A 1,053,150-nucleotide genomic window follows, 5' to 3' on the forward strand; every position below is an offset into this window, starting at 1 on the left:
TTAGTGGAGGGATACAAACAAGCAGCACTTATTGCAGTTTCCCTCTAGGACCCTAAGGAGCAGGGTAGTGGGCTGAGGATGAATGTGGTCGTACACGTCTGAGGGGTGGCCTCCCTTTAATTCTAATCTGGGAATGTGCCACGCATTTTGTAAAGGGATACCACGCTGTCATTGTTCAGTCTTGACTTAGTCACCCCTCAGGCATATATTTCAGCCTCAGAGGAGATGCTCAGAGAGGTAGAAAAAGCAGGTTTCACCGTGGAACGGGACTTCAGAATAATTAAGCTGACCCTGTGTGTTTGTCCCTTGGGAGATGCCCGTTTTCAGCTCTACTCTAGCACAGATGATTCATGACCCTGAGGTTCACTCACTACGTGTCCGTCATACATGGCCCTTTCCAACATCACTTACATACTTGTTTTAACTTTCTTTTAAAGTTTGGAAGGAAAATCAAGAGCGGACTTGGCTTTGAGGGGGATTGTGGTGCTTATTTTGGGAAATGAATATAAGTTTTGTCAATCTCAAGATCGCAGTCCTGGACCATCAGGCCCTGGAGGCACCGAGCCCTCCCTGTGCTGTGTGCACCCTGTGTCAGGCCTGCCCCAGAGCTCAGCCCAGATGCTTCTGTGGACGCAAGAAAAACAGGCAACCCGTGTTTTCTCGACTGGCAAAGATTTGACCCCAGTAGGTGTTGGTAAAATGGAAGTAGATAAAATTAACTCTGAATTGTATGTCTGTTTCAAGCTCTAATGAAATGAGAAACATGAAAATACAAGCAGTTTAAATTTTTGGTAAAGACTTTAAAAAGCATCCACGAGCTTGTAAAAGGTTTCATCATTCTTTAGCATTGACTTTTTTTTCCCCCTCTAGATAAACACTCTTAGGGTATGTCCATGTTTGGTTGTGTTGAAGAAATCAACATTTCCCTGTGTTTTGTGATTTCCTGCATCCAATTCTTCAATACCTCATCACCCCCGGGGATAAAATAGAGGGCTGCAGGCCCTTCATTGGCTAGCCTCCCTTTCCTTATTCCCTCCCTGTTCTCTCTTTGCAAAGCATTTCCCACTTCCCAATACCGCTTGGTTACCTCTGGGGTGATTCCTCCCCTTCAGCCTCAAAGCAAGTCTCTCCCTGCAGTTGGTCACACCTGTCAGCTTCCCCTGCCTCCCTCCCCTCCTGGGCAGCACACTGCATCCTAACATCTGGCTTCCTCCCAGAGATTCAGTAATGTTGTGTTGCCTGAATGAATGGGCTACTCTAGGCCTCCATCAATTGAAGTGATATCGCTGGGATGTATAAAGCTTTTCAAAGTGCACTTGGATGGAATGAGGTTAAAAGGAGAACTCACACTTAAAGATAAGAGTATAGGGTGTCCTGTGTTGCACAAAGTCCGTCTCTTCATAATTCTTACATTTATTGTGACATAAACTAAAAGATAAAACTTTCATAAGGGTCTGAAACGAAAGACATTTCTTGGATGAGAGCTGAGATACACAGCTTTTTGAAAGACAGATCCAGGTCTTTGTTGTCATTTTGTCCTTTCCGTATTTCTCCAATGCCTTAAAGGGAAGATTTTTGCCTTCAAAAAAGCCTTCCTGAGCTGCCATTTAATGAGCAGCAATAGCTTTATTTTGCAAGTGCTCTGATGTATCACAAATCATACTTGCTTTTGAAATGCATAAATAAAAGCCCTTTTAATTGAATGATTTATTCTTTGATCCCTAAAACCAGAAAAAAATCACCTCATGATGACATAAAAATCCAAAGCTTTGACTTTTTTGGCAGAATGATAGGGCTTCACTGGGCTCACCAAAAGCAGAATGTCTGGTGGAGGTTGTGCTTATGGGGCAGGTGGAAGCAGCCAGAATGAGCTTGGCCTCAGGGCAAGTGAGGACAGTGACTTGGGAGTGGGGGTGGGCGGTGGGTGGCAGGGAACAGGTGCAGAGAAAGGGACATTTAAAGGGTCAGGAAGACTCTCTTAGGGCTCATTCAACATGGAAGATACTTCATTTTCTAAATACTTAAGGGAGATTGAAAAAGGTCTTCTTACTGTAACAGCATAGAGCTACATTTTTGGGTTTTAGAAAGAAGCTTTGCAGAATTCACATCTCCCTATGCGTCCTGTATTGTATAGATTGTTATGTTGGTCTGCTTAGGCTAAGCTATGCTGAGATAACAAAAAGACCCAGATTCCAGTGGCTTAAAACACATTGACCCGCTTACCTGTATACTTTGCACAGTGATTCAGGGCCGCAGGCTGCTGCCACCTTTCAGCTTTGCCAGCGGGGAGATCTCTGTTCTCAGAGTCATTAATGGATAAGAGAACATGGAGAAAGTATCCTGGGACTTAAGCTTGGGCTGGAACTATGCGTATTTCTGTTCACACAGAGTCTGGGAAAAGCAGCTCAATTTTTTGCCCAGAAAAAGGAAATGGTTAGATGAACACACACCACGCGCCGTACCAGTTCACATTTCTCTATAGATCCTCTGTAGAATTTGAGAGTTAAGAAGTAGATATAGCCAGGGCAGAAACACTGTGCTTTTAGAGCGCAATTAAGGCAAAATGGTTACTCTTCAAACACTGAACTCTGAACAATTAATTGCAGACAGGAATGAGAGGCAAGAACAAAGAATCAGAGCAGGGAGTGGAGTCACGACCCAGGGGCAGTGTTCCCCAGGTCGTGTTCTGGGGAAGCCCGGGCTCCTTGAGCTGTGGATAGACGCTCTGTGGTACAGGCTGGGAGGCAGAGCTTGTAGACGGGAGCAGTGGTGAGGCAGTTGGCGGTCCAGGAAGACGGGGTTAAGCAGTTTGAATGATTTCTCTCTCATTGGAATCCTTGCAGCCATTAACTGGCCAACTAGCTTGGCCACCACGATAATGCCCTTCTCAGCTCTCTTGTTGAGGGCAGCATGTCAACCCAGGGCCCAACTGTTGTGCTCTGAAGTCATCTTAATTGTGCACATATGTTTAAATTACCTGTTAGTGAATTTTATGTAATTCTTTTACAGCCTTATAATTATTGCAGTGTTCTGGATTAAAAGAATCCTTCAGATGTTATTAAGGACCTAACTGATATAATTATTGCCTTGGTGCCCAGGGGTAAGGGGCGATCCAGGCAAACAGCAGCCTCCTTACTTGTGTCCCCTGGAGGTAGTCTGTTGGGTACCATTCATGCAGATCATCACATCTGTGACCGACTGACTCTGAATTAAATACTGACACAAAATCTATTTCTGGAATACTTATCATGTCTAATCTGTTATTAGACATTTAGTGATTTTACTATAGTGTCACATTCAGGAGAAACTAAAGTTTTGTTTCAAACATTAAGCAGTATGGAATGCCAAAAATGTGTAACTCTATGCAATTGACTTTTAAGAAAGCTATATATAAATATTCTACAGGAGAATCCTTCAGCTGTTACATTTTGAGAATGATTCAAAGATTCTTAAAGTTATCTGAAAAGCAGCACCCTGAAGAAATATTTGTGCACCCATGTTCAGGACAGCATTATTCACCATAGTCAAGAGGTGGGAGCGACCTAAGCATCCATTGATGGTTGAATGGATAAACAAAATGTGCTGTCTGCCCACAATGGAATATTACTCAGCCTTAAAAAGGAAGGAAATTTTGACGCATGCTACAACCTGAGGACATAATGCTATGTTTAAAAAAGTCAGTCACAAAAGAGAAATACTGCACAATGCCACTTCTTGGAGGCATCTAGATTGCTCAGACTCACAGAGACAGAAAAGCAACCCGGGTGGTTGCCAGGGACTGAGGGCAGGGGAAACGGGGAATTGTTTCATGGGTATGGAATTTCAGTTTTACAAGATGAAAATGTTCTAGAGATTGGTTGCACAACAGTGTGAATATAATTAATGCAACTGAATTGTACACATAAAAATGGTTCAGGTGGTATATTTTATGTTGTGTATTTTTCCATAACTAAAAAAAAAAGTAATCTGAGCAGTTTCATTATTTCCAGCCAATATTAAATTAGTCCATCCTGGGTCAGCAACATCAGCATTGTCTAGTAGCTCATTGGAAATGTATAGCTGTGGGCACTGCCCCAGATTAACTGAATCTAAACTTGCATTTTAATAAGACACCCAGGTGATTTTGTGCACATTAAACTTTGAGAAGCACTGCCTCACGGCACTAACTCAAAATTATCGGAGATTAATGAAGTTTGGCTGTCTGTGGACTAGAATCTTCCAGAATTGATAGTTGCATTCAAGTTCTTTGTTCTAAGGGTTGCTGCGAACGCTGGCTCTCACCATTACACAACTGGTAAGAATAAATATCGAGCCAAGATTTACATAAAGTGTAACTTTTTATAAAGAAACTGTTTATTTGATTTTCACCCTGCATTTGGAACAAACTGTACTTGATGATAGAGCCGTCGGCTGCCCTGCCATTTCCTTTTGACCACCTGGTGACCTCTGTGTGGCAGTATAACTCTGAGAAATGTGCAGAGAAGTCGGCATTTTGTTTCTAGTTACCATTTCTCTGAGATGTCAGTCCCACAACCACTCAGGGGGAGAGATTTGTGGGTGAGGCTTCTGCTTTTAGTTGGGAGGTCCTAGAATCCCCATTTTACAAGCCCCACTTTACGGGGTACTAACCCACATCTCCACACATTTAGAGTTTGCATGCTGGTGGGTGCCAGTGGCTCAGATCCCCTCACTCCACTCCCTTCTCGACCATGGGCAAGTAACTTAATGTCTCTGGAATGCAGTTACCTTATCTGTAAATGGGAATGAAAACAAGTGGTTCTCCCCTGCAACAGTCCTTGTGACATCTCCGGCGCACGCCTGCCTGCACACATAACTACTCTCACTACTGCCAGAGATGGCCCGGCTAATGTGTGATAAGGGCGGACCTAGGACTCCAACCACCCTCCCTGGTTCTAAATCCACCGGTCTTTTCATTACCCTTCAGTGTGAGGGATTTTAGACACAGTCAGGCATCATCTCCTTTGGGAAGCATTTTCTGACCCATCCTGTTCCTGCCCAAGGGTCCCCTCCTTTCCTATTGCATCCTGTGTATCAGTAGATCAGCCCACTGTGTGTAAATCCACTGGGCTCTCTGCTCCAGCAGGGTGGGGACCAGGCCTCGCTCTCTTGGTATCGCCAGCTCTAGATGGTTGCCAGCACACAGTAGGCCCAATGGCGGTTCATTAACCTGAACTCCCGCGGGGCTCACCGACGTGAATTGTGATAGGAAGAAGTCTTGCCTTCAATCTTTGCAGTCGAGACCTCACCGTACCCCTCTGCCTGTGTTTTTTTTGTTCTGTTTGACCCCCTTTTGTCTTTTACCTCTACTCCTAGAGGTCTGTTTATCATCTATGCCTGTAAGTCTCCAATCCTCATGCCGGGTTTGAATAAAATCACAGTTTAGCTCCAGCTGTGTCAATTTCTACAACCCAATAGGAAGCTCCTGCTTGCTGCTGAGAAAACACACAGATGTGATTTATAATCAGATTTCAGAGGAATGTGGCACGTTGTCAAGGTTTCATTTCTGGCCAAACAGGGAGGGAGGAACTCAAGTGTGGCTGCCAGAAGCGGACAGAAACGTCAGGTGCTTGAAAGGAAGCCTGAATCACAGACTTTGGGCAACTGGATGGTGCAACAGTGGCCTTCCCCCACCCCCCGCCCCCCGCCCCTTTTAGGTCTTATCCATCTAATTTGGAAAAACTGAATTATCCGTGAGCAAAATACATTTATTGCAGATTATACAGATATGAATGCATATCTATAAATATACAGAGATATATACACATATATGGATATAGGTATACATATGCCTTTTTCTGGAATTAGAAATTTTTATTCTATGTCACAAAATCTTGATATATAAGCCTGTCCTCTCATTTAATGAGTGTTATTAATATAAATATCTTACTCAGAATTCTTACTATGATATAGTAAAGGTCATAAGCATTAGTTACTTCTATTGTATACAACACATTGAATGATGTGACCAGTAGACATACACAAAATGGGTCTCCATTCCAATAAATAAAACAGTTTTAAGGAGGATTTTCATAAGCTTTGGGAAATATTTCAGGGCATCCATTTATTAACTCACTATAAGCAATCTAACGTTGTGTTCCATATTAGAAATCTTGTTACTTGGGGAACCTGATGGAAACATAGTTTTTACTAATTTTGCAAGTCACCTATGAAGAGAAAAATACAACTCTTGCTTAATCTGAAACTTCCAAAGAGATGGAATACAGTATTTAGAGCTACTTTAGTATGTGAAATACAAACAAGGGCTGTCTGGGTTGGTACGACTGTTTTCATGTTCTTCTGTCCTTAGTAAAATAAATTTAATGTGTTAGATTTAAAACATTACATTGCCCTGCATTTCCTTAGCTTGAGGAAACATTAGCCGATTTGACTTCATGTTGTTTTGGCAAGAGCACAGTTAGTTGATGAAGGGTGGGATGTGACCTGTCAGTCAATGACAGCCCAAGCTAACCGTGAGACCGTGAGACGGTCAGAGTGGTTTTGAAATCAGTTGGTAACACCATCCCGTGGTGAAATTGAGTGATAATTTTCTCAGATACCTAATGCTTCAAAAAGTGTCACGCTATTAATTTTGATTATGGTACTAATTTAAACTGGCTCTCCAATTTTCAAATAATTACCTAAAAGCATTGATTTGGTGTCTAAAACACATTTGTTCAGGAAGTATATTCAGCTGAGAGCAGCATACATTTCCCTTACTTTAGAAAATAGCTAGGTAATGTATTCTTCCCTTAGGAATTCTACCAACCCGATTATTAGGGTTGCATTTTGCATTTTGATGCGTTTGTCTTTACATGAATATATTATCCCCTAATTTCTGAGGCCGGACTAGCTGTGCTTTAAGAAAGAAACGAGCTGTTTATTTTTGGAGTGAGTCTGGCCACTTCAGCCTCAGTAGAGGACATGCGGAGGGCATTCACACCCAAGTTCTGCAGTCAGGCCTTGAACACGCCCTTCTGTCACTGCGCAGTTCGTGCAGCTTGGCCATCGGAGCAAGGAGTTCTTGGCATCCTTTGGGCGGCCTTTTACCCAGTGTTTGCCCGGAGATTGGGGTTAATGTGCTTGACGCCCCTAGGGTTTCAGTGTCTGTGACGTTGACTGAGGTAAGGGAAGAAGGAAGAAGCCTTCCACCAGGCAGGTGCAAAAGTATTCTGTATGTTTCAGGGGCAGGATTCCAGGCCAGCTTAAAGAAAGGACAACCTGGAAAGAAAAGAATTCCAAATGAAAATAATTGAAGCCAAAATTCTGATGGGAAGTCAAGGGGGACAGGTCAGGAATGTGTTTAAAGCATGCATGACAGGTTATTTTTAAGACTAGTCTTCAGGAAAAACACTTTCATCCAGTCTTCCCTTTAGACTCATCTGTCCTTGGGGTCCTGAGCTGTCCTTGTCGAATACCAGAATGACATTGCTATGGAAGAAATGGTTACCAACTTACTGAATCAACTGGGATTTTCCCATGTCCCGAGGGAGGTAAGGATGTGAGGAGGTGAGGAAAGGAGTGTAGCCACAGGTGTGCTCTAAATGTTTAAGAATTGGTGTGGTGTGGGCGGTGGGGACAGTACACCGAATATGTATACATACGCAGGTTTATTATAAATCGTGCCACTGTAAAGAACATGTAGCATACAGTTTGCAACTAATAGTCAATGATATAAATAATAATAAAGTAGTGATAAAGTATACAGTGATAGCCTGTTCAGTTTTGCTCTTCTAAATGGGACTACTGGAAAGTTTAGTCACCCTTCTGGCTTGCATTATATTTCTCCTGGACAGCTGTGTTACAGAGGTGCTCACGGTTCCCTTGAAGTGTCTGTTTTTCTAGAATAACAGCGTGATGTCATGGAAAGGTGCTGATAGATGCCTCAGTCCCTTCAGTTTTTGGCTTCTCAGTTTCCTCAATTTTAAAGCAGGCATAATTGTGCCTCTGTCTAGGGTTGTCATGAGCATTAATGACATAACATAGCTTAAGCTGCCTGACACCCCATAGGGGCTGGGTAAGTCCTGGTCTCTTGGACTTTGGAATCAAGCACAAACTCGCACTGCACACATCATTGTCAGCATATTGATATCACTGCCCTGACCTTTTTTTTTTTGAGGTCACTTCTTTATTTCTTCATATTAACTACTACGGTTGCTCTGTCTCACACATCTAGCTAGAATACATGGGAAAGGCAATTGTCAGCCTGAAAGAAGGGTGAATTGCCTGTCATTTTGGATCAGGATCTAGGTCACAACATAAGCAGCTTGAGGCTCACCTGCCCAGAGAAAAAGATGCCCATGCCTGCCGTGTTGCACAACTTAAGGGACATTGTAGAGTGTGCTCTGCTGTATACCTGGGTCCGGTGTGAACGGTCCTTGCCGCAACCGTGCGAAGCTGGCACGTTAGACACCTTGCTGCTGTTCTCTTTGGGATTATCTGATTGACAGGTGGGTAAGAAGAGATATTACATTTTGTTCTCCATTTTAGGCATGACTGCTGGGTAGTCATCAAAGCAGGAGAATTTTCAATGCTACGGGTAAATGTCAACATTACTTTCCGAACAGATATGGCCATGATGATATGCTGGTATTCATACTGACTGTGGATTTCTGAGAAAATTCCTTCATCAGCACAGGGTTCGGTTGTCATCACTGTCAGGCTATGCGGTCAGCACGTCCCGTCTCTGCATGTCCTCCCCACCAAAGGGCATATGTATCAAAAGACGGTGAGTCTTCGGTACAGGAAGAGTAGACTGCGAATCGTCATTACTCAATGTGGGACAAGTCATTTTAGATCCCAAGATAACCCAACAATAGAGCAGTGATGGTGTTTATTATCTTAGACTCTTGCTGCTTGAATATTATTAATCACCAACTCAATCCTGATATCTTGGGACTGCAGTAGACTTCCAGGATTTCATTTCTTAATATCTCCATTACAGCTGTAAATCTCAAAATAAATACAATAATTACAAGGACGCATCAGCAGCTGGGGTAATTAAATGCTACTTGCTGTTTGCTATGCAGAGACTTGAATTAAGCAAGATGTATACTCTTCATTTTAAAAGAATTCTTTACAGGTACATGTTCCACAGAAAAAATGCTTCTCCTTCTACCACAAGGAGCAACTTCTCAGGGAGGGTACCACCCCTGGGGGTCTGGGTATCCAAATGGAGATGCTTAAGCCCAAATACGAAAGATAAATGGGATGCGAAATTTTCAGGCTTCTGGGGCCCCACTAATCAGATGCTTGGGCACAAAGATGGGTTCCTCTTTTTAGACTGGAAGTGTGCTTGCTGTGGAAAATCAACCTTACAGTCGACAAATACTTATTGAAGACAAACCATCATCCTCATTGTCATCACTATAAAAACATTTATTTTGTGTGTGTAACACACACCTTACCCCTATTAGGAGCAAAAGAACTGTAAGACATGGATGAGGTCACAGAAGAATAGTTGGTATTTTGACAGAATTAAAATGCACTCTCAGGAAAGGCCTTATCATCCCCTTGGATAACTTTTAAGATCCTGAAGTAAAGGCAAGGGACGTGTGTTATAAGGAATTATGTTCAGGTTATACACAGCATTCAGCTTGTATTCAAGGAGCTCCAAATTTCTTTTTTCTTTCTCTTTTCATCTCAGGCAGTGTAAAAGCAAAATTGCTTTTTTCTAATTTCACAAATTGTACTTCTAGCAACTTTTGAAAGTACTTAAAGTGTTATCTTAGAAAATGATGTAATAAAATGGAACATCTGTGCATTCTTTTTATTCTAGGCTTCTGAAATAGCACCCCAGCAGCATTCTGGGTTATTAGAATCTATGTGTGATTGCAGTTGTTTAATATGCCTAATTAATTAAATGCTGATTCCAATCACCATGCTGTCAGATACAAATACTATCTGGGGACAGTTGTCTTATAAGATGACAAGTCTAATAGTACAAATGTTGCAACACGATTCAAAGGAGGAAGGAAGCCATTCTGGAGTTTTACTAAAAATAGGATGCTAGTGAAAACAAAGTCCCTGACTTGGGAAGATATATGCACCCCTATGCTTATCGCCACATTATTTACAATAGCCACGATATGAAGCAACCTAAGTGTCCATTAACAGATGGATGAATAAAGAAGATGTGGTAAATATACACAATAGAATATTATTCAGCCATGAAAAAATCCTGCCATTTGCAACAACATGGATGGATCTAGAGGATATTGTACTCAGTGACATAAGCAAGGCAGAGAGAGACACATACCATATTATTTCATTTATTTGTGGACTATAAAAATAAGGCAAAATAGAAGTGACAAAACAGCAGTAGACTCATAGACACTGAGAAGTGACTAGTGGTCACCAAGGGAAAAGGGTTGGGGCAGGTGGTGGGGGAAAGGTGGGGGGTAAATGGAAGTTTTCACTCAGAATTTCTCTCCTGGCCTTGGCCTGCTTACATATCAATGGGTCATGGCAGGGCCATGGCCAGGGAAGGGGATGGAGATAAAATGGTCTTTCTCTCATCCCCTTTGTTCCTGGTACCTAATTGGTCTGGTGCCCACCAGTCACCAGGAAGCGCCAATGGAGTTCCTCCCAGAAGGGGCCAGTAGGGGAAGGGGACAGGTGCCGCTGCAGCAGGGGTGGTCAGAGCAGAGGCTGGCTAGTGGAGCCGAGCAAGACCCTGAGCCGTGAGCAATAAAACCTTTCCTCCCAACCTGACCTTTCCCTTGTCTTCCTTCGGTTTAACTGCATTCATAGGGAACTTGCCCCAGGTGGGGAACTCCCTTTACTCTTGGGGCTACAGAGGGTAAGGAGGAAAAGGGGCACGAAAATTCTCAATCAGAATATAAGTTGGTCACAGAGATAGTAGTACAGCATGGAGAATATAGTCAATGATTCTGTGACATCTTCCTATGTTGACAGATAGTAACTGCACTAGAGGGGTGAAGATTTAATAATACAGGTAACTGTCGAACCACTGTGCTGTATATTTGAAACTAATACAAGATTGTATACCAATGACAATTCAATAAAAAAATCAAAAAACTAAAGTGAAATAAAATAAAAATAGGATGCTTGTATTGGGGAAGGAAATTAGAAATGTATGCATTATCCACCAAAGTTGGCCATCCATTCCATTCCAAATAGTAGCAGTCACTTCTGAACCACGCTCTTTGAGATAAAAGGAGCTTTGACTGAGGAAGAATAATAAATTGATAGATCTGTTATTTGGATAAATGGTCTTTTATCCTTCCTTTCATACAATTGTACACATTTAATCAAATAAATAAAACATTAGCAGAATGGATAAGCTTTAAAAAGAGGGTCTAAGCATAAGAAACAAAGTTTCATTCTGCAATATTTAATATGTGCTTCTTAAACCAGATATACATACTTAATTTTGCTCTATGAATTGGTTGCTTTCAGTTGCATTTTAGGAATTGTATTGTTTTGAACCATTACGTTCAGGTTCTTATCTCAATTGCATGGAACTCTAGGCAGAAAGAAATATGATCTTGAAAAGAGAAGACAGAGAAAATGTTTAGGTCTGCTATTCAGCGATGAGAAAAAACATTTTACTGAATAGTATATCCCACTGAAAAACAATTTATTTCTGGCATGGCAAGTATATAAACTTCCTTATTGTTGGCATATTTAATTCACTTTTGGAATTCTTTGTAATACTACATTTCTAATGCTTGAAGCCAAAAACTGAATACTTTCAAGAAGACAAGAGTTGAAGTGGATAAATCAGTCTGGAGAGCCTGCAATAATCCAGATGAGAGATGGTGGCAGGAGACCAGGAGACAGCGAGAAGTAGGCTGAGTCAAGACACATTTGGAAAGATGTGGTGCAAGAGAGAGAGGAATCAAGGACGCAATTGTTTGAGCAGATAGATGGTGGTATGGATGGGACAGAGGTCAGAGGAGAGTCCAACTAAGTCTTCTGTCTTGGTCTCCCTGACGACATCCCTTCCCCTCTTCCAAGTAGGGTGGGAAGGCAGTTGGCCAGTTTTTCTGAAGAACTCTCTGTGTTCCATAATGGTTGTACCAACTTACATTCCCACCAACAGTGCACAAGTGTTCCCTTTACTTCACATCCTTGCCAACACTTATTATTGCTTTTCTTTTTGATGATTGACATCCTAACAGGTCTGGGTGATGTCTTGATGTGCTATGATTTCCATTTCTCTGATGATTGGTATGGCAAGCCATACCTGTTGCCCATTTGTGTATCTTCTTGGGAATAACGTCTATTCAGATCCTCTGCCCATTTTTTAATTGGATCATTTGTTTTCTTATTATTGGGTTGTATGGAATCCCTTACGTATTTGGGGTATTAACCCCTTATCATATATATGGTACATGCACATATTTTCTCCCATTCTGTAGGTTGCCTTTTTCTTTCACTAATTGTTTCCGTTGCTATGCAGAAGCTGTTTGGTTTGATGTAGTGCCAATTGTTTATTTTTGCTCTTTTGCATGTGCTTTGCTATCATGTCCAAAATATCATTGCCAAGATCAGAATCAAGGAGTTTTTTCCCTATACTTTCTCCTAGGTATTCTATAGTTTCATGTCTTACATGGAAGTGTTTAATCTATTCCAAGGTAGTTTTTGTTTTTTAGTCAGTGATATTATGGAATCAAAGACTGCTGACTTAGGTTGCCCCAACTCATTCAACCTTCCTGAAAACATTGAGTGTGGCAAGTTTTAACCTTATCTTTTTGAGAATGGAGACAGGTTGTGAAAAAGAGGTTTACCTTTGGAGTCAAGGTCAGTGAGAATATGATTGAACTGAAATTCTAGTATAGGAACTATTGCAGATCCCAAACTAACGAACACTCAATGTTTTAGTAAAAACAAAAAGGTGGAATATTGTAAACAGCTCATTAAAGAGCTGCTCGTCAGGACTCTTGGTTTGCTCCTAATGGAAACTCAGCCTCAACCGGCTCAGACATGCGGAGGAATTTATTAGATCAAGAAAAGAAAGAGGGCCAGCTAACCTTCAGATTCATTTTTTTTACATAAAAGTCTGAACTTTGGGTCTTTTTTTTTTTTTTAAAGATAGGATATTCTAAAAAGACTGAGCTACATTCCTGGAAGATGATTCTAAGCTGCGCTGAGACGTGGGCCACTCAGACACGGCCAAGGGCTCCCCCCACCCGCAGCCCACCGTCTGCTCTGCTTGCACGTGTGCTCACACTCAGCTCCGGGCACTCACTCCCTATTTCTTCTTCTGAAGCATCTGAATTATTAGACCTTCAGATCGAAAGAAGGTCAGACTGGCGGTGGGAAGACCAGCTGGTAAAATATTGTAACGCTGCCTTCAGGAAAAGGTGATGGAAAAGCAGTTGGAGGGTCAAGAACAGTGGGGCATTTAGGTCATGGCGACAGAACTGGGTCACTGAGGATTACGTATTTCTATGTCTTCAAGGATATTTTTGGAAGCTTCTGGATCTATTTCCTTTATGTATTTATATCACACTGTTTATTGAAGCCTTTCAGACATTATATACGTATTTTTTTCTCAAGGAGCCAACCAAGGCCCTGGAGAAAACGAGGCAGGGGCGGCCAGCGGGGGGCACGGCTGAGCACCCCCCGGACAGCACGCGCTTGGGGCCAGCTCGAGCCCAGGGACCCTTGCCCAGGGGGGTGTTGGCAGCTCTTCTGCATGTAGGGAGGCGAGCAAGATTCAGAGACTCAGAGGTCAGGCACAGCGTCAGGGGCCCAGGGAAAGGCCCGGGCAACGGGAATGAGAGGCCTCGGCCTTACTGTCAGTGACAGGTCAGGATCCCCGGAAGAGTCTGGGTAACCATCACGGATGGAGGGTGCGTGTGCGTGTGTGTGTGTTCCCGGCATTACGGGGGTCCTCCTCTCTGGAGGTCGTGCTGGTGGCTCCCTACGTGCACCACTCACCCTGCTGTTCTCAGGTCTATCACCCCGAGACCTACCAGCCAGGTGCACCTGTCTCACGCCCCCCAAGGCAAGAGGGAGGGAGGAGACTGTCTTTCACCCAGTCCTTCCGTTACATCAGGCATTTCTCATTGAGTCTTCGCAAAGACACTGAGAAGGTGTTATTCCCAGAGGCGGATGGCTCCACAGAGACGGCATGCCCAGGCAGGGGCACAGCCGGATTTGGGCAGGCAGCCCGCCTCGGGGCCCACGCCTGCCGCACACCCCACGCTGAGGCTGTAGTGCCAACCTGCTCTGTGCTGCATGTGTCTCTGTGATTCCTCACTCAAATGTTTCTCTTCAAAACATGGTTTGTAACCTCAGGTATAGTATTCATCACATTTTACGTTCTAACAAGCAACTAATGATTCGTGCAAAATTCAAAATACAGCGTGAGCTTCTGAAGAGAAGAGACCATGTCTGACTTTATTATCTTTCTGGAATCCCCACAGGGCTTCTTAGGAGTGTGTGTGACTTACACTGGCATTCTCTTTGCCTTCTCCTGCTCCATGGATCCTACAGGTCTTCAGGCCCCTGCTCCTTGGCCCCCTGCCCCTATACCTTCTGTACCTCTCCCAGGACTGTCTAACACAGACTCAGGCAATTCCACACTTTGACTTCCAGAAAGATTTTCTTGATTTCTCTGTGCTTGCTGGATTTGAGACCAGTGGATCCCTTCCATCTTGCACATATTATTTCCTCGTGGCATATTGTCTCCTGGGATCTTGGCTGGATCTTGTACCCAGAAGGTTCCTAAATGTGGATGTGAGTGACTTTGTCCTGAGCAGGTAGGGTATATGTCACAAAGGTGGACATGACACAGGAGGTGGCCTTTGAAGTCGAGAAATTTAGGTGGAGGTGTAAGAAGAGAAAAGTGTTTTAAGGAAAGGAAAATGTGTGTGTAAAGCGCCTGGTTTATATTTGGGGAACTGCGAGAAGCTAATGTCCCTGATGCTGAGTATGAGTAGTAGAGGATGGCCTCCAAATTTACCCTTCAGTAGAATTTGTCTTTTACCAGCCTTCCAGCAGGAGCCACTGACATGAGAAAATAACTGCCTGTTGATGTCCACAGCCATTAGGAGACAAATGGTGTCTTGGAAGAGAATGCCTCACTTCTGAAACAACTGATGGGAAATTCTGAGTCTTTCCCAAAGAGCTCCAGGGATAGAGGGGGCCCCCTAAGGTTTTTTATGTTTCTTCCCAACTATTGTCTGACTCTAGTTGGTCAAAATTGTCTTTCTTTCCAATGAATACCTGATTTTAAAAAACATTTTAAGCAGAGCAAAAAAAGTTTCCAAAAAAGTTTGTTGTGTCCTTTAATAGTTTAAATATTTTAAACTTATTTGAAATGTGTACTTTTATTAAAGAACATTGGGAAATTATTAATAGTCCCATCATCTAACTATACTTATTAGTATTATAGAGTGTTTCTAGTCTTTTTGTATGCTCAATGACTTTTTTCTGAACTAAATTGAAATCGGTTTCTATATGCAATGTTTTTATCACTCATGTTGTTAAATTTTTAAGTGTAAATAATGTAAATATCTGAGAAGAAAACTTTGGTTCTTCTGTGCATTGTTTTCTCAAGTATGTGGAAAAAAAATACTTGGCCTTTTAAAGCTGGAGATTCCTACTTCAGACAAATCATGAGAAATGGTGTGGTGTTCCCCATGCTCCAGAATAAAATATGTCTGAAGCTTACTATCAACTTTTGCCAATTCTGGATGTTTAGTAGAGTTTAAATAGCACAACATGGTCCAATAATTCCATCTGTAGCTTAAGTATGTGTTACATCTTTTCCATTAATCTCTAGTGAGGCTTAAATTCATCCTGACTTTATCATTCACTACCTAAGTGACTTTGGACAAGTCATTTAAACTTTCTATACCTCAGTATCCTCATTTCTGAAATGAGAATAGTAATAATGAACATAAGGATTTAATGAATTAATATAAAGAGTTTGTAACAATGCTTAGCTCTTAGTATTATAAATGCTACTTACACATATTTTTTTAAAATTTTACCTCTGATGCCTCAGAAATGATTATATGTTTACTGCTATTGCTGAAAGTAGTCGAGTCACAGAGGAAAAATTAGAATCTACTTTGCATGTGAGAAGATTCAGAAATATTCTGAGTATTCAATGTTTAAACGATTTGTTAAAAATAGTCTAAGGTCTTCCTGACCCTTCCCAGTGAGGAGGAAGCTTGTGCTTCCGCTGGCAGGCCAGAGAGGGCGCTGCTTCTCCTTAGCCGGCAGCCAAGCCTCTCGCCTCCTGCTTGATTCGGACCCCACTCGGGGTCCCTCACCTCCGCGTCCCAGGGAATGAAGACCAGCAGCACCCAGCGCATTCTCTTCATTCACTTTCAGAACTGGACTCCTCTCTAATTGAATTCTTATCTCATGACTCAGAGCTTTAAGTCAGCCTGAGAACTTTAATTTTGAAGTTTACTCTCAATATTAATGAGGACAGTATCGCAATGGTCTAGTTTTCTGGTACGCCTCCTCATACACCCTGTCCCGTGTATACTGCATCACTTCTCAGATTCAAATATATTTACTGGTGATTAATGAGTCGTTTTTTTATGAGACGCGCAGCTTAGAGAGAGAGGTATGATTTATCGTTCCTTCTTTCTCGAGAGATTGGTGATTGGGTTGAGAACAGCAGTGATTTGGAGCTTCTAAAAGTGTTCATGTTCCCTCTGAGAGGGAATAAATGAGTTTACATGACTCTACACTAATAAGAAAGTACACGTTCCCCCCAAGCAATAGCTGCCACCATAAGACCTTAAGCTGCGATGTTTCAGCAAAACTTTCCAAGGTTGGGTGTAATGGGAAAAAGTACTGACAAGCAGAAATATGCACCAGGTACTGAAGAGAGGAAACAAACTATACATCAAAAGAAGTCTGCAGCCCAGAAATCTGGCTTTATTGCTTATATGTAGAAAGGCTGAGCTATTTCTAGTGTTGCCGTATGTCAATTTATCACTAAATGCCACCCGGCACGAGGTCTTTAGAACCTGAGAATTTTGTTTAGGGAAAGGGTGCAGATGTTTTCCTGCTGGCATGCAGCCCCAGGGCTGATAGCAATAGTATTTGGCTAAGCTGTATCTTTTAAGACCTACCAATTTGTGGAATTTAATTCACCACTTCGATCTGAAGACCCCCCACCACCACCCCCACTTGCTGTATCCTAATCTCTGAAGTATAATGGACCTCTACCTAATAATTCTCGCCACATTCCGCAGCAGTTGTGAGAGCTGTACTTTCAGGGGCTGAGAGTCCAAGCGTACCTGTTATGAATGCTGGTTGGCAGGTTCTGAGAAATCATAGAAGGCACTGGAAGTCCTGGAGTGACTTCCTGTAACTCACGATGCTCAGCTGCACCACACGATTGCCAAGCTTGTGTTTGCAGGCGTGGTGTTCCCTCCTGTCAGGTTCTTTAGCTGCCTCCATTCTGCTCCCAGAAAGCCCTGTGCCAAGACTCCAGGGCAGCATTGTCCAATTTAACTTTCTGTTAATTGGTTATAAAGGCAATTATCTCTAAAGATATTTAAATAAGAATGAAATGTTAATTTAACTTTAGCTACAGATGGAATTATTGGACATCAGCAGCACAGTCCACTATGGGAACCACTAGCTTTATGTGTCTGCTCAACACTTGAAAGGTGGGCAATGTGCTCACGAAATTTGTACAAAAATTATATTGACGTGTAATTGGCACACAATAAACCACACATATTTAAATGTATAATCTGATACATTTTGTTTAAATAGGAATGTCTCCATGGTCCTCTCAGATGTGATAATTCACTAGAATGACTCATAGAACTTAGGAAAGCACTATGTTTATGGTTATAATTTTATTATAAAGGATACAAATTAGGACCAGCCAAATGAACAGATACATAGGACAATGGAGGATCCCAAATGCAAAGCTTTCATGACCTCACCCTGTGGAATTCAGACACTTACCATCCTGTCACACCAGCGTGTTGGTGAACTGGGAAGCTCCGCTGAGCTGCAATATTTAATATGTGCTTCTTAAACCAGATATACATACTTAATTTATTAGGGCTTCATTATAGAAGCACGCCTTCTGTTACTTTGCACGTCCCACAGTGCCCAGGAGAGCAGAAAAAAATTCAATACTTGCTGATAGATTGATTTAATTCCAAAGGGTTTTAGAGCTGTCACAACAATCCTCTGAAGGTCTTCTTTTAAAATCACCTTTAATTGCTTTCCCATCTTATCGAGTAAATAAAAATAGCACCTTATGCAACACAATGATAAATGGAGAGTATTGCATTGGCTAGAGGGATTGTCCAAGACTTTTATAACAATGGATGAAAGATGTTTCCACTTATCTTTGAAGCTGATGCTATTTGGATCTGTACAAAACTAGAGGACAGCAACGGCTTTAACAGTGATAAATGTGGGTTAACACAGACAATGTTAAGTGCCGTGCTCAAGAGGAGCCCATTCATCATGTGTCCCTCTCTCTGGGTGGGTGAACGAATCCCAAGTCCCCGCTGTTCATGACGGGTCAAGACGCCTCCCTCTCTTTCAGAGTGAGGCATAATGGCTATTCACATTTTCATGACATCTGCGAGGTATCCACGGACCCATGCCTTACAAAACAAGTATATTCTACAGCTCGACTCCAGCCACACGGGTCCCCTTTCTCTTCCTCAGCTATGTCGAGCCCTTTCCTATCCTATGCCTTCTAAATTTGCTCTTTTCTCTGACTCAAATGCTCTTCTCTCAGCTCTGTAAAAGCTCATTTTCATTCTTCAGCCCTCAGCTCAAATACTGCCTCCTCCAGGAAGCCTCTCCAGACCACTGTCATTAAAAGAAGGTGGCCTCTCCAACCCCCTATTAACACCCTGTACTATTATGTCACCTCTTTGTTTCTTTCACAGTATTAATCCCAGTCTAGCCTAGCAGAGGTCAGGGGCTTGGCAGCCACTCAGTAAAAAGTCGTTGAGTGAAAGAACAGATAACCTGTTGCAAATGTAGCCACATGTTGTTTACCAGCATTGTTTATCACCCTGTGGTTCTCACTGTACAGCAAACATCAGGACAGCCCTTATTCTCAATTTATACCCTTAATAATTATTATTGCTTTTATTTGTACAAATGGAAGTAAAAAATATTAAAATGAGAAATGCCCTGTCCACCCATATCACTACCTGCCCTGTTTCTGTTCCCTAAAGAGCCTTAGCTTCCGTTCATAACCTTCCGGTTATTTCTTAGCTTTGGGTGTTTAGCCCTGACTACACTCACTTAATCTTTCTCTCAATCGTGGGGCAATGCTGATCTGAATCAGCATCCTTCACTTGGGCTGTGCTTTGCTGCACAGAAAGCATTCGCCTCTTTACAGCGTCTCTGTGAGCTGGGCAGAGCCCGCAGCCCCATGATCTCACTGTATAGATAAGGAAGAGATTTAAAAAATCAGTGATTTAATTAAGGCACCAGGTGAGAAAATGGGAGTGTAGGCACAGACGGGGCCTAAGGAGGCTCCGCCTACGTCCAGAGGTGTGCCCTCCTGGCACTTGGACAACCGGATTGTCAGTGTCATTCTGGGTGGTGACGTTGACAACAGCCACCAAGAAAAGGAACACAATTGTGTGAACGATGCTGTCAGCACCCTCCACTCTGGTCATGAGTGCAGTGGTTCAAAAAAGCAGGCCTGTTTCCATGCTCTCAGCCATGTCTGATTTTCCACCCTTCCCTGTGCCTGTGGCTTCCATTTATCTTTAGTTAATTTGGCCATTCTGCCTTCAGCCTCTCTTTCTAATGTTCTTTTCTTTTTAATTTAAGGTTGCATAATATTACGTCCAAAGCTGAACTTCAATATGAAAACAGGCTTTGACTTTTAGGGAAGAAACTCCAAAATTACAGTCATCCTCATTAAAGTTTTTGAGACATTCTAAGACAGAATTACCCAGGAGAGACAGAGAGAGAGAGATTGAAGAGCAGGTCCTAATAGGAAAAACATACATAAATGTATTAAGCTCACCAGGAAGATGTATCATGTGGGTGATTGTGTGAACATCATATGTTATTGTCCTGGTCTGTAGATGTCGACACATCCTACATTTATATTATGTGTAATATAATAATTATGATATAATATAATATATGAAAGAACCCTAAGTCGGATGGAAAGGAATGGTCTCAGGCAGGCCACAGAGCCTGCTGGGAAAGGGAACCTTCAGCTTCAGGGCCTGCCTGAAATTGGGGGAGAGCAGGGGGACCTCTGCCTCTCAGGCTGCCAGGGAGCTGTACCCGGAAGTCACAGGAGGGGGGCCTAGCCCCAGCCCCTTCCCTGGCTGGGTTGTCGAGTCTGTCGCCTTTCCTATCTGGATCCGTTTCCTCCCCTGAGGAAGTGTCCTCGCTGCCCACGCTGCTGGCCGCAGCCATGGGGATGAAGAGGGACAGAACTCTGGCATCCAGTAAGACTCACAAAGGAGCAGGATTTCCTCACGTCATCAAAGCAGAGACAGGTGGCTCACCCCTTGTTAGTTTCGCTATGACTTCAGTGGGTGCCTTTGATATTTCTTCAGCTCTGCCCTCTTAATGGTCATTTCACTTCAGCTCAGGATATGAAAGCTGCTTAAGGATGCCACTGTCATCCGCTCTGTCCTGTGTCTCGACTGGGGAGGCAAATTTATATTAAATGTAATTTAGGTGCAGGCAGGCCAGCCGCTGTCCAGGAGATCATGGAGCGAGACCTTATGTCGCCAACAGATGTTCACGTATTGCTCGCGGGTGACCCAGCAATCCTGTCTGTGTCTCCGGTCTGCATACCAAGCCTCCATCACTCGGAAGCAAGCATGCAGGCTAATCTGTTTTACTGAAGGTTCCACAGGAAATTCGATGCTGTTGCTGCCATAAGAAAAAGGCAATAAAGAAAGGCCAGTTTATTTGCTAGGCTTTTGCAAAACAGCAGATGTTTTGCAAAAGGGATATAGCAGCATGTTGTATTTGTGAAATGTCATATGGTCTTAAAAAACAAACTTGGTCTTAAAAATGATGCAAGGGATCACGAAATGTCACTATATTAAAAAATTCAAATACAGAAATACAGAGAAGAGATGGTTTCCTCCGGGAAAAGATGGGGAAATTCAGGCAATGTGAGAGGTATTGGGGGTCAGGCTCTTCATTCTGCACCGACATACTGGCGCATACCCTTTCCTAGCTTTTTAAGCATCTGTATACATATATGTATAGGTAAAAATATATAAAGAGAAACCATTTTACATAAACAGAATCATACTAAACATATTGTTCAGCAATTTTTGTACTTAGTAAGACCTGAAGAGCTTCCTAAGTAGTTACAAAATAGATTCATGCACTAAAAATATATAGCTAGATGGTGTTCCCAGATATGCCATATTTTTATTAATCACTTCTATAGACGAGGACACTTATTTGGAATTTTTTGACATAACTACCTTGCCATAAACACCCTGGTGCCTGCATACATCCGTCTGTACAGTGTGCCAGTATTTCTTCCCATAGGAGGGAAAACTGGGAGGGAAATTGCTGAGTCAAACATCATAGAAACGAACTCTCAGTTCAGTTTCCTTGTCTGTAAAATGGGTTTACTACAACCTACCCCAAGGGTCATTTTGAGGATTACAATTTAAAATTAAATGCTTGAATTTTCAATGCAAGTTCACTCTCTCCATTGAAGTCTTTAAAGAATGATTTAAAATCCTTCTTTCCCCCACTTTTCTCAGGATCATTTTTATTCCTCTGTATCTGTTCTTCTATATTAAGATGCTTTCTGTGCAGAAGAGTAAGTCAAACAGCTGAGCTGCTCTCCTGAGCCTCAATTCCATTCTGTTCTTCCCAAGAAGGCGCAGAGCCCTCTGAAGAGCCATGGCGCTCTGCACAAGTCTGCCCTTCTTCCTGCATTTCCTGTGTTTGCTGTGCCTTTCCCGCTTTCTATGAACTGCCCAGTGGGAGGCAGCCCCTGGGCCCCCGTCTGAGCGAGGCTGGGGGCTGCAGGGTGCAAGAGGCAGAGATGCAGTGGGGAGCCGAGATCTGGGGCCGGGCTGGAGAGAAGCCCCGCAGCCAAGGGCCCTGGGGCCTGATGGAGAGCTGACACTGGTGCACTGAGCTTTGATGCCCAAGTGGCTCATGGTCCCAATGAATCCCTTGGGTGGGCTGGTGACCCGCTTCTCAAGAACCTGAAGGAGCAGCCTAGAGGGTGCGGAGATGAGGGGTGTGGGCAGGGCTCGGTGGGCTTGGCAGCCAGATGAGCTGGGGCTTGGTCTCTTCTGTGGCTGCCTCAAGCCCCGGTGTGCACCGTTCTTGGGGGGCAAGCTTGGCCAAAGCTGAGTAGACGAGAAGGATTCGTTTCCAGTTCTTGCCTGTCTGTTGTTTTGCAACATTCCAATAGGTCAGCCTGTTTATATGTGAGCATATATGACAAAGATTTCCCCCTTAAACCTTTTTGTCTCCCTTTTACTGCATCACATTCTCCACAGACTGTTTGTCAGCACCTCCCATGTATGTTTTGAAGGGACCGATTAAAGCGGAGCAGCAGCCTGTGGCCTCAGGCCACCTCTGATTCTGTGGGAACACCTGCCATAGGTACAGGTGTGGGGGTGAATCAGCTGGGGACACTGGCGTGTTTCCAGGGCTTGGAGCAGGCCAGAGGCCGTGGATATTCGCTGAGGTTAAAATAGGCCCTGACCCTTTCCCTGCGGCACTGAGTGCCCTGTGAATGGAAACCCACGAACTGCTGAGATGGTGAGGGAGCAGGAACCTCCTGGGACACTAACCAGACCGCGTGCACCGCTGCTGAGGAGCGCAGACCCAGCACCCCCCTTGGCCTTGTGCCTCCATGTGGCCGCATGGCTCTCTCTTCGTCCACCTGTGCTGTCGCCTGAGCAGGCTAGTGTCATCTACATAGCCGGTGAGTCCGGAAGGGAAGGATTTCATGGGGTCAGCTTGCCTGGCCCCGACCCTCACAAGCCCTTGATGTGTTGAATAAATACTTCAATACAGGTGCACTAATATTAGGAGACCTGGCAGACCCAGGCGTGGCTCTGCGACCTTTCCGTTCTTCCCCTGAGACTGTTGGGGAAAGAGTTTGGGTCATGTAGCAGGGGGGCCAGGCAGAGTGAAACCGAAGTTGAAGAAGCAAGTTTCTTATGCTCACAGCCCAGTGGGCCACCACCTCATGCCTGACAGGCCCGGGTGTCTGGGGAGGGCTTCTCTCTGGGGTTTGCAGGGGGTTTGGGGCAGCGCCGTGTAGCTAACAAGCGCTGATTGACAGCTCAGCAGTTACATCAGTCCATCAACTGCTCATGCTTGTTCCCAGAGTTCTCTCTGGTCGTCCACCAAGGGTTTGGGGGTCAAACAGCCATGCAGGTTTACGCTGGGGATGTTACAGGGAAGCTAGGTCACTTCAGGTCACCTCTGGCACAGGCCCTGTTAGGCCCTGGATTGGGGATCATCCCTTATGGTCTTGTTCTTCTGGTAGGTGACTTCTTACTGGGTGGAGGCACCTACGGTTGGCTGACCTCTCCTCCTGCTAATGTCTAGCTTCCTGCCTCACAGAACCTTTGCAAAAGTGAAGCCCACTGTTTATTATGCTCCCCCAAAGAACATGATGAGCTGTTCTCTGGGGCCAGATTTTCAACCTACGAGTCTCAGAATAGTTACCATATTGTGCAAGAGATGAGTATCTGGCCCAGTGAGTCAAGAGGGATAAAAGCACAATCCATCTGAAGAAAAGACATGGTTTGGTGGCTAAAGAATGAGAACCCAGCTTTATTGTGGACTTGACATTTAACTCTGCCTTAGGCAGCCATATTATCTTACATTACGGGAAACTTAGGAAATGTCACAGCTGCCCAGGTGCTGGGGTGTTCTCAAGATTTATGCCTTCAATGTGCTCTAGATTTTAATTCAAAATAGGAACAACAGCCACAAAATGCTGATGCAAGTCTGGCTTTTCAGTTGAGTTTAGGAAACTAGAGGCTTTGTTACGGTTTGTTTCTATGCTGTCCTTAAAATCACTCATTCTCCTCTGCATTTGATCACACGAAGAACTCTCAGCATCACCCATGACTTGTCTGCCTCTTTTTGTCCCAGGAAAACAGCTCTGAGCCCCTTCTGTTCCTCTCTTTCACCTTCTTGCCTTATTTCAACATCTGTTTTCATACCAGTCTTTATACCCAGAAAAGTCGCCCATTTTCTACCCAGTAATAACTCCACTTATCTCTAACCTTCCTATCTTTTCCCACTTTTCCTTTGCTTATTTAAAATCATTCCAAACATTTACATGTATGGCCTTGGGCATGTTTCTTTCAAGAGTCATGACAAAAACATCTCCCTTGGCTGTCCGACCTGAGCACAGTGCCCACCGTGTGCCGCAGGCTCCGTAAAGATTTTTTAAAATATGAATGAACACCTGCCCTATCAGAAAGAACCTGAGTTAAAATGTGGAATGTCCGTGATGGCTGCAGACCTGTGTGTTGGGGTAGTAATGATATCACATCCAAGCGGTGTAAGACTCGCTGTGCAAGAAGCACTTGTTACCCCTGCCTGGGATGTCCTCATCTCCCACTCCGGGGCTCCCCGGTTCCTCACCCATGACCACCAGCCTTGTGGGACTTGGCTTGGGGTCACTCCCTTCAGAAAGCCTTCCGGAGCCACGTGGGCTGAGTTAGGATGTCTCTCCTCTGTTCTCTCCGTGCACATGCCGGGCATCTCTCTTTCACCCTTGTTGCAGGGGGCCTGGAGTTAATTCCTGTCCCTTCCTCCCACCCCAGCAGAAGGAGTTACTGTCACTGGATCTGCAGTGCCTTGCAAGGGGCCCAGAACAATGAAAGTGAACAATGCCTGTTTGTGGAATGGCTACCTGAAGCTGGCTTGCATGACTTTTAAGACGTGGAAGGGAGTGAGATGGGAGATTGGAAACCTTTTAGTAGGCGACAAAGAGACCAGAAAGCGCTATGATGGGAGTGAGGCCATACCTGAGGGCCTCAAGAATTTTCAAGAGATGAGGGAACTTCTCTCAAAGTCTGGGCTCAGAGGTGAGGGCTGAGCAGCTCCCTAGGGTCATACTAGCAGGTATCAGTTTGGTGTTTCCTCTCTGCCATGTTTTCTACCCCTACTACACCTTGCAGTGTGGAATTAGCTTTTCTTGCTTGTGATTGATCCCTAATACCTTAAGTTCCTCCAGGCAGGAGAGAACGATGTCCCCAAGCTGTGTTTCTGCCTGTGTCTGCGGCTGGGCACTCAGCAGAGCTCTGCCCCTCCCTGACCAGCAGACGGGCTCCTTTAGGGATGGGCGGGCATCTGTTAAAGGCCACTTGTGCTCCAGAGGTAAGTTTTCCTGGTAAATAATTATTACAATTATGCTTGCCATGGATGCTTCATAATTAAAACCCAAATCCTGTTTTCCAATTAATGAATATGTGGAGCAGCATGGCTTACAAATCTACTCACTGGGCTCCCCACTGACTTCTTCCTGCTCCCCTCATTTTCTTTCATCACGAGCCGAAGTTCTAAGAACTCCTGGTAGCCGCTTATGACCAAGGATGCTGTCAGGTGCCCACGCTGGCTTCTCAGAATACTTGCCTGACCCGTCAAGGGGAGAGGCTATAATTGGCCACACCAGAAACTTCATCACTTTAGTATTCAGAGTGTACCTTTCTGTGAGTTAATGAATAATTTAAAATTTTCATCTTATCTGCCTATTAATTAGCTGCCTGTTTAATCAGTGTTAATGACACCAACTCTGGCATGCCATCCTCTGTGGCAGGCCTCTGCGGAGGCACGCGTCAGAAACTGGGTTTGGAGGTACATTGATTTTTCTGACATTTTTTAATAAATGAAATTCCTCTTCAGAGAACTTGAAATGCTAAAAGCAGATGCCCAGAGACACTGACTACCGGACTTAAAAATTTTAATGGCATTTCAAAGCTTCTCAGAGACTAATCTGGCTTTGAAATAGACGATTCTTACTTTTCATAAACCACGCATCCAGTCCCTGGTCACAGTCAAAAATAATTATTATTAAGAAATACAAAGTCAAATAGGAAGTCAGGAAAATTATCACTTCCCTTTCAAACTGCATTCGTGGGGCCCTGGGCTGCCTTCCTAGCATGGCACCAATCGCTGTGGTGTCCCCTGATCAGAATGAAGATTTCTCTGGGCCTTATCCCTTAGCCACTCATTACAGCACAAGAAACCAGCCGTGCGGAATGTCTAAGTTTGCATTTCCTGACTTTGCAGCAATGCAGAGAATTCGTATGTGTGTTCACAGGTTTGAATTCATCTAGATCAATGCTTCCTCTAGGTGCCCACGATGGACGTAGCTCTGTGTGTGTGTGTGTGTGTGTGTGTGTGTGTAACAAGTGCCATTTTAAAGACATCATAAAGCTTGATGGAAACAGCTCATTTGTGTGAGACAAGATTATATAGTCAAACTCAGCCATGTGTTCCTTGGCTCTGGCCTGCAGTTCTATTTGGAGATGCGAAACCTAAAAGGATGAAGACATTTTAAAGCCAGAAAGATTTGGGTTCGGCTTGCAGTTGTTTCTCACGGTGGGATGCTCTGCAAGTTAGCGACCTCTGTGATTCTGTTTCCTGCTCAGAAAGTTGGAGTAACACTTACCAGGCTGAACTGTCTTATTAAGAACTGAGATTAAGTTCCATCTTATCTGTAGCATGTCTGGTATATAGTAGCCACTAAATTAAGGGGGAGTCAGGATTATTTTGATGACCACTGTTCAGAACAGTGCGGTAACACCTCACCTTCTGATCAGAAGCTCCCATAGCATCCAGAGCTACCTTCTGCTCTCCCACCTGTTCTAGGTCCAGTGTGAAGGGATTTTCATCAATTACCTCATTTAATCCTCATGACAACGCTATGAGATTGGCACTATTATTATCCCCATTTTCTAGAAGAGGAAATAGAGGTTTAGAATAATTTATAATTTTCCTAATCACACAGTATATAGACAACATTCCAGCTGGTCTGACATCGAAACTGTCACCTTTAACCAGTGTAATTAATGGAAGCCCAGTCAGATGTATCTTTAGAAAATTACCCCAAACTGGGACAGGGGGAAGCAACTGTTTCTTAAGATACACAGTGTGCTATTTAAATTCTTTTAAAACATGGGGGCCTAGGGAAAAAAATAATGAAATGGGAGACGAAAAGGTTGTGAATGGCCACTACTTCAGTACAGCAGAAATGCTCTGGTCCATGGATTAGTTTGACATAGGTCATGAAAGCAAAACCCAGGACTGCAAATGGCTTCAGAGCAAGTGTTCTGGAGGAGAGAAGAGAAAAGTATCAGAGCCTCCAATATATTTTACATTTCTAGGGGGTATAAAACCCAAGCCTTGGGGGAACTTGACGTAAACATGCTCCATGACATGCAGGACATCTGAAAATGGAAGCTGAAGATATTCAGTGTCAGTGGTCAACCAGGCTATTAATATGCTACACATAAAATGACTAGATATGAAACAGGTATAATGAAATTACTATTTATTCAATACTCCACAGCTTGAAATGTATCAGTAATTCATGTACATGTAGCTAAAATTTGGAAAAAGGAGTTGTTGTTTTTACCTTCTATCTTTCTGAATGATCCAGTGGACTTCAAGGTCAATGGTATCATTCAGTGTGACAAGCAATGTTCCCAGTTATGGCTTTATGACAGATCTATAGCGTTAGGCTGTCACAACTGGAATGCAAAGAGGTGGGTGTTTATTAACTTCCAATCAAATTTACTGAGGGACCATTTATTTACACTATACTGCATTCATTTAAGCATAGATTTGATGGATCTTGATAGTTGTATACCCATTAGATAATTGTCACAATCAAGGTACAGAACGTTTCCATCACTCTTAAAAGATTTCTTGTGTCCCCTTGCAGTTCATCTCTGTCTCCACTCCTGACCATGGTCAACCACTGATCTACTTTCTGTCACTATAGATTAGTATGCATTTTTCTAAGGTTTTATGTAAATAGAATCATACAATATGTAATTTTTCTCTGGCTTCTTTCACTCAATCTGATGATTTTGAGATTCATTTATGTTTATTATATGGAGCAAGTTTATTTCATTGTATTGACGTACTTTTTTGTTTAACCATTCATTTGTTGATGGATTTTTTTTTGTAGTTTTTTTTTATTATTACAAACACTCATGTACGAATCTCTGCAAGGATATTCAATTCCATTTCTCTTGGGTAAATACCCTAGGAGTGGGTCATATGGTAGGTGTATGTTTAACGTTTTAAAGGACTGTCAAATGATTTTCCAACGCGGTTCTACCATTTTCTCTTCCTACTAGCAGGACAGGAGAGTCGAGTCCCAGTTACTCACATCTCACCAATATTGGATAGTGTCAGCGTTCTAGGAAGTGTGAGAGGTATCTCATTGTGGTTTTAGTTTACGCTTCCCATAACTGATGTTATTGAGAATCTTTCTGTGTGCTTATTAGCTATATACACAGTTTTGTAAAGATGACCAATTATTTTGCACATTTTAAAAATTGGGTTGCTTGTCTTCTTTTTACTGAGTATTAAGAGTTCTTTATATAAAGTACTATCTATATATATTGTAGATACAAGCCCTTAAAAAATGTCTCTATTGATAACTGCGTGTCAGTATCTATATCCGTATCTATATCTATATATCTCAAATATTTTAATCTAATCTGTGGTTTGTCTTTTCATTTTTAATGTTGTCTTTGAGGAGCATATGTTATTAATTTTAATAAGGCCTAATTTACGAACTTTTCTTTCATAGTTCATGTTCTCTGTATTCCAAGAAATCTTTGCCTTCTCCAAGATCAAAAAGCTTTTCTTCTATAAGTTTTATAGTTTTAACTTTTATAATCAGGTCTATAATTCATTTTGATTTATTTGTTATATCTATTGTGAAGTGTATTAGTGATCACAGGATGACAAATTATTCTAAAATTTAGAGGCTGAAACAGTAAATGTTGATTGTCTCACAGTTTCTAAGAGTCAGGAACCTGTGCCTGGCTTAGCTGGGTGATTCTGCACTCAAACTCTTGGCCATGACTGAGTCGTCAAGAGCCTGGCTGGGGCTGGAGGACGTTCTTCCTGGATGGCTCACTCACAGGGCTGCTGGCACAGGGCCTCAGTTCCTCACCAAGTGGGACATTTTGCAGGGCCCCCTGGGTGTCCTCACAAGGTTGCTGGTGACTAACCCCAGAGTAAATGATCTAAGCAAGAATGACTGATGAGGAAACCGACATGTCTTCTATAACATAGTTTTCCAAGCTACACACCACCACTTCAGCTTAATTCTGTTTATTAGAAGTGAGTCTCTAAGTCCAGCCCACACTTAAGAGAAGAGGAATTAATTTACACCTTTTGAATGGAAGCGTATCAAAGAATTTGTGAGCATATTTTGAAGTACTGCATGAGGTAAGTTTCAAAGTTCATTTCTTTCCCATATACATATCCAGTTGTACCATCATTTGTTGAAAAGATTCTCCTTTCCCTACGACTGGCATTATTAGTTCCGGTTTCTTTTCCAGATGAATATCATTAATGGTTATACTTCAAAAGCAAACTGAATTTTTAAAAAAGTCAAGCCTATAGCAAAAAAAAAAAATGATGAAAAACAAAATTTATATATGCACACATAAATATATATGAAGATTTCAATGGACAGTATTCATCTCTAATGTACTTTCCACAAAGTTGCACTTTCAATTTTCAATTATAGTAATGAATACAATCTTGAGACATTAATGCTGGAGGAAATTGGAGGCATTAGTAATTTATCTCAGTTGTTTCAGGAATAAGGAAGCAGAAATGCTGGGGAATTAAATGAATGGCTCAGAATATAATGCAGGATAAAGGCAGATCTGAGACTATTAGCTGCTGTACCTCCTTGGTTACTGATCTTTCTGGTAGACCCAAAGTGGACAAGTCCTTGGCATGAGAGTCACGGCCTTAGTCTCTGAAACTTAGAGACTTCAAAGTCCATAAGGAACATGACAATTCTCACCTTGTCCTTTACCTTCCATGAAGGTCAGTCTCGTTCTCTCCGTTCTTTCCCTTATTCATTGTATTTCACCCATTCCTCTGCTCCCTCATTTATTGTTTAATTTGCAAGTATTTGTTGACTGTCTTTTATGGGTCAGGCATTGGTCCAGATGCTCAGCGTCCCAAAAATAAAAGCTCGCTGTCTCGGCCCCCAAGGAACCCAGCGGCCGCCTGCCTCCCCCTCTACATGATGCACGACCAGCAATGTATCATTTCTCTGCGAGACCAGCGTTTGGATTCATTGGTCTATCAGATCAACCACTGGAGTGCCAGTCTGTCGAGGCCGCTGTAACAAAAACACGACAGACAAGGTGACTTGACAGAAATTTATTTTCTTGCAGTTCTGAAGGCTGCGTATCTGAGACCAGGGCCCAGGCGTGGGTAGGGTTCTGGGGGGAGACCCCCTTCCTGGCTGGCAGGTGGCCGCCTTCGCACTGCACCCTCCTGTGGCAGAGACCGTGACCTCTTTTTCTCTCCTTATGAGGCCGCTAAGCCCTTCGTGAGGGTCTTACCCTCATGATCTCATGTAACCGTAATTGCCCATCAAAGGCCCCATATGCAATTACCATCACATGAATGGGTGGGGAGGAAAGCTTTATATTTAATTTTAGGAGGACATAAGCATTCAGTTCATATCACCCAGCAGCCAAACACTGTGAGAAATAGTATTTCCTAGAATTATGGGGACTGCAAACGCTTGCCAATACTCCATGTGAAGGGACTACAGAAAGACAGAAGCCTTCTGTCACCGAGCAGATTTCTCCTCCAGCTTTTACCAAACTTCCTCTAAAAACCTGCGAAAGAAAACGCTAGTACTCTGGGGAATTAGTCACAGAATGTGTCACTTTTAGATGGCTTTACTGGAGTCAGTGGCACTTGCTGGGTGCTTGAGTGTGTGTGAGATATTTGAGCTGCCATGGGTGATTCTCTCTGACCCTGGAACTAAGGTGCTTTGGTGGGGCCTGAGCGCAAGGCTTGCTCCTGTTCATGAGGAAAGTCTTCTTTCCCGGGAGAGCTGTACCTCAGGAAGCGCTATTCCATGGCTTTTATGATTCCACGTCATCAAAGCGTGGACAGAGGGGGGCTCTGAGGCTCACCACGGGATGTGGCCACACTGCTCATCCCCCACCCCAGGCTGCTGCCCACAGTGTGAGCAGCCCCGGCTGTGCTGGGCCCTGATGGCCACCAGCAGAGCCCGCACCAAGCAGTTAGATGCCACGGCTCACCTAGAGCATCTGTTTCCACCGTTGGCACAGGCCCATGGCGGGTGGAGTCCAGCAAGTGGGGCTGCTGCTCTGATGATGCAGCCGCCTTGTGGGGAGCCCAGGGGCAGCGCCCAGAGGTCAGGGGGAGGTGGATGCAGGGTAGAAACAGACGTCCCTTGGCCACACTGTCTGTTCACAGAGCTGAAAAGAAGGATGGAAATGAAGCCGTGGAAGTGAGCTGCAAACCTGATCTCTGGACTTGGGTTGGTAGGCCTGGGGGAGTCCAACTCTCTGAGAATTTTCCTCTGAGAACAGTTACGAGACATTTATAAAAGGACCAGAGGGTTCTTAGTTATGAACATAGGAACGGACTCCGGAAGGGAATTTGCCAAAGGGGTTCTGCGGGCTCACAGAATCAGTGAGAGAAGCAGGCTTGGGGCTGTGACGCATGAGCAGACCCCGAAGTCACCCTGCGGGCTGGGACGGCCAAAGTGAGACCGACCCCTGCGGTGGCCACATGGTGCACGGGCAGCTGGCACCCTGTTTCCTTTGGCCCTGGACTTTGGACATCGACTACCACTGTCACCAGAAAACTCCCAGAGGCCTTCCTTTGCCTAACAGCTCTCAAGGCAGAGGCTGGGAGGGTGCATCTGCTGGGTGACGCCCGGGTGGCTGATCTCGCCTAACCCCAAGGGAGCCTGGGAAGGCATCTGGCATCTCCAGCCTCCATGTGGGAGACGGGCCCTGATTCTCTCTAAAACTCAGATGGAAGAGAAGAGGGGGACTCATCAAACATAAGAACAGGGTTCAGAAACTGGGGGATTCCCTTAGGAAAAAAAGTCATAATAATTTGAAAAGTTCTAGTTTCTGATGAGGAAGAAGAGAGGGTAGTGATGGCATCTAAGTGTAGCTGAGAACTGGGGGAATTAACGGGGAGAAAGTCCTTTGCTCCAGAAAAGGATCTGGGAAGGACCGAGTTCAGTGGTTCTCAACCTTGGCCTCAGTTAGGATTGTCTGGGGAGCTTTCAAAAACCACTATCTGCCAGAGCTGCATTCTAGACCAGTTAACCCAAAATTCCTGGAAATGGATGATTATGTCTGAAAATCTCCCTAGTGTTTCTAGTGTGTGGATAGGGTTGAAAACCACTGGATTACACCAAAGGCACCTGGAGAAGCGAAACAGGTGGGCTCTGGAAACCATGATGGGTGGGTGCTGGGAGGTGGCATCGAGCCACAGTCCTGTTCAGCAAATTTGGCGTTTTTCTGATCCAGGGTTGCTGAGTTACAGCAGGGAACATCCCCCAACCTCCTAGCAGCTTTAAAGGCCGAACATGAGGCTTTTCCAAACCTGAGAAACACTGTTGCTTGAGTAGGAGAAGCTCTTTCTCCAGGGCATGGAGGGCAGGGAGGGGGCAGCCGCGCAGAGAGCGGAGCTGACGCCCACCACCCAGACTCCTTCATTTGTCCCCAAATGATGCATTCTTCTTCTCAAATGAGCTGAGTGGGCGGAGCGAACAGACCCTGGGTTTGGGCTTCACAAGAGGTGCCCCCACGTGCACAACGAGCAGAAGCATCCCTGCAGCCCAGGTAGCCTGCTTGGGGAACTCAGAGGAAGACGGTGGCAGGTGCAGCCATCTCCGGGCTGGACGCCTTTGTGCGTCACACAGGCCCGGCCCAGGGCAGGCCTCTGGCTCAGCCAGGAAGGATCTGGAACACCAATGTCTCCAGATTTACTTAAAAGCACTACCTGGGCAAGAGGGAGGTTTGGCATAAAGCCAGTTTCTATGATGCTAAATCTGCTTCCTAATTTCAGACGAGGTGGAAGATGAGGGAAAGCAATTTAGCAAACAATGTGCATCAAGGAGACAAGCATTTAATGAAACAGTGAGTGGCTGCAAGTACCAATATTTGCTGTTCAAAGCAAACCTCTCAGAGGAAATGTTTGGTGAAAGATGGGAGAGGTGTAGAGCATGGGGGACGGACTGGGAAGAGCCTCCCCTGGTCCCCACGCGCTCCCTGTCAGCCTCTTTCTGGGTTAGGGATGTGACGGGTGAAGCCACTGCCTGCGGAGCTGCTGTCTCTGTCCTTTGTGCCGCCCCACTCGGGCGGTGTGACTGTGACCTTGGGAGGTGGATTCTAGCGGGCGTCCTCCTGATCGATGCTCCCCATTCAACTACCTGACAGCCACGGCCAGTGAAACCCTCCAGTCGCTCGATGTAAATGCCTGCTAGGTCCTCTTTTGAAATGTAAGAATGGTGCCAGAATTAATAATGACAGCAGAGGCCTTCTGAGTGTTGTTTTGTTTTTGGAGCAAATTATTTTCTGTAGGAGCAAATTGAAAAAAAAAAAAAAAGGCTAAGGCTCTAAGGAGGATTAAGGGTGAGGCAACGGTGGTACAGAACACCGAGCATTGCTAGTCCTTTTAAATGCTTCTTACCTGACCCTTGAATTATTTGATTTCACAAATTGGAGTAGGAGAAATGGACCTTCAAATGATGGGTGGTTTTCTTTGATATTTATAACGGTAAGGTTTGGGCTTGACACAAAATCTAACAAATACTTATTGATTGTCTACTATGCTCTGTGCTCTTTGCACAAGATGAACACTTCAAAGTCCCTGTTCTTGCAAAATTTTAATAGGAAAGAGAGAAGTATAAATAGTTGATTTCAAGCAAATAGAGCTAGTGATAGGATTGCAGTAAGCAGGGAGAGGTGAGGTGCAATGAGTGGGTGGGCAGGTGATATGTAAGCTGAAGTCTAACCTGAGGTCACTTCTGAAGAAGGAAGGGAGTGGTATTCTGGGCTGCGTGCGTGTGCCTGTGGGGGTCGGGGGTGAGCAGCCCACAAGGGTTTTATGTATTCAGCCTAAAGTGCACGTCAGGAACGGTGGTATTTGGAGAAGAAGATCTAGGAAGGGGCGACTAGGCCAAGTGAGGCCGTGTAGATCCTTCTTGGTGCATCAGAGGATCTAAAAATTCATTTGCATCAGAGTCATTTAGAACCTGACAAGCACGTCTGCTAAGTGTGGCCAAGGTCAACAGCCACAGTGGTAGCCACGTACCCTGGGTTAAATGTGGTGACGATGACACTTCGCTTCTGTGGTCTTTTCCCCAAACCCGTGACCCATCTAATCATGAGAAAACACCAGACGAATCCAAACCAAGGAGCATCGTACAAACCATCTAACCAGGACTCCTCAAAACTGTCAAGGTCATCGAACACATTAAAAAAAAAAAAAGACTCATTTAGGATTTTGCCGAAGTGTGGTCCCCAAACCAGCAGCCTAGGCCTAACACAGGAACCTACTCGACATGCACAGTCTCACCCCCATAGCCGCCGAAGCAGAAGATGCATCTTAATAATGTGCTCCCGCATGTGTGGTGAAGTTTGAGAGGAATTCACCTCCAGGGCTTGTTGAGAAATGAAGATACTTTGATGATTCTCAAAGTGTGGTTCACTAAAACTGGGGTGTGGCCCTGAAGCCTCCCGTCTCTTACAAGCATGGATTTAAAAAGGTACCTATGTCCAGGCCTCACTAGGCCCATCACATCAGGCTTTCAGAGGATGAAATCCAGAAATTGGTATTTTTTAAAGCTCCCTGGGTGAGGTGCAGGTACAATTGAGAACCACAAGAGTGGAAAGTTGTGTTAAAGAACAAAAATTCAACTGAGCAAATTTGAAGATCTAACTGGCTGTACTCAACAATTCAGTGAGCCAGGTAGCATCCCTCCTGGTAAGCAGACAAGTGCTCTGAGAAATTGTACAAAGTGGAACATTTTTATAGGCAGACAAAAAAGTTATTAGCACAGAAAACAAATGACGTTCTTTTTGGTTAAGAAGGAAAACTGCACGGGTTTTCCTGTGAACATGATCTCACCTGTGCCGATCAGGAAATTTCAGATTGGCTGTTTGAAGGTCACATGACTGAAAGTAGTTGAAATTGCAGTTAAGTCTTGGTTTGCTGTCCTGGGGGCAAAAGACTCTATTTTGGACTTGTTCCTTTTCCAAGAGTTGTAAGCAAAGTAGCAGCAGAATTGGATTCTCCTTTTTGATAGAGCTCTTTACTTTTTCCCGTCTTTCATATCTATTATCTCAATATTCCTTAGTGCTCTGCCTGTGTGATATTATGATTTATAATAAGACATATATATTTGGTCTTTATCCAGTGTTCCTGGCATGCAGCTCCTAAAATCCTAGTAATTCCCTATATAGGAGCCATGGGGCATCTTACAATGTTTGGTTTTGCTCCCAGTTCCTGAAACAGCTGCAGAGAGATGGCTTTTATTATTCACAGCAAGAGCCTTTCATGCACATCTGAGTTTATGTTAATGGAGTGACTTCTGGGAAGGCCCTGGGGATGGGAGCTGGTTGCCAGGGGGAACCAACCAGCTGATTCGAGGGTTGGTACTTTCAGCCCCACTCCCAACTTCCAGGGAAGGGAGAGAAACTGGAGACTGAGTTAATCACCAATGGCCAGTCATTTAATCATCATACCAACATAAGGAGGCCTCTATAAAAGCCCCAAAAGGACAGGATGAGGGAGTTTCCAGAATGCTGAACACATGGAGGGGCTGGGGGAGTGGTGCCCCCAGAGAGGGCACAGAAGCTCCATGTACTTCCCATACACCTGGCCCTATGCATTCTTCCACTGGGCTGTCCCTGAATGGTATCCTTGTGTAATAAACTGGTAATCTAGTAAACAAAATAGCACTAGCAGATTAATTGAACGTGAGGAGGAGATGGTGGGAACATCCAGTTCATGGCCAGTTGGTTAGAGGCACAGGTAACAATGTGCACTTGCCAGTGGAGTCTACAGTGCTGGGTGGGGAGGCATCTTGCGGGACTGAGCCCTTCACCAGTAAGGTCTGCACCTTAAAAATAAAACTGTTATTTTACCAGCAAAAGTGAGTTTATTTTTGGGAATAGCAGAGAATTGCAATTCACAACTATAAGCTACAGCAAAACCATAGGCATGTCCAGAAAACTCTTTTATAGAGGAATGGGGGTGTCAGAGAGGGCTGTTGCCAAAAGTCCATGGGAACAAACTGGGAGTTGGAAATGCAGTGGCTTTCCGTGGCTGAGTTGTGACAGTCTCTCATTGGCTGGCTGTTGCCAGGCAAGGAGAAAATCTTTCCTCCTCCTGCTTGTACAGTAAAGTATAGGCTTGATCCTGTCAAGGTGCAAGGTACCTCTTCCTAGTGGGTCTGCAAAGGGCTGCAAGAAGTGGCATGGTGTGAGAGTTCCCCTTCTGGCCTCCTGACTCTATTCTAAATCAGGTTGCCTTTCCTTTGCTTATTTCACAGCACTCACTCCAAGTAGCATCAGACTTGAGTTAAAATGTTGGACATCCAGCTGGTGTCACAGAACTGCTTGATGTGGGAAAAATTCCCACACATTTGGTGAACAGAAGTGTCAGAAGTGAATAGTAGCAGCAGAGTATTGAGAATAGAGAAAATACATGGGAACCACATAGGAAGAATTTCCTTAACAGTGTGGAAATAATCGTCAGGCTGCAAAATCTTGCCAAATAACTTACTAGTTATGAGGTCATCAGTTAGCTTCAAAAGGTGATTTGATATATACCACCATCACCTGCAGTGATTCTAATTCTAAATATACACAGGATAGCCTGGGGAAAATCAGAACATATTTCTGGGACTCCTATTACACACATGTTGGACCACTTGTCTTTTATGATCTCCAGCAGAGGCATAGTGAGTGGCATTCAGCCAGCTCAAGTGCCGGTCCCATCTCTTCCAAGTCTATGTGACTGGGGACAAGATTAACTCCTGACCAGTTTGTTCATCTCCACTTGACTTTAGTTAGTTCCTCTCTAAGATGAGAATAACAAAATTTACCACAACGCATGGTTGTGAGAACAAAATAAAATAGTACATGTGAAAGTTCATTATTTACTGTTCCCATAAAAGCAAGAATTCTAAGTATTATTGTATGGAACAAGCAAAGTTCGAAAAACAAAACAACACAAAAGTCTTAACTGTGACAAAAATAATTTTGATATTAAGAAGACAACCACAAATGCTTATAATGTGTCTGGCTCTGGCACTACACTCTCTTTGCTTCATTTAGTCCTTGGAATGACATAGAAAGCAGTTCTTTTCATCATTCCAGAGAATGTGAGTAACTTAGCCATCCTCACACAGCTGGGATGTGGTGGAACAAAGATTTGAATCCAGCTTGACTTGATTCCAAATCTTCTAAGTTTAAGAGATTTGCTATATTGTCTCCTTGGGTTTCATTTGAATTTAAGCTTTTTGTTGGTGATGTCTATACATCAGAATATGATCCTTCATTTGAAATTAATCTTGAGTGATAGTGTCCTTAACATCGGTTAAAACAATTCATGTGTTCTTGACAGTTAACAGAGAAAAGTTAAGACAAATAAATACATTTCTTGTTCTTTAAAAATCACCTGTGGGAGGGTTGTACCTATCCAGCGGTTTTAAGGTTTTGCTTGAATTCAAAGCCTTTCAGCTGTTTGTACTGAGAGGTTCTTCAAATCTTAAAAGTAACCATGGAAGTAATTGCAATGAAGTGATCTGCTGTTGATCTACATGCATTTGCAAAGTCCAAATTGTTTAACTTCTTCATTGCTCACCCAGTATAATCACAAATGTTTTGCTTTCTGTATAGGCAGGTTACCGAGTCCAAGCTCAGGCTGCTCACTGCACATGCTAATAACTTGGGAGACAAGGTGTTGGGGCAAGGAAAGCGACTTATTTGGAAAAGCAGCAGACTGAGGCGATGGTGGACTCATGTCCTAAGCATCATCTTAAAAAAACTCAGGGTTGATTTTAGGCTTCTTTTATCTTAGGGGTGGGGGATTGACCTCAGATATCTAGATGTCGGCAAGGGTCTGAGGAGGGTCGTGAAACACCTTGTGCCTGGTTAGTTGACTCCAGACATTTTGTGGATGTGGCTCTGGCCGTGATGTTCTCTGAGGCCCTGGCCATCCCTCCAGTCATCATTTGTGTACCTACTTCCTTATCTCCTCGAGGGAGGTGAGTTTCAAGTAGGGGGCTGGTTGCCTCGGTCTTCAGGCATAAGCAAAATCCCTTTTGATGATTCACAAGGCTAAATGCAGGGCTGCAGGACCAAGCAGAAGTTTTTGACCCAAAGATAGCAGTAAAGGAGACAGATACAATATGAAAGCAGAGATGCCAACTTTTTTTTCACTCAGTTACACAGGTACACTGTTGTTTCCTGGCTGTTGAGACTTACAGGCATTAGGCTGACATGAACTATACAGCCAAACCTTTTTCATGTTAGGAGGGTTTCTATTGTACACCGGCATTTTCGGTTCTGTAGTGTTTCCTTGGGAACCAAGACTGTTATCTCTGTTGGTGTAAGTATGGGTTGCCTTATCTGCACTACAGGAATCTGTATGATGCTAACATCAAATTCAATTGTACTCACTGCAACCCTTCAATTACCATGTTACTTACCTGTGACGATACATTATTGTGACAACAATTCTGTAAGCAGTAAGCTGGCTGGGAAGTGTAAAATCGATTATATCTATATACCCTGGGCCCAGTTTTCCTTCCCAGGCAGGATGGGGCTCTGGGGACACAAGGTGTGTAGGAACTTCTTTCCTCTCTGCAGACACCCTGCTGTCTTTCTAGGGGGCCATCCCAGCCTCCTGCCCAGGTCTCTGAACCCTGCGTAACTCTCAAAGCGCAGCTCAAATCCCACCATCCCTGTGCAGACTTCTGAGCTGCTTCCTTCTCCTGAAACACGGTCTGGGTGTCAGACTACATGCTGGAGAGGGGAAGGAGGGAGGGTAGGAAGCCAGTGTGAAAGAAACAAATGACCAACCGAGGAGAACAGGCAAGGGCTGTTGCTGAGAACAGGCGACGCTCTTCAGAGCTTGCTGCAGCAGAGGAGGCGGCCAGCATCCTTTGTTCTGGCATAGACCCAAAGGCAGGCAGAGGGGAGGGAAAGCTTTACAGTGGGAGAAAGGGAGGGCTCCAGGGGTGCCCTGACTGGCTGTTGGCCTGGGGAAGCTGGGGGTGGGCTGCCCTGACGTGGGGCACCCTACACGATTGGTTAGGGTGCATAGTGGCTTTCGCCAGTTAGTCCTAAGTTGGAAGTGGGCACACAAGCTAGGGAAGCTGTCAGTTACTAATCAAGTCCTGGCTGTTTGGGGCCAATTGTCATAGGGGTTATTGTTCGGCTTCCTGGACTGTTGGTAGAGATAGTGGTCTGGCTTCCCCCAAGTCTGGCTTACAGCTAGCAGGCTGGCTTCCCTGGCAGCTACTGGAACTCACAGGTGGGCTTTCTGCCCTGCTTGTTGCAGACTTGGAGGGGGGGCCAGAACTCTGTTTTTACATATGATCTGGCATCAGCCATTTGTATATTCAGTCTCTCACCTCATGGTCCAAGTGAGTCCTTGAGGTTAGTGGGAACAGAGAGGGAGCAATGAAAGGACAGGATTTGGCAACAGGAGGGGGTGAGGGAAGGCTTCAAAGACCAGAATAGTGTTAAAACCCTCTTGCTACCAGGCTGTCTGGATGGAAATCCCAGCTCTGCCACTTACCTAGTGAACCTGAGGATAATAACAGTGGCTACCTCCTAGTGTACTCTTAGTTGCTAAATGCAAAGTAGTTATTATACGTAAAGCGATTAGAGCAGTGCCCATCCCAAAGTGTCAGCTATTCTTATTACCATGGGTCAAAAGTGATGTCATTACCCGACAGCCTGTCACGAGGAAGAACAGACTTTGAGGGAAACTTTGCACAAGTTAAAACCTCCAGGTGGTGCTCATGAGCCAGGCTGGTTTTGCCGCTGGTCTCGTGAACTCCCAAGGGCCCCAGTGTGCATGCTTGCCCAGGACTGAATTTTGTGCACCCTCAAAATTCATATGCTGAAGCCCTAATTCCCAGTGTGAGGCACTTTTGTGAGCTCATTAGGCTTAGATGAGATAATGAGGGTGGGGCCAATGAGGGTGGGGCCCCCCCAGGTGGGGTTAGTGCCCTTAGAGAAGAGCCCAGAGAGCCTGCTTTCCTTCTCTGAGTACTTGTACCAAGGAAGGGCCACGTGAGGACATCACCAGAAGATGGCCATCCTCAAACCTGGAAGGGGGCTCTCACCAGACACCAGAATCGGCCAGCACCTTGATCTTGGACTTCGCAGCTTCGAGAGCTGGCGTTTCAATCGCCCAAGTCGATGGTATTTTTTATAGCAGCTGGAAGACAGCGCTTCCTTTTGTTAGTAAGCCGTGTCCTTTCATGTATTATGGTTCCTGTGGCATCTGTTCCTACCCCTCAAAGCATTAGCAACCAGGCAAACAGCATGATTGGTCTGAAAATTTAAATTAGCAGAGAAAGGAGTAATATGTAAAAAGAGTGAAAAAAATAAAGATTGGCAATTTTACACATGAAGGTATCTTACAGCTGTTTCATGTATGATTACATACAAATCGCTGCCTGTTGAAAGTGATCTCAGGTAAACTAAAATTATTTTTGCCTGCTGAGGAATGCAGGGCATGGATACTGAATTCCAAATTCATTCAATTCCCTTGGATACCTGCCTTTCAGTTAATTAGCAGCCCAGCACTCTAAATTTACACTGGTGTTCTTGGCTCTCATTTACAGAAACTGATTTAGTTTACAGGTATGACTCATAAGCATAGGAATGCTAACCAGTTATTTACCAACCTTGAGTCTTACGAAAACACCTGTCCAACCCATATTTATTTATTTACATAAGATCTACTTTAAAGTCTTCCCACTGATCATGTGGGAAGCAGAGTATCTGTGTAAACATGTACTTTCTTAAAGTAGTACCTTCTTTCATTCTACTGCAGATAAAGAGAAGGGAAGGATGGAGTAAAACTAAAGTAGAGCCTTAAAATTCAGACCACATTTATCCAAGTGAATTGCAGGCTTTCTACAAAATAAATTTCAAGAAGCTGATCGTTTATTCCATGCACGTTTGGAAGAATTGCCAGCCATGTAGTGTGGATAGCCTTGCTCGAAAATAAACATTAAAATGCCAGCTAAAGTGCCATTAATTTTCCCAACAACCTTAAAGATGTAATGAGCAGGAATTTGTTTTGCCATCATTATGTGAAACAAGAAAGAGGAGCTATTTAAAAAGGAGTTTAAATACCTCCTGGACAAAGTCCAAAGCAGCCCTTCCTTTGGAATCTCTGTGTGCCTCAAGAAACATGGCAACTAGCTGCCCAATTTGCTTCACTGCTGCCAAAGGGAAGGAAGCAAAATTCTGAAATCATGGTGACTTAAAACATTTGCAGAAATGTATCCTGTTCTTACATTTCTTAAAAGATGATCCAGTGCTCCTGAGGTTTGAAAGTGCCATATTTTCAGAATTTTAGCCAATAATGCAGTTAACTGGCAAGGCTATGCCACTGAGAAGTTTGATGTCCTCTGCCTCTGGCACTTACCCAAGCGTTTTGAGCTACTGCTTTTATGATCAGAACCATTAGGCAAGGATACTTTCCTAATTAAAAGGAAATTTCCTGTCAAGTGAGCTCTCCTTTCATTTACAAATATGACAATAACAAAATCCTTAGGTGTTAGCTATGTGTTCAGGTTTCTTAATAACAAGGCAAGTGCATGTTGGTTGCATCACCAGCTGATTAAATGAATCTGCGTGTTCTCCTGCTCCTTTTATGGAAACCCCTGAGATTAGCTCATTCTAGTGGATTTAAATGTCCACCACATAATCTTCAGGGTGCATCTACTTTGTTTCACAATAAGAAAACACGAATTTCTACAGGGCTGCTAGTTCTGGACAAAAGGAATCGCTTAGCTTTTGTCACCCCTTGGTATTTTGCCCCAAGTTCATGATATTTGCTCTTTTATGTCGAAAGGTGATATATTTTACCCATACTCACTCGCCCACAGATCTGCAGTTGTCCAGGATACTGGATAATTTGTTCTCCAGGCATTTCCAGACGTAGTCCTTTCCTTTCTTGTGGGTTTTCTTCCGCAGTCTGTCTTTAGTAGAGGAGAGGAGAAAGGACCGAGGTAAGACTCAGTCAAGTCTATGAATTGCTGTGGATGTTGGTGCCCCTCCAAAAGGCTCATGGTGAAATCCTAACCTCTGTGCAATGGTTTGAGGACCTGGGGCTTTGAGTGGTGATTAGGTCGTCAGATGGGAGTCCTCACGACGGGGTTAGTGCCCTTATGCAGGGACCGCAGAGAGACCCCTCATCTCTTCCACCACATGAGGTTACAACAAAAATAGCAGTCTACGTGGTGGGCTCTCACCGGACCCTGGGTGGGCCGAACCGGCGAGCAACTTGTTCCCAGACTTCGCAAACTGCACAATGGTGAGAAATAAATTTCTGTTGTTTACAAGCCGCGCAGTTTGCGGTATTTTGTTACTGCAGCCCAGACACACTGAGACGTGGGGTGAGAAGAGGTCTGGTGAAGATGTGACAGAGGGATCCGACGCTGCTGTCTCTGATAAGTTTCCCGGGCCGCTTGAGTTTTGCATTCCCAGTGTCGCCAGCTCCAGGATTCCATGAAAAATGAGGGGGCTCCTCATACACAGGAAGCCCATGGGCGCCTGCGGGAGTTCGCTGAGCGCACGGTGTTATCAGGCTTCCTATGGACATGGTTGGACAAGCTTGACATCAGTACCATGGCTTCTGATAGAGTCGATGGCCAACTGAAATGGAAACTTTAAGCTTCACGGAAGTGAGAGCATAAGACCAGATTCTACAACATGAATATTAATAACTGGTAGTGGCTCCGATTATTAGATTTAGTGACATGGAGCTGAGCTTCCATCTAAACATATTTTTTTCATTTACTGTGACGACTGGTATTTTACAGACGTGTGCTCAGCGTGTGTGTGATCCGAAAGAGTGACATTCAACCTCCTCCAGGGTCTTTGCCTTTACTAGGAAGGGGCGAAAGTGGTCAGTAATCTGAGCAAATGACAGGGGCTGTGGGTGGGTGAGGTGAGTGGATTAGTGACTGGCATTTTATTTGCCTATATCAGTGAACAACAGCTCAGTGCAAATACTTTTCTCTTTCTGTTGGAAGAGTCAGCCTGCTCAAGTAGCAAGCAAGAGCCAGGACACTGTGGCGGTATGACAAAGCTGTGGCACAGAAGCCAGAGTTCAAGCCCCACTGCAGCCTCTTACAGTGTGGTACTGGCACCTGGCACCTAACCTTGCCATGCTTCATTTTTCTTAGCTGAAGAACGGAGATAGGAAATACCCACCCCTATGACAATTCTGAGTATTAAATAAGATATTGCTGTGTAAGTAAGAACCACGAGGTATTTGTTTTTAAAAAGGGGATTCCAATCCTTATCATCTAAAAGTCACCTTTCTTACAAAGAGCTTATAATTATGGCAGCTTCTCATGGCTGGTGGTCCCGGTTACAGGGCGTCCCATGTGTGCTACCAGCTGGCATGAGTCCCAGTGGAGGAGCTGGAATTTGGAGGGTGAACATTATTCGTGCATGAACATTATTTCCCAGGAAGCCACAGCTGCTGATTCCTTAGCTTCTCTGGAAAAGGAGAAAAAGTAAAGAGGGTCATCTTTCTGCGTCAGTTTCCTGGCAGGAGACCTCACCAGGAATCTCACGGATGTGGAGAATCAAGCAGATCAAAGCCCAGTAAAACGCGAGGCCACCTAACTTTCTCCCAATTGCCTTATCAGCCCGTGCATAACAAATCAGTACAACTGATGATAATGTCTCCCTTGAGTTGCAAAATATGCTGAAATAAAGAAAAGGTGAAAGAGAAGAAATGCTCACAGGCACTTCAAACTGCGGTGGCTTTTACAATTTTCCAAATACTTTGAAAATGAAAATTAACTAAGGTGTACTCCTCTGACTTACTACAGGAAGATGCAGAAAAAGCAGTCAGAGTGAATTGGTGACAGAGAGACAAGCAGCTGTTGTGGAAGGTGGTTTGAGTTTCCTTAAAGAGTTAAATGTAGAGTTATCATATGACCCAGACACTGTCCTCCTAGATATATAACCCAAAGGACTGTAAATAAGGACTCAAGCAAGTACATGTACACACATGTTCATCATAGCACAGTTTGAAATAGCCAAAAGCTAGAAAACAAACAAATGTCCATCAGTGCCTGAATGGCTAAACAAATCATGGTATACACATGCAATGGAATATTATTTAGCCATAAAAAGGAATGGAGAACTGACATGTTACAATATGGATGAGCGTCAATGCATTATATGGAGTAGAAGAAGCCAGACGGTGGAAGGCAGAATGATTGCGTGGTTCCATGTATGTGAAAACTCCAGAACAGGTAACTCCATGAACAGAATGCAGGTTAGCGGTTGTTAGGAGCTGGGGCAGGAGGGAAGAATGAGGAGTCACGGCTTCATGAGGACAGTTTTCTTTTGAGATGGTGAGACCGTTTCCAACTGTTTTGGAACTAGATAGATGTGGCGGTTGCACAGCGCTATGAATGTCACTGAATTGCTCATTTTAAAATGGTTCATTTCATGTTATGTGGATTTCACCTCAATTTCAAAAAAGTACCTGGTACATTGTAAGCACTTAAGAAAAATTAACCATTAGAACTTTTATTGTATCTTCATTTATAGTAGCTGAAAATTAGAAACAATGTAAAATGAAATAATAGGAAATTAAATTAAAAAGTGCAGGGTATATCCATTTGCTGAAATATTTTTCAGTCATTCAAAAACATGTAAAGGATATTTAGTGATAATGGAGAATACTCGGTATGTTGTTAAGTTTGATATTTGTAACCAGAAGGCTTCACAAAATATCATATTTAAAAGCTTGTTCACTATATTTTACATTCATCTCAAGTTTGATGATGACAATTCAAAAGCCAAAATACACACTCTCTCAAGCCAGAACACTCCAAACCCATGGTGCTTCACAACTAAATATATTTTTGTGTTTTAGATTGGATTTAAGTCCGAAGCTGAAACCTGGAATCTGATTTCCACTATTTGTACTTGAACTTGCCTTTCAAGCTTCGTTTCCTAGAACCTCTACTCTCCTTTACCTACCACTGTATGTCCCGCCCACTCTCAGCTGGCTCCCCAACCAAATGTACCCTAACTTTTCACATCTGACCCTCATATCTTACCCACTGTTACAGTCTTATCACTTCCTTCTTTAATCCCAGCCCCCTGGCTGACCCCACGGGCCCACGGCTCTCCAGAGACCACCCCAAACTGCTCATTTGGTGTCTTGTCTGATCCCTGCACATGTCTTACTTCCCTTACCAGGTCGGGGCTGGGACTCAGATTTGTCATGCCCAAGGCATCTGGCAGAGTGTGCTGCTCTGATGGTAGTAGATGTTCAATAAACGTTGATGAAATTGAATGGACTGTCTGAAGTAGACAGGTAACCGATCCAGATGTCAGGACATAAATGCAAACTGCGGTAGCGCCTCTGTGTAAACAGAATGCCCTGCTCTCTGCACTGCAAATGCGGCGGCGTGCTCATTCAATACAGCATTCATCAACGCCAAACTATAGTGCCCCAGGACGTGTCATGGGCCAACTGGGGATGATTAACAGTTTACAGACAAATCACGGGTGGTATTTACCCCTCTGCACTTCAAATCACCGTCAGGGTGCCCTTTCCTCGTTAGTACTCATGCATGCAGAAGGTTCCCGTAATTACAGGATCTGACCCAGGTTGCTAGGCACATGCAGCAAGTTACTTTCCTCTGTATGAAATACAGGGGCTGCGACCCACAAAGTCAAGATCAGTAATGCTCCTTGCTTAGTTTTATTGGTTTTTCACTTTGACATTTGAAAAATGAGAGGTCTCATCAGGGCCTAAAAGGATTTTTTTTTTCATATATTGAATTTGCAGTTAGATTTGGGCAGACCTGTGGGGCAGGGTTGCTGGGAAGCCAACGTATAACTGTTTTAAAATGGTGCCTGTTAAGTCATGTTTCTGGTGAGCTAGGAGCTCCCTAGGAGCTAGACAACACCTTGTAGATGAAATAGTAAGATAAAACAATAGCAATAAATAGAAATAACAGCAGAAAAACTAGTCATAATGTGGTAGAAATACTCCTCCTCCGCAGCTGACCGACTTCTGTGGAAGCTGCGTGTATACCCACAGGCAACACCACCAGCCCTGGGCCGGCGGGCTGACAAATAACTCACAGGCAGTTGTGGTCCAGCAGAATTCTGAAACCGCATAGGACCTCACTTAATGCTGTTTACTGGAGACGGGGTATTTATTTTGATGTCTAAAATAGAAACTCTTTATGTGCCTTCCCCAAAACGGAAAAGAGTTTGCTAGAAAGAGAGCCAGAAAGAACTTTTAAACACATTTTGAACAAAGACTTTATAGCTATAATCATGTGACTTCCAAGCTTCACGAGTGTGAGGGTCTGATGCTCCAAAGAAGCGGGTTCTAGCAGCGAAGCGAGTGGGCTATGCAGTCACAGCTGCAACATTAAATCCCATTTCTACCCCTTGGTAGACACTGTGTGTGTCTTTGTCTCCATTTCATCATTTGGAAATTGTGCATATTAATGGTCACTACCACACGGAATTGTTAAGGGCATGAAATGAGATAAACCACATTAAGGGACCAGTACTCAGCATATAATCAGCAGTCAGAAAATACTGGCCTCTTACTATTGTTCAATTGCAAACTGAAAAATTGAAATGAAAGTCCAAACAAGTTAAAATGTGGTTCTGCACATTTAATATTTTATTTCTTGTATGCTAGAAAAGCCTTTACTTTCTGCCCCACTAAATAAGTTAACTGAATATTTAAAGGGCATAGGTTTTTTAAAAGCACCAAATCATTTGCCTTCCTGAGATGGGCATATGCTTCAGTCCAACCCTGAATGGACTCACTACGGCTCACTGAAAAAAATTAATAAATACTAAAGGGAAACTGATCTCTAAAGAAAACAACTTGCCGAGACAAAACACTAGTTCTGAACAACTTTGTATGTTAAATCAACACGATCTTCTGCTTACTAAATCTGTAGCAAGCTATGCCATTTCATCCACCAGAAATGACCGAACCCCAACAAAACTGTACCCCTTCCACACTGTGGATTCCACACATCATTTTTCACTTCTACTCTCATCTGTTTATGACAAATGATGTTTATAGGTCAACCATCTTAAGCCCAGGAAGACAGCATTATCTTTATTTTTATTTTTTAGTCTCTTGAAGTGCTGGCTGGGACAACTCTCACGAGACCTGAATGGAAGAGGAGACAAATTAGACGACATGATTTCATTCCCCGCTGTACACTTGTGCCATCCTGGAGATGACTGATGGGCACTTAGGTTTATCTTAAAAGACTGGGGAGAGAAGGGTGGGGTGGAAGGGCCCTGGTGGTGCTGCCTGGCTAAGTGATCTTAGACCAGTCACAGCCGCTCAGTTTTCTTACCTGTCTAAACTGGATAACAATTTTAACTTACCTATTTGGTATGAGGTTTAACTAAAATAATATCTATGAAAATGCTCTTGAAACTGTAAAACTCTTGTGTTAGTTGTTCTTGGAGAAAGTATCCCTCACTGCCCCTTGTCCCTGTCCCACCCACCAACACCCACACCCACTCATACACACCCGAGCACCCTTGTCCCAAACTTCCTGTCAAGCCTATGAATCTTTCATGAGCACCCACTCGGCTTGGTCTTCTGTCACCTCCAGAGCAGCCAGAACCCAAGACGGATGCGTAAGAAGCTGCAGGGTTCATGCCCAGGTATCTCGGCCAAGATTTCCAGAATAAAAAGAAATCAAGCTCCCAGGTGTTCTGTTTGTTTTGACGATGCTTAAAGGGATTCATTGTGATCATTACACTCTTGCTTGCCAGGCTTCTAGCCAATAACATACCACCCTAGAGAAAAATGACCAATGGGATTTACTTTATTAACCCCATAGTCTTCAAAGGACATTAGGAGACATGGCCTGAGGTCTGAAGTCACCCTGGGCCTTCCTATATCCTCCCCACTGCATGAATGACCTTGATGAGGCTCGTGGAGCAGGTGTAACTGTCTTGCCAAGCAGGTGCAACGGCAGCCAGCCTAGCTGCATGAGGCACACACAGGGCGAGACTATGCAGAAGAACCCAACTTTCCCATCAGGAAGGGACACGTCTCAGCTTATGGTGCCAGAAAGGACCGGATGTAGGTTATGGCTGACTGATCCATCCTCTCCCTTCCCTGACACTTCTATGGGCCAGGACACAGATAGGATAAATACTGAGACAATGACTACAGTCTGTGGCTGTGAGACAGAAAAGCCCAGTAGATAACAGTTGCTTGTTCACCTACAATTACAGGAAAAGCAAAGCTTTGAAAATCTGCCTTTAAATGCTCTTCACTGAATATAAATATATGGGGGAAAAAAAATCTTTTCAGTTTAAAATTTAAATTTCAAGTATTTTCCATTTGGATAAAAGGTAATATATTAGTCAGGGTTCTCTTCAGAGAAGCAAAACTAATAGGGAGCTCTGTCTGCATATATATATATATATATATGTTTTATGGAGGCCGGTAATTCCCAAGACTGGCAAGGTGAGTTGCCAAGCTGGTGACCCACAAGAGCGAATATTTAGTTCTAGTCTGAATCTAAAGGCCGGACAACCAGGAGAGCTGATGTGTAGCTCCAGACCAAAGGCCGGTAGGCTCCATACCCAGGCAGAGCCCACATTCTAGCTCAAAGGCCATCAGGAAGGAAGAATTCTCTCTTACTCCAGGGAGGTTAGTCTTTGTGCCTTCAGCTGATGGGATGCGGCCCACCCACAGTGAGGAGAGCAATCTTCTTTACTCAGTCTACCACCTGGAATGTTAATCTCACCCAGAAACTCCCTCCCAGACACACCCAACATAATGACCGGTGAAGTCTACGGCCCCTCCCTGGCCAAGTCAGGCTGACACATAAAATTAGCTATCACAGAAAATTAATATTTACAACTCAAATTTCTTATCTCAGAACCATAAGGACCGTGGCTCCACTGGCCTTTCAAGTTGCGTACTATTTGCATTTTCTTATTACAAGGTTGAGAAGAAACAATTTGATTAGCTACCTCTAAAGTTACTAAATGATCAAAGGAACTTTTTCCTATTTTAATTACAGAAGGAGTTTTGCAATTGCACTTTCTTACTTTTCCTTTTGCTAAACCTCTTTCTTTCAAAGAACACCTCTCACAGGAACTCACGCCTGAGTATCGAAGCTTTTTTAAAATACTTCCAGCTCTGGGTAATATTCTGACAAAAGATATGTAAGTACATCATGTCACTGCCTGAAAGCCTCATCAAAATTCTGGATATAATGAACTATTTTCAGTGGGCCCTTAAGAGATGATAATTAGCTTTCATTAAACATAATAAATATTAATGCAAGCCAGAAACAAAGTACAGACGGAACTGCACTATGCTTATTAATAATGCAAGATTCAGTCTGTGGACTGCATGGAGCTCCCCGGGAACAATAAGTGGTCTAAGACGGCACTGAGGACCAGACGGCACTGGTTTACACAGGGGAAGCTTCCTTTCCATGTGCCAGCACTGGACACTGAAAGAAAATTCACAGTCTGAAACACATTCCCAGATTTTTTCGTGAGCCTTGAACTCAAAAGGAGTGGAGGGATGCTCAATGAACATATTTTTCTGAGTTCAACTGCATTAGCTCTGTGTTTCTTATTTTAAAAAAGGAAAAATAATGCACTCTATATTGTGAGATCAGGGACTCACATAAAATAATACCAAATGTCTGGGGACTTAAAGAGTGATAATACTAAATAATATTTACACTTAAGTATAAGAATAAATAGTATTTACACTTAAGAATAAATGTACTTAAATAGTATAGGAATGCCTTGGAGTGAGGAGAAATGGATATCAGCATTAAGGAGAGTTCTCAGCGATACTCACATGAAAGTTAAGAATTTAGAAGAAATTTTTTTAAACCACAGTTAGTTATCACTGTGTACCAGAATGGCTAAAATTAAAGTGGTTGGCCATACTAAGTGTAGACAAGGATGTGGAGGAGCTGGAGTTTTCCTGAGAGGGCACTGAGTAAGGAGAGGCTGAACCCAGGCACTTGGCTCTCTCTTCAATTGACAGTCAGCTGGGACTGGTCCAGCTCAGTTTTAACTGATTTAGACTTTCAGCAACTAATTGGGAAATCCTTCACATCCCACCCTGCTGGGAAAAGGTAACATACGCTTTCAGGATATGACCATGGTTACTCACCAAGGGAACATTACAGTTTCTGATGACCTGCTCTGCTTATGTAAGTGCTATCATCTAAAAATGGATTTCACATTGAGAGTTTATATTGAAAAACCCTTGAAAATCCACTGGGAACTTTAAACAAAATGGTGCTGGAAAAATATCTGCTTGGAAAAAACAGAACCTTGATTCTTACTTCAATATAATACATGAAAATGAGCTCAAAACAGATCTTATACACCTAAATGTGGCATGCAAAATGGTCAAACTTGCAGAAGAAAACATTGAAGAGTACAATAATGACTTTGAGGTAGGCAATGATTTCTCAAATAGGATATAAAAATTACAAATCAAAAGAAAAAAATTAGATAAACTGGACTTCTCCAAAATGAAAACTACTGTTCATTGAAAGCACCATTGAGAAAGTAAAAAGACAAGCTACAGACTGGAAGAAGGTAGTCTCAATAATATGTCTAATCAAGTACTTACACACAAAATGTATTTTTTTAAAGATCCACAAATCTGTAAGGTAAAAGACAAAAACTCCAAATAAAATGGGTTAAGTGAGTTTGAACCACAATTGTCACTGTGTAAGCAAATGGCTGAAATGGAAGTGTCAGACCACACCAAATGTTGGCAAGCATGTGGAGGAACTGGAAAGCTCATGTACTGCTTATTGGATTGTACAATGTTACAACCACTTTGGAAAACAGCTTTGGAGTTTCTTATAATATTATATATACACTTGCCACATGACATCATTCCAGAAATTGCACTCAGGAATCTACCCAAAAGAAATGAAAACATATGTGTATGCAAAGACATATTTACATGAATGTTCATAAAAGCTCCACCTGGCCATTATTTATAATAGCAAAAAATTGGAAATAACCTAACTGTCCACCAACAGATGAGCTGACAAAAAAATTGTGGAACATCCATACAATAGACTACTGCTCAGAAATAAAAAGAAATGAGTTACTGATACACCCTCAAAATGTTATGGTCAGTGAAAGAAGCCAGACACCAAGGAGTATATACTGTATAATTCTATTTATATAAAATTCTAGAGCAAGTAAAACTAGTCTATACTACAGAAAGCGGATGAGTATCTGGCTGGGTCTGTAGACGTGAACACTGACTGCAAATAGGTGGGAGGGACCTTCTGGAGTGATGAAAATACTCTGTATTGTGGTGGTAGTTACACAGTGTATGTATCTTTCAAAGCTCATCGAACTGTACACTTAAAATGAGTGGATTTTATTATATGTAAATTATATCTCATTACAATTGATTAGCTTTTTTGGAAATTGGCTAGCTAATTGAAAGGCACTTAAAAAATAAGAAATACCCAAATGGCCAATACACATATGAAAATATGCTAAATATCATCACTCACTAAAGGAACACAAATTAAAACCACAATAAGATGTCATTTCACACTTTGTGTTTCCTTGAGCAAAGATTGCTCTGGTGACAGCAGACACTTGATTTGTTAATATGTGACTGCTTTTTACTAAAGAAACACACAGTACATGAGAATACACAATAAACATTTTTTATTTATTTTTTAGTAATACAGAAGGTTTATCTCACATCCAGTGGAAAGATTCTGAAACAATATTTGGAGCTCCAAAATTCTTTTCAATGATTAAAATTGCTAGAGGGTTTTTTATTAAAACTATCTTGTTCTACTCATGTTCCTTTATTTTCCTTGATAGGTTTAAAATATCTTCTTCAAGGTGACAGGCACCTTGCCTCAAAATATCTGGCCTCTCTCTAGGGAGGTGAAAGATCATTTTGTAAGCAAAAGCTGACAGATGCGAGTACCAATTTAACTTACAAAAAGATCATGGTTATTTGGGAAATTAATCTCCAGTCTTTAACAAGGCTGAGATGACAGAGCTTGGGGAAGGAATGCAGATTGGAAGAGGACAGATTTCTGCTGATCAGGAAAAGCAAAGGAAGGTTTCTCATGAATATTGATCCTGGACCTGCTTTTTCTCTCAAGAGAGAAATGCAGACAGCGCAGTCGGTCCATATCAGTGCCTGGATCCCGTCAACAGCGCGCTGCTGCCAGATGATAAAGAATTCATCAAACTGCAATCTAGACGTGTTTCTTCCCTTCCTATCGTGTTGCCAAGGATAGAATCCATTTCACAAAATTGTCCCTAGGCCCTATTCTGGGAACTAACTTAGAGCCCAAGCAAATAGCTCAGAAAATGCTTACCGCAAAAACACGAACAGGACAGAATCTCGGATCCAGTCAATTCTGCAGGTGGAGGAGGGGGGGCATGGAAATGACCCAAGAAGGGGTAAGTGGACAGGCGCAGAGCAATGAGTTGTTGGCTGGTTATGGAACACGCTGTCAGAGCCTTTTAAGTTTTTCATCAAGTATCAGGGCTCCTTTGTGGAATGTGCAATCAGTCCTTAAAGAAAGTGGCAGATCTCATAAATTACAATGTCTTTTGTTCTTTCCAGGCAATGTACAATCTAATCAGTACTATACCCAGTTTACCAAGGTCTGAGTTAGACATTCATCTTTAAAAACGCCTGCTGAGCAGAAACCAGGACTGAAATAGCACACGTGGGGTGGGCTTCAAGGCACGTGGTTGGTGATGAGGTATTAGTGACTTACCATGTCAAAAAAAATTCAGTTGATTCTGCAAGAAGGAAGAAACCCTAAATGGAGATGTTTACCATTATAAAACAAAATACATGGTCTCTCCCACTTCTTTGCTCAAAAACTGCCTTCCTGATTCTTGTATTTTAAGCAACCATAGTTCTAAGAGTTTCTTTCTTTAATAAGCACATTATAAGATGTAATACTTGGAACTGCAGGGGGATAGAATCTGGTTGTGCCAAGTTTAATACAGGAATGAAAGAAACTTGGCCCTCATAAAACAGATTTTTTTATAAAAGGAAATATGTGGCAGGAAGGAAGCATTTTGTTAGTAAAGAAATTTCTTGGGGGCCACTGGAGAGCAAATGAGAACCGCTGAGAAGTCTGCTTGTTTGGGACCAGGTTCCTGTCCAGTCCAGAACATGAGTTGCATATAAGGTCCCTGGAGGAACCCAAGGTATATTCTTGACTCTCTTTATTTTCTGTGCAGAAATCCCATCCAGGCATTCACACTGAAGTGAGAACTTCTCAGCTTCTCTGAATGTCAACCCATTTCTCCAGTGAACAAATCTAGTTGAGGCATGAAATCTGCTCACTCTCATTGCACCTTCCCAGTTCTGCTCTCTGGAACACAGTGAGAAAATCCTGTCTTTTTTTTTTTTTAACGTAATTGCCTCTCAAATATTTGAAGGCACCTGATGTGCCTGCCCTTGAAACTTCTACAGCAAAGCCCCAGATTCTTTGAACAGCCTCTTGAAGGACCATTGTACCCCTCTTGACCATCTTGTCCTGGAGACGTCTGATTTGTCAGCATCCAGCTTAAACCGGGGTCTCCAGACTTGAAAGCAACAGTCCAGCTATAATCAGAACAGTGAAAACCCAGTGGGATTATTATTTTCTGTGATTTGGAGACCACCCTCCACTATTAATGAAATTGGGAATTTTTTTTATTTTAACAACATCCAATTGTTGGCTCATGCTACAGACAAGCAAAACCCTCATATCTTTTTCCCATAAACTGCTGCCAAATTCTGTACTTTGGAAGTTGAGTTTTTAAAGGTTGGTACAAACAGAACGTGTGGGTTTTGCCTATCAGTCCAACTTGTCAGGACTATTTTGAATCTTGATTTTTTCATCAATCATATTCACTCTCATTTCCAGCTCTCTGTCATCTCCAGACTTGATAAGCATGCCTTCTATATTTTCATCAAGTCACTAATAAAAAAGTCTAGCAGGACAGAGCCGTGTAGCTTGCCCCTGGAGATTTCCTGCCAAATTCATGTGCTTCTCCACCAAATAAATATTTCTGAGCACCTACTATGTACCAGAAACCATGGGGAAAAAAACTGAAAAAAAGTATTTTATACACACACACACACACACACACACACACACACATATATATTATATGGTCTCTGAAAAAAAAAGATATGCTCTCTGACTTTAGAAAATTCTTTCATTTAACATATTGTGAAGTGCTACTGATATTTTTAAGACGAGGATATTTAAGCAACAATTGTCCCAGGACACCTTGAAGTTTTTCCGTTTTATCACACATGAGAATACCCTGCCAGACTCGGTCAAGCACCTAACTAGCCCATGGTATACCAGGTCCTTCTGGTAGATGTCTATGACTAGAATACTACCAAAAGAGAAAGCAATGTTAGTTTGACCAATCTTATCTTAGTAAAACTTGCAGGGACTCCCAGTGATCAAATTCTTTGTAAACTGGGGCAGCAAGGACAGTCCAGGTTTGAAACCCGAGTTCCAGCATTAAGCTGTGTGACCTTGAACAAGCACTGACTTCTCTGACCCTGATGAGTTTCTTCACCTGCATTGTGGTAAGAACATGACTACATTATATAATTGTTATGGGGATCCAATTATATAAATATGTAAATTATCATTAAAAATGAGATTCCTTTCTCCTAAAAGTCCATTCACCATTTAACAGTTTCTTCAAGAAAGTTCCCAGACCTCAATCTTGTCAGTTGGCATTTGGAATTCAGCCTCTTCAGTTTTGCAAAGTAGGCTCACCTGCCTCCGTCTCTCCAGCGTTTTGACCCTTTCCCCTTCTCCGTGATTCTGCTGTGAGACCTTGGAGGGCTGAGACCCCAGCTGTGCCCTTCTGGGCCCTGCGATGTCCTTTGCCCGGCTCTGCAAATGGGAAAGGTCCTTCTAAGTGAGCAGGTCCCTTTCTATGATGCCTCAGTTCTGCGGGGCTACTATTTCCTTGTTAACATGTATTTGTGGGCTTCTCTACTTGAATTCCTCTCTCCTCTTTGAAGATCATGAAAATAAAAACGTGGTTCTGTCTTCTTTCTGAGCTTCTGTCTTCTTTAATTTCCTTTTCTAGTTGGTGTTAGTTATTGTTTCGGGGAGAGGGGAGAATTTCTGATTTTCACGTTGGTGGTCACTGCCTTTCCGCCCCTCTTCACAGCAGGGCAGTCAAAGCTGATGAGAGCCTTTGAATCCACCGGTGAGTCGGCAGGAGATTGGACTCCAGGACACACCGGAGTCGGTATCTTTAGACCTTTTCTCCTAGCAAGTCAGAACTCCTAGGGAAGAATCTTCCCATTTCTGCTTTGAAGACATGGACCTGGCTGCTGGGAGCGCGGGAGGAAAGGGGCCAGTCACGTTTGTGAATGCGAACTTTTTCTTCTTTTCCTTCCACTGGGCCCTGGGCCTCCCAGTCTGGACCTTCTGGTTTACCTTCTCCAGAGGGTTGAACATGCAGTCGGCCTCCAGTTACTAATAGGGAATGGATGGCATCTGTTCACTCCCTCAAAGTAACTCTCACTTAGTTTTTTTTTTATGGCCCCGACCTTTCCTCTGTTCTCAGTTTCTGGTGCTACCAGTTCCCGAGCTTTTCTGTGACACCAAAATATGGTTACTCTGTGCTTCTCTCCTTGTTCCTTTGTCCTGTGGGGACTTTACATCTTTTATCCTTAAAATGTTATTTAGAGAGATTTAGAGGTACAGCAGGTCAACACTGGCCTTCATTCTGTTGTCTTAGCTTATTGCTTATCTTAATTTTTTAATGATGTTTTCTGTCATATAGATCTTTGTAATTTTGATACAGAAAAAGCTGTGATATTTTCTTCTATGAATTTATGTCTTATTTTACACACCCTCCCTATCTCAAGTTTATAAGATTTTCTTTTGTTTCTTTTGATAATTAAAATATTTTCACAGGTAGAGTTTCTAATCCTTCTGGAATTACTATTTAAATATGGAGTGAATATTTAAGTTTTTCTTTTCCATATGAAAATCTGGGTGCCCCAATACCATCCATTGAATGGGTCACCTTTCTCCCGTTGACTTTGCATGTCACCCCCATTACTCAAAACTTTCATTTGTGACCGACTGGCTCTCTGACCTGTCCGATCTCTTACTCTGACTCGTTTTGTTTCTTCATCACTATCACGCTTGTTTTAATTACTATCGTTATGCAATGAATTTGATACCTGGCAGAGCAAAGCCCCCTCCTGGCTTGTGCTTTTACTCAATTTGGCTATTCTGAGATATTTACTATTCCAAATGGATTTTAGAATCAGATGTCCAGGTAATTTTCTGGAGTGATACTGATTGGAATTAGTAGATCAATTTGTCGAGAACTGATATCTCTGTGATATCAGGTCTTCGTATCTATAAACAAAGCATACTCCTCATTTATTCAGGTTTTCCTATTTCCATCAATATGTTAGGTTGAGCCACATGAAGTTACTATATCTGATCATTTCTGACCAATTCAAAAGAGAATTTCAAAGAATTCAATCTAGTAGTTTAAAAATATTCCAGAAAACTCTTATACATCTTTAAGTAATTCATTTATTTTTTTTTCTTACTGTTGGGAATAGAGTTTTTTCTTGTCATGTATTTTATAATTATTTACTAAAAGTGCTAAATTGATTTTTTAAAATTGATCAGAGAGCTGGCAAACTTCTGAACAATCTTGTTTATTTTAATAACTGGCTCAGAAATAGAGGGTTTTCTTATTCCTCATTTTTTGGAAGAGTTTCATAAAAGAGGAATAATCATTTTCTTGCAGGTTTAATAAAATTCACCCCTAAAATCACCTGATACAATTTTTATCTGAGTATAAATCCTCTGACTATACTTTTATAGGGAAGATTTTAAAAATTAAAAAGTTTTTATTTACTAAAGTTTTCTATTTCTAGAGTCAATTTTAAATAATTTATATTTTTGAAATGTTTATAGTCTACAAATTCATTGACATTAATTTGTTTATAATAGTGTCTTATAATCTTAACTATTGTCTCTGTTGTTACTTTATTGTTCCAAATTGTTTAATTTTTCTCCATTTTTCTAGATCAGTTTTGACAGAAGTCTAGCCACATGACCTTTCAAAGAACTAGCTTTTATTATGCCAATTAATTTTATTCTTGATGAAATATATTTGCTTGTAATTTTCTACTTTTATTATAATTTATCTAGACTTCTCTTAATTTCCTCTAATACCTTGAGTTGAACACATAGATTATTTTTTCTCAAGTTTTCTTATTTCCTAATAAATAAGAGTACATATAAAAACTTCCATTAAAATACTGCTTTATCTGCATTCTGTGAATTACTAATATGCATTTTTATGTTATTCACCTCTAAATATTTCATATTTAATCCATGAATTAATTATTGGAGTTCCTAACATTCTCTTTAAAGTTGATATCTAATTCTATTGCATTGTTATTAGAGAACGTGGTCTGAACGATAGTGAGTGTTTGTGGAATCTTCCTTTGGGACAGAGCTCTGATCAATTTCTTATAAATGTTTCAGGTGTTCTTGAGAAGACTGAATGTGTCTATTTCTTGGACACAGAATTCTATACATCTATTACACCAAGATTGTTTATAAAGTCATACAAATATATATCTGAACTATATTTTTGTCTGTTTAAGCTTTAATTATTTATTTTAATTAATTAATTTTGGTTGCAGGGGGTGGATCTTATATTCTGTGAGTCTGGACTCATTTCTTTAGTATATTTTTTAATTGAAGTATACTTGATGCACAATATTATATTGGTTTCAAGTATACAACATGGTGATTTGATAGTTATAACCATTATTAAATCCTCACCCCAACTAGTGTAGTTACTATCTGTCAACATAGAAAGATGTTACAGAACTATTGACTATATTCTTTATGCTTAGCCTTAATTCTCTAAGAACGGTGTGTTAAAATATTCTACAGTTATTATTGATTTATTTGTTTCTCCTTGGATTGTTTCAGTGTTTGCTGTACATATTTTATGGCTCAGTTATTGAAGATTATAAGGTTTCTTAGTGGATTAGTCTTTTTATTAGTACAACATGTCTTCCTTTGTCCCTATTAATGCAATTTGCTGAGTTTTATTTAGGCAAGTATTAATTTCTCTACACCAGCTTTCTTTGGTTAGTATTTCCCTGTTACTATCTTTTTCATCCTTTTATTTTCATCTTTCCTTTCATGTCATTTTGTTCCATAAAGCTGGATTTTGTTATTGATCAATTTGAGTGTCTTTTAATTTTAATAAATGAACTTAATAGATTTGAATTCGTTTTGATTATCGTAATGTTTGGACTGATTTCTACCATTTTACCTTCACTTTCATATTGACCATGAATTCTCTTTGCTTTTTTCTTATTTCCTCTAACCAGTGAAATGCTACAATCTAACAGCTCATATCTTTTTTTCAATTATGGATAATTATGTTGGACTTTATGTCTTCAGATATGTCCTTTTTGCCATATTCACTTTTATCTTTTTCTACATTTCCTATTAAATATGTTAGAACTTTTCAATCTATCCACCATCTGTCTTAATTTATCTTCCGTCTTTTCTTCTTATCTTCTCTGTGCTGTTCTTCAGCTCTGTCTTCTTGTTGGGTAATTTTCTCTTCAACTGTGTTAAATTCACTGTTCATCCTTTATCTTCTCTTTTTAAAAATGTTATTGAAATGTTCAAGGTTTCCAATGGCATTTTTTGTTTACAGCTGCCTGCTTTTGCTATATAATCTATTTTCTTTGCATTGGAAGGATGCTAGTCTTTTAAAAAATCCCTATGAAAACTCAGCATGCACATTTTATAACCTTTTTCAAGTTTGTTATGTTATTTCTACCTCCTTGAGTACGAATCCTCCCACTTGTTCTATCACCTGCCTTCCTCTTTTGATCATGTATTTCCTCATGTGTTTATCATCTGAGGTCTTATCTGAGGTCTTATCTGAGGTCTTATCTCACACAGGAACTTTGTGTCTCATGCAAACTCCTCATTTCAGTTGCCTCATAAGGCCTCCGGGTTGAACAGAGACAAGCCAGTCTTTAGCTGGGTGCTTGCAGGCTTTATCCATGTGAGTAGGACCAGTTAGGATGTCATGCCCACGTACCACCTCCGTGAACATGCTCCCATGGCTGCCTCTCTTTTCTTTGACAATCACAGGAAAGTGTCACATTGTGACCATGTCTTAGGATTCCAAATAAAGTTAATTCAGGCTATTATGTCTAACTGATGTTTATCCCTTCTTTTCTTAGTGAAATATCCCTCTTTATCTCTGCTGATATTCTTTGTCTGGAAGTTTATTTATCTTATATGGATATAGTCAGTCCTGTGTTTTTTTGTTTTTTTTTTTTTTCACACAGAACTATTTATTGTGGAATAGATAGTTGAAATTATTTAGTAGAAATGGATCGAAGTTACAATGCTGAGGAAAAAGGATGTTTTATTATCTTGACTCGACCGTAACTTGTAATTTATAGAAGTCATATAAATGTAGGCTGATCATCTTTAGTCTCAAAAATCCAAACATAAAGCACACAAAATAAATGGAATCATAGGAAGAATCATTGTAATAATTACCCAAAGTAATATTAAGGTAACAAAATAGATGTTTGGTCTTAAATGTAAATTCAAATGTACCGGGCCTGTAACAATAGATGAGAACAAAAGTATATCTGTGATTTCTAACAGCAAAAAATAAATGAGTTTGTTAATACAATATTCTTCAGTGAAATAAGAAAGCAAATTAAGGACAAAATGTTGGACAGTCTTATCACCCAGGCCACCTTTAAGGAGAATTTTTCAGGGTAGCTAAAATGAGCAACAGTAAAGCTTTACACACACAATTGAACTGTTTGTTATTATACTAGTGCCAGTACTTTTATTTGTAGAGTTTGCAAATCAAAATGTAATTAATTATTATACATCAGGACTGGTAGGAGTACCAAATATCATTTCACAACCGCCGCTATGTGTCTCTTCTTCTCTGGCACAATGGACGCAGATCCAGGTTTGCTATGTTTGAGATGATTCACTTCCTTTCATCGGCGAGCTTCTTTCATGATGCGCTGTTCCTGAATCTGGCTGTAGATCGATTTTAGTGGATGTCGATGACGAGCAATACGTTTTGTATGAGGATGATATTGAAATTTCTCCTTCAACTTCTGGTTGTGATCATTGGCTGCTTTTTCTCACGATGTGAGCACACCCAATTTTTCAGAAGCATTAGCTTTCCAAAGACGAACGTTCATTTCATCAGATCCACACACAATGTACTTGTTGTCAGAAGTCCATTTTACACAGAGAACATGCTGCATTCTCTTTGTGTGATAGACTTCCCTGCTTCTACTTTGGTCCACAGGAAATATTCGAATAGATTTATCAAAACTAGCAGACACAAACTCCTTCCCAGTGGGAGAATAATCCCCATCAAGCACTGCAGAGACATGGTCCATATGTACCATTACGGGAGTGTCCAGGGCACGCATATCGAAAGTATACAAGTTGTAATCTTCATTTGCTGCAGTAAAAATGAAAGCTTCCAAGGGTTCCAACAAATTGTATTTGTTCTCATATTTAAGATGACCTTTTTCAGAGGAGTAGCTTGCCTCATATCATAGAGTACTATATTCCTATCAGAAGCACAACTTCCCAAGAGCAATGTCTCAATTGGGTTAAATTTAACACTACTTATACTGTCAAATCCCCAGGTCATTGAACAGATAGGACTGGTTCTTTGTTCACCCCAAATGTCTATTTGCTGTCCACATGTGACAAAAACAGCTTCTTTCCGGTGATGATCAATCCCTGTATATACTGTCTTTCCTAATATTGTACGCAATGGTTCTTCCTCTTTTCCATAGCCTGGTCCATCCATTTTCCACTGCTTCACAGTTTTGTCATCACCCACTGTAAAAAAAAGAAGTCCCACAAAAGCGAGTACATATTCCTCGTACAAAACCTTCATGTGCTTGTCCTGTACGGATACATTTTCGTTCAGTCAAGTTCCAAATTCTAACCTCTCCATCACATGCCCCAGAGAGGACAGTAGCCAGGCTCTTCGGATGCTTTGCCAAGCAATTGACTCCATCTCGGTGACCATCCAGGGAAGCAAGGAATGGTTTTGCAAATACCCGTTCCAGTTGGGTAGCACTTAAAGCTCTCATGTATTCTCGTGGGACCTCAAAAGGATGTAAGGTCGGATCCTAGTTTCTCGGAACCTAAAACGTAGCTTTTTACTTGTCACTCTCATGCTCAAAACCTTTCAAAGGCTCCCTGTTGTGGGTAGTCTTCAAACTCTTGATTGTGTACCCCATTAATCAGAGAGTTTTTGAGCAGCTTTCTGCCTCTCTGTAAGTCCAACTTGGTTTCGCGGACATAGTTGTCCGGGTTCCGGCTCAGCATCTTCACCTCCTTCTTGCTCTGTCAGTCCTGTGTTTTTATGCTCACTCTGTGTATGGTGTATATTTTTCTATCCATTTGCAACTGTGTCTGTTTATAGTACTTCTCTGGTGAGCAGCATATATTAGAGACTGGCTTCTGTTCATGCTGTCAGTCTCTGCCTTTTAATTGTAGTGTTTCAGATCACTAACATTTAATATAATTATCCATATGGTTTGGATTTAGACCTACCACTTTATTGTTTGTTTTCTGTGTCCTTTCTCTTTTTTCACTCCTCCATTCCCCCTTCCCTGCCTTCTTTTGGATTATTTGAATACTTTTGGTATTTCTGCTATGGATCAATGTGTTCCCTCAAAATTCATATGTTGGAGCCTTACGTCCCAATGTGATAGAAGTGAGGCCAGTGGGAGACAATCAGGTCATGAAAGTGGAACCCTCAAGATGGGATGAATTGCTTATAAGAAGAGGCCCTAGAGAGATGGGCTCTCTCGGCCAAGAGAGCTGTTTGCAAACCAGAAAGAAGGCTCTCACCAGACACCAAGTCTGCTGGCACCTTGATCATGGACTTCCCAGCCTCCAGAACTGCAGGAAATAAATGTTTCTTATTTAAGCAACCATTCTGTGGTATTTTTGTTACAGAAGCCTGAAGAAAATATTATAATTTATCTCTCGGATCTTTAACTATGCCTTTCTGACTGTTTCATTATTATATATATTTTTAGTGTTTGCTGCAGGGACTATCACATACATGCCTAGCCTTTCACTGTCTACTAAAAGTCAACATTGTTTCCCTTCCTTTAATAGGTAAAAATCCTGCAATGATATAGGGCCCTTTAACCTCCCCATCCGCAGATGTCTTCTACGAGTCATCTGTCACATGTCCATATACTAAACACCCCATAAGACAATGTTATAATTATTGTTTTCAACAGTTGTATGTATTTTTAGAGAATTCAAGACAAAAATAGCCATTTATATTTACTCAGATATTGCAATTGCAATTTCTGATGTTCTTCATTCAGTTCTAAAGATCCACATTTCCTTCTGGCCCCATTTCCTTTCAGCCTGAAGAATTCCCTGGGCATTTCTTGAAGAGTCGACTTGCTGCTGTACATCAAGAGATTCTAATGGACGATTGCCAATGGAAAACAAAAATTGAAGCTAGGGATATTTCTTCTTCTGAAATGTATTAAGTGTAGAGAAAGATGCTAACCCCACTGGCATGGCTGCTTTAACATAGTGTGATCTGTTGTCTTTAGGGGACGACATATGTGAAGACGCACATGCCTTCTCCTGAAACAGGGACACTTGAAGCTCAGGCCACGCACAGCCGGTGTTCAGCAACCAGCCATCACACTGACACACGTTGTCTGAGATACGTTTTCCGATGCTACTCTGACGTGAAGAAGCGCTGACTTCTAGCTGGGGTGTTATCAGTATTTTAAAACCTAAAGGAGTTAAAAAAAGCTGAGGAAATGCCAGATTACAGGAGTCACCGAAAGACAAAGAAAGGGCTGTGAGAAAGTAGAAACCTTCATTCCTTAAGGTGGCATAAAAGACAAAATTATGGGCCCCCAAAATTAGCGTAAGACAAAGCTTAAAATATTATTCATGGCACTATCGATATCTCCCAAATATGCCCCACTTTCTCAGCCTAGGCTAGGAATGAAGAAAGAAAAGCATATATCCAAACCAAGACTGGTACAAAAATGTTTATAGCAGCTTTACTTCCAATAGCCAGAAACTGCAAATGACCCAGTTGTGCATATTGTACATCAACAGGTGGACGAATAACAAATTATGGGAAGTATATATTACATGGGATATTAATACAGAATATAATATTATCAAATATATAATACATATAATATAGAATATTACTCAACAATGCTTTTTAGAGACAACTTTTATTTAGTTTTCCCAAAGCACTTAGTTGAGTTTTCTTAGGGAAAAAAAGCTTTTTATTCACTCTTATATTTAATAGGGGTTTAAATATTGTCTGATGAAATCATGAATAACATGACCAATGACATCATCATGAACAGATCTTGGAAGAAATATAACTAACTCCTGTTGAGCTTGGTGTTTAATAAGTAGGCATGAGAACGTGCGGGGGGACCAGGGAATGGGCTCCGAGGTCCTTCTGCAGGAGGCAAGCATCGGTCAGCATGCTTGACACAAAAGAGGGTCAGCTGATCTGGCAAGCTGGCTGAGAGGTGGTCAGTTGAAAGAGCCTTTCTTATATTGCCGAACTGCCCTTCGGAAGTGGAATAGATTCACACTTTCACAATGGGATCAAGAAGGTCTTTTTCATTTCTTAAAACCACCACATGAGTTTAAAACAGTTGAAAATGCACTCATTCTGCTATTTCCCTTTGCATTGCTTAGATTCCTAGCGGTCATTTTTAGGACTTGTCCACAGTGTCTGTGCAATTGGGACATGTGGCGTGTTCACAGCCGCGTCGCTGGCCTCTCCTGCACCTTCTTGGGGGTCTGCGGGCAGGGGCAGGCGCAAGGACACACGTGGGAGAGGCCTGGGGGGGCTTTCCCTCTGTGACTGAGTCATTACAAAGCCCCTGAGGAGAACTCTGAACATGTGGGGATAATTTTCTTTCATTCACTTACTCTATTTAGTATAGCTGATAAAAAAAAAAAGTCACTGTTTTAAACCTGGACTCTATTAATTCTTGAGTTCTGAACTGAAACAAAATCGAGGCCCCTCACTTGTTCTAGATTTTAGTCCCGAAGCCTGTCATTATTCTATTATTATGAGTGTTTGCGGAGGAGAGGAGAAAAAATAGGTTATAGTTATCTCACATTTTTTTCCTTATAAACCTTAATTAGAAAGGTTTCACAGTAATGCTTCCAACTTACCTCATCCATTTTTCCCTCATAGGGCTTTTAAACTCTGCAGGGTCAGGAATGGCTTTTATGGGGCACACAAATGAAATCAAAATAAAAAGGCGGATTGAGCTGTCAGCTACTTAATACCAGTAATCCTAGTAACTTGTAGCAGCAGGTAAGTAACAATCAAGCCCCAAAACTAGCAGAGAAAGAAAAACTAGCTTCATGTCTTTCTCCAAACTTTTCAGGACCCTTGACAACAAATGATGCACCTCTCAAATATTTTCTTGAGGGCTTGTTTTCTTCCAGTCATTGAAGAATTAACAGAAATCCTGTCCTGAAGTGTGTTATTTAGATTTGTGTGCTGTGTGTAAAGGCCAGCGCTACACCGTCATCTCGTAGCATCTTGGAAGTACAACGTGTTCCCAGCCGGCCCCTGGGTAGTCTGCGGGTGTGCTCAAATGCAGTGTGCTCATCAACAGGTGAGGTCCAGTGGGACGCACAGATCAGGAGACGCTGCCCTAGTAAAGATGGTCTGCTGTTCACAGGTCTCAAGAGGAGGGGGCATGCCACGCATGGTGGGCCACACAGAGAAGCCCCAGAGGTGGTCAGGGGACAGCGGGAGAGGGAGGAGCTGTGGGCAAGAGCCTGTAGTGTGGTTTCCCTGGGAAGGAGCAGGTGAGGTGGGCGAAGTAGCCTAAAATGGGCTAGTTTGAGTAATTTCAGCAGGCTCCGCAGGGCAGGGCTGCCCCTGCTTAGTACCTGGAATCGGGTAGGGGTTGTGGCCCAGAGTATGAAACCCTGATAAAGCGGATGGTTGGGTGTGGGCTCTGGGCTGGTTGGTTTGTATTTGAAAAGGAACCTGAGGCCAGTTGTTCACTGTCTCTAGGACTCACCCTGAGCGGGGCAGACCCTGTAGGGTCAGCAAAGCCTCGGAGGTCGAAGCATCAGAATAGAGAGGTTACAGGCACCGTTAACAGCGTGAGGCTCCCTGTTCCTGACGCTGCCCCTCTCCACGTCAGCCTGGACTGAACCAGCTCCCCAGACACAGCCAGGGTGCTGCAGGGCAGCGTGTGCACTACTGACTCAGCCTCCGGGTCTCAGACAAGGCAATGCAAGCAGCACAAGCTTTCTGTTTACTTAAGAAACTGGGAAACACAATAGCAGCTCTGGGGTATAAGTTAATTCTCCACATTTTTCATGACAATACATTTGCGCTCGGAAAGTGGAAGGTGCGTACATTAAAGTGTCATTGACCTGAATGCTTGAGATGCAATCAGAAAACCACAGTTTACACCCAGCAGCACAAAGAGGGGAGAATTTTCACATCATCTATCATTTGCTTCTGATATCAAAAGCAGTGACATCTTCTCACCACCAAATTCAAATAAAATCATAAGCATTTAGAGAAATACATTGAAATATTAACCCTGGGATTCACATGGCCCACAGTGATACATTAGATGAGGGAGAACCTCAATGCCCAGGAACTAAACCTGACGATGCTGCTTCCCCCCTCAGGCCAAATGCGTCTCCTTTGGGTCACGACCTGTTCCCAGGAGCGCCGGGTGAAGCCCTGCCCTGTGCAGAGGGGAGCCGGCGTGGCAGAGGGCTGGGTGGCTGAAGTCCTGCCTCCTCGGGAGCCAGGCTACCAGGGTGGAGTGTCAACAACAGAATAAGTTCTGGGCAAATAGCCAGACTTGGGAAGCTTGAAGTGTGTATCTTGCCATTCTGTTCATGCTTATATGTGACCAGAAATGAAGAGGGACAGCACTGGAGGAACGTCCCCGGAGGAAGCAGGTAAGCTCTCCCAGGGCTGACAGGTCACCACTGCATGAAATACAGGACGGACAGGCTTGTGAATACCAACCGGACCCAAATGCGGCTCCAGTAACTGTCGTTGCACAGTTGGGAGAAATGCAGAAAGAGAAATACTGGGACCAGACACACTAGGCTGCCTCACTGAGGGGGAGAAATGAGGATTGTGAACTTCCTGTATTTGCAACATCCCGATGGTGGGCTGTTCCTGAGCAAAGGAAAGGTGGAAAGCCTGACATTTTGTGTGTCGGGGGAGGGCATGGTTTCTTCCTTCGCTGAGTGAGATGGTGCAGAGTCCCAACAGACAGAAAGCTAGTCTACTGAACAGAAACTGGAGAGTGATCTGATTGCCCTCCTGTCTGTGCCCTTCCCAGCAACCTGCAGAGTGCTATTACCTTTACCGAGCGGCGGGAACAAAGGTCCGTGCAGCTTAATGGCAGACTCAAGACAGGACCGACCAAGAAAGTGAAACAGATCTCACGTCACAGTGCATATTCTTCTCACTACAGTCCCGTTGTCTTTCCAGTCATCAGTTAGCCTATTAGAAACACCATTTCAGTAGGAAACCAGAGGACAGTTTCAACTGAGGTATTTAAAACCCAACTTTTGGGGATTGAGTCTGTTCTCCCTGGTGCTGTCCCCACGGCAACAAGGGACCCAAGGGCAGAGGCACAGTCGTGAATCAGAGCTGTTATTGGGGGGCAGATTCAAAGCAAACAAAGGCAGGTTTGCTTGAATAAAGCAGAGGAAGGAAGAACAGAGGGAGGGAAGGGAAGCTCATTGAACTGCTGCTTGGCGTAGGGCACATCCCCTGCCAGCTCCAGAAGCCAGGGTCACCTGGTGTCCAGTGTGTGCTTGAATCTATGTGGCGTGGGAACTAAGTCCCCACCAACCCAGGATTTGGGGGAGCCACAGAGCCCTGGATGGAGTGAGATTGTGTTCTGAGAACTTTCCAAAGACAAAGAAAGGAGATTTTCAGGCAGGCTGCTGAGGAGCGTGATGGGACAGCTGCAGTTCTGTCTGGGTCACCCAGGCGATGGAACTTGCAAGTCCCAGATCAGAGCTCTCAGCAGCCCCTCCCTACTTATCTGAAGTAGGACAGAGAGAGTGACACACTCGAAGAGGGGCACGTGTGGGCAACCTCAGAGAGGAGGTGGGCTTAAGGGTTTAGGGTCTGGGGTTTTATAGGGTCTTTTGGGTAAGGCTCAGCATAAGACATGATGTATACAGGTGATTTATAATTTCTTTGAAGTTTTGTCTTGAGAATAGGGTTATTTGAGTGCCTGGGTTGGCCTGGACCTCTGCATTCTTTGTCCACAGAGGTTGATTTACCCTTCCAGTGTCTGTCTTCTGACCTGGTTACACAGTTGCTTGATTCAGGGGCTGGAGGAAGAGGAGAACAGCATATAGGTTAAGTTAAAGGATATGCTGGGCCTTTTTTGCAAGCCAAGTAAAGTCTACATGGCATGATCTAACTGATGCAATGCAGACATGGGCTGCACTCAGGTACTTTCATTGGGGAATATCTGGACATTCCAATTGGCTCCTGGCCTTTGGAGCTTCAACTGATTCACTAACTCTGTGAGTCTCTTCTGGCTCTCTAGTTTTATCTGGTTACCTCTCTGAGTTCCTTTTAGTGGGCTTTACTGCCTTATTCTCCACCTGCTCATATCTATTTTTCTGCCTAACACAACCAAAGCATACTGAGAAAATATCTCAGAACTTATGAAGTAATTTTTATGCTGGTGAAAGAACAGGACCTAAGAAAGAAACACTTAACAAGAAATGAGGGATTTGGCAACTTTTGTTACCGAAGGATTAAAAATACTTATGGAGGATTAAAATATACCAAATAGAATGCAAACTCAGACAGTTGTTTGAATAAAGGCTCTCTTTATATAATAATATGACAGTGATGATTTAGCTTTAAATTTTCATTCCAACCCAGTTCTCAATCCTCTTTACAAAAAGCAAGAGATTTCCCAGTGAAGACCATTATTGATCATAAAGTTGATGGGCTCTTTTCTTGATCTCTGGTTTTATGAAACAGTGGACAGAATGACAAAATATTTCAAGGGTGAGTTTACAAATTCCTTTTGCGTTTTTCCTTTCTTCGAATATCTTTGTTTCAGCCACAGATATTATTTTTGTGATACCCTTCCTATCTTCAAGTGACTGTAGAGTCTATGAAAATTTTATAAGAATTTAAGAAAAAACACCACAGTACATAATAATGGAAAAGGGAGGCATGAGTAGTGGGTCAGAGACAAACTGAGATGCAGACCACAATGTAACTCCTCTCGCCCAGCCTCCCCCAGCCTCCCCCAGCCTCACCACAGATAAGCAACCCTGTCCTCTTAGGGCACAATTAGAAATCTTAATATAAAAGGAAAAACATGACTTCAAAATGTTTTCTATGTTCTATCATTTTTCCCCTGCAAATTTTGAGGATTTAATTCTGGCAGGAACATAATGAAAAGAACTGACCATGGCTGGACACATCCGAGAAATACATTTTGCAGAATCCAGTTATCACAGAGATTACGTGACTCAATTCTTATGAGTCAGTCATCTCATTTATTTAAAAAATTTTCTAAACTGGCATGTTTATTCACCTTATTTTCACTCAAAAGCTACCCTGAAACTCCAAAATGTAAAGCACTCACATTATCATGTATGATTTCATGTTCAAAATATGAAATAGTCTTGAGATTTAGTGCCAAAAAAAGAAAACTGGTAAAAGTTAGGCAGTGAACAAAGATACTAGCATAGAATGCAGACTCAAACCTAGAGAAAATCTGTGATGGTTCAAAAATACATTATTTATAAATACTATACTTAAAAAAAAATTCTCTTGTTTTGTTTTTGAAGCCAGTCTGCCAAGAGCTCAGAAAATGGAGAAAGTTGGTAAATGAAGGCTGTAAGAAAGGGGTCCTTAAAAAGATAAGGTTAAAATTGGGGGGAGAAAATACACACTCAGTGTCAAGGAAGATGCATCTTTAGATTATTATAAAATGTTAGCAGAATGGTTAGAGGCTTTTGTAACTTAAATAAATCTCCAGGCAGTATGTTGTAAGAAACCATGCTATTCTGGCACTTACAAGGCCCAGAGGATCTGTTAAGTCTTTGCACCATTTAACTTCTCTAATACCATGATGTGCAGGTGTGTAAAATCCTTATATAAACTTCTGGGCATTGCCGGGTATTCTGAAAGAAGGAAGGGAGAGGAGGAATCCCACTGATCTTAAGGAAACTCATGTCTGCACATATTTCAACACGAAAGCAATTTCTAGCGTTGTGCCAAAATGGATTAGGTTTTAGTTGCATCTATAAATTCTCTGAAAAGCCTGAGGATTATAGTGGTTTATAGTCATTTAAAATTACTGAGAGTGCAAACAGACTGGAGAAAAGGTAGATGGCCCTGGAAAAATGGTCCTTAGCCACCACAGCCCCTGGAGCTCTGAGTCAGTCCCTCTGGTCAGGCAGGGGATGGAACCGGACAGTGCATTGGTTGTAAATTAGTCTTATGTTATTGCATACACAGATCTTGGTCTCAGGTGCATTTTGTCTGCATTTATAGAAGAAAGACATCATTATCTGAAACACTGTGTATGGCAAATCAAGATCTAAATGTAATCTAAGTGCATTTTTTGGTCACATAAATAAAAGTAATCAGATTCCCCCTAATGCCCCAGATCGTTCGGAGCTCTCCAAGAAGAGGGTTTCGTCCATTTCAAGGCTGGGCTTCAGCCTGCTGTCTCCTTGCTAATCCTCCTGCCGTCAGCCAAACGGAAATCACTTCTGCATCTAACAGCTCAGTATTTGGGCTTATTCTTCTAAGGTCATCAGGCTATTGGTAAACTCTTTAACTGTCTCAACATTGAGCTTTTGAAAATTAGCTTTACATCACCTATCACCAGTGATTACAAGGGAGCAGAGACGGGGCCTGGCCTGACCTCAGGTCAGCGTCAGAGCTGTAGGGGGTCAGGTCAGGCCAATGGCCCCGCAGACTCTAATCCCAGAGGGTTATTTTTTCCAGCCAGTTCTATGATATTAGTTTGGATAGATCTTAGGTTCTTTCATCTATCTTTTTAAAGTGGATTTTGGGGATTTAAAGACAAAAGAAGATAAGTTCTTGAATTGTATTGGGGTAATACCGATGGACACGGCTAAATAGATCAGAATTCCAAGCAGAAGTCTTTTTTTCCAAGTGCCAAATTTTTAAACAATGACATGCATGTTTTAAGAGTTTGTCCCATGGCTCTAAAATCAGGTGAACAAATGCATTTCATGACCCTCTAAAATTGTACTTAAAATTTTGTGCATATTAAGTATGTGCAATTTTTATCAGAAACTCAGACTTATTTTGCTCAAAAAAGGGGTCAGAAGTACCTCTCTGAGGGAATATTTGCTTCCAAAACAAATAAAAATATCATTAAAATAGCTCAGTTCTGCAAATAATAACTGTCATCTCTTTGCCAGATACTTCGCTACTCAGTGGAGGTACAAACAAGACTATGAGAAAGACAATAGTACCCTTTATTAAATTCCTACTGTGTGTCACCCCCAGGCTCATGGACTTCCTTATACTGACCTCCTTTGGTGCTCAAAGTCTTAGGGATTAATTATAATTATATGGAATTTTCAGACGTGGAAATCACCTTCCCAAAGTCATAAACTATTAAGAGATGGAATGAGGATTCAAAATTCACTTGATCTGAATTGTCTGTGCTTGCTCGGTCCTGGCTGCCTCCCCGATGATATAACACAGGGCAGAGTGAATAGACTAAGGGCTAAATAATGCAAGCAGCACGTTCCCTCTAAAAAGATCCCTTTTTGGTCTACTCCTTACATCTCTGCCTTTCCCACCCTCGTGGCCATCAGCACAGCTTTCCCCTGGACACAGGCAGCAGTGTTGTAAGTGGTTTCCCTGCTTCCACCCCTGCTGGTCTAGTGCAATTCTCTACATGGCAGCCAGGGTGATCTTTCTAACTGATGATGTCACTTTCTGGCTTAAAACCTGCAGTGGGTTCCTAGTGAAGACGGCAGTGATCATTTCCTGGATGCAGTATCACCCTTAGACCTGGGCAAGTGGGGATATTCAGGGGACCCCTTTCCTTTGGGCTGCCTTCCTTGCAATTTTCTAAGACCCTTCAAGGCCCTGAGATCAGTGGCGGGGGGGGTTGGGGGTTCAAAAGAGACGTCCGGGTGGGGCACCCCTGATGCAGAGACCTGTGTGGGCACAGTCCTGGTTCCTCCCCTTGGGGGTACTCCCCACAATGCCCGCAAGATTATCCTGGGGATCTGGTGAGAGGATCCGCCACCGGCCAGTACGGTAGTTCTTTTGAGAGACCGTGCAAGACAGCGCTGCCAGAACGGGGCTGGCATGCTGATTCAGGGTGCCGCTCTCACGGGGGTAACGTGGCCGTGGGGGGTGGATGGCGTCACGGCAGCTGGTGCCTGTATGAAAGCAGGAAGAGGCGCCTCTTCCTCCCGGGTGGCAACCCCACCAGGCTGCACAAAGCCCAACTTTTCCATGACCCGTGGCCCTGCTTTGGAGGGCAGGGAGTTTCCACTGAGAGAAGGAAGATGAAATTTCCACTTTAGGGAAGACTAAGGGTGTGGAAAGTATTTTGTTTAGCACTAATTCTGTTTCCTTCCCTTGTAGTGACACAGTCTCCTTATCTAGTTGCACTCAAGTCAGACTTTTATCAAGTCTGGAGCTTGTAAATATTTTTCCACCCATATGGCTCATTTTAGGGCTGGAGCCCAGGCTTTGTTTTCTTCACACTCCACGTATCCTTCCTGGCTTGATTCCTCAGCTTGCCCGGCTTCACTTCCAACTTATCCACCGAGGGCTCCCAATGTGTATATCCAGCCCATGCAGACCTCTCTCCTGGGCTCCAGATTTGTCTATCCCATCTCCATGTAGCTTTGTTGCATACAGATTTCTGATTTTAATGACTTCATTATATTTTTCTGTATTTTCTAAATTTTCTGTAAGGAGCATGTATTTTCTATGATAATCGTAAAAATAATGTTATTAACTGAAAAATAAAACAGGCATGAGAGATGTTTGTTACCCTTTACTGTGTGGCTGCCACTCTACAACAGCCACAGCTAATGTGTTGTGTTTATTCTGGGATTCAATGCCCTCTGCATCCTCTGCACTGGTAGAAGGTGGGCATTTTTATCTTCATGCAACAAAAGAAGAAACCAAGGCTCAGAAAAGTCATGGTTCCACAGCTAACAAATTACAAGCTTGAACTGGACCCTAGAACTGTCTGGCTTCAAAGGCTTGGCTCTTTCCAATGCATGTCCCTCTGCCAGCAACAGTGCAGACTCGGTGCGGAGAAAACAAGAACAAAGTAAAAAGAACATGTCCAAATTATGCACATTTTTCTTAAAGTCCTTTACCCAACAGAACCTCATGTTTAGAAGCCTTCCTTGCCTTTTGTTCTCCAATGGTGTTAGCTTTCTATGCTCTTCCAAATACATGGTAAAATGAACTGGAAGACCACATGGGGCTTCCTTGCCATAGACCACTGAGCTTTACTGTTCAACCTGAAACTCTACAACTATTATTGTTACCTTAAAAAAAAAAATCTTACCAATCCCATCAATTCAACGCATGGACTACTTTTATGAACCTGTACAACTGCCGCTATCCTGGGATCGCTAGACCCTGACCTAGATTTCTAGCTCCTTGCAAACTCTTCTAAACATTTATTGAAACCTCAACAGGCCAATTTGATTGATCAAGCAACTGTAAAATCCTTTAATAGTTCAAAAATACTTATTGAGCATCTGATTTATGTCAGGCATGGTGTCAAAGGTAGGAATACAAAGATGGATAAGAGAAAACACATGATTGTTGTCACAGGAGGGGATGCACAAATGGATCACTGCCACGTAACTTGGTAAGTGACTAAATGGAGATAGGCTCCGAGGAAAGGCACCTAAGCTCCCTGGTGTTCAGTGAGACCCACAGGAAATGATTGCTGAGCCAAGTCCTGGATGCTAGCAGGGGAACTTCCTGAATTCAGTTACGAGCCAGGAAAATGCATCTATGATACTCAAACCTTACCACGGTTTATCACGCCCCCTAACTTGCTAAAAGCCATCAGAAAGCCTCCACATCAGAAAGTCAACCCTGGCTGCACCTCAGAATCACAATAGGAGCTTCTAATAAACAAGACAATATGCAGATTCCAGTGAATGACCTGGGATGAGGCCAGAGTAAAGGTATTTTTTTTTTAAACATTTGAGTGATTCAAATGCATATCCAGAGTTTTGAACCAAAGGTTTGGATGGCCAGCCCTTATCCCTATCAAGGGCAAGTTGGGGAGGAATTTCAGGGTCTGGGAAGAATACAGATGACTGAATAATACGGACAACTCTGAATCTCATTTTCACTAATGGCTTCAGCCTTTTTATTTTTTAACAAGGTGGTAATTAGTACCAAAATTGACTGTCTTCATTTTCTTCCTTTATTTCTATCACTCATGATAAGATAGAGGTGCTAATTAACAGTGAAATGGCAGAAGGCAGAGAAAAGGTAAGAGAAAAAAGTAACAAGAGAGAAGCATGTGGTTCCGTACATGGGATCTTTGGCATTGTCATAGCAGGGTTAACAACACACATACGGTACAGCCTCTGTGCCAGGCTCCATTCTAAGAATTCCACAAATAACTCATTTCTTCCCCAACAACTGAGGCAGGTTCTTTTATTGTGCCCATTTTCCAGCTGAGGGAATTAAGAAGATACTGTGCTAAGTCATAAATCGAGCCAGTGGTGGAGATGAAATTGCATCCAGGTTACCATCTGATTCCACAATCCTCCCTTACCCATTACACAAATGTATTTGGAACCTAGCAAACTCATTAAGAAAAAGAGATGAATATATTAAAGAAAGGAGAAGTGGAAAACTTTGTAGTTATTCAGAAAATATAAGAAACACATTTCTGAATGGATGTGAATGCTATTTTTTTTTTCCAGCCGTACTGGAAAAAAAACATACCATGGCATCATTTCTTGAGCTAATGCATTGAAGAACTTATTTTTTCAGATGCAAAGCTAGTATTCTATTAAATATTTCAGTACCTGAAAGGTAATAAAATTAACCTTAGAGCTAAATCCCTGGGCATAGGTTTTGATAGATTATTGCCATTTTCCTAAAAAATACCTGCTTACATGAATAGATTATAAGTAATTATTTCACATTCTCCACTTTCAGAATTTTCCTCAATAATAAAATTTCCAGCCTGCCTATCTCATTTGTATTCATTGCCTCTATCAGGTAACATTACCTTGATTCAATTAGGGTTTTATTAAGCCGTCATCATGTAGTTAATTTTATATCTGTTGCAAAATGTCAGAAGCTTCTGTCTCATGTGAGCTGCCTAGAGTCAGCTTCTTAGAGTCGTGGGTTCTTTGCTTTCCATCATGTTAATTTTATTACTTGTATATATAATTGCAGAATGTCCCAGATGATGGAGATCAGGCAGGTGGCAGGATGCTCACTAACATTTCCTCAGCACTTGCAGGAAGGGAACCATTGTTACTTCGCCTCTGGTCCTCTCTCTCCAGTGATTCTTAGCCTCAGCTGTGTGTCACAATTGCTGATGGAGCTTTAAAAAGCCCTGATGTCTGTGTCCCATCTCCCAGAGATTCTGATATCATTGATCTAAGAGCCGGCCTGGGTATAAAGATGTTTAAGAGATTTCCAGGTGATTCTAGTGTGTAGCCTGGGTAAGGAATCCACTGTTCAAGAGCCAGCAAGGCTCTAGGTAAAGGCAGTAAGTGAGATTATGCGCGGCTTCTGAAGTCACCCACATTTTCTTGTTATGTTACTGACTCAGGATTCTCAGGGCCTGTCAACCTCTCTCTAGCTTGTAGACTTTTTGGGAAATACGTATGACCTTAGGATTTTCTTTGTCTTCAGCACCCTTAGTCAATTGTACTATAGCTTATAGAATGTCTCAGCATTTCACTGGAGCCACAGAGACATCATGTAAAGCAGAGAAACACATTCACAAGCAGCCCGGCAGCCTGGGTGTTCCCGCAGTGAGAGGGAATCACATGTCTGCATTTATTTATTAGTCGTACCCGTTTCGCTTATTATAAGTAATGGATTCAACAGATTTTGAAGAGCAAAAATCTGTCTGCCTTAAAATAATGACTAAAAGGCATGCATGTCTTCCTGCTGCAGTTTCAACACCCACCTCAAGAAATAATAGAGATCATATTCAAGGAAATGACAGGGGTCCAGGAGACTGTGTGCTGTCATTGAGCATAACGGCCTTTCACCTTCAAACTCCACCTCCCCTTAGCAGAGGTGTGACCATGACCCAGCTATGGGGCCCATTGGGGCCTCAGTTTTGTCATCTGCAGAACGGGATAATAGCAGCACCCATCTCATGGGCTGATGTAGGTCAAGTAAATTTAACACATGTAAAGTTCTTAGAAACAGACCTGGGCACATGGTCAACATCAACAAATGTCAGCCAGAATAGTACATTTTTTTCAAGGCCATTGATTTCATCTAACAATTTAGATTTTAATAGGGGAAAATATTTCCATCCAGAACTCTATATCCTACAAAACTTTAACCAAGTGATGCTCTAAAATATTTTATTCCCATGTGCAGTTATTCAGGAAACAATGGAAGGATGTAGTCCTACAAAATGATGGAACAGACCAAAAAAAGAGGAGGGGTGGGTAGGAAAAAACATGGACTCCAAGAAACAGAGCACCCAACCGGGCAAAGGGAACCCCAGAGCGCTCGTGAGGCAGGGGTCAGGGCCAGGATGGGTTGAGCAGGAGACCTGCTCGGGTTGGAATAGGATGATAGAAGTCATGTCTTCAAGAAGGTGCAACTCAAAAATGCAGTCACTGTATTGGGAAGATGAGGGCAGAAGAAGTAGAGAGAAAGAGGTGACAGGACTGCACCCCTGGGTCCCAGAAAGGCATGTCAACAGAGAACATCTCGAATGTAAAGATCAAGAACTGGAAGGCAGACATAGTACCTGGAGATTTGAAAGAAACTGCAAGAAAGAAAGAGTTAAGGCATGAAAGTGGTTGTCTGCTAGGGCGGAAGGACGCGGAAAGGGTGGGGAGACAGGAGTGAACAGGGAGTAGAGAATGGGGCCTGGAACTTTCTATTTAATTTTTCATAGAATGAAATAAATATTGAAGAAATATTTAACTTTCAAAAGTATGTCTGTGTAAAACGTTGATGCAACTGAAACTAAAATTCCAAATGATCCTGTGAATGCCCTCAGATGAAACCTGGGTAACGTGCTTCTCCACAGTGCAGAGGTGGGCACGGATGCCCGGTGGAGAGGTCCGGGCATCAGTCAGGGCTCTGGGCACCAGTTCCTGGAGGAAATGAACCCAGGCTGAGTTTCGAAGGATATGGGGGAGTTTGCTAGATTTAAAGACGGAGAAGGAGATTTGAAGCGAAGGAATGTTAAGTGCGAAATCACAAAAAAAGAGAAATGGGGCATGTCTGGGAGCTCGCAAAGGAGACGCACGTGTGGAGGAACAGCAGGAGATGTGGCCAGAGGGCAGGGCCATGGAGGTTTAGGTAAGGAGTCTGCTCGTGCTTAATGACGGGTTCTAGACAGGGAACGACACGCCTAGAATGACAGCGTGTAAAACAGGGACTGGAATGGGACCTGGGGAGGGAGAGATTGCAGTGACCCTGTAAGAGTCAAGGAGAGAACAGATTGAGAGACTGAGTGGGGGCCGCCAATGAGCGAGAAGAGACTGACGATCCCTGGTGACCTGTGACTTAGGTGAACCAGAGGACGGGGGGGCCATTGGTCGGGACAGGGAGAAGAAGAGAACCAGATCGGGAGGGGACCTGATTCAAACGTGTCGACATCGAGTTGCTTGCTGGACACCCAAGCGCAGACGCCCAGCAGGCAACAGGGCCCCTGGGTTTGCAGCTCAGCAGAGGGCTGTGCTGGGCTCACCGCCGCGGACAGCAGCAGGAAGTAGCCAGGTGAGAGCAGCTGCCCACAGAAAGGGGACAGAGCGGCAAAAACAGGAGGCCAGAGGTGGGCGCCTGGGGAACGCGGCCCTTCAGGGGTCTGAGGAAGACGACGCCTGATTCATATGCATCCACATCTGTGAACCCCTCAAGAAATTGTGGTTTCATACCCCAAAGAGGGTTCTGCTGCTCTTCAGAATCCATGGTTTTACTGAGCTCAGACCCAGGAAAGGAAAACAAGAACAAATCCTTTCCCCCACTGGCCACACAAAGCACAGATGCAGTGAAAAATGGCTCCCGGATGTACAGGCAGTGAACGGATGATGCACGTAAGGAAGTCAGGCTGAGGAGCAATTTGGGGAGAAGATGGTGAGTTCCATTTTTGATAGAAATTGTCCGTAGTTAGAGGCAGGACCTCAAAGGAAGCTTATTATCCTCACTCCAGCATGCAGGGAGCATTACTTGCACAGATCATAGCAGAGTCTCCCCAGGTAATCTCTCCTTCCTTTCGTGGCAACTTTCCCACATGTGACCTCAGCCTTTCCATGTTTAGAAAACTTCAAATTCCCTCCCAGCAGGTAAACAGGCAGGTGATCAAACATATCACTGTGTGTGTGTGGCTAATTGCGTTTGTTGCCTTTTGAAACAATTCCAGAATATTTTACCAAAAAGATTAGATTAGGTGATGGGCCTAAGACAGGTGGACACTAGTTGGCCTCTGAGCCATTCTGTGGACACATCTCTCGTAGGGGGAACAGTTAGACTAACAGAAGTTTTAGAAAATTCCATGCCTACCGCAGACATCTCTGTCCTCTGTCTTCGTAGCAGTGGGCTTAGTGGCGTATGGGATGACCCTTGGCATTATCAGGGCAATCAGAAACAATCAGCACACACTAAACACGATGGATCGCTGTCAGTAAGGCAAGTGTGCCACGTGCTCTGCCCTGAAGGTAGATGGTGCGTTATTTTGCGTGAGAAGCTAAAGCAGCGACTTCAGGAATAAGATTGGGGTCTTCGGTGTTCTAGGTCTGGTGTGACCTGGCGCAGATCATCTTTCCTTGCTCAGAAACCAGAGTCTAAAGTAAAGACTGTAATAATATGGCCCCTGTGCATAGAAGCATTGTTAGAATTAACTTAGAAGTAATTATAAAATGACTTTGCAAATATTGTGTTACCTCAGAATATCTAACTCCAGACAACATGTTTTGGCAGTTGAAATAAAGTCAGAAACGTCTTTGACTGTTATCATTGCCGTAAAAAGAGAATGGCATATAAATAAATTAGCAGGTATTGAAGTTGTCCCTAATTAGTTATACGTATTAATGGATTAAATTGCTGATGGTAGTCACGCACACCAACAAAATTTCAGTTGAGTGTGCCAGTCACATGCCAAATATGGACAACTTTTTTAAAAGATAGTTAATGGTTTCCATCAAATAAATTGACATCAGTTTTAGAAACTCAAATATAAGAATACTGCAACAGGCAGGATCCTGGGAGACATCCAACTTGGCTGGTTCAAGGAACTTTCATAAAAATGTAGGCAGGGATAAGAAACTGATAAGAGATGTTGGTGTCCCTAAAAACCAGCCCCAGAAGAATGGTCGCCACCCTTAGACATAGAGGGGCTGGTGAGGGTAAGACATCTCAGGAACCGAGGCAGGACAGAGGCCGAGGGAGAGCCCGCAGGAAAGCGGGCAGCAGAGGAGCCCAGATTTCTCCAGGTAACGGCTCAGAGCGGGGAGGGGCAGGTGGGACACAGCCCAACTTCAATCCCACACCACTTACCTTGTTCGCGTCTCGTTCAATAGTTCTGTGTGATTGTAAGGTCTTTGCTGATTCAGAATCACTAAATCTGAGAGCTGCCGCCTTTGCAGGACAACCAGCAAAAAACGTCTTACAGACTTAATGCAGAATTCGGTATATTTGGGAACAAAATACAAATTCAAGTTAACAGCACAATAGGTCTAACTTTAAGAGAAAATCTGCTGGTACCACACACCAGGACTCAGCCCTAGGCATTGGATTCAGGTGCACAAAATAGTTATTCTAAAGAAGACAATGTAGTTTTTGAGTTGAGATATTACTTGTTAAGCCCCCAGCCTCCAGTCTTCTGCTGGTGCCTCCCACTGGTTGAACCCAAACAGAAGCCAGAAGGTTAGGAACTGCAGCTCACAGGCCAGCCTCCTAGGGCACAGAGGACAGCTGAGGGGGCACAGAATGGATCTGAGGGCTGGTACGTGGACAGTAATATGTATAACTCCTGGAATTTGGACTGCACCTCACCAGCCCAGCTTTAAAATAAAGTTGTGCCTTCCTTTAACTTACTCATGAGTTACTGAAATATCCTATTTGACAAGATTCTTATGGTCATGCCAATTAGCAACAATTCTGTGAGGGCCTGGGTTTTGATTAGGCGTGCACTTTGATTACACATCTTGGCTGTTCAAATACCCAAGTCCAGTGATTTAAATAAGCAGGATTCACCCACAAGAAGTTTGGAGACAGTAGGCTGCAGGCTTTGTCAGCATTCAAAGACATCAGTGTCAAAGTCAGCTCATCTCTGGGCTTTTACCTCATACGCTTCACTTCAGGGTCATAAGATAGCTGCTGTAGCTCCAGCCATTAAGCCTTGAAGGAAGGAGGAAGGCAGAAAGGAAAAGAGCAATGCCAGCTGCCTCTGTCCATTTTTATCAAGAGAACAAATAGCTTTCTTTTGCTAGAAGTCAGCCAAATTCCACTTTAATTTTATTGGCCACAACCATGATACACTTTGAACTGCAGAAGAGTCCGTGTAAGCATGTATTTAGGGGAATGTTCCTACCCTCAATAAAGTCCAAGGCACCAAGGAGAAAAAGGGGAGATACTTAATAGGCAACCGAAACTCTCTGGCACAGTTAAATATTTATATATTTTAAAGTTGGTTACATTAGATACTCAAAAGAAGCCCATTAACACTTCTTAAACATTAGATGAGTAAAAGCAACATTGATAACTCTTTTCTTCTCTAATGAATGAGCTGAAAGACTAGCGAGTCCACCATTATCCTGTCAACCACCGTCAGCCCATTTCTTATAGTAGCAAGAGGACTGACTAACATCTCCCACGGCAATAACATGATTCTGACCTTTGTAGGACAGTTACTTTGTGTTCATGAATCCTAGTCATTACTGGTGCTTATATTTAGTACTGATACTGAATACTAATATATTTGCTTCTCAAAATTAGCCCTATTATGCTGTTAATGAATTTGTTTTAGTTCCCAAATGTGTGAGACTGTGATCCACTGATTTCTATGCACAGGCGTCAGTTCAAGGATTTGGAAATCAGAATCAGCAGAGGTCTTATGATAAATAGAAATATTGAATAAAATGTCCTTAGATGTACCATTTTGATCAATTACAAAAGATAATATGCCAGAGACCAAGAGATATCACACTCCAGTTATTGCCTTATACCCAGCAATCCCACTACTTGTGCTAATGAAAGCTGCCAAGTGGCAGGCATTTCACAAAGAAGGGGGGCACCAGAGCTGCATTATGGACTTTGTTTTGGCGCTAATTCATCCCACTTAGACACGCCCAGCATGGTGTGCGACCTTGAGTTGCTGTCATTGCAGTAGGTTTAAAATTTTTTTTTGAACATTGTTTTATTCTGCAGTACATTGCATCTATTATTCATGTATCCTGGAGCAAAGCTAATCTTCATGCCACATCACCTTGGTCTCCTGTCACACTTTCTGTCTACTTCTGCCCCAGAGCAATCTTGATGGAAGCGTTTGTTATACAATCATCCTACAGTGTAAACCTCGCCCTGTGGGCTGAACTCAGCGCTGGATCACAAAGGGGAAGGAAGATCATATTTTGGAGTGCAGAGTTTAAAAGCTGAGCAATTCAGGGGCATCCAAAACACCGAGACAACCATATTTCAAGGCAGCCTGATGCAAAGCCCTGAGTGAGGTTCAGTTTAGTACTACTGTTTTATGTTGCAGTTAATCAGTACTGTTGAAATATAACAGAAACAGATCCCACAGTCAGAGGGAACCAGAGCAGACTGTAGGCTGGAACTCTTACAATGCTTTTGAAATTAAAAGTTTGAAAAGTCTGTATGATCATGAAGGTCAGTCCTTCATATATGATGGATCAAAATGCTCAGGCAGGTCCTGAGATGCCTCCTTAAGAGACAGCTAGTAGACACGCCGCCATTCTGGCCTCCCTTCATCATCCTGCCATCCTGCATGGAAGACATGGCTGGAGCTTTTGCTTTGGGCACTGCGCTGGGCCAGGAGTGCGGAGCAGTGAGCAGCAAGGAGCCTGGTGCCCGAGGACATGGAGGACCAGCTCGGGGCTTTCTACTCAGGAATATGCAGGTGAGTGGAGAACAAGCTTCCATCCTGTTTAAACCACTCCTGTGTGGGGCTCGGTTATTCACAGCCACACACACTCAAGTAAACACACTAGTGAGAGCTGACATGTCCTGACCTCTCACTTTGTCAGACACTAGCTGAGCACTTTGCACTGTCATCTTTATTCATCAGAACCCGATAAGCCAGGTACCAAGGGGAAATGAGAATGTGAGGAAGTTAACTAGTGACTAAGGTGATGCAGCCAGTAGGTGGTGGGACTGGAGTTCCGGCTCAGGCACCCCTACTGGAAACATTAACCCTGGTGGGACGTATCTGTGTGGCTTTGACTCGTGGTTTCTCTCTACAGCCCTCCTCTCTCTTTTCAAGGAGTATATTTGCCTCATGTTTTGGACCTTCTCGCCCTTCCAAACGCCCTACCTGTTAGACAGATACTTAGTATACAGGTCACGATTCTCTGTGTTATCCAAGGTGAGTAAGGGAGAGATGACATTTATTCTAGTGGAGCATATAATTGGCTGGTGCTCTGCAGCAAAAGGCATAATTTAATTTTTCCTACTGCTGTGCAAAGAGGGAAAAGAAGTATGAGGTAGAGACATCTCGAAGAATGATTCGATAAGGAGGGACATAGTCCGAGAACAGTCTGCAGCCAGCACCGCTCCAGGGCAGTCCTCTACAAGGAAATAGTTAAAGGACTGCAGGTCAACAGCTAGCAAAGAAAGAAAAATAAGCTTAGAAATGCAGACAGAGAAATGTCTTGCCCAAGAAGTTACCCAGAGCAAGCTTTGGGAGACTAGACCGGAATATTTGTTCCTCCGTTATTATAATGACTTCATTATAGTTGCTAGGCTGGGATACATTTCTTTCAGCCTCTTCCTGGACTTTGGACCCAAGTCTGAAAGATCTTTTGGTTTCCACCAATGGTGTACTTTTCCTTCAGCCAGTATTTTCAGTAAATATTAATTTTTTTTCTGAGATTTTTCTTTTTTCTTAATGTGGATGTTTACTACTATAAACTTCCCGCTGGGAACGGCTTTTGCGGCAGCCCCTTAGTTTTGGTATGCTATATTCCCATTTTCATTTGCTTTGAGATATTTTTAAATTTCCCCTTTCATTTCTTTGGCCCATTAGTTGTTCAGGAGCATGTGGCTTACTTTCTGCATATTGGTGAATTTTCCAGTTTTTCTCCTGTTATTGATTTCTAGTTTCATACCATTGTGGCCAGAAAAGATACTCGGTATGACTTCAGCCTTTTTAAATTTCGCTAAGACTTGTCGGAGACCTACCATGTGAAATACCCTAGAGAATGTTCCATATGCACGGATAAGAATGTGTACTCGGCTGCTGTTGGGTGTAAGGTTCCATATATGTCTGTTAGGTCTGCGCGGTCTGATGGGCAGTTCAAGCCCAGTGTTTCCTGACTGATTTGCGGGATGATCTAGCCGCTGTTGAAAATAGGGTGTTCAAGTCCCCTGTTACTCTATTGTTATTCATTTCTTCCTTTAGATGTGTTAGTATTTGCTTAACGTGTCTATGTGCTTCCATGTTGGGTGCATGAATATTTATGATTGTTGCATCCTCTTGATGGACTGAACCTCCAGATGACATAATACTATAGCCAGAAAATACGAAAGACTCCTCCGCAAATGAATTCAGTAAAGATACAGAATATAGCATCAACAAACAAAAATCAGGTACATTTCTATACACTAAAAATGAACTGTCTGATGAATCAATAAAGAAAATAATCCCATTTATAACAGCATCACAAACAACAGAACACTTAGGAATGAATTTAACCAAGAAAGTCAAAGATCTACACATCAAACACCATAAGACATTGATGAAAGAAACTGCAGAAGACACACATAAATTGAAAGATATCCTGAGTTCATGGATCAGAAGTTAGTACTGTTAAAATATCTATACTACCCAAGGCTATCTTTATTTTCAATGCAAGCCTTATCAAAATTCCAATGGCATTTTTCATAGAAATAGAGAAAGACAATTCTTAATTTGTATGGCACCCTGAATAGCCAAAGCAATAGTGAGAAAGAAGAATAAAGCTGGAAGCATTACACTTGCTGATTTCATACTATGTTGCAAAACTCTAGTAATCAAAGCAGTATGCTATTGGCATAAAAACATATACACCAATGGAACAGAATCAAGAAACAAATCCAAGCATATACAGTCAATTAATATTTGACAAGGGAGATAAGAATACGCAGTGGGGAAATGATAGTCTTTTACATAAACAGTGTTGGGAAAAGTGGATACCACATCCAAAAAAATGAAGCTCATGATGGAAACTGGTGAAGGTGGTCCAAAGGTACAAACTTCCAGTTACAGGATAAGTAAGTTGTGGGGATATAATGTATGGCATGGTGACTATAGATAATAATACTGTACTGAATATTGGAAAGCTGTCAAAAGAGTACATCTTAAAAGTTCTTATTATAAGAAAAAAATCATAACTATGTGAGCTGATAGATATTAAGTAAACTTACTGTAATATTTCACAGTATATACATAGACCTAGTCACTATGTTGTATACCTTAAGCTAATAAGATGTTATGTATCAATTATATCTTAATAAAGCTGGGGAGGAACAGCACATCACATAGCACATACGTTCCACCACATGGAAGACACTGGACCCCTATCAGTGCCACTCACAAAAAGTAACTTGAAATAGAGTAAGAATTTAAGTGTAAGACCTGAAATCATAAAACTTGCAGAAGGAAAGATAAGGATGAAGCTCCTTGACATCAGTATTATCAATGAGTTTTGGATATGACATCAGAAGCCCGAGCAACAAAAGCAAAAATAGATAAGTGGGACTACACAAAACTAAAAAGCTTCTGCACAGCAAAAATGACTACCAACAAAATGAAAAGATAACCTACAGAATGGGGGGAACTATTTGCAACCCCTATATCTTATAATAAGTTAATATCCATAACTCATACCACTCAATAGCAACACAAACAAATAACCTGATTTAAAAATGGGCAGAGGACATGAATTACACATTGTTTCATAGAAGACATACAAATGGCCAACAGCTCACAAAAAGGAGCTCCGCATCCCCTATCATCAGGGAAATGCAAATCAAAACCACAAGGAGAGATCGCCTCACACCTGTTCAAATGTTATTATAAAAATACAGCAAATTACAGATGCTGGTGAGGAATCCACAGATTCTCTGATAATCGTCCCCTCTAAAGGTGTATTCTGAGGGCCAGACTTAATAACTTACTTTTAGTAAAGGAAATATGACTGAAGTGACAATACGTGACTTATAACAGGAAATAACAGGCATTGTGGCTTTTGCCTTGCTCTCTCTCAGATGCCTTGAGGGCAGCCAGAGGCCCCACTGTGAGGACACTGAAAGATTTGAGAGCCTTAGCCTTACGTGAAGGTCAACGCCATTAGGTAACTTCAAGATTCAACTACTCCCCAACACAGGATCAGGCTTCCTGGGGGTCAGGATCATGCATTACATCAGGAGCTAGCTAAATTCCGCCTACTGTCTGCTTTTACAAATAAAGTTTTATTGGAACACTGCCAGGCCTATCTGTTTACATATTGTTTACTACTGCTTTAGGCTATGATAGCAGAATTGAAGAGCTGTCACAGAGATTAGTGTCAGACAAAATACTTCAAGCAAAAATCGTTATTTAGAGGTAAAAAGAGATACTCTGATAAAAATTAACATTCACCAAGTGATTGCCACTTCTATATTTACATGTACCTAATAATATAAATTCAATACTTGAATAAAGGTGAAAATTGCCAGATTTATTTAAAGACAATTACTATTATAGTAGAGATTTTAAGACTCCCCTTTCAAAAGCTGGTCAAGACAAAAATATTAATAACATAGAAGATTTTATTGGAAAATACAATTAACAAGCTTGATCTTGTAGGCATCCTACCAGTGAACACACACATTCTTCTTAAGTATCTATGAAACATTTTCAGAAAAACTGGCCAACTATTAGGCCACAAAGCAAGTCTCAACACATTAAGAACATCAGTCTGAATATATTTTGAAGATGTGTGAGGCAGATTTTTTGGATGGATTTAGATATGAGTAACAGGCACAGAGGTATCAAGGACAGCTGCTCGATTTTGGTTTAAGAACTGGGTGACTGTCAGGCCCTTGACTGTGACCATTGAATACAGGAGAGAACACACGTAGGGGGTGGGGAGCAGGAGGTGGGGCAGTGGAAATCCAGGGCTCTATGTTGGCCAAGGTAGATTGAACATGTATTGATTTCCTATTGAATATAAGCGTGAAGATGCCAGGAGACCCTTCTGGAGAGAAGTCCTGTTTGATATATAGATTAGAGAGTCGTTAGCATAAGAACGGTATTTAGACACAAGATAAAGTCACCTAACGAAGGCGTCTGTTGTTAGTAAAGAGGAACTAAGTCTAATCGGGGGAGAAGTCCAGATTTAGAGGTCCAGATGAGCAGAAGAAACCAGAGGAGATTGAGTGGCAGCTGCCAGTGAGATGTAAGAGAGACCAGGAGGGTGTCGTGCCGTAGACGCCAAGATAAGCTCTTCTAGAAGGAGAAGGAATCAATTGGTCAATTGGAAGGGAACAGAGAAGTAGCTGTGGGCTTTGGCAGTATGGACACCACCCTGGTCCTCAGCGAAACCAGCCTGCAGGGAGAGACGAGCCACAGTGCACTGGGAGTGGCCTGGCTGAGAATGTAAAATAAGGAAGTGAGTGGCAGCTGCCGAAAACTCCTTTCAGAAATGTGCCTATGAAGGGAAGTAGAGAGATGCGGAGTGTAAAGATAGGGATATTGGTGAAGGGAAGGGTTTCGTAAGACAGGATGCATGAAAGGCAATCGGTAAGTTGATGGGAATGTTATGTAGAGAGGTGTCAGTGATGACACGGGGAAGGGGGGACAGCCGCTAGGACGTGGTCCCTGAAGCTCAGTGAGGAGGGGCCCTCAAGCAAAGGAGGGGTGTGAGACTCCACAGGCACAACGCCACCAGGGTGACAAGTGGGGGGGCAGAGCACAGACCAGGGTAAACACCTGTCTGTCGCTGGAGGGAAGACGAGGAAGCTCTTGCTTTTTTCAACCATTTTCTCCAGGAGGTGTGAGGTGAAGTCACATGGTGCTGGCTGAGATGTGGAGGATGATTACAGGGATTTTGAAGGGGGGAAAGACAGTGACAAGTGGTCGTTCAGAAGTGAGACCTTGAAAGTGCCAGAGCAGCTGGATGGCTGGACTGTGTGGCAGCCACAGACCAAACGGGCAGCCAGTCGGCATGGTCTCACGTTTCTCTCCACAGCCCTGAGTGGCTTGTGGGGAATCGGTAAATAGTGGGTGTTAACGCGAGTTGGACTTGTGCCAGATGAGTGTGACGGGAGCCAGGGACAGAGGACTTACAGGTGTTTGGAAGGACTGATTACAATGTTGCGTGACCTTCAAAGTCTCTTGCTTGCAAACTCCCTAAAAATAGTTCTGAAAAACTAGGTACCCTCCTCGCAATTTTTTTTTAAGAAACATCTAGATCTCTCATTTTAAGTTTAAATGTAATACACTTTTTGACATCTGGCACATTTTGCTATGTCACTTTTTTAAAAAATGTAACTCTCAGTTCATTGGGAATGCTGTGACAATGCTATAGACTGGATGGCTCATACATAACAGCATTTCTCACAGTTCTGGGGGCTCGGAAGCCCACGAAGGAGGCACTGGCAGATTCGATGTGTGGTGAGAGCCCACTTCTTGGCTCATATATGGCCATCTTCTGGCTGTGCCCTCACACAGGGAGGGGCAAGGAGCCTCTTGGGTGTCTTTTATAAGGGCACTAATCCCGTTCACGAGGGCCCCACCCTCATGACCTGATCACCCCCCAAAGGCTTCCCACCCAAATGCTATCACACCGAGCATAAGGGTTCAATTTTGGCACTTTGCAGGGACACAAACATTCAGCCTATAGCTGTAACCAAATAATTTTAATACCAAGTAAATTTGGTACCTGCCATCACCCACTTAAAAATACATTTAAAAGTGCTTCTTAAATGGAGTTTTTACATATTTTCCTTTCTATTTAACCCTATGTTTCCAGTCCACTTGCTCTCCCTGGCAACTGAATTCTATAATATATTTTTGTATTCACCTTCACACATTTCTCTGTAACAAACATGTATATACACTGAAGTTTAATGTAATTTTTGTATTTCCTGTGAGCTTAAGACTCTAAGTTAAAATTTTTCTTCTAGATTAGTTGCTATTACAATTATTAGTAGTACACAATTAACCAATTTTCATATATTCAGACTTTATACCAAAACATAAATTTTAAAATTTGATAAATAACTATTAGACATATAAACATATTTTATTGAAAATGCTTCTCTTAATATGGTAAATGAGGACCTTTTTTCCAATTATTTATTTCATCCAAAGATGAATGTCATTTATTTCTAGATTAAGTTATAGAAAATACAGACCATTGATTATATTCTTTTCATTGCTATACATATGTGCTGAGAAACCTTTTCCTCATAACTAAACAGACAGAAATGGAAGGGGTTTATAGCAATGTCACTCAACTCTTTGAACTCCTGAGTTGAAAGGCAAAACAAGTCATAGAAAGATCTATCAGGAGAAATATGTTAATAATTTATCCACTGACAACTCAGTTTATTGAAAGCAAAGAATTGGAAATCCTCTGACTCACAGAGGGGTTTAGTATCCAATTGTTAGAATCATTTAGTTCCTTAATTTCTGGAAATTATACCAGAAATTCACCAATACCTATCTGAATGTGAATTACACGTGCTATTCTTTCACCTTGAGACACTTTGTTAATCCAAAATACTCAAAGAAATTTAGAAAAGTGAATATTACCAATTTCACTACACCTTTGTCAAAACAATAGGTTTGATGAAATGCTATTCAATCAGTTTTTAAAATTAAGCTTCCTTTTTTGAGGTAATTGTAGATCCGCATGCAGTTGTAAGAAGTAAAAAAGGGCGATACCCTCCACCTTTTATGGGTTCCACCTCTATGTTTTTAATACATTCTCATCAGCCCTAAGCTGCTGATTCAGCTCACTCGGTGTACAGGAAAGGTCTCCCGCGCGATCCAGCCGCAAAGCCAAGATCACTGTCAAACCCAGCAGCCACGTCAGACTCCATCGCTTTCACCAAGAGGTTGGCTTCACTTTTAAGTTGTGTCATCTATGTATTCTGAGGATATTGTTAGGATATCCTCACTGGAAACAAAGTGACAGGATATATTTTGTCAACTAGATTCCTTGCTTCTACAGAGAAGATTCAAACAGTGTAGACTTACTGCAATTATTTCATGCATTTTCTAATCAGTTATAATAAAAATAAGACAATTTCTTATTTGCAGTTTCTCATACTGTTTCTCATACTTATTTTGTGAGAATGCAGTGAAGTGGCTGGTTGAAATGACAAGTTTTTTATGACATGAGGAGCAAAGGGAAACACACAGCCCTGCTCGGGTAAGTGAATCGTGCACATGAATCAAGCTTTGTTTTCCTTCCATTTGGAATGTTTAAAGAAGAACTGATGTCAAATCAGGACTGGCAGGTAGCTAAGGCAGGAGGTGAGGGCAGCTGTAGGGCCACTGGTGTGGGGGTTTGATGGCGTTGCCTGGGAAGTCCTGGTGAGGTAGGAAGCAGAACGCAAAAAGAACAAGAGCATGAAGATGGGGAAAGAAATTTGTTTTTCAAAAAAAGGAAGAGAGAGAAAACAAGAGAAAAAGCAGATGGGAGTGTTTTCACATTACGGGGTGCAGGGTGCAGAAGCGCTGGACCAGAAGGTCTAACACATCTTCATGTAACCAGGTCTGTTCCTGCTCAAGTTTGTCGCTCGTGGCTGCGCGTGCGTTCCTGGGACGGGGGTGGGGGTGGGGGGCGGGCCGGTTCAGTTCTTTGCCAACCAATTGAACGGATTTATGAAGTTCAGACCACGAGGCGCTATTCAGGGCAAAGTGTGTCTACCTATCTGCACGGCCTATCAATGCAAGAAGTGAAAGCATGGTTACTATATTTGTAGTTTTTATGGTACCAATCCCCGAAATTTTTGAATTACATGTACTTTGTATACAAATACCTCCTTGAGCTTTTCTAAGACATTTTTAACATATGATTAAAAAGAGTTCACTCTGCAGTAGAAACCCTATTGGGTCCACTGCTGTTCCCTCCCCTGCCCTGCAGGGTTTGTGAAAAGTCTCCTGCTTTCTTATTCTGTGCGTATTTACTGTATGTAATAGTCTATTCATATTTACTGAAAGATTCAAGGTCTAATTCTACTTTCTTCTTCTCTTGATTTGAGAGCACATTTGCTGAAGACGCATATTTTCCCAGGCCATGGATTGCTGATTCATTCTCACCTGGCTGTCTGGGGTGATGGTGCCTGCGTGCCAACTGTCCACTCACCAGTCACAACACCTCTGACGAGGACCCCCTTCAAGGAAAGTCGCAAAGGAATATAGCAGATGTCTTTGGCTCAGAAACATTTCAGTAACGATCTTCTGCTTTTTTTACAGATGATCAACTCTAGAATAATGGTTGAACTACTATACTGCTGGGTTTTTAACTGCTTTTCCACAAGAGATAATATATTTTACTCATGCTCAAGGCATGTAGATTTTCCCAGTGGTATTTGAGGGTTATATTGAGCAGTGGACAGCAAAGCTGTATTGCCAGACCCTGGGAGTTCCCAGTACCAGACATCCCAGTATCAGCCTAAACGTTTCAGACCCCGTTAGCTCCCCTGAGCCTCCTCCTCCCCATTTCTGGCTAATTTCTTCAAAGTTGGCTTTTCTGTCCTAAAACTCCAAGTTGCCATTTTGCTGTTATGAAATGTAGCAAGGAAAACCTATCCTTGAGAAGTACCTAAGTGGCACATTATGAACGGCAACACTCCCGCAGAGCAATTTAAAATGATGAAAATCCTTTTCAAACATCCTTTTTAAAATTGCACATGGACTTCAGCCAGTCACAAGACAGAGATGTGGAGGATGCATTAAACTCCCCATCTGCTCTTCACATTGCTCATTGCTGATTTATAACCCCCAGTAAGTCATCTGGCCTCACAAACAGAGCTCATGGGCAAGGGCGGCACCCAGCTACGAGGTGCCCACCAGAGGAAAAGATGCGTCCGTGGCATTCATAGTTTTCTCCTACCTGCACCCTGACATGACTCACTGCTATTTCCAGAACAGTTCTACCCACTATTCTCAGAAACAAAACAAAACAAAACAAAAAAACCCAGAGGTATATTTTAGACTTTGAGAAAATAAATAAAGCTCTTTGGGGATAACTTCAGACTTCTGCTTTCATTAAATCAGCGTCAGTGCATCTTCTCTCCCTGCAAACACAGCAGCAGGTGTAAATTCGTTCTTTCCTGTGTCAAGTCTTGTGAAGAGAATCACTCCTCTTTCTGTTCTAGATTGTGTACCATTCACTGATAAGGTGAGACATAGAGTGTCTCCTTTTTCACAAGCCACGAGAGGGCATTGTATGTTGCAGCAGATAGAAGGAAGTCCAAGGGCGCTCACAGATAACCCCATGGAGGACACCTAATGTGTGGGCAATACAGTGAGCATCTTGCCCTGTCTCTTGAGCTTCACCCCTTAAGAGCTGATGCAAACGAGGTAACGGAAATTGTGCAAGGTCATAGGTCATGTGCTCGCCTCCTCCCTGCAGTGGGGGTGGGCGTGGAGAAGGTGAGAGTGGGACAGAGCCCACGTGGCTCCTCACTGAGCAGGGCACTGTGGGGAGGGTGGGCATTTTGATTGTCCAGTCTGAGACAGGCTCATAACCAAAAAAGTACCGGGAATTCTTTCATGTGCCCTGTTTGTTTGAAGCCAAACAAGGCACACTTATATTCAGAGTAGCTACTTATATATGTCTGTCTGCCTAGTTGGACCATAATAAGCATTTTAGGGCAGAGACTTTTCTTTATTGTTATTTCCTTAATGCCTATGGTATTACTTGGCATACAGCAGATACTTCAAAAATGTGTGGTAAGTGTCATGGGACTTGTGGTCCAGGAAATTTTCCTTAGCATCAGATAACATAAATTTCCCTGTTTGGGAAGACCATGATTTAAATGAACAAAGAAACTCAAAGGACTTACTGACATCATGGAAGAGCGAAGGAAGAAGGGTGTTTATGACCTGCATTCTTCTCAGAGTCCTCACAGTTCCTTTCCGGGCCCAGATCTCCGAAACTGACGGGATGAGGACTGCTAGGAGAGAGACCCGTGCGTGAGAGAGAGAACGGGGCTTGGGAAGGGGGCATAACCGGGGGGCGGAGATGAAAGGGTCAAGGAGGGCGGGCAGAGGGTCGGTCCAGGTAGCAGCAGAAACAGAGCCCACGTTTCCCGATAACCTAGGAGGAAATTAAAGAGTGGACAGAGCAATGCAGAATGCCGCCTTGACGGCAGCAAGGAAGAAGAGATGGAGCTAATATTTTTAAGCACTTGATACAGGCAAGCCAGTTTCCCCAGGGCCTTTAGCAAGGAGGCCTCAGGGTTAAGCCAAATGCCAGCACGCCTACCTGCAGCACCACTGAACATGGGCACAACTCCCGTGATCCCAGGGGCTGCGCCCAGGTAGACAGGGGCAGGTTTAAATGGTCACTGAGCCTTGGGAGCCTCCTTCTCTTTGATTTGCACGATTTGCTTTCCTGGCCACAGGTGGACAGGTCTCAGCAGGGCAGCTGCCAGAGGAAAAGGCGGTCATCACGCATGCTTCACAGGGGTTCCTCTCTTCTCTGGCCAAGCAGGCCGGATTGCCAACCGGGCTGCAGAATGTCGGAGTGGAAAAGACCTCAGACCTCAGATAATGCAAGTCTATCATTTTCCAGTTGAAAAGCAGGAATCCAGAGGCGCTGGGTGAAGGTCACAGGGCTGACATCGCACCCCTTGAAGGCTCCCTCTCCAGAGTTCTTTTAAATCAACGACTCTAAGCAAGCCAGTTACCCAGGAGGGCCTTTTATGACTGCCTGATTCCTTGGCAGTCGTAGGAACGATCCCACTCAATCACCCGATGATCCGGCAGAGGCTTCGCAGGGAAGGGCGGGCAGCGCGGACGCAGAGCTCTCCGAGGCGGAGGTCACCCCAGGACAGGGCGATGCCCTCGCGCAGCCCAGAGCCCGGCCTGCTTCTGTGCACCGCGGCCCCGGGTTCGCAGCGGGGCTGCGAGGGGCTCATAAAAGATGGAAAAGGGGGAGCAACTTGGCAGAAAGTAAACGCTTTCGCCTGCAGAGAGAGGTCCCTGGGCCCCCAAACGAACTGCACCCGACCCCCCCACCCCCACCCCCCGCACACACACACACAAGTTAACGGCACGCACCTGCCCTCCCCAGATGGGCTCGCCGCGCGCACGCCTCCTCGGCCTCCGGGATTTTGCAGCGCGGGCGCGAGCTCCTCCCTGACTCCCGGCGCCCCGCGCCCGCCATTGGCTGCGCGGACGGCAGGGGCGGAGGCCAGACGCGCGGAGCGGCCGAGCCCGGGCGGCCCCGCTGCGCCCCAGCCGTGCGCCCCAGCCGTGCACCCCGCACGCCCGCGGACCGCCTCGCTGGCGCCCGACCCGCAGGTCAGTGCGGGGCCCCCGACGCCGCCCGCGAGCGGGACCGGGGCCGGGGGCGCGGGAGCTGGGCTCGCCCTCTGCGGGCGGCTCCCCCAGGCCTGGGGCTCCCCGAGGTTGGGCTCCTTCCCTGGACACCCCAGGCTCCATCCCCACGCGGCCGGGCGCCCCCCGATCCGCGGGGAGGACTTCGCGGGGCTCCGCAGTCGGTGGCTTCGGAGTGGCCCGCTTCTGTCCCGGACGCCGGGGACCGGGACGGTCTGCCTCGCGCGCGCCGGCAAAGATCGGGTCCTCCGTGCGGGTGTAGAAAGTTGCGCACGTGGCAGGGTTTTCGGGGCGTTCCGTCGGGGTGTCTGGGGCCGGCTGGCCCTCCCCGGGCCTCGGCGCGCACGGTGCCCGCGCTGCCCGGCACGGTGGCCCCAGGGCGGGAGCGCTGCGCTCTCGCCGAGCACCCGGGCTCCCAGCGGGCGCTGCCTGCGGGCCCGGGACCCTCGCAGGGGGCCGCCCCAGGGCCTCCCCTTCTCCCGGGGCTGCGGAGTCGCTGGAAGCGCGCGCTGCCTGTCGGGCGCGTGGATCCCGGGCGCAGGGAGCTCGGGGTGCGGAGGGAGGCGGGGGACGTGCCCTCCGGGCGGCAGGAGGACCGTTCCTTCGGTCGCCTTGTCGGGGCCCGGTTCGTGCTTCCCGCCGCCGGGGCCCGGGGTGTGCTTGGTGTCAGACTCCGGAGACGGGGTCTGCGTCGTTACAGCCTTCCTCGCCTCTGCCCGTTCAATTCCCTCCGGAAAATTTTCTGCTCAAGTGAGTAAGTACTTGGGTTCTTTGTGGTAGTTAATGGGATCCGATGGCTCCGGTCGCCCCAAAACCGGTGGTACTTGGCTGGGTGCACGGGGCAGGTGCAAAGGGCGTGGAACCGGCTTCGATTAGTTTCCCCCCCAACCCCCCGCAAGAGGTTTCTCCCCGGGGTTTTCACTTTAGATTTTCCAGATTCATTGTCAGACAAAAGCCTATCAACAGGAAAAGAGGCAAGATAAGTGATAGTTTTTTCTTAAAGGTTTACGTCTTAATGCAGTCTCACAGCCCAATGCACCTTCCTTAAAAAAAAAAAAAAAAGAATAGTTAATTAGCTTAAATTATGCAACTTACCTGAGTATTTTAGCTTGTGATCTAACTCCTAGAGATTCTCTAATTATTTTGTGACTGAAATGCTTCATTTTGCTAAGTATAGAGGCGTCTTGTTCCCCACCCCCACCCTCACACAACCAGGTTTTGTAATCACCACGTAGTTGATGTGTAACAGATGATTTTTTGGAGTGAGTGTCAGTGAGACGGCCTTGTAACTGAGTTGCGTGGACACCACTCGACTCCCAGGGGGCATCTCCTAGTCTAAGATGCTGGGCGCTGTGGGCACGGGGAACCCTCTGCCTACACCACAAGGTTCTGGGAATGCCGAGTCCAAGACAATGGGTGGGGTAGCCCATTTTTGTGCTTTGCGTTTGAGGCTTATTACTTATTTGGCCGATTTATTTATTATTTTTGATTTCTCTGCATAAGGCAAAGTGCTTTGAAGAGCTCAGCCCACCCCATGGCTCTCATTAAAGAAGCCTCAGGACTGGTAAGTCCGTTCCATTCTCCCTGCTGTTGGTCAGCTCAGTTCAACAGATTTTACTGGATGTCTGAGATGCGCACACGCTTGTCAGGAGCTGAGATAAATAATGGTATGATGGCGTGTGGCATCAAGTCCATCAGAGGGTTTTTTTTTTGCAGGTTTCTTGAGATGTATGCATTTATTTATTTATTTATTTATTTATTTATTTATTTATTTATTTATTTATTTATTTATTTTTAATAAGGGCAGTGACGGGTGGCAGAGTTGATTGGTGAGAATGACTAACCATACTAATTAGTAAGTAAACCTGGAGTCAGACATTTATACTAAGAATGAAAGATTAACCCATCGCAAGCAAAATTTTTTATTTGGCCTCCATTCTAGATCCACTCTCAGCCCATTTGATTATCCCTTTTTCTCTGGACCTACTCTTCTCCCTGCATTTGTATTTTAATATCCTTTTTTTTTTTTTTTTGCTGTTTTTAAAAGAGTTTCTAGAGTTTGTGTAAGCATTGTTGCATTTAAATAGTTATTAGGGAGGAAAAGTAAAATGATGGCTGAATTACTAGGTTTTACTCACTTGAGTTTCTTAAATAGTAACTTAAGACCCTGGGAAAATACATTTCTAAAATGCCCGTGACGTCAGGCACTATGTGGATTCTGCTTTCCTGGCTCTTGGCACCCATGAGCCATTCAGTGAACATTTGTTAAATGAAACTAGAAGCCAAAAAGTAATGTTGCAGTAATCTTCAAATGGATATGTGTGGAGCATACTGTGTTATTATATTACCACATTAATAGAAGGTATCACAGGCTTAATTTTTATAGACTGTTTCATTACCATTCATAGTGACAGCTAAGAAAACAGTAAAACCTTTAGGTTGGTTAATGGAATTGGGACCCAGCAAAGGGGAAGCTCAGACTGAGCGTGTGAGTTGGCAGGATTCCTCTGGCCAACAGCTGTACCTACAGAAACCAAGCCAGAGGCTTAGTCCATGAGACGTCCTGTGGACCAGCCTTTGACTTAGAACTCAGGAAGTCCCTCCATGCTCTCACTGCTCATTTCTGGTGCAGGGTAACAGCCTACTGAGCCAAGTTCTGGGGTCCCTTCAGCCCAGATTGTGATTTGTGGCAGATGCGTCCACGGGATCTAGTGTTCTGGGATGCTCAGTCTCATGACACAGAATGCCTCCTTCAGGAGTTCCCTATGAATAGGATCAAGCTCATGCTCAATTTGGAACCAAGAAATAGTCACTGTTTAGTCTATATTAAGTTTTGGTAGCGGCCACAACAAAGAAATTAAGTAGTCAAGTAGCCATATACAGCTTAATGTATCTCCATGCATGAAATGACACCATCTAGCCAAAACAGTGCCAATATTTCAAAGCTCTGAATTCATATCAGGAACAGAATAGACTGTCATTGATATTTCTTCAGTTCCTAACTTTAAAATTCTCATATATTAAGTCACATTCAGATAGGTAATCAGTCAGTCCAGATTTTACAATTCATATTTTGGGCTTGATTGTTGATGCAAATATTGTTAGAGACAGTAGTGAAAGGGTCTGGACATGGTAAGCCTGTAATAGTTGTTAAACAGGGAAGCTTAAGGTAAGAGACAGGCATACGATTTTTGATGGGACCCAAAAGGCTAGGTGGCTGCAAGGCCCTGCTTCAAATTCCAGAAGACAGGAGGATGCCTTGAACCACAGTTAAAAACACTAAGGCAGTTCATTCAACACATAGATCCCCTCCTGAAGGGAAGCCAACACAGAGATAGGGGAAGCTTTCCTGATTAATTTGCCACAGCAGTTGGTTACTGATTAGAAGTGCCTGGTGATGTATCAACTGTTGCCAGTAAACTGGTTCGGTGATTATGTTCAGTTTCCATGTGACCAGGATCACAGCAGAAGGACCTACTCTTCTCATTTCTTAAACGGGACATTCCCCACACCCCGTAACAGGCAACTGGAACACAAAATGCAATGGAGCCCTGTTGGGCAGATTGACTCTCTGGCCTCATCTTGAGAGTCTTAAACTTTGAAAGAAAAGGTACAGATGAACCATTTCAAGGTCTGGATTAATTATATATAGTAAAAAAAAGAGTAGGAGAAAGGGAGAAGGAGAAAGATGAGTTCCAGGCTTAAAAACCAGCTGCATTTTCACTGCATATGTTATAATTAATTTTATTTCTATTTTCTAATGAAAATACATTCATTTCTCATGATTATAAAATGTATGTTCTTTGAATCAAAAATTCAAATATCAGAAATGCACAGAATTGAGTATAAACATGCCCATAATATCACCAGCTAACAAAAACATGTGAACACCTTCTGCCTTGTTTTGCATTTGCATACTTCTAACATGCGTTGTGCAAAAGATTAGCAATAGCATTGTTGACGGTTGTTTTACAAAAATGGCATCAGAGCATGTACTGTGGTGAAGCTACTTTCTGACTTAGCCATACACGAGCAGCGTCGTCCCCCATTGGAAAACATAATCCTTTTTACCACATCAGAATCCTCTAGTGTATGACTCTTCAATCACTTATTTGACTAATTGTTGGCTCATTACATCTTAGTACCTCCAGTGTTTAGCTACAGTATGTATCTTTGCACGTGCACCTCTTAAACTTACCTGATTCTTTTTCCCTCTCTGTAAATTCTTAGAATTTGTTATTTACATCATTAGCCTAAAATGCCATACATTGTTGGAGGAAAATGGAAGCACTCAACTCATCCAAAAGGTAGTAAACATTCCCCTCCATGACCCAGAATATCTTCCCTTTTGCCTGGCACATGATAGTTTTTGCCCTTAAAACAACCCACTTTTATTGATGTTTAATATTCACGTAGAAAAGTACACAAGTCTAAAGTATGTAATTTATGTTGTATGTGTTCAATTTGAACATAATTATGTAAATGGAACCCCGGTCAAAAAAAATTTTACCCAAACCCTTCTTCATGTCCGTGATATGCCTTGGGAATCTGTCACTCTAGCAGGTCCTCGTGAAAAGTCCTTGGTGAGCTTGGTGGCCTGGCTTTCCATTGACCAAGTGCTGGATGAAGGTGCCCACCCCTAAGGTTCATAGTGGGAAGTTACCGACGGGTTCTCAGACCCGCAGAGTGAGTCCTTGACGACCAAAGTCGGTCTAGTTCGGCTGGATGGGTCTCCAAGCCCTTTCATTCCGTCCTCTCTTTGTTGTCCCTACCAGTTTTGGCCTCAGATTTGTCCATTGGACCCTGTGTGGCACATTCTTTGATTCATATGATGAATTAACCTCTGGGTAACAGAAGACACTGAATACTTCGTTCTTCATCCGATTTCCTCTTGTGGGCCACCCAGCTCAGCTCCAGGTAGAGAGCAGAACTGGAGTTGGAAGAGGGGTCCTGGGCTCCCAGCGTGTGGTTGCTGTTGCCAGCTATCCCCTTCTGCCAGCCTTTTTCAGAAGGAGTATAAACAATGACCTTCAGAATCTACTTAACTTTTGGAGACCTCAGTTTTCTGATTTTCTAAGGACTACCAGCTTCCCAGTTCTCTGAAAAACATTTTCCTTTTGTCGTTATTGTTTGTTTGGGTTTTTGTTTTGGTATTGCTTGATTTGTTGTTGTTGTTTTTTTTAATAGAGAAAAGTTAATATGAAAAGGCCATAAGGAAAGAAGGAATAAATTAAATACATGATAAGTGTTTTAGGTTAGTTCCATAATGAATGAAAAGAGAACATATTTGCTTCCTTTGTGCTCATATGTTTTCAGTTCTCAATTGTTTTTCTCAGAAGCTGAGGTCTGGATCAGTTTCTCAGCACAGTATTGCTTAGGACACCCCTGTTCACATGACCACGGCTATGATCTCGGTGAACTGCTACTCGCAGTACGGGCCAGGCACCAGGGCCCGCCCTTGAATGGTTAGCTCCCCGTTCACCATGAGATGTGGGACTGGAGCCAGGATACAGGTCAAGCCAGGCAGCAAGCACACCTTGTATTTTAGCTAGCTTATGGGTTTTTTTTTTTTTGTAGCAAGACCTTCTTGATGAAGGACGCAGTGCTTTGTGAGCTCCCCATTTCACAGGAGCTCAGAAGCCACAGATTCCAGAGGGCGCAAAATGGCTACATTGAGTAGCATTGACCTCCCAGGTGGGGCTTTATCGTTAAATTGAGAAATTTATAAAAATGTCAATCTTTTCTCTTTCTGTGCTGATTTCCTGTTGAATTTTGGTCTTTGGGGGTTATATTCCATTTCGTGTCCATTTCATGTCCAGTTCGGATATTCATTGACTCACTATGATAAACTCTCTTTCGATTTTCTCGTGCTTTGCAAGATACGTTTGTCACAACGCCCTGGCTATGTTCACAGTGATGTATATCAGTATCCACACCAGGTTCCTCCATCCTTTCCTCACTTATCCCAGCGGACACTTGACTAAATAAAATCTTTGTTGAATATTGTTGAAAGACAAATTGCTTGGTAGTATGATCAGAGCTTGCTTTAGAACCTGGAACTATTAATTTTATTGCCATAACTAAAAAATTTTTAAAGTTAGGGAGTACTCATTATTAGTCTTTATTACTGAGTACTTACCCCTTGAATAATTGATACAAGATCACATATTCATTCATTTAATGAATATTATCATGCATCTAAAAATAGAACAAATATGGACGACTCTCCAAGAAGCTTCAAGGTTCTTCATTCCTTTACTCTTTCATTCATTCAACCATCCAGCAAAAATTTATTGAATATCTTTCTACCAGACACTGTGCTTGTTCATGGATACAAAGATAAAAAAAACATTCATCCTCTATTCTAGGAGTTCGCAGTCTATCAAAGGAGACCAGTAGGTAAACAAATGAAACACATGTCACTTTTCCCACATTTCACTGGCCAAAACCAGTCATGTGGCCACCCTAAATTCAGAGAGGACGGGAACATGCCATCCTGGAACATGTCTGGATGGAGGAAGGAATAGCAAAAACATATGAACAGCACTAATGACCATAATTCTTGAAATTTTCTGTCTTTTATCCTCAGCCTCCCCAGAGAGAAGGAATATAGAGGATACAGAATTTGAAGACCTAGAGATATAGATTTGCATTCCAGCCCTGCCTCTAAGTGGCTGGGTAGCCTTGGACAAGCTTTTAAATTCTCTGATTCTTAACTTTCTCATCTGTTAAATAAAGGTGAGGGATAATAATAACTACTTTAAAGAGCTGTGAAAATCAGAGAAAATACACATGCCACATGCGTGCATACATACACACACACACACAAAACTAGTATAGACTTTTATTTAATTTAATATTGGCTGCTGTCATGTTCTCTTGGTATTTTTCCCAGAGTCATTTGCTGAACATTCTTTCTTCTACCTGAGCATCCTGGTCTACCTTCCCCTGCGTATAATGTTCCGAAGAACATAATCCCTATTTTACTGTGAAAAGCACCATCATATTTTGTCAGCCATGGAGGACTAGAAGAATCAGAGAATTTATTTAGCAAAATTCATATTTATGTAATGCTAAGCATTGGCTAATATCCAGAAGAGATGGGCAATTTATATATTATGCAATCAACTAATGTTCTATTTGTATTTGCATTATGAGGGATGATGGCTCATTAACTCAAATAAATGCTATGCCTTGATTAAATGTCATTGTGTAGAACAATCCATGAGCTTGAGTCCCTGCTGGGAAATGCAAGCCTGACTTAAAACATTCATACACACTTGTGATATTCTGATCCATTTTTAAGGAATAGGTTATAAAGCACCTTTGTTGAGACAAATATATGACTATAGTTGTCAATAAAGATAGACATAAATAGTGGCTTGTTTAATGAATTTGCTAATACTGAAGCTCTTTTTGGATAACCTGTGTCATCCCCTTTTTTTCCCCCAAACTGTACCTGCACATGTGATTTTATGAGTAGAGAATGGCTATTAATCTTTTGCCTCTTATTATGTGCAAAAGTAGAGAACTGATAATAAATTAGATAATTTATATTCTTCCCTATGCCTCAATTATCAAGATACTTTAAGTAGAAATGAAGTCTGGGGTTTAACTCATAGAATGAATGAAATATTTACTATACATTCATTGGAAATTTTCAACAGAGGAGTATTCCCAAGAAAATGTATACAAAACAGCAGTAGGCATTTACCGAATCATAAACAAATATCCTCATTAAACATATTAGCTCGGATGCCTTTGGGAGTTGGAAGGCAAGGCAAGGAGAAATGTAGAGACATGATCAAGGGCGACAGGAAGCCCTGAGCTGAGGGGGAAATGGATTTAAAGAGGAAGGAAGCAGTAGAAACAAGAAAAGAAAGAGCACACTGATAGGGAGAGATTCCAGCCTGCGTTTTCCTCCTATTATACCGAGTGGCGTCAGTGGCCTGTGGCTGCTCACATCTGAGGAATTTGTTTAAATTAAGAGTGGATCTCACCACATGACTAGAGAGAAACCAAATTTCCAGGCCCTTCCCTATTCTCTGAGAGAAGTTGTAGAGACACACAAAGGTCCCTGGAGTGAGAAGGTAGATTGGGGCTGCCCGGTGGTCTATGTGTTAAGGTAGGTTTAAAAAAAATTGATGACAATCTCAAAATTAAATTTACAAGAACCAAGTCTTTCCAAATACCACACTCTATATGGGCGCTGTTATGGGCATTTTCTGATTAGACAAAAAAATATACTGGATACAAGTTATTTTAGCTATAGGAGTAGAATGAGAGACAATAGAAAAGGAGAAAACGCCATTCCGTTTTCCCAGAGTGTGGCTTAATTAGAATTTTTAAGAATGTGTCTAGTTTTTGAAAAGCAAGCTGTTTTGTATGCTAAGGCTATGGTTAACCAAGTTGGCTGCTCCAAGAATAAAAAATGTTTTTCTTGATACACTTTTCTTAACTGGAATTTCGTTTCTTAGTTTTCTTGATGCACTTCCGTTGAGTTGAGTGGAGGGAGGAAGTCCTCATTAAAAAATACTGTGATGCATTGAAAGGCCGGTCTTGCTTCTTACCTTCCTTCTTCCACTGAGTCATTCTGACTTTGCCTCTGACCTTCCAGTCTAATTTCTCTGGCTGTTTGCTTTTTCTTTAAACCAGGTGTTTAGCCAACGACCTCTTCTCCTGCTCCCTAAAACTGACTTTCTTTGTTCTGCTGCCCTGAAGCAGTTCATGCTGACTTCAACCCTCAAGTTGCTACTTTTCTCATTTTGACTGAGACTAATTGTGTTCGCCAGGATGGGTCCGATACCCGCTCCTCGATCTTTTTTAAACATCATAAAAGAATCATGAAAATGCTATCCTAGAACTAGTTGTATATTTGACCTTCTTTTTACCTGGAAAATTATCCATTTAAACTATCTTCTTCTAAGAAAGTATCATTTAAAAATAAGTATTCCTACTAAGGCAGTGCTTTAGACATAAAATCTTCACACAGAAATATAAGTATAGCAAAAATGTATTAAGAATAATATTATTCTTAATAACAGTGCCATATAAATGCAAGGATAGTCATCTGTAATTACTTTTGAGGCTGTACAAGGTAAATGGTCAAAACAGTCACGTTCATATCCCCTTTTGAAATGCCTTCTTGTATGTGTGTCTTAACTTCTCTAAGCCAGATTGTTCTGTATACTGAGAAAGGTATATTCTGAATATTTTTTGAGTTCTACCTTATGTGAATAAGTACTTTTTCCCCCTGAAGCTATATTTTTTTTAACTAAGGCATCAATGACATACAATCTTATGAAGGTTTCACATGAGTAACATTGTGGTTAGTACAATCCCCCCTATTATCAAGTCCCCACTGCATAATCCACTAGAGTCACTGTCCATCAGCATAGTAGGATGCTATAGAGTCACTATGGATAAGTAATTTTTAAAGAATAAGGGCAAAATAATTTGTTTACCATAAGAGCATTCTGAGTATAATTTAATTATTTTGCTAAGGAAATATTTTGCTGGGCCTGAGGATAACCGAAAGTCATCACTGAGGTGGAGAGATGTAGAAGGTCGGACTGAATCCAAGCACACTAGCCACCTACCGTAAATTGATTTTTAAAACAAATCGCTGATACCCAGCTCTTACATTGTCATTTTTCCAATTTTCACCAAAACACTATGAACAAAGTTCTGATTATATTTTCTGATCATTCAGTTGAACAATGGGGCAAAGAAGATTGTTAATTTTAATTTTTTGTCTTATGTTATTCAGGCCAGATCTGTGAATTCCAGGGAGTGATTCAAAACCTCCATTTCTCGACATTTCCTCTTATATCGTGGTCTCCTATTCAATATTTGGCAGCAGATAGACTAAGTTTATTTCCTTACTCGGTTGTGTTTTTAATGGGACCGGTACAGGGAATTACAAAGAGAGTTTACCCAAAATTCTGCACTCCTGAAGCTTTGTATTGGTAAGAACAAATCTCTGGGCAAATACATGGAGGGCTGAAGCAGCTTTGAATAAGGGTAGCACAGAAGATAACACGCTTTATTTTCATTACCGCAAGCCCAGAGGTGTTTGCCGTTGGCTGCGAGTGGCTGTGTACACTTAAGAGAATGGGTGGGAAGGAGGCATGTCAACACCAACCCTCTCTCATCTAACGTGACCTAAAAGACTGCTAGGCAAAAAGAAAGAATTAAGAGAGAAAATAATCATGCAAATGGTAAAGGAATGGCTCGGGGCCTTAACAACAAACATGTTATTTTTCAAATAGAACTAAAAGTGTTTCAATAAAACACTTGCTCAGGTGTGATAGGATCCCTTCTGGTTTCTGGAAAAGGTAGTATCGATGTGCTCTGTAAAGATGTCCAATAGATCATCTAAAACTACTCGTTACATTACAATATCAAATTTTACATTCATAGACAGAAAAAAGCTTTTCACCATGCCCTGTAAATATTTCATCAAATCATTACTAACGGTTTGAGAGGAGGACCTTTTGGCGAATGACACAGCAGGACTTGATAATGAGGAAATGTTGATTTGATGTCCCAACAGCTAAGGCATGCTTTAAGTAATGTCTGTGAGGGAGCAAAGCAGCTTATCCCAGTTTCCCGCAACAAGAAAACCATTCAAACAGTTGTTATTCGGAGAAATGTATATGGATAAAGGCCAGAAGCTCCAAAATTGCACTGCCGGATTTGGGGCAGATGGTAGGCTGTTTTGTACACCTGTGCATGGTGCAGCCAAGGCCCCAGCCTCAGCTCTGTGCGCGTGTGGGCTGCCAGGGGGCTTGCAGTGCTCATGGGGGAGGACTCTGAGTGAGGGTGTGTCGGCTGCTCTTGTACCCGGCGTGAACATGCACACTACAGAGGACTGCCTTGTTCTTCCCAAACTGTACCGTTCTCACAATCACCCCACGGGAAGGAAAGCTTCCATTCTTTCTGAGCCCTGGAGGCATTGCGCTGATGTGGAGCCAGAGACCCCCAGGACTGCCCGTGTGTTCATCTCCCTGCCCCATTGGGCACGTGGTGAGATTACACATCTGTCCTTCCTCACTTCATAGGTGGCTGCCCATTACAGGTTTCTTCCCAGCACAGGATTTTATTCCAAGAGACAAAGAAAAAGCCGGCTGATGGTGAACCAAATGGGTTCCACAGATTTTCAGTTGTAAAGCTGTGATCCAGCTCTTTCATTTTCCTTTCTGAGAATCACTTTCTGGCTCAGAAAAAAAGGCATCGTAATACCCACATGGCTTTAGATGCCACCTGAAATGACAGCCCACTTGTGCTGCCCCGAGACAGGTCAAGGCTATGCATTTAAGATGAAGTCTGTCCCTTCTTTTCTTTAAACCTAATCTGCTTGGGAAAAACAGCTCAAGAATCATCATCTCGAAACACACTTGTCTGATTTCATTCCTGCAGTACCACCTTCGGCCTCATTCACACTGCCACCAGGCCTAAACACGTTCGGTTTGATTCATCATGAGCATTAGAAGTAGACTGTCAAAACATTCATCAGAGAGAAGGAAAATTTATCAATTTTTAAAACTTCAAAAAGAAAAGGAGAGTCGGTGCCATCAGATGTAAACGATCTCCAACGGTGCATACACTCTACTGACTCAGAGCAGAACGGTGAATCATTTAAAAATTAACTAGTCTCCTGGAAATTATATTAAATCTGAAATATTTGGGGGGGAGGGTATTTAAAGGAGAAAAATTTCATTTTGAAATGTGCAAACAAGACGCAGGATTTCATTTGTTCATTTCTGTGTCTTCCAAGACCGCTTGGAAGATCAGATGCTTCCCCAAATCTTAGCCTCATTTCCTGTTAGGATCTCCCACAGCTGTTGAGGCTCACGGTGAGCTTTTTGTCTCAAAGGCTGTGACTTTCAGTCTGTGAAGAGAACTCTTGGAGTACTTACACCATAAAGAGCTTTCTTTGTTTTAACCGGTGGTCTGGTAGCCAGGTGGGAGCTCTGCCGCTGAATTGCTGATGCTCCCGGGACACTGTCTGTGCCTCCAGCCCCAGCCCCAGAAAATGACACAGATTTGGGTGGCGAACAGGGCTTTAGAAAAATCAGCCAGTTCCAGCTGAATCTATGGCAGAACTGTAGGACTAGCAGAGACTGAAGAGTCCTCTAGCCTTTCTAGGCACTCAGAAGGAACTCTCTGTCCACTGGGACTTCACCTGGGAGGGCCTTGTACAATTTTCTAAGTGTGACTATGGAATTGTTGTCACACCTTAACTGTGGAGGTCCTGGTGAGGTCGGCAGGGTGAGTGTTAACTGCGCACATGGGGAAACGGAAATACCGAGCCTGAACTGTGAGCTTGCCCGGAGTGGCAGATAGGAACTAATGACCTAACTCTTGGTAATTTCTTGCTGCCATAGCTGAGAAAACGAAGAACGCAGTTCAGGCATGGGTTCTAGCCCCGCTCCACGGTCTGACTATAACCTGAGTAAAGCACGCCTCTGCAGCGGTTTCCTCGTCGGCAAGGTGACGGTGTTTCCTGCACTACCGCCCTGCAGAAGCCTGGCCCCTGCCTTCTTTCCTATGCTGGGAAGAGAGGACATGAGAGGCTTACGGCCAAAACAACAGGAAAATTGAGCCCAGATGGTTTAAAGGGAGAAGATGGGCAGAAGCCCAAAGTCTTGGCTTATCTTCTAATTAGATGTTTCTTTTGTCAAAGCAATTAGCTTCTTCGTTTCCTTAGCAAAATTTAGGAAGTTTTACCACATTGCGAATATTTCTTTTATTCAGGCCTTAAGATTTCCAGTCTAGTTTTCTTTCCTGTAGATCGTGCTGCCTCTGAAACTCTATTTTACCTAAAGATGAATGGCTAGGCCACTGACATGCTATGAAAAACCAAGAAACTGCAAAATCAGTGTGACACATTTGTAGTCCCATGTGATTCACTCTTGTTTTTTAAGGATTGTTAGGAGCCCGCAGCAGCTAATGGAATTAAAACCACCAGGCAAAGCTTAATGAGGAGTCAGTCGAATTATTTTAGGAACTATGAAGGCACCGTCTGTGGCCTACCCCCAGGAACTCACTAAGACATTAGCCCACCTGATGCCCAGCAGAGAGAGCATTTCTCGGGGATCGTGGGTGCCCCTAGGCTCCTGCCCCAGCGGCCAGGCTCAGCCGCTCAGAGAATCAGCCCCTTGACTAGATGTGGAGAAAGGCAAGTTTTCAAGGTAAAATGCAGGGCAGAGTTTAGGAGAAGGGAAAGGCCAGCAGAGTGGATGCTTTCACATTAGCATTTCATCATGTCTGACGACACAGACGATTCAGAAGTTTACAGCGAAATGACTAATGCCCGAAGGGGCCATGGGAAGAGCATCTTTTCTGGACTTGAAGGGAGAGAGTCCTTTGCTGCGGCTCACCCTGGACTTGGTGGGCTGGAGACCAGGCAGGAACCGGCCATGACTTGTCCAGCCCCAGAGGAGAGGGGCCCTGGGACACGCTGTGCCCTCGCTTGGAGGCTGGGGAATCTCGCTGTGCCCCCGGTGCTTCCATGTCTATGATCTTAATCCCTGCATAACACAGGGAGGAGATGGGGCAGGTGCCATACATTTCACGGATGAGAAAAGTGACACTCAGAAAGTGTAGGCAGTTTGCCCAATTCCCAAACATACAGCCAAATTCCGGCCTCAAACCTAAGTCTGTTGACAGTCAACCTAGTATTCTGTCACTCAGAAGGATTCCAACCTTTGTTTTTCTAAGTTAATCTGAAGTTTTTTTATCCAATGCCTGTGGTGTGCAGAACAACTTACGTAGGTAGATGGGAGAGAAAAGCAATACAAAGAAATGGCCTCTCATCTCAAGAAGATATATATTTAATGAACAGATTGACAAATTATAAATGTTCAACAAAAAGTAAACTCACACGTACAGTGATTCTCCGCAGCGTGCTGGGGGGAAATGCTGGTCGGAGATTGTGCAGATGGGCTGGAGAATTCGCCGAGTCACTTTTCTGGAGAAGGAAGGGTGGGGGCTCACTGCTCAGGTCCTATTCTCAGAGCATCCACTTGGAGCATCTGTTGAAATCGCAGCAGATGGAGCACATCAGAAATATATTTTCCTCTTTATGTTATCCTTAGTCCCTTGGAGAAACCTGGACCACGGCCACTCTGGAGATCAAATAAAAGTTCATTTTTGTGTCATCACTTGTAACCTAAAGATGTGAACATTCTTGTATGCAGGGAAGCTATTGCATTCGAAGGCTTCCCTGATGGGTTTTGTATTTAAGGCTGCCTATGAAAACTAGACCTGAGATTGAAATGCGCTGCTTTCTGAATAAACTCAGTTGTTTTGTTTTGCTTTTGCAGCATCTGTGGACACCCAATCCCCTGCTGCCCTTATTTGAAAACCAGCTTTTGTTGTGCCGATCAAACGGCCTGCGATTTTTGCCAACGCTATCGCGACAAAATATGCTGATTCTGTCCTTTTCAACCCCTGCGTCAACCTGACTTTCGGTATTCTTGTGCATTCGTGACCCTCCGTAAAGATGTCTGAACCTGACTTTTCGTCTGTGTTTTCGGGGAATATGGAGAATGGGACTTTTCTTGAGCTGTTCCCCACATCCCTGTCCACATCGGTGGATCCATCCTCAGGCCACCTGTCCAATGTCTACATCTATGTGTCCATATTCCTCAGCCTTCTAGCCTTTCTGCTTCTGCTTCTAATCATTGCCCTCCAAAGGCTCAAAAACATCATCAACTCCAGTTCCTCCTGCCCGGAGTATCCAAGCGACGCTGGGAGCTCTTTCACCAATTTGGAAGTCTGTAGTATTTCCTCTCAAAGATCCACTTTTTCAAACCTTTCATCCTGAAGAAAATGGAAGCCACCTTGAATGCTGCTGCAGCGTGGATTTTTTCCTCATGGGGGGTGTTGCATGGAGCGGTCGCCTCATGAAACAAATACCCCCTTTCTTTTTCACCCCTCATTTCTTTCCCACCCAGGATGCTTCTCATTTGTGAGTGTGGGAGTTGATGCTGACAGAAATGCGTGCAAAGCTGAGGTGCAGAATTTCGCACAAACCACCTGACGGGTCTGGAGCTGACGTCTTCCATGTGGACCAGCTCATTCCCCACTGTTGGGTACCTGAGGCAGGGCCCCCGTGAGGCGGCCTCGAAGTGGGCGCTGGAGGTGGACGTGTGCACTTCACTTCTCTTAACAGAACCTTGAAACCAGCTGAGCTGGCAGAATCTGGCAAAACTAAGTCTGAGCTATTTAGAAGGTATTTTCTGTGTTTGAAAGATAAAGTGGAAACACCAAATTAAGAAAAAGAGATTTAGATGTGACGTATAACATTTAGCTTTAATGTATAACATTTGTAAAACCGGGGGCAAAAATATGCTGTTTTCTTTAACTTTACTTTAACAGATGAAAGTCACATTTATTGACGAAGTAAGTCCTATTTGGAGACATTTTAGAAGACTTTCACTTTTAATAGAAGGCAAGTTATGTGTTATGATGCTGTTCCTGCCTCTTAGATTTTTTTCTCTACCTATGTTAGAGTCATAACAGCCTACAAATGTGGATGTCTGTGTGATAACTGCTGTGACTGTTACTAAGAGAAACACCAGAAGAGACACACAATAAGTTTTTATTTTATATCTGTAATTTCTAGCAGAGGGAATTAAGCATATGAGAAATATTCACTTAGTTGCATTTTATACAGTACTGACTCCTACCAGGCATGTTACTGTTTCTTCATTCAGTGTCACAGTCTTTATAAGTTTGGGGCAGAATTATACTAAGGCTCTGAGCTCTCAGATGTTCTCATTAGGTTGCAAAACTCAGAGACTAAGTTGCTAATACACATGCTACTATATACCCCATGAATGTTACAAGTCTTTGGTAATTAGTTGTTGTATGTTAACATACTACTCTGCATTAGGATTGTAAGATGTGGTTTTATATTAAAAATTGTAGACACTCAAAAACTGTGTAGCTGCTGGGAGCTTGGTGACCCTGGCAGCTGCCAAGCAGTGGTCAGCCCAGCCCCAGACCTGACACTTTCTCCACGGAATGAGGCATATACGTGAGCACAGACATGGGATGTGAAGGGATCAAACTGTCCCTAAAAACAAAACAAAACTTCAGTTTCTTAAGAGTAAGGATTTTCATTTAATTTTAAAAATTAATGTCCCACAGCCTAAACATTGAACTTATTCAGTGACAGAGCCCACTGCATCGACATGCCCCTGTTTTCTCATGGCAACTGGGTCATTTCCTTTTCAAAACTGGAATGGGACAAAGAACCCAGCAGTTTTACAGAAAATGTCATTGTCATTCTAAGATGCTGAGAGTGCTGAGGTCTGTTAATGAGGATAGGAAGGTTTTGTTTTTTCAATCCATAAGGCTTATACTTAAATCAGACCACATTGAACTACTTATATCAAAAATGTCCCCAAACACTGTAAGACCTGCACACAGTGGCTGCCGTGAAATACGCAATTGGTGGAAGATGAGCTTCTGCCGTCGTAAAGCCTGGCGGCGTGTGGAGTGTCATGTAGCATAAATGCTGGGCTCGGAAACCTCTGCTGTTCGGGATCACTATTGGCACTCTCTGAATGTATATATATATGTGTATGTGTACTAATAATATATTCACACTCACCCAATTAAAAGTGTGAAAGCTACACAGGATCACAGAGGCTCTGTGTTATCACTTTTGCTCTTTGATTAATCTTGCGCTATTTTGGTTATCGAGGAAGAAAGGACATGGATGAACTTTATACAGTTCCTTCTGCACAAAATACAAGGGCTTCTGAAAGTAAAGATTTGTTTTAAGTCTGCAGTCCCCTAGCCTGCCACAGCGGTTCTTACCGTCCAGGTGAAGCAGGTAATTAGGAGCAACAATCAAACAGTATAAAATAGGATTTGTCATGACAAGCACAACTTGAGATGAATTTGTGGTGTTGAAGAAGTTCTGAAAGGTTGGATCCTGGTTTATAAATGAAGGAGCAAAGCCCTTGGAAACCTGGGCCGCCTCTTCCTGGCCTGGGTGAGGCGGTCCACGTGGGAGGCTTTTCCGTCCCTCTGTCTCTGCACATCCTCTCGGGAGCTGGGTCAGCGGTGAGCGGCCCAGATGTTGGCCTCTCCCGTGCCCTGCAGTAGCCCCCTCCCCCTCGGGCAGCAACCCCCACACGTCCCTGGGCAGAGGAATCACCTGGGTGTTCAGACAATACTCCGGTTCTCAGGCCCCAGCCCAGGCCCTGGGAGCGCAGCCAGGGAGCTGGGATTTTTGACAAGGACCCTGCGTGATGCTCACTATCCGTGGGACACGCTCGGGCAGGGGAAAGGTCAACATGTATTGCTCGAGGGTATTCGGGGAGGACGGGTCTGACCGCTCGCCCACTACCTAAGTACCTGCTGTTTGGCCAAGCTAAGTGTCCCCACATACACAGCTCCCACTCCCTCTGACCACAGGGACCCAGGCCCTTTCCTGCGAGGGTGTGACCTCCTGGCCACCGTCCTCAGTGGGAAGCCACCGTCACAGCCCTGGGACTAGTGGAAGGATGACAAGAGGCCGGTCACGTCCCCTCTTCTCCCTGTCACAAGATGAGGTTCCTGCAACAGCCTAGGTTAGAGGATGGGGTGAGTGAGAGGAAGTAGTTTATGCTGTATGGTAAGTAGACTCATCCTGCAATCCAGAGGAAAATGGTAGTACAACAGAACGTGAAACATTCTCCAGGGGAGACGCCAGTTCCTAGAACCGCTGCCCTGCATGGGGCGTGCCTGCCCTGGGGGGTAGGCTCCAGGTCCAAACCAGCGCCAGGCCCCGCTCTTCTGAAGGAAGTCCTCTAGGCTCCATCCTGGTGGGCATGATGCACAGAACCCGAGCCTTCAGACAGTATTTTGCAGAGCCTGAGGCACTTGGGACAGAGTGCCTTGGGGGTGTGAGTGGAGGTGGGGGTGCTGGCGGGAAGGCGCAGCAGGCGAATTCCAGGAAGCTCAGGGCCACCCAGCACTGGGTCCCCTCACCCTCAAACCCCGGAGGGGCCAGTCACGCCACTCTGCCTGGTGACCCAGTGGGCAGCTCTCAGGGCCCAGCTGCATCCTTGTGTGCGCACAAACGCATACACGCAGGAGCTCACAAGCACACACCCTTCACACACACACCCCTCCCAAGAACCAACAGTAATGTTCAGTGTTCAAAGGCCACCCAGCTTGATTCAACCTGCCTGCAGTGGCAGGCAGAGCAGCCAGGTCCCCTTCGTTCATCCTTTTACATCAAAATCATGCCCAAATGTCTACATTTTGTGTGAAACAATCCCTAGCAGACTCCTTCACGCTCAGCAGGGCTCACTGAGCCCTGCAGTCCTGTCTGACCACACCAAGACCTCATCAACCCGTCCCACGAACTGACCGCTTTGCTTTATCTTAGGTGGGATCTTAGGTGGGGGCTTTGCCACTCCGAGCACTGTAAGGGGACACTACGAGCATCGGGGAACTTATTGAATAAACAAACGAGTCCCTTGTCACTACATACAGCAAAACACAGGCCCTGCCCTCACGAAGCTTACAGTCTGGGGAAGAAGCTGCAGGGACGGATGACACAAGCATCATGTATGATTGCAGTCACAGCTAGAGCTGTGACGGAAGTGAAGTGGAGAGGACGGACAACGCAAACCCACCAAGGCCTCGGAGCGCAGCGGGCCTTCGTGACGGGCCGGAGGAAGGCACGTGCTGCCCGCGTGGGCAGGGCTGTCCGAGGGGTGGCAGGCGCATGCCCTGCCCCGTGACGCCTCTGAGGCAGTGCTGGGCTGTGGAGCCTGAACCTGGCGAGCTGGGCAGAGACAGGCTGTAGGACCTGGTGGGTTACAGTAGGACTTTGGGTTCTGCAGTGGGAATCCATGAAAGGATTTCAAGCAGGGAAGTTAAATCACTGAATTTATGTTTAAGAAAGATTGCTCCAGCTGCTTTGTAGAAAATAGACGAGAGATGGACAATGCGTCCTGCTCAGATCCGCCCTGGGTGGGCTGTGGGAGTGGGCGGGGAGCTGTTCTCTCCGCTCCGAGTATCTGTTCCTCTCCTAGCCATGGAAACGGCCTCAGCTTGGGGCGCCAGCACACGCTCCATCTCTCCTCCTCCTCCTCCGGTCTCAGCCACACACTGCGTCCCTCCCTGACCCCTTTCTCTCTCTCACACTCGCACTCACACTCACACACACGCACACCCCTTCTCAGACCTCCTTGCCTGTTGATAGTCTTGCAATCATTTTCAGCCCATTTAACTCTTAATTTCAGTATTTTTAACGTAATGTGTGTCTAATGTTCCAGTGAAAATCTAATCCTGCAGTAAAGTTAAAGCGTGTAAAATTTGGCTCTTTAAAATTCCATTCCTAAAAAAGCTTATCATTTTTTATGCACTATATGGCTTATTCCTTATGATTCGAGCATTTTGCGAATAGTTGACATTTTGGGATAGTTTCTGCTCAGTTACCTGCCTGTTCTGTTTAACTCACTCTGCAAGGGGTGGATTCAGAATATAACCAACTACTAAACTTTTTACCATGTCCCAGACCAGTATAAACATGTTCTTGCCCAAATGGAGAAAACAGCAAATGCTACTGCTCTTGTCTAACTATAGGCTCTTGTCTAATGACACAGAGAGGTCCCACACAGCCTCCTTTGGCTTCGACATGCCTGAGTCTGACCTTGGGAATTCTCCCAGAGTGTGGACACAAAGACGTCCCAGCCTCACAGGCAGCCTGGGAGGATGCGGACACACACGCAAGACGCACACAGAGTCCCTCTTTCAGGAAGATTCATTTCTGATGAAAAACAGGTGTGCCTTCATTTAGCAAGTATTTATTGACCACCTGCTCTATGCCAGGCATTGTTCTTTGCACTTGGGATTCAGTGGTAAACAAAACAGACCAACATTCTTTAAGAAGTTTACATTCCAGTGGAAGACACTGAAAATAACAAGATATCACTAAAATATATAGTAGGTTGGATAATGTAAGTGCAAGGGAGAAAAAATAAAGTAGGGGAAGGGTAGAAAGAATTGGGTATAGCTGAAATGTTTGGATGGGCTGGGAAGGGGGGGCCTTTCTAGGAAGAAACTCGTTGACTTGTGAAAAGCATCTCCTTGTGCCCTCCTTACCCAAAATGAAATTATAACCCGAAGAAGAATGATTATCTGAAGATCACAGGGTGAAAATGGTTATTGGATTTCCATTATTTCAATCACTACACGTCAGCCAACATCAGATCATAAATCAAAGCACAGCTTTCACAGATTTACCTGGGGAAAAAAAAGAACAGAAAAAGGAATCACTCCTCACCCTTGAACAGACCTGTCCCTGCTCTTGCCTTCCCTCTGTGGGTGTGGTCTGCAGGCTCCTCCTACTCACAGACCAGCTGGTCGGCAAGTTAAAACTGGAATTCACCGTTTGCTTCCGCTATCCCATTTCGAATGTTTGGGTGATTGTTTTCAGGTAATAGAAATGAATGCACACTTTGGGGTCATGCCAACCCGACCTCGCTAAATGGCTACAAGTAGGAACAAATGGCTATTAGAACTCACTAAGCTGGAAATCAGCTCCGGTGGAAGGAAGCCTAAGGTGGAGGGAAAGCATTTGAGCAAGCCGTTTGCCACGGGGACGGGTCCAGGAGAAGGCATTCCAGGGGCAACAGGAAGTCCAAAGGCATGGAGGCCCGCGAGGGCTCAGTCTATGCAAGGGGCCACTCAGCGTTCCGTGCTGCTAGCACCTCACGCACAAGGTAGGTCAGCGCAGGGCCATCTTCCCAAGCACCTCAGCCCCCCACGCCTGAGGCAGCGCCTTCACTCCTGGCATCCTGGTGTCTGAAGAGCACCTCAGAGCCTGTAGCTAAATATGCCCTGGGGCACTTTGAGAGGTTGAAGAGAGGGACCCTGAAGCCCAGGTTCAAGGACAAAGGGCCCTGCATGCGGAGGCCGCTGCTCTCCACCCTGCCCCTTGCGCCTCTGTCTCCGAGGCTCTGAAGGCGAGCTTCCTGCGATGACCCCTAGACAATGAGACCGCAAGTTATGGCCCTTGCGGGGGCAGGCCGCAGACAGTCCCAGCCAGCCAGGCCTTCCACCAGCAGGCCTTGGGCCCGGACGCTACCCTGCGGCTGGGGGCTGTGCCGAGGGCTCACAAACAGGGGGTGACATGACCACAGGCCTCACAACTCTATTTTAAGGTTGGAATACTAACACATATGAAAGTGCTTTGCAAACTTTAGAGTTTTTTTTTCTAGTTCTTGGCACATGGGATGAATGAATGAGGGAGTGAAAGACAGACCAACGGCACAGGAACCAATGTCCTGTGCCCTCCGAGGACGCACAGCACAAGGGCCCAAGGCCTGTGGGTGGTGACCACAGCAGGCCCACGGCACCACAGAGAACAGGGGACTGCCCCTGAACTGGGGCCGCTAAGGATCTTCTCAGTGTGTCTGCTTCATGGCAGGAGCTGTGACAAATATTCCTTTGGTTCAAAGAGTGAGCAGAAAGAAGTCAGCCTGGAAGACAAGTAACCGCAGCTTGGATCCCTGAGTTTTGATTGAGATGCAGTTTGCGATAAAACACGGCATGCCATATGCCCTGAAATGCACATGAGGGCATGGCGGAGGTGGCAATGCGCCGAAGGACCCAGTCAACTGCTGAACAGGAAAAGGGGTCTCACTCCGTCCAGGAAACCTGGACCTTTGAGACTTTAAACTTTTCTTTCTGTCCATGTAGTTCTCAATCAGCTGCTCCATATAAATATCAAAATATCACTATTTTATTTGTACTCTTTGCTTCAGTGGCCATGCAGATGCCACGTCCTACACTGCTTACAGGACCGAGTGGACCCCACAGGTCTGCCCGGATTCTTTCACCCCATTAGAGATCTTGCTGCCTTCTGGTCTGGGTTCCCTCCACTCTGTGGGAATCATGTGTCCCATCACCTCCTCTCCCGCTTTCTTCTGATGCCCGCTTTCATTAGCTCCAAAGCGTCCTCCTCTCCAGGGATGCCACTGGCTTCCTCGGCTTCTCCCAGGAACAAGCAGCCTTGCATGTACGGAGTTGGCCCTGTGCTCAGAGTCAGCAATACCTGCTGGCTGCCGCTCCTGTACCCTGGGCTTCTTACACCTGTCATGGCTTGTAATTCTAGCAAAGCTATGTTCCCAGAGATATTTATACTCTGATCGACAAAGGTTTCTCCATAGGCCTGGAGTTTTAATTACACTGCCTTGAGAAAGTATTGGAGGAGGAAATCGACTTATGAAATCAATATGCATGGTCCGATCATTTGTGACAGAGCTCACTATCTGAAGACAAAAAACATTCAGAATAATCATAGTTTTGCTGATGAGACAGCTTTTTCTTACTCTTAGGACTACCTCAGTTCCAAAATATAACTAAAATATGTATTAGTACATTGCTTAAGTCAACACCGCTCTGTTCCTACATTATGCCACATTCAGTATTTAAAGTTGGCTGAATAATTTAGCTGAAGAATGTCATGAGGTGTGAGGAGCAGCACTTGTGCAGGTGCTCATTTCGTTGTGATACACTCTGTGACTCTCCGCATGGGCCTCCTTGGCCCTCACAGACTGTGGGGGGGAGACAGCGAGTAGGAAGGGGGTCCAGACCTTGGCGACATGGCGCAGGGAGTGCCAGGGCTGTCAACGTGCCAGGAGCAGGCGGGGCAGTTACGGAGGGGAGTTATCTAAAGGCTGGTCCTTAGCAAGGCACCCGAGGGAGCGAACGCAGCGCCCAAGCAGCAGTGGCGACCTCAGCTTCCACGCTCACCTGGACCTCAGGGTCGCCTCCACCTCCTCTGCTTCCATTCACTCCTCAACCTACCGCAGTCTGGTCTCTGCACGTGCGCGTGCGCGCGCACACACACACACGCACACACACACACACACACACATACACACACACACGCACACACACACACACACAGCCTCGCCTCCTGAAATTGCCGTGCTCTTTGATGGTCACCAACAACTTCTTCGTCATTAACTCCAACAAATGCGTCAGTCCTTCCTTGCCTGAACTCGCAGCAGCATCTGACATAAGGTGGGACGTCCCCTCCTCAAAGCCCTCTCTTCCCCTGGCCGCTGCTTTCCAGACCCTTCCTCTGCATTTCTTTCCCCACTTCTTCTTCTAAATGGGAGCGCTGCTCAGATAGTCGTCGTTGGATTTTTCTTTCTACTCCACACAACCACCTCAGCTCCCGTGGAGTCATTTCCGTCTTCCTGCCGATGACTGCAGCCAACCTGCAGTCCAACTACCGCTGCGTCCACCTCAGCACGTTCCAAGCGAAGCTCCTCACCTGCCTGCCCTCTGCCCTCTCACCCTGCCCCCTCTCTCCTATCTGCCATGCTTGACGTCTCCTACCGCCTCACCTACATTCAGACAGTCACAAAACCCTGACCATCACACCTCCAGAGATCTCCTGAATTTGCCCACTTCTCCCTAATACTGCCGCTGAATTTCGGGCCACTTAGCTCAATCCTGAACCTGTCTCCCAGCTCCCGCTGTCATTTCCCTCCAACGCATCCTTCAAGCTGCAGCCAAAGTAACCTTAAGAAAATGCAAAGCTGATGCATCAGTTACCATCCTTCAGTGGCTTTCCATTGAACTAAGAATAAAGATAAAACCTCTCCAGAGGTTGTAAGGCCTGCAGGGATCACCGTCAGTTCCTTTAACCACCACCCCTGCCTCTCCCCCATCCTCCCACTCAGGCCTGCCCACGTGCCCCACCCACCCTAATGGGGAAGGAAGGACCCACAAGGTCAATATCCACCCCCTGGTCTTTGCACTCACTGTTCCTGGCCTGCAACACAGCCCCTAACGTCTGGCTGGAGCCTATGGGTCCCTCGGTTCTTCGCTTAGCCGTCAGGTCCTCCGGGGGCCGGCAGACGTCTTCCAAGCCCTTCCCAGGGGGTGTCAGGTGACCCCATGGGTTTCACGCCGTGGAGTGCAGAGCGTTCGTCGCTGTGCTGATTCTTCTCCATTCAAACACGGTACTCTGGGCTCTGGGCACGTGAGGCCGCAGGTTTTCCTCACAGCCCGGGAGTCAGCAGGTAAGAAGCCCTCACTGAAGGGCCCACAAACGAACGGGCAATAATCTAAGAAAACAGAACTGAATTCTCCTTGTGCACAGCAATGCTCCCACACAGAATATATGTAGAGTAACAAACCCAAAAAAACTTACTCTAAGCGTTTGCTTACAAGCTACACAATACCTCATAAAACAAATGAAAACAGGGGAAAAAAATCTTACTTAAGTGTTTTTTCCAAATCACATAACTACATAAAGCTCCGTGCAGGCTCTTACAGTATGTGCCCTTCCCAATCTGTAAGCTGCCGGAAGCCTTGGACCTGTTCCTTTTTAGCTTCTTCTGAGGCTACAGAAGCATTGTACACGCCACTCCTTGTCCTTGATACAGACTTGTGCACCCCCAGCTGTTAATGACTCCCTTTTGGACCTACTTTCTCTGTGTTGATAGAAGCTCTGTGATGCAGCAGCTCATAACCTGCCTTGTCAAACATGTAGACGTGTTTGCTCAGAGTAGACAAACACAAATAACCACTACATGCCACACCACAATCAAGTTAGAAAAGCGTTGAACAAATCTTTACATAATCAGAAAATAACTGCTGATAAGCTGCAGATATCTAGAATCACTTTTTGTTCAGGGTGAGGTCACCACTCAGCCCCACATGGCCGCAGCATCATAGTAAATGCTGCACCGCAAACAAATGGTTCCTCTTGCAGGAAGTGTGAAATGTGTACTCAGAGATGGTATTTTACCAAAAATAATTTATACCTTGGCATCTGATGTAATGCAAATTTGATGAAAACATAAGACTGTTAAAATTAAGGGTATGAAATCCTTTGACTCACGCAATGTGCAGATGGAGAACTTTGGTGAATTTCAGAAATGTGGGCTGCAGACTGTGTTCTGAATGCACTAACATAGGTTGTACAGGTGGGCTCTTTTTAATAGGCATGAAAACATTCCCCATATGGAACTCTTATTAAAGAATACTGGTGGCAATCGCTGTCTACAGGTTATCCTGAATTTGTGGGTTTTTTGGTATTTCCTGACAGTGAGAATACAGAAAAACTGGAAGACTGGCAACCTCAAAGATGATCAAATACAGATTGAAAAGATCCACATGTTTCAGATTTCTATGATATAGGTTATGCAACTCATTAAAAACTCACTCCTCATTGAAAATAAGGAAGGCACAGACCCTGTCCGCAGGTGGCTCGCAGTCTGGGGAGGGAGAGGAGCAGGAGAAGAAATGCATGCTGAACGTCTGCTCTCTCTGGGTTGGCACTGTGTAAAGACTCACATATGATCTCATTTGATCATCACCGTCACGCCATGTCATTGGGGTTATCAGCTCCGTCTGTCTGAGACAGAAACAGAGGTTCCGAGAGAGCTGTCCCCCCAGATGGCCCCACGGGAAACCTGCTGTAGGGTGGTGTGCTAAGAGCTGTCCGCGCTGGAGGAGGCAAGCCTGCGCTGAGCGGATGACGGGAACACCCCCCAAGCTGATAGGAAGGCGGGAAGGAGCTCACGCGGTCAGACGCGATGACCTTGGAGCCCCTGATCTTCATGTCTTCATAAGCCATTTCCTGAGGAAGAGGTGCTTTAGACAGCTGGAAATTTGGGTCTGGAGTTCAGGGGACACCAAGGCTGGAGGTATGAATGAGGTGAGGAGGCACAAATCCAGATGAGAAAAGGGCTAAGGACTGAATTTTGGGGTTCAAAAAAAAAATCCCAGCGCTTAAGAGGCACACGGGAGAAGAGGAATCCACTGAAACGACAAAGGCGGAATTGTCTGAGATGCAGGCAGAGCCCGAGGACGCAACGCCGTGGAATAAAGGCTGCAGAGCAGACGCAGGTGGCGGCGGAGGGCAGCGGCAAGTCCTAGTGCTGGTGTGAGAGGGCCTGGCTGTGCTGTGGGCCGAGGAGACCTGACCGCGTGGACAGGCAGGAGGACAATCAGGCGGGCCCATCACTGTACACAGTTTGATGGTTCACACAGTGGTCCCCACACAGAGGCAAGGAGAGGCCAAAGGGGGACGCGGGCCACTCCCGATGGGCAGGAGGTGGTGGTTTTAAGAAGCGGTAAGTGAGGAAACTTATTCCTGAGGCTTGTCTTGGTGCCCGAAAGCTGAGTAGATCTCTGCACTCAGCCACCAGAGCCTTGAAGTGTAAACAGAGAGGCCTGAACTGGATTCAGACACAGTTACTGTCCGATGGTCTTCGCAGCACCTTATGGCCCCTAGGCTGTGTCCTTGAGGCAGCTGCTAGTGTGGGGAAAGCGGGCAGAACATACATTCCAAGGACAGGGGACTGGGGGCAGTGCCCCCCATTGCTTGAGTCCATCTCCCAGGTGAGCAAGGGGTCACCTCCTCTCGATGACCTCCTCTGGATGGCAACTCCACCTAATACGACAGGCCAGCTTTGGTTTGGCGACACCTCTACACCCAGCAGAGAGAGGGCCGTGTGTGGAGACTCAGCGATGTTGTTCAATGACTGAATGAGGGGTTCAGTGAACTGATACTTGAGGGACCCCAAAGAATATGGGAGGAAAATGAGATCAGAATGCAGATGGAGACCTGCACAAGAGGACAGTCCCCTCTTTCTTTGAAACTATTATCACCAACGTTGAGCATGTTGCTAGAATAGAGGAGGCACTCAGCTGTTTGTGGGTGAAAAGAATGAAATTATATGAAGTGTGTTATCAAAATATAGCTCATCAGAGTTCCTTAATTTCACAGTTGGAAAATTCTATTTAAAAAAATAAGTTTAATAAACCGAGTTGAATGTTGGTCATCAACAATTTCGTAGTAGGTGTGCTAACATGAGCTTCTCTTGATTTTTCACCTTGAATGGCATAAGCCTTTCACTGTTAACTGTTTAATACTGTGCTTGAAAAAGGAAATTGATTATTGAACATTGAAGAAGCCAGGTTATTTTCAAATACGAGGAAGATTCTCATACTGATGTAATATAGGACACATTCATGGATAAATAAAAAGTGAGGCTAGATAAATAAGAATGAAATGTGGAAACCTGCTCTTCCAACTTGATGTTAATCCAGTGGGTAAAGAAAGAGACCACAGGAAGAGAGGAGAAAATGTTAAGAAACTATTTTTAAAATACAACCATACAAGCCTATAATCCTATGGGTATATGAAAAGATGTGTAAATGTGTAGAGAATTTAGGAATCACTTGGAAGGTTTTCCTCTTCCGCTCGTGTCCTTTAAATGCCATCTGAGGCAGCACTGTGAGGTGACCCGGGCCCCCAGCCAAGAGCAGATTCTGCAGCGCACAGCTCTCTGCCACAGAAATGCCACCCGTCTCATTTCCGTTTGGACTTGTGTTTTCTTCTCCGATGCGGAGAGTCCGCATTCCCACGAGCATCTGCTTCTTCTCTATTCCAGCTGAAATATCACATCCAGGCCTCGGTTGGCAGAAACGCAAAGCCAGCCGTTTTCAAATGATGCAACCGCTCCTTCAGGTTCTGGAGCCCTGGAGGTCAGGGCATCCTCCTAAATTGTTCAGTGGATAAGCCTGCTCAGCTGTTTGCCTAGGTTTCTAATGTGACACCAGTTTTCTCCAACCCTCTCCTGTTCCCTGCAGTGTTTTCCTCGAGGAGTCATATTTGGATAATAAGAGCTGATAAAATAATTTCCTTGCTTCCCCATGCCCACTGTCACCACCTGGTCAGCCAGAATCAAGTGAACTGCTATGACTTCAAAACCTGCTACAGTTTCCAAAGTGCTTTCTCCTGTGTGCACTCCGACCTCTGCCAGGTCGAGGGCCTGGTTAAGACCCTGCAGTGGCTCCGGCTGCCCTCTAGGTGAAGCCTCGATTCCTTCATTCGACTTTAGGACCTTCAGAATGTGGCTCATTGCTGCCTACTTCCACCCAGTCCGCTGAGGCACTGTCCTCATGCACAGAACCATCGCCTCTGCACAGGGCCATTCTCCTCTCTACCCTGATGCCCGTCCTGTACTGGCCCCGTTCCCCTACCAGTCGGAGTGCTTTCCTCTCCTCTCCAGCCCTCTCCTATTCATTCTCCAGCCCTCCAGGGCCAGGGTAAGCTCTACCCCTTCCAGAGAGTTCTCTAACTCCTCCAGTTCCTGATGGGCACTCTTCCTGCTAGCGGCAGACAAAGTCACACTTGGTACTATTGGGACTGAGAGGGTACACTTAACTGTCCTTTGTTTGGGGGGTCCCTTTGGAAATACATCTTAGATTTCTTTCTATACTCCTTATGTCACCTAGGAAATGGCAAGCAAGTAATGCGTGTAAACACTCCCTAGGCCCTTGACTGTAGATTGTTAGTCCTTTAGATCTGAGGCCGCAGTGGTTTATCTCTGTTTGAGTGTCAGCAGCTGGAGAAAAACTAGTTGCAAACATTCTTACTTCAAACCCAATTCTCACATTACATCTTTAGCAACTGCAAATCTGTAAGTGGCCGAATCAGAGAGAAACTTCTGTAACTTCATTCAGTGTTGACCAAAATTAATGTTCGCCTCCAGGGGGTTGTCACTGCTTCTCAGCTATGTGCATTTGGCATCCTATGTTAAGGGTGATAAGAAGCTACAGAGGCGAACCGATGTGGCAGCTGATGGCTGTGCAAACTTTAAGCTTTGGCCATCCCCAAATCCTATGTCTCCTGCTAGCCTGGGCTACACCCATGTGCTCATGTCGCCTGCACAGACTCCAAATGGCACCTTTTCAGGGCTAGGTACATTTAGTACGTGTTTTAATACTTTTGACTCATTTAAGAGAGACACTCAGATATGGAAAGAAACGGAACTCAGGATTCTTGGTTTGACTCCTCAAGTCCTATTCCTCAGATGTTTAAAAAGATCCAGGCATTTCCTAGATTCTCTTAAACTGTTTCTTCAATCATTTCAGATATTAGAATTAACTCCCCCTGGATTTTCATTTAAATTTTTAATTATATATTAACAGAAGAACCAGAAATAAACAGCATTCGTATTTTTGGTTTTCTGTGATTATTTATGTCTCTGCCTTCAGAATGAAATCATTTCCTTCCTGCCTAATCAGAAGGCTGAATTTAGGTAATGGAGGATAGCTGTGGACCTAAACTTGATTTCAAAAAAGAAAAATAATTTCACAGCTGACTATGCTTCTCAATCGAATGCCCTCCCCGAACTCCCTGGCGACCATATACCCATTCTTAAAGTTCAGTGTCTTCCAGTTCAAAGATCTTTCTCTCCGAGAGGCCTTCTCTAGCTTCCCCAGGCAGTCTGGCATCTCTTCATATTCCAACAGCTCTGTTTTGACCCTTGAAGCCACAAATATTTACTGAGCACCTACTTTGAATCACTCAGTCCCTCAGGCCCATTGCCATACTGTTCTCTGTGTAGTTTTTCAGTTTCCCTATCTCCTCTCTCACGCAGCTTCCAGTGGGTGAGCACAGTCGGGTTAGAGCCAAAAATCTGCGTGGTCAGAAATCCCTGTATATCTTTCAACTCCCTGAAAACTTAACTACTAATAGGGTACTGTTGACTAGAAGCCTTATTGATAACATACATAGTCAATGAACATACAGTTTGTATGTTATATGCATTATGCCCAGTATTCTTACGTTAAACTAGGGAAAAAGTACTTTTTCACATTGTCTCAAATGTCCAAAATTTTTTCCAAGATACTAGAAAAAATCCATGTATAAGTGGACCCACACAATTCAAACTAGTGTTGTTCAAGGGTTAATTGTAGCGTTTCACTCATTGCACACCCCTCTGCACAATGGCTAGCACACAGCAGGTACTCGGGGGGAAGATTTACAGCATAAACTACAGGAGACAGTGGTTCCTGGGCAGCTGCTGGGGTAGCAGCAAGATGGACAGACAATTCATCTGGGCTGAGGTCTGGAAGCAGAAGAGTCTGCTTGGGCTTCCAGCCTTGAGTAACTGAAGGAATGGTTGGGGAGATGGGGCTGAAGGCCTGGGAGGTTCCACCAGCAGCAGCAACCATACCAGTAGCTCCTCAGGTTGCCCCCTCTTACCTCGCTACTCTCACCGCCTCCGACTTTTTCAGACACTCCCCATTTCCGGCCTGAATTTACTGACGATCTCTAAGCCTGTTTCCCTGACCCTCTTACAGGATGCTTTTCCTCCGTAAGTCTCCTGCAATCCACCTTTAACATGCCCATTCGGCTGACTTTTGTAAAAACAAATCCGATGCTTGTTTGCTTAAAGTCCTTTCAGTACCTAAAAGCTGTCACTGAGCGCACACACACACACACACACACACACAGGCGCACACAGGCACACACATGCACACACTCGCCTTCAGTCTGGAATCCACACTCCCTGTCAGGATGTTAAAGTCCCCCCAGGATCCGGCCGTTCCTTTCCATTCCCGTTTCTCCTGCACACTCACCCTGCTCTCTGATCACACTAAACCAGAGAAAGCTCCAGAAAGTTCCAAACCATCGTACCTTTGGTCCTGGCGTCTGATGCTCCTTTTAGCTACACCAAAACCCCTCAAATCCTTTGCTGTATACGACCTGCTTTAGGTCAACTTCCAGGTTATAGCAAGGGTGGCACCTTAGCACACATACTTTCTTAGCCATCCCCCACTTCCCACCAGGGATAGGCACCCAGTGCATGAGCTCCAGGCCACCTCCTGCGTCCCCCTAACTCAGGGCATCTCACATGGTACTTGCCTGACCCCCCTGGAGACTGGCTTCCTTGAAGCTAGATGTGCTTTCTTATTTGCGTCTGTCTCAGTCTCAGTGTATCCTTCCCTGACCATCCGCTTGACTTGACTGTGTGTGAACACAGACACACACACACACACGTGTTCCCTATTCTCACTCCTGGCTTTGTATTTCTCACCATAACGCTTAACATCTTCTAATATATGGTCTAATTTATTTACTTGCTTTATCATCTAATTCCACAATGAGGTAAACTGCATGAGGGCGTGAGTTTGAAAGCCTGTCTTTTTTGTACCATCTTGCATTCCCCTGATCTCATGATGACTGGGCCCTTCTGCCAGGCCCTAAGTTAGGGTTGAGTTACTAAGAAATAACCACTTGTACGTTTTTCAAGGAAATGACTAGAGTCTTTTGTTCGTGTTCATGCCCACTCATACCACCAATATCCTGTTTTCTAGAATCTGAATGCCAGACTGCTTGAAACTTTGCTCTGGTTTTTATTGTCAGAATGTGTTACCTGTTCTCAGACTGACTCCTCCTCATTACACTGTAGAATCCTGTCCCTGCTTAGTCACTTCCAAGTGGCTGCGTTTCGAAGTTGTCTTCCCTGCTGCCCACCACAGCACCCAAGAGAAGCCTTTCATTCCTCCTTTTTTTGTTTTTGTTTATTTTGCTTGTTTCAACAGATTCTGTCTGTTTTATCCATTGCTGGATTCTAAGAGGAGAGACTAGAGTGGCGCCTGACATAGAGCAGGTGCTCATGAAATAGTGGTTGAAGACATGAATCTGTGTCTTTGGTGTTCAGTATGACACCTGGCACATCACAGACCCTCAATACACATTAATTAACAAATTAACAAAAGATTAGAAGAAACAGGGGCACAGAGTCACTTCAAGGAACAAAGGGGATGAAAATGCCACCCTAGACTCCCCCTCTCTCATATTCTACATCTAATCACTCACCAACGTACCCTAAACCTAATCAGTTGCCAGTCGTCATTTCACTTCTTAAAAACCTTCCTAATATTTTCTTTTCTTCTCCTGCCACTTCCACCAGTTACTTTAGGTCCCTGGAGCCCCAATCCTGGACCATTACAACACCCTTCAAGTTACTTTCCAGGCTGCAGTCTTGCCCTCCTCCAATCGATTCTGCTCGTGGTGACATTTCACAAACGTGCCTCGGCAGCACACACCCTCCGATTGGTGAATCCCATTATCTGAGGGGCCAAGCGAAGGTTCCTCTGCAGGAACAAGACCTTCGTGACTGGTCCCTTCCGTCCTCACCTTCTACCCCGCCGCACACGTGCTCTGCCCTCTTGCCCTCCAACTAGTACAGCTCTTTGAGCACCTCTCTTTCACGTCTCTGCACCTCTGTCTCTTTGCTCAGAAGAGCCCTCATCTACTTTGAATACCTGATGAACTTTATCTTCCAAAATTTAGCTTAAGAGTCACTTCCTTTTTGAAGTCCTCTTTAGCCCACAAGTAAAATTTGTTGCTCTTTCCTACAGCTCCCAAAGCTCTCGTAACAGTGACAATGTCAGCCCAGGGGCCTCTCTACCTCGCAGAACTGTGTCTTACACACCTTTGTATACCCAGAGCTCAACTCCATAGTTGGAGGGGCCAATGCTGTTGTTTTTAACACACTAAGCTAAACATATCAAAGTGCTGCTTTGTAGAGATTAGTCAAATTTTGGTCTTTCTGTAGCTCATCTAGTAAATACAAAATTCTAATGACAATTATGGATCTTCATGGATGTTTTTAAGGATTTTCTTGCATTAAACCAAGAAGCCCTTTCCTAGGCAGATCTTTCCGCTCACATGTTTCTCCTTCTGTATTATCCACATGTATACATTTTTAAGAAAGCCAGGTTGCTTTATAGGTTCAAAACCACAGATTTATATTCCCCATTTAGTGCCTAAGTCATTCTACACGGTAATATCAGTGTTCTAGTGAATCTGGGTTGCCACTGGGGCCATGCTCGGTGTTATTCTGAAAGGAAAGGTGGTGATTTGAGCACACTTTTTTTTCTAAATTATAGGAAAGTATTTTTAAGAGCGTGTTAGCCTTTCCTCCTGAACTGATGTTAGAATGAAGAGTCATTCCCCCCACCCCAGCCTTCTTAGGGTCTGACATCAGACTTTGGGCAATCTCTGTGACTGTTATTCCCTCTTCTTCTTGCTTAAAAAGCAAAAAGAGAAAATAAAACAATGGAAAATATAACTAGTGTAAAGATAATTTGCCAAAAGGGAATTGATAATATTAAGCAAACAAGGTAGAATTAGATTGGGTTATTATCCCAAGAGTTAGCTGGGAACATAGAGTCAAGGAAAAAGACAAAATTGCATTCAGGAGGAAAACAGAGACTGAAACGCAGACTAGACAAGATGGGGAGCTGGGGAGAGAGTGTGAGGCGAGCGCAGTGATGGGCGACAAAGGCGGTGGCTTGGAGCATCGGGAAGAGAACGCACACGGCAGAGCAGGTGAGCATCTCCTAGAGGCGCCCCAGCAACCTCGCCGGCACCTTCCTAGTCAGAGCAAGGTCAAAATTTCTCTCGGTTTCCTTGGTAGGACTCTGTGGAACTTCTGGGGGTGCCTGAGATGCCGCACATGCCTCCTCATGTGGCCCTCCAGGCCCCACCCGAGGCGGGGGCGGACCGCGGAGCTGGGCACCAGGCCCCTGGGCAGCCGCTGCAGTTGTGCTTCCTTGACTTCTGCTCAAGATCCAGGGAAGCCCGTGGTCCAAGGGCTTCAGCAGCTCCAGGCTTCTCAAGTTTCCATCCAGGCTCACCCTGGCCACCTACAAAATGTTTATCTTTCACTGAATATATTCTAACCCAGCTTTGCACAGCTTCAGTTACGGTGTGCAACTAATATCCAACCCTCATTGGAATTCCCTTCATGATCCCCCTACCACAGCCTTCATCCCATTTCTAACTCCTTTAATTTGGTTTCTATGAGATTATTTTTTTCTTGGCTTCCAGAAATGACAGGCAGTAGAAGAGAAGTATAAAGGAGGATAAAAATGGCTAAAGTCAATGAATATTTCAAATATAGTTGGTAAATCCTTATTGTTTTCTTAAGAAGTAATTCTGCATTTCGGGAGACAGGGCACTATTAAGGGTGAATACATACCTCTGTTCATTCGGCACTACTGAATGCCTTGAACTAATACAATAGGCAGTTATGATATAAATGGATTGAGTTTGGAAAATTTGTACTGGGGAACGTTTTCCATGGGAAATGACAAATAATACTTTAGTTTTACACATATATACACATATAAAACAGCTTTGTTTTTTCTAACTACGTCAAGGACTAGTTAAAATATATGCTTTTGGAACCATCCTGGAAAAAGTAGATTTCATGTTAGACACGTAGTTCAATGCGCCATTGGCAAAAGGACAGACTTTTACTATCTTCTCTGACTCTGCTGATCAGGGATTGTTCTTTAGACTCTGGCTGTGGTAGAAACACTGTTTCCTTCCGTCTGGCAGCATCATGCTTTTGCAAACGGACGGGATTCGCCCCCTGGTGGTGGTAACATATCAGCATGAACTATTCATAAGTCAGGTGTTCATGTATTCCAAACTGTTTATGCATTCCTTCCCTCCCCCACCACAAGGCTTTTTAAATACATTTTGATACCTTCCAAAACATCTAGGGCATTAGCTTGCATCTGGCAGGCAATCTGCAAGTTTCCTGAATGATTATTAAGGACACTGAGTCTTTGCTAATGATCAGACAAGAAGAGTGACTTATTCTTGCAAGCTGTGAGCACAGAATCATAAGTGAAATTGTTTTTCTTGCAATATAAGAGCATCTTAGCATTTCCTCTAAAGTGGTTCCTAATAGTATTAATGAATTTCTAACAAACTAGTCCCTAAGTTGAAATTTCTGTGCCCAGCTTGCACCCCGCCTATCATACACTCTCACACACAATTACATTTACTGTTCCTGTTAAATTGGTCTTATTGTCATTCCCTAGATGTAATTTTCACTGCTCCACCCTAATTCGTTTATTTATGGCTTTTCTTTGGCCCTAATGCCTAGAAGGGATTCCCTTTTTCTTTCTATATTGCATTAAATCTCATGACTCAACACTCCTATCCTTCAGCAATATGAATAGTCATTCTTTCTTTCTTTCCTGAGATATAATGAGAATTTAAACTATGCAATGCTGGGGGCTGTGACCTCTCTTGTATTAAAAAAACATAAACAATAAAAAGAATTTAAAAACCTTCCTGTCCAATTTGCTGAACTTGGACTATAAAATCAGCACCTTCTTATATATTACCCTATCTCTAGTTTTTCATTCCATACAATTCAAAACTTTATTATATAACATCTTGTTCTGATGTTTCAAGATTATAAGCTCCTTCTGGCCAGAATACTTTTCTTACACTTCTTCATTTACTAATTCATTTCAGGAATTGTTTATCACACATGTTCGTTCATTCACCTCCTTCACCCAATGAACATCTATGTGCATGAATGAGACATTTGATGATACATTGGGTTGGCTGTGCCTGGTACAGGGCTATTCCACACTATCTAGAGATGGAAAACTATAAAACCAAAGAAAAGTAACTGCAAAGATATGTTTCCCAATATTCTGACAGAATGACCCCGGTTCTGCCGCAGTGTAATATAATCTCCTTATGTCTAGTTGAGATCCTACTGTATCTGCCGGCCACGTGGTATAAGTGGGGACCCTGAGGAATGAGAGCGGAGAGGTTCATGCCTGAAAGCTTCCACTTTCCACTGTGAAACACAAGGCGATGTTGTCTGCAGACTAAGAAGGCAGTAAGGAAGTTGGGACTTCAGGGAAACTGAAGAAAGTGAGACAGCTCCTTAGAAGCAGCAAAGGGCTGCCTTGAGGGTCTCGCTGAGATTTGGGGACCAAAAATACATAGTATCAACTTGTGATTTCCTCCCACACCATTCAGTATCTAGGTATGAGGCAGAAAATGTCAATTTTACATTTAGCCAAAGTCAGAACTTGGAAGGCTGATACCAGTAGAGGAAAAGAAGACCCAGGTCGGAGGATAGTCAGAGAGATGCTTCCAGCCAGGGCAGAAAGGGGGGGGCAGTGAAGGGGACAGGGGCTTGGGGGACTAGAGGACACAGTGGGGCATGGTAGGTGAAAGCCGCATGGCTGAGAAGCGGTGGTCAGAGATTATTTTAATATCGGGGTTTCCGACTTCAGAAATGAAGCTGTTCTTGGTGAGAAGGAGGTTGAAGACGGCTTGCTCCTGTAGAATGGAAGTCAAAGCTTTGGAAGTTCAGGAGGTTTTGTAAGTTGAAGCTTGATGGGTTGCTCACTAGAATGCCAATGTTGACTACAATAACGGCAGGAGTTCTGGAAGTTACAACTCCTGTGAGTTGGTGAGGAAAATCTTCAAGAAGTGAAGGCTGATGGGATGGGGAGGGTGGTACGGTCACTTGGCCATAACACTCAAAGAAGAGCTATCAGAAAAATGCAAAAGGAAATTTTGCCTATAAGTGAAGTTGAATGGCTTGATAGTCTGTTTCATCCTATGAAGCTGCTTTTCCTATTTAATAACTCAGAAAACCTAAGTGTGTTGATAAGTACCTAAAAGTGTACAAATTCAGAAGTAAATACTTTTAATGAGAGGCAATTTGCCAGCCATTATGCATTGCTCATCTCATTTAAAAATAACACAAACTGACATCTTACTAATGCATCATGCCTGATCAAAATCAGATTTTGTTTTATCTAAGCTTCAGGGAGCATTTAAATGTTGTGCTGGGAAAAGTGTTTACAAGGATTAAGCCCAAGATGAAATTTTTTAACGACTAGATATGAGGAAGTTCTCTTTCTGTACCACTTCTCACCCAACTTAGGATATAAAATACAAGTCTTACCGACACATAACAAAGCTCCTTGAGAACCAGAGTCCAGTTTCAAAACTAAGAAAATGTCATACTACGTTTTTAAAACTTACAAAAAGGTAGCACGGGAACCCAAAAGGATAATATTAAATGCTAGGCATAAACATGTCTTCATCGAATATATGAGGAAGTATAATCTACTGGCTAGAACCTCATTGCAAGTGATCTCTACCTGTCGGAGAGCCCACGGAGAGGGCTGCCACCTCTGTCATCTAGGGCCCTTTAAATTCTCAATAGTATCACTTTATTTGCCTAAATAATTATCAGGTTAGTCTTTAGAATGGCTCCTTCTCAAGCAAGGAACAGGAAAGATCAAGGCATGCGGCGCTGCGATTCCAGGCGCATAAGGCACGAGATGGAGTGAGCGAGCACCCTGGGTGTGAAGCCGGGCATGCTGGGTGGGGCGGGCTGGGTTTGGGGAGGAGTGGGACCAGGCAGAAGAAAGGGCTGCAAGTCAGCAGGGTTGGAACAGTGACTGGCTCTTGCCGGTGCACTCAGAATTTCCGTGGGGCGTATCCTGGTGTGAACTTGAATGTCTTGTTACGCCCTTGAACTATGTGAGAGCCCTTGGAAGAAGCCTGGCCAGACATACCTTCCCAAGTGATGACCCTTGTCCTCCTATGCCTCACAGGTGCCCACGTCCATACCCGCTCCTCCAGGCAAGCTCCCCTTGTCATCCATCACATACCAGTCTCCATGGTGAGGAACTGCATGGAACACATTGGTTATGCCCTTTGCATGCTAAATTAAAAATCTCTCCTAGGCCACATGCCCACCAGCATCAGATGGGGTGATGGTGTAGAGACCCCCAGTGTCTTCACTGTCTTTGAGAAGGCTGCAGCTCACTTGAAGGTGAGGCCACAAAAGCCCTCAGCTTTGCCTTTTCTGCTGATTCCCCAGAGGTACGATGGGAGTGAACCATGAGAAAACTCACTTAAGAAAGTAAGTGATGCCATCTGAGCCACCAATCGCATAGGCCTCCTGCCCAAGACCATCCATGAAACTTTAGCATCATGGAGGAACTCACACCCCGGCCCACGCCGTTGACACCTCCCAGGGACTGCAGGTACCAGCAAGCGGAGATGTGATGGCCCTGGGGCCATCACAGTCCTCCTGCCCCCGGTGGCACTGCCGAGAGCCTGTCATGACCTCCCGTGCCGCTGGGGAAAGCTGCTAAGTTCAGCGACATGGAAACTGGGGTGCAGAAAGTGTTGGAGGGCCCCTGAGGGAGCAGTGAAGACCAGATTCTCTCCCATGCCTTTGTAACAGAGGCACCAGTTTGACGCACGACACGGCATTGCCCTCCGTAACCACTTTGTTAAGCTTATTTGTTCGTATGAATTTGACTACAGCAACCAGGTGGTAGATGTCACGGCCCACGTGTTTCCAAGGAGTGAGATTCCTTGGGAAGACGAGCCCGACAGCCTTGAGGTAGAGGGAAACTGCTGCTGGGGAGTCCTTGCCTCACCTCAAAAGTGGCAATGATTTCAGATTTCACTAGAGTTCATTACACTGTAGTCAACAAGGAAATACGATTATTTCTGTGTCATACAAGACTAACATTTTATTTGAACATCAGATCTCTAGGAGTTATATGTAATTTCTAGAACATTTATTTTATATATTTTAACAACATACATCTACACAGATATGATCAAAAAAGGTTAGTATCACTTATTTGATAATGTGTCCCATGTAATTCAACACACCAAATAAATAAATCTAGTTAGTTTAATACCTCTTTTTTATGAGGAGAAAAAATATTCTCTCAAATGCTCTGGAAAATCTCAGAGTTAACTAAAGATTTAAAAAATGACTTGATTCATTTAGGAATTTATTTGATTTTGGGAAAGCTATCAAAAAATATCAAAAGATTTAAACATTTAATTAAATAGGATGACAGATCATTATGAAACAATACTTACATAACTAAAGGGACAATAAAAGATTTCAAAGGCAAATACAGAAGTGTTAAATAAATGGAATTTTTGTGGTCCCCCATCACGGTCCCACAGACAAGGAAAGCTGTGCCAGGTGTAGGGACCCTAAGTCAGCCGGGACAACTTGAGCTGTGCTGCGAAGATGCTGCACAGCCATCCCTGTTAGCAAGAGCGCAGGGGCCGCGCGCCATGGCAGAGAAGAGAAACAGCTTTGACTGTTCAAAGAAGGCAAGACTGAATGGGGAGCCTGGTCCCCACATCCTTGACAGAATGCTTTGGAGAGTGAGCCGCCGTCCCAAACCTTGTCTCCTCTCACACACAGCACCACAACGTGCGCAGTCTGTTCTTTAGAGACACCACCAAATGTATTCCTTGACACCTGCTTGATACATAGATTAATGTGACCTCTTTCCTGCACACAACCCTGTTGTAAGCTGCAGATAAACTGTGTCCAAACAAGAGCTGCAGAAGTCACTCAGAGCTTTCCGACAGACTAAACTCCCAGGTTATAAGCCTCAGTTTGACTTTAAAGAAACTGTTTCTTAATACAATAACCATGTTGTTTCCAGACAACAGAAAGCTACATAGTTGTGTGCAAAACTTAGCTCTTTTTATATTAAGAAGACTCTGTTTAATTGAGTAATCAAAGACGTGATGATAAACATAACATGAAGTACAGGAAATTATTTAGATAGAACATAGAATCCTTGTTTTTCTTAGGCAGATAATTTTAAAAGGTAAAAACCTTTTATAATCTCTTATCAAGAGGAGACTAGTAGGTTGAGAAAAGCTTGTTCTATTAACAAAGAGAAAACCAAATTTTAATTATGTATCAGTGTACTTGTGATACTAAAACTCATTTTTTAAATGAATTCATTTACTCTTAGTCAGCTTGAACACACATTAAAATTCCTTTGCCAAGATTCCTGTGTTATGAACCTTCTACAATTTTCTTTTCTTCACTCAGATTTTGTCCTGTGTTTTTTCCTTCAAAAATCAGCTTCACTTTAGGACACAATTACTTTATTTTCCCTTAATAAAAATGCCTTCTTATTCCTCATACCTTCTTTACTGACAACACACATATTATTCTTCTTGGATATAGAGATTTTTCCCCTATTATTTCTAGTAGCATTAGCCACATATATTAGTTTGAATTCTTAATCCTTAGAAACTTTCATTGTTAGTGAAAACTAATAGTAAGCAACTAAGAACTGACAGTAACACCCCCATTCTTTAAACTGGACAATTTATGAATACATTTTGTAATTTTTAGAACCGTGCTTCTCTACAGTACAATCTCCTAATAAAGCACAAAAAAATTTTCATTAACAGGCCAAAATATCTTCATTTTCTCTATAATAAGGAAGCCAAGAGTAGGTGAACCTCTGTTTAGTGCTTAATGTTTCATCATTTTATTTGTTTGGAAATGATTTAGATATTTAATGAATTTAATTTTAACTTGTCACTCAACTCAGCAAAACTGAAAGGTTTCAGGTTATTAAAAAGATTTTGGGAGCTATTTTTTATTTTATTTTATTTTATTTTGGTATCATTAATCTACAGTTACATGAAGGACATTATGTTTACTTGGCTCCCCCCTTCACCAAGTCCCCCCAACATCCCCGTTCATAGTCACTGTCCATCAACATAGTAAGATGCTGTAAAATCACTACTTGTCTTCTCTGTGTTGCACAGCCCTCCCCGTGCCCCCCCCACACACTATACATGCTAATCGTAATGCCCCCTTTTCTTTTCTTCCCGCCCTTGTCCCTCCCTTCCCACCCGTCCTCCCCAGTCCCTTTCCCTTTGGTAACTATTAGTCCATTCTTGGGTTCTGTGCTTCTGCTGCTATTTTGTCCCTTCAGTTTTTTCTTTGTTCTTATGCTCCACAGATGAGTGAAATCATTTGGTATTTGTCTTTCTCTGCCTGGCTTATTTCACTGAGCATAATATCCTCCAGCTCCATCCATGTTATTGCGAATGGTAGGATTTGTTTTTTTCTTATGGCTGAGTAATATTCCATTGTGTATATGTACCACATCATCTTTATCCATTCATCTACTGATGGACATTTAGGTTGCTTCCATATCTTAGCTATTGTAAATAGTGCAGTGGTAAACATCGGGGTGCATCTGTCTTTTTCAAACGGGAGTGCTGCATTCTTGGGATAAATTCCTAGAAGTGGAATTCCTGGGTCAAACGGTATTTCTATTTTGAGCATTTTGAGGAATCTCCATACTGCTTTCCACAATGGTTGAACTAATTTACATTCCCACCAGCAGTGTAGGAGGGTTCCCCTTTCTCCACAACCTCACCAACATTTGTTGTTGTTTGTCTTTTGGATGGTAGCCATCCTTACTGGTGTGAGGTGATATCTCATTGTGGTTTTAATTTGCATTTCTCTGATGACAAGCGATGTGGAGCATCTTTTCATGTGTCTGTTGGCCATCTGAATTTCTTCTTTAGAGAACTGTCTGTTCAGCTTCTCTGCCCATTTTTTAATTGGGTTATTTGCTTTTTGTTTGTTGAGGTGTGTGAGCTCTTTATATATTTTGGATGTCAACCCTTTATCGGATCTGTCATTTACGAATATATCCTCCCATACTGTAGGGTTCCTTTTTGTTCTATTGATGGGGTCCTTTGCTGTACAGAAGCTTTTCAGCTTGATATAGTCCCATTTGTTCATTTTTGTGTTTGTTTCCCTTTCCCGGGGAGATATGTTCAAGAAGAGGTCACTCATGTTTATGTCTAAGAGATTTTTGCCTATGTTTTTTTCTAAGAGTTTTATGGTTTCATGACTTATATTCAAGTCTTTGATCCATTTCGAATTTACTTTTGTGTATGGGGTTAGACAGTGATCCAGTTTCATTCTCTTACATGTAGCTGTCCAGTTTTGCCAGCACCATCTGTTGAAGAGACTGTCATTTCCCCATTGTATGTCCATGGCTCCTTTATCAAATATTAATTGGCCATATATGTTTGGGTTAATGTTTGGAGTCTCTATTCTGTTCCATTGGTCTGTGGCTCTGTTCTTGTGCCAGTACCAAAGTGTCTTGATTCCTGTGGCTTTGTAGTAGAGCTTGAAGTTGGGGAGTGAGATCCCCCCCACTTTATTCTTCCTTCTCAGGATTGCTTTAGCTATTCGGGGTCTTTGGTGTCTCCATATGAATTTTTGAACTATTTGTTCCAGTTCATTGTAAGAATGCTCTTGGTAGTTTGATAGGTATTGCATCAAATCTGTATGTTGCTTTGGGCAGGATGGCCATTTTGACGATATTAATTCTTCCTAGTCAGGAGCATGGGATGAGTTTCTATTTGTTAGTGACCTCCTTAATTTCTCTTAAGAGTGTCTTATAGTTTTCAGGGTATAGGTCTTTCACTTCCTTGGTTAGGTTTATTCCTAGGTATTTTATTCTTTTTGATGCTATTGTGAATGGAATTGTTTTCCTGATTTTTCTTTCTATTAGTTTATTGTTAGTGTATAGGAAAGCCACAGATATCTGTTTGTTAATTTTGTATCCTGCAACTTTGCAGAATTCTGATATTAGCTCTAGCAGTTTTGGAGTGGAGTCTTTAGAGTTTCTTATGTACAATATCATGTCATCTGCAAATAGTGACAGTTTGACTTCTTTTTTACCAATCTGGATTCCTTGTATTTCTTTGTTTTGTCTAATTGCCGTGGCTAGGACCTCCAGTACTATGTTGAATAACAGTGGGGATAGTGGGCATCCCTGTCTGGTTCCCGATCTCAGAGGAAAAGCTTTCAGCTTCTCGCTGTTCAGTATGACTTTGGCTGTGGGTTTATCATATATGGCCTTTATTATGTTGAGGTACTTGCCCTCTATACCCATTTTGTTGAGAGTTTTTATCATGAATGGATGTTGAATTTTATCAAATGCTCTTTCAGCATCTATGGAGATGATCATGTGGTTTTTGTCTTTCTTTTTGTTGATGTGGTGGATGATGTTGATGGATTTTTGAATGTTGTACCATCCTTGCATCCCTGGGATGAATCCCACTTGATCATGGTGTATCATCCTTTGGATGTATCTTTGAATTCCGTTTGCTAATATTTTGTTGAGTATTTTTGCATCTATGTTCATCAGGGATATTGGTCTGTAGTATTCTTTTTTGGTGGGGTCTTTGCCTGGTTTTGGTATTAGGGTTATGTTGGCTTCATAGAATGAGTTTGAGAGTATTCCCTTCTCTTCTATTTTTTGGAAAACTTTAAGGAGAATAAGTATTATGTCTTCTCTGTATGTCTGATAAAATTCTGAAGTAAATCCATCTGGCCCAGGGATTTTGTTCTTTGGTAGTTTTTTGATTACTGCTTCAATTTCGTTGCTGGTAATTGGTCTATTTAGATTTTCTGTTTCTTCCTTGGTCAGTCTTGGAAGGTTGTATTTTTCTAGGAAGTTGTCCATTTCTCCTAGGTTTCCCAGCTTGTTAGCATATAGGTTTTCATAGTACTCTTTGTCCATTTCTCCTAGGTTTCCCAGCTTGTTAGCATATAGGTTTTCATAGTACTCTCTAATAATTTTTTGTATTTCTGTGGGGTCCATCGTGATTTTTCCTTTCTTGTTTCTGATTCTGTTGATGTGTGCTGACTCTCTTTTCCTCTTAATAAGTCTGGCTAGAGGCTTATCTATTTTGTTTATTTTCTCGAAGAACCATCTCTTGGTTTCATTGATTTTTGCTATTGTTTTATTCTTCTCAATTTTATTTATTTCTTCTCTGATCTTTATTATGTCCCTCCTTCTGCTGACCTTAGGCCTCATTTGATCTTCTTTTTCCAATTTCGATAATTGTGACATTAGACCATTCATTTGGTATTATTCTTCCTTCTGTAAATATGCGTGGATTGCTATATACTTTCCTCTTAAGACTGCTTTTGCTGTATCCCACAGTAGTTGGGGCTTTGTGTTGTTGTTGTCGTTTGCTTCCATATATTGCTGGATCTCCATTTTGATTTGGTCATTGATCCATTGATTATTTAGGAGCATGTTGTTAAGCCTCCATGTGTTTGTGAGCCTTTTTGTTTTCTTTGTACAATTTATTTCTAGTTTTATGCCTTTGTGGTCTGAATAGTTGGTTGGTGGGATTTCAATCTTTTGGAATTTACTGAGGCTCTTTTTGTGGCCTAGTATGTGGTCTATTCTGGAGACTGTTCCATGTGCACTTGAGAACAATGTGTATCCTGTTGCTTTTGGATGTAGAGTTCTGTAGATGTCTATTAGGTCCATCTGTTCTAGTGTGTTGTTCAGTGCCTCTGTGTCCTTACTTATTTTCTGTCTGGTGGATCTGTCCTTTGGAGTGAGTGGTGTGTTGAAGTCTCCCAGAATGAATGCACTGCATTCTATTTCCTCCTTTAATTCTGTTAGTATTTGTTTCACATATGTTGGTGCTCCTGTATTGGGTGCATATATGTTTATAATGGTTATATCCTCTTGTTGGACTGAGCCCTTTATCATTATGAAATGTCCTTCTTTATCTTTTGTTACTTTCTTTATTTTGAAGTCTATTTTGTCTGATACTAGTATTGCAATACCTGCTTTTTTCTCTCTGTTGTTTGCATGAAATATCTTTTTCCATCCCTTGACTTTAAGTCTGTGCATGTCTTTGGGTTTGAGGTGAGTCTCTTGTAAGCAGCATATGGATGGGTCTTGCTTTTTTATCCATTCTATCACTCTGTGTCTTTTGATTGGTGCATTCAGTCCATTTATATTTAGGGTGATTATTGAAAGATTTGTACTTATTGCCATTGCAGGCTTTAAGTTTGTGGTTACCAAAGGTTCAAGGTTAACTTCTTTACTATCTTACTGTCTAACGTAACTTGTTTATTGAGCTATTATAAACACAGTCTGATGATTCTTTATTTCTCTCCCTTCTTATTCCTCCTCCTCCCTTCTTCATATGTTGGGTGTTTTGTTCTGTGCTCTTTTTAGGAGTGCTCCCATCTGGAGCAGTCCCTGTAAGATGCCCTGTAGAGGTGGTTTGTGGGAGGCAAATTCCCTCAACTTTTGCTTGTCTGGGAATTGCTTAATCCCTCCTTCATATTTAAATGATAATCGTGCTGGATACAGTAGTCTTGGTTCGAGGCCCTTCTGTTTCATTGCATTAAGTATGTCATGCCACTCTCTTCTGGCCTGTAGGGTTTCTGTTGAGAAGTCTGATGATAGCCTGATGGGTTTTCCTTTGTAGGTGACCTTTTTTTTCTCTCAGGATGCCTTTAATACTTTGTCTTTGTCTTCGATCTTTGCCATTTTAATTATTATGTGTCTTGGTGTTGCCCTCCTTGGATCCCTTGTCATGGGAGTTCTGTGTACCTCTGTGGTCTGAGAAGCCATTTCCTCCCCTAGTTTGGGGAAGTTTTCAGCAATTATTTCTTCAAAGACACTTTCTATCCCTTTTTCTCTCTCTTCTTCTTCTGGTACCCCTATAATGTGGATATTGCTCCGTTTCGATTGGTCACACAGTTCTCTTAAAATTCTTTCATTCCTGGAGATCCTTTTATCTCTCTCTGCATCAGCTTCTCTGCGTTCCTGTTCTGTTTTTTAGTCCATTAATGGTCTCTTGCATCTAGTCCATTCTGTTTTGAAGTCCTTCCAGAGCTTGTTTTATTTCTGTATTGTCCCTCCTTAGTTCTTGCATATTTCTCTGCAAGTCCATCAGCATGGTTATGACTTTTGTTTTGAATTCTTTTTCAGGAAGACTGGTTAAATCTATCTCCCCAGGTTCCTTCTCAGGGGAAGATGTAGTAGATGTCGAAGCTGTCTGGGTTAGTCTTGTCTGGATCAAATTTTTTTGCCTTTTCATGTTGATAGGTGCAATGGTGAGCTATTGACACATCTATCAGCTGGGAGAGTCAAGCCTCTTTCCACTAGCTCCTGGCCTTTCTTTACTGGGACAACTGCGACCCCTAGTGGCTTGTGTTGGGCAATTGCGTGTAGACTGGGTCTTTGTATCTTTCCCGGCTGGTATGGAGGAAGCTCCCTTGCTGTGGGCGTGGCCAGCCTCAGGCTGCTGCTCTGCTATGGCGGGGCCCCCGAGGGGTAATGGACGGGGGCTGTTTGGCTGTTTACCTCCGTGAGGGGTCTCAGAGCTGTTGCCCAGGGGGTTAGTGCGCCCGGAGTTCCCTGGAATTTTCAGCTGCTGGACTGTGACCCGGGATGCTTCCGTCCAGCTGTGGGGTCCCTGTCCCTTTAAGACATTCAAAAAGCACTCGCTTTTCTTTGTCCCAGGGTCGCCGGCTTTGGGACCTGCTCAAAGGTCTTACTGTCCGTTTCCCTAGTATCCAGCACCCCAAGCATGCACTGTGTCTGCACTCTGGTGCGGATGGCTGGGGCTGGGTGTTCAGCAGTCCTGGGCTCCCTCCCCCTCCCTGCTGACTCCTCCCCTCCTGCCAGGAGCTGGGAGGAGGGGTGCTCGGGTCCCGCGGGGCGGGGGTTGTATCCTACCCCCTTCCAGGAGCTGGGTTCTCACAGGTGTGGATGTAGTCTGGATGTTATCCTGTGTCTTCTGGTCTCTCTTTTAGGATTAGTTGTATTTGTTGTATTTTCAAAAATATATATGTTTTTGGGAGGAGATTCCCACTGTCCTACTCACATCACCATCTTGGCTCTGCCTCCTATTTTTAAGTTTTTTCATACCAAGTTACTGTTGACAAATTTTATAAGGGATAACATAATTTTATTCTTCAAACACCTAGGAAGACTAAATGTTTATATTTAATGTTGATACTTTTAAAGATGCTTATTTTAATTAAACCAACAACTTTAATTAGCTTTTACCTATTAAAAAATCAATCTCAGATCATGTGAACTTGAAAAACATTTGGGTTAGTTCCTATATTTCTGAGAGCTTTAGAATAGCCAATCCTTACAAAGGGCTTGCCTTCAAACCAACTAAAGAGATCTTTTACAAATTAATTTTAGTTATACCATCTGGAGGTAGAAAAATATCACACATTTGCAATACATATCTATAGACATATTTGAACATATAGAAAAACACAAGAGACCTTATAGTTATCGATATCTGTGGAGAAGATATCACTTCTGAAGATTTGTATTTGTCTTCGGGGAGGCTGTGGTCTGGGAAGAGAGGTCTTCAAGCATTTTGTACTTTACAACGGCCTTTCCTACCACCAACATTTTTTCCCCAGGCTCAGGCAAGTGTGGGCTGTGTTTACATTTCAAAGACATGATGAAATTTATAACTTCAAGGGACAGAGAATGGAATTTATAAGGCCAGTAATTTATAAGCCTTTTTTAGATAAACTGGGGAGGTTTTGGGTTCAGTAAAGGAACAGATGAACTCTGAAATCCTCTAGAGCTGCATTTTGGTTTTGTGAAGATTTCTAAAATAAAGACAGTTACTTTAATTTTTCAAAGAATTGGGTTGCATTTGAGGAGCTATTTTTTGCATTTGGGAAGATGTTAAAGTAGATACAGGGGTGTCTGTAAGGTGATTAACTTTGAAGACTTTTGTTTATGGTCTTTCTAGTCATCTAGTTAGAGGACAGAGGGAAGCAGTAAGAATTACATCAGTCTTTTGTATTAGATACCTCTTGTGGGTTTTGTTTTTGTTTTTTAATCAGCTTTTTGCAATGAAATTTTCAATCAAGCTGTATTTTTGTAATTTTGAAAGCTTTGCTTTTAAGTGCACTTTTAAAATGATCCTGTCTCATTGGAACTTTCCTCATCATGGCTGCTGTAATTCTAGGTTGTTTTTAGTAAAATTTTGCCATTTCTGTCAATGATCTCAGCCTCCACCAGCAGTTTTTAGACATGAAATAAGCGGGTGTGCTGGAAGTTGGAGAGCTTAACTCTTTAGAATTTATAGGCCCCATTAGCTAAGCCTTTGGATATCTCAGAACCAAATTAATACCTAAAAGCAATGAGCCATGGATTGGAGATCATACATGTTTTACAGTGTACCTCACTGTACACAAATTTTCTTGAGGTTGACAGGTGACCTAGTGTTAATCAAACCTATTCTGTGAATAACTTCCCCTAACATAGGCATCACTGAATGAGGTGATGACCCTTGAATATCTCTTAAATTCTCTACCTGTGCCTACCAGTTTCTGCTGCTTTTTAGCCTCTGAGATCCCCACTAGCAATAGACTTTATTTATACAAAACAAGACAAACATATGTGCCTCAACATCCCAGCCATAACCAGTAGATGTCACTGTGGACTGGCCGAGAAGAGGCCCTGTGCACACCACGAGCAATTTCCCAGTGTGGACGAACCAGCGACTCCAGTAAGTGAGGCTGCGACTGGGCCTGGGGAACGGATTAATCCAGCAAGCCCCTGTACATAGGAAATGCGGACACTCTGGCCAAGGGATTCCAAACAGTGGGAGAATTGCAAACTGAACTAAGGGCTAAGGACTGGCTCTTCATTAAACTTTTGTCAGTCTAGACTGACCCATTAGCCCTTGGCTGGAAAGCCAATCAGCTGGAGCTAGAACACACAAAATACAGCTGAGCTCAACAGAGAGGAACTTACCAATGGCCCTCAGAAACTGTGAGAAAGAGAATCAACTTAAAAGGGATGCCACACCTATGGTTTTCATTCTCTCCAAATGCCATCAGCAGTAGGCTTCAGATCCCACTGTTGCCACCAGATCTGTTAAAAAAAAAACTCAATCAAGTACATTTGAAGATATAATTGGCTTTATTAAAATATTCATGAATCCGGCAGCATCCCTTCTTGCAAGCAGTAGTTTGCAGGAACGCTAATAGTTTATAGGAATGAAAGGTTTTTTAAAGGCAAAGACAGCCTAAAAAAAAGAAAGGAGTTTATTAGCAAGGAATGTGATGTTTAGCCAAGGTTGCCCTCCTAAACAGGAAGGTCTCCCAGAGATTGCCTCCAGGAAATTCCAGAGTGGCTGGTTAAAGATTACGATCCAGAAGGAATGTTGAAACTGAAGTTAAGTTAGACATTAACTCTTGGTTTACTGACATGGGGGCCATAATTTAAGTGACTCCATTATGCATCTGTGAATTTTCTTTCTTAACATCTCCATATTCAGTATTATCCCAAACTACTATCTCTCTCTCCTTTAGTGCAACTCATGGAGACCTGTTTGCACAGATTTGGTAACAGCGATAGTAACATAAACTGAAGGAATTGGGAATGTGGTAGTGATGAACAGTACACAAACAGGTTGATGGAGGGGTGACTTAGCATGGAGCCTCCTGTGTGACAAGTGGCAGGAACAAATGAGAAATTAATAGGCCATGAGAAAAGTATACGGACAATCTAAGTGACACAAGCTCTGACTTCCAAATCACAACTACTTCCCTTTCTGTTGCCGTTGCCAGTGAGTCCCCAAAGATGGAAACAACAGGTGGTAAGAGCCCACACTTCGGTGCCAGGTGACAGGACAACAGAGTGTCCCAAACCTGAGACCCATCACCCACTGTCAGCTCCCATTTTCACATAAGAAACTGAGAGGGCCCCAAGTGAAAGAGACTGAAGAGAAAGAGGATTTCTCTGAAGGGAGTAACAGGTGAACTGTGAGTTTCTCTGCTTGCACTTTTCAAGATACATGTGTTGAGCTTAGAAATAACAGTTTGGAGAAATTGTACATGTATACCCTGGAGTTCGGGCAATAACAGGGGCTGCCTGAATCTTCCTTAGGAAGGCGAGAGATTTGCTGAAGCTGTCTTGCTAACAGTGGGACAAAGTAGGAGCCCCAGGAGCCAGAACTCTTCATTTGTGGCAGGGAGACGCAGCCAGGAAGTTGTTGTGATTGACGTAGGGTGTAGTTCTGACATGAACGCTGCTTATCCTAACAGGCAAGAAGGAAGTGAAACGATGAAGAGTATGCCAGCATATCACTTGTTCTTTAATGATGTAAGCAATTTCTTGGCTGAAATTTTGATATTTCCCTATATGGATACAGTAGACACAAATAATCTTATAAATAATGTGAATAGTTAGACATAGGAAAACAATTACCAAGTGATGAGTTTTTAATTTAACCTCTGTTTTTAACATAATTCTAAGTTTATGTAATTTAATTTTTAATAAGAGCAGTGTTTAACTTCCAGTTTATGAAATTTCTGAGTTTTTAACAACTGGCTTTCATCAACCGTTTCCAGAATACCATGGACTGGACTGCCCATTTTACCAATGAGAAAACAGCAGCTCAGAGAGGGGCTGTCCCTGGCCCTGGTCACACAGGATGGTGCCCTCAAGTGTGTCTAACCCCAAAATTTCTCCCTTCCACCGTGCCTCTCTTTAAAATGTAGCTGGCGGTCTACCGCACGCCAACATCCCCCGCCCCTTAATGTGAATGAATGGTCATTGCTTTCCATTCTAATAGGTGACATGGGAAACCTGACTGGGAGAGGAAGGAGTAAGCGGAACGAGCACATCTGCCTGACAATTTTGTTCAGGACATGGCAGGATCTGTTCCCCCTGAGATTCGGCTAAGTCAAGATTTAGTGCAACAACTGTAGAAATTATGGATCCTTCACGGTTTCTGGAATGTTTATCGTTCAGTGTTCCCTCTCACACATTCTCATTGTATTTAATGGAAACGTTATTTAAGACTTACCTTAGAGGGCATAGCAAAGGGCCCAGTTTTGAAAATCAAATAAATACGTTTCCAAGAGAGAAAAGTCTGTCAAGAGTAGATTTCAGTTCTCCACGCAAATACCCCAAGGCCTGGTCCACTCAGGGCACCATTTTCACAGGCCGCTTTGCCTGCGTAGACGTCTGACTGGTGGTGCCGGGTCGTGACACCACCACACGCCAGCTGAACATCTCCCGGTTCAGGCAGTTTGAGGCGAAACACCGTCATGATTTGCGCCCTAATGCCACAAGTCATAAGACTGGCCGGAAACAGTCTCAGTTTACACTGTGGAGCCCGGTCAAAAGCGCTTTGGGATGTTTGGGAGCATTTTCCAGCAGGTGCGCCGAGAGGGACACAGAAGCCGCACACACCGTCCAGGCTGCCGCAGCGCCCGCGCGCTCAGCACCACCCCAGGCGCCGAGCCGCACATGCGCAGCCAGTGCCTCCGGCGGCCGCTCAGCCCTGCCCCTCCGGGCCGCCGGGTTTCCGGAAAGACCCCGGGCGTGGCAACGCTCATGCGCGGGCTGGCGCCGCGCATGCGCGCTCGGGTGTCTCCGCGGAGCTCGCGCCTATACCTCTGGCGTCACCGAGGGCGGGCGGTGTTAGGGGCGCCGGGGTCGCGGGCCCCTCCGGGCCTGAGCAGCACGGAGGTGCAGGGTGCCGCCGAGGGCGCGGGGCCGGGCGCTAGCGGCGCGCCCCTCCCCGCGGCCGCCGCCCCGCAGTTCGCCCTGCTGGTGATGCGGCCCTGCGGCGGGCCCGGTGAGCCTGCGGCCCTCGGGGGCGGCGCCGGCGCGGCCGGGGCCCCGGGCTGCCTGTGCGAAGGGGCGGCGGCCGGCGGCGAGGAGGCGGCGGAGGACGAGGCCGACCTGCTGGACGCCGCGGACGGCCCGGGCGGGGGCGAGAGCGCGGCCAGCCTCGAGGACCCGGAGGACGAGGGGCTGCTGTCGGGGGGCGAGGGCGGCCCCGGGGCAGCCCGGCGGCGGGGCGGCGGCGGGGGCTGCGTGAGCAAGACGTGCACTTACGAGGGCTGCCGCGAGACCACGAGCCAGGTGGCCAAGCAGCGCAAGCCGTGGATGTGCAAGAAACACCGCAACAAGATGTACAAGGACAAGTACAAGAAGAAGAAGAGCGACCAGGCCCAGAGCTGCGGGGGCGCCGCGCCGGCCGGCGGCGCGGGGAACGTCAAGCTGGAGGTACCCGGCCTCGGCCGGGGGTGCGGGGGGGGGAGCGGAAGGAGGCCCCCAGACGGGCCGGGTCGCCGTGGCCGGCCGGGGGGGCAGAAAGGCGGCGAATGCTCTCCCCGGGTTAGCCTGTGCGAACGCGCGCAAAGCCCTGGCACTTGTGTCCCATCCTCGTGATGAATAAGCGTCAGCGAGTGATGTGACGTCAGCAGAGCTGTCACTGCAAAGAAGTGGGGTGTGGGCTGGAGGGATAGATAGGAAATGACTGACCTGGCGCATCACTGAAGGGGCGGGCGGACTTAGGGACCTACGTGAAAGTGCTACTTAGGAGAAGAAGGTTAATTTGTTTTTCTCTACCCCGTTCTTAGTACCCTGTTCCCGGTGCTTTTATACTGAATGCACTGTTCTCAGCACCTCCATGCTTAGTACCCTATCCTCAGTAACACAGAATACCTTGTTCTTAACACCCTGGCCTCGCTACCCTTTTTCTGAGTACCCCGAGAGAAAAAAAAAAATTGAATAACAGAGTATAAGTCTTAGATGATTTTTTGATTGTTTGATTTTGAAGTGTCTTGAAGGCTAAAGCCAGCACTCTGGAGTTGGACTCTGGTTGTAAATCTTCATTCCATCATTTTCTGTCTGGTCTCGAACAGGTTCTCAAAACCCTTTTAAGCTTCAGCCTCCTCATCTGTAAAATGAGTATTGAAATAGTACCTAGTTCATAATGTTGATGTGAATATATGAGATAGCCCGTACTGGGTGTTCACACAGTGTCCAGCAGATGGTAAAAATCAGTAAACCTTAGTCATTATTGTTGTCACTATTGGTATACTTTGAAGTTGTTAGAGATAAGCAACTATTTCATCCTTTGTGTATTCCTCAGTACAGAGCTGTAATTCCTCAGTACAGAGATAAATTGAATTTTGTTAAAAATGATCCAGAAAATAATTTTTAGAACTCACATCCATCCTCAGATGTATTCTAAAAGTCTGCATTTCTTGATTTTGGGCTGGACTTTAACAGCTGTCTCATTAATAAAATTTTAGACTTTGTAATTGTTTATAAGTATGTTCTAAATACTTATAAATACTACAGTCAACCAACATATCACACTTAATTCACACTGATTAGAGTCTGAGTGACTTCTCTTCCTTTTTATCCCATTGAGTCTTCATCTGTTTAGGCTAAAAGGACTTCCGAAAATCTGATGAAGCCATTTACCTGAAAAAAATGTACATATGTAGGTATTCAGTTTTGCATAAACATTCATGGAGTTCAGGACAGGACCCCTGTGGATCTTAGGTTTAAAACGTTCTTAATTCATATCCTTGTAAAATAATATATTTTACTAAATCCCGAGTTAAAAGGCATTGTGGAAATAAGCAGCTCACTTATTACAGAATGGAAAGGAAGTGGCTGGTCGTCCGTCTGTACGTTCCGAAATTACCCATATGTTCCAAAGGTACCCATTCACTTCAGAATTCCTTACAGAGAATATACTTCACTTTAAAAAAGAAGTATTCTATATATAGCTGCTTTATTTTTTGCAACTGCCCAGCATTTATGTCTACAGTTTGACGAAAATGTATAAAAAGGCAGATACTAAGCTGTAAATGGAAGGCCCTGCCCTTCAGCAATGAGGTAGGCACTATATTTGACATATGTGGAAAGTGAGGCATAGAAGTTAAGTGACTCGGCCACGTCAGACAGCCAGCAGGTGCTCAAACCCAAGCAGTCCGACTGCAGAGCCTCTGCTCTCACCCAGCGCTACGTCCCTAGGACTGTAGTGGGTAAAAGAAAGAGAAGCGCGTCTTCGCAAAGAAAGGGAACTGGGGAGAGACGTGGGGAGACGGCAAGGGGGGCCATTCTAGCTGATGTGGAATACTTCTGCAGAAAAGTCAGGAGAGAAAAATGTGGAAAGAGTTGAAGCCAGTTTTTGTATGGTATTGAGTGCTGGGCTGTGGGACTTAGGTTTGGAGCCTTCAAATGAACGGTTCTAATGAGGAAGTCAAGGGTGCTCCAGTTCTGATGATGGGGCTTCAAGTCAATGCCCTGTAGATGTAGAGACTCCTTAGGGGATAATTTTGTAGGACTGGTAGGTGGTGATGGGCATCTGTCATAGTGTAAACAGCAAGATTGAAAATTATTTAGAATCAGTATTTCTTATGCAAATCTAATTAAATAAGGAACAGATGTATGTAATATTTAGTCTATATATCTAAAAATTGTGCTGCATGAGAGATGCATAAAGGAACTAGGGATAAAAGAATTGACCTGGGGATTGATTATTAGCATTAAATATCTAAAAGGCTGTCATTTGGAAGAAGCAGATTTATTTTTGCATAGTTCTGAAGTAACTAGGACCCTTAGGTGAAATAACAAGGGATACTATTTCAGCTCAACTTCAGGAAAAGCTATCCAAATATTGGAGTTATTCAAAACCAAATGGTGTGCCTCAAAAGTTGATACACTCCTTAGAATAAAAAGCATTGAAAAATTTTGAAAAGTCAGCTCCCAACATTTATAGAAGTTTGGACTAGATAACTTATGATTACTATACTACAAGCTGCTATGAATTGTAATACTGGCATTGTGAATCTGCTTTGTCCGGTGTTGTGAGAATAAAGGGTACTTTGCCATCAGGTCAGTCTCAGCATCCCATTTCTTGTGCACATACAAATGAAACAGTCCCGTAAGTAGTTAATCCCATGGAGGGCGAGAGAGGAAGAAGTGATTTTTGTTTTCTCCAAGTATTTGAATCCTATTTTTAAAGTCTGTTACATGTAGAGGCCTAAAATGTTTAGGGATTCAATTTAATGATAAACTTCTCATAATGAAAGAGATAAAGGAATCTTCTGATAGACAGCCCAGAGGCCAGCAGAGAGCAGAGCCAAGGGAAAAATCAGCTCTGATAATAACCTAAATGAAGAGCAAAGAGGTTAGAATAAATTCACATAAGGCTTCCGGGTAAAACAGTTCTCCTTTTATATTTGCTTGGAATCCTTGGATGTGGTTGGTATTATGGTTTTGCAAGAGTGTTTTAATTAGCTAGAATAATAATTTTGTTATGTCAGGAAAATGATAAGTATTCAAGATTCTATCAGGTAAGTGGGGATACATATTTGGTAGTAAATGCTGCAAATTTTGTTTGGGTAAGTAGAGTTTGGTATCATTTTAGGACTTAACCTATGTGGCCTATACCAGTGACAGGAGATGATTTACACCAGGGCTTTCCAGTCCTTTCAAAGCCACTTTGTTGCTTATTTAAATAATATTTTACTGCCCCCTTTTTTTTGTTAGTTAGGCAAAAAACTATCAGGGGGTCTCATTAGCGATATTAAATTGCCTTTGAGCTCATATATTCCATCCGAAGGCAGATAGACTTTGTCCTAGATAGCTTTATCTGAAGAGAATGCTCAGTTTTCACTTGGCATTTTTTTGTAATGCTGAAAACAGCTCACACGTATGTCTCTGCTTTTCTCCCCACACCTCTGCCCCACTATTGACCAAGAGACTGAAGTTCCCAAGTCGGAAGTCCTGGAAGAGAGGGAGGGAGGCGTCACAGATATTATGTAACAGTAGCTGCCAACGCTTGGCCTGGGAGGGACTTTGCCAAAGTCCCACAGGGAATGGAGAAGGAGGCCTGCCAGTTCATTCCATCATCGCAGTGCCTATAATCGTGGATTATTTTATTACGTTAACTTTTAATCCTATTTGCATTTTTATCATTTACCCTAGGAAAGTCCAGATAACATACTCTCCATTGTTAAACCAAGAACAGGATCTTTTGGGGATCGTCCTGCAAGACCTACTCTTCTAGAACAAGTGTTAAATCAAAAACGACTGGTAAGTATCTGTAAAGTAGTTAAAAATCTAGTAATGAAAGTTGTTTGTTATAAATGGAACTGTTCAGATTTTTTAAGCTGTTAAAATGTGTTAATCCCATCAGAATTGAATTTTACTTCTGACAGTACATGCTGGAATCTCCTAATTCCCTGTCTGCTTTGATGGAATTGTGAATATATGCAGAAGAGGGGATTTTGAAAGACTTTTAAGGACTAATGTTTTAGTAGTATTGAGGTACAATTAGAGCAATATTTAATAAGGATCTCTATTATAAATTAGAAGGCATCAGAATTCAATCAGAAAAGGAGAGGTTATTCAATAAGTACTGGAATAAATGGGTTATAATTTGAAGACAAAAATGAATTTAGTTCATTGCATCATACTATCAAAATAAATTCCTGGTATGTTAAAGATTTTTTAAATAAAAAAAACAGAATTGGGACTTCATCTCAAAAATCTGGAGCGAGAATTTCTGGCTTAAGAGAAATGGACAAAAATTGCAAGGAAAATAAAAATTTGACTACATAAAAATGAATAGCCAAAACCAATAAAAACAAAAATATAAACCTCAAAATAGCATATGGGAAAAATACAATAAATTTAGAAGACTAATGTGGTTGACATTTTTATTACATGAAATATTCATATAAATTAATGAGGAAAAAGCTGGCCTCAATACATTGTAAATGACATAAACAGGAAAAGAAAGCAGAAATCCTACCATTAAATAATATGGAAATGTATTCAGTATCAGTAAAAATCACACAAGAAACAATACAATAAAGTGAAAACTTCAAGTGTCACACACACAAGGTTGAGGGCTCCAGAAATGCACGCTCCGGTTCTGGTGATGGTCGGCAAGACACTTCTAGAGAAAGCGGTGGGCGTGACGTGTCAGGGGTCTCTCTGACTCAGAAGTTATACTTACTGTGAACACATTCACAGGAAATAAATCCTAAATAAGGTAAAGTTCAGCATAAGGATGTTGCCAGAAATGTATTGATCACGAATAGTAAAATAGTAAACAGCCTAGAGTTCCACAGCCTCAGAACAGCTTGTAGACTGTTGCATGTTTACTTAATAGAATGTTGAGAGTCTTTATAAGAAAGTTTTAAACAAAACTATTTAATCAATAGAAAACGTACTATGCTATAATGTTAAATTTTGAAATCAGTATTTAATGATAGTATTTCCACTTCATTCAGTTTGTTTTTTTCAATTCATTGGGGCCAAGGTTTTTTTTCTATATCAATTTATGCATGTATTTCATTGTAATAAAAAGATATTAACCTTAGTCTGTTATATTTATTATATGATTACAACTATTTTAAAAATGTTAAGTGTACAAAATGGTACTGATTGTTTTAGAGCAATTCTATTCTTCTCTGAAATTTTGGCAATGTGCTTACTATTATTAATACATGTATACCTGTATATACACACATGTACCTATACACATACACACATTTTTAAATTTCTTCAGAAAGACTTAGTAAGCTAGTTGAAAAAAGCTAAATTCCAGTTTTAGTCTTAAATGTATTTGCAAACTGGCATTCAACGGCCATTTTCACATGAGGCCCCTTTGCATTTCCCTTTGTTTCTTGCTGTGATCCTGGGCCAGCGCTGTTCCTGTTCCTTCGCTCTTACGCTCCACAGAGAGTGTACATGCTGGCATAGCACGTAAGCACTGCCTCTGTGTGCAGAGTCAACAGTAAGGTCACTTCATCCTTTATGTGTAGGTTGTAGTATTTTGGTATGTGACATGATACTGTACTGTTACTAGTTTGCAGTTTCATTGCAGTGCGTCAGGCGCAGATGTGAATTGAATTCAGGCACATTTTGTTTTGTAAGCATTTTCTGTCTTGTGCAGGGACACAGAGTAATTTCAGAGCATGAATACAATCTAATCCCGTAAGAAGAATGCTGTTGACAAACACATTTTTCCTTTTTAAGTCATTGCTAAGAAGTCCAGAAGTGGTGCAGTTTTTACAGAAACAGCAACAACTATTAAATCAGCAAGTTTTGGAGCAAAGACAGCAGCAGTTCCCAGGGACATCAGTGTGAGGGGACCTACCAGGATCTCCATGTGGGCCTTTGGGACGTATCTTATCCTAACGATGGTGGTACGGCATGCCAGTAGGACATAAACATTTTCCTGTAAATATATGTGTGCATTTGAGGATAAATAAGTATTATTACACTTTGTGCACCTTATCCTTTCAGATGACCAGGAATTTGAAGAAATCAGCTTATCTTTCCCAAAAACCTTTTAATTACCATGCTTTTTTAAAGAAAGTTTAAGCCATTGAGACATTCTTCAGTCATTGTTGCTGAAGGTAATGAAGCAGTTTCTTTCTGTGGGAGTCCCCAAGTTAATAGATGTTAGCCGGGCATCATTTAGCTCAGTGCTTCTGTCAATGGGCAGTTGGAAATGTATGGGTATGTGTTTGGCTGTCACAGTGCCCTTGAAAACTGGGGGTTTTTAATGAATGGGCCAGGAATGCTAAATGCTCAGCGTGTCTGGAATGGTCCCACGCAACTATAGCACAATGCCAGCGATACACCCCTCCCGCCCCCTGTGAAACCGTGACAGCTACTGCGACAATGTAATGTGCTGGGGCACCTGGACCGGGCTCTTGTGATGCTGTTCCTTGGCAGTGAAGGCTGGAGCTGTCCAGGGGGCAGGCATGTTGTATGTGTAAGGAAAGTGGTCATTGTTAAATATCTGCAGTTAGGATGTGCATTCTTATCAGAGTTGTGCTGGTCAAACTTGGGGCACTGGAACAAACGTGTGTCCTCAAGTTGGCTTCTCTGTTCGCATTCCCCTCCATGCTGACGTCTTTTAAAGCACACATCTTGTGCATTGGACTTGGGGCCTGTGTGGATGTATCTCATCCCTCCAATGTCAAGACAGAGTTTTTCTTCTTATGCTCTTCTCTTTTTCAAAAAGATCCTGAAAATAAGAATGACACTCCAGCATGCTGTCAGTGTTTTTCACAACTGAGCTATTTTAAGACTGTGTTCTTTCTAAGTAATGTTTGAAGAATGATGGGTAATCTGGATACTTTTTTTCATGTATATTTTCCCAGGAAAATGTACAAGGTAAACCTACCAGTAAGAGCAACAAATCAAAGGTCAAGAGCACATTGCCAGTGTTAGGACAGTAAGCACATGCCTCCAGTTTAACTGCAAGAGTCTGTTTCCAGATTTAAGCTCTGAACTATGTAGCAGGTCAAACTTAGTCACGCTTCTGAAACGTATGTAAGGAGAAAGAATCTTTGTTTATTTTTGTATGTGTTTTATACCTACATATCTGTGCAAAAACGCTTCTATCAAAATTATTCATTAAAGTCCATTTCTTGACCTTGGAGTTGTCCGATTCACTTACTCTGCCCTTCAGCTGTTTCACACTGGATGCAGAGGAATTCATGTGCATGTTATTAGCTGTTAGTTCTCTTGCTCCTGGTGTTAGGAGCTTTACCGAATCCCTCGAGTATAAGTTAACATTCATGGTGTAAAAATCAGCTTATTCTTCTCAAATGGAATAGGAGGAATGGGAAAGGAGGGAAAGTATAGGCCAGTGAGAGCTGAGTTAAGAGAAAGGGGGTGAACTTACTCTGTGTAGTAAGTAGCAGAGCGCAGACACACTTAGTCCCAGCGGAGGTCAGTCCAGGCTGGTGCCAATGGACAGGCCACCCAGTGACCTGCAGACTTGTGAGCAATTAAGAATGCCAGGATTGTGAGCCACAGGGATCTGGGGTGGTTTGCTAGGCAGCCTTCTTGAGGCAGTGGGCAAGCTGGTAACTCCAAAATTTAGTGGCTTTAAACAATTTATTATTATTTCTCTCAGTTTTATATATGATTACTATACTGTGGCTTTAAATAGCTGTGCAAATGCTTTCAGGCTGGGTGTGTACTTCCCGAAGATGGTCACAGCAGGATGTCCCACCACACGTGCTCACACTCTTAGGCAATGTGTCCCATTAAAAACTGGATTTTATTTCTCTACACCCTTGAATCTGAGCAGGCCCTGTGACTGCTTTAACAGATACGGCCAAAGGGATGCTGTGGAAATTCATATGAGGCCAGAGGAAAAGAGGTATAATAAGTACAGAGGGGGTATATTTGTAGGAATAAGAACATCAAGGAATCCACAGTTTCCATTTTTCAGCAAAGTCAGAAGAGAAGTCATCTGCTCATAGGGAGTGGGGCTGTTGATAAGAGGCTTTCAGAAAAAGGGAAAAGCTAGGAAGACATGTTGAAGTCCTTGGGAGGGCTGGCTGGTCGCTAGGAGCCTGCTAACAGTCCCCGATAGCCTTGATCCCTTCCTTCATGGGGGGGGGCATGGCCACACAGCAGTATAGCCGATTCACGCGGTAGCACGCCCAGGAATCCAGACACAGCTGATAGGTGGATGATGCCATTTATATGAAGTACACATGCAGGTGAGACTCCTGTCACTGTATCAGGAGCAGTTCCCCTTGGGAGGGTGGGAAGAGCATAAGGAGATAGGGAGAGGCTTTGGGGGTCTTGTAATACTCTTCACGGTGCTGTTACATGTGTGTTTGTTAGTGAAACCTCAGCAAGCTGTGTATTTATGATTTTTGCACTTTTCAGTATATATTTTGTAGTTCAAATTTTGAGTTTTTTTCGAAGACTATTTGTCAGCTGCCCTTTCAGCTGGGGGTGGCCCTGTAGGGTCAGGCCCATGGGATCTGAGCAGAAATGATGGGTCCAACTCCCAGACGGTGCCCTGGAAAAGGGAGCAGGCAGCCCATTTCCCCACCCTCCCTCCCACTGCCTGGGGTGTGGACAAAGCAGCAGACCCTCTAGGCCAATGGGGGTCACTCCCTGGGGAAGGTGGGACAAGACTGAAGGAAACTCTCCTTTAAGCGCCCCCAGAAGCAGACCCACCGTCCTCATTGCTGGAGTACTGTGTGAAGGAGAAGTGGGGTATCTTGTGTCTGCCGTGGTTCTTATGATTCTGCTACATTCAGCCCAACCTATATCCTAAATGATGCCCTAGGCAAAAGGACCGACGAGCGACATTAAACATTTGGCCTACCGGAAACTGAGAATCTGGTGACCATCTGCAGCCGCGTGACACCCTTCCGCGGGGCTCAGCCAGCCGTGGCTGTAGGAGGGCTACACTCGGCTCCATCTCAGGTTCATTTAGCAGAAGAGGATGAGGAAACTGAGATACTCCTGGGAGAGTACTTCGTAGAATACAGAGTCACGGCTGAGCAGATGAGAAATGCGGCCGACGGGGAGTTGCAGTGAGATGGACGGCGTGTGCGGGACGGAGAGCACGAGGTGGGCAGCTACCTCGGGGCGGCGGCCTCATCGCAGGGCATTAGGCCTGCCCCAGGCTTACGACAGTCTAGCTCATGTGCACCGATGAGTCCAGCCCCTTCAAGTCCCCGTGTACAAAACCACGCCCACCTTCCTTTTGAAGACCTGGTTTGGAGGGACTGAATAAACAAGAATTTAATGACAGAAAAGTCCCTCAGGGAGGGCTCACCTTGGAGAAACCAGGAGTGATTTACTTTGGCTAATCAGCAGCTGACAGAACTGCCGAAACTTGTGAAAGTGATAATGAAAGGAAGGGAAAGGAAACTGTCAAATGTTTTGCTTCAGCAGCAGTTGATCCAAACTACCGTGGAGAAGGGAGACACCCAGCCGCATGGCCTCAAGAGGCACGTCCGTCAACCGCAGTCCTGGCCAAGTGCACTATGGTGACAGAGTTATGAATAGGCAAATAACAAAGGGTCACATCTAATGTCACCAAAAATTACATATACGGACATACTCACATACACATCCATGCTTGCGTACAAAAGGGGAAGTTGCTTCCATGAAGGAAAATTGGGGCACATGGGGAAGGGGGCGGAGGGGGTTCAGTGGCTGGGAGTCTTTTATCAAAACGATCGCTTGTACTGCTTGAGTTGCTGCCATGCACATATGACCTTTCCAAAATGCTTTCTTATTACAGACTGAAATCTTGTTACAAATTGAGAAAAGTTGACAGTTTATGCTTTTTCCTTTGTTTCCCATTTGTTTATAGGAAGAAATATGTTTTTGCTAATGAATCTTTATATTTGTATGTGTAGCACTTATTTGCCATTTCCCCCGGGAGTTCCTTATCACCCACTGCCAGGCCTGAGTGTAGGCTTCCTTACTGGAGGTTCATGAAGAAAGCGTGACCCAAAGGCAACAGACAAAATGATTTTCCATTTTCTAGCCCTTTAAAATTTTCAAAACGATTCTGCCTGCCTACGTGCTCTTCACCACAGTCCCGTAATATATGCAGAACTGTTATTTTGCAGATATAGAAGTGGGCCTGCAAAGGCTACGCCGCCTGCTCGACACCGCACAGCTACTGGACTTCAATCCAGGTCTGTGATTCCAAGTTGCTCATTTGAACATTTCCTGTGCACTTGACAATGGATACACGACAATCGAGCTGTGAGAATAAAGCCTTTGGGCGTTAAGCCTTGAGTTTTGAAATGTGTTAAAAGACAAATATTTACACCAACCCTATATATTTAGAAAGTACTGTCACGTGTGCTAGTTCAATCTTCTGTCTCCAAAAAAAGGCTCGCTCCACAGTGGAATGTTACAGGAGCTGACACTTTTCAATGCCTATTTTCAAACATGGTGGCACTTTAATACATGCTAACCTTTTAAGAAGCGTCTCTGTGCTCACACCATTTTACAGAGGCACCCCAACGTAATCCTGTTGTGTATGCTGAGAGATTTTGTTCAGGTTACCCCATTGCTGCTTTATTTGGTTCCCCCCCTCTCTTCCATGCACCACCCAACTTCTAGGGAACCTCTATCAACAACCCAGCGTGTATCCTGATTTTTTTCTATAATTTTATGTAAACACACACACATTTACATTTAGCAACTGTCTTACATTTATATAAAAATGGCACGTTATACATGCAGTATATTCCTATCTTGCACAGTTCCATGTAGAAGTCCCCCATGTCACTCACAGGGCTCTAATTCATTTCTTTAGATGGCTGCCAAATGGAGACACACAGCAGCCCTCAGGTGCCCAGTTCAGAGGGAGAGGCTTTTGGGCCAGCTGGGCACCAGGCCCCGAACTCCTCTCCAACTGGAAGCCGAAGGTCAGACACTGGGGGGCTGAGGCAGCAGGGGCCCCACACTGGTGGCAGGACCAGGAGTCCTCACAGCCTGGTGCCGCCTTGCTGCCAGCTGTGAGGAGCCCCTGGGGTTCATGAGAGGCGGGCGCTGCCCAGGGCGAGCCTTCCCACACGCCGGGGTGAGGGCACCTGAGCACAGCCCCCTAAGGGGGTGCCCTGCTGGCAGAGCACGTGGAGCCGGCCTACCGATCAGCGCAGGAGCGGCAGCCGCACCACCCGCTACAGGCGCTGCCGCACAGCTCACTTCGCTGGGTGCAGACGCACAAAGAGGCGGGCTGCAGAGCTGGAGGCGTGTCCTGTCTGGCCTGCAGAGAAAGTCTTCTGGCCTCTACCCCTCAGCCTCTCCCCACAAACATCTTGTCGTTAAACATCAGGGGTAATTTATGATTTTTAGTTTTTATCTTTCTAAATGATAAGATTAGACAGAATTTAGCCTATCATTTGCAAACATTATCTCCAAATAACACATTGCAGGAATGAGTAATTTTTGATGTAAATGCCACACTGAATTCCTAATTACTCCATTTAGCATTGCTTTTCAGACGACAGCAGTGTTTCTGAGGCCGTACACGGTATTTCGTCAGATGCATACCAATAGCGGAACCCTCAGAGATCTTGCAGAGATAAAGTTACAGAATTTGGGTTTCCTTCTCTGCTCCTAACTTGATGTTGCAACATCAGCATTCCCTATGCTTCTTGTCTTTTTCCAAATTCACATTTTGAAAATAAATTAAGTATAGTAGAATAAAAACGATTTCAACAAAGATACCTTTCCTCACTACTCCGTGCAGCGGAGTATCTAGTTCCCAGTCCGAGAAGCGCGCCTCTCCCCTCGCCGGCCGTCGCACAATCACCAGGCACGCACTTGGAAGCTTGCCGGCACCTTTACTTGAAGAGGAGAGATGAAATACTTGCTAATTTTTAAAAAAAGAGAATTGGAACCAAATACCATTTCTGCCTTTACAATGTGAACCCCAAATGCCTTTGTAAACAACAGCTGGATAACGCTGAGCATGAGCAGATGCAATCACTGCCCTTGAAGAACCCCCAGCCTGGCAGGGAGGAGGGAGCGTGTGGCGCAGGAACTGGTAACTGACCCCCAAGGCGTACAACCGCTGGTGGGAGCTTGGAGGACAGGGCCTGGGACGACGGGTCGGGGAACTGACGGGAAGGCAGGCGAGTGGAGGGGCCCCGCCTTCCCCGTGCTGCCCCAGGGCCTGCGGGAGATGTCACCGCCTGGACCCCTGCAGCCTGCTCACCTGGTGGTGCACTTCTGTGCCTTGTTCGTCCCCCTCCGCCAACTGGTCAAGTCCTTTAAGGCAGGAACTGCGCTGTCATCTTATCTACAGCGCCTGCCTGCTGGCAGCCGATGCACAGGAGCATCGGGGAAGCGGACACGTGCAGATCCCTAGCGTAAGGAAAATCCTCCTCTGTGAGACGGGCTGATGTTAAAGATGATATTTTCTGTCTATTCCATGATGGAGTAAGAAATACATACCAGTTCGTGTTTAAAATGGCAATTCAAGTATCAGACGCAAGAAGAGGGTCAGGAAGGGTGAGAGGCGCAGACGCCCCAGATGCCGTCCCGCTCTCCGTGAGCTCACAGCTTAAACGGGGGGTTTCACCATCCCCACCTGCACCTGCCCGTGAGAACTTCGTCTCTCATTTGTTTGTATTTGGAATTCCACAAAATATTTATTTTTGACAAAGGGCTCCATTTCTTAAGAGGGAAAACCTTGATCAGGTTAATAAGAAGGCTGTTTTCTTGAAATGTTTTTTTCCCCCACTCCATTTTTAAGACTGGGAAGAAATTTAAATGGAAGGAATTGAGAATTTGTATTTTTAGGTATGTTCATATTCCTCCCGGATTTCCTGTTAGTTTTTCCTCATTAGCCTTCTTTAGTGCCGTTCCAATGTACAGATGTTGACAACAATAAAATTATTCATTCTTTCCTACATACTTCGGTATCACTTAATTTTTGCTACTGTCTATAAAAGCTTCTATGTATATTCTCTCTAAAATTACTGCAAAATTATCTTCAAATCCTTTATTTAATGCCAGTTATTCCAAAATGTTTAATTCAAAACCGTTTGCCTAATTTCTCTGAAGCATGTGGGAATTTAGAAACATTCCCGTTTTCAAAATAGGATGGTTTAAGATCATCAAAAAGACCCACATGCAGTCAATCCTATGAGGCCTGTAGGGAAAAATGAGTCAAAACGACAGACAGATACAGTATTCTTTATTATAAACAGACACATAACAGAAGTGTGCATTTGAGGGATAATCATCGGAAGCACTACCTGAACAGAAATTATTTCTTTTTTTGTTGGTTCATTTTACATTAATTTGGATTTACATATGCCAGGATCACCTAATCTTGTCACACAGTTGAGCTGCTGAACCCTAACGGGGCTAGACAAAATTTGCAACACATATTATATTTTGCTTTATTTGTTAAATATATATACCAAATAATCAGGGCACATTCAAGGTGAAGAGGCACTTAAAGTCTAGCAGGTGATATTTATAAAATGCTTTTGTTGTCATTTTGGGGGTATTCAGTTCCTCAGAGGACATAAGAATGGGGATTTTAAATGCTAGGCTGCTGCCCAACTTTTCCTGATCTATATTGAGTGTAAAAAAACAAAAAAGCACACAAAGGAAATGTGTTGAGAAAGGGACATCTCTATATTCCAAATCACTGGGGCAGATACTAAAGTATCATCTAAGACTTTCCACATCTCAATTTTTTTAACAGAATAAAAAAACTGGGCTTGAACAACACAATAAAAGTCTGGGTCTGGTGAGCAGGCCAAAATGTTTTTATTCCCTATTGCACTCCTTTGCCATGGCAACCTGAGACACGTTTGGCATTGCTGATGCATTTAAGGGCTTAGCATGTCCACGTCGCTCATTATCCTATAAAGAACTCTACTGCCTATTTTAGGATTGTCTACCTCAGGGAATGAACGCTACATGAGCATCTAGGAAAAGTCTGAAATCAATACTGCATTACAACTTCTGACAATACTTGCCGGCAAAAATTTTAAAAAGCTGATTGGAGTGTGACTATGTCACAATGACTGAAGTAGTCTCTGAATTTCACTCTGTCCCAACCAAGGCTTTCGGTGAGATGTGACTGGTGATAATGCATATGGACCACTTTAATCACTTATGTTTCAAAGAGATAATTCAGGTTCCCTGGACCCTTACGTCCTGGTTTCCCAAAGCTGTATGCATATTCAAGTTTTTTTTTCTTTAAACATCATTTAATGTCCCAATTAACTGTGTAAAGGTGTAAAATTACCAGAGGATGTGTTAGACTGCTTGTGGAGAGATCAAGAAAGCTGTGTGATCTCTGGAGCAAAAGCCACATATACTCGGCGCTCTTCCGCGGAGCAGTACTTGTATGAACAAGACTCACCAGATGAATGCTTGTTCCAAGAAAAGGGGAGATGCGGAATTACCAGAAAACAGGGAATAAAGGGGAGAAAATGAGCAACTTTGAGACAGAGAAGTTACATTTCCAACGCAGTCTTCATCCATTACCTGACTGCTCAGGAGAGAAGGGAAACAAGCTTCAAAATAGAGAATTTAAAAACCAGTTCCATTTTTGTTCAAGTGAAAGAAAGATCGCGTATTTTGTTTAGTCCCGAAACATGAAGCTGCCTATGCAAACAGATTTGATAGCCTCTCATGTCCAGCTGGGACTGCCTCTTGCTTGCACTAGATGCCACAGTCCCCTGGCACGTACAGGTGCACAACACAGATGTGATGAACAATAAACTGTGGGATTGTCTAAACACTCAGCAACCACCGTTTTAATGTAGAACATAGTAGTTTTATTGTATATAAGAAAGGCCCTATTAGGTCACACTAGTCATTACAAGAGGTGACAGTAGTTCACGCATATGCCTTTTTCATATGATCATTTCTACTCTGAATACAATTTAATGGACACAACTACTATGTGCACTACAAAGACTTGAACTAGAACGTATAAACAGAGAAAAACCTCTTGGATTACTGAAGTACCGTCTGTTCCAAGCATAATTACCTTCATAAATTACATTTTTAAGAGGCTAGGAAATGCTATCCCAAGCAATGCAGTGTTCAGTGAGTGGGAATTATGTATATATATATATATATATATATATATATACACACATACATACACACACATATATATGTGAAGGTACCTAGACATTTATTTTCCTCTCCTTACTCTCCAACAGTAAATAAGAACGGTAAATAAGGTGTTCAATACTGTGCATATTTTTTTAAATGTCCCTATCACTCAGTACCACTGTTCCTCAGAAATTATAGAAGTATGAAATCATTAATTTATTTGGGAAGTTATTTTCTGGATATGAGGCTACCGGATTGGACTAGTAGATAATTCAATCAACAGAGACACTAAGCTACATAAGAAGTAATCTGATCCCAGCAGTGTGTCCAGATGTCCTCAGGGGCTTCACCACTGCCTTAGTGTCCCCACACAGTCACTATCCGCCAGCGTGTAGGGGAAATGTGGCAGGAGACTTGAATGCAGGGATGTGAGGAGGGGTGAGGACACATGGTGTGCTTTGACAGCCCTCTTATTTCACCTGCTTCTCCCGCACACAGGACTCGCACACATGCTCACACAGCTCACTCTGCATGCCCAGGTCTCCACGGCTGCCTGGCACGAAGAACCAAGGCCGAGGGGCCTGATTCCCCACCTGGAAAGCTGGCATCTTCCATCTAATTTTGTCTTTTGGGAATACAGCTCATTTCATGCTGTTTTCCATCAGACTCATTCGTTCCTCTTTGTGCCATCGTCGATGAGGAGCGACATGACCGTCAGCGTCACAGTCTCCTTCTTTTCCAGTCACAGTATAAATGTGTCTAAAATGTACGGTGAACACCAGCCCATCAGTCCAGCAGCAGGCGTTTCAGCTTCAGAAGTGAAGGGGATGTGACCTATTTTACACAACTGGCTTTATAACTTGACTTTTTTTCCTTGCCAGTAGCTCTAGAAGTGAGATTATTTAAGTCACACGGATTTCCTTGCTTTGTTTTGTCTGAAAGTGTTATTTGCGTTAGTGCAGCTAGTACCTGATCCTTATAAGCAGGTCTAGTGTTTTTCTGGTAGGCCACACACGCCTTACGGTGACGTGGCTGCCCGAGGCCGCCCTGCGCTCTGACAGCACCCCCCGAGCACCGCTGAACGGGAGTCGACTTTCATTCTATTTCCTCCCACCGAAGCCGCTGCTTCTTGATACACCATAGGTGCCGACAACCCGCCCTCCTGATTGCATCGCCCCGACTTCAGGTTAACTAGAGAGCACGAAGCAATCGGGGATAAAAATATGAATAGAATGTATTATATGTATTTACACATGTACTTAGAATCTTCCGTTAGTTGCACATCTGCAAGGATATAAGCCACTGCCTGCAATCGCATCTACTCTGTGGGAATGTCGAGGAATACAGGGCTGTTAAGACACTGACGAAATGGGGTTGTGCGGAGAGCCCATCTGAGTCAGAACTTTGTCCAACCACTGCAGGGGTCCGTGAAGGTGGACCTCAATCCAGCAGGGCGTGCTTGTCACATCCTGGCGATGGTACTCGGCTCCCCAGCCCTGAAAAGCAAGAACGGAGCCAAGGGTGAGTGTGCCGGACTCACAGGCAGCCTCCGCCCTCTGCCCCGTGAGGGCGGCCCGACGCCCGCGTGCACCAGGCCCCTGCGTGGGTCCAAACCCGCGGGTTCCCTCTGGGTTCACAGCTGAGCACGTGGCCCCGGGGGCGGCCTGGGCTCCAGGCGCATCGGGGACAACCGGCAAATCAAACCCGTTCCTCTCCCCAGAGAAGATTCTCGCCCGTATGTTCACCCCGCTAATGCAGAGGACAGTGTTTCTTTGCACAAAAGGCTGCTCATCACAGACCAGCAATGGGGTCTGAAAGCTGTGAAGGGAACTGAGGGGGGGCGCTTGATGATTCGGGGTCCCCTCTCTCCGGCTCACTTCTGGCACTTTCCCATTCACTTCCATTTACAGGAGAGAAAGTGAACATAAGGAATAAATGTTTGTATTTTATTTTTCTCTGCATGTTATACTTCAATGACAAGGCATTTTAAAAATGAAGAGAAACCCCGGTGAAGCAAAGAAGTTTTGTTACCGGGAACAGTGATTCTCTGTGGGTTCTTTAAAAACTGGGTCTCAACACAACCCTGCTGCTTGATGGCACTTCACACTCGTGAGCACGTGGCCCAGGTGGGCCTCTGACGCCATCGGGCAGTGGTACCATAGCCTCCGGTCTGTGGCTTCCTCGGCCCCCTGCACCCCAAGTGATCGCGTCGGCCCTGCTCCTCTTCCACTGACACCCCCTCAGCCGCCGGCAGACGACCTTCCTCACGGTACTGGGGGAACCGGGGCCATCACAGAGCTGGCACAGCGCCCACACCCACATGCCTGGCCTTTCCGTCTGGCACCTCCATCACCTGTGTTTCCAGGCAAGCCAGGCCACCCAGGTCTGCGCAGGACCCCCTCGCCTTCCCACCCAGCCCACCTCCCCGGTCCTCCCGTGGTCTCCTGCTGCCGACCGGCCGCGCCCAGCAACCGTGCAGGTTGATGTCTCCCCTTGGCCCTGACGACCCCAACAGTGGCCGCCCTGTGTCTGCGACCCCCTTCCAGGCCAAAGCCCTCGGCAGACTCGCCATGCCGGCCTCTCAGCCCCTCTCCCCCCTGTTCCCTCTCACGTCCATTCTGGTCAACACCTCACCTGAGCCTTCAACAAACTGTTCCTGTCGGGGTCACCAAAGGCCTTTTGCTGCCCAAACTAGCCATCAGCCTCCGTCTTCACGGTGCCCAGGCAGCATGGTTCAGTCCATCCCCTCCGCCCCAGGGCACTTGCTTCTTCTGGTGCACAAGCACCTCCCTCCTCGGCTTTGCCTGTGCTGGATACTGTTTCTCAGGGTTCTTTCCCGGCTGCTTCTCTTCTCCTTTAACCCTGAAGTGTCCCAGCGCTGCGTCCTAGGGCCCTTAGCTTCCCTGTTCAAACCCAAACTGTCGGTGATCGTCCAGAGCCAAGGAGTTAAACACCAATACACTGCCCATTCCCAGAGGACGTCGCCAGCCCTCTCCCCCCACATCCAGACTTGTACACCTGTCTACTCAGCACCTGCCCCGGGATGTGTGACAGACGCCTCAGTTATCCTCAGTAAAACTCAACTCTCAGTCTTATATCCAAACCTGGCCTGCCCGCGTGGCCTCCATCTTGGCTGAAGGGCGGTAATCTAAGTCCTGTCTCATACCCCGCACCGAGCCCGCCTCTACGATCAGACCTTCCGCTCTCCCGACTGCCGCAGGAACCCTCCTGGTGCGGGTGGCCATCCACCTCCCATCGAGCACTGCGACAGCCTCCTAGCCGTCTCCCTACCTCCAACCTTGCCTGTGTAAAATGTTCTCTGCACGGCAGCCAGAGCGATCCTTTAAAAACTCAAGTCAGATCATGTAAACCTTCTGCTCAGATCTCTGCAGTGGCTTCCCATTTCTTTAGAGTAAGAGCCAACACCCCTCAGTGGCTTAGGGGCACCCATCTGGCTCCCTCTTACTGCTCTGATCACCCCCCACACACTCATTATGCCCCAGTCACTGGCTCCTTGCTCCCCAAATGTCCAGGCAGGCTCTTGCTGTAGGGCTCAGCCTTCCCTCTGTGCTGCCTGCTCTTTCCCAGATACCCCATGACCGACCCCACCATCTCCTTCAGGGGTTCCCTGACGCACCACCTCTCCAAAGAGGCCTCCCCTAACCACCTCTGTAAAACCTGCAGCCTGCCCCATCTCCCAGCACTCCGATTCCCCAACCCTGGTCTATGCCCTCCTTCTGTTCAACTTCTTTATCGTGGCTGCTGTTTATTGTTTGTGTCTCCCCACTAAAAGAGTGGTTCCATGTGGGCAGAGACCTTTGAGTGCTCACTGCTACGTGCCAAGGCCTGGAATGGTGCCTGGCTGGGCACTTGGTAGGTGCTCAATAAACATTTGTTGAATGAATGAGTCCTACAATATATAAAAATCAGAACTGAGAGAGACCTTAAAATGACCTAGTTTATCACTCCTAGTAGCCACCAGTGTTTAGTCCTCTATAATTTCTTCTATTTTTTAAAATTCTAATAATGTACCTTATTTAGTCCAAAATACCCAAAATATTATCATTTCAATAATATAACCAGTATGAAATTATTAATACTTTACATTATTTTTATTTGCCCTAAGCCTTTTCCCCCCAGTTTTATTGAGATATAGTTGACCTTAAACACATAGTCGCTTCAAGTACACTTTTTTTTAAATTGGAAACTAATATTCTTGATTCTTATTTTTAAAATAATTAATAAAAGTATAAATATAAAAAACACATAATTAGAGTACAGAAAAACAGGACAATTATTTCTTTCAAGGTAATTGAAAGGATTAATAAATTTTACTTTGAAAACACCTGAAACAAGAGAGAGATTCCTTGGCTGGACATGTGATGCTGTGCAAACTGGGCCACATACACCCAGGGTCTGATACACATGGTCAGTTTCTGAAATACTAGAATTATTTGCAAGTGCTTTGCAAGAGATGAAGTAGCAAATGATGAAACTGAGGCCTCTAGGTTCGGTGTGCAAATCCAGTTGTTCCTTTCCACTACATAAACCCTGTATTCTCCAAAGCCACACCAATTTTAATAAGATCTAACTTGAGGCATTCAACAACTATTCATATACAAAACACCTACTACTCTCTCAGGATTAATCATATCCACCATTAAGTTTCTCCTCCAATTTATTTGTGCTTTGATTATAGCACTTACTCTATACTATCTTGTATTAGAGCCAGTACTGTCCACTTTGTAGCTTGTTTATAAATAGTTCCTCCTTTGTTTACCTGTTTGTTTCCTAAGCATTAGGAGAGTCTCTGATTTAATTCAGGTCAATTCACCAACAGTTACTGAGTGACAACAGTGATCAGAAATTTGAGGGATGGAAAAATCTCTGTAGTGTTAACTGCTATAAAATTATCAATGTCAACCTTTTATCTTCTGCAATAAAATAGGTCAGTAACTAATTTGTTTTTCCTCCAAAAGTAATATACTTGAGAATTTTCCTATATTTGCTAAACAAGACAGTTCATACTCACAGAGGAGCTCTTCCTAAAAGCAACTCAGTAGTTCCCCCCCCAAACTGTTGTCTACTTGGACCGGCTGTATAATTGCGTCCTCAGCCAAAGCTTTGTGTTTTATTTCTCATTTCCATCTTACAATCTGAAAGCAAGCGCTCCTCACCTTTACAAAGCTCATCCGGATAGTGCACATCTTAGTCAGCTCATACACCACTTCGAACCCATGGTGAACTGACTGAGCCAGAAGCTGTGCAAACAGCTGGTTGTTGAAGATCTTGAGGCTGCATCCACTGGGGATCTTGCAGACAGTGGCTGGGTGGAAGCCATGCTGATAGTTGCAGTTCCGGCTCTGCACAAAGATGCTGCTGTCGCTGACGCACTCGGCGTAGACCTCTCCCCCAACATAGTATAAATGCACGCCTATGAGGCAAAAACAAAGCCCTTGAACACCAGCACTGCATTTAGGGCAGGATCAACTCCAGGGCCTTCTTACGGACCTCTGGAACCTCATGAGATGGGACTGTGAATGGGGAGCTTAATTTTAATATCACCGGTCATGGATGTGTGACCCAAATGTTGACTGGCTTTAATTTAAATCTATGTCCTTTTCATGAATCCACTTAAAAGTGGATTGCAACCCATGTTTACAATCACTGCCACGAACAAACAAGCAGGCTCTCCCATCCTACTGCTGTCACTCTCGATCCCACACTTATCCATTCTAAAATTAAATCTCATTATATTACATGCAAAATAAATATATAATGCAAAACACATCAAATAGTCCTTCAGGTCCATATGTAAATAAGTAATAGATAATATCATGGAAAAGTTACTTAAGTGCATACACTTAAACCCACTTTAGAGGAAACAATAAATGAAGTTTAGATTTTGTTTAACCAACAATTACAAATTCACTTCTCTTGATAAATACCTCAAAGACCTATTTAATGTTAAAGATTATCACCTACTATTACAGACCACAGAAATGATGCCTATTTTTTACTTGCTAACAACGAAATTCTTGCCACATTTTTATATATAAGAACTCATAATTAAAATATATTTTATGCTACTATATCTCACATTCTTGGAGTTAAAAGGCAAAGAGCATCTTGAGAATGTTGCTACTTGGAGTAATTTTCAAGCCAAATTAAATTTTAGTTGATTTTTTTTTTCCTTCCAAGTATCTGGGTTTAAGGTTCAACATAAATTTCTAGCAAAGGCCTGGGATAAAATGAAGACATTCTAGTTGAGTGAATAGTAAATACCAGAACTTTTCTTCAACCCTTTTCAGCAGAAACAAAAATCTCCGGTACTGGGTGCCAACATGGTAATAAATACGATCACCATGTGGTACCCGGTGTTCATAGAAATGGCACAAAATATGCTGACGTTGATGTATTTTGGATTTCCTCAAAATGAAAATACAAACTTTTTAAATAATGGAATTTACAGATCTCTAAGGGTTCTCAGACCTGGGTTGCACACCTGTGTATTTAGGAAACACAGCTGAGAAGCTGTCAGCGTCCCTGTCTGGGGTACAAGGAGCACTTGGGCAAGTGCACACGGTACACGACCACCTCTCACGGCCTTCGTGGCTGCCTTTTCGCATCGCCTTTTCCTCAGGACAATTCAGGCAGGAGTGGTTCCCGGTATCACGTGTTCTGACCCCGTCACCGCGGAGCACAGCTCATGGTGCCCAGACGGCTGCCCTCTTGCCGCCTAGACAGGACCAGCTCCCCTCCTCCTCCCTCGGCCATCTCTCTCCTTTCTTCCGACGTCCGTCACTCGCTCTCCCTGGACACCCATGGCCCAGACGGTGCCAAGGAGGCAGAAGGAAATCCAAGCTGATGCCTCTCACAGCCCCAGGGGAGGGCCTGCCTGGGGGTTGGCTGGGGTTTTTCCAAAGAGGGTGAGCAGGTGCTGAAGGAGCCGGAGAAGCAGGCCGCAGAGTGTTTGTGGTGTGTTTGAACTGAATGACCTTCAAACGCATAATCCTCCCAGACTCTATGAAGTAGAACAGGTAAGGGTTTTGTTATCTGACTCTGGTCTTTATTTAAGGAATGATTTTCAACCCTGTTAAAGTCTTAGCTGCAACAACAGCACAGTTCGCAGAGTAATGACAGCAGAGGAGCCTGGGCAGGGAGGCAGCAGTTTAGCATCTGGAGCAAATGGGGAGCACAGCCAGCCGCCAGCAGGCCCCAGAGGAAGGGGGTGCAGAGCCAGCCGCCTGCAGGCCCCAGAGGAAGGGGGTAGCAGAGCCAGGCCCCAGGGCAAGTGGGGAGCAGAGCCAGCTGCCTGCAGGCCCCAGAGGAAGGGCATGCAGGGGCCTGAGCCGGCTCTGAACACCAGACAAGGACGGGGCTCACTCCGACGTGAAGGAAGCTGGCCTTGGCCAGCGACAGCAGAAGCTAAAGAGGAGTCCAGAAGGCAACGGATCTTCTTTGTGTCCATTTGACAGGCCACACTAGTGCCTCACACCAGATGCCTCAGATTCGAGATCTCCATAGAAACAGTGAGGTACATGGAATATGCCCGAGGAAAGTGCTGCCTGAGACGACAGAGAAGCCAGGGCCACCTCTCTTTCTGGGCTTCCTCTTTACCTGAACTTTCCACGTGTGTGTGTGTGACTGCTGCCCACCTTTTATGACACTGGGGCATTTAGAGTCCTGGGCTGTGGCTAATCAGGAAAGGCAGTCCTCGAGTTTGACTGGGGTTTGCTAAGTGTCACCTTCTAGACCTCTTCGGTAGGCCTAGTGACAGAAGGCTGGAGGAGGGTGGGTGAGTCAGGCTGGTGTGAGGGTCCCGATGCTCTGGAATCCAAGGTGAGAACGTCAGGGTGGAAGGGATATACGTGGGCCCCTTGCTGAAGGGGGAGGGACAGATACTGCTGTGAAGGTGCATCTCCTCCCCCAGGCACCCTGCTCAGGGGCTTCCGATGCCCCTTCCCTCCCTAAGAATAAACCTAAACATACTAGCATCAGCCCAACACCTTCCCGTGAGCTGGGGACCGACACTGCCTTTGCTGTGCACACTACTTGAAAATCTGGCTGTCAGGATTATCTGGACCTTTAGGAAAGTGCATATTTCTGCGTATAATAATGGCATTTTTAGAAAGTCCTTATACAGTTACACATATACTCAAATACATGGGAGAAAGAATATCCCCATCCCCCACCACCACAGCAATCCCGTGCACCCTCCCCCGCCACGTCCCACCCTGTCCTCACATGACCAAGGGAGCCCATGAGAGAAAACCGAGAAACTACAGAGACGTAAGAAAAATCTGCCATAACCTACAGCCCAGAAGTAAAGCTGCCATTTGTTACATGCCTTTCAGGCTTTTATGCATGTTTTTAAACCATTCACCCTCGCCCATGACAGTTTAATCCTAAGATAACAGCCAGGGGATCCTGTTCCAATGAAAACTCAGATCTGTAAATGCCTCAACTTAAGTCAATCTTTCCATTTCACGCAGTAAAGCTAAGGCACTTTGAATGGGCTCCCGGCCTCTGCCACCAGGTCCTGTCGCCTCCTCTCTCACGGCTCCCCACGCCCACCCTCACTCTGATCCACCTGCCCTGGCGTCCCTGCTGTTCCTCACACTAAGCCAGGCAGGCCCCAGAGTCTTTACACCCGCCAATCCTTTGCTTGGAGGGCACCGACCCACCACGGATACCTGCAGCTAATGCCCTCTTTGGCTCACCTCCTCTGGAAAGCTCTCCTCGCCTCCCCAGCTACCCTGCTCTAAATCACAGCAGGCCCACCCCCTTCTCTTCTCTCCTTTGTTTTTCTCTAGACACTAATCGTTTGATACATTAAATGCATTTTTTTCTCGTCTGTCTTTCCTTAGTAGCAAGTAAGCCATGCAGGCAGGAATTCTCCCGTTTGGTCTGGCTTGTTCATATCCCACCGCTGCACCCCTAGTGGCACAACAGTCTGGCTGAGAGTAGACGCTCTGTAAATATCTGTGAGATGAATGCCCATCTGAAACCTAAGTGACTCCACCAATTACGACCACAGAGCTAGTAAACTTGCTCACGAACTTAGGGGTGCGTGTTGCTGCGCATGGTCAGCCTGGTGCTCCAGGAAGCCGTGCAGCTCAGAACCAAATGGTGCACAGGGGCTGTGAAGGCTGTGAGCTCTTGCCTTCAAAATATTCCAAGCTGATTTTTTTTTTTTTTGCCACTTTATGGCATGTTTTGTAGCCACTTCTTAAAATTTTTTTTCACATTTAAGCAATTCTGAGGTCCTGAACGCCCCCATGCCTCCCCAGCACCCACCCCTGGGATCACCCACCGGGATGCGCGGCCAGTACGAGGCTTGTTTCTATTTCCCTGGTTCGCTCAGAAGCGCGTAGAGCGGAATCACCGCTCTGCTCCTACCCTTTCCTATGTGTCTCCTGGTGTTCTCTATCGTGGAGTTCCTGTTGACGTTGGAAAGGAGCCCAAGGCAGAATCTGCTCCTGTTATTCGAGGGGTCTGTGAAGCCGTCGATGAGCACGCTCCGGGAGGAGGCCTGGAACGTCTCCCCGACACGGTTGTTCAGCTCGTAGTAGGCGACGGAGCACCAGTGCTGCGGCTCCTCGTAGCACACCGGCCGGAAGTCTGCAGGGAGACGGACCAGAGGGCACATCAGAAGTGCCCACGCCGGGCCTCCCCATCTCGTGAGCCCCCTGGACACTCGGGCCGACGCGTTACCCGGAGCGCTGGCTGCGAGACCAGGGGCCTCCATGGTGGCCGGTCACTCCAGTCCCCTTAAGAGACGCTGTCTGTGATGGGCCCGTCTGGCTAACACAGAGGCTGCGGTCCCTGGGACGCTCCCATATTCAGAGCATCTGTAAACACTCTTATTGGTACTGAGGAAGCCAGACAAACCACCACATGAACAGAGAGGCAAACGTCATCACCCCTAAAGGGAACACATCTAAACAGGGGTGGGCAGGTCACCTCACCCTCACCCACAAGAGACTGCATGTCCTCTCGCTAAGGCGCAGACAGCACCAGGTGACTACGGGCCGTGGCATCTACAGGCCGGCCTTTCTGGGTCCCTGAGGCTTGTGTGACTTAAGGCGGGGGGGTGGGGAGGGGTGTCAACTGAAAGAAAGCGGTCACAGAGGAGTGTCAAAACTGATATACGACACAAAGAAAGTCAGATCAACCCCATTTTTGCCATTAAATGGCTCGATTTGGTGGCCAGTGTTGCTGCTAAGGAAAGCCAGTAATGTAATGTAATGAGGCCGTCCTGCAGTGGCACTGAGGGTCAGACAGAAGAACTGGACTCTCCTGGGAGCCTCACTAAGGGGTGATTAGCTTCCCCTCTGACCTATGAGCTATCATTGAGTTCAAATGACGTCATGATAAGATTTTCAGATAGAAAAGCTGTTCTCCTAAGCTTTTCACAACAGCAGAATAGGCTCTCATCTGCCTTTCAAAACAGAGAAAGCTAAAGCTCCTTTGAAGTGAGCTTGACTTTCAGTTCTTCTGTCGCCATAGATGGTCCGATGTCCATGTGGCTGCCCTGTCTTTGAGATAGTCCCAAATATGCCCCCCAAACACACAATGTCTGAAACCAGATTACAACCTTGTGTCCCAGGCATGCTGAGAAGAACTTTTCTCCCAAAATATCAGTTCCTATGACTGGACAGTGATTACGATAAGGCAAGTGATATGTAGTCAACAGATGATACCAGATGCTGATTCGTAACAAAATAAAAACTCCTGTGGCAGAGGGAAAGCTCCCTCATGAGGACCTCAGAATAACTGATTCCTCCTGTGTACGTTCCAATGTAAGTGTAGGTCAGTACCTTAGTGGTGGAGCTCAGGGGCATAAAATATTGACTCTCTCTGCCCTTGTTGAACTGAACTGTCCATTCAAGTATTCCTCACACTTCAAGTGTGCATAAAAATCACCAGTGGAATTTGTTAAAAATCCAGATTGCTGGCCCTGCTCCCAGACATTTTGAGTCTATAGATCAGAGGCTGTATGTAGCAGTGGACATTCTAAAAGGCATTGCTGGCAATTTTAATGCAGATGGTCCACAGACCAGACTGGGCGACCATGAATAAGGCATTTCTGTGTGACCGAGTGAACTACGGTCCTGGTGGAAAAGTTAGAAAGCAAGGTGGCCCTTTGCAGGTCCCTGAGTCAATCTATCTGCAAAATTAAGGGGCTGAGCATAGAGCCACCTTGCAACACAGCATGTCCACTCCTGGACATAAGCCCAAAGGAACTGAAGGGAGAGACTCGAACTAATACTTGTACGCCAGTGTTCAAGGCAGCATTATTCTCAACAGCCAAAAGGTGGAGACAACCCTAATTTCCATCAACCAATAAATGGATCTTTTTAAAAAGTGGAATATGCATATAATGGAACCATCCAGTCACAAGAAAGAAGTGACTGACACGTGTACATGGATGAACTATGAAAACACTGTGCTGAGAGAAATAAGCCTGACACGAAAGGATGGATATTGCACAATGCCGCTTAGATGCAGCATAGGGAACGTCATAGAGACAGAAAGTAGATTAGAGGTGTTCAGGGGCTCGAGGCTGGGGGGAAATGGGGAGCTACTGCTTAATGGGTACAGAGTTTGGGGTGATTAAAAAAAATGGAAATAGTAGTGACAGTTGCACAGAACTCTGATTGTACTTAATGGCAAGATTTTAAAATGGCAAAATTTACATGATACATATTTTACCACAACTTAAAAAGTTAATATAACATGAGAAACCACAAAATCACACATTTTAAGTGGATGGATTGTGTGGCAAGGAAATTATATCTCAATAGTGCAGTTAAAAACCTTAAGCTGAGTCAGTTCATTTAGAAAATTCCTCTTACTCTCATTGATCGATGGACCTGTTATTCAGCATTTTGCTGTTAACCATTCAGAACAGAATTATTTTATTTGAAAAATAAAAGAGGTCCTCCCTCCATGAGAAACTAACATTGCTTCTGCTTAGGCTCTGGGCTCTGCCCTTCATGGGGAGGAAGAAGAAAACTATCAATCTGTTAGTTTGGACATAGTGCAAGAATACTAAGTCAGGACAGGGAATCTTTGTGGCACAGATATGTTTTATGCAAATATGTTTTTGAGGCGTAATTGTCTGCATGTCCCTTAACCATGTCTCTGTCCTCAAATGACTTCTCTTTCTGTGTGTCCCTTTCTCAGTGAATTCAGCCACTTTCAAGAACTGAACCATCTCCTTCCACTCCGTGCCATGCTCCAAGCTCCCTTCCAGCCTCTCAGCCCTCAACTCCACGTCAGATACTGTTGGCACTATCTCCTCAAATTCACTACCATCTTTCCATTCCCACATCCCTTCCTGAGCTCAGGTCCTTATGCTCACTCGCCTCTACAGCCTGCATCGCACTCCGTTACTTAGTTACACGGTTGTGCTCCACAGCCACTGCCTCTTGAAGGCCAGAGACCCCTGCCATAATAATCGTCATTGTACCACTAGTCCCAGCACAGCGCCTGGCACCTAGCAGGTGCCCAGTCACTGCTTACTGGCTTGGTAAAATCTGTATCTACAACCCTGAGCTCCAGGGTTCTAAATGCCTGTGTGGTAATTCATTTACTCTGTAATCAACGAGTGAGCGAATGCTGAACGTTAGGCTCTGTGTTACATGTAGGAATGAGAGCGTGACTGACAGCGAATGGGCTAAACAGACATGCAAAGAATTATATGTAAATATAATTGATAAACGTAATAGTAGATGTATATGTAAAGTAGATGCACTGATCGGGGCAAAAGGGAAAACTTGAGGGAGGGGGCAACACCTTCTTCCCACATTTTGTAAGCTCTCCAAGGGCCGGGACAATTTTTATTAATCTTTGAATTCTCGTTTTAGTACCTGAAGCTGATGCTTACATATAGAAGAGTTTAAGAAATATTAAATAAAGGAATATGTGAACAAATGAATGAGGCGGATCATAACACGAGCACCAGATGTATTTTAAGGCCTCCAGGAACTTGTTTGCTAAGGACAGTATTTTTTTTCTCACACACATGAAGTGCCCAGAAATCTTCTCCTCGTTCTGACTTGGACCCACTTAGGTGTGGTGGTGTGCGCGGTTAGACAATGTGTGTGAGCCCCCCCTGCACGGGGCCAGGCAGTGTGTCCTGCTTTTCCAGTTGGGCATATGTTTATCAGGTGGCGCTGGGCTGGCTTCACACAGCACAGGGGGGATGGGCCTGGCTGCTGGCCCGCTGAGCTAGGCAGGCAGGGACCCCTCTGACCGTGCACAGGCCACCAAAGGAAAGGCCAAGCGCTGACCCTCCCCTCTGCCATCCTGGGCCACGTCTTCCATAATATGAGGATTTCATGATCTCATTTCTACTGCCTTTGAAAAAAATCCCTGGGAACCACAGGGATGCTGTTCAAATCTGTGTGGTTTCTGGGAGCTTTTGGAGGCTGAGATCAGGAAAGCAGAGCAGCCCCGGCACGGCCCCAGGGCACCTGCTCCACGGTGAGTGTGCCCCCCGACGCCCGCACCCCCGTCTGAGAGGGCGGCAAGGCCCAGTGCCCACAGGGGGCTGCTGCCACCTGCAAAGCTCCGCCCGCCCGAGTCCCAGGCACGCTGACTGTGACTGTGACTGTGACGGTCCCACCTGCAGAGCCGTGCAGACGCAGCCTTACTCACCTGAGCGCGGATAGGGGCTCTCGGGCTCCGAGGGGCTCCCTGGGGAGTGCGGGCCGCCGGCCGCGCACGGCGACGGGGAGAACGCGGGGCCCGGCGACAGGGGGAACGCGGGGCCCGGCTGCTGGAAGGCGTCGGGGTAGGTGGCGTTGTGCGGCATGAGCGGCTCCGCGTGGAGGGAGGCGCTGCGGAACTTGGCCAGGAGGCTGAGCTGCGGGTTGTACTCGCTGTGTCGCGGCACGAGCACCGGCGGGAGCACTGCGGGGAGAGGGGCGCGGGCGGTGAGCCCGGGTCACTGGAGGCGGGCCCAGGCGCGGGGTCGGAGCTGGGCACTGGCCGCCAGCACCGCACGGGCCCCAGCCTGCGGCGTCTGCTCGTTCTCCGATGACAGAACCGGGTTCCCTTGGGTAAGGGCACCCCCACCTTCTTTGTGCTCATCACGACACTGCCAAGTTGGTCCCCGCTCTTCCCAAAGCGTGAGCTTGGGACTCAGCTGAGCCCGAATGATGAGCACATCACAGCACAACGGCCAGAGGGGGACCGTCCCGGGTCGGCACTGACGGGCCGCCCGCTCCCTCCCGCACCGAGGCCACCAGAGCTGCCCCCCACCCGGCCTTCTGCGGACTGGATTTTCATTGTTCGACGTCTTTCTTTGATTCTGCCAATACAGTGAGTTTTTCATTTTAAAGCAAAAACCCATTTCTATTGCTTGCGGGAAGCCCTAAGCGATGTCTAGAATGTTTGCCCTCCAGAAAGCGCCCTGAATTACTTAGATGAGCAGCCGACACTTCAGGTGTGGTGCTGAAAGTAAAAACAAACGGTCTGCCTGTTTTTACCAGAAAGCTGCCCCTGAGTGCTGGGAGCACGACCCGCCCGCTACCGTGTACCCTGGACCGGGCGGCGGGCTGGACCCCTGCCACGGCCTGCCCACCATGCCAGAACCGTCACTCACTCGACGTGGCCATCTCCAGGGGGCGTGTGCAGCCCTGTGGTCTCCTGGGCAAGGCATGTGGCCGGTCAGGGAGAGGAGGCTCCCACGAAAGTGCATCCTACAGCCAGGGGAACACGCGCCCGAAGAGGGGGTGCATCAGACTGCTCTGGCCAGTGGGAAGGAACAAAGACAAACACCAGCCTTCTCCAGAAAGGGGGTGAATGTGTGTGTGCACACATGCGCACGCGCACACACACGGTGTGCGAAGAGCTCAGGAACAATACTTTCCTCTATTTAAAGCCACATTTAGGAACGACTGGCAGTCTCCCCACAACCCACTGTTTTCAGTCCTAGAAGGATCTCCAGCAACTGTTTCACTGGCTGTTTTCAGACCCAGACCTAAGATGGCTCCCCTCACCTGCGCTTGTGGGGGGGTGGCACCAAAACACCCTCTCAGCTCAGCTCAGTTGAGCTGAACGAGACCAGACACGGAGGCAGGGGTCTATGTTTACAGTTAATCTTATCAAGGCAAATTAAGACCTTCACAGGCCTCAAGAACTGGAAAAACATGATGACGACCCCAAAATACATCAAAATAAAAACTGGGATTCTCCAAAGCACAGAGCTCACATGTACACTGGAAACATCTGCTTTCTACACTTCTCTGATTACAAAATTCAGGGTTAGTTCCTCAAAACTGAACCTCCTCTCGTCTCTCTGATGCGAGGTGGCCCTTACCTTGCTGATGCCTGTCAATTGGGACCCACCTCCTTAGCTTTTAGAAGACACAGCGGTGTCAAGCAGTGAGCTCACCTGGGGTCTCCACCCGGCGGTAGTGATAGGGGTTAATGCACACCTCCTTCTGCTTGGAGCCGAACGGGAACTCGCAGCACTCCAGCGGCTTCAGCTCGTGGTGAGACTGGAGGTCAGGCCAGCGCCACACGCGGCAGTAAATAACGTGGGGCAGGCCCTTGCGGTGGGACACCTGCAGCCGCCCGTCCAGGGACCGGGGAATCGTCACACACTTGCTGGGCTGCCCCGGACAGCTGAGGGCCCTCTCCAGCTCATCCATTGCCCCTTTCTTCTTCTTTAATTTCTTCACTAAAGAGTCCACTGCCTTCTCCGCCCACTTTTCCTCTTCATCTCCTTGCTTCCAGCCTAGCAGTCTCTTCACTGCTGGGCTGGTGAAGGAGAAGAGGGAGCTGATGGGGGTGCTGGAGTGCATAAGAGGGGACCACGGGCGCCCGGCACCACAGCGAGCGCACAGACAGCCCTCACTGCCTGCAGGCCCTGAGGGAAGCGCGCAGCAGTGGCTCCCCAGGGACGTCACAGGTCTGCAGGCTGGGAAGTGTGTGGACTCTCTGTCTGGAAGGGGCTGGGCGGCTCTGAAAAACAAGAACAGCTTCTATTAGCTTAATCAGGATAGTTTCCAGAAAACTTGAAGGACTGGATACAGGGAAGAAAATGGTCTTCAGATATTTCATGCGTGAAAACTCTTGGTCATCTCGGCCTCTTCCTTCTCTTTTATTCTCTACACCCAAGCCTTGGTCATTCTGCCTTTGAAAGGTCTTTCAGATTGCCAACTTTTATCCCCATTCCCACCGGGACCTGAGGCGCCCCCAGTTACTGCAACACCCTCTGAGGTCTGTCCTCTCTGCCAATTGTAGCCCCTTCACTCCCAAAGGAATTTTTAGCAAGCCGTTTCCCTATTTAAGAAATTACAGTAGCCCCTTGGTTTCCCAAGTACAAACATCTCTGCCTGAGTTTTTAGGGCCTCCGTCATCTTTCCTCATCGCAATCTTTCCTCAATATCCCCATGCTTTGTCCTTCCCCATTTTAGCTTGTGCAAGTAATCTGTCTTCACTGGACAAAATACGTGTAAATGAAATAGAAGAAAATGAGGATCACTAATAATCTCACTACTCATATATTCTTCCAAATTATTCTCTAGGACAGGGTTGGACCCCTGGGAGTCCCACAGTCCCTTTCAGGGGCTGAGAGGTCCTCTCTTTTCCAACTACGATGTGTAGGTGTTAGATTTCCTTCATGCGCTTCAACCCAAATGACGTCATGGCAGAAGCAGATGTAAGAATCCAAGTGTTTCTATTGAGCCGGGAGTTAAAGAGATTTGCAAAGATACACAGCAATGACACTGCTTTCACTCCTTTTTGGGAAAAATATAGTTTTTAAATAGAAATGTTTCTCTTTGTTAATGTATGATGGGTTTATTATTGTCTTTTAATGGGTGAGTAAATATTTTTTAGTTTTTAATTTCTAACATGGTAAAAATTGGTAGATACAAGCCACATAAGCAGTGGTTCTTTGGAGTTCTCAGTAAATCTTAAAAGACAGAAGGGGCTAAGCCCAAAAGGTCTGAGGACTGCTCTCTAGAAGTTACTATAATCACATACGTAAATTCATACACAAAAAGTACCGGTGCCACATCTGTTATCCTGCCTGAAAATCAGCTGAACTCTTTGCCGCCTCACCTGAAGGAGACATTCCTTCCCAGTTGTCCGACAGTCCAGTTTTCATTTCCTGAGGCAAAACTGCATTTCCTAGTCTGACATAACTGGCTTAATGAAACAAAACCCTATCCTTGTAGATTTTAGAAACCAGCCACCGAATTACTGTTTAAACTGGCTGTTGGTAATGTTCCGGAGCAAACTGACATATTTTCAAACCTTGGAATCAATCTGGCTCATCATTTCCAACAGCTGCTTGCTTCGTATGCATAAATATCATTTTCTCTGTTGCATCCTTGGAGGGAAAGCTGCACCTTTCTGAGGGCAGTTCCAGCAACTTCTTCGGGCAAAGGTGCTGCTAATGAACTGCGGCTAGTGTCGTATTTATCAGGCAGCCCACGCGAGGAGGACGGCGGCCTGGTCACAAATCTCCGATGACATTTAATAAACTTTACGCCACGCTTACACCGCTTTGCTCCTCGCGTAGACTTTAGCGTGCACAGAGGGAAGCCACAATGAGAAGGGGAGCTGAGGGCTGGAGCTGCTCTTTCCACCTGGCAGGTGGACTTGCACTCAGTTTTATTTGGAAAGGTTGGTTTTGCAGCTTAACAATCACAAATTCATACTTTTAAGTCACTGTGTTCAAGTTCTGTTTCCTTAATCGAGCCCGGCTGCCTTGAGGCAATGGGTGAGGGGTCGGGAGCTTTGAAGAGAAATAACACGGCCCAGAGTAATCCGAGCTCCCAGAGAGCTTTGCATTCTGCTTGGTTTTTCACGGGACTTAATTTTAGTAATTAAAAGGCTTAGGTCAGTGATAGGAAAAGGCTTTTTCTAAAAAATGCTCAGCAGAGTTAAACTACATACACCGTGTAAAAAACTTTCACTCCATGAAACATACAGCGGTCCTATAACCAGCGTTTGTGGTTGTGTTTTAACTGTGGGTTCCTATGTATTAATGGCATGTGAAATCAACTTATTGGAACGAAACAGCTTTTATAAAAACAACAAAATGAACTATCATGCAGCACACCTAACAGAAAGAATTAGTATAATTTTACTAAAACTTTTCATTCACAGTATGTGTTCTGCGTGTGTGTGTGTGTGTGTGTGTGTGTGTGTGTGTGTCAAGGGTCATGATGCTAAATTTATTTGTTATTATGGGTGACAACAGAGGTTTGAAGAAACCGTACATTTCCTCAAACCACACCTGTTGGAATTTCTACCTTGATGAGTGACATTCAGGGGTCACCTTCCAACCCCATCCTTTGCGAAAACCCTGACTAGCCAAGAATCTAGGGTCTGAGAAACCTTGGTATTCAGAGTCACATTTCAAACTCTATCACTGTCTCACCGTGGCTCCAAACTATGGTGTTATTCCTACACAACACAGCTCCTGTCCTGTGTCTTGGAGGCCCTGCATTAAGGGAGGTAACAAAGAATCTCAGAGGAATGAACACCAAACTCAGCGTAGTCGTCTCTAGGTGGGGAAGAGAAGAGAAAATACCGAAAAGTTCAGGTTTACTAAAGCTGACTTTATTAAAATGTTATTTTCCTATTACTCTTTACTACCGTTCAAAAGAAAAAGTAAAGAAATTCTGACATATTACTATACGAATGAACGTTGAAGAGTCTTGAGTATGATGGTGAAGTGTTCACACACATTTCCCCACTGAGCCACTCCAACACTTGTGCGTGGTCACTGTGAGAAAACCGAGGCACGTCGGAAGTAGCTTGTCCAAGATGACACACCCAGTGAGTGAGCGGCAGAGCCCAGAGCAGAGGAGAAGGAACAACGGGCATCTTCCTGCCATGCTTAGACTGGGAGCAGCAGAGCTCTGGACCCAAGGCTGGGCCTGGGCGATGCTAAACGGGTGGCGATTGGGGGAGGAAGTGCCAGCCTCTCCAGAATGGGGATGAGCATCCCAGGCACAGTCCCGAGGGGGGCACCGGGGAGGGGAGAAAGCGGTGCACTTGGGAGACGGAAGGAAAGCCCTTGTGGCCAGGAGGAGAGGTGCAACAGGTGCGCTGGAGGAAGCTCATGCCGGACTTTGGAGGCAATGCACAGAAAAGGGATTTTGTTTTAAGTGCAAAGGGGAACCTTTGAATGGGATGAAAAGGCAAAGAAGTTGAGTGATCTGAGGCATTTCTAAATGATCACACTGGCTCCTTCGGTGGAGAATAAATCAGAAGGGGAGGCAGCAGGGAGCCCAGCCAGAGGACATGGCCGAGTACAGCTGAAGCCCTAACCGGGGCAGTAGCTGTTGGGGAAGGCGGGATGAGGGGAGGGTTGTTTTGTTTTGTTTCATTCTTTAAAGACGGGGCTTCTTGAGAGCATCTTACAGAATGAGAAGAATTAATCAGGAAGGAGAGATCCCTGCTGCAAAAGATAAAGAGCGGAAATGGGGCCAGAGAAGGGGAGAGGAGAGGAGGGCAGACGCAGGTGCGTTTCTCCATCTGGTCACAGGAGGAGCAGGGTGTTTCCTCTGAAAGAGACTGAAGTCTCTCAGTGACGGCTAAGCAGGACTGGGAGTTGGAGGGGTGAAGGACTGGGGAGCAAGGACACCATGGCAGGCCGGAGAGTGGGAAGGCTGGGGTGTGCTCTGAAATACCAGACAGAAAACAAAAGGCACGTTCCTACAGAGGCCAGTCCCAGCCCGGCTGAGGACGAGGCCACCGCAGGGTCCAGCTCCCAGGAGCTCCGGGAGGGGCAGATGTCCTCTCAGAGGGCGAACAGCGCCCGCTGCTCATCCCAGAACCCGAGTCCTCCGCCACGGGGCCCCGTTCCGCTTTACGATGCAAGGAGGTGCCCGGGGCTGGGTGAGGAGGCTGAATGCCCAGCAGCCCCTTGGGTGCTCATCTGCAAGAGCTGCAAAAAATCACTACAGGAAACCTCCAAAATATCAGGTGGTCACATGCCTATGACAGTAGGCAGGGCCCTCGAGTGGGGAAAAAATACCACTTCTAAATTTTTTGTGATGAGTATGCCCCTCAGCACGTGGAGCTTAGGACGTCAGAAGAAATTCTGAAATGCTAATACAGAGTATTTATGCTCCTTACAGACAAACAGTGATTGAATGGATTGTCTTTTGAACGCTTAGAGGACGGAGCTGGAGATAAAGACTTTCACTACTCAAGGATGCTCAAGATGCAGACACTAGCTGCTTCTGGGAGGGGAATGCTGGCTGAGACGAGTGGAGACGTCTTATTTCCACACCCTTCTGCAGTTTCTATCAACTGAAAAACAGCTCCAGGGTCAGAGACAAAACAGAAAACTGAGAGGTGGAGAACGGCGGGTGAGTGGGGGAGACTCTGCCCATCTTTTTCGAGGCATTGATTCTGTTTTGTACTTCCATTTCTTTCTGCATAAGCTTTTTATTAATAAAGACCGTTTTTTTACCACCCTTCCTCAATGCATTTTGAAGCAGTGTGTTATCACGTGACTGCTAATCATGTTTATAAAATGGGTAGCATTTCACTGCTGGCAGAGCAAGTCTTCCTTCCCTCTATTTTTGTAACTCTTAAGGTGTTTACGAAAAATTCCACTTTCTCAAGGAGAGTAAGAATCAAGGCCAAGTATTTCAGCATGAACAATTCATCAATTACAAACTGAAGATCCTCAGAGGCCTATTTTGTACTGAGTTGTTTATAGACTGGCAAATAACTGCTGCCCTTAAAAAAAAGAATCAAACTTCCCATACCTAAGTAACCTCAAAAAGAATAAACCACAGCTTATGCAACACACGGCATCCTAAAGGTGTTCTTACTCCAAGCAATTCTGACCCATGAACATCTGGGCTTACTACAAGCATAAACTTGGGAGAGATTATTTATCTTACAAAATGAATCATAACATAAAGGTATGACTCAATTTACAAAAATCTGATTCATGTGCAGCTTTTTCAGGAATAAATATCCTTTCGTTAAATAAATGTTTAGCAAATTCTTTATGAGGTAGTTGCTAGAATTAACTGCTACACCTTACAAAGTTTACTTTTCTAAAGGTATAGTTCTTTAGTCAGAAATAATCGAGATTCTTCAGTAGAATTAAGAGATTTCACTTTACAATCCTACTTCTAAGATATAATTCTAACTTTTAAAGTATATTCTGCCCATCTTATCTAAATGTTTTCACTGGGCACTAAAGAATATCATTGTTAGCAAGCTGGAAAAATCAAATTAGTTTTGGGGACACTTTATCTTATGAACTCTTTGCCCATTAAAACACCAAACATCCTTAAAACTTTAAGAATTTTACAACCATTCCAGCTTTTTTGGTAAGCAATACAGGATTATTTTACCAATGTGGCGAATAAACCACTTTAAAAAAATTGTTCCCAGCATGCCCTTCGGAAAACAGATAAACTGTATTTTTCTAAATATCAGGTGATACCCTGATATCCATGTCAAGTAGCTTAGCTCATATTTGGAAAAAGGTCATTTTCCCATTTCTTTACATGGATGTTTTAAAATTGGTTTTGTAAATAATAAGGTACATTTCCACCTTCTCACTGTTGTATAGTTGCCTCAGGACGGCTTGGTGTTGTTTTTTAACCTGTTTAGGAACAAAAGAAATGAGCTGGCCTCCAACGCGTGCATACATTCTCTCTCTCTCTCTCACCCACTCTCTGTCTTCTATCTGCTGCCCTGCCCCTTAATGAACGCAGTTCAGCTCAGACACGGGGACTGTGATCTGGTGGCACAGCAGGAAGCGTGCATCACAGCCACGCCACATAGAGGACAGAAACACTGCTCAAAACTTTTCCTACGTTTCATTCAGAACCTCTCACATGTCAGCACCCAAGGATTATATATGGGGCTTCCTCAAAAAAAAAATTTTTTTCACGGATTTCCATAACTCCAGCCTGTAATGACAGTAACCACACAAGCCACCTGTCACTTTCCCTCTTCCCCACTTTGGTCTTCTGAGAAACGCAAATCTACAGAAGAAGGAATGGCTGTTTCCTCAGCGGTCCCCAAAACAGGTCACTGCCTTCCACTGTGCTGGGGTGCATGACGAAGAATAGGGATTGTTCCTAAAAAGCCCTAAAAAATTTCCCCAGGGAAGCCATCCCCAGGACGTTCTCAACAGTTTCATTCATTCTTTGTTCCAGTCAACAAATACCCCCTGGGTCTCCTGCGGTGCGTGGGCTGCTGCGCTGTGAAAACAAATCTCTAGCTTCCCGGCTCGGAATGTTCACCTAAGGAATGAGAAGCCAGTACACATGCCATCACACCGCTGCAAATATTTACAGTTCTAAAAATGTAATTAAGGTTATTTTTGGGGGCTGTTTCTGGCTTTTCTAAATGGTTTATGGGGATGCACTGCTTGCTTTATTTTATTTTTATTTTAAACAATGGCAACTTCATCACAGAGTCTAGAACTCAGGGCCAGCGCAGAAGCCATGTATTTTCTTCATTCACCAGGCCCAGTGAGCCCCACCGTCTGTAACTGGCGCCCACAGGGCGGTCTCCCCGTCCCCTAGGCCAGAGCTGGGTGGACAGCGAGGCACGAACTTGAGCCGATCCCACTGGCTACATTCTGGGCCTGGTAGGGCTTCTTGCCAATGTGGAAACAGTATAACTATAACCAAGTACAGTCCTAAAATTTCTGTGCTGTGAATTCATCTACCTCTTCCGCTCCATTTGGCATTTAATTGTTGCTTCCCACCTTGCAAGCAAACGGCCTCCTTAGACCCACAGCCTGGATTCTCACTGTTGAGGAAGAACTCCAGAAACTAAAGACAAAACAGAACCCAAACCTGAATCTGTGCAGGGGTGAAAGGGAGCCGCACCCCTGGGATGAGCTCTGTACACTCCCACGCCAGAAAAACAGAAGCCCAGAGGAATGACAGAGGGCAGGCCATGCTGGGAAAACTTGTGTCAGTCACGGCAACAGTGATGAGATACACACAACATGGCATCACCGGATGGCGAGGCTCGATCGTACCCCTGACTTGAGAGATTTAAACCAGAGGGAATTTTACCTCTTGTTGAAGCCACCCAGGACAGACAGACATAAGGAAAGTGCCTTACGAGGTTATGGCTGATCACCCATTAACCAAAAGGAGAGCCAGGAATGACGAAGTCCTTGTGCAGAGCAGAAATTCTTCCCATGTGGATTCAGTCACTGAATCTGGACTAATGGGTCGATTTTTCTGTGCTGTGAACTCATGAAAGCCAAGAGAAGATGCCCCGGCATACAGAAGCATGGCGCAACCGAGTGTAAAGAAACCATCAGAAAAGACACTCTCAACCTTAAAATGAGGACAAGGCCACAAACCAGCTAAACGAAGCTTTTACTATGAATCCTTAGTTGTAAGACTGGATCTACAAAAGGCCACATTTTGACAAAAATACAACCGAAACTTTTCATCACACAGCCTGCTTATGTATGTACATCTTATCAGCCCCTTGAATGTTAAAATTGACATCACCGACTGTCCATAAAAATCCCAGTCCTTTTAGAATGAGATGTGTCCTACTATATCAGAAACAACATCGCTATTTTCTCAGTAGGTTTGAGTTTTATTCAGCAGATTTCTCAGTGAGGCTTAACTTCAAAATAATCAAGCATGAAGCCATAATGGCCACAGATCAACAGTTGCACACTTGAGCAGCAAAGCAAACAAAGTGACTTGTACTTTTAACCAAAGAAAAAGTGAAGACATTCCTAAGCAAGCTCTCAAACAGAATACAAGGTAACGCTGTTCCCCAGTCTTCTAGTAATCCTGACACTTTATTTGCAAGACATTTTTAGTTGCAAAATTAGGACAGAAGGTACAAATCATGTCTTCATTTGGTCTACTGATTTAGTAGACTCGTTGAAAATCTAATTTTGTCTAAACCACAAATACCGATAAGAAGGTAATTAACAAAAACTGGTAGGATTGGGTGGATTGTGCACTTACTTGGGAAACAATTTGCCATCATCTTATAAGGCTGAAATCTGTACAGCGATTCCACAACCTGGTCAAATATCCTAGACTAGCTTTCAAGCATTAGATAGAAATGGTTAATGCAATCAATTTCTTGGGTTTCTATATGCATTTTAAAAAAATGGACTGAATTTTTTCACAGTGGTTGCTCAGAGTAGGGGAAATATTTCATCTTGAAGTTTTTAAAGTGATAGGTACATAGTCACAGAGAGTTAGAGGTGTTTATGGGTATGTCCTGTCGGGTCATAAACCAACCCGTTGGGGAGGCACTGCCTGAGGACACCACCGTGCACACTGCGGGAGACGGAGCAGCATTATTCCACGTAACAAAAACCTGGAAATAAACCAAACACCAGCTGACTGGATAATGAGTAGATAAATGATGAAATAACCTCACAATGTAGTATTACATAGTAAAAAATATATTAACTATACCCACAGACAAGGATTAACCTTAGCAACAATGTTAATAAAAACCAAAGTATAGTCTAGAAGGCCACACAGAGTATGAAATCAATTTTATGAAAATTAAATATGGAAATACACATGTGATTAAATTGTATTTTAAACATCAAGATGATAAAAACACAAATTTCAAGATATTAATACTTGAGGCAGAGGAGTAGCCCAAGAGAAAGATGTGGTTAGCAGTGTTGCATCTGACATTATTACTATATTAATTGACTTAAACACCATCGCAGATGCAGGTAACATGGTCCCTATTGCTAATTAACATTTCTCAGCAGATTGAATTTGAGAATCAAAGTCACATCTGTGATTGAGGAGAAGCAGGGACCCTAATCTACAATCAGAAGAGCCTCAGAACAAGGACTAAGGTTAAAAACACATGTTTCTTGGGATCCACTATACGTAAGTCACGAAGCTATAAAATGGACACACGGGGCGTTTAGCGGGCTCCCCGAGTTCCCGGCGCTGTGCCCTCATCTGTGCCTCTCCTACTTCCCGACCCCTTAGCCTCCCTCCTCAAAATGCAGCCCCTGCGCAGACTCCTCGGGACCCCCAAGCTGAAGGTGGTCTCTATCGCTGCCCCTCATGCTTCACGCTTCCCACATGCACTTGTCCCATGTGGCCCCACACCGACTCGGGTGCCAGCAGAGAGCCTGCCCCCTCTGAGGGTGTGGTCCCTGTACCCCCCACATGAAGTCCCCCTGGGAATCCTGAGCCTCCTATTAAAAGGCTGGCAGTTACCAGTTACTCCTCGGCTGGGCTTCCTGACCGGCTCGCCGTGTCCCCCTCTCCCACCCACCCCCCTGGCAATGATGGCTGCCAGTTCTCTCTGGATGGTCTGGTGGTAAAGGGGCTCCGAAGGGCCCAGCGGCCACTCACCCCACCTCCCGCAGTCCGCCCCAGCCGGCGTCTGTTGGCCTCAGGTCAGACGAACCAGCTAGATTCCTCTACCTCCCTTCCACCTTAAAGCCTCAAATTCACGTCTTTCTCAGTGTTCCCAGGTCATTCTTTTTCTCAAGAGTCCCAAGACTCTACAACCACATATACTGGTCATTCCTATTGGTAATTAACAGTATTTATCAGCAGATCAAATTTGAGAATCAAAGTCACATCTGTGACTTTGCATTGCAAACAGTATTGGAATCATCTGACTAGATGCCCCTTACTAAAGTGTGAGCTTCCATACATTTCTGCACCCATTAGAGGGTCTAACACATGCTTCTCCTACCAGCACAAGTGCATCTGCAGCCAGACACGTGTGTGTGTGTGTGTGTGTGTGTGTGTGTGGAGGGGGCTGCCCTATGCAGTATAATATGTTTACGGACAGCCCCAGTCTCTAACCACTGTATGCCAGCAGCACACCTCTCTGCAAACCATGACGACTAAAAATGTCCCCAGATACAGTCAAATACCCCCCGGGGGGCAAAAATCGTCATCTGTTGAAAACCACTGGTTTAACATAAATCACAATTCTTCTCAATAATCAAAAGATCTTGAAAATTTTAGGTATCTACTATTGTTAAATAAAAATGAAATATTCCGGAGAAAGATGTGTTCAACATGCATTTAAATAAAAGAGAAATTATTGCCTTACCAGCACATTGATTTCATTTCGAAATCTAGGCATAGAAAATGTAGTGCTTTTTGAAAACGTTATCCCAGGGAATATCGCCCAGTGCAGTTTAGGCTGAAGATAATAGAAGGATTTGGATCATGGCTTCCGTACTTAGATATTGATCCTCTTGAATGTTTTCAAGCATTTTCTGGGCAGCTTGAAACTTTGTGATTCAGTGTTATTTAGAACCACCTTTGCAAAAGCAAACGGTTCAGACGTGAGTTTTTGTAACAGAAAGGGAACAATCGCAGTTTACCTGCATCAGAGAGTAATGCACAGTTACAAAACAAATTTGAAATTATTTGGTTTTAAATTAAAAAATATAAAAGAAAACTATCCTCTCCCTCATTCTGTCATTCCATTTCTACCCACCCAGCTTATAGACTTTCTACTTTCTAAATATCTTTCAAAACCATCTCTTCCTCTCCATACCTGTCACCTTCGTCCACCTTCCCAAATGCCTTCTACAAACTGCCAGATTTCTAAAACACCCATCGGACATTCTCATTTAACAATGAACCAGAACTCTCTGCAGCATGTTTGCAAAGGTGAAGAATTTCCCATCTTCTCTGCCCTTCCGTCCCCTCCCCAGCCTTTCTCCGTCTTCCTTTCCTACCTTTTAAATTCAACTGGGATAGAGAGGGATTTTCTCCTTTTGATTTTAAAAGCAATTTTTGTTTGTTAAAAAAAAAAAACCTAGAAAAATATGGAAAAGTTCCTTAAAGAGAAGGCAGAATAACCACTGTTCATCCACACAGAGATAATAATTACCATTACTATCTACGTGGACTTCTACCACATTTTTCTAAATAGACATATTTTAAAATAGGATTTATAGATATGGCTTATATTCTGCCTATTTCAATGAATGACACTGTAAACATTTTCATGATACTAAATATTTCCTTTCTTTAAAGATGTGTGGTAGTCAGTTATATTCAACTTTTAATTTTAACTCTAAGTTGTATTTTTACCTCACTTGTAATATTTTGTGCCATAATTGGAAAAAAAGAACAGATTTAGGCTAGTCCTTGCACAGATTTTTTAAGTTGGCTTGCAAGAGTTGCAGAGTTCTGGAGGCACATTGCCTCTAGTCAACTTGGCGAGGACCTTTATAGTCCTAATTATGTAAGTTCTACATTAAGCTATTTATTACTACAAAAATTAAAACATTTTACGTAAGGTTAAATTTCATCTGATCATCAACCATAATTTCTAATTCCCTGAGTGCTTTCTGGTATAACTACTGTTACAAAGTTGTTTTTCTTTTTAGATATTTTATTCTGCATATTCATACAAAGAATATAATGTTAGCTTTAATTTTTTTAAATATTTATTCATTAACTTGCTGGAGGATATTTTTCCATGTTAGTATTATATAAAGCTACATCATTATTTTTAACTGCTGCATAATGTTTCATATTATGACAAAGCCCTTTTTTGCTGAAGTCCAACTTGCCATTCAAAAAAAGTCTATCACAGAGCAGGAAATCTAAGATATATTCATGTTTATCTGTTTGAAAATTGGCATCCACTTAAGGAATGTGCAATATCTTGAGAAGTAATTCTAAGACAAAACTTTTCCTAAATAATAAAGAAGGAAATATAGAACTTGATAACTTGCTTCTAATAAAAATAGAACATAGAAGAATTTCTATTTTTGATAAATGCTAATGAAATAAAACAAATATGTAATTGGATAAAAAAGATAGATTACATTTGCATTTTCAGCTATAAGCACTCATTCATAAAGACCCCAACTTACAAAGAGTTATTTATCCAAAGTTCATGAGTAGGGATATTCAGGGGTGATGGAAATGTCCTGCGCCCTAACAAGGCAAGGTTTACACAGACATGTGCAACACACACCTTGATTTTTGGTCTGCAGAAAAAGGAATTGAAATTTTAAACTGCTTTATTTCTGTTAAAGATACTGAATTTACAATGAAAAACTTTCCCTGGAAGAGATCTCCAAGCCTAGATGACTTCATTGATGATTTCTACCAAATATTGAAAGAAGGTAATACACAAACTCTAAAGAATATCAAGACAATGGAACACTTCCCAATTCATTTTATAAGGGCAGCGTGACCCTGAAACAAAAATCTGATAAGGATGCCCTAAGAAAACACAAATATTGCTCCGAAACATAGATATAAATATCCTTAACAAAATATCAGCAAATCACATTCAACAGTTTTAAAAAGGTTAACATAATACTTCATGACCAAGAGGAATTTATCACAGAAATGCAAAATTGGTATTGCATATGAAATTAATCAACATGTCCCACCATATGAACAGAATGAAGGAGAAATGTCACATTATCATCTTAATGAATGCAGAAAAAACATTTGACAGAAGTCATTATCCATCCATGTGTTTCAAAAAATCATTAACTTTCAGTAAACTAGAAACAAAAGGAGATTTCCATAATCTTTAAATGGCCAACTATGAAAAACCTATAGTTAACATCAAAATTAGTGGAGAAATACTGAACATTTTTCACAAAATTGGAAACTGCAAGAAAACCCACTCTCACCACTTCCATTCATCATTGTACTGGATACCCTCACCAGTGTTACAAAGCAAGAAAACAAAATACAGGCATAAAGCTTAGAAAGGAAGATATAAAACTGTGGTCACAGACAATAAAGAGCAACAAAGGATATCCCAAAGAACCTACAAAAATCTCCACAAACTATTGAAACTAAAAAGTGAATTTAGCAAGTTACAGGATACAACATAAATGTACAGAAACAATTATATTCCTAATTATTAACAGCAAACAAGTGGAAAATGCCATCAGTAAAATCATTTACAATACCATCAAAAACCATGAAACACTTAGAAATAAATTTAACAACAACAACAAAAAAATGGACAAGAACTCAACAGTGAGTATCGCAAACCACTACAGAAAGAAATTGAATGGAGAATTTTATCATGTTCGTGAATTTACAGATTCAAGAGCGGTAAGATTTCAGTTCTTCCCAAATCAATCTAGGGGTTCCATGTCATTTTGATTAAATCCCCAGTAGTAATTTTTTGTATACATTGGTAAATTTTGATTTTGAATTTTTGAAATTAACAGGAAAAAGTAAAGAATTTAGAATATCAAAAAATCTTGACTGCTGGGATCAAGAGAAGGAAGAATCCAGATTTCCTGGGCACCTGGGTGATGGTACGTCATTCATCAGATGAGAAGGAACAGATTGGGGCAGCGAAGTCTGCTTTGGATGTACAGCCTGAGGCGGGGAGGCGGGCAGCGGTTTGGGGAAGCGCCATATCAAAGCGGAACTCAGCCAGTAAGGTGCAGGGCCAGGAGCTCAGAGGACAGGGCTGAGCTAAAGGGATGGAGCCCCTGATTCATCAGCATTTAAGGAGGAAAGGAAACTACACTTTGGATTAAATTGCATAGCATGCAGAAAGGACAACGTCTTACTGAATTATTCCAAAGGCCTCTAACTGGTCTAAGCTTTTGCATTTTGCCCGTTTGTCGGTTCTTAGCACAGCAGCCTGCCCGTCCCTATTAGACGTAAGCCAATCTCATGAACCTTTTCTGCTCAAACGCCTCCAGTGATTTTATTCATTCTAAGTGAAAACTAAGTTCTTTCAATGGTCACAAGTCCCTACAGCACTATCCCTTTCAACCCCAGTGGCAATTAGAATGAGCATCCATCGCTGCTCCCCCCTGACGTTTTCCCTTCTGCACTCCCCCCGCTCTGCCCTAATTGTCTCCTTACTTCCCCCTGGACCTCCCAGGCCAGCCTCGCCTACGTTTGTTTCTACGATGGTCTGTCTCAGCCTCTTCACAACTTGACTCTCGTCATCTCAGTGAAGCCTTCCCTGGCCACCTTATTTTAAACTGTAACCCTCCCTCAGCTTCCTGTCACCCTTTTCTGCTTTATTTTTCCCCAGCAGACTTACCGCTAACATATCACATATTCTAATTATTTTAAAAAAATGTATTAAGGTGAAATTCACATCACACGAAACCACCCGTTTTCAAGTGACAACTCAGTGGTGCTTAGTCCATTCACCATATAACACCACCGCTGCCTCTTTCTAGTTCCAAAACACCCCCACTGCCCCAAAACAAACCCCACGCCCTTTACCCAGTTTCTCCCCATTCCCAGACCCCACCCACCTCCCCTCAGCCCCTGGCAACCACCAATAGGTATTCTCTCTGAATGGATTTACCTGTTTTGGATGTTGCATGTAAATGAATCATACAGTATGTGACCTTGTGTGCCTGACTTCTTCCAAGTACTTAGCATGATGTTTTCAAGGTTCACATACACACAAAAACTTGTCAATTCTACTGTTAATGAACACTTGGATTATTTCCACTATCATGTTAGGTAAATAGTGCTGCCGTGAACATTTGGGTATGTGTATGTTTGAGTCCCTTTTTCAATTCTTTTGGGTATGTACCTGGGTGTGGAATTACTGGGTCATACAGTAATTTTATGTTTAACATTTGAGGAGCTTCCAAGGTGTTTTCCTTAGCAGCTGATCCATTTTACATTCCGAACAGAAACCTGTGTTCCGATTTCTCCACATTCTTACCAATGCTTGTTATTTCCTGTTTATGTTTGTTTGGTATATTTGTTGTTTATTACAGCCACTTCGGTACAGGTGAAGTGGTACCTCATTTTGGTATTGATAAGCATTCCCCTAAAGACTAATGGTATTGAGCTTCTTCTCACATTTGTGGGCCGCGTGTTTTATCTTCTCTGTTGAAATGTCTGCTGAAATGTTTTGCCCACTTGTAAATGACGCTGTCTTTTTGTTTTGCTGTGAGGGTTCTTTATATATATATCCTGGATATTCAGATACTGAGATATGATTTGAAAATATTTCCCCCCTTTCTGGATGTTGTCTTTTTACTTTCGTGATAATGCCCTTGGATGCACAACAGTTTTAAATTTTGATGCCATCCAATTTATTTACTTTCATTTGTTCCTTGTGCTTTTGGTGTTATAATCTAAGAATCCATTGCCGAATCCAAGGTTGTGAAGATTTACCCCTATGTTTTCTTCAAGAGTTTCATGGTTCTGTGTCCTACACTTAGGTCGCTGACCATTTTTAGTTAATTTTTGTAATAGTGAGGTAGGGGTCTAGCTTCATTCTTTTCCATATGTCTATCTGTTGTCCCACCACTATTGGTTGAAGAGATTATTTTTTCTCCACTGAATAGTGTCAACACCTTTGTCAAAAAATCAAATTGCCGTAGATGTTTGGGTTTACTTCTGGACTTCCATTTCTCTTCCGCTGGCCCCTACGCCTGTCCCCACGCCTACGCGCAATGCTCAGATCACTGCAGCTCCATCCTGAGTTCTGAACCTGGGAGGTGTGAGCCTTCCCTTTGTACTCTGTGCTCCCTTTCTGAGATTGATTTATATTTTTCTTATTTTTATTGTTTATTGCCTCTTTTTCCCCACCACAACATGGGCACAGGATGTGGATTTTTGTCCATTTCGCTGCACCCCAGCACACAGAAAAGGTCCAAGCGTAGAGTAGGTGTTTAATATTTGTTAAACGAAAGGATGGGCTCTGAGAAAATCGAGGCATCCTCAGCTCAGAGAAAAGGGTGGGGTAGGAGGGGACGAGAGGAAGGAAATGCGATGGGCAGGCGAGCGATTCCGGGCAGAGGACTGGAATGGCAGGAGGCAGGGGTGACAGAGGCCTTGGGCTGCACGGCCAGGGGACCCTGTCACGACCGTATCGGCAGGGGAGCACCAGGGGAAGCAGCCATGCTGGTGTGTGAGTCAGTCTCTGGCAGTTCAAATGCACTAAAGTGAAACATCTTTTAGTTAACTATCATGTGGAACATTGTACATTTATCAAAAACAAAACATCAGATAAGATGAAACAGAATGAATAACAATGAATTGTTTTCTCTGAACTTGAAAACAGCTTTTGCATCTTAGCTCAAGAGTTGCCACTGCTTTTAGTATTTGTAAATAATTATTCTTGATATGTTAATGCAATTTTATGGTCATATCAGAAAACATATTCTGCGATGCTAAAATGCCATACTGACCTCTGAAAAACATTCTGAACAGAATCTTAAATAAATACATTTATCATCACATTGTATCAAATTAAATAACTGGCCAGTGACATCATCAAGGCTGAACACTGTTGTTTAATGGGACAGAAGCCAGTATAGAAAAAGCAGAGTTTCTGATGTGGTGCAGTTTTAGGAAAATGTACTGGCAAAATTTCTTTGAGGCTCATTGCTGTCCTTCTCAGTGTAAAATTTAAAAAATTTAAATAAGGAAGTTTGAAGAGCACCATTCCTGTTGAATATATATGTAAACTGCCACTGAATAATTGTATGCTTTTTAATAACAGCAAATATGGCTGACATGAGATTGAAGCAATATATGGCCACTTCACAAATCAATCCATGTGGTCCCATCTATTTTCAAGTTCTGTTACCGTGCATTCACTTGGTTAACAGAGAAACTTAGCCAGAAGATGCGAACATTCTTCTTATTTAACATTTTTAAACTCAACAAGGTGTGGTCGATATAATGTGGCAGCGTCTGATTTATTAATGGAGTTGGATACGCATCCCCTCACCTTCTTGCACTGATGATGTTTTAACACAGTATGTGAGGTACACAAACTGTCACTAAAAATGCGGAGCTCTGGGGCTTGCAGGTGCTCATTGCTCTAACCAAGCTCCAGGGAAACCGTGCAATGGTCCTGGTCCTGGGCAGTCACCCCAGGTATAAATTACGGTCTAGGGGCTTTATTCCCTGGACAGACAGCCTGGAAAGAACTTTGTCTCACTGGTCTTCAGCTTAGTAACCTAATGACCAGGGGCGACTGACCACCTCATCTGCAAAACCCACCCCAGGAAGCAAAACTGCTATGCGTCCCTCAGATCCCCGCTCGGCCTCACAGGGCTGGGACATCCCCAGGCGCAATTCTCTTCTCAGTCGGTGCCTTACACACACTACCATTCCACTTCAGATTGTCATTTACTTGTTCATATGTCTCTCCTCTACGAAGTGACAAAGTCTTTAAAAACAGGGACCATCTTATCCATCTCTGGAGCCCCAACCCCTCACGTAAAATAGGCATTTAATAAACCTGTATTATTATGTGTTCAGTGACTATGTCAGCTAGCACTGGTGCCTGGAAAATGGTAGATGCTTAATAAATAATTAACTGCCAGACATTTCCTTCCTTTCCTTTGCAAGGTTTCACTTGTCTTCCTCTTTTTATTCCCTGTCTCCTGTTGGACCTCAGCCCAGGCTCTATCACGCAAGATCAGTCACTCTCACTGAGGGAAGAGGCGGTGATTTCACCTCCCTGGGTCATTTGACATTTTAGGTGGCTACAACTGAGATGGAGGGGGTAGGTGCCACTGGCACATAGTGGGTAGAGGCCAGGGAACATCTTACAATGCAGAGGACACCCTCCTACCCCTGCCCCACCAACAACAAGGAGTTATTCAGCTCCAAATGTCAGTAGAGTCAAGGTTAAGAAACCCTGACCTAGACCTTCATTTCTTTAAATCGACTTCTGGTTTGTCTACTCTGTTTCTACTCTTTCTCTCCTCTAGTCAGTTTTCCTAAGAATCTTTTCTAGCTTTGAGGTATATAACTGACATACAACATTGTATTAGTTTTAGGTGCATGACGTAATGATTTGGTATTTGTATATATTACAAAATGATCACCACAATAAGTCAGGTTAACATCCGTCACCACATAGGGTTACAGAATTTTTTTTCTTGTGATGAGAAACTTTTTAACATCTATTCTCTCAGCAACTTTCAAATATGCAATACAATATTATCGACTACAGTGATCATGCTGTGCATTACATCCCCAGGACTTACTTATTTTATAAATAAATAAGCTTGTAGCTTTTGATTCCCTTACCCATTTTGTCTGCTTCCCCCACCCCCATCCTCTGGCAACCTCCAATCTGTTCCCTGGGTCTATGAGCTTGGTTGTTGATTTGTGTTTTTAGATTCCACATATGAGACCAAAATTCCTTACCATCCTCATCCTTATCCTATTCAGAAGGCCTCACACTTTTTAAAAATGTCTGTCTTAGTAGTGACTCCACAGCGCTTCACTACACTGATAGACAGTGACCGCAGTGGGTGGGGAGGACTTGATAATATGGGCAAATGTTGGAACCACAATGTTGTACATGTGAAACCTTCATAAGATCATGTATCGATGATACTTTAACAAAAAAGAAATTGAAAGCTGGACACTCAAAAATATATATATATTTGCCTCCAGTTAAGAGTTGCTGCTGGATTTTCAATGACACTATGAATACATCAGTATGTCAAAAGCAGACCTGGAACCAGGGCTTAAAAATTCTTATTTCTAACCTATGTGCTTTTCAACCCCTTAACTCAACTGGAAGCTTTTAAATGAGAGGGAAAGCAGGCTCTAGGGGATGGCAGCTAATTTTTCTTCAGTGACCCAAATTTCTAGAGCTACAAAGGCCAAATGGCCTTTCTGATTTCATTTGCAGATCAAATGCTGTGCCGCTGAATGTCGTGTCACACACTGGACTGTTACCTCGTGTGCTGGCTAGATGTCCTCGAATCGAACTATGATTTGTTTAAAATTAATGTGACCTCAGATCAGTGGGTTTTGGAAACAAATTTTAAAAACATTTTATTCCTTTTTTATTTACCTGACCATGTGTTATGAAATTCCACAGAATAAATTCTTAATGGGAAAGCCATATTCGCAAATAGGTGGAAAAATATATTAAAACGTCTTTAGAAACTTTCTATTAAAATCACATTCTATGAAAATCATACATCTATGATAAGGGGTCCATGGCCAGAATATATAAAGAACTCCTACAACTCAACAACAACAACAAAAAAGAGCCCAATTCAAAAGTGGGCTAAGCATTTGAATAAACATTTCTCCAAAGAAGACAAACAAGTGGCCAATAAACACATGAAAAGATGCCCAGTGTCACTGGTTATGAGGGAAATGCCCATCATAATCACAATGAGATCCCACTTCACACATATCAGAATGCCTGTAATCAACAAAATAGAAATTAGCATGTGTTGGCAAGGATGTGGAAAAACTGGAACACTTGTGCACTGCTGATGGGAGTTTCCACTGTAGAAAACAGTTTGGCAGCTCCTCAAAAATTAAAAGCAGAATTGCCATTATGACCCAGTGACCGCACCACTAGGTACACAATCAAGAAATTGAAAGCAGGTACTCAGATACTCATATGCCAGTGTTCACAGCAGTACTATTTACAATTACCTTTCATACTGAAAGGATGTGTGCAAAAGCACTTGGAGAGCTATAAACTAATGCAAGGGCATTCTTTTTATAACTAACAAGTACTTAAAATTCTGCTTATTCCTCCTGTGTGCTTTGTTGTAGAAGTAAATGGTGCCCCCCTGCCGAAAAAAAGAACTATCAATAGGTGAATGGATAAACAAAACACAGTAAATATGCACACTGGAATATTATTCAGCCTTAAAAAGGAAGGAAATTCTAGGGACTCTCTTGTCCCTTCCTGGCATGAGCCAGGAGCTCTGTCCTCTCGCTTTATCTCTAAGTAAAAGCCTTTGCCTTGCTCTCCTGGAAAAAAAAAAAAAAAAGGAAGGGAATTCTGACACATGCTACAACATGGGTGGTCCTTGAAGACACTGCCTGATGAAACGAGCTAGACACAAAAAACAAATTTTGCATGATTCCGTTTATATAAGGTACCCTGGAGAGGCAAATTCAGAGACAGAAAGTAGAACTGGGTTACCAGCAACTGGGAGGAAGGAGAAAGGGGAGTTTTGTTTAACGGGAGCCGAGTTACACTCTGGGAGGGTGAAAAAGTTCTGGAGGTGGTGGTGGTGGTGTCTGCACAATACTGTGAATGCAATTAATGCCACTGCGTAGGACACCTACAATGGCGAAAATGGTAAATTTTATGTGTTTCCCCACAGAAAAAGAAAATCCTCATTCCAAATGTTACAATAATTTGCTTCATCAACTCTTGAAAGAATTTAGAATCTCTTCTGGGAAACCTTCACACATGCCCCAGGCCCAGTTATGCAGCTGGACCTCCTTTCCGCAGCCCATGGTCCCCAAAGGGCAGCCCTAGTTTCATGTGATCACTGGTATTCTGCCTGCCTTTCTTCCACTTGATGCCAATTCATGAAAACATATCAATTTTCTCTGACAGTAGTAGTTTGAGGGGAGGAGGGAAGTGCCTTTGTAAAAATGACATATGCTCCTATGGTAAGAGAAAGGGAAAATATGGAACAATCTCTGAAAAGACTACTTTTTTAAATGAGATCTATTTTCTACCTCAGAACCAACCAAAAGTGATTTTCCATAGCATTAATCAATATTATTGAGCTTCATTTTGTTGGAATCAGTTGTACTTAGAATACAGACTATAAAACTCCTTCAGCCAAAGCAAATAATTAAATTCAAAGAACATCCATAGATTTAATAATCCTGAAAGGAAGCAAAAATATAAATTTTTCATGCTCTAACATATCTGATATGTCAAGTTGCATTTAAACCTACTAATAGTCCAGAACCTTTAAGACTTCAAATCCACACAATTTGAAACTCATTTGTTCCTAAAACGAACTTCATGATCCCTCCTGGAACAGAAATATAATAGAATCTGCTGCATGAAAATACTACTGGGTTAAACAAACTTACCTTATAATACACAACTAAGTACAAGCTTACCCAAAGTTCATTTAAAAATATCCTTTTTATCATCATTCCTGGCTTTGGGTACACGGTCATGATGGCTGAATCTTATCTGAGTAAAGCCCACAAATGTACCAAAACTCTCACAGTGCATGGAGCACACACACAATTTCACTTTAAAAGAGAACTCCTACAGCAATTGCTTGATTTCTTTTTATATTAATTTCACACAAAACAAAAGGCCCTGACTAAAAGTGATGTATTTTTGCCCAGATCAAGACGTGGTTAGTCAGGCAGGCTTGTGCTCATGTTAGGCAGCGCTACGGTGAGCTGGAGGCCCTGGAATCTACGCTTAATAAGCCAGTGGGGAAGTCTCGACCTATGTTTTGTTTAACTGTTGATATTCTGGAAATAAGGTTCTCTTGGCTGCTCATACAGCTTGATTTTCCAGCTAGAATTCAATCTCGATTAGGTATCATTTCTTACGTTTCAGTGGAGGTTTACAATTATTTTTTTAAAATAAAGAAAGGAGATAGACTCTTTAACGTTGCTTTGTAGCACTTCTTATAGAGACAGGGTTATTCTTTTTATCCCATCGTTTGATGTTTTATTTATGCCAAATGGAGTGAAAGGGAAAGAGAACAGGCATTTGAGCAGCAAACAGGGAATCTAAGGAACATACCTAATCATTTGGGTCACTTTTATGGTACACTTAGAATGCCAGACATTCTAAGACTTTCCCTGTAGCATTCTGACTACGAAGGGCACGACTGAACATTTTAAGGGCAAATCACCCGTAGCACTGTAACAAGAGAATGTGAGCACTACCTTGGGAAGATGGGGGCAAACGTTTCTAGTATTCCAACCTATATTCTCAATATACTGTCAGCGTATGTTTGGAAGTACCGTACACCGCCCCCTCCCCCCCCCAAGTGAGATGTTTTATTGTTCCAGCTTGGAAGGCCCACAGTGTAACTAATGCTTCCAGGAACAACACAGGCAACGTGATGTAGCAGGTAAAACATGGGATCTGGAGGAAGACGACTTGCCCGCGTGCTGAGCCCCCTCACTGACCAGCTGCAGCCTTTAACCGCTCGGTTTATTTCCTCCTCCGTAAAACGGAGAGGATGTGAGCGGAAGCCGCTGGAGAGCTGTAACCTAGCGAAAGGGTGTTATTTGTATGGTGAACAAGTACTTATTCTGCTGTTTACGCGTCCTCTGCCTCAGTGTAGAAGTAAAAGCCACCAAAAGAAGAAAAAGAGAAACAATTCCAGAAACGTCAGAGGCAAAGAAGGGAAAAAAGAATAAATGTTCAGTTCAAAAAACCAGTATCACAACTATCTTGACATATTAGCATCTCATTGGAAATGAAAATTATGACATCGTTTTCTTCCTCATCAGCATACATTGCTGCTATTCACCCAGGAGAGCTGGTGCACAGAAATTTCTGAGCCCGTAATACATTCTTTTTATATAATTCTAGGGTCGGACAGATAAAGGGAGGAGGCAGGAGAAACCCTGACAGAAAGGGAGGGATCAGAGGACAAAATCGGACTTTCCAGCAAGTGCATCTGTACAACACATAACTGAGAACAAGCATCAAGCAGAAAGAAGGTTCTACTGGGCAAACGGATCTTACCAAGTCCATGCAGAAAAGGTCACGTGGGCCCTGTCTGCAACTTTTTTCAACTCAGTTTAAATAAGCATGTTTATGATTTCCCTGTTCACAACAAATCAGAGCAGCAAACTGGGAGGCCGAAGAGGAGACGCTATGAGCAGATGCAACGAGGGTATAAAGCAACATCAAAGCCAGTAGCTTGACCCAAAGAAACGGACCAAACAAGAAAAAAAAAAAAAAAAAAACTACTAGAAACCAGACACCAGGTCTCGGAAAGCACCAGTCCGAGATCACTGCATCTGGGGACCCGCAGCCCTTCCTGGGCGCTGCAGACTTCTTACCGCAGGTCCCAAGCGGCGCTCCTCAGCGTCCTGGAGGCGGCAGGGCCTCAGGCACAGCAGCAGAGCGGCAGGGAGGGCAAGGCACGCGTCCGGCCCTCTGCAGATGCCACCTGTCCCCAGAGTAGCCCTTCTTCATTCAGCTTTACTTAAAAGGTTCCTCGACCAAAGGTCTGTTCTGTTGGTTTAAAAAAAAAATTGTTTTAAAATTAAAGTTTGATCACCACTGACCTCTACACTAAGTGTGATGTGTTCCAATGCAGAACTGGAATCTATGCCAGGAGCTGGGGAGAGGGGCGGCGGGCAGGGGGCGCACGGAAGGGTTTTAGGGCAGTGAAACTACTTGGCACGACACCTCAGCGGGGTGCACATGTCATCACACACCCACAGAACGCATACCACCGGGGTGAGCCCAAATGCACACTACGGAGTTGGGGTGACAGTGGGGCCATCGAGTGCAACAGCTGAGCCCCTCCAGCAGGGGATGCTCTTAGGGAAGGCTGGGCATGTGCTAGGACAGGGGCTATATGGGAAACTTCTACTCAGTTTTGCCTGGGCACCTAAAACCGTTCTTTATTGATGTAAAAGAGAGAGAGAGAAAGAAGCACAACCTATTAGCTTTCTGACAAGGCCGCTTTCCTCCCAGCCTTCCGGATGCGCGGGAGCACCACCCTCCGACCACATCCCCCCCTTAGGAACCACGGGGCACCTCAAACGTGACCAATCCCAGGGAAATTCCATCCCTTCCGTCTCCTCAATCCCACATTCAGCAGGTCGCCGAATCCTGCCACAGGCCCTGCATGTACTCCTCGGCTGTGTCCCATCCAGGCGTGGGTCCTCCTGGGCACCCCTCCCCACCTGCCAGCCCACCCCCAGGAAGCGCCCTCCCTGCAAGACAGACCCTCCTGCAACATCCCCCTGGGCCGGCACGTGATGGACCACACTCCTGAGCGACACAGCAACTATTTCCAGGGGTTGGTATAAAAAGCGCTTCAACTTGAGCTTTAGAGTATGTTTTTTTCCAAATGTGTATGTATTTATATATTTTACAGGAAAAAAAATACAGACAGTCAATATAGGGGACTAGGAGTTGACGCTTTTAACATCCATTCCAAAGCAGGCTCTTCGCCCTCTGGCCTCCCGAACCGCATTCCCAGCCTCATCAGTTCCTGCCCTCCCCTCCCTGCCCTCCCTCCCCTGTGCCGGAAGGCCTGGTGCAGCGTCCACCTCCCCGGGCCCTCCCGGGGGCCCCGCCGCAGCATTCCCGCGCCTTGCACACAGCTCCTCCGCCTCGGGACACCCAGCACGCACCTCCGCAATGGCAGGATCGCCCCTGACACCGCGTACTTGCTACTCGTGTTCCCGGACATGCTGAGCTCCTTCTGAAGCCAGAGGGCCCTGTGCTGCCTAATACCAGGTCTGCTGCACAATGAATGTTGCATGAAAGAAAGTAAAACCCAATTTTACCAATAACCTTAAGTATGGTCATTATTAAGCCCTATGTAATTAGTCTAACTTCTGACTGAAAGTCGGTTTCTTTGCTGATGTGACCGACTGATTCCTCAGGACGGAATGACGTGATGTACCCGCTCCTTCCTGTGCATGTAAGTCTGTCTCTATGAGGTGGTTATGGAGAACACCAGCCTGTACCTGAACACCTGCAAAGGGCTAAGTGGCTACAAATAATATTTAAGATATTTTGAATGGTGTGTGGGCCATTTTTTAAGTTTTACTGCTGTGCGTTTGTTGTGGGGGTCGGGTTTCCTGGCCAAAGGCTGCCTGAGGGGTGGGGACCGGCTGCTGGAGCAGAGTCACTAGCCCACTGTGTCAGGGGGCTCTTGGGAAGCTTGGCCTGTAACTGCCAGAGGCACCCCAGGAGCAGCAGAGACCGTGCGCCAGCCCCACCTCGCCAGCCCCTCCGGGCGCTAACGCGGGCATTACGAGCGCCGGGCCACTTAGGTTTGTCTTCACTCTCCCCAAATACCCCTTTGATGGTGGGATTCTCCTGTTCAAACCCTTTAATATTTCTCTTTTGCCCGCAGGTTGACATTTAACAGTTCTCTTGCCTATATGTTGGAATCCAAACGCCTTAGCCTTCCTCCCACCTTACCTTACAAAACACGGATCTTAGGGGAGAGAAGAGCGGTGGCTGCAGGCGGCACGGACGAGGAGCCAGACACGGCGCCTGTGCCGGGCATTTCAGGATGAGGCAGAGTCCCTTCCTTTCACGACATTACCGTCCACAGGGGAGACAGATCTAAGCACGTTATTATTAGACAGGTGATCCGTGCATCAAGGGTCAGGGGAGGCTTCCTGTCAGAGGAGCTGTGAAACTCACTCTTGAACCAGTAGAGGATAAGGCAGGAAAGCAGAGAAGCACAGCCTCTTCCCCCTGCCGCACACAGTAGGGCAGCTCCAGAGTGGGACGTCTCCTCCTCCTTAGTTCTCACCGGGACTTACTCCAAGAATCTCTATTCCCATTACGCCTTTGACTTCATCTCTCTTTAGAGTCCCAAACCCCAAGCTAATCACCTCAAGAATGTGGCTCAAAATTCACACACAGTAAAAATGTAATTCTCACCATGACAGTGTAGACAGACTCAAATAGATGACAATTGTACTGCATAAGGAGTCTTACTACTGGGTAAACATTTTTCTATTTGCTCCCCTCACCTCTCTCTCTCTCTCTTTTTCTCTCTCTAATGTGGCTACAAAATTCTGGAGATCAGGCCTTTATTTTGCTCTGTCACTTGACTTTGTTGTATGGTCCCCAAGGCCTGGTCTGAAGTCTCATAGGAAGTGCAGGTGCAACAGACACAGAGTGAATAGCTGAATGAACAATCTAATAAGCCCCCTAAATTTTTTAAGGCTCGCTTTCTAGAGCAATTACTACAGCTGCAAAAATCACAACATTTTTAAAACCCCAAAACACATTCAAGTCAGTATTTGGAAAAATTTGAGATGTGTATTTGCAATAAATTTCCATCAGTGACAACCGAAAGGAGGTGTCACACCTCTGAAGTGACACCAGGCACCAACTTGCCACTGCTGGCAAACAAAGCCAACACCCAGTGGTTGCTTTGTGTAAACACATATTTAACCAATAATCCCTACAGGAAGCATTTGTGTACACAAAGGCTTGTCTTTGGCAAACATCTGATCCAACTTCTGCTCCTAAAAATGAAATTCTGCTACCACTAGAAAACTGGGAAACAGTGGTACAAATGCATCAAATGGAAGAAAACAGCATGAGACCCCAAATTTTTTTAGCTTAACACATTTTCTCATCTTCCACATTCACTGGCTTCTACTAAGTGTCTGCATCATTAATAATAATCACTGATATCATTAACCACTGTCGGACCTGCTTTATGAACAAATTGTGCCCATTTCTGTGTAGCCATCTGGAAAGTGGAATTAACTTTCCCCTAGAAACCTGGCTGATAGATTGCCTGGCCAGCCCACTGAGACCCTCAACTCCTAACACAGGTGGCCTCTACTACTGCTAACACAAGCCCGAACAGGTGACGTCCACCATCTGCCACCCGCTTTCTGCAGCCTCCCCCCCGCTAAACTTAGGGGCCTCGAATCCTCACAGAATCCTCACAACTGCCCTCATGCATGAATTTTTTAATGACCTACTGTTCCTTCTCCTCCTCCAGCCAAACTCCAATCCTCTCACGTGGGATGCTCAGCAAAGAAAAAGGTGAATTCAACAGAAGTCAAATGCTCTGCCATGAGATGGAACACTGACGGAATCTGTGAATGCTCGTCTGAGTTACTTTCTGAAATGTGTTACTACCAAGTCAGTTAAATTTAGATGCAAGAATTCTGAAAGCAGCTCCCAGCACTTCAGCTGAACTCCCTACCATCCATCAAACTCTCCTTTAAAAATATCTGCAGAGCTGCTCTCACCCTTCCACAGCCCACAAGTGCTTCGGACAAAAATCCTTCCAAGCTGCTGGTAAACATTCCCAACCCACAGTTCCATCTCCTTCCTACCTTAGCCATTTCACTTCACAAGCATTGCGTTTTGTGAAAACAAATTGAAACATAAATGTACACACATACACACACTAACCAGAGCAAATCTACATCTGATCAGCTTCCAAGCAGTTTCACAGATTATAAGTGAAAAATACGAGGCTATGTGGAGGAAGACACTTCATGGCTCTGTGAAGGCACAGGGCCGCCCCACCCAGGGACGTGCTCTCGGGATCAGTGAGAACCCCCGCAAATCGCTCCGGAATGAATATCCAATGTCATCAGCACATCTGGTGTTGGTGTCCCCAGAAGCACAGGTGAGCTTTCCAGATTATTCGTCCAGGGGCACAAAACCCAGAACTGGAGCTCTGGAAGCAATGGTCATTCTTGTTAATCCCAGCGTTTGTAAACCCAAGACTGCTTTTTACAACTGCAACACTAAACTCATGTCAAGACTGAGGAATACATGTTTCCTATATATAGTCCCTCAGAGTTAAATTTGAGAAGGGAAAAGAGGAAGCAGTCAGATAAATATTCAATTTTCCTGAGGAAATCTACATATAAATTTGTATATAAAAATAATCCCCACGAGTGGTATCAACTAACAAAATAGCAAAAGAGACAGAAAAAGATTTTGATATTTAGTATTTTCCCCAAAAATAGAAAATCAAAATTGTAAGAAAAATCAGAACTCTCTAGGTCTCCATTACATTTGTTTTATGGGTTAAATTTCTGTCTTGGCATTATGGGTTGGCGTCCATGCCGCCTGCAGCCACCGCTCTTCTCTCCCCTAAGATCCGTGTTTTGTAAGGTAAGGTGGGAGGAAGGCTAAGGCGTTTGGATTCCCACATATAGGCAAGAGAACTGTTAAATGTCAACCTGTGGGCAAAAGAGAAATATTAAAGAGTTTGAACAGGAGAATCCCACCATCAAAAATCCCACTTGGCAGATGAAGAACCACAATCTTTTTCGTGTTTGAGACTTCTAAAGTGTTACAGCTCTGTACACACACTCATAATTTGTTTCTTAACATTTATGCACTTCATTTTAAGTTCTGAATTTAAATTTTATGTCAAGGTCTCTTTGATTCTTGGGAAATTGGTTTTGAGTTTATTAGGACTCCTCAGTTAAAACTGTATGATCAGATCTATTAAAAAGGCATGAAACTTACACACAAATTATATACTTTACACTACATTAACGCTATTAATTCGGAATCGCTTAACAGAACATAAAGCATTTTAAGACATGATTTAGTATTGTTTGGAAATACCATGAGCAAGGCATCGGTGGGAGATTCAGCTCTCTGACAAGGCTGATAAGACTTTGTACATCTAGCCTAACCAAAACAAAGACTCATCTCGGCGGCAGCCTGCTTTTTCCTTTGTGAGCACGGTCTGCAACATACACTAGAAACAGTGTCAATTTTTATGCGGCTCTCGGTGGGGAAGGGGGTCAGCATATTGTGTTAGCAATTTTCTGTGGAATCGCATTAGTTTCATTGTGGTGGCCATATCACATTAAAATCTCTCTCTCTTTTTTTGTTTGCTAAATGGCTTCCATTGTGTATTTAGTGAATCTGATATGGAAAATTGCTAATGCAATAAGAGTATCCTATAAGCTTTCCCAACTGTAATGCTCAGCCGCAATATTCGGGGGAAGGAAGCTTAACAGGCCTGGGGGCGTTCAGAGCTCCGTCTCAACAGCCGCGTAAGAAGTCGTGCTCAAGTTCAACACTGGCTTCTTGAAAGATAGACAGTTAAGACCTATTGTAGGGGGGAATCTCGTTTACAGATTTTATTTCAGAAGAGATCATGGGTCCAGTGAAAGATGTGCCATTGAATCACTGACTGAGCTCCATGCAGGGCACTGTGGCTGGCATTAAGGAAATGAAAAAGATAGATGGAATAGGGTCCCTTCCTCCGCCGAACTTGAAAGGATCAATTGAGAAGAAAGAAATGATCATATGAGTAGCTTTATACAAAACAAGATGTGCTGAGGGTAGGAAATGCAGAAAGACACAGGCGCTTAGGAGCGGACACACCTGTGGCCGGAGTCATCAGGGGAGGTTCTGTGAAGCAGTGCCTGGACGGGGCCATAAAAGGTGAGGAAAATGCTAAGTCTGCAGATGGGCTGAGAAATGAGGAGGCAGGGGGGAGGCATTCTGGGCCTTAGCTTGAGTAAGATGCAGAGGAGAGGAAAGCCAGGGTATGCATGGGAAATTATAATTCATTATTTTAATTGCTGCATAAAACATGGAAGGAGTGGGAAGATAAGCCTGCAACAGTGGCATGGGGTCAGCATGAGGCTGGCAGCGAAGGAGGGTAGTAGGTGGTGTCCAGGATAGCTTCCGGTACAAGTGCCAGGATGCAGTCCACGGGCAAGATCAACATGCAGCTAATGAACATACCCTGACGTCTTAACCCCTCTAGTTAGCCTACCTTTCTCAAGAGCCATCATTTATAGGAATTTGTTTTTAAAGGTTAGTTTATTGCCAAGGGATGTTTATTTTTTGTTATGTGCCTACTGATGCTAACAGACATTCACTAGGTTAACAGAACCAAAAATTAGTAAATCGTGCTCATATGGTTATACTACTTATGCATTTGCCTTTTTTTTTTTAGAATAACTTTTTAACTCACCAGCAACAGTAGCCAAGGAAATATAAATCCAACGATCTGGAATTACAACTATTTGAACAGATTCACACTTTCAATATACAGCTATATTTACTGTTTTATTGCTGACACGTCCGTTTCTGAATTCCTCTCTAAATGTTCGATGCAATACACAGCAAATCTGTACTAAGCCTCATTAGAGATTTTAAATTTAATTAGTATGTTTTGCAAATTAAAAAACAACTTTTTGTTTTTCATAACCTTTATCTTCCCTTGGAATCAGAATACATTCAGTGGATAAGTATTGTTTCCAACATAATAAAGCAAAACATGATGAGATGTCTACTTATTGCACAGGAAACATTAGATATAAACCAGTTAGTTGCATAAGAGCTCTGGTGACCACTCCTGAAACGCCATCTCTCCAATCCGGCAAAGGAAACTGAGCTCTCGTTAATCAGAATTAAACTATCTGTAACGCTGAAACTGAGTATTTTAGTCTTTATGAAATAATTTCTTGACAGGTTTTTTTTTCTCCAACTGACCACAGAAGCAGAAAGGATAAACAAATTTGCAGTCATTTATTACTTGGCAATATCCTTGGTCATGTTTCATTTTAAAAAAAAGCCTTTCTCATTAATGCCATGTCTTGGGCAGAGATGCAGCAGTTGACATATGTGAATATCTCCAATTACCCATTGACATATAAGCCAAAGAAAACTATTTTAAAAAGAGGAAAGCCAAATAGCTTATGCTGACTTTAAAATATTGATGAGCAAGATGTGAAAATTATACGTATGAGTTTAACCTAAAATGTGTTTTTATGTTTGGTTTTTAGTAAACACTGCACTGATAAGAATGGACTTGCTGAGATCAAGAATACACTGGCATTCTCTTAACCAGAGCTTGGCACCACAGAGCTGAAGCCCCAAGAGGCTCTGAGGAAGACGGCCAGCCAAGCATAAACATGGGGTGTCCATAGATGAAGGGGCCAAGGGCCGTCTCCTAAACAGCTGTCTTGCCATCAGTGTAGTCAGTTATTATCACTAATAGTTGTCTTACTGATTCATTACTTCAAACTCTTGTTATAGTATATTTAAAATGCTCCTTATTTATAAACGATTGCATCATTTGCTTATCTGCAGTGTCCTTCCTGGATAACCACAAACTTGAAAGCGTTCCAAAATCTGGTTCACGATTTCCCACAAGCACAGGGAAACTCACTCAACTGTGCATCTGGAGTTAGGAGGATGAGTTGGGGTTTTACTTATACTTCCCTTCTGGAGATCACTATTTTTTAAATGCAAACATCGAAGGCATTCCCTCGCCCCGACAGGAATCCTAGGGCAGCAGGCACGCCCGCGGCAGGCGCGTCTCCCTCCCCGGGGGTCGCCCCGACCGCGCCCACCCCACGGCCGGCCTCCGGGCCCTGCGGCGCCGCGCCTGCTGGGGCTCGGCCGGGACGCCCGGCAGCCCCAGGCGACCGCGCCGCGGCCTGGGCTGCGCTCCACCGGGTCGGGGGCGGACGTGCCGAGCCGGCCGCGACTAGGGGTGCCTCCCGGGCGGGCCGTCCGTCCGCAGCGCCGGCAGAACCACGGCGGCGGCGCGCGCGGCTGTCCTGTCCAGTCCCCGCCGTCCGGGGCGGGTGTGGCCCCCGCGCCCGTCCCGCCGCCCCCCGCCGGGCCCGCGCCCCTCCCCGCCCGCCGCCCGGCCGCCCCGCTGCCGCCCCTCCGCTCCCCGAGGGGCCCCGGCCGGCGAGCGCGGAGCGCCCGGTGCGGCGCCTACCTGTGCCCGCCGGGCCCCGCCGCCGCCGCCGCCGCGCCTCCAGCCCGCGCTCCCGCCGCCGGCCGCGCGCAGTGGCCGCAGGGCCCGGCGGCGGGGCCGAGACGGCGGCGCGGCGGCGGCGTCAGCCAGGCGGGAGCCGCGGCCGCCTCGCCCGTGCCGGCGCGCGGACCTGGGGCGCGGCCAGGAGCGCGCGCGCCCCCCCCCCCCCCACCGGCGCCCGCCGCGGCCACGTGCGCGGAAACCTGCGGGGGCGCCGCCGCCCCGTCCGCGGCGACCCGAGTCCCCACCTGGAGCGGGGGCGGCGGCGGGGAGGGCCGGGGCGCGGTGTGCAAGCCCGGCACGGATTCCACCCCTGCACGCGTGTTCCTTGCCCACCAGCCCAGCGCTCCGTGTGCAACGCGGTCTAACAGCAGAAGCGCGCAGCCCAGCGCCACGCAAGGCTGCCCGGGCCGCCCGCCGTCCGCGCCCCTGCGGACCCTGCAGCCCCCGGGGTGCGCTCCGGAGCCCCACCCGCGTCCTGGCGGCCTCGGCTCTCAGCAGTCAGTAGGTCTGCACAGAAAACAGGTTTAAAGCAAGCCACGCAGACGGTACCCAGTTTGCCCCTGTGTGTGGAAAACTCGGCGCGACCGAAGGCCGGGAGCCCTGCAACCTTAGACGCTAGGCTCGAATTTAACTGCTTTTTAGATCTCAGCGCGCGGCACGCTCTTCCCGTGGCGGAGGCCTATCTTGCGTCATACTGTTGTTGAGCAAAATGACCTTGTTCAAAACAGCATTTGGAGTAGAAACTTAAAATCAAAACCTAGGTCGCCTTTCCACACCTGGAGCATCTCTCTCCGCCCCGGCTGGGTGTTAGGCTGGGGGCTGCTCTGGGTGGGAAGCATCTGCGCTGCCAACAGCTGCAACTGCTCCTGGTGTGCCTGTCCTCTCCCGCACGTAAAATAGTGAGTTCCTCAGATTGAATGCCTAGCGGCTCACGTTTTTTGGTTTTGATTTTTTAATGTTGCTGACCAGAGAAGTGACCTAGTCACTGCCTTCCCTGTTGCCTTCTCGTAGGAGCATTAGTACAGAAGGCGATGCAGAGCCGGAAGTCATAGCCTCCGCGGTGCTGGCTCACGCCTCTGGCAGGGAGTCTTTCTGAGTCACAGAACTCTCTTGTCTCTTGGCAGGGGTTGGGTTTGCGGATTCTTGGAGGGTGGGGTGTCTGCTTTTTCTGTACATTCTCATTGACATACCAAGAACCTGTGGCACCTAAACGACAGCCTGTCACTCACACAATTCCTATCATTTGTTCCTCAGACCCAATATAGAAAGTGAATCCATTATCCCCAAAAGTAGGATCTGGTGAGTTCCAGGAAGGAGAGACTACTGCCTCTGGGAAAGGAGGCTCAAGCCTGACACGTCATTTTTCAGAAGCACCGTGCTTGTAATAGGACATCCAGACCTGGCATTATTTTTTCCTCTTGATTGGCTGCAATTTCACTGCTTGTTAAAACTTCCTCCAAAAAACTACAGAATGGGAGTCACATGAGGGGTGAGACTCAGTGGAACCTGAGTCAGTGGAACCGCCAGTACAATTTTGGTTCAAGAACTGAAAACCACAGTGAAATTAAGTCCCCCGCCCCCTTTTCTGAGTTACAAGGTTTTGGTACAAGAAGAGCTCCTGCAGGCTAGACTACAGCTGTAGGAAGGGCAGCAGCCTCACCCATGAGAGACTTGGTCCTTTCCACGTGTCCTGTGCCCAACCCAGGACAAGGTTCTGACAGGGGCTGCAGTGATTGACAGCTGCAAAGATCCTGCTTTGCACAGCTGTGTACCTTCAGCCAGGAATTGCTGCCCACACACCCCTCCCCACCTTTCATGCATTTCACGTGCAGCTCTGTTCCAGCTGGGCACTTTTTCTGCCTGCTCCTTGCACTTGGCCTTCAAGAGCCATCATTCACTCCATAAGCATCGCCGACCCCTCTCCTGAGTTCCAGGCTCTTGGATGAACCATGTGGACACAGAGCGCTGGCTCCCAGTAAATGGCCCGCTAGGAGAGACACACAGCCAGTGGCGATCATGTGACTGTGTGGGCCGTTTAGAGGTGTGGATACAGGGCAGGTGTCAGGGCCGTACCCGCAAAGGCAAAAGTTCAGCTACACTTGAGGAATGAGTGTGGGTGCCTACCACCCCACAGCCACAGAGCCATCCTCCCAGTCCCTGAGGGCGCCGGCCTTGCGGCACACGGCCGCTACCTTTCCACCCCTTGGCTGGGCACTCCGACGTGGGCACAACCTCCACAGTCACCAAGCAGCCCAGAGGCCTGCTCTGTGCAGAAGTTCTTGAGGTTTTGAGGATGAATACCTCGGTGTTGGGAAGAGAATGGTCAGACTTGTCGGATAAATAAGAGAAAAACCGTTACAAGGTAGCATATCACCAAGTAAACGCTCCGCAGTTGCAAGGTAGGCGCCCTTGAGCATCTTAGTTTGAGATTCCCCCTGCCGTGACCAGGCTCCCTTCACACCCATGACATCTCAGGGGCCGAGAATCATTGCTCCCCTTTGACAGCTGAGGAACCTGAGGCATCGGGGGACGTCAGACCCCGAATGCACAGTCCAGTCTGCCTGACCCCGGAGCCCAGGCACTGAGCCCCTGCACCTCACTGCTTACCTGGAGCTTCAGGTGGAATTGAAAAGTACTTGAGCAGAATGTGAAATAGGCGGTGACATTTCAGAAGAAAAATCTACAGGCTGTAAAGTGGAAGCAGGTGAGGGAGAAAAATGGAAACCGCAGCGCTGGAAGCTGGAAGTTCAAGATTCCTTGTCTGGGGAGAGCCCTCCGCCCGGCTTGCAGGCCGGTGGGTCACGTTGTACCCTCAGCAAGCTCCAGGCTCTTTCTCTTATTATAAGGACACTAGTCCCATGTTGGGGGGCTCCACCCCCATGACCTCATCTAAACCTGTTTACCTCCCAAATGCCCCACCTCCTAAAGCCAACCCAGTGGGGGTTAGGGTTTCAACATACGAATTTTGCGGGGACAGAAACGTTCAGCTAATAACAATGGGAAGACTAGACCTATATTTGAAGTCAAGTTTTTCGTCCTTGACTGAGATCGATCAGAGAGACTTTTAGCCCTTCCCTTTAAAGGACAGGCTGAGGCCGCAGCATCAGCAAGGTCCCTGCCTGCCTGGCTGAGAGACACAAGGTTCTCCTTGGCATTTGTTAGTGGTGAACACATTGACATTGTTCTGTTCTCCGTGACATTTATCTTGTATATAAGGGCTAATAAAGCTAATACTCTTTGAGCCACACATTGCTCTTTATCCTTTTCAATTAGTAGATGGCTTCTGGCAGAATAAATTTGAAGAGAAATTCAAGAGATATTCAGAACACTGTAAATGAGAATTTAAAAAATCTCCAAAAGCATTTTCTGTATAAATAAAACGTTTCGTGTTCATACAGAACCACAAACACTTGACCAACCAAACGGATCATTTTTCTTCTTTAATGATGTCCTTGTATCTCCACATAATACGTAGTGAGCCTTGGGTCTGCTTTTAAGGCCACTACTGAAAATAGACATTAGAAGAAAATAAATCCCTTTGTTTTTGCTTTCCTCTCAGAGAGAACTTTGGATGGAGAAATAGTCTTTTAGAATAAAGTTACCTTTAGAATGAGATAGGCCATAAACAAACAAGTAGAATAGAACATTCTGCACCTACTGAATATGAAAATATTCTTTTGGCTATGTGCATGTGAATTATCTTACATTTTCATAACATTTTATTTTTTAGAGCTTAGGCTCACATCATTTCATTTGGTTCTCACTGCATTCCTATCTTCTCTGTCTTACCCCTTCATAGAGGAGAAAACAGAGATGCACACGACTTTCATCACCGAAATCTCCTGACTCACCCACACAGTGCCTGACCCCAGCAGCCGCCCGTCCAGAGGGGAAAATGACACCTGAGAAACCACACTGTCAATGAAATAAAATTTTCTAATATATATTTCTTATAAGATATATAAGTAAGGTTCTGTTTTTGTTGGGAGTATCTTTTATGAAATGATCATTACAAAAATGAATGTGATGTAATTATAGCTAAAACTCAGCTATCATGTGCTCTTTGATAGGTTATCGAAAAGGGTGGATGTTCAGGTATTAGACAAATTTTTGAAAATTATACTAGACTTGGCTAAACTGAGGGTTTTGAATTTTTAAATCTCAACTCATTTTTCCCTGTATATAATTGGCCTATGGGAAGACAAAGGTGATCATGGTTGAAAACATCAATGGGTCAAAATCTTACCTTAGCCACTTGCGCACAAGAATCTGTCACCTTCTGATTAGGGTCTACATTTAGTAGATTCTGCTACCGCTTCTTTTATTTTCAAAAGGACAGTTTGAGTCTGAGCCCCGGTTGCACTCCGAGCTTATTGATCCTCCGACAGTGGGTCACAGCACCCAAACTGATGCCAGCAGATTGCCTATGGGGTTGGGAGACCTGTTCCATGTTCATGGCTCATTTTTACATAAAAGACCAGGACTTTTACATTCTGAGTTACAAGGGTCCCTGGACACAAAAAATCATGAAATAAAACTAGTAGTTGCTGCCAAAGTAGCTGTAATAGCAGAAGTGGAAAAAAGAACTCTTTCTATACTTTCAAAAAAATCAAAATTTTTATTTTGACTTACGGGATTCACTTGCATTCGTGAGAAATAACACTGAAAGGTCCCATGTATCCTGTACCCAGTTTCCCCCAATGGTAAAATCACCCAAAACTGTGGTCCAGTATCACAGCCAGGGGGATGACAGTGATGTAGTTGAGGTGCAGAACATTTCCATCGCCGGGGGTCCCCAATGCTGCCTTTCTATAGCCACGTCCACTTCCTTCCCACCCTAGTCCTCTCCTCAACTACTGATCTGTTTTCCATTTCTATACCCTTGTTATTTCAGAACTTCTGTAAATGGAATCGTACAGCATGTACCTTTTATTTTCACTCAGCATAATTCTCTGGGGGTTCGTGCAGGTTGTCGCGTGGACCCACAGCTGGTTCCTGTTTATCGCTGGTCAGTGGGTTGGTGCAGACGTACCGTGGCTTCACTTTTGCTTCCAGTGTTTGGCTATTATGGATAAAACTGCTATAAACATTCACATACAAGTTTTTTGTGTGAACGTTAAGTCTTAATTTCTCTGAAATAAATGCCCAGAGCAATTGTTGATGCCATGGTAGCTGCGTGTTTAGTTTTTAAAGAAACTGCCCGAATGTCTGCCGGAGTGGCTGGACCATTTTACGTGCCCGCCAGCAATGTGCCTGTGATTGCGTTTCTCTGCGTCCTCACCCGCATTTGTTGTTACTGGTGATTATTTTGTCTTAGTCGTTCTCCTGGCTGTCGTGGTATCTCATCGTGGCATTTTCCTAACGGTGTGTGATGCTGAACATCTTTTCCTGTGCTTATTTGGCATCTATATACCTCCTTTGATAGTTCTTTCTTTAGGCTTTGCCCCATTTTCTAATTGGAATGTTTATTTTATTACCGTTGAATTTCAAGAGATATTTACATAGTCAAGCTACTAGTCCTTGGTTGGATTTTGAGCATTTTCTCCCGCTTGGTAATTGTCTTTTCACCGTTTTTTCTGTCATGTTTGTTTGGAGTAGAGCAGTTATTATCTAGAGGTTTTCTGTTTTGCTAGCCTTGCCCTCTTCTTGGTCTTGGGCCAGAGAGAGAGGCATTCACTGGGACTTTCTGTCGGTGCCCGCTGGCATTTTTGGTTGCTGGCTTCAGTGGCCAGTCTGGGATACATGAGACAAAAGAGAAACAAAAACAGCCCGGGGAGCTTAGCGCCAGGTCAGACCTTGTGTCTCAAGGGCCCTCGTCTGCCTTCTTCATCCCTCCTTTGAGAGTCCATATATGTTTTGCGCATAATGTCCCGGGTTTTAGTTGGGCTTAGCAAGAGGGAAGGGCAAAGTACATTTCCTCCCTCTTTGCAGAAGTGGGAGGGCTTACTTTAACTTTTGTCATTGTAAAACAACCCTGACTGAGCTGGCCCTTCCACTAAATTCCTGAGAAAATATTTTGGTCTCGAGGAATACAGTGCAAAGTTTATGTGAGCAGGACGGCTACTCTAAGTTCATCTCGGAAGAATGACTAAGAGCAGACGGAACTGAGGGGACAGAAACTATCTTTCCTGATGATGGGGCCCTGCTTTCACTGAAGTCGGGCGTCGTGCATGGAGACCCCCAGGAAGGTAAGGATTTAGGGGCATTTTTCCTACGTTTGAACTACAAAGCTGCTTGTCAGGACAACCTGGGGCCTTGATCTTACATTACTTGTTGCACACATGTTTCACATTCTCTAAGTTGTCTGAGGGCGGACACCTTTCTAATGGAACTCTGCTGCTGACCTCCTCCTGCTGTCTGGTCAATCCTCCCACCAGCGCTCGGGGGCTAGGCATGCATGGAGTCACTGAGTGAATGGAGGAGTGCACGGACGGCTTTCAAATACATTTTCTTCTAACACTTAACAGTATAGACATCATCACTTCTTAATGACTTGCACTTTGTCTTCATTTTGGAGGATCTGAATTCATGCTACTGGATGGTTGGGATGTTGGTAGCACTGCGGTTCTTAGGGCCAGGTTTCAGGGTCCCTGCTTTGAAAGCAGAATGAATCGCACTCATACTCCCCTGCCATCTGCCTTCATCGCACACGGGTTCCTGTGGACACTGGTGGGTGAGAGAGTGCACCCTGGAGCCCTTCCCCCACCCACTGTATCCTCCCTCGTGGGGAAGGCTGCCCGCGCTCTGCAGAGGCCACAGAAGGCTGACACTCACCTCCGATGTGCCTGCCTCCTCCTCACTGGGATTCCCGGGGAACGTGGGTACAGCGGGTTCCCCGGCATCCCCGCTGGGAAGCGGAAATCAGTTTCTTCACAGAAATAGCTTTGTGAAGCATGGTTGGGCTCTACTGCAGGCTAATACACAATAGTTCAGGTGTGTTACAGACATGCCTGTTCCAGACTGCTCTAACGACTTAACATCCTTTCTAACATTTTCATGGGAAAATACCTTCTGGAGTCCAAACACCCGATTTATAAACTGGTTTGGATACAGCTCACCTGTAAGTTGAGGACAGGATGAATGCTGCAAGGCATGTGACTCTACAGGTAAGATTGCAGGCATTATGCCCTTAGCATGCAAAGTCCTCCGAGGACGGGGGTAAGATCTGCTTGCTTGCACACGTACAGCACTCCAGCACTGGGCTGAGTTCCACGTATAGAAAATGCAGCACACAGAAAGAAAACCTAGATAGGATCAAGTCTGGGACGGTCTGGCTTCCTGTGACCATCAAAGTACTAAGCAGGGTTTTACCTCAAATCAGTGAATTACAAATGTACCACTTCATACAGTCCGCTATTAGACTAATGTAGTCATTGATTTGTGGATTTGGTGCTTTTGAGATTACACAAAAAGCAATCTACTAGACTGATTCTTCACAGGGTTTAGCTGACAATAAAATGGATAACCTCATTCCTCTCTCTCTCTCTCTCTCTCTCTCTCTATATATATATATATATATTTTTTTTTTTTTTGACAAATGAAATGGTATCATTATCTAACCATTTCAGAAAGCTTTACTGAACAATCACGATGTAGGCTGCTGTGGAGACACACAAATGAAATAAAAGGTGAGGTTTCTGCTTCCAAGGAAATTATAACTGAATAAAGAAAATGGAAAACAGAATTGGAGCATCAACTGTGACTGGTGGGAGTACACAACTGCAGATGCAGATTATAGGGCCAAGGAACATGTTGTTGCCCACACGTGATCTCAAGTTAAAAAGCTCCGTGTGAGTGTTTTGTTGAGAACAAGTGAGAAGGTAGAAAATAAATGGTTAAGTTGTCTGAGTGGGATTCTCTCTGTTTTAGTCACGCCCCATGACCCTTCATTTCCTATTTATTTATTTTAGTAGAAGCATGTCTGGCTACTTGTATCATCTCGGGCAAACTACCTGTGTAGGACTTACTCATTTCAGAAATGTGGGTAATTGTGCCTGCATGACAGAGCTGTTTGATCAGGTAAGTAGATAAAGCTCGGGCGGTTCTTACCACCGTTCCTTGTACGTAGGGCAGCGCCAGCTGGAATCTCACTTTTGCTACGGCTGCTTGTCGTTTCATTACCAGGCCTGTAACGTCCAGTTCAACTCCCTGTCCCCTGGCCGAGCGCCTCAGCTTCTATGCTACACGGTTACGTCAGGGCACCTGCGCTTAGAGGCAAAGGGGGATCAAGGAGACAGACCCTTTCTTAAAAGTATCCATGGATGAACTACATAGAAAATACTGACATTTTCCCCTCAAAATTCCTATTATGCTTCCAATACACATATTTATCACTAGCTTACAAAGAGCAATCATTATTTTGTCTAATTATAGTTTCATTAAGGATCTTGCTTCGCCCATGGCTTATACTATGAATTTGTGTAAATGCTGCCATTCTACTGCTTGCTTTCCATCCCTGGCTTCATTAGCCTTGCTTTTCTTCTGTTCATTTAAGTGGCTTAAATGCTCTCAGAATCTGGTAGTAGGTGAAGCTGCTTATTCATCTTGTCAGTATTAAGGGTTTAAGCTTAGCACTGTGCTTGGGAGACTAATTTGAGTAAGAAATATTGCTTTTCCTAGGAGCTTCTTGTCTAAAGCAGGTGTGATAGTATGACTTGTTTCCAATGACTCGAGTCATTTTTAGTATATTTATACTTTTCTACGTGAGTCTTGTTTAAAATTCAATGTACTTCTGAGACTTTCTACTTACCCATCCCCAATTTCTTGCCTTTAGAAACGGAAGTACCATAATCATTAGCGCGTAGGCTCTGGACGCGGACCATGTGGTTTAGAGCCATGACTCCACTATTTCCCCGCTGTGTGACCTTGTTGGGTAAGTAACCGCTGTGTCTCAGTTAGGTGAGCACTTATATACCACGTACTCAGAACAGAGGCAGGCATGTGGCAAGCGCTCAATAAACGTTAGGTATTATTGTTTTCCTAAAACATCAGAAGTAATCTTAATTCTGAATTTTAGGGGTAAATTATTTTATACTTGCTGTTTATTAAAAAGTTTTTACAGTCTCTAAAAACATAGGTTTTTGATGTTAAGTGAACATTTTTATTATTATAAAACATTTTCTTTTTAATAAGGATTTTGGTTTCTAGTAACACGAACTCAAGAGGAAGGATCTGCCAGGAGATGAGAGTATGCAGAGTACACAGGTAAAATTATGAAGGAGATAAATTAAGACTATAAGTTGATAATTTGTGACCAAGCCTGTATCCTTAGCATACAATTTCCTAGTCTTACAGGTTGAATAACAGATTTAATATTGATAAATTTGCATACATTTAAACATGCTAAATTTATTTTTAAGTCCCTGAACACTGTTATGATTGTGGTTTATATTTAATATCACAAGAATCATGCAGGAACTTTAAAGTGAGAATAATTACTTCTGACTTGTTTAAAAGTTGTATTTCTCAGAATCATACTGATAATTCAATAAAAAAAATCACTAAAGCAGAAGAAAATCTGACTTTAGTTATATACAAGTTATACATATATTTATTATATAAGTTATGTATATAACGTTTGTTATATTTATATATTTTGTTATATATGTATAAGGCATTTATAATTAAAAAACTTATTTTTGTCCAAAAGAGGTACAAAAACTTTAAAGAATTAACTTCCATAAATAAAAATTAATCAAGACACAGACATGGCATATGTTTATTCCAGCTTTCAAGTTTTAATTTCAAATGAAATCCGTGGCACTGATACACAAGAATACAAGACAGAAAACAACCTAATTCATTTTCCTGCTCTGTTCAAGCCTCCAGGCACCAGTCAAGTATCGAAGTCGTATAAAAAGTAGGTCCTTGCCCATTTGAAGCCAGCTCCAAAATGGAACTAATTTAGAACCTGCAATTTAAAAATAATTAAAAATAAATTAACTGAAACTCAGGAGAAAATGTATGGGTTTAAAATTGTATTTTAGAAGTCAGTCTGCATGATTGTTGCTGTGAACTTCTAGTTCTCCTATTTATATTATTCATTTATATATGTATGAATATTAAGCATTTAGTTCCATCTGGACAATTAAAAATGATTTTTGGGGACCAATGTTCATGTTTTACATGCTACTCTGCAGTCTCATATGCATTATAAAGATTAGGTGCACATCTACACATAACACAGGTACAAATTAATAACCTGAGGTAAGTGCAAGACAAAAGCTCAAATTTTTATTCTAGGTCTACCAAAGACTCTCCATCAGCTAAAATAAATACCATCTCAGGTAGGCTAAGCTCTCCTTCAGTGGTTGCCAAACGGCAACATGGAAAGCCCAGGTGACATGAGAGTCGCCTCCCTGAGCATGCTGTAAAAGCTTACACTCCCTGACTTTCCTCCTTGGGGCTGTTTCTCACTAAGTCAGGAGCAGCCTCCCCCTCCCCCGGGTCAGGTAACTGGGGTGCTGGGTGGTAAAGAAACACAGCCAGCGTCATAGTATTAGTCATGGGCAGCTTCCAGTTAAGACCAAATGCTCTGGGTTTTTCCTCTTTTTTTCCCCCCCTCAATCTTTATTGAGGTGTAACTGACAAATAAAATTGATAAATATTTAAAGTGTACAATGTGATGATTTGATAAATGTGTACACTATGCAATGATTACCAAAAATCAAGTTAAATTAGCACATCCACCTTGATTTCATTTAAATCATGGACAAAAGAATTAAACATCTTCAAAATTAGAGTGGGTGGTTTCTCTAAAAACAACAAAAACAAACATCTTTAAGTGAAATGAAACTTGGGAGGATCTAAATGTGACAATTTTAGAGGGGGGACTAACTGTATATGGCCAAGGGTTCTGGGAACGACTAATACAAAATCTCACTGAGGACTGGTTAATGAAAAATAACACACAGTTATCTCTGAAATGCAAGTGAGCAAATGACATAAGTATGAAACATACTTTTACTTTTCCCCCCTTCAGCTTCCCACAGTGTCTATGCTGGGCACAGATCAACACAGACAGGCCAACAGGGTGACCCCTGCCAGGCTGAGCAGCCCTCCTACGTGTTCCCAGGCCCCTTCTGATTTAGGCTTCTGCTGTGGGTTAAAGTGCCATAAACTCAATTCAATGCAGCAATATTCCAAGAGGTTTGAATTAGTTCTGGACTATGCAGTATGGTTCTTACCCCTTTTCATTCCCTAACCTCCGAGGTCACAGAGCAGTAAGGGCTTACTGCGACAATGACTTTCCAAGTGGAGGCAGTGCTTGGCTGAGGGACAGGTGCCTCGGAAAGTCTCCAGGTGACTGATAACTGCTCCCACTCTGTGGATGACCTTGAGATCATCCTAAGGTCAGCAAAGGAGAAAACTAGAATATATTTTAAATTCTACATAGCCAGAGGCGACCTTTTCTGAACAGGACTTATTAAGTACTATGATCAATTTCACATTATTATAGATCTTGGCGATCTTTACATTTTTGGATACATGTACAGATACCACTTAAAAACGGGCTCTGAATGAACTGTGAATACTTGAAATAAAAATGCCTATAATTCCTTATTTAACTTTGCATAATGTTTTGCAGGTACTCAATGCTCCCTGAGTAATGGAGTAACACCATACTAAAAATAAATGATGATATGAACAATAAAGTTTATTTCAAAAGAGTACCAACTTGGCTTCTAGCCCGACCTTGTCTACTGAAGGCCCCTGAAGAGACCGGAACAATACGGACCGTGGGAACCCCTGGAGGGAGCCGGGGTTGGCAGCCAGCACTCTCTGGGGAACTGCCTCTGAGTCAGGACTAAGTGGGCCCTGACCGGAGGCGGGGGGGCATTAAAGCCAGCTAACCGCCCTGGACCACGGGGCTGTCTGAGGTCCCCCTCGCCCTCCACTAAGGATGGGCTGTGACATAAACAGTACGCTCACCTTCGATTTCAGTCCAGTTGACAGCAATTTCTGCTATTGGGATTTTAAAGACCTGTGCTATGTACAGCAGTTCTACATCAAAGGCCCTGAAACAGAAAATATTTATTTTAAAAAAGACAAATAGACTGCAATTAAATCCTACCATGCATGTTTTAAAGAAGCTTACGTGGAAGATGTAAAGTTTACATTGTAAAACTGAAGATCTGACTCACATAAGGTCAGACAGAAGGTAAGTTAATTCAGGAGCTCCAGGGAAAATAAGCCATCGAGAGTGTCCTCAAATGACATTTACATGAGAAATACGGTGTCTCTACCGCAGCTCAGAAACTCCCAGAGACAACAATGGCCTCTTGGGCTCCGAAAGCAAGTTTAGTCCTGGAAGTTTTCTAGACGGCTGGTTTTCAGTCCCAGCTGTTACTAGTGGAAGGTACAGAACTGACAGCATTTCCAGCTGACTCAGAGAGCCGGTACAACGGAGCTCAGCGCCGCTCGTGGACAGGAGCGCCTCAACCACTTCAGACTTGCTGGATGTGAAAAGCCGGTCTAGACTAGTGTCAAATGTATATAACTGAATATACACATGGGAATAAGGTATATTGTCTTGTTTTAACATACATAGTTTTAAAAAGTCATCTCTAGTCTGAAATCCCAGCTCCTTCTCCTCAGCCCGCCTTGGGTCAGGCCAACTGCACTTCTGGGGTTTCTGCGTCCCGGCTCAGAGGTTCTCCTGGGCTCTGTTCACAGAACTCTCTGGACCAGCTGCTTCCTTGCACTGCCATCGAGGTAGGGAAGAAAAGCGCCACCTGGTGAACGTCTTCAGGCTCCGCTACTGTCTCCAAAAGCAGGAGAGCCCTTCCCTGTTCTGCTTGTCTTGAGTTGCTGAGCCCCACTTTCTAGACTGCATGGAATATACTGCAACCTTTCAGGGCTTGCCTTTAAAATATGAGCACAGACAAGATGCCTAACATCCACTTCTGTTAGACTTCCCTGATCCCAGACCACCTGAATTTGGGAGTTTTATTTTCTCGGCCACAAAAACTGCCACTGGGCATTATTTACCTAATTTAAATCCTAAGTATTCGGGTAACTCGGTATGAGAATTATCTTGTAAACACTTAATGCTTTTTCTTATCCTAATAAAATATTTACTTAAAATGATAAAACCATCTACCCAAGTGTTCTTTGTGTTTTTAAAGGGACCATGTAAAACTTCCGTTCACTAGAATTATGCCCATCATGAAGGGAGGAAATCTTATGAAAGACACAAAGCAATGAAAGGATGATGAATGAAAAGGAGAAAAAGCAGGATTACCTGAAGTCACTTTGTATTAAGCAAACAAAGGGCCATTCATCTTCAAACCTGTTACTTTTATTCTTTCTCCTCTTACACATTTTAGAAGACATGAAGATGTTTATTTTTAAAAAACTGCAGTGCCTATCACCATATTGTGAGAGGCCCATCTGTTAGTGAAGCAAACATTATAATTCAAACGCCGAGTGCTTCTGGACAGAACCATATGCTACGAGAGAAGCGGTGTTAGGGTTATTCTCCAACTAAGATGCCTTCATGTGTTTCTGCACATGTGAGGAGGGCAGGGCCACCACATGTTCTTTGGTTCCGGGGTTCCTGGAACAGCTGTTACCTCATGAACAGAGAATTCCTGGGGACACAGACCGTGTCACAGCAGACGTGTGGGCGCCCTACTGCTTCCTCCTGGAATCCCACCGAGCTAATTAAAGCAGGAACGACAGAATAAACACATGGGGCCAGGAGGAGAGGAGATGATAGTGATCAAAAAAATGGAAAGCTGGGAAGTACCTGGACAGGTGGTCACTAGGGAGAGTAAACGGTGGTGCTGGGAGGAGCCGGGAAGCAGGCTGCTGGGTGCCCAGCACCCCGCAGAGGCTCCGGCCTCAGAGGAGCCGGGAAGCAGGCTGCTGGGTGCCCAGCACCCCGCAGAGGCTCCGGCCTCAGAGGAGCCGGGAAGCAGGCTGCTGAGTGCCCAGCACCCCCGCAGAGGCTCTGGCCTCAGAGGAGCCGGGAAGCAGGCTGCTGGGTGCCCAGCACCCCGCAGAGGCTCTGGCCTCAGAGGAGCCGGGAAGCAGGCTGCTGGGTGCCCAGCACCCCGCAGAGGCTCCGGCCTCAGAGGAGCCGGGAAGCAGGCTGCTGGGTGCCCAGCACCCCGCAGAGGCTCCGGCCTCAGAGGAGCCGGGAAGCAGGCTGCTGGGTGCCCAGCACCCCGCAGAGGCTCCGGCCTCAGAGGAGCCGGGAAGCAGGCTGCTGGGTGCACAGCACCCCGCAGAGGCTCTGGCCTCAGAGGAGCTGGGAAGCAGGCTGCTGGGTGCCCAGCACCCCCGCAGAGGCTCTGGCCTCAGAGGAGCCGGGAAGCAGGCTGCTGGGTGCCCAGCACCCCGCAGAGGCTCCGGCCTCAGAGGAGCCGGGAAGCAGGCTGCTGGGTGCACAGCACCCCACAGAGGCTCCGGCCTCAGAGGAGCCGGGAAGCAGGCTGCTGGGTGCACAGCACCCGCAGAGGCTCCGGCCTCAGAGGAGCCGGGAAGCAGGCTGCTGGGTGCACAGCACCCCGCAGAGGCTCTGGCCTCAGAGGAGCCGGGAAGCAGGCTGCTGGGTGCTCAGCACCCCGCAGAGGCTCCGGCCTCAGAGGAGCTGGGAAGCAGGCTGCTGGGTGCACAGCACCCCACAGAGGCTCTGGCCTCAGAGTAGCCAGGAAGCAGGCTGCTGGGTGCACAGCACCCCGCAGAGGCTCCGGCCTCAGAGGTCTCAGTGACGCCTGCGAGCGGCGGTGCAAGCTGGCTGCAACAGGAGGACTCACTGCAAATCTGCATGGGACCCTCCTCTCCTCCAGTGGGTCCTACAGTGCTGGCAGCCAGGCCCATGCCTCCAGACAGGACCCAGGATCCCGCTTAGTGAAAACAATCAGCCCCAAACACAGTGGCGCTTGGGAGTTTCCCATTTCCCACAAAATGGACCCACTATCTAATCTGCAGTGAAAACTACCAGCTGGTCAGAGGCTCTGGCCATGCACACAGCTTCTGATAAGCTTTTAGTACCTTACTAAAGACGTCTGAGGACAGCCTTTAATAACAAAAGCAAACACAAAGAAAAAAATTGGGGCAGCAGAAACAATGTAAACATGTAGAAAACATCATAGTTTTAAATGAGACATTAAGAACAGCAGATACTGCAGTCATGAAGCCAGAATAGATTGCTAAAAATACTAGAATTCAACAGTGTTAGGAAATTAAAATTTTGATAGGAAAAATAAACATTCAAAAAGGAGGGTTGGATGATAAAATTAAGGAAAACTCAAAAGAATAAAAAAGAGGAGAGAAGATAAAATAATAGACTCAGTAACGAGATTCCACATCTGTTTTAGAAAACAGCGGGGAGACTGTCAAGGAAACGACTCAAGGACGTTTCTCAGAACTGAAGGACGCGAGTTCCCAGACCTAGACGGCCCGCTGGCCACCAGCAAAGGCATGAAAAGGAGCCGTGAAGCCCTCGGGTCACGGTTCTTAGACGACGTGGGGAAAAAGCCTCAAGGTGGGGTGACAAATGCGCAGACGAGGATGAAGATCCAGGTCACCCGCAGCACTGGCCGCCTCCCAGGGACTGAGCACCAGGCAGCGCGGGGCAGGCCTCAGAGTCCTGAGCACAAGTGATTTCCACCCGGAACCCCTCCTCCGGGCAGGTAACTGCGAGAGGCGGGAGGGGAGAACGTGTCACCCGCGGGGTCTCGGCTTCTTGCACCACTCCTAGGAGGTCTGACGGAGGACGTGCGGTACCAAAACAGGGGTGTAAAGCAGAAGGGGAGACGGAGGCCTGGGGCTGGGCGGCAGGCTGGAGAACGAGACGGCTCCAAGGAAGGGACAGAGCGCGCGTGGTGTCCCGCACGGGAACAAGGCGGCGAACGGGCGCCCTGGCGAGCACGAGTGAGCGACGGCCCCACGGGAAAGGGGGGCAAGCAGAAGCCCAAGGGCGCACCGACTTCGGGAAAACGGGCAATACTACCCAGGATGGCTAGTATTGCCCTGCGCGTCACCCCCCCGGCTGTGGCGACCCACGGGATCCGGCTAAGGATGACCTCCCAACTGTATTAGAGGACCGGTGCGCAGCGGGCACAGGGGTTTAAGAGAACTAAACAGTTACCCACGATTCACTATCTTGGGAGGTAACTGTAAGAATGAAAAATTGGGACAAAGCTATGCAGACCATCATTTTAAATACATTAAGAAAATGCCGCTCAGGGACTGTTAAGAGTTGACGGCTATAGTTAGGAAGTAAGAACTGGAGACAGAGGGAGATGGGGCAAGGGACCACTGGCTTTTTTTAAAGTAAGTCTTACAGAACAGACTTTAATTTATAAACATGCTCATACACTGATTAAAAAGTATTCATCAGGAAAAGTACATTTCAAAGAATCCATTAAAAAAATTACTCATAATTGGGTCAAATTATACCTTACCATTAAATGGGAAGAATATAGGTGAGACACACTTCTGAGGATGGAGGTTGTATATGTATTTATATTTAACATTACATATATATATATATATATATATATATATATATATATATAATTAACACTTAACATTACCCCTACCCAAGGCTGTAATTCTGAATCAAGGAGATGCCTAGTCTTTAAACTTCAGCTGCATTCCTTGATGTTTTCTACTACCTAGAATTCTACTTGACTTCAATTTCCTGTAAGTTATAAGAAAAATTTCAATGAATTTTTAGAATACACCCTAAAAAAAGGGTCTCAGGGGACACATAAAAATAAAGAGCAGATACATAATTTGGTTTCTGTAACACATGCTGCATAAGAACATATATGTTCTTTAGTCTTTCTTGATTTAAAGTGCAGAGACAGAGATATTTAAATAAAAGCTAATGATGAAGCATTACTATAGTGAGGAAATACTGTTGGTCAAGTTGATACATGCATATCTGATGGCTCTCCTTTACTGGCACAAAATAAATGTAGTTGGACCCTAAAGAGAGATGTGAGAGGATTTTAAGTCCAGTCAATACTGTGCCAAACCAGTCCAAAATAAATAGTTAAGGAGGCATGTACATGAACATAAATTTAAAAAAGAAAAAATATTTTAAGATGTTCTTTAACTTAAAAACAACCCACAAAACCTTAGAACTATGCTGTTCAAGACAGTAACCACCACCCCATGTGGCTACTGGGCACTTGAAATGTGGCCAGTCTAAATTGAGATACGCTATAATTTGAAGACACAGTACAAAGAAAGAAAATATAAAACATCTCAATATATTTTCATACTGAGTGTATGCTGAAATGACTATGTTTTTATATTTTGTTAAAGTGTATTATAAAAATAAATTTCATTGTCTCTTTTTACTACTTTAAGATGGTTACTAAAATATTTAAAACCACATATATGCCTTGCATTTGTGTCTTACATTATATTTCTATTGAACAATGCTACTCTAGAAAAAAGATTTAAAAACTTGTTCGATAATTTCAACTCTAAAACTATAGTTTCTTTAAAGTTAATAGGACATCTATTTCTAGGGCAGCAACAGATCTTTGCAAACAGAGGCATGAAAGTTGCGGTGACTACAGAAATGCACATCTGCCGGTGTCCTTATGCAGTATCCCCCCACGAACAGTACTCAGACGGAGCCCGTGACTAACGCTGGCTGACTATCCCTTCGACAGCATTTACACAGCATCTGCGGGGACGTGCCCTGCAAGACAGCGGAGCAAGGTCAGCTGGCATTCCGGCTCGTGCGGAGCTTGTTTCAATAGAACAAGAAACTTTACACAAGTAAGAGGAAAGTACAGACATGCCAGGTGCTCTCGGTACCGGGGCAGCGGATGTCAGCTGGGAGGGCAGGGGGCCCAGGAAAGAGCTGAAGGGTAGGGAGAAGTTGAGAAAGGGGGATGCGGGGAGAGGGGAGGAGTCTGCACGTGCAGACACAGGTGGGTCAGATACGGCAGCACCTCTCAGGGCCATGGAAGGCACCGGAGGCCCTGGGAAGCCGATGCAGGACTTTAAGCGTCAGAGGTGCCTTGGATGGGACACTTTCAATTTCTGAAAAGCCTCGTCGGGCTGCAGCACAGGAAATGATGTCCTGGATGGTGGTGGTGACGACAAAGAGGAACAAGGGACCTAAAAGCTAAAATCAACAGGCCTTGGTTGTGGACTGGACACAAGGAGGTGCTGTGAGGGGTGTCAGGGCTGAGTCCAAGGTCCCAAGCTTCTGCGTGGCACTGCCACTCACTGAGTGCTGAGAGCTGAGGTGAGGTCTGGGATAAAGACGGGCTGAGGGGAAAGCCACTGAGAGAGACAGGGAGAGAAGAGCGGGACGGCTCGGAGGCACGGAGCGCTGCTCTGAGCTGCACTAAACGTGACCACTGGGTGTAATGCACGGGGGCGAGTAGGAGTTCATATGCAGGGAAGGGGGACCCACAGGAGGGTGGGCGAGAGGCGAGCGGGAAGGGAGGGGACGGACACAGTGACTCCAGGGCACCCTTTCAGGAAAAGGCTGACTATGGAAGGAAATGAGGCTACAGCTGGGGTACAGCTGAAAGGACGTCAGCGGAGAGACCTTTTGAATGTGAACTTGTTAAAAACTGATGAGAAAGATGTGACTGGACAGGAGAAAGACTGCGTCCATGAGAGGGAAGCTGCATGAACAGGATTAAGTTCCTAAGAAGGTGGGAGGGGAAGCAGAGGTTAGGACTGGTCTTAGGCAGGAGAGAGAACTTCCTCCGGTAAGACGAGGGGAAGAAAGGAAACAGGTGCCCTCTTTGGCTTGGATATTTCTGAGCTTTCTCTGGTTCCTCAAAGGAAAGGAAGGAAGCTTAAGGAAACGGGGTGTTTTCAGGCCTCTGGGCTTATAGGGTCTACAAGTAAGGTGAACATGTCACTGCAGGCCAGGTGTCTGGTCTCAGATTTTCAAAATAAGATCTAGTAACTAGTGACGGTATAAAGGCGCAGATTCAGCTCGCATCCCTAGGTGTCAACATGGTCTGAACCCCGACGTCCGCTGTGGGGAGGCAGGGCGGCTTTTCGTTACCTGGAGCGGCTGCCCAGTAAGGAGACACCGGCTGCGTCCCCGCGAGGAACCTACCAGCGTTCGATGTGCAGAGATGAGAACGTCCGTGACGCCGCCTCTCGAGTTAATAATTTGAACCCACACTGTGTGTCCCTGATTCCTTTGACGCAAAGGAACCACACCAGAAAGTGGAACCCGTACATGAGGAGGGTTCGGAAGTACGAGCGCTGAAACAAAGACAAAACATGATGACTCTCCTGCTCACCTGCAGCAGCGGCACGGGAACACCCGGCTGGGGCACCTGCTCCTTCACACTTAGCTGGCTGGGCAAATGCCACCGCGAGTGGTTAGAGCGCCGCTGCGCCGTGGGCCTCATGGGCCACGTGTGTTACAGACACAGCGAGGGCACCCGCCGCTTGGAGGGCAAGGCCCTCCGCCCCCGGGGCTGGTAACGGGCGGCACCGCAGTGCCTGTGGGAGGTCAGGGCCTCCACGTGCCCGGAGCAGCCTGCCACCGCAGGTCTGGGCGGCTGCGAGCAAGGGGACACCTCGCTCGTCTACACCGTGTGTCTCTTTGCCCCAAATATATTGCATTTTCAAAAGAGATGACAGTTACCAGAAAGTCTTGGAAAACAAAACACTAAGGTTTGAACCTGAAGGTCCACACCCAGTTAATGAGAATATTGATATTAGAGGTGCAAAAGTTACAGACTAGAAAGGAGTTGTAAACAAAAATCCAGTCTAAGTAAGCACGAGAGCTATCTGATTAAATATATTTTAACAATTAGGTTCTTAAATACTTTGGATATTAAACTTAAATATTGTCTTTAATCCTGAGTATTCATTATGCTTATTGGTGATAAATTTCATCATTAGTAACAGGACACTATTTTGTTAAACACTGAAAACTTTATGACATAATAATAGATCATGGACTATCACTGTATTCAAAGCTTTCATATGTAAGATTTAAAAAAAGATCTCTTAAAATTTCCTATAATCAAGGTAACAGACACATGGGATAATACACTTCATATGCTTATTGGCAACTATTAAGAGTCTATGTAGAACATTCAATACCTCACACTATTTATTAATGAAGGTCCTTCCTCCTTTTGGCGTCTGCTTTTCCTAACTGTGATCTCCAGCACCATTCTTCACTCACACGGCTTTTTCTGTTCTCATGGGACAGAACCGTGACTGACCAGTGCTGACACGACACAGCCGGAGAGGCCACTGACCCGGCAGACCTGCACGTGAGCTCCGGCTCCACTGGGAATTAGCCAGGCGACTGTGGGCAGGTCACTCAGCTCTCCAAGCCTCACTCTCCTCGGTTATAAAATGGGGGTCAGTGTCTACCTCAGAAAGTTATTGTAAAGATTAAATATGATACTATTAAAGCTTGTAGGCAAGTGGTTGGCACAGAAAGTAACAGTAGCTCAATAAATGTTTTTGATAAAGGAAGCGAGCTTGAGAGCTCACCTTACCCCCTGATTACACTTTAACATGTGTATTAAACAAGGCAGGAAGGGAAGGAAGAACAAAATGCTTGTCTCTAAGGTATGCAAACCAAACTTTTAAAAGGATCTAGAACTTCTCATCTATCACCTAGAGTCATTAGTTAACGTTGTGACGTAAGTATGTCTTAGCTCTCTAAGTAGACAGGGTAGAAACCTCACCTTAAAATACCTTGGGAATCTCACAACAGCTTGCTCGGTGCCTTCCATACAAATACTTCCAATAAATACTGGCTGACTGAGTAAACCTCCAAAAGAGTATTTATGCGTAGGGAAGGAACAAATAGAAATTGAAAGATAGAAAAATAAAAATTAAAAGGCAGAAAAATAATACCTGTAAGTTATTCTCCTTGAATGATTTTTAATATGATGTAGATGAACTTACTGGTTACCAGGTAAAAATTTTCACAACTGCTTTTGCTTGGACCTTAATAGAAGACTTTTTTTTAGGATAATGGCTATTTTTTTGAAACCAGAAACATGGAGCTCACATAAAGACCTCAACGTACTTTATTTCTAACATATTTAAAGCATTAATGAGGCTCTCTAATTTTTAAAACTTGGAAAAATACCTTAAAATATATGACATATAAAAATACAGCATAGATGCATTTAGTTAAATGAAGCCACTAACGAAGTCAGAGTAGCATTATATAAACTTCTGAAGTAGACATTTAAAAACATGAAGGAAAAAGTTATTCACTATTTCAGTATTAACAATAATCTCTCCATTGTTGATGAAATGGAAACAAGGAATTCAGGTGAAGTTCAAAGCTGACTGGTACTTTCATAATCTTAAAATAAGAAGTTCAAGGAAATCTCAAGACTTAAGCAAAGACTCTTCAAAGAAAACCTAAAGATATATAAAAAAAAAAACTAATGGATTCTACTTTGAATCCTGTAAAAATGATTAAATGCAAGAATGCCAGGCAAAATAAGAATCATTGTTGTAACTGTTAAACAGAGACCATAGGCACAGGGCACATTTCAGATGCTAGAGAACTCCACTGGGGCTGGATCACATTTGTCTTCCAAGAGAAAGGAGCTGATGGTGGGATAAACTGAGAATATGTGGAGAAGTATTTAGGAAAGTTATGTCTGGAAACTACAAATTAAGCTTTTGAAGTTGCTGTTTACTATCTTGGTGCATTCATCAATTCTTTTATAATTTTCTCATTGTCCACAGACTGATCATGCAAGGATTTATACCGAGAGAACTGGAATGGCTCAGAAATGGCAGGCTGTGCTGCAGTTTGCTGCACGTGTGACAGATGACTGTCCTGCCTCTTGGAGACGACCTTTTGTAAGACAGGTATAGTTCGGTGAGAATAACCTGGCCTTGAACCGCAAGCCTACGAGCAGCAGTTCACAGAGCATTTACTAAGGACTATGGCTGACTTCCGGTAAGTGGGTCCCTTTATCCTTTCTTTCTGTGGAGTAGCAGCCAGTTCTGTGGGGTTCAAGGGCACCAAACCAAACAATCACTTTAGAGATGGCAGAAGGGAGGGATGTACAGCAAGATGACGTGATAAATACACGGTTCCTGGGACAGATCCCTTGATGTCTGGACAAGCAGTACTAGATAAAGGAGATTTAGATCACAGTCTCATTAAATACTATTCCTAGGGAAAATTCAGTTTTCAACTAGTGGAAGTTCTACATGAAAAGAACTTATACCATTAAAAACAAAACTAAAAAGCACTCCTTCCTACTGGTTCCTTTATTGCCACCAACATTATGTGTCCCTACTATGTTCTACCTACTTCAAGTATTTCCTTGCTATCTTTGCAATCTATCTTTTTTCCTTCACAAATATATTTTCCCCTACTACTAATTTTTAAAAAGGAAAATCGTTACTCATAAAATCATTGACCAGCCTAGCTTCATTAAGTGTTTTGGTATAGATATTTTTACTTAGGTAATTATAGTTTATTTACAATATCGTACTCTGTTCTTTTCATATAACTTAATATTTTGGGTATTTTTCCATGTTACTATATGGTCTCCATTTTGTTTTACTGGCTGCAAGACATTTCATCCAGGAGAAATATCTGTATTTTCTATTGTTGGAATTTAGTACTTCAAAGTTTTATTATTTTATAATTATAATGTGCTGAACATCTTTGACATATACTTTTCCATTCCTTATCCCTGTGTATCAGTGAAGTGATGAAGCTGGACTAGCTAATCTCTAAGGAATCTTTCAAATTTAAATACCTAGGAGTAGGCTACTCCCTGCGGTCAACAGGTGAACCCCTTTCAAACATCAGTGAGAGTCCGCAGGGACACAGAATACTGGATTGGATGGTAAAGTGTTAAAATGATTTCTTAAAAAAAGGACAGTCTAGGTTCCCACATTTGGACATCACCTTAAGAGGTTTTAGGACACTGCCATCAATATACCTTGAAAAAAATTTAGAATTTCTCATATCTTATTTCAGAATCACTGAGTGAGAGGTTCAGCCTTTTATTTCAATCTTTTATTCCACAGGTTCTCAAACTCTGGTATACACAAAGGTAACATGGGAAATTCTTAAAATGCAGACTCCTGGTCCCACCCCTCGAGGCTGCTTCAGTGCGGCTGGGATTGGCCTAGGAACATGCAGTCTTTAAAAAAGCTCTTCAGAAAATTGTGCATTGAAAAATACTGCTTTATTCTTGATCTACTTGATCACTGTAGTAGATGAACCATTAAGAGAATGATGCACAATTACTGGGATCGACACACTACGCTTACATTTTTAAGTGAAAAAAAGATTAAAATTAAAAAAAAACTGATTATAATCATTCTTCAGCATATTTTTTCCTTCATGTTACTCCAGCTTTTCTAGCCTAATGTACAAATTACAAAATGAAGAATTGAATGTCTTCAGTGATTTTCTTACACCCTAAAAAAGGCAGTCACAGCTTGTCCAACGTTAAGGCATAGGGCTTTTCTAACAGGAATAAAGTTTAAAAAATACTTAAACTTTGAAGCTTAAGATACAGCACTTAAGTATGAGAAAAATAAAGGCAAGTCAACTGGTTGACAAGTGCATCATTTAGAAAAGTTTGACCTACTATAACTGGATGGAGACATTTTCTTCCCATCTTAGAAAAAAATCAAAAAAGAGCTGCTTGCATCCTAAGTCAAAGTGAAGCCTGTACCCTGCTTGTGTGCTCATTAAAGTCAGTTCCTAACTATGCCACTCCTTCCTGAATGTTTCAAAATTAAAAACATTGCTTTTTTAGAGAGAAGGGAACCCTCACCCACTGCTGGTAGGACTTCAGTTTGATGCAGCCACTGTGGGAAGCAGTGTGGAGGTTCCTCAAAACACTAAAAACAGATACACTGTATGACACAGCAATTTCACTTTTGGGAATTTACCTGAAGAAACTAAACTCACTAATCCAAAAAGATACATGTGCCCCAATGTTTACTGCAGCATTATTTATAAGAGCTAAACTATGGAAACAACCTAAGTGTCCACAGACAGATGAATGGATGAAGAATTTGGCACAGACATACAACAGAATATTACTCAGCCTTAGAAAAGAAAGAAATCTTGCCATTTGCAACAATATGAATGGATGTAGAGAGTATTACGCTTAGTGAATTAAGTCAGAGAAAGACATGATTTCATATGATTTCACTTATATATGAATTCTAAAAAATAAAACAAACAAAACTGAAATGGACTCATAAACACAGAGAACAGACTGATGGTTGCCACAGGGGAGAGGGGTGGGGGGGAAATGGGTGAAACAGGTAAAGGGGAAAATTATTGAGAATGTTCAATATCTTTATCTGGGCAACTATTACATGAGTGTATAACCATATCAAAATCCATCAAGCAGTACACTAAGATTTGTCCATTTTATTTATGTACCTCAATATAAAATTTAAAAATTAAGAAAATTCTTTCTTTGAAAGGAACCTAATTTTTATGAGATTAAAGATGATAGCTTATATCTTGCTAATGTGCATGTTAAGAAGGAAAAACCTGCTAAGCTATGCCAGTTAATGACCTCACCTGAGCAATTGATTCTTTTTCCAAATGAGCTCGAGATCCACATGCAATAGCCATTTGATCCTGAAGGAAAAAGAAATAATTTTTCAATACTTGAAAATTAATAATAAAATTACTTATTTTCAATGTATCTCATTTTTTAGAAACCAATTTTTTAAACTCACATTAAGTATTTTCAGAGGCTTACTGAGGAGTTTACGAGTATGTGTTGTGCTCACTGGGAGGGCCCTATTCAGGGCTAAATATAAGGAGAATTCATTACTTCAGCATTTGTATTCTTAAATGACTGCTATAGTTAAAAATACTGTGTCAGTGTATTAAAGGGAGAAAATTAATCTAAAAAAAAGGGTTATCCACAGATGGTAAGATTGTATATGATCATTACATTCTGGAAAATCCAAGAAATCCAAGAAAAACTAACAAAATTTATTAAGATTAGGTGGGCACAAAATGAATACATATAACACTTCAGCCTTCATACATACAAACAATAATCAGAAAATATAATGGAATAAAAGAGTGTTACATCAATAAGAAAGGAAAATCTAAAAATACACTTTACAAAAAAATGCAGCAAGATTTAAATAAAGGAAACATTAATGCCTCCAAGGGAAAAAAATCCAACACACAGGTCATACCACGATCATGGATAAGACACGGGATGTGATGACGGCATTAAGAAGTCAACGCTCCCAAAAGGAATATTTAAGGCCAAACTTTTTTTACTGAATGAGATAAGCTGATTTGAGAATACCGAAAAACAACCAAGATTAGCCAGGAAAATTCTAAGGATAAGGAAGGACTAGCCCCAGAGGATTTAAAAATATATTTTAAAGCTACAATAATTAAACCTAAGAGAGTGAACATGAATAGACAAATCCATGGACCAGAATGGAAAGGCCAGAAATACACACACATAAAAAATGGTCACTCAGAAAATAAAGATGGCAGTTTAAATCAGTGAGAAAAAGATGAACTGATGAATGCTGTGTGACATCTTGGCAGCCATTTGGAAAGCAAATTAAGTTGAGTCTAAGCTTCATACTGAACACTGGGATATATATTGGATCTATTGAAGATTTAAGGGTAAAGCATCACAAATAATTTCTTAAATGATCTCAACGAAGGCACAAGTACACAAAACCAAGACCAATTTGAAAAAAAAATTAGACAGTTTTATCTTATTAATAATTTTTATCTTATTATTATTTTCTTGCCTCTTAGATTGAGTATTTTCCTTTGATAGTCATGAGGATATCAAATTTATAAAAATTTCTATGGTCCACAAAAATTGTGATTGTTAATTCTCTAGAACAGGAGTGGTGAACTCTGCCCTGTGGGTCAGAGCCAGCCTGCTGTCCGCCTCTGTGTGGCCTGTGAGCAAGGATAGTTTTAAGGGGTTGTTTAAAAAAAAGAAGAAAGATTACAGGAAGAAAACATATTGCAACCAAGACCATACACAGGTCACAACACTGCAAATATTTACGGTCTGGCCCTTTACACACACAGTCTCTGCACCTGAAGACAGACCACTTTCAAACTAGGTCTGGTGGCATTGAACACACGTGCTTTGAATGGCAGCTCTTATTCTTCAAAGATTTGGGAAACACACTTTGATCTGCTCAGATTGTCCTGAAAGTTCTATTATATCCAATCTACCCTTTTTATGTCTTCAAGACTGCCTTTTTAATGTTCACATTCTCTCTTTTTTGATTTTCACAAAGATCTCAGCAAAATGCTTGTGTAACTGCCTGGTCTATAAAACAAATTTGGGAAGTTAAAGGATCTGTTTCGGAAGCCTGGTCATCTTTCCCTACACTGAGAGGGCGAAACAAATACCTGACCGTGTGGTCCACACAAAAAAGGGATGCAGTGATTGCCATTCTTTTGTTTAATGAGCAACCAAATCACGCACACACACATGAAAAGGTGTACCAAAACCACACTTGGCCAAGGATTACTACATCACAAAGGAACATTCAGGGTCATTAATCAACAATCACACTAGACTGACACGTGTGTGTGTGAGCCTGTGTGGTTAGTATTTCTTTCCTGTAGTTTTTCTTAATGTAGTTTTACTCCATATCTCTTCTGTATCTGTTACCTTTCATCATTTGTGGCCTTAAAAAGCTAAAAACTAAGCTTCTTTGAACTATGTCTAAATGAGAATTTAAGACCCACCTCATGGCCTAGGGAATTTCTCAGTGGTTATGGAGTACAGACTTCTTGTCATCTGTCTTGCTTGTTCAGGGATTTTAGACTCCATTTCGAACAGTTAAGCCACTGAAAGAGTGATTGGCATATATTTTGCTGAGAAAAATTGCTATAAAACCAAGCATATTTTTATTAAAAGAGGTAAAATAACTACTGGTTAGGAAATTGAAAAGCTGTGAGAAAAGCTCTGCACTTAAAAACAAAGACAATACAAATAAAATATTTGGAACTAAATGTATCTCTCTTATTTCTGTGTCATATAAAGCTCTACTTAAATTATGTACTTTCAGTTTAAAACCTTAAAAGGCCTTCTTCAGAAAAGGGATTGCAAGCAATTTTTCTAAGTTTATCATGTAAGAATCAGATCAGAATCTCAGAGGAAACACAAGAAGCTATAGTAAATTTCTTTTTGTTGCAATTTCAACAAAATCAGTGAGAAGAAAGAAAACATTAGCAACCACTGAAAGACATTCTGGAGAGTCAAATGTTACCACTGAGAACATTCAAGCCAGCTACTGCCATCTAGTGAGTCAGCCACGTCATCTTTACGGGAGTTGACAACTTTGAGAGCCATGTTACTGTTTCACTATTTTCGTAAGTATCCTGGTCAATTTTCATCAGGCCTTAAGGGAACATATGCAAAACATGCTTATTGAATTTGTGGCTTAAATGAACTGAGAAGGGAATGGCAGTTGCATGAAAGGCAGACTAAGAACTTTTACCGTGAAATACTGAAATCCAAGATGTTGATATTTGATGGGGATGAAGAGCCACACTTTCATTCCTAAACAAAACAAAGCAAAACGAACACAGAAACAAAAATAACAGTAGCAGTGCAAGGACAGGGGGATGAGGGTCAACAGCAAGGCACACGGGAGAGCGGGCCGTGTGAGGCAACTGCGCTACGTGGCAGCAAGGTCCACGCTCACTGAAGCATCTTCAGCGGGAAATAACAGAAAAAGAAGTAATGTGGCTTAAAAACCAGAAGAACTTTTGAGTCTAAAATAGAGAAGACAATGGGGAACAGCTCTAACTCTCTGAAGGGCTGTCACAAGAAGTAGGTTGTTCTGTACAGCTACAAAAAATAGAACCAACGAAAGGGGTGATGAAAAGGAGACAGATTTGCGCTTAATGTTACAAGGGACTTTATTATACCTGAGTTGAGATCGATGGACTGACTGGACATCCCTGGAGCTATGCAGACTGAAAGATCACCTGATAGTTATAACGAGTTTCCAATATAGCATAACGATTGCATCACACCCAGGCTCTGCAAACAGCAGCCAATGGCCTAAGTCTGGCCAGCTGCTTGGATTTGGAAATTAAGTTTTACTGGAACAGATGCATGGTCATTCAACTATGTGTTATCTCGGGCTGTTTTTGTGCTATAACTTGAGCTGCATAGTTTACATCAGAGACTGGATGCCTTTAAAGCTGAAAATATTTACTCTACTGCCCTTTATAGAAAATGTCTGCCAACGTGTGAATCCGATAATTAAGAAGATTCCTTCTAGTTTCTCTATGTGTGTCAGCTTCAGAGGACAGGTCTTCGGGGAGCAATGACTTTTTATAGGCTTTGTCAGAGCCATGAGCAGACTGGGATCCCAATTGAAAAACAATTTTCACTGGACTGATCCAAGGATTTTAAAACTTAACCTATCATTTATCTGCCTCCTTTCTATCTCCTCCAAAAAGTGTTGTGTGAATATTGTTAAATGTTCTTAATAAACTAAGTTCAAATTAAATCGAGTTGGGACACTCTTAACTAGGCATACATTGAGGTGCTGTAGATCAAGGCTGTGAATTAGTAGTTTAACCATGATCATATGCTTTAGATCTTGCAAACTCAGTGTTTGCAGTAACCGTGCAGTAAACTGGATTTTAAGGAAAAAAGGTGGCATAGGGGCTCCTTCCATTCCCAAGCATACTGAACAGCGAGTTGAATTCACAACAGGAAGGTTCATTCTTTTCCTGTTTATTGTTGGTCACCCCCTAATTTTGGCTAAGTCATTTAGTATTTCTTTACCTACTCTAGAATGACATCAAAGTCAGCTGCTAGCAACTGGACACCTTCCACCCTCCCTCCCACTCACGGCTCCCCAGGCTAATGGGAAAATACAGGGGAAACAGCCATCAAGTGTCTGCGGGTTCTGTGGGGAGAAGGGGGCTGTCTGACCCAACAACTTCTCCAGGTGAATTTTTCTTTTAGCTTACTGATTTACTGAGACGGACAAATCTTTTTTAGTAAGAGTGAACATGTAACATATCTAATAATCTCATACCACATGGTATAAGACAGCAATGCCCAACAGATGATGTGCTGTCTCTGGGTTAGTCAGTAAGGTAGCTACTAGCCACCAGCACTTGAAATATGGCTAGTGAGATTCAGGAACTCAAATTTTGTTTAATTTTAATTAATTTAAATTGAAATAACCATATGTGGCTAGTACCTATTGTTTTGAATAGCACAGGTCAAAAAGATATTTTCAGAACTACTTTAAGAATTTTATTAGTTACATCACTCAGTATCTTCGAAGAAACAGTGCTGGAACTAAAGAGGGAGTGGGTGATGGTGGAGGAAGAAACAGAATACCTCACAAGCCATGAAATTAAATAGGTATTTATTTTTAGGAAGTTGGGTATGAGGTGATTTTTTAATGATTATTAAATTTTGTTTTGGGGGCTTTTATTTTAATGCATTTTGTATGTGGGTTTTACTTTTGTTGTTTGGTTTTTGCTCTAATGAACATGGAATATTTCAACCAATATATGATAATAATAATCAATTGTAAATTAGACCTGCTCCCTGGACAGTTCATTCACTGACCACCACGGATAGGTCTGAATTGACCTTGTTTCAGTCCTCAGTTGTTTCCTTAGTCCTGAAGTTTCTCTTTTACTATCATTCTGTTTGGTCATCTCTCCTTCAAATGCCTGTGCTGAATTCTTACTTTCATCAAGTCTTATTTCATTAGCACACTTTCATGGCCTTCCTTGGATTACAACAGCGTAGGATGGGGTCTGTCATTCTTTTGTATGAAACTGATTCCTGTTTAGGGAGACGCGGGCGCAGCCGACCCCGACCACTCCTCGATCTGCCATGGGGGCCATGGGGCGCTCTTGTGTGTGCACAGGTGAGTCGGCTTGTCTCTGCCGCATCACTTTCATGGAAGGACCTACAGAAGTACCTGTTCCCAAAACTGAAAGACGTCTGAGGAGGGTTTTCACTTTTACAAAAAAAGGTGAAAAGTGAAAATGGCATTGCGTGCTTGTTTGGCAGCCAGTCCTCAGGGAGGCGGTGCCCACCTCGGGCTTCCCGGGACCCACTCAGCATCATGCCACTGGCCGCACGGCTCTGAACTGCTGTCCCCAGGCACCTGTGCTTTGTCCCACCCAGTGTATTCTGTGTATCCATTAGCAGACTGTGTCCTGAGGTATCAGCAAGGCCTAAGAGGTTATTTCTGGGGTGTGGGAACCCTCAAAAGATTTCCATATAAACTGATGGTAATTGCTTTTCGGCTTTATGGAAGGTTTAAAAAAAAATGCTCTACTTTTGGACAGCCGGAAACCTGTACTTCCATCTTTTGTGAAAGCTTTTCCCCTCTGAACTGGAGTTTCAAGGCCTGAGCATCCTATCGGGGGAGCAGGGTGCACCCCCGCACTCCGGGTCACTTTGCTGAGTCACTCGGGCTCCCTGCTGTGCCCCACAGCAGGCCACACTCCAGGCGGACGAATCCAGTCACACGCATCTATATGCACCAGACCCACCTGAAAATGGGGAGCCCCGCCCCTGCAAATTTCCTTGCCTCTGCTGAAATCCTAGGGTTCTGTGTGATGGCAGGGAGGTGTATTATTTGATGTTATCCAACAGTGCTTACAGATTCTCTCAGTTTAATTCTCTCTAGATAGGGAGTATTTGGTACAAAGCTCAGAATTTGGTAAATTCATTTTCTCTAAATGGCTTTTAAAAGGTGGGAATGCACCAAGATTTTCTTTCTTTCCTCAACTTTTTTTTCTTCATGAATGTTGATACCAGCTTTATTCACAATTAACAAATGCTGGAAGCAGCCTGAATGTCGTCCACCACGGAAATGGACACCCCTGCCGTGGTGCGCCCACGTGATGGGATACTACTTGGCCGTGAAGAGGAGCAGCCAATGGACGGGCCGCTGACACGTCTGGCTCTCACGTGCATCACGCTGAGTGGAAGTCAGCCTCCACCCTGAAGTCACGGCAGCAAGCTGCACCTCATCTTTTTCGACTGGCTGATGCTGTTGGTTTTTCTCATCAAAAACAAGATTCTGTGATCCACTTTCACTTCACGTTTTTACCTGGCCCTCTCAGGCTGTGCTTTTCAATAAAAGCCTTCGTTGAATATGCATGATAAATATTAAAACCCTGGCAGAGGTACTTAAAAATCAAGAGAGATGGCCAGAATATTAAGTGAATGTCAAGTGAATCCAGAAAATCAGTGAATGTATATAATGAAATGATAACCCTTTCTGTGGGACTATATACAGAAATTTCACACCAAAAAAAAAACCCCTCCAATTTTTTCACTGACAAGAAAACTCCATTTTAATTTTACTTTAGACGCCTGTATTCCTAAAGATCATTTAAACCATATTCACATACTCACAGGCCAAGGCTGTAGATCATTTAGTCCCTTTTCTAATTTCTCAACATCTGGAAACTTTGTGGCTCCATCAGCATCTGCCATGAGGATCTTTTCTCCTCGAGAACTGAATACACCCTGTATTAATAAATTTCCATTTAAAGAAAGTTCCTTAAAATTAGGTTAAATTCAATGACACATCAGTTTGTTCTGCTTCAAAATACCTGAGTGAAATACTAAGTGTGAAATGGCAAAAGGAAGCTGAAGTTCCCTGAAAGCAAATTACACTGACAAGAGCTTTCCAAGTGCATCTAATGTCCATTTCATGATTTAAAAGACTTTGTGAGGTCATACTACTAACACCTTAAAAAATACTAAGATCAGAAAATTGATTTGGACAAATTAGAGATATTCTGCACCAGTAAGAATAAAAAAATAACGTATGATATACATCATACATGTATAATGGTGCGTAAGGGATCAGGAGCTACTTAGAGCAGCATATGAAGAACATGCATACGAAGAGCTGAACACATACATAGATTATATATGTATATACAGACCGAATACACATACACACACACACACACTACATACACAGACTTGCTGTGAAGGGCATCATGATAGATTTTTAAGATTTTTCATTATGGAATCTGACATATTTTAAAATAATGGTTGCATAAAGAAATATTCACTATGTGGAATGTCACTAAACTTAGAAGTGTGATGATACCCAAGCATGATTTTGTTATTTGAGATATCTGATACTTAGCAAAATTATGCCCCTCAATTTTGGATTTGTGAACTTGGTTTTTTGTGCAAAATACGGCTCTACAAGAGTATATTTGATGTAGAAATAAAGTATACATCAACTCAATTTCAAGGTGCATTTGAGTGAATTGCTCCTTAAGTATAAATATATTTATGGTTTGATACAGAAGATAGCTCCGGTATCACTGTAAGTGAATACAGGTAAGACATAATACACAAATGCAGGCAGAAACCTAATCATTTACTTGATCATTTACTGGTGGTGTAAACCCACTGTTTAGTATCTGTGATGTCTTCTGGAGATTAGTGGCTCCCACCCCTGTGCGTTCAGTCACCCTTCCCCCTGCTGGCTCTTTCTCAGATTTTCTTCCACGGGCCTCATTTCCCCAAGCCTTGGTTCCTGGCTGTTCCTATTCTCAATTCCCTCCACCTTGCCAGTGTGAGGGCTGCAGCCAGCGTCTGGTGCATGCGGATAGTCACTCCCACCCGCTTCACCGGCTGCTACTGGGCATCTCAGACTTAGCATGGCTCTGCTCACCCTCCACTGACGGTGTCCCGTAAGCCAGCTTCTCTTCGTTTTTCACTCCTGCTATCGACAGCGTCACCCCACATCACCCAAGGCCACTCGTAACTCATTCCTTTCCCCAACTCCTGATTTGGCACTATTTTTGGACTTTCCTTCATATATCTTGACATTTGGCCTTTCTGTCAGTGTATCGTGACTTCTTCCTGACATGTCTCAGCTCAAAGTAACCTCTGCTTTCCTAGAATTTCTACTGCACTGTGTCTGTCCTCTCAAATAAGTACAATGGCTTTCTATTAGATTGTGAATTTATCATAATAGACCCACACTTTTATCTCGATTCAGACTTAGTGGTGTCTTCACATAGGTAAAATTTAAAACACAAAAGCATTTTATGAACTGCAAAAAATCACACAGATCTTATTATACAGCGACTATATCAAAGACATAAGAGGCAGATGGCAACATTTTAATCTTTAAGATGAGCATATTTCCTGAATCACCCAGTATGTTATAGATACATGACAGTTTTAGATTTGATCATATTATGTATACATATATGCATGAAGTTATTATTAAAAGTAATTTACCAGCAACTTGAAATGCTGGTATTCAACTAGCTGGGTACAGAATACACACGAACTATAGTCTGCAAAATAAGTTATTCAGAATATCTTTACAGATACAAATGTTGCAAGTACATCTTACCATCCTAATAGCACCGCCTTTCCCACGATTCTTCATCAGTGTTATCACTCGCACCTTGTCACTTCCGTATTTCTGGCAATATTTAAAAGCTACCTGCCAAATTATATAAAAGAGTAAAATTAGCTTGGATTTGAAGATGGTAACATAAACTGGGTTTATGATTTGGGCTTAATCATGGCTATTCCGATCAGTTACCCTCTTCTTGCGACTAGCTTACACCCATTGCACGTTCTGGTGGCCCGAACGAGTGGCTGACTTCCCGGTGCCAAGATCTGACACTCACTCACCAGGCTGAAGGCATAGCTCGCCTTCCTGCAGAGCACACACCAAAACAGTCAGCTGCCGTCTTTTATTCTCTTGACCCCACTACCCAAGCTACTGTGCTGCCAGAACAAAGACAACCCCGTGCTGGCCAGCCGGCACACACCGACGGGCTCCCCGCCCTGCCGAGTGGCCTGGCAGCAGCCCATCTGACCCCCGCAGAGAAGCTGCTGACATCCCAGACCATCTCTCCCGCATCTTTTCCCCCCGAGTCCCTCTTTCTTCCAGCCTTGGGAGCCAGCACTCAGCCCTCCCTCACTGACCCCTCCGGGGGGCAGCCTGCTGCCCACTCCAAAGGGCTTTTTGGGGGAGCTGCTTTTCCCCGGCCGGGTGGGGCTGCTTCTCTTCTCAGCAGCAAACGCCCCGGGTGCACTCTCTACACCACGCCCGTCAGCAATCCATCAGCTGTCCGCCTTTCGGTCACACGGTTTGACTTGCTACACTTACTCATCCCGAAGCAGATCTCACAAACACCTTCTGGCCCCTGGGCCTTGGTTTGTGTCGCTTTTTTCCAATCTGCCATGTTCCGAGTCACAATCACCCTTAAAGACTGAGTTCAAAAGTCACTTCTCTTTCTGTCAAGTTCTTTATGGCATTCTATCTTTGGCCCCACTTCCCACCCTCACTGTGGAGTTTGCACGCACGCTGCCCCAGGGCTCTGGAGGTTCCTTGCCCAGACGGGCACGCTCACATTCCCTGTGGGGCCCACCCAGCATCCAGCACTTCACACAGCTGGCTTTAGCCAGTACCGCTACCGATGAATGACCAAGTAAGCAGGTATTTTCCTGTGTATTTAAGGCCTGTTATGTTGCTATTTAACAAGAGTATTAACAGCACCATAACTGTATCTTGTACCATAAAGATTCTAAACATGAATGTCAAGGATATATGAAGCATCCTTGATAATAAAAACCTTCACATATTTGGAGAGTAATTTATCAGATTTGTGGCAGGATTTAATAAATGTACTACTGCGAAGGTTGGTGCACCCAAGCCTGGCAGCAACAGGTGTAGGAATGCAGGAATGAGGGGATGACACTGTTCCCTCCCATGAGGAAGTCAGACGGGGCTTTGCCAAAGAACACACCTGATGCCCAGTGGCAGAAATGAATGCATGTTTCTCTTTGCGTGAAAGCTTCAGGAGCCACAAGGTGCAGTGGAATTAAGCTTGGGAAAGATGAACCATACTGTGCCAGGCCAAGCGGGCTCCCTGTGCCACAGGGAACTGCTGCTGTGCAGGCCCTTCCCTTGCTGGGGGCCCTCAGAGGCAGCTTTAGGCTTCCATAATGAACTCTCTCTGCTCTTCCTACTGCCCACACTGTACCAAGAGGACTGGCACAGCTTTAGGGCTCTTTGATGGGCACAAGTAAGAGTCTATGTTTGCTAAATTATCTACATTTTTGACGAATGGCAATTCGACAAGCAAGATTACTTACCTCTGAAGTCTGGTCTCTGCTGCCATCATCGACCACTATCACCTCGTACGTGAACGTGGGATCCCGTTTCTGCAAGAAGCAAAAATAAAATACTATGATTTGACGCAACTGTAAGGGATTTTAAAAAGCAATTATTGCAGTGCTAATGGGTATAATAAGTGCACAAACCCCATGAAACAAAGAGGCCGAGAACAAAAAGGAGGTGGGCAGGTAGGAGCAGAGGGCAAGTACCAGCCGCATCTTTGTGAGCCTCCCTTACCTCCCCTGCCCCACACCGAGTCCTTGGGGGAAGCCAGGTACCTGTGACTGGGCACATCTTGAAGGCTATGAGGTGCATGAGAAAAAAGCCCCTAAGGTCTGAGGTCAGTGTGCATATTCTGGCCTGGCTGCACCACTTTGAGCTCTAGGACCCTGGGCGAGGTAGATGTGTGGTCTGTTTACTCATCAAAACAACAAAAAACCCAGTCCATGTGGCTGATGTGAAGATTACATGGAAGAGAAGAGATTGAAGCCTCACATTGAATAAGGCCTCGATTCTCTACTCTTTTCTTTAAATTTAAGCTTTGGGTCTGGCCCCCTCTTCCAGTGAATCATTTATCTTCCTTTTCTACAAAAAACCTACAACAAAAGTAAAGCGAAACAAGGGATTTTCTTAAAAAAGAGCCCGCCACAAAGCTCATTTGTTCCCTTACACTCCAAGGGGATTCCAGGGGCAGCTGATGCTACCAGAGAGCGGCTCGCATTTCCTGTCTTCTCTCACCAGGCGGGGAAAGAAGAGACAGAAATGATGGGGGGCCCTTCAGAACAATAAAGAGCTACAAAGTGATTTCACCCTCATTATAAACCTTTTAAGAAAAATGTCTTTTTAAAAAGTCACGGAAGGAAAGGCAGCACCCTGTTGTCATACAGAACCTGCGGACATGCACTGCCACTCCATTTCATACATGGTCAAGCAAGACAGGATTAAAGTAGTTGGGAGGGAATGTAGGAGGAACGTCCGCCTTCCGGGCGGTTCTGGGGCCGCCCACCTGCCCCTGGAGGTCGGTCGCCATGTGCTGGGCTTGCTAAGCATTGACAGTGGGCAACAAGCTGAGCCAGGGAGGCCCTGCGCTCACTGTGGCCCCCACGCGGCTGGCACCGCACGGGGTCGAGCCTGGGACCCGCGAGTCGCTAACCTCGTCTTGTTTCAACTGGAGGCATCGTACTGGAAAAGAAAGCTTGATACCTGTCTCCCCTCGAGGTAGCCCAGAGCTTCATCCATCATTACCGGCACTTCAAGGGAAAAAAGATAATGGAGTAAAAATCAACTTTGAAAATGATTTGCCAAGCCCCAGGATACTCAGTTGGCAGGTGAAAAAGGCTGAACAATCTAACCAGTCCCTCTGGCACTTCCCCCGGTGGCCATTTCCAGCTGGAACATCTGTCTGCTGCTCTTATCTCGCTTCTTACTTCTCGAGAACACTTGAGCCCTACGACTTCATGAAGCTGTTCCTAACCTTCATCGCTAACATTCATTTCCCCTCTCCTGACCTGTAACCACCAGCCAGGCACTCGCCGCAGTCCACGTCCAGCAGTGTGCTGGCAAAGACAGTAGCAGCCATACCATTTCCTTTTCTTCCCAAATTACCCCTTAGAGAAAAATCAGATAGGGCTTACACCGTTTCTCCTCATTGTATGAAGGCACGACAACAGAAAGCTGTTTGGTAGGTGAGTCCCGTATGCTGGGTAGAGGCTCCTTCTGGCCTCCAGCATTGAAGAAGAATTTCTCTTCCTCGTGGTGAAGGTGTGGCATTTTCGTAGCAGTTACAAATGCAACAAAGGAAATCTAAAAGCAGATATGTTAACAAGAAATTACCTTTTGTTACTGACCTTTTCTTACGGTTGTTATGTTAGACTACACCACTTACACCTTTCTTTTTTTTTTTATTTTTTCCTCGGTGGAAAATTTACCCTCAGTTTTTAGCCTACCAACAATGGTCTGGAGGTGACTCCAAAATTCAAACCAGTCAGATCTTGGAGATTATTGTCCTTTCTTCCATCATATGGTGCTAATGCCCTCAGAAGCTCGGCCTCTTCTCACCTGTCACCCCCCAGACCTGGGTCATCCCAGTTCCAATACGCAGCCGTCACCACAAAAGGGCATCTACTCTTAGATGCCCTGAACCCTTGGGCTCTGGCACACACGCAGTGAGCCCCATCCCCACCTGCAGCCTGTCTGTGACAGGACAGGTCTGCAGAGTAGGTGACACGTGTAGGCCAAGGGCAGGCCTCCAACCCAGGACCAGGTCACCCCGGAGTATATGAAGGGATTTCCTCCATCCCCATAGTCAGGGCCAGTCAAATCTAAGAGTATATTCCTGATACTTTTTCCAGATTTGAATTCAGAATTTGGTATTTTTTTGGGTAAAGTAACAAAAGGCTGTAGGCGCCATGCACTTCTAACATTATAGAGCTTTCTTCCCTATTTCTTTGTCACACTATTTCTGTGGGTACACCTTCTCCTTTCAACACCATCAGTCTGTAGACTTTTGCAATGCTACTCATTTATAATTTGATGACCATTTATAATATTCCACTGGGTACATAACAAAATTGGATGTTTCTGATTAGTATAAGTAGGGAGGCGGTACCCAGACTGGTGGTTAGATGCTCTGCACCCCTAGTGTCCAGACTGTGGTTTCTAAATTCCATTTCCCACTAAAAGCAAACAGTGCTCCTAAGAGGCTGATCCAGGTCTGGGCAGAAAATGTGCCATGATGGACTAGAAATCAGACCAGAGAGCAAGAAAGCTATAAACGATTACGAGGGCCACCCCAGAAGGACAAAGCAGCCAGCTTGAGGGGCTCCCACTGACCTATGAGGGAAGGATTTGAGCACCAAAATGAGTAATTACTGCAATGGATTCTAACACATGAAAAATATTTTACATCATGGATTCATAAGGATACTAAAAATGAAACACTAATTGGTTCCCTTTATAAGATACCAGGGAACCATCTCGTTATTTTGAAAACTCACTTTTTATCTTCCCTTTTATATACATGAAAGATACTTCAGGGTAACTGAATGGCTGAGGATGAAGTGTTCTTCATTATAATATTCCAGGTAATACATGAAGGAATGAGATTATTAGAATACTCTACTTTGCAACCCCCACTGAAGTAACAGGTTTAGGTAATGATCAACAATGATGGCTAAAACCATTAGGAAATTGACAAACTTTCTAACTGGGGGGTGTCAGGTTAACGACTCCAGGACCCAAGATCCGTCCTGTCACCGGAGAACATCAGACTTATCATGCCTCCTGATGCGATATAAGAGGAAGTATTCAGCCTCACACCCACACTTCTCAATTAAAAAACTCAAATATGCATTTGATCAAACCTCTAGGTGTAACGATCAGTTTACAGGAAATTCAGAGGGTAAAAGGAGATGTTAAAAGTCACCAAGGGGATGCAATCTGTAAAATCCAGATGGTGAGAGATTCCACAGGGCAAATGACCACTTATGAAAGACAAGGAAAAGAAAGAAAAAAGAGAAACTGTTACAGATCCAGGAGACATAGACAAGTGCTAAGGGTGCGTGGCCGCTGAGCGGAACAAACTGTACTATGACATAGATGAGGCATTTGAACTGGCAGGCTATCAGTGAATCACGGTGAAACTTGAAAAAAATACCTGTACTGGCATTACTGTGGTTTTATTTTTAAAAGGGGGTCCTGTCCTTAGAGATAAACGCTGAAGACTTACAGATAAAACGTTGTTTTTGAATTGGCTTCGAGACAATTCAGAAAGTGGGGTGGGAAAAAAATAGTACGGAGGGTGGAGATATAGGAAACCAGATGCATTTCTATTTCGTTCTTTTTCAGCGATGATTTCCTGCTCTGGTATTTGATAGAACTGAGGCCCCACTAGCTGTGTGACAGGTGCCTGCGTGCGCGTTCCTCTCCAACCCGTCCACTCACCAGTCAAATGAAGCTAAGGATGGGAGAACGTTTATGTCAGTGTTTTAAGATCATAAGAGATGACCCCCGTGAAACACTCAGTACAGCACCCAACATGTTTCATAAGCACTGCAGGCTAGTGGGAATCAATACTTCCGGGGCAACCTCATAATGTACACGTTTGAATTTGTGCAGGCAGATTCAGTCAAGGAGTTTGTCAAACCCTGAAATCCCCATGTGCCATCAAGGGAAGGCAGCTCCACTGTCCCCCAGACACAAACCGCCAAATAAATCAAGGCACACGGCTTCTTCTCCACCTGGTGTTTCTAGGCGGTTTCCAAACCTGGCAGGCTGTCTGTCTAGGCTGCTCATCCGCACGTCCAGGAAGCCAAACCTCTCCGTTTACCGGCCCAATGGCAGGCTCGTTCCAAATCATAAGGGAGAAGGTTCAGCCGGCAGGTTTTCTATTACTTATGGATCAGCAAGGTTTACAGTGTTTTTGTTTCCAGAGTGACGGGCAAAGAAAGCCCGAGTGTGAACCGCACTGCAACTCCGGGCGCGCAGGCTGGAGCCGGGGGGCCGCGGCCATATGGCGGCTCCGGGCCTGCGCGCCCGGGAATCGGGAGCACGGGGAGGCGGCGCTCCCAGCAGCACCGCGGGCCGGAGGGCCGGGGAGCGAAGCCGCGGAGCCGTCTGCGGTCGCGGCGCGGAGGGTACCGGGGCCGCGCCTCCGGGAAGCAGGGAGCCCGCCCGCGTCGGCCCCAGCCCGGCCTCACCAGCAGCAGGGCCGCGGCCGCCAGCGCCGCGCCGAGCACCGCCAGCTGCAGCAGGAGCGGCGCCATCCCGGGGCCCGGCCGCCGCCACCGCCTCTCCCGGGATGGATGCGCGGAAGCACCGCCCCAGCCCGCCTATCGCCGCTGGAGAGGCCGCGCGGCGGAAGTCCGCCGTCCACAGCGCCCCCGGCGGCCAGCCCGGGCCACGACCCAGGGCCCGCGCCGGCCCAGCGCCCCCGTGCGGCGAGCCGAAGAACAAGAAGTTCTTGCTTGCGAGGCGCTCGGCCCCTAGAGGCAGGCGTCGGATTCTCGGGGCCGCCAGAATATCAACTAAAGTCAGGGTGCCCACTTAATTTGCATTTCAGATAAGCAACGAATCGACTTCTAACAGCCTTATTCAATACACTTCACATGCTACACAACCCACCCATTTTAATGCTTTTGGTGTATTTTAAAAAATATCTGCCATTTAGCCATGTTAAGCGGCGAATACAGCGTCATTAATTACACTCAGTTTTCTGCAACCATAACTATTTCCAAAGTCTCCCCCGGCTCCGCAGCCCCTGGTAACAGGTACTAACAGGCACTATTTGGGGCATCTTCATAGTTAAAATTCACTGTTTATGGGGCGTTCAGATTTAATTGCATGCGCTGTACTGTGGCGGGAAACCTAGGGGGAAGAGGCGGCCCTGGGCCCCGACCCAGCTCCGGGCACTGGCGGGCGCGGGAGCGAGCGCGGCGGGCTGGCCCTCCCGGCCGCTGGGGCGGTGAGCCCGGCCCCCGGGGGAGGGCAGCCCACGCCAGCCCAGGGCGGAGGCGGGGAGGGGCCGCAGCGACGCCGGGCCGGGGCCGTCCGTGCAAGGCTTGGCTGCCCGCCGGGAGGCCAGATTCATCTGGGGCTCTACCTGCGGGCAGTTCGCAGCGCCAGGCGCTCATCACCCCCCTAAGGGCAGATTCGTCAAAAACGAGGAGGACGAGCAGAGCTCCCGGGCCGCCGGGCTAGGGCGGGACCAACCAAGGCGGCAGGGAAGCAGCCTCGCTCTTCCGCCCGGGGCGCCTCCGGCCGTGGAAGCAACGGCCGGGCCCGTGTCGAAAGTGTGGACGCGGAGCCGACGCTCGGGGCGGAGGCGCGGCTCGCCCGGGAGTCGCCGCGGCGCATGCGCGCGGGCGCGAAGATGGCGGCCGGGTTCAAGTGAGTGTGGGCGACCGGCGGGCGCGAGTTAGTGCTCGGGCGTGTGGCGCTTCCTCCAGCCCTTCGCTGGGGTTTCCGCGCCCGAGGCCACCGCACCGGGCCGCCACTTCCCCCGCCGCGCGGGAGATGGGCCGGAGGAGCTGGCGGGGCGCAAGGGAGGGAAGGGGGCGCCCGCGGCGAGGCCGTCGGGTCCGGACCCTGCCGCGCAGCCCCGGGGTTGCTCCTCGTCCCGACGGCACCTGCCTCCTGGGAACCCCGCCCCCCGTGTCTCCCCCGAGCAATCACGCCTTGTCCGGAAGGTGCTGCTTACGCCTTTGGGCGCCCCTCTGGGGACGCCTGCAGATGTTCCTTCTCGGAACCACACTTTAAACGGGTAGAATAGGACGCCGAAGGAAAGCGGTTCCGTTGGCAGCGATCTCTTCGCACGAACTCCGACCTTAGTGCGGGGGTAGATACACCCGCTGATATGTATGCGCTGCTTTTAGAGTTAACTAAGATCTAGAGTGCCTAGCGAGTAACTTGGGGAATTTCAAAGTAATCGATGAGCCTGCACGTGGCCTTGACCGCTATAAGCAAAAATGAAAACGTCTAATCTCTGTTTGTTGAAGAAGTCTCCGGTACTGCTGATATTATGGTTTATTGCCTACAGTCGTAATTGAAGAATGCCAAATTTTAGTTACAAAATAGTAAAAATAAAAACGCAATTTTTTTCAGTGCTCCCTAAGAGTCGTTGCTTCAGAGCGAGTGACATTCTTCTTTCAATGCCTAGGTTAATCCTCTTTGAAAGATGCCCTAAGGCGTTGGGCTCCGACCTGTAATTGTTTAAGGCGGAGCCGAGGACAGCCGGTTGCGTGTGATTGTCTATTTTTTGTAATTATATATGGCAGCCTCAACATTAGCATTCATGAACGAAACTTAGTTACAAATTGTGGAGGTTTATGTTGCATCACCGAACACTCCTAAGATCTTTATCAGTTTCTGGATTTATGTTAAGATTCACTAATCTATCTCATGTATATTTAACGCGTTTCAGAACTGTGGAACCTCTGGAGTATTACAGGAGGTTTTTGGTAAGTAATGTTACGCCTTCTGATAACAGTATCATACGCTTCTCTTAAAGACAGTTTTCATATATACAAATATAAAATTATTGCATTGTGCAGTTGAAACTTATACATGCCATACCTCAGTTTAAAAGAGATAATTATCAAAGTTATTCAAATTATTAATTCATTTGAATTAACAGGTTTAATGTTTTCTCTGGTGTGTGTAAAATGTATGTGTGGATAAAATCTACTTTCATATAAATATATTTAGAAAGAGAACTGCCGTCCCGATGGAAGAGAACTTGGTGAATTCAGAACCACAACCGTCAACATAGGTGAGGATATTTTTAGTTCTAAAATAGAAATGAAATTGCTCAAGTTTTGAAAATAGAGTTTTTGTTTTTTTAATACTAGGGGACTCAAGGCATAACCAGCTCAAGAGTGGTGCTGAGAGGGCACCTCTCGTATTTATTAGTCACACAAATACATCCAAGGACAGCTGGTGATCTCATGCATACAACCATTGGCTCGTTGTGGTCTCAGTGCCCAACTCCCTCCGCAAGGTTCCCCAGCACAACACAGTAGGGGAGATAGCTGTTGCAGGAACTGGCCTTGGTGAAGACAAAACATCCATTTAAGGAACACATCACATTCCTCAAGGCACACATAACTGATTAATAGAGAAGAGCAGTTGAGTCATGAAGTTTTGAGCCCACAACCATCTTCTCAATTGAAGTGTTCATTTAAAATTTTAAAATGATATTTTTATCCCTGCCTTTCTTCAAAACTTTCAAGACACGGTTTTTTTATAAGTCTTAAATTTACCAAACCTTCTTGCAGACAGAATTTTCCAGTTTTACCTGTATTACATTCCCAAGTTTAAACCTCTGAGTCATTTAAATAGTATTTTAGCCAAATTCTACTGTGTCTTAAGAAGAGTCTTATAATTTTGTTTGAAATGATTCTAATCTGTACAACAGTCCTGTGACTGAATGGAAATGATAAACTCAAAGGCTGGTGAATAATTCTTAGTAACTTTTAATAGTTGTGCCATTTCAAAGACTTGAACTAGGAATAGATTTTCATGAGCACCTAAGATACGTAGCAAGATAAAACCATACCTAAGAAGTGGCCTTTACTTTTCATGGATGCTTTCATTGTCTTTTCAGGTTCAGTCAGCACTGCTGATGGCTCTGCTTTGGTAAAGCTGGGAAATACTACAGTGATTTGTGGGATTAAAGCGGTAGGTCCCATGTCTTTCTGAGACTTGAATTATCAAATCAGCTTCATATACTTGCTGTATTGTCATATGCACATAGAATGCTGCTGCTAGACAGTCAGATGTCAGTTTTTTAATATTTTCATTTCCCAAGAGCTTTCACCTGAGTATTAGATAATAGGACCCAAGTTTAATGACTTAATTATAATTATGAACATTTGGTCACATGTACTAAATAAAACGAAACAATTTTTTAGTCTTACCATGTTTAATTTTTAAAGAATTTGGCTGTCACTTGAGAAATTAGAGTTTTTGGTGACATCCTTTTATTTAGTGATAGCATTTAATTTGTGTAAACGTGTGGAAAGTTGATTGTTTGAGAAAAGCTTGAGGGAATAGTCACCATCATTTACTGAGAACCTATGTTCCAGACACCCTATATTAAGCACTCAATAGAATTGTCTTGTTTAGTCATTTGAGGTACAACTTTTCTTTCCTGTCTTACGTGAGGTTCAGTTAATTGTCCAGGAACATAAGGACTATAAGTAGAACTTGGACAGAACTGACGACTCCAGAGCCCGTGTTTTTTCCCTACCCTGCACTGTGAGTTATGTTCAGACTCGTCCTCGGGGAAGTGAGATCTAACATTTCAGCACTTCTTGCTGTGTTCATGCAAAGGGACCCTCATCAACAGTCCCTAAAAGTAGGCCCTGTTAACTCCCCATTTTATAGATGAGGAAGTTGAATGGTAAGAGGTTGAATAACTTGAAGTCTCTTCAGCTAAAAATTGTGGGCCTGTGTCTTGCCAATGGGTTTCAGCCCCGGACAGTTTCACTGTGGATTCAGTGAGATCGAGGAATGACAGTGGAACATTCTTCGGGTGAAAGGGTTTATTACCCAGCTTGTTCTCCCAGCCATAGGTTGGGCACTAGAATCACATCTGCATCCAGCAGTCTGCAGCTCTGTAATCCTCCCTTGTCTCTGCCTTTGCCCAGAGCCCTGGGCAGAGCTCTTTATACAGTGACTCAGTCAATAATCCTTACTGCCTACGGGTGTGGGAGCAGTAGCCTAGCAGCAGGCCAGTTACATCATCGAGTAGCGTAGGTTTGGGTGAGGATCCTGGCCATTGGAATCTTCACTTTCTCCACAGCCTGACATTTACCTGGTCAGTGATTCCAGAGCGTCTGCTCTTGACCACTATGCCATCAACTCCCGAATCTGGCTGTGTATCACGTGGGGTTTGAATTCAGCTTCTTGGCTACTGAACGAGTGGATGAGAGGGTGAGGCAGAAACCTATTTTTTAGAAGAGCCCTAGGGTAATTTTGGGTAGCACTACAGTCGACTGTGCTGTACTGGCCTCTTACCTTGCCAGTGTGAGGATTGGCACCTGTGTCCACAGAGCCCAGCACGACTTGCCAAGCATGGTAGATGTGCATGATGAACTTGACTAGCTAAGGTGGTCTGAGAGCCTTCTGGAACCGACTGCTGAGCTGTCTTCACAGCTTTTTTAGCTGCTTTTACAGAAAACATTTGTTTGCTTCTATAGGAATTTGCAGCGCCACCAGCAGATGCTCCTGATAAAGGATATGTTGGTAAGTTGTTTTTTTATTTTAATACAAATACTTTTACCATATTTAACTCTAATATTGTAGTTAACTCCTTGTAAATGAGTAGAATTATTCATGATTCATAAATATACAGGAATACAGTAGACATTCCTGAGTTTTCTATTAGAAGAATATCATGGCAAGTTAATTTCTTAAATTTCTGTGACAAACTTCATCAGTTTTTGTTTATACAGTCAGATGTCATAAACCAAGAAAACTGAATCCCTTTAGCAGAAGGACTGCAGTTACGAACTTTTGTTTCCATTTTTTTCATTTATACCAACGTGAATTTTTTTCTTGATTTGCACCATGTTGTGACAGGAACCAACATTTTAAAAACGCAGAACTGGGTATGAGTAGCAGGGTTATCTTACGTTATAGAATGAAGTATTTTTTAAAAAATTTGGGAAACTTGGGAAGGATTTAGAATTGACGCTTTAGATTTTTTTGGGTGGGTGGGTGTATTGTATGATGTGTGGGAGAAGAAAAGGTAAAATTTACCTTTTCCTAAGTATAAGAGTCTTACAAAGACCAAGAATATAATCGCTGTGTTATAGTGCTTTCCTCTTGGAAAAGTGTGTCCATGGCTACAGTATAGCCTCTGCAGTGGATGGTGGACACTCCTGTAAAGCAGAGGTGAAGCTTAGTTTATAGCTGGAGAGTGTTTCTTTCAGTTCCTAATGTGGATCTACCACCTCTGTGCTCATCGAGATTCCGCTCTGGACCTCCTGGAGAAGAGGCCCAGGTGGCCAGTCAGTTCATTGCAGACGTCATTGAAAAGTAAGATCACGATGACATTTGACCATCATTTTCAGACACTTTTTGACCTTCCATTTACTGTGTTCTTTGTCATTAAATTAAGTTCACAGGTAATTCAGAAAGAAGATTTATGCATTTCTCCAGGAAAGGTAAGAGGAATAAATTGAAGCTATGAGCTTTTATTAATTCTGAAGTGTTATTTTGTGGGGAGAAGTGAGCAGGGAAATAAAAAAAAATAAACTACCGTAATCTTAGTATAGATGTCTTGTTTTTTTAGATGGGAGTTTATTAAAAAATATAAGTAAAACAAATCAGTCTTACTCTTATCTAAACTATGTAGTTGTCAAAAACAACCAATTTTAACTAATTTATTGCCTGAGAGCTACCTTTTAAGCTGAGGTAATTTTTCCCCCCCTTTAACTATTACAATAATGCAAGTCAATTTTTATTCCTTATAGCAGATGATCTCATCAGCTCACTTGTAGGTGAATCCATACTGTAAATGTCAAAAGGTGGTTTGAAGACTTAAGTTGACTAGAACCTGGAAGTTTTTTCTCCTTTGATTATATACTGATTAGCATAACAACCCAGACATTTTGTGTGTTAAAGTTTCTGTGCGAAAGCAAATTGTTTCATTTCGGACTTTCAAAGGCATCACCCTCATTGAATAATTTAGCAGTTAGGGTGGAAGTTCCGACCACATCTGTAGGCCGCTTGTGAGAGGGAGATGTTCGTCGCTGGTGAGCTTGAGGGTCTTTGCAGCCCCATCTACTCGTTTGTTTTTTACTTTATAAAGATCTTTTTTTAAGTTTTAGAGCCTTGAAGTTATCTTGCTTGTCTAACCAAAGGTTCTGTGTTTCATAAGTTGAAACAAATACCATATTCCACCCAAGACAAGAAGGCTCTGACTTACCAATCTGTGTGAACTCGGTTGCAGCTTGCGTGGGTTCTGTACTGTGACCTCATTTGCCTCGACTATGACGGAAACATTCTGGATGCTTGTACATTTGCTTTGTTAGCAGCTTTAAAAAATGGTAAGCAACCTTACTTAATAAAGGGCAATATTCCTATTATGTGTCAGAATGTTCTGTTAAACTTTCTCAACAAACTTTTTAAAAGGTTTGGTTAAGATTTAGCTGTCATGTGTTTCTGCATTAAAGAAAAACAATATTTGTATCCATTCTATTTACCGTAATTGTTCTAAGATAATTTCTAAAAAAAAAGCACTGTGGGACAAGTTACAGGGAACAATGAATTAGAAAACAGCCATATTTGCTATTTATATTAAAGTGAGACTTAGTTTACCTATTTGCCTTTTTCTAGTACAGTTGCCTGAAGTTACCATAAACGAAGAAACTGCTTTAGCAGAAGTTAACTTAAAGAAGAAAAGTTATTTAAATATTAGAAGTCACCCAGTCGCAACTTCCTTTGCTGTGTTTGATGAGTAAGTTAATCAGACTCTAATAAAAAATTCTGTTTAAGGTAACGGTCTGTTAAATCGGTTTGCTGGCTTTTCCGCGCTGCCTCAGGTGCCCGTCGTTCGCCGGGGACAGCTCGGTTTAGGCGTGTTGTCCCTCCAGTTATTAGCTGACCCTCTGCACTTTGAGAAGCATCTTGACTCAGACCTTGCTTTGCTTACACCTGTGTGATGTTGATTTTCAGTCACTTCATGAAAGGTTTCCCCCAGGCTGTCTTCAGTACTGGCAAAGGGTCTTGACATATTCATAAACTGAGGGCCAAGATTCTTCCAAGTATAGTAGAATTTTTAGGTTGCTATGAACTCTTTTGATTTCATAACAGTTCCATTATATAGTTCTTGTATTAACATCAGACCCTAAGCCAAAACGCAGGTAGTACATTTAATATTCCTCTAAAATGAAATTCGTTCCATGGGTTGATTCACTTCTTAAATCTTTCTGTTGGCAGCACTCTGCTTATCGTCGACCCTACTGGCGAGGAGGAACACCTGGCAACTGGAACCCTAACGGTCGCGATGGACGAGGCAGGCAAGCTGTGCTGTCTTCACAAACCAGGCATGTCCTTCCCACGTTAGTCCCAGACATGCAGATGAGACCTCCCTGTGAGCTGCTTCACATGAGCGAGGGCCAGAGACTGGGTTCTTTTATTGGTAACCTAATGACTACAAGTTTGCCCCAGTTTTGTTCGCTCAGATTCTGTACATTTCTGTATTGCGTACCAGTGGTCTTGTTAGAACACCAACAGCCAGTCTGGGACCACCCCACTGGTTTATCCTATTCAGCTTTTTTGTTTTGTAACTTGACATGACATTCAGCTCACAAGTAAAATAACAAATACTAAGATTGTTGGCACGATAATTTTTCAGGTGGAAGTGGGCTGAGTGGAGCTAAACTTCAGGACTGTATGAGCCGAGCAGTTACAAGACACAAAGAAGTAAAAAAACTGATGGATGAAGTAATTAAGAGTATAAAACCCAAATAAACCACCACATTTTCAAAACAGACTTGTAAAAACTGTATTTGTTACACTGTGCACAAACCTTTTATACTAAATAAATATCAAACTACGTTCTTCTGAGAGATGTTTCTAGTATTTCTTAGGTCACTTCCATTTGTATTATCTACAGTGAAACCATTTTTAAAAAGCAACGACTTAGGCAAACCAACCCAAATGGTTCATTAAACCATTCCCATTTTTATTTAAAAATCATAGGGTTGTGCTTCTGTATAAAGTTTGTACATCTAGCAATATAAAATACTGACACATTAAAAAAAAACAAAAATGAAGTAGAAACTCAGAATCTTTTTGATTCAATGCTCTTATGAAAAGAAAAAAAAATAACGCAAGACTCAGAATTTCGGAGTGGTCGGTGTGCCTCTCTTCATTTTACTTTTTGACTGGCTGCCTGTGTGCCGCCGCCGCCGTAGCCGAGCTGTTTGCGCTGCTGCCATAGCCATTCGATGCTGCAAGAATCGCAACTGCTGCAAAAGGGGGGGGAAACTCAGGTTAGATGTGGGCAGTGCGGAGGGGCCTTTCCTGAGTGACGGAAACACCACGACCGAAAGGGAGGAGGCGCCAAGGTAGCGAGGGGACTGTCCACAGACAGCGCACAAGCAGCACCAGTGGCACGGCCTGCGCAAGGCTCCAAATGGTTCTCGGTGAACTTGCGGAGCGTGTTACTTTGCCCCGCTAGTCTGCATTGCAGCGACTCAGCAGCTTCAGCTCCCATTCTGTACGATGGTTCATGACAATGTAAAACCACCCTGCCTACTAGAGACAGTCAGTGTAATATGCTGGCTTCCTAAAGTAATGGAATGAATGGAATGACCTTTGTTTCTAAAACAGGTATGACATTTACTAATAGGAACGCTGTATACTTGCCTTTTTCTGCAGTACAATATTAGGAAGGTAACTACTGGCACAATGTCTCTATTTCGAAATATACTGGAAACTACAAAAAATGTAAGTCAACGTGCCACCAGCACCTCACGGAAGATTTTAAATTAGGCAAAGTATGGCTTAGATGTACAAAATATGTTCAGTGCTCCAAGCTGACTGGCTAAAATGTCAGGCTTTTGAGTAAAATTTAGCAATTACTTTATAGTCTTGCAAGACAGCAAAATAAAAGTATGTCGAGGTACTTCTGGAGCAGAGTATCTCTGCAATGTGACAGTGGGGGTGCTGGATTACTTGGATCTGTTGATGCTGCTGTTGGAAGGCAGAGGAGAGCTGGAATCTCTGCGGAGGAAGGCTTTGCTCAGGTCTGTTCTCGGCAGAGCCAAGCTGAGACAACACTACAGAGAGGAGAAGGGGAAAGCAGGCCAGTCATAAAGCTGGAAGACTACCAGGGTTAGAAAGGACAACACAGAAAGTGAAACAGGAGCTTTCGGTGTGATTATAAAGTATCGAGTCACGGACGTTTCAGAGCAGGTTTAGTTGCACCATTATTAGAGAACCCCCTGGGCACGATGGAGGGAGTGCCTGTGCGCCGGGGCACCAAACGGGAGCCCTCCCTTGCAGCTCAATGCAATTCGATGCTGCTGCTATTGTGTTGAGGAGGCTTTCTTGGAAAATGTAAAACACAGTACTTGTTTTAAAGTAAAACCCATCAAGTAGGAAGACCAGCTGAGAAGAAATCCAGTCTACCAGAAGAACAGATTGAGACAACACTGCTGGCAAGAAAGGAGGTGAACAGAGACTGTGCACTATGCCTTTTGGAGCTGAGCGGGACCACAGTAGTCAGTTCAACCCTCTCACTGCGCAGATGAGGAAATTTGAGGCCTAGATGGTTTAAGTGAATCAAAAGTAATTAATGGCAGGTCTGGAGCTCGGAACATTCTTAAGGTTTTTTCAGCCTAGAGATCATTTGACTAAATTATACTCCTGCTATTTAGGAAATTTGCTATTTGTGTGGTAAAGGTTTATAATCATAAACTCCATTTGAAAATTAGCCAGCTGTAAAATAGTATTGGAGCTAAACTTTAAAAGTCAGTCTTTGCTTATTCTAAATTCAGACCCTGGGAGTTGGGTAGGCCTCTCAGCATCGCGGTAATAAGCCCTGTGGTAATTCCAGCGTTGACAATACATTTAACTCATCAATCCTCAAACCCTACCAAGGCTTGCTTGTACATGCGGCTTACTGGTTTTAATTAAGTGGAAAGTCACAATTACTATCTTCAATTAACAAGATAATCTTCACCGAAGGTAAATCTGGTTCACCATTTACTGCTATAAGTGGTGAGCTGTCATTTAGTATAATTTCATTTTTTACAAATGATAAAAGCGGCTTACAGAAGTCATGCGACTGCCATTAAGTCTTACTTCATGTAATTACAAACTACCAGAATGTGACAAAAGATCATGCAATTTAGAAATATGCAGTCTCAATAACCCAGGAAAACTGAAAAGTTAACAGCTTTGGTAGCATCCTGTTAAGTTGGATAGCTGTATAAAATTTTGCCAACAAACTGTAACATGATGAAAACACAACTGCTGTTATATATTATGTAGGTCAAAGCACTTTTAATCATTAATGAAAAGAATTTCAGAGGGTCATCAATCAATAGCTCACACACAAAATATAACTATTTCTCCCATGTTAGTACTTGCAAGAAAAGGAAAAGAATAAAAATCATGAGATCACAAATAGATTAGATGCTTTTAGTAAATCCAACATATGAAGTTCTGATGATACGAACCAGCTGCCTGTGACTGCATGAAACTCCCTACTCCAGCAAGGTTAATAACAGCAGCATGCTGAGCAGACAGAGCCTGTTCTTGACTGGTTGGACCTTGTTCAGAACCCTGAATAAAAAACAAATACATGACTTGTACAGAATCAACTTTGAATTTGTGAAAAGAAACGAGTATTTTTTCCTTCAAGCAAGCCAAAGTACCAGCATTAGGTGTGATCTCCTGCAAAGACTACCATAAGGAAAATACGTCAACGACATTCAGAATTAGCAAGAATAAATTTATGGTATTTTGAAAGCAAGAAAATAAAACTGGATTTTTCAGAACTGATTCTGGGTCTGCATAAAACTTCCTACTCCAGCAAGGTTAGTAACAGCAGTACGGAGTTTCCTCAGAATATCGAAAACCCTACTCCTGGGTATTTGTCGAAAAATGAAAACAGAAGAGCTACTGGTACCCCCAGGTTCAGAGCGGCTTATTCACAACAGTCAAACGATGGAAGCAACCCAAGTGTCCGTCAGCAGATGAACAGATAAAAACAAGACGTAGCAGATACATACAGTGTGAATATGCAGCTTGAAAAAGCAGGAAATTCTGCCACATGTCACACCACGGATGAACTAAGTGAAAATAAGCCAGTCCAAAGACGACTTCACTCACACAAGGCGCCTGGAGTGGTCAGACTCAGAGCAAGCACGACAGAGGCTGCCCGGGACAGGCAGAGTTTAATGGGTGCAGCTGCGGTGTTTCAAGACGAAAGTTCTGGAGATCATTGCCTAACAATATGAGTGATACTTAATGCTACTACAGGACACACTTAAAAATGGTTAAGACGGCAAATTCCATGTTATGTGTATTTTACCACAATATTTAAAAAGGATAAAGAAAGGTGCACAAGAATTTGTATCCAACTAAGTAATCCTTCATGTGTTAAGAATAAGGAACAATAGTCTTGAATGTTTCCTTCCCAGGAAATCTAGACGAGGAGCTTTATCCAACCAAGACTGTCTGACTGGGGAATGTGGCAGAAACACTGACATGAGCTCAGAGAAACTGGGGGGGGGGGGGGGGGGGGGGGGGGGAGGATCCAGGAATCATTATTTTTTAGTTTCCCAGATGATTTCAAAGTATAGCAAAGGTTCAGAGAAACTTGAGTCCCTCCTACTTTAATTTCCTGAAGTTCTTCCTCAGTTTCACTCTGGTAATCCACGTGCATCTGTTTGTCTATCTTCCCTGTGCACCAGCTTCACACTGAGGACTCTCTAGTGCAGACAAAGGACCACAGACAGAGGGATGGTGACTGAGTAGGAAATACATGGGATACGGGGGCAGAAAGATCTGGGTTTGAATCTCCGCTCTGCCACTCACTGTCTGTCCGAGAGCAAGTCATTCACCTGAATCTATGTCGTACTATGCAAGACGGGAATGACGTCACCTAGTGAGTATGGCTCCTCTGCGAGAGAGGCACCCGATAACTGAGAGCTACTACTGTCAATGAAGAAAAGCAGGATCGGAAATGTTTGTTAAAAACAAACTAAATAAAAGCACTTGACATACATAAGCAGTGATTACAACTGTACCACACAAAGCACAGAGAGGACCAGGCAGCCTACCTGCTCCCCGGGCTGCTGAGGCTGTGGCGCGAACTGAGAGACCTGCTGCTGCAGGGGGTTAAAGATAAGGGACCCACCTGGAAGCTAAAAAGAATTTAGACACGAATTATTGAATAGCCAGTTCCACGTTCTTTACATTTCTGTAGTCCACAGGTATTTTGGGAGCATTCACTACGTGTTAGGGATTCTTCTGGGGGTTGAGGAAATGGGGAACAAAAAACAGAACAAAGGTCCTGCCCTTAAAAAAAAAGGTTTGAAAACAAGTTTTAAGTGCTATGACTTTGGGCTCTCAAATGTTAGAAATCTGAAATGTATATCCTTCCGCTTCAAGTTAAATGTTACCTATCCAAATACACATACTGCTTTAATGCATAGATACGAAACAGCATTAAATGCATTAGTAAGTGTAAACAAGAAGCCAGTGATAATCAGCAGGATGTATATTAAGAAAGTCATCTCCCCAAATTTTTTCTGGTTTTGCCAAAACCCAGAAATGCAGATTCTTATGTAATACAGTAAGGAATTCCAAAGTGGAAAAGAAAATGCATTCATGTCCATATTTAGTTTGGAAACATGACTTGCTCTGTCATTCTGAATCTAAATTAAATTTTTAAAGATGATGAAACAAAACTTTTAAAGCATTCAGAAAACTCTACATTAAAAATTAAAACTGTGCTTTCTACAAGTGTCAGGAAACCAATGGTTTTCCCACTTCAATCTATAGGGGTTTAAGTTAGTCGTCTCCCGATAACCAGTTTCAGTTGCCTGTGGTCCCCTGGTGCTCGTTTCTCCTACCACACCAGCCTAACACTGCATCACAGTGTCTAGGCCATCCGCCTCACTTCCTCGCGTGACACAGACACGTTCTCAACTCACATCATCTCAAAGGGTGAGTGCACATTTTCAGAGAGACCACATTAATGTAACTTTTATTAACAGGACATTGTTAGAATTGTTCTATTTTATAATCGCTGTTAATATTTTACTGTGCCTAATTTACAAATTAAACTTCATCATAGGTATGTATACACAGGAAAAAAAACCATGATATTGTCTGTGGTTTAAGGCATCCACTGGGTTTCCTGGCATATATCCCCTGCAGGTAAATGGGAACTGCTGGATAAGCACTTTGAAATTCTTAAGAGAAAGTCTAAGCAAATACCAACTGCAGAAGTCTGAGGCCTACATAGTCAAAATAAGTATCCTTGGTTCAAAAATCTCTATACCCTGCACAGCTCAAAAAATTTGGACACAGCACAGGTCAAATGCTCCTTCATCAAACAGATAAAAATGTAGTAAAATATAGTTTACAAGGTGGCCTCATTCCTTATTATTAGTGCTATGAAGGAATTCCCCTCCTTTTAACACTGAGACTGATCCCTGAAAGAAATCCCAACAGAAAGGTTGGAGAAAGCCAAAAAGCTGGCTAAGTAAACCAATGTGATCTATGGTTTGTCCATATTACAAGTAGATAGCGCTGTACTTACATTCTGAGAATACTGACACTGTTTATATCCTGTATCTTTTTTTTGCATCTTATTTTTTAAGTTTTGACTCTAAATTTATTTTCCAATAATCTGTAATTCTGCTACTTTTTGTCCAGATTTTATTTATGTCTACCTTTCCTAAAAGTTCCCTGTAGATAATTCCATTTTCCAACCACTAGCTTAATACTGTACTCCATCCTTAAAAAGGCCTAGCATATAACACCCAAAATATTTCAAGTTCACATGTATTGAATTCTCAATTTTCAATCTCTTCATATAATGACAATGGTTAACATGTATAAGGAAGGCCCTATTACCTATTATTATACATAAACTGTAATCTGAACATCTGTTGAACGACTATGAGATGCCTGGCACTGTACTAAGAAATCAGATTCTCCTAGGAAAAGAACACATCTGTATTTAAAGAATCTCTATTCAAGCCCAAATCGGGTGTAGGCAAATAATAATACACGTGTGTTCGGAGAGGAAGTATTTTCTACATGTATCCACTGCAGCTACTGTGGGAAGTGCTCTCCCTGGTGGCCATCCGTTCTCTCCACTGCACCAGCTGACGCCTGACCGGGGGGTGGGGGGCGCTGGGGTCCATGCAAACGGGCTGCACTGTGCAGGATACAGGTTTCCTTCTCCTTATCCGCTTCATCATGCAAAGGTCGTGGCAATAACCACACCCTACGAACAGTCTAAACTCATTACTTCAAATGCTAGGATGTACAGATATACATGGTTAAGGAAATTCAAGTATAAAAACTTTACTCAAAAGCAGTGTTTCACATTTACCTGGAGTAGATTTAAGGGCCTGAGACTTGAAGAATTTTTTAAACCAAATGGAACACCTGTTAAATGAAACTCATAGTTAAAACAGGGAAGTAAAAGTTTATTACACTCAAATAGTTTATACATTGTGCATGTAAATACAATGCTTTACATACTGTCTGCACAAATGTGCTTATTTGCTATACTTTTAAAATATCTTAACAAAACAATTTCATCAGTATTTATCAGTACTGAGATCTTATTCAAAGATGTGGAACACCAGATATACATTATATCCTGTATTTCAGAAACTGACACTCCTTGATCCCTATTTTGCCTCCTGGCTGGAGGAAGGAACCTGGAAGTACAGACACCACGAATGAACACAACTATTACTCCTGGGCAATGACATTTCAGTTACTGGCACCTATTCAAATTCCTCAGTGCTAAATAGTAAACAATAATACTCCTGCCTCTGAGAACCAGTGTGGTCTGTGCTAGTTTTTCAAGTACAAATGTTAATATTAATAATGGTAAATTAAAGAACATTATATTTTGTGTGTAAGAATCAAATTTGAAAGTCAGAAAACAATACTCTGCTAATTCTGAACTTATTCCCGCAAATCTGTGACGCAACATAGAGCATATGAAAAACCAGGAGCTGGCAAACTTTCTCAGTAAGCCTGGAGGCCACATAGAGCCTCTGTCGTGTAATTCTTCCTCTCGATTGTCTTTTTGTTTTAAACAAATCTTTAAAAATATAAAATCATTTCCAGTTTGACAGTAGGCAGTAGTTTGCCGACCCTGGTCTTAAAGTCTGTGTATATTTTGCTCACTAACATATCAACTTGAGCACTAATTAAATAGGTATCTAGTCTTCTAAGCAGATAATTGTAACAAACAAGGGGCAGAAAATTCACAGTGATGGTACCAAAAGTCTTACATAAGAAACCAAAAATAGCAAAATGAAACTAAAATGTTGTAATACTGATAATCCCCCTTCAGGAAAAATTCTCATGAAAAGAAATGACCTAACTCTCTTTAAAGGTGGCCGGCATACGCATAATGCTTTACAGCTGACCAAAGACACTTTTATATCACTTTCTTATATTTATTTCTTTTAAGTACCAATGGACGTGAGACCTATTTTTACTCCCATTTTAGCACAGATGAAACTGAGGCTAAGGGAGAAAAATTACATAACTCCTTTCAGGCCCCACAGTTAGCATCTGAAACCACATAAAACTGGTAGAGTTACATGTAAAGACAAACATCCTGAATTTCAACATTTGATTCCACTTCTGGGGCTTCTGACCTTAGGGGACACTTGTGCACACGAAAACAAGAACATCAGCTGGAGTCAGAAATCACAGCAATATGTTGACATGTTTAAATTACATCCCTTGGATTTAATTTCTCATCACTCACAAAGTTTTTGACCTATTTTGACTAAGTTTTCAGATTATGTCAAATTCGTTTTTCCTTTTTTTCAGCCATAAGAAAGTGGATTGTTCCAAGATATTATAATGCATTCTTTTAAAGAGTATTCAAAAAATATGCATGTTGTTTTCCAGTATATATGACAGTAACTACCACTCAAAATGACCTGTTACTGCTGCTGCTGATGGTAACAGCAATTATTTTTTAATGCTATGGTCTCAGGCTGTATAAGCAATTCACCTGTACTAACTCATTTACTCTCACAACTATGAGGTAAGGTACTACTGTCACCCCCATTTCATTTATGAGGAAAGTGGGACACAAAGGTGGCCTTCCCATGAGTGCACTGTCCGCGCGCTGCACGTCTGGGATTCACACTCGAGCTGCCCGGCTCCAGGGCCTGGGCCTTGGCAGCGCGGCCGCACTGCCTTTCCTGCACAGTGTTCTCAAACTGCGTGTCTTTTACTTGAAACAGGACTATGCTGACAATAAGCTTTCAAAGTCAATTCACTGTAATGTTTGGAAGGCAAAGACATAATTTGTGACTTACCGGATTACCACGTTTCCTCACAGAAGCTTATTTCTAGATGACTTTTAATTAAAATATGAGAACTTAAAAAGCTTTTGATATGAAACACCTATGACACAGTACTTCATAAAATAAGGATGTTGAAAGTCTTTACTAATACTTAGTGACATTTACATGACCAAGTACATGAATTCTTTGAGAAGTCACCCCTGTCGGCGTTCTGACCTGCTTGGGCAGCGGCCTGCACCGCAGCGGGCAGCGCGTTCGGGAGCAGACCACCCGAGGGGAGGAGGCCGCTCAGGCTTATTCCTGCGGGAGCTACGGCACCAGCGTGACAGCCCAGCACAGGGTTTGAGCCGCTCATCAGAGCTTGAGCCCCACTGTGGGAGAACAGGACAGAACGTTACACGTGCCCCACAGAAGGCAAAGGCAGCCACGTAATAACTCACTGGATTAAGAAACAAGCTACTAAGTAAACGCAACTGAGCATTTCTGTCTTAAACACAACTTAGAGACTTGGATGCTTTTCAATGCTAGAAAGTGACAGGAAGGTTGGCTAAAATTAAGTACCATGTATTTAAGGTTCAAAATATACTTTGGAGGAATAAAGCATTATCAAGGGATTAAAAGGTGGCGACACAATGGATAGGAAAATCGAAGCCACTGTCAAAGTGAGGTAGTGCCACAGTGCACGTAAGAGCTCAAGCACCTGAGATCAAAACGTACTTGTGAGACAGCTTCTCTCCCCACCTCCACTGTTTTTTCAGTTTCAGTAATAAGCAATTTTTTCTTAATTTCAAGTAAGAGTTCATTCCGATTGGTGAGAGCGGCGATGCGGACTTACCACACAGAGCCCACCACACCGACGAGGTTTACTCCCGCAGAGTGTGCCGTGACCTGGGCGGCCGTGGTTCCTGCGGTTGTGGACGTTACCACGGTGGAGAGAGGAACGGGCGTTACAGGCATTGCCTGGCTCAGAGACCTTTGCTGCTGAGCAACTGAGTTAACAAAGTGGGCTGAGGGGTGGAGCCTGAATCTTGGGGAGTAGGGGTGGCTGAAGGGGTAATAGGAGTGGAGCTCTGAGCATCAGGAGGGTGTGGGGTCGATGAAGGGGCTGGTGTAGGAGTAGATGGCTTAGGAGTTCCAGATCCTGCTCATTGAGAAAAATAAAAATTGCTAGTTTGTTATAAATGGCCAGTCCTTTTAAAATAAGGTTAATGGAATCTTACTTAGCACTGATAATTTGTTCCAGTTTTTTTAAGCAGTCAACTGCAAGTGTTAATTTCTACACGATACACGAGTGTTGCTACACTCAATTACAATTAAGGATGCAGTATATCACCTAAAAATCCCATCAGAGATGCTATTACAGTAACAGTAAAAATACACATTTGTATTCTACCACAATACCCATTTAAAAGTTAGTTTCCTACATGCTACCTTTGGCCTAAAAGGTTTAAAAGGATTTCAAATTCATTTTTGTTATTTACGAGTTCACTGATTTAGGACTTCATTTAAAAATATTGCTTATTCTCTGTAACAGTCTGAGATGAACTTTAAACATACTCAATAAATTACATATGGTTAACAATCATATTTGGCACCTAAATATACATGTTTAATTCCTAACACATCAAGTGTATCCTGACAAATTTATGAAACACAGTAATAAAGCAAATATTTGATAGATAATACTGCATCTTTAACAGTAACTGTGTACTTTTGTTTAAATGTAGAATGTATAGAAAATCTGTTGTGAATGAAGTATGCACAGTTTATCAACTTTTAGAAAAAAATAAAAACAAAAAACAAAAAACCAAAAAAATAAAACCAAAAGCTCTTGAGGTGTTTTCTTTTTTAGCTTTCATGTCCTGCAGAAAGAAAGGAAAGAAATGTGAATGTCCAGAAGCTGTCACTCAACCCTTACTTAAAGCAACAACTGTGTGCAGTAGATTAACATAATCTATACCCACGACATAAGAAGTGTGAATAAGACTTCCAGGAAATTTATAAATTTTTCTTTGTGCAAAACAAGAAGGCAGAAAAATTACACCTTTTGAGCTATCAAGATGAAGATGTTTATAGCTATGCGAAGACCACCCTACCACTGTGCAGTGTACTAAAGCTTTCAGCAGACATTAGTTCTGTATAAAAAAAAATCTAAAAAACTGGAATGCTTTTTTTTTTTTTGCAAATTGTAACTAAGTATCCCATATATTTAGTAATTTGGAGAAACTTACCCAACCTAGTGCTAGAATTCTTGTATAATTCTTTTTGATGTTAAAAAAAAGTATTCAGTAGTAAAACTTACATTTTAGTATCTTAAAAATAATGCTTTATGATCACCACCACATTTTGGTAAATGACAATTTATAAGAGTGTAGGAGTGTTTTTGGAAAACTGGCTTTCAGTTTATCAGCACCTTGGGACTACCTGGCTTCGTACACATACAGAGATTGGACTGCTCCAACAGCTTTTACGATACTTTTTTATCAGCTGCATAGTTTATATAAAATGTAGAATGACCTTATGGTACACTGGAATAAAAAATATTTTGGAATCTTTTTGCCACACTTAACTACCAGATTGTTTTTTTAAGGAGATGTGTAGGTTGCAGGTCTTAAAGAAAGGTATACACAAGGTGCATACAGAGATACAGAGAAACAATACAATAAACACAGTACATACAATTAACAAGAGATCTGCCTGAAGCATCTCAAAATTCATACATCTGGGGTACACAATACATTCAGATTTCGCTAAGTCACTGGCCCAAAAGGCTGTCTTCAGAAACACTAATGCAAAAGCTTACAAAGGGTGAATGAAGAAACTTAAATCATCACTCACTCTGTGACGAGCTGGCGGGTGACAAGGCAGCTGCAGAAAGCAGGCTAACTTGGCTGAGATCCACAGAGGACTTTCGAGAAAGACTTGGTGGCTTGGAACCAGGAGGAGGAGTTGGAGATTTAAGAAAACTGCTGGCCTGCTGTGGTGTAAAATAGCTACCTAGACGAATATCAGAGTTATTTTTCTTAGATTTACAATTCAAAATTCTGTGAATTGCAAGTGATAAAAATATGAGAGAAGTGTCAAAAACATTATGATCTTATGTTTTTTTATGCTGAATTACAGAAAACCAAGCCAAGGCATACCTGAGGAACTATTTCCTGAGCTTGAAGGAAGCTTGATGGGTGGCGGCCGGTGCTTTACTCCCTTCCCAAGCACGGAGGACTGAACTGACAGGGTCTCAGGTTGCTAAGAGACAGTGACATTAAACATACTGGTTAAAATAAGGTCGAACCACAGACTCATAAATATATACCGCTCTCACTCCTACGTGAAAACACAGGATTTAAAACTCCGCAAAGTGCTCTTAGTGGTTACAGACGGTCTGTTAGAGATGTTACAGGAGAATATAATCTCACATAAGGAGATCCATGCAATAAATCACAGTATTCATAAATGAAGGAAAGACTTCTGAGTAAAGGGGTGGGAGAAAGAGTCTGAGGGAGACGGGCAGAGGAGTAAGTGAAGGCAAAGCTTCCTCCACCCTTAAATCTCTTCCAGAAAATAATAACTGTTGAATCCAGGTGACTATTATACATTTGAAAATTTCCATTATAAAAAGTTAAATAAAAAAATGAAGTTAAAAGTAAAAGCAAAACAAAATACCCCTATCCTTCAAAGGATAGTTCTTAACATTTCTCAGATTCCTTCAGAAACAAGCACAGAAAAGTGACACCACATAAAAAGGTTAGGCACAAAAAAGGTACTCAAACACACTTCCGCTTCTTTCCCCGGAGAAAGCTGACTCAAGCTGGCTGAGCCGCTGGAGCTGTGTGACATCCTGACGGGACACTTGGCCTCATTCTGGACCAATTCCTGGTACTGATTGACTACCCTGAAATATTATGGGGAAAACTGGTGAGGATTAGCTAAAGTGAGTTAAACACAACTTCAGTATACAGGAAAAAAATAATAACTTAATGAGAAAAAAGTTTCACCAAAATACAAAATTTAAAATTGGACAGATTATCTTTGTACCAGAAGTACATTTTTCTAATCTTTACAATGAGAAGCTAATACTCAAAACATTTTGCTAATTAGCAATTTAAAAATACACTTTCGGTACCTTTTCTCCAATACAGAAATTGCAGGGACTGTTTAATAAACAGCTAAAGAAGTTGCCGACTGACTTTTACTTACATTCTGATTTAAGTACTATTTAGAAATCATCTTCCTAGCTACCGTAGTTATGTCTAAGTTTTTCTTATTTAAAATAAAACTGTATTTTAATCAATATTTTTTTAATTGTGGTTTTCCTAATTATATGTAAAAAAAATATAAGACATATAGCAATATTTAAGGTATGACTAAAAACAGTTTTGGCCCCCAATGGTGCACTCTCTACCGTATAAAAGTCAAGTTCTTAATATCCGTCCAGATCAAAAACAAACATCCAAGTATTTTTTTTACCTCTCAGCATCAGTCTTTGATCCAATAATGAACCTAAAATGTTTAAGAAAGAAAGAAAATATTAGAATAAGAGTTGTTTTAAGGAATCCTGGGATTACTTTTGAAGGCTTCCACATTTTAGTGACAGTAACTTTTTAAGTTGAGTTAAAATCTACTAAGACATCATGAAAAAAAAAAAAAGATTCATTTAAACTTATGAAGCAATGACCCAAGTTATGCATGCATTAGGAAATAATCCTGAGAATAATATGGTTGGTTTAACTTAAGACAAACTTATTTTGGCACAAAATTTATGGATCAAAATAGAACCTGCAGTGAAAGTTACCATGTGATATACACCCTTGCAAGTGTCTTCCCTACCGCGAAATTCACTACCTACTGTGTGCAAGGCCTTTGGTCTTCCTCTCAGTTTAACCTTTGATTTTTGAAGCCATTATCAATGTCTACATAGCAGGATCTTAGAGCATGTTTTAGATAAGGAAGATAGTTTATTGCCAATTCAAATAAAATGTCTTTACCCTGTCTTTTTAAAGAGTTTGACATTTATATGATTTCTTAACAGATTAAAATAGTGAGTTTGTTTATTTTTTAATTACCAATTTGAATGATCATCTGTAGAGGAGCTGAAATATAAACATGTAAAAAAAGAAAAACTTGGTTAATGCAGCTCAAACTTTATCTTCATAGTTATTAAATCAAGTATTATGAATATGGAAGAATGAATGGAGGGTAATAAATGAATCATGCAGCATTTTTGCAGTGACTCCGATATAAAGGCAAAAAAAATGTAATTCTCTTTATTGTCAAGTAAGTCCAATCAGTTGGCTTTTAAACTGATTTTTTTTAAATGAGGGAACATTATTCCCTTGTGCTCAAGAAAAGTTGACAGATTTATTTTCAATGACCAATGTGTATCTTTAAGGGGAAGATTTAAACAAATATAGGTAATCAAAAAATCTGCTCTTTTTACTTAGCAATAGAAATTACTATTATGAAAAAAACCAGCTGAGGATTTCCTGACAGGTACTGTTCCCTCCTACTGACTTTTAGTTACGTGTTGGTGAGGTTTCCCTTTAAAGTCCATCTTTCTGCTGTAGGTTCAATTAGTATTTTGTGTAAGTAAAGGCTTTATAAGTGATTTAACATAGACCTGGTCCGTGCCTTTTTCTGCTGAGCTCTTTGTATTTCCCTTTTTATCAAAACAATACCAACTTAATTAAAAAACAAAAGCAATAAAAAACCTAACAAAAACAAGCCTAAACTCTAGAACCTTATACTAAGCATATGTGGTTCATAGTTTTGGAAGATCAACTACATCTACTTTTAGAGCCAGTAACTACATTAAGCACTGAGTCTGTGTCCTTACATGCAGTGCTGAAATACCAAGAAACTCTGAACAACTTTTATGTTTTTAGTAAATATGCTTTCCATTTAAACAAATTAAACCCAGAAACACTTCATGTTCACAGAGAGGTTTAAGTTGAAAGTGTCAACGCAAAAAATATAGCAAGACAGCTATTGCAAGCATATCCTTCAAAGTATGTAGGGAGATAATTACACCTCAGGCTCTTTAAAAGAAATTATCATTACTTTAATTAATTCCTGGACAATGGCAACTCTAAGTTTACTTAGGTCCACTGCCAAATATAACTGGAGTGTTTAATGAACAACTGATCCCTGAAGGGACATTTTTATTCATTAATGGTTCATCAGTAGCTGCTAGTAAATAAACTGGTGCCTAATTTTGTCAATTACATGTACTTAACATAACTCACTGGGATGGAGACATCTGGCTGTCATTTTCTTCATCTTCTTTACATGGCTGTATTTTACCATAGTAAAGTGGGTCACCAAGTGACTGTAAAATGGTCAGCTTTGTTTTCTGATACTGATTACCAGCTTCACATTCAAATACATAATCATCCTTTACATCCTGAAGAAGACAGAACACCCCAAGATGAATGAATAGCTTCTTCAGTAAATACATAATCAAAATTAATGAAAAGCAGGAATAAATGATATCCTGGCTTGTATTTGGCTATAGGAAGGCACATGGCACTTAGGCTGTAGACCTGTGCAAGACTGTGTAAGAGAATAAAGCCCCGGATTCTTTCTTACAAGGTACTTTGGGAATGAGAGTTCCAAAGGATTTTTAGTTAATCAAGCCTGAACTGATTAATAATGGCAGAATTTAATGTATTGGATATAGGAACACAAACATTTAATACTAAAAGGATAAGCTTCTGAGGGCAGATCTATTGCTGTTTGTCACTATAATCTTGTTGCTGTTGCACATACAAAACATCTCCCACCACTTCACACATAAACTCAACTAATTTAATACTTTATGCTCATTTCTCCCTTTAAGTTATTACTACAATTAGAGTTAATTACAAAGAACATTTCTCTTAAGATACAGCCTTAGAATAATTCACTATTTGAAAAAGAAAACAAATCAAGACCAATGTGCAACCAAAAAAATGCAGTTACACGTTAAAATTGCCCTATAAAACAAAAATTGTACTTGATGAAAACCTTAACTAAATAGTAGTTCCTTCTTTTAAATCACTGAACCTAAAGAATGTCTTTAAAAAAAAGAAGAAGAAAGAAAAAAAAGAATAGCCCAAACTAAAGGCAACTTGTGCTTTATGTTTAATCAATTCTGGTTCCAGAGTAGAAACGGCATCACCAGATACAGAGACTGCGACGGTTACTCACATGCGCTGGCCAGACTGTTGGCTGTGAGTCATCAGATTTGATGGACTTTTCAACCTTAGCATATTTCTCCACCTAAGCAATCAAAAGAGATGACGCATATAATGCCATCGGTATTGTGACCAAAGAGGAAAACCTAAGTAACAATATACTTTTCAGCACAAGAATTCTTGACTCACTAATATCACTAATTACTTATGTTCAGTAGTTTAAAACTCTCCTGATAGACCAACTGGTTTTAAAAATAAAATTACAACCTCTTTTGCCATTAAATAATGTAAAAACTGGCTACTTTTTTGGACAGTGTCTTTTTTTTTTGTTCTGTAAGTTGGCATCTCTTTTGTTCTTTAGTAAAAGTCAGAGTGACGATTAGTAACACAATCTTTTCCTTTGGGTTTTTAATGGAATAGGGTTGTCACGTCACAGTGGGGAACAGAACTGGAAAATTAGGGAAGTTACATTAAAGCTGATAAAATTTTTGTGAACTCTTCCCATTTTCCAGTCAGACTCGGATCATGTAGTTCATGGAGCTCCTGCCAGTGTGTGTGAATCCTAAGTTCTCCTCTTCCGCCGGTAATCACGGTCTTGAAAGTAATGAAGACTCGCCCGGCCACTTGGTAAAAATGCAGATTTCCACGTCCCTTCCTGGGAGACCTGATTCAGTGAGCAGATCTGAAATAGGGCTTGATACCTTTAGGTCTAACTGGTACCCTAAATGATTCTTCTGACTGAGTCAGAATGAGAAACTCTACAGTATGGCTTTGCTACTCGAAGAGTGGTCTGTGGACTCCAGGCCCACGTGACCTCAGAGCTGGGCATAACCACAGCCTCTCAGGCCCTTGCCTATCTTGCCCAATTGGAATCTGCTTTTTCATGGGTGACTTGTATGAACATTAAAGTTTGGGAAGCACCACTTTAGATACCTAGCCTGTCCTCAAAGATAAACTCCACCCTTTGGTACTTAGACTAAACATCTCTTCTCAGGCCTCATTCTGCCAGGAGCACCTAAGTTACCAAAAGATATGTGGCTATTCCCTTGAGTCATATATACAGTCTACTTCTGATCCTTTTGGCTTTTGCTTTTTGTAATTAAAATAAATCAGATAACAATTATACATCTGCTAGCGTGGGAAGGAGGCAGAGAACAGCAAACATCTGTTAAACTACCAACTGTGAAGAACTAAGTGAATAATCAAAAGGGATACAAAAGAAAGAAAAAATAAAATGAAAGAAATATGGGACTTGTCAATCAAAGTATCTCTTTCCTGTCTTTGATCATTTATTATTCATGTGTCTTATGGATCAACCATGAATACCACCCAAGGTTCCTAATGCTGGCCATTGTTCCAATATTATTAAATGTTTAAATTTAACCAATTTGAAGAAAGCAGTATTATCAAGAAATGATGAAATATGAAACACAAAAGGGGCATTTTATGCATATTATGTAACAGGTACCATCTTTTCCCACATTTCAAAATTCTTTGGTCATTATTCCTGGTCTACACAGATCTCTTTAGGGATTAAATTAATATACAAGTTAATGTTAAGGAATCTTCTAAAAATGACCAGTTGATTTAAAGAAATCATTATTTTGTTTTTAAAATAAGGAAGATTCTTTGTTTTCCCAAAGTATAAAGCTACTACTGGTTAAATTTAAGGACCTTATATGAAAATAACAGTAACCCATGAGCTGACTTACATCTACTTCAGAAGGTGTGGCCAAATTACAGGGACTCCGTTTCCACATATCTACACACTGAAAAATTAAGAACAGGATAAATATACTCAAAATTCAAAATAAGGCAAGGCAGAACAATAAGCTTCATTTAAAACATCTCTACTTACATTTCCTGCTTTAGAAATTTTGAGGTCATAATGCTGACCTGCTTTTCTTTCCTTTCTCTTTTGTAAGAAATCAAGTAACTTGAGCTGAGGAGGAGGTGGACAGTGAGACAGATCCTGCTGCCGATTTAAAGAAGACCTGGAATACCTCTTGAAACACCTGAAATATTAGGAGATTTGATCTAAACAAAGCTTATAAAAGAAACTCAGAATAAATATGAGTTAAATAGTAAGCACTAAGTATATAACTAAATCACAAATACTTGAAGGACACTACCACTTGCCAAGCAATATCCAAGGTGCTGGTAAAATAAAAATGAACAAGACAAACAAAATTCCTGCTACCATGAAGCCGATAGTCCAGAGGGGAAGACAGGCAAGATGATTTCAGACGGCACACGCAGCAGGGGAAAAAGGGTACTCTGATGTGGAAGTGACAGGGTAATGGCAGGTAAGAGAAGGGAATGCCTCTTTGAAGAAATCATGTGTGAGCTGAGACACAAAGGACAAGAAGGAACCAGGCAGCAAAGATGAGGGAACGGGTATCTGAAGCAGGGAGAAGAATTTAAAAAGTTATTGAGGCAGGAACAAACTCGTTTTTTTTTTAAAAAACAGAAAAAAGGCAATTACAATTAGAGCACCAGGGTCCATACAGGAGGAGATGAGGCCAAAGGGTGGGCAAGGGCCTTGCCCATCAACGGCAACGGTTCAGATTTACTGTGACGCACAGTGGGGTGCTTTTAGGGGAGTTTAGGCAGGTGGTGGCATGATCCGCTGTTTTTTTTTTTTTTTTTTACTTTGTCCTTGTCTTTGATCTCTGCCATTTTAATTATTATGTGTCGCTGAGGTTTTTTTTAAAAGATCACTGGTGTGCTTTCACAGTGAACAGACCAGAAGGGAGGGAAACTGGGCAGAGGGGAGTTTATTACGGAAGTCACAGTGAAGGGGACAGTGGCTTGGCTGGAGGCACTGGCTGTGGGCATGGACAGATGTGAACAGAGATAACCAGGCTTAATGGCACTGCTCACAAATCCTAAACGGACTTATTTCAGTATTTCTTAAACTGTACCTTTTCCTCATTATTTGCAAAGTAAATTAGGGAATTTAGAAAATGGATAGAGTTTTGAGCCCCTTCAAACTTGAAGACCCAAAAGGCACAACTCAAACAATTATATTAAGAGTACTTAAACATGAGTCAACTGTAATTTCATTCCTAATTAGTATGTGTTCTTGTATTTTATTAAGTAGAGAGGTGACTAAAACATTTAAAGACAAATTACCATGTTATAATGAGGCAGTAATAATTGGCTTCTAAAACTGTATTTTCCCAAATCTCAAAAATAAATTATGAATTGTTTCTTTAAAAGGGATATCAACAAAACCAAGTAGCTACTGCTTACTAGTTAGTAATCAATAGTTGTTTTTTTTTTGGTCTGCTCAACCTCTATCTTGTTGGTGAACAGACTATATTATTAAGAAGTCTGTTCTTTGAAAGAATTCAGAGAATGCATCCCTTCAGTACAAGACAGTATTAAAAAACTTAACACTACTTGTCAATAAAAGTACAAAAATTAAAAAGGCCATTAAAATCCAATAAAAAAATCAAAGCACTCACGTACTTTGGAGGGAAAAGAGACCATAAATGGCACAATCGAGAGCTATTCTCTAGGGCACCTTCAGTTCACCCGTCCCCAAGGCAATTACCGCTTCATCGGGCGCGTGTTCATCTTCTGCCTGTTGAAGAGCAGCCTGTTTGCAGTGCATGTCACTGCGACAGAAGGGTCAAGACACAGCGGTTCAGCTGTAGCCAAGATCAGCTGGCTCTCAAGCAAGAGTTTATCTTCCTGAAATGGCAAGAACATATACATCAATACGAGATCTGAGATTTTCAAATCATGACTTCATCTGGAAATACTCTTGGAACCCTAAGGACTGCAGTACAATATAGGAACCTCCAATGGCGACCTATGAGTTCTTTTGTCTTCTTTTAATAGCACTGTTGGGCTTACTTTGGTAACTGGGAGATTTCACATTGCTGGACTCAATGTAGTCACGTATTTCTGCTACGACACATCCACAATGAAAAATATTAACCTGTTTTAACATTCTTGTAAAAGATTACAGCCTGAACTAAAACACTTGATAGCTACTGATGCAATGAATTTTATTCCTAATCATATTTCTTTGAATAATTTTATGTTACTGACACTTTCCTTTGTTTACTAACTTTCCTCTGTAGTAGCAGAGAAATAAATTAACACTCTTATGAGTGGCGCTTGATACACTGAGCCAGCATTGGAGGGTTAAATGGCTATTCCGGGGGTAAAAGAGGCCCCCTCTGCCGGTGCTGCAAACATGCTAAAAAGACATGCTAGGCCTGCTTCAGAATCCTTATTGACAGAAAAAGAGTATCTATTTGTATCCCTGGTACAAATAAAACATTTTCTTCTCTTTGAGAGGGGATAAAAACCAAGTTTCACATCAGAGAAGATCAGGTCAACCTGACCCTATTTCGCCATCATCCTAAAGCAAGTGGCATTGAACTCTTTTATGTTTTAGCTCCTTGAATGAGTACTGCATGTATGAAGGGACCCCTAACTTCTAAAACTCATAAAGGAGCCTCAAACTTTGCTCATAAATAAAATTACGAGCAGAAAATATCTTTTGTTTAACTTAATGATACTGTTCGGGATTAAAAAAAGCAACTAACCTGGGTCCATTTATGGTTATCACTTGTTATTGAATGTACATCACAGATTAAAGTCTAGAAGAAATAAAAATTCAAGAAAAAAACCATATTAATGTATAGGCATACAAACATATGAAGACATTTAATGAATAAAACTCCAAATAAAATCTGAAATAGTAATTATAAACACTCCCTACCTGCATTGTTGGACGTAGAAGAATATGCCTACTTTGGTAACCAGGCGATTTCACATTGCCGGACTGCCTGTAGTCACGTATTTCTGCTATGACACATCCACAGTGAAAAATATTAACCTGTTTTGAGTAAAAATATTTAAAGGTCATTTTCAAAAGAAATGGGTTGATACTGAATGTTTCAGGTTCTTTACACTCTCATGCAGTATTTTCTGGCCACTCACATACTACAAATGGACTTCCTTCCTGGATTTACCATTACACAAAATTTTTAAAAGGAATTATTTTATATGCATCACTACAACTTGAGAAACAGTTTAAAACCTGTAACAGTTCTTAGTCACAGACTGACTTTTGGCAGTCAGGAGCTGCTCAAGTCACGGATCAGTGGGAGATTTGTTTCTGACAGAAGACAGGGAGGTTGTGACAGCAAGTCCTCGAAGAGGAGGCAGAGGACCCAGGACCTAAGCGGAGAGGAACATCCTGCTCACCCATCTCAAAAGCAACGAGGACAGGAAGGGTGACAGAGATGTGGGGATGCTGTGGACCAGCGCTATGAGGAAACGCAAGTTACCATCTGATGACCTGTATTTCCTCAGTACAAGTACCACTGGGGTGAAGCCAAAAAGTAGTTTCTTCCATGATTTCTTGACTTCAGCTACAGGGAGACTGCCAATGGATCAGCTAATGGTCACAGCAGTTTTAGAACAATCAACTAAATCCATACATTTCAACCAGCATAAAGGATAAATGTCCTACAATAAACCAATTTCCAATAGCTATGTATAGAGTTTCACTTCATGTTCTAAGCATTGTTGAAAACACAAATATCATTTATCACAAAATGCCACCCACATAGTTGATAAGCCTAAGGTCATTTTAAGGAGAACAATTTTCTACCTGAGATTTTTCTAGAAGATCAACCAAAATAGGAGGTAACTCTTCTGCATCCAAGTATTCAAGCAATTCCCCTTCTTCGTAAGGCAGTCGAATGGTCTCAGAATCTTAATTTTAAAACATAAATGTTTCTGAAAATGATCAGGCTTGCTGAAAAACTTAGGTTCATAATTTAATGACTTTTCATAACAAATAAAGAGAATAAAGCCAGCCAAAAGTCTCCCTTAAAGTTCTTCTTTCTTTTAAGTTGTCCAAATGAATGACTTTACAGATTGCTGAAAGACTTGACGAACAGCATACCATTTGCCTAACACGTTATCAGGTGATGCGCCTGACCCAACACCATCACAGTCCAGGTCATAGCCCGCAGTGCAGTCATCAGAAAATACAATTCCAAAGGTAACTCAACGTTCCCCAAACACCGTTTAATCTGTCTGGAAATCAGTGCTAATCTGGTACCTCATCTGAAAAATGGGCACTGATAGAACAATCTCTTGGTGATTAATTATGAACAGAGGAAAAAATTCCTAACTAGGTCAATTCCTGGTAGAACCCACCAAGTTTTTCTAAGTTTCTTTAGCGAAAACCAAGGAATTTATAAACTATTTTCAAATTCAGATTAATAGAAATAAAATGTTAAGATATGATAATTATTCAAAAGGCAATGAGTCTGCTGAATTTGGAAGGTTTCAGATTCAGACTATATTAAAACTGCGTAAGAAAAACATGCTTTAAAACATGATGTCCTAAAATATAAGCAGTCAACAGAAAAGAAATTTTGATAATTGTTTAAAAACTATGTTCATAGTTTAGCTTTAAAGATCGATTTCAGTTAGACTCAAATACATATTCAAATGCATAGTCTGGAAGGCTAATTTTATTAGATATTTTTAAATATTCTAACAGAGTATCCGAAAGGGGAAAATGTCATCTCAAAGTCTCCCTTTATCCAGTCATACTGACCAGAAGGACAGACCACTAAGATGAAGAAACCACTTCTGAAAGGGCACCTCCTACCTAGGAGAGGCTGCTGCTCTGTGACGGTTCTTACCTGATCCATTTTTCCCCCTGAGCATCAGAGAATATCCCTCATTTCCTGGGTACAGGTTGACCACTAAACATGACAACGTCTCTTGCATAACAAGCTTCTCTAACAAGTTCACATTTCTTCTTAATTTCTGCTTTAAAAAGAGGCAAAGCTCATGAAAACAATTCAGTATAACCTTAATAAAAAATGCTATCGTTTATAAAATCAGAGCTGAATTAATCTTTCAGTGTTCCTTCCAACACTCTGATCCTGACTATATAGGGAAGATTCACAACACTGCAGCTACAAAGTACGGACAGCGATGTAAACTTAGTTTTTACCTATTACTATCATTTTATGCAAATTAATTCATATCACAAAGAAAAGCCAGTAGTCTATTAAAAAAATATGTAAATATAAAATATCTACCTTTAAGTACGTAAGTAGAAGATATTAAAGTAAAAATATTTAACAAGTAAAATGTAAACCCATTAAATGCATACACATAAAACAGAGATGCTATATAATTAAGTTTCTGTTAAGTATAAGGCTACATAAATAAATGAAGAATATGGGGCATTATCTTGGTTGTACTGTTATAGGTGCATATTTCTTAGATATTTTAGGGCATAAATTAGATCCAAACAAGTTCAACAGCTCTAACTCGGTAAATGTTAAATCTAAAACTATTCAGCTGTTAAGAGGAAATAGGCAATTTAAGCAATTTTCTGTAAGTTCGATAGCTCCTTAGAAACCACTTTGCTTAAAAAAACAAAAATCATCAGGAAATGTAATACATATACATCAAAATCCATTATTTTAGAAATGCATACAATTTAAAATGAAAAATCCATTTATACAGATACAATTCCTTTCATCAGGTTCTACTCATGAAAGATAATTGAGGCAACAGAGTATTTTGCAGGATCTCAAAAAACAAAGCTGTTTTAAGCATTTTATATTAAATGTTTATAGTCATATGTAGAGAGAAATTATAAAGACCCGTTGTCACCATAGAAAAACTGCATTTGAAAATTGAAAAACTTTTAAAATTACTTTCATATAAAAAAAGTTAGTAAAAACTGAAGTTTTTTCAACTACAGAAAGAACCTCGCAATTTAGCATTAGAATGGTTAGATAAATTCTGACAGTATGAGTACCTCTTCAAGAACATAAGCTGGTTCCCACTTAATTTTGGTGTGAGCATACAGAGGTCAGAAAATTTTGTTATTATTAAAGAACCAGATAGTATTTTAGCTTTGAGGGCTAGAAGGTCTGTGTTGCAACTACTCAATTCTGCTTTGTACCCTGAAATTAGCCACTGACAAGACACAAACCAACGGGTTTGGCCCAATTCTAATAAAACTTCATGTACAAAACCATGCACTGGGCCAGATTCGGCTGGTGGACAATGGCTGTCAACTCCAGTTTAGCAGCTTTACTTACGTATCTTTCATATCTTAGTTCTGTATCTGAGGTGACGGACGTGTTTATCATACTGACTGTGGAGACAGTTTCACGTGTGCAGGCATGTTGAAACTTATGAAATGTATACTTCAAACACATGCAATTTATCATCAGTTATACCTCAATAAAACTCATGAAGAACATATGATGAAATTTATTCAGTTTGCCAATTTTTTCCTAACGTTGATTTTGAAGTCTAGATACTACTGACATTTCACTAATTTTTCTGCCTAAAAGGTAATGATACCCATTTTTAAATTAAAGACAGACAACAGAAGTTCACAGAGGTTCTTATCTCAAGGTTCTTACAACCAAAGGTCCAAAAGGTAACAAGAAATCAGTTTCTGTTACATTTTTCTGCTCATATTTTTATGTTAAATAAAATAAGATAATCTAGTTACACACTAATTTTTGTGACAAAATCCATCTCATCACCACACCTGAATTTCCTGCATGTCCTCTAACAGCTCTGACTTTCCAGTGCAAATCACTGTGCGGAAACGGGTCACTTTCCTCCTCCTGTGTCCAGGCTACAATCACTTGGCTGGTGGGCCTCCTGACTCCCCAGTGAGATACTCTGTCCTCAGTGAATCCCGTCCGCCTCCCCTCCCTGAGCAGGGATCTCTGCCTGGTGCCAGACTCGTCAGGGATACCGAGCTGCTGGCTAGTCTGGCTGGAAGAGATGTCAGTTCACTCACAAAAATATAAACCATTATCTGCTTCAAATGTCCCTCTTCCTCTGCATTCCAAAAGCCATAATAACAAAAATTTTATACTTACCTTAACCTCAGGCTCTTTTTCACATTCTTCAATATACAAGTCATAAAGTTTTTGAAATACAGATTTCCTAAAATTTAACGAAGACAATATACAAAATAATGTGAATATTATAATAATAATCAAATAAACGGTATTTTGAACTTTTCCACAATTTTTTTTCCAGTGTCCCAAAAACTGGGGGTGAGGTGAGGTTGGATATGGTAGTCAACATCACTTCAGAAATTTCTAATATATGCAAAGTACCCATAAAATAACATTTCTAGCACAGTGCCTAACAGGGATGCAGTAAATGGTGTCTATCATCATACTTAATGAATCTTAAGATGTCATCAATTAATTAAGTACTCATACCTTCCACTAGGTAGGTATTTCCTTTTAGGAGGTCTCTGTCGGGCACTCTCAATGATGTACTAAAAAAGAAAACTCTATGAAAACAGTTCGCCTTTTGCTTAGTGTATGAACAACTGTTTAAGGCGTATTTAAAATAAGGTGTTAAGAATAAGCAGGCTGTTCAGTCACTCGTCTCTAATTCATATTAACTTATGTTTTGTATAAAAAAACTACTTAACTTCTAAATATATGATACAAATACAATTTAAATCACACTAAAAGCACAGTATTTCATTGCTATGATATAAACAAGATGATACAGTCTCACTACTGTGATTTCACAGGTCAGAAATATTCTAAGTTTCATGATTGCTCAGAATATGCAGAGCACATCCAACTGTAAACACTATACATTTTTGAGTTATTTTCCCCTTTAACTGAGCAATTGTAAAACTTGTCATGACAGGAAAACACAATTCTAGTAATTCTTTGCTCTTCTTCAAATAATATGCCAAAGCATTATTATCTGAGGATTCCAAGCAACAGAGGGGCCAAACGTCACCTGGTATTTTTATTTATTTGTACCTGAATTACTTGCATACTTGTCCTAAAATAGTATTAATGCACTCTTTTGCCAATCACATACAAAAATCTCTTAAAAACTGAGTTCTGTCAATTAAAGACAATACTATTTCAGTATGTAATTTCATCATGCCTCACCTCTGCTCGATCCAAAGCTTGTTCCAAAGCTTGTTGCTGGAAAATGTAAGTAGTGTATTTGGTGATATTAGTTATTTTCATAAAAAGTAATTTAATATACACATAAGATTTCTGAGTGTTTAAATGTGTGTCCTTTCTAACACAGGTCTAACACATTCTTATTTCTCTCCTCCACCCACCCAATCATACACTCAAGTTATATCACAAAGAAAAAATATGGCAGTTTTGGGTACTTGATTATGACAACAAATTAGATAAACACTAAAATGGTTTTCTCTGGCCATTTTGTGAGGCTGACACAGGGCCAACAGATATGGTAACTATGGTAACTATCATTTTATAACTTTAATTTCTTTAACATTCCAAGAGCACCATTTAGGAAAATATACTGGCCATCTAGTATGCAAAGACTAAACGCTCCCAATCTGCCAGGAAAACCTGAAAAAGGGGGTTTTTGTTATGTTGGTATCTAATGTAAACTTATGAATTCCTAATATCAAGAATATGAAATACAATATTTCTAGATCAGTGCCCAGTAGGTACGCAATAAATGATGGCTACCATTACCATGTTTCAATGACTTTAACATATCACCAATTACAAGCATGCAGAATTGTTTCAGGTAATTTTAATAAAGAAAAAAGTGTCACCAACTGTAACTGTAAGATGTCAATGACTTTAGACCCATCAATTTAGTAACATTAAAATGTAACAGAATATGCATCTTAAAATTGATGAAATATAGTATCATTACTACATGGGGAGGGTGTTGAAATCTACTAGTTCATCCCTCATTCATTTCTTTTAGGAAGCTTTTTTTTGTAATGACACTTAAAGAGTACTAAGTTTTAAACAAAATTAAGCTAATGTGTTCTGTCTAGTTTTGTGGTTTGGGAACCACAGAGGGTTATACAATATTTTCATTCACAGTTGATAGTCATTTGTAATTCTATGAAGAGGCACAGTACTTTCATTACTTATTTACAATAATCTAAATTTTTCTATTTTATTTTGTAGACTCCAATATTTCAACCTACCAGGTTGCATAGGATCAAAACACTCAGAACCCACTAAATTCCAAAAAGGTGAAGGGGAAGGATAAACATTGCCAGACTTTGGAAATTATGAAAGGCTTAAGTGACCCTGCCACCCTAGTCTTGAGGATGCAGAATTCATCTGATTACAAAAATAGCCGGCCTATTTAGACTAGCAAAAACCCACATTATCAAGCATCTAAAATAGAGTAAGTGAAAAAAGTCTGAAATGTAAAGGTTCATTTAAAATAAACTTACTACCTTTATTCTGTCAAATGCTGCTGCTGCTTTAAAACCCCTGAAAAGAATTTTCTTCCTTTTGTCTTTAATTTTTTAATGGCAAAAGTTAAATACTGAGCACTAAGTATGTTTAGTGACTATTAAGGGAACTGAAACATGTCATTAGAAGACTAACACTGATGCCGCTGAAAATGTTATCTGCAGTGAGTAGGTTACATTTGTTTTTAAATTAAGAGGAACTTCAGAATACGAGAGACCTATGCCCCTCACAACTGTATTTATACCCATACCCCTGCCAATGATTTGGACTTACCACAAAACAGACATTAAGTATTTTTGATACTTCACAAAGATGAGGAAAGACAGATTATCTACGTAATATGATCATTATAACACTGAATTGAGAGATAAGCCCCTATTTTGTAGAGATTTTATCTGTGGTTGCTAAATCATTTCCCAGTTAGGGTAAATTGGGCATACACAAATATTTTTCTATAGTACAGAGTTCTTATGGAGATGAAGGAAAAAAACACTCTAAAACATAAATGTAAACATACTGTGCTGTAGCTTACCATTGTGGTATAAAACAGGATCCAAAAAGAAGAGAAAAACTTATGTGCATTGATGAAGTGGGATGAAAACCATGTCTTTAGTGTCAATCTTACTGTGCTGCAAAGCAAAAACAACAAAATCTCCTTTTACATAAAGCTATCTAGAGAAGTAAGACTTAGGAAATAAACAAGAAAAATACTTGAGGCATATGCATTTCTAACACTTTTTAATGATCAACAATAATAAAGTTCACCCACTGTAATCTACTTGTTGAAAAGTGCAGTTTACCTAGGTAGGGCAAAATCCAGTTTTCAAGTTAAAATTGTTAACTTTCTTCAAAAATATTTAACATCCCAGAGAGGGAGGAATAAATGTTTAGTGACTTCTCGCTATTATCACTGTTGCTACTCTTCCGCTCCTTCCTCTGGGTCACCACAGCACCTGACCACTGGCCTTGGTCAGTATACAATTCCCTTTTCAAATCATAGATTTTGCCATAGTGCTAATAAAAGTCCTGTAATAATATTCCCCTAAATGCCCCAGGCTCGTTTCCTGGTGCAGCAAACTGGATACACTCCTGAAGAACTTCATTCCTTTAACACGCAGGATCTCTCCTGGCTGCCCAACAGAGTAACCCGGGAGCCTTAAAAAGGCGAGTTACCCACGTCCCATCCTGCAGACATTATGATTCACTAGTGTGAATCGGGACCAGGGATCAGCATTTTTGGAACTCCCAGGTTATTCAAAGGTGCTACCAGTGCTGGAACCCACTGCTATTCCCTCTCTGCTTCCCACAAAGGTGACAGGTTTGCTGAGAGGGACGCTAAATAGTTTGTTTTAAATCGCATTCTTTACAGAACTTCCTGTGCGTCTATACACAGCTGAGCTAAAAGCACGTCTTCAAGTGACAGGAAACACTGTTTTCCATGTGAAGGGGTTTGGTTTATCTTTGGTGAACTCAAAAGCTTAGGTTTGCCAATTAATTTTTTTTAAAAGGGGTGGGGGGAAGAAAACGGAAAAAAAAAAAACCCACCAAAAAATGACAGGCGCCATACAGATTCCAAGAACAATGTTTTAAAAAATGAGTAAGACGTCGATCCTTCCCTCCAAGAGCTTATAGGAGACTATGTAAGAATTTAAGGCGCAAATTTCTGACCACAGAATATAAAGATGAAGATACACAACGTACAGGAAAATGTGATAACTTTAAAATTAGATCTCTCATCACTAAAATGGGGAAGGAGGGTAGATGAAGGCTTAGTGACTTAAGTACTACAAAAGCCTTTCATTACATACACCACTGACAAACCTAACATTGCCTTTATTTCGAATTTACTAGCACCGTGTCAGAAAAACCACGGCAATCACCACCGTCTCCATTTTAAAGAACAAGGCACGCACAACCAGTGACTTTCCCAAGATGGCTCAAGATCTTTCTCAATTTTTAACCTTAGGTTCTTCCTACTAAATCTCACCATCTTCAGGCCATGCAACCCGGCAATCGTTTCCAGATTTCTAAAAGCACTTAAAGATCCGATTCTGCTCAGACTAATATTATTTTTCCTATTTTTTAAATCTAACTTTACATCCTGGTTATTAACCATCGCACCCTATACGCAATCTAATCCCGAAAACTTGGCTCGTCACTTTCCCGAGCTCCGCTGCAGGGCCTCCGGGGACGCTGCACCGCGACCCGGGCGGCTTCGGGCCCCGGCGGCCCGGCGAGGACCAGCCAGCAACCCCGCTCTCAATGTCGCGATCGAGTGGCTTGGCCTCCCTGACCGACCTGAGTCTCCCCCCAGTGCTCCAGCTTCGTAACGACTGAAGCTCTGCCTGCGAAGGATCACAGCTGAGCAGAGGGGCGACCAGCCTTTATTCAACATGGACCCCGAGGAACCCGTCCCCACGAAGCGCTATGCAAAATTCCTGCGCGTTTCCGGAAATACCTGTAACTGGGGCCCAAAGTCAAAGTAAAAATGCAAAGCGACGCGTGGCAGCGCCGCGAGAGGCAGCGGAGGTGGCCACCGGGAGGGCAGCGGGATCGGCCAGGCCCACCGCGTCTCTGGGGACACCGGCTCCCTCCCGCGGGCTCCGGGCACCGGAACGCGGCGTAAGGCCGCTCGGGAAGCCGGCGCTCCCCTCTGACCCCGGCCCTGATCTCGCGCGGCTGCGTCCCGCGCCCCCGCCGCCCACCTGTGGGGGCCGCCGCCCCCCTGGGCCTCCTGACTGCGCTGCGGGCTCTGCGGGAAGGGGAAGTGCCGCACGCGGCCCCTGCTGCCAGCTGGGCGCCCACCTGCCGCTTTCTCCGCGTACCGCCTCCCCGCCCACGGCCGCTTCCGGAGCCCGCGTTTCCGATTGGCCCGCGTGCGGCGGCGGGCGGAAGGGGTGGGGCAGGAGGGCTGGGCCGGCCCGCAGCGGGGCGCCGGGGGCCGTGACGCCGCGGGCAGGTCCCGGCGACGTCGTGATGACGATGGCCCGGCGGAGGCGCGGCCCGCGTGCTCTGGGTGGCTGGGCGTCGAGGCTTCTGAAATCCGAGGTAGGAAGCGGAAGTTGTGTGGGACGTAGGGGGCCCCGCTGAGTTCCAGAGGGACCTTCGGACCGGCGCCGCTTGTCGCGCAGCCCATCCTACTGGACAGGGAAGGACACCGCCCCTGCGTTACTGGCCCAGCGCGCAGCCTTCCACAGCGTATCGCGTGTCAATATCGAATTTAAGGTTAAAGAAGAAAACCTCACTGAAGAGTTCTAAACATGCAGAAGCCGAATAACCAGCCAGCGTTACAAAGTCTGCACCTTTAAACAACTTTGTTGGGTTGTGAACTTCTAAAAATTATTGAGGTGAAATTCACAGAACAAAATGAAATATTTTCAAGGGTGCAATTCAGTAGTATTCAGTTCATTCACAGCGCTGCGTAAACCATCAGCTCTTTCTAGTTCTAAAACATTCTTAACCTTCCGTTCTTCCCTCTCAGACCCTAGCAGATTCTCACGGCTTTCAAAACTCTGGCTTCACCTGATCTGGATATTACACATAAACGGGATATGTTACCTCTTTGTGTCTACTTTCACTTCGTGTGATGTTTTCCAGGTTTGCCCACCTTGTGTCAAGTATGAGTACTTCATTCCTTTTATGGCTAATATGCCTCATTGCATATATGTATCCGGTGTATCCATCCATTCATTGACTAACGTTTGGGTTGTTTACACTTTTGGACTATTACGAATAGTCCATGAATATTTGTGTAGAAATATTTGTTTTGAGTCCCTGTATTGAATGAGTATTTGTGTAGAAGCATTTGAGTCCCTGTTTTCAATTCGTTTGAGTACACACTGTTTAAAGAAAACCAAAGCTTTACAGTAGTCAAGTGGTAAAAACATTTTATTGAGGAACTATTCCTGTAGAGGAAAAGAGACCTCAGTATAGAACTGGGTTCAATTCCAAATACAGCATCAACAAGTAGGGGCTTATAGGCAGGGAGGAGGTCAAAGGAAGTATCAGGGCAAGGGAGAGAGAGATTCTGTGTGAAATAAAACCAAATCTCATTTAAAAATCAAGTCTGGAAGTCCTGAAGGGAGTCTCACACACTTATCACTCATTGCAGTCTACATAACTGGCAGGAAGAAGAAAGGTAAGAATTATTTCCATAATGGAAGACCTTTTCATGTAGGAATTTTATATTCTGCCTTTTAAGGAAGATCCCTCACTGCCTCAACGGCAACACCCCAATGACCACCTGCAGCCAATGAGAAACCACCACCTCAAACTCTGGTTCTCTGCTAAACTTCAGTTTCCAACAACGCTACCCAGTTTCCTCCCTTAAAACCTAGTAAAAGTTGACCTTCCTTTGGCTCTTCAGCTTGCATATGGTTCGCCATAGCTTGCTTGTACTGAATTGCAATTCCTATGCTATTCCCAAATAAGCTCATTTTTTTCCTTAAATAAAATTGCTCTTTGCTCTGTTCAGAGTTAACACTGGCTAAGTGGAGTTGACAAGATTCTGACTGAATGCAAATCAGGGTGATCAGATACCAAGGGTGCAGATCAGATGTGGAACGTGCTCAGATATCCAGGTGGGGGTTATCTCTAAATTGAGCAGGATTCTTGCTGCAACGGGTTGATGCAGGTCCCACCAAGTGATGCCAAAGTTGTTGCCTAGAGGGTTTAGAGGAGCCAGGCTCAAGTTTAGTTTAGCAGAGAGTCTTTGTCAATACCAAGGAGTGGAATTGTTGAGTCATATGGTAATTCTATGATTTAATATTTGAGGAATCACTATTTCTACACTGGCTGAGACATTTTACATACTAACATCAATGTATGACAATGTTCCAATTTCTCCATATTCTCATCAACGTATTTTCCCCCGTTTATTTTTATTAATAGCTATCCTAGTAGGTATTTCATGGAGTGGTATCTCACTGTGGTTTTGATTTGCATTTCCCTAATGGCTCATGATGTTGCACATCTGTTAATGACCGTATTGGCCATTTGCATATCTTCTTTGGAGAACTTTGCCCATGTTTTAATTGCATTGTCTGTCTTTTTGTTGTTTAAATTATGAGTTCTTTAAATATTCTGTATACTAGATCCTTACGTGGGGAAAATGGAAGTTCCTGTGGGCAGGATCCACACCTGAACCTAAACTCCTTGGTGATGTAACTGACCTGCAGCTGGGCTACTGCTTCCACACCCGCAGGCAATAAGCTATTACTGGCTGAGTCACTATATAAAAAGCTCTGCCCAGCGCTCTGGGTGGAGGCAGAGATGAAGGAGGATTACGGACCTGTAGATTGCTGGGTGCAGAATGTAATTCTAGTGTTTGGCCTATCCCCTGAGGCAACAAGCCAGGTAATAAACCATTTTACCCCAAGAACATTCCATTATTATTCTTTGGTCTCACTGAATCCATAGTGAACTTGCCTGGGGTTGAAACCCATTGGCAAGACAATTGGTGACTTAGGCAAGATTCATTGTTGACTGAGGAACAGAACAGGCTGCCCTCACGGGAGGGGTGCTTCAGTGGTCTGACCCTATGAATGGGGAGACAGTTGAGTGTCCCCCAGTGGGCATGTGGTCTGAGGTGGCTTGCCTCCTAGAGGGCTGGGCCCCACCCCAGGACTGGAGGCAGGTGGAGGTGACACTTGAGGTAGAGGTGGCCCATGGTGTAATAAGGAGGTCCTTTGAGAAACAGTGCCTGTGAGGCGGCGGGAACTGGGGGTTGGCTGTTTTTCACAGTATTAAAATAGTGTACAGATGAGAAGAATGTGCTCCTGAAAGAGACACAAGAAAGGGAAGCATGAGATCGTGAGCTGCGATCTGCTGTGGATTCATTGAAGACTGAAATGGCGTCGATATGAGAGGAGGCAGCACAAGAACGCCAACTGGGAGGTGCTGTGGAGGAAGTAAAACATCTGTTAAAAAATGCAATGGTGTTGCTTCGAGGTACTGTGGAAGACGTATTGGCGCTGAAGGAGAAGGACATGCCCTGCAAGAAGCACAGGGAGAGGCAGTGCTAGAATGTGAGCTGCGAGGCCCAGTGGAGAAGGTGACAGATTCTTTACAGAATGAGACAGCAGTGCTGCAAGTGCTCTGAAGGAGGCATGTGGACAGTAGCCTGTCGGTGGGGCTTGCCTTTGACCTTGGAAAAAGTCAGCAGAGCCCAACAGGAGTACATCGTATGCTTTAAAAGGAACTTACACCAAGTTCCACAGCAACATGGGACAACAGCTAAGGGGCCAATGCCCCTTGTCAGGTGGGAGGGAGACTATATTGGGCCTCTACCTGTGCCAGAAGGGAACCAATATGCCGTGACTTGTGTGGACACGGCTTCTGGACTTCTGGTTGCTTTTCCTACATGCAGACCAACAGATAACCAAAAGAGGCCTGTAACATCCCTCTGCAGCCTATGGCCGACAACAGGTAACAGAATGATCAAGGCACCCACTTTACTGAAAGTGGAGGGTGATCTTTATATGGTGACTTTATATAGTGACTCAGTCAGTAACAGCTTATTGCCTGTGGGTGTGGAAGCAGGTTGTTTTTTCACTTTTTTGATATTGCCCTTTGATACACAGACTTTAAAATTTCTGAAGAAGTCTAATATATCTATTTTTTCTCCTGTGACTTGTGCTGTTGGTGTCATACTGAAGAAGACATTGTGAAATCCAAGTTTGTAAGGGTTGTTGAAACCCAGACTGCACACTGAGTAAAACAGAGCAGAAAGATGAGTTCAATTGCAAAGGTTTCATCCTGCCAGCTGGGAAACTCAAGGCTACAGGAGCAATGAGTTTCAGCATTGCTCACAAACTAAAATTTTTTTCAGCTGATTGATTGCCTAGTGGTCTTCTTATTTGTCTCAGGGTAGCTGAGTCAAGGGGAGAACCAAGCACAAAGATGGCATCCGGATTTGGCGTTTGGGGATTGGCTGTTGTCCTGTGCTGATTCCTGAGAAAAGCTGTGAATTCCTGCAACTTACATTAGGTAAGCCTTAGTTTTTTTTTTTTTTCTTTAATGTGCTTCCAACTTCATTTTGTCCCCAACATAAGTGACTCCAGTTCGGTTTCAGTTCTTCAGGGTTTCTCCCTGTGTTTTCTTCTATGAGTTTTATGGCTTTTAGCTCTTGTATTTAAGTCATTGATCCATTTTCAGTTAATTTTTATATACGTTGTGTGGTAGGGGTTCTGTTTTCTTCTTTCACATGTTGTTCCAGAACCATTGGTTAAAGAGATTATTCTTACCACTAATGATTATTCTTGGCTCCCTTGTCAAAAATCAAGTGTCCATAGGTGTATAGGTTTGTTTCTGGACTGTTTCCATTGGTCTATATTTCTATCCTATACCACCAGTACCATGCTGTTTTGGTTATTGTATCTTTGTAGTAAGTATTGAAATTGGGAAGTGTAAATCTTCCAGTTTTGTTTCTCTTTTCCAATATTGTTTTGGTTATTCAGGTCCCCTTGAAGTTTTATATGAATTTGAGAGTCAACTTTTCCATTTTTGTAAAAAAAAGGCTACTGGGACTTTGATAGGGATTGTATTGATTCAGTAGATCACTTTGACAAGCATTGGTATATTAAAATATTTAGTTCTCCAATCCTTGAACATGATCTTTCCATTAATTTAGTTCCTTAATTTCTTTCAGCAATGTTTTGTAGTTTTCACTATGAAAATATTTTACTTCCTTAGTTAAATTTATTCCTGGTATTTTGTCTTGTTGAGTGCTGTTGGCAAGCTTCTATATGCTGTTGACCTATGAGTCACCAAACTGATGTCATAAATAACTGCTGTGATCTCTAGTAACCACCTATGAGCTGGGTAAATGCACTTGGATTTAAAAATATCAAATTATTAGGCCATTTGCTATATTTCTAATCTGAAAGTCTTCAGGGAAGCTATAAATCCTCTAAACTCATACTTTTCATGGAAAAATCTTACTTATCACTGAATTATTGACCTTTGAAAATCGTTATTATCATTTGGCTCCCTTGCAGAGATAATTCACCTCTTATGGACAAGCCCTTTCCTTTCCAGAGGGAGTAGTTATCCTGGTCTGCACTTCATAGGCTCAGAATTACTGTTAGCTGTTTATTTAATGCTGATAAGAGTCTTTCAACTAATGAGGGACTAATCATCTTATGCAAATACCAATACAGTGAAACACTATATTTGTATTCAAAGCAATAAGATTACTACTTCAATTTCTGTTCTGTAACTCATAAATTGCCATAAGGACAAAATTGGAAAAGGACTTGACTAGGCATTTCTGCAAAGATGGGCCAGTAAACCCATGAAGAGATGTTCAATGTCGCTAATCTTCAGGGAAATGCAAATGAAAACCTCTTAAGATACCACTTCACATTCATTGGGATGACTATTATCAAGAAAATGGAAAAATAGCAAGAGTTGGCAGGACTTGGAGAAATCAGAATCCGTGTGCATTGCTGGCAGGCATGTAAAATGGTGCAACCACTATGGAAAACATGGTGGTTCTTCCAAAAGTTCACCTGAGAACTACCGTGTGATTCAGCAATTCCACTTCCAGGTAATTCCCCGAAGAATTGAAAGCAGAGACTTGAAGAGAGATTTGTACACAGTTTATCGTAGCATTATTCACACCCAATAACCAAAAAACAAAGTGGAAACAACCCAAATGTTCCTCAACAGATAAACAGGTAAACAAGATGTGGTATATACATACATAGGCGTATTTTCAGCCTTGAAAAGGAATGAGATTCTGATACATGCTAATATGGAAATACACACTAATCTTAAAAACATTATGCTAAATGAAGCAAGCCTAACACAAGAAGACAGTTGTATGATTTCACTTTATTCCAGGTACCTCATTGTCAAATTTATAGAGACAGAAAGTAAAACAGTATATCACAGGTTGTGGGGAAGAAGGAATGGGAAATTATTGTTTAATGAGTATAGATTTTCCATTTTGGAATATGAAAAACTAGAAATAGGTACTACTGATGGTATAACATTTGTGAATACTTACATTACTGAGTTGTACATTTAAAACAGGTTAAAATCTTAAATTCTATCTCATGTATATGTTACCATAATAAATAGTAATAAAAAGACCAAACAAGTCTCCCATCTTTTGTTTCAGCAGAGTTGAGTTCAGACTCTGTTCTGATTTCTCTTACCTATTTCAATAGTCTTGAATAAAATCTTCCTTACCTTTTTAACTTTGGGGCAGTTTTTGCTTTGACTGTTCAAATTTCTAGCATTGTGTTGTGTGTGCCGTGTATTGTGTATGACTACTTGAGTGTACCTCTGTTTCTCTGAGACATTTTAAGCCCCTCGAGATTGGGAACCCTGCGTTCCTACTTCTGTCATTCAGAGTGCATATCTCTCCTGGTGTCCTTACAAGCCAGGGCTTCAGAAAAAAATATTTTCTGAAAATAATGAAATTGTTTATATTATACATGAGAGTTTTTTTGTATATAAGTGACATCTTGTTGCACCAAATGGAATAGCCAGTACTGTATTAGTATTTTCCTTGGATCAAACTGTTGTCTTTTAAAAAATCCAGATCCTATATATTTTCTTTGAAGTTTGCCCAAAATAAGCATTGCTGCAATTGAAGGGTAATAGGCTAAATAGCCTAACAAAAGGATGCTTAGTTACACTGGGACAATTTCTGGCTGGATCACCTTAGTCTGGAAACTCATCACAGTTTTAAGAGATTCCCTAAATCAAAGTTATTCATCTATTTAGTTGGCATAAGAATGATAGTTGAAACCAAGGAAAAGGAGAAGTGAGTGTGTCGGCTGTAAAGGCCAGAGGATTTGCAAAGAACGCTGAGAAGTGTCTGTTGAATTGCTGACTGTCTTAAGAAGAGATTTTGGGCTTGAAACAAGTATTTACTGTTGCTGGTGTTTCAGTAAATATTCATTTTATTATATCTTTAAATGTGTAAATTATATCTTTTAAGCCTTTAGGCTCATTGTACTAATTTTATTATAAATGTAGTAAATTTTGTTTCAATTAAAAACTGTCTCTTTTTCTAACTCCTAAGGGGATTTGTAAGTGCCTGGGAGTATGAGAACCATAAAAGGGATTTCTAAATTGCAAAGAATGAATTTCTAATTCTTGAATTATTGTTTTAGTAAGGCCATCAAAGGAAATTCTATAGAGTTGGAATGAGATTCCATGGAATGGCATGTTGAGTTCTTATTGGCACAAGCTAAGCAAAAGCTCCATTTAGCCAGCACTAGTTTCAGGAGAATGTGTCCAACTCTCCAGAGGACAACCCTGAAAAAAAAAAAAAAAGACAACAAATGGAGAGAAAGTGAATCAGGATTACTAATTAGGGGTATTGATCCAAAATTGGATTAATCTAGACTGGATTATTTAAAAAAACAGGTTTTGACAGACTTTATCTTCCTAGCATTGTCTAACAGAAGTTGCCCAAATAGGTGGTGAGCTTTGTGCTAGCACACAGTGAGTACTCAAACATCTGCTGAATACATTTGCCTGGCTATGAGCCCTCCCTAAAAATATTCCACATGAGTAACCTAAAGTCATCTTCCAATGTGTGTTTTACATGAGAATGGACTCTAAGTTATGAAAATGCCTCTTCTTATTTGTCACCAGACAAGCTCTCTCATAACATGTTAAACATTTACTGTGTAAATTTGTACACATTAATCTCATTTGAGCATTTTAACTGCCTTATGAAATAGGGTAGTTTCCATTTGAACTGCATGCAATTGCTAATATTTTAACATTTTGACTTGCAAAAATGGTCCAACCTAAAAGGTGACCTATATAAGGTCCAACCTAATAGTTGAAGAAATTTGAGAGGTTAAGATAGTCATAGGAAAGTTAGTGGTAGAGTTTAACAATTCTTATGTTTATGTTTCCAAGCCAGACTTCTCCTACAGACTCTAGACTCATTAACATCTTATTTTGAACATCTGGTAAGCATTTCAAATTTAACTGGAAAAAACTGTTCTAATCAAAAGGTGTAGAGGGGCTGAATGGATAAAAAAACAAGACAACTATATGCTGCCTGCATGAGATTAGATTCACTTCAGCTTTAAGGACCTATACAGACCAAAATTGAAGGGATGGAAAAAGATATTCCATGCAAATGGAAACCAAAAATAAAGTGGGGATAGCTATATTTGTATCAGACAAAATAGACTTTAAGTCAAGGAGTGTAATAACATACAAAGAAAGTCATTATATAATGATAAATGGGTTAATCCAACAAGAGGAAATAACATTTGTAAATATGAACTCAAATGGGAGCACCTAACTATATATAGCAAATATTAAAGGCCTGAGGAGAGAAATAGATAGCAATACAATAATTGTAGGGGACTTTGATACTCCACGTCCAACAATGGATACATCATCTAGGTGGAAAATCAACAAGGAAACATTGGACTTAAACTGTGTAATCGACTAGATGGACTGAACAGATATATACAGAACATTCCATCCAATAGCAACAGAATATACACTCCTCAAGTGCACATAGACATTATCAGGACAATCATATGTTAGCCCACAAAACAAGTTTTAATAAATTTAGGAAGACTGAAGTCATATCAAGTATTTTTTCCAAACACAGTAGTATGAAAGCAGGTATCAGTATAGGAAGAAAATGGAAAATTCACAAATATGTGGAGATTAAATAATATGCTGAACAACCAGTCGGTTAAAGAAGAAATCAAGAAATTAAAAAAATACCTTCAGACAAGTGAAAATAGAAATACAACATACTGAAAATTAAGGGATACAGCATAAGCTGATTGAAGATCTAAGTTCATAGCAATAATCATCTACAAGAAGAAGTGAAAAAGATAATAAATAACTGAAATTTTCACCTCAAGTAATTAGAAAAAGAAAAAGTGAAGCCCAGAGTTAGTAGAAGGAAGAAAATAACACAGATCAGAGTAGAAATAATGAAATAGAGACTAAAAAGATAATAGAAAAGATCAATAGAGCTAAGTTGGTTTTTTTGAAGAGAAACAAATGGAAAAACCTTTAGCTAGACTCACCAAGGAAAAAAGAGAATGCAAATGCATAAAATTAGAAATGAAAGAGGAGGCTATATTATCATTGTTACCACAGATACACAAAGGATTATAAGACATTACTATGAAAACTATGACAACACATTGGACAATTTACAAGACATGGATAAATTTCTAGAAACATACAACCTGCCAGGACTGAATTATGAGGACATAGAAAATCTGAAGAGACCAGTTGTTAATAAGGTTATTCAGTCAATAATGAAAAGCTTTCCAAGAAACAAAGGTCCAGTACCAGATAACTCCACAAGAATTCTACTAGCCATTTAAAGAAGAATTAAGATAAATAATTCTCAAACTCTTCAAAAAATGGAAGAGGAGAGAACACTCCCAAACTCATTTTATGAGGCCAGCATTATCCAAACCAGTCAAGGACACAACAAGAAAATTAAAGGACAGTAATCCTGATGAACATAGATTCAGAAATCCTGAACAAAATATCAGCAAACTGAACTCGACAGTACATTAAAAAGATCATATACCATGATCAAGTGGGATATATTCTTGTGATACAAGGATGATTTAACATCCACAAATCAATGAGCTACACCATATTAACTAAATGAAGGATAAAAACCACATGATTATATTAACAGATGCAGAAAAATCATTTGATAAAATTCAACACCCATTATTCAACCTCTTAACCCAGTGGTATAGAGGGAACATACCTCAACATAATTAGGGCCATATATGACAAGCCCATAGCTTACATCATAATTAATGGTGGAAAAAAAAGCTGAAAACTTTTCCTCTAAGATCAGGAATAACACAAAGATGCCCACACTACTTTTATTTAATATAGCACTGGAAGTTTTATTTGGAACTATTAGACATGAAAAAGAAATAAAAGGCAAATTAGAAATAAGGAAGTAAAACTGTCTCTTTTTGAAGATGGCATGATATTATATGTAGCAAACCCTAAAGATTCCATCAAAAAGGTGTTAGAATTAATAATTGTTTTCAGTAAATTTGCAGAAAAACCAATATGTAAAAATCAAAACTAGGAGTAAATCCAGCCACGCTAGTGAAAAATCCATACAACGAATGCTACAACACACTGATGAAAGAAACTGAAGACATAAATAAAGGGAAGGATATTCCAGGCTCATGTATTAGAAGAATCAATATTGTTAAAATGTCTGTACTGCTCAGAGCAATGTACAGATTCATTGCAATCGGTATCAAAATTCCAATGGCATTTTTCAAAGAAGTAGGTTATAAATATGGTCAAAAAAGATCCCACATAGCCAAAGCAATGTTGAGAAAGGTGAACAAAGATGGAGACATCACTCTTTCTGATTTCAATCAGTATTACAAAGCCATAGTAATCAAAACAGAATGGTATTGACATAAACAAAGATGCAGTTCAATGGAACAGGATAGGGAGTCCAGAAATAAATCCAAGCATATATGGTCAATTAATTTGACATATGGTCAACAAAGGAGGAAGAATATACACTAGGGAGGAAATCTCTTCAATAAATGGTGTTGGGAAAAGCGGACAGCCACATGGAAAAGAATGAACCTAGAAGTCTATCTTACAATATATACTAAAATCAACTCAAAATGGATTAAAGATTTGAGCACCACACCTGAAACCATAAAACTTCCAGAAGAAAACAATGGTAGTCTTTGTGACATTTGTCTTGACAATAATTTTCTGTATTTGACGCCAAAAGCAAAAATAGTGGGACTCCATCAAACTACAAAGCTTCTGTACAGCAAGGGAAACTATCAACAAAATAAAAAGGCATCCTACCAAATGGGAGAAAATATATGCAAATCATGTATCTGGTAAGAGGTCAATATCAAAAATTTGTAAAGAACTCATTTAACTCAGCAAAAAAAAAAATTTTTTTTCCCAATCTGATTAAAAAGGATGAGCAGAGGAATCTGACAGACGTTATCCTGAAGAAGACATACAAATAACCAACATGTACATGAAAAGGTGCTCAACATCACTAGTCATCACTTAACATCACTAATCAGTGAAATGCAAATCAAAACCACAGTGAGAGATCACCTCACACTAATAGTGTGTCAGAAAGACAGCAGATAACAAATGCTGGTGAGGATGTGGAAAAAGGGGACCTTTGTGCACTGTGGTTGGGAATGTAAATTGGTGCAGCCACTATAGAAAACAGCATGCAATTTCCTCAAGAAATTAAAAATAGAACTACCATACAATCTAGCAGTTCGACTTGGTTATTTATCTGAAGGAAATGAAATCACTATCATGATAAATCTGCACACCATGTTCACTGCAGCATTATTTAAAATACCCGAGATATGGAAAGAGCTGAAATGGCCATCAATGGATGAATGGCTAAAGAAAATGTGGCATATGTTTTCAATGAATTTTATTCAGCCATAAAAACGAAGGAAATCTTGGCATTTGTGACAACATGGATGACCTTAAGGACATGATGCTAAGTGAAATAAATCCTATAGAGAGACACAAATACTGTATGATCTCACATACATATGGAATATGAAAAATGAACTAAGAAAAAGAGAGAACAAGTTGCGGAGATGGTGGGGAATATGGCAGGTAGGGGAAATGGGTGATGTTGGTCTAAAGGTGGTCAAAAGGTACAGCTTCATGTCATAAGATTAATAAATTTTGTGATGTAGAACATGGTGACTACAGTTAATACTGTATTATACATTTGAAAATTGCTATGAGTAAATCTTAAAGGTTCTCATCTCAAGAAAAATATTGCATCCGAGGTGATGGATATTAATTAGGCTTATTATGGTGATGACTTCTCATAGATACATACATCAAATCATTATGTTTTACGTGTTAAACAAATACAATGTTATATGTCAATTATAGTTCAACAAGACTGGGCAAAAAAACCATGGTAAAAACAATTTCAAATTCCCCACCAAGTGGTCTCCTGCCATCTTTCCTATCTCAGCAGATAGCTCCATCTTTCCAGCAGCTCAATCTCGAAGACAGTGGCCGTGTTTGATTGCCTTCTTTTTCTCACACTCCCGTTCAGCCATCAGTAAGTCCTCCCAGGTCTAGTTCTAGAATTTAAGCAGAATGCGACCACTTCTTCATGCAGTGTAAGCCATCATTTCCTTACTGCAGATTATGGTGACAGCTTCCCAACTGGTTGCCCTGTGTTCAGTTTGATTTCCATACAGAATTACCTTTTAAACATGTAAATCTGATAATTTTACTCCTGAACAAAAAATACTCTTACGGTTTCCTGTCTCACATAGCCTGTTATTAAAATCCTACACAGTTTTATGTTATCCCACATTATGTTCTCCCTGTATAATCCTGCACTCCCACAACCTGTTTGATCTTCCCTTGTTAAATGCATTTCTGCCTTCGGGCCTTGGCATCTGAAGTTTTCTCTACTTGAGTAGTTAAAATATTCCAACTGTAAATACTTCACTAAATATCTCTAAGAGATCATTAAAAAAGTAATCATAATTATCAAATCAAACCTCAAAAGTAAATTATAATTCCATATACAAAGTTCACATTTCCCTAGTTTTCACAATTTCAAGGGAAATTTGTTGAGATCAAGATTCAAACAAGGTTCACATGTTGCATTTGTTTAATGTCTCCCTTAAGATGCTTTTAATCTACAGTTCTCTCTTCCAACACTTCCATGTCCTTTGTTTAAACAAACAAAAACCTACCTTTTGTGGGAAAGAACTTCCTACATTCTAGATTGGTGTTGTTTAACATTTTTTTACCTTTGTATTTTATAAAGGTAGTATTTATTTACTTTTTTATTTCCCCTAACTTGGAAGCTAGATGAGATGCAAATTTGATTTTTCTTTCATACAAATATTTCATAGGTGGAACTGTATGTTACCTATTTATTACATTACATTAGGGAGGTTATACTGTCTGACTGTCCCTTTTTTTAAGGCAACGTTCATTAGATTCAAGTATTGAATTAATTCAATTTAGCCACTAGAGGTCAGAGCTTTATTTTAAAAATAAGTACTGTATTGGAGTTGCTGATCTAGACTTAAGTTTTGTAAAAGTGGAAACATCTTTATTAATGAGATGCCATTATTAAAAATTTCTGTCTAAAATGTTTTTTGGTTTTTAAATATAAATGTTGCTTACTTTAAAAGGTTAACTATAGCTGTGGCCATATAAGTTTTGCATTTTTTAACCATTAATCACTATTCTAAAATTATGTGTTTGTCAGATTTAAACACTCCTTTAACCTAGAAGATTGAGTTAGTTTATGTGCTGCTCTAACTGTATGCAGTACTCTGGTTAAAAAGGTGAAACAGAAAGACAGGACAGCAGGAAAAATGCTGGGGAAACCAAGGGTGGGGGAAAAAGGGCTGAGCAGCAAGGGAGACAGGAAGGAAGGTCAATCTGCTTGTCTGTGGCCAACCTGGGAACCTGCCCAAAGCTGTGTTTCCATGCTGGGACTGTCCTCTGGCCTGTCGCCTGGTGCTCTCTCCAGAACTTGGTCTGAAACATGCCTTGCTATTGACTGGGTAGCTTTGTGAGTCCAAAGAAGTTCTTCAATTTCCTCCTATTCAGAACTTTGATCAGAGATGCTGATAGAGGTAGATATGTGTGGTTTGTGTTTTGCATAAGGGGAGAATTCGACTCAGGAATATACTCATTATGATAAATGACTTGCCAAACACCTAATGCCCAAACAATAATGAGTGTGATAGTGGCAATAATACAATTTTAGCATCATATCTTTTCTTCAGTTACAATCCTACAGGGGTGAAAAACATGGACTAAGAAAATCCAGGGTTTAGACTCCGGCTCTGCTTTCTCATGGCCTCCTGTAATTTGATGGCTTTGAGCTTCTGCTTACCTGTATATAAAGTGGGACCCACAAGACCTACAGCTTCCAGCATCCTTGCAAAGACTGCATTTGATTATCTTGTTAGTTTTTCTACTTAGTCTCCCATATGGGATCCTTTGCACACTCTCAACTGCATTCCTTTTTTTCTGCTGAATAATATTCCACCTCATGGATACATCATGTTTTACTTATTTATTCATTAGTTCATTTATGGACATTTGGTTTATTCCTACTTTTTGGCTCTTTTGATTAGTGCTGTTATAGATATTCATGTGCTAGTTTTACTGTGTACACATTTTTCATTTTTCTTGGGTATTTATCCAGCAGTGGGATTACTAAATCATATGGTAACTCTTAAATTTCATGAGTAAGTACCAGACTGTTTTCCAAAGTGGCCATACAGTTTTACATTCCAGTGTATGAGGGGTCTCCAATTTCTCTAAATCCTTGCCAACATTATTACTAATTTTTTTGATTATACCCATCTTAGTGGGTGTGAAGTGGTATCTCACCATGGTATCGATTTAAATTTAAGGGCTAATGATGTTGAGCATCTTATCATGTGCTTCTGGCCATTTGTTTATCTGTTCTTTGGAGAAATGTTTATCTAGATCTTTGGTCCATCTTTAGTTGGGTTCTTTTTATTATTGAGTTGTAAGGTAATTTATATATTCTGGAATCTAGTCCTTTGTTAGATAGGATATGTAGATATTTTCACCATTTTGTGGATTGTCTTATTGCTCTCTTGAGTAGTAATTTGAAGTACAAAACTTTTAATTTTGATGCTATCGAATTCATCTATTTATTTTTTTCTCTTGTTCCTTGGGCTTTTGATGTCACATTTAAGAAACCTTACTCTACGGTCATAAATATTTTTCTTTATTTTTACATCTAAGAGTTTTATATTTGGAGACTTTAGTTTCTCTGTTTTTTTCATTGTAGCTATTGATTAAATCTTTGTGTTTAGAGGAATTGTTATAACCCCCTACCCCCCTGCCATCAATGGTGTGCCAGTAAATGTTAAACAAGTGGCTTTCTGAAAAAAGTGTAGCATATCTCTGGATACTTAAGTTATTATAAATTTTACTGTGTTAAAGGAAGTGCAACATGCAAAAAATTTTATAAATAGTATTAAGATATGTAATGCTTAATTTTTTTAAAGTGTTTATTTTTATTTATTGAAGCATAGTTAATAAACAATATTATATTGGTTTTAAGTATACAACATAGTGATTAAGAGTTATATACATTAAATCCTTCCCCCAACTAGTGTATTACTGCATGTCGAGATAGAAAGATGTTACAGAACTATGGACTCTATTACCTATGCTGTACTTTCATCCCTGTGACTATATTATGATGGGGATTTTGTGCTTCTTTATCCCTTCATCTGTTTCATCCACCCATCCCAACACCCCCCAAGATATTCAGTAGTTTGAGATTTCATATACGAATTGATTATCACAAAATGCTTTCATTGTTTTTTGCCAAATTACTGCATGCATGTATGACTAACCTATAGCTGCAATCCAACTTTGATTTGAAAAACTGAGTTACATATCAATCCATTAACTTTTTTCCAATAAATTTAGTATCGTTAAATTTGATATGTAATCTACTGTTGAATGATTTCTCACCTGAACAAATTGTATGTATTAAAATGCAATATTTTCCAACTTCTATACCAAATCAATTTCTGATATGTCTGAAATTATCTCTTTTAAAAATATATGGTTGGTCAGTTTACCTGATGTTATAGATTATCAAATATGATATACCTAAAAACTCATATGATATACTTAAAAAACTCAGGAAAGAACAGAGGAAAGAAAGTTTGAAGTGGGAAAGGTAGAATATTATAACAGGCTTTTAGGGAAGTAGTTTTTTTCTAAGTACATATTTTACTTGTTTTAGTTGAGAACTGGTTGGGTTTTTATCTTGGCCAGAAATAAGAAGAGTTGAGAAACCACACCATCTGGGTCTAAAGGGAATCAGACTAAGAATTAATGACATCAGCAAATTAACATCTAAACCCCAAACAGTTCAGCATCTTGGTATATATCACCCACATATTTTAAATAAGAGGGTTAACTAATATAATCCTAGGATTTACTGTGAGAAGGATGCTTTGAATAAATATATAATTGCCTTTTATTATTTTCTACAACTGGACCTGGCCTGAGTCATCCTGGACTATTAAGTCTAGTCAACAGGTCCTTAGGAATTTCTTAAATACTTAGCGAATGTATTTTTCACTTATTTAAAAATAGAAATCTAAATATTCTCTATTATATCCCTTTCCAATAAGTTCTTAGAAATTATTTTAGAAGTATATTTTTTCATTTCAGTCCAATAAGTTCTTAGAAATTATTTTAGAAGTATATTTTTTCATTTCAGTCCATGCAGTATCAAAACTTTAGGTTTAATTTTGATGACTTAGAAGAAAATTCTTAACTATCTGATTTGTTCTCCAGATACATGAGGATGTACTTAGAAATATTTAATAGTTTTTTTATTGTTGTTGCTGAGGGAAGGGATTGGTGAGGTAATTAAGAAAATGAAGTAATTTTTTAAAACCTTATAATTTACTAAAATAACTAAAGGCAACATCAGATTATTAAGATATTCCAGTGTTCTATAAGTACAAATAAAGTCAGCTATCGAGTTTGCAGATTAGTTGGTCAACTAATTTCATTCCAGCCACGAACTTATTCATTAGTTGAATGAAAGAAAAACCATATTAAAGAAGCAGGGCCATTGGCATCATGGAGTCAAATTGAGTTGAGTCCAAATCTCTGTTTATAAAGATTATGTGTCACTGCCTGTCTATCCACCCACCCATCCGTCCATTCATCCATGTTGACTGGATGATATTCGGATAAAACATGGCCCATGTTTTCAGGCAGCGTCCAGTCTAGTGAGGCAGTAGAGGACGGTCAGTGGTCACAGTTTGGTATGATTATTGCATGTGGAGGTGTCACCAGTACAGTGGGGGTGTCTAAATGAGGCAGGTAGGGAGGCTAAGGGAACGCTTCAGGGGGCGTGATGCTTGACTTCCCTTCGCAAGGCCATATGGAGTCAACCAAATCAGAAACAGCCCAAGGCCATTTTTAAGGCACAGGAATTAAATACATGAGGGCCCGGATACCTGAAATGGCCATAGTCTAAAAGGCTTATCAGATATCCCAGGGGGAAGGCAGTTTTTGCTGAATATTCAAACAAAACAAAGGCAAAGATTTGGTTATACCTGTATCCATGGGCGATGGAAGCCATACTGATTCACATTTTCTTATCTAAAAGGGCCATTCAAGTGACTCTGGCACGTGAACCAGGTCCCTCCTCCTTCTCCAACTCTAATTTCTGCCAAGAAAGTTATGGTAGAAACTCTTTTAATTCCAAATTAATTTTTAATTAAAATTTTGGATAGCTGAAATTCTTTTTATTGACCCATTTAACTTTTTTTGCTGGATCTGCCAAAACTCTGCATTCTCCTAGTAAAACAGTGACTTAGGCCGATGAAACCTGAATACCCACTCGCAACCAGTAAGTTCCTCTTTAATAAGCTCCTGCAGGTTGGCTCTGACCAACTGAGGCTGTGGGCTGAACTGGGTCCCTTGCAGACTCATCTGTTGAAGCCCTACCCCCACTGTGGATGTATTTGGGGTTAAGGGAGTAATTACAGAGAGCCCTCTCTGCAGTGTGAGCTCACAGAGGGAAGCTGGCCAGCCAGGTCAGAAGCAGAGCTTTCCCCAGAACTGGACTGGCTGCCTCTTGACCTTGGACTTCCCGATGGGTAGGGCAGAAAGCTGCCCGGAGGCTCCTTTACAAACATTTTGGTCTCTGTATGTCTTAACTTGGGAGAGCAGCTCTGCCCAAAAATATCTTCCCCAGACACCTAGACATTTTAAAATTAATGACAGATAAGCTAATAGAAATTTTTTGAGGAAGTATTTTGCTTTAAAATAAACACAGATACTGGAACATTGAAAGTAGGGAGATACCAAATCCATACATCATAGTGTGCACAAATTTGATGACTTTTATTCCCTACTTCTGCTGGGTCCGTAGTTCCCCCAAAGTGAAATTCAATTGTTATTTTCTTTTTGAAGTAACTTTTCATATAAACACTCAAAATGCTAGAGAGAGTTTATTTTGCTAATGATGGTGAAATTTACCAAATATTGAGCTTATTTTAATATTTGCATCATTAGTTTAAAATAGCATTAGATATCATGTCATTAATTTTATTTTATAATTCATTCAACCAATAACTGGTTAGACAGTATGATTATGTGCCAGATATTATTTGGTAGACATAAAGATGAAAAGGGGGACCTCTTTCTTGAAGGATCAACTCTGATATAATTCTGTATTTGGTGCAGTGGGTCTATTTATATGGTAATATGAACCAAGAAAGAGACATTTATCTTGGAGAGTATGGGAAGTTCTTTCTCTGAAACCAGGAATGTGAGTGTCCTAAGAAACTGGGGACCTATGTGTCATACATTAAAGAGAAACACACCAACTCTATTAAGAAGGCTGGGGAGACTTGCTCTTAAACTAGATTATTTTAAAATGTAAAGGGAGTTGAGCATGTTTGTATTCCTCCAATGGCAAGAGAAATCCATACGGCAGAAAAAGAAAATCTTTGCAAAAGTTCCTGGGCTGGAGAGAAGGGATTATGAAGAATAAACTAAAGTGGGAAGTTAAATAACCTGTGAAGAGTACTTGGAATGATTGATGGATAAACACTCTGGTGTTTTTATATTTGAATCGGAGAATATTTTAAGCACCTGGTTTTCAGTTAATCCTATTTCCCAAAGCAGTAATGTCCATATTTACATAGCAGCCCAAGGAAGCCAAACAAAGACACACTGCCAGCACTGAGGCTAAATTGTTTACTCTTTTGTATCAGAGTTACAGAGTTTAAAGTTGTCTGTATTGGGGGTTAAGCAACGTATCTTTCCTCTTTAATTGTCCCTCCCTTCCCGGGAAATATTAATATGAATTTGGGAAACTTAAGCTGGAAGTTCTAAAATACTCCATGTTGAGTTTTGTACAAGAGGTGGTAACGTGGTGGATAAAAAGAACTTTGTAAGAGAAAGGTTGCTGAATGCCAGAATGGGTTATCAAAAGAAGTCACAGAATTTTCATGTTGTAAGGGCACGATACTTACAGATCCATTTAAGACAATAATGTTTTAGGACAACCTCTGGCTTTAGGCATGTGGTTATCCTAATGTACTTCCTGTGGCCCAGCTTGGTCGCTGCTTTCACTAAGAAGTCTTTCTTTAGCCATCGATGCAGATTTGACTGTATCTTCCTTTGTACCCTCATTACTCTAGCACAACACCTATAAAATTTTAGGATAGTTCTCAATCTATCTCCCTTTACTATAGTCCTCTGAGGGCAGAGACTTCCTTGTTTATCAGTTGTATTTCAAGTTTCCAGTTGACTGTTGGCAAAAAAATAGACAATCTATTAAATAAATCCCCTACCTCTTTCATTCTAGCTAAACTGGTCATCTCACTGTTTTTGGAAGTGGACATGAGCATTCCAATTTCTTGTGTTTATGCAGTTTCCCTTATTTTGGAATGCACTTTCCTCTTCTCTCTTTGTGTAAGTTTTATATATCTTTTGAGGTACAGCACAAGTTTCATTTCCTTCATCAAGCCCCCAGGAACTTAAAGATTGGAGTGACTGTTCTTTCCTGGGAAATTCCAAAGCATTTATGTACAGATTTGGAGGATTCTTTTTAAAAAGTGCCTTTCCCATGACTTACTAGTTTGTGAGCATCTGAAAAACAAGGGTCATGTCTCAGCTCTCTTCATTGCCCCATTGTCTAGTACAGTGCTCCATTTGCAGGTCATAACAAATAATACTTGATAAGGAGAGAGATCAGAAATGGCTAATCTGATACTTTTAGAACTTTCTGTTGAAGACTCGAGTGTTATATCTAGTTTCTAAAATCTGCACACAGTGGAGAAACAAGATCAACATTTCTAGCATTATAAAATAATGGTACAGGTCCCCATCCCACAACTGGGACCTTTGGTTCTAGATTGTTTTGGGACTAGAATTTTTTCCTCTTTACTGGGGTAGCACCTCCCATTAATATTTTCACAATAAGCGGGTGAATAAAGACAACAGTCTAAATATCATCATTCAGTTTGTTCAGTTCAGATCAGGTTTTAGTTAATAAAGTGAACCTTGATAAGCTAAACTGCTTAGACTGCAAAGAGAAATTATTTGTCAGATAACTATTCTACAAGTGACCTTGTAAGTTGCTCAGTCTGACATTAGGCCTTTGCAGTTCTTTCAGTATTCCTTTTAGTTTCACTGGGGACATGCCATATTAGTATAAATGTCACAAGAAGACTATAAACCAGGATCTCACTATTCTGCAAATAACCATTCTTAGAGTTTGGCTGACTCATACACTTGGTTAATTTATGTATCTTACCCATTTTTTGGTGAGAATTCTCTCAAAAGTTTTTAAGATTCCCTGTTCAAAACAGACCACCTATTCAGACAGAGTGAACTTGAAAGACCATAAGCTTCAAAAGTGAAAACAACCTTTTGGTTTATTGACACTCTCAGGAGCACACTGTTGTACTTTTATTTTTTAAGCATTTAGAGATAATTTAGAAATTAGCTGCAGATCTCTTTGACATGAACTGTATACAGCATTTTTTATCCCCAGCCTCTACTCTTCTTGGCTAGTGTTTAATTATATTTTCTAGTCGCACATTGATGAATTTAATTGAGCAATCTCTCTTGGCATGTACATAGGTCAGTTTATGTGTTCACAGAAATGAAGTCACTGTCATCTGGAAGCACTTAGTGGGTTATTTAGATAATAATTGGAACAATGAAACCTAGAAAGCATTTTTATCAAGTTAAAATACCAAACCACATAGTTTTCTCCTTTTTACTTTTATCATAAGAATTGTGCTATATAGTACAAAATCTACTTTTGCAAATATGAAGGTTTTCTTTTTAGAAATAAACAAATTTTGACAGGGTGGATCCCACACAGGATAGTGACTGAACTGGCCTTAAAAACAACTTATAAAAAGGATCACTTGAGAGCACGGAGGAGATTGGAGGGGTTGGTGAGGACGGGAGGAAGAATAAGAGGTGAGGGGGAGATGGTGAGTATGACTTCATGATTTTACTAAAATTGACCTTACTCATATTTAAGCTATGTAAATTCAGATAAGAAACTACCTCAGACTTTTTGTTTAGATTCCCCTTTTTGCTTGTTGGATAGTTAAAACAAAATGCCATCTCTCATTCTTACATAGTTCCAAACGAGGTCCCAGTCTGGTTTTTCCAGCGATAAAGTCTACATTTTGATTCCCATGTGACATGACTTTTTTCACATTTCTCCATTGATTCTGAATCGGGAGAGGAGGGCTATGATAAACTGGTCTTTTTTAACCCCAATATAAGTTAAACTCACTTGAGGACTGTGTTTACTGTCCTCTCGGCAGCATGACGTGTGCTGCCACTGTATTACACGGTGGGCAGCTGCCATGCCAATGACGAACCTACAGGATATCAACGTAGGGAACCTCTGCATTCCCCCCTCCCACGGACGCACTGACTGCACACACATGGATCGATACCCTCTGAGAGAAATCCAGAAACTGGTTGGATGGCTCCTACACACTGGGCAGCTGAGAAAATACCCACATCGAAATGTGTAGGAAAGGCCGAGGCGCCCTCTCACCGTAAACCCCACTCCTGGCACAGCGCCTTACAACTGGGGAGGCACCTCCGATTCTCTGCTTCTTCCTGAGGAGCTAGGGAAGTGGACCACATGCACGACCAGGAGTTTTAAGGCTGCCGGCCCGGAGACTGACACCCAAATGCCCTCACTCTGGGAGCCGGTAGGGCTTGCATTCACGAGTCCCACGGGCCCAGAGCCAGCAAACGATTCGCAGCTGTGTAAGCACTGCCCTGTGGCCTCTCCCTGGGCTCAGTGCGGAGGGAGCAGACACAATGCCCATTTCCCGGTTTTTCCCGGGAGGGGGTTTGACTTCATACTTTACCAACTGTGTCCGAGGGTCCAGCTTCTATTTAGCACACATCTAGGTGCCCTCTGGGTTCCTTCCTGGGGCTTGAAGGAGGTGGAGGGCATTTCCCCAGCCTGCCGCAGCCAAGACATGCAAACAACTGAAGTGTCAACAGATAGGTGGAAAAGGAAAATGTGGAGCATGTATAGAGTGGAATAGTTTTCAGTCTTAAAAAAGAAGGAAATGCTGTTATTTGCAACAGCATGGATGAATCTGGAAGACATTATGCTCAGTGAAATAAGCTTGATGGAGACAGGCAAATACTGCCGCGTACCGCTGGGGTGGAGTCTGTGCGTGTGCTCCTCGATGACAGAGCCGCCCAGGGACTTCCCGTGTCACCTCTCTTGCATCTCCAATACTTACTCTGTTCAGAGGCCATGAGCTTGCTGACCGTGTTCCTTAACGCACGTCTGTTTCACACCTGCTCTTCTCCCTGCTTAGAATAGCCAGGCTCTTCAAGGCCGCATCGCCTCTGTATTCTTTGTTCAAGTGCCGCCTGCCTCCTTGACACGGTCTTCCCTTCCCTTCCGAAGCTGCATTTCGTGCCTTTTCTGAGCTTGTATCCTCGGGAAAATGTGTCTGTAGAAGTCATTGCATTGTTGTGATTAGAATATAGAAAATTTTTCTGTTTTGTTAAATATATTGTAAGTCCCTTGGGTACAGAAATTAATGCTTTCCAGTTTTATAACTTCAGTGCCTTGTGTGCTCTTAATGAATGTTTGTTGAAAATAAAAGAAATGAATAGGCTTCGTAAGTACAGGGACCAAATGTGTTTGCTGTGTATCAGTCTCAGTTTATATCTTTGTCCTGGCATAATTATGAACAGTGTCCCCTTTCACTCTCAAAAGTGTTTTAGTTTGGATGATAAATTATAGGACACCCTACACATAACCATTCTTGGAGGCGATGTAGCACTGAATTGCTTTTCTTTGCATGTAAGGGGACAGTTTTTTCTTGTGATCTTTCGGGAACAGAGACAATGATTAATACATAGTAACAGTACCATCTCAATGATACTTTCCTTATCTGCAAAATGAAACTAGCCAACTGGCTCACAGAATTCTCTAAAGATATTTGTATTAGTTTCCTAGGGCTCCCAGAGCCAAGTAACACAGATAGAAAACAATCGAAATGTATTTATTATTTGCCAGGCACAATGCCAACTGTCACTTATCATTTGATCCACACAGTAGTCAGCTGGTAGGTCCTGTTGCTGACCTCAGCTTACAGACAAGAAAACTGGGGTATGGAGAGGTTAAGTAATGCTGTCAAAGGTTCCCTCAGAATAGGCAGAGCTGGGTCTGGAATGGAGCGCTGGCCTCAGAGACTGAGCTCTTAGCCACTGTACTCTACATAGGGCTTTGAAATGGTAGATTGTGATTCTCATTCATTTTGAGAGGAACAGAACATAGATTCATTAACCACAAACAGTGAGGTTGTCTGGGGATAATAACCGTCTGGGAATTTGCAACCAATTGTTCCGTCTCAGATTTGCCTTTTGAGACAGGAGACCAATTATAAAAACTGCTCGCCTTACCCTGTAATCAGTTCTGCCTTAAGTAGTGTAACTCCTGCACAATGGGAAGAGTAGGTCATCTTGCTCAGATGGGAGTTTCCTCAAATGAAGGAGCAAAGGACTTGAAGGGCTCTGCTTGCAACCCGCAAGGCAGCAGCGGCTTCCGGTCACGTGTCCAGGAGTGTTAAAAGGGGCGGAGAAGCCAGCCTTTTGCTTGCCTTGACAGGTCAATATTCACGACTGCCATCAGCGTACGCCTGTTTTTGCTCCTCTTGTTCGGAATGTACACTGCTTACAGGCAGGATCTACACTGTGGGTCTCTGAGGACTGAATGTTAGAACAAAGCTTTGCTCACACAAATGCTAGGATTGTCAGCGAGTTCAGAGCAGAGTGTCCCGCTGTGTCTTGGGGCCAGGCCCTACTGAGACTTGACAGATCTGCAGGCACAGCTAGGTTAGCGGCTTGCCTCTTTGCTCACCATATTTATGTTTGTTCCTAATAAGACCAGTTTTTAATTTGCGGAATGACGTTCTTTTTGGCTCTTCACATAACCATGAGTGCCCAAGCTCCTGATGATTTCTGAACCACAAGATACAGCAGCTGAAATGCATTAGTTTAATAATAAACAGAGAACAGTTTGATCCCATAAAGTACCAATTATACAAATATCTCACACTAAATAGGGGTCTTACTAGTGACAATGTTTCAGCCTCAGCTGGTTTCCTAATCTACTTCAGGAGATTTGTTTTTTGCATGTGAATTTTGAAATTCTGTTATCTCCAGGATAATTCCGTCTCGGATTTTCCAGTTTGCCCCTTACCATGCTTTGGCTTTCACGTTATTGCGGAGTAGTTACCTGCGACGCAGGGAGGAAATCTGGACTCACAGATAGAATCAGCACTGGAAGTATCTGTGCTCTCCCAATCCCCCTGAAAGTGAGGAAAGGGGGCGGTATTTAGGATGGGCTGAAGGGCAAAGGAGACAGACCATCAAAGGATGCCTGCGAGGCAGATAAAGCCAAATAGCTGTAGAGGAGCCGCCAGTCCGATTCTGTAGTTGCCTATCAGGCATCCACACAGGGTCCCATTAGGCATCCATACCTTACAGGCATCTCAAACGTAAGACATGAAAAACTGAATCCCTGATCTTGCCCTGCCCCAAGCAGGCCCTGACAAGGTCTTCCCATCTCAGTTATGGTAACTAAGTAATGAATTATCCTGACTTAATTTTTCATTAAGTCATTTATTCCTTTTATGTGTTTGTCCCCACTACAGTACAGATTCTACAACAGTAGGAATTTTCTTCGATTTGTTCATCTGTTTATTCACCCCAGCAACTAGAACATTATTTGGCATGTAGTAGGTGCTAATAAATACATGTTGAATGAATAAACGAAGATGTGAATGAATCGTGTTGAAACATATGACTGTGGTCTCTTCTCTCTGCTATTTAATTCTGGAACACTTGCCCCAAAAATGGAGAACCACAGCCACCCATGCCCAGGCAGATATTTCTGTATTAGAACATGTCTAAGGTTAGATGTTAGTAGGGAAAGAGGAAAAGCGTTTTGTATGATATAATTAATTTTTCTGTGTCACATTACTTCTCTCTTTCCAGAACAGACTTAACTGAGATGGAATGTGTGGGATTTTAGAGGTGAAGATGAGATGTATAGGTGAAAATTGATTTTATCTAGAATTTTCAAGTCAAACTGCAGACCAAGATTCAACGAATGGGCTCAGAGAAATACAAGGGGAAGCCTTTAGATGTTTTTTCAGGAGCTATATGAGTAAATCTGTGGGTGCGGAAGCAGTGGGAGTGGTGATGGTGGTACTGCTGGATCAGGGTGAAAAATTCTATTTCCAAACGTCTGTGATCATCTCTGATAGGAAAAGTGGCACCAAACCTGGCTGCTCCATCCTCCTAGCAGGTCTCCTAACGGGAATTACTGGTTTAAAAGATAACCTGAAGAAAAGAAAGAGGGTGTAGGACATGTTGTCCACTCGACTCGTGAATTAATAGAACAGCTATCTTCCCTTCTTTTTTCCCTTTTGGTTTAAAAAGGTCTCCCTGCCATTTCGAAAATTCCTCTTTGGTTTTTTAGTTTCTTTACAACATTTTAAGACTTATCTGAATTTTCCATTAATATTTTAGATGTTGAGGGAACAGTGTTTTAAATCCTCTGATTCTCTGGTGCCTAAACTAAGTTTCTAAATTATATCATACATGGAAACTCCAGCCAGGAATTAAAAACCTGGCAGTTTCAAAACTTGGATTCAGTACAGGTTTTTTACTGTTCCTTGGAATCCCGCAGTATGAATCTCTTGGTGGGTGGGCCCCCGTGGCCCACCCCACTCTCTCTGTGGGCTCCCCCACCCACTCTCTCTCTCTCTCTTTCTCTCTGTTCCGAGGGATTTCAAAGTTGCAAGTCCGAGAAATACAGAACTGGTGACGTGACTTTATTTGGAAGACTTCTCATTTTATTTCTATGTATTTCAAATGTGTGCTTTGTGTGTGTGTGACAATGTAAAGCTATAAATATGTTAAGAAAAAATATCTACACATAAGTGTGTACATACTTCAAAAAAACCTCTTAGCTTTGAAACATGAAATGTTTTACTGTCTTCTGTCTCTGTGTGGTAGATGGTAGTCATTCTTGTGAGTCTACAGGAGGCTCCCAAGCTGGGAGTGAAAGTGTTTGCACACACGTTGCTGGATTGCTTCAGGGTGTGGAGAAGAGAGAGTTAACAGCAGAGAGCCAAGCATGAGAGTGTTTTGAGGAGCTGTCACTGCTCAAGGACTCTGTGACGAGCTCTGCTCACCTTATGCCATTTGGTGCTTACAGCAGTCCTGTGAGGTTGCTGTTATTTGCCCTAGTTCACTGGGGAAGGAAAGTCTCAAATTATGCAGCCGGCCTGAGGTTCTGCACAGGTTGCAGCTGAGCTGGGACTTAAAGCTGCCTAAGGCTGGGTAACTCCAAAGCCCATATTCTTTCAACTTCACCATGTGGAAATGGGAGTCCCAGGGTCTTGCAAAATAAAAACATTCTTGTTTTCAGGCCCAATAATTTGCTTCCCTGCTTCCCTAGCCATCGTCTCTACCTGGCTTATTGGCTATATGGCGCCATCCGTTTGACTTTTTCCTTTGCCATCTCTACAGTCATTTCTTTATTGACTTCAGTCAAGGTTTTTTTGGTTTTTTTTCTTGCTAGTTAAATTGAAATGTCTTTTTAAAAAGCTATCCTTTAAATTTTTTTTTTCATGGAATCCTTTAAGTATAAACAGGATTCCGCATGGAAGTTCTGGTGAAAGTCTGGCTAAACAAAGGATTCAAATAAGATTTAACCAAAATACAGAGGGAAACCAGACTTAAGTGGTTTGGAGTATTTTCTCAGAAGAATTTGGATAACGCTAGCACGGAAAGCTGTGTCATTTTAAGGATATTTGCCCCTTTTGATATTCTTATGGGAATTCACATCACAAATAACCAAAAAAACCAAGATGATCTTGTTTTGTGAGGTAGGTAAGGAGATGGGATAGGAACTGAATATCTTGCTAGTGGGGCAACAGCACTGAGTTTGGGGGGCAGTGGCAGAAGGTGGGAGACAGAGGCGGAGCATCCCATTCTTACTGCGTCTCTCATGTCACAACTTCTGTTCCTAAATTTTCTGATCTGCAACAACCTAGGTGAGAGAAGGAGCTAGTTGAAGTATGGGTGGGTATAAAAGGGTATAAAGTGCTTTAAAATATTTTGTTCAATATTTATAACAAATGTGTGAAGTAGGAGGTACAGGATATTACTTGGCTTTGCAGCAATAACGACCCCCACATCTCAGTGGCTTACAACAAAATTTATTTGCCATTTACGTTTTATGCAGGGTGGAGATCAGCTCCCCGGCTTTCTGTGTCCTTTTCCTTCTAGAATCCAGGCTGATACAGCAGCCTCTTTACGGGTATGCTGTTCTACTAGTAACAGGATGGAACAAATGTTTTGTTGGACAAAGCCTGTCACATGGCCAGGTCCAAAGACAGGGGAGTGAAAATGTGCACACCTCCCACAGGCAGACAGTGATACAGTGAACCTCTGGCAAGTTTTATTATTGTGATTGGGCTTCTCGTGTCACAGAAGTGGAGACCAAAGCCTACAGAAGTTAGACGGATTGCCCAAGACCACACTGCTGACAAGTGGCAAAGGCCAGTGCGACCCAAGCCTTTTTGTATTATACCAGCAAGAATGGCATTTTCTTCGTTTACCCACCCATTGTGTTTTCCTTTTGCTTGAGAATAGTTTTCCTCCTAATGACCTACTAGAGAATTTCCGTAGTTAACCCAGTGTCCATTCTGCTGCTTTGCTTCTAATCTTCCCATCAGTGGCTTTAATATACACTTTGAAATTCAAATGATTTCTGTGTCGGAGAAGTCAGTATTTAAGAGATAGTTCATTCTTGGATGAAAGCATAAATTGAAAAATAAATCCCTTTTCAACACTGGAACTAAAATAATTGTATTTTAATACAAATTTATCCTTAGTCTCATATTTCTTTGTATCAGTGAAAGGCATTGTTTACAGAAGAAAGCCAAATGTAATTTATGACAGCAGTCGTGTGGACCGTCACTGGTAACAAGTTTTGCGAGCATCCTCAGAATGTGGAGCGTTCTTAACTGAAGTGGTGATACGACCCTGAGTGGCTTCCAGTCCGGTCTTCCATGAACTCTCTGAACCCCAAGCCAACGGGACTGCTGACTTCCCCCAGAACACTTCGATCCCTCTGTTTTCTCTCCTCTGCGTCTTGGCTTAGCGTATTGTTCTCTCCCCCTGAAATGCTTCCAGTCTGTCCCACCTTCCCAGTCAGCTAGGTCTGATCCTAATAATCTTTCAGGCCTCCATCCTTACATGCATTGCGCTCCAGGAAATCTTTTCCAGTCTCATCAAATATGAATACAAATTTTCAAACAATGCTTTCCTTAAACTTTGGTATCCCTTCCTCTTTGTTTGCCCCAAACCTTTCCTCCAAAAGATGAGCAACAAATAGCATCTAAAATGGAAGTAAATTGAACTACTGTGTTTGCTAAATCAAGTTTTCTGGACAGCATGTGGAGTTGATGCATGTATTTATTTAGTCAATACACGGTTATGGAGTGCCCCCATTTGTAAGGCGCAGGCGATTCGCCAAAGGTGGCACAGGTGGGGTGGTGGAGTCAGGACTGAAATCCAGGACTGGCTGATTCCACAGCCAGGACTCCACAGCACTACACAGATATCAGGCGCCAGAGGCTCCCCAATACTAGGTGGCTTCACTTTGGGGAAGATATCAATTCTTTAATTCTTTTTTTTCCCCTTTAAAAATTGTGTAAAGTATTTCACCAATGCCTTTTTAAGGTACTACTTAGTCTTGATTTCAAAATTGTCATTAAAACCATTTTTTTCTATTAATATAAAAGGATCCCATTAAAAATAAATAGACATTTCTGGCTGGGCTGTATGGGGTAAATTGTACAGCTTGTAAAATTCAGGTTTTGCTCATCCTGAGCTTATGTATTTCTTTGTAAGAAAATAAGAAAAAATTAGAAATATAAAAACAAGCTGACATATTTAACATAGGAAAACAATTCATGGCAATTAACTTGAGGTTCAGGTCCCTTGTTTTCTAAGCTATCTAGAATTTACCGGAAGTGCCTACACAGAAATGCTTCCTCATTGGCCCTCAGCTTCTCCTCCCCACCTGGAGACCCCACAGCTCCCGGCCACTCCTGGCACCACAGGGACCCTGCCTGGGCGGCTTTCCTCGGTTCCCTGTAAGTGTATTTCTGTCCTGGCAATCTAAACTTGCTTTGGCTTTAGTCTCATATGAGTTTTTGAGTTAATTTTCTGGACTGCTTGGTATCTTTTCCCTGGAAATGGAGATATTTATTAGGAATGGCCTTTTGAGAACCAGAAGTTTCTTTTTAGTAAAAAATATATTTTTTGGTCATAACATTGGATGGACTACTGTCATTATAGAAGCCATTTGGCATGAATATAATCTCCTTTCGGAAATATTTAAATAGAACACTGAATAATGAAAATCTGTTCTTAAATAAACAATGCTGTCCTGTCATTAAGAGAGTTAACTGAAGTTTATATGGCCCAGGCACTATTTTTCAGAATCACATTATCCATAATCAATCACCTTAATTTTTAAAAATCTTGGAAATGATTACACTTTGTTGAAGAATTGAACTCATTTTTTCCTTCAAGTTTTGTTGAAGTATTGACCCTGCAAAGATAAAACACTCCTGGAAATTAGGGTTTTTGATGTAGTTTTTAAAAAGCAGCAGCAGAGGGCGCCATTGCAATGTGCTGGATTTTTCCTCCATGAAAAGAGTATTTTCTCTCCATTGCCCAGCATCTGCTCTCTCATTTTGAAACTTGCAATACGTTATTTGAAACGCAATACGTTAAAAGCAACCTTTTAAATACCAATCTTACTATACTGAGAATATAGGGTGCAATTTACCCTCAAAAACCATTGCCTTTTTTCTCTGGTTCCTGTGAACGTGTTGAAATTATGCCATCTCCCTTCACTTCCTTCCAGATCGGTAAGGGATTGGGGTGCCCTCCTTTGCTTTTCCCTACAGTCTGTTACTTATTTATTAAGACTACCCAGTTTCTTGGCAGATTATTAAGAGAATACATTTATGTAAATTGTGTTGCTATATCCAAAGATATGAAAAATTACATGACAGCAATTCCTAACAGTATCACACTGCATCTTCCAACTGCCTTTCAGCTAATTGTGCTCAAGTTCTAACAAGATCATCTCCTATAATTAAAAAGGATGCTGTAGGTTATAATGATGTCAGATGTCCAAAATAAATGGAGCTGAGTACAGGTAATCAACTAAGTAAGGTTGCCTTAATTATTCTCTGGGCTCATCTGTGATTAGTTTGACTGTGTTCAAGATGGATAATGGCCCAGAAAATAAAGGACTGGTTGAGCTACAGGTTAGTGCACACTGAATGTATAGATGCAGGTTTGTTCTTAATCCCAGTTGAATTCCTTTTTAACACTGTTGTCTATGAGAGAGCGTTTCCAGCAAATCACAAATATTTTGAGTAAGCCTGGGTTCTGTAGTAAAATCTATTTATTTTTGTAGTCTCAACGTGGTTTCTTATAATTGTGTTCATAGAGACTTTTTATCCTACCCTACCATCATTCCTTCTCACTAAAAGTAGATTCCTAAAGTCATCCTTGAGAAAAAAAAATATTCTAATCATCCTTTACAAAGGACTTGTTTGAGATGAGAGAGAATTTCAGAATAGTGAATTATTGTTTATTACTGGCTTTTGGAATCTTATGTTTTGAGGAGTTTGATTTAATTATTAGGGAATATAAAATTATATAGAAAGGGGCCAATATTTTATTAAGATTTGATGAACATTTAACATACATCATTTTATAGAAACATACAAATATGTGGAAACACATAAACATGCAGACATATAGGAATATAGAACTGTTCTGTAGAAATGGTCCCCATGTAATTTTTATATAGGAAACATACAAACATTATGTAGAAAAAGGCCAATCTTCTATTGAGATTAGACGAACATTTTATTTTGTATGTATTTGTGATCCACAAAATAAAATGCTAATAATAATAGCTACCAATTAGACAATTTAGAACACACCCTATTTACTTTTTGTGATAAAACATTGTATGTTCTGATTATGATTTTTGATAAGGCATTATGCATAATAAAACTGGTCAAAATAGTCAAAAAGAGTCATTTCAGGGCTCCTGAAGTTGACCCAAGGCATCCAGCAAATTGAGAAGTAAATATTCATGAAAAATGCTGAAAGTCAGGTAAGAACAGTAGGAGTCTATGGCATTCCTGCCATGCCTGGCATCCTCCCATCCACACCCACCCTGGAGCGGAGGCTGAGCAGAAGCCCATAGGGCGCTGCAGGAAAAGAAACCAGCAGTTTGCCTGCCGAGGGAGCTCACCTGGTTTGGAGCAGAGCGTGAGAAAACCTCACATCTGGTGTTGGTGTCGGTGAGATGACTGCTTTAGGTGGCACGTGACTGGGGTAGACGGATGGCTCAGGTAGCCCAAGGCTGATGCAGTCCTGGCTGGGGTGAGCAGTAGGCTAGCGGACTTGCCTGAAATTTAGCAAGGGGATCCAGGCAAATGAGCAGCCCCGGAGGGCTTCGGTAAGCTCTCCACGGAGCCGCGCAGGAGGCGCGAGGGAAGGGCCAAAGCATCCGCATGTCCCTAGCTGAGCGTGAGGCTGTGCCTGTGCAGAGGAGAGGCTCGAAGCCCTGGTGGGAAATAAAAGCCAGGGCAGTCCCGAAAGCTGATTAATTGAAAGGCAAATCTTTATTTGGGTTATTTAATTCGGTTTAAAAAGTCATGTTAGGATTATATAATTTCTTCTATTTTTTGTAAATTCTTTACAATTTCTAAATACTTAACCTAAAAGTATACTAGAATAGGGAATAGTTTTTTAATCTCTAAATTGTGACTCTCTAAAATCTCTTTGCTCACCTACGGAGTAGAATTCCTAATCACCTTTACCGCTTCTTTCAGTTTTACAGCTATTAATCTACACAGAGAGCTTTGGAATGTTAACAGACAATATTTATTGAGCACTTATTATTAGCCCTATGCTGTGCTGACCTTACATATTTTATGTCATTTAATTCTACAATGGCTTTTTAGTATTATTACCCCCATTTTTAGGTGGAGAGATTGGAGTTTAAGCAGAATAAACTTTGCAAGGTTACAACAGCTAAGAAGCGGAGTGGGTAGAATGCAATGTGAGGCAGTCTGATTTCTGAATTCACATTCTTAAATACTCTGCTATATTTTCATATGATGGTGCTATAGAATATAAAATATTTTTTCTATAACTATAATTACACAGTCTGATAGCAGTCAAATTATCTTATGTAGAGTTATTGGTACATTAAGCAGGTATATACTTTAACTTTCTAGTTGAGCCTTAGAACAAAACTTTCTGTTAAGGAGTTTCAAGAAAATAGAAAGTTAGATAATAATGTAATGACCCTTTGTGTATGTACCCATCACACAACTTTGAGCTCTTTCTATAAATGCTAAAAGTAGTACTTGGCTATTCCAATCTTTAGTACAAAAAGGAAATAAGCATAGACTAATTTTTGTAGGGTAAGTGAATAACTTAAATTTGCAATTCATTTTTTTCCAATAATGTATTTTATTAACTTGTTATTCAGTAAATGCTTCCTCTTGAAATGGACATATTCATAATATGTTTTCAAAAATAGTCAACTCAATGAAAACAACATGAGAAGTAGGAAGGGAAGGCAAGGTGGGAATATTCCCATGACTGATTTCAGGGACACAACGGAACCGCTAACTAGATGGCCTGGCAGAGTCAGGTTTGCTCATCCTTTCTTTCTCTAAGGCATTGTCTCTGGACTCTCTGGGTCCATCAGTGACCCATGCACTAGTCTCGTTTGTTTTAAAGACTAATTTTTAGAGCAAAAAGAAAAAGTGGAGTGGATATCAGAGAATTCCCGTGTATCTCTTAGCCTTCACCTGCACAGCCTCCCCCGCTGTGGGACAGCCTCCACTAGCAAGGTTCATTTGCTAAAATCCGTGAACCTACCCAGACAGCTCATTGTCACCCGAAGTCCGGAGTGTGCATTAGGGTTCACACTTGGTGGTGTGCCTTCTGTGCGTTTGGACAAATGTATAATGACACGTATCTGCCGTTACGGTGTTGTATAGAGTGGTTTCACTGCCCTAAAATTCTGGGCTCGTCTTTTGCTTATAACACTTTCTGTCTTATACACATCAGTTCTGTTGTTTCTTGTATTTCTAACAATCATGTGGTTTTCAGTGACTTTGGGGGTGGGTAGATAATCGACTACCAGCTGCACTTACTGCAACTTTTGGTGTGCATCAAGGGGGGTGCTTTTGGAATGGGAAGGAATTAGTATGATCATACTCATTCTTTTCTTTTAGGTCATCTACAGAAATATTTTGCATTGCACAGAGCATTTAACTACTTTATTTGAAACTTCAGGTCCCAACATAAATCATTATATTTTAAACCATATGTTTCTGTAATAGTCCTTAAATCTCCAATGGCAAGTCTGTTTACAGTGACTCTGGCTTCTGACAGAAACCATTTCATAGCTGCGACTCTTCTTTGGACTCATACTCTGTCCCACATTCCAGCAGTGAATGTATTGGCAAAGCTTGGATTTATTGCTGGGAAAATCTTCTTGCCTTTTTCTGCCTGGTTTCCTCAAGAAGTTGTAAGTCTGCCTATCTAGACTATTTTCACTTTATTTGACAAACCGTTTGCATTTAATACATTTAGAATAATTTTGGTTACAAATGTCTGCCTTGTTTCTCTCTTAGGCATCTCAACTCTAGTTTGCCTACAAACTGCATTTTTTTAAAAAAGCAAAGTATAGACTCAAGTAGGGAGTGTGGGCATGGTCCACAGGTAAGCAGCTTAGGAACCATGCATTTTGATTATTCCCATAGCTTCTTTACTGGGTTATAGTCCTTGGACCTTTAAAACATCATTGCCTTTTGCTTTCAAGAAAACTGAAAATTACGTGACTTGGGCTATGTCCTTGACTAGAACTGGTGCGGGCAAGCCCGCTGCTCATAGCAGAGTTTGAGGCAGCGTCCCTCCCTGTTCCACTCACTAGCAGGTTGCTGTACAGTTTAAAGATCCCCCAAATTCTGTTTGGGTACAGTTATTGCTGCTGAACTAGGTAGGTATTGCTCAGTTTTCACATAATTTACAGAATGTTTTTTGTTCAAATTGTAGAACTTTTAGACGACTTCAAATGGTATGTTTTTTTCATTTTAAAGGTCTTAGAAAAGGCAGAGTATTGAATACCATTTAAGAGCTCAGATCTAGGGCTAGATGCCCAAATGCTAACTAGCACTTCCAAGCCAAGTGATCTGCGGAAAAGTGAGCATTGCTTTTTTCATTTGCATAAAGGAGGTAATAATACCAAATACACAAAGTTGTAATTAGGATTAATTGAAATAGCATGTGCGAAGCCCTTCACTTGGCCTGATATATACTAAACCTTCATTGTTACCTAGAGGAATAAAAATGGCCACTACAAATGTATACTCGGGTCTTTCTCTCCTCTCTGGACGTAATAGTCACTCTCTGTACCCACGTGCACCGTAAAGGTTTATCGTAGCAGTTAGTTTCTTGTGTTTCTTATGTAAGTCCAGGAGTGCATTCTGAGACAAGACATATTGAATGGGTGGGCACACTTCAGCACGGAGTGCCTGCCCCAGGCCCACCTAGGGGTCCTTGTCCTCACCATCACCACTATCACCCCGTCATCCCCATGCTATTCTTGGGGTCCAGTACCAACTGCTGGGAATACAAAGGGGCTAAAAGACCAGCTTCTTTTCTGGAGGGACTTACTCAAATTAGGATGTCTGCACATGGGCAAAAATCAAACAAAAACAAACCATAAATAATTCAAAGTAGCATGTATTCAGTAGTTTTTTTAATGATGGGAAGCACAGAAATTGCAACCATATAGTCTTATTTTACACTTAGCTATTCATTTGCTGTGTGCTCTTGGCAAAATTATTTAATTTTTATTGTTCTTTGCATTTTTAAAATAGGCTTTTTTATTGTAAGCAATGTAAGTGAAAATGCATACATAAAATGTATTCAAAATAGTGCCTGGCACATAGAAATCAGTAAATTGTAGCTAACATTCCTGTAGAAGAGAAGGCCACCTTTAAGGGCTGAAGATTTTACAGAAGAAAAAAACATAATGAGGGCAGGATTATGCTCTGAAAGGTAAGAGCAATCCATATTTCCTTGGACAGAACTGAAGTCTGTTAAAAGTCTCTTCCAAGCCAAATACTGAAAGGATGATGAATGCTTATGAGGGTTTATAATAAATAAGACATTGGAAATATGTATTCCAGTAGGAAATAAGTAAAATTGGGAGAATAAAGGTAGGTAGATGGGGTATAGAACAACACTGGGCATACCTTTTGTTAAGGTATCAGATAATAAGTAGTTTAGGCTTTGTGGACCATACAGTCTATTGCAAATATTAAATTGTGCTTGAGAACAGCTGTAAAAAACATATGTAAATGAGTGGGCATAGCTCTGTTCCAATAAAACTTTATTTACAAAAACAAGCAACAAGGGGGTGTAATTTGTAAACTCCTTGCAGACAGGATTGAGTCAAAGGGGTTCACTAAGGCGTATGGTTGGTGTGAATCTAAAGCTTATGCAGAAGGAGCACTAATTTTGAGTAACAGGTGTTAATATGTTAGTAGACAGATATATTCTACCCAGGATGAAAAACAATCTTTTGATGAACAGTTTTAATTTATAGATCTACAAACACCAAGAATGGAAGTTTTATTTGTCTGGCATTTATTTCTCTGTTAACTCTCCTGTAATATATACACTTGAAAAGATTAAAAACTGGGCTAATAGACTACATTTCACATAAAGTGTAACTCTTTAAGTCTTTTCAGGCAGTGCTTAAACAATATACAATGGATGTGTGTTATGATTCTCTGGGTCAAAGTGAATTTTATTCCCTTTTCTTTGTAGCAGCTAGCTGATGTCAGGACTGACCTTTATTGGGGCTGGCCTCCCTGAAGGAATTCAGATGGTTTGTTCAGAGAAGTAATTTTTTTTGGAAAACTCATTGTAAGCATAATCCTTGAAAAGATAAGAGAAAGGGCAACAACTAGGCTTTTAAAAACAGACTTTATCTTCTTCTATGTCAAAAACTTCAGGGTCCTTGCATTTTATGCATTTCCTGAAGTATCTGAATGTGCTATTCCATAGCACTTTGCTCTTCAAGAGTAAATTGTCCTAGGTTGTCAAACTCTCAGATCTTGAAAAGGATCAGTCTTGAGCCATATTCTTTTTTTCTGGTGTCTGTTCTCAAGATGACTATGAACTTATTCTAGGAAATTCTTTATAAAAGACTATTTGGAAAAGGTGAGAGCTGATGGCTTATTGGGCAACTAGACTTCTGGGCTTTAGTGTTTCCTGCAGTGATCAGAATTCCTTTGGCCACACCATCCCTCCCACATTGTTCATTGTGGCCTGTAATCTACCCTTTCACCCAAGGGGCGTATTTATGAAGGAGCTCACATAGCCATTCTGTTACTTAAGGCAACTAAGGCCAGCTGTAGTATACTTTATTCACTGTAATGTACTTTATTTTGTAAGATTTTTATATTCCAGTGAAAACTGGCAGTTACGAGGCCTCAGAGACAGGGCTTAGATTTTGATTGCCATTTACCACTGCTAGGAAGAAATTAAACAAGTTCTAGTGGGGCCAGACTCAATGAAGACAAACCCTCCACAGCATCTTGATGAAAACGAGGAGTTACAAGGATTTTCTGAATTCCATTGACTCTTCATTGCTCATTAGTAACAGGAGTTATTTAACAGCCTGTGAAGTATTTTGTACTGGCTTTGCCTTGCTTTTAGTATCACCCTGAATTTCCGATGGCATCTTTTAGTTCTAAACTTGCTGCTGACAAATTTGCAACTATGGGCAGGGCTATTCTTGTTGGTTCATGACACAAAATTTTGATTAAAAAAATTTTTGGAGTTCATTTCTGGGCAGTTACAGGTAAGCAGTAATTAATACCTTCTTTTTGTTAGGCAGAAAGGCAGACATGAGCAAGTGGAGGAAGAATAAAGCCAGTAAAACCCACTAGAAGGGACTCAAAGAGTTGACCAGATACAACCAGAGAGCCAGAAAGGATTCACAGTTTATTAGCAAATTAGTTGAAGTTTCAAAGGCCAGGAGTGACTTGGAATGTCCAGATATTCCCCAAAGGAAAGTCATCCTGAGAGCCGACCATGCCCTCATCATGCCATTTAGATCGTGAGGTTGTAAAATCCACTCAGCCTGCAAAGAGGCTCAGTTTATTCTTTAACTTAATGTATATGCTGTTCTTTCTCTTCTTTCAGTCCCTTAAGTAACTTTGTAAGCAGAACAGGAGATAGACCCCCAAAGTATAAATAAACCTGTGTGTGAATAAAGAATGCTGAGATCCAGACCAACGCAATCACCTAAATAACCTTATTCTTTAGACAAAGTTTCAAAGGTATTATAAATAACCTGTATACATCATGCCTTTTGTTGTCCTTTATCCAAAAGGCCCTATAAAACCCAAGACACTCAATTCTTAGCATGCCTCCTCTCTGAGGTTGCCCACCCATCACTCTCTCTGTCCTGCTCCAGATGAGCAGGGAGGGGCTGCTGAGAGCTCTGAGCTGGGGTCGGCAAGTTCCCGTTGCCTGGGTGAGTTGGACAGGACTGCAGCTGTACAGTCATGCTCTTAGTAGCCGGACTAAAAATTTGTTTTCGCCTTTGGGAAGTTTCCAGAACATTGTTTCACCCCACCCAGTGCTCTGTGGCTCCCCCAAATCCTTAGGTGGTGGGGGCTTAGTTCCCATGCCGTGTAGATTCAAGCAGACCCTGGACGCCAGGTGACCCTGGCTTTAGGAGTTGGCAGGGCATTTGCCCCATGCTGAGCAGGAGTTCAATGGGCTTCCCTTTCCTGCCTCTGTTCTTCCTTGCTGGCAGCTGCCATTCTCTGCTCTTCTGGCTTTAATGAATTCCTTCCTCACCTTGAGTTCTGACTTAACCTGCATTTCCAAACTGAATTTATGCCCAACACTTCTAAAACCATTTTGAACTTTTATGAAAATGAGTATGTGATAGAAAATTGAGCTGGGATGCTGTGGGTGAATTGGTTCTGAATTCTACTGTATGTGTGAAGCTAGATGCATTTTCTGGTAATGGTTTTGTAGGGCGGGGTATTTCTGTGGAGTCTATCAATTGCTTGTATCATCTCCTGTCTAGGTGCTCTCTGGAACAAGTAACCTAGACAGAGGGCTATTGAGAGGCCTGGCCGGGGTGGGGCTAATGAATGAGTGGCTCTACTCATCTCCTCACTTTGGCTTATTTTGATTCAAATGTGATGGGACAAAGGGTTGAATGTGGTTGGTCAGTGAGAGAAGGACTGTAATTTCATCCCTTACCTGAAACACATTTCTCCCAGAAGCAGGGGGAATTGCCAGTGGCACCTTAAAGCATTAGTTCTCTGTGCTGTCAAACCATTCCTTGTTGAAGACTGTCTCCAGTGCCTGTGTTTCTCCTAGTAAATCACTGATTTCCATCAGACCTTGAGGTTAACAGACCATCTGGCACAAAAAATGCCACAAATAGAGGTTTTGGTTATTTATTCTGTAGTAGAAATACTCAATGTATCATGAATTCATATTTGTTAAGATTGGGGAAGCATTTTTGTAAAGATTTCTTCAGCCTGTTTGGTGCTACAGATTTTTTTTTTCTTTTTGGTTCAGTGAAGGTGAATTCCTTTAGGCCCTGTAACTAACGTCCCTAGATCCAGAGATTACCTAATGAGTTCCTTAGAAAACTTTGGAACAAAATTGACTCAAGATTAACTGAGTGACTAATGTAGTCATATCTCTGGGGAAGTTAGCTGGCTTCTATTTACTGTTAAGTTGCAAAAAATTCTGGCAGTGAGCAGAAATAAGAATAAACATCTATTATTAAGGAAAAACCATCAGAAGCTCTTGATGTCCATATAAGACATAGACAGCCTGTTCTAAATTTTCTTCCAAAAACATGACATTTCTTACTTCACCATCATAATTTATGTGTTGATAAATTCACCATGTGTATTCATGAAAGTCTGATTTATAAAAGTTAAGATGTAAACCGGACCTTTATCATGTAAAAGCTTTTAATGGATTCTTTTTGGCAGAGTAACTGAAAAGGAATGAATGAATGCTTAGAGCATAAGTTGGAAAAACGTATGTAACCATGAGGGATATTATTGAAAGAAAAAGAGTAACATCACCAGATTCACCTTTTGCAAACTTTGACACATCATAAAAAATTCAGTCTGTGCTCCAGAAGACATTTTAAATAGTCGTAGGATAGTTTTTTCCATCGGACATTTTCATATTTGTGCTTAGATAACGCTTCAAACATTTTGAAAAGAACAGAGAAATGCTATGGAAAAAATGAGCCGCATCTTTACTCTGTTTCTAAATCCCAAAGGGCCATAACTCGTAATCCTGGTCAGAATTTTTTCTTAAAACTCTCCCCTGTGTCCATACTGATAATTGATATGATGGTTCTTAGTCTCATGCATATATATGTTATATAAGCATGTGTGTATATGTATGTGTGTGTGCGATGTGAGTGGAAATCAGGTCTCTTTGCACTTTATGAGTTTAGTGTCCTATTCCAAATGTTTATCTTCAAGGCCTAGAACAGGAGGCTTGGTGAAAATAAGAATCTACCCGTACTTGAACACAAGCCCTGGGACAAGTTGTGAAACAGGCGAAGTTCATGTTCGCTGAACCTTGTCTCACTTTCCAGCACTTTTTATCTGTAGGGACTTTGAAATTCTGCTTTGCTGGAAAAGTGTGCTGAGGCACACAGAAGACTGGCTTGGGGCTTTTGTATTTTGGAGGGTCGTTTCTGAACCAACTTCCAGCCTCCTGTACTTATTTTCTCCCTGCCATTCTCTCTCTCTTTTTTATTGAGTATGTTTATTTTTTATAGTGTATGCATTTCATTTATTTAAACTGAGATATAACTGACATATAACATTATATTAATTTCAGGTGTACAACATAATTTTTTTCCTGTGATGAGAACTTTTAAGAAAAACTTCTAAGAAAGAATTTAGCATTTCAAATACACAATAGTGTTGTTAACATGTTAATGAACCATGCTGTGCATTACAATCCCAGAATTCATTTATCTTATCGTCTGAAGTTTGTACCTATTAACCATCTTCACTCTTTTGGCCAGACTCCACCCCTTGCTTCTGGCAACTGCCAATCTCTTCTCTGTATCTGTGAGTTCATTTCTTTAAAGATTCAACATGTAAGTGAGATCATATAGTATCTGTCTTTGTCTGATTTACGTCACTTAGTGTAATGCCCTCAAGGTACATCATGTCGTTGCAAATGGTGGGATAGATTTCCTTCTCTTTTTTAGGTGGAGGAATATTCCATTTTATACATCCTCTCATCCATTCTTCATTATCCATTCATCCATCGATGGACACTTAGGTTATTTCTATGTCTTGACTACTGTAAATAATGCTGCAATAAACCTGGGGCTGTAGGTATATTTTTGAGATAGTGATTACATTTCCTTCAGGCATATACCCAGAGGTGGAATTGCTGGATCATATAGTAGTTCTATTTTTAATTTTTTGAGGAAACTCCATACTGTTTTCTATAATGGCTACACCGATCTTCATTCCCACCAACAGCGTACAAGGGTTCCCTTTCCTTTACATCTTGTTATTTCTCGACAACGCATGTTAAGTCTTGTATTTTTGAGAATAGCTATTCTAACAGGTGTGAGGTGATACCTCATTTTGGTTTTGATTTATATCTCCTTGGTGATTTGTGACGCCAAGCACCTTTATGTGACCCCATCGGCTATCTGTATGTCTGTCTTGGAAAAATATCTATTCCTATCCTCTGCCCATTTTTTAACTGGATTATTTGTTTTTTCTGTTATTCCGTTGTATGAGCTTTTACGATATTAGCCCTTATCAGTTATCGAATTTGCAAATATTTTCTCCCATTCATAAGATTTCTTTCTTGTGTGTTGATGGTTCCTTGTGCTGTGCTGAAGCTTCTTAGCATGACGGAGTCTCATTTTTTTAAATTTATTTTTGCCTCTGTTGTCTTTACTTTTGGTATTGAATCAAAAAAAATCACCACCAGGACTGGCATCAAAGAGCTTACTGCCTATGTTTTCTTCGGGAGTGTAATGGTTTCAGGTCTTGCATTCAAGTCTTAATTCATTTTGAGCTAATTTTTGTATATGTTGTAAGATAGTGGTCCAATTCCAGTTTTTCTTTTTTTTAAATGTGACTGTCCAGTTTTCCCAACAGTTTTCTTCAGTTTTCTTGAAGACACTGTCCTTTCTCCATTGTGTATTCTTGTCTCCTTTGCAAGAATTGACCATATGTATGTGGGTTTATTCTGGGCTTCTACTCTGTTCCATCGATCTATGTGTCTGTTTTTATGCCAGTACCATACTGTTCTGATTACTGTAGCTTTTTAATACAGTTTGAAATCAGGATGGTGATGCCTCCAGCTTTGTTCTTCTTTTTCAGGATTGTTTTGGTTATTTGGAGTCTTTGGTGTTTCCACGCAAATTTTAGGGTTTTTTTTTTTTCTGTTTGTGAAAAATGCCATTGGAATTTTAATAGGGATTGCATCCAGTCTCTAGATTTCTTTGGGTAGTGTAGACTTAACAATATTAATGATTCCAATCCATGAACTTGGAATATCATTCCATGTATTTGTGTCTTCTTCAAAGTCTTTCATCAGTGTTTTATATTTCAGTGGACAGGTCTTTCACCTCCTTGATTTTCCTTGTTTTCACCTCCTCAATTAAATTTATCCCTAAGCATTTTGTTCTTTTAGTTGCAATTGTAAATGGGATTGTTTTCTTAATATCGCCTTCTGATCGTTCATTGTTAGTGTATAGAAATGCAGCTGACTTTAGTGTATTGATTCTGTGTCCTGCAACTTTAATGCATGCAATTATTAGTTCCAACTGTTGGGACAGGTCTAGGGTTTTCAATATATAATATCATCATTTGAAAATAGTGCCAGTTTTACTTCTTCTTTTCTAATTTGTATGTGTCTTTTCTTTTTTCCTGCCTAACTGCTCTGGCTAGGACTTATATCTGTGTTTGTTCTTGATTTTAGTAATTTGAGTCTTCTCAAATTTGGAGCATATTTGGAACATATTCCTGTTTTTTATTTCCCTTGACTCTCTACTTTGGTTTCTATACACTTCTCCAAGTCTTGAAGGGATGGCCTCATGTAGGAGATGAATCTTTTTGTTCAACTGAGCCCTACCTCTTGGCTGTCTCTCGAACCTTTGTGATTGTCTAAGAAGCCTACTTTGTTCTTAATTGCTCCCAGGAGTTACGGGTGTGCCAAGACCGGTCAGCAGTCCAAAGGGGTGGGTTCCACCTAGATACAGGCTAGTTGGAAGCTGGACTGTCAAGCAGGCTTTTAAAGTATGCACATTACATCTTTCAGGAGAGACTGTAAGATGGGCATTTTTGTCTGCTCCTCTGTACAGGGCCCTGGCATCATGGCCAGTTAAGAACTGTTTCTTTGTTTGCTACCACTTGTATTGAACTCAGGAACACAAGCCCCACTGGTCACCATCGAGTATCAAGAGCTGTTTTCTCTGGGTGGTAGCCAAAAGCCAGATATCCAGATGTGTTCACTTTAATATAATATATACAAAAAAATGAGTGTAAAATTCCCACTTTATCTCTTTGCTCCAGTTGCCATTCTTCCATCACCACTGTTTACATTTTAGTGTGTATCTTTTTAGTCCTTAACACAGGCACACATTTAAAAAATAAAGATACTTGAACCTCCAATTCCTATCTTCTCATTTTGCAAATGTTAGTCAATTTTATTTTTCTTTCCTTTTTTCCAAAGAGAGTAATTACCATTTTTTTAAGATAAAAATGTCAGCCCTGCTGACATTTTGATTTTGGACTTCTGGGCTCCAGAACTGTGAGAGAATAAAAATCTGTTGTGATAAGCCACCTCGTTTGTAGTGATTCGTAATAGCAGCTGCAGGAAACTGATACAAACACCAACAACCAAAATACTATACTTGCTTTGTCTAGAAATAGGAGAAAATGAAACGATTCACTCGCAAATTTCACTCTCAAATAAGCAGCATTTACAGTTTTTGTCCTTGTAAAACGATATCCCAAGAATTATAATTTTGATAACCTTCTATTTGAACAGTTGTATAATTACTTGACTATAGCACTGAAATGAAAAGATGTATTTCTGGAACGATAAAGACTGGAAGGCTGGATCAACTATGAAGGTGACTCACGTCTATTTTCAGGTTGTGGGACAAAGGAGAAGATCCAGTGCTTGGTGGGGAGACATTTCTCATTGGCAGAAGAGGCTGCGCCAGGCCAGGGAAATCACTCGGCGGAGGGGGCTCCTGGGAAGGGCCGTTCCAGCTTTCCCGGGGAGCAGGACAGGAGGCCCTCTTCTCAGGAACTGTCCCCTGGGTCCTCTGCAGCGTCTGACTCCTGCCGGAAGGATGCAGGGGAGCCCCAGAGAGTGGGCCGGCTGTGTTCCATCCAGGCGGGAGCAGCGAGTCAGGCATACTTCAATGACCCAGATCGTCGGTGGGGTCATTGCTACCGGATTCCATTTCTGAGGATGGGCCTCTGCACTGTCAAAAGCAGGCATAGGAACGCGTGGAGGTCCTGCCCGCCCTGAGCGTCTGCAGGGCAGGAAGCGCCAGGAGAAGTCCTGCACTGCACCTGCGGAGGGCTTGCCTCTACGGGACGGGCGCGGCCGGTTGGCGGGATCCTCTTCCTGTGACTCTGCCCCCGTGGGGATGGCGTGGCTGTGTTTGAGTGGCTGCCAGAACAAAGTACCGCAAACTTAGTGGCTTAAATGATACAAATGTATTTTTCCCAGAGTTCTGGAGGCTGGAAGTCCAAGATCCAGGTATATTCAGGTTTGGTTTCTTTTGAAGCCTCTCTTCTGGGCGTGCAGATGGACGCCTCACACCGTGTCCTCGTGTGGTTTTCCCCGTGTGCTCACGCACCCCTAGTGTCTCTCTGTCTCTGCAAATTTCCTCTTATAGGGACACGAGTCAGACTGGATTAGAGGCCCTAGTGGCTTCATTTGTATTTGGAGGCCCCCCACCTCCAAATACAGCCACATTCTGAGGGACTGGGAATTAGGGCTTCAGTGTAGAATTTCTGGGGAATATAATTCAGGCCATAACTCTAGTCTAATGCTCCTCTTTCGTTGGTGACCTCGTAATCCAGGGATTTCTCTTGTTCCAGTTGGAGGGACTGTTTTTCAGTTCCACTCAGTATCAAGGTTTAAGATACACAATTTTTTTTCTGGGAATCAGGAATGGCTCGCACAGCCAATACTACATTTCCCTGCCCAGATTCTCGAGGCCTTTGCACTACTGTATTTTCTAGGCGACTTCAATTACCAGTATTGGATGAGGGCTCTCCATGCAGCAGAAAACATTTTCCGTGTGATCGTGCAGGTCGGGTATGTGAGGAAGTAAGCTCCTGGGAGCTGCTCTTTACCAGTTACAGAGAGAAATTGGCATACACATATTCAGCTTCTTTAGCCCTCAGGTAGGGCCATGCAGATACATGTATTTCATGTAATTTCCCAGATACTCCCCAAGGGATTAGACCCCAGTTACCACGGTGATATTTAGTTAGGTGACATACCCTTGACTGACTGTCTTCTTTTCCCTGTCTCACATCTTCCCTCCCCTCCATTGTTCACTACAAGTCCCAAATAAATATTTACATTTGATTATTTTCTCTAATCTGCTTGTGGGGAGTGGGGAATCCTAAAATAAGGCAGTTTATACCAAAAGTTGTTCTAGAAAGCAGATCCTCAAGATGGGCTCTGGAATTGAGTCACTTGATACACAGCCAAGACCCCACTGCAAGTGATAAGTGGGGTGGTGATGAGCTCTAGCATGTTGTAGCATTACACTGAGACTTTTATTGTGGTGAATGGGGATGGGGTGAGGGAAGGGTGGTGCGCTTCCTACGCACTGTCTCTGGGATTCGAGACGTGGTGGTACTGGTAATTATAAGGACCGTGCATTTGGTCGCTTGCTGTTATACGACAGTGATGTGCTGAAGAAAGAAAACCACATAGTCAAGCTAGCCAGTCATGAACCACAGGAATTGTGTGAAAGCCAGGACATTTCCCTGGCAGCATTTAAGGGAGCTTTCATCTTCTAAAGGTGAAGGACAGACCATTGAAAATTAGGCCAGAATCTGATTGTGAGAGGAGCAGAATTACAGAAAAGGATGAATATGAGCTCTAGCAAGTCTCTTTCTAAAATTAGAAACCTGAAAAGAGTGGGCCCCTGATCTCTAGAATGGTTGACTTGAGAATCTTGAACTCCCTCAAGATCTCCATGAATTCTCAGCCTTGCAGAAAGAGCCCACTAAATTTCCCCAAGGCCCTGTTGGACTCCGGGATCTGCAGAAGTCACTGATTCCTCTTGCCAGAAATTACAGTCACGTCCACGGTCAGTCCTGCCTTGGCTGGACGTCATGCAGAGTCCTTACCAGAGGCAAATGTTTTACAGGATAGTAGGTTTGCCAGTATACTTACCTTAAGAGTTGCTCTCACAGCCTAGGCCATAATGAGGCTCAACCTCAGCACGGCCCAACCAGGGAGGTACTGTCTCTGACTTGGGAGGAAAGGGACTATTCACCAGCTGAGCTGCAGGACCTGGCTGAAATATTGTCAGGAAAGTGTGCCCAGAGATCAGTCCTGAGAGTGCTGCATGAGGAGCTACACAGTACTGCTGGGTAAGGGAGCATGTGCTGGTATGGGTGCTCTCACGTGGTGTGGTATCCTGGTGAGCACAACAGGAGTCACTTACAGTCAGCCTGGAGGATGGAGAGGCCGGAACCACCTTAGCAAAGTGTTGGAGGAGGAGGTGAGGCTCAGAGCGGTGGGCCTTTAGGATAGGTTTTCTGTCCTTGCTTTGTCTGCTTCTGATGCACGAGAATTTCAGCTACCATAGTTCTGTTAAATAACACCAGGGCTCCAAGAACCCAAGTTACCAAGATATATTAACTGGGTAATTGCGTAAAGCACAAACTTTGCTGGCTAGCCTCTCAGTGCACAGATCACTCTAACAGATGCATGTCACGAACAGTGACCAACTGTGTCACTTTTTTCAAAGTCTGTAGGTAACTGATCATTGACTATCTGTTATTCAGTTCATAAACAGATGGCAAATGCATTAGTTGTGTTGTCTCTCTATCTCCCCTCCCAGTGAGTGTCCCGACCCGCGGGATTAACGTGGAGTGTAGCCGGAGACGCCTGCAGAAATGAACAAGCAAGGGACACAAAGAACGACCAGCAAGACAGGGTGTCTGATCAAGCTGGCAAAGTTTATTGTTTACAGGCTCAATTTATACAAGTAGCAAGTAAGGGGTGGGTCAGGAGATAATTGGACCTTAGGTGGCGCTGGCGGGGAGGTGTTCTCACACATCCTCAAGGTCTCCCTATTTTCAGAGCGAGGAGTCTTGGCTCATCTTCAAGGACAAGATATGTTTTTGTGAGCAGATAACTTCCAAGGACTGCACCGGTTGCTCTCAAGCTTGTGCTTTCCCATGCTGCGTTCAGACGTGGGGGAAGGGACATAGCCCCGGCTCCCAACATCTCCCCCTTTTTTCTTTAATAAAATAACCAGCCTAACTCAGACTAGGTCAAGGTATGTGCCTGTCTTAGGTTGTACGGTTGAAGTAAATCCTTACCCGTCATGGGGGCATAGTCCTCTGTCGACCACTCCCTGTCTTAGGTTGGTATTTACTATTCAACCATATCTTACCCGTCACTGGCTACCATACTTGACTTTAGATCTTATGATTTACAAGTGGGGGAGCCGTCTGCAATTTCAAATAATGCAGGTCTCTTAAGGCTTGTTGGATGAGTTAGGAGGGATTGGGACAGGAACTTGGAGCTTTTATCTACTGGGTAGACGGTGCCTGTCTTAGGTTTAGAGGTTTTGTACCTGGCCTCTGTTTTTCAGGAGCTTGCCTCTTTTTGGAGTCGGCCTGATATCTTCAGGGGAGCTTGCCCTAATACTGGATCGGCCTACATAAATAGGAGCTTGCCCCAGTATTAGATCGGCCCCTGTTATTTCTATCAGAGGTCTTATGTCTGTCCTGTATTTCTGCAGGTACAACCTCTTAATTACCCGTCATTGACTACCCGCCTTAATTGCCCAGAGATGTTGTCAAGGGACAGGACAAGAAACCTTGACATAGCTCGTTCCTGGTTTATTTTGTCGCCAGCTCAGGGCTCTATGTAAAGATTCACACCTTGGTCAGCTAAAGCAAGGCGGTGATAATGAACTTGTATGGGTTTTGCTACGAGGGAGTCAATTTGCTGTTTGATTAACATTGTAAGTTTTTGAAAAGCCCAGGGGCCGAAAGAAAGTACTAGTAGTAATCCTAAAAGGGGGCCTAATATAGGAAGGAGGTATGGGAGGAGTCCATTTAGTCCTGTCCAAAGAGGGTTGTTCTGAAGTTCTTTCCTTCTTCTCTCGAGATCTTCTTGAAGAATCTTTATTTTATCTCGAACAATGCCGGACTTATTGGCATAGAAGCAGCATTTTTCCTGTAAGGCTAAACAGATACCTCCCTGTTCAGCTGTGAGAAGATCTAAACCCCTACGATTTTGCAAAACTACTTCTGCGAGTGAATTTTTGGGCTTTAATTGGATCTCTTATGTTGGTATTGGGCTCTTCATGGTCTGAGGGCTCTCCCTCGGGATTTTGTTCCTGGTCTGAAATATCTGGATCTTGAGAATCGGGGGCATTTTCATCCTCACTCTCTCCTACGACTTCTCGGGGGGTCTCTGGGCGGCGACCACGGACGAGCGGGCGGCCGCGGGTGACTGGAAAGGCTAAAACTGGGTTTTTAGGTTTCGCATTCTTCGTGGGTTTTTTAGGAAGCGACGAAGCATGCGCAGAATGTAGTGAAGTGAGCTCTGAGTCAAGGGCTTTAATCTCTTTAACGAGCTGAACATGTTCACGCTTTTGTTGTAGTATCTCTTTAAGCGAAGAGACTTCTTTAATTAGAGAAAGTTTTACTTGCCTGATGGGGTCAGTGGAAGAAGATAAGTTATGAAGTACTTCTAGAGTAGGATTTTGAGGTATGGGGGCGCCTTTTGGAAGAGTGGGATTATACGGAGGGGGTCTATAACCTATGTAGGTGGTATTATAAAAGGGTGGCGCTGTAGGGTGCCAGGGGTCTCTTTCAGCCTGGCAAGGGATGGTCTGATTTTCTAGGGGTTCTTCAATTTGCGATTTAAAGGACGTAAGTGCAGGATAAATATTTGGAATCTTAGGGGGATCAGCTATGTCCTGGGTATCAATTTTATCATGGGTATTTGGAGATTCTGTGTCTGGTCGAGATTCGGGGGATTTGTCAGTATGGGTTATGGGTTCATCAGGAATATCTACGGCTACAGAAGGGCAGGCAGAGGGCGGTCGGGAGTCCTCTCTGAGAGCTTTTTCTCCTGTTTTGATTATAGTTTTAATGTCAGGATCTTGTGAATGAACCTCAAGGACGTCATGAATAAGGTTCCAATATGAAAAGGCTGAGACGGGAACTTTTTCAGGGCCAAAGGTCTGATAAAAATCTTGAAGGGCATCACCAACTCTTTTCCACTGTTTGTGATCAATAGTGCCCTCTAGGGGAAACTATGGACAAGTCTCATGGATAAAAGTAAAAAAATACCTAAGGTCTTTTCTTTTAACCCTAATTCCTCGTGTCCTGAGGGACTCCTTGAGTCCAGTAAGGAAAACCTCATGGGAGTTCAGAGAGTTGCCCATCACTGTGGCCGCAACCCTTGCACTGTATAAATTTGAAACTTTTCCTCCAATGTAGCCGCAACTACATCAATGTCCTGAAACACTGGAGCCACTCTCGTCAGCTCTGACGAGCCCTTGTTTACGTAGGACAGTCGGCAGGTACAATCCGCCTGCTCGGACCCTCTAGGGCAGGGACTCTGGAGTCGGAGTCCCCTGGGTATGCCTTCGAGGTGGACGACCTTTAGCCCAAAGTAAACACAAGGTTTTCAGAGAGGAACGGCCAGTGAACAAAACAAGGAATAAATCGCGGCAGCAAATTGGAGGGAAGTGATAAGATCAAATGGACTGCTGAACACCCAAGAGGCTGTCTGAAATCTTGCTTGGGGAATTCGTCTACTCACCTCTCAAGGATCTGTGTTACGGACGGGTGAGCCGCAGTGATCCTTCTCCATGCAGAGTCGACATCAGGTCAATACCCGTGCGGTGACTCAAATGAATGCCTGGCCAGGGCTTCCGAGCAGACGTTTCAGCAGGAGTCCCGGGGGGCCCCACGTTGGGCGCCAGTTGTCCCGACCCGCGGGATTAACGTGGAGTGTAGCCGGAGACGCCTGCAGAAATGAACAAGCAAGGGACACAAAGAACGACCAGCAAGACAGGGTGTCTGATCAAGCTGGCAAAGTTTATTGTTTACAGGCTCAATTTATACAAGTAGCAAGTAAGGGGTGGGTCAGGAGATAATTGGACCTTAGGTGGCGCTGGCGGGGAGGTGTTCTCACACATCCTCAAGGTCTCCCTATTTTCAGAGCGAGGAGTCTTGGCTCATCTTCAAGGACAAGATATGTTTTTGTGAGCAGATAACTTCCAAGGACTGCACCGGTTGCTCTCAAGCTTGTGCTTTCCCATGCTGCGTTCAGACGTGGGGGAAGGGACATAGCCCCGGCTCCCAACAAGTGAGGAAGCCATCATATATTATATTCTGCAGAAATGGGTAATTGAAAGAGGGGACTGGCCACCAAAAATGAAACTACCGAGGAAGTGAAATTCTAATAGAATATAAATGGAGTTATAGAAAAGATAGCTGATCATGGGAATATTGACACTGCTGCAATTCAAGAAACTCCACGTACGCAATCAGAGGAACTTCGTGAAGGCAACCTTATTGACATAGATGAGAAAGTGGTCATGACAGAAAGAATGAAGATAGCTCAGAGAAAAGTGTGCCAGTGAAAAACTTCCCATTCATAGAATTCCCAGAGATACTGCACCACATCAAAAGTGAAAAGCATAAAACACTGGAAGCTGAATCAAACTTAGAAAGTAGCATGATGATTGCCAAGGCGTTGAAAACGTTTGATCTGTATCATTAGTTAAAGGACAGAAAGAAGAAGGCAACCCCTGTTCTGACTATTCTTGATAGTTTTTTTTTTATTTTTAGTAAATGAAACACCTTAATGATCAATGTTTTTAATAGGGATAAAATAGAGGGGTGCCTAATGTTATTTATATCTCTTTGGCCAAAAATTCAAGAGCAAGGGCTCCCAATGTGGATGTCAGCTGCCAACAACTAGAAACAAAAAATCCTGATGCCTCGTCCAGTCTCCAGATCCGGAGCAGTTCTCACGCCAATGGACTGATGAGAGCGATGGGTTGTGCTGATGGACGTTGTGGGGCCTCAGCAGGGACCCTGGGACTCTCCCCAGTTTCTCTCAGGAGAGACCTTACTTGAGTACTTACACACCAGCAAAGGGGAGTATTTCTAGGGCTGGTGCTTACAGGGTCTGAGTTGACATTGATGCCCCTTTAGAGATGGGATGTATGGAGTTCAGGTCTGTATTGGGTTGGAGTCTTAACCCTCAGCACTTCAGAGTATGACTTTATTTGGTGATAAGCTCTTCATAGAGGTAGTCAAGTTACAGTGCAGCCTTTGTGGGGAGCTTCATCCACCAAGATGGGTGCCCTTATAGAAAAGGGATTTTGGACACAGAGACAGTATATACAGAGGAAAGATGATGTGAATGAAGAGACAGGGGTGGCCCTCTCTCCCTCTCTCAGCCAGGCGGGGAGGCCTGGAGCAGGCCCTCCCATCACAACCCTCCCAGGGAATCAGCCCGCTGACCCTTGATTTTGAACTCCTAGCTTCCAGAACGCTGCGGCAACACATTTCTGTCGTTTACGTCACGCAGATGGTGGTACTTTGTCAGGACAGCCATTGCAAACTAATGAACAGTCACGAATGGAGTCCTGGCCTAAGTCTGTCTCTCAGTGAGTCCACAGGCTTCCGCAGTCACTTCCTTGTTCTTGAGTCCCTACTCCTGACGAATGTGTTTAGTACATTAACTCATCTCCTAAATTGATGATTAATTTCCCATTCTTTCCCAATGTTCCTTGTGTTTTCCAACTGAATTACTCTCCTTTGAATTCCTGTCTCAGGGCCTGCTTCTGGGAGACTCCTAAATAAGACAGTTCTTAAAACCTTAATATATTTGCATATTGCTTTATAATTCAATATATAGAGAATAGTTACATATTATAATACAAGTAGTGCTGACTATAAACCTAAAAAGTTTAAGATTTCTTTGCACTGTTTTTATTCTTAGACGATATACTTCAGATGTGAAATTAGAATATTATTAAAAAAGAATATGTAGTTTGAGTTACAACACATTGCTCCAGTATTTCTAGTTGTCAGAGCTGATGGTGGCAAGGGGACTGTACATGTTTAGGCTACCATTTTTCTGGAAAGTTCCTTGATGTGACAGGGACATTCCATCTCCATGACATTCCTTTTCAATTATCTGTTCACTTTCTAGTAGAAGGACACTGCCAGAAGTCAAACAAGGCAAGAGGGTGGGGAAGCAGACAAACAGGGATCACAGCACACAGAGTTAGGACTTAACAACAATCCTGTGAGTCACATCAGCCTTTTTAATGTCAAAATTTTAGGGCTGAGGAAATAACATATTTGATTAGCAAAGAAAAACTAAATCAAAGCTTCTTTACTTAATTTTTTTTCACTAAATGGCTGAGCACATTCAAAGATGAATGATAATATAAAAAAACAGAATAAAGATTGTAATAAAAATGTGAAAGAACAAGATGAAGTGGAGATGGAGAATATATTCTACAAGAGGAATTGTCCAGGGAAATGGAATAAGAAATCACTCAGAAATAAGAATTCACTTTAACTTAAAAACCAGTATTCTTTTTCTATACTAGCAAAAACCAACAAGAAAATACAGTAGAATATAATAAGTCATTTGCAAAAGGAAAACAATTCTATAATCTATCATATATCTATCTGTCATCTTTCTCTCCACTCACAGATGCAGGGCAATTTAAGAGTAAAGGTATCAGCTCTTCCCAAATTCCATATAAATTCCATGCATTTCCAACAAACTGCCTCAGTCTTGAACCCTACTCTGAGTAATTACGCATTTCATTTCTATCAAGGAGTACACAGATTCAGCTGCAAATAATTTTGTCTCCCTTAAATACACCAAATAAAGCCAAATTGGTACATTCCCAGAGAAACGGAGCTCAGCAACATGCACCTTTCCAGCAAGTTCTTCTGAAGTATAATATGGTGCTGACCGCTGAATTCCGTAAATGTCCAGAGCTTTCAGACAGGTTGTTATTTCTGTGGTTCTGCCTGAGGAGCTCTGGAGAGCATGATTTTTAGGCTGGTCCTGCCTTCCAGGAAAAAAAGGCAGGAATCCGGTGGTTTGTGCCCACCCTGTGTCAGGGAGTGGAGAGCTTCCTGTCCCGTCTGGCCCTTGGAGGTAAGAGAGGTGCACACAGGTACATACATTTTAATTTTGATATGATTCTGTAGATGAACTTCAACCAAACAGCAAGAACCAAAGGGTGATTTTGAAGAATGAATAACTTCAATATTTTGTTGAGTATAAGTACAAACTATCAATCATTTCCTTTATCCTTTATCAAAGCCTGGTTTACTCATCCGTCTGGTACAAGGTCAAATGCTGTCTGTTTCGTGAGGCCTCCCTCGATACCCTCGTTGAATTGCGATCTTTTCCAAGATGGACCACGGCAGCAATATATTTACACCCTGTGGTGACCCTGCTCACATTCCATCTTTTATTAATTGTTTATATGTCCATCTTCCCGATCACTTTGTAGTGAAATGGTAATACCTTCTGACATTTGCATAGTTTTGATAGTTTAAAATCTTTACTTATTGACCAGTTCATTCACATTATCTTATCAATTCTCATATAGATCTTGTGAGTAAATAAATCATCTCCATTTTGTGAAGAAGGACGTGGGTGGCACAGTGGGCCAGCATCGGAAGACTTGGATTCTAGTTTCCCTTTATTAGTTTGAGGTATGTGTTTGGCCACTTACACATACGAAATTTTAGTTTGCTCTTCTAGAAAATATGTAAGAGGGATGCAGAGCTGTGAGAGTCCACTGTCATGCAGCATTAATCAGATTTGATAACTTTCAGACACCACTAATGAGGCACTATCATGAGAGGTCATAATCTCCTTGAGGGTAGGAACTGTGTGTCTTTTCATCCTCTACTTTCCAAGCACTAAGCAGAGCCCTTAATGCACAGGAGGTGCTCAATAAATATTGGTTAAATGAATCAACAGGACAGGGGTCTTCAGACTTTTTCTGCCAAGAGCCAGATAGTAAATGTGGTAGACTTGGTGGACTACGTCCACAGTCTCTGTTGCAACTACTCAGTGTTACCCTTGGAGAGCAAAAAGCAGCCACAGACAATATATAAATAATGAGCATGTATGGGTTCCAATAAAATTATTTATGGACACTGCAATTTGAATTTCATATAATTTTTTACATGTCATGAAGTACTTCTCTTTTGATTTTTCTCAACCGTTTCACAATGTATAAATCCCTCTAGCTCATAGGGTGGAGCACAAAAGCAGATGGTGAGCTGGTTAATGCAGTTTGCAGGCTACAGTTTGCCAACCTCTGGAATAAAATATGAATATCAATTATATAAAAAATTGCATTGTAGTTTTTGATTTATTGTGGCAATTACATGAGCATCTCTTGTGTAATCTTACTTGAATAGATAAGAATATTACTTAATTATTCACTGACAGTAGTGTGAGGAATAAGAATTGTGTCTTAAAGGTAAAATTAAACATGCTATATTGAATTAAATATACTTTTATCTTCCTTGTATTATGCCACATAGATTTTCACCAAGTATTGTGGATTTTTAAATCATTTCTGGATTCATTTAAAAACATATTGGAAAAAAATTGAAAAGGAAGGTGTTCACTGAGGAACAATTGGTGACGTGATAATAAGGTGATGTAACCTGCTTGGTTTTACAGAAAGCCACAAAATTGTGTGGCTTGGCCCACTCTAAATTCATGCTATTCTAACCTCATTGAGCAATAATGGCTACTTGTCAATAAAGAATGCAATTTTCTTTATTCTTTACTTGTTAAATTCTTACTGCATTCCTCCTGGCAGCTGTTTTAGATTTTCTACACTTTTCAACTCCCAATCCTGTGACATCTCCCTCTCTCTAAGAGATGACCTCTGCTCCTCATCCCATAGGCGCTTTGGCAAGTTTTACCTCCTTGTCCTTAGATAGCTTTGCTGTCACTCTTCCCCCTAACCTCATATTCCTCTGTATCTTCACCTCTTTTTTTCTTTTATCACAGTGGAAATACGTATATCTTTTCTTTCTGTGGCTAAATTGGTATGTGTGCTCTATCCACTGCTGTATTTTAACCTCTTCCATAAAATTGTTCAGTCAGCAATCCCCTTTATCTCTTATGTTAGCATCTCTCTGCCTCTTTACTGTCTTTTTCCGTCCCTCTTACAGGCATGCCCAGGATTCTCAGTCCTTACTGGGCTCATTCAGCTTTTCTGCAGAGGTGTGACCTGACAGCCAGCATCGTTCCGACTTGTCAAGCGCCTGTTCTCAGTGGGAGGTGCCTGAGCACAGCACCCTTTCACTTGTGGCTTGAAACAGTCAGTACATTTTATACCCAAACTAGTCACCTCTTGAACCTTCTGTCTAATCTCTTTTATGGGAACCATTTTATGTCTTAAAAGCCTGGTCTGTACCTGACCTCTTCATGGCTACTCTTCTCTTTAGTCCTTGCCATTTGCCTTGCGCATCACCGATGAGCCTGCAGGGGAGAAATGCAACCATTCTTTTGGTAGTAATGATCTTTATCTTCCTTAGCATTATGCTTTGATAACTAAAAAACACTTCTTGGGAATTTTATCCTTTAGTTTCTGGAAAGGTGTTCCCTTATCCCAGATTCTTCCTTCTCTGAAAATGTCACTCTTTTTCCTTTCTGTCTGAAGATTGGCATTCTCCAAAATCATGTCCCGGTCACTCTCTTCTTTCGCGTTCCGTCTGATACCCTGCCCGTCCCCATTCTATCCCTTCACCTTTAAGCTGAGGGCTTTCACAGCTCTCTAGCCTCTCTTTAATAAGCCTTAGTTCTGCATCATCAGGGGTCAGATGGACACTTCTACCTGGATGTCTTACAAGCACCTCAAACTCGTCCTGTTTTGAACTAAACTTAAGATCCACCCTTTCATTCAGATTATCTCTCACTCTGCCAATTTATTTCTTGATTTTTTATAAAGGAGACTCTATTTGTTTTGTGATGAAATCTTAGAGCCATCCATGACTCATTCCTTTTTATTGTCTTCCAGAGATCATCTCCAAGTCCTGACAAATTTGCCTTTGGATTATTTCTGACAATCTTTCCTTTCTCTTTTTTTCCCATTGCTGCTACCTTAGTTAAGCCCTTAATCACCACATATTTAAGAAATTGGTGGAGTTCTCTTTATTGGTCTTATTTCTTACAGCCACCCTTTTCCAGTGCATTTTGACACCTTCCTAAATCTTAGGTTTCTATTACTACACTTGATTATATCACTTTAAGGTCAATTCTAAGAGCAATCATGGAGGGCTTACTATGTGTAGAGCACAATCTAAGCATTTAACATGGATGCACTTAATCTTCAGAAGAATCCTTTGAGGTAGCTCGTATTATCATTTAACTGTGGAGAACACTGAGCCTCACAGAGTTCAGCAACTCACCCAAGATCACATAGCTTATAAGACACGAGGTCAGGAGTCAAACCCCGGATGAGGGAGGGGTTGGGGAGGGGAGGGCTCAGGGACCAGGCTCCTAACTGTGCACTGCTGTGCCTTCTGTAAGTGAGGGCATAAAGCTTACACTCACTAATGGGCTTTCAGCTCTTTGACTTCCCACTTCTTTCAATTTCCAGGAATATCTAACACAAAACTGTTATGGCTCATCTGTTCTATTTATGATTCACAAACATATGCATTGGGCTTTTGTTCTGCATAGTTTTGTTTGTATTGCCATCTTTAATCCATTATATGCCTCCTCCTCTCCCACCAAACTGAAAGTCTTCAGGGTAAAACATCTACATTATCTTTCAACACTTACTTAAGCACTATAGAGACTACCTCACCCAGGAGCAACCCTTGGGCTCTGCTTGCCAGTTACAGTTATTTTAAATATATCTGTAACTGTCATGTATTCTGTCATTTCTATGCCACACAGCATACAGCGGGTGGTATTCGGAACACCGATGTCTTATCTCCTTACTAGATTATAATTGCTGCATGTATTAGAGCCATATTAAATAGCAGCTAAGATAACTGAAATGGGTTGGTTATATCTTCTGATCATCATTTTTTAAAATGCAAAAACTCAAAGAGAAAGAAATCGTGGCTTTCCCCTTAAACCCCAAATAATCTCAGATTATGTCACAGTTTCTGGTTTTTAGTTACTATTGAATCTCAAGCACTATTACACAAGAAGGGAGATTTTTCCCAATAGTTCTGACTCTAAATACATAGGCAGCACAGCACCACTAATCTGGCTTGAAAAGCTGGTCTCTTGAAATTGGGACTCTGGAGTATTAGTTGTCAGATCACAGACAGAATGGTTGGAAACCAAGTGTTCCAAGGTGTACAGCTGTTGTAAGGAAATCTCCCCGACACACAGAGAGCTGTCAGCTTTACGGGGTGGTGTGGCTGCACGGATACACACAGTAGGCTGATGAAAAAGCACCCAGCTAAAAGCATGCACGACTGCATCCCCCTCGTTTAACTGCTCCATTCTTTTCATGTGCTTATTGGCCATTTGCGTACCTTTTTACGTGATCTATTCTAATCTTGTGTCCATTTAAAATATATTTAATAATCTTGTGAGTTATGACAGCTCTTTATATATCATCAATACATCATTTATTTATAATTTTAAAATGCTATTTTTCTGTATAATTAGACAAATCTCTGATTAAATTAAATAGTTCCTGTACTTTTGTTTATATCTATGTCAAATGCAGCAAATAGCCAGGTGGAAAATCAGTCATGAGAACAGAAACTGCCATAAACTGTTTCATGATAATTGCCTATTACTTTTGCAAAGGACTGGAAACTGTCCTTAGTATTATATAGTAGTATTTTCAAAAGAAATCCACCAATCAAGGAGTAGCTTACACCAGCCAACTCTTTTACATGGTCTGAATGATCCAATGAACACTCCTGAATAGCAAGGGGAAGAGAATTTGACTGGTTATAAGAATTTCTGAAGTTAAATTGGCAAATAATGTAGTATTGTTGAAGTGTATGTAAAAATAAGTGCACATAAAGCCTGGGGTAATAGCAGACTCTCCGTCCAATAAGAGTGCAAACTCTAGTCACTGTGGTGCCTCAGTCTCATCACCAACGTCTGAATACAGTGGATCCTTGATAGGCATAGTAGTTCTGTTCTATAAAGTTGCTGCAAGCACTGAATTAGACCAAACATTGAATTAGTTCCTTGGGGAAATATAAATATGCATACAACATATATATATATATATATATATTTGTGAGTGTGTATAAATATATATCTGACTTAATCTATAATCTTTAATGCCCAAAACAGTGCATCCTAGTAGATTCTGTCCCATTATTTCACAGAAAACAAGGCTCATAAGTGTTAAGTGACTTGCCTGAGGCCACCCCACTAACACGCCAGAGTCGGGCCTCAAACCCCATCCAGCTGGCCCCAGAGCTGGAGCTGCTCCCACTGCCCTGCACAGCCCCCCTTCTCCACCTTCCGGTCGTCTCCTCATTAGAGTGGAGCAGAAGTGGAGGGCATCACCTTGTCTGGCCTTAGCTGGGAATGAGTGCTTTGGGTAACTGACTTTCTGCTACTCTGAGCATGTCCATGGACTATTGCTAAAGTAATGGGAATATTGATTTTGGGGTTAGCAACAAATTCCCGAAAATAGATGAAATCACAATTACAGAATCCGTGAATAACAAGGATTAAATGTATATATGAGAACAAGATGCACACATACGATCCTATGTGGTTCCAGGAGGGGCAGAAGTGGGGGAAGCGTGAGCTCCACCATCGTACCGGACGATGGTCTCTGAACTTTTTTTTCCCTCTGCTTGAACTTGGACACCACTGAGATTTTTTGATCATTCTTGGATCTCTAGCCTATGTTCTGGCTGTGTCTATATGGCTGGTTGACTTTTGGGGGTCAAAATGAAGCAATCCATTGGCTAACAGAGCGACAAAATCTGGGTCACATGAACATCTGATTGTTTACTTGTGCGTAACATAGCCTCACATCTCAGTTAAGCAAATATAGGTGGATTTGGTCAGCCATATTGATGTAGTTGGAATCACAATGCATGCAAGAGTTTCCCTAGCTATCATATCTGCTCATTTTATCATTGGAGGTCATCGAAGGTCTCTATAGGATGATTCCAGCTATTTCCAGAACTCAATTTGAAAAATGAGGTAATGGCATTTGGCACAACTATTAAAGCTATACTAACGTCATACCATTGCTAACACTCAGATTATTATTCCAGACAACTTGGACCTAGGAAGCAATTGGAAGAACTCAATAAATCACAAAATTGGAACTGGTGAAAATTTCTCGGAGTGGAAAATCGTTTAGGTATAAAATGTATTGTCTTGGGTTTTTCCCCTCATCCCTGTACACCTCCCTTATAATACTTTTAGGAAAGATAATCATTTTGGAGTAGGCCTTTTCCATTAAATTTTGATTCTTCCTAGAATATGCTGGCTAATTTCTTTTATACTAGAAACATTTTCGTATTTTAGGCCATGACTTAATAACAAGTTTTTTATGACTAATTTTTCTTCATCTTGTGGTGTTTATTATATATTGTGTAGGAATTAATCTTATTTGCTAATAAACATATATTTTAAAATATACCGATGCTTATAATTTGTTTTATAATAAGCGTATACTTGTTTTGGATTTGAACTGTATTAAACATTTAATTTCTCATTTTTTATGAAATCTATAGATTAAAAAATACCAGAGACGTTGTTTTGCTTATTGTACAATATCCATTCAAATTAGAATACTTAACTGGGACTATTGATTGCTGTCAATTCTGCAACTTTTGTTCACTATTAAATAAAAATTAGACTTGGAAGATATCGCTGTGCCGTTAATTATATAATAATACGTGCTTGGGGTATACAGTGAGTGCATGAATAAGTGACTTTGTTAGCCTGTTTTTTAAAAAATAAGAACATTTTCATGTCAATTTATAAATCATAGTGAATCAAAATGCAGGTTTAATATTTAATAATTCTTTACCTGCACGTTGACCATTTAATAAATTAATTTGATTTAATAAACTTTTATTTAATATTTAAAGGGAAATTTCTAGGCATTAGAGATACAAACATTAATAATGTGTGGCCTCTGGCTCCTAGGGGTTTACATCTCAGCAGGAGGATTGTACAAACCGTACTGTATTCAGTGAGCAGGTGTCACAGTAAATAAATATATCTGTCATTAGCTCTAATGGCAGCTGAAAACACAAGCAGAGTTTCACAGAGGAGAACTTCAAAAACTTCATGAGAGGTGGAAAGGAGAGATGGCATGTGGGGAGGGAAAAGGCGTTTCAGGCAAGGGACCGACATCAAAAAGCCCAAGATGAGAAAGGTAGTGTGTTTGGGATTATGACATTATAATGTAGGGGATGGTACACAGGGAGGGGTTTGTGGAAGATGAAACTGGAAAAATAAATTGGGGTAAGACTGCAAGTGGTTTTAACAGCCAAATTAGGAAGTATAGGTTTAATCCAGAGCAGTATGAACACTTAAAGGGTTTTTCAATGATAGTGGACCAGGCCTATTTATTTTTAGGCGGTAACCATGGTGATGTGAGAGATGGATTGGAAAGAGGAAGGCTGGGAACAGAGAGACCAGCCAGGAGGCTGGTGCCCTGGTCTCAGTGGGAGAGGACGAGGGCCTGAGCTGCGGCTGGGGACAGGAAAGACAGGGGAGGAACTCGACTGGGGAGACTTCGGGTGGGACTGTCTCATGCAACGGGAGCCTGAGGAGCTGGGGCATGTTTGAGAAAATTCTCCCTTTTTTAGAATGACACATTTTTGTTTTGTTGCTGTTATAAGATTGGGACCAGGAACTTTTGGAGAGAATGATCAGAAGATGCAGGGGAGAGAGACGTGCAGCCTACTTGTTAGCGGCAGATTGGCCCAGACCACAGAGAAGGGGCGCCACAGCGTGTGAGCGACAGGCTGGAATCGACTCCGGATCTGTCTCCTCGGCGCATATGCTTCCGCTTCATCTCATTGCGGGCCTCCTTGCTATTGACACTCGGGTCCTGTTCTTTCCTACCTGGTGCGGGCCTCTTCCACCTCCTCACCTGTGACTTTTCTCCTTGAGCTATGATTACATTAACGTGATTCTCATGAGCTGAAAGGGCAACAAGGAACTTACGAGGAGGGTGCAGGGTTGTTTCATAGAACCCCAGGGCAGGAAGGCCCTGGATCGGGTCTGAACAGTCGGGAGGGCCCTCACTGGACTCTGCATCCACAGCTCTCTTCATTTCCTATCTTTGCAGAATGGAGTCCCTGTTTTGCTCGAGCGGGTGTGGTGGTAGAACAGCACCCACGTGTCTCTTGTTGCCGTGTAGTTACATCAAGGGAAACCAACTTCTTTCTCAGCCCCAATCGTAATGAATTGTCCCAGATGGGGTCAGGTCCCAAACCCGCTCCATCCAACAGTGGTCAACGGAGGGGCCCCACCGTACAGCAGGACTCCTGGGAGATGACTGTGTGGACGTGTTAGTTGGGGCCACAAGGGGGACTGAATTGCTGTATTTAGAGCACACGTGTATGTCAGTGACACACCGATTCAACCCTGGCCCAGATCCTGCCATACCTACTTATTAATTCCCATTTAGGTAGATTGCTTGACCATTACTGCTTTAATAGTTATCTATATCAGTGTTTATATATATAACACATGTTTATTAGGAGAATTATGTATTACATAATAGGAATATTATGTACTATCTATAACAAGGCAGGAGTATTTTTAATAATAATAAAAGAATACTTAGCCTGCAAAGACCACATCGTTCTAGTCTTTCCACTCCAGACTGTACAGGAAATTCCTCATCAAAATAAAACTGCTCTCAGACAGAGCTTTTTATAATCCTGTCATCTCTTAGTCTTCAAACAGCAGAATTTTCTTCTTCTGTATAAAACCATATGCTTATATTGAAATAATGAGCCAAAAATAGAAATTCATCCTAATCCATGATTCTAGGTTTCCCTATAATGGAAACATTGAAAATAAATCTTTTATTTGACCACTTGTAATATAGAAATTCCTTCTAAGAGTTCCTAGTACACTGCAGTGTGGCTGTGTTGCAAAGTTCAGTGAAATGACTGATGCATTAAGTTTTCCCTTCAAAGTCCATAGTATTTGGTGACATTTATAAAATAATTTTTCTTACAAAATATGGTTATCTTTTCTGTTGCTTCCTCCAGAATATAGACTCTAAATCAGCAGACTTTTTTTTTTTTTTCAATGATGCTTGGCTCTGTTTTTTTTTTTTTTTGAGAGGGCATCTCTCATATTTATTGATCAAATGGTTGTTAACAACAATAAAATTCTGTATAGGGGACTCAATGCACAGTCATTAATCAACCCCAAGCCTAATTCTCAACAGTCTCCAATCTTCTGAAGCATAATGAACAAGTTCTTACATGGAGAACAAATTCTTACATAGTGAATAAGTTCTTACGTGGTGAACAGTACAAGGGCAGTCATCACAGAAACTTTTGGTTTTGATCACGTATTATGAACTATAAACAATCAGGTCAAATATGCATCTTTGTTTGATTTTTATACTTGATTTATATGTGAATCCCACATTTCTCCATTATTATTATTATTATTATTATTATTTTTAATAAAGTGCTGAAGTGGTAGGTAGATGCAAGATAAAGGTGGAAAACATAGTTTAGTGCTGTAAGAGAGCAAATGTAGATGATCAGGTGTGTGCCTGTAGACTAAGTATTAATCCAAGCTAGACAAGGGCAACAAAACATCCACGGATGCAGCAGATTTCTCTCAAAACAGGGGGGGGTGAGGTTCTAAGCCTCACCTCTGTTGATCCCCAATTTCTCACCTGATGGCCCCCCTGCGACTGTGCCTGTCTTAGGTTGTTCCTCCTTTGAGGAATCTTACCCGTCTCTGGCTAACCAGTCATCTTCCGGGGCCATACAGGGAAATGTAAAGTTGGTAAGTGAGAGAGGCAATATTGTTTGAAAAGGTTAGCTTTTTACTTCTTTGCAGTAAATCAGCAGACTTTTGCTCACTGTTGTGTCTCTTATCCGTTGAACAGTGTCAGGCATGTCGTGGGCCCTCAGTGTTCCTAAGTAAATGTGTGAGAAGTATATGGGAATGGAATGTTTCCTTACAAGGATGTCATTGAATTCTTTGAACTCTGTGGTAGATAATCCCCAAAGACGCCCCCCACCAGTTCCTTCCTTGCAGGTGTTTGCATACTGTTTCACCCAATGAGATGTCAAATCTATTTCTTCTGTCCTTGTCTTGGAGCTGGTCTTGCACCTTGCTTTGACCAACTGGGTTTGGAGGAAGTGACACTGTGGGAGTTCCAGGTTTAGCACTTAAGAGGCCTGGCAGCTACTATTTATCTTTCAAGCCTGCTCATCACACAGGAAGTTCTTAGTGCACTACCGTGGGAGAAGGTGCACATGGCATCACAGGAAGAGGCCAGAGGCCCCGGCCGTGGGAGTGAGGCCCCCTTGGGCTTCTCCTGTCAGTCTGTCCTGCACCTGGCAGCAGGTGAATGAGTGACCCCAGCTGTCGTCACAAAGACAACTGCTACTCAGCTCATCCCAGTGCGAATTCCTATTCTGCAGGGTTGAGATAAATTTAAAATTCTTGTTTTAAGCTGCTAAGTTTTAGGACTGATGCAGGAGGGTGCAGAACGGTGGATCCTTTTGACTCTGATCACCTGATGTCTGCTATGTCTTGACAGGACTCGTTGAATTGACACTGAGACCTGAATTTTGGAATATACTAAGATTCCCCATTCCTCCAAATTTGGCTCACCTATCAGATGGTTTCAGGTATTACAGACTCTGGACTATCATGCGTCCCACATGGGGTCTCTTTCAGCTCATAAAAAACAAAGACACTAGGAGTGGGAGGAAACTTAAGGGACAACTCAAGATTGAGAAATAGGGTTCTGCTGTTTCACGTCAGGGACTCACTGACTAGGGAAGGCCACAGGCTATTAAGTCAGTTATTGCAGTTAGCTTGTATTTATATAAAATATAAACAATAGTATGATGACATGATATTTAGGAAATAATTTTGTAATCTCTGAAGAAAAATAGGTGGGTAGATATAATCTGCCTTTATAATAGGGGTGAAAGATCATATTTATTAAATATATGGTGATTTTTAAATATAAATATTTATATTTTTTATGTCTAAAAATATATATACCAAAAAATGAATAAATATACCACACATATATGTAAACATATGCATACATATACGTATGTAATATATGTATATTTGTATATACTTATTTGAATATGTATTGTTTTAGATAGGGGACAGAGTTGATAATTTTGGGTAAAGCAATTGGGTTTGAATCAGGTCTCTTAATCTCTTTGACACTTAGCTTTATGTTGTTCCTCCCAAGCTTTCCTGACACCTAACTTGAGAAAAGATACACTCTTATTTCAATATATTGCTTAACTCATTGGAGACACATTTTTCCTACATATAAAAATCGAATACCATTAATTGACCTAGATGTTTGTAAACATTAGATAACATCACATACCTTAAAATTCTTTTTAACTTGAAAAAGCTGTTTTAGCTTTTTCTTTAATTTCCGTTTCAGTGCTCCTGGCATGAAAATCAAGAAATTCATAAACATTTCTTTATTTATTGTATGCCTAGGGCACAGAATACAAAATTTATTACTGTTACATCAAAATGAAAAAAAAGTTTATACATCTTCGATATTTTTGTCTGTAGAAAGCCTTGATTGTGATGTGATCCAGGGAGGAGAACCGGCTTGTGTGATTCTTCTTTCTTTTTTTCTCTAGAAGGAACCTGTGGACTTGATGGTAACAACCTCAGATCTTGCTTTTGTAACATAAATTCCAAAGTGTACAGACTTCCTAGCAAACTGCAGGAGTAATAAAAAAAATTTCTCTGAAACATCTTTTAGTGAAAAAAGTCTCTTACCTTATTTTGTTGCAGACAGTGCCTGTATTTTGCTTTCATTTTTGAGGAGATTTCTGATGGATAATGAATTAGCAGCTTTTTCTTCTTGTAGCATTTTAAAGATGCCATTTCATTGTCTTCTAGATTCCATAGTATCATTGAAAAGTTGGCTGTTCGTCTCACTGTTGTTCTCTTGGGATAATATGTCTTTCCTTTGGTTGCTTTTAAGTTGAATTTTGGCTGCTATCTATTCAAATATTATTTCTGCCTTAATATCTTGCACTCCTCTCCTTCTGGTCTTCAGATTACATGTATATTAGAGCTTTTGACTATGTCTTACATGTTTCTTATGCCCGGTGGTTCTTTTTTTTGTCTCTCTGTGCCTCAGGTTGCATATTTTCTATTGTCTCATCTTTGAATTCAGTAATCCTATCTTTTGCTGTGTCCAATTTGCTGTTAAGCACCTGTGACTAGTTCTTAATTTTGGATGTTATATTTTTCAGATCTAGAATGCCCATTTGATGTTGTTATTTTGTCCAGAGATGGTACGTCCTTTACTCTATTAGGTAGATAATAGAAGGAACTGTCATCTCAATACAACCCAGAATTGACTTGGGTTGTTTGGGTTGCAATTTTAGGAAGACTGAGCCAACTTGTGTTTTGCCCCTATTTCTTAGACATTGCTTTTCCAGGTTTGTGATTGAAAGCCTGGCAAATCTCCATCTTTTCAACCCTGAGAGACTGGGAGATTCAGTTGTGCTTTTCAGGTTGATTGTAACTCATTGGTTTCTTATCCACAAGTTGATTCAAAATCAGGTAAAGATCTTGTGGGGGGTACCAATAGAGTGTTTGAGGCAGTTTTCCTCACTCTAATGGATATTGTCTTTTCATTACCACAGATTCTGGGGGATTTTACTTTGTTTTTAGCCTAGAACACCAGCTCTTATGTAACTCCAGGACTAGAAAACTATCCCTTCAGGGAAAACAGGTAATGACTTCCGAGTTGCTTTAGTCTCATACATCATTCTAGTCCATGTGAACTTCCGAGGCTTTGCTGATTCCCTTTCCTCAGTAGGATACTTCTTCCTAACCAAAGGTGGATACTCAGTCTTACTTTTTTTACTGAAAATCAGTAAATTCCCCCAGGGAAAAAAACATCTGAAGATCACTTAGGATCTAGAATTTTAGTCTTTCTAATCCTCTTTGTTTTCATAGCTCTATAATGAGTTTAAGAATATAATTCTTATCATTCCTTCATACTTTTATTTCCCTAGCGGCTGCAGTAGGGACCTTGGCCTGCTGCCACCTGTATCCTACTCAGAATTGGAAGTCCTATGGCACAACTTTGGACGATGTGCCAGGGTTCCCAGACTCAGGTCTGGTTCTGTAGCCTTCTCAATGTTTCCTCAAACCATGAAAAATCTTTTTATAGCTCTTCTCCTCACCCACCCAATTCAGGCAGAATCTATTTCTGTCGCTTAGAACAAAGAACCTTGGTTACTATAATAGAGGCTGCAAATGGGGGAAAAAAGTAAGAGAATCCTTGGTTGTAAGAAAGACTGAGGTTGGGAGAAGGAGGCCACAGTGTGTGTGGGCATCTCAGGACTGGAGGTTCCTGGTGATCAGCAGCACATATGAGCCTCACTCTAAATAGACCAAGTGGGGGCAATGTAGGGGATGGTACTGTAGGGTTTGCAGCGACCAGGCAGGCCAGGGCACAGGTTGACAGGGACAGGGAGGACAGAGGTCAATGCTCTGACCGAGTGGATGAGTTGTGCAATCAGAGGAAATCATCAGGACCCCACACTCACCACCCTCTACTAATTGGAAACTTGTTTATTTTGCACCTCATGATCCTGTTGGGAAAAAAGAGTTGAGGGGACAGCACAAGTCTGGAAATGAGTAATTACTCTAAATAGACTATTTTCAAATAAAGCCACTAGGATACATTTAGTTGGCAGAGTTGGAAAAGCAGCTTGCGAGCCAAGATGATGTAAGTGATTTAAAATACAGAGAATTATACTTCTGCATGTCTGACTCTACAGACTAGATTTCAACCCCTTGACAATACATGGTGAGACATACTCTAATGTTGGAGCAGGCAATAATTTGTTCCTTTGGCTGTGGTAGACAAAAACTAAAAATTCAGTTCAAGGTTATCACAAATACATGCAATATTACTAAATGTGAATTTTGCTAACACATACCTTTTTTTTTTTGGCCAAGTCACATTTTCATCTGGATAAGTAAGCGCAAAAGTATTTGTCTATTGGGAAGTGAGTCATTACAGAATACATTACAAAGCTTGCCCTCTGATCAACTTCCATATAAGGCATGCATGGACTTTAAGAATACCTGTAGTTCTCATATTTACTGCTTCTTGTTACTTAAAAAATAACCTTCAATTTGTTTTGTCTGTCCCACCTCCAAAAAAGCTGGTGAAAAGGATAGCAGATAATCTTTCATTAACTTAGATGAGAGTTTGGGATTTAAAAAAGGGAGAAAAGAGAAAGCTAGAACAAGCTATTACGTCCCTATTTGTCTAAGCAGTAATCTACACAATAGGCAGTCTAAATGAAAATATTCAAGTTCTTTTCTTTGGGGTCTTCCAGAGAATGGAGAACCAGTTTATACTAATGAATGAAAGTTTATTGTAAATGTAACCTGTTTATTAAGTGGGCTGAACTTCTGTGTGTGCAAGCAGGAAGTGACCACCAACGTGACCTCTTTAAATACACTCTGCCACATCTCCCTTCCCACCCCTGTACGACAGCTCTAAAAGATGTGCAACCTTTAAGTAACTTTCAGCTCAGGATTTTTAAAAATAATATACGAAGCATATATTGTATTAGGTAATATGCTGAGGGTATGTCCAAGCCACACTACATAAAAGTTTTAATCTCAGACCCAATTCCAATCTTTTCTCTCTCCACACGCAGCCCCGGCTCCCACTCCCGCCCAGTCAGATCTGGGGTTCAAGGGTGAGCAGTCAGCGTTTCCCCAGGGGCCTCTTCCCTGCGCTTCCCGTTCTGGCTCAGCCAGGGTTGCAGAGAATAGGGGTCAGAGGAAAGGGTTGACACCTTTCACTTAGCAGGGCTCTTAACTCCTGTTGCTCACACTGGCTGAAATCAAGCCTGCCTTCATGGTGGGGTCCAAGTGACGTCCCTTCGGTGTGATACATTAGTAGGTTTTCCTTAGACACCCCGCTTTCCCCCCTGGCCGCCATGCTCTCCCCATCCCGGGGGGCAGGCAGTACAGTTTACGGCTAATTTACCATTCCTTTCAGACCAGCCCTCTCGGGGCCTCTTCTGTCTTCTACAGTGGATGTCCCTGCTTAGCATCCACATTTCCTGCTCAAGGTCCCTCAAGACATTCAGGCTTCCTTGGGAGAGGCATCCACTTAACCGTTTAGCTTTGAGAAAGAGGGAGATACTTCGAAACTACGGAGCTACTTAGGCACGACAGGGATTCTTCAAGTAGATTTAAATTAACGGCGATCAAGATTTCCACACTAATTCTTTGGGGACTGAGAAACAAACCCATTGTAGTCTTTCTACTTATTTTCCATTTCTAAGATAAAAATATTTCTGTTAAGTCTGTATCTTTAGTTTAAAAGCTTATATATCCCTAAGGGGGTAGGAGAGAAAAACACAATTTGTCTAAAATCTAAAAGAATAGCAGGTAGATGGCATTTTTTTTTTTGAGGGGTGGGAAGGAGTAAGTTTCCTCAAATCTTAAAACAAGAAATTTTTGACATGTGTACATGAATTTTAAGTATTCCTACATAACTTTTTTTGTGTTTTTAATTAATTTTTTGAGTTCCTTTTTTGTTTTCCTACTCACTTTGAGACCCAGAAAAATCATAAGTAACAGGAGAGATGTGGATTTAAATAAAGTTAAATTTATCTCATGGAGGGTTTCACCCCAGTCACTGTTTCCTTTGGACAAGTGTTCTTTTTACCATTTCCCCTGATTCCATGTACATGGCAACAGTGCAATTCTGCACACTTTTTTCCCAGAAAAATAGGCTGCATAGAATAAGTTAGAAGGAAGAGAGAGTATCCTACTCCGCTCTGAAGCGAGTTCCGTGCAGCAGAACTTCCTGCGGTGAAGCCAGATACAAACGCAAAGTGACTGAATGACAGAAACAAGAAACACAGAACTGGACCGTGTATATGGTGTTTCTTCTTCCCCATGGGAATTTATTTAAGAAATTGTTAACTTTTTTTTTTTGGAAAGAAAACCTTCTGCAGTATAAATGCATTTATCTTTCCTGTGTCATGGGGCCTATTGGGCAAGAAATTCTTTTGAGAATTCAGACATTCTAGACCAAAACAATTTAAAAGTGACAATAAATCCACCACTCTGTTCACTTAAAAAAAATTTTTGTCTTGAAAGTATGTACGTGTATGTGTGTGTGTATATATATGAATGTGCTGTGTTCAGAACTTCTGCGTGTGGACTTTTATTGTCTCTAATGTACTTTAACTGGAAGGACATTTTAATATGTGAAAAGAAATAGTAATTTACAATATTCTATAGCCTGATTTCTTTTAACTCGAAACTAGTATCTTTCTAAGTCTTTAGCATCCACTCCAATTCTGTAATGAAAACCATATTAATTAAAACTCAGATTTTTGAATGCTTTCTACACGCTAGGAGTTATTCATAGCAATTTACATGTATTTGGTAATTTAATCTTGACAGTGGCCCTATAAAGTAGACACTAGTATTATTTATGGGTTTTTGAGCTAAGGAAAATGAGGATCAGAAAATATTTCTGTGTCACAGAGCTCCTGTGTGACCGGGCCTGGATTGGAACCAGGTCCTGTCTCAAAATCACTACACTACGCTGAAGTTGTAAAATGGGGTGTGATTATCGAAAGCATTTTGATCAGTCAAAGCCAATAACAGTTAGTAGATTTATGTTAGGCCTTTTGTTTCCATTTTTCACTTCTGATTTTCATCGGAATTGGGTTTTGATTGCTTGTGTGGCAACTTTGAGACAAGGCACACAAGAGACAGTGCAGAACTAAAGGACACTGTTTAGCAGAGAGTCACAAAGTTTTCTTCATCATCTGCTAACACCACTTACTACAAACACTTCTTATCCTGACACCCTTCTTCAACCTACCACATCTTCTATGGTTTACTGACCTTGTTATATCCACAAGTTTACATGTCTACCAAAAATAGTAAATGAAATTTAAAGTCTATTATTGATAATTTAAAAAAATTCCATATTAGCTTTAAAACAAACATTTGCTTGAACTGTATTCCTAAATATTTTGGAAATCTCTTGGGACAATTATTAGTGACCTTAATTTCTGGGCCATCTAGGTCAATACTATATAAGTGGCAATAGACATTTTAGTCTGTTTGGAATATTTTGAATATAGAATACTTCTACAAACTTCTTTATTCAGAATGTTCTGAGCTTGTTTAGTTATAGTTGTTCCCTGGGACTCATAGTATTTTTGTGTCTAAATGTAAAAGAAGGTGGTAGATTCTACTCATGTGTTATTTATTCATAAACAATCTATTTTGTTCTTTCATGTGAGCTTCAGAATACTGCTGCATTTTATGTGCTTCCTAATGGGAAAAGAATAGAACTCTTAACTTTTTAGGTCTGGGGGCAAATACCCGAGTGTCTGGTTGTGAGTCTGACATTTTATTGTGATCTCATTGTTTGAATTCTAAAAATATTTGCATTGTTCCGTATTATACTATGATTTCAAATACAATAATACTGTACAGAACTATTTATAAATGATATCACATAACTTATATCCTTTTGCTCAGATATTTGAATATAATTGAAGTTCTAGAAAGATAAGTTACACTTAAACTATGGCTTTTTGTTCCACCTGACATACGTCTGAGCACCTAGATTTTATTTTTTTAACCTGAGGTTGAAACACACAAATGAAAAGTATGGGATTTGCATTCAGGAGACCTGAGTTCCACTTATTACCAGTTGTGTGGTCTTGGGTAAGTCATTTACAGTCATCTCAACATCTGTGCTCCCCCTCAGCCCTGCCTAATTCACATGTTGAAACCCATAGTGCCTGTTAGGATGGTATGAGGTGGGGCCTTTGGGAAGTGACTAGGTCGTCAAGGCTGTGCTTTTGTGAATGAGATCAGTGCCCTAAAAAAAGAGACCTCGGAGAGCTCACTAGTTCCCCTTCCCCCACGTGAATATCTAAGAAATCTGTGACCTGAAAGCAGGTCCTTGCTCAATCATTCTGGAACCCTAATCTTAGATCTTGCCTTCCAGAACTGTGAGAAGTAAATTTCTGTTGTTTCTTATAATAGAAAGTGAACAGCAGCCTGAACAAACTAAGACACCATTTAGCCTTATGTGTAAAGTGGGAATTGCACTAACACTTACTTTGCAAAATTGTTATGACAGTGAATATGGAAAAGGTGCTTAGAAAACTGCAGTGGCTCTAGTTTTTTTTTTTATATTCAGCATTGTTCCTGAGTCTGGAGAGTGATTATTAATGGCTTTCCTAGAATCAGTAGTTAGAGAATCCAACCCAAACTGGCTTAAGATAAAAGGGAAGTTTTTGGAATCATGTAACTCAAAATTCCAGAGTAGTGTCTAATTCAGGAACAGCTTGATCAAGGGGATGTCATCATCAGGACCCACTGTCTATCTCTTGAGTCTGCTCTGCTGTAGTGTCTAATTCAGGAACAGCTTGATCAAGGGGATGTCATCATCAGGACCCACTGTCTATCTCTTGAGTCTACTCTGCTGCACAGTGGTTTTGTTCTACTTTCATATAGTGTCTGAAATTCTGTTGGCAGCTTGAGAAGTACAACCTCCTATGCTTAATTCCAGAGAAAAAGAGCATATGTCTTTCAGACAGTTTCTGTGAAAACCCTAGTGTTTACTCTAAACTGGACCAGTTTGAGAGACATGCCCATCCCTGATGTGACCTGATTTGATCATGAGACTAGAGGGACTGAACCAGCATGAATTACTTGGTCCATCTAGAGCCAGGATGGGACTCCCGAACCACAAGCATGAGAAGTGGCAAAAGACTTGGGGTTTTATAACTAAAACAAGGGGGTTGGGTTCTAGATGATAAAAGAAAGTTCATTCCATGGTTGCTTAATGTTTCTGAAAGGCTGTCATTTTATCCTTATTTTTCCCTACTCAGGAGAGTAAGAAACTGCCTTTTGTTTTAAAATATTCTTCTCCTTCCCTTTGTTTATCCAGAGCTCATAATTATAACATTCTGTATATCTTTCATTTCTTTCTGGCAACCAATTTTGCCCCATCTGTTTTTTATTGAATGATGTATGGGAAAGCCACATTTTCCTAGCCAGGAAAGCTGGATGGGTGGTTCTGTCTTTGTGCATTCTGCTTAATGCATCCCTATTTTTAGATTTTTGGGAAAATTTATACATATGATTGGTAGCCAGTATTAGCTCTTAAAATTCTTTCTTAAGTAATTTAAACTTTCATTTATTCTTGAGCACTGTTCCATGGCTACTTAGGATATTGTTCTAAGTACGTAAAACTTCAGTTGACATAGGTATGCTGTTTAATATTTTATGGATGTAATCTGGGTGAGTTAGTATTTTCCTCGAGTTAATTTCACTGATTTACTTATTTTTACACTGATTAAATGCAGACAAGCAAAAATCCATAACATTTTTTTTTCTGAGTAAGGCTGAAATGAATCATAGATAGACTTAAATTTTGACACATCAGTTCTACCAGGAAAAAGGAAAGAAATCACTTTTAAAGCTGGTGCACTGCTAGATGGCATATCACTGTACTCCAGTTTCAGATGATGAAGTGCAAGAATTCAGTGTGAGAAATAAGCATTGGACTCTTCAGTCTCTGCTGTAGTTCATTGTTGCTCTTGGTGAAGTTACTGCAAGAAGCAGCTTAGGTTGTCACTGTACTTGTGTATATTTTCAAACCCTTACGGGGGCAATTTTTTGGTGTTTTGTTCTTGGCAAAATTTGTATTTTGATTCTACAATATCACTCAGTAATGAATGCTTTTTTGGTTACATTAAGTATTTGCATCTGTATAAAGAGGTGGCTCAACTGACCAAAATAATTTCCATTTTTATAAAAAAGCAATATATATATATATATACTTTACTTCATTTAGTTGCATCCATCCAGTTGTCTTTTCAAGACCAAGTAAGCAAAGCAGGCCCTTTGGTTCACTTTGCTTTTATCAGCTTATGATTGGCACATGCAAATGAATAAATGGCATCTGCCTGGGTGACTTATGTGCATAAGTAAGATGGCAGATGAAATGAAATCTCTATTCAGTCTGTCTCCCACAACTTTATGTGATACTCTGGTAAAAGGGTAGGGGAGAAAGTTTGAAAACTTTTCTTGAATTTTCCTTATTTAGATACTACTTACAAGAATCAGATTTCTGTATTACTGGATTTATCTATTTTGTCTGCAATCCTGGGTCCACCAATGCCTATCATGTGACTTTCAGGGATCACTTAACTTTTCTGTCCTCATTTTCCTCATCTCTAAAATGGGGATTAATATTATAGCTTTCTTAGGCTGTAGTTAGGATTAAAGGAGTTATACCTGTATGATACTGAGGAAAAATAGGAAGTACTTTATAAATATTGACCATTGTTATGGAATGGAGTGCGGCAGGGCAGCTAAGAACCAGGATTGATTGGTTTTCCCTGGTTCTGCCTTAGGCAAGATCATTAATGTCCCTGGGCCATAATTCTATTCTGTAAAATTGGCATACTGATGGTAGCAAAGTCATTGGGTTGTTTTTTAGTTCAAATAAGATAATACATACAAAACACTTAGAATAATGCATGAAGTATGTAAGCAATCAACAAATGTAGCCTATGGTTACTATCAACATCTGTATTGCATTATCAAGTCCACAAGAACACATAGAAGACATTTACTTAATTTAATGTGGTATATTCTAAAAGAGAAACTTTGTGGGTAAATACTTCCAAATAATTAGGTTTTAAATTTGGATTAGCTGTGCTTTATTTTTTTCGCTCTGTCACTCAGTAGTCTGGCAAATGGTTGAATTTTTCTAACATATAAGTAAACACACCTGACTAAACGTGAAACAATTAAACAACAAATCCTTATGTTAGACTAACTAGGCTTAGCTCCAAGAGAAAATGCATCCTGAATCGTATAAATTTTTGTATTAATAGGCAGGAAATAACCAAACAATAATGATCTTTATGGCCTGAAGGAATAGAGGAGAGCCTCAGAAATCCTTTAGCACAAACAAGAGCGTGTTCACCTGAGTCACTCCCTGGGCAGCAGTCTAGCACAGGTGCTCACAAACCTCCCAGCGTTTCGTACCGTAGAGCCCTAACTTCCGTAGTTCTTGCATTGTGCCTATCAGTGCAAACTAATCTAGAAAAAAAAAATACCAGCATAAAAGTGATAGAAATACAGTTGATGAACTACATACCAATGAGACACTAAACCCATACTTTGTTAATTGAACTTTGAGCAATTGTAGACAACAATACTTTTTTTTTTATTTTTACAATTGATGTTTAGTATTAGTACCAGGAAAATGATCTGTTCAGTGGGATTAGTTTAGGTCAAACAAATCTCCCCGAAAACCAAAACATGGATGTAGGCTGAAAACTGCTGGAGTGACGTCAGGAGAGCAAGGTCAGAATCAGGGCAGGGATTTGACCCAAATTATTCATGACCAGGGGTTTTATGATCTTTAGTGCATACTTACTACATACATGGAGCTGTGCCAAGTGCTTTAGACAAATGATTTAATTTAATTTTCATTTCAACCTTTTAGACACTATTACTGTCAGGTCTCTTTTACAGTGGTGTGATTTTTTCAATGTTGTTTCAAGGTTAGTAGTTGTAAACTGGGGTGAAAATTCAGACATTTGGAGTCCAGAATCTGTGTTTTATCAGTTGCTTCATACTCCATATGAATCCACTGTAGAAGAAGAATTTGCAATTATCAGAAACAAGGTAAACAAAACAAACTCCACATTGTAGTTATAGCCATGCTCAACTTAATTGCTAATGAGCTACTTAGACTTCATGATTCAGTTAACTTACAGTTAATGATATGTTCTTCTTGAATGACTCCCTTTGTGGTTTTTATAAGGTCCTAAATTAAAAACCGTGCCACCCAAGTGAACAGGGGGGACCAGCAACTCTACTAGCCTGAGATTATGGTCTCATTTGGGATGAACAGTGGGTGGTGCACTAGCTGGGGATTTAATAGGATTTCCAGGGAATGAAACAGTCAGATGATTGGCTCAGCTCTTTGCATATCCCAGGTTGACCAGAGGCTATGCATCTATACAGCAGAAATGGAAATGGGCCCAAGACACCTACACATTATGGGCTTATAGAATGTCACATGTATAGAGAAGACTCAAGAGAGCTTGGTAGAAAGTAAAATCTGAAGCAGGCTTGAAATTGGCAGGATTGAGCTTTGAATGCATTCTGCAGGCCACACACAGATCCGTCAGAAGAGCAGAGGGCCTGACTGGCTCGAGGGCCTTGAGCACAACCTATGAAAATGTCTTTGCAGGAACAAACACTAAACTATGTGAATACATCAGTGATGACTGGGAAGCCAGGCTTAAAAGTAAAAACAAGAAAAAAAAATTAGTAGAGGCATCATGATTGGACACACTTCACAGATTTAGTCCAGGCTAGTTGTTACGCAATCAACAATAACAATCGTCATAGAGTAAACTAAAAATCCAGAGGTGCCACAGTATATTATCTAAAATGTCCAGTATACAATAAGAAATTACAAGACACACAAGAAAACAGGAAAGTATGACCCATACCAAAGAGAACATGAAACTGAATTTCTCCAGATTTTGCGTTTATTTTACAAAGATCTTAAGCAACTATGATGACAATATTCAAAGACCTAAACAAAATCATGCTTTTGGAATGAAAGTGAAGTGTGATGAGGAGACAGAAATTATAAAAAGAGCCAAATGGAAATCCTGGAGTTGAAAAGTACAATAAGTGAATTCAGAATTCCACTAATAGGGTTTAATAGCAGATTAGTCATGGCAGAAAAACAATCAGTTAACGTGAATTTAGATCAACAGAAGCTATCCTTTCTGAAGACTATAAAGAAAAGTAGTTTTAAAAAATGAACAGAGCCTGAGAGAGGTGTGGAATAACATAAAGCATACATATAATGGGAGTCTCAGAGACTGAGGAAGTAAAGAGGTAGAAATAATATTTGAAGAAGTAATGGCTGAAAACTTTCCATATTTGCTGAAAATTGTTAATCTACAGTCAAGAAGTACAACAAAACCCCCCAAAATTAAACATGATGTTACAGAACTAGACACATCATTAACCTGAAGATAAACAAAGAGATAATCTTGAAAGGTATAAGAGAAAAAAGCGTCTTATAATGTACAAGGTAACAACCAAAAAATTAAATGGCTGACTTCACACTAAAAAGCTGAAGGGGAAAAAAAAATTATCAGAATAGTTCTACATACAGCAATGCTATTCTTCAAAGATTAAGACAGAATAAAGACAGCCAAAACAAACAAAGATGGAGAGAATCATTTTTGCCGACAGATGTGTCTTATAAGAAATATTAAAGAAAGTCTTTTAGTCTGAAAGAAAGTGACACCAGGCAGTAACTCAAATCGTCTGAAGAAATTAGGTATGCCAGGAATGGCAATATGGGTGGAATTTAAGTTTCAAACATTGGAAAAAGTTGAATTTCCCCAATGTTGGTGAGGTTGTGGTAAGATAGTTTTTACAGAGTCTTGTGGGAGTTTATATTGATAGTGTCTTTTTGAAAATTATATGGCAATACAAGTTAGGAACCTTACAATATATCATACACACTGACTGTAATTTGATTTAGTTGTAGCAGAGAGAAACTAAATATTTAACATTATAGATGTGCTTGAGGGCATTATGTATTAGCTGTGAGGTGGACTATTATTCTGCTCCTTATTATGCTTTTTAAAGAGTTCTGAATCCATGGGAAGTGTTTATAATATCATGTTAACTTAAAAAAGGACATAAATTACATTTCCAGTAATATAAGTAGGACAGAAATAGACAAAAATGCTGGTAGATACTATCTAATAGTAATGAAATAATGGGTGATTTCTATTCTTTCTTTCTACTTTTATGTTCTTGTAATTATTTTTGAGTGAGCATGTTCAGTTTTACAATATGAAAATAATCATAAACATATTTTTAAAAAGATGTTTGTTGCCAGTTCTATGAGCAAATATAAAATGTTTGACAGTCAGCTGGAGGCATTGGTCTGTTGATTCTTTCTGTAAAGAATAAGAATGGAGAAATCAAATCAAATTGTTTTGGGTATCATTTGGAAGTTGAAAACCCCAGAAATATTTATATTTATACCCTTTTAATGTTTATTTATATATATAAAAGGTCTGGGAAGGAAAGTGATTTTAATATTTCTTTATGGTTTTATATATTTTGAAGTGACTATAATGAGCATATTTTTTATAATTAAAAAGTTACATATATATATTTACAACTCGCTGTTTCTTCTTCACTGCTTTCTTCAAAGACATTCTGATAATGCCTAAGGAACTCTCCAATTTTCATTTCTTTCTCCTCTTTGCCAGTGAATTTGCATGTTTTTTCTCCTTTATCTAACTCCATCTCACTCTCTCCCTGTCATATTCTCTCTCTCTCTCTCTCTCTCTCTCTCTCTCTCTCTCTCTCTCTCTCTCTCTCTCTCTCTCTCTCTCTCTCTGCCTCTGTCTCTCTTCCACACCCCTTTCCCACACCCATTTCTGGATCTTTCTCTTAATACAGGTGTTTTAAAGTTTCCTAGAACTTTTGGAACAAATTGCCATTTACTGGGTGGCTTAAAACAGCGTGAATATCCTGGAGACGTCTCATAGTTCTGGAGATCAGAAGTCTGAAATCAAGCAGGGTTCCTTCTGGAGGCCTTGAGAGAGAGCTGCTTCCAGCCGGGCCTCCCGCCTGCCTTCTGGTGGCCGCCGGAAATCCTTGCTGCTCCTTGGGGTGTCCGTGCCCTGCTCCGGCCTCGGCCTCTGTTGTCTTCCTATCATCTCTGTAAGCAGGAGTGCTCTCTCCTCTCTTCTCTTTTACTTGTTATTGGATTCAGGGCTCCTCCAATCTAGGATGATCTCATTTTGAGATCTTCGCATGTTTGAAAAAGACCATTTTTTCAAATCAGGTCCCAGTCACAGGTTTTGTGTGGGTATAGCTTTTGAGGAACCACCATTGAACCCTGTACAACAGGTCTTTTCTGGCAACGTTTCTTGCTGCTCTATAACTGTTCTCTCTCCTTAACTCGTACCCTTCTTTCTGCTGTCCTTTTCTCCGCCATCTGGGACCTGGAACCTGTTATTTTCTGCTGCAGAGGTTCAGGGGACACTGTTCTGCTAGATACACTGTGTGAAAAGTTCTAAGGGCAAACAAGTTTGGGAAATGCTATATTCTGTATCTTCCTGATGGAAATTTGTAACACACATTACCATATTAAGGGACTGAGACGTCCTTATGTCCTGTTATTTCCTAAGCAGTGAAGCTCCTTCAGCATAAAACACGGAAGAATCTTGGGAAACTGCTTTGTAGAAGACAATGTAGGAGACACCGCAGGGCAGGTTCCCTTCCCTCTAACTGCTGTGCTCTCTCAGTAGCTTTAAAATCTACTCCCTGCACCTCTGAGCAGGTCTGCTTGTTTTTCAACACCTCTTACTTTCTTGTGAAAGTTTTTATGTTGTCCTTGGCCTATCTTTAAGTAGATCTGCTGAACTCACATTTCTAGGTTTGACCTACATTAGCTGAAATTCTCTACATTTCCTGTTCAATATTCTCTGAGAATGAACAATTCCTCTCTTTTTTTCCAGGGATGTTTATAACTCCTGTTTTCTATCATTTTTCAAAATAACCATCTTGAAGCATTTAGAAAGAAACTTTACTTCAAATTTACCATGGAGAGAGACAGAAGAAAGTAACTGGTCTAGAACTTTTAACATCTATATAAATCTTTAAAATGTTATAGTAAATGGCTTCTGGAACAAACCATCCTGTATCATTTAAGCCGCAGAAGGAAGACACGAAATGGCTGCATATTTAAACACATGGTTCAGGCATGTAGGCTACTTTCCGTTTCATGGGCTATTCTGTAGGTTTTGAGTTGCTGTTGAAATTTTGAAAGGTACTGGCAACAGGACACTGATATTTCAGTCTCATCCATCTTTTTAAATTCCATGTTATATTGTTAGTTTTCTACATAATTTTGATCATTTTTCTCTCTACAGGGTTAAAGCCAAGAGACGTTAACCTTTTAAAACACCAGTAAAATGAAAAATTAAAACAAATCTTTAAAACGTAAAACTATTTCTGTTTAAGAAATAATGCATCCATTACAGCGCTCTTCAGAACACCAGAGAACTGCCTGGTGGCTAAGACTTTGTTCTCTAGAGAGTCTGAAAACCTTTAATACACTTCAGTGCCGATGAATTAGTCAGAATATCATGTAACTCTGATCCTCACAGTTTCCATGATCGTAGATGACACATGCATTTGGTTTTCTTTACATAGACCATTACTCTGTTTATTCCATTGTACTTGAGCCCATCTAATGAGCTTCTGGTCCTGCCCAGGGGCAGTGCTTTGAGTAACTTGCCAAGTTCTTACTGAATGCTTAGGTGTTTGCTGAGCCCAGTCTGACAGCTGCTGTTCCCAATGATTTTGCCAGGGACTCAGCAACTCACTTTGCCAGTGGCTTGAGTTTGCATGTATAGTCACTTCTTGCAGTTTTATGAGTACAGAGAAAAGCCCTCCTATCCCAGGTTAAACCAAATGAAGGTAAACTGTACCCTAGGGGAATGCACAGAAATTTGCCAAAATTGTTGATTTATTTATGAATTATGAGAATCTTGAGAGATGGGAGTCGATAAAATAAATCTGTCAAAATGGCATTTGGAGAGTGATAAATCCTAAGTTTAAATTTAATTTCCCCTTCTCTCCCATATAATAATAATCCCATTACTACAGAAATTGACTGAAAGAAAGGTAACCAAATTCCAAGGCATTTCTTCCTGTAGGTGAAACTTTACAGTTTGGCTTATAAGCAAGTTGGAGATAGAGCTAAGTACAATCTGGACTCGTGTAAGCTAGGCGGACTATTTGGGCTGGTTATGTCTTTTTATGATCGTTGGGAGACAATTTTCTATGGGTTTCCCCTATGTCTACATATCTTGTGGGCAGAGGCACTAACTGCCCCTTTGTTCCACTTAATATTTTCAAGAACATTTGTGTAGAGAATAGCTTTGGAAGAGAAAGATAATACCTCCTTCTCCACGAAACAGCAGATGGAGCTTATTTTTCAGAATAACAAAGGTAATGCCTCTTTTCAGAGCAAAGCTCAGGCAGGTTTCCTTACTGCCCATCATGAAATGCTCAGGGTACTGAAGCTTAGTGCTCCTCAGCTGGGAACTAACCCACTGAGTGTGTAGTATCCACCTGGCCCACTCGGCATTGTCCTCAGGGGACTTGGGGACAAGTGGGACCCACACAACCGTAAACTCAGTTTCTATGAGTAAAAAATGTCTTGAGCCTGGCCTGAGAGTCTTTTCTCAGACCCGTCAGTGTAAGTTCTTTAGACTAACTTTCAAAGGTGACTTGTTTTCTCTGTTTCCAAGGCTTCAGGAGGCTTTTCATAACCATTCTCTTCACTGTTTCACAGTATTCAACGCAGATGGTTCATAGGGTTTTTAAACTGAAAGACACCAATATTATTCCTTATTCACTTATTAGTGATAGGCAATGTATGCTGCAATAACAAATAAGCCCCCAAATCTCAGTGGAGGAGCAAAACCAAGATTTGTTCCTAGCTCCTGCAGCATTCAGTGAGAATGTGGTGAATCTCTAGGGCAGCCTCATCCTTCATCCTAAACGTGATGGTTGATCTGGGCTGTTGCCATGTGGGGCGTGGCCATCTGCATTTGTGTGTTCCTGATGCCAGAGCAGAGTAGGTGGAGAACTCCCAACCACCTTTGTATGCCTTGGCTGGCATCACTTCCTGTCCTCTAGTGCTTAGTCACATGACTCCACGAAGGGGCAAGGTGGTTGAGAATTGTAGGGGAAACCACGGACCTTCAGGAACAGTAATACCTCTGTCACTTTCACAGATATCTTTGCAAATATTTTTAAAAAGTAGGTTGATTTGACTAATTCTCATGCTTGCACTGCATTTTTAAAGTTACTATATTCTCATTACAAATTTCAGAAACTGCTATGTGTGAATCCTTATTTCCTTAAAAAAAAAGTGTCTTTGCTATTTTTATCTGATTATTCTCCCAGATAAAATTCAAATCCCAAATTCTGGGGGCATTAAAATTCTTTAAAAATTTTGGCATTCTTACTGGAATCAAACAAAAACTGTAAAGTAATTTAGGGAGAATTTAAATTTTTATAACATTAATCTTTCAGTGCTAAAACAGGACTATATTCTAATTTCTATAGCAACAAGGATTTATCATTTCCTTCATAAGGTTCAAACACATTTCTAAAATAATTTTCATGGCATTTAGGCTTCTAATTGCTTCCTGTGAGTGGTATTTCTTTCCTCCTATTACCTTATATATTTGATTTGATTATAAGAACTAGAACATGTTTCTTAGAAAAGACCGATAAGCTAGATGAACCTATGGAAAAGTTTATCAAGAAAATTTAGATGAAAGGAAATTAAAATATAAAGTTATATACATTAAATATAAATGCCTTAAAAATCAAAAGCAAATGTGAATAATCAGATACTAATTTGAAAACCAAAATGATATGGTTGCATTTCTGGAAAAAATATAAAATGCTAAAGTTGGTTCTTAGTCAAATAGAAATAAAAAAGAAACACAAAACAGATGATTACTATAAAACAAATTAAAACTTTAATAAAAAACCACCCCCTCTATAAAAGCACCAGGCAAAATGATTTTTCAGGCTAGTTCTTCCCAACTTTCAAGTAACACATAACCGATACCACTTTATTTTAGATTGTCAAACAAAATGGTAAAATGAGGCAAAAATTGTTGGTATTTTTTTATGAGGACAGTATAACCTAGATATCAGATACCAAAATCAGAAACCTAAGACAGGAAAAGAAAGGAAAAATGTAGGTCCACTTAATTTATGATTAGAGATGAAAAATCTATAATAAAATCATACAATGGTAATTGAACGAGCTAAACCAAAGCTTTGGTATCTTGATGAAGGATTTAAAGCATATAGTAAAATAACTATAATGATAGAAGTACATTAGAATTAATAACATACTGATTCCCTTTCTGCATATGCAGAGTGAACCAAGTGCCTTTAAATGAAAGAATAACAGGTATGATTAATATTGATATGATAATACTTCTGAGAAAGTGAGAACGTGAATGACTCTCTTGATTGTATGCCAAGTCCTTTTGCAACGGTTAGTTTCCAATTCCTTGTTTTCAACAGTATTGAAGAAAGGCCTAATTGTGATTTCAGCCAATTGATCATGAAAAATAGTTTTTGATGTTAGATTACTGTGTGGTTTGGTGAAGGAGCACAGAGAATTAATGACATTTGCTAAACACACAAACAAACTCCTTCTATGATTACCTATTTGTGTGTCTAAAGTCTCTTAGCACTTAATGCCTGTGAAACTGGAAAATAGAAATAGAATTGATGCTGAGCATTACCTTATTCTAACAATAATTAATATTCTACCATGAATACATTAATTAATTGGGAAATGAAAATATTCAATTTAATTAAGAAGTACATTTCCAGTAAAAATTTACTTTCTTGTTTCTGGTTTTGTTTTTGTTTTTAGGCTGTCTGTATTATCTATGACATTATATATCTATCTATTATATTATTTCACTTTTCTGGTTTCTCTCAGAATTTTTTTTCTTCTTTTTTTAAATTAAAGTATCACACAATCTTATGTTGGTTTCAAATATGCAACACCGTGGTTCAACAGTTATCCATGTTATTAACTCCTCACCCCCTCTAGTGCCATCACTGTCTGTCAACATAGGGAGATGTTACAGAATCCTTAACTGTGTTCTCCATGCTGTACTGTGACCAACTTGGATTGTGACTGTGAATTATTGTGCCCCTTATCTCTGTCCCCAGGCCCTCCACCTTGGTATAAAAGACATTTATGAAAATTCGTGATGTTGTTTTGATGAATTGTGCATTAATAATACTATTAATAAATCAGTTCAAAAGAAAGTTTTCAATCAGTTTTGTTCCCTGTAAGCTCCCACTTGATGCCAAGGCTGCTGTGGGACTACACTTTGAGAAGAAGGTTCTCACATCCTTGGAGAGCTTTTGGCTGGATGGAGAAGCCCCGGCCCACAGAGTGAGGGCAGTGAGGTCACCCTGGCCCTGTGTGTCCCAACGGTGTGAGACACTCGGGAGTCAGTTAGGAGAAAAGGAAAATGAAACTAAGCAAAGGCCAAGTCAGACCCCACTGGGCGGTCAGGGTGCCACGAAGTTGACATGATCAGAACCAGAACCTAGCCCTCCGGAACCAATGCTTTGTGAATAAGAAATGAGGGAAATTGTTAATCTTTTCACAGCCAACTCACCTTTCCTCTCTTTTTCTGAAAGTCTTTTGAAATACAATTTTACTGTCTGCTCTTAAAGCTGGATCAAATACCTTATTCAGTGATGCTCTGAATTATGTAAGATTATCAAGTGTTTGGGATCAAAACAATCAGCTCTTCATGAGTGTGGAGTTCAGACAGGATGTGAGGGTACCTGGACTTCTTTACTTGGGTCAGAGGTGAGGGTTTTTAATTATTAAGAAGTCTGAGTACCCTTTTAACAGTCTCACATTACTCAGTAAAAATATCCACTGTATACATGTCAAATGGAATTATTAGGCTTAAGACACTGAGTAGAGATAAAAATTTCATTAAAAAAAGTGAACTAGGACTGTAGTTATTAAGAAATAAAACATAATTGCTACAATATGTCAATGACATTCCAAAGTTGGATGCGTATCTTGAAAATATTTAAGTTCTGATGTCCTTAGACTGGGAGAGTTCCAGAAAAGGCTGTTCCTGCCTTTAGGCAATGCTATACTTAACTAGTTCTAATGGGATATGAAACATTTGTCTATTTCCTTGGGGCAATTTAAACTTCTAACATTTTTACTCCCATGATGGAACCTTTGCTAAATTACTAGACCTAACAGAAACTTGTTCCACCTGCTTCATGAAGATAGTCTCATTCTGAATTGTGTAATGCTAATTTGAAAATTACATCATTCATTCATGATGTAGTTAAGAGAGCAGACTCCAAAGTCAGACTGCTAATGTTTAAATTCCAGCTCTACCGTTTAACAGTTGCTTAATCAAGGCAAGTTTCTTAATCTCTCACAGCTTCTGTGTCTCTCATCTGTAAATCAGGAATAATATATTAAAGTAACACGTATAAAACACAGCATAGTGAATGGTACAGATAAATTAGTAAATGTTAGCTAGTATTGTTATATTGTTGCACATAGTCTCTGTTCACTTATTCATTCAACCTACATTCATTACATGCTTAAAGGTGAGGTGCATGGAAATCAGAGATAAAGACTTTATCCCAGTCATCAAGGAATTTACTATCCAGTTGGAGACTGAAACAAGTAAGGAAATTAATACAATTCACAAGTATTATAGTTGTAAGATGGAAAATATTATAAGCCACCCAGCCTGGGCGGGAAGTGGAGGCTATGGAAGATTATTTGGAGGAAGTGACATCTGGATTGAGGTTTAAAGGATGTTTGAAATGTATAGGGTGGTAGATGTTCCAGGCAGAGGGTATGGAATTGGTGACTGAGAATTATCTGAATACAACTCATCCATGTAAAATCTTGCTTTAAAGTTTATTGAGAGCATTTGTTGTATTGTTTGAGTTTTTTATTCATCAGCATCTGTCTCTCACTCTCCTGTTTTGTACTGGACTGTGAGTTCCTTGGGGCATTTCTATGACAAACATGGTGGGGGCACATTGTAGGAGAGTAATAAGTGTTTATTGAATGGAATGGAATAAAACTGATTCTCAGGAGGGGAAGTATTTTAGAATTAAAATATAAACCGGAATTTCTAATCCTAGGAAGAGTTAGCAACAGAGAGATTCATTACAAATATTTAATGTATTGCAGTGGGGAGGAAACTCAAGGTCAGATCAAAAGAACCAGTGACTTTCTAACTCTTTTTGAGGCAAGACAATCAAAATACATCTTTGTAATATAAGATAACTTCATATGCAACCACAAAGAGCGTTTTAAAGGTAATTCAAAGTATTTTCAGTATTTAATTTGCTTCTGTTTATTAGTATAAATAATTGAGAGATATGTATAGTCTCATATTTGAGATTGAAAATAAATATGAGAACATAGTTTAAAACATGTAAAAGAATGTTTAATTCATTGAGCATTGAAGATTATCACGTATAGAAATGACAACCTGAGAAGCCTTGCAAACCCCTGCGGTAGAACAAAAATCCTTCACTGAGGGATAGTTTTCAAACTCTGTATATATTTTCTGAGTAATGCAAAGTCTAAATAGATAAATCGCAAGTTAGAAACTGGGTACATTTGGCTGTACTGAATATAAAGTTTAAAATGGTAAATTGATCTTCAAAGGAAACTTTTAGACCTCTGCTCATTTCAGAGAATTTGTACTTAGCTTTTTATCTTTGAGGTATCATCTACAACTCCTGTGTAATTTTACCAATAACTGAAACTACATTTTCAATTTTTTTGTGGCTTCAATGATCATTTGATTGTATATCAGATTGTACAAAATAAGCTAAGTAAGGAGAACAGGAAAGACAGTTGGCATCCTGCACTTTGTATGTTGCCAAAATTGGTGCAAAGAAGATGGCTAAGTTAACTTTATTGTTCCCTACAGCTTGACTGGATTTTAGACAGGTTATTCCTGAATCTAAGCCCTGACCTCCTTTCTCTTAGAGCATTTATTGGAAAATTTGTGTTGTCAATTCTTTCTATGCCCCTTTGAGATGTATGTAAATCTTTTAAAAAACCTCTTGCCAGGTTAATAGTCCAGGGATGTCTTTCTCAAGGAGCTGTGAGCCCTCTATTGGTGGTCTGTTAAGTGCAGGATAAATGAATTCTTATTAATCATCTGCCTCCACAGCATCACTCTAATATAATATCAAAACCAAAGACACCACAAAAAAAGAAAATTATAGACCAATATCTCTGATGAACATAGATGCAAATCCTCAACAACATATTAACAAACAAAATAAAAAAAATACATCAAAAGGGTCATCCATCATGACCAAGTGAGATTTATTCCAGGAATGCAAGGATGGTACAGTATTTGTAAATCAATCTATATCATACACCACATTAACAAAAAGAAGGATAAAAACTATATGATAATATCATAGATGCTGAAAAAGCATTTGACAAAATTAACATACATTCGTGATAAAAACCCTTTACAAAATGGATATAGAGGGAATGTACCTCAACATAATAAAGATCATATATGACAAACCCAAAGGTAACATCATAACCAATGGCGAAATGCTAAAAGCTTTTCCTCTAAGATCAGGACCAAGACAAGGATGTCCATTCCCAACACTTTTATTCCACATAGTACCAGAGGTCTTAGCCATGGTAATCAGATAAGATAAAGACATAAAATGCATCCAAGTTAGTCAGGAAGAAGTTAAACTGTCACTATTTGCAGATGATATGATATTATATATAGAAAACCCTAAAGACTCCACCAGAAAACTATTAGAACTAATAACTGGTTTTAGCAAAGTTGCAGGATATAAAATTAAGACACAGAAATCTGTTGCTTTCTTATATACTAAGAATGAACTAGGAGAAAGAGAAGTCAGGAAAACAATTCCATTTACAATTGCATCAAAAAGAAAAAAATACCTAGGACTAAAACTAACCAAAGAGGTGAAAGACCTGTACTTTGAAAACTGCAGGATACTCACGAGAGAAATTAAAGAAAATAAAAGGAAATCTATCCCATGCTTAAGGATAGGAAGAATTAATATATACTGTCAAAATTGCCATCCTCCCAAAGCAGTTTACAGATTCAGTGCAATCCCTATCAAAATACCAATGGCATTTTGCAATGAACTACAGCAAATAATCCTAAAATTCATATGGAACCACAAAAGACCCTGAATAGCCACAGCAATTCTGAGAAAGAAGAACAAAGCTGGAGGGATTACACTTCCTGACTTCAAGCTGCACTACAAAGCTACAGTAATCAAAACAGTTTGGTACTGGCACAAGAATAGAACCATAAATCCATGGAACAGAATAGAGAGACCAGATACAAACTGATGCATACATATACTCAATTAATATATGATAAAGGATCCATGAATATACAGTGGGGAAAAGACAGTCTGTTCAATAACCCCTATGTTTATCACCACATTATTTACTGTTAGGCTGGAGGAAGGAAAAACAAGGACATGCAAACAGAACAGAACAGAGAGATGCCATAAAAGGAGATGTGCCAACTAAGACCCGGATGTCAGCCTCCTCCCTCTTGGAAGGAAAAAAGTTTCTAGTTGTCTATCATGTCACCTTTAGCCAATCATACCTCTCCACGGCCCCTAGGATAGCTTGCCCACTCCTCCCCCTCCTAACCCCTTATAAGCCCCCACCTCCCTGACCGGGCGCGACTTCCCAGCCTCCAGTTATGTAGACTGGTGAACCTCGCCAGGGACTGCGCTCAAATAAACTGCCTGGCCCTTTGTTGCATCTGTTCCCCTGCTTATTTTGGTTAGAATTTATCTTACATTTACCATAGCTTAGAAATGGAAGCAAAAAAAAATATTCATCAATAGATGAATGGATAAAGATGTGGTACATATACACAATGAAATATCATTCAGCCAAAAAAAGAAAGAAGTCCTGCCATTTGCAACAACATGGATGTGCCTAGAGGGTGTTATGCTAAGTGAAATAAGCCAGGTGGAGAAGACAGACACCATATTATTGCACTTACATGTGGAATCTAAAAACAAAACAAAACAAAATGAACAAAACAGCAGTAGACTCATAGACACTGAGAAGTGACCATGGGGAGGATTGAGGGAAGGGTTGGGACAGGTGGGTGGGGAGGTGGTGGACAATAAAGGGGCACAGAAATTCTCAATCATAATATAATTTGTTCATGGGGACAGTAGCACAGCATGGAGAATACAGCCAATGACTCTGTACCATCTTTCTGTTTGGCAGATAGCAACTGCACTAGTTGGGGTAAGGATTTAATAATGTGGGTAACTATTGAACCAATGGGTTATATACTTGAAACCAATATAAGAGTCTGTATCAATGATACTTCAATTTAAAAAAATCCCCATCCTCCCAGATTGAATGGTATAAATGAAATCATTGTGAAAAAAAGAATTGGCACAAAAATGCCAGCATGAATTAGGCGATGCAAAGAAAGAGCTCGTGGCTAACAAAGAAACCAAGTCTTCAAGAGCTTGCACGGCATTGCTTGGAGCAGCTTCTAACTTCCCATAGAGAAGCAGGGCTGGTCAGATCAGGGCGGAGATGGAAGTGCGGAAAGGGCTGTGGGTAAGCACAATGCGGAGATGTCTACTGCCTCGCGTAGTGGTGACAGAGAGATGTGGGCAGCCATGGGGATGTGGAGATGCACATGGAATTAAAGACCTCCATCCTGCCTTTATGTTTGCCTTTCATTGTCAGAAAAAAGAGTTTCCCAGGTTTGGAGCTTACTGTTGGGATGGAAGAATAAGAAAGAAGACAATAGGATACAGAAACACTAACTACCATTAATACAGGAATAAACAGATTAGTTGAAACAACAGACAGAAGAGATCTAAGATTACATCTGAGGGAGGCTGGGAAAGAGATGAGCTCAGAGCCTCCGGTGGCATTCCTTCCACCAAACTGTGGGTCTTAGCATGAGAGACAACAAAACAAAACAAGACAAAACAAAACAAAGCAAAACAAGACAAGACAAAACAAACTCCACACTTTCCCCTCTTCTTGTGGAGAGCAGAAGTGCTGATGGAAGAGGAGAGGTAAAATGTGGTTGGGGAAATGCAGGCTGACCTTGGTGTAGCTAAATCTTCAGAGTCTCATATTGCATTGGAAGAATTATTGGAATTTTAAATTATCCACACCAGATTAAGATAAACTCAAGATTAGCTGGGCAGAACTGGGTCACAGAACATTTTAATAAATCCTGAAGATAGAGAAGAGCCAGTCTTCCCAAGAAAGACTGCTCACAGCCCCAGGTGAAACTTACTTTTCTCCAAATCCAAATAATGAGCCAGAGGTTATAGCAAATACAACTATGGAAGTGCAGTGTGGAGGGGGAAATCACAAAGCGTTCATCCAGGTTCTATCAGGTCAAACCTCGGATGCTGACCTAGGCCCTCAGTTATGCTCCTTTGCATGAATAACATACAAATGAAATAAAAACACTATGCCAGCCTGGGGACTGTGTAAATAAATTGTAGAAAGTATATTAGGGAAAAAGTGAGAGGAAAAGAGAGAAAGAAATCATTGCAGATAAAATACAGATTTAAAGATATGTATTCTAGAAGAAAATATAACCCAGGGGAAAGAAGAAACATTTCCATGAAAACATCTCATCATTAAAGAATTCACAAAGAATACACATTTAACAAGACAACCTCAAAGATTCAAGCAAAAACATCAGACTAAGAATGAAAAATGATAACATACAACAGGAGACATGTTGAAGGCAAAGAATAGCATCATAGAACTAATAGTAACAGTTACACACAGAAAATAGATGGCTTACAGTTTGCTTTCAAAATAAAAGACTTAAGGTAATTAAAGTAGAAGAAAAAGACATGAAGATTAAAGTAATTAAAGAGAACTTAGTAGGTATAAAGAAGAGGTAAAAATGCTCCAACTAAAGGATAAATGATGTTTCTGGAGCAGAGAATTTAAAACTGGAACAGTGACTGAACTAAAACCATATCATGAAAGACTTCTCCTTCACTGAAAGGAAAACTTCACTGAAAGAAACACTTGTTCTAAGAAAAATTGAATGCATTAGATCTACTTACATGGAATCTAAACCAATAAGCTGTCATGGTGATTAAATCTGATTTTGAAAATGTATTTTTCCTCTTGCTATTTGATTGCTGATACATTTAATTTGAAGAAAGCATAAGGAAAACGCCCCCTTCCCCCAAAAATGTTTATAATTGATTTTTGGGGGCTAATCTGAATTTTCCAAAAATGTTAGAATTTGAGCTAGTTAATTACTGGGGTGGAATTGCTTACTCAGGAGACTCTGCATTATACCAGACAGCTTCCTTTAAAAACTAGCTTTAAAAGGATATCTGTTGGGTTAATATTTAATTGAGGAATTGACTTTCTAAAACTTTCAATGAGTTTCTGTATATCCAAAAAATAGCAGAGTTCTAGTTATCTTACAAATAAACTCTAATTTAGATTTCTCTATATGTAAAAAAGTCTTTCTTGTCCTTCCTCTTAAGGAGGCATATAATTAAAAACAATTTAGTTATGGAGAAGTTACCAAAGAGAATCCTGCTAATCCCTAAGAATAAATTTTTCTCTCCTTTTACAGTATATTGCTCATTATCCTTCTATAGCACTTATAGATTATAGGTTATAGACAGTATATATAGGTTACATTATGGATTATATTTATTTATGCACATCAGAGTCATCCTTCTAATACCTTCATCCACCAAAGACCGAGTGATTCCAGAGAAAGGAAGTTACCATATTTAATTTTACATCTTATTGCCTAGTAGAGATGGGCAGCTAATTAGCTCTCAATAACTGTTTCTTAACTACTGAAAGCTTGAATGAACAATAACAATATTAAAACTTACGTTTCAACAGAGGCAAACACCAAAGTGAGTGTGAGCCGTATCACTCAAGGAAGCTCTAAGGTGGTTATTCAAGACCCAGACCCGTGACTCTTAAACCTCCTTCCTCGTTTTGTGAATATGAAACAGCCGAGTGAGAGAGTCAATGTGACTGCAGTCCTCCCGACCGCAGGGCCAGAAGGGCAGGCAGCCCGCCCCAGGAGACGCCCTGGCAGGCCGGGGGGATGTCACGCTTGAAATCCGATGTGGGGAAAGTGGCCATCGGGAGGAGAAGCGCAGTCTGTCGGGACAGCTGTGGGCAGGCAGGGGGACCCTCCGGAGGGCCCAGGGAGCTCTCAAAGGAGCCCGGGGGGAGAGTGAGTTTCTGACACATGACAGGCCCAGAGGGTCCAGAGTCAGTCCTAGGATCACCAACTTGCTAAGCAGGACCTCTTCTGCCTTGTTTGTTCCTTTTGCTGGCTGGGCGGAAACCACTGCTAAAGCGTCAGGAGGAGGTGGGCAGAGAGGGAGGAGAAGCCAGAGGTGCCCATGCCTGTCTCCACAGCAGCCACCCTGCTGATACGCAAGCCGTAGGCGGCCAGGAGGGTGTCTTCCCTTTCAGTAGACATTGAAGTGCTGATTACCATCTTGGACTGAACAGATTTCATTTCCATAACACTTTCCAGTGACCACAGAATTATTTTATATGTAAAGTGAAAAGAAATCGTGGAGTCCGGTTTTTATTCAGGGGAGGAAAAGTTTCCTCCATAAATGGAAGGTGCAAGAAGTTGTATTTTCATTACATCTCAAGTTGTTCTTGTTCAAATGTAATAAAATTACTACCCCGTAGTTCTTAGTAAGTTTTCTGTCCTCCTTCCCCTCCTTTCAATATGGCCAAAGACGCTGTGAGAAGACTGTTTCTGTTGAGAAGGGGAATGATGACTTCAAGTCAGCCGTGTTGTTCTGAGCATTAGGCAAACCAGTGGGTATGTCTGGGTGATACGGTAAAAGGAGACCGACTTTCCTAAAGGCCGGAAAAGGAAGGAGGGAGATGCTGTTTATGTACCTGACGTGTGTCTGCTATGGCTCTGAGTCCCAGAAGTCTTCCATCTCAGGTTTGGAACACAGCTTCAGTGACACTTTCCAAATCAAGATTAAAGACGATGTGGGCACAGTGCTGGGCAATTGTATTTCCCCTCAGGCTGTTCTTTTGAAACTTGAGTTTAATTTGTAGACAAACTGTATGCTCCAAAATTAAAATAGCAAAATATCTCTGGAAAAAACACGTGTTACTAAGTCAATGATAAGATAGAGCTCCTGTTACCCTGGGGATGCCAGGAGGCTCTTGTTCTATCCGCCTCATGATTACCTTGCAGATTTTATTTCATGCCAAATTCTGGCTTTCATCTTTCAAACTTGGACATGTCATTTTGGCAGCACCAAGATCTGATCCATTTTGCAGGGGGCGATTCTCAGAATTCAAGTTCAAAACACTGATGTCTCAATTCACAATGTGAAAAGAAAAAGACCCATGGGGGTGGAATACTTGTACTGGCACTAATGTTCTTTTCTTGTGGGTCAGACAACTTGGGCAATAAAATTATAAGTAAGCATTGTTTGGTAGCCAACACTCAACATGAAGGAATATTGACTATGGACGTCTGCGGTCCCAGCAATGCTCAGACAGCGCGGTGGCCATGAGGATTTCCCTTCTCATCTGTTTGTTAACTGCACAATTGTTGCATGTGCTTTTCTAGATACCTTGTATTTCACAAAAATAAATGTTAAAGAAAGAAGAATATTCAGTATCTCAAATTACTAAACATACTGTTTAAATATAAAAAAACTGTCAGGAAATATAGTAGCATCAGTTATCTCTGATGGTATAACTACTTTCTTCTTTATAATTTTCTACAGTCCAAATATTTAGAATTATTATACATGGTTTTAAAAAAATGTTTTGATATATTTTAGCTTCATTTAAAAAATACTATTTAAAAAGGGGAAATGAGTCTAAAGGTTTTGAGCAAAGGGGATTTTATGAAAATTTTGAGGGCTTTTATATTTTACAAAAAATTAAAGGCAAATATTTAAAAGTTTTATTGAAGGAAACTGTAAGCTTTATAGCGTTCTTCACTGAAGATGAACAGTAGTGTGCTAATTTTAGTGCTGTGTTTACCCAAATCATTGTTTAACATTCATCAGATATTTTTTAAGGCTCACACTATGTCCCAAGTCATGAAAACTATAATGAAAAAAAAAAAAAAACGAAGAAAAAAATGGAATAGAATATAGCATTCGAACATCCTTTAAATGCCAAAGCTTTTATTTTGAGCTGTTGCAGATTTTCATGCTGTGTCAGGGCTGTGGGTGGAAGTGAAATTCACACACCAAGCTCCCTAACTGACAGCCGACTTCTTTGACTGGTGTGTTTTCATTTCTCCTTGGCTTGTATTAACACCAATTGCATTGATATACGCTCCTTTCTTCAAATAGCACAGCTTCTAGTCTGGAGCCCTGAGTAGAAAGGATAAACAACAGCTAAGAAAAGAGAGTCTTCAATGTGATTTTGTATTGGGTTGATGAGCCTGTTTCCTGAAGGTGGATGTGTTGGGGTGCTTCTGAGCCCTGTGCGACTCTGTCTCATTGCATCTCAGGTTAGGCGGGCAAAATCCCCCGTCTGCTGTGAAACCCCCAGGCTGAGAGAAGTGGGAGCCCCCGCTGGTCCCTGCAAGGAGTCTGACTGTTCAGAGATGCTCCCCCCTCTTAGCACAGCTTTCCCGGGAGTGACCTTAGTTCTCAACAAGCAGAACAGGACAGAGCAAGAAGGGGGTCATCTGAGGATGACAAGGAGAAAAAGAAAGGAAAAGAAAACAGGACACACTGTTTTATTTCAGTCTTGGTTCTCTTCCTTAAAGCAATGATTCTTTTAATCATCTTAATTTGTTTTCGAGTTGACAACCATCTTACATGAGCAAAAGATATAAGTGCCAAGAATAGATCTTAATCTTGAAAATCAGAAAAAGAAAAAGAAAAACTTCCCCAAGAAAGAGTCAAACACATTTAATGAAAAACACGGTGACATGACACTGTAGGGTGATTTGGAACGAATGGGAAGCAGTTTATAAAAATTGCTGTAATTTCTGGTCCTTTGATAATGCCCGAGTATTTTTATCTTCTAGCTTTTAACCTTGTGACCACTCCAGCCTCTGTCACCATTATTAATAGAGCATTCCCCGTGTGCCTTATGTCACTTAATCGTCCTACTGTGCACTCCACACTCCACACACACACACCACCTAGTTTTCTTGGCTTCTGCTTCTGTTTCTAGCACATTTCAGAGCACCGTCCCCTATCAGCACATCCGTACCCTGTGCTGGCCATGCTGCCCCCTCCGAGGGCCTCTGCCCCATGCAGGGAGCCCTGGAGATGCTCTGATTCGGGCGAGCAGAAACACAGGTCATGCAACTGTGGGCTCCCTGTCCATAGAATGACGGCCACCCTGTCTGGGCCTGGGAAGAGAAGATCTGGGTGGGGTGAGGGACAACAGAGGGTACATTTGAGGAGATCGAATAGGGAAGGTGGGCTTGCAGGTCAGGAAAACAGCACAAAAAAGGCCAGGGGATGTAGGGGTTTGTCCTGTTCAGATGATTTCAGACTTAAATTGTATTCCCCTAAAGAAGTCTCATTGGACTTCCAACCCCCAGGACTTCAGAATATGATCTTATTTGGAAATGGAGTTTTTATAAAGATAATCAAATTAAAATGTGGTCCATAGGATGGGCCCTAATCCAATATCACTGGCATCTTTATAAAAAGGGGGATATTTGGACACAGAGACAGACACACACAGGGGAAATGACATGAAGAGACACAGGGAGAAGCAGAGACTGGAGTTACGTGGCCACAAGCCGAAGAACATGGGGGGCTGCCAGAGCTGAAAGAGGCAAAGAAGGCGCCTTCCCAAGCACCTTCAGAGGGACCGTGGCCCTGCTGATGCCTTGACTCCAGACTTGTGGCCTTCAGATCTGTGAGTCGAGATATTTCGTTCCTTTAATCCACTCCGTTTGTGGATCTTTACTACAGCAGCCCTCGGGAGCTGTCAGATGCCATAGTGGGGTTCTGGTGCTGGAGTGTAAGATTTGCAGAATCAAAGTCTTAAGGGCTTTGAAAGCCATGTTAAGGATGCTATATTTTACTATACAGGCAAAAATCAAATGGGAGAAAGAGTTAAATCCAATGTTGAGCCATCTAAGATGCTAAAGAGGAATAGAATGACCGGATGTGTCCAAGGAGGTGTAGTTGAAGGCGTTTGGAAGCAGTGCATTCTATATAACTGAAGTTTTCATGAGCGTAGACATTCTGATGATGGTGAGTTCGGAAGGGTATACAGTGGTGGAACAGAGCCTAGTTAAGCAGCCTTTGCCATAATTCAAGCAGTGAGGCAGTGACCATTAGAATGAGTGGGAAAAGGCGGTTTTCAGGGACATGATTTAAGACGATCTAGAGAACTTGATGACTGATAAATGGTTGGTTTTGAAAGAATCTGAACTGAAAATTTCCCAAGGAATTCAAATATCTTGGCTCGTAGATAGTGAATAACCAGAATAATGCTCAAGGAAGGCTGGATTTAGAGAACAGATAATGAGTTCAGGCTTGGACATGGTGAGTTGGAGGAGCTTGTGTGCCGTGTAGCTTCCACTGGAAACCTGAATCTTGGAGAGACTGCAGTCCAGGCAGCCTTCCTCCTAGGCCAGGGCACTTCCGGTTGCTCCCAGTGGCTGTGGGAGGAACTGTGGGCTTCTTCTCCGTGGGGGGAAGTTTTATAATAACAAGGGAGAATGCATTATACTGAAGAGCGAAAAACCATCTTTTGTATTCAGTGAACACTTCCTTTAAGCTCCAGTATTGTGAGAAAATATTAGTATATGGTAATCCTGTGGCTATTTAGAGCATATGCACTCTTTGGGATGTATATCACGAGGTATAATAAGGACAGTTTAAAGTTCCTTTTATCTTTTCTCTCAAATGTACTTCAGATACATGATAAATTAGGGTGAGGAACTAAAAGTAATGATTTCTGTGAAACCAGAACCAAAACAAGTTATAGAGCCAGATGGAAGGGTTTTTGGGTTAGGAAACAGTTTTGAACTTGAAAGCTATGAAGAACTATAAAGAACAGGGAAAATACTACCAGGCAAATTCCCAGTACACTGCATTTATAGAACTTCTGGCAACACAAGAGGACGCCTATTGTTTTTGGAGGCTTGGCTTAAATTCTCATCTGTATAACATCTTAAATTTATATTGTTTACCTTTGTTATTCACTCAGAAACTAATCAAATCTGAATGCAGTTTAGCAAGTTGAGTCGCTTGGGATACAGTATAGATTCACAGCATTCTTTTGAAAATCACTAAGAGAATTATAATATTTTACTCTGCCTTAGCATGTAAAGAAATAAGCAATAATAAGTAAAACTAATAACTAATCATACTGTGGTTTTCCTTATTGCTTCCCTTGTTGGCTTAAAGCCGCCTTCTTGGACGATGGCGAGGAAGCAGGCGGTCCGAGATCCACAACAGGGCGTTGCGACAGCCAGCCTGGCAAGGTAGATGGCTTTCCCGAGGCAGGCTTTTAAAAACTGCATGTTCTCTCCCATTGTTCAACAGCAAAGCCCGGAGAATACAGGCTCGCAGAACTCCACTGCACACAGAGGTGATGCTCGTCTGCCTGCACAGTGAAGCCATGAGGCCTCGCCTCGGAGGGAGAGGGCGGAGGTGACACGGGACACAGAGCAGAGGGCTCCCTGCTGGCCGCCGGGAGGCCCTTGGGCGCTGGGTAAAGAGGGCTGCCAGGCAGCGGGGCGTGTTCCCCGGCTTTGGCCCTGGAAGGCAGAGGCACGCTGAGCGCTGGGAACGCGGAGAGTGGACGGCGCCGGCCTCGCCCCCCACCGCTTGCAGACCGCCCGTCCCCCCACCCAATGCCCACTTAGGATTCGGGGAAGGGACCTCATTTCCGTGGAGCCGCACTGACCACGCGGTACAGGTCCTGGGCGAAGCCAAGGGGGTGTCTGAGGTCCAGCCTCCCTCATCTGCCTGGTCTCCTTGAGGCACTGCGTGGTCGCAGACGGGAGTCTGGAATTCGAACTTGCCTGGGACGCTCACCTTAGCAGGCGGCACGGTGGGCGGTCAAGGGGCAGAGAGCAAACTGCCCAGACGGCGGGCAGGCACAGGTCCCAGCTGACCCGCGAGCCTCCGTGGGCCTGAGTGAGGCCCAGTCAGCCGGGCAGTGCTGGTGGCCCTTCCCCAGCAGGTGGACGAGTGGCAGCCCAGGAACAGACTTCCGTGGGAAAGGGCATCGCCCTGAGAGCAGAGGAGGCAGAGAACCACTGACGGGATACAGTTCGTAGCCCTGCCCCCTGGGTCCCCACCACATCATAGGGAACCCGGGGAAGAGGGTACAGGAGAGACTGAGCATGCGTGTCCCAGAGATGGCACCGGCCAGAGCGGCACGTGAGTGATCCCACGGGGCTAAGTTTAAACTGGACTGTTTAATCCTTCCAGGCCTTCCAGGCCACCCTGCTTCTAACCAGAGGGTGCCAGGCCCTCTCCTCACCCTGCCTCTAACCAGAGGGTGCCAGATAACCATGAGGGAGATTGGATGGTCTAAGGGCAAAATTAAGAAGTTAGATTTTCTTGGCAAGTTTAAAAGAGTTAATACATTGCAAAAATGTAGACATTCCTGTCGCTAAGGAAGCATCCAGTAATGGGGGTGCTGCTGTCTAGTACGTAAAGCTGAGAATCGTCACCAGCCCAGAACTGTTAGCTCTATTCCATAGCCCGATAAGTGTACTAATGTTCATGGAAACCAAGAACTGTGTCACCCACTGAATGAGGGACCAGCTGTCTCTAAACCTTTAGGACCTAAGACAATTCTTTTCTGAACTATTTTCCCATAACATGTTCTAGAAGAAAGTTCACAGGCTCTGGAGTGAGGCCTGCTCCCCAGAGCCCCCAGTGGCCTGTCTGCTGTCAAAGTCACTATCATGGGCACCTGTAGAGAGAACCCAGTGACCACTTATTAGCTAAGCCTGTCTTCATCTTTATCTACCCACCCCAAGGAGACCCAAAGAGAAGGCAAAGGGCCATGCTTCCCACCCTGAGCCCCAAACCTGGGACCCTGCTTGCTGCCTGTCTTTATGGTCCTCTCCTCCACACTCACTGATACCAGCCTGGTTCGAGGAGTGGACGCTATCCCTTTATACATCACGGACACCTTTGCCCATTCCAAAGAGCTGTCTCCCTGGTGGCCTTTCTTCTGTACTTTTCCACTTGCTGTTCATTTAACTTACGAATTATGATCTAGTCTACCTGCTTATTTTATAGAAGAAGAAACACACCAGAGAAGCCAGCTAACTGTAGGATGGCAAGGACTCCGGTGGGGGTCCCCTTAATCCGTGCACAGAGAATTCCTTTGCCCAGAAGCAGCAGTTTTGGCTCATTCATATGTTTATAATATAAGGTTTGGTTTTTCAAGATATGTAGATGGGGAAACTAATATACAAGAAAAGTGAGCAGGGATACAAATAAGCAAGTTATACTCTAAGAAAAAGATGGTGAGGAAGCTCAGGACAGGCCATCCCAAAGCACCACTTGGGAGTATTGGTGATTTTGAGCTAAAGGCACCTTTAAAAAATCAGCAGGTGCAAGAAGGAGACTCTGACCCCCCTTTTCCTGAAGACAGGAGATAAAACTGCCATGTGAGAGATGCCTCCCTATACCAGGGAAAGGAATACTCTTTTTTTTCTGATTAAAAACCTTTAAAGAAATTGCAACCCACTGTTCTCCTTCCACCATCAATTTATTTCCTCTGAAAATTGAACAAGGGGAAACTGGCTGTGGCAGAAAAGATCGGTTTAGATGTATGTCAGGATTCACTGATAGGAAGACATGTTAGAAGAATTGTCAGCAGAAAGGGGTTGGGGTGGGGATCCCATTTGTAAAGCACTTTTAAAAAATGGATCACTTATAAATATATTGACTTTCTTATAGAATTTGAGAAACTCAATCAATACTTATGGGAGGAAAAAAATATTCGTACAATTGAAGACATGGAGTCTAGGCAGGGAGAAAACTGCATAGACCTTGTTAAAATAACTCTTACCTACCTTTGATTTACCAGTATATTCAGTAACGTCTCTCTGATTTCCACTCTTTGTTCAACCTGGTATATGAGCACTTGGGCCTCACCACGTCTTTAGGTCTGCATTTCTTGTGAAGACTGTCATGTACATGTAAAAATGGGTAAATAAAAATGTATATGTGTTGCTCTTTTTAATGGCTTATGTTAGTTTAATTCTTGGACCCAGCCAAAGACCCTAAGAAGGTAGAGAAGTTTTCCTCCCCAGCAATGGGCCAATCCTGAGTAGTGGAAAGAAGTTTGGAGTCAGGTAGTTTGGAATTCAAGTCTTGATTCTACCCCTTGAGATTTATAGATCTTGAATAAGTAAATTAAAGTTTTCTGAGTCTCCACTACAGCACAGATGGTGGTTAGCATTGGGGGTCAGGGGAAGGCGGCACTTATTCCTGTTCTGATAAAGCTTTCAAGGAAAAAGGGCTTTATTAGCACATGACCTCCCCCTGCCCACAGGCCTCACCAGGGAAGGGTTATTATGGGTGGACTGCAGGCAGGAGCTGCACCTGCTTTCCTCAGGCCTCCCCACCCCCTGTGACTGGCAGGTGAATGTGACCAATTCCATGGCTCAGCCCCCCTAGCCACGTTCTCTTCAGGTAGCTTCATCGGTAATGAAGGCGATACTTCAATTTCCTTCTGCCTTAACTGTTTGTTTTTTAGTTGGTTCTGATCTTTGGCCAGAAACAGGATAAGTATTTACCGAGTTTCTCTAATTCTAAGAGAGTCAATATATTTATAAGGGACCTGTTTTTTAAAAGTGCTTTACAAGTGGGATCCCCACCCCAACCCCTTTCAGCTGACAATTCTTCTGTCTAACGTGTCTTCCTATCAGTGAACCCTGACATCCATCTAAACTAACCTTTTCTGTCACAGCCTGTTTCCCCTTGTTCAATTTTCAGGGGAAATAAATTGATGGTGGAAGGAGAACAGCTGGTTGCAGCGTCTTAGGTTTTTAATCAGAAAATTCCCTGGTCTCCTTCATCCGGCCGCTTCTTATGGCATGGCTGTTTAGGTTGAACACTTAAATCTCTCTCAAACTGTCCACCACAGATTTGCAACCCAAAGGGTATGAAATTGCAAACTGGAAACATCGGTGAAGATGAAAGGTAAACTCTAAGAATAACTAAGTTAAGATCCTCCAATGTATTTTAACCCAGGCTTTATGTAGACCTAGGCAACGAGGTCTGTTTGTCCTCGGGGACTGTTGTGCTAAGGGCTCTTCCGTGCATTCCAGCATTGAGGGGAAAGCAACTGAATAACAATTATTACTGTATCATTGGGACTTTGTTCTGGAGTTATTCCTATGCCATAGTTAAAGCTAGTTTTTATGACTCATGCTACTTCCGTTTAAGTTTGTGTCTTAAATGTTTCTCATTTTTATAACACTAATGCATGCATACTCTGTCTCTGTTTAGATAAAGAGAAATAAAGAACAGGAAAAGTCCTACAATTGAGAATTAAACAGATTTCTTATTTGGATTTATCAAGCACACTGAAGCTGCTCGAATTTATGATGTAACTGTTCGCAGCCACTTTACTTTTTTACAAACCTAGTGAGAGAAGAATAGGGGAAAAAAAAAAAGTCACCCAGGACCACCATGAATTAAAAAGTCTGATGTTCTGATGTTTGCATCCTCTTAGTTTTAGCCCCTCCAACAGTCTCTGCAGATTGCAAAGTGATTTTTCTAAGCGTTAATCTGTTTACATCACTCTCTGGCCTAAACCTTCAGTGACTTCCTGTCTCCAAGAAGGTCAAATTCCAGTTTATTAGCTTTGCATGTGAAATTGTGTGGGGACTGACTTCCTGTCATCACCACACCCTCCCCCCACTTTAGAGTGTCAAAATAATTGTGCTTCGATGTGTTAGTTGTGGGGAAGGCAAACATCCTTGGTTCCTGTAGTTAGTAAAGGGTTTTGTAGGGAGAATGTGTGGGGAAGTTTTGGATGCCATGTTCCAAAGATGTCTATTAAGTATAGTTGGTTTATACTGTGATTTAAGTTTTCTATTTCTTTATTGATTTTCTGTCTAATCTATCCATGAGGGGGTGTTGAGGTCTCCAACTAATACTGTTGAATTATTTATTTTTTTCCTTCAATTCCATAAGATTTTCATTATGCATTTTGGGGTCTCTGTTGACAGGCATCTCTATATGTGTATTGTTATGTCTTTCTGATTGATTGATCTTTTTATATCGTTATAAAATATCCTTTGCCTCAAGTAACAATTTTTGTCTTAAAGCGCATTTTGTGTTGAGTATAGCCATTCCTTTTCTGTTTTGGTTTCTATCATCATGATTCACCGTTTCCGTTCCTTTTAATTTCAATCTACTTGTGTCTTCAAATCTAAATCTCTTATAGATTGCATATAGTTGGGTCATGTGTTTTTATCCATCTGTGAATCTCTGCTTTTGATTGGAGGGTTTAATCCATTCACATTTAATGTTACTGATGAAGTTGACATTGTGCCATTTTTTGTTTTTTAATATGTCTATGTCTTTGTTTCTCTCTTCCTCCATTAATGCTTTTTTTGTGTTATATAGGTATTCTTATTATGTCACTTTAATTTCCTAATTGTTTCTTCTACTATTCCCCTACATCCAGGGATGACAATTAACAACTTAATTTATATTAATCTAATTCAGTGTAATATTTCTTAATTTCAATAGTATACAAAAACTTGGACCCTATACAGCTCCCGTTCTCCCCATTTCTTTGTACCGTTTGTATCGTAAAATTGTGTCTCTTCACATTACAAATCCATCCATACAGTTTTGTAGTTGTTGCTTAATGTAGCTATCTTTAAAATCAGGTAAGAGTCACAGAACTGAAAATTAAAAACACATTTATACTGTACTTTACATTTACCTGTGTAGTTGACTTAGTAGCATTCTTTATATTTTTTGTATAGATTCCAGTTTCTGTCTAGTGTCTTTTCACTTCACCCTGTTCCTTCCAGGGCTGAAAATCCTCCCGTATTTCATTCACCTGGGGCATCCTGATCTCATCTTTGTTCCTGAAGGATTCTTTTCCCAGATATCACTGCTGCTTCTGTGCTGGTCCGGAGGCGAATGGGTCTGTGCATGAGCCCTGTAAGAGCAGAATCTGTTCCGTACATTGTGTCCTGGATGTAGGGCCCATTAGTTTTCAAAGCTAGACGTTTTGAGGGCTCGTCTTTCTGATGCAGCTCCAAAGAGCTGGGGTGCTTCCTGGGGGGCACAAACCCCTCACTCCTCAGGGAGAAGCTCTGTACCTGTGAGGTCCCTCGTGAGGGTGGGTCACAGTGCCGGGTGGTGGGGGGTTTGCTGACACTGCTTCTCTGCCTCCCCTACCCGTGTGGATGTGCTGCTTCCGTCCTGTGTTGCGGAGGAGCTATTCAGCTAGTTTTCAGGTCTCTTTCAGAGGGAGTTTTTCCATATCTAGCTGTAGGCCTGGTGGATCCAGGGGCGGGGCTGAGTTCAGCTCTTTCCACGCCACCTTCTTGAGCCACCTCTTGGGATGATTTCTGTTGATCTTTTAAGTGTATGTGGTGGTACCTTCTTTTTTTTTTTTTTTTTTTTTTTGCATGTCTCATAATTTTTTATTGTTGTTGAAAACTGGACATTTAAAATAATATAATGAAGTGACCCTGGAGTTCATGCCCCTCTCAGATCTGTTGCTATTCTTTGTGATTGTTGTCGTGGCTTGTGCATTTGTTTAGTGCTGCACGAATGCTGGAGAGTCTTTGTTCTTTGTCGTATGTGGCCACTGAGGTGCTTGGTTAGCTCTGTGGTCAGGTAAGATTGAACAGAGATGTCCTTAAATGCCTTGGACTAACCCATCTCGGGCTTCATTGAAGGACTTTGCAGGCTGCGGCATGCCTTCAGGGTTCCAGGAGTTTGCAACTCTACCTTAGCTTTTATTTCCTTGACTTGAGGTCATCCTGAGTTGAGCGATTAAGGGTCTTTTCAGGTATTTCCTGGCCATGCCCACAGCCCTGATGTCCTCTGTTTTTGTATGTGATGGTCAGTCAGCGACAGCTGCAAGACAAGATACAGGAGAGTCAAGGGAAAATGAAATTTCTTATACTCATAGGCTATATAAACAGGAGACATGGTGCACCACACAGGACCATGTCAGGAGTACTAGGTTTTGGTCAGGAAGCAGAAAAGGATTGCAAGGGGGGAATCTAGACCAGAGCCCTTGTTGGGGTTTCCTCAGGAAAAGAAAGGCAACACAGGATCAAACAGACTCGGACTGACTAATCTGAGTAATTCCGGTGGACTTGGGCTGTAGAGATGGTCGTTCGCTGCTGGTACCCGGCCCTGGGATGGTTCAGCCGAGGAATCATGCCCCCTGAGCTGCACGGCCAGACGGAGAACGTATGGCTCTGGCCTGCTCAGCCCGCCTCTCGAAGGCATGCTGCCCCTGAACCTCTGCTGGCTCCAAGGACTGGCTAGTCCCAGGAGGAGCAGTCTCTCTCCCGCCAGGAAGGCTCCTAAGATGTCAAGACATCATAATATACAGCAAATAAGAAACATGAACAATTCATCTGCATATTCATGCGGCCTGCTGAATTCCCAGACACTGCTGGAGCTTTTCACGGCTCACTATACACATCTCATTCCCCACCTTTTACTTCTAAATTTTTTGGTCAGCCTCTTGTTTGTCCCAACTGTTCCCTCTACCTTAGTTAGCTGTGCTGTTGGACAGTCACTGCTGTCTGCATCAGTACATGCCCTGGGGAAGCCTGTTTACAGGGAACAAGCTCTGAATTGTATCAAATACGATGAGTTCTACAAATGAGGCCTCCTAGGGAGTTTGTACACAGGCCAAATAATGACAGATTCCTGGGAATGGGGCTTATTTAGAAGCTCCAACCTGTTCTTACCTGCTCAATAGTTGCTGGGTTTTTGGTTTCTGCAGCTACTATAGTTGTGAGGCTGTTGGTTTTCCCGGTTGCTGTGAAGCTGGGGAGACGACAGTGAGACTAGAGTGAGTTCAAGTACTATAAAGGTTGCTATTCTTCCTGATTAGTCAGTCTTTTTCCTTCAATAAATTCCCATATCATTGCAAACTTTCAGGTAATTCCCAGAGTTCTGAAAATGGTGGTTTAAAAAAATTTTGACATTATTATTGCTTTTATGGGAAAATCGATTTCTGGGGGTTCCTTACTCTGCCATTGTGGAAATACGCTTCTTCAGACTTGTATTTTTACAGTGTGGCTGTGTTTTTTTTAGAGCCATTGCATCTTTCAGAAGATGATATTCATGTAGGGAAAGAGGATGTCTTTTTTTCAGTTGGCATATTGTTTACATACTGCTGAGTTGACCATTTCCAGAAATTACTCAGAACTCTATGATGATGTAATTGAGTTTGAGATATTAAACTGAACCTGCCTTTGGTAAGTTCATAAGAACAGACATGAGATGATTTTCTCTATTTCATTGCACTGGGTATAGCTTCTCTTCCATCTCTGCTCCTAAAGGTGAAAAATGGCCAGTCTTGTAAAACATTTCACCCTGTTCTTCAATGGAAGAGGGAACCCATTTCCAGTACAACCTACCCCAATATAACGTGTCTTACCAGTCTTCCAGAGATAATTCGCTTCAGTTTTCCAACTCATATGAGGGACTCAAACAGTAAGTATATTGAGTAAACTGGATAAAGAGGTCGTAAGTGCCAAGGAAAGTAGGAGGGCCAAAATACTGAGGTAATTCAGATTTCTACAATGTCTCTGAAATCATACCCTTAAGATCATTGCTTACCCCGTTGCTTAGGGCTGAGCCTGTGTGAAACTTCTTTCTCTCGTAACCATGTGTGTGATTCAGTCTTTACTAATAGCAAACTAGAATACTCTTAAAAATGGATAAGTCAAAATTTCAAATTAGTAGCTGAATTCCAATGAAAACTCCAGCAAGCCAGCCACATCGTGGAATTGCAATGAGAACAGAGAGTACCAAGCTGTTTGCAAGGATCTCAGGCGTGTTTGGACGTGCTTGGCTTTGTTATTTGTTTCTAATCACCCTGGGAAGTGGTGGTGGAAAATAAATCTGAGAGCAAGTGTGCCAGACAGCCCCGGGAGCCTCTGGGAACAGTCCAAGCCAGCTACGCTGCGCGGCGCCTGGTATACCTCCAGGGCACTCTGCACTGCTTCGTTCCGCTGTCATTTCACACCAGAGGGGGGCTGCTCTCTTCCACTTCAGATTTTATGTTGGTTTGGGTCCACAGATTATCTCCACCAGCATTGAAAACGCCTCCTGTGCAGTGCCTGCCAGAGAGGCATGATCGCTGGCTTGTCTTCTATCTGCACAGTGTCAGAGGGAAAATCTAATTCTGGGAGAAAAGTTCAAGGCTTGGGCTGATAGGATTAAATGATGTGATGTGAAGTCACATAGGGTTTTACCTTTTTCCCACAAAATCCGCTTTGTACAAAGTGTAAGTGTCTCGATACCTATACAGTGGCAATGTCTCTGCAGCAGAACGAAATGAGACTGCGTCCTAGTTGGTTCAAAATATTCTCCCTCTTCTTTCCTATGGCTCCTGGAACAAATGTCTTAACCTTATGAGTCTCAACGTTTCCTCATGTACGTGGTTGTTTTAAGGACCAAATTATGTTAAATGAAATCATTTCTGAAAGTCATTAGCTTTGCTGCTGGCACATATTGGGCCCTTGATAAAAGTTGCTGTGAATCGCGATCTGATCTGTATCGAGCGTCCCTGCTCCCCTCCTTGGATCCCCTAAATGGCAGTGGAAATCCTTTTCTAAATCACCTTTGTAATTGCAGGGTTACAAAATGGCCTTATTTACCACTAGTTGTTGTGTTTAGGAAATATAATCTTTCCTCCAGCCCTGTGGAGAAATAGGAAGAGTAGAAGTGAACATATATCCAAAATATATTAAGTTTTAAGGTCTGAGTGAGATGAATCGTGACTGGTATCTGGCTTGTACTATGGAGAGTGCCTGGGTCGCGGGAGATGGTTGCAGAGTCATCAGATGGGCTGGTACCGGGCGTTGCTGATGGGGAGGAACCTCCTCCCTGCGGATTCCAACTTGCCCTGTGGAAGGAATTCCCTGGGGGTAACGCTCGTGGTTTATCCTAACCCCTGTGTCTCAGCCCACCCTCTCCCGCAGTTTTCTCAAGGTGATTTGTGAGTTTAGAAAGATGAATTTTGCATATGTAGCCTAAGTTTTTCCTCTTCTTTGGCTGTGCCTGTAGAAAGTGCACATTCTGTCATGATGTTCCACTCTGGACTCTGCCCCTGTTGGGGAGCTTGGTAGCCTGGTGACTGGGTAGTAACTCTGTTTAATTTGGGGATACAGTATTAGGAAGCTATGCTTATTGAACACCTAAGCAACATCTCCAAAGTCCATTAAGAATAAAATTGGTATTTTGTTTTCCTCCTAAGTCCTGCTTCTCTCAAACATTTCAGAAGTTGGGAGGGGAAAAGCTGATAGCTTTCTGACACCCCAGTATACATCTGACCCACGTATCTGCCGATGTGCCAGCCTCTATCTGCACAACAGCAGGATCTCAGTCTACCGCTCTCACTGTATCGTCCAGTCATTTTCACATATTTCCGAGACATGCTCAGAATGTCCACACTCTAGATGTAGTTCTCATTGGTGACCGGTTTTCATATTCTTAAGTCCTGGCTCCGAAGTACCCAGAATCACTGGCTGCCAAGGCCCAGGACTGCCGCTTGGCCTCATGGGGGCGCTAGAGTACTCCAGGCAAACTATCCCCAGGGCTCCTCAAGCCACTGCTGAGCTGCAGAAGTGTTACACGGCCTGGGCAATAGCGGGAAGGATGGCCTCTTCCCCACTTCGGTGCCTCGACTTCTATACAAAAATCAAAGCCCCAGAGAACTTCTTCTTGAGCCCAATATTTTACAGAATCTTTCATGCAAAAGAGTTTAACCATTTTTGGATCCTTCCCCACTCACCTCAGGGGCTTACGCATAGAATGCGAGTTCTCTGAGAGCAGACCGCTGCGTCCCCACCGGGCTCCTCCTTTCTCAGGGGTGGGCTCCAGCCCAAAGCCCTTCTCCTATTGCACTTACCAAACAGAAGCTCCTGCGCGTATAACTTGCTGCAAATGGACACGTGGGGTTGGTGTTGGGTGAGGGTTGATGGATGTTGTCCTGGTGATGTAACATGATTTTTATTTTAGCTTGTGTTTGTTGAACCATAGATTATGTATTTTTTGTTGTTATTTCTTCTCAGTGTTTCTCTAAACACTATTGGATGTATAATGCTATTACAGAACACAGGTTGTTATATCTCTGTCTACAACCTGTTATACATTGTTATTCATGGATATAAAGAGGCATAATATGTAATTTGGTTTTCTGTGTTAATAGTTTCTTAGTCAAGTGTCTTTTCATGAACATTATCTTTCAAAAATGATAATGTTGCCCTTTTATTTATATTTTTTAATAAAAAGTAAAAACAAAAAAACAGACCCACATCAGAACAGTGACTCAGTCCCACACAGAGGGCCCATGAACCACCACTGGCCCGCGTGATGTCCTGGCCCTTTGAACACCAACCAACCGAGTTACCCGCATTGTGGAAATTAGCATGAGTCCCCAGACCTCTTGTTTCTATACATTCTATGGTGTCTTTTAAAAAGTGAGTATGCTTAACATTGACACAATAAATGTTGGAGCTTTAAAAAAAAATGATAATGTTGATTTCATCAGGAGGTGGCTGGTGAGTGGGTTGCAAAACCCATTCCTGCCTCCTAGTTTCATGCAGGTGTTTGGGAGCAGCCCAAGCCTCGGGTTTTTGATCCCCAAAGAATCAGAGACTAAACATTGCCCCTTCTTTTTTCTCCACTGGCTGACTTCCTTTGATTCATGAAATTGGTCTCTTGTGAGTCTGAGAGCTTGTTTTGAGATGGCTGTGTACGTACGTGGGAGTAAGGGTGAGAGACGCAAGCAGGGCAGTGAAGAGATAGCGTGGCCAGAATGTCTGCAGCAGTTTCCTCTGCTTGTGTTTCCCATTGCCATGGAAAATGGCTAAAATGGTCATTGCAAACTAACCCTACCCCAAACCTTTGCTACATACAAAGAAAGTAATTTTTGAGTAAAATGTAACACACAAGAGAGAACATCAATCCTAAAGAATGCTCCCATTTTCTAGTAGCTTTTAAAGTGGCAACTAAAAGTATTCTTTTCCAATTGCTTACATGTTTTGCATTGAAAATATCCTGGAAAACAAAATCACTGGAATATAAAAATGTAGAAATGTGTTCTTTACCATTGCAATAGTACAACTTCATGAGTGTAACATGTATTTAGCCTTCTCCCCTAACTCTTTGTTTTGTTTGTTTGTTTTGCCTGGAATTTAAATAGGGGCAGTGAAGAGCCCAGGGAAACAGGAACCAGAATATCTCCAGTAATGGAAACGGGGGAAGGGGCAATCACTGGTTGATGAATAGGGTTTTGAGGTGCTTCTCGAGTAAGGTATCAATTACCAAGTTAGGAATATACCAACACATCCTTGGTTTTATTACAGCTGGTGTTTGAGCTAGTAAATATTAATTAAGTCCTTATGATGAGTAAGTCATTCCACTGAGCCCTGTGGCGGATGCAGAGATGTTCAAATGCAGTCAGTGTCTAGAAAAAGATCACTGTCCAAAACAAAGAGTCATATGTGAACCAGGGAATAAAAATATGCATCTAAGTTTTTCTTCTATTGTATTGATATATTATGATATGTAATAGAGATTATGATTTTATTATAGATGTGTAAGTTATTTCAAAGTATTGCATTAGTAACTGATGAATACATAGTGAAAATAGCAAGTGGAGGAGATGTGAGAGAGGAAGCCACCACTGCCTTCTGGGATGAGTTAGACATTCTGGTAAGGGCCAACATTACTCAGTACTTACCATGTGCCAGGCAGTATTCTAAGGACTTTACGTGGGTTAACTCATTTTATCCACATGAGAACTGTAAGAGGAAGAAGCAATTACTATCATTTCATTTTGCACATGAGGAAGCTGAGGCCAGTGCAGTGGAGTAATTTGCTAGGTAGTGGAAAAGACAGAATTTGAATTGTGTCCCGTAACTCCAGGGGCCATGCCCCGCGTGATCGCTCGTGACTCTGTATGAAGGATTTCCGTTGCTGATCCTTCAAATTCATGTGACCTGGATACAGACAAGCAGTTTGCTTCTAAAACAACTATGAATATGAAAAACACAGGACAAGAAACGCATTATCTGAAATGGTTTTACATATATCATTCTTTGAAAAGCAATGGCCAGCCAGGGTTGTCGGGTTATTTATGACGATTGCCCCATTCCTTTTCCCTTTACTATAGTTAAGAGCTACCGGAGAGAAGAATGCCTGCGTAATCTCTTTTGTATGGTTAGAGCTTAGGAACATCTCAGCAACAAAAGATAATACCAAATTGTCAAATTTGAGATGATGCTTTTCCTGAGATGGCGGGGGAAGGAAGGAAGGAAGAAAAAAGAGGTCAGTGAGAAGCAAGGGCAGTGAACAAGGAGATGAGGGGCTGGGAGACTGGGTGAGGTACGGGCTAGAGGAGACCAAGGGAGGATGACCCCTAAATCCCATTCTTGTCAGAGGAATTTCGGGATGAAGGGTATCTAAAAGACCAATTTTAAGATCGGAGCGATGCCACACCCTTCTAATATGAAATGCTAAATAAAATTTCTGTTGCTCGTAATGATCATACGTGGTTTTCTACGAACGTAGTATTTGTTCTGACTTCTCTAAAACCGGTAAAAGGTGTGAGTTCACATTTCAGCCGACACAGTGAAACCCTGAGACAGCGCATGTGGAAGCAGAAGCACAAGCTGTGGGAATCGCGAGTTCAAGTCCCACTCAGATCAGGCAGGGCGTGAAACTCACTGAAGTTGTGTGACCTTCAGTGGACACAGTTGTCCCAGTTCCAAGAGATTATTAGTTTAAGTTGGTTAACGATTTTATTTTCAGTTATGATCAATTGTCAGACCGTGCATTTTCCCACGTGGCTTGAGGATGATGTAATTTCCCTCGCAAACCTCTTTCAATTGCCACGCCCTTCAGCTGTCTTCCCAGTGCACACACGTTCTGTTTTAGAGTTCTCATAACTTGACAGTAGAGATGTCATTAATTTACCAGTTACAAGCAGTTCTTACCTAGAGCTATCCTTGCTCTGATTATAAACGTGGTGTTTTACTCCCAGCCTTTTTCTGTGGTGCCAGTCAGAACCCCTGCTCTACTGTTAGCCATGCTAACGGTTCTCTAATGCTCTCGGTGGTTCTCATCTTTAATTCCTCAGAGGTGCAAAGGATCACTTGCATGTCTCGGTTCTTTATCAGAAAGGGTCTCTCACAGATCCAGTCAGAACTACCGATGAGTCAAAATCTTCTCAGGCCCTTTAACATCTCTCCTCCTTCTGAGCCATGTATCCTCTCTGCAACTCAGCCCCGAGAAGGGAGTTCCAGGCAGCCTCATCTCTTTCTTTCACATATTCAGGACAGTGGTGGTCGAGAGGAAAAAGCTTTGTGTGGGGGGCTTGGGGGCTAAGATTCGGGTTCTGGCTTCAGTTTATGCATCTATAAAATAGTGGCCTGAACACCTGTTCTGGTAAGGAGTAAACAGAATACTGTGGGGCAGCACATTGGAAATTATAAATGGTGGGCGTTATTGCAAAAAAATGATAAAAATATTTCAGTGAAGACATTTTTCTGGATTGAACAGATACCTATCTCTTTCTCATCTTAAATCTTTTGCTGTTGGAAACTGGATAGTGGGGGGAATCTTAGCTCCTTGGCAAGTGAGTTGACCTGGGGTGCATTTCACCCTTCTTTGCCACTTGTGAGAAGACTCAGAATCTTTGCATTTTTACTGAGATGGTTGAAAAAAAATGGATTTGCACAGTGATAAGTGATGATGGAGTTCTGAGAGCGTGAAGCCTAGCAGAAGGTAACTGGCCTTTGTAGTGTTAACAACTACAGCAATTTTTCCTTCTTCCTTATTCTCTGCATAAAATGTAGATAAAATGTGATTTTATTTAAATTAATATGAATAAATTTTGTGGAAAAACTGTATTGTTCTAGTTATAAGAATTTATTTGTAGGAAATTTATATCTCTTGAAATGGGATGTTAATAGCCAGTTAATCATGGAAATATTAGCAAGTGATAGAATTGGTCTGATTTATATACCTGTACAATTCTTTGGAGTTCACAGAATTTTTAAAATTAAATTTTCTTTCCACATTTAGGAATCTTCTGACATCTTCAACTGCTCTGTGAAGTCCACTGTAATATTCTGTAAGTAATGTGATGTCCCACCTTTTTTTGGGAGACTATCTTGTTCTGCACTCGCCACATCCAGGTGTCCTCACGCTTTCCACGTTTAGACATAGCGGGTGAGTGTCCCATGCTCGTAAGGTAAATGCACGGACAGCGCTCAGTTACTCATGGCGATGAAGCGGCCTAATAGGGAAGTTGTGGCCCGCGCAGGGTTAGCGACGAATCAGTTGCTTCTGTTTCTTTATGAAAGGTTTCTTGTCGGAGGTACAATTTCAAGGGTCGCTTCCACAGCCCATTTACACGTTTTCAAAGTCAAGTGAAAAGGTAGATGTAATTATCACGTGAATAAATACTCAATAGTTTTGTGTATGAATAGTGTACTTGTCATTATGCAAAGTGTCTAGAAACACTGGTCCTAACTAGTGAATTTGCAGTGGAGGAATAAGAGGGTTGAAGGCAGATGGCAGATGGCAGTAGGATGCCTTTGTGACTGAAGTAAAATTTTCTCTCTTTTCTACTTTTTCACTTTGTAGAGCTATGAGACAAGATTCCTTTTCTCCTAGCATAAAAAGGAAAATATTCAGACATATGGGTCACAAAGCTATTTATGCTCAAAATATTTCCTCAAAGCCATGATCAAAATCTCTCTGGCATTATGAGGCCCTGGAGGAGCTCAGAGCATGCCCTTCTGATTAGGGCCGTGTCCCGGGGGCCCTGCCACCCTCCCACCACCTGGCGGAAGTGCGGCCTTCGCACAGGGTGAGCGGCACTAGCTGGCCGCCGCTTCTTTACTAAGTCGAGTCAGTCACGTGTGGGCAGCCACAGGGGGCTCGGGCGCGCAGAACACCGGCTGGGCGGAGTTTTCCACTAGCTGTTTGGTTTGGCCTGGTCCATGTGATGTCTTGCCAGAGCTGCAATCTCCAGTCAGAAGTCCCTCATTCCCAGATGGGGGATATTCCTCATGCTGCTGCTTTGCTATAAACCTGGTGGGATGTCTGTTGGCCAGACCAAAGTATCAAGAAGCCAGATTTTCCCCTGTGATGAACGTGTCTGAGTGGATGGTAGTTGTTCTAGGGTTATGGTGTTGGCCAGATTTATCCACTGAAATAATGAGAAACTCATAAATGTAGCACAGAAAAGTCCTCCACTTATAATAATGGAGTCCGTGACGATTCCGGTTTGGCAGCCAAAGTAAAACATAATGTATGGTACAAGATGTTACCTTAGCAAGGGAATTTTGTGTTTAGGTCTGTAGCCTTGCAAAGTGGGCAGAATGTTCTTCTGTGAAGCCAGAACGGCACACGGGCACACAGGGCTGTGCCAAGGGTGTGGTGATCCTGGCCCAGACCTCCGCACGCGGCTCTCCTGTCTGCTCAACCCTCCCTCACATCTGTGAGGATGGAGTGGTTTTTATATTTTAGTCCTGGGTCCAGATCTCCCTTTTTTTTTTTTATGCACTCTGTGTATGGAAAGTGAAGTCAGTAGATATTTAAGTGTTATTTTACCTAATGTTGTACTGGGCATATATCTTATTATTGTGCAAAGTAAGCCCACAGGCCGTATGTGTACAGCTTGAAATTTTCAGTGAACACACTCATATTTCTACAACCCATGTCAGGAAACAGAGCAATTATCACCCCAAGGTGCCCCTCCTCTTGTGCCCCTCACAGTCACTACCCACTCCCTCTCCATAAATAATCTCATTCAGACTTTTGAGCTTTATATAAATGGAATCCTACAGTATAATGAATCCTCTTTTGGGGGTCTGGTTTTGTTCAAGATTAAGTTTTGGGGATGCATCCATTTTATTGAAAATTACAGTAGTTTGTGATTTTTCATAGATTGCCTTCCATCGTATGTGTAAAGCAAAATTATTGATCTCTTCTATTCCGAACGGATATTTGTATTGTTCCCAGTTTTGATCTATTATAACTAATGCTACTGTGATCAAGTGTATATAATTTTTTAGAGAACATTTATGTGCATATTTCTGTTAGGCATTGAACTAAAGGTAGAATGGTTGGGTCATTGGATATGTGCTTTTCCGCTGTAGAAGATATTACTGAAAAGTTTTCCAAAATGGTTGTATTACTTCATGCTCCAATCAGCAATATATAAGAATTCCAATTCTCTTGGCCACAGACAGGTCTTACTGTTGTCAATCTTTCCCACTTCAGCCATTTGTAGTTGTGAGGTGGTAATGTTTCCCTGATGACTGACGTGGTTGTGCACTTTTCCATGTGTTTCATAGTCATTTGTACATGTGCCCATCACCTTGTCAAAGATTTTTTTAAAGTTTTCCATGGGTTTTCTTTTTCTTATTGAGTTATAGGTGTTCTTTGATTATTTGGAATCGAATCCTTTGTTGATTGTATCTCCTACCATTCCGTGTCTTTCTACTGTCATTAATTTTGTCTTTTGATTAAGAGGTGATTAGTGTTTTATTGGTGAGTGTGTGTGTGTGCGTGTGCACATCCTAAGAAATCTTTGTCTATTCCAAGGACATGAATATATTCTTTTATATTATTTTCTAGGAGCTTTATCCTTTTATCTTTCATAATTATAACTAAAGTTCACCCAGATGATTTTTGAACATGAGGTAAGGTAAAAGATTATTTTTTCTCAAATGGAAACCAGTTGATTCAAAATCATATATTTGGATAGCTGAACTTGCCCTCACTGCCGTTTAGCATCATCTTGACATAGACCAAGTGTTTTTATGAGTGTCTCTGAACAATCTATCTGTTCTCTTCCATTGGCTTGTTTATCTTTTTGCCATTACTGATTTCTTTTAAGTACTGTCACTTTACAATTTTATACTTTCCTATATTGTTCTCCAAATTTGTTCTTAATTTTTGGAGGGGGGAGTTATTCTTGTCCTTTCCATGTAAGTGTTAGAATCAGCTTGTCAATTTTCATGAAAACTTGCTGAGATTTTTGGGGTGTGGCATTTCATTTATGGATTAACATGGAGAGAACAGACATGTGTACAAAATTCCAATCCCTGAACATTAATTTTTCCTCTATTTATTCGATCTTCCTTAATGTCTCTTAAGAACATTTTTTTTCATTTTTCTATAAAGTCACATGTCTTTTGTTAGATTCATCCCTGGGTGTTTGGTATTGTTCGATGATTGTCATAGGCTGGGTCTTTCAGAAGCAGATGAGAAAACGTTTGGTGTGCAGGCTATTTCATTAGGGATCAGTACTTGTGGAAAGCAGGGATTGAAAGCAGCTCTGGGCAGAGAAAGAGGTCAAGCTGTGCGGCAAGTCTGACAAAACCTCCCCCAACCCCACAAGGCGCCGCTCATACCTTCGTTGGGTGAGAATGGTCAGACCCTCCCACTCCTGCAGCGAGCAGTCCCTGGGTGCGGGCTCCTCCAGGAAGTCGTGCTCTGGGTGACTGGCTCTTCACAGCTGAGACAGAACTTGAAGAAGCTGGAGCAATAAAGCCTTCTGTGGACCAGGATCGGGTGGTGCATCTCTTTGTCCATCTCGGTCTGCCCACTGCGGGGTGCCCGTCACTGACTACCTCTTACGCTGCTCAAATCCACTTCATGCCCATTCTGGCAACAGCTCTTCCAGGACTCTGCTGCGCCATCTTCCTGGGGAAGCAGCAGCGGAAGGTAGTAGGAAGCCCGATAGTCCCCGTTGCTGCAGGTGGTATTGGGTCACAATTGATACTCACTGCCCCTGCCTCCCACTGTCCCTCTAGATTTCCCTGGACCTCAGCACTACCTCGGCTCATCTGAATGACTTCCCCTGAGAGGTCTGAGCTCCTAATCTCTATGTGCCTTTTTTCTTCCTGACTGGTTTCTTTAGGGTAGATATTTCATCAGCAGCATCATTACGATCATCTGCTATGTTATAGTTACTGCATTAAGTGCTTTACACATATTGTATCTTTTAATATTCTCAACAATCAGACCTACCTGTGAGGTAGTGTTTATGTGTCCATATTAAAGCTGTGCTATACTGATGCACAAAGATTTAAGAAACTTACTGCAGATCTCAAAAGTGGTAGCAGAGTTGGGATTCAAATTCAACTCAAAATCTGTGCTTTTAATCACTATGCTGTATTAATTTTAGTCCTCTGCCCTCTTCTCCTAAAATTAATTAACATTGGTTAAGAAGAAAAGAGGTCAAGTCTCCCATTAGGGAGCATATATTTTTGCTTGAAATATGCTTATAAACCAGATTTATAAGCTTCAGACATGAAAACTTTTAGATCTTCAGTTCATACCCATGGATTTTTGGGCTTGAGCTTTGTGAAAATACACGCTACAGAAAATTTCTGCAAGTCCAGCAGAAATCAACTTTATGGGGACAGACTGGGTAGAAAAATTAATGGAGAGTATAAAGCCACTGCAGACTCCTCGGATTACTAGTGGATTTGAAAATGAACAGGTATTTGCATGAACAGTAGCTTGACTGCTTATTATACTTGGCTCTCTTCTCCGGTCACATTACATGATGGAACCCGCTGAATCAGAAATTGGGTCTCTATGGGGAGAAGTGGGTGACCACAATTCCCTACTAGTTACTACTTCTACAGGCTAGATACTCCAACATCCCCTGGAATCACTTTGGAAATCAACCAGAACTCAAGATTTCTTGTGGAAGTTTGCAGAATGCTTACCGACAGAGCAAATACTGCTGATCTATCTAAAGCTGTCCGAGACTTCTTATCCTGACTTTCAGATGACCTTCGGGATCGAAGTCCTTTGTCTTGCACAGTACTGCTCGCTGTTCTTACCTCGAACGTGCCTCCGTGACGCTCGCCTTTGCTCTTAGGAGCATTGCTATCTGAAATTCTACTGTCTGTACACCTCTGGGACCTGGTCTTCATCCATCGTGTCTCTTTCACATAGAAACTTAGATGTTGGTAATAGCTGCATTAATGAAGAAAGGGCTTGATAAATCTGTTTCCCATTATTTAGGTTAGCACGAGCCCATTCCTTAGAGTCTAGCTTCTTTGAAGTGAATTTGACTTCCGGACCGTGTGCTCTTAGCACGTAGAGAGGGGAGCCAGCCAGAGAGAAGTGTGCCAGCTTTGCAGGAAACGCCACTGGCTTAGCCTTCTTGGAGATGGCCAGCATGGCTGGGAGGCAGAGGACTGCCAGGCGGGCTTGGGGAGACAGGCCTGCCAGGCGGCCCTACGAGACAGCCCTCTGAGGCAGCAGTGCTTCCTGTCTGGATGGAGCTGTAGTTGATGCTCTCCTGTTGCGCCCTGGTGCCTGGCAGCCATCACTCGCTGATCCCACAGCTGCAGGCCCAACAGGGGCAAGCACCTGGGGGCATGGCTGCTGGCTTTTGAAAGGACCTGGAAATCTCTAGTTGCCTCTCGGAACAATTTAATTCTAAGCCCACGAGGTATGGTCCTATCCAGTTCCTTTGGTGAGCATATGAGGATTATTCACCTAAGGGTCGGAATGCAATGTGGGGTCCTTTATTCCACACACAGGTGGTGTCTTTGTAGAGGTTCGGGAAATACGAAAATGTCTGCATGACTCGTTAAAACATATTCTTTGGGGAAAAAAAAAAACCACAAAAGGTTATTTTCCTTTATGAGAAAATCAGTACATGGCTGCCAGAAATCAAGGCAGTTTGATTCTCCCCAGATTCTCTCCGTGAGTCAGGGCTGGGTTCTTGCCAGCAGGACCGTCGTGTTTTTGGATAGCTCCCTGTGCATTACTGAGTGATCCGATGGGGGCAATATATTTTATTTACTGTTTCTTCTCCCAATGAAAAATCAAACAAGTATTTGTATGGTTTTACCTAAATCTGACTTCCTACCAGCAAATCAGGAATATAACATATTTTGTTGCTGAAACTGGCCTTTCAATTCTATCAATGCCAGTGTTCTTTGTCTTGAAATTTCCTTAGCCATCCAAAATCTCCTTTGAAGTAAACATTCATAATGTTGACAATACAAATTGATTTTTCATGTCTAATTTACTGGACTTTAAGTAAAACTTCAAGCTCTTAAATGGTTGTTACAGCCTTTCATGGTAATAAAATCATAAAAAACTTTGTGAAATACAATCTCAATTCTTTCACTGTTACATAGTTACTTTTTCCTCTCATTAGTGGGAAATTTTTCTTTCATTGAATAAAGAATAAAGAATTATTCTTTCAAAGAATAAAGAATAAATTTCTTTATTCTTTCATTGTGTGTGTGGTATAATTACTTCCCTCTTCAGGTCTTACATAAGTTACCTGTTTGTAGGACAGCTTGGCCTCTTCCCCTCCATGCAGTTGAATTATCCCCTTTTCCCTATCATTTCCCTGCTCGCTATCCACACACGCTCCCAGCTGCTTAGACAATGGTTTTAACACTGTTCTCAGTTTTCTACTGGTCCAGATTCAATACGGTCAGCGAGTTTTCCCTGACGTAATATCTGGGTATGCCAGGACTGTGATCATATATGCCCTGCAGGAATTTTAGGGGAAGCATTGCTGCCATTATATGGGGCAAAGAAAGGGTTTCAAAGGTTTCAATGGGAAACCTTATGAAATGGTTTGTTTATATAACAATGGCAACTTACTGAGTATTTGCTACATGTCAGACACAAGCAAATGCTTCTTTAAGATAACTGATATCTTAAATAAGATCAATGAACAAGATAAGACTGCAGTGAAGACTCTTCTGTTCAGTGGGTATTATCGTTTCCAACCTCAAATGAAGGACCTGGAAAATCACTGCAGTGGGACCTGATGGCCTTAATGTTCCTCACAGTTTGACTGAACTTTAGACTCTAGCTCTTGACCTCCTTTTGATCTCACAGCACTTTTGTGACAAAAACTTGTACTTCTAAATTCTTTGTCTGCCCCTTTGAGATACAAATCTTTTGCAAGCCTCTTGCCAGCTTTGCAATCCAGGGATCACTTTCTCACGATGCTGGGAAGCCGTCTCTTTGAAACAGAATCATCAAAGTAGTACCACCATCTCCTAGTTTCTGTGGGAAAGTAGGAACCTGAGTTTGGCAGTTTTATTTATTTTAAAAATAAATAAATAAAATAAGATCATAAATAAAAAAAAATAAATGAATCATAAACATATGGGTTAAGATTTCCATGGAACATAAACAGAAGCACAAAGGAAGGACAGAGTAAAAAGGTTGTAGAGTTAGGAATATATATTGGCTTTTTAAAAAACTAAAAACATCTGAAACCTAAGCCCTAAATGCCTTCAGGTTAGTTTACCCATACTCATTTTATAATGTGGATTTTGATGATGAAGCAGTGATTTTTTCAAAACATGTCTAGCATACAAATAAATAATATATCTTTATACAGAGTTTTCTGTCTGAAATCTTTAGTAAGTTTTGAATATGAAACATGAAGAGATCACATGACAATGATCTTATTTAAGGCTTTGTCTTTATATTTCCTACTCAAGATAAACCCATATATTCAGTACAGCTTTCTTTTTTCTTTTTCTTTTTTTAGCAATGAGAGAATGGAACAGATATTGTTTTAAACAACTGGAACTGAATGAGGTTATTATTATTTTTAAAGAAAAGACATTATTAAGTATATTAAGTATGAGAATAAAATTTTTAAAAATCTGTTATCCTAATGATTAGATTGAAGTGTTACTCTTTTCTTTTTTAAAAAAAACTTTATTTTCATAGAGCTTTTTCAGGTTTACAACAAAATTGAGAGGGAGGTATGGAGATTTCCCCTGTGCTCCCTGCCGTCCCACTCGGGATTAGCCTTCTGCTTTATCAACATCACTCACCAGAATGGTACATTTTTAACCAAGAATGAACCTACATTGATGCACTGTAATCACGCAAAGGTCATAGTTGCCATTACAGTTCGCTCTTGGTATTGGGACAAATGTAAGATGACATATGTCTGTCACTATAATACAGACGGTGTCACTGCCCTAAAAACCCTCTGTGTTCGTCCTGTTCATCTCTCTCCTCCCACCCTTGGCAACCACGGATCTTTTAATTTTTTCCGTAATTTTGCCTTTTCCAGAATGTCGTATCCTTAGATTCATACATACGTAGCCTTTTCAGATAGGCTTCTTCCGCTTAGTGGCAGGCATTTAAGGTTCCTCCATGTGTTTTCATGGTTTGATAGCTTCGTTCTCTTTAGTGCTGAAAAATATCCCATTGTCTGGAGGTCCCACACTTTGTTCATCCATTCACTGAGGGATGATGTCTTGGTTGCTTCCAAGTTTTAGCAATTGTGATACATCTTCTATAAATATCCCTGTGCAGGTTTTGGTGGGGACACGAGTTTTCAGCTCCTTCAGATAAATACTAAGAACTGTGATTGCTGGATCAGTTATTAGTTTGTATATATGTTTAGAGTTTGGTATATTTTTTATAAGAAAATGCCAAACTGTCTTCCAAGGTGGCTATCCCATTTTGGTTTCAAGCAGCAATGAATGAGAGTTCCTCCTGTCCCACACCCTTACCAGCATGGGGCAGTGCCAGTGTTCTGGACTGTGGCCATTCTGTTAGGCAGGTAGTGGTATTCATTGTTTTAATTTGCATTTCCCTGATGACAGATGATGTGGAGCATCTTTTCACATGCTTATTTGCCATGTGTATATCTTCTCTTAGTGAGATCTCTATGAAGGTCTTTGGCTCATTTTTAAATCTAATTATTTGCTTATTTATTGTTACACTTTAAGAATTCTTTATATATTTTGTATATTCACAAAATAACTTCCTGGGAATTTGGTTGGGGTTGCATTAACTCTAGAGAAGAGTTGGCAAGAACTAACAGCTTGACAATATTGAGTCTTTCTATCCATGAACATGAACTATTTCTTCATCTATTTTAGTTCTTCTTTTATTTCACTCATCAGAATCTTATACTCTTTGACATACAGATTTTGTACATATTTTATCAAAGCATTCATTTCCTGGAGTGCTGATATAAACGGTATCGTGTTTTTAACTTCAATTTCTCTTGCTTATTGCTGGTATATAGGACAGTGATGGGCTTTGGCAAATCAACCTTGTATCCTGCAGCCTTGTTAGTATCACTTACTAGTTTCAGGAGTTTTCTTGTTGATTCTTTCTTATTTTCTACATAGTTGATCATGTCACCTGTGAACAAAATCAGTTTTACTTCTTCCTTCTCAATCTATATACTTTTTAATTCTTTTTCTGGTCTTATTGCACTAGTTAAAACTTCCAGTGTAGTGTTGAAAAGGAGAGGTGAGAGTTGAAGAAGTTAGTGAGAATTTTTATAATGAATGAGTATTGGATTTTTTTCAGATGCTTTTTCTGCTTCTAATGACATGATCATGTGGTTTTTCTTTGTTGATGTGATGAATTAAAACAATTGATTTTCAAATGTTGAGCAACCTCGCATACCTGGGATAATTCCCAGTTGGTGTGGTGTATACCTCTTTTACACATTGTGGATTTGATTTGCTAATGTTTTGTTGAAGACTTTTGCATCATTTCTCACAAGAGATATTGCTCTTTAGTGTTTTTGTAATATCTCGTCTGGTTTTGGCATGGGACTGATGGAATGAGTTGGAAAGTTATGCTTTGAGTTTATCTTCTGGAGAAGTTCTGAGGACTTTAGAATGAAGTGTCTAAGGAGTCCTTTGGGGGTGTTTTAAGGTGTGAGAGTCCTTATTGCATGAGGCCCAATAGACATCTGAGGGAGATTCCCAAAGTTTGTTGCAGAGAGAATTTATTTTATTGGACTTTATTCATTTTTTTAATGCTCAGATAAGTACTATCTTCCTCCTTCTTCATTGTTTTCATCACAGCATTTGCCACCATCTAATATATTTCATATCTTATTTATTTATTGTATCATCACTTTCCCTTCTCTTAACTGGAAGGTAATCTCCAGGGTGACAGGGATTTTTCCCCTTTATTTTTTGTATCTCCAGCATGTAGAATTGTGCAAGACACATGGAAGGTACTCAAAAACACTATAACTGTTAAACAAGCTAAGCCCTGATATATATATACACATATACATACACACACACACACACACACACACATATATATACACACACACACACACACACACACACACACACACACACACATATATACTGTATATAGGACCTGTATTTACAGGTCTTAGCATATAGATAGTAGATATTTTCATGACAGTTGATGAAATCGTCTAAGGAAGCTATAAGGGATGAGATGGTAGAACTTCTTCATCTGAAACATCTGTGATGTGCCATTTATATGGGAAGGCAGAGGAAGAGGTCCACATAGACACGAGAAAGGGAAGCGAGGAGAATATATGGAGAATGATTGACAATGGTATCCTAGAATGAATTAAAGAATTAGAAGGTGAGTAAGTGAAGAGATAGCAGGAAGGAAAATATGTTAAGGCTACAGAGAGGTTGGGTATGGTAAGTATCCCTCTGCCCCAAAACCCCATTTAATTATCGTATTTCCTTTTATAAGAGGTTCTCTACATCTAATTTTATACAAATATTTGTACTACAGGTGAAATTTTATTAGCTCTTTCAACAATTATAAAGAAAGTCTCATAGAGTGTTACAGCATAGCATATATATATGCATATATACATATATATGAATGCTTTTGATTCTGAAAAAAGAAACATGTGATGGACCCCACCTTTGTGGGGGACTTTGGAAATGAAAGAGTTAATTTTTAGCATTTTTTTCTAGTTCGAAGGTAAGTATGGTGAGATATATGAAAAATGGAGCTCTAGTCTCATTCTGTATAATCTCCAGTTATGTGATATTCTCCTGGGAATGATTTAGATCATGTTTGTGGTACCGACTGTCATTTCTCTTGTCCTGTGAGGTGGGCCCTATATAAATGATGACAAGCCTCAGTTTTTAATAATGCAATGGGAAATGGATTCTCTTGACTACATGCAGGGGATGTCAAAGCTCTTTGAGAAGAGTGTTCCATGCATTAGTACATCATTTATAATATATTAATGAATTGGGACATTATGAATTTACTGTGGATAATTTTTCTTTCTAGATAAGTCTGTTTGTATGTCCAAAGTTCATTAGTAGTTGGAGTAGGAGCAATAAGATTATTTATGCTTAGCACTGTGCTTAGATTGAAAGTGTGGCAGCCTGTTAATTCCAACAAGGAGGATTCTAGGAATGTGTAATTCTAGTGATCTCTAAAAATATTCAGTAATTGGCTATGTAACCAATGCAGCATGAATGTTTCAGGAGTTGACTTCTCTCATTCTCCTCATGACTGAATTCAGTGAACTTTTAGCTTACTACTTTGTACTTCAGAATCATAGAGGAGAAGAGAAAGGTCGAAAGTCTGTTACGTGCTCTCTTTTAACATCAACAGCTTTTGGTTCATGTACTGTATCTCTGAAGCTGTATAAATACCCTGTATCAATTAGAATTAATTTAGTCAATGATAGGTGATCCAGTTATAGAATTCTTAGTGATTAAAAAAAGCATCAGAATATGACACAAATATATAAATATTTCATGGCTATTATGCTTCACAAAGAGTGGGCCAGACTTTAATACTGTAAAAGGAAAATGCCCTGCCCAAAAGATGTTTTCATTAATTGTGGGTATGTTAATGTGAAATTTAGCATGATCAGCGTCTTGATGTCATGGAAAGAGCACTAGAATCTCAATTAGGAACCTTGCTTCTAGCCCCCATTCTGTCATTAACTATGTGTTTGCCCATTGGTGACCTTTGGGCCTCTGTTTACATAATCCCTTTCTTATTCCGCTGTACCTTTAGTGTCCTACGATTATGAGTTGGGTTGATTGAATGAAAAATCAGTTCATGTCTGAATGTGGAGTGTATCCACATTTGGATCATCTGTGGAAACTGCCTTAGGTTTGTAAGTACAGGAAGATGAATGAGAGATTTTACTTTTTTTTTTTTTTTAATGCCAACAAACCCTCTTAGAAGAAAGGATGTTCAACTTGGTGGCGGAGAACGTCGTAAATTTTGTTCCACCAACAGCCCAATACCTCTGACATGTGTTCTGTTTATGCTGTGTGAGGGGTGGGATGTCTGAACTTTCTTGGAGGAACTCTTGTGCTCTCCGGAGAGATGACACAGGACAAGCAAAGTCAGTGACTGTGGTGCTTAAGGTGCTGCTACTGTCGGTCGCTCCTGCAAGAGGCTGGTGAGGCTCTAGCTGCAGGGAAGCTGAGCACAGCGTTCATCTGTTCACAGAAACATTTAGCCTGGAAGATGGCTGTGGTCTTAACTAGGGCCTCCTGTTGCGTTCTTTAAAATATAAACTGTGCTTTTCTTAGTAGCACTTACAATCATTTTATGACTATGCTCTGTGTTGGAAAACACTGAGGAAAGTGATAAGAATCTGAATTCTATGTCTTGGGGCACCAGTTGTAAATTTCTAGGTTTGTGTGTGTGGGTGGGTGTGTTTGATATGCTTTTTTTCCTTTTCACTTAGTTGGAGAGCAGATCAGGAGAAAATAATGTTTCAGAAACATCTGCTGTCCTTGATATATGAGCCAGAAATGGATAAAACTAGGGATAGGTTTGTTTGATGTGCAGAAATCCATTTTAACATTACATGAAAAAAACCCCAGCTCTTTGATGTGGGATATCAGCAGTCTCACTAAATGTTTTCTGTTGAAATAGATAAGATATTTATAGGCTCTTAGCTCTAGTTGTTGGGCTGTTTTGTGTGTGGATATAATCATGTCCTTTCCTTCTGAAACTTTCAGAGAATACTTTCCAGATCTGGTCTTTTTTCATTTTAGACATACATATTTAGTGTCTAGTTTATACCCCGAGCTGAGAGAGCCGTCTTGGAGAGGAAAAGTGGATCGCTCACAGTCTCATTGGGGTGGGAGGCGGGCATTATTAACACAGATTAAGCAAAGAGTCAGCTCTATAAGGTAGTGTTAAGTTGTGGACTGAAAGAATTCTGGAATATGGGAATACAAATAGATATGTACTACAATTTCCTTTCAATTTATCTCCATTGTTAGAACATGCAATATCCCATATAGGTAAATTTTTCAAATAATTGGAATTTCCTACCTTGGTATTTTAAATTATTTTGATGAGGTCTTAATAAAACATACAACATGATCTCTTCCTAAATAAAAGTATCACCCTGGTGTATATCATGACATGATGACGCGCTCAGTCTTTGAGCTAAAAATAAACTTGGATATAATCTAGTCTAATCTATTCATTAGATGGTTGTAGAAACTGAATCTCAGATAATTTCTCAAGCCAAATAAGGAGTAGCCTCACTTTTTGGGACTTTGATTGGAATAACACTGAGTTTATAGATCACTGGGGAAAAACTGAAATTTTTGTAACATTGCATCTTCTAATCCATGAATCTGGTCTATCTCCACTTAATTAGGTCTCCTTTTATCTCCTCTAATGATGCCATGAAATTTTTTTTCCCTATAGAAGTTTGTATAATATTTTAAGGATTTTTCCTGACTGTCTTACAGTTTTTGAGTCTATTTTGAGTAAAAATACTCCTACCAGAGTGATCTTTCAAAAATGTACATCTGCTCAAAGCCAGATGGCTTCCTAAAATTCTTCAATGGATTCTCCTGGTATTAATATTCAGATTCTAACAAGATACACCTGTTTCCCATAAATTGGTTCTTAGTTTTCTTCTCAACCTCATCTTTCATGCCAACCATATCATTTCCTTTAAATTCCAGTCACATATTTTCTTTTTCTTAGTTTCCTAAGCCTATTTAGTCATTGACAAGGTGCCAAGATCCAGAACTCTAGAAGGACATTTGTAGTTGCACAAATACAATCGTAGTCATGTTAGAAGATCCGTATGGTGAAAGTAATGCTAATTAATAATAAGTGCTCTCCAGAATAGAATATAATTTCAAATGTGACTTTCTGACTTGCTATTCAAATATGATCTGCAGACAAAGAATCAAGAGTTTTAAGTTACAAATGAAGGGTCAAAGGGGGCAGTATGTTGCAGGATCGATTTCTGCATCGGCACAAGAGAGTCACTGCAGATCTGTCAACCTCAGGCAAAGGAGGTTTGCTAAATAAACTGACAGGGAACTGGGTATCTGTAGGCAAGTTCAGGCTACAACAGAGAGGGGGACGCTAGGAGAAGAGATCATGCACTCACAGGAATCTTCTGATTATGGAAAGGCAATTCCTGAGGACCCAGTGATGGGAGGTGGAGCAGGTATGATCTGAATTTTTGGTCTCGACAGGTCCAAACAAGAGTGAAAAGCGTGGAGATGAAGTATCATCAGTCTGTGTAACATAGCCAGGTCCGAACAAGACTTCTCAAAATGTTTGAGTATTTAAGATAAGAGTCAGATGCTGAGCTTTGTGTCAGATAACACTTTTCTAATGGTAAATTTGAATATGGTTCTACGTTCTTCACATTGGCATCCCCAACTCACCAAAGGTTTACCAGGTAACTTCTTGTATTAGGGGTTATCAGACCTCAGTGTGCATAAGAAACGCCTGGAGAACTTGTTAAAACTGAAAGTTTCTGCGATCAACCCAAAAGTTTCTGTTTTGGAGTAAGTAGAGGGAGGCCCACGACCCTGCGCTTGAACGCCTGCGCGACACCAGGGCTGCCGGTTTGCAAGTGCGGAGGCAGGCACCCTGCGATGTGCGGTGGTGCACATCTAAGCTCTCAGAGGACAAAAGGAATTGCAGTATAGCGCGGTAACAGGATCTTTCCAGCATTTCATGTGGCTCCAAGCAGAATATTAATTTAAATTAAATATGATGAAATCCACTGTATGTAATACAAATTACACTTGTGTAAACTTTCCTGCTAGACCTTTAAATGATTCTATCATTATTTTCAGTTGTTACTATATCATGCAGATGTGCAATGATATCACATCTGAATTTTACCCTTTCTGAATGCTAGAGCCAAATGAATTCGGCATCCCAGACTTGGTGGCCGTTCCATTACTGTGCTTGTTAAAAGAGAGTCATTCAGAATCTGGACTTGCTGTCTCGTGGGTTTCTGACTGATTATTACCTAAATATTCAAACATTTTGAGAAGCCTTATTCAGACCTGGCTATGTTACAAAGACAGGTTGACGAAGATACAGAGCAGTTTAACACTCGTATATTTGGGTTTTTTAACCCAATGAATTAGTTATTTTGCCACCTGAAATCTAGGTCATGCTCATCCTGAGGGAATTGTCAGCATATGTTAACAGGGGAAATAATTTTTTTTGTCGTGACTCACCCAGATTGGAAGATGATAGGATGACAAAGGTCAGGCTAAATGTGGTTTTAAATGTTATTCATTTAAAATTCCTTGGAAAAATAGCTTTGCTCATTAAATACAAATGATAATGTTGTCATCCAAAAAACAGTTTCCTTAGTTTGAAGAAAAAAATCTCTTGCTGGTTCTGAAGAAGTCTTCATCCCAGGGTCTCTAGAGAGGACAGAGAGCGGGCGGAAGCTGGAAGAAATGAAGTGGCCAGTGGGCGAGGGCGGGTGGTGGGGAACAGCATGCAAACATCTGGATAAGTGTATCCAGGAAATGAGAGAACTGGTAAAATCAAATGGTAATTCTACCAGCCTAAGAGCAGAGAAGTCAAAAGAGAGCAAATGTTTTCAAACTGATTAACTTCATGTTGATGAAAATTGCCACGTTCCTTTCAGACATAGTGGGCTCCGATCTCACCGGCAGAGCTGTCCAGAGACTAGATGGGAGGTTGGGGCCGTGGTCTGCCTTCGGTGACGAGGGGGCGGTTTGCGGCCTCGTGAGCTGTGGGTGAGCATATCTGACATTGGAGAACACAGCTTATGTAGACAATCTGGAGGTGATGGCAGGAGGAACCAATAATACGTAGTCTCAATTAAAATTCAATGCAATACGTTTCTAAGTAAAATATATTTAATAAATTAGAATGTTTGTTGTGAAGTTGTCAGCCCTTTACTATTTGATTGATAAATTCACTACTAAACATGGAATGTTGTAGGTATTAGACATACTGAACTCTAATCCCCTCTCCTCAGTCCCCTGTGTCTGGTTCAAAGACCCCTTAGCTGTAAGGGTGCAGGCCCACCACTGCCCCTGCTTCAAGCTCCCCAAGTGGGTGTGTTGCTTGCTTTAGGGGGTCTGTGAAAATGATGTAGAATTAATTTGTGGAGATTAATCACTCTCCCACAATATTATTCTTAGCCTGATTGTCTCCTCCTTATTTTTACTTTACAGAAAACTTGGTATCCTTTAGATAATTCTATGGTAGAAACTTTTGATTACTTTTTAAAACCCAAGAAAGATAGCTGAAATAAATGCTAGATTATTGACATTTATTTTAGGCTGCATTTGATACCAATATAAGATTGTTCGAATGAAGATGGGAAAACTATTTAACTTGTCAGCTCTATATTAGTCATTTTCATAGTGTGATTTCATTACTGTTTACAAAACAGTGCAGCTTTCAAAATGTCAAACACACAGAAGAACATTCCCAATTACATTGGGGTGTCTGGCATATTGGGTATCTTTATGCCACTGTTTTTTCTACAGCAGTGTTTGAAATCTGGTCTTGGCTATACATGTATTATATGCAAACTTTATATATTCATATTCTTTAATATATATTACAGAGGAAAATTTGTCAACAGTTAGTATATATCTTGCAGTTAAATAGTTACACACCCTTGCACAAGTCACCTAACTCTTTTGCCAGAAAAAAATTTTAAAAATCTGTCCATCATTCAGGAATTTCTGCAGATTGTGAGACATTGCCTATCCTTGGCTTTGTGTGACAAAAATTGTGGAACTATAAATTTTGAGTGGACTTTGAAATTTTGAGTGGATTTTCAAATATAGTAAAATGAGGTTACATAAAAAAATTAAGCTTTTTATTAGATTATTCTAAGGGAAACTGAGGCTCAGAGAGATTAATATACTAAAATTCCACACTGACAGTCTGAGGCTTTAACACCTTTTCTCTGAATCAGAAGGTATTCTTTTCTACGTTTATCTCCTGGAGCTTTCAAGAATTTTAAGAGCAATCAATTAATCAGTAATACTACGATATATTGCCTAGGTAACTTTAGACCAAAAAAAAGCATATTGTTTTGTATGGAAAGAACATTGTTGATTGTGTCACTATTCCAATCACTCTGCATACTGATCTCCTAACAGTATCTTACTGTGGTGAGGAAAGAACTTGGGTTTTGGAGAAAGACAGTTTTCGGTTTGGAAGCTCTCAAACATGTACACTTTTGTACAATATAAGTAAAATGCCCTTGTCGGAGCTTTTATGAAAATTATAGACAGAGTGTAAATTCAGAGACTCCAGCACCCCATTTTGCTTCCCTCTGCTGCTGGCTCCCATCCCAAGGTCCTTCCTCAGAAGCTTCACTCCTCAGGGGGCCTGGATTTCTCTTGTCGAGGCATCGAGAAACCCACTGATCCTGCAGGGCGTGTTACAGGGAGTACGTAGTTATGCTTTCAAGAATATCTGCATTTTAAAAAAGGACAGAAATGGGGAGGGCAGTTTCTTTTCTGAAAGCAATTGGCAGTGGTGGAGTACCAGGAACTAGAGGTGAAGAACACCAGTAGGCTAGTTTTTCTCCTTTAATGCTCTCCAAAAACACCAAGCCAGCAACTGAGTCACCTGCCAGTGCACAAGTCAGCCCTGCTGGCAGTGTCGTAACTGACTGGGGAGCGGAAACAAGTTGATAGCACCATATCTTCAATTCAGGGAAACCGGAAGTTCACACCACCCTTCAAGTTACTTAAATCAAGGTCCACAAATGGCAGCTGTATAGGAGTTTCTTCTTTATGAACTATGTTCTCAGCAAATAATTTGGATGTGTAATTCCCTGGCTATTCAAACCTTCTAAGAAGAGAGAATCAGAGGAAGTAGGCTATGTTCCTTCCCCCTGGTTGGATATTGGCCTTCCCTGTGTCTGAGGCTTGATGGCAGCCTTGCTAGGGCACATTTCTGGTGGATTCTAAGCCATCACTGGCAAATGTCAGCATTTATTTGGATACAAAGCTTTGTGTGCTATACAGGATGTTAGTGGATTCTGAAAAGTCCTTCAAGCTTTCTGACTTCTCTTTCCAAGCCTTTGTGTCCCTCTGTGTGTTTGCTGGCGCGGCTGACTGTTCCGGAATGTGAAGTCGGGATGTGAGAGTTCAGTACAGACCCGGGTTCTAGGGCTGCAAATAAATTGTTGCTACACTCATCCAAACATTGACTATAGTGGTAATTTTATGAAAAGCAAAGAAACCCAGAAACCAGACAAGCTCTAAAAATCATGAATATGTAAGACTTTAGATTATAATATCTACTGGAGTGAGGCGCTTATTTTAACAGGAAGCATTTTTTTTTTGCATGAAACATTTTGAAAAATACCCATTACCATTTTTTTTTTCTGAAAATTTTCACAAAAGTATTATGCAAAAGTCCTACCAAGAAATTGTGTGTACATTACACCTACTCCTCTTATGTGACGGGAAGGCACCCAATGGGCTTGGAAGCCAAGGCCGGGAGAAAGGACTGTGGAGACCTGCGTGGTGGCGACCAGGGTGGGCTCACTTAGGACACCTGTGTTTTGCTGCAATCTTTGTCTACAAAATCTTCCTACTAGAGAGTTCTTTTCACTAAGTTAGATGATATCTGGGTAATGCAATCTGGCATTCTCCAAAATTTTACCTTTAAACATAGATTCCAGTAGAAATCCTAGAATCCTTTCCTCCCCTTTTCTTAGAGTCAGGTGCCCCATCCTACTTCAGTTATGTTTCCTGGTGAATGGGTCTTAGAAGTGATGTGGCAGAGGCAGCCTATCTATGGCTCAAGTGCTTTAGAACCAGGCAGCCTGAGACTGACTCCCGGCTCTGTTTCTGATCATCTGCGTCATCATGAGCAAGTTATTTGATCTTGCTAAGCCTCAGTTTATTTAACTGCAAAACGGAGATGATAAGAATTGCTACCTCCCAGCATTATTATGAGAAATAAATAAGATAGTGCCTGAAAAGCATATTGTGACTGGGACATCTCGATCCAGTAAATGTGTTAGTGGTGATGAGGATGGTCTACACTGATACATTAATATTGTAGACTGTTTTCAGGTTTGTCGAAGCTGCATAGCATTACAATTTTTGGTTTTCCAAGACATATAATTGACTTAGAATGGTAATAGCGAGGGATTTGCAGATGAAAGTGACACGTGGTAAAATATACTATAATCAGTTTTTTCCATTTTTCATGTAATAAAGGACCAAATCCAAGCTTTTATTTATAAATGTTTAAGATGAAGTCTTCTGAGAATCCAGGATTAGTAAGTAGTGCTTCTCATCCCTTTGTTAGCGTACAAGTTAAAAGTTTCAAGAAGTTGAATACTTCTTGAAGGAAAGAAATCACATAAAGGCGTGAGTGAATAATTGCCCTTTTACAGAATTAAATTTACTTAGTTGACTGCTTCAATTTAAAGAGGTAAAGGGAAGGGGAAGAATGAAATAATTATCATTGCAAAGAAAGTCATGTGTCTTGTTCAAGTTTCCAGGTTTCTTGAGCAGCTCTCAAAGGCAAACCCCACCGTGCATCTCTGTATCAGGAAAGCACCGACCATTTCCCGTCGACTTCCCTTGGGTTGCAGAGCCTCGATTAGACAGCTAAGTTCCTGTCTGGGATTTGAGTCAGAGGCCCTTGGAAGGTGGAAGTCTGTCCCTCTCTGGGGCCACCACCTCCCGCTAAGTGCCACACATTTAGTGTTGGTTGAATGAATTAAGAAGTGAGGTCTAGATTTTCTAAAAATATTAATCAAAGCTCTGGTTTGGTAAAAGCAGTTGCAGTTAAGATAATTTTGGGCAAACACAAGTTAGTATATATACTTGCTATCTGTCTGGCCTATGGAAAGCTAATTCTTCTGTCATTTCTCAGGAATCTGACTATTAATCTGTAGTGAATACATGCAAAATGACTGCACGTTTGTACATATTATTTATCTGAATTATTACTGCAATTAAGATGCAAATACTTTCTAGTTGATTCATAATCCTTTCAAAAATACTTTATCCTATACTCTGTTTTTCTTCTCACAGCAGGAAAATTATTTCCTTTATGTAGTTACAGGTAATAGGTTGGGTAGATCTGACTTAGGCTGAATTTTGGCACCTTGAAGCCAAGACCGCAGCTTCATAGCTGTGATTATGAGTCGGCATTTTGCTTGCTTGCTTGATGTTGGTATTGGAAGCCTGTTGTGAGACAAACGATTAATCCATAGCTTCTCAGATTACAAATCTCTGTGACAGATACGGAAAAGTCTTATTTTCTATCTCAAAGCCGGATTCAGATCTCCTCTGAAAGTCCTCATTTCTCCAATTTACCTGCCTGTCCTTTGCGCAATTCAGAATGATGGGGTGGTTTCTAGTGGTCTCGCCTCTGCCCTTCTACCCAGCAACCTGAGCTTATTTCTGCACATCCCTCCCACTCCACGATATGAAAATGTCCCACCATCTAACGCGACTGCAGCCTGGCCACCACGCCCCGTGGCCCGCAGACCAAGCCTCCGCAGCACCAGTACACCTGCCTGCACTCAGGGGCCTCTGACCTCCTGCAGGAAGCCTTCAGGGTCCAGACGCACCGTTACCACCCGTGCCTTCAGTGATTCTCGCGCAGGCTCCATCCCCGCTAGAGTGTCACCTGCCCTGTGGTTCTTGCTCTGCACCTGACTCCCCCGACACCTCCTCTCTTCCAGGACACGAGCATCCCCCCAGCATTCAGGATGCAGGGCAAGGCTGCCTCTTCCAAGAAACCTTCCCACAGCTCCCCAGCTGGGATGATTCATCTTTCCTGACTCCCTCCTTGTCTAAATACAGGAAACCTTATTGTCTCTGCCACTAAATTCATAACTAGCTCTTTAGAGGGAGGGTGGCCGAAGGAGAACAAACATCTGTTGTGAATTTATCATGAAGCACCATGCTGGGGCGTACACGTGTGTCCGCTGATCACCACCGCCTGAGGAACAGATGTAGGAGCACGTGCTTGTACGTGGACGCAGAGCTGGAGTGTTTGATTCAGAGTTTGAATCCACATCATCTGACCTCAGAGTTTACAGTCTCTGTACCATCTTAGCCAATCACCCCCAATAGAGCAAATGTAAGATAGGGACTGTGTCTTCGATTAGGAATTCCCACTCATGATTCATTTGGCCAAAACATATTTAGTGAGCACTTATTAAGGTTTAGACTTTGTTGTATGAGCTTCAGATGATGACGGAGGCGTCCACGACAACAGCTGTGATAGCAGTTAACGTATGAGTAGTCGTGAGTCTGTGCCGGGCACTGTTCTAAATAATTTGCGTATTCTAAGTTCTTCTTTGTAACAATTGTGTGAGGCAGGTTCTTGCATTATGCTTTTTATACATGAGGAGACAGGTACAGAGAGGTTAAGGGACTGGTTCAGCATCACACAGATAGTAACGGCAGCACTGGATTTGAACCCAGGCGGCTGGCTCCCAAGCACCGCTCTGCACGGCTCCTCATACAAAGGAGACCCAACTCTGGTCCTAAGGCGGTGAGACAGGAGTGCTGCGTCAGCTCATTCTTATTTCTGTCCAGGGATAGCTGATCAGGATAATGAGTGGTATGCATGAGTGCTTTATTGTTTATCCTGTAAGATTTGGGTTCAGGACTTCCTTCATTCTTGTGGATATGTTAAATTAATGATGATTTCAATAGGTAAGTTTTCACTCAACCTACGCAAGGCCAAACTTCAGATATGAATTTCAGATGCAAACTTTCCCTAGGACATCATTTGCCCCTCGGCTCTGGCAAGGCTTGAGTAAACATTTATTCATCGGCTAACACCAGCTTCCCTCAAATTGGCAAAATCAACAAATAACATCAGAAGTAAGCTGTTTGGTCATGTAATGTGGATTAGATCAGTGATATTCATGAAAACTTCTGAATATGAACATATATATCTATATTCTTCAAATTGTTTGTATTATCCAATCCCAACCAAAATAAATGTCAAAAAGCTAAAATGCTGTAAGATAGAGTAGCTATATTTAACAAACTTTGTAGAGGATGCACACCTGGTGAGTTCTTTGTCTCATGGTTTGGAAGGTGTTGTAAGGAAAGAGCAGAGAGATTTCCTCATTCCTGGCTGGAGCAGAGGCTGCCCACACTTAGATAACGTGGCGTCGGAGCATGACGTCAAGACATTGCTGGCTTCGCTCAGACATAGTGAGAGGTGTGGAAGGGGTAGTCTTGTCTTCCCAAATGGCTTCAGAACTCCTTGCCCACCTCAAGCGGTGTCTGTGCCTGCTTGGAGTGTGACTCATATGTTTGGGTGAACTTTTCCTGGTACTCATCTATGTGGTAATAACAAAAAATATTTCCAGGAGAAAAACGAGTATTTGGGTGGCTGCTTTGTACTTGGAGGCCATGGTTTCCCTAGGTTCTAGAGTTATGGACATGTTTTGAAGGACAGCCTGGCTGGGCTTTGTTTAGACTGGAGCAGTTGGGCACACCACCCGTGTTCATAGATAACATCCCCACCCATTCTTTTCCTAGAAAGAACAGTCCTATCAGAAGTGCCATTTCTATTACCACATCTACCACCGGGCTCAGTGAGTGAAAGGGGGAGGTAGCATTTGTTAAGCATAAACATCTGCCATAAAGCACACCAGCTCCTGATGAACATGACTTTAATTATTCATTGGCCCTTATGAGATACATATATTAATGTATTCACTTTACAGGGACACATAATGAGACCCAGAGAGTTTAAGTTGCCTCAAAGAAGCATATCTGGGGCAACACAAGCCTAACCCAAATTAACTTTATCCCAAACAGGAGAGTTTGGGGGCACCTCTACCAGGAAGGATGGGCATGGGCCTGACAGCAAGCACAGACTGACCCCGAGCCATGAATGTTTCCTGTCAACCTCATGTCCACTTGCCCTCTTCCCCGTCCAGCTTAGGTCTCAGCTGATTTTCTTCTGTGAGTCAGCATCACCCCTGGGAACTGCACCTGGGCCTCCTCCACGTGCAGTTGATCAGGGGGCTGCTGGCCGAGTCCCCCTTGATTGCGTGTGACAGTGGCCAAGAGCCTGGTGTCCTCTCAGGAGCCCCATCTGTTCGCCAAAGGGCTGGATCTGAGAAGACCTCCCCCCTCTCATTTGTAGGGGCCTGTCCAGGGACAAACATGCCCTTCCTTCCCATCTCATCTCACTTCCACCTATTTCCCTAAACTAGATGCAAATGTGCTTTGTGATGTAACACAGGTCACCACAGGACAAAGAAAAAGTCCAAAATTCTCCTGATTGGTAATGCAACTCCAGTTTATAGGAAGAAAATGTTGCCCTGTGGGTCAATTACTATGAAGCAAAATTAATTTCATGTAGAGTCATTATACAGATATTCTCACAGAAATTAATTTTTCTGTTGGTTTCATTTTGAGAGAGCAGGAGAACCTAAAACCTATTTTTCGAGGGAGGGAGGGTCATTTCAGGTCATAATTACTACTGTTTTTGATGTTTCTTGTGCCCCAGTGCTTTTTAAACATGAAAGCCTTTTCTGATGTATTCTTTCTCAGAATATGTAAGTGATCATGCAGAGAGAAGAAAGGGACCGGTCAGCATCCTAGACACTCATGTGTACCTTTAAAATAGGATTTGACAGCTTAATTAAAAAAAAAAATACAATTCTTGTTGCAAATGAATGTCATAAGTGGCCATTGGATGTCAGTGATGTCCAGGGAGCCTCAGCAACATGCACACAGCATGACCTTCAGAGGCAGGAAAATAGTAGGCCACGTAAACTCAGACTTCCTACCACTTTTTGTTGAGGCAGCATATTTTTCCATGATAAATGACTTTGAGCCATGGTCAGGAGGATGCTAGCAAAACAGACTGGAAACTGCCTGCTCCGGAGGAATCATTAACCCACTGTGGCCAGACCGGAGACAAACCGAGAGCATAGCCTGTCCAAAGCATGTATCTGGGCCGTCTGACATCCACTGGCAATGGGTGGAGCTGTTCACTCAGCGCTCAGATGCAGAATAGGCCTGATTCTAAGCCAACTACCAGCACAAAAGGGCAAGATGGACTCTGGACTTCATTCTGTGGATTTCATCTGGTCCTGTTACTTTAATTGCTGCCTTTACTGGGCTTATTTCTGAAATTTACCCATTTCTGAGTAATTACCCATGTAAGAAAGAGTTCTGTGGACCTTGTTCAATGCGCAGAGTACCATGAGGCACTATTCTGGGAAAGGACACCTGCTCTCACACAGCCTGTGTCCCAGGGCAGAGCAGCAGAAAACAAACACGACACGCATGCAAATATGACGGTGTTTCAAGTGGTGATAAGAATTAAAATCGAGCAGTATAAAGGGATGGAGGACAATGTGAGGCGGTGCTGTTCAGATAGGATGCTCTGCTAACGGGAGCCTGAATGTGCTGACACGCCACAGTGTCAGCCGGTGAGGAACATGTCAGCCCGGGCAGGGAGCCGGGACAGCAGCCCCGAGGCAGGGCCACTTGCGGTGTGTTCGCAAAGCGCCAGGGAGGTCAGATGATTGTGACTGGATGAGTGTGGGGCCGAAGGGCAGGGGAGGGTGTCTGAGAGGTGCTAGTGAGCAGACCGGTAGGGCGCTGCAGGCCAGTGTGGAGGCTTGGTTTTATTCAGAGTGAGGTGAAGAGGTGGGCGGGGAGAACCTGATGGCGTCTGAGTGGGACAGGGGAGGGGAGATGGAGGATGAGCACCTGGCGGCTGTGCGACAGTCCCCGTCAGGAGGGTTTACTTGGATTCGAAAGATCAGCGCTGGCGCAGGAAAAGTGCTTGGATTCAGAATATATTTTCAGGGTAGAGCAAGGTGACTTGCTGAGCTGGATATAGGATGTAAGACAGGGAGAAGTCAAGGACGACCCCAAGACTTATTTGAGATGTGGAGTTATCATTTGCTAATATGAGTAAGACTGAAGAGAGGCAGGCTGTGGGGGGATAATTAGAATCAAGGATTCAGTTTAGGGTGCACTGTTTGCTCGCACCCTTGTGCACACATGCATACACACACTTAGGTAGAGGTGTTTGTGTAGATAGTTGGGTGCCTAGTGTGAAGCTCAGGGGAGAGGCCAGCTGGAGTGGGAGTTGTTAGCAAATGGGTGGTATCGAGGCCACGGGCCCAGACCAGGGCGCTCGGGGACTGGGGGATGCACCTTGCTTGCCTGCAGATGCGAGTCTGGGAGGAACACAGTCCCATTCTGCCTCCAAGTTATTTACATCAAATCAAGAATTCACTCATTCTCACTCATTCATTCATTTATTCACCCACTAACACTTATTTTACAAATATATATTTAGTGCCCAGGTAGGCACTGTACTTAGTACCAAGGACACAGTGAGATAAAACAGTGACATGTCTACTTGGATAATTCTATACAATAAAGCCCATCTATCATGAACTCTGAAATACCAGGACCACCATGATACCAGCGATTAGTTTTAGCAGATATTTTCTCTTCTAATTCCTATTTCTTACTATTAATGTATATGTCCCTAAAGAATAATGATAAATACCATGTTGTTAGAGGCTGATAATGTGGCTAACCTTTTGCTTTGGTTATGTAAGAGATGTAGTCCTAGTAATTCGAGCAGAAATAAGATTTTGAAAATACAAATTTTGAAGTTCTGAGGGGAGTTTAGTTCATAAAAATTATCCTAGTACTTTCAGATCTTAGAAAATGCAGCTCCTTCTTTTGGGCTCCCAGATGTAGGATGCCGAGTCCTTGGCTGTCTTCACTGGAATAAAATCCAAGGGGGAAAGACATTCATTGTACTTATAGGCCAGGAGCGTCTGAAAGTAAGTTAACTGCACATTTTCCGTTAGTTTATAAAATACGGTTTCATGACTCATGAGACAAGGTAAGCTTTAGTAAATCCACTGCGTGGAGTAAGCACGAGTTTCTAGAAGAGCTGGAGCTGTGGAGGTGACATGAGGGAAATGTGAGTGATGATGTTTGGTTTTCATCAACCTGCCACAGTCTGATTGCGATCGGCCCATAACCCGATCTTCTTTCCCTGTGACTGAGGGCTGTTCCCCCAGGGATACCCAAGTTGACACAGCGTCCATCCAGCCAGACATGTTTTTTCCTGGCTCAGAGAGGCAACCATCCACTCCGGTCCGGTAAGTGAGACGTTAATGATGATTCACTTGAAAGGTTATAATATTACTGGAAAGAGAAATTGGACAGATGCCCTGGCCTTTTTCAGATAGTTTTAGAACCAAAGTCCAGTTAAGACTTCCGCAGCGATAGGTCCCACCAGACAGGTCAAAAATCTGACAGCGGCTGCAGGCCGTGGGTCCCTAATTATCTGTGATTTCCACCAGTTCAGGCAGCCACGCCGCTTCAGTGAGGGGGAGGAAAGACACTCACACACACACACACACAACACACACGTACACAAAGCAAACCCAAACGGTCCGGTCAGTTTTGAAGTATTTGTTTGCTTGGCCACCCGTTTGAGTTCACCTGTATGTGCAGGAGGGGCCTGTGTGTGCCCCGTGGGTTCCAGTGTGCGGACTGGGTCCCCACCCTCCCTCCCACCCTCCCTCCCACCCGGATGAGTCTGCCGGGTTCTGCCAGGCAGCGATCACAGCGTGTTGCCAAACCTCAGAGGCCCAAGCTAGGAAACCTTCCTGCCTCCCGGTTGCCTAGGCGGTAAAGCAACACTTCTTAGCCTGGCATGCAAAACCTTCTATGAGGTGTCTCCCAAGTACCCTGTTTAGGCAGCAAATTTGTTTCCAAGGCCCTGCTCCCCATTAGGCATTGTGCTTTAAGCTGGGTGTAGAGCAATGAGCCGCGTGACATGTCCTCACGGGACCTTACAATCTACTGCGGAAAGCAACATTAAACAAACGGTCACGAATGATTAATTACCAAGTGAAAACAAGAACATGCAGTGAAAACAGGCAGAGGCTCTTGCCTTTGGCAGTTTGGGCATTGACATCCGTCTCTTAAAAGTGCTTTTTCAGGAGCAAGAAGCCCGGTTTTAGGAACATAAAGGGGAAATCTGGAAGAGACACAGCCTGGGGACCCGGAGGAGAATGCCTTCGGACGGCACTGGTGTCCCACGAACCGATGGCCTGATTCTGGCTATTCAGTTCTCTTTGCCTCAACAGTCTTTGCCTTTCTGCCATTGTTTAGCAGTTACGTGGAAAGGGTATCACTATTCCACAGAGTGTTCACGACAAGGGACAAAAACCAGTCTATAAAGTTCTGCCGCTCCAGCGGCGGTGGGAGGGGCCTGTTTTCTCCCCAGCACCCACCAGTTCCTAGGATGCTTGATTCTCACATCTTCCTGTGTTCTAACACCAGCATAACTGAACAGATAGCTTATAAGATGTACGCTTTCACGTGCATTAGTAATATTTTTGAAGGAAATTTCCGGCTTCTAGCACCGTCATGAATATAATCTTTTTGGTTTGGTCATGGAGAAAGTCCATGTCCACAGTGGACCTCATAGCTCCCCTTCTACCTTCTCAGGGGATTTCATGCTAATTAATGCCGTCATGATCTTAGGGGAAATGGCTTCCTACCAGTTAAGGGCTCTGGGCTAAGTAGGTATTACCCAGGTGAGACCGGGCTGGAACATTAAAATGAGTCGTTACTAAATGCTTAATGCCAACAGAAGGGCAATAATCAGAGGGCAGCAGACACTTAGAGAAAGTGATTCATGAGACCAGTTCCTTCCATCCTCGTGTAGTTCCCTTCAGTGACGACCCTCTCTCAGCTAGTGCCCTGATTCTGTGGGGGAGGGGGTGCCTCTGACCCTTAGTGCTACCAGTTTATTGCACAGGTTGGATTCTGGGGGCAAGAAGCCAGTAACACCGTTCTTTCCATTCTTTATTCAACTCACTTTTTGTCAGACAGCTGCGCCGGGATCTTGGCCAAGTGCTGTGATGTTTCTGGTTACTGTTAAGCGAGTAAAGGCCCCCGGTGGTACAGTCACACGCCCCGCGCCCTCAGGCGGTTGTTCAGGCTGTTCTTTTCCGCCAGCTCAGGCATGTTTCGGGCTTAGAAGGCTGCAGTTTGCAGGGTTGTTTTTTCCCATCTTCTGCCCTACACTGCCTGTCCTCCTGTGTGGCCGGTGCCCCGTCTGAGTTCAGAGCAGGAGGACGAGGAGACAGACTTGTAGGAAAGTCTTATGTGACGGAGTGAGTCTGGTGCCCTCTGGGTGTCGCTGATTCAAAACGATGACTTTGTCGCTGTTGCTGTGGAGTCTTCGTGATTCTCTGCAGGACCCCTTCTCACTGCCTTTGACTTGGTGGAAACTTCCAGTTGTTAGTTGCTTACAATCTCCCCCAAGGCCCCTAGATTCTGAAGGACGGGTCTGGGGATCCCTGCTGCATCCCCCCGTGCCTCCCGTTCTCCTTCTCAGCGGAGTCCACTTAGGATGACTCAGCCCACACCCAACTCCAGGAAAACCCAGCACAGCCTTGAAAGCACAGGCCATTCCCAGCTTAGCCGCCTCTCCTCGCTCCAGGGCCCCAGGACCGTTGGCTAGCCTGAGGCCTTTCTTTGCAGGAAGGACACCATCAGCAACTTCTCTGTCCCCCCCCCGATTCTAGGGAACACATCAAGCTGTCCAAAGTTGCCCTGTTCCGTGGCTTGAGAGAAGACACGAAAGGGTAAGAAGGCATAACATGTGGACAGACTCAGAAAAGGAATCCTTACTAATGACATACTTAAAATCGTTATCACCTCTCAGATAAACTCATCTGCTCTGATCATTTAGCCTGCAGGTGGGTGACGGGATGGGAATCTGCTTTAAAATCTCTTAGGCCTCACTGTGTAGACAGCCCCAACTCTTTGCTTTCAGATAGAAAGTATTTGGTTTTTATTTTTTTACTTCTGTTATTGAACCGTCATCTGAAACTCTGAGAAAACAGAAAATGTTACATTTAGCTTCCTGTTCCATTGTCCAGGGGTCTTGTAACGTGAGTCTAGATTCCATAAAGCCCAAGTCAAGTCTAGGAAGGCCCTAGAAGAAGCGGGATGCCCCTCTCCTGCGTAAACTCTGCCTCTGACGTTCTGGTAGATTGTCCATGGATCTGCTTCTACTCCATTAAATCACACTGGAAATGCCTCTGTTCTGGGAGACTCCAGTGTTCTTGTCCATTGGTATTTCCTTTAAGGTCTCAGTGGATCAATGCAGTAAAACTCACAGGCCTGAGAAGCCCCATAGCTGCTGGCTGTCTTGTCAGAATGATTCTTCTCTGGTCTTTTGCTTGGTCATCTTTGTGATGTTTGGTTATGATTAAGGCTCTCGTATCTTGTCTCAGAATAGCATGAACAAACCTAACTGGTCCATGAGGGGATTGCAGCTGACCTCATCATTCTCTGCCAAAACTAAGCCAGCCAGGAACAGATTCCCCATGAGGGAATCCATTATCTTACTCAGTGGTTGGATTCAAGACAAAAAACAAAATTGTAAAAATTGAATTCATTTCTAACACATTGCCAACATTTTTTAATAATAGTCTTTCTTAAAAGATTAATGTTTTTAGAGATGCTTTTCAAGAAAATGGACGTGGAAAGTACATTTGTGGAGCGAACCGTTTCATATTCTGTAGTGTTTAATCAGCATCTTACATTTTGGATGAACAAAGGAATTAGTCCTACTGTTTATACACAAATTTCTCAAGATAATGATTTTTCCAAGGGCATTTTCAAACATTGAGTAACTGCCATGGTGTGATGATATTCAGGGAAATTGTCCCTAACTCTTGAAACTTCTGCATTCAGTTGTAACTTTTCTACTAGTCCAAGTATGTATGTATGTCTTTATGTTCTGGAGATAGAAAATTATGTATCTTCTCAATGCCCATAAGCATGGATCTGGGAAAGTTTATGTTGTGATGCTCTAAGAATTCTTTGTCTCTGTGGTCATGCTAATGTTAAATTTTCATTTGTTTCATTTGGAGAAGAGAAAACCAGGCACATCCCACTGCTTCCATACAGTTTAGCCTTATCTGTCCTGCCTTTGTCACCCCAGGGACTCCCGCAGCAGAGTCACCGTGCCCTCACCTGCAAGCTGGGCCGCAGCCCAATCTCAGGGCAGTCCTACTGTGTGACAGAGCTGGTTCCAGAACTCAGAGTTCCAGGAATGAGCCAGGGCACCTTTGAGGTTGCATTGCATTATCTTCTTCCTTCTCCTATTTTTGTCCAGGTGAAGGATAGGTGCCCAGATGGTGCATCGGGGGCTTGATGCCCTACCTAACCTTTCCAGTGAGCCCTGCCTCCCACCGTTACTCCTGTTCCTGGACCAGGGTTCCTTCAGAACCTTACTAACTGCTTGGAACGAAGGCCCTGCTTGTTCCCTATGTTGAGACTTGCTTTTGTTACCTCGGAGCCCCTAGACTGGATTAGATCCCATCGATATTAATGCAAACCACATCTGAATTCCACTGGTCCCAAACAGCAGATCTTGAGCTTACTCTCCACTCCTTCCTTTTATTCTCTGCACCACATTTCTAAGAGTCCAGGACACCCGTGTCCAAGCTCTAGCAATCGAAGGAGGCTCTTAAAACATCAGTAGCTAGCCAGGGTTGACTCATGTGAGGATTAAATAAGATAATATGGCACCGGTTCCCCACTCTGAGTGATCGTGCATGAAGGGTCTAATAAATATTCCGGCTAATGGTAATCTGGGGAGGGTCTCCAGTGGTGGTCTGGGGACTCAGTATTCTTACCAATGACTCAAATGAAGACATGCATATAAAATATTTAGATGACATAAAAACAGAATAGATTATATAATTAACTATAATGAGTCAGATGGAATAATTAGACACAACTTTGAAGGGTGAGAAGTCTTGGTTTGCAGAGGCAGAGAGGTGGAGCAGTTTATATGAAGGTGACTTAATAGCATAATTAATACATTTCATGTTGCTGGTTTATTGAAGGTTGTATTGTACTCTTTGAGCATATAAGCATGAAATGAAATGGGTTTATTTCTTGCAATATTGGCCCCCGGCTCTGTTATTCAGTGTGTAGTTGAATAACAAGATGGTACTGTCCCATTTTGAATGGTAAGTCCCCTAGGAATGTCTTGAGCACCACCTCAGATGTGTAAAAGAGAATTTACTCATTTGGAAAATGCTGAGTAGTTCTGGCAGGCAGCAGCCAGGAGGTTCTGTTGGAGGTGCTGAGAGGTGTTATATAAATGGGGCAAAGATGGCGTCTGTGTATTCTCCCTTAGGGTGTTTATATATTCTCCACGGGCTGAGACCTGTTAACTCAATAGCTTGCTGGTGCCAAGCTCAAAACTTTCCACATTCAATTACTTAACAAAATAGGCCACATAAGCAGATTTTTAGCCACTGAGAGCCTGCCTGTTTTGCCCACTCCGGAAAACCTCACCCACACAGTTGCTAGTAACAGGGAAGCCCGCGAGCTCCTTCTGCCCTTGGGAACAGTCTGATCCGCAGGCTCCCCACCTGTGAGCAGGTGTCACTGAGACCTAAGCTCCCTCTCCAGTCCCCTTCCCCCTCAGGAGGGCCCTGCCCTCCTCGCCTCCTGCGTAGGACCCCTGCTCCCTAGCACCGGGACAGACTCTACTATAAGACTGCTCCGCATGCACATCTGTCCAAGTGTCCCCCAATAAAGCTGTATGTATTACTGCGTCCCATAGTCAGGCCTTTTTTTTCTTGATCAGCTTCAAATCCTCCAAAGCCTCTTACCTCTGAAGGTCAGGTTGGAGAAGAAACAAGCTGGCATGTGAAGGATTTATACCGTATGCTGAGATGTTAGAATATTATTCATAAAGACTACAAGCAAGAGACGGACTTTGTTCCCTTTTATATTTTAGGAAGTTTGTTCTGGCCGTGTTGTGGAGAATGGGTTGAAGGGGTGGGAATGAAGGCAGAGATACTGATGTCATCATGAAGAAAAATAATGCTAAAGGCCCGAGCTAAGGAGAAGCAGTGCGTAGGGTCTGGTGGCCACCTGGAGGTTGGGGGTGGATGGGTAAAAAAGAGTGAAGTTAAACTGATTCCAAGATTTCTGATTGGGCGTCTAAAACCTGACACCATGGTTAATCCTGGAAGAGACGTAAGAGAGTGACAGATGAGGTGAGAAAGGAAGGTAGGTGAGCATAGGGTAAGATAGTTTGCATAGGAAGAGGGGAGTGGGGTTGAATCTTCCGGAGTGGATGAATCGTCTAAGAAGAGTGGGCAGAGTAAACCGTTATGGGGACCAAAGACAGAAACTTAAGACATGCTGGGATTTAAGAAACCCGAAGGAGCAGACCAGGGGTCCACTAATGAGGCTGGGAAGACGGGCTGCGAGAGGTCGGGGAAGCTCGGACTAGACTGCTGTTGTAGAAGCCAGTGGTAGAACATCTCAGAAAGGGGCGATGATCAGCAACAGGTCAAATGCCACAGAGTTCAGATCACAGCAGGACTGGAAACTGTCCAAGGAATTTTGGCAGCCCTGAGACTATGTGGACTTAGAGAATTTGTATTTCTCATTACTTCATCGAGAAACAGACATTACATGATTAACATTCATGAATAATGATGAGAGATGTGAACAATTGTTAATATATTGGGTAATTGAAATGGTTACACAACCATGTAAAGTAAACATCACATGGTGATAAGTTATTAGAACTGTATAATTTCCTGTATCTGAGAAAATAACACTCATGTATTGGTTCATCTGAACTTCACGTTTGACCTGGTCAGTTAAAAAAGACCCTGGTGATACTATGTAATGTGGAAAATATGTGCTATTTTCTTTTACATTAACATATGCGCCTAATTATGATTATTGTTATAAAATGTGTTTGAAGAAAGAAAGAATTTTCCACAAGAGTTTGTAATGTTTTAGTCAATACAGATAATAATCAGTGCTACAGGTATTTTCTTGGTTTTACCAAGGTGATCTTCAACCTTTATGTTTAAGCAATGAAAGTCACAGTAATTATTTTTCTTTGTAATGGCCTTATTGTACTAAAATATTTATATATAGTCACATTACACCAAATGATAGTATGTTTTCTTCCCAAAGGGCAGTATGTAGATACCATCCCCAAGTAATACCTAACAGGACGTTTCTGATATTTTTTCTTGTACTCCAAGTTGTCGCTACAGGAAATATTTCCCTTGTACATGAAAAAATGCTCTGGATTGTATCTAATGTCATTTACAAACCATTTCTGAGTTCTTGTCTTTCTTGGAGGAGGAGAGATGAAATCATATGAATTAGAAAAATCAAACCACCTAAATAAATAAGAGGAGTTTAGCAATGTTACTCTGGCAAATATTTCCCATCAAGTATCCTTGCTCTCCCTTCCTGATCCCCATTCCTTATTCTTTAACTTGCCAGGCTTTCATTCTTCTTCACAGCAACCCAACCACCCTGTTTTCTCTGTGGCGTCTGCCCCGTCTCAGTATTGGTCGCCTCCTTTCTGTGCTCCTGTTTAGAACACTCACTGCGTTGTTTTGTTGACATCTGCTTGTGTATTTGTATGTCCCTTTAAACTGTGACACTTCGAGGGCAAAAAGTGACATTTTCATCTTTATATTTAGAGGGCAATAAGTGGCATATGTTTGGTGCACAGTATTTGTCAAGTTAATAATGGTTAACTTTAATTTTATAATCCTAGCCACTCATTTAGGCAGCCAGGCATGATTATCGCCCTATCCTCACCTGTGGTGAAGTGAAGAAAGAAACAGCAAAAAAAATGAAGGTAGAGTAAATTCAGGGACAGCCAAAGCCTCAGCTCATCCTCTGCGGATCTCTGGGGTTTGTTGATCAATTTAACTTTTAGTGTAGAGGGGTAGAGCATTACTATACCTAGATGAACTTGAACTCTAATAGTTCAGGAATTCCAGTTCTACCTTTGTGTGCCTGAGTGTTTGGGTATTTGGGAAACGTACAACACGGCAGCGTGCTCTTGGGAATCACCCCGAAAATGACACGCCTTGTGGAGAGCCGGTAGACTGGATGAAGCATCCCCTTTCCAGGGAGGTTTGATGATGGCATAAATCACTCTGAAGAATGGGGATGAAACAGGGGAAGAAGTGGAATATTAAAGTGCGATGAGAGGATAAGAGTAATAATGCTTTTTGACTTTCAAGTGTGAAAATGGAATTTCTCTTTTAGTGTTTTGAAAAAAGAGTCAGAACATGTGTTCAATAAAATAAATGCAGTCTAGTCTCTGAAGCCAGTTTCTTTTTTAAAAATAGTTGTGGGATCAAGTGACTCTGATAGGTTGCCTTCTGAACATCTTCCAGATGTTCACACAGAGTCACGACTTCAATAAATTGCCCACAGTGACAGACTTTAACCATTTTTTAATGTCTGTGCAAACATTACTATTGGAAGTTTTCTCACTGAGAGTATATTTTCTGTATGTCAGCATCAGCCGAAAGTGAAAAACTCCAACCTAATTATTTCAAATAAAATCATCTGATCCTAAATGCCTGTGTTTTCCTTTACAATGACACTTGTAAACAGCAAGGAATAAAAGTAAAGTTTTAAATTCCAGTGTAACAGATGGACTGAGTTATGTACCAGTTACGATGTAGCTCTTGACCTTCATTCTAAATCTGAAGAATAACCAACACTTAATGTTTCCTTTAATTATGTTTTTGGTGGTACTTATTTCTAGAAAGAGTTTTTAAAGAGTTTCTGTATCTGACATGGCATATGGAAATAAAAGAAAGCTGAGTTTATTATTACGAATTCTAAAATTTTTGATAGGTAGCTTTTCGAACTAATTGTGGCATCATATTAGAATACATCTATAACTCTTCTAATACTGTTTAGCTTATGGCGGTTTTGTCTTCCATAGCCCACTGTTGTTCTATTTCCATAAATGTGTTTACTTGGTTCAGGAGTAACCTCAGGTGCTAACTTCTTACCCAATGGGTATCAGAACCTGACTGTAGAAAATTCTTCCACTCAGGATGTTAGGGTCCAGTGCCCTCCATCATTGTTACAGTAGCATGGTTATATTTTATAAAAATTTATAAAAAATATATTTCTTTAATCTTAACATGAACAAAAGTTCTCTGTCAGTATGTTCAACTTCCTAGGAGTGACAGAATAGGAATGATTTGCTGTCAATAAGCTAAAGCTACACAGAATTGCTAAATGTTCAGAGATGGTAATAATCTTGGCCAATATGCTTTATGTTTTACAAACTAAAACTTAAAGTAAATCATGCCAATTACAACTTTCTGTTAAGTCAATCGGTGTAGTAGGTCTTCAAAATAAGAACTTTATGCATCTATCTTCAACATGTCTAGAGGTTCATAACACATTTCCCATCCTCCAAACCCTAGATTAGTAGCAAAATACTTTTCTTTTGTAATATAACAATATAGGAGTTTATGTAAATTCTGAAGCATGAAAAAGAACAAATCTTCAAATTTCATTTTTAAATGTAATCACCAGTTCAGCATGGATGAGGCGAGGGTCATGAAGTGAATCTTTTAATCTTCTTAAATCAGCAACAGGTGTATTTGTTTATACATATCTGACACAAGTCATTATTTTGGTACATGGCAGTAAGAGTTCTGATAAGGTGTTTGATTCTGATGGGAGAAGCAATTTTAATTTGAAATGGGGTATGTAACCGAAGATTGAATAGAGCTTACAGAAGTGAGGGGCACCTTGGGCCACCCCCTCTTGCGTTGGGAAGGAGGGGGAGCCGCAGCGTCAGCGTGCTGGGGCCCTGGCTTCCCCGGGACCACGTCATGGTGCACAGGGTGTGAGCGGTGGGCAGCAGGCCTCCCGCATTTGGTGGCAGAAAAGATTCCTCACAAAATTTTTAAGGTCCTGGGTGAAAAACATGAGTATTTTATATGGAGAGATTCATTAATGTTAAGAGCTGTCCTTTATACTGAAACGGCGCTCTTTTTAGTGTTTGGTACGTGATTCATGAAATGAGGGTCAGAGTAGATTCTTGGGTGTCTGTATCTGCTTCTCCTCCTCCATCTCCTTTTCTCTTTCTGCGTCCTCCCCTGTTTTTTAATGCATTTGTTTTTTTATCTCCAAATCTGGCAAAATAAAAAATGTGCACCTCCTGCCAGTTGCCTGTTTTCTTCCTTCCATTACTTCACTGGCATATGCATGTAAAAGAATGGAAATCTCTGATCTGCTGTAACACCACATCTCCCTCTGCCTCCCTTTTACAAAGACCCTTGGGGTGACCTTGGACTCGGATAATCCAGGAAAGTCTCTCCATGCACGATCCTGAACTTAGTTTCATCTGCAAAGTCCCTGATCTCACGGAAGGCGATGTTTTCACAGGTTCTGGGAGTCAGGACACAGGCGTTTTCGGGGAGCCATCTTCAGCTGACCACATGCATGCTTGTCTTGCACCCAGATAGTTCTTAGAAATAAAATTGCTGGAGGAAAAGACACCTTTAGGGTAAAAATGAAAACTAAACACGAACATTCTCTGAAACCTCTGTGTAATGTCAGAACAGACTGAAGAGTCGAAAAAGATAAGACCTTCATTCCCCATCACTGGGTGTGTGTACGCAAATATTCAGGGTTTACCAAAACATAATATGTGGTTCAGTTTTTTTCCATGAGGTCATCAGTAGGTGGCTGCTCTTGTTGAGTGAATTGCTTAGTCTGTACCTAAAACTGTAATGTTGAAATATCACTTCTTATGATATATTTACTTAATGTACTTTGGGTAAAAAGTCATTTTGCTGAAAAATATGAAGTTGCTGACCGAAAAATAGTACAACTTTCCTAGTACTGTGGTGGCAAAGAGATGAAAGCTGAACAGTTAGGAAGAGAATAGTCTCTATTTGTTAGGAAGTTCATGTTAGTTCTGCAAAAATGCCAAGTTCCATACAAAGAGCTAACCCAACAAGCCCCAGAAGAAACCCGATTGCTACCTGCACCCAGCATGCAAAGCATTTAAGTGTATTTTTTCAAGTCACTTTTACATCAGTGATCTCCCCGTACATTTACAGCATTTTTAAGGATTCTAGAGAAGAATCCTAGGGATGCAGACATTTTCTTCCACCAATTAATTCCTTTCCAACCCATATTACTTTCTTAGCAAAACTGTCTCAGAGAGCCCCCGCCCCCAGTCCCAATCGCTGATGTGCTCTGTTCCCCACGACTCCATCCCTTCCTGCCCTTTGCTTACAGCTCGTTGGACCAAAGGGAGAAACAGGACCTGAAGCAGGCAGTGCTGGGAACCTGAGTTGGAGCTGGAGGAACCTCTCCTTGCTCTGCGCGAGTGAGGGGCTCCCAGGGCGGATGGCGTGTTTGGGCTGCGTGCTGATAAGTGAACCTGGGGGCCAGGATGAAGGGGAAGAGAAGAAAAATCAGAGAAAAGGAGCGGAGATGAAACATTTGGCCACAGAGAGTGAAGAGTGGGCGGGAAATGCCTTGGTTTCCAACAGCTTTATTTCTTGGTTCTCATTCCTCAGTTCTTTTGCGTCCTTCTTAGAGTTTACGAGCCGCACGTTTCATCTTCCAGCAGAAGTCAGAGGTGGAGATGACATCTTTCTCTGAAGTACTTAAAGCATCTACATTCCTGGAATTAGCAAATTGGGCAAACGAACATTATAAAATTCAACATTCCTACCATAATAGAAAAGTTCTAATGAAACGAATACCATATATCTTAATGGTTCGTAGGAGATTTAGTGCAGTGCAAGTAATTCCTTTTCATACATGAAATATTTACAGTTTATTTCATGTGTGTTCTTGAGATTTTCATATTAAAATAAATATTAAAGCAAGGTGAAATTCGATTCCTCTATTTTCCTACCAATAATTCATGCAAATAAACTCTACAGAGCCTAATTGGAAAAATGTGATTACCATTTGAATTCCTATTTTGAAAATTTAAGAGCAGTTTTGAAATAAAATATAATAAAATGACAGCCCTGAAAAACAGCTATGTAAAAAAAGTTTTTCAGAAGTATTTTTAGGACTAATTAGAAACATACTTTTAAAAGTGAAAATTATGATCATCCATTAAGACAGTTCTGATCATTTTCTTTTTCTGGAATTTTAATTTGTTTGCAATTGCCAGTTAGGCTGGTTCCCCAAGGAGAATAATATCCTTTTACCAACTGTTCTCTATTTCACTCATGGAATTGAGACACACACACACACACACACACACACACACACACACACACACACACACATAAATATAAAGATATACAAAAGTATATTTTCAATGAAATTTGAACCAAATCTGTTTTGATATTAAAGTGTCAGGGAGTTTTCTATGTTTTCCATTTTGTTTTCAAACTATTAAAAATATTTAACAGTAAAATGAGTTTTTTTCTGTAACTTAGTGAAGTGTTAAGAAGAAAACAAAGTTTCACATAATTCTGGGTGTCAGATAAGCCTACTGATAGGAGGAAAAAAAGCAACTTAAGTTCATGGGAAAAAACTTTAAACAATTCAGAAAGGGTTCATTTATTCAAACCCCAAGAGATGTTTTAGACTAAGCCATGGTTGGCCAAAAAAATGTGATTAAGAAAGGTAAAAACAAAAACCATAAATGAATGTAAAAGTACATGGGAAAAAAATTTTGGCTGAAGTCATCTTTGAAAAAGAATTAAGTGAATGTTTGTGTTGCTAGATCCAAATATCTGTCTCAATTGGATTGCTTCCATCCTCATACTTAGATACTTTTTCAGAACAAATATACTTTTTATTTCCCATTAAAACCATAGGCACAGCCACCATCAAACTCTTTTCTTGCGTCACAGACTCCTCCAGGGATGCGCCCGCCGTCTGCTCCGAGGTGTCTCTGCCCTCTTACCGTCCGCTCCCTGCTCACCTCTTCCCTGTTCCCGCACTCCGGTCTGGCTGCGTGCTAGTGTCTCCGCCAGAGCTGCTCTTGGCAGGGTTAACAGGACTTGACCAGCATCCCCTCTTCTCCCAGATGCTCAATGCTGGCATGCTGAAGGGCTTGACTCTGGGGTGTCTTCCTAACCTCTTCCTGGGTGATCCCACTTATTTCCATAGCTCTGAGTATCGTGTCTATTCAGACATCTCCAAGATTTCATAAATGCTACTATCACTTCTGATCTCAGGTCCAGATTCACATATTCAGGTGCTTATCTGACAGCACTGTGTGGGAGTTTCAAGCTTAATTTGTCCAAAACAGAATTCTTGATTTTCTTTTGCTCCATTGTACCAGGTCTAACTCTTCTCTTTCCTATCATAATAAATGATTTTGCTAAATGCAGAAATGGGATTTTTCTTTGACACCTTCCTTTCTCACCTTATACGTGTAATTGCTAAGCATGATCTGTCAGCCAGGAGCTGAATCTGTCAACTTCTCTGCTTCACCTCCAGGATCCTGCTCAGACCACACCCAGCTCTGACTGGACTTTCAGAAAAGCCTCATTCGGCCAGGGCAACACTGTCCTTTTTGCTTTCTGATCAGGGGTAGGCTGATGGCAGTGATGACTCTTTCAGCTGGAAAATTTTATCATGTGGTTCTGGGAATTATCAAAAAAGTCATTCTCTGTTCTCATTCGGTTGTGCCAAAGATAAAGAGAACTAGCTAATGATTTTCCTCCAGTTAGCTAGATTAGATTGTTGTCTTTAAGAATGTTGATCAATATAGATATTCTTGCCTTGTTCATTGAACAAATATTTTTTGAGTCCCTAGTATGTGCTTATGGGTAATAAACGTAACAAAGTATATTAGAATATGTTAAATTATATGGAAAAATTTTTAAAAGAAAAGGAGAGAAAGAAGAAAGGAAATGCAGAGGGGGTAGGATTGGGAAAAAAGGATTGTAATTTTAAATTGGGTCATCAGACTAATTTTCATTGCAAAGGAAGGACTGAGCAAGGACTTGAAAGAAATAAGAGAGTAAATCATCAAAGGAAAGAGTCTGTGCAAAGGCCCTGAGGTGGGCACATGCCTAATGTGCTGGAGAAACAGCAAAGAGGCCAACGTGATGTGAGTGAGGCAATGATATAAGAGAGATAACCACACACCATCCTAAGGAATTTGGCTGTTTCTCTAGAGAAGTTGGAACCTTCTGGAGACTTTTGAAATGTGGTATCATCTAACATATGTTTTAAAAGAACCTGTCTAGTTGCTTTGTTGAAAATAAGCCACAGTAAGAAAAAGAGAGAAGCAGGAGGTCAGTTAGGAGCTGTAGTAGTGTTCCAGGTGACATATGAGGGCCAACGTCAAGGCAGAGTCACTGGGCGTGTCGGGGGTGTTGGAGTCTGGATGCATTTCAAAGTTAGAGCTGATAGCGCTTTCTGAGATAGTGGATATAAGGTGTGAGAGAAGGAAAGAATGACTGGAAGCATTTCAGGCCTGAGGAATTTTAAGTACACAATTACCCTCCTGTGAAATGAGTGGAGTAGTTTATGTCCAAAGGTGCTGTGAAGAGGCAGTCACTGGAATACAGGTGGCATCACACCCTTGCATCTCGATGCAATTACCAAAGGAGGGGGCGGCCACGGAGGAGGTCTGCAAGGGAACAGCCTGAGAGACTCCACCAGCAGCGATCGGAGAAGAGGGGCCGACCCAGGAGACAGAGGAGCAGCGGGTAAAGTGGGTCACGCGTCCTGAGGGGCACAGGAAGGACATGTGCTCAGGAAAAGGGTGTTGAGTGTGGGCCAAATGCTACCGAAGAAAGGTGAGACTTGAGACATAATCATCATATTTACTAACTGAGAAGTCATCAGCGACCTTGAAAAGAGCAGCCGAGGTGGAGCAATGATGGGTACGAGTGAGTTTAACACAAAATGCATTTGAGGAATTGGTGGCAATGAGTACAGACAAGTCCTCATGAATTGTTGATGTGGAAAGGAAGGAAGAAATGGGACAATAACCTGCAGGCAAAGGGGATTTTGATCCGCCAGGAAAAGACCAGCGATCAGCGTGGGAAACAAAATCATGAAATAAGTCCTTTTGTCTTCGTGATTTAGCAGGCCTAGTGACAGAGTGGTTTTATAAGATGCTGAGCAAAGCTGGACATGGGTACAGGCAGATGATCTGGAGACGGTAAATGGCCACGTGAGATCCTAGATCACAGGCAGATAGTGGCCAACTTAATGCTTCAACAGAAGGGGACTGCAGGGACTGTTTTTTGAACTGGATAATATGAAAATCAGATTTTAAAATGGTCAGATTGACAAATATAAAACTATTTAAAATAATTTTTAAAATGGTGGTGGAAAACTATATATTTAAACTCAAATATAGTTCAGAGCTTCATCCTAGTAGGTGGCATGTTATAAAGCTCTCATTATCCAAAAATGGGAAGTTTAGAAATTTGTCAAGTGTATTTATATTTTTATCTGGCCCTGAGATTAGAGATAAATTTTTCATGTGGATGTTTTCATAAAGGATAAAATGAGCAATGTACTTGATAATATTTGTACAATTGGAGATGGTTTATGTGAAAGCTGACAGCATAATATGAGGGCAAGCAAGCATGTTCCAATTTGGGGCTTTTATGGATATCTGGTTTAATAGGAATCAAGCTTGGAGACTTGAGAGAAATACATAGCAGCTGCAGTGATCAGACATCTGGGTCAGGCATTTACCACAAGCAAAGGGAAATAATTTGAAATGGAAGTTGCTGGTGAGAAGCTAGAGCCAGTGAACTAGAGATTCATGTAGGCTGTGGAGATGGCAGAGACGACTTAGATGTGTAAATTCCGGACCTGTTTTCCTACCTGCCCGGGGAGCTCTCCCATTTCTTCACAAAGGTGGGCCTAGCAGCTTTGTATGTTTTCCCCAGTAACACATTAGAGCTACACTTGTTAAGTGGCTGAAGAAGAGGTGCAAAGTTTTACACCTAAATAAACTCAAGGGCTTACTTCTTCCGCAGCAGAAACTTGACATGGCTCTTGTACGCATTTACTTCAAGCTCTGACTGTGTTCCAGTGATCAGAACTGTAAAGCAGTCCCCTAAGGAATTAATGTGTTGACATTTGAACCTTAGATGGCTTCCTATGTAGCTGCCATCATGAATCTGCTAAAAACCGCCACTGCCAACATATTTATAGTATATTTGGTGACCCGATGTTTTTCCAGACAAGAATTAATATTAGTACCTATCGTTAGTTGACCACTTACTATGCACCATGCATAATGGGAAATGCTTTATGTAAGTAGGCCATCAGAGCACCTGGAAATTGTTTTATTCTCCCATTTTGCAGGTGGCATTAATAAAAAGTTGCCTGACGTCAGACATTCTTACTCTGGATCCTAAATTCATAGTTAGTAAACTCTCTTACTTCCTGGTAGTTCTAGAAGCATGACATTTCAAATACTAGTGGCATTTTAATCTTCTTATTTGCTGTAGCTCAAGAATAGGCCTAACAGTGATGTCAGATAGACTGTGTACTAACAGAAAGGTGGCGTGTGTATGTGGAGGGTGTGGGTGCGTCGGGAGTGTTTTTGGGTGAGAGTTAGAGGAAAAAGAAGCAGGAGCTACAATGTATCCCTGTTTACTCCCCCTTAAAATAGAAATTGACTCTAAAAATATAATCTGAAATACAAACACCTATTAAGTTGAGGGTTCCTAAGAGTGGAGCTCAGCTGTTGTTTGATCACACCATCAACCGGCGATGAAGAAACTCATACTAGTCCTTTCAGGAGCCAGAGAACAGTAAGGATGCGGGCGGACCGTGAGGCTAGTCGTCCTTCGGTCGAATCCCAGTTCTGCCAACTCCTTAAGCCCCTAGAAACTTTAGTTTCCCCTTCTCTTCCTGGGTCCAAGGATCATGAGGGTTAAATAGAACGACCACAGGAAGAATTTACCGCACTGTCCGCCACTTGTGGCTTTTATCGTAAGGAGGAGTTTTGATTTGATGCTGGGGAGTCGTTGCTGGTGCCCTTCTAAAACCGGGATTTCGTAGGAAGGGTAGTTGTAGAGCCTCTTTTGCCGGATTTACTTAGAAGCAAACTGCAGTCCGGCGTCGGGAATGACCAGCCTGCGGTTTTGCCTGGATCTGGGTTCACAGACCATGTGAGTTTCAGAGGGGCCTCTCTAACCCTGTGGTCTGTCTCTTTTTTTCAGGTGACCCCTCTTCTCTACCCCTGCCAGTTTTTCTTGAAATTGTGATTGTGCAATCCATTGTATCTAATAGCTAACACAGACTATTTATTAACTTATGCTCTCAGAGACTTCTTAGGGACCAGTCTCAGTTTTGGCTGAAAACAAAACATACACACACACACAAAAAAAACCACTCAAGCAAACAAAAGAAACATGTTTCTTTTTAAAGAATATATTTAAATAATTTGAATACGTTTGAATAATAATATTTTTAAAATTAAATCTTAGTGAGGACCAGTTGCCAAAAAAAAAAAAAAAAGATCAGGTAAAAAAAAAAAACAGGCCGTGAATTTAGTTATCCTCCTGTATCTTATTTCATTCACTGGCTCAGTTTTTCATTTGCTCCTAGACACGATGATCACAAGTTTACCCAATGACCACTCCGTTCTCTGCTGGCTGCCTAGAAGGAGGCAGATATTCACAGCCCCTGATTCTTGCCCTGGGTCAGCTTGGAAGACCTTTGAACCTGAAAGCAGCATGTTCATACACAAGCTAAATAAAACTTTGAGAAAAGGATGCATGTGTTTGAAGACAGCATACGACATTTCTCATTTTTCTTTCAAAATAGTATGAATAAATATAAGAATAACCACAAGTCGTTTAGCTCAGCCAGACTTATATCATCTTCCCCTCCTTTGTTTCCTAAACATAAGGAACTCTTTCTGACACAGATTTAACTTGGTAGGAAGATTCTTAAAAGAATCTTTTCTCAGACTAAAGTTATTGTTCTTAGGCTGTTTGGATGAATTAACTAGGGGCAAAGACCAGAATACTAGTTACTATCAAAAGGGAAGATGACACATACATAGGAAATATATGCATTGTAATTTGAAGCTTAAGACTTTCTTATCAGTGGTCAGGCTTGGTAAAGTTTTGGGTAAACTTGTTATCTGTATGAAATATGAGAACGTAAGTTATGAATGTGTAGTGACACAAAATTGTTTGTTTTTTAAATTCATTCACTAGATGAAATATATGTTACTATACACCGAAAAGAAATAAAGTTGATACGTTCCTTACTGTCAAGGAAGTCATAATTCAGTGTGACATACACACAGAGAAACAGTTTTATTGTGTTAAGTAAGATGGGAAAAGTAACAGTTCACAGAGAATGAGGTCCTGTGCGCTGCCTTGAGGGGGTGCTGTAGGACTTCATTGTTTTTCTGCCCAGGTTTGAGCCTCATGGGTCCTTTTCTTTAAGGGACTCACATGGTCTAGGATGCCAGGCTGTTCCCCGGGGGGAGCAAAATACTTACTTCAGAAATCAGTAAGTAATAACTAGCAGAGTAAAAGTTCAAGGGTTACTACTTTAAAAAAAGAAATAAAAAGAGTAGATTGTATACCAGATGAAAAGAAAGTAAATGCAATAAGGAAAAAACAAAGAAAAAGCTCAGTTAACCCTACAATAGCAAGGTAGGAGAAAGTGGGGGAGAAAATAGCAATAGAAAGCAAGTAAGATGAATTTAGTTACTCACAATACACATAAATGGGTTAAATTCAGCAGTAAAAGATAAAAATTAATGGATAAAATACATTTTTATCATATGCAAATTTCTGTCTTATGCTGTTATCCAGAAACACACTTAAAACAAAAATAAATTGAAAAGTCAAATGTAAAATGAAAAAAAGTTTTCCTGGGAAACACTAAATAAAAGAAAGCTGGAATAACTATATTAATGTGGAAAAAAGAAAGGACCTTAAACTTAAAATGCCTGAGAAGACATACAGGGGGACACTACCCAATGACCAATGTTTCAATTCATCAAAAACACAACAATTCTAACCATGTGCTCTTAAGAAAACATTTTCAAAATGTAAACTAAACATTAAAGAGTAAGGTAAGGAGGAGAGTCAGCAATATATTGAAAAAAAGAGTAAGGAAATAAACACACATCTTTGCTGAAGTTTTTCCATGGAAGCAAAAACATTCCTTGAGAGGAGGATTTAATACGCAAGTCAATTTTGATTCATGTGTAAATTCAAATGAAAGACATCTCCAAACATTATGGTATAAACAAGTTATTACCCATATGTACTAAAAGATGAATAAACTCAGCATCTCAGGAACTGGTTTTTGCAGGATTTAAAGACTTGGATGTGAACACTGGAACTGAATACAGACATATGCTTAATTAGGAGTTAGTATTTACAACTCTGGATACAAGTGAAAATCTTGATGACTGAATAACATTTAGCACAAACATTTTTTGTTGAAATTCTAGGTAAAATAATAAAGCATTGCACAGTAAGATTAGTTTATCAGTCAAGGTTCAAAGAAGAAGAGCCAATAAGCGACAGTCTGTCTATTTGTCAATAACCTATCTGTGTCGAGAAATTTGACCTTATGCAGTTTGGGGAGCTGCGTAAATAGTCTCTGCAACGCTTCCATCTTTCTGTGTGATGCTGGAGTTTGATTCCCATAGAGCAGGCCTTCAAGAAACAGGTGAGTGTGAAGTGGGGCAGCCGGAATAGGCTGGAGCAGAGGTCCCAAGGAAATTCATCAGGGAAAAGGACAGAATTAAGTATAAGTGGTCCTGGGATAGTAAGATATCTATTTTGGGGGAGAAATAAAAAGAGAATTTAGACCCTTACCTCACACCACAAATGAAAAATAACTCATAAAGGACCTAAATACATTAGATGTATTTAGAGCTAAATGTAACATCAAAAACCTCTGGATGAACAGATAGAAGAAAATCTGAACATTAAAGAGTAAAGAGGAGAGTCAGCAATGTATTGAAAAAAAGAGTAAGGATATAAACATACATTTTTGCTGAAGTTTTTCCATGGAAGCAAAAACATTCCCTGAGTTGAGGATTTAATATGCAAGTCAATTTTGATTAATGTGTAAATTATGACTTGAGATTAGGCACAAAGCACTTAGAAATGACATCAAAAGCAAAGACCCAAAAAGAAAAAAAAATGACAAATTGTATATCATACAAATTAAAAACCTTGATTCTTCCAAAAACACTTTAGCTACAGACTAGAGAAAATATTTGCAAATCATATATCTGATAAAGGATTTGCATCTGAAATATGTAAAGACTTCTTGCAACTCCATCATAATGAGACAAACAATCCCATTTTTATAAGGTGCAAAAGATTTGAATAGAGCTTTCACCAAAAACATACAAATAGCTAATAAAAACAGCAGTGGGGCGCAATGATCCTGTCAGTAGAAAAAAAAATTCAAATTAAAACCACAAGACACCAATACACACCCACTATAATGATCATAATAAAAACTTAATTAACAAAAGTTGGCTAGATGTGGAAAACAGGAACCCTCATACATTGTCGGTGGGAATGTGAAATGGTACAGCCACTTTGCAAAACAGTTATGGGATTGAACTTTCTGCTACCTGAGGCTGTTATCAACAGTTCCAGTGCCTTTGATTTTCTGTTTCCTTCTGAACTGTTGGCATAAACCATGAGAACAAACCACAAGGTTACTTTGTACAGCGATTATGACCTCAGTCTCAACCTGTCTGCACCGCCACGCAAATGCAGCTCTTGTAATAGACATACTTTTAAAACCATAATGAGTCTCATGTGATCTGCTCTGCAGTTAAGTATGTGTGGGAGAAAATGCTTCTCTGAGTCCTGAAGATTTGAGACATAGTATTCCAAATTAGATGAACTAAATGAAGACATTAGACGTGGCTCTGAGTGAGTGGTAAATCTATGGGAGCATCTGATAATCTCTGATTAATATTCCCCCTGGGCCTCCACAGGGACACCTAGCAGGTCTGTCCCTCCCGCATCAGCTCAGGTCGAGCCAGCACATTTTAGGCTGTATCAGGGCCTTGCACATACTCCACCCAGGTAATGAGTACTTAGCTCGTGGGTGTGGCCGGATAAGCCTTTTCTTAGATACATCCTATTCAGTGTAATAGTTTGTAGTTGTCCTGTGACTTTAGTTCACTGTTTGGAGAGTGGATGTGAGCATTGCCTCTGTGGACAGATTAGATCACTGTTAATATTCCATATTTATATGCTTGATACTCCCAACCCTGAAATTCCATATTTATGTGGCTTGAGACTCATTAATCCTTCAGAATACATTTCAGTTGTTTTCCCCGTTCTTCTTTAGCTTGCCCCTATTCATCAGTAAATAATTACGAAATAATGTTGTGGTAATTTGGACGGATGTAGTAGAGAACGCAAATAACAATGGTCTAAGTAGAAGTTAGGATTTAAAGTTCAGGGCTGGCTCCATGTCTCGGTAGCTGACCGGGACTCAGGCTACTTTGAGATCTCCCCAGTGTCCTTCCTGGGATTGATCTTCACTTTCCTGGTCTGAATTGTACCTCCAGCCACCACAGTCATGTTTTTAGCAGGGTGGCAGAAGAAAGGGGCCTGCACTTGCCCTTCAGGTATGTCTGAGAACTTGTTTGCATCGTTTCCCCTAAGACTCCATTGATCAGAACTTTCCAAGGATCCCAACTAAGCGCAACGGCCGGAAAGGTTGTTCCCGGCCCCTTACATCCTGAGTACCCCCATGTGCTTGTCTTAAACTGAGGATTTATATTACAATTGAAAGAAAGTTAGAATGCTTATTGAAGTACACATAGCGCACTCAGACATTACACACCCACACAGGTTTTCCAGAAAATCTCATATTTTTTGGCACTCTTTAACAAAGCAAGGAGATACATTTTCCAGATGTCAATTAAAATTTAATTCAATAGAAATAAATTATGTGCCTATTTTCAATTGCAGCTTAATGTACTGTATAAGCACATCAACTTTTGCTGTTGATGGCTGTGGTGTTTTCGGTTACCACTGTGTAATGTGAGAGGTTAATCTCTGTGACTTCTATTTCCTCACCTGAAAACGGGTATAATAATCTATAGTTTGTAGAGGTATTGTCATATTTAAATAATGTGCTTTATATAAATCTCTTAAAATGCATAGTAAATACTCAATAAAGTTAGTTTAAATTAAAAGGAATTTCTAAGCACTGTGAAAATAAAAGATAAATGAGTCACAGTCCCTTCACAAAATGACTGTATGCCATCAAGTCAGCTGTAGTGTAGAGAATAAAAGAGTGGAAGCATGATGCAGTCAAGAAACATGTAATTATTATCTGATTGTGTGACTTTGAGCAGGTTATTTCTCTTGAGTCTCAGTTTTTTCATTTGAAAAATGGCATCACTTATATGTCAGAGTTGCTTGAGTATCAAATGGCAATGTACAAAATATACCTTGAAAACTCAAAAACCACTTGTAAGTCTGGGAAAAGGAAATCCCGGGACAAAATACCTCTAAAAACTGAAATCAGTCAAAGGAAGAAATAAAGTTTAAAATCCATTTATTGCTTACAAAGTGCAGTCTGGGGCCTTCTCTCTTTCTTGCTCCAGCAGAAGCAAAACCGGCCCTCCCCTCACCTCTCAGGTACAGATAAGCCCTCCTTGCACAGGTAATTACCCACTGATATGGAGATGAACTTCTCTCCACCCCTGAGGAATGATGCAAATGCACTAAAGCCACACTTCTTTCCACCTCTGAATGCCTGTTAATATGCAGATGTACTGAAGCCAGACGAGATATTCTGGAAATATTACACTTTCACCTACAACACTACTTTAACATTAGTCATGATCTAATAGCTGCTATTAAGTAGTATTAATTCACACCAAAATTGAGCTGAGATCTTTAGACAAATTATGTGTTTTAATCTGCTCAAGAATCCTTTAGCATGGATATTAAATAATTCCACTTTAGAATGAGGGACAGGAGCCTGAGATTTCTAGGATCACACCAGTTTGTTGCAGGAGCTAAGAATTCGAACCCCAGGTATGGTTATCTCTAAAAGCAATATTACAAAATGTTGTGGTGCTCCTGGCAGTGGAGTGGTTCAGTGCATGAGGAAAATGTGTTGGGGCCAGTGGATGGCTCAGTTTAGCCGGATCATGGAGAACATGGTGGAATACTGGATGTCAAGACCAGTGGGCAGGCTGGAGACATTATCTGGAGAGCTTTAAACAGTAAAGATTCAATGCTCAGTTGAGAAAGAAATGAGGAATTGTGGAGGATTTTTATGAATAAACAAGTTGTGATTTCGAGTGGAATTGATGAATTAAGAACTGGAGAAAGTAAAAACAGAGGTAACTAAGCAGCTACTTTAACATTCTGCCATGGACTAGGCGTGGGGGCCATGAGAGTTCTCCATAGTGAGTCTGTGTCTAGGAATGTTAAAGTGCTCACATGCCAGTCATTAGGCAGTGTGTTCAAGAGGAAATTAATGCACCCTTTGAAGGCAACTGTCCAACATTAGCAGGAAGGCACCAAAGTCACATCTCCATCAGAATTCTGGGTTTGCATGAGTTCTGCATGAACCTGGTGTTTGACTTAGGGCTTGTTTCTTCTTGCTTGCTTCAAATCCATCTCCAATTGTGGCAACTTTTCTTTTCCTGGCCTTTGACCTCTGTGTTATAAAATGTAGGTATTATTATTCAGATGTTTTGAGGCCAACAGATCAGGGCAGGATTTCCACCGAAAAGAAAGTTTGTTACTCACAGTTCCCCAGAGGAGAGGGCATGTCACACCATGCAGGGTCACAGAGGGTTGGTCAGGAGCCAGAAGGGAGTGAGGGGAAAATGTGGGCAACAGCCCGGTATCTCCTGCGGGGAAAATCCCTGGGCAAAATACCTCTAAAACCAAAATCAGTCAAAGGGAGAAATAAAACTAAGGAACCCTTTTATTTCTTACAAGCAGTGGTCCCTGTCTCTCTCTTGACCCCAGTGCAGCAAAAGAGCTCCACCCAACCTCTCTGGTCCAGATAAACCCTGGCAAGCCCTTGTAATTACCTACTGATGTGTAGAGGGACTAAATCTCTCCACCCCTTGAAACACCTATTGATATGCAGATGAACTAAAGCCTGGCGGGAGAATCTGGAAATATTGTAGTTTTACCCACAAACCTTTATTGTGGTTTCTGCAGGAAATAATGGGCAAGATTGGTCAAGCAGGTTTAGGACTGGCTAGTCTGAATAATTTCAGTGGGGTGAAGGGGCTGTCTCTAGTTGTCTGACTCCTGGCTCTAGGGTGACTAGGGCTGGGAAACAGTGGCCCAGAGTGTGAGAGCCAGTGACGGCGGTGGTTGGATGTGGGCTCTGGTTGGTTGGTTTGCGCAGGAGAGGGGCGCATTGCAAGCTAGTCCGTTACTATCTCTAGGAACTGGCTGGCCCTTGGAGGGTCTCTCTGGAAGGAGAAAAAGTATTTTCTCCTCGATCCTTCCAGGTTCTTGGCAGAGACACTCCCCCACGCCCCCATCATAAAAAACAGATTAACAGGAGAAAAACAAGCAAAAGTTTAATGACATGTGTATCTCCTGTACACATGGGAGAGACCAAGGAAAACTGAGTAACTCCCTGACGTGGCCCAAGCCACCACCTTAAATGCCATCTCAACTAAAGACAAAAGAATATGTTGGGATGAGAGAGCCGGTTATAGGGGGTCTCAGGCAAACTACAGTGAACAAGCGCAGTCGGTTCTGCAAAATTCCGGTCAGCTGTCTCTGTCTTGACCCCCCCTGCAGCAGAAGAGAACTCCACCCAGCCTCTCTGGTGCAGATAAACCGTTGCAAACCCTTGCAAGCCCTTGTAGTTACTGATATGTAAAGGGACTAATTCTCTCCACCCCTTGAAACACCTACTGATTTACAGTCTGCCAGTGTTTACATTTGCCTGGATGCCTACATTCTACACATTCCATTGTAAACTGTTCTCTGGGGTGTGGGGAATGAAAATGCAAATAACAGACCAGCCAAAACGGGCTGGCTCTAACATGGAGGAGAATTTAGCTCAAATTTCATCCCGAAATACATTATGTACTCATTAACATAGTAAAAACAGTGCCTCCAAGAAGACCCAATGTGTTTCCTTTGAATTCTATCCCTACTCAGTGAATATTCATCTCCCTTAACACAAAAAGGTTTTCTGTCGTTCCAGGCAACCCCTTCCGGATCTGCCCACACTCGACTCTCGGGCGTGTACTTCTGCTTTTCCTTTACACTCTTATTCTCCAAATAAATTTCTAAAGCTCAACCGCTTTTGTATCTGTTCTTGAGTTCTTCATCGTGATGAATCCAGCGGCCATCTCAGGCAACAAAGACCGTGAGAATAGAACTCAGATGTGTTAAAGATGCTGTGTCACAGTCCGTGATGCATGGCACGGGTGAGCAATGTTAAAAAAAAAAAAAAGAAACAAGCCCAAATGGAATTGTTTGCCCCCAAACCAAGACTTAATTCATTTCCATCTGTTTTGGGAATGTGACCTTTTCACAATCAATCAGGAATTTTCTGGTCAGCACCAATGATGTAATGTGTCCCATGTGTCCTCTCCATCCAAACGCCCCCAAAAGATGAGGTATCCTTCATGGTAAGACCCTCTGCTCTTCCCCCTGAGGGAGGGCAGCCCGGCCTGAAACAGTCCTTTCTTTTCTTCTGTCAATAACTTCTCGCCACACCCTCCGTCCCATAAAAACCTTCCATTCTGTACGAAGCCTTGAGCGTCTCTGCTTGCTTCAGGGGAGGCTGCCCGATGCGTGATTGGCTTAGTAAAGCCGACTAGGTCTTCAGATCCACTTGATTGTGTTTTGTTTTTTTAACACTAGTTAACATTCAGAATCAGTGTACGTTCTACGCAATCCTTTATGTAGTAAAGCAATGCTGTAATAGAAATTAGGAGAATTTGGTCTAATCTCTGTGTTGTCCTGCTAGCTTTGGCATTCTACCATGTTAACATTTAAAAATAAAATCATGGAATACCAGTGGTGCACTACACATACGGATTTCTTTTTATTTAATTTTCTTTGACTTGATACACCAATTAGACAGACTTCCTTAGCTTTTGACTTAAAATATTGTTCTATCCCTCATCCTTCCTTTCAAAAGAGGTGCAATGTTTAAGATTCAGCATGAGAGAACCTGCTGTTCCCCCCTCTGCAGCAGGTGCATGAAAAAGAACAGCTTCATCAGTAATTATGAATTCTGAGCTCAGCTTTGCATTTACAAACAGTGAGGTTGAAAGCTATAAACATTCTGACTTTTGCCTGGGAGAGTTGAGCAAATGTACGTTACACTGGAAAATCCAGAATTCGTTTTCAGTGTCTCGGTAACATGCTGTTTCTACAAGTACACCTCAACTTAGTAGAATGTCCTCAGGATTTGGGGCTGCCCAATGCCTGTCAAGACACACTGCTTCCTCGGAGCTGCGTGCATCGAAATAAAGCTCTCAGGGAGTTCAGAACTTATTTAACATCTCTCCATCGTTTTTTTTCTTTCTTTTTTTTTTTTTAAAAAGCTTCTTTGTTGAAGTAAAGTAGGCAAAACTGTCTACTGGCTAGTAAAAGCCTAAGAGGTATATATTTTTTAAATTCTTAATACATATATTTTCATCTTGGGTGATGAGATGCAAGGCTACGTATTCAAACTGGCTGCGTAGCAGTCTTTAAATTCATATTATAATTTTAATGGCAAAAATGAAGGGAAGTGGTTGGGTTTGTGAATGGCAGGGTAAGAAGTAACAGGTGGGAAGAAGGCACCCCCCGCCCCCGCACCAGTTGAATGCTCAAGGGACATTTATTTGGTCATGTTTTCTCAACTTGAGTTACAGGAAAGTGCAATAATATTACTCCTTTGCTTCTAAAGTGTTAGGAGAGTGTTTGAAGGTCAAGTGTCCAGAATTAACAGACTTAATGGTGGATATTTCTGAGCAGTCTCATTCTGTTTGCCCCTCCTTCTGGGCAAAGGCGATGTTCCGAGGATTACTTGAAGCTAGAGGATAAACATGCCTATCAGTTTTAACTTGAGGATTATTTTTGTGCTAAAATAAACATCATGAAAATAAAACAGTGCCTTTATTTAAAATAAAGCATGAAATTTCCAGAGGCTAGAGGCTGTTTCTAGTTACACTCCCTCACCCCCCAAGTATAAGCATTTATTCTCTGCCAATAGTTTAAGAGTCACTGATCTAGATCATCCTTTTTATTTTAGAATTTAGGAAACTGTGCTACACAGATGTTAAGTTGCCATGGTAACCCAGATCTGCAAACTCTGACGCTGTTCACTGTCTTGCCCACCAAATACTTGATGTTCAGTCACTGTTTAAGATGCTCTTCCTTGGCTTTGAGGATGGGAGCCGTGCTGCAGACCTGACAGCATCTCATTCTCACAACCAAACAGAAACAAAAATCTATTTTCCACAAATAACAGGACAGCCTTTATTGCATTTCATTAGGTGGAATTAGATCATGTGCTTATTGCAAAACCAATCACCCTTTCTGGGGAATTATAGCGCTTTGATTAGTTTATGCCAGGTAAACTGCTGCGTCTCTTCTTGGGTGAGAAGAACCCACTAAGAGAAGATGGTCAGAAAATAGGGAACAGAGTGGTTGCCCAGAAGGCAAAATGGGTTATGATTGTGAAAGGAAGGGACTAGATTCTGGTGGCAGAGGAAGAGGTGTGCAGTAGTAATACTCCTCTGACCAATAATAATGATAATGATGATGGTGATTTTCATAATTTACAGAGTTTAGTTTCTCATCATATTGTGTCAGAGGTTGTAATTTGGCAGCCTTTGGGTAAATTTAACCTTCATAGTGTTCTTAAAAAATAAGTTTGAATGGCTTTAGAGGGAGTATACTTCCAAATTGATTCATTATCTTCCACCATCAGCAGCTTCCTTCATGCACATTTCTTATGACTTTGGACTCCATTCAAGAGAGACTCTAGGACTCATTAAGATCATAATTAACTATCAATCATTTCCCCCTTGACTTTTTATGATCATGGGTCAATTCTATTTTGAACTTTGTAAAATCTTCAGCACAAGCTAACGAATGGGCCATGGGACGCACTCGAATTTTGTGCCGGGACATTCTTCGATCACCCAGGCGATCACCCCCCATAGCTCTTCAGCAGCCTGTCTCTTTCCACAATATCCCATTAAGCTTGAGTAAATATAGACTGTGCCAGGAATAGCTCACAAGTGGGGTGTGCCTCCAAGCAGAACCCCTCGGTATCACACAGATGGCGACCCTCGCAGGATGCCACCGCCATGGGACCAGGGGCTTCCCTCTGTACACGACTCTTTCTTCAGCTCCTAGAACAGAGCCAGGCACAAAGCGAGTGCTCAATATTTATTAAGATGAATGATCGGGGAGCATGCATCTAGGGTATGAGGCCAGAGTGAAAAATGGAGAGATCACTTTCCTTCTTTGTTTCTTTTCTTTTCAGTGTGAAAACATGGCATTGCTGTCTTTCTTGCTCACTTCTCTCTGCTGCTAGCACGCGTCTTAGAACTGGGCCTTGTCCTCTTCCCCGAGCACTGATCCCTGTTGTCTGCCTGGGCTGGTCTGGGTCAGTCTGGGCAGGTGTTCACATTTGAGGGTGCTGTACCCAATGGCAGTCACAACCTTTATGGTGAAATTCTGATAGTAAGAGGATACTAAGACCAAGACCAAATGGAAAGTTTTCTTGTACATATTTGCAGTTGCCCATCTGTTTAATAATTTCACCGTCTGTAAAAAAAAAAAAATGGATGAGCATTTATGAAGCTAGGTCTCTTATTCCGGAAACTTGACTTTCAGGTAAAGTAAAGACCTTATTCTTTCAGACGCTTCATCCCCATTTTTTAATCCTGGTGTGGATATTTGGGTTGAGAAGCTTACACTTCTCTCTGTCCTGTACGCTGATGGGACTGTCTTGTTTTGTGACTCTTGCGTCGGTAACTTTGCCCAGATTAACTAATTGTGCCACATTTGGTAGTTTCATCAGCCCAAGCCTACAACTGACAGTTTGAGTGAGTGGTTCTGTGGTCTGGCCACGGTGGTGAGCTTAGATGACCGCATGCTTCTTCTTTTTTCTATTCAAGCAGTGTGAAAAGGACTTACTGTAATAGTTGATCTGCACAGAAATGAGAAGTAGTTTATACGACTTTTTCATGTATAGACCAAGGAAGCAAAGTTAAGTGGCAGAAGAAAGGCAAACTGGTTGTTCTGATTTGCTGATATAATACTTGAATTAAGATAGGAGATTCATATATACTTTTAGTACTACGGGTCAATCATTCAATCTTATTTTGACAATTAACACAAAATTACTCCTCACAGAGAAAACATTTTCTTCCAGAGATACTATAATGTTTTTTATATTTTACTAGTAACCTTGAAAACAAAGAAGACATGTCTTTTAGTTTGTGAACCACTGCAACATCTAAGTCATGGTATTTTAAAGAAACGAAGACAAAGACAACGGACCACAAAGTTGAACACACAACTGCTTTCTGATAAAATAAAGCCACTTTCTTGGATTAGCGAAGAAGTAACAGTTTGTGTCTCTGGCCATTACAGTCTTTTCAGTTAAATAGGGACTGACTTCCCGCTCCAGCGGTAGCATTACCATTGCGTGTGGTTCCCACTCTGCTAGCTGTATAGTGAGTCACATCCTGCAAAAACCAAGAAGGAGGGGACTGTTTAGATCAGTCACATGTGTAATTAAAATACCGTGTAAAAGTTGCTTTCCAAATAAATATTTGATAACAAATATAGCAGATGTTGGTAAAACTGAATTTCTAATATACTTCCAAACTAGAATACACTTTAATTTCTTTCTACAAGCAATGGTTTCTCCTCCAAGCTGAAGTTTTAATTATGTATTTACAAGGAGGAGATAGAATCCAGGTTTCTGAGTAATGTGATTTTAAAGCCAACTCATAGAAATAACTGCGACTACCAACTACCGAAACACTGAGCTCCCATCAAGGGCAAAGAAATGACCTAGATTTCTGGGCATCTTATGGTGATTGTTGTTTCCGAGAGAAATACTCCCCTCTTGTTTAAAAATGGAAACAACATAGGACGACTTCTGTGACAGGCCACCTCTGCCATCAGCATCTGAGTTCGCTTTCATGCCCGTCGTGTGCTCTGCCGGCTGTGGCTTGGGTGGGGGGCCAGGAAGGGCTGTGGGCTGTGGAAGCTGTGGAGGCTGTGGGAAGCGAAATAACACAGAAAGGCAAGAGAGAATTCCAGAAGTCAGGGATGGCGATGACCTGGGTGGATGGAATGGGGACGGCCCCTCCTGGCACGTGTGTCTTCTCCCACCAGACCCTGGCTGGGGCTTTGTGCTCATTCCCGCACGGCCTCAGGTGCCGTCCGTCACTTTGAGAACAGGGACTCACTGATTCAAGGGAAATTCCAGATGAGCTCTGATGTTCCAAGCGCGCTGCTAATATATAACAGTCCCACCATCCTGCACTTCGTGCTGAGTATTTCCTCTGCACGTAAGTGTGGTTCAAGTGCCAGATACCAGCCACGCGCCACCTACATTTGGCTGCAAACACTCTTTCCTGCAGGGCTGGCTTTAAGGAACGCTTTTTCGACCTGGGATATAAAGACATACAGCGATCCACAGAAAGTCAGAAGTTTTATCAGTACTCTGTTTTGAGACCACGAATTGTACTTCATCTTAATAGCCGAGATCCCTATATGGCGTTTGTCTTTGTTCCCTTTCCTTTCCTCTCCATATTCTTTGGAGTTCTATATATATAGCTTCAAACTCACAACTGCCTCGTAAGTTTTTGCTCGAATCATTCAGGGTAGAAGAGCTACTCAGCGATTTCCCTGTTTACATCCTGGTGATATAAGTAATGTAAATACTTGTAAGTATTGACAGGAAATGAAGTTTTAATATTGAGTCTTATTCCACGTGCTCAACTTATTCTGGATTTAACTGTCGCCTAAGTTAGAAACTAAGTCCTCAGGGGTTAGTATCTTTTACAGTTCTTATCTGTGCCTCAAATTTGATTGTGGTCCCAGAGTCAGAGCAATTTGGATGTTAGTAATGGGAAAAAAATGAGGTACCGTGTATTCAGTGTTCTCAGCACAGCATAATCAAGGAAGAAAGCTCTTGGTTTCCTTGGGGAAATTTCTTGACTTCCTTTCCCAGTTTGCAGAATTATGAGTCAAAGCACAGAAGAGTATTTTGATGTGGCTCCATCTGTGACCCTTGCCTGTATTCCCAGCTTTCTCTCTGCTGAAACTACGATGTCATTTTAAGACTTACGTTTGTTGAAGATGAGTGTTCTCTCAACAAGAACTGCATATAAGCCCTCTATTTTTGCTTTGCCATCTGTATTTTCCTCTCAATATCATCATTGTCTGATAATGCTCAATAGAATAGAAGTTGCTATTCAATGGGGGATGTAGTGTTTCTTGTGTGAGTGGCAGAACTACAGTTGTGAGTCACACCCAGCTCAGCCTGCATTTCCACCTAGAAACTTTGGGCGACACAGAGAACTATTCTTTTGGTGCTTTTCATGCACATGTAAAAAAAAAATGGGACATATTCCTATGAACACACAAAAATATTCATACATACATAGCCCATTACTTCAAATAGTACTAACATAATAGTTTGAGCCAGAGCATAATTAATAATGGAGTAGATTTTAGAAGAACAAGGAAAAGAGGTGATTTCAGTTGAGAAGTCTTCATTGATAGAATTTTAAATGGACGCTGAAAAATAAATATCATTTCACCAGAAAGGGAAGACGTCGAGGCAGATTCTGGGCATTTATAGGAAAAATGGAAATTACCATGGCCAGGATCCTCACCTGATTCTAGTCTGCTTGCCCATTGTGTGCATGTGGTGTGCAATACTTAGCCTAGTGCACAGGTGCATGCTGGCGTACCCATTGGCAATAAGCCGTTATCGCTGGTGTCGCTACATTAAGAGCTCTGCCTACTGTTGGGGGGAAGCAGGAGAGCAAGAGAGCAGGGGAGGAAGAGAAGGGCAGAGGCTGGAAGGGAGGCAGAGACAGAGACTAGCTACCTGAACATTGACCCAGAGGTGGATGGGATTCTAGCGCTTGACCTGCCACTGTGAGAATAAAGCCTGTTATGAGCCCCTTTTACCTCCAACATTCTGTTGTCATTTTTTGGTCTCAGCAAATTCAGAGCAAACTTGCCGAGCTGAAACCCCCTCTGGCCCGGAGCTGCAGCACAGTACATACCAACATATGGCCTTTCAGAGGACTGGGGAAACCGCAGTGAGCCTGAGTGTGGACCAGGGACAGGGAGTGGCTTGGTCACCATGGGAGAGCAAGGGTGGGGCAAAGTGCAGAAGACATCGACTGCAAGCCTACTGAGTTTCAAACTCAGATGAGGAAAAAACTTAGGTTTTGTCTGGAAAATCACATGATTTTTTGGTCTTAGTTAGTGCATAATTTAGGAGATAGATGACACATTCAAATTAGGTAACTTGAGAAAAGATTTTAAAGGGATCTGCAGAAGATGCTGGCAGCATGTATAGAAGTCAGTAGAAATAACTGCCTCTAGGACCTGCAGCTGGGGCTGGGGCAGCGTTTTACCGTCCGCAGCTCTACGTGATGACAGCTGGAGAGAGCTGTGTGAAGAGGGCCACCTGACGAAATCGAGGCGTCAGGATCATGAATGACCTTCACTCTGTTTACCCTTTGAACTTGCACCTGCATTTCCCGTTGGTCACACCCAGCAGGGAACTGGAGGACAAGAACTCTTGCTGGTTATCCCACATACCTCTCTGTTTCTGGAGGGCAGACCAGCGCAGAGAAGGGTGGAGAGCAGATTCGAAGGGACAGATGGGAGAGACTCGACACAGCTGCACTTTGACAAAGAGTCGGGACGGGAAGAGAATGAGGAGGCAGCCCAGCCAATGGAAGAAATGTTGTAGCAGTTCAGGCAAAGATGCTGAGGGTTTGAAACATGCCGACATTCTTGACAGCGGAAGGGGTGAGAAGGACAGATGGCAGAGAGAGAGAGACAACTACTGAGGCTTGGCCATGTTTGGGACGGGGGAGAGAAGAAGAGGAACACAACAAAAACAAGTGGCAGACAGTTTTATTTTCCCAGAGTACAGGTTACAGAGGAAAGACTTGATGTGTTCAGGGGTCATAATGAGCTTGTGTGTGGGTAAGTGAAAACTGGACATTTGTGTCTGGCTTGAGAAAGGAGGTCAGAGCTGGTCGTTGTGCTAATACCTGCACAGTCTACTTTGGACTTGACAGCTGCACTGTGTGAATAGTGCCCAGGGTGATGCGGCCGAGCGCTGAACCTTGGGTATTAACACTTCTTTGGTGTGACTGTGGTTTATTTTCCATTACACAGTTTGAAAAGGGTAAAGTGAAGCATGAGTTAACAGGGGGACTGCTTGCGATGAGCAAACCGTGAAGGAGAAATTTGGATAGAGGCAAAGACACAGTGAGGACAGAAGCTGTGTGGACAGAAGCCAAGGGGCTGCCAGAAGCCAGGAGGGGGGCCAGGGACAGGGCCTTTCTTCAGCAGGAGCTGCCCCTGCCGATGCCTTGATCGGACTTACGGCCTCCAGGATTGTGAGACACTAAATGTCTGTTGTTTAAGATGCTCAGTTTTTAGTATTTTGTTACAGCGACCCTAGCAAAATAATACACCATCTTTTCATATCTAAGGTTTCCAATCACCTTCATAGGCTTACTGTTGTCCAGGGAAGAGACTTCCAAATGTGCACCTCTAGTCCCTGCAGAGGTTCCACAAAGAAGGGCATGTGGCCAAGCCCCTGGACCTCTACGACCACTAAGATATTGTCTCTCAGGAGTCCGGCCACCAAGAGTTTAGAATTCTTCCCGTACGTGACCACAGAACACTGTTTTCATTATGACATGTCTCGAGAATTTTGTTCTGGGGATATGTCGCTCTACAGACTTCCAAATTTTTTATTGTCTTTTAATTTGATAAACCTCCCAATATAGAGCAGTCAATGTCATAAATATATGTTTTAATGTACATTGTTTTAAAAGTGCAGGCAATTTTAGCACCCTTGCAATAACTTGTAATGCTTTTCACATTTCCTTCAACACACTTAGCTAATTGCTGCTCTACAGACATCTTAATATACAGGATTCCAGGAAATCAAGAGACAGGTGTTGGGGCAAGGAAAATGACTTTATGCAGAGAGCCAGCGGATCAAGGAGGTGGTGGGCTCATGTCCTAAAGAGCCATCTTAACTCAGTGTTGATTTCAAGGTCCTTTTATACCAGGGAAGGGGGGAAAGGAGGGGCTAGAGGTGAGGGGTGACGGTGGGCTCAGATACCTGGGTGTCAGCAAGTCTGAGGAGGGTGGTGAGACCCTGTCCCTGGTTTGTTGGCTGCGGCCTTTTTGTTGACGTGGGGCTGGTCCTGACGTTCCTGTAAGGCCCTGACCATCCAGGCGTCATTTTCGTACTTGCTTGTTCATCTCCTCCGGGGAGGTGAGTTTCAGGTGTGGGGCTGGTTGCATCAGTCTTGTCCTGAGCAAAGTCCTTTTAGGACTAACAAGCCCACAAGCAGGGCTGCAGGGTTTGCCCCTCACAGTGTTTCTCAGCTTTTCCTCCACGTGGAGGCGGGACAGGCTGGCTAGAGGTGCTGGGCTTGGGTGTTTTCCTTTTCCAGGTCGGTCAGACTTACCATACCCAGCAGGTTAGACTCCTGTTAACCAGTTTCTCCTGACGTCAGTCCTTGTTAAGAGCAGGGTGCTTTAGCCTATTTCTAAGTGGCTCATTTTCACCTCCTGCTGCAAGAAGCATGAGGGGTTTTTCCTGATATTTACTGTGAGACCTTGGTTGAACTCCTGGAGGTAAATCTCATAAAATTGTGGGAGCCTCCCTACCACCGGGTCCCCTCGGAGTGTCTAACTCTCGGTGTGTTTTATCCACACCGACCTCTCCACCTGCTCATGGTTTTTCCTCTGCTGGCATTGATTCTTACTGCGGTGTCCGCGCGTCTGGGCTCCAGGAAGCCACGAGTCCCTGGGGTTGCCGGCCTGTCTTCCTCTCTCGGAGGCTGTGGTTTGCCCTGTGTTTTCACCTCTCTTTTGGATCCTAGGAGAGGTGCAGATTTTTCAGTCTCTTCAGGTCTTTACTTGGTAGGATGGAGCAGTGAATTCCAAGCTCATTGCAAGCAGAACTGCTCCTGGAAATCCCCCTGTTTTTCTTGATGATTTCATTTCAAAGGGGCAGCTCCAAGACCTGGAGAAAGCCATTTTTGGGTTATAAAACTGGCAAGAGGCTGACAGAAGACTTACAGATTAAAGAGGCAGTGAAAGAATTCATAATTGCAAGTGTTCTCAAGTAAGTGCTCTAAGGAAAGGGAGTTAGGGGCCTTTAGGTAAGAAAGAAATCTGTTTAAAGTTTAGTCAGACTGAGAGAAACTTTAAGACTGTTTTGTTCACAGCAAATGATGGGTAGAAAGGAGGAAACAATATTATATACTGAATATGAATCATGTGTTCATATGAATACAAATCTTATAAAAATATGAAGCAGGTATTTTTAGTTTTTGTTTTTTTACCCATAGAGAAATTAGGTTTTAGAGAAATTAAGAACCTTAAGATACACAGCCAATAGGAGATGCAGTCAATTTTCGAACCCAGGTATCTCTGGCATTTTACTAAACAAAGTGAATCATATCTTAATTATTTTAAACTAATTATATTGGAAATTTCTGGATATATATATATATATATATACACACTGGGTATCACATGTAAATATTCTGGATATGTACACATATGTATATATTCTGGGTACCATACATATTCTTTTTCACCTTTTATTCCTTTTTTTAAGAGTCCCAGGCAGTCTCCCATGCAGTTACCATGAGTGTTATACACTGATTATTTATAAACACTTATAAAATCTGCCTTCATGCAGGAAATTCTGAAATCTTTTATCAACATATCAGGATATGTCACAGGATCACTAGGCTATTTGGAGAAATTTTGAATTTTTTTCAACCTGTAGATCTGAAAAAGGAGACTGGCTTCAATTGGAAAAAAATATTGTGCTATTATAAATATGTATCTCATTATAAGCCTATTGTAGACATGCAGGGTGATTGCTCACAGCACTGCCATGCCACGAACTCACATAATAGCATGGATTTCAAGCAAGAAAATCTAATTACACTTACAGGCCTAGTGGCTAAAATAGTACTGACATATGTAGTTCCTTATCCAACATCACTTGCATTTCATGGGGAAAATGAAAAAAATGCAGCCAACATTAAGAAAAATTTCCTTCAAGTGTTCTAGAATAAACTGTCGACACATTTTCATTTTGCCCTTCCACAGTTGTTTAAATAAAAATAAAAATGGGGAAAGAAAAGAACTTAACAATAATCACATGTCAAGTCTAATTTATATTATGGTGTCACCTACTTTGGCAAAAATATAGTCAGACACCATTGTTATTATTCAAATGTGTTATTCCTAACAATGTCCTAAATTGTAAATAACACGAATACGTATCATTTCTAAAAACATTTAGAACTTCAGTAAGCAAGAATTATACAGATATTGACATTTTAATTAGTGATAAATAACAAAGTCATTTGCGCCTAATTTTAAATAAATACCTCTAGAACATATCACCACTTTTTTTTAGTAAGTGCCTTTCCTAATTCTAAATTAACAAATTAACACTTACATTTATTTTTATCTGAGGTGGTGTTCTCCCATGGGTCCATTTTATCCTTGGAAGGAAATTCTCTACTTAATCCGTTTGTTAGTTCAGGATCCTTTAATGATGGCATTTTGCGATGTTTTCGAATCGCCGTACTTCATTCTTGGGTACTTGTGTTCCTTGATGAGGAACATTAGGGGCATGGCCTGTAGCTTTTTCCATTCTTTGATCTAGTAGATGAACAGCCTGCATTCTCATGAGCTGGGGAAAAGGCCCTTATTGAGCAGCTGCCAGATATCTGGGCCCGGATCAGATGCCATGTGCTTCGCGCACTGCGGATGGCAGGAGAGGAAACAGGTGCAGAGCCAGGAAAAATGCAGGCGCCAATAAGGAGGCAGCTGTGACTCGGTTAGGGACACCCGGTGGGTGTAAGATGGATAGGGGCTTGATCTCTAAGTCTCAGAGAATTAGTTCATATTCAAATATCCTTTGCTCTTTCTATTAAAACACAGACTCTCACATTTTAGAGATAAAGTCTATTTGAATGATGCTGATATTATTAACAAGGACACCAGACAGAGAGGGAGAAGAGGTTGAAGAAATCTTAAAACCTTTCCCCAACAACCACTTTCTTGTCCCTAAAATAAAGTTATGATAGAGCGCCTACAAGGTCATTTCTGCTGTTCAGTTTTTTCTTATTCTTAAGCCTGTAACTATAATCATTTATATTTATATGCAAATCTGCATTTTACAAAAACATGCATGTTCATTTTATAAGGAGGTATGTAAATTCAGAATCTGAGCTGGGGTATGTTTACATGCTGTTTCTTCTCATTCTATTTTTGTTTTACTCCCACTTTACCTTCCCGAATCTTCCATTCCTGAATCTTTCCAATTATAGTAAAAGCGTCTGTTTGCTTGTCTGTCCTGGCATTGAAGGTCACTGTACCCAGGAAATTCTATCCTACTGCCCTCCCCCTGGAAAGACCTTTCTGATGAAGTGTCCTCCGGCAAGGCTGTTATGAACGTGTGGGGGTTGCTGTTCCTTAAAGTATTGCTTGACCTTTGACTGAGGGATGACTTAAGAATGAATATTACACACATAAATGAGAAGGAACATGCACTCTTCATTGTTAAATGCATACACACAATCCCTTCATCACTTTTACAATGAAAATAAAAAGCAAAGAGATATAAATCATGGCAGTAGGTGCTTCTAAAGAATACAGTGCTTACTGTCATATTGTTTTAAATAAATAATTTGTTATTTTTATGATTTCTATTCAATTTATGTTCACGTTTTACTTATTTTAGTATTTGGTATCTGAGTACACTAGTAGAACTCAAAATCGAGCCTGGAATCAATTCTGCATCATTGGTTTGACTGAAAGTCACTTACACCTTAAGTATTGATTTGAGGTTCATCTTTCATAATATATGTTTGTTCTTTTCATTATTGTTGCACTATGAAAAGAGCACCTTTTGCAGGGGTCGTACCCTGCTTCAGAATAGAAAAGGAATCGCATTGTATTTTTATCATGACTTTGTCATACCGGCTTGGCTGAGTTAATTTATTTTTGAATCACCTTGCCGTTTATCAGTCCTCCAGAAGTTCAACAACTTCCATTTCTACTTGTAAATTAGAATAAAGTATAAATCAACATCAGCTTTGTCCATGACATAAATTTTTAAGTATAACTCTGGTCTGGAATGGGAATACTCTCTCTCTGTCACTCTCGTTTGCCGTATCCGGTGGGTTCCAAGTCCTGCACCTTCTGAATTTCTCTAACAACTCTTCTCTTTTGCGGCTCCCTTTCTCAGGGTCCCTTTGTTTTTCGTTTAGGTCCCTGAAATGACTCACCACCCTCTCCCTTCCTTCAGTTTACCCTTCCGATTCATTCTAGGAATAGCTGTCAGATTAATGTTCCTGAATACCTCTGATCTACTGGAAAACTACCAATGGCCCACTATTTCCAAGCAAATAAAATGTATACATCCTAGCCTGAAAAGGACTCCAATCTCTGCACATTTCGTGTAATTTTCTACCTTCATTTCTCCATTTAGTTCTTTCCACCCCTGGTAAATGTCTCCCCTCGCCTGTCTGTTTGCCCAGACCATAACTACAGTTGGGGCGCAGATCACATAGGGTCCCCAAGGTTACAACCTTTGATTTTTCAATTGTCTGCTCTTCTACAGTGACTTTAACTGTATTTCTCTTAATGGCACTCGGTATTTTTGTTATTGCATATTAATTAGTTGCATACATGAGGAACCTCTTCTGGGAGACCAGTTTCTTGGAAATAGATTTAAACCTCAAGTTTGTATTTGAGATTGAGGAATACTTATTTTGTTATCTCCTGACATGCCCAGAGGCTCGATAAATATCTGATAAATGATTGAGGTACTCTTTGAGTGGATGATGAATGAGTAAATAAGGACTACAGTATTTTGAAATGTATGTTTGAGGATTTTGAACAGGTGACTGCAGATGACTTGCAGTTGTGCAGATGGCCACAATGACTGCTTCATTTTTGAGAGCCAGAATGAATCCATTACAAAATTCACATGTATTGGCCGAAGTGTGCTGGGAACTGTTATGGTATTGTACATATATGGGCTCAATTGATCTCACATAGTTCTGTATTTTAATTCCCATTTTGTAAACAAAGGAACTCAGAAAGGATGGGAAATAATGAGGAAAGGACAATTTTGCTACTATTACCAATATTGTACAACATTTATATGGGCTTCGTCATTCATATCTTCATTTGAATCTTGGGTAATCCAACAGTATAGGCAGGGCAGGAAATTTGTAAATGAGAAAAAGAGGCACTGTCCAAGTTCACGCAACACGTTAACAGCTGAGCCTCCAGGCAAACACACATCCTTCGGTTGCTCAACCATCTCCACCTCTGAATGATACCAAGGCGTATAAACCCAAATGAAAATTCGAGGAAGAAACCTTAGACAAAGGCATTCATACCACGCATTAAACTCGCCTCTGGACTGGGCTTTGGAGAGTGTGCAGGGATTTGCTCCCATCCCATCAAGGGTGCGGTCAGGTCCCTGCTCGGGCTGCGTGCTGGGTCTGTGTACTTTGCCTTAAGGGGAACACAGGATGCTGTGAAAACGGCTTGGATCTCTATCATATCTGAGAATCTTAGAGTCACTGAGGAAGAGAATGTTTAGCTGGAAGAATGGGAATCATGCGGATAGAGGAGATTCATTCTCCAAGCCCTGCGGGAACATCTAGGACAGATGGACAGAATTACAGAGAATGAGTTTTCATTTAACCCAGAGAGCAACTAAAATGTTTGAACTGTTGACATAAGGAGGCTTTAAGGTTTCAAGAGAAGGCTAAACTTAACAACAACAACGACAACAGCTCTATCAAGCGGTAATTTCGCTGGGCGTTATTACTACCGTTGGTGCAGCAGTGCTCCCCGTGTAAGGCAGAAGGTATTTGCACTTATAATACAAACACTCAGGTTGAGGGAGGTTAAGCGATTCACTCAGACACAGTTAGAAATTATCTGTAAGTCTTTTGTACTAGTTGTGAGGCTGAACTGGATGACATTTCAACAGTAAGGCGCTGTAATTCTACAAAATGCTCTCATGAGGAAGGAACCTAAAAGACTCTCAGGGGTCTGACAAATAAACAGGACACAGCTGACAAAGAAATGCTGATCCTTCATAAGCCAAAGGTAAAGACAGTCATGGGTTCAAGAAACTAACAAGAATGAAGTGATAACCACCCTCTCCTCATTTCCCCAATGTGAAGTGAGAGAAGGCCCAGATTCAGCAAAGGCCTCTTGTGAATCATGGAGGTAGTTATTAAGTGGGAAAGAGGTTCAATGGGTGGTTTAGTAAATAAAGAACTGGCAAAGAGAATACAGCATTAGAAAATAAGAGAAAAGCTAGAGAAACTGCTCAGGTGTGTACACTTGCTATTTTGTTGGGGTAGAAGGTCATCAATAGCAGAATGAACCCTGCACAGGCTGAGATTCAAGAGGTCATGACTTTCGCCCCTGATAAAACTGGATAAAATGTCCAATCTTGATTCCGTGATCATATCAGTGAATAACAGGCCCTTCTCCAGCACCTGACCTCTGTCCCAGGCCCATTCCCAACCCCTTGTTCCTTGTGCACATCAATAATAGAACCCAGTGGGTCGCATCGAGCAACGATTTCAGAGATTTCAACATTAAGGTCCAGATGGTTTAGCAAGAATTTTAGGTCTCTCCTTAGAACAATAAAAACAAGATTATCAGAACTATACGCTATCGCTCGTGGATGTCTGAAGGCCGTCATGTGAAACCTGGCTGTGGGTGGAAAGAGTGAGCACATTGCTTATACCACTGATCCAAAATACCAGTACCTTAAACAAGTAGAGTTTCATTGCGCCCCCATATAAAAGTTGGAGGAGCCCCACCCAGTTGCCAGAGCCCCAGGAGATTTCATCATGTGGCTGCCTCGTCTCTGCGGCGTCGCCCTCGTCCTCACGACTTTGCATGGTTGCTTTCCCCGCCCACCTTCCCGGTAGCAGGAGGGGGGAGGTGGGAAGGTCCACTTCCAGCCGCAGACATCCCATCAGCAGAGCGTGGCCCCGCGCCATGTCTGTCTGCAAGAGTGACAGAGATAGTCTTTACTTTGAATGGTCATGTGACCCAGATAAAAATTATTTTACTATAAAATGAGAGAGTGACTTTTGCACAGGCCACCCATACAAAAGCACCGTCTCTCTGTGCACCTCTCTCCCCAGCACTGTAGTAGTCAGTGAAACCACACTCTGGTCATTTTCTAAAGAACGCACCTGAGTGTTAGCGCTATGCAAGCATGGTTGAGGTCTCTTGGCCAGTGTATTAAAGGCCCCCTTTTGGGCAGCCGCATGAATGTGTTCAGCTATGGTGAGCCTGTCATTTTAGTAAAGGAAATGTCTGCACAATGAGAGGACACTGCTGTCTGTGTTCCCTTTAGACACAGTGATTTTGGGGGGAAGGGATTGGTTGGGGGAAATCTGATGCTCTAATTAGGTAACTGATGAAATAGTGTACATTTTAAATGATTTCCCCAAATAGGCAGAGAGAATTGGCTTTTCATGATGTAATCAAATCAGTCATGAATGAATTACAATCTCGATGGTAGCTGACAATGATTAGACTGACTGGAGAATTATCAGGAGACAGAAGTGGCAATCTAAAAATACTGAGAAGGAGCACCCCAGGATTGGGTGGGGACGAAACCTGAAAAGCAAGGCAATAATAGACATGAGGAAAAACAAATGGTTCACTAAGGAATGCTGTGTCAGCAAGAATACCATAAAATTCTCCAGAAACTTCCACCCTAGAAAGCCTACTGATGAAATGATATCCCATCCCATACATTTCACAATATTTTCATGTTCTCTTATTTTGACCTTAGAAAATAAGAATATCCATATTCTGGACAGAAGTTCACTACTATTGAATTTAGCCTTGGGGATTATTATATTCAGCAGCATTTTTAGGAGAGACTACATTTCCGGGTGATGTTATCAGAGGTTGGGGATTATTTAAGCTCTTCTTGACTCTATCCTTTATGTCTCTGAACATGTAGTAAGAGTTCTTTTTCTTGCCAGTGAGAGCACCTGAGAAAATAAAGCCCTCTGATTTTTATGTGGCTTTTTCCAAACATTCTGCAGCATATGGCATTTTATTAAATTTGGGCTTACTAAAAAGAAAGTTCATTCATACCCACACAAAGATGGATTTCAGTCTGTTTATACCCCTACATATACATTGCATACATGTGTGCAAGATTCCAGGCAAGGGAGAAATTTACTAACTGTTTAGTAATCGTTGTGCACAAACTTTGCTGAATATGAATAAAAGTGTTGGCTTTGCAGACTGTCTAGTGAGTTTGTTTTTGTTTGAATTGTGGGAAACAATTGAGTCTATTGTCACACTTGAAGAAAACCAGCAGGGTTTTCTACCCAAAAGTTTTCAGTTTCAAAGTTCAAAGATCTGGAATATGACCCGTGTTTGTCTCCAGTTATGATAGTTTAAATAAGGAGTTAAGTAAATAATTTCAGGATATTTTCAAATAACCACTAAGATTTTCTTCCTTTCCCATAAATAATGAGTGAAGCTACTTATTTCAATTCTGTTTCTCTCCAACTCTGTGTGAATGGGTGTAATAGGAGTTTTATTTTTCAAGTTCTATAAGGCATGAGCCCTTATCATCAGCATTTTAATGTTTATATATATTTTCAGTCAAAATCTGAGCATAGTTGCCCAGTGGTATTTTTACTTTTTGTTTTTTGTTTTTTTATTAAAGCAGTAGTCTAATTTGAAAAAAAAAGGAAGCATGTGGGGTTCATTGTGGATTATTATCTATTTCTGGAAGCTGTCAACTGGAAAAAAATGAAAGAGAACAATTCCAAGTGTTCGACCAGCATCTTTAAAATGTAAGGACATTATTTCTCTCAGGGGAACAACTCGGGGTAAAGTCACTGGAAAAACAAACAAAACCAAAACACCGAAAAATAAAAAAGCCAACGACAGTACGTCTATAAACATTCAAACCAGAAGAATCAATTTTGAAAAGTTTGATTTAACTAAGCCTGTTTCTCCTTAAAAAAGAACCAAGATAGTGTGATACAGTTTACAGATAAAAATGAATTGAAATCCTGAGTTTCACGTGGTAAGGATTTGAGAATTAGAGAGCAAGAAGGCATGCTGGGGGCAAGGCCTGGGGAGGCACCTCCTCACTTCTGCAGGTCAGCTTCCTTCAGGGGTGCAGAGAGTACTTCTCTCAAGCAGGCGTCACAATGGCGAGCGTGCTTCAAGAAGAGAGCTCTGTGTATGTGCTCAGTTCAGACACACTGCATCAGCCGCTTCCCACGGTGTGCTGGGGAGCCGTCAAAGCAAGCCAGGCACGAGCAGGTTTGAGTGATGGGGTCACTCCCGACCCCTGCCCTTTGCCAGCTGACATCACCGTTGCATCCAGACTACTTGAAACTTAGGAAGAATGAGACCCCTCCCCAGGGGCTGCTGGTTGTCTCTGCTCACAAGCACTTCTTCTGGAAGGACAGCGGTCCTGACAGACTGGGCAGAGACCAGCCATGCTCAGCCAACACTCAGCGGTTTTTATTACAAGTGTCAACACTGCAATGATCATCCCTATTTGTCTTTGACATTGAACTGTCTCCTTGGTCAAAACTGCCAAATTGTGCTTTTTCCTTCTGTAACCTAGACCCTCACATTTTGAAGGAAATGCTGTGAATCTGTAAGGTATGGGGTCTTTATTTGTGAACTGCCTGCTTGTCTATCAAAGCCCTCACCGGGCTGCAGAGCAATGCAGTGAGAATACACAGGGCAGAATCCCACCGCAGACAGTGCGGCCAGAGAGAGATGCCCTGGCGGGCAGGGGGGCCCCCGCCAGGTTCAGGCAACCTGCACTTGTGCAAAACGACGCTACGCCATGCAGAATGTTATCCCACACATATCGATGATGAGTGGATTTTAAATGAGAAACAGAATGCAAGCCAGTAAGGCGATACAGAAAACTAGGGGATCTTTTTAGCAGAATTGTTAGCAGCTCCTTTAGAGGGAGCTGCTCAGCAACTGAGGTTCTAAAGTCAAGCCCCTGATGCCCCCTGTTCCGGCCCCCAGCTCCCTGAACCGCGCGGGCCACCTCCAGCCAGAGGCAGCTCGGCTGCTCCCTGTGTGCTGCTCAGGAAAAGGGTGGGAACACGCAGCCGTGAGGTGACAGACTGTCAAGAACGAAGCAGGATCCCTTACTGGAAGCATCTGAGAAGCGGGGACTGTCAGGAAACCGAAGATCATTTCTTTCCGAGGGCCTGCTGTTTGCATCCTCAGGACAAATGAAAGACGCACACGCCACACCTCCATCCTTCTCATCAGAAAACAACGTCCTACTGGAGATTAGTATGGCTAGAGAAGGAACAATGAGACTTTTGACAAGGCACCTAATCCTCTCACTGCCAAATGCCTAAAGGACAAGATCGTAGAAACTTGGGATTAAAGAGAAAAACAACTCACCTCCCGCCCACTGATCAGTAGCACCCATACAACACTTATATCCAAAAACCTTGTTTCACTGGGAGGTCTACCCCGTCTTTTGAAAATGGAAGGTCATGAGGCTCTGCCGTGTCACTGTTCTCTCGGTCCCAAAGAGCTGGGCCGTTCCCAGAGTTCCTCTTTCAGTGTGAACGGCCCCTTCGAGGTGGGTGCTTTGGAAACTGCTTCCAGACTTTTCATTTTGACTCAGCTGGGTAGAGTTTCTACATATTTGCATCTTCTCAATGGAATGAAATTTCTTCAGATTATTTTTGGTCTATTCTTGTGGTGAGGATGCGACATGAATATTTTGGAGTTAGAAGGAAATTCCACACTTGGTTTGCAAGAGCTGATTTCAAGATGTAAAGGCGCCTGTGTGGGCCGGAGCTAATGGGTCCTAGCAGACCTGCCCACTCAGATGTTTTGGACATTAGGCCGTAGCAAGCCCTGTCTGATTTTGAGGTTTCTCTTAATCCTGCTACTTCCTATCAGATATCAGGGGCTGTCTGGGAAAGAACATGAGTGAAATAACCAGGATGAAACCTAAGAGCGTAGTGAGCAACTTTTTATTTTTCCAAATTGCCCAAGAACCTCATCCCGCCCCACCCCTAACCCCCTGCCCCCTACCACAGAAAGTTTACCTGACCATTTTGGCTTTTCGATCAGACTGAATCACAAGTATTTCAGTCCTAGGGGTTAATAGTAAATTCTTGTATCTTATATTGTCATCATTGAATAGAAGGGTTTCAGTGGGGAAATTGGCATTCATTTCAGGCAATAAAATTCTAGCATCAAGCTACCTTTAGCGATTAGAAAAAAGAAGGCAATTTTCACTATTTATCCTGTTAAGTTAATTTTTTTAGAATTTATAAGTGAGTTTACACTCACTTTTATTCCATCTTCAGGTTAGGAAGTGGAGGTTTAGAAAGTTGAAGTGAGCACAACTCCCATGAAGAGCTTCCCCAGAGAGGTGTGATCATCTGGGATGAGAGTGTGTTCCACGAATGGCAGTGTTCACACAGAAGACACCCCTGGCAGTGTGCTCGGGCACTGGAAACACCGCCATTGCTGGGCAAGATGTTGCTGCTCCCAGATCCCTTAAGCCCAGTCTGTGTGATAGGCTCGCCCCTCCTCACCCCCAAGGTTGTGTCATGTCCTTTAAGCACAAGCTCAGCAGAGCAGCGCCACTGGAGTCCCAGGAAGCTGGGTGCCGGGGCCCCTGGCTCCCCGGAGAAGCTGCCCCTGCCTCGCGCTGCTGGTTCAGCGGGATCTGAGGTCAGGCCTGCTGTGGGCCTCACCCAGACCTCGGCCCCAGAAGCAGCGGCACTGTGTTTGTGGCCCACGGGATGATCTGCTCCCTAAACCTCCAGCCTTAACCCCTAGGCCGAATAGCCAGCCTGCGACTTCTTCCCCCTTGATCTTTACTGGATGAAATCATTCATTTGGGATTAGATCACAGGCTGTGCAGCAGAGCTGGGCAAGCTGCGTGGGGCATGTGCAGATAAAATTCCTTTAGCGATGGAGTGTGCTTTCAACTCCCTTCCAGCTTTCTCAGCGTAGTTATTCCACTTAGGCCCTTCAATGTCTTGCATTCATATACTCTGTTATAATGATCAGTTTCTACTCTCTTTTCTTTTAATCACACTCATGTTGTTGGGGCAAAAATCATCCGTTTAGAGATGAGAGACCATAGCCTGTAAGCTGCCCCAGCACAAGGCCCTCGCCTGTCTTGTGCACCATCCGCGTGGCCTACCGCACTGCATGTGCTCAGTGCCTGACAAGGAAGTGAAGGATGACGTGCTGGAGTCCCAGGCTGACAGGGGACAGTATGGCCTTGTGTCACCAACAGGTGGTTGTTTGACGTCTGCCCAAACATATTCAGTGATGAGAAATGTGTTTCCTTCCCAAGAAGTTGTGGTATACATCTTTATGTTATGTTATGTTATGTTATGTTATGTTATGTTATGTTATGTTATGTTATGTTATGTTATGTTATGTTATGTTATGTTATTTTGTTTTATTATTTTTTGTTCTTTTGCCAGTTTTTGCCTGCCCAGCTCTCTGGTGTCCTCTCTTCTACTGACCATGATTCTGCTAATGTCAGTCGTGGTAGCTGCCCCCCCAGGAGCAGGCCTGAGACCCAAGGCAGGCCTCTCACAGCATCCATGGGCCACCTGCAGGGTCCGGTCCAGGAGGGGACCAGTCACGATTCTCTGTTACAACTCGCAAATGGAGGGTGGGAGATGGAGGGCTGCTTCCTTTTCTGTGTGATTTCCAGCTCTGGTTTGCCTGCTGCTTCCGGTAGCCCCTGAGGCTCTCGCGTACCAGGAGGCCACCTGAGAAAGAAACTAAACACGAAATAGATGGAGGCGCGATGACACTGTCTGCACCTCTGGACGCCCTGTGCCCAAAGCTAGCTCCACCCGTGGGTATCTCAAGTGTGGAACCAATAAGTCCCCCTTTTCCTTATTTTTTGTTTTCCTGCTTGTGAGCAGATACGTGACGAATACATCATTCTATCCCATAATGATACAGCTTTGAATTCTAGAACACTTTCCCCTGCGTGGAGGCTAGGTGTCCATTCCGGAGGTTGGCAGAACAGCTGTGACTCTTTACAATGATGTCTCCAACACCTGGAGGAAGTTTGCTCTCTCTTGTTCCCGGCATTTGCTCGCAGCTTCTCCAGGCCTGTGTCAGTTCCGTCACCTGCTCCTCATGTGATACGGTTTCCCACGCCATCTTAGTGGCCAGCCTGCAGTGTGTCCTCATTTGCCCAGAGATGCCTGAACATGAGGGCGAATAAACACACAGGTTAGGGCAAAATATAAAGCAGGGCAGTGATTTTCCTCTTCCCAGGTGCTGTGTTTTTCCCTGCTCCTGAGGGTCTCTCTGGCCTTTTGTTTTGTATCACTTTAATAGTGCACCACTGACTTTTAATAGAAAGTATCGGTAATTGAAACTTCCAAGCCTGCCACATTTGCTGATGATAAAGCGTATCTCTCAGAACTTCCCATGATTTTTATTTCCTTTTAACTGATTTCACAGTTACTTCAAGGGAACTTTAGTTAGATAGGTTCCATCTTTTCTGCTCAGTGGCATCTATCTCAAGTCCATCAGGAAATACATTCGCCATTTCTCTTGTCTAAGTTTTCACAGAGCTATGTTTCAAGATTGTGGTTTATTATTTTTATTATTTTTTATTATATATAGCATCAAGGTAGATGAAACTGTAGCAGAAGACTATTTATAAATAATAAATATTAAGCTAGTATTCCATAGTTTTCTGAGAGTGTAAAATGTAATGAGTTTATTTGTGAAACTAGCTTTCCTAAATCTTTATTCACCTCTGAAGCTCCACTGACTTATTAGGGTAAAAATGTGGTTTCATTCCGTTCCTGTCTGAGGAACTAAGAAGAAGAAACCTAACAAAATTGTTTCTTTGCTTTTTTTTGCCAAATATTTTGCACTGTGTTTGTTTTGTATCTTTTCCCATATTAAATGTAAGAGGAAACTCATTGGCACATTATAAGTAAACAGTTAAGGCTGAACGGGAAGCTTCTCAAAGCCACCATTTCCTTAGAAAGTAAAGAAGAAGTGAGATCAGTACCCCAGAGACCCTCCAAGTGTGTCTATGTTTTCTGTCTCTCTTTCTTCGCAGGATAAAATAGAAATTGAGAAAGAACCCAGATAATTAGAGCACCTATGGGCTGCCTTGTGCCCTATAGCAGGGTTACCTCAAGCTTTTCATACAAAAAATACCTTGGCTCGACTTACATTAACCACCATATTTTATTCATCATCTTGTTGAGTTTTAAAAGAAGGAAAAATGTAAACCATTAAAGGGAAAGGCCCTCAGAGTTGTGTGTGTGCATGAAGACTGCACATTGACAACACGCAGAAACACAGTCAAGGTCATTAGCCTTGGTGGAGCTTTTAACATAAAGCAGGCCTCTTTAACAAAGTTAATTTTATTTTAAATTCTATTCGCTTTGTAAAACTGATTAATATAATTTTTTTTTTTAGTCTGATCTTGAGACATGCTTTTGGAAAAAAATTCCTCCAGGAGTGAAACCAAATCAGACCAGGTCCATTTGCTCGAGCAGCGGAAAGGCCCCGTCTGCGCGTGGGCTTCAGCGGAGAGAATTCACTGCGAGGCGCATGCAAGGAGCCAGGAGCCCGGCCCAGACCTGCCTCCTGTCCTCCCTCGGCCACCCTGCGGTGAATTCTCTGCTCAAGACCCTGTTCAGAGATTAGCTTTCTTTTGCACTGGCAAGTGGACCCCGTCTCGTTCGGTTTGGGGAGGATTTTCATGAACAAAAAAGGCCTTTTGAAAACAAACAAAATGAGGTACTGAAATGAGATTGACAGAGATGCTGGGAAACGCTCAGAAATGGTCATTTTGCATGTTATCTAGGTGATTACCCGCAATAAAAGGGAACGGGGTGGTGGTGGTTGTTTACTAGGTTTTGCTTGCACTTCGGTCTACCCAGGGCTCCCGGCCTTTTTTCATGTAACTACATCTCGGGGAGGCAGGTGCATCCCTGTGTCGTTTTCTAAATTCACTAGACGTGATCTAAAGCTACATTGTCTCAAAACACAGTGAGTTCAGCCTCAGGAAGCTGCCCCACGGGAAGGGCTGTGAGGTTTGGAAGTTGAGTGATTTGAAATCCCAGAGCCGCCTTTTGCTTTGTGATGCTTGGCAAATTCCCGAATACCTCTGCATCTGGGTGACCTCATCTGTAAAAAGAGAACAATTAATTTGCAGGGTTGTTTGAGGATTAAGTGAAATAATTATGAAAAGAGCCTAGCAGGGTTCCTAGGGCCTGGGAGGCCCCCAGGAAGCAGCCATACTCCTCTTCTGGGGAAAACCACTACCTTGCAACTGTTCTATCATGTCATTTGTGTAACAAATCATTTACCACTTAATTTTATTAGTAACTATGGTTAGAAAGTGTCTGTGTAGTATTTAAAACGGAATACTTTTGTTTCTTAATAGAAAATCATCAACTTTGAGGTTTCACTGAATTTTCTGGGTACATATTTAGAAAAAGGTCGGTCCAAAAATGGAAAATATGAAGTCATTAATGAACAATATCATCAGGCTGTTCGCAGAATCTGAAATATTGACTTATTTAATGTTAATATCATTACTTACAAAAATCTATGCTCTCTTAAGAGAGTAAAAAACATGTTTTCAAGGCTTCTAGTAGCTTTTGAAAATTGAAAGGATACACTTAATTGTGCAGACATATATTTGGAAAAACAGTGAGCAATTCAGTCTCCATTTGCATTGTTATGGATGAAAAAGATCTTTCTATATGGCAATGTAATACCCATAGACATAAATTTGTTCCACAAAAATCTGTGACTGACAGCCCCATGTAAAATGGAAATATATTCCATTCTTCGAGAGCCATACTAAAAAATCATGTGTTTATAGCATGTATGTCAATAGGGCATAAAGTCCTTCAAAAATTTATGTTAAATAAAGACAAGTGAGCTGTCTTTATAAAGACAAAATATTTAACTCAATTTGGTGCTAGGGAAGCAAATGTCAAATTGCTGACAGTCTCTTTCTAAAGATTCAGTCTGAATGTCATATTATGCAACCGCTACTCCTTGTAGCAAACTTATCATTACAAGATCTAATGTTTTTGGCTAAATGTGTGGCCTGTGACAGTTTTAAATATTGTATAGAGGAATTTTTTAATAAAGATCAATTAATATATCAAAGAAAAATGGTATAATGATGGATCAGATAAATTTAATTTCACTGTATCCCAATTAAAGCTTTTCTTCCTGGGGTCTTGGGTTCGCAGAGGTGGATTTTCATTCGTTACAGAGCTGGATAGGGATGTTTGCATGTTTCCTTATTTCAGATCCACTCAAACAAAAGCTTAAGTGACCGATGTAAATGTAAAGAAGTTTCTGTAGGAGAGAGGGTGACACCGCATGCCATAAACTCTCTCCTTCATTATATTTTTTTAATACCTCCAAATTCTCACGTCTGTCACCAGCACCACGGGTGTTCTTCATTTCCCTCCCTTTGGCAAGTCGGTGAACCTCCTCACTTTTATTTTGTTATCCACATTTTTTTCCTCAGAACTTCAAATCCTTCAGCCTTTTCTAAAGAGAGCAACTTCCCGACAGCCTCTTGTTAGACAGGCAATCTTTTCTGTCACAAGCGGCCTATTATTTGGGCTTAGAAATCTTTCTTCTGAATAAACACAGAGCTTTTCCTGAAAAGGATGTTGTTTTATTTTTCATTTGCATTATGGTATCTTCCATCACATTAACATATTTCTTTTTTTTTTTAATTCTGTAGTTGGGGATGGTAGTAAAAACTAATTTAAAAATCAGGACCTGGAGTCTTACTTCTCCAAACTCATTAACATTATTATTCTGGAACTAAATTCCAAGAAGTTTAAGAGGTTTACCTGTGTGGCCCACTTATGACGATAAAACATCAAGTCCTTATATCTAGACCCTCCTTATTGTATGGTAAACTTTTATCTGAACCTGTTTTCTGAGATAAGATGGGTAACTTCTGTTCTAACATCTATTTTTTACTCCCATCCCTTTTGTTCAAAATGGAGGGAGAAAACAATCAATTGGCAGGATTTTTGTTTAATTGACATTTAATTGAAACTGATGTCTTTGGGAAAAAACTGAGAGGGACTTGCTGTGTTAATATGCAGCCAACCCCCAAGATCATAGACTGGGAGCAACAGGAAGGAGCTTTGAAGTCAACGACTTGTAAAGTTCTTCAGCATATTCCCTGGTGGGATTTTAGTTTTGTATAATGCTCTTCCAAGTTTTCTCTAGATGTTACATAGTAGTCTTTCTCTTGAGGGAAATATGACTTGGGATATGATGGCTTAGACATCTTGTATACAGGCATTGAGACAAAAAATAGAGACATCAGCTCAGTTTTACAAAAACTTCTCATAGCCTCTTACTGAAGCATGGCGGGGTCATTGAAGCAGCGTCTCCCATCCACTCACTGCGCTCTCTGCAGCTGTCTTCTCTCAAGTCCTCCAGCGCCTTTGGCCTAAGCCCATGTTAAGAAAAGTGGACCCGTTGTTAAAGACTGTTTCTGCCTTTGAGGGTTTAAAAACTACTGTTTCATTGGTAAAATAAAAGAACAAACATTCTCACAATTAATCACACAAATAATAGAGGACACAAAAATCTCTAAAAATAAGTAAAATATAGAGTTGTTGAGTGCACAGTCTGCAGAGAAGAGTGGTTAATGACATGTATAGTGGAGAATGGAGTTACGAGAATGTGTCCTGATGCATTTCTCAGGGAAGATAGCTGTCAGGTTTCAAATCAAGCAAACACATGGAGAATTTGAAAGAAAATAAATGGATGACTAAAGACGATGCTATGCTAGTAGGTATGAGAGTGTTAATATAAATAGAAGATTAATGCACTTCAGCTGGAGAGAAATGACAAATTCATCTCCTCCTTTCTCTAGTTGAACAATATACTAAGTAGTATATTTGTCATAATAAGTTAATCACCAGCCCATATTAATTGAATTTTATTAATAAAATCTGCACTAAAAAGCCAAAAAGAAAAGCAAAAAGAACCAGAACACTGACTTTCACCTCCAGTGACATAGAGTTCATTTAAAACATTCAAGCAGGAGATTCAGGGGACGAGATTGAGTTGTGTTTGAACGGGGAAGGGAGAGAAGGAAGCCAGTTAGCGTGCTGGGAGGGCTGCTCAGTACCAGGAACGCACCAGTTACAGTAACGGCATCAACTCCCTCCTGTCCCACTAGGAGCAGCGTCGACAGAAACGAGTGAGTCTTCAGCCCCTGTGCCTGCTTGGCTTTCCGGGATCCGTGGGCAGGGCCCGAAGAAGCATCTGAGATGATAGCGAGGACGTCCAACACGCTGTTTGTTCTAAAGCTACAGACAGGGTTTAGCCTATGGCTCTGATTTATTAGTATACGCTTTTAATCAGGCGCTTTAGGGTTTAGAGAGGACAGTGTCGGACGTGTTCATGTGCTGGCCTTAAGGTGTTTTCAAAGACTGCTCTGAAGGCCTTCAGCTTCTCATCTATGCGGGCGGGTGGACGGCTCCTTGGGGCGTCTTGCTGGGCTCTTGAGCGTTTTCTCTGTCTCTGAACAGGGTGAACTGAAAGAAGCATTTGGAAGAGTGGATGTTTTGCCCTGGCAGGAGAAAACAGAGATTTCAACAAATAAACACATGCATCTGTAAATGGACTGATTATTATTTTTTCTCTAAAGTGACCAAGAGCCCATTCCTAGTTCATCAGTAGCTGGTGAGGCGAGAGACAGAAGGAGGGAAGGAGGGACAGACACACAGAGAGAGATCGTCATCCTGTGGGTGAAGTTCTCATGTATGGGCCTGATCTTAATAAGGTCAAATAAAGGTATATACATTGGACTTGGAGAAAGAAAAAAAAAGGAACTCGGTTCCATTGAGAAATCAGAAGCTTGGCATCTCTGAAAACGTTTTAATCAGCTGAGATTGGACTGATCATTAGGGTCAAAATACTGCTTTCATTTACTTACTCCCAATAATTTCAGCCAAAAATGGGTGAGGGTTCATGGACAAGAAAAAAAAAAATTTTGTGGTTCCTGGCCTGCCAGCATTAGTTCATTTTCCAATCAATCAATTAATTCAACAACTATTTACTGAGCGTCTACTTATGCCAGGCAGAGTTTCAGGCAATGAGGACAGAAGGACAGAGTAAAGAACGAGATAAATAAGGCCTCATGAAATTGTACTGGAGGGTTTTTCCATCTTTGCTAAAAAATGCTATGAAATACCTAAAAAGTAGTTATAACCTTCATTTTTTCTTTCTTTCTTCTTTCCATCATTTTTCTTCCCCTTTTGCCAATATTAATCCAGTTTGTAAATATTTTAAAAGGAGACAAAAGCACTTTTTGAGTTAAGTACTAACATTTAGGACCTTGGCATCTTGTGCTTAAGGTATAATCATCTTTTGTTCGGGGAAGCCCTGCATTCCTGTGGTCCCGGGTCATTGCTGAATTGCTGTGCGGTAGCTCTCCTTCCGCCTGCGTCACTCATCTCTGGGAAATCGTGGGCAGGCCCCAACTTCTGTCTCCTTAAATAGGCTGCTGGGTCCAGGCTCTATTTCCAGCCTGGAATTCCCCGTCCCATCGTCATGAACTCTTTCTAAATCTCTCCCTCTTGCTGGGGACCTCGAAGATGGGGGAGAAGGTTGGCTCTAAATGATTGTATCTTTTGCTACAATTAAATATATTAATCTAATGCCTACAATTTTTCTTCTCGGTATTCACACTGGATTAGATCACGGTTTACATTTCCATCAGCAACTTTGTATTTTTCCTGTGCTTGCAACTTAGTGTTTATGTAGCTTAAATCATGGGGAGGAGGATGATTAAAATAGGTTGAATGTTGCCCAAGCCAGGAATGAGTTGCAAATGAGAAGCAGTGTAATACAGTAAAGACAGTGGACCTGGGGCCTGCTGTCTCAGCTTAAACCCCGACGTACTGGGCACACGTCTGCTCATCTGACAGTAGGAAGAGTACTAGAACATTGCTTGGTATCTAGCAAGTCCTTTTTTTTTTTTTTTTGTCTCTAAAATGCCTGAAATGCTTCTCTTTATTTCACTTAGTGATTTTGTTTTTACAAACTCTTTAATGCTTAGCTCAGTCATTTATTCTTCAATGTCAATGGCGGAGAGTAAATTGCTTTCTACTTATCTCTATACTTAGCAAATATTTTTACTATTGTGCTGTATTTCTAGCATGCTGAATTACATATACTTCCTTTCCATGCATATTTCTTTCAAGCTAAAGGAGTAGCAACCTCAGTACAGGGATCATATTTTCTGATATTTACAGTATAATATCTGTATACTCCACTTAATATGATACCACATGTAAAACTTGAAACAATGAAAAATAATGTTGAAATTGGAAAAATCTGAATATTTTTTATATCGGTGCTTTCTTATATTTATATTTTGACCATGTTTGAAACATTTTTGAGTTTATTCTTTTAATATAGCAAGCCCTTTATATAAACAACATTATTATTTTCCTTATTAAGGGCAGGGTTAACTAAGAGGCAGGGCTTTGTCCCCTGCGTGCACATGGCTCCTGATAGGCATTTGTCATACCTCTGCTGTCCATGGTTTGGGGGCCGTCCAAGGTAGGGGGAGGGCAGCTCTGAGCTAAGAAGACCAAGTTTAGGCCTTCACAGAATAGGTTCAGGTTTGGAGCTGACATACATGTTATGTCTGATTGCTTCAATCAATAATAAAATATATAGTGGGACACCAACGGAAGTTAATTTTAATTAATAATGTATGATGCCATAAAAATGAATAGAATATTATATGTCTACTTGGGTTAGGAATGATCCAGTTGACAATTTGAGTCCCCTCTTCTGTGAAGCGCCTTTTCATGTACCCTTCGGAAAGTTTCTATTTTGTGTGTTTTTCCTCATTGGTCTATAGGATTTCTTGGTGTATTCTGCATATGGGGAGAGTACAAGTACCTAAGTGCGTTCTGCCCAGTCCCTTTGGGGTCTCTCTTTTCCTGCAGCCAGAAAGAGGACAGGACACATGCACAGCTGCTCTGGGCCAGGGTTCTGTAGCAAGAGCCCTGTGCTTGTGGGAAGAGCCATATGTGTCCAGCTGTGCTAGTCTAGGTGGGTAATGCTAATTCAGGATGAAGTGTTAACAAACTCACTGGACTGCAGGCCTCAAAGCACGATTTCATTATTATTCCGGGTCCTGGTAAGAAAAAGACGGCAACTCAAATCAGGTCTTTTAGGAGAATTTCATAAGGGGTGATTTACAAAGATAGGGATGGATAGGTCAGGGAAACTGCTGAGGGGTGGTAGTACCTTAAGGATTGCTAGGACAGGAGTGATCACTACACAGCGAGCTGAGAGGAGAGAGGGTAGGGATGGCCCCAAACCATGGGCAGCAGAGGTGTGGAGAATGCCTGGCAGCAGCCATGTGCATGCAGGGGACAAAGCCCTGTCTCTTGGCACTAGCCTAGCAGGGTGCTGCCGGCTTGGGTATACTTCAGTGCACTCCAACCTACGATCTAAAATGCAAGTCACTCTCAATGCCCTTCATATAAATTAGCAGGAAATGGAAGGGAGAAAAAAAGAAGCTGTTCAATAGCAGAAAAAAGACTGGTTTTAGACTTGCTTCTATAGTTGTTTGCAAGGCTTTAACTTAAGACTCCTGGTGCCTTCTCCCATCACCATGTTCCCCCTAATACCTGTTCACACCTTGGTTGTTTGGAGTTCGTAGTCTAACATTGTGTCCCAAGCCTTCGATTGTGCTGGATTTGAATAGATGGTGATTCTACCTTCGTTGCATTGCCCCGAGTTTTTACTGACTGTGACTGTTGGTCAGGGGAGTCCTGAGGGGTGCCCCAATAAATTCCCTTGTTTCCAGAGATAGACTTTTTGCCTTAATCCAATTTCTTATTGTAACTGGGATCAAGTCAGCCCAGCCAGTCCATCGTTCCCCTCGTCACCTGTTGGAAGGCATTTTGCAGTGATGAGGAGCCTGAAACGGCCAGAGCAGGCACTGGCGTCCGATTTAAGAGACTCATGTGGATTTTTTCCCATTTCTTCCTGGGCGCAAGGACCTCCAAACTATGGCTGGATTACAAATCCTTGGGAAAAGAAGAAAATATTGGTTGCTTCTTGGTTCCCAGACCAGTGCCCTCTGGTCATGGGGAGATGGCCCTACGTATTTGCTGTTTGTTTAACTATGTGCTGCATTCTCTAGAATAACACTCTAACCTCAAAGAACCTTGTTTTTCAACTGATGCCATTACTGAATCTTCAAAAGGCATTTCTGTTCAATGAAGCTACTTTGTTCAGGGAAGTGGGACGTGTGGTAAGACAAGGAGCATGACCCCATAGCCTCACCTCCTTTCCCACAAAATGTGTCCTTTGGTCAAAGGTGACTGTTGTGAGGTGTAACTTGGCCACGGATAGGTGACACGTTCCGTACATGCTTAGACGCTCATGCTGACAGAAAAGCTGCTGGTAAGGAAAGAAAATCTGTACTCAAAATATCTGCGTATCCCTCTGAGGATACACTGCTGATGGTGGTGTCGCAGAAATGAGTCACTGTAACCAAGCTGCCACCTGGTGACCAGCTGTTCCCAGCAGCTCAGGGGACTGAGCTTGGGATGCTGGCCGGCAGAGCTGGGCCCTCAGCGTCAGCAGGAGCCAGAGCAGCTGCGAGGAGAGGACGTCCATGTGGTTGAGCCCAGGCACAACTCAGTCCCTGCCGTCCAGGCCTCTCTATGCGTGGAAGGCCTCTTTACGCCTGGTCCCACTGAGCAAAAGGAGCCTCTGCAGCGTGACTCAAGAGATGGGTCGTCTCGTCAGGACGGAGAACATCCTTTGCCGCGGACACAGGAATCTTCTCACTCTGCATCCATATACTACGTACCTCTTATCACCAATAATCTAATCTTGTTCTTTCCAAGTCTCTGGCTCTGAAACAGGAGTGGTCTGTACCTCCAGACAATCTTCTTTCCACACTGAGAGGACAGCCAGCTGTGGATCCTGGGACTCTGCCCACAGGAAGCTTTTCCTTCACTCTTTTCTCAGAGCTGCCACTTGAGGACAGCAATGCGGTCGCCATTCACTTCTGGCTGGTGCCTGGATGCCATACAACTCCATTGCAGTTCCAGCCCACCCTTCTTCCATCTTTGTAACTGGTTTTAGTGACCTTCCGGTGAAGCCAGATAGATATTTTGAGTAACTGGTGAAAAGCAGTGGGAATGGCATTATGGGCTTCGGAGCCATCAGCATGTGCATGTACAGTGACTTCTGAATCTTCTTGGTCCTTGACTCATGTGTACTGTTTCCATTTAGAATGGAATTCTGCTGTGCGTGTCCAGTCTTGTGATTTGGTGAATTATAAAACACCTATTCAGGAGGGGCAGTCTCTGTTGCATGTCGTAGGGTCAGGTATTTAGTTCCTAGCAAGCGCAGCACAAGTGTTTTCAACAAGGCATGACTTTATTTCGAAACTTCGGGCCGTCTATTTCTATTTTCCTCCTGAGGTTTGTGAGAATTCCCATACAGCACGTCTGTTGATTGGAAGCTCTCCCCAAACCATTGTGTCTTCCAGTTACAACCTACACATTTCATGTATGTATGATACACATATATCCTCCCACCATTCTATTAAATAATGTACCTGGGATGCTTGTCATTTCCGGCTCACCAGAATCATTAGTTAGATATCATCAATATAATGGTTTTATGTAGTATTTTATGGGATATTGTGATGGCTGAAGCCTACTAGACTATATCATGATGGGAATCAGGAGCATTAGTATGGCCCTGAGAAGGAAAAGCATTAAATATTTTCTCTTATTCTTGCCACAGGATGGCAAATTTTTCTATTTAGTTGATTATCTTTTCTAACAGAGATGAGGGTTGGATAGGGAAGCATTTTCTAGGTCAATAGCTGCATACAATATTACTCTAATAAACATACCATAACTACCATCATAACCTATACACATTTTGTTAGATTTGTAACTATTTATTTCATTTCTAATTTTGTATCTGAATCAAACATTTTAGCTATCTCTAATGTTATGACTAATCTTATTTTTCAGTACGTAGACATAGCTGTAACATCTAAGAAATATAACAACTGTTCATACATCTTAAAAAATAAAGCCTTAAAAATAAGACTTTTCTCCCCATATGTTTTAAATTGGGTAGCTGGCACACATTTCTAAAGCACCTAAACTGTATTTGAAAGCTGTATTATTGTCCTCTCAGTTATCAGAGTGTTTCTTTCTCTCAGTGTCACTTAGGAAAACAGCCATATTTAATGTTGATTTTTCTTTACTATGTCTTCCATTAACTTGATTTAGCTCAAAACCAAATAGGGTAATTGAACTGATATTTTTTCTCTCATTTAAAAGTGTATAAGAAAATTATCATTTAAGAAAACTCCTCTATGAATCACACATATTCCTGGCAATTTTAATAGCAAGGTTTCAAAATATCACCCACATCTTCGAGGAAGGGAAATGACTAACAAAAGGCCTTCTTATCTAAATTTGGACATGTATCTTGAATCAAAGTAGACATTTTAATATTCACTGCTTTAAGCATTTTTCTTACTAACTAAAGAACATGGGAAAATTACATAAATCAACTTCCTAAGTAATTTAGTCCATAGAGAATATTGCTTATCTTTTAAGAACAAAAATACTGTTGAGGGTTATTCACCATTTTCTCTTATTCACTTGGGATGTTATAGTCAGATACTGAGCATGCAGAGAAAGTCCTATTCATTGTGAATCTCATTCTCTCTCTCCAAGTTCAATTGTCTTTCGAGTAGGGCTATGTTAATGCAGACAGAATCTTCAGTAACATTTGGATTTTCAATAATCAAATATCAAAAACAACAACAGAAGTCCTGCCCTTTATCCAGTTTTAAAAAAATTAAAATTTTTATGTAGTAACACTTTTTCTTTGCTTTGTTTAGGGATAGAAGAGGGATAATGTCAGTTCCTTCTCTTCATTTTTAACAAAAATATATCTAATGATTTAGTTATGTCAAACCGTTTTTAAACACTTTTTAGATTTCTTCTGATTCCTTAAAACTTGATAAATCAAATTTCTCTGACATTATATTGGAAAAACAGAATGAAATTTGTAAAATCCCAATGTACAATTAATTCTTGGAAAAATCTATTTTGTTTATTAGTTCATTAGGGCAAGGTTGATATATTTAAGCCTGAAAACCTGTGATTAATTGTCAATATTGTCAGCTAGCCTGATAAAGAGAAAAAATTTCTAACCCATGAGTATGGGTCACCAAACATGGATATTGCAACAATATTGTGACTTATTTTTCTCACTCTAAAGGAATCATTACAATTTATACTTAGGATAGAAATCAAAATAACTGGCTTATTCCATGAGAATTAAGACAAATGGAAGAGAAAAGGACGGAAGACATTTTTACTTCAAGGAGATTGATTAGGGAACAGCAAATCAGGCAGACCTGGTTCTCATCTTTGACTCTGTCATTTCCTGCATGTGACTTTAAGCAGCTTAGAGTTTTCTTATGTGTAAAATGCACTCACAGCACTTCAGCAAAAGGTTATTGAAATGATTGAACGAGGCAGTGTTTATGGCGAATTCCGTTGGTAAGCAGTGTCTAGTATTAATTGCTATGTAAACTAAGCAGTTACCTAAGTCTCATTTCTTTTTTCCCTTCTTGTGTCTTATCCTGTGGTAAACAGTTGGTGACTAGATTTCCTAACATGTTTACTCTTGCTCCGTCAAAACACGTGAAACTTGGTGTTATTAAGCAAAATAACATAGGTGTAATCGATTGAAGCTGTTATAAAGGAAGGTGAAAAACACTAAAAAGTGCCATTTTTTAAGGGTGAATGTAATAACCACATTGTTTTTCTTGTGAAACCTTCATAAGAGTGTATATCAATGGTACCTTAATAAAAATAAAAAATGCCATTTTTCTCTCTCCAGGGAGAATTCATTTCTGAAAGCTAGGTGATTATAAAAAGGCAGTGGTCAGTAAGCAGCATGGGCCACAAATCCTTTTCCTCATGACTTTTGTGGCCTGTGCCTGACAACGTTGGGGGGCTTCTAAAACTTTCATCTGATGCTGTGAGAGTGCAGAACTGTATTTTTGGTTCAAGATTCTGGCCGGCTGTGGGCCCTTAAGAAGTTATTTCATTAATAAATATGACCATTTTGAAAAGTGATCAGAGTAAATTTTCCTTTAAAGAAAACACCAAATGAGCCTTAAGCTCTGAAGAAGAAAAGGCAGCGGCTTTTTTCTTATGTTAAGGTGGCAGTGCCAGGGGCCGAAGCGGTAGTATTTGAGTGTTTTAGTTTCTGTTAACACTGTAATGAAAAATAGAGTGAACTTTGATGACACAGAAATATGTGTCTGTTTACACCTTGTTTCCCAGACATAGTTACGTGATGTCAGCTCTTCCCAGGAGAGAGTGGTGAGCATGGAGATTTTACATTGTTTCTTTCTCTTGTGTTCCTTTACTGTTTGGTGTGTGCCTTCGCTTTCGGACACTGCACACAGTTCCCGTCTGGCAGCCAGAAATACTTGGGAAGAATTACTTCTCTTCACTTTTATATACCATTTTACACACAGAAGAGAGGACTCAGGGCCTCATGTGACCACATCACGAGTGTAAGCTTTTTTGTATTTTATTTCTCCCCTCACTCTCCCACTGGCAATATACTGTGATGGAAAACTTTATTGTACAGTTTGTGTTCACTTTAAGATCCATAAAGACTTTCTTTCTTTACCAAAAATTCCAGCTGCACATAAAACTGTGCACATAAAATTGCCATCGTGTCTTCCACGACATGCTTTTGATCACCTTGAGAGTAAAGACTGTACTTTATTCATATTGCCCTGGAATGACTGGCACCTGCTGAATATGTAGTTGGCTTTCAGTAAATCAAAATGTAACTAAGCACAGAAGACCCAGTGCAGCCTTGGACGTGCCCTCCGTTCATCAGGATCAGAAGGATATTGCGTAAGAATCACAGAGCAAGGCAGGTAGCCTCTGTGCAGGCTGGTGCAAGCCGAGGTTGGAGAAGGGGAACATCCAGTTCTCTGGGCGTGGAAAAATCCGGTAGTACTGCCGGGAGTGCACGGAAATAGGCCTGCAGAGAGATGACGGGTGGGAGAATCCCACACAGGGGCTTCAGTCTGGGAGTGCAGAAAACTTCTTCCCCAGGTCACAGCGGGCAGAGGCCCACAGCGCAGCAACTCACAGGGCGTTCGGGACAGACTCTTACTGTGAAAACCTGATGTTTCAAAATCATATGGTAAAGTTATAAACGAGTTATAAATGCATCTGCGCTATTTCATACTTTTCCTTTAGCCTAATTTGTCTTAATTTCAATCTCTCTTAATCGTCTTGCAAGAAGTAGAGAAATTCTGTTTTTTATTCATTCTGTGAGGAGCAAGGCAGGCGACCTCCAGACCTCGGGATAAATTACAGGAAAGTCCGTGTGATGCCTCAGAAAGTGCTGAGGAAAGTCCGGAGAGGCAGAAGGAAAAAAAACAACTGTGACCACAGAAGATAAGTCAGATATGCAAAATTTTAGATACAAATAAGGATATAAGCCAAGAAGTGTTTTATTTAAATAAAAATTAAGAGATGAGCAATAGCCTCCTTGTAACAAGTTTTATCTTTGGACGAAGACAGCAAAGGCTTAAGTAGGAACGATGCACCCAAGATTCTCTCCTTTTGTGGAAAATCCAATTACTTGTTCGGGCAATATATGTATATTTAAAACTCTGTGTTCCTTTCGCTGTCTTTTCCTTTGAAGTTTCTACTTTTCTCCTTTCAAAGCACCAAGGTGTGCGCCTGCAGCGTCCCTCCCGGCCACGTCCCTTTCCTTCCCGTTGTTCTCCATCCTCCCCTTGGAGTCCTCGCACTGACCCGGGAACCTCAGACCCTGGGGGGACCAGACACCAGGGAAACGAGTCCTCAGCGACATCTGCGTGGCGGACCCCCAACGGCGTTTGGGCCCAGTGTGTGCAGCGGAAATGACACCAAGGAAAGAGATGGCTCCTTCTCGCCCTGTAGGGAACTAAGACCGTGTAGTGCATAACCACGAGGACTAGAAACACAAACAACTTCAAATCAATGTGGCGAAATCCACCATTTGGGTGCCGAGTGTGTATGAACCAGGAAGAGGGTGGGCGGCAGTGAACAGGTGGGAAGACCGGCCTCCCTGGGTGGCATCAGCTACAAGTCCCACGGGATAGTCACAGTCAGTGTCAGTGAACTCAGGGTGACAGGCAAGCATAGATGACAATAAAATGTGGTAAAACAGGAGAAAGTGAGTTTTGAGTGTTTATTACCGTCGTTTCTTGTGTAAGTTATTTAATGGTGGCTTTATGTGATGTATTTTTACTAACGCCAACATTTAGCAACCAGCTCTTTAAACTGCAACTTTAACAACTGGCTCCCGAGCTGCTGTGAACCAGCCCCAACATGCCCCTGTTCTGGTCTACTTTCCTGTTTCAGTAATTATAGGATATTAATTGCACATCTGTCTTTTACATTTAATGTGTTCAGACTTGAAGAAGTCATCACAACTTTTAAGCTACATGTAAGTGATATGCTGGGGCCTGATTATAATAGGAACGTTACAGTTTTCAAGAAAAGGGAAAATGTCTCTACATAGATAAATTATAGTAGCAAATAAACCACAGTTGGGCCCACAAATTAGGACATTGTTTAATATGTATTGTATTAGGAGCAACAGATGCACTAATTCTGTAATATCACACGTGAACTTTGAAGTCTCATCAACTAAAAGTAAAATTTTAAGTATCTGGCTAATGGCTCCTTTTTATTCATTTATTCAAAAATTGCTGTTATCAACGGTATCTCAGCGATTCTTCTGAGCATTGTTTATAGGGGTTCTGTGAGTGTAGTAGGACAAATAGGGAACATTTAACAGGCCACTGTACTATCATAAGTCCTTTGATGGGGGAGCACTATAGGTATCACAGGAACACAAAGGACTTGACATGGAAGAACCCTGACGCCCATCATCACCACCACAGACTCAGCCCTGCCTCTTATGCCACAGAAAGCCTATGGCTAGAATCGGACCAGAGCTGCAGAGAGCCAGATCCGACGAGAGCATTTCAGATAAAAAGAGCTCCAAATGAGACCAGGCAGGCGTTCCACCACATGGCAGCAGGTCGTGACTGAGGGTCGGTGTGATCAGACTGTGTTGGTGAGCAGACCCCCAGTGTGAACACAGCTCTCCTCAGTGTGAGGATACGTAATGAGTGAGGACAAATATCCACAAACACAGCTGTTTCAAGGAGGGCTATGCCAGGATGTACAGGGCAGTAAAGCAATTCTTTTGTGGCTTGAGTATATCTTTTGGTATATTGCATTCAGGAAGTTTACAGAGATTTATCTCCAGTGTCCATAAATATCTAAAATATTCTGTTACTATGTTAGGTGAAATCCAGTTTGGATGGGTAACCAAAATCATGTGCATTCAGAACTTTGTGCTAAAGCTTTCTTTATTACCTGGATTTTGAAAAGCGGTCTGGGGAGATACTGAATTTTATTCTTTAATAGGTCCTCATGTTTTTTGAGTATCCAGTTTCTGCCTAGATACTTGGAGGTAAAGTTTTAATCCTACTAGATATGATGCTCTTTCAGGATGTATCTAATTTGAGGGACTTTTTCATTGTCCTTCCCCCTCAGAATATAATAACATTCTGAAATTGTTATTTGATGACTTTTTTTGGTTTGAGACACATGGATTTCACAGAGCAGGAAATAGGATTCAGTTCTTATGGCCCCACCTTCCTTCTTCTCACATGTAAATCCTTTTCTCACCCCCGTTCTTGAAAGAGTTTGATTCTCATTTTTATTAGATAGCCATTCATAGCTTGTAATACTATAAGCCATGAGTATATAACTACAATTCAGAGTTAAACTATTGACCATGATTACTTTTCTCAAATAAAAATTTATATTCCATAGGATTATTAATTGTCCATGTTTTCTTAGCTCAGTATTATTTGTACAGAGTTAATCTGCAAGTTCTCTGACAGAAAGGTGACTCTCTTTTCCCATCTACAGGCACCTGAGGCATTCAATCTATTTTATCCTTTTCAAGAGGTGTCCCTTCTGCATCCCATGCTCTTCTGCTCACCTCTGAGCAGGCTGTCGGTCTCTAGACCTACTGAAAGGCTGTTATGCTAGGTCTTCCTTCATCATCGCCTGGGCATCCTTGACCGCTTTCTGTTCTCCTTCCCATCTCCTGACTCCCTGACTTCCTCTCTCTTGGTTAATATCCTTGTGTGATATAACATGTTGCCTACTAACTTCCTGACAAAGGATACACAGGAGTAAAATACTTTGAGCATTAGCATGCCCCCAAATGTCATTATTTCTCCTTGCAAATTGATGGATGGCTTGGCAGGGTATAGCTTTTGGGATTGAAAGACATCGAACTCTGGATAGTGAAGCCCTGGTGCATTATCTTCTAGATTCTAACCTTCCTGTCGGAAAGTCCAAATCTGGGATCTCCTTTCCCAAGACCCTCTGGGTTCCAGTGACACAATCAGTCTGTCCTACGCTTTCCGGACTGATGGCGTTCAGCACCCTGTGGTAGGCTCAGTCAGTCGGTACTATTGTGGTAATTGCAGAGCCCCAGCTGTTCCGACAGCCCCTTGCTTCCGCCTTGTCCTCAAGCCACAGAGGTATAAACCTGCAAGGCAAGACGGATTCAAGAAATAGCACACAAACAGTGAAGATAAAAGAAATTCGAGGTTTTCAAGAAGAAAGGATCTTCCCTGAGCCTCGAACGTGACTTTGACGCAACAAGTCTGTCAAGTTCCCCAGTAGGAAGCGAACTGACATTCGCTGAACACTCACAAGCTGTGTTCTTCATATGTGTTATGTCATTTCATCTCTTCAGTCATTCTAAGGTAAGGTGTGGGTGACAGAGAGATCAATTTACCTTAAGAAAGGAAGTGCCAGAAATTGGATGCAGATCCTCTCCCTAAAGGACTAGAACAAAAGATCCTCAGTACAAATAGACATGCAGTGTCTAGAACACAAAGATAAAGTCCTAACTGTGCTCGGCCGTGGCCGGCTGACTCTCAGGTGTTCCAGCCAAAGCAGTAAGCGTGTCGCTCCCTTTATCCACTGTTCCAGCTGACTGAGAGCATTCTGACATCAGCTATCTCTTTGCCTGAAGCTTCGTAGACTAGATACATTTGTAGTCTGTGGACTTGTTGAACTCACACAGAATCTTTTTTTCTTAAATCCTCATTATGTTTACTTTTTCTTTATTACAGTAATAATTTTCACCAGTAGTGGTGAAGTTTGGGAATGTGTCCACAGGATAACATGTTATTACTCTCTCCTGCTCCCCCCCCAAATCACTGGATAAGGACCTAAATTCACATTAGAAGCCATCAACTGTGTAATGAGGTTTCTTGGAGGAAATTTTTATGAAACAGGAAAATAAAAATCACAAAATGTATGATAATCAGAAGAGCAAGGCTGCCAAAAAAACCACATCCTCATTTCCGAATAAAGACGATGTTTGAGGAATAGAGTGACAAAAATTCCTCATTATGGGTGGAAAAGTTGGGAGAAAGTGCTTTCATTCTATAAAGTTCTTGAGAAACCAATAAACCATGGGATGGGCCAGCCATGGACTGTCATTAGACACTGTGGTCATTTGTTAAACTCTTGTGGCTGGCCGAGATGTGTGTCATTACTGTGACTCCCCGGCGTTTATACCCAATGTATGATTCTTTATTCCTTTTAGGTTTCAAGTTCTGTCCCACAATTTTCCAGTGACTCTACAAGGAACAAAATCCATAAGCAAAAGATTCAGCTAAAAACCCAACCATCAGTAAAAACTTAAGATGTACTAATATTGTGTTGTTTTATTTTCTTCCTACACGATGTGTTGGCCAAAGAAAGTCCTGAAAAATTCAATTTCCCCACATTCTTAAATGATAAGGGATTTGTGATTTTTACTCCCAATGTATTATTTGGCCATGTTTATTCCTATTTTCCTTTTATTTTGAAGTGTTCACTATGATGTTAGTATAGAAAACAAAATATGATTTCCATTGGCTGTAAAGATAGAGGTTACATGTGTTTTGATTCAACAGAAAGAACACACATTTTGGCCTCTTTTCTTGATTTAGTTAGTTTTCTGACAGTACTTTTTTATTTTTGATGGCCAAAAAATTCTGAACTCAAATTAGTAAGATGAAAATTTCTTACATAATCTTCTCCAGCAAAAATTACTGGAAACATTTGTATTCATGTTTTGAAAACCTCTCAAAAAACATGATTAATTCATGCATTTGAATTGGAAATTCAAAAATTGGAACAAAGTGGACTTTGCCAAATTGTGTTCAAGGTAGTTTTGTCATCTTGAATATTATATACTAAAATGGTGACTGAATCAGAAAATGCAGAGACTAAAAATTGCATATTAAACAAGGAACTTCTTAAAGAAATAGTAATGAAATGACAATCTTAATTTTAAACCAAAAATGATGTTCTAGATTCCAGTTGCTGAAGGAAGAGGGCTGGTTGGCCAACTTCAGCAAAAACTTGAGCAACTTAGAAAACTTAGTGGAAGTTTAAGTGACCCAGTGTGGCAACGGGCACCTCAAGGATCTGGAACCTCTTTTAACCCCCAACTACTCTCTAGTTAGGGTCCTCTATTAAGCTATTAATTTTTGAGAACACGAGAAGTCCAGAAATATGAGTAAATGAGTAAATGGGTAAGATACTGGAGACTTATGGGTACCAAATATAAACTCATGATCACCACAAGCAGCAGTCAGGAAATGCACTTCGCAGATTGTACTAGCGTCGGTCCCCAAGGCTTGGTCAGTTCAGAGTCCTTCAGGGGTAGGGAGCACGTCTCTTCTCCCGCTTACATGGTTTAGAGTACCTGGCTTTGCAGTAATTTGGGCCAAATAAGGTACCCTCGCAGGGAACACTGGGCCTGATTCTGACTAGTTTCAGTGTGGTTCTCCCACAGAAAATGGAATTCAGGCAGCTTCTGTCTTCAGACCTGGAATTGAGCTTAGTGGCCTTAGCTGCAGCTTTACCTGCCATCTTAATTCTATTTCTGGTCTTGATAATATAATATTTTTAAGTGCCTTTATACCATTTTGGTTTTTTACATGTTATCTATTAATGTTGTGTGTGTTATCCATCACTGAGTGCTATGTGTACGTGTGGGTAGAGAGGGTTATCTGTCTCTGGAACCTCAAAGCAAGATGTGAAATACCATCTTGATGCTAAATCAGACAAGTTTTTAAGCTGTCATGTGAGCCTTGAGCTATAGGCTCCTCTCTGATTGCTCTGGAATGTTTCAGACCTGCGACCCTGTTGGTGTGTCTGAAGTCTCATGTCTCTGATTTATTTTTTTGAAATACCAAGTATTTTTTTCAGTTGTATTAAGATGAAATTGACAAAGAAAACCAAAAGATATTTAAAGTGTACATCATGCTGTTTTGATATACATACACAATGTGAAAGGATTCCTCCCATCTATCACTATAAAATATATAAAATATAATTATAATTAATATTAATTTTATTTATTTTTTGGTGAAAACATTTAAGTTCTACTCTCTTAGGTAGTATCAACTGTACAATACAGTGTTATCATCTGCAGTCATCATGTTATACATTAGATGCTCAGACATTATAAATCTTATAGCCAGAAGTTTGTACCCTTTTATCAGCCTCTCCCACCTCCAAGCTTCTGGCAATTACTTTGTTTACTATCTCTTCCTATGAGTTTGACTTTTTTTTTTTTAGATTCCACATATAAGTGATACCATACAATATTTTACTTTCTCTGTCTGGCTTATTTCACTTTGCATAATTCCCTCTATGTTACCACAAGTGTCAGGATTTTCTTCTTTGTCATGACTGAATAATATCCACTGTATATATGTGTATATACCATCACATCTTTATCCATTGATCTGTTGACAGCCATGTGGATTGTATCCATGTTCTGAGTATTGTGAAGAATGCTGCAGTGAACATGGGGGTGCAGATAACTCTTTGATATCTTGTTTTTATTTCCTTTAGATTTATACTCAAAAGTGGGATTGCTGGGTAGTTTTTTATATTGTAGTTTTTTGAGGAACCTCTGTTCTGTTATCCATAGTGACTGAGTCAATTTCTATTCCCACCAACAGTGCACAAGGGGTCCCTTTTCTCCACGTCCTCACCGATGCTTGTTATTTGCTGTCCTTCTGATGGCAGCCATTCTAACAGGTGTGAGCTGAAATCTCACTGTGGTTTGACTTGCATTTCCCTGACAATTAGTGATGTTGAGCCCCTTTTCATGTACCTGTTGACCATCTGCATATCTTCTTTGGCAAAATGTCTATTCAGTCCCTCTGTCCATTTTTACCTGGCTTGTTTTTTCTTTGCTATTGAGCTGTGTGAGTTCTTTAAATGTTTTGGTTGTTAGTGCCTTACCAGATATATGATTTTCAATTATGTTCTCCCATTCAATAACTTACCTTTTCATTTTGTTGGTGGTATCCTGGGCTGCACAGAAGCCTTTTAGTTTGAGATAGTCCTGCTGGTTGATTTTTGTTACCGTGTTATATCCCATTGATGGATTTGTGGATGTTGAACCACTTGTGCATCCCTGGAATAAATCCCAGTTGCTTATGGTGTATGATCCTTTTAATGTACTGTTGAATGCTGTTTGCTAATACTTTGTTGTTCAGGAGCATTCCACATCTGGGTTCATCGGGGATATTGGCCTTTAATTTCCTTTTCTTGTAGTATCTGTCTTATTTCTGTGTCAGCATAATGCTGGCCTTGTAAAATGAGTTTGGAAGTGTTCCCTCCTCTTCTGTTTTTTGGAGGAGTTTAAGAAGGATTGGTATTAATTATGTAAATGTTCGGTAGAAATCCTAAGTGAAGCCATCTGGGTTTTTCTTTGTTTCTGGTTCAATCTACTTACTAGTAATCATTCTATTTAGATTTGCTATTCTTCATGTATCAATCTTGGTAGGTTGTTTGTTTCCATGAATTTATCTATTTTTTCTAGATTCTCCAATTTGTTAGTGTATAGCTGTTCATAGTAGTAGCTTATGATCTTTCATATTTGTATGGTATCAATAGCAATGTCTTCTCTTTCATTTATAATTTTATTTTGATGAGTCGTCTGTCTTGTTTTTTTGTGGTAAGAATAAAGATTTGTTTATTTTGTTTATCTGTTCAAAAAACTAGGGTCTTGGTTTTTCTATTGCCTTTTTCTCTCCTGATCTTTGTTACTTCCTTCCTTGTATTAACTTTGGTCTTAGTTCGTTCTTTTCTAGTTCCTTGAGGTATAAAATTAGGTGTTTATATGAGTTTTTATTAAAGGTAGGTCCTCTTAGAACCGCTTTCCCTGTATCTCATAAGTTTCGGGATGTTGTATTTCCATTTCCATTTGTCTCAAGATATTTTTGATTTCTCCTTGGAACTCTTGGCTGTTCAGGAGCATGTGGTGTCATCCACATGCTTGTAAATCTTCCAGTTTTATTTCTGCAATTGTTTTCTATCTGAATGCCATTGTGGTTGGAAAACATATTTGATACAATTTCAATCTTCTTAAATTTATTAAGACTTCTTTTGTGGCCAATATATGATCTGCCTTGGAGAATGTTGTATGTGAGCAGAGAAAAATATGTATTCTGCTGCTCTGGGATGGGATATCCTGTAAACGTCTGCTGGGTCACGTGGGCTGACGTGTGGTTTAAGTCCATTTTTACTTATTGATTTTCTGTCACTATGATCCATCCCATGTTGAAAGTGGGTTATTAAAATCCTCTAGTATTACATTGTATTGCAATCTATTTGTCCCTTCATGTCTGTTAATATTTGCCTTATGTATTTAGGGATGCGCATGTTGGGTTCATAAATATTTACAAATAAAAAGTCCCCTTGTTGGACTGACCCCTTTATCATTTTAGAATGATCTTTGTTATTTCAGTCTTTGTCTTAAAGTCTATTTTGTTTGAGGCAGATATAGTTACACCTGCTTTTCTTTGATTTCCATGTACATGGCATACCTTTTTCCATTCCTTCCCTGTCCGTCGTGTGTCTCAAAGCTGTAGTCAGTTTTTTGTGGTTAGCATGTAGCTGGTCCTGTTCTCCATCCGTTCAGCCACAGGGTGAGGGTGTGCTCCTGCACTCATTACTGACTGCTTCCTTGTTTGCTGCAGTTTCTGGGGGGTTTATGAATGTAATCCCTTTTGGCCACCACAGCCAGGAGACCCAGGGACCACCTTTTGGTGTTAGCCACAAAGCTGAGGCACCGGCTATGTGTAGCAGCTCTTTCCAGGGAGACACTGGCATTGAGTGGGCTGGAAAGAATGGCAGGGGAGGTGCCCATAGGCTTCTCCCATCTCCCAGCAGGAGCCCAGTCAGCCACGAGGTGTGTGCTCTCTTAGAGTGGCCTGTCTCTCAGCCAGCAGCCCTTAAAGTATGTCATTAGGCCTCCTTCAGAGAAAGCCTGGGAGGTGGCCATTTCTATCTGCTCTGCTCTGAGCCCTGTGGGGGTAGCTGGTTAAGAGCTCTTTTTGTTTGTCCTCTCCAGTCCTGTGGGATTGGTAAATGCAGACCCTACAGGTTGTCAGAGCCAGGCAATTTAGGTACCGGTCCCTCGGGCAGCAGCTGTAAAAGCTGGGGCATCAGAGACTTGTACCAGCTCCTTCCAGGAGGGGATCGGCTACTCGGTTGGGCCTGAGTGCAAAGGTGGACCTGGTGTGTGCTGGCTCCCCTCTTCTCCAGGGAGCACCACAGTCAGCCTCCAGTTCGTTGTTAAATTGGAAGCCTGACACTCAGGCAGTAACTTTTAAAGTACACAAATAGGCCTCTTTCAGAGGAAAATTGGAGGTGAGCATCTTTTGCCAGCTCCCTACTCTGAGCCCTGGAAGGACAGCCCCAGTGAACCCATTAGGAGCCATTTATTTGTTTCTTATAATCTTATGTGTCTGATGGACAGAAACCCCACTGGCTTTTAGGGATAGGTGTTTTAGGGGTCATCCCTCAGGTGGAGCCCTAAGTGGGGTCAAACCCTTTGCTACTCAGGGAGAATCTGGGAGTTGCAGGTCGCCTCCCAATTCTATGGCGCTTTGCCCAGCGTAGGTTTATGGCAGGAGCATGACCCAGTCTTTCCTGTCCAGTCTGATCTGGGCGCTGTGGGTATTTTCGCACTGGCCTGATGTGTAGGTGCTGCCCAGCCCACCTCTGGATTCCCTTCAGAAGGAAGGGCCCTGTGTACCTGTAGCCTCAGTGTGGCTGTGGGCGGAGGGGACTTCAGGAGGCTTTGTGTCACTGTCTTGGGCCAGAATTGCCTCTTTGAGATTTTTAAACTTTGTTGTGTTGAAAACTAAAGGTCTGGAAAAGCTTTTTATGCGGCTCCGGCAAGCATGATGTCGTCCGAATACTGAATCCATCAATAGTATGTAGGCATTAGCAGAAGAATTTGGGGCCAGAAGGTTTTCCTAGATTTGTGCTAGTGACATGAGTTCCGAAGACTCTGGGGAAACAGTAGCAATGAAACGACGAAGCTGAATATCAAGAGAAGTGAATGAGTTATTGGCTGTCCCAGGGTTGAAGATTCTGATAGTCGCCTACTGATTCATGTTTATTTCCTGGTTTCACTACTATTTCACTCATCTCTCCTATAGTATAATGGTCATTTTCATCTAGGACAAACAAAAAGCTAAGTGAATTTTTCTGAAAGCCCAGTATGTATGAGAGAATGTATTTAACACTTCGTGCGTAGTATCTGATTTGGTGCTTACAACAGTCCCGAGATGGGAGGCATTACCTCAAATCAAGAATAAAGAAACCCAGGCCGTGGAAGACGATCAAGAATAGAGCAACGGAGAGATGCGCACATAGGATCCAGAATTGAAACCAGGCAATCAAGTGTTAATGTCCAGTTTATTTCATTATTTCAGAGAACTATTTTTTTCTAATATTCAACAACTGAACCATATGATCTGGCAGTTCCACTTTTGGGTTTTTATCCTAAGGACACAAAAGCACTAACTTGGAAAGGTAATTGCACCCCAGGTTCACTGCAGCATTATTTACAATAGCAAGACATGGAAGCAACCTAAGTGTCCATTGATGTGTGAATGGATAAAGAAAATGGTGTATATTATATAATGGAATATTATTCTGCTACAGAAAGAAGAAAATCTTCCCATTTTTGACAATATGGATGGACCTTGAGGGAATGATCTTTGTAAAATAAGTCAGAGGAAGACAAATACCTTATGATCTCATTTATATGTGATCTAAAAAAAAATGTATTCATAAATACACTGAACAAATTACAGCAGATTAGCAGATGCCGGAGGCAAGGGTTGGGGGTGGACAAAATGGGTCATTGGTACCCCCTTTCCTATCTGGTTTTCATGCAGCTCTTAGTTTTATATCAGTTCCATAGAATATTTAACTTTGCTTTTCTAACACTGTCAACTTTCAAACCCACAAATTTTTTCTTGTTCCTGCTACGTGATCCATGAAATTACATAGTAACCCTTTTTGTCTCTCTTTCTAGCCATTATGAGTTGATGAAGAAAATCACAAGATCTTTGAGATCATTCCTGGTATAAATATGTTGTCTAAAATGGAAAGTAATTACTGACAGCAGAGGGTGTATAGGGGCATCCTTATAAGAGGGGCATACATACATCCTTATAAGAGGGACTGGGGTGGCATATTTGATAAAATGTAATTCAATATTCAAAATGCTAAAAACCCAGATTTTTATTAGCTTGTTTAGGTAATAAAGCTCAACAAAATTTTAAAGCTTAAGAAACGTGTAGTGAGTATTTCCGAGTGAGAAGCAGTTAATGGCAGGCAAGTTTCCATTAAAGCAGGAAAAAGCTGGATAAATTACGTCAATCATATTCCACAGAGAGCTTCAGAAGAAATGAGGACTAGATGAAACAATGCTCTAGGGAGTGGAGAACCTTTCTCTTCCCTCAACCAGAGGGACATGTGCTGATTCTTTTGAAAAGCTAACAGTTGGGCTTAATCTTGACAGAAAGTTTCTGTTAGTGGTCATGCTAAACTATAATGACAATTTGGAAATGTGAGACTGATATTCAGGGAGCGTTTGCTGGCTCTGGGGCTCTGGAGAAGGTTCGGGAGTTAGAGCTAGCTTCCTAAAAAGGCAGAATGAAAACTCTGGCATAAGTTAGGAAGCCAACCCTGTGGGGGAAGGAGGCTAGCTGGATCTCATTGCCAATCTCTACTTCCAGACATTTGCCAGATTTGGGCAAGAATTTGGAAAGTTGGGGTGGAAATATTTACTATTCAATTCATTTTTAAGTTCAAACACTAAGTTTTTAATATTAAGTTAAATTTAGTACTAAAATATTAAGTGTTAAATATTCAGTGTTATTTTTAATAATCTGTAGAATTTCAAGACTGATGAGACAGATACCTCCCTGGTTTTCAATCTAAAGCCAACAACATATATGCTAGCAAAACAGAACTGACCCAGAATTAAATAAATGCAAGTAAATAAATGCAAGAAGTAAATAAATACAAATAAATATGTAAAGAAACCCAGAACAAGGTTGCTCTTAGACTTAATTGATATGATCAGCAACTTAGATCATTTGTTTAACAGAGGAAACGGGCAATACTGTGGCAGAAGATAACTTTATCTGTAGTCTCAGGTTCTTGTATATACAGTATTCAGCCTATAGTCAAACATTTATAACTATCATAGAGTTAAAAAAAAATGACTTCATGTGAAAATTTTAAATAAATAAAGCACAGTTAATCTAGATGTTGTCCTTAGAGGTTGATGACTTTGAAATAACTGTGATTAATATGTTCAGGAAAATAGAGAAAAAGTCGGACAAAATAGATGAAAGTATAAGAATAGTGCCAGATAATTATCTATAGAATGAATCAAATTAATATTCTACAACTGAAAAAAATGTTATATCTAAAATTAACAACCTAGTAGATGAGCTTACCAGCAGATTAGATGCATTGGAAGACAAGATTAGTAAAGTGGAAAACATATCAATAGAACATAGCTAAACTGAAGCCCAGAGAGTAAAAAATGCCTGGAAACCACAAAACAGAACAAAAGCATCCAACATGCTAGAACAAGGTAACATACACTTACTTGAAGTTCCAGAAAGTGAGAGAAAATATAAGACAAGCAGTATGGAAGAATTAACAGCAAAGAAATTTTTTAAAACCAGTGAAAGATGTCAACACTCATATTTCAAAAAGCTCAGATAACCCAGGACTGATTAAAAGATAATATCACCTGGACATGGGGTAACCAAATTGCTAAAATCAAAAAACAGAGGAAATCTTTAAAGCAGTCAGAGAAAAGACACCTTTCTATCAACGGAACACAAATTACTAATATCTCAACAGAAATGTTAGAAACTAGAAGATAATAACATATTAACTTGCTGAAAGAAAATAATTACCAAATTATGATTCTATATTCTGCCAGGATACCTTTCAAAAATGAAGGTGACTTAAAGGATTTTCAGACAAAGACTGAGAGAATATATAAATATCCAGCATGCATCAAAGAGGAATCTACAGAGATTTTTTTCAGGGAGAAAATAAAAAGTTAAAAATGTAAGAAAGCAGGCAGGAAAACAGAGTAAATATGTTGGCAAACATAAATGAATATTGGCTATATAAACAGTCACTGTTATGCCTCAATTATATATAGAATTAAAATGCCTGACAACTGGAATGCCAGAGTTCAAAATGTGGGTAAATAGAGCTGAAAGGCTCTAAGAGTTTCATGTTATTGAGGAATCGGAAATTTCTTTTGTCATTGTTTCTGTGATTATTCTAAACTGCTTTCTTCTCCAACACCCTGATCAATGCCTTTTCCCCTTAAACCCATGCCAGTAGGTGAATTTGCTTTCTATTCATAAGGAATATGCTGACTTTTCCATTTGGGCAGTTACGATCAAATGATACACTGTTACAAAAATACCAGTGTTCTTTAGAAATGGGCTATGAAAGAATGCATTCTTAGCATAACACCCTCTAGGTCGACCTATGTCGACATAAGTGGCAGGATTTCTTTCTTTTTATGGCTGAATAATATTCCATTCTGTATATGTACCACTTCTTCTTTATCCATTCATGTATTGAAGGATACTTGGTTGCTTCCATATCTTGGTTATTGTGAATATTGTGGCAATAAACATAGAGATGCATAGATCTTTTCAAATCAAAGATTTTGGTTTCCATGAGGGTGGGGGTGGGGTGGATGAAATAGGTGAAGGTGATAAAGAGGCACAAACTTCAATCATAGAATAAATTAGTTGTGGGAATGAAAATACAGCATAGGTAATACAGTCCGTAGTTCTGTAACATCTTTTTATGTTGACAGAACACTAATTGGGTTGAAGTCTTAATCGTGTATATCAGTATATGTAACTATCGGATCACTATGTCGTATACTTGAAACCAATATAATATTATATATCAATGCTACTTCAACACAAAATATCAAAAATGAGATGCATTCTTTGTACTGAAGTAAATTATTGTAACCTTTGCAGTAAAGTCTCAGCAGGTCCTACTTCTTCATCAAGCCAGGCATTCCCCAGTTGGTGCTGACTTTCTTGATGTGGTTTCTAGAATTTTCCCATTTTGTTTGCTTTTCTCTCTCTCTCTCTCTCTCTCTGTGTGTATCACCAAAACACTCATGGCTATTCATACAACTTAACTATGTTCTCAGGGTTGGCTTAAAGGGACTATCCATGGCCTCTGAAACTTGGAAGCAATTCCTACATAAACCTGTACAGATGATAACAAATGATGTTAGGATGCCAAAGGCAAGATCTCAGAAAATAATGATTTCAAGGATGGCTCATGAAACTTTGTAGATGTTCAGAAGCACTTGTGATTAATGTTTTTAGATAACTGAAAAGGGATCCAAGCCTAAGAGGCTACATGTCGCCTCTGCGTATAGCGAAAAAAAAATCGTACTTTGGAAGTACTTTGCAGAGCTCACCACAGGTGCAGTTATGGGGGTGAACCCACTCTTCTTTAGTGCACCCCTTTGCTTTTCTTCCTCACCCTTTCTGCTGGCTCTTTTAGTACCAGTGAAACATAAAACCAGATTTAGTGTTGGGTTTTTAATATAATTATTCCACTTATCAATTTTATTTCATTACTTTAAATGCCATGGATAAAGAATTTAAAATAATTTTGATGAGAGGAAAAGCAGTTCTTAAAAATCAGGGTCTTGGATAATTTAGTGTAATAAATTTTGTGTTTGTACATGAATTATCCAAATAAAGATCTTGTCTGCCCCAAATGACCCTGACCATAAATAAAATAATTTTGAAAATTAATATCAAGCATAAAAGACCACTGTATATCTAAAAAAAACTCAAAATGCACATATGACTAGAGGGAATTGTTTTAGGGGAATAATTTTCTGAGTTTTAATAATTTTTATTGCCCTTCATTTCCTTCCAGTCATAAAAAAATCTAATTTAAATATATGTCCACTGTATTTTTTGAGGTGCAAATTACATTCCTTCTGGGAAGCTCTATTTTATGGTTGTTTATGAAGTAATGTAATTTCATTGTGGTGACAGTTGAGAATTCTGTATCTTGAACATGACCAGGATGGTAGGGCTTTTTTGAGGAGAATCAGAAACCAGGTCCTTTAATTCATTTCTCATTTATCCATGAGCGTGGCGTGGGGATAGGATGAGAACTGCGTGTGGTGTGAGAATGGGGTGACATGCAGGAAGGTCAGTGTCATGGAGGGGGAGGGGAAGACACGCACAAATTAACGGGGTGCTCTCCGGGATGCAGAGAGGATCAGAGCTGGATTCGTACACATTTCAGAAGTGGGAAAGCAGGAGACACAAAAATCAGTTGGATTCACTTTAAGAACTGTAGCTCTGGAATTATATTGCCTAAGAGGCACTGAAACGTCCAAGTGTTTCGCTGTGGCTTTATTCTAGACTTTCCTAGAGCAAGATGGCATGGCCTTTGGAAGCCAACTATTCAGCCAACATCATTATGGTAAATAATTCTGAAAATAAGGGTCAAGTTCTGTAAATTTGGGACCTATAAACCGATCGGAATATAACAGAATGAGTAGAATACGCTCTTCCTTTTAAACCCTGTTCTTACCATGGCTCTCTGAGAGTGAGGAACAAATTCCAGTGTATTTCTAGTGGGCATATTGTTCTGTCACCTGTGGCCCACCTGACGAGTACAGAAGGTGTGAGTAGATAACATGGATACAGAAATCGAGGTGAATGGAGAGCATATTCGAAGGCCTAATCAAGTCGTTTTGAAAATGTGTATAAAAGACTGTGCCAAAGATGTTTTCCCTGCTATTTTGCTGTATCATTTAATGAGTGAAGAGCCTTTAAACACTTTTTTTTTTAGTTTTAATGATAAGACTAAAAACATGCCACATCAAAACTCACTAATTGTTTCACTTGGATTAGCCAAGCCATAAGGAATACAGTTTCCTTCAAAACAATGTGCAGCCCATTTTGAAGAAAATGTGGTTATCATTAATGCTACTTTTCATTTTCTTCCAATCTTCTATCTGGTTCAAGCAGTGAATTGAACATATTTGTTTGGTAAGTTTTATTACAAATGGGCCAAAATTTGACATCTGCAATTCTTAGTATATGCCTTGTTAAGAAAAGCAGTGTTCTCTTAATTAGGTATGATTTCAGATCCATGAACAGAACAGTGAAGTAGTTTTTCCCTTCTGCTTCTCAGTGACGGATGTTCACCCGGATCAGTAGTTCTCAAGTAAGGGGACATCGTGGAGTTAGGATTCCGTCGGGGAACATCTATAAGCCATCAGTCCTTCTTTTCTCCCTTAGGGCCCCTTCCAGCTTGTTTCCAACTTCTTCACTAAGCCCTGTGTTAAGAACAATTGCCAGGCATTAAACCACATCTGGAAATAGCACGGTTCATGATTTTCTGCGCTTGCCTTCAAGAACCTTCTATTTTCTTCCAATCCTGGAAGGAAACCAGTGCTTTGATACAGTGGGATGAATGTTATGATTGGTAAAACGGACCTCATGGAATCAGAGTCTAAGACTAATGGATTAAGGACAGTTTGCCAGAGAGGTGACACCTGAATCGAGAGTTAAATGATGAGTGGATGTTAACTGGATGTTAATTTATTTCTAACACTCACTGCCAAAAACATGAAATGGAGCTTCTTAATCAAAGGCAAATTTCCAGAGATCTACCACATCTGTATTAAGTTGTGTGTTCTGATCACCACATTCTCCTGCCCACAGCGACTGATTCAAGGAGTGAACCACATCGCTTACGGAAGACCAGTTGGTCTCCTTCCTTGGCGTTGAGATACTGCGCCATTCTTTCTTTTGGGGTTTCTGAACTGGGATGATCAGCGACCATGTTTCACACCGTGAGAGCATCAAAAAGGCAAAAACAAAAACAAAAAATACCAGGAAGAGCCAGAGCTTATTTGCTTTGAGTTTCTGCTTTTCCAGTTCCTAAGCTGCTGGTCTGCATTTCTATTTTTGAAACTAAGGAGCTATTTGGATATATTTAATAGTATGTAAGCTAATAATTTTATTGTGTGGTCTCAATTTATTAGGGGTTGACTTTCTGTTGTTTACAAGCTAATGAATCCTGAATAATGAACACATGAATACAAGAACTAAGAAATTTAGCTTATAAAAAATAGTGTGTAATATTCAAATAAATAATGTGAGAGCATAACATTTAAATTAATGTTTTCCAGCTCTTGTTTGTAGTGATTCATGATATTGAGAGAAATAACATACTGCATTAAATATACTATCACTTTGGATTTATGTGTTTGTATGTGCTATGTATGCAGACCTGGCAAATATTTATATTCATGCTTATGAATAAATAACAGTATTTGTCAAATAAAACTCTAAAGACTTATGATTTTTTAGGAGCTTGTATTTATGTTGGATGTGTGTTAGTAATATCAGCTTCATAATGGGGCCATTAATTTATCCAAATGAAATTGCTCATTAACAACAGACTATTAAGAGCTTAACAACAACCTCTCAAAACCCCCACATGGTAAAAACATGTAGTGAATCAGAAGTAACATTTCTGTGTGAAATGTCCTTCTCCGTGAAGGAAAGAAAAGGAGCACCTTAAGTTCCTAGGACTGTGTTTAACCTGATATTGCTTAGGAGCTTCACTTTCCCGGATAAACAGTGAGCAGAAAGACTCCAGCAAGAAGCCAAGTTCTGGTCCACTGGAAGGGCTAGTACACCCCAGATCTTATGACTGTTGCCTAATATGAGAAGACTTTGAAGGAGAACTTGAATAAAATTTGCAAGCTCAGACATTTTATGGTGACTCATAATGACCAACAGATGTGTACAGATGAACAACAGCTTGAGAAGATCGAGACCACATTTTCCCTGAAAATGTCTTGTTTATGGCCTTCTTGTCTAGGAATGACTCTTTAAGATGGAGAGACGTTGGGCTGGTTCACAGCTGGAAACACTGCAACTTTGACTTAGGAGAAAAGTTGAGAAGTAGTTGATAAAATGTGAACAAATGTATTTATTTCAATCATCATTCATTAAATATAAGCTATGTAAAACATACCTGATTAGGAGCCATAGGGATACTCAAGATTTTTAGAAAAAGAGTAGTATTTTCTCTAAAATCTAATATTTTATAGGAAGGTTGGAATACATATGTAGCTTTATGTTTGCTGAATGAATTAATGCCGGAGAGGTGTATGGCTGGTGTAATGAGTGACAGAAAGGAGATTCCACGTACGCAGTATGCAAGATCGGAAGGCGGGGCAGTTGGCTCGGCAGCCAAGATGGGTGCCGCGGATGATGGGGAATCTGAGCTGACCCTTCAACACGAGGAGGAATGAAGTGTGGTGACTATTGCACCAGGCACGTCTAGAAAGTCAGGAATAATACCATTAGGTTGGCATATCCAGGACTGGTTCAGGTTTAGTGTAAGGTCACGCTAATGTCAAAGGACGTTATGTATGTCTGAACAGAAGTTTAGACTTCCGTCTGCAGGTAAATGAACGTGTTCAGGGCCACTGAGCAGTGAAGTGATGCTATGTGACTTGGGTTTGAAGAATAAAAATAAGCTGATTTTTTTATTCATGGAATAATTCAAAAAAAACACTAGAAGTAGGATTCATCCTGAAAATAAGTCATAAGGATCCAGAGGATAATAATAACAGGAGCCGAGCCCAGGCTTGGGGACAAACTGGGAAGGAGACTCAACAAGCTGGAGGGCAGGCCTAGGAGTGACCCTCGCCAGTCAGACCACCTGAGAGCCTCGATGTGCACCTGTGTGTCAAGGGCACCACCAGGCTTTTCAGCCACATTTCTACTAAGAAGGAATAGCATTAGGAAGAGAATCATTTTTTAAGCAGGAAAAATAGTAGTGAGAACCAGAGTTTACATACCAAAAGTAGACACACTAAAAATATGATAGTTTTGTTTTTTGATACCAGCAGGTTCCAAGTTGGACGTCTAAAGGGTTGTCATGAAGGACCTGAAAGAAAAAGTTGAACTCTCTGAAAAAAAGGCAGAATGAAAAGCATTATGATGTCACTGATCAAGATATTCATGTTCAAGATGTTATTTTATGTACGATTAAAAGAAAAAGACAGCCATGCATTTCCTTAGATATCCTCAGATATCTGATGTGTTGAAATTCTCGAAGGTTACAGAGTCGGCCCTGTTTTAGTGACGTCCCTGGCCTCTAACTACTCATGTATTAATAAAAACAAAACATTCTTCTGAAAATAATACAAGTAAATATGCAAGCCTTGATCTTTATATTTACTTTGTACTATCCTTTCCAAAGTAGCTTCTTCAGGTATAAAGTAGATGAAGTCCAGTAAAATGTCTTTCTTTTATATCCAGGGTCCACCACTGATCCCGTCTCCTGGGGAGGAGAACACCCCTGGCGCCTGAGAATATCCTTCCCCCCACTAGGAAACTTCTGGGCTCAGAGTTTGAGTCCTTTTACTCAAAGCATTAATTTTACAGGTAGTCCATCACATGACTATACTATAAAGACACATACTATAAAGACATACTATGCGGATTCAAATTTTATTTCTCCTCCTTGCTAATCTGAGCAAATTATTTAAACTATCTGTGATCCAGTTTCCTCTTCTCTGCAATAGGGATAAAAATCATACCAGTCTCCTAGAATTATCAGGAGGATTTGTGCAATGTGCTTATTAGCACGCTCTGTCATTTAACAAGTGCCAAATAGATTTTATCTATTTTCAAAATCATTCTTATTATTGTATGACTTCTGGGTTCCACTGTAAATGTCAGATTGTCTGGGTGGCGATTGTGTGTGAGTGTGAAGAGGAAAGTCATGGGAAAGCTGCTTCTCGGTGTGAACAGAGACTGCACTGGTGTTTAAGTACAAAGATTTATAAGTGTGAATGTCTTCAATTTGCTTATGAAAATAAAGCCATTTCTAATGAACTTATGTCTTAAATAATTTCAAATTTATGGAAAAGTTGCAAAGATACTGTTTGCCCTTCACCCAGTTCTAACATCTTATATAACCACAGAAAATATTTGCTAATTAACCTGAATGTTCTGATTAAATATTTAAAATGTATTTAAAAATAGAAAAATCTCTTTTCTTAAATAAAATTATAAAAGCAGATTGTATTATATAAACCTAACTGTACATTGTAATATATAGTATGCGTCACACACAGTGTAATAATTTATAATTATATAAAATATTGCTCTTCTCCAAGAATTTGCTTCAGTGTCTCAATGAGACCTACCCTACCAACTGGATCTAAATTTGCAAATAAACCTACCCTAGCATCTAAAATCCCTCGTACCCCATGCATTTCCTTTCTCCCGTAGCGTTTATCTGTCTAAGCATACTACAACATTTATTTATAGATAATGTTCATGTTTATTGTTTGTTCTCCCCCCCTCACTACAGTGTGAACTCCTGAGGTAGGGATCTTGTCTGGTTTTCCCCAGGTATGTCACCAGTGATTGGAACTGGGCTTTTCACCTACTGAGTCTCAGTATTGAATTTGTGACTAAATGAAACGAGAGTAAAAATTTTGGAAAACTTATCCAAAATACTAATAAAGTAATTTTACAGGTGTTTTGTAATCCATAACTTTTTGTATGATATAGACTTTCTGATTATGCACATAATCACAAAACTTTTTTAAATGGATCTTTGTGCATGCATTATTGAAAAGACATCAGTAATGAATTTATATGGAAATGGTAAGGTGCATGTGAGTGCTTGCACGTAACAGAGCCTGAACTTTTTGTTCAGACGTCTGTGGCTCCTCAGGACCTCCTTCACTCATCAGAGCTAGTCCACAATGCTCTCAGTTCTTTTTCCTCCACTTTTTCCCTTCCCCTTAGACCTAATATGTCTTCTCTTGATACATCCGTCTAATGGATGATTTCCCCCTTTTCATACAAGACTGCCTTTTTCTTCTCTCCACTTCCGTGCGTAGGCAGGCAGCTCGGGGCCTTTGTTCCACACCTTGGAGCCCCTGCCCGTGCCAGGTGCACGTGCGGATTGTGCTGCTTATCTAAGACGTGGAGGAAAAGCCTCTGCAGTCAGAGCTAAGTGTCTTGAGGATCTTTACCACTACCCAAGCTTTCTGCCCTCATACAGAATGTGACTAGGAGAAATAGGGCCTAAGTTAAGTGATCAGTAAGAAAAACAAACTATTTCCTGGACAACTGAGTGGAGGCTTTAGGAATGGTGTTTCAAGTGTGGCCACAGTTCTAAGGAGCAGATTGCTGCAGAAGGCTGCTCCCCCAGCCCCCGTCACTGGTTTGACAAATGGTTTCCAAAAAGCAGTGATTTATCATTTCTGATCTCTTAACGAAATACACAAATCATATACAATTAACCTTAATTTAATAAATACATTGGCATTCTTTTTCTAGTGTTGAAAGCATATGAGAATTCCAAACTACCAGAAATGATTAAGTCATCTCTAATGCATCTCTTCAAAGCAGGGCTTATGTTTTTGTAAAAAGGACGGATTTCTGCCTACTATTCAGTTCCAACCAGTTCATATTCAATTATGAATTCAGTATGTGAGTTTTGTTAAGTACAAAATTACAGAAAGGCTCCCTAATTTGATGGAAACTTTTCTTCTTGAAAAAGAACAGGTACTAAGTATTTTAAGTCTGTGGATCATATGATTTTTGTCACAATTCTTCAGCTCAGTGTTTATCACATGAGAGAAGCTGGAGATAGTATACAAATGTACATGCCTCATTTGTTCCAATAAAACTTTATTTACAGATAGGTAGTGGGCTGGATTTTGTCATAGTTTGCCTGTCTTTTAGTCTATAGTCAAACTAGATAAAGCTATATTTTGGTTTGGTAAACCTCATAATTACATTCAAGATTATATCACTTTTGTATTTAAGGGAGTACAGTAGGCTAATTTATCTGACTTATGTAAAGGCATAGCTCTAACCACAAAGGTAAGGAAGGACTGAGGAAATTACCTAAATAATTCAGATATAAAAGGTATCTCAAATATTCAGAAGTACTGTAGCATAAACTGTGTTAATTTTTGTTTCAATATTTCAGTATCCTTGCATTATTTTTTTCCAATGCACTTCCTATAATTTGGCAATGAAACTGGGTAGAGAAAATGGTCATAGTAAAACAAAATCCATAGATTTTATTTTTCTCTTGTTTTCCTACTGTGGCTAAGAAGGTGGGGACTGTAGCTTTGGGGCCACTGAGATACCAGTGTGGTCATGTGGGGTTCCAGGAGGTCGCTTGCTGTCCTTGTGTGATGGCTGTGTCCATGGACACCGTCAATCTAAAGGGTGTGACAGATGGTCATTTTGTTGTAGTAAAAGGGAAGCAAACAGGAATTGTGGCTCAAAAGCTTAAAACTAAAATATTGATGGTATTCAATAAAATTTTGGAAAAATTTCATTGAGCTCTCCTAAACCAGGATAAATTAGTGATTGTCAATCTTTATTTTTTTCCAGATGATGTCTTGTTGTGCTATATTAAGAAAAATATCTAGATTGATTTTTATAATAAAACCTTAGCCTAATAAATAGTTTCTCCAGTTTAACCAAATTAACAACTTGGGAGTACTTTTCAGGAATAATTCATTTAGGAAGCACTTACTAAATTCCTTCAGTTGAACTGGATCCTTAATTTACACATTATTTATTGAGTCTACTTCTATTCAGTTTTTAATTAACATGGAATATTTCTTCTTTTTCAAGCTACTTATTCTTGTCAACCACTCAAAGTTTTTTTGTGTGTGTGGGAATGAAGTTGGTGTACAGTATTATGTTGGTTCCAGATGTACAACACAGTGACTTGATGATTATGTACATTACTAGTTGCTTGCCGTGATAAGTGTCGCTCCCCATTACCACACCAAGATATTGCAATATTATTGTTATGCTCTCTGCTGTACCTCCATTCCGATGGCTAACTTATTTTACTGTTTGCTGTTTGTACCTCTTTCTCCCCTTCACCTATTTCACCGACCCTCCCACCCCCTTCCCTATGGTAACCAACAGTTGCCTATATTGCAACCAAAGTTTGCAGTCATAGAACTGTTTAATTTATCTTTTACAAAATTCCATAATTAGCCTTTATCTTTCAGATTTTTCTGTGTTTCCACAACTTTTTGTGAGACTTCATAACAATTTAGAAAATGCATTAGTGAATTGCTTTATTGCTAAAAATGAAAATCATCTAAGAGACTTATTCACATATGAACTAGTTTTCCAAATATTGTTTTGGAATCTAGGTTGGGCAGAAAATTACTGGTCTTTTCTCATCATAGTATATAAATCGCATCAGTGAATATTTATCAGTTGTTATGCAAGATCTTTCCAAGACCCCACAGAAGTGAAGACAATGACTTATTCTCAAAAAAAAAAAATGAAGAAGTGTGTGCAATTTTAAGAAATGTTATTTTCAATGTTTATAGGTGAAAAGAATTATATGATCAGACAAATATAAAAAGAAATCTCAGTAAATAAAATTCAACTACTGTCCTTAACAGTTTCCTATCAGCATATGCGGAAGTATGCGGGCATCTGGCAGAGCAATGATACCCGCTCTAAGGGGGCTCATCTCGGATTCCTTTTCTGTCACTTAGGATGGATGGTGTGCTTCCCATCAACATCTTTGCACGTGGCTCTTCTCGTGATTAGCATTTTCCAGTTGGCTGTTCCTATTTAAAGTTGCAGCTCATGATCATGAAATGGAGCTAGTATAACTCAATGCGAGAGGATCTTGCACTTGTGGGAAAAATGAAAAGGAGGAACCAGATACACCTGTCTGACTGAAACAACAACAAAAATATATCCACAGAATGGTTTTTCAAGACACTGAACATTGGACAACAAATAACAGGGATGCTTGAGGGACAGGAAGCCAAGGGGGCAAGTTTGTGATGGTTCTAGAATTCTGTCCTGAGAGAATTTCCAGTGGTTATTTATTTGCTTGTTTGCTGATTTATTTATTTATGGTTTTAAGTTCTTATTTGGGGGTTTTAAATTATTCTTTATATTCATATATTTTAAATATTATTTCTTTTTATTTGTATTATTATCTCTATTTTATAATTCCTCTTTCAATTCTATCTTTAAATATATTTACGTATGTTACTTGAAAGTGTCTATCCTTTACCAGAGAGGTAATGCTAGACTTTTGCATGTGTATTAGCCAATGCTGGTATCTTCTTCTTTCTATAGTTAAAAAAAAAAAGCAGCAGAGCTTTGGAGTTATCAGTCTTGAGAAAGACTTGCACCTCATCCCTACTGTCCTGGATTACCATGTTCAAAGCCAATTCTGCAACCTGGCTCATGATCAAACGAAAAGCCCAACGGGGGGCTCAGTGAATGAATCTACCTGCTATTTGTTCTGTGCAATTAACCTGTGAGTTACTGGAGGATTATGTACACTGGGCTTTTTCTCTAGTCACCTCTGTTGATAATAGTTTACTGCATTCTAGCAGCACCCCCCTCTGTAAGCGCCTCCTCTGAATCATTTTGGGAAGGTGGCAGCGCACCCCATCCAGGTGAGACTGAAGTCCTAAGGTCCTCTGCATGAATACTGAGTTGCTAGGGCGTTTCTTCCCCTGGCAGAGGCTCTCGGTGGAGACACAAATCTCACTACTGTCCCAGACCAGAGGGCACTCCGGACAACTAAGGCTGTTGAGCACTTCCGTAGTAAGGGTTGCCGTCAAACCTCGTATCGCACTGCCTCTCCCCAGTCACCCCTCAGAGACCCAGTGCTGTCACCTACTCAGACGGCCATCCAGGGCCTTCAGAGCTCCCAGGCTCTGATGGCAGCGGGCCTTCCGTGGCCCACACTGGCATCTGCAGTTTGGGCTTCCCCAGTTTCACGTGCTCCCAGTGGCTGGCTTCCAACGCGGGGAATGGCTTCATCACACTGCCACCCTCCCAGTTTTTCACCACGGATTCCATTCCCTGATGACCCTTATTTCATTTAGTCCAAGCAAGGATGACACTAGTTGAGATCTGAGTAGATCAAACTGATCTGTTTATGATTCTCCAGAAGCAGATATTTTTCTTCCCTTCCTTTGCCAGGCAATGGACTCTTACGTTCCTTGAGTCTTAGTTAAGGGCAGCTCTGGGGCTTTTCCTCAGTCTAGCCCAGACCTCCAAAGAATTAATTGATATACTTGTGCTTGTGTAGTTTTGTTTATTTTTATGTTCTTCTAATGCCCACGGTGAATTGTGGATTACTGCTGAGCTGTCTCTGTGCTCTTTGAGGACAGTAACCGTCTGATTCACCTTTTAAATCCTCACGCTTGAGCACAGTTCTGAGGATATAGGTATTCAGTTGAAGTTTCATGATTGCCTCGCTGTGTAATGATTCTTTATACAGCATAAGAGTTTTAAAAATTGAAGAAACACTAAATTCGTTCAATTTCCTTTAATGAGTATTTGTTATTAAAAAAAGAGGTAAAAAGTCTTGTTTCCAAGTGCAAACCACTTATTAACTTAAACCTTGAGTTTTCGAAATTACCTAGTTTTGAAGTAATTCTCTTCACAACTGAAAAATGGTTTTATTGAAATGTTTGAGATCAAAAACATGTATTGCAAGAAGTAAATGACAAACATTTCAAGAGTACAAAATAAGTTGTAGAAATAATCTAATTCACTGGTAAACCCACATTGTATTAGAAATGTGCAAAGCCCTGTGAAATAAAAGTTTTGTTTTTTTAATACCGAGCACCAATTCTGATCACTTAGCTCCCTGTGGAGAGGTATTGCTTGCACGCATTTTATGTATCCCTTACATAAGTTCAAGGCTCAATCTTCTCACTGGGATGAGAGCTCTCGCTCTGAGATTTGTATTGAACTGTAATGAATCCGGTGACAAGGATTTTCTCTGATGGATCCCAAAGTTAGCCAGAACTTTTAATCTCAAAATGGAACGGAAGCTGTTCTATTTCCCTCAGTCCCTAACCCGCAGGAGGCTGACCCCACAGTTCCTTCATGTTCCTCATTCAGAAAAGAAAAGGTTACATTTGCATTCAGAGTCATTCAATGATTGTTTTTGTGCTGATGGTTCATTTCCTGAAGTCAGTTTCTCTCATCATTTTCATTTAAGCTCAGGTTATCAATTTAGGATTGTAAAAATTTTGTTGAGGGGTTTCTGGATTTTCACTGTGAACGACCTTCCCTTGATCGTCTTCTAGATCCTGATTAGGAAGAAAGGAGAACATAGAAATTGCAAATGTGGTAAAACTTTAGAGTTTAAGAATGTGATATTCTGTGCGTGATTGTATCTGTAAAGACCATCATTTCTTATTGTAATAAACATTAGGCTATGTTATCTTAATAATACCCTCTGTTTATGATTATGGAATAAAGGTTATTTCTTGATCAAAGGCATATGAAAATAATTTGAAGCTGGATAATTTTCTTTAGGATATTTGGATGAATTTGGATGTTTAGAAGATATGCTGGTAAAACTTTCAGTTAAAAATATTTGTGCAGTTGATTCTTTAATTTCAAATGTCCACGTTGGACTGGCCTCTAATGCATTTATAAGCCTCACAACTTCTTCTGATGATTAGTATGTAATTATTTTAGAAATTCCAAACTTGTCACTTTTTCTAAGTTCCACAAGGGAAATCTTTGATTTTCGAATGTATCAGAATATAAGCTAACCTAAGTGGAAGATAAGAAAATGTGTATAAGTATAGTTATGAAGAAAATGATAATGCATGAGTGATATATGCATATATATATATATATCTATACATTACATCAAAATTTTATACATAGTTATATTAATAATTTTCTGTTTGTATGCAGCCCACCTGCAACCTACTTTTGCTTGTCTCTGCTACTCAAGGATTTGTCTTCAACTTAACCCTTCTAGAGTCTTTCTCATTGGTTCAAAAAACCTCGCTGTTTACTTGAGTATAATCACCTTTGCTTTAACATACGTTCCTCTTAGATTTTACCAATAGTGCGGAACATGAACAATGTATATTTTGATTCTTAGCATCAAAGTACTTTGCCTCAAAATTGGCTAACTTTTTAGTGAAAGACAACAAAGTCCAAAAAATGTATTATTAAAACATTCTCCTTTTCTTTGGTTTCTATTAACAGGACAAAATGCATCATATGCGTGCATTCTATAGTCAACATTTTTACCTTGGACTTTTCTGCTGGCTTGTACCTTCTTCACAGGTGTGTCTAAAATTAAATGATGACAGTTAGAAATACCTTGAAATTATGGTTAACATCAGACAGGAGACCATAATTAAGCAGGAATATATAGGATCATAAAACACGTAGATTTTCTTTGCAGTAGTGAGACTTATGCATTGGCAACAGACCAATACACATTTGTTTTCCGTATATTGTGATGAATGTTCACTATTTGCAAAATACTGCTTCATTATGGCATTTGGAACCCCATAAATGTGCCATTTTTTTGTATAAAGTGACTTACATGACTTTTTCACCTTTTTGTATAAAAAGCATTGTTTTACGATGAAAGGATATTTAGTATTACATAAAGTTTAGCAGTTATAGCTTCCCAGAGATGTCTACTCCTTTTTCCAGGCATTTCTATTTGTGATGTATCAGACTTGTGACTCTGTGAAATTCTCATAAATTAAATCACGATTACCTTACAGTATGTGGGAACCGCAAAATAGCTTTGTCCTAAGAAGTCTAGAAATAAAATAAGCAATTCAAAAAGCATGTGCCAACATATCCCTAAATTGAAACCCACTGTAATAGAACCATTTAAAAATTAACTAGTCAAAAATATTAAAGCTTTCATATTTAAGAATTTCAAGTGTTTCATAACTATGCAGTCTTTGTTGCAGTTGTAAAATATTTGCCAATTCCTTATTTCTCTTTAAACTCATCAACAAGACCACCTGGTAGGCCTAAATTCATGTTTTCACTCTATTGTTGAACATTTGAGATCTTAAGAGAAAATGTGGTTCTTATAGTCACTTCATTGGTCTGCTCACCCTGCTTAATTTTTTTCTCTCAATTTTAACTTCCAGCTTTTAAAGATAATCAATATTCAACAGAGGTCAAAACATGTCTGTTTTGTGTATTTTTGAAATTCTTTTAAATTCCACACAATGTAAAGTATGAAACTATCACCCCCAGTAATTTTGGCTGTAGGACAGCAAGGAAAAAGAGACATTTAAAATTCTTTAGGAAAAAATCTGTTCCTGTCTACATGGCACATTTGCAACATGTCTTTTTTTCCACAGACTAAATGTGAAATGTACAACCATTTATGGCACCATATTATTACTATAATGAAGTGCAGAACTATAGGGAACCTCACTAGAAAGAAGACTGGGGGAAAGTTTATGTGAAACAGGAAAGTCTGAATGATGTTTAAGTGATAATTATCCAATTGTGGATCCAATTGATACATTTTTCCTTAACTTCAGGTTTATTTGGTTGCAAAATAACAGCTTATCAAATACTGTCATTAAAATATGGATCTGACCTTTAGTGAGTAAGACCATTGTTTGTAATGAACTTACTCAATTCCAAGTAATAGTTTTTGTACAATTTGAAACAGGATCCTTTTCAAAACACTTACACCCAGATTTTCTTTCATACGCTTGGCAGCATCTAATTAAGTGAGCAAGTAACCTATTTGTTATCTTATTACTATTTTCCTCTGATAATAATAAAATAAGGCATGTTCATTATGGCAGACGTCTTTAGAGGAAAGTTAGAATCGTGTGCAGAAAGTCAGGTCGGGTCCCAGAGGCTCTGTGCTATCTCAGAATGAATGAGAGTCGTGTTAGGTCACGCTGAGCAAAGCAAAGGGTGGGAAGATAGACCTATCATATGAATGATCCATGCAAATGCCCCTTTCTGCCACGTTTCATGAAACATGCAAAGTGCTTCAGCCCACTAATTTCAAGATTTTTACATTTCATGATGTAGGCATAACTTTGGAATTTAAAATAGGGTGTAAAAGGTTATTTCATTGACCATGTTAATGCTCATCACCCATAATAATGATAACAGCTAGCACGACTGAGAGTTTATATGCAGCAAGCATATTCCAAGTGCTTTTCATATATGAACACATTTAGAGGTAGGTAACACTATAAGCCCCACTTTTCAGAGGGAAGCACCAAAGCAGAAAAGAGTTATTTTACTTCATTTAGGCTGAGTCGGATCTCAGATTGGAAGACAGACCTATAGGCTGGTTCCCTGTTTTCTACATGTTATATCGGCAGGTTTACCAAAACCTTCTAAAATGATTTTTTTTTGTTGCCATTCCCTTTTCCAAAGCCTGATATTCTCTTCTAAGAGCTTTGGCAGTTTCAGCAAATATAATTCCACCTAAGATAAGCACAAAAAACTCTGTGCATTTCATGAAAACATTTCTCAATCACTCTCAAGTATTTCAGTGACAAGTCAACAGTATTAGTACGAAAGGGTCACTTAGCCGTATTAATAGTCCTGACTTCAGTGATTGTGGAAAATTCTCAGTGCATCAAAATGTACTATTATGTACCCTCATGTGAGCAGTTCACAACATAGAATACTACAAGCTTTAAGGTGAAGACCATGATTTAGATATAGATTCATTATCTATACTCTGAAAGAAAAAATAGCCAGTCTTGCATGACACAATCTTTATTTACACCAACTTCCTTGTAAATCGCTATCTCTTAGTATCTAGACCAGAGGACATTTGTAACTCGTGATGACCCAATGTTTTTTTTTTATAGGACTGGAAGATAGAAAACGAGCATGTCCGACTCATGTCCAGATACTAGTGACTATATTGTTTATGTGGTTTTTCCCTATGAGAAGCAAAACCTTGCAAATATTTTGATAACAGTTTATGATGTGTCATTGTGGAAACTGATGCCTTATAGCTCTGTAGAGAGGCCAAATCCTGGGAACTAAATAAGTCAGCCTCTGGGATAAAAAGAAACAGGAGTTAAGGAACCCTGAAAACTAGAGTATCATATGCTTCACTTGTGGCAGGTGTATCTCTTGGCTGAAGTCATTCTGAAGTACCTAGTTCATTGTTTATAATCAACTTGTTAACAGAGGCTCATTTAAAAGGAAGAAAACACACTTACCTTCAGTTGAAGCCTAAATAAATGTAAGCAATATATATATATATATACAAGTGCAGCTACTAATTGACTCATTCTCTAAAAAGCACTGCCATTCTACAAAGCTGTTTACTATGGCAGGGACTATAAAAAAAAAAGAATTCAATTTAGCCTTTGTAATGTTTTGGCCTCTTCTCAAATCCCTACATTTTCCTAGCACAGAGCTAAGCATTTGTGAATTCTGTATGAATCATACAGGAATCCTTGGTAGTATTATAGCTTTAGCTCTGCAACATACTCCTGTCAGTCCAAAAGGAAATCTTGTATTTTCCAGATACATATCTTTATATTGAGGAGAAATTCAACCACTGGTTGAATAAAAATTATTTATTTTTGCTATTACTGAACAGTCTCCACATTATAAGAGATTTTAACCTATATTAAAATAAAGAATAGAGAAATAATAATTGCCAAAAATATACAGTATCCCAAGAGAATTTACATCTTCTTGAGTGTAATGATACAATTTAAGCAGAAAAGCCACCTGAACCATAATTTGGGTAAATATCAAAATTCAATTGTATTTCTCAATTCATAGTGTATTTCAAGGAGCGTATTTGGTTTCTAAATTTAAGTACTTATTTATATAAAATAATTTGTCATCTAAATACTTTTGCTCTTAATAAGATGAACTGGAAATTCGTTTACTCAAATGCCAATTTCCCAAATTATATTTTACTAGCATTTATTATTTCTTCAAATAATTACCAGAGTTTGTATATGGTTTTGAATTCTTTTTTTTCTTGTTTGCTTTTAAAAGTAAGTCCTTTTCATGCCATAGACAGAGTACATTCCATACTTTAAAGATTAAGATTAATTTCATGTGCAAAATAATTTACATCTCCAGGCATAGATTATCACTCAAACTGTTAGAAAGAACAGATACTCATTCCCAAGAATGTAGTTTTGGAAAAGAGAACCACTAAATGCACTTTTTTTGCTAGGTCTATGCACTTAAAAGAAAAATCCATAAACATGCCTTTTATTATTGTTGTGGGGGCAGTGAATAATTTTTTTTTAAATATAAAAGGTATGTCAATTTGGCCTTCTTTAAACTACTACCAATTGAAAAAGTATTTAAAGTATTCCCCTTTCACATACTTAAAACATCCTTGCAATTATCTGTATCAGAGCAAAAAAAAAAAAAATATTCATTGCTCCCCAAGCTTCATACCATAGAACTTTTTAAAGACTGTTTACCCTAGTAATCATTTCTTCTTAATCACTTGAACTACCAATGAACAAATCCATCTGTTAAGCCTGCACATAATATTGTCCTTTTAACCTACTTAAAAGTCTGAATGTTCAGTCTTTAAAAAGTTGAAGATCTCTGTCACCAGAACCCTGTTAGGTGGGTTAGTCGTTGTTTCCCCTTTACTAACCTCCCTGAAGCAGTCTTTTAATTTCTTCATCTTCGAATAAATGCCCATCACCACCTTCAATGAATTTGGTGACCTTGGTGACCTCTGAGAGGATACACGTTTATAGCAGAGATTGGTTTATGTAATACAGGACAGGACACTTGTTGTGACAGATGATGGCATCTGCCCAGCAATGAAGTCTAAACCAATGCTCAGTTCTTTCTGAGTTTTTAGTTCTGTTTTTGATAAACCAAATTTCTTATAAAGCTGTTGAATAATACATAACAAATACATAACAAAACAATCACTGTAGCTGTCATTGAGTTTCATCCCCTGTGGACGTTTTTGTTACCCTGGTACGGCACTTAAACAAGGAATGAGATGGAGTAGGAAATATGCCGAAGGCCCAAGACTCTTCGGGACTTGGACACAGACAGCTTAAGTAAGGTCACGTTCTTATTGTTCTAGACATGCTGACCTTCTTGCAACAATTTCTTCAGAGTTTCTTCTGTTTCTCCTCCACCGGCAGAAATCCTCGTGTATTTTATTTCAGGACCTAAAGGAAAGACAATTTTAAGATGGTCTAAAACAGGAATAGGCAGGCTTCCTCTGTAAAGGGCCAGCTGGGAAGTATTTTAGACTTTGTGGGCCGCATGGTCACTGCAGCGTGGCAATAGCCATAGACACTGTGTAAATGAATAGCCGTGCTGTGTTCCAATAAAACTTTATTTACACAAGCAGGAGGCATGGGCTGCAGTTGCTGACTCTTGTTTAAACAAATACGTATAAAATAGCTGAATTCAGAATTTAGGCCAATTCATTGGTGGGAGACTGATACAGAGGCATACTAAAATCATTGATCCATTGTCATATATAAACTTGTGTATATTTTGGTATATAGATATGGTGACCTTAAGCTTAATGGAAAAATCAAAAGAGGGAATGACTTTTACTCTAGGATTCAGTAACTCATTGACAAACTGCAAGGTGAAGATAGTATGTTATGTAATAGGTATGCATTACACATAACAAAAACACTCGTGGATACATTTGTCCACAAATTCCCAATTCACAGGAAAACACAGATTATATAATTTCTGCCAAAAAATAAGTGAGTAACCGCCATTAAAATGACTTAGTTTTTCTAATGAGTCTTACGGTGATATTTTAGAATTAACTGTGGCTTGAACTTTTTAGCCCAGCTATAATGCCATATATGGACGGATTAAAGGTTACCTGTAATGATCCGTTCTTCCCTTGTCTGCTTTTCAGTTATTTCCACAGGCACTCCATCAATGATCTTAGTGTATTTTTTAACAATTGGTTCTGAAAGTAGGGGAGGAAAACTGCATTTGATCGATCTCCTTATGGTATCTGAACTTCCGTAAGCTAGACGTTTTAATGATTAGGTCTATTTCTTAAAGCAATACCATTTAGATTGCAATCAAAATCATTTTGGAAACATATCTCAAATAAATTCCAACAGAGACCTAAAAGGTAGTGATTGTGTCCTGAGTCCTGGGTTATGGAGAGGACCGTTTGACAAGCTAATTTTCTCTGTCTACTTGTTTTCTGACTGGATTTCCTGACGGGAATGACGATTCAGTGTGAATTCAGGGAAATACATGCCATTGCAGCGGGAATCCTATATTAAGTCCTAACAGTAGTTTCTTAGTCAGTTGACATTATTCTTTTGTGTTGACATTATTGTTATTATTATATTTCATAATCATCACTTGCATATGCAGAGTAATGACAATTTTGTTGGGCCTGGTGACTTAATGGTTAATTTAATTCCCATTAGATACATTAAAAAACAAGCTATGTTTTCTCTGGGTAAAAAAAACTCATAATTGAGAAAATTATTCCCCTAATTTATATAAAACAAAAGCGCAAAGAAAAAAATCAGATGATCAATGTATTTAGACCAACAAATACATTTCAAATATTTTAAGATAATCACAATGAACCTAACTAGACTTTAGGGTCCACACACACACCTCCACGGATCACTTCAGTTACACCTTCTTTAGTCAGTCTGAATTCAGGTTCACCTTCAATTTTGACCTTTGTTATTGTGGGTCCTGAAGCATTGTTTTAGGAGAAAAATTATCATGTTAAAGCAATCCTTTAAATTTAGCAGAATAGGAAACTTATTTCAACATTTGGTATCACTCAAATGTCAAAGTACTTTTCAGGAATTATGAAATATGTTTTAAACAATTCCCATTGTTTTCAAAGTAGGTGGTGTTTATGAGAACAAATGACTCAGTCTATGGGTGTATTAATAAAATAACTTTCATCTGCTTTAGCATTTAAACTGATGGTTAAGTCCATCCATTAGTTCATAGTTGTAAAGTATGGTCACAGAAAATATTATATGTGCCTATCCTTTGTGAGTCATACAGTATGTATGTATAAATTTGACTTGCTCCGATAATGAGTAGCTCTTATTTACCATACTGACAATAGTCTGTTATGCTTTACATATTACATTTTTAAATTTGATTTTTATTCATTCTTACACTTTTTAATCAAATGCGCATAAGACTGAACATTAAAAAATCTCAGCTTTATACATACCTTTAGGATACTGAATTTCAGATTTTATGGGCATATGGATTTGAATACTTACCTTCTACATGTAAATGAAGCAAAAATTAATGAATGAATTAATTAAACAATCCTTCAAATGCAAAAGTTAAACAAGTTACATTTGACTGGCAAAATGATTTTGAAAGATGAAATGAGAGAATCATTTTGAATGTTAGAAAGGTGATTACTACATTAGTTAAACAAGACTATTTCATAGAGGGGAGGAAATAAGTTCAGTACATTTAACTCATACTGTAACACCCTTCAGTAGTCGAATGTAACTATATTTGCTTATCTTTGAGAGGATTTATTCACTTGTCCAGAAATTGTACAGAAATGTACACCATTACCCAGAACTCATAGTCTAGAATAACCTAAAATAATGAAAACAAGAGTATAGTTCTTTCAAACAATAAATATTTCATATCATAATACTTGATCTTTGAGACCAAGGGACATTGAGTGTCAAACGTAGGGTAAAGTTTTTAGGGTGTAGAAGTTCATGAACACCTAAGAAGTTCATGAACACGGTATTGGTTAATAAAATATGCAGCAAATAGGCATTTCTTTAGAAGAGCTTAAATTCTAAATATCCCTTGTCATTATACTCTGAGAAGGCAAGGATTTTTATCAGGTTTTTTTTTTTTCATATATACTCCCAGCACCTAAGAGAATGCCCAGCACAATAATGGGTGCTCAGTAAGTATTTGTTAATTGAATTTCACTTGATTTATTTTTGATTCTAAAAATTGTTTAAGTACATCTTCACATTGTATTTTGGAGTCTAGTATATTTAGTTAAGAATTCAAGTCACCTTGAATTCTGCAACAGTTCAGTGAGAAGGAAATGCCAGTAGCAATCTTAGATCTGGACAATTGTAACTGGTTGCCAAGATCAATATTTGTTTCCTTCATTATGTTACATAGAAGTAAAACTTCTGAATTTTTGGAGAGTTATTAATGCATATGCTCGTTCCCTTTATAGAAGAACCGGGGTAGAACTGACGCTCCACAGATGTTCCTAATTGAAGGAAGATGAACGCAATAGAATTCCTCTGGCAAAGACTGGGCAGGCAGATGGGCTGAAGGAGCTTGACAGAAAAGGTAGGAATCTTTGAAAATAAGAACAGCATATGGGAGTGATTTCAATTATAGGAACATTATATGAGTGATTATACAGAATTTTAATGTATCTAATTTTTAAAAACAGAATTTAAAAATCCCTTGTATTACAAAGGGCCATTTGATCATTTTTCACTAAAGTGACCAAGAAACATTTTTCTCAGAAATGTCTGTGATCTAATTTCTCCTAAAATTCTCTTCATCAATATTTAAAAGCAGTCAAATGACCATAGGTGTAACATTAAAAAAAATAAGTAGGTACAGATTTCAAATAATACCTCAATTACACATCAATGAAGAAAAATAGGTAACTAACTGCTGGAAAATAAACTTTTATCTATGAGTTTTCCAACATCTAAGTTTTAAGTTAAGGCTCGCTTTTACAGACGTAGATAAAAGTATTGAAGAAATCACCATCTCAGTTCATGAATGAGAAGAAATATGAAAGTCAAAGGTAATTAAAATGGTTTTCTTGAGATTCAGTTGAGAACATGATCTATTCTTTCACTTGGAAGACTGTTTTTCTATCGTTCTTGCAAAATGTAGAAGATAATATGGTCTTTTCTCTGAAGCAAGTCACATAAAAATACTTAGATATGAAAAAAAATTCTTAAAGTCTGTCATAATAATTAAGATACATTAAATGAAGGTGACATCAAAGATAGTTGGGGTCGGCTAACACAGATGGGAGGGGTAGAGAAAAAAGGGACTGCTTGTTTAATGTTCTAGTCTGAAACATCAGGAGAGAAGGATATATGTACCTATTTAATATATACATTTTATGTCTATAAGAAGATGTATATTCTTATATATGTAAGTTCAGGACTTAAGGGTTGTAAGGTTTGACTCCCTACACCCAGCTACTTATTCCCTCTTCTTTTTCTGGTATACTAATTAAAAAATGTATCACGTGTGGCTATAATTTTAAGAGCTTTCACTGGTGTGCAGCTTTTATGCTCTCTTAGGTTGGATGAAAAATGCCTGCACTTTTTTGGAATAGCTTCTTGTAACAGCACAAGAGAGACCCATGTGGGCAGAATGGAAATAAAGTGAAAACAGAGTGTAGCCTCCGAAGGAGTCACTTAGTAAAATGCTCAGGGTTCACTCGTTCATTGAATATCTGGGTACTAGTGGTAATGCAGCGGCCAATTAGGTTCAAATGAAGTCAGGTACAAGCAAATGTACTGAAAGTTTTAGGAGTACACCATCTACTTTTCTAAATAATTTGCATTCTGCAATTACTTGAGCATGCCATCGATGTAGAAATATTTAGCATGTTAGTTTCAAAAAGAATGTAGATACATTCATAGGAATAAGTCTATTACAAGGACCATGTACAACATTAATTTTTACCTTCGGTTTTGATAATAGGTTGAAGACTGCCTTCAATCACTTTAATTTTTGGTTCCACAACTTTGGTTATAATTTTAGTTGCTGAAAGCATAGAAAGTGGAACATAAATGATGTTTATAATAAAACAACCTGAACAAAATTGTCCTTTTTTTTTTTATTTTAGTGGGTACTGAGGTATCAGATGTGGTGTCATGTTCAGGCAGTCGGATTTAGAAAATATGCATGGTACACCATCTAGGATCTTCTCATGTCCAGATGGCGAACTCGGAAGTCCAGTGACTTGGATTTGTTCCAGTGAAATATATACTCACTAAGTGAGGAATTCTATCTAGAAATCTATGATTTTGAACTGCACCACTAAAGCTCTTTACCTTCTTTGGTACTTCTTGAAAATATTGGCTGCATAGTAACAGAAGACAAACAAACATGATTAATTTCATGTAATTCATCATATCTAAAATTGCATCATTGCGTTCTTTCTCAGTTAGGAGGAAAAAAATAGAAAGAAAAAGACTCAAGATGCTGTTCATGCCTTCAATGACAGTGATATTGATAGGAAAATAGGAAAACTAGTTCAGAACGATTAAAAGTAAAAACAAATTTCAGCCAGCAAGATAATGAGCTCTATGCAACAAACATGACATGATCCGTATTTAAGTTATTAGCTAAAATGTCTTTAGCTTTCAACTTTATCATCACCGTTATCATTTTTAAAATTTAAAGGTATGTATTTTAAATTAATGTCATCCACCCAACTAAGACAATCATGTGCAAAATATATTGAAAATATCAGCCAGCTCACTGGTTGGCTTTTGATCATAGAGATCAATTAGAAATATGCTTCTGTAGCCATACAACAAGGGCTACTGGCTCTTTGCTATTTCTAGTTAGAAGCCTTAAGAGATGGTTCCATTAGGTAATGGGCTGTACTAATGCTAAATGAACCATCACAACAGGTGGTGTTGACACATTCAAGGTGAGATGCTAGCACAGTTGGATTTTCTATCACAGTGTCACCTCTGTTTTCCGAAATGTTTAGCTGTGTCAACTTTTTAAATTAATATGGCTTCTACGCCTTAACTGTGACTCCGTCAGTCAAATCAGATTTTCTATCTTGAGATTGCAAATTATGAAGCTCTGAAATATAGCAGATCTGTGCATCCAATTATTGGTTCCACAGGGATCTTGCCACAGAGGAAACTTCCATGAAGGTCAAATCCAGAGACCTCTGCTGCTACTATGAAAATGGGCTAATTACTTTTAGCTTTAATTTTTACTTCCTGTGAAGGAACTTGAAGTACAGTATGTTTAGGTGGTTGTAGTTTTGTTTCAGTCTTGCTTTTCTGAAGACTTGAATAGTTTTGACAGGCCCTGGCATGATTAAGGATTAAATACTGATTTTATTCCAGTCCACCTCAAATCGTATATATTTGACAACATATACTAAAGTGCATTTCTTTACCATGCAACTTAAAGTGTCTGGTATTTGGGGGACAGGAATATTATGTTGTAAGGAAGTGAAAGAAATTTCAGAGACAGGTCAATAAAGGAACATAAAAAGGGAATCTTTGGTTCGGTTACTCTCTGCCTTTATTTGAAGTATGCTTCTAAATAACAGCATGTCTAGGTGGGAGGAGTTAAAGAAACACCTGGTATGTTTGCTGGAAGGTAAATCTCAGAGCTGTTTAAGAGCTCTGAGTGGTAGGCAAGATTAAACCGGCCTAACTCCATAATATGTAACTTATTCTCTGTGAGTGAGATGCAGCTTTCATGGGGATTTAATAAAATAAAGGAATTGTAATATTTTGTTCCTGTAAGCAAAATATTGCACTGACATATATGTAAAGTGGTGGACCTATCATGGATAAAGTGGGAAAGATAAAGACATGGATACAGATACTCATCTTCAGTGGGGAAGGGTGACATAACAGTTCTGATGAATAGAGCCCATGAGGATTCTTTAATTTGATGTAAAATATTTCTTTAACGAGATTACATACTTCCATGCTGGAATTTATACCATGTTGAGTTGTAACTGTTCCAACCGAGTCTTGGAAACAACGTTGCACTGGCCCGGTACTCAAACTACATTTACTTGACTACAATCAGTGTAAGAGCAGCACACATTTTGTTTTGCTCTTCACAGCGTCTTTACTCTTTTTCTGTAACTAGTGTAAATATTAAGGCAAGTTTTCTTAAAGAACAGGATGCCCATGGTACAAACTAGAATAATTTTCTAGCCATGATAAATGTGGGGATTGAAGTAATGCTTTAGCTACCGATCCATTTTGAGGGTTTAATTGTAGAATCACAACAAAATGAAAAAAATTTCTGCTTTGAAAGCTACAGTGAAAGAAAGAAAGAAGACAAGGATGACAAAACTACATTGAATAAGAAACACTGTGAGTTATGTTTATGAGAATGAAATACCCTTTCCTTCGTTAAGTAATAGAGGCTCCATTTTGATAATCTGGTACAGTCAGGAATAAAAGACCCTTGGAATCTAGAAACTTTTTATCTTGGAACTAGAATCTAGTTTATCACCTGGCATGATTTTTCTTCCTCTGTTCAGTTTTGGATAAGGAGAGTTTTTGAACTACCAGCTCACACACATTAGGGTGGAATGAGCTACAAATCTTTGAGCAACGTCATTTCTGCGTCCGCACATCTGAATTTTCAGATAGCTCTGGAGTGCCTTTGGGTTCTCTCTCCTCTTTGTATATTTGTGTGTCCTCTTCCCCCCTGCCGCTTTGTCCTGCTAGCTATTGCATTTCACTGAATATGCTATACTCTCCCATCTTGCCATTTCTGTGTTTTCGGGTAAGTGAGGAAGTGATTCATTGGGGTTGAAGGGTGTGGCCTGGCCTGAGAGGGCTCTTTCAGACTGTTTCAAGCCCTGCTTCAAGTGGGAAGTGATATGCCATTGTTTGGAGTTCTGAATCCCAGATTATCAATAATCTCTCTTTGTAAATACAAACAAAATTATTGCTTTCTTTTCCTTGCATCTTGCCACGTCCGTGTGGCAGGTATTCATTATGTACTTACTGTAGACAGTCATGGGGATTTCTTTGAAGGTGCTACCACGAACAAACTGAAAATAAATACATTTAGTGCCGTGAAAAGTAGCAATTGCATTAACAAAATTATGTCACCATTTTAATTCTTACTAAGGTAACAGTGGTGAAGATATTACATTTAATAGATATGAACTTTTTATATAAACCACTGTGCAATATCCTGCTGTTAGGCCATTTAGCATAAAAATTAACTGGATTTGTTACTCAGTCTTAAAAATTATAGAATAGTTAATCCAATGTTAGTTATGTTTATTAAATGATATGCCATATATTTTCCAATACTTTGACCCAACAAGAACCAAGGTGTAAACCCTTCCTTTGCCTTTAGCTACTGTGACCAGTGACAATTTTTTATAAGTAAATACTTTATCTTTCCCTTGTATTCAGTAGCAAAGGTATTATCTGATGATAAAAAGGTTGTAGTTTTTTAAAAATCTATGTCTTATCTTTCCAATTGGACTGTAAGCTTTTTAAATAAAGGGCCGTATCTGGTTCAATTTACTATTTCCTAAAACACTTAATCCACTGTGTGGCCCCAGGTAGCTTTTAATAGATACTTGTCCGATAAAACCATAAAGATATCATCTCATTTATTTACAGGTGAGCTAGTGGTACATAATCCACAAAGCAATCAAGCCCAGTGCACATCTACTTATTAAAGTATACATGTCTAGTCTCTTATGTCAAACACACAGTATCTGTTCAACACATTAGAAATAAATCAGATGATGATAATTTTCTGTACCTTAATTTGAATGTGTTTGATCAGTTTATTAAGTATTTCCAGCAGCTGATCATTTCCAACAGGTGTGTCTATGAAAAAGAATATTAAATGAATAGTGGTAACAAAGTGTGAAATAAATATCCAGGATTCTATTGAAAAAGATACAGCCCATTACTGAGCCCGGGAGTCACCAACCTGCTGGGTAGAGGAGTTTATCTACGACATGAATGACGCCATTCGTCGTCATGATGTCAGATTCTTTTGATTTCAGTTCATTCACCAGAAGTGTGTCGTTTACCTGTCAAACCAGGTGATAATGTCAATGAGAAATTTAATGGAAAATGGACATTATGATAACTGAACGGTGGACGAACGCCATCATAAATTCACACTAGAGAACTTACTCCTTTCAGGTAGATTTTACTCCCTTGTGTGGTCTTTAAAATGTTAGTAACACCAGGTTCGAATCCCTTTCCGATGAAAACTCCTGGTGTCAGGTGGTAAAGGATAATGTTTTGAAGAGCATTTTTGTCTCCTAGCAGGCAAAAATACATATTTAGTTAACAAAATGTTCTAGTTTTAACATTTTTGGTAGTATAAAGGCTGAGGAAGAATATTTCTTTGTCTTTCACTATTTTTTTCCACACTTATTTCTCATCACGTTATTTTCTCTCAAATACGTTTCAATGTTAGGTCAACAGTCACATACAGCCCACTTCAGTCAACTCAATCAATATATTATTCAGCTTTCTGGGAGAAAAAAAATGAAATGATTTTTGAAATTGTGACTATTGCCTTTTTTGTCACCTTGTAATAGAAATAATATAACTGAACATTGAGCCCAACAAACAACATGGCATACGAGTTAACTAAGAACCTTAATGAATGACCCTCCACAGACCCCTGGGGCATTAAAGGAAACTAGAGCTAGACATGAACGTGAAGGAGTGGACATTTTTGAGGCTGATATCTGGGTAGAAATGCTTGAGAGAGAAATGAGATCCTTAAATCAAGGAGTAAATATCTGGTATCCACTTTTACTCACCAATCAGAATTTCTCTTTCTTCATTAGTCATTCCCTTAAAGGCATCATTGGTTGGGACAAATAAAGTCCAGTCCCCGGGTCGCGTCAGGAGCTCTTTCAAGTCTGCAGCTTCCAGCAGGTTGAGGAAGATGCTAAGCAGGAGGACATTTGTTTATTTTGTTAAATTTAGGCTGCGGTATGCTCACCCACAATGCGTGGAGTAGAACATCCGCGTGTCACGGAAAGCATGAGAATATTCATCATGCGTTTTTATGTTTCAAGTGCACTTTACCTGTTAAGAAAGTTTCATTATGTGGAAGTTATTTAAGTTTGCCTATGACTTCTGAACTTCCTAAACTTTGTTTCTACCCAGTAAAACTTGATGAGGTCATACTTCCTAACAAAACAGAAGTGTGAGTTTTTCCTTTAATATCCCACACAAGAGTCTTTGCTAGTATATACTACCATTTTTAAAAAAACTTAATTATAAAAAAATTTGCAAGGAGTAGTTGAGACAGTTGGATTTTTGCACGCACTGCATCATGCTATGGGGCACAGGAAGCAAAACAAATAGTGTTAAGAACATGTTTTAATTGTGAAAACATTGCATGGAGTTCTAAATTCTATTCTCAGCAACACTGAATGCATTTGAGAATGCTAACCGTACAACAGAAATATGCCCCTAGTTCTCATTCTTTTGTGGAGGTGAAACTAATAAGCTTACCTAAAGCGCTTATCTTGTTTTAATTTTTCATGGAGGGATTTCTCTGCTGGTTTGATGATCTCTTGGAATATATGAATGGCACCATTTCTTCCTTGCTTGCTTCCTCTCACCATGCATGAATTTTCAACACAGACAGCCTAGTACAGAAAAGAAAGATACAGCCGTCCAGTTCCTAACTTGAAATTCCCCATGTGGAAGCGTCTGGATTGACGCTTCTAAGGGGTCACCTGACCTCCTAGGCCAGAGGAAAGAGCCTCTCTCCTCTGTTTGTCAGACCTGCACAATCTGTCCTCATGTTTCTCATTCAACCAGTTTCTCCCCTACCCCTCAAGCCACACTATGTGTCAAGTTGGTAGTTTGGTCAGTAAGTCACGAAAATTCCATAGAATTTCACTTGTACATTTTCCGTCACTCCTTCCTAGGTTCTAATTATTCTTCCAGACCTTCTTTAGGAAACTTTAACACTTTAACTCTTTTGTACACTCTATAATCATAAGTTTCCTGACTTCTTGTGATTTTTCACTAATATTTACTGTATTTTCTTGACTCCAAGACCCTCTCAATTATAAGTCAAATGATTGATTTAGGTATAGCATCATTGAATGAATATAATGTATGTATAATTGAGAGCCCAGCCCACCTTCTGCATCCTTTAAAATGTGGGTCTCAGTGTTTCGGAACTACAGAGAGCAGCTGCTGTGTGTCCGACTTCCTGTGGGACCCTTTAGCTGTAGCTACACACGTGTGGCCTGGGCAGAAACTGAACGGCATCAGGACTTGCACTATGATTTTCATGAGCAATATTTTCTAGAAATTTTCCCTCAGATAAAGTACATTAGAACCACTGTTAGAGCCCAGACATCTTTACATGTCTCAAAAGGTTCATCTTGAAAGTCATTCGAAGGGATACAGATGCTGAATGGGGATCTCACAGTAAAAGGTCACCCAACAGATTTGTCTATACAAAAATGACCTTGTAAACTGCAAAGGATTCTGTAAATCAGAAGTTTATTTTAGAGAAGTTTTAGTGATTTCTGGAACTGAAATACTTAATGCTTTAGGCTATAAAGTGATTTATAGTGAAACAAATTCACATTACCTGAATTTTTAATGCATAGGACTTTCTGTGCACTTTCCTCATAGTGTTTTCCCTCATCTTCCCATGAATATTTAGTATTAAAACCATATTAACTTATATTTTAAAATACTAATAAAATTCTGGGATATATTTGTTGTAAAAAACGGTCTTTTAAAAGTGCATGTCATTTGGCATGTAGACCGATGTGGATATTTTATCTTGCTGCGATTCACTTACCGTGCGATATACAAAGACCCTGAGCTGTTTGCCTCCAATGGTCTCAAGTTTTTGTCCGTTGTAGAGCTCACCAAGGCCAACCTTTACTTTCAGTATGTGATTCTGCAGAATTAATTTGAGAAGGCGTTGATCCATGCTCAGAGTATCATCTATAAATAAATACCATAAGAAAAGTGATTATTTTATTTAGGAAGCATTGAAGTTTCTCCTGGTAAGAGAAAATCATGAAAATGGATAATCCCTAATATTAATGGTAATATGGATTCTACCCTCATATGAGTCAAGTAAATGCTCAAGGCTATGGTTATGTGCACCTGTTAGAAACTCTAGGAGTTACTTCATTAAATGACTATAAGATGGTTCCAAGCAGACCCAACAATAGATTTCACTTAACGTGAGTGCCGCCTAGTTTTATGTGGTCATTGGTAAAATTTACACTCCAGTGCTGGCCAAGATTTTTTCTGAGAACTCGATATCTGTTAGTCAGAAGAAAGACTACTAATGAATGATTTGTAAACTTACTACTGAACAGAAAAGGAGAACACACAACCTCTTCAAGGTGTAAATGGCAAAACATTTGGACATTGTTATTACAAAGAAGAAAAACTGTATTTCTAGGAATTTGGAATTTTTATTATTAATTTTCTATATATATATATCACAATTTTGTCTTTGGAAAAATGTAAAATAGATGAAACTAATTTTTTTTTAATTTTGGCTACAATTTTGCCGAACAATTTAAATATGTCTTTGTGGAATCACTTCTGGAGAAAGTGGCAGGTTGCTTGAATCTAAATACTGTTCTTGAAAAGTAGCTACTATGTAAAATAGTTTTTGCAATAATTCACATCCTAATATGGAAGTGTATATAGTCTCTTGTTTTCATTTATTTATAATTTGATACCTTACTAAATTCTGAGATGCAAATACACGTATTCTGAAATATTATTATTACGTTTATGTTAAATGAGAAAGTCAGATATCTGTTTCTTAAGATCCATTAATGCATCCATTATGTGTGCTGGAAATATGAATAGATCCACACAATAACTGAACACCCCTATCACAAACATCCACACCCTATGGACTATTGTAATGAAATATTTCAAAGTGGACATTTTAATAGAGACTACAGGGTGCTAAGGCATTGTGTGTGTAGCCACTGCAAAAGCTAGTCAACACCTCATAAGATATCTACTATTTCTTATTGCAAACAATCATGGCAAAATAAAACACGGGGTGCATTATGGGGATCAGGAACTACACGGTCCTGTACGTACCAGAAAATGCATTATTCACAGGTGCCAGCAAAGTGTATTCTCCATCTGGTCTCAGGGAAGATGCCAAGCCTAACTGGGCCACAAGGTCTGTGAAAGTGGTTTGCTGATTTCCAGCCAGCTCAATAACTTGTTTGGCTGTAAAATAAACCATCACCATCCCAAGCTTGTCATCATTATTATCATCATCATCGTCATGAAATTATGTTTTCTCTAAGCTCTCTGCCACACTAGCAGTGTGGCGAGGCACCCTGTAAGAACTCCAGCTTCCCTTTTTAGGGGATGATAATCACAAAGAATTTGAGTGGGAAAGTGTCTGTCTTCTTACTTTCATTTTCTCTAATTCTCTATTGCTTGTCTCTCCTCTCTTTCCTTGTGAGTGCCAGAGCGCTTGCATTTATCCAAAGCTGGTGATTTGCTTATGTCTTTCCTGCTGTTTTCAAGAAAAACTCTGGCACCATAAGAACCTTTATTAATATTAGGTGTTAGAGGCCTTAGCTCCACGCGTCGGATGCCCACCATCCCGCAGGCTGCCTACCGAGGGCTCAGCTTGCTGTTTATATTACGTGTGTGCCTCACGTGCCACTTCTCACAGTCACATCATTCTTCATGGACTTCATCTTAAGGCGTCATAACTGATCACCAATAGTAAGTGGGAGTATATGAAACTGTTGCTCACCAGAATCAGGAATTAGGACCTTGTCAATCAAATGGATGACACCATTATTTGTCACGATATCTTTTTTGTTCACCATCTTGATTCCATTGACTGTGATACTGTCACCATCACATCCAATCTCGATCGTGTTTCCTTCTAGAGTCTCAAAGACCGCGCCTCCCATAATGGCCTCTGAGCACTGGAGGGTGTTTAAGATGTGGTACTTCATGAGAGCTGCAGAACATGGCAAAAAAGGCAGGCTTTCAGACCAAGGGCGAGCTCATGTGACTTGCAAGGGGTGTTCCACTGGGGAGCTAAGTATTCCTAAGAAATGTAATACAGATTCAAGACCTAAGGGTCAACTGAAGGCTTTAAAATTCCATTTATGTTCTAGGAACGTTTTTTCCATCAACTATACAACAGGAAATAGCTCGGCTCGGTAGGAAGGAAGAAGAAAAGATCCACTGCATGACATGACTTGTGTAGTCCTAGAAAATGTGTTAGATCAAGTGCCTGCTCTCGTAAGAAAGTAATTTCTGAAGTGAATGTAAGAGTGGCTTCCTGCAGAAGGGCTGCAGACGTGTCTGTGAGTGATGCCGGGTCTGAAACCTCGGGGCAGTGTCTGGCCTTAGCCGCTCAGGACAGAAGATCATTACACAATTTGTAAAGAGGTTAGTAGAGGCTGAGGGTGGGACAGATAATTCCCTAAGGCATCGTGTGGGAAGTAGCCAAAATAGAAATGAGTATTGACTATGAATATTGAACAGTATGATTTATAAGATCAGAGGGCATCTGAAGGGCACCTCAACCGTATTATATCTGCATCCTCAAAATTTCTCATCCAAATCGGTGAAGCGTATTTTGGGATAGGCGGAGTAAGGGAAATGTACCAGCCACAATGTAAAATCTATTTGAAAATAGTAAAGGGGAGTAGAAAGAAGCCAGATCCCGCGTATCAGCCTGGACTGGCTCAGGAGCACCAGGCGGTTTGCCGAGCTCAGCTGTTGTGCCATCAGCGTACATTCGGAATTAAAAGCATCGCATAAGACGCATGCAGCGTTAAGATTTGATGACCTAATATTTCTCTTCAAGGCTTGCTAACCCTTTTTAATGTCTGCTTCTTACTTACTTGAAAACAGTACCAAAGAATGTGATCTTTAAGATATTCTTCTTATTGAGTTAATTACTGAATTAATTAATTACGCTGCCTGCCCTTTCAAGGACTTGGTCATTTAAAATCTTTATAGTCCACATCAGAAGACAAGTCCTTTGCCTTTGCTTGTCAAAGCTGGTAATATTGAAATGATTTAGCCTCTTTTTCACTTCCTTTTCTCCTTGTAATTCTGGGAATCTTCTCAGAGAGGAAAACATTTCAGTACCTTCAGAAGCTATTTTGTCTCCCATGATCCTTTCTAAGACACCTCGTGGAAGCTTCTCAAAGGCTTCATTGGTGGGAGCAAAGAGTGTGAAGTGACCGTCTCTTCCAAGTGTCTCCAGTATATCAGAAGTGATGGCAGCCGCCTGAAACACGAACGTGCTCTTAGAGGTTGGCACACTGCAGGTCCAACATAAAATTACAATACGTAGCCCAGGGTGATGTGGGGGAGGTGATTCTTTAAAAACCAGAGACATTTGTTCTTATTAGATCTTTAAAGCATTACTTTTTGGCACAACCAACAATGTCCTTGCCAACTTTCCTCAAACTGTGTTTGTAAGAATGGGAATTCTGCCCATGATTGTGTGACTTAGCATGTCCAGCACCACATGTAATAACAGATGGACACATAAAGGTGCTGAATGCACTGTAGTTATTATAAACATAACTAACCTTCAGCATGTCCACATAAATACTGTTAGTTCATATGAGATGATTTCTAATGTGTAAAATGAAAATCTTTTCATTTTAAGAAAGGTATTTGTGACATGTCTGCCAGGTTTTTTTAAATAGCATTCTTATTGTGTGAGAGGAAGTTCCACTATCTCACCACTGACCTTCTGTGTCCCTGGAAATTTGACTGTTGTAAGAGTCCAGTGACCCTGTTAGAAGTTTCCCACAGAGACTCTTGTGCAAACACACAAGAACCTAATCAGTACAGCAGCCAGAGGGTAAACAAAGGGATGCACATTCTCTGATTTTAGATCCTGACAGGAAAAGAGGAGGAATTTCAATGATGCGAGACAATCTGTTGTTATTTCTTATACTTACCCTAAAAGATGAAAGTTCATCTTCTGCTTCAATGAAGTCTTGAATTGAGGTACCAATTTGTGTCAGGACACGGTCAATGACATGCACAACACCATTGGTTGCGATCTGGTTCCCATGGATGACTCGAGCACAGTTCACAGTGACCACCTAGAATTATTTGGAAAGATCAAAGTGCAGAAATCAGAGCTACCCACCAACCACTGAGATTGAAGGCCGTTACCTGTGTTTCATTTATGCTTGTAAATGTAACATGAAGGATGCAATATTCTGAATGTGAATGCTGACAGGAAAGACTTATCTATGGCTACGTCTAAAAAGGAAACTAAGAGAAAACAGAACCAGTAGAGAAGCCAAGTCCTGTTTTACGTAACACATCTAGAAAAGTAAGGCAGAGCATGTTTGCATTTGAGTTACTGCTTTTCTTCTTCTCTTCCTTCTATAGAGATGGTCATAAGCAATTTCTAATGTAGGTCAATGATTCACACAAAGAAGTCTAATTGGTCCTAAGCTACATTCTGAGAGAAGTGATTATTGCACAAATATGATCTGCTCTATTCCAGTGGTTTCCTGATTATTGCCTCATAGCTGACCTTTTTTGTCCCTGAAAATATGACTGTTGAAAGAGCCCTATGACCCTGTTGGAAGTTTCCCACAAAGACTCGTCCAAACGTGTAAGGATGTAAATCAGTCTAGTGGCCAGAGGGTGAATAAAGGAATACTCATTCTCTGATTATTCTTTGATGTTTCTCTGATGAATTCCTGTTATTTTTTCTTTGATTATTATTTTTCAAACACATCAACTATTAAAATTTCCTTTTTTAGAACAGCTAAGTCCGCTCTCAGTGAACTGTCCATTGAATTTCTTCCTCATAATCATGCTTTAGTAGAAATCAGCCACTGAATTAGAAACACACGTGCCCTGGCTATAGGGGATGGTCATGCTATGGCACTTACATTCACTAGCATTTTACTATTTCTGGGAACATTATATAAAAGCTACAGAAAAAAATAAAGAGTGACATTATTCCGCTATGTGCTTTTTATTAATGCAACTTACCCCATTTGGATAATGGTTAATGAAAAGCCCCAAATTATTATACATCGAGGGGATAATCATGCCATTTTTTAAGTCCTTGGTCAACATTCTCTTATTCACCATGTGGCTGTGTAAAGCATTCAGTAATTCAACATTAACATTGCTCTCCAGACCTCTTCGGATATCCTAGGAAAAATTGAAATGATAGAAGTTTATTTTATTGTGGCTCATTATTAAAATTCTTATAACCGCACTATTTCTACTCTCTTGTGACTCTCTCACTGCATTATCCAGATGGTCAAACCAAATTAATATAAATACAATTATATTATTTCAGTTGGTTTAGGAATTTTGTAAGTTCAGGTGCAGAGTTGAGAGTTCTGAATCTGATAGAGTCCCTGGATAAGTTTTAGAGACAAAACAAATTTTTTAAATGAATATACTGATGAAGAGATATCTGATGTAAGATGAAGACTTGGGATATGAAATTATCAGATATTTAAAATATTTTGAGTAGCAAATAAAACAAATGTGGTGTTATATTTGTATATAATATTTGAGCTTTCACAAGATTTTCATGTTTATTCCATAACAAATTCAAGAATTCAACCATCCTGCACCTTTTTATTTGTCTAACACCATAATATTATATTATACCATACATGGTGCTATAGGTAATACTGTGATAAGTAGAGGTGAAGTCTCTGTCTTTAGGGTGCTTATCATATAGCAGCAGGTAAAATAAACATAGTAAGGTAAAGGCCAGGAGAGAAAAGTGCTTTCAGGGGTTAATGAGGAAGGCCAGCTATTCAAGTCTGGAGATAGGCCTTGAAGGGTAGAAAGCATAGGACAGTGTGATGATCATTCTAAGTCCAGGTGCTGACACAGAATGAATGTGGGGGAGCAGAAGTTGTCCAGTTTGATTGGCACATGCTTTTATGTTTCTCAGATAACATTAGGGAAGAATATTTTTAAAGTATGTGGGACAGTATCATGGAGGACTTAACTGCTGGAGTGAAGCATGAATCGGACGGGCCGTGGGAGTCCCCAGAGGTTTGGGGCATCGGAATGTAATGATTAGCCTGGGCTTTAGGATGGTTAATCTGGTGAAGATGCATAGCAGCAATAACGCTGTTAGGCAGATGAAACAGAGATACGGGTGACTAACAGTTGCTGGTAAGAATTGGAGAGAAGGGAAATAAGGATGACTCACAATTTTCAGTTCCGAACACTGAAATTGGTGCTACCAATTATGGGGAAAAGGTAGCAGGAAAGCAATTTGGAGAGAAAGCTTATGGGGTGAAAGAAAATAGCATATGTCTTAGACAACTTCTTGTGTAAAGATGCACATGGTGTATCCAAGGAGAAAAAGGTGGACATTAGAAGTATTCTCCTGGGGTTCCAAGGAGAACAAATGCAAGAGACAGATTTCCTGGTTAAATGCACTAAAGTAATAGCTGAAGCCATCAGAAGTGTGTGTAAGGAGCAGAGTCTAGTTTCTGAAAGAGGCTTTAATGAGACCCACTCTGAAGTCAAAGAGAAGATGTATCAGTGAAAGGAACAGAAGGGTGGTGAGAGACATGCTCGAAGACAAGCAGGAGAGTTTTATAAGGCAAGCAGTTAACCGCACAGTTCACGTAGCAAGATAACATCTGCAGGAATCTGCCTAAGTTGTAGTAAATATTATTTGACTCGTAGTAATTATCAATTCCTCTTCATATCAAGTAGAAGAATAGGAATATATTTCTATGCCAGTCTCACAGATTTGGAAATTGAGCCATAATTTAGTGTACTGTAAATCAGGCTATGCTCAAAAAAGTCTGAAAATCAAATGCATCACTTAAAATGCTTCATTTAAATATCTACACACATGTTTATGAATCTGGCAATATCTGAACAGTCATTTACATTTATCTGCAATTAAGATACCTTAATTAATATCTGTGTAATATGGCTTATAATAAATTTTAAATTCCACTAGACTTCTTACTTTTCTATTAGATATGTCATCTAAAATTAACTACATTTCTCCACAATCAAAAAAGAAGAAAGAAGGAAGCAGTAATAGAATAATGGGAAATGCCTTTTTTTAGTTTATAAGCCTGCTGGGGGGTTGTTCCATTTATGGTTGCCTTACAGTGCTTTCCCCCTTCTACTCAGCAGCTCATCCTTGTATGTCTCCTCATGTAGGTACAACAGAAAGGTACAAAATTCTATCGATTTCAAAGGTAATAAACCAGTTAAAATGAGAAAACAGTAACAGCAAAAATAATCAGATTAACAAAAAATAGTGAATTACAGAATCCAGGTTGTCCCACGCCTCGTTACTCGGTGCGAAGTAAGTGAATGACCCCTTTCCCTCGATCTCCTCTCTCAGTTTTGAGATGTCAGAGTAGCGCTGTGTCACTGTGGCTCCCACAATGCCCAGGGTGCCGTAAACATGGTCAATAGGCAAAACTGAAATGTTCAAGAAAGGAGTAAGTGCTCTGGGTAATGTTTCAAGAATATTATTTCATAATCATGTAAACTTTCCACTAAGTGCCCCAATACACTTAACTGATAATTTTAACAATGGAATTCTATGAATCATCAATTGCATATGGCAGTTGCTTTTGAGTGCTAAATAAGAACATACTATCGAAGACACAAAACAAAATATGGTTTGTGTTGAGAGGAAATGAACTTAAAATTGTCATCCTTGATCCAGCTGTGAGCCAAGATCTTGTTATTTAGTCTATTTAGATGTCAATCTTGCTATCTCAATAATAGTTCAATTACCATTATCAGTAAATATCTCTGATTATTTTCCTGAAAAGGAAACAAAGAGTTCCTCTTCACTTTTCACTGAGAACAGCAAAGGTAATCATTTCTTTCATGTTGGCTTGAAGCTCTTAAATGGTATAATACTGTTATGTATAGAGATATAATATTTATAGATTTGGGTTCCCAAAACAAATATATAAGCTTGTTTCTTTTCATCATAATTTCAGGAAGGAAATAAATAGAAGTGTGTATTCCAGAATATTTCTCCTGAACTTCAGCAGAGAGATTAATATATGAGTTTCAACCAGAAATTTGATGTAGCCAACTGATTATTTTTTTAACCCTATCTGATTTGAAAATTGTCACGATTTGGATTATATTGTATAAGTGGTTGTTACATTTGTGCTAGATATACCAAAGCTAGGTGACACATTATTAAATTAAGTTATAAAGTCAGGACTAAAGACCTCAAAAGGATGGAAGAAATGTGTCAAAATAAATGGATTAAATGTAACAGAGTTGCATGTAAGTCCTATGCCTAATTCATTGAAAAAACAAATTCTAGAGAAAGACCTGACTTGAGAGCAGACCAGTACTCAATTTTAATTGATGACAGATTCATTATGAGCTGATGATACGCCATGGTTACTAATGACATTAACCAAAGTTCAGGAGCCCCCAAAACTGGAATATTTGTCTTGGTATTTGCACTGCTCAGACCCACATGGATTGTAGACACCAGCCTGGGGTCACATTCAGAAAATCAGTGACTGGAGGCTTTTAATGGGTTGGTGTCCAGGACGGTGAAGCCTCCAATGCTTAGAAGATCTGGGGACCATGAGCCCAGAGCAGAGAAGATTCTGCTAGAGGAAGGGCGTGGTGGTCGGCGTGAAATATCTGAACGGCTGTTATTTCCAAGAGGAGGTCGAAGAGCTCCTTTTTCTCTAGTTTGTAGAGTTGTAGGAAACCAAGTCTCAGTATGAAGGACGTTCTGAAATAGGAGCTGTTCAGTTAGAGAAGATGATGCCCTGTCAGCTAGTCAGCTCCACATTTCAAGGCAAGTTCAAAGAAAGGCTTTTTATAGAAGGGGTTTTCATTCTTGAACGGAAGTTGAACTAATTTATACCTATGACTAAGTCTAATTTATACATATGACTAAGTTGTACGGTCCAGCATTCAATGCATGAAATGTTTTAGTGCTTTATCACCATAGCAAACCCATGAATGACACCAGGATATGGCTGCTCTATGTTGGATTTATTGTGGTGCTAAACCCCCTCCCCACCCCCAGTTGGCATCTCTGCAAATTGAGCTATCCCACCACCTTTTCCTCACACAAAACAAGCTCATTTAACTCAGCATCTGAGATTTTACCTGCTGGGCAGCCTTTCATTCCTTCCATTCTCATATAACCAGGGCAACATTCGTATAACACAGTCCTGTGTGCATTGGGAAAAACTCAAGATTAAAACAAGGAACTCCATGGTATGCATTCTGACACATATTTAGCAAAGACCTGTTATGTATTGTCATGAATTACTGGGAATCTAGAATCAGTGTTTTTTTTCCCCAACACCAAGGAATTTATAGTATTTGAATTTCTCTCGATAGCCTCAGGATATGGTAGAAGAGTTCCAGGATCTTGAGTCAGAAGAATGGAGTTTGGTCCCAGTTCTACTACTTGGTTGATGTGTGAGCTGGGGCAAGTCATTCAACAAATTCAAGTCCCAGTTTCCTCAACTATTAAATGTGGATGACGTAGCTACAATACCTACTCACAGGGTAGTTATTGAATCTCAAATAAAATGATGCTTTAAAAACAGCTAGAAATGTTTATTAATATAAGGTTATTAGAAACTAGACACATCAGGAAATACAGTAACCCATTCCAATCACAAAAAGCTATTCCATTGCTAATTAAAATAATGCACAAATTACAGAAATAAAAAACTCTCTCTTAGTATGATAAAAATGACAATAAGAACTCTCAAAGAGTAGAATGTTTTTACTTAAGATATGGTCTTACATAGTTAAAAATGTAAATAAGGTTCAAATGGAAACCAGGTACCTTCATTGATTTTCCATGATTTATGGTCCTGTCTGTCATCTTGGATTGCTGTTTCTCTATTTTCTTAATGTAAAGTTTATAGCACAGCTATTTATGGATACGCATATGTATGAGTGAAATACGAAACATGGATGAGAAGAAGGTTTCTGGCATGGAATATTGACATACACATAGTCTATAGATGAGAAAATATGGGCAAAATGAAGTGGGAAATGTCACTTTCAAGTTGTTCTCTAATTTTAAAATAATATCAAGAATAGTCAGCATCATATACAAACTATATGGGAACCTTATGCAAATCCTAATATGGCCCCTGTAGCAATTTTATTGTCAAAGATTCCCATATAAATAAATTTGAATATTTGTATTCCAAGGGATTACAAATTGCTTAAACCTTAGCTTTGTCTATATTATAAACAATAAAACATGAACTATATATTATTTAGTCCAGTACTAATTATGCTTCCTGGAAGTAAAATGTGAATAGAAGAGGAAATTATTACTGTAACAAAACTTCTATAATATATGCTAATATGACCTAAGGAACACCTTTACTATAGAGAATTAATACACCAGATGGGATAAAAATCTAAGGCATCAATTGCAATTTCAGTTGATAGTTGAACAAGATGGTCATGTGAGTTGCTATTTAAAAACAAAAAAGTCGTTTTTTCCAGCAGAAAATATATGCTACACCAAACTCAAGGTTTCCATACGGTCAGCAGGACCAAAAAGAACACAGGAAAGTCATTACTGTGCACATCGTTGAAGGTGGGAGATGTATCTTCATTTTCTGAAAAGTATCTAAATTCTCATGGAAATGCCAGCCGAAAGTGTCACTGAGGAAGTCTACAAAATCCTGTATAACTGGGCCAGTATGTGTTATGGGAAATAGCTTCAACCTAGGAAACACCATGGTTTGCATTAGACCTGCCCTGCTACTTCCCCCGCGTCCCCAGAGCAAACCAGAGGACAGACATTTCTGTCAACTGTCACGAAAAGTCCTGAAGATGTCTTTGGAAACGTTAGCGGCTGCAAGCAGAAGGCAAATCACACATTTCTATAAATATTATTGGTTTATTTGGTTATTTGAAACTAGCAACTAGCATTTACATTTATTTCAGAGCACAGATGTAAATGTGTTTGTGAAAATGAAGCTACGTGAGGGAAATAAGCTTATATCATTTAACAAAGGAGACACTGTTACGTTTCTGGTAAAAAGCCAGGCTTCAAAGCAGGACATTTTTTTTTTAATAGAGAACAAGAAAGAATTTTGACATATGCTTTGTCCAAGGCTTGGCATCTCCAGTATATTTAGATGGCTAAAGAAAGATTATAGCAGACATCCCCAGCTTCCAGAAAGGATGTATTATTCTAGAAATAATGATTTCCTCCAAATATTTCAGAGAGCAAGTCCTTTCGTACATAGTGTGCATTCCAAAGATGCCTCAAGGTAACAAAGAGTATGAAACACAAAGCAAGAAGATTCAGAGCCCTGGAGGCTCAGCTGGGGCCTGGCCAGCACCATGGACGAGATCGCTGTCACCAGCGACTTGCACTGGGATTGTGTGAGAGGCTCTGCAGTCCAGCCGATGTCAGCAAGCTAACAGCAAAAATGCCCGGGTCAAAAAGCCCATCAGGAATAACCCTGTTAAGCCAATGAACAGGAATAGCAGCCTCCTGAGGGGTCCTAGACCTGGTTCCCCTGGGGAAGCACAGGGCAGCTCGGGTCATATGCCTTCAAGACATGATCCGTATTTGGCAATGAAGAGCAACGCCTGCATTTTACACAAGCATCTGGTCCCAACTCCTTTCCCACCTACATGCACCACCTGTTTAAGCAGCTTACATGTGAGGACAACTGGTAGTGTGAGCTACTGACCTAGCAAGTTCACTTTCATCAGTTCATTTTTACCTGCAGAAACTGTGAAGTATGAAATCCACATTTCACAGGTAAAGAAACCCAGGCTCCGACAGGGGAAGGGATTCCGCATTTAGTGTTTGTACCTATATTATTAAGTCAGGAGTAAGTTTTTAACCCTCCGGTCCCTCCACCTGTTTCGTTGCCAGTGGTGTCCTAAGCCGGCTCCGTCCACGTGCGGCTCTTGGCCTCCCTCACTGAGGGCAGGGCCCGAGTTAACGGGAAGCAGGCAGGAATCACCTCTGCTGCTTTCTAGACTGGGGCGGGATGGCGTCGCTGACCTCTCTGCTCTAGTAACTTGCTCTGTGTGTGACTCAACCCCTTCACTTAGAAAGAATTTGGGCCACGTGAGTAGTTCTCACCTTTATATGCCCAGGGCTGTACTTTTTGGACCAATATTTACTCATAAACCAGTAAGCATGTCTACGAAGTAATAGAAAACGTTTTCCAAATTTAAGTTAACCAGTGAAGCACGTAACTAAGTTTTGAAGAGATGCACAGTGAATCTAGTGGCGGGCTTTATTGCCTTTTCTGGGCCCAAGGATCTGTCCCTTTTAGACAGACTGACTGGATTAAAGGAAGAGGTGAAACTTCAGACCCTTCCAACTTCAAGCAGGATGAAATCTCTGAGTAAACCAGAGTACTTGCAATAATTTCCAAAGGACTATAGACAGACATTAAGTTGTGTCTCAGAAGCCCTGATATTTCAAATCAGTTTGTTCTTCGGGCCCATTTTTGTATTTTTATAAAATGAGGAAACTGAGGCATGGGGGTTAATTGACCCAAGATGAAAGAAAGCCAGACCAGGGGAATCCATGGCATGGTCAATCTCTCATGCTGTTCCTACGCTAAGTTGCACGTGGGAGATGCCCTGTGACTCACCCACTTCAGGCCTCCACGGCATACAGAGTTGGGCGTGTGGGAGGCCACTGACACAGGGACACCTGCAGGGAGAATTTATTCACATCCATTCTTTTTCTTTTAAAGCTTGCAATTTTGGAGAATGTTTTTTTTGAAAAAGTGGTGCCTATGACCAAGGAAGGGTATGGTGCTATCTTTGGACTTGGCCAATTAAGAAAAAGATGAGACTTACGTTTTCTTTCCACAGATGGCACCCTGATACCAGTTCCTACAAGTGCTGAAGTATTTCTTTTTGGTGCCCAAAATCTGTTGAAGGGCACAGACGTTCGGGCTGGAAGACAGAGAGAAAGAAATAGAGTTAATGACCTAATGACAACTAGTTTTCATACCTGCAGGCCAGGTGGTTAGAAAACAAACAAACAAACACATGGATCTGATTTTCAAGAAAGTGATCCTAGTCTTGCACAGATACAGATCTTGATCCAATCCTACTGAATCGCTGAAAAAACTAAAGTCTGTGGGAGAGAAAGAGTGAGGGAGTCATATATCCCTGGAACTGAGACACTGCTGTTTCAAAACTTGATCTAATAGGAAAAGTCAATAAGCATTAAGTTTAACATAATTTTGTTATCATGTGTTTTATTACCTTTACTAGTTGATAATCCACTGACTCACTTTAAATCAAACTGACTCTTTAAATCACTGCTCAATTTGGGTGGAGAGTGGTTTTGGGATTCTGGAACAATGAGGTACCAGGGAGCAAAAGAAATGTATTTTCTATCCAAACACCCTGTACTCTGTAATTTTCTAGGTAAGGAATCACAGAGATAAATGAGGGCTAAACTTAAATAATATGGCTGCACGGGGGACAATCTATTTCTTTGAATGGAACTAATAGATCAGAACATCCTCTGCCAGAATTTTAAGTGTTTTTTTTTTTCTCTTGAAGAGATGGAAGTCTTCTTTGCACTGTAAGACAAGGGATGTTCTCAGCAATAAGAAAATCCTTCCAAGATATAGGAAGAAGTGCCAAGATCCATTTCAAAAAGAATTATAAATGGTTGGGTTGGTTAAGTTAAATTATGTCTGATAACTTTAAAAGGCTAACTTGTAGTTATATTTATCCTAAGAAATATAAATTGTCTTTGCAAATTTTACAGAATGCAAATGTCAAAACATTTTTAAATGCTTCAGACAATTCAGATTGCTAGTTACATTACTCATTATTAATTTTCATACATAACTTAAACGAACTGTTCCCCCACATCACAGGAGATATTTCAAAGCTGTTTTCATAATGGGAGACTTTAACCACAGATTCTTTTATTTTAAAAATCTCATTCTTTGTGTAAGGAAATAAAAACACCACCAATAAACTGAATGATAAAGAAATGCCCTGTTAAATATTGCTAATTAAATTGCTTCATAAAAAGCAGTTTACACAAGTTATTTTGACAGTAATTCTTAAAATTTCAAACATATATACATTAGGAATGCCCTTTTTTCCCCCCCTTTGTCTTACTACTTTTAATAAGTAGGGAAAAGCCCTGAAACATACATGAGGAGCTTTATGTACCCTTGTACATACAACAAGCTAAGGAAGAAGAAAAAGGTTTGTAAAACCAAACTGCTGACTTACCCCTGATCCCGGCCCCTGATCCGGCTGTGAGCCAGGATCTTGTCATAATGGCCATTGGCCTTTGCAGGGTTAACAACAACCAGCAAGAGCAGAGAAAATGTGGGCAAGACAGGAATCATCTTTAGTCTCTCCGTTGCAGTGAGTCCACGAAGAGAACTGGCAGTGGGCTTTGGAGAGCTCAGGGTTTATATACATGTCAGAGTTGTGGGAGGGAGTGTGCGACCTGGCAATCTGAGCTCCCTCCAGAAAACTTCAGCAACTTCAAGTGGCCAGTGAAAATCTGCTTTTGTTCGTTATGCTTACTGAACAGATGGAGGTTCTTTGTCTTCTCATTGTGAAGACAGTTGCTCTTATTTTTATACTATTTACTCTTGTCTTTTTAACAACTGACTCACTGCACGTTCGTCTTTCAGTTTTATTCTGTTGGAACTTGCAGGGTTTTTAATGGAAAATGATTTAGTTTGGGTTTTAAGGAATCCTCTGCAGTCCTGCCTTCCAGAGCATACGGCTCTGTGCTCAGTGAGGTCATTGTCTGATCTTGCCACATCTGGTCGCATCCAGCTCACATCAGAGCTGAAAGGTCATTCTTTTTCAGCAGGTAAATGTAAGCCTGATAATCACAAGGGAGGTATATGACTCCTGAAGAAAAACAGATGTTAAAAGGTTTAAAACTTGCGTAAAATATGAAATAAGAATTCTCACTTGCTGATGAAGCATGTAGGAGAGGTCACATTTTCCTTGCAGTCTTACTAAGCTAGCAAGATACCTCCCATTTAACCTCTCTCTTCAGTTATTAAAGAATAAATAGAGTTAACATAAATCTCCTGCTGGCATGTTTCCCTAACTCTTGAAATGAAGCAGAAAAGAGAAACGTTTGTCTTTTCATGACATACTTCACATGATGTTGCACATTTCTAGGCAGCGTATCTACTGCTAAGCACTGGACAAAATATCCACAGCCCCTATTGGAACAAGTATTGCTAATCTAACTGTAGCGATAGTAAATGCATGTGAACCTACAGGGGCACTGCCAGAATTCTTCTTATTTTATCAAGAGTAAACTAAAGTCTCTTAATATTACACTCCCCAATTCCTGGCCAAGAGAATATACATTCTCCCCACTCCACACCATCCTGTGTCCAATGTTCAGAACACTTTGGATAAAAGAAATCTGCATGTCAGAAGTCACCCAGAAGCTGAAATGGTGACTGCAAGGTGCTCCTTGCATAAACCAGTTGTGTACTCTCCTCAAGTAAAGCGTCATTGGAATAGATGTTGCAAAGTGCCCCCTCCTTGGTGACGCATCGGTATTGTTGCCCCACTGGCAAGATGGAGAATTTTACCCAGACCCACGGTGCTGTCCAGTTGGAAGGGCTTGGAGGGGAGGCTCCTCTGGGCCAGAGGAGACCGAGCTGTAAGAAGACTTACACTGAAATGGCCAAAAGATTTTTGCTTTGAGGCACTGAAATAATTCCGAAGCTTGCTACTAGTTTATTAAGAAAGTATTCAATGAAACAATGCATGCTGAAATAGGATTCATAGGCCTGTTTGCAATTTTAAAATCTTGGTATTAAGGTATAGAAAATGAAAGAGCAATTCAAGAGGAGAGCTGGAAAGAAGATGGCATAAGAGATAAATTATATTCTTTGCAAGTCCCTTGTGAGAAGATTAATCTATGATTTCTATTTTTCTGAATGAAATTATTCTAACTCAGGCCTGTGTGTTACTTGTGTGCTTTATATAATAGGTTTCTATTACTCTCAGGCTGTGCAACTGGTGTGTGGTCAGTAATTGCTTATTGAGAAGATGGAACGACTGTTTTATGAAAATAAGTTCTACTTTATGCAAGCAAATTAGCTGTTAGAGCATTCTTGATTAACATAGTTATATAAAATCTTCAAGTCTAGACTGGCTAATGTTACAGTATAGATTACTTATCTTCTAAGACATAGAATGGAATTTTGGAATTACAGATGAATAAGTGAACTGAAAATGCAGGATCTCACCAACATCACCATTACAAATAGTGACCCACTCTTCACTGGGACGTACACTGCTGTTGATGCAACCCTTTTCATTTAAGACAGCTGCAACGGTGTATACGCTTTTCTGTAATGAAGCTGAAACCTGCTTCAATCCAGTGGGGTTGGATTGGAGGGGAAGGAATGAGGTACAAAGAGACTATATGGCTGTGGATAATATGTATCAAGTAAAATAATTCTCTAAATACAGTCTAGAATGTAACTGATAGACTTGATGAGTGTAGGGGTGAACGTGGGATCAGTGACTTCCTGTCGTTACTGTCTTAATAGCGCCTGCAATAAACTGAAAATACATTGAGTATTTTCAAGAACAATTTTGACCTTGTTCCTTGCGACCATAATTTTATCCATGAGAATCAATGGCTTTCATTCATGCTGATTCCTTCAGTAGTCTACACGGACAAATAATTGCGTGAGGCCAGCAGGGAAAATGAGATGCCTTCGTATTTCAAGAGGACTGCTCCCTTCTGACGGAAGATAACACGCTGCGTCTTTGTAAAAAGCATCATAGATGCTCTTATACTGAAAACAAGGTCACTGAATCTTGCTTTTCAGAGGTTTCAATAATGGAGTCCGAAGCCAATCCATTCTGCGCATCATGTTTGGAACTTGTGTTAAGTCCCATGCAAGTCAAGCAGCACAACAAATATTTACACTTAGGATGAGTAACGCCATCAAGGGGATCTTGAAAATGAGGGCCAGATGGTACAGATAAACTACGTGTACATTTAGAGGTTGGAGAATATTCCAAGCAAAGGAAAATTTTGGGGGAAATATAAAAACATTAACCACCGCTGCTTAAAAAGCCGAGCCGTGCCCAGAAGGGGGATAGGACCTGATACAGTGGAGAGAGAGGAAGGCCAGGCAACGCCAGCCAGGACCCCGGCTTCAGGGCAGCTCATGATCGGACACCCCCGAGGCGATAGGTCGGGGCACGGGAGGGAAGGAAACAGGCCCAGAGAACAGGGACAACAGGAAGTCTAGGTTGTAGAGAAAAGATTAAAAAATCTTGACACAGAAACATTCTCTCCTTTCCCCTCATCAAGGGCCAGTCTCTTTCTCTCCACAAAAGGCCCATTTTCTTCTGCTCAGTGAAAGGATCCTGCCTCAGGGCTGGTTGTGGAATTTTCTTAGCAGTTTGGAGGAAGATTGGCATCTTGACAATTAAATCTGACCTTCGGGGTTGTAAGGTCTGACCCAGAGATGTAAGTCATTAATGAAAAAGAAATGGCTTATTATGCAACCAAAGAAAAATAATGTGTTTGAAAGATGGAGACATTTGTTCCTATTCATTAGGATGCCAATTTACTAGTAGTTTGCAAATTGTGCGGTGGTTATTTGTAGTAAGGCTTGTAGCCCCCGGGGGCTGTGAAGTCGTTGGAATGTCGCACTGTCACCAGCACACAAGCAGCATGAAACTTGCCCTACACTTCAGGATGGACTTGGATGGAGTCAACAAATAGATTTTTTTAAGCAGAATTTCCCTGGTTTTGAACGATCCCGAAAAGTTATTTGTCCCAGGTTATCACTAAACCCCTGCTTTTTAACATGTGGTCTGTGGGATCTTGAAAACATTTCTTAAGCATCACTTCGCTTTCTTCCAGGGCTCTTTGTAAAACTACAGGTACTAGAACTTGTGAAACGTGCTAATGTCTGGGAAGCTCCTGCCGCCCATCCTTGGGGGCCCCGCTCCGCGGTGTCCGAGCGCCCTGCCCAGTGCGGGTCTCGGCCTTTCCTGGCACTCGGGTTTGCAGCCCTTTGACAAGAAGCCCTGGCAGACGCCAGATGATCCTGTTACCCTTGAGTGAGAGAAACTCTTTTCTTAAAATGAATAGAGTTATGTTGAACTAAGCCAAGGGTGGAAGGAATTCAAATTAAGCAAAAAATAAATTCTGTGATTTATGATTATTTTTTACCTCTTTAAAATGGTAGCTAAAATCTAGCTAAAATAAAATTGACCATCAATGGCTGGCTTAAAGAATTCCAGGGGCAGCATATGGGCTCAGATGTTTGTGGCTGACACATTGTAACACCTTCAAGAAGTGGGACCTCCCTCGCTGTTCCCTCGGCTGTATTTCCAAAGCATTTTCTCCTCGGCTTCTGTCCATCTTCCAGGCATGTCTGGCCTAACGTATCTAAAATAATGAAATCATATTCAGAGAAAGAGATGAATAACTTGACCCCAAAGTAAACATTAATGATGCCTATTTAACGTTCATTCATTTAGGAGTCCGACAGAGGAGTTTCTTTGCTGTGTGGCTAGTATGCTGTCTTTCCTGTGTGGATTTAGACTCATTTCCTTTAAAAGCCTGTCAGGTGATAGATCACACTCATACTAAGTAATCAGTGTAATGATTTGCCCCTAAATGAGCTGGATACTTTTGAAATTTTAAAGCTGGGGGTTCATGAGGAGCATTTCTCAGTAGCAATATTTACTTGTATTTCTCTGGAGACATCTAGTGGAGAAAGCACAATATATGTTTCTAGAAGCACAGACTATCGATTTTGCATTTTGATTAAAATAATAATTAGTATGAAATTCACATGAAAAAATATAAACATTCTACATGCATATCAAAATGCCAAACAACTGAAGATTAATAATGGCCTCTTATATAAAATATTTTATAGCAGACTTAGATTGACCACAATAAATGATAAAAAGTGAAAAATCTTGTATTTTGTATGTATGTGGCTGAGCAATGAATTGCTCCCCTTTTCATCTGGGTTTTTTGTTGTAGTGTTTGTTCTACACTGGTAGACAAGAATAGTCTAGTGACAAGAACAAGAAATTGTGATGTATTTTTCTACCTCAGTAAATGACTGAAATAATCACTTCCTGGCTGATTTCACTCACGCGTTCCCCCTCACGTTTATATGCCCTTTATTCCTCATCTCTGGGGGGCTTGAGCCTGTTAGCATTGGGAGTTTTAGTTAGATCTGGACAACTTTATTTCAGAGACAGTGCAGATCCCAGTCACCATCTGTCTCTCCTTTCACAAATAATTCCTAATACTCTTTCAGACCAGACTGTAAGATTACCGACAGATAATTATTGCAATTAAAAAACTCTGTAGATGTCCATGTCTTATAGTACTAGAATTTCACCACCCCGACTGGCCCATAATGGCCTGCTAGCAAAGTGGTCTGAATTACGTCCATAATTCGTAATCATCCATTCATCACCTCCTGGGACCTTTTCCCTCTGAAATAGAAATATTCTCAGGTCCAGTACTTAGCCCTCTATCTGGTGGTATTCCTCTCTTTATTTGTCCGTGGCACCATTGTCCTCAAATTCTATTTCCAGTGTTTGTGATTCATGGTCTGTATTCTCTCTCCCTCTCCATATCTGACAAGCTTCTTACATTTCTTCCAAGGAAAAAAAATCAACTAGAGTAGACTTGACTTCTCACTTTTTGACCATAATTTGTCTGCCACCGTGAAAGACACTGAATATATTCTGCTCTAAAATAAACTTGTTTCTCTGCTTCTCCAGATATTGATCTTTTATGGTTAATTTCCAGTTGCAGAGATTCAATTTTGTTACCATTAGATTCTTTCTTCTTGCTTTCCCCATAGGTCATGAGAGTCCCTGCTTTCCGTGTGCAAATTTACTTGAAAATTTCACTTTCTAAATGCAAGCATCTGATGAAGGTTTTTATTCACTACAATTTTCTTGTATGCAAATGAGTTTTGGGATTTTGTGTTAGGACTATGGGGGAAAACCGAAAGGGATTCACTTTTGATATTCATTTTATGATTCATGTGCAACATGCTTTGTTTTCATTCTTCTTCCCAGAGATACCCATATTTGTGGAAAAAGCAGAATTAGACAAGTCACAGGCCCTCGGGTCATGTCTACATGCATGACCTACACAGGGTTCGGACATCATTGTTTCCCACTGTTCCATCATATGATGAAGAGTTTATTAGGAAAAGTTCTCGGGGACAAAATTATTCAAGTGGACATGGAGATTAATACTGTGGCTCTTCTCCAGATTAAAAAAGAGGCCTATAAAGATTAATGGAAGCTTTGGCCTTTAAATGGCAAAGAACCTTTGATCTTTAGGTCTGCTTTTAAGTTTCATAGAAACAAATACACACACAGTTGTACATCTTTGCCTACAGCAAATCATTTTCAGTTGAAGCCAAGTGAACTCTTAAGCATGCACACATTGGTTAAAATAATAACAATAACAAGAATTCATCCAAATGGACATATTCGTGTGCATTAGCTCTGCTTGGAATTCAAACACAAAGTGAAATATGGCAGGAAGCCATCGTTTTGGGTGGGAATTGATAGTACTCCTGAAGTAATAAACTTTAAGGGGCAGGCAGTAAAAAAACCACAGAGGCTGTAAGTTAATAAGTCTTCAGCCTGAAAGAATATTTTGGGGTTTTTGATTTCAAAACGCATGATGTCAAATTTTCAGTTGTATTTCAGTATCTATCAGCATATATTTTTACTATGCAGAAACCTTTTCTCCAGTTTTTTTCTCCCCCTGCGCTGTCCTTACGTGAGTAATAGCCGAGGGCACTTGCCCAAAACAAGTCATTTGCCCAGGTTGACCCACATTCGGCCTATTTCTGCCTTGACAAAAAAAAGAGTTGACGGGACGGAGCTCACTTACCGTCTCTGGGTGTCCGTTTATCTACTGGTACCTAGCAGCGCTCCAAACTCCGTGGCATCTAATAGCACCCTCGGTATTGCACGCATGGTTTCTGTGGGTCGGGGACGCTGACGGAGCTCAAGGACGGCGACGCATGAGCCATCCTGCTCCGTGATGTCTGTGGCTGGAGCTGGCAAGACCGGAGTGGCTGCAGTGATTCCAGCAGCTGCCGGCTGGAACCCCTCCGACCGGAGGAGGCTGCACCTCCGAGATGGTGCCCCCACGCACATGTCCCCCCTCCAAGGATGACCGGAAGGCCAAGCTCAGCCAGGGCCATCAGGGGGAGCATCCCACGTGGCCCCTCCAGCATGGCAGCCACGGAGGACTTGGGCTTTGCACGTGGCAGCTCAGCCCTTCTGCCTACCAAGCAGACTATGCACGGGCTTTCATGAGCCGCCCTCGGGGCGCGCACGGAGGTCTCCTGTTGCATATGCTCATGGTAGAAGCTGTCGCAAGTCAGCTCAAATACAAGAAGAGTTCTCACAGACCCGTTTTTGTGGCTGAATAATATTCCACTCTATGTACTATAATGCATAATACAATAAATACATATAAGAGGTATATTTATATATATTATATGAGTGTTGTATATAATATATATGCCACATCTTTATTTACCGATCTGTGGACATTGAGGCTGTTTGTATGTCTGGGCTACTGTGAATAATGCTGCAGCTCACACGGCGATGCAGGTATCTTTTTGAGGTAATGGTTTCATTCCTTCGGATGTCTACCTGGAAGTGGATCATATGGTAGTTCTACCTTCACAACTTTGAGGCGCTTCCATACTGTTTCCCTTAGCGGCCGCACCGATTCGCGTCCCCACCACCAGTGCCCGGGGCCCCCTTGCTCCACGTCCTCACCCACACTTGTTGTCCCTTGTCTTTTTGACATTAGCCATTCTATCAGGTGTGAGTTGAGATCTCATTATAGTTTTGATTTGGATTTCTCTGATGGTCAGTGCAGTTGAGCCCCTTTACATGTGCTTATTAGCCAGTTGTATCTCTTCATTGGAAAGATGTCTATTCTAGCCCTCTGCCCATTTTTAATTGGATTTGTTTTTACTATTGAATTTTGTGACTTATTTATATATTTTGGATATTATCCTCTTATCAGATGAATGGTTTGCAGATATTTCTCCCATATCCCATATGTTGCCTTTCATTTTGTTGATTGTTACTTTTGCTGTGCAGAAGCCTTTTAGTTTGATGTAGTCCCACTTGTAGATTTTGCCATGCGTGGGTGTCTGTGCAAAGAAGCAGTGGCCTCTTATAGATTTTAGGGACTGGCTTTGGTAAGGAAAGACCTCTGCCTATGGTGGGGGGCATGTTGGAACTGTGGTGACCCTGGGTTTAGTGGGGCAGGGCGCAAGGGTAGGAGCACCTGGTGGTCTGGGTCCTGGGTGGCATGATGTCTCGTTGGCTGAGATCAGCAGCTGCCCAGCCCTTGGCATGTGATGCAGGGACTCACAGTGGCTGCAGCAGCTGTTGAAGTCCTCAGTGGTGACCCCAGACCCTGGGGCTAAGAACTGAGCAGGCAGCGGTAGTGGGCAGAGCCGATGGTGTGCACACTCCTGGCTGCAGGTGCCTGTGTAGCAGCAGGGGCCTGATGCAGCTCCTTTGTATTGGTAGAAGCCAGGGCCAGCAGGAAGGGCCTGCGCCAGCTGAGGGTGATCAGGCGGCCACGGGGGTCCTGGTTGTCTGTGTGAACCTCTGTGGCTTCAGGGTCTCCCCATGGGTGGTGCACGGCCGTGGAGTCCAGCGAGGGAAATACGCTGGAGTCATGCAGGTGCACAACTGGAGGGCTTAGCGGAGCTCAGTGGTGCGGGTCGGTGGCAGAAGAGAGGGCTGGACCCAGAACACGAGCAGCTGTGGCCCTGAGCATGGGCTCACACGGTCACTACATGGGCGTGGGTGTGGCAATAGAGTCAAGTGATGAGGCTCAGGCCAGGGGCACGTAGGTGCATGCTGAGGGGCATAGCTGCACGTAAGCCCATTGGTGCAGGCCAGTAACTAGAGACAGGGCATGGCATTGGGGGCCACTGGGGGGGCTGGCTTGCACCTTGCATCCATGCAGCCACAGAGACCTGGATGGCTCCTGCTGTGGATCCTGGGCTCTGGCATCAGGGAGAGGGGTGAGAGGGAATGGAGAGAGACTCAGGTGGCTGGCCTCTGTGAATGTGAAAACAAAAACTGCTGAAATCTGCCGGGGTCCACAGCGGCTGGGCTGGCTCTGGGTTTTTTAGTGGCAAAACCTTACGGCTCACCCTGCAGAGCAGGTCCCTGAGAATTGCAGGGGCTCCCACTGTGCAGGTGATATGGGCAGTCTGTGCTCTCCCTTCATTCCCAAAGCTGTCTCCATGCATCACAGCATCCCTGACCTCTGGGTGGGGAGCCCAGACAGCTCTTTGCTGTGGTGCCCCGAGAGGCCAGGAGGCTGTTGCTCACCCTGTTTTTCTCAGCAAGGGGAGCTCTTCCTAGCTGGGTGCTCCCCTTCGGCTCTGAGCAGGGTCATCCTGGGAGGGGGGTGGGTGTGACGCACACAGGAGGCTGTTCTTCCTTCCTCTGTGTGCAGCGATTCTCAGGACCTTTGGCCCAAGGTGTTGCTCAAGTTTCTGTGGACTCCTGTGTGTGCCCAAGGCTGTTTGTGTTCACGGAGAACTGTCTAATTGTTGATCTTGGTGGGGGGCTCTCATCACTACATCCCCAATTATGTGCATTGTTGATTTTGTGCTTATGATCAGAAACACACTCACAACATTTATATTTTATTTAGGTATTACATGCATGCTCTTCTAGCTTGAAAATCTGACAAATTCGAAAATGAAAGTGCACTTTTAATTTTGCTTTTAGCACCATGACATGTTCTAGATTTCTATTCTTCCAAATTCTTAGTTTCATTGTAAGAGCTTTTCATTAACGTCTTCGTAAAATAAAAATAAGTGATTTGTTTTCCTTTCAAAGCTATAAGAAGATGCATTTCCTTCATAGCTTATTCAGGCATGACTTACTTCCTTTGAGATTTTATTGACAACCTAACCAATCTGGAATGTACCAGATGAAACATTTTTTGGTAAATATCTAGTAACTAACATTCTAAAAGTTGACTTTAACTCATCTATATATCCAGTATTAATCCTAAAAAATGTGAAGATTCTATATTTATATAGGGAAGAATATTTTGACCACCATCCAGCTAATTTGGCCTCTGAAGAACTATTACAGGAAATATCCCCATCAATGTTGGTTGATGTAACTGCACTTCAGAATGATCTGAAGGGCTTTTAACAAATAGCCAGATGACCACCCCAGAAAAATGTGGATCAGTACTTCTTTGAGAAACAATAATAAGCAGCCAGGATGGAGAACCACTTGTTCAGGTGGTTCTGACACAAAAGTGTTATCAGTTGGGTTTTGTTCCTTTGAAGTTATTCAAACCAATACTTTCAGCTTTTAATTAATTCAGCATGTAAAAACTCTTAAATGGATAAAATACTTAGAACTCAGTATAAAGGTTGTTTGTGTCTTTGGAGATTAGTTCAAAATAAAGCAATTACACTATAAGATTCTGAGGTGCTCTTGACTCAGATCGTGTTATATAACTTCACTCAGCGGAATGGTGCGCAGGTCAGGCGGACAGTGATGCAGGCTTGCTTCCAGACTGAACTGGTAGTGACCCAAACCAAAATCTAAAGCAGAGGAAAGAGTACAAGACTGCCTAGGAAAATTCTTTCTGGCTATGTTCTCAGAGACACCAGAAAAACTCTATCTCTTCCAGACTCTTCATCCCTTTAATGCCCTCTTTTGTTTGATGTAACCTGAAATTCTACAGTATAGAAGTCTTTTTTTTTAAAGAATTTCCTCTGTTAAGGTATACCTTTTCTGAGAAGCAGGAGTAAAACTTTAATCTGTTATCAGATAATTTTTAAAGGTAAAAATGAGTTCATGATCTTTCTGTTTGAGATTAGATTCTGATAAGAAAAATTAGGAGAAAAAAACACTTTAGGTACACTTACGAAACTAATACTGAATCTATACCTTCGCGGAGATTATTTTCTCTTCATTTTTCTTCTTTCATTCTTCTCTATAACCTGTGTATTGGATCATTCTTTTCACAGAAACTCATACATTACTGTGGAAGTTAAAAGGGAGATCTGAATATTAATAAAAGTAAAAAGACTTAAAGAGATTAAAACTTAAAGATTTGGGGTAAAGAGAGAGACAGTGTTGTTTGTTTTAAAGAGGCCGCCACTGGGAGGTCAGGTGGCCTGGGCTGAACCCTTGATTATCCGTCATGAGCTTGTGAGAACATGGGGAAAATCACTTAACTTCGCTGTACTTCAATTTCCTTAGCTGAATAATCAGCTAATAATATCTGTCCTGTCAACTCCTTAGAGATATTTTAAGAGTTATTTTTAAAGTTGGAGGGAGCTTTTAAGTATATGTCCAAATGAAATAAATCCTGTGTGTTTTCAAAGTTAACAGAAATGAACTCACTTAAAATTGCCAAGTCACTATTTATGTCCAGTGAGGCCCTCGAAAGGCACTGAGAGATACCTATTTTTCCACCTTGACAGGCACGGCGACTGATCTCAAGAAACTGTTGTGCAATAGCACCACACATAACAGTGAAAAGGCCCAGAGTTATTTTTTGTTGAAGGTGGAGGGAACTGTGTGTAAAAGAGCTTTTTAAACTGTAAAGTAGGTGAAGGAAGATTGGAAGATAAAGGATCAAGACCCCTATGGGGGGAAGAAAATACATACTTTCTCGATCTGTTCAGGAAATGCACTCTGGGGACATACTGAGAGAGCCCAGACGTAGAGAAAGGGCAGGCCGAGTGGACAAAGGTAGTGTTTGCTGAATAATTTTGTTGCAAATTAATTTACTGCTGAATAACTTTACAGGATCTGACCTAACTGTATTGTGAGGGTCACACAGTTAGGTCACCATGACCCTGAGATGCTAATCTGACAAGTCTTCAAAATGGAGAATCTGCAAATTAAAGAGAAGACAGTATATACATATCTATATCCACACACGTTCATATAGGAAAATTATTCAAATGTGCCAACACGACAGACGGTCTACATTTGTTTAAATGTAAATTGTAACTAGAAATAAATGTAAATTGAGTTTTAAAAATCTCTTTTTAGTATTTTATTCAGAAAGATACAAGACCCTTGTTGCTGTTGTGTTTGGTTTTTTATTTTTTTTTATTTTTGGCTGCCAGAAGAAATAGACAGTTGCCACTGATTTAAAAGTAAGGAGAATCTGACCGGATTTCTATTTTACTGGTGTGCCCTACGAAGGCAATTATGCTTATACTCCTTATTAACATGTAAGCTGCACAGCCCCAAAAGATGTTTCTGATTATTTTGCATGGCGACTTTGAGGATAAGGCTTTATATAACCTCATTATGAGGTTGCATTAAGTTAGAGCTTCGGCGTTCTGTTTAAGGTCTTTACACGTCTTATCTATATGCCGCTATAGCATATCAAGAGAAACTAATCTTATGAGCATGTCAAGATCATTGTTGCTATTTCTGTTGGGGATCATGTTACCATAGTAATACATTCCCTGTGGCTTATAAAAGACTTATTTTGCTTACGTGCTATTTTTATTTTATTCAAAATGAAATAGAGATAAAATTATAAAAATGTCTTTCTTTTGTCTCCAGTGTTAATGGTAGTCTTGGGCGGAAGGATAAAGGGAGCCAGTGCAGAATCTCTCTTGCGCGGCTTCCTTCGGCTACGTGCTCGCTACTTAGCCAGCATCCCAGTCACAGTGACCGTGTGAATGGAAATTAGTGCCTGTGTGTATTTTTTTTTCCCCTTTTGATTTGTGGTTGTTCTGAGTGGGGGACGGAATCAATCTGCTACTGAAATTTGGTCTGGATGTCAAGGCTGATGATGCCACACAGCACATAAAGGAGAGAAAATTATTGATGACTTACGTAGTGAGGCTTTCTTTGGGAAGCAGGTAGGCTCCCAAGAAGGTGTAAAAGTAGTTCGAGAGGGTAGGAAGGGGGAATAACTTTGGCTTTTATTGGAGTTAGAATGTGGGCCCCAGGTGTGTGGGCTCAGCGTTCACTTGGTTTGAATTTCCCACCAGCACCAAGAGAGACGGTGCTCATGAACTTTCTTATTGGTTTATGCATCTGTGAGTCAAGAGGGGAAAAGAGAGAGCTGGCGCTTGGAATCTTCTAAAAATGGAGTCAAACTACTGATAGTCTCTTTATTACACCTTTATTATCTAGGCAGACAGTAAAGACACGAGTGGAAATTAGTGTGTGTGTGTGTGTATTTTAATATCATTTAAAGAAAATGATAATTTACGTTTGTTGATTACATGTATCACTGGGATGGTTCTGAGTCGCTGCCACAGGACACTTGCCTGTCCCAGCAGTGCAGACGGGCAAGCAGAGCCCCATTTTAAGCAGTGCCCTCTAGCTTCCTGTTTTCTTACTCCTCCATTCTCTTCTTAAATGGAATGGGTGGGTTGGAGATAATGATTTCATGAAACATGATCAGCCTACAGAAGTTCAGGCCTTACCCCCTTGTTCTGTTTGATTGTTGTTGTTGTTTGTTTTTATAATCCACCCTATGTGCATTCCTCTTATGCTTACAGAAACTCAGTTAATTGTAAATATGTGTACGTGGCAGGAAAAAATCTATACTCTTATTTTGTGAACTTTTACAAATAGTATTTTGCTATCCGTATGTATACTTTTTACTCCATGGGATGTTTTAAAAATCATTCCATGTATTTATATGCAGATTTTGTTTGTTACTCTGGCTGCTGAATGTTAATTCACGTTTATGCCTACAGTACAGTGTAGATACCCATTCCCTTGGTGATAGACATCTAGAAATCTCTTCTTCAGCCTAGGCTCTTTCTCTAATGTCCTGGGCTAACACTCTATCTGGAAACCTCCACTTGAAAATAAACATTTTCTTCCCCAGGAATCTCTCAGTGTGCTTATGTATGTATGTGTGTTTGTGTGAGAGAGACCCTAGCATTGTGCAACCTTTCCCTTGTTTCCGTGGCATCTCTGGGTTCAGCAAGAGGGCCGGCCATCAGCCTGTTTGGTTACCACATTTCTGCACCTCAGAGAACTTTCAGACACTTGACTGCATTCAGTTCTCATACTTCAGTAAGCCTAGTGCTATGATTAAGTCCATTTTATGGCTAAGGCAACAAGCTCTTGGTGAAGGTAAGTTAGAATAAGGCCCAAATAATGGATTCTGGAGGAATTCTAAAATCTTCTGACTTTTCACATGGCATTAGATGAGCCAAAATAAGCTACTGCCAACTAAATTGTGATAAATGGGACCCAATTGTGGTGAACTTTTTAGTGTGGTCACTGGGGCTCAGTAGTACCCAGAGCAGATTCAACAGGAGATGAAAGGCTATGAATTATTACAGTATGGAAATTTACTCTCAAAATTCCTGAATTTGACTTAGTATAAATATCTTGCCTGTCACACCACAAGATAGCCTGCAATAGCTTTGATGTAATTATAGCTGTGAAGTATTAGCTTGCCACAGGACCACATCGAGTTCTGCACAACCACGAGCAGATCTTATATAGTATGAGAGGTTTATACAGGAAACTCCAAAATATAGCATTAAATCAGCATTAGGTGCCATTTCATATAACTCCTCAAGGTTGCTCATGTGGGTAGGACTTCAGACGCTGGCTTAGGAATCTGGAAACTTAGATTCCAGGGTGTTTCCACCTCTAGCTTGCTGTGCAACCTGTAAATATAATTTCCCTTCACAAAATCTACTTGAAATTCGAGTGCTGGAGTAATTGATTTCATCGAGTCTTTCTATAGCTATGGTATATTGTTAATTTAAATGAGATAACAGCTCTTAAATATTCCTCTAAATGAGGAGTTCAGAAAAAGATCAAATGTTCATACATGTTGGTAAAAGACAGAAATACCAATGGTTCTCTATTGCTTGGATGAATAATTTTTAAAAAATTTGCACGTTTCAGGAGTGTATCAATTCAAATATTACTGCAGAATAATGTATTAGGTGAGAGAATCAATTATGATGACAGAATGTTTAGACATATGTTACTTCTGTGTAGGTCAAAGCAACAACTTCTGATGTTCAGAGAATGGCATACCAACTGCACAGTCAAGGGTCCTTTTATAATAAACAAAGCAAACGGAAAGTTAAGAGCTATACAGTTTCATAAAGTTTCCATCCTGGAGAGGAAAAAAGACAAGTGGTATTGCTTCTCTTCCTTTAGGTGAGATTCTTTGAACTGGTTTTGTGACTCAGAATGGCGTCTCTCCCTGAGGCTGCAGGGAAGATACATACCTGCGACTTCGTACATTTCTGAGGTTCCTTTCCCTAACTAGAAGCATTCTCAAATTTAACCCTGGATTTCTATTAGCTGCCAAAACCTCGCGAGAGCAGGACCGGAAGCTCAAGGAATGCAAAAATATAAAAGAAAAAGGCAGAGAGTTTGTTCTTAATGTACAGAATGGGTGACGGTCTATTGTCGCAGTCGGGCAGCTAGCGCATGAAACAGAAGAACTTGAATCCTGGCACAATGCTACCAGCTGTGTGATGTCAGCAACTTTTTAACGTTTGTGACCCTCAATTTCATTATCTTTACCATGGGAATAACAGCACTTACTAGGAAAGATTTACAACGAGTAGTTTTAAAAGTAGTGCCTGAATCATATTTTGTGGCTTTTATTTTTACATTTAGCATTGATATTTCTTATAGGGAATTTCACGGTACTAATCAACAGAAGGGACATCTCTCAGGTATATGACATTAAGCTTATGCCACCGCCAGAGCTTGTTGCTGCTAAACTTTTTCCCACCAGGAAGATTTACCTTAGACAATTTCCACTGCACCAGGAGCCAGGCCAGGGTTACACCCTGCCTACAACCCAGACTTGTATGTACCAACGCACAAACTCACACTCAAGTGTATGTAGGAAGGTGGAAAGCAGTTTGAAGTCATCCTCGTATAGACCACCCTCTCCTTGACTGGAGTTGGCGATTCTCCCTGCCACGCTGACGAGCAAAGGACTGAGACCTGGACACACGCCTTACAGTGACTCTCCTCTGTAGGATATTCCCTCAGAGACGTCCCCTGCTTCTTGATGGGAGGGAGAGGCTGGTAATAAACGGATCATGATGGAATAACCTGGGTGAGAAGACTTAAAACCGACAACTGCATCATTTCTCTGTGTGCATCAAGTCAAGAGAGTGTTCTGACGTGAGGAACAAGCCCCTGTCGGTCCTGAGACCTGGTCGCCCATGAGCGGCAGGGTGAAGACGGGAGCAGAGAGGAGCAGACAGAGAGCATCTGTGCCCCTGTGGGTTCTCTTCCAGCCAAGTCTGCTCAGCTGCTGAAATCATCCCACATGTGGCAAGATCATATTCATTTTATTCTTGTCAGGCAAAGCTTGTGCATCAAAAATTTCTTAACAGAAATCTTAAGACTATGGTACTTTAAGGAGCAAACTGAAGCAGCATTTGTTAACTGTTCTCAGATCAGATTCATTCAGTGAACCTTTGTGAGCATCACGTCATGACCACAGATGCTCTGTTGGTGTGACTGTTTCCCCTGCACACAAAGCTCGTGTTGGCTTCTGCAGCTCTGGAACTTTCATCTGCTGCTATTATATGCATCACGTACCCCACGATCAGACCATGGAGACCTTTAGCAGAGTCCACAGTGATCGTTCTTGGTGGTGATAAGAATCAATAAAAGCGCAAAGCTCAGAAAAGACAGAACAGCCCATTAAAACTGCCCTGCCTTTATTAACCAAAAACACAGAGATTCAAATACATCTTTAGTGAAAAATGCATTTAATGTCACTCCATGCCCCCTTTTTCACCGTGGGGAATTCACTCCGGGGGCTCATTTCAGGGTGGATTTCTTTAGGCAAACATGGTGACTCTACATCTATATGCTCTCTAGAGTCAGAAAGCAAGGAAAAAGTCTTTCTTTTTATTGGTGTTTATGCAGTGGTTCTCTGACCGGTTCTCCAGTGTGGGCGGAAACGATTACCTGTGATGGCAATCAGATGTGTAAGGGACACTAGCTTGCTAATCATAATTTCTCCATATTTTTATTTTTGGTATAATATTAATATGTAAATGCAAACAATGTAACTCCACGTGCCCAAACCTTGAGGATTTATGAAAAAGAACACCAGGTCCCCCAACTTACCATGTTTGCAGGAACTTAGTCCCAGTAGTTTTCTGGAAATCAGTCCGAGTTCTAAATGAAACAATGTATTCTGCATTTGTCTTTTACTGTCAAGGGCTGGGATATAATCAGAAGATCATGGACTAAAAATACCCTAGTTCAAATCCCAGCTCCACCACTTAGCTGTGAATCACTTGGAAAAAATGACCAAAAAACTCCATGATCATCCATTTAGAATGATATGGGAATAATGTTCATCACAGTCTTGTAAAATTTTTTAGTTAAAAGACCAATACAATGGTGTTCATTATACCAAATTCTTGTGAAAATTATGAGGAAGACCAAGAAGTGTTCATTTTTCTTCTAATTGTTCTTCTGTCTTCTTTCTCTTCACCATCCGTCCTCTTCCTTTTCGTCTTTGAAGTGAGGTTCGTAAGTTAAAATCCATTTTACTCCACAAGCATGTCACGGGGCAAAGTACTAAACTTCTCTCAATCCCCTTTTCCTTTACCTACAGAACTTATCTACCAACAATGTTTATGAGTTACATTAAATAAAATATGTGGGAAAGTCTCCTATTATAAGTAAGTGTTCAAAAACGCATTTCTTTCCTCCATTTCTGTTCATCTTTCTATCAAAATTGTGATTTTAGAAAACCATTGAGTTTATATACATTTTATTCCTCCTGCTTTCTTATTGATAGGGGAAATTGGGATGGTAAGTGAAGCTAGTCACATAAAAGAACATTTCAAATCTTTATTCAAAAATATTTATTAGGTGCACCCGATTAGCCCAAGCACTATTCTAGGCACTTGAAACAGAAAACTGAACAAGATGGATAAAGCTCCTGCTTTATGGTCTAGTATTTTAGGAAGAAAGAGACAGAAAATACACAGAAAAGCACTGGATAAACAGGTTTCAGGCTAGGAAAAAGTTTAGCCTAGGGAGTTTTGAAAACTATCATAAAAATTGAGAGCTAGAAGTTAACTTATCAACCTCTGATAAAAATCACACTGGATCCATTCGCCTCTTTTGAGTAAGTTTATATTACTATCTTAACAAATCTCTGTTTTATTCTTCACTGGTTGTCAGCCACAATTCTCCAGGTACAAAAAATATTGGTTTCAGTTAATATTTTTGTATTTTTTTCATTCAAGAAATGAATAAATCTACTGCTCTTTAGGATCCTGGTTAGGCTCTTAATCTCTAATTACATGCCTGCTCACCTGGGCTCAGATTCTGTCAGAAACACACCCATCAATCCCTTAGAAACAAGGTACGTGAAGGAGGCACCCTGTGCTGCCTTCTTTTAATCAGTCTAAAAAATTAAGACACACAGTTCATCAAAGGTGTGGCTGATTTTTCCCAGAAAGGACAGTGATGAAAGTATTGCTTCCACCCTCTTCCCAAATCCACCAGGAACTCAAGAAATCAATTAATTTAGGAAATCGTACAACATACCAGAAACACCCTGTTTTATATCCTTGTTACATAGGGAACTACTCTTAATATCAGTCTTCCCAGCATCTATTTTCCCCTATGATATCTTCCCCAAATTGTTCTATTTTAAACTCTGAAATAATTATTTACTTATTTCATGCTAAATAAATGCATTTTAGAAAATCACCACTACGTTGAAAATAATTTCCACCAATTTTCCCATCCTGAATTCCTGGTTCTCACATGAGGAAAACACCTGCCCCGCGTGGCCGTGTCCTGTGGTCGTGAGTGACTCTCCACATCCCATGGATCTTGAGAGCAAAACATTGGGAGTCTGCACCTTTTTCCATTTTTAATACACTTTTCAACATATTGCTACTCTACCTGTGACTGTCATGTTGATTAGCTGCCACCCACCCCTGCTCTTCATTCTTGTTCCTGGGAAAATTCTGGCCTTATGTTGTTTGACCTCTTGGCAACGTGAACCGCTTTCTCCTAAAAATGCTTTTCTTTCCTATATCGCCTGATTTTCCATTATCTTTCTGGCCTCAGGTGTTATTAGTTAGTCTCTTCCTTTTCTTATGTTTGTACCCAGGCCAGAGATGCGAGCTTGCCTCTTGACTCCCCAACTTTCTTACCACCAGCTTGAATTGGCTGTTCAGTCAAGCACTAGGGTAAGCATAGGTTCTGTTTGCATATTCATTTCCTTTTGTTTCCATAAATTTCAGAATCTGATCTGTGCCCAAGTAGATCACATGAGTCATCTTTTTAATCTTTTTGTTTAGTAACTTAGGTCTTCAATGTCATGTGTTGAATGAGATTAGCCATAATAATAGTAATTCTGAACGTTAGAATAGTAAATATGCCCAGTGATGGGTGCACCTCGGGAAAGACCAGCTGGTTGTCTCGCAGGAGATCTCACAAGCTGGCCTTATGCTGATTAACTGGCCGTAGTTCAGTGTCTGGCTCTTTGCTGGCAGGCCCTGAAGTCTAACTGTCAGCCTTGTAGCTGGGTGCCATCTCTCACGGGCTCGAGTTACTGAAGTGCAGAAGCTTGCTGTCTATAATCAGGATGCCTACTTCTTATTTCCATGGATATAGCTGTCACAAAAATACAGCTATCCATGGTTCAACATTAGTAATGCATTTGCTCCATGAATAAAGCTTTAATGGGCTACTGCACTAGGATTAGAAAATCAAATTTTAGGTATGGTATCAGAAGTATGTAGCTACTGAAACCTCCATTCATTTAACTCCACAGTGGGTGGGCTTTCTCCATGGGCCTGAATGACCTAAACCCCTGGGCTAATTCCTCCTTCTGCAGGGCAATATGCAAATAGAAAGGCCCAAATCAGCGGCTCTGACTCTCCATTACCTTTTACATATAGGATTTCTCCAGACTGGCTGTCACCTGCATTTTGACACACTTTCTTTAGATACTCACTACATTCCATCAGCTTGCCATGCAGTCTTTTAGCCTGCAGCTCATTCACATGATTTGCATGGTTTTCTCTGGTCTAACTTATATGAGAGGAGCTCACATACCACTTAATCCTAAACTCTTTGGAATTCCTTACTGTTATTCTCATGCAGTAAAAAGGAAATCACGCACACGTGGTTGGTTCCTTATACTTGACAAAATACTTTTCCTTTCTTTTTCCATTTTATTTGATCATAATGATAACTGAGCTCCTTGGTCCAGAGTAGTAAGTTGCTATTTTCTCATTTTACAAGTGAGCCAATAAATACATTAGGATAAAGCAGGAAATTGAACATCTTGCTTCCAAGTCCAATAGCCAAAGCAGAGGATTCTGGCCAACAAATTTGAGTTGGGGGGTGGCTCTGGCCATTTTCATTCAGTAAACATGATTATAGCCAAATTCCCACATATTTTTGTGCCATGTACACTCACACACACACATCAGAATATTTGTATCCATGGATGACTATTATATTTATATATTTATAATATTTTTATATCACATTTCCTCAAACTGTTTTTTTCCGCCTGAAATCATCCTTGATAGAGACAGAAGGAGCCAGTGAAGGCCAATGCGCGAGGCATCGCCAGGGGTGCCAAGTGTTGTGGAGGCACAGTGGTGGTCTTGCCGTTTCCGTCCTCACTTGTTCCTCACCCACAGTGGAATTTTGGAGATGCTATGGGGGTAATTCAAGTGAGACCATTAACTAGAAATCTGAACAAGAATGAAGAATTTTATGCTTTAATACATGATTTAGTTCATCCTTGTTTTTTTTTTATATACCACCTTCAAAACAATTTGAGCAGTTAGATAGCTTTATCAATAAACAAGATAGTATCCTCAGAGACTACCTCATTATTTAGCTAATGTTTCTAAGGTAATGTTTCTAAGGTAATGGGAAAGAAATTTCATGTTATCCATTTTTTAATTAATGTAATTCTAGCATTGATGAATTTCTTTTCATGTGGTTGTGAGTCAGTAATTTCTGACTTTTCAAAATCTTGGATAACTGCAATTCCATTCACAGTACCATCAAAAATAATAAAAATCCTTGGGGATAAATAAATACTTAGGAGTAACTTTAACAAAAGATGTACAAAACTTATACTCTGAAAAATGACAGAACACTGTTGAAAGAAATTAAAGAAGATCTACATAAATGGGGAAAGATCCCATGTGCATGGATCAGAAAATTTAACATTCTTAAAATGGCAATACTCTCCAAGGTGACCTATAGATTTAATGAAATCCCAGATCAGAATCCCAGATATATATTTTTATAGAAGTTGAAAAGCTGATTCTGAAATTCATATGCAAGAGACCCGGAATAGCCAAAATGATCGTAAGAAAGAAGAGTCAAGCAGGACTCACACTTCCTGATTTCAAAGCTGCCACAGAGCAACAGTAATCAAGACGGTGCAGTAGCAGTATGAGGGTAATCATGTATCTCCGGGATATAACTGAGAATCAAGAAATAAGTCTGATGACGTACATCCATTGTCAACTGATTTTTGACAAGGTTGCCGAGACCTTTCCATGGGAAAAGAAGAATCTTTTCAACAAACCTCGCAAAAGCCACTTGCAGAAAAATAAGTTGGACCCTACATCACTCCATATTCAAAAAATAACAAAATGGATCAAAGACCTAAATCTGAGAGCTAAAACCATAAAACTTGCACAAGAAAACATTTGGCTAAATATTCATGACACTGACAAAATATTCTTAGATATGACACCAAAAGCATAAGCAATAAAAGAAAAATAAATTGAAATTCATCATCTTGTGCTTCACAAGACGCCATCAAGAAAGTGAAAAGACAACCCACAGAGAGAGAGAAAATATTTGCAAGTCATATATATGATAAGGGATTGGCATCTACAAAATACAAAGAAATCCTAAAATTCAATAATACAAGATAAATAACCTAGTTGAGAATGAGCAAAGGATCTGAATAATTATTTCTCCAGAGAAGTTATACAAATAGCCAATAAGCACATGAAAAATGCTCAACAACATTAACTGCTGGGGAAATGCAAATAAAACCACGAGCCACCACGTCCCATCCACTGGGATGGGCAGGACAAAAAAAAAAAATCAGAGAAAAAGTGTTGGTGAGGATGTGGAGAGACGGGAATTCTCGTACACTGCTGGTGGGAATGTAAAATGGTGAAGCTGCTGTGGAAAACAGTCAGGCAGTTCTTAAACAATTAGACACAGAGTTACCATGTGATTCCAGTAATTTCATTCCTAGATATTTACCAAAGGAAAATGAAAACACACATCCACACAAAACCTTGAATACAAAAGTTCACAGCAGCATTATTCATAATAGCTCAAAGGTCGAAACAACCCAAATGCCCATCAACAGACGAATGAATGAACAAAATGTGGTCTGTACGTACAATGGAATGTTACTTGGTCATACAAAGAAGCAAAGTATCATCATGTGTCACAGCATTGATGAGCCTCGAGGACATCGTGTCAGCCGAACGAAGTCACAAAACACCGCATATATGATCCATTTCCTATGAAAATCCAGATCAGGAAATCTATAGGGACAGAAAGGAAATGAGTGATTGCTCAGGGCTGGACAGGGGTCAGGTGGGAGGATAGGAGGCGACAGCTAAAGGGTACAGGGCTCCTTTCTGAGGTGGCAAAAATGCTCTAACATGGTGGTGATGATTGCACCTATCTGTGAATATACTAAAAACCTTTAAACTTTATACTTTGAGTGAATTGTATAGGATGTGGATTATATCTCAAAACTATTTTAAAAAGATACTCTTCAGATGATCAAAAAGGGCCAGAAAATTCATTATGATTGAATATAAATCATACTCAGCTTCCTAAAAGATAAAATAGAAAACTAATTAGAATTGTATTGACTTGTTTTGTTGTAGAAAAAAATAGTTACCCATTTATCATCTGTAAATTGGAAGTCAGGCTATTTAAAACCAAGAAACAAATCTTAAAATACTGTTTTTCAGAATCGATAGGACTCACTTCTCTTTAATTTTGTAGTGCAAACATGATCGTGTCCATATCTCTACTTAAAGAGACTTTTATCATGACAAGCTCCTGCGTGAAATTCTTTCACGATGCCCAGTTGTGTCCAGGATAGACTGACCAACTTTTCAACAACTACTGCTCACCCTCAGGAGCTGACATGGACATACACAAGCTGGGTTAGGCGCACCTTCTAGATGCTTCCCAGGGACACCGCACTTACCACATTGAATTTATTTTTTCCAGAAGATTAACTTGTTTTCAGTTCAGTGACTTTTTATGATTATATTCTCAGCATGTATCGCAATGCCTGTCACAACACATGTGCTTAATCAATGCTTATGGATGACGAAATAATTGCTGCAAAAGGCAATTTACCACGTGGCTGAGTATAAAAATGTGAAGATGCTAACTGATCAATGTATCTCCAATTAAATTTCTTCTAGGCATGAAATTAAAAACTGTCTTTTTTGTATTTCTTATTACATTTCTAAATCAAAGAAAATTAAAATACATACCTCATTTACCAACCTAGTCTCCTTCCACATGGCATGTCATAGATGAAGAAAAACAAATCCTGTCTACAAACTCTACTGCTGAGCATCGTTTATATGGAGAGCAATACTGTTTCTAATGTCTCACCATCAGAACGTAAGTGGGATTTTCCAGACATGCCTTGATGAACTCCCCTGGAACGTATGCTTCATATTTTCATCCCTGTGGTTTACCACAGGCCAGATCTCTAATAGGGGTGTGGAAGGTGATAGAAACTGAAAGTAAGGCTAAATATTCAGAATATCTGGAGATTCATTCAAGTTGATCCATCAATTAACAGTTTATTCCTTTTTCATTGCTGAGTGTTAGTCCATCATATGAGAGGAACCGAATTTAACCTTTCACCCACTGAAGAATCTTTGGGCTATTTCCAGGTTTTTTTATTTCTCAAAACTATTTTAAAAAGATAGTTACTCTTCAGATGATCAAGAAGGGTCAGAAAATTCATGATGATTGAATATAAATCATATTCAGCTTCGTAAAAGATAAAACAGAAAACTAATTAGAATTGTATTGACTTGCTTTGTTTTAGAAAAAACAATTACCTATTTATCATCTGCAAATTGGATACAATTTCTAACTTTTGCTTTAAAAACTAGCAACTCTGAATTTTATAGGAGAACCCGATTGTTTTTATTGATTAAGCTATTCAGCTAATTGCCATATTTCCAAATCAAAGTATTAAATATTTTGATTTTATTTCTCATAATGACTAAGCCAAAATTCTAGTCCATATTTTTTGTAGGCATTAGTGATAATTTTCCTTTCTAATGCAAGCCTCAAAAATGATATTAACATGGAAATTAAAGTCTTCATCAATTATTTTATTTTTTGTGCACTAAATTACTTTAATGGTTCATATATAGTTATGTAGTTGTACTTTCATTATTCTAGTTTATTAACTTTACACCAATGAATTATATTTCTTTTATGTCCAAATTATTTTTTTGTTTTTGTGCACTGTTAGAACCAAAAAGAAGCACTTTAAACCAATGACTGGTTGTTTTAATGGTGCTTATATACTAGCTTCAGATGTAGTGATCATTCTTCAGAAAACAGAGGATCTGATATTTTGGCAACCCCAGGCTTTTTTCAAATAGCAACTGGACTTCATGAAGAAGGACACATTTGAATTTTTTTTAAAGTTTTATTTCTGGTTTTCAATGTGATCACAGCAGTTTTCTTATTCTTCGTTTCTTCTCTGTCCGATTCAGGAACTTGGGAGAAATGGAATGGAACTGACATGTTATCTGAGCCTTTTTTTTTCCAAGCTCCAGAAATGTTTGGCTGTAATTTCTGGATAACTAAATCATTTGCTATCTCATAGAAATGATTCACCTTTTTCCTGTTACCCCAGTTTCACTACTGCCTGTCGACAACCCCCTCCATCATTCCCTCTCTGTGTGTGCCTGTGTCCCAGTCCTTCAAGATGACTTTCCTTTTGTCAATTTGTACACATGCTCAAGGACTTGGAAGAAAGGAAATGGGAAAAATAATATAGTTAACTATAAAATATAATAGTATAAACCTTTTAGAAAAAAAGCAGGAGAAAAATCTTCATGATAATCTAGGCCTAGACAAAGACTTCTCAGAATTGCCATAAAATGTAAAGTTAAGAAATCGGACTTAATCAAAATTGAAAAGTTTTGCTCTGTAAAAATCCTGCTAAGAGGATGAATAGACAAGTTATAGACTAGGAGAAAATATTTGTAAAAGACTTATCTGACAAAAGACTAGTTCTGGAATTTAGAAAGAACTCTCAAAAAACATTTTAAAAGAAGCCCCACATAAGTAATCTAATTAAAATGTACAAAAGACATGAACATAACATTCACCAAGATGACATATAATAGCAATAAACACAAGAAAAGGTGGTCAGTATCATTAGCCATCAGGGAACTGCAAATTAAAACCACAGGGAGATATGATTACACAACTATTAGAATGGATAAAATAAAAATTGCTGACGGCACCAAATACCAGCAAAAATGCAGAGAAATCAACTCAAGCATTGCTCATGAATATGTAAAAATGATACAGCCACTCTGAATACAAATTGGCTGTTTCTTATAAAACTAAGCATACAACTGCCACACTACCCAGTAGTTACAGTCCTGGTCACATGAAAACTTATACATGAATATTCATTGTAGCTTTATTTGTAATTGCCAAAAACTGGAAATAGCCCACAGATTCTTCAGTGGGTGAAAGATTAAATTCAGTTACTTTCATATCATGGAATAACACTCAGTGATAAAATAGGAATAAACAGTTAATTGATGGAACAACTTGAATGAATCTCCAGAGAATTATATTGAGTTGAAAAACATGGATCCCCAAAGATTACCTACGTGTGACTCCTCTTTTATAGCAAACTGGAAATGACACAGTTATGAAAGTGGAGAACAAGTTAGTGGTTTTTAGGGGTTTGGGATTATGGGGCTCAGAGATCGAAATGGTTAAAAAAGGGCCATTCCAAAGATCCTTGTGGTGATGGAAATGCTCTGTATCTTGACTATGGTTGTAGATTCACAAACTTTATATGTGATCAAACTGTATGAAACTAAATACACAAGCCTGCCACACAACTACAAGTAAACCTGTGACATCCGAACCAGATCTGTGGATTTTATCTGTCAGTATTCTGAAATATTGCACTATGGTTTTAAAAGATGTTTCTACTGGGGCAAAAGAGATAAACGGTCCATGAGATATTTTTGTATTCTTTCTTATACTGCATATGGTTCTGTATTGATTCAAAACTTTTGAAAAATTTAAAAAAACAGAAGAAATAATTACTTACTAAATACTGTATGGTGCCTTTGTTTTTCTCTGCATTTCCATTTTCCTGTTTGTTTGGTACTTCTAGCCATAGAAAGATGATACAGCAAGCTTCAGTATTTTAGAGCTAGATGAAACAGTTTCAGCCAGAAGTTTCTAATATCAGGCCTTTAAATGAATGAAATGCCCGATTTGCAGTCACTCCACAGCAGCTATGAAAAGTCAGCAGCTTCCTGCCTTTCCCCAGACCACCAGGGCATTTTTCATTCTGAATGCTGAAGCAACCCAGTGAGTTATTCCTGAGAGTAAATGAAGCCTAAGTACACGGATGCCCTGAAAGGAAGTCCGTGCACATAACGTACTGGACAGACAGTGCAGCTCTGGAACGCACTGATGGCTTCGGATAAATTTCCCTGGCAGAGACAGCCCGGGGACAGTGCGGCATTGCCTGGCCCTGGGCCTGTCGTCTCAGTCTTGGTTCAGCTTCATATTTCTCAGCTCTATCATTTTTCAGTTGAAAAGGCTTAATATTATTTAATACCTATAATTATTACCAATGTGCACATAGAATTATTACACAGGTACAGCCGAAGTGAAAACGAGGAACAGTGTATTTAGAAAACATTGAAGAACCAGCTCTTAAAAAAAAAAATCTGTGAACACATTTTGTAGGAAATGCAGGTAATATATTAATTCTGAATTTTTGTGTGAAAAGTTTGAACAACTATAAGTATTTAGATACTGCAGGAGAGGGTAAAGAAAATAAAATTACACAGAAATAAAAACTCGTTATCCAAGTCACTTATGACCTGATGTCTCATCTGAGTTTCTTTCTTTAAGCTTTAACTCAACCACTGGGCAGCTGGGTAAATTAGGATAATTGCATGAGTGCCCTGACCCTTAGTTTCTCCCATTATCTATGGCAAACTTATTTAATATGGTTCTAAAACATTTTTAAAAGTCATGTGATAACACTGTGTAAACAAAATGCCTTGTAACATTTTGAAATAATTGGAAAAGTGTATTTGAAGTTGAATTTAAGAAACTGCCAGAGATACTAAATTTCTAAATTCTGTGCTTACACTGGGAGGTCTGAAGTTTGGAAAATTAAGAAAAGAATTAAGTAAGGCCAAACTGAAGAAATAATTTTCAAAATTGTGAAAGCTATTCATAAATTTGGATTTTTAAACAGTTGAGTCATTGTAAACATATTTGCAGACACCCATGGTTTTTGCTAGGCCGATTTTTAGGGGTAATGTCTAACCCGTTTAAATTGGCAATTGTGTCAACTGTTGAAGGTTCTACTTCAAACACAACACAGGCATGAACTAAAAAGGGGCAGATTTCAGTCCTTGATATGTGCTCATCAGTAATCCCTGGGGGACTGAACAAGCATTCATGCACTTAATTCCCAGAATTATTGAATATTAGAGGCGTGCATTTTTATACCACTGGTTACCTATATTCCTTCCACCTTGGCTGGAAAATTGACTGCTTCTTTGAGAATAATAGGAAAAATTTCCTACCCTTAAATCTTCATCAGTTTCTTTCTTTACCCTCCCAATAGTTAACCAAGAAATGTCATTGTTTGGGCTTGTGTATTTGATTAATAAAATGTGTCAAGTCGCTATCCAGGTCAAGACAAGAAAGTGAGTATGCTTTTGCAGAATTTAATTGCCAGCCAGTAAATAAAATATCTAATTTAAGAAAATTTGATATACAAATATCCAACTTACGAAACAGTTACATTTTGAGGATGATTCTATCACTTTGAAAAATAATTCATCGTTTTACAAAAAAAACATCATTTTACATAAGCCAGTTTTCCTAACTGAGGTTAATGTAGAACTTATTGGTACACATATTTTTAGGAATACATCTACCACAGACAGTGAGGTACATCTTTATGGCATTTCTTTCTTGTAAATGGGTTTTCCAAAATATATCTATGATAAATGAAGTGCTGTGAATGTAACCTAATTCTTTTCAAGTTAAACTGAATTTTCTAGACAGTCTTCCACCCAACCCTGGCAAAAAAAGAAAAAGTAAATAAATGAAGGTGAGCATCGGCAGTATCAGTAGGGCAAGGGTCACAAGAAGGTATGATGCCAGGTCTCTCTTTGGTGTTTAGGAATTTCTGTTGATAGAAACGTAGATAGAAATGGAAAGAGACCCCAATTACTCACTTAAGGATCTCAGCAAACATCATTCCTTCACTTGCAATCATGCTGTTGTTCTGTTTTATTATCCTTTCCCTACTGCTTCTCTTCATTAATGCCACCTAGTATCACTACATATTTAGAATAATATTCGATTCTAGGACATCTGGTTCTAACAGTATCCAGTACTTTCTTTAAACTCATAAATGCATCTGTCAGTGTCATCGAGGATTGTTAAAAAGCATCCTTTTCCGAACACTGAAAAGCAGGGTGTTCCTGGCTTCAAAGCCCCGTTAACCGCCGTGTTCACCTGTCAAGTGTCAGCGCCCAAACTCCTGATATAAATAAGCTCCCGGGGCAAAAAACCGTTGTCGCTTTTATTGGTGGTGGTATTTGTAGAAACAGAGAAAATTTGAGATTAAATTCTAGTTAAGTATATATAATGCTGATGTATATGATCTTAACTTTGAAAAAACACAAACAAAAAATAACAGCAAAAAATACCCAGAGGCAGAAAAAAAGGAATCATCTAAAACATCCCAAGTACTGAGATGAGACATACAATTCCCCCACTACCGTATGTCTAATTTAGAATAATTTGGGAATTTCACTATCCCCGGGACTAATTCTGAGTCCCGACATACTTGAGATAAAGGTGTGCTTAAAGCATAAAGGACATTTACTGAGCTGTTGTAGTTCTTCAAACCTACCCAGCCCATTTCTAAATCCCTAAGACAAACCACAGTGAGAAATGAGCCACATCTCAGAGCCTCTGGCTTTTCTGAACACTAAAACCCAGCATGTCAAGTTGAACTGTGATATCTCATATCAAATATGTTTTTTAAAATCTACTAACTTCTATAATGTAATTGAATCTAAAGAATCAAATGCATCACGCCTTGAATTCTGCACATTCTTCTTGCTTCACAAGAAGGAACAAAACCTTAGGGAGTTTACCAAACTCATTCTCACTCAAAATACAGCATTTCGGGAGTGGCAAGAGTAACGCCTACATGTGCACATGTTTTTTGCTTGGTCTGGTTCTGTTCTGAGAGGCTCTTCAGTACTGGGGCTAAAGCCGTGGCTCTGGACACATTACAGCTCCATCGCTAGCTGTGAACCTCAGCCTAGTTAGGGTTCACCTGTTTCTTCACCTATAAAGTGGGGAGAAGAACAGTCACTACTTCAGGTGGTTGTTCCGAGCGGTTCACTTGTGTGAACACATGCTGAACACAGAGAACAGAGGCTGGGCACTGTCGTTGCTGTTCCCTCCTTTTGGTGTTTGGCAGTGAGAAACTAGGTTTTGTGACACGATGCACTTTATAGTCAATATGCTAAATCTTGTCCAATCTGTCTAGTCCATGGAGGTAATTTTTGCAGCAAAATGAACTCAGCATATTTCTATTGATTTGAAATAAATACTAATGGCACGTGTGAGGCGAGTTCTGTTTCCATGGTGGCTTAAATAGATACAGGTCATATAATTTCAGCTTGAAAAAGTTGCCAGTGCCTTTTTTATATCAGGTGAAAACAGTTTCCTTCTAGTAGCTCAGCAGATGAGTATAATAAAGTTAATTATATTGAAAACAACAGAGGAAACAAGAAATTGAGAATGTTGTCCCTGTGGGGAAAACTACATATCCATATCTACTAATAAAATTAATAATGATTTTTTGGTAGATTTTATTTTTAAAGAAATCAGTCAGTAGAGAAAGAAGAGGAAACTACTAGGTTTTTGGACCTCTTTTGAACTGGCAACAGTATTGCCCTGCTTAAAAATAGAATTTAACTTTGGATTTAGACTGTCTGAATGAATTCATTTTCATCTGGATGTTATGAGCATGCAATCATTTCGCTTTGTAAGGTACTTAAATTATTCTAATTTATTGTTATTCTGTTTTAGCATTGACAACTTTTGCCATATTCTTGAACTTCCATGTTTCATAAAGCCTCACATTTACACTGATGAGCGGTTGAACCTGAAAAGTTCATTACAAAAAAAAAACTTAAACTTTTTTCTGACAAAATGTTATTAAAAATTATCAATCATCCAAATATATTAAGTCAGACATTTCTTTTACTTACTGAGAGGAAAACCTGGGCATCCTAGAACTCTACAAAGTATACCTTTCTTCCATTTTAAGAGGATTTGTTCATGTTTCCGTGTTTGTTCTAACAGTGTACTGTCTGTACACATACTTAAGAAAGAATTTGGTATTATTTGTGTTTTAAAGCTAAACTGTAGGATCGAGTGAAAGTCCTTGATAAGTAACCATCTTTCAAGACCCTAAAAAATTATGAAAAGCTCTAATCAGCTACATTGTTTTACATATAAAAATATCTATAATAGGAGTCACCTACCACATGGAACCAGTTGCATTCGTTATGAAAAAGATAGCTAAAAATTTCCTGTGGGTCATCGCAACCATACAAGAATACGAGGTGCGTTTGTTTATCAACCAAAAAAAACTGTGAAACAATCTGTGGAAGCCAAAGCAGGCCACGAGAGTTTTTGATAGCCTTTGCCTTATCCAAACATGTTACATGTTAATATAACGCTGTGGATGAACGCTATAAAGTGTAAGTCAGCATTTGCAAATTTACTTCTTAAACATCCCCCCACCCCCCACCCAGACCACTATGGAAAATATGTATAGGATGATGAACGCTTCCTCCTTCAAGTGTCATAGTCTTGTGGTCACGTACTCTCCGTGGGTGACCGTGTCCGCCACGTGATAGTCCAGGCTGGAGTCCCCTTCCTTCGCACGCTTCTCCTTGGGTATGATGGGGACCGTGTCCTCCTTGTCCGACTTGAACGCACACACCCTCTTGCTTACCTGCAGACCCAGAGTGTCCGCGCTGCGTTCCCGGTGGTCGACAAGGATGCACTGCTCCCCCAGGCCGGGGATGCTCAGGTCCCCCCGGGGGGCGAACCCTGCAGAGTCCAGCTGGCTGCCCCTCTCGGGCCGCCTGTCCGCCTGTCGCCGGGCCACCTCTCCGGAGACGGAGAACACTGGGTGTGCGCTCCGCTCGGCCGCGTGCTGTTTGGATCGTCTGTGAAACAACCCGAAGTTCCTGATGTCCGCCACGAAGTTCAGCCTCCGGTGCTTCTCCCTGGGGGGCTCCTGCACCACCAGGGCCGCGCCGTTGCTGACCGTGTGCCTCTCGGACGCGAGGGCTGCCGACCGCGGGTGGATCAGCGTGGTCAGGTCGAAGAGGCTCAGGTTCCGCCGCTTGTCCCTGGTGCCCCCTTCGCCGTCGCTCCTCTCGCCCGGGTCGGCCAGGTGGGAGGCCTCCTGCCCCGCCTGCACGGCGGGCAGGCTGCTTCCCCGAAGTAACCCCAGGACCTCAAAGCGGAAGCTAGAGATGTCTTGCTTCAGTTCCTAAGTGAAGTGCAAAAAATGAGATCAGTTTGTGACTTAAACACCAGGCAGCATCATTTGCTCATGTCGCAGGGGGCTGACACCGTCTCCCTCGGACTGGGGCTCCACTCTGCTGTGGTCCCCGTCAGGACTGCGGGACCCCCGGGGAACTGGTCATTTTGATGCCTGCTGGTTTCCTTGTTGCAGCGCTGTAGGGACAAGCCTTCTCGGGGTTGGTGTGAAGAAGGGTGTTTTCTTTTCCAACACTGTGCAATCAGGTACATTGGGCTCATTTGGGACTAAGGATTCAAAGGCCTCCTCACTAAAATTCTCAGCTGCTGTCAAGTCACCTTGTACTCTAAGAGATGTGTTTTAGAAGATTTTCAATATTGGCCCATGGTGCTGTCCAAGGGGTCATCTCAAAGGCTAAGTGCATCTACCCTTCCAAGACTTGGGAGTTCCTTTCACTATTGACCACCTGGGAGTTGATTTTATCCCCACATCTGGGTCAGCCACTGATTCCTGGCAATCCCGACGGCATTTCTGAGACTCTCATCTTTTTATCTATTCTGGAGAACCTGTCAGTCCCAACCTGACCTCCAGCAAGCGCTGGAAGCCTCCGTGCTCACCGCCTGCCACCAACAGATCTCCCAAAGCACCATGAATCATTTAACACGAAGAAGCACAAAGAAGGTTTTCGTTGTTGCTATTTTGGGTGTGTTGGCTACTAAATGTTTCGAAAACAGACTGAATTCTCAAAACTAAAGGTCACCCAAGAGAGTATTGCTGGGCTTATCAAGTCAATGCCACATGGTACTAGGATTTTCTCTGCCTCCAAGTAAATCCCTTTGACATTTCAGATGAAGTATGTTTGAAAACAATGTATTTTGAGAAGAAATTACACCACTTTTATTATTATTATTATTCAGTTAGAGCTTTAATTTAGAAATCAAAAGACTCCCAGGCTCCCTGGAACCTGTGGCTGAGTTTCTAGCTGTGATTTTAAATTTGCGTGTCTGGGTCCACGATCTGCAGAATCCTCCTCTGGGTGATGGAGATGAAAACGGTTACCTTAAAGTTCTCTTCGGTCAGGCCTTCCTCGGTTTTGGCATCTCTGATCATCGCGGCGACGTATCGCTTCACCAGGTTCCTCATAACTTCCTGCAGCATTTTAAAACAAAAGAATTGTTAGTCAATGCATAGATATGATTTCTCTCTTGAGTCAGTTGTGAAGAGGGGACTATTTTATTTTGTTGCAAATTACAAGCTATAATAAAGAATAACTTACTTGATATTGGTGATGTCTTCTCAAATTATCAGCAGCTCGCCTCTGAAAAGAAAAGGGATATTTACCTTTTGGTTATATTGATATATTACCATTCTGGAAGATAATTCATTGTTCTTCTAATCAAGAAAGTTTTTTTCCTCATTTCTCTGAAGTGGGAATTGTACCAGACAATGAACGATAGCTACAGAGTACTTCCCATGAATCAGAAGAAAGAGGAACCGATACAACAGAGTGCAAGGTGATAATCCATATGGCATTTAATATATATAACAAATTAACAAAGACAGAAATGTTACTTGTTCTAATATAAAGTGTTGGAGAATTAGATAATCATAGTTGATATGCACTTCAAATCACTTAGAATGATGCTGAGACATATCAAATAAAAAACAAAGTACAGATAAAAATTTGATAGAAAAAAAGCCAGCATTATAACAACATGAGCATATTCACAAATATCCACCTAGCAAGATTAAGAATTTAGCCATGATATGCCATATGTAATCAGAATATTGTTAGACAATAAACTCCCCAACATTATTTTGAAGCAGATGTACATTAAGAGGGGGTTGCTGTTTTAACTAGATGGTTGGATTTAGCAAAAATAAATAAATTATTCTGGTTGAACACAGGGTTCATTAATTAATGATTTAAATAAATATGAGTCTCAGCTATCATTTTGAAGAGGTCAGGATGGTTTGAGAACACAGCTAGGGCTAGCACAACGCAGTAATTTTAGAGTGCAGAATGGAAGAACTGTTTAATGATGGGAAAAGAAGTCCACTGTAACTTGAATTAAATAATAAATGGCACTAAAATCATGTATTTTTCAGGTTTTACAGGTATTCTACAGATGTTAGGGGAAAAAAGCTATCAAATCCCAATTTTATGCATGTTGAAAAAATATCTGTATTGCTTTTAAAGGAAGAAAACTGTCCAAATGCTCTAAAATTATTTCTGTAATAAAAGAATGAATTTGATAAATTGTGAGAAAGCAAAAGACATAACGTATCTTGGGTTTAAATAAGTCTTTTGATCTTCCTTTCTTAAGGAAGGCCTATAAAATGGAATTCTTCAGGAACTTAATCAAAGGCCTATAAAATGGAATTTTGAAGAGAGTTGTGCATATCTCACTGTGAAATGATATTAGAAAAAAAAATCAAACCATTCACAAAAAACTCTTTTCTCTCTCTTTGGGGGAATAGGGAAAGAAATGTCATTTTCACTGGCCATAAAAATAGATTCTGTTTTATGGTTACTAGTGACCTTTAGGAACAGATGAGATAATGCTTAACTTCCTAATGACCATTAATTCTTTAAAAAGCATGCACTTTTATGCGAATCTTAAGCACGTGTTAAATATGTTTGTGCTGTTAATGAAAAGACAATTTGAAATTTGAAGCAATGCAAAATTAGAACATCTTGAGAAAAAAAAAAAAAGCACAGGAATTTCATGACTGGGCCAGCAGGTGGGGGTATGTGACTCCTGTTGGGACCCAGCTTAGCTGAAATCCAAGACAGGAAGCCTAAGAAACAAACAAGCCTTCCAGGTCTTCTTAAATTTTCTTCAGGTGAACAGAAAAACCAAAGCAAAATGTACGCCAACTTCTTCAACATCCTCTGTAAATATTGACCAGGAAATCCAGATTCCATAACTGATGTAGCCAGAGACTCTGAATTTAATATAGAATTTAATAATAGACTCAATTTTTAAATTTTGGGGTTCTATATCATTTTGATTGCTCTGTTTTAGTCTTTCAAATGCCAATACAACATCGCAGAGAGCAGTCTGAAGTCATGATTTAACTTTAAATTTCCTTAATGCAAAACTAAAACTAAGGAATCAGAAAATTGAGTGATAAGTAAAAATTATCATGATGTATTTTAGCACTGAAAAGAGTGCAAACACATCCTTTCCTTCAACAGTTTGTGAATCAACTGCTTATAGCCAACTTTTAAATTTTAATACAAATACTAAAAGATCAAAGATTACATTTTAAAAATAACCCAGGTTTATTTTTCTAGGGAAATTTTATTTTTAAAGCAAAGTAGTCAGTCAGAAAGAGACAACATAGAAAGTTTTCTGTGGTAACTATCAGGAGCTATTAAATATCCATAGCCCACGTTTAAGGCGAAGTTAATATAGTTAATTGTTTTTTGCCAACACATTTTTTTCCACATAGTAATACTACAAAACTGTTTTTAGTCTTGTGAGGTGGTATCAGTCAACTGAACTTTAATATCCTAGGAAAATGAGAATGGATAAAGTTAACCATCTTCTGAATATAGACAACAAAACAGGAATATAATAAATTCACCAAATGATGACCTCTGCATTATGCAGCTCAGCTATCCCTCGATAGATCTCTTCTTCTATCTAGAAGTTTGATCTCTTCTTCTGTGGCTGGCATCATAGGGCTGATTCTTGTCTACCATGCCTGCCTGTTTTCTGCTTTCTTACTTTCTGGGAGGTAGTGTGGTGTGATGTTAAGAACATGAACTTAGGGGCCCCCACTTGGGTTTGAAGTTGGCAAAGGGAGAAATAAGAATTAATCTCCAAGGCCCTCTCCTTTCCACCATTTTTTATTTTGCAAGGTAAAGATAAACTCCTGGGGTGTTTTTGAAGATGAATTGAGATAAGAGATTTAAGGCATTTATCACTAATTAATGTTAGTTCCCATCCTCTTTCCAATTTTTCCCTTTCTGTGTAATACTATGATTTAACAAAGTTTAAAAAAAATATTCTTGAATCATAAAACTTATGGATAGCTTGACAAGTGTCACGATTACCTCTGAGTAAGTAAAAGAACAGACTTGGATGTAATTGCTTCTCTTTGTGTGATTTGTATAGCATTTCATGCTTGAGGAGAGTTATTTTCTTTAGCTAGAGAGTTGGATGCTTTTAGGCTAAGGCAGTTAGAGGTTTGAAGTGAGAAATTTGTATTTAAGTAATAGGAATGAGGGGGTGGTTCTAGTAAATATGGGTAGATGTAACACAAACTCTGTAGGCAGTCATTTTTGTTTTATTAAGACTTTATGTTTTAGAGCAATCTAAGGTTCACAGCAAAATTAAGGGGAAGGTACAGACATTTCCCATATATTTTCTGCCCCCGCACATGCAGAGCCTGCCCCATTAGCACCATCCACACATTTTTTTTACAACTAATGAACTTTTACTGATGTGTCATAATCACCCAAAGTCCATAGTTTACATTATGGTTCACTCTTGGTGTTGCGCACGCTATGGGTTCAGACAAACGTGTGATGACATTTTATCCATCACTGTGGTATCATACAGAATATTTTCACTGAGTTAAAAATCCTCTGTTCTCTGCCTATTGATTTCCCCCCACCCTAATCTTAACCTGGGGCAACCATTGATCTTTCTACTGTCTCCATAATTTTGCCTTTTCCGTAATGTCATATAGTATGTGGCCTTTTCAGAATGGCTGCTTTCACTTGGCAATAATTACATTTGCTCCTTGTCTTCTCCTGTCTTGATAGCTCCTTTCTTTTCAGTGTTGAATTATATTCCATTGTCTGATTGTACCACAGCTTGTTTATCCATGACCTACTGAAGAACATCTTGGTTGCTTCCAAGTTTTGGCAACTATGAATAAAGCTGCTGCAAACATCCTTGTGCAGGATTTTGTATGAACATAGGTTTTTAACTTCTTTGTGTAAATACCAAGGAGCACAGATGTTGGATTGTAGGGTAAAAGTGTATTCAGTTTTGTAAGGAACCATCAAACTGTCTTCTAAAGTGACTGTGCCATTCTGCATTGCCACCAGCAATCAATGAGAGTCCCTGTTGCTCCGCATCCTTGTCAGCTTTTGGTGTTGTCACTGTTCAGGTTTTTAGCCAATCCAATAGATACATACTGCTAGTCATTCTATCTTTTTTGCGGGTGTGGGGTACCAAAAGTTTTATTCACATCTCTGTATGACATTGGATTTTGCTATGACCTCTGTGATTTTTCCTTAATGGGCTCCTATACCATGAAGTTTAGGTTATAGGGCCAGTTTAAGGTATATTTATTAAGTGACTACATGTTCACGGCAATGACCTGCAAGAAACCAGAGATGAATAAAACACACTTGTAGCCCTTAAATGGCTTATAGTCTAGTAGGTGGAATACCAGGAGCAAATATTCTATAGATAAAGAGCAAATACAAAAGAAAACCTGTGGAATGTAAGAAGTGTTTGAGTCCGAGAAAGGGAGCTGGGAGGGGGAAGTGGACTGAATGAAGGAGGGACCTGGGAGGGGGAAGTGGACGTGCTGGTGCACGAGGAGACGAGGCATGTCACGGCGGCTCCCAGGACGGCTGCGACGTGCTCTGACAGCAGGAATACATGGGCCAGATCATGTCGGAGAGGCAGCGGGGTCCTTTATGTAGGATCCTAGACAGCACAGTGAATTCAGGGACTGGTAGGCACCTGGGGTTTTTCACTCATTGAACAACGTGTGATGGAAGTTCGCCTCTGAGAGTTCCCTGGAAGCAGCGTTAGGTAGGAAGGATGGGTGTGAGGCAATCGGTTAGACGACGGCATCAGTCCAGATGCGATTACCATCGTGCAGCTGAAGGGTAACGTGGGTGGCAGCGTGAATGGGAAGAAGCCAGGAAAAGTCACAAAACGGTAGGAATGTGGAGGAGGAGCAGAAAACAGGGGGCTTGGCTGCTCCGATGTTGGTGCTATTAAAGAATAAGAAAGAATTCCAATGTGGAGAAGCTGTCCAGGGACACTGCACGGGAATATCACTGTCTGTTGTACATCCTTAGAGATGTGTAGGACTAAAGAAGATTCGAGCATCGTATGCATAGGGACAGTAGTAGATACAAACACAAGCCCACATTCCTTGGCATTATAAAGGAAAACTAACATGGACAACGAAATCATCAATGAATTGTGAATATATTTATTGGGAATGTGCAAAGGGACCATCTTTCTCTTTTAGTTAGCTTTTTAAGCTGGCACTAAAATGAATTTAATTCTCCAGCTTCCCAGGGTCTAACCAGAGGTCGAGGAAAAGCAGACGGCATTTTAAATTTCACTACATGATCACTGACTCACAGATGTTAAGAACAAACATTATTTATTAGAACCAAATTGCTGGTCAGGTCTCACTGCCTCATTGATAAGTAAGGAGACCAACAGCCACAGAGTTGAGTGAGTAGCTCAAGTACCACGACGTTCCCAGGGCATGTGAGCTTTAGGATCTCAGACTAACTCACACTGTAATCACTGCTCTTTGTGTCAAGTCGATACTAAAAGGCATCTGAACATGCCTGCTATGTATTCTGTGACTTTATCCCCTCCTCCCAACACATCTTAATTTGAGGCTCAGCATCCCTAACATACAGGATCCGTATTTATCTGGATAAAAACTAATAACCCCAGAATGCACGGTGTCTGTTGTTTGACTTTTGCAGGGATGCCGTATGAGGACTTTTGCAGGGAACCACACACTGGGGGCGTGATGTCTCAAATCAAATCACGATGGCGGCAGGGACACACTTCCTCTGAGTCTCAGGTCAAATCCTTCCCCGCTCCCGGCTCCCTGGGGGGGCTGCCAGTCCTTGGTTCTGTGGTTCTCGGCAGCAGAATTCTAATCTCTGCCTCTGCCTTCACGGGGCGCTCTTCCTGTGCCCCTGTGTCTTCACACGGTCCTGTTCTTGAAGGACTCTACTCTGGCATGACCCCATTGTAATGAATTACATCGGCCATGACCCTATTTCCAAATAAGGTCACATTCTGAGGTACTAGGGGTTAGGACTTCGGCATATCTTTTTGGGGAGACACAATTCACTATGATATATTCAAGAAGATCATCTATTATGACATATAGACTCTTTACAATAACATGATGATAATTTTTGGCAATTAGTGACATGAAATAATATATACCAGAGCTACCAGCACCCGTACTTACCATATTTGCAACTTTTTTGTTGGGTAAAGATCAGCTGAGCTTCGAAGGGATTTACTATCACAATGGAAGGCGTTCCATCTTATAATTGTCACAAGAAGAGAAATGGCAATTTATATTTTTTTAAGTTATACAATAAGGAATATTTCATTCAAAAATACCTAAGTAGGTATGGGTATTTAATTTTTTTCAACCCATTCACATGGTAAACTTTGATTCATAAAGTAATCTGCAATGACTAGGTGTTCTCTCTCTTTACTAGAAAATAATCGTGTAGGGAGCATTGTATCACACTGCAGAACAGCCACAACATAGGTTATGAATAAAAAATTTCTCAGTGTTTGAGCTCGTGTTTACAGTATTTTTAAGGAATTTCTGGAGTTGCATTTTACAGCTTTTTAAAAAATTAGATTGGATGTCAGTTGTGTTTAAGACAGGAAAAACAGACCCCATTACCCAGTCAAGTATCTTCTTTCATTAACTTGGTGTGTAGGAAAAGTATTTTGGAGGAAGATGTGCACTTGAAGCTGGCAGTCATCTTTGTGAATTAGAAGCCTGGGTTTTCAACCCCAGTGCCCAGGGCCTGCCTGGGTGCCACGTTAGCGTAACGCTCAGTCGGCGGGGTGCCTCCGATTGGTTACGACAAGACGATGGCAGTACCTGCCTCACAGAACCAATGATAAAGGGAAAGACCCCACTAGTGAGAAGCCCCTGTGGCTGCGAGGGAACTCTGCAGTCCACCACAGTGTCAGGTTGCTTTAGAGCAGGGACGGTCTTGCAGCTATAAAAGAAAGGGCTCCAGGCAATCCTCTGACATCTTCTCACTCTTTCTCTCTAGTTCTGTCCCGGTCCACCACGGAACGTCAGGCTGGTTCCCTGCAGCCAGTTGTCAGTGCGGTTTTCTCTCATTTCTGCTCCAGCTTTGCTCCGTCACTGATTTTAAGTCCATGACTTCTGCCTTCTATTTCTTGTTTTGCTCAATGAATCCCTTAAGGGATGCAGCTTTCTGTATTCTTCTCCTTTTAAATACAAGTAAAAAGGCAAGGGGCCATTCTGGGATACGCTCACTTTTTAAAAACTGCCATTTGGCTCATTTACAGATGGAGCCACATATTGTTCTCCATAAACACCCTTTCTAAGCATACAAAAATAAACTACATACGATGCTTGAATGTCGCCTTGTCAAACTAAGTGCTCAGGATCTCAGTCTGGAAATACCAAGACTATCAAGCCATTCTTTCCTCTACATCCCTGCTTGGAAAGAAAACTTAACGAAAAGGCCTTGTCCTTAAATCTTACAACAGTAAATTAAGGACTGAGAGAGACTCATGGTTGAATAAAGTCATAGCTGTAAGATTTATCAGTTGCCTACTGAGGGTCATGAAGATTAAGGAACAATACATTGTGATAAATTACCACTAAAAATGAAGTCTGAAAGGCGTGTGCCATTGGCATTTTTCCTTTAATGATGAGACGGGGTGCTCAGCTATTTACCGTTTCGAATTCTCTTCCAGTGACTTTACTGAGCATACTTCTGGGATAAGCAGTCAGGCATGACTATACCATCTGTAGTCGCGGAGTTGACTGATGCTAAAGGGCCCTACGGGACACGGTGTTTCAGGTTCTCCCCACTGTATGTGCCAAAGAAGAAACTAGAAAGTGGGAAACAAAAAACTGAAGAATCTAAAATCATTTTTTTAAATGTGTTCAAAAGACCTGGTATTTTTTTTGTTCAGTGTATTGGCCTATTAACTTAAGCATTGCATTTAGAAACCTATAGTCTAGAGCATTACAATGTTTCAGGTTAATTAAATATTTTGGTGAAATTATGCATTCACATTTTTATACTTTAATTCAATGATTTGGACCTGGTGAGCAACAATTACAAACGATGTTTAATTGAAAAAGCTGGACTAGACATCGATGCTTTTGTGAAACAGGAGTTTCTGATTCAAGTTACAAGCTGGAACTGCTTGTTAAAACGGAGGGTCTTGATGGTTCCAGTTCACACTAAAGTTTGAGAAACTGCTTTAGTTCTGAGAAGTGTGTTTCATGATAAAATGGGGTTAAGCAAAAAGTCAAGAAATAATATCAGAAACCAAGAGCTATAGCATGTTTCTTGTTTTATGATGTGCACTCAATAAACTGCCCCTGTGGTGGGATTTTTTATGATTCCACAAGACAAGCTCTTTCCTAATAATGGGTTTGCTTCCTACAGTTAAGGTCTTGCTCAATAAAGTATTTCTGCTTCGTTTATGCTTTCCCCCATAAAGCATCCAAATGAAAGGTTAATTTACCTGGAACTCCCAATCACCCATAAAAGGAATTCTGAAGTTACAAAAGAGTGGGGAGGGAGTTAATGAGCTTTCAGGGCCAGTTGTATCAGGGTTACCCAAAGCTATAAACAGCAAGATAAGATCGCCAGCGATGGGCCCTGGAGGGTGGCCGACGGTGCAGTCCTCAGGGGCACTGGCTCCAGGGCTCAGACTGGGTGCATGAAAGGAAGGGACACGGGTCACATTCAGGCCACTGCTGGGGGAGTCACAAGTAAGGGAATCACAAGCGGGGAGTCAGAGAAAAGGCCTCAAAGAATGAGAAATGCGATCTCCAGTTTTAGCTTCGATTTTCTGTCTCAGAAATGTGGTGTCGTAAAATAAAAGCAAGTTGGGATGAGAGCAGGTGAGTCAGCCTGTTCTACAGGCCTTGGAGACACAGGAATCTCAGGAGAGACACAAACAGGGACAGGACCCGTGGAAGGGGCTGAGGAAATCCGGAGGATGAGTACCCCACGCGGACGGCGCTGGCACGGGCACGTGGGGCATCAGGAAAGGGCACCTGGCACTGGGAACGAGGTGGTTGCCCAGCTCTGTCACCAGCAGGCCTGAAATGCCGGACAAGGCAAACAAGCTCTTCCTAAAGGAAGCGTGTGAGCTGAGTGACCTTCAGAGGCCCTTGGGTGTGAGGCAGTGTTCTGTGCACGCTTGGGCTGCCCGAAGGGCCTGACTGTGATTCACCTTTTAATGAACACGTATGTGCAAAGCTCCTCATCCTCATATACCTACACACCAAATTCTCAGGAGAGGTGACCCCATTGAAATGAATTTACAAAAAAATGAATTACCTTTTATCATTATTTTCTCATCAAATTCCTCCATTAACATTATAGCCTTCTTAAGTTACTTGTCAGTCATCTTACACATACCATTTTTTTTTCCCACCTGAAATCTAAATGTATAAAACTCAACTGAGAGTGTGCAAGCCAAAATATTGTGTCCTCCTCGTTTTTGAAATACAATCTGGATAAAGAGTAGTTCATAGCCTTGAGGCTGATCAAAGCCTTGGCTTGGTGGAGAAGGGGCACAGTTGGGTGTGCGATGCGGGCGGAGAAGCGAGGCGTGCCTCCCAGTATTCTTAGTTTGTCATAAATTCCCAAAGCATCAAAATGTCCAGTACCAAAGGTTAGTAAAATTTGCACGGCTAAGGAAAATATGATGGTTTGAGGTCACAAATAATTGTGAATGATCTGTCTGTGCATCAGTTTGGATCAAAATATTCAACCTGAGAGGTAAAGACAAAAGAAAGAAATGTGGGTTTTTTTGTGACTAGTAATGTATAGGAAAGAAATCTCTTTAATTTATGCCATTTGCCCTTGGCCTCTAATAGGTGTGAATCACTGCTTTAATAGCAGAGCCCAAATGGATGGGAAGCTCCTCTTTGGGTCTAAGAAATGAAGATGACTTATTTCTAACTATGCGTCAACAGTGGGATGATCCCGGGGAGTGAGAGCCGTGTTGTAAGTCAAGTTCTTAGGGTGATTCTCCATTATTTTAGTGGCAGCATAGATGACTTGCTGAACATATCAGGCCAGGGCCCCACATTTTGTTGCAAGTTTCCTGGTATCTTCAAACTCGAGACTGTCTCTGCTCCTGCCTAAAAGTACTGAAGGCAAATTTCTTGTGTGTGTGTGTGTGTGTGTGTGTGTGTGTGTGTGTGTGTGTGGCCTTTATTTCTGGGCCCAGAAATAGTTTTAAATCAAAACAAGCCTATGAGAGAGAACATAATATGGTAGAATTAATCATTAATATCATTTCGGAGATTGATTAAATACATTTCTTAGGAATATAAGAATAAAATGGGGAAAAAGACAAGTTATTTTGATGTGGAAGGGAGCAAGCCAGAGTTTGGTTTCTCTGAAAGCTTTTCCTGTTTTTCTCAAGGAAAACATGAATTATTTCTTGCACCATTATAGCATGTTGCATAGAAATATGTTATAATATTAAATTTATTATGTAAAGTGCGTTAGAGCAGTGTCTTCTCGTATGTATGGCTCTCACATTAGAAATGATGTCCTCACGGACAGACATCATGCCTTCGGACCTCCCTCCATCACCCAGTTCCTCACTCGGCTGCTAGCATACAGAACATGTACGATTTAATCGCTTATTAAGCCTACTTCATCACATTTATTTCACAACCATGTATTTTTTTATGATTTAAATTTGTCTTTTTTTAACAGAGAAATCAAACATTTGGGGTGAAATAATTTCACTCTTTCTAAGGTCGGTGATAAAGTCTATGAGGTGGTATGAGGATTTCACGGTAAGACGTCATCAGAATCTGACTTCAGTTTCTAAGATCAGATTCGCCCAAACTTCAGTCCCCAAGTTCACGGAGAGACAGTTTATGGGAAGAACATAACTGCCTCCCCTGCCCACGTCTGTCCGCTGTACTCACCTGCCAGTCAATTTCTCTTTAGAATGAGAATTGTTACTGAGATGACAGAAAATCAATACCACGTTCAGGGGAGAAAGTCCCATTTGATGCCTATAACTACGCCGAGTGGTGACGGCGTCACCAAGAGGGCCACTCAGGCTGTAACTAGCCGTCACTTAGCTTTGTCAAATACAATGGAAAACAAATTAAAATGTTTCATTAAATAACTATGATTCCTGGGTGTTTCTGATATAAAGGCATATTAGAATAGTTCCAGAGGGATTTTTCTGAGAAGGTCAAAATGACTGAAGAATGGTAAGGTATTAATTCCCAAAACACCACTTAAGAACTTTGAAAATTAGGAAATTGACAAAGAAGAATCGCGTGTCCCATGTCCATGGTCTGGCTGCAGCCAAGTCCATGAATTCTCTGCTGGAATTGCTTGAATGCTTGTGTCCTTTGCGATCCAGAGACAGAAACAGCAGTGAGTTAAGTAACGCCAAAATGACCTGAGGTTACAGTTCTGAAGAAAGCGAGAAATTAAGTACTAAGAGAGCATATGGTAGTTCCCTGGTCCTGCCTGGTGGTCTCGGACAGGCCTGCGTAAAGTGTGGCTCCCGCTGAAATAGCAATGACTGATTATAAAATACTGTAGTCAGAGGGATGGAAGTACAGCCCAGGGAATACAGCACATACTATTTTTCGATCTTTGTGTGGTGACAGATGCTAATTGGTGAGCATTTAATAATGTACATAATGAAGAGTCACTGAGTTGTTAATCTGAAACCCATATATTGTATGTAAACTGTATTTCAATAGTTTAAAAAAACAGGGACTGCCCTTGATGTAGGAAATGGGTTTGTGAGTAAGTCGTAGCTATTCAGTGTCCTTAGACCCCGTAGCTGTGCAATAAATGGTCCCCAAATACAACCAGTAAGAACAAAAAGACAACAAATGCAAAAATATTCAATACAGAATGCAAACATCCTCAAATACATGGTTTAAAAAAGGAGGAATACTAACATGCTGTGTTCTTACCCCGATTGTTCCAAAACTTTCTGGCTTTCTTCTCATCTTTTTCTTGCATAGGTGTGTCCACATCCATTTGATCAGGTACCAGAGGGACTTGGGGCTCGGGATGACATTGAAGGGTGTAGGCAGAGTACCTCCTTCTTCAAAGTAACTCATCCACAGCTTGGTTCGTGCAAACTTCCATTCTATATCTGCATGGTCCTGAACAGGAGAAAATCACAGTTGCTGCCAGGTTTCTGAATTAGCGAGGTGCGAAAACCCTCCCCGAGACCCTGTAGCCTGACTCGGAGTGGTTCTGGGAACATTAATTAAATTGCTTATAAAAACACCGCTGGCTCCTGGAGGCAGTCATCTCGACGTTTCAGGTGCTGGCGCACCCTGTGGGGAGTCACAGCTCCCTGGTCACCCTTCCTCTCTCCCTCTTCCGGGAAACAGACATCTAAAATCATCCCGTGCCAAAGAGCCTGCAGGGATTAGTTAGGACTTGTTGACGAGTCTTCATTTGCTGCACTGCAGGCTAAGAGAGGCTCAGTTTCAGCAGATTCTGGCCACAAACGGGGCTTTGTGTCTTACTCCAGGCCTTGAACCCCGTCCTAGGAGAAGGCCACCTTCACAGATGCTCATGCTGTAGCTTTCTGCGTTTGCAGAAGTCTTACTTGATATGTTCCCATGTGAATAATTCTTGTCCCCCTTTAGGCAGCACCCATACACTCAGAGAGAAGTACCTCTAACAGATGTCGGATGCTGCTTCTGACACAGCGTTGAATTGTGACATAGCCTTGGCCAAGTGATTGCTCACAAGCCTGAGCCATCCCTCCCGTCATACATTAAATATCATTTCACTTTATTAATCTCCTGGAAAAACTAAGAAACACTTGTGGCAAATAGATATAGGGCAGTCAGTCTCCTCTTAAATTAGCCACAAATCTGATTTGAGCAGAAAATCTGGCAAGTAGGAGGTGGTAGAAACTAGGCATACATACACTTTAAGAATTCAAATTGTTCGCTTTAACCCATTAATATTGTAACAACAGATTTTACAGTAGGAGAATATTAGACTCTGCTTCCTTCTAACATTCCTGAATCGCTGTGTGCTAATGAATGCATGCATTGTATATCCGATTCTACTCTGAACAATACGCATTTTAGTCTGGACTCCAGACAGATTGTTTTTTCCGCAACAGTCACCATATCCAGACAATGTATGGCCTTTGTTGCTCAGCAAGTATCTGATTGGATGGACCGATCAACAGATGCCAGCACAGAAGCTATCCATTCTCTTTTCTCTCCTCTTCCTCCTCTCTCCTTCTCCCTCCGTCCCTATCTTTCTTTTTAAACGAGCTTATAGCTTCTGCATCAGTGTAGACAAGTATATATTGTGTGGGGATCAGGGACTCAGTAGAATCAATTTAAGGTAATGAAAGCGCAGCCACTTCAAGTGCTGGCCTGTGAAGACCTGCTGCTCCTCCTGAATCTCAGGGAGCCACAAATCAAGGATCATCCCGACCTCGTTTTGTTTCCTGACGGCTGTCATAAACCGGACCTCCCTTTGTTCATGGCCTTTGTCCCAGGGATTCTGGGAGCATCTCCGACCAAGTCTACTGTGGCTGGAAAAGCTGGAGGTGCAAGGCTCCAGGCTGGTGATGACTAAAACCAGCCTCTGCTACCCACCTTCTAACTCTGAGTCAATATTTAAAAGTCAGCTTAGGTATTGGCTCTCCTAGGAAGCTTGCCCCGACTCCCATCCTTCTCAGCTGCCTCCTACCCCCAGCTCTTTCTACTTCCATCTATGTTCTCAAATCCCTTTTCCCAATGTTGAAATTATTTATTGATCTTCTTTTTGTTCCTACTACTAAATTTTTTCTTGAGGGCAAGGACTTCATTATTCTGTGTATCCCTAAGATCAAGCAATGTCTGGCATATGCTCGGTGCACAATAAATATTTGATTAGCGAATACATGAGTGAGTGAGAAGCAGGCTTTAGATATGCATGATTGTTTTTGCCTTTCAATTATTACATTTTTATCATGCTTTATCCTAAAGCTCCGAGTTAAGGGCAACAGGACAAAAAGAGAAAGCCCCTCGGGGTAAGTTCTGCTGTTTTGGGACAGGTGACAATCAAATACGTGGCATGTCCACACTGCAGGGAGGCATCACACACGGGATGGCGGGAGGCACGGCTGGGGCAGGTGCTCAGTGCTCCCCCCTCTCAAGGAGCATCAGAGTTTAGTCTGAACAAAAATAGAAATTTGAAGATCATTCCCTTCTCTGTTAGAAGCCACCTAGAAAGACACACCCCACAGAGAAGCAAAACAGAATCTGCCATACTATTCTTGAACAGGGTTCTCTTCTTGATCAAACTGATACATTATATGTTTTACAGGATGCAAATTGTATTTACAGCTTCTTGTATTCAGCTTGATCACCAGAGGCTTCCTAATATTTTTGGAAAAGTGGTCCGGAAAATAGAATCCACACTGTACAAACGACTTGATTAGAAGAATACAGAACTTCTGAAGCAAACACATAGGGACTATCTAGAAGTTTCAGATTTGCAAAATGCTTAAATGAAGCTCCACAAATTCAAATATTCACATGCAAATCCTAGGACCTAGTCACCTCCAGTGGGAATACTTCAGTCTGTGCATCAGTAAATAAAAACCATCTATTCTTATGTCTTCGGCCATTTTTCATCTGTGACAGGTGCTCACCTAAACCAAGTAAAATTCAGAATGCTGCTTCCCACGTAATAACACTCAGGAGGTTTAGGGGTAGATTCAAAGATGCACTATAACTGTAGTTATTTACGGAGAAACTGGGCAGCCTGTAATTGTTTATGAAATGCTACTTGTCTAAGGTATAAATGTGAGAGACTTAGAAATACGTTTCATTCCAATGTGGGTTTGTTTTGTGGACATACATCACTGCTATGTAAGTTCAAGGGGATAAAAGGCTTTGTCTTTCTCGTTCATGGCCGAATTTCCAGTTCCTAGAACAGTACCTGGCAACAGAGTCATACTCAATAAGAATTTGTTGAATGAATGGATAAGCAGGCTAAGGTTTTTTGGATTCTAGAGTTGCAAGTAAACACATATGGTGTTGTCTGTTCTGCTACAGAATTCAGGGGTCACTCCTACTTTGCTTTTCCTGTTTGAGAAACTAAAAACCTGGTAGCTTTCGCCATCAGGTCCCTCTCTGGGCTGGCTTTGGTCCCTGCCCCGCTGGCATGTGCTTGCTTAAGTGAAGATCATGGCTACCCGGACAGAGATAATGCAAAGTCCAAAGGCCTTGGGGATGAACTGCCCCTTTACCATTCACACTCACCCGCACTTGCCACAACCAATGACTGCCTGGCAAGATGGATTTAGTTTATTTTATAGTCATCTGTAACATGACAAAACTATAGCATGTAGCTAAATGTGGTGCGTTACCACTTAGGAACATCAAATTAACCATTAGTTTTCTAATCCCCATCTGTGTCATCAAGAGCCAATTACAGACTGTGTTACCTCTGATCATAGCATGGAGTAGAGCTGGGAACAACGCAGTCTAAGGGGAATAATGGGTGAAAATAAAGTGGTATGACTTACAGCAATAAGTTGGTAAGAATTATTCATCATAGCTATTAGCATGTTGAGGAGAACAACCAGAGAGATGACGTTGTACGTCCCGAACATGGTGGCGCCGACGAACTCCGTGAACTCATGCTGAGCCTTAACGTTGGTCACGTACAGATTGATGAGCCCGAATATGGACCAAAACAGGGACTGGAGTGTCTCAAATAACCTGGAATAAAGATAAAATGACATGAAGGCCCATATTAGTAGAACTGCTACACAGTAAGACAGAACAATAGAACTGGATTACAAGTATGTGTATCTGATTAATTCAGCAATTACACAATGAAAAAGAATGAAAGAATTACAAAATTAAACTTAATAAAAAGAATTGAAGACAACCGTTTTCATCATACTAGCACAAAGGGTGTAGTTGATTTTCCTAGGTACATTTTAATTTTCCCAAGAGTATTGAAAGCTGTTTTTTCACAGGGGAGAGATGACAAATCTGACCTGAAGCCTGTGTTTGTATGGCTTTTGAGTTAAGAAAACTCACGGAAAAAAATCAAAAGAAAACTGATATTTTGTGATGTGTGAAAATATATAAATTCACATTTCAATGTCCGTAACGTTTTACTGAAACACAGTCATACTCATTCGTTTATGCATTACTGGCTACAGTTGCTTGTTGTTACAATGGCAGAGGTGAGCAGCTAGACATGTGGCCCGCAAAGCCCCAGATATTTACTATCTGTCCTTTCCATGGAGACCTTGTGCCCCTGACCAAGGGCTCTGAGTGACAGCTGGTAAGCGAGAGCCTCAAGCTCAGTCTTTAAAAAATGTCCGGGATTTAAAGTAGAGGGATTTAAAGTAACGTTATCATTATGAATTTCCACACAATTAAAAGTGCCCATAGCAGGTCTCTTAAGATGGCAAAATGTTTCAGAAAACACAGATAACACAAGCTGCAGTGTTTTTATATTTAAGGGAACACTTTACTCATTCCTGCCAATGAAAGAACTTGGGTGATTTTATTGAAAATAATGTTTCCTGAACTTGCTCTAAGAAATGGGACAGAATGAAGAACATCTGAACTCAAATAAGAATTGTCTCAGCAGGGCCATGACAACGCTTCATCTAATGTAATAAAAAGACAACAGTACTCTTATGCCCCTTGACAAATGGTTAAAATAAGAACATAGCCAAATTACAGGGTAAAATCAAAAACTCTCTCATGCCTGGCGTGGTGACTAAGGAGACAGATTTCAGCGGTGAAGTGACCCAAGGAGGTTCAGTTCCTGCAAGGCCAGTGGACAGGGGCACCGTCTGACAGGAAGAGCTGAGCCCAAGCCATCATATTTCCTCTTTGTGGAAGTTTACCTTTGTGGCAGTTGCCAAATGGGGCTCAAGCACTACCAGAGCTGAGGTGCAGAGTCAGGGCCCCTGGAGTCAGGAGAAGCCCAAGGTTTGAGAGCTGAGGGCAAACCAGCCAGGTACTGAGTGAACATTGAGGAGGGACACATGGGGCAGCTGGATCATGTGAACATCGGTTCTAGAGTCAAAAATCCCGTGGGCAAGACCTGGGTCAACTCCTGCTCTTCCAGAAGCCAGGCTTGGCCCGACCCTGGCTCAGATGATCAAAAAGCTCGAGTGCCATGTGCGATCTGTGTGCCAGGCTCGTGCTACTAGGACAGACCCATGAATTTCTGGCCCGCATAAGCAGCATGCAGTCAGGAGGCCCTCACTGGCCTTCAGAGCCTCTTTCTCGAATTCATTGCTCTTTTTTGAAAAGCAGACCATTTCATATTTTTACTTGTATAGATATGAGATGTAATTGTTTATTGGTTTATTTTGCTGGAGCTGTTCAACAGTGGAGATAATCTTCATCAAGTGGTAAGGGGTGCTGACCTGGGCCTACGAGCAGGGATGTGTGTTAGGTAGCGAGCTGAGCATCTATCTCCTGCAAGATGTCCCAGAAGTCAGATGCTCATAGTCTCAGGAAAATTTTAATATGATTCATTGGCCCTAGACAAAGGTCACGAGAAATTATTCTTTGAAAACTTCCTTAGGAAAAAAACAAATGTGACCCAAGGCCGTGAGTCCTTATTTTTAGTAGCTTTAAAGACATTTTCCAAAATTACTGCTAGTGTCATTTGGATTCAGTGTGAGGTAACTTTGTTCTTTCTTTCTGACTAGTATATAGTCTCACTCCATATATATAAATATAATTCGGCTGGTTTCCCCCTGACATCAATAGCAGGCCAGCCAGTGAGCTAGGAGTTATGTAATATAAGTGATAAAATAAATTATGTAAAATGCTGCCACTTAAATCCTATACAGTGGCTTTTTTTTTCATGTTGAAATGAGAACAGTGATGTAGAATAAATGAACTGTTATGGTTGAATAATATTGGTTTGCTTTTGTATAAATAAGAATTAGTAATTATCAGGGATTCTTATAATCCCTAACATCCTAATCTAACTCTTTGGCAAAGCATTCAGTTACATTTTTAATTAGAATTTGAAAAGGTGAAAATTCAAATTAAGATGAGATTTTGTGATTGACACAGGATTTCATTCTCATTTTTATTTCCTCTTCCTTTTTTCAGTGGAATGAGTCAGAAGGGGGATGCACAGAACACTTCCACTTTACCAAAATATATTTACTTTAAGATGAATTAAGACTGTGGCATCAAGACTTTGGTGTTTCTTATTTAATTATTCTTTACTCATAGGATTTAAAGAAATAAATCTAGTTTAACATTTCAAAGCCTGGAAACGTTGCTTCTAGAAATATTTTCACAATTAGTTATTCCCAAACCCCATCGACAATGACACTGTCCATAACGCATTAGCCGCATCGTGTCTCAGACCGCCTTTATGTGACAAGTATTGCCCTGATTCTGTGGTGGGATACGGACAGCTGAGGGAACATAAACTAATACAAGACACATCTGGGTAGTTTACCCTTAGTTTATAAGGGATAATGTGGTATCAAAATAAGTAAAGCAAGACTTAATGGCTGGTTCCAGTGACGAGAAGCACAGCTCAGTAAGCCAAAGGGTTTCTCTTAATGAGACAGAATCTGTCTGTCACGAGGCCCCTCTCTTCCTAGGACAGCTCTTTACCCAGAGACTATTAGTTTATAGCTGTACAGAATAGTGACTAGACATGTGGTTTCGTTTAGTAACATTCAGTTCTTCCCATGGTAAAGAAAAAAGATTCTGGAAACCTTCAAAGAGGAGGATGAAGTGTCCGTTTGCAGGTGGGAAAATGCGGGGAGAGGCATGGCTCACAGTCTCTGCCCAGGGGGACCTCACGGTATAGAGGGCATCGGGAAGGCGCTCCCGAGGTGGGTTTTGGAGAACAATCAAGTAGTGCAAGGTGGGACGGCAGAACAGGAGCCTTTGGGGGGAGAGAAGAATAGGACCTGTTTGGGGGTTGCTGACCAGTAGGAGATGCCGATGAGACAGAAGCGTCACTGGAGAATGAGAACAATGCGGCTGTAAACAGAAGCGAGGGCAGGTCACTGAGCGTCGGTGTGCGGGGCTACGGAATTGATGAATCCAGGGAGGACTGAGGAACCACGAGACCCTTTAGACACAGGAGTGCCACGGTTTTGGTTTAAAAGATCACTCAGGCAACAGGAAGGAAGACATGTAAGGGAAGGCAGAGGCCGGGGGCAGGGGAACTTGGTGTCAGGCATGGGCGGCGAGCAAGGGAGAGACTCCGAGGCTGTGATAGGAGTGGACGTGACCGACCACCTGGTGGGGGGGAGATGGAGGACAACGCACAGCTTCTGATTTATAAGTATCCAGGCGGGTTTTGGTAGCGCTAAGAAAGGGAGTTGAGGAGGAGGGAGAACAAGTTTTGTTAGAGACCCAGATGAGTGTTCACAGAGGGTGTAAATATTCGGAGCTACACACGGAGAGGTGTCCAAAGGAGCCGGTCTCATGGACCTTGGAAGAGAGCTTGGTGCTAGTGACAGGAACAGAGGGAACCCCTCTTGGGGCCAAACCCATGAGCATATAGTTTTCATAGAGAAACTACAATAGATCTGAGGGGAGTCACAGAGCAGATGACTATTTAAAATGATCATTGAAATGTAATGATCAGACAACAGTGGGAAAGATGCAAGAAGTAAGAGATGAACTAAAAAACATAGTAACACTGATACTAAAGGAGGGCAGGACTTCCAAGACTGGAAGTGCTAAGCAAGGTCAAATGATGCAGACACGGGAAATAAGACATAAAGAGGTAAGTGTCCGCTGATGGTGATTCGGAGGCTCTGGCTATTTTCTAGGGTAGTTTCAGGGTGTGTTGGAAGCAGCAGTCAAAAGCATCTGGACGAAGGGTAAGAGAAAGCGTCTTATTTAAGCTCTTCTTCAGGATTGCTGGGTTGAAAGAGCAGAAGCTACTGGGAAACAGGGTTCAAAGTTTCAGCGTGTATTTGCACCTGAGTGAAGTCGTAACGGAGAGGAACTGTGTGGGATCCAGGCGAGTGGTATTGTGGTATCTACTACTGATGATGATAAAAAGAAGCGGAGTAGGGCAACATTTTTTAAGCACCTTATAGGACAGGCACTGTATTAGGCACCGGACATCAATTGTTATGTTTTTGAACCCTCATATGGAATGTGATCTCTGAGCTAGGGGCTAGTAAAACACAAAAAAGGTTGCAATTTATGGAAGTCACAGGATTATAAAAAGAAAAATCAAAGACCAACAAAGGCACAGAAATGAGATGTACGGCAGGAGCCCTGAGGGCACCGTCAAGACACCCTGTCACAGTGACTGAAATCCATGACACAGACTCAGCCGCCAGGGGACAGGGAACTTGGGCCTGCCTAGGACATTGTATACATTTGAGTACAGCAATAGTGCTAGGAATTATTATTATAGTTCTTAGTTTTGAGTACTTTGGAGGAAAACTCATTTGTTTCTTGCAGATTTACATTCCATTACCTGAAAAGGAGTTGGGCAGAACACCCGATTGATTTGGGTTGACTGATTTGGAGCCAGAGTAATGGAGATACTAAATTATCTGTTGCTTTTATGGAAGAACCCATTGGTGCAGCTGCACTAAAATAATACATAACCCAAGCAATTCCATATATCTGCTTTTAGAATATGATCTATGTTAAATATTTCGCATCAGATTTCTCTAGCGATGCTGTCCTTGGGCAGACACTAAAATTAGTTCGTAACATGTAATCACTTACCACAAAAGCAGTAATAGGTCAAGGGGACTCCGGGGGGGTCTTTGGGATCATAAATTAGGATGGGGTTTGGTATAACCTTGTTAATTGCAGATGAATCAGATGTCTGAGGATCAGAGCTGCTCCCTGAATGAAAGAAGCCCAGGGGAAGGAACTCAGTTCTGGGCGCTGTGTGGACGACTTTTGGGGAAGACAGAGCATGGAATCAGAAGGCTATTGCAGCGCACACAGAAGGGGTGGTTTGGGCAAGCGGTGTGCATCAGGGCATGTGAAAGGCAGGCTGTGCCGGGGGGCTCGGCCCAGACACCGGGGACGCAGGCCCCCGCACAGAACGCCCAGGAAGCTGTCAGAGGCAGAAGTCTAGCCCATAGAGGGGAGGTTGCTGGGGCTTGGCCTCTGTAAATCCCTTACCAAGGGCGAATCACCAAGTTAAGGAGGGCGAGTGAGTGGGGAAAGCCAAGCTCAGATCCTCAAAACCGAGACACAGCCCACGGCCACACTGGTCACAGGACTAGGGGTCTCACTGTGTCCCTCCTGGCCGGGGTCAGAGAAGACCAGCAGGCTGACCGCGAGGCTGAGTAGCTGGCCGGGCTGGAAGACGCTGCTCAGGAGAGAGAAAGAGGCTGGGGCGAGGAGGGAAGCGACCGCGGGCATCTGGGGTGACTTCCTGTTTCCTTCATGACTCACAGTTTGTATCGCATCTATTTCTGAAAGGGTTTGAGGCAGCTCGGGCTGAGATTAAAATTTTATGTGCAAAGAATTGGATGTCGATTAATAAAAAGGGAATTTTATATATTTGGGATCAAGGATAAAACCGATGCTGAATTGAACTAATAAGCATTTTATAGCCATAAGGGATTAGTTTATGTGAAATTACTGATGTCCTCCCACTTGAGAAATTATTGCTCTCTCTTCTATTATATAAAATTCTGTGGCGGCCCTTGAATTGGGTCTGGCTTTGAGAGTCACTACAAAATGACCACGTAGGTACTGGGTTGAGAAAAATCAGCCAACTTCTTCGTTCATCGGGCCCATCCGTGCAGGTGTATTCCAAGGAGTGTCTGGGCACCAGACACCGTGGTCGTGACCCTGTGCTGTCAGCAGGCCTGACTGAGAATTGCCAGAGGCCGGCACTGCCCAAGGCCAATTGCTCATCGGGTGTAAGGCCACAGGGACTTAAGTGTGGATAATAAGGGCCTAGGTTAGCCTTGGGTTTCTGTTTTGGATTAGTTCTACAAGCTTGCATTTTTGCACAGGGAACTAGAGAATAAAAGAGACTGTGAAGGGATATTAGTGTCTGGAAAACACAGAGGAAACATTGAAAAGCACTTGGATTTTCTTACATGATTGGTTTTTACATATATTCTGTCTTTTAGCATGCTTGTAAACTGTCAGTAGGCCACAGGCTTCCTTTTTATTCCACATTTTAAAAAAGCATAGATGGCTTCCCTTCACAGGAGGTCATTTAAGAGAAGAGACAATTTTACTGCAACTTAAAATAAATGTACTGGATGTTTTTTAAATGTCAGAAGGATCCATTTGGACTCAAAGCCATGTTAATTCTGTCCTCTGCACGGAGCACAATTTCTCTGCAACCACTGTGCAAAGTGGCTTTGTCATGGTCCAAATTCATCATGCGATACACTTTGATTCTGCATAACCTTAGCAACAGAAATGTCCGCACTTACGTTGAAAATGCATTATTCTGCTTTTCACATCGTATGCCTTTGCAGCTTAACCCTTTTGTTTCTTCATAATAGAAGTACAACTGATTGAGGCCATTTGCAAATGCTAGCAACACAAGGCAGTATATGAACAGAAACTTCAAAATGTCCAGCAGCATTCTTCCCAGAGATATCTGCAGAGGCCCCAGGTGAGAATTTGCGGTAAACAGGGAAATCAGACGCAAGGAACTGAAGATGTTTGCAATAGCAAATAAAGCTTCAGCCACCAGAGTGGGGTGCCACATGTCCCAAGATTCTCGTGGATTAAGAGCACTGTACTGGAGAAAAGAGAGAAGCAAAGAGAAAAATAAAACACACACACACACACACGTGTGAACACAACATGTCCCCTCCAGGATGCCAGGGCCTAGTGCCGTGAAGCTGGTGTCCTCCGTGACGGTGGCAGCACCATTAATCTACAGAAAGGGAAAGTGCGCTGGGGCAGTGTGCGATCTGTGAGCTTTAATCCAAGCGACCTTCTTGGTCTGTCCTCATCACTTGTAGTATTTGTTAATCAGTAAATTAATATCTGTCCTTGATCTTTCCAGTAGAACTTTAAAAAAAGAAAAGGAAAATAGTACATCAGAAAGAAATCTGGTTTCAAGTTGGGAAAAGTACAGCAGTCCATGAAAATAAAGAAAGCTATGTTATAAAGGAAAATGACTGCATTTCAAACAAAACCAATGGCTTTACGGACCATTTGGGTGCACTTGCCATTTCCAGATGAATGCACGTAGGACACAAATTTCATATCAATGTGTGAAGGTGGTGGTCTGCTGCTTTGGAAACAGGAATGACCAATATGGGCATAACTGCTGGTGTTTTATATCTATTATGCCCTAAACAGAGATAAAGCCTATCTTGGAAATTACCCTGGAAGTCAATGAATTGTTCATTTTTATATAATTGTTAGTAATTTTTAAAATAATCGTTAACATTTTTATATTGAATGTGTATACAATGTGATATTTGTCTGCACATTCCGTAATTAGGTAAAATATGTGATGCGAGAAAATATTTGCTATGCAAACTTTGACTAGCAATTATTTAAAAAGTAAGACTTTGTTAAACTGTCAGTTTTGAATTATCTTGATATTGAGCGAAATAAAAAGAGCAAAATGAAATCTTCCCTTGTCCTATTGAGGCAAAGTAGTATCCTCTTAAAAAAAAAGGGTCAAATATGCTCTTTGAAATACTGCATTATGAAAAACAGTAGTTAAACTTGTATAGGAACCAAACAATAAGTTGAATTCTTTTCTTTATATACAACCTAAGAAATATGTCTAGGAAACTGGATCTTTTTTCTGGTAATGATGTCAGGAAAAAGTCTACTTCTGTATGAGTCCTGCCAGAATATTTTCATCTTCTTTTTATTGCATTTTATACCAAGACCTTTACAAATGTGAATTAAGTCTCCTGAAACTAATAGACAGTAGTTTTTAATCTCCTTTGGGAGAAAACACATCACAAGCTCCTGATTTTCTCCAACACTCAGACTCTTGCTTGAGTGACAATTTAAAACCATCAAGTTCAAACTAGAAAGAAATTATTTTCTATTTTTAAATCCTGATAACTGTTCTTGAACATTCTCACGCATAACTTCAGCATAAAATAGCTAATGATTGAATATATAGAAAAAATAAAAAATGATAAGATTTTCAAAAATTCATTATAACAAATACCAGAGGGAGGGTCCGCGGTATCAAACACTACATGGTTCTCTCTACCGGGTTCCCCCATGTACGACGCCACCTTTTCCTTCCAGGACTAAGATCACAGTCACCTTCCTTTCCTGACTAAAAAGTCACACATTTAAGTAGAGAACATCTCCCCTCTGCTGATGGTTAATTCTGTATTTCTCTCACTTTTTTAAGCTAATATGGATTATATCTTGAAATGAACAAAATATGAAACATCCTTAGGCATTCTTAAGGATGCGATCGTTTTCTTGGACTTTCTCAGAGCATTTAACATCACGCCCTGCAGGTAATAGGTGCTCACGAAACGTTTTGTGCCATCAAGTACTCTTGGTCTAGGGAGCATGAAGGGGCCAAGTAATTGTAACGCAAGCGCTCTGAGACGAACACAAAGTGATGAACTCCGTCTGCGGCTGACGGCACCAGCGATGCATACAGGTCATGTGTGGTTCACGCTCTAAGGATCCCTGCGTGCTGTCTCAACTCTGAAGAGGCGCTTTTCTGTCCTGGCATCACAGGCAGCTCGAGGGCACTGGGTGTAGAAATCACCACCACAGAGTGAGCACAGCTGTGCTGTGGACCTCCTGTACTTCCGAACCCTTCTTAGGAGATTATCTGAGCCGGGACGCCCAAGTCACAGAAGGAAGGATGTCCCATTGTACCTATGGTGAGATGTGATCTTCGGTCCCAGGGTGATCACCCAAGTCGGCTTCAGAGCCTAGAGCTCCCGCTAATTGTCGGGACACATGCTACATGCGTAAGTTCACGATTCTGCAGGGTCAGGGCTGCCTAAGCGAGACATGGCTGGTGTCTGGGTTGGAGGATGTCTGAATGGCAAATAAGCCTTATGAGTTGAAGACAGAGACTCCTGAGAGAGTTGGAAACACCTCCCTAAACCATCTGCTCACATTCTAAGGACAACAAACCCAGGGACCCCTGCCTCCCCAGAGAGACTTTGTTCACTTGAGCAAGCTCACTCCTTCGCCAGGGGCAGGACGGGCAGCCAGACCCGCTGCACTGCACAAGCTCTCAGATCCTAGCTCCTCTCCTGTGGCACAAGCTCCTGTACGTGGAGGGTATGTCTGGTTCTCATCTGCTGCCCTGTGGGGGACTGAAGCCTAGGGAACCAAGCTAAGATGGTTACGTCAGTAAATAATCTGTTCTCTGATCCAGAAACCTCATTTCCTGTCAGGAATAAATAGAGATGTCCACATTAGGTAATTATCCCTTGATTTCATTCTTTGAAGTTTTGCTTATTTACATTTTCTCTGGTCATTCACACATGCACGTTAGGTTTTTAAATCTGGGTGTTGTTTTACGAAGCAATTTCTAAAATTCTTAGAAACCGTGGTGTTCTTTGAATTCTTAGAGAAGACAGCAATATACCCCAGTTCCTAAATGCATTTTCTACACCTATTATTAGGAATTAAAATTAAACTTCAATTCACAATTTTTTCATGGTTCCATTTTCTAAAACTTATTCACAAAATGTGCACTTGGGTTTCCCGTTGCAGCTTTGCGTCCAGCCCTGGGTGGCACCTCTTCTCAGTACTTCCTGTCGGTTCCTCTCACCCCCTTGCCCCTCAGATGCTGAGTTTGTCTCCGGAGCATCTTCTCCTCTATCTGCTCTCCCTGGGCGTTTCCTGCGAGGCCAATCGTTAGTCCCACATCCGGCCCAGACGCCCTTCCTGACAGTCGTACCTTACGCTCTCCGGCCTCACTGGTTTTTCCTCCTGGCGACCCAGGCTCACAGGCCAGACGGGAACTCATCATCTTCCATCCTCACGTTCTTTCTCCACTTACGGTTTCTGATCTTGGTGAACAGCCGCTAATCACCCAGGGCAGGATTTGAGGTTGATCCTAGGTCTTCCCTCCCCAGCTCCCAGCCACCTGACTGACATCTTACGTGTGGTACCCACTCCTCATCACTGGCATCCTCACTGTCCTAAGGAAGGTCCTCTAGTTTCCACAGATGCTCTCGTTAACAGTCCTATGACTGCTCTCCCTGCCTTGAACCTTATCCCGACGATCATCTACTTCCTCCGGAATCATCTTTTAAAAGGGCCAAACAGACCATCTCCCATCTTGCTTCACTTCTTCGATGACTGCGGTGTCCTTGAAATGAAATCCTGATTTCCCAACATGTCCCGTGAAGCCTCTAGAATCTGGGTTCTAATTTCCTTTTGAAATTAACCTGCCCTTTGTCCTCTATTGGGTATTTCATGCTCTGGCTCAAACTTTTAGTACTGGTAATGCCCCCAAATTACCCTTGTATTCCTGCATACTGGGCCCTTTGTCTAGAGTGGACTTAGATTCTAATTATTTTGATCCTTCAGCTGTTACTCATTCATCAAATATGTTGAGGACCTAGTGTTGCGGGCACTATCTTCGGACTTCATACAGGTGATCAAACAAAGTATGGTTTGTGCCATTATGGGTTTAAAATAAGTGAGGAAGGCAGATACTAAGTAAGAAATGCTAATCCTTCCCTTGAGAAGTCATCTTTGGCCACAGGTGAGTGGACATGGAGCCTGCTGACCAGCACCGGTCGTTCCAGGTTACAGAACAATCCCTGGGAAAGAGCCGTCAAGAGCTACCCTACGTGCCCGTGGGCCTCTAGGGCCTTCAGTGCCTGTCTCCTGCTTCTCTCAGGTGCTTGCTCCCAGTGTGAGCCTACTGCAGTCTGTTTGCCCTAAGCTTCAATCCTACTCAGGTTCCTTTAAAGAGACTTGTTCCTAGCAGACCGTTAGAACAGAGAGTTCTTGCGTAGAATACTTGTCAGTTTTCCATGAAGGGAGCTTTGTCTAATGCATCTGAGGTGCTGGGCATCTAGCAAAGTGCTTTATATATGACAGGAGGTCCAGTGGCATTCTAGGGTAAAGAGGCGTAGACATATTCAGAAGCCTGGCTGTTAGAGAAGATGAATCATTTGTAGAAGTGTGAGTGTCTTAATAGAACTGGAATACAGTGGGTTTGCGAATAGTTATAGATCTGGGAGGAAGGTGCAGCCATAAACACCTTATTAGAAGTGGTAAAAGAGGAAGATGAATTTTATCATGACACTGCGTCTTAAGTTCTTTTAGTAGAGAAAAATTTGTTAGTTCATCTTTATGTCCTCTTTAGTCTCAGATGCATATTTATAAAAGTGAAGTAATCAACAACTAAGTAAAAATTAAATGGATGCAAAGAAAATATTTGTCATATGAAATTAAATAGGGAATGTATACTGGTTTTAATATTTGATTTATAGGGTAAAAATCTTTCATTTTCTGTAGATTGGTTAGATAATTAAGTAGTGAAAGGTACTAAAAAGACATATGATTTTCTCCTGTGGTAGATAACACTAAATTACACAATTAGGACTCAAATCTCTATAGCTCTTTGCCATAAAACTAAAGAATGTTTAGAAAATTCCATAATTGGGAAAGTGCATTGTAATTTCAGCATTTGTGAAATGGAAAAGAATATTTGCCTTCTTTCTAGCTGGTAAACCTAGGAGGGATCAATGAGATCCATACTTGGAACTATTTAGAAGAATGCTATGAAAAATTCCATCATGACTGTTAAAATAGATTATCTTATTCATAATAATATTGATTTTTGAAAATATTGTTTGTACTGCACATTGGAAGAGACTTGGGGATTTAATTATTTTCCAAATGAGTGAAAATAAATATGAGACAAGTTTCCGTACGGAAAGGGACTGGGTAACATTTAGGAGGAAAACCAGTCCTGATGAAGATAAAGTAACATTTGATCAGTGTGCCCGGACAGCATCAAGCTCTGGATTACCTAACATCTCAGACACAGGGAGCAGCTTGAGAATGGTTAGCAAACCTCCTTTTTCAAGAATCAAGAGCAAAATTTCAAAAGAGAAAAAAAAATAAGCAATAATGCATGAGCTGGGAAATGCTAATGAATCAAGGAATTTCGGGAAGCAGCACACAGCCTTGTGTGTGAGGCAGAGAAGGCTGAAGTCACATGTGCCTCTGGGCTCTGTCTTTGTCTGTATAATAGAATGCTATTGCCTTGTCCATGAAAATTAGCCTTATATTAAGCTCTATTCTGTAGTATTAAATGTGTTTATTGATCTAATCTTCACATTCTAAGGGATTTGGTGATAACTGTCATTTTGCAGTTAAGAAAAATCTATTAAAAAAATCTTCATAGATTAAGAAACTTGCCCTAAATCATACAGGTTGGAAGTGGTATAGGCAGTACTCATATCAAGTATGGATCAGAGCCCAAACCATGAGGCTTGGTTAGGACATTTAATGTGTTTTAAAAAATATCCCCTGCAGGCAGATGAATTGCAAAAGAATGAGCCGAGTAGACAAGTGTGGCCCTCTGCCAGACCGATTCTAAAAGTTCCTCTCTGGGGCAGACCAATCACAGGAAGGTTTCCCTTTTTGTGGGCTGACAGTCTTTTTGGTCTGGATCCATGCCTTAGCCAAAAGACCTCAGGTTGGCTCATTGCTGCCATTTATGCATTCAGACAGGAGGCAGAACTTGTACGAGCCCAGAAGAGATAATATGAACTGTAACTCCTGCTAGACCAGGGAGGTGAACTATTTACTAGGATGGAGCATCAGGATGATTCCAGCTACCCCATGCTTCAGAATGAATGAATCATCTATCTCTTGGATCTTACCCACTGATTTTTTTTTCAAATCCAGCCTTCTATTAGCTTCTCTATGTCCACTGCTTTCCTTCAGGCATTCGCCATTTAACTCATTCTTTGTTTAAATCTGTTTAATGGCTCACTATTTATAGGGCAAAAAACAAACTCGATGGCAGGATGTGGAAAGTCCTTCTTATACTCTCCCTGACCGCATTTCTGGGATGATCCCTCTTAGATACTGACCCCCTTTATACACTCGGATTTTTGCACACCGTGTCTTCTCTCTCTGGAATGCTCATGCACACTCATGGACGTGACAGATGCCCACTCACCCTGCCCTCTCTATCATCCCAGGACACTGTCAGTGGAGTTTACTTCCTTCCTGATGCTGCCATAGCCCCTACGTTAGACCTCAGCACACAGTAACGTCCTTGTTACACGCATACCCATTTCTCCTTCCTCGACCTGACCGTGAGCCTCTTGAAGGCAGGGACTGTAACTCAGGCACCTTTACAGCCTCAGACAACTGAACAAAACCTGGTTTCTTAGTGTGCCTTCATCAGTTTTTATTGATTGGTTCTCCTAATGGCTGTATGCCTTATTTATAGCAGTTTATTTTTGTACACAAATAAGGCACCTTTTCCTGAAATACTAAGTTGACAGTTACTAAAAGTTAACGTGAAAAATGAAATGATAGAACAAAAGAAGGTAAGGAAGGGTAAGCCAATAGGCCAGCATGACATCACCAATTCCCAGTAAACGCTCTTCTGAGTATCATGAACCGTCATCTAACAGATAATAAAACAAAGGCCCACATTACATAACCTGCCCCAAATCACACAGATCGCACATAGGAAAGGGCAAGTGTGCATCTAGAGCGCAAACTCCTTTTCAACTGGAATAAAGCCAACGAAGAGACATAACAAAGACTTTACAAAAGGCCACTCCTGGGGGCTCCTAGTCTATGGAGGAGAAGGAGAAGCAGGAATAAATGAGAAAGAAGAAAAGCTAACAATTCATGCCGACTCTGTAACTTTAAATATACCAGCTCATTTACTTCTCACACCAGCAGCATAAGGTAGACTTTGTATTGTTCTGTTCTAGATGAGGCGCAGAAAGGCCCAGAAAGAGGCCCACGAGGGAGTGATGGGGGAGAGAAGCGTGCACAGAGGCCTGACTCTGACGTGCGTGCCGTGACCCCCACCCATGCGGCTCAAGTTCTAGTCACACAAACCCGTCGCTGGGGAAGAAAGAGCACTTTGACGTTTGCAGTCAGAGCTGGACTACCAAGGCCAACGTGCATGAATATTTCCCAGAGATTCCCTATTATTTCTTGGCCGCCATCTGAGCTCATTTCTGGGTAGTCTTCCATCTTCCTTCACCCCTCTTTTCCTGTTGTCCATCACTTGGGGTGGGTGAGTTGGATTTTAAATGTAAATTTTCCATTGGTGTAGATGTATTAATTATGAACAATTAAGAACAATGTTTATATTTCAAATTAAAATAGATGATGCACATGAGGAATTCAAAACTTAAGAAAATTCAAATCGAGGATCTCAAACCATCAAGGCAAAAATCTACAAGTATCCATTACTCTATGTATTGCTAATGGATCCGTTAGTAAACTCCACTGCTTGGGTACCCACTTATACCAGAGTTCTTATGTATGAAAATGTATAAACACAATACAAATGAAATGTATAAAAATATTACGTATTTTGGATGTCTGTGGTATATAAGAAATAGTTGAGAGAGGTTCTTTCTGGAATCAACTGAGCTGCTGAATTAGACAGCCCAGGGCTATTCTAAGTGTCTCTTCCCCCTAATACTCCTGATTCAGACTCCCTGGGGATGAGAAAAGGACTCTGTGCTTTAGCCCTCCAGTGGTTTTTATTGCGTCTGAAAGTTTAAGAACTGCTATAGTCGTGTAATGCCAGGATTTCATACCGAATGGGGCCACAATAAACTGATGTTTCACCTTTAGTAGAGAGATGTCCAGAACAACTTTATACTTAAGGACCACCACAAAGGAAGGACAAATTGGACAGATGCACATTTAACAACAGTGTCCATCTCCACATAGATGTGTACCTTCCTTAATTACAACGGGACCTTCTGTCTTAATAAGTTTTCTGAGGGCAGTAACCTCAATGCAGATAAGAAAAATTACTGAATTACATTTCCATTCCTAATGCATAGCTTGCTTTCCATGGCATTGGTGGGAAATGTTTCTTTTTGGTAAGTGCAGGAAATACTTCAATTGAGTAAATTCTAGAAACTGCGGCCTTTTCAACTTCTGATAATTTTGACCTTGTCATAGCTGAACATTGTACAAGGAGATGTAGGCTGCTATTTTTAAGAACTAGACTAAATGAATAAGCGTTCACCTACACGTTAGCATTTTCTAATGCAGATAACTAAATTGCATGAATTATTCATGTGAGGTCCAATTAGGCACTCAATTTTTTACTCACTAATCATTTTGAAATAAGTTTTTTGAAAAGAAGAAAAAGAGGGAATAAGGAAAGCAGGAAGGAGGAGATGATAATATGTTGGTTTGAAAAACATCCCCCAGAATACAAAGTAAACCCGGTTGTTACCGCAGAACAAAAATGTTTTATGTAAATTATGTGGTTCAGGGCAAGACTGATGTTGTACAATACCTGGGGAGTAGTGGGTGCGTGGGATTTCAGGAACTGTCATGTTGAATGGGATGAGGAGAGAGACGTTATATTCTGCTCTAATTATATCGAACTATATTAGTTTAAACTGAAATAATTTCAGTGCTTTGAAAGAGTAATATTTTGATCTTCTATGTAATTTTATCGGTTAGTTAGAACTGATAAAAATAGATTTTGGTTGCCAAAATTTAAACAGTGTTTGAGGTAGAATGTCATTAGCAAAGGAAAGGATTAGTAATTAGAGCAGCTATTGTGAATAACTTGGAGGTATCATTCAATTTAAATTCAGGAAAATTAGGTGATGACTTTGAATTATTTATTAAACTTTGTTTTATGGCTACAAATTGTATATTATGTATTTTATTGTACTAGCTATGTATCAATAATATGAACTGAAGAATGTCACAGAGATAATACTCTAGATAACTATTAATAAAATTAATAGCAATTGGAGCAATATCAATATTTACCAGGACTTACAGTATTCCAACAACATAAATAATAGTTACCTTTACAAATGCAACGATTTTCAAGGAGATTGTTGCTAAATATAAGGAGTTCATCACAAAATCCATTAGATTCCACCAATCATGGATGTAATCTTGAAGTCCACCATCCCACATTTGTTTAATTTCTCCCCATATAAAACCTGTAATCATAGAAAAATTCATTGTAAATGCGATTTTCGAATTGCTAAAAACAGAGATATATGATGTAACAATTATTGAATCTTCGAACTGCAAGAGACTATATACACTAAATGCAGCATCTATTTTTATAAGTAGTCATATTAAGTCTCAACCAGATTTTATAACTTTCGAGACACTCAGATAATTGTGGGGACTTTCTTAGGGCAGGCTTAACTTTCTTTTATTCATCTGATAAACTCATAAGAATGTGCAACTTTTTACTGCAACTATAACTCCTCTATAACTGTATGTTTTTCTCATGGAAAGTATAACATTAACTTAATAAATACTTCAAGACCTTTTTCCTCCTAAATCCAAATGACCAAAGATTCGTGGAAAAAGAGAAAAAAAAGCAGCGTAATACTCAGTACCACTGGGGAGGGGACTTCTTTGTGCTTTTGTGAGGACTTAGAATCTCAGAGACCTGATTTCAGTTCTGGACAAAAGACAGTCACAACATTCATGATACTTCATTAAAAGACGTATCTAGCAATAGCTTTAAAGCTACATGCAGGAAAACTGAAAATCCCTTTCCTTGATTATGATCATAGTTTCAATAAGAAATGTTTTATTTTCAGATTCTAAGAAGTACTGATAAAATATCACTTTATTTCGTTATTCTATTTCCAAAATCTTGTTAAAATCGTATCTACTTCTAGAACCTAACGATGAGAACGAGATACCAAAGTGTCTAGAAGCAGGAAATATTTAAAGGATAACTATGATTTTATAACTACGTTAATGCAAGTCAACAGCAACACTCTTTTAGATAATGACAGTTTGCAGCATGGCCGTGTAGCACAGAGTTTCACAGCTGTCCTATACGAAAAGCAAGAAAAAGTCAGACTAACACCAACATCCTGAGTTTTCATGAACCCATCACAGAGATGAGAACTCTCGGGGCCCATACTTCAAAGAAAAGCAGGCTCCTGAAAAAGAGGTATTAGCGTCGGTCCATCTGCGGCGGACTTCGGGAGCAGGAGACACTGGCACAGTACAGGACAGTGAGAAGTTCCCTGGAAAACTTTTTAACAAATGTCTGAAGGCTGAGTGAGCCAGCCTGAGGGGACAGAACAGCGGGTCGCAGACACACGCGTGCTCCTTCCCGCCGACCCCCGTCCCGAGCCCAGGAGGCGGTACTGGAGGAAAGGCCCCGAGCCCTTCTCAGCCTCCTCCCCCTAATGAGCCAAACGCTCGGGCCCAAGGGGAGAAGCAGGAGGCGGACCTGGCGCAGGGTTTACACCAGTATCATCAGAGGTTTCCTACTACCTGCGGGAGGTCAGGAAACTTCTGCACACGATCGCCAAGGTTCACCGCCACGAGGCGGGTAGGGGTCCTCCGGAAGCTGCCCCCCAGCCCCCAGCCACAGGCCCACCCCACTCTGACCCCCGAGCAGGGTGACAGAATCTCGCTGCCCTGCACCACCAGGCTGACAAACACCAGGCGACAAGCAGAAGCTGAGAGCAGTGCAGGGGCAGCGAACATGGACACAGGTGCGCAGGGAACGCCGACGGCCGCAGGAGGAGCCGCGAGTCCGAGAATGACCTCCTTCCCCACCTGGTGTGGTTCAAGTTGCTATAATAAAGTATTGCAGACCGGGTGTCTTCAAAACAACAGAGATTTATTTCTTACAGCTCTGGAAGCTGAATGTCTGGGATGGTCAGGATGGAGGGTAAGAGCCCCTGGGGCAGGGCGGACCTCTCTTTGTATCCTCAAATGGCCGAAAGTGTGCGAGCCGGGCCTCTGCCAGTTATAAGCATGCCAATCTCATTCCTGGGGCTCCACCCTCTGAAAGGCCCTGCCTCCAAATACCATCATACCGGGGTTAGGACTCCAACATACTTGGGGAGGATGCACCTGCGGTCCAGAACCCCACCTGCGCTGACGTGTACGGTGCACCGAGGTTGACGGTACCGACAATGAGACCCAAACCCACTCAGCTCCTGCCCTGTCGCCTCAAAGCCCCACACGAATGTTTCCACGGAAGAGGCACGTCCACGTTCAGGCATCTGTGCTGTGTGTGCCCACCTGCCCAGGCTTCTCTGCAGGCAGAATAAACACCTTCACAAAATACACAAAACCACGCCCCACGATACGTCATATTCAAACTGTTCTAAAAAAGATGAAGAAAACAGTGAAAGCATCAGGGTTGGGGTGGAAATAAAAGACACACTCCAGACAAAGGAAAAAGTATAAGAGTGACATCAAACTTGTCTGAAACCATGCAAGACAGAGTGACGTGACTAAAGTGCACACAGGAAAAACATGCATCAACCCAGAACACCACCCACAGCACAAACAGCTCTAACACATGAGGTGAATAAAATACTTTTTTCAGACAATCAAAAGCTCAGTTTATTGCCTTGAGACCCAGGCCACAAGAACTGCTGATGGTTTATTTCTTGAGCAGAAAGTATATGATACCAAACAGAAACTTGGGTTTATAAAAAGAAATGAAAATCGACACCGAGAAATAGTTAAAATGAAAATAAGTGTAGATGACATTTTTTCTTATTCTGAATTGCTCCGAAAGATAATGGACTGCCTAAAGCAAGAACAGTAGTGATATATTGTGGTTTATGGCACATATAACAAAAGCAAAATGTATGGCAACAGTAGCACAGAACATGAGAGAGAGAAATTAGAAACATTCCATCATAAGGTTCTTAGGCTCCAGGTAAAACAAAGTCATATTATTTGAAGCCAGACTATGACAAATTAAAATTTCGTATTGTAAATCCTAGGGTATCCTCTTAAAATATTTTTAAATATATAAGTAAAGAGCCAGAAATGTAAATAAACATGGAGCTCTAAAAATAATCTAGGAACAGGCAGAAAAAAATGGGGGAAAGTATAATAGAGAGCAGGTGAAGTAAAGAGGAGAAACAATAAGTAATGGGGTAGATTGAAAATCCACCATTATCAATGAGACAGATGGTCTAAATATATTAATTAAAAGACAGGGATGTTTGCACAGGGTAAAAATGCAAAACACAACTATATTACAATTTATCAATTGGTTAAAAGTAAGGAATAATAAAAATACCACAAAATACTTATCAAAAGAAGGCTCAAGTGGCTCTATCAGCATAACATTAGGTATATTTCAGAAGAAGGAATGTCACTAGGTAGATAGACGAATATACCACAAGGATAGAAAGGTTACTCCCTGAGAAGACAGAGCAGTCTTAAATATAAGTGAAGCTAACAAAATTATAGTTAGAAACCTTGGTATTCCTTTCTGTAACCGATAGAACCAGTAGGCAGTTTAGAATACAGAAGTTCCGAACAGCACAATCAGCAACGGTAACAGCAGAATGCACATCTTTTTGCAAGTGCATGTGAAACATTCATCAAGATAGACTATATTATGAGCTATAAAAGAAACCTCAACGTATTTATGAACTTGACATCATACTAATCGTGTTCTATGGTAACATGATAAACAATAAATCTATACTGAAATGCACCTAGACAATCCTCAAATATTTTGCAATTAAACAACCTACTCCTGAACTGCTCTTGGTCAGAGGAATTTGCAGAATAATTAGAAAATACTTTGAAATGACTGAAAGTGAAAATACAACCCCCCAAAATCTGTGATGCAGCTAAAATTAAAGTAGAATTTATAGGACTAAATGTTTTATTAGAAAAGAATCAAGGTCTCAAATCAAATGATCTCAGCTTCACTGACTTCATATGACACGAAAAGAAAAGCAAAGTAAACCCAATACAGGCAAAACAAAGAAAATAAAAAATATTAAAGCAGAGCTCAATGAATTTTAAAACATAAAACTTGAGACAAATCAATGAAAACAATCTAGTTCTTTGAAATGGTCAATAAAGTAGATAAAATTCTAGACAGAATGGTCAAGGAAAAAACAGTGAGGATATAAATGATCAAAATCAGAAATCAAAGAAGGGACGTCAATACAAATCTTAGAGACATTATAGGGATAGTAATGAACAACTTGATACTCCCAAATTTCACAACTTAAATGGACTGAACATTTTTCCTGGAAGACACCAACTTCTAAACTCAAGAGGACATTAGAGTGACCTGAATTGTCCTGTACTTATTAAAGAAAATTAAATCATAGTTAAAAACTTTCCAACAAAGAAAAATTCAGGCCCAGTTGCTTCACGGCAAATTCCATCAAACACATAAGAAAGAAATAACACCAGGGCTAACCAAACACGAAAGTACACGAAGGGGAGGCATTTAAGGGATAAGAATTATTCTGACTCCGAAGTCAAAAATAATACAAAGAAAAACACACTAATAACCCTTATGAATAGCCACAAAAATCCTCAACAGTATTAGTAAATTAAATATAATGATGTATAAAATCGATAATAAATCGTGATCAAGTGCTATTTTTCCCAGGAAGGCAAGTCTGTTTCAATGCTTAAGAATCAGTTGATATAATTTATCCATTGAAAACAAATATCTGATATAATATGTGCATTTGACAAAATTCAGTATCTATTCATGATAAAAATTTTCAGCAAAGTATGAATAAAAGGGAAATTTCTTAATTTGATAAAGGACATCTACAAAACCACAACTACCACTGTACTTATTTTGTGAAGGGCCAGAGAATGAATAATTTTGGCTTTGCAATTAGTGAGTCCCTACATTACAATGAAAAGTTTATAAACACTGTCAAAGGGCCAGATTTGTCCTGCCGGGTCATAGTGTGCCAATCCTTGTCCTATACCCTGATTGTGTTGGTGGTACATGATTTTATGTGTCAACATTTTATATTTCTGTGCCTCCCCTCTAAAGTAATACTACAGCCTAATTTGAAGGCAGCAAAAATTATGAGATTGGTGTTGACAAATGGAATAGGGATAGATTAAAACTGAAGAAATGCAGTAAATATTAATTGTGATATATTGCTGATAGGCATGTTGGAAAAATTCCACAGTAAAACTTTGGAAGAAATAAGTTTATTAGACATTAGGGTTTATCATTATTTAATAAAGACTAGCAATTATTATTTACTATTACTAAAAAGCTTTACTTTTTTAATTTTAAGTCACATTTAAATTAATAGCCCAGATGAAGACTGATTTTAGTTGGATTAATTATAGAATGCATTTTAAAGTCCATTGCAGACCGCAGCTCTACTTCTGATTTGGTGTTCACATCCTAGCTCCTCCTTTGAGGTTTCTCTCATAAATAGATCTCAGATAAGATTGGGACAAAACTGGGGAGGTGACAGAGTTCACTGCCTCCAGACTGAAGAAAGGAGCATATCAGGACCTGAATGGGATGAGACGCACACATTATTTTTAGAGCTCGCGGGAAACTTAGAATTTGTCCAATGAGGAAGAATGCTAGGTACGCACGGCAACACTCCCCCTGCCCGCCTCCACGTCCATGGCACTGTTTCCTATTGGGCCTGGGTACCTTGGCAGGTCCAGCACGCAACCACCACCTACTCAGGAAAACGAGGGCCAAAGAGAGGCCATGAGCCATGCCACATGACTAGTTGATGGACAGACCAGAACTGGATCTCAAACTCTTTACACAATGCTCTTCGAGTACATTTTATTATTCTTGAGATGTACAACATAGCTTGTTTGTTTTGCTTGAAACTTTGCCAATTCCCAGAGATTAGAACAATCTAATGTGCAATCGTTGATTGAACAAATGCATTTCAAATTAACATTCATCAGGAGACACCGTGGAAGCAGTTGGACTATGTCAGGTGAGCGAGGTGCCAGGCTCAGCTCAACTAGTAAGCAGCTTTGCTGTCTTGGTTAGTAGTCTCATCTCCCTGGGTCTCAGTCATCCACCTCAAAAACATAGGTTTGGATCTACACAGAGCGCCCTACATGGAATCATACCAGAAGCGTGATTCTACCCCAAGGGCATGAATCACCACCGCTTCTTCCTGTTGGGTATCAAACTAACTAAAATCAGTCATCACAATAGCTCCCAGGGCAGATGAAAAACTTCCCTGCCCACCAGAGGAAGCAGACTTGCCCTGGTCTGCTCCAGAATGCAGAAATTAGATCTTCGATATGAAAATAACAGAAAGAAACCAGCTTGCCTATTGTAAGGGAGAATTCTCGGGTCATGTGTTGTTCCAAAACTGGAACGGGTCGCCCTGTGGGTCGGGATTCCAACCCAGAGCCTGGAAATGTCTTCCAACAGTCACACTCCAGAGAAACGTTAGCAAGGAGTGGATCTATCTCACCTCTAAAGGTCATTCAATGCTATGAATCTGTGAATCTGTTCTTTTTAAATTTGTATGTATTATAAAATAAAGCATATTGAATATGTGCTAAAGACCCAGTTTATATTTTATTTCCCTTTATAAATAGATTATGTTCTCTCTCTCCTTGCTTCTATCAAACCTGAAAGCTAAATGTAACTATAAGTCACCAAACTAAGTAACTTCAGATATTTTGTGGGTCGTTACGTAAAGGTATAAAGATGCTAGGGTTAGTGCTTCAGAGGGCAGAGAGGAGACCCCTGGGAGGGGTTATACAGAAGCCGTTAGGAGTTCAGCACAGGCAGCATTTAATCCGCAGCTCCTTAACGTCTCTGTTCTTATGAGATAGATTCAAGGAGATGACACTCCAGATGAACTGTGGATTTGATGACTTCCAAGCAACAACAAAGACACAATTCAGATACATTACGGTTCCTTTGGTGTTCAAAGAGCAGACATTAAATTTGACTTCCTAGATCACAAGAGAACACTTCACTTCTGACCTCGGAAAGGCACAATTGCATGAGAAAAACAGAGATCTTGACGAAATTGAGGACTCACGCCATCATTTTTTTAACCTGAGCTGTAAAGAAGACCGTCAGTCAGCGCCCACTAGCTAAGGGGGATGGCGATCTTTTGTTTTTGAAACACCGGACTGGAGTATCACTTCCCATAGCTCCGGCCGCCATGCCCCTGCCTGATGACTGGATTTCTGTTTGCTGTGAGCTCCTTCGTAAAGTGCCCAGCCCCAAACTAGAGGTGCTATTAACCGGCTGAAAAACACATTCAGATAGTAAACTATTCATGGTTAACTAGCTTCTGTCACCAAATGTTTGTCCTGTTCCCACAATGGGAACATTTCAAAACTGCTTTCTGCTGTTTATAAACAGATGACATGATTTCTCAGACGCACGGTGGAGGTCAATTACAAGCACTGATGTCAGGACTGTGGGGACGAACAAAGGAAAGATCACAGAGCATATGAGTCAGAGAACTTCCTCTTAAAAGTATTTGTGGACGCCTGGAGGTTTTTGCTATATTTTTTCTACCTTTCCCATAACAGTCGCCTTAGGGCTGACTGTCCTCTTATATCGTCACGTGAAGCTGGCACTGAGGAGTGGGTGAGGTAGGCAGACCTCAGATGCCACAATTAACAACCGTGACTTCACATGAGAAACGTGTCACCCTGCAGACAGACCTCTTGTCTTGTCCTTTCTTGCTGTCAACATGCAAAGAGTAAACCCAGACAAGGAAGCAGTTCCCTTCTTCCCCACAGCAACCCCCGAGGGCCCGGGACGGCAGCCCAGAACCCAGTCAGGGGGTCCGGCCTCGGGAGCCCCTTGACAGATCACTCACTACTGTGCCCTGGGACCAAATCAGTGCAGCTGATGAGAACCAAAAGAATTCATTCCTCCCTGCCAGAAGTGGTTTTTTTTCCCCAAAAAAATATCAGGGAACAAAAAGGCAGGCTCTAGCCAAAATCCTGCTATTGTTCAAGGAGAAATCGAAATGGTTACTTTATTCAGGAGACGGTAACAGTACGCTAGGCCCACAGGACCCACGAAGTTGCCGGGTGGCTTGTGTTTTCTCAGTGTGACACCCGCAGCCTGAACAAAGAGAAAGACAAGAGTCCCCAGCATCCACTTTCTGCAAAGAGCTATGGAAATTGGAGCCATACCCCGGCACTTACTTACTAAGGGACATCAGGACCACATCTGTGACAACTAGCCGCCGCCCCAGCCCCACGGTCTACGCAGAGGGGACACTGGGAACAGGCTGTAAGAGAGCACGAGGTTAGGGCTGCGCCGTTTCTGTGCCAAGTCCTATACCGGAGGGAGAGAGGGGGGTGATTACTCACCAGGCACTACCACCTCCCACATCAAGCAAGGGGGACTCAAGAAAATCCCTCATAAAGATGGGGGATTTCTACAACAGGAGACTGACATCTCAGCTCCTGCCAGGGCACCTGCTCAGGCCTGCGGCTCGCTGCCCTCTGCCCGCCTCTGACTCATCCGGGAAACGGACCCACAGCAGGGCTTGGCAGTAGTCAGCGGGTAGCGGCCGACCTTCTGCCACGGGAGGTGTCAGGGCCTCGCGATGCTCTGGAGGAGTGAGGGCTTGTCCCAGGGAGGGGCCACGCTTTAGCCGTCGTGGGCTGGCTGCTGGGTACCAGAGGTGAGGACTGGGAGATGTCAGAGAGCTGGGTCCTGGGTTCCAAGAGCACAGCAGTATGGAAGGATACCCAGGGCCGCCAGGAGAGCCTGCCATCCGGGCCCCTCAAACTATCAGCCAGGGTGCAGACAGCCACCAGGAAGGGGCTGTCGCTGGGTCCCAGGGAAGGACTGAAGCCTTAGCTGTGCCTGTCGTCCTTTTCGCAGCAACGAAGGCCTGGGTGAGCATACATGGCCTGTGCCCTTCCTTCCATTTGAGGGTTAGGGGTGCAGGATGAGCAAAACATGGACAATTCTAGGGCCCTTGAGCCCTGTTCAAGGTCTCCCCTTTTTTGGGAAGAGGAGAGCTTTCAATGGATGGTAAGATTCAAGCTGCAAACGGAACTGGGACCACTTCTTCGTAACCCAGAGCTCAGGAAGTTGATGAAACCTACGACAGACGTTATCAGGAAGGGGCAAGGAAAGGCCGTTCGCCAGAGGGCAGCTGGGCAGAGGGATCAAGAGGAGAAGCCAGTTTCCCCGTGTTTAGATTCTAACGAGCTGAGACTCCTCATAAGCTTCTTACGTGAATATGAACTTTGGCTTCCAGAATTATTTCTCAGTCTTTGATGATTAAAGACTCTCAAGTTTCTGAATCAGTCAACCAAAGGGAGAATTCAAAATCTAAATTTTTCATAAAAATCTACAGTGATAATGATTTTAGCAGACCACAGTTCAAGAAATGCCAACTTGAAGGGGTAGTGAATGGTTAAATATGCTTAGTTTGAAGACATATAAAAACCCTGAAATGTAGTTTTGACATCACCATTTTAAGATTTGGAGAAAAAAATTAGGAACATACAATTAAGAAAGTACCTATTTTTAAACTATGCCGAGAAAAAAAATACCATGTTAGTTTAGGAGTAAGATAGAAAATATAGAATTCTAGAATTCTGGTCATCTGATTGCTTATGACCTAAAGATAGCCACTTAAATATCAACAAAATAACAAAATGGTCACAAGAAAGAAGAGTATACACAGAATTTTTGTCTCTCTGAGTCTATCTCCACAAGAATGTGATCATCATTTTTCATTTCGCATTCTCGATTTGGCAGGCCTTGTCGAAACTTTCTGACTTGTTAATATCATCCCTTCAAAAGGTAAAAATATAAAGTTAAGTCATGGAAATGAGAGAAAAAAATTGTTAAATAAGTATGTGTTATAGGCAAGATGTATAATCCGGATATTATGAGCAATTCTTAGTTTATGCTTAGGAATTCACTGGAAGCTATTTTTAACAGAGCTCAGATCTCTTCCTATGACAGATCTTTTCCTCAGTTAACCTCTCTCATCATCATCTCAGTGTGCATAAACTTATGTGCTGTATAATTATATAATTATGGCATATTCCCAGGCACACACGTAGTATCAAGTCACTAGAGCAGCCGTTTTGTTTTCTCACTGGGGGCAAAGTTTTTCCTGCTTTCGTAATATGATGGCTTTCATGAACAGTCCACTTCCTTTATGAAAAACGTTATCAATTTCTTAATTTCTTTTTCCTAAGCTAATAACATAAGTCCACATCTATGGATATTTCATACCTATGCATTTTTTTTCTTTTGTGAGGAAATAAGCTATGATACAAATTTGATCGTCAGAGTTGAGTTCTAAAGGATTCTGTAGAAAAATCCAAACTGGCTTTTGAGAAGGCTTAAAAAAGTAACATCTAAAATCTTTTTTTCCCCATATTTTACTCCATATTATCTCCAGAAACAAGTGACATCCATTCGAGATAAAACTGCTGGTATAATTTAGATGAATTCTCATAATACACATAATACATATAGCATGCTATGTTGAGCTTGCATATAATTTTAGGTACAAGGAAATTTCCCATGTGAATATTCTATTAATTTTGTATCTCCAGTTTTATATTTTAAAACTCAAACCCTGAATGAATTAGGAGCCTCAGGGCACCATGGCACAGCAGAACAGAGACGTAATCAAGTCTCTGATCTGACCCCAGGTTCCTTCAATCCACCATTCAGTCTTTCCAATGACACTTCCTCTCTGAAAAGTATAGCTCTGTTCCCAGGCCCTATGCATGCTTGACAGAACTACTGTTTTACTTTATACTTTAATTTAAGGAGGTAATTTGACAGTTTGAGGAGTCTATTGGTGTCTACATGTCTAAAATCTACCTGTCTATTGGGAGACTTCCAATGAATTATCTGTGATTAATTTTTTCTGTTGTTTAGAACCATATCTCATGACCAAAATCATTACGTTTGGGCCATCTGTGAGGCTTTTAGATTTCTTTGCTTGCGTGCTAAAGTTCATTCTGACAGCAAACATCAGCAACATCTTTTGAGGCTGTTTGGTGGGAGGAAGAAGGGTCAGCAACCTTCAATACATGAAAATCTGAAGGAAAAATGATTTAAAAAGCTTTTTAGGAGATTATTAGATTTATCAATGATACCACAGTGGAAGAATATAAAGACCACTGTAGATGGTTTTCTAAAGGTGCAAAGCTCAATAGACCTCAATTTAAATAGTCAACCAGATATTTAACTTCAACAGGAGAGATACTTAAAATAACATAGAAACATTATTTTGCACTGTACTCAGTCACAAAATACCCAGATCTGTCATGGTGAATAAATGCTTATTGTTCAAACATAGAGAAGCATATAACATAACCAATTCCCAAGCAAAACCATACACCTTAAGGAGATAAAGGGATCGATATGAGAGGTTAGGCTTCAAAGTTAAAAAAAAAACTTTTCTACTCAGAATAAGTGAAAATTTATGAAATAAATATACAGAACACACATAAAGCACCATCTTTTGTCAGAATAAGCAAAATGGGAGGCATAAAAGTAATTATTTTTAGTCAATTGTGGTATCATAGGTCTGGGAAACATCACCTAAAAATGGAAGGAAAGTAAATTTAGTAGGAATGAAAAAGTATTTCTTTCCACAAGTAGCTCCCAGAGGTGACAGGGACTGAAAATCTAAGTGGGTTCAAGGAGACAAGAGAAACCCATGAGAGCTTCAGTCTTTCATTGGCAAGATTATCCTGATGAAGGATACACTCATAAGCCACACTTTTCTTCAGACGCTGTTCCGTCTTGTCCCTGTGAATCCAGAACCTCACAATGGCAGGACTGGGCCATGTAAGGCCGCCTGCTTTACTGGCAGGAACGAGTGAGACACTGTGGCCAATACACTCAGTCACACAGTCATCCAGCCAGACCACAGCTGTCCTGCCTAACGTCACACTTCTGGTGGAAGGTTAAAGCATTCCTACCCTGCTGGCTTTAGCCCTTCCCAAACCCCCAACCGCCCCCAGAAGACCCAGTTTCTCTGCCCTAAAATGACAGCTCCCCAAGCACAGGACTCACTGGGACATTAGAAGTCATCCCTGTAAATCTTTCATTTTAGTCATGAAGACCTTGAAAATCCTGAGTGGTAGTAACCACCTGTAATTTAATAGTCTTTTTGTGGTAGAATCTGGGCATGTATTCAAATCCAGTGTTTTCCTTGTCAGATCCTGATGGCAGAGAGAACACCAATTATCAGGACTCCAGATAAACACATAGAAAACTCAGTCTTAAATGTGGGGCACTCAGCATTTACCAGCTTTGATGAATAATACACTATTTTGATTGGTCTGTTTGATAGACACGTTCTTTATCTCATGCCCTATTATTGAAGCAAGCTGATCGTTTTTTTTTCTTTTGATTCTAGAAAATCTCTGTTCATCCTAAAAATGTCCAGACAACTCCCTGAATTCAGCGTATCTTAAAAAAATGTTACCTTTAACAGATATTTCTCTCAGGTGGCTTCATAATTCCCACCATTAAATGTACACCTTATTTAACCATTCAGCTGTGGTTTCGGTATGATTTCTTCTCACCAATTTTTATAGAAAATTCTGTTAGAAGTTTTGCACAGAGGAGGTAGCCAAGTTTTAATTGTACAAGTTATTAAAAGTTTGGAGCTTTTAAAAACATTTTTGTTTTACCATTTTCTGACATTTTATAACCCATCTTATTGTTTATTACCTATTTCTTCCAATAAAATTTAAGCTTCATAAAGGCAAGGGATTTCTTTTCTTCTTTTCTTTCTTTCTCTTTTGTCTTTTTTGTTTCATGATTACCCTGCACTGTGCTTACTTTCATGTTTTCACTGAATGCATAAAAGGAAAAACTAGAAATACTGTATCTGCTTAAGCAACATTGTATCTGTAGCTGTTTTCAAAATGAAATATTCTGTATTGGGACATCAGGATTTTTAAACATGCAATAGAGGTTAATGGGAAACTTAGCATCCTAAATGCTTCTTTAAGACTTGCTCCCAAGAAATTTTCTGTGATGAAAACTCCATAAAGAACACAGTCCTAATATGAGATACTTAATTTAGATGGAGACAGGTGGGGTGATTTTTTATTGCTTATCAACTCAATGTCAAAATTATTCTATTCAAAAGGACAAAGATGATCAAAATCTTCCAAATTAATCTAGATGATACTTTATACACCAGATTAATGAGAACGTACTCTATTTTAAGGTTCACCTAGGAAGATTTGTTTTGGGGGGGTGGAAGCATGGAAAACATCAAATCTTATTCCTATGAACTGTTCTTATTGCCAATACTGAGCGTATTTATAATCTTTAAAATAGAAAAATGTTCCTATCTCAGATTCATATATTCTTTTATTTTTCTGCTTTCTCCTCACTTTATAGTCTCTCCAGTAATTTTTGACAGTTAAGCCAGACTGATCTCCTGAGACTGTGAATCATAAAATTTGTCACATATTTTCTAATTACTAAGTGATGAGATGGCTCTGATACCAGAGAGGTTTAAAATGATGAGCTAAATTGAGAAAATCTTATTTCTCAGCAAACCACAGTAGGATAGACGAAAGAATAATTCAAGTGTAAATTTTAACTGGCTATAATCACAAGAAGAGAGGAAGATAAGGTTTTCACCAGCTCCTCTAAGGTTTGCTGCCTTTCCGTGATTTGCTGCAGATTCAAACCATTCTTCTTTGAAAAGGACAGAGACTACGGAGGTCCTGTTGTTTAATTTCCTATTATTTTGATTTGATACTTTATTTCCGAGAAAAACTCAAATGGATTGACTTTAGAGAATGGTTACCATTCCTTTTATACACAGAATCACTAATTCTGTAGGGTGATTTGCACTTGTCTTTTAGAAGGCATTTATCTATTAAGAAGGTCAGAATGGCTGCTTCATATGGCCAGTGAGAACAAGCATGGAAAGGTTTTAAAAGACAAACCTACCAAAAAAAAACCCAGAGAATCATTCATAGGGTATCAAAATCTGGAATTTTAAAACCTAAGGTTCCATTTCATAGGCTGCATTTGGCAGCAGATCCATGCAGCTTCTTAAGTATTTATTTAGGGTTGCAGATTAAGTCTGGGGAGCTATAATGGTCAGAAACCTGTTTTAAACATTCCTATGTCCCAAACCTGAACGAGTATTCTTTTCTGAGCAACAAAATTCCATGGCAGTGACACGTTTTCGTTATATTTTCTATAGTAACACATTTACCCAGGACCCACGGTAATATCATCCACTCGACGATGGTTGGTGGCGGACCTTGCCTGTTCAGGTCTGACCTGTCGATGTGCTGAGAGGCGAGCAGCAGCAGGAACAAAAAAGTCAAGTAGGACGCTGTGTGGCAGATGAACTTGATGAACGGCTTTCTGATGAACAGTCCAAGCGGGCTTTTAGGAGCTATCAGGTAGCACACGGAGAAGACAGGGAAAAGCAGCCCTATGATGAAGCACGTCACCATCTTCACGGCCCAGTGTCTTCTCCTCCAGCCTGGGAACTCATCGTACCAGCGAGAGGCCAGCAGTTGCTGACAGTTGGGCTGGGCCACAAACTACAGGGGAAGCAGAGGGACAGGGAAAGTCAGTGCTACGGGCCGTGGCTTCCGCTCGCCAACGAGAACACAGAGTTATCTTTGCATCGGAAGTTCTGTTTTAAATAATTCCACATTCAACCAATCATAAATGCGTTAAGTCATTCTGTGAGCAAAGCCCATCTGTGGAAGGCTTTACATTCAGGGGGCAGGGCCGTGTGCTCAGCCTGATGTGTCCAAGTCAAAATACCACCGCTGCAGTTGAGAAAACAACAGTAGAGCTGGGGAGTAATACTGATGGATATTGGTTGATATTGGTTGTATCGACAAAGGAACAAAGCTGTGTACAGAGATACGCACGTGTATGTACCTATAAAGAACAGTAATGTACAGCATAAAGTAAAAAATGTTAATAGTGGCTATTTCTTGGTGTAGTGGTTATTTTTTGACTTTGACATTTTCCACACGTGCTTTTCACTGTTAGACTTTCAACATTTTCTGTAATAAACACTGACTACTTTGATCATCAGAAAAAGTAAATACACTCTTACTTAGGTTGAGGCAATAAGAAAACATACATGAAAGCATATTAGGGTTACTAGAATGTACATCATCATAGCTGAATTTGCTGGACGTAAACCAAATACTTGACTGAAGTATAGTCAGTTACCATACAGCAAACATTTCACAAGCCTGGCATCATTTTATCCTGCCAACATGTTCGAGATACAGCATAGACCTCACTCTATTTTAAGAATAAGGATAGAGGGAGTAGTAAGATGCCAGTGAATTTATTTAAGGTTATAGATCTAGTGAATGATGACATGTTCGACTGTCTGGCCCAGAACTTTTTTTCTGCACACCGCCTTTCTCACTGGGGTTGACAGCTAAGCATTATATAATAAATTCAGAGGGTGGTGTGTTCTCTTCCAGATGTTGTCCCCATCTGGAAGAGGATCTGGACTCTGAATGGGCAGATTCGTGTAAGTGCAGAAGAGAGGGGAAGGCAGTTCAAGGTAAGGTGTGGTGGGGAGAGGGCTCATTCTGGTGAGAAAGAGTAAAGTGTGCTTAAGGGATGCCCTGTGGGCAGTTTTGCGTGTAGTAGAAGCTTTGCTCTCTTGTCTGGGACTCAGAAAAAAGTTCTACTGGCATCGAAAATAGGCCTCCCCACCCTAGAAGCAAACTAAATACTTGGTGCTTTCATAGGACTCCTCCGTCCCTGATATTCCCCATTTTTCTTCTTGAGCCTTGGCCTGCACCCATCTCCTTTCGGCAAGACTGCGCTCTTATTCTTTTATGATAGTGAGCAAGCAAAATAATCCCTGGCTACCCAGAAAGGGTCTGGATCGTCATAAATCGAAAGCTGTTTCAGAGTGAAAGGAGAGGTGGGGTGACTGACAACAAAGCAATTCAACAACTGAGGGGCACCCACATACGGGCTGGAAGTGGGGTGACTTCTCAAGCAGCTCTTCCTGTTCATCTCACCCTACTCAGCAAAGGATACAGGGGGCAAAGAAATATATAAAAAATTGAATTGAGTTTCAACGGGTTAAGGAACTACAGAGAAACAAAATAAACCTGCATTTCTTCAAGACTGGGACGGTGAGGGCTCTCTTCCTAATTCTGTAAGTAAATAAGCTTCAGCGCCATCATTAGTAGAAGTGATATTGATAATCCAAAGAATAGCTTTTGTTGACATGCTTCTTGCTCTTTATCTGGGCAAAGTCAGGTATTTGAAAGTCAAAATAGAGTTCTTCCTGATATAGTTGCCGAGTTATCAACGAAGAATGATATAAGCCCTGTTCTCTTTAAGAGCTGCACTGCTTCCCCCCAACACAATCCTTCCTGTTGCATTTTAGGAGCAAGTTATCTTTTTTCTATTTGTTTCATATAAATATTCCTCACACTACTAGAACGTAGCACAGTTGAAAGGCCTTCATAGAAGGAAATTAAAGAAATTTATGGAAGATGCAGGATATAGGGAGTAGTTGCCATAATCTCATTAATCCTCAGAGACTGAAGAACTAAGTAGGAACGACACATTTCATACCTGCAGACAAAGTAAAAGCAAGGTATGTTCAACCTTGTTCAACGTGGTCTGGGTGAATTCTAGGACTACAAACTCTCCACCTCCTGGCCAAAATCTCAGTGGAGCACGGGACACCCCAGGGCAGTCGAGCATAACTTTATTGGGAACACTTACGGTTTGCTGGGAGAACTACTTCTGTCACCTAATACACACACACAGACTGTGCTAACCTGACTAAAAGAAACAAACCATATAAACCTCATAAGACACCTGCCATTGCTAAACACTACATTAGCCTTCATTTTCACTCATGTGTTTTTCTTAAGAGATCTCTTTCTTTAACTACTGGGAAGTACACATCTGTGCTTAGTAAAGGAATGGGGTACACATTTGTTTATTAAGTGCAGGCATAGAGAGGTAAGAATAGAGGCATTTTTGTATGCCATTAATTAGTTTTCCATGAAAAAATGGGTTTCCTGGTTAAATTAGTTACCAAAGTTAAGGATTTAAAAAAGTAAAACTTTCATACATGATCTTTCAGAGTCTTTGGTTGATAAAGGCGATTAAAACATTTCAGTATCTCGGGTGGGCCTTCCTTCTGGGGCTTCTTTCCCCACCTGTTTCCTCCTTTGTACTTATTCCTCATTCGCTCCTTCCTGTCTGTCTGTCTGTCTCTCCCCCCAACTCGCCTCTTCATTTAGTTGAATTATGTAGAATACTCGGCTTTCGCCCAACTCCTGCTGAAGGACATCCTCAGACAGGGGCCACCCTGTCTCTGGCACCTGCCACTGGCCCATCCAGAGAAGTTCTGTGCAGATGGGCCGCCGTGCTGCCTGCAGCATCTGCTGGAAGCCCCCAGCGCCTGCCACCTCCTCCCCGTCGCGTCCAGGGGCGGCATCTTCTGCACCATCAATAACCTCTAAAAAATTTAAAAAGCCTGATCTCATGATTATTTATAAAAACTGAGTCATGTAATTCCGAATATTGAAGACACGGTGGAGAATGTTGACTCTAATCTCATTTTTTTAAAAAGAGAAAGTGAAATCCAGTGTCAGTGATTTCAAAAATAATACTCAAAGTACTAAGACACCCAAAATCATAAAAGAAACAAGGAAAAGAGTGAAAAAAGGCGTAAAGCTGAAGAGTAAAAACAAACAAAGACCCCCAAAACCAAAGTCAACAAGCAAGAAACTCCATCACTCCATGGGGAGAATCAAATATAACTGGATACGGACAAAATATGCAGAAGAGAATTCAAGAATTCATGGAGCCCTAATAATTAAAGTAACTATGGATCACATTTATTTGGTATTTGTCCTTCATTTTTTTTTCTCTTTTTGGTTTACAAATTTGTATGCAAAGTTCAAACTGTAGCCATAATCTGTATAAGAGCAAAATCTCGATTCCGGGAACAACCAGTCTGGTTACTTGACGCATTTTGACTAAGTCAGATAGTTTCATCTGAGTCTCCATTGGTTGCTGGCTGATTCTAGAAAGTTGAAACTTTTCGGTTGAAGGTATTACAGTGATTTACATATAAATGATTTGATTCCTTTGCTTAAAAAGGACCCCAGATTCATATACACACCAGTTCCCTCTGGGTCGAACTGTTTATTTCTTAGCAATTCACAAATAATCTATATCGTTTGGGGCTTCATTTTCTCTGCTCAGGAATGTCTTTCAACATCTCATTTTGTAATGCTGACATCAAGCCTTGGGGATTAATCGTAGGAAGAAGAACTTCCGGGAATTATTTTGTCCGTAGCTAAAAATCTTTTCTTTCTTCTACTTCAGCCCCCAATTCCCTTTATAGCTGCCAGTGGCCTTTAGCCACCTGGGCCTCTCCCTGCGCCCTAGAGCTAGCTCTAGTTGTATTCCTAATTAAAACAATTCTCTGGTCTCCTGGGGTTCAGTCATGCACCGATACACATGCCCCATCAGTGCGGAGCTAATCAGGCCTTCCTACTTCATTAATCAAAGCAGCATTTTCATTGGGTTCCCCATAATTTAATCAAACCAATAGTATTCAGCATCATTTAGGAGCTGGACATTGGCTAGATAAGTGGTTAGAAGCCCAACATCTGTCAGAACCAGATAAATGTGTCGCCTGGGGATTCAACATATGTTGGGGCCCAACCATGTGGCAGGTAAGTTAATACAGAGCGTTCCATGACTTGTTAAAAAAGCAGGAGGGTGTAAGGGGGACTGTGCCCCACAAGAAATGATCAGGGGAAATCGAAAAGAGGAATTTGTTAGGTATGCTTGAAACAACAGGCAGAACTTTGACAGGCAACACATGATGGAAGGATGTGTTTACATTTGGATTTAGAGAAAATCATGTTAAAAACTTGAGGATGGAGGTAAGCATGTTAGCTGTCCTTTGTGCTGTAAGGTTACAATCAGTGGGAATATACTAGAGATGGAGTGAATACCCCTATTGCATAATCTCATTTTAATTACTAAAATGTCACAAAATAGAGGATTGCTCTAAAGAGATTTCTATAAGGAACTTATCTTCAGAAGATAAAATTCAAGCCTCTGGGAATACTGATAAAATAACTAGTTGGCTAATTGAGCTTTCAACAACCTCATTAAAAGGTAAAAAAACTAATGATGGTTTGATCAGATCTGGGAAACTGTTAGCTAAAAACTTTGAGATTAGTCATGAAGAATGATTGATAAACTCTAATTCTGTCTGCTGGAGGCTCTGCTGGCCGTCAGTCCCCCCGGCTCTGTCGAGATTAAAGAATCTCCTGCCAGTCATCAGATCACCCGATGATTTCCCTTGGACATGCATGTCAGATTCAGATTTGCAGACTGGGATTCAAGAAACCGCCTAGGGCACCACTTCTGATGTCTACGTGTCCAGCAGGAAGACAACAAGTGAAACTCCATCTGATAGTGTTGGTGACGCAGGGGCAGATTTCAATTTCTTAAGTCATTTCTGGGCCGAAATTCAAAACTGGTTTGACAACTGCTCTGAGACGATGAGTGGGCAGTCATGGGAAGTCAAAAATGCAAAGGAGAGGAAATAAAGTGGGAAGTGATAAACCCAACATTGAGCACATTCAACTATCGAACTTGGCAAACCGCACCTCATTTAGGTGGTGGGGAGGTTAGAGTCAACAGATATTGTTAGTTCTTTGAATACTACCCAGGGCAGCGGTAGGTAGAAATTCCACGTCTATTCAATATACTGCTCCTTATAGATATGAAGAATTGTTTTAAACTATTGTGAAAAACAGATGAAAAGCTGACAGTCATTTCTAGGTGGGTACCTATGCGTTTTCTTAAAAATGAAGAGAGAAGTGGAGGCAGAAAATTACACAGTTTTGAAGGAATCATCATTTGCCTGTTGAATCGTGTAGGTGAAAAATAGGTGAGACTCTGTCCCCGGTCTCTCATGAGCCTCTGCGTTTCTGCACAGGGGAGTGGCCTGGCCACAAGGGTGCTCCTTGCAGGGGCAGCAGCTAAGGACCTTATTCTGCTCTAATGTCTTTTGTTAGGATGAGAATCCAAAAAAACACTAGTCCTTATGAGATGAAAGGATATATGTCAGTCTTTTTTTTTCCCCCTACTCTATCCCTTTTCATATAATATCAAGATCAAGTCCCTCTGGAAAAATTAAATTGTGCAAGGCCTTGTAAAATAGGGTCTTCTTTTATACCTTCTTTCCTGAATCAAGAGATGACATCTCAGGGCAGAGTCTGTCAATCCTGCCATTTTATACACAAATAATTTCAGTGAAGAGTCACATCGGTTTCAGATGTGGTAGATCTGCTAAACAGGACGCCTTTAACTCTAGTCTCAGTGTCACGAATAAGGTCCTTTCTGTTTACATCCCCTCATCTCTTTTCTTCCACTGAACTCCTTTCTGCCCCCCACTGACAACAGCTGGTCAGAGACAACATTTCCTGGGCTAAAAAATGATATTCAGTTGTTAACTGTTTATTGAGGTTGGGGTGAAACTGATTGGTCTGCAATGGGGAGAGAGAAAGTTATGTGTTTTGGACACAGCAGAGGCCACACAGTATCTGACCCACGGAGTCCATCGGCTCCAGCCCCCAGCACCAGAGCCGAGAACTGAAGATAAACAACATGGGAAAGAGCCAGAGAAAACCATTTCAGGTGCGCCTGCCAGGCTCTGAGATCACTTCCCTAAAGCAGAAGAGAGAAAGAGTAAAGGTCTGGTGAAGGGAACATCGCGTCCTTCTTTCTCCCCTGAGCTCGGTATTTGTCACGGATGCCTGCTTGCCTGCAGCGTTCTCTGCCAGCCCTTCTCTCTTACCTTATTTTATAAAATAACCTAAGTTAAGTTCGTCAAAATGAAGGATGTATCTTCTACCTCATCCATTTTCAGGACCCCCACTTGCCATGAGCACAAGAGTGGCCTGTTCACATCCTGGTCTGTGCAGCCTTAGGACGGACGGCTGAGTTAGGGAACATCTCAGTGTGGAAGGACAGGTCATGAAGCATGTGTGAAGAATAACCATAAAATAAGGAATATGCTTTTGCACATGAGGAAATTAAGTTACTGGAAACTGGGACCTGCAGCCATCAGTGGGGATTCTTCAAAGGAACTTGACCTGTGACCCTAAGGATCTGGGTGCAAATAACCTCAATGATATTCTCTGACCCAACGAGCTTCTGCCCTTGTGAATATGGGAAGTTTTGTACATCACTATATCCCCCTACGATCTCGAAGGCTTTGTTGAAATATGTTGCCTTGTTGTATCAGTATTCTAGGGCTGCTATACTAAAGTGCCACAAATGGAGTGGCTTAAAACAATAGAAATTTATTCTCTCACAGTTCTGGAGGCTGCAAGTCCAAAATCAAGGGGTTGGCAGGGCCCTGCCCCCTGTGAGGCTGGCTGGAATCCTTCCTGGCTTCTTCCTGCCTCTGGTAGCGGCTGCCGACCCCTGGCATCCTTGCCCACAGGGGCATGACTTCAGTCTCTGCCTCTGTCATCTCGTGGCCTTCCCCCGGGGGGATCCTCTTCTCTGCTCCTAAGAGGATGCCAGTCAGATTGAGTCAAGTGCCTCTCCTACCACATGCCGTAGGTTGTCATCTTAACCAATTTCATCAGGTATGAGCTTTTTCCAAATACAGTCAAATTCTGAAGTACGGGGGTTAGGACCTTGAAGTATCTTTCGAGAGGACACAGTTCAAACCACACATTCACACTTCGTCATCTCCTAGTAGCTGTCTAGTATATAGCTTTGGTTCTAGAGTTTACATTAAAAATTGCCATTTCAAATGCTCCACATGTATTTCAAGTCCATAAATAATTTTTCGAACAGTGTCCCCCACTCCATGTTCAATCCTCCTTCTCCTGACTCTGTTCTATTGTTTTTACTTTATTTCCTCATAAGGCTTGATGACAAATGACACTGAGTAGGAAGGAAGAAAGAACAGCAAGTTATCAACGACATCATGAAGTGAGGGGACTTCCCATTAGGTAATAAACTGTTCATATGAGGCACATGTAAGATGGTGTGAAAAAAAAAAGTCCTACACATAAAACCATCTCCCATAAAACCATCTCCCATATCAGTCTGCTATTGTAAATAAGACTTCTTCCTAAGGGCTTTCTGGAAACATGCATATTTTAACCAGCATAAAATAGTACATTGCTTGGGCAAGCAAGGCATTAGGCACATATATAACTGCCACCCAGTTGAGGCAGAGCTTTCATGCATTGGGATGAAAACAAATAATGGTGGCTGGGAAAACGCGATGCGTGAAACCACGGTCTGGTTCGGTGTTACGCCCTTAGTGAGGAACTCTAAGGGTGCAGGAGTGACACATGGATGCTGACGATCTGAGATGACATCTGAGATGAGGAATATAATAGGATGCTCCAAGATAAGAAAAAATTTGAGTTTTGCTTGGTTTGATCACCTTCCTAAAGCTAAATTATCAGTACATTACCTTCACTTGAAAGTCACGTTGATACCTATAGCTCAGTAAGCTCCTACTTGGTTATTTTGGACTATCACACCGCTTATCTATGTGCATATATTGCTTAGCGGTACATTATCTGAGACACGACCTCCTCTCCATCCACTAGGTTAAGATCTAGAGAGTCTCTGGCATTAAAAACATCATGTTGTTCAACTGTAGTTCCCTCTGATCATATGTCCTTCATCTATCCAAGCACACTAACAAGAAAACAACCCATACTTTAAAAATGGACCCAAGGTTTGAACAGACATTATCAAAAGATAAACTGATGGCAAATAAGCACCTGAACGATGCCCAGCATCATTCATCATTAAGGAAATGCAAGTGGAATCCATGATGAGCTGTCACTCACCACACACCTGTCAGAATGGTTGGAATAGAAAAGACTAATCATGATGTCTGTTGGTAGGAATTTGGAGAACCTGGAACTCTCAGACATTGCTCATCAAAGTGCAACTGCTTTGGAAAAGAGTTTGCAGGTTTTTCTTTTTTTATTAAACATGCACTTACTGTATGATGGACTCACTCCAATCCCAAGCATTTATCCCAAAGAACAGAGGGCACATGTTAATAGAAAGACTTGCCTACCAATGTCAGAGTAGCTCTGTTTGTAATCACAAGAACAAGTACAATTCAAAGTTCTATTAACTGGTGAATGGATTTTTCAAAAAGCAGTGTATCGATACCATGGAAGATTATTCAGGAGTAAAGAGGAAGGAGTTACTGCGTCACACACACAGTTGAATCTCACAGTAAGTACGCTGCATGAAAGAAGCGGGGAGGGGGGAAGAGCACATTTTGTTTAATTCCATTTATATAAACTCAAGAAACTGCAAACTAGTCTCTAAGTGACAGGAAGCCGGCCAGCAGTTGCCTGAGAGGGGCGGGGCATGCAGGGAGAGATTGTAAAGGGGAAAAGGAAACTCACAATAAATAGGTCGGCTATTTTAGCTGTGGTCATGGTTCCACAGGGGTGCACATGTGAGAACACAGTCCTCACTTTAAATAGGCACAGTTTATTGTATGTCAGATTCTCCTCAATAAAGTTATTCAAAAAAACAAGCACACTGCGAATGACCTACCTCCCATCTTACCAAGTCAGATTTCCTTCGGACTTATCTCTTTATGTCATTTCCACGCTCCTCCTTAGATCTGGAGAAGGGCCTGTTGTTCCCCATCACCCAGTCCCTCACCCCCGTACCTGCACCGTGGCTGCTGGTCCAGGCGATTTGACTGTGGAACACAGCTCAAGGCTTGTGGGCCATCTAATAGGCACTAACCACTCATGGAAGTTCCACAGAAACCCTGGTTGAAATCATTAACCTTAATAATAAGAAGGATGCTTATTTCTGCAAACTACCAAATTAGCTGCCTCTCTTACTTCTTAACATGATGTGAGATGGTTCCAGCAGCTTCCTGGGAAACCCACTAGGTTGCCTGAGTGGCTTATAGGCTGAGAAGGCTGCCTTGGTCCAGGTTAGATGCTTAGAAGTTATTGCAAATCAAGATTTTCTTTGAAAACACATCTTTACAAGGGGCACAGAGGCAGAGTATTTGAAGTAGTTGTGAAGGGACTACATTTCGGAGTTGTAGTTCCATTCCGCAGGAAGCTATAAAAGAAGGGCAGGACTAGAAGTGGCTGATGTGTTTTCCAGAGCTCTTTAACCCTCCTGTTAGCGCTTTAAAGGAAGACAATAATGATCATCTTCCCACTACCTTGCTCTGTGGGCAATCAGAGATAGGCATGCCTGATGAAAATTGTAAAAAAAAAAAAAAAAAGAAACAAAAGATAAACCAATCTCAAGGAATTTGTGTCCTTAACTAAAACTATTGATGCTGTCCAAACATTGAGAAGAAAATACCAATGTTAGACAATTAGGCAGTAAAAACATTGATGTTAAAAATGCGTACGTATGAACTAAACTTCTTTCACTTCCAGTCTCCATACAGAGGACAGTATTGTTCACTACTCATAGAAAACAGAAACACTTTGAAAGCAGAGTCAAAGTTTTGTTCCCTTATGTTATTGTGAGCATATAACAGATAACACATCCTGAGGCGTTAAAGCAGCTTATATGCTTTGACTTGGAATTCTCAATACCCCGTATCTCTCTATTCGAAAAGGGAAATACACCCCAAACTCCATTTCATCAAGTTATAAACCTGTATAATACAATCTGTGTGTAAATCAGGGATTGTCCCTAAAAGATTTCCAGTAAGGCATATCTCATTTCACCGTGCCTCACAGATGCTGTGTTTTTTACGCACTGATGGTTTGTGGCAATCACGTGTTGAACGAGTTTGTGGGAGTCATTTCTCCAACAGCCTTTGTTCACTTCATGTCTCTACATCTCGTTTTGGTGATTTTTGCATTTCAAACATTTTCATTATTATTACATTCATTATAGTGAAATGTGACTAGTAATCTTTGATGTTATTATTGGCATTGTCCTAGGGCGCCATGAACCACCCCATGTAAGACAGCAAACTTCGTTAATAAATACGGTTTTTCTGATGGCTCCGCCCACTGGCCATCCCCACGTCTATCTTCCTCTCCCCGGGCCTCCCTCCTCCCTGGACACAACAGTATTGAAGTTAGGACAATCAATAACCCTCCAACGGACAGAAAGGGTCACCTGACCCTCACTTTAAATCAGAAGCCTGAAGTGGTGAAGTGTAGCCAGGAAGGCTGGCTGGAAGCCGGGCCTCTCGCGCTGGTCACCAAGCTGTGACGGTAGAGGAGAAGTTCCTGGAGGAGGTGAGATGTGCTCCTCCCGTGAGCACATGGCTGGTAAGAATGAGCAACAGCCTAGTTGCTGATATGGAGAAAGTCTTACCAGTCTGGAGAGAAGACCAGACCTGTCACAACATTCCCTTGAGCCAGAGCCTTATCCAGAGCAAGGCCCTAACTTCCTTCAAGTCTATGAAGGCTGAGAGAGGTGAGAAAGCAGCAGAAGAAAAGTTTGAAGCCAGCAGAGGTTTAAGGAAAGAAGCGGTCCCCTCCACAAAGTGCAAGAGGGGCAGCAGCTGCTGGCGAGGAGCTGCGGTGAGTTACGTGGAAGATCCGCTGAGCTCCTGCCTGAAGGGGCTGACACCGAACAGTAACTTCCACGGAGATGAATCAGCCTTACACTGGAAAGATGCCACCCAGGACCTGCCTGGCCAGAGGGGAGAAGTTCCCGTCCGGCTTCAAGCTTCCAAGGACAGGCTGACTCTCCCCTCAGGGGCCAACGCATCTGGGAATTTAAGTTGAAGCCAGTGCTCACTGACCCTCCTGAAAATCTGAAGGCCCTTAAGAATTATGCTCAATCTGCTCTCTCTGTGTTTTATAAATAGAACAACGCCTGGATGGCAGCGTATCTGTTTACAGCATGGTTTCCTACTATTCTAAGCCCACTTACCATTGAAGAAATACATTTCGGAGGGCTGTGGCTGCCATAGAGAGTGATTCTTCGGATGAATCTGGGCAAGTCCACTGAAAACCTTCAGCCAAGTATTCAGCACCCCAGCCTCCATTAAGAATACACACGATTCCTGGGAAGAGGTCAGAACAGCAGGACTCTGGAAGCTGATGCCAACCCTCGTGCATGACTTTGAGGGGTTCAAGACTTCCACGGAGGCAGTCACTGCCCATGCGGTGGGAACTGCCAGGGAGCTGGGATTAGCCACGGGGCCTGAGGACAGAATGGAATTGCTACAATCTCACTCTAAAACTGCAGTGCATGTGGCTTCTTGGGCGGGGAGCTGCTCCTGGAGAAGGTACTGTGGAGGCTAAAAGGGCAACAAAGGATCTGGGGCATCACCCACACAGAGGGGATAAGGCAGTGGCCACATCTGCAAGGACAGACTCCACTTGTGAAAGGCGGTCTGTGGGCAGAACTCATGTTCCAGAGGAATCATTGGTGAAGGGACCGTCAGTTGATGTGGTGAACTTCACTGCTGTGTTAATTTTAGGAAACTGCCACAGGCACCCCAGCCTTCAGCAAACACCACCCCGCCAACTTCAAGGCGGGACCCTCCACCAGGGAAAAGATGAGGTACAACTCACTGAAAACTCAGATGAGGGTGAGCATTTTTTAGCTATGAAGTATTTTTTTAATCAAGGTATGTACATTTTTTAGCATGCTATTGCACATTTAAGAGACTATGGTATAGGGTAAACATAACTTTTATACGCCCTGGGAAGCCAGCGGGTGCGACTCACTGTCCTGAGCCACTCCCTTTACTGTGCTGGTCGGGAACTGACTGTACCGAATCTCCTAGGTATGCCTGTCGTTATCTTTAAATAGCGCAAGATGTGAACATGGTGTTTAGAATGTAGTTATTCATATATGATTACAAAGTCCAAGGCAAATTCTATAATAAACCTAGTATAAAATGAGTTCAATTTCTGCACTGTCCTGCAGCGCCAGTATCCATGTCAACCCCCCACCCCACCCTGCCACTACCACAGTATGATTCAGGCGGTCCTGTGGCCAGTCATCCAGTGACTCTGAATCTTCCTGCTACGCTGAGGGACCCCAAAATGCTTATCTCCCTTCTTCGCAGCAGAACAAGACTGGTGTTCCAGAGCTGCTTATACTTAACAGGAACAGTCTGATTATGAGAAGAAAAGAATTCACACAAAATGACAGCTAATTGGAGTCACCTTAACCTTTCGTCTGCATTGAAGAAGTGATAAGAGATGGTGAATGACACATGACAGAGGTTTAGGTCCCAGAACTGAGGGAACTGTGGCTCTCCACACTGGATTCGTCCCACTACTTTTGTCTTCGTTTTGAGTCCCCTGACCTAAAACCACGCAAAGACGAGGAAGGACAAGTGGTCATCAAGTCCTCTGCCTTCAGTCCTGGCGCCCTTTCTATCCTAAAAGAGGGGTTAGTTTTCTTGATTCAAACAGACAAGAGACTTCCATACTTGGTAGCAAATAAAGTCACACTCTTAGTTATAACACAGATAATGCTAATTATACAGAATGTCTCTTTTTTTTCTATTTTATTTTTGGTACCTAGACTTTCAGTAGAAATAAGTGAGAGCTATGAGGAGGTTTGCAAATGCTCAAGAATTTCTTGCTCAATTCTTCTCTGGGGGAAAAGTCCATTTGATAACAAGCAGAACCTATCTGCTTCATATCATCTAGACATATTATTACCAACTGTGAGTAGCTATTTAGCTACCTCCAAACATTTATAATGTGATTTTGTTGCATCTGACATACGTGAAATGTAGTGAAAATATTTACTTATACTTCTGTCAGGATAATTTTACTTTGCCCAAAACATTGTTGAAAGCTGAGGACAGTTTATACATTTTTCCTTTTACTAAATTCAGTAAGACCATGATACATATTCTGGACACTTCTGTAGGCATCTCATTTCCTAATCCTGAAGGAATTCGGAAGTCACAATCGGAATTAAAAAAGGGAATATTTTCATATCTAACCCCAGCTTTTAAGAGCAGTGAGTAAGGTTATATAAAACATATAATATTTAAACTGAACATCCTAATTTTCAGTACATTACTTTATTTAGTTAAAAGTGAAAAAGCTGAAGTTCAAAGGGTGACATAGAAATGGCTTTCCTTTTCTCCATGTAAATAAACCTCATTCAAGTAACCTCTCCCTTCTCAGCGTGCAGAATTATAGTTTCCCACGTAGCAAAGGGCTAGAGAAGCCTTTGACACAATTTCTTGGGATTGACATATTCTCCCTATTTCATTTTTACCACATCAGTCTTCTGTCGTGTCTGTGCATGTTACAAGTCCACCCAGAGAAGGAAATGTCCTTCTCCAACCGGAGCTCAGTCCAGGACAACATTTTCCACCCCAGGATATTTTGGATGCAGGAAACACCGGGCAGAGAAACCTGGGTCTCTTTTGAGTTAGGTTCTCACAGGGTCACTGCATTATTGACCTCACAAGGTAGGTACATGGTGAAAGACTGAGAATAGTCTTTGAGTTGAGGGTTTGGAACATTCACTCCTCATCTGTGAGGTGATAAGACCTCCTAAATGTCAGCATCCAGATGCTGTCCATGCCCGGATCTGAAGGGAATTCAAAGCACCCTAAGGATCTACCAATTACGTTGGAAAGATGTTCAAATAAGTATAAAATACAGATAGCCTGATCCTTGAGGAGAGTACAGAATTAATGTTTAACAATAACACTGCTAATGAATAAGCACTGTAGAATTATGTAATCACTTAATTATAAGTGAGGAAGGCAAAACTTTATATGTGAAGAAACTAGGGAATGAGAAATTCTATCCTCTTTCACTATGCACCCTCCCTCCCTTCTTACACCCATTCTAAGTGCCAGTAATTCTCTGTCCTAAATGTTTTCTCCTTTCAACTATTCTAGTCGCCACACCATCTTCTTTGCTGGCTGGCTTTCATTCTGGGAAAGTCTTTCCAGAAATACTCTTCCCAGTGGTGGGTTTTCTCCATATATACATATATCAGTATAAATTAGAATGCATAACATTTTAGTTAACTCCTTATTGATATAATACTTATCGCTGTATTCCCCCATCCCAACTTGACATTATTTATTTCTGCATCTATAATGCTTTGCAGAATTTCTGGCACAAAGATGATTCTTGAGAAGTATTTTGAGAATGAGTAACTATGTGAATGGAAACAGGACCAAACTTTATCTACTGCTTTCAAAATTCTGCTTAATTTATTTTATGGCTTTTGTATGATGACGTCACATGGAGAAAGAAGCCAAGGCTGAGTCTAAACATGTGGCTGAAAACTAAACAAAGAAGAGCAATAGTAAGATATTCTTTTTAAGAGAAGTCAAAGATAGCACCTCGTATTAACTGGCTTTACCTCTTTGTCCTAAGAATAAGGAATAAAATTATTTCCTCAATAAATACACAAGGCCATGATATATGGAAAATATTTTCTTTAATTCTATTGCAAATTAATTACCAATTTCTGACTCTTGCTGAATTATTAAGACTTTTACTCTCCCATTTTATGTAAACATTGAGGTAAAACACTGATTCCTGGCTTATGTGTAAGATTTGAAGTGTCAACAAAGTAAATATGGATTTTGACTGTGGTTTAGTAGGAAATACTTGAAGGATAAAGGAAGCCAAAAAATGTGCAAAACCTTTTCAGGGACTACTGGGTTTAATTTTAGAAGAAGCCCCTTTTCAGGGACTACTGGGTTCCACATCAAAGAGAAGGGCATGCTGAGAAATATAAATATCAGTAAAAGAAGATGAATTTTTGAAAATATAGAACATAACTTTTATATTAACATACTGTGTTAATTTTAGAAGAGGCTGCTTGTTTTTTTTCAGATTTTGAAAGGGTAAGTTATTACCCCCACCCTCAAGAAAAAATAGTTCATCAAATATTCTCATTCTTATCTTTCAAAAATGGTTGAACTAATTCCATAGCTTTGTTATGGAAACTATTTACTTCCACATCAAAGAGAAGGGCATGCTGAGAAATATAAATATCAGATATTTTTTTCCTAGCTCCATATACAATTAAATGTATGTAGTCTACTTATCAATCATGGTATTTATCCCTTTTTCTGTTAGGAAAATTTTCAGCTGATGACTAAGCTTCTTTATGGGTCTTGAATCTTATCTCTAAGGTATAGGATCTATTTGGCTGAAGATAACTGGCCATGAATTTTCTTAGTTACAGATTTCCAAGGAGCAACGGACCTGTCTTTGTCCATTTAGACTGCTGTTAACAGAAAACCATGCACTGGGGGATTTATAAACAATAAATATATTTATGGCTTACAGTTCTGAAGGCTGATGAGCCACTTTGGGCTCATAAGAGCCATCTTTTCCCTGAAGGTTAATGTGGCAGGAGAGGAGAAGCTCTCTCAGGGGTCTCTTTCTAAGGGCACTAACCTCATTCATGAAGGCCCCACCCTCATGACCTCCTCACCTCATAAGGACCCATCTCCAAACACCATCACACTGGGGATTCAGCTTTAACATATGAATCATGGGGAGGAGACAAACGTGCTGACTATAGCAGAAACAAAGTAAAAGAAGATGAATTTTTGAAAAGAAAGATAAGACAGTGACTTTTATATCAAGGTGATGTGTTAAGAAATAAATCTAGGGTCTATACAATGCTGTACAATATGTAATGAGCTATTCTCCCTTATACCAAGTAAAGGCTGGTTTTATATTCTGAAATGGGATTGTATTTGAAAACCCTCAAAATAACCATAAAACAAAGTCTATTGTGTAGATACGGATTCTCAAGTCAGTGTCCCCCATTCTCAGCCCCATTCTTACTGTCCAAGTTGGGAGTCTCATAGTTCAGATGCAACAAACATATTTAAGAAAGAAATTCACAAAGAAGTTTGTGAAGGGATTTAAATGAATTTCCTGTATTTCTTCACTTGTTTTACCTTAAATACTTGACTTATTTACCTTGCCCAGTAACATATTGACATTTACTTTCCTCAGTGTAATGCGGAGCTGCCCCAAGAAATACAAGGTGAGCCATATGTGTAATTTTAAATTTTCTGAAATACATGTTTTTAAAAGGGAGAAAAGGAAACAGGTGAATGCAATTTTAACAACAAATTTCATTTAATCCAGCAGATCTAACATTTTATATTGCCACATAAGCAGCAAAATTCTATTATGTTATTTTTCATTCTTTCTTCCTTTGCACCAAGGCTTTAATAACTCGTGTGCATTTGACACTTAGACCGCAGTTGAAATTTCAAAAGAAATCTCAGAGAGGGTCACTGCGTACTGAATGCAGAGAACATTAATTTTGTTTCAGGGGCTGTTAATAAAAAATCTGTTCTAGAAGAGAGTGACCATACCTAGTTCACAGGCTGCCCTTCCCTCTAATGGGTGACAAACAGCCAGTCAATTATATTTAATAATTCTTGCACATTGTCCTCCATCAACTGCCAATGCCACCTAGTGCTGAGGATTTATTCCTCTCTCTCCTTTATAGCGTCCCTTCCCTGTGGGGTTTAACAGAGGTTAAATAATGAAGATCTGTCAGACTGAAGAAGGGGAGTGTGCAGCCACAGAGCTCTGTTCTTAGGCTGCACCCTGGAGGTAGACAGCCCTGTCAGGGTGATGAGGCCTGGGCCCGCGCATTCTCATCGCCACCCCATCCATAAGCAATCCGCTGGTGTCAATAGTTCCTGTATTAAAATGCAAACAACAACGAAGTTCAGTCTGTCAGTCAGCGACATCTCTGTACGTGATGTCTGAACAGGAGACTGGGCTACTTTACTCCTTGCTAAGATGACCTTGAAGGGCACGGGAGGGCTGTTGAGTCTGACGTGGGAGCACTGCCTCAGTGGGTTGGCCTCGGAGAGGGTCTGCCAAAGGGAAATTTGGCAGACCTCACTGCCCTGGAGAGGGCATGTCTACTGATGGGTGTGAGGTCAAAATGGGGGAGGGGGCCCAAAACGTATGGCCTGCATGTTAGCAAGCATCTCAAATGCCTGGCATCCTAAAAATGTCAATGTCTGGCTTGTTACTGACCTGCTTTTATTCTTCAAAGAGAAATGCACGGGGTTGGTTTCTAACATTTAGGATGCACATGACAGAAAAAGTTGAACGGTGTGACAGAAAAAGGCCTCACACGTGTGCACTGTCAGATGTAGCGAGATTTGTCTGTCTTAGAAAGTTAGAGGTGGAAGGCACTTCATAACTCAGCAAGTGTCTCCTCTTCATTTTACAGCCAGGAACTTGAGGCCCACAGAGGTCGGATGGATTTCCCGGGGCCACAGAACTAGTCGGCGACAGAGGCAGAGTCAGGCCCCTAGCTGACAGGCTGCCGACTGGGAGGGCAGCCTGTGGGGCAGGGGCTCAGGCCTGCAGCTGGCCCGGGTAGAAGGCAAAGGGGCACAGCAGTAATCCCGATGCAGGAAATACCGGTTTTGAAAACAGGCAGTCTCACGACCATCACCCGGTGCCACTTTGAATTCTCCGATGTAGACAACGTAAGATAGAAAATCAATGATACTGGCTTAATGAACTTCTAAAAACCAATGAAATAAAAGCTCAGCATTCCGTCCCAAAGTACTGGCTTTATGATCACAAGGGCTTCCCTTTCTTTCTTCTGATCGTGTGAGTCCCTCAAATTCTTGTAGACGGTTTCTCACGGTCTAGATGACTAATACCCTTGAAGGGAAAATGGTCCCTCAAAAGAGAAATGAGTATTTCCTTTGTTTATCCTACCAGCTCACGTGGTGTTTTCTGAAGGGAATTACAAGAATGCCTAAGCTTATCATATGGAGGGAGAAGAGTAATTTCATGTGGGATGAGATATTGTGGCTTGGACATCTATCAGGGACAAGAAGAGCAGCCAGACAGAAAAAAGGATCTTATTTTATTTTGTAGCTTAGTTCAGCTTTTCAGGAACTTTCCAGACAGGGCACAAATTCTAGAAGGTCAAGTAGAGTCATCACCTATTGATCCTAAGGATTAATGGAGCAATTTCCCCACTGAGAGATGTGCTCAGGAAGATGGTGAGAGCAGAGTTCCATGTCAACTCTAAATAGATGTCAATAAATGTCATCCTCACTTCGATATCAACTCTAAATTGCTAAGCATCCCGGTTCATCCCTAGACCTCCTTTCCCTTCACTCCACATATCCAAGCAATTGCTGGGAATATTTTCCCTACAAATTATATTTCTCCCTCTCTGCTCCCCGTCTCTCTAGCCCAATCTACATCATTTCTTCTCTGAAATGTGAGCTCTTTGCCCCATGCTATTCTAAGCATAGCCCCTCACATGATCTTTCCCAAACACAGATTCCACCATGGGTCTTCTCAAACCTTTGTAAAAGCTTCTTGCATGAAAACCAAAACTCTCAACGGCTCGCCTCGCCTGGCCCCTGCCCACCACTCTCCGGCTGCTCAGACCGCTTGTTCGGTTCCCCATGCTCTCTTCCTGAAAGGAATTGCCCCAGTATCCCTACAGCGATACAGGTGCCCCCCTTTATCACCCATTCCTCAGTCAGTCTGCCTGGAAAATGAAGACTAGGTCAGATTGCTGCTGGCATTGTTGTATAGCTCCCTCTCTTCTCCCTCATTATATTTTTCAAAGACTGCATTAATACACTTGTTTGGGTGATTAGTTGTTTATGTCACTCTCTCCCACTAGATGACTAGCCACGGAAGGTCAGGGACTATGGCTGTCATATTCCCCTCTGCATTCCCAAGGCCTAACCGTGTCTGACACATGTGGGTGCACAATAAATACATGTGTGCACATGAAGGCAATGGGATCCTTGTGTCTTCTACCTGAAAATAGCTCTCTGTGTGCCAGAGAATTTGCAGGAGTCTCATAGTCTGAACCTAGAAGCTCTCGTCTGTGCCTAACTTTCAGACCCATCCGCCTTTCCCCTGAGACCTTTGCCTGCGTATGGCTGGACAGTATAGTTTGAGCCACCTGATGTCGCCAAAGCTGAGACGTCTGTCTGCAGGCACATATATGCCTTCACCTGTGGCCACACAAACAGACCTATAAGGAGACCAACAAGGTACCTCCTTTCAGCTTGGGTTGAACCGTAGCAAATTAACACAGGGACCTACTGCTTCGTAGAGAAAATAATGTGTCATATCAAGGGTATAACCTGCAGAGCCAGAAAGATCTGTCTTTAAAATGCATTTTGTGAAAATAGCTACCTCTTTCTTGATTTTTTTTTTGAAGAATAAAATGAGGCTAAAGATAAGAAGTATTTATCACAATACCAGAAGCAAAAACATTAACTCCTTCCTTCCTCCAGCCTCCCTGTCCCACTGCACATATCTGCACTGAGGCGTACACAGCTCGAAGCACTCTGCAAGTGTTCGTGGATTCACCTGCAACTCTGCAGTGAAAGAAGTGGGTTCACCAAGTTCAATCGTGCATTCCTTACTCCCGGCATTGCATCTGACTTTGTAAGAAATTATTATTCATTGGATCGTAACATCATAAGCCATTTTGTCACACAAGACACTTGGGAAATCTGCCGGTTGACATGATCTGGGTAATCGTTTAAAACTAGCAATGTGAAAACTGTCTCTCTTCTTCCATAACAGGATGTGGAGATTTGTGGCCAGAATCGAGTTGCTGGCTGGGAGCTACCCTGCCAGCCCACGGGACGGACAGAGGCGTGATTCAGGGGCGCACGGTGGGGATGCGTCTCTGCACCCCTCGGCTTCTGGGGAGCCGTGGGCGGGCCAAGGCTTCCTGTTCATCTTTTGCATATAGACTTTGGGCAAATCCTTAACAACCTCTTGGCCTCTTGGTAAGAATTAAATATGTTGCTTTGAGTGTTTTAAAGACTAAGTGAAAACTTTTTTTCTTTTTGCTGCAAGTCTAAGGCAGAGAACAAATGTTGTTAAAAACATATTTATTTTGTCCTGAAGAAAGTACCTCTGGGGTGATTGTGATTTCCTGTGCCGTGTCTGGGTAATGCTTGGATTACCTTTACCTTCAAGGTCTAAGGAGATTCATATTAACAAATACAAGCATCACCAGGAAAAAGATGAACAAGTTTGTCAAAAAGTGGGAACTTCCTGCTGTAGGGGAGAAAGAACCAGAAAAAATATAAGCTGGTGAATGTGCTTGATTAGATGGTGGGCCTTCCTAAGGACTGTAGAGATACATCTCGATCTTAGTACTAGAAATTCCTAGGAAAGCTTCCAATTAATAAATTTAAATTAAATTTTAAATTAAACTTTGGAATTATAAAGTTACAAATCTTTAATCTTAAAATAAGTCATGGAAATTTATTCTTCTACTTGATACCAAGAGTTTATGAGCAAGGATTTCTTTACTGCACATTTGCCAATAAGTAAGGTCATGAAAAGAACACTGGCTTTGAGTTTCTACACAAGTTTTGTCTATGAAACTTCTACGCTACGTTATTCTTTTCCAAAATTAAGTTGAGCTCTGCACCTCCACGGCATACTCAGAAGTTCCGGATCTAAAAGCATACGCAGGAAGTGGGCAGTACTGTGGCTCTGGGGTGGTGGGGGCAGAGATGGGGGCAGTTCCCCCTCAGGACTTAAAAGACCAAACTGGGGAAATAGGAAATAGGAACACTGATTCTTAAATATTTTTGACATAAAATTTCAGATAAACAGATCTTAAGAAAACACAATCTCTTTACTTAAGGGCTATTTTTAATTGTTACAAGTCTCAACAAGCACGATATTTTTAAACTAGGAAGCTGGGAAAAATGTTTTATTTTTAAATTGTCCTCTGTGAGCTATTTTCCTCATAGCTATTTCTCTTGGGTACATGAATTTTAAGTTTTTTTCTAGGCTTATGTAGAAGACTATAGTAAGAGAGAAGTTTTGTGTGGGTAATAGTAAAATATCATAGACTACCTATATATTTACCCGCATGTGCACTTGTTTAACTCTTTGATATGGAGATTATGAAGATGGTGTTATAATATCCAGGAGATAAGAGCTTATTTCCATGATATTTCATATTCATGTCTTACAGGGAGCTAGCTATAAGAGAGAGAAATAGGTTCAAGGACAATTTTTAAAATTGATAATTGTCATCAGTGAATTAGCAGGATTTAAGGATTTAAGAGGGTTCATACTAGCAGTTTTCACAAAAAGTGAACAGCTAATAGGCTGAAGACATCAGAAAACAGTTTTAGAACACAGCACTGTTTCTGTTTTACAAACTTTAAGTATTTAAATCTATATGTTAAACACTATTGGTCCATTAATATTATATTAAAAGATAGTAAGACACTTCAGATTTAAGATGTTGCCCATAATAATGAACTATACAGCAGTGAGACCAATATAAAGATGCACAAAAGCTTAAGGAAAGGGTTCTAAGTATGATAAGTGCTGTTAAAAAAAAACAGGGTAATATCCTGTTATTTTGTTGGTGCCGTTTTTCTGAGTTATTGTTTTCCAATAACACTATTTCAGTGAGAGGAATGTGACAAAAGCTCAATAATGGGCTCCTTTATGTCAGTTCAGCAAATGTTAGTATGTGGTTTGTTTTCTAGATGCTCAGATTTTGCAGTGAATAAGAAAACACAAGAAAAACTGTCTTGGGTAGTTACTTCCTATCTGGGGAGATACGTAGCAAAACAAAACAAAACCACATAATGCATACGTATATGATAGAACTAGTGAAATAGTGAAAAGCCGTGTGTAGACACCCGAAGAGCGCTGGAAGGGTTTTGGTATATTCTGAGTGAAATTGAGAACCACGGGGAAGTTTTAGATACAGAGCTGTGAGCAATGGCATTACATGGCTTATTCTTCAGTTCAGAGGCACGAAGAAGCCCAAGAGCTATTATGAAGACAAATTCAACAAAAGCTGGTTATTGGACATGAGGCATAATGGAGAGAAAATGCTCACATTTGGGGCTTTGGTATTCACTGAGTGCGGGTAGACTGCATTTAGGCAGCAACGCAGACTTAATTTGGGGAATTAACGGTGTAGATATTGTACATAGGAAGAACAGAAGTAGAAAATAAGCTGTATCTTTCATGCCCACACAAGTTATTTGTGACGGGGCCTGGAATCTATACTGACCAGGAGTCTGACACTAACTTAGAATTCAGCAGAAACACATCTTGTCCAACGTCTCTAATTTCCATGGCTGAACGTCAGTTCAGGTAAAGCTGAAAAATTTCCTTATAGACTCTTACAGACTGACCCATGTTCTGTCAACGTTCCTATGTTAAAGTCCTGACCTCCAGTACTTCAAAATGTAACTATATTTGGAGAGAAGGTCTCTAACGAGATAATGAATTAAATGAGGTACATTAAGTGTCAATAGAACAATTTTTTGCACGTGTAATATTAAGTAGTTTTCACTCAGGAGTGGATTGATTTGACCCATTTTCCATTTCAGTACATATTTCCCACATTGCTAATGAGAGTTTGGTGTGGGTATATTCTGAATATGCTTCATTATCAATTCTTTAAGGAGACACATTCAATAACAAACAGACGAAGCTCAGAAAATTGATGTAACTCAACAATTGGTGGAGTCTAATCTTTAAAGGCTTAGATTTGCCAACAATTTACACTGCAAATGCACAGGCGAGTGTAAAAACATTCGCAACTGCCTGGCCAAATATTTATTATAACAGTTGGACAAATTTGAAGAAAGGGACAGTTAGGAAACACGTCCCCCAAGAAAGAACCCTGCTTCTTAACTTCACAGACTAAACACAAAGGTTTCCAAGAGCCAGACTATGAATAGCTCTATTCCACTAAAGAAGGAAGAAGGGCTTCTTTTGAGACCTGCATCTTTCCATTTTTTTATAACCACTTATATAGAAAATAGTTCCCTGCTGAAGAAGATTGGGAAAAAGCCTGTCGTTTCTGTATAGTTTTCCTTCCACTAATGTCTTCAAAAGAAAAGTTCAGCACATACCGGAGTAAAGTAAGGTTTCTGTTTTTATCTACACCTATTATCTATCCATCTATCAGGTCTATTTCCCATCATTTTTAATTTCTAAAACATGCACAGTAATTTCTTTAAATGTGAAAGACTGCTCATCAAAATGCTCATAGCGATTTTGTAACATGACATTCAAAACGTATATTTCAATATGATTATTACAATCTGGAGTTTCGAAAGGGGAACTTGGGCTTTATGTTATGTTCTTTGTACTTGACTATTCTGAAAGAGTTTCTGCGCATTGTGCTTGACCCTACTGTGTATCCATAAACATTATAAAGGGCTCCAGAATGACTAGCCGATCAGATAGGGAGATTTGGCTGAACACAGCAAACCCTGCAATTTTATCTTTGAAAATGGAACTAAATGTTCCAAGACTATTCAACTTTAACTTTGAACCAATTCACATATAAATAACTTAGAAGGAATATCTTCCAATTAATTTTATTTGAATAAATTTTAATTTTCTCATTTCACATTTCTATCTCCTATTGTAAGAGCGATGCGATTTGTGGTCTATTTTAATTCATGACTCTTCGGGCAGAAAGTTCTATTCAAGAATCGATATTGTCGTATTAAGACTGATTTGAATTTTATGGCAGAAGATTATGTATATAACAATTTCAGAATTGCATATGGAGATATGTCAAAGGCAATAATAAAATATACCATTTATTGAGCCCCTTCTATGCCCTAAGTGGTTTAGATGTGTTTGTTATCTTTCCAACAACGTTATAAAATGGGTAATCCTTCTTTCTAGATGAGGAACTTGAGGCTGAGAAAGGTCAAGTGCTTTGTCCAAGGTCACACAGTAATGACTGGCAGAGAAGTGGTTTAGACTCAGGTTCGTCTCATCTGATAGGGTTCTTCATATTATATTACACTCTTGCCTGACTGGTTAGCCACATCAGCTGAATTAGCTTTGGGGTCAATGGTTTGACATTTTAGAGTCAGATCAACGATACATAATAGTTTTCATAACTGCTTTCTTCCGCTGATGCCTCAACAGACTCTATGATTTGGTGAGACAAAGTGGTTTGGGTAGATCAAGTTGGATATAATCAAAAATTCACCTGAAGCTTTAACTTAAAAAAAAAATGACTTGGGGATGTCTGGAGAGGCAGTTGATGACTTCTTGTTGAAAGAGTTGTTGTTAGGTTGAATTGGTGAATGAATGAATGAATGAATGCATGAGTGATATCTAGAGGTGTTAACATGAAGACCAGGTTACCTTTAAGGGGCTGGTCTTCTAACCTGGAATCACTGAAGGAAAAGAGAGTGAAAATGGGGAGGCTAAAGACTGTAAGGACACATTTCCCCCTTATAACAGTTTACGAGTCAATCTGACCATCAAACTACACAGAGAGTTCTTTGTCTATTCTCGGCTCTAACTCTGCTTAGTCTCTCCTGGGCCTCTCCTGTTACATATATAGTTCAGAGTCAAAATCTGATACATCACGAACTTGCCCTAAAATAATTACATGAATTAAAACATGTACCGCTAAGAATTTTATAGTAAATTTGAAATATCCAATAGACTTTGTGCACCTAGTCACCTTTTAAAGGTACGACAGAAGTACAAGCGTACATAAGAAAGGCTCATGATTACTTTTTGGTATCATTTAAAATGTAAAATTCATTATCATAAGGAATAAACAGTGAAGAATATAAACCTTCTGTTTCAGAAAATATGAAAGTATACATACAAGTTTTGGAAACCTTTTGGAACTTTTGGAGGAAACGAATGAAACAGAAGCTAATTCTGTCGTTCGCGGTTTTTTCTTTTGCTCGCTACCCCTCCCAACCAGCAAGAGAGTAAAATTCAGCGACATAAATGTGAACCTTCTGCATTCGATACTCAACATTTTTTTAAAAATGCAGTAATGAAGAAACATTCTCATTCAATTTTAAATAATAGCAGAACAACATACATCTTGTCTGTAGAAGGTCCTTTCCATCCGTTACCTGAAGATATCTTTGTCTAAGTAGAAGGTGAGCCAATGTGGGAGCAGAATAAAACCTGACCAAGGCCTCCTCCTTCTGTTCACTAAGCTTACTCTGAGTTGTAAGATACATGCTGAAGACATTTCTTTTCAGGACATCATTCATTAATCTCACGAAGATAAGGATTCAAGATTTGGGGAAGGAGATGTTAGTGGAGAATGAGGTAGGTAATTTTTTCCTTACTGCGCACAAGACATAGTCTGTAGCACTATTTAGTAAGCGATTTTCTTAGAAAGGTTGATTTTTTTAAAGTAGTATTTTAGAGTCTTAGGGTCACGGCAAAACTGAGAGGAAGATACAGAGATTTCCCATATACTCCTGCCCCCGTATATGTGGAGACTCCCCAGTGATCGGTGTCTCCCACCAGAGACCTCTAATTGTTACAACTGATGAACCTGTACTGACAAATCCTAATGCCCGAAGTCCACAGTTCATCTTGGAGTTCGCACTTTAAGTTGCACACACACCTTAAGTTCACATCTTTAGAGTCGCACATTCCAGGAGTGGACAAATGCGTATTGACAAGCATCCCCCATGCAAGTGTCCTACAGAGTATTTTCTGCCCTAAAACCCCTCTGTGCTTTGCTTTTGCATCCCTCCTCTCCCCCAAGCCTTGACAAGCACTGATCATTTTATTGTTCCCGTAGTTTTGTCTTTCCCAGAAAACCTATTGCTGGAATCAGATAATACGTAAGCTTTTCGGATGGGCTTCTTTCACTCAGTAATAGGCACTTGAGGTTCCTCCAGGTCTTTTCATGGCTTGGCAGCTCATTTCTTTTTATCACTGGATAATATTCTACTGTCTGGATGGACCACGGTTTATCCATTCACCTTCTGAAGGGCATCTGGGTTGCTTCCAAGTCTGGGCAATTATAAATAATGCTTCTGTAAACACTTGTGTGCAGGTTTTTATGTGGCCCTGTTTCCACATCCTCTGGGTTAAATGCCAGGAAGCCCAACTGCTGGATTGCCTGGTAAGAAAGAGTAGTTTTGTTTTGTAAGAAACTGCCAAGCTGCACGCCAGGTCGGCTGCACCATTTCCCATTCCCGCCAGCACTGGATTAGAGTCGCTGTGGCCACACATCTCGTCAGTATTTGGTGTGTCAATCAATGTTCCCGAGTTCAGCTGTTCTGATAGGTGTGTAGTGGTATCTCATGGTTACTTTAATTTGCATTTCCCTGATGACATGATGTGGGGCATCTTTTCCTATGCTTATTTGCCATCTGTGTATCTTTGTTATGATTTTAAGGTCTTGGTCCATTTTTTTATTCAGGTTGTTTGGCTTCGTACTGTTGAGTTTTGAGTGTCTTGTATATTCTGGGTGATAGTCCTTTATAGGATGCAGCATTTACAAATATTTCCTCCCAGTCAGGGGCTGATTTTCTCATTCTCTTGGCAATCTTTCACAAAGCAGATTAGTTTTAATGAGCCTGACTTTATCCATTTTTTCTTTCATGGATCATCATGCCTTTGGTGTTGTATCTGAAGTCATTGCCACACCCAACGTCATCTAAGTTTTCTCCTATGTTATCTTTTCAAAGTTCTATGGTTTTGCATTTTACAGTTAGGTCAATGATCCATTTTGAGCTAATTTTTGTGTATAAAGTTTGTGTCTAGATTCTTTTTTTTGCACATAGGTCCAGTTGTCCCAGTACCATTTGTTGAAAAGATGGTCTTTGCTCCATTGTCAAAGATGAGTTGACTTTATTTATGGGAGTCTACTTCTGGGCTATTTTATTTCATCAATCTATTTATCTATTCTTTCATCAATACCACACTGCCTTGATTACTGAAAGTATGTAGAGTAGGTCTTGAGATTGAGAAGTATCAGTCTTGCAATTTTGTTCCCCTTTTTACATTGTGTAGGATCTCCTTGGCCCTTTGGCTTTCCGTATAAACTTTAGAACTGGTTTTTTAATATCTGCAAAAGAACTTGCTGGTATTTGATAGCAATTGCACTGTATTTATAGATTAAGTTGGAAAGAACTGATGTCTTGACAATCTTGAGTCTTCCATTGCATGAACATGGAATCTCTTTCCATTTAGTTTTTTAATTTCATTTATCAGAGTTTTCTTCATACAGATTTTACACATAATTTGTAAAACTTATACCCAAGCATCTCATTTTAGTGGGCATTAAAATAAATGGTAGTATGTTCAAATTCTACTCATTCCTTGCTGGCATAAAGAAAGTAGCTTACTTTTGCATATTAACCTTGCATTTTGCATCCTTGCTATAATTGCTTATTAACTTGAGGAGTTTTTTGTCAATTTTTTCAGATTTTCTAATTAAGCAATAATGTCATCTGCAAACAAAGACGGTTGTACTTATTCCTGCCCAATCTGTATGCCTTTCTTCTCCTCTTTTCTTTTCTTTTTGTACTTCATTAGCTATAACTTCCAGCACAATGTTACAATGTTGCAAAGGGGTGGTAGGAAGTGACATCTTGCTTGTCTTTTTTTTTTTTTTTTAGAAAAGTATTTTTTATTGAAGGGTAGTTGACACACAGTATTACATTAGTTTCAGGTGTACAACACAGTGATTTAATATTTATATACATGATAATTCTAGGTACCAGCTATCACCATACCAAGTTGTTACAATATTTTGACTATATTCCTTACACTATACATTACATCCCAGTTACTTATTTATTTTACAATTGGAAGTGTGTACTTCTTTTTTTTTTTTTTTGTGAGGGCATCTCTCATATTTATTGATCAAATGGTTGTTAACCACAATAAAATTCAGTATAGGGGGGTCAATGCTCAATGTACAATCATTAATCCATCTCAAGCCTAATTCTCGTCAGTCTCCAATCTTCTGAAGCATAACGAACAAGTTCTTACATGGTTAACGAATTCTTACGTAGTGAATAAATTCTTACATGGTGAACAGTACAAGGGCAGTCATCACAGAGGCTTTTGGTTTTGATCACGCATTATGAACTATAAACAGTCAGTTCAAATATGAATATTCATTTGATTTTTCTACTTGATTTATATGTGGATACCACATTTCTCTCTTTATTATCATTATTTTTAATAAAATGCTGAAGTGGCAGGTAGATACAAGATAAAGGTAGAAAACATAGTTTAGTGCTGTAAGAGGGCAAGTGTAGATGATCAGGTGTGTGCCTGTAGACTATGTGCTAATCCGAGCTAGACAAGGGCAATAAAACATCCACATATGCAGAAGATTTCTCTCAGAACAGCGTGGGGGGGAGGTTCTGAGCCTCACCTCTGTTGATCCCCATTTTCTCACCTGATGGCCCCCCTGCGACTGTGCCTGTCTTAGGTTGTTCCTCCCTTGAGGAATCTTACCCGTCTCTGGCTAACCAGTCATCTTCCAGGGCCATACAGGGAAACGTAAAGTTGGTAAGTGAGAGAGAAGCCTTATTGTTTGAAAAGGTTAGCTTTTTACTTCTTTGCATATTTTATGCCCTGTGGCTTCTATGCCCAGCATTTGTCTTGAGGTGTCTTTACCACTTGGAAGAATTATGATACTCAGTAAATTCGATATGAGGCATCGAGGGTTATAATTAGGGTTATAATTAGGAAGGAAGAAGAAAAGCTAGAGAAGTAGCAGGTGGAAGAAAACCTGGGAAGATTGATTATTTCTTTGACATACCTTCTTGTAGAGTAACTTCAGCATGTATAGGTTTTAAACTACTAATTAAATTGCACACACACATTAACATAATAGGAGTACAGTTACATAACCAAAGCAGACCTGTAATTACCAGCCATCTCCAGTGAAACCAAGAAAACCAGTTAGGCACCCTAGGCATTTGTGAAAACTTATCTATTATATGGTGAATATTGTCCAACTGAACTTGAACAGTCTGAGAGAAATCAGACAAATTAAAACAACCCATTCCTGGGGACTGTTCACATCCCATATGTTCTTTTAACAGTAAATAGTCTGTAGTTGTAAGATTCTGGAATGCTACAATTTGCACTTCTCCTAATTCTTGGTTGAGTTCCAACAGTATAGATCCAGTCAAATTTGTTGTTTTACTGTATGCACAGGCCAGCTTAGATATCTCCTTCTTCATTCCCATGGCAAGTCCAGGAACCGGTGGGATGAATGCAGCTACACCTGTAGCAGTGCGTAGATCTTTGTTGGGGTTTCTTGATGGTCATCTTCTGGTATGACTCTTCCAGAGAGTGCTGATGTTGGAAGTTCTTCTTCATATCGTATCTTAGTTCATTTTCGGGGTAGCCAAATTAGGCTTTGATCCTCTGTATAAACACAAACAGACCCTTTGCCTACACTTTTAAATGCCTTTTATATCACATCTTGCTTGTCTTGTACCCGATCTTAGTGGAAAAGTGTTGAATTTCTCACCATCATGTATGTCAGCTTCAGGTTTTCTATAGATATTCTTTACGAAGTCAAGGAAGTTCCCCTCTATTCCTAGTTTACTGAGAATTTTTATCATGACTTGTTGCTGGATTTTTGCCAGATGTTTTTTCTGCATCACCTGAAATGATCATGCTATTTTTCTTTTTAAGTCTGTTGACGTGATGGACTGAATTGAACCTGTACACGTAGGATAATCCACTTGGTAGCAGTGTATTGTTCTTTTTATACATTGTTGTATTCAATTTGCTACTATTTTGTCAAGGAAATAGGTTGCTCTAAAACATACAATTGAAATTCCATTTTCTTCACAAGTTTTGATAGTTTGCCTTGATTCTTTGATTTACTTACATGACTTCTGTCTTAAAGGCTAATATCTGAGTTTATTAGTTGGTTTTCAAGATCACCTATCCTTAGTGCAAAACTGTTTTCCTCAGAGGTTAGTTGATTTTCTTGCAAGAACTTCACTCCCTCATATCATTTCCTTTATGTTTATCTTGTTTCCTTTCAGTTTTATCTAATTTAAAATAAATAATAACATTAGTCTCATAAGGCACCAGCCAGAATTATGTAAGAGTTGAGAGCAATATAAATATATACTATAGGATTTATGGAATAATTATTAATGCACTCATATTGGTTTACTAGCACTGCCAAAAAAAACTCCAAAAAACAAAAATATGATGGACTGCGTGGCTTCAACAAGAGAAAACTATTTTCTCACAACTCTGGAGGCTAGAAGTCCAAGGTCAGGTGCAAGCAGGTTTATTTCCTTCTAGGGCCCAGGTCCCTGGCTTACAGATGGCTAGCTTCCCATTTTGTCCCTACCTGGTCTTTCCCTGGAGTGTGAACATCCTGGCATTTTTCTGTAAGTGCAAATATCCTCGTCTTATAGATTAGATTAGATTAGGTTCCATTTCACTGGCCTCATTTTAATGTAATTACCTCTTTACAGTCCCTATGTGCAAACATAGTCATCTTCTAAGACCAGAAGTTAGGGCTTCAACATACGAATTTGGGGGGGAGACAATTCCTCCCATGAAGACATTCTACCTTATTATAAAAACACTGTTGAAACTGCCTTCCACATAATATTAAAACAATAGGATTTCAGAGATGGATAGTATCTCCCACACCTTCATTGTATAGACAAAGAAAGTGACACTATAAAATATGGTAGAAGTAACATGTTAAAAGTAAAATAACTTATTAATACCACCAGAGTTAATGGTTTTACAGACTTATTATTGTTACCTCCCTAACTGAAATTTTCCTACTGCTTGACAGAAAAACAAAATTCAAATTCTTTAGCAAAGCTTGAAACTATCATTAACACGAAGAGCATCATATTATAATGCCAAATATTGCTGCCAACACCTCCCCCCCGCTCTCTCCATGTATCTTTAAGTTATTTGCTTGTAGAGACCCTTCTAACAATTGGTGATTACTTATTGTAAAGTAGTTCAAGCCATAGCAACCTCAGCCCATTCTCCATGAAAATTTGCTGGGGCATTTCATGAACTATTGGAGCAAAAATAAGCACCATCAATGTTTTTTTCAGTGCTTAACTAGGTGATGTGGTTGACAGCAAGTAATTAAGTTTATTTAATATGATCAGCTAAAAAATCCTCTTGTTGCATTTTGCTTCCAATTAAATTATTCTCTAAATGTTAGCAGCATCCCTGCCATGTTCCCATGTTTATCATTTCTAATACAGTAAATGCTTGGTTAAATTAATTAAAATTTCTATACTTCCTATGAGGTCTGTATAAACAACTTTACATTAATTATATTCAGTTTTCAATGTTTCCATAACATGGTATCGTATCTATTTGTACACACACGTGCACACACACACACACATGTATCCAAATACAAGTAATTTTCGTAAGCAACCTTGATCCATTGGACACCTGAGAAAGAAAAAAGAGGTGTCAAAGAATTTGAATAAATGTCATAGTATTCGGGTCTTTCCAGTGCATGAAATCTTATGCCTTGTATCTCAAAGGAGTCCTCAGGCCCTCATTCTGATAACTCTGCCTTTATTTTCCCCCACTTCTACCTGGAGTAGTTATTGGTCTGCTTAATCAAAAATCAATTAAAATAAGTAAATACACAAGGGAAAGTGCACCGACTCTAGCAAGAACAGATAGCTGAAACCTTAATAGTGAGGAGAGAGACTCCATGTAAAAAAGATTTCTCTGCTAATTTCACATGGGCTGAAAGAGCTATTAATATCCATGTTTTAAAAATCCTAAGCTTATAGCTAGACCACACTGTCTAACAACCGAGGTTCATTCCAAAGCTCCGAATTATAAAGAAAAGGTTAAATCTTGTGAATTTCATTTAAGGAGCAAGTAATATATAACATGTTAGATTTCAGCCAGTGATTTTCATACACACTGATTACATTCTAAGCAAAAAAGTGTTTTGTCACTTAAAATTCAAAAACAGTATTTGCATGATTTTTAGATCTCTTCTTTCTCCAGTATCCTTGGGTAGCAGATTCTCTTGCGCAGTCACTCACTGACCTTTCCAGAAAGATTTGTCAAGAATCTAAGACACTCAATCCACATGGTTGCTGCAGAGAGAAGCTAGTCTACTGGCCTGATCTCAAAGGTCAATGCTGCTTCTATATCCTGGGTTATCGACAGTTTCTCCTTAAAAGAAACAGCTGCAAAACTCAAATCTCTGCCTTAAAAGCAAACTCCTACAAAACAGCTCTATTTTGGTCTGTTCGCCTAAATGCTACTTAAGTAGTATCTACTACCCCCAAGAGAGCTACGCACCGTTCCTTTGTATTTCTCTACGGCGTTTACCACTGTCACAAGCAGAGACAGAACTCAACAAAAGTTACATACAAAGTTTTGCTACTTTCTCCTCCCCAATGATCAAGTTATTCTGCAATACAAAATCCTTTAGAAGGAATACCAGCAAGGTATTATAAAAAGGGTGGATTGTTTGACTTCAAGAAAAATAGTATTAAGTGCAACAGACTTTTATTGAGCTCATACCACAAGCCAGTGTCCTTACAGACGCTAAATACAGCAAAATAAAAAGCACAGATCTTGGCTTCACAGAGCGCATGGTCTTGTGAAGAAGAGAGGCATGTCGGCAATGAACTGTATGTAATGTAACGCAGTAAGTGTACATGCTCCGGACACGCCAGAGGCAGCGCAGACCCGGCTCAGAGAGGACATGTGAAGACCTTCCTGGAGCCCGAGTCTTAGCACCTGAAAGACTGACCAGGAGGCAGCCAGGTGACGGTGTGTGGAAGGAATCACATAACAAGAACATCACAGAGGTAACATTCATGGAGCACATCACAGGAGAGGAAATCCCTGCCCCCTGGAATTGCTGAGCGCACAAGGCAGGCCGGGGAGGGGTGAGAGATGAAGCCAGGTGGACAGTCAGGGTCCAGATTCGCTCTATCTTGCTAAGGAGCTTGGTTTTTATTTTATAGGAGATATAAAGTAAGGGAGAGGGAACCAGGTCAGGGTTGTAAAATGACGTAATGAAGCGGCATCACTCACAAGAGCCGAGAGGTGGGAACCATCCAAATGCACATGAAGAGACAAGTAGAGAAAATGTGGTGCAGACATTCCAACTACTACGCATTCTTAGAGAAGAACGGAATTTTGACACACGCTACGGCATGAGTGAACCTTGGACACATGGCTGTGAGTGGAATAGACCAGACACCAGAAGACAGATGTTGTATGATTCCATTCATACGCGGCCTCTGGAAGAGTCAGGCTCACAGGGACAGGGAGTGGGAAGGGGGCTGCCAGGGACTGAGGTGGGGCAGGGGGAAACGTGGAGGGAAAACTGTCCATTGTTTAGTGGGCACAGAGTTCCAGGCTGGGGAGATGAAAAGGTTTCAGAGATGGGTGGTGGCGACGGGTACACAGCAACATGAATTTACTTAACGCCACTGAAGTGTATACTTAAAAATGGTGAAGACAATAAATTTTATGCTGTATATTTTGCCAAAATAAAAAACAACAGAGTAGTATTTATTATACCTTAACAGAAGGGTTTTAATGTGGGGATTGTTTACATATTACCTATTCTGCTGTGTCGTGTGAATTTGAGGGTTGAGTGTGGAGCCGTGGGGGCAGGGAACTGGGTGAGACACACTGGTCTACGGCTCAACAACATGCAAACAGAGCAGGAGAGAGTAAGGCCAGAAGGGAGGGAAATGATTGGGGAAGTATTAGGGAATATCACGACCAATAAGATTGGCAGGCCTTGGTGATTGACAAGAGCCCCAATTATCTACGCTCCAAAGCTTAGTGGCTTAAAACAACAATTTACGATATTTCACAATTCTGTGATATTTCACTGTGATTTAAGTATATAAATCAATATTACCTTTGTTTTCTCAAACTCCTGTTGTCCAGGAAAGAACCTATTGTCTTTCTAAGCCTGATCCTTCTTCGTGATTCCTGTTAACGGAGGGCACACTCCCAGTTACTCGGGTCAGTCGAGAGTCATCCTTAGCTATTTTAAATCCATCATATCCAAAAGTGAGGTAGAAAAGATGGCTGCAAATTGGGGTGTGCCTTGGCTACGTGCCCGACCACAGAAGCAGCTTCTTGTAACCCCCACGGCTCAGTCTTGAGAAGCCTGCACGGAGGCTGTCGGGGAGCCCTGAGCCTCCAGGTGAGGAGCTGAGGCTCCCAAGGCCACCACGCATCACGGTGATGGGTGGTCATCCTCGGACAAAGTCAGGGCCTGTTTCCCTGGGTGTCGGGGAGGCAGCTCTGCCTGGGCCTCTGGGATCCACACTGTGACAGCTGCTGGCTATTTTCTGTCATCCTTAATAATCTAGTAGTTATTTGAGGGCGAGACTTTTGTCTCTGACTCGTGTCACCAGCAGGCAGCAGTAAGGCTTTCGTCAGTAAGGAAGTGACTGAATAAGGACAGAAGGCAATGAGGGAGACATCATAAGGGATGGAGACGCATAGGAATCGTTAGTAAAGTCGGGCTGCAGTGATATTTTGAGTTTACAGCCAGCATTTTCTGCATAGGTAACTACAGCACACACGTACACGCGCGCGCACACACACACACACACACACACACACACACACACACAAACTTCATTTTATTATCTAAGCAAGGAGGAAAAAAAATCACAAGTTCTAGGAAAGTTCTGGAAGAAATCCACACTCAGCCTCTGGCTTGCTGTCTTTCCATTTTGCTGTCCTCTGCCCTTGGCACAGAATGGGCACCATGCAAGCATTTGTGGAATTGCAGTTGGAGAGAGAGAAAGCACATCTGGCCAGGGCCCCTCATCCCCCCCACGGGCTTCCTCACGTGTTAACTGCAGTAGCAGCTGCCGACAAGATTTCCAGCTTCCCCCCCACGAGCAGCTAAAAAAGGGGTGTGTGGCAAAGGGTAGGAACAGGTTCCAGGCTGCGTGTCCCAGGGCCACCTGGAGAAAATCACTGAGCCGAGAGAATGCCAGGGAGAAAAACAATAGTGCCCCTGATTTAAAACTGAATCCACGCTGAGGGCAAAGGAAAAGCAGGCCTTTCTACACACACAGGAAGCTGCCAACAGGGTGGGTGGCTTGAGCTGAGACAAAGGTAAAAAGGCAACCAGGGGGAGGAAGGCCGAAAGATTTCTCCGGGGCTGGAGGGAAAAAGGGAACAGAGTGTGACACAAAGAACTAAGCCATGATCCCACGTCCCTGTTTTCCCAGTTCTGTATTACTGAGAAGCAGTCGGTAAACACACAGTTTCGAAATTCAGCTTCAGAATTGTGAGTCACCAAACGAGAGCATGGGCATTATAAATCCCAGAGAGTTTTACTGCATGTTTCTGTTTCCAAGATTCGAAACAAAAAGCAATTAACCTCTGGTTAGAAAAACTGTGACTATGCCTCATATGGTCAAAGGAAAATGAAGGTGAGAGTAAGTTTAAAATTCCGTCTTACTTGCACAATTTTAAAGGATCTGGAGAGCTCATATTACATCTGAAAGCCATCAGCCATTTTTTGAGCATGATAATGCTTTTGTTTCATAAATTTCTCTAAGACAGCCTGTTGGGTTTTGGATTTCTCCAGGAAATATATGGGTTGGGTTAAGCTGTTAAATCCATAATTCAAAAACCTGGTAGTTCTTCATTTTGTTTAGTGTATGGTGACTGAGAAAATAGGGGACATTAAATGACTACCCATTGAAAAAAAAACCCTCAAACTTAAATGTGAGTTTTGTGCAAAAGAAACAAGAAACAGTTCTTCATCATTGACAAGCTCGATGATCATATCTGAAAACAGAAAACAGGTATCTTATTACTAACGACCCTTGCTTGTCAATCATCATGGAGTCCGAAGTGCCAGTTTTATGCAGAAAAGTAATCCATTTGGGGACCAAGAGAAGATATCTGGAACACAGTGGAATTTTTCAAAGATATTATCATTAACCTACTGTTTTTAGTTTATGTCTGCGGCATGTGAAAACTGCATCGGAAGGAGTTGCTTGTTCTGCAGATAAACATGTTTTTGTCAGATGAACGGGGAGGAAGCCTTTTTGCACATAAATTGCCTAATCCTTTGGTTTTGCATTTATTTAAAGCAGTATCAAAACAAAGCTATGATTTACATGCTATTTTATTGTTTCATAAAATGTAAATGTATCACTTTTTACCCGGTGCAGTTCCGGACAATGTTTTGGACATCTACAATGACATGTTTCATTGTGGGAAAAAAATCCCTTTCAGATGGGAGTTAGGAGAAAGTGGTTTCATGCCATTTAATTAGCTGTAAAGAAACTCCTGGGGATTGAATTCCAAACTCTAAAAATCTCCTGTTAAATTAAACGCCTAATGACCTGTCAGCGTTCCGTCAAGCAGGCTGACAAGCCCCAAGCAGGCATGTGCTTCCTCCATCAGTCAGAGGTGGGCCCTGCGGTGTTTGGGCCCAGGGAGGGGGCTGAGCGGAGGCCCGGGGAACCTGTGGTCCTCGTCGCCTTTGCCTGGCAACAGCAGGTGAGTGCATGTGCAAGGGGCACAGAAGGGGAGGCACGGGAACCCATCGCCAGTGGGGAGTGCTCCAGAGAAGCTGTGATTTAAATATATAAATCACAAGCTCCAGAAATGCTGCTTTTTACCCCTTTTACAAGTCTCACAATTATTTATATCGCTCAGTGCAGCTTCATGTGTTAAAATCCTACCATATGCTTAACATTTTTTATGAACACTGCTGTCATCTCAGTTCCCGATTCTGAGGTCGTGCACTGTAGCAGTCAGGTTCAAAGGGCATATGTCACCAATGCCCAAAATACATTTAAAAATGCAAGTCACAAGGACAAATTAAAGTCAAACGTGTAGTCCACAGGATAAGTGACTTCTGAAGCCTATGAAGGAAGAATTAGAGTATGAACTCCCTAGGGGCTGGGATAGAATCCATACCTTGTACATTTTGGATGAGAATGTATGTTTGACTACAAATGGTTCTGAGTACTGAGGACACCAATAGCCTGTAGGGATAAACTTATTTTTGATATTCAAAAGTATGATGCAAACCCTGAGGCCTGCATGCATATTTATTACAAATATTAAAAGGTTTAATGATGAAGCCAACCCTTCTGCTGCACAGGATAGAACAGAATCATGCGCAGCATTTTCCTGCACGTGCTCAGCCTCTCATAGTGTGGGTCTCTGAAGGGATAAACGGAAGCAATGATAACAAGAGTCACAGCTAATAAGGACAGTAGCTACTCGTTCATGGGTAAATATGCCAGAAGTGTGCTGAGCTCTGCGCTTGTGCTATCGCACTTCATCTTAACTGCCAGCCTCTGAGGTAGGCAGCATTTTCTCACTTTAACCCTGGGAGAACAGAAGTCTGGAGGTAACTGCTCTAAAATCACGTACCTGGCCAGGAGCAGAAAAGAGAATTATACCCATTGCCAAGACAAGACAGCCTAAGCAAAGAAACAATGTTTAATAGGAGTGACCCTTTTCAGTCCTTCAGAAACAAAACAGCACAATTTATCTTGCGCATGCTATTGTCTCCCCATAGTAGACTGTTTAAGTTCCACAACACCATAGAGGACTGTATTCTCTGCATGGCCTGGGGTGTGTTCTGTACAATGTGTGTTCAAAGAGTTAATGAATGAAGAAATGGATGAATAGACCATATAAAAATGATAAACGATATTTTTTTAGATAAAAATATGGACTCATGTTACTATGCAAGAAATTCATGTTACAGTTTTTGTCTTGGACAACCCTCTGACAAGGACTTGGCAGTTTTTGTTGATTAAATATCATTTGTGGCATTCCTTTATGAGGGCATGGTAAGAGAGGCTGTGAGTGTTAGGTTCCGGGGCCTTCACAAAAGTCACTGCGACCAAAGAAAAAGTTAAATTAGTTACGATATGAGGACCCAAATCAGTGTAGGCATCAACTAGAGTTAAACTGGTTCACTGAATGCAGAGAACAGAAGTGCAGCAGGTGAGCCTAGCCGGCCGCTCCTGTGTCATTTCACAGACCAAACATCTGGGAACTTTACTCCGCTCCCCATGCACAGGACAATATCAGCACTGAACAGACATGTCATAAGGGAAGACCTTTGTCATCATTGTGCTAATCCCTTAAATGCCCGTCTCCAAGGAAAGCCAGTAAAGAAGAGTACAACATTGTGGTAATAATGGATTTTTAAGAAGGTTTGGCCCAGATTTTGAGGCCACATTAGCATCGTACCTCATTTTATCAGCTCTAATGCATGCAATTATTGTATGTATTGTAAAATACATCTAGTATTGTAAAATCTCTAATCAAGTGAAGTTTTTCATCAGTTTCTTATAGTTATGTATTAAATTTATTCTAGACCCTTTAAAATATCAGGTCCCTGGGTTCTAAACACAAGAACCTAAAAAAACAAGTTGTTCCTGGTGACATGGCTCCAACTAGCATGTGTGATTTTAGAATCAGGGGGGAATGTATGTCAAAGAAGCTGTTTCCTTTGTTGTTAGGGGAAAAGATCATGTCAACCAGTTCAGGCTCCTATGGCAACTGGCCAGAGCGCCACAGGAAAAATCTGAGGAAGCAAATTCAGGCATCTTGAACCTCAAATATGCCAGAGCTGGAGTGAGATAATCAAGGCCAAGATCAAAAGAAACTGAACACGTCTTAAATTCAGAAGTCTTTTTTTCTTTTTCTCTCCTTTTTTCACCTCCATTATATAGTTTTTTTAATACAGAGCTATTACTCTGTAATAGATAATTCAAGAGTGAACAGAGAACCACTATTTTCTGGAAATAGAGTCAACAATTTTTTGAGAACTCACTCAACTCAAACTTTTGTTTTTTGGTGAGAAAAGACAGCAATTATGCTAGGTGCTAAGTATAATAACTCATTTTTAGTTAATATTCAAATCCATAGACATTTCATGAGAAACCTAGCATTCTTCTGGAATAAACTTTAACTTCTTATTCCTAAGAAATCAAGAAACTAGGCCAGACGTGAGAGAAGTTTACTACTTTAATCCGCCATTAGACTAAAGGTTTTTCCTTCATTAATAACATCTAATAATGTGTTTTATTAATAAAAGACCTTATAACGTACTAAGTACCTTCACATACACCCATACACTTTACACTTCCTACTGAGGAAAGTATTTTTCTTGTATAAATAAGTACATATAATCAGGTGTAAGTGTCAAGTTCATTACGCAGAGAAAACTGAAGTTCAAAGGGATCTGTGTGACCCCCTAAAGTAACAAGACTTTTAAGTGGCACAACCAGAACTATTGGTGTGGAGATTCCAAAATTCACTCACTTTTCCATTATTCCAGTCAAGGTGCCCATTTTAACCCAGCTACCAGAAAACAGCTCCCATTCTTAAGCCACTTACTGCCACTCTCCAGTGAGTTTCATAATTATTAACCTGGCAAACAATAAATATTATCCAGGTACAGATAAGTAGAAAACGCTCTAAAGCCCAACCCTAATTTTGGAGCCCCAGTTTATCCCATAATGGTTAAATTCCACGACGGGTGGATGAATACACTCTGGCAACACTCACCTCTTTCTGACGGTACTTAATGGCCAACTTCAGTCTGGCCAGATCGTTCCCACTCTGTTCTTCGATGAGACTGTTGTCATCTCGGTAGTTGAGGATGATCTCCAGCTCTCTGGAGCTTCGTGTCTGGTCCAGCAGGTCCTTGGCAAATTGCTTGCACTGTCGTGACAGCTCCTCATACTCCGACTTGAACTCATTCTCCACCTTACTGAGTTCCTGGAGCTCCCAACTTAACTGGAAGGCTGTGAGGAAAGGGTCCTCGCTGGACAGCGCGATGAGGGAGGGGCTGGCCAAGGCCTTGTAGATGTTGAGTCTGGAGCGGGAGTGGCGGAGGCTGTCCACGTCCGAGCTGGAGACGCACTCCACGCAGTTACAGCGGACCTCGTGCGGCCTGGGCACCGAGACGCCCTTCTGCACCAGCAGTTTGATTATCTCGTAGTTGTTGGTATGAGCTGCCAAAATGATCGGGGTGATGTCCGGGGTGAATTCTGAGAACTGCTTATCGAGGAGAATGGGAGGCACCTAGGAGCGAGAGAGCAGAGGGGATGAATATTCACTCATTTGGTCGAGCCTGGGCATTTCACGCAGCACAGGACCGCAACGTGGAGCAAGCCTCATACGTCACTGGCCAGGCATTTTGCAGGACATAGATGGCTTCTCTCTCTCTAAAGGCAAGAGAAAACTCGAGAAAAAAGTTAACTGTCTAACAGGAAGACACATTATCCTTTGTTTAATCTGAATTATGATATTTTATGAAATATTAAAATAACTGGCTATGGAGGCTCTTTGCCCGATAAAACTCTTTTCTTACTCCCAACTTATTTTCTGACCAACAATGTTTGCTTTTCTTTCCTGGAGACCTGGACTCCCCAATCAAGAACCACACTGAAAATGAATTAGTGATTCGTTTCAAACCCAAGTTTTTCCCCTGCAATAGAAACCTTTTAATTCTTCACTCAGGCTTTGTTTTTGTTTATGTTTTTATCCTCCACCTTCCTAAAATCCAGCCTGTGACTAAAGAGCAAAGTAAAAAGCAGCGCATAGTAGGGCTAGCGTCACGTTCCTGTTTTCATCTGTCCCTTTATGTGTTTTCCAGGTGACAAGAGGTACTCCAGTGCTAACATCACTGTTTTATTAGAAATAAGCAAGCACTTCCAGTGAATCAGGCCACCTGTGTGTGGATGCACAGGTGCGTTTGGGTCATTCTCTAGAAATGGTAATGACAAAAACAGTTGAATACTGATGGACACTTAGGTTGTTTCCATGTCTTGGCTACTGTAAATAGTGCTGCGATAAGCAAAGGGGTGCATATGTCTCTTTGAATCTGAGAACTTGTTTTCTTTGGGTAAATTCTTAAGAGTGGAATTCCTGGGTCCAATCAGGACTAAACATAGAGCTGTACAACTAGGGAGATCTACTGAAATCACTTGTTTTGGAAAACATCTCCTCTGTGATTGCATAAAAATAAGTGAAATAACACTTGGAAAACTTCTAGGAATTGACAGCATGAAACTAATGAGAAAAGACATGTGGTTCGGTCATGCCAGCCGAGGGGCGGGGCTCTGGAGGCAGGAGAAAAGGATGGGCACCCTCTCTCCTCCTAATGGAACAACGGCTTTATTCGGCCCAAAACAAAGAAAATGGCAACATTTTGTTCATTTTGGGAAAGAATCATTTCTTTTCTTTCTTCCATGGAGTTCCTTTAGCAGTGAACTTGAAACTTTAGAGCCGCGAAGCAAAGACTTCAGCAACTTGTAAGTTCTGAAGCAACCAGCTAAGAGACTCCTTAACCTCTATTTTAACATGTCAGAAAATATACATCAGGGCAGGTGAAGGGGCAATGTTTTAGTAAAAGAAAATATTTGGAATTAATTCCTCATCGCTGTTCCTCATCGCTAATGCCCCAGATAAAATATGCGGAAGACTAAGTCCCAGGGAAAATCAGCACAGACCCCCCGATGCAGCACCAGATATAGAATGAAAAATGACCTCCTGTGCTGTTTGCTTTTGAGGTCATGTGTGTAATGAATGAAATGTATTAGCCTTACAGCAATCCTGAAATATCACTTTTGTCATTTGGCTGCAAAATTAAATAAGAAAGAAATCAAAGGAAGCGGATAGGTCATGGAAGCTCATAAATTTTTGTTTGTTTTTTTTGGTAACATTTAAGCTTATTAGGTGACCTATAAGACATGGGTTTATACTAGTTAATAAAATCAGGTGGAAATGAACAAATTTCATGGAAACTTGTGATCCGATGGTATCTTAACAAAATCTCTGCTAATGTGGAGTGCAGAAGCTGCAATCTATTGAAAAATAATATAAAGTATATGACTGTCATTTTTAAGTTTATGCCAGATGTTCAAAACGGATACATGTATTTTTAAAGTCCTCAAGTATTCACCAGGTGGCAGTCTTTTCCTTAAGTGAGGTCAAAGCACACTGGATCTGCTTCACATATATTAAAAGAAACCGTGTGACTTGGGTGAGTAGATTTCCTGCGTTCATTTTGAACACATTGAATTTGAATGTCCTGTGACTTCTGAAAACATACCCCTAAAATATCTCTAAGGAAACCTGCTTATTCTCCTATGAGATCATCTCCAATCACCTTCCTCTATCAAGATTTTTCCTTTTCTTTCTCTTACATTGAGAGTAAAACTTCATTTTATTTTATGATAAATAATATGTTTAGTTTTAATTTACTTAGACATCTGAGCCTGACCTATTTCCTCTCTCCTGACTTCTAGACCTCTCTGAAGTCAGGTTCAAGCCCCCCGTCCAACCTCTCACAGATTCACAGCCCTCCTAACCATTATGTCTACAAAGCCTTTCCTCAGAAGGAATATCTCCAGAATTCAGCCTTGACTCTGTGGTCTTCATCAGCATTTGAAACCTGCTCATAACAATTTAGAAGCGTGACACAAATTGTGAATCTTTAAACATACATCAAATCAGTACATTGGTCCTGAAATGAATGGATGATGATAACATCATACTAATAACAATACTAAATCAAATGTAAATACACCCAGCACTTTCCACAAAGTATTTTAAATTTCTGATTCTTATCCTAATTGTGAGAGGTGACCACTTCCATTTGCTGTTTCAAGTCTCATGATCACCGTCGGTCACATGAGTACCAGGGGCTGTAAGCTGGGGGTTACATTCCTACCTGCCTGATTCCAAACCTGAGCTTTTCCTACCGTTTCCTCTTCTGTGAAACGGAGCCTTAAAACATTTATTTCTATTTCTAGCTTTCCCTGTTTCACAGAATAGTTTCACCAAATATTTCACTGGGATTAAAGTGATGTTGATGGCAAATATTTCTATTTGATTCTAGAGAAAAACAGAATTTTAAGCCTGGCCCAAGAATGAATCATCTCGGTCATCTTCAGCAAGTGTCCTGAACTCCTACAAAGCTACGCTTTCTGTGTAAGGGGATGGTTCCAGGAGTCAGTGTGTGTGGGGGGAGAGAGGCAGGGAGAAAGGATGTCATCAAAATGCTCCTTGGTTCTCTCTGATTTCAGAGTTAGATATTGAGTCTTTGCTTTTTGATTGAGAGAATCAGGCAGGCAAGGTCTGGGTTAAGAGAAACATGGTAAGTCAAAGAAAAACTCATCCCACACATGAGTTTCTAGGACATGAGATTTAATGAGCAGTCCCTGCAGGTCAGGCCTTACATTTAGACTGAGAAGCGCTAAATAGAATATGCTTGGAGTGTAGCTTTTTAAGGCTGGTAGATCAAGGTCAGGGCAGAACAATCAAAGGCTCCTCAGCCGATAAAGGATTAATGGGCTCTGACACTTTAGGATAAAGTGTGCAGGAGAAGCATGAATTAGCCATTTTTAATAAACACACAATTTATCAAAGAAGTTTTTAAAATTTTAAGCACTTCATTAATACAGCTAACAATTAACATGAGTGCCAAGCAAAACAATTTCATAGATTCCATTTAAAGTGAAGATTGTATCATATTGCTAATACACACAAAAAGTCCTGTAATATGCCCACATATTACACTTGCCCAAATCTATTGAATATTTTGATGTATTTTTATAATTTCACAAAAACATGACGGTACTAGTCTCTTTCTTCTTTTACTGATGTTAAGATTCTTCAGATTTGGGGTCTTGTATAATCTAATACGGGTATTGCTTAGACATTAGGCACCATTCCTCTGTCCCGCAGAAGGAGAGATGTAAATGCAATTGGAAAATCCATATCGTTTAGAAACAACATGGGTGAGGACGCATATCCCATGTTATTACTTTCTTTAGCCTGAAGATGCAACTGGTGGCTAGATTAGATTCCCTAAGGTCAAGAGCTTGTTTGTGATCACATTTTAACAATATTTTGGTCACAGTAAGCAGCCAAGGGAATTTTAAAGATAACAGAATAACAAGAAGAGATGAGGAAATAATACTTCTTTCAGTGAAACTTTGCTCACCCAAACCATTCGCTAACTTTCCTGGCTCCTTCATCTCGAGTTGCTCCCCTGCCCCAGTGCTACAGTGGGACTGAAGCCAGGGATTCCGGATCAAGATTCATACAGTGATTCCATGTTGTTTCTGCTCAGCCCGAATAATAAATGCTGTATGTGTGACTGTACCAGACAACCGTACCACCTTAGAACCTCTCCCAAAGCTATGAAGCTATCTGTAATTTTAAGAAAAGCAGTTCCATTTCCCACATTTTTATTATGAATGGGTGAGTTTGCATGCACAAACCTGTGTGTGAGTGTGTGCGTTTGTGTGTGTGTGTGTGTGTGTGTGTGTGTGTGTGTGTGTGTGTGTACACACATCTTGGTATACTGCAAAGTTCACAGAACAGGGGAAAGTGATACATATTTTTAACATGATGTTCTAAGAGGCAGAAAGAGTTATACAGGATATAATGGCAGCGAAGAAGAGGGATATTTAATCCCATGGGGGTTTCAAGACTTGTCTCACACATGAATGAGGAAAAGCATGTGTGTTGTCTGCAGAACCACCCCCTCCAGTCTGGGAGGCAGGCGCCACTTCTGTGGGCCTCAGCTGGCAGGTCCCAGCTCAGAGACAGCCCCTGTCTGAGTCCCTTGGCCCCCGCGTCAGGCCTAGCCGCAGGGTGACACTGCTGTGCGCACCGCCTGCCCAGGAACCTTCCGCACTCCTGACACGTGCAGTCTCACGTCCCTCGTCCCAGCAACCTCTCCGTGCGCCAGTACCGCTGCTTCACTACTGCCAAGCCTTGCCTGCAGCAGCCAGGAAGAGCTGAGATCAGCTGGGGAAGTAGGCCTCCGTCGGGAGCCCCTGGCTGAAGGAACTCCAGGGTGCTCCTGGGGAGCCAAGGACATGCAGAGATCTTTCTAGACTGCTCAGAAGCAAGCTTTACTCCTAGACTGTGGCATGTTCTGAAAGGCTACGCTGCCTGGACACCTCATGGCCAAAGTGTCCAGGCAGCTGGACAGAGGCACAGTGAAGGCCATGAAAACAGAGAGCCTTGCGCTCAGCTCTCTTGGGCAAAGCAGCTGCAGCGACCCCTTCACTCCTTTGAGCTTCGGTTTCCTTATGCCTCACGGTTCAGGGTACGGGGGAGGGATCAATCCAACAGCCGGGGAAATGCATGCGGGGCAGTCCCCCAAAGCGTGCTGTGTTCCCTACTCGTGTGGGCATGCCTTTATTTCTCACTTAACTCCTGTGATTTAGACAAGTATTAAACAAGGATTCCAGGCTGCTTTGAAGGTCAGCAGGAATGAGCTCTGCAGTTCGTCAAGTGTGCACGCAGACTGCGGGAGGGTGATTTAAGTCCTCAGTGACTCTGGGTAAGTCAACTGCTCTTTTCAAAACGGCAAGATTGAAAGAACCCATCCCAAGGCGTGTGAGGAGGCTTACATGAGGCAGCAATGGAAAAGTGGACTTAAGACAGCACCGGCACATTGTGCTGCTCAATTACTGTTAACTATTTGTTACGAGCCCTTGACCCACAAACCCTATGGTAAAAGGGAATAGAAATTTACAGTGTACCTTAGCCTCCTTAATTTTTCAAATTATGTATTGTTTTTTGAAGAAAACTCTTCAATCTGCTGTTAATTGAGGATTCTCTTATATTTTGGATAATAGGTAATGCACAAATAATCTCAGTGTGTAGTTACTTATAATTTATACTTTATCTATCATAGTATTATTGTATTTAAAATTCACACTTACATCTGACAGTACTAGGTTTGTGTAACAATTGAGCCTGCACATCCAAAATTGAACAATCCTGTACACTTTTTGATGGCAGAAAGTGAGAGGGGATGATGCCATGAGGTCACACACATGAGGGAATGGGGACGGGGTGAAGTAGAGCCCGTTCCACTCACCCATCATGAGCTCACACTTACGGGACAAGAAGCTATGCATTTAGTTGGTAAATTTGCAAACATGAATTGCTCTTCCCCCACCAAGAGCACCCACCTCTTCTGGGTGGGTTTGCATGTCGTCTCAGAAAGCTACATTCTATAAAGCAGCTCTTCCAGGCTCAAAGCTCACATTTTGGAATTATTATCAAGTATTTCTAACACATGATTCAAACAACAGCAACTTGGAGCATCGATATATTAAAATATAATTGATCCAGAAACTATCAATCACGTAAAGAATAAATTGTGGTAATGAAAATAAGAACACTCTTTCTAAATGCTTGAGAAACTCATTTTTGAAAAGAACATTTGAAGTACTACACGACTTAAATCCTCATTTGAAGGCAATAAAAATTTGCTCATTTTGCATCTGATCAGAAAATATGTAAATATAGAAGAAGGCAAGTAAAGAACATTTTGAAAACAGTTTTAAGATACTCTAACCATAATATGTATTTTTTATAATTCCCCATTATATTAACACCTTATCTCTTCAATTAGTTACAGCTGTTAAATGGCTCACTGTTATTCCTTAATTTTTCTAATTATTATAATTAATGAAGCTCAGTTAACGCAACACTGGAGACATGTTATTATTTTCTAATTTAATCACATTTATAGTGGATTAGGGGGGGTTAATAAAATTAACCCCAAAACTCTTTTCACCAAAGCCCACATTTGAAACATTAGTTTCACTGTCTTACTTTAAGATAAACTCAGGCTTCAAACTACTACTAACACTTCCTAATGCACTTTCTTTGAGGAATATTTAGCCTCTTCAATACACATACTTATTTTCAATTAAATTTAAGAAATGTAAAAAGCTCAATGGCTTACATATCCTGAGCTCTCTTAATGTAGGCATTTCAGTATGTTGATTATGTCATTTTTATAACATGGTGAACAGACTTTAGCCCCCTTTTTTTTATGAGCAAATCAAGGCTTAAGACTACATGATTTGCCTGAAATTAAAAAACAGGATTTATGTCCCAACCTTTCTCTCAACTCTCTCTGTATCTCACTCCTTCCCTGCCCCCAAACAGTGAATAAAGTCCTTGATTTTATTTTCTTTTAGTGGAATGGAGAAGCCTAGATGCTTCGAGTCTTGTTTTCTTTACGGCTTGAAGTTTTTTCTTTAACGTGATTTTCAGAAGGGCCAAAGCCCCTTACTCTTGTGGACCCAAATGATTTTTTTTTTTCTACTTTCATAACTTTGTTTTCTGGTATGCTGAGAGAAAAGAACAAGAGAACATGTTTCAGAGGAATTACTTAACTATAATTTGTTGGTCTTCAAGAACAGCAAACTGTTAACATAACTAAGGAAGTCAAATGATGTATTATTTAACTTTGAATAAAAACGGCCAGTTAACTTAAGCCACTATAACAATCTAACGTAGGCCACCTTTTAAAAATTCTTCCATTTACGACAGAATTATTCAGATCTCCCATGACTGTCATTTACCATTTGACTAAACACAATCTATGCTGTTTGTTAAAATAGCTTTTAAACCCCCTGCTGTGGAATAATAAGATTCAACTTAACGTTGAGACTTTCAAAGTACTTGTCAATAAAAAATTCCTTATGTTTGTACATTGTAAAGGTCCCATTTGGGGATGAATCTCAGCTTTCTCATATTAATGGTAGATTTAGGCAATACTGTAAAACAATTTTTCTATTGATTGTTTACATCAAAATACAAAGGAAATATGGGTGACTTAACTGTCTCACAGTAAGGTAAGTATTTTGGGGGGAGATCTTTTTAACAGTTTACTATAATTCTCTCTTCTCTCCCACTCTTCTCCCATTTTCTGACTTTTGACAGTACCTAAGATGATGGTTGCGTTCATATTTAGGTTCACTTACTGTCAACATCCAGGATGTAATGAAAACAAATGGAAAGGTGCAAGCTCAACTGGTTAACTGCTGTGGAAAGTTAGAATGGTTTCATTCTGCAAGGGGTAGCGGTAGAGACTAGAGCACACAGGCTGGCTCAGCTTGTAGCGTCACCTGACAGGGACCCTCTGAAGCTCACAGGACTGCAGAGGCGGATCCCTTGTTCTGCAGCCCAACGAGGGAATTCAAATGAGTGCGAGAGTCAAAAGTTAGCCTTCTGGGGTATCTGAGTCTTGAAGCAGAAAGTAAATGAATTCAATCTGAAAATTGCAGATTTATTTAAAGACCACAGTTCTCTGCCCAGTAGCCAGGGATATATTTATTAGCGCCCATATCAGCTGAAAAGTGTTCTTTATTTTTAGTCAGCAGGAGTATTTTGGTTTGGATGTTTATTTCCACTTACATGCTAATGCCAGTTTCCTATACCAGACCCTTTGATTTTGTGATCACATACTAGGTACTGTTTCTAAAGCCACAAATTATATTAGGAAATCTACTGAAACTATTAAAAAACAAAAAAAAAGATCCCCTATGAGCACTGAGATGGAAAAAAAAAAGAGTAAACTAAATTAAATTCTCCTTTGCTTTCTCTGAACCGGGTTCTATTTCCAATGACTGCATTTCTCAAATGAAAAAAAAGAGAAATGGAGTCACACATTCTGGGGGTTTGCCAGTGCTTAACTTCATCTTTTCAGCATATTTTATATTATTAGTGTACTGGCTTGTCAATAAGAAGAGGTTATAACATACTACAGTAAGAACAGTATACTAGGTTGTTATTACAAGCTATCTCATAAAATGCTTTCACAGCATTTGAACACCGCCAGACTATTAGAAACAAGTAGATTAATACATGATCCTAATTAACAGCCAAGAAAACCGAAGCTCAGAATGATTCGGAGACTCGTGCTGTCAGCTAGTGGAGAACAGGGCTGGGAGTCAGCACTTCTTTCACTCAGCTCCGCTGCTTCCCAACGCGGCCCAGCTTCTAGTGACTTCCCTACTCCTTAGTATTTATTGAGCAGCTCATTTACGCAGCATGACAATGTTCAAGATGGAGGCCCAGCTTGAATATGGAGATCTAGAGGCTCTCTTGGAGTTACCTAACTCATATCCAAAATTAGGATAATTAATTAACGATTTCAGCGACTCCCCTTCGAATCAGTGAAGTGGCTGGAACCAGACAGCAGAGTCCCAGCACTTACATTTCCTGGTTTTGTTATCTGGAACATGTCACTTACAGCTTTGTGTGTCTTCGTCCCCCATCTAAAAATGTAGATAACAATAGCATCTACCTTCACAGGGTAATGTGACGATTAACAGATATGCAAATAAAATTCTCATCATTTCCTGGCATAGGACAGCCTCTGTAGATGTTATCTAGCATTATTATTGTGCTATCATGATGTCATTCTGACTCTCTCAAGGTCAGCTGCTGGCTATTAATTTATAGATCCTTTTGGTCAGGTCACACCCCAAGCCCCCCTGGGCCCCTCTTCCCTTCCCCTCCTTTGTAAAACGGTGTGACTGGATCAGATGACCTCCAAAATGCCACACAATAACCAAATCTGGTATTCTGCAGTAGAGCTTTAAAACCCAAATTTCTTCAACGGAAATACTCTAGTATCGTAGCTGTTGAACTAGCAAGTAATGTTTAGCAAAGCTTTTTCCCCAAAAAAGAGAAAAATACAAAGAACATATTAGTGAAATTGGGACACTCTCCTATATTAAATGCCATTTAATCATTAAGATTTAAGGGAATTGAGATCAACTGCAAGTCATGTTAGCACAGTATCGTTCAACACAGCTAACATACAACACAGAGCTATCAGTGGTCTAGAACTTCCAGCATCCTCTAAGCCAGTGGTTCTCACGTGTCACCTGCAGATTCACAGCGTAAGTCTTTATCACCCAGGTACTTATTAGAAATCGAGGTCCGGGGTCCAGTTCCCGTCCCTGCATCAGAGACTCTGGGGCCAGGACCCAGCAACCCATATGCTTTCACGAGCCCTTGCAGGATTTTGAAGATGCTGCAGACTTGAGAACAACTAACTTATGACCTGAAACCAAAGCTCTGTTTCTGACAAACATTCACTGGAGCAGCTGAAACTGAAATTGAATCTGGCCTTAGAAGACAGCAAAGAACAAGGTCTGCTAGAAATAATTAAAAGTCAAGTAGCCAATCAATTGGCTGAAAAGGGGGCTAAGAAGTCCCTGTGTTATTCCCTGCAGAGACATAAGGTACTAAGAAGGTTAAAGAAAAGTTCAAGGAAATTATCAGAGAATCACCAGAGTAGTGACTCTAGCAAGGGAACAGGGCCAGGACAAGCACAGAACACCCCATCTTCCTGCTAGAGTACAGTGGCCCGCGGGCTCTACGCCATCTACTGCATCAAAGGAATGATGTAAGTATTACTCTTTCCATTTTCTGATAGTAAAAATAAAAATAAAACATTAGAATCTCAACACCCTGATTAATGTAGGTCTACATTAAATATGGAAGGAAATATTTAATGATCTATGCCCATCTATTTATCTGTCAAAACCTAAATATCTTCACTAGATGCTGCTTTGAGAAAACCACAACTACATATACAAAAAATTGCAAGCATTTTCACGATACTTAAAGGCAGGAAGAGAAACCAACGTCAGAATGAGAGGAAAACAGGTAATGTTATTTGCTTCCGTGCACTACCATCTATGTATCAATCCCTGACCCCTTCTTGAAGTCCAAAATTTCTACTCACCTCCTACATGTCAATTTCACTAAATCAAAAACTGAGTGCACTCCAATCATGCCCTTTAAGCCTTTTCTTTAAGTCTCTCGTTAACGGGGTTCCCTTTTCCCAGGTATAACCCCTTGAACATTCTTCTTTCTTCTTCAGGCCCTTTGCTTGGGTCCCCCGCCTCTCTACCCAGTAATATTTTATACTAACTGAACCCAGTCAATTTAACTTTATAATTAGCTGAGGACTTATCTCCCTTCACCTTTTCCATTATGATTACCTTTATTTGTATTCCCAGGATATTTTTCTGTCTCTCTTCACAACTAGACCTTAAGACTCGGAAAACAGGGAGACTGTCTCCTCCCCCGTGTCCAGCACACGCCTGGCACAATTATACAGATTGTAAATTGTTCCTTAGTGGAAGTCCTAGAAAGCACACAGGTTAGTCTGAAATCTCACAGGCCTCAAGATTTCAGGATGCCATAAAATGGTGCATCTTTTTCAGGAGAAAGAAATTAATATGTAAACACATTTGTAAAAGAAAGATGTATTTCCTAATCCACATTGGTCACATTTTAAGTTCTAAGTCAGGAAAATAAGATTTGCATGCTTTTCATATTAGATCCTCTTTCTTGACTCACTTTAGGACAATTTGTGTTTATTTTTCCACTTGGATATTATTGCTTGGAGGTTTTAACATTTGGCCTCAATGACCTCAACAAAATTAACAGCAATGTTGTCCCAGAGTCTTTGGGGAACCCCAGGAGACTGAAAATTAGACAAGTTATAGTAACACAATGGCTTTCAATGATAACAGGAATCACATAAAGAATTACAATTTACAAGAGAAACAATTCCCATCAAGAACATATTTTTTACCTGCAACACAATGATTTATGGAAAGAATTATTTCAAAGGATGTTGGTCATACTTAGGAGGTATATTATCAAAGTAAATCGAACCACTAAGGTTTTAGTGGGGTTTGACTGTACTCCCAGGCCCCGAGGACATCTCTCATGTGCTCTACTGTATACGTTTCATATTGTAACAACTTCACTTTCCTTTTATGAGATACCAGGAACCCTGAGGTAGTTGGGACTTGCTCTTTCAAAATTATAAAGTTCAAACAAAAAGATAGAATTGTTGTTTATTCTCAGAGCCTTCACTGAAGAGGAAATTCTAGACTGTACAAATAGAAAAGTAAAATCCTTGGCTAGCAAACTGAGACAAGAGAAATCTTCCAGAAACACTTGGCCTGAGATATTTCAGACTCCTGGCCGCCTGCAAACCTTTACTGCCTTTTATTAATAATCAGGGTTCAGATTAAGTGCCTCTAATGACCCAGGACCTACTTGTGAGACTAGAGTTCAGCTCCGAAGTTGAACATCTTCCAACGAACACTCTTATAATAGCAGTTATCTTCTCCAGACAGCACGTTACTCTGGCCAGCACAAATGTCAAGGACCAAAGAGACATTGAAATGTGTGACCAATGTTTTCTAGAGAATAGAACTAAGGTTATTTAGTAACAAACATGAAACACACATTTAATGGCGATTTTGTTCTCAAAACGTCTTGCAATCTAAAATGGTCTAGACCACAGTCACTCTGTCTATGGTTACCGATAGAGACATGAAACGAGGGGATGGACAATATAAGATCATTGTTACTAGACCGTGCAAATACTTAGGGGTATGATTGTGGAAGGAATCTCAACATCACAAGGTGACTGAGGAAGTAGCCCCTGAATTACAGAGATTAAAAACAGAGTCCCACTCATTCCTAGGTGACCTGCACTTCCTTTGTGGTGAAAAACTGGGCTATAACATAGCATATGTCTGTGGAAGGCACCATTATCTGTCCACCCCAGTCAAGGCTTGCACAAGTTTGAAAGGACAGATGAAGTGAGCATATTTTTCTATCAATATATTTCACCAATATGATAGAAAGATAACCCACAAACAACTGGATATGAAACAGCAAAAATCCAGTGAAGCCACAGGCAGACAAGTATCGTTATTTGGGAGTGTTGTTTCATCAAAGTTTGGGTTCGGGAATGGGACTGGGGTGAGTGGTGCTCAGACGTAAGAATGGAATGTCCAACACAGCCACAGGGACACAGGCAGAGTTCTTCAGGAGACACCCAGCCATGAAGTCCTTCTAATAAGGGCAAGGGTTCTGATAAAAGTCCTACAGCAAAGCAGCAATAATACTAGTTACAGCAGAAAGCTTGCTTTAAAAGAATGTAATACCTCCTAATAGTCTATCACTGCAGAGAGAGAGAGATTTGTGCATTATCAAATAGCGTAAAAACTGCTAGAGCTGTAATAACGCATATTGTGTAAGACTGTCTTTAAATGACAGATTTTGAACCACCGCAGTACATGCAACGTCTTTGCAATTAGTCAGTGAGACCTGATGCAGGGGAGTGAAGAGCTCCTGGTGAGAAGAGAAAGGGCCAGACAGGCAATTCCGACCCAGAGCAGGAGCAATGGGGAGGGTCTAGGTCACAGCAACAAATTCCTCATCTGTTTATGTCTTTGATTGCTCCACTTTTCCTGGTGGTTAAAACAAACAAACAAACAAACAAAAAGCAACAGGGAGATAGCAGGAAAAAAGATCACATTGCATTGATAATTGCGTTCCATTTTGGTTGACCTGCTACTGATGATATTAACATATAGCCACTCTTTTTGCCATTAGTAAGTTTGACATTGTGAAGCCTACATCAGAGTTCGGTGATTTTCTAGCACTCTTTTTTAAAAAATCTAAGTCTTAACTGAAAGGGAGCCACTGGAATGTGCTAAAGAACGTTACCAAAATTAGGCGGTACCGTTCACTCCGGAAGTAAGATGCCGAATTCCAGAACAGGCGAGGAGATTGAACAGGAAAATAGCACAGTTCAGGCTGCTACTATAAGAGGTCAGAAAATGAAAGACACGAGGAAAAACACCCGTAAACGCCAGCAGTCGACGTTGGGCATGACACACACGTGTTTCCAACATACAGAAAGCCAACCGAAGCTATTTGTTTCGCTTTAGTTCCTACAAAGGGTCTGACTTGCCAGGGTAAGAGGTGCAGGTGTCTGGAGGAGATAAACTGGGCACTTAACAGTAAACTTCTGTCATAATAGTTTTCGTTTCAGTGTTTCTATATCTGAAAACTGGGCAAGAGTTCGAACATCCACAGAAACCTTCTGCAAGGAAAATAAATAAATAAACAGCATTTCTGCATGTACCTGTTTTTCGCCACTGGGCTTCTTGTGGTTCAGTAACAGCTCAACAGCCCCGACGACTTCTTTCCTGATGGCGTGTAGCAGAGCATCTCCAACATAGACGTTAAAGCTTAACAGTAGTTCAATGAGCTCCAAGTTCTCATTTTCGATTGCGATGAGGAGCGCGGTCCTTCCAAGAGGGTCAATGCAATTAATATTGATTTTAAAATAAATTTCAGCTTCCTCTAGGGATTTCTTGACACTTGCATAATCTCCCTTTTCCACGGCGTTTAAGTAGGCTTTTTCTGATGGCGAAAGTTCCGATTCTGCCCGGACTATCCTTAGCGGGATGCGATCTCTGTAGGGTGCATTGACGTTTCTTTTGTAATAGAACTGAGCCATGTTTCATGCCATGCTACGTCTCTGTCCCTGTAAGTGCGAACAAAAGCACCAGGATTAGTGTTAGCCCACTTGCTAATTACTATGCATTACCTGTCACAAGTCACAACGATGCCACTAACAACAATACCACGAGTAACGAGAGTTGTATTTCCCTTGAACAATAGAAATCGATTGAATAATTATTCCATTATCTAGAAACACAAGTGACAAAGTCCTAATCTACGAGGAATAAAAAGAGTTAGTATTTGGCAAGTTATTCTAAAAAGTTGTTTAAAAGTGACATTCATCAGAAGATACACCTGTAATTTTTGCAAATTATTTAATATTTATCATAAATATATTTATTGTTTTTTAGCACAGAACCTTAAAAATCAAAGGCTGTATCTTTGAGGTCTCAAAACTGGATCAAAGATATTCAAAGCAAGCATTTCCTTTCAATTTTCCTAATCGTGGAGACGCTGTTGGTACCACAAAATATCAGTACGTTGGCAAAATGCTTTCCATTTAGCATGTATTCTTACGAAAGTATTGACATTTAGGTTCATATGTTTCAATGATATTAATGCCCGTAAAATATCATGCTGAGCCTGATGAGCAGCATTATATTTATTTTTTTCCTTCTGTAAGGGAATTCACTGAGGAGGAAAGAATGCGTGTACTTCAGATATTAATGATCACGATGAATCTAGGCAATTCAATTTCCAAAGGAAAGATTTAGAAAAGGAGTCAATACAGAGGGAGTTCGTGATGAAAATGTTATTTTCTTAATTCTATTACCTTTATATAATGAAATGAACCATGAGTCAGGAATATATTCGTTATAAAATGTATTATCATTTGGAAGTTACAGTAAAGATATAGTTGAAGATAACATTATTTCAAGTAAATAAAAGTTCACCTTAAGCTAGATTAATAAGAACAAAGTTTTTGGAAGCTCTATTGATGTAGTATCATCCTAATGAAAGAAAACTTACAGAAGAAGATTTTATGTTTCGAATATGATTTCTTGATGGTTGCCTGATTTCATATGTATGGTCTGAACTATTTTATCCTATGTCATTTATATTCAACTCATATCTGTATTTACATATGTTCACTATATTAAAATGAATAGAGCATCCTAGGCACTTGGAGATAGTCATCTTAATTGAACTTTTTAGCCCTGATCATTTTAGGAGTAGATTAGTCAAATTTGAATAATTCTTTGACTATAGATTAAACATGCATTACATTAACAAATGTGATTTATTTACTGTAATGTTTTCAATTTGGGAATCATGCAGTGCTGGCTTGTTACCTCAACTTAGTAGTAATTCCAGTTATCAAGTAGTTATGTTTCACCTTTTGATGCCCAGATTATTCATCATCGTGTCTCAAATATTGAGATTCAGGATCTGACATACAAAACTGTTATTTCATCATCTGCTCCTTTCTGGTATATTAGATTTAGCATTTTATTAAGACCTTTCCATAGACTAAGCAAAAAGTAGGAATCCCATAATCCAGAATATTTTTCTCCAGTATTTCACATTACATTAGTCTTGGTTTTCTAAATGTATAGTCACACAGCATGATATAAATTTTCATTGCAGACCGGGTGTGTTGTGAGTTATATACATGGCAATGTTAATTATTAGAGAAAAATAAAGGATAGTATTAGTGGCTCAAATGTATTCATTTTAGGTGTGAAAATTACTTGCTTGAAGCTTGACTGTATTTCAAATACTTGGGGATGCTTTAGGTCACCAGAATAATGGGGTAGAATTTATATTATTGGATAACAGGGACAATTTCATATTCCCTTAGTGTAATTAAAACTTCAATAAATCTGGATAATTACGATGCTACATCTCATTTGAATTTTCCCATCCTGAATGCCCCATTTACGTGTCAGTGGTAATGTTCAAATAATTTGCTTTAGAAAGTCAACTGTCACCCACGTCCCGACACTTTTATCCCAGTCCATGCCGGCCTCCGTAAGAGTGCGTGGGGTCAGTGTCACTGCCTTCACACTGTAAAATTACCAGGACTACAACTTAAATGCTTCACAATGGGAGTAACTGGTATTTATATTTTATTTCTTCTCTACTACCATACTTTGTCCTTGCCCAGGATTCTTGGAAAAATTTATGAATACACCTTGTTTTAGAGTTGAATTTGAGCTTTCCTACCAATAATGTTTTTGCTCGCCACTAACAACTGATTACACAGGTTACTGAAAGTACAGGTTAAACTGAAAGTATGCACACACACACGCACACACACTACAAGAAAACTTCATGTAAATTCTGACTCAATCAGCCTAGAGGATGGAAAAACTTTCCTATTTTACTCTACTTCATTTATTTTATTAATGATGGCATCAAGGAAGTAACCAGATAGTAAACAATCCTTGGCCTCTCATTTTCGAAGTGCAGTATGTCGGTGATCATGGAAGGATTGGCGAACAGGATAGAAGGTTCTGGAGAACTGGGGGAGGGGAAGTGACTGACATAGTGAGAAATTAGACTTACTAAAATCTATTTTATTGAACCCAGATAACTACATAAGTATGTTTCAAAAAGTGATACTACAATGGAGAAAGACAAAATCTAGTCAACATCATATTTAAGATGTAAACTGGGTGTGGACATTATACGAGGCAACCTGTTTGTCCACCGTAAAGTGAGCAAAACAACACTTTTGAAGGAATGAGTGAGAGGAATCAGGTCTGAGAAAGACCTCTTACTAACTACAGTGTCCTCTTTCAAAGACATGAAAACTTATACTTGGGAGAACAGATGAATCTGAAATGTATTCAAAATATGAACCCATTACATAAATAAAAGCTGATTATTTACAATGGAATATTAAAGAACACACCCAAAGAGAGAGAAAGAGAACAATTCTGATGGCTAAAACCTTCAAAGAGTAAGAAAGTTCCTATAAATTTTCAGTAAGTAGACTTGTCCTTTGTCTGGTTGACTTGAGATACGGGGGATAATAATAGAAGGACACAAATCAAGTTTAACCTTTCAAGACGGTGACGTCTGAATGCAACAGCAAGTGGAAGGCACTGATAAGGCGGATGGAGGCCCTGAGGTGACACACTTATCAGCAACTATGGAATTGCTACTGGATAAAAGTCGTAGAAGAGGAGACTCAGTATAGCGGATACCTCGACCTAGTGTGTAAGTAAAAGCCTGTCCCTGTCCTGCACTTCTGAAATAAACCTTCTGGAGGGTAAAAGAAGTTTTCCCCATGAAATTACAGAATTTAATAGATCCTTTGACTCCAGGGGCCACTTTGACTCCACATAAACTCACAATCACTAAAAAATTCAGTATTTAGTAGGAAATAAGAAGAGTCACTAATGTTAAAAAAAAATTCAACTGAGTAAATTTGAAGACCTAATTGGCTTATTAATCAATTCATGAAGAGGGCAGCATCCCATCTGGCAAGTGTTGTACTAAACAAGGGTTTTTTTTAAGGAAAGAGAGTGGGGCAAAGGAAAGAAAGAATTGTTCCAGGCCAGGTCACTTTCCCTGAATTTTTTAGTGACTGTATACACTTGGGAATATGAAAGAACTATACAAAGTCACAGGAAAAGAGAGTCAGTTTCTGTGGCTCAGAAAAGTTTGAAAACTTCTGCAAGATCACACAGCCACTAAGTGTGCACCCAGAAGATGCAGCTGAAGGCTGAACAATGAAAAATGCCGATGGATTGTGAGAAATCGGACTTAGATGAGGTGAACTCCTTCAGGTCAAGTTCTACTCCACATTCCCAGTCAATTTTTGGTCTAAGCAGGTTTCTATTAGGGCTGCTCCTTAATGAGGCTGGTCCCTTCGTGTCCCTAGGAATTTTGTCCCTGCCTTAGTGCTCAGATCTCTGGAGATTAAGATTCTGCTTTACCCTCCCAAAACAACGTAACAAAAACAAGCACACTGAACATTTAGGATGTGCCAGATACTATCCTAAATTTTATGTATCTGAACTGTTAATCTTAAAATTCAAACAGTCAGTTATCTTACCAGCAAAAACAGTCTTATTCAGAAATAGGTGAGAATTGTAGTCTGGGACGTGCTAATTACAGCAGACGCATGGGCACGTCCAGAGAACGAAGGGAGGAATGCTCTTTCACAGAGGAAAAGGGCCGTGTAGGGAACCTGTTCCCTAGCAGCAAGTCCACTGGAGAAACTGGGAGTCCCAGTAGTTGTGGTTTCTCATGGGCTGGGCCATGACTGTCTCTCACTGGCTGCTGTGGGGATGCAGAGCTGGAAGCCTTTTTCCCACTGGGCAATAATGTAGCCAAAACACTACGGCGTCTATCCTTTCCTGTGGGGTCTGAGATTTACGAGGAGGGGTGGGTGTGGGAGCAGAGCATCCCCTGAAGGCCTCCTGGCCATGTCAGTGAGGTTTCCCTTCTTTAATTTTCAGAGAACTCAATACATCCTCAGAAAAACCCTGTGGGCTAAGCACTATAATGAGTCCCATTGGGATGGACATTGAGATTGACTAACTTGACAAAGTCTCAGGGGTTTGATAAAGATGCTCCCTATCCTAGGCCCGATTTTCCTCTTCCTGTATTACACCTTTTGCATTTCACTGTTAACTGAATGGCCACCCAGTTTCCTGGGACTGGGTGGCCATTCCAGTCTGGAGCACGTTCCCCGGTGACTGCATCCCCGGGCAGTGGGTCTCCTGATTGTGAGCCTCAGGTGCCCCCTCCCCAGCTCTCAGGGAGCTCTTGCAGGGTCCTCCCCAGCTGCTGGGCCCCTCCTAAGCATCAGTTCCTCAGATTGTAGGTGTCGCAGATTGAGTCTTGGCTCCAGCACTGATTCGTACTCAAGGCAGCAGTCTTATTTGTCACTCCCCCAGTGGCTTTTTTCCTCCTTGGGGACGATTTCCAGGTTCACAGACACCTTATCACTTGCATCTAAAACAAGACCCACGGCTCCCCTCCCCCCCACGCTGCAGTCACAGCCCTTCATGCCATCCAGGAACGCCCGGCCGGGACCTGCCAGCAGCGGGCCCCGCAAGAGGGAAGCCTCCGTGCCTCCCGGGCTCCCGCTGCCACGGCCACTGCCAGCGCTGCCCGTCTGGGCACATCTACAAGAAAACACGCGAGGGTCCACGTGGCGTAAGAACCCGGCCTTTCAGATAATCATGAAGGTATGTTAAGTAACTGGATTTGTAACCTCTAAGTATTTAGACATATGGTATGAGGGCCTCCACTCGCCCCCTTTCCCTAGCCCCCCACAAATGTTAGGGACAGGCGCAATGGGAGGGTGTCATGTGCAGTTTGGGGAACGCTCTTTTGAGACTGATCCTACCGTCAAACTGAAAGACTGTGTAGAAGAAAACTATGTGAGAATTTTTCCCCTTCAATACCTTTTGTTTTTATAGATCTGTATACCCACAACAGGGGTGAAAGTACTGATTTCATTTCTATACATACATACCTTAAACCACACTAAGAGTCGAAAAGTTAAAGATAAAATTCAAGGATTACTGCTCTTTGCTGGGTTTGTGCGTACAGTAGGGATACAGTGCAGGAAGGCTGGGGACCCCTTCCCTTCTAGATTATTGCTGTTCTCTTTCCTTCTGCAACTTCCAACATCCAGATCATGACATTCCTGCTGTAGACACTTGTCAAAGGCAAGCAGAGGAAACGGCAGAGATTCAAACTCACTTCCTCTCCTCACTGTAGCTGCCTTACTCACTGCCATTTATTAGTTTACTGTGGACTTTTCCCTTCTTACCTCCAGGGTCTAAGAATTTTTAGCTTTTGGCATGAAGAATTGTGCTTTCAAAAAAGAAATCGTAGTTCACAACATGAAAAATTCAACTTGGGAATTCTAGTTCTTCTAACAATCCCCGTAACTGTTGTATTTCTGAGGCTGGTTGTAAATAACAACTAGGAAGTTGGTAACTTTAAAAAAGATTCTTAAAAGAAGAAAATTCCATCTGAACTGAAACTGGAACAATCCATTAATATATTTTATCCTATTCAGAAGACAGAGCATCTCAGTTCCATAGTATAATAGGAAAATGATTTGAAGTAAGGGATTGTGTCTGATCTTTGTACCCCCAACAACAAGATGCAGGCCAATAAACCCTCCAGCTAGCTGCCAAATCTGTATCTACAGACAAACTCTAAATATTTTATTTATACTGAATTGCTCAATTCTCAAGTTCATCTATCAACACCAACAGGTTTCAAAACCAGAGACCATTAAAATAGTAATGTTTCGGTTAGTTGTCGAACAGAAAATCAGGAAAATCTTGCAGCTACAGAGGTGCAGCCACGCCTTTTCAATATTCACAGGAAAACATACAAATGGCCAAGCAGCAGTTCCTACTTCAGTGGCCCTCGGGAGGAGGGGTAAGCAAACCAGATGACGAGCAGGTAGCACAGACTTTTGTCATGATAACATTTATTGAAGAAATTTCTCATCCTACATATGAAACCCACAGACTACAGTCAACATGAAACATTTCATGTATAATATTCTTCTTTCATTTGTCCCCAAGGAAGGAAAGAGGGTCAACCCAGAAGGAAGAATGGAAGGAGAGAAAAAAAAGGGCAGAGAGAGAAAAAAGGAAAGAAAGAGAAGGGAATTGAAAATGACAAGAGTGAACAAAACAGTTTATAAGTGCTGCTGGCACTGACAGGAGAACTGACCACAGGCGGGGCATGGGGTGCAGCCTGCAGGGAGGGGTGCCAGGGTGCAAACAGGAGTGGGGGGTAAGGGGGAGAACTGGAGGCAATCCCTCTGGGAGTGGGGGAGCGACTGGCTAACCGAAGGGCTGTTCCCAGATGCTTCTCTATGTAGTCACCCTTTGCTCTGTTCTCCCAAGGGCAAAAATGTCACCAGCTTAGTTTCAAATTTCTCTAAATAAGGTCAGACTAGGTTACTGTCTGATTTTATAATCAAAACAGATTCCAGCCTAAGCATCCAATCCAGGAGTCTTGCCCTGACTCACTCAACACTGTTTGGTTACAACCCCTGGGGTAAGGAGGGCCTGGGGCTGGGCAGGGTGCAGAATAACAAAGAGACCTTTCAAATCCCCATCACTGTGGTGTGCACACAAGTGCTTATTGCAATTTTCTCTTTAGATTTTTTTTCAGGGCTGCCCCATAAACCCAATAATGCCCAGGGTTACTAGAAAAAATTTTATTTATTTCCGTACGCACCAGAAAGTAAGCTAATAACATCCCAGTGAGAGTGCTGTCAGGCCAAATCCCTGCAGGCTGAACATTTAGGTGAAAAGTGGAAAAAAAATATTTCCATCTATCAACCAAATATTTTGTCTACATAGGATCGGAAATTGGAATATCCATAAATACTTGTTTTCCATCCTTTAAACCAGATGTTTGGCATATTCTTATTACAACTTTCTGCCCTTGGAACCAACATTGCTGGTGTTTGGAAGAAAAACAATCATTATTATGTAAATTCTACATTTTCTGTATACAATTTTACTGAAGATAAGATCCACTAAAAATATATGTTAGTTAAGAATTATTTTAGATATCTTCTTGAAATGTTACATAATGAATGAACACAGTGAAACACCGTCTTAACTGAAGGTAACCCACAGCATCACGAGTGAATCAGTGCCCTTGGGATTTAGCAATGTGTGGAGAGCTTGACTTGCCCTTTGCTAAATTACTGCAAAAATGTTCTGATACTTCTAGTGGATCATTCTTTTTTGTTTCTTGGGTATGATGGTTAATTTTATGGGTCAGCTTGACTGGCCCAGGGATGCCCAAGTATCTGGTTAAACATTTCTGGGTGTGTCTCTCCGTGGGTTTTCAGAAGAGACTGGCATTTGAATTGATGGACTGGGTGCTTCGCTGATGTGGTTGGGTAACCCCGCATTTGCAAAGAGCCCGAACAGAACTAAAATGCAGTTCCTTCTGTCTGATGTTGACCTCAGACAGCGGTCCTCTCTGCCTTTGCACCAGGACTGTGCTTCCGATTTTCAGGCCTTCAGATTTGGACTATGACTTAGGCCGCCGGCTCTCCTGTGCAAAATGTGGCTGATATATATGTATTCATTTGGTGGTGATTATATTTAGTTTCACTTAATTTCTAACTGGCAAAATTTCTAGATATAAAGGCATGAAAATAACTTGTCAATATTTCTTTTGTTTAAACTGAACTTAAATTTCTTGAAATTAAGGCAAATGTAAATTAGCACACATATTCCAGGAGATAGATAATAGGTTTAATGCATTCTATATAGTTGTATGTTTTAATGCAAGAAATACTTAAATTATTTAAGTTTATAAAATTAATTTCCAGACTACTGGAGATTCATCAGCTTAGTTAATAGTTTATGAGAGGCCCAATTTCTAATAAGCTTCTACCATCTCACGCATTTAATATTTATCTGTCAGCTTCAATTATAAGTCTGGGGAAGTAACTGTTTCATAAAATTATTGGAAATGTGAATGAATTACTTATGCTAGAGATATTCTCCAAGATGCAAACATATATAGATAGTAAGATGGATAGGTAAAGATAAATTAAATAAATTTCTAAAGAAATGCATTTTTCCCAATTACTTAATGTGAGAATGAAACAGAATTGACAAGATAGAAAATAAGAATAATTACTATAATATAGACTATTGTAGACCATAAAATTAGGATACAACATTGATACTAACCACTGGATTTTGAAATTATTATGAATTTCAAAAGTATTTATTTCAAGCAGAGTCCCACAAGAATATTTCCCTTCTGTTTAATGGTTTGATTTTTCTAACGTAAAAATCAATCAAACCTTTTAAAGAAAAATAAAAGCTTTCAATATTTAAATTTATGAATAAAGTAACAAATACTCCTAAATCATATATACATTAGTCAGTGACTGATTTCGCCATACTTCAACTGCTCAAGCATTTCATTATCTTTCTGTGGACAGGAAATGTTTAGGAGATCCTTTGTCTAAGCAAGAAGTCAGTCCACAACTTTTCTGTGCCATCAATAAGGCAGCATGTCCTAAACGTGAACATATTTTATTGTTACTGTGGAATGTAACATAAAAGTTTTTCTAAAATTGTTTTTCCTAGATAGGGAATTTAACTCCATAATGGCAAGTATTTTAAAAAGTGGATGTTCCTTCCTTCAAGCAGAAGATCTGGGGCAGCTACCCTGAAACACAGTGTAAAGTTCTTCACAAAATAGCCAGAAGGAATGAAAAGATCGCAATAGATGATCTACTACGCATTTTCCCTCCACTCTGGAATCCAGCTGGGAACTGTAATCACGTAGCGCTGCGTGACCTCTTTGAATTGAGTTTGTAAGGTGCTCACTTATCTACACAGAATCAAACCTAATTACGGGTTCTGATAAGTAAAGAAATAGAAAATAATAATAATAAAGACATGACTTCTATTTCAATATCTCATCATTAACTAATAACCAAGTCAGCCACTTGAAAGTAAGTTATTCTTTCGTTTATATATCCATGGAGAATAACAAAAAGGCTATGGGGTCATCTCATCTCATGATTGCACAAAACCCACAAGACTTAACACTGCTGACGGTGAATTGGCCACTCGATGAGGCGGTGCTGCCAGCTTATTCGTCTATATATATCCATATATATCTTCTGTCTTTGGACAGTAAATTGATTATTTAAAAATATAAGGGGATGGTTCTTCCTTTTAAGAAGCTCATATTCTTAGATGGTGAGAAAACCACACAAAGAAGCAGGTATATGATTATGAGGGCACGAATATATTTACAAAGATTTATAGATACTTGGCAAGCTTTGCAGAGAGGTAATATTTGAACCTCATTTTGAAGGATGAAAAATATATCAGGTAGGGAAAAAGCAGAAGGATATTTTTGAAAGGTGGAAACAGTGAGAAGAATGGAATCATAAAAACTCCATGTATTCTTAGAGAAAATGATTTGGCCAGATTCAGGAGTTATGTAATTACTTATAAATCAATGAAGATAATTCTATAGCTATGTAAATTTTTCACTATCAAATACATTGATTCATTTTAAAAGCTTTGTAGAATGCCTCCTCTATGCTAGGAACTGGATTTAAAATACTTCCACTGTTTTCTTTACCTTTTTATCTTGAAATAATTTAAGATTTACAGAAGAGCTGCAAGAACTATACAGATCCCTTAATGTTAGTATCTTATATAAGCACGGTCTTTTATCAAAAATTAGGAATTAACATTCATAAAATACTATTAACTGAACTACAGACTTAATTAGGATTTCACCTTTTCTTTCCCTTTAAAACTCATATTCTCTTTCCGGATCCATCCCAGAACCCACATTGCACTTAGTCCATCATGTCTCCTTGTGACATGTTTCTCAATCTTCCCTGGTCTTTCACGAGCTTGACACTTTTGAAGACTACTGGTCAGGTGTTTCATAGAATGCTACTCAGTTAGGTTTATCCACTTTTCCTCATGATAAAGCTGAGGTTATGGATTTGGGGAAAGAATAACAAAAAGGCTATGGGGTCATCTCATCTCATGATTGCACAAAACCCACAAGACTTAACACTGCTGACGGTGAATTGGCCACTCGATGAGGCGGTGCTGCCAGCTTATTCGTCTATTGGGTAGACAGCAGGTCCAGCCCGTGATCAAGGTGAGGGGAATTCAGTTCCACCCGCAGAGGGGCTTACGAGAGAGTCTTTGGACATAGCGGAAAACCACCGCGATAATTAATCAATACCTTGGGGAGATACTTTGAAGTAATGCAAAATTCCTTTTTCTCCCAAGGTTTGCCCACTGACTTAATTCAGCATCTGTGGATCCTGCCTGCAGCTTATCAGTCTGGTGCTCTCCTGGTGATTTCCTAGTTCTCTCATTTCTTCTACACATTATTTGGAATTCTACTTCAAGGGAAATCTGTCCTTTCTACCCCCTATTTATGTGTCCAATCATTTACTTACATCATTATGGATTTATGGGTATTTATTTCCTATTTGAATTACGATACTATCATTCTTTCTTTTGTTGTTCTTACTGTTTCAGCTTTGGCCACTGGGAGCTCTTTCAGGTCGGCACCTGGATTCTTTTGACACACACTCACCCTTGTTATTTATTAACTTACCAAGCCTTACCTTGCATCCTGACACTGCAAGATGCTCCAGGCTCACCTTGTGTTTTCTCTGCTCCAGTCCTAGAGGCAACCACTTTTCAAAGGAGCCACAATCCCTTTCACTGGAGCATGGGATTTAGGAACCAATGTCTGGGTGCTAAGAGTGCTTGTTGCTCTGGGTACGTCACCAACATTCCTTTTGACATTTCCCTTTGCTTATTTGTAACTTCTTTTTCTCAAGATAAGAAACCTGGCTCTCATTTATCCGTAACATATTAACTGATTTGTTGAACCTCAGTAGAGACATAAAATAGACCATGCCTTTTTGAGAAAAACAAAAAACAATTTCCCAGGCTGAACAATGAGATTGTGTGCGCTTTCTTATGCTTCAGCTTTGTAATACCTAGAGAAAATGTTAGTTTCCAACCTTATTTAGATAATCTCCCTTCTTCCCCACACTCCCACGGCTTTCTGATTTTCACAGTCCAAAGGAGATGGACCATTGAGAAATTACTCTGTGGGACAAAAGATGCAAAGCTATGTCTGATCCCTGAAAGTGAAGTGAAGGGCTCTTGGGTGTGTTACTTACAATGAAAAAACACCCCCTCACTCAACTCATAACATGTTAATATTACTGGGTATCCCGGTGCATGGAAACCAATGAATATTTGTCATAAAATATCATTTAATTGGCATTTGATAAAATAATGTTATTTATTTACTCAAGGAATAATATTGATACTTTGAGCTGTATTTTATGGTGTGCTAGTCAAGTTTAAGACAATTAGGACATGGTCTTTCCTTAAAAAAACATACGTGAGTCAGTGCCATTCTAGGGACATAGAGAGAAGAAGTGCCTATGAGGTCACATGCAGTAGTCATGAAGTGCTGAATCAATACATTTGCAAACTTTTTACAGCCTAGAAACCTTTATGTGTGCGAAATAATGAGAATCTCAGCATCAAAAAGCCTCCTGCAATAGGGCTCTGTTTCCAGGGTGGACGTTCTGTGGAAATTGCTCTCTTCCTGTCCAGATCAGAAACACTAAAATATTCCCAACAAAACTAAAAGGAAGGGAGTGCTTCTCATGTTTGCACATAAAAGAGATAAAGCAAATGTCAAGTGTTTTATAGAAAATGTTGTCAGTAGCTCCAGCTTTCGCCTGCTTTTCAGTAGCTCTGACTACACAATTACAATTCCTCGGCCTGGGCATCTCCAGCTCCAGCTGGTCAGCATCTTCATCTGCACCTGAATTTCAAGAATCACCTCAAACATCACCTAGTCTGGGAAGGATTTCCTGACCCTTCTGACCCCCAGTAATGCTGGGTTCAGGGAGGTTTTTCATTTCCATTCCCTGAAGCTCAAGTCTCATGCTTCCCTGAGCAAACAGATAGATGCTCTGAGCACTTAAAACTGTATTCACTGAGTTTTTACCTTTCTCTCACAACATACCTGAACGTGTTCTCCTTTAACAGCAGGGACTGCTTAGCGTTCTGCCCGTCCCGATATTGCAACTGCCTGTCTTGCATTAGTCCGCTTTGTTTTCTCAAGTAGAATGAATGAATGAAGACCGTGCACTTGAGCTGTTCACGAGAGCAGATGAAGGTGCAGCATTCTTACAATTTGTGTTAGAAACTTCTAGACAAAGGAGAGACTGTTCCAAAGTGGAATTATGTAGAACACTAAAGTGGATAAACAAATGATGAAAAATAGACTGTCAAAGTAGAATCCAGACATTGCCAGAAACACTGCATGTTGTCCTATTTATCAAAGGCTTCTCTGAGTTTTTAGATAAAATTAATTCAATGCTAAAAACCAGTACATACTTTGTTTTTGTGTTTTTTATATATAAATATGCTTGGTAGCTGTATAATCAACTCATGCAATTCTTTTTCCGTAAGGTGAATGTGATAATTCCCAACTCATCTTTAAAAAAATCTAAAAGAAGAATCTCCCTTGAGCTGTATAAGGTGGACCCGATCAGAAAATTGTCATCAATCCTAGAGCCAAGCATGTAAATAGTTTCTCTTACAAAGTCATTATCTGACTAAGACCTTTCCATCTAGGAAACTGTGCATCCTAAGAGCATAGGAGAGACTCATTTTTTTCCTGTGTGAGGCTTAAAGAGCTTCACAGAAAAGAGCTAGGTGCAATTTTAATAAATGAAGGAATGTGGGGAAGATATTCATACATGGGAAAAATGCTCTGCCATTTTATTTCAAGTAAACTTTCTTTTCATTCATTTATGCAATAAGTATGCCCTGCATAGTCAGTAGGTGACTGTTTAAAATGCTGAGAAGACTGCAGTAGGTGAATATGTCCTGTGGCCACTGCTGCCGTGGAACTTGTATCTCATGATATGGGAGATGGAAAGTGAACAAATTTAACAAGGCAACCATGAAGATCATCAAAAAGTGCAAACAAGAAAATTGGGTGGGGTAATAACCAGTGGCTGTGTGGCTGAGTCCCATTACTGTGTTGGGGGACGGTTACTGGGAGCTGAGTGACACAGAGGGCAGCCTCGAAGGATCAGCGGCAGGGTGCAGAGCCGAAGTCCAGGGCTAGGAGCAGCGTGGCTTGCTCATTCTGGGTCATGACAAAGGTCAGTGTTCCTGCAGTGCTGGGAGGAAGACCTGAGGCATGGTGGGAAGGCATAAAACAGACTTCAAGGTAAACACCTTGTCCATCCTGGACTGCACGATCTTCTGGCTAACTGCGCGTGGCTCCGGAGGACTGTCATCTAGAAGTCACAAACTCCTGAGCAGATACAAAAGTGTCTGGGAGCTTAAACCCGAATAGCAAGAGCCTTGATGGTCAGATGCTCACGCACCCCTGCATGCAGTAGAAACTAGAAACTGGAGGAGGGAACCGATCAGAAACTTCCAGAGAAGGACCACAGTAAAGCTGACATTCGCTGGGTGCTTTGGGCGGTCTAGGCCCTCTGCCATGTGCTCTGCACACTACTGCATTTCCTTCTCACAATGCCAAGAAGAAGGAATGTGATCTCAGTACTTTATAGATGAGAAAGCGGCAGCCCTGGGAGAGGAAGATATTTCCCTAGGGTCACACACAGGGCCGGAGGGGTGAGCCCGGCTGGTCTAGCTCCAGGGCTGTGCACTGTACCCACTCCTGTGCTGTCTGCTCTTCAACACAAACTGAAAGGACTCTGAAAAGTGGATGTCAGTTCCCATGAAGTGCAAAAATAGGGATGATGACTGACGTACTGAGGGTCATTGCTTTTACTGAGAAGTATTTTTAACTATAAAAGATTTATGTTGCGTTTTATGAGTTACAAAGCATCTTTAGATTTCGATTTTCACTTTGTGAATCTATAATAATAAAATGCTGGAGTATTTGTAAAAGTACATAAGATTATATTTGGTAATTTAGAAAGAATGTTATCAGGCAAAGTGACTAACAAATGCAGATACAGTTCTAATATATACATAATGCTTCCCTGTTTCAAAGTGTTTTCACAGATGTGAATCCTTCCAACAATCCCAGGAGGAAGTATATCCATTTTAGAGGTGAGGAAACAGGTTTGGGAGTAATGTGTCCAAATGATTTCACACATAAAAGAGAGTGAAAATATTTCTACAAGGACATGTCTTAACAGCTAAGAACTGTATTAACAAACTATAAATGAGAAATTAATTATATGTGGTTCTTAATTGTGAAGAAATGCTTTGTCTCAAACTGTTGGTATTTTATTTTTCTGGGCAGATTATTATAGATAGATCATAAAAAGATCAGAAAAGGTCAGATGTGAAAGGTCACATACTTATCTTCTTATCCAACCCCCTTAGTATATATACTCTGTTAAAGAATTCAGATTCCTAATATCGCTCCTACTGAAAATGCTTTATACTATTTTTTTTATATGAGGTAATCAATGCTACTGAGTTCGTCTTGTTCTACAGGCAGGAAGCATTGTCTCTGGGTCATTTATAACTTGATGTTACAAATTCCGGCAATGCAAACATGCTATAGACAATGTATTTCCGTCAATGCAAATTACACACCTGCTTATACATACAATCCAGTAAACACACCTTTACTGCTGCTATGACATACGTGAGGAATCTCTGTTCCTTTCAATGTAAGTCCATAATTTTCTTTTCCACTTGCAGTAGAGATGCCTGAGTGTAGAGTGCCTCCAGCAGACGTGACTTCCTAGGGCCTCGCTGGGGAGAGACTTTGCTCTCAATAGTATCTGACCCTGAGGATTCTGCAGGGTATGTCGTGCACTATTTTGGAAGATTATGCTTTTTGTGGGTAGGAGTCTAGTAGCCTGGGTGTTACTAAATACATTCAAATATCTGAAACCTATAACTCACAATTTGCTCTCACGAGTCTTGCACTTTATGTTTTACAATGAACATCACGACTACAAGCCAGGGGATTCGACCTGAGGTCAATTCAAATGCCCTGCGCGGAGACCGTTAGTCCCTGTGCATTCTTAATGCCCTTAGTTATGAGGTGGTCCACTGTTTAAATGCTGTCTTACTGAGAAATGAAAATATTTTTGTTGAGATGAAGGTAAATGTCATCCTAAGTAAAACTTGAAAGAATCAGAACTATCACTGAAAACAAGGGCAGAGGAAGATTAAGAAAAAACCAGAGGAAAAGTTAATTCATGGGGTAACACTGGTAATGTGGGTGGGAAGTTCGATGGAATGAATGATGCTTCATTGAGCTTGATGAGCTCAGTCATAAGCCTGACAGACATCAACCTGGACGACAGACCATAGAAAATAGAAGGTTCAGAAGAAGGTACCAGAGAGGTCAACCATGCGAGGTTGCTAGTATATAAGAATCTCAAACAATTAAGAATACAGAAATTCAGATTTGCCAAGTGGGCTCCTTATTCTACCTTCATCTTTGACACATGGCACTATTGCCAAAAGGGGCACTTTGCACATGGTGTGATCTTCACACGTGAACCTCAATTTTAGTACAAATCAAAAGGTGGCCTCTTGATAAATACTGTACAGAATAAGGTAATTATTGAGTCTCAATAAAGACAAAAGAAGAAATAAGGTAAAATCTAGGGGGTTTTGTTGATATTCCCCAGGGATCTACTAGTACCTCACCGAACCTTTACCGATACCCAAGAAGCTCAGATATACGGCTGCAACCACACATACTGGGCGTTCAGAAGACAAAGAATGGGTGATTCCTGGGGCAAATGCAGCAGCCTTTATCTATCTGAGAAAGTCTTCCCCATGTCTCTGTTAACCTCTCAAGTCGTGTACTTAACCTATAAAAGCTTTGGTGTTTGGGAGTAAAAACAGAGTTAATTTAGGCTGAGTGGGCTTCAGAGCCAACGTGCGAGGTCCTCAAGGTAATCAGCACCGTTGCTGTCCTCCCAGTTTTACCTGATTGACGGGTAGGGGACCAAGCATGTTCTATTGGTGCCCGAGACAGAACATAAGCCCGTGTCCTCCTCTCATATGCGCCCCCAGAGGGCTCTGCCCTTGGCCACTGGCCCTTGTTCTTCACCCTGAGAGCCTCTTCTGCCTCTGACCATCCTGGTGTGCCCACCAACTCATCTTGCTGTCCAGGAGTACTGGGATTTTAAGTCTTTTTTCCCAAAGAACTGTCCAATGAAAACTCCAACCTTAATAACGTCCATGAATAAAACTGCAGGAAATTGCATATATCAGCTCACAGAAGAATGATTTGGGGGGCACCTTATAAGCTCCGATGATCTGTGAGAAAACTGTAGTTAGTACATGTACACGCATCTTTCCCTGTACTTTCTGCATATCTGATGAAGACTTACTGAGCCAAACACGCCTGCTTCCTCTCTGTAGATACAGAGTCCGGGGCTATGCTTTACGAATTCCTCCTGGGCCTCAAAACCCTTCCAACCTGTTTTCGTCACTGGTCACCACTACGTGTGTCTGCACAACAGTCCTCCTGTTTCTTACGTAAACATTCCATTCAAGTATTTACACTGGCAACTGATCAAAACCAAACAGTCCCCTAAAATATGGGTGTCACACTCCTGCTTCACCCTGTCAGCAAAGTAATAACCGCTTTGGTGGTATTGTAGCTCTAATTAGTTGAAAATCAAGAATCCCACCTAATTACACCAAAGTCAAAATCATACTACCTTCTAGTGTCTTTTTTAAGAAAAACCAATCAGCAATATACAACAATGTGAAATAGGACAAACTCCTTGAGGCCCAGATGCTGGGATCTCTCTTCCTCTGTCCTGCCCATCTCGCCAGGGGTAAGGCTCTGTTCTGGATCCACTGCAGAGTCTAAAGGGACTAGATCCACTCTGCCAGCCCAATAGATGTCCACTGTGCTGCCATGACCTAAGAGGAACGAACAGAGGTTCCAAACTGTCTCCATCCTTCCACGTTGGATCATGAGCGCTATTGCTCTCAGCTGTGGCAATTCCATTTCTGAAATAAATGACGAACTGTCTTAAAGTAGAAAAAAGGACCTTATCTTAGGTAATTAATGGAAGGCTTAAAAAGCCCTTGAAAAATCATGTTTTGAGATCTTCAATTAAGTGATATAAATTGAAATTTGCAAATTGTTGATTTGCAAATGTGATTTTTGCTTATTTTCAAAAGAAGAAAAAAGACTTTAACAACCTTTCGGTTATAGGCAGTATGGTAAATTCTCTGACTACAGACCCCTTTCAGTCTGACAGGTGCTAAATAAAAGGTCCTCTGCCTCTCACACCCATTTCCTTTCTTCTCCCACTTCTTGTTTAGAAGAACACTTCTAACTGTCTTAATAACGTCCATGAATAAAACTGCAGGAAATGTTTCTGTTCTCTTCAGAATTCAGAGGAAGAAAGGAACATGACAATAGTGTTCTATGAATTCAAAGCTCTCCTTCCAAATGATTCTCTCTGTGTTCTGGCTAAAAAGGTTCACTGAAACACCAGAAGTCCATGGCCCTTTAACAGGTCTTTCATGAAACTGAAATGAAAATGAACACTGGCAGTCCTGTCTCAGAAAATTACATTCCTATTTGCTTTTGAATTTTTGGGAGTGGGGAAAATGGCATCTAGTGCAATGGCTCCTGTAGAAAAAAAGAGGCATATGCCCCCCACTAACAGTGAAGTAACTCTGGAGAGCTCGTTATATTGTAACTACAGGTTTGGGGAAAAGATTGTGGTGGCTTTATGATGTACCCCCCCAGATGTCTCTTTGGTGAAGCTCTACTGCCTCCATTGTCCACAGTGTGGACAGGAGACAGCTTCTGGGGGCCGGCGCTCCAGGGACTGTGTCACCTGCAGAGAACTGCCTCAGCCAGGTCACATCTGTTAGGTGTCATGCTTAAATCTCTAATTCATTTCAAATACATTTTGTGCGTGTTGTATGATATGGGTCCGATTTAATTTTTCTGCACGTGGTCATCTAGTTTCCCCAACACCGTTTATTGAAGAGGCTGTCCTTTCCTCTCCAAGGGTTCTTCCCTATTTGTCAAATATTAGTTGACTGTGGGACTTCCTTCTGGGCTCTCTATTCTGTTCCATTTGTCTATGGGTCTATTTGTGTGCCAGTACCATACTGTTTTAATTACTAAAGATTTGTAGCATAGTTTGAAATTTGGAAGCGTGAAGTCTCCAACTGTGTTCTTCTGTCTCAGCACTACTTCAGCCATTTAGGGTCCTTCAATAGTTCTATGCAAATGTTAGGATGGTATTTTCTATTTCTAAAAATCTGTCATTGCGATTTTGATAGGGCTGCATTGAATCTATAGATGACTTTGGGTAGTATGGACATTTTAATAATATTAATTCTTCCAATCCATGAATATGCCGTGGTGAACAGGTACATAAAAATATGCCCGATGTCACTGGTCATCAGGGAAATGCAAATTAAACCACTGAGATGTCATCTTACCCCTGTTAGAATGGCTGTCATCAAGACGGTAAGTGAGTAACAAGTGTTGCAAGGATGTGGAGAAACGGGACCCCTTGCGCACTGTTGGTGGGAATGTAAATTAGTTCAGTCTCTATGTAAAACAGTATGGAAGCTCCTCAAGAAATTAAAAATAGAATTATCATATGATCTAGAAATCCCATTTCTGGTACATAAAGGAAATGAAAGCAGAATATTGAAAATTTATCTGTACTCCCACGTTTACTGCAGCATTATTCACAAAAGCCAAGATATGAAAACAACCTAAGTGTCCATCAACAGATGAATGGCTAAACAAGATGTGATTCTCACACACACACACACACACACACACACACACACACACAGGACTATTGTTCATCTATGAGAAGGAAGGAAATACTGCCGTTTATGACAACATGGATTGAGCCTCATTATGCTAAGTGAGATAAGCCAGACAGAGAAAGATACATACTATATGATGTCACAGATTTGTGCAACGTAAAAAAAGCCAAACTCATAGAACAGAAAGTAGAACGGTAGTTACTAGGGGCTGGGGGTTGGGGGATTGGGGAAATAGCATTAAGGGGTACAAACTTACAACTAGAGGTTTCAAGAGACAAGATCTTATGTGTTCTCACCACCAAAAAGAAATGGTAATTATGTGATGTGTTAGAGATGTTAGCTAATGCTACAATGCTAATCATATTGCATTATATAAATATACCAAATTAATGTTACTGCTTAAGCTTATGCAATATCAATTGCATCTCACTCTTTAAAAAGAGTGACTAAAACTTGTGAAAGAGCTTAGATTTTGGATTTAGTTAATAGAAAATCCTCTTTCCCTAAGTTGTTACACTTCTAATTTTTGGATCCTTATTTTTACTTTTGTGCAATGAACCTTTCAGAAAAGCTGTAGGATTTATTCTGGTTTTTTTCCTAGAAAATATGATGAAAAGAATTATCAAATGGCTTAGTTTATAGTCAAGTCCCTGAGTCTTTTTGAAAAACAGAATTGAATCACTGATGTATGTGCTATTAAAAAAAAATGTCACCATAATAATTCCACCTATCCCAAACTTCAAGCACAAGATGTTAGAAGTTATACGTCTTAAGGGGCACAGACACATAATGCTCAACACAGGGGTTATCTGCGGCCCCAGTCACAGCTTGAACTGGACCCCACTGAACACTAATGCAACAAAAAGCCAGGATTAGCTCTTCACAAAAGCAGCCAAATCTCATGGCTCCAAATCTGAGAGTGCAGGTTCAAGACAGTGGGTGCATATGGTGCCTGCGGTAAAAATGAGGAATCATAGCATATGTCTAGTTACATAGCCGAAATGAATGTAGACCCCAAAGGTTCACCACAGGATTCCACATTCAGGCCTTGGTTCCCCAAATCCTAATGTTCCAGCTATTATGGCCAGGAATGGGTTAACTGCTGAGCAAGTCTTCTGGTCTCACAACTGAAAAGAATTATAACTGGGCACATTAATGCCCAATTTTGGAATTGATATGCGTTTGAGAATTTTCCTATCACAGACATTTCTATACAAAGCAAATCTCTCAACATGCCTTGCCTGCAACCTGCAAAAAAGACTTGGCACAAAATAGACAAATCCAATTTATTATTTGAAGTTCATATTGATTTTCATCCTGGTTTTTAAAATGAAGAATTTATGAAATGTAAGTCAGGCCAGCAGTATTGCTGCTTTAACTGAAAACTAAGAGTCCCCCTTTTTCTCCAGAGCCTATTTTGGTGAAACCAAATATTTTAGGGATGTTTTACAAATTAGGATGCAATGTTTAATTACGACTTTCCCCTTTCATAACCAAAACAGTATTAAAACTGTTTATTTAAGAATACTTTTCTATCATCTGCTTGAGGATACATTGGCGTTGACAGATTTTTCAATATTGCTAATAGGCATATATGATTAGGACATAAAGATCTGTGTCTCACTGCCACGATACTATGCGAATTGTTGCATTATGACCCATTCAACGCATCCGTCTTGGCTATTGTAAGTACTGCTGCAATAAACAAAGAAAGGCGTCTATCTTTTCAAATTAGTGACTTTGTTTTCTTCAGGTAAATTCTGAGGTGGAATGATTGGGTCATATGGCATATCTATTTTTAGTTTTTTGGGTTTTTTGGGTTTTTTGAGAACCTCCAGAAACTACAGTGGCTACAGCAGTTTACATTCCCACTAGCAGTGCACAAGAGCTTCCATTTCTCCACATCCTTACCAACATGTTTCCTGTTTTTGTTTTGTTTTTTTGATACTAGTCATTCTGACCAGTGTGAGGTGACCGTCTCATTGTGTTTTTTTAATTTAAAATATCATTCCTATTATGTCTCTCCTCTAGCATCACTACTTCACATTATATTTACATGCTTTCTCAAGCACTTTGGGTTAAATATCCACGATTCCTCTTTCAAATACGTTACTTACATCATCTAAAATTCTTTTACCTATTCTTCCTATGTTGTTCTAACAAAGCGTGACAGTGGACCTGAACTATCAATAGGCATTTCACTCTTTGGTTTAGTAAGATAGGTGGCCAAGGTAAATGAAAAGCCACTTGAGAAAAACAGCCAAACCTCTCAATACCAATATTAACAAAATAGGCTCAAGTAGAAATCAGTATATGTGTGTGGGACTATGATTCCAGCCGAGAGTGCACACTCCTGTCTGAAATGACTACAGGAAAAGGGGCAAATCTGTGCCATAACAGCTTTGAGACCAGGCATCACCACCAAAAGTCCGCGACTCCTGAGTTGGGGTGAGGGGCAGCTATGGACCCACAGCCACCCCAGCTACTACCTTGAAGTTCTTTGCAGGCCGGGATGCAGGGAGGAGGGACCCAGGTGGAAGGCGGCAGCTCCCTCTGCTGGGGACACGGGGCAGAGGGTCCGGGGACTGCAAGGCAGCTACAGTGCACAGAGGGCGTGACGGGCATGGCAGGGCGCAGAGGGGCACACAGACAGCAGCAGTTATCCGGAAAGGGCCCGCGGCTGGCACTCAGCAGAGCACCTGTCAGTGCGGGGCTGTGAGGGATTATTCGAGGCCAGGCCGAAGCTACTCGAGAGGGTGACAGGGGAGAGGGCCCGCATTCACACAGGGCCACAGCCAGTATTTGTTCCCACCTGCCAGACTGGGAAACCTAGCAGTCCAGGGGCTTTAGGGAGTCTGTATATACAAAAGGTTCTGCTTTGGTTGGAGTACTTCAGATATAAAGACACTGATCAGTTTAAAGTAAACAGACGATAAAAGGGGCATCATGTGAACTCCATAGACGCAGAAAGCCAGAGGACGTGTCTGTACCTCCTTTCCATCCGAGCCTGTCTTTATAGCTGCCTTGACTTGATGTATGTCCTCCTCTGCCCACCATTCTCCTTTCACCGCTGTCCATCCCCACTCCTTACAATTTCTCTCCTTTCCTGGTTTCTTTTCTTCCTTTCATTTCTTTCCTTAGTCCTGCCAGCTCACAGGACTTCTCATTTATTTTTCTTGTCCCAACATCTCCCCCCTGAGTTGCTTGCATTACTCTGGGACCTCGCTTCATAGGCCTTTTCTAGTAAAATGTCACCTTCTGCTCCTCATTATACATTTCTGGTATGTATTCTTCATCTCCTGATTTTTTAATCTTCTTGCAATATATTTGTATAGCTTCTGTACTGTTTGCTTTTCTTAATTTATCATCAAACAGTGTGAGCATTCACCTAACAGAAACACCAGAACCGCCTGCCAATCATCTGGACATTTCCTTACCGCACGTGGTTTTGTCTGTTAGCTGCTTTCGTTGTCAATGCTTTTGCAGCCGGGGAAGATGAGCAGCTGAGAGAGTTTCAAAATGGAAAGATTCCCTCTTTCTCTTCTGCCAAAGAGACAAGACAGACTGTGTTTCCTGCGATTGGTTATTCACTCTTGCCTGTGCCTCTGGGGGATGAACTGACACCTTTGGCACAACTACAAACGTATTTTCACTGTTAGAAATAAGATATTTTTGGCATCTCAAGGTCTGGTGCCTCGACTCAACAAGAGTATTTTGGCAGGATTGCTGAGATCCTCTATCCCCTTCTCCCAGTGGCATCCTGCTCAGGCCCCACTGTTTCCCATAATCCCCCAAACACTTAGGCTTTCTGGGGGGCTGTTTTCTAATGTTAACACACACTGAGGTTGTAGTTTAAAATTTTTTTTTTATTTTCTTACTATATTATCAGGGAAGAGTAGGCTGACTAACGTTAAGTAAGAAATCCCCTACAAAGAGTTAATATTTACAGTAGGTTATACTTACATATCAATTTCTATAACTGAGCTTATAAATTCTACTGTCAATATTTTTAATTTACTGGAATGCTATTTATCTTCATGTTCTGTTTGCACTTCCCCCAAGAATTCAGTACATTTAGATGAAGTGGATGCTGTTAGTTGCAACAATGAATCATAGTGTAGACTTGAACTTTTTAAAATTCAAAACACTCCAGAGGAAGCTTCAATATTCACTTTTGTATTTAGATTTAAATAATATTTGTTTGAATTCATACTTACCAAAAATAAATCATTGAACAAACTTTTTTTTTTTAAAGACACCTTTGCCTAACAGCCATAACTCACAGAAGTGGTCCTTTGAAGAAGGGGTTTTAAGTGAACAGGACATGAAATTGACTTTGGAAACTGAGCAAGTCTTAGAAATCAGAACACTGCTTGAATAACTGTATGTGACTTAAAACCATATATTGTCATTTCCCAGGAGGAAAGAAGAGCTCAGCATAACAGAGTTGAGGGATAGTTAATTTAAAAAGTCAGTGTAATTTATGTTGCCCAAGGGGTTAGTTTTCCAGAAAAATCCAGTTATATTTAGAAGATTTATTAACTTGAACAGTGTCATCACTGGTACTATGAGTCCATATTACATAAATATTACCAAATTTTCCACCTAAAAGATAAAAATTATTCATGTATGTCCTACATAGATACTTACTTGCTTTTCAAAGATTCTGTGTACAATATTGACAAGACATTTAATTTTGTTACTCTTTTCCATTCTTTTAACTTATTGTTACCTATGCTAACTTATGCGGTTCCTTTTAAAACACCTGAAGTCAGATTTACTCTAAATTGGTTTTGACTATTTTGTATGTTTTTATTTAAGGAAAGTTGATACTTAATATATTAATAAAAAACAAGCTTTGCCCATTGAGTTTAAATATGGATTATGCTCCTGGGAGGGGGCGCGAAATAATCAAGCCGTTACAAGGAAATTATTTCTACAGACTCTAAACCACAAGCACGGTCACCCTGAAATAGGTTATTTTCTCCTCAGTTCCTGATCAAATTCTAAGACATTGAAGAATGTGTTCTCATTATATTTCTTGGGTTAAGGTTTCTGACTCTGAGCCCTGTCTTTTGACACAGTTTCCACTGCAGTATCTTCAGCTAAGCACAAGTGATGAGGATACATTTCTGCTTCTCCATCACATCTGGGTCAGTGCTGGGAAAACGCTACTCTCTGTGATTTTCTTCTTGTATATCCTGAATATTCATTGCCACTGGGAGGAAAACAAAAGAAAACGATAATGCCTGTGAATATTTGCCACTGTGAAATCCACTTTCTAGTGACAGCTAACTTCTCAAAGTTGTTAATATTTTGACGTGTTTCGGTCTGCTGACTTTTTATTCTCTTCAGTGGTTCTTATGAACTTAATTTTCAGTCATGCCTCCTAAAAATTATGAGTCTTTCATCTCAGGAAGAAAATGTGCCTTCTATTTCACTGTGAACTATGCTCTATGACTGTCCCATGTCCTCATCCACAGCCAACCCTCAAACGAGTATTAAAGGCTTTGGGGAGTTTCCGTTAAAGGCACAATGTTTTACTGGTGCTCTTGTCCAAACTCTTGCTACAGTTCTTAACCTTTCGTGCTCTTTTATCTTTCTGATGGTGTGCAAACCCACGGGTTTCTCGTTCTGGCGTTCCTTTCCCCCACCTCTTGCCAGGTATAGAACACCCAGGGCACTGGAAGAAGCCGAGGAGAAAGGAAGACGGAATGCAGCCAGTGGCAGCAGTGGGACGAGTGGACAATCTGACGTGACAGTGACAAAGAGAGACAAAAGAAGTGGGGAAATAACTGAAATGTCTGTAGCCTAGATATTTTCAAACTTACTTTTTGAATCAACGCACAAGCTGGATGGTATTCATATGTGCAGCCCATTCCTATGTACAACCCCAGGACACTGATTGATACATTAAGAGTGTTATTAAGGTAAATAGGAATATGTTCTAATGGTTAATTTTATCTCTGCCAAACAGTGCTTCTTTATATTTAATACTGAATGATTTGCCCCAGATGCCCTCTCTGATCGCCGTCGGGATACCACAACACCGAGGTGGACAGCCACCGGTCCAGGCCCCGTGCTCAGCATGCGATCATCGGCTTAGCACCACCTGAGAACCTCTTAGACATGCCACTGTTCATGGCCCACCCCGGACCTTCTGGACCAGAAACTTTGGGGCAGAACCTACCAATCGGATGATTCCTAGATTCTGGTGACCACTGATCTAGAAACGAGACCGATATTTTAAGGAAAACACCAAATTGCAAAGTTATGGTGGCAGAGTTAAAATTCTAAGGTTTCACAGTCCAACTAAATACAATGTCTTGCACCAGTAATTACTCAAATCTGTGTCAGCTGAAAGAAATAACTCAGATGTTTTGTGGCCTCTTTTATTCCTATAAGTGCTTACTTATCAAAAAGAGAAAATGTCAACATGATCCCATTGTATACTCAACTTTTCTTTTCTCTGGCCGAACAGAAATCATATATAGATGACAGACAATATCCATTTCTCGATGTGCTGTGTTTTAAGTATATCATTCTTCTTATACAGAGAAGTGGTGAGGAGACATTAAGAATACACACACCCACCCTCTTGTCCCCTCCTGGCCTGAGCCAGGAGCTCTGTCCTCTCACTTCACCTCTAAATATAAGCCTCAGCCTTGCTCTCCTGCCTTGAGTGGTTGCCAAGTTCATTCTTTGACTCCATGAACAAGAACTCTAGCATCATTTCTGGGGGCTCGTCCAGGATAACTGCAGAGCTTAAACAATGGGTCTATTTACTCATGGTTCGGAGGCTGGGAGTCTGACCAAGGTGTCTGCAGGGTGGTTTCTTCCAAGGCTGCTTTCTTCAGCTACTGGATGGCCTTCCCTCTATGTGTATCTATGTCCTAATCTCCTTTTTTTTTTTTTTGAGAGGGCATCTCTCATATTTATTGATCAAATGGTTGTTAACAACAGTAAAATTCTGTATAGGGGACTCAATGCACAGTCATTAATCAACCCCAAGCCTAATTCTCAACAGTCTCCAATCTTCTGAAGCATAACGAACAAGTTCTTACATGGTGAACAAATTCTTACATAGTGAATAAGTTCTTACATGGTGAACAGTGCAAGGGCAGTCATCACAGAAACTTTCGGTTTTGATCACGCATCATGAACTATAAACAATCAGGTCAAATACGATTATTCGTTTGATTTTTATACTTGATTTATATGTGAATCCCACATTTCTCCATTATTATTATTATTTTTAAATAAAATGCTGAAGTGGTAGGTAGATGCAAGATAAAGGTAGAAAACATAGTTTAGTGCTGTAAGAGGGCAAATGTAGATGAGCTAATCTCCTTTTTTAAAAGGACAATAGTTGGATTAGGGCTCTCACTTTCTTTTATATTACTGTGTTATTGTAATTCAGCCTAAAATCTATGCATATTAAAAAAAAAGGAAGAATACATACAGCCAGATATAATACTGTACATTTGCACATATGTGCTGCATGACCTTGAGACTTAAAAGTCACAGCACCCTCATCCATGATTATAATTATCAAAAATACTCCCCACTTACAGAAGAAAACTCAGAGGCTTAAATTGAATAAATATGATACCCAAAGTAATACCAGGAGTATGTGACAGAGCTGAGATGAAAAACTGGTAAGTCTGATACCATGATCTCAGGCACTGTCTGCTAAGATCTTGACAGAATCCATCTCCTAGAGCTAATGTGGCAATTAAGTAAGGTAACACGTGGAAAGGTTTCAATGTATTGAGCACATAGGTAACACGCAGAAAGGTTTCAATGTATTGAGCACACAGGTAACACACAGAAAGGTTTCAATGTACTGAGCACACAGATGTATAATTATGTGCATAATTTGAACACCTATGTGTTCACGATGTGTTCACTATGAGCACGTATTACTAGGTCAATAACTATTAGCCACTAGTAGGATTGGTATTACTGTTCTTAGTATGAGGCCAGTACTAAGACCCCTTGGATTTCTACCTGCAGGTTGCCTGGTACTCCATGACCTTTCCATGCCCCCTCCAGGGGCTACCACAGCCCCTTTTCCTCTCTTCTGTCTGAAGAGTCCTTGCGCCACTGCAAAACAGTGGGAAGGAGGATGGGAGAAGCCATGAGTTCCTAGCTTCCAAAATTATACTCTGATCACATGTCTCTCCCTCTTTAAAGCTTAAATAATATGGTCACGGTCTGGGGGAATGACTCGCTGCCTGATGCAGGTGCATCCAGTGTCAGTCTAACCATTAAGAAGGGAGCACGACTTCAATGGAACAGTTATGGTCACCCAGCAGAACACACCTGTGAGCTGCAACTCAGTTTTCGTAAGTAAGTTTCAGTATAAATTATTAGCTACTATCCTACTACTTAGGGACTATTATGTGCCCATTAACATGATATTTTATTTTATGTATCTTAAAAACTGCACTGTTAGATGTGTTGGTCCTCAGTTTACAGATAAGAAACCTGAGGACTAGATTTTAAGTAATTTATACAAGGTTATCCAGCTAGTGAACATGAGAGTCAAGATTCAGACTGGGGTCCATGTAATATCAGATCTGAGGCTTTTAATCACTTCCTCCCAAATGACCAGGTGGTTTAGCACAGTTCAAATAACAGACACTGTGAGGTATGTCATCATGCCACCATTTTTCTCAAATGCTGCTAGCTGTGATATTCCATCGACCAGAACATTCCATTCTCCTCAGGTAATTTACTGTGAAAACAATCACTTTGAGTCAGAAATATGATCTTTTTGTTAGCCTGGTCATCAATAATTAATTTTCAGGCACAAATTTTACCTTAAGCAGAATTTTTGCAAGGATAAATAATATGTTTTCTTTTCTTTTGATGTTTTTGTTTTACTTTACAACTCTGTTGACAGGTTATGACAGTGAAAATGCCAGGAAGATACATCAAATCCAATCAAATAGGAGCTGATTCCAGAGAAAACCACATCAATTATTCAATTCTGCTTTTTCATAGTTACTGTTGACAGGTAGCTGGTACTACAGGAAAAGAAATATTTCTAGCTGTTTCAGACAATGGCCCTTAGAAAGGCAGTGCTTCAAATGAAGAGAATTATTAAAAATTAGAAACCCTTAATTATTCAAAAAAGACATCAGGAATGTTTACTTAAAAATATTTAGATGTTTCCTAAGAAAATTAAAAGCAAAACTACATATGATTCAGCAATTCCCTGGGTATCTAAGGACAGAGGACCTCACAGGGTTATCCACAATCCTATGTTCACTGCAGCATTATTCACGATAGCCAAGGTATAGAAACCCCCTAAGTGTTCATCAGTGGATGGATGGAAAAGAAGATACACTGAATATATGAAATGACAAGCTACAGACTGTACACATACACACACATTGGAATATTATTCAGCCATGAGGAATAAGGAAATCTAGCCATTTGAGACAACATGGATGGACTTAGACATTATGCTAAGTGAGATAAGCCAGACAGAGAAGGACAAACAGCATATGGCCTAAAAAAAAGTCAAACTCGTAGAAATAGAAAATAGAAAAGTAGTTACCAGGGGCTAGAGGATAGGAGTAAGTGTAATACAAAGAGGCTGGTAAAAGGGCACAAAATTGCAGCTGTAAGATCAGATAAGGTTTGAGGATCTAAAGTGTCACATGGTGACTGTAGTTGGTAAAAGTGTATTATAGAATTGAAATTTGCTAAGAGAATAGAACATAAATGTTCTTAAACAGACACACAAAAGATAAATACGTGAGGGGCTAGGTGTACTAATTAACTAGATGAAAGGAATCTTTTCACAGTGTATTCATATATCACGTCACCATAGTTTATAGTTTTAATATCTTACAATTTTATTTATCAGTTAAACTCAATAAAGCTGAAAAAAATGTGTAGACAGTTGCAAATATAAATTTGACTGGTATATGAAAGTCAATAATTGCAGGAATAAACCTTGTAGGACAAATATTTTAATGTGATTTCTTGAGACACTTTTCTATTGATGTCCTGCTATGAATGACAAGAACCTAGTTCACTTACTCGTCTCTTCTCACCCTCCCTCCCCTCTTCCCTCTCATGGTGATAATTATTTTAGTATTTGGTCGAATCATTTGAAGTTGTCATTTTTGTATAAAAGAGCATATATTGGCAGTTTCCTATGGTCCAAACTATTGTATATTTTAGATCATTAAATAATATTCAAAAATTTATATTTAACGTTCATTCTTCATTTAAACTTCCACCTGAGTTCAGTGAGCCATAAATGTACTTGTACATTTTTGACTCTATAACATTTCCAGTAGGTTCTGCCACCAAACTTGGCCTTCTATGTTTTGTCTGAAGTTTGATTCTGTAGTTGAAAACCAGTAAGATACAATAAATATTGATTACTACAGAGTCAAGTATTGGGCCAGAGATCCCTTTTACAAAACCAGAGTCATTCCTATTGAATATTCTTGCTACTCAAATACTAATTCATCTTGAATCTGGACAGACCCATGAATACTAATTACCACAAAAGCAAAAATGTTGTATCCGTAGTCTGAAGTAAGGCATAATAAATACTTATTTTTTCCTTTTTTAATTTTTTAATTTTGGTATCATTAATCTATAATTACATGAGCAACATTATGGTAACTAGACTCTCCGTTCACCAAGTTCCCTCCACATACCCCATTGCAGTCACTGCCCATCAGCGTAGTAAGATGCTGTGGAATCACTACCTGTCCTCTCTGTGCTGTACAGCCTTCCCCGTGCCCCCCCACTTTATACATGCTAATCGTAATGCCCCCTTTCCTCCCCCCTCCCCTTATCCCTCCCTTCCCACCCATCCTCCCCAGTCCCCTTCCCTTTGGTAACTGTTAGTCCATTCTTGGGTTCTGTGATTCTGCTGCTGTTTTGTTCCTTCAGTTTTTCTTTGTTCTTATACTCCACAGATTAGGGAAATCATTTGGTATTTGTCTTTCTCCGCCTGGCTTATTTCACTGAGCATAATACCCTCTAGCTCCATCTGTGTTGTTGCAAATGGTAGGATTTGTTTTCTTCTTATGGCTGAATAGTATTCCATTGTGTATATGCACCATCTCTTCTTTATCCATTCATCTACTGATGGACACTTAGGTTGCTTCCATTTCTTGGCTATTGTGAATAGTGCTGTGATAAACATAGGGGCGCAATAAATACTTTTAAACTGACAGAATATTAAAAAAAATAGATGAAATTGTGCCTTATTGTATATAAGTACAGGTGATTTACAGAGGATTATAATAAGCAAGGATGCATTTAATCAACAGCCTTTATTCATGATAAAAACTCCCAACAAAATGGGGATAGAGGGTACATACCTTAACACAATAAAGGCCGTATATGACAAACCCACAGTTAACATAATACATAATGGCAAAAAGCTGAAAGCTTTTGCTTTAATATCAGAAACAAGGCAAGGATGTTCACTCACACCACTCTTAACATAGTACTGGAGGTCCCAGCCATGGCCATCAGACAAGACAAAGAGATAAAAGGCATCAAATTGGTAAGGAAGAAGTTAAACTGTCACTATGTGCAGATGACATGATATTATACATAGTAAGCCCTAAAGGCTCTACCAAAAACTATCAGAACTAATAAATGGATTTAGCAAGTTGAGGGATACAAAATTAATACACAGAAATCTGTTGTGTTCCTATACACCAACACCAAACTAGCAGAAATAGAAATCAGGAAAACAACTCCATTTACAATTGCATCAAAAAGAATAAAATACCTAGAAATAAACCTAACCAAGAAGGGGAAAGGCCTATACCCTGAAAACTATAAGACACTCATGAGAGAAATTAAAGAAGGCAAAAATAAATGGAAATCTATCCTGTGCTCAGGGATAGGAAGAATTAATACTGTCAAATGACCATTCTGCTCAAAGCAATTTACAGATTCAATGCATTCTCTATCAAAATACCAACATTTTTTCAATTACCTAGAACATGTAGTCTAAAATTCACATGGATTCACATAAGACCCCAAATAACCAAAGCAATCCTGAGAGAGAAGAACAAAGCTTATGCTCCCTAACATCAAGCTATAATATAAAGCTGCAGTAATCAAAACAGTACGGTACTGGCACAAGAACAGACCCATAGAGAAATCAGATATAAATCCACATTTTTATGGTCAATTAATACATGATAAAGAAGCCATTAATATACAATGGGGAAAAGATAGCCTCTTCAACAACTGGTGTTTGGAAAAGTGGACAGCTACATGGAAGAGAATAAAACTGGATTATTGTCTAACTCTGTACACAAATGTGAGCTCAAAATTGATCAAAGACTTGACTATAAGTCATGAAACCATAAAATTCTTAGAAGAAAACATAGGCAAAAATCTCTTGAACGTAAGTATGAGCAATTTTTTCCCAGACACATCTCCTCAGACAATGGAACAAAATAAGAAATGAACAAGTGACTACATCGAGCTAAAAAGCTACTGTACAGCAAAGGACACCATCAGTAGAACAAAAAGGCAGCCTATGTTTGGGAGATATATGATTTTTCCAAGAAGGGTTAACATCCAAAATATATAAAGAACTCATATGCCTCAACACCCAAAGAACAAATAACCCAATTAAAAAATGTGTGGAAGACCTGAAGAGACATTCCTTCAAAGAAGAAAATTCTAGGAATTAACCCCAAAAACCAAAACCCCAATTGAAAAAGATACATGCACCCTTATGTTTATTACCACATTTTTTTACAATAGTCAAGATACAGAAGTAACCAAACTGTCCATCAATAGATGAATGGATAAAGAAGATGTGGTACATATACACAATGGAATATTATTCAGCCACAAAAAAGAAATTCTGTCATTTGCAACAACATGGATGGATTTAGAGGGTATTATGCTCAATGAAATAAGCAAAATGGAGAAAGACAAATACCATATGATTTCACCTATTTGTGGAATATTAAAAGAGCAAAATGGAATAAACAAAACAGCAGGAGACTTACAGACACTGAGCTGTTTCTAGTGGTTATGAGGCAGAAGGGGTTGTTTGGAATAGGTATGGGAAAGGGGGAGGGGGTTAAAGGGGCCCAAGGATTCTCAATCATAATATAAAAGTTGGTCATGGGGATAGTAGTCCAGCCTGGAGAGACAAATAAATCAATATGTAAGAAAATATTTCATCTATGCTAAACCTATATTTCAACAGAGATTAGAATAGTATAGGGTGAACAGAAGAGAGGGACAGGATGATTGAGATATCCACTTACAGAAATTGTAACTAGGAGTATATAAGGGAGGGAATAAACAGCTTTTCTTTGCTGTGGGAATATGGGAAATCACTTATTTTCTCCATGCTTCATTTTTTCTTTTAAATAATAAAGAAAAAAAATGATACATTGGATTTCATCAGAATTAAAACATTTTCTCTATAAGTGATCCTGCCAGAAAGATGAAATGACAAGCTACAGACTTGAAGAAAACTGACAAATTGTATGACTAGTATCTCAATATATGAAATACTCTCAAGCTTCAACACTAAAAACAAAAATTCAGTAGTTTCTTAAAAAACTAAACATACAACTAACATATGCATGAACAATGACATTCAGGGCATGTATTCCAGATGAATGAAGACCTGTCTTCACACAAAAGTCTATTTACAAATATTCATAGCAGCACTGTTAGTAAAACAGCCCAGATGTCCTTCAGTGGGTGAACAGTTAAACAACATATGGTTGGTTCACCCACACCGTGGAATACTACTCACCACTCAAAAAGAACAAACCATTGATACACACAAAAACTTGGATGGGTCTTAAGGGCATTAGGCAGTGAAAGAAGCCAATCTCAAAAGGGCAAAGATTGTTTGATTTCAATTATATTACATTTTCAAAATGACTAAGTTACAGTGATGGAAAGTAAGTTAATGGTTTCTAGGGTTTAGAGATGGTGCACACAAGAAAATTAGAAATCAAGAGGCAGATCTTAGAATAGTCATGTTTAAAATACACTTGAAAAAAGGCAGAGAGAAAGATTTGGTGATGCCTCCTGACACTGACATTGATAAGGAAGGCTAAGGAGTGAAAAGGAAGGAATACGGACACTGCATTTTCCAAGACATTATACACCTGTGTTTAAATCCAGTCCTTCAAAGTTAGTACTTTGGTAAGTGCTATAAAACCTTAAAGGGCTTGGAAACATGGTGTCACAGGATATCATAAAAGGCAACCTAGAGGCTGCTCAGTGATTTTTATGGGTACACAGAGAACATGGCTCAGATTTCAAACTTGTATTACAGCATAATTGTGAAGAGACTTGATTTTGGAATTTGTAGGGTTTGGGTTTAATTCAGGGGTATACCACATACTAATAATGTGACCTGGGAAGTCTACTTAACCATTCTATGCTCAGTTTTCTCATCTGTAAAATGGGAATGACGACAGTTGTCAAGAGGCTAGGGTGTAAGATGATGCAGGCAAACAAACCAGCCTCAGGACCCCCGCAGACGATTACTCAGTGAGCGTTAACTCGTGCTGCTTGGTTACTATTTTCGGAAGACTGTTGGGAAACCTCACTTCTAGCCACTATCAGAGCACCTGAAACTTCCCACATAAGTCCTGTGGGCTTGAAATTATGTAGTTATAGAGTCATGTCTTGAAATTGATGTTTGCAAAAAAATATATGTGCAGTATAATTTCTTTTGGCCATTGAAGAACTTTAACAGGAAAGTCTTGAAAATTCAAAATGCAATCACATCAGTATCTATGGAGCATCATAGTGGATAGAGAGAACAGACAGCTAGGATGCAGGGAGAAAGAAATGCGTGAAGGGGGGAAGGTATTCAGGTTCCTGACATCTTCCTTTGTCCACCCTATTCTTGTCTCTAAGGGCACATGGCCTTACCAGACGTCCAAGCAGAGACGTATGGTCCTAAGGTCTCCACTAAGAGGGCCGTAAGTAGCGCACAGCAGGCCTCTGCGATATTATACCCCAGCCCTGTCCCGTGTCCTGGGGGAAAACGGGTCCAGTTAGGAGGGGACTAAAAGGCAACTGAAGCCATTATCCAAGAAAGCCTTCAAGCAGACCAGGGCAGCCCAGGAGAAGGTGCTCTTGGCCATCAGCACAATAAGAGAAAGTGGCATGGCGACTTGCTGACAAATCTGTAGACTGTGTGGAGAAGAACGTCCTCAGGTCAAGAAGAATTAAGGTTCAATATGCTTTTTACATGTCTGTGGGGTAGAAATGAGACAATCCTCGGGGTCAGGTTTGAGAGTCCCATACCACCCGCTCTTTCCTCAAGGACTGTTCTGGGTGTAGGTTATACCCCAAAGTCCTCCAGATGGTGCCACACAACTTTGGGGGGAGTCTCGTTACCTCCCTTGAGATGTTGTCCAGGAGATCGGCTGAAGTTCTGTTACAGTCCACTTACAGGGGTCTGGATCCCCAGTTCGATGACATCTGTGGGCTTCCTGGGTAGGAGACTGGGTGTGCAGCGTGGGTCCCTGACAGGAAAGCAGCTGAGGGGAAGGTGAGATCCTGGGTCATCACGCCCTCCAGCTTGTCCCTGTAGTCATCCCAGCTGAGACACAAGTTGCTTTGCCACCACGTGCACTACTACCGAGGGACACAAAGGAGCAAGCCACTGATACACACAGCAGCCTGGATGGATCTCAGGGCGGGGGCAAAACTGTTCCCCTGGAAGGGCCAGCTGGCTTTAGAGGGTTCTCCTAAAGCTCAGAGTCGGTGTGCTTGCTGTTCAGCATGAGACGTGGCAGCTATAGCGCTGAGGACCTGGTCACAACCACCACACTGGACCTGGGGCTGATGGACAAGTTCGGAATGTCAGCCCAACACAAATGTGTATCTTTCCTCTGGGACACAACCAACCGCCATTGATTCTAGAAGTTAACTCATCACTATGTTCTGAGCAAACCTGAGCAGACCTTCACCCAGGCCACCCACCAGGACCTCACTGTAGTTAAAGCCAAGATTAAACTGGAAGAGGCTGTGGGGAAAAAAAGATTTTGCGGAGCCAGCAGGTTCAGCCCTGAGAGCCCTCTGCAGGCCGGAGCTGAGGCCGTCCTGGGCTGGGGTCCGGCGTGACCAAGTCCTGGGAAGACGGCACTCCGCTACTCACTCCCGCATCCTGTTTGCACAGACTAAAACTACAGTGCATATATTTTTAAGACAAATAATGCACACTCCAACGTAAACAAGGTCTTATCTGGATCATATGAGAGCAACTGGCAGATGTGTCAATCAGGTTGCAATGATATTGATAGTAAAATCAGAGATGATGTCTCCTAAGCAAGTATGGATGAAGCCAAGTTACATGACCTGATGTAACACAGTGTTGAGCGCATCTGCAGAACATCCTTAAGGAAATATATCAGGCCTTAGGCAATTCCTGCAATAAAGTTATACCTGTAACACAAACAGCAGTGAGCGATAGATTTTCCCATTCTTTTATAATAGACTTCAAGTGGGAGAAACAAAGATTACTCAGAAAACCACGGGCCTGAAAAGAACCTCACCTCAGGGACGGAGTTCAAGTTGCTACTGTTATATTGCCCTTACTTTTTGTTCAGCTAATAGTGTATTTGCTATTCAATAAGAAAGAGCTTTTAGTTGATATTTAATTACAATTGATCTGTGTGCCAGACTAATATGATTTTATGTAGAATTTATTATTTTATACAAACTAGCTTTTAAATGGGTGTTTAGTTTCTAATGTCAGAGACTTGGTAATTTGGCCAGAATGATGTTACTCCTGCACTAATAAAAGAAATAATGTTAAAGGCCCCAGAACTCTTTTACAGTTCCTGTATTCATCTTTTTATGGCTATACTAAAGTCTTGACACTGCGCCATATGAGTATAATTTTTTTCTTTTAAGCATTTTGACTAATTTTTTTAGCATTAAAGTCAAAATAGAAAAGAAGGATTATGTCTCTAGGACAGGACGGCGTGTAGTAGACTAACATTCCTTCTGCTTATATAAAAAGCAGGTAAATATAAACAAAGAAGCAAATATGCAAACCCCTGTGTCCAGAGAACTGCAGAGCTAACCAGGACCTGGGGAGCCATGATCCCAGAGAGGGGGACCCCACAGAAATGGGATGACCTTCCACAAACTGTATTTTCCCTCAAGGCACTTCCCAACACAACCTGAACGCAAAGCTCCCATATCCTGGCTGGAAGGAAGACAAAAGTGAGGGTCACATTCAGTTGCTCTTCTCTCAGGCATTTGTTGATATCTTAAATCATGAAGAAAAGAAGTAAGGGGCTTATCAGAAAGTTGTTTAAAATACAGCAGAGTATTCATCAATCTCACAAAAAAATGCAAAAACCAAATCCATTATTCAGGAACCTGCACGGAGAGGTCGTCTTAGTAAATGGACAGGGTTCTCAGGCCCCGAGGGCCTTTGTCATATTCACGGGGTCAACCAGGGGCTCATAAAGCCTAGCAAAATCTGAAAATTGCCTCTCATCAGCTCAGTCTGTGATTGGACTATGATGCCTACTTGCATCCTCTCTGCCTGCTGAAGAATAAGGTATATATATATATACTCTCTGGGGTAGGACGGCAATGCTTCCACAATTTTTTCCTACAATGTTTAATATGCGTTTTTCACCTTTAAATAAAGAAGTATAGGAAACATTCCAAGAAAACTTTAAAAAAATGGACCAGCTCATTACCCCATTATTGGGGTTATCAGCCTCAGACTTTAGATGTGTTATTCAACAATATTAGGAATGAGAAATAGGGAAAACTTTATAAGGGATCTAAAATCTATGGAAAAGAATCAAATTAAATGCCAGAAGTGAAAAATGCAACAACTGAAATTAATAACTTAATAAATGAGTTTAATAGCAGATAAACTTTTTTTAAAAAAAAGAGGATTCATGAATGGGAAGATAAGGCTTTAATAATTATTCAGATTACAGTGTATTGCTCAAAAATGGATAGAAAGCACATTGAGAGATGAATCAAAAGACTGTTAGAAACATGGCACAGAGTAAAAAAGGTAAAAATGTGCCGTTGGAGGGAAAGAATGGAAGGTCAAAACTGTATACCTAAGGAGATAATGACTAAGAATTTTCAGAACTAATGAAAGCCATATTTAAGAAATGTTCCAAATGTCAAGCAGTGGAAATCCAAAGAAATCTCCTAGATAAATTATTGTAAGAACACTAAAAGCAAAGACTAAGAGAAGACATAAAAACAAACAGAAATAAAGAATACATTGTCTCAAAGGAGCAACAATCAGACTGATGGCTGACTTCTCAACAGAAATGATGGAAGCCAAAAGTCAATGGAGTGGCATATTTTAAGTAGTAACAGAATAATTTCCAATCTAGAATACCCTAACCAATGAAAACAGCTTTACAATGAGGTGAAAATGAAAGCATTTTCAACCAAACAAAAACTGAGAAAATCTGTCACCAGCTAAGTGACCTTAAACATACTAACAAAAACTCTTAGTTCCTCTTAGTGGCGCTGGAAGATCGGGCACCTGACAGTAGCAGGTGTGGCATCTATGATTATAAAAATAGAAAAGAAAACTGAAATAGGAAATAAAACATATTTATAACGGTTCTTGAAAGAATAAAGAATTAAATTTATTCAACTCAGCCCAGTCCCCTCAACCAAAATGCATGTGCGTCAGCAAATATAAAACTTTATTTTTAAAAGATAAATATACTATCTCTCAAATTTATTTCAACCTACTCTAGGGTAAAAAATAAAGACAATTGCTCACCAAAAGTCAGATAAATATTTTGTAGCAGTTGGTCTACAGTTATAATCCAAATAATTGGCAAACACCTTCAAAGTACTGTTAAAAATTTTCGGAATTTTTAGTATTTGTATTTTAGTATTTGTTGCATGAATTATAATTAAAATGTTAAATTCTTTTTTAAAGAAATAGTTATGATTAATAAATCAGTAGTATATCTTAAGTATTTTGCTGTTTCAGTAAAGATTCAAACATTTCAGAGTGAATATTTGACCTTATGATTATAGTGAACTTTTGTTTTAGTGTAAAATAGAAAAATGGCCAGAAATCCCAGCATCAACCATACAGCTGACCACTGAACAAAATGGGTTTGAACTACCTGGGCCCACTTATACATGGAAGTTTTTCAGTAAATATATGGACAATTTTTTTGATATTTGTGACAATTTGAAAAACATGTTTTTTCTCTAGCTTATGTTATTTTAAGAATACAGTATATAATACATCTAACATAAAAATATGTTAAGTGTTTATGTTATTGGTAAGGCATCTGGTCAACAGTAGGCTATTAGTAGTTGTTTCTGGGTACTCAAAAGTTATATGCAGATTTTCAACTGTGTGGGATGTTGGCACCCCTAACCCCCACATTGTTCAGGGGGCACTGGTATAATGATTTTCCTCTTATAATGAAGCAGAGAGTAAAACTGATCATTTTTCTTTGGCATAATACATTAAATTCATTGTGCCCCTCCCTACAGCAAATATGAATGAAACAATATGGACTCTTCTTCCTTAAAATCCTTTGCTTCCACTCTTCTCGATATAAAATTTTCTTAAATATATTTGCAAGAAATTTCTCTCTCTAACCTAATGCAAAGCAAAGAAACTAGAAATGGTATTTCATCAGAAGTCATCATTAAATAGAGGTCGTAATTAAATTTCACCATGAAGACAGGATCTTACCATAATTTTATAAATGTTCAGAACATTTTATAGATGTTCATCGAACTCGCCATCTACGTATGGAAGCACCCTGGTCTGGTCGAGGCAGCAGGGAATGTGCGCTGACACACTGCAGCGCCCCGTCCCAGGTCCCTCCAGCCCGGGAGGGAGGGGCCTCAAACCAGGACGCCCATCTGTGGACTGACGACCAATAGGGAGCAAGCAGCGCATGTCAGATGCTGCACTGGAAAGGAACGAAAGGACCTATGACACCCGTGCATACTCACATTTTGGTGCACTTGCATATCCATTTCATTAGGATTAAAATCACCAAAATAAATGTTGGCAGACCCAGGAAGGCTTCTAAAAGCTATTGAGTCTCAGTGCTTTTCATGAGTAGCTAGATTCTCTTAATCACATAACATTTTGACACAAAATCCTTGTGCATTTTCATAGATGAGCTTTTGACGCTTAAGACCAACAGCATCGTAAGAATGTACCTCGGCTGTCAAATAAGTTTCTTTATATAAACTGGAATAAATCAAGGTTATATATTTAAAATATATTTAGGTTATTCAACAATAGATCATTCCAAATTCTCGATTTGTTTACTTCTTAATCACTTTACCTCCTGTTTCTTTTTCCTTTGTAGATTATCTACATTAAAAAATAATCACAGGTTAAAATGACATAATATAAGCAAATCTTCTGGAGTTTCTCCTGCCAGAAGTTGCTATCATTAACTATTAATCTAAAAAGGCCAGTTTTCAATATTGAATTGTGCCGGATATTTCAATCACGGTAGTGTAATAATTGGTAAGAAAGCATTTAGGTTTATTAAAAAGTTATGCTTTAAGTTCTGGTTTTAGTGGTTCACTGCTAAGTGCCACAGAATAGAGAGCAGTTTTTATTCTTCAAGTGAAAAGCTGTTGATACTTTATATGTTGAGAAATTTCTTTATCATAAGTACTATTATAATCAAACGTTTTTCATTAAAGCTTCTTTTATTCATGGAAGGGCACAATCATTTGCTGGTTCGCCTTGTTCCGAGAATGTGCTGGAGTGCTAAATGAAAACATGTAGCTTAGCTGTAAGCAGCTTGCATATTACAAATCAAAATGTGAAGCTGCAAGGTTAAAATGAACCAGATAGGCAAATAAGTCTTTTTCTTCTGCCAAAACTTTCTTTTTCTACAGCATATACAGAGGGACATCTTTTTTTTCTCTTAGATATAAAACTATTTAATACCCTACAGAGCAATAATAACCCTAAAATGGGAGTGTTCTTCAAAAACATTTCTTTCTTTTTAATGGTAGAAGCTCTCAGAGGCCTAGAGGTAGGCACTCTGGGTATTTCACACAGTGACTCTCAGAAAGCAAAAAAATCTGGCACGGTGTGTAGTCCTAGGAACGTAGGTCCCAAACATGTTTTTAGGAAGATTAATGGAGCTAGTTCAGTTCCTTTTTTGTTCCTATTGTTTAAGACCATGAGAAAGATGGTCTACTGCTAGGTCTTCAATACATTCTCAGCTGTAGAGAGAGAGAGAGACACTCAGCAGAGAACACCGACAGAGGATACTGAGAACTTCCAGGTGATTCCAGAATGGATCTACCCTTCCAAGAATATCCAGAGCAAAGATTTTTTATGTCCCAAGGCAAAGGGGTGCGGGGTGGTGAGGTCTGAGTCACTATATCCCAGCCCTAACGTTGGCTTTTTCTCGTAGGGGCTTCTCCTTGGTTCCCAAGAGGATCGGGTGGTGTGTGACTGTATTACCTTAAATCCATCAAGACTTTGGAAAATAATCTGTCTCCTAATATACATATCCTCTGAATGGTAATGTAGTGATATCTAGGAAAGGAAGGCTCCATATTTAAAAAGTCAAGTCACAAAATTTCACATAGATTGAGTAGGAAAACCTGTTCTAGTCATAGAAAATTGTCATTTGCGGCAAGGAGGATGCATGTAGACTTCTTCCAATGTAACCCAATTTAAAAAAAATTCCAATATCAACTAAATTTATTTTAATACAATTTTGTGTTATTTCCTCAATGAGCTCCCCATTTCTATGAGATAAGGTCAAGAGATGATCAAACAGTATGTCCGCAGCATAATATGGGATATTAGAACACATAAGAATCCTTTGAAATCTTAGAGGAAATTATTGCCTGTATATTGTCAGCATCTAGGAGAATGACTGTCATGAGTTAAGTACCCTTCAATAAAGCAACCTATGTTTGTGTGTATATAACATTATATATGTATGTAATGTGTTATAAAAGAAATCATTTAGTAAGATTTGAGAGTCTTGCTTAGAAAAACGACTTTTGAATTAGATGGCCATCTAAGGCATCCATTAATATGTAACCCTTCAGGGTCACTGGTATATCGGCCTTAAACTCTCTTGTCTTTGATTGGCCACGCACTCTCTTTGGTAACCAGTTACATCTCACCGTCTCTGACAATTGCTTGCAGACATTCCCTTAAGAGCTTATCACTCAGGAGCAGTGTCCCACTCTATTACTCTCATGACTTATATAGCATTATATATGTATATTATAATATTTATATAAATTACAAATTTATAAATTTTATATTTAATTCATGAATTTAAATGCAGGCATATGTTTACATGCAGAGCTACACACATGACCCTAAATAAAATTTTAAAAGACTCAACAACTGTTCTTATCAAATTACAACTACCCCAGAAGAGAATTCATTCAAAGTGTAGCCTCTAATGTGATCTTCAGGACGGGCAGCTTCGCTCCAGCTCGCATGAAAGAGATCTGTACATAAAATGACACCCGCGCCATCACAAATGATGGGGGTGACAGTCTACACTGCATGTTGGGTTCTCCACTCTTCACTCAGTGGACACTATGCCTTGTGCCTGTCCTCTCCTCCCTCCACTGTGTTTTTGGGGTCTTGTATGGGTATGTGACCAGTTACTTGAAAGAGCAGCGCATCAAAATACAGGGGTTGAGCACGGTAACTGACAAGAGGCCAGTCATCCTGGCATTCACCTCTCCTACTGATCCACTCCAAAAACATATGCTGAGCACTAATTATAGCAAATCTGTGGAAACAAAAATGAAAATGCAGTGTGCTACGATCTATAATCCTGGCATGCACAAGTCTCCAGGTCACACTTATTCCACCAGTATCATTTAAAGGTAAAATGCATTAACAATGTAGCAGGGTGAACACGTTTCATAAACCTTGATTTGTAACAATTCCACTCTCAATGAAGCAGAACGAAGTATTTTTTTTAAAAACCTCGCACCTTTCTTTAGTTCCGTAGGCGTTCCTAAGAAATACCTGTATCTGTTCTCCTTCAACCCTGAACCACACTTCTCACAGTGTAAGGAACACACACTCCCCCTTGAGAACTGCCACACACCACCATTTAAACTTAAACACATTAATAATTGGTTATATAAATTCTGTAAAAATGAGAGTTTTGGAGTAACTAGTTGACTGGAAGTTATGTCCATTGAGTTAATATTTTTGTAACATAGGAAATAATATGGCACTCAATTTATCACAAACCTGATATTACTACTATAACTGGCTTCCTTATATAAGTAAACTTGCTCAAAATTCAGCCAGCTATGGTATTATGAAACTGTAAAATAATTATACTCAATGAAGAAAGTATAATGTTTATGACAATCTAACTCAGTTAAAAATTTGCACATTTTTTGAGCATCCTCTGGGTTTCTTAGGAGTTTGCGTCTAGTACAGGAGACAGACCTCTGCAAGGCAGACTATAACAAGGGTTTGGCTTGTATTTATATTTTTTGCAACACTTGGAAACAGGAAGGAAATTTTCAAGGAGAAAGTAATATTGAGCTTGACTTCAGTGCTGGGAGAACATTGTGACAGGCAGCAATGAGGCAGAAGTTACTCTATACGGGAGGAACTTAGAAGAAGATACAATAATGAAGAGCATATTCATAGGTCATTCATCTGTTTATTCAATTACCCATATACTTACGTTCAACACGTATCTACTGAGTCACTTCAGTGCTAATTTTCATGATGGTATTATTGCATACATTCAGACGAACTATTCCTTCAGTCTCAGTGTCAACAGGTTTTTGGACATAATCACACTGGTTTTAACTGCAGATACATGTTCAAGAAAAACTATGGTGAATTTCTTAAAATGTGGTACCAGCTGATAGATTCTTGTAGGACATATGAATGAGAGCTCCCCTAAGTATCAAAGGACATTAGATATAATTAGGTGATTAATATTTCAGATCAAGTTAAGACAAAAACATGTGTCTAGAAATTTTATACAACATCAATAAGATGCAATGTAAACTTAACTATGTCTTAACATGGCTGTTTTTTCTATAAACAGAGACATTTTATTAACAGCCTACTGATACTCAGTATAGAATTTTGAATGAGAACTTTTTATTTAGAAATTGTAATCTCATGAACATTAAAAAAGCATAACCTTGTAGCCAGAGACGGGTAAGATTCCTCAAGGGAGGAACAACCTAAGACAGGCACAGTTGCAGGGGGGCCCATCAGGTGAGAAATTGGGGATCAACAGAGGTGAGGCTCAGAACCTCACCCCCCCTGCTTTGAAAGAAATCTTCTGCATCCGTGGATGTTTTATTGCCCTTGTCTAGCTTGGATTAACACAGTCTACAGGCACACACCTGATCATCTACATCTGCCCTCTTACAGCACTAAACTATGTTTTCTACCTTTATCTTGCATCTACCCACCACTTCAGCATTTTATTAAAAATAATAATAATAATAATAATAATAATAATAATAAGGGAGAAATGTGGGATTCACATATAAATCAAGTATAAAAATTAAACGAATATTCATATCTGACCTGATTGTTTATAGTTCATAATGCGTGATCAAAACTGAAAGTTTCTGTGATGACTGCCCTTGTACTGTTCACCATGTAAGAACTTATTCACTATGTAAGAACTTGCTCACCATGTAAGAACTTGTTCGTTATGCTTCAGAAGATTGGAGACAGACGAGAATTAGGCTTGGGGTTGATTAATGATTGGGCATTGAGTCCCTCTATACAGAATTTTATTGTTGTTAACAACCATATAATCAATAAACATGAGAGATGCCCTCTCAAAAAAAAAAAAAACATGACCTTGAATTTCACCCATGAAGAAAAATCTTTGTTTTTTCTTTCCACATATATTACATTTATATTCAAGAGTAAGAAAGGAAATAACTTTGAGAACAGCTTGCTCAAGGTGAGTACTTATCTCCTGCTCTGCTTTGGAGTATCGTTTCACATTTCAGCCTCCTAACGGGGTTATGGCCCAACGTTACTACATTTGAAAAATTAGAGAACCGTAAGAGTCTTATGACTCTTGTTGAAAGACTATTTATTTTATTTTACAAACCATGGAAGTTAAGTTTGTAAAAAAGGATCAGCTTTAGAATCAAATAGACTTGAGTTCAAATCCTGCCTCTTCCAAGCAGCAGCTTCATGCTTTCTTTAGAAATTCAGTCTCTTCAGATCCCTTGAAAGGTAGAAATAATACTTCAATTTTAAGGTAGACGTGAACATAAACATGAGGAAAGAAAATGTAAGTTCTTCACATAGTGTCTGGCATACACTCCATGCCAAGAAAATAGTGGCCCCTTTTCCTTCCCCTTTCCTTTTTTTTTTAAACAGCTCTTGTTTTTCTGTCTCCAGCGAATTTTAACTCTTACTGATATTTGTTAGAGGAAATTACTTGTAGTGACTTTTCATCATACTTCAAAAATACAAAGTACAGACAGAATGTAATGAATGCATATCTGATTCATTTCACTGCACTTGCCATTTCTCAAAAAGAATGCTGTGTGCTAGATAAAGCTATCGAGGCTTATTTTTAAATTAATGTTTTAATTAACATTTCTAATTTCATGTAAAACTGGGCCCATGTGTCATCTTCCCAAGAAGCGGTTACTTTGTAACACTGCTGTATCTCCAAGGGAACATTTTTCAAAAGGAGACAAAACATATACTAAGATTAATGGGTTATTATTTACAGTTTAGTTGTAAGAGCAGATGAAGTATGGAAACTATTATCTCCTTCATATCCCAAGTGAAACTGAACTCTCAGAAGGATCATTGAGATGTTTTAAAAATTTAAATAGATTAGTTCATGTACTGAATAGTTCATGGAAAAACATAGTTTTAAATGGATGTATTTTCAGTTTCACCAATGAACGGCTTCTTTTCCTAAGCGTATTTTTTTCATCACAGAGTCATTTCGGTAGTACTAACCTTCTCAGAGATCAAGTCTGTATTTGTGCTAATTAAAAAGAAACTGCCGTGATATTTATACCCTTGATCCAAATATCCTCAAATACCTTAAAATACTGAGGTCTCAGGGCCCCTGGGAGGATTAGAATTAGAAACCAGGAGAGGAAAGTGTTCTAAAGTAGTTTTTCATCACAATTAGAACCAAATATCCAATTGAAGTTGGGTTCAATTAACCAGTTCAATTATTTGGTGCTGGGAGGGTGATGGGGCATACGTTAGGTGAAAAGACAAGGTTTTTGTTTTGAGCTGTCTCCTGAACCTCATTGTTAATGAGAACCATAATGCTTATGGTGGGTTTTCCATAAATCTTCAAGAGGTAAATGACACTGGTTACAATTTGTCCAGACAATACACTGTAGAAAGTAAAGATGCACACTTGAATCTGAACTCATAAAACGTTTGGCAATGATGATTTTCAAGAAAGAAAAGTTAAATAGTTTATTAAAACATTTCCCTTCACCTAGCTTGTTTTCAAAAATAAAATAATCATCTTTTCCTAAGGTAATATTCAGGCCACAGTTTCCCTGTCCTACGTACAACTTAGCATTTCTAACGTATCTATCTTTATTTACAAAACCCTTTATCTCTTTGAGCACTGACATTCACAACATTAACTATTGAACAAATGTGTGCCTATCTTTATTTTTGTTCCAATATTAATTATGAATGAATCTAATGAATTAATTAGAAAAGGTAGATTATTTGCAGTTATGCTTTGCTAAATGTAATGCTGATAATCTGAATTGCTATAAGTTATTTTGGCAATCAAACATGCACATATTAAAAACTTGATAATTTTTCAACAGTATGCTATAAAAGTATTCTTTAATTCAATTGGGTTAATCAGCACTCCTAGAGGCTATTATATTTCAATAGAAATTTATCATGTTTATGATAGGGTTTAAACTTAAAAGTTGAAAACATGTGTACTGAACAAGATATATAAGATTTTCAAATTTCCCTAATCAAAAAAAAGTAATAAAAGCAATGTTTCGGGTGCTTCCTGTTTATGCAAATTATGAATTAATTAAGGTTATCTTATAAGGAAAGTTACTTGGGTCTTATTATTTTGATAACCAAAGTGGCCATAATATTCTTAGAGAACTTTAATTTTCTCAGTTTTTTCTGTACATTTTGATCCTGACCTTTTGCAATAGGAAAACTATATATATATATATATATACACACACACACACACACACACATACATATATATATATATAACATTTTAAAGCTTATAAGTAATGGAAACTTATCCCACCTCTAATAAATCTGAGGACCATTAAGTCAGTAAATCGAAACACTTTCTCAAGATCAGAGATTTTCAAAACCATTGTTAATGTTTGACAGGTTTTAACTTGAGCCACGTTTCTTGTATCTGCTGAGCTGAGATACTTTACGCTTTGACGAATGCCCACTTTCCTTCATGCTGTTACTTAACAGCCAAGAAGCACTTTTAAAAATTTGAAATTACGAATCTTCTCACCACGCCTTCTTCTAAATATCTATCAGACAAAACATTCACTCAATGAATATAAAGCACTTTGTATGTATCAGACTCTTCAACCTGTTAGTACATCTCTTTGTATGTAACTTTCTTGGCATAAATCTACTCACTTTTCACTCCCCAATAGCAAGCTCGGCAGAGAGTTGAGCTGTGATCAGAACTCTGTGTTGGAGAAAGGTTCTGCAGCTCTGAGGTCTCCAAATCACTATCAATGTAACTCCTTGCTTAACTATAGAAACCTCTCTTAACCCAAGAAGTTTGCAGGAAATGCTTTGATAAAGCCCTTTTCACTTCTGCTGATCTGTATCGACTGCGTTAAAGCACAAATACAGTTCTTAAATTGCTTCTTTACAATGTCTAATAGTACCAGCTCCTTTCTATCTTACCGCTAATTTTTGCTTTAAAAACTTAATAGGGGTTATTTCCTCGTCTACCGCCCAGATGAATAGTAGTAGATATTACAAATGGTAAATTTAAATAGCAAATCATAACACAGCGATGACGATTTCAGTATTTTAACTTAGCCACTCACACTCTTCCTCACTCTAATTCAGAGTTTTACTTAAAAAAAATGCACTTAACCTCTTCCTTACAAAATTGTAATGCGTTTTGCATGTGATCGCCGTCATAGCAGAGCCAGTAATTATGAGACCCGCAAGTTTTTTTGTTTTTCAGGTCCACAAGTCTGTTCTAAATTTCTTTTTAATAAAACAAACAAGCAAACCTTTCTTCTGCTCTTCCCACCCCCTCCGCTCGGTGCTGACTCAGCAAGCAACCTGCTGCGTTTCCCAGCTGTGGGATCGCACCGGGAAGGGTCTCCAGAAACCCCGCGAACAGGGTCGCGGCGCAGTGGACACAACGCAGTGACCCGGCAAGCAGGAGCGTCCTTCTCTCGGCCGTTCCCCAGCCCTGCACCCCAGGATCCTCTCGTCTCCAGCCCCAGAAGGCAGCTGAGTTCACAGCTGGAAGCAAGTTGCGCCGTGCATCTCAGTGATTTACCCGAGTACCAAATAGCCTCATTCGCTCCCTCGGAATTTCAGTTGCCCGGCGAACGAGGAATCCCTAGCCTGGGTCCAGCAACACGGGAAAAGGGGTTCTGCTTCTTGACAGAATGAAAATGACGCAGGGTGTGTATCGGTCTGCAGGATATTGACCACTTTCCTTTCTTTATCTCCCCAGTTTAGGTACCCGACAGCCTAGGGCTCCCTTCACACGCCCGGGGGGCGCCAACATCTCCATTGTCCCCAAATGCACAAAAGGCTAAAAATCGCCTCCCAGCACCACGGAGTGGCCGCAGCGGCTGTGTTTACCGTGTCAGCCCCCTCGGGGCTCGCCCCTCGCCCCCTGCCCGCGCTCACGCCGCGTCCCCGAAGCACTCGGCCGGGGCCGACCACGGAAAGCGCCCCAACCCGGGCTGGAGCCTCCGGCAGGAGCCCCGCGGGCCGCCGGCGCCTTCCCGACTCCCAGCCCCGGGGATGCGCGCCTCCCAGGGGCGCCCGCTTCCCGGGCGGCGGGACGGACTTGGCGGCGAGCGGACACCTGCGGCGACGCTCTCTCACCTGCAAAGCTGCGATCCCCGGCTGGGGGGGCCGCGCCCCGGGGACGGGCGGCCGGGCTGCGAGCCCGGTGTCCTCGCCGCCGCCGAGTTCGCAGCATCCAGCGGAAACGCAGGGCGCCGGAGCCCCCGCCGCCGGCCCCGGCCTGGGCGGAGCGAGGATGCTCGGAGCGCCGGCCGGGCGCGGGGAGGGGCGCCGGGGGCGGGAGCCTCGCGCAGCCCGCCCCCCGCCGGTCCCCCGGGGCGGAGTCCGCGTGCCCACGGCCGGCCGCGCAGCCCCGCAGGGAGGCGCCCCGCGGAGCGGGCAGCTGCGGGAGACGCGCGGGCCCCGGGCCGGTGCTCAGGCCGGCGGCGGGCCCTGCGAGCCCCCCGCGAGCCCCCCGCGAGCCCGCCGCCCTCCGGCCCGGCAGGGGGCCAGGACGCATCCGCGCTCCTGGGGGCGCGCCGGACACACCCCCGGGCGCGCGGGCCCCGCCGGGCCCCCCCAGGAGCCGGGACCTGCCCGCGCCCCCTCCCGGGCGCTCCGGGCCCCCCCGGCGGCCTCCAGGAGTCAGGCTGCCCCGCAGCAGCGCAGGGCGCGCCGCCCGCCCGGCCTCCCGGCCGGCGGGGACGCGGGACGCCCCCGCGGTCAGAGCAGCCCCGCCGCGCAGGTTCCAGCCGCGCAGGTTGCAGCAGGAAAGTTGCCCCCTGGCCAGGCTGGCCGGTGCTCAGTCGCCGGAACAGGATCGAAGTGCGCGGAGGAAAAGCGATTTACTGGCAAAGTTGGCACCGACTTACTCGCTGTCACTGCGACGCGGCGGTTCCCAGCTCGGCGCTCACCGGCGCTGGGCTGGTCGCGGCCCCACGACGCGCGAGTCCGTTTGTCGACCTGGGGGGGCGCCCGTGCGGGATCCTGGCTGCGACCCCCGGGCCGGGACCCTCGGCCTCCGCGGGGTTATTTCCCGAACGCCCGGGGTGAGCCGCTGCGGCCGAGGGTCCCCGCACCCGCCCGCTCCAGGCTTGCGCGTGAGCAACAGATGCGCGGCGCTGCTCCCCGGTCCCAGCCGCGGGGTGACGCCCCCTGGGAGCCAGGGGTTCCCACCGCGAGCAGGGCTGGTCTCTGCCCAAGAATGTTCCCCGAGGAGTGGAGGGAAGGCGGCAAGCCCGCACCCGCCCGCGGACGCCACAGCGCAAAATCAGACTCCTGCTTGGTTAGCTTTTACCCTCCTTAGTTCACAAGCGTTGAGGGTTTTTTGGAGTTTTTATGTAAGTCAAGAACATAATCACTTTTCTTATTTGTAAATTTCTCTTTCTCAGTAGTTCATGCTCTTCTCAGGGGTTTATCTCCAGTCCAGCCTTCCCCCCCCTCGGTTCTAGATTTCTGGGGGCGCTGCCTCTCCATCAGCCACTCCAAAACACTGAGGTGCCCCGAGCCGCACCTGGTTTCTATAAAAACTCTCCAGAAAACAAAGGCGAGAACAACAACAAAAGGATTCTTTTCTTTCCCCTGAATGTTTGCACCCGACCACAATAGTGCATTAACATCTTTAAAAGGATTTTAGATTTTCTTAATGTTAAATTATAGCTTTTATAAAATATGCATGAAAACATCTCTCTGTAGACATGGTAATAATAAATGCAAGTCTGCTTTCTGTTTAACAAGGGGGGGCAAGATATATGGAAATCTATTTTGTGCAATGCAACTGTAACATGTTACTTTTTGTGAAGTAACATATCCATTACCATATTCCCAGTAATTACATTATTTTAATGCCTTCGGAACAAAAGCTAACATTTATTGATGTAATATTTTTCTCAGCCTGATAAAATTCTCCGTGTTTGGTTTGACTGTGTGTCTTTAAAAATAAACCTCTAATAGAATTCCACATACTGAGATGAATTTACCTGTTTATAACACATTTAAAAATGCATTCAGAAGAAAATGGATCAATGACAACACACACCCATTGATTAAATACTAAGAACTTTGCAACCTTAGCATCCCTATTAAATTATATAGTTTCTTCTGCCTCTCTTAGGATATGTTCTTTATATCAAGCACCATTTTTGTCATGATGTTGGTGAGAGGCATTTTGTCTATTTTCCTGATTTGTTGTTTTTTCCCATAAGAAATGTGCCTGTGAATCTACAATAAATACAAAATGGAGAGGAACAGCAAAAACAGCCCACTGAGTAGGTTGTGTTTCCATGGGAAGAAGAATGTGCTATTGATCCCGGAGCTTCATTTTTTAAACAGTTTCATGGGATTATTGATTCCTGACCTCATGCCGCCTCCTCAAATGATGAGCAATTACAGGAAAATTATTTGAAATCTATTGAAACAACACAGTGAACTGTGTATATACTTCAGTCATTAGCAATATAAGAAGCCAGGTTTTGGGTTTTGTTTATAATTTCAAAATACAAATTGGGCATATCCTCAGTCCACTTAAAACGCAGTTCACTGAAGTCAAAGAGATTTGCAATAAAATATTATGTGCTTACTGGAAATTTCTTTTTAGTCACTGAGTCAGAAAAATAAGAAAGTAGGCTTCTTTTAAAATTAGCAAGAGAAAAGCAACCCAAGAAACCACAGCCCAGGGACAACTCTCTGCCAGGCTGAAATTCATCGTGGAACTGGAATTACCATTGGTTCAGGAACTCAACTTTCAACTTCTCAAAATTATTCTTCTACCTAGAAACTGATATGTAGTATGTGAAGCACTTTTGTCCAAAGCTCTGCATCTGACTTAGAAACAATCACAGAGAGAGGTGTTTGGAAAACTTAGTTTGCACATGTCTCACTATGAGAATTTTGTGGGACTTAATGTCACATAAACATACACTCTGTATGTAATGATGCCATCATTACACACATGATAATAATGGCCTTTTCTTATCTTAGGCAAATTTGGGAAGTAGGTGGGCATTGTCTTTAAAGCCTATGTAACCTGTCTTCTACCTGTGTGACCAAGACTTTCCCTTAATCTACATAGGGGTCCCCCAAAGCCCCTCACTAAAGGGCTTGGGTCTGCTCAGGTTGCTTTGCAGCTAGTGGCCCCCCACCAGATTTTCGTATTCTCTGCTTTGCCATTAGAGGTAACTGAACTTTGATTCAATCTGCATGCTATCAACATAGCTTTTTTACCTGCATTTTAAAAATTTTTAGGATTTTCTAATTTACCAAGTCTTCCTAAAACCATTCATTTTAATGAATCACTATCCATTTCTTTGGCATACTTAAGGATTTCTCAAGTGTTTAAAATACAGTTTGTTTTTATTGTGTTACTCCCTACTGCAAGACTTTGTTGGAAGCCTTGGTACACACACTTCTATCTGTATGTCTGATGATGTCCTCAGAACAGAGTCTGAGAAATAAAACCACATAACAAATGCAGGCCTATGTTAAAGCTCATGATATAGGTTATATATGTTTTATTGAGCCCTCATCAACAAGGGGTCCATATAATCTTCTTTTCCTTCTTCTCTATGTTTTTTCTGACTTCCTACTTTTTCAAAGTGGTATCTTAATGTAATGACTTATGTTCTTTGCAAATGTATGTTCTTTGCAAATACATATATGTATTTTTAATGCTTTGTTATTTGTTTCTTGTGAATTCATGTGACTTTTCAATACTTATAGGGGTTTTCGGCCCCATTTGATGTCTAATAGTTCTTAATGTGTTAAGAATATTAATCCCTTACCACATTTATAGTAGATTTGCTTGTTTTCATCTATTGTTCAAATTCTCACTAACGCTATTTGTTTTTTAAAAGATTTAATTCTTATGTACATTAAACAATCATGTTTTTTCTGAATGATTTCTTTCAATACCTTAACATCCCTAAAGCCTTTCCCCTTGCATGGTGACCAATGTCTTTTGAGAATTTTTAAAAATAATTTCAATTTTATGGAATTGCTCAGTCGTTAGTTCTGTGGACTCTGAAATCATGCTGCCTGTGTTTGGAATCCCTGTCTCAGCATTCATTCAGTGGCTCTTTACAGAGTGTATGTTAAGTGTGCCGCCCTGTGCTGGGTGGTCAGCACACATCTGTGAACAAAAGAGGTAAGAGCCTGCCCTTGCAGGACCTATACTTTAGGGAGGACAAGCAAACAAACAAATAAGACATTAAATAAGTAAATGATATGAAATATTAGAGCGATAAAAAAAAACGATGGATGGGGATTGGAAGCGCTGGTAGCGGCAGACCGTGAGGGCGGGCTGCCCTGTGCCAGGACGGCCTTCACTGACATGGAGACATCTGAGCAGGGGCTTGAAGGTGAGGGGGCTGGCCATGAGAGTAATGTTGGGGGGCATTCAAGTAGAGGCGTAACCTGTTCTGATTTATGTTTTATGGGATTATTCTGGCTGCCTCATGGAGAATGGGCTCTAGGGAATTAAGGGTGGAAGCAGTGAGACCATTTAGGAGCCTGTTGAAACAAAGCAGGAAATGTGGTGTGGACCAACTTAGTTGCAGCAGAATTTTCCAGAATGTTTGAATGTGGTCTGTAAGCAAGGAGAGTTGAGGGTGGCTATGAAATTTTGGCTTGAGTAACTGGATGACTCTGAGTCAATAATGTCTGAGATGGAGATGGCAGAGGATGGGACATGTTTTTAAGGGGAAGATTAGCAACTTTCTTGTGGGCCTGCTAAGTCCGAGATGGCTACTGGAATACTTACAGTCTGTGTGACCATGGACAATGTCACATAACCATTATGCACATTGGTTTTCCTTTCTGTAAAAGAGTGAAAGAATTGCTGCTGATTCCCTGTGCTTATTATGGGACCACAGCATCCTTGTATGTAAGCACTTCCAGCAGCAATCAACACAGAGTGTGCAATATATAGGTTTTGTCTATTAAGATTGTTACATTTAATTCTAATGTATCTGGGAATTATTTCAGCATGCATTATTCAGTTAAGATCTGTTTTTCTCTTATGAAACAGGGAACAAGAAACTACTTATTAGACCTTGCAAATCACAAGTTAATTCTTTCCACACTGATTGATAATGTCACCTTTATTATAAACCAGATTTTTTGTCTTTTTGAGCTATCTATTCTTTTCTAGTGATACCTCCATTATTCTGAATTAGCCTCAAATTGCCAGGTGTCTCATTTCCCATCCTATTAGGAGTCGACCAGTTGCTAATTACCACAGCTGGCAGGCAGGTGTTGGGCAGCTATTCCATCAGTTCCTAATGTCCAGGTGGGTGAGCTAGTGAGAACCATTACTGAGAGGCTGAGGCCTGTGTAATAGGAATGGGCTGTAGGCTCCATGAATGCTGATGCTGTCAGCATTACAGCACCCTTTGTGCCCTGGGCTCCGCTGCCCCGAGGCGGAGTAACTGTCTGCCCACCTCTCACTCCGTCACAGCCTGGCACTCCATCGCAGCAGTACAGGGCACACTCCTGGCCCACGAGGAAGCTCCTTACCCCAGCCTTCCTGTTCTCGGCTCCAACCTAGAAACCCTTCACCTTTACTAAGTTCGCCTTTACTAACTCCCCTCCTCCACCAGTTCCTGCTTAGCTGTGTTCTGGAAGTTCCGGTCTCTTCCTAGACCTGGGATGGAGTCAGTAACCCTGGGGGACTGAGATTGACGCTTTGGCCGCCCCAGACACCGAAGTAGGAGACTTGCAGGAGACCACTTTCCTAGCCGTACCAACGGTGTACCAGTGTCCATCATGCCTACTGACTTTGAAACAGGAAGGCAATAATCAGACGGCTAAAGGGCCTTCCTCCTAACTCCAGGAGGACACGTTGGCACAATTTCTAAAGCACTGATACAACATCGGTTTGGTGTACAATCCATGTGCTATTATTTTTGAGTTTAGTGGAAATCCTTCCACATTCTGGGGATGGAGTAACAGTTAGTCCTACACAATATCAACATCGTTATGAAATCTCTTTTCTGAGATGTGAACTTGAAAAGTCATGGAATAATCCGTTCATCCCAGTTTTTGTAAGACACTCGTAGTTTTTTTTTTGGAAGTCTTGAGCCCCTAGAAACTCCTCAGCCTTGGACAAATCAGGACAGCTGGGCACCTTGCCTGTTTGCTGACACTCAATCTAAAACAAGGTCTTTTGCTTCTGAATGTCCATGTCATCTTCATTTGGTACCTAAGGAGTTCAGACTTTGTCACATATAGTAGTGACATGTCAGTAGATTTTAATTTCTCAAGAAGGCAACACGATGCACATATATATGAATTTTACACCTGCACCGAAGCCATTAGACCTGATTCAAATACGGCTAATTGTAACAGCTTGAGAATTTTTATTGACTGCTTCTTAAATATAAAGTTTTTAATTTATTTATGGAAGAATAACAGTATCTACGATAGCAGGTGTGATCCTGAATCTACAAACTCAATTGATAAAAACTTTTAATAATGTATGACCAGTATACAATACAGACCAAATGTAAGTCAATTGTTAATACAGTGTGAGACCCTATTTTTCCTCACAGTAAGTCTGAGACCTTGTTTTGATCAATTAGAATATCAGATATCAGATATCCATTAGAATGTCAAGCAAAACTGAAAAAAACGTCTACTTTTATCTAATTCATGAATTTACCAGTCAATACATTAAAACCCTATGAAATAAAAATATTTAGAAATACTGCTTTTTCACGTTCTCAGGTTTCCTGAAACAATGGAATTCTTCACCTGCAATTTCAAAATAAATTTCCTAATCATAATTAGAGCCATTATTTAGGATAGCTAAGAGAGTTTACAGAAAACCTTGTTTTAACTTCCACTGAAGCCCCTAAAATATGCTTCCCTTTTGAATGCATGATGCGCTGTATGCATGATGGCGAAGCTGCCACCAGGGTTTATCTCAGGCCACAGGATCCACTCACCCAACAGGAGAGGAGCTTTATTTCTTCATCTCATGTGTGTATATGGCTGATCTCTACAAAACATGCGTATCAAAAGGTAATTTTTAAAAATAATATATAAGGCTAATTTATAATGTTATTGACCACGTCCGAACACATATTCCTAGAAATGATTGCCACATCTGTATTGTATCTTTTGTGCACCTTTTTTGACTGATGACTCTTTAACTTGTGCACTCTATAAACAATCATACCTTCATTGATTGGGAAAATTTAAGATTAATGTGCATATCCTAGATACGAGTTCCCATTTCATTCATCAAATGAGGTCATTCAGAAAAATCCCAAACCCACCAGTGCAGAACGTGTAAAGCTACTTAAGGACTCTAAGAGGCGTTGTATCTTCTGAGTTATACACTGAAGGAGACAAATGGAAATAAAACAAAGATCCAGTTGAGTGCTGAGAGCTCTATTACATATTGTGTAGCTGCTTTCTGGTGCTGCCAGTTGTAACTGCACCATATTCATATTTCACTGGGGAGAAAATACAGTAGTTATTAGTTGCTGCTGAGGAGGAAAAAAAAAGAGAGAAAGATAGAGACAGCTAGAGACAGAAAGAGGGAGAGAGAGAAGGAGAAAAGGGAGAGAAGAGGAGAGAAGCAGAGATGGGGAGGAAGGGGGGAGAAAAGGAACAAAGTGGGGGGAAGAAGGAAGGGAGACAGAGACTCGGCACTCTAAAAACAGTTCACCCCTGCCTAGTGGATCAAGCTCCCTGGAGTTCCTTAAAAACATAATAGATAAAAATAATCTCATTTTTCACTAAATTGGCGCATCTTATTATTATTTGAGCATGTAATAGTGATTTCATATCAGTGGTGTCACTTCTCTGCCAGAGGTCCCTTGGGTTCAAATCAAATTGGCTGTTGTGCACACGGCCTCTGCCACGTCCTGGCACAGCCTGATGCCAGCAGTGACGTGCCTGTGGTCGAGATGAACATTTTGGAGACAGTGGAATGTAACAAAGCACCTCAGCCTCTCTAGAAAGAGAAATGTTATCCTGTATTTTTCTCTTATTTCTGTTGAAGTATCTTTTCCTTTTATGAGAAAATATAAACGTGGTTTGCATGTATTAGAAGACAGAGTTTTGCTGGTTCTGTCTGGAAAGGGGTGGAGTATATGGTGGATAAGCACAGCGTGGTTCCTCGCCAAGAGGAGAAGCTGTGTTCTTCCCCAGGTGGATTTAATGCTAACCAGGAATTATGCAGTCATGTGTTATGACTGTTCTTATAGTTGAATTGTTTTAAATTTCAAGAAAGTAGTTGATTTTTCTAAGCAAGGTTAAGTACCTGTTAGATAACTGCAAAATCTATCATAAGATAACAAGGCCTGACTTATTTCTGTAAAGTCATATGGCATGGACAGAGTTCATATTACGTCACGTATGGTGTCTGAGTGGTGTTGGCCACATTTGCTAAATCTGAAAAAAGTCAAGTTTCTCATCTGCAACTTGGAAGTAATAATAACATCCTGTGTGATAATCTCAGAGAATTTTGGTTATGTAAGTGAAACTGTCCTACAAAATATATAACACCCATAACATATTTATCAATCAGCTATCTGCATATCTATCTCTCTTACATTAAAACAGTTTTACATTTTATTTAAGTACATGAATATTTATTTTAGTGTGCCAAATTTTAAGGTTATGAATCATGCACAGTAGAATGAGCTTCAAAGATTTTAATAATAAAATGTCTATGTGTAGAAAAAAGTCATGTTTTAGATGGAGTACCTTTTATAGTGTTCAATTTAATTCTTATTCACACAGGGAAGGGGAAGCATAAGATTTGTATTCAAGGATCTTTGGTAGATTAAGGTTTAGAAACAACGATTTAATGAATAATGTGTAGAAACATCTATTTAATGAATTATGTGATGGAAGCGAGTGGGTGAATAAAATAGTAATTGTATATGTAGAGAGCAAGGCTGTAAAGCTATGAAAAGGAAAGAAGATCATGCGCAGCTATTTCACGGAGCCTTCCTGCTTCTCCTATGTGAATAAAGGCTTCATGAGGTCACAGGCTGCCGTAAGAAGTGACCAGGCTGAGCTGCTAGCTCGGAGGGCCAGGTGAACACACCTCGACGGCCCCGCTGGACCAGTCCTGTGTAGGTGCGACATCAGTCCCCAGCATCCCGGCCGGGCCGCGTGGTCACCCGGTTATTAATGAGTCTGTGCAGAGCATGTAACTCATGCTCTGTACCCAACTCTAAATCTTTTTCTTCTGTTTTGATGACTTTCAGTGCCTCTGCCCAGCGTAACCTCAAACTTCTTTCCCAGCTAGGAACTGCCTTTTCACAAATAAAATTAAAGTATAGAAATAAATACCATGAGCATGCATTTGATATTTAGGGTTTGTTAAAACAACATACAGAATGCTTTGCATTGTCTTTTCTTGCACTTGAATTGCAATATTTAGAGTTCTTGGAGATTATATATATATATACACACACACACACACACACACACACACACATATATATTACTGTTTTATACATGTAATATGTATATATATATTTTTACTGTTTTATATATATGTAATATGTATGCTCTATATATACTGTTGGTCAATCAAAATCATTTCTGTTAGCAAGTTACAGAGTCAGATTATGGTATATAGATATGAAAATTTTTTTATTTTTACACTAAAAGGATTTCTTGTGAGTGGAAACTGGTAAAAAACAGTGCTGTAAATTGAAAATAAACACCAGGGAAAGAGAGATGATTGCCTAATTATTTAACACAAATTATACCCCAAAAAGGTAATGAATGAATTCAGTGAAGGGGATAAAAAAGCAAATGGATTTAGTGAAGTGGATAAACAGATAGAGCCTCTGAAGTGTGAAAGACATGGGTTCAAATCTTAGCTTTACTAACTGTGTGACTTTAAGGAAATTATTTGCTATTATTCAGCCTTATTTATAGGGTTTTTGAAAAGATCACATGAGAACATATACCAACTGATTGGCATATGCTTTTTAGTGTATCATGTATTGTGTATTGCTCCAATAAATAGTAGATAGTATGTACTCAATAAATGGTAATTATTAGTATATAAATTCCTCATCTTCTAGCTCAGTTACAATATGTACCTTGGGTTAAATTGGAAAAAAAATCAATAAATAAACAGAAATCTTTTGACACTGTTTATAAATGGACCCTTAAAAATTCAGTTCATGCCATTTTTGTTGAGGTCAATCCCTCAGTAGCTTTCAAGGCCGAAAATGAAAAGACGTTAATGGCGAGCAACCACCAGTGTCTCTCGTAGTTAACTCACACTGACAGCAGGCAGTGCGATGGCCTGATGTGACAAGGGACACAGTAGGCCTATAGATGGTGCTGTGGAGAAAACTTAAAAGTTAAACTTTTTGTCCAGACATTGCATTTCCATACATGCACAGAAAGTGATAGGAATTTTTGAATTAAAAAAGTCCATCAGCTGTAAAAATCCCTAAGACATTTAACTCCATCTCTAGGTTTTACAGGGGATGAACTGAGAAGAAATACGTCTCCTGAGATCATATGATAAAACTAGATAGCTCGGACGCTCTAAAATGGGGACAAAGCAACCAGCAGCTTTTGAGTGGAAAGGCATATGTGAGCCAGCACTGCAACAAGCAGGTTACGTTGGTCAGTTACTGGTGTGAAATACTAGGAAACAAAGTTCCATTAACAAAAGAGAAATGCGGAAATTGCTGAGATACACCGGCACCATTCCATAGCCCGGGAGGATTTCCTTGACTGTAACAACCAGAATTTATTTTAAATAAGAACAAGAAAAGTGAAAGGAATATATTATGATCACTGGGACAGTGTTAAGTTGCTCGCTCCAAACGTGCCTCTGCCACCACCATCAAACAACCTTTATGAATGTTTTAAAAGAGACATATGGGCTTCATAGAATGATACAGGTAACTAGCAAACCATTAAATGATACTGATCTGCCTATTAACAAAATTATACTGTATCTTATTACATAATTTTCTGACTCCCATTTATGCAAAGTATTATGTCTGGGTTTTGTGTCAGCGTGGTGATTCATCGTAAGTGCATGGCTAGAGAGGAGACGGGTCTGGTAACTTCTATTCACTTCAAGAAAACACTAGCCTTGCTTCCCTTACACAGTTTGCAGGTTTTTGCTGTTTTCCAAGAGCATTTTGCTCCATGTTTTTCCCTTCTTTTAATTTAGCCCTTTTCATACAGCATAGAGAATACAGTCGATAATATTGTAATACCAGAATAGACTGATTGCTAAGACGCTGACGGCTACCTCGGCGGGGATGCGTCATGTGTGACATTATTGGTCTTTTCAGGAATGGCGACTCTGTAACAGGAAGCCCTCTTCCCGGAGGAACTGTCTCCAGAAGTGGATCCCTATTTCCTCTGGGAAGAAAAAAAGACCATACTGTGTTCCTTAAGCCTGCCCCGTCTTTTAACCAGCAAGCCTGCATATCACCTTGTCTGTAGCTTTGTTGTTTTTTTGCAGGCTTTGCAGCTCTTTATCTTCTTGAAGAAAATGAGCACTTGAAACCCACTTCTATGACTCGTAGGATAACGTGGCTTCTTTCCTTTTGCATTCTGAGCCACACCACGTGGTGACATTTAATGTAGACCATGAAAACTTTCTTCTGTTTTATCCATGTTTCTCGATGCGTGCAAGAAACGAAATATTCTTCTATCTTATGAACCCAGAGAGACTGACCTGACCCGCAGGAATGGCATGCCGCCTCTCACATCACTTCACTGGCAGCGGTTTGGTGACGGAGGTAAGGCAGGATGCCAAGTGATCACATGGTTTCCCCTGAGCAGCCCACACCTCCTCCGGGCTGTCCTCCCTGTTCATCTGATTGTAACACTTTTGAGGGGAGGCGATCACGTCCCCTTTCAGTCTGATGGGGTGGGAGAGACAAAGGACATGGAGAGGAGGGTCGGGGCCTTCACCAGCCTCTCCCTGTCAGCGCCCCTAAAGGTCCTGAGGTGTAATATCAATAGATGGGAAAACAAAATATGACGAATATGTTATCAATGCTAAGATGATTCTAAGATCACATTTCTAAGATGAATCATTCTGGATGAGTTATCGGCTCAATGTTTTCATATCGTATCACTTTCTAAAATGCTTCTTGTTTGTGAAACCCTGAGGAAAGGAGAACTTAATCAGAAAAGCAGGAACCTCTAAATGCTAGGTAGGCAGAATTCTGATGAATCAGAAAATGTCTACATTGGGTAACAGCAAATGAATTTTCTATACTCTGAAGTGAGTAGCTTGTTGGGTACATTACTGGTTGAGGCAAGGTCTCTGTAGGCAAAAATAGTGTACCCCCAAACTGCTACTAAAGTGTTGAAATAAGTGATTATAGCTTATTTTCAATAGCTGAAACTAGAAACCCATCAATAGCAACTAATGTGGACTGGTTTGTCATATGATTTAAATTCCATCCCAACGTAGTGATCCTTCTATAGTGTATCTCGATGGTGATGATATTAACTAATGGTAAGACTACTCAAAAGTTTTGAGTTTCTTGTCAACAGAGGGTATTATGACCTATTTGTCTTCCTCGGTTTGAAGCACTGAAAACGGAAAAAAATTAATATTGCCCTAGGAGAAAAGAAAAGAATACAGCTTTTGCTAACTTTGATGAGGAAACAATAACATAAAGAGAATTAAGTGCCTGCAGGTCACACTATTTGTGAGTAACAAAATCTGGGGTTCTTATCATCTCATCATGCGCTTTTGATCTATGACTGTTGGTAAGTAATGCTAATCTCAGTGGTGGTTTTACAGGAGGAAAAAAGAAACCTCATCTCCTGTGACTTGCTAAATAATCCAGGCAGTGACAGTCTTGCAAATTCACACTCCAGTTTAGTCACAGACACTGAGAAGTGACTGATGGCCACCACGGGGAGAGGCTGGGGTGGGTGGGTGAAATAGGTGAAGGGATTAAGAGGCACAACATCTCAGTTATCGTATGAATTTGTCACAGGGATGAAAGTACAGTGTAGAGAATATAGTCAGGCGTCTGTAGCATCTTCTCATGTTGACAGGTAGAAACTGCCCTGGTGGGTGAGGATTTAATACTATAGATGATGGACAGATCGCTGTGCTGCATACTTGACACCAACATAATTTTGTGTATCAACTACACTTCAATAAAAACATTGAATCAGGAAAAAAGAAATATTAAGGAAAGTCATTTTTACAAAAAGATATCTATTTCAGATTAGGGACATGTGAGTCATGTCCCTGGACATACTTTCTCAGCTAAAGAACTTCATCCTTTCTGTACATAAGGCGATGCTCACATCTGGAATGACTCAGTGTGATTGACCAGTGTTTACTCTTTTGTGCATATTGTAAACACATTGCCTACTTTAAACTAAGTAGATCTAATCCCTGCAGAACAGATATTCCCATTCCCACTTGACAGATGATTCAGACAACTGAGGCTCAGAGAATTCCAGAAAGTTCGAGGCCACAGAGCAGCAGAACCATGGAGTGCTGCGTGCAGATTTTCTGGTTGCAGAGCTTCTGCTTGTCCAGTCCTCAGAGCTACGTCTGCACAGAAGAGGGGATTTCAAGTTTGTAGAATAATCCAACATATCAGAGTCATTTGAGGAGCTTAAAATTTTTTTAATTAATAAAAATGCACTTTTGGCAAGATCCCACCTACAGCCAATTAAACTGGAACCTCTGTGGTGGGACCTGGGCACAAAAGCTCAACAGGTGAGGCTAGTGTGCCTCCAGGTTTGTGAACCTTTGCTCTAGGAGATAATCAGTAGAATCACTGGTTTGTGAAAGAGAATCATCTATAATAATAATTCCTCACTGCCGTAGAAGTCTTAGGGGAACCATACGATTTATCGTCCAAATCGGAGCCCATTAGAGAGTGCAACGAGCGTGCTGTTAATTAAAAGCAAGGGCAACAAATAGAAAAAGGTTGTCCTGGGCTCACAGATCAGTATTTTCACCTTCCATGTGATCTCAAACTGAGTCCAAATACCCAGGACTGCTATATTTAACTCTGTCTATTACGGCACATTGCACAAAGGATACGCGTGATATTTGCAAGATGAATACATTCAAGGTTGTTTCTCCCTCTCTATTTTACAGAATATCACCCATTTTCTCACTTGAAATAATTGCTAAAATTATATGAGGTGGATAAAAAAGAGCCATTATTCCAGAATCCAAGAGCTTCAAGAGTGTTTCCATTGTGAAAAAGCTTTCTGGACAGCTGCTATCCAAATGCCCTACCCAGCTTTGCTCTGTTTAGTAGAATATGTCATTTACTCTGGGAATATTCAGAACTATATTCCCCTCTTACTTAAAGATCTGATTTTTTAGCAGAGATAAAGAGACCCTATAGTTTATATATTTTAATAAAAACATAATTGTATTCGCACTCAGAAAAGATAGGGATGGTTTGGTATAAATAACAATCCTAGGCAATGTACATAGGAGATAAGGAGGTAAATGTTTGACAGATAAGGCATAATTATTCTCACGTAAAACAATGGGCCATATCTGATCTAAATGGCATTCAACAGGAACATACACAGAATTATTATGACCAGTGTAACTGCCTTGAGATCATCTAAATCACCTTAAATAAACTCCATAACTTAAGATATAGAGCAAACTGTTTACTTTGAATAAAAACATCAGAATATTTAAATAGCAAGAACTTATTGTGCACTACCGGACACTTAAAAGAAGCCCTGGGGTATGCCACTCATTTGAGCCTTTTTTAATATTCCAGCTTATAATTTCTATTGCTAAATTAACCTGGAAGCAAATGAGCTTCTCCTACATGCACACAGAATAATTGATCATAGAAGCCTTCCAGAGCACACAGCTGTACGAGCATCTCTGAAAGATACATTTAATTTAAGTCTCCTTCCAATCATAAAAGTTGATTAATTCTTGATTGAAAACATAACTCTATACAAAGTAATGCCAAGTAAATTGTATTTTGCTTGGCACATTCCATGACGGCCTCTAAGCCAGGTTTTTTTAACCAGTAAAATGATACCAATCTTTTGCTAATTAATTATTTTATGCAATTATATTGTACTAGACTATTCAAGGTACTAACTAATGGGTATATAGTAAAGAAAGTGCATATGATAAACATCAAAAGTGCTTATTTAAAAAGAGACATAAATTATTCATGTACGTACTAAATTAAGAAGAGAAACTGAGAAAATAATTTAAAAATATGTAATTCTAGTCCTCTACTGATTTCTGCTTTTATTTGTCTTGTCTTTTCCTTCTTAATCACACTTGCATTTTCTGAAGGATCAACCCTCAAATCTCCTTACTTTTAGGAGAATAACATGCTTCTATCACTATCGAGCATGTGGTTCCCGAATCTGTACTTCACCTCCTCTTTTCCGCCGCAGCCTCTCCTTTGATCTCCAATTTCATATTCCCAAATAAAACCGTCCGAGGGTTGTCCCTCGCTGATATCAAGCAATGAATCTACAAATGAATCCATCATCCAAGTTAGAGATAAACGCTCCCTTTGGTGAGCTCGTCCGATATTTTACACAAGGTTCAATTGCCATTCGTAGAATGAGCAATCAGTCAGCATCCTAGCTATTCATCCTCGTTGTCTGTATAGACGCCTTCACCTCACAGCCTCAGTTTTTTTGCCCTCTGAGCCATATTTCCTTTCCTACAAACTCGTCCTAGAAACATGCTCGCGGAGCAGGCACAGGGTGCGGGGCGTTCTAGTTATCCGTCTGCAAGGGCAGCCTTGACTTCCGTGAGGAGGGTGATTGCACGTCCACTGTAGTCCTCTGCTTCTGTGCTGGAAAAATTGCTATCTCCTGTAATAACAGCAACAAAAATATGCCTTCCTCTGCCCCAGTTCCAGACTTTAATTTCTCACGAAGAACCAAAAGTGAAGTGAGCCACTGTTTAGGTTTAGAAATAAGCGCTTGGATCAGGGAAGTGGCGATCAACATTCTCCCCCTAAAAAGCTGCCAGATTTATTTTTCCCTTAAGATATAAGAGCTACTTAATTCCGATACATCTAAATGCTACTTTAAGCCAGTTTTTACTTTATCATTTTGAGTGATTTAATGAAAAGAAAAAAATCTAGGTTTAGCCATATCCTCATGGAGATAAAATATAAAATGAACACAGGAATAATGGAACCACCCCCTGTGGGTGAGGGGAGAGGGTTTTATAAGATTATTCAATCTTCTGGTTTCACAGATAGCCTAGTGTGCTATTATCAAGTCATATAAAGGAATCCATCAAGATAAAAATGTAAGTTGCACCAAGTACTTCATATACCAATAATGTCTGGCACCACATGAACATTAAATAGATAAATAATGATATCCTATCCTGTACACTGCAAGTGGCAGCAAGCCGAGTGACCTTCCTACAGAGGCATACAGAGCTTCAGACGTGACTTAAACTGGAAGTTATACTTCTCCAAAATGAAGGCAGTCTGTGTAACCTCACCACGACTGCAGAGAAATAAGGAGGGCATCCCTGGGAAATAAGCTGTGGTAGCAGGGAATGTGGAGATGAAAGACACAGAAATCTCTAAGTTTCCAGAAGTACACTGATTGTCCAGTGCCTAGATGAGAACATGGATAGCTAGTGCTGGCTTTAGCAGTACATGCACTAAAATTGAAAAAATACACAGAAGATTATCAGGCTACCTGCACAAGAGGACATTCAAATTTGTCAAGTGTTCTATATTTTTGAGATGTACTGCCTTTAGAATGCATGTGAACTTAAATGACTTTCAGCTTAAAATAGACTGCTATGTACATATATAGGTTAATATATGTGAACCTCATGGTCACCACAAATCAAAATCTACAATAGAATAAAAAAAATTTAAGACAAAGGGACCCAAACATAACACTAAAGAAAGTAATCAAACTGCAAGGAAAGAGACCAAAAGAGAGGAAGAACAGAGAACTACAAAACAACCAAAAAATAACTAACAAGATGGCAATAAGTACATAGCTGTCAAATTAAGTATAAATAGACTAAATGCTTCAATCAAAAGACATAGAGGGCTGAATGGTTAAAAATACAAGACCCATTCACACTCTACCTACAAGACACTCACTTCAGATCCAAGACACACATAGACTGAAAGTAAAGGGATGGAAAAAGATATTCCATACAAATGGAAACAAATGGAAAAGCATTGGCATACCAATGCTCATATCAGATAAAATGGGTTTTAAATTGAAAAGGCCATAAACAAAAGGCAAAGAAGGGCATTACCTAACAATAAAGGGATAAATACAAGAAAACAACATTCATAAATATTTATGTACCTAACATAGGCAACCCTAAATATATAAAACAAATATTTGAGAGATATTTGACAATAATTCTAAATAACAGCAAAATAATAATAGGAAACTTAACATCCCCACTTACATCAATGGATAGATCATGTGAAAAGGAAACCAGTAAGGAAAAAATTGCTCTTAAATAACATATTAGAACAAATGGACTTAATTGGTACATACAGACATTTCATCCAAACACTACAGAATACATATTCTTTTCAAGTGCAGATGGAACAATTTCCAAAATAGATCACATGTTGGTACACAAGCAATTTTCAGTACATTCAAGAGACTGAAATCACATCAAGCACCATTTCAAACCACCATAGTATGACACTGGAAATTAATTACAAGAAGAAAACTGGAAGAAATGCAAACATGTGATGACTAAACAACATGTTAATAAACAACCAGTGGATCAAAAAAGAAATCAAAGAGGAAATTTAAAAAAAATTAAGACAGGTAAAAATAGAAATATAACTTTCTGAAATCTATGGGATGCAGCAGAAATAGTTCTAAGAGGGAAGTTCATAGCAGGTCTACCTGAAGAATCCAGAAAAATCTCAAATTAACAATCTAACGTTACATTTAAAGGAACTGGAAAAAGAATTTGAAAACCTCAAAGTTAACAGAAGGGAGGAAATAAAGAGTAGAGCAATAATGAATGAAATAACAAGTAAAAAATAGAAAAGAGTAATCAAAACCACTAAAAGATGATTCTTGGAAAAGATAAATAAAATAGTCAAACTCCCAGCCAGAGAGAGCACCCAAATAAATAAAATCAGAAATGAATTTACTCTTGTCATTTTTACTTAACACTGTATCGGGAGTCCTAGCCACAGCAATCGGACAAGAAAAAGAAAAAGAAAATACCCAAACTAGAAAGAAAGAACTAAAACAGCCACTATTTTCAGATGAAATTATATTATTTAGAAAATCCTAAAGACTCTACCAAAAAATGATTAGAAATAATGAATGAATTCAGTACAGTCACAAGATATAAAGTTAACATATAGAAATCAGTTGTGTTTCTATACACTAATAACAAACTCTCAGAAAAAGATATTAAGAAAACAATCCCACTTACAGTTGCATCAAAAAGAATAAAATACCTGGGAATAAATTTAACCAAAGAGGTGAAAGACCTTTACTCAGAAAACTCTGAGACCTGGATGAAAGAAACTGAAGATAGCACAAATAAATGAAAGATATACTAAACTCATGAGTTGGAAGAATTAATATTGTTAAAATGTCTCTCCTATCCAAAGCAATCTACAGATTCGATGCAGTCCCCCTCAAAATACTCATGGCATTTTTCACAGAAAGATTTGTATGGAACCTAAAATTTGTATGGAACCTCAGAAGTCCATGAATAGCCAAAGCAAGCTTGAAAAAGAAAAACAAAGATGGAGGCATCATAAGCTCTGATTTCAAACTATACTACAAACCTACAGTAATCAAAACAATATGGTACTGGCATGAAACTGGACATGTACAATCTAACAGTTCCACTTCTGGGTATTTATCCAATGAAATGAAAACACTAATTTGAAGAAATAGATGCACCCCTATATTCATTGCAGAATTATTTACAAAAGCTAAGATATGGAAGCAACCTATCAAAATGACAATATATTTTTATCATCTGGCATGGGGAAATACTCTCAAGAGCTGGTCTTACCCCCTTTACCAGAATACCCTCATAAATACAAACCTAGACAAAATAACATTGATCAAAATTGCAAACATCCTTGCGTGTGGTAAACTTGATAGGAATAAAAATTAACTGGCAATCCATCCTTTGGAGCTGTATAGTAAAGCAGTGGTTTATTTAAGGAACTCTGGTGACAGGAAAAAATATTACATCTGTGAAAGTCTAAGTCTACAGTTCTGTTTGGATGCAATTACAATGGGCCATTCTGAAATCAGCTTGTTTTCCTAAGCAAAATTAAAAGCATCATTCTCAATAATGTCCATAATCAACTGGACAAATCAGCCCAAATCAGCATTCACGATGACAAAATAAATGACCCACTTTCAGAACTGGTTGTTAGATAAAGAATGTCACATAGTAAGGTAAAAATTTTCCTGAGGAGGCAGAGTACTATCTGAAGCTAGATTTTACCTAAATAGTTCAATGTACCTTCCAAATATTAAATACAATTACTCTGAATCCACATAAGCTACGGATTAAGAAAGCTCCTCAAGCAGCCATAAAAGACACCCTGGGAAACAGGCCAAAACCTAAAAGAAATCAAGAGGTGGAAGTGAAGACCAGAGAGGAGACCTGCAGGGATATAGTATCCAGTGTTCGGCAGTGTTTTATTCTCACAGACATTTCCTGTCAGCTTCCACTGGAGACACAGCACAGGCCCAAGGCTCGTGCTGACATTTGGCTTCAGAGTCAGTACATACAATTGTCTTCCAAGTTCCCTCAGTTCGCCTGACCTTAAATACCTCAACCATCCCACTATAAAAAGTTACAAAAACAATCGTAAGGACAAAGAACACATCATAAAAAGGCATCTCAAATCCCCCCACTACCCTCTGTCCCCACCGTTTTCCTGGCATCAGCCAAAAGCCTTTATTTAGGAGTATGTGTACACAGCTATCTGCAGTAAATTAATGCCTGCAATGTTGACTCTGAGGTACTGTAAGATCCCGGAGAGTTTTTGTATTTAACAAAAAGTAGTCATTTTTGCAAATATATTGTATGTACGTCTCTTTTTAAATACTGTGTGCAACAGAACTCCATCATATAACGCAAACACAAGCAGATGTCCTCCGGCAGAATCACAGAAGTCAGCTTGTGCACACCCCGGAGCAACTACCCTACAACTTAGTAAAAACCATCAGATGATGCAAAGGTGGCGATGTGATGCAGCCATTAAGAGAATGGCCTCTGGAACTGGAATTCTGGTTTTGAATTTGCGATCTGCCGTTTCTGTGAGGCACCTCAAGTCCCTGGACTTCTCTCTGTCGTGGTTTCCTCAGCCGTAATGCAGAGTTATCAGAATTAAATCAGTTAAAATTTGTAAAGCATTTATGGTAGTCATATGCAACTGTTTGTTTTTTTAAAAAGCTTTCCTAAATGCATTCATTTTAATGTTCTTTGAAATCAGCAGTATGAAAATGCAGTGTTACAGCGTGAGAGTTTCTTGTCCAGGATATTGTATTTCCTAACCAGATTCTTACTCCTAAATCTGTTACTCACCAGCTTTTATTATCCTAGATGCTTAGTAAGGAAGGAGCTCGGCTCTGTGTCACAGGGAAGTCACACACTGAGGCCAGAAACCAAAGTCAAGAAAGCCAAGTTAGTTGTAACACACTCTGTAGAGCGGAACAGGGCGGGCCTGCCTAAGGTGAGCCGCCCGTGCTCACTCGGAGGCTGCTTCTATGTGGTTTTTGCAGGACAGAGGCTCTTGATTGACAGCTCTTAGCTCTCTAGGCTTGTGCCAGTTGGGGACATGACAACATGGGCTGTGCCTGTGCTTCTGATGTTTCTTATCTGGGGAGACCCTGGGCATTTCCTGAGTCACTCTTTGCCCTTGTGGCTTCTTCTGAATGACTCTCTGAGTCATTTCTGGCCCTTGGCTCTTTCTAATCAACTCCCCGAGTCATTTTGGGGGGCCCTCCTTTTCATACCGCGCATTTCCGTCTTTCTGCCTAACATCGATTAATCACCACAGTGACTCCAGATCTGGGCTCACATGTTGCCTGCGCATCCCAGTGGGATCTTTACCCTGGTGGGACATGTCATACTACATTCAATTTTAAAGATGAATGAGAATTTTAAAATAACTATGAAATAAATACTATTTCTAATTTAGGATCCGTTTCTCAAATCTGCTTTTCCTTGACTTTCTCTACCTGTTTATTCAATCAACACGGGAGCTCATACAGATTTATACTCTCTCCAAACAATCCCGAGACATTTTCAATGGCTTTGTGAATTTTCACTCGCCTGAAATAGAGTGCGGCCGAGCAACAGTCCTCTACCAGTGGGGCTGTGTTTTCTACCTCTAGATATGGAGTTTGAATAAAGCCATCATAAATCAGACAGAAATCATACCTTTTGGAAGTGATCATAGAACTAATTTTCACTAGGTTTTTGATTTTGTATGTGTGCGTGTGTGTGTGTGTGTGTGTGTGTGTGTGTGTTTGTGTGATAATTCATGAACCATTTATTTAGCTCTACCTAATATTAGAGCTGCCAGGTATGGTGGAGGAGATGGCGGCCATCTCACCGAAATGCCTGCTTGTCATTATTAATTCTCTGCTGCACTCTGATGTCTCACTTATTTCCAGCTGACGACTTTGGCTATCTGGGGTCTATTTCTGGGTTACAATGTACATTTTTAATTTTGGCAAAAATATAGCCAATGGGGGGGCAGGGTATAAAGTTTCTGACATATGCAAGAGAAATAGGTCCTTTAACAGCATTTGCTTCTGGGGAAAATGATAGGAATTTGCATTGAATTGAAGAAAATGACCGCAGAACAGGGAAAGCACACTGGCAGCGGCGCGTTCAGTCCTTACGCACTCATTACCCACCGGGTATGACAGCGCACAGCCCTTTCTCCAGAGCCACCTCCACGATTAGGGCTTCCAAGGATGGTGGCACTGTACAATAACAAGCGACTGGGAAAATTGCTGGTAGGTAGCGGGCATGGCTTAAGGATTGCTGAAGATACCAGCCTTACATAATCTTGTAATCATCTGTGTGTGTTTACTTAGAAAAGACCATTTAACTTCTGAGTCATCTCAAAAACAAACAAAAAAACCAACTACTGATGAAAAGAATAAGATGGATAAATTGCTAAAATAACGTCAATAGCTCTTGAAGACTGCATGCTTTCAGTTACTTTAATGTGAATTCTTGGCTCAAAGCAAACATTTCCAATTACATTCTGCTTAAAAGGATTATTTCATGTTGAAAACAGGCAAGCAAATGGGAAAACAAGCAAAATACAACAGAAAGATATCAGCTTCTCCCTGGTTATTTTACCAAATAATGGCTATCTGATTACAAAAGTGATATACACTCATTGTACAGTACATGGAGAAAAGGAGAGTAACTGTTAGGAAGTGAAAACATTAATCTGTTGCTAATACTTAAAGCAGATATTTTTCCCCCTATTTAGGGTGTGTGTGTGTGTGGCTGTGTGTGTGTGTGTTTGGGGGATATAAGAGTTAATATTTCCATATCCTTTTGTTTTATTTAAATTATACCATAAAACCTCCATACGTATATATGTATATCATTATTCTATTTATGGACATACTATGGTTTGTTTATTTAGATTTTTTGCAATATGGAATTTACATTGAAATTTTAAAATAGCATTATGATGGATATGGATGTATGACTATTTCATACATAATTTATTTCTCTAAAAGATAAATTCCTGTGTGTCAGTGTGTTATCAAGTGAATGAGCATTTGTAAGTCTCTCACGTTCCATGAACTTGACACCATTTTCCAGATATGATGATCAATTTATATTAACACCAGCAAGAATACGTCACAAGGTTCACCACATCAGCCAACTCTTACTATAAGATGATATGCACTTAATATGGCAAATGTTTATTTGCCAACTTGAATGAACAAACACCGACATCTTTTTCTTTTAATTGGCACTCGATTTATATTGCAATCTTTATCTCTCAGGCTTAGGTACCTAAAGAACTTCCAGAGAGTTCCAGGGAGTCTTTCTAGGTACATGTGAGGTCTTAAGGAGCCACTACTGACCATGACATATGGCTGCTGACCCAGAAGTGCATCTGATACACAGCGGAGTTGTTGCATGTGCGGGGGCCACAGGGCCACCTGAATGTGGTTCCATGACCACAAGAATTACGTTCTGAGTACGTGTAGAAATATTACATGTTTCCCAGTCAAGTCACATTACAATTATCTCAAAGTAGTGCTCAAATTAAATGAAGTTAGAAATATATGCTTTAAAAATATTCTTGGAAAACTGACAAATAACTTTAAAGTTACTCATAAATCATTGCATGTGAGCCTTACTTACAAAAACATTATCACCAACCCTTTAAGGATGATGGCATTTTTATTGGTTTCATTGTATAATGAGGAGACTGAGGCTTGTGATAAGGAATGATAAGATGATAAGGAAACTTATTGTCTAAATAAGTAACTTGCCCCACATCCCATGCTGCTGAGTATTGTTCTCCGTCTCTCATCTCCATCTGTCTCTGCCTCTCTCTCCACACACATGCATCATACATAAATACACAACACATATGTACATATGCATACATATTAATTCAAACGTGTATACCCATATATGCATATATATATATATACTTGAATTAAATGTTTAATGAGTTTGACTATGTCTGTGTGTATATCGTGTGCTATTGTTGTTCGCATACATTTTATAAAAAATGGTATTTCAGAACTTCAGAAATGGTCCAGTTCATCAAAGACTAGTTATGATAAAGAAGGTTCCCTGCTTTTTGATTCTGTCCAGTTTCCTAAGTTACCTGTGACTCATCCTCAAGATGAACGTTCTTGCCCTTCATTAATGCAGGATAAACATATCCAGGTCAGAGGTCAGTCTTGGTGTCTCCTTGCATGTGGGAGAGTATACCAGGTGGATATTTATGACCATGGTCTGTCCAATCCAGTCTCACCGTCACTTTCATTTGCATAATAAACTCCTGAGCTGTGTTTAAAGCCTCTGCCAGCAAAGACGAGACAATAGATGCCTAAGGATTATTGTCCCACCCATTCAGTGAGCTCTCAGGCGCCATCCACCCCAAGCTGAATTGCTGACCCCTAACTTGAGGGCTAAATCGGTATTAGTGGTTTTCCAAGAGATCTTAAGAGATAGAAAGTCAAGCCAGGTTAAGTGGATACAAAAGGGGGTCTAGCATTAACAAGCAAGGAATTGGATTGCAATGTTCAATACATATTTATTGTGTGGGCAGTATTAGAAAAATTTGGCCAAGCAGTTTTTGGAAAAAAAAATGTTGCTGGAGATTAACTAAAAATTCCCCTTTTCACTGCTTATCAGAACTCCCTTCACCATGTAAACTAATGATCCCAAAGGTAAATAAAATACATTGTTTAAAAGATATTTCGAATGATAAGCAAAGCAACATATGTAAATATGAAGACAAATAGAGATAGCTGTAAAGTGAAAAACCGAAACAAGGACTTTGTGGTGAAATGACCCTGGTTTATTTGTCCTCTCTGCCCATACTAACTGTGTGAATCTGGGCAGTTACTAAACCTCTCAGCTTCAGTGCCCTTTTCCTGTGAAATGTGGACACCAACTCCTGGAGAGCCCACCTCTGGGGGTGTGGAGAAGCGAATGAGGTGCTGAATGCAAGACGCTCAGCAGTTTCTGCCATACAGTTTGTGCTGACAAAGGTCAGAAAATTATAGGGCAAATATGAAGGCGGTTCAAAGAGAGGAGAGTGCAGTCATAATATCACTTGCACCAGAGAGAAAAAAAGAAAAAACATGAGAGAATTTAAAAGCAAGCTGGAAGCATCAGGGGCCCACACAGAATGGATTCTCCTAGATTAGTGAAATAATGTCTATGCTGGATAAATACAGTGTATTCAGTTAGTGTGGACAGTAACCACATATCGTTTGGTTGAAGTGTTATCTTCGGTAAATGAGAGTAGTCGTTTGTAGATGTGAACTCGCTGGACTAAAGAAGTAAAATAAGATTTGTGCATGCTTCCATCTGAGCCATTTCTGACCAGTTTTACCTTTGGTCTCCTGGGAATTCATTGGGAAAGCTCATATAGCATCTACTGAACAATCATATAAGGATAGTCCTCAAAGTTTTGATGGCATCCTTCAGCAGTAAAAATGTTTCAGGACCTCCCTGCCTTTAGGTATATATGTTTTTTCATAAAATTTATATATGTAATACTGCTCTAAAACTGTGCACAGATCAAAACACAAAGACAATGGAGTAATAAGCAGCATTATAATATACCCTCCAATGTTCCAAAGCATTATTTTTAGAAGTCCTTTCCATAAGGAAAAAGGAAGAAAAAAACCCTATGTTGGGACCCCAGAATAAGATGAGATGCATGAACAGCCAGGTGTGTGGGTCCTGCTATTGCTGAGCATCAGGTTGAATCCAGTTCTCTCTGTGGTACCCTGCACTGCTGGTGTTCTCCGGAACTGGATGCCCTACAGATAGATACAGGCAGTCTTTTAAAATCCATGTCATCCTTTGTCTCAAGCCGTACTGTCTGAATCATTAAATACATCAGGAGCTAAAGACAACATAGTGAAAATCAATTGTCTTTCCAAAAAATCTCGTGTCATGTGCTCACGGAAAGGCTCATATTGTACAGCATATAGGGGTAAGTAGTCCAGCGTAGAAGAGTAAGTAGTTAAGGATCCTCGTGGCCTCTGGCCACCCTTGGCTCTTCAGGCTGCCCAGGGCTTTAGGGTTCAGCCCCCCCCAGGAACTGACATCTGGTATACCAGTGGGGAGGCTCTGCCTGAGACCATTAGTTCCCCCTGTTAGGACATGGCATCTAAGTTGTGTATCTAAAAATGGGAGTCAAATGTGGTTGTTAGCACTTCTGACATCTTTCCTGCCTTATACAGCAGATGCATTTTAGATTGATTGTTCTCTTACCTTAGTAATTCCCCTCTTCAGATTAGATGTATTCTAGTGGTCTGAGCTTTGTAGCCGTCCTGATGTGATGTCCTCTAATCTGCTCTCCATACTAGCACCAGATTTCTTCTTGAGCATTTCTTCCATCTTTTCACATCTTTTCATTATTTCAAAACCTCAGTGACATGCTATATCTTGGTACATCAACTTCGAGCATGTAGGCCTGGCATTCCCTGCCCCTCGTAGCCTGCACCTGTCTCCATATGCAACCTGAATTCTCAGACCCTTCCTGCGATCACGCAGGTACCCACTCATTCATTCAGGCACCACAGGTATCCAACCCTTCATACGCACCTTTTGCTGTGTTAGGCACTGGGAATTTATAGACTAATGAGACATGTCCTCGATGAACTAGCAGTCAAGTGTAGGAGAAAGATGATTATACAGCATGATAAATGCTCTAATAGAGTCATTAATAAAGCACGGCAGCAAGGAATTACCCTTCCCTGGCCCTTGCTCTTGTGTAAATAAGGCCACATTACTGAGGTCTTTGGTAGGGCTTTATTATTTAAATGTTTTCATGTTCCCTAAAATGTCAGCCAGTGGAAGGGTTTTTTTTTATTTTAGGAACGAGCCTGCTGTGATACTTTGTTTACAGGAAAAAATGTGGTAGTGTGATTCAGTGCAACAGGCTCTGAAGAGAGGAATTCCAAAGTGTGATTAACGTACTATACGGCCTAGAATAAGTCATGTTATGTTGATCCTTGGCTGTCACATCCAGAAAATAAGAACTTCGCCTATCTGATCTCTACTGAGCACGACCATTTCTGTGCTAGAAATTCATGCTTATACTTTAGGTCACTGTGGTATCTGCCTTCCCAGATGTCCAGGTAAGAACATTCATTACTAGTTCCAAATAGATGGATTCAGGACCTCGAATCCCTAGTTTAGAAATACTGGAAATCAGCCAGATTCTCCAGGCACGGGCACAGGGGGTCACGGTCTGCAGACAAGGGGAGTGGAGCAGGCCCAGGGATGCATGGCCCCTCTTCAGCCCCCATGCCTTTCTCCCTGGAAAGGCCACTGGCCAGGTGAAGAAGTGACCCTCCTCGCAGGAAACCTTTCAAACGAGGATGCTCAGCTGGAACTGCAATGAGCATTATTTGTTCCACACTTAAGGCAGAGGCTTTAAAGCTGTTGGGGATTCCACGCCTGACTGAATCCGACCTCCTTTCCATTTTACTCCTTCCATCCTCTTAAAGCCCTCTAACAGTTTGTATATATTTCCCACAAATAGTAGGTTCCAAATAAAACTTGCATTCCCTAATGGATCTTTTAAAGTATTTTTTGTTTTTATATGTAGATTATGGTCAGGTAGAGCTCAGCTCCTTTACTGTGATCTTTGCATTAAACGGATGTCAGTTTGACATTTGTCTTACATGTATACAAATAGGGTCAGGAAAACAAGTGGCTCCAGCCTCGATTTCTGCTGCCAAGATGTCAGAAATTCCTTCGTGTATCTGGAAGTTATTCAAGTTAGTTGTCTGTGTGGAAGGAAGAAGGAAGGAAGGAGGGAAGGAAATGGATAAACACTTCATAATACTGGGTGACTTACTGTATAGAGAGGGTGAGAAGAAATTCAGCTATCTCCAAAATCACTTGTCACTTGGGAGAATGAGGTTGTCATTAACTGCAAGCAGACGCAGAGAAGGTGGGAGAAAGGCCAGGGAAGGTGTTTATTCCGAGAGGCTGCCCAGCTGTCCCGACGGGGAAGTCCGTTATGTGGGTGGAAAGGCAACTTTGAAGCCTGGGGGTTGGGGCAGGTGGGAGTCAAATATGCCTAGAAAAGTAAAATTAAGTATCGTTATCATGGAATTCATACTTAAAATTTTCACATATATTATTCCTTCTTCTGGGAATAATAAGTAATACATTTCTGGGAATGAAAAATAAGCTTTTGTTCACGTATCTTAACAAATGTTTGATTTGCTCTTCGTGGTCCAGATCGATGGTGATCTCATTTAGGAAATCCAACTGACAGGAAGATATTGGCCATTTCTCCTTGGTACCATCATTATATTATTTCTTGAACACATTAATACAACTTACGTCACAGCAATCCAAACAATGTTATATTCCTGTCTGTTTGAATCCCCATGTGCATAGATACTTAGCTAATCCTGAGGGCAGGGAGCATATTTGTCATTGACTAATAGTAATAATCCTTCAATAATAGAGTGAAGAACTTTTTTATAGCTGAATGAAAGCAGTACCTGGAATCAATAAACAAGAGATGGAGCAGAAGCTGATACTGGAAGGTTGGGAAAACTATATGAAAAAAGGGTGAAGAAATGGAATGTGTGGTTCATGACAAGGGAACAGCAAAGTAGACTTAGCAGAGGGGTAGGAAATGGGGTCAGAAGGATACTGGCTGCTTCCTATGGAAGCAGATTTCAACAAGGTGCTACATAAGTCAAAACATGCAAAAAGTTCAAGTAGCACATTGCCCGATACCAGACTCGCGGGCTTTTAGTGTCTTGCTGGCGACCCGTAAGACAACTGCTTGGTGGAGAAAAGGGGATAGAAACGAGATTAAAGGGAGAATGGGAGAAACACAACGAGGAGAGGATGCAGTCCAGTCTCTCCAAAGAGCACTGGCAGGATGCAAAGGCCTGCAGTGACGATTCAAGCAGCTGCAGGATCCTGAAAGATGTTATATTCTTGCTTTACTTTTTGTTTTAATATAGAGGAAAACTGAGCTACTATACTCTTTAAAAGGAGATATCCAGTGTAAAAAAAAAAAAGAGGCCAAAACTGCAAGAGAAACAGACACTTTGGGGGGCAATGTCCCAGAATACACAGCAGAGAGGGGACGCTGAGCCAAGGGGATTTGGCTGGTTTTGGAATAAAGGATAACTCTGAATTGGGAGGAAAGAAGAAATAGTGAAAGTAAACGGATTTTTGTTTTTCTGCTGGAAGGAATAATTGAGGGCATTGCATAAAATAAGATTTTAAAAATCATTGTTATTACATAGATATGATGGCAATAATTTTATCTATGTCAAAAGGATTGTCAGATGAGAACAGAAACATACAAATAATCATAGTCTTCCTATGAGGTAATTGAAATAGAGCAAAAATTTTAATGACATTTACAAAATCTTTTAGAAACCCAGAATACCCCTTTTGAGCTTTTGATTATCTTAGTATTTTAATATTAAAATTACAGCGTGTCAGTACTCTGTTTAAAATGTAATTATCAAAGCTCAGAGGAAACAGATTCTTATGAATCCACAATTTCATACAATGTGATTTTAGAGCTTGGGCTATTTTTATGTTATCCTTTTAGTCATAGAAACATAGTTGAAAGTCTGGGGACTTGTATTTTTCATTTTTCAATAGGCTTTTAAAGATAATCTTTGCTTTTAAAGTGGCCTTGCCACCAAAATACACATTTATCTGAAGTAAATCAAATTGCTTCGGGTAGAATAAAATGGTTTGTGCAATTTTTATAAGCATATCATAACAACACAGGTCTATCTTCAAAAGAGCATGTTTTATAAGACTTTTTCATTGAAGCCATTTTTTCCTACAAGACTGAGTTGGACATTTTTAATCATATTGATCGACGGATACTTTATTGATTTCATTCAAGTATTTACTTAAATGTCAATTCAAAGTAGCCTTTTCCGATGGTCCTATTTAAAATAGTCCCCCAGCAAAATGTAAGCTCCTTGACATCTGGAGCTTTGTGTCGTTCACCAACCCCTGCGGCCCAGAAAGAGGCTGTCCGTGTTGAATCAACACCGGGTTTAGGGAATGTATGTATTAGCATCCCTTTTTGCACTGATACAATCACCCCTGAAGCCAGGCAAGAAAAGGGATCTAAGCTAATAGAATCACAACCGAAGGGGTTTTCTGCTGGTAAGAGAGAAGGAAGTGACTATGGGAGGAAGAGGGGTGGGCGACCCACACTGACAGTAAGAGAGACCAGACATTTTTTAGTTAATGCCGTAGACAGCGTAAGAACTGTTCATATTTGGCAGAACAAAGCTCATTGGGTGTGTAAGTTCAGGCGTGCACACTGGCTACCAGGCCCTTAACACCTCATTGTAAGGTTGAGAATGGTCAGTGATTTCCCACTTAAAAAAAAAAGAAGCTATTTTTAGGTCGTATAAAAGGAGAAACTAACCAAGAAAGAGTTTTATCTTATTTTATCTTAGGGCTACTGTGTTAGTCTGAAGTCAGATTTGTTTACCACAGATTAAACCAGAATAACAGAAAATTCCAGAAGTATCTGGTTTTCAAGCAATGTCACAAAGACGTACAGATATCAAAGTGGAAAATAGAGTTTAGATTCACCTCTGTGCTCTCCTGGTGGGTATTTTGTTTCACTGCTTGTTTGTATTGAATTGAATTGAACTGAGTCTGTTGAATTTCCACAAGACTGACATTCTTGAGATCTGAGTTGGTGGTGTTCTGAGAAACTAGGCAGGTTGGAAACTTTAATCTGTACTAGATTCCAATTTTAGCAGTGTAAATACGCCCACCGTCATCGACTCCAAATTACCAAGGGTTTAACCATCGTCTCACAAAATTCCTAAATATTTCGCATTGGTTCTAGTACATGGGGCTGGAAAAGACTCTCCGCCTCATCATCACCTAACAGCGTCATAGCACAGACTGTACGCAGTAAACATTCGCTGAATTCTGGTGGAGAGAGTTTTAAAACAACTATTATGAGAATATCGACTTTTCCAATCCCTCCATTGTTTTACTTCGGGCATGCCAGCTCTGATGGAAGCAATGTTACTTTCTCCAGCCAATACCACCCCTTTTAGAGCCTCTGAGAGTTGAAAAGAGAGAGATTTGGGGAGATAGCATTCTGAAACTCCATCCCGAAGTCCACGAACATTTCCAAATGTAGCGGATTTCCAAGGCTGCTTTGACACTAAGTCAGACTTATATCTCATGTCATTGAACAGACAGTAGTTAATTGTGTAAATGGATTATTTCAAGATTCCCCAGAAGTAACACTTTTCTAACAGTGCATGTTGATGAGAAGTGTCTGCCTTTTTGCTATCAGAAAAGGACAAAGCACATTCTGAGTGACTTCAATATACTAGGGGTTATTGAATTTTATAATTATTTGTATCCGCATCCACTTACTTTATAAATTGAAACAGTTACCTAAAGACTTAGTACAACAAGTTAGGCAACTGCAGCGGAATGAAGATTAGGCTCTTTGATTAATTTCAAAGCCTTCACTTGGGTGGTGAGGAGACAGAAAGCGGAGCCGTGTGTGAAAGGAGCTGGATCCGGGTTTAACCCAGCCTTTGACTGCCCCCTGCCTTCTAAAGAAGATGCTCTATTCGCTGCTCAGATCTGGCCTGGATGAGGGAGGCACAGAAGTTAAGAAGTCAGAAGAGAAGACTGAACTAATCTTCATGAGATAAATCATTGCATAGCTATTAGAAAAATTCCCAGTCCTGGCAACGGGAAAGAGTAGGGGGCAAGGGCCAGCACTTTCCAGAAACAGCAGTTTTAGGAAACTCCGAGAAAAAAGAGGCAGATGGGGTAAAATGCCCAGATGAATAATAGTTCAGGAAAATAAAAATGAAGAACAAAAAAAAAAACGCTGAGAGGATTTTTTTTAATGGAGTTTTGCTGGATGTTGGCGGAGGTAATTCTCCCCACGCCCACCCCGACTGCTGATTATTTCAAAGACTTCAGGAAATACCTTTCCTAATTATTTTTCAAGGCTTTGGGATGAGATTCATGTTCATATTAAATGCCTTGTCTTCACTGAGACTTACCTAAATGTAGCCCCACTTTATTCTGTTGGTTACTAATCAGGAAAAAAAAGGAAAGAAAAGGAAAATTGGAAGTGATTAGCCCTTGGAAGAAGCAGAGAACTTGCAGAAGTGTAGTGTTTGATGCCAGTTATTTTTAAGTTTTCATACTTTTAAAAATATAAACATTGTTATAGATTTTTTTGTAGTCATTTCATCCTAAATAATGAGGGATTTTCATAAGACACCAAAAATATAGTACTTTGACAATTTTACTAGTTAATTATTTGACATAGAATTAAAAAGTAAAATCCCCTTCTTTCCTGATCACCAGTAATATTTTCCAGTTGAGGTAAAAAATAAAATAAGTGGCTCACTATTTGTTATATTGAAATACGCTAAGCGTATATTTCATTTACCCTTTTTCTACTTGTGAGCTCTTGAGTATATGAGATTATTTATTGCTAGAAATTCTAGTTCACAACAAAAAAGGAATCCAGTCAGGGTTCTTCACATATTAAAATGTACAGCTTTGAATATGTCAGAGGCTAAGTCTCTCAGACACTGGCCCCTGTGAAACCAATTCTTCTTTTTGACTTACATGGTTACACGCAAGGATTTTGCAGGAAATTGGTCAAAAAATATTTTAAGGGTTTCCGAAACATGTTTCAGTTCACAGACATCGAAAAGTGCAAACAGTGCTTCCAGACCAAAGACCTGGTACATCAAACAGCAAACACACGTGAACATAGTCGGCATGTGTATTGCCTCCACGGCACACCACCCCAGGGCTCAATCTACAGGCCTTACAAATAGAAACCAACCGAACTGTCTCCTCTTAGATTCCTTCCCACCTTGACATGACTGTCAGCATTTTGGAATATACCTAAATTTCCATGCATCAAAGTCAGTAACTACTAGGCAAACACCCCAGGGAAACCCTACTTTTCTCTGGATTCGCTGGGTTTGTGAGTGTTTGTGCGTAGGGCCGGGGGTTATGGGTTAACCCAGGGCACTGTCATTATGTCCCTGGAGGTACCTGCTCCTCCCGTCCCTCTCCTGGCCCCTCAGAGAAAACTCTGTGTGCCAGTCTCCACGCCGGGCTTATTCAATGCCAGCGTTGAGTGGCAGCACCAAGCAAGAAATTTGCTGGGGAATTTGATTTCAAGTGTTCTTGTGTCAGGAAGAAATCAGCAGACATTTGGAAACCTAATAATAACACTGCAAATGCAAAACGTTGAGCAGCACCACAGACCAAATTTTGGAGTTATTTTCAGAATTTTCTCATAAATTTTCAAAATTTTCTCCCCTTGGAAAACCCGGATGCTATGTTGAAGAAGACAAAATAAAAACTTCAGGTGTGGAGACTTACGGATTTCTCACAATGACGGTAGCTCTCGTGTTAGTCTGCAAAGCAAGTATCTTTCTAAAGCGCCCCGTTAATTTTTCTTAATCTGAAAAAAAAGTATCCATAGTTCTGTCTTGGATAAGGGCTGCCTCTTTTCCTGATACCCCCTTGTTTCAGGGGTGTCTGAGTCAGATTCCTGGAGAGGTGAGATCAGCTTGTACTTTACAAGGCTTCTGTATCAAGCCTTGTGACTTTATTTTTCCTCCAACATTTATTAAAGCCATGTTCCCTGACTACATGCCAACCCTGTGCTGGACATTTTTATCACATTGCTGTCCGTGTTTTCCACTTGCAGTGATTCCAAGTACTCATTTGGAAGGGTTTTGAGGCTTCTTTTTTATGAGTCACATTCCACGGAGTATGGAGGTCAGGAGTTTTGGGGGCCAGAAGTGAAGTTCACGCCGGGTTACTAAAGCCACATCCCAGAATCCCAGGTTCCTGGGTGACCTGGGCCAGGATATCCAGTGAACTGAGTTCTGGGATCCAGGCACCCCGTTGTTATTGGGGCCACTTTGAGATCTTGGTAACTTTGCTGAACTGTCACCAATGTGTGTGAGCACCGGGGAGATCAACGGGCAGCAGCTTTTCCCAGGACGCTGTTCCCAATGCTACACGGTGCGGGAAACGAACCATACAAAAGGTTTCGTTCAACTCTAGCATCTAAGCTTCTAAAAGGACCTTTGGGTCAGGTGTCATGGGCCATAGTCACTGGCTCATGTCATGCTGTTATTGACAGGCTTGGCCAGAAACACCTCGGGGTATAGCGATCCCTGCGACTCTTCTCATTGAACCCCATCAGGCTATGAATTCAGTCCGGACGGTGGGACTGGCTGAACATCGGGCCTGACGTGCTCCCCTCAGGCTGTCTGGGATATTCTGTGGTATATCTGAGGTAGCCTGAGCCTTGTCTGGGCTTCCTGTGGGCACTTCTGCACCTAATACAATGCTTCTGCAAGGGGGGCCGTCATAGGGCTCCTCCTGTTAGGGGCAGTGTTGCACTAACTCGGAGCCCTGCTAACTATGTGTGAAAAGTTCAGCTACTGTGACAATAAATACAGAATAGATACTGTGGCTCAAAAATGTTGATGGCTCCAACAAATTGATGTTTAATTGAAACGTGTAGCGATAGTGGGAGGTGGATGAGTTGGTGGGAGGTGGTCCTCTTTCATGAATTCTCTGCAGAAGCAGGCAGGTGGAGGCCCTACTCCCTTCAACACGCAGCTCGTGTGTTGGTCACTGGTGGGGGTCACTCGTCACGTGAGCCAGCTGCAAGCACAGAAGAGCACGAAGAATTATCAAAGTGGAGACTTGTATGACCTGGGCTTGCAGCTGGATTACATCACTTCTACTTCTCTCATATTCTTTTAGTTAAAATCGGTCACTGGCTTGACCCGACTAGACAGGATCTGTGAGATGTTGTGATCTGGGAAGCCTGTGATCAGCAGCCACTCGTACAATGCAAGGGCAAATAGAGGTTTCCGCTGGACAGCTACCCGTCTCCACCACATCTACCGCTCTGCTCATCACACTTCTGTGCACAACCTTCTGCCCGCACACAGAACGCACTTGTTCCTCCGCAGAGGAGGTGATCCAAGGTCTGATCCAATTGCTACATTCTGCTCCAAGTTCATGATCTCCCCTTATGGTTAAGCAATCTGTAATCGAAAGAGAAATTGATGTGCCTCTATTATATTTAGTATATACAAGTGGGAAAGCAATAGGACATATCAACACATAAACAATTCCCACTGGCAAATGGGGGCTGCAGATTAGTTATAAACGAAACCCTGCTAGTAGTCAGAGAGGAAACCGTCGCTATCACCGCCCCCTCTGGGCGGTCGCGAGGCGGGTGCCCTTGGCAGTAAGGAAGGCTGGAGCAGGGCTGGGTGCTGCTCCTTCCTACCGGCTCCGCGCAGGGGGTCAGCTGTGCAACCAGAGCACGGTGACAGAGAGAAACGGAGACGGGCTTGGATAGATGCTAAGGTTCCAGATTTTACTTTAAGTGTGATGGGAGCCATTGTGGGGCAGAGGAGTGCACTTTGTGCCTTATATTTTAAAAGGAACATTCTGCTGCTGTCTGGATAATAGACTCCAGGGAGAGGGCACGGAAGCAATGAGCCCAGGCAGTGGGCTTCTGCAATGGTCTGGGGTTTGGGCCCTTGGCACTGGGCTGGGATGGCGGCAGTGAAGATAAGACTGAGAATCAAAAGATATTTTGAAGAAAAAGTCAACATTGTATCTTTCTTCACCCTTTCTCTGCAGGATTGGGATACAAATCAGTCAAATTAACAAGTAACCTAAACAACCTAAGTCTTGTCTACACAAGTTCACAAAATACTGGTTCGCCTTTCGGATTTCCAGGGACCCTGGGAGTGTCCCACACATGCACACAAATAAACCAGTTCCGCCCAGGTGTTTCCGCTGTGCCCCCTTCCCTCCCCTTTCAAAGGTGTGGATATTGGGGGCATTCGCTCATGGTTGTCCTGAAGACTAAACTGCACCTCAGAGTCACTTCCAGAACCCACCACGACCCACAGATACACAAAGAGAATTGGAAAATTGGACCCCCAAAACGTGAGACATCAATGGGCTCTCAGACAGTGGGAGGCTAGAGCTCCCCTGGCATGATCTTCAAGCTGGATAGCTTGCCACCGTTGCTTTTCCTGAGTCTTCATTCCTGGCCCGTCTCATCCCAAACAACTTTTCAGTATGAAAATGAATCAGGTGAAAACCAAACAAAAATCCCAAATGAGAATAAAGCAGTTCCAAAATGAAATCTTATTCTCTTTCCTCCCAACATAGATTTCTTTGGTGCAGGTGTTAGAAACGATAAATACAGGTCTGTTCATTCGCTTGTAAACATTCGAGGAATGCATCTCCCCAGAAAGACTATAGCAGCTCACTAAAGTTCATTCTGATGGTGTGTATTATAATATTTCCTTTCTTTCATTTTACCACTATTTTGATAGCGTTGCAAATGTTGCTGAATTTTCAGCCCCATCCTCCTGAGCATTAGGAAGCTCCCTCAGGGTCTTTGCCTGGCCTCTTGTCACACAATACAGGGGGCCACCTGTCACCTTCATCTCCTAACGCCACCTGGGATCAGCTTCCTGGAAATAGGTATTCTTTTTCTTTTCTTCTCAGAAATAGAAAAGTTCTTCAGTAGATTCTTGCTTCTTTGCAAAAACTCGATGTGCCAGCAAGTCCCAAGTAGATGGAAGTTACTCTTGCAGCAAAAGGATACTGCTACATATAATTATACTGATTCACTAAAATTTGTTGACTATTTGTCACTTATGCATATCACTTAATAAAGCAGTTGAGTCATGTTTTAAGGTGCTCTTGCGGAATCCATTCCTTCATGCGCCAGGTATGCAGTACAGGTCGCGCTCCGTGTTAGATACTGTTCTGGGCAGCGGCTGGGGACGCTCCAGTGAGCAAGCCATGTGCATCTTTGGCCTCATGAAGTTTAGTTGCTAACTACTCAACCATAAAAACAAATTAGGAATTAGATAATTCAGTACAATTTTTTCTGAATCATACATAATCTTTATCATCCGCATTAAGACATTCAAATCGCAGCAGGCTTAAAGGATAAGAGCTTATGAAAAAGAACATTTAATCTAAACTTTACTGCTAAGTTCTTTTTCTAGAGTTTTCCAGAAACTCTCACAATGGAAGTCATAGTCATAGGAATTAACTGAAAAGCCTTTGGAGTAGTGAAATTATTTTTAAATTATAAGATTTTAAATGGTATTAAGATAGGGGATCCTGGTTGCAATAAAGATTTTTAAAAAGTAATGGGATGAGTAAAAGTCCATTTTTATGTACATATTTATAAAATAAAAATTATGAAGTGGAGTGGACATTCAAGATCACTAGGCTGCCTTCTCAATTCCACGTGACAGCATTGCCACTGAAGTTTGCAAATATAATCTGATCATGACCTAGAAAACTCTTAACACTGAGGCTTACAATCTCAAATAGATTTTCTGTCCTTGTTTTAAAATTCTTTAAGTCAGTTTCAATTCAATTCCCAAACACCTTATTGATAGAGAAACCTTCTGAGTTCTGACTAAAAGGGTATTAACCTGGCTTTAAGAAGACCACCATCATTAGAACAGACAGTACAGAAATCTTTCATATTCAAAGTAAAATTGTATAGCATGATTAAACTTGTTGATTTATTTTAGAAATGAAGTACAAAACATTCCATTATTTTTAATCAAATTAAACATTGCAGGGTTTCTAGTTCACTTTCAGAATATGGATCATTTTAATATGTTCTCAAATTAAGTCTATTTTTATTGTCTTTCACTTATAGCCCTTCATTGTATGTAAGTGTTTAAGTGTTTAAATGTTCAATGTTTAAAGGGGAATCAAGAATTGTTAAGGTCATATTTAAAAGAAAATTGAAGGTTTTTTTCCCTGACAATATGACTTCCAAGTCTCTGGGCATTTAATAGTAGAAATAGTTCAGTAAGCTTCTCAAGGTGATGTATTTGGGAATAGAATTAATGGAAATACAATAATGAAAAGTTATTACATAGACCAGAAGCACAAGAATGAAAATGAAAAAAGCTTTATGTAATTGCTTATCTTTAATTTTATTCTTTCTCTCACTCCAAGAATTTTATGGTCCTTTCCTAATGTAAAATAATTTCCCCTGAGGCCCTTGAATGTAATGAGTTTTAACTTAGTAACCAGTAATTATAAACTACTCAGCCTTACTTTTTATTTTTTTAATTGAATTATTGCTGCTCTCAGGTCATTGGATACATTTTTCATTCCTATCCATAAGTTACTTTATTTCTAATTAAAGAAACCAATAGCGTGGAGTGGTTTATAAAGGTTCATTGGCCTTGAAGCATCCCATCACCTGTTAATCCAATCTCTCTGCATTGCTGACAGTGGGTACATGTATTTCTGTATGATAACATGAATAAGCTACAGCTCTTTTTTTATATAAACTATCAGAGTTAACAAAGATAGTCTAATTTTCTAGAGCCCTCATTACCTTTTATACATTGTTTCCTAGACTCACAAATGCAATGAGGTTGCATTCTCATAGTACCCATTATAAAGGTGTGGTAACTGAGGCACAGAAGTTAAGTGGCTCATTGAAGAACACACGATGTGGACTTGAGCCAAGTGTGCCTAAAGCCAGACAAGTGTTGGTGGGCTGCCTTGCAGACACCTACAGCTACTTAGTTGCAAAAGAATTGCTTGTATTCTAAGAAGTTAATTTCACTCCAAAGCCGCTATTGTTTTGCTGGTGCAAACTTTACCAATGGTAAACTTCTTAGCAGCAGCCTCCAAAAAAAATGAAAATAAAATAGAATAAACATGAACCCCACCATAAAAAATCTGCCTGTAATTTAACCCATAGAGGAAAATATTATTAGGTTTTTATAACAATTGTGAAGGTAATGCACCAAATTATGTAGCGTACTTAATGGTAGTGATCTCTTTCCTGGTCTCTTTGTCTCCTGTGACCTGTCTTCTTATTAAATGTCTTTTATGTTCTCATTTATATCTATCGGGTCTAACAATTAGTAAATAGATAAAGAACACCCCGTGGTGATACAGCTTGGCCTCTAGGACCTTCTCTGAGATGCTTCCCTGTGCACTATGCTTGCGGAAATGAGGATTTGAACAGATTCTGGTAAAGAGATGGGTGTATTTTTGCTTCTGGGAGTGAAGGATTCAGAAAGTGAAGGAAGAGTCAGGATGGTGACAGGAGAAGGTAACATTAGCAATAAACAGGGGTCTCTTGTTGGTGTGGTTAGAATTCTCATCTGCTGGGGGAAAGAGCTTGAAGTTGGGGTATATCGCCCCTCAAGGACTTGGCAGAATATCCTTTGAGTCTTATATCAAATTACATTCGTATCCTTCTCACCTCATTCCTACTGTGCCACTCACACAGAGATCTCACATCATCCAAGCTCCCCACACCCACCCTGGATGGAGTAGTCTCCCCAACAGGAAATCCCACCACTTAATGAGAAATGTTAGATATGTGAATACCATACCCGGCAAGTGGAAAGCACAAATACTGGGCTATTACCGAGAATCATGTTGCAAACAATCAACCTGTGGGAGAGTTGCTGAACTGAATGTTGAAGCATCTGCTATAGTGACAATATCATAGCTAAGCGCACAGATTTTGTACTGACGGGTGCATCACAAATTCCCAAAGCCTCTGTTTCCTTTTCTAGGAAAGGGGCAATTACAGCAATATTGACTACATGAGAACATTATGACGTTTGAATAAGTTTATTATAAAGATCACTGAGCACAACACTGGGCCGCATTCCAAGTACTCGGAGAATGATGCATTCCTGCAGGGAACAGCGGTTAGCCCAGAAGAGAAGGATGTAAAGATTTTTTCCATCTAAACTGTATCTCATGTAATTGATTTCATGAGGTATGAATAGTAGAGAATTTATTCTGTACAAAACATTTAACGTCAATATACAATCTGCATTTTAAATATTTGGAATTTCTCTTCCTCTGTTTCTATTACTCTATTGAGCCTGACTGCAGATCGCAGTGAGGAAGAGAGGGGAATATGCTGACTTCTCAGGAGAAAGGGTAATACAACGTACGTGAGGTGAGGCTCTGCCCAGTGAAGTGGACTTGTTTCTGAGCACAGCCATGTGGACCCTTTGTGAGAGCCATGAAGCTGGTCCAGGAGAAAGTCACACACATGCAAGGTGCTGGGCTCTCTCTGAGAAGCTGCTTTAGGGCAGTGGACAGGTTATTCTGCCAGCCCTGGCAGTAGCTTTACCCGTCTTTCCTTAAATTCTATTTCCAAATATGTAAATGTGTAAGGAGATTAAGCCAAGTTTATATTTAATGACAGTGTATTATTTCATTGCAAATGAAGGCATTCGTAAGACCTGAGGGATGACTTCAGCATTTCCCCTTAGCATTATTTCCATTCTACTTTCTTACTTCTGGTGTTAGGCACGCAATTACTTTCTCTATAAAGATGTCATTCTAGAAATCTAAGGACCCCAACAGTTCCACTCCGAGGTGTATAAACTTACAATGAGTATAAATGTCACCCAAAAAAGTCTAAATATGTTTATTCCAGCATTATTTATAATAACTCCAAATCTGGAAAACAGCCACATGTCTGTCAACATTAGGATGAAAAATAACATGACATATTCCTAAATGGAAACCTGTGCATCAGTGAATATGAACCAGCTAGATGAATCTCATATATTATTGAGCAAAAGAAGCCAAGAACAAACAAACCAAAAACTGTATTATTCTAGTTGTAAAAATTCCTCAAAAACTGGCAAGACTCAACTGCTGCACTTGGGAATGCCTGCACGGATGGGAAAATATAAAGCAATAAAGAGAAGTTATCACCATAGAAGTCAGGAGAATGACTGCCTTTGGATGGGAGACCTCACCAGGAGGGTTTTGGGGGTCCCAGCTACATTTTTTTAAAAGCTGTTTCAGGATTGCCTACCTAGTATTTTGCTTTTGCTAAATCCTAAGGCTTTGCATTTTTGTTCTGGGCATGTCTGTGTTATGTTTCAAATTAAAAAATATATCATCAGAGTAACATCTTCCTAATTCATTTGCCTGCTACTGTGATCTGTTTTATGTTAGGTACATATAATGAGATATATTCCGTTTCACTTTTACCTTTATTAAGTTAATGAGAGCATGACATTTTTAAAGAAATTAATTAGAGATATTTAAAGCCATTATAATAAACCATTAGTTCTTAAATCAGTCAGTTATAAATATATGAGTATAATTTTGTTGTCTTTCTTTGATATTACTAAGATGTTTTTAATACTTAAATATCTCAATCACTTTTCTAAAAAATTGCATTTATTTTCTTTAAAAAAAAAGCTTTGATATTCAAATCAATATTCCCATGGGGTTTTCAGAGAACATCTAATTTAATTCCCAATTTACAAGAAGGATAAATGTATACTGACTGTTGAATAAGAGTAGAAGTGAAGGGATTCAACCTTACTTACTAGAACTTTTAAAACTATGACAGTTAAGAATTGGAAAAGATAGAAATATGGGAGAAAATCAACATATGCAGGAAAGAAATCCAAACATAAACAGGCATTTGATCTACACCAGAGATGGTATTAAAATCACTTGAAAAAAAAGAGCTGTTGAACCAGTATTGTAATTATTAGCTGCTATCCTCTATAAAAAAAAATTAATTGAATCCCTTTCACAGTATAACCAAAAGGAATTCAAGATAAGGACAAAATGCTAAAAGTAAAACTATGTAACTTTTAGAAAAAGCAATAATGTCTTCTTAAACTGATAACATGAAAATCCTCTTCAACATAACATAAAAAGCACCATTCTGGAAAGACAAGCCTTTAAAATTTGACTGTATTAAATTGAACACATTCTGTTCCTCAGAAGCTGCCTGACTTTTTCCAGCAGTTATTGTAATGTAAGTATTCTGCTGATGAATTCATCTGCTTTTGCATGCCTGAAATATGTGCATTTCATTTTCATTCTGAAGCATTTTCAGTATCTTAAAGATATTGCTCCATGTCTTTTTAGCTTCCATTGCTTCTAATGAGAAATCTGCTGTTTATACTTACTTTTGTTTTGTTTTGTTTTTGTATATGTGTCTCTTGGCTCTGGCAGTAATTAAGGTATTTTCTTTATCGCTGGTTGTAAGCAATTTGATTATGATGTGTTTTGATGTACTTGTCTTCTGATTTCTTGTTCTTGGGGTTTGTTGATTTTATTGGAGCTGTGGGTTTACTATTTTCTTCAAATTTAGAACATTTCCATGATTATTTTTTCCCCTCACCATCTGAGACACCACATGCACATCAATTCAGTTTCTTGTATTTTTCTTTATTTCACTGTGATCATTTATTTTTGTGACACTCACTTTTTGTCTCTATTTCCTTTGGAAATCTTCCTACTACTGTGTCTTCTTATTCACTAATATTTCATTCCGTAGCATCTAACCTGCCATTAAACTTATTCAGTCTAATTTTTATCCCAGATGTCATAGTGTTTATTTCTCTTTAATATTTTTATGTCTTTACTCAACATGGTAAATCTTTCCTCTGGTTTCTTGAACAAATGGGAAATACATCTAGTTACTTGTTTCAATGTTCCTGTTGCCTAATTTTCTCAGGCATTTACTTTTTTGATTGATTTAGTTTTCTCCTCAGTATAGGTTTCATTCTCCTACTTATTCAAATCCCTGTTAATTTCTTATTTGTTGCCAGACATTGGGAATTTTACCTCGCTGTGTGCTAAATAGATGAATATTCCTATAAATACTCTTCAGCTTAGTGCCGGGACATGCTTAAGCTACTTGGAAATAGTGTGGTCCTTTCTGGCCTTGCTTTTAGTCCTTTTTAAGCAGGATCAGAATTGTATTTAGCCTGGTTTGCATTTTATTTCCCACTGCTAAGCAAGGTTCCTCTTAGTAACCCCACCAGTGACCTCTGGCTGTTGAGAGGCACTGCTCCCAGTCCTGGGTCTATCTCCGTCACTAATCCTTGCAGGTGGTTCTTTCTCCAACACTGGGTAACTTCCTCGGAAGCATGTGCTGATTAATGCTCAACTGGATACCTGTGGGGCCTCTGCTGATCTCTGGAATCGTCTTTATATGCTGCTTGCGCTTCTCTGGGAATCTGTCTTACAAACTTACATGAACCTCACTTCCCTGAGGTCCCCCATCTCATCTTCTCACTCCAGGAAGACTGCTGACCCCATTCAGGCTGCTCACTCTCTGTGCTACAACCTGGCAATTGTCCCCAGTCAGGCATCAGCCTCTCCTCATCTGTATCTCTTCTCTCAGGGGTCAGTGCCCTTCTTTGCTTGATATTCAACATCCTGAAAGCCAATTACTTTTACAGTTTGTGTCTCTGTCTGTTTCAAGGGGGAGCATAAATCTAGTCTGTGTTACTCCGTCTTTACTATAAGCTGAAGTGTGTTGTGGTATCTTTTCGATCTCCTTTAATATGGAATAGTTTACTTCCATTCGTCTTTTATGACCTTGACTTTTTAAGGCATCCAGCCACTTATTTGGAAGAATGGCTTTTGAGTGTGTCTAATGTGTCCTCATGGCTAGATGCAGGTTATTAATTTTTATTAGGAACAGCACAGCAGTGAGACCACATCCTTCCCACTGAGCCGTTTCAGGATGCACAGGACGACAGTTTCCTCATGACGTTAACTTGGAGTAATCGATAACGTGGTGCCTGACAACTAAAGTTATCATTTTATCTTCGTAATTAATAAATAGGTTGTGGAGATATCATTTGAGCCTAAGGAAATAACCTGTTTTTCGTCAGATTTTCACCAACTGGATTTTGCAGTCATTGATGATTACCGCCTGAATTAATCATTTCTTCTGCTTCCTAACATCCTATTTTCTTTTTGGTTGGCAAGTGAGTGAGAGAAGGGCTCTCCTTTCTCCCTTATTTATTAATTTATGCATCTAATTATTAATAAAATTGTGGATTTATGTATTTAAATGAATTTCAACTCAAGGATTCTGTACAATTTATTGTAACCTATTTTAATTATTTTGATATGCAGATCATCCCACATCTGGACAATGGGAGGCCCTACAAGGTCACTGCCTTTTTTCTATGTCCCCATTATTCTTAGAACACTTGCTTACTTTCTGGCACAGTTGTATTTCTAAGTTCACCTTAAATTTATTTTCTCAGCCCCAGTACTGGAATCAACATTTTTTAAAAGGAACTCTGGCCTTATTCAGTGAAGAATAGTATATATAAAAATTATTGGGGTGCTAGTTGCTCTCATTGCTACTAGGCCTGCTCGGTGAGTACATGTACAGTGGTAGACAGTGGTGGGTAGGTAGATGGATAGAGATACGCACACCACCTATACATACACACACGTTTCTGTATGTCTGTCCAGGTATCAGGTATGCTCCCTCCATCTGCCTTTACTATGAAGTCTCTTTCCATCTTCAGAAAGGTCTTCAAAAGTTTCCTGGATTTTGCATTTTTCCAGGAAAGTAATTTTATTCTCATCCTTTATTAAAAGACAAAATTCGACTGGATAGATTTGAAGATCTAATTGGCTTTATTAAGGGGTCTGTCAACTGGGCAGCACCACATGTAGCAAGCAGAGAAATGCTCCAAGAAGTTGTACGAACAGAAGGATTTTATAGACAGAACAGTGGGCAAGACTTACTAGCAAAAAATAAAAAATAAAAAGGAACATTTCAGGCCTGGACAGCCTCTTTTGCAGGGCAAGGGAAGGGCCATTTTTTCATGTAGATTACCTCTTTAGCACTGATCAGGAAATTTCAGATTGATGTTTAAAAGGCCACAGTCCTGGGATAGGTTGTAACTGACAGTTAAGTCTTGGTTTGCTGACATGGAGGGCAAATGACTCCATTTGGACCTCATTTCTTTTTTTAAAAAAACCTTAAAAATTTTTGTGTTGTCCTAGGTTTCTCTGGATCCCAACAACTTCCCCTAGACTAATAACCACGGAGCTGCCTAATCCCTTTCTGGTATCATCTTTAACTCAGTGAACTTCTGGTATATATTTCAGTTTTTTCTCTTATAGACACCTGCTCCTTGAATCTCCTTGAAAAACACCTTCAGGTGCTTCCTCATAACTCCCACAGTCTCTCTCCTTTCCAGAGACAGAACTTGTTCCTGAACCAAAATTACCAGTTTATTTAAAGCAGGGGGCAGCAAAATTTTCTATAATGCAACAGATAGTAAATATTTCAGACTTTATGTACCATCCAGTTTCTGTCAATTACTCAACTCTCACACTATTGTGTAAAAGTAGCTACAAATGACGCCTAAACGAATAAAGGTAGTTATGTTCCAATAAAACCTTATTTACAAAAACAGGCAGTGGCCTTAAATTGGCCTGTGGGCTACAGTTTTTTGATCCCTAATCTAAAATATCCTCACAATTTTCTTTCTTAATACCTTTGTTTATTTCTATGTAAGCAAGATTCATCAAATTAAAGCTTCATGAGTATAAGCTTTCTGTATTTATATTTTGGATCTCCAAAATCATTTTAAGTTCATTCAGGTTTCTTTCTGCCATCTACCAAAACAGAGGCTATACCTCCTGATTTAGTGAGAATATAGATTGTATAACAGAGTCAAAACACAGTGGCTCAAAGAAAATTGAAGTTCATTACCTTTTCTCACAAAAATCTGAGTTGAGTGACAAGTGTGAACATCATACCATCGTCAAGGACCCATGCACGCACTGGGCTTGTTACCCTTGATGGCTTCCAGTGCTGCTGTATGGTTACATTCCACGAGGGAGAAGGTAGGACTGCATGGGGTAGGCACACTTATTCCTTTACCTTGCCCCAGAAATGGCACACATCCCTTACACCCACATGTCATTGGACATAGTGTACTCGTATGGCCACGATCAATTGCAGGAGAAGTGGAGAATATAGTGTATCCATGTTGGCAGCTGTCTCTGCTCTCCCCAGTGTTAGAACTGTCCCTATCTCCAGTTGTTGGATAATAAAACACACCACATTTTTAGAGGGTAAAATTGCAAACTGGCTATCCAGAACTGACACCTATAATTAGCAACTGATGTAGAGAAGGGAATCAGAAAGGATACAAAGGAGCAGATGAATTAAGCTGCCTTCACCCTGGTAAATCTGCATAATAGGAAGTCTCCCCTTCACTATCCCCCCAACCCTGACCAAAATAAAAGGGTTCTATTGGCTTTCGTTCTGGCTGAACAATTCAGTAGAATGGTGACTCACTTCACTCGAGAGCGAGTGGAGAGCAAACATTCAGAAACTGTTCTAAGGTATTAAGAAAACAAACATACATTGTCTGAAACTAAGTGTACAATCCACCTTACACTGGCCCCATCAAAACCTCCTGGCATACAAATTTGATTCCAAATGCTCTGTAATCTCTATTTCACAATTAACCAGTCACTGGGGCCACTATTAGTCACCAGCCCTTGTGACCAGAGGAACTGGGTGAGGAGCAGAGGTGAGTGCGGGCACGCTGGGAGCTGCTGGAACCCTGCGCCTGTCTCTGCGTCGAAGCATGACGCCCTGCAGAGAATAATGGCTGTTGTTTCTCTTCTTCTCTCCACATCTCTTTGGTTGACTCCAGTCCAGAACCTTTCAGGGAAGCGTATTCCAGTAAATAAAGTCCCAGCCTCACCAAGCTGAGCGAGTCCAAACCCCCACAGATGGAAACATGGCTAACAGATTTTTTAAAGAAAAAATTCAATATTTGAATTTTTTTTCTCTGCACTTTGATCCTTCCTGATTTAGAAAAAGTTGTATAAGCCAATTTTATAAGATTTGGAAGACATGGATCACAGATGTCATTCTATCACTACCAGGACCAGTTTCCTTAGAAGAATATTTAGTTTACCTGCAAGGTAATAACTTTATTTGAAGAAATGAAGGGGTTGAAATGGTTGGTTTCTAAGATCCTATCTTGCTCTTTGCTTCTAACAGTGCACGTGAAATGTTTTTTTCTTTTCAATGAGATTTTCACAGAGCTTGGTTCTTAATAATAGAAACCTAGATTTTTTTTCTAAATGTTACTTCATTTAGAAAGCCTCTCCCATCATAAACACAATATAGTTCTACTTTCAAAAGCAAGAAGTCACGTTTAAATAAAACTTTAATCTGCCTCCACATTAGATCTGCATAATAGAGTAATTGGGAAAAAAAAGAACAGAAATATTGTGCATTATTGAGCTTGAATTAAATTTTAGAGCTGGAATGTGTACATGGGGAAGTCAATCACAGTTTAACACATTTAAAATTGCAGTTCTCATTAGTGTTGTACATTAACAAATACAAATGAACTATAAGCTTTTAAAAACCACTTCAAATGCATTTATATTCAAAAGCCAAATACATTAATTTAAACAAGAAATTATGTCTGATTTGTGGCTTATAATGTGAATCAACATGAATATATCTTCTTCATTACATTTTCACATTATAAAATATGACACAATGTATATAAAAACATTCAATATATAGTCATTTTACTTCAACAAAAATACAATAACTTATCTATTGATGGATATGAACAATGTTATAGATTGAATATTAGAATACTAATTTAGATATCCTTGGATAATATTTCCTGTTTTATCCAAAATATAAAAAAATAAACAAGTGCTGAAAATAGAATTTATATTGGGTTGTAAACCTGTCTAGAGGTTATATAGAATAATACGTTTTCTTGCCCTTCCCAGATTCTAGAAGCTGACCTCATTTCTTAGCTCATGACTTCCATCCATTTTCAACAGCTAGTCAATCTCGTTTACAACATATCACCTGACATTGACTTTCTTTGCATTTACAAGGACCCTTGTGATTACACTGGGCAGATAATCCACGGTAACCCCTCCTTAACAAGGTCATGTTAAATAATGAACTTTGTAAGTGAAAAAGATGGCATTACAATTGTTGTTGAAATTTATTTAAAATACACTAAAAAAATTATAATGTTGACTAGGTAAGCTTTTTGCTGATTTGATATTATTAAAATAATTTTAGTAAGCCAATTAAATACAGGTATTGTTTTAGTTATTTCAAAAAATTGACAGCATCTATCCCACAGATTGAAATATGAAACGATTGCATAAGATCAGGTCAGATATAACTAATGAATTTGGAGAGTAGTCTTCAATTAAACAAGGTGAGCTAGGATTGGGCTGAAAATAAGAATATGGCGGAGCTCGGCAAGAGGTAAAACACACAGCTCACACAGCTCTGATGAGAGTAAGAGGGTCTCTGAATGTGATTCTTGGAAACATGAATTCTGAAAGATATGAGAGTCACATGGATTTAGTTATGAGACACAGCACCGGGGGAGCAGCAATATTTCTGCTTTATGAAGAACTACAGATTCGGTAAGTTCACTCTCCAAAGAAAAGAGTATCTACTTAGATTCCTCAGCACATATTGTTAATAGCTTTCTACTTACATGACCCCAGCTTCCACATTTTCTGGAGTGGGAGTCAGCGTAACACAGGCCCTGATCACATAAACTTTGGAGGTGGGGTTCATATTCAGACTTTAACACCTAAAAACTATAGGAACTTGACAAAAGTATTTAAATTGCTAACAGTCATTGTTTCCATTGTTGTCTGCTTTTGTTAATTGTTTTGGTAAACATTAGATAACACTAAAAAGTAGGGTTTAGCACATTGTAAGTACTGAAAAGATGTCAGCAGTTGCTATTGATGACGTTATTACTGAGTTACTGTCAGAGCGGCAGAGAGTTCTGCAGAAGGGTATTTGAAAAAGGAATGCCAGTCTCTGTAAAATACAGTTGTTTAAAGAAAACTCCTGTTGGCCTTTACTCCAGGGGAAAATTTAATGAGGCTAAAGTGTTCATGTTGTCTTTGTCCTGATGGACCCTGTTTGATTTGAATCAGTAATCGCAAAAATGAAGAGGACTTTTGAACTGTGAATTTAAGAAAAGCATGGCAACATTGCCAAGCCAGCTGTTTGCCCTCCAAGCCACCACCTCGTAAGTTAAGTCCTGCTCTGTCCAGTTCAGTACCTGCTCTCTCTGCAGCTCCTGCCACCGTTAGACATAAGGACACTCTGTCCTGTAACACCAAGCCCCCTTCCTTCGAGTCTGTCACGCATTGGCGAGGCTAACTGCCATCAGACAGATCTAACTTCCTGCAAAAAGCCAGCTGTGTGATGCACCCTCTAACTGCCCAGCATACCTGGAACCTCCCCAACTGGAATACGGATGCCTGACTTTGTAATTATACAATAATTTTTTACCTTTTCAACCGGTGATTTTCATTTTCAGCACTACTGACATTTTGGGCTGGGTGGTCCTTGGTGAGGGGTGGGAGCTGCCCTGTGTGCGGTAGGACATTCTAGATGGCGGAAGCACTGCCCCTTGGCCTCTGTTGTGACATCCAGATATGTCTCCGGACATTGCTGAATGTCCACGGGGAGAAAAATGACCACGGCTTGGGAATCACCACTATACACAAGTGGATCTCAATCTTGGTTGCTAATTAGAATTTCCTGGGAAATTTTTTAAAAATCCATGTCTGGATCTCACTCAAGAGATTCTGTTTTAATTGGTTTGGCTTGAGATGAAAATTAATCAGGATTCAAAATAAAGAATTAGAAAAAAAGGAAAAATTTAAAAGAATAACCCTTGATACTTAGCTTGTATTAGTCACAAAAACAAGAGCTCTTTCTTACTTATGGAATATTACCAGCATATGATAAAACTTGACACATTCTTCTTTGACACTTACTAGATATTTTGGAATGATGCAATAAATGAATGAAGGAATTCCGCTACCTGTGATCATCTATGTCACAGATGTCATTCTACATTTTATTGCAGTTACCTATTTGTTACCTCCGCATTATGCATTCTCAGAAGAAATCTGTCTCTACTTTTCTTTCTAGCATAGTTCTTGGTATTTATTTGATGATTACTCAGTATTTTTGAAAGGATGCAATAATCGGTGAATGAGTAACTGAAAGAACATAGTATTTTATACTTACCTCATTCTTACGAGGGCAGTTTGTTATTATCATTAAATGCTTGCCAATTCAGTGCCCATTCTCATTTTGTTCTCAATAAAAAAAAAACACTATTTATTGGAAAAGGGATATTCCAGCTCAAAGATTGGTTTTCCAGCCTTTGTGTACCTGGGTGGGGCTATGAGAATACATCTGGTCAGTAAGTTTTAAGAAGAAATTGTTGAATGGGATTTCTGAAGAAACTCAGTGAAAGGGGGAAAGAAAATGCCATAGATCTCTTTCGATTTTCCTTGTCATTTTCTCTTTCCCTATTACCGTGTGGCTGGAGTTCTGAATGCTGTGTTAGAAAACAAATGGACTTTAGAATGAAGCCATTTATTTGCTCAAGATAAGAAGCAAAAAACATGAAGATCATACATTGCCGTACCAGCCCGGACTGTCCTGAGATTTAATTGAGAGAAAATAAAATTCAATCTTGCTTCTGATCTTTGTTACTTGATACTTAATGTAATTCTTAACTATTGCAATAGTCAATAGAACACACTGCTGAAAAAATCTATTTTTTTTATTTCTCCCTTACACTATGTGTTTTTCAGAGGAAAAGGGTTTACAGCTTATTATGTCTCATTTTATCCTAAAGCTTATGATGAGGGGTATATCATCCTATGGTTTGGGCATATACATTTTGATGTGGCTTCTATTAAACTAATGTGTTCCTTTATGATAATCATGTTTAGAATGTTCTTTCAGAATTCCAGAATGTACTTTCTTTGCGTGTTAAATTGCACTTCACTATGTTCACTTGTCTTTAATGGGAATTTTCTTGCTGTGAACTTGCTGTCCATGTAAGAATGCTTCCTTTGAGAGCCTGCATTAAAGATTGTAAGCTACACTCTATAAAAAATGACTGGCATGCCTGCTGTTAAGCAGTTCTTTTTAGAAAAATAAATCTTTTCCTTCCAGCAAGATGCAGCTATCTAAATTCACCCAAATGGAATGGAAATTGCCCTCTCAACTAATTATACACTTGGAAATGTTCACTTAAGGATAATTGTCTATTGGTAATTACGCTCACCATCCACCATCTTTAAAGGGTAAGGAAGTGATTGTACAATATTCTTTTGAATATTTGAATGGAGGACTTGTGAAAAAATCATGAGCTTCAGCTGAGAGAACACTGAAATATTTATAGACATCGGATTCTGTTCCTAATTGCTTAAAAACGTGCACTTACTAACACAATCCTTCATTTCCTCTCAGCATCCCCAGAATATAAACATAGTAAGAAGGTTTGTCAATTTATTCTCATAAAACTTATGTTTTCATAACAGATAATTCAATGTTTATTTTCTTCAGACATTGCTATTTAAGGTTAACTCTTATATTAATTTAAAGTTGATCTTAGCTAATAAAACACAGGATTCAAGCATAATTACTTTACACACTATGGGTGTGAAAACAGAGTACTGTTTCCAAAAATTAAAAATAAAGAAACTTCAACCTTTCATTTGAGGAGAAGCGTGCTTATGTAATGTCCGTGAGACCAGGAATCTGCCTTATACCCAGATTTCAACCACTCACCGTACCTTTCACAGAAATAGTCCCCACCACCCACAAACCTCTCTCAAACTCACTACTGACTTTCGAACAAAATTCGTTCCCAGCATGAATTTCTTGGCTTTTGTCTTTTCTGTCTCCAACACCCCAGATATTCATATCAGTTCTTTTTCTGTTACACAATATAAAATAATCTTTAGTCCAACTTGGATTCTGGCTATCGCTCTCTTTCCTTTATTTGGATGAGACTAAAAGTAGTCCTAAGATAAGAGCAGGCTGATTCAAATTTGGCTTCAGGAACTGCAAGACAGAAGATGTAGAGGAACGTATGGAATACGATTACGGTAATATTTTTGGAGTTTATCCTGACAGGTGGAGAGTGGGATATTTTTTGAGATATTTAGTGGTCGCTTCTATATGAGTCTGAACCTCAGAGTAGAATTTTTGGATGGAATTTGGGAATTCTTAGCATATACACGGTAAGGAAGCCATGGTTGGTGAGATTTCCTAGGTTGGGAATGTAGAATGTAGCATCAAAAGAGAAAAACGCCTGGGACCCAATGCTGAGAATGCTCTGCATCATCTACCTCCTGGGCAGAGGTCAATGAGCTGGCAAAACTGCTAAGAAAATAGAGATTGAAAAAGATCCGAGAGACTGTTGGTTCAAGACACATAATTGCTATAAACTAGTTTCTGCTTACAGAGAGTGTTTCAAGATGGTTTTTATTGGCTGTGTTGATAGACTGAGAGTTAGAGTGTATGAGATGGGAAATTCCCAAGAACAACAAAATCAGACACACCTAACAGTTGAAGTATAGGAATGATGATGAGCTTATAACGATTCTACGGGCAGGATGTTGCCTTAGGATTGGCCCATGTCATTTCATGATCTGAAAAAGTGGGTGAATCAGGTCTATCAAATACCAGAATGCGTGTTTGCTGGTCCAGTTAAGCCCCTTTCTTGAGAGGAAAACAGGCGAGGCTCGGTTCTGAAGGGCCAGGTACCCAAGGTGAAGGCCGGCATCTGAAAGACGTTGCATAGTGCGCTCCTGATGCAGGTTTTATTTAGGAGTTAAAATTCAGCCATAACATTGTCCTGCTTTGGAAACTGTGTTGCATGAGTGAGTGTATTTGGAAGACAGCCTTCCGATATTGACTGTATTTTGCCAATGGTTCTCCTATCGTAGGCACTTAAGAAGAAAAATCCTGGTAGCTGCAAGCTTCATTTTTGTTTTATTTTTCATATAGAAGAATGTGCAGCAAAATATTCCAATTCTTTTTACTCCTACTTGTTTAGATTTCCAGTAAGTGACAGTTTCCCCACCAATATCTGAGGAAATCAGTCATTTTCATCCATTTACTTTCATGTAATCTTCTAAACACCTTCCTAGGAGACTAGAAATATGAAGAAGGCATAAACATCCAGATATTGTGATATATCTCTTTGCAAATTATTCTTTTTTCCTATTTTAATGCTTGTCATTTTCAATGATAAACTGCTATGTATGCTTACTTATTTTCTATTATCAAATTGTTAAATGTTTACTAACTTAATTAAATTTTGGTTAGGAAGTACAGTTAATTTATTCCCTTATAAAATGGAAACTGGAGTAACATATTTCTTTCCATTTTACTCAGAAGCTACAACCCCTAATCAATACTTTCTCTTTGCATTTAAGTACTAGATCATCATTCCCTTGGATGCTTGACTTCCACCATTTCAGGGAATTATTTTAAATGCTTCTTTGCACCATAAATTTACTTGGATTAAGTTTTTTAAAAGGCTACATTTTAAAGACTAATCTATACTGGAATTTTAACCTTCTGGATTGTATCTGTTTGCAGTGAACATTATCTATGGTAACGATGTCCTCTTCCATCTGCTCTTAAATATCAAACTTTGTTTATAACCAGAAATGCAGAACTAGAAAATAATTCCCCTTTCCTCATCCTATAGTGCATTATTAATTTTACCTGAGATAAAAATTTAAATTGAAAAAGTATAACAAAATTTGTCCCTTCTAGCACAATAGCCCATTATGGGGAAAATGTACGTCTATCCAAAACCTGATTTGGAAAAATCGCTTCTGGAAGATTCTTCATAGCATAGTAAAGTGTCTATTTTCCCCTCAGATTACCATTTCAAAAGGCATAATCAGAGAAAAGGAGCAAAGTTTATGATCCTGTTTCTCTGAGTGGCAATTTTAGTTCTGCTACTCATTAGCTGGGTGACCTTGGACAGGATATTTCATTTTTCCATGCATCAGATTCATTACCTGTAAAACTGGGAATGTGATAGGACCTGATTCATAGCACACTTATGATGTTTCAATGAATTAATAACTGGAAGCACTGAGAATGCTGTCTGACTCACAGAAAATGCTATAATATTTTCTTAATAAAATATATTCTCAGGTATTTGCAAACACCTGCCTTCCAACAGGCTTTGGTCCAGTTTGAAATTTACTTCATGGCCAAGGAGAGGTAAAGTACAATAAAGTGAGATTTTGTTTAACAAATGCATTCATTTGATAGAATTCTCCCTTACTATGAAATTCCATATTGGTTTATACCAGTTTGGTGATTATCTGTCCTTCATTTTATGAAACATTAAACCTAATAGATGACCAGTCATTATTGTTGCTATGTATGTGCTTAATATCTAGGAAAAAAGCCATGTGTCACAAAATTTGATATTTTTTACAAAGTGTTCACACCTTTATTATTCTGTGAACTGAAAAGTTTATGAACCACTGTGTCAGAAAACCTGCCCCGTCTCTATTTCTCCAGTGCCTTTCCTAGTCCTTTGCACAGCAGCTGTGTTGCAGGAGAAGAAGCCTGGATATAAAATCAGGAGACCTGGGTAAAAATCTGTTTCTGTCTATCACACATTGTCACATTAAGCAAATAATTTAGCTTTTCCTAATTTAAATTTCCTTATCCTAAATAGAGGGAAAATGCATTAAAAGAGTAACTTGCACCGGACTTGGCATTCCAGGAAAATCACTGAGAAACTGTATGACATTCATGAGTCACTGTTTTCAGGCACTCAGAGAGAGGCAGGTCAGGGCAGTGATCCCTAAGGAAAGGATAAACAGCATGAGCCCCAAGAGAGCCCAGGTATTGCCCCACCCTTCCTCGAGAGGCACTTTGCTAACACAGAGCAGGGAAATGTAGCCACCTTTGCACAGGAGTCTTGCCAAAGGAAAGAGGCAGAGGCCAGATGTGCAGGCTATTGAGACAGCTGATCTGTGGGACAAGGTATCTCAGAGAGGGCACCTGCGAGGGGAAGGTGACCTGTAAGCTCCTCTGAATTTACTCCATCCTTGGCCACTGGACAGGCCATAAAGGCAAAGGGTAAAGCTTTGTGGTTCTTAGCAGAGAGTGGTCACTGGGAAGCAGGCCACTGAACAGTGACAGAACAGTCTGGGTGGGGACACTGGAGTCACAGTTCATCCTCAGTGAAAGAAGCTGCTCAGCACATTTGGCCTTTGGCTGAAACTCCAGAAAGACCGTATTTTTTTTTTTTTAGTGAAGACCACATCCAAGAATAAGGGCCAAGTCACAGGACCAAGTTCAAAAGCCAAGTAGGTATGGCTTAATGTAAGTGAGCCCAAGTGTGACAGGACCAAAATTATCCACCACCAATTAATCTGCTTAAACACAGTTCAACACATGTTAAAGGAATTGACACTATTCAGATGCCCTACAACCATCATATGCAATGTTCAGCTGATGATGCAAAATTACCAAATGTGCAAAGAAGCGTGAGTATATGACCCATCATCAAAAGAAAAAGCAGAACGTGGTAACCACCTTTCAGCTATTAGAATTAGCACAAGTAAACTATAATACATAAAACCGCTATTACGCATATTTTCAAGGACTTAATTAAACCTATGGGCATCAATAGATGAAGAGATGGAAAAAAGAAAAACATGAAAATACAACAAGTTCCAAATGTAATGTGTAATTATATAAAAGAGAAAGTATTGGATGAGCTTAATAGCAGATTGGGAATGAGAGAAGAAAAAGTCGGTGAACTTGAAATTACCTTGGTAGAAATTATTTAATAATAAGAAATGATGGAAGAAAATATTTGAAAAAATAAACAGAGTCATAGTAAACTGTGAGACAACACTGCTTTACTGTACACATGTGATTGGAATCACAAAAAGGAGAAAATGTATGACTGGACAGAAAAAAATGTGAAGAAATAATGGCCGCACCTTTTCCGTATCAAGAAGTTCAGCAAACCTCAAAAAAGATAAATGTGGCAAAAATACAAACTGGTGCCTCATATTGAAACTGCTGATGTCTAAACATAAAAAGAAACATTTAAAAGCAGTTGAAGTAAAAAGACACATTTCATGTAGTACAACAGAAATAAAAATGACCGCATTTTTATCAGATACAAGAGGGAGACCAGGAGACAATGAAACATACATTTTTAAAGTGTTACAATAATAAATAAAAGGAAACCATCAGCCCAAAATTATATAAACAATGAAAATATTCCTTACAATGAAGGTGGAATAAAATTGCAGAAAAACTAAAAACTAGACCCAAAAGAATCCACTGCCCTCAGACACACTACAAGACATATGAAAAGATGTTCCTTGTTGGGAGGAAAGAATGAAAAGAACCAGAAACTGTAAATATGTGGAAAATATACATGTAAATATCTGTATACCTGCAGCTATATAACTTTAATTCTCTTATTTTTTAAAAGCATGAAACAAATTTTTTTAAAACAAAATTGATAATGTTCCATATAGTTCTACATAATATCATTTAATACATCCTTGTGGGATTTCTCACATTTTTTTATCTTGAATAGATGCTGAGTTTTGTAGAATGACTTTTTGGTACAATTACGCAGTTTTTCTTGGACTGGAAATAGAACAAGTTTTAGTAATTGACTTTCAAAGGGTGACCCATCCCTTTATGCTTGGAATAAATCCCACTTTGTCAGGGTATATTATTCTATATAACACATAAAAACACTAGATTTTATCTATTAATACTAATTTGTTAATATTTGAGAATTTTGCCTTGGTGCGCACAAGGGATGTCTAGTTACTTTGCACGTATGTTTGGGAGGGTCGGACTCTTGCTTTGTCACTTTAAGGGGTAGCCTTTGGTTTTGACATCAGTGTAAAGTTGGCCTCATAAAATGAGCTGGAAGTATTCTTCCTCTTGTGTTTTTCTGGGAGAGATTTTGTAGAATTTTGTAGAATTCAACCATGAACACATCCGGATACAGAACTATTTTTTCAGAAGATTCTAAAGCATGAGTTCAATTTCTTTGATCGTGAATTCAATTTTTAACCATGGATTCAATAGTTACAAGCATATTCAGATATTTTATTTTGTCCTGGTTGAAGGTTAGTTTTCTTTTTTTTTTTTTTCCAGTTTATGGATTTTGAGAAATCAGTCCATATCATTTAAGTTGCAGAATTCAACTGTTAGAAAATAAGAAAATAGGGAAAAAAAACTTAAGTGTAAATTTACCAAAGAGGATATACAGATGGTGATAACTGTTGTCGTCTACTTATCAATCTATCCATGTATTACCTATCTATCTACCATAAATTTTTTAGAACTGTATATCAGAAAAGAATATTACTGTTTTGATAATATACTCTGGTTATAGAAGAGACTATCATTGGAGAAAGCTTAATTCAGGGTATGTGGGGATTCACTAAACTTTTTTGCAATGTGTGTGAGTCTAATATTAAGAAGAATCATCTAGAAATATACAGCTTACAGACAGATGAACATTTGGTAAGGTCTGATGCTACATAATGGTCCAAGTAATTCTAGGGAAATAAATAAATAAATAAAAGTAAAACATGGCCTTGCTAAATGGTTCTCAGGGTCTATAGTTCACAAAACGTGCATTGAAAGTAGACCTAATTAGATGAGCCCTTTGCACAAAAGTTCATCAAATACGTGAAATGGAGAATGAAACAAGCGTCGGAGGAGTACTTTCCTTCTGACCCCGAGGAAAGCCGTGGGGCTGTGGGTAGGGCCAGATGAGAGAGAACTCAGGCAGTCTCTAGAAGCGGGGAGAGACCTGGGTCAATATCTACCAAGAAAACAGGAGCCCCCCTCCTATAAACCGTAAGGAACTAAATTCTGCCAACAGTTTGAATGGGGTCAGAAAAAAGACCTAGGTTAGATAAGATTAGGTCTCTGTTATGATTACCTCTGCGTCAACGGATTAGTAACCTAGCTACTGAAGTGATATCCCATTACATACACGGGGCTCCTCAACACTGAAGGGGAGAGAATTATACATGAGTGTGACCACCCAAGAGTGGGGATCATGGTGGGGGTGGAGGTGACTCATCTTAGAATTTTGTCTTCCATAGCAGAAGACCAATTCTCAAACTATTAGGTTGTTAAACCAGGTGTTTGCCATGCTGTATTTGTGAAATTTGTATTTGCATATTGTAATTTCTATTCCACTTCCTAATTGGTGAATAAGGTTTAATTGTAAAATTTTTTAAAAAATCTGTGTGTATTAGGCATGTGAAATAAAAAGAAACCTTTTAAAAAGCAATACTAACAACATAAACAAACTACGCGCCTAAGCAGCAGACATAGATATTTAGGGAAAATATTGAGCCATTGAGATAATTAAATAAACATTTGTGCGTCAACTATTCACATAAACCTTTGCTTTGTAAATAGATGAAAATTTGTAGGTGGAAGAAACTAGCTTTCTCTAACCGTAATTACATCTTCTTGTTATTAATCTGTTGTTTTCTAAATCTCTTCTTAGTTTCTTTGCATTTACACAATAAATGTTTTGGAAGTATCTAAGAGAGTTAGGAGGCTTTGGGTAATATAGAAGCAAGTGAGACACATATTAAAAAGGGAAGAGAGAGCTGGAGAGACGTGTGCGCCACTGCACACCGACCGGCCAGGGAGGGCTGCTGAGAGGGTGGTGTGTGCATGGAGACCTGAAAGAGGTGAGGGGTGAGCTTCAGGGAAAGGCGCCTGCAGGCAGAGAAAGCGGTGAACCCTTGGGCACTAAGGCAGCGTGGCTCAGTGTGCATGGTAGGCGTCTGCACGACAAGTTAAGAGTTGGTTCTAGAACAGAGACATGGGCGCACTAGGTTCTCAAGGCCAAGGAGTCACGGAGAGGACTTGGGCTTGTGCGCTGATGACCTGGGAAAACCATTAAAAGGCTTTGAGAAATGAAGTGACAGGATTTGACTTGGTTTTAGAAGGACTGAGCTGCTGCTTTGTGGAAGAGGATGGGTAGAGACAGGGAGAGCGTTTAGGAGACAGTCGCCAACTATCCAGCAAAAGGTGCCGAGGGCTCAGAGTAACTGAGTGATCCGGATGCTTTAAAAGGCGAGGGCATAGATTTCGGAGGTCAGTTGATGTCATGGACAGGCTCTATCTGGGCCTACTGGGTGAATGCAAGAATTCTAGAACCACAATGTATGAGTACCACTCTAGTGCTGTCAATAATTAGCTGTGTGATCATGAGCAGCTTAATGAACCTCTTTGCCTCAGTTTCCTAATGTACAAAATGGGTCTTTGTGAGGATTAAACCATTTTTCTATATAAAGTGTTTACAAGAGGGCCTGACACACAGAAAGTGCTATTGCCACCATTAGTTTATTCTATGTTTATTTCAGGCAAAATGAAAATTTCTAAAGAAATCTTACAGGCCAAATTGAGTGGCTATTAATCCTTTACATTATCATAGAAATAATATTGTCAGACACACAAAAGCAGGAACAAAATATCCTTCCCATTAGTTATGTATCAATGATTCTCAAGTAGGGATGGTTTTACTGATCAGGAGACACCTGCCAGTGTCTGGAGACATTTTTATGAAATGACTTGGGAGTGGGCGCCACTCGCATCCAGGGGCTGGAGGCTGGGATGCCAGTGAACATCCTACAGTGCACGGGACGGTCATCCACAGCAAAGAATCATCTGGTCTAAAATGTCAATGGCGCCATGACTGAGTGAACCTGAGATTTATGGAAACAGGTGAGCACAGTATTTGAAGCTTTAGGTTCGCTTGAGAGGATTTCAGCTGGACGGCTTTCACACCGTGTTACGCTTTTTTGCTTTTCCCCACGTGGTGAGCGCAGACAGATCACTTAGGTCCTCTTCCTTCCATTTTTCCCTCTGAAAAACGTGTCCCCAAATCACAACAGTTTTTAAAATTTCCTGTTTCTAATATTTCCACGTGGCACCACGATTAGAGAAAGTCCTGGAGCTTAAGTTCCTGCTCCTAGCAGGCTTTTCCATGTTGTCTCAGAGTATTCCAGCGTTTCTGGTAAGATGTGAAGTTTGTTTTTCATGCATTGATACAGTCCTATTTAAAGGACATTTCAGTTGACTGTACCAAGTATTCATTTTACTTTGCCTGACTTTTTCTTTCATAGGAAACCTCGCTGGATCACCCCGTTGGGTTTATAGGAGAATGGACACAAACCTGGTCCTTGAAGAAAACTGCCGTCTGAAATGGGTGTGAGGCAGCCCGGCTGGCCCTGCTGCAGCACACAGGATGTCTTCTCACTAAAGCACATGAAAAAGAGCTGGAAACCTCTTGCTGGGGCTGTTTGAATCGCTGCTCCCCTCTCTCTTAACTGACAGCAATGTCAGTGTGTTTTTAAGACATGGTTCTCAAATTGTCTGCGGACCTTGGTGACGGGTCTGCGTCATCTGTGTGTTATCGCTGGGTCTCGGTTACTGGCAATCCGAGAATGGCAAAGTCTTGGCAACCCCTTACTTCCTCTTTAGGTAAAGAGTCTCAATTTATTTTTTTATTGCTTATAAGAGGAACACCTAATATATATACATCTATGAGGCAACCCAGCTGTGGTTGTTTTTCCTCCTTTTTTTTTTTTCCGATCTTTTCCTAGTGCTTCACTAACAGCTGCAAAGACAAATGGGTGTTGGTGGTGGGATGGAGCAGGTTCTTACCTCCTGGCAAGAGCCAGCTGTGTGCATGCCTTTCTCTCTCTCTATTTTGTGATGTCCTGTTTGTAGCCTAACGCTGGCTTGGGGGTGGGGGTTGGGGTGGAATTTACACAGCTGGCACTGGCACCGCACAGCCGGGCTTTCTCCTGCAGAGAGCCAGTGGGTGGCTCTCCCATCCTCCAGGGGGCCTGACTTTTTCTCTTTGTTTTCTTGGGAACTTGCACGTGAGTTACACAGCCCCCCCTCCACCCCCGCAGTGGTTTCAGTGCAGGGTTGCCTGTGCACAGTATTGTCAAGCTGGGAGTTACAGCTGGTTTTAAAATGGGTCCTTCTATTTTACACGAGAAACTTATTTCTTAGGAGACGCATTGAGGTGCTGTGGTCGGTCAAGGTGAACTAAGCAATCCCTTTCAGTTTCCCCGTCACTGGGTTACTGCTCAGTTTTCCCAAAGCTATATATTCATGTCTGCCCTGCTGGGTGGCTTTTATTATTTAGGGATTTCTGGAAGGTAGGTATCCACAGATACATCAAGAGTGAATATCACATCTACCCATGGCGCTTGTTTTTGGAACCTCTGAGAAATAATGACGGAGTGATTTCGTTACCGCTTTCAGAGTTCACTGAGATCACTGGGCTGTACACTTGACTTCAGAGTTACTTATTTTTCAATAATTATATGTTAGTATTTAATCATGTAGACTTCAAAAACAAAGATTTGAAATTTTATGTCATTTCTGCCTTTGAATTTGTCTCTGAAAAGATCTTTTCTCTGGGTCCTGCTCAATGTTGTTCCCATCTGTTCTATGAGCGAGGCTGTAATTTTTGGTAGATGCTTTCATTCATGGTGGATGTCCTTTGCCAGCATGCCTGGTGCTTCATAAACACAGCGCCTCATATTCCAAATACATGCCTTATAAATGCAGCATTAATGCGGAACCATTTAGGACTCATGTATCGGGGGGCCTGATGGCCATCTGTAAACTCTCAAACTCTGCTGCCATTACCGATCCCATACTTAGATTCTTCTTTCATTAAGGAAATATTTTGGGTTTTCAGAGCTTAGTGGAATGCATTTGTTGACACATAAATTGCATAAATGTCTAAAACAAACAAACCATGAAATCAGAATGAACCACACAACAGTTGCCCAAGTTCTTAAGTTTGAGCGTGCCTGCCCATTATGTAAATTTTTCACATGGATATCCCCTTTATAGAAATCCATGAACAGCCATGTTGGGTGTGTTGTTCTCAGGGGAGGCTTCAAGAGTTTTTGTTCTTCTACTTTCATTCTGAGTTTTATGCTGCCAGTGCCTCCGTCTCACCAATTCCCTGTAGTCGCTTCTGCCCGAGCTGTATTGCTGGTGTTAGGAGCTCGTCTGCTCCTTGCAGGCGGCCCCACTTATCTCTGGGCACCCAGTGAGAACCGGCTGCTCAGCTGGCCAGGATGGGGTCACAGTGGATCTGTTGTCATTGTGACGTTTGTGTCTATACATTGTACAAAACTGCATTTTCTTCTTTTGACAGGATACTGTAAGTATCCCTCTGTGTCACTTGAGCTCTTCATAAACTTTGCCCTTCCTAACATTTTAAAACATAAGTACAGAAGTGATACATGTTCAATGTGAACTTGGCATAAATAGGAAAAGGTAAAGAAAAATGAATGTGCAAAACTATCCCCTCTTAGCACTTTGGTGTGTACACGTCCAGTATTTCCTTATATTATATTCTTCATCTTTTTTCCCACTTACTCCATAGTGAACATTTGCTATATGACTGTATATATTTTTCACAATGATTATTTTTAGTGGATCAATGCCATCAGTGTTTATTGTATACTTTTATTATGACCTTATAATGATCAAGTGTTGGAATCTAGACTTTCTAAAATATAAAAGTGTGACACCAATTTACCCCGGTATAACTGCTGTGGAAAGAAATATGGAGGTACCTCAAAAAAATAAAAATAGAGATACCATATGACCCACTTTTAGGAATTTACCCAAAGAAAATAAAATCCCAGATTTGAAAAGATACATGCGACCCTATGTTTATCGCCACACTATTTGCAACAGCCAAGATATGGAAGCAACCTAAGTGTCCATAAATAGATGAATGGATAAAAAAGATTCAGCACATATGCAAAGTAGAATAGTATTAAGCCATAAAAGGAAATACTGCAATTTGCAATGACATGGATGGATCTAGAAGGTATTATGCTCAGTGAAATAAGCCAGCAGAGAAAGACAAATGCCATATGATTTCACTTATTTGTGGAATCTAAAAACAAAGCAGAACAGAGGAACAAAATAGCAGTAGACTCATAGACCCTGAGAAAGGACTGGTGGTGACCAAAGAGGAGGGGTTGGGGTGGGTGGGTAAAGTAGGTGAGGGAAATAAGAGACACAAAATCTCGATCATCATATAGTCATAGGGATCAGAAGGCACCACAGAGAATACAGTCGATGATTCTGTAACATCTTTCTATGTTGACAGAGAGTAACTACCGCAGGGGGGTGAGGATTTAATAACACAGGGAACTGTTGACCACTGTGCTATAGATCTGAAACCAATATAAGTTTGTGTAGCAAGCATACCTCAATAAATAAATAACAAATTAATAAAATATGTAAAAATGTGATGAGTGCTCTTGTACCTATGGTGTTTTTAGAAAGTTACTTTAAAATGATTTTACTGATTCCAATGTAAAGTAATGACATCTTAATACATTTAAGACATTTTACCAAATTGTGCTCTATACAGGCTGTTATAATATTCAGTCCATCAGCAATGCATAAAGGTACCTGCTTCCACTCTCCTTTGCTGCTTAATAGATATTTGGAGAATTATATCCCAAGAGGAAGAAATGTCTACATTTCCACTTATTTTATAATAAAATACTTTTGTATCACTCTGTCTGCCTCTAGGATGGATGCCTAAGGACACGACTTCTATTTCAACAGAGAGCAAGGCCAGTGTTTCCAAGAAATGGCTTCTCTGCTAAGTGTGCAAAGGTTTATATATTTATATATATAGTACATGCTTTTCTATGGCCTTTGAAGAATATCATTAGGCAATTTTGATTGAAGTTGTTTTATATAATTGATAGATGATGGCTTAATAAATGGTAACAAATTGTGATTGATTTGGGATGTAATATTTATAATATGTGATTTAGGATTTTTTTATTTTATAGTATTTTAGTTATCCCAAAAGCATAAAAAATAGGATGCTAGTAGAATATGAAATATATGATTCATATATTGGAGCACAATAATAACAGATTGGTATCAAAAAAGAGGGCTAAACTTTAGTAATTAATTGAAATTCTTGTTAGATATAAAGCGTAAGGGAGAATACTATATCAAGGTAATATAACGTCAAAAGTGCACATTCAACACTCATATGAGTTTGGATAAGTGTCATACATTTTCAGTGTCTGCCATTTGTTATTCAGAAAATCAATTTTCTGCATACTCCTATCATCTATTTTTCATTTAAGAGCAAAATTTTGCATTTTCTAGTATTTTTAATCATGTCAGTTAAAAACCATATGTGATAATCCCCAAGACTTTGCTTTTTTTCCCCAAAACCTATATACTGAAAACAATTTATCACAGCTTATGCAGAGTTTACAATTCAGTTCATATGTATGAAAAGAACCTACTACCTTCCTCAGTCAGCTTTTCCTTTGAGAACATTGTTAACCCAGTTCCTAATAAGGAAACTGCTTTGCACATTTACAGGAAAAAAGGCAAGAGTCTCCCTGGCAACCGTAGCCATGCGCAGTCTCTCAGAACAGCTCCTCCTACACTCAAGTTTCCTAGGAAGCAGGCCGCATGTATTTTATAAAGACAATGGGATAATGGGACAGATATTACCCTGTTCAACCTTGCATGTGGAAAGCTTCAACGGGAAAGATGCATTTGCTATAATAAATAGCGATTTGAGGGAAAATATTAATTGTATAATGAGGTGGCTTCCTCTGTCTAATTCAGGATTAACAGTTTAATTCAAGGCCTAAAATATATTTAGGTGTTCATGAAGAATTTTTTACAGGTGAAAATAACCACCTCCCTCTCCTTTACCCCCACTGCTCCATCACCAAATTAGCTCATACATGTTTGCACCTAAGCTGAAGGTGAGATGCAGGTGGATAATTTCATGGCCAACACTGGTTACTTTGCATTCTCTCTGAGTTCTGCTCCTGCAGCAGAAAGGCTATTCATTTATCTCACATGAGTGGAAAGAAACTCAATTTATCCTGAAATCGACTGTAAGATGTCACAAAAGTTTACAACATCTAAACAAAACTTGTCTACAGATCTAAAAAATATTAGGAAATAAATTATGGATGGCCTAAAGGAAATGGATACTTGCCATAAAATGAAAATCTTTAAAGAGAACTGATTATATACAAGTCTATACCCCAAATTATATTCTACGTCGAGAGGTGGGCAGAAAAAGTGACGTAAATTCATTTATTTTGTGCAGATTTCTTTCTTTCTAATATAAAAACTTCAGAAGAAATAAAAGTAAAGAGCAGATGTACATTATTATTAAATGTGGACAGATTCAATTGCAAAATTTTCTGGCTAATTAGGAATCTTTGTAAGTCAAATATTGTTTTAAAAATTATTTTCCAAACCTTTTAAAATTCTTAATTTCACCTAATAGGAATTCCTGTTCTCTGGTATGCAACTCTTATTCTCTCACAATGAATTAGGAATAAGTATCCACTGAGTTGCACAAAGAAAAATATAATTTATATGTAATTAATCAGCTCTGGAGCATTGTGAATTTTAAATTATATGCAACCAGATGGGTACAGATTACATTGTTTAAGCCTGTTTTGCTGAATATTTTAGCAGAACATCTTTACAGCTCAAAACTAAAGGGAAGAATATCACAATATTCTCATTTTAATGCCTTTCTTACAAGATACGCTGTGAGGTATCTGATCTGTTCATTTTTTAAACCAAAAATTGGGCCAAATTATTTAAATAAAATTCGGGGATAAATATTTTTATATCCTTTTCAAGTATAACCACATTTAATCCCTGTCACACACAGACATGTGTGTGCACACACACACACATACACACACACACTTTTCATCCAATCCCCTTTATTGGATTAATTGAAATACTTCGCTTTCCTTTAATGTATCATAGCCTTTTCTTCAGGTCAGCGTGTGTAACAATGTGGTTATTTTAAAAAGATGCTTTATTCTAGTGTATAAATTAAAAGTTGCTCCTGTGATAGATACTCAGTTTACTTGAACTCTGTACACACACACACATGCTTTTTTTTTTTTTTCCTATTTGTGTGATTCCAAGCAGTGGGAGTTTCAGCTTTGAGAATCGATCTTGGAAAGTGATCTTGAGATTGCAATACTGGTTATAAGTGCTGTGTGACCATCCCGGCACAGACTTCTTGTCCCTGGAACTGCAGGCTGAGAGCCCTGCGCAACATGACTAAGCCCTCCGTCAGTGGAGTCACTTTACCCTGCAGGCTTGCTGGGTTTGTGTTCAGCAGCGTCCTTCCTGATGCTTGTTCTTGCATAGGTCTACCTTCCTTTCCTTCCTCAGATTCCAACTGTCCCTCTTCTGTTTGTGAGCCCAGACCTGCAGCAATAAGGGCAACAAGACACGCTTCCTCCCGTGGCCAATCCCCTCCTTACTTGCGGATTTAGTACCTACCAGGCACCAAGAGCTTTACGTCCATGAACGGGTCAAATATCAGTTATTGACATCCGTCACTTGGTCATTTTGTTAGACTTGCAGTCTTATTTCCAATGTAATTGTTTCAGGCAAGGCAATTCCATTTACAGCTTTCGTGCCTTAGTTTAAAGCCCAGCTTCCAGCTGTTTCTAAGATGTGTGTGTGTGTGTGTGTGTGTGTGTGTTTAAGCAAATAGATCTTTCCCATAACCGCTGACGCAGTACTATGAATATATATGAAAACATGTGAAACATACAAAAAGAGGAAATAACTAACATCTGGTTTGGTTGTACAGAAGCAACGCTTATTCTGATGAGTTACAAAAGTATTCACCATTTATAACTTAATAACTAGTTGCCATGCGGCATAGTGATTCCAAATAAAGAATGTCAGAGAAATTTGTCTACAGGTTCCACCACCACTGAATTTTACCTTATAGTGAGTAAGACTAAAACTGAGACAGAATTTGACAGCAAATTTAATTTAACGCACTTCTAATTTTAGTTGCTTGGTTTACATACTACTATACTACATTGAATAAGATGTTCGAACTGAACCAAAGATACAAATTTAGTTCGATAAATGAATTAACTTCTATGGGATGTTGCAAACACGATATGTTGCTTGGATGGGCTACCTGGATATTGCCTTCGGCCCTTTTCCAACTCTGAGCTACTCTGTTTCTCATGTCGCAATCTTGTAACACAGGTCCCTATTAAAGTCTTTATATGCGGCTGAACTTTGTCCTTTTTAAATCATGTCAGCTCCATTGGCCACAGATAGGACCTTTATACCCTTTTGCAGCAGAATGGTTAATCTTTACCTAAAACTGGCAGAATAACAGTCTTTATTAGTTAAAGCTATGATGTAATTAGGGGACATCTGGCTAATTATTCTGGAAATAGTAAATATTCTTTAACTGAAAGAGCCAACTTAAATCAAGAAGAAAAATAAATCCGTTTGTAAATTGTATCAATACACTGTTAAAGAAACCAACAATGTCATGAGAACAAACATCTTCAATTTGAAGGATTATTAAGTACCTAAAACAGGTAAAACTTTCATTAATCTGTAATAAAGCTATTTAAAAAATCTGAAAAAATCTGAATGACTCTGAGGAATTTTCAATGTTGACCTTTAAAAATATTTTCATTGGGTTTATAAAAATCTACATGTAAACACAGATTCCATCTTCACAAAATATGCTTCTTTCTTCTCTGCAGAAATACACATGCTCAAATAGATCCTCCGTGTTCTGTTAGACTATCTGTGAAGGGAAACATGATCAACTATCTTTTACTTTGCACAACACTCAACTGCTTATTTTTCAACATATTGTTCAATTTATTAGGCCATATGTAATAAGCCCTAGAGCTGCCATGAAGCCTTCTTATTTGATTTGCTGGTTACTTAACAGAAAATCATAGAAAAATATAAAATGCATCTATAAAAAATAATGTGGAGTATCTTCCTTCTCCTATAGCAAGTGAGATAAACTATCTGATAAAGCACGGTGGTTTTGCCCCAGTATTAAGAAAACAGTAGTATAGAACCATTTACAGTTTTTTTCTACTTTGTTTTATCAAATTTCAGTGTATTAGATAAATACAAATAGATATAAGTAATGTTAATATAACTGACAAAAATAATATAATGAACAATTATTAATCTACCACCTAGTCCAAGAATCAAAACATAATTAATAACTTGCATTACCTGTTATTGCTTTCTGCCTGCCTTCCTTCCTCTATATTTTATCATACATATATATATATATATTCAGAACAATAAATTGCTTACTTTTTCTCGTTAAATTAGTGAGTAAAAGATTCACACTCCAGGTAATCTTGTGGGATTTACTGCTTTCATTCCACATGATACTTCCGGGATCCATCCATGTTGCTCTGTGCAACTGCAATTCATTCATTTCTCTGCTATATAGAGTATTATTAAGTTAACATACCACCAATTTATGAATTTGGATTGTTTCTAGTCTTTTTTTTCCCTTAATAAAATCTTTATTAATGAGAACAGGCTTTCGGTCCTAGTGCACCTGGTGAAGGTTCCAGTACAGGTGTGCTTGGGAATGACTAGGAGAGAGGTCGGCAGATACCAAATATGTAGCTTTACGAGATGGTGCCAGCTTATTTTCAAAAATGCTTATACTGATTGACATTCTCACTAGAAATATGTGAGATCATGGCTATGTTATTTGACGGCATTTCAAACACCTAGAGTGTATAGAACTGCTTCTCGTTTTTGCTCTAATTTCTATGTCCCAGATAATGCTGATTTGGGCAGCTTTTCGGACGCTGATCGGCTTTATGTCGCTTGTTTTGTCATGTGTTTGGCCTATTTTTCTACTGGCTCTTTCACATTTCGATCTTTTTTGATTTTTCAGGAGTTCTTTGTACTCAGCGTGCTAAAACTTTACTAGACATACTTACATGCACACACATATTCTCCTATTCTGTGGTTTATGATGTCTCTCAATGAACAGGATTCGTAAGATTTTACTTTGGTCAGTTTTTAATCCATATTTGGACTGCCTTTGAGTATCAGGCTTGGTACAAACAGGCCACGATTTTTTTCTTGTCTCGGCTCATCACTTTGGGGTTCCAAACCCCAGGCAAATAAGGATGTCTGTGAGCTGCAGGTCATAGCCAAACAGTGCACACTTATAAATCTTCCCGTCAGGCACCTGACACGAGTTGATGAGGAAACCATTCTAAAGAGAAGCAATATTTGCTTTGCAAAGAGTGGCTGCCAGCCAGCTCAGAGCTGCCTAAGCCACAGTGACCTCGTAGTTCCCAGAGATCGATTTCCACCCTCGAGGTGGTGCAGCCACAGCTCCAAGTATTGTTTCCTCTCTAGGAAACCAGTCACCTCTCTGCAGACCATTTGGAGCACGGCCCGCGTCCGCATGGTCAGGTAAAAACCAAGCCAACTGAGAAAATCACTACCATGGATTTCACAGTGTTCTCAGTAATACTACTGGGGGCAGAGTGGGTATAATTTGCCGACACTCCTAAGACCCCTGCTTTACTTTCCCAGCATCATGATTTCACTGAAATCATCTCTTTACAGAAATACGTTTTAATTTTATCCATAAAAAAGGTGCTTCGATTCAAATGCTCCACTGACAGTATAATTTGGCCTAGTATCTGGGTTAACATTTTACTCAGCACAGGTACAATTATGCAGGTATTCATTCTCTGAATCATGTGTTTTTAAGCCTTTCAACATCAAATGTCAGATTCAATATACAAGAATGTATCATGTTCTTATAGCCAGGAATTTTAATTTCTCAAAAGGAGAGAAAAAAAGATGGGGAAGGGAGGTGTTGGCGGGGGGAGATGTAATGCCTTTATTTTTCTACAAACAACCTTCCCGTTGCAGGAACGGGGAGGTGAGGCAGAGAGGCCACTAACTGCAGCAACTAACTTCTCCAACTTCAGCCATATTTTTCCTGTTTTCTCTCTCTCTCGAAGCTTGGACAGTGCATTCATAGAAAACTCTCTGGCCCCATTCCCCTTGCCATCCCTGATTCAGCCTTTATATAGAGGAACCCTGGGCATCTTGGAACAAAGGATCAAATATTAGAAGGTTAGCCATCCTGACGAGCTTTAACGTGGGAGTTAATACAAGCATGGAAATCTTCAGCTAAGCTTCCAGGCCGCACAGGGCAGGCGACTGTAAATAGAAGACCCTCTCAGCCCACCAGTCAGCCAGGCCCACATCCTCGGCTATCTCCTTCTCCTACTTCCCAACATCCAATCAGTTTTCATATCTGCTGATTACATCACATCATAATCTTTCATTTGAACTTTGTACTTTCTATTTTTACTTCCAACAGCCTAATTTAAGTTATATTTACTTCTTGCTTAGGTTTCACTAATTATATCTTGTCTGGCTTCTCTCTTCCAGGCACTGTTTAAATCTTCCCCAGCCTGCAATCACTGCCAGGTAAGCTTTCTCCGTCTCTAATCATGTTATTTGCCCATGCTTAAAAAACCTCCAAATACCACTTGTGTTTTCAGAACAATTCCCTAACACTTAATTCTGACGGCAAAAAGATGGAAAGGGTGGTGATTTCTCTGTAGAATGACAACTTGCAAATTGCTCCAGAAGTATAAACTAGAGAACTGAGCCTGTGAAGTTAGCAGTCTTGCTCTTAATTTTGTGCTATTAAAATAATTCATTTTTATATTTGTGTAAGTGAAATGATATGCACAAACAAAATCAGAGTGCATAAAGTCACTTTTTTAAAGTGACTAATAAAAAGAAAGTACTGGGCAATGTGTCATCTATACCCAAACGAACTATTTGTTTTTTGTTGTCGTGAAGGTTGTTAACAGTCCCTAGACGCGTGGAGCCTCCACAGGAGCCCAGGAGCCTGCGTGAGTCTGTGTTACAAGCAGGTCCTTCTGTCCTGATGGGTGGTGACAAGGTTCTTGTCCTCGCGGCCAGGGGGACTTGACTCCAGGCTCACAAACGCATGCCTTCCTACGTGGCAAAGGAGCAAGGAATTGTCTTCCCTGTGTGGAAATGAATGGCTGATTTTAGAATTACTGCTAAGTGAGAGTGAGAGGGTTTTCTTGATAATAATAGAAACGATCTCATTGAAGCTTTTCTAAGTTTACTTATGAATCGCTGGTATTGGAGGTCGGGGTGATTTTCTTCTTCGAAGGACCATTTGCCCTTTTGGGCAGACAGAGTGGGACCAATGACTTCAACACAGTCAGGCACCAAGCGGTCTAAACTGCATTCCACCGACGGCGGTGCCCCGTCCACCTCGTGATTGCCTCTGCTCCTGAGGCACAGTCTTCCTAAGGGGCTCCATCTGAAAACCTGGGGTGCTTGCCAGCCTCCCTGTGGCTGGCTCTGAATAGAAATTTCCTCCTTATCATAGTCTCACTCTATGCAGTTGTAAAATGTAGTACATGACTCTAAAGAAAAGCAACAGGCTGCAGGGCTCCTGTCTCGGACGCCCCACTCTTAACACCATGGTTCTAGTCTCAGAGTTCTCTCATGTTCGTTTTTTGCCCTGCGAAACTCCTAAAAACATAGTTTCTCTGCTTATTAAGAGTAGCCTTCTGACCCTGCAGTCTGCCTGGATATCTAGCATCTTGCTTCATTGCAGAATGTGCAAATATCCTGAGGTTTCCAGAGACTAGAGAATAATGGCCCACATTTCTTTTCTGAAAATTTCACTCGTAAGTCTAATTAGTCCCAATAATTATCAAATACCCTCAAACAATAGTTCTATCTATCTATCTATCTATCTATCTATCTATCTATCTATCTATATCTATTGTCTATTATAGTTTTTTGGACTTCGGTTCCCTGTCTTCTTTTCACAGGATATTTGATTTGTACGAGATACCCCCATTGTATCTTAAAACAGAAGTTCCTCATTTGTATTTTTTAATGATTTTTTAAAATATTTTGAGAATGATACCCTGAAAATATAGAATCTTTCTTTCATTACTTCTGTAAATAGATTAATTATTGACTTTCAATTATTTTAACTAGCTAATGAATCAGAGAAAATAGACATATAGAGTTAAGATATATTTGTTCATCACACAGTTGCAGGTGTATGTAACTGTATTTTATTTTTGTTTTTATCTTTGTTTTCATCTTGTAATGTGAAACTTAAGCCAAAAATGGGATAATTTAGTCTGTCGGTCCTTCAGCCAAATGGGATCATTGGCAATTTATTTTACTTTTACTCCTAACCATCAGTGTAACTCAATTTTATTTCAAGCTAATATATGTTCTACGCAATCACACAACCTCTAATTGCCGCTAATTTCAGTCATTTTAGTATTCGAAGCAGTTGTTTCTGTTTTCCCATTTCAAGCTGGAAAGACAGAAAGTAAAGTGAAATTTGCAGCAAACTCATCCCACAGCCACACAGTTATGTAGAAACTACGAAACTGGCCATGTCTACGAATGGATAATTAATCTGTTTCTCAAAAAAGGAAATCAGCTTCCGCATTTTATAGATGCAGAAAGAGAAAAATTATTTTACAATTTTAAGAAGGCCGACACTTCTTAGTTGTTTCTAAAATGATCTCATGTTTATTAACTGCTAAAAACACAAACTCTTGTATACTAACATTTACAAAACCAGTTATCAGTTTTCTGATACAATGCATACAGTTGTTCTCAAACTGAATCAAGTAGCCAATAGATTACAAGCACAAATGGAAATGCCACATAGATTTATCCTTCGCATCCCATGTACGATGGATATCATCTGTCTTCAGTAACATCGTTTCTAATTAACAGGGGACAGTAGGAGCACCTCTTCTGCTACTTGAAGAGAGATGGGATCAACTTTTCCCAATTTCCCTTTATCTCATGAGGCACAGCTTTTAACTTACATGTTCACTTTCCTTATTTTTTTTGCCTTTGGCCTGAGGACAAAAAATTTAAAAAGAACACTAACACTGATAAATAATATTTATCTGAGAATATTTCAGCCAGCGGTTCTACATTCTTCTTCTAAACCACACTTAGAACCAGTCTGATGCTTAACTCCATGGCTAACATCCTGAATTCATCTTCTGCCCTTTTATCTCACTTAGGGACTTGAAGTGACTCTTGCACTTCGTTACCTCACCAGAAATGCCTCTCCTCAGACTTTGCCGGTTTTTTATTTCATTACTTCATTCGTTCCTCTGCACCAATGGCTTCCCTTCAGCAGTGCCCCCCAACCCCACCTCCCACCTGAACCGGCCAATCCCCTAAGCCCTGTGTTTACTGTTTCCTTACACTGTTTAATCTCCTTCAAAATGATTATCACACACTGAAATTACACAGGAGTTTAACTGTTTACTCTTTATCTACTAAACTCAAGTAAAAGACCATGAGCAGGTACCTTATTAATCTTTTTCACTAATGTTATTTCCAGCCACCAAGACATTTTCTAATACATTTTTTGTTTGCCAAAATGAGTAACAAGTGAATGATAAAAGTACCCTTCTTCCAAGTCACGGATACAGTTCATTACGAGAAAAGGTGTAGCTTTGCAGTTTTGAAAATATCATGTCCAGAAATGTCATTTTTATAATAATCATTTCTAAGCACTAATTTGCTAGTAAATGCCTATTGAATTAGAATACCGTGGCTACTTATTAATGAAATATATACATACACACACACACACACACATATATATATATATATATATATATATATATATATATATATATATATATATGAAATAATCTATTGATTATGTTTTACTTTGGTAACTTGAAAACACATCACTATTTCTGAAATATCAAAGTGATTTCTCTATTACCAAGATATTACTCTGCGTGTTTTTCTCCTAAACAGAACCCATCACCTACTAGCCCCTCACGAACTGTTCTTCACACATGTACATACCATGCATATTCTTAAGCACATACTCCATAAATATATTCATGCCTGTACATACACACACATGTGCCTGCTGCTATTTCAAACTGATTCTGTGCTCATTAAAAGGTAAGAACCTTGGCCTGAGCTGATATGATTCACAGAAAAACCAACTATTATTTTACTCTGTTGAGAAAGTGTCATTGATAAACATATCATATGAACTAATTCTAAATTTAACTCCTGAACCAAAATGATATTTAAAATCTACTTAGACTTTGAGAATACAGATCTTTGGAGAAAAAAAGAAAAATAAATTCTGGAAAAGATTTCTTTTAGTTTTAAAGTAGTTAAATGTACTTATTTCATTTTCTTAAAGAATTTCTAAGTTCAGACAGACACTAAAGCTTCTCTGAAATGTAAGCTAATAGGAACTCAGATTCTTAGGCATAGTTCAAACAGTTGGATCTGTGAACATTGGGGTCTTGCCAGTAATATGAACTACTATCTCCAATTCCTTATGTATCAGTAGCTCTGAAAGTAGTCAAAGCTGTAGAGTTTAAAAGCCTAGTATTACAGCTGGAAATGATCAAAGATCACACAGCAGGAACTGTCTATGTGAAAACACCAATTCTCAGCATGAAGGCTTGTGAAATTTACCACCAGTGGCCAGCAACACAGCTCAAGTGTGACATTTGACTGAGGTTTTACGTCTGAAATCAATTGTGCTAATCATGTGCTCTTGCTTTCGATCCTTAGTTTATAAAATGAAGAAATTGAACTATGTCTTCTCAATAATCAGTAAGACACAGTAAGCGTTAATCCATCATTAAGTATAGCTTCTTCAGAGTGATACCCCATTAAATCAATCAAAACTGGAAAGTTAATATTAGTGAAAACACACAAAGTGGGAAAGTTAGTACTAATGAAAACTGTCATTCAGGGCATCTCACTACAAGAGAAAAATACGTATAAATTACATTTACGGTAAAGAGTGCCTTTTCATAGAAAATGTTGGTAAGAGAATTGGGGAAGTTACCCTGTAAATTTAAAAAGTGCAGTGCATACTCAGGACATGTCTGTTGATGAATGACATCACATGCACTTCAGTCTGCTCAGCTATTCTTAGTTTTAAGTCCACGGAACAAAATAAAAGATAAAGCAGCTTAAAATAGAAGTTGACTATTCTGAATCTCGTTTAAGTTGAATATTTTTCTACTCAGATGGAGGCTGGAATATATTTTAGAAGATACTAAAACTTGATCTTTTTTGTTTTGTCCAGCTGTCTTTCTGACCTCTATCTTTAAGCTAATCTTCAGTTAGTTACACATAAAATGAAAATTCTCATCTTTCCTTCTGCCTGTCTGACTCCAGGAAATGTTTGCCTCCCACAGAGCTTCGCTTTGCCTCAGTTAAGTGGGAATGTTTGAAATAAAATCTCTCTCAGTCTTTCTTACCTGAAGCACAATTTTGCCTTACTTTTCATTCTTTCCAAGTTTCACGGAGAAGCCGAATGTCTCCTGGTATAACAAATGACAAAATGTTTCCTGCTAAATGTCAGTGGTGTGCACTGAAGGGCATGAGGATAGAAAGTCTTATCTAGTTGACTGTTTGATGAGAGGAAGAACGCCATTCTCATATAAATGCTGATTTTAATAAGCAGACTGTACCATTTCTGTTAAATGGTTGCTTTTCTTTGGAAATCCTTAGAGCAGAAAGCATGTCAAATATTAATTATAACTCATCACCAAATTATGGTATGTTATCAAAAATCTCAAATAACCCCAACATTACTTAACTGACTTTTGCTTTTGAAAGGACTATGGCCTGGATACCGTGCTTAAAAACTTCCAGATTCTGCAAAACTATAACAAACATAATTTTTGGTGTTTCGTTAAGCTTGGAAATTATTAAGGAAAACCCCCAAGAAATAACTAAATAAAAATAAAGTGAGCTGAATCAGTGTTAGGACAAACTTAATGTTCTGGCTTTTTTTTTTTCTGCCAGAAGAGAAGAAGGGAAATCTCCTAAAAATAACTTAGCAGATAATGAAGGACTCCTCTCTCAGAGCATGATTGTGATTAAGGGATTTCAATGCAACTGTGAGCAAAGAGCCCCGAAAAGATAACTGTGGATGTGTGTTTTAGCTCTAGACTAAACTGGCTCTCCTGAGAGCTTGTAATGAAGGCCTGTTTCACTTGGGTCTAGACCTCAAAGTTGTGATGCCCACGTGGTTAGAAGACCTGTAGGTAAAGAATTAAATTAAGGAATTCTTTGGCACATACAGACGTTAAGTTCAAATTTCCTGGATGGAAACTTCTTCAAATGAAAACCCTTCATCTAGTGCTTAGGCAAAATGAACTCAGTAGGAAAAATAAAAAAAGAGAAGTAAGTCAATGTTAGTGAATATAAGAAAAAACTCTCAAAGATTTCAGAAGACATTACCACATGAAACATATATGATTAATCATGCACAAAGTAATTAAGAACTTGAAACAAAATAGCCATGTATAATAAAGCCATCAGAAACAGCGAGAAATATTTTTGAATGGACTACTTTAGAAATTAAAAAATAACCATTGAAATAAAAACAACTGATGAGTAATGTAGCCAATTTGGTGATAGATTAAAAATCATTGGACTACAGAATATATCTATGAGATTATACACAGCACAGTACAGAGACACTAGCAGAGATAGAAAATAGGAGGTGGAATTTAGAACACATGTAGTACAAAATGAAAAAAATTATTACTGTTTTATACAGAGTTCCTAAAAGGGAGGTGAGGGATAGTTTGAAGATACAGTGCATGAGAAAATTCCAGAAAGTTTGAGTTCAAATAGCTCAGTGAATATTTATAATAATAAAACGTAAGTCCACATCTAGGCCTACTGTGGTGAGAGGGAGGGGCACTAAGAGGAAATACTGATCTCAGCCTGAAAGAAAAGGACAGATCACACACAAAGGAATCACATATATTAGAATAATATGCACAAAATGCTAGGAAATAGAACTGCTAACCCAGAACTTTATACCCAACAAAACTACCTTTCAGTAATGAGTGAGAAAAATATATCGAGAGGAAAAATATGACACAGAAATAAGAATGTGTCCAAGCTCAATAGAAAAACAGACAGAAGAAAAAAAGGAAAAGGAAAGAAAAACCAAGATAAATTCAATGCATACATACAATGTGTAAAAAGATCTGCCAGTTGTTTCAGTGAACAATCGGTCTAAGTGGTGAATAAATACACGAGACATGCCCCTTCTCATTAGTAATCTGGGCAAAGCCAAGTGACATATTAATTTTACACTCAACAAAAAGAGTATCTGGAAAACACCAGTGTGAGTGAGGTCAGGCAGCAGCTGGAATTCCCATGCAGAGCGTGTGTGGACACACATCGGCATGACTGCTTTTGATGACAGCAGGACACTAGCTACATGATTTGAAAGACATGCATACTTGTGACCAAACATCGTCAGTCTCAGGAACGTACCAAAGAGAGTCTCCAACATTTGGGCCTCAGGAAGCTTTTGCAAGACTATCCCTGAAGCTCCGATTTTAACACGAACACTAAAAATAGTCTGTGTGTTTCGACATTTCCCTTTGACAGACTCAGGGCTATATTGCATTACAGGGACAATAAATAAATGAGGGGCAGCAATAAGCATGGAATTCCCAGGCATAATATTAGAAGCATAACCAAGCCCCAGAAGGATACATGAAGGATAGATGCCATTACACTATTTACATATAAAATTTACACACATGCATGTATTTACATAATTTAATAACATATTGCTTTGGCATACACACATTTGTGGTAAAATTACAATGAAAAGCAAATAAAATGTAAACAGATCAGAGAAATGATTAACATTAAAGAAAGAACAACGGAAGTAAAGTGGAACCCAAATAGGAATCAGCAAATGGAGGTCCTTAAAATTACAGGCAAGATTGTATAGTTCAGATGAGTCGTCATCAGTATACATATCTTGGTCTATCATACTTTGTACAATATATGTAAAATATAGCTTCTTCCATATGAATATTTCTTTTCAAATGAATCAGGTAATTTGACCAAATATCTATTATTTTACATTTAATTTAAATGTGCTGCACACTGCTTGACAATTGTTCACCCAAATCAAAGGCATCATATGCCTTTAGAATTACAGTCTTAAGAGTTTTGCTTCAGTTAATTAGAATGTAAAACCTATAACTGACATTACAAATACTATTCCTATGTAATGCATGTGGTATTTTTTTATTTAGTATAATTCTTGTTTTCCAGATGAACTCTTTTTGTCTAGATTTGCTGCATAATACATTATAGACCATGAATTATCAATAAATATCCTAATACAGTAACTGTTGAGCCAAATTCACTCCCCAGATTTCTCATAAAGCTCAAAATAAATATCTCACTGCAGATAGTTCTACTCTATCTTATTTATACTTTCCCACATGCCTTTTCCTCTTTTTTTTAACCCTTTTCCAGTTCCCAAATGTTCCGTTGTACAGCCAAAATCCAAGAGTCTCAATAGTGTCAGTCCCTTCAGTTAAACTAATTTTGAGCAAAAGAAAATATGTTCTTCCCAAAACATTGGGAACTTGGTTATTATTATTATTTCGATTTTATGTTTACGGAAACAAAGTCTCAGATTAAGTAAACTGGGATCATGCAATGTGTGACGGACAAGGATTTAAATTTATATTTGAGTAACATACTTTATGTTATTTTCCAAAACATGGTGCTGAAAGAGGAATTCTGTCTCTTGCTATCTATCTATCTACCTACCTATCTCTCTATCTCTCTATCTCTCTATCTCTCTATCTCTCTCTATATATATACATATATATACACACATACATACACACACACATATACGCACTTAAATATAGGTTCCCCAAAGAGTGTATGCCTCAAAATATTGTTACCATGAGCAGAATTTTCATTTGTTACATCCGTGCACTCCACTGTCATAATGACTGAATTTTGACATTAAAAAAATATTTTCATTATTACTTTATTTGAATTAGTATTTATGAGAGCAGTCTCCTCCTACACTGGTCGAAGACTCTCCAGGCCGTAGATCTGTGCTAATTCTTAAAAGTGCTCTTAGGTATGATTCATCCAGTTTCTATAGTGTCACAAAATATAAATCATCCTGTGTACAAATGTGAATTTTGAGTAGTGTTAGAATAATTTTAGCAAAACTCTTCTATTCTAGACTCTGGAAGTCCTGCTTTGAAAGGGATGGCAGTAATTCCCTGTACAGTTTGTCATTAAAAATAAAAATCTGATAATATATGTGATGACTTCCATTTATGAATTTGAAAGGAAATCATTTCTACAATACTGTTTTGCTTTAATGACATTTCTGTTTTAACCCTAGCTGAACCCAAATGCTAGGAACATTTTGCTTTTAATTAATTTTATTTTAAAGTAGAAATACATATATTTTATCAGAGTGTAATAATGATTAGAATGTACCTAATATTATATGACAAATCAAAGATGAAAACAGGCAGTCAGCCAGAAATAGGGTGTTATTTCATAGAGGTGATATGTTTTCATGATTAGTATGTCATTTAAAAAGCAAAGACCATAAATAAAATGACTTGTATGATTATAAAAAATAGAAGAATATGAGATCACCTGAAAATATTCAAATTGATTCTTTCATATAAATACAAACTACTTTTAGAGTCATTAATTCAAAAGACTTAACCACATTCTCTATGTATATGCATTCTCCGTGTATATGTGTTCTTTATGCAGCATAAAATCTTTGAATTTAGTATGAGAATCTCTGTATATATATTCTCTATGGATACGCATTCTTTTTGCAATATAAAATCTCTGTCTTCAAATTTAGCCTAATTGAGGAGGTAAGACCTACACTGGTAAAATGTGAGGATTAGATAAACATACCATCAACAATGGCATAAACTGTTAGTTCTTGAGAAATGGTGAAAATTTGAGTAGATGGAGAGAAAATGGACAAATCTGTAGTTGAAAAGTTTGAGATGGAGTGGGGGATGTCAGGTGCTTCCTAACCCTCTGACACCTCACTGTTCTTTCAGCGCTCGGTGACTCGACTGAATTAAGTTACCCGTGCTATGCTGTGACTGTCTGTGTTGCCTTAGTGCCTTACCTACTTAAAATGAGTTAACCTTTGTATTAAATGTGCTAAAGAAGGAATAAAAGCTTCATTTGAGTCGATCTTGCCCTGTGTTTATTAAACAATATTAGGCCCTTTTTACTCAGTGCGGAGGAAGCTGTGCCTCCAGAATAGATGGGGAGGGGTGGACGGCGCAGAACGTGGACCAGCAAGGGGCCCAGAGGAAATGTAACTTGGCATAAAACATTCACCTGTAAAGAGGAAAAGGGATGACCTGGTTCTTTGCTTTTATGTGACATATTCTAAGGGTAAGATAGTCCTTTTCTTTTTGCTGGAGCGTCTATTTGTGCGTGAAATGCATAAAATGTCCACACTTGGATGAAAGTCCTTCGTGTTGGCCACGTCTAGCCACTCCCTGTGGAGCCCACCCGCCTGCTCACAAGATGCCCAGCACGTTGAGCCTGCAGCCAGGGAGTGTTTCCAGAAGGGATTTTAACAAAATAACCTAAAACTATAGAGGACATTCCACCACTTACCTTTGCCCTTCAATTCATATCTCCAAGAGTATGATCAAAATGTATCAGTAATCTTTTGAATTTGTCAGAATTATGTACAAAACTGATGAGTTGAGAGGAGCAAAATTACATTTGCAGTATATTATCCTTGAAGAAGAAGAAAAGCTGTAGTATTCGTAGGCACAATATTTTAAGCATCTCTTCTCGTGCTATTTTACAGAATATGTCCAATAAAGCCACTGGCTTGCCCTAGTTACTAATTGTCCGCCCCATAAGATTTATTTTTTCCTCTCTCCTTTTTTTTCCCTTCTTAGCTCTTACATCATTTAAATACCCAGTGATTAGTGCCATCATCAACTCCTTTTCTTCCCACATGTTGATTTAATTTAGCATGTGGAGTTTCACAGCTGCATGGGTATTGATAAAATTTTGGAAAAACAAGATTAGGTTTATTTTAGTAGTATACAACTGGCAGACGCTTTAGAGTTTTATGTGTTTCCTTTGAAAATGAACTGCCAAAAACCTTATTTTTCAACAGCATTCACATTTCTCCTACCAACAATATGTTTCACATTCTTAAACTCAATTAAACGGCATCTTCCCTGGAAATTTTACTTTTGGAGTTAGAAAATAATACAGACATCTCAGGTGGATTTATGCACGCTATTTAGTGACATCAGGTTCTTGTCAGGCACCCAGCAGAAGAACTTGTCTTTTAAAGTGCTAATTGCTTCTATATTAATATCCTTAAAGGTATTATTATCAATATATTACTAATTTATGAGTTTTTAAAAATTGCATATAAAATGTTTCATCAGCTCAGTAATCCTAAGAGGTAAGCAAGGGTGGATATTATTTATGCTTTATGGATATGGAAAAAATGGCTAACAATAGAATAAGCAAGCTGTTGAAGAGAATAAACACTCACTCTGATTTCTTAGATCTTAGAAATTTCTGTTCATTGTTATTAAAATAAAATGATTATTCTGCATTGACTCCTTTTTAAAATAATTTTTGTGTTGTTCAAAGCTTGGAGGCAGTTGGAGGATGAGAAAAAGATCAAGTAGCTGGGAATTCAGAAATCCCTAGATTTTAGTATCACCACCATTTTTCATCTCTGAAGGTTTTTTACCCTTTTATTTCAACAAATGAGAAAGTGTGTCAACCAAGTAACTCATGCATGCATAACATTTTATGTTGCTTTCATTTATTAATAGAAAACTGCATTTAGACATCACTTTTTACTGTGACCAGTAATAGAAAACCCACACAAAAGTATGAATAGAAGAACAGAAAATCGAGATTTTATGTAGATTTCTAAAATTCATGTATTCCATTTTCTTAAGAAAATTAAAAAGAAATAAAGCAAGAGTATAGGCAGAAAATAGAAATGGTACAAAGAAATGATCATGGAAACTAATAATGCAGACATCTTCCACATTCCTAGAATATCACTTAAGAATAATAAATTAAAGAACTGTAAATACTAATTAAATCTTCATTTAATCCTCTCAAAATCAGTGCATAGTTACTTGCCTATCTTTTAGATCATGATAAAACTAAATTTTATGGAGATTAAGTCACGGATTTGGGGTCACATTATTGAAGATGACAGAATCGGGATTCAAAACAAGGTCTGTCTGTCTCCAGTACCCGTGATGTTGGGGGGAAAGAGAAGAGGGGTTATGGGGTAAGAAGACAGACAAGGAGAGGATCAGTTATGGGATGGGAAGACACAGAGGAGTTACAGGACGGGAAGACAGAAAATCAACGGTGAAAAGAAACCACGTGGTGTGGCGCTAGGTGGTTTCACAGACAGTGAAAGTATTTCATTACTCACAGCTTGTATGTTGTTTTTACTCATGTCTACTTTCAACAAGTTAGAAAACGGGAATTCAGAAATTAATAGCTGTGTTTAGGGCAGACAGTTGGTAGAGGGTGAGCTAGCATTCAATAATGGGTATATCAACTCCTGTATTTCAATGTCTTTTTCTCCTTAATTCAAAACCCACCTGCCAACTATTAAAACCATCTACAATGCCTCAGGTGACTCAAAATAAATCGGCCCTAAGCCATCCCATCATCTGTAACCGTTCCCCACATGCTGTGTATTTTCTCTAGTTTGGTGAATCATACCATTATTTACCCAATAATAAGAAATATGAGCCTCAGGTAGATTCTATGCCTTTGCATTTTAGTGCTGTACTTCCAGAATGTCAAATAGTGTAAGATGACTTCCTATATGAGTCCAGGTCTTTCTTACATCCTATAAAATCTTCTTTTTCTGTAAACAGAGAAGGAGATCAAATCATAATCACTATCCTGTGAGGTAATAATAACCATACCCATAGCTAACATTTATGAATTGTCATATGCAGATACTGTTCTATGACTTTAAGAGTTTTAGTTCATTTAATTTTCATATTATTACCACTCTGCAGATGGTGAAACTGAGGTAGATGGTGTTTAGATAGTTTGCTCAGTGACACCCTTCCTAGGCGGTGAATGGCCACGGTGGAACCACAGGCGATTAGCCTCAAGGGCCCTCGCTTTGACATCTGTGCTATACTGATCCAGTGACTGGAAATGGGTGACGTCGACATCCAGCAGCCCATTCTAGTTGCGGGGGTACCAGTGGAGAACGTACCCCTTTTGAACTCGGTATGCTGGGCAGGAGACCAGAGCAAAATTCAATGTGACAGCTCAGTGGGTACCTGCGTGACTTCAGGCAAGCTACCTAATAATTCTGGTTGTTAGTGTCATCATATGTAATATCAGAGATTTGGTCTGATGAAGTTTAAGGTAAACAGATAACCCTCTGTGTGCTAAATTCTCATTAAATAAATACATTACCCTTTGTATTCTCTCAAATCAATCTATACATTGAAATATCAAGAGTTTTAATTGAAGGGACTTTTACGGCAGTGAGCACTTCAGTTCAGCACACGACATATGCTGGAAGAGTCGTCTCGAATCCAAAAGTCACCTGCACAGCTGTGTAGCCCACAAGGACATTGACCCCTCACGAGAGGGAAATGTGCCTGTTCTAGCCATCGTCCTAGAGTCTAGAACAGTGCCTGGGGAAAAGTTCCTGTCAAATCAATATATCTTGCTTTTTTTGAAAAGCTAACGATTGAATTAATTAACCACTGGAAGAAAACAGTTCCTGCCATGCCTTTGTTTGTGGCAAAACAAACACAAAAGCAAGCCAACAAACAAAAAAACAGAATACTAAACACCAAGAAGATCTCTTTCCTAGACATTTCAACCATCCAACATTATTGTCATCTTGGAAAGCACACTTTCAGCCCACAGAGCTAGTGAGACATTCTGGAAAAGGCTGGGGACGGTCTCCAAGGTGAGTGGACATCTTAGCCTGGTCAGGCTGCTGTAACCAAACGCTCAGAGCTTGTGGCTTATGAACAGCAGACATTGATTTCTCACAGTTCTGCAGGCCGGGAGTTCTCACGGCGTCAGTGGGATCTCGCCGGAAGAGCTCAGTGGTTGTGTTCCAGTCTCTACAATCTCTTCGAGAAAGATTGTTCTGAAAGCAGATGGAAATAGACACGAGATCCATTGAAAGTTTCAAAATAACGTATTTTGTATGAGTAGTTATATGGATGTCCATATATATATATACTAGTGATGATAATTATGAGCTATCAAATCCATATTTAATACTGTCTTACGTGATTATATAATGAAACCATAAGATAAAGGGGAGGTTAGCTTTATATGTTCATAAATTTATTGATATTTTTTTGAAAGATGCTTTATTGTTTTGTGATATTATTCCGCAGCCCACTCCACAGTCCAAGACAGGTTTGGGGGTGTTTCCCCACTGTATCTATTGGTGGTACATTTGTATATTGCAACTTTGAAACAGACATCCGATAATCATCAGCGTCATACTTAATTGTTACGGCCTTTTAGCTGACACCCATTACGTCATTCATATCTTCTTTACCTGCAGTTTAAACAGTTTTGAAATGAAAGTTAGACTCCAATAACTTCTGTGTTTTTTGTGAGGTATATTTTGTCCCTTATAAATGCCTATAAATGATACTTTCACAAGTTTGATGACACTTTCTTCCTCAACACATTTAAAAAATAAGGTGATGACAGTATCTTCCACAGCAAGCTTTATTTTGAATGTACAGATCCATAGAATTTCTAAAGGACTGTATTTTAGTCTTTTTCCTTAAATCTAAGTTCTAAGAACCTGTCTTTATTATGTCTCCTTTTAACATGACATTCAAGTGGAATGCAATTATTCCCAAATGTTTTAATAGGTCACTATATTTACCATGTCAGATACTTAGAAGTGTGAGTTCAGGTATTTAAATGACAGAAAAAGAAAAAGAAAGCCAGACCTAAGCAGTCTTTTTAATTTAGAATATGTGTGACACAAAAAGGCCTTCTCTTTGAGGACAATAATTTAGATTTTTTAAATTCCCTTTTCTGGATACCTGTGACTAAAATATTTTACCTAAATTTGCTCTGGGAAGGAAAGGCAAGAAGGAATAGAGCTGCTTAAGGACTTTGGGAAGAAGCAATTCTGGTGTCATTTGGTTCAAACTAAGGCCCTGCGTACGACTGAGCAGTTTTGCAGAGAAGAACAGATGAAGAGAGCAGACAGAGGGTTTTCATGCAAGTTCACCTTTGCCAAACTGGAGCTCTGCTAGGGAAGTTCAACCTCTTCTCTGGTTTGATCTGCAACCCGGCCTTGAAAGGGAAATCATTGTGCCCCTTTTCATGTCTTGGATCTAAGGTGCAAAGATATTACATAGGCTGTCCAAGGTCAAGTGGTTCTCAAGGCATAGCTGAAACCCAAATCCACGTTCTGACAAATGCAGGACATTTTCCACCATGTTAGAACCACCTGCTCATATGAGTTGCTAACAACCCCTGGGTAGTAGGACGATTAAGTTAGAGTTGCTTAAAGAATTATGCTTTTCAAAATTAAAAGAGAGGGTAGAAGCTTCTTTTATTAGAGTATAAATGCAAATGTGTTTTCCAAATCATATACCACCAACAGGAAGCCTGCAGAAATGAATAATTGTGCCAGCTATCAATCTTTTCATGCATAAAATCCAAAATTTGCTACTCTGCCTACAGATGAAATGTCATTTTATAAAAAGCTAATAATATGCACCCACAAGTTCGCCTGTCAACACCAATGAGCCAATAGCAATTTGCCAAAGCTAAAATTGAGTGTAATACTAAAATCATTTGAACATAGGCATAAAATCGCACTGTTTATTCAACTGTGTTGACTGTCAATAGAATTTAGTTTTAGAATGAACCAGAGGATTTTGGAGTTACCAAACTATGGATAATTTGAATGACGTTGGAGATAGTAATGGTAACTGCAAGATACGGAAGGGCCTGTGGGCAGGGGAGAGGGGACCTGCTCCTGTCCGGGCAGGAGTGCGGCCCACACGGAAACTCTCATGCTTTCATCCCTGGGATTATCCAGGACTTCATCTTTAATCCCCACTCTGTGCCCGAATTTATATAAGGATTATTCATTTATTTGTTTAAATCTACTCTAACTTATTCCAGGAAATAACTGGGACAGTTTACATACAGAACTTTACAAGATGGAATAAAAGAAAAAAATAGGAGTAAGAGGAGGAATAAAAATAAGGAGGGAGTTACGAATGACCTAGGGATTTGGGACAACAAAAAGCAAACTACAAAAAACATATGTTGTTTTAAGTCAGCTCGTGTTGGCTGTAAGCTTTGTAGTACAAGTGCCAGAATTAGAATTTGATCTGGTATGAAGCCTACTGTACCCATAAAGTGAGAAACAGGCTTGCCCCTGAAGAGAGTGGCCTTCCCCAACAGAAACATGAAGGTGTTTCTGTAGACATAAATATGTCATAAACATTCCCTGTGTTTCTCTGTCTTCCTATCTTCTTTCTCTACCTTTTTTTAAAGAACACCCACCCTTGTCTTCCCACCCCATCGTCCACTCCTGGGGCTGACAGGAAGGATGCTGTCAGCCTCACAGCCCAGCAGGGGTGGCGGGGGGCAGGCATGGAAGACGTCTTTCCTCGGGCCTGAGAAAGTCGGATGCTGATGGGGAAGGTGTGCTGTGCAGGCCTTGGAGGGAGTGCCCTGTAGCCAACAGACAGGAACGGGGACCAGGCTGCGAAGGACATGGCAAAGGAGAGGCTCAAATGATCATGAATTAGGAGACACTGGGCACACAAGTCAGTATATTGATGATTGTGGGATTCAGGTTTTTCTTAGTGTCTGAGAGGAGATTAGTAGTTATAGAAACATAAATAGTGGAAATACTAAAAAAAAAGAAAAAATCTAAAGCTGCAGCCACTGCATTAGGGTATTTCATGTTGATAGACTAGTAAGCAAATAAAGGAATTATTCTCGTGGATTGAATGACTTATCAGAGTTAGGATGAGGAGATGGGCTGCTGTTCTGTAGTGAAGTGAGGCTATTTTTGGGGCACGGAGGATTCACTGGGGTGACTTGCTGTTTACACGACCACCAAAAACTGCAAGCAGAAAGCTGCAGCGACTGTGGCTGTTCAAAGCCGTGGTGACCAGGGTCACGGAGCAGACAGGGAGGAAAATCTGAACTGTCAATCCACAAGTCAAGCAATCTAGATGAGCTGAAATACTGGCCGTGAATGAAATGAAGAATCGGTGACAGAAAAAGGGAGTAAGATTGTCAGTTACAGCCTTGGGCCACTGCAGCAGTAGGGACTCTGTAGCCAAGTCTTACCTTTAACCTGTTCTCATTTGTAGAATCAGAGACAGGCAGAATGCACGCAGGAGGGGTCCCGGGTAGACGTGAGCAGTGCCAGGCTGGACTGCAGCCAATATCGTTGCTGTCAGCCTCACCCCCTGTGCGACTTTTCTCACATTGCCCCCCAACAGCTTGTTAATGCAAGCGTCTGTGGCACTGAGGGCCTTCTCCGGACACGCGGGAGCACCCCCTGCCTGTGAGCAGAGCAGTCCTGAAGGGCCAGGAAGCTCACACCCACAGGGGCCACCCTTGATTTCACTTCTATGTGGAATCCAAAATAGCTCAACAAAACAAACTCCCAAACGCAGAGAAGAGGTTGGTGGTGGCCACAGGGGAATGGGGGTTGGGGGGCACTGTGCAAAATAAGTGATGGGAATAGAGAGGCACAAATTTCCAATTTTAAAACAAATTGGTCCCATGGATGAAAAACACAGCATGGGGAATATAGTCCATAATACTGTAAAATCTTTGTATGGCGACAGAGGGTAACTAGACTTAACCATGGTGAGCATTTAGTAGTGTACGTAATTGTCGAATCACTATGTTGTACACCTGATCCCATCATAATATTGCATAACAACTGTACATCAATTTTAAAAAACAAACCACAAAAAAACCTCACAAATGTAAACTAGTTAAATCAGATCCAGCTTCGGTGCGCAGTAGGTTATTCTGGGCTGGGCAGCCTGCAGAGGCGAGCACTTCCCTCCTTGTTACTGCTCCACTCACCCAAAGTGCCTCCGGTGGACACCTTCCAAACACACCCCGTACCCTCCGGGCTGCCATTGCATTCGCTTCTTGAGGAGCTCCGTCTAAGACAATGACCAGCTGGAGAGACTGGAGAGACTGGAGACCAAGGGACCAGTAGTTCATCCGATGTTCTTTACTTTGTGGTTATGCGTCTGTTCCCCTTTTTTCCTGATTCTGCAATAATGAACAAAAGTGATATTGTTTCCAGGAATTTTTAAGGTATTTCTAGAATAGATAAAACTTTGAATGGAAAATCAGATGAATTTTTAGAATACATTTTGAAGTTCTATTGACTTTTTCCCCTTCCTTGTGATACATTTTCCATTCATCTTATCAGATAATCCTATTGGTGGATTTTTGTTTCTTTCTCAGCCCGAAATCAGGTGAGAAAGAGAATAGTGGTTTATTGGACATTTAGATGTTAAATTCATCATTGACTGCTTCTGGTCCTAAAAGAAAAATTAATGAGCTCACTAAAAATGTCAGATCAAGGGGAAAAAGCTGTACCATTTATTACATTGTTCTACTGGGATTGATTAAGAGCTGGAACCCTGAAATAGCAGTAATTTTTAATGGGGACAGACACAAAGTTCAGAGAAGACAACATAAGAAGGCAGAATGATTATTAAAATACATAATAAACCCTAACATGCAACACAAATGACATGATCAGGATGTTTCGAGGTTCTGTGACTGCTGCCTAAAATACTACTACTGAAAATATTCGATAGCAGATACTCATTATGCATCAGGGTTTTGCCAGATTCTCTGCTCGGTTTGGTGAGTACAAAGATAACTTGCACGTGGTTCCATAGCTTATTTCAGAAATGGTGGCTGCATTTCTTCATGAAGTTTATCCTTCCTGTCTTATTTACTGGCAGGGACTTGAATGACAAGAAAGACCCAAAAGACGTCCACTGTGATATTTACTGGGGGCTCATCTTTCTTCCGATGCTTTAGCAAAAAGCATAATGAATACAACTTCAAAATATTTGAGCCATATAATATTTCTTGTACAAATTGTTATAGCTACTATGTCTGTATCTGGCTTAGATGTGAAGGGCTTGATAGTTCCAGAGGTATTTAGAAAAAAAAGTTATTGCAAATTCTTAGTGTGTGGAATAAGGTATGTAAAACGGAATTATTGTGTGGAGGATTTGGTCTCTCAAAAAGAGTCAGAGACAAGGATTTAACTGCAGAGAGTTCATTTGAGATGAAATCCCAAAAAGCAACAAGAGCAACAGTATATAAAGAGTAAATTATCAACTTGCTGATAGGAACGGATGCCATACAGACCCAATGGAAAACACCGGCAGTTCCTTAATAAACTAAACATACAAACTACTAAATGACTTGGCAAATGCAATCCTCAGCTTTTATCCCAGAGAAATGAAGATTGATGTGTGCACAAAAAAAATCTGTGCATTAGTGTACATAACAACTTCATTTGTTTTCATCAAAATCTGGAGACCATCCTGGTGTTTTCCAATGAACACATGGTTCAAGTGCGACACATGCATACCCTAGAATACTACCCAGCAAAACTGAAAGAGTGGACTCTTGATACGCAAAACCACCCTGATGAGTCTCCAGGTAATTATGTTGACTGGAAAAAGTCAACCTCCAGATGATTCCGTCTATATAACCTTCATGCTGTGATAAAAGTACAGATGTAGAGAATAGATTAGTGGTTTCCAAGGAGGTGGGATAGAAGTGGGTGTGGCTAAGAGGGGCCACATGACAGCTGCTTTTGGTGATGGGAATGTTCTGTATCTTGGCTGTATCAATGTCAATATCCTGTTTTGCAAGATGTTACCATTGGAGGAAACTGATAAAAGATACCTGAGATACTCTTGTGTCTTACAACTGCATAGGAATACAGTTGCATGGAAAATAAAAGTTAAATTTGGAAAGTGACACAATGTCTATGCACATAGAGTTTACACACCAGTGCAGCAATTTATAGACAATAGACCAAACCAATCAAGAAAACATTTCGTATGTTAAAATAAGAAAAGAGTAAGGACATAAAAGATATAGAGAAATGAGATAAAAGGTACAAAGACCAATGTGCAATATTAAATGAATGAAAAATATCAGAGAGGGGTGACATCTAGGTAATGAATTCATTAAAGGAGTGAACTCCCGAGTTTTATCTGTGTGGAGAGCTTTCCAGTGAGAGGGAACAGCATGGGTAAAGACCCCAAAGAGGCCAGTGTGACTGGAAAGTATGATAGAGGGACAGAGTAATAGTACTCAAAGTCTTGGAGGAAGCAGGCAGTAGGTCATATAGGGCTTTGTAAACTATTGTAAAGACTTCTGGCTTTTTCTCTCCATGAAATGTGGCAGTTAAAAGGAGAGAGGTGAGAAATTCAATGTGGATGCTTATAACCTAGAATTGACAATGTCCTGAACCAACTGCCAGTTCTCAGATTAAAATCCAGTCTATGGGGTGTGAGGCTCTGTTCTTCCCATTAAATTCCTGTTCTGTATGTGTCCACATGTATCCTTACAAAATCCACCAAGCAACCTCCCTCACATGTGTGGGTGGCCAGCAAATCTCTTTGTTGCTGTGAGCACAAGACTTAAACAAAAACACCATAATAAGTACTATTTAAAGGATGCCAAAATGTGCAAGACAGAATTATTTCCCCCCCAAAAAATTCTACAATCTGTCAGAGAAGAAAATGAAAGTAGAAAAAGTAACAGAGCAAAATGGGTGGTGACCTAAGAGATACCAACCATGCACCACAGTGGAAAAAAATAGAAAAAAATGATTAATTCTAACAGGGTAAAATAGGTAATTCTTCATGGGGGAGGCAAATTAAATTTTGAAATGTATGTAGGATTTCAGGAGGCATAGATGAGGTAAGAGCATATTAAATGCAGAAGTTTTACAGAGATGAAGGGTTGGAAACAATTACTTTCAAGAGTAAATTTGGATAATATTAATTTTGTCATACATTTTTGTCAGTTTTGACATTTTCACTATAAGATTGGTAAGTGGATGTTAAAGATAAATTAGGTAGAAATAATGACAATTACAAGAAATAGTACTTTGATGGGTAGCTAAGTTTGAAGAGAAAATTTAAAATCTTTACATAAGAATTATCTGTTTTTATAATGTAAAAGTTTTTCAACCAAATTTTCCAAAACATTTACCTTGAAGAGCAAAATAATAATTCAAAGAAAAATTTTATGACAGGACGTTGATGAAACAGGTTCTATATATTGTAGCAGAAATACTACTCTGTTTATACAGTGAATACAATATGCCTGCTAGGAGAATGTAACGAATTTCCACATAACAGCTTTATGAAATAATTCTGAATTACAATGTCCAGAGGTACACAGGAACTGGCATTCATCTTCTTAATGGACCAAATTCCAGAATATACCAAAAATACACTAAACCAAAGAGATTATAATCTTTAAAAATATAAAGTGATATCTAAATTCATTCCTTCACGTTATCTATCTTTCTCTCCCAAGCCATAGTAATATGCTAATATATTATAAAATATATAGCAGAAACTTGGCCCTAAAATGTATTTGAGAATGATCACTGAGTCTGATGATGCACCATTAAGTCCACGACAGAGAGAAGGGGGTGGAGGAGGGCAGAGAGGGAGAGAAAGACTGGGACCAGCCCGTGAGAAGGGCTGACTCACCTTGGGGAAAATTCTCCATCCATCTGTCTTACATTTTGGCACAGCCTGGGAGCAAGGCAGGCAGGGCTGCTTTGTTCCGATGATCATTTCAAGAATGTCTGCAAAGCAAAAGCTTGGAGGAAAGAAGCAATGATTCCCTTCAGAGCAAAGGGCAGGTTGTGTCCAGGCTTGGCAATACCGCTGGTACCTCCCTCTGGAGCTACGGGCAGGTAAACCTACTGTCCAGCATAATAAAGGTAGGAACACCTTTTGAAGGACACATCAGGTCTTGTTTGCTGTTCTGCTTTTTTTATTTGTCCATGAAAAATTATTTGGGGTCAGGGTGCCTCTCCTATAGTACAACCCATTGCATAGGGCAGGTGTTAACGGGGCCTGTCCATGCTGCCTTATGAGAACTGGACTCACACAAGAAAATTCTAATACACTGGCTCCCACTACTTCTGTGAGTGATAAAGTCCAGTCGTTTGTCTCTAACGCAAGGAGTCTTGGGTCTTCTGCCAGCCACTAAGAAACTGTGGCAGGCTAACTTGTTAGGTTGCATGTAAGATAAAAAATCTCAGGCTCTTCACAGTTCCTGACAAGTTAATGATTTCTATCTTAGTATTGAGGTTCATTTTTTTAATTGCATTACCTTGATTTCTCACAATAGTGTTTTCAGCCCTTTAGTAATCCTCAACTTGCAGAAATATGTCCTTAAATCTCTCTGCCACCCAGGGTATTAGTGACAGCACCCAGCGCTATATAGTTCCATACTTGGGAACATTGAAGATGGGTGAAATTAATATATAAAATATTCTTAATCTCAGGGAAGCCTGCTATTTTATTTTCACTTGACCAGTGTTCTTTTCATAATGTAGGAATTGAGGGGTTTATTTCTGGGAACAATTCTACTAGTGGAAATTGGCAGCCTTGTGTACAAACTAATGATATGGGCATCAGAGATGGCATAATGTTTCTTTGGTTCTTAGAGGCTCTACAAGAAGAATAGGTAAAGTTCTTGCTAAGATCTGCTCATTAGCAGCACATGATTACAGTTTGCTAAGTATTTCTTGAATTTAAAAAATATCAATCTTTCTTAATAGAGTGCCTTAATTGTTATCTATGTCAACCACAAAAACACATTTCACAGAAATGAGTGACTAAAAATTCTCCATTCCTATGCATTTTTTAAAAATTGAGACATTTAGTGTTCTCCCAATTAGTGTGTTAAACATATGCATCTAATTTGAACCTCCTCTGTAAAATCACAATCTCCCCTGTCATGAATAAATCATTGCAATTCATTACAATAACGCATATGTTTTTTGAAGACAAAACTCAAAGGGAAGGGAACAACAGGAGAGTAGACAACAGTAATGATCAAATTCTGGAAACAGGGGTGCAAGCTGATGAGTTGATTTGCTTTATTAAATAGACCCGAGAAAGCTAAATCCTTAATTAGAAGTCAGGAGAAATGGAAACAACCTGATCTGACCAGAGAATCCTCAAAGTCTTAGGAAGTAATGGTCTCAGAATCACCCAAACTGGAGGGAAAGTTGGGTCTACACTAAATATATAATGTTTAAAAAATGCTGGTCAGGAGTTAGCTTTCCTAGATCCCCCCTGATGACACAGGGGCCGCCCTGCGGTCCCTGGGCCAGAGCACACGGGGAAGGAGGAACATGATTATGACTGAGTTCTGTGCTTTCTGGTCCTTTGCCTCCAGCGAACGCCCAGGAAGCCGGCAGCGAGGGGTCTATCCTTTCAGGCATTAACAGCCACAGAAAAGGCAGAGGAAATATCAATGAAACTAAAACAGAATTCTATTTTTAAAGAAAACATGTTTTCAGAAACTCATTTGGGCAAGGCAAATGGAAACCCAAATAGCAAAACTTTAAAAAAAAAAAACGAAAGGTGTTGAAACATAGTTTTAGGAAATATCTCAGAAAGTACAGCAAACTGTAAAGAGATAAAACATTGTACAGAAAATTTAAGAAAATACAGGGTTTGTGCAGGTGTCCAACATCTGAATAAGAAAATTTTCTGGACAAGGAGAAAAAGGGAAGGGGGGAAATGGGCAATACTTAGAAGCATCACCCGTTAAGGCTGCAAGTTATGTTCAAGAATAGTCACCAGATACCCCCAGTCCCTATGCCGCCGTTAACCTGGGAACATGGGTCTTGAGGATGTGGCAATCAAGTCTGTGTCCTTCCATTCTTCAGTGTCTTGGATCAGCTGAAAATATTTTCTTTAATCCCAGAGAAGTGCTCTAGTCTGACCTTGTCTTAAGATCTGGCGTACCCCACGGGAAACTTAGCAAAACATACCGAGTGACCTACCCTGCCTGAACTTTTGCAGGGCTCGGTGGCCAGCATTTAGCTGGCATTGCAGCCCTGATAAATGATTCTGTCACGAGGAAGCATATGCTTTGCTAGGCTCCTCCAAGACACTGACCATTCCCTTCCCCAGGGAAGCTCCGAGTTACGTAGTGATCCAAACGCTCTGGGCTTCCCCTCTCCTGGGTGTGGTCACCTGTTCTTGCCTTACAACGTTAACTTTGTGATGGTTACCCAGCTTTCCACAACTGAACAATGTATTCTGCAGGTATGACTATGTTGGACATAAATTAGAAGGAAAAGCAAAGGAGCAATTAACGTTAGGTTACTAATTGCCTCTGGGAGTGGGAGAGAGATGCAATTACGGAAGGACACAGGGGTTCTCAGGCACTGGGCACATTCTGATTGTTCACCTGCACTTAGCGGGCACATGTAGAAATCAGACAGTGCTTATGCATTTATATGCATGTCTGTATGTAGGAATTATTTCAAAATAAGGCAGTTTTTGAAAAGGGGCACTCAAAATGCCAAGAAGGTAAATTAGGCTACTAAAATATGTCACGTTTTTTAGCTTCTATGGTTAAATCAAACACAGTCTGTGGAAAAGACAGTTATAAGTATCTACTAGCTCTTACACTTACCAAAGAAAATCTATTGGAGATAAAGGTTACTTGATTGAATATATAAATTTTCTCCCCCCCCCATTTTTTTTTTTTTTTTTGGTCATGGGAGTGAATTTACAGGAAATTTTTTGTTTTCAGACACTCATTATATAGAGAGTAAAGAAGAAGGTGAATATTCTCTGAGAGAGAGTTTCTGTAACTGGAGTCAATAGAATTCAATAGTTACAACTTTCTCAATAACGTTTGCTTATTTGTCAAAAAATTATTTTGCATCCTATATTTTAGAACATTTTCTGTTCTACAAGGCTATAATATTTTTTTCCAATTATCTTTAAATATTCTTTCAAAGTGTTCAGCCAGCTCCTGCTATAGACTACTGTCACACTTTGGTAAATAGATACAAACTTGATTATTCTGCCCTCTGCATAAGCACATAATTATCTAATTAGGAAGAGCAACATTTCATTAAGCAATGCAAAACCCCATGTCTTTCTGCTTTATTAAAAACCTGTTTTGTTTTACCAAAGCTTGACTCTAATGCCATCACAACCTGTTTTAAAATGGTTAGAAATGCAATTGTCATTTTTAATTTAAATCCAAAATGGATTTATCATTGATAATCTAACAAGTTAAATCACGAAATATCTGTCAAAAGTGTCTTTACACTATAACTGATTATCTTGGCAGGAATGTTTGTAGAAAATAATGCTTGTATTTATGGTGTTAATTATTTTGCCAAAGTTAGGAGGAAAAGAAAATAGCCAAGTATTAGGGCTTTGAAGGGACAAAAAGAAACTTCTATTTTATATACCAAGAGTAATACCAACCAGCAAGATACTGGAATAGCCTCCCAAAAGGAATGACTATTTCCTTGTGCCATTTGCAAAGAAATACAGGGTGGGGCAAAATGATATTTAACTGATGATTTAAATAGGGAACAGATGAACTGAATGACTGGAGCCGTTGTGAAATGGACTGTATCGATTTGGGTTCGGTTAGAAAGGACTAAGCTAATAATATAAGCAGGAAATTAGACGTGCACAGTATCACTGGAAGGAGTGAGGAAAAGCCCCTCCCGGCTTTGAAAATGTGAGAAAGAGAGAATGGCTGGAGAGAAATGCCCAAGAACTACAGGTCAAAGGATGACAGCGGGAGCTACTGGCAAATGTTCACCTCACCAAAGCCCATGTATGTGCCTATATTAGTGTCTTTTCTTCTGTCTTCAATTTAGTTGATTCACATAAATGGAAGACAGATGGGACTCTTGCTGGCAAGGGATAGATCAAACCTATCACAGGTTTGGCAGACTTTAGAAATTATTGAGAAAGCCCTGATAAGCAAACCCAGTTGTCTCATTAGATGCTCCCAAAGCTTTGATTGATTGATTGATATTTATTGAAGTAGAGTTGATATACAATCTTATATTGATTTCAAGTATACAACACAGTGGTTCATCCTTAACCCACATTATTAAATTCTCACCACTACTAGTAGAGCTACTATCTGTCAGTATAAGAAAATGGTACAGAATCACTGGCTGTACTGTCCATGCTGTTACTACCGTCCCAGAGACCAGCTTCTATTATGTTTGAGAGTTTTTGTATCCCTTTGTCCCCCTCCCCATCTCCACCCACCCACCCCAACTCCTTTTAGAAGGAGACAGAGCATAAATATGTTTACTAATTTTTAAGTCACCCACCAGAAAGACTTTACGTAAAGGTATCATATGAGATACTTAGAATAAAATGCATTTATGCTGTTTTCAAGTTCTGCAGAAGTGGCTCCTTTGTTCTCTTCCCTTTGAACATACAGTTTTCAGGATTTTGTAGCTCAGCAAACTTCTGCACATAGTTTTATCCTTCAACATCTGCAAGCTGAGAAGTTTATTAATATTTATGATTATACAAGGAATTGATTTCATCTTGAACAGATCTTCCCAAATAAAGATACCTAATACCAAGGCCCCTAATTAAGATTTGTGCAAGTTTCCAATCAAATCTAACCGGAGAGGACCCACTTTTTAGAAGTGCGTATTCCTTATTCTGAAGCGAGATGTGTAGCCAGTAACAAAATGCATCATTAAAAATGAACCGTGTACAAAGCAGAATGATTAGCCAAACAGTACATGTCCCCATTTAAACTTGAACGCAACAATTTAAATACAGACCATTATTTTTTTAAAACATGATCTGTGGTCCCTTGAATGAGGCTCTAATTCCTCCTTCCACGGCGCTGGTAATGAGGCTCTGCAGGAGCCCTGGGGGGACACTGGAGGTGCTGACCCTCTCCTGAGCTCCCATGGATGCTGACCGTGGTCTGATTCTGCCTGCAAGTCTAGCATGGAGATCCTTTGCCTAATAAGCCCCACAATGTCCAAGCAGGAAATGCAGTGAAACCCAACACATCATAATAAAATAGCTGAAAAAAAAATAAAGAGAAAATCTTAAAAGCCACAGTGGATCAGTATATTAATATTTATTTTAGTACTTCTGGCAATAAAAGCTCTCTGCTCTTGTTTGTCGGGTCTTGTTTCTGTTTGCAGGCAAAGTTGTCTTGGACGCTCTGTTACCTTCCTCCGACTCGAGGAAAACCTCATTCGTCTTTCTCAGCCTCCCACGGAGCGTTCAGAGAAGCCAGCTCTTCGCTGTCACACCTGTGGAGTTCCTAGCGCTTCTTCACTCCATCGCCAGGTAGTCCGGTGGCTGCCACGCTGCTGTCATCAGATCGGTCTCAGCGACTGTGTATCAAGTTCTGAAAGCAGCCCAGGAGTTTGCTCCACACACGATCATGCATGTGAGCAAGCACATCCTCTTTCATGAGGTCAAATGAAGCGACTTCTGTATCTCTGGAGTTATTTTACAAAAATGTTTTTTGGTCTATGAAATTTCCCTTAATATCTGAGTGTAAGATGTTACATATTTCTCTATTATTCGTTCTGAGACTATCACCAGGTTTCTTCTCCGTAAACCATAAAATAGGAGATATGACAGCAGAAGTATGTTCAGGAGCATAAGAATGTGAAAGGGTGACTTTTTACCTTCTTATTCCAAATACAGTAGAACCTCTTTCTCGAGCTAAGTTTGCCCACCTGAAGTGGCAGAACAGAGGGCAGGGTGGGGCCCCCCATGGGCAATGACTGTCCTCCTGCAGGAGAGCCGCGAGTCCACCCTGCGGCGCCCTGTGTGGAAGCAGCTGATGGTGGTGGTGGCGGACGTGGCCTGAGAATTCCCAGTGGCATTTCAATTCCCAGAAAAGTCAGAGCTGTCTTTAGCTCTGATCCCTGTGTCTTAAACTTGGAAAGGTAGACTTTGAACTCCCCGCGTTACCTGATGTACAAGATTTGCATGTGACATCAGACTCATTTTGGGAATTGGTGTTTCCTGACTATCATGATAGGAAAGAAAATGCAACTGAATTCTCTGGAAGGGAATGATTAAGAGTAATCTTTCTCATTCCGATAGACTCTGAGGTCTGTGGCACCGCATTCCAAGTGTGTGTGCAGCGCCCCCTCCTGCTGCCCGATCACCAGCAAGGAGGAACCCCCGCGGTCTCGGGGCGTCGCTTGGGCCCAGTCCCATCCCATCAGGAAATCTCTGGCTGGCTGGCTGCCCAGAAAGTCATTCACTTTTGTGTGTGTGTGAAAATTCTGTCTGTAATACTTTGGCTGAGACATAATTGACACAGAATAAACTGTACATGTTTCAAGTGTACAAAGAAAGCCATCTGTGTAACCTCAAGTAAATGATAAACCTCCAGATATCAGTTTCTTCATCCTGAAAAACTTCCACAAAGAAACCTCCAGTTTCTTGTCAGTTGTGGAATTCTAACAGTCTGTTAAAAAATTATCTCAAGTATTGTCTGCAACTGCCCCAGTGTTCTACGTAATGAAAATGTTCATCATATTGTTCTTCATTTACACCACGTGGAGTGTTCCTAACAGTCAAGTGTTTACGTTCAATTGCCTCTTATGATTTGTTACAGTTTTGCTGGACAGCTAGATCCTGGGTCAGAGACCGGGGCCTAATTTACACTTGCTGACACTGAGGTTTATTTATGGCACAGAGTACATGATAGTGTAACCACACATTTGGAAATATCCGCTTAAGAGACAAGAGTTATTGCATTAATTTGCATTTTTCTTTCTAAAATTTAGATTAATATAAGTATTTATGGAAAGAACAAATGTCGTGTGTTGGCTCTAAGATCTCTCTTCAGTATGTCCTGGGGTGTTTATCCTTCGTGTTAGCTTGGCTGAGCTCTTTTCAAAGAGTCGTAGGGTAATTTCTGTGGCAGACATAAAAGCAGTGTTGATTGAATTACATTTTTCGTAATTTTCCCCAGTAGTTTGCAAAGGGAAAACAAAAACATCAAAATCAAGCCAAATTCTAAAATTGTGAAAGGCTGTAAAGAAAATGAGTAAGTTGCTAAGTATTTGGTAAAGGAAATAATTGTTACAATTTCTAAAACAGTTGGCTAGGAAATACATAGTGAAGCAAAATCTGAAAGTCACATTTGTAACTAAAACAAAAAATAAAGCTTAATTTTTAATTCTTTCTTTTCCAAAAATATCAATTGTCATACAAATCAAAATTTTCTCTTTGTGAGGTACACATATTTTGGAAGGAAATGAGGTGCCTGTGATAGAAATTGGCACATAAAAAGCTTGGCCAGTGCGCGTTCTGTCCACCTCTTAGTTCTTACCCCAAATATTCCTCTTATTCTAGCCCCATGGGGTGTAGACTTAAAGATTCGAGGTACCTCTTACTTTCATTGCTTCTGCTTTTTTGCATTTGTTACATTTATTACCATAAAATGAAGACTAGAAGTAGGTGAACATCCTCCAGTTTAAAAAAACAAAGATGGTGAATGAATGGCTCTCTGATGTTGAAATGGATGAGGCACAGATTGCGGGAAATGGTACTGGTATTTTGTTTAGGTGTTAAGATATTGATGATTATTGTTCTTTCTTGTTTTAATAGCCTGACTTTGAAGTGAACATGTTTCTATCCCTTTCATCCAATGGGAAGCCCAGAAAAGGAAGCTTGTATACAAGCATAAAACGATGGAGACATGGGCAGTAGAGAACTTAGTGCTCAAGACTTAATGTTATCATGTGAATGAACCAATCAGAGAGATTATGGCGTTAGTTATGGAAGGCTTCATAAAAGAGAAGAGTTTGAGACAAATTTTGCAGGAAGGGGAAGATACTCTGGTGTGGTAAAGAGTAGCGACAAACTAGTTCAGAAGCCCTCGCTGTCTCTACGTTTGGAAAACTCACGGCAGACCGTCCATCGCGTGCCTCAGAGAGCATTTGGTGCTGGCCTTGTGTCTTAGAAGCTAAATATCACTACAAAATGGGGAAAAAAATAGAGGAACAGTCATAATACGATCATTATATCAGATATATTTTGGGGGGAAAAAAGCTTTCTTTTCATTGATTTCAGCTATTGAGGCAACGTCTTTTGTTTGCTAAATGCTTCATTTTCTTTCAGTTTCACGTACTCGTCGTTTCTCACATTTAATGGTACCTTTCTATGGGTGGTAATTGCTGGCTCTCAAATGAAAGTGACAGTGTCCTCAGACACCAGATTTCTCTGTGGCTATGATTAATGCTGAAGGATTCACTGATATGAGGTGTAGTGCATATTAATTTGTACATTTTCTTTGAGATTAAATCCAGGCGGCAAAAGCAAAGCAGAAGTTACTCTTTCAAGTATTTTTTCCCCCAGAAACCAACAGGCTAAACTCCAGTTAAACTTGTGATGCTAAAGGCTCTTTTGCTTGTCAACGGGTCATTCCTTTTCTGTTTTCTCTTTTTTGTGTTCCCACTACTCAAGGAGGGTGGCCTTTTCTAAATCGCCTACAGAAGCAACACCGTTACTTCAGCCTCCCTTCTTTTTCATCAAAATGTACTACTTATGTCCACTTGCTCTATGGTTCTACTCTATAAATAATATTTAAGCTAAGGTGTCCAAACTGGTAATGAGATTTTACTTTTTCTATAGAAGGACATTTCATTACTTCTATAACTATTGTATAATTTTTCCTAATGTTTTTTTCATTCAGCAAACATTGAGCATTTAGAGTGCATTGGGACCAAAGCTCATTGAGGAGCCACAAAGATGAATATGACACATTCCCTGACTTGAGTCATTTGATAGCCAGCAATTACCATCCATAGAAAGGTACCATTACATTGTAGAAGGTAATATTTGAGAACTGATAAGCTATATTATAAGAGTAACACAGAATTATAAACAAAACATCATAGAGGACCTGGAAATGAGTATCTTAGTCTGTATCATTTCAACACACTCAGGACACGTGAGTGAGAATGGTGGGAATTTGAGTGATTCTGATGGGTCAGTATTGAGCTAGGAAGAGTTGTTCACTTAACATACATGACCAGCTAACCAACCCATACAGTGTTATCTGTGCCAAAGAGTATAGTTTTCACATATATATTTTAAAAATTACTATGAACCAGGTGTTGTTGGGGCCATAATTGCATTGTTCTTTTGATTCATTCTATCCCAGAGCTTTAAAAAAATTTTGGATTTTTGTATAGTTAACATAGATAAAAATGAAAACCTCGAGGGCTGGACTGGTATGGCCCTTCTGAACCATCAGCTTCCTCCAACCCAAAGTACAAGGGGCTTTGGGACTGCTCTCTTGTTGAAAAGTTATTGAATGGATTTCCACATTTAAAAAAAATGGGCCATTTTGACAGCCAGAAAAGATGCAATAAATAATATTGAAGGTGAAAAAATATATAAAATATTGCCATCCAAAGTGGCGTTTTCAGTTTCTGTGGAAATCGTAATGTGGATAGCAAGGCTCAATCATTATCTCTATGACTTGCCCCACCTTTCAGTGTTAAGAACCACTGACTGAAATCCATTCTCCCGTATGTTGGACTGTGGATACTGAATGTAAGGAGCATCTCCTACTTTATTATCAACTGATCTATTTGTGGCTTTTTAATTTTATGAGTTTTGAAATTCTCATTGTTTTAACAATCTAAGTGGCCAGGTTTCTCTGTATTGGCTTGTAACCCAAGGACATCTCAGAACCTTACATCTGAATTTATCATTTAAGTCATTAAAAATTGAACAAATAAGACAGAGACAACTGGGATTAATATTCTACATTTTAGAATTATGTAGCTCTTAAAATAATGAATATACTTAGCCAGACAGAACTAATGCCCCAAGTAGATTTTCTTCTTTGGTTAGCACAAAATGTACCAGATGCTCACAAAGCCCTTTTCTGTTTTCCTTTGTGATTCACGCAGCGTTGATTTGGCAATCTGCTTGTGTCTTTTATTCTTCTTTCCCAATTCATAATATATTGGCCACATGCAATTTTTGACATTAGACTCTGAATTCATTTTTCCCCACCTCCCACATATAGTGTATAGTGTTATATGATACAGCTATGTAATTTGGAGGTTTTATGTAACTATTAAAAACTTTAAATATTTGGCTTTAAAAATGAATCCATCAAATATTTACAACACATTTGTCAATTTCACAATGTAGGATATATATTTGTTATTTATAAAAATATGATTTTATTTATAACAACTATTTCTAACTAGTTATAATACATATTTGCTAAAATCCAGTATTTAAAAAGTCAAATCATCTTTGTCTTTTTGCGTTTATGGGGAAAACTATATGTGGTCAGAATGTTCCACGCGAAAGCACACATTTTTACTGAAATCAATTTACTAGTATTTTTTTATTGAGATGTAATTGAGGTGTAATACTGTATTAGCTTCAGGTGTACATCATAATACTTCCAAATCTGTGTACTCCCTGGAATGATCACCACAGTAAGTCAAGTGAGCGTCCATCACCACACAGTCACCGTATTTTTCCTTGTAATGAGAACTTTTTAGACCTACTCCATTGCAACTAGTATTTATGTAAAAAAATTTGAAGTTAAATTCACTAAATCTTGGGTTTGCCTACTTTGCATCTTTTTAAAGAATTAACTTGGGATTTTGTTATTCTCTCTCTGCTTTTCATATCACCTATTTAATTTGAATTGAATTTACCATTCTTGTACTTTGGGCTAAATTCCCTAGGCTTTCTCTAATTTTGTGAATTGCACATCTTTTCTAATACATATATTTAAATAAAACTTGCATTTGCTAGTAAATACATGAGCCTGTAGCAGGCATTTATCTCTGTCTATTCAGAGACGCTGAAGGCCACTATCCCAAACCACCACCCTCTGGGGATCCTCCAGTCTCAAGTCATCCAGACCCTTTCTGGATATTTTAACTCCACCAGGCAGGGCTGGGCTTAGACTGAGGCAAGTCACATACTTGCCTAGGGGACGATATTTAAGAGAATTCAACAAACACCTCCAAAAAAGCTCAGTAATTAAAATATATCATGCCATATATTTAGAAAGCAAAATCGATGCTGAAAATCCACAGTGAACAAAATATAAAAATACTGCGTTAAAGGGTCAATTCGTGTTTGCTCATTTTAAGACTCTGCAGCAGAAACAGTCATTTCCAATTGGCCCACAATTCTCAGTCCAAAGGTTGCCAGCCAGCAGAGCATGTGAATGTTGTTGATAAAGGCACACAAACAGATTATACAGTTATATAGTTACGTTTTTGTGTCTCCATTGAAGAGCATTTTATTAGCTGTTTCTCTAGGTTCAAAATATGGGAGGACATTTCAATAAGCATACATAGGGGCCACGATTTTCCTTTTGGCTGAGCATGGTGCTGCCTTCAGACCCACCTTCTTCCAAGACCAGTCCCTTCTGATTGCACAGTGCCCTGGCAAGAAGCACCCCTAAATTCTTAATTCGTAAGCATTGCATTTCCATTCTCCAACCATGTAGACAATTTTGCCCACAAGAAGTCACTGGTGGGAAACACAGGGACATTATCTATCACACTGGCAGTTCTACACAAAAACCAAAGTCTCTGAAATCTACACAGTCCAAGTGGGCCTGGACTCCCTGCAGAAAACTTGTTCCCCTGGGGGGCAGTAGCTTATTTGGGCTCCTCTCCTCTGTGAGATTGTAGGAAGGTCCAGAAAAGTGCACGGCTGGTGTCCACTGGCATTATGACCAGTCCAGCAGCAGGAAGAAGATCTCACGTACCGAGGGAGACTTCCGTGTGATTCAGAGCCACGGACACGAAGAATGTCGGCTTATGTCAAATTTCATGTCCATTTAATTGCACCAGGTCATGAAAAACCCTCAGATATTCACCTATAATGGATATTAGCTCTACTTCTATTAGTACAAATAGAATTAATTTGCTCTTATACAGAATTTGTCCTGCCATAAGCATAATTCTAACCGAATGCTAACTTGTGAGAATGCCATGGTTTTCACCATCACCTCCATTTTAAAGGTGAAGAGGCTGAAACTCTGATAGGTCAGTAGAGCTGTGACTGGCAGTCCCACGATGGAGCCCTATTCTCAGCTGTCCTCCTAGGGCACATGTCATCTGGCCTGAGAATTAATGAGAGTCCAATCTGTGATTCTCAAGACTTGGTCAAAAATGGAGATGTTGGTTATACAAAGGTCTCAGATGGTATTATAAGCATTAGAAAACTGATGAAGCCTTCCATCACTAGAATTGCTGTTGTTTCGTAGGTAATCTCTTTTTCGGGGTTGGGGGGGTACTTTTAGGACTTCTTAATTTATCTTTAATGCATTGATAGTTCAGCAAAAGCAGAAAAAGTGGGCAATGGCTTCAACAGTGTCATTGACTTCCTGAGGAATTTTTTTATTGAAACTATTCATCACAGAATAACTATAATTTAACTGGGGGGGGGGGCTGGACATTAAAAAGGTTACTGTTGTTCTTTAAAATAAATCATGGCAGGAATGGAAGCAACATTTAGTAAGAAATAGAGTCTTCAAACAAAATATACTAATAATTGCTAAAAGCAAATGATGTGGAAATTGGTAGAATTATTCATGAATGGTTCCACTAAAAATTATATCACCTAGTAAACATATTGGAAAAATATATAGTTTAGAGAATAAAAGGAAATATATATTTTCAAGATTTTATGTATATGTTGCTTTTAAATTAGTATAAAATTTCAAACTAGTTATTAAACAGTTTGACTATCCCACCAGCTCTTAAAGGCTCAAAAGGTCTTTCTGTCAAGTTATTGTTTTCTAGTATTGACCAGTTTTAAATACTCCTCAAATCAGTGTTATTTGCCTTATTGATCTTTGAAATACATTTTTATTTAGATTTAAATATACACCTATGTATATTGCTTTCTGGGTTCAACATTCTTCTTTCTGAGCTACATATTTGGTAACTCACTCTTGGAAATCATAAAATGTGATTTAAAGAAATCTCTGCTTCATTCCTTGAATGCCCCTGGAGGGACTCTCACTTTTCCATGATGGCTTAGTTACTTTCCCCACAGCACTGGGAGAAACAGTCCCTGTTTTGGGGTCACTCCTGTTCTATTAAAAGGGCCCTCATCGACTTAATTGCTGTCCTTTAGATGTTCTGTGTACTTTTGCACTTATTTATTTGCCTTCAGTATTCTGCAATTTTATTATAATATGATTCAATATGACTTCTTAAATTCTCTTCCCAACATGCAGTGTTTTGAAATCTGAAGACCCCATGTCTTCTTCCAGTTCTGAAAAACATGTTCAAACACCGCTTCTCTTCCATCACTTCTATTTTTTTTCCTCTTAAACTCCTTTTATGGATGAGGGGCACATTGTCCTTGTATATTTTCTGTCTCTCTTTTTCCATCTCCTTAACTCTCTGTACTGAATTTTGGGTAATTTCCCAATGGCTGTCCAATTAATATTTTTTAAAGTTTCTATAAGTTCTCTGTGTTTCTTCTCTGTCTCTTTTTCATTTTTCACATGTCTTTATTATTAGGGGATCCATACCTTGTATTTCTCCAAACATTTTAAATGTAATTATGACATAATCATCCTTGAGTTTGATGTTTTAGAAATCTCAGAACATGTCGAGATGTCCTGGGGACACATTTCCCTTGTGCCCCTGTTTACGATGCATTGATTCCTCTCTTACGGTAATATTTTTAAATGATCTCAGCTTATGTCTGAAATGGGCCCTTTCTCCCCTTGGGAAATTCCTGTGCTGTGTGAGCTTCTTTCCAAATAGCTTTATTTTTCCCTTTGCTTTTGTCAGAGGCTCTAGGAGTTGACGATTTACGTTCATTTCTCAGTTTGGGTTTTCCTATATTTTGTGTTAGTGTAAATTCTGGCTGCAAATAGATGAAGAGCTGTTTTTGTCATAGGACTGAAAAATGCTCACCTAGCACCTGGGAAAGGCAGATTTACTACCACCTCCCAAACGAATGAGTGGCGTTTGTAGCCGCTCTGTGAGGGCCCCCCAGGCCATCCCTTCTCGTGGTGGCCCGATGACTGTCCAGGCCAGCCAGGACCATCATTTCCTGCTTCTACTGCTGTGAATTGGTTTCTTCTTCATTTCAGGACCCTACCTTTTTCCTTTTTGTGAGTGCGGACAATGATTGAAAATCATATATTTACTTTTCCCAGAATCTTTTGTTTTTTGTGAGGGGAAGGATTCCGAACAGCTTGGTCTACTATTTTGCCAGGATCAGATGGATTTCTTCTTACATTATTTTAAAGCAGGTTTTCTTCTATACTTGGGCAGATGCCATCATCCCTAATCACAGAATCATTTGCAATAAAGCTTATTTCTGCACGTGGGCCTGACACTCTCTTTACATAAAAAAAAATGCAATAATATACACACGCAAGAGAGTCAGATGGTGAGATGAGATGCCATTTAGCACATTTATAACTTGCTCCATACCAGTGGGAGCAGAACTGTTAGGGGACTTGGGGCGAATGCCAGGAGAGGCTGCTCCGGGAGTGGGGACTGTCACAGGAAAGCCTGCAGGAAAGGGTGTTGCCCTTCAGAGGGCAGCTGAGGGGAATGCGTTGATGGGATGTAGCGCGTTAGGAACAGGACGTATAGTGGCAGCGCTGAGGGAGCATCTTAAAAATAACCAGCCCGGGACCTGAAGAGTCTCTTTCATGTGCTCAGCTTTGCCCAGGAGCCTCTGCGGCAGTGGGCTCTCCTGCTGATTCCAGGCAAGGGACCTAGGATGTCCCGAGTTGCTTTGGGGAACCACTAGGAAAAGGCAAAGTAAGAAATTAATCATGGGGTAAGGAAACTGGGTAATAAAGTGCTTTGAAGACACCAATAAGGAATCCATGCTTCCACTAGGGAGGCCATGAAAATCTCAGAAAGGCAGTGCAGTGTGCAGGCAGTAGAAGGTAAGATCTATTTATCTATCTATCTGTCTATCCATCTATCTATCTATGTATCCATTCATCCATCCATCCATCTATCTTTATCTATGTATCTATGTATCTATCTATATGTATGTATGTATCTATCTATCTATCTGTCTATCTATGTATCCATCCATCCATCCATCATCCATCAACTATCTATCTATCCATCCATCCATCCATCATCTATCTATATCCATCTATGTATGTATGTATGTATGTATGTATGTGTCTATCTATCTATCTCTATCTCTATCTCTATCTATCTGTCTATCTTTATCTATCTATCTGTCTACTATATCTATCTATTTATCTATCTATCTATCTATCTATCTATCTATCTATCTATCTATCATCTATCATCTATTTATCTATCATCTATCTATCCATCTATCTATCTATTATCTATCTATCATCTCTCATCTATCTATTCATCTATCTATCTATCTATTATCTATCTATCATCTATCTATCATCTATCTATCTATCATCTATCTATCCATCTATCTATTATCTATCTATCATCTCTCATCTATCTATCCATCTATCTATCTATCTATCATCTATCTATCTATCATCTATCTATCATCTATCTATTTATCTATCATCTCTCATCTATCTATCCATCTATCTATCTATCTATCATCTATCTATCATCTATCATCTATTTATCTATCTATCATCTATCTATCCATCTATCTATCTATTATCTATCTATCATCTCTCATCTATCTATCCATCTATCTATCTATCTATCATCTATCTATCTCTCATCTATCTATCTATCCATCTATCTATTATCTATCTATCATCTCTCATCTATCTATCCATCTATCTATCTATCTATCTATCTATCTATCTATCTATCTATCATCTATCATCTATTTATCTATCTATCATCTCTCATCTATCTATTCATCTATCTATCTATCTATTATCTATCTATCATCTATCTATCTATCATCTATCTATCTATCATCTATCTATCTCCATGCAGTGTGCCTGAGGTGGGTGTGGAGAAGCAGCCGCATCTGAGTAAGGCCCAAACAACTGGGGCTGGACCAGCAGCCATGGGCCAAACGACTATCAGAGCAAGATTATGAGAGCATCAGAGTGAGAAAGTGGCCTGTGCGTCTTCCATGACAAAACACAGTGACCTTTTTAAAATGCAAATGTAATCCCATTTACACTGAAATTCCTCGTTAATTTCCAAACCCCTTAAGATAAGGTCATAACACGGCACAGCACACGCAGCTCCTTGGGGCCCTGCGGGCTCCTATTCTTCGAGGCCTCATAACAAATCCACCAGAATCCATTCACGGAACTTCTCGAAATCCTCTGAACACGCAAAATGCTTCCACATTCACTCTATTTATTTATGTATTATTTGTTTTCAAAATGATAAAGTGCATAGTTTAAGAATCACACTGTACATGTTTTGTAATGAATACCGACTCTTCCAAACTTTCTGTGTTTCCATGTTTTTCCCTGAATTTACCTCTATAATTCTAGATCATTTCCTTCTATTCTTACTTCCTAATTTTCTACATAAATATTATCTACTGAACTCTAATTATTGTGATTCCGCACTTTTCCATGGCTCGTCTCCCTCCACACAATACGTACCTTTTCGCCTGATATTATTTCACCATTTTGATACTCAGCATTGTGTGTGTGTGACATATTATGTATATAGCATAATTTGACACATAGTCCACAGATCCTTGCTTTTACAAAGTTTTATTACTTTCTAGCTTTATAATTGCCTCATTTTTTGGTTGCTGATTTTTCTGCATTTGTAAGAAAAATTCTTCCTACACAAAATTTTAAAACACCCCCAAGGACTCAATATAATTAGAAAAGTACCAAATCCATTTCTATTTTATTGAAGGCATCCCCCCTGGAACCTCGTAGCATCCTGCACAAACCTTGGCAATTGCTCACTGAGTCTCAGCACACGTGATTTCCTGTACTATTTCTGCATCCCCAGTTTTTGAAAAATTCACTTTGCTTCTCGCTTGTGTTGGATTTCCAATTTTATTAAATGTTTTGCAATTACATCACATGGATACCCAGCCTTGCTGTATCTCTTTGCCACCTCCAAGTGACCAATGCTGTGTATTTTATCATATGTTTCTTCATGCATAATTTTCCTCTCTCTTTGAGTCATTTTGGTAGAAAATACCATCTAGACCTGCTGGAGAAATGGAGGCACATTTGTAAGAAGTTGCATCCCCCAAATAATTTTACGTAAGCCTCACAATATGGCTGGATATAGAATTCCAGTTCTTTTGTCAAAAAAACTGAAGGTTTTACTATTTTTTAATTTCCTATGTTGGTTTTCAAAAGTTCAATGTCATTCAGATTTCTTTATGTAGGAGTGATGTTTTTTAATTTTAAAAAGTTGTTTTTAGAATTTTTAGCATTTTCTATTTATCCTGAAAGTTTTGAGTTTTGTAATTATGTGCCTTGGTGATTTTTTAAAAATTTACTATGCTAGGAACTCAGTAAACACATCTGTTTAGAAATCTGTATTCTTCATTTTGGAAACTATTCATAAAATGTTTCTTTGGTGATTTCCCCACCAAAGATATATTTTATCTCTTCTATCTTCCTAGAACTGTTGTTTTTCTGATGCTGGGTATTTTAGAACCTCTGATTTTTATATCTTTTTTATTTTCTATCTCTTTGTCATTTGAATCTGATGAGACTTTGCTTAATATTATCACTTAAACTTTCCATTCATTTTATTTTTAAATTTTAGATGTAATATATTTGAAATATCATTTTTTCTCTAGTTGTCAACTTGCCTAGTTTTCTTCCTTATGAACTTTAATTAGAAACATAAGAAAATGGATACCATTCACATTATTATCAGCTTAGGCAAGAAAGCATATGTAACTATTTCAATAGGAAACAAGACATCAATTAAGATGAAAACTTAGAAAACTAAGAATAAAACAATTTCCTTAACTTTACAACCATTTATAAGAAACTCTGAAGATATTTGTGAAACATTTCCCTTTGAGATTATACTGATGACATCTTAAAATTTTTCTTTTAAGAGTAAGACTAAGAAAAGAATGGCATCACCATGTCTATTAAACAGGTTTGAATGTGTCACTCAGCAAAGGAAGCAAATACCAAGGAAAGTACATAAAAACTGCAAAAGATAAAACGTCACCAATTACAGATGATATTTGTGTATGGAGATAATCTCAAAAAATCTACTCATTAATTATTAGAATTAATAAAATGTTTAGTTAGCCATATATAAAACTAAGATGTAGAAATCAATTAGATTTTTAAATATGACTAATAGTTTGCTATAAAATGAAATAAAAAAATATCATTTGCAGTAACACCAAAATGAACTACATAGAAACAAATCTATAGAGGATGTATAAGGACTTTGAGGAAAAAAACGGTACTTTCTAAGAAGATCTATATCTCATACCATATAAAAATAATTCTTGTGGTTTTAAGACATAAATGTAGAAATTGAGACTATAAAGATTCATAAAAATTAAATATAATAGATTCATAATTTTAAGATACAGAAGGATTTTTTAAAACCGTATGCAAAATGCTAATGTTAAAGAAAAAACCTGATACATTCAACTACATAAAAATGAAAAACTTCAAATCTTCAACACATGCCATGAAAAGAGCAAAAAAGCAAGAGAAATGGGCTAACATGACCACACAGTTTACAAAGGAAAATACTCAAGTGCTCAAAATCCATACGAATACATGCTCAACCATGTTGATTACTCATAAATATGAGAATTAGAAACACATCTGATGGATGGGAAAAAAGGATGAAAGTCTGACAACTAACAAAGTTCAAAAGCCTGGGAATGAACAAAAAGCCCAATGCACCACGGCGGGAGTGCTACTTGCATATCTTGGCTATTGTGAATAATGGTACAATAAACATAGGAGAGCACATATTATTTCAAATTAGTGGTTTTCTTTTCTTCGGGTAGATACCCGAAAGTGGAGTTACTGGGTCATATGGTATTTCTGTTTTTAGTTTTTTGAGGAACCTCCATACTGCTTCCCACAGTGGCTGCACCGGTTGACATTCCCACCGACAGTGCACAGGGCTCCCTTTTCTCTGCATTCTCACCAACACTTGTTATTTCTCATCTTTTTGGTACGAGCCGTTCTGACTGGTGTGAAGTGATATCTCATTGTGGTTTTGATTTGTGTTTCCATGAGGATTAGGGACGTGGACCTTTTCATGTGTCTGTTAACCTTCTATAAGTTGTCTTTGGAAAAAGTCTATACACGTTCTCTACCCATTTTTAATCAATTTATTTGGGTTTTTGTGGTGTTGAGTTGTATGAGTTCTTTATATGTTTTGGATATTAATGCCTTATCAAATATATCATTTACAAATGCATTCTCATTCTGTTGATGATTTCCATTTTCAATACATGTATTAAACTATGAAAAATAAAAACAAATAATTTTAAGATACACAAAGTTTTTTTATTGTTGTGATAATTAACAGTTAAACTGCAAGTAGAGAGAACAATCTAATTGCAATTGAGAGTTGGGAGCCGGGGAAGATTGACTTTTTTCTTTGTGTTAGCTAACTTTCTTTTCCTCAGTATTTTGTGTATAGGTTTTTATAGTATTTCCGAAAGAACTAACTGTCCTAAAGCAAATGTCAGGTTAGCCTCTTTTGCTAAGGTAGTGTTTCTCAAATTTTGTTGTACATGTGTAACCCCTGAGGATCTTGTTAAAAATGCAGGTTCTGACTCAGTAAATATGGGTGGGACCTCAGATTCTAAAAAGCCATCATGTCCGTGTTACTAGTCCAAAGATTGCTCTTTGAGGAAAAGGACCCAGACTGGGTGTTATGCTTGATATGGATTAATGAGAATTCAATTGGTAACCTATAAGTAGGGTGACCGTAGATCTTTTTCACTCAACTGGGACACATCTGGGTGTGAAATGGGGTTAGTAATTATGCTCAGCCACAAAGCATAAGCAGGAACTTTCCCCAGAAACATATGGGACATAATATATTCTTGTCAGCTTTGAGTTACAGTGACCTTCTTTGCACTCTATAATAGGATGACGTTCTAGGAAACTGAGCACCATAAATCCCCCTGAATAGGGTATCAACATTATTCCCAAAGAGAAAGAGAAAGGACTTGAAATGCATTATAAACATTCTGAGGAAAGGCTGTTGAGTTAGTGAGTAGAAGTTTATATTTTGCAAAACGCACAGTAGAGAAAGTTACGCCCCACTTGAAGTGGGTGTGAATGTCCCATCTGCTGCCAGCTAGACAGTCTGGACCCCAGATTCTTCTTGCTCCAGAAATACTTGTAAGACATGATCTCATTCCATTTTAATGATATAATCTCTATGGGATATGAGATACTGTCTTATTTTATCTCTCTTATATTTTTACTGTTTAACTTGAAGTGATTTTTGTTTTTTTCTAATTTTTCCTCATTCTCTATGATTTTTAAATTACTTATAAATAACTCTTTAAAAGCAAAGCAGTAATTGTGATTCAAACTCACTGTCTGTATGTTGTATAATGAATCCTTGTATTTTTACACATAACTCGCAATACATTTTGGAAACCGTTTCACTTAGAGGTTTTTGTCCTTTGAACAATTGTGAAAAATAGGTGTTGGGGTTTTCAATTACTTGATTTATTCATAAGATGCTTTTGTGAACATTTTAAATATTTAAGACAGTGAATCGAAGCTCTAAGGGAAAAAAATTAACAGAAACAACAAAAACTGTTTATAAAATAAAATATAAAATACACACACAGTCTGAAATTATGCCAATGAAAGCTAATGTGTGAGTTTCAATGCATAGTAAAATTATTTATACAATACTTCATAAAACTGACATTTGAAAATAAACAGAGTTAAAAGCTGGCAATCATAATTAAAGTGAAAAAGCTAAAGATTTTTTTAGTCTTGGAAACACCAGGCCCTTCCCATCTTATGCACTGAAAGACCTAGTGAAAAGTCCACTTCTTCTGGTCTGAAAGGTTCCTGATGGCACTCATTCCATGTCTCCATCTATATTTATACCAAATATTTTTAAGTAATAGAGATGAATGATTATGGTTTAAATAATAAAAATTTAACAATAATGAATCATATTCAGTACTGGAAGAGCCTTGAAGCTTGAGGTACGATTCTTTTGATAATGACATATGGTTTTCAAAAAAATAGCAGAAAGTGACATTCTAGAAAAACAAAATGAGTGATTCACAGCCCAGCAAAATCTAATATCACTTCCAGGATATTAAATGTGTCATGTGCCAAGTTAGTCATAATTCTGGCCTTACTGCAGGAGACACTACTGATGTTTCTAGGTTTTAAATTTTATTATCATTTTTCATTAACTTCTTATAGACCCCACAAAAATTTACCCACCTATGAAGAATCCATAATGAAACAGACTTACCACATCTGATTCATTGATTCTTCATGGAACTGACATAGAGACTTGGCATACAAACCTTCTAGAACCAACTCCCAATTAATGCAAAAAGAAATTCTCTCCAAACTCTCAATGTTATTTGCCTTCATAATTGTGTGACGATTGCCTGGAACTGGGGACATTCCACTTGAAAATGCATCTAGTCAGGCTTTTGGATTGTCATGTACTAAATAATCCATTCCAGTCCATGTAACACACGTCTTTCAAGCATGTGCATCAGGCCCTATGGTGATTACGAAGGATTAATAAGACAAGAAAAAGCAATCCCTGTCCCTCAAGGAGTTCGTATTCGTGACAACAGACAGAAAAGTACATGTCACAACAGAATTTGACAAGTGCTGTGAAGGAAGTAGGAACAGGATGTTGGAGAGAAGAAACAGGGAGCTCAGGTTCTGCCACGTTTAGCTAAAAGCCTCCTTTCCCCAAATGTACCTACTTTCGATCTATTCGTACATGTCAGTCTGTCAGGGATCAAGCGTCTCTTCCACGTGACGAATCTATACATTTTGTTGTTGCTGATGGTCGGTTGGTTGGTCTTTAATCTTCCAACCTAACTGGACACATTGGTGCCACCATCTCCTAGGAAATCACAACTGTTTCTCAGATAAAAAGAAGTCTGCCCCTTATTTATTCCCTTAAGTGTGCTTTTTTCAAGATCCTCCTTAAAATATAATTATCAAAATAAGCCCAATGCCATGTCAGGATATGAAACATATACTTCTATAAACACAGTTGACGATGTTATTACTTTTTTGGTATTTAGGGTCATAATGCTACAGTCAACCGATTTTCCTCTCCTCACCTACTTTTTCCATGCAGCAAGGCCATGTAAGTGCGCTGAACTTTTGTTTGTTTATTTGATTTCAAAAAAAATAATTATCTATCCCTATTAGATTAGAAAAGTGCCGATCAATGTAAGATCAAGAACAGAGGCTCCTGAATTGTTAGTGTGACATGAAACAAGTATCTCGAGGGAAATGCTCCCCAACAGTCTTTTGCTAAAGAACCTATTCCAATCTGGCAAAATGTCTACTACACAGAACCCCAAGACTCCAGTCCAAATGGCGTCCCACACAGCAGGGCCTCCCCATTCCTTCCCCCCACGTTGCTCCAGGTAATCACTGCAATCTCAGGACCCCCAGAGGGCACCTCAGGGTCCTTCATGATCTGGTTCCGGTTCTTTTTCATCTTTAAACAATTTCCCATCTTTTAACAATTCTACTGCATGTAACTGGCTCTCTAGACACTCCCAATTTCTTCTCTAAATGTGGTTATACATAGTGAAACATTATGCCTAAACGTTGTCATGGCTCCTGGCATTAGGAGCAGGCGTCATGCAGAAGGGACAGGAGACCCATACTGAATTCTGGGAGATGGGGTACCTGCTGCCGATACTTCTGAAACTTCCAATATCTTGAGGGACAGCATGAGTATCATAAAAATACATTCATTTATGACTTTATGACTCTCTCTCTCTCTCTCCAGCCCTTCTCTGCCCTTCAGAGCAGACAGAGACTTTGGGAGGAGAAACTGCCCGTGCAGCCAGTTCCCTTTCTCCCTGCTGCTCAGGGGTGGGCGCCTGGGTACACGGCAAGGAGCACACACTGTGTTCCTTGCCCTTGAGCGACACGCTTGCAAAGGCAGGTCCTCACCTAGGAAGGCCTAGGGTGATCCAATTCTACCCACGACTGGGAAAGAAGAATCTATTTACTTTTTGGGATGCAATATTAGTAAGTCCACATACCTCCAAATAAGGGAAATGTTCACCATTGGCACTAACATATTAGTGGCAACGACACAGTTTCTCTGTGTACCTTGTGTTTCAGCCACGTTTGCTAATTGGTTCAGAGCATAAAGGGAGAACATGGTCATTTAGTGGGTTCCTCTTCAGTCTCCATAAATATTGCTGCTAGTATATATTCTATCTTAAAATTTGTCATGTGTTTTTATGTGGTGTTTGGATCACAGTGCTCACATCATTTTTGTATTTGAATGATTTTTTGGCCTCTTTTCGTGACCATGGATAGCTTGGATTTGCTGGACCGGCATGACAAAGTCCGGCGCTCTAAAATTCTATATCTTGATCTTTCCTGTGTAAAACACAGGGATTTTTAGATTTATAATTATGTGAAAGTCTGGAAAAAAGAAATGGAAGGTTATCTTCTTTTGGTTTGTTTCTGAACTATTTTGTTTCTGGATGGAGCAGAGTTGATGCTATTTCACTTATCCTAGAGGTGATGCTTACATTAAAAATGTGCAGAAATTTCTGTCAAAATAAAAGGTTGTGTGACCATCTATAAACTGACCAACAGGTAGGTACCTTAGCACCGAGAGTGTCTCAGAACAAACGGATGGAACTACCAACCATGAAAGATGACATGAGATCACATGCCTCTGTAAACATCAAGGAACATGTACAAGACACAAGAAAAAGAAAGTGTTTTACGAAAACACTGAAAGACAGACCACAGACGGCTGTTGACCCCAAGGGAAAGGAAACGAGAGGGAAGCCCCACAATTCAGTCCCTCAGTTGCAACACTGAGAGACAGACCCCAACAGAGCCCCGTGGGCTTACTAAGTTGAGATAAAGAGAGCAGCCCAGGTAGGGTGAGGCAGCTGGACTTTGGGTCTCAGTATAACTTAGAGGAGGGATTTATACACAGGAAGGGCGAGCTCTGGATCCCTACAGAGCTTTGTCAGCAGTGATTCGACTGAAGGCTCATGCGCGCGTATGTGGGAAATGATCTCTGCCAAGCAATAAACTGACTAATTCTTAAAGTCTAGTTAGGACTTGGAATAGATGGACTTACTACCAGACAAACTGCATAGTTTAAGGAGCATTGAGTAGAAGGCTCAGAAACACACAGCCTCAGTGGCTAAATTAGGCTTAATTAGTATTAGCTAATTAAGACCCATGAGAATCTGACTGATTCCAAATAACTGCATGCAGAAATAACCCAACACCCTTTGAAAAAGCCCAACAAAAAGCCGGACACAAAGCAACAAGTATATTTTTTTCCAATCAGAAATTATAGATACGCAAATAAGCAAGAAACTATGACTTTTAACTGAAAGGGAAAAATATTTGAACTTAATAAGAAGGGAAACATAACTTATCAGTCCTGTGGGGTTGTGAAAGCAGTGCTTAGAGGGAGAAGCATTGCATTCCATGCACATATTAGAAAAGAAGAAAAGACCGAAATCAATAATCTAAGCTTCCCTCTGGGAAGCTAGAAATAGAAAAGCAAATTAAATTCAAAAGAAATAATAGAAATCAAAGCAGAAGTCAATGAAAATAGACACAGAAAAACAATAGAGGAAAATCAAAACCAAAAGCTGGTATTTTGAAAAAATTCAACGAAATAGACAAATCTGGCCACAGTAACCAAGAACACAGGGTGAAGACATGGATTTCTGTTATCAGATGAAAAAGAGACCATCACAATTGATCATATGAAAGAAAAATAAAAGAGTACTATGAACAATTCTGTGCCTGCAAATTCAATAAACTCAGATTAAGTGGAGCACTTCCTTGAAAGAAACAATCTACCAAAACTCAAACACGGAGGAATAGATAATCTGAATGGTCCTCTATTTATTAAAGAGAATAAACCAACAATGAATAAACTTCCAAAACAGAAACATGAAACCCAAATGAGTTCACTACTGATTCTACCAAATATTTAAAGAGGAAACAACAGCAATTCTCTACAGTCTCTTCCAGAAAGTAAAAGCAGAGAGAATACTTCCTAACACAATCTATGAGGCCAGCATTACTCTATGTCACCCTGCCACCAATACCAGACTAAAATATTATAACAAAGAAAAATTACAGACTACTATGTCTCATGAACATAGATGCAAAAATCCTCAACAGAATATTAGTAAATCGAATTGAACAATGCATAAAAAATTACATGCCATTAACAAATGGGATTTATTCCAGGTATACAAGGCTGCTTCACCATTATACAATACAATTAATGTAACTGACCCTATCAACAGGCTAAAGAAGAAAAATCATATAATTATGTCAACAGATGGAGAAAAAGCATTTAACAAAATCCCAAAACCCATTATGGAAACTCTCATCCCAAACTAGGAATAGAAGAGAACTTCTTCAACTTGAAAAAAAAATAATCAACAAACATGTACCTAGCATCACACCTAATAGTGAGAAGCTAGATGTGTTTCACTAACAGAGGAACAAGATAAAGACATCTCTTATCACCCCTTTCAACATCATACTTGTTGTCCTAGCTAATACTAAAAGAAAATAAAAGGAAATAAAAACTGTACAGATTGGAAATGAAGAGATAAAATTGTAGGTGCAAATAACATGACTGTCGATGTAGAAAATTCAAAGAATCATAAAAAAAGAAACCTACCTCTTAAAAGTAATAACCAATTACAGCAATGTGGCAAGATACAAGGTTAACATATACAAGTCCATTACTTTACGTTTACATATCAACAATGAACAGTTGGAATGTGAAATTAAAAACACACTATTTACATTAGTAACAAAAAATGATACAGCTGTACACCTCTAAGAAAATATGTTGAAGATCTACATGAGGAAATTTATAAAACTCTGGTTAAAGAAAAAAAGGAGAGATATTCCACGGTCATGGAAAAACTTAATATTTTTAAGATACCAAGTATTTCCAGCCTGGTCTTTAGATCCAACACAATCCCAGTCAAAACCACAGCAAGTTATTTTGTGAATATCAACAAACTGATTTGCCAGGTGATGTGGAAACTCAGAAGACACAGAACAGCCAACATAACCCAATCGTGAGACTAGTCATACAGCTACAACGATCAAGACCGCGCGGCATCACTGAAAGGACAGACGGCCAAGGCGATGCAGTGGGGAAGGGACAGTCTTCAACAGATGGGACTGGGACAACTAGATACCCACATGAAAACAAGACAGAATCTAGATATGAACCTTACACTCTTCACACAACAATTAATGCAAAATGCATCAAAATTCAAAATAGGCCTAAATATAAAACATAAAATCACAAACCTTCCAGAAGATAACATATCAGAAAATCTAAGAGGCCTTGGATTTGCTGACTGATTTTGTATCTACAACACCAAAAGCATGATCTAAGAAAGAAAAAAAAGGATACATTGAACTTCATTAAAATTTATAATGTCTGCTCTGTGAAAGACACCTTTAAGAAGCCACAGACTGGGAGAAAATATTTGAAAAACATGTGTCCGGTAAAGGATGTGTATCCAAAATATATAAAGAACTCTTAAAAGTCAACAATAAAAGACAAGCAACTCAGTTCAAAGACAAAAAAGTCTGAGCAGGCACCTCACAAAGGAACATGTACTGATTGTGAATAAACATATGGAAAGATGTTTGACATCATATTCTGTTTGGAAGTTGAAAATTAAAACAACAAGATAGCACTATACACCTATTAGAATGGCTAAAATCCAAAACTAAAGTAGCCCTGGGGAGAGACAGAGTAAAACACCAGCACTGCCGGATCAAGCAGAACCTGAATCTCACCAGACAGGCTTTATTTTATCAATACTTTTGTTTCTTCAGTTGTATCTTGTTTCAGTGCCACTAAATGATATGACGGAATTGGTGGCAAAATTCTAAACCCATCAGATAGGTTATTTCTTTTCTCTATTTTTTTTTTACTATTTTTAATGTTTTTTTTCCCCCTTCTGTCCCTGCCTTTTATCATTTCTCAATTTTCTCCTTCCTTCTTTTCTCCTAACCCTCTTTTTCTTTCTTGTGGCATCCCTACCCACACTTCCTTAGCCTTTTTGAATGACTGACCGATTTCTTTTCAAATGTGGATGCCTCAGTACCAAGCAAGTCCCTTTTGGGGTGAACCCCTCAAATGACCAGGAGTTATGTTCTCAAAAGCACTGAAAATATGCACGATTTTAAAAGAGCATTTGTCTGAATTCCAAAGAGCATGGGGGGAAAAAAATCAAGTAGGAAAGTCCTGCCTTTGTGTTTTTCCTGTGAGTTTATTCTCGGAGCCAGTGACTGCTTCCCGGATTCTGCATTTGGGGAAGTAGCCCTGGGAGCCAGGAACACTTTGGGGCCGTGAGACTGCTTGCCTTCTAAGCACTACATTGATAGACCTCTGCATATAAACAGCAGTAATTAGCAGATTTATCATATCATTTTAAATAACCTCCACCCATTGGAGGAGGGGCTGAAACCCACAATATAGCCCCATATTAAAAATGGTTGGTTCTAATGATGGTAATTTACCCTGAAGAGCAAAGTCTTGAATAGCTATGTTTTCAGTGCGTGTTTTCCTAAAGAGTTTCCTTTAAAGCGATGATAACAGCTGTGAGTTGTATTTTAAGTCTAGGATTTGGCCGTCTTGATAATTGGAGACCACACTTGGGCAAACAGAAAAGGAAATTTTTTTGGAATTTCTTTGTTTTCCCTCTCTCCTCCAATATGGCACCTCAATATCACAACCACCACCCCCGAGCTCCTCTCTCTTACCTACGCTTTCAGGAAAGGGTCAGATATGCATTTTTTAAACCTATGTATATGCTGCCTTTTGGAACATCTGCATGTGAGCATCAGCTATAAATGATCTGCTGTTTCAGTGCGTAGTATTGATCAACTACCAGGCAGGAGGCACTGGGATTTTAGCATCATATCAAGTTACAAGCGACCGAGCCTGCCTGCAAGACATTTAAAATCAGGAAAGCATGACCCAAACATAGGAGAAATCATGGTGGCACCAGCCAAGTCATCAAATAACAGGTGATTAGCTTCCCAGTCAGTGGTACCTGCCTCTTTGTCAGAAAGAGGGCACTTTCTCTGTTAAAGGGATGGCCTGGCGACATCAGGCACTAGCTAATGGCTCATTGTTCCCTCTGCACAGTACGCAGCACGTGCTCCACGAGGGGGCAAGGCTTTTGTTCAAAAAGCATAAAACACAGATGACAGTTCCGTCTCACAGGAATTTTCAGAGGATAATAAATTCAATAATTCATATGAAATAACATGGGTTTAATACATTGGAAACTTCCAGCAACTCTTAACAATTATCATTATTAATTATTGCTCCTTTAACTGTGAAACATCTCCTTGAATACTAGAGAAAAGTTTATACAAAACATGCAACACGTTCGGTGTATTGCTATTATAGAAACAAATCGTGTTGACATTTTGAGATCAAAAACTGTCATGGCAAAGCACACATCCACTCCGGTTTCTCTCAGTGCCCCATCTGTTCTCTGACTTCCCCTCCCTCGCGTCCTTGCAGCGGTCTTACTTTAATGATTTCCTGTTTCCCCTACATCTTCTCTTCTTTCTATGGACCCTTTTAACAATGTGTTGAAGATGATTAGCCCGTTTAAATCTCCTCCATCTTACAAAGAAGTTTAGAAACTGTTTCATGCCATTCTGCCCTCTAGCTTCTGCCAGCTCTCTCCTCTTCAGGGGCCAATGTTATCTTTGCTTATCTTCCTCGCTCGCATCCCTCCTCCCCTGTGGCCTCACGGCGACAGCCTCACGGCGACAGCGCTCTCTGGGGCCGACGCGAAGGTCCCTGTGCCTCTAATGACTGCTCCTTCATTCCCACTGGACTTTGCATCTCCAAAATATTTAGCCTTCTGACCACCCCTTCTCCATACCATGTGTACCTCTGAAGATCAACTACTTTATTTTTAGCACAGTAAATCTGTTACTGTCTTTTCCTCTTAACTCTTTGGCGGCTTCCTTTTCGTTCCATGTGTTGATGCTTCTCAAATTGCCCCCTAAATATTGGGGTCTCTCTGGGTCCTGTCCTATGCCTATGCACGACTCTTTATGAGAATTCGGCTCTTGCTATGGCCTCCAAAATTTTCTACAAAATGATGGTGCCCATGTATCTGTACGTTTTCCACATTCCTCAAATGAGCCTCAGCCTGCATGTGCGGCTGACTCCCGGCATTTCACCGCAAGGACCGAGGGCCCATTATCTCCTGTACCTGCTGTGGTTTTCTCCTGCCATGATCTGTTGCTTTGTTTAGTTAATGGGTACACCTGGTCACCCTACTTCCCAACCCAAAAACAGAGCATCTTTGGTTTCTTTTTTCTTGCCCTGTATTCAAATTATTAATAAGTAACGTTGACCCAAATTTCAAAATATCTTGTGATTTTTCCAACTCTCTTTCCTCACTTAAAACTCTCATCATCTGGTTCCCACTCTAGCCTCCCGAGTCCCAGAATCCATCTAAACAGCAGACCTGTTTCCTGCCTTGGTTTCAGCGGATGTAAGCATTGCCATTAGCTGCCGGGGACTGAGGCTCTGCCTGCACTTTGCACCCCGACTGCTGGTTATCTCATTGCATAAGATTCTATTTCCATTAAATTCCCGACATCTTTGCTGATCACACACACGTGTTCTGTTGACAAGTCCTTCCAGCTCCACATGCAAGTTTCTTGAGACCAGGTACGGATCTCTGGGCTCATGACCAACAGTCCAGACGGCTTCTCGTCGGGAAACCTGCAGGACTCCTAACAGGGCTCCTGGCCTCCTTTGCTGCCTTTCACACAGTTCAAAGACCAATCTTCTAAAAACTTCCGGTCAGATCATTTCACATCCCTGGAACAGTGATCGCCCATGGCCGTCCTCATCACGCGTCTTGTCCTACAGGCTGTCTCTAATGTGCCTTCTCCATGTGTCCTTCACCTCTTTCCAATCATGTTTGCCATCACTGACTCCATCTCAGCCACCTGCTAGCTACCATCCGTTTCTTGACACACACTAACCTTGCTCCTGTCTCAGGCTGTTCCCTGTGCCTAGAATCTCTTTCCTAAGAATATCTCCTCACTCCTTTAATTAAAAAATTAAACATCACCTCCTCACAGGGGTCTTCCTATATTCTCTGACTATATTATGCCCTGTATTGGTGCCTGGCCCTAATTCTAATCTAACCAACGTCTAACTATCCACCCCCTGGCGAAGCTGTGTGTCCCTCTCAGGACGTCAGCCCATGGGACTTTGCCATTTGTTGGGTGCATGCTTATCATCTGTCTCTCCCAGTAAAATGCGAGGTCCCTGAGCAGAGACTGTGTCCATGTTAATCAGTACTCTATCAGTACTCAGGGCAGGGACAATGCCTGACACGTGGTACTCAGTCAGTAAATTTTTGAGTGAATGAACATTGATTGACATATTCTGTGAGACTGTGAGTAATTTGACCTCTGTTTGTCTCAGACTCATCTTCTGTAAAATGAGAACCCTGAACCAGAGGACCTCTGGGGCTCCCTTCCAGCTCTCTATCTCCATCTTCTGAGACACTATGGCAATTTACTTTCCAAACAGGTTTCACTGTCATGGTCAAAGGCAGATGGCACTGCCCCCTGAGCAGAGGTCAGCCTGCGGAGATGAGTGGAGTGCCTGGAACAAGGCATCTTAAGCAGGTCTCTCTCTCAACCACCTCGTGAGCATAGAAGCAGATTCTTGTATTGAAACAGTGGCTGGAAGCCCTCAGGTGTCCTTCTGCGTGTCTCTCCCTCACCCGGGTCCCCGTCACTGCAGCCCTTGAGTCATCTAGGCTTTCTGGACTTCTAGGAAAGTCTTCCAGGACTGTCTGACTCTGAGGAGCAGTTTGAAAATGACTGGTCCAGAGAATCATTAATATTCCTTGGGCATCTCTCTGAAGAGTCATCTTGTTTGGACATCTGAAAAGATTTTGGACAATCTTTCAAAGGCAGAATGAGTAACTGAGCAGCAGAAAGACTGTCAGGTACACGCAGAATTGAGCATTAAGGAAAAGACCTGAATTGGCCATTTATGATTTGCCCATGCAGGGGTGGGTGGAAACACTGATTCTTACTAGTTAAAAAAAAAACGCGAAAATAGTGAAGTAGTCATTGCTGTGGACACATGTCTAACTACTGGAGTCAGTCCATTTGGACCTACCGTCTCCATCATTGGCTTAAAGTTTAAGATAATGAAACTAAACAAGGTACTAGACCTTCATTTGCTGAAATTCACTGATTATTCTGATTTAGATTTTATAATTCTGTTCTAACAGGTGTGCTATCTCCATTTATTTCCTGTAATTTATTAAGCCCAAATAATGAAACTGAATTAAATATGCATTTTTTTATTACTAGAACTAAAAAGATATTGGCAGCTAAGAATAAAATAAGGTGGGTCTAGAGTCTGGTGCTAATGGAGACTTAAAACAATGGCAAATTTTGTCAAAACATTAAAAGGAAGCTTGTTAAGGAAAACCTGATAGTTCTTATGACAGAATATGTTACTTTTACCATGATTTTATAAAACACTTTTACATCACAAGAAATAAATCATATGGTTGTGTCCTTAATTCTATAAATTTGATTTCATCTATTGCTTATTGTTTTGAAATATTAATGGTTCCACTTTTATCTATATTTAAAATTTCCTCAATATTTCTTTCTTATTTTTGATACTAGAACCATATCCTAAGAGGTTCAAAGGTTAATGGTTTTCCTAATATGAAAACCTGCAATGTATTTTTCGTGATCCTTAATACATAAACATGAAGAATTCTGCCAATAATATAGATTACAGTATAGCAGATTGCACCATTATTTATAGGACAACTGTCTGAACAGCAGAACAAACCCTTAAAAGTTTGCCACCAAAATAATTTGAAATGAGTTGAAGTGCGCAATCCTATTAATAGATGATAAATAGATAGATTCTTATATTTGAGACAATTGCCTAAATGGAAATGACCACATTGGCAGGCATGAGCTGGCATCTATTGAGGTTAAACGGGTCAGTGAGTTACTCTGGCTGTTATTTATTAAGCATGTGCTTCTTATTATTAATCGTTTATGAAGTGATGACATTTTGTGATATTTGTCATTGATTAAAATCTCCTGACCAATCTTCTAGCTTTAAATAATGTCCTCTAAATATGTGTGTGTGCACCATGTGCCATACGTACTTCTAGGACGTTTATGCCATTTATGTCTGAGATAAAGTACTTTGTAATTTCCCCTAGAGGATTTTAATTTTGCTAAGCATATAAAATGTATAATTCAACTTCAGTTGTGACAGGTATGTTTATTGTCTGTAATCTAGGGCCCTTCGAAATAGCAATAGGTGAAATAAAAAGTGAAAACCTCCAAGTCAGGGAGGAGAACTGCATTCTGTAACTGCAAATTCGCCGTCCTCACAGCAGGGATTGTCCATGGCTGTTGCTGAAGGTACCATCTCTCGGGCCGAGAAACCCATGGGTCCACCGAAATTGGAAATATGCCCTCCCACTGCTTCCGGATGCGCTCATCTGGCTGATGCCCAACAGCAGAACGAAAGCCCCGTGACCAGCTCTGAGAGGGAACGTGTTGCAGTGTAGATTTCTTACAAAAGCCAGTGGTGACATTTAAGGTGTTACAAACCCCAGATGCAAAGCTCTGGCCGCACTTGGTGACCTATTTGAAGAAGATAGCTGGTCCATGCCACTTGGTGTGACGTTACCGCTTGCAAGAGTGTAACTGTTTCGGCAAAGAACAGCAGTCAGTTTTTGTTCAATTTACTTACCACTCTGGATATTGTTTTGAAAACTGAAGCAATGGCTTTGACTATCGAACCTAAGATTTGTTAAAAAATTAAAAAACAACCAGCTGGTAGCTTTTATTGTTATTACTGCAAACACCAATATACATTTATAGTTACAACCAATTTCTTTTCATAGTATTTTTATTTACTTTTGTTTTTCTGATAGACAAAATCATGTATGTTCAATGTAGAAAAAGTGAATATTTGGAAATTACAAAATATTGAGGAAAATAAAATTGCACATCATTCTAACATCCATACATATACTATTTACATATGAGTGTGTATTTTCCTATTTTGTTCTAAAGATTTGTGGATGGGATGGATATAAAAAATGCCTAGCTATTGATCAATATGTATCATTTTTGAAAAATTTGGGTGCATATTCTCAATATAGTTTTACATTCTCCATTTTTCATGTAATAATAATGCTTACTTAAGGTATTACATTTAACCTAAAAAAGTCTCTTTTTGATGCTATAGAATTTTCCAAGTGGTGTCTGCACGATAACTGATTCAACCAATCCCTATTGTTGGATTTTTAGATGGTTTCCTTTTGGTTTATTAATTATTTTGCAATTATGGATGCAATTTGAATTCATATGCTTATATAAACTTCCTGTATGAATATTTCTTTCCCTAGGAAATTATGCTAATGAGGGGATTCTAGGATTAAAGTAGATGAGTTGTTAAAAATACATGTATATATGCATTTTTAAATTCCTTTTCCCAGAGGTGTGAGCAGGTTTCCAGCTGTGGATAACATGGTCTGTCTCGCTGCCTTGAGAAGGCATCTAAGACATCTTAGCCAACTTGTTATGTGTGAAATGCTGCCTCGTAACATTTTAATAGAATTACTTTGCTTCCTAACCAGGTGCATTCTGTATACTGAATGTTTATGGACGTTAATAAATAAATCCAATTTTCTATTTTCCTTGTAATCTATGTGGTATCTTTGTTGTTTAGGTTTGTGGAAGTTCAATTTATTTACATTTGTTTAGGGGGAATAGGAGACCCTGTTTTACCTATTTATTAGATCTAATTTAAAAATGGCAATAGCCAAACAGCAGAAGAATGCTTTCCCGTATTTGTGTTGGATGGGGGTGAAACGGGACTGTCTCATCTATCTGGCTCACAAAGATGGCCACCCTTCTTTCCTTCTTAAATGTCTCCACTTAATCGGTCAGGTTTTCAACCAGCTTTTTTTTTTTAGCAGAAAGTGCCATCTCTCTCTCTCAGTTCATCCCCCTTGTTTGCTGAATTGAAGTGCCACAGGCACGTGCTCACCCACACTTCACGTTTGACTGGTCTAGTCATGCTTTCAGTGAAAAGGGGACCAAGAGACTTGGAAGGTCTCATCAGCCCTCTACTATTTTTTCTAATCAGTCATTGCCCCAGTGCGTGATTCTGAACATTGACCCTACGTGATGTAGGGATACTTGCCTGCACAGGAGATCCACTAGCTACTTCAGATTAGTAGTGAGCGCTAAGATTTTGGCTTGTTTGCTTCACATTTACAGGCTGAACCACTTCCCACAGCATTACGTTATGCCAGGCAGGTGAGTCTGGAGAAAATTACAGATTTGGTTACATGCTGAGTCCAGACAAGCCCTTCTGATACCAGTTCGACTCAAATCAGGCCTCTCTTTAGGTTGTAGGAGTGGCCAGGACCAGGTAGTTTATTTGAATGCCACTCCCAGGTGATGTTCCGCGGTCTGGGTATTACAGGCGGGGGAAGTCACACCCGGTCAGGGAGGTGGGGGGCTTATAAGGGGTTGGGGGGGAGGAATGGGCAAGCTATCCTAGGGGGCATGGAGAGGTATGATTGGCTGAAGGTGACATAATAGACAACTAGAAACTTTTTTTCCTTCCAAGAGGGAGGAGGGTGACATCCGGGTCTTAGTTGGCACATCAGGATGGAATTCAGGGAGAGCTGTCCCCTTTCCATATATGGCACAGAGCTTGGGGTCTGGTCTGTTCTCCCCCTATGGCATCTCTCTGTTCTGTTTGCATGTCCTTGCTTTTCCTTCCTCCAGCCTAACACCCCCTGGACATCTAGAGATTTTGCTGAGGTAGAAAGGCCCTCGAGTTTTGTTGGATTCGTTCCCCCCCCCCCACCTGACATGCAGATGTCTTACCAATAAGCCTAGAGCAGTTCCCTTTTCTTGCTCACTAGATTCAAGCAGCATAATACCATCAGGCCAGTGTGATATCAGGGGAAAGGGAAGCTGATCAGGGTCTCTGAGAGCTAAATCATGATATAAGGCTGGAGATTTAATATAAGCTAAAATACCACCGAGGCTGGATAATGTGCATGTATTGCTGGAAGACGAAGTTGAAAGCAAATTGATTCTGGTCATTCCCGAAAGTGATGGAGAAAAAAGCATTTGCCCAATCAATAGCTGTACGCCAGGTCCTAAGGAGCACGTTGACTAGCTCAAGCAGTAATTGGAGTCACAAACTGGTTAAGCTTACGACAATCCACTGTCATTCTCCAAGAGCCGTCTGTCTTCGGCACAGGCCACATAGGAAAGTCTCATGGAGACATGGTAGGAATGACCGTCTGTAGCTTTCTCATCCCTGATGGTGGCCCTGAGCTCTGCAGGCCCTCCAGGAGTGTGGCATTGCTTTGGGTTACTATAGTCCTGGGTAAAGGCAGTCCTGGTGGCTTCCCTTTGGCCTTCCCACCTCATTATCCCTCGTTCCCTTGTTCCATAGGCAGGGAAGCAACATTGGGCTTTTGCCAGGTGCTGGCTGTAGGGCCTGTGTTCACCACCCTATTTGACTCTGCCTGGCTTGATGACATGTTCATTAGGATTGAGTCCACCTTGAACTAAGGCCTGGGTCAGCAAACTTTTCATGAAAAAGGCCAGAAGGTATAGATGTTAGACTTTGCAGGCCACACAGTCTCTATCACAACTACTCAACTCGATGATTGTGGCATGCAAACAGTCATAGGTAATAAATGAATAAGTGCACCGGTGCTCAAATACAACTGCGTTTATAGGAAGGGCCGCTGGGCCAGATTTGACCCATGAGTGCAGATTTGCTCACCCTCGCTTTAGGGCACCGAGAATAAGCAAGCTATCGCCGCAGAGAGCAGGATGAAGGAATCATAAATACAAAATGGAGCAAAAGGTCCGATGCAAATGAGCGCTCACTGTTTAAATTCATTTATATAAAGTTCAAGAACACGCAAAACCGACCTACAGTTCTGAAACCTAGACTAGAGGCTACCTTTGAGAGGAAGTGGAGACTGGGAAGGGCCTGAAATAGGACTTCAGAGATGCTGTCAATATTATTTTCTTTGATGTAAACAGTATTGACATGACTCTGTTCACTTTATGAAAATTAATTTACCAGCTGACTCATAATACATGAACTCTTTGAAAGTATACTTCAATATAAAGGTAAAAAACAATTAATCACAGAAGATGAAGTACTGAAGGGACTTAATAAAACCACTCAATTATCCAGAATAGCAAAATTGATCATATACACTAAAATGAAAATGTAATAAATCTTAGGGGGAAAATAAATCTAAGTAAAACATTCTTAATAAAAATAATAGCCAACACATTTCAAGCATTTTTTTAGTTACTAGGAATTGAATTAACCGCTTTACAAATATTTGAGTGACCCATGACTTTAACCCAAATAGCGGGTAGTATTATTAGCAGCATTTTGAAAAGCTTCTCTGTAGTCACACACACTGTTAGCAGTGGAAGAGAATACAAACGTGAGTCTCAAGAAAGAGGAGGAAAGAGGAAGAGGACACTATTCTGAGGGAGGCTTCTGGAATGTGAAGACTGTTAGGGAATTGTCAGTTTTAGGCAGCTAAGCTGATAAGGAAACTCCCAAGGCAATTATGGGAGGGGGGCAGGGCCATGTGTTTATAGCAGGCAATTCATTGTGATGGTCAATCACTTTTGGTGCAGCAGACAGCACAGCACCCGCCAGCCACCAGTAGACCCTGGGCAGGAAGATTATCCAGAATCTCCGTGTCAGTGAGCAAATGATTCCAGAATATCAGGCTAATCTTATTTAAGAGTTTGTCATGAGAACAAGTCCCTAGGTGTCTCACCTCCCTTTTTATCCAGTCACCAGTAGGAAGACAAACTTCTTAGATTATCCATAATCAGCTTCATAACTATCTCCATACTGCTTTTAAGAGATGGGTATCTTGTAACTCTGGAGAAAGGAAAACCTAGGGCAAAATACCTAGCTGAAACCGAAATCAGTCGAAGGGAGAAATAAAATTTAAAACCCGTTTATTACTTAGAAACAGCTATCCAGGGGCCGTCTTTCTCCTGCTCCGGCAGAAGCAGGCAAAGGGTCCCCACAACCTCTCAGGTTCAGATAAGCCCTCGATTGCCCAGGTAATTACCCAGTGATACGGAGATGAACTACTACTCTCCAGTCCTGGGGAACACCTGTTGATATGAAGATGCACTAAAGCCCCGGAGGGATTCTGGAAATACTGCAGTTTTACCCACAGTATCTCTTAATCTGGTCTAACAACCATACCTGAGCACAGATACAACCTCATACTTGGAAAAAAACAAACTTTTAAAATCCTCTCTACATGTCATTCTTCTCCAGACCTTTGCTTGCATTTTGCATATGCTGAGAAAACTACCCAGCTTTCTCTACCTAAAGAGACCCTCCCCACAAGCCACCCTCTATCTTGCTACACTGTTTATTTCAACTGATGCATATCTCACTGTTTCAATTTGCTGTTTATTGCTTACTTTCCTGTTCCCTTATTGTATAAAATTCTGGTTGTAGTAGGAGCTGATGTCAGTCACTTGCCATGTCTTATTTGCCCCTGTCCTGTACTTTTCAAAGTGTCAGGGAGAATTCAAATATTTCTTGAACACATGAATGAATGAATGAAGATTCTAAATAGTCAATCCACAAATATGTAGACTTTATAAATACAGAGATTTGAGAGAGAACTTTTTGAGATATTTAAGTTCCATCAACTGTTTACCATCTGTGTGGTTTCAGAAAAAATAAAGGAAATTTTTAGATATTATGAATTATTTGGAAATTAATAACGACAAGTATTCACAGGTGGTGCTTTAGTCATTGTTCCTGCTGGTAGTTGGAATTTTGGAAGAGAAAAGTATATGGGAATAAAAGCACTGGTTTTGAAAATGGAATTTTTTTAAATGTGCATTTCCAAATAATGACTCAAGATACCAGACTGATACATTTTATCCTTTGCCAATAAGCTGTGTCATTTGTACAAGAAAAGTATTCTTCCAGAGATAAATAGCTTGATAATGAGGGATTTAAACGGAATTTGTGGACAGATGGAAAAAAAAATATTCTGGGTAAGAACATAAGTCTAGTCTCTATGCAAATAGTAAGTTTAACCCAGTAAGAACATAGAGGAAATGTTCAGAGATTCATACATGAAAACAGTATTATCTGATATTAACCAAGTACAGCTAGGAAGCTTACACTCTAGACACATACACAGACAAGGAGAATGGATAATACACGACTCTAAAGTCCATCCCAGCACTGTTCAGAGTGTCCTCTGGAAATCACCACATTTAGATGAGTTTGGACAATATATTAAAATGTTGTAAGTCTGGGGAGAGGAAATCCCGGGGCAAAATGTCTCTAAAACCAAAGTCAGTCAAAGGGAGAAATGAAGTTTAAAACACATTTATTGCTTACAAACTGCAGTCTAGGGCCTTCTCTCTCTCCTGCTCCAGCAGAAGCAAAACCGGCCCTCCCCTCCCCTCTCAGGTACAGATAAGCCCTCCTTGCCCAGGTAATTACCCATTGGTATGGAGATGAACTTCTCTCCACCCCTGAGGAATGATGCAAATGCACTAAAGCCTTACTTCTTTCCACCACTGAATGCCTATTGATATGCAGGTGTACTAAAGCCAGGCGAGATATTCTGGAAATGTTACAATTTTACCCACAAATGTGGAAAGGAGAGAACACACATTCTTACAAAGAAACAGCTTTGTTAAGATAGGATAAGAAAGACAACTGAGTTCTTGGTCAAAAAATACATAGATGGACAAGAAACTTAATGAACCTGAGGGTGAAATCATCATAGAGAGAAAGTGGATGAGACTAAAATAAAAGAAGGAAGAAAGGAGAGCTTATGAGAACATCCCATCTAGCTCTAGCGACGGGAAGGAAGTGGGGTCCTGGGAAGAACAGGACCCTTGGTAGAATCCGCAGTAAGTCCGTAGGCTGGGCAGTAGCGTTGGGTCACGCTGACTTCCTGGCTTGCTGCTGCAGTCCGTGAAAGAAAACCTGTTTGGGGGCAATGCATGCTGAACACTGTGCTAGTAAAGGAGCCCATGGCTGCAATTCACTTGGAAACTGTTGAGAAAACAAACCTGTATTTTTGCAGAGAGACACATGCATAGGGATATGTGAGATTTTTTGTACTTGGCTGCAATTACTGTGCCTTAAATTATGTCAAAATAAGAAAAGTTTAAAAGAGCGCAAAATGTAGAGATAGAAAAGAGTATTTTTATTTCAGATCATGACTTACTAGCATTAGGATCATAAACCAATTCTTTCACCCCTTCAAAGCTCAGCTACAAAATGCCTTTCAGACTTATTTCTAGATTCACTGTGATAATCAAATGGAATGTGCTGTGCTTTATAAACTACAAAGAACAATGTTAACAACATCAGTTATTTCATAATAATAGTATGATGAAAATTACAGTACACCTGGAGTGGAGATATAGAAGCATTGTGAAATTCTAACTCCCTAGTACCGGCTGGAAGTTTTTTTTTTGTTTTCAGCTATAAACAGTTTTGACTTGTGTGGTAATAGTTTAATCTCTCCAAGAACAAAACAAATGAATGGAGGAAGTGAATTATTAATCAAATGGGGAAAATTAGCCGAAAAGTTAAAAGAAACAATAAGACTTGCTAAGGTGGAGACAGAAAACAGGTAACGTTTGCTGTAAAGTTAAGGATAGGGACGCACAGATGTGTAAAGCATATTTTGTGTAGGCAAAACTTTAAAAAAGTAGTTTAAATTTGGCCACATAGAATATTGCGGAATAGTGTTTATCAGTGCGTACACCACAGCCCTGTCTGTATAATCCCAAATTGTCTCAGCGAGGAAGACTGACATAAAGGAATAGTGGTATAAAAATCTGCTGGCATCAGAAAATCCATCTCCATAAAAGACCTCTGAGGGTAACACCGAGAGCCAGGAGGCCGTATGTCAGGTCGCGAGCTCTACTGCGGTAGGAAGGCGATGGTGGTTTTGAGGAGCTTCCAGGCCTACCGTTATCTCACACCTGCCTATTAGCTTCTGTATGTTCTCATTTCCAGCTTCAAAAATCATAGTTCCTCTGTGTGTGAAAACCCATATCATTTTAAATTACAAAGAACGAAGCTGAATGTGCACAGATTTAAAAAACATTAAGTAGGAGAATCGAATGTAGACGGTGGCAAAATAATGCCACTGTATTTATTATATGACATTAGCTCCCTGGTTTGGGTGAGGCCAAAGAAGGGCTGACTTAGGTGATTTGGGAGGCGGCTGGAAGCTCTAAGGCTAGAGCGAGGACCGTGCAGAAGGCCTTCCTCTGCTTGGCAAAGTTGTTCCTCACAAGGGCAGGGGTAGCTATTCTGAAACCACTGTACATATATACGGAATTGCACAAATAAGTAAATGGGTGGTGTTGGGGAGAGACACGTTCCCACTGTTGGGGTGAGAGAAAGAAATGAGCAAGGAGACAGAGGGTAGCACGACCCACATGGAAACGGTTTAGAGTTGGAGACATGGGACTGAATAACTACACATAAATAACTATACACTTGCAGGGGCACGCAGGCATAATGCATGCATATATTTTCGTGTTTGTCTGTTGAGATGGGCTGGAAGTGATGCCACCCCGATAGCAGTGAGGACCCCAGTGCCCAGGCCTTGGTTTCTAGTAACATTCTTCAATAAAAAGAACCAAGTACCTTGGAAAAATGGCTGATTCTGGGATTGGGCTGAGAAATATACAAAGTAAACCTAGAGCATCTTGGCGTGTCAGAAAGTAAGGACATACTCAAAAGAGAAAATGAAAGGGTATATCCGAGGACCCAGGATCCAGCTGAGAGCACCCCCAATGGCCAAAACTGGAAAAAGTTCAGGAACAGAGTAAACAAAGTGTTGGACTGTCATCTCGAGTTGAACATGTCCATGAGCCATATGGATAAAAATAAATGATTGAATACATAAAGAAATGATAAAGAATGGACAAGCTTTTATACAGAAGAATTCCAAATAATTATGCAACTAATCTCCCACGGAGGTGGTGGAACGTAACTCCCCACCTCATAAATGTGGGCCATACTTAGAAACCTGCTTCTGAAGAATACAGTATGCAAAGACTTGGGTCAATAACTTGACCGTGTGAAGCCTTGACGAGCAGGTTGATCCAGTCAGTGATGGGTCATGTTGATATTATGTCCCCTTGACATGATGTCTTGAGAACAGGCACTTTTGTGATCTTCCCCTCCCTGTTCCCAAAATTTATAACCTCAGTCTATTCATCAAACTTAGCAGCATTCTGGAAAATGCTCAGCCAGTGCACCACAAAGCTGTCAAAGTTATAAAAACAAGGATGAAACTGTCACAGCCCAGAGGAGCCTAAGATGCATAATGACTAAATGTAATGTGGTACTTTGGATGAGATCCTAGAACAGAAACAGAACATTAGGGAAAATGAATGCAATGTTAATAAAGTGAGGAGCTTAATTAATAATAATGTGCCAATACTGGTTTATTAGTTATGACAAATGTACCATTGTAATATTAGATGTTTAACAATTGGGAAAACCAGATGCACAGGATATGGGAACTTTAGGTCCTATCATTGCAAGTTTTTGATAAATGTAAAACTATAATAAAATAAAACATACAAAAAATTCAGAGTCATAACTATAGTTTTTAAAAAAGAGCTCATATTTTGTAGGATGATTGTCCTTTTTAAGGATGCAAAACTTAATGAACCTGACATGTACGGAACAAGCAAAAAATGATAGTAACTGTGGTTAATAGCAAAGTGATGGTGGTTAACATCAAGGGCTTCAGTCTAGGATCCATAATGTTTGCACACAATTATGTTCGAGTTTGTGTAAATACACCTGCACAACAAGAAAATAGTTAATATAAGATTCTCAATAGTGTTTAAGTAGCACAAAGTGTTGGTTGGATTAGATAATTTCTAAGGCTTCTTGCATCTCACTGATTTTCTATCCTGACCCTGAAAGCTGTGAAATAATCTTGGGACTCTGGCCTCTTGTTATAGAATTCTCATGTATCAGAACCTAAAATTTTTGAGACAAAAATGCTAGACTGAATAAATAGGAACATCAGGTGTTAGACACAATACTTAACTATCCAAGACGTTTGTGGTTTAGACATGATTTTACCACTTACGAACTACATGTGTACTGGCCAAAACATCTTTCCTAAAATGCAGACAGAATATTCTGCAGGGCTGGGGCAAACCACTAAGAAAGCTGTTAAATGTGATTGTTATATAAGGTATTATGTTGGCAAGCATATTCTGTGCCATCATGCTTTCTGAAACTGGAGTATTCGTTCTGCAAAAGGAAATCGGATTTTACATAAAGAAGCATTGCTTTAGGGTTTTCCGAAACAAATGTTAATAGGATGCTGACAGACATTCTCTTTAAAAAAAAATCCCAAAATGACAAAGCTAATAATGTAAAGAAGGAGCATATATAATACCAGAAAGAGAAGAAAAAAATTTTATATACAATATTAATCTTATCGTTTCATTTGGAAAGTCAGGCAAGGCTTTCTCAGATTTAAAATAATGTATACATTTATCATTTTTAAAATCATTCTTTCTGACAGAAGTTACTTTACTAAGCTCTGTAAATGGAATATGAAAGCCCATGATTATATAACCATCAAGACAATTTTACCATCAAGAAACCAAACCATCAAGAAAACCAAAATTTCTTTACGTTTTCTAGATACATATTGTTTAAGAAACACTTTCTTCCTAGTGTTTCCGCTTCACTCATTACTTCCAACAGAGCAGGTCACCGGGTGGTGGTTGGGCCCCGAGGCTGGACAACTGAAACGGTTTCTTTGACGCCCCTTCCTACTGCCCACTAACTCCTCCCCAGAGCTACTTATTTGTTCTTTTTCCCATTAATGCTTCCATTTCAAGCTTCACAAGGAACTTAACAGTAGCCACAGTATTTTCCCCTTTGGAATTCTTACTTATTCCTTTCTTTTACTTTCAAAGAAAAACTCAGATTTTATTTATGTGTTTGGGTGCATATGTTTTTCCTGCTGAATGTTTTCAAGGGTGTTTTTTGTTTTGTTTTTTTATTCTTTCCCGGAATGTCAAATGTTAGCTGAGTTAGGTTCAGGTATGTGAGCATTATTTTTCGTTACAATTGGTAATCCCTTTCAATTTACAGATCTTTTCTCCTGGCCAAAATTAAAAGCAACCAAAATACCTCCCTACTCATCTCCGACATAAAGAAACGGAAGGGATCGTGGTGAGTCGTGACACGGTGGAGAACTACGCGATCAGCATTTTGAATTTGGATGTGAACTGGAAGAACCAAGCCAGAGGCTATAAGCCCAGAGGTGCCCAGTGTGTCCCAGGGGAGGTCAGTGAATAGAGACATTTAACAGCTAAAGGTCAGCCAAGCAGAAACACCTCTCCAGAAGCAACCAGAATGTTCTCAAGGCATGGAATTTTTTTTTTCTTCATTCCCTAGTTTCGGTCATTCTCGTTACAATTTTGTGCTCAAAAAATGTGTGGAATATGTTGCCTAGTAGAAACCTTACTGAAATTTCTATAGGGAATGAAATTCAAATTCTAGCTTAATTCACACAGCACAATAGCAAACAGGATTGAAACTAAGATTGATGTAGTACACACCTTTATTACTTTAGGTTTCCAATTCTGGGAAAGATTTTCAAGATAGACATCTTAGGTCAAATAACATAATAGCTATTTTTTGTGAATTTCTGAAGCTATGCTTTGATATTGTACATATATTGATAATATTATGTGGGCCTATCAAAAAGTGTTAATAAGTAAATCCAGTTCCCCTGGTTGTAGTTTACAAACCTAACGCTCTACAGTTCTGGGCAAACACAAAGGCAAGAATGTTTAGATAAACTTAAGGAATACAGGGTACATTTTCTATGGACTGTAATATCTCAAGTTTTTATTTTACCACTCTTTATTATCACATCAAAATCTGAAGGTAAGAAACAAGGACAGGAAATGTGTCTCCTGGAGGTTTCATCTACAGTACCAGTAACATGAGAATATATCTCATTTGTCTGAGTCCACAAAGTGCATCTCAGAAGGTGACAATCTTAACTGCTCACGAGCTATGACTCCATAAGCATTCTGCCACCAACAGAACATAATATTTGTTTCCACATTTGAAGTACAACACCTGCTCCTCAACAGGGGGCCATTTATACCTGATTAAATAAGATGCCTCTTTAAACAAAACACATGCAACACGTCCTTGGTTGCGAAGCTGCTTTGCCCATTAAACCTGGTTGGAAAGAAAACTTATTCCTATTAAAACTATGAAAAATACAGGGATGTTGAAAAAGCACAATATAATATCTGGCCATCATCCCAGGTAGTTCTGCTTTTTCAAAAATTCTGTTGCTGTCTTCCAAATTTTGAATGCTATCATTCAAATCATAGATTCCACCAGTGAGACTAAAAATGCATTATTTATAGATATTATTAGATTTAACAAAATTCAAGTTTAGAGTCCTTGTTAAAGTAGAGTTGTGACTTCTCTAAGTTTAGCCTACTGCAAAAATACCTGTCTAAATCTCAGTTGCTGGTGTGATCATATGTAAATTCCCCTGAGGATTTATTAGCATTCAAGAAGTTATAAGAAATGATCAGCTGAGATTACCTATATAATGCTCTCCCTTGTAGTGGATTCTGTAGGGATGTGTTTGTACGAAGTTTTCTATGCCACGTAACAAATTGCCATAAATTCGTAGCTTAAAACACCACACGTTCAATATCTCACAATTTCTGCAAGTCCTATGTGCGGACACTGCTGGGGTTTAACAAGTGTCTATCAACAGATGAATGGATTAGCAAAATGTGATTCCATACGTGCAATGGGAATTACTCAGCCACAAAAAGGAATGCAGTCCTGACACACGCTATCAAGTGGAAGGATCCCGAAGATACTGTGCTAAGTGAAAAAAGCCAGACATAGAGTATGACTATTGTGTGATTCCACCTCTCTATGGCACCTAGAAGAGGCAAATTAATAGAGACAAAACATAGATTAGGGGTTACAAGGGATTTGGGGGGCAGGGGGTGGGGACTTACTGCTTAATGAACATAGCGTTTCTGTTTGGAGGAATGAAAAAGTCTGAAAATGATTGGGATAGTTAGGCAACATCATGAAAATAATGCCTTGTTGTAAACTTAAAAATAGTTAAAATGGTAAATTTTGTGTTATGTATATTTTACAATAGAAAAAAATACCAAAAAAAAATCCTCCCCCAGCTTTTCTGTGCCTTTTCATCATCATTCACTTAACAATGTTTAAAAGGGCCCCTTTTCTCTTCAATAACTACAGTTGCCCTTTAAAGTTATTTACATTTATTTAACCTTTGTAGAAGATGCAATTATAAAGTCTCCATCTTCGTAAAACCATTCTTATACTTAAAACTTCCTGCAAATGTCGACTTTTGCCCCCCATCCCATCTAAAACCAGCACAAAGCATTTTGATGTCTTTCAATCTGCTTTTTATATAAGAAACTTCCCTTTGTCTGTGTTTGAACTTCCTCTGATCTGGTAGGAGACAAACTAGCAAATGGTAGAATGTAACAAATTTTAGATATGCTGTGGAGGCTGATTTTTTGCCTTATGAAAATAGGAGATCTAATTAAACAACAACAAAATGTGTATGGCATTTTCTTTCTTGTCTTTTACTTGTAATTACCAAATCTCCTTCTGTTATTTTTTTCTTCCCAATGTGTAGTACCCACTTGTTTTTGTTACTGCCCAGAAATAGTCTCTCTAAGATTCCATTCTGTAGCAACCTGTCATTTCTCTGGTGTCTTTTAATTTTTAATTCCATCCAGCTAAGTGCTGACCTTCTCTTTCAGTGTCTGCCATGAACTTAATGAAAATGATCCCTAATCCATCTCACAGGTCTGACTTGCCGTTTACCTCTCAGGGCTCTGGGAGAACTTAATGAGGTCATTGTTCTAGTGTTCTTTGGAGACTTGCATTCTAGAAGACCTATATCAAAAGAGTCCGAAGATTTTTACTATGAAACTGTTCATTGGAAGATGAATTTTGTGATTTTTAGTAAATGTTAAGTGCATTAAGTATTCAAAGCAATGAATCCAGCTGTCGAAAACTTGAAAGGCAATAGTTAAAGTGAGAAACACTTACTGATAGAAGTCTACAGATAACACAGAGGTTGATGGAAAGTTTAAGTACAATTTAAACTGTATAAAGACCTAAAAATAAGTTTACACTCACATATCTTAGGAAAAACAAAACGGTACAAGCATGGTAATCACTCAGGTCAAGATTAATTCACTGTGCTTGAATATCAATATTCATTTTCATCAAAATACTATCTAATCAATCTTAATATGTTTTGAAAACACATACTAAGAAGAGAAAATTATCCATAGTTCCTGACAGTTCCATCAACATTTGCCCATGCTTCCTTTGATTCTTTGACCGTGTATCTGTTTTTAATGATACTAAATAAATACTATTTTGACTAATATGCACTGATTTTAAACGCATTTTTTCATTGTATCATACTATTTAAAAATAGTAAACCAAAAGATAAACATAAAAATAAAATTATTCAGACTTCTGCCACTGTTAGTATTTTGATATAGTTCAAAGAAATATATTTATCTTATACTTTTAAAATGTTTGCCTCCCCTTTTGATGTATTTTTCCACTTTAATGACTTTATTACACAAGAAGTGTCCACTACACAAAGATCAGGTATTGAAAATATGCAAAAAGAAAACAATTAAAGATCATGATTAATTCTACCATGGCTGAGACATCTCTGCTAATATTTTGGATTACAGCTTTTCCTTTTTTGAGATATAAATATGTATATATCTGTGTGTATGGATAGATACACAGATCCAGGCATGCGCTATGGAGTGAGTTTTGTGTCTCTCCGCCAACCTCATATGTTGTTACCTGATCCGCAGTGTGGTGTTTGGAGGCGGGGCCTGGAAGGTGATTAGGCCATGAGGGCAGAGCCTTCATGAAGGTACTAGTACCTTTATCAAATAGCCCTCGAGGGCTTCGTCTCCCCTTTACCCCGCGAGGATGCAGTGACAGACAGCTGTCGGTGAGCTAGGAGGCAGGTCCTCACCAGACATCAAATCTGCCAGGATGAAGGCACCTTCTTCATGGCTTCTCAACCTCCAGAGCTGTGAGGAATAAATTTTTGTTATTTATAGGTCACCCCGTCTATGGCATTTGCATTATAGCAGCCTGAATGGCCTAATACAGCATAGGTGGACATATAGTTACACAGATACAGTATTTTATAATCACATTTCCATATTAACAAAGGAATACAACCTGAAGTATCATGCTTAAGGCCTACATAATACTCACACACAGGGAATGTGGGTGTGGAAGGACAATATACAGAGAATGGATTGGACAGAATATAAGTTCTGATGTCAAAATGCCTGAATTGTCTCATTACCACTGACAATGTGTCCATGGGCTACTTTTTTGTAAAACCGTTACCTGTAAAATGACACATAAGATAAAATCATAACGATGTATGGTTGCATCATAAGGATTAAATGTAATAATACACGTGTAAAACTTAGAAAGGTGCCATATAGTTAACACTTAATAGTGTTTGCTCATTTTTATCATTATGACAACTTAATAAGATCATCCCTATTTATAAACCATTTGTTCCCTAATTTTCATTACAATCAATGATGCTCTGATAATCATCTTCCTACAATATATTTACACTATTATTATTTCCTTATAATAAGCCTGGAGGAAAGTTCCTTAGCTAAGCAGAGCTACTTGAGACCTTCCGATAGATTTCCAAGTGCTGCTCTGAATATTTTGCTAATTTTCCTCTCCCACCAAATGTGCACCAGATGGCTGTTGCACCCCTCCCTTCAACGGTATTATCATTATTTCAGTATAAGTCAATTTGAAAAGAAAAAACAGAAATTTTAAAATAGATTAAATACTAAATTTGACTGTTTTTACAAAAGTTTATCAAAAATTCTTCTTTTGGAAATTGCCTCTATGTTTCTGCTTGATAATTACTTCCTTTTCATATCTCCTGTTTATCTTGAAAGTGCACTTATAAAACCCTCCCCACAATTTTCCAGAAGTTTTGTCTTTACTGTTCTCAGTGGTTTATTCATTTTCGCCAATTTTGGAATCTTACTAGTCCAAGAAAAAACATCTAAGAATCTAAAATTTTCATTTCCTCAAGATTTTCCAAAAAGTGTATAATAATAGTTTATGTTCTCATAAAGTTCCTACACATGCTTTAGGAATATTCTAGGAATATTCTTTTTTTTCTGCTTGGAACTGGGTCTCATTTTGTATTGAATTTCTAATTCAGAGATTTGATTATCATTGGTGTCATTTCTGCTTTTTACTCCCTCCATGTTAATGTCAATTCTGCTACTCTATTTGTGGTGTCCATACTACCTTATCTAACTGCCTTATTTACCAACTAATTCTCTCCCCATAGATTTTGATGCCTTATTTCAAAAAGAATACTAGCACTTTCCTAAATTTTTATTTTGCAGAATATTACCTTCAGAGAAAATGTTTTCTTCTGAGGCTTGAATTTGTTATTCATTATTCCCGTCAAAAAGCATACATGCAATTTTTATGCTCTTAAAGATCAAAGAAGGGATTGACTATAAATTTGCTATGATAACAATATTTAGCATTTATTAAGTACCTATAAAGTACAGTCTCATCCCATGTATTATCTTTTATCTTCCTGCAACTCCTCAAGGTAGGTATTATCATTTTATTGTTAAGGGAATTCTATCCTAGATTAAGTAATTCACTTATTGTTTTGCATGCACCTATTAAGAAGAAAAACTGCGATTTAAACTAATGCCAGATACTTTATTTATTCCCACTTAATATGCTATCTTAAGTAATTACATTTTTTTGGTCACTTTTGGTCTGAAGGAGTTAACACTGGCATATAAGTTAGGTGCAAAGACTTAGAGAAATTTATCATCTGTGGGAAGATAATTGAACAACTGCGATAAAGAATCAAAATGTGCTCTTTGAATAATTAGTTTTATAGAACGTGTAAAGGTGATGATAAAGCTATTTCAGCTGGGGTCCTGGCGGATGTTAGAACTTGAGTGCAGACACGTTATATTTAGGAATACAGATAAAGCTGGTCTTGTTAGAGCGTGGCATGTATGGTGGGGCGAGGGTCTGTGCAGGGTCCTGCCATGTCTGAAAGGGTCATCGAGGCTCCTGGAACCACAGCTCTTGACTCTGGAGTGACTCTGGGTATTTTGAATGCCTTGAATAGCAAGCTTCATTCTATAAAAAATCTGGGTGTCAGTACATTTTTTTCTATCAATAAATAGCATTAAAAATAGTATTGAAAAAAATAAATTGCCAATTCAGTCAAGGAATTATCTGTTTAAACATGTTTACTGTATGCCTGTAATTGGGCACAAAGATACCAGAAGGAATAAGGCTGCACTGCCTATTTCTTGCCCTTCAGCAAACCAAGCCGGTAGAGGAGACTACAACTGACACAAATCACTGTAACAGAATCATAAACATTGAGTGCATGCACAAACAGGTTCATAAACAGCAGTACATACCCACATAGTTGTGATCTTATTATACAGCCATAAACGTACAGGTAGAGAATGCAAATAAGGGAATGGTTCATTATATTGGTGTCAAGGACTATGAAAACTTCACAAAAGACTGATGTGTGGTAAGAGCCTATGAATCAACAAGATTCTGTCAGCTACTGAGAAAGGACGAAGGCAAATGTCCTCTTTTCAATGTTTTTAGTATCTCCATTATTTCCATAAATAGAAAAAATAATTTGAAAGTCCTTGTGATAGAGGAGAAAATGAAGAAAAGGGGGAAATGGGAATTGTGCATGTCCTCGAATCCCCATCCTTCCTTATTTCAATGGATGGGAGAGTTAAAGGTAACAGCATAAATACTCAGAAAGGGGGAGAAATGTATTTCCCAAAGCAGTTGGCTTGCCATTCAGTACAACCTGGGAACATTTCATACTTCTAAGTGTTGTACACTCAATGCAGTGTCAGACCCACGCATTAAGTGCTGGTGAGAGACTAGATGAAGTTAAGTGAAATGGATATGATGATGGTATCAATATACCTTCCCCCATTTTCCACAGCTTATCTGTTTTGTCTAGAGAGAAGACAGTGCAGGGTCCAGGTGGGAATGAGAAAGTGCCCTGGGGCTGAGCCCTAAGGGGGAAAGGGAAACTAGATTGTCTCAGTTCAGGGCACCCAGTGTGTTTGATTGCTTTCCCATTGCTATGGCGGGGCATTCTCTCAGTGCACCTCCACGACCACCTGTCCAGTCCCCGATCAAGCACAGACGTCTCCGTCTTGGTGCAGCCACACAAACCAGCTCCTGGGAACTCATCACTTGGAGATATAATGCATAATTTTGCACATCTGTATCTTTTACTTACAATCTGGCTTTCTAAAGGGAAGTGTGACCTTTCTAAAAAAATTTTTTCAGCTTTACTGACATAAACATTGTGTGGATTTTTGATATGTTTATATATTGCAAAATGACTACTGCCTTGGTATTAGTAATACCTTCACCCGTCACAGAATTGCTATCTCTTTTTTGTGTTTGGAACATTTAAGATCTACTTTAGTAGGAATTTTCAACTACCTAATGCACTACTATTAACTATAATGACCTGCTGTACATTAAGTCCCAGAACTTATTAATGTTGTAAAGGTTTGTACCCTTTGACCAATTTCTCCCCCTTTCCCCAACCCACAGTTTCTGGTAACCACCATTCTACTCTCTGTTTCTCTGCATTTGATTTTTTTAGACTCCACAATTTAACTGATATCACATAGTATTTATCATTCTTTTCATAATGCCTCCAGGTTCATCTGAATTGTTGAAAATGGCAGGATTTCCTCCCTTCTCACGGATGAATAATACTCCATTGTATCTTACGCTGCATTTTCTTTGTTCGTTCCTCCATTCGTGGACACAGGTCGTCCTGGCTGCTGTGAATAATGCCGGTGCAGCTCTGCTTTCACTTGGGTCATCTGAGAGCCTGAGAAGGAATGTGGATGCACATGACGTATTAAGGAAACGCTCCCAGAAGAGAGGATGTAAAGAAAGTAGGATAATAGAGAGAGGAAACAGCTAAGCAATGACGTCACCTGCACTTGGGGCCGTCCTGCAGGCTGAACCCACAGAGAGTGCGGAGTATGGATTTCTCCCCAAAACTGAGCTCACCTTGGGCCACTGGCGCAAGGCTGCACAGCGCTAGGCACTATTGTTCACCTCAGGGCAGTTCTCAATAAGAGGAGTCTTCAGCAGCCATCACTGCACCAATGGAAGACGAAGGTTCCATCCTGATGAAGGAGATCTGGCCAGAGCAGCACAGACTCACCTTCACAGCCTGCCATCTACTTTCTTATTTGTCATTCAGTGAACCTTGAAGAAAATGTATTATATGTTTAAATGAATTTTCAGGCTACCGCTGTGAGTGAGGTGCTACACCGTGTACTGAAGGAGGCACAGAGTGACTTCCTCACCTCAGTCTCTGCAGAGAATGGAGGGGGGTGGGCAGACGAAGTCGCCGACACCTGGACCTTAAGTCAGACCATAACGTCTGCAAGACGCATGCGTGGATTTTATGGGACTACAGATGTGCTGTATATCGTATCTCAAAGTAATCAGGAAAAACTTCAGGGAAGAAATGGAACTTGTAATTTTTATGAGCACATTGATTTTGAGGAAAAAAGAGGTAAGTAAAATAGTGGTAAATATGGTAGAAAGATGAGTTGGGGGTCTGCATGTGCAGCAGTCTGAGTGCTAAGCAGAGTTTTGTTTTAACTCTGCAGGTAATGGGACGTCATTAGAGACTTTTAACATGGAAGGGAGGTCCCCAGAAAGGAACTTTAGTGCTCACCTAGCAAGATAGTTTAGACTGGAGGGAAACTAGAGACAGCAAACTGTTTATATGGCGACCTTGAATCATGTTTTGAATTAAATACATTAATCTCTCTGTTTCTTCATTTCAAGCTACACTTTTTCAAATATTTATTCTATGCACTTTATTTTAAAGATTAAAGGAAAGAGAAGACTTTCTAAACACTGTATTTTCAGGCCATGTGTAAATTCTGTGTTGAAGTACATTTTGAGAAAAAGTACAATATATCACAATTTCAAAGAATTTCTGACCCTAAATATATAATAATTGGATGTTGACCAACTGTAGGCTTTCCACTACTTTTTTTTCTTACATTAAAATTTTTTTTTCATGGTGATTTATTTTCTGATTTTTATTAAATATATCATAATTCTCAATTGCAACAAATATTTATTTGGGGTTTCTTAGGGGCTAATCACAAGAAGGGACAGTAAAGAATAAGAAGTATGATGCCCAATTCTCAAAGGAAAATTAAAAGAATGTTTATGAGGACATTGGGTGTACTTGACTCTGCCACAGAGCTGCTTTCTCATAAGGTATCTCATTCATTCTGCATATTAGTAAATGTTCTCATTTTAATTCATGTGTGAAATAAATGGCCTACATTTACATACTTAATAAGAGGCAGAATTCAAACTCAGTTCTAATCAACAACTTAATGCTGTTTCCATACATCTATTAGCATACATAGCATAGCATCCATATATACTGTAACATCAGTTAGGGGTCTCAAGATATTCACATGTAAAGATTTGTGGCAACATATGGTAGCAATTGTTCGGGGCTAGGGGACTAGTGATATAGAAAATAACTGCCAATATGTCACTCCTACAAGTGTTGCAATGTATGCAACATACTCCCTCGTTTACATAATCCCATTGTAATTTCCACCTCTGTCCCAACAACCTCTCCCACTCCAGGGATGGAGCTGTAATATAAATCCATAACCAAGCTTACAGCCAGTAGATAGAAGGAAGAAAATGGTGTCCTTGAAGGATAATACATATTTTTTATAGCTATTTAGAACCTTAGTGTTCATAAATCGATTGGCATGATTTTTGTTAATTTGCTAGTTAAAAAATGCATAAATAGTACAACTAATTTTATATTAGATGAGTTTAAATAAATACTTTCATTCTGCCACAGAATTTTGCTTAAAATGAATTTGTTTGTTAATCCTCACCAAATTCCCCAAGATAAGGTTTTATAATCATTGTTTTACAGTTACAAAATTAAAACTGCAAAAGGTTAAGTACCTTGCCCAAGGGTACCTACTGCTACTTTAAGAATTAGCCTAAGTGTTCAAGTCTGTGTGACACACCATAAGCTTTAAAGAGCCTGTTACCTACTTGTAGAAAGATAACTGAATTAAAAAATGATAATAGACCATGAAAACTTTTAGTTTGATTAAATGACCAGGGAGATAGGGCAGTCATTGCATTCATTTCTTACTGTTACTGTCACAAATTACCACAGACTTGCTGGCTTACAGAAACACAAACTTATTAGCTTACAGTTCGTAAGTCAGAGGTCCAAAATAGGTCTCACTGGGGTAAAATCAAGATGTTGGGGGGCTATGTTCCTTCTGTAGGTGTCGAGGACCATCCATGGCCTTCCCTCTTTCAGCTTCTAGAACCTTCCCATATTCCTTGGTTCAGGGTGCCCTTCCATCTTCAAAGTGAGCTATAGCTGCTCCAGTCTTTCTCATCACTTCATCTTGACACCCCTTCTTCTGCCTCCCTGCGGTGACATGGGTCCCAACCAGGTAACTCAGGATAATCCGATCTCAAGACCCTCCACTCACATCTTCAAAGAGCCTTTTGCCATGTAAGGTAACACAGTCACCGGGTCTGGAGATGTGGATGTGAATGTGCTGGGGCTCCACTGTCCTGCCTACTACAGGCAAGAAAGGCTTTCTTGAAGGAAATAAAATACAGAGGTTGGCCTTGAATGTCAGGGAGTTAGGGTCGGGACATCGTCAGAAGCAGCACTCTGAGAAGGGATGCGGGGAGGAGTCGCGTCACGGCGGCTCCCCACGCAGAGCCAAGACGGCTGCGTCATTCGCTGGTTTTGCAATTTCAGGTAAGTCACTTGAAATTTCAAGGTCTCCATTTTCCATCTGTGAAATGAAGTTCTTTTTCCAATCTTATAAATGCATACTTACATTTTGAATGATATATAAATAATAGTATTTTTAAAAGCTGGATTGGTTAAGTTCCAGCAGTGTTTACCAAGCCTCCACAAGGTGCATGGCTGTGTCCAAGTGTGAGACGGACTTCAGGCATCTTGTGTTTAGCTCCGTGGAAGCCTTGGATTTCTCCATGGACAGGCCGTGCAATTTCATTTCCAGCCTTATGCACTCTGAAACACAATGAAAAATGAAAAGTGGTTTTTTATATTGCTATTCTTTCTTGTTCCATAATCTCTTATTGTATGGAACTTTATTTAATCTTTTGTGAACCTTTTTCATTTAATTAAATTCTTGCTAAAATACATTCTTTTCAATATTTTAGTTTTATCAAAACAAAGAGAAAGGTACAGAGACTCATTATGCGTTATTTGCACTTATTAGCATTTTCCAGTATTATTTGTCATCTTCCTGAGATTTATTGTGCTAGTCTCTTCATATTGTACCATTCCTTCATGCAAAATAATTCCCATGCCAGACTCTACCTGACTGACACAAACAGACCTAGTGATCTGAACTCAAAGTCTACAGCCAGACTTGCACAGGTCTGCAGTTCTCTTAGTATCTGTCCTTTGGATTAAAATATATATATATCCTCTTCCACCAACTCTTATTAAAAGGCAATGATTTTTGCCCTAATAGAAGTATATTGACTGGATATCATCATAAATATATGTAAAGAACAGAGAGCAGGCCCTGAAAAACAATTAAAAGAACTTGTACATTTTGGATAAATAACGAAGATGAGGAAAGGCCCAGCCCCAGGGGAAGGCTGAGTAGCCAGGATGCCTCACACTGACACCTTCTCTGTTCTCTAGACAACACCCCCGTGGGGTCCTTATGCCTCCTTCCCAATGAGGATGCATCAGCCCCTACATCCAAACCCCTCCTCAGTCCACCCCACACACCACCTTGTGTATGTCATCACCCAGCTCGGAAGCGTCATCTTGTCTCTGCCACATGTAAGACAAAGTTCAAAGGCTCCCACAGCATGCCCTGCTCCTATCTTCTTAATATTACTGCACTTTTTAACACAGTCCCCACTATTGCCACACATGTCCATTGCATGATTACGCATACGTAAATGTCCCTTTCTACCTCTACCTCTCAAAATTGTTCCCTCGCCAAGGAAGCTTGGACTCCTCCTTCTTTCTGAGTCCACCTTCCTGGCTCTACCAGGAGCTTCTTATTTCCTCCGTTTTCATGAATTGTCTCCTCCTTGAGATTCTGTGACATTTACAGTCAATCCTCTTCATTCGTCACAGGGCTAACCTTAGGGCTGCTGTTAAATGTAAGTCGCTGTTCTTAATGAAATGTCCTATGTCCCCAGTGACATTCTAAATCCCTGAGGAATAGGGACTATATCCTTATGCTGTTGGCATTCCCCATCCACGGCACGTAGCTGTACTCGGAGACAGTTCTCAGAAGAAGTTTAGAGATGATTATGAGGACTACCTTAGTTTTAGTTCAAAGGATCTAAACACTGTGATGATAAAAAGCCTGCTGGTATTTGCTTATTTGCATGTCAGGGGTCTGGAAAGGGGTATTGAATAGAAGCATGAGATTGAGAAGTCACTGAGATAAAAATCATAACATTTAAAATGCAGGTCGCAGCCCTCAACTGAGTCCCTATCAACTGTCAACACAAGGATACAATAAATAGTAATTCAGATTCTTACAAAGGTTGCTGTTCAAAGATTTTTAAACTCGTGTGGTTGTAGGTAACTTCTAAATAATATTCTTGAGTATAGGGCTAAAATCCTCCTTTGCTGTAAAAATGTAAAAACTGTGATATACCATCCTTATTGTGGTTCTTATGGCACCAAAATGATCATGCAGTTCAGACTCTACAATGCCCCTCAAGGAGGTTCTGTTCTTCTCTATACACAGAAATGACTGTCATCTCAGCTAAGAACAGATCAGGTCATTTTTCAAGAACTGGCTCAAATATTTCCTCCTCTGAAAAACCTTTTGCAAATTAGTCACTCTGCCCAGTATGGTCCCCAAATGCAAGGTTCCCTTCTCTGTTATAACATTTATTATTATTTTGCTCTATGGTTTGTTTACATTTCCATAATTTTCCCTAGCCCAAACATTTCTTCAGGATATTTTCCTTCCTTTTGTTGTCTTTTTTATTTGTTTGATTTTTTTAATGCTGGGAAACCTGCACATTAAAAGTGTTCCATAAATGTTTATTAAATACATATTTTAAGAACATACGGATTTTTGAGACTTCTGCCACCTGATTTTGGGGATCTAACCCCTCAGAAGCATCTGTTGAGCTTTCAGCAAACATAAATCCATTAAGCCGACACATGAAATGGTTAGTAACAATAGTGAGATTGCAGTGAGCCTCTTAAAAGTGTAATTACACTTCATTTTTTTCGTAACCCTTGCCATGGCTAATGGAACCACTGGTACCTTTTACATGCTCTGTAAAGATTTACCAAATGAAGATAAAATTCTCCTCTGCCCGTGATACCTGCAGAGTGAAGAAGAATCCACATCAGATTTGGGATTCTCCTTGGCCAGTGAAGATGCCAGAAAATAAGGAGGCTCTATTTGTATCAATTATTCCAACCGTGTTGAATTTCTGATGATCTTGTCTCTTCCAAGTTGCTGAAGCTACTACAGCAAAACACCCCTTAAAGATTTTGAAGACCCACTCAAATCCTGAATCTTTTTCTGGTATCAACACCACTCCTGAATATTTTTCAGGTTATATGTAAGTCCACGATTTCTACCAAAGGATATAAAGTTGTATGTCACATTACAATATATTGGCCATGTTACAAAATATGTGGACTCTTAATTTCAATGGAATTGTGGGTATTTAGAGTATCATCCCATTTTTAACATCATTGTATTGATGAATGCAGACAGTAATAACTGGAACCTCTTAACAGTAACATCAACACCATCTCCATTAGGAGAAAACTTTTTCAGATTTACTAATAGCATCTCTGTGCTATCCAGTTTATTCTCCAAGAGCAAAAATGGCGTTCTGTGTAACAGAATCATGAATAATTGTGAAGCTTCTGGTAGGTAATGGTACCAGATGGCTTAACTATAGAAAGATTCAAATGAATGGTATTATATTTCTCAGACATCTGGGAAACTTATAACAACATATGGAACCTACAACCACCACTCCCAGTATTTTTTAATGGCAAAGTCATTAACATTTGCAAAAGTAAAATTCTGATAAGGCAACAATTTACCCTATCTGTTGTTCAGACTTTCCATTATCAGTTTATGCAAAATATTTATAAATACGTAGTGACTGACAATCCATAGATGGTTTGAATTTTTTTGGCACAGGAAGCACTGTGAGAATCGGAAAAGACCGCGAAAGAAAGTAAAGTGAAATTTAGCCTTGCTATGAAAATAAGCGAAGTTTCTCAATGACTTTGTAATTTTTTTAAATTGACAGTGTGCTTTCCCCATTTTCTTAGTAATTGTTTGACCATTTAACTCATGTTTGATTTTTATGGTCTCATTTCGAAATTAAGTGCTTACAAGAATGGTTTAGCGCGTGCACACACACACACACACACACACACACACACACACACACACACCACCACCTGCTGTCTTCCTCAGGCATCCACCATCCAGCTTACCTGGGCCATTTTCGAGTCCCACAATTCACTTCACCGAGGAACAGTGGAATGATTATCTCTCTAATATTCTTATGGATTAACAAACTGCTACACACATGAAACTCATTTAAAATTGTTATATTCTTTCAAGTAAGATTATTATTGCAATGGCTATAAAAATTAAGCAGGATTAAAAACAATCTCCAAGGTTAAGGGTAACAGAGGTCAAATCAGACAGTGTTTTAGCAATTATACAACCGACACAAATTATATGACTAAATAATTATGTAAATAGAACCTCAACATTTTCAATACATTTCAAATGATGAAGGCTGAAAATAAATGAAACAAAGAAAGAAGGAAATGGGAGGAAAGGAGAGAGAGAGAAGGGAACTGGGAAAGGTCAAATAGGGTCGGAGGGAAATTACTTAGGTACAAACTCTATTCCTTAATAGGACATAAGAATACAGATGATTTCTGTATGTTCACTTGGATCCAATAACTCCACTTAATTCACTTAATAATCTTAATAATTCATTTGTAAGTTATTTTGAGTTTTCTAAATATATAATTATAAAACTTCTTAAATACATGTGGGTACTATTTATTAGTTTTCAGAAATTCTCATCCAGTATATTTTCAAACATGGTTTCTACCCAATTGCCCCTTTATTCTTCTTCGGGGACCTATTGCTCATATGTTAAAATTTTTCACCATGACCTACATGTGTCTTAAGGTTTTTTTTTTATGTTTTGTATTCTTTTTTCATCCTCTTTGGGAGTCATCTTGATACTTTTTATTGACCTATTTTCCAGATGAGTGATCCTGTCTTCTAATGTTTCTAACCTTCCATTACAACTATTCCATTTTCAACTTTATTATTAAATTTCTTACTTCTACCATTTTACTCTTGTGTGTGTGAATTTTGGGACTCTACTAAATTCTCTGTAATTTTCTCTAAGATCTTGTGCATATTAATTGCAATTATTTCAATGTCCCTGTATGACAACCCAAAACCTCAATCACTAAGCATTTCATTTCTTTTACCTGCTTTTCCCCTCCTTTTCGTCAGTGATCCTACACATTCCTTTTGTTTTTTAATCATGCTTCATAATTTTGGAGAAGATGCCTAAGCCTTTTTGTACAATACTGCAGAGATTCTGAATGATGTTATATGTACTCCCAGATAACTAAAAAGTTTCTGTTGGGAGGCGTATGGACAGTTACTCGATATTTCCAAGCATCAGTTTGAGTTTTGTAATAGCTGTTATACTTTGGGTTTGTATATATACTTTCAGACCGTGGTACTTAGTTTAAGACCCCTCTGAGCCTAAAGCCAAAGTTGGACCACAATACTGCTAAAATCTCTGTCCAACTCTCTGGCCTCACAGCTATTTTTATCTGCTGAGACTCTTGGAGTTTATTGCTATGCACGCACAGCTGAGGATCAACCATTCACTTAAGAACAATTTATGTGCAGTGTTTGGGGTTAATTTCTCTGCAATCCCCTTCTCTGAAGAACTCTGTTGCTTACATTTCAGCCAATCTGGAAGCCCCAAACACCAATCTCTATCTCTTCAGCTAAGGGGGGCTGCTGATTGCCCTTGGTGTTTCTCCTGCTAGGAGGTGAACTAGAAATTCCCCAGAACAAAAATCAGGGATGAAGGTGGAAATCACATGTTGTAATTTTCTTCACTCAAGGACAGGTCACTCAAATCTTACTTGTGTTTCTTGGTCTCCATTGCCCTCACACAACTGTAAAAATATATGTTGTCCAGCTTCGATAATTATTTTCAGCAGAAGGATAGGACAATATGAGTTTCTCTGTCATTGCCAAAGCAAAATAACTTTCTCACTTAAAATGCTTGAATTTTGATTTGTCACTGAAATATACCATAGTTGTTAGAGATAAAGCAACTTGACAAGGTACTTAGGAAGTTGGAGTTGGAGGGTACAATCACATCCAGATCTTCTGACTGCAAATTCTCATTTTCTTACATTACATCTTAACTCACAAGATGCATCTCTGCTACAAGTAGGGCTTAAATATTTGCTCCATCTTATGTGTTCTTGGGCCAAAGCAGGTATGGTCTGTTGGTGAATCAGAATATCACATCATCAGGAATAAATGAGATATCGGAGGAGAAGAAATGAATAGTATAACGATGCGGGGTGCAGGTGCAGGACATTGATGGATTGAAGTCCCAAGGGAAGCAGAATGGACTAGAAAGAAGCAAAAACTGAAGCCAGAGAGTCAGCCTTGCCACAGAGGAGTGAAGCTCCTTCAGGGATAGAAATGGAGGAAGGGAAGGAGGGTTCAAGATAGAGGCTTAGTTAAAGGGAGACTGAGCAAGTGCTTCTAACAGTATGTGGAATCATGTACTGAGAAAAGAAAAGGATAAATAAGATCTGATGTTAAGAATTATTGAAGGGCATTAACAGTTTACCTTAGGTCTGGTAACATGGAATGAATCCCGTGGATTTCCTTCTGACTTCAGGAGTGGGTTTATGTCTAAGAAAGCGCAGGAGGGAAGGTAGGCGGCGGGCAGCCCGGGTGTGACACACCGCAGCGCCAGGAGAATGGAGCCGTCCGAGATTGCAGCAGACACCCGACTGGACCGTACTCACTGAGGGACAAGAAGACTTCAAGAGGAGACTTGTTGGTACAGAAGGAATTGAAAAGTGGACAATCAGAAGACCTTGTGGTCAGAGATTGATATACTATGTTTGCAATACCTCCAAATGGTCATACATCATTTTAACCAAATTGGGGGGTAACTGAAATGTAGAGGAGATTGCTGAATTGATCAGATCAAGAGTCTTTGAAGTCAGGCTTTTTTTTTTAATAAACAAAAGAAACCATTCTATAAGCACCAATACTTTGAAAACAATAGACTTCAAAATTCATCATAAAAACTGTCTTGTATTTGGAAAACTTCAAAATCACTGTTTAAAATCATTAAAATGGCATTAAAGGTGACAGAATCCCAAGGGTAAATTTCAAAATCCATCATAAAAACTGTCTTGTATTTGGAAAACTTCAAAATCACTGTTTAAAATCATTAAAATGGCATTAAAGGTGACAGAATCCCAAGGGTAAATCTGGAATATCACAGATATAAATATTCTATCATTGATCTGATGCCTTTTATTCGGTGTTATCAAAAGTCTTGTGTATTTCAAACACAATGTCTATTTCAGAGATTTAATATAACTCATGTTGCTATTTTTCATCTACCAGTCTAGTTTCTATTCTTCACTTACAAATGTTTTATAAATGCAAATTACCCAAAGAATGTATTTTCTTCATTTAGGATCAAGTAGTAATCCACTTACAAAAGAGCAGACATGTGCTTCTCTTGACTAGAATAGTCACAAAGCAATTTAAATGTCACCTTGCAGGTATCAGTCTAGTTCCACTGAACCAATAGATAGCTCTTTAAATGGCTGATTTTCAGTTCATCAACTTTAGAGCAACTTTTCTCACTTTTCTCTCTCTGGCAGTGGTTCACAGATTATTCAGTGTGGTCCCTGAGAGCAATATCATCATACACAAGGAAGCATAAAAATTTTGCCTTCTATGTCTCGCATCCTAACAAAATCATTAAATGGGTACTTTGTTACCAGTGACAGATGGGATTAACTGCCTAGGGTCCGGAGTTGGATTCACCTGCATGACTACACAGCTCTCTGTACAAAAAGGGGATATCATGTCTTACATATTCATGAACTAGATCTCTACGGCTGCTAGAGAAAATGTACTTTATTAAAACTACAAATAAATGTATAATTTAAAATAAAAAATATGAACTTTTATGCTTTTAAGTTAAATGTGATATATGCAAAGGTTCATAGCAGCTTTTTTTATAATCACCAAAAATTGGAAACAACCCAAGGTTTTTTAACGAGTCAAAAATGAATCGACAAACAAGCAAAACGTGGCATAATTATATAATGGAATAGCAGTTAGCAATTAAGTGGAACAAACTAATAATAAACTCAATATGGATTAATCTAAAATACAATATCCTAAGTCAAAGAAGCAAAACACAAGACCACATGCTGTATGGTTCCATTTCTATTACATTCTAGAAAAGGTAAGACATAGGGACAGAAAACATGTCTGTGGTTGCTAGAGAACGGAGTGGGGGCAGGGTGCGGTAGAGCATTTGACTGTAAAGGGACCCAGAATCTTTGGGAGATGCTTAAACTATTCTGAATCTAGATGGTGGCACTGGCTGCCCAACCACATCCATTTGTCAAGGCTTAGAGAACGGTACACTAAAAAGGGGGAATTTTACTTTTTGTGACTTCTACTTCTATTAAACCTGACTAAAAAACAATTAAAACCTTTATTTTATAATCATGCACTTCTGGCATGGTGCTCTAAAAAGGGTTAACATCACCTCTATAGCTTTCTTGCCAAAAATAAGTTACCTCAACCTGATCCTGAGAAATATGGTGACAAATTGAGGGGCATTGTACAAAATCACTGGTCAGCACTTCTCAAAATGAAAGTCAGAGAAACGCTCAGGAATTGTCACAGACCTGAGAGACTAAGGAGATTTGACAACTAAGTGAAATTTCAGGTTCTCGGTGCTGGCCAAGAAAATGGTGAGATTTGAAGAGGGTCTGAACAGTAGTTACTGGTATTGTGTTATGTTAAGTCCCTAGCTTAGATCATTTTAATGTGGTTACAGGCGATGCTATCATTCGAGCAGTCTGGGTGAAGGGTAGGCAAACTGTGCATTTCATCTTCAGCTTTTTGTATGTTAAGAATTATTTTTAAAAAGTTAAGAAGTGTAAATGGTCTAGAATTTCACTTTCTTGGTATAGTATCTGAGTAGTGGTAGCCTTCCCATTAGTAACAATAAACTTATATCAAACCTGTATAAGTTTAATAACAATATTTTAAGGCTATTATGGAGCTGTGAAAACAAAAAGCACTAGATGACTTCAAATAACACACAGGGGAAGTTCTTCCCTCCATGAGCCACTAACTGCTGGACCTTTGATTTCCTGTGCAAATTTGCCATGCCATCTGAGGACCTCTCTTTTTATAGACAGAGAAATGCTGTGCAAAGACACACCAGCTGAGAGTTTGATGGCCGTTTGGGCTGAACTCTGCAGGATACTCGAGTACATTGCCTATTTTACCAATTAGGGCATTTGCTGAATCTGAGATGGTGCAGGAGACGGGGAGCATGAGCTTAAACGGCAGGGTCGGATCTCCCCTGGGCCTGAGGTGTGAGTTTTCTGCAGGAGTCTAGGTGTCTGTGCTGTCTTGGTCCGCTAGATGTTTTGAGAGATTTAATACTTTTTCTTTATATGCCACAGACCTTTCTAACAGCATGAAATACTACAGGTATTATGGCCAAACCACTAAGTAAGCATGCTACGGAGACAAAGTCACGTCGGAGGCAATTGCAGCAAATCCATGGGAGTTCCCTCCCTCACGTATCTGTCACATTTTGAACCCACATATATGATCGGCTTAAATGCTAACTTACAATATCCCAGAGTCACAGCTTTCACAATGGAAGAAGCAGGAGCTGCTAGTTTTTATATGAAGCCTATGTGGGCCATGCCCATGCCAGGGCTGTGTGGGAAAAGCAGAATGAAATTCCTCACAAACTTGCAGTTCTGAGGAAGCAAAATCTTGCTAGAGGAAGGGATCTGATGCAAGTAAAAAAAAAAGGTGTCATTTGAGTCTGGCCAAGCTGCCACATAGTTTTGATAGCTCAAGTATAATGGCACTGCATAGCCACAATATTATCTTACATGCCTAACAGAGGAGAGTATGAGCTTTCTCTAGGGAAAAATAACACTAATTGCCAACTTTATAATTCCTTAAACAGTATGTGTAGCCCAGAGTTAAAAAAAAAATTCTAAGACCAGTGAAAGGACAAGGAAGAAGATAAAATAAGAGATAATAGAGGCAGACTCACAGAACATCAAATGTTCTGTTAGAAGAATAGGAATTCAAAACTAACGATGATTAATATGTCAAAATAAATAGAGGAGGAAGTGATTGAAATTAATGAAAATATGAGAATAAACAGAAAGTAAGAATCTCTAAAGCAGTATTAAAGCAGCCATCTGAAACTATAAACTGGATCTGCAATTAAAAACAGCAGATTGGACATAGCAGAAGACAGGATAAGTGAAACTGGATTGCAGTTAACAGAAAATACAAAAACTGAAAAATAGAAATAGAAATCTTTTTTCATGAAACAAAAATACAGCCTAAGAGATTTGTGAGATACAGTAAAAAACTTAATATATGGGTAACTGAAATGCCAGAAGGACAGGCAAGGCAGAGCATACTGAATACACAGTGGACAGTAATTCCCCAAAGTTTATTAAAGACACCAGTGAACGGGTTTAGAACTCAGTGATTTGAAAGAACATAACAATGCCATGCATCATAGCAAGCCATTGAACACCAAAGATAGAGAGAAAATCCTATTTACAACCACAGGAAAGGGACACTTTACCTTCAAAGACGCAACGATCTCAAGTGTACACAGAGCATAGACCAAAATAAAGCACAAGTTGGGAAATAAAGGGAGACTCAAAACATCTCAAACAATGGAAATATCCGACTCCAGTGGAATTAATCTATGAGTAAAGATTGAAAGACAAGTAGAAAAATCCCTACATATTTGTAAGTTAAATAATTAATGGGCCAAAAAAGCAATCTCAATAGATATAAGAAAATGTTGTAATAGCATGATAATAAACATACGGCAAAGGAGATATTGTGGAAGGTGTTTAAAGGAGTACTCAAAAATAAATGGATATATCATAAAGTGGAAATACTGAACATCAGAGAGATAAGCTTCCATTTCAGGAAGCACAGTAAAAGCACAGAAAATTCAAATCAAAGAAATTAAAAACAAAGGCATAATATAGGGAATGGCAGAGAAAATTTTAAAAAATAAAAACAAGCATCCAATAAAGAAAATAAAAAAGGATAAGGCAGATGCTCAATATGCAAAATTGGCAAAACACTTGAACGGGAATTTCACAAAAGGGGAGATGAACATGGCCTATAAACATGAATTGTTCCTCCACTTCTTCAGTCAAGAGTGAAATTCAATAAAAATCAACAAGCTCCAATGTGATACAACTACACATTCACCAGAAGGACTAAAATGGAAAATACAGGTGACAATACATAATTCTGAGGATGTGGAGTACTGGACTTTGCCCGCTGTGCTTTAGGGAGTATCGTTACTACAACAGCTTTGGAAAATTCACAATACCAGCTGAGGCTGAACATGCATATATGCCCTGTGCTCCACAAAACCTCACTCCAAAACAGGTATCAAGCAAAGATGTGTATTTATATTCCCCTACAAAAACATGGACAAATGGTCATTACAGCACTAAATATCAAAGCCAAAAACTAGGAACAACCACAAAATCATCAATGGCTAGATGCATAAATAAATTTTGGCATTTCATAAGATGGAATACTACAGAGCAATGAGAATGAATGAACACAGTTACGTGGAACAGCATGTTACATGGAATAGCATGAGTGAACCTCACAAACATATGGAGCAGGAGAAACCCGCATAAGGGAGTGTACTTACTCCATGACTATATTTATAGGAATTGCAAAATCTAACAAAGCTAAAGACTGTATATTTACATGTTACTATACTGAAACTAGAAAAGTGAAAGATCTCCTACAAGAACAGTCACACTTAATATATTTTCAAAGTAAAAATTGTATCTTAATGAAATATGAAAGAAAGATTTTAATACTGTTCAAAGTTATACCAGCCTAAATCAGAGAATAGGCATCAATTTCTCTCCAAATGTCTGACATAGTTATGAGGCTCGCTTGTTACCGTTTATAGGAAGAATGTATTTCATGTTTGATCAGAAGGGAATACTCATTTTTCCCTGTTCACTAGAACTTACCAGAGCAGTCACACCTGAAAAGTTAGATGAGAATCAGCAGGCTCTGATGTTGCAGGCTACAAGAAATCACCATTTTCTGGTGAATAGTTTGAAACAGGGAATGATATGAGATAAGGTTGAACAAGTCAGAAAGGACCTGATTATGAAGACCAAGAACTCCTTCTCAGCTCAGGAGCCAAAATTTTATCTGGCATGTGCTGGGAAGTCACTGAATCCTTTTAAACAGAGAAGTGCCATGGCTGAATGTGCATTTTAGGTAAATGAATCTGGTGGTAATGTGGAAGCCTAAATATGAAATGCTAAATAGCAACAGATTTTCTTATTCTAAAAAAAGCTACCAAAACCAGAGTGAAAATTTCTCCTGACTTCTTTTGAATCTCTGTGTGGTTTAATTTCAAAACTCACTAGTGCCAACAGAATAACATTCAAGAAAAGATTTCTTTGCCATCACATCCTCCATTCTCTTTACCAGCATCATTTTCTAGTGCTGTTTCTCAAACTAGAGTCTAAAGACCTCAAGACTCTTTTTTCTTGTCCAAGAAAAGTCCATTATCTTGTCTCTTGAAATCCGGTGCATCTACCATTCCCTCCAGTAGTGATTTCCTTATCCTAGTCAATCACTTCCCTCCTGTCCCTCAGAACTTCAAGCCTCTGTTAAGCCCTTACTTTACCCTGTCTTCTACTGTACTCATTTGCTATGTGCTAGTCTCTTGCAGAATTGCTGCATGATTACTATTTGCATCCCTGTCCCACTCTCTGGTAATTCATATATTATAACTGTTCAATAATTAATGAATAGATCTCTATATATTTGCTTTTGAAATGAGGGTTTTCTTCTCTCAAGGGAAGTTACAATTAAAATGGATCATATTTGCAATACATACACTAAGTATATGTCAGCCATTCTTGATCAAACACGCTCAAGGAGCAAAATTTGATCCTGGCAAGGGACAAAATCTTAGATATTGTATGATTTAGGTAACCTCAAAAGGCCACACTACATTGTGGCATTAAAATTTCACAGGGTGGAAATGATTAAGAAGATATATTTTAGGAGACTGTTTATGGGGTGTGATTTTTTAAAAAGTTAAGAAACATTGTTCTAGGCACATAGAGAATAGAGAGCTAATACACCTATTACAGTGGAGGTTATGTTGTAGAGAGAAAAGACAAACCACACAACATAGGAGCTAGTGAAACATGTCCTAAAAAAAAACAAGGTGAATAAACAAGGTTTGTGATAGAGTAACCGAGTTTGCTTTAAAATCAGAAGGCTGTGATTGGCCTCTACTGATAATCTTTAAAATGAGTTTATATCTAAATGATAAGAAAACAGTCAAACATCCAAACGTGCAGGAGAAAAGAATTCAAGGCAGAGAATAGTTAGTGCTAAAGTCCTCGGTTAAAGCTTGGCTTGTTTGGTTTGAGGAATAGAAAACTTGTGTGGCTATAGAAGCTCCTTTTAAGTTGGAAAGTATATTTTCATGCTAATGGACTTAACCCAACACCAGAGAGTTAAGACATAGAGAGGAGACCCGCGGGGCGCATGTCCCTGGATTCAATAGAGAGCTAGAACTCAGTGCCCAAGGTGAGGATTGATTGTACATAGGAACATGAACATTTTCACCTGTGTATTGCAGGCAGGAAGGCTAATGCCAAAAGATGCAGGTTCTCTCTCAATTGCTCATGTCTTGTGAGCAAAGTAGGAATCAAGTCCATGGGCCGAGAGTGAAGACTGGGCAGGAGGTGTTGTAAAGGACGTGTGAGAAGTGGTTGTAAAATACTTTCCTAGGGAAAATGGGAAGCCAGTGAAGTAGGGAATATGGAATAATTGTCTAGGACTTACGGAACCCATTAGAGGTCTATAGCGATGAAGTTAAACTGAGAATGGTCACTGTGGCTGCGTGGTTTTCCCACGTACGTTCAGTGGCGTGGAGGCACATGTAAAACAGGCAGATATTTGCTATGATCGAGGGTTGTGGTTTCGATGACAAGTCTAAGGAAGGGAGAGAAGGACAAGGGAATTGAGCAGAAATGCAATGGAATGACTATAATGATGGACTGTGGGGTTTCAGTTGGACAGGAAGGCAAAGAAGGTACCAGAGAGGTGAGAGAAAGTGAAGGGATATTAGGATCAATGAAGTGCCTCTTTGGACTTACAGCAATGCAGAATTTGAGAAACTGGTGGACTTGGGAGTGGGAATGTGAGGGAAGAAAGAAAAAAGAGATGCTAGTCAGGGGTCAGTATGAATAAAATTGAGATTATGATGCAACTGCAATCATCGGTAGTGGGCAGGTCTGCACAGGAATGGGGCTGTGGGAGTGAATGGTCGAGACAGTGCACAGGCGGGCACAGTGGCTGGAGGGGAGGAGTTCAAGGAACTGATTTCTAGAATTTTTTCTTGGATGACTCCTTTATGTGTTTATTCAGTCATTGAGAATTAAGGTGAGTCATGTTGAAGAGATTGTGAACCATCCCCCACAAAAAAGTCACTCTTACACATATTCTGTTAAAGATGAAAACATATCACTAGAAAGAGCATATTTTGACTATTACTGGGAAGCTATGAATTCAGGTAGAGTGGAGAGTGGGAAGATGGGAGCAATGTCAAGTGACAGTAAGATTTAATGACATAGTCTATCCAACTGCCTGATCAGAATGTATCAATATTGAAGAAAAGGAAAGGCCCGTGAGTGCAAAACAGACACGGGTAAATCCCTGAGCATTAAAATGGTTTTTAAAAAACATTTAACTATAAGCAATTGTTTTCAGCTGTTCTGACTACTATTCATATTTGATGTGCATTATTCAATGAGATAGTTAGAACCTATTTTTTTAAAAATCATTTTATAAAGTATTTACTCCATTTCTGATCAAGTCTGATCTCCTTTCTTATCAAGTATTTAATAGTTTCTACAAATTTTTAACAAAAGCAAAGTTACATTTTAATTCCTGGATCAATTGGTTTTAGCACAACAGCATATCCATATGAATATATATGTATATAATATGTGTATAGTTATATATATATAGAAGATACTTATATGTTTCATTAAGCACATAGGAAAGTTTTCATGATATTTCATAAGAAATATTAGAGCTATTCCTAATGTTAACGCAGAATACTTTTTTCCATTATTCCCAAATCCAGATACACAATTTGGTATAAACCCACACAAATATTCATACACACTTAATGAAGTAGTACCATGCCTTTTAAAAATCCTGTCCTGTCTAATTATCTCCTGATGGGTCACACCAAGACATAACTTACATTAATAAAGTTTTATATCTGTTCAGTTTCAAGAAAAGCATTCATGCAGCTATTAGGAAGATGACTACATGATCACAAATTACATACATGCAAACTTAAAGCTTGCATTTGGAACTTGTCTTGACTCACAACTTACAATCTGCTAGAATGGACAATATGTGTTATCTCAATCTGATACACCCAGTTTGAGCCTCTCCTAATTTAACATCTATTTACTTCAGTAAAATTGGCAGACATTTTGAACTGTTACTAAAGCATAGACTGCTATTTGTTCTCTAATAGCCATTTTTCCCTTTTTCCATGGTAATAAAAATTTTAGCTGGAGTTTTATTACCCAGGTAAAAAAATTATAATTCCCAGTAGTGACATCAACAAGAGTGGCAGAGTAAGGAACATAAAAAAAGCTCTCTTCTGTAAAATCAGTGAAAACACTGGTAAAAATTGCCAAAGCTTCTCAAAACTCTGGAAATTAACAAAAGGGATAGAACAATCCAGAGAGCATTTGTCCAAAAAAAAAGCTGAATCTAGGTAAGAACAGTGAGTATTAAGTATTACGGCATTTTAATTTGCCTGACTCCCATTTCCTCCTCCCCAGCTCCATGGTCCCTTTAAAGCCATTCCACAGTCACATCGAAGCCAGTAGCACAGGAGCCGACACAGGACAGCTGCGGCTGGGGCTCCTCCAAAGCCCCAGTCCCAAACAACTGTCACTATTTTACCTGACTGGTAGTTCCCTGGAAGGTCCTCCTCCCAAGGCTTGTCTTTTTTGACCTGATTAGAGTTGATCCAACATGAACAGCCACTTCCATGGTGAATTTGTTGCAAAAAAATCAGCGGCAACTGTTTAACATTGCTGCTGCCCGGGCATCTGGGCATCAGGAACAGAGCAAATAACAAGCTGGCCAACACACTTAAAAGGAAAAGCTGGTGTGAGTGAGGTGTGCATAGAATGATTAGAAAGGTTCTGACATGTTTCTGGGAATCTAGAAGGCTACATATATGTGTAAGGTTGCACAGGTGTCCTGGGCTGTGTGCAGACCAATGGAAGACCCGATAATGCCCTAAACTCTCACTTCTACACTCAAGTCTCCACAGCACAGAAATTAAAGGACAAGGCAACTTTTAAACACATGTAGAATCCCCTCAGCAGAGGTTAAAAGCCATATGGTTATAGCCACTTAAGGAAGTATCTGTCCAATCAGCTGATCAATACCCTAAGCAAGCAGAGATTTCAGTGACCAGAAAAATGACAGAAAATCAGCTCCACAGAATCAATCCAGGAGAATCACTAAACAAACAACAGCAAAAACAGCAATCATAACAATCAGCAACAACAGAATGCCATGGGAAGAATAGAAATCTCATTTCTAGAGCTGTCACGTTTATTATTCAAAATGTCTAGCGTTCAACAAAAACTTATGAAACATGCAAATAAAGAAGAAACTATGGTCCATGCACAAGAAAAAGGTAGTCAATTGAAACTGTCCCTGAGGAAGGCCAAACATTAAAATTTGAATAAAGCCTTAAATAAAGACTCTTCTATTTTAAATATCTTTAAGGAATTAAAGAAAACAATGTCTAAAGAACTAAAGACAAGAATTAGGAGGATGGTTCATCAAATGGGGAATATCAAAAAAGTGCAAGAAATGAATAGAGAGTCTAGACTTGAAAAGGGCAACAACTAAAATAAAAAAGTTAACCAGTCAGGCTCAGCTCACCTATATATTTGAGCTAATAAAATATTGTCTGCCTACACTCATATACAGAATCTCAAAAACAAAAACCAGACTCATAGATTCAGAGACCAGATGAGTGGTAAGCAGAGGCAGGGGGTAGGAAGTGGGTGAAATTGGTAAAGGGCCTTATGAAATAAGTCCTGGGGAGGGAATGGTGACTGTAGCTAGTCATTCTACATTGCATATTTGAAAGTTGCTGAAAGTGTAGATCTTAAAAGTTCTCATCGCAAGAAAAATAATTATAACTCTGTGGTTGACAAATGTTAAGTAAATTTACTGTGGCGGTATTTCACAATATATGCAAAGATCAAATCATTATGCTGTACATGTAAAAATTGTACCATGGTATGTGTCAATTATAGCTCAATTAAAATATTATTTCTGAGCCCCCCTTCCTTGCCATTCATCACCATGTAACCTCAGGGGATCCCAGGAAGAGACTCACATTTATCCTTCATTGCACAGTGACAACAACTGGGAAGGAACGACAGTCTGTTTAAATCGGTGGGAGGGGAGAAACACCAGGTTGCGTGCTGATTTGCGTTCATTTCTCCATTGGTTCCTTTCTACTGGAGCTTAGGTTCCTACCGTCTAAAGTTTGCTCCTGGTGGTATGTCACCCCTGGCTTTGTTGTGCATCCTGAATAGTCTGCAAGCACTAAATTGCACATGCTCTTCAAGGCTTCTTGAATTTGGAGATAACACATTCCTTCTTTCTACCCTTAGCTAGCCATCAGCTTCAGAGCCTCTCTGGGAGGACATAACTGTCTTGTCGTGCAGCCCCTTGGGGAGCTAGTGAATCAGTCTATGTCTCGTGTACCTTTCACCCTCTCCCCTAAGGTAAGAAGAAGCTAAAATCCTAAATATCAGATAAAACCGGAAGATAACCCGTAGTCTTTCCTGATTCCCGATGCTTTACGGCCACACCTCTCCCACTATTCCCTACACTTAGCAATTCCAAATGCATTTATCAGTTCTACCACTCAGCATGGTTGAAATGAGAAGTTAAGATCACACTCACCTCTCTCATCTATATATTTCTTATATTACAGGTATGAAGAAAAAGACAAGAAATATAAAAATTAGGAAAAACAAAAGTGACTTTCTCTAGCAGGATGGGAGTGGAAAGAGACACGCTAGATGTTCTAACTCAAGTTTCATCACTCTTAGGAAGATCTCCAATCAGCCTTGTCCTTGGTGATCTAGTATCTTTGTCCTAGGTGATCTGGGTGGGAAATGGTCCCAAGGGAGGAAAGTGGCATCTAAAGATCGGTGCTTGAAGTTATTGCCCCAGCCAAACATTTTATACACCACCTAATTTTGCTATCAAGAGATGAAAGTGTGGTAAAAATCAAGCTTATATTATCTATATATTTTTTTGAAATGTTTTCCCAAGTCATTACTGTCAATTTTCTAAGTTGCCTGTATTTCTCTTGGAACTTCTTCTTGTAATATTCTAAGGAAACATGTATTTGCATTTTTCCTTCATGCTCTTCTTTTGAATTTATCCTCAGGAAGAGTCTGATGTTCTCATGAGCAATAATGAACAAAAATAATAAATAAGAAATCTGTATTATGTGCATTCACAGAACTTATTCATAGATGTTCAGACTGCGGCAAACAATTTTCTGCAAATTACCTCTCTGAGGAAGCTATTCTGTCTCCCACATCTCTAAAGCATGGGTATTTAGAGACACTCATGCTCGGCTTCACATGTCAACTATAAAAGCAAGTGAGAACTTTAAAGCCGTTGACAAAGCAAGGAGTTAAGAAATAAATCCCAAAGCACTCTAGAAAATAAAATTCTGTTTCTTCAGGCTTCATCTACTGTGAGAGAAAGGAGCATCAATAAAGGAAATACATCTGAACTTAGAACTCAAGCAAAAGGAAGAATTTTTAGGGCATAAAAGGGAAGGGAGGGAAAGAGGAGAGCCCTGATTCCGCCAGCAGTTAAGGGGTGAGCAGAAGAAAACGGTGTGCTAGGGTAACAAAGCGTTCGGAAAAGTGTCCCTTTTCTTGTCCTTCTCTTTTCCTTTCTCCACAGGGAGAAAGGGGAATTTTCTGACCATTTTCAACAACAAATACTGTTTTCCCCAGAAAGCCAATGGATGACTCACTGTGTTCCTTTCTTCCCCAACTTTCTAATAAAGAGTGGGAAAAGGGAGAAACAAGGATAGCTCCACGGCCTCATTCTAAGTCCTTCGAAAAATGTCTCCTCCAGTTCTTAGCAGCAGTCGTTAGCACTACCTGCGATCTGCTTAGTCAGCCAGCTATCTTCTCATTTGACCCCAAAAGCCTCCCTTCTTGGTTGCTGCGTCTCATTGAGTCCCTTGTTAACACAGAGGCTTTCCTTCTGCCTGAAACGTGTCTCTCCCTGAGGCTCACACCTAACTCTCAAGGTCAGGTGATGGACACATGCCGGGCCCTCCCACAAATACATCTGTCCTACCCTGGTCCCAATCCAAAAACTCTCATGCATGTTAACTCCCATCAGACTTGTACTGTTTTTCCCCAAATCTCCAAACATTCATGAACTAGCAATGGAACACACTAAGCCCAAACCCAGATCCTTGCTGTAAAGAGCTATGAGAATATTTGCACATTGCAAGGTAATAATCAGTTGTTTCATGGGGTATGAGCTCATTGAAGCTAAGAACTTCATATATTAACTCGATATCCTAAAGCCTCCCATACATGAGTGGCACATAGAGATGAGAAGAGTGGTTAGAAGCACATGGTTGGGAAAACTAAATAAGGTAATGATTATAAAATCAGTATCTGGTACATAGAGAACATTCAGTAAATGTTAGCTTATTGTTACAGTTGGCAGTGATTAAAAATTTGCAATTATCAAGATTCAACATGAAAGAACTGCCTTCAAACATATTTCATCTCCTAAAAAATTATTATGTAACTTTAACAATATCCCAAACATATTTTTTCTGGCTTTAGTTTCCAGATTTGTTATGTTTTTAAGACTCCAGGAGTCCATGGGTCTCAAACAAAGACATTTCTTGGTAGGCATTCTTGTAAGACAGAATAGTCTCCCTGAGAATTATAGCCTACACCTTTTTACAGTTGGGCACAATTTCCTGAGGCTATACAGTGTGTACTGCACAGAGAGGAACAGAAATAAAGCTGACATCCTTAAAATTACATCACTAAAACATTAACAGCCTGAGGCAAAGGAACAAATTTATAATGTGTCTAAGAAATACAGTGAATTGGAGACTTGAACCACAGTAATAATAAAAGTATGAGTACTGTAGACCAACTTAGCAAATATGCATATACCTGATGCATGGAATAACTTAGACACCTATGGGAATGCATAGCAGGATATATTTGGGTGCACTGATCAATGTTTTTGTAATTCCTTCTGCAAATTCTTGGTATAGACCAGAACTGTGACTTTTCAACCCTGTTTTTTTTTTTCCTTAGCAGCAGGACTTCTTAAAATGTTTTAATGTAAAATTTTACATAGAGAACTCTATGACAGGTAAGTGTGCAAGATAACTACGGGTTCTTTTTGCTTAGATTCCTGTTTCCCAATAATCTGTCCTTCAAAAATGTCCTGAAGTAAAGCAGGTCACTTTCTTCTTCTACTTAAAACTGCCCAACAGGTTTGTTATGCGCAAAGAACAAGGAGCCCCTGCGTAGCCCCATGGGTGTGGCACCAGCCAACCTTTCTGACTTCATCTCCTCCCATCTACATGCTCTCTGCAAGCTACGGGCGCCTTCACCATCGCTCGGCCATTCCAGACCCCAGAATCCATGCAGGGTTTTGCACTAGCTCTTTTCAATGCCTGAAACACTTCTTTACCCAATCTGTGCACAGCTGGTTATTCCCGGAAGTGCATTCAGTGGGGGTGCCCAGTCATAATAGTCAGTCACAGTTTCCTACTTCAGCTCTCCACGTGGTACTTGGCATGGCCATCTTTTCATTTGTTTATTTGTTTGTATCGTGTCTTCCTTCATGAGAATGTATATTCAGTATGAATAGGAACCTCTCTCTTTTCCACCGGTCTGCCAACAGTATTTTGAACAGTGGCTGGCATGGTGGATAGTGATTGAAGCAAGGAAGGCATAGCGACTGTGGCACTCTCCTCTACCTTGGCACACCTTTCCCTGCCTGCTTTTATTTTCCTGCCTCTAAATTCTTTTAAGCTCTCTGAAGGATTTGATGAATGACACCTCTTTCAAACTCCTTCCTGTTCTGAGAAAGAGACATACTAGCCCTGTACAGAGAGAAAGGCTAAGTTTATTTGCTGAGAAGAATCCTTTTCCATATTAAGACACAGCATCCCGCAGCCCTCTATGCTATTTCTCCTCTTCTATATGGAAACACTGTCTGTAGGCCAACACGTGCTTCCGACCGGATCAGCAGGCGAGGCTGTGGTCACCCCGATGCTCTCGTCTTCACACATTAAGGATAATGAGAAATTGATTTGCTCCCAGCAGATCGGTTTGTTCCTTTAGCTTTACTGAGAGAGCAGGACGCAGAAGAAAACCAGATGGCTGGGGCTGGGAGGAGGGAAGGCTCTGGAAAAATGAAGAAGAATCCATGCACATTTTCTGAGAGATGCTGAATATTTGCAAATGATTTTTTTCATTCCTGTCTCCAGTTACATAAACTTTCAAGATATCCACAATAGCTCTGCTACTACCATATTTTCAAAAAATTATAATACATATAATGGGACTTTATTCTGAAACAAGGATGAAGCACTGTACCGATTATGGCATATTTATTTTACCCAACGTTCCTGTAAGAGAAAGGAAACTAGAATCACGCAAAATGAATTTGTAGTTGGCCTCCTTTCTAGCCCTATGACCTTGGGCAACTTGTTGTCTATTTACTCATTTGTTTTATTTATAAAATAAAGAGATTAACAGTTCTGCTTTATGGCTGCTGTTAACTGTCGGTAAACCAAGATAAATATCTAGCCACAACCCATGACTGGACATATGGCAGATGCACAGAATTCCTGCTGTGTAGATGGAGAAATAGAGACACAGCTTGTTGAAGTCACAGTTAATGGTAGATTTTAATTTTTTGATTTCTAGTCCAGAGCACATTCGTCTCAGTCCTTTTATTTAACCGTTCCTGGCTTCCTTCTAACAGGGTAGTCCCCATTCAATCTCCTTCCCGAATGGTATAACTCTAAACTATTTTTAGAAAAAGATTATTTGGCTATATACTGGATCCTGCAAACTGTGATTACTTTGTTCAGTTCATTATGATGTTTTTATTAGCATTCCTTCTATGAAAAGCAAATCCCTCCACACGCCTGTTTCCATAAACTCATGATCCTGTTGTGAGCCCCTCAAAACCCACCAGGAAGCTATACCTGTGCGTCTTGCTTCTTTAAGCTTCGCTCTTCACTTGATCCCTTCAATCATCCTTCAAATACGCTATAATATTTTCCTCCCTCCCTTTTACAAAATGCACGAGGCCACATACCTTTCCAGCTATTTCCATATTTCTCTGCCTGTCTTCACAGGTGGATTTTTTTGGGGGGTTGGCCATACATTCTGTTGTTTTTCTCTTCCTTTTTCCACATCTCAGTGGCTCGTTGACTTTCTCTGATATGAACCCCAACCGCACCATCCCATTGCCTGTTTTCTTGTTAGCTTCCCCAGTGATCTCCGTGTTGCCATTCAGGGGACTATTTACAAACCTCTTCCTGACTCTTAGCAGCATTTGACATGCTGACCAGTATCCTCCTGCCTTTGTCTGGCGTCTGTGACACCCAGCTCCAGTCATTCTCCCACCACCTCTATCTCAGCTCAGTCCCTTAAATCAGCTCCCTGGGAAGCTCTCAGGCCACACTGAGTAGAGAGAAGGTTCTAGGGTTTGGCCTTTCTGCCCCCTGTGGGAAGGCAGTCTCTGCAGAGGGCTCCCCTTGGATGGGCTGAGACTCCATCAGAGCTGCCGTGTGCTCAGAGGTTCCTTCTACCCAGTTCTCCCTCTTCCCTCTCTTTTCACAGGTGCTCAACTTGTATTACCTTCTGAAGACACTCTCACCCCCACTCCTGTTCGCTCCCGTTCCCACTATCTTACACAGTCGTCAACCCTAATACATCTCTTGAACTTGCAGCTCTGTCTTGGTGTCTGATGTCTGGAATATCTGAACAGATATTGATGTGATTCTTTCTTAGAGAGATTCCCATGAACTGTGCTAGTTAGACAAAGTCCTACGAGACACCACATGTTTATTAGCGGAAAGCACAGAATCATCCTTCCAACTGCAGAAAGAAATTAAGAGAAGTATTCAAACAGAAATCACATAAATGCCTATGACAGCCAGAGTGAAAATACTTGCTTTCTCTACAGGTAAAGAGCATGTTGGAAAGTTTTGGTAAAAAGAGCATGTTGCTTTCACTAATATATCGCAATCAACTAGCACAGAATTATAAAGTAATTAATTAGCCCTTGCATTAATTATTGAATGAATGAAAAATTCTATGACTACAAGAAGCGTTTGTTACATAAGAGCAATGGAACTTTGCAAACAAAATGCCCCAGAACTCATTGCAGGAAATATGTAATTTTTCAAAGGCTCTAATTATTATTATTATTTTTAATGGAAGAAAACTAATTCTATGAAACAAATTACAGATGAACTGTAAATACAACAAATGGAAAAGAGAATTGTATAAAAGATGGAGAAAAGGTACTTGATGAATAAAGTGGGTTACAATTCAGCTGTAGCTGTAATATCTCAGATGGGAATATTTAGGCATGCACTTTAGGCTTCAAGTCCAATCCAACTTATCGGTGGTACTCGTCAAGGATATGGTCAAGGGAAAGGGAAGGAGCTGTCCTAATTACAATATCCAGAAAGCATACGGGAGAATAATCTTAGAATTTGTGTCAGTGTCTAAGGGAAATTTATCATAATTTTATCAGTTTTGAACACAGCAGCAGGAATATATAGGCAGAATCAATAATTTCACAGCCAGGTGAGTAACCCTGGCCTGATTCCAAGAAATCTGTCTAGCCTGGAGAATGACCTTGGGAACCACCAGGGATAACGTGACCAAGGAAGCAGCTTGAAGGGACTTATTACAAGGAGAGGGCCCACCTCAAAGGGCTGGTGTCCAGCCAAAATTAAACTAGGATTTTTGAGTATATTTTTTGGACTGATGAATAATTCAGACCATATAATATAGGACAGAAGGCATCATGAAGAAAGCTCAAAACAGGCTTAAGAAGTAAGGCTCTACGTCACACAACAGACATCTAGGGTGCTGGACCTAGGGTAAGAAATTTCTGCTTATTGGGATTTTATCAAGAGGTCGTGTGCAGTTAGGGCATTAGGTGCATATCGAATCTCAAATGCGCTACTTAGAGATGGCTGAAGTCTAACGTGACAGGTAACCATGGAGAAAACAAAGCCAGGACCCCGGAATTCTGACCAGGAGCTGGGAGAGAACAGCGTGAGTATGACCAGGGCACAAGGGTCGGCTGGGAAGCTCTCTTCTGGAAGTCACCACAGCGGAAAACAAAACACATGAATAATGGTAAATCTATTGCCTGGGTCAGGGAGGATTCTTCTCACCAGCCTAAGAATCAAATTAACGTGAGAGATTAATGGAGAAAAATCTAATTTAACTTGGTCTGTACAGGAATCACACGTACATAACAGTTTCAAAGACAGAAAGGCAAAACGAAGCCCTGTGCCCTCCTGAGCTAGGAATGGATAGGGGCCTGGGGCTTCAGAGGGGAGGAGGGCAATTCAGGGCCACACGCAGCGTGGGTGTCAGCAGTGCGGGTGTCAGTGACTGAGTGTTTGCCCTACCACGCAGAGGGGCAGTCAGACAAATTTTATCTCTGGTAACAACCTTTGTTTTGGGAAAGACCCTAATGTGGATGTCTCTAGGTAGTCAAAGGGCAAAAGCTTCCCTTGAGCCTACAGGATATTGATTGCCTTCAGCTCAAAATAGTCCACATTCCAAATGGCATATTTTAGGGAGGCTTGTTCTGAACCCCCTTCACTGCCAGCACAGAATCTTATTTCAGGCAGCTGTCATGTGGATGCAAGATAATTTGGTTCTTGTTTGAATGATATACTATTTTCTGTGGATTTGCTGCCAATGATTTTTTATTCTTTTCATAGATCCTTCATGCCCACCCCCCAACAATTTAAAAGTAAGTATAGAAGTGATAACTAACAAGATTCCCAAAGCCATGTCCTCAATTAATAAAAACCCAATGCACTGGTTTCTGTACAGTATTGAGAATTGTTTCATGAATCTCGTGGAGTTACACATTTTTCCACGAAATATGACTGCACCTCATTTGCTTTGGGACATCACTTTAATTTTTTAAACAACTTTTGCTTTTAAATAAGAAACAGAAAAATCAGTGCACTAGAAGAGAGGCAAAGAAATGGATGATGAAAAACAGTTCTCTCTCCCCTTTCTCCTCCTTCTTTCCTTCTTTGTTAACAAAAATACAAGTCCTCACAATGAACCTTCAAGGTATATTATAATTATCTCTCTCTTTAACAGTGAGAAAAAAATGAAACACGAAGATACTAAGACACAAAAGTTTAGGCAGCTAATGTCCTAATTATCAGAGCCAAGATTTCATGTGACTGAGTAGTTCTAAACGCCTCCTAGCGATGTCCGCCCTGTAAGACATTTTCCTCCTTCCCCTCAAGTCTTAGAACATCAGTTCTCTATGATACTTGAATTTATGATAATGACCCTATGCCTACATTTTCATTCCTTTTTTATTTCATTCAGCTTGCAAGCAATTGGTGCTGGGGGCAAGAGTAACATTTACCCTCACATTGTTTCAGGACAAAGTAATTTCTCTCTGGAAATTGAATATGCTAAATGAGTTCTTGTTTGTGCTCAAGTACAAATGTCAGGTAGATTGAAGAGAAAAATGTGTCCTGGGTGTGTCAAGCCCTCTTGTGACCCGCCGCCCTCCGGCGGGGGACAGGTGTCCAATTGCGTCCGCAGCGGGGCTCTGCGCTGTTCCCCACGTGATGGTCGCTCTGCACCCCACCCCCACTCCCCGTCTCTAAAGCGTAATAATCCATGACCAACAGCATAGAGTATTGGTCGGAAGCTTGGATGTACACAGAGAAAGAGCACATCAGAAAAGGCAAATGAAGATAAAACGGCATTTTTTATTATTCTTGGTTTCAAAAATAACTGCCTGTGTAAATTAATAATAAAACATCACGAGGTCGTGGGTGAGCCTGGCACGCGGATGGAAGCGAGTGACAGCAGTGCCCCGAGAGCGGGAGGCGGGGCCCGGGAGGAGCGCTCTGCTCCCAGGTACTGCGTGGGGCGCGCACGGAACTGCACGCTTCCTTCCAGCACTTCCCCCCCGCCTGCGGGGCGGCCCACGCGGCTCCCGGTCTAGCTCCCTGCCTGCTGCTTTGGCCTCAGCCACCTGCAGCCTGTGCTTTGCTCATAGAAATAACAGCAATTCTCTAAACAGAACAAATAGTCCAGTACCTTTATTCATGCACATCCTCCACCTGCCGGCCTCTGTCACAAACGGCTTTCCTGTTTTAAAAACTACTTTCAAAGGACTCACCGTTTTAAAACAAAGCTCATACAGCCCTGCCGGGCAACATCAGCCGTTCCCTCCCCAGTCAGATGTGGCAGTGAAGGTTCCTGACCTTAGCGGAAAGGGAGAGTATTCCTAAAAATCGCTTGAGAATTCCTTACGGAAGGATGTTGGGAAATTTTTCTCAGTGAGATAAGAAATTAGAGAAAGAGAGGCAGACGTGAGGAAAGGGAGATACTTCCCTTTTGAATCAATTCCTTTTGAATTTGTTTGGAGAGAGCCTGTTACACTTAGAAACGAAGAGGGCCGGCACTGGGCAGTTACAGAATGCTGACAGTTGGCCAGTCATTGCACTGAGTTGATAAGAGAAATTATCTGGTGTAGATAAGAACCTCAGAGCTAGAAATAAATGCAGGACGTACAAGGATACACCCTTAGGTGTTGTCTATAAGTTCAAGAGAAAGAAAATAAGGAGGAGGCTGTCAAGGAGAGACTAATAAAAGCCAAAAATCATCTTGTCCCAGGAAGCAATGGAAAATGTTTCCAAGGTCGATTTGGTCAGTGGTGTGGATACTGGACAGAGATTTAGAGGAGCGGCCGAGAGGAAACCATCGGCATAAATGGTCCCACCTGCATGGATCCTTTTCCTTGGTGGCCCACAGTTTCCACACTCTGTAACAATTCTTATCAATCCATGTGGTTACGAGTAACACTTACTCCATCTCTCAGTTCATCCCTAAAAGTGTGACCCTGGCCGCAGTTCAGAAACAAGTTCATACACAACCGGAGTTGAGCCAGTGGGATTCCTCCTGGTACTGCTGCAGGAACGCTCAGAAATGGGGCTTCTCTGATCTCTGGGGTTTGAAAGTTGCAAAGGCGTTGTTAATTGTGAAGTCAAGAGTCACCCAAAGAGGGAACACATTTAACCCTGCTTTGCAGTTTTTCTGTTTCTTGTTTTTTAAGGAGCATATAGCTAGGGTCACTTCTAACTGTGCATATAGTTTCTAGGTGAATAGAGCTTCTGTCCAGGGCAAAGTTTTCCTGTCACTTGCAACTAAAGAAGTCCTAAGTAAAACAGATCATTGTTGCACTTCAGGAGAAGAGTTTCGGCAGAAGGCTAGAATGAAATTCACACACTTGTTAAAGAATGAGAGTAGCAAAAATGAAAGCAGGAAATGTATGGCGCTCCTCAAAGACAGGACAATAAGTAGGAAAACTGTAAGAGAAAGTCAGCAAAAAGCATGAAAAAAATGAGATGGAAGGCGCAGGAAGGAAGGGGAGATGGATGCACTACATTTATATTGTCTGAGAATGATTTTTCTGGAGGCAGCAACCGCTGACACAAAGCACTGTAACCCTGCGCAGAGTGACAGTCACCTCTCTCAATTTGATGGATGGAAACAATTTCACAAGTAAATGTGAACAGAAAATAAAAAAGGCAATCCAGGAAGAGGGAAAAGATGAGAGAGATTCTTCGTAATGTCAAACTATGATAACTGGTCCATAATTTAAAGGGCGGTGTGTATGTTTTGAATCTTTAACTAATAGTAATTTTTAATGTCAGGAACCTTATTTAATATTTCATGGTTTTCATTCCAGAACTATTCCATAAGCCTATGCTTAATATATAATTTTAACAGTTTTTAGAGACTATGATAAGAAAGACTAGAAACTATGAATGTATACACCATACTGTATCAGTATCTCTATCAAATAGTTATGTTTAAAAGAGAAGAATGAACAAAACTCCTACACTTACTGTAAGGAAGATCAAAGCTTCTGGACATGAGCTTCTCCATGAAACCTTTTCCGTTCTTATCTCATATAAAATTCTGTATTTTATTCTGAATATAGAGGAAGCTATGTAATCAGTTGCTCAAGTGCTTTCTTGACAGGCACCTAAAATAAAGAGAGCTTTGTTTTTGTTCCTATTTCTGTGTGTGTGTGTGTGTGTGTGTGTGTGTGTTTTCATAATATCAGCACAAAAACTGAACAGAGTAGGTGCTAAGTTTTCTCTTGTACGAGTGAAAGAATGAAAAATAGTGACTGAATATGAATACTTAAGTCATGTAATCATTTCCTTCATTCCCTTGTTCTTGGTTTTTGAAAATGTCAATTTCTGTTCTTTTTTTAGGAATCACATATGCTTTTTTCAGAGTGTACTACAGCAAAACTAGACATTTTCCATCATTAAGTAATATAGAATCTCTCTATGCTAAATTCTTCCATTTATCAATTCAAATTGGCTTGCTTTTCTAATGTCTACACTTCTGTGTGTGTGTGCGTGTGCACGTGCATGGGTATGTGTGTGTATACACACACACACACACATGCGCACACACACACACAGAGTATTTGATGTATATCAGCCATATCCATCTCTTACAACCAACATCCTGAATTTATCTTTGGTTCCCATACTTCTATTTTGGATGAGAAAAGTTCTAGATATATATTCGCTGTAGGACTACATAAATTAGAGCACGTAAATGCGAGCTCCCAGGCCACTGGGCAGGGCAGGGCCAGGAATGGAATGTACACTGGGATGGATGCACTTACACTGTGCTTGGGATGGATGGATCCTGGATCCGGTGGCAGCGAGTCCCAGGAATCTGCTTCATCGTGAATCTTCTCACTGAGTAGTCGCTTATTGATTTGTCATTATTCTTTTCAGGAAACTTAAAGATTAAGGTTTACATATTAAAAAGCAGCTCAAGGCATATTTTAAGATAAGTCATCGTATTTCAGACAAATTTCCAATATATTTTTATTCTTAAAAAACACATAACTTCTTAATTGTAAAAACAAAAATCTTCATTTACTTTAGATTGGAAAAAGAGCTACTTGGATTATATTGCACAACATAAAGAATAATTTAAATGACATACTTTTGAAAAGTGGGACTTTCAACACATGAAAAACTATTTAAACGCAAAACCAAAATGAATTAGATGTCTAATATGAGAAATATATGGCTTTGTCAAAATTGACTCAATGTTCAATGTGCACTTTCACTTTTATTTGCTTGGTGGGTGCCAGAATAACCCTGATACTAAAGTCTAACAGGGACGTGATATGAAAAAAATAAATACTGATCAATTTACTTTGTGAACAAGAACTCAAATATCCTCAATAAAATGTTAGCAAGTTGAATCAAGCAAAATATAAAATGAGTGCTACCTCGTAACCAAGTAGAGCTTTTCCTAGGAATGAGAGATTGATTCAACATTAGAAAATTAATCAATGTAATTCACCACATTAATAGAATAAAAGAGAAAAATCATATGCAGGCAGGAAAAACAGTAACCATTCAGGGAAAAAAATTCTCCGCAACTAGGAATAGCAAGAGACTTACTCAACCTAATTATTTTTTAAATGGGGACAGAAGGGATGTTCTCAATCTGATAAAATGTATTTACAAAATTCTTATGAGTGTTACCAAAGTCAGTGGTGAAATATTGAATGTTTTGCCCCTAAGATTGTTAACATGGTGAGACTGTCCACCATCAGTGCCTTTATTTACCATGTTATGGGAGGTCTTAGCCAGAACAATAAAGAAAAAGAAAAAGAAAAGAAAAGAAAATTATAAAGGAAGAAGTAAAACTGTATTTATTCATGAAGGACATGGTGTTTATATGAAAATCCCAAGGGATCTGCCAAAACAAAAATCCTACTAGAACTAACTTGTAAATTTAGCAAAGTCACATTATATGTTCAATATACAAAGAACAATTTTTATTAGCGACAAGAAATTGGAAATTATATTTGAATAATGAAATATAAAATAACATCAAAACAAAACATGTAGGAATAAATATACCAAAAATATGATGAAAGTTCTCTATACTAAAAACTACAAAAGATTTCTGATAGAAATTTTTAAATACCTAAATAAATGGAGAAATATACCATATTCATGGATTGGAAGAGTCAATATTACTCAAATACCAATCTTCCCCACATTCCTTTTAAGACTGTCCAATCCCAATTTAAATCCCAGTGGGATATTTATTGAAATTTCCAACCTAATTCAAAATTTACATGGACACCCACAGCATTTAGATAGTGAACACAATCTTGAAAAATATAAAATAAAGCTGGAGTACTTACAACACCTGATTTCAGAATTACTTTAAAACTATAGTAATCAAGACAGTGTGTCCCTGGCATAAGGATAGAAACAGCACAGAAGAACAGGACTGAGAGTCCATAAGTAGATCTGCACGTATTCAGTCACTTGATCTTCAAACAGACTGTCAGGTTAATACAATGGGGCAAAGTTGGTTTTTTTCCTTTTCACTCAATTTGTTTTGTTTTCAGCAAGTGGTGCTAGAATAATTTGGTACATCTCTGAAAAAACATTAGCCTCAACCTTAGTTTAAAACACCAAATATTGTCAGACACAACATTCATTTTAGGATTCTGAAGTGGAGAGAAACTTTCTCCAAATTTTGAGAGAAAAAATTTGGAATTGTAATACATCATATTGGAATTTTTCAGGACAGATGAACTAGTAAGAAATGAAATTTTGTGCTATTCAAGAAAGATAAAAATTAAGGAAATGAAAATATGAAAGTGTTAGAAAGAAAAGCAGTTAGTACTTTGTAGCCAAAAATTTAAATAATTTTGGCTTATATTCCTAATATTGGAATGTTAGGCCACATTTCCACAGCTCCTAGAATAAAAATCAATTCAAATTCATCCTATGTCATATATATTTAGTCTAAACTATGCTATTTAGCCAAATGTTTTAATCTGTTTACTCTGCTACAAATAAAAGGAAGACCTTTGGGAAAAATCTCTCACCCATTACCTGCTAAGTAGATGGTCAAGAAATTCTCAATAATCCAAAACATTTCAAGTTTAGAAGCTATTCTCAGTCAAGAGCCTTGCCTCAGGAGTCAACCAATCTGCAAAGTATTCCAACGATGGAACAGATGAGCCATTTCTTTTTTTTTCCTGCTTAGCTACAGGCAAAATCTAAAATTATAAAAATGATCATCGCCCAATCCTTAAGAGCCTAGGATGCTGGCTATCACAGTAAAACAAAACAACAAACACGCTCCTTCCAATTCTTCAGATTTCTTATTCTCTAACACTTGAATTACCTCCTCCCAAATAAAAGCTTAAAATACATTCATGAGCTAATGGCATTATGTTAGGGTTATATAGCCTTACACATGAATTTAGCCCTTCCTTTATGTGAGGAGATACATACTCTAAGGCAGGTATCTGGATAGTGATCTCAAATGTTCCCATTTCATCATCAGTGGAGGTTTTTCTTAATTTCTGCATTGTTATTGAAGTGCTTAGAACATTTACATTCAACGATATTAGCAACATGGCTAGGCTTACATCTACCATCTTATTATTTGTTTTCCATTTGTCACATCTGGTTGTTGTTTTTATTTTCCCTTGTCCTGCCTCCTTTGGGACTGATTAAATTTTTATGATTATGCTGTGTTTCCATTATTGGGTTTTTAGCTATTTTCATTCATTTATATTTTGGCTTAGTGGTGGTTTTAGTGTTTGCAATAGACATTTTTTCATTCATCACAGTCTACTCTCATGCAATATTATACATTTATATTGAAAGAGTCCTACACTTTCACTCCCCAGCTATTGCTCACTGTCCCAATGATGTCATATACTTTGCTTCTGCATATGCTATAAACATCTAATTTTTAAATTATTTTTGCTGTTCAACTGACTTTTAAAGAGTCTGATGATATTAGACACATTGGCTTTGTATTTATCCACATAGCCGCCATTTCTGGAACCATTCATTCCTTTGCGCTGATCCACATTTCACACTGGTATCTGGTATTATCTTACTTCTGCCATCAGAACCTCCTTTAGTATTTCTCACAATGCAGGCCTGCTGGCCATGAAAGCTCCCAGATTTTTTTTATTTGAAAAAACAGTCTTTCACCTTCCTTTCTGAAAGAAAGTTTTATAGGTATAGAATTCTAGACTGACAGTTATTTTCTTCCAGTATATTATGGAATGTGCATAGCCACCATTTCTGACACTTTTCGTTTCCTCTCCTCTAGAGACCAGGACTCAGTGAAAGACCCTCTACAGGTCTGAGGGACTTTGAGTCCTTGAATTCTGATCTCTGCCTCCTGAGCTCATTGACACCACTGGGCTCTGCTGGATTCCTCTCCATGTGTTGAGGCTTGAGCAGAAAGTTGTGCAATCAGACACCTTACCCTGTTTCTCTTCTTTCAGTTTTTCCTATTTTTCAATAACTGAAAACAGTTATTTCATATATTTTATCTACTTTTATATAGCTATTTAATGCAAGGGAGTGGACCTGGCTCCTGTTATTCCATTAGATGAGAAGTAGAAGTTCTAGATTACTAATTATGATTTCAACTCATTTTATTTCTATTTTCTTGTCCTTTAGCATCTCACTTTAATCACTGTAGTTTTATTTTCAGAATTTATCATTTTTCTTTTTCAAAATAACCCATTTCCATAATGCATAGATCTTCTTTTTAGGATTAAAGTAATTCATTTGTTTAGTCTATCTTTTCAAATTCTTGGGAGCTAAGTTGGCTTGTTTTTTTTTTATTTTTGCTTATCTTAGCTTGTTTCCTTATCCTGTAATTTTGATTATGAGGTCATTTTTACAATCTCTTTTTTCCATGAGCACCTCTGTGCCCTGAATTAAAAATATGCTGATCCAAAGAAGATTGTTTTTTACTTCATTCAGGAGTCCTAGTGTTAAGGAGAGAGTCCTGGACCATGTGAACAACTTAAATGTTTTTATTCAAACTTGATCTTTTCTACTGCTGAGTTTGGTGCATCTTTTTCAAATCTTTGCTGTGTATTTTAGGATTTCAGTTTAGACTGTTTCTGAGTGCTTTATTTACTTGCTGCATCTTTTCTCCAGTGAATTGCAGGTTGAGGTGGGTTACAAAAGATCGGGTGCACCAGGAACAGGTCTTCTGAGCATGACGTCTCTCCATTGTTCTTTGGTATTCCCAGTCCACAGGTTAATACCTCCAGGCTCTCCTAAGAACCTATACTTGATTCTCATTAGGTAGCAGGTGGTGCCATCACTTGATGTCCCGTTTTTAGCTCCTCCATCACCGGCTTTATCACTTATTGCACAGCTCCGCCTTACCCATTCTTACTGTATGCTCCAGCTTTGGAATGCTCCTAAACTTTCTCCTTTATAAGCAACTCATCGATGAGCACATTTTGAGCTATGGATTCTGCCATTCATTTCATCCTTCCATCTGAGGTTTTAGTAGTACTTCAAGGACAACACTGTTTGTTTTCCTGGACATGTTTATGTGGCTATGTGTCTAATACACATATAAAAAACATATCATACAAACATTCATAAACATATAGTGTGTGAATATATCTAGGTTTATGTCTATCTATATCTTGATCCAGTCTCCCAATGGTAATTTTCAGTCAAAAACCATCCAAATGACTTTGGTGACTTTAGAGCAGTGAGACTTTCTGAAGTGGAAGATGTGTCCCAGTATTCACAATATTTAACTATGCCCTTATATCTGGGGCATGATAGATTATTGATTGATTTTATATTTGTTATTTTTCCCTCTAACTGTCCCTTGTCCTGTAAGAAGCTAGCTGTGCTCTATTACCTAAGGTATCATTTTTACTACAGGGCTGAAAACAGAAGCTTCCTGAAAACAATGCATTTTCTTATCTTTGGTGAGAGTCTGTACCAGTTGTATGATTAGGCTAACAATTTTAGTTAAGAGGAAAAAAAGACAATCCCTTTTAAATCAGAGAGGTGGGAGACATGGGAGAGACTAGTCCTTTCTCTTAGTCTGGGACTGGGAGAGACGATATATGGGTTCTGTGGCATCCCAAGGAAAACACCACCTCAGAAAGCACAGCACCTCTATAGCATGAAGGACAAGCCCTCATATTATGAGTTAGTCCAGACTTTGACCAGCAAAGATCTCAGGGTCCTAGCAAACTTCTTAACCAACTAAGAACAAATGAGAGGAATAGGCTAAGCCCCTGTCTTACTGCTTCTGTTTGTTTTTATGTTCTGGCTTAGATGTGCAGCAGACATAACCTGGTGATTAAGAAATACTCCAGAGACATGGAAGACGATAGTATGTTTGTATCATTACAATTAGCATCTAAGATAATGCTTTTTTCTCTTAAGTTTCTTAGTTTATTAAAAAAAAGACTTCATATTACTTCCCATAAGGACTATTTTAATGTATTATGAACCACATTTGAATTTTATGTTATGGTAGGCTAATGTTGGATATAAACATCTTAGACTTAAGAGTTTTGGCAACGAAAAATCGAATTAAAGCCAAATGGTATATTCATGAGCATTATGGTTGAAGAGACCTACAAATGGGCAGGAAAAAATTAAATTAGGCAAATACCTCTATTAGAAAGGCATGTATTTCTTATAATAGAAATTTGAAGTTCATATCAACAGGGGCTCAGGACCTAAATAAATAAATAAACCAGGATATGCTAAGTCTCTTGGGAGATAATGACTGTCTTTGATGGTAGTAAATAAAAACACTTTTGAGTAAAATTTATTCAGTAACCCAAAATAGGTAGGACATAGATAGGTCAGTATTTCATTTTCCTTTAAATGAAGTAGGATCATATTCCTGGTTATAGTAAGGAGCAGGAAAAAAATTCCACTTTTCTGTAATAATCTGATATTTCTAGAAAAAATCTTACCCATTACAAGTGTGTGACCTGTTCATTTATCATCACAAGTTCACCTTTAAGCCAGTAAGGGGGAAAAAAGCAAAACCAAAAACAAGAAACACACATACAAACAGAAAACAATTTTATAATTTTGTGGGATAGAAGTTATCTCAATGCCTCAGTAAGCAAGAAAAAAAATAGCTATGAATGAAAAAACAGGCAATTTTAAAGAAATTACTATAGATTTTGGTTAGAATCAAATGCACTGAGGTGAACAGAGACTCCTAAGTGTCATCCCGCATTGCAGGCAGTGACAACGTGGTCACAGCAGGCAGTCAATCCCTTTTGCAAGAATTCTACAACTGTTGCATGAAACTTTTAATTTCTGTAGCAATGCATAGATTATCTAGATTAGATAACTGTACTATTTCAGAATAGTTCCTTCAAGTCAGACTTCCTAAATCAATTCCTCTTCATGACATATGTCTTAAATCACAGGTAAGGTTGTCACCTAGCGATTTGGGTCTTTAAGATTTCTAATCTCTGCATTAGAACTTGAGATGACATACAAGTATTCATGTGGTTCTTTTGGCTGATGGAGTTGCAACCACAAACGCTTTCCCGAAATCACATCATTCACACCACGGATCGTAAGCTCCAGGGGCTGCCAGAAGGCCAGAGCACATGAAGTGTGACTAGGACAACAGTCGCCAAGCCCTTGTATCTGCCCCAAATATAACACTCACTCGGCTGCACTGTACAGTCCAAACCTAAAACTCCCCAAGGCTGCTCGCCATTAGCTCGCCTCCTCTGCTTTCCACACCACTACCACACGAGCTGAAGGAAGGTTAATATCAATGAGAAATCCTTCATCTCTAAGACAAATCAATAAGCTGGTTTCTAATGCATAATATGTTACATTTGCCTATTACCTCCTAAAATCCAGAGTTTGTTTCTGTTTACAGTCATTAAATCCGCTTCAGTACTTTTAACATTTCGGTAAATAAGGTTTTTTTGTTATATTTGCCAAATTCTGCTAAATGCCTTACCAAAGTTTAAAAAAAGTAAATTATTGAGTGTAAATAAATCCATTTATCATTTCTTACTTGTACCAGGAAAAATGAAATTCTAAAGGTTCTATAAAATTATAAGTCTGAAGAGACAAACTATGGGTAGGTAAGCTAGACTGAGGTGGAAAAAATTCTAAACATTAACGAATAGTACTTCTCAATGTCTTTTGGGAACACAATGTTTTCCCCTTGTCATTGTGATATGATATATTATATTAATATATTTTCTGAAGAGACAGTGGAATGTCAGTACTGAATCACACTGCCTGGGGTTGAATCCTGTCTTCACTACTTTTTATACATATGATAAAAACTGATAAAAATATGTTTCTTCGTCAAGATTTTGCCACCTTTTTACACGTGACCAGAAACAAAACTATAAATAACAGCCTGCAAATACTGTTTAAAAATATTTATGTAATTAAAAATACAGACTATACGCATGTGTTCTAATCTCTCCATTGCTGTTCAGCTAGCTGACACCAGGTAAGATACAATCAGTAGTTCTCTCCTCAAAGATCTTAGTCATCCAGCCAATCCCATGGTCTCAGGTATTGATGCTGTAATTGTTGATCCCCAAATCTTTCAGCCAACATTTGCCTGTATCTCTCTTTTTCTATGGCAAGACTTACAGTTTTAAAAGTGAAGAACACCATGAGTGTCATGAGGATATGGAGTCTTTCCCACAGTTGGAATCAGCACTCAAGAACAGTCCGCTAAAAATCATGGCAAAGGTGGAGCTGATCTTCAGCGCTCCCACTGCAGACGCTTCCCTATTCCTCTCTTAGATGTCTCGCCTTCAGTCTAAAGACTAGATCTGCCCACGATGCTACTGCCTGTTTCCGATTTTTCTTATTCATTGCAATATTGCTTAAAAAGGGCATTGCACACATTGTGAGTAGGATGCTTATTTTCCAAACACAGATGCTTAGATGTGTCATGAAATTTGCAGGACATGCAGTCTTCTCCTCTCACAATACAAGAACTTCGGACTCATATCCTAGACGGTTGGCACCTACCTTACTCAGCATCCCCAGCGTTTAGCATTTTAGTGCCTGCCACATAGAAAGGATTCGAAGTTTGTTATTAAGCTGGATAAATGTGGCGGAGGATCGACAACCTCGTTCGCTGGTTTATCCTATTAGACCCCCCAACACACTATTAAAGTCATGGACGGCTCCTCTTGACAGCAAGTTTCTCAAAATAAGGATCTTGTGTTTCTCCCCAGCTTGAAAACTATCTGTTGAAATTAAGTGGTCAGCTGTCAGTCTGTAAAGTGGGAAGGAAAAAAATATGAGAAATGTGACACAAAAAGGACTGGGTTGCTGGAAAGGCAGACGAGCCCTGATCCAGGGGCGGGTGCGGATCCAGCCTCTCAGCGGCGCGCGCAGGTTGCCTAAGCAACAGCGAGCGCGCGGCCCCGCCCACCAGCCGCCCCTCGCGCGCCGCTCCTAGTCGCTTACTTCCGCCTCGACCCTCCAGCAGGGTCCTAGGCCCTACCCTCAAGGCCCTCGCTGGTATCGCCTGAGTGAAAATATGGGAGCAAATACCGCGTTTAGAAAAAAGTCTGTTTCCAGACAACCCGTGCTTTCGTTTCAGAGGAACACTGGGAAAATCAGGAGTTACTGGTAACCCGGAGGCTCCTCCGAGCCCGAAAACTCGGGCCAAGTTTCAGGCAGTGCCCCGGACGGCAGCCATGTGAGGTCCCCGGGCTGCGGAGACAGACGTGGCCCTGGGCGAGGCGGGCGGCGCGGCGCCGGGGAGGAACCTGAGGCGCGGCGGGTCGGCAGCGCTGGGTCCGGGCCGGCCTCACCATGTAAGTTTGCCGGGCGCCGCGGGCCTCCGTGGCGGCACACGGCCCTGACGCCCTCCCTCTCTCCCTCAGGTCCAAGGTTTCCTTCAAGATCACGCTGACGTCGGACCCGCGGCTGCCGTACAAAGTGTGAGTAGCGGGGCGCGCCGCCTGCGGGCTGTGGGGGGAGGGGGTTCCGCGGCCTCGGGGCGTCCCTCCGGGTCCCCGCCGTCCCGCCCGGTCTCCGTCCGGTTTGCCGACAGTGCTCAGCGGACCGTTTCCCACCCGCAGCCGTTGGACGGCGGCGTAGCAGGGCCCCGGCCCCACGCTCCTCCGCACCGCCCGGAGGTTTCATTCCTGCCGCCGGAAGCCACGGGAAAGAGGCCAAGAGCAGTGCTTCCAAGGGCCTCCGAACAATACCTGGCGGCTGCCTCGCTGGGCCCAGCCAGCCGCCTCGGGCTCGGGCAGAGCCCCCCGGCCCCGGCATCAGCTCCGCTCTGGGTCAGCCCTACCTTCACCTTGTCCCCCGCAGTCACGTGTGCAGCCCCGAACCTTAAGGTCACCGGCAGTTGCCCCACCGCTGAAGTGCCATTTCAGACACCCTCTAATGAGCTCGTTCTCTTCTTAAACTGCTTTATTCTAATATCTCTTATGTCACAGGGTGTCTTTGCTCTTTAACCTGCCACGACCCGCCCCCCCGTGCCTTGCCCCGACTGGGCTGCAGCCCACGGTGCCCTCGCTGTGCTGCCAGCACCCTCCGCTGTGCTGATGCCCTCTGCCCAGTGTATTTCCCTCGGTGAAACACCGGCTTGGAACTCAGCACTGTATTCTCTGTGCATTCTGCATACACAGCTGCGCCGATGGGTTTTACCCGAAATTCATGACGGTGCTAAGTATCACTCAACGCTGCTACGTTTCCCAAGTTTGCTAATTTTCATTAATTTTTTTAAAGATTTCTCTTCACACCGTCACACTGCTTTCCCCATTTTTCTCGGTCGGCCAGAGTAAAATTCTCTCGTCTTTCCATCACCGCATCCGTAAACCTACCCCTACATCTGTCAGGCCGTGATTTCTGCCTCCCATCCTGGTAACAGTGGAAAGCGGGACTTCTATGAAAAGCCACTTGTCCCGCTTCCACTCTGAATCTCATCTCAAGATTAGAGTAACCAGAGTCCAGAAAGACTTTCTCCTCCTCATCTTTGATGCTCCGTTTATGCTGATTGGTTGTCAATGTGTAAGTGTGCTCTGCAAGCAGAGATGGAGAAGCAGGGCTGGAGGACAGCCACAGTCTCTGTAAGCATGCCTGGAACATTGCATCAGCTCAGTTAACAGGCATCCCGTGGTGTATGTGTGTGTCGGTTTGTGTGTGTATCTATGTACGGGTATGTATGTGAATAAAACGTGTGTCACGTGTTTGTCAAGGTAGTTGACAACGCTGTCTTCCTTATTCAAAGTTAAATGGTAACTGATACCTGCGTACTAGTAAAAACATTTCTTAAGATTTGTGGGAGAACACGCTTTAACTTTTTAATGTCACTTTTCACTTGTCAAGCAGGTAAACATACACTTTGATAGAGAAATGTTCTTTTGAGTTTCCAACATTATTAAAAAGTTGAATTCTAGAAAGGACGTTTCAGTTTAAATTTATTCTGGGAGATGTCAGGATTTTTGTTTGTTGATAGGTTCACTGTTGGTATTGCTGTGAGGTTATAGAAATGTTGAGATCAAACATTCTCTTTTAAATACAAGATGAATTAAAAACTCCTTGGCTCTTTCACTCTGATTACATCCTTTCTAGTCTTCCTACTTCCCTCTTCTCTCCCCTCCCTCTTACCACCATCAGTTCATCAAAGCTGCAGCTACCCTCCTGCCCGCTTGACAGCTAAGCCCTTTTAACTCCTTTTACCAGGTCCTTTTCTGTGCGAGTGCAGGCTCCTGACCACCGCTCTGACAAGCAGCACCCGTTAACGACCAGCATTCCACCTCCAGGAGGGTTTCTGTAATTGTCCAGGAAGTTCATCTCATCCTTTAGTTTCCTAAAGAAACTCAGCTCTTATTCTTTGTAAGAGCGCTTGTTATGTTTAAGTGTCAAATGTACAAAATGCCGTAGCTGGCAAACAGAACAAATTCAAATCTAGAGAAAATACATGGCCTTTTTGATTTGAAAGTTAATGTGCAGTCATATAAACTTCAGACTCTAAAGACAGCTTTTCCAGGTCTGCACGTGGAAATAAGGGACAAAAGAGCTTTAAGGTTAAAAAAAATCAGCTTTTTAAAATTTTCTTTTTAATTCTTGTAGACTCAGTGTTCCTGAAAGCACACCTTTTACAGCGGTCCTGAAGTTTGCAGCAGAAGAAGTAAGTATAGAAATGGGAGCAATGGGTATGGAATGTAGTTTGGCTGGGTATCTCAGAATCTTTAGACTTTGCATGCCCTTTGACCCACCACTTCCAAGTGGGCTCATTACTTGGTTTATGCTATCAAAAAGGTAAGCCTACTTACAGACACAAGTGGGGTGAGAGTTGAGGCCTGCTTACATATGTAAGAAAAATGACTGAAACAAAACGACACATCTATTTAGTGCAGTGATTTAAAATTATAAGGAAAAATTTTATTGAAACTGAAAATGCTCAATAATGTGGAAAATTTTTTAAACATCAACATATCACAGTATATATATTTATTTTTCAAATCTTCTGTATGAATATGTGGACTGCCAGTAAAATATATTGTTTTTAAAAGTGTCCAGTTTTGTAAAACATTTTTGAGTTTTCTGTTTTTAAGAAAATTTTCCACCCAGAATTACCAGAAGCATCCATAGAGCAAACGCTTGATTATGACACTTGGGAGAGCACCATAGTGTGACTTGGGTCACAGAGCTCCTGTTTAATTGTGTTAAAATGATCTGAGTGACACGAGCAAGGCTCTCAAATTCTCTGTCCTCAAATTTTCTTAACCTATAAAATTGGAGTATTTAATGTTTGTTCTTCCTATCTGAAGTAGCTTGAGTAAAAATATAATAGCATTTACTAAACTTTCATGAAGCTAAAAAAAAGTTCTCTACAGGTACAGAGTAACCCAAATCCAAATGTTTTGGTTCCGAATCTTCAGCAAAGTTTATAGTCACAGAAAAATAATTTTAGTAACTAAGAACTTATGTGATCAGTGGAAAATCCCCCAACTGTCAGCGCTCTCAGCTCCTCAAAGTGTTGTCGGGACATTCACATCGTTTCTCTCTCATTAAGAATTAAATTGAAAATTGTCGTACTTGTTTTACAGTCACTTTTAATCTGTTCTTCATGTAGAAAGTAAAAAGAGACGGGAAGCAGATCTGAGTACAGCACCATTACTTGAGGCTGCACAGAGCCCTTGGAGCAGGTGTTCCTAGTCTGGGGCAGAGGAGACCCACAAGTTCAGTTTAAGAAGTAGATCCGTTCACACTCTGATTAATAACTGTTACTGTTTTATAGTTATAATGTATCCTTTAAAAATTAAAGTCATTGTGATGTTGTGATCTTGGTCTTCTAATGAAAATAAAGGAAAATCATGACAGACATGCAATAGGAAACAGACTTCACACAATATATTTAAAGTTTTAAAGTGGCTTTTAACTATTATGAATCATGATTGGATGTCACATATTTAGAAAGGTTGTGACTTTCAGGCAACAGTGAGTACCTCTCACACGGTGACATTGGAAAAGCATTTCCCACAGTACTTTTCCCTGATCCACTAAAACCACCAGGAAAAAAAAAATTCCTTGAAAAACTGGGATCAGTGGCAAAAAACTGGGAAATACTTCATTCACCCTTTCCTTCTGGGAGTTAAGTATGTTAGCAGATTTAAAGATTTTGAAAAGAAGACTAGTTTCTCTTAGTGTTTTCCCAACTTATTTGATCACAAATTCAACTATACTGTCTATAAGGGCAGTCTGTAGTGTATGAGTGCCTAATAAATGTTGGGTAGGTGAATGAACTATGAGGACATGAATACTCTGACAGCTGCTGGTCTCTGGGGCACGAAGAGAAGAATTCTACTTTTTAGCTACCAGTAAGTTTCATACGTTTCATTGATTCGGAAAACACAGGTTTTTTACGTTTCTGAACGCAGATCAGTGGAGTGCTGCCTGCCTCTCACTGCTGGCCATGTGGCAGTCAGCGTTGTGTCGTTGACGTCATCTGAACTTGACTGTTCCTTCCTAGTGGCATGATTAGACTCTCGTAATCCTGTGAGGTTTGTCAGCAGTGCATTATAGGAGGATATAAGGAATGTGAACATTGGTTGGCTTCCCATTAAGGATAAGAGAGCATTTGTTTCAGCTTAAGTCTTGTCTACAAAATTTAGGAATGTTCTGAACTATTGTTTTCCTTTGACTTTTGCCTATGCCAGAAATGATACGTGGTGAAAGTTTGAAGGAGTAAACATTGATCTGATCTTAGATTTATTCCCAAAGTTCTTCTGTTCTTTGTAGTGCATAAAATAAGGTGCATTTTACAATACATAGTGTTCTAGATACAGTGAAATGCAATATTTAGGAAACAGTGTTCTTTAAAAATAAAGCAGATTATGGTTCTCTGATGGCGTTGCTCACCCTCACATTTAGAATTGCAGAATGTATTGCATGTTCTCCATGCTTGCCAACCATCCTTTGTAGAGTTTGCTTATATAAAATTTTTTTCTCTTTTAGTTTAAAGTCCCTGCAGCAACCAGTGCAATTATTACCAATGGTAAGAATTCATTTTAAACCTATTACCTCAGAGCTAAAGAAATTGATTTTTTGAAAATTAATTAAAATTGACTTTAATACAAAAACCCTCAAAATTTATGTCAGTGTAAATGCTACACATAATTGTGATCACTAAGTCGAAGTTATTGTCCATAATTAGCTCTTTTCAGTTGCTCTACTAGCTTACAGTATTGAATACCACTTTATAATATCTTGTGTTTTTTTGCTTTATGCCAAATTGTTACTGAAAATAATAATTTTGTTCAACAAGGTTTTTTGGCTTTTGATTCTGTTTTCAGTAAGTGGTAAATGGCATTTAGAAAATAGGAAGTTAAGCAAGAATGTACTGTGTTATTGCTCTCCAGATAGAGAACTATTTCTTAGAGACTTGAAATAAGGAGGATTTTATTCAATGAGATACGTAATTTAAATTGACTGTCTTAGAATACTACCTCTAATTAAGTGTGCTGGAACAATCCCTGTGAGAAAATGCTGAGATCGGATGGAGAGTAAAGACCGCACGGAGGGCTTCACTGTCTGTCTGGAATACGAAGTGCTAGTTGTGGGTGCCGACGGGGTGGCTCGTGTGCAGTGAGTGTGGGCTAAGAGAAGATGGGCTTAACGTGCAGGTGATGTGACAGACTTTGTCCTTCTAAATCATTCTGCATTCTGTCACACTCAAGTGCTTCTCTCTTGGAAGAAAGCTTGCCTACTTTCTGGAAAGTTTGAGCTTCATGATTGAATAGCTGTTAGCAAAGTGTTTGGGTAAACTTTTATCAAGTGTCACTGGAACTTTAAAGATTTTGTTGGCTCGACCTCAAGATTTTACACCTTGGAGTATATGTGCGTGAATGCTCAGTGACATCGCTAAGGTGCTTTTGGCTTTATTTTTCACTGCGTGACATAACAGAATAAAAAGCTCTGTAAAATTTATCAGAATCAATTTTATTGTTGTTAACAACCATTTGATCAATAAATATGAGAGATGCCCTCTCAAAAAAAAAAAAAAATTTATCAGAATCATTGCATTGACAAGTGGTCGTGTCCAGTGCAGCATGTGTAAATGAGTAATAGTAACATTCCAACAGCTCATTTACCTGGAAGGTTGTCTTTTGTGTTCTTGAACTTTAAATTGTCAGCGGCAAATCTCTGGTTATTATTAAACCATTTTTACTTTAGAAATAACTTAAATGATTTTTCCACTTCTTTCCTAGATGGAATAGGAATAAATCCTGCACAGACTGCTGGTGAGTACAGATCAGAGACTCCTGGAGGCATGGGTGGGGCATTTTAAGGCGGCTGATAACAGTATTGCCTTCATTCTAATTAGACTGGATAGGATTTGACCAGGATAATAGTTTTTTAGGGATTATACAACAGTCTTTACCTGTGTGTCTGAGTAATTGTTTCATTACATTTATCAGTTATGTATGCTTTTGGCTACAAGAAAGAAAACCTGACTAATAAGCATTAAAGGTACTGAATTAATATATGTAACAAAAAATCTGAAGGCATGATTGTACACCTAAGGGAATGATGATTTTGACCTACTTCATAAGGGAGTTGTGAGGTGGTACCTGTAGAGTGCTTAAGAGTTTGTGTTGTCCATAGTAGGCATTCAAGAAGTGCCACCCGTTACCATTACTTTAAAGAGGTACAGCCATTTAGATTTCAGGGGACTTCATTCACACGCAGAGCTTCAGGCTTGACATTATACGATGCTATATATGATGGCCTAAGAAGCAGGTAGGGTAAAAAGAAACTTTTTAACAGGTCATTTTAAATATTTTTAGATGTATCCTTTTTGTCTTATAACCTAATTATAATGCTTTGAAATTAAGCATGTTTTCACATAGAGTAACCTCGGTCTTGAGCAGTAGTTATGTTTATTATGAAGTACCTCTGTATTACAACAAAATTACATTGTCCTCATAGGATTGAAATTCAATCAGAGAGAAAATAAAGAAGGATTTATAATTAAATTATTGTCACTTTAATCAGCAGTTTAATGTACGTACCATTTTATTAAAAGTTAATCATTGAAAATCATGAGGTATTTATTGCATAGATGCCTTTAAACGTGGGTTTTAAATACAAGTTTTGTTTTTTCTTATTCTAGAAATGTTCATGGTTTATGTTAATTTGAATCCCTGCTTCCTCTAACATGTTGCCTGTAACATGATCCTCACAAGTTGAATTTGTGCTTTTCATGGGCATGAAGAGAAACTCAGTAGGCAATTGAGTTTTTGAAAATAGGTCAGGTTGGGTTTCTAAATATCAGTCACTTGTGGTAATTTAAACTTAACTATTTTTTTCTGTCCTTAGGCACTTTATTGTATATTAAAGCAAGTATTGGTTAACTTAATTTACACCGTTACTTGCAGAGTGTTTTGTTAGCATTGCGGTTAGTGTACTTAAACTGTTCAGTGGCTTATTTAACGGGTTGCAAAGATGTGAGAGGAACAGGAACCCACCGTAAAAGGCATATAATTGGGTTCTGATGATGATTGAGCTTCTGTACCTACTTTTCTAGTTTGTTGAGTATGATCATTGTTGGGATGTTAAGATAACTTGTTGCTTTTTTAAATACCTAACTTTATGTTTTGTTTGTTTGTGCAGGAAATGTTTTCCTAAAGCACGGTTCAGAACTGCGAATTATTCCTAGAGATCGTGTTGGAAGTTGTTAATATCTGCTATATGGAACATAGTATTACCTTTCAAAATAAATATTGGTATTGTTGGAATTTGCAGTCAGGCATTTAAAGTGCTGTGAAAACCCCAGTGGTTGATGAAATAATGAAAGGCAACTCTGCCCCTTCTGTGCTCACACTCTTCATGTGCGCAGGCTTGGGTGTTGAGGGTGCCGTCTCCACAGGGTCATAGCCTTTCATCGCTGCCTCTCAGCACAGGCCTGTCGTTCATTTGGGGTCAGTGGGTTATCTGACTCTGTTTTGTATCTAGAAGATGCTTCTGATGATTCTTTCTGAGAACATTTGGAAAAATTAAAAAATAATTTACTCTATCTTCCTATTCATCTTTTAATTATAATTTTTAAAGGTTTATGGAATATACATAGCCGTTTGCTTGATAACATCCGACCTACGTACTCGGGAAAGTTGAATTCTTAATTATTGAATCAATGAATACTTAATATCTTAACTTTTTATCATTTAGCGTTTTCTTAAGTTTCAAATTTCATGTGTTCACCCAAACATTAATATCAAAGCCAGAAATTGAATTTCTTGATCTAGCCCTTATGTCTAAAACTGATATCCAACACCGAAGAATTTTAACTGTGATCTTGCAGAATTCAGTGCTTGTAATGGTGGGAATTGAAAATAAAAGTTGCAGCATCTTTTGTTGAATTATGCTTTCCTTTATCAGTCTCTTTTAATACAACCTTTAAAACAGGAGTACTCAAGAAACCATTGTCTTTCTGAGAATGCTTCTAAATAGCATTCATGCAGGGTGTAATGTAAAGGAGATCTGAAGTTCAAAACAAAGCTGAAGGAAATGCTAATTGGAAATGCTGATTAATTATACTTACTGAAGACCCAACATTTAAGGAGGTGTGAAAGTGAGTCGCTCGAGTGAGAAGCCTGGAAATGAAAGCCCAGGTGACTAGGCTTCTACTGGGGAGGAAAGAAAAGAACAGCGAAGGGGAACCGAAAGCTGAAGCAGTCTCTCAGGAAAAGCCGACAGGGCAAGCGCTCTGTGGAGGGAGTGTTGGAAAGACCAGTAACTTGACATCCTAAGGAGCAGAAGGCACTCAGAGAGGTGTGGGCTTTGTGGACACGAGGCTCCCAAACTCCCCTTACCAGGAATCTGAAGGATGGTAGGCAGAAGAGAAGATTTCATAACCAAGGAAACCTGAAAGATGGAACGAAGGCCCATAGTGATTGGGAACTGGGGCTGTACCTGCTGTGCCCCCCATGGGCTCTCCGGCCTGGTGTCTGGCTGCCCTTACATCTGGCTGGCTCTTCGTAAACCTGGAAATGTAAGCTCAAATAAATGCTGAATAACTCAAAAGTGTTTATGAGACCAGTTTTTACCTAAGCATGTTTCTGTGTCTTCCCTGTAGGCCCTAGGTTCACTGGAAAAAAGGTGAGAAGGAAATGCAACAGAGTCAGCCTCTGAAAGGTGAAATTAGTAGTTAAGTTTAAAGATTAAACCAGATACTGTTGATGTATTTGACAGATGATCAGCAGGATTCTGAATTGTAAAGGAAAAAAGTCTTTGGTGAGGTAGAAAGTACACATCTGATGTTTGGAGAGGTTATTTTTATAAACAATTTGATGCTCAAAGATCCTTGGTCCTTAACAATATTAAATGTCATTAACCAGAACTTTATGAATACCATTCCTGAATTTTTTGTTTGGATAGCCCCCTATTCCTTTTCTGGCACAGTCTGCTGTGTTACATAAATTACCATAAAGTAATTTAATTTTTTTTGGTAGTTTTATTGTAATAAAATTGAAAGTTTTCTTAAAGAGCTAGACATTTTGTTATTAAGTGTGATCTATAAGTTCTTTATGCAGAATGTTTTGAAGAATTTAGTTTAAATGCATTATTGGTATATAATAAATACCAGAATGCATTTTCTTATACCATAAGTTATATTATCTATTTTATTATTAAAGCTGTTATTCAAACCACCTGTTGACCTAGTGTATAACAAATGTAGCCAAAAAGAAAAATGGTCAGAAGATAATTAATTAATGTCCATAGATCTTAGAATTGGATATGTACTTCAAATGCCAGTCATTTTTCCGGAAAAACAAAGATTATGGTAATTGTGTATGCTAGTATATCCCATATTCATTATCACAGTCAGCTAGAGAATTACAGATTTCCAGAAGTACAGATTCCTGGAAACTACTCCTGAAGTTCTGACTCACCCAATCTCTATAAAAAACTGTCCTGGAGATTGCTGTTGTGCACTGGGTCTGAGGGTGGTACAGTCAAACTTTCCACTTTGTAGATGTGGGACAAAACGAGGTCTAGGGGGTCAGAGTAACTAGAATGTGTTCTAGCATCTTGGAGAGTGCATATTAATTGTTCTTCATTCTCTAGTAGCAAAGTGCACAGATGCTAACAATCTCACTAGTAGTAAACTTTCAAGTGTATCAAGTCCAATAGTTTAATGGATATTTTATTTATTAAAATCAGTTGTTTGAAAGAAAAATCAATGAGAAGTACAGTCTTATTTAAGCTCCCTCTCCCAAATTAAGGTGTTAAAAAATATCTGCCATGTCTTTTACCCAAGCACCTTGATAGATTTGATTTGGAAGCTTAATATATTTTAATGAATCACTTGGTTAACGTATATTAATGTTTCCAAGGCTATTTGGAAAACCATAAATTTCATACTTTAATCATAGGTGTGTGTGTGTGTGTGTGTGTGTTCATACTTTAATCATAGGGGTGTGTGTGTGTGTGTGTATGTATTCACATATGCGAGAGTTAAATGTATATATGACTTATGTGATTTACCCAGAAGAAACATTGAGCATCTGTGTGTCAAGTATTTCGATAGATACTTTGACTTTTCACAGCAATGCCAGATTATTCTCAATTTACAGAAAAGAGGATTGAAGAGGCTGAGGTTTGAAATTTGATCTCTTGTTTGATTTTGGAACTGGGATAATTTTTGGTATCTTTTTTAGTAGATCAGTATTGGATAATAAATTTAAAAATACAAAATGTAAGGCATACATTTTCATTTTAAGAGAACTGAATATGTGTGTAATGATCATTAATGGCATTTTTCAATCCATGTTGTAAATATGGTAAGATTATAGGAAACTAAATAAAGAACAATCAAGATAATTATGATGCTGATGATACTCCATAGGGTGGCCCAGCGGGGAGTAGGACTGCAGCCCCATATTGATCAGCCCCATCAATAATCTGTTTTTTAATGTTACCTGTCTTGCAGCTGCAGCTACAATATTAGTCTCCTAGTAACTGGCTCTTCTGACCAGACTGCTGTGCACAAACCTCTCCAGAAATTCCAGAACTACCCTCTGATAGTGCTGGAGACAGATCACTATTAGAGAGCCATTCCTTTAATTGGAATAAATATTCTCGGAAGGCTCAATCTATCCAATCTATTATCCACATATTCCTAATTGCCTAAGCCAGATATTTCGAACACATTAGATTCCCTTGCCATAACAAACCAATCACAAAAATTCTGTTTACAAAATATACGTCATAGCCATCTCTGCTAATTAAAACCCTCATCTCATATATGCTATTATGAAAGCCTCTAGTCTCCATTTCCTCTTTTACACTGTTGTAATGAGGTTTTTTGACGAAACATCACGTAGTTCCACTAGTCAAAAATCCTACTGAATCTGTACCTCATGACCCTTCGTAAGCAGATCTTTGTTCAGAGTACTCAGCTGTCAGCAGTCTTGTTCCCTTCTCCACTTCACACGGCACCTACACTGAATTACAAATATGCAGTATCTGTTGCGCCGTATCCTCAGGCCTTTACTTTCTCCATTTGTCCATCTGGAAACCCTAGTACTGATTCTTCAAGCTTAAAATCCACTCACTTCCTCACTCCTCCCAAGCAGTTGGAAGTTAAGCTGCCTAAACTGCATTTTGTGCATTCCTCCATTAGACCAAATGTTAAATCCATTCATCTCTGATTTAAACATAAAAGCATAAATATGATCATGACAAGCTGGATTCCCAAATTACCCTGCCCATAGCAGATACTCAATAAGGATAATTGAAAAACTATGTAAAAGAATTGAAACTTTGAAAATTGCAACTCTTTATGGCTCATACCTAGTAATTACTTTAGCCAGAATATGATTAACCAATGTGCTCATATTTCTCACCATTTCCTGTAGCAGGGAATTGACTCACTTAGAAATGAATCACTTCTAAAAGTGAAAAATATTCTTCCACTTTGAAACAAATATATGTTATTAGCTGTGTCATGGGTATTGTTAAATTCTGGAGATGAAATATTGACTCACTACCTTTTCTTGGGCTTCCTAGACTTTGCACACTTCAAAAACAGCAAAATCTTCCAAAGAAGTAACTATATGGAAGTGAAGATGTGCATCAAATCCTTTTTTAATGTGCTGGGCAGTGTTAGACACTTTACACGCACCATCTCATTTAATCCATCTCTCCACAAAACACCAGTATCTGTTCTTTACTGCTAAGGACTCCAGCATTAGGTTAATGTGCCCAACGTTAAAATGAGATTGGTTCCTAGGTCCATATGATTATAAAGTCCACTCTGCAAATCGTTACATGTTTACTATCATTTTCTTAGAGCTAAGCTGAAATATTTTTCCAAAATAAGGATACTTCTGGAAGGGGCCTTGTAGCTTGCTGTTCAACGCTGCTGTGATCTCACTTTGTTTGAAGAATTTTATTATATTAATAATCTATATAAACACTCAATTATATAATATATATTTTTCACACACATATATATGAAGAAATTGTGAACATTGGAAAAGTAGGTTTATGGCTCTTACTATCTGCTTCGCTATATAGAAGGTATTATGTTAATTTTGTTCTGGGTGGCAAACACTGACCCAGGTTGGCAGACAAAATTGCAGAGAGCCAGTTTCTGGCATAAGTCTCTGATTTTCTGGCAGAACTCGTTAGCAATGTAAAAGCTGTTATTGAGAGCATATTGTGATGATGCATCATGTCAATATTTGTTTGGCTGAGTAACACTGGATTTAATAAATTAATTCTTAAATGCACAATTTGCAACTGATGAGTTGCTTTAGAAATAAACTGTGATATTTATGGTCAGTACCACTAACATTCTGATGTCTTAAGTAGAGATGCTAGCTTCTTTGATTTTTTAGGTACATTTTCTAGAATAAGAAGGACCAAGCCTTTTTGAATTATCCTTCCGTGTACAAATCATGTAGGATTGAAACCTAAGAGACACTGAGGACATCAGTGAGTCATAGAGGTCTTAATGCTTTGGGTGCTTGGCCATAAATCCTCATTATCTACTAGATGATTATTACTCAACATTTTCAGTTTTGAATTAGGGTTAGAGGTGCCTAAAAAAAAAATGTCGATTTGGAAAGTCATTTTTTGTTTTCTTGGTATGCGGGAGAGCTGCACCTGGCATTTTGAGCTTTAGACATAAAGTCTTACAGAGGAATAATCACTATTACCTTCTTTCTTCCAGCATTTGGACAGCGAATCTTGATGTTTACTATATTATCAGGCACTAGGTTGCAGCTTACATTCCTATGTAGTCCTCATCAGAAATCTATTGTCTCACAATTCTGGAGCCTAGAATCTGAACTCAAGGTGTAAGCAGGCTTCGTTCCTTCTAACTCCGAAGGAAAGATCTAGTCCGGCCCCTCTCCTGGACTTACACATGGCAGTCTTCTCCCTGTGTCTCTTCACATATTTTCCCCCCCATGTGTGTCGGTCTCTTTGTTCAAATTTTCCATTTTTTCAAGGACACCAGTCCTACTGGATTAGGACCCTCTCTAATGATGTCACCTTAATTAATTGTATCTGCAATGACCCAATTTCCAAGTAAGTCACCTTCTGAGGTACAAGAGGTTAGGATTCCAACAACTCTTTTATTTGCAGAGGGGACGCAATTCAACCTACGATAGCCCACGTCATGCTATTAATCATTGGCAGCTTTCTAGATAAGGCTCTAGGTGAAATATGTGAATTACAAAATGTATACTGGAGCAAAAGCTTTGCATGTGTGAATACAATCCACAAATCCAACCACAAATTTATGAATAAAGCTCTATCATTTTTAAAATGTCAGTTGAATGAATTGGAATAAATAGGAAAACAGAAAAGAACAATGAAATGCATCATTAGTCCCCAAACTTCATTTTAGCCAATAATACATTGCCTAGCACAGTTAAGCAGCAAATGACACTGTGTTTGTCTTTTCTTTAGGTCCCCCTCTGAGAGCAAAGAACAGACCGATACTGTAACGGGAGACCGTGGAAGGAACAGAAGTTCCAGACAGTAGTTCAGACACCTTAATGATGATTAGTCCCCAAAGTCATCAGCTGAAGTTCTTGACAGTGGCTCAGAGGTCGCGTTGGAGAGATTTCTTACTCTTGAACATTTTACTAGATAAAAACCTCATCATTCAAACAAATGGAAAGTTGTTTTTTGTTTCTCTTCTCAGCAGCCAGCCCGCTTTCCATTGCCTACATTACTTACAGAGACACGGCAAGCTGCAGCCGTCACTCAACCCACTCGACACAAACGTGGGCGCCCAACGTGACCTAAGAGAACAAACGGTGAGCAGGGAGAGGCTGTGAGAGCGGGGGCTTCGTGCTAGACGGGGACTGGAGGCAGCAGAGCCGATCATAGGTGCCTTTCTGCTTGGGCAAGAGCACTCAGAATAGAAGGTTTTTAAAAATCTGCATCAAAAGGCTTTCTTTCAGTAAAATTGAAAAAATTATGATAGGCCATATGTAAAAAAGAACATCCATCCTGGCTGCCAAAGCAATCGTTTTCTTCCTCTTACCGGATTCCAGGCGCAAGATAATTGCCCCTCAGGGGCGCTTTGTTACAGGCCTTCTAAATAAACCACTCAGGCAGCCTCCTGAGGAGCATCCCCAGGAATCCTCCATTGAGCCTTGAGATTGTAATTTGTTCCAGGCACTCTGAGGAAAATACGTTTTTTTCTCACTCTCCAAACTTGATAATTAGCCGTGTTTAGTGAGAGTTAAAAATAAAATGAAGTGGAGACTTATCCAGGTGCAAGTTATTAACCTGGAGCGATGGAGAACAGGGGGACTCCGCAGAGCACACGCATTTCCGTGCATGTGAAATGCGCCAGAAAAAGCTCTCTGCCAAGTGCTTTATCTAACGTGCCTCTTAATTCTACACAATGATACATTTATATACTTATTTTACGGCTGATGAGAGCAGCCAAGGCCGAGGAAGAGATGGGCAGAAGGTGCCGGTCTGATTCCTTAGCCCATCGTCAAGGTTCTTCACGCTCTGGCTCCTGGTGTCTTTTTCAGAATTGTACCTCTGCCACCCCTCCCCCCTCCCCCTGCACCCCGATCCATACACCCTTCAGGAGCAGCTTTCATCTGTCCCCTTGGGCACGCCCCTCTTGCCTGGAGCGTCCATCCCCACCGTCTCCATCTGCAAGGTTCTTGAGCGGGTGCGGCGCCCCCATCCTAGGAGGCGCTTATGAGGGGGACCAGCACTGCGGTCGTGGTCATGAGGCCGCCTGCGCCTGGCAGTCTGCTGGGCCGCGCTGTGTGGGTGTCCGCACAACAGGGTCCCTCGGGGCCGGCGCCCTTAGAATCCCGCTGAGAACACGGCCCCTGAGCCTGCTCGCCCCTCCAGCACCCCCACCACCATGAAGCGTGCGATGTCCTGCTCCATCTCGGGAGCTCAGACTTCTTACCTGTTAGTCTGTGTGCTTAGTGCTAATGCAGTTTGAACTCAATTATTAGTTACCTTTTCTTATTACATATGTTCTTGGCCTCTCTAGCCATTGTTGTGTTCCTTGAGGACAAATTAATATTCCTTTAAGCACAGTCATAATAGCAAATATTTATATAGCTTTTAGAGCATGTATTTGCCAGCCACTGTTTTAAGTGCTTTTTGTCTATGTTAACTCATCCCTCCCAATAACATTGTACAATATTATTACTCTCATTTCACACCCAGAAGAACTGAGGAACAAAAGTCAAGAAACTTGCACAGAGTCACACAGTTAACAAGCGTCAGGGGTGAGATTCAAACGCATGATCTGGCCCCAGAGTCTGATGCTCTTAACCACTGAATTCAATGGCCTTTCCTAACAAACGTGTCCCAAGTGCCTGTTACAGGTCACACACAAAAATAAGACTTTGTTTTTAGAAAAAATCAATAAAATATGTTAAGTGTGGCAGCGGGGTAGCCCGTAGGAGGCCTCCGGAAAGGATGAGCTGCACCTGGAGCTCCAAGTTCAGGCAAGGGGCAGGGGGAAACGGGGCGCAGGAGCAGGCAGAGGCGCGCACGGAGGGGCCCGGCAGTGAGCTTCAACTCCTGCTCGTCTCACGGCATTTAAGCACGGGGTCACCAGGTCAAGTAGGAGTTTTACAACTATAACTTTGGCATCCAGGTGAGGACAATCTAAGGAGAGGAAGCTTCGCCGCGGTGACGGCCGTCGGGAGGCCGTGGTGGTGCAGAGCCAGGGGTGTGGCTGAGGAGGAGGGGGCCAGCAGGCAACACAGCTGCAGTGGACAGTCCTCTCCAAGCCACATGGAGCCCCTCCCACTCCCCACCTCCCAGCAACCACCTGATGGACTCCGGGTGGCCCACAGACCTTCTCTTGGGTGAGTGGATTGCAAACCAAGCCACTATTTCTCATCCTCAGGTGGGGAGGCAACTTCACGTGCTGGGATGAGCCCTAGGCCAGGTGTCCTGATGTTCTGGTTCAGTTCCGTGTTGCCCGTGGCTGCTGGTGTCACTCCGCCTCTGTGAATATATTTCATTACCTTGCAAATGAGGGCGCTTTTGGAAGGACTAGAAAGTGTCACAAAAGAAGTTGTCCGTGCATTTCCCAGAAATATATATTGCTTATTTTCTGAACACTAGATGGTTATTTTATAAAATCCTGGCAAATGTTCAAATGTTTTTTTCTATTTTGACAAAGACACCTCCATTTTATCATTTTGCCTGAAGCAAGTTTTATTGTTGTTATTTTTTGATCTGCATACTAGCCAAGCTGTACCCTAGGTTCACTTCTTTGGAAATTCTGTGGACGTCAGTGGGGTGTGGAATGGTTAGCCATCAGCCAAGCCTGGCCTGTGTTCCTCTGTGGTTTGTGGGGCAGGAGGCCAGACAGAATTTGAGAAGCAAAGCGCGGGATAGGAGGGTGATAAATGATGGAAAAATGGTCTTAATTAAGATAGGTGTCAGAGACGGCTTCTTTGGAGAGGTGTCGTGTAAGTAGAAACGTGAATGTGATGAGGGACTGATATGTTCAAAATGGAGACAAGCATGCCAGGGGGACTGGGAAATGGGTCCACGGCCATGAGGCCAGAATGTGCAGGTGTAGAGAGCCAGGAAGTGAGGCCAGAGAGGAACCCAGAACATAGAGGGCATTGTTGGTTTCTCCAGATTTCATTCTAGGGTTACAGGAAGTCATAGGGAGGGATGTGATCTGAGTTTTAAAGAATGTGTTGGCTGCTGTGTGGAGATTAAACTGCAAAAGAGGAGAAATACCAATTTAGAGGCTCTCGCATCAGTGCAGGCAAAATAATATCGCTTGGATCGGAAATGAGGTTGATGAGAAGTAATCTCACTGATACTAAAAATACATTTTAAATGTAGACCCAGCAGAATCTGTTGAGGAAAGGAGATGAATCAACGATGACTTGTATGTTATATCTGAACTTCTGGAAGAGAAAGGACATTTGGGGTTCCACACTGACAGCCTCAGGAAGAAGGCTTACCTGGTCTTGCTATTGCCGCTCTTTCATATTGTTAGTGCCGTTGACGTGGTTGAGATTTACCCTTAATGGTGAGTCTCATTTGACTGTCTAACTGTTCAGCTTAGCACTGGGCATTATATTTATCCATGGTTTACCGATGAAGAAATTAAGGAACCTGCGGCCGGTCTCATCACAAGTTAGTCATGAGTCAAGCTTTGCTCCTTGAAGGCTGAGTAGAGCTTCTGTTCTTTGCTATCACTCTGCCCTGCCCCTCAACATTCTGCCTACATCTACATGACATTTAAGGTATATATAAAAGTATCAAGGTATAAAACAATACCATAAGTGATAAAGATAATAAATTTATTTTAAAGGAACAGCAAAATAAATGTTATTCAGAACCTGAAATTGAGTTGTCAGTTTCATATTACACCTAACTTCTGAGTTCCCTAGCATCTAGGAATAAAGGAAAATACTGAATAGCTGAATTCTCCTTTTCTACTTAAAAAACGTATTTAATATAAAATATACTTGAGTATATATATCCTCATCTCAAAACTTTTCATAGCATTTAAGTCAATAATAAATTTCTTTTATGAATCCTTGATAAAACAATAAATCGCTTCAAAAATGGTATAGCCAAAACAAAACACAGTTATCAAAAACTTCTCTTCGTAAAACAGAACATAGTCTTGGATCGTGACCCAGTGCAAGTTTTCCTGTCTGCCTATACAGGTACCCAAAGTTCACATGATCTAGCTGAAATGTAGCATTGCAAATCAGAGGATAGGAATGCCAAGAATTTTATATATTCAGTAAGTAAGAAAAGTTTTTGCAATCAAATCAAAGTTGATTTCTCTGATGAATCGCATGGCGCCTTTTGTGCTACATCATTGGTGACTAAGAACTTCTTATGTTTCACAAGCAGCTTTTCAGGCCGCAAAATTGTGTTCCATCGAAACTACTGTCCAGCTACAGAAGCCTTACTTGGATAGGGACTAAGGTCACGGGAGTAATTCTGATCCAATCCAGGGGTTCCCTCCCAGAGGAACTTTGATTCTCACAAGCACCAAAACCCCAGAGGTCTGCTATCGCAGCATAAAGAATTCTTGCCCGGAAATGTTTCAGGACATTTGCTTTTGAGTCAACAGCCTTGACGTAGAAGAACATCAAGGAGAGCCAGTAAAGATGATCTGAATTCCATCTGTCATATCTCTGGATAAGTTATGTGAACAGTGAAGCCCACAAAGGTTCAGAACCTACCTTTACATGATGGTTCATGAAACTGTCCATTGAAATGTTGGAAAATATTTCATTGAATGCAAAGGCTGTGGTTCTAATGTATGTTATGTTAAATCATCCTAACAATTATTGACAAAGAATCTTCTTGCGTATGTTTTTACTTAGGAAAAAAGATCATCAGCATAGAAAATAGTGTCAGTGCTTCTGATTGCTCCTTCAGCCAGATTGCTTGCTGGTATGAAATATTATGCAATTCATAATAAGAGCTTGCATTTGTGTATTGTTTTGGCATGCTTTTACATATATTATCTTGATGAATCCCAGTAATCATTGTGAATACGATTATGTGCATTTCTCTTAAGACTGCAGAGGCTCTGAGCGATTAAGTAGCATGCCTAATTTATTAGTTGAGATTCGGATTGATTGAAAGAGAAGCCCACAACACTTTGGTTTAAACAAGATAAATTTCTTTCTTTCTAAAGTCCTAAGTTCACCTCATTGTCAAAGAGGGCTTCTGAAGCTCCAGCAGTTATGATCACATTCTAGTTATAAGGAAAAATAAAGAAAGGGAAGGGGCGTTTCTGGAAGTCATATGCTCTTTCTGCTGACAATATCACATACAGCCACACCTGTCTAAAAAAGGGCCTGAGAAATCTTTTTGTTCTGGGATCCACATGTCTAACTGAAAATGGGCCTCCGTTAGTGTGAAGGCAAGAGCGATCTCTATAGAGGGTCAGATGCCAGTGTCTGTTACACTTAGTACCTCATATCTAGTAAGTGATGAAACGGGGGCCGGAACTCAGCTTTCCCTCTCCTTACCTCCTGGTGTACCTGCAGCATGTCGCCATGTGAGTGAGGAAAAGGGGTTGAGACCCAGCCTTTCTTTTCCCCATGCTTTCAGAGCTGTGATGTACCTTTCTTGAGACTATTTCTGCTTGCCGTCATTTTGCCAGAGTTGTTTAGATATAGTCTTTGAAAAAACACTGATAACCAACTATTCTGTCATTGTGAAAGATTAGTCTGTACAAAAGTCTATGGACTTAAAATCCGAACTCACTTTCCCAAGTGCTATGAAAAGTCTTAGGGTTCTTAATTGTTTTCACATTAAGAAAGAACTGAGTACATCAGTGATCAGCTGTAAATGTATGTATCTTCCACCCCATGCAAGATTTTAGGTTAAGATTCATATATTTTCAATGACTAAATAAATACCATTTAGACAGACTTCCAAGAATGAATAAATCCACAATTTTAGAGCAATAGAAGAATTTACATGTTGTCGTTGGTGCGGCCATCCTTTGGGACCAGCCTGAGAAATTATGAATAATTTGGCCAAGATGGGGGCCTCATAATTCAGCACTAGAAACCTCAACTTTCTCTGCGGGAGAGGTGATTCCTTGAGCATTTTTACATTATGATAGATAAAATAGGTTTGAGAGTTTGCTCAGTGATTGACTGAAAAAACTGGCGGAATTTTAGCACTTTCTATAGAAATGGCCTACATTTAGAGTTATGCTTTTTGGCCCAGATTCCCCAAATGTTCAGAAGATGTGAGAAAACAAACAAAAAATAAAACACTTGAAAATGAAAAATAGAAAAAAAAATGCTTCATTACGTTACTGTTAGCAGGGCATAGACATTTAAAATGGGCAAAAAGCCTACAAGTCTGTGTCTGGAGATTTAAAAGAGGAAATAAAGAAAAGAGTAATTTTTTTTGGTTCAAAGGGTTTCATGAAGTTAATCAGAAATGGAAAAGCAGATGTGGAAGTTTCAACTTTTTTATTAAAGCAATAGTCCTTGTATTTCAGGGTGCATCAGAATCACTGGAAGGTTTGTTAAAACAAATGACTGGTCCCAGTCCCAGCGTTTCTGATTCAGTTGATCTGAGGTGAAGCTTGAAATGTGAATTTCTTACCAGTTCCAGGTAATGTAATAGCAAATGGTCAAAGGGCTGCACTTTAAGACCACCACGATACGGAAGGATTGCTGAAGGGGAACAATTGCAGTTGCATTTAGGAATAGACAGAATAAAATTTTATGTGCTGTTTCTGGTTCTGAAGGAAACAGACTGGCCTTTATTGGCAAAGCTGGTAGATGTTTTCATTACCAATAAACATGGTATTCTGATATATGACCAGTCAAGTAAGATTCACTACAGCTTTGCCACCAGATAGTACATATTCCAGCTTATCTGAAAGGGAAACAAGAGAGAGATGTGTTGTGATTGTTCACCATCTGGGAGAAAGGTAATACTTAACGACACACCTACGTCTCTGGCATGACCCCAAATTACATGCCAGGAGAGACAAACAGTGCACAATTTATCCAGATGTTCAGTCTACAACTCTACATGAGGCCAAACATCCAGAAATTACAGTCTCAAATAAATTAAACATCTAGATATTTGATTGATTTTTAATGTTCTAATCTATATATTCTAATTTAATATTTTTGAGTCTGATACACTCAATTTTGCCTTTAGAGCACTGTCTGATGAGGACCTTGCGCTCTCCCATGTGTCTATCTGCTGCTGTTTTTTTTCCAACCTCCATCCTTGGGACACTTCTGTGTCTCTGAAGTTGGTCATCTGCCAGCTCCAGTTTCATTTGCTGGCTCACTACTCTAGTTGTTTGAATTTTTCATAGGAATCTATGAAGCCTCTCGGTAGGAAGTTTTACCCATAATGGTTCTGTCATTACAACTCATTAAAAGAGACCCTATGAATGTGTACAATAGGTGACTGTACTCTGGACAGAGCCATAAAACAGTCCCACTGTATCTAATTTACTATGATTTATCTTAAACAGTCATATCCAAGGTAGCATTTTTACGACTCAAGCTGTATTAATAAAACTTAATAAAAAAAAGATAGAAGAAATGTTTTAAATATGTGTGCATATATATAAAATCAGATTAAATAATATAAATTTAGTATAAAATTAGTTAATATAAAATATATACACAGTCAGATTAATTTCATATGCATCTACTTAGTCTCTATCAAGTATTCTACCTGAAAGAAAATACAAAACTTCTAGTTTTGGTGAAAGGAACATATTTTTCAAGTGGTATTAAAGGGAACAGACTGGGGGTACAAGAAACGGATTTGTTCAGTCCACTGTGGCTTGAGATTTGAGATGCAACTTAGAGTCAAAATCAAGTAAAACATACCCACACATAACATATCTACATTAATTAATTTTCATATTGGTATATATCAACTTTTGTTGCATTGTATATTATGGATTAAATAATTTAATTTTAAAGCCTCTAGTTATTTCTCATTGAGAAAGCTGCTTTTGTGGTACTTCAAAACAAATAATTTCTCAGGTAGTGCCACAAGTGGATAGGAACTATTGGTTTGAAAGCACTCCGAGCTAAAAGCATCGTGTGCTATTATGTATGAGACTGTTGAAAATGAAAATTTCAAAGGCAGTAGGGTTAGAACTGACCCTAAAATCTAATATAGTTCATGCAGAAGAATCCTCATTCAGAGTAAAGGAAGAAAATAGGAAAGTTTTACTGGGTCAGATGCCAAAGTACAATAACATAGTGAAATAAACACTAAATTATGAGAATCCGTGATTGACAGTATGGGGTGTAGCATCAGAGGAGGCAGGTATGCTGTAGTCCTATAAATGTGTAAGCTAAATATTCAAGGGCCCACTCTATCCAGAAAAAAATAAAAAGATAATAAATAAATAAGTAAATGACCAGGGAGTCATCAGATCGTAAGTACAGCAGTGGTCACATTAGCAGTTAACAGTTCCCCAAATCTCCATACACTAAGACCCCAGTGGTGGGATTCACAGGAAACCCCATCATTTCTGGAAACACGCAGGACAGCTAATTGCAATGTGAAATCCATGTTGTGGGTACAAATCTCAGTTCTCAATGCAGCCAGGGCTTATCAGGAGGTTGAGGAGAATCCAGCAAGCCAGCGTGGCTGGCATAGAATAAGTGATGGGGTAGAGTCACATATGAGAAGAAGAAGGCAGGCGGAAGCCAGGAGGAGCTCGTGTTGGTGGGACACTTCAGTACTTGCATATTCAGTGTTAGTCTGAACTCTACATTCTAACAGGATTCACATTCCTTCTCATGAGGTCCCTGGGCCTGTAAAAATCAGAGAATATAGCACATTATTCGTCTTAAGGATTTCTGAGTATTCTGTGATAATTAGGAGTTACTGTTTATGATAATTAGGAAGCTGGTCTACCAAGAGCCCAGCATACAGTCTCTAAAGCCAGGCCCCTGACTCTACAGAACAGACTATCAGAGTGTCTGATCCACTTCTCTGTGGAACATTGCAGTCCATAGTTTAAAAAAAAAGTATTTTAAATTTTAGAATAGCTTTATATTTACAGAAAAATCAAGAAGATAGTTCTTCGAGCTCTCATATGTCTCCATACCAAGTTTCCCCTATTATTAATCTCTTACATCAATATGGTACATGTGCTACAATGACCCAAAATTGATGCATTATTAACTGAAGTACAGAGTTTATTTACATTTCCTTAGTTTTTACCTAATGCCCTTTTCCTGTTCCAATATCCCCTTGAGGGTCCTCAGGTACATTTAGTTGTCATGTCCCCTCCAACCCTTCCCTGTTATGGCAGTTTCTCATGCTTTCTTTGTTTTTGTTTTTGATGTCCTTGACACTTTGGAGAAATACAAATCAGGTGATTTTAGAATGTTTCTCAATCGATGCTTTGATCATGAGTGCTCTGGGGTGATGTGTTTTGAGGGGACATCAGAGAAATGTGGTGCCATGTTCATCACATCAGTCACAGGGTGTGTCTACCATCAGGAGCCCTCCCTTCTGCTGTTAACCTGGCCACCCGGCCGGGAGAATGTTTGTCAAGTTTTCCACCACAAACTTACTTTAATTCGCCTTTCCATACTGTGTTCTTTGGAAGAAACTCACCACATAAGGAGAAGGGTGACCCATAGATGTTGATAGGAATAATCACCATTTTCATCATTTGTAGAATTTTTACTTTCTCTGTCTTCAAATGATTATTTGGAAGTATAAACTCAGGATCAGCACTTCCTATTTACTAATTATCATCCAAATAAAATTAGCCTGAATCTCCATTCTCCAGGCAGTGGGAAACCTGTTATGTTTTCTGTCTCTGTGTTTTCTAGTTACCCCTTGTTCTGATTTTCTGCTTCCTTGGAATGCACAATCCTTTCACATTACGCCTCTCTGAGGTGTCTGACTAAGCCTTATAGGGAAAAAAATGGAAGTTACCATGTCCAGGATTCTCACCTGACCCTAATCTACTCACCCATTGTATACATGCAGTGAGGCGATATGTAGCCGACCGGGCAGGTGCATGCTTGTATACCCGTTGGCCATAAGCCATACTGCCAGTGTCGCTACCTAAAGAGCTCTGCCAGATGCTAGACAGGAAGCAGGAGAGCAAGAGAGAGAGGAGAAAAGAGGAGAAGAGCGGGAGTGCAGAGGCTGGAGGCAAAAACAGGGCCTGGATTGGAGGCAGTGCCTGGGGTAGAGGCTGAGATGGAGGTGGACAGGGTTCTAGTGCTTGACCTGCCACTGTGAGAGCAAAGCTTGGTATAAGCCCCTTTTTACCCTCAGTCTTCCACTGTCAAGTTTCGGTCTCACCAAACCCAGAGTGGACTTGCCCAGAGCTGAAACCCCCTTCAGCCCAGACCTGCAGCATTCAGCAGTGGCAATAACAAAAGCCAGCCTGGTGAGGAGAAGACATTTCAAGAACTTCTGGATCTGCTGGGTCATGGCACCCTAGGAACAGAACAGATTGCATTGAATCCTGGAGTTGTTTCAGTGTCTTCTACTGAGCTCCTTCTCAAGAGTGGCAGCCTTCAAATCTGTACATGGATCAGAGAAGCACATTCAAGTCTTGTCTCCAGGATTCAAGGAGGCCCACCAAGCATATGTCTCTTTCTTGGTGGCAGGTTGTACAAGGTATAATCAGCTGACCTTCACTTACAGGATTACGGGACATACATGCCTCAGACTACATGAACTGCGCTGCTAGACCCCAATTCTACCAGACATGTATGCCCTGTACTACAGACCCTGAGAAATCTCCCTGAGATGGCAAGTTATGGATTTAATTGGATTTGTTTCCTACCCTTTGATATTTATGTTTTACTAAGTCATTTAGATTATTTATTACAACCTTCTCACCAGATGCAATCAGTAGAATGCCACCAGTGATTCTCAGGCCACTATAGTGTTCTGTCAGATAGAAAACAATAATAAAAATTTCCATGGACTACATTGTAACAGCAAGAAGAGTTGATACAGCCCTGAGTTAAGGCAGCGAAATGTACTGATGTTTCTGTCAGATGAAAACAAACTACTTATGGTGTAGCTTTTCTAAGTAATTAGAGAAAAAGTGATTTGTCAAAGTAATAGTTGCATACCAGATAGCAGGATCTGTGCTCATTTGCTCCGGTTAAACTCAATTGATTCTAGTGGAGTCACCACCTGATTAAATTTACAATTCTCTGCTGTCATTATCTAAGATCCATTTGTCTTTTGCACAGGTCTAATAGGCAAGTTAAATGAGAATTTGAGAAGAATCTCTACTGCATCTTTCAATAGTCTTACCATTCTCCCAGGTGCTCAGATTGCTTTCGATTTACTGTTTTTACATTGAGAGGTTGCCCCAGTCTTCTGCTTGGCCCTTCCTCCAAAATAGCCCTCCCTGCATGTTTCAGAGAAACACTTGGAGACTCTGCCAGTTGCTGAGAATATATATTTCAATTTTACATTCAGAATTGATGCAAAGACCTAGCTGATTCACTGTGACAAAGGCATAGGCCAAAACTGACTGCCATAAGCTATCACTGACTGATGAACCTCAGGGGCATTTTGGGTCTTAAGGAATTAGTGTCAGTTAAAATCCAATGTCTAATAATTCCCACAAATTTGTGTGTTTTCTTTTTCCCAGTTTCCTACCCCAGTAGTGTCTGCAGGAGGAAGGGTCTATTGCCTATGTATGGCATTATCTCAGTTTTCTTTCTCTAGAGAACTCACCCTGTCTCTCCTTCCTTCAGGAGTTTGCAGGTCTGTGCACTGAATGAATTCTGGGAATTTGGTAAGGGACTAAGATTCTTCAACTCCTTGAGACTGCTTCAAAACAAATACCTTTTTTGATTGAGATTTTTCTTTTGGTGTGTGGGTCCTATCGTTCTGATACTTCTCTGGAGCTACAACTCATGTGCATAAACACGTCCCCCTTCTCTTTGGCAGCTAATCCCTGCTTGCTCCCTCTGTCACCCCGGGATCCCACCATCCCAGTGAAGTCAGAGAGCCTGTCTCTGTGAGGGCAGCCCCCGCTGGCCTGCCTAGACGCAGAGCACAGTGACTTCGGAGCTTCCCACTACCGCTCGCGCGTTTCACGTAGTTGTGCTTCTCAATGCCTCACTGAAGGACGAAGTCTCCACTGGGCCTTTACAGTTAGAACATTGATAAGCAGTTCACTCCAAAACTTCAGCATCCCTAAGCCTTAAGGTTCCTTTCTCTGTTGGACTCTCAACTTCATTTAATAGATCCTCAGCTCAGGCCAGGTTTTAGTCAATCATTTGCTCAAATGATGGGTGCCTTTCCTGACTCCTTGACGTGGCATGTTGAATTTAGAATCTCTGCTCAGTTCATCCACATGTACAAAATCGATCAGATCCAACATTATATTCCAACAATATATTCACAGTGGACTTAAGGACCCAGTTGATTGCTTCAAGACACATATGAAAAATGAGCCTATTTCCTCCTTGGCCTAGAAACTTTATGATCCATTTCCCACATAAAATGTCCAAGTATCTGCAAATCTTTCAGAGCATACACACTTCCTGATGAACTGCTGGAGGCACTGCCTCTGAGCAAGAGCTAGCCTGGCTCCTGTCACTGGGAACGACACCATGGCTGGCACCTGAGTCACCCGGACTCACTGATTCTTGTGTAATTGTATGATATTTAGAAGAATATGACTGCTGTAATTTATGCTTCCTTGAATCTAACGTAAGTTTCCTTATAGTGTAACATAAAAATGGCTTTTGAAAATGATTCAAGGATGCTTGAAAAGAAAATTCATTCTCCGTGGGAAACAAGTTTAAAATATTAGGCTTCGTGATGTATAATCAAATTGTTTCTCTCTATTTTCTGTTACTGTTTATTTTCTGTCAGGTGCCAAGATGGTTGCATTCAGGTTTCTCACAGTGGTTGCTCCAGCTAAATTCCCTGTGCATTTAGCTGTCTTTTCTACATGTTTTGATGCCATGTTATTAAATCCTCATGGTGTATTGTATATTCTGTCAGTGTAGAATGGCTCCCTTGGCCCCGATTTAATTTTTTGCTTTGAATTTTTTTTCTTTTGCTTCAGACGATTCTTGATACATCTGCTTCATTTTGCTTACAGTTTGTAATAATTCTTCCTATTGTTTTATTTTTACTGTTCAATATAATTTTTGGGTAAAAAATATAGAGATGCATTTGTTTTTTTAAAAACAATATGACAATGCTAGCTCTTTAAAAAGGAAGTTTTGCCTGTTTCCATTTACTGTAACAACTAATATGTTTCAGTAGCTACTTTTATTCTCTTAATTTAAAGGAGTAAATCTCATACTAATATATTTAAAAGGCTTTCAAGGAAAAATGAAATGAAAAAAATCTATCACACAAGAAATATTCATTACAATTAAAAGTCTGAATAGCAGTGATGCCTCCTGAATCAAATTGTGAAAAAACATAGAAAAATAAGAAATAGAGAATAAAATTATCAGTATCTTACCGCCAAGCAGTAAGCATTATTAACATTTGAGTGTATTTTTTTACTTCTGTACATAATGTTTTTCATCTCCAAGATCAAACTTTGTAGTTATAATCATAGTTATATCAAAAGCATTTTCCCACATCATTAAACACACTTTGCAAACATTTTTAATGAATGCATTTTATTGTCATATGGTTATTACATTCTTTACTAATCATAACTCTTACCGTGAAAACGTTAGTTAGTTGTTTCTTATCATTTATTCTTACTAATAAATTTTTGGATGCATTTTAGTTTCTTAGACTCCAAAAATAGCATTGCTCTATTCAAAAAATAACTCTAGAAAAGGGTCCTTGATACATAATGAATGACTCCATTCCAAAAATGTATATTAATTTATGTTCCCACCATATTGAATTTAAGATTAAAAGCTAAATTTAGTTCCATGCTGAATGTAAATATCAGCCTTTTGTTCATCATTTTATTTCAAGTGCCTACACAGTGCTTGGCACATATATAGTAGGTATTTAGAAAATATTTTTGAATGAATAATTGAATTATTCCAATGCAAGCAATCATGCTACCACTCAAAAGTTATAATCCTTTAGAATAAAAGGGGATATGTTTATTTGAAAAATTGGTTGATTTTAAAAATTCAGTTACTTTTTGAAAAATCCAGAAGTAGAACTCAGTTTATTGACTCCAACCTTTTTATCGTCTTTCTGCAACACCTAAAGAAGTTAGAGCACAGGCAGGAATCAAGTCAGCAAATGGGGTTTGAGACTGTCAGAACATTTGGAAATTTAAAAAAATCCCAGTGAGAAAGAAGCCACAAGAGGAGCTACTCTCAAATATGCACATAAACACACACCAAATTGTTGGTTGGAATTGTGCGTTCCTCAGTGATACTCCAAGCATCCTGGACGGGGAAAACACAGGTAGGAGACAAAGAGGTGGGCAGAGATTTCAGGAGCTGCCCACTGCAGGGGAACAGAATTTGGAATTCAAATCCTTCCAAGTTAGGGAGTATTTTTAACAAACCGGGATTTCTATTGAAGCTCTATGCCGTTGAAATATGGACTAGATTCAAAGAATAAGATAGTCATTTAAGGGAAAAATCAAAATAGACTCACCCTAACAAGCAAATTCTGCACATTTATGGTGATTCAATAATTTATTTGCCTTCTAGAATAAAATAAAACACTCTCCAGAAGAGGACAAATTAATGTAGAGTTGCTGCAATGAATTATACACAACGTAGAGTATACAGTAAAATTTAGTAGACATGAGAAAATAAGAAAATATGACCTATAATCAAGAGAACAATTAGTCAATAGAAAGAGACTCACAAATACCTAAGACATTGAAGTCAGCAAAGGCTAAATATTAATAATAAGAATGTTAAAGATTCTTCAGGAGGAAATAGAATGGAAGATAAGTAGAGCAATTTAGAAAGCTTAAAAAGGTTGGAAAAGGAAACCCTAGAACTGAGCAGGGACCTGGAATCTAGAAAAGGGGCAGATTATGTCGGGTGCCAGGGGAGAGGGGGAAGGAATCCCATACAGGGAGAGCCGAAGAGGGGGCACTCCATAGCTGTTCAGGAACCTTCACAAGTCTCAGGCTCACCCCTTAGCAGTGCATGAATGAGACAGGCTGAAACAGCGCAACAAAGGTGTTGAGAACTGAACATACTTGAACATCGCTCCGTCTCAGGCTAACTCCTGAATGTCGCATGTGGGTAGCAGAACTAGCGTGGCATAGCAGAACCTTTGAACACAAACTGAGACTAGAACCACCACCCACAGAAGGCAAGACAGAATTTGTGGTCTGAGCCTGACTGGGTCGATTACCGACTGAAACAAAAGCAGCATCCTCCAGATTTTAACAGAACCCATGGTTTACAAAAAAAAATATTCAAAATATCCAGGATCCAAATCAAAATTGCTTCACATAAAAAGAGCCATAAAATGTGCCAGTTTGCAAGGAAAGCAACAATTTGGTAAAAGAGCCAGATGTTAGAATGCTTCAGAGTTTAAAATACCTAATATAACTAACTGTGTTCCATGAAGTAAAGCTGAACACACATGAAATGAATGAAAGATAAAAATTCTCAGCCAAGAAATAGAAACAATGTTTTTAAATTGGAAATTTTAAAACTGAAAGTGCAATCCCTGAAACAAAAATTCACTGGATGGGCTCAATAGAAAAAGCAAAGACAACAGAGGAAAGAGCCTGCAAGGTTAAAGATCAAGTGGGAATTCACATCATTATCATCGCGATCGATGCAGGAAAAGCATGTGGACAAATTTAATACCTGTCTAAACTCTCAGTAGCAAAAACTAGAAGAGATCTTTCTCAATCTGATAAAAGACATCTATTAAAGTAACAGAAACACCTCCTACAGCTAACGTCATTCATAACAGCTAATACTGATTTCATACATCCCAAAGGTCAAGAAAAGTTGAAAAAATGCCCCTTCTCCCCATTATCATTCAACATTGTATGGATGTCTTAGTGAATCCAAAAGGAAAGATGTAAGTAAATAAATAGATTTTGGAAAGAAGGAAGTAATATCTGTCTGTATTCTCAGATTATGTGACTCCTAAAAGAAAATTCCATGGCATCTATAAAAAAAGCTATTAGAAATAATAGGTAAATTTAGCAGTTATGTGGCTTATGGCCAAAATGTTTAACATCAATTGTATTTCTAAATATTAGCAGCAAGCAATTAGGAAATGAAGTTAAAATGTTAAAATAACAGCATTTAAAATAACATTAAAACATAACCAATTTAGGGATAAATTTAATAAATGTGCCCAAGACCCCCACACTTAAAAAAATTTCTAAGAGAAATTAAATAAATACACACAGAAAAGATTTTTTTGTGAATTTGAAGATTCAATGATTTTAAGAATGCCCATACTTTCTAAACTGATTTATATATTCCATGAAATTCCAGTGAAATTTAAGCAGGTGTTTTCTAGAAATTTACAATATAATTATATTTGTATGAAAGTGCAAACGATCTATAACTGCTAAAGCAATCAAAAATAAATAAAACCACTAAGTGGAAGGCTTTCACTACCTGATTCCATGACTTATCATGAAGCTATAGCCATCAGGAGAGTTGGTCTTGGCACAAAGATAGGCAGAGGTCGATGGACTCTGGATCCACAAATTGATTTTCAGCAAAGGTACTGAAGTAATTTTATATGTAATGAAATGCCTTTTCAACAAATGGTGCTGGAACAGCTGGAGAGTCATGAATAAAGTGGAATCTCAACACTACTTCACAAAAATTAATTCGGTGTGGATCACAAACCTGGACATAAAAGCTAAATGCAAAGCTTGTAGAAAAAAATTAGTAAGTGTGTTTATGACCATGGTTTAAGGAAAGAAATCTTATAAAGGTTGTAAGAAAATGTGAAAAGAACCCTCAAATGAAAAGATATATATTAGTTACCAGTAAACACAAGAGAAAATGCCCAACATCATTAGTTATCAGGGAAATTAAAACTACCATGAAATGATATGTCACATAAACCAGCAAAGACTAAAATTAAAAAGTCTGATAGTATAAAGTGCTGACACGGACGTGAGGAAATGGAACTCTCCCTCATTACTGATGGGAAAGTAAAATGATACAACAGCTTCACAGCATCATATACAGCTAAACACATACCTACCCTGTGAAACAGTTTTCTGTTCCTGGATGTTTACATAAGAAAAAATTAAAGATATATATCACAAAAGAATTGCACAGATATCTTCACTGGATCTTCGTAATGATCTCAAATTGGAAACAATCCAAGTTCCCATCAGTAAGAGACTGAACAAAAACCATGGTGTAGTCATTCAAATACACACAATGAAAAAGATGCAGGCAACAATGTACACGAATCTCAAAAAGCATAATCCTGAATGCAAGAAGCTAGGCATGAAAGAGGATATATGATTCCTTTACATGAAATTCCAAAGTGGGCAAAACTAAGCTACAATGTTATAAATTAGAAGAGATGTTTGCCTTTGGGCTGAAGGTGAGAAGTTCAACTTCAAAAAGGCACACAGGAACTTCCTGTGTGGATCGAAATTTTACAAATATATCCATTTATCATATACAATGTATTTGTACATTTATGTATATTTATATATAAGGCAAAAATTTATGTAAAATATTCATTAAAATTATATATGTAATATATTTAATGCATATAAATAATAGTTTGTGTACACAGGTGTATTTTCATGAAACCACATTGAACTCTACACTTCAAATGGATACATTTAAATGTATATGTTATACTTCAACAAATATTAATTATGTGCAAGCCAGAATTATAATCATTATTAATAGTAAGGTATTTATAATATATCTCTCAACTGATGGCGTGTTTAAGCTGTGGGGTTCAGTTTCCACGCTGCTGCGTGCTAATTTCTGAAAATTGAACTCTCTACTCTGAAGAATAATAGCCTTATGCCTTGTGGTTGTGGAAAGACTCAGACAATGCAAAGGACATACACTAAAGCGCTTCGCTCAGTAAATGATAGTTTGAAACAAATCTCTGAAAAATAGCAGTGGAACCCGTGAGTGTGCATGCAGCCACACGCTCTAGCGACTCAACTAACTCTGAGCCTAAGCAGGTGATGTGGAGGTGCCCTTAGTGCATCCCACAAATTACAAACTTGAATTTTCATGAACCGCCCCTCTACCCCTGTATGAGGAGTCTGTCATCACTCCTTTAGGGAAAGTGGACAGGGCCGTTCCCCTGGTCCATACCTCACAGCTGCTTCCAGCAGGGAGCCCGCTCAAGCCGTGGCATAATTTACAGAGAATCAGAAGACACTGCTTCAGTTTATTTCTGCTGGGGAGTCAGAGGCAGAATTTGGGGCTTCCATTCTTTTAATTGACTGCAGTAAGAAAAAAAAAAAGATTTATTGTTTTCCCTCCTAGATCTTAAGTCAATCTACCCAGACTACAGGTCCTGCGTGGCCAAGTCTGCAGCTCGCTAAAGGGTTTGAATCCGTCATTAAGTACTTACTTTGTGATCCAGTATAATCAAAATAATTCTATAAACTGTTTTGTATGAAATATCATTAGAGGAGAGGGAGATTATGGAAAATTTCCATTTACCTTTTTCCATTATTCACGGACAAATAGGAGCTCGGACACACATATTTCAAAAGACAGAAGAATTTACCCAAAGGTATAGTTTCCAATAAAGATAACAACACACTCAGGCCCTCAGGGAGAAAGAGAGTCTCATTCGGTTTCTCCTCTAAGACTGCTCCGGCCACTCTGCCCGGGAGCAGTGTCAGAACCGGGGTTACAGTCTCGACGTATTTCACGACAGAAAATCAAGGAACTGCTTACCGTTCTCCAGGGTAAGGGCCGTCTCGCTGATCCTAGCACGTTTACTTAGACTGGGAATGACCTTAGCCGTCTCTTCTTTCTCATAGAGACAGAGAGTGTTCTTCAGTTTACTCCAACTGAAATGAGAGTCCCGTCTTATCATAAAGCTGCCAGTTAGCCTGTGCTCGCTGAGTTAATTTTACATTCTGCAGTGAAAGTAGTCCAAGGATGTACCTGTTTGGGTGGAGAGGTCTTGGTTTCCCAGATTAGTAGTCAAAACGCCTCCGAAATGGAATTCTGCCATTGTGAGTGAAGCTGACATTTTGTAATTCGTGGGCTTTAAGTCTGATACCTGGATGTAATGTGGTCTGTAATGACCGCCTGTGAGAAACGGCGTGCTCTGCCTTTGTCTGTAACAAACCCTGTTCGATTCTCATTTTCCAGACCTAGGCAATCCCTCTAATTTTATTGTTAGATGTTTTAATCTCCTCATCACCTTACTTTTTAGCCTATGTATGTGCCCTTGCATGCAAATGACTTTAGTGACTTTGCTTGCTTTCTGTCACACTAAATTATAAATTTCGGGGAAAATTATCATATGAATCTCACTGGACTACCGTGAGAATTAAATGAGATAATGCCAGTAAAGTGCTTAGCACATTGCCTGGCACATACTGAAGACACGGTGAAGGTAAACTGTTATGTGCCATAAACTCCTTGTGGGGAGGGTCTTTGTCTTTATAACTTCACGTACGTTAATTGGTATAGATCCCTGCCATTTCTCCATAAATTAATTTGTCCAGTGATTTCAGAGGAGTTTGGGTTACACAGGTGTATTATTTTCATGAAACCACATTGAACTCTACACTTCAAATGGATAGATTTAAATGTATATGTTATACTTCAACAAATATTAATTATGTGCAAGCCTAATATAATATATTTAATTATATATATAATCATATATATAATATATATAAATATATAATTTATAATATATAAGGTATATATAATATAATAAATATAATATATTTAAATTGTGAAATATCTGATAGCTTTGACTTGGTACTTCCTTTCCTGGAGTTACCATTTTTCTCACCTAAAAAGACTTTTCAGCAGTTAAGGGTTACTTTCCAAAATTTTATTCCTCGTTGATGGGAGGAGGAGCCAGTGAGCAAATGCATCAAAGAGGGGAAATGAACAGCATCCCTGCGAACTCACCGATGAGTCATTCGCCCACGCGGTAATGCCTGTGGCTCTGCAACCCCGCTTTACTCATGATCATAAATGATCTTCCTCCTCTTTAAAAACTAGTCAATGAGCAACACTCAACAACCGAAGGAAAAATGTAAGTGCTGTGAGACATTATATCAGAATAACACTGAGATCTTTTGTTTACTTCTGGTTAGATATTCTTCGCCTAATCTCAGCCTGCTGAGCACTTTCCTTCTGGTGCGTGTAGAGGTGGAAGATAAATAAAACTGACAGAACAAGTATTTTGGTAGAGGGTGTGCATTACTCTCTTTCCTCACTCGATGCCTGGTGCTAGAACACAAAATGTGTGAGGAGGTAGTGTCTTCTTTCAGACATGATCCTTATTGCAAAAATTCATCCCCTTTATTAGAGTCTTCGAAAATTGTTCAGGCTATGACTTGGGCTCATAAGTAGTATTTCAGAGTATTGCATTATAGTAGATTGTCTAAGCCATTCTTTTTTTTTATTCTAGAAACTATTTTTTGTTTTTCTAACTTCAGAGCAGGGAAATCACTCCTTTTTCACAGAGTCCCAAAGATCTACAAATACCGCAGGATTTTTTTTCCTTTGTGGATGTGGCTACCCACCTACAGGTTCAGAGTTTGCAGGTAATCTGGAATGACTGACATGCTTGCAGGACCACCGCATTGCATTAGAGGCCCTTTTACTTCAGTGACTAATGTTGGGATTAAGAATTAATTTAGTGCAGATGATTTTTATTTCAATTCTAAACAAACGCATACTGCTATATTTTATCAAAATATTGCACTTGGAACTATACATTAATGTACACTTTTGTGTGTTACTTACGTGCATGAACATACATTCTGTTGTCTATATCATATGACATTTAAATCATGAGACAGTATTTTTTTTAACAGTTCACAACAAAGTGGCAACACAGCTTTACATACTTAAATGAAAATGACTCTGCCACCACGACACTGACGCTGTGTTCATGCAAGTCTGCAGAGCGACTTGGAATAGTCAGCGTCATCGGCCTGTTGCTTTTACAGAAGTGCTCTTGGTATTCATCAGTGATTAGGAAACCCTGAGAAATCGGATGAAGCACTTTAAGTCAAGAACGTTCTTTTTGGTCCCTGGGCTTAGAAAAATTTGCCAAGTTGAGAATCCATGACAACTGTGAATGGAGCTTTTAAAACAGCCCCATTGTAAAAGATGCAATAACTCAATATTCGGCCTGACTTTGTTGCAAGATAGAAATTATTGCTGCTTCTTGAAGATTTAAGAAGGTTGACAGTACAGTTAAGATAATGAATGGAAGTCCACTTGCATCCCCCTAACAAACCTTCATTGTCCATCAGTGGTCATTTGAAAGTCTCTGTGTAAGGCTGTGGAGAAGGTATAAATATAGACACAATGTATTCCTTCTCCCTGAATTCTATGCATGGCGAATCAAAGCACCAGTGATCCTTTACATTCGTCTGTATACAGACTGACTGCCCCCTTAGGTCTGGGTGCTTGGGAGTTACCATTTTCCTATTACACCCCATACATTTGAGGTAATATTAACATTGAATAATTTCTGTATGTAGGTCCGAACACAAGGATCATAAATGCTGGCTGTCCCCTAAACAGTGCTTTTTCCCCCCAGTCCCTCTTTTATAGTTTTTCTTTATGATATGATCCCAAAAAACAGTTGATATATTTATATTATAGCTTTAAAAAGATTTCATCTACATTCCAGTCTCATTTTTCTGAGGATGTGACTTATTTCCAAAATAGATACATGGTAAGTATTTTAGGCTCATCATTTAAATATATACAAATCAAGATTTAGCTTCAGTTACTGTGCTGATGTTGACTAAACTCTCTCAACCCACGTGACCAGCATGGCATTTGCATTTGAACAGACCTGGTCGAACCCCAACCTCATCTTTCACTAGTCTTGCAGCCCTGGGTAACTTAATAAACATCTCTGAGAGTTTCTTCATTTGTAACATAGGACTAGAAAACGTTTTCAGGGGATTATATGAATAATATATTTGAATATTCAACATATTTGAGGTTTGAGGTACCTTTCCTTCATTTCTGGTTTCATCTTCAGCAGGTGATATTTCTGGGCTTGGTCTCCCCATTCCGGGTGTGCATCTGACTGTGTCTCGGCTCCTACAACTTTGAGTACAATCCATGGTAACTGGGTAAATAAAAGAGCTACCGACCCCAGTGACATACATTCAATCCAGTGGTAATTGCTCGTGACCACTCCCCAGCACCTCAGATCTTACTGCTCAGTTTCATTACTGATTATTTTTATGGGTAATGTTTGAGCAGCAGTGATCTCTATCCCGCCCCGCTTCTGTGATCGGTCTGAATGGCAGGCGATTTCATCAGAGATCTTCACTGGGGTCTCTCTCCTTTCCTCCCCCCTTTTTAAATGAGCTAGAAGAAATATCTGACTCTTACGACAGGTACTTGGGTCCATTCAGGTGTAGAGATTCCTAGTTCAGCAACACCTGTGTGCTACTCTGAATTTGTGTTTGAGGATGAAACAGCTGACTTAGACATCAAGAGACTGACCAAGGGGGAGATTTCCCCAGCTCCAGGCCCTAAAAGCTCGGGGTCAGCTTTAGCCTAGCTCCTGGTTTTTACCTCACTTTTCTGTCCAGGCATATTACCCTTTTCTTAACCATTAGGCTCATGTCTTCGGAAGGAATTCTGTACTTATTAGTGCTTTCTGAAAAGTATTCCTGATTTGTTCCATACGTCAAGGGGTTTGTGCCGTAACTACTGTGTTTATTAAGGTTCTTTTGGATGCAAACTACCAAAATCCACTCAAGCAATCTGAAGTGAGGAGGTGGAAGAGGGGAAGGAGGAGAAAGGGACTTTGTTTGGAGGATACTGAAGTATCTCAGAGAAACAGAGAAGGCTATTGGGAGGGAAGCCTTGGGCCTGCTGGAGGGACTTGAGCACAGAAGCAGCAGGCATGTTTGTCTCTAGAATATAATCATTCACTAGACATGGCGCCAATTACTAATAATAACTTCCATTATCTGATTCATGTTTCAATCTGAGAAGAAAGCATCCTTTTGATCCAGTTTGGGCCAGGTGTCTATCCTCAGATCGATCGATCATAAAACACAATTGTAAGAGGAAAAAGACAGGGGTATCTGTTCTACCTATATATGTTTTCAACTCTAAATTCTCTCTTTTCCTAGAGGTACTATACATTCGTGTCTCTTTTCTTCTCTTTCTGCCTTGGAACAGCCCAGGCATTGCCTTGTGGAGTGAAACATATTTATCCTGGGCAAAAACAAACAGGTTATAGTTTCTCTTCTCCTTGATGGGAGGTTAATCCTTTTCTCCTTTGTGCGGTGTTCCAGGGGAGTACACGTAGAGACCATACTTAAGAATTGTTTACTGCAGGAATGTTTTATTTTCCACCTGAAATACTTTCAGCTGTGGGGTAGAATGGAACATATCCTCTGAGGCCTGCACCTAGAGCCTATTATATGGAAGAAAAGCCTTTTTTCCTAATTTCCACTCTTTGCGGGGTTTACATCCCCATATAACTCAAAGTAAAATCACTTCTAAAATAGATGACGGTGGCAATTCGAATACAAGTTTCAATTTTTGTGGTTGATCACAGAGACATGGTTTCTATAATTGTCGAATAGTCTTGGGCCTTGAGGTTGGAGGTGGGAGGGATAGAAATAATGTTAAAAGCATTAATCAGAGAATAAAAGAAAATATCATTAATACTTTTATGAAATCACAGTTTATGAAAACTAAGGCTATACCCTTAATATTTCAAATATTGAGCAGCTGACCCCCTTGTGACACTTTCCTTTTTTCTGTCATACCACAGCCCCTTACACCTCAGACCACAGATACTTTGGCAAGGAGAGGAGATGGCCAGGTGCAGTCTGCCATCACCCCTGCCCTCACCCCTGCCCTCACACCTGCCCTCACACCTGCCATCACCCCTGCCCTCACCCCTGCCATCACCCCTGCCCTCACCCCTGCCCTCACCCCTGCCGTCACCCCTGCCCTCACACCTGCCATCACCCCTGCCCTCACACCTGCCATCACCCCTGCCATCACCCCTGCCCTCACCCCTGCCCTCACGCGTGCCCTCACTCCTGCCCTCACCCCTGCTGTCAGCCCTGCCCTCACACCTGCCATGCCCTCACCCCTGCCCTCACACCTGCCATCACCCCTGCCATCACCCCTGCCCTCCCCCCTGCCATCACCCCTGCCCTCACCCCTGCCCCCCCCCCCGCCCCCCCACCTGCCATCACCCCTGCCATCACCCCTGCCCTCACACCTGCCCTCACCCCTGCCCTCACCCCTGCCCTCACACCTGCCATCACCCCTGCCCTCACCCCTGCCATCACCCCTGCCCTCACCTCTGCCCTCACACCTGCCCTCACACCTGCCATCACCCCTTCCCTCACCCCTGCCCTCACCCCTGCCCTCACACCTGCCATCACACCTGCCATCACCCCTGCCCTCACCTCTGCCCTCACACCTGCCCTCACACCTGCCATCACCCCTTCCCTCACCCCTGCCCTCACCCCTGCCCTCACACCTGCCATCACACCTGCCATCACCCCTGCCCTCACCCCTGCCATCACCCCTGCCCTCACCCCTGCCATCACCCCTGCCCTCACACCTGCCATCACCCCTGCCATCACCCCTGCCCTCACCCCTGCCATCACCCCTGCCCTCACACCTGCCATCACCCCTGCCCTCACCCCTGCCATCACCCCTGCCCTCACCCCTGCCATCACACCTGCCCTCACCCCTGCCCTCACACCTGCCCTCACCCCTGCCCTCACCCCTGCCATCACCCCTGCCCTCACACCTGCCATCACCCCTGCCATCACCCCTGCCCTCACACCTGCCATCACCCCTGCCCTCACGTTGCTGCCTGCAGGGACGCCTGTTGTCAGTCTGACCTGTCCTGCCAGATTTCTTGACTCATGCTTTTTTGCCAAGAACTCCACTGCCTTTTCTGCATCTTCTATTTATATATATTTAAAAAGTCAGTATCCCAGTTATTGGCTAGGAACAAGTTTTTCATCATGAGATTCTTGAGTGCCATGTAAATTATGACTGTCTGGACCTTTTATGTCCATATCCTAAACTTTCTGTGGCCAACAAGAGGCAAGTTTTCCTAGAATGAATGGAGGACCTCCAAGAGGGTGATGTTCTAGCCTCCATCCTAGCTTTACGCAGCCAAAAATGTTATGTTCTAATGCACACACGCCCCTGCCACCTAGGGATGCTACATATGTGTGTAACATGTTATAATACAATTCTTTTTATTCCAAAATATGCACCGTATAAAATTTACCATCTTAACCATTTTTAAGTGGACAATTCCGTGGCGCGAGGTATGTTCATACTGTTGTGCTACCATCATCGCTATCCATCTTCAGAAAATCCGTATCACCCCAAACTGAAATCTCATACTCATCAAGCAGAAGCCCCTCCCTTGTCCTTCTCCCTGGCAGCTGGCAACCACTGCCTCCTGTCTCTCTGGACTTGGCCATTCCAAATACAAGTGAAGTCATACAGCATTTGTCCTCCTGTGTTCTCAAGTGACTTACATAATGCCTTCTAGGTTTCTCCATGTTGTAGCAGGTATCAGAATTCCCCTCCGCTGAAGGGCTGAACCATATTCCACTGTATACTTATACACTTAGTCTGTCCACGCCTCTGTCCATAGAGACTCGGGCTGTTACTACCTCTTGCCTCTTGTGAATAACACTGCCATGAACATGGGTGTACAAATATCCTAGGTTCAACTGAGAAAAAAAACCAAACAGGTTAGTAGACATATTTAGAGGCATTAAAATTAGGTAGCTGTTGTTCAGCTGCTTCATTTAATAATAGGCTCTACCTGGATTATTTAGATTAATGAATTAAATCATTTATTGATCAAGGCTCATTCATTCACTCACTTAGATTCATTAATTAAATGATTTATTCCGATTATTGAGAGGACAGTCATATAGAGATGAATGAGATAAGGTTCTTGCGTTTAAGGTTCTTGGAGTCCAGTCGAGGAGGCAAATAAGGAGAGAGGCAAATAAACACAGAGACGGGTGCTAAGGAAATTCAGGAAGGCCTCCCAGGAGAGGTGATCATGGAGCTGAGTCTGGAAGCGCTGAACAGGGCCGCCTCTGTAGAGACTGGGAGAACGGGTGAAGGGGCTGTTCGGGCTCAGAGGAAAAAGGCTAGACCTCAAGAAGGCTGGAGGAGCAGCTTCTGGGGCTGGTGAGCCCCCCACTCGGCCCCAGCGCCGTGTGAGAGCCGTGAAGCCATGGGCTGAGAGGGGAGGCGTCAAACGTGAGATCGTATAGGGCTTCAGGCCTCCGTGTGCTAAGGAGCTTGACTTTTTTCCTAAAAGCAAGCTTGACAATGAGGCTAATTCCCCTAAATGTTAAAATACATTTTAATAAAGAAAATGCTCCTTACATTAGTTTGGATCTCATCTTGTTTCCTGGCACACCGGGCGCAGCACTGCCACCTACTCGGGAACAAATTGTGCCAATACTTAATAACAGTCCACCCACACGGGCTTTAAAATGAGTGTAATTATGAGAGATTACAGGCCTTTCGTGTTAGCAATTAATTTGTTCACTGTTTGTATCATTGGTGAATGAAGAACTAATGCCAGATTACCTAGAAGTGCCCCCAAATTCTACCTAGAATTTTTAAATTAAAAAGCTTTGAAAATTCTGTTTTGTTCTGAGTCAAACCAGAGCTGTTTTGTAAAGAGCTCCATGAGTATTGCACACCAGCAGCTTACTTTCTGTTTGACGGACTCCACCTTCCCATCGAAGGCATATGTCTTTACATTCAGTAAAATCATAAAGGATCATGTTGATGGACTGACAAACTTCATGGCTTATACGGTAAAAGGTGTCCAATGGGTCATTCATTTTGTCAGCCCCACTCTGTAAACCCAGGACCAGTAGATTCTAGTCAGTCTCTATGACCCAAGGATCAGCTGGAGGTCTGACTTGAAAATAACACATTTCTCCAGAAATTAATCAACTAGCCAGTATATAAGGGTGGGTGTTCTTCAGGTTACTAATTACATTTTCCCCAACAACCTATCTTGGTTAATGAATACTTCTGAAACTGTAGATCATTATTGTTCCACATTTTTTAACAAAATATCTACCCTCAGACAAAACTATATAGAAAAATATACCAGTGTCATCATGCTGCTGAAAAATAGTGTGGCCGAAGGAGACTGCCTAGCAAGGGACATGCAGAAGGAGGCATCCACCTGACTCCTGTTCCTTCCCTAAAGCCCCCCTGGTTCATACTCCCGGAGAAGTCGGTCATACAATTTGAAGGGACCTACAATGAAAAGGGACCTCACGTCTGAGAAAAGTAAGCATTAAAAAAAATCAATCTATTTCTAAAAGACTATAAGGTTTGAATACTTAAGATGGCTGAATCACAAACATTTTGATGATGAGACCATGAAAATCTTAGAGAATTTAAAAGAAAGTCTCTTTCTGAACAGGAAAAGCAATGCCAAAGTGCTGTAGATAAAAATTAGCACATTGTCATGGAACACATATAGATTCTTTAATGTGTATGTGGCATATGACTTCGCTTTACAACTGTGCAGATGCTGTAGGATCATTTCTTTCCAGTGTACATTTCTTTGTTAAGAAAGCCTCGGAACAGAACTACAAGGAGAAAATTATATGTGGCAAGCATCCGAAGAAACTTGTTACGTTAAATAGATTTTCCTCAATACTTAGAAGAAACAATCACTTTGAAATATGGCTTCCACCCAACACAATGTCAAGACGACAAGAACCTGACCTTTGTCCTTATTCACTGCAGAATTCTCACCACCTGGAACTAAGCTTGACATAGCCAATGATCAGAAATTTCCACCGACTTTAAAAATAGCATACAAAATTTGAACAAGCGTGTTTTATGATCTATTGGAAGTTCTCTAAGAGGTTCAGTGTTTCCAGGCCAAAGGTCACCGGAAACACACATATAGTTGAATGAGTTGCATTAACAGCGAATCACAGTGACTGAGAACACTTGCTTTAGCCAACTGCCCGCCATCTCTGTGAGCGGGTATCAAGGAAGGTTTACCCAGTGTAGGGTGGCGGCTCTGGGTAGGCAGCTGGATAGAGGCTTCAGGGAAGCAGGGCTGTACCCTGAAGCAGGTGTTGTCAGGAAGCAGGGACGGATGATTCTATGGTGGGTATGTCATTAAGGAGCATCTAGAAGGAGGGTAGACTAGAATAAAGTGAAAGCTGTATTTAGTAAAGAGGCAGTAGGCACTCAGATTAGCCAAAATGGGGGAATCTTTGTGGCTTGGAATTTTCATCTTATGTGTTCAGACAAACTTAGAGCAGGGTCTTATTTTTGTCTTGACCACAGAGTGGCCTTCTTTGATACCGGACTTCTGGAAACTATTTGTACTTAACAGGACATGCAGGTCCAGCTAGAAGGGCCTCTGTCTGTGCCTCGCAGCACCTGGGCAAGCATGACTCTGCCTGGCAGGTTCCAGCAGCCAAGGGCCGCTTCGGTCTTTCTCAAAACTAAGCTAGTATTTAGTCTTTCATTTCTGACTTTCATCCTTAAAGTGTTTTCAGCATCTGGCTACATGCAATCATTTCAAATTACATGCCAACGTCGGGGTGCACTTAAAGGCAATTGACTAAAATCGTGAAATGGTAAAAAGTCTGAAAGGCTGAGCACCAAAAATTTTACATAATTTAAAGTCATATAGTGGGATTATGAGAGTTTACCTTCTTTTTCTGTTTTTGTCCTCTATTTTCTAACGAAAAGTATTTTTTAAGTGCGTGAAATGCTTAGAATGAGGTGTCAAATGTTCCAAGTGCTCAGAATTATTTTTTACTGTGTATATTCTATGGCAATGGTTAGTAAATAGTGTGGGTTTTTTCAGTATATGAATAATATTAGATGAAAAACACCTAAAGTGAATGCATGTCTGATGGTCCCAACCCCATCAATCTGCGACCTGTCCGCTCCTCGCCAGCTCTCTAGCTGTTACCTTGGTCACAGCTACATCATTTCTCACTTTGATAACAGTGATATTCCCGTCTACCCCTGCTTCTCTGCAGTGTGTTCTCAGCTGAGCAGGCAGAGCCATTCTTTGCACACGAAAGACAGGTAATGTTACTGCTCTGCTTAAAGCCCTACAGTGGTTCTTCACTTCCTTCAGAGTCGACCCTCGTGGGAGCCTGCAACGACCACCCAGCTTGGCTCTGTTACTGCTTTGACATCTCTTTGAAACAGTCTCATTGCTCCTAGAGGTCATGACTATGTCCTCCTCCTCTTCATATTGCCAGCATTTTGCACAGTGACTGGTACACAGGGCTCAGCAACCTTTCTTTAAATGCTGAATACATACCCAGATTGCCAGTGAGGAGCTAAAGCCGCCGGTGGTCTTCCTCCATCTCTCCCTCTCTTTGAGCCTGACAGCAGACATTCTGAGCTGGAGAGAATCGGGCTCAACAACAGTCTCACGACCTTGTACCACAGCCGCCCAGGCCCAGACACCCAGCCCGAAGTCGGCACTGGCTGTATAAATAACCGCTCAGCATTCAGCTTCACAGTGAACTTAACTCCTATTTAACATTCCAATTTCAGCTGGAAGATTATCTTTCAAGTATGAATTCCTCTTGAAATTTTGCTGATGGCAGTGCAAAATGTGTGGCCACTTTGGAGAAGAGTGCAGCAGTTTCTTAAAAGGTTAAATATAGAGTTATCATCAGGCTCAGCCATCCCACCCCTAGGTAATAACCCAGACAAATTATAGCCAAATAATAGCCAAATTTCAGCAATCTTTATAACTATTTAGAGATGGAGCATAGCTATCATGCTAATCAAAGGAAGTTAAGTTATTTTCACTATAGGAGTAAGGATGTCCTATGGATCCCCAAGTATAAACTGTATTTCCATTTCCTCTAGAAATAGTTTCAGAGTCAACAGATAGACTTTTAAAATGTGGCATTGTTTGGAGTTAGCCAATAAGAGAGACATGCAAAAGAATCATATAGTGTCCACTCTTTATAGGAGATGAACTTAGGGTCAGCAAATCCCTGACCAGTTCATTATGAACTACAAGAAAGTACCAAAATGGCGTAGAGAAGTGATCTGGAGTATCTCTGCAGAAAACTCGGACTCTTAAGAGCATCGCATGTCTGACAGGCACATTTTTGTTGATGATAAGAACTTAGTGGGGAGCAATAAGGTCTGAGAGACACTTAATGTAAGTCGCAGACGATAGATCAGATCAATCTTGACTTCTGGAAAACTCTAATGTAAATCACAGCAGGGCTGACTCGCTCTTTCCCGTTGAAGACAGGCATTGAAGCGGGTACTCTGTTCAAATAAAACTTAAGAACTAACAAGCCCCTTTTGCTGAAATAATAGATACTTAAATATAATACCTTTTGTGTGTGAGATGAATTTAAATTGTTTGGGAAAAAAACATAGGGAAATGCAAGGGACATAGAATAGCCAAAACTGTCTTGAAAAAAGACAACAAAGTCAGAGGGTCACATGTCCTGATTTCAAAAGGCACTGCAAAGCTGCAGTCATAAGACAGTGAGGCACCATGCGCCACGAGACGAGATGTGCATGTTGGTGGGATTAGAACGGAAAGCCTAGAAATAGTTCCCATTTATGGTCGCTTGGTTTTTCTAACAAGGGCGCCAGAACAATTCAATGGGGAAAGAATAGTCTTTTCATCAAACATTGCTGAGACAACTGGATTTCCACATGCAAAAGAATGAAGTTCATCTCCTTAGATACAAGATCTATGAAGAGGGAGTATGCTTATTTTGTCACCATGTCACCTTTGTGTTGTTGGAGCTTAGAACAGTGCCTACTGTCAAAAAATATATCTGTGAAAGAAATAGCCTGAGAGTAGAGGAAGGGAAAAGGAATGTTGGAGATGTGAGAGCTTAGGAAATAATGTTCTCTCAATCGCTAGAGAAGGTTAAGGTCTGGGATTTGTGATCAGGATGCAGGATGTAAAATGAGTCCATTCCGTGCGGCTCTCTTGTCTCCTGAGGTGTTCAGCAACGGCGTTAGAGGAGCAGAGGATGCACAGAGCTCTGTGAGCTAAGGCAGGACTTTCCAAGAGGTTAGGATAGTTGGGAAGATGGCCACAAGGTAAGTTGATGATGATTTGTGGAATCCGAAGTGCTGAGAGGGCAAAGAAACCCCCCTCCTGAGGGGCTGAAAGTCAGTGGAAACTTAATAAATAGATGGGAGATCCTGATAGATGAAAATGAAGTTCAAGTGAGGGGTTGGCAGGTCCAGCATGGTTCACGGGCTGGGAAGCCAGACGTTAACGGTCTGAGAGCAGGATGGTCGAAGCTGTAATTCTGGGTGTGGTTTGGTTATTGAAGTGCTGAGGTGAGGTCTGCAAAGAGATGTTGGAAAGCACAGGAGCAAGCTGCAGCTTTTACCCAGAGCCCGATTTCCAGATAATACATAAATTGCTAATAAGCATGCTCTCGTTGCCCATTATGCTCAACAGAAATGGCGTAAATCTTACTCCAGACAGCTGACCCAACCTGCGCGCTGTCACCGACAGGCCAGCTGCTCCCCACCGTACATGGTAATTACAGAGCAGAACGCCAATGAGTTCCGTGTTTGCCGAGTCCCAGGATGAGATTCTCTTTTGGATTCCAGAAGGAAGAAAATTAAACTCATCGTTCTTTTGTAGTTAGATTTATATCTAATTAAATTACAGACGGACTAGTTTAACGTATCTCAGCATTCACATGCCATTAAAATTCCCTGGTTGGCAGCTGCGTAAATCAGCAGGAACTCAGGGGAACGAAAGAATGAAATGACTATTTAGAAGTGGAAATAGCAGACATTGCCATTTCTAAAATGCCCCTTACTGATTACATGACAGTACCACCAATTGAGATATTTTATGATGTTTTTAATGTACTATCAAAACATAATAGTAATTAAAATATCATGAGTTTTAATATCTACCTTTCTTAAACATTTTTTATCACTTTTTCACTTTTAAAGAATTAACTCTTAAAAGAAAGGGGCATATATCTTGAGCCCTACATCACTTCCCTTATTCTAAAGTTTCAAAAGTATAAACAACCATTGTTATGACCACCATGCCCATAAAACACCCAAATACAGTTTGAGAAATATCGTGCAGAAATGGCCTTGACATTAGGCATCATAGTTCATACTAAGATGCATAGTAACGTAATTCCAAGATATCTGAAGTAAGCTGAATCTTCCATATCTTAACCATTTGCCATTTTTGTGTGTGTGAAAATTCTTATGTATGTTCAGAAATAAAAAGGATTGCATGATGAACTCACATGCACTCATAATCCAGATTTTATATTATCAGGATTTTTACATTTTTTATTCTTTGTTTTTTTTACTCAAGATTTTTGAAAAAATAATGTCAAATATCTTATAATGTATCCCTACCTTCTTGACAGTTATATAGCTAGCATTATTAAATTTGTTTCACAGTTTTTCAAAACTTTGCCATATTTTATCAGTGTAAAAAGCTTCTCAGTGTATGTCTATCTAGCAAAACAGTGAAAAAATAGAAAAGTCAAAATAATTTGAAAAACTTTAGGTCACAGGGCAATTGGATAGCAAGTAACATGTTACTTTTTCATTGAACTTAAAAAAATTGTACATTTACATGCAGTTGTAGGAAAAATATTGCAGAACAATCCTATGTACCCTTTGCAGTATCCCCTGAAGGTGACAACTTGTGAAACTGTAATATAATATCATGACCAGGACATTGACATCACTACAGCCAAGATACACCACATCCCATCAGCCAAACATCCTTCATGTTTATGACCACACCCACCTCCTTCCTGTCCCCACCCCCTCCTTAATCCATTGTAAACACGAATTTGTTCTTCATTTCTATAATTTTGAGACTTCAAGAATGGTATATCAATGGAATCATACAGTATGTAATCTTTTGGAATTGGATTTTTTAAATCTAGTATAATTCTCTGGAGATTTATCCAGATTTTTAGGTTGATCAGTAGTCTGTTACTTTATATTGTTAAGTAAAACTCCATGGTATGGATCTACTACAGTTTGCTACTGTACGGTTATTCACACGCTAAAGGGCATATGGGCTGTTTATAGTTATGCCTTTTGGGTCAAGTCTAAGAACTTGTTGCCTAGACCTAAATTCCTGTGTTGAATCAGATGGGTGAGAACAGACACCCCTACCGTGCTCCCAGTCTTAGAGGGAAGCATTCAGTCTTTAGCATTAAACATATTGTTGTCAATAGGGCGTCATAGATGTTCTTTATCAAGTTGAGGAAGTTCGTTGCTGTTCATATTCTTCTGAAAATAATTTTCAGGAAAAGATGTTGAATTTTGTCCGATGCTTTTTTATATTGATTGATATGGACATAATGACTTTAATCCTTAGCCTGCTAATACTGTGGATTACATTCATTGATTTTCTAATATTGAACCAGCTTTGCATCCCTGGAATAAATTCCACTTGATCTCGATGTATACTCTTTTTACATTTCACCTGTATGCACGCTCTGTAGTTTTGTTTGTTTGGGGGGGATATTTTTTGGTACTATCTTTACCTGGCTTTGGTATTAAACTATTGTACTAGCTTCATAAAATGAATTAAAAAGTATTCCTTCCTCTTCTATTTTTCTGAGGTTGTACAGAATTGATGTTAACTTTTCTGTGAACATTTGGTAAAAATTTCCAGTGGAAGCATGTATGCCTGGAGATTTCCTTTCTGGGAGTTTTTAAATTATGAATTCAATTAGTTATGAGGCTCACATGAATGAACTGTGACTGTACTTTGCAAGGAGGTGATCCATTTCATGGACATTGTCTAATTTACATGTTTAGAACTATTCCAAGGATTGCGTTATTATTCTTAGTTGTATCCCATGATTCATTCCTGATATTGGTTATTTGGGTTTTCTTTTTTATTGGTCTTTGTCAGTCTTCAGAGATACTCTTCAATTTTATTTATCTTTGCAAAACACTAGCTGTTTGCTTCATTAATTGTCTCTGCTGTGGTACTGTTTGGGTTTCACTGGTTCCTGCTCTTTAATGTATTCTTTCCTTTTTTCTATTTACTTTGGGTTTATTTTGCTTTTATTTTTCTAGATTCTTGAGGTGGGCAGTTAGTCTATTGATTTGAGGCTTTCCCTCTTTTCTGCTGTGATGAGCACGGTAAATTTCCCTCTTGGTATTTTAGCAGTTTCCACACATTTTTATATGGGGTATTTCCATTTTCATTCAGCTCAATGTATTTTTTATTTCTTGGGGAATTGCTTCTGACCCATAAATTACGTGGAAGTGTTTTGTTCAGTTTCCAAGTGTTTGGGTATTTTCCTGGTCTTTCTGTTCTTGACTTATAGCTTGATTCCGTTGTTGTCAAAAACACATTCTATGATTTCATATATTTTAAATTCAGTGAGGTTTGTTTGATGACCTAAGAATCGGTCTATATTATTGATTGTTTCATGAGCAAGTAAACCTTGTGGATTGCTAGTGGTGTTTATTGCTGTACCTTTTTGGTGGACTGACCCTTTTTTCATTATGTAATATCCTTCTCTCTCTAGTAATTTTCTTTCCACTGAAGTCTAATTCGTTTGTTATTAATATAGTCATTCTTTCTTTCCTTTGATGAAAGTTTTCATGATACCACTTTTTCCAGCCTTTTACTTTCAGTCTGCCTCTGGTGTTACACCTGAAGTGGCTTTCTTATAGAAAACATGTACGTGGGTATTATTCTTTAATCCACTTTGAAAATCTCTGTCTATTGGTACGTATAGACTATTTAATTTATTATAATTACTGATGTGCCAGGGCTTAAGTCTGCCGTTTGGTCTTTTGTTTTCTTTTTCCTCCTTTGTGTTACTCAAACACTTTATGAAATTCCATTCTGATTTATCTATAGTGCTTTGGAATGTGTCTTTTTGTGGTTGCTTTGGGTGTTATATATGTATAGTTATCACAGTCTACAGTTGTATTTTTACCAGTTTGAGGGAAGTATAGAAACCTTGCATACATCGTGTCCTTCGGCCTCCCCTTGTGTGTATCTTCTACAACATTTAGCACAGACAGTATTCTTATTTTTGCCTCAACCATCAAACAATTTAGAATCCAAGAGGAGAATGAAAGTCTTTTGTATTTATTCATATTTTTACCATGTTCTTTCTTCCTTCCTGATATTCTAAGGTTTCTTCTTTTATCATTTCCTTTGTGTTTAGAAAACTTCCTTTAGTTATTCTTTTAGGGATGTGCTGCTAGCAACAAATTCTCTTCGTTTTCTTTATTTCAGCACATTTTAATTTCCCTTTCATTTCTAACAGGTATTTTCAGTAGGTGTAGGATTCTGGCTTAACAGTTCTTTTTCAGCACTCGAAAAATATTATGCTACTTCCTTCTGGCCTCCAAAATCTCTGATGAGAAACTTAGTTTCATTTACATTGTTTCCCCCTGTGTATAAGATGTCATTTTTCTATGGCCGATTTTAAGATTTTTGTATGTTTTTAGTTTACAAAGTTTAATTATGATATCTTTTGTCATGATGTCTTTGAATTTATTCTGTTTGGGTTTATTCAGCCTCTTGCATCTGTAGGTTCAGATTTCTTGTCAAGTTCAGGAGTTTCTTTCTTAAGAGCTTCCAGCCCTGCCCTCTTTCTCCTTTCCTTCTTGGACTCCAAGAACATAAATGTCAGAACTTTCCTTATGGTCTCATTGGTTTCTCAGGTTCTGCTCTTTTCAGTTCATTTTCTCTCTGTTGTTTAGGGTAAGCTATTTCTGTTGTTCTGCCTGCTGACTGATTCCTTCCTCTGCCTTCTCAACCTGTGTTGAGCTGATCCACTGAGATTTCTTTTTAATTTTGTGTGTGGTATTTTTCATATAAAATTTCCATTTGATTCTTCTCTGTATCTTCTTTCTTTGTTAAGACTTTTTGTTCCTTTACTGAAGCTCTCTATTTCTAAATTTGTCTCAAGTATGTTTATAATAATTCATAGAAGCGTCTTTATCATTATTTCTTTAAGTTCTTTCTCAGATGACTCTAACATCTCATCTCAATGTTGGTATCATTTTTATTTAACAAATTCTTAGCCATCTTGACAATATGTATGTTTTTCTGTGTTATTGTCCAACTTCAGTTATAAAAATGGCCAAAAGCACTGAAATGACAATCTTATAATCAGACATCTGAAGGACAGGTGAAGCCAAGCTCATGAACTCTATGAAAAGGAATTGAAGTAGGAGTTTTCTTCCAATTTATCAATAAAATACACCCACCAACAATCCTTTACTCAGCATTTGTCTTTATTGATGTGAAAAATTAAATCATTTATTTTTTAGTCTATTGAGCTGACAAATTAAAAGATACTATTTTTTAAGTTTGTATTCTTACTGTAAATATCCTTGTAAAATATCATGGCCAAAGGACTACAACTTTTAGCTCTATCTGCTTCCCACATAGTTTTCAGACAATCTTTCAAGAATATTAAAAAGTAGAGATGCACAACAGCTACCATACAATGATTTGATCTTTCCTCTTCCCTGAATCTGGGATTCTTGGAACTTAATGTATTTGCTTGATCTCCGGCAATATACTTTGGGATACATCCAAAATACTCTTGGGTATTCATCCTCCTCCTTCCAGTCTCCAGTTTTTTTCCTGTCTCTTGATTTGCTATGTAAATGAGGTTTTATCATAGTAGCCACTTAAAACTTAATTTTATACATCTTAGTTATGGGTGACTTGATCTGCATCTCTAAAGAAAGACTTTTCTTTCATTTCAAGAACCAGAAGGTCGCATTAACATTTACTGTGTCCATTAGTGTACATATTTCGGTTCTGAAGAAGAATTAGATGGATTGGTCAGGGTTCCGCAGAGAAATAGAACAAAGCATAGAGAGATCTGGCCTGGGCATCGGCTCGTGTGATCACGAAGGCCGAGGCGTGTGGTACGTGCTCTCTGTAAGCTGGAGAGCCAGGGGACCCAGTGGCCCAAGAAGGAGGAGGGCCACTGTGTAAATTCCGGGTCCAAAGGTCCCCCAAGAGCACGAGAAGATGGATGTCCCCGATCAAGAGAGAGAGAGAATTAACCCCTGCTCTGTCTTTTTGTTTTATTTGTGCCCTCAGTGGATTCAGTGATGCCCATCACCCTAATGAGGGCAGATCTCTTAACTCCGTCTACTGCTTCAATTGCTAATCTCTTCCAGAAACACCCAGAAATAATGCTTTACCAGCTCCCTGGGGGTCCCTTTGCTCAATGAAGCCGACGCATAACATTAACAAGTTGCATTTGGAAATTCAGTCAGATTGCAAATCTTCCTTTAAAGATACTTTGAACCATAACTGTATCATTAAACAAAAACTTTGCAAATGATACTCAGTCATTGATTCTGATGAAATACAAGGAGGAAATACAAAATCTATTGCCTTATAATATTTAAAAAAGGGAAACATTCATCTTTCTAGCCAGTCAAGAAAGAAGTCAGTAAGTTACATAGTATCTGATGGGTGCTTTGAGGAGTGTTTCACTTGAGTTAATTAGAGAAGGAGCAGAGACATATTTCTGGTTTTGTGGCCCAAAGTTTGGCTGCCTTGGCCATGCTAACACAAGCACACTAGAGAAACAATGTTTCTAGAATTGGCTGTTTTTCCCGGAGTTTTTAGTCCTTATATTCCCAGCCTAATTTGGATCATTTCTGTAATTTCTTAAGGGGCCAGTGTATTTCTGCTTTATTCATCTGGTTACTTGTTCCCTTCAGTTCTTGACATTTTAGAGAATATTGACTCTGAAGCCAGTAAATATTAGCAGAACTTTGCTCCAAACCAGGTGGTGAGGTTTGCAATGAGAGGGAAATTCCCGAACCCTGATTTTCTTTAGTCTTCTGTTCCCAAGTCAAAACAATAGAAGAAAGTTTTCTGAAGTGGGATTGTTTAGTTAAAAGGACAGTCTTGACGATAGAAAGCCACAAACAGAAACGGTGTCTTGCCTGTGTGCCCTCATTTAGGACCAGCGAAGCGACTGAGTGCCTCTGGACTCGCAGGCGCTCTGCCACCGCTCAGCCTCCTACTCTGCGGGCCTGTTGTCTGCGGGATCATCTCTCAGCATCGCTCTGATGCCTCTGTTTATTTTCTCATCCAGCTCATCTTTCCATCACCAATTACATCCAAGTGGATGAATCGCAAGCTTATAATTTTCTTTTGCTTGGTCCTTCAAGGCGCCTTAGAATTTCTTTCTCTTGACACCTGTACTTTTCCTAGACTACAAATGAACTTTTCAAATCTATAAATAACCCAATCAGCACCGAACACTGCCTTCCATCGCTGACAAGCTGCTGTTCACTTGGGGCTCACACTGAGCCTTCATGCTGTTCACATCAGCAAGTCTTTCCCTTTTAAGTCGCTCAATATACATTCTTTGTGCTATTTACTTCAAAGTTTTGGGAAAAAAAAGAAAAATAAAAGGTTCTGCCCACTAATCCTTTCAAAAAAGCATTAGACAACACCTTACCCAGTTAACAGAAGTGACACAGCTACGTAACTGTAAGAATATTGTTTTTAATCAGCTATTTGAGTGAAGAACATTGTTTATATATGATTTATGTATGCTTTCTTGAAGTCTCTATAAGCAGTAACAACTTCTAATATTATTGTGTGAAACACTGGACCTCTGCTTAATTCAGCTTTAATTGCAAAAATCACAAGAAAGATGGAATCGTTTAATGGGAAACGACTGTCGAGAATCAAAGTCTTCCTCACTCACACTCCTCTATGAGAGGCCTCCGTTATTCCTGACAGGGAACCTCCCGGTTCCTAGCAGACTGAGATTTCTTAAAGAAAAACGAGAACAGGGAAACATGCACATTCAGGAAACCTGGGAGGTTGCCCTTCAACTATACTTTCAGTTTCAACAGATATTTGGCAGACATTTTATGGATGAAACAAAATTAAAGGGAATCGTTAGTGATCAATTTATAACCCCCTTCTAGAAAAAAAACAGTATGACACTGTAATTACATGAGAGAAGTTGGTGTAGAAACTCAGACATGCCTCCTAACCTGAAGAAGGGCCAAAAGTGAGGGTAGATTGTGGGAGAGAGAAGAAACAACCCCAAGAGCAGCAGAAATGTAATTCCTATATATGGCAGCAAAAAACACCACCAAAGAGTGAATAGCAATGTTAAGATTTTGAGATTAAGATTTTCCATAGTTAATTCCCAATCTAGATCATCATCCCAGGAATATTTAAATTACCTTAAATTTAAACTGACGTGAAGGAGAATTTAGCATAAGTGCAAAAGAATATATCAGAACTTCAACAGTTTATTTTAATTTGTATTTATTCTTTTTCTAATGGATATACTGATCTTTTCCAATTTTCCTTAAAAGAATGTAAATATAACTAAAGATAAATATATAACTCGTAAGTGGCTAAAAGGGGATTTTCTTAAAGTTCAGTTTCAAATTTAATATATTTTTCTTTTAGTCACAAGCAATATTTAGTAAAGAGAAAATTCACTGTAAGAACTTTGGAAATCGTTGCATCCACAGGGAAGCAGTTAAGGGCCCCTCTTTCTAGCACAGGAAATGCGTTCTAAGACTGATCTTCTGTTTCCTCCTTGTGTCCTCGCAGCCGGCGGTTCAGTTAGTGAGGCAGGAATAATGCTTCCTCTCACCATGGGAAGAACGTCCTTCCTCACAGCCCAGGCTAGTTCCATGGAGCCTTTCTGACATGAGTGGACAGGATAAGGCCTCTGACTCTGGGGAAAATACTTGTGCATTGTCACTTCTGTATTCAGAGAACCCTTCTATTGCCTGAAAAGAATAAACATTTTCAGAGGAAAGTGAGTACCCCTGGGACCACATTCATATCTCAAGTGAAAAGGCAGTGCTTATTTATTTCTTTGTGTTAAATCAGATTAGGTTGTTGGATGAAAATATCTATCAAAGTAGTGATGTGGAAAATTTTAAGAGCATAAATCCTGTGCAAAAGATTGGGTCTTAATGGAGAAAGTGAAGTCATTGGTCTTGTTTGCTAAAGCTAACAGCTGGTAAATTTATGGCTCATGGTACTGTAGTTTAAAGGCAAGACCAAAAATACTGTCATCATATCAATGGTAGACAAACGTAAGGAGTAAATGTTATTATCCAGAACATAATCCCCTAAGAAAATGTATTTCTAACTGATTAGCAAAGCTGGCAGGCATATGAGGACCCTTCATAATGAGGCAACTGTGTTTCTTAGCAACAGGAGAATAAAATAGGTTGAAATATGATGGGCTTGACAATGACAATAAATGGGAAATCAGTGTAACTTGAAAAAAATCAGCAGGAGAGAAGTTGAGAGGTACAGAGGAAAGCTGCGAAAGGCTTTTAGATTTAAATGATTTTGAGCATCAATCCAACACCTAGAGGAGCATGATAGTTGTAACAAAACTGAAATCTGAAGGAAGAAAATTTGTTTTATAGAAGAAAGTGCTTCACTGTCTTTCATTATGTGAAGAACTATTTACAAACCTAACAACCAATGTGTTAAGGAAAGGGAGAAAAGGAACAAATGAGGTTTCCATGCTTTTGAAATGCTTCACTGGGGAACTAAGCATGAAAGGAAATACATTTTGCAGATTAACTGGAACTTTAATATCCTAGAAGGGAATTTTCACTAAAGATTGTGATGGATCAAAAACATTTTATGTATGTTCTCAAACCTCCTTTGAACTTTCCATGGGATGGGGAAACTTTAATACAAAATGTAAATATTTTATTCAGTTCAATGAACACTGTTGAAGAAGAATAATTTGCTGGGCTCTTACTGTGAACCAAGGTCTTTCCAATCAATTTCCATACTATATGTTGATCTTTGCAACCCCAGTAAAAGTGGGACTTACTTACCTCATTTCACAAAGGAAAGCAGACACCTAAGGAAATTCGCTTGTGGTAGGCAAAGTTCTAATACGGCACCTAAGAGTCCTGTCCTGTTTTAGGCACAGTTCCTGGCTCATAGTCCGCGTAGTTCCCGACCCCTTAAGTATAGGCAGCACGTGCGAATACAGATGCTAAGTCTCACCTCTGATTGGGTTACTGATCAGTTGATTTTGAGTTAATCAAAAGTAAGATCATCTGGGTGGGCTTGATCTCCTTAGGTGAGCCCTTAAAAGGGCCCTGCCTACCTCTTGAAGGTAGAGATTGGAAGTGAGAGAGAGCCTATGGGCGGGGCCAGGTGACAGGACCAGGTGCAGACAGTCCGGGAAACCAGAGCAGTCTCTGGCTGGCAGCTGGCACGACAGCAGGGGCCACAGTTACACACCTGCCAGGAAGTGCATTTTGCATAACCAGTGAGCTCAGAAGAGGGCCTGGAGCTTCAACTGGGAATCCAGCCTTGGGAGACAGCCTGATTTCTGGTGAGACCTTCTAACCAGGACCTGAAAAAGTGACATCCAGAAATTATGGGACAGATAATAGATGGATGTTGTTTTAAACTGAGGGATTTTTTGATCATTTGTGGTGCAGCAAGGGAAAAACAACACAGAGCACAAAGCCCTGTTGCCAGTGAGCAGGAGGAGGAGTAAAGGGCTGTCTGATCCCAGAGGTCTCGCTTTCAAACCTCTTCATGTCAACTTCCATAAAATCAGGGTTTTTTGCTTGCAGTCTGGAGAAACCGACCTGTTTGGCTGACGGAAATGGCAGTACAAATAAAACGATTTCATTTCATATGAAATGTAGAATGTTTCAGAGTAAAATAGAGAAGTTAAAGAACCAGCCTCGGGAAGAACCAGACAAAAAGCAGGTCCCCAAATCCCGTCAAAGTGCAGAAGTCTTTCTAAGCAGCTGCACCTGAGAAAGGCTATTTGCACTGCTCCAGGCCTGAAGCTCAAGACCCGGATCCCCGGAAAGAGCCCCTGGTCAGCTCACTGGCTTGCAGGCCCGCGCCTGGGGCTGGAGGGGCTGTAAGGGGGATGGGCAGCATTTCTAGAATCACAAGAAGGGTGAAAGGAAGCCTGCAGGACTGCTTTTCATTCCCTAAGAGTTTGGAGGGTCTCCAGGGAAAAACAGCCAGTAGGATATGTCTATACAGGGAGAGAAATTCCTTTTTAGAAATCGGCTCACGTGGCTGTGGGGACTGGCACATCTAGAATCTGCAGAGGGGACTGGCAGGCTGGAAAGTACGCCAAGAGTTGTGTCAACCACAGCCTAGCACGTTGACATATAAATGAGCCATCGCATGAGGTCTTGTCAAAGTCGGGGGAGACTCCCAAAGTTTCCTCCTGGACTTTTCTACATGATGGCCCTTTATTCTGAAAGTTAGTGAGGACGTCTTTCTATAATAAATTTGCAATATTATCAAAGCTTGCATTGAAAATTATGTAAATACAATAAATAATTAGCTTCAGCTTTAGGAAATTAATATTGATAGAAAAATGGAGTACTTAATTGAATTTTCAAGCTGGATATTGGAGAAATGTCATAATTGTGATGAGACAGGTACTTGAAAATCCCTCTGCCATGTATCCATTTTACTACTAATACGAGTAGCATCATCCATGGAGAAGCACTACAGTAGATTCACTGAATTTGATGGAAACATCCTTGGGACCTGACTTTGATATGATTTATAAATTATAGTGAATGATTGAAATAGGCTATCTTTGAGGGGAAAAAACGCTTTGAATTCTTACGGATTTTTTAATTCATTCGTTCATTGTTTTATTTAACAAACACTTTTTGAATGACTCATAATTTTCTGGAAAAATGATAAAGTGAAGCCGGAGAGCCCTTTAATCAATCTAGGTGATAATTTTCCTCAATTTCTAGAGGCAGATGTGGTATAAAGCATAACTCTTTCACTTCTGAGTAAAGGACTTCAAAATCTCCAACCTCTGCTCAGATTTAGGCTGTATATATTTTAGCAAAGAGAACCAAGTAGTAACATGGTTTCCTGCCAAAAGGCAGTGTGAAGATTACACTTGAGTGGCTGTTTACATTGGCATTCCTATAAATAGATCTGGGAGAATTTGCCAGTTAATATTCCAAATAAGGGTAATGTTTTGTTGGCCCTGAATTCCACCTCCGGACAATTAATGTTGGAGGCATCCCCCTCACTGGCATATTTATGAACTGGTATTTACTAAGGCTTGGTTGCAAATAGAGGGCTATTTTGTTGATGCTCTTAGTTCCAGAGTGGGGACAATTCTTTCAAATTTAGGTACTTCAGGCAATTTGGCTGACTGCAGAATACCCCATGTGGTTCAGTGTGAGTAACATTAAGCAATATACTGAAGACAAGTAGTAAAACTTGCATTATCCCTAATCCGCTGTGATTTGTAGAGATAACAGGATGCCATGTGAGCACTAAATTCCTGGCTCTGCTGCTTCAAAACTGTGTGACCCTGGTTGGCTTTCTGAACTCCTCTGTTCCTCACTTTCTTTTCAAAATAATAGTAATAACAGCAGGTTTGCAGCGGGGACTACAAGAAATAATATGTGTAGAGTGCTTAGAACCCATGAATGTATATGAAAGTTTAATAACTGACAGTTAGGGGAAAAAGTCCCCAAATTGTAGAATTTGCTGATTTCCGTGGTGTAAATTCTCCCACTTGGCCAATGTCAAGCTGCTGATGTGGTATCACTGGCCCTGGAGCGGAGGGGGCATATGCGTTTGGCTCTTGGGAGGCAGTAGAAACCAGTTTCAGAGCATCACTGATTTGAACAGTGCCTGAATATCATGAGCTTTCAAGGAAAACAGTATTAGTATTCCTATTTGTTGAGATTTTACAACTCAACATGGCCTCATCCAGGAGGTAGCCAAATTGGACGGATCCTGAAACACCACCCCAGCTCCTGGCACCTCCATTAGGACATCTCCTGGTCAATGAAAGAAAGATGCCAGTGTCCCATAAAGCCGTTCTCTCTATGATTCAGTTAGTATTTTTCTTCTTGAGCCGCTGTTACGAAGGTGGTGGAAATCAATAGCAAAGCGTCAAGCCCTCAATCTGTCCCAGAGCTGTTCACGATTCTGGCCACTCCCCAGATGCTCTGTTGTATGCGAGCCCTAGCAGAGGTTTTGTTTTTGTGCTCGTTTTTCAAATTACAGTTTGGGACTTAGGCGAATCTCTTCAGAAGCTACTCTGTTTAGTTCCAAAACCACAGGTGCCATGATTTGTTTGGCTGACCTCTGGATTTCTACAGAGTGAGCTTTTTCCTGGAAGCTGCATGGGGAATGAAAAGCCCATCTTTTTCATAGCAAAGGAATTCGGAAAAGAATCCGCCTGCAGTTGGTGCTAGTCTCCTGAATGGAAGAGATCCCTAATCTTAACCAATGTCAAAATAAATATAAATGTCAAATAAGCATTTGTTTATTTGATTTGGGGTCATATTTTATTTCAAATGAGAAAACCCTTTTCTTTTTTTCTGAAAAAGGAGTTGAATATTACTTTGCGTTTAAGTAAAGCAAGCCCACCTAATCTGGAGAGTCTGATTCAGTTGTGAAGATGACATCTCCCTCCCTCCCCATCGCTCACGCTCTCGGGATGGTGGGCACGATTCAGGAGCACCTCGACTGTGTGACTGTAAAAGATGAGGCTTCTGAGTCAGGGAACTCATTGTTCAAATCGTGACCCGACCACATGCTGCTAAGTGACTTTGGTCAAAGGGTTTAGCCCATAAAATTTACTTGCTCAACAAATATTTGTGATGCCTTTTCTTCACCAGGCACAGGAGGAGGCCTGTTCTTGGACAAAATCGGGATGTAAAGGTTACAGAGTCCCCATCGTCAAGAAACTTCCCTTCTGGTTCATGAGTATAGGCGTCGCTACACAATCTCAAGTGGCAATGAGAACTAAGAGGAAAATGAAAGCTGAAGAAGGATAAGGATGGGTTTAAGTCTTCTTTGAGGAAAGTTCTTCAAGGGGGATTTCTCTAAGGAGCGGAGACAGAGAGAAGAGCAAGTGCAAAGTCCCGGGGGCAGGGTTAATGTCGGTGCACTCAAGCATCAGCAAGGACAGAGTGATTGAAGCACCTTAGTGGTGGAGACTGGTAATGCGGACAAGGTCATGGCAGTGTGAGTGGGCCGAGTGTTTTAGGATTCATCGCTGCGTGCAAGGTCATCACAGACTTAGTGGTTTAAAACAACCCAAATTTATCATCTCATTGTTTCTGTGGATCCGAAGTCCAGGCACAGCTTAGCCACGTCCTCTGCTCAGGGCCTCATGAGGTCGCGATCAAGATGCTGGCTGAGCTACCTTCTCATCTGCAGGGTCAACTGGGTCCATTCAGGTTGACGGCAGAATTCATTTCCTTGTAGGTGTATGACATTTCCTCGTTTTCTTGCTAGTTTTCAGCTCCTGAAGGCTGCCCTCAGGCCCTGTTCCTGGTACCCCTCAATGAGCTGTTCACAAAATGGCTGTTTCTTTAAGGCCAGAACAAGAATTTATTTTCAGGAGGGGCTCAGTCCCTCTTCTAATGGATTTTGCCTGATTAAAATCAAAATCAACCGATAATTATAATTGCAAAATTCCTTCACTTTTGCCATATCAAAGGATATGGTAAACTCATCAAAAGACTGATAGCCCATTATGGTGGGTTCACGAGCCCACCCACTCACAAGGGGAGGGTTGCCTAAGACATGTACACACCGGGGGCTGTTACCTTGACAGCCAGCTTAGTATTTTGCCTCCTGCCCCAAGGTACTGACTGTAGATTTTATATTAGTGGGATCAAAAGTCATCAGAATATTTTGAGCAGGAGAGCAACATAATTACCTTTTTTTAAGGATGACTCTTGCTCTGTGAAGAATTTTTTGTAGAACCACAAGAATGGAGGTAGTGCAAAAATTAAGAGGTTTATGCAGTAGTTCAGGAGATAGGTGATAACAGCTTGGAGTAGTGTGATAGTGGTGAGAATGAGTTAGACACTTCATATTGCAGATTTGGAAAATGCAGATGGCAGGGTCTGATGGCTGATAAGATATAGAATAAGTTGTGATGATAATTAACTGAGATAACATGCATACAGCATACAGTAGATGATAAACAAGTATTAATTTTCATTAATAATAGAATTATAATTATTAGTCAGAGGAGACGTTTTTTCTTTAAAGAATCTCATAGTAAAGAGGCTTAGTGCCCTCATATTATTTAGACATTTATGTAATATTTAAAAAATCAAAATGGAGATATTGAAGACTAAGAAAGGAGCAGCGAACATTAGGATATAAAGAAAAGTTCATTTCTTTCCTTCTGTCTCTGAAAACCCAGCTTACATTTTTATTCCCTTTGCAGTGTAAGCAACCCAGGAAACAGGGAGAGTGGTGTGTGTTTGGTAGAAAACTCAGCTGCATTTAATTGCGCTGTTTGATTGAGTCTGGCTTATGTCCAGAAGCAATGGTTATAATAGCTCCTTTCACCTGTAAGATAATCTGTTGGAGAGAGAAAAAATTATGGCTTAAAATCTCAGTCTCTGGAGCACCACTAAAATAAAAGGGTTTGTCAAAATAGCCATATCCATGGGCCTCCACGCTCCAGCCCAGAACAGTATTTCAGAACTTCCATTATGTTTGTATACAGGAAACTGAAAGAAATGAGCCAGCTGTTTCCCCAGAGGATGGCTTAAGCTTAATGAGTCTGTGGTTGTAAGAGCTTTTAGCTCCTGTGTATGCAGGCTTTTAGAAGACATTACCGTATTATGAATATAATATACCCAGGATCTACCTTTGTCCTTGTAGAAACAAAGAAAATTATAATATTTAATATAAGAGTTATAAAGACAGTTTCTCTTACTGGCATTTCACCAAAGGGATCCTCACATTCCACAATCAGAAATACTGACTGATGACTTTGAATGTTAATTGTCTACACAGAGACTATGCTACCAAAACCAGTTTTGCAATTAGGGAGAGAGAAGAAGTAGAAAATACTTGAGTGATTAGCTCCATTGCTGGAGTCCATTAGAATGACACCCCTCTTGGCTTCCTGAGTAGAGATTCTCAGCACTATGTACATATTAGAATGTTCTGGATACTTTAAAAATGACCAAGGTCTGGGTGTCACTCCAACAGATAATTATCTACCTAATCTGGGGTAGATTCTGGGCATAAGTATATATTTTAGAATAAATGTGATCAGCAAAATATTGTCCCCAGATGTGCCATGTTTCCAGAATCTGTCAATATGGATTTTCAGGATGTGATTAAGGCTGCAGACCCTGACGTGGAGAGATTATCCTGAGTTATCTGGCCAGGACCAATCTAATTACAGGAAACCTTAAAAATCAAAGAATGCCTCCTGATGAAAGTCACAGATGGGACAGAAAAAGAAAGGAGAGACTTGAAGTATGAGAGTGACTCAAATCAGCAATACTTCCTTGGAAGAAGGGAGAAGGGGGTCATGAGCCAGGGAATGCAGGACCCCTCTAGAACTGGCCTTACCCTCAGCTAACATCCAACAAAGAAACAGGAACATCAGTCCTACAACCAGAGGAGCTGAATTCTGCAAATGCCCCAACTGAACAAGAAAACAAATTCTCCCCTAGAATGTGTAGAAAAGAACACAGCGCCTCCGATGCCCAGCGAGACCTCAGTCACGCTCCTGATCCGTAGAACCGGGTAATATTAGATTTATATTGTTTAAGTTCTTGAGTCTCTGGCAATTTGTTTGTAATTAATTAGAATAATTTTGCATATATTATGCATAAATAATAGTGATAGAGTACATAAATAAATAATAATAGAATAAAATTTGAATTTAGAGTAGTTTTAGATTTACAGAAAAGTTGAAAAGATAGTACAGAAAGTTCCCATATAGCCCACTCCCAGATTCCTCTTCATTAACACCTTATATTAGGGTGCTGCCGTGGTCACCGATAATGAACCAATACTGATGCATTATTACTAACTAAGTCCATACTTTATCCAGACTGGCTTAGCTTTTACTGAATGTTATTTTTCTGTTTCGGATCCCATCCAGAATACCTCAGTACTTTTAATCAGCATGTCTCCATAGGCACTTCAAGGCTGTGACAGTTTCTCAGACTTTCCTCATTTTTGATAACCTTGACAGTTTTCAGGAATACAGTCAGGTATTTTCTAGAATGTCCAATTTGGACTTTGGTATTTTTTTTTCTGGGGTTAGGGGGTTTTGAGAGAAAAACCATAAAGGTAAAGTATCATTTTCATCACATTGTATCAAGGGTACATGCTATCGTCATGACTTATCAGTAGTGCTGTTAACTGATCATTTGACATTTGATGGACTTTTCCACCATAAAGTTATTTTTTGGTTAGAATCTCTTTTGTGATTCTAGTAACTTCCCATTGCCCCACTCCCAGGCCCTGGAAACCACCATTCCACTCTCTGATTCTGTGAATCTGTCTTAGATGTCTCATCTGAGCGGAATCACACAGTGTGTGCCTTTCTGTGCCTGGCTTATTCAATTCACTACAATGTCCTCCAGGTTCATGCATGTTGCTGCATATGGCAGAATCTCATGATTTTTTTTTTTTGAGAGGGCATCTCTCATATTTATTGATCAAATGGTTGTTAAAAACAATAAAATTCTGTATAGGGGACTCAGTGCTCAATGCACAATCATTAATCCACCCCAGCCTAATTCTCGTCTGTCTCCAATCTTCTGAAGCATAACGAACAAGTTCTTACATGGTGAACAAGTTCTTACATAGTGAATAAGTTCTTACATGGTGAACAGTGCAAGGGCATTCATCACAGAAACTTTCGGTTTTGATCACGCATTATGAACTATAAACAATCAGGTCAAATATGAATATTCATTTGATTTTTATACTTGATTTATATGTGAATCCCACATTTCTCCCTTTATTATTATTATTATTTTTAATAAAATGCTGAAGTGGTAGGTAGATGCAAGATAAAGGTAGAAAACATAGTTTAGTGTTGTAAGAGAGCAATTGTAGATGATCAGGTGTGTGCCTGTAGACTATGTGCTAATCCGAGCTAGACAAGGGCAGCAAAACATCCACGGATGCAGAAGATTTCTCTCAGAACAGTGGGGGTGAGGTTCTAAGCCCCCTCTGTTGATCCCCAATTTCTCACCTGATGGCCCCCCTGCGACTGTGCCTGTCTTAGGTTGTTCCTCCCTTGGGGAATCTTACCCATCTCAGGCTAACCAGTCATCTTCCGGGGCCATACAGGGAATTTTCATGATTTTTTAAGGCTGAATAATATCTCATTGCATGTAATACCATGATCAGTTAGCATTTGGATTTTGTGGGTATTTTGTTTTTCTCTTTTTTCTTTTTGCATGTTAGTTTGGGCAGATTCTTTTAGGTGATCTTCAAGTTCATTGGTTCCTCAACTATATCAAGCTTACTTATTTGCTCATTAAAGGCTTCCTTTTTTTTTGTGCTTAGTATTTTTTCTAGCATTTCATTCTAATTCTTTCTTAAAAATTCCATCTCTCTGTTATATTACCCATCTGTTCTAACATGTTGTCTACTAAGGCTTTTAACATTTAATCATATGTGGAGAAAGTGAAGGTCTCTGTGGCCAGGACTCTCAGCTGGCCAGGTCAGCTAGCTCGCTGCACACCTGTGGGCAATACGTTGTTATTGACTCTATATAAAGAGCCCCACCCAGTGCTCTGGGCACAACACGGTGGCACGGCTGCAAGACTGCCAGAGAGCAGAGCAGAGACTGGAGTAGTGAGGCCCAGAGGACGGCTGTGCGGGGCAGCTGTGCAGAGAGGCCCAGAGGACGGCTGTGCAGACAGAGAGGCCCAAAGGCAGAGACCGGCTTGCTGCCTGCAGACTCGCTCTGAGTGAATGGGATTCTAGTAACTGACCTGCCACCTGGAAATAAACTTAGGTATAACCCTTTCACCCCAAGAACGTTTTGCTGTCATTTTCTTTGGTCACACTGAATCCATAGCGAACTTGCCTGGGGCTGAAACCCATTGGCAAGACAGTGATATATAGTAATAGACATACACTTTAATAAGAGCAGAATGCATGTGTGTTACCCAAATGGCTAAGTTTAGGGAGTGCCATGCTCTTCCCTGTGGGTCCCTGATGGCTTGAATGTATTAGTGTATCTGTACAGTTTGTTTTTCTCCAAGAATAAATTTCTATCTGATTTGAGGCAGCCATATGCATGATCTTGGTCTTCTGGCCAACCCTCTTTTCTATTACTTGAGCATGTTACTGCCTCTGTGAAATGCCTGGATACATTGCGTTCATTGATTCATAATTGAGCTGAGAACAACCTTGAAAGAATGAAGGACCATATGCAAATCTGCCGTCCTTACTGCCGGGGAACAGCTGCTCCCTCCCTGATGCAAACCACCCATATGGTGTCTTTCCCATCACATATGGACTAGCATTGATTTTGATTTTTTTTGTTAATTGTTTTGTAAATATAATTGCCAACCGTCTCTATTCATTTTGGTGTCATACCTGAATCTAGAACTATGTTTCCTTCAACCTTATTTTGGTCACAAGGAAAATGAAACCCATGCCCCCTTCTGTGCATGCTGAGTTTTCTCTCCAAGTGGGACATCCATTGTCATCTTCTGGTACTGTGGTCTTGCTGTTCCTGGACAGGAGGAATCAAAGCCAGAAGCTGCCCTCCAAGAGTTAATGATAGCCAGGTTGTGGTCACCATAATGTCTGCCCAGCTGCCTCCCGGGAGGAAAACAATGCAATCAGTCGAAAACATTATGTGCCTTTTCTTTTCTGAAACTATTCCCTAGGCATTTCATTAAAGGTTAAAGAGAACTTGAGTAAATGTTAACTAAGTTACTACAAAGATGACATGAGAAAATAAATATACATGAGTTCCTCTGATTGTGTAGTAAATTAGGCTAAGGAATAAAATAAACCCTAAGGCAGTGTGAACGTGTCTTAGCCAGGACCCCCCATCTCCATTTTACATACACAACCTATGTTATTTAACACAAATAGTAATATACGTAAAGTACAAAATAACCTATAAGTCAATAACAAAAATATATCCAGAGGGCAAAACAGATCATATACCATTTAGATAAATTAATTTATTTTTTATTATTTTATATCTTGTGCTGATAGGATATTTTTCTAGGACACCATAGGAGAGAAAACAAATTTTTACTGTAGACACACAAAATGTCACTTTTTCTTTTGTTACCGTAGGCTGGATCTTACTGGAGGCAAAATTCAATAATTTCATATGAAATAGGAACAGCTTGCTGACAGAATCAACCCCAACTGGATACTACATGAAATACCATTGAATTATTAAGATATCAAAATCTATTGTGTTTTTAAAGGAAATACATCTCTTTGAGGTTGCTAGACATAAAAGGCCAATATATAAGATGAAAGGTTTTCTAGGATTTCTGTACATATAAAATGTAAAAGTTAAATGAATCCATGTACATTTTTAAATGTAATTATTTTTATAAGAATATAAAAGCATTTAACAGAAAATAAGTTGAGAAGCTACGTTAAGCCAAATCTATCAGACTCCAATTCCCATGATCTTCTCACTGTATTAGTGATGGCAATTATACATAATGCACGCTCCCCACCCCCCGCCCAGCTCCCCCTCCCACAGCACACATTGCTGATTAGCTGTGGCTGTTTGCTGCCGAGCCCTGATGTAGTCTCCAAAGACCTCTCAACATGGAAATTCAGAAAGTCAATGATAAGCAGGCATGGAAACTGAGATCTCTTTGCAATGCCTCCCCTGTTCGTGCAGCCTATGTATACATACGTCTTCATCTAGTATTCTCTAACTGGGATAATGTTTTTGGAAGATTGCTCCAGTGTTATCTCCGGCTGGATAATCCATTTTGTTCTTTTTCCTTCTTCTGTCTTTTCACCTTCAAGGCAAATCCGTGAAATTTACTTTCCCAGGGTCATTTGAGGCGGGTGAACTTCTAGAACAAAAAAGCCCATAGAACTGGAAAAAAACAGGATGCTATGGCATACGGAAAGTTCCAGGCAGGGGGACCTGCAGTAGAGGGAGAGCTGTTCCTTACGGAGAAAAGGGGAAGTGTGCAGGGGTGCTCACCAGGGTGGGGATGCTATGAAAAATGAAGTGGAGGGGAATCCATGAACATCTGGACTGGAGTCTGATTTCGGGTTGTCAACATGTCATGTGCAGGCACGAAGACTGACTGATAAAAGCACTACATAGATGGGCTTCAGGATGGGCCACAGCACACACACTCCCTCCCACAATCTACAGGTGGCATCCAGGAGGCCTATGAGTCTTGGAGAGGAGACACAAAGGTGTAGGAGGCTGTGGAGCCCAATGTCGGGGTTCTGGACAGAGGAACCTCATAGTCCCGTTTTTTCATACCTTAGGTAAACAGCAGCAAACAGAATTCATGGTGGAAGGCCTGCAGTGCATGGTGAGGTGACTGTTCTCTGCGTATTCTGGTTTCCAACCCCAATGGGGGCATGGAGTCTCATGCCCCCAGCTGTAGGAGAGCAGAGACATCGAGGGGAACAGAAGCTCTGGAATCTTCCTCTTTATGTCCTTGACGAGGATACTCTGTCCTCTACACCCAGATGCCCTTTTAGGAAGTCAGATGGAAGGCAAAGATGTTTACAGGAGAGACCCTGTGAGGTGATGCGGGTGCTAATAAACTGCATGATGGGGGACCTGTCACAGTGGGTAAGTATCTCAGATCACTACGTCACGTGCACTTTCAATATCTCACTATTGCATTTTATATTCCAATAAAGCTGGAAAAAAAAGAAAACTATGGGAGGGAACATGAATTTTGAACTCTTTGGACTAACTCAATATTCACCTGTAATGAGACTGTGCCAACTCAGGGGGAGTTGATACATTTGTCTGGCACATTTGGAGGTTTTCTTCTGCCAGCAGAGGAAATAGGACCTCTTGAGAACTAGCCGCTCTTTATATTATATTATAAATATAATATACTTTTATATGAAGTATACATAATTATGTGGGATTCTGATGTAAACTTTCATGTTTTCTCATAAGAGGACAGGCAGTAAGAAAAGACATTTATTAGTTTATATTTCTCTTCCTACATGTTTAGTTCTGTGGAGCAGTTTGTACGTGTGCCGGTCTTGTCCCGCATCACCTTTGCTGACTATTGCTTTCCTCTCAGATTCTGCTGGTGAACTTGCACAAAGTTCGCTTGAAGAGTCAGCCGTAGAGGTTTGTGTCCTCTAATTTCATCCGGTGGTGGCATGCTTTGATGCCTGCGTGGCAATGGTTTTGCTCGCTGGCTTCTTAAAGCTGTATCTCTTCTGGTTGACCTGAGTTTTCATCGGTCCCCTCTGATTTGTGCGATTCATTAGAATTCTGTATCCTGCAGGGATGGAGGGAAGGAGCTATAAATTACTTTTGTTGAGAGCGGTAGCTTCAAAATGACAAGTACGTCGCCCCTGGGTGTCATTGAAGACAGGCAGAATTTGACTGACATGAGTCAAAAAAAGTAAATCATCAGGCGGGATGAAGGACCAGGCTTGGTGTACATAGTCGGAAATGACAGCCCAAATCATACACAAACTGATGCAGTGGGGAAATGTGTCTGTACTCTGAGCCCCAAGCGGTGCCATTTGCCCTGTGTGCCCCGGTGCTCCGAGAGCAGCCACCACCCCCTCCCCAATTCACAGCCTCCTTATTCTCTGGGCCCAAAGGGCTCCCCATTCCATCTCTGGGACGCATGCTTGTGATGGACAGAGTTTCTCTGACCACATGCAAAGGAGGACGGGAAAGGGGGCCGCTGGCATTCTTGGGTCCTGTTATGTGAAGTTCTTTCTGCTTCCTCCAACACGCCTAAGATCTCTTTGTATCATCCCGGATAGAGGAGGAAAATTCAGATAGTGGGCAGCCACAAAGAATGACAAATCTCTGCCGCAACATCTGAGTTGAAAATTGTTTCCATGTTGGGCAGAACTGTAATGGGATGCTACCAGCTACCAGTCCTCTAGCATGTATTATTATCACTATTTAGGGCCAGTTTCCCACAGGACACACACACACATTCATGGAAAATAAAAACATATAGATACCTGCTCCTAAATTGTAACTGAAGAGTTGATATTTTGAACGTTGAATAATTCCATGAAAAATTAAAGGTGAATAGAAAGTGATCCTTTGGGCTATCTTTGGTGTTTGGCAAATTTTTGTCCATTTGCTTTTTTCTGCTTTCTGATGACACTTTTGAATGTTTTTCAGGCTAATTTTAACAAATACATACTAGGTTGAATGCATTAAATATGCCTGTCAATCATATCCCTGGGGAGGTTGTTAGAATTAGTATTGAAATAAAATCAACAGAAACATAATGAATTTATGAGGCACTAGCCTATGAATACTATGAGGGCACATACTTATTTTTAATATGCAAAGTGAAAATATTAAGCATAATTGAACAAGAGTGTCCAATTATAATTTAGTAAGAGCTTTAATTTTATATCCAGGGGGACGATGTAAAAAAACCGTTATAAAAAGGAAAACTCAAAACTTCCACTTTTCTCCTCTTTTCTATATTCACATCGCACATGTCCATATCTTTCATAGATAGAATGAGGGTTGCTGACCTTCTGTTTTGTTTTCATTAAGGATGTAGTCTCATTTTTCACTTCAATGATTTCAACCTAACCAAACACTTGAAATAAATCTGACACATCGCCGCTGCCCCAGGCTGGGACCGTGCGCGGTGCGCCAGCGCCCTCTATTGGACGCCCAGGGTAAGGAACGTGGTCTCCACGCGGTGCTTTAATGCCATTAAATCCTGCTGCTCTGCTTAATGACAAGGTGTTCTTCTGCACTTAGTTTATAGAATAAACTGAAATGGCATGATACTCATGGAGAAATCCAGAATTTGGGTATAGATGAGAATAAGGAAAAAAGTAAAATCATTTGGACACGTAGACTCTGGACCTAATCCCCAGCAGGCCCACGGGGTGAAGCCATGAGAAATGCTCTCGGGGGATCGCTCCCCACGCTAAGCGGATAGGCCAGGACTGAGATTATCCATTCCACCCACACTTTTTGAGCCCACCGTCTGTAAGACAAGCTAACTATGTGGATACGAGGAGGGCTGACGTAAGCTTGCCTTCGCGTTCTGAAAACTTAATAGGGTTGAAATGGTTATGAAGTGCTTCTGCTATGCCAGTAAGCAAAATATGGGTAAAGGTTAATTTCTCAATGTCCAGTTAAATAAATCCATTATTGTGAGGAAGTTAACATTTTTACTCACAAAGAGGATGGAGAAGGGGCCCATTATGAAAATCAAGGACTCTGAGCCCTTCTGTATATACCCACATCAGCTCAAGAGTTTCTTTGCTGCCTCAAGAGCATTTTTCAGTTCATTGGCCTATAAACTGTAAGCGTGACTCAGGATGAGAGCACGAATGAATTTTCAGTGCCTGGGATGGGCGGAGTTCTTATCTAAAGGCGTAGCATTTGCTATCTCATTTAATCGTCACAACAACCTTATCAGTTATGACTGTGTTTCCCACTTTCCTGATGAAGTGACTGGGCCCAAAGGACTTACACAATTATCCAAAGATCACATGGCTTGCTGGCAGTGACAGTCGGGTTCAAACCCAGGGCTTCGGATAGAAAAGCTCTTGCTTTTCCCCCCACATCACAGGATATCCCGGGATAACCTGTTTCACTGGAATGTGGGGAGGACAGAGGATGCTCGCAGCAGAGCTCAGACCTTTGGAAAACCGGTGATCTCCACAGAAATAGGGCATCTGGCTGGCTGTGGCTGAGGACTGGTGACAGTAGCCCAGACTGTAGGGGACAGTTTATAACTTGTAGCCAGTTGAGTGATTCTTTAATAATATATCAGCTCCACATTGCGGTGATGAGCGCGGGATATACTGAAGTCTACAATCACCACAATGTTTTTTCCTTCAGTGCTAAGTGCACAACATATCTTGTACATTTTCTTGCCCCCAGGAGCACATACACACACACATACACACACATATATATACATACATACACACAAACATATATGTATATGTAGGTATATACATATATGTGTATATATCTACTTGAATACATCATAAACAAAATAGTTGATATATGATATCCTGCTTTCAAAAAAGAAGAAAGGGTATTTTTGTAATTACCATAATAAGCCTAACAAACTGTAACTCAGCATCAATATAGAGTGAAAAGTTCCTACTTCATCCATATTCCTATTAATAAATTCTGTAAATTATTGGCTCACATGCCCATTCACTTATGTCTTATATTCACTCAGTTTGTCTGCTTCTCTTAAGTTCTCTATGAGACTGCAGGAATATTGAGGATTTGGATATATTTCATGAGTCATTCACTTACATAATGTAAACGTGAAAATTAAATACCCTTTAGTCAAAATCAGGATAATTATTAATCTTACAAAATAAATTGCCCAATAGATGCTTAACTTAATGGCAAATATACCAGTTTTAATAAAAGCAGCTTGTGTCCTAAAATAACTGTCAATCCTGTTTCATTGAAACCAAAACATAGTGGTTTATGTCTATGGCCTCACACAAATTATAGATTCATACACATGAATATTTATAAGTTGTGCATTGAGGAATCTCACTAAGAATCTGATTTATAAAGCCAGTCTTGCATGCCTTTAATTAGGTAACCAAGTAAGGTACGAATAGGGCAAACATCAAAAAAAAAAAAAAATGTTAGACCATGTATGTCGTATGTTGGAGAATTAAGACTGATCAAATAGTAGTAAATTTGTTCTGTAGTATCTTTCAGTGACTAAAATCAGTAACAAATATGCAAAAGCAGTATTTCTATAATGAAGGAAAAAGCAATATTTCTGGACTTAAATACAAAGGTAATTCGAATTATATATCCTTGCCTTCAATTCTGGAAAAAGAAAAAAATGACATGTAAGTCATAATGAAATGTCCTTAGAGCTTGGGCTCGTGCTTTACATGGTGTCCACAGGTTCAATCTCAAGAGTTCAAATCAAAATCACTTATTATTCAATACGCACACGAGGAGGTGTTCATACTAATCGATAACTATTATTTGAAGAGTTTGAGGCTGGAAGGACCTTAAGACTCATCCATGTCCTTGGGGAAAACCCTTAGTGGCTCCATGGCACCAAAAAGCTCAGTGAAAATGTCAAACTTGAATTAATTGGCCCATGATGTGTTTTTTTTTCTCTTTCAAGATCATAAATAAAGGACTGGTATGATTCTATTTATGTCAGGCTAAAAACAATGCATCCAAAAAAAAATCTTCTCCAACAGTATTTGGGGAGAACGATGCGTGCCAGGAGATGTGACTACCGGGTTACTCCCGAGTTGGGGGACAGGGAGCCTCCGGGTGCAGAGAGGGGGGCTGATGCCCGGGGAAGGAGCACAGAGAGGGCCTCAGAGCTCGCTCCGTTTACTAACTTCACTTCAGTGATGGGCCTATTGGGGTTCGTTTTATAATTGTTTAAACTGTCCATGTATTACATGCCCTTATTCTATGCACAGCATAGTTCACAACAAAAAGTTGAAGATTAAAATGATTTTACAAATCACCGCAGGAGCTCATTTTGGCATCCTCTGTATCCTTGTGTTCACTTCTCTATCATGCATATGTGTAGCTACGTCTATATGCCATTTTAAATTTCCTGGCTGGTAATGGGTAGCTGAATTTCCCCCGGGCTGAGTAATCCCAGATCAGAATATCTTCATCAGTGACCAATACTCAGATTCCAAGCCAACTTTTCAGCCCTCTGTTTCACCATCTAACTCCCTGCTGTTCCCTAGACAACCGTGCTGTTTCCCACATCTAGAGTTCGATGAGCTACTCCTTCCGCTACAGTATCTTTCCCCTCACTGTCTGTGCCTCTGGTGAAGATGTGCTCTTGTTTCAATACCCAGCTCAATCCTGTGTCAATAAATTCAGCAGTTCTCTCCTCTGACGTACCCCAGCCCTTTCTGCAAACTTGCTGCAGCCCCCACCCCAGCTCATGTGAGTGTCTGTCCCCACGGGGTCACTGCACTATGAGCACTTTGGTGGCTGACATTTACTCATGCATCCCCAGTGCCCAGCATACTGCCTAATATAGACGTGGTGCTCAGGCATGATGATAATGGCTGAACGAACTCAAGACGCTTACGAAGCCTGACACACGTGCAAGCGACTTTAATATGCAAGACACAGGCCCTGAGAATAAAGTGCTCAGACAAAACAGTATAGAAACTCAGAAGAGAAATGAATGTGGCTCTGTTTGCACATGGTGGCTGTGCAAGACATTTCTCATAGACAGACACGGTTGTATATGGCCAATGAGCTAGGAAACATGGGATGATTCTTGTGTCTTAAATTGGCAATCAAGTTGGGGAGATAAAACCAAGTTAACACTGTTCAGTGAAGGGATGAAATTTAGAGATTTGCAGGAGTCTAGAGATGAGGAAATCATAAAAGCTAAGTTAGCCTAAGCAGAGATAACTTTCATGAGGAAGTGAGACTGCTTTTGATGTCAAAAAAAAACCAAAACAAAACAAAACAAAAACACAGTGTTTGTACAGCGTAGGAGAAAAACAGATGGTTTCCTAGATGTGTGAAGTAAGGGAAAGCAAAGGGAGGCTGGTGTTTATGGGAAATGCTGAAACAGAGCCCAGACCTCATGTTAGGAAGTCGTGGGAAATAATGGGAGATCGGAAGGTCGTGCCAGATTCTAATGAGGCTTTCAAAGTTACTAACTGCTAACCAAAGTTTGAAACTTTTATGGTAACTGAAGCAAATGATTGATTGATGAAGGGGGGTGGGGAGAAACACTATGCTGATTAAATGTTGACCATTATAATTTTCAGTGCCACAGCTGCTACTGAAATTGCAGCCATTCAGAATGAAAAATAGACACTGTTGTTCTGAAATAGCTTGGACTATTTGGAACCCTGTAGCACGAGTTGATGCTATGTGGTTTTGCTAAGTACATGATGGGGCGCAGGTTCCGTTTTTTTGTGTTTTTTTTTTCATTTTTATTACAATGACTTGTTCTATGGATGCAGGACTCAAACTGAGCAACAGTTTCACAGCCAGAGTTGGAGTGTGGGCTGTATAAAGTTTTAGAAGCACTTTTCCAAGGATGTGAAAACTCCTCCATACTACCTACTTACAGGTTCTAACTGAAATGATATTTGAAAAACATTGCTTTTTTTGACTAATAGAAATCTACTTATGATCAAGTTATTTCTTACATTGCATTACTTGCTCATTATTATTTTACCAAAAAAGTTTGTTGTGAAATTTGAAGTCTATGTTTGCATAAAGATAAACATTTACAAAACTAACCATGTTGTGTGAACACTTGGGGAAGCAAGAATCCATGGTGCAATTTGCGGTGAAATTCATGGTTGCTTATTATTTTCTACTCTGGATGAACAGTTTATTTCAGGCTCCATCATTTAAGCTTCTTTTGGGTCAGCAATATCTATAATGTCAAAGAATCATGTTATAGCTCAACACCAGTTCCCACAGATCCTTGTTTATTTCCTGATACATCGTCTCTGAGCTCTAATGTATTTTGAACTGCCATACCAAGAGATTTGGACATCCCTTAGTAGATATTCAGAAACAGAAAGAAACTGGAAAAATTCCAACCTATGTTCTGGAAGATAATGCTGGTAGAAGTAGGAAGAAAAATCTGAAGGCAAGGGAAGATGTTTGAAGGGAGGGGGACCAGATGTTTAGGGCAGGAACAGATTTTGTGAGGAGCTGAAAAAACAGATTAAAGAACATTTTAGGGGATGAAGAGAACTTGCTTGAGGACAAACTGGATCAACAGGTACATATAAAACCACCTATCACTGGTGCAGTTCTAGAAACGCTTGCTTAGGGTAAAAATGGAGCTTTCTCGTTACTCTCAGGAAAGAACGGCAGAGGCGTCTCCGAGTCACAGGTGCTAAAGCAACAGTATCAGGTCATTCGCTAACGGCTGTCACCTGTGTCAGTGACCAAGAGAGGTTTCCAGAAGGCTGAAAGCCTATTAGTATCCCGGAACAAGTGGTATTTTGTCACAGAAAAGTGACCACCAGGTGGATACTATAAACATGGTTAAAACTTAAATCGAAGCAGTACCCCCATCTTACCAAGTTTTATATAAAACTCTCTAACTCTTCTACTCTGGGAAAGTAATGTCGCTTAACAGCTCTGTGTTTCTTACTCCTCATGTGTAAGACGCTAATAATTTGCATCTGTCTCACAAGCTTGTAATATATGGTGCTTACAGAGTGAATGGTACCTACTAAGTAAAACGTAAATGTCAGCTGTTATTTTAATCATTATCATCCTCACCCTCACATAGTAGGTAGCATAATGTGGTAAGCACATGAACTCTAGAAACGGAATGTCTGGGCTATTATTTTTTAATGCAACAGCTTTCAGCTGTGTAAACTTGGGCAAGTTATGTAACCTCTCTCACCTATAAAACGGCAAAGAATAATTTCACTAGAATTCATATTTGTAAAGTGCTTAGATTGGACTCTGGCACATTGTAAATATTAAACAAGTACTCACTGAATAAACAAGCAAATGGAACTTTTTTTAAATCAGATTCCTCTTATAGTTCACACATTTTCATGATAGCTGCCCTGGCTTAGTAATTATTTTTTATCTAATTTGCTTTTATACTTTTCCATGGCTTATGAACTTAAAGAAAGCAGAAACGAAGGGAGAAAAGAAAGACTGAACTACAATACATTGCATTTCTGTTTTCTTCCAGGCACCCTTGGAGGTACGGTATCATTGAATCCTCACGAAGCCACAGGAGGTAAGCTTGATTCACACCATGGTACAGATAAGAAAAATGGGACCCAAAAAGTTGGAATGGCCCGATACTCCACTGGTGTGATAAATGTTGAAGCCTGAATTTTAATCCACATTCCAATTATTCTAGCATTACTATTCTTTAAATTATACACAGAATTTCTTAAGTTTAAAGTAAAAGCTGATTATTATCAAATAATTGTGATAATTACTGATTATGATAATGTGGCATTTTATTATCAAACCTTATTATTTAGTCGTTATCATTTTTTAACACAATATAAAACATATCAAATTATCAACCTGCTGTGTGACTCCAGAGTGAGTTATAGTATGCTGCACAAGAGAAAACTTAATGGTTCATTCATGGTTGATTGATTGATTAATAATAAATTCAGTGGAGAATATAAATTTAAGAGCCCACTAGTATATTTGAAAACATGCCCATTTCTCTATCACGTTATTTTTCAGACTACAGTACACTAACTAACAGTCTTATTGGATTTTAAGATGACAGTGAGATTCCTTTATGCTCTTCTAAGCAGAAAAAAACACCCATTAAAGTTGTTTTTAAGGGCTGGATGTGTGCCTCAAACTTATGAATTCATCCTATATGAAGCAGAAAAGCAGACTGCATCTTGGGCTGACAATGAATGAATGATTTGAGATACACAAACCCTGTCATTAAGTGTTCCATTCTCACCAAACTTAGACTGAAACAAAAATGACCTCATCTGCTATTTACTAGCTAATTTTCACCTCAGCTTTTTGTCAGATTATATTGGCTTAGACTCCCCATCTGCAAGGAAGCCATGATTTCTACATCAGAGTTTAAAAGAAGACAGAAACACATTCTCAGACAGCAAGGAGAGAATAAGTACTTCTGGGAGTCACTCCTCAAAGGCCAAGGAGAAACTGGAAATGATTTTAGATGTGGATGAAAGGTGGCGTGGGGCTCTTCTCTGCCGCTGCTGTGTGTTAGTTACAGAGCAATCTGATGAATCAGAACACCGTCAGGGAGAGGCTATAAACATGCCCCAAGCATATTTTCTCTTTTCAAGTGATTCCTAATTTCTATTGGCTAACTTTTAGAAAATCCAATGGAGGTATTTTCAGCCTGTAAATACATTAGCGGTGGTTTTTTTTCCTGTTCCTATTTTCTTTATGTACCTTAACACAGAAGTAATACATCCATGAACTGTTTCAGTAACAATACAAAACAGTAACAGTAACAATAAACTTTCAAAGGTGATCGCTTCTGAAGAAGTGCATTATTCAATATATGTGTGTTTATATTTCTACTTTTTGTTCTGAGAAAATAGAGCATCTGTCAGTCTCCTGGGAAATAACGCAAACCTCAGCCTAATATACGTGTGAAGTAGTGAATACAGCCTTTGACACAAATAATAGAAAACTAATCCCGAGCATGGTTAACTATCATTTTATGCCGCGAAATTTTGTTTGTGACACTGAAAATTTTTTTTAAAGTCACTGATTCAAGAAGTGGTTTTAGAGAAAGTGGAGAAAGGCCCCAGTACCAGGCCTTATACAGGAAAATATTAAAATATTTGTGAACAGAGCGGGGAGGAAAGGCGGGAATATAATCGAGAAACTCAGCAGGAAAGCAAAGGTTACGTGTCTTGGGTCGTAACACTGTGTTTTCCTTAAAGAGGAACAAAGGGAAACAATGCATGGGGAGATGTACATCTGTTGTAAGGAGAACTGTTTCTAACAAAATGAATGTCTGAATATGCAAGACACCCTGCAGTTGTCCTCCCCGTCCACCCTCTGTGCTCCACCCTGCCCTGCGCCCTGGGAGGATGAACTGCACGGATTGCACAAGCCCCTCTGACTTCCACGGAGATGTGGCCCACGGACAGGATCGGTGGGAGATGTGCCTGTGGACGGAAAGTGAGATTTGAGGAGTTATCTCTGGGTCACTCTTGCAGGCTGCAGGTTGGCCATGATTATGTCACCGTACCAAAGGCCAGGGCACCTGTTTGGCACCCCACTCCCAGAACCACAGCTACACTGAGGGGACTAAGGACATTTCTTTCCAGGTCCCCGTGCTCATTCCCCATCCGTATGCCAAGAGCTTCCTGCTGTTGCCAGTCCTCAGGTGTGCCATCTCTTGGGGGGGTGTGTTCTAGCTCAGGACATGCCTTTGTGAATAGTTCCTTTATTAAACTATCCTTAATTTCCCCAGCTGAGAGCGCCATCTTTCCTGCTGATAAATATACGGAGCAAATAAATTTCCAGTGTCAACTTTTTCTATCCCTTCCTTTGGCGATTAAAGAAATTCAAATTTTTTTAAAGCAATTTAAATGTTTCCGCAGAGCCAGAGGTAACAGACAACTTCACTGGCTTAGGTATAGCTGGTAATTGATGATAATTTAATGTTTAATTTAAAGTTTAAGATCTAATGTTCTCCTTACAGGAGTAGAGGACTGTTCTCACAATTGAGTAACTGATCATGTCAAGAAAAGCAGATTCAGGCAATGGTTGTGGAATGTCAACTGGGAAATTATGAGATTTGCTTGTGGTGTGCTTTCGATTGGCTGTTATCCCTGAATTTAAATATTTCAATTAATCTTACCCCCATTTTTCCTAAGTTTTAAACGTGTTATTTACCTATCACACCAGCTTTGAAGCAGTGGCACTGTTATTTACTGATGCTACGCTATGGAGTCGTTTATCAATGTATTGATGTTCACATTGGCATAAAAGAATGAGTTCTAGTTTTAACAACTGCCACATCAATGCCCCGAACAGAATCAGTAGAGGCAAGCTCTCAGGATGACAGGAATACTCATTTTCCAACCATTTTTAAAATTAAAATAGTTACTATTTCACACCCATCCCCTCTGTGCACTAGGTTTCCTTTCCACACCAAAACATAATCACTGAATCAACAAAGCTCAAAACAGATGATGCGGGCATACTGGGCAGTGGCGGTGGCCCCCTCAGTCCCCCGTCATAGCTGGCTGTGTCCCTCAAGCACTGATGAAGAGGAAATCCTCATGTCCCGCTCAGGGTCTGAAACTCTAAGGGCCAGAAACCCTTCTGAAATGGGAAGAACAGGCTGCCCCACGCCTTTTCCAGTGACCCCTTTCGCAGGTCTTCTTGGCCGATATGCACAGCCACGTAACACACTGCTGATACCGTGACACATTATCTGTTTGGTCACGGTGCAAAGATAATAAATCTCCACTAAGTTCAATACAAAAATGGAAAAGCTGACCCATCAAGCTTGCCAATTCAGTATGTATGTTTATGAACATGTTTCAGTAGCTCACATTTAAACAGGTATCATATTATAAACATATATACCTCGCAAGGTGGTATCAATATAGCAATTTTACAGATCATGAAATGGAAACTCAGAGATAATGTGATTTTTCTCAAAGTTAAATAACAAGCACACTATAGATTTGAGCTTGACCTCAGGCCACCTGTGCCCATTATGTGCTATATCCATTATCCCTCGAGAACGTGAGGACGGTAGAAAGGCCATGAAATCATCAAGTGTCCAAATAGGGAGAAAGGGAAAAAAGGGGATGCTGGGCTCATTGACAGCAAACACTGCCAAGTTCAGAGTTTTTCCTGGGGTCAGCTCTGCCTCGGTGAATAGGGTCCTGAGAGGTGCCCTCAGTGAGGAATGTCTGCCATGGCCGTTTCCCTCCCACGTGGAGTCCCAGGAGACGCAGAGGAAAGGAAAGGATGCGCGCTTCTTCCCCCAACATTCTGTTCTGGCCGCTCCACCTGAATCTCGCCCAAGATGAGTGACTAAGAAATAGGTTAGAGATCATGGGAATGGAGTTCCGTGGGCGCTGTGGTAACATGGACTTCCGAGACAGTGTGCAGGCCCTGAGGACCCACAGTTTTAGCGGCGATCTTCATATTCCCAGACTACGCTATCCTACTGCTGTGATCAGGGCATGAGAAACCCACTGACCACCTTGTCCGGAAGGACTCAGACCCCTGGATAAATTAATGCAAAGCATTACATGACTTGACACTAAATAACTGTTGGTCATGAGCATAGCACCCACTTCATTCCTGCAGACGTGCACACTCCAGATGACAGTGGGCTCTCACAAATTTGACTTGTACCTCTTTTTTTTTTTGATTCTCAAAAGGAATTACCTCTTAGAAAAAATGTTAGAATGATGATTCTCTTCCTAGACCAGCCTGCATAATTTTACTGAGCCCCTTAATTTAGTAAGGGAAAAAGGGAAATATTGTCATACTACTAGGAATTAAGCCAGGCAGCATCTTCACAGACAGAATCACCTTGAATGTGTGTTGGAACATGTGTGGGCGCCTAATTCCATCCTCCAGTCATTGATTCATTCAGCTGACATTTCCTAGGCACCCAGGATGTGACACACGCATCCCAAGGATTTAAGAAACAAAGCAAAACCTTTGTTTTCACTGACACGCTGACAGCTGGTGGGGAGACTGAGGTCATGTTAAAGGAAATGTGAGCACGGACACAGGCACCACAGCCGCCTGGTGCTGCGTCCGGCCACTTGCTTCAGGACCTCACAGGCTCTCGGGGACCCCAGCCTGGGGCGTCTCCTGCCCATCCGCCCCACCGCCTGGGCCTCCCCTTTCCAACCTGTTCCGCCCGCCCTGTGAGGCTGCGCTTCCCACGGTTCCCACTAACTGCCTCTGTCCGTCTTGAGGAGCCGGGGACCGGGGAGGCAATGTGATTCTCCTTCCTCCGACTGTGTGGCAGGCACAGGGCCAGCTTCAGGGACGTGTGTCCGGGACAGTCGCACAGGGCTCGGCTTTCCAAAGCAACCCAGCACTTAGGTTTTAACGCTCTATGGTCACGATTTCTAATAATCTTACCTTTGAATGCGTGGTAGGGGGAGTGTATTTACTGAGGCGTATGCAGGGCAGTGAGCGAATCTCAGCAGGACGGGTTTGCCAGGCGCAGGCACTCACGGAGCCATCACGCCGATCTAGAGAGCCAACATCCTAATATTTTCCCTCTCGCATGTGTCACCCGTTCTCTCTCGGTGGACCCGTGTTTCTCCGTGACGTCTCATGGGGTGGAGGAGCGTGTGCCCGGGCTTGGGGCCTGAGCCCGCACGTGGCCCCCTCCCGCCCGCGCCCTGCCTCCGCAGGAGGATACTGGGCAGCGCCCCCCCTTCCGGGACCTGATGCGCCGGGTCCGCCCCACCTGGCACCCTCGCTGACCTCTCCGCCTCCCACCCAGGGAAGCAGCAGAGCCATGGCGGAGGGGGGCCTGCGTCCCTGCTGTGCCCTTGGCTCCCTCCGGGGCCTGTGGGAGGCAGGGTCTCCCATGCAGGCCCTGCGGTGCATCAGGAGGCACGTGGGGACGGTCAGCCTGTCCCCGGGCTGGCGGCCTGACGGAGGCGGATCTCTCCCACCCCTGCTGCAGACACCGAGTGTGTATCCACGTGGAGGGAGCAAGCCCTCGGGGGCTCACCTGGCCTGCGGTGGGTGTGACGGCGGCCCGGAGGAGGGGAGATGGGCGTCCCTGCCCCCACTGGGGCCCTGCGTCTTCATGGGCACCGAGCCCCCTAAATCATGGGGCTGACTGAATGAATGACACAGACACCCTGGTGTCCTAGGGAGCAGCAGAAGGACTTACTCTCTTCTCCCTCTAACAGGACAGCGTGATGGGAGCGGAGGGCCTCAGCGCGCTGGAAGAACGAACCATCAGGGCCACCACCGCTTGGGGTGCGGCCCTGCTCGGCCCAAGGAACCCCCGGGCGTGGAGGAGGGGAGGCCGAGGAGATGATGTGCGTGGGCAGAAGACTCGTCATAGGTGGGCGCGTGGAACCAGGTGAGTCTATCGAGAAGGGCGGGCATCCGAGATCTCAGGGCCAGAGAGAAAACAACGGCAGAGGGAGGAGTGGGGGAGTAAATCCTGACGTGCTGGTTGGAACTGTCAATCCTGGCTTCTCGTATATATGAATGAATGGGTGTACGAAGAGATGTGGCTCCGGGGACAGTAGTACAGCCCCGAGAATACGGTTAATGATTCTGTGACATCTTCCTGTGTTTATAGATAGTGACCGCACTGGGGGTGTGGGGACTTAGCAATATGGGGCACTGCTGAACCGCGGTGCTGTATATGTGAAACCAGCATGAGATCGTATATCGACACTTTAATTAAAAGGAGAGAGAGAGAGATGTGGCTCTAAGGGGGCACGGGCAGGCGCGCACGTGTGCGTTCTCGGTTCCGCCTGCTGAGCAGGTCCAGAAGCCCTGCAGCCCTGCACAAAGCCAGCATCCTGAGCGTGCTCCTCCTAATGCTGCCCTCCAGGATTTCAGCCGGGCCTCCCTGGGACAACGAGCGACCCCAGAGCAAGGAAGGTGTAAGGTGGGACTGGAGCACTGCGTGATACCAAACGAAAAGCGGCAGTCGAAGCGTATTTCGAGATGTCTAAGGAGTAAAGAAGTCACCTGAAAAGGCTCTAATTGTGTCAGTCAGGGGCCAGTGGAGCAGCAAAATAATGGTCATAATAAATGATAGCCCATTTAGTAAACTAGGAATCCATGAGAAAACACCGATATGAGTATATAAATGAACGGGTGAATAAGCGACGGAGGCAAATAGGGAAGAATCGCTCTGCATTACAGCAAAGCGCCAGCCAAGAAATGGTGAAAGACTGACAGGTTAGAGGACCACCTTTGACGAGCACCACAGTAAAAACTGACTCAGAAAAGGACAGTTAATGGATGTTTAAAAAAAATAAGTGAAAGTTTGATGAGAAACAATATTTCTCACATCAAAATAGCTCCCCACTTTTTAAAAATGTTTATAATTTATTTGAAAACTAAAATAATCACATACTGAAAAAACATTTTAATTTAAATAATGGTGAGAATATTTATTAAATATTGTTCAGAAGTGTGACATGGCTTAATACTTTTACCAACCTTATTACTATGGGATTAATAGAAGCCGTCTGGATTTCCACAGCTGCTTGTGTATTTCCTCTGGTGTGACATGTTGGTTCATTTGAAGTGTGTAAAGAAAATGTGCCCTCACGTGGATATGCAGTTAAAAAATGAAAGGATATTTTAACTTACCTTTGCAGAAAATGGTGGATATTTTTCCTGGCACTATAACAAAATTTAACAGTTTCTTAAAGGTTCTCTAAAAGGTTTTTTATGGAGTAAAAACTGTCTCAATGAACTTTTCATCCTCTGTTAAATTCCATTTGTTTATCTTGTATTTTTTTTAATTGACTTTACATCTGGTATATATGTTATAATGAATGGATGATTTTGGTACATTATTATTAACTGAAGTCCATAGTTTACATTAAGACTTACCCTATATGTTACACAGTTCTATGGGTTTTGACAAATGTATGTCATGTATCCAGCCTTATAGCGTCATGCAGGATAATTACACTGTCTTAAAAAAATACCCTGTGCTTCATGCATTCATCTCACCCCCGCCACTGTTCCCCAGGATCCCTGGCAACTACTGAATTTCTTCCTGTCTCAGTCATTGTCTCTTTTCCAGCATGTCACAGTCATACCTAATAGCGATTAGATTTTTCAGACTGGCATCTTTCACTTACCAATACATGTGCTAAGCTTCCTTTATTTCTCTTCATGGCTTGATAGTTTGTTTCTTCTTATCACTGAATGATATTCCACGTCACCACAATGTGTTTATCCCTCCACAGATGGAGGACATCTTGGCTGCTGCCAGTTTTTGGCAATTAGGAATGAAACTGCTATAAACATGTGCACATATGAACAAATTTGTGCATACGTAAGTTTTCCACCCAATCGGGTGAATACCTAGGAACATAACTGGTGGACAGTTCATAAGACTATTTGGCTTCGCAACAAACGGCCAGACTACCTTCCCAGTGCCGTTTTGCATTCCCACCAGGAATGCACCGAAGTTGCTGTTGCCCCACATTCTGTACAGCACTTGGCATTGTCAGTCTGGGGATTTTCTCCACCTTGGTAAGTGTAGAGTGGCGCTCATCACTGTTGTACCTGCAGCTCCCTAAGGGCATGTGGTGTTGAGCGTCCTTCATGGGCTTCCTTGTCGTCTGCTTATCTCCTTGTTGATTTCCAGTTTGCTCAACTTTTTTCGTGTTGTGAGAGCCAGTGACCACCACCAAGCGCTCTGCGTGACCGAACTCCCCGTCTACTTCCCAGTAAGTACTAAACTGATAAATTAACTCATAATGAACAATCCTGGTGAGCACCCTCTTAAGTGAATGATAAAATTCAGCATCTCCAGTCATGAAACAGATTGGCATCATGTGCCCACTGATCATGTGCACTGAGGACACAGCATAGCTTCTGTAATCTTCTGTCCAAAATGCATAAGCCAATATCATATGAGACGCAAAAGGCCAGTCCGAATCGAGATAATTCTGCACAGTAAACTGACCTATATTCTTCAAAACTGTCATGGTCATAAAAGGCAAGACAAAGCCGAGAAATTCCTTCAGTGCTGTGTGAACCGACACTGAATCCTAGACCATGAAGAAATGGATGATGTGAAGATATTGATGGAGTGATTGGAGATACTTGAATAGGGTCTGTGTACTGTATTGCAATAGTGAATCAACATTTATTTGCTGCTTTTGATGGATATATATATAGAATAGTGTCTTTCTTTTAGGAAATGTACCCTTATGTATGTAGCGTATCATGTCAGAAACATACTTTCCTATGGCTCAAAAAGTATTATATTTATATAGAGGATATGGTAAGACAAATGTGGCAAACTGATACCCGTGAAATCTGGGTGCGGGGTCATAAAAGGTCATGCAAGGTCATACAAGGTGACCTGATGTATAATGAACACTTGGGCAAAGTTATGTTTAGAATGCACACAAAAACTATTTGTCCCACCATTAAGAATAATACATAATTTCAAAGATGCTGACATTTCTGCATCCACAGAGGGCATATATCTGGGATAGAAGACACTTTTATTTAACAGTAAACAAAGAAAGCACACTTTAATGGGTTTTCTCGGCAAGTCTACTTTCTACATATAACATAAAAAGTCATTTGCATTTTAAATAGGGAAATATTTAGCAATTGTTTTGCCTTTAGGAATATGCTTATTTTATATGAATTTCTTCAGTGTCTCTGCACCTCCCTGTGCACACGTCCCTTGCAGTCTTGTGTATTCTGGCCCAGGTGCTCTCGTCAGTGGGCGGGAAGCCTGCCAGGAGAGTGACAAGGGGTGTTGTCACTTCGCTGGTGGCCAACCTCAGACAGGACTGGATTTGGAGTACTAACCCGCCCATAGCCCTGTCTGAACGACTCAGAGTGCTGAGGACACAAGGACACGGTGCTGGGACATTTCATAAAGTTTACCGAAGGTCACCGTCTAGTACGTTTTGTCACTTGCTTGGATTAATGATATTTTGTAGTGCAAACTTTCAAACGTATCTGAGAGGGAGCCATCTGGTCTGAGAAGGGAAGCAGAGGATGTCCCGTGGGCGCCCAGCACTGAGGGTCGCGGGAAAACCTGGGGTGGCCAGGAGAGAATGTGAAGGCAAAGGGGCAGGTTCTTCAACCTCGAAATGGGCAGCACAGTAGCACGTTTGCTAATGCGACAGGGATGAGCAGCCTGTCCGTCCTTGGGGGGGTGTTTCCTGTCCTCCTGCAGGCCTGATATTGTCAGGGTTCTGCTCCTTCAGGCAGCACAGGACGGGGTATCTACTGAGGTGCTGTTTGTTTGTTTGGTCTCATTGCTATTGTGCAAGAAGCAGTGAGATAAAAGGGAACAAAAACGGGACGTGGATCCGACGCGCCTAAGGCAGGAAGTCCCCCAGCCCAGAGGTCGCTGTCTCCCGGCCACAAGCAGGGAGCGACACTGGCACTGCAGAGAGGCCTGAGGGGCAATGATCTCCCCCAGACCTGGCCCACGACGGGAGGTGCCATCACAGAGCAAGGCCCCCGCTCAGCCCTGGGGCAGGGGGCTGACACACCAGAAGGCTCGGGGAGGTCCCCACTCTGGCCTCCCCCATGTCAGGGCCTTTCAGACCCTTCGCCTGCCGTGTGCAGTGGCAGGCCTATCATGTCTGCTGCACTCAGTTTGGCCCTTCGATTCCCAAGCTTCTGAGAGCCGCCCCGGCAGTAGTTCAGCACCGCCTCCCAAGGGCCTTTTCAGAGATCATAACCTGGGTTACAAGAGAGCCTGTTAGACCGGCAGCTCTCATTTCTCCAGTGATGCATCCTGACCCCTCGACCCGGCAGCCCTGGGATCGAGTCCCACAGATACTGTTCTGCTAGTGCGGCGGGGCTCCTGCGACTCCTCCCACACCGAACGCCTTCACACCTTCCTCAGACCAGGACTGTGTCGCTACATGGCCCTAGTCATGGGTCTGGGTGCCAGGAGGGGAGCTGGGAGCAGATCCCGGGAGGGCACAAGCTGGCTTGCAGGGCGCAGTGCTCTGGGTCAGCCGTCTTTAGGTCAGGGGCGGCCAGAGCAGAAAGGGAGGTGTTCTGCAGGCCTGGGGTGGGGAGTTGCAGGATGGGGTGACCTGGGTTCTAAGCCTCTCAGGTGGACTTCCCCCATGGCACATCTGGGTCTGAGGACTCCTGCTCCCGACCTCAGCTCTAGTCCTGGCGGGGAAGACGTGTGTAGGCTGAGACTTCAGGCTTCTCTGGACGTCAGCCTCCTTCATGACTAAGCCCGTGGCCTAAGGCCAGATGTCCCTGCAGGAGACATGAGTGTGTGTGCGCTGCCAAAGGATCTCTGATGTTTACACTTTGCACTAAATATTTACCAACTATCAAACATCTGATTCACAGAAGACTTACATCAGGCTAATGCAGAACTCATTCATCTGAGAAAGTGAACAAAAATTGTATTTTTCTCAGAAGAGTGAGAGTACTTAATAGAAATATATTCAAAGAATTTAATATTCACATGAATCAAGCATGCGTGGGGAGATGCTGACAGAGTGATCTTTAAGGAGCCATAGACTTCCTTTCAAGAAGTTTTACATCTGAGAATAACAGTAAAATGAAACAACGTAAAGTTTCCCAAAGTATCAGTTTTATACCTTAATGAGTGATTCTAAGTCAGACATTTTTTAATCTTTAGGATTAAAAATTACTGACTGTCGAATACATTGTTTTAGTGAAAACTGCAAATTATGAGAACTACTCTGTAAACTTTTTTTAGGTGAATTAAAGATCTGTAAAGTGTGTCGCCCATGCTATCACAATTTTTCCACGTAGGTTCGGGCAAATCAGGTGGATTTCTGTATGTCTGTATGAACTTGGAACTGAATAGCACATGCCCACTCCTAATGCATCTTTCTTTTTGTGGAAGAGCAACATTGACAAGTTTCTCCTCCATGAATGTAGAAGTTTCATGAAAACTTCCAGCAGTGGGGCTGCATGACAGTGTGATTTACAAGAGTCATTTTTATCAAACCTGATTCAGCAACTTTCTGGCAAATTTAGCTGATGTGTATATTATGTAAAACGTATGTGTGTGTGTGTGTCTATTCATGTATGGATTCATATCTATAAATAGATAGATGATAGACAAAGAGATAGATAGACAGATGCTCGATATCAGCACTGATTTATTTACCATCTCTGTATTACTTTAGTTTTGCAGTGTAAGGTTGTTGTAAAATTTCCTGTTTAATCTTCATGAAAACCATGTGATATGAACCAATGTATTTCTGACTTTCATGTTTGGTTGTTAGGAATATTTCATAAAATACAGTATAACTCAGCTGCCTTTTCACCTCAGATGAGTGGTGTTTAGGACTGTTCAGCACATCATTCATGTTTGTACACCTTGGAAATGCAAGCCGGTCAATAAGCATGAGGGTCCCGTAGTGCAGAGAAAAAAACCCTAATCTAAGCCTACGTACAGATTTAAATATTGAAGGCATAGTGCCATCTGGTGGGAGAGGAAACTTAGGGGAGAAACTGCAATGCACCTTGTCCCCACTGATGACAGAAGCGAAGGATCCTGGGCAAATGACACAGGCACTGGGGAAGGGGAGGCACTTGTCCCTCCTCAGCCCTCACGTAACTGTTTGCTGGCGAGGGCAAGGTCCTGAGCAAGGGCTCCGAGACCGGCTGCAGGCCTGCCGCGCGCTGAGCCGGGGCGAAGGCGCCTCCGAGGAGAGAACCTGTTTCCTCCGCATCCCACTCTGGGCCCGTTGACATGCCCTCGCCCGTGCCTTCACTTCCACACGTGCCCACTCCCTGCAGGGCGCTCTTCTAAGCCCACAGCTTCCATGAGGGACCTTGCATTCTGGTAGGAGGACATGTACCACCAACAGACCCTCTGAGTGATGCAGTAAATGCTTCCGAGAAAGACTTAAGCAGGGCAGGCTTGCTGGGAGCACTGGGTGAGGGGAGGGCAGGTAGGAGCTGCCCCAGTACCCAGGACACTGCTCCAATATCCCTCAATTTCTCAGTGCTCAAACCCGTAACTTAGGGTTTCGCTGTGGTGGTTGTATCGCTTAGGATGTCTTATACCTGAAGGTCTTTTTAAGGCGGAAGCCAACTCGGGCTTGAAGGCTGTGTGTAATCAACCTTGATCAGAAAGCCCCCCAAAATGAGTTCTAGGGAACAGCGGGGGGCTGACAGTGACGTGTGTGGACACCTCCAAACGTGACTTACTCTTCTTTCGTATTCTTCACCTTGTTCCTTTTCCTGAGACTAAAGCAGTTGAGAGGTGTTTCCTGCTGCATTATTCCACTATGTACAAAATCCCCAATCAGGTACCTACTAATGAATTGCCCCATCTTTAAATCTCCTTTTTATATCTGATATCTCTCTACACTAAAGATTTTCACTTCCAGTGTTCACCTTACAAATATTCTAAATAAGGAATGTAACTGAATATTGAGAGAAATCATTAATGATAAAGCTCCTACATAGCAAAACAAAAGCTGGCTTATGAATAATTTTAGCATGTTCTCACGTCCACACAGAGGGTCATCTAATTGACTGTTTGCTCCTTTATTGTTCATACATGTTAATGTACAGATGCAAATAGCGTGGAAGTAGGAGTGAGGCAACCTGGAAGTGAGTGCCAGCCGTGCCCACTGGCAAGGCGATGATTCCCATCTTGTAGGGATTTGTAGCAAGAAGTCACCCTAAAATCTCATGCTGCTTAAAGCTTAGGACCATAGGTTCTGGAGTAGAACACCTGCGTTGTATCCCACTGGGCATGTACTCAATCTGTCCGTCCTGCATTTCCCCCTGCGTAAAGTAAGAGTGGTTCTTTATATACACAACCCCCTCCTAACAGGAGTGCCAGCCCAGGGGAGGGATGGGGAAGGAGACGGCCGGGAGGGCAGCGAGAGAGAAGTGCAGGAGGGTTCCCCTTTCTCCGCATCCTCCCCAGCATTTGTTGTTCTTAGTGTTTTCCATACTGGCCATCCTAGCTGCTGAGAGGTGATAGCTCATCCTGCCTTTATTTGCATTTCCATGATAATTAGTGATGTGGAGCATGTTTTCATGTGCCTGTTGGCCATCTGCATTCTTCTTTGCCGAATTGTCTGTTCATAGGCGTCACCCATTTTTTAATTGATTATTTGCTTTTTGGGCATTGAGGCGTGTGAGTTCTTTATATATTTTAGGTGTTAACCCCTCCTCAGATGTCATTTACAAATATATTCTCCCATACTGTAGGGTGCCTTTTTGTTCTGTGGATGGTGTCCTTTGCTGTGCAGAAGCTTTTAAGTTTGATGTAGTCCCATGTGTTCATTTTTACACGTGGACATGCATTCACATGTATTTTGCAGTCTATTTTGTGTGATGCAAGTACTGCAACACTTGCTTTATTCTCACTACTGTTTGCATGAAATGCTTTTTTCCATCCCTTCACTTTTAGTCTGTGCATGTCTATTAGATTCAGGTGAGTCTCTTGTAAGCGGCATGTAGATGGCTCCTGCTTTTTCATCCTTTCTGTTACTCTGTGTCTTTTGATTGGTGCATTCAGTCCATTTCCATTTAGGGGCATTATTGATAGGAATGTGCTTATTCTCATTGCAGGCTTTACATTTGTGATTACCAAAGGTTCAAGGGTAACTTCCTTACTAAGAGCCTAACTTAACTCACTTACTAGGCTATTGCAAACACTATCTAAAGGTTTTTTTCCTCTCCTTTTTTTCTTCCTCCATTCTTTATATATTAGATATCATATTCTGGACTCTTTGTCCCTTTTTATTACATCTGGTGACAGTTATTTAACCTTGGGAACACCTCCATCTATAGCATCCCTCCAAACTACACTGTAGAGGTGGTTTGTGGGAGGGAAACTCTCTCAGCTTCTGCTTGTCTGGAAATTGTTTAATCCCTCCTTCAAATTTAAATGTTAATTTATCCGGATAAAGTATTCTTGGTTGGAGGCCCTTCTGCTTCACGGCATTAAACACGTCATGCCAGTCCCTTCTGGCCTGTACGGTTCCTGCTGAGAAGTCTGATGAGAGCCGGAGGGGTTTTCCTTTGTATGCGATCTTCCTTCTCTCTCTGTCTGCTTTGAATAGTCTGTCCTTATCCTTGATCTTTGCCAATTTCATTACTATATGTCTTGGTGTTGTCTTCCTTGGGTCCCTTGTGTTGGGGGATCTGGGCACCTCCATGGCCTGAGCAACTCTCTCCTTCCCCAGATTGGGGAGGTTGTCAGCAATTACTTCCTCAAAGACACTTTCTATCCCTTTTTCTCTCTCTTCTTCTTCTGGTGTCCCTGTAACACAAATATTGTTCTGTTGGGATTGGTCACACGTTTCTCTCAGTACTCTTTCACTGCTGGAGGTCCTGTTTTCTCTCTGTTCCTCAGCTTCTTTGTATTCTTCCTCCCCATTTTCTATTTCATTTATCGTCTCCTCCACCAATTCTAAGCAGCTTGTAATACCCTCCACTCTGCTCTGCAACGACTGGGTCTGCGTCCTCAATTTGTTCCTGGGATCTTGAATATTTTTCTGTACCTCCATGAGCATGATTATGATGTTTACTTTGAAACCACTTTCAGGAAGATTTATTAATTCAGTCTCACTCTATCCTTTCTCTGGTGATGAGATTAGGCTTTGAACCACTTTCCTTTGGTCTTTCCTGTTTGTATGGGGCGCCCTCTAGTGCCCAGAAGCTCTTCTCTCTGGAGCTGCTCAGCCACTGGAGGGATGTTGGGGGTCCAAGGGGAGGGGTGCTGGTGCCTGGGGGGAGGCAGGAGCTCTTCCGCGCCTCCCGGCAGTGGGTCCTGTCTCCACTGCCTGAGCCATTGTGCCGAGCACACAGGTGTGAGCCTCTGTGCTTTCTGTGTGTAGCTGCTGTAGGTGGGGCTTCCCTCAGGCCAGCCATTTTGCAAGGCGGGTGCTGGCTAGCGGAGGAGGACACGGCACACGGCGTATCATGGTGGGGGGCCTTGGTGCTTCGTAGCCACCCAGGGGGCTAGAGTGCCTGAAGGTCCTTTAAGCTCCCAACCTGCTGGGCAGAGCGCACCCGGACAACTTTGTCTACCTGTCCTTTCTCCTGGGCAGTAAGCTCCGTGCCGTCCTTGCCACTTTAGGTGCCCTCTTCTTTCAGGACGTCTCTCAGACCGCCAGCCCAGAGCAGCTAGTTGTGAATCCCTGCTTTCCACAAGCAGCTGGAATCTCCATCTCTCCAGGTACTCCACCTGTCTTAGCTTTCCAACCCCACTAATCACCAGAGCACCATGCCATGTAGGCTCGTGCTCCCACAACAGATCTCCAGGGCTGGGTGCTCAGCACTCCCAGGCCTCCACTCCATCATGGTCTGCCTCCCTTCCTCCCGCCGATGAGCCGGGGTGGGGACAGGGCTTGGGTCCCGCCGCATCACAGCTTTGGTACGTGACCCTGTTCCATGAGGTCTGCTCTTTTCTGCAGCTGTGTGCAGTGTGGTGCAGCCTTCTTTTCCGTTACTCTTTCAGGATGAGTTGGATTCATTATATTTCCATATTATATGTGGCTTTAGGAGGAGGTCTCTTTCCCACCTCTCACACCACCATCTGAAATTTCCAGGGATGCCATTTCTCAGGGATGACGGGAGGACGTTGCACAGGGGGTGCCCCTGGGAGCATGCCCTGGGAACCTGCATTGGCCTGAGTCCCCTGCATCCTCAGATGCCTCCTCTGGGCACCCAGGGGGCGGTGGTTCCACGCAGCACTGCACCGTGTCCGTGTCCATCCCAGGAAAGGCTGGGCCTGGTGAGGTCGGCCCCACCTCTTTCTGGAACTGTGTGGCTACAACTCGGTGGCTGGCAGCTCCCCAGCAGCAGGTGGCATCGAAAACGCGGAAGGCCATGTGCACGAATGGTGACCCCTTGGCGTGGTGCGGCAGCTCACCTCTGTCCAGCAGGCCACGAGCAGAGGGGACGACACAGCACAAAGGTGGACAGGTTGGCCGCAGCAATGTATGGTTCCTTGAGGATGGAGCGGCAGCCTGGGCAGCTGCCCAAGTCGGCCAACGGAGGAGGTGCCAGGGCACCTACCCCAGCAGAGGCGCCGGATGAGCAGAGGGAGGAAGAGGAGCACGAAGCAGCCTAGGGTTCTGGGGTGCCAGGAGCCACCTGCCCGAAGGGGAAGCTCTCCTCCACATGCAGCCAGGACAGCAGCAGGGCCGCGGGCCCGATGACATCAGCTGCAGGGCCACATGGGTGAACAGAAGAGGCAGGTTATCCCGGGTTCCCCCCCAGTATCCTGCTTCCAGCCCTGCCCCCCTACCCTCTGGGTTCCTGGACCTGTGCAGAAGTCCTATCAATCGCCAGCACCCACGGGGTCCCTGTCACGGGAAGGCTGCTCAGCATCACCTACTCTCAGAGGAGGAGGCTGGGTCCCAGAGGGGGAGGGGAACCACCCTTCACCTGACACCACTGGTCGGCGGTGGAGCTGGGGTCCCAGCCCCCCTGTCTTTAGGACTCCCCCACACCCATGTGGCCTGAAGGTTCCCTACGGCTGGGGAACCACTTGCCAGTGGCCCCAGGCGACAAACTCACCTGGCCCTGGCCAGTAAGTTCACGTACTGCGGGACCTAAGGAACAGCCGTCCCATTCGGCCGGCCCCCTGGCGTGGGGGCTCCAGCTGGCAGGACAGGGTGTAGCTGCAGGACAGAGGGCCCCCCATGAGTCCCTGGAGCCACACATCAGGGGGCCCTTCTCCCCGGGCCCGCCGGTAGCAGCAGCCCACGCCCAACTCCTGTTGACTCTCACCTCTGCTCCTTATTCAGGGGCCTCACGGCCTGGAAATAGGACATGAAGCTCTCCTCGGGCTCCAGGTCATACCATGTGGCCACGTACCTGTAGATCATGACCTCACCCAGGACATGAGTGACCTGGGGCAGAGGAAGGACAGGATGCAGACAAGGGGGGTGGGGATGGTCCCAGATCTTTGCTCACACTGGAACCCGCCCTACCAATGTCACCAGCCCTGCCTGTTCTGTCTGTTGGGTCTCCAGCTCCTCCTCCAGGAAGGCGGCCTTGATCCCAGCCCCATCCCCCCACCTGACAAAGCCTTTAGTGTCCTCACTCTTCCAAGACACACCAGACCCCGGGGTTGGGTGGACAGGTCCTGCCCAGGGGGTCTTAACCCGACCCCTCACCTTTGGAGGCACTGCGTTCAGCACGCTCGCGCTCATCCCGTCACCCTGGAAGGCAGGAAGGCACCCAAAGTGCATCAGAAGCAGCCCCCAGATTCCAGAACAAGGCGGAAACGTCCGCACCCTTTCCCGAGTTGGAGGATGGCCAGGGCCCTCTCACAGGGGCCCCTCAGGCCAGCCCAGAAACAGCACCCGAACCTGGCCTGGGACCGGGGCTACTGAGAGGTGGGGAGTGAACTGGGGAGTGGAGGCCACGCTTCCCATGCAACCTTCTGTGTTGGCTGATGGGGAGCCTGGGGCCTCAGGCGGGAAGGCCCTGCCAGCCCCCCTGATGTGCTTCCTGCCTTGATGGAACCACATGCGCAGGGCCTGAGGGGGACGCCAGTCCTGCCCAGATGCTGCCCCCTGAAGCCCTCAGCCCCGCCTGCCCTGGGGCCAGGACCGGGGATAGGTGGGTCCTTCTGGCAGGCCTCTCCAAGGAGCCCAGTTCCTGGGGTGGAGGGGAGAGTCTGAGGAGGGGGGGATGCTGAGAGCTCCGGGCTCCCTGGGGCTCTGTCCTCTCCAAAGCTCCCTGTCCTGCCCCCCGTGCCCTCCAGGGTCACTCACGTCCTCATAATGTTCCACATCTTTGTCTACGAGATCATTCAGGAGCAGTCGGAGAACGGGGACCATGCCCTGTGCCACCGGGGGGAGAGGTGATGAGTCCCCCACTGGCCTCAGGGGCGCCCACAGAACCTCCCCTGAACCCCACAGCCACAGCCCCCCGCTCCCATGGGCCACCCTGTGCTGCCTCCCTCCCCTCCCTCCCCTCCCAGGGCTGGCTTTGGGCCTGTGCCAGGACCCGTGGTCCCTGCCCCTGTCCTCCACCTTCCCCTGTACCCAGCTGCCCTCGCCCTCCTCCTGGGCACCCCAGTGCCGGCAGCTCGGGGCTGGTGGCCCCAGGAGCAGGTGCAGGGCCGCCCCCACCGTGCGGGTCCCTGGCCACACCACCCTCACCTGCTCCTTTTCATGCTGGGATCTGTAGGGGGCCTGCTGCCGTTGCCTCATCGTGGCTGTCAACTCCTGCAAGGTCCAGGGCGCTCAGGTGCTTGTGCTCGCTTCCCACGCCGCCTCCCACCCCCAGACCGTGGTTGGTGGACGCCTCGCCCGAGTCCCCGGGCACCTATGCCACCCCCACGTCCAGCAGGCTCTCGGCCTAGCGCCAGCCCAGCTCGAGCACCCACACACAGTCATGGGTGTCCTTGGACCGGGGCCCACCCTGACGGGGTCAGGGGAGGTCCCTCTGCCTCCCAGGGCGCCCTGAGGTCTCCCTGTCACCTGGCTATCACTACGACTCCCCTCATAAGACCAGGTGGGATGGGCACAAAGCTGAAGCCCGTCTTGTGCTCCCTGCACCCTGCTCACTGGGAGGCCCGCACCCCAGGGTGATGACAACCCTCCATGAGCAGAGCAGGCGCCTGAGCCCTCAGAGGGGCAGTGATGGGCTCAGGGTTCGCAGGGGAGAGGCGGACCTTGCTCAGTCATAGGCCCCACCCCTGCTGCCTACCCCAAGCCAGCACCGGCCCTGACCGGGGCCCGTCCTCTGGGTCCTTAATGGGTGCCAGACCCCCAGTCAAGTAGAGCCAGGGAGGGAGACAAACAGGACCCTTGGGGGGCTGGGAAACCATACTTCCCCCATCAGCTCCCCCATCTCACCCCACACACTTCGAGCCTGCCCCAAGTCTGGGTCACGGCACCGCAAAGGACCTGCCCCAAAGACCCCTCCCTTCCAGACCTCGAGCCTCCGTTTACCTGGAGGAGCTGCTTCCTGGTGAGCCCCTGGTCCCTCTTCTTAAGTTGTTTATATGTCCTGGAGTTCTTCCTAAAGGGGGGGACCGGGAGAGGGAGACACGCAGCCTTAGGTGGGGAGTCTGGGGACAGACCCCTGTTCCTGGGGCTCCCAGGAGATCCGCTAGCCCACATGGGACTTTCCACCACGGCCCTGGGCCCTGGGGACTCATGGCCTGCGGACGGGGCTCCATGTTCCCACCCAGGGCCTCCGTTCCCAGCCCTCCCCGGGGCAGGTCTGCTTTGGGCCAGAGACCTCCCGCTGCAGAGCACGTGCTCATGAAGCCCAGTTGGCTTCAGCCACACCTGACGTTGCAGGAAACCGATTCCTGCAGGCGGATCCCTGGCCTAACCCACAGGGGACCCCAAGAGCCCGCCATCCCTGTCCCTGCACTCTGCCACCTCCCAGGAAATCTCAGCTGAGTGCGGGGACACTGTCAGGCCCAGGGGTGTCCTTGTCCACTACCCACCGGGAAACAAGTCCCCAGGTGCTCTCCAGGCGCCGTACAGCAGGGCTCTGCAGGGTCCGGATGATGGCGTGGAGGGATTCGAAGTTTCTGAGGGCCAGGCACTCCTGGGATGGAAGGCAGAGCTGAGGGCGTTCCCTGCTTCTCTGCTTCTGTCCCCCCGTGAGCTCCTGTCCTTAAGGAGACAGACACCCAGGGAGCCCAGCACACCTGGTCCCTGCTGAGCAGCCCTCCTCGGTGGAGGAGTGTAGGTCAACCCAAGGAAGGGGCCAGGGATGATTGTACCACCCCTGGGGCCTGCAAGTCCAGGTGCACATGCCCCAAGCAGGAGGGGCCCGGGGACCAGGCAGGGTCAGACCACAGGCAGCCATCCTGAGAGCTGGCGGAGCAGGGGAGCAGCTACCAAGATGCCAGGATGGACCCCAGGGGCCGTCTCATGACACACCTCAGCCACCCGGATCCACAGCTCCACCACTCGGGCCCTGTCCTGGGCCGTCATGCTCTGGGCCCCGAGGCAGGAGGAGGTCACCATGTGAGCCGTGGCACAAAACTGCGTGATGATCTGAAGGATGCTGGGTGCCATGCCCTCCATGCCTCTCGTCAGTGGCTGGTGCCAGTAATAGGCCTTGTATTCTGAATTTCCCACCTTTGTGAATAGGTCCTGGGGATGACAAGGGGGTGTCATGCAGCTGTGCCCATGGTGCCCCCGTGCCCAGACAGAGTTACCACGCAGAGCTGGAGTCCAGGCAGCTGGGGATGTGCTGTGAGCCTTGTGGCCGTCTGGGCTTTGGAGGCCACCCACCAATGATCCCAGGTCTGGATGCACAGGACCCCACAGTGCTGGGGAGCAGAGAGACTCTGCTTGCGGGCAGCCTTGCCCACCTCTGCCCTGCCGCACTACGCAGCTCACCCTGCCTATCCTGGGACATCTGCCTGCGTGCTAGCCCTACTGTACCCTATGGTCGGTGAGATCTTGGGGGTGGGGAGAGTCTCTCAGTGCACAGGGTGAGCCCTGGGGAAGCTGGGACATGGGCCCAGATCTCAGGAGTCCATGTCAGGGGACGGCAGGTCTGGGGCAGCCCATGAACCGGGGAAGGCCCTCCCCCAACCTTGCAAGCCTCTCCACTTACCGCACACAAGAGTGTCAGCTGCTCAGCCACCAGTCGGGGGGGAAACTCCAGGATGCTCGGTACCTCCTCCCTCGGCACACCCCAGGTGCTCGCAGCACAGGGGCTGGTGGACTCCAGGCCCACTTCTGGCTCGTCCAGGCCCCGGGCCGTCCCGGCAGATGCCACGGGCCCCAGGCCCGAAGGCTCACGGGACTCCAGTTCAGGGTCTGGCACTGGGGCTGAAACCAGTCCTGCGATGTCGCTGGCACTCTCAGCACAGCGGCTCGTGGGCTCCAGGCACACCTCTGGCTCTCCCTGTCTCCAGGCCATCCTGGCAGGTGGCAGAGGCCCCAGGCCCGAAGGCTCATAGGGCTCCAGCTCAGGGTCTTTCACGGGAGCTGAGACCACTCCTGAGATGTCCCTGGTACTCTCAGCACAGAGGCTGGTGGGCTCCAGGACGGCCTCTGGCTCTTCCAGGCCCGGTGCCATCCCGGCAGATGCCACGGCCCCCAGGCCCGAAGGCTCATGGGGCTCCAGCTCAGGGTCTGGCACTGGGGCTGAGACCAGTCCTGCGATGTCGCTGGTACTCTCAGCACAGGGGCTGGTGGGCTCCAGGACGGCCTCTGGCTCTCCCAGGCCCTGGGCCATCCCCGCAGGTGCCACGGGCCCTGGGCTGGAGGCCACTGCTGGGTCTTCCTCCGGCTCTCCAGGTGCAGAAACAGGTGACCCCGGCTGTAGCTCCCGCACTGGGGTCTCAGGGAGCTCCTGCACGGGCTGTACGCACAGCCGGCTCCGGGGGCACAGGGGGCGCCTGCTCTTTTCCAGCCGACGTGGTTCTGGAGCAGGAGACAGAGACAGGGTCACCCCGGGGCTGAATTCCCCGCACCTTTTCATGGTCAGAAAAGCCCTCACTCCTTGAAGGGAATCCCAGCCCGGGAAGCCCACCCTGGCTGCAGCCCCTCACCTTGCAGCTCAGCCCCTGGGGGCCCCAGGGGCTCCTCCTGAGCCAAGTGGTGGTGGACTTGGCCCCCCGGGATGGCTGAAGACTGGTTGCCGGGGACCCGCTTGAGCTTCCGTTCAAGGCGCCTAGCCCGTCCAATCCAGGGGCTGTGACAAGGCCTGGGGGTGGCACAGGGAGAAGCCTGGTCTTTCCAGCCTCGCTGCCCTCCCGGCGCCCCCTCGTGTGGGCCTGGCCCCTCTGCCCTCCCCTGCCTGTCCAGGCACCTGTCCCTCCCCCTTCCTGACCCTGCGTGACTGTCCCGGGACCCCATCCTCTCCCATCCTCCCGAGTAGGAAGTCCCCAGTCGTCAGCCCGCCCCTGGGAATCTGAAGGGGAGTGACCTGCTGGGCTCTCTGCTGGGCGCCCCCTGCCCCCAGCTCCAACCTCCTCCTCCCCCCAGCCTGTGCAGGCGAGCAGCGCCCCCTCTGGGCCCAGTGAGCGCTCACATTCTCACGTCCTCCTCTGGCCCTCGTCATGCCCCCGTCACATGAGGGGACGGTGAGGCCATCGCCCGTGACGCTCCCCGGCCGTGACCAGCGGATGACGCCTGAGGGGCCTGCCCGACTCCCCCCGGGACGGGGTCCCAGTGTTGTGTCTGCTTCCTTAAGCAGTGATGCTAAGTGTCCCCGAAGGGCCTGCACAGAGTGGGTGCTGCACACCTATTGTGGCTGAAGGAAGCCCTGCCCGACCCTACCCAGGGAACCCTCTGCGTCCCCCACAGGTCCCTCATGCGGCCGTGGTGAGGCCAGGGGCCTGGCCCAGCCACAGGGAATCGCGAGCCTCCGTTCCAAAGGCTGCTTTCTATGTGCTTTTCCAAACTGAGCTTCAGGCCCCTGACGGGTGAGGCCAAAGGCTTTCCATCGGGTACAGAGAAGTAGTAGCCCCGATGTGGCCCAGCTTGGGCGGCAGTCCTTCCTGCAGCACCCAGTGCCAGGGGCGCCCCTCCAAGGCTCCTCCGTGTTCCCCATGGCACTGTAACAGGCTGATCACCAGCCACCCTGCCTGTCAGAGGAGCACGCTGCATCTCAGACACACGCGGGGACACTCAAGACACTCAGCGGGCTGTGGGCAGAGGCCCGACCGTGCCGAGGAGGGGGTGGGTGCTCACCCGGGGAGCCGCGGGCCCGTGGCTGGCTGGTCAGCGTCCTTGGGAGGGCGTGTGCACACCGGAACGCTCCGGCTGGTATTTCTTGCTGGCTCCGCTAGTGAGGTGCACTTTCTCCCCTTCCTCATCCCGCCTGTCCCGGGAGCCCTGCACTTGGGGACCTCAGTCCCGTGAACAGGTGACTCATGTTCAGACTGTGGGGAGCAGGGGGCATATCATCAGTGGGAAACCCAGGACCCACCAGGAAGAGGGAGGTTTGCAACCCACCCGGGAGCCCCCACGCCCCTGGGATGCGAAGGGAGAGAGGGAAGGGTGCCCCCGGGAACGAGGGTCCAGGCCCTCTGGAGTGGGACTGTCGGTCCCTCTCATGGGGAAGCCCTGGGAGAGCCCCAGCAGGTTGCCCGGTTTGGAACGGGGTCCTGGGTGTAGACAGCCTGCCCCGGGTACAGGGAGGTGGATTAGGTGAATGCACCCACCAGTTCCTCCACACTCCCCACGGTGGGGCCCTGCAAAGCCGGCGCCAGGTACCTGGGGATGGGGCACCCAGGGCTGCCTGGACCTTCCCGCAGGGGCAATGTGGGCCCCAAACCCTGCCCCTGCGATCAGGCACACAGGGCCCTCTGCCTAGACAGCTGGTCCCTGAGGGAAGGAGAGGACACCCCCGGGCTCAGGTTGATCATGTGGGTGGAAGTACCTGGTCCCAGCCCTCACGTCTGTGTCCTCACTACTGGCACCAGAGCTGTGACAGTGACTTCCCCGCCAGGGGGCCGCCACCTCACAACGTGCTGCCACCCACGAACAGCCCCCCTTGTCCCCAGCCTTCAGTCTCCCCTCACCCTTGGCACACACACACACACACACACACAAGGGGCCGAGGGGAAGCTCAGCCCGGGATGGGTCACACTTGGGGCCTGGCCCTGTAGTGGCTGCTCTGGGCTGCCGTGTGTTACCTCGGGGCTCCTCGGGAGACATGGACAGAGGCATTGGAGGAGGCCTCTGAGCCAGCGCCCACAGCGAGTGGGGCTGACTCTGACTCTCACTCTGTCAGAAGGCTCTGAACAATAAGACCACATGTTGCTCTGTCGAGCGTCGCCGGTCAAGTGAGCAGGACTGGGTTCTGCGACCAGGAGCTGGGTTCTGTCCAGGTCACAATTCATTTTCTCCTGGGCGTGTCATAGTGACATCACTTATTCAAGGGTTCATTTCCTGGGCCCCTCCCTGCATTCACACACGCCCGCATGCCCTCTGGGCTGCTGACTGCCCACCCTCTGGCCCTTGCCATGCGGGACTACCCGGATCTCTACCAGAGCCCTCCCCACGCTCTTTGGCAATGTCGCCAGGGTCCCAGCCCTTGTGTCCTCTAACCACAAGCCCTGTAAACGTAACAACGTGGATGTTTGCTTCATTGTCTTGAACCAGGTTGTTTTTTGCATGTCTGTAGGGGTAGAAATTGTAGAAAAATCATACTAATAAATATAACTATCATCCATTGGAATGTAAGTGAATTCCAATTGATTTCTACCCTGGAGAAAAGACAGCCCCAAAGATCTTATTGCTCTACAAAATATGTACTCATTTTGCGTCTCTGAGCACCTTTCTTCTAGCCTTCCCGACTCTGCATGTGTCTGTATATAAACCCACACACGTTTATAGGTGTATTGAGTTCTCCTTCGACCGCACCAAACACTGTACCGGCTCCTTTATTAACAAATAAGTTAAATGAAATCTTGCGTACATATTCAATTTTATTTGTGCCAGAGCCATGATTTTACCTTTGGAAATGTGTACTTAAGAAAGGGTTTAAAATTTTAAATAGAATGGTCAGGGACAATCTCACTAGTAAGGTGGTATTTGGGCACCAATTGAAGGAGATTTGAAGGAATAACTGCTCCTCCTGGGACGCAGAGGCAAGACTTCCCTACTGAGCAGAAATTCCACGGTGTTCTTTCTAATAGAGTTTTGTCCGTGATTTCATATTAGAATTATTTCGAAATGTAGTTATAGAAAATATTCGGAATTAGGACACATTAACCTGGTCCCTAAATCACTGAGACCTGGACAGTCAGTTAAGGGAATTCACTCCATTACAATTTAAATGCGTTGAAATAGTTGTCAGAGGAATGCATGTAACTGGAAAACATGAAAGAGGAGTCGTATTCTATAAACAAAGTTTTATAGAATATTGATTATATGTAATGATTGAGCCGTTCACGTCTTGCTTCGCATTTTGCCACAGAGACGAATAAGACTCAAATGTCATAAAGGTGATTTATGCATGCAAAGCAGCTAACTTTCATTTCCTATTACTGGGGCGATATTCTCTTTAGGAATGTTAGGCCACACATGAGAAGCAAATAAAACTTCACCAGCAAATAAGTTATGTCACATAATTTTGAAAGCTGCCAGGGGCCGGTTCCCTGCCCTGTTGTTATTCTGTCCATGGACTATAATGTGAGAGATGCCAGTCCGACCATCTAAACCACTGGGCGTGAGGACGGACACACAGGCTGCTTTGGAACCCGTGTCTGCATCTCCCAGCCTTTCCGTGACGTGCACGTCTGTCTTAAGCAGTGTGAATAAATGAATAGCGCTGGGAGAAGCATGTCTGTCCATGGTCACCAGCAGCGTCAGAGTACCCTCCGTCATTTTCCTACTCAGCACTTCCTGTCGGCCTTCAGCAAAAATGCATCCTGTCCTCCTCCCAGGAAAGAGCACAGCAAGGCATGCCTAGGACAGCAAGGTGGGCAAAGAATGCTTTGACACAGTGCTTACAATGCTACCTTTACAATACAGTGAGAACTTGCACCCTGAGACCATGGGAACCAAGCAGATGTGGAGCCTGTCTCCAGGCAGGGTTAGGGTCTCGTATTCAAATCCGCAGAACATTGACTGTAGGAAGACTGATTAAATTGTTGGAATCTCAGGGTAGAAAGTCGACCTTCCAGAATTCAGATTTAATAGTACCATTGAAGAGGACATTGGAATACGCTCCTATTTTGTCCTGAGGAATCTGTGAATGCTTTCAGGCCTACAAAACTTTCCCTTGAGCAAAGAATGAGTTGGGGTACAGACTGTTTTAAGAATATATCTAGGCCTTACCACCTTCTTACATATTAATGGCATAAAATAATAAGTGTCTGTCTACATCTACATTTCGCCAAAAATGAGCAGCTGATGTGATTTATTAAGGACTCCTTTTGTGTTTATGGGGCTGAGTAGGTCTGACGTAACCTATCTATGGGGCGACCTGCCGAAGCCCTCACCGTGAAACCGACGTCAGATCTGCTTTCCCCCAGATGCACAAAAGCTGCTGCTTCCCTCATTCCTGTGAAGTAGCAGAAGTTTTATGCATGAAAGGTTGGTGTTGGGTAAATTCTACGAAGCAACACAAACTCAAAAAGTAAAGTCAAAAAGTCAATGTCATTAAGACCCTTTTCTACGATTATTTTCTCTCCGGGTACACCTCCTCTGGGGTACAGCCAGACAACGTGCTCATTCCTTCCAGTCAAGACACAGGCCTGCTGCTGCCGGGACTCCAGGACAGGAGGAGGAAGGACAGGAAGATGGTGAGTCTCCTGTGCGTCCCACTGTGAGAACCTTCAATACAAAACCCCTGTTGCGCTGTTCATCTTCTGTTCCTCGCAGCTGCTGAAGAATTGTCCTCTTCGGTTATTATGAATCCTGGAGTGTTTCCAAACACTCCCTAAACCAAGGAAAATGTCTCAACGCCCTACCCTATTTGTAAAGATTTATGAACAGTAAACAAATAATAAGGATTTAAGTAGTAAGCATGGTCTCTCTGCTGAGTATGCGTGTATATTACTTCTCCGGGCATATTTTACATGCTGTTTGTTGGAATCAGCATGTCGGAAAGTCTCGGGTGTGTTTGTCTGAAGCATTCGTTACTGGCGTCCTGAAACCTTCGTGTGCTGTGCTTACGCGCCCACGTAGAATGGACTGGAGAAGAAATGCTTCAGCAGGAAGCACAAAAAAGAGACAAGTGATCAACTAAAATAGGTCCTAAAAGTGCGCGCAGGAACTTGGCAGTAGGACAAGGCATGGACAGTGAGAGGCAGAATAATGGGCAGCGTGTCACGAATGATGACCGGGACGCAGCCGCTCCTGATCGTGCCTGTCCGCCCCTTCAGGTCCCCATAACCGTTCTGCAAGGCAGTAATTCAAGCAACATTTTTATTTCTATTTTGTGAATGGAGAAACCAAGACATGAAGAAATAAAATAATGCGCCCACTGATCCCACAGCTAGTATGTTGGGAAAGGAAAAGATTCAAACTCAGGCCTCTGCCCCCAGCCTCCACAACATCTCACTGCTGTGCCGGCTCGCGCAAATGATTTTCCTGGATTGTGCGTTAACATCCCTGCAATCTGCATGATGCCTTAGCAAGATGCCAGGAAGTCCTAGCACAGGGGCCAGCACGACAGTCCAACCAGTGGCCTGCATCACCTTGAATTTCGCTAGGCAATTATCCCTCCTGGTGTTCTCCACCCTTTTTTACTTTTTAATCTCTTTCCTGGTTCTTCATGCATTATATTATAGAAAAGCAACTCTATACTTGAAGGCTCACGGCCCTTCATGCTTTTAAAAACACTCTTAAAATGGATCAAGGACCTCAAAGACCTCTTGCTTATGTAGATTATAACTTTTTTGTATTTACTGTTTTAGAAATTAAATCTGAGAGATTTTTAAAGGATGGCTTTATTAATTCATTTAAAAAATAAGAATCATCCCATAGATGTTCACGTCAGTAAACATACGTACTTCTGAGAAAAATAACTACATTTTCCAAAACAAAAGCATAGTGAGGAAACTGATGTTATGTTGTGTTTCTGGCAAATCTTTCACTGTCTGGCGTAATAGAAGACAGACAAATCATACACCCGCTTCTGGACCAGTGACACCCTGATGGCCCGGGCACCGTTGATGACTGGTGGTAAGAACACAGCGTGGTTTGGTGCTCTGTGTTAATATGTGCGAAGGTACCAAGAATTTTGCCCAATTTGAAGTTTGCCATGTCAGTGTAAAGGCCAAGAGAGCGGATATTCAAACCCCACTGTTGACAAGAGAAAAAAACTAAACGTCACACTGACCACATGAAACTTTTGTTTCTACCCCAAAACTGTTTTTACGTCTACACAACAGTCATCAGTACTTACTAGGCAACCGTTTTCATCATCTCATGTTAATCCAATGAGGAAAGTTACTGGGGAAAGAATGGAAACCTTGATCTGAAGCCAAGAGGGATAGTAACACACGCTCCGTCACCTCAGGTGGCAGCTGTTTCTTGTTACCAGGACACAGGTTTTGCTTTCTGACATAATTGTGAAGGCTGTGTGTTCACTACAAATGCCTTTGATAAAATTAGAATTGCATTTTTATTTGGCTCGTGGAACGTTACCAAAACAGAGATCAAACGCTGTTTAGAGAAACTTCTTGAGGTACGCTGAAGACAAGGCCGGAGTGAGCGACTTTAGGACGCACCGTCTTCTCCTGGATACATCCCGGGTGACCATGTGGCGGGCAGTGACGTCTAGTGAAGGACACCCGTGAGGATTACATGGCCTCTGGTGCAGAATGGATCGTGGTGGTGTCCGTCAGCCTCTCTGCTGACCGGAATAAGCTCTTTGCTTGTGTACAAAACAAGTCTTTGTTACGGCATCATCGTGAATAAGGTGCTTTTTACGTGGTGTGCATACCAATGACAGAAAAATCTTGAAATAAGCAAGTGGGGTCCAAAAATTAAGATCTCCGTTTGTCATTCCTAAAGGACATCTTTAAACACAGAACAAATAATGATTTGATGCAGAAAGGCCAAACCAGCAGCACCCAATGGGAAGCATAGACGAAGTCCTCCATAGTTGTTCTAGCAACTTCTTCAGGCCATCGGGGTGATCATGCAGTATTTTATTATCAAACCTTATTTTTTAGTCATTATCATTTTTTAACACAATATAAAACATATCAAATTATCAACCTGCTACGTGACTCCAGAGTGAGGTATATTATGCTGCACAAGAGAAAACTTAATGGTTCATTCATGGTTGATTGATTGATTAATAATAAATTCAGTGGAGAATATAACTTTTAAGAGCCCACTAGTATATTTGAAAGCATGCCCATTTCTCTATCATGTTATTTTTCAGACTACAGTACACTAACTAACAGTTTTATTGGGTTTTAAGATGACAGTGACATTCCTTTATGCTCTTCTAAGCAGACAAAATCACCCATTAAAGTTGTTTTTAAGGGCTGGATGTGTGCCTCAAACTTATGAATTCACCCTATATGAAGCAGAAAAGCAGACTGCATCTTGGGCTGACAACGAATGAATGATTGGAGATACACAAACCCTGTCATTAAGTGTTCCATTCTCACCAAACTTAGACTGAAACAAAAATGACCTCATCTGCTATTTTGTGAGATGATATTGGCATAGAGTCCCCATCTGCAAGGAAGCCATGATTTCTACATCAGAGTTTAAAAGAAGACAGAAACACATTCTCAGACAGCAAGGAGAGAATAAGTACTTCTGGGAGTCACTCCTCAAAGGCCAAGGAGAAACTGGAAATGATTTTAGATGTGGATGAAAGGTGGCGTGGGGCTCTTCTCTGCCGCTGCTGTGTGTTAGTTACAGAGCAATCTGGTGAATCAGAACACCGTCAGGGAGAGGCTATAAACATGCCCCAAGCATATTTTCTCTTTTCAAGTGATTCCTAATTTCTATTGGTTAACTTTTAGAATATCCAATGGAGGTATTTTCAGCCTGTAAATACATTAGCGGTGGTTTTTTTTCCTGTTCCTATTTTCTTTATGTACCTTAACACAGAAGTAATACATCCATGAACTGTTTCAGTAACAATACAAAACAGTAACAGTAACAATAAACTTTCAAAGGTGATCGATTAAACGCTTCTGAAGAAGTGCATTATTCAATATATGTGTGTTTATATTTCTACTTTTTGTTCTGAGAAAATAGAGCATCTGTCAGTCTCCTGGGAAATAATGCAAACCTCAGCCTAATATACGTGTGAAGTAGTGAATACAGCCTTTGACACAAATAATAGAAAACTAATCCCGAGCATGGTTAACTATCATTTTATGCAGCGAAATTTTGTTTGTGACACTGAAAACTTTTTTTAAAGTCACTGATTCAAGAAGTGGTTTTAGAGAAAGTGGAGAAAGGCCCCCAGTACCAGGCCTTATACAGGAAAATATTAAAATATTTGTGAACAGAGCGGGGAGGAAAGGCGGGAATATAATCGAGAAACTCAGCAGGAAAGCAAAGGTTACGTGTCTTGGGTCGTAACACTGTGTTTTCCTTAAAGAGGAACAAAGGGAAACAATGCATGGGGAGATGTACATCTGTTGTAAGGAGAACTGTTTCTAACAAAATGAATGTCTGAATATGCAAGACACCCTGCAGTTGTCCTCCCCGTCCACCCTCTGTGCTCCACCCTGCCCTGCGCCCTGGGAGGATGAACTGCACGGATTGCACAAGCCCCTCTGACTTCCACGGAGATGTGGCCCACGGACAGGATCGGTGGGAGATGTGCCTGTGGACGGAAAGTGAGATTTGAGGAGTTATCTCTGGGTCACTCTTGCAGGCTGCAGGTTGGCCATGATTATGTCACCGTACCAAAGGCCAGGGCACCTGTTTGGCACCCCACTCCCAGAACCACAGCTACACTGAGGGGACTAAGGACATTTCTTTCCAGGTCCCCGTGCTCATTCCCCGTCCGTATGCCAAGAGCTTCCTGCTGTTGCCAGTCCTCAGGTGTGCCATCTCTTGGGGGTGTGTGTTCTAGCTCAGGACATGCCTTTGTGAATAGTTCCTTTATTAAACTATCCTTAATTTCCCCAGCTGAGAGCGCCATCTTTCCTGCTGATAAATATACGGAGCAAATAAATTTCCAGTGTAACTTTTTCTATCCCTTCCTTTGGCGATTAAAGAAATTCAAATTTTTTTAAAGCAATTTAAATGTTTCCGCAGAGCCAGAGGTAACAGACAACTTCACTGGCGTAGGTATAGCTGGTAATTGATGATAATTTAATGTTTAATTTAAAGTTTAAGATCTAATGTTCTCCTTACAGGAGTAGAGGACTGTTCTCACAATTGAGTAACTGATCATGTCAAGAAAAGCAGATTCAGGCAATGGTTATGGAATGTCAACTGGGAAATTATGAGATTTGCTTGTGGTGTGCTTTCGATTGGCTGTTATCCCTGAATTTAAATATTTCAATTAATCTTACCCCCATTTTTCCTAAGTTTTAAACGTGTTATTTACCTAATCACACCAGCTTTGAAGCAGTGGCACTGTTATTTACTGATGCTACGCTATTCAGTCGTTTATCAATGTATTGATGTTCACATTGGCATAAAAGAATGAGTTCTAGTTTTAACAACTGCCACATCAATGCCACAAACAGAATCAGTAGAGGCAAGCTCTCATGATGACAGGAATACTTATTTTCCAACCATTTTTAAAATTAAAACAGTTACTATTTCACACCCATCCCCTCTGTGCACTAGGTTTCCTTTCCACACCAAAACATAACCACTGAATCAACAAAGCTCAAAACAGATGATGCGGGCATACTGGGCAGTGGCGGTGGCCTCCTCAGTCCCCCGTCATAGCTGGCTGTGTCCCTCAAGCACTGATGAAGAGGAAATCCTCATGTCCCGCTCAGGGTCTGAAACTCTAAGGGCCAGAAACCCTTCTGAAATGGGAAGAACAGGCTGCCCCACGCCTTTTCCAGTGACCCCTTTCGCAGGTCTTCTTGGCCGATATGCACAGCCAAGTAACACACTGCTGATACCGTGACACTTTATCTGTTTGGTCACGGTGCAAAGATAATAAATCTCCACTAAGTTCAATACAAAATGGAAAAGCTGACCCATCAAGCTTGCCAATTCAGTGTGTATGTTTATGAACATGTTTCAGTAGCTCACATTTAAACAGGTATCATATTATAAACATATATACCTCACAAAGTGATATCAATATAGCAATTTTACAGATCATGAAATGGAAACTCAGAGATAATGTGATTTTTCTCAAAGTTAAATAACAAGCACACTATAGATTTGAGCTTGACCTCAGGCCACCTGTGCCCATTATCCGCTGTATCCAGTATCCCTCAAGAATGTGAGGAAGGTAGAAAGGCCATGAAATCACCAAGTGTCCAAATTGGGAGAAAGGGAGAAAAGGGGATGCTGGGCTCATTGACAGCAAACACTGCCAAGTTCAGAGTTTTTCCTGGGATCAGCTCTGCCTCGGTGAATGATGATTCTCTTCCTAGACCAGCCTGCATAATTTTACTGAGCCCCTTAATTTAGTAAGGGAAAAAGGGAAATATTGTCATACTACTAGGAATTAAGCCAGGCAGCATCTTCACAGACAGAATCACCTTGAATGTGTGTTGGAACATGTGTGGGCGCCTAATTCCATCCTCCAGTCATTGATTCATTCAGCTGACATTTCCTAGGCGCCCAGGATGTGACACACGCATCCCAAGGATTTAAGAAACAAAGCAAAACCTTTGTTTTCACTGACACGCTGACAGCTGGTGGGGAGACTGAGGTCATGTTAAAGGAAATGTGAGCACGGACACAGGCACCACAGCCCCCTGGTGCTGCGTCCGGCCACTTGCTTCAGGACCTCACAGGCTCTCGGGGACCCCAGCCTGGGGCGTCTCCTGCCCATCCACCCCACCGCCTGGGCCTCCCCTTTCCAACCCGGTCCGCCCGCCCTGTGAGGCTGCGCTTCCCACGGTTCCCACTAACTGCCTCTGTCCGTGTTGAGGAGCCAGGGACCGGGGAGGCAATGTGATTCTCCTTCCTCCGACTGTGTGGCAGGCACAGGGCCAGCTTCAGGGACGTGTGACCGGGACAGTCGCACAGGGCTCGGCTTTCCAAAGCAACCCAGCACTTAGGTTTTAACGCTCTATGGTCACGATTTCTAATAATCTTACCTTTGAATGCGTGGTAGGGGGAGTGTATTTACTGAGGCGTATGCAGGGCAGTGAGCGAATCTCAGCAGGACGGGTTTGCCAGGCGCAGGCACTCACGGAGCCATCACGCCGATCTAGAGAGCCAACATCCTAATATTTTCCCTCTCGCATGTGTCACCCGTTCCCTCTCGGTGGACCCGTGTTTCTCCGTGACGTCTCATGGGGTGGAGGAGCGTGTGCCCGGGCTTGGGGCCTGAGCCCGCACGTGGCCCCCTCCCGCCCGCGCCCTGCCTCCGCAGGAGGATACTGGGCAGCGCCCCCCCTTCCGGGACCTGATGCGCGGGGTCCGCCCCGCTTGGCACCCTCGCTGACCTCTCCGCCTCCCACCCAGGGAAGCAGCAGAGCCATGGCGGAGGGGGGCCTGCGTCCCTGCTGTTGCCCTTGGCTCCCTCCGTGGCCTGTGGAAGGCGGGGTCTCCCGTGCAGGCCGTGCGGTGCCTCAGGAGGCACTTGGGGACGGTCAGCCTGTCCCCGGGCTGGCTGCCTGACGGGGACGGATCTCTCCCACCCCTGCTGCAGACCCCCAGTGTGTATCCACGTGGAGGGAGCAAGCCCTCGGGGGCTCACCTGGCCTGCGGTGGGTGTGACGGCGGCCCGGAGGAGGGGAGATGGGCGTCCCTGCCCCCACTGGGGCCCTGCGTCTTCATGGGCACCAATCCCCCTACATCATGGGGCTGACTGAATGAATGACACACAGACACCCTGCTGTCCTAGGGAGCAGGAGAAGGACTTACTCTCTTCTCCCTCTAACAGGACAGCGTGATGGGAGCAGAGGGCCTCAGCGCGCTGGAAGAACGAATCATCAGGGCCACCACCGCTTGGGGTGCGGCCCTGCTCGGCCCAAGGAACCCCCAGGCGTGGAGGAGGGGAGGCCGAGGAGATGATGTGCGTGGGCAGAAGACTGGTCATAGGTGGGCGTGGGGAACCAGGTGAGTCTATCGAGAAGGGCGGGCATCCGAGATCTCAGGGCCAGAGAGAAAACAACGACAGAGGGGGGAGGGGGGAGTAAATCCTGACGTGCTGGTTGGAACTGTCAATCCTGGCTTCTCGTATATATGAATGAATGGGTGTAGGAAGAGATGTGGCTCCGGGGACAGTAGTACAGCCCCGAGAATATGGTTAATGATTCTGTGACATCTTCCTGTGTTTATATAGTGACAGCACTGGGGGTGTGAGGACTTAGCAATATGGGGCACTGCTGAACCGCGGTGCTGTGTATGTGAAACCAGCATGAGATCGTATATCGACACTTTAGTTAAAAGGAGAGAGAGAGATGTGGCTCTAAGGGGGCACGGGCAGGCGCGCACGTGTGCGTTCTCGGTTCTGCCTGCTGAGCAGGTCCAGAAGCCCTGCAGCCCTGCACGAAGCCAGCATCCTGAGCGTGCTCCTCCTAATGCTGCCCCAGGATTTCAGCCGGGACTCCCTGGGACAACGAGCGACCCCAGAGCAAGGAAGGTGTAAGGTGGGACTGGAGCACTGCGTGATACCAAACAAAAAGCGGCAGTCGAAGCGTATTTCGAGATGTCAAAGGAGTAAAGAAGTCACCTGAAAAGGCTCTAATTGTGTCAGCCAGGGGCCAGTTGTCCAGCAAAATAATGGTCATAATAAATGATAGCCCATTTAGTAAACTAGGAATCCATGAGAAAACGCCGATATGAGTATATAAATGAACGGGTGAATAAGCGACGGAGGCAAATAGGGAAGAATCGCTCTGCATTACAGCAAAGCGCCAGCCAAGAAATGGTGAAAGATTGACAGGTTAGAGGACCACCTTTGACGAGCACCACAGTAAAAACTGACTCAGAAAAGGACAATTCATGAATGTTTTAAAAAAATAAGTGAAAGTTTGATGAGAAAAAATATTTCTCACCTCAAAATAGCTCCCCACTTTTTAAAAATGTTTATAATTTATTTGAAAACTAAAATAATCACGTACTGAAAAACATTTTAATTTAAATATTGGTGAGAATATTTTATGAAAATTGTTCAGAAGTGTGACATGGCTTAATACATTTACCAACCTTATTACTATGGGATTAATAGAAGCCGGCTGGATTTCCACAGCTGCTTGTCTATTTCCTCTGGTGTGACATGTTGGTTCGTTTGAAGTGTGTAAAGAAAATGTGCCCTCACGTGGATATGCAGTTAAAAAATGAAAGGATATTTTGACTTACCTTTTCAGATAATGCTGGATATTATTCCTGGCACTATAACAAAATTTAACAGTTTCTTAAAGGTTCTCTAAAAGGTTTTTTATGGAGTAAAAACTGTCTCAATGAACTTTTCATCCTCTGTTAAATTCCATTTGTTTATCTTGTATTTTTTTAAAATTGTCTTTACATCTGGTATATATGTTATAATGAATGGATGATTCTGGTACATTATTATTAACTAAAGTCCATAGTTTACATTAAGACTTACCCTTTATGTTACACAGTTCTATGGGTTTTGACAAATGTATGTCATGTATCCAGCCTTATAGCGTCATGCAGGATAATTACACTGTCTTAAAAAAAAACCCTGTGCTTCATGCATTCATCTCACCCCCGCCACTGTTCCCCAGGATCCCTGGCAACTACTGAATTTCTTCCTGTCTCAGTCACTGTCTCTTTTCCAGAATGTCACAACTTTTTTCGTGTTATGAGAGCCAGTGACCACCACCAAGCGCTCTGCGTGACCGAACTCCCCGTCTACTTCCCAGTAAGTACTAAACTGATAAATTAACTCATAATGAACAATCCTGGTGAGCACCCTCTTAAGTGAATGATAAAATTCAGCATCTCCAGTTATGAAACAGATTGGCATCATGTGCCCCCTGATCATGTGCACTGAGGACACAGCATAGCTTCTGTAATATTCTGTCCAAAATGCATAAGCCAATGTCATATGAGACGCAAAAGGCCAGTCCGAATCCAGATAATTCTGCACAGTAAACTGACCTATATTCTTCAAAACTGTCATGGTCATAAAAGGCAAGACAAAGCCGAGAATTTCCTTCAGTGCTGTGTGTGAACCGACACTGAATCCTAGACCATGAAGAAATGGATGATGTGAAGATATTGATGGAGTGATTGGAGATACTTGAATAGGGTCTGTGTACTGTATTGCAATAGTGAATCAACATTTATTTGCTGCTTTTGATGGATATATATAGAATAGTGTCTTTCTTTTAGGAAATGTACCCTTATGTATGTAGCGTATCATGTCAGAAACATACTTTCCTATGGCTCAAAAAGTATTATATTTATATAGAGGATATGGTAAGACAAATGTGGCAAACTGATACCCAAGAAATCTGGGTACGGGGTCATAAAAGGCCATGCAAGGTCATACAAGGTGACCTGATGTATAATGAACACTTGGGCAAAGTTATGTTTAGAATGCACACAAAAACTATTTGTCACACCATTAAGAATAATACATAATTTCAAAGATGCTGACATTTCTGCATCCACAGAGGGCATATTTCTGGGTTAGAAGACACTTTTATTTAACAATAAACAAAGAAAGCACACCTTAATGGGTTTTCTCGGCAAGTCTAGTTTCTACATATAACATAAAAAGTCATTTGCATTATAAATAGGGAAATATTTAGCGATTGTATTGCCTTTAGGAATATGCTTATTTTATATGAATTTCTTCAGTGTCTCTGCACCTCCCTGTGCACACGTCCCTTGCAGTCTTGTGTATTCTGGCCCAGGTGCTCTCGTCAGTGGGCGGGAAGCCTGCCAGGAGAGTGACAAGGGGTGTAGTCACTTCGCTGGTGGCCAACCTCAGACAGGACTGGATTTGGAGTACTAACCCGCCCATAGCCCTGTCTGAACGACTCAGAGTGCTGAGGACACAAGGACACGGTGCTGGGATATTTCATAAAGTTTACCGAAGGTCACCGTCTAGTAGGTTTTGTCACTTACTCAAATTAATGATATTTTGTAGTGCAAATTTTCAAACGTATGTGAGAGGGAGCCATCTGGTCTGAGAAGGGAAGCAGAGGATGTCCCGTGGGCACCCAGCACTAAGGGACGCGGGAAAACCTGGGGTGGCCAGGAGAGAATGTGAAGGCAAAGGGGCAGGTTCTTCAACCTCGAAATGGGCAGCACAGTAGCATGTTTGCTAATGCGACAGGGATGAGCAGCCTGTCCGTCCTTGGGGGGGTGTTTCCTGTCCTCCTGCTGGCCTGATATTGTCAGGGTTCTGCTCCTTCAGGTAGCACAGGATGGGAAATGTGCTGAGGTGCTGTTTGTTTGTTTGGTCTCATTGCTATTGTGCAAGAAGCAGTGAGATAAAAGGGAACAAACACGGGACGTGGATCCGACGCGCCTAAGGCAGGAAGTCCCCCAGCCCAGAGGTCGCTGTCTCCCGGCCACAAGCTGGGAGCGACACTGGCACCGCAGAGAGGCCTGAGGGGCAGTGGTCTCCCCCAGACCTGGCCCATGACGGGAGGTGCCATCACAGAGCAAGGCCCCCGCTCAGCCCTGGGGCAGGGGGCCGACACACCAGAAGGCTCGGGGAGGTCCCCACTCTGGCCTCCCCCCTGTCAGGGCCTTTCAGACCTTTCAGGCCTTTCAGGCCTTTCAGTGCGGCAGGCCTGTCATGTCTGCTGCACTCAGTTTGGCCCTTCAATTCCCAAGCTTCTGATAGCTGCCCCGGCAGTAGTTCAGCACCGCCTCCCAAGGGCCTTTTCAGAGATCATAACCTGGTTTACAAGAGAGCCTGTTAGACCGGCAGCTCTCATTTCTCCAGTGATGCATCCTGACCCCTCGACCCGGCAGCCCTGCAATCGAGTCCCACAGATACTGTTCTGCTAGTGCGGCCGGGCTCCTGTGACTCTTCCCACACCGAGCGCCTTCACACCTTCCTCAGCCCAGGACTGTGTCGCTATGTGGCCCTAGTCATGGGTCTGGGTGCCAGGAGGGGAGCTGGGAGCAGATCCCGGGAGGGCACAAGCTGGCTTACAGGGCGCAGTGCTCTGGGTCAGCCGTCTTTAGGTCAGGGGGGGCCGGGGCAGGAAGGGAGGTGTTCTGCACGCCTGGGGTGGGGAGGGGCAGGAGAAAGTGAACAAAAATTGTACTTTTCTCAGAAGAGTGACAGTACTTAATAGAAATATATTCAAAGAATTTAATATTCACATGAATCAAGCATACGTGGGGAGATGCTGACAGAGTGATCTTTAAGGAGCCATAGACTTCCTTTCAAGAAGTTTTACATCTGAGAATAACAGTAAAATGAAACAACATAAAGTTTCCCAAAGTATCAGTTTTATACCTTAATGAGTGATTCTAAGTCAGACATTTTTTAATCTTTAGGATTAAAAATTACTGACTGTCGTTTTAGTGAAAACTGCAAATTATGAGAACTACTCTGTAAACTTTTTTTAGGTGAATTAAAGATCTGTAAAGTGTGTCGCCCATGCTATCACAATTTTTCCACGTAGGTTTGGGGAAATCAGGTGGATTTCTGTATGTCTGTATGAACTTGGAACTGAATAGCACATGCCCACTCCTAATGCATCTTTCTTTTTGTGGAAGAGCAACATTGACAAGTTTCTCCTCCGTGAATGTAGAAGTTCCATGAAAACTTCCAGCAGTGGGGCTGCGTGACAGTGTGATTTACAAGAGTCATTTTTATCAAACCTGATTCAGCAACTTTCTGGCAAATTTAGCTGATGTGTATATTATGTAAAACGTGTGTGTGTGTGTGTCTATTCATGTATGGATTCATATCTATAGATAGATAGATGATAGACAGAGAGAGAGATAGACAGATGCTCGATATCAGCCCTGATTTATTTACCATCTCTGTATTACTTTAGTTTTGCAGTGTAAGGTTGTTGTAAAATTTCCTGTTTAATCTTCATGAAAACCATGTGATATGAACCAATGTATTTCTGACTTTTATGTTCGGCTGTTAGGAATATTTCATAAAATACAGTATAACTCATCTGCCTTTTCACCTCAGATGAGTGGTGTTTAGGACTGTTCAGCACATCATTCATGTTTGTACACCTTGGAAATGCAAGCCGGTCAATAAGCATGAGGGTCCCGTAGTGCAGAGAAAAAAACCCTAATCTAAGCCTACGTACAGCTTTAAATATTGAAGGCATAGTGCCATCTGGTGGGAGAGGAAACTTAGGGGAGAAACTGCAATGCACCTTGTCCCCACTGATGACAAAAGCGAAGGATGCTGGGCAAATGACACAGGCACTGGGGAAGGGGAGGCACTTGTCCCTCCTCAGCCCTCACGTAACTGTTTGCTGGCGAGGGCAAGGTCCTGAGCAAGAGCTCCGAGACCGGCTGCAGGCCTGCCGCGCGCTGAGCCGGGGTGAAGGCGCCTCCGAGGAGAGAACCTGTTTCCTCCGCATCCCACTCTGGGCCCGTTGACGTGCCCTCGCCCGTGCCTTCACTTCCCCACGTGCCCACTCCCTGCAGGGCGCTCTTCTAAGCCCACAGCTTCCATGAGGGACCTTGCATTCTGGTAGGAGGACATGGACCACCATCAGACCCTCTGAGTGATGCAGTAAATGCTTCCGAGAAAGACTTAAGCAGGGCAGGCTTGCTGGGAGCACTGGGTGAGGGGAGGGCAGGTAGGAGCTGCCCCAGTACCCAGGACACTGCTCCAATATCCCTCAATTTCTCAGTGCTCAAACCCGTAACTTAGGGTTTCGCTGTGGTGGTTGTATCGCTTAGGATGTCTTATACCTGAAGGTCTTTTTAAGGCAGAAGCCGACTCGGGCTTGAATGCTGTGTGTAATCAACCTTGATCAGAAAGCCCCCCAAAATGAGTTCTAGGGAACAGCGGGGGGCTGACAGTGACGTGTGTGGACACCTCCAAACGTGACTTACTCTTCTTTCGTATTCTTCACCTTGTTCCTTTTCCTGAGACTAAAGCAGTTGAGAGCGTTTCCTGCTGCATTATTCCACTATGTACAAAATCCCCAATCAGGTACCTACTAATGAATTGCCCCATCTTTAAATCTCCTTTTTATATCTGATATCTCTCTACACTAAAGATTTTCACTTCCAGTGTTCACCTTACAAATATTCTAAATAAGGAATGTAACTGAATATTGAGAGAAATCATTAATGATAAAGCTCCTACATAGCAAAACAAAAGCTGGCTTATGAATAATTTTAGCATGTTCTCACGTCCACACAGAGGGTCATCTAATTGACTGTTTGCTCCTTTATTGTTCATACATGTTAATGTACAGATGTAAATAGCGTGGAATTAGGAGTCAGCCAACCTGGAAGTGAGTGCCAGCCGTGCCCACTGGCAAGGCGATGATTCCCATCTTGTAGGGATTTGTAGCAAGAAGTCACCCTAAAATCTCATGCTGCTTAAAGCTTAGGACCATAGGTTCTGGAGTAGAACACCTGCGTTGTGTCCCACTGGGCTTGTACTCAATCTGTCCATCCTGCATTTCCCCCTGCGTACAGTAAGAGTGGTTCTTTATATACACAACCCCCTCCTAACAGGAGTGCCGGCCCAGGGGAGGGATGGGGAAGGAGACGGCCGGGAGGGCAGCGAGAGAGAAGTGCAGGAGGGCTCCCCTTTCTCCGCATCCTCCCCAGCATTTGTTGTTCTTAGTGTTTTCCATACTGGCCATCCTAGCTGCTGAGAGGTGATAGCTCATCCTGCCTTTATTTGCATTTCCATGATAATTAGTGATGTGGAGCATGTTTTCATGTGCCTGTTGGCCATCTACATTTCGTCTTTGCAGAATTCTCTGTTCATATGCATCACCCATTTTTTAATTGATTATTTGCTTTTCGGGTGTTGAGGCGTGTGAGTTCTTTATGTATTTTAGGTGTTAACCCCTCCTCAGATGTCATTTACAAATATATTCTCCCATACTGTAGGGTGCCTTTCTGTTCTGTGGATGGTGTCCTTTGCTGTGCAGAAGCTTTTAAGTTTGATGTAGTCCCATGTGTTCATTTTTACACAAGGAGATGCATTCACATGTATTTTGCAGTCTATTTTGTGTGATGCAAGTACTGCAACACTTGCTTTGTTCTCAGTACTGTTTGCATGAAATACCTTTTTCCATCCCTTCACTTTTAGTCTGTGCATGTCTATTGGTTTCAGGTGAGTCTCTTGTAAGCAGCATGTAGATGGCTCCTGCTTTTTCATCCTTTCTGTTACTCTGTGTCTTTTGATGGGTGCATTCAGGCCATTTCCATTTAGGGGGATTATTGATAGGGATGTGCTTATTGTCATTGCAGGCTTTAGATTTGTGATTACCAAAGGTTCAAGGGTAACTTCCTTACTAAGAGCCTAACTTAACTCACTTACTAGGCTATTGCAAACACTATCTAAAGGTTTTTTTCCTCTCCTTTTTTTTCTTCCTCCATTCTTTATATATTAGGTGTCATATTCTGGACTCTTTGTCCCTTTTTATTACATCTGGTGACAGTTATTTAACCTTGGGAACACCTCCATCTATAGTAGTCCCTCCAAGCTACACTGTAGAGGTGGTTTGTGGGAGGGAAACTCTCTCAGCTTCTGCTTGTCTGGAAATTGTTTAATCCCTCCTTCAAATTTAAATGTTAATTTCTCCGGATAAAGTATTCTTGGTTGGAGGCCCTTCTGCTTCACGGCATTAAACACGTCATGCCAGTCCCTTCTGGCCTGTACGGTTCCTGCTGAGAAGTCTGATGAGAGCCGGAGGGGTTTTCCTTTGTATGCGATCTTCCTTCTCTCTCTGTCTGCTTTGAATAGTCTGTCCTTATCCTTGATCTTTGCCAATTTCATTACTATATGTCTTGGTGTTGTCTTCCTTGGGTCCCTTGTGTTGGGGGATCTGGGCACCTCCATGGCCTGAGCAACTCTCTCCTTCCCCAGATTGGGGAGGTTGTCAGCAATTACTTCCTCAAAGACACTTTCTATCCCTTTTTCTCTCTCTTCTTCTTCTGGTGTCCCTGTAACACAAATATTGTTCTGTTGGGATTGGTCACACGTTTCTCTCAGTACTCTTTCACTGCTGGAGGTCCTGTTTTCTCTCTGTTCCTCAGCTTCTTTGTATTCTTCCTCCCCATTTTCTATTTCATTTATCGTCTCCTCCACCAATTCTAAGCAGCTTGTAATACCCTCCACTCTGCTCTGCAACGACTGGGTCTGCGTCCTCAATTTGTTCCTGGGATCTTGAATATTTTTCTGTACCTCCATGAGCATGAATATGATGTTTACTTTGAAACCACTTTCAGGAAGATTTATTAATTCAGTCTCACTCTATCCTTTCTCTGGTGATGAGATTCGGCTTTGAACCACTTTCCTTTGGTCTTTCCTGTTTGTATGGGGCGCCCTCTAGTGCCCGGAAGCTCTTCTCTCTGGAGCTGCTCAGCCACTGGAGGGATGTTGGGGGTCCAAGGGGAAGGGTGCTGGTGCTTGGTGGGAGGCAGGAGCTCTTCCGTGCCTCCCGGCAGTGGGTCCTGTCTCCACTGCCTGAGCCATTGTGCCGAGCACACAGGTGTGAGCCTCTGTGCTTTCTGTGTGTAGCTGCTGTAGGTGGGGCTTCCCTCAGGCCAGCCATTTTGCAAGGCAGGTGCTGGCTAGCGGAGGAGGACACGGCACGCGGCGTATCATGGTGGGGGGCCTTGGTGATTCGTAGCCACCCAGGGGGCTGGAGTGCCTGAAGGTCCTTTTAGCTCCCAACCTGCTGGGCAGAGTGCACCTGGACAACGTTGTCTACCTGTCCTTTCTCCTGGGCACTAAGCTCCAAAGAGTCCTTGCCCCTTTAGGTGCCCTCTTCTTTCAGGACGTCTCTCAGACCGCCAGCGCAGAGCAGCTGGTTGTGAATCCCTGCTTTCCACAAGCAGCTGGAATCTCCATCTCTCCAGGCACTCCCCCTGTCTTAGCTTTCCAACCCCACTAATCACCAGAGCACCATGCCATGTAGGCTCGTGCTCCCACAACAGATCTTCAGGGCTGGGTGCTCAGCACTCCCAGGCCTCCACTCCATCATGGTCTGCCTCCCTTCCTCCCGCCGATGAGCCGTGGTGGGGACAGGGCTTGGGTCCTGCCGCATCACAGCTTTGGTACGTGACCCTGTTCCGTGAGGTCTGCTCTTTTCTGCAGCTGTGTGCAGTGTGGTGCAGCCTTCTTTTCCGTTACTCTTTCAGGATGAGTTGGATTCATTATATTTCCACATTATATGTGGCTTTAGGAGGAGGTCTCTTTCCCACCTCTCACACCACCATCTGGAATTTCCAGGGATGCCATTTCTCAGGGATGAGGGGAGGACGTTGCACAGGGGGTGCCCCTGGGAGCATGCCCTGGGAACCTGCATTGGCCTGAGTCCCCTGCATCCTCAGATGCCTCCTCTGGGCACCCAGGGGGCGGTGGTTCCACGCAGCACTGCACCGTGTCCGTGTCCATCCCAGGAAAGGCTGGGCCTGGTGAGGTCGACCCCACCTCTTTCTGGAACTGTGTGGCTACAACTCGGTGGCTGGCAGCTCCCCAGCAGCAGGTGGCATCGAAAACGCGGGAGGCCATGTGCACGAATGGTGACCCCTTGGCGTGGTGCGGCAGCTCACCTCTGTCCTGCAGGCCACGAGCAGAGGGGACGACACAGCACAAAGGTGGACAGGTTGGCCGCAGCAATGTATGGTTCCTTGAGGATGGAGCGGCAGCCTGGGCAGCTGCCCAAGTCGGCCGACGGAGGAGGTGCCAGGGCACCTACCCCAGCAGAGGCGCCAGATGAGCAGAGGGAGGAAGAGGAGCATGAAGCAGCCTAGGGTCCTGGGGTGCCAGGAGCCGCCTGCCCGAAGGGGAAGCTCTCCTCCACATGCAGCCAGGACAGCAGCAGGGCCGCGGGCCCGATGACATCAGCTGCGGGGCCACATGGGTGAACAGAAGAGACTGCTTATCCCGGGTTCCCCCCCAGTATCCTGCTTCCAGCCCTGCCACCCTACCCTCTGGGTTCCTGGACCTGTGCAGAGGGTCCTGTCAATCGCCAGCACCCACGGGGTCCCTGTCACGGGAAGGCTGCTCAGCATCACCTACTCACAGAGGAGGAGGCTGGGTCCCAGAGGGGGACGGGAACCACCCTTCACCTGACACCACTGGTCGGCGGTGGAGCTGGGGTCGCAGCCCCCCTGTCTTTAGGACTCCCCCACACCCATGTGGCCTGAAGGTTCCCTACGGCTGGGGAACCACTTGCCAGTGGCCCCAGGCGACAAACTCACCTGGCCCTGGCCAGTAAGTTCACGTACTGCGGGACCTAAGGAACAGCCGTCCCATTCGGCCGGCCCCCTGGCGTGGGGGCTCCAGCTGGCAGGACAGGTTGTAGCTGCAGGACAGAGGGCCCCCCATGAGTCCCTGGAGCCACACGTCAGGGGGCCCTTCTCCCCGGGCCCGCCGGTAGCAGCAGCCCACGCCCAACTCCTGTTGACTCTCACCTCTGCTCCTTATTCAGGGGCCTCACGGCCTGGAAATAGGACATGAAGCTCTCCTCGGGCTCCAGGTCATACCATGTGGCCACGTACCTGTAGATCATGACCTCACCCAGGACATGAGTGACCTGGGGCAGAGGAAGGACAGGATGCACACAAGGGGGGGTGGGGATGGTACCGGATCTTTGCTCACACTGGAACCCGCCCTACCAATGTCACCAGCCCTGCCTGTTCTGTCTTTTGGGTCTCCACCTCCTCCTCCAGGAAGGTGGCCTTGATCCCAGCCCCATCCCCCCACTTCACAAAGCCTTTAGTGTCCTCACTCTTCCAAGACACACCAGACCCCGGGGTTGGGTGGACAGGTCCTGCCCAGGGGGTCTTAACCTGACCCCTCACCTTTGGAGGCACTGCGCTCAGCACGCTCGCGCTCATCCCGTCACCCTGGAAGGCAGGAAGGCACCCAAAATGCATCAGAAGCAGCCCCCAGATTGCAGAACAAGGCGGAAACGTCCGCACCCTTTCCCGAATTGGAGGATGGCCAGGGCCCTCCAACAGGCTCCCCTCAGGCAAGCCCAAAAAACAGCACCCGAACCTGGCCTGGGACCGGGGCTACTGAGAGGTGGGGAGTGAACTGGGGAGTGGAGGCCACGCTTCCCATGCAACCTTCTGTGTTGGCTGATGGGGAGCCTGGGGCCTCAGGCGGGAAGGCCCTGCCAGCCCCCCTGATGTGCCTCCTGCTTTGATGGAGCCACATGCGCAGGGCCTGAGGGGGATGCCAGTCCTACCCAGATGCTGCCCCCTGAGGCCCTCAGCCCCGCCTCCCCTGGGGCTAGGACCGGGTATAGGTGGGTCCTTCTGGCAGGCCTCTCCAAGGAGCCCAGTTCCTGGGGTGGAGGGGAGACTCTGAGGAGGTGGGGGTGCTGAGAGCTCCAGGCTCCCTGGGGCTCCGTCCTCTCCAAAGCTCCCTGTCCTGCCCCCGGTGCCCTCCGGGGTTACTCACGTCCTCATAATGTTCCACATCTTTGTCTACGAGATCATTCAGGAGCAGTCGGAGAACGGGGACCATACCCTGTGCCACCGGGGGGAGAGGTGATGAGTCCCCCACCGGCCTCAGGGGCGCCCACAGAACCTCCCCTGAAACCCACAGCCACAGCCCCCCACTCCCGTGGGCCACCCTGTGCTGCCTTCCTCCCCTCCCTCCCCTCCCAGGGCTGGCTTTTGGCCTGTGCCGGGACCCGTGGTCCCTGCCCCTGTCCTCCACCTTCCCCTGTACCCAGCTGCCCTCGCCCTCCTCCTGGGCACCCCAGTGCCGGCAGCTCGGGGCTGGTGGCCCCAGGAGCAGGTGCAGGGCCGCCCCCACCGTGCGGGTCCCTGGCCACGCCACCCTCACCTGCTCCTTTTCATGCTGGGATCTGTAGGGGGCCCACTGCCGTTGCCTCATCGTGGCCGTCAACTCCTGCAAGGTCCAGGGCACTCAGGTGCTCGTGCTCACCTCCCACGCGGCCTCCCATCCCCAGACCGTGGTTGGTGGACGCCTCGCCCGAGTCCCCGGGCACCTATGCCACCCCCACGTCCAGCAGGCTCTCGGCCTAGCGCCAGCCCAGCTCCAGCACCCACACACAGTTATGGGTGTCCTTGGACCGCGGCCGCCCTGACGGGGTCAGGGGAGGTCCCTCTGCCTCCCAGGGCGCCCTGAGGTCTCCCTGTCACCTGGCTATCACTATGGCTCCCCTCACAAGACCAGGTGGGATGGGCACAAAGCTGAAGCCCGTCTTGTGCTCCCTGCACCCTGCTCACCGGGAGGCCCGCACCCCAGGGTGATGACAACCCTCCATGAGCAGAGCAGGCGCTTGAGCCCTCAGAGGGGCAGTGACGGGCTCAGGGTTCGCAGGGGAGAGGTGGACCTTGCTCAGTCATAGGCCCCACCCCTGCTGCCTACCCCAAGCCAGCCCTGGCCCTGACCGAGGCCCGTCCTCTGGGTCCTTAATGGGTGCCAGACCCCCAGTTAAGTAGAGCCAGGGAGGGAGACAAACAGGACCCTTGGGGGGCTGGGAGACCTTACTTCCCGCATCAGTTCCCACATCTCACCCCACACACTTCGAACCTGCCCCAAGTCTGGGTCACGGCACCGCAGAGGACTTGCCCCAAGGACCCCTCCCTTCCAGACCTCGAGCCTCCGTTTACCTGGAGGAGCTGCTTCCTGGTGAGCCCCTGGTCCCTCTTCTTAAGTTGTTTATATGCCCTGGAGTTCTTCCTAAAGGGAGGGGACCGGGAGAGGGAGACACGCGGCCTTAGGTGGGGAGTCTGGGGACAGGCCCCTGTTCCTGGGGCTCCCAAGAGATCCGCTAGCCCACATGGGACTTTCCACCACGGCCCTGGGCCCTGGGTACTCATGGCCTGTGGAGGGGGCTCCATGTTCCCACCCAGGGCCTCTGTTCCCAGCCCTCCTGGGGGCAGGTCTGCTTTGGGCCAGAGACCTCCCACTGCAGAGCATGTGCTCAAGAAGCCCAGTTGGCTTCAGCCACACCTGACGTTGCAGGAAACCGATTCCTGGAGTCGGATCCCTGGCCTAACCCACAGGGGACCCCAAGAGCCCGCCATCCCTGTCCCTGCACTCTGCCACCTCCCAGGAAGTCCCAGGTGACTGCGGGGACACTGTCAGGCCCAGGGGTGTCCTTGTCCACTACCCACCGGGAAACAAGTCCCCAGGTGCTCTCCAGGCGCCGTATAGCAGGGCTCTGCAGGGTCCGAACGATGGCGTGGAGGGATTCGAAGTTTCTGAGGGCCAGGCACTCCTGGGAGGGAAGGCAGAGCTGAGGGCGTTCCCTGCTTCTCTGCTTCTGTCCCCCCGTGAGCTCCTGTCCTTAAGGAGACAGACACCCAGGGAGCCCAGCACACCTGGTCCCTGCTGAGCAGCCCTCCTCGGTGGAGGAGTGTAGGTCAACCCAAGGAAGGGGCCAGGGATGATTGTCCCACCCCTGGGGCCTGCAAGTCCAGGTGCACATGCCCCAGCAGGAGGGGCCCGGGGACCAGGCAGGGTCAGACCACAGGCAGCCATCCTGAGAGCTGGCCAGGAGTGGAGCAGCTACCAAGACGCCAGGATGGACCCCAGGGGCCGTCTCATGACACACCTCAGCCACCCGGATCCACAGCTCCACCACTCGGGCCCTGTCCCGGGCCGTCATGCTCGGGGCCCCGAGGCAGGAGGAGGTCACCATGTGAGCCGTGGCACAAAACTGCGTGATGATCTGAAGGATGCTGGGTGCCATGCCCTCCATGCCTCTCGTCAGTGGCTGGTGCCAGTAATAGGCCTTGTATTCTGAGTTTCCCACCTTTGTGAATAGGTCCTGGGGATGACAAGGGGGTGTCATGCAGCTGTGCCCATGGTGCCCCCGTGCCCAGGCAGAGTTACCACGCAGAGCTGGAGCCCAGGCAGCTGGGGATGTGCTGTGAGCCTTGTGGCCGTCTGGGCTTTGGAGGCCACCCACCAATGCTCCCAGGGCTGGATGCACAGGACCCCACAGTGCTGGGGAGCAGAGGGGCTCTGCTTGCGGGCAGCTTCGCCCACCTCTGCCCTGCCGCACTATGCAGCTCACCCTGCCCATCCTGGGACATCTGCCTGCGTGCTAGCCCTACTGTACCCTATGGTCGGTGAGATCTTGGGGGTGGGGAGAGTCTCTCAGTGCACAGGGTGAGCCCTGGGGAAGCTGGGACATGGGCCCAGATATCAGGAGTCCATGTCAGGGGACGGCAGGTCTGGGGCAGCCCATGAACCGGGGAAGGCCCTCCCCCAACCTTGCAAGCCTCTCCACTTACCGCACACAAGAGTGTCAGCTGCTCAGCCACCAGGCGGGGGGGAAACTCCAGGATGCTCGGTACCTCCTCCCTCGGCACACCCCAGGTGCTCGCAGCACAGGGGCTGGTGGACTCCAGGCCCACTTCTGGCTCGTCCAGGCCCCGGGCCGTCCCCGCAGATGCCACGGGCCCCAGGCCCGAAGGCTCACGGGACTCCAGTTCAGGGTCTGGCACTGGGGCTGAGACCAGTCCTGCGATGTCGCTGGCACTCTCAGCACAGCGGCTCGTGGGCTCCAGGCACGCCTCTGGCTCTCCCCGGCTCCAGGCCATCCCGGCAGGTGGCACGGGCCCCAGGCCCGAAGGCTCATAGGGCTCCAGCTCAGGGTCTGGTATGGGGGCTGAGACCACTCCTGAGAAGTCGCTGGTACTCTCAGCACAGGGGCTGGTGGTCTCCAGCCCCGCCTCTGGCTCTTCCAGGCCTGGTGCCATCCCGGCAGGTGCCATGGTCCCCAGGCCCGATGGCTCACAGGGCTCCAGCTCAGGGTCTGGCACTGGGGCTGAGACCACTCCTGCGATGTCGCTGGTACTCTCAGCACAGGGGTTGGTGGGCTCCAGGCATGCCTCTCGCTCTTCCAGGCCAGGTGCCATCCCGGCAGATGCCACGGCCCCCAGGCCCGATGGTTCACAGGGCTCCAGCTCAGGGTCTGGCACTGGGCCTGAGACCACTCCTGCACTGTTGCTGCTACTCTCAGCACAGGGGCTCGTGGGCTCCAGGCATGCCTCTGGCTCTCCCAGACCCCGGGCCATCCCCGTAGGTGCCACGGGCCCTGGGCTGGAGGCCACTGCTGGGACTTCCTCCGGCTCTCCAGGGGCAGAAACAGGTGACCCCGGCTGTAGCTCCCGCACTGGGGTCTCAGGGAGCTCCTGCATGGGCTGTACACACAGCCGGCTCCGGGGGCACAGGGGGCGCCTGCTCTTTTCCTGCCGACGTGGTTCTGGAGCAGGAGACAGAGACAGGGTCACCCCAGGGATGAATTCCCTGCACCTTATCACGGTCAGAAAAGCCCTCACTGCCTTGAAGGGAACCCCAGCCCGGGAAGCCCACCCTGGCTGCAGCCCCTCACCTTGCAGCTCAGCCCCCGGGGGCCCCAGGGGCTCCTCCTGGGCCAAGTGGTGGTGGACTTGGCCCCCCGGGATGGCTGAAGACTGGTTGCCGGGGACCCGCTTGAGCTTCCGTTCAAGGCGCCTAGCCCGTCCAATCCAGGGGCTGTGACAAGGCCTGGGGGTGGCACAGGGAGAAGCCTGGTCTTTCCAGCCTCGCTGCCCTCCCGGCGCCCCCTCGTGTGGGCCTGGGCCCTCTGCCCTCCCCTGCCTGTCCAGGCACCTGTCCCTCCCCCTTCCTGACCCTGCGTGACTGTCCCGGGACCCCATCCTCTCCCATCCTCCCGAGTAGGAAGTCCCCAGTCGTCAGCCTGCCCCTGGGAATCTGAAGGGGAGTGACCTGCTGGGCTCTCTGCTGGGCGCCCCCTGCCCCCAGCCCCAACCTCCTCGTCTCCCCCCAGTCTGTGCAGGTGAGCAGCGCCCCCTCTGCGTCCAGTGAGCGCTCACATTCTCACTTCCTCCTCTGGCCCTCGTCATGCCCCCGTCACATGAGGAGGCGGTGAGGCCATCGCCTGTGATACTCCCCGGCCGTGACCAGCGGATGACGCCTGAGGGGCCTGCCCGACTCCCCCCGGGACGGGGTCCCAGTGTTGTGTCTGCTTCCTTAAGCAGTGATGCTAAGTGTCCCCGAAGGGCCTGCACAGAGTGGGTGCTGCACACCTATTGTGGCTGAAGGAAGCCCTGCCCGACCCTACCCAGGGAACCCTCTGCGTCCCCCACAGGTCCCTCATGCGGCCGTGGTGAGGCCAGGGGCCTGGCCCAGCCACAGGGAATCGCGAGCCTCCGTTCCAAAGGCTGCTTTCCATGTGCTTTTCCAAACTGAGCTTCAGGCCACTGACGGGTGAGGCCAAAGGCTTTCCATCGGGTACAGAGAAGTAGTAGCCCCGATGTGGCCCAGCTTGGGCGGCAGTCCTTCCTGCAGCACCCAGTGCCAGGGGCGCCCCTCCAAGGCTCCTCCGTGTTCCCCATGGCACTGTAACAGGCTGATCACCAGCCACCCTGCCTGTCAGAGGAGCACGCTGCATCTCAGACACACGCGGGGACACTCAAGACACACAGCGGGCTGTGGGCAGAGGCCCGACCGTGCCGAGGAGGGGGTGGGTGCTCACCCGGGGAGCCGCGGGCCCGTGGCTGGCTGGTCAGCGTCCTTGGGAGGGCGTGTGCACCCCGGAACGCTCAGGCTGGTATTTCTTGCTGGCTCCGCTAGTGAGGTGCACTTTCTCCCCTTCCTCATCCCGCCTGTCCCGGGAGCCCTGCGCTTGGGGTCCTCAGTCCCGTGAACAGGTGACTCATGTTCAGGCTGTGGGGGGCAGGGGGCATATCATCAGTGGGAAACCCAGGACCCACCAGGAAGAGGGAGGTTTGCAACCCACCCGGGAGCCCCCACACCCCTGGGATGCAAAGGGAGAGAGGGAAGGGTGCCCCCGGGAATGAGGGTCCAGGCCCTCTGGAGTGGGACTGTCGGTCCCTCTCATGGGGAAGCCCTGGGAGAGCCCCAGCAGGTTGCCCGGTTTGGAACGGGGTCCTGGGTGTAGACAGCCTGCCCCGGGTACAGGGAGGTGGATTAGGTGAATGCACCCACCAGTTCCTCCACACTCCCCACGGTGGGGCCCTGCAAAGCCGGCGCCAGGTACCTGGGGATGGGGCACCCAGGGCTGCCTGGACCTTCCCGCAGGGGCAATGTGGGCCCCAAACCCTGCCCCCGCGATCAGGCACACAGGGCCCTCTGCCTAGACAGCCGGTCCCTGAGGGAAGGAGAGGACACCCCCGGGCTCAGGTTGATCATGTGGGTGGAAGTACCTGGTCCCAGCCCTCACATCTGTGTCCTCACTACTGGGACCAGAGCTGTGACAGTGACTTCCCCGCCAGGGGGCCGCCACCTCACAACGTGCTGCCACCCACGAACAGCCCCCCTTGTCCCCAGCCTTCAGTCTCCCCTCACCCTTGGCACACACACACACACACACACAAGGGGCCGAGGGGAAGCTCAGCCCGGGATGGGTCACACTTGGGGCCTGGCCCTGTAGTGGCTGCTCTGGGCTGCCGTGTGTTACCTCGGGGCTCCTCGGGAGACATGGACAGAGGCATTGGAGGAGGCCTCTGAGCCAGCGCCCACAGCGAGTGGGGCTGACTCTGACTCTCACGCCGTCAGAAGGCTCTGAACAATAAGACCACATGTTGCTCTGTCGAGCGTCGCCGGTCAAGTGAGCAGGACTGGGTTCTGCGACCAGGAGCTGTGTTCTGTCCAGGTCACAATTCATTTTCTACTGGGCGTGTCGTAGTGACATCACTTATTCAAGGGTTCATTTCCTGGGCCCCTCCCTGCATTCACACACGCCCGCATGCCCTCTGGGCTGCTGACTGCCCACCCTCTCGCCCTTGCCATGCGGGACTACCCGGATCTCTACCAGAGCCCTCCCCACGCTCTTTGGCAATGTCGCCAGGGTCCCAGCCCTTGTGTCCTCTAACCACAAGCCCTGTAAACGTAACAACGTGGATGTTTGCTTCATTGTCTTGGACCAGGCTGTTTTTTGCATGTCTGTAGGGGTAGAAATTGTAGAAAAATCATACTAATAAATATAACTATAATCCATTGGAATGTAAGTGAATTCCAATTGATTTCTACCCTGGAGAAAAGACAGCCCCAAAGATCTTATTGCTCTACAAAATATGTACTCATTTTGCGTCTCTTAGCACCTTTCTTCTAGCCTTCCCGACTCTGCATGTGTCTGTATATAAACCCACACACGTTTATAGGTGTATTGAGTTCTCCTTCGACCACACCAAACACTGTACCGGCTCCTTTGTTAACAGATAAGTTAAATGAAATCTTGCGTACATATTCAATTTTATTTGTGCCAGAGCCATGATTTTACCTTTGGAAATGTGTGCTTAAGAAAGGGTTTAAAATTTTAAATAGAATGGTCAGGGACAATCTCACTAGTAAGGTGGTATTTGGGCACCAATTGAAGGAGATTTGAAGGAATAACTGCTCCTCCTGGGACGCAGAGGCAAGACTTCCCTACTGAGCAGAAATTCCATGGTGTTCTTTCTAATAGAGTTTTGTCCGTGATTTCATATTAGGATTATCTCGAAATGTAGTTATAGAAAATATTCGGAATTAGGACACATTAACCTGGTCCCTAAATCACTGAGACCTGGACAGTCAGTTAAGGGAATTCACTCCATTACAATTTAAATGCGTTGAAATAGTTGTCAGAGGAATGCATGTAACTGGAAAACATGAAAGAGGAGTCGTATTCTATAAACAAAGTTTTATACAATATTGATTATATGTAATGATTGAGCCGTTCACGTCTTGCTTCGCATTTTGCCACAGAGACGAATAAGACTCAAATGTCATAAAGGTGATTTATGCATGCAAAGCAGCTAACTTTCATTTCCTATTACTGGGGTGATATTCTCTTTAGGAATGTTAGGCCACACATGAGAAGCAAATAAAACTTCACCAGCAAATAAGTTATGTCACATAATTTTGAAAGCTGCCAGGGGCCGGTTCCCTGCCCTGTTGTTATTCTGTCCATGGACTATAATGTGAGAGATGCCAGTCCGACCATCTAAACCACTGGGCGTGAGGACGGACACACAGGCTGCTTTGGAACCCGTGTCTGCATCTCCCTGCCTTTCCGTGACGTGCACGTCTGTCTTAAGCAGTGTGAGTAAATGAATAGCGCTGGGAGAAGCATGTCTGTCCATGGTCACCAGCAGCGTCAGAGTACCCTCCATCATTTTCCTACTCAGGAATTCCTGTCGGCCTTCAGCAAAAGTGCATCCTGTCCTCCTCCCAGGAAAGAGCACAGCAAGGCATGCCTAGGACAACAAAGTGGGCAAAGAATGCTTTGACACAGTGCTTACAATGCTACCTTTACAATACAGTGAGAACTTGCACCCTGAGACCATGGGAACCAAGCAGATGTGGAGCCTGTCTCCAGGCAGGGTTAGGGTCTCATATGCAAATCCGCAGAACATTAACTCAGAATGGATCACAGATCTAAAGGTAGACCACAGAACTATAAATTTCCTGGATGATGACATAGAAGAAGATCCAGATGACCTTAGTCAGGACTGTCAAACTAACGGAAGTTTGTTCCATGACAATATGCTTTATTGTGACTGTCACTGTCGCTGCTGTTTGCGGAGCATTTGTACAGCAGGGTATTTCCTTCTGATTTACAAGGCTGGTTAAATGGTGACATATCAAGGAAATAAATGGCAGTCAGGGAAAGCTAATTGCTGAAATAAAGCTCTGCAAAAATATAAAATCCAAAGCCCAGGCTACATGAAGACATATGAATGGATTAATCTTTCAAATTTGTGACAAATTTGAGTTTCTTAGATAGCAGCAGAGACTTTGCAGAAAGGATTTAAAAACCACTCAGACGTGTGCTGTCTGAAGCACGGGTAGCGAGCAGAGGAAGACGCCATGGGGCATCCAGAGCTCCGGCAGACAGGTGAAGCCTGGCTGCACGCCTGCTCGGAGTGACGTGCCATTAAGAACATGCTGGGCAGGTCAGTCCACTCTTATCACCAAAGACCGATTAAACGTTAACTCCACGTTACAAGACTTAGTGGCTGAGAACATTGAGGGTATGTGTAAGACAGGAAACGCATTTTCAAAATACTTACCACCAGGTATTTGGTGAATAATGTTTGCATCTGCTCTCCCTAGATTGAGTGATAAGACATTTGGTATAAACATTGATCATTTTTATTTCAGAAAAGTTTAAGTGCAATTGCAAATGAAGCAAAACCTATGCACAGCGGATACCTCCCTTACTTTTAGCATTTGTGGCTGCTGTGCTGAGTATACTGCATTCAGGGAATGATTTGAATATATTGGATTGGAGGTGGGGAAGCCTTTAACCCATACATTGTTATTAAATTATCATCAGAACCACAAATAGGTATATCACATCTGATATGAAGTTATGAGCCCCTAAAAAAATTAAATGTCTTATAATGTAAAAATTTAAGTGAATTTTGGCTGTTTCTTTAAAACATCTAGTCATTAGCAAATCTGTTTCATTTCTATCCAAGTCATAAAAACTAGTCAACAAAAATCACTTATTCTGCAACTCTGATTTCCAAAATGCCAAATTAACTAAATACTTCAATAAATTTAAGCCTTTATTGGATGTTTGGTGTTAGATAAATGCAACTTAAGTGACAGAACTATGAAAGTTCATTGCAGTTGAGCCTAAAAACTTTGTGGAACTGATGAGAGAAATGTGAGCAGAAAGCGTTCTAGACGGACAGACAAATGATGTCTTCCAGCTGTAAATGCTCTTGGAAAACATTTCTCTGCCATAGTTTGCTATGTTAATAAAAATATTTTCAGACTTAAGAAAAATCATTTGTGTATGCATGCTTGTTTTTATATGCAGCCAACAGATAAATGAAAACTACTGTTTAGGAAATAAACATATTCGTGAGATCAAAGCCAGTGGACCCAGTTTTCCTTCCCCCATCGTATCCTGCATGTATCCCTTGACGCAGAGAGCTCCTCCTGGTATTGCTGTTGGAAAGAGCAAAGCGCCATCAGAGTAAAACCCAGCCCAGGAGGCTGGGCGGCCACGTTCACCTAAGACGTCCTTTCCAGGGTCTCTCTGAACTTGGCCCTCAGCACGGCTGCCAACAGCTCCATAATACGTATTTGGATAAGAGTCCCCTCCTTTTCAGTCTAACGCTTCCAGATCCCACTCTGTTACATATATAAACTTTACTAGAGTATAACCTGTGCATAGTGAAATGCAAAAATCCAAATCCGTTTATTGTATAACAAGAAACCCATCTCTGCCCAAAGACAACGGTGTTTAAATACATACTTAGGCAATGAATAAGCTACTAACTTTAAGTTTGTAATGACGGCGTCCTCAGAAATCCAGCAGTAATTTTAGCAGGGAATAGATAGCAAAACGTCATCATCATTGCTAAAAACATTTTTATCAGAGAAAAAATATACATAACTATATTTATAAGAATGAGGCACAAAACTAAAATAAAATTAATACCAAACATAAAACCCAGTAATGAAGCAATGCTATGCAAAGACTTGATAGTAAATCCTTTCTGGAAGAAATGATCTTAGCAGAGTTTTAAATAAGGAAGAAAATATAGGAACTAATGGAGAGACATGGAATACCTGGAGACAGGAAGATGTATAGATGGTACATGCGTGTGTGTGTGTGTGTCTGTGTGTCTGTGTGTGTGTGTGTGTGTGTTGGAGGCAAATTAAACGTGGAAGAGAGTGTAATTTGTGAAGCATAGAACATTACTAACTGCTTAATATGGATAGCACCTACACGATTTGAATCAGACCACAGAATCCATTGAGGAACTGCTGAGTAAGAAGTCTTGAATTTCTGAGCAAAGCCGGGAGACACACAGAGCTCACGGGAACTGTGGCACCAGTGCTACTGGAGCAGGTTTGGCCCCGGCTCGTGCTGTGTGGCTCACCGGTGGTTATGGGTGACTATGTCTGATCTTCTGCCCTCGGATGGTTCTCCCTGCTAATAGACACAATGACGCTTATTATAAATGCCCTCTGAGGTTGCTAGGAAGATGCCATGTGTTACAGATGAAGACAAAGAAATGAAACACCTGTTTGTGTCGCTTGGTTGTATGCTATTCGCCTCTCATCACAACACTGCAAATACAGCCTGACACAGGAAATTTGTTCTTGGGCTTGTTTGTGTATGTCTTTGAATTCATTTTTATTTCTGTTACAAATGAATATGTTCTATCTCTCCAGTCAGTCTGTACATCTCAAAAGTCTTGAGTCCATTTCTGCAGAATGTAAACGTTCAATGAAGGTTGACACTGAATGATTTTAGATGGGCACTTATAATACAAGCTCAGTGAGTCACTGTGCTGTGTACTTGAAGTCAGTGTAATGTTGTAGATCAACTATACTTCAATAAAATAATAATAATAATGTGAGCTCAAGATGCTCCCTAGAAACCTACCTGGGTACAAGTCTTTCTTCGTTACATTGCATCTATGCGTAAGGACCCTTGTAAAAACATGAGATGAATTTTATTTATTGTGTTAGGTATATATTTATACTTCCTTTCTTTCTTAAGTTATCACCTCAAGAAGGAAGTGACTCTATATTTAGTTCTACTTGAAAAATGCCTAATGGGACATGAGGCTTCAGTTCAGATTTAACAGGTTCTGAATTAATAATCATCTGTCTACCTGATATACAGTATTATGAGCAGGGTGAGAATGCTTTTAGCAACTGTACTTAGTTGGGAAAAATTACCCTTTATGAAAAAAAAACTCATCGTAAATCAACCCACTTTAGAACTATAGCAAAACAAAAGGACACACACACAAACCATTAAAAGGCAGTAAGTAAGAGGGGTCTTTATAAATAAACTGGTGTTTTTGGTCTTTTGCTGTGTCCATTTGGCTAGGCTACAGCCCCCGATTATTCAAACACTAATCTAGTTGTTACTCTGAGGCTAATTTGTAGATGTGAATAAAGTTCATAATCCATTGATTCTGAGTAGGAGAGATCATCCTAAATAATCGGGGTGAGTGTGATTCACTTAGTTGAAGGGATTTAAGAGCAGAACTGGGGCTTCCATGAAGAAGGAATTCCCCCTGTGGACAGCCAGGTTCCAGCCTGCCGCCCCGACAGCCGCCCCGACAGCCGCCCCCGTGGATGCGGGACTTGCCCAGCCAGTCTCCGCAACTCCATGTGCCAGTTCCCTGCAACCAATGCCTTACTCTAGACCTCCTGTTTCTGCTTCTCTGACGGCACCCCTGAGACACCAGGCATGCAACCCAATGATAATGATAATGCTTTTGTATAAAAGTTTTTATTTCAGCCCCTTCATTTTTAAGGACAAAGACATGCTACAATTGCATCCTAGAAAAGAAATATCCTGAGACCATGGAGATTTTTTCAAAATCCAATTTATTTAAAATCATTTCAGAGACCTTTGTATCAACCGGGAAATAAAACTGTGTATTCAAATATTTCAAACAAAACACATCGGTATTTGTAATCAGAAAGCTATAACCAGGAAAATGTCCTTTAATTCATTTGATATAATGTCAATAATAACCAAGTAAGAAAACTATACCAGGGTTTTTGGGTCATGATCTTCATAGGTTTTAAGGCAGTAATGCAAAGTCACAGCTCAGCATCCCCAGCCTACTCGTTTCTGCGGTGAGAGCTTTTACTCATTCCATTTGAGTCTAAGTGTCAGCATTTGAACCTTGGGCCAGAGATCTGTCACACCAGAACACCGGAGGACTTGCCATTCTTTCTGTTATTTCTTAGACAAACAGTTCTGTTCAGTTCAGACATTTATTGAATACTCACTAGTTACTAGGACTATAAATTTTTTATGATTAAGTTTTGATTATTTGCTTCTTAAAGTCTCAAATACAAAATGAGTGTCAATCTCAAGTGCTATTGAAGCATGTCAGGGAAATGAGAACGTCACCTTTATTCGTAAGCTGAAAGAAATTTTCTTCCACTGACACTCAAATGAAACTATTCCTAATATTTTCCACATCTTAAACAATGCCTCTCTCTTCCTACAGAGAACATTTTCAATTGCCTTTGTAATGCAGTTTGGTATCTACACTAATAACCACTCAATTCTTTCTTAATGGATAGACTGGGGGAAAAGAAGAAATTTGACCAGTATTTAGTGTATAAAAATCGGTGGTAAAATGTGGAGTATAAAGAAATAAATATGACCAGAGGGTACAGCAGTGAATGACAACTAAAAGAAATATAGGAAAAAGAAATAAACATGAGAGGGTGGGAATGCACAAGAACGCGGTCTACCCGGTACGGTGGGCTAGGCTCTCATTCGCAACTGAGTGTTGGAACTTCTTAAGGCAGGTCTCTCTGCTCACGCCGTGGAGGGCCATCGGGAAGCCCCCACACGCCCGCACCGGGACGGCCCGCTGCCCATCCTTCTCAGGGGCTCACGTCATTGTCACCGACCACAGTGAATTTTGCTTCAATTCACTAACCGGACGGTACAGCCCGGACCTGCCCCGTTTTCGCGGAAGGCTATGCGCACGTGCCCCCGCGGCCTCCTTTTTTCCAAGCAGCCTGGCTCCCTCCCCATTCTGAGCTGGGCCGCCGAAGACCACGAGCATCTTCTCACTGTCGACCCCAGGGACTGGTGCCCACTGCACATGACGTGCAACCCCAATGACCCCCTCCACGTCCCCTTCTGCTTCGGACCACTTCCTCTCCGTGTGCCCCTCACTTTTAAGATGTGTGTTTGGTCTTATGCTTGTCTCACCTCCTCCCTTCATCAGACGTCCTATTCACTGGGCAGGCCCCTTCCTGGAGGGGGAGTTTCCAGTCCACAGTCCCATCCTTGACGTTGCCCTGGGCTGCAGTCCCGCGTCTTCAACCCCCAGTGGGCATGTCTTCCCCGTCACCTCAAATACAGCATCTCTAAAAGTGCGCCTTTCAACTCGGCCTCACGGCTTCACCCCAAAAGCACACCTCTTGGCTTGCGTTCCCTGACTTGCTTATTTCTGTTTGTGGGAGCGTCGAGTTCCACGTCCCCTACACATATTTCACTCAAATATTAGATTTCACTGGTTCTTCATCTTATTAGATTGAGCTTTATGAAATTTGTATTTATGTAAGTCAAAAATGGTCAAATCTCCGTAATTTCATATGATTTCTTTGATGTCTACCATCATAAAATTCAAGTCCTTCTAATGTCCAGTCCCTCCGGGAGCCTCCTGCTTGGCCCCGCGCTTCCATTCCTCTATGGACAGCTCACTGTGAAGGTCACCAACTCACTAATGCTTCTGAAATACTCATCTTAGAGAACTTACTATTATCTAAAGTAAGAAAAACCAAATGTCTTTGCGTTTTACTTATGAGCTCGCACAACCTGCCCCCAAGCCCACCTCTTCGGGCTCCGAGCCCTGCTCACCTTCAGATTCCCTGTTCCCGTGGAACTGGTGTAAGTACCGCCCGTCTTTCCTCTTTGTTCAGAGAACCATCTTCTCTTCAGAGACCCGTCTGCCTCTGGCCTCCCCTCACGCATTCACCTCTCAGAGCCTAGGGACATGTCCAGCGTCATTCACTTCACTTCTCATTATTCTTATTCTTCACACTGTTTAAATGCTTGAAAGGACAAACGGTGTCTTTTATGCCTCCTTTTTCCTTCCTTAAGCAAAATAAAGAACCTCATATATTGTATGTGATCAAAAAATAGTCACTGTGGCTTTTAGTGATTTTTTAAATGGTCTGAGCTCTTGAGCTCTGGCCTAGATACCATCATTTAATCTCTGCTTATGAAAAGTACTCTCCTGGCCAGATCCGGGGTATCTTTTAAAGTAGTTTTTAGCCCCGACTCTCGTTTCCTGTCAGTGCCACTGCTCGCTCTTCATGGCATCGCGCGCGGTGGGCGGACCCGTCGCCTGGGCAGACTCCGAGATTTGATCAGAATGAAACTGCTGAAGGATGGAGATTTTCCACAGGTTTTTTAATTCTTGGACTAGCCTAGAATTTCTTTATATCCCTAGCCATGAATTCTTAGAGAGATGTACAGCCATCTATCTCAGAATTTACTAAATCCAAACAGTTAAATGGAGAGGCTTTGATACATGAATCCTGCTTTCATGGGAACTCATAATCTGTTATCTGAGTATCCGGGGCAAGAAAATTCCTCTTTAGTCATCGAGTCATAATTGTCTGGTTCTTCCATTGCCCGCTTGATTTGTTTTAAATACCCTTGATCTTTGTCTTCTCATGGATATAAATAACATAATTCTTACGAACCCTGCTGGCCTGCTAATGTCCTCTCTCTAGGTTTCATCTATGCTGCCAGATAATTGCTGAGATTCAATCCAAGATGGTTTAAAAACAAGCTGGTTTATGTTTCTAGATAACTCCCTAAAAAGGCAACTCTAAATCCTGAAGTTGTATTTCTTGGGAGATTTCTATTGCATTATGTCTTTTACTTTATTGCATAAAAGGAAAAAGTAAAGGCAAAGAATGGGTTGTATATAATAATTCTGCTCTTCATCAATAAAGTTAAGAAATAACTTCTATAAATGAGCATGCTCTCTTCTGGTCCTCCAGGCCATTTTTCAAAGGCTACTTAAAAAAGAACACTCAACAGAATTAAACAAAGGTTTATACCATTAAACCCAGTAAAGAAGAGATTCAGTTCAGAGGACTGCCACAATGTGTGAACAGGGAATAAAATCAATTAAATCTGCGATTGAATCTTGAAACAGGACATACTTATTAAATTTTCTAAGTATCTGATATGATAACATCCAAAGTCATTTGGTTTAAATCCATGATTAAGGAAATACAGATAACCACATTTATTTAAATGTGCTGTATTCATTAATTATTGAGCCACATGACTGAATTGCTATTTTAACTTTGGTTAAAGTCTAACTCTGGTTGTTCATAAACCTTTCTTAAATATTTTTACTTTGTAATTAAGTGGAAAGGTTGTTTTCTATGTCATATTAGAAAGGAAGGAAATTGATTGCACTAAGCAAAAAACTTCCCCTTGACTCAGACATATTGATCTAAACATGAGGGCCAAATGGAAGAAAAGATCTTGGTTTTTGTTTTGATTTTTGTTTATTAATCTGATCTTTGTTCATCCTCTATTATCTTAGAACAGATCGCAAAGATTTCTTAACTAAAAACTCCTTTTCTTGATTTGCACTCGATTTAATTATAGCAGAAAAAAATTTATCTTTCAATACAAATTCACATTTCCACTAGTTCTTTCTTAAGTACTGGTATCCATGAACTAAGTATGATTAATGTAATTTCAAATTAAAAATCATATTTTATTTCTCCAAGGGGAAAAATTTGCATTTTATTTGCTCTATCTCCACCCAAAATATGTATTGATGGCCAACTTTGTGGAAGAACTTCAGTAAGTCCAATGACGTTGTGTAAGAAATCCAAGTCTGACATGTGGATATTTTGATTTCGTTTGTATCAGGGACAGTGAGCAGCCTCTGAGGTGGTTCCCAGTGCTGCCTGACTCTGGTGTCGCTCAGCTCAGATACTAAGCCAGTCCTCACCGTGGAGGTCTGCATTCCGATGGGCTTAGACGCACCAACGTGCCACAGCAGAGTATAATTAATCTTGCTGCCCGATCGTGTGCATATCCTCACCTGCCACCTTCTTCCCCCATCCACACCTCTGCCCCGCCTCCTCCCGCCCCTACCACATGCACACATACCTTCCCTACGTGCCCTGCCCAGGCCATATTCTTGGGCTTATGCTCAGTTGTATGCCCAGTTCCCACTCTGAAATTGAAGCCTGGACTTCACAGACCAATGGACTGATATGTAAGCTGCTACACATGGGCCCTGATATCCAATTTTGAATATTTTGGTTAAATTTGAATCTGGTATCTCCCTACCCCTTTGGGGGCTTTCATTTGGACCCAGGTACAGCAGGGAAGCCCACAGCGTCCATACTTCTACTGCCTGTGGCCCTGCCTGTGTCTGAATCCCTCCCTGCACGGCAGCTGTGGCTAGACATGCAGCATGTCCGGGCCAGGCCTCCGTGGACGCGAGGTTACCCTAGGTTAGTTTTATCCAAAAGCCTTTGAAAAGCTAGGTGGCCCAGAGATAAAAGGGAAACTTACAAGGACTGAATGTCTATTTTTGGAGACTGAGTATTGTAAGTAATTTGGGGTATATGTAAGACATTAATAAATTACTGTAATATTGTATTTTCACACATGGGTGATAATGCTACAGTATAATAAAGAAGACAGAAACCGAGATGAATATGTAAAAATAGATTATGTTAGACATGGGAAAGATATAAAATAATGTAAAACTCCTTAAAGCATTCTCTCTATATGCTCATTCTCAAGTTCCTGGGAACAGAAGAAAAAAATATGTATTTTACCTAATTTGGGGCTCACACAGAACCTAAAATTTAAACTGAAAATTGAGATTAAAAGTCAATTTTGTGGCTCCTTAGCAGACACCCTAAAGAAGTAACAGCTTATCTAAAGGCCCTCCGCTTCCCCAAACTCTACCTGCAAAGCTACCCTGAACTTTAAGGATAATAACAAGATTGATACCAAGTTCAAGGTTTTATCATGTTTTATTACCTTCTCAAGAAACAGGTGAGCATGGGGGTAGCCGATGGAAGAAATGTGAGCTAACAAGCCCATTAACGGCTCTTGTATTTAAATCTTGCTTTATCTGGACTTTTCAAATCTGCAAGTTCTCTCTGTCTTTTCTGAGCTCCGCTCTTTATCAGTGGATAGATTAGAGAAAGAAATTTTAAAAAATAGCCTCATGTGTTCTGACTCCTTCTGCAAGGGCTCTGAAAATATGCTTTAAGTTAACAGGCATGCGGTATTGTTCTTTCCTTTCTATCTTGAAAAGCAGTGCCCAGGGGACAGAAGTTTCCCCCGTCCTTATTTCTACACGCTCTGTATTTTATCTGCCACCCTTGCTTAGCAAAGAAAGGGGGCTGCTTACAAAATGAGTCCCAAACCCTCTCCTTACTATGAGAGTCTGTATGAATCACGGAACCGAAGACCTGGACTAGACCCCAGCCGTTTGCAGGCAGTGACTCTTAGAGCAGAGATAAAACGAAGGCCGACACAGAAAAACTCCCACGGAAGCAAATTTAACCCTTCCCTCTCTGGGTTGCTATTTTAACTTTGGTTAAAGTCTAACTCCGGTTGTTCATAAACCTTTCTTAAATATTTTTACTTTGTAATTAAGTGGAAAGGTTGTTTTCTATGTCATATTAGAAAGGAAGGAAATTGATTGCACTAAGCAAAAAACTTCCCCTTGACTCAGACATATTGATCTAAACATGAGGGCCAAATGGAAGAAAAGAGTTTGTCTTCACATTAAAGTTGAGGGGGAAGTGTTTCTCCCAGAAAGAACATACGGGAAATACTGGATTTTTTTCATTGTAAGCATTAAGTTAAGGTTTAGATTCTAACATGATATGTAACTTGCCTGTTTGGAGGGCTTCCGTGGTAGTCCTTTCCATCATTTGCTGGTGGTTTTATATGAGAAACATCCAAGATGAATGACGTAAAAACAGGTCATTTTTCCCCTGCCTCTCTCAAGAAGGCAGGGGCAACAGGGCGAAATGTATGTGTTTATATAAATTCTGCACACTCTGTGTCTGACACTATTTTACATTCTAGGAATAGAAAGATGACCAAGACAGAAAAGAGTAACTAGGTCTCTGCCTTAATGATCCATAGTGTGTCATGTCATTTCTCTGTATTGACAAACTCAGTTCCCATCGTGCAGCTTTGAGAGGTACTTTCTTACATTGTCTACTCTGAAGATTTCTCCTTTCTTCCTGCCAAAGTAATTCAGACTGTAAGTCTTCCCGCAGGGCACACAGACCAGGTCAAGTTCCCACAGGGTGGTGCAGCCCTGAATGTACGTAGGGAGTAGAGGTGGGGGTCAGGAGGAGGTGGGTGGGCTTCGGTTTAGCTTTTGAGAAGGCAAACCATTCCAATCCCCCAGATAGAATAAACTTCTGAGAGACTATGGCCCTTCTGCCCACGTGTGTGCACGGCCCAAAGATAGTGGGGGGCTGGCTGTAACTGGTCTCTCTGGCTCACGCCATCCCGCAGGGGATAGGAATAGGGGTGGCCTTTCCTAGGAATCATATCTCCCGATGTGCCACGTGTGCGTAATTTTATTTCCTCTCATCTAGATTCCCTCTCTCTCTGAAAGAAACGCTGAATTTCCCTACAATCCATGTGACACCCGGAAGTGCAGATAGGATTCTAGTCTCTGAGGGATGCCGTTAGCTTCCCCCAGTATTAGGATTTAGCTGCTCTAGGGGTGATGGGATTATATTGGCATTTCTAACTCACAAAACCCATGAGGGTTTGCTTTTTTTTGCTTTTTCCTTTGTATTAATCAGGACATGATGAAGCCAATGAAAAGTCTGTTAATAAAACTGAATTGTGATTCTTGAATCAACAAACATTTACTGAACATTTATTATTATTTGTTCCTGGTGCAGAAAGACAAAAATCCTCTCATGGGGGATTTAAATGGATGAAATGTCTGCAGGTACAAAAATACATGGGTGCACACCCATGCACACATGGGCGCATCAGGCCAGTGTGGGTGGCATGAGTGTCACAATAACTGAATAACACACTGATGATGTCTTCAGCCAGAAAGAGGGGGGGACCAGGCGGACAGCGCTGGCCTCAGCAGCACCCCAGGGCAGGTGCCGCCCTCGCTACCCCATCCGATGCTCACCACCACCTGAGACATCACTGTAATGGGGAACTGGGCGTGTGAGATGCTCTAACGTGAAGTGGGGAGCACCAGAGCTCCTTGAGACCCACAGCTCCCTAATACCCCCGATGAGAGAACCTGGTGTGAAATGAGAAAATCAGCCTTTGACACGTGGGCAACAGCAGATGGGTGCTGTAGGAGGAGTCGCTGAGGGGCGCTCAGTGGGGTCCCCCTCTCCTGCCACTCCGTTTCCATGGGCCTTTTCTCTAAATGCCAGCACCTCCATGTTCCCCAAGACCGAAAGTGAGAAACTAAGTGCAGTGGCTGACCTTTCTTTCTTGAACTGCAGTGATTCAGCTGCCTGTTCGTCTCGGGGCGCTTCACGCTAAGGGCCTTATCCCCAAACCCCTCTGACCTTCTTGTCCTTCCCTTCTCTGACTCGCTTGGAATTTCTCCCTTGAAATACTGAAATCTCGGGGTCCCTCTAGCCCCTGGTTTTCCCTTGGGTGGAACTAAGGACTCTGCTGCTAAGTCTCCAGATCCCATGGTGTTCCCATGCTGTGAATGGGAGGCTTCTGAGTCAGGTCACGCACATGAAGCTCCTGGGGCATCTTGTGTTTCTTGCATGACGCCAGCAATGTTTGCAATCTGCTTGTCTGCCACTTGCCTCGTACTGAGTCGTAAGGTCCCCCATGACAAACGCCATTTGCTTCGCTCTGTTTAATCTGGGTTTAGTTTTATTTTCACTGAGCCCTAGAACCTCAGATCCTAGCATGCCTGAGCGAATGAGTGACATAAACTCAAGACCGGTGCCTGGAACCAAGGATCCGTTTTGTGGCCCAGCTACCTGGCTGCAAACCCCCACATGTGATCAGTGAGCATTTACTGCATCCTACCCGGTGGGCGTCTGTATTTGTCTGCCTCTAGGAACCTGTATTTGCTTTCCAAACTGTCGGCATTGCTGTCCTTCGGCCTGACGAAGGTAGAAAGAGACAGGCAGGGGTGGAAGAAAATAACTACAGGCTACATGTTTGAACTTGATGGCGTGTCATTGTGCTGTTTGATAATACAATCTGCCTAAGAGTGAATTATGTCAAATATGTATGAATGGTATTTTGCCTGCAGTTGTACCAGAAATCTTAGACCCTTCAAACCTTTCAGAATCAAAGATAAACACACAGCGCCAGCCACCAGGTGATGTAAAGGGAAGGTTTTCCCTGTTTGTGGGAAAGGAAACAGACCTGAGGGTAAATAATTTGCCCACGGTTATGAAGTAAATCAATGAAAACACCAAGGTTAACACAAGCTGGGCCACCAAAGACACATACTCTCTGTTGGAGAAGCTCGTGTTATTTCCACACAGTATTTTTCTATTTATTTCCACTCAAACGTCTGCATCAGCCGCACTGAAGCTCAGCGGTGGGGTAAATAGCCTTCTGTTGAGTGCACTTAGGAAGAAACAACGGCCATCTAGGAAGCATGTTCTGACATTGGTCCACCTGCTTAGTCGTCTCAAAATCCAAAACGTTCTGGGAAGTAGAGACAAGAGGATCAGAGGAAATCAAGCCAAGGTGGGGTGAATTTTAGATTCAGAAGAACCCAAAAGGGTTCTATTCCCGGCCCCGCCTGTCACGTCCGGTCCCAGGCTCTGTTCCGTTTCAGTCCCTCTGCTGGAGCTTCACTCTTCAGCCCCGTTTGCCTTCTTCTTCTGGTCTCTGCAGAACAGGTGTCCTGAATCGAAGACCCGTGAGCTCCCGGACTCCACGGACGACCTCACTGGGGGAGGTTCCTACGCACAGACTCCCTAAAACTGCAAGCGAACGTTTGGGTGACTGTTCTGACATGCGTTTTACAGAGAAGGGGTCAACGACATTAATAAAATTGCCGTAAGGGTTAATACAACATAAAAATGAGTCAATTACTGCCATAAAAAATAAATACCAAGGTCCATACAACAAGTCCTGTTCAGAAATCAAAAAGAAAATTTGTCTAGAAATACAAAGAGTGCATTAGCCAGAAAAAAAGTATTGGTGAAAAACATCATTGCCCCTTGCCTATGGGGTAAATAAAATCACGATGAGAGTGGCCTCTTCCCCTGCCCGAGGGCAGCCCTCCTAAACTTGCAGGAAGCCTGCCCTCAGCCACTTGCTTGCCCTGGCTTGGTGCAGGGCCTCTCTCCACACCAGTCACGGCCTTAGTGGTGCCCTCTGAATGCCCCTTCTAGCTCCAGCTTTTGAACAGTATCTCAAATTGTGAGGTAAAGAAAAGGGACTCTCAGAGAAAGTTCACAGTCGACTTTCCAGTCATAATTATCTCAACAATTTACCCTTTCCAAGTTCAGAAAGTAGGCACCTAGTAATTGTTTTGAATGCATCGATAAATGCTTCTAACTCAATTGTAACACATTTCTCCCGAAATACGATTGCGTTTTGTCAAGTCACAAAGCAGCTGTCGCCCGGGGGTTTTCCGACAGTGACAGTTACCCTGTTCTCTCATTCTTGAAACTGGGCAAGTAAAAAGAAATCCATTCTCCAAAACAGGGCTCAGGGCAGGGGCCAGAACATGAGCAGCGGTGAGCAGGAAATGGCGGCATAGCAAACGGAGCTCAACGCCGAGCATGGCACGTGCGGACGGCAGAGAGCGGGCGCCGGGTGTGTCGCTCCAGCTGCAAACCCAGAGCGAGATCCAAGTTCCCTCTGCAGGGTGTGGCCCAGCTGCGCCGGTGTCAGGGTGCGCGCCAGCGGCAGGCGCCCGACTCCGCGGGGACCGAGGTCAGGGGTGAGGTGCCCCCAGCCTGTCGACCTGATTGATGGGCAGCACGAATGCCTCCTCGGGACTCAGCCGAGCTCCCACCTTCCCCGGGAGCACCCTGCCCCGCTGTCCGCGCTGGCAGAGATGAGGTTTCGCCCCCCCTTCCTCCGCGGCACCCAGGGATAGTTTCCCCACTGCTTTCTCACTGCTGGGTCGTTCGTTCTCTGCAGTGAAAGGGTGAGCTTCCTAGAACAGGGCTTGTTTTTGTTGCCATCTTCATGACTTAAGCATCGAGAACATTTATGCAATATTCATTCAACAAACCTTTCGGAGTATGTGCTATGCACCAGACGCTGGGGGCCTAATGTTAACTTTAACGTTCGGTCCCCTGGTCCGATGAGAAGGGCAGAGCGTGCTGCCCCCCCAAACCCCTCCCCCCTGCCTAGAGGAAGGATTCCCGCTCAGCGCCCTGTGAATGGCAAGTCACCCTGTCAGCCTGAGTGTCTCTGCGCTCCTGTGAGGACGCCAGTGGCCGATCTCCACCCCAGGAGGAGCTGCATGTGGGGCATCCAGGGACTCCTGACGTCAGTGACCCTGAGCCCTCCCTGTCACTTAAGGTGGCCCACAGAGAGATGGGCAGAGAGCTCAGACCCTGCCCAGCCGACTGGCCTCATACTGGGGTGTCTGACTGCCGACGAATGCCGCCCACCCATTGGGATACCGCCTTTGATTTACTGCTCCTGGACTGCCTGGATTTTATGCTAGTTTTTAAGAACGTATGTAAATCAGAGACACCACTTCTGATAAAGCGAGTAAGAGTTTTCTGACATTATTAAAATGTAATATGGTAGTTTGATGATCTTTGAAAAGGAATCGACTGTAGTGTACTGAAGGGATCTAATGGATCCTCATATTCCAATGGTGTTTTTCCTTGATTCACATCACCAGTCCTGGGGGCATGCAGCATATTCCAAGAAAGAAACCATATTTAGAATCCACATTCACTTGGAGGCATTAATTAGTTATTTTAATAGCCCAGTTTTCTCCTGTCTAATATTATCCAGATCACTTAGGAAATATGTGATATTTATAGTCGTAAAACACCAGCACATTCAGTCACATAAACTCCCGGATGACATCATAGACATACTGTCTCAAAATAAGGACTGTTTTATAAACTTTAAATACTTCTATCACTTATAATGTATATGTTTTTGTATATGTTCATCTGTATTTCTATTATTCCTTTAATGTCTTTCCTATAGTCAGGGGCCAGCACAGCAGAATTAGCAGCTAAGGTATAATTTTTAAGCACCCACAGTAGCCTGTCTGGATATAATCGTGTGAGCCACACGCTCTGGGGAACAGAGGCAGCAAGCAGCTAGAGTCAGGTATATAAGTAAAAGAAGAAGGTAACTTCTAGAATTGAACTAATAAGATATACGCTTTAAAATACTGTACTTGTATCATTTCAGTCTGAAATAATAGTGCACAGAGTTGGAAGAAAAATGCTCACTGGAGTGTGAGACATTACAGTTGGTCTCCGTAACAAGAACCCATTGTGAATACATTTGAGCATAACAGTTTTACCAGGAATAGAAGAAAGGAATGTAGCATCCTTTTGTATGGAATTATAGCCTGCCTTGCTTTCTGATGACAATGTGGCAGATGTAGGTGTTTACATGTATGTCAGTGACATCGTTTTGGAAAACACTTGGGCCAAATCTCTCGCTTCTGTCCTCCGAGTTCCGGTTCCTTGGGCCCAGGAAGTCCTCCCACATGCTAGACCCCTAACAATTCCACTTGCGCTCCTTGTGACATCAGGTTTCCACTCTCCATTGATTCTTTAATCCTTCTCCCTTCCTCAGCTCTGGTCCATTCTTAGCTTAGCCCCTTGCATGTCATCAGCGTTCAAAATGATCTCTTCAGCCTTCTTGCTGTGACTGTACTTTCACCTCCAAGTGCTCTGGCCTTTCCAGTTTCTCCTTCCTGCAGGGACCCTGCTCATTCCTTCCATTGCAGTGAGGTCCCAGGCGCTGCGTTATTCACCCAACAGAGAACTAGTTGCCAGGGTAACTTTCCTAAGATACCAGTTTAATTACCAACCACTTCCAAAATCTCCAGTAGCACTGCTAGTTTAGTTTTCAAATCTTAATACCTTTTCTTTTTTTAGTGACTCCCTAACCTGAGTAGCAACAACCTATTCATCAATATTTTCTTTATTCCACTAACTAGCTTGTTTTCACCATGACAGCGTATCACCACAGTGCAGGTCTAACCACACCTCTTAACTTTCTCTCACTCCGGGGCCCACAGGCGCCTTTCCTCAGTCATCCAAATTCAACCTTCAGCTTTCAGCCCAAGCCCATCTCCTCCATTAAACCTTTCTATTTCCTACTTAAAGACCCTTCCTGTTTTTTTCTGAACAGTTAGAGTCTTTAGTCTTCCTTGCAACATTCGTTATTTAATTTTATACTATTCTTAATTCCCTTCTAATTTCCCCTTAATTTCCTTCTAATTATTCTGGTCTGGTCTATCCAATTTGGTAGTCCAATCCTTTAAAGTACAGACAAGGTTTAATCACCATCTCTAAGCTCAAAATCATAAATAATAGGCATGTAAGAGATGGTTACCGACCTTACCAATGCTATATTACCAATTTCAATGCACTAAGTCAGAAAATATCAAAATAATAATAATTTAAGTAGCTATTAAAATTAATTAATTTAAAGGGAAGTAGAAGAACTACTTTTTCCAAGAAATCAATGTTCATGACAAGTATCATATGGATGTTATGGAACACATCAGGTGCCTTAATTTAAACCAATATGAACTTGAAAATTCCTTAAAGAAGTCCAGAAATGGCCTCAGTAGAGTTTACTTGTTCTAGTCACCAATTACTCTATAAGCCTTCTTAACATGTTAAACAAGGAAAGTGAGAAACCTGAATATTCTAATAAGTAGTAGAAAAGAATATGGCTACATTTTACAAGAAAATAAACTAACAATTAGGAAAATTTGTTGTTGGTTTTTAAAATCAATTGAATTTACTATAAAGTTAAAAATATATTCATGCATTTAAAATGGTATGGACACATTTGTTGCATATGACTGACTGATATTTCCATTAATGAGAAATGATCTCCTTCTTTTATCCACCCAAACCCAGCAGCTTAGCCTTGCACATAGTAAGCACTCGAAATTATTTCTTCAAATTACTTGTTATGAGCACATTCTTACTTCCAAATGCTCCTAACCTTTCTTTTTTCTGCTTATTCCTATAAACACCCTAGTCATCCACCCCAGCAACCTGCTTGAAAATATTATGAATAATTTAATTCATAAATTTAATGAATTTTTTTGTGAAATTCATTCCCTTGTTAAATGAGCATTTAGTAAACAAGCCCATTGATCCCAACTGATTCCCGGTGTTGTTTTGCTTGCTTGAGACATGGAGTTAATAATTAAGGAAATAGGTTTGGAAGCCGTAGTCCCGGACTATATGTGCTATCAGGTCATATATAAAAAGGCAGTATATGCCCACCTTGTGGGGAAAAGCGGCTCTTCAAGTGACTTCTCAGTTACCTCTGAGCCCTACATTCTGCCCTAGGTTCATTCGTAACTTCTTGTACATACAGATGGATGCCTGTGAAAAATAAATCATGACAAAGCTAAACTGAATCAGAGTTCAGCTCCTTCAAGAGCACATCTAATTATGCAATTTTAGTTATACGTAAAAATTAAATAGTGCGGATTACATCCACACATTAAGTATAATTGATTGACTAATTCATTGAATAATTGAACTTGAGTATGGATTTTGGGGTAAAACAGTGAGATACATGAATTTTTACTCAAAATCTTAGCATATTGGTATTTTACCAATAACCTGCTTTTAAAAGTAGCATAAACATATTGATCCTTACTGTAAGGCTATGATGAAATTGTTCATTGTTCTATGAAAGCTATTTTTTTTTAAATCAAAGAAAATGAAGGACAGAAATGAAGTAACATTTGTAAGGTCACACATGCAAAAAAAAAAAAAAAACAGGTATAAATCTAAGAGAAAAGAGATTCCATAAGCTCTTCTTGTAGGCAACTTTAGAAATCACCAAGTCACTGAATCAGCAGTCTACAAATTATTTCCAGTATTTCTCAACGGGGAAGATAGGGTACCACATAAATGATATTCTCTGGGAGTCTTAAACCCAACAAACAACATTACTTCGAGTATGCTTTTTACTGAAAAACTTTTATTCATATACAAATTTATTTATTGGGTAAAGATATATGACAATTAAGATTGGTTATGAAGCAATACTTCACGTTACATTTTGTGCCCTGGTAATAAGTTACAAGATTCTTATTCTCCTAAATTGCGAAGGCTTTTAAATGTGGCAGTAACCCACCTGATAGTTTATAATAGGT

General features: G+C 41.3%; 9 protein-coding genes, 4 long non-coding RNA genes, 1 other non-coding gene and 1 pseudogene across 46 annotated transcripts; 7 read left to right on the plus strand and 8 right to left on the minus strand.

Moving 5' to 3' along the window:
- Nucleotides 1-59,796: 59,796 nt before the first annotated feature.
- Nucleotides 59,797-61,544, minus strand: LOC140844808 (DDB1- and CUL4-associated factor 13 pseudogene; annotated as a pseudogene).
- A 31,695-nt stretch (nucleotides 61,545-93,239) lies between these two features.
- Nucleotides 93,240-110,049, plus strand: SERTM1 (serine rich and transmembrane domain containing 1). Of its 2 annotated transcripts, none has more exons than XM_037012192.2 (2): nucleotides 93,240-93,354; nucleotides 107,721-110,049. In XM_037012192.2, exon 2 carries the CDS (start codon nucleotides 107,900-107,902, stop codon nucleotides 108,221-108,223), a length of 324 nt encoding a protein of 107 aa, XP_036868087.1. In that variant the 5' UTR covers nucleotides 93,240-93,354; nucleotides 107,721-107,899; the 3' UTR covers nucleotides 108,224-110,049. The 2 variants fall into 2 exon arrangements, with proteins under 2 accessions (XP_036868087.1, XP_073085525.1); XM_073229424.1 differs by lacking the exon at nucleotides 93,240-93,354 and adding an exon at nucleotides 93,956-94,140.
- Nucleotides 105,664-143,661, minus strand: LOC118971305 (uncharacterized). Of its 3 annotated transcripts, XR_005059682.2 has the most exons (4): nucleotides 143,525-143,661; nucleotides 141,466-141,585; nucleotides 117,190-117,494; nucleotides 113,228-113,652 (listed from the first exon to the last, which is right to left on the minus strand). It is a non-coding gene; the product is annotated as an uncharacterized lncRNA (long non-coding RNA). The 3 variants fall into 3 exon arrangements; XR_012128140.1 differs by lacking the exons at nucleotides 113,228-113,652; nucleotides 117,190-117,494 and adding an exon at nucleotides 105,664-107,522; XR_012128139.1 differs by lacking the exon at nucleotides 117,190-117,494.
- Nucleotides 143,662-143,712: 51 nt separating this feature from the next.
- Nucleotides 143,713-156,466, plus strand: RFXAP (regulatory factor X associated protein). 4 transcript variants are annotated; one of them, XR_012128134.1, is made up of 4 exons: nucleotides 143,713-144,735; nucleotides 148,462-148,569; nucleotides 154,896-154,964; nucleotides 155,594-156,466. XR_012128134.1 is itself a non-coding variant. In XM_073229416.1 (3 exons), the coding sequence occupies exons 1-3, from the start codon at nucleotides 143,857-143,859 to the stop codon at nucleotides 154,899-154,901; spliced, it is 993 nt and encodes a 330-aa protein (XP_073085517.1). In that variant the 5' UTR covers nucleotides 143,713-143,856; the 3' UTR covers nucleotides 154,902-155,076. The 4 variants fall into 4 exon arrangements, 3 of the variants coding, with proteins under 3 accessions (XP_073085517.1, XP_017505605.3, XP_073085501.1); XM_073229416.1 differs by lacking the exon at nucleotides 155,594-156,466 and having other exon boundaries at nucleotides 154,896-155,076; XM_017650116.3 differs by lacking the exons at nucleotides 154,896-154,964; nucleotides 155,594-156,466 and adding an exon at nucleotides 150,523-151,932.
- Nucleotides 156,467-157,967: 1,501 nt separating this feature from the next.
- On the minus strand, nucleotides 157,968-207,132 carry SMAD9 (SMAD family member 9). Its single transcript, XM_073229379.1, has 7 exons — nucleotides 206,987-207,132; nucleotides 198,603-198,777; nucleotides 175,283-175,854; nucleotides 173,542-173,796; nucleotides 169,276-169,497; nucleotides 165,051-165,307; nucleotides 157,968-161,369 (listed from the first exon to the last, which is right to left on the minus strand). The coding sequence occupies exons 3-7, from the start codon at nucleotides 175,692-175,694 to the stop codon at nucleotides 161,226-161,228; spliced, it is 1,290 nt and encodes a 429-aa protein (XP_073085480.1). The 5' UTR covers nucleotides 175,695-175,854; nucleotides 198,603-198,777; nucleotides 206,987-207,132; the 3' UTR covers nucleotides 157,968-161,225.
- A 4,564-nt stretch (nucleotides 207,133-211,696) lies between these two features.
- On the plus strand, nucleotides 211,697-218,953 carry LOC108390829 (uncharacterized). 3 transcript variants are annotated; one of them, XR_001851604.3, is made up of 4 exons: nucleotides 211,697-213,216; nucleotides 214,939-215,047; nucleotides 215,802-215,900; nucleotides 218,616-218,953. It is a non-coding gene; the product is annotated as an uncharacterized lncRNA (long non-coding RNA). The 3 variants fall into 3 exon arrangements; XR_001851603.3 differs by lacking the exon at nucleotides 218,616-218,953 and adding an exon at nucleotides 216,161-216,605; XR_012128201.1 differs by lacking the exon at nucleotides 218,616-218,953 and having other exon boundaries at nucleotides 215,802-216,605.
- On the minus strand, nucleotides 216,742-247,885 carry ALG5 (ALG5 dolichyl-phosphate beta-glucosyltransferase). 2 transcript variants are annotated; one of them, XM_037012165.2, is made up of 10 exons: nucleotides 247,749-247,885; nucleotides 243,784-243,952; nucleotides 243,353-243,399; nucleotides 242,128-242,196; nucleotides 240,371-240,463; nucleotides 238,393-238,506; nucleotides 231,543-231,602; nucleotides 226,089-226,240; nucleotides 218,960-219,045; nucleotides 216,742-216,938 (listed from the first exon to the last, which is right to left on the minus strand). In XM_037012165.2, exons 2-10 carry the CDS (start codon nucleotides 243,917-243,919, stop codon nucleotides 216,823-216,825), a joined length of 873 nt encoding a protein of 290 aa, XP_036868060.1. In that variant the 5' UTR covers nucleotides 243,920-243,952; nucleotides 247,749-247,885; the 3' UTR covers nucleotides 216,742-216,822. The 2 variants fall into 2 exon arrangements, with proteins under 2 accessions (XP_036868060.1, XP_036868057.1); XM_037012162.2 differs by lacking the exon at nucleotides 247,749-247,885 and adding an exon at nucleotides 246,847-247,004.
- EXOSC8 (exosome component 8) lies at nucleotides 247,836-255,223 on the plus strand. Of its 2 annotated transcripts, XM_037012177.2 has the most exons (12): nucleotides 247,836-247,962; nucleotides 248,009-248,035; nucleotides 249,069-249,105; nucleotides 249,353-249,416; nucleotides 250,251-250,324; nucleotides 251,848-251,893; nucleotides 252,583-252,688; nucleotides 252,771-252,816; nucleotides 253,605-253,701; nucleotides 253,991-254,111; nucleotides 254,594-254,700; nucleotides 255,012-255,223. In XM_037012177.2, the coding sequence occupies exons 2-12, from the start codon at nucleotides 248,019-248,021 to the stop codon at nucleotides 255,125-255,127; spliced, it is 831 nt and encodes a 276-aa protein (XP_036868072.2). In that variant the 5' UTR covers nucleotides 247,836-247,962; nucleotides 248,009-248,018; the 3' UTR covers nucleotides 255,128-255,223. The 2 variants fall into 2 exon arrangements, with proteins under 2 accessions (XP_036868072.2, XP_017505602.3); XM_017650113.3 differs by having other exon boundaries at nucleotides 247,941-248,035.
- Nucleotides 255,148-285,358, minus strand: SUPT20H (SPT20 homolog, SAGA complex component). 9 transcript variants are annotated; one of them, XM_037012133.2, is made up of 26 exons: nucleotides 284,845-285,358; nucleotides 282,672-282,768; nucleotides 280,826-280,861; nucleotides 280,127-280,185; nucleotides 279,776-279,842; nucleotides 277,553-277,682; nucleotides 276,505-276,608; nucleotides 275,608-275,724; nucleotides 275,432-275,485; nucleotides 274,426-274,565; nucleotides 272,725-272,881; nucleotides 272,579-272,635; nucleotides 270,880-270,951; nucleotides 269,937-270,094; nucleotides 268,758-268,784; nucleotides 268,162-268,194; nucleotides 267,469-267,586; nucleotides 266,838-266,940; nucleotides 266,533-266,691; nucleotides 264,530-264,599; nucleotides 263,911-264,065; nucleotides 261,741-261,796; nucleotides 259,453-259,536; nucleotides 257,845-257,950; nucleotides 256,337-256,440; nucleotides 255,148-255,627 (listed from the first exon to the last, which is right to left on the minus strand). In XM_037012133.2, the coding sequence occupies exons 1-26, from the start codon at nucleotides 285,273-285,275 to the stop codon at nucleotides 255,496-255,498; spliced, it is 2,826 nt and encodes a 941-aa protein (XP_036868028.2). In that variant the 5' UTR covers nucleotides 285,276-285,358; the 3' UTR covers nucleotides 255,148-255,495. The 9 variants fall into 9 exon arrangements, with proteins under 9 accessions (XP_036868028.2, XP_036868014.2, XP_036868054.2 ...); XM_037012119.2 differs by having other exon boundaries at nucleotides 277,553-277,679; nucleotides 284,845-285,354; XM_037012159.2 differs by having other exon boundaries at nucleotides 284,945-285,072.
- Nucleotides 285,055-620,422, plus strand: LOC118971283 (uncharacterized). The gene is made up of 5 exons (XR_012128206.1): nucleotides 285,055-285,187; nucleotides 289,006-289,126; nucleotides 395,939-395,987; nucleotides 518,723-518,841; nucleotides 620,289-620,422. It is a non-coding gene; the product is annotated as an uncharacterized lncRNA (long non-coding RNA).
- Nucleotides 509,060-541,684, minus strand: POSTN (periostin). Of its 8 annotated transcripts, XM_017650096.3 has the most exons (23): nucleotides 541,506-541,684; nucleotides 540,099-540,197; nucleotides 536,391-536,455; nucleotides 534,553-534,710; nucleotides 532,275-532,439; nucleotides 531,218-531,364; nucleotides 530,391-530,532; nucleotides 529,033-529,245; nucleotides 528,357-528,491; nucleotides 527,077-527,225; nucleotides 525,762-525,898; nucleotides 525,059-525,189; nucleotides 524,418-524,548; nucleotides 524,209-524,311; nucleotides 524,035-524,102; nucleotides 523,258-523,303; nucleotides 520,213-520,293; nucleotides 517,144-517,227; nucleotides 516,380-516,469; nucleotides 515,622-515,699; nucleotides 515,165-515,248; nucleotides 510,811-510,852; nucleotides 509,060-509,846 (listed from the first exon to the last, which is right to left on the minus strand). In XM_017650096.3, exons 1-23 carry the CDS (start codon nucleotides 541,622-541,624, stop codon nucleotides 509,809-509,811), a joined length of 2,505 nt encoding a protein of 834 aa, XP_017505585.1. In that variant the 5' UTR covers nucleotides 541,625-541,684; the 3' UTR covers nucleotides 509,060-509,808. The 8 variants fall into 8 exon arrangements, with proteins under 8 accessions (XP_017505585.1, XP_017505586.1, XP_017505588.1 ...); XM_017650097.3 differs by lacking the exon at nucleotides 520,213-520,293; XM_017650099.3 differs by lacking the exon at nucleotides 517,144-517,227.
- Nucleotides 569,328-724,723, minus strand: TRPC4 (transient receptor potential cation channel subfamily C member 4). 7 transcript variants are annotated; one of them, XM_073229461.1, is made up of 12 exons: nucleotides 723,397-723,555; nucleotides 687,553-687,782; nucleotides 674,654-675,058; nucleotides 660,415-660,933; nucleotides 620,301-620,637; nucleotides 606,163-606,302; nucleotides 596,619-596,932; nucleotides 589,746-589,941; nucleotides 586,162-586,356; nucleotides 574,481-574,522; nucleotides 574,264-574,353; nucleotides 569,328-573,213 (listed from the first exon to the last, which is right to left on the minus strand). In XM_073229461.1, exons 3-12 carry the CDS (start codon nucleotides 675,029-675,031, stop codon nucleotides 572,515-572,517), a joined length of 2,910 nt encoding a protein of 969 aa, XP_073085562.1. In that variant the 5' UTR covers nucleotides 675,032-675,058; nucleotides 687,553-687,782; nucleotides 723,397-723,555; the 3' UTR covers nucleotides 569,328-572,514. The 7 variants fall into 7 exon arrangements, with proteins under 7 accessions (XP_073085562.1, XP_073085566.1, XP_073085571.1 ...); XM_073229465.1 differs by lacking the exons at nucleotides 687,553-687,782; nucleotides 723,397-723,555 and adding an exon at nucleotides 724,170-724,723; XM_073229470.1 differs by lacking the exon at nucleotides 687,553-687,782 and having other exon boundaries at nucleotides 620,349-620,637.
- Nucleotides 724,724-739,894: 15,171 nt separating this feature from the next.
- Nucleotides 739,895-740,000, plus strand: LOC118971398 (U6 spliceosomal RNA). Its single transcript, XR_005059812.1, has one exon. It is a non-coding gene; the product is annotated as a U6 spliceosomal RNA (small nuclear RNA).
- A 128,339-nt stretch (nucleotides 740,001-868,339) lies between these two features.
- LOC108390822 (uncharacterized) lies at nucleotides 868,340-906,468 on the minus strand. Of its 2 annotated transcripts, none has more exons than XR_005059623.2 (3): nucleotides 905,572-906,468; nucleotides 897,756-897,874; nucleotides 868,340-869,287 (listed from the first exon to the last, which is right to left on the minus strand). It is a non-coding gene; the product is annotated as an uncharacterized lncRNA (long non-coding RNA). The 2 variants fall into 2 exon arrangements; XR_001851602.3 differs by lacking the exon at nucleotides 868,340-869,287 and adding an exon at nucleotides 889,920-890,203.
- Nucleotides 906,469-906,623: 155 nt separating this feature from the next.
- UFM1 (ubiquitin fold modifier 1) lies at nucleotides 906,624-914,822 on the plus strand. Its single transcript, XM_017650091.3, has 6 exons — nucleotides 906,624-906,755; nucleotides 906,825-906,881; nucleotides 909,031-909,088; nucleotides 911,419-911,458; nucleotides 912,672-912,704; nucleotides 914,077-914,822. Coding segments are annotated over exons 1-6 (258 nt in total). The 5' UTR covers nucleotides 906,624-906,753; the 3' UTR covers nucleotides 914,145-914,822.
- Nucleotides 914,823-1,053,150: the final 138,328 nt, after the last annotated feature.

This window comes from Manis javanica, chromosome 1 (genome assembly GCF_040802235.1).
Source record: "Manis javanica isolate MJ-LG chromosome 1, MJ_LKY, whole genome shotgun sequence".
Classification (NCBI taxonomy): domain Eukaryota; kingdom Metazoa; phylum Chordata; class Mammalia; order Pholidota; family Manidae; genus Manis; species Manis javanica.

What these genes read in the sequence shown, in the direction of transcription:
- RFXAP (XM_017650116.3), top strand. Translation starts at nt 143,857, where the DNA reads ATGTTTGGGAGCATTTTCCAGCAGGTGCGCCGAGAGGGACACAGAAGC. An exon ending in CGGGGAACGTCAAGCTGGAG is followed by an intron (nt 144,736 to 148,461) that starts GTACCCGGCCTC and finishes CATTTACCCTAG; the next exon opens with GAAAGTCCAGATAACATACT. An exon ending in TGTTAAATCAAAAACGACTG is followed by an intron (nt 148,570 to 150,522) that starts GTAAGTATCTGT and finishes TTCCTTTTTAAG; the next exon opens with TCATTGCTAAGAAGTCCAGA.
- SERTM1 (XM_037012192.2), top strand. Translation starts at nt 107,900, where the DNA reads ATGTCTGAACCTGACTTTTCGTCTGTGTTTTCGGGGAATATGGAGAAT.
- TRPC4 (XM_073229465.1), bottom strand. Translation starts at nt 675,031, where the DNA reads ATGGCTCAGTTCTATTACAAAAGAAACGTCAATGCACCCTACAGAGAT. An exon ending in AGCCCAGTGGCGAAAAACAG is followed by an intron (nt 660,934 to 674,653) that starts GTACATGCAGAA and finishes TCTCGCTCCTAG; the next exon opens with GTGCCTCCCATTCTCCTCGA. An exon ending in TTAAGTACCGTCAGAAAGAG is followed by an intron (nt 620,638 to 660,414) that starts GTGAGTGTTGCC and finishes CTTCCCCTGTAG; the next exon opens with TTTGTGGCCCAGCCCAACTG.
- POSTN (XM_017650096.3), bottom strand. Translation starts at nt 541,624, where the DNA reads ATGATTCCTGTCTTGCCCACATTTTCTCTGCTCTTGCTGGTTGTTGTT. An exon ending in GGTCCTAATTCCTGATTCTG is followed by an intron (nt 528,492 to 529,032) that starts GTGAGCAACAGT and finishes TTTATTTTACAG; the next exon opens with CCAAACAAGTTATTGAGCTG. An exon ending in GAAGAAATTGTTGCAAGAAG is followed by an intron (nt 515,249 to 515,621) that starts GTCAGCATGTCT and finishes GTATCCTCTCAG; the next exon opens with AGGTCACCAAGGTCACCAAA.
- EXOSC8 (XM_017650113.3), top strand. Translation starts at nt 248,001, where the DNA reads ATGCGCGCGGGCGCGAAGATGGCGGCCGGGTTCAA. An exon ending in AACCACAACCGTCAACATAG is followed by an intron (nt 249,417 to 250,250) that starts GTGAGGATATTT and finishes TTGTCTTTTCAG; the next exon opens with GTTCAGTCAGCACTGCTGAT. An exon ending in GTTAGCAGCTTTAAAAAATG is followed by an intron (nt 253,702 to 253,990) that starts GTAAGCAACCTT and finishes GCCTTTTTCTAG; the next exon opens with TACAGTTGCCTGAAGTTACC.
- SMAD9 (XM_073229379.1), bottom strand. Translation starts at nt 175,694, where the DNA reads ATGCACTCCAGCACCCCCATCAGCTCCCTCTTCTCCTTCACCAGCCCA. An exon ending in CCGCCGGGTGGAGACCCCAG is followed by an intron (nt 173,797 to 175,282) that starts GTGAGCTCACTG and finishes CTCTCCCCGCAG; the next exon opens with TGCTCCCGCCGGTGCTCGTG. An exon ending in TCCGGATGAGCTTTGTAAAG is followed by an intron (nt 161,370 to 165,050) that starts GTGAGGAGCGCT and finishes CTTGCTTTTCAG; the next exon opens with GGCTGGGGAGCCGAGTACCA.
- SUPT20H (XM_037012133.2), bottom strand. Translation starts at nt 285,275, where the DNA reads ATGGGCTGCGCGACAAGCGGCGCCGGTCCGAAGGTCCCTCTGGAACTC. An exon ending in GGGGGCGGCGGCCCCCACAG is followed by an intron (nt 282,769 to 284,844) that starts GTGGGCGGCGGG and finishes TTTGCTTTGCAG; the next exon opens with CACAGTAAGATTGACACTAA. An exon ending in ATCTTCTAGAAAAATCTCAG is followed by an intron (nt 275,725 to 276,504) that starts GTAGAAAATTGT and finishes TACTCAAAACAG; the next exon opens with GTTAATATTTTTCACTGTGG.
- ALG5 (XM_037012162.2), bottom strand. Translation starts at nt 246,912, where the DNA reads ATGGCGCCGCTCCTGCTGCAGCTGGCGGTGCTCGGCGCGGCGCTGGCG. An exon ending in ATACAATGAGGAGAAACGGT is followed by an intron (nt 243,400 to 243,783) that starts GTAAGCCCTATC and finishes TTTCCCTTGAAG; the next exon opens with TGCCGGTAATGATGGATGAA. An exon ending in AAAAAGAATCAATTGCTCAG is followed by an intron (nt 226,241 to 231,542) that starts GTGAGGTCATTA and finishes TCTTTGTTTCAG; the next exon opens with CGCTCGTACTTCCGAACCCT.
- UFM1 (XM_017650091.3), top strand. An exon ending in CCGCGGCTGCCGTACAAAGT is followed by an intron (nt 906,882 to 909,030) that starts GTGAGTAGCGGG and finishes TAATTCTTGTAG; the next exon opens with ACTCAGTGTTCCTGAAAGCA. An exon ending in AAATCCTGCACAGACTGCTG is followed by an intron (nt 912,705 to 914,076) that starts GTGAGTACAGAT and finishes TTGTTTGTGCAG; the next exon opens with GAAATGTTTTCCTAAAGCAC.